Genomic DNA, 1,153,433 nt, shown 5'->3' with positions numbered 1-1,153,433 from the left:
CAGCCACTTCTACAGTCTTGAAGTATTTTTTTTTCTTTTACGCTGCCAGGAGCATTGGGCACAAATGATCCTGTTTTCTATGTACGCAACGTAATTCAGCTAAGGGTGTAGAAACTGCTACCAGTCACAGTAGAGACTAATTTTATTTAACTCACGGCCGGTTTCGGGCTTCTGTTCATCTTCAGGTGGTTTACATTCACTTTCATGTTTCCATACTCTATGCTGGAGATCACCGTGTACATTAAAAACAAATAAAACTGATGACTAAATAGAAACAAATGGAGCACTAGCAAGTGGCTAAGCGACACGTACTATAAAAGTTTAAACCCATTTCGCTTAGCCACTTCGAATTGCCGCTATTGTGTCTACTATGTGATCATCATTTATTTGTTTTTCATTTAAACAGTTCTGTCCAACACTGAGCATGCAAACGTACATGAATGTAAACCACCTGCAGATGGGCTCAAGCCCGAAATTGGTCGAGTGTAAACCTTCTGTTGTGACTAGAAGCAGTTATTATTCTGCCCATTATAAAAGAATAGCCACGGAGTTCAGCTGCATCCATTATGGAAAAATAAGTTTAATTCAGCTAAGTTGTTCAACTCACACATTTCCAAACTCGTTGAAGTTATTATTGTAAGTCTGTTATCACGCAGAAGAATTGTGGAAACGTTCCTTTTTATGACTATATCAGCTGCACAGATTATAGTAGAAAATTTGCTTTTTCAAAAGGAACAATAGAAATTTCTGCCGATAGCATCATACTTGTATCTACTCCGTCTCCACCTGTAGGTTACTTTCGTCCGAAAGTTTACTAGAGTGTGAAAGGTGGCTACACTGAGCCACAGCGCCAGAGATCGCGCCAGAGAGTATTGTTCTGCCGCCTCCACTGGCAGTGATTATTGAGAAGTAGCGGAGTGCAGTGCTTGCTGAGATGTTGTAGTGAAGAGTGCTTGTCGAGAGGTCGTGGTGGAGTGTGCTTGCTGAGATGTCGTAGTGAAGAGTTCTTGTCGAGAGGTCGTAGTAGGGAGTGCTTGTGGAGATGTTGTAGTAATGAGTGCTTGTTCCATGTTTTATGCAGTTGTTTGATGGGCTACACAGCAGATGTTGTTCCAATGGAGATATTGTAATGATTAGAGTGCTTTTCGTCAATATATATGAAGGTAACAAAACTCGGTTTTTTTCTCATTATTTCAATGTCTTGAATAATGCGTCATTACAGGTTCAGTCAACAAAGCATCTGGCTTGTGTTCTTGTGTTAGAGTTTAATTCTGGTTTTCGTAGTATTTCTATTTTTTTAATTACTTCAATATAAATTGTATTTAAAATTTCTTGTCTTGTTGAAGAAGAACCGTGCCAGATGTGTACGTTGAATCACACTTCCACACACAGAACAGTTACACTTGTGCTTTGGTTTCGTAGGTTTTATAGTTGCTGGGGACTTAATTAATTAATTGTGTTAACGGAAATTTTCTTTCATTCTTGTTGTTATTATATGCAGTCAGATTGCGTACTAAAACTTGTCAGGGCCAACCGTTAACGAGACAGCGTAACCGCACAGACAGTAAAATTATTTTAATAAAAATTTAATTAAGCCCCCATTCACATGGCGACCCTGCCAGAATCGTCCCTTGGAATTTTTCTGATTGTAAAAATAGTAGACAGTAGTATTGTTGTAGTAATTTGTAGTTTAGTAATTGTAGTCTATATTGCATGTGTAGATTTTGTAATTGAACATTTGCAGTTGTCTTGTCATTCTTCTGACGGTATTTTTGCAGAATTTAATTTTTGTTGTCTTGTACACGGGTTTGATAATTTTGTGCAGTTAGGAAGATTTCAATTATTCGTTAATCGTGTTTGAGGGAAGCATTTCGTGTGAATGATATTGTTGATGATAAAGTGTCATTGTGTGTAATTTTCATATAGTGATGAGTTTTGTATATTTTGTAAATGTTTACGCGATCGATGAAAAAGGCAAAAATGATGGATAGTCAGAATGACGAAATTGTTGACATGGCGAACTCGCCAACACAGGACAACAGTATGATGAATAATGAAGTTGAAAACAATTTAATAAGTCGGGAAAATAGTCCGGAACCAATTCAAATTTTTTCACAATCAAAAAATTTTCATAATACGAGATTAACGACAGAAGATTCTGGGATAGTATCGAACACAGATAGCTTTACTGCTATGACGAAGGAAGTTAGTTTTACGGGAAATGTTAGGGGCGAAAAGAATTTCGAACAAGTTAATACGGAGCAGTTGATGAGGACAATATTAAATTTTCGATCTGAATTTAAAACTGAGAAGGGAACAATGTGATCACAATTACGATCTGAATTAAAAACAGATATAGGAACAATTAAAACTGATATGGGAACAATGGAAACACGGTTAGGATCTGAACTAAAAATAGAGATGGGAACCTTGGCAACACGGTTAGACTCGCAAATAGGAACAATTAAAACAGAGATGGAAACAATGGAAACACGGTTAGACTCACGAATAGGGACATGTTTCAAAAATATGAAAGATGAATTAAAGAAAGAAATCAGAGAAGAAGTACAACCGATTTTGAATTCTCACAATAATAGATTAATTGCAGTAGAGATTAGACAAAAGGAACAGGATAGAGAACAGGAAGAAAGAGATCGCGCGATAGTACAAAAATTTTCAGAATTAAATTTACAACGTGCACACGATAAGGAAGAAATACTTGAAAGAATAGAGGAATCCGTACCAAATGACAGAATAAATAACCTAACACAACAGTATGAACAGTTAACTACTAAATGTGTTAATACTGAAACCCGAGTCGCGACACTTACGGAAGACGTAAATAAACAGAAAGTACAAATAGGTGACTCATCGGAAAGAGTTGAGGAGATTTCAGATAAATTGACAAATCTTAGTTTAAATGGGGACAGAGATTCAGATGATACAGCTCCATTGCCATTTTCAGAAACCGAAGAGTACCAGAACATAAATAAACATGTTGAAAATCAGGGAAAATTTGATGAACGCGTGAAAAGGGAATTTGAGGCATTACGAAAGCAAGTGAAACAAATTGAAGGCGAAATCGTAGGAAAAGACAGCAGAAGAAATTTAGAATCACAAATAGCAGAAGGGTTTGAAGAAAGTAATTTATTTCATTTACGAGATGCAACAAGAGAGCGCCAGGCGCGCGAACTTGACAATAATCGACATTTGGACTGGGACAGACGCGGTAGGTCTTTGTCGCCACGAGGCGAAAACTTTGACTATAAACACTTTTTGACTGTTCGGAAATTTAAGATCTTCCGCAATTCTAAGAATGACATACATCCATGTTCATGGTTAGATCAATTTATGTACGCACTTCCACCAAATTGGCCACTAAGTCACAAACTGGAATTTATGTGTGGATATTTAGAAAATGAACCGGCGACGCGGATGCGTGCACCCATTAGAGATTGTAATAATCTAAATGACTTTTATCATGCATTTCTATCGGCATATTGGTCCGAAAACACGCAAGACAGAGTCAAACACAATCTTATTATGCAGCGTAATTTTAAACAGTCTGAGTTCCGAACGCCGGCAGAATACTTTGAAGACATGATTCGAAAGAATCAGTTCCTTTCCAACCCTTACAGCCCGACTGAATTAATTCGCATTTGTTTAACTAAGCTGCCACAATCCATAAGACAAATTGCTTTAGCCGGAAGATGTAAAGACGACATTGAGACTTTTAAGACTTTGTTACAAGAACTTGAGTATGACAACGACGACGGGACTTCTTGTAACTTTTTCAGTAACAGTAATTTCAATAGATCTTCAGAGAAAAGGGATAGTGATCGGAACGGGCGTTACATGGGTAATTTTGAGAATGACAGACGTAACAGACAGGACAGTAGATACCAGCCTTATGACAATAACAGACGTTCTAACAGAAATTACACAGACAATTATAATAACGGTAATTCCTACCGGAATGATCAATCATACGGAAACAGTAATCGGTATCATCAAGATAGAAATTATTCATACAATAATAGAAATTCTTACTACAGAAATAACCAGGGTAGTAGATCTAACAGTAATTTCAGAAGTGACAGTCGAAACTACACAAGAAGTAGTTATGCAGACAGACAGGAAAATAGAAGTTTTAATAACAGACACAACCAACAATTTGCATCCAACAGACAGGAAGGACCTAATTGGCATCCTCCACGTGACAGAACTTCAGAGGGACAAGTGCAAATCGTAGAAATTGACCCGCGAAATGACGGGAATAATCAAAGACGTGAAGCAAACAATCGACAATGACTTGTAGCTTCGGCTTCTGGCAGCAATATAGACGGTTCAGAAAGTAACGACACTACGACTTTACACTACGTACGCCTGAAAGACATGAGAGACATTTTGCTAGACGAAAAGGAAAATAATGTAGACGCATTTTTACATCCTGTTATTGAAGTATGTGTGGGGAAGAATAAGTTCACTGCAGTTTTAGATTCTGGGAGCCCATTGAACGTCATTAGTGAATCAGTTTTTCGTATATGTGAAAGAACTATTGCCTGTCCTGTGTTACCTATTTCTAAAACTACAATTCGAGGAGCGATTTCTGGAAAAAGTGTGGAAGTTAAACAACAGACCAACCTAAATTTCATTTGTCAAGGATACGAATTTTGTGCTAATTTTATTATTGTTCCATTACTCAGTACACAAATTATATTAGGTATGGAGTTTCTTAACGCACATAAAGCAATTTTGAACTTTAAAGAAGGAAGTGTAAATTTGACTGTTGCCGGAAAGCCGAAATGTTTGAAATTTCGAGGAGGAAGCCCTGTCGTCATCCGTATGGAAACCTACTTGCTTTTTCCGTTACGTGGGCGACACGTTCGTCATCTGGCCACATGGTATGGATAAACTCCTTGACTTCCTTACACATCTAAACTCCATACACCCCAACATCAAATTCACTATGGAGACTGAAACGGAGGGTAAATTACCTTTCCTTGACGTCTTGGTCAAGAGAAGGGCTGACGGCACCCTAGGTCATGGGGTGTATCGGAAGGCTACGCACACTGATCTGTATTTGCATGCAGACAGCTGCCACCACCCTTCACAGAGGAATGGGGTACTTAAAACTCTAGTACATAGGGCGCGCACTATCTCTGACGCAGAGAGTCTACCCCAGGAATTGGAACATCTGAGAACTGTATTTCGAAAAAATGGGTACTCAGAGTGGCAGATTCAACGTGCTCTCCGCCCACCCACTGCAGCACAACCTGTTGAGATGGATGAAGTCACGAGGGAGGAGGTAGGCATTGCATTTATTCCATACACAGGCGCACTCTCGGGGAAAATCGCCCGCATTCTGAAGAAACACCGGGTCGGAACTGTGTTTTGTCCTCCAAATAAAACTCGTGCACTGGTGGGGAGCGCCAAAGATGACCTCGGTTTGAGGAAGGCCGGCGTGTACCAGATTCCGTGTCAATGTGGCAAGTCGTATATTGGTCAGACGATGCGTACCGTCGAGGATCGATGCCGTGAACACCAGAGGCACACTCGACTGATGTATCCGAGCAAGTCGGCGGTCGCTGAACATTGTTTGTCGGAAAATCACGCCATGGAGTATGACCGCACGAGGATTCTGGTACAGACGTCGAGATACTGGGACAGCGTTGTTAGAGAGGCCATCGAAATTCGCACCAATGACGACCTCATAAACCGGGACTGTGGCTATAATCTTAGCAAGGCTTGGGAACCAGCGATCGGGTTAATCAAGAGTAAATCGAGCAGACGTATAGTTGTGACGACCACGGCGGACAGAGCCATCACACCGACGTCATCTCAGACGCCGTCGCAATCTGTTCCACCGCGCGACCGTGGCGCTGGGCGCGGACGGCGGAGGGAGCGCGCCGCGGGCGGAGGGTATTTAAATCGGCCGCCGCCGCGACCAAACCCAGTTCCCTCTGAGCAGCCATAGCGTACGGATCTCCGTGCCGGCACGTTCACAGGAGCTCAGTCCGTCAGTTCACCTGATGATGGCGACATGTTTGATCGCCGAAATATTGTGCCCGTTGGACACTATAGACCGGCAGCATACCCGTGGATATTTTGATTAATTAATTTTTCGAGTGTTTAACAAGATCTGAATCAGATACAAAATGTTTAAGGTTTCTTACTTCTGATGTTTTCGTTGAGCATTATGACGACAGTGTGTTTATTCATGACAATGACATTAGATACAGAGACGCGATGGATGATATAATTAATAGCGAGGAATTAATTAATGAAAAGGTTAAGAAAGCTGAAGTGCCAGATGACGTTGCAAGAGAAGAGCTGCACCACATTTTGACGTCACATGCTACAGTATTTAGTCATCACACAGGAACTATACAAGGCTGACAATATTTATTTAAAGTAAAAGAACACACACCATTTCGGGGGAAAACGTACGCTATTCCTTTGGCTTACAGAGACAAGGTTAAGAGTGAACTTCAATACATGTTACATCAGGGCATTATTGAGCCAGCAGTCAGTCCTTATACCAGCCCATTACACGTCGTTCTTAAAAAGGATGGGTCAATTCGTTTGGTTCTGGATTCCAGACAGATAAATAATATCATCATTCCTGAAACTGACCGTCCACAAAATTTAGATGAACTTCTTCAACATTTCCATGGAATTAAAGTTTTATCCACGATTGATATGCGCGCAAGTTTTTGGTAAATAGAACTCCATCCTGATTGTAGAAAATACACTGCCTTTTTAGCCTTTGGTAACTGTTATCAGTTTCGGAAATTACCGTTTGGACTTACTGTATCTTCAGCAGCATTCATTCGTAGTTTAAACGAAATTTTACCTGTTTATCTTCTTGACAATATTACTTCATATGTTGACGATATTCTTATTGCTAAACGTTCTTGGAGTGAGCATAACAAAATTTTGGAATTTGGTCGTTCTCAGGTGAAATTTCTTGGTCATATTATTTCTACAGAAGGTATTCTTCCTGATCCAGAGAAACTAGACGCAATTCGTAATTATGCTGTTCCTACCACAAAACGTGATGTTCGTAGTTTCCTTGGTGTCTGTAATTTTCTTAGACGCTTTGTTAGATTGGACGATTTGGCCACACCTCGTTTATGTGAACTGTCTGGTAAGAATTCTAATTGGTGTTGGGATGAGGAAGCTCAATCAGAATTTGAACAACTTCGTGATGATTTAGTTGCTGCTCCACTTCTTTCACATCCGGATTTATCTAAAGATTTTTGTTTGGCGACGGACTCATCATACAAAGGCCTAGGTGCACACTTATTTCAAGAGATAGAAGAAGACGGCGTTGTAGTACAGAAAATTATTGCATTTGGAAGTCGTGTTCTCTCTAAATCAGAAAGGAATTATTCGATTACGGAACCTGAAACTTTGGCTGTTGTTTGGGCTTTTACAAAATTTCGGACATTTTTGTTTGGCAGACATACTAAGGTTTACACCGATCATCGAGCTCTGGAATTTCTTGTGTCAACAAAATTAACTCATGCAAGATTGTCACGATGGGCGCTGTACCTACAGGAATTTGATTTTAGTATTGTTTACATACAGGGATCTTCAAATAATATTGCTGATGCTTTATCACCTGCACCTATGGGTTTGAAACAAAGTGCCGAAGAGGAGTGCAAAGAAAACAATTATTGTTTCATGTATATTCAAGGTGTTGCGTTCGAAAATTTTATTTCTTCTTCGCTCCAGGACATCGCTAAGGAGCAAAATAAGGATCCAATCTGGAAGGACATTAAGGAGAAGTGGAGGAGAAAGGAAAGCGTAGCGATTAGACAGCATTATTTAGTTCGCAATGATATTCTTTTTAAACGAAAATCGGTCGACAACTCTGTTTGGTTAGTTTGTATTCCTGATGAGTGGGTCAATAAATTGATTTGGTACACACATTTCAGTTATGCACACTTTGGTCCCAGAAAATGCTTTCATAAATTACGAGAAAATTGCTACTTCAGTAATATGGAAAAACGTATTCGATCTGTTCTTGCCAAATGCAAATTATGTCAAAAGGCTAAGCCGCCAACTATTTCTCACAGAGCACCGTTGTTTCCTATCATTCCAGCGAAATTAAAGGACATGACTGCAGTCGATTTGTTCGGTCCAGTGGTTCGTTCTACTAATGGTTTTGCATACATTTTCGTAGCAGTGGAACTGACATCAAAATATGTGTGTTTTACACCTTTACGCAAAGCAACAGCTCGTTCAGTATCTAATGCTTTCATCAAACATTTTCTTAAAGAAGTGGGTCGTGTTGATAAGGTTATATCAGATAATGGATCACAGTTTCGTTCTAAAATTTGGCTTCGTACTCTACGGCGTCGTAAGATTAAACCAATTTTCATTTCACTTTTTCACCCTCAATCTAACGCTTCAGAGAGATGGATGAAGGAAATCAATAAATTGTGTCGTCTTTATTGTCATCAGAATCACAGAACGTGGGATCAGTATCTTCATATTTTTCAAAACATTCTGAATGAACTTCCTAATGACTCAACTTCTTTACCGCCTATACTGATATTAAAAAACAAAGCACCGACAAATCGCATTTCTGAAATCGTTCCTTTTCCGCCTACACGGAAACTGCGGCATTCTGAAATTGTCAACCTGGCTCTACGAAATATTGCATCTGCGGTTGCTAGAAGAGAGAAATCAGCTAAGCGTCCTGGTCGTTTAAAAACCTTGTCAGTTGGTCAAAAGGTGTTAATTAAGTCTCATCGTTTGTCTCACAAAGGAAAAGGCTTGTGTCGCAAATTTTTTCTGCTTTATAACGGTCCATATAGGATTCGCAAAATTATTCATGATAACACTATTGAGGTAGAAACTCTTAAATCTCGGCGCTCTAAGGGAATACATCATATATCTAACGTTAAAATTTTTGTGGAATGACATACTTTTGAGAAACTAACAGTTGTATGTAAACACACGGAGAAAGCAAGGATACCACGCCGTGTTCCGGCGGCGGCAGATACTCAAAGCAACAGTGAAGTCTGCGCGCCGCACAAGGCAGTCGTTGACCGCAAATAATTACTTCCTACGTTACGCGCCTACAGCTGATCGAGCGCTCAGTGCGAATGCACTGACAGCCGTAAACAAATACACAGTCTAATTTCTCCGATTAAAATCAGTATAAAGCTATAGTAACTTGATAAATTATGTTATTAACCTTCAGTATTTTTCAGGATACGGTTGTATAAAATATTTAAGACCTTCAGGTAAATTCTGTGTGTGTCCGACGTTAAGAGGACTTGCTATCGAGAAAATTTTCAGGAAAAATGTCATTTCGAAGAAGAAAGTAATAAACTAAAAAAGTAACTATTAATTGAGTTCAATTTTCAGGTAACATATTTGCACTTAGGTATGTACTTTAGACGTAATTTGCTGCTCGCGATTACGTGATTCATACTTTGTATTAAATTTCATGTTCTATGAATTTACTTGTGAAGCGACGTGCTTGCGTACATTAACTGATTTTGACAATGATTGATTAATGAACAGGGTTGTTACTTGTGTATATTATGCATCGATTGGCTGCACTGCTTTTTCACTGATGTCATATTTTTCTGTTATGTGCCTGCTGTGCTTATTTATTTAAATTATAAATGTCACTTGATTAATTGTGCTGATGTGGTTATGTATGTAGGTTACACTTTGTGATTTATCTGCTTGCGCCTACATGTTTACTTATTAAAATTACATATGAACGTTTATTTGCTTATGCTGATATGATGCTAATGACCTGTTTATTATGTAAGATACATATTTGCTGCTTTGGGTATGGATTGCATATTTATACATTTCTGTTTGTTGTCATAACTACTCTTTAATTTTGTATATAGAAATGCTGATGTACTGTGTACAGACATCGAGTTTAAGTCACACTATGGTATTAATTATACACTCCTGGAAATTGAAATAAGAACACCGTGAATTCATTGTCCCAGGAAGGGGAAACTTTATTGACACATTCCTGGGGTCAGATACATCACATGATCACACTGACAGAACCACAGGCACATAGACACAGGCAACAGAGCATGCACAATGTCGGCACTAGTACAGTGTATATCCAGCTTTCGCAGCAATGCAGGCTGCTATTCTCCCATGGAGACGATCGTAGAGATGCTGGATGTAGTCCTGTGGAACGGCTTGCCATGCCATTTCCACCTGGCGCCTCAGTTGGACCAGCGTTCGTGCTGGACGTGCAGACCGCGTGAGACGACGCTTCATCCAGTCCCAAACATGCTCAATGGGGGACAGATCCGGAGATCTTGCTGGCCATGGTAGTTGACTTACACCTTCTAGAGCACGTTGGGTGGCACGGGATACATGCGGACGTGCATTGTCCTGTTGGAACAGCAAGTTCCCTTGCCGGTCTAGGAATGGTAGAACGATGGGTTCGATGACGGTTTGGATGTACCGTGCACTATTCAGTGTCCCCTCGACGATCACCAGTGGTGTACGGCCAGTGTAGGAGATCGCTCCCCACACCATGATGCCGGGTGTTGGCCCTGTGTGCCTCGGTCGTATGCAGTCCTGATTGTGGTGCTCACCTGCACGGCGCCAAACACGCATACGACCATCATTGGCACCAAGGCAGAAGCGACACTCATCGCTGAAGACGACACGTCTCCATTCGTCCCTCCATTCACGCCTGTCGCGACACCACTGGAGGCGGGCTGCACGATGTTGGGGCATGAGCGGAAGACGGCCTAACGGTGTGCGGGACCGTAGCCCAGCTTCATGGAGACGGTTGCGAATGGTCCTCGCCGATACCCCAGGAGCAACGGTGTCCCTAATTTGCTGGGAAGTGGCGGTGCGGTCCCCTACGGCACTGCGTAGGATCCTACGGTCTTGGCGTGCATCCGTGCGTCGCTGCGGTCCGGTCCCAGGTCGACGGGCACGTGCACCTTCCGCCGACCACTGGCGACAACATCGATGTACTGTGGAGACCTCACGCCCCACGTGTTGAGCAATTCGGCGGTACGTCCACCCGGCCTCCCGCATGCCCACTATACGCCCTCGCTCAAAGTCCGTCAACTGCACATACGGTTCACGTCCACGCTGTCGCGGCATGCTACCAGTGTTAAAGACTGCGATGGAGCTCCGTATGCCACGGCAAACTGGCTGACACTGACGGCGGCGGTGCACAAATGCTGCGCAGCTAGCGCCATTCGACGGCCAACACCGCGGTTCCTGGTGTGTCCGCTGTGCCGTGCGTGTGATCATTGCTTGTACAGTCCTCTCGCAGTGTCCGGAGCACTTATGGTGGGTCTGACACACCGGTGTCAATGTGTTCTTTTTTCCATTTCCATGAGTGTAGATTGTTTGCTTGGCAGAGCCTCGTTGTAGGAATTGTGCTGCATCCACTTGTTGACATTCTGTTCTCCACTGGTATATTTACTCGCTATTGCATGTTTTGCTTACGCTCAGTGCCTTATATTTTTAAGATGAGAAAATGAACTGCTATAATTCGACGAACGACATTAGTACAAGAAACTTCATAGAAGTCACATGAGCTGGAGGTTTAATGGAAGCTGTATAAATTTATGCTAATAGGAAGGAAGCTAACGACATGACATACCAACACTAGGTTTAGACCATCGACAGTTATTACACTGTATTCTTCGTGAGCAATTGAAATAGCAAGTGACACTTGACACAAAAATACTCCACATGTTTGCTTCTGCCATGATTCTTGAAGTGGTGTACACACTGTGAAATATTATGTTCATTTACTCTCCGTACTCGTACTTACTTACTATAAGTTATTCAAACTAAAGGCTGTTAGAGGTCATGTATGCATTTCTTTTATTTAATGATGGACAAGGTAACCAATATGTATTTTATGATTCATAATGAGTAGAAGATTTGGGTCAGATGGATTACACAGAGGTTGTGTGTGGACACTTTATCTTCGGATTGTATGGGATGATGAATTGAAGTTTGCACTAGGATTTTATCTGTACTTGTTCGAGGAGACTGACTAGAAGAAAGAGTTGTTATGGAAGTGAAATGATATTGGTGCTAAGGTTTTTTATGTATCGACGTATTGAAGAGGTATTATTGAGGTATTGACATTATGTGAAGTTGATGATTATTGAAGTTTTCGTGGACAAGAGGTAAGATAAATGATATTGATGATAAGGTTTATATGTATCCACGTATTGAAGAGGTATTATTGATGATATTGATGATAAGATTTATATGTATCGACGTATTGAAGAGGTATTATTGAGGTATTGAGATTGTGTGAAGTTGATGATTATTGGAGCTTTGGTGGATAAGAGGTGAAGTAAGTGAGATCGACGTATTGAAGAGGTATTATTGAGGTATTGAGATTGTGTGAAGTTGATGATTATTGGAGTTTTGGTGGATAAGAGGTAAAATAAGTGAGGAGCATATTTTTTTTGTTGGTCTATATGGAACAAGGAGGATGAAGATGGCAGACTAGAACACTCAAGTAGAAGGAAGGTTGTCTACACACACACTTTGTTAAATCACTAAGCAGTATATACTTTTTTTTGGAGAGAGAAAGCATTTGCATATCTTGGCACACTGACAGTTGTTCAGCAACCGTAAATTTTGATCTGGCTTGGCAAACATTGGTCTTGACATGATGACTATGACGTTGACTAACTATTATTGACTGTTACACATCGCTGCCACTACTACTTGATGTTGTTGTTGTGGTCTTCAGTCCTGAGACTGGTTTGATGCAACTCTCCATGCTATTCTATCCTGTGCAAGCTTCTTCTTCTCCCAGTATCTACTGCAACCTACATCCTTCTGAATCTGCTTAGTGTATTCATCTCTTGGTCTCCCTCTACGATTTTTACCTTCCACACTGCCCTCCAATGCTAAATTTGTGATCCCTTGATGCCTCAAAACATGTCCTACCAACCGATCCCTTCTTCTAGTCAAGTTGTGCCACAAACTTCTCTTCTCCCCAATCCTATTCAATACCTCCTCATTAGTTACGTGATCTACCCACCTGATCTTCAGCATTCTTCTGTAGCACCACATTTCGAAAGCTTCTATTCTCTTCTTGTCCAAACTAGTTACCGTCCATGTTTCACTTCCATACATGGCTACACTCCATACAAATACTTTCAGAAACGACTTCCTGACACTTAAATCTATACTCGATGTTAACAAATTCCTCTTCTTGAGAAACGCTTTCCTTGCCATTGCCAGTCTACATTTTATATCCTCTCTACTTCGACCATCATAGGTTATTTTACTCCCTAAATAGCAAAAATCCTTTACTACTTTAAGTTTCTCATTTCCTAATCTAATTCCCTCAGCATCACCCGACTTAATTTGGCTACATTCCATTATCCTCGTTTTACTTTTGTTGATGTTCATCTTATATCCTCCTTTCAAGACACTGTCCATTCCGTTCAACTGCTCTTCCAAGTCCTTTGCTGTCTCTGACAGAATTACAATGTCATCGGCAAACCTCAAAGTTTTTACTTCTTCTCCATGAATTTTAATACCTACTCCGAATTTTTCTTTTGTTTCCTTTACTGCTTGCTCAATATACAGATTGAATAACATCGGGGAGAGGCTACAACCCCGTCTTACTCCTTTCCCAACCACTGCTTCCCTTTCATGCCCCTCGACTCTTATAACTGCCATCTGGTTTCTGTACAAACTGTAAATAGCCTTTCGCTCCCTGTATTTTACCCCTGCCACCTTCAGAATTTGAAAGAGAGTATTCCAGTTAACATTGGCAAAAGCTTTCTCTAAGTCTACAAATGCTAGAAACGTAGGTTTGCCTTTCCTTAATCTTTCTTCTAAGATAAGTCGTAAGGTCAGTATTGCCTTACGTGTTCCAACATTTCTATGGAATCCAAACTGATCTTCCCCGAGGTTGGCTTCTACCAGTTTTTCCATTCGTCTGTAAAGAATTCGCGTTTGTATTTTGCAGCTGTGACTTATTAAACTGATAGTTCGGTAATTTTCACATCTGTCGACACCTGCTTTCTTTGAGATTGGAATTATTATATTCTTCTTGAAGTCTGAGGGTATTTCGCCTGTCTCATACATCGTGCTCACCATATGGTAGAGTTTTGTCATGACTGGCTCTCCCGAGGCCATCAGTAGTTCAAATGGAATGTTGTCTACTCCCGGGGCCTTGTTTCGACTCAGGTCTTTCAGTGCTCTGTCAAACTCTTCACGCAGTACTTATCTCCCATTTCGTCTTCATCTACATCCTCTTCCATTTCCATAATATTGTCCTCAAGTACATCGCCCTTGTATAAACCCTCTATATAATCCTTCCACCTTTCTGCCTTCCCTTCTTTGCTTAGAACTGGGTTGCCATCTGAGCTCTTGACATTCATACAAGTGGTTCTCTTCTCTCCAAAGGTCTCTTTAATTTTCCTGTAGGCAGTATCTATCTTACCCTAGTGAGACAAGCCTCTACATCCTTACATTTGTCCTCTAGCCATCCCTGCTTAGCCATTTTGCACTTTCTGTCGATATCATTTTTGAGACGTTTGTATTCCTTTTTGCCTGCTTCATTTGCTGCATTTTTATATTTTCTCCTTTCATCAATTAAATTCAATATTTCTTCTGTTACCCAAGGATTTCTACTAGCCCTCGTCTTTTTACCTACTTGATCCTTTGCTGCCTTCACTACTTCATCCCTCAGAGCTACCCATTCTTCTTCTACTGTATTTCTTTCCCCCATTCCTGTCAATTGTTCCCTTATGCTCTCCCTGAAACTCTCTACAACCTCTGGTTCTTTCAGTTTATCCAGGTCCCATCCCCTTAAATTCCCACCTTTTTGCAGTTTCTTCAGTTTCAATCTGCAGTTCATAACCAACAGATTGTGGTCAGAATCCACATCTGCCCCAGGAAATGTCTTACAATTTAAAACCTGGTTCCTAAATCTCTGTCTTACCATTATATAATCTATCTGATACCTTTTAGTATCTCCAGGATGCTTCCAGGTATACAACCTTCTTTTATGATTCTTGAACCAAGTGTTGGCTATGATTAAGTTATGCTCTGTGCAAAATTCTACAAGGCGGCTTCCTCTTTCATTCCTTCCCCCCAATCCATATTCACCTACTATGTTTCCTTCTCTCCCTTTTCCTACTGACGAATTCCAGTCACCCATGACTATTAAATTTTCGTCTCCCTTCACTACCTGAATAATTTCTTTTATCTCGTCATACATTTCATCTATTTCTTCATCATCTGCAGAGCTAGTTGGCATATAAGCTTGTACTACTGTAGTAGGCATGGGCTTTGTGTCTATCTTGGCCACAATAATGCGTTCACTATGCTGTTTGTAGTAGCTAACCCGCACTCCTATTTTTTTATTCATTATTAAACCTACTCCTGCATTACCCCTATTTGATTTTGTATTTATAACCCTGTAATCACCTGACCAAAAGTCTTGTTCCTCCTGCCACCGAACTTCACTAATTCCCACTATATCTAACTTTAACCTATCCATTTCCATTTTTAAATTTTCTAACCTACCTGCCCGATTAAGGGATCTGACATTCCACGCTCCGATCCGTAGAACGCCAGTTTTCTTTCTCCTGATAACGACGTCCTCCTGAGTAGTCCCTGCCCGGAGATCCGAATGGGGGACTATTTTACCTCCGGGATATTTTACCCAAGAGGACGCCATCATCATTTAATCATACGGTAGAGCTGCATGTCCTCGGGAAAAATTACGGCTGTAGTTTCCCCTTGCTTTCAGCCGTTCGCAGTACCAGCACAGCAAGGCCGTTTTGGTTAATGTTACAAGGCCAGATCAGTCAATCATCCAGACTGTTGCCCCTGCAACTACTGAAAAGGCTGCTGCCCCTCTTCAGGAACCACATGTTTGTCTGGCCTCTCAACAGATACCCCTCCGTTGTGGTTGCACCTACGGTACGGCCATCTGTATCGCTGAGGCACGCAAGCCTCCCCACCAACGGCAAGGTCCATGGTTCATGGGGTGGTACTACTTGATACACATGTCGAACATCAAACCTTTGACAGAATTGCATTTACACAGTTAACACTATTCAATTACACAGTAGTACTTAATGTGGATGAAAGATGAATGAGTGTGTTTTGTGTGTTTTCCTTTCCCAATCCCAAATTGGTACCAACCTATCTCCTGAATATTATTTTACTTGTTTGTTGTGGCTTGCACTGACACCCATAAATATTATAGGTTTACTGATATTCGTGCATTTGTAATAGTTAAGATGACAATTATCTGATATCATTTGTGTGTTTCTTATAAGTTATATGTTTAGTATATGAGCCTTGATAATAATTTTGTAAAAGCAATTGTGTGTGCATTCAAACTGTTGTTCAGACCTGCACTTATTCAACATAATGGGTGCCACTTGGAAATGTTTAATTTCTGCTGATGAACTGTCTGATTAGTGATAGTGAATATTATGGACTATTACCTGCACTTATTCAACATGGTGGATGCCACCTGGAAATATTTAAGTACTGCTGATGAACTCTGATTAGTGATGGTGAATATTATGGACTGTTACCTGCACTTGTTCAACATAATGGGTGCCACCTGGAAATGTTTAATTACTGCTGATGAACTGTCTAATTAGTGATAGTGAATATTATGGACTGTTACTTGCACTTTTTCTATGTGATTGGTGCCACTAGGACATGTTTCATTTCTGTTGATAAACTCTGATTGACAGTGTGATTAGTGATAGTGAATATTATGGACTGCTGTCTGGACATGTTCAACATTACTGGGTGCCACTGATGGACTGATTCTACTGAGATGATGTCACTTGTTGCTGTCTGCACCTGCTCAACATTGCTGGGTGCCACTGATGGACTGCTTCTACTGAAATGTTGTCACTTGTTGGTGTCTGCACCTGCTCAACATTGCTGGGTGCCACTAATGGAACTGCTTCGACTGAAAAGATGTTACTTGTTGGTGTCTGCACTTGCTCAACATTGCTGGGTGCCACTGATGGAACTGCTTCTATTGAAAAGATGTCACTTGTTGCTGTAGCACCTGTTCAGCATTGCTGGGTGCAACTGATGGAACTGATTCTACTGAGATGATGTCACTTGTTGCTGTCTGCACCTGCTCAACATTGCTGGGTGCCACTGATGGACTGCATCTATTGAGATGATGCTGCTTGTTGGTGTCTGCACCTATTCAACAATGCTGGGTGCCACTGATGGACTGCTTCTACTGAAATAATGTCACTTGTTGGTCTCTGCACCTGTCAACATTACTGGGTGCCACTGATGGACTGCTTCTACTGAAATGATGTCACTTGTTGCTGTCTGCACCTGTTCAACATTACTGGGTGCCACTGATGGAACTGCTTCTACTGACATAATGTCACTTGTTGGTGTCTGCACCAGATCAACATTGCTGGGTGCCACTGATGGAACTTCTACTACTGATGATGTTACTTGTTGCTGTCTGCACCTGTTCAACATTGCTGGGTGCCACTGATGGACTGCTTCTACTGAAATGATGTCACTTGTTGGTATTTGCACCTGTTGACCATTGCTGGGTGCTACTGCTGGAACTGTCAACTACTTGTTTCTTGAACTATGGAAATCATTTATGTGAATATTTGTATAAACTGATTTTCTGTGTATTACTGTTTGTGAAATGTTATGAGACTCTTACCTGCACATATTCGTTATTGCTGACGCTATTGATTGAATTGTTTAACCACATAATACTTGTGTAAACTATTATGTAAAGTCACATGTATGAAAGAATTTGTATTGCTTACTGTATTTTATATATTAGGTTATTGAAAGGTCAGTGCAAAGCCAAAATTTTATCTAGTTATGTGATATTTACGTATTAATATTATCTTTTATTTTTGTTTGTATTTTTTTGGACGAATTTGGTGGTATTTTCACCACCAATGCTGGCAAAAATACCATCAAATTCTAGCCCGTGGAGGAAGGGCATATGAATGGTGGCTACACTGAGCCACAGAGCCAGAGATCGCGCCAGAGAGTATTGTTCCGCCGCCTCCACTGGCAGTGATTATTGAGAAGTAGCGGAGTGCAGTGCTTGCTGAGATGTCGTAGTGAAGAGTGCTTGTCGAGAGGTCGTGGTGGAGTGTGCTTGCTGAGAGGTCGTAGTGAAGAGTTCTTGTCGAGAGGTCGTAGTAGGAAGTGCATGTGGAGATGTTGTAGTAATGAGTGCTTGTTCCATGTTTTATGCAGTTGTTTGATGGGCTACACAGCAGATGTTGTTCCAATGGAGATATTGTAATGATTAGAGTGCTTTTCGTCAATATATATGAAGGTAACAAAACTCGGTTTTTTTCTCATTATTTCAATGTCTTGAATAATACGTCATTACAGGTTCAGTCAACAAAGCATCTGGCTTGTGTTCTTGTGTTAGAGTTTAAGTCTGGTTTTCGTGCGTAATTATAGTATTTCTATTTTTTTAATTACTTCAATATAAATTGTATTTAAAATTTCTTGTCTTGTTGAAGAAGAACCGTGCCAGATGTGTACGTTGAATCACACTTCCACACACAGAACAGTTACACTTGTGCTTTGGTTTCGTAGGTTTTATAGTTGCTGGGGACTTAATTAATTAATTGTGTTAACGGAAATTTTCTTTCATTCTTGTTGTTATTATATGCAGTCAGATTGCGTACTAAAACTTGTCAGGGCCAACCGTTAACGAGACAGCGTAACTGCACACACAGTAAAATTATTTTAATAAAAATTTAATTAAGCCCCCATTCAAGTGTAGTGTATAAAGTTGACGAAAACTGGTCGATAAAATTTTCTAGATTTTTGATAACATTTCCTCTTTATACAGGGTGATTTTTCCACCGTGTACAAACTCTATGGATTGGTCGATGAGAGGATACGGAATAAAAACTGTCTAATGAACATATGTCTGGAAATGCATGTTTTCAGTGCTAGATGCCATTTATTCAATCATACATTCTTACAGAGACTGCGGTCTAATATGCGCACTGTACCACGCAGCCACAGTAACAGTATCTGCTGAAAATGGTTTCCATGTGCCTCAGCGTATGTTGTACGCTCCGTAGGATGCTCTGTCTCACCGTTCGCATCGGCCACGCTGCATCGGAACAGTGACAAAAATGGCTCAAATTGCTCTAAGCACTATGGGGCTTAACATCTGAGGTCATCAGTCCCATAGACTTAGAACTACTTAAACGTAACTAACCTAAGGACATCACACACATCCGAGCTCGATACAGGATTCGAACCTGCGACCGTAGCAGCAGCGCGGTTCCGGACTGAAGCGCCTAGAACATAGTGTAAAGCAGCATGAATACGCTTCTCTAGTTTCTCCACATCTATCATGGGATCTGCATACACGATACTTTTGAGATGGTCCCATAACCAGAAACCGCATGTGTTGAGATCTGGTAAACAAACAGACCATGCAACTGGAACCCGTCGTCCGATCCATCGACCAGTGAAGACACGATTGAGATGCGTCCCGATGTTAACGGTGAGGCGGGCTGGAGCACCATCATGCAGCAGCCACATAACCCTTCGAATCATCAGTGACACTTCTTCCAGCAGAGGAGGCAAAGTCACCCGCAAGAAGCGCCGATAGCTCCGGCCGGTTAGGTAATGTGGAAGTAAGACCGGTCCCTAAATAAGATCGCCAATCATCCCGACCCACACATTCCGGCTGCACCGATGCTGATGATTCGCTGTCGCCATACCATGGCGGTTCTGCATACTATCCTACTGACGACTGTTATGAAAGTTGAAGATAACACTCTGCGTAAAGGTTGCCTCATTTGTGAATAGGATGGATGACACAAATCCCGGAATTATGGTTGCCTGATGAAGGAAACAGACAAAACTGCTCCCGATGGGGAAATTCTGTCGCTAGTAAGCCTTCACACCCTGTTAGTGATTAGGACAGTAACAATTGTCATGGAGAATGTTCCACGCGGTCGTCTTACTTACCCTGTACTGGCGCGCCAACTGCCTAGTACTGACTCGGCCCTCGCTTTCATCAGTTTTAATCACGTTTCCCTCCAGTCTGGTATCCGAACATTTCGGGTATGTCCTTCATGATTTCCTGCTTCCTGAAACGACCATGTCTCAGACAGACATAGAATGCTGTGATTGTTTTCGGTGTGGATAAGTGTCCTGATACAACTTTCCTACCCGCCGCCCGTTGCCATTTGCCTTTCCGTAAAAAAACACCATGTTGGCAAGCTCTCGATTCGAATACTGAACCATCGTGTACAACGCTGTATAGAGTCAGCAAGAGAAGTGAACTGGACACAACATTACCAATTACTATGGCAGGAAAGGGCGCTAGGACATGACGAATGAGGAACAGTACCACCCTCTAGGAGGAAACCATGCATACTGTAACAGTGGCTGCATAGTATAGCGCGTATCAGACCGCAGTCTCTGTAACAAAGTATGATTGAATAAACAGTGTCTAGACTTTTTTTGTTCCGTACTCTCCATCAATTTCTAGAGTTTGTAAACGGTGGAAAAAAATCACCCTGTATATTCTATATACGTATTTGTGTGTTACACATATTTATATATTGTATGTAATAATATGAAACGTCCCCTTTGAAAAATTATACGTGACTGTGCTTAAACTGACACACAATATTTTTAGCGCAACCCAACCTGACTTTCAAAAATCCCTACAAAAGAATGGCCCTGACTAACATTAACCTGTACCTTTCACAAATCACTTACCTCACAAAAATCTTCGTTACTCGAACTACTGCAATACAGCGATCGCCACTACTGCCAGCTAAATAAAAGATTCAAACTACTGAAGGCACTAACTACTGATAGGCATAGTTATCAAATGAAAGATTTTAATAGGGAACAAACAATGTATTTACCTTAATAGTGTTGAAAAATCATAATATAAATAGCAGTTCATGACATCCAGTCTTACAAATTTCAAAACCCCGCCATTTCTCTCCCCACATCCACCACTGCTGGCGGCTCACCTCCAACTGCGCAACGCTACGCACTGTTCACATCCAGCTGCCCAACACTACAATGGCAGACAACAATGCAAACTAGCCACAGACTGCACACAGCACAGCCAGTAATTTTCATACAGAGCGCTACGTGGCGTTACCAATATAAAAACCTGAACAGCTTACTTACATAGCCCCCACGCTCCCCACAAAAAATTTTACGAATTGTTTTGGGCAGTGGCCAATAATGATGTGATAAAATTTTTCATAATTACAATAACAAAGATATCAATGCACACACTTATTGATACAATGTTGGTCAAAAGCTAAATTTCACAGTCCATAAAGACAGTCCTGATCATTCATCTCAGTAAAATTGCAGTGTTTTTCTCAAAGTCTGAACAGTAGAAGAAAATGCACACGGAAGTAGTGGATTTCCATGCAGTCTTGAACAAGTAGTGTTGTTCTTCCAACGGAAAGACAGTGCTGACTCTTGACATGCTGACAGGTAATGGGCCACAACAGAGCAAACCCACAGCAGAGTCATTCGACGTTTTGAAGAATATTGGTAGGTAGGTCATCACAGAGTAGACCCACTGTAGTCCTGGTAGAGATTACGGTATTGGTGGGCCACCAGAGGTGCAGACCCACTGCAATCCTTGTAGAAATAATGGTACTGTTGAGTCAGCAAAGGTGTAGACCCACTGTAGTCCTTGTAGAAATAATGGTATTGGTGAGTCATCAAAGGTGTAGACCCACTGTAGTCCTTGTAGAGATGGCCAGCAGCCATCTGTTGTGACTGTGCAGGTGCACAATCACCATTGAAGAGTCTTGCGGATAATATAGCAAGTCCATAACCACCACTTGTGCACTCACAAAGTTTTTGGAATTGTCCTTAGAACCAGCAATGCTGTTATCCAGTCCCTCGCTGAATTATTAACACACGTGCAAACACTAACAGTCCCTACTTCCCACATATTGTCCATACACTATGACCAACAGAAATGTGTGCAGTGAAATGTAACTTACAAGTTAATAATATGATGAACTGGTGTCAATTACCATTTTATAACATAAGAATACATTTGCAAAGGTACAAAATACATGATTAAAGAACATAACAATACAGATAACATTTGTAGTACAGGCTTTACAACAGAATAGAAATAAACATATACATCAATGTTACAGGAATTATGAGATAAGTAGATACATAAAAGATCAGAATAAATTTTGAAACATCAATTTCACACATGAGCATTAAAACAAAACAGAATAAATAATGTCTAAGCATATTTACAAGGTAAATAACATATTATCAGAAAAATTCTACAACATAACTCTTATTAGCTAAACACATTAAGACAGGAAAAACACATATTCACATAGTGTAATAACACAAAAATACAGGACAGGGTTTGTTTTCAGTGTGACATTTGGTACTGCAGTCCACCCCAAACTTCATTCCATATGTCTTTCCTCTTATTTCAACATTTGTTTCCACCAAAAGAATTCTATCCAAGCATGCTTTCTGTATTTATATGTTCACACATCTATTACCTCATTATTTATTTACCATTATCTTACCTCATCATTTATTTCCAAGAAAATCCTACCTAAACCTGTTGGCCCTAAACCCTACTTTTTTGGTTCATATCCTCTTTCAATTCGTTTATTTTTTTTTAGAGAACAAACAATGTATTTACCTTAATAGTGTTGAAAAATCATAATATACATAGCAGTTCATGACATCCAGTCTTACAAATTTCAAAACTCCGCCATTTCTCTCCTCACATCCACCATTGCTGGCGGCTCACCTCCAACTGCGCAACGCTACGTGCTGTTCACATCCAGCTGCCCAACACTACAATGGCAGACAACAATGCAAACTAGCCACAGACTGCACACAGCACAGCCAGTAATTTTCATACAGAGCGCTACGTGGCGTTACCAATATAAAAACCTGAACAGCCTACTTACAAATAATACACAGTCTCTGATCATCCAAGTATTTATTAGAAAGCAATGTAAAAATCTGAAGTAAATCTGTCACGAACTTTTCGAGATTTTTGGTAAGAAACGTAGTAGCACAATTTAAGGAAACACCTTTGTTTACTCCAGCGAATCTGGAGACGGCACAGCTAGACAAAATTTCTGTCAGAACAGTCTGCGATGCCCTTCTCTCGACCATAATCCGGGATTCCACTCTGGTCCAGAGAGAATAATAATTCAGAGCATGTGCAAAAAATTTTTATTGGGAGGGTGCTGGAACACTATGCAGGCTGTAAGGAATGAGACTAAAACGGACGGGCGATCAAAAGTAGATCTTGTGGCAGCTGTTCACCCTAATCCACATGCCAGCTGCAGAGAAACTGTGTGTCTCTCTCCACAAGTCCTTATAGCAGCGACTAAAAACTTGTATTGAAGCAGGCATTTAGAATATCTTACAAAATAAATCGAATTTTAAGGACGGAAACATGCCCACGTTATAAAGTGGTTTCGTTTTTGTTGCTGTTTCTGAAGTAATTTTCCATTGTTAAGTGCTTGTCTTGACGTTAAGGTCATGACTTGGAGTTATTATTTAATAATCTTTTCATCTCATTACCCAATTCTACAAAGCTATTCCATTTTTACGTGCACATTTCCTTCAAGGATCTGATGGAAGCATGACCAGAACTGTTTCTGTAGCATCCTTCGATGATACATACCTTGCCTTCCAGTTCGTATGGCAGATCAGTCACATGTAGCCAAGTGTGATTAGCATCAGTTTTAAATTAAATTTTTCTCCGTTATTCCGCTTTTTTAGGTAGACGCTCTTAGGCGTGTCAACCTAGAGCACCTTATCATCCTGATACGACAGATTCCTATTATAACACAAACTGATGCATAGCACAGAATTCGGTTTCATGTTCAAAACAGATAAACAGTAAGTATTAAATAGTAAAATTTCTCCGAAAATATTAATTGGATTCTGAAGAGTGAAACTCTGTTAAAGTCTTCTCTGTTCGTACTACGATACTAATAACCGAAGTTCCTATCCTTCCATTTGAAAGAGCGATATTGATTCCGATATTTCTGTAATTAATATAGCTAGTGAGGACTGCTTTACAATATTTTTTGAAGAACTCATTATTATCTAATCTCTGTAACTAAACGAAGTGGTCTCTGTGTCTTAATGATCTGCATAACAATGCTATTCATGAGCTGGTCCCTGTGCATTGACAATTTTCGTAGCAAACTGATCCTGGGATGAAAATATCTTACCTCATAATGTAATTGCTTGGAAACTCGCTGCTTCCCGCTCTCTGTGCGCCAACTGCAAATTTCTAATTGCAGCTGCTGAGAGCTTAGCGCAATGCTCCAGACAACAAATAATGTATTTTATACATTCCTCTTCATACTCTTTTCTAATCTCATTCCATCTCATTTCATTCTAAATCTCTAATCGAATCTCTCTCCTCTGTTTCTCAATATTCAAACAAAAGCCATTTTACTTAAACATAGATGCCCCTAACTTCACGTCCCCATTATCACGAGTCCTCTGTTCGGCGTCTGCCTCACTACTCCTCTAATGATAGAACACGCACATCTTCCAGCGACGCTCCTCTCCACAGCTCGTGGTCTAGTGGCGCCGGCACGGTAACTCAGCGTGTTTGGTCAGACGGTTAGCTCCCCTCTGTAATAAAAAAAAAACTGAGTTAATCGATCAACGACGAACCGAAACGGGTTCAAAAAATGGTTCAAATGGCTCTGAGCACTATGCGACTTAACTTCTGAGGTCATCAGTCGGCTAGAACTTAGAACTAATTAAACCTAACTAACCTAAGGACATCACACACATCCATACCCGAGGCAGGATTCGAACCCGCGACCGTAGCGGTCGCTCGGTTCCAGACTGTAGCGCCTAGAACCTCACAGCCACTCCGGCTGGCCCGAAACGGGTGTCTTGCGACGTCCGCCCCGACCAGATACAACGAACAAAAACGAACAAAATGAAATTAATTAAAAAAGAGTGGCTAGCATTGCTGTTTCTGGATCACGGAGTCCCGGGTTCGATCCCCGGCTGGGTTGGGGATTTATCTCTGCCGGGGACTCATCATTTCATCATCATCATTCGTGAAGGTGGCTACATTCGACTGTCTAAAAAATTGGACTGTGAAAAAATTGGGACTTTGTACGGGCGCTGATGACCGTGCAGTTGAGCGCCCCACAAACCAAACATCATCAGCGACACATTTATTCTGATCAAAGACTGTGCACGAACAATAAGGGATTCAAAGCTGTCGCTTAGCGTCTGAGACATCCAAAGCATGTACAAATTCCAGAAATACAAATAACAACCTCTAAATATGCCTGCTTCAGTCTGTGCAGAAACATTTGAAGTACTGAGGAAAAGCTTAACGATGTAGAACGCGAATACATGTATGGATTAAAAAGAGACCCTAAATTGTGCGTCACAAATACAGAGCGAATCGATCGAAAGTTTCGCCAGCCGAAGTGGCCGTGCGGTTAAAGGCGCTGCAGTCTGGAACCGCAAGACCGCTACGGTCGCAGGTTCGAATCCTGCCTCGGGCATGGATGTTTGTGATGTCCTTAGGTTAGTTAGGTTTACCTAGTTCTAAGTTCTAGGGGACTAATGACCTCAGCAGTTGAGTCCCATAGTGCTCAGAGCCCTTTGAACCCTTTGATCGAAAGTTTCGTGCACGGGATAAGGAAATTCGATGTCAGTACCCATGACTTAACGGAAAGTAATGACACAAGTAGTATCCTTCTGCAACAAGCAGTGCAAATGGCGTTAAGACGCGTTTTGTAGGGTTACGACCCAACGTATCGAGAAAAGAATGTAGTGAATTTGTTATGGACTTTGCTGGAGCATGAATGTCAAAAGCCTTAGAAGAGATAGATGCACTAATCCGATTCTTTGCTACAAGAGGTATTTTTACCGCTGACATCAAATGTCACTGTTGTGGACATTCTGATCACATACATCGAGACTGCAGTCAGCGACAGAGCAGGAAATGTGGAAAAGCAGGTCACTGATAATGGGATTCTACTCCGAATAGAGGGTGTGATAAGAAATTACACGGAAATCGCTTGAAGTGAGTGTGGGAGCAAATGGGAATAACCAAGCATTAAACGACAGTGAAAGTCCAGGTCCTGCCGAACGGTACTCCCAATGAATTTTGGCACAACAGCAGCGTGTGCGGAGGCGAAATTTTGCTTAAATGGCATGGTGGGTGGAAGGGAATATGAGTTTTTGTTGGACACAGATGTGCACCAGTCTGCATTAAGTTGATACCTCAATGGAAAGACGTGGTTTAAGGTTCAAATGGTTCAAATGGCTCTAAGCACTATGGGACTTAACATCTGAGGTCATCAGTCCCCAAACCCTCTAAAGCATAAGTTATATGTTGTAGGGGGTAATCGCGTGCATTCGCTCGATTCCGTGATATGTTTTTTGGAGCAAGACATTTCTGGGAATGTATGGAAGCTTTGCCTCATACAGGCAATGGTTACTGCGATATGTTAGGGTCAGATTTCCTAAACAAGCATCTCGCCAAGATTAAACACGGGCAGCTTATTTGAGAACTCGATGGGATATTGTTTCATCTGGGGAAAGTCGTTGTCAGTATCACACTACTGCAAGGATCATTTTTCGCTAAAGGTTAACTAGCTGAACTATGTACAAGGATGCAAACGATCAATCTGCGAGTTAAGGTATTGCAAGGTACGTGGAAACCACTTGAGGTGAGTGTGGGAACAAATCTGCTGGTAGATGTCTTACGTAAGGTTGAACCACTGGGAGAGAATGAGGAATTACGTGATGCATGGTGTTTTGTGTGTAGGAGTATTGTATATGTACGTGAGATAGACGGTGAGCAGGTAATGGCCGTCAGCACAGATAATTTTCAGACTTAAGACACATATCTGTCTGAAGGTTGCCAATTTTGATGTGTTAGATGAAGCTGATTTGGATAGGACGAACCTGCCACCTAACTACAGTGTAAAAGAAAGCGAAACAGAGATATTAGTAGTGGAGAACTTCTTGTTAGAATTTGAGGATCTGTTTAATAGTCGTGGGTAGTTCCCAACTGGAAATAATCAGCCAGGTACCATCAACGAAATTGTCTACCCCATCATCAACAGCCAGTGATGGACGAGTTCCTTAACTAACTGTTACTGTGTGTATCTCAGTACCAATGTGGTTATGGATGCATTTCGAATCCAAAATACAACAGAAAGCTTGGACAGTTTGGTTGAGTGTGTTGTATCCTGTAGTGATGGATGGATTCTAAGGCAGAAAGCAGAAAATGGAAGACACAACAACAGTTAGGTAAATATCTTTTAGAACAGTGTTTTACAGTGGAACACAAACGCAAGTAAAACCGATTTACAGTCTAGAATAATCCAAATCCGTTGCCAGGTCTCTGTTAACACCGTAGTGTCACTAGAAAGGTTGAGTATCCGCAGTAGTAGAACTCACAACTGAAAGGGAGCTGACAGCCAGCGGCAACCTATTGTACTTTCATGTATTTCTGCCTGCGTCAGACAGGGAGGTGTGTCAGTGGAGAGGCCGTTGGTTGGCAGCCGGGTGACTCTGGTGATGTCTGTCAGAATGTCTGGTGCCAGCTTGTCAGCTAGGAATTGACATGACCAGCGCTGTGTCTGTTGCTAGCGATACTACATACTCCCCCCTCTCTCAAGCATTCCATTGTCGTTGTATACTGGTATACTGGTTTCGCTGGTAATGAAGGTATGGGGAGGGATGTCTCGACCTCAATGTCATTGAGGAGGCAGGAGTTTGTACTGTGGCCGTTGGTAAGCTCATGCCCACGGCCTGACATTTGCCTAGAAATACTGGTCGAGGAACTGCTCTTTGGGGTGCAAACCTACACCCATGAATGGGGTATTATCCTAAATACGCGCGACTGCATAGTGCTCAGAGCCATTTGAACCTTTTGATAAGGTTAGGAATCGGAGAGGAAAGGAATATGTGGAAAACATTGACAAGGAGAAGAGACAGTATTATAGAACGTTTGTTATTACATCAGGGAATGATTCCTCAGTACTAAAGGGAGCTATAGAGGGCAAAAATTGTGGAGGAAGACAGAGATTGCAATACATCCAAGGAAATTATTGAGGAGGTAGGTTGCAAGTGGTGCTCTGAGATCAAGAGGTTGGCACAGGAGAGAAATTCGTCGCGGGCCGCATGAAACCAGTCAGAAGACAGAGGATTAAAAATAAATAAATAAATAAAAAAAAACCATCAGCATGTCGTTATGCCACAAATGGAGGATTGCGCAGTGCTGTTGAGGTTGCGTTTAGCACTATAACACCAGACATGCTAAAATGAATCTAAACGTCTAGGCGTATGGAAACGTGTTTAGAGCATGATGAGGAACTTACTAATATAATGGGCACATAATATGTGAGTTAGTACGTGTGGTAAAAGAAATCAAATCAATTAGTATTCGATTCTTCGGAGTAGTGGAACGTCTCGCCCATCCTGTTCAAATCACCTGTCATAATGGAAGACAGGACGTTTGTAATTATAATGAAGATAAATAGTCTGGTCACTTCGTGATTTTACTCAGGTAGCCGGTTCTGAGCTTCCCCACAGGTAGTCCTGGCACAAAATGTACAGTAATTCCTATGAAGCACCAACTGAAGCAAATCCACCTGATGATGGTGGTAATCCCACAAAATGCGAAATGAGATGGTCAGTAAAGACGAATGGTAAAAGTAAATTTTATTTTATTTTCAAATGATATCTGTAGCTGTCACGCCCAAGCCCAGCTTAAAATATTCAAATTTAAAATTGATAAGATCATAGTTCCTCTTTCCCCCGCTATTCTTACATCACCAAGGAGCCACTTCCGACCGCCCGAGAAGCGGCCTACGAACAACGACCGTGGTGATGTATGCTGCGCCGTATATTGCGTGGGAGCGGAGCCAACGTAGCGAATATCGGGTATCGAGCGCTGCTCCACTGCAGGGAAGCAGAGCCTCACAAGCATCTGGCAGGCGCAGCCTCCTCCCCCCACCACCACCACCCACCACCCATCCCCAACGTACAGTGCAGACCTGAATAATGGACGCCGCCGATGCCTGTGGACGCCCGACGCGCGCGTGAATTATTGCGCAGAGCGCGCGATGACGCCGGCTCCTGGCCACTGGCTCGTCGGAAATCACCAGCTGCCTATGATCCGCTCGTGGCTTACCTGCGAGATTGCGGGCTGGCTTGTCCCTGAAGGTTTAAGGCAGACAGGCGTTAGCATCCCCATCTCACGCTCATTATTGTTGCACAGCACCAGCCAGAATCGAGGCGAGGCTGCTCGGTCGCACCAAACGGCTACTCATTCCCGAAAGACAAGTAGATTGTACGACGGAGGCGCTTGTTCCGTAACTTGAACTGCATGTCGTGAACCTGTTGGAGTGAAGGCTTTTGAGAATCGGGAGCCTCCATGAGAATCCAGGCGCGTGGAAGATGTTAGAACGATCATATGACCAAACACGTACAGTTTTACTGGAATTGTAAGTAATAATTAAGTAATAACGTCGTTTTCAGCAGTAGATTACAAGGGAAAATTCACATGTACTGCTCTTGAACAAAAGTTCGCTCTGTCTGATCTGCTAGTGACTAGCGCTAAGGTTGTTGTGCCTCGCAATATGAGCAGAGTGGTCTGGGGCGGAGGCGACTCGCCGCTGTGCTGGCCATGCGGTGGTGATTAATTGGAGTCGGCGTACTTGTTCTGCCTGCCTGTCTGACGGGGAGGTCCGGTGGGGTCCTGTGATACTCTGGCAGGGTTCCAACTAGTTGCTGAATTTTGCAGTCGTCTGCCAGGTTAGGGCGTGGGCTCGGTTGGCTCTTCAGATTTCCCCCTGGAAGCTCCAGCAGCGGTTTCTGAAGTTTCCTGATGTGGGACGGTGTTGTTGGAACTTTTTGCTGTGTGTGTGGCTCGTTACGATATTTGTTGGTACTAATTTATTTGCTCAACTGGAGTCCTGCCCGGAGTTGCGTTCGTGTATGGTACATTTGGCAGTCGATGTATTGGGTAAAGTCTGCCTAAGAAGGGCGGTTTTGTACAGTATATACGTAATGAATTACTGCTCCTTGGTATATGTCTTCTGGGACCTGAACAACACGATCTCGTCAATTTGGTTGTGTAACAGCATTGAGTGGTATGTTCTGTATTTTTTTTACTGTGTTACTATTAACTTAGTGGAATAGTCGCGTTTGGTTTCGTTAAGGAACTTTTAAGACTGTGTTTTGACTATTTATGTGCGCTTGGCTTTTATTGTTTCGTTTTAAGAAGCGAGAATTGTTTGAGATTTGTGTGTCTTTGCTTCCGGCACTTATTAAGAGCGCCCGAGTTAACGGCGCCATTGTTATCATGTGCTGGCGGGGTGTTATACTGTATTTTTTAATTTTATCTTGTGTTGATATTATCTGTCGTGTGTTACAGAACATAACCAAGGTGCGTGAGTGATGGGCAGCTGTGGGAGGCATGTCGGGGAGCTCTCAGTGGTTTATTTCTGGTGGGAAGGCTCCGACGTTTTGAGAGCTCGCTCGTCTGTGATTGCGTTGGGACTTGCCCTCGCCCTTTGCTTGTATCACAGTATTATTTTGTTATTATATTTATTGGCTGTGTGTTGCGGTTCTTCCATTTTATGGTGCCAAGCGCCATTATCTTTCTCAAAGTTTTTTTATATAAATCGTTTTACATTGTAATGCCAAATTAACTTATTATTGGATTTTGTCTTTTGGGTAAACTCTAAAAGCACTATTGTAAAAGGTTCTTTATTTTATGGTGGCAAGCCGCCGTTATTGTTTTTAAAGCTCATTCTTTAACCATTTGTTAAGTTTTGTAACTTATATTAATTTGTTGTTATTTAAAAGAGTTTAGTATTGGCAGTTTAATAAATTGTCTACAGAGTGTTGTTCGGATATTATTGGGTGGAACTCCTTGGATAGTTGTCCTATAAGAATACACATTTCAGACCAGTCTTGTGCCTTCCTTTGAATAAAACAAGTCAGTTACCTTTTCATTAAATTTCGGTGTACTTTGAACAATGACCTTCTCTATTGACACCATTTTAAGAGATTCCACTTCGTCTCGTTCAGGGTATGTTGTAAAATGTTTTGATTCTAGTCCGTGTTGACACGTACCTCCTAGCCTCAGCAGTACTCGCAGGTACGGTACATACAATTATCACAAGTTTACACGTTTCTGAAAACATTGTCTTCTTGACGTTTTCAATTCTGCGTTGTGAAATGAACTTCAAGACATGAGAAACACAAACTAAATTTAAATATGACAGTAAGCGAACACTGCATGTGTTCCTGTTTTTATGCGTTTGGGCGCTGATGACCACGCTGTTTAGCACCCGTAAACCTCAACCACACACACACACACACACACACACAGTAAGCGAACATGTTACTCGCTTATAGTCCAGGAAATATGAAAGTACCGGAGACATGAACACTTAAAACAATGGCTGTTCCTTTCGCACAAAACTTCGAAACCACAGCTCAGGTGTGTGACTGGGACTTGCAAAGTTGAGCTTTGTCAATTTCTTTTCCGGATGTACACAGCCCACTTGAGCTCATAAACTCCCCCGATCCAAACTTATCTTCCCGGAGGTCGACTTTTCCCAGTTTTTTCATTCCTCTGTAAATAATTCGTGTCAGTATTTAGCAACCTCGCCCTATTAACATGATAGTTCGCTAATATTCCTACATACCTTTTTTTTCGAGTTGGAATTCTTCTTCTTCTTGAAGTCTACGGTATTTCGGTTGTCTTACATTCCTTTTCGAATAGTTTTGTGATGCTTGGCTCTCCCATAGATCTTAATAATTCTGACGTAATGTCGTTTAGCCCACGAGATCAACTTTGACTTACGTCTTTTAGTCTCCGTATTATATCTCTCATCTTATCTTTCTTTAATTTTTCTTCCCTTTACGTAATTGCACCTTCAGAATCATTCCCGTTTGATAGTTCTATAACATGTTCATTCCAACTTTAAGCTTTCACTTCTTTGCTTGGTATTTAGATATGATGAAATATATTTGTAACCAATCTCTAATTTCTTATTCTTCTTCTTCTTCTTCACTTCATTGATTAGGCTTACATACTTTTTCGTTATCACTGAAGCCATTTGTTCTTCTGTCGTCCTACATCCATCTTTCCTATGGTTTATCAAATTGATTACTTGATTGTTTGATTAATCTGTCTTCCACCATTCTTGTCAAATGACAACAAAATCTTATGCGTCATATTCTTTAATCTAAAAATAATCTGTATGCATATATTTAAGAGAAAGAACAAAAATCCACTGAGGACGCCACAATTGTGGTGAAACATGTTTGAGTAATAAAAAAAAAAATAATCTGTGTACTAGGAAAAAGGCGGACACACCCGTAAGTCATCATTATTTTTGTGCAAGCACGGGAACTGAGTTGGACACTCTGATGTGACAGCTAATAATATAGCTTTGCCTTTCTTCAACTTACGGTCTACGACGAGTCGTAAGATCAGTATTATCTCGTCTGTTCCTACATTTCTCCGGTACTCAAAGTGCCCTAGCCCAAGGTCGGGCTCTATTAGTTATCTCATCCTTCTGTAAATAATTCGTGGCCCTTGTAAACCCTCATCGCCAGTTTTGTAATATCCTCGTCGCTACTGCTGTGGAGGCCGTTTTGCCACTGTTGTTACGGTAGGCCGAGTTTCTGAGTTCGTGAAACGGATTCTGGTGCATTACATTCTCCCTGCCACTATTACACAGCTATGCTCCAGGATCACGTAACAGGATACGATAACGAAGGTTCTACAACAGTCCAACAAATTAATAACCCTGTTTAATTTTTTTTAATGGCGGTGTTGGTAGCTTCGCTACCTTCACCGTACCTTATAAACAAAGTTTTGTATTTACTTTAGTAACCTGTTTACTAATGTTCTTCAATTTTGTTTAAATTGTTGTATTGCTATAAATTACTTTGATTGCCATTAGCGGCGTGTTTTAAAAGGTTGTTTATTGCCGTACTGCTAGCTTCTGTGTTTTTTTTTAATTTTTTAAATTGTTGTATTGCTATAAATTACTTGATTGCCGTTAGCGGCGTATTTAAAAGGCTTTTATTGCCGTACTGCTAGTTTCTGTACGATACGAATAAAACATTTGTGAAAATCTCAACTCGACAGTAAACAACTAGAAATTTGGCCCCGTTTCCCATCTTCTGGTGTGGCTTGTAGTAACCGTAACCACTGCGTGTGTCAATCAAACATCCTCTTTGTGAGTCTGTTGTTGTTGTTCATTCTATGTATGTTATGTATGTTTCCATAGAATGAGCCGTGTAGTGCTCCAAAACCTTTTCTGAGAATTTGAAATTCTATTTTTATGTCTCTATGACTCCTGATGCTCCGATTGTTGTCGTTTCTAATACGTAGAGTGCTTCTGGTAGTACAAATGTACTGTAGTGCCTGAATGTAGGTTGTCTCGAAATATTTATTTTATTGTACTTCGTGCGTGTTAGTTTGTATGTTGGATACCTTGTTTGATCCTCCTATTCGTAGATATTCCTCAAGGTATTTGAATGTTTCCATTCCGTTAACCTTTCTGTATTTTGTGTACATGGCTTGATTGATTGTTCTTTCTTTCCATGTATTGCGTCTTCTCATCCGACATCTGTAGACCTGATTTCGCAGAGACTTCATGTAAGTATTCCATTGCTTCTTGTATTTCTTGTCTGTTGTTGCTGAGTTTCGCAAGGTCATCTCCAAATCCTAGGCATTTAATGATCGTCTTATTTGCATTTTTTATCCTAACTGAATTCCCTTTACTTTTTCTTTCCATTGTTTCATAATATTGCCCAAGACAATGTTGGATAATAGCGGTGAGACCATCTCCCTGTCCGAACCCTTTATGTGTCTCGAATGGGCTTGAGATTTCTTCCATTAATTTTATTTTGGATGTGGTGTCTGTAAGTGTCTCTTGTATGAGTCTCCTAGTTTTTTCTGTCTGTTTCATATTCTTCTAATGCATCAAAGAGAATCTGCCTGTCTATGGAGCCGTAGACTTTCTTAAAGTCCACGAATGTGACTGCAATGATTTTCGTCTGTCTCACCTTCACGAGCGTTTGCAGATTCCAAATCTCTTCAATACAGGACCTTCCTTTTCTGAAGACTGCTTGGTATTCCTCTATCTTTGTATCAGCTTATGGTTCTAATCTCTTTAGTAATGGACAGTATTTTGTAGGTGACCGGTAATAATGAGATACCTCTGTAGCTGTTAGTCAGCCTTGTCGCCATTTTTGTGGAGTGGATGAATCAACGCACATTTCTATTCCTGAAATTTTCTTTGAATTTCATATTTCTGTAAGAATTTATTGGATTTTTTAATGATGGCTTGGTCTTTGAGTCTTCAGAACTCTGTAATAATGCCGTCTTCACCTGGGGCTCTGTTTTTTAGTCGTTTTATAATCACATCTGTTACTGAAGGAGGCTTTGAATCTGTGTTTGACAGCGTTTTCGTGAAAAGTAATTTTCTTTAGGCTTCTCGCAACTAAGGAGTTTATCAAAATAATTCTGAAGAATTTTTCAATTTTCTTTAGTGTTTGTTTACAGACGTCCATCTGTCCTTTGGAGCAAATATTTGGAGGCTGATAACCCTTTATATGTTCTCTGTAAATTCTGTGGGCATTTCTCGTGTTATTTCTCTTGAAGTCTTCCTCGATTTCATTTAGTCTATTTTTTTCGTATGTCCTTTTCACTCTTCTAATATCCTTCGAGAAGTGTTTCTTGACTTTACTGAAATATGTTCACAAGCTGCGTTCTACCATATACGTTTCCGTTTCCTGGGAGCTTGTACTAACGCATTGCATTCTGAATTATCTTCGTACCGAGCGAGGTGGCGCAGTGGTTAGACACTGGACTCGCATTCGGGAGGACGACGGTTCAATCCCGCGTCCAGCCATCCTGATTTAGGTTTTCCGTGATTTCCCTAAATCGCTCCAGCCAAATGCCGGGATGGTTCCTTTCAAAGGGCACGGCCGACTTCCTTCCCCGTCCTTCCCTAATCCGATGGGACCGATGACCTCGCTGTCTGGTCTCCTTCCCCGAAACAACCAACCAACCAATTATCTTCGTGAGGTCTGTCAAATTTTTTGTTGAACTTTGATGAATTTCTTCTCTAATTTTGCATTTGTTTATCTACAAGTATTATAGATACGGTCTTATAATTGTTTGCTGTGTTGTCTTTCTGTGTCTTGAGACTGGCCTAATTTTCACTTGTAGCAAGTGATGGTCGGATTCCAAGAATCCTTTGTGTATTTTCACAGTCAAAGTTTCGCTTTTATTTATTTATTTTGATGGGTAGTTGATTTACTTGAAATTCTCCCCGTACCCTTTTGGACGTTTTCCACGTTTTAAGTTTTCGTTTTAGCTTTTTAAAATGCGTTGACATAATTTTTAAGCTACAATTTTGACAGTAAAGTATGAGATGTTCCCGATTCTTTTTGGTGCGTTTTTGTGCTGTGTATGGGCCTGTGATTTGCTTGTACTTTTCCTTGTCCAGTTATGCATTGATGTCTCCCAATACAATTGTAACATGTCTTTGTGGTATTTTATTTGTTATTTCTTCCATGTCTTGCCAAACGTCTTCGTATCTCCAGGTCCTAGTGCATTCCAATTTTTGAAATGTTTAAATGTATCCAGTACCGTTGCTGTTGTTATCTCCTGTATTTCTGTGTCATGTTCGCTGCCTGCAAAGGAGCATACATCCTGAAACTCGGATCGATCTCCTTTAAACATTGTTCATAGTATACCTTCCAGATCAGTGGTTCTCAACTTGTCTTAAACCATTGGCCGTGAGTGCAATCAGACGTCAGCTAGTACCTTTCTCTCTCCCCCCCCCCCCTTGTCATTTATTGCCCTCTCCCTGTCTCCCAAATTATCACTAACTGTAGCACCTAACTAAACTATACAATGAAAGACTTTCCTGTGAACACTTTTAAAATGATGAAAGATGAGTGATAATTAGGGTGAGCGTGTGTATTGTGTTTGTGTGTGTTAGAATCAATGATGAAGGAATTCGTACTGCATCCCAAGTGATACCCACAACTCCTTCTCACATAAGAAACCTAATTATCCACAGTGAGGGTAGACACTTGTTACAAAACGTACTTTCCCTGCATTACTCCTCTCCACTGCGGCACTTGCTTGACCTGCACACCACAACCGCATTTAAAATCAAACAAATTCAGATGTGTGCACTACACTTACTGTTCGTAAATCACTTCGCTGCTGCACTCCTTACGTCTGAACTGGCAGGAATTGGACGACTTCAGGCCGCTAATGCTTTGTGTCTAGCCACTTTAATAATAATAATAATAATAATAATAATAATAATAATAATAATGTATACAGCATTATCAGTCCTTACGTAATTACTACTGCGTCGTGCTTTCAATTAATTCATTTGTTTTCAAGCGAGTAATGAAGCAATTTCTGGACTATTGCAGGTACTACCTACAACTTCGCATTTTATGGAGATATTTTGCATTCGTTAGGTATCTGTCTCACTTTTATCATCAGCGATCTACGGGACAAAGTGTTTGAAGTGGGTGGACTACGTGAGGAATCTGTAAACTCCACCGCATTAATGCTACTAATTGAGAAAAAGTAGTTATTGATAACTTATATAATCTATGACAGAGTCTAACAAAACTGTGATGATGTAATGATCTTCTGAAAATAATTTAGTTTCCTGACTGAAACAGAATCGAATTCCTTAGTTTTTACCCCTCAGAAAATTTCATTTCACCCCTCACGGGGTAATTATGACCAGATTGGGAACCATCGGTCTACATATGTCACCTGTAAATAAATTTTTTCTATGTTTTTGACCGCATTATCAATATGTAAAACTGCCGACGTCTAAGTGACCTATAAGAATTAAATAAGAGCCTCGTCTCAAGTATATAAGGAACAAAGTTTTCTCACTCAGCATTAAAAAAAAAAAAAAAAAAAAAAAAAAGCTCTGAAGAAGGTCACTTGCAACAGTGACCGAAATGTCGGCAGTTTTACATATTGACTATATGATCACAAACACAGAAAATTTTTTATTGACTGTGACAATGGCCGCGCAAGCCTTCGATTATATATCACCTGTAAGTTTATACTACTTCGTCATTTGTTCTTAGTTGTTCTACCACCTTACATGCTTCTTTGGATTTTGAACTCACTATGCAGTTAATAACTATTTAACATTTGAAGTCATACATACCATTATTTTGGTAATTGATGCTTTTCATGCGTTTCCCCTCAGTCTTACAAATCTACTCTCATCATCAGTCTTGTCGCTCATATACTTTGTTACAGACCTTTTTCTCCTTCACGTTTTCGGTAATATCGTCATCCCATCAATCACTTTTAAACTTGCCAAATGCGTTCTCAACTATTCCGAGACTTTCAAAGACAGTTTCATTAATAGCTCTCACATTTGTCTTATAGGCTTGCGACCGAACCGCTGAATCTTTCCATCAGTAAATGGGGTATGTTCTCCACTAACTCGGTTGTTTTAACCCCCTCCACTGACGGAATGACCCACTTCCCAATTCCGTATGTATAAAACCAATATGAACTTGTAGCTGTCACGCCTTTGCGCTTACTGCTACGTATTTTAGCTGTAAATAGCTCAGTCCCAATGGTAAGAGGCAGTAGTGAATTCACGTAGTTAATATTTGAATCCAGCACAGCTGCCACAAGCTCAGCTCACTTTTACTCCACTCCTACCCTCGCCATTGCACCACATTAACTAGGTGCTACGTGGACCTTGCTAAATTCACTTGCGTATACATTTTTGACCGTTACTCGCCAGTATTTACCTAATGAATAGTACACTCCTAACCGGACTATTTCCCTAAGAGCTGTGATGATTGAACGGGTTCGATCCACGGCCTACAGTGCCCTACAGTTCACACGGTAACACTGCCCACCTGACCCACTTAACTTGGTAGTGAGCTTATGTATCCAATCACCACTGCTAGCAGCAGTGGATAATCCTATCAGCACGACGAGAGCAGCAGACTTACCGTCGAATCCTCCTGAAAATACTTATAACTACAGTCGCCAGCTCTGAAGGAGCAAAAGAATAAATCAATTTTTGGGCTCGTTTCAAAGTGAAATGGCTTGAGTTGACTTTAAACTTAATTCTGAATATTACTATTTCTGATCATTCTAGATGATTCTACAAAGCAAATACTCTCTCAATTTCTGTGAGTTGGCTTGGTAATTACTACCAAGACAGGTTATGCAACTTCGGTTAACAAAATTCTATCCTTCAACTTATTTAATGATTTTGGATATTACTCTTTGGACCATTGATACAGAATTAGTTAAGTGACTTTACTTGAAAGGTTGCTCAGAAAAATTTAAGTAACTGTAAATAGGCGACTCATTCTGGTGTGACCATTGCTCTTTTCAACATTCTTATACGCTAAAGTATTCTACAACCAAAAGAATTGTAAATGAAAGAGGCGATGGTGGCCTCAGTCTGATTTCACTATACTATGTTTGAGGTTGCTACACTTTACAATGAACAACATGTGTCGTAATTTTACTCATTACTATATTCTGTCCTCTGCACTTGCATAAAAGAAAACTGGTATTCTCCTTTTACATGTATACAAAGTTCGACTTAACAAGTGCAAGCAGTCTTGCCTTGGCTAGACGTGTCGGTGCTGGTGGTGAGATGCCGGTGGCTAACGCAGCTCTTCACGCCTCATGCCCTTAATGGCGGCTGGAACTACGAGCTGTAGCACTCGTATAAGCTACTGCACGTCCGCCATAAAATCTGGGCGCAGGAACTCTTACAATCAGCCCCAGTGGCATAGAGGCGGCTTCAACAACCATTCGTCGCGTTTTACTCCAAAAACGGCGACGATATTCGCCTCTTCTCTGTTGCACAATCACTTTTGCGTGAGCACAGTTACGCACGTCCGATCACGTCAACACTCCCCAGGACATTCCATTGTTCAGTCCCTGTGTCTCCAGCTACCCCTAGCTACGCTCGTATCACCAAGAGTGGGGGCGTTCCCCTACCACCTTTTTACCGAAATCATTTAGTATTTAAGAATATTTATATTTACTACCCTGGAGTCCATACCAGTCATAATAATTTACTACTAGCGCTTTACAATATTAAATTATACAGTAATAACTTACAATTACCAAGAAAAAGAATACATTTGACTCTGAGAGCTTAGTGCATTGTCTGACAGGCCGCGCTAATTCCCAGTTTCGCCAATAGATGGCATCAGGGTGCACTCCCTGGCAGTCTCACACAAGCGCGCCCATTTCCGATGCGCGGGCTCCAAATTACTGTCAGCCCACCATCATTTCAGTTCCGTTACACATGCCCCACTTCTTATTGAAGTATCTTACAGTGATAATTCAATAAGAAGTCTCTCCTATAATGAATCTGAAATGTTCGATAAGCTTTTTACCAAGGGTTTTCCCTTTCTTACTGATACACCTCGATACTTATATTACATATTTAAAATGAAACACCAATTCTTTCTCTCTTTCCTGCTAAACATTACATAAATGATTTACATATATTCTTTCCAATTTTCTTACTTCTAAACACAGTACACTTTAAACATTTTTTTTTTTTTTTTTACAAAGTTTTAAATACACTTCTTTTATCTCAGGCAAGTAAAACACACGTTATGCGCCTATTAGTTTGTAGCCCGTCCTTTTCACTTTACCTCCTCACTTTTCTACCTCTTCCACAACACTTATTTACACATCTATTAAGGCTTTCTTAGAAGCTCAGTCTTTCCCAGTCCGTTTAGTCTCTACTTAAACTAGAAGTTTCATTAGAATACTGCAATATATTTTAGTGAGCATTTACCTTTCACATAGAACAAAAGAAACACAACTATTTACATATTGGTTTATTTTCAATCTGGTAGAATTCGTGGTTCATACCTTTTGAGATGCACTATGTTTCTTACTCCCAGGCGTTTGCCTGTTAATGGGTACTCTAAATAATAACCATTCACATTGGGTATGGACACTATTTTAAATGGTCCATTATATATATATTTAAATTTGCTGATCTCGTTATTAATTTCACTTCACTTTTCATGTGTTTTTACAAGAACAAAATCACCTATTTTGAATTTGGGATTCCTTACTTTTTCGTCGTGACGACGAATTCTCGCATCTGCTTGTTTTCTCATCTTGTCTTTTACTAAGTTCTTTTTACTATCATAATCTAATTCAACTCTATCTGGAAATTCTAGTAGGTCTTCTACTAGACTTTTACTTCTTGTCTTTTTCAGGATTTCTTCTGGAGTAAATCCAGTGCTCTCGTTTGTTAATGAATTCATGATTTCTTCGAATTCACTCACATACATGCCCCACTTCTTGTGGTTACTATGGCAGTACGTCCTAAATAACCGACCTATCTCACGCATATATCTTTCTGCTGGATTGCTTGATGGGTGATAAGCTGAGATATGTACCACTTCTACCTGTTTCTCAGTTATCCCATCCTTCCACATTTTTGAGCAAAACTGAACACCATTATCTGATAGTATTCTCTTTGGCTTCCCTACTTTCACAAAATAATCACACACCATTTTATCATACACAGCTCTGGCAGTAGCTTTTCTCAAGGGATAAAGCTTTATATACTTTGAGAAAAGTTCAACTGCTACAAATATGTACACAAAACCCCCCATGGTTTTCGGTAATGGTCCAAAGATATCTACTGCTACTATTTCTAATACTTCATCAGGTTTTATTGATTGCATGGGCCCTTGATTAGTTGCATTTGTTACTTTCGCCTTTTGGCATAGATCACAAGATCTTATCCTCTGTGCTACCCTTCGTGCCATGTTGTTAAAGGTAATGCATTCATCTAACTTATCGGTACACTTCCGTGCACCACAATGGCCATATGCCAAGTGAACATAATCTATCAGCACTTCAGTGTGTTGTTCCGGCCAACATACTCTCCACTTCCCTGGATTATTTAATCTTTGAAGATACAGTACACCTTTATGTATTTTATATGAAGCCCTTATGTTAGTTGCGTCCGGATTGTCAAACTTGACCTTTACCGACTTGAGTGCATCATCATCACTTTGATATCTTCGCATATTCCGACATATTTCCCTAATTTTTTCTCTTCCTTCCGCTTTTTTGAAGTAATTCACCTCAAAAACATCTTCCCTATTCTTTACACTTTCTAGTGTCTCACATCCTTCCGGTAATCTCGACAAAGCATCCGGTACTGCATGTTCTTTCCCTTTAACATACTTGATCTCTATGTCAAATTGTTGTAAAAACAGCGCCCATCTGGTCAACCTGTTATGTAACAATCTGCAGTCCTTCAAAAATATTAAAGCTTTGTGGTCTGTATGGACCACAGTCTTATGTCCCCATAAGAAAAGTTGAAATTTCCTAAAACCCCATACTATAGCTAAAGCCTCCTTCTCTGAAACTGTATAGTTTCTTTCGTACTTAGACATGGTTCTACTGGCAAATGCTATTTATCTATGAGTTTTTTCCCCATCTATCATTACCTCCTGAAATATGGATACTCCCAATCCATAATCTGAACTATCTGTTGCCATGTGGAATGGTTCACACAGGTCAGGGTGCCATAACTTTATGTTTTTAGCCATATTGTCTTTTAGCCGGTTGAATGCTGTTTCACATTCCTCAGTCCATATATACACACTGTTCTTCTTAAGTAGGTTGTTCAGATGTGGGCTATTGAACACCTGATCATCCACATACTTACGATAAAAGGAACAAAGTCCTATAAACGACTTTAGTTGTTTTTTATTCTTGGGAGCCGGACAATTTCTTATTGCGTTGACTTTGTTGGGATCCTTTTCAATTCCCTCTGGTGTTACTATGTGACCTAAAAACTTTATTTCTTTCTTCACAAACTCGCATTTTTTCAGGTTCAGGGTCATTCCTCCTTTAATTAAAGCTTTGAACACCCTGTCACATAACTCCATGTGCTCTTCCCATGTCCTTGTAGCAATTAACAGATCATCTACATAAACCGTGATTAGCGAACTTAGTTCACTCCCTAAAATTTTGTCTAAAGCCCGAATGAACACTGAAACGGAAGTATTTAGGCCAAATGGTACCACTGTTCTTACCTACTATCACCAATGGGTTATTATATGGGCTAGAACTCCGTTCAATGACCCCACATGAAACCATTTTATCTATTTCTTTTTGAACTGCTTCTTTCTTAGACAAGGGTACATTATATGGTGGTTTAAAGAAAGGTTCATGCTCCTCTACCTCCATGCAGTACTCATAATTTATCACTCGTCCCGGTTTGTCCGAAAATACCTCCTGATTTTCTTTCAGAATTTGCCATAGATCCTCCCTTTGGGCATCAGATAGTCCTTCCGTTTTATCCACTACATTTCGAAGGAGTGTCTCCTTATTTCCATCTTCAACTATCTGCCTCACCAGAAACCAATCGAATTTTTGACCTATTCCTGAATCATGATCATCTCTAAATTCTACCCATCTCAGCTGGTTCTCTTCCATTACTCTAGATGATTCAAATGGTATTTCTAATACCACACTATCAACTTTACAAACTATTATCCCTTTGTCACAATCTATAATTACTTTTTGTTTTATTAACCAGTCAATGCCTAAAATGATCTCGGCACTGAGCTCTGGAACTACTAAAAATGCATTAGAAAATAGCTTGTTTTTTATCTTAAATTCCATCATCACTTGATGTTTAACAGGTTTACTACATTTCCCTGTCGCCCCTATCACTTTAACACCTGTTACTGGCATCATGACTACTCCTCGTTGCTCTTTGATCATCTCAAAAAATGCGTGCGAAATAGCACTTATTTGAGCACCCGTATCCAACAATACATATAAATCGTACCCACATACATTAATAGGTAGGATTGTTTGCATCCTATTGTCCTCTTTCATACTTTCTTTATCTTCCCATAATAAATCCTTTTCCACCGCCAAGTCTTGCCATATTATTTTTCCGGTTTTTATACTGACCATTCCATCCGGAGGTTTCTTTCTCCTTTTCATCCTAAATTCTTTCACCACTTTTTCCAATAGTCCTTCGTCTAGGCTCTTTAATGCCATCGCGTTCTCATTCGAATCTGTCATGCCTGAACTCTCGGTTGCGGAATCGGAAACTTCCTCTATTTCTTTTTCTCCCTGGATGCTTTCTGATGATTCTGACGATAATTCCCCCTCCTTAGAAATATGACCTTCTTCGGGTTCAAATAATTCTCGCAAATTATAATCCATTTCAATACTTTCCTTTTGTTGGATAGTACATTCGCCACTCTTACTTTCATTATTTTCCCCTACTAATGGAATTCCAGTCTCACTCAACTCATTTGCTTCAGTACTACAGGGATCACAACACTCTTTCTCTTGGTTAGATACACTTTCCCTAATTTCTTTAAAAGAATCTTCATCACAGTCATGTACTCTTGCTGTCACTAGGTACACATCATAATCGGTATGGCTCTCTAACACTGTCATATTCGGGTCCAAATTAATCACTTGAGTGGAAGATGTTTCTAATTGTGCTGGCTGGCTTTTGAGCTGATGTATATATTCTGCATACGAGGTAATTTCTGAATCGGCATGCGTCTCTGCACTATGCCCCTTTTTCTTATCCACCCTTTCCTCTTTAATTACTTCTCGATGCGATTCGTCGACTACTCGTACGAACCTTTTACCATAAGTCACATCACTCCTCCCTTGCCCCTGCCTCTCTGCACAGTTGCCATCCCTACCGACAAACAACGCCTTCTCTGACTCTTCCTCCATCAATTCGTCACTCTGACCTCGAATTGTACTTATTTCATTCACGTGAGCCTTCACATCCGACCGATATTCTTTTCCTACTTCATTTCCTTTAATAATTCCTCCCTGCTCTCTCTCCTCTGTTTGTATCCCTGCATTATACTTCGCAAAGTTTCGTTTATGTAACTGCTCTTCAGGCGAACGACGCACTATCCTACTATAGTACTGCCTACTCCGATCTTCCCTATATTTGGGCCATTTCTTTCTTTCCGCGCGCGTTAGGCCCTTGACCTGTGCGGTATTTAGTTTTCCTGATTTTGATAATGCATCCTGTTTCCCTGATAGTGTCCTCTCCCTCGCTGAGAGTTACCTTCTTGACCTCTTCCTCTCATCATGTTAATTTGCGGTTCATTCCTACCGCCTTTTACTATTCCATTCTGATTTCTGAAACCTCGAAACTCTCTAGTTTCACGCCACCTATCTTCATTCTCGATTTTTTCTAAAAATTCATCGAATGTTCGATGAGTGCCTCCTACATAACGCTTTGAATCGTCAGGTAGCTTTTTCCACAACTCCCACACTATCTCCGATTCTGATCTACGATCTTTAAGATACTCCAAACGCTTGCACCATCCTTCACAGTATTCTTTCATGAGCCCACGCCCATGTTCTGGCATTCTGGCGACAACGAATTCTCTCCACAACCTATCTCTCTGTTGTGTGCTCCAGAATTCCTCAAGGAACTTTTCTTTGAAGTCTGTAAACTTCAAATTGTCGATATCCAAATTCAATCCCCAACGTTTAGCATGACCTGCTAAAGCGTCTATTACTAAATTAATTTTTTCTTTATCCGACATGTCTGTTGGTAAGACACGTTCACAATTTTTTATAAAATCCGTTGGATGCCATCCACCTTGTTTCTTTTGAGGATCGTATTTTTCCTCCCTACTCAGTATTTCCGATTTTTGCATTACCAATGGGATACCACTACAGTTAAGAAACGTCTGATTCTGAACTTGCTGACTTAATAATTTTATCTCATTACGCAGTGTATTTTCCTGCTCCTGCACACATGCATCAAAACTCAACATGGTATTGCGCAGTGTTTCGATATCAGCTGCCGTTTCTTTAACAATCTCTTTCTTTAGAACTGGTACTATCACCTGTAATTTACTTTCAATTATCGGTTCTAATTTTTCACTAACCAAAGGTTCCACTGATTTCTCTATTCTCTGAATTTCGGTATCAAATCTTTTCTCTATTTCTGTGACTTTTCTCTGAACATTTGTTATTTCAGCCCTAATGCTATTTACTGATTTGTTTACCTCTGTGATACGTTGGCTTTGCGTATTCAAAATATCTAAATTGGCTTTTATTTTACCAGATAGGTTTTCATCCAATTGGGATATATGACTAGCCATTTCTGCTCTCAAACTAGCATTCCCTTCTCGAATTTGCGCCATCATCCTATTTAACAAACTTGTTAATTCCATATCCTCTCCCTTGTGACTTGCATCCACAGATACATTGGTTTCACTTTTCACTACCTTTGGTTTCACTTCCCGTTCCTCCTGTCTTATGGGTGTGGATTCATCTATAAGATTTTCCAACCCTACAACAGTATCTATGGTCCCTAATTCTGGGCCTGACCTTGTAATGTTTTCGTCTTGCTTGTTACTATTCGACTCCATCTTATGCTGCTGTATTTCGTGCCTAATAGAAATGTTTATTAAACCAAGTATTACTTGTTTAACTCCTACTATTGGACTTTCTTTTGCTGCTTTGCAGGTTGTCGTCTTGAACTTACCAATTGTGGTATATTTGTCTACAACAGAATTTTAAATTTAAAATTTTCTTGAAACTACAAGTTTATATAAAACACTTTTATTGCAGCCATTATTCTACAAACTTGGTTAGTCCTGTCGTGGTCGCCACATGCGACCGAACCGCTGAATCTTTCCATCAGTAAATGGGGTATGTTCTCCACTAACTCGGTTGTTTTAACCCCCTCCACTGACGGAATGACCCACTTCCCAATTCCGTATGTATAAAACCAATACGGACTTGTAGCTGTCACGCCTTTGCGCTTACTGCTACGTATTTTAGCTGTAAATAGCTCAGTCCCAATGGTAAGAGGCAGTAGTGAATTCACGTAGTTAATATTTGAATCCAGCACAGCTGCCACAAGCTCAGCTCACTTTTACTCCACTCCTACCCTCGCCATTGCACCACATTAACTAGGTGCTACGTGGACCTTGCTAAATTCACTTGCGTATACATTTTTGACCGTTACTCGCCAGTATTTACCTAATGAATAGTACACTCCTAACCGGACTATTTCCCTAAGAGCTGTGATGATTGAACGGGTTCGATCCACGGCCTACAGTGCCCTACAGTTCACACGGTAACACTGCCCACCTGACCCACTTAACTTGGTAGTGAGCTTATGTATCCAATCACCACTGCTAGCAGCAGTGGATAATCCTATCAGCACGACGAGAGCAGCAGACTTACCGTCGAATCCTCCTGAAAATACTTATAACTACGGTCGCCAGCTCTGAAGGAGCAAAAGAATAAATCAATTTTTGGGCTCGTTTCAAAGTGAAATGGCTTGAGTTGACTTTAAACTTAATTCTGAATATTACTATTTCTGATCATTCTAGATGATTCTACAAAGCAAATACTCTCTCAATTTCTGTGAGTTGGCTTGGTAATTACTACCAAGACAGGTTATGCAACTTCGGTTAACAAAATTCTATCCTTCAACTTATTTAATGATTTTGGATATTACTCTTTGGACCATTGATACAGAATTAGTTAAGTGACTTTACTTGAAAGGTTGCTCAGAAAAATTTCAGTAACTGTAAATAGGCGACTCATTCTGGTGTGACCATTGCTCTTTTCAACATTCTTATACGCTAAAGTATTCTACAACCAAAAGAATTGTAAATGAAAGAGGCGATGGTGGCCTCAGTCTGATTTCACTATACTATGTTTGAGGTTGCTACACTTTACAATGAACAACATGTGTCGTAATTTTACTCATTACTATATTCTGTCCTCTGCACTTGCATAAAAGAAAACTGGTATTCTCCTTTTACATGTATACAAAGTTCGACTTAACAAGTGCAAGCAGTCTTGCCTTGGCTAGACGTGTCGGTGCTGGTGGTGAGATGCCGGTGGCTAACGCAGCTCTTCACGCCTCATGCCCTTAATGGCGGCTGGAACTACGAGCTGTAGCACTCGTATAAGCTACTGCACGTCCGCCATAAAATCTGGGCGCAGGAACTCTTACAATCAGCCCCAGTGGCATAGAGGCGGCTTCAACAACCATTCGTCGCGTTTTACTCCAAAAACGGCGACGATATTCGCCTCTTCTCTGTTGCACAATCACTTTTGCGTGAGCACAGTTACGCACGTCCGATCACGTCAACACTCCCCAGGACATTCCATTGTTCAGTCCCTGTGTCTCCAGCTACCCCTAGCTACGCTCGTATCACCAAGAGTGGGGGCGTTCCCCTACCACCTTTTTACCGAAATCATTTAGTATTTAAGAATATTTATATTTACTACCCTGGAGTCCATACCAGTCATAATAATTTACTACTAGCGCTTTACAATATTAAATTATACAGTAATAACTTACAATTACCAAGAAAAAGAATACATTTGACTCTGAGAGCTTAGTGCATTGTCTGACAGGCCGCGCTAATTCCCAGTTTCGCCAATAGATGGCATCAGGGTGCACTCCCTGGCAGTCTCACACAAGCGCGCCCGTTTCCGACGCGCGGGCTCCAAATTACTGTCAGCCCACCATCATTTCAGTTCCGTTACACGCTACTTTCACTATACTATCATCAGTGTAGTGTGGCTTCCCGCTCAGTCTAAGATTGTATTCTGCAGTAAACTTAACTTATACCGTGGCTGGTCTAATTTCTCCCTATTTTGATTACAACTGCTTTGGCATCTACTAGTTGTCTACTCACACTATTATTCTTCTGTGGAAATAGTTGCTTTAGTTCAATTCTGATTTCAGATACATCATACACTACATTTGCAATGCATGTTTATAAAACATCTGTTGAACGTAGTCCTCAAACACAATGTTCAACGAAGAAAAATAATTCACTCTTGTTGCTCACACCACTTTCGTGAACATAACAGTAAGGAAAGGACAGCCGCGCGTGGTAGCCGAGCTGTCTCGGGCGCCTTGTCACATTTCGCGCGGCTTCCCCCGTCGGAGGTTCGAGTCCTCCCTCGAGCATGGGTGCGTCTGTGTCCTCCTGAGCGTAAGTTAAAGTTAGATTAAGTAGTTTGTAAGCTTAGGGACCGATGACCTCTGCAGTTTGGTCCCATAAGACCTTTCTTATTTTTTTTTGTTTTAAAGGAAAGGACACGCCAACTGCAAATGTTCTTCTGTCTTTATGGTTCCCTCTTACACCCTTAGAACTGCAGAATTTCCACTTGCGTACGTATAACTGATATACAGGATGTACCACAATTATTACCGAAAACCGACTCTAGTGTAAATGTCGTGTGACTAGGGCCTCCCGTCGGGTAGACCGTTCACCAGGTAAGGGTCTTTCGATTTGACCCCACTTCGGTGACTTGCGCGTCGATGGGGATGAACTGATAATGATTAGAACAACACAACACTGGATCCCTGAGAGGAGAAAATCACCAACCCAGCCGGGAATCGATCCAGGGCCCTTAGGATTGACATTCTGTCGCGCTGACCACTCAGCTACCAAGGGCGGACACCGACTCTAGTGAAAGTATACGATAGCAAAAGCAAAATCGTTCCAGTAAACACGAGTCCGCGGACAGTCCATTTGCGATAATTGCAAAAGTGTGTTTATGAGGTGCCACTGACTTCAATAAGAAATATTTCCTTTGTTAACCTCTGTTGTTTGTGGTATAGTGTCAGTAAACGGCCCATGGCAATTCGAGATGTCAGCCCAGCACTCACTATTCCGTTCCCTACATTTACTGGTGACACTCTACCGCAAACATCTGCCCTCATTTCAACTGTCGTCATCTGTGCACTTGTCAGAGCTAGTCGAACAATCCTGCTACGATTTCCTCTCGTTGTCCTCCTGCTAGAACCAGTATCCGATATTCTTGCCACATTATAGTCCTGAGTCGATTTCGTCACAACTTGTTCAGTAGCGATGTCACTGCAGCCAACTGTCTGCACAATATGTTCGTAAGATGCCCCCATGTCAGTTAAGCACTGTCCACCTGAAGATTTTCAATAACATTAGACATGCCTAACATCCATTATACGTAGGTAACTAAAGTCATGGGATACTTCCTAATTTCGTGTCAGACCTCCTACCTCTTGGCTTACTGCAACAGCTCAACATTGCATGGAATGTACAGGACGTTTGAAGTCCCCAGCAGAAATTTTGAGTCATGCTGCCTCTATAGCCGTCCATAATTGCGAAAGTGTCACCGGTGCACGATTTTGTACACGAATTGGATCTTCGAGAATATCCCCTAAAATATTGATGGAACACATGTTGAGGATTCTGGGTGGCCAAGTCGATTCGCTTGATTTCCCAGAATTTACTTGAAACCAATAGCGAATATTTGTGGCCCAGTGACATGGCGCACGCTCACCCATAAAAATTTCGTCGTTGTTTGGGAACATGAAGTCCATGAATGGCTGCAGATGGACTCCAAGCAGCCGAAGACAACCATTTCCAGTCAATTACCGGTTCAGTTGGAGCAGAGGACCCAGTCCATTCCATGTTAATACAGCCCACATCAGTATGGAGCCACCACCAGCTTGTAAGGTGCCCTGTTGACAGCCTGGGTCCGTGACCTTGTAGAGTCTGCACCGCACTCCAAACCTATCATCAGCTCTCTTCAATTGAAATCGGCACTCATCTGGCCAGGTTACTGTTGTCCAGTCCACTAGGGTCCGACCTATATGGACACTAGCCCAGGAAAGGCGCTGAAGGCTATATCACGCTATTAAGCAAAGGCACTGGCATTGGTCGCCTGCTGCCATACCCGTCAATACCGAATTTCGCCGCACTGTCCTAACGGATACGTCCATCGTAGGTTCCAAATTGATGTATGAGGTTATTTGACGCAGTGTTGCTTGTGTGCTAGCACTGACAACTCTACGTAAATGCTGGCGCTCTCGGCCGTCAAGTGAAGACCGTCCGCCACCGAGTTGTCTATGGTGAGAGGTAATGCCTGAAATTTGGTATTGTCGGCGCACTCTTGACGCAATGGAATACTGAATTACCTAACGGTTTTCGAAATGGAATGTCCTACGCGTCTAGTTACAAGTACCATCCGCGTTCAAAGTGTCTTAATTCCCTTCGTGCGGACAAAATCGTGTTGGAAACTGTTGTGACTTGGCAAGACAGCCAAGTCACTATGCGAGGATGCCGAAAGGCACGCGTTAAACTCACGCAGGCTGGCGTGAGGTCTGGAACAGGACAATGTATTTTAATGTAGCAAATAAAGCACGTTGCTGCTGGAATACTTAACTTTAATCCATAATTGGTGTACATCGCTCTTGATATCACATAAGTGCAATCTCAATATACACTGGTAATGGCACCTTGCTAGGTCGTAGCAAATGACGTAGCTGAAGGCTATGCTAACTATCGTCTCGGCAAATGAGAGCGTATTTGTCAGTGTACCTTCGCTAGCAAAGTCGGCTGTACAACTGGGGCGAGTGCTAGGACGTCTCTCTAGACCTGCCGTGTGGCGGCGCTCGGTCTGCAATCACTGACAGTGGCGACACGCGGGTCCGTCGTATACTAGCGGACCGCGGCCGATTTAAAAGCTACCACCTAGCAAGTGTGGTGTCTGGCGGTGACACCACAGAAACTTCTCACATGAACCATCAGATGACAGCTCAGCCAATGCAATGCCCTTTTATACCTTGTGTACCCGACACTACTGCCATCTGTGTATGTTCAAATCGCTGTGCCATGACTTTTGTCACCTCAGTGTTTACATTCGCACTAGTCTTCCTCTTTAGCTTTCTTATGTACTTTGAAACCTTCCCGTCGAATACATAAAAGAAATAATGATTGAACTTAATGCGTTTAGACGATAGCCTTACCGTCTAGAATAAAATAATTTAACTTACTATCCGTCTAATGAAAGAGAGAGAGAGAGAATTGAACTTTTTGTGCCTTGCAGCTTTCCTGTCTGGACTTGCTTTTGACAACGTGTGTGATCTGTGATCTTTAGCGTACACAATTTGTGCCTTTATTGGTAACAATATTTGATGTGACTGATTGAAAGAAGATCATTTCGACGTGAACACGTAATCTTACGCGAGGCCATTAGTACTGGTTGTCTATGCAGTGAAACTGAAAACATACACATATATTTTCCTTAACTTTTATTTTACTGGGTCGCCTCTGGATAACGTCATCTGACTGCATGTCTGAATATACTCACTCTGATCTATTGTTGATAATTATTTGCGTTGGCATTCATTTACCAGGATTGCAAATACGTGAGCTAAAATTGTACTTATTACTCATTTGCTTTTTTGGTTGAAGTTACTGGTGCAAAATTCAATGTCATTATTAAACAAAAAATTGGGAAAACACAACAAAAGTTAAATCTTATGGTTACTGGGTTCAATGAAAAATAATACGATATTAAGTGAGATAAACTGATCTATTCTGAAACTGATTGAATATAAATTTTTAACTCTTTATAATGATTCAATTTATAAGACTTCAGTTTGGGGATCGTTTACATAAAACAGATCAAAAATGAACAACGAACTTGCAATATGCAGTTAGCGCTTAAATACCTTTGATGTCTTCATGACGTCGATTTTTAATGATTCATGGTTCAAATGGCTCTGAGCACTATGGGACTTAACTTCTGAGGTCATCAGTCCCCTAGAACTTAGAACTACTTAAACCTAACTAACCTAAGGACATCACACACATCCATGCCCGAGGCAGGATTCGAACCTGCGACCGTAGCGGTCGCGCGGTTCCAGACTGAAGCGCCTAGAACCGCTCGGCCACCACGGCCGGCAATGATTCATGAATAATTACCAATTATATAATTATAGTATTTTTCAAGTAATATATAGCTGGTGGCGAACGGGCACACCGCTCTGTCTCTATACACAACTTCACTGCACAGAGGTTGACTCAAGAGTGTTCTGTCGGCAATGCTGCGCGCTTCTCGCTGCGCTGCCTGTGTATCAATGCGCGGGCTCTCCCGCCAACAAAGAGGTTGTTGGTGCGGATACTTTACTGTCACCATCGATATGCAAAGAACTTAAGTAACTTTTACAAAAAATTTTTCTTACATACTATAATTGTTATTTACATATTTATTAGCTTACAAATAATTTTCATCAGTTTATTACTTTGATTTATTTATGTTTTGGACTGGTTGATTATCTATTGACATATTTCAACTGAAAATACAGAAGAGTAGCTAAGGTAAGGATGAAATATTAATTAATACATCTGCCAGTTACAGGAAAATTGTAGTATAAGTTTGGTAGCGTTCAATCAAGAAGTTCGTGGTATAAGACTTTCTATTTCCGTCAACGTGTCTCCTCCTTAGCGTCTTGCTTTGCAAGTGAAACACGTAATGCAATGCTGAACCTATCGCTTATCTGATAAGACCGACTGAAGAAAGGCACCTACGTCTCTTGGAATTGTAGATTTAGAGAAAGCTTTTGACATTGCTGACTGGACTGTCCATCTTGAAATTTTAAAGTTAGGACGGATAAAATAAACGAGCGATAAGTGTTTCACAATTTGTACAGAAAACACGTTAAAGTTAAGGACTTCAAAAGGAAGCAGTAGTGTGGAGAAGGAAGTCAGACAGAGTTGTAACCTGTTCCCGAAGTTACGCTATCTCTAAGTTGAGAAAGTAAAAAAAGAAAACACACAGAAATTTAGAATGAGACCTGAAATTCAGGGACAAAAAATATAATATTTGAGGTGCGCACAAGACATAGTACTTCTATGAGAGAGTTCGAAGGACTTTGAAGAACAATTGAACGGAGAGGACTGTGTCTTGAAAACATCAGCATGAACATAAAAAAAAGTAAAACGAGGGTCCTGGACTGATGAATTACATCAGGTGATGTTGGGAGAATTAAATTAAAAATGAGAAACTCAAAGCAATTGAAGAGTTTTTATATTTAGGCATCAAAAGAACTGATGGTGATCGAAGTAGGGATAATGATAAAATCTAGATTGACAACAGCAAAAAAACATTTTCTGGAACAACTTCGTGGAAAATGCTTTCAGAAGGTGTTTCTCTGGAGTGTACCTGTGTACGGGAGTGAACCGTGGACAATAAGCAGTTCAGACAAGAGGAGAGTAGAAGCTTGTGAAATGTGATGATATAGAAGAACGCGTAAGTTAGATGAATAGATCAGTAGAACTGCTGAAGAAAATAAATGAAGAAGAATTACTGGATACAGTAGGGAAAAAAGAAATTTATGGCACAGCATGACTAAAAGAAGGGATCAGTTGATATGACACTTGCTGAGGCACCACAGAAATGTCAGTTTCGTAGCGGAACAGAGATTTTGTAGGGAGACCACGACGGCAGTACAGCAAGCAGGTTCAAATGGATAGAGGATGCAGTAGTTACGTAGGGGTTAAAACGGTTACATAAGGCTGTCGTGAAGAACTGCCTCAAACCTGTCTTCATGTTGAAGACTGAAGAAAAATACCACTGAGGAAGTTTTGTTACCATTGTATTATAAAGTATAATCTGCTGGGTAATTAAGCAGCTGCATTTTCCTCTTTTTACTTATTACGAAGTAGACTTTTCTACACATTTGTTGAGATGTACTTTACGTACTCATGCACTATGCACTCATAATTGTATATTACTGTTGCCACTGCAAAATTATATTGAAGATGATTCACGAGAAGGAAACAAATGCAAAAATATGGAATATTAAATTCGAGAGCAGGGATCAGAGTTGATTACCATTCAGTGACATAAAACAATTGTCGCTCTATTTACCTGCAACTGTTTATGACAAAATAATGCACTAGCGCGAACAGGTGAAAGCGCAGACTTCCGTTGATTGTTTCAGAGAAATTCTAGTTGGGGATATTTAAGCAGTGGTTTTGAAACGTGTTACCACAATTCTCTACGCTGATGGACACAATTAATTTGGTGCACACTTGCTTGTTACGCCACAATTTGCTGCTATTGCTATTTTAAGTAAGAAATGAAAGCGATCTTCCCATAAAGCTGAGCTTTTGTATGTTGTGAACCTTTGAAGCGTAATTTACGAGTGAGGACATAATTAAATTCAAATGCGTGATTAGTCGCTAATTTATTATTACAAAGGGCGTTCAACGAGTAATTTAACACATTTCTTTTCTCGGCTGATTTCGGCTGAAAAAAATGCGAAATTTGCTGTGGGACATCGTGGAATATTCCCCCTTCAGCCACTATAGTGTGTAACATTCCCGTATAAAATAATAAAAATGATAATTTTTTTTAATATCTTAACTCATGAAAACTGATAAATTTTGACGTAAGCAGCGCTACGCCATGGCCCTGTGAAATCAATCTGAAAAATTCTTACCTCATGACGGTGTCGTCGGATAACGCTGTCTATATATCTGCTCGTGAATGCCACAGCTTAGTGCAATACTGGCCTATCTACTAATACAGCACAACATTTGTCTGAGATCTGAATCATTAGAAAAACTTACTTTGCTTATTGACACAGCTGCACAGCTGGTCGTCTGTTTACTAAAGAACACATGACTATTATGTAAGAAAATTTCTGAAATATTTTATTTTAAGTAAATGATGGATCGGGACTGGTAATAACTTAAGGCAAAATTATTCCTTCCTCTTTTTATTGACTGGTAAAAACTATATTCTGAAAATCTTTTGCATTATTGATAAAGATCTGTAATCCATTATATGAAAAATTAATATTACAAATCTGGGTCAACTGGTGCTGACAAATAACAAAAAGATTAAACAAATTCATATTAACATCTCAGACATGCCAGTAAAAATATTAAAATTTAACTTACAAATACATGGCTATGAACTGCGCTGTACCAGCGACAGACTACAACTGCTCTGTAGCAGCGAGCGACTGCAACAACTGCAGAGACTGCTCTGACCTGCGATTCTATTGCAGCAAAGATATTTTCTGTCGCAGCCAGCGCGGCGGAATACATCGAAATTACAAGTCCTCCAGCAAGGTGGTGAACCCTTTACAAGTGTCACGAAGGTCCAGTATGTGGCGGCGGTATACGCAGGCTTCAAAATGCGTCTGTAACGAAGGTGCGTTCCAAGCAGAGGACTGTCGTCGAGGTTATTTTGGCGGAGCGTCGCAGGCGTTGCTTGCAGAATGTCTACTGAGTCATAACAATGAACAAAAGCACAGTGAGTTGTCGGGCAGGGCGTTTGTCATAATCGAAATAAGATCGCACAAATTCGTCTGATCTGCCGCGTGCTGGCCGGCCGCACACACCTGTGACTTCTACAATGTTGGAACGTGCGGACACTCTCATTCGAGGTGATCGGCGGATCACAATCAAACACTTCGCTGTTCACCTGGGCGTCTCTGTCGAGAGTGCTGTCACCATTTGTCCACTAACTGGGGCCTTCATAGGCGTGTGCCCGCTGGGTCCTTCGTCGCCTAACAGAGGACCATAAAGAGAAATCCTTGCGCGTTACGAGGCTGGTCATGACTATTTTTGACGAACATCATCACAGGCAATGAAACATGGGTTCAGCACATCGAACTGGAAACAAAACGACAATCCATGGAGTGGAGCCATACCACCTCTCCTCCGTAGAAAAAATTTAAAGCCGTTCGCACCCTCAGCGGGCAGTCAAGGCGGCGGTTTTCTGAGACTTTGAAGGGGTTATTATGTTTGATGTCCTTCCTCATGGTGCAACGATCAACTATGAAATGTACTGCACTACGCTTAGGAAACTGAAGACGGACTTCGTCGCCATTAAAATGCAAACGATCCTCTCCTTCCCCATGAGAACGCAAGGCTTCACCTTAGTCCGCGCACCCGAGAGCAACTTAAAAAACTCCACTGGGCTGTTCTTCCTCATCCACCCTACCACCCTCATCTCGCGCCTTCCGATTTCCATCTGTTTGGGTCAATGAAGAATGCACTCCGTGGGAAGCAGGACGTGTATGATGGGGAGGTTATTGCTGCAGCACGATTTTGGCTCTGACGTCGACCAGTGGGGTGGTGCCATGGAGGGATACAGACCCTCCCAATAACGTGGCGTAAGGCTGTCACATTGAACGGAGGTAGTATTGAGATGTAGTGTTATGTAGCCAAAGGAGTGGAGGATAACATGTTGTATTGGAATCCTGAATAAATCCACCTGCTTTCAGAAAAAAAAGTGTTGCATTACTTGTTGAACGCCCCTCCTAAATTACCCGAAGTAGCTTCCGATCTTCGTGGTTCAACATGCAAAATAATAGAGGCGTTTATACTCAGTTTAGCGGCATTAATACCTAATAATCCTAGCTAAATAGGCAGGTAACTCTGTGATGGACACATTCCGTGGCCTCGCAAGACATGGAATCATCCGCACATACGAGCTCAACTATACACGGATATACGTGTTAGCCAGTGGTTGCACGACACGTCACTAGGTCCGACGGAACGAAGTACGTATTTTGTTTCCTTCTCTTGGAACTGGGCTTTGAACTGGTACTGGTACTGGCTAAGTTAGAAATCTCTATCTCTGTTGATTGCTATATTTTAGTTTATAGACTATAGCATGCTGTTAGTTTTACATGAAATACGGCATTAATCTTCCGCAACATAGGCGAGTATATGCTACAACAGCTTCATTGTGAAACTGAACATCCACCTGCACTCAACAATAAAATACATTTCTCCATGTCAACGAAAGTGAGGTTGACTCACTACTTTTTGGGAGTATACTGGTATTTCGTTTTATGTTGTATGTATGCAATTACTGTACTGTACTGTACGATGTTCAGGACGTAGATAATCATATACAAAATTATGCGGTGTTTAGAGGAGATAAAAAGAAACACTTTTTTGTGTGACAAAAACGTTGTAGTTCCACCGTTTTCCCGCTAAAAGTCCATGAAGGATTTGACGCAACTGATATTCAAAGACCATGTTGAAACTACCGTGCGACGAGATGTTGCGGAAGATTTCGTAGATTTATTGTACACCATTATTGGCATCTCAGGGTTTCACTTATAATACCTCCAGCTCACTGCCTGCCTAGCTGTGTGGTAATGTTCTTGCGTCCCATGCAGAGGGCCCGGATTCGATCCCCGGCCGGGATGGAGATTTTCTCCGTTAGTGGACTGGCTGTTGTGTTATCATCATTTAATCCCCATCACCGGCACGTAAGTCGCCCAGTGTGGGGTCGACGGAATAAGGATTGCACTCGGCGGCCAAACTTCCCCGCATAGGGCCTCCCAGCCAGTGATGCATAACGATCATTTCTTTTTTACCTCCAGTTTCAGCCAAACGGACAACCCGTGCTTTTGAAGCATCTAGCGGGGTTTCGTACACCAATCACATCAGCTACCTCTACAAGCAGAAATTATATATGACTGGGGTTTCGACCTGTACATCTGTATGTGGTGTGGATCTCTAACTTTCGTCTAGCGGCAGATTATCTTCCCTGGTTTGTCGCTTTAAATTTAAGAAGTAATGTAATAAAATACTTACTGACGAATTATTGAGAACACAGGTGCTCCATCTAAACAGCATACCCCAACTACAGTTATCTGAGTTGCAATAAAATATTCACTGACCGTTAAATTCGCACTATATCTTCGCCTGATGATCAACACAAAATTAATTATGTCGATTGATAATAACGGCTCGAGCCCACAATATAGAGGATAGCATTACTCTGTATAAAATAAATAAATAAAATCGGCTGGAAAATGTAAGGCAGTGTTCACAGTTGCAAATTACTGAAGTCTAACTGCAAATTATCTCTACTACATGTCTGACCATTCGAAGCACTAAGTCACTGTCTTTGTTGCCCGTCAGTGTCGAAAGTAAAGTCCTCACAGACTAATCTAAGTCCAGCACAGTGCCAAATATATCAGAGTCTCAAATAGCCGTTCAGGAAAAATCACAAGCCCTTCTGAACACTGATAGAAAAACATTCAAATTTCCAGTTGCTGCCCTGAATCCCACTGAAATCACGCCAAAATATTTGTCACCTAAACTTTTGCGCCCAAGTCGACACCCATACATTTTCAACTACCTCCAGTGCCAACCAGCTAGAACCACGTTCCAAAACAGCGTAATGCAGTCAGACCTCGAGCAACATGGCCGCCGTTCTTATAAAGGCTCGATCCTACCACTGCATGCTTCCAGCTCCCTACTCCCCGCAAACTGTTGTTACTGATGTTGGACAATGACCTAATACGATCACCAGTCTTTAACACAAGTTTTTATCCATTAATTTTTGAAAGTTCTACTCAAGAGTCATATTTTACATGGTATTCCCGCAAATTAACTTTAAACATTTACTACTTTGAACATGCAATGATGAAAATAGTTTATATCCCAGTACCTATAACAGTTAGCGTAAAAACATGAACAATTCTTCATTTTTATCGTCAGTTGGCTCTTCTTTCTACTGCCGTTTCCAGATTTCACGGTGTTGTTGTCGTCTGTTGCGGTATTCAGTACCAAGACTGGTTTGTTGTAGCTCTCCATGCTACTCTATCCTATGCGATCATCTTCACTGCCGAATGACTACTGCAACCTACATCTTTCTAAATATCCTTACTGTATTCATCTCTTTGTCTCCTTCTACGACTTCTACCCCCCACAGCCGGCCGTGTGACCGAGCGGTTCTAGGCGCTACATTCTGGAACCGCGCGCCCACTACGGTCGCAGGTTCGAATGCTGCCTAGGGTATGGATGTGTGTTATTTCCTTAGCTTAGTTAGGTTTAAGTAGTTCTAAGTTCTAGGGGACTGATGATCTCAGCAGTTAAGTCCCATAGTGCTCAGAGCCATTTGAATCATTTGAACCCCCCACATTTCCCTCCAATACAAAAATAGTGATCCCTTCACATCTACCAACCGATTCCTTCTTTAGGTCAAGTTGTACCACAAATTTCTTGTCTCCCCAGTTCTGTTCAACACATCCTCATTAGTTACGTGGTCTACCCACCTAATCTTATCATTCTTCTGTAACACCACATTTCGAGACTTGTATTCTCTTTTCGTCTAAGCTGTTTATTCTCCATATTTCACTTCCATACATGGCTACACTGCAAACAAATAATTTGAGAAAAAACTTCATAAAGTGTACGCACTTACGTTCGATATTAACAAATTTCCCTTGTTCAGTAATGCTTTTCTTGCCATTGCCAATTTACATTTTATACCCTCTCTACTTCGGTCATCATCAGTTATTTTGCTCCCTAAACAGCGAAACTGATGTAATTTAATAGTCTCGTTTATAATCTAATTCCCTTAGCATCACCTCATTTAATCTGACTACATTCAGTTATCCTTGTTTCGCTTTTATTGATGCTCATCTTATATCCTCATTTCAAGACAATAGCCACCTTGTTCAACTGCCCTTCCAAGTCCTTCGCTGTCTCTGACATCATTACAATGACATCGGCAAGCCTCAAAGTTTATGTTTCTTTTCTATGAACTTTAATTGCTACTGTAAATTTTTCTTTGGTTTCCTTTACTGATTGTTCAGTGTACAGATTGAATCACATCACGGATAGGCTACAACCCTGTCTCACTCCCTTCTCAACCACTGCTTCCATTTCATGTCTCTGGACCCTTATTGCTGCCGTCTGGTTTCTGTACAAGCTGTAAATAGCCTTTCGCCCCCTGTATTTTACCCCTGCTACCCTTAGAACTTCAAAGAGCGTATTCCAGTTGAAACACGTATGTTCTGTAGCAGCGATGGCGAGCCATGACAATCTCTGACCAGAGAGCTGTAGCGCGAGAGTTCAGTTGCATGTAGGGAGTCAGTAGTATGTAGTTCTGTTGCGAGGCAGTCAGTGCTAGTAGCGCGCGAGAGACAGTCGCAGTTGTGTGTGAGGAGTCGGCGGGCGTCGACATGGCTCTATGGTCGGGATTCAGGACGAGGTATATTGTTAAATAAGGTAATGAAGCAGCATTGCGCTCATCTGATAATGTAATGGATCTTAAGTGTAATTAATTTGTTCAAGAATCGCCCCAATAATAATTTTGTTTTCAAACCAAGCATTTTAACAAAACAAACATTTTATTGAAAGAAAATTTCGTTTGCTTTTCCTCCAAGAATCAATTTATCACGCTGGTTATTGCACAGGGCCTAAGGTTAGCGCAGCTGGCCTTATAAATTTTATCAGGTTTAGCATAACGTTAATTTTGTGGGGACTTAACATTTTTGCACATTTTTATTATCATAGACTTTTCTTTCCTTCATTTTTGTGGGGAGGTTACACAGTCAACATTTGCAAAAACTTTCTCTACAACTGCTATAATCATTTCCTTAACTTGTCTTCTAAAATAAGTTGTAGGGTCGGTAAATCATCGTGTGTTCCTAAATTTCTCCGCATTCCAAACTGTTTTCCCCCGAGGTCGCCTTCTACCAGTTTTTCCATTCTTCTGTAAGGAATTCGTGTTGTTACTTTGCAACCATGACTTATTAACTGACAGTTCGGTAATTTTCACACCTCTCAGCAACTGCTTTCTTTGGTGTATGTCTAACAAAATTCAGCTTACAGCTAATATTTACAAATTTACTTTTTATATTAAAAATTGACAGAAATAATAATAAATCGTAAAAACTAAATAGTTTGGGTGATGTATACTGACGCCTGCCAACATATAGTCCTGCTAATGTCTCAGCCTTCGATCAAAAGATGTGGTGATTCAATTAAATGTTCGTTAAAATGTGTTCAACAGAATAAATAGTAATGACATAAAATACGTAGATATTCCGTCTACGCGCATTGACGAGAGCTACAATTTGTGACCTAGATTGCTTTGTTGCGATAGATAATTTGGAAGAAATAAAGCATTTATTGAATTACATTGAAACTGATCTACTCGGCACTGTATCTCTCAACAGACTTAATTCCCCGGACACATTCGCATATTACCGGAATAGTATCGAAACCCTCTCTCCAACGACAACTCGTGCTCAGTTGTACATAATATTTTTTGACCTGCATGTGAGGAAACGCAGACGATACTTTAGCACTTCGCAGTCGTCGAAGGCATGCTGATGTCACTAGCGGGTCCGGAGCACTTTTTAGAAGACCAGACGGACAGACCTTACGGCGACCATGCGGCAGCGGCCACCACCGTTACCGGCCTAGCAGAGGACGCGCTCGGCTAGCGGCCAGAGGGGGTGTGCTTACTTGTTGCCCTCTCTCTCATATTCTGCTCACGCGCGCAACTCTGATCAGGTCGAACTGTTCGTACCACGTGCTCTACTAACTCCTGTAATATCAGGTGAACTGCTTATTTAAACTGCAGCTACTGTTTTGCTAAAGCACTGTTCAAATTACGATAGGAAAGTATCAGTCGAGGTAGGTTGTTTGTTCAAATTTACGTCCAAAGATATAAATACACGTAGTGTAAACTAACGCGATAATAATTAGTACCTTTCGCTGCCCACTACGTAACGCCAAAAGCAGGTAAAGTTCGGTCTCGTTATTGAATCGACAGCGGAAAAACCAGAAATGATACAATAGGAGGTTTTCAAACGTGGTGATACAGAAATAGCCCCTTTAGTGAAAATTAAGTGAACTCTTAATAAACGAGGAGTTTCCTCAGCAGAACTGATAAGGGAAAACATGGACTAGAATAAGCGACAAGATACCAGGACACGTCTTAAAAGCGTGAGCATATAACTTCGATGTTATTAGAGGGAACCGCATAGGTAAAAACTTTTGTATCCCGCCTGGAAGGAGGCGCATGTATCTGCTCCTGAAAACTGAAGGGTAGGCCGAATGTTGGAAGCTAGGAGGAGCAGGTGAGGTAGAACACTTGATACTGCAGTTAAAAGTGGTTTTACTATATCACCACACAATAACTTGAATACATTAATTCTACTTAACTTTGACTGTGATGAGCACGTAGGTGCGAAGCTGTACATCAAGTTACACAGGCAAAATCTGTAGTGGCTCACCCACTATTAAATAGAAACAATGTTGCTTGGTCATCTACTCGGAATCAAATGGGCTGAATTCGGAGCGGCGCTCGTAGAGCCGCACAGCGCCGGCTAGAGGGCGCTATTAATCTGTGTCCTCGGTGGCTCAGATGGATAGAACGTCTACCATGAAAGCAGGAGATTCCAGATTCGAGTCCTGATCGTGGCACACATTTTCAGCTGTCTCCATCGAGGTATATCAACAACACCTGGCAGCAGCTGAGGGTTTCAATTAATTATAATTTATTCTAGAGAAGCTGCACGGTAGTCAATGGTATCTGTTCTTTCGAGAACAGTTACTATCTTCATATATAGAATTAATGCAGTGTGAGAGAACCGCGCCGATGCCGTGAGAAGATGCATCTACAGAAAAAAAAACTGGTTTGGAGGGGTTGAAAGGAGTCAAACAGCGATCACTCAACGAACCAGATTTGAGCTTGTGGAAAGCAGCGTCACATTCCGAAGACTAAACAAAATGAACGTTCTTACGCCGAAGGCGATGCAAAGGTGCTGCAATCTGCGCTGAATTTGGTATAAACCGAACATAATATATAATGTTGCCCAACACAAACTGAAGTTCTTTTAAGTTCCTGGGTGCTGTCAAGTCTCTAATCGCAAAAAATGATTCAAATGGCTCTGAGCACTATGGGACTTAACTGCTGTGGTCAACAGTCCCCTAGAACTTAGAACTACTTAAACCTAACTAACCTAAGGACATCACACACATCCATGCCCGAGGCAGGATTCGAACCTGCGACCGTAGCGGTCACGCGGTTCCAGACTGTAGCGCCTAGAAACGCACGGCCACTCCGGCCGGCCTCTAATCGCTCTGTGATGTTACGGCGAGGGGTGGATACCCTGTCCGTTAACCATATGTCCTAAATACTGAATCTCAGTTTTTAAAAAATTTGCACTTGTCTCTGTTACACTTGAGTCCTGCCTGCAAAAGTACAGTAAATAAGGCACGCAAATTTTGCAAATGTTCGTCAGGGGTGCGACCTGATACAACTATATCGTACAAGTAATTTGAGCAGCCAGGGACAGTGGCACACAATTGTTGCAAGTAAGACTGAAAAATAGCAGGAGCCGAAGCACAACCGAACGGAAGGCGGTGAAACTTGAACAATCCAAGGTGGGTGTTGATCACAAAATAGCGCTGCGACTGTTCGTCGAGCGGAACCTGTAAGTGTGCGTCCCGCAAGACAATCGTGGGAAAGAATTTTCCCGCACCAAGCTTATCAAAAATGTCTTCAGGATGGGGTAAGGGAAATGTAGATGCCACTGTTTGGGGATTTACTGTAGACTTAAAGTCAGCACAAATACAGAGACGACCGTTTGGTTTTCTCACACACACGATAGGCGAAGCCGATGGCGAAGCAGAAACAGGTTCAATGACACCACTGTCTTGCAAATGCTTAGGTTCAGCAGCTACGGTGTCGCGCAGTGCGTGCGGTACAGGGCGTGCGCGCCGGAAAATAGGCTTGCATGCGCTGCAAACTCTGTGGCACAACCAAGGCCATCAGAAAAGAGTCCAGCAAAATCATCGCACAGTGCGGCAACACTGTCTGCATGGTCACTAGCGTTGATGCAAAGTACATTGTCCTGAATTAGGCCAAAAAGTTCAAATGCGTCCATGCCAAAAATGTTCGTAGCATCACTAGAGCGGAGCACATGGAAAGACACTGTACAGGTCGTCGCGCCATAGGTGGCTAGCAAACTACACATGCCGAGCATTGAGATTTCCTGTCCAGTAAATGCAGTCAGCGTCGAATGCGAACGACGAAGCGGGGAGGAAGCAAGCAAATCATACGTTGATTTGTTAAGTAAAGAACCTGACGCACCAGTGTCCGCCTGCATGCGAACAGAACGTTCACACATACTCAAAGTCAGAAAAAAATTCCTCGCACCGCGCTGAATGCGAGAGGAAGTTTCTGGCAAAACTTGATTCACACGACGAGCTGTAGAAGCGCGTGAAGCAGAAGGCTTCGAATAAATGGCATTAACGTCCATAGGCTCATGTGAATCATGATCACGGCTGTTTCCGTTGCGGTGACGCCAACGCGAGTCACGCGAACGGGAGACAAGTTGTGAATTAGAGTTTCTCTTACTGCACGCAAAAAAATTGTTCAAATGGCTCTGAGCACTATGGGACTTCACATCTGAGGTCATCAGTCCCCTAGAACTTAGAACTACTTGAACCTAACTAACCTAAGGACATCACACACATCCATGCCCGAGGCAGGATTCGAACCTGCGACCGTTGCGCTCGCGCGGTTCCAGACTGAAGCGCCTAGAACCGTTCGGCCACACAGGCCGGCTTACTGCACGCAGCTTGCACATATCCTTTCTTATTACACAATTAACACTGTGCTTGATGGGATGGGCAACTGTCCCGTGGATGGGCACGAAAGCAGTTCGGACAAGATTTCAGCTTCTTAGTAGGTGCCAGGCCTGAAGCTTGTTTACTTGCATGCGAGCGGCGCTGCGTGTCGTGCTGTGCTGGTTCAAATGGTTAAAATGGCTCTGAGCGCTATGGGACTTAACATCTTAGGTCATCAGTCCCCTAGAACTACTTAAACCTAACTAACCCAAGCACATCACACACATCCATGCCCGAGGCAGGATTCGAACCTGCGACCGTACCAGTCACGCGGTTCCGGACTGAAGCGCCTAGAACCGCACGGCCACCGCGGCCGGCTGCTGTGCTGGGTCGGGGTGGGAGTGCACGTGTTGTGCCGCGCTAACACTACGCACACCCGGGGTCACGTCGAACGCGGAAGTAGCCATGTCTAATGTATTTTGTCTGAAGTCCACTACTCCTTGCAAAGAAGGGTTTTTAAATTTGAGGATTTGCTCGTGGATGCGGTGATCGGCCACATTCTGGACAATAGCGTCTCTAATCATTATATCCGCATATGGGCGTACACATGAACAATGAAAGTCACAATCAGAAGTTAGTCCCTGAAGGTCCGCTAACCAAGATTTATTGGACTGAGTAGGGCCACGCCCGAGGCGAAAGAATTTGTAGCGTCCAGCTACCACATTTATACTGTCACGGAAGTGGGACTTCAAAGCATCAATCACTTCGTCGTAAGTTTTAGTTTCTGGGCGGGTGGTGGGAAACAGTTTTACGTGCACACAGTATAACACAACACCCACGTTGGCAATGAAAAAGGCAAGCCACTCTGTACCTGGTATGTTGTAAGCTGCGAAGTGTGCCTCGAGCTCGGCGATGTATTCTGGCCAGCGTTCAACGTCAGGATTGAAGGCACGAAATGGCGGTGCCGTCGGCGACGGCGTCGGCAAAGGCGGTGGCGTCGGAGGCGCCGTAGTAGTTGCAGTTTCTAGTGTGACCAGTCCATTTATGCACAGCAAGCAGCTGCGTCATTTTCTGAGCCTGAAAAGTACAAGATCGGACAGCGAAACCTGTGGTTTACACAAAAGAAAGTCTTATTGCGAAGGATGGGAACGCACATTCAGTCACACTGGGGAAGGACGAAAAGAAAGCAGTACCGAGCAAGAAAGACTAGTCGCCAGTTTTTGTATCCTGCCTGGAAGGCGGGGCGTGGGTCTGATCCTGAAAACTGAAGGGTAGGCTGAATGTAGGAAGCTACACTACTGGCCATTAAAGTAGCTACACAGAGAAGAAATGCAGATAATAAACGGGTATTCATTGGACAAATATATTATAATGCAACTTACATGTAATTACGTTTTCACGCAATTTGGGTGCATACATACTGAGGAATCAGTACCCAGAACAACCACCTCTGGCCGTAATAACGGCCTTGATACGCCTGGGAATTGAGTCAAACACAGCTTGGATGGCGTGTCCAGGTACAGCTTCCCATGCAGCTTCAACGCGATACCACAGTTCATCAAGAGTAGTGACTGGCGTATTGTGACGAGGCAGTTGCTCGGCCAACATTGACCAGACGTTTTCAACTGGTAAGAGATCTGGAGAATGTGCTGGCCAGGGCAGCAGTCGAACATTTTCTGTATCCAGAAAGGCCCGTACAGGACCTGCAACATGCGGTCGTGCATTATCCTGCTGAAATGAAGAGTTTCACAGGGATCGAATGAAGGTTAGACGTACGGGTCTTAACACATCTGAAATGTAACGTCCACTGTTCAAAGTACCATCAATGCGAACAATAGGTGACCGATACGTGTAACCAATGGGACCCCATACCATCACGCAAGGTGATGCACCAGTATGGCGATGACGAATACACGCTTTCAATGTGCGTTCACCGCGATGTCGCCAAACACGGATGCGACCATCATGATGCTGTAAACAGAACCTGGATTCATCCGAAAAAATGACGTTTTGCCATTCGTGCACCCAGGTTCGTCGTTGAGTATACCATCGCAGGCGCTCCTGTCTGTGATGCAGCCATAGTCTCCGAGCTGATAGTCCATGCTGGTGCAAACGTCGTCGAACTGTTCGTGCAGATGGTTGTTGTCTAACAAACGTCCCCATCTGTTGACTCAGGGATCGAGACGTGGCTGCATGATCTGTTACAGGCATGCGGATAAGATGCCTGTCATCTCGACTGTTAGTGATACGAGGCCGTTGGGATCCAGCACGGCGTTCCGTATTACCCTCCTGAACCCACCGATTCCATATTCTGCTAACAGTCATTGGATGTCGACCAACGCGAACAGCATTGTTGCGATACGATAAACCGCAATCGCAATGGGCTACAATCCGACCTTTATCAAAGCCGCAAACGTGATGGCACGCATTTCTGCTCCTTACACGAGGCATCACAACCACGTTTCACCAGGCAACACCGTCAACTGCTGTTTGTGTACGAGAAATCGGTTGAAAACTTTCCTCATGTCAGCACGTTGTAGGTGTTGCCACCGGCGCCAACCTTGTGTGAATGCTCTGAAAAGCTAATCATTTGCATATTACAGCATCTTCTTCCTGTCGGTTAAATTTCGCGTAGTGTAGGAAGGGCAGGTGAGGTAGAACACTTGGTACCGAAATTAAAAGAATGGTTCAAATGGCTCTGAGGTCATCAGTCACCTAGAACTTAGAACTAATTAAACCTAACTAACCTAAGGACATCACACACATCCATGCCCGAGGCAGAATTCAAACCTCCGACCGTAGCGGTCACGCGGTTCCAGAGTGAAGCGCCTCTAACCGCACGGCCACACCGCCCGGCAATGGCTTCCGTGATACTCCCCCGGGAACGTCTCATAAAAGACAAGGTGTAACTCCAGATGTTTGCGTGGTAGAGTGATTGTGGTGTATGTGTACGTGGAGACAGAGTTTCCGCAGCAAACGCCAACACAGTGTAATTGAGGCGGAATAAGGGTAACAGCCCGCATTCGCCGAGGCAGATGGAAAACCGCCTTAAAAACAATCCACAGGCTGGCCGGCACACCGGACCTCTACTCTAATCCGTCAGGAGGATTTGTACCGGGCACCGGTTCGCCTTCCCGCTCGGGAAACAGATCGGTAGACCGCGCGGCTAGCCGGGAGGGATATTTTCAGGGTTACACATATATAAAGATTAGTCAAAACAGTTAGATGAGTTTTACAAAGTATCAATTGAGAAATTCGTGTTTGTAAGAAATTCGTCTCTACGCGCTACCGTAAACATCACGTTACACTAATTGTACAGTTACCACAGTCAACCTCAGTTTATTTGTGTACTTCTGGGATATCATATGATATTGCTTGACTGAGTGTCTGTGCACGTTCCCTAATGTACACAACAGTATCCATGATGCGGTCAAGCAGTTCATCTCGCATATTCACTTTTCGTTTGTACACCTCAGATTTCATCCAGTTCCAGAAATAGAAATCTAACGGCGTAAGGTATGGCAATCTTGTTGGCCAGTTAACTGTACAACTGCGACCAATCCAGCGATTAGGTTAAGTGCTGCTAAGATCTTACCTTAAATGTGTGTTAAAAAGTGAAGGGGCTTCGTCATGTGGAAGTGCTGCAGTCCGCGTGACCAAAGGAACATCCTCAAGATATTCAACAAACAAATCTTTCTAAAAATGCAAGTAATTCTGTCCCGTAATTCGCTTTACAAAGTGACTGGGTTTACCAACATATTACTGATCATGTCACACCAAACACTGATCGAAAAACGAACATGGAAATTGGCTGCGTTATAGTGTGTGTGATTTTTGCGGCCCTAGATAATTATTACGTGTGTTGTTGATTCCAACCGTGTAAGCGTGGCTTTTTTAGTGCATAGTATTAATGGAAGCAAACAAGATTGCTATTTTACCAGTCACAAAATTCAAGTCGTGTGGCACTGTCGCCAATGTGAAGACTGTGGACACGGCATATGTGAAATGGGTACAAGTTCTTGCATGTAGTGTTCGCCACAGACGTGTTCCTGGGCCACAGATGGTGCAGGAAGTCGCCGTGTGCTGTTAGTATTACTACGTTGCATCATTTTATCAATGTGCTGCTATTCCTGCACAGCTTGTTGACCTACACGTTCAGAAGAAAAATGGGAACTTGGAAGAAACCTGTCTCACGCAATGTGTCGAACTCTGTTAAACACTCTAACACCAGGAATTCGACGTGTCGGAAAGCGTCGACAGTATTCTTCGACAGCTGCAACGACAGCGCTACCATTTCAGAAACCGGAAACATACACAATGTCTGTATATTCTTCATTAGTGTAGATGTGTAGCATATTATCCAGTGTGTGAAGAAACACAGTTAAGCGATGCTTCTCTCGGATGCACTCTCAGCCCCCGGCACTACTTCATTCACAACCCACTATGGTCAACTGCACGTTCAACGGATTACTCTGATGGCAGAAAGACATCCTGAGCAAAGAGGCCCAAAGTAAAGAGATAGGTTAGGCTAGAATAAAAGTCAAAGATGTTGGTCGGCTAAGACATATATGTACGCACCGCTAAACCAAAAACAAATGTACATTAAAAATGTTCTACCTCGGAAACCACTCGGTATAGGGAGTATGTCCGTATGAAATTTTTTGCCTCAAATGGGCGTTCCTGTCATATCCCTGAATACTGACCATTCCCCATGGGACATTGTGTTCAATTACTCGGCACAAACACCGATATCGTCATTTGGGTTTGGTCACATTCTCGTCAACGTGTTAACTCTTTCAGACACGAAATACTAAAAACATGTTTTTTTTACATTTTCTCGTTTTTATCAGATTATTAGATATACATTAACACATAACACCGTTAAAAACAAGTGTTAATTACATTAATTTAACAAACATGAGGTACTTCCAAATGGAGCAGCTGTGCATGAAGAGGAGTATGAATGGCCTATCCCGCTAATGTTAAATTTGCTAATTCCATCAGCCATTTTCTCAAGAACTACTTCATGAAACATTATGAAACTTTTGTTGGTTAGTTATACGTGCTTTGAGTACTTACTCCTCTAGTTTGATTAAAGTATATATTACATAAGTTAAGACAAATTTTTATCTGCTGTACATTTGTTATTACAATTTTCTATACATTTTTGTGCATTTTGCCGGAAATGTGCTAGTTATCTCTAACATTCTAGAGGTATACTATAATAAGGGTATTACAAATTAACTATAAAAATATGAAGAGTCTATCTTTTTCAGTTACTGAGAAAACGGGTCATTTGTCTTAGAAAAATTTATTTTTCAGGAATTGCAATTGAAAATTATTTTTAAAAAAATCTCACTTTTAAACAGAATCAATAGCTAAAATGCACCAGCACTATAGTCTTTATCTTCATCTACATTGGCAGAATGCATCCTCTTCCTCCTGTTCAAAGATCTTGCCACCTTGAACACTTTTTGGACTAGTAGCTCAGTATTCTTGACTCGCTGCTTCTCCAGTTCCTCTAGTATATCTTGCGTATGCCAACCAGTCTTTACTCTAAGACTTTTATTCTACCAGCATTACCATCATTAAATGTGATGACAGCATCAAACACACCAAGCTTCAATGTATGGTACCCCACAAATACACTTTTACGTACTCTTGTCCACACTAAATTGTTGAATGACTGATTCACATTTTGTGTTTTCCTTGTCAGACATTTCTTCAATAGATCTGGATTTGCCAAATCTCTATAAACTGGCTTTATAGTCAACAGCCTTAGGTAAAGAGTTCTTGTGGGTAAACGTTTCTAAAGTTCCAGCTGCTTCAGCTTTCTTATATTTACACCACTCGCCTGAGCAAAGGTTGTGGATCGGATTGTCATCCATTGATATTTTATGGAAAGTTGTTTTATGCTGCCCACACAGCCTTCTTCATACCATCTAGGTTATTTTGGTTGCTTATTATGGTTTGACCATAGTACTCCGATAGCTGATTGATGGTTTGGTCTAGTAGACAACCCCGAATAGTCTTGCCATCAGACAGCGACGTCTTCAGCAACTCCTGTTTCTTCCGTCGAAGTCGTGTGCCCATTCTTTCCTGTACGTATTTGACGCACTACAACTTTTCTGGCATCTTGTTGTCGTAAGGTCTGCTATCAACAACACATTTGACTGAGCTACAGTCACCATCTTCAATGAACCGCACATAACGAACCCCTCGATTTTGTACAGAGCGATGAAAAATGTTAACAGCTGAGATACTCTCCATTCCTCCACTAGAGCCTGTATAATTCGTGATGCACTTTAGTTCGTGCTGCCTCTTTTTGTCTACATTTGACTTAGCAATATGGCATCCATGGCAATGTTTGCTTAAAATTTCTACATGTAGGACCTTACCTGTGTCAGTACTTGTGACAGCTGCACAGGAATTTAGAGACTGTTGACCCCTCTTCTGCCAAGTACCATCAAATGCAGCTGTTATGTCTGTAGGTGTCTCACTGTCTCTATTTTCCTCAACTGCCTCTTATGCTGCGGTTTTCATTGATTCCCCTGCTACGTCTTCCACTTTCTCTAGTAAAATGTCTCTGTGTTTTGATATGCTTTTGTATTGGGGCGTGGCAGATTCATTATAGCGCATAATACTTTCCCAGCAGTAGACCCTTTTCCAATGCACCTCAGTCCATAAAAATACCGTATGTTCGTCTCAAATAATTCGTTATATTTTCACTTTTCTGAAGTAAAAAATTGCTTCTGAAGTTTATAATTTTCACATGAAACTGTCAAGCTACAAACTAACCCACATCGCTTTGAGGCGTCTTCCGTGACGTTTATTTTTCCTCCACATAAACTACAACTTGTAAATTCACGCAATACGGAACTGAGAATACTGACATCTATAATGATGCTGATTTCTTTATCATTCACATTTCTCTTATTTGAAAACATTTCACCACATTTCGCTAGTTTCTTATTGGAAAAGGAACTTGAGGGGGTAGCAGTGGGTGGAGCTGTACCTATATTGACTGAACTGTCCTTCATAACCTTACTTGTAACCTCTGGTACAAGAGAATATGTTCTGTAGTACCGACTTCCTCGGTTTTTTACTTTCTTGAATACTCCTTTTGCTCTTGTCCTTGTCAGATGTAATAATTAGCTCACAGCATCAAGGGTACACAAGCACAACAGCAAAAAGAATGAAGTACTCACAAACGTTATACCAACAATATCGCATGCACAATGCAAACACGACTCGCAGCTGTCATGCAAGTCCTACCAACTTATGCAGCAAAGTTTTCACTGCAAATTAAATCAAACCACAGCTTTCTAGATCTTATGGTTCTTAAGATATAAAGTTTTAGCTGACCAATGGTTTACGAAATCCTAAAACGTCCTTTGCAACTAATTAGATTAAATTCTATTAGAAATACTTTCAGTCAAACAAATTTAATAAATCGCACACCAAATTAATCAGCAAATTCCAAATAATATTTCTGCATAAAAAACGAAACATCGAAAGTTTTCTACGAAATGAACGTATATACTCCCCTGAAACGTCGTTAGTTTAGGTGAAAATGTAAAATGCAGTTCCTTTCTGCAATTAGGCATAGGGCTACTTGACAGAGAGCACACTTCTTTGCTCTGACTCACTGATAATTGAAGACAACAGCGGATTTTTCTTTCGAAAATCGATATAACTGTCTTCAGTGACCACATCATCTCCATTTTCACTGCTGTTGTCAGGTTGAGTCGGCATCAGAAGAAGTCCCTTCCAAAAGGTGAGCTAGAATTTGCTTTTCCTGTATTCTATGAGAGTATATCACGTGAAACTGGTTATACAACAACCTGTCACAGCTACTCATGTTTCCATTAGAGCTTCAAAGGTTTCAAAAAGAACCATTACAATATTTATGAAAACAAATAGATAAATTTAATTATGCTCGCAATACAAAGAGTATACATTTGAACAGAACAGTTTTCTACCTTATAGAAACAAATTCAGTCAGAATTTGAAAACAAAGAAAAACGTGCACTGCATACGAAAATGGCTCCTACGTTTGCTCGTCTAAATGCTAAAATTCGAAACAAGCAGTATCTACAGGACACATAAGTGTGGATGCAGATGTAGCTACTGTACATATGCCATGAAATGAAAAAATCCTAGGTGGCTTCGAACGGAATCACAGCGTCTGAAAGGGTTAAGGCGAGTGGAACTTGGACCGAATGAGCTATGAAGATTGTCTGCGGCTTCTCTGAAAAAAAAAGAAAAGAAAAAAAAACAGTTGCCTTATTCTCGAAAATATCTTCGGTACTTCGCCTAGTCGACACCCTTCTAAATTCATCCATGGCCCCGTTCTGTGCGAAGTTGGACATATATTCAATTTTATTGAAGTCTAGGACGTGTCTGGATTCAAGAACCATGCTGAAAATCCAGTAAAACGATCACCAAGCAAAATTATAACGAGAAAAAAAGCCGAGCGGCTCATATCTTGGAATATCGCTGAGCGGAGCGATGAACCGTTTTCCTGCGACCGTAAATATGGGACACAAGCGCCGTGTCCGCCATAAAAGCTTTTATCGGTACTAACTTCTCCTCTCTCAATGCAGGCGACTTTTCCTTACACGTGACTACAGCCGAAGAAAGGAACATCGGCTACAGAAACATTTAGCACGCTGCCGAATGGAGATCGCTGTCAGATTACAGGCGTCCTCTGAAAGAATGTAAGTTTCAGTTTATCCCGATACTCTAATGGCACGTCTGTCGCAGTGTTCCCCCACCAGTTGCAATAAACGTCCTTTTTGGAAAAGAAACAATTGAAAAACGGAGAATAAAATAAGAGCTTTCGTTTCTATTGCTTTAATGGACCATAACTGTTGGCAGCGGGGTTCTGCTGGTGTCATTCACTACTCAGATAAATATCTCTGACTCAGCTGAAACGACGTTCAAGACTTTGGCAAACTCCAGACGTACATCGAATAAGAAAGGATGAGAAGAGTGAGGATGATTACACGAATCAAGATACAGCTTTGCGTGACACAGCCTCATGACGACAAGGAACGAGAATTTGCGAAAATTAATTGAAGAGTGAAAATGTCAAATATTCTAAGTATCATTTTTTCACGAAATGCTTTGTCAGGGCTGTTGTGCTCTCGGTACTCTGCCGCATGTCCCTATTCCTGTTCCAAGTTGTAAGTAGGCTGTTTAGGTTTTTGTGTTGGTAACGCCACATAGCGCTCTGCATGAAAATCACTGACTGTGCTGTGTGCAGTCTGTGGCTCGTTATCATTGTTGGAATTTTTGCTATTGTAGTATTGGGCAGTTGGATGTGAACAGCGCGTCGTGTTGCGCAGTTGGAGGTGAGCCGCCAGCAGTGGTGGATGTGGGGAGAGAGGTGGCAGCGTTAGAGGAAACACTGCTGTTCCTGACATCAGGATCAACCAAGCTGTCATAGGGGACAGCAGTGGGCTGCGTCCGGACCTCGTTGTAACTGACGAGGCCGCGAAGACTGTAACCATCGTCGATGTGACAATCCCCTTCGAGAATAGGCGGATTGCGCTCGACAACGCTCGGCAACTGAAGAGGATAAAGTACGCCGACGTTGCGCGCGGATTAGCTGCTCGCGGCTACTCCGTCACTGTCGACGCCCTGGTTGTTGGCAGTCTGGGGGCGTGGGACCGCCAGAACGATGCAGTGCTTCGGCACCTAGGCATCGCTAGCCGCTACTGCCAACTGATGCGGCGGCTGATGGTGTCTGACACCATCAAGTGGTCTCGCGACATTTACGTGGAACACATCACTGGCTACCGCCAGTATGTGTCCCCCTAGACTGTGGCATGCTCTGACGTCAGGCTGCGAGACCTTCGAGACTGCAGTCGTCGGAGAACTTCGAGGTCGGTGCCTTCGTGACGTCGGTGTCGAGATTCTCTTCAACGACGCGGGAACGGCGGCGCTACACCATCTTCGCGCCGCACTGCAGCAGTGCCGAGTCAGTAGCGGTGCGTGCGGTGCTGCCTGGTGCCCCTCCCTCCGTGGTGTCCGCCGAATATGGCCCCCACCTCGGTTGGCGCGGTGCTAGGCGGCGCCAAACGTGTGCCTACTGCCCGGCAGTCTCCAGCCAGCGTGGGAAGCAACGCCCTCCTGCCACGACACCCCAGTGACGTCCGCCGCAAGGCAGACAGAGGGGAGAAGTCCGGCTGTGTGTGACCCGCCTGCGTGTGTGGCACACCAGCCGCTGGCAGCTGTGCATGTGCAGTGTGCTGTCAGGGCATGGAGATGAATAAAATAAAATAGCTCCTAAATTAGGTCCAACTTACCCCTGGTCTGACATAAGAAAGGCCGCGCCTACCGCGGGAATAGTCTTAACGATGACATACTTAAGTAACCGCGCCTAACGCGGCCTCTCAATATTTAAGTAGTGGGCTTAACCCACGAACTAGAATAAGCTTCAGTTACTTAAGTGCGGTTAGAACCGCTTACTATATATTTGAATTTAAACTTTCTTTAAATTTGTAATACTCGCATTATATAGAGTCTTGAATATATTTTTCCTAAATTTATACTTCATAGTAATGTATATTAAGAATTATCTGTTGAAAATAAAAATCTGTATTGGGCAGTTGGATGTGAACAGCGCGTCGTGTTGCGCAGTTGGAGGTGAGCCGCCAGCAGTGGTGGATGTGGGGAGAGAGGTGGCAGCGTTAGTTAGTGCTTTCAGTAGTTAGAATCCTTTACTTAGCTGGCAGTATTGGCGCTCGCTGTATTGCAGTAGTTCGAGTAACGAGATCTTTGTGAGGTAAGTGATTCATGAAACATATAGGTTATTGTTAGTCACGGCCATTCTTTTGTAGGGATTATTGAAAGTCATATTGCGTTGCGCTGAAAATATTGTGTGTCAGTTTATTGATGATCAAAATAAGTAAAGAGACAAATGTCTGAATACGTTCAGTTTTGCTCAACTGTTTGAAAATCAAATAACGTAAGGGGTTTACCAGCACAGGAATTTATAATTTTCCATAGGGGACGTTACAAGGTGCCAAATCACGTACAAAATATTTAGAACATTCGTTACTACACTGATTAGCCACAGCATTATGACCACATACCTAATAGCCGGTTGGTCCACCTTTGTCACAGATAACGGCGGCGACACGTCGTGGCATGGAAGCAATGCACATAGAAGTCACTTAATTCCCGTGAATTCTGGGGGGGGGGGGGGGGGAGGGGGGGTGATGAGCTCTGGCGCCACGTTCAATCACATCCCAGATGTCTTCAGTCCGTGAGTTGGGAGACCAGCACATCAACTGGGACTCGCTACTGCGTTCCTCGAACGACTCCATCACATCTCTGTGACATGGCACAGTATATTGTTGAAGAACGCCACTGTCGTCGGGAAACATGATCGTGGTGAAAGGGTGTATCTGGTCTGCAAACAGCTACAATACTCCTTGCACAACCTCCATTCGACCAATCGATACCCACGTGAATGTTCCCAGAAGATAAAGGAGGCACCGCCATCTCTACATCTACATCTACATCCATACTCCGCAAGCCACCTGACGGTGTGTGGCGGAGGGTACCTTGAGTACGTCTATCGGTTCTCCCTTCTATTCCAGTCTCGTATTGTTCGTGGAAAGAAGGATTGTCGGTATGCCTCTGTGTGGGCTCTAATCTCTCTGATTTTATCCTCATGGTCTCTTCGCGAGATATACGCAGGAGGGAGCAATATACTGCTTGACTCTTCGGTGAAGGTATGTTCTCGAAACTTTGACAAAAGCCCGTACCGAGTTACTGAGCGTCTGTCCTGCAGAGTCTTCCACTGGAGTTTATCTATCATCTCCGTAACGCTTTCGCGATTACTAAATGATCCTGTAACGAAGCGCGCTGCTCTCCGTTGGATCTTCTCTATATCTTGTATCAACCCTATCTGGTACGGATCCCACACTGCTGAGCAGTATTCAAGCAGTGGGCGAACAAGCGTACTTTAACCTACTTCCTTTGTTTTCGGATTGCATTTCCTTAGGATTCTTCCAATGAATCTCAGTCTGGCATCTGCTTTACCGACGATCAACATTATATGATCATTCCATTTTAAATCACTCCTAATGCGTACTCCCAGATAATTTATGGTATTAACTGCTTCCAGTTGCTGACCTGCTATTTTGTAGCTAAATGACAAAGGATCTATGTTTCTGTGTATTCGCAGCACATTACAATTGTCTACATTGAGATTCAATTGCCATTCCCTACACCATGCGTCAATTCGCTGCAGATCCTCCGGCATTTCAGTACAATTTTCCATTGTTACAACCTCTCGATACACCACAGCATCATCTGCAAAAAGCCTCAGTGAACTTCCGATGTCATCCACCAGGTCATTTATGTCCCACAGCACAGGTGTCAAGGAGCTGTTTCCACGGGAGGCGACGAATTCGCGACTTTCCATCGGCATGACGAAGAAGGTATCGGGATTCATGAGACTTCGCAAGGCACAGCCACTGCGCCAGCGTCCAGTGCCGATGGCCACGTGCCCATTATAGTGATAACTGCCGATGTTGTGGTTTTAACATTGACACATGCATGGGGTCGTCGGCAAAGGACACCCATCGTTAGGAGTGTTCGGCGCACTGTGTGTTCAGATACGCTTTTACTCTGCCCACGAGTGTTTTACCAGTGCCAAACCGACGACGTCCGACATCCGTAATGAGGGGTGGGCCGCCCACCCCCACGAAGTCTGGACGGGGCTTCACCTTGGTTTCGCAACGTGTTGATAAAACTCACCGAGGCACTCCTCGAACACCCGACAAGTAACGTAGTTTTAGAAATGGTCGCGCCGAGCCTCTGGGTCATGACAGCCTGCCCGCAGTGAAACTCTGATAGATCGCGTGTCGTCCCCATTCCACACAGGAACAGCACGATCGTTAATACTACATGCATCGTGCGTGTGTGGGACCATCAGGCATTCCTCTCAAGGTGACGCTGCTATCGCGTGGATGGGCTAATATCGATAGCAGTTCACCGATCATAATGCTGTGGGTGATCAGTGTGTAAGTTGCGCGCTCGCTGTGGCCGAGCGGTTCTTGGCGCTTCAGTCCGGAACCACGCTGCTGCTACGGTCGCAGGTTCGAATCCTGCCTCGGGCATGGATGTATGTCCTTGGGATGGTTAGGTTTAAGTAGTTTTAAGTCTAGGGGACTGATGACATCATTATGTTAAGTCTCATAGTGCCTGAAGCCATTTTTTGTTGCGCGCTGTTGATACCAAGTAGTGGTTTCTTCTGGAGTACCAGGTACCACGCCTCAAAGTCTTCGTTCCACAAGTTTTGCCAAGATTATTGATTTAGTTGACCTAAGAAGTGAAGAACAACCTTACACATCATGAAACATTTTGCCAATTCGCTCCTCTCTTATTGAGAACAGCATTTATTAAATTGTATACAGGGTATTACAAAAAGATACGGCCAAACTTTCAGGAAACATTCCTCATACACAAATAAAGAAAAGATGTTATGTGGACATGTGTCCGGACACGCTTAATTTCAATGTTAGAGCTCATTTTAGTTTCGTCACCTACGCTTCCACCTACGCTCAATGGAGCACGTTATCATGATTTCATACGGGATACTCTACCTGTGCTGCTAGAACATGTGCCTTTACAAGTACGACACAACATGTTGTTCATGCACGATGCAGCTCCTGCGCATTTCAGTCGAAGTGTTCGTACGCTTCTCAACAACAGATTCGGTGACCGATGGATTGGTAGAGGCGGACCAATGCCATGGCCTCCACGCTCTCCTAACCTCAACCCTCTTGACTTTCATTTATGGGGGCATTTGAAAGCTCTTGTCTACACAACCCCGGTACGAAATGTAAAGACTTATCGTGCTCATATTGTGGACAGATGTGATACAATACGCCATTCTCCAGGGCTGCATCAGCGCATCAGGGATTCCATGCGACGGAGGGTGGATGTATCCTCGCTAACGGAGGACATTTTGAACATTTCCTGTAACAAAGTGTTTGAAGTCACGCTGGTACGTTCTGTTGCTGTGTGTTTCCATTCCACGATTAATGTGATTTGAAGAGAAGTAGTAAAATGAGCTCTAACATGGAAAGTAAGCGTTTCCGGACACATGTCCACATAACATATTTTCTTTCTTTGTGTGCGAGGAATGTTTCCTGAAAGTTTGGCCGTACCTTTCTGTAACACCCTGTATAAGACGTTGAGAACTTAAATGTAGCACTTCCAGCACATTTCCCACAGTGCGTAACACAAAATGAGGTGGGGGGGAGTTACTCTGTGCCAACCAGAAAATAAAAACTATAAAAAACAAATTTCGTTAAATATGCTTAACTTTTATTAACAACAAACTTTGTACTGATGTATAAGTAGGGAAAGGACATGAAAATGTCTTTTAGCACAATCCTAACAACGCCAACACATTTTCCATTGTCTTTACACCGAGTGGAGAGGTAATTCATCACTATCACAAAAAATTTAAAAAGTTCATGTTTCGTTAAGTGTAGTTAAATTTCATTCTCAACATAATGCTTAAAGTTATACAGATGTCTAAGAAGGGTCCTGAACCTGAAAATATGTATATTAAGTTTGTTGGGAACATACACTGCTAAGACTTAAATTTTTGGGTTAAGTTGTACTGGAAAATTTAAAACAGTTGCACTATCTGACAGAAAAAAATCATTAAATATAATACATATGTTTTCCGAAATTTTAAAATATGAAGTACCCTTTTAGATTCCAATATTTTCATATGGTAGGCACAAAGTCCCTATGGTATAGCGAGGGGTTGAAAGGTCACTCAAATACTTAGATAAATTCACATACGTGTCGAAATAAAGTCTGAGACACTGTATTTGGGACTATATCTTCTGAGACCCAAATTTTTTTAACTTAATTTTACTCTGGAGCGATCCTGAATAGAATCGATTTTTAAAAGCTAATTGAAATACATGAAATGTCTTACAATTATCACATGACAAACTGTTAGCGGCATCGACTCGTAAATAACCATCAACAAACACTACTTTTCTCCTGACAGACCATCTGTTAGGCTTTTCGCCACTGAGACGATTGTATAAATGTAATTGGATGTCAACCACCAGCCGGATCATATAGAGTGAAATTTTATCTCCTTGGCTTCTGCCATAGCTCCGGTTTGGAACATACCCATATCTATAGTAGATACATTTCTGTCCACTACATTTACTCTCTCATTCAGCAGAGATTTCATCTACTCTTAACTTTTATTTATTGTTAATGGTCTCCTTCGAAACCCTCTCCTCCACAATCCATACACTGTTCCCAACACCGTTTCCACTTCCGGAAGCAGTCTTGGTACCCCTCCTGCTGAATCGCGCGAAGCGCCATTTGCGAATTTTCTTTTGTCTCGTCTATTGTTGCAAAAAATATTCGTCGTTTCAACGGGGTTTTCAACATTGGAAATAAAAGAGATTCCGCAGGTGCCAGGTCTGGAAAGTACAGATGAGGCAGCAAAGTGATTTCGTTTTTTGTGCACTAGCCACGTACCGAAACGGATGAATGTGCGGGTGCGTTATCGTGATGGAAGAGCGATGAAATGTCTCGCCACGTTTCGGGCCGTTTCCTTCTCACATTTTCCCGCAGGGGTAGCAACACGTCCCGACAGTACCATCGATTAACAGTTTGTCCCTGTGGCACGAATTAATGATGAACTAATCCTTCAAAGTCATGGCTTTGATATTTCACGTGACCTGACGAGCTTTTTTTGGTCTTGGAGAACCTTTCCCGACCCATTGTGAAGATTGAACCTTGGTCTCAACATCGTAACCGTAGACCCACGTCTCATCATCAGTTATGGTTCTCTCAAGGAACATCTCGTTCTCATTTGCGTGATCCAAATACTCTTCACAGATTGCGAAGCGAAGGTGTTTCTGATGTTGACTCCTGAACCGTGGAACAAACTTGACGGCAGCGATGCATTCGAGCATGCTGTGTCAGGATTTCATGACATGATCCAACGGAAATGTTTCAACTTCCTGCCATTTTTAACACCGGGTACGGCTTAAGCACTAATGATCGTAGGTTTCGTACATCATTTTGTCTGTGTTTGTAAAGGTGTGTTTGAGTTTCATGCAAAATTTAATGCAGATGCGTTGTTCCTCTAATGCTGCTATCTCGATATTCGCAAACTGTGCGACACAACTGAGCCGTGTGCGGTTCGCGTTGGTTCCGTTGGTGGGTTGTCATCGTGTAATAGGGATAGTGGCGTCTAATTTTCTTCTTCTGTATACTGGCACCACTACGTTTGCTAGCGTTGTCCATCCGCGTGTGGCAGCAGCAGCGTCTGTCGATAGCTAGTACCCGTGCTATCTTTTGAAGGACGTGAAGTGTTTTCCGGGTCAGGGTGTCAGTAGTTCGGGTGGGACGGCGCAGCCTGGAGGTCTGGCAATGCGCGGAAGTGCCGGGACCGCTGACGGCACGCAGGCACTGCCGGATGAAGAGGCTGTAGTTGTGAGAGCCACAACCTCATTGTCCACCGGACCCAGGACGTTTGAGTTGAGTGAACATTAATCCAGTAGTGAAACCTCCACTATTTGGAGATCACGCTGTTTGTTCGTCCGCTGCTGCTCGCAGGGTCGCCGTAAAACGAACAGCAGCAAGTGGAGAGTGTCAAGTTGGCGGAATCTATTAGCTGTATTCTACCGCCTCTTATTAGTTTTATAATTTTGTGTTATTATTTTACTGCCTAGTGGCCTCTAACACCCCAGTTACCTGCCCTGGAGGTTAGCGTATTTTTGCGGCAGTTTACTTTTCCTCGTCTTGCCGATGCTGCCGGCATGACCTGTAGTTTGACAGCCTCCTTGATTGGGGTGTGGCTTGTGGTTTCTTTTGTCTACCTTGGTTGTAATGGTTCCTTCTGTCTTTCGATGTTTTAAACACCGGATTCTCAAGATGCAGTGCTGTCTGTCACTTCATCCTCACCTGAATTATTTTGCTGATGCACTGGATATCACACGTTTGGTGGATTTGATAAGAGCATTGATCGACATTTAAACTGTCGCTAGTTTGAGTTGCCGTCCTGTAAGGTGAGCATAACTCTTGACTGCCTGTCTCTTCGCATACGCAACTGTAAGGACTTTTCTCAGGTTGATCCTTGGAGCACTGTCTGTCGATCATTCCCTTCTTTATTTGGTCTGATTGTGTCAATTGTTTAAATATAATATTTTGTTTAAATTATTCCTATTGCTTGTGGCCTTCAGCCGACAAATAATTTGAATTCTTCTTAATAAGGCCTTCAGCTGTCAGTGTGGCATGTGTTACAGTCAATTTTTTTAAAATGATTGTTTAAAAAATTATTTTGGTATTTTTAATGTGTAATTGTTTTCCTCATTTGTAATTCAGGCATTCAGCCGTTAATTGTTCTGAAGTATTGCTTGTGGCCTTCAGCCTACAAATAATTTTGAATTCTTTCTTAATAAGGCCTTCAGCCGTCAGTGTAGCTTGTGTTCCAGTCAATTTTTTTAAAAAATGATTGTTTTTAAAAAATTATTTCCTTAAATAACGTGTATGTGTTTACCATACAACCAACGGTAACTGATCAGGCCCCATTCACACCTTTTCCTGGTTTCCCTAAGTCCCACAATTCAACAACGTTCTGCTCAATACAGCACTGAACAATAACTAACAGACTTATAACAATGAAACTTGCGTCAGTTACACATTAAAAAGAGGTGTGTGCAGTGATGTCAACCGCATTTCGCTCAAACACACCATTGGCGCGAAATTACAAATGTTCCGGAATTTTTTGAACAGAGATCGTAATTAAATTATATGTAAGTATCAAGTAGGTGTAGTCTAAGTTAATTATCAAAAGGAATAAAATTATAAGGATCAATGAAGTAATACTACTGCGTGCAATAACTTACTTTTACGACAGACTAATGTGCCGAGACTTTTTTTAAAGCGTTCCTGTTGATTACATCATCAACGTAAGTTTCTGTGGGTTCCTCCACTATCTCTTTTGACAACTTCACACAAGCTTGAAAAATATCCTGACTCATCCTACTTCCTAATGTTGTCTTCACCCTATTCGTTGTGCCTTTCTACAATGGAAGTGGAAACGGGGATACGGAGCACACATTCGCTGCGTGTGCTTCTGCTTCATAGTCGATGTCGGCCCTTACGACAAAAGAACCAACATCAGAAGAATCTTCTGATTTATTACGAGCATCATACTTAAAAGAACCCAAGCCTGTAATAACAGCGTCAGTACAATTAAGACCCAACATCACGCACAGTTACTTATAATCTTTACCACTAAATTCTTGAAATGTTTTAAAACTTTCAAAGTACGCACTTCGTTCTATCACTTTCACAGCCTTGTCATTGAAACATTACTCAGTTTCATTAATTATATTTCTCACAAATTTCGTTACGTTTTTCATAGTTTGTTTCATGTCCTCCGTGAAAGGCAAACTTTTAACGTCTGTTACACCCACTAGTACTTACTTAATGTTACTTAGTGTTTCATTTTCCGCAGTACACGCAATCGATGTGTCTTAAAAGCTCCAGAGCTGTAGGAACAAGCACAGCGAGTTGTGAAATTCTGAGTGATCGCTTTGTGCAAAACATTACATAAGTCTGAGACGGTATTTACTGTATCGTACAAAATCAGTAAACCTACAATGAAATTGTAACTCATCATTTCCAACAAGATCCCTCCTGCCACAGTCGGAAAATTCGCACCGTCTTTGTGTATATATTCACGTGCCTTCATAAAAGGCATAGCAATGTAGCATGATAGGTAGTCAACCAGCGTCTCTCAGTAGCTTCGGGTATTTTTAAAACAGATTGTTCTAAAGCACAATGAATTTCGTGCAAACATTTCCTCGTTTAAGAGAAGCATCAAAAGTTTATAAATGTCTCCAACAATATGCACTCTGCCTTTTATTATAGGGTGTTTATTCCTGCAGTTGGTGGCAGCAATTGACAAAACATGTGCTCTGCAGTGAATATATGGCAACTCGTGCCCCCTTTCCTGTCATAATCAATGGATATCCCAGAGATAGAAGCTCCAAATTAGCAGCACTGTCGAAGGAACATTGTTACTAATTTTCCCTAAGAAAATTTTCGTTTCTTTAGATGACTATCAGCTTCTATAAATATAGATTCAGCTGTAGCCCAGTTCAACCAGACTGAAAACCTTTCATTCACTTTAAAGGACGGAGATGGCACAACATAGCCGCATTAACAAAGACAGTTCACATTGGTTAGAGACTCTTGGAGATTCGTCTGGCGTTAAAGAAAAGTATTTATCATGGAGAATTGTTTCATCTTGATTGTATAAAAACTGAATAATGCAATTTAATAAGTCTGAAGTAGTATATTTGCTGACATGAGTGGACATTTCTCTCTAGAATTTCACCAACTTTTCAGGATTTCTGTCTCTTTTTAGAACTGTATTACGAATTAGAGGTTGATATTTTGTTGTATTGGGGATTTGTTCCTTACTAAGGCAATATACATTTCGAACTGAAGAAGACACTGTCTGGCGAAGTAACATTTTTCCAGTTTCATTTTAATTATCTAGGCATTTTCATTTTTCAAGTGCAGTGGCTTTTGCATGTTTCTTTTCTAACTTTATGTGCATTTCTAGTTTTCCTATTCTCTCAGTAACTTTTCTAAATTTAGTGAAAGGCACATTCATGAATACTTCTTCTGCTTCTTATACGGCTTTCATATCTAATTTGGAATGCATTTCACGCAATTTGTAAAAAGCCCGACCCATATCGCATTCAGAGTTCAACCAACTGTATCTATACTCCCATTTTTGCTGGTACCTAATCGCGCGTAGAACACTTTGTTTAGGATGACGTCTTAAGGATGGTTCAGAAGTAGTACATTTTCCGTTCGAAGACTGTGGAAGAATAACTGAGGATACAGAAAGCACTTGACCATCTGATTCACCAGCATTCTCTTCAACAGACTCACACTCATCTGTCTTCCTCAATAGACTGTCTTTTATTAGAAAAGGAAGGAAAGTATTTCAGCACTAACACTTTTTTCTATAAAACGAATTGACGAAGAATGCATGCAAATTGCATAATCACCGAAGACAGAAGCAACGTTAACAGTGGGCCATCCACAAGATGTTCAACGGGCCTACACAAGACTGAAGACCTGCATTATGAACGAAGCTCTGAGCACGACGCATCAGGCAGAACTGCAATATGTTGTTGAATGACTAACTGCTAAAAGCGTTGCAAATAAAAACTTGGAATTTATAATAACAGAGGAGGGTTATTGTTGTCGTAGTGTGTAGGAGGTGGCAGCCTTTCTATTTACACTGAAGGGCCAAAGAAACAGGTACACCTACCTAATATCGTCTAGGGTCCCCGCGTGCACGCAGATGTGCCACAACAAGACGTCGCAGGGACTCGAGTAATGTCTGAAGAAAAGAACGTTGCAAGGCATCCCACATATGCTCAATAATGTTCATGTCTGGAGAGTTTTATGGCCAACGAAAGTGTTTAAACGCAGAAGAGTGTTCCTGGAACCACTCTGTGGCTATTCTAGACATGTGAGGTGTCGCGTTGTCTTGCTGGAATTGCCCAAGCCCGTCGGAATGCACAATGGACATGAATGGATGCAGGTGATCAGACAGGATACTTACGTACCTGTCACCTGTCAGAGTCGTACCTGGACGTATGAAGGGTCCCGTGTCACTCCAATTGCACACGCCCCACACTATTACAGAGCCTCCATCAGCTTGAGTAGTCCCCTGCTGACATGCAGGGTCCATGGATTTATGGAGTTGTCTCTACACCCGGACACGTCCATCCGCTCGATACAATATTAAACAAGATTCGTCCAACCAGTCAACATGTTTCCAGTCATCAACAGTTCTTGTCGATGTTGACGGGTCCAGGCGAGACGAAAAGCTTTCTGTCGTGCAGTCACCAAGGGTACACGACGGGTTCTTCGGCACCGAAAGTCCATGTTGATGTTTCGTTGAATGGTTCGCACGCTGACACTTATTGATGGACCAGCATTGAAATCTGCAGCAATTTGCCGAAGGGATGCACTTCTGTCGCCTTGAACGGTTCTCTTCAGTCGTCGTTGATCCTGTTCTTGCAGGATCTTTTCCCGGCCACAGCGATGTTTCATCAGATTCCTGATTTTGACGGTACACTCGTGAAATGGTCGTACGGGAAAATCCCCACTTCATCGCTACCTCAGAGATGCTATGTCCCATCGCTCACGGGCAGACTTACTTAAATTTTGATAACTGCCATTTTAGCAGCAGTAACTGATCTAACAACTGCGGCAGACACTTGTTGTCTTATACAGGCGTTGGCGGCCGCAGCGCCGTATTCTGCCTGTTTACATACCTCAGTATTTAAATACGCATGCCTGTAGCAGTTTCTTTGGCGCTTCACTGTATGTTAACCAGTATGAGAATCACAGCTGGGATTCTTATATGGGTGTATTAAATGTGTTCTGCCACTGCGACACGACTAACACAACAAGTGAATGAGAAATAGCAATGCCTAGGAGTAAAGGACTAAGATCTCCACGCTAGGACCGGCACAAGGCACGGGAGAAACGAGCGGCCACACGGGGCGGCACGTCTGCGGGGCGTCAACGCAGTGGCAGGTTTGTCGGCCGTTGGACAAGGCGAGGTAGAGGAGGAGACGCGAACTTTGTGACACCTCTCTTACTCCTTGCTTTGTTGCCAAAGTAGCCACTGTTACGTTTATATGGCTTCTGAATATGAAAGCTGTTTTTGTCTATTGTATTTATCTTTAGAAGAAACATTGCAGCGTCTGTTGCGTTCTTTACCACATAAAAATACAGTATTCGTGTCGGCAGTTGCCAGAGGGAGCCAAGACTCATAAGACTCACTTTTATTACTTTCTCTAACCGCGGAATAAAGCGCGTGACAAACTTTTTGTAACATGGGAGTATGTAACTTACATTTAATGTACAGCACATCAACAAAAGCAAAACGAGGATAATGGAATGTAGTCGAATTAAATCGGGTGATGCTGAGGGAATTAGATTAGGAAATGAGACACTTAAGTTAGTAAAAGAGTTTTGCTATTTGGGGAGCAAATTAACTGATGATAGTCGAAGTAGAGAGGATATAAAATGTAGACTGGCAATGACAAGGAAAGCGGTTCTGAAGAAGAGAAATTTGTTAACATCGAGTACAGATTTAAGTGTCAGGAAGTCGTTTCTGAAAGTATTTGTATGGAGTGTAGCCTTGTATGGAAGTGAAACATGGACGATAAATAGTTTGGACAGGAAGAGAATAGCAGCTTTCGAAATGTGGTGCTACAGAAGAATGCTGAAGATTAGATGGGTAGATCACATAACTAATGTGGAGGTATTGAATAGAACTGGGGGAAGAGGAGTTCGTGGTACAACTTCAGAAGAAGAAATGACCGGTTGGTTGGACATGTTCTGAGGCCTCAAGCGATCACAAATTTAACATTGGAGGGCAGCGTGGAGGGTAAAAATTGGTGTGTTGGCTGAAGAGCCAACACCGTGTTGCTAGAGGAGGACAAAATGCACGCGTTTAAGCTCACGCAGACTGGCGTTAGGTCTGGAACAGTTAAAGGAATTGAGTCTAATAAATAAAGTACGAAGCTCTTGGAATACTTAACTTTAATCCACAATTGGAGAACATCGGTCTGACGGTACAGGCATCCATAGATAAATATTAAATGATACTGGCGCCTTGCTAGGTCGTAGCAATTGACGTAGCTGAAGGCTATGCTAACTATCGTCTCGGCAAATGAGAGCGCTTTTGTCAGTGTAGCTTCGCTAGCAAAGTCGGCTGTACAACTGGGACGAGTGCTAGGAAGTGTCTCTAGACCTGCCGTGTGGCGGCGCTCGGTCTGCAATCACTGACAGTGGCGACACTCGGGTCCGACGTATACTAGCGGACCGCGGCCGATTTAAAGGCTACCACCTAGCAAGTGTGGTGTCTGGCGGTGACACCATAAAAATAGTAGAGGGAGACCAAGAGATGAATACACTAAGCAGATTCAGAAGAATGTAGGTTGCAGTAAGTTCTGGGAGATGAAGAAGCTTGCACAGGATAGAGTAGCATGGAGAGCTGCATCAAACCAGTCTCAGGACTGAAGACCACAACAACAACAACAGTTAGTCTTGTCCATGCACTTTGCCCGTTAAGTTATATTTTTTCTCCTTCAAGGTTGCAGAAAGGAGAATTTGTTTTCTTATGATATATTACTTGAAAAATTGCCAGGACACCAAATAAACACGCGTCGTCCGAATAGCTAGAATGAAAATAAAGGGGGGGAAAATAAAGTGGTACGGCGATGAAGGCTATTTTGTTACCCTTTATTGAATACCAGACACGCAAGAGCTAATACATTATAAGGAAGACATACGACCAGTGGTGCTCCTTTCTAATGAGCGACCGCGGTGAAGTGCGTTAATATTTTTCTATTTACCTTCTATTTTTTAATTATGAAGCACAAAATTATGGAAAATGAAAAGAATGCCATCGCATTTGCTTGCCGTCACGAGAAATTCTCTCATCTCTGTACATGGTATTAGGAGTCGCGTAGTCCGTGCTACACGCTACATCTGAAACAGTGAGTTTTGGAGAAAGTGATGAGAACTTACAAAATTGAGCCTAATTGACTCAAGAAGCCATACCCTCTCAGTGGGCTGCAATTTTCTGTAACGCTTGCTTCGCTGTTTTATAGGAAGTTAGAGGGGAAAAAAAGCTGTTGGAACGGCTGGGACAAGACTATATTTTACAGTTGGACATAAGCGCAAATGGAGAGTTGATTTTAACATACTAATACTACATATTTTGGTTTACAGAAATCATATTTTATTTCATATACACTCCTGGAAATTGAAATAAGAACACCGTGAATTCATTGTCCCAGGAAGGGGAAACTTTATTGACACATTCCTGGGGTCAGATACATCACATGATCACAGTGAAAGAACCACAGGCACATAGACACAGGCAACAGAGCATGCACAATGTCGGCACTAGTACAGTGTATATCCACCTTTCGCAGCAATGCAGGCTGCTATTCTCCCATGGAGACGATCGTAGAGATGCTGGATGTAGTCCTGTGGAACGGCTTGCCATGCCATTTCCACCTGGCGCCTCAGTTGGACCAGCGTTCGTGCTGGACGTGCAGACCGCGTGAGACGACGCTTCATCCAGTCCCAAACATGCTCAATGGGGGACAGATCCGGAGATCTTGCTGGCCAGGGTAGTTGACTTACACCTTCTAGAGAACGTTGGGTGGCACGGGATACATGCGGACGTGCATTGTCCTGTTGGAACAGCAAGTTCCCTTGCCGGTCTAGGAATGGTAGAACGATGGGTTCGATGACGGTTTGGATGTACCGTGCACTATTCAGTGTCCCCTCGACGATCACCAGTGGTGTACGGCCAGTGTAGGAGATCGCTCGCCACACCATGATGCCGGGTGTTGGCCCTGTGTGCCTCGGTCGTATGCAGTCCTGATTGTGGCGCTCACCTGCACGGCGCCAAACACGCATACGACCATCATTGGCACCAAGGCAGAAGCGACTCTCATCGCTGAAGACGACACGTCTCCATTCGTCCCTCCATTCACGCCTGTCGCGACACCACTGGAGGCGGGCTGCACGATGTTGGGGCGTGAGCGGAAGACGGCCTAACGGTGTGCGGGACCGTAGCCCAGCTTCATGGAGACGGTTGCGAATGGTCCTCGCCGATACCCCAGGAACAACAGTGTCCCTAATTTGCTGGGAAGTGGCGGTGTGGTCCCCTACGGCACTGCGTAGGATCCTACGGTCTTGGCGTGCATCCGTGCGTCGCTGCGGTCCGGTCCCAGGTCGACGGGCACGTGCACCTTCCGCCGACCACTGGCGACAACATCGATGTACTGTGGAGACCTCACGCCCCACGTGTTGAGCAATTCGGCGGTACGTCCACCCGGCCTCCCGCATGCCCACTATACGCCCTCGCTCAAAGTCCGTCAACTGCACATACGGTTCACGTCCACGCTGTCGCGGCATGCTACCAGTGTTAAAAACTGCGATGGAGCTCCGTATGCCACGGCAAACTGGCTGACACTGACGGCGGCGGTGCACAAATGCTGCGCAGCTAGCGCCATTCGACGGCCAACACCGCGGTTCCTGGTGTGTCCGCTGTGCCGTGCGTGTGATCATTGCTTGTACAGCCCTCTCGCAGTGTCCGGAGCAAGTATGGTGGGTCTGACACACCGGTGTCAATGTGTTCTTTTTTCCATTTCCAGGAGTGTAGAATCAATGAAGAATTAGCTTTTTGTGTTGACAACTTCAAGCACTTATTCCCCCTAAAGCATCTGATCGAGAAACACGTAATCTTGTATATTTATAGAAATTCTAGTGAACCAGCTGTTGCTTCACAGTAGCTAAATAGGTGTGGGAATTACATATACATCCTAAAATCCTTGCCCACCTCTCTCTGCATATCTCCTCAGTAGCTCTGTACATCCCCTTCTCCCCTGTCTCCATGTTTCCGAGATTTCGGTAACAACGATTAATGTAAAACTGATTTTTACGCAATGAAAACAAGTGAGAGCAAAACTGTCAAACTGAACGCAATTTTTTTATTTCATTTTTCATAATAAAAATACTATTACCATCCACAATTATGAACAGAATAAAAATCAAACAAATCAGTCAAGCAATTTTCAAGTGATGATCTTCCACGATTGATTTTAATTTTCGACTATTCCGGTGGATCTTCCAAAAAATTTCTTTCATACAAATCTTTGTCCTGACAATACTGAACACATACAGGGTGTTACAAAAAGGTACGGCCAAACTTTCAGGAAACATTCCTCACACACAAAGAAAGAAAATATGTTATGCGGACATGTGTCCGGAGACGCTTACTTTCCATGTTAGAGTTCATTTTATTACTTCTCTTCAAATCACGTTAATCATGGAATGGAAACACACAGCAACAGAACGTACCAGCGTGACTTCAAACACTTTGTTACAGGAAATGTTCAAAATGTCCTGCGTTAGCGAGGATATACGCATCCACCCTCCGTCGCATGGAATCCTTGATGCGCTGATGCAGCCCTAGAGAATGGCGTATTGTATCACATCCGTCCACAATACGAGGATGAAAAGTCTTTACATTTGGTACCGGGGTTGCATAGACAAGAGCTATCAAATGCCCCCATAAATGAAAGTGAAGAGGGCTGAGGTCAGGGGAGCGTGGAGGCCGTGGAATTGGTCCGCTTCTACCAATCCATCAGTCACTGAATCTGTTGTTGAGAAGCGTACGAACACTTCGACTGAAATGTGCAGGAGCTTGGTGCTAGTACTGTAGAGCAATGAGTCGCATGTCAACACAAGCACCGAAGTCAACATTACCTTCCTTCAATTGGGCCAACTGGCGGTGAATCGAGGAAGTACAGTACATACTGACGAAACTAAAATGAGCTCTAACATGGAAATTAAGCGTTTCCGGACACATGTCCACATAACATCTTTTCTTTGTGTGTGAGGAATGTTTCCTGAAAGTTTGGCCGTACCTTTTTGTAACACCCTGTATAAAAAAATCGTATTGGTCAGGCCGTTCTCGGTGATGATCTTTCGTACATATGGCAACTTATTTTTCTCCATGTAGTGTCACAGCACCGCCGTTCAGGATAGGGAAAATTAGTTTTGTGCAATATTCTGAGCACACGTTACAGCCAGGTGCGGCCCAGATTGCAGTGAGTTACGCATACAAACAGTTGTGAAGTAGAACAGAAGCCACAGGGCCTCCAGATTGCTGAAAGAGTATACATAGCAGTTTTGCATGTCTCAAATCATAGGTAAAAGAGGCCCACTGGCCAACCTAGCATGTTTTGAGTAAGTGACACGAAGTGGCGTGTGTAGCAAAACAGAGGTGCACAGCCCCATATAAATAGGTGTGGGTTTCTAACAAGATTCATGAAAGTGTGGCAGCTGTCCTGGATGGCAGGACGTGTCACACCGCCAGTGACACACAGCAGCAAATGGGGCGCCAGCGTTCCCGTCCATGGCAGGTAGCTGGTTCGACCGTCTGAGGCTGTCATAGGGTCCATAGCCAGCCAGTGATGGGCCACTCCACGGCTCGCTACCACAGGCAGTCGTCCTGGCTTCCAACACACACAGGAGGCATCCCGAGGTGAGGGCCACAGATTCGGACGCCGGATCGCGGGCGCTTGTTGTCGCCGCGATCTCTGCCATGCCGCCGAGAAGCATGCAGCTGGCCGCCTGTGGCTCACACCAAGTGGCTCTGAGTCGCAGGGACGCAGACCGCTGAGTCCACTGCCGACATCCTGACAATGCCGCAACTTCGCTGGCGTACAAGGCCGACCCACAGTGCGCGTACAGTTCGCTGAGGCAGCCATTCTGCGCCAAGCCATTTTGCAGACAGCGAAGTGGTGTCCTCAGCATTGCAGGACCCAGTGATGCAGACCGAGTGGAACACGGCACTGTAGTTGGAAACAATAAGTCACTTGCAAAGCTCGGACGAGTCTTAATACGGTGCCTACTACCTCTTCCCACTACATTTAGTTACCCTGATACATTCGGTGACAGAAGTTGGCACTACATTTTGTGTCAGAATAGTGGACATCGTCTGTCCAGTGCGATATTCAAGCCCACCGCATTACATTCACAAGATGTGGTGAGTTTTGACTAGTTTTCTTTTGAGTATTGGACATGTTTTGCCTTTTTGTGTTTTTGAGTATGGCTCATGGCAGACCATTGTAGTTGTTTTGGATGGGCATAGTATCTTTGCTGTCAGAGTAAGTGTAAGTGTATTTGGGGCAGTAAGATTTTAATTACGGCATTACTTTTGCATTGGTTTCAGTATGGTGTTACCGAGTATGATGATACTGAGGTGTAGGGAGTCGGGTTATTGTTGTACTTAAATGTTTTGTTTCGGGACTAACTGGGAATGAAAGCAACAGAATGGCAGAGTAATGAACGTGAGGTGTGTCAGAAGCAGAATCGGTTCGGATTTTGTTGGAAAAAGTAGCACAATTGACAGCAGACAATACACAGTTGAGAAATGAATTAACATCTGGAAGTGAGCGGGAAACAGCATTTGATCAATCGTTGCCTAGGGTGCAGGAGATTGACCCAGCTGCCGCGAGTTTGATTATTCCATTTTCTGGCAAGCCATCTGAGGATGTGCATTCGTTTGTGGAGGACTTGGAGACTTCAGCGGTGATGAATGGTTGGATTGATGAGCAGTTGTTACATATAGCCAATAAGACATTAAGGGGTAAAGCGAAAACATATGTAAGGTGTTCTGAGCCCTTAGGGAAGGCAGGACAGTTTAAGGAGTTAAAGGAAGGGCTTTTACAAAGGTACAAAAAACAGAATACCGCTCGGTAGTTTAGAGAGAGGTTAAGTGCAATGTCAGACAGGGGGAGACGATGGAAAAATTTGCGGACAGGATAAGTAAAATTAATTAGTATACTTACGAGTTGGGTCAGAGTGTTCTGACCCAACTCGTGTTCTGTTGCAGGAGGCCAAGTAAAGGGCACTTGATCTATTTTTGAGGGGGTTACCTGCGCATGCGTGACGGAAAGTGTGTGAAGGGACTCCGAAAGATTTGTATCTGGCCATTCAGCTGGCGATTCAATGTGAGGAAATAGACGTGGCAAAAGGGTACGCGAGAGGCAAACAGTGTTTACAGTGGATGTGAAATGTTTTAAGTGTGGTTGTATGGGACATGCGCAGAGGCAATGTACCCAGTCACAGAGGAATAAAGGAAGGGTTGGAAATCGGCAGTGGGGAGGATAGAGGAGATAGGAGAGGTGGACAAGCGTTAAGTGGCAGAGGGGGCCCGAGACCCACCTAAGGGAGCTCCGGTTTAATTTAATTGCTACGAATACGTATGCAGAGGTGGAATGTTCAGTGGTAGGATCCATAGTAACTAAAAAGTTTAAGATTTTGTTGGACACAGGGGCGCAAGTGTCAGTGGCTACTAGGAATATAATAGGGCGAAGGAAGCTAGACCAACCACGTTATAGGTTGCGTGGAGTGGGGGATGTCACGCCTTTGGGGTCGGTGACAGTTGACTTTTGAATAGAGAAAGTCCGATTTAATGCATGCATAGAGTACCATGGGTAAGCGAGGGCTACGACATGATCCTAGGAGTAGATTTCTTGGATCTATATCATGTGAAAATTGACCTTGGACAACGAACTGTGGAACTTGGTGGAATATTATTTAAGCTAGGGGAAACTGTTGTCAATGCAGAGCTGTCGTGAGTGGCGTTCAACGCAATGAACAAACCAGTTGAACTGCGTACATTATCGTTAAGGCTTAATTCGCATGAGTGTTTGTCTAGTGGCACCGGGAAGTCGCTTTGGATAAGTGTGGAGTCGAATCTACCTGTGGGTACAGTATACGTTATTGAACCTTTGGAGGATAATGAAGTTTTAGGTCCAATGGTTTGTTTTGTGAAACGTAGTGTTGTATGCGTACAGGAGGGGAACGACAGGCGAGTAGTTCCCGTGAACGTGAATCATTTCAGCGCTGTAGATGTGAATTTGAGGAAAGGAGTTTTAGTAGCAAATTTGGATGTGCCAGATGACGAACACCGGTGTTTGAGAGGTAGTCGAAGCGATCAGCCACTAACTGCCGAGAGAACTGCATTGCGTGACAAAATTAAGCATTTGGAAGGATGAGAAAGAGAGCATATGGAAGAATTGTTGTGGGAATTTAAAGATTTGTTTTCTCCACGAGGGCCGTTACAAGCAACTCCATTAGTTCAACATAGGATACCAACTAGGGAATGAAGCACATGTTTACCGTAAACCATACAGAATACCGAGGTATTTGCAGCCGATTGTGGGGGATTTCATTGATCAACAGCTTGCGGACGGTATTATAGAGCATAGCAATAGTTGCTGGAGAGTGGGCATTGTCGTTGTGCCTAAAAAATCTATAGATGAAACTAAGAAATACAGGTTCTGTTGTGACTACCTATACATCAATAATAAGAGAGTAACGGACGTATACCCCATTCCAAACATATCGGATACTTTGGATCACTTACGACAGTGCCAGTACTTTTCTACGATGGATTTGACAAGTGGTTATCATCAGTTAGAGGTGGCTGCAGAGGATCGTCCAAAACTGCTTTCTCTTCTCCTGGAGACCATTACCAGTACATCAGAATGCTATTCGGTTTGAAAAATGCTCAGAGGTTGCTAGACTGTCTTGAGGGGTCTGAAACCAAGACAGTGTCTGGTCTATTTGGATGAGATTATACTGTTTTCAGGCAGTATGGAGCAACATAGACAGCGGTTAAGGGAAGTCTTTATGAGGTTAAGAGCATCTCGTTTGACGTTGATCCTGGAGAAGTATCATTTTGCATTAGAAGAAGTAAAATATTTGGGTTATATTATCAGTAAGGGCGGAGTGCGAACAGATCCGAGCCTGGTACAGGCTGTAAGGTATTTTCGGGAGCCGCAAACAGTTAAGGAAGTGCAGTCATTCATCGGAATTTGCAATTTCTATCGAAAGTTCGAGAAGGGTTTTTCAGACTTAGAGCAGCCATTGACGCGATTGTTATGGAAGGGTGTGAAATTTGAGTGGACAGTGTCAGAAAGCGTTTGACAAACTGAAAGAAGTGTTAACATCAAGTCTGGTTCTTGTGTTTCCAGATTTTGAAAAGGAGTTTATACCAGCATGCGATGCATCGAATCAAGCATTAGGGTGTGTTCTTAGTCAGTAAATTGATGGGAAAGAACATCCTGTTGCCTAGGCGTCTAGGCAGTTGAATGCAGCATAAAGGAATTACTCAAGAACTAAGGGGAGATGCTTAGTGTAATCTATGGAATCACATATTTTTAATGTTAATTATATGGGAGAAGATTTTGGGTAGTGACAGATCAAGCTGCATTGAAGTGGTTGTTGGGGTTGAAGGATCCGTCCACTAGACTCGCTAGATAGGCTGTGAGGCTGAGTGAATTCGACTACGAGGTGGTGCACAAGCCTGGGAAGAAGCACAGTAATGTGGATGCACTAAGTAGGAAGGTGGCAGAAGTAGAAGTCATAGGTTATGACCTAGCAGTATGGCAAAAATTACAGGACGCAGACAACGATTGTAAATTTATCGGACACAGCCACAATTTAATATGTACGACGGTCTTCTATGCAGGGAAACGAAGTTAGGGTCAAGAGTAGTAGTGCAAGCAAAGTTGAGGGATAAGGTTTTAAAGGAAGCTCATGATCATGTGTTATCTGGTCATGTAGAATGTAGAGCGACGAATAGGAGAGTGGCAGAGAGGTATTGGTGGAGAGGTAGGAAAGTAGATGTGGATCAGTATGTCAAGAATTGTATACCATGTGCGCAGAGAGCAGAATTGAGCCGAAAACAGATACAGCTACAATGATTACCGGAAGCGACATGTCCATTGCCTTTGTTGGGGATTGATGTCTTAGGAACTTTCAGGTGAACACCATCGGAGAACAGATTCGTTCTGATAATAATAGACAATTTTTCGAGGTATGTGGAGATGGTGGCTATGACAAATCAACAGGCAGTAGTGGTCACGCAATCATTAGTAAACAACTGGCTTTTGAAGTTTGGTGTTCCAGAGACAATGATTACTGACCAAGGGACCAACTTCATGTCAGGTTTAATGAAGGAACGGTGTGAATTGATAAAATTAAATAAGTTGAGGATGAGTGCATCGCATCCAGAGGCCAACAGAAAGACAGAACGGGTACACAGAACAATCAGGAAGATTCTGAGTTTTTTTGTGGATTCTCATCACCATCAGTGGGACGAGTACTTGAAGCGTATTGTATGCGCATACAATGCAAATGTCTATACAAATACCGGCTTGTCTCCATATGAGATAGTGTATGGGCGAAAAATTCCATCACCATTTGATCTGGTGAGGCTACAGTAAGGAAGGGCCGATGAATATGTACGTCAATTCACAAGGACAATTCGGGATGTATGTAAACGGGTACAAAAGGCGAATACAAAGGCTTTGAAAAGGCAGGAAGACGCGGTAAAGCGGAAAGGAAGTTTACCACAGTATAGAATGGGGCAATGGGTAATGCTGTCCAGCCCCTATACGCAAAAAGCGAGAACGAAGAAGTTCCTCACGAGGTATCAAGAGTCAAATCAAGTTGTTGAAACAACATCCCTTATTAATGTTAAGCTTCAACTGCCAAATAGAATAACAGACACACACATTGGGCGGTTATGGCTATTTAAGGGTTATCCAGATGTGATTCCAGGCGTGTTACAGGAAGGAAAGAGAAAGACAGACAGAGTGAAGAGAGGTGCTAAGCACAGAGAAAACCAGGAAGATGGAGTGCAGCATTAAGTGCTGTATACTTTGCAATCTAGAAAGTAGTAGAGTATTTGTAGTTTCTGTTGTTTTTCTGGTTATGTATCATTGGGTTTGCATAGATTAATTAGGCATTGTATTTTATATGTGCTTCGAGTATTGTAAGCCTGCTAGGGGAAGCAGTCTTTTTGAACAGGGAGGAAGGGTGATATTGATCCCTGCCCTCAGGTCACTGAAAAGGGAAGTGTAGCATCTGATACCAAATATTATGTTCCTGTCGTTCAGGTCAGCCTACATGTTGGCTGCTGAAGAAACGCTTTTTGCCACTGATGTGTAGGTTTCCCTGCAAAGCATATCGATGAGGCACAACGATAACACTCTCACACAGCAAACATGTCATATATGACTTTTTGCATACATATCAGTGCTAACTGCCATTTAGCAAGCAATGTTTTTACCATATTTGATGCAAATCGATCTGGTATTTTAGGAGGAGATACTGGACATATATACACAAACATGCTGATTTGTGTGTATATATTTTCTGTGTGGCGTCACCTTCTTACGGATTAGACATGTATATTGCATGTAATTCCTCCTCCTCACACTCTATGCCAATCCTTTCCTCTCCCCATCTCCCTGTCCAAAACATCCTATCACCTCTATATGTCCTTCTCTGCCTCACTGCTATCAATGTCTCTTCATGTCCTCCCACAACTTCACTTTGCCCATCTCCTCTGCTCCAGCCTCTCTGGTCACCTTCCTCCCATCCTCTGCATCTATCCTCCTCCCCCTCTCTCTGTATATCTCCTCCTCTTCCTCTTTCTTTCAGAACTGTCCTTCATTTCTCTAAACCTTTCAGCTGCTTCTTGCTTTTCTCTTCCACCAAGTCACCACCCTCTGTTTCTCTCCTCCTCACCGTCCTCTTTGCTTATCTCTTCTTTCCCCTCTCACTATCCATTTCCTCCTCTCTCTTCTCTGTCCATGTACTTCCCCCCTCTCTGCCCATTACCTCTTCTTCCCTCTACATTCATCTCTTGCTACCTCCTCTCTTTCTGTTCATCTCCATATTCCCATCTTATTTGCCCAGTCTTTTCTGCATCTCCATCTGCATCTCATATGTCGACTTGTCTCCCTATCCACTTCCTCTTGCTCCCTCTTCCTATTCATCGCTCCTCCTCTTCTTATCCATCCCTTCATACATCCTCCCTCTGTCCATTCCATCCTATATTCAATTCAATCTTCCCCCTATTGCGCTCAAACGAATGGCTTCTGTATAAGAGGTTCATAAAGCATGCCCATAATGCTCTCATAGTATGACTGTTGTACAGGCTAGTCTACTTGTCCGTAGTTGAAAAACCGTTTATTGTCGATTCTCTGCTCCTATGACAGAAAGCAGGTGACAAACCACACAGTACTGATACTCATGAAGTTTGTTGTTTGTGTACCATATTTGGTTGAAACCCACCTATTCTGTGTAAACGCTACTTTTAAAAATTGCTTAGTACAGCATCACGTATTGATATTTGTCATATAAAACGAGATATTTTGTGTTTCACTTAATGTCCAATTTTCAGTTTTGTTGTGTATTTGAGCATAGGTATATAACGATATGTTTACGTAATGTGTACACCTAAACATACAGTTATAAATGTCCCCGTTCGTAGTCGCTAATTATAACAATATGTTTACTTTTGTGCTGTAACATATAGCTATAATCAGCGGTGGAAATATATTTGCGAACGCCGACCGTGTGCGGCTGTTTCTTGTTGGATCGTCTGATCAGTCGAAAGTTGCATTGCAGAGGAGAGTAAATACCTATTCAAAATATAATTATTTTTGGATACCTCAACATGAGTTTCCTAGGGGACCGTAGTTTATCATGCATTTACCAGTAGAACATGGCGCGGAGAAAATATTTCGCCGCATGCAACTTCCGTCCGATCTCGACGAAAGAATTCGTGACTGTGACTGTGAATTTGGCAGAAACATAAAGAAATTAAATAACTCCATGAAGGAGTGAGACATAGATTCTATACTAAATAGCCCATACACCAGTTCCATTTAACTCTGAATTTATGGCAATTAATAGATGAACTTACACTGCAATGAAGGATTTAACATGGATGCCGTTTTGACTGGCACTTCTCTTCTCGTAATGCAAATAATTCCTTTGACGTTTTCACATACACGTCGCACAATAAATCTACTGCTATGCAGTGTTGCACTTTTAGTATTGCACTTTTACTTTACACTAAAATAATATTATTTTTAACAATAATAATACGGCGGCAAGACATGCGCGTCCGACACAAGTTACAAGAGACAAGAGAAAATGAGTAACTGAGTAACTGTTCATCGAGAATATCTAGTACATCAAAAGAATGTGTAAAAGTGTTCTTCTTCTGTCCGTTTTTCGGGCCGCGGTTTTCAAAGTCAGTAACTCAGTGCATCTCTGACGGCGCTTCGACAATGAACACGTTACGTCACAGGTCGTTCACCTTTTACATTCTCACAACATTATCTGCTAACTGTAGCTGTTGCCGAGCGACTGCTCGATTAGTGAATGATTTAAAATGATAAGGCAATCACATAATGTTACAAGTAACAAAAATGTAAATCAAATTTTCAAATTCTTGTTTTTTGTAGATTTTTAGCTTCAAATCAGACGTTAAAACGAACGCATTATCAAAGCAAGAAAGGAAGGACATCGTAAATGAGTAAAGCAAACAAAGATAATTGATTGCCTTAAGTATACTATAGTCTTCATTACTATATTGCATTTCAAAGTTAAAACAAATGGTTGCGAAATAAAGTGTCTTTGCTGTAACTGTAGAAAACTGGAAAATTAAGTTCCGATGTGTTATTTTTTCAAAGCACAGAAGTGTAACTACAGCATGTTCGTTACTGATGTTCTGTGGTTACATGTGTTAGATTTTTTCAACGTGTTAGCTAATGTACATCACATTTGTACAACATTTTAAAGGGGAACATAGGAGAAAGTGTAAGCCTTTCATATACACAGATTACTGTATTTTCATTTGTCACTCTTGATTAAATTCTGTAGTACAGTAATTGGAACTAAGTTGTATCACTCATTATTATGAATATTATACCATACAACACTTACAATTAGTTTTAGGCATGTTCAGTATTTTATTATCCAAGACTGTACTTGACGTTATGAGTAATTTATATTGTTGCTAATTCTTCGTTCACTCATTAAATGTTTCTACGTTTTGCTAGCCATCTATTGCTTTATGTACTGCATAAACATAAGAAAAATTCGTTTCCAAAAATACTGTACTGTAAATATTGAAGGTGTACTCTATGTCTGATACTTTCTGAAGTGTTGACTCTGTGGCAGCCTAAAAGTTACAAATACGAAACTTTTATAAAAGAAGCAAAGCAAAAATCCTATTTCTGCGATTATCAGCTATAATGACCGTAAACTGCCAGTAAACTGCCAGTCCCTTGAATATAGTTATAACCAGTTTCGACTGTGCATACATGCTACTTTATAGAATAATACACTTTTCCCCACAGCTTTGTCCCAAGTTTGCATTCCACAGATACACTGCACACTCATCCTCCTGCCCCATCTGCACCTAATTCTCCCTCCATCTCTCTCTCCACCTCACCCTTCCACCTCTATCTATTCCTCCCCACTCTATGTTCCTTCCTCTCCTCCTCCCCCTCTTTTGTTCAAATGTTCAAATGTGTGTGAAATCTTATGGGACTTAACTGCTAAGGTCATCAGTCCCTAAGCTTACACACTACTTAACCTAAATTATCCTAAGGACAAACACACACACCCATGCCCGAGGGAGGACTCGAAACTCCACTGGGACCAGCCTCACAGTTCATGTCTGCAGCGCCTAAGACCGCTCGGCTAATCCCGCGAGGCTCCTCCTCTTTTCGTTCATCTCCTCCACCCCCCTCTCTGACCATATATTCCTCCCTCTCCCTCTGTACATTTGCTCCTCCTCCTCTCTGTTCATCTCCTCCTGCCCTCTCTTCCTTTTGCAGCTGTCCACTACCCCTCTACATTCCACCTGCATCTCCCCCTCCTGCTCCTCACTCTGCCTATCTCCTCTGCACATCTCCTCCAATCCTGTCTGTCCACTCCCCCGCCCATCACTCTTCCATCATTTCCGCTGCTCTCTCTCTCTGTCCATATCATACTGCTTTATACTCTTTCTGTTCATCTCCTGCCCACTCTGTCCACCTCATCATTAGCCTATCTCTCTGTCCATCCCCTTTTCTTCCCTCACTGTCAGTCACCTCTTCCTGCCACTCTGTCTGTACATCTCCTCGTTACCCCTTTCTCTGTTTGCTTGCATAATGAATTACTGGTGGCATCTGTACAACGAAGGGAAGGCGCGGGGAATAAGGCGCAGTCAGATCATTTACCACTGGACCAGAGAGAGAACAACTGAATTAATTGTGTGATTAATTCACGGATGTGTTGATGGACAGATAGATACTACCTAATCCTATGAAATACAGAATTGAGGTAACAGTCACTGTGCCTGTAAGATGGCCTTTTTATCGTTTGCATCCGCTTTGGATGAAGGAAATAAAGGACCTCATAGAGGAACTGATGGTGTCACCCTGCCATCAAAATCTTACTCCACAACCACATTTTTAGTACCTAAACCATTGGGAAAATCGGATCCAGTAACAGCTTATAGGGATCAGAATAAGAAGGTGGTCTTTCGCTCCATATCGTTACCCCATTACCACGTTTTCTCTGGCTGGCTCTCTAGTACACAAGTATTTACCACCTTGGACTTTAATCACACATACTATCAAATTTCGTTGTAGAGAAGACTAAACGCATGATGGCATTCGCCACGAACTGGAACTTTTTGAGTTTCAGTGTGTGCCATTATGATTGGTATTCTTGTTGCCGTCCTGTTCCAGTTGTGTATCTTTAATCTGAAGACTCAGTAATTTCTAGTATAAGTAAGGAAGAATATGTTCAGCATTTGCAGGAAGTGTTTCCTTGGCTTAGGTGGAATAACTGTTAAACAGGACTAGCTCAAAACTGCTTTTCAAGAAATGTCTCTCTTGGGGCATACTGTGACCTGAAGGTAGGTTCGAGTGGATCCTGCTCGCAGTCGGACAATAAGAGAGTTTCTGTCTCCCAAGAATTCTAAAGGAGGAGCCAGATTTAACAGTATTCTTTTTTTCAAACATTAATCCCTAATTTCCCATATCTTCGAATTTGTGAAAAATGGGACACAAGTTGGAGCGAGAGAGTCACAACAAGCGGCTTCTGAAAGGCTTAAGATGTGCAGTACTTATACAGCAGTACCTAATTTTGAGAAGTCTTTCATTGTTTAGATTGATGCCTCCCTGTCTGGGATGGCAGCCGTGACCTTCTGAGAAGATTCGCAGGGTATATACCTGGTATTGTGACCGTCCAGGAGACAATCCCTTCTAGAGAAATAGTACTGCGTTTGAGAGCTGGAAACCCTGGCTGTAATTTTGGACAAATTTCGCTTCTATCTATAGACCGTTCTTACTAAGTCGATATTAAGGACTGAAGATGGCTATTGGAGAGGCCTAGACGAGAGTGGAGAATGGCTAAGTGGGCTACCCGCATATGGCGTTTCAGTTTGAGGTGAGGCATTTAAGGGGAACCGAAACGTGATTGCCGATTGATTAAATAGAATATTCTGTTGCGATCTCGAGAACTGTGGATCCGAGAGGGAGAGAGGCTGCTGTATCAGGGGATTTTCCTGCGGCGTTTAAGGAAATCGCTAAACACCAGGAAGAGAATGATTCATTACGTCAAATAAAGGATAAAATAACGAAGGAGGAGGACGTCAGGGCAAGGCGTTGCCACCGCTACAGACTAGTGGGTCCTGCTGAATTGGTTCCTATGTTATTCGCATATTACAATCAGTCACCAGTGGGTGATTATCTGGGAGTATACAAGGCGCACACGAAGATAGGAGAAGATTTCATTTGGAAAGGTATGGTCTATCATATTAGGACCGTGGTGCAGGCATGTAGAACTTCTTCCGTCAATAACCCGCCTCACGATACAAATTAGGGGATGGAGACTTCCCAGCCTGTTAAGTATCAACTTGAAAGAATACACACGTATTCCGTGGGTCCCTATACTCACTTGCGATCAGGAAATAAGTACACTCCGGTGTGCGTGCACGCATTCTCGTGGGATTCTTGGATGTTCCTTACACGTACTGGAACGGCGCAAGAGATTGTATACCGGTTGAAGCGGGTGTGTGGCACTTTTTCTCCATGCCAGACGTTAGCATCTGATAATGTGACAGCGTTTACATGAGGAGCCTTTAAAGTATCCTGCTTTGGTCTAGGAGTGACACTGTTTACGACCCCAACCTACTGCCCCAACCCCTTGTTTGCAGAGACGATCAACTATAATCTGCGAGCTTCTCTACCTATTATCATCACTAGGGTCATTTTTGCTGAGATGATGCTGGAATGATTGATATACGCTTAACACAGCTAAGCACGAGACTCATACAGTTACTCCGACAGGATTTATGTTTACATTCCGTGTAAACTGCCCACTGTCTAATCCGCGGTCGATTGATGATCTGATGTCTACTACGACAACCCCCAGGAAAATAAGAGAGATGTGTCATAAGACTTAAGGCTTACAGGAACATCTTGTTGGCCCATGGCTGGGAGACCCCTTTTTCCAGACGAGGCAGGCACCGTAATAATTGCTAGGTGGGGGTAAAGTATATTTAAAATTTTTGGGAAGATGAGAAAGGTGGACGTGAAGTTGATGGGTAAACTTCTGTCACGCTTTCGAACCTTTTAACAAATTGTGACTTCTGTGAATCCAGTCACCAAGATTACTCTGACGAGCCAAAACTTTATGAGCACCTGTTTAATAGCTTGACTGTTCATCTTTGGAACGAAATACGTCACTGATTCTGTGTACCAGTAATCCGACAGTTTGTTGATAGGTTCGCGGAGGTATTTGTCATTAGATATCTACGCACAGGTTTCGTAATTCGCTTAAATAACGGGCAGATGATTTGTGTACGCGCTGATGGCGCCCGATAGTGACCCGATGGGTTCCGTAGGATTTACGTGAGGCGAATCTGATCGCCGAGACATCAACGTGAGTTCACTACAGTGCTCCTCAGACCACTGTAGCATGGTTGGCTCTAAGCACTATGGGACTTAACATCTGAGGTTCAAAATGGTTCAAATGGTTCTGAGCACTATGGGACTTAACATCTGAGGTCATCAGTCCCCTAGAACTTAGAACTACTTAAACCTAACTAACCTAAGGACATCACACATATCCATGCCCGAGGCAGGATTCGAACCTGCGACCGTAGCGGTTGCGCGGTTCCGGACTGAAGCACCTAGAACCACTCGGCCACTCCGGCTGGCTAACATCTGAGGTCATCAGTTCCCTAGAACTTAGAACTACTTAAACCTAACTAACATAAGGACATCACACACATCCATGCCCGAGGCAGGATTGGAACCTGCGACGTAGCGGTCGCACGGTTCCAGACTGAAGCGCCTAGATCCGCTCGGCCACACCGGCCGGCAGTATCATGGTTCTGGCTCCAGACAGTCACAACTATACTGCTGAAAGATGACATCACCGTCGGGGAAGACATCGAGAATGAATGGAAGGAGGTGGTTCGCAACTGTCAGCGCGTATTCAATTACTAACACAGGACCCATACAAGCGCAGGAGAATATCTCACATAGCAGATCACTACTTCCACCGCGTTTCGAGCCGCCGTTCACCTCGATTACGATGTTTTTGGGGACAACCATCGACATAGTATTACAAAAATGTGATTCTCCGGTAGAGATGACACGTTTGGATTGATATATAGTCGAATCTGGATGGTCATTGGCCAGTGCAGTCGTAATTGGCGATGTGGCTGGGTCAACGTGTGGTGAACACGTAGGGATGGTCGATTGTCGAGCTTCATGTTCAACAATGTACAATGAACAGTGTGCTCAGAAACACATGTACGTGCACCAGCATCGTGCTCTTTCAGCAGAGATGCCACTGATCACCATCTGTCCCACTTTACAGAGCAGAGCAGACAAACGTCTGTGAAGAGTCGTGTATGTCCAACAATTTAGCACCTAGCGGTAATTTGACCGGCCTACCCCTTACCGTAGACGCTCACCCCATTTGCGGCCCACGTCTTCCCTAGGGCGATCCCCCCCTTCCCTCTCTTCAGTGTCTGCTCTGCTTATACAATTTTGTCTCCGCATCACATGGCTGCAACGCCGCCAGGCGGCATCCAACTTCGCAGTGGGGGTGTGGTCATAATGTTTTGGCTGTTCAGTTGATAAGTACACAGCTATAGCAAAAGAGAGCGGGGTCCATACGTCTCAACCGCAGCTGGTGTATAACCTTACTGATGTACAATGTCAGCTTGCTGGCCATAATTGTTGACAGTAATAACTCATTATGTTAAGATTTATTCTTATGAAAGCTGTTCTTACTGTGTATTGCACCCTATAGAATGGTTAGTGGGAAGATTCTGCGGACAATGAATTTTGCAATGTTTGAATTTCCGCCCGCCCGCACATGGGGCTTGTCCAGCATGGTACGTCAGCAGGGTGAGCACAGGTCGACCACAGCGCTGAATCCGACTGCGAGCGCCACCACCGGAGAGCTACGAATAGTCCACCGGATTGGAGGCAGTTGGTAGACGTCCAGCTGGAAAGCAACTTAGCTGAAAGCTTCCGAGGAGAGCAGCTGGCTGGACATAGCGCCGCAGGAAGTCGCGGAGCAAAGCTGCCTGGTGTACTCCTTAAGGAAGGGTGGTCGCTTGCTGTCAACACAGGCATCGTTACGGTCTGGGTAACGGACTTGTCTCCATGGACCACAGAACACACTGCTGCTCGAAGTCTAATATTGATAGCTGTGGTGTGTTTTGAGCTACTTCGGTTACATAAAATTGTGCCAGTTTTGATCAGTGGAGTCTTGCCATGCCGAAATTTGTGTCTGGCTTGGAAAAGTAAGTCATCAAGGGATCATGACCAGGCCACTGCAGGATTAAACCGGGAAAATTTATTTGAATTTTGTTGTGTGTTCAGTGAAATAATAATCTCTCGTTGTTGGAATTCACCGTTTAGTTATTCTGATGGAGTAACTATGGTTTACTTGTCCCATTGCTGACTTTCGCTCCCTTGTTAATTGCTTGGTTACTGTTAGTTACGGAGTCGACTATGTCGGTTGGTCGGCTTAGGGGAGGAGTCTAAACAGCGAAGTCATTGGTCTTATCGACATCGGGAGGCTGGGGAAGGAAGCCAGCCATGCCTTTTCAAAGTAATCGCCCTAGCATTTGCCTCCATATCATCCTAGTTGTTTCAGTCAATTACTATGGGAAAGACGCTTTTGATATGCGGCGATGTATGGTAATACACACCGTAGTTGATAGCGCCATAAACTTTAGCGATTTTACCAGTTGTTCCGTAATTTCAACGCCAGCCAATGACACAGCAGATTGCTTCCCAGTTTCTGTATCATCGTTAATCACTCCTCAACTACGTTGGAGATACCATATATTAGATTGCAAATGCAGATAGGTGACTGTGCTGTACATCTACAGTATTTGGTCACATACATCAACGTATACCAGTTGTTCGATAAGTTCCAAACTAGCCATTGACACTGCAGAATCTTCCCAATATCTGCGTCATCACTACATCACGCTTCCAGTACTCCAGTTCCATATACTGGATTTTGAATGCAAATAGACGACTGTGCAGTATGTCCATTTGGCCATATACACCACACCATTAGACCAACCGAATTATAGCTTCTTGTTGTCGAACGTAAATTGACTGTGTTTTTTTCCCGACATGTGAGCTACTAGGGTGAAAGAATGTATTCTATAATGTTATTTCAGGTGTCTGAAATGTTTTTAATACACTTGTGCATGAGAGATTACTTACAGACACTGATTTGAACGCGAGATACATGCTCAGTTCGTGTAATTTGTTCATCAAGCTGAAAGAAATAGCTTAACATAGTTTTTTCTTTGGAGTTTAAATTCTCGCTTTTTCTTTGCTCTGTTGATGGTTTAGAAATAACGAGGACATTCTGCTGTGATTGGTAGTTATCACAGCAACCTAGCGGAAGTTTTTCTCCCCAGTTTCACGCAGAGTGGACATGTATAGGGAGTGTACAGCCTAACCTCTGAATGTTGGTGATATGCAATCAGCGACAGTGCGCTTCTTTGGATGTCAGAAAATAATGAAATGAGACTTGTGTGCTGCAATCGAACGTAAAAATTATACCGAATTTGCTCATAAAACTAAAGGTAAATGGCGTGCTCCTATTTTCGTGGAAAGAGCACATATATTATCATCGCAATTGTGTTCTCCTTTTCATTCAATGCTCAGTTATAAGAGATGCGTTGATATTAAATAGAATTGTTGCAGTGAACTGTTTTCACAGCGGGCACTTGTGTACTGTGGGAGATCGCCCAGTGTGTGCGTGGGTGCGTGGTCACTCTATGCAGCTGCACCCGACCAGTGGGGTGGCGTGCAGGGTGAGGTGGTGCTGCTGAATTTCCCTTTTGTGTTAGTGAAGAACTGCTGAAATGAGCATCCACCACGTGCCCCACCATGGACTGTGCTCCGGCTACAGCAGGGAAGACTCCGCACTCAGATACAACAGGGGCTCTAGCCGGAAGAGGCGGCAGACGTAGTCTGTAGTTTCTCCGAATAGCGGATGTTTGGAAAAGCAATCTGCAGAGTTCTCCAGATTTTCGTTGTTGTTCCGGAGGGGTCGAGTCTTTCTGATAAATATGTTTTTTTTTTTTTTTTTTTTTTGGGTCATCAGTCTACTGACTGGTTTGATGCCCCACGAATTCCTTTCCTGTGCTAACCTCTTCATCTCATAGTAGCACTTGCAACCTACGTCCTCAATTATTTGCTTGACGTATTCCAATCTCTGTCTTCCTCTACAGTTTTTGCCCTCTACAGCTCCCTCTAGAACCATGGAAGTCATTCCCTCATGTCTTAGCAGATGTCCTATCATCCTGTCCCTTCTCCTTATCAGTGTTTTCCACATATTCCTTTCCTCTCCGATTCTGCGTAGAACCTCCTCATTCCTTACCTTATCAGTCCACCTAATTTTCAACATTCGTCTATAGCACCACATCTCAAATGCTTCGATTCTCTTCTGTTCCGGTTTTCCCACAGTCCATGTTTCACTACCATACAATGCTGTGCTCCAGACGTACATCCTCAGAAATTTCTTCCTCAAATTAAGGCCGGTATTTGATATTAGTAGACTTCTCTTGGCCAGAAATGCCATTTTTGCCATAGCGAGTCTGCTTTTGATGTCCTCCTTGCTCCGTCCGTCATTGGTTATTTTACTGCCTAGGTAGCAGAATTGTTTAACTTCATTGACTTCGGACCATCAATCCTGATGTTAAGTTTCTCGCTGTTAACATTTCTACTACTTATCATTACGCTCGTCTTTCTCCGATTTACTCACAAACCATACTGTGTACTTATTAGACTGTTCATTCTGTTGAGCAGATCATTTAATTCTTCTTCACTTTCACTCAGGATAGCAATGTCATCAGAGAATCGTATCATTGATATCCTTTCACATTGTATTTTAATTCCACTCCTGAACCTTTCTTTTATTTCCATCATTGCTTCCTCGATGTACAGATTGAAGAGTATGGGCGAAAGGCTACAGCCTTGTCTTACACCCTTCTTAATACGAGCACTTCGTTCTTGATCGTCCACTCTTATTATTCCCTCTTGGTTGTTGAACATATTGTATATGACCCGTCTCTCCCTATAGCTTACCCCTACTTTTTCAGAATCTCGAACAGCTTGCACCACTTTGTATTGTCGAACGCTTTTTCCAGATCGACAAATCCTATGAAAGTGTCTTGATTTTTCTTTAGCCTTGCTTCCATAATTAGCCGTAACGTCAGAATTGCCTCTCTCGTCCCTTTACTTTTCCTAAAGCCAAACTGATCGTCACCTAGAGCATTCTCAATTTTCTTTTCCATTCTTCTGTATATTATTCTTGTAAGCAGCTTCGATGCATGAGCTGTTAAGCTGATTGTGCGATAATTTTCGCACTTGTCAGCTCTTGCCGTCTTCGGAATTATGTGGATGATGCTTTTCCGAAACTCAGATGGTATATCACCAGACTCATATATTCTACACACCAACGTGAATAGTCGTTTTGTTGCCACTTCCCCCAATGATTTTAGAAATTCTAATGGAATGTTATCTATTCCTTCTGCCTTATTTCACCGTAAGTCCTCCAAAGCTCTTCTAAATTCCGATTCTAATACTGGATCCCCTATCTCTTCTAAATCGACTCCTGTTTCTTCTTCTATCACATCAGACAAATCGTCACCCTCATAGAGGCTTTCAATGTATTCTTTCCACCTATCTGCTCTCTCCTCTGCATTTAACAGTGGAATTACCGTTGCACTCTTAACGTTACCACCGTTGCTTTTAATGTCACCAAAGTTTGTTTTGACTTTCCTGTATGCTGAGTCTGTCCTTCCGACAATCATTTCTTTTTCGATGTCTTCACACTTTTCCTGCAGCCATTTCGTCTTAGCTTCCCTGTACTTCCTATTTATTTCATTCCTCAGCGACTTGTATATCTGTATTCCTGATTTTGCCGGAACATGTTTGTACTTCCTCCTTTCATCAATCAACTGAAGTATTTCTTCTGTTACCCATGGTTTCTTCGCAGCTACCCTCTTTGTACCTATGTTTTCCTTCCCAACTTCTGTGATGGTCCTTTTTAGAGATGTCAATTCCTCTTCAACTGTGCTGCCTACTGCGCTGTTTCTTATTGCTGTATCTATAGCGTTAGAGAACTTCAAACGTATCTCGTCATTCCTTAGTACTTCCGTATCCCACTTCTTTGCCTATTGATTCTTCCTGACTAATGTCTTGAACTTCAGTCTACTCTTCATCACTACTATATTGTGATCTGAGTCTATATCTGCTCCTGGGTACGCCTTACAATCCAGTATCTGATTTCGGAATCTCTGTCTGACCATGATGTAATGTAATTGAAATCTTCCCATAACTCCCGGCCTTTTCCAAGTATACCTCCTCTTCGTGTGATTCTTGAACAGGGTATTCGCTATTACTAGCTGAAACTTATTACAGAACTCAATTAGTCTTTCTCCTCTTTCATTCCTTGTCCCAAGCCCATATTCTCCTGTAACCTTTTCTTCTACTCCTTCCCCTACAACTGCATTCCAGTCGTCCATGACTATTAGAGTTTCGTCCCCCTTTACATACTGCATTACCCTGTCAATATCCTCAAACACTTTCCCTATCTGTCCATCTTCAGCTTGCGACGTCGGCATGTATACCTGAACTCTCGTTGTCGGTGTTGGTCTGCTGTCGATTCTGATTAGAACAACCCGGTCACTGAACTGTTCGCAGTAACACACCCCCTGCCCTACCTTCCTATTCATAACGAATCCTACACCTGTTATACCATTTTCTGCTGCTGTTGATATTACCCGATACTGATCTGACCAGAAATCCTTATCTTCCTTCCACTTCACTTCACGACCCCTACTATATCTAGATTGAGCCTTTGCATTTTCCTTTTCAGATTTTCTAGTTTCCCTACCACGTTCAAGCTTCTGACATTCCACGCCCCGACTCGTAGAACGTTATCCTTTCGTTGATTATTCAATCTTTTTCTCATGGTAACCTCCCCCTTGGCAGTCCCCTCCAGGAGATCCGAATGGGGGACTATTCCGGAATCTTTTGCCAATGGAGAGATCATCATGACACTTCTTCAAATACACGTTACGTGTCTTTAATGCAGTGGTTTCCGTTGCCTTCTGCACCCTCAAGTCGTTGATCATTGCTGATTCTTCCGCCTTTAGGGGCAATTTCCCACCCCTAGGACAAGAGAGTGCCCTGAACCTCTATCCGCTCCTCCGCCCTCTTTGACAAGACCGTTGGCAGAATGAGGCTGACTTCTTATGCCGGAAGTCTTCAGACGCCAATGCTGATTATTTATCAATAATTTAGGCAGTGGCGGGGATCGAACCCGGGACCGAAGACGTTTTGATTATGAATCAAAGACGCTACCCCTAGACCATGAGTATATGAACATGTTTAACAGATTGCAACAAGTGACCTCTCTTGTCTTTTGTCCATCTATGACTGATTTCTGCTGACTGGAGACAGTATACGAATGCCACCAGAAGGATCTCTTTGTGGACCACCAGTGTCACAGGCTTCTATCCCTACCTACGGTTAGGAGAGGGAGGGAGGGAGAGAATGGGAGAAGGATGGCAAGGGGGGAGGGGCAAGTCCGCCTCCAAGTAGGTTAGTTCGTGAGTGCCCATCAAGGAGAAGGCACGTTCAACTACCGCCCCTTTGCAGTCTTTTGAGACAACAATTTCCCTAATACGTGTGTTGTATTATGACCCATTTATTACGAGTGTTGGCTTTTTTCATGACAAATTTGATGTCTAATTAGAATAATGGTGCACTCTCCCATCAGTTGGGATAGCGGAAATCGGCTTTGATCATCTCAGCTGCAAGGTGATTGTCAAACAGGCGTCTGTAGCGAACACTGGCATCAAACAGCAATAGATACAGCCATCAGCTGTATGCCTACATGTAATATTAAATTGCTATCTGTCCACTTTCAGCATCTTGTCAGTGGAATATATTTCCTGCCAAAGAAATAAAGATAGTATCTTAAACCCCAGCCTTTTTCCTGCCAGCTTGTAGGCGGAGGGTAGAGTTTGAGTGTGTGTGCCACAAGTTGTGAGTTGTATTGTCTGATTTTTTCCCATCAGGATAACACCAGTTATATGGAATTGTCAATTTTTGAGCTGTATTGCGATTTTATACAGTTCTTGTGTGCATATAGTTCCGTAATTAGGACCGATCTGTATGATTAATTACGTAATTAGGACCAATCTTTACTTCAGTTTCCCAACCAAACTAAATACAGGCCACTGACCATACCTTCCTCTTCCGCATCTGGGTAATTTCCATGTGTTTGGCAGTGCACTTGGGCTTTGTGTCCAGAAGGACCAGGGTTTCAGTCCCAGAAAGGGCTCCACCAATTTCTGGAGGGAGGGGGGGGGGTAGAATTCGAAATTTCCTCCAGTAGGGTGGTGGGGAGAGGGGGAGGACAACACATGATGTCATCTGGGAGCGAGTGGCGGTGGGGGGGGGGGGAGAGTTGGGTGTGGTTGGGCCAGGGCATTGCAATGCCTCTGCTAATTGTCCTCTCCTCACCGAACACCTCATGCACTCGTGACAAGACAGCAGAGGCTGTGTTTCCTGTTGCTTCGTCTTGCTGAATGTATCGGCACAGTCGTTTATCTTCTGTGAGGTGATCCACATAATGGAGTAAACAGTTTCTAAACGTACTGGTTAGCAGTAACAGTTTGGTGAATCGTGTTACAGTGCAAACACCAGACACTGCGCACCAAACGCCAATGTTGAGGTAATGCAATGGCTCTTAAAAGTACTGAGGCATAATGGCGCTTCTTCTCTCAGTTCACGTACCCTGACAGGCTGAAGCAGGCTACATCTCAAGAAATGTAAAACTAAGAGTTCAAAACCTGATACTACTTCACTAAAACCACCTGGATACCTCAATACGCGAAAGTTTATCTGGATGCTCTACCTCGACACAATAGTAAATTTGTAAAAATAGAAATGAAAGTCCCCTTACCCACCAGGTTTGCCGAGTGCGCTAATGCGCTGCTTCTTGGACTCGGGTAGACCCGCTAGCCTTGGATCGAATCTGCCCGGTGAATTAACGATGGGGGCCAGTGTGCTGGCCAACTTGGATGTTGTTTTTAGGCGGTTTTCCACAGTCCACTAGGTGAATACCGGGCTGGTCCCCACGTCCTGCCTCAGTTACACGCCTTGCAGACATCTGAAACACATTCGTACTATTTCATGATTTACAATAGTCGCAGACAGCTGGAGTACACTGTTTCCATACCAGGGGATACAGGGTGGCGGCAGGATGGGCATCCTTCCACCATTTCAATTAACCATGCCACATCCGATCGAAACCGTGTTGACCCTGAGAAAACTGTGGGATAAAGGCACCAGTAAAATAAGAAGAACAAATGAAGGTCCCTTTCGTTAATGTTTTCACAAGACGGAATTTTCCAGGCCAGTTTCATTTTGCCCGTGATTTTGCTCCACGATGGCTTTGTAGAGATTATTTTTGTTTTATTTTGTTTGCTTCCATTTGTCCATCTAGTTAAAAGAACATGCGGCCTATATCAGGATGTGTATTGAACTTAGACCACCATATCTATATTTTATTGATTATAATTATTACGAATGAGCCTGTGACACTCTTACAGCTCCGTGCAACATTTTCTTCCAACGTTCTGCTACCAAGTGTATCGCAAGATTTACTTACAGAGAATAAATGTGTGGCACAGGATTAGTAATATGGTTACCCCAGAGGTAACAGACTTCACTATCCACTCTTTACCGATTTGGACCTTGGCTCAACGTCTCAGATCGTCCACGTGTGTTAAGGTTGAAACCATACCAGTAAGATCATAGTGTAGAGCAAGAAACTGCACGATCCTGTAATACCATTACATGGAGTGTATAAAATAAATGCAGATAGAGATAGAGTCGAATGACTTACTTTCACGCTTATGAGAGCATGAAACGAATATATGGTTTCTCAAGACAAGTTAGTCTACGCTACAAGATACCGTACTTTTTCCCTGATAACGTGCAGGCGATGAGATAACAAGCAAGGAATATCACCGTCGTTGAAGAGGAGCGAATGTCACCTTTTCTTTTACGAATTTCTCTCTTGTGCCATCCTCTTCGCCTTGAGTAGCACTTGTTCTCAACGTCCTCATTTATTTCTTAGATGTATTCCAATCTCTGCCTTCCTCTATAGTTTTACCACCGACAGGTCTTTCTAGTATCGTCGCGGTTATTCCCTGACGTGTTAACACGTGTCCTGTCATCCTGTCCCTTCTCCTTGTCTGCGGCTTATGTTCCTTTCTTCGTCGATTCTGCGGTGAACATCCTCATACTGTCGAGTGGGACACTGAAAACCACCATGTGAGCTCACAGTCCACTAATTTGCGGAGCCAACTGTTTGTTAATGAAAGCTTATGGATAAAACAGATCATAGATGGCGAAATCACCTCGACAGTTCTGGAGCTTTAAGTTGAAAGAAACCGAATGCCACTTGACGTCCACATATCACGACGTGACGGAACATTGCTATTTATTTCCTTTTTCTATCTTTTTATTTTTTTAGACAGCTGAACACATCGCTCAATATATTAACTGGAACCTATATGAAGGTATAAAGTTTCGTCTTCAGGCACAAAATGCTGAAAACTGAAATAGAAACCAACAAATACGGCTATTTGGACATAAAAATAATGTTGATAATGGTCTTAAGACGCAAAACTGTTCGGACATTAGTGGATTCTCAGAAAATATAAGAGAGGAGTGTGATTAAAACCCATTAAAACTATGAAAATCTCTATAACCAACCACTAAGAATACACGAATGCACCAAAAAGGATTTGGAGTAAAATATTGACCTAAAGAAGGTCATCAATAAAATTAAAATAAAGCACAGATTAAAACGACCAAGAATAATTGTTACATATTACAGTTTTGAACTTGCTGTTACTCAGCGTAAGTACACTAGTTTCAACATTGGATTATACAGCCAACCGCCTGCACGTAACTGGTGGGTACATTGACCTAGCTTTCGACACCTACAAGGGGTATCTTAATTGGAATGAAATTTTCTACATCGTAAGATTACATTGCTAAAAAGCAATGGTCAGAATTTAGAGCAGCTATGCTCAAGTCAAAAGTGAACTAAAACGTTCTAGACTTTGCCACGTGTGTCCATCTGGGAACAACATTGCAAAACTGCAGTGAGGCGCCCGCTAAACCCGCTGGGCAGGACAGGTAATAGGACTGTGGAAAGGGCCGAGGGCTGAAGTCAGTGTCTGCTTCTAATTGTCATTTATTGTAATTTAGCAACTCTTTCACGGCTGAAGGCCTCCAACAGGAAATCTTAACAAGATAAAAATCCACTTAAGATAGCAATAAAATAATTCTAAAAACAACATACGTGAAGTACAATACAAATGGCTGAGGGCCACAATTAAATTTCAGAACTTCAGAATATATTACCATAGACCTTTAAATGCAGAAGGCCAGCATGTTTAAGAACAAGAAATCTTAAAAATCAACAAGATAAAAATCCAATTAAGATAGCAATAAAATAATTTAAAGAAACAACATATGCAAGGTGCAATACCAATGGCTGAGGGCCACAGTCAAACTGCAAAATTTCAAAATATGTTACCATAATCTTTAAAGGCAAAAGGCCGCAGTGTTTAAGCTTGAAAGCTAAATTTAAAATTAATTTTGCAAAATTTTAGGAAACAAGCAATAACCATAAGCCTAAAACTTAAAGTAGCTGACAACAGATAATTAAACACCGGTGGCACTCAGAAGTCCTCCAGAGAGGTCGGTCTGCCCTCGTTCACTTAGGTGAGACAGGTGGCGAGCCCGACTATAATTGATCCGTCGGAACCCAATCAAGGGACTGCCACGGACCGACTGACAAACGACTGGCTTGCCGCCAGTCAGTACATGAGAATTCAAACAAAAAATCTCGCCAGCAGCGAACCACCGAAACGAACCACACAACATGAATGGACGTTGCTTGGATGCGTGAAACCACTACTCAACTCAAGCTCGTAGCGATCGGACAGATCCACACACGCTCCGACACTGCGCAGGGACCGACATCGGACCCAGCCCCGGTCCGCACCAACCGACCGACTGCCTACTGCTCCGTCGCGGCTGCACTACTGGCGAATCTCCCACTCACTTCCAGACACACGAATTACGGGCTTGGACATGTCCGAAAGAACGGATACCATCTTAGTATATATACAGAAAGCAGTAGTTAGAATAGTGGCATCTGCCTTTGCTTCCGGAAGGCATTGGATTCAGTTCCGCAAGGCCGCCTCATGAACAAAATATAGGTGTACGGAATACCAGACAACTGTGTGATCAGACTGAAGAGTTTCTAGCAAAGAGACCCCAGCATGTCGTATTGAATTGAGAAATGTCTTCAGCCGTAAAAGTAGCTTAGTGCGTGCCCCAGGGGAGCGTGTAGGACCACTGCTTTTTACAGTGTATGAAAATAACCTAATACACAAAGTCAGGTCCAATGAGAGTTTTCGCGGATGATACTGTTGGATGCAGAGAGGTAGATATGCTAAAAAATCGTACTGATATGCAGGGGGATCTGCAGAGGATCGGCGCAGAAAGTGGCTACTGACGCTGAAGGTAGTATGTGATCCGTGCCAGAGAAGATCCAAAGAAGAGCTGCACGTTTCATTACAGGTTCATTTAGTAAGCACGAAAGCTTCACAGAGATGATCAACCAACTCCAGTCACAGACGCTGGAAGAGAGGCGTTGTATATCACGTGTGGTTTAGTGTTACAGTTCCGAGATTGTAAGTTCCTAGACGAGCCAACAAAAATATTGCTTCCTCCTACGTATATCTCGCGACGTAACCATGATGATAAAAGTACAGAGATTCGTGACAACACGAAGGCTTACCAGCAATCGCTCTTCCCGCGAACTACTCATGAGTGGAATAGGAAAGAGAGGATGTGACAGAGGTACACGAAGTAGTATCCGCCACACACTGTAAGCTGGCAAGCGGAGTAAATGTAGAAGTATATGTAAATTCCATACTGAGTTCGAGCAATTATCAACTGTAGGACTGTAACAATGAAAATGTACAGGTTCTAAGCGTCCTGTTTTACAAGCTGAATTGCAGGCAAATACTCTGATTGAAACAACCAAATACTGAGAAGGAGATGTGGGACATAAATGGCAGTTGGTAGGCGTGGTTCTACATCTGAAACATGATGTCCATTTAAATTTCGCGCCGCTACGAGGATGCAAATCAGGTTTGCTTTAAATACGCACTTAAACGTCGTGAGCATTAGTTACCTATGAGATTGGACATGGTAAGTTGATGCTATTCAAGAATGCCTTTAAGGCAACATAGACGCAATTATTAACACCTCACTGAGTTTGGACGAGGTCGCGTAACAGGGGTGCAAGAACTCTCCTTCTGCGACGTTGGAGAAGGTCTTGGCAAGAATATAGCCACTGCATATGATTAATGGCAGCGATGGTCACGTGAATGTACGGTCACAAGAACAGCGGGCTCTGGACGGACACATGTCACTCCCGTGAGGGCAGACCAACGTGTTCGCCGCATCGTATTCCACGTGCAGCAGCAATCTGAGCGGCACCACAGTGACACAACGAACTGTTACAAATCTGTTATCTCAAGGAGACCTTCATTTGCGACTTCCGTGGAGTCAAGCGAGAGCTCATTGTAAGGCATGGAATGGGTCTGTTGTGTTTTCTGATGAAAGCCGGCTCTGCCTCTGTTCCAATGACGACCGTTTGTTGGTTGGAAGGATGCCAGTTGACGACCCGCAACCAACCTGTTTCCGTGCTAAACACACTGGAACTACACCTAGAGGTATGGTCTGGGGTGGTATTTCGTATGACAACTGGAGCGCTCTCGCTGTTCTCCCACTCACCACGACTACAGATTTGTACTTCAGTTAGAACTGTTGTCCTGTCGATTCAACCTTTTTTGCTGCCATTCAAAAACAGCATTCCATGGGGTGTTTTCCAAAATGATAACGCTCGCCCACATACTGCTGTTTCAACCTAACCAGCCCTACAGATTACCAACATGTAGCGTGGCTTCCTCCCTTTCCTATCACCAGATCTGTCTCCAATCGAATAGGGACACCATCGGACGAAAATTCTGTCGTCATCCGCAAACAAAGTCTATCGTCTCTGTGTGGTGTCACCACAAGGCATCACACTTGCTAGGTTGTAGGCTTCAAATCGGCCGCGGTCCGTCAGTACACATCGGACCCACGAGGCGCCACTGTCGACGCTAGCAGACCGAGTCTGGTACCGCGCGCCGCGGAATTTGAATCCCCGCCAGACGTCATGGACGTCGAAGACACCTAGAGGTCTCTGCACCATCGTGCCGTAAGCAGTGGCGGCGTGCGCCGCCTGGCCCGCATTTAGAGTGAAGGCGCCACAGTGGAACACGTGGTTGCAGCGGCCAATAGCGGAATCCTTTAAGCGCCTGCCTGTCGCTCAGCATGCTAGTCTAACCTTGTCCTGAGTCCAGACTAAGCGCCTGAAACTCTCGCTTCCCGCGAAGCACACCGGTACAGCGGGCCCCGGACCGAGTAGGGGTCAGCCTGGCCGGTCGTCTCGGGAACATTGACGCTTTCCAGAAATCACCAGGAGGCGTCCACGGCGCCGCAAGAGGTCGCTACAGCCGCGGACCTCTTTCCTTCCGCTCGACACGTGACTGCAAATAGAGCCAGCCATATCCATGCGCCAAGCAGTATTTAGGCTGGCGCAGGAGCCTGGAGAGGCACCCTCACCTACCTTGGCCTCACCATTGACCGTCACCTCACCTGGATCCCTCATCTCCGCTCCATCCAATCCAAAGCCCACAACCGCCTCCGACTCCTCAAACTCCTCTATGGCCGGACATGGGGGTTGCACCCCTCTACCATCGTCCACACCTACAAATCCTTAATTCGTCCCATCCTCTGTTATGCCAGTCCTGCCTGGCTATCTGCCCCCTCCCCCCCCCCACAAATTCTATAAGTCCCTCCAGATCCTTGAGCGTCATGCACTCCGCCTCGCCTTCCGTATACGCCTCCCGTCCCCCACGCGGATCCTCTATGATCTCATTCCTTTCCCCCATCTGCTCCTATTCCTCGAATATATCCGCATCCTCTACACCTCCCGCCATCTTGAACCCCCTCACCCCCTGGTTGCTCCTCTCCTCTCCCATCCCCACCCCCTGCCACGTCTTCACCGTTGTGTCCCCCCTACCCTCCATCTCTACACCCTACATCTCCTCCCCCAAGGTGGCTTCCATCAACTCCCCCTCCCGGATGATGCCCTGTCTCCCTCCATTTATCCCTCCTATCAACTCTGATCCTCACTCCCCCTCCTTTCCTCTGTCCGTTCCCTGGGCTTCCCCTTCCCCCCTTCCGTCCTGTTTTCTCCCAACTAAACCTCTCCCTACCTCCCTTCTCCCCCCCCCCCGAGTCCTTTTGTATTCCCCTCCTCTGCCTACCCCACTCCCTGTCGCGCCTGCCCAGCGCCCCCCACCCCTCTTATGGGTCCTCATCCTCCATCAGCTCCTTTCCCGGCTCCCCCCCCCCTTCTTTTATTTTCCCATCATCTGTCCAGTTTCCCCCCACCTGCTCTCGGCTGTGGAATGTCACATTTGCCAACATTTTAGTGCAGTGTTCCAGTGACTGTTCAGTGTTGTTCGTCTTTCTCGTGTTGCGAACAGAAACCATGCTGTCGCTGGGTGTGAATTTTATGTCTTTTGCGAACAGAAACCAGACTGTCACCGTGTTTTTTTAATTGTCTGTCTATTGTTTTACCTGTCTGCTTTGTGTGTATTTTATTAGCGTCATCATCCCTCTGTTCTTTGTTTTAAGTTCCACGATTTCTTTACTCTTTAAGTCTCCGATTTTATCACTTGTTTTTATTATTCATTCTCTTCATCTTTCTAACAAAGTCTGTAGGCTGAAGAGCGGCATACTAAGCTGCTGCCAGCCCGCCCCCTTCGGGGGGAATTGAAATTCAATAAAGGAAAAAAAAAAAAACCCGGAGAGGCAATTCACGCCGAGCGAGCCCACTGGTGTCATCGTAGTCGCCGCGGCATCGTCCACCGCCGCCAGCGTACCGGAGCCATCCTCGCAGCGCCTCTACTCGTCCTCAGACTCAGGTGACGGCAACGTGGACTCCACGCCGCTCTTCACTAGACGCCCGGAGCTTGGTTTGGTCAAGTTGTATGGTTACTACAGACAGTTTATGTTTGGAAGAATCTCTGATTTAGTTATTGGTAGGCTTGGAGGATCAGTCCTACCTCACGAATATGGATTTGTAAATTTTGAAGAAAGACTTTAGTTTAAATAAAACCGCTAAAACTCACACTCTGAGATTTTCCTATCCGCGGACGGCGATTATATTACCTTGCGTACGTCTCAGGACATATCGCCTCGCCTTAGACAGCGTATTTACTTTCGTGTTTTGTTTACGGGTGGACGTGGTTGTATAGTTAGGTTTTCTTGACACTGTTGTTTCCTTCTTGTTGTTATAAAGTCCTCTGTTAGTCGTGTCCGTCTTCTCCCGTTGTATTATTGTTCGCGGGCCGCTCCGCGGGTCCCGCCGCGTTTTCCGTCACTTCAACCCCGCCACTGTTCCCGTCGCCGCTAGAACACCGAGCGCCGCCACTCGGCTGGTCTTACGAGACAAGCTAGCGCACTGGCCAGTTCTGCAGCCGACATTAATAGGAATGGTTCACTTGTTATAACTTCAGAGATCTCGTGTGCAGAGACGCTAGTTAGCATAGCCTTCAGCTAAGTTACTAGCTACGACCCAGCCAGGCGCCACATACAGTTCATGCATTGGCAATTGATCTATATGTGGAGAGCAATCAGAATTGTAAAGCAGTATTCGCAGTTCAGTCTATAACTGCTCTTTGTAAATATTATTGTACAAAGTCAAGATCGACGTTCATCGCAAATGCTGAGTTAAAGCTAAGTATTTAATTGTATTTGTGTCTACTAACTTCTAATCACCTAAGATGTTTCAGATATATACCGTCAAGTATAGTTCAGCCTGCGTGATCAACGCTTGCAATAATTGCCACCTCTTGTGATCAGACTAAGAGTCAAATTGCGTGACCCAGCCGGGTCACTTTTTTTCTATGAGGCCCATAGTTCCGCCTCATACATGACACTCTTTACTGACCGATCAAATTAAACAGGCATGGAACTCAATCCCACAAACTGGCATCCGGCACCTGTAAAACACAATGTATTTATGTTTGCATCCTTGCAGTCAACGATCTGGCGGTTACACCGGTTATTAAAATATCAGCATTTCACATTTGCAAGGGCTTATCTCGCGCTTACATTAATCTGGGATCTTACGATGTTATTCGCTTGGATATGTTATCTATACAAATGTATTCCCAAAATTTCGTTGCTCTACATTAATTATTTTTTGGTGCTGCCATATTTTCCTTAGGTATAGTTTTAAGGAAGTATTTCGTCATAAAATTGTTTCATATTGTGAAAGGTTTTAGTGAAGAATGCCATGTGAGAATGCTTAGAACAATAAAACAAATCAGAATTCCTCCTGTCTGTGTAGTTATTCATTAAGAAATTACCTGCTGTAGTGATAACGTCCTCAAGAAAGTGGGAGAAAACTTAAACTCTACAGTCATTATCGAAATATTTATGTTCGGAGAGTAAAATACAATTAATGCAAAAGAAAAGTGGAAGTTGCAAAGCAGTAGCCTTCGACGGAAGGGCGATTAATTATCCGGCAGTAACGGGTGCTAGCAAACTTTCCTCTCACCTCTTCCACCTACGCGGTAATCCGTAATAAGTACCCTCGCTTCCGCTGGCTGTGGGTGGGTTGCCTCACTGCGGTACAGCGGGATCTGCGGCGCGCTTCTGCGAGACGTCGTGAGCAAAGACATGACCGTAAGGCGTGGGCCACCATTAGCCAATCGAAGACAATGGCTAGCAACAGACAAAAGGCTTCAGCGCGCTCCAGGAAGCCGCCAAAGGATTACCTCCTCTCTCATCTTCTTGCCTCCTTACAATGGAGTGAGTAATGAGTCAGAAAGCGAGATCTCATTTGAAGTACAATAAAACCAGCAGCACGACACGACGCGAAAACAACGGTTTAATCCTTCTATTGGAGCCACTAAACTGTGCAAGTTAATTCAATACAGAATTTACAGAACAGAGCGGTAAGTATGAATAACTACTTGCACTTTCTCAGAAATCTTTCATTCCATTTCATCCAATTCAGATAACCTTTTCTTTTTCTATTTCATCACATTCTTCATGCAGCCATTGCGTATCAGCTTCCCTGCAGTTCATTTCATTCGTAAGAAACTCTTATTTTTGTATTCCTGAACGTTTTTGTACTTTCCTCTTTCGTCGACCTAATGAAGTATTTATTCTGTTACCCATAGTTTCTTCGCAGTCATCTTCCTTGTACCTTCCTTTCTTCCAACCTTCCGTGATTGCCATCTTTAGGGAAGCCCATTCCTCTTCAACTGAACTGCCTAATGGGCTATTCATTATCGCAGTATCTGGAGAACAGCATTGTGTGGTGGTGAAACATGGACTGTAGGAAGCCCAGAACAGAAGAGATTTTGTGCTACAGACGAATGTTGGATATTAGGAGGACTGAAAAGATACGGAATGAGGAGGTTCTGCGCAGAATCTAAGGGGAAAGGAAAACGTGGAAAACGCTGACAAAGAGAAGGAACAGGATGATAGCACATATGTTAAGACATCAGGGAATAACTTCCATGGTACTATAGGGGGCTACAGGGGCTAAAACCTGTAGAGGCAGACAGAGATTGGAATACATCCAGCAAATAATTGAGAACATAGGTGACAAGCTCTACTCAGAGTTGGGAGGAGAGGAACGAGGCAGGCCGTATCAAACAATTCGGAAACGACTTAAAAAAAGAAACATGATCCCATAACATCATCTGTTTCGTGATCAATTCTGATGTTAAATTTCTCGCTGGTCTCATTTCTGCAACTTCTCATTACTTTCGCCATTCTTCGATTTATTCTCAATCCATTTTCTGTATTCATTATAATGTTCATTCCTTTCAGCAGAAAATGTAATTCTTCACTTTACTGAGGATAGCAATGTTATCAAGAAATATTATTATTGATATTCTTTCACGTTGAATTTTAATTCCATTCTTGAACTACTAATTTATTTTCCTTCTTGTTTCTTTGATGTATAGCCTGAACAGATGGGGCGAATAACTACGTTCCTGCCCAACATCATTTTTAATCCAAGCATTTCATTCTTGATCTTCCCCTATTATTGTCTCCTCTTTGCATCCAGAGAAGCAGTTCTGACTTTGCAGGTAATAATAGAAGCAAGACTGAAGAAAAATCGAAATACGATCATGGGATTTGTTGACCGGGAGAATGCGATCGACGATGTAAAACGGTGCAAGAAGTTCGAAATTCTAAGAAAAATATGGTAAGCAATAGGGAAAGATGGCTAATACACAATATTTACAAGAACACAGATTGAACAATAAGACTGAAAGACCAAGAACGAAGTTCTCGGATTAAAGAGGGTTTGATGTAAGAATGTATTCTTACGTCCCTGTTGTTCAGTCTGTACGTCGAACAAGCAATGAGGGAAATAAAAGGAAGAGTGGCATTAAAATTTTGCGTGAAATGATATCAATAAGATTCGCTAATGACATTACTATCCTGAGCAAAAGTGAAGAATAATTGCAGGATGTGTTGAATTGGATGAACAGACTAATGAGTACAGAATATGGATTGAGAGTAAATCGAAGCCGGCCGGAGTGGCCATGATGTTCTAGGCGCTACAGTCTGGAGCCGGGCGACCGCTACGGTCGCAGGTTCGAACCCTGCCTCGGGCATGGATGTGTGTGATGTCCTTAGGTTACTTAGGTTTAATTAGTTCTAAGCTCTAGGGGACTGATGACCTCAGATATTAAGTCCCATAGTGCTAAGAGCCATTTGAACCATTTGAAGTTGAGAAAGAATTTTCTGAGACTCTACGTTTGGAGTAGAGCAGTCGAACATGGACTGTACGAAAATCACCTCGTCCTACATGCAAATAAATAAAATAAAAAATATAGAAGCTCCATTTGCATGTAAGGTTCGAATAATTCAACCATTATTTACGTATCGGCAGATGTGCACTACACTACTAAATGCTATTTCAATATTTGATGTATAATGTATAGCTAAAAATAGTCCAGTTACAATTTGAATTACCAAGCATAAATCACAAGAGAAGAGAATCGAAGCGTTTGAGATGTGATGTTATAGACGAATGTTGAAAATTAAGTGGACTGATAAGGTAATGAATGAGGTGGTTCCGCGCAGAATTGGCGAGCAAAGGAATATATGGAAAACACTGACAAAAAGAAAGGACAGGATGGTAGCAGATCAGTTAAGGTATCAGAGAACGACTTCCTTGGTACGAGAGGGAAATAGAGAGGGTAAAAACTGTAGAGGAAGACAGAGATTGAAATACTTTTAGAAGATAACTAAAGATATAGGTTACAACTGCCACATTGAGATGAAGAGATTGGTACAGGAGAGGAATTCGTGGCGGGCCGCATAAAACCAGTCGGGAGGCTGATGACTCGAAAGAAATCTTTACCTTTACTACAGATAAGATTCAATAACTAGTGTTAGAACGTAATAGAGGACGTTGAAAAGTAGACTTGTAAAATAATGACAATAATACTGAAAATATAAAAAAATAGTTGAAGTTTAGAAACTGTCAATGAATTCATAGAACCAGGAGTTAGGTTATTCTACACTCCTGGAAATTGAAATAAGAACACCGTGAATTCATTGTCCCAGGAAGGGGAAACTTTATTGACACATTTCTGGGGTCCGATACATCACATGATCACACTGGCAGAACCACAGGCACATAGACACAGGCAACAGAGCATGCACAATGTCGGCACTAGTACAGTGTATATCCACCTTTCGCAGCAATGCAGGCTGCTATTCTCCCATGGTGACGATCGTAGAGATGCTGGATGTAGTCCATTGAACGGCTTGCCATGCCATTTCCACCTGGCGCCTCAGTTGGACCAGCGTTCGTGCTGGACGTGCAGACCGCGTGAGACGACGCTTCATCCAGTCCCAAACATGCTCAATGGGGGACAGATCCGGAGATCTTGCTGGCCAGGGTAGTTGAGTTACACCTTCTAGAGCACGTTGGGTGGCACGGGATACATGCAGACGTGCATTGTCCTGTTGGAACAGCAAGTTCCCTTGCCGGTCTAGGAATGGTAGAACGATGGGTTCGATGACGGTTTGGATGTACCGTGCACTATTCAGTGTCCCCTCGACGATCACCAGTGGTGTACGGCCAGTGTAGGAGATCGCTCCCCACACCATGATGCCGGGTGTTGGCCCTGTGTGCCTCGGTCGTATGCAGTCCTGATTGTGGCGCTCACCTGAACGGCGCCAAACACGCATACGACCATCATTGGCACCAAGGCAGAAGCGACTCTCATCGCTGAAGACGACACGTCTCCATTCGTCCCTCCATTCACGCCTGTCGCGACACCACTGGAGGCGGGCTGCGCGATGTTGGGGCGTGAGCGGAAGACGGCCTAACGGTGTGCGGGACCGTAGCCCAGCTTCATGGAGACGGTTGCGAATGGTCCTCGCCGATACCCCAGGAGCAACAGTGTCCCTAATTTGCTGGGAAGTGGCGGTGCGGTCCCCTACGGCACTGCGTAGGATCCTACGGTCTTGGCGTGCATCCGTGCGTCGCTGCGGTCCGGTCCCAGGTCGACGGGCACGTGCACCTTCCGCCGACCACTGGCGACAACATCGATATAGTGTGGGGACCTCACGCCCCACGTGTTGAGAAATTCGGCGGTACGTCCACCCGGCCTCCCGCATGCCCACTATACGCCCTCGCTCAAAGTCACGGCATGCTACCAGTGTTAAAGACTGCGATGGAGCTCCGTATGCCACGGCAAACTGGCTGACACTGACGGCGGTGGTGCACAAATGCTGCGCAGCTAGCGCCATTCGACGGCCAACACCGCGGTTCCTGGTGTGTCCGCTGTGCCGTGCGTGTGATCATTGCTTGTACTGCCCTCTCGCAGTGTCCGGAGCAAGTATGGTGGGTCTGACACACCGGTGTCAATGTGTTCTTTTTTCCATTTCCAGGAGTGTATATGGGGAACGTTAAGGACCTGACTGGATGGATAGCAAAAGAAATGAGCAGACGAGTAAAAATTGCCTACACAGCATTTGATAAACGAAGTAGAGTTTTCAGTTCTATTAAACTGATCTGTCTGAAAGGGTAAGTCACAATTACTGTGTGATGCAGTGTTGACTTGCGTCAGCGAGATATTAACTTTTAGTACTACTGGTATTCAAAGAAAGGAAGTTTGATTTTGGGAAACACAGATGCATATTGCGATGAACGAGAAGAAGCAAAGAAAAAGAAATGGAATGTAGTTGATGAAGTAACTTTGTCAACGATTTTTCTTCTTTAGGGCCAGCAGCGTGACTATTAGAAAGATGCACCAAAATAGCTGCTTATAGTAGCTGATCTTTATTCACGACACTGTTTCGGCATTTGTCGCCACTGTCAAGTACAATTACAGAAAAGTTATCCAACGACGTAATACGGACGTCACGTCAGTCTAGACGTACTTGGCAATGGCGATAAATGCCGAAACAGTGTCGTGAATAAAGATCAGTTATTATAAGCAGTTATATTGGTGCATCTTTCTAATAATCGTGTAATTATTAGAGCTAGCTTTGACTGAGGTAACACTGAAACAGTGCTGGCAGGATATGTATCAAGATGAATGAATGGCACTTAGAACAAGGAAGTCTTTTGTCATATTCCAAGACATACGAAGGGAACATGATGTTAATTTAATAGAAGGTGGGTAGTTGAAATCTCGAATCCAAGCGGAACGACGTTCTACTTTTAGTTGAAGGCTATAAGGGATGGAGGAACAGACAGCAGACCTTTTTCTTAGAGTGTTTGCTGAATGAATAGTAAGGATGATCTTCAGCAACTAATTTACGCCCGGAAATATACTACCTGAGAGTATGTGATGTTTTCTCATGAAAACGAGTCAAATTTAGAAAAACTTGGCAGTATCATCCCACTTATCAGTATACCCCTTCTCGTCTGGCTGCAAGCTCTGATTCGATTGGAAAGGGTATCATGAAACCGTTATATCCTCTCCTGAGGTGGACTGGTCCGCAGTAATTGTATCTTATCCTTAATGCCTTGGGTACTGGCACCACCACGGGGTTGACGTCCGAGCATGACCCTCGCATGGACTATTGGGGACAGATATGCGGATCTTGCTAGCCAGCGAAGTACCTCAAAATCGCTCAGATAGTTCATAAACACACGTAGCATGTTTGGACGAGCATTGCTGTGTTGGAAGATGACAGCGTGGTACTGTCGCCTGAGAGGTGAGACGCGAGGAAACAGGATGTCGGAGACGTATCGTTGTGTCTTCAGAGTTCCCTTCAAGCGGTCGCCTGAAGTCATACGCGATGTCTGTCTACAGCATGACACCAGGCGCAAACCGCGGTTCCTTAAGAGAACACCAAAAAGCGGTTTTACCATTTTCTCGTACCAAGACAGAACCGCGGATTCCAAGGTGCCAATGCACAGGAAATGGCTTCAATTTTTCCGGTATATTCTTAAGATCTCCCTGAAAATCTTCCTAATATCTTCATCCATTCCTATCATACGAGATCAAAGGTTCAAAGCTATTCTACTTGAACATATAAAATATACACGTAATATCCGGTGTGATGGGAAAACGTGGTTTATAACGTGACGTATCACGGAGAAATATGCTATAAAGCGTCTCCGTTATCATCAGAATACTTATGGGAACCCCCATGTTATAGTACTGAAGCACATTAAAAATTTCTGTGCACGTAAAATCTGGTCTGAGGCGTAAAATTAATTTTGTTTTATTTCAGTTTCACATTTTCTGCACCATAAAGTTCTTTTCATACAACTGACATACACTACCGTGGCAGGGAAAAGAAGGGAACCAGAGGAAAAATGCTCGTATCGGAGCATAAAAAAGGAGAATATGCTGTTATGTGAAAGACTGATAGAAAAGTAATATACCAGTTGTCTTATTCTACGTTTCTCAGCCCTTTAAAAGTTTTCCCCAAAATTTTGATATGCAAACATAATCACGCTGTTTTATTCTGAGAGAGAAGGAGACAGGGGCAGTGGAAAAGAGACGGCAAAGCAGTAAATAGGTACTGCAAAATAGGTACACCAAAATAGGCAGCGGTTGTGGTGCAGAAAGATCAAAGAAGACAATGGATAATGGCACTGTGACAGAAAGAGACGGACACAGTGGTAGTGGATCATACTTTACCGTGACGAAACAGTGCTAGGAAAAGAGTGAAGGAGACAATGATAGTGGGAGAGGAACAAAGAGAAGGAGAAAGCCGGTGTGGTTGACTGCCAGTGATAGTACATGACAATGACAACGAGGGAGAGGTGGGGTAATGACATTGAGAAGAGACAGCTGTACTGGTGATGAATGAATGAGACAGTACAGTAAGAGAGAGCAAGAGGAAGGCACTAACAATAAAGGTAGACACTATTAGTTAGGCAGAACGAAGGGGGTTGTGGTTGTGAGACAGGAGACAGCGGCAGTTAGAGAGACACAAAGAGACAATGATAATGAGATGGGCCGAATGAGTGAATGAGAATGGCAAGGTGGGAGTGGATGCGACTTACATCGCTGAACTAGTGGGTGTGAGCGAGTTATAGTGAGGGGAGCTTGTGGGATTGAGAGATGAGTTGCCTCTTAAAAGGAGTGCGAGTATACTCACGTGCCAAAATCTTTGCGAAAATTATAGAGATGCTCAAGAACATAGAATGAGACAACTGGTACCCCACTTTTCAGTCACAGCCTTTTGATAATGTTACTTAAAATCCGTCTTGATTGCAAATTCAAAAGACGGATTTTAAGTAACATTATAAAAACACTGATTGTTGTTATCCCATAAGACATTATGTCTGTTTTTGCACAGCCTTTTGAACAGGAGCATATTCGCCTTTTTATGCTGCAATAGGAGCATTTTTTCGCTGGTTCTTTACTACTCCAAACGACCTAACGGCATTGCTCGAAAAAATTCATTACAGCATCTGATTATTACCAGGAATATCTTTTATTAATTTATTCTCTTGCCAGTATTACAGTCTTTGACCAAGACCATAGATTATGTTTGTATGAATGCTTTGTACGGTACTGATCCGTCTTAACAGATTAAAATGCGTGCAGGACCGGGACACGAAAGGGGCTGCAATCCCGTTACGTAAAAGGTTTAATGTGACACGAAGTTTGAAAATAACGTACACTCTGCTGGAAGGGAATAGGTTTTGTGACAAAGACAACGACGTTACATACCCAAATAATCTCACAAGCTGCGACGTGGTCGCGAACTGAACAGTGACCAAAATATAGAGTACATTTGCTTTACTTTAGGTCTATTTGACGATGCCGCTACGGCTCCAGTATACACTCCTGGAAATTGAAATAAGAACACCGTGAATTCATTGTCCCAGGAAGGGGAAACTTTATTGACACATTCCTGGGGTCAGATACATCACATGATCACACTGACAGAACCACAGGCACATAGACACAGGCAACAGAGCATGCACAATGTCGGCACTAGTACAGTGTATATCCACCTTTCGCAGCAATGCAGGCTGCTATTCTCCCATGGAGACGATCGTAGAGATGCTGGATGTAGTCCTGTGGAACGGCTTGCCATGCCATTTCCACCTGGCGCCTCAGTTGGACCAGCGTTCGTGCTGGACGTGCAGACCGCATGAGACGACGCTTCATCCAGTCCCAAACATGCTCAATGGGGGACAGATCCGGAGATCTTGCTGGCCAGGGTAGTTGAGTTACACCTTCTAGAGCACGTTGGGTGGCACGGGATACATGCGGACGTGCATTGTCCTGTTGGAACAGCAAGTTCCCTTGCCGGTCTAGGAATGGTAGAACGATGGGTTCGATGACGGTTTGGATGTACCGTGCACTATTCAGTGTCCCCTCGACGATCACCAGTGGTGTACGGCCAGTGTAGGAGATCGCTCCCCACACCATGATGCCGGGTGTTGGCCCTGTGTGCCTCGGTCGTATGCAGTCCAGATTGTCGCGCTCACCTGCACGGCGCCAAACACGCATACGACCATCATTGGCACCAAGGCAGAAGCGACTCTCATCGCTGAAGACGACACGTCTCCATTCGTCCCTCCATTCACGCCTGTCGCGACACCACTGGAGGCGGGCTGCACGATGTTGGGGCGTGAGCGGAAGACGGCCTAACGGTGTGCGGGACCGTAGCCCAGCTTCATGGAGACGGTTGCGAATGGGCCTCGCCGATACCCCAGGAGCAACAGTGTCCCTAATTTGCTGGGAAGTGGCGGTGCGGTCCCCTACGGCACTGCGTAGGATCCTACGGTCTTGGCGTGCATCCGTGCGTCGCTGCGGTCCGGTCCCAGGTCGACGGGCACGTGCACCTTCCGCCGACCACTGGCGACAACATCGATGTACTGTGGAGACCTCACGCCCCACGTGTTGAGCAATTCGGCGGTACGTCCACCCGGCCTCCCGCATGCCCACTATACGCCCTCGCTCAAAGTCCGTCAACTGCAAATACGGTTCACGTCCACGCTGTCGCGGCATGCTACCAGTGTTAAAGACTGCGATGGAGCTCCGTACGCCACGGCAAACTGGCTGACACTGACGGCGGCGGTGCACAAATGCTGCGCAGCTAGCGCCATTCGACGGCCAACACCGCGGTTCCTGGTGTGTCCGCTGTGCCGTGCGTGTGATCATTGCTTGTACAGCCCTCTCGCAGTGTCCGGAGCAAGTATGGTGGGTCTGACACACCGGTGTCAATGTGTTCTTTTTTCCATTTCCAGGAGTGTATTAGGACATGCTTTTATAAAACAGATCTGAAGATGGTTATTATAGGCCGAAACCGGTAGTCCCATAACACAAAATTTCTGACCATAGACGTGAAGTAAAGGAAATTTACCTAAGTATCATATAATGTCTTATAAGCACACTGATGAAATCTTGCTGACTCCCGCGGCACCACATTAATGTAATGTAACACCGCATCTACCCTTGATAGTGACCTTAGATCGTAGAGTGAGAGAGTCGACAAGTTCCTACAGGTATTGCAATCCCACTGCAGTTTCGCAGAGACGATTACTTCCCGTAGATCCTCCAAATTGCGGGGTGGTTCACTCCCACATTACAACTGCGCTTTCAAGCAGGCACCGACATGTTATATGTGACTAAAGTTCGTGATCTAGCTGCCCATTGAAGCTTGATAGGGTGACGAAGGATTTGCCACATGACAAACGTGTGCACACGGCTATTGTCGTCTCAGAAAACACCAAAAAGCATGCTCATCAGTAAACCTTAGCTTTCCATGTCGCTTTTTGTCACACACTGTCCCAGGTGCGGTTTCAGAGACCGCTATATTTAAATAGTCATAAAAATTCAGTAACTTCAGTGAAACAGCTCAGTTTTTTATTTGAAAGATTACATTAATACCACACAAAAAATATATTCAACTAGATCTTAAAATATTTTTACGAAAAAAATTCATTTAAACAGAAAACTGCACGAAATGAACGTAATATTACACGATAATGTTAATTCTATGAAAACTCGAGTACCCTGCATCCTAAATTTCACTTAAGCTATATTTTTATTGTTTATTATACATGTAACAACCAAAACATAAAAATACCCCATAAAACATTCAAAGAAAACGATATTACACTAGTATTTTCAGGTTTTTAGTTTCCTCTTCAGAGGTTTTCTTTGCACTCGTTGGAAATTTTTGTGAAGAAATCAAGTTAGATTGGCATCTTGCAACAATGGCAATCATAAGGCGTCTCTCTTCTCTTTTGGGTCATAAGTAGAGCATGTCTTGTGTTTTTCCAAGCTTTCTACAATGACTTTTACTCTTGGTTCTGCTACACCCAAAACACAGTGAGTAGTTGCACGATGATCACTGGGTATGTGATTTTTGTTAACTCGCTCTTTATCTGTAGCGTCGCCGACGGGTTTCCAAGCTTGTTCAAAAAATTGAAGCAGCTCACCAGGCATCGTCATTGTATGAGCTGTGAAGTACGAAAGCACTCAACCCACTATCGTCCAACATGAGGAAAAACAATGCTATTGACCATCGTTGGACGAGGCCTCGACGACCAGCCATGTGTGTAGCAAAACCTTTAGCCAAAAATTCAGTATCTAAAATTCTGTTTTCATCACTTTGATCATCTATTTCTTTCGAGGGATTCACAAGTGGCAAAACAAATTCGACTTCACTTTCACTGTTCCTGTTCTGAATTATGTTTATTTTCAATGTCGTTGTCACCTTTTAGTCCGATATCACTTCCTAAACTGTCCTAAAATCATTTTAAAACAGCAAAGTCAGCAAACAATGGCCTGGCTTCTGAGTCCATAACGCGAAGCACGAAAAAAGTAGTAGCAGTATGGGTCCATGTTACATTCAAGTGACTTCTGAAAAAGGAAACTACGGTAGGTGTCATGGAACAACAACTATACAAGGCTGTAATCCCCTCCCCCCCCCCCCCAAAAAAAATGCATTAGCAACAGAGCAGAGTAACAATAAAGGCCAGCAGTCTATGAGACCGCACCAAAGACGTTACGGAAATTTGGAAATTTGTGGTATGTCTTATGGGACCAAACTGCTGAGGTCATGGGTCTCTAAGCTTACAGGCTACTTAATCTAACTTAAACTGACTTACGCTAAGGACAACACACACACAAGACCGAAGGAGGACTCGAACCTCCGACGGAGGAAGCCACGTGAGCCGTAACAAGGCTCCCGAGATCGCTCGGCTACCCAACGCTGCAGGACGTTAAGGGTTACTGTGTAGAAGAAAGGGCAGCACTTGGTCACCGAGAACTGTGAAACAAAAACCCCTTTTACATTCGCGTTAACCTCAAGGAATAGGTGCAAGCTATGGTACGAAGAGCACCTTCAAAACGAGAACCACCTTCTACCTGGACCTCACTCTTCATACACTTCTTTGTTAAACGCCTCACTGGACCGTAGGTGCATTCGACTCCTGGCGCAAAATCGTGACTCTACAGACTACACTATACGCCTCTAATCAGCTACTGTCCAGTTTCTGTGTTATTTTGCCCTTTGAAGTCCTGTCGCTCTATATGCCGCTCTGAGCAACGGCCTTTTGCGAGTTATCAGTCTCTTTTACCAAAGCATTTAGTCCCGTTCGCAATTATCGCCGGGAAACTAGTTAAGGCTGACGTGGGTGCATTGTCAATAACCGCTTCTGTCGGATTTGAAACTTATTATCACTGAGAAGACGTGACAATCGTTCTTTGTGACTGTCGATTAAGATCTCATCATCACAATTATTATGGAACTGCTCTTCCAGCGCATTACTAGACTGCTAATGATACATCATTCCTTGCGGATATGATAGACAGACAACGTTAATACACCAACTAGACGGGTAGCTACATACACGATGTTTTCTTGAGGACGTCCGAACACGATAGCTCTTTCTACTACGTCTCCACATGGACACTAGTAGTTGCACCGATTACATACAAGCGACTGCCATATGCACTTCACTAACTTCCATGAGTTATGTCAGTGATTGTGGCTCAAATGAGTGCCTGCTACCATATCTATACCAGCTGGAGCGCTCCTGTATGCGGGTGATTAATTTATTGTCTGGTGATCTTATTTGCTACGTATTGTACCATACCGTGTTACCTGTACATCTACATCTCCACACGTACTCGGCAAGCCACCGTACGGTGCCTGGAGGAGAGGACCCCGTGCAACTTCCAGTCACCTCCTTTCCTGTAGCACTCGCAGGCAGTGTGTGAAAAAAACGACTGTCTATATGCCTCCATATGAGATCTAATTTCTCGTATCTTATCTGCGTTGTCCTCAGGCGTAAAGTATTTTGCCGGTTGTGCCTCGTTCTGCAGTAATCTTCAAATGCCGGTTTTCTAAATTTTTTCGATATTGTTCCTTGGAAAATAGCGTCGTCTTCCCTCAAGGAGTTCCTATTGGAGTTCCCGAAGCATAACTGTAAGACTCGTGTTGATGGAAGCTACCGGTAACAACTGCTTTGACGTATTCTTTCATTCGACCTAGTGCGAATTCCACATACTATAACAGTACTCAAGAATAGGTCGCACTAACGTCCTGTATGCGATCTACATTGCCATTGAAACACGTTTTCCTAAAATTTTCCCAATAATTGGAAGTCGACCATTTGCCTTCCCTACCACAATCCTCACATGCTCGTTCCATTTCATATTGCTTTGCAACGCTACGCCCAGATATTTAAAGGACGTGTCTGTGTCAAGTAGGACACTACTAATGCTGTATCCTATCATTATGGGTTTCTTTACCCTACCCATCCTCATTAAGTTACATTTTTCTACATTTAGAGACAGCTGCCATTCATTAGACCAAATACAAACGTTCTCTGAGTCTTCTTGTATCATGCTTCAGTCGCTCACCTTCAGCACCTTCCTGCACACCACAGCAACATCAGCAAATAACAGCAGACCCTGTTATCCAGATCGTTTTTTTTTTGTATGGAGAACAATAGCAGCCCTAGCACACTTCATTGGGGCACTCCTGACGAGACCCTTGTCTCTGAAACCCATTACAGACGGAGACATTTCTTGCTCCATAACTGGCGCAGCTTAGTGTGAACGGTTACCTTGCGCGCCATCTAGTGGCTTGCCACCGCATTGCTAGTAAATGGCACCCAACCAAACGAAGCTACATTCCGCGTCATATGGCTGCAATTTGAGTGCATACGTCTGTTTGTTTTTGCTGTTGGTAGTGCACTTTGTGATAGTGGTGTGGTCTAAGGAAGCTATCAAAATTCTTATTGAGATATACAGACACAAAACATGTCTTTATGACGCAAAATCACCAACATATCATAACAAACACACTAGGAAATACTCACTCGACAAAACAGTTAATTCATTAAAGGAGATTTGGTTTTCATCTTATGCTGAAATCATAGCGAAAACGAAAAGTTTACGCATGACATTTGTGCCAGAACTTCATACAAATAAAAGTTTCTACGAAGTGTGGTATGTGATCTGCTGACGTGTTAAGAACCCGCGCTGTGGTATTTTAAGAAACTTACGTTTTTGTGAGACCACGCTCAGGCGAGGAAAGGAACATACAACGCAGAATTCGCACAAGAAAGTGTGGACTTTCAGTTTTCTCTGCAGTTAGTACTGTAAATGAAAAACACTAACCTGATAACTAGTTAACCATTGCGAACTTCTCAAGATACATCATACTCACAAATATGCAAGGTGTATCAATAGTTCAGTTGTCCGATGCGTTTAGTTTACAATTCAAAGACTAAGGGTTTGAACCCCACTTGAGTCCATATTTTGTTTTTCATTTGTAACTTAAAATTAAATACGTTGTGAAGCTGAGTTCGTAATCCATGATCTTGCACAGTGTCTCTTACCGGCCATAAATATCCAATTACAAAAAGTATAAAGCACACACTGCAAGCTGTGTACAATTGTTATCATTATTTTTCAGGATGACTGTCCTGTCAGTGAGATACCAGAGTCTCCCATTGATGTTAATCATAGAGGAATGTGAAGTTGCACATGATGGCCAGCCATTTCAACCGTCATCATCATCATCATCATCATCATCATCATCATCATCGTCATACAGCAGCCCACTCGGACAAAAAGGTAGAGTGCTTGCAATGAAGAACAGAATGCAAGTTTGAAAAGAGTGGACAAAATACTGACCAGCATAAATAAACCAAAAACTGCTCCAAACGGATGTTGAAGTCTTTGGTTCATATGTAACTGCTTCTCTGCAGCATACAAAAAGCAAAGCTCTGGTGATGAAAGCTATATTTAACATGCTTTGTACTGTCCAAGAGGAAGAGTATTTATTTCTTTATTTTGAGTAACAAGATTGTTTATTTGTTTATTTTCATTAAAATGTCATTGCGTAGTATCTATAAAATACAAACTGAATGCAATGCTTTGCCTTGAATGTCGATTGTAATTATAGCAAATTCAAATTACAAAATTTATTGCTAATACCGACTAAGTTACTTTATGAATATGATCTCCTGCATACCATATTGACTTTTTAGTCATAATTTACATTACTTATTTTCAAGATTTGGCACTGTATCAGTACTGAAAATTTTTTACAGATTCCCACTGCCACTGTACATACCCATTATTGTTGACACATTCCTGTAGAGTGTCCCACGCTTTCCTAGATTCTTTAACTGACTTGTGTTGACCTAATCTCCCTCTGCCCCCGAGATTATTTTGCTGCCATTCTCCTGGAGTGATAACGTAATGATTTGTGTCTTCCTTCTTTTCCAGTTGTCGAACATGACTCTTTCCACATGTGTCCAGTAAAAACTCATGTAGCACACAAGTAAACATTGTGATCTTCTCCACAATTTCAGTAGGTAGCTCCATTTTCTTAAGGAGAATTCCGAAGCTGTTGCTCAGTATTCCAAAAGCATTTTCAGAAGTTCTTCTTGCCCTGCTCAAACGGTAATTAAATATTTTCTGTTCCTGCATGAGATTTCCCTTATGTGGCTTCATTATATGCTCTGATAAGGGAAAAGCATCATCAGCTACGACTATAAAAGGCCTGCAGTTTGATTTCCTGATAATATCTCTGGCGTAGGAATCTTCATTTAAATTTTCAGCACCAGTAATAAATTCACAGAATGGACTGCTCTCGAACACTCCTCCATCACTGATCCTCCCATTGAAGCCTACATCCACACAGGTAAATATATACTGAGCATCAACAAGTGCGAGTAACACAATGCTGTTACCTACTTTGTAATTGTGGTGTTATGACCTCTTGGTGGTCGGAATTCCACATGCATGCCGTCTAAAGCACAAAGACAATTTGCAATGTTCCACATATCTTGGAATTGTTTTGATACACGTTTCCATTCATTTTCTGTCGATGGCATCTGAAAGACAGGAAATGTGATGTGAATATGTCAATGTGACTTTCATATCCATGAACTGAAAAATAACTAAGATTTTACAGTATCAGACACATTTTCCCCTAATAACTGAAAATGATGAATTATGAAGTACACTGATTTTGTTTGAAAATTCCGCATGTAGAGAAGAAAGAGTTTTGGCCTATAAATTGTTAAGTTCAGTTCTTAAAATAAAATTTTACAATGTTGGGATACATTTTGAATATAATGGCCACGCTAAAAAAATATGTAATAATACCTGGACACAGCTGGACATAGCTGAAGGTTGGATCAGAGATACATCCTTCCCCCAAAATATTTTCTGGAAATTGTTAAGAATGCCTCTCTAAAGAATTCGTTGCTATTTCTAATGAATTTAGCAAAATTTAGAAGGGGATTATAGGGGCTTGCCAGCTAACTAAACGTAACAAATAAAATTGCATCAAAAAGTTGTGGCAGAGGCACACAAAATACAATCCAACCCCGAATTAGGTTTCCTGCTGAGAGGAACACATATGAACAAAAATGGTCCCTTTACTTTAGTTTTGAGCATATTGAAATGTGTTATTACATTAGGTTATTTTGGCCATGTTCTCACGAAATTTAATGAAATCAACGTATCTTCACGTATGAATCCTTCAAGCACTGGTAAATTGCATCACAAGTTTCAGGAGTAATTGAGGATACCTTGCTTACAGGCATTTTGAATGAAAACATTAGGCTTCTGTAGCTTTCTCGAGTAGCTATAAATCGCAGTGTTAGAACTAACCCAAAGGAAATTATGGAATTTGTTACAGCTTACAGGTATGCATTGTACGTACAGCAGCCTAGTAATACTAATTATATATAATGGTACCTACTCACCTTCTTGAAGCTGAGATAAATTCTCTCATAACTTTGTTTTGCTTTGTTAGTCGTGAACCTACTAAAGGAAGCAATGTCAAGAATTCCGTCTCTCCCATTCTCAGAAATTGTTTTATCATTACCTGTCCTCCAATATCACTTCATCGTGTAATAGACCGTGCAATTCCCGACCGCCATCGTCACGTCTTAAAATCCAAGGTCTACTCCACCGTCTTCTATTATCCCAAAGTAAATTTTTTGGTCGACGTCGCCGAGATATTACTGCACTAGTGACTGCATAAGCACCAGCTTCCACTCTCAGTTCGTCATCATCCATTTTCTAAAATAATGTTGCGCCATCTGCAGTCATTGTGTGTACAAACGCAGCTACCAGATGGCATACCAGCTCTTGGAACAGGAAATTGTACAGTCTTATTGCACCATTAGTGGAGCAAGATGTGTCCTCGTGTGTACAGGGCTTGATGAACACTCGCTGTCGAGGAAAATACACTGAGTTGTATCACTTAAGAAACCTTGAGCCACTCACACATCTGGGAAGATATTCCGTATGGCAGTAGCTTCCTTAACAGTCGGCGGTGGCGTATCGTACCAAACGCTTTTCGGAAATCTAAGAAAATGGAATCACCCTGTTGCCCTTCATCCAGTTTGCAGTATACTGTAAAAGAAAAGGGTAAGCTGAGTTTCATAAAAGCGAAGATGTCTAAAACCGTGCTGACTCGTGGGCATAACCTTTCCGATATCAAGAATATTTGTTATATTCTAAGTGAGAATATGCTCTAGAATTCTGTAACAAACTGATGTTAACGGTATTTGTAATTTTGTGGGTCCGCTCGTTTACCCTTCTAATATGCAGAAGTCACGTGAGCTTTTTTCCAGCCACTTGGGACTTCGTGCTGGGTGAGAGATTCATGATAAATGCAGGCTAGGTAAGGTGTCAATGCCGTACAGTACTCTTTGTAACACCGAATTGAGATTCCATCCGGACCTGGTGATTTATTTGGTTTCAAATCTTTCAGCTGTTTCTCTACGCCGGGGGTGTTTATTACTTGTCGTCCATACGAGAGTCTGTCCGATGCTCAAATGACGGTATGTTTGCACGATTCTACTGTGTGAACGATTTCTTGAGCGAGAAATTTGAAAATTCGGTTTTCGTTTTGCTGTCTTCAACTGCCACACCAGGTTGGTGAACAGCGGACTGGATAGAAGACAAACACGCTTAACGATTTTACATAGGACCAGAAGATTGTCGGGTTCTCTGCCAGATCTTCTGCTAAGGCACGAAGTTGATAGTTGTTGTATGCTACGCTCTATATCTTTTCACAAATGCAGGAATCTCTAACCTTTGCTAGTCGTCATTTGTGCGTTCTCTTTTGAATCCCAGTCTACAACTCGTGGTCTAGTGGCTAGCGTTGCTGCCTTTCAATCATGGGGTCCCGGGGAGAGTTGGAATTTTATCTGCCCGTGGACTGGGTGTTTTTGTTGTCCACATCAGTCCATCATTATTGAATAAAGCGGCTGGACTGGACTGTGTACAGGTTGGGGATTTGTACGGGCGCTGATTACGGCGCAGTTGAGCGCACCACAAACCAAACATCATCATCTTTTGAATCCCGAGTGCAACAGCCTCTGCTTCTTCATCCTTCTCCAAATTTCGTTATAAAACCATGGTGCGTCGTTTCCATCCTTAATCCACTTAGTAAGCATGTAGCTCTTCAGACCACGGTTTGCGATCTGCTTAAACTTTCCACATAATTCCTCTACTTTCATCTTACTGTAACTAAGTGACGTCAGTTCACCGTCTAAGGTGCTGACAACCGATTATTTGCTGCTTCTAGCAGAAACATTCCTAGCTTTCGTGAAAGATGACTACTCCTTGTCTCTATATTGACATCATCGACTGAAATCCGCTCTATACAGGGTGTTACAAAAAGGTACGGCCAAACTTTCAGGAAACATTCCTCACACACAAATAAAGAAAATATGTTATGTGGACATGTGTCCGGAAACTCTTAATTTCCATGTTAGAGCTCATTTTAGTTTCGGCAGTATGCACTGTATTTCCTCGATTCACTGCCAGTAGGCCCAATTGAAGGAAGGTAATGTTGACTTCGGTGCTTGTGTCGACATGCGACTCATTGCTCTACAGTACTAGCATCAACCACATCAGTACGCAGCATCAACAGGTTAGTGTTCATCACGAACGTGGTTTTGCAGTCAGTGCAATGTTTACAAATGCGGAGTTGGCAGATGCCCATTTGATGTATGGATTAGCACGGGGCAATAGCCGTGGCGCGGTATGTTTGTATCGAGACAGATTTCCAGAACGAAGGTGTCCCGACAGGAAGACGTTCGAAGCAATTGATCGGCGTCTTAGGGAGCACGAAAAATTCCAGCGTATGACTCGCGACTGGGGAAGACCTAGAACGACGAGGACACCTGCAATGGACGAGGCAATTCTTCGTGCAGTTGACGATAACCCTAATGTCAGCGTCAGAGAAGTTGCTGCTGTACAAGGTAACGTTGACCACGTCACTGTATGGAGAGTGCTACGGGAGAAGCAGTTATTTCCGTACCATGTACAGCGTGTGCAGGCACTATCAGCAGCTGATTGGCCTCGACGGGTACACTTCTGCGAATGGTTCATCCAACAATGTGTCAATCCTCATTTCAGTTCAAATGTACTCTTTACGGATGAGGCTTCATTCCAACGTGATCAAATTGTAAATTTTCACAATCAACATGTGTGGGCTGACGAGAATCCGCACACAGTTGTGCAATCACGTCATCAACACAGATTTTCTGTGAACGTTTGGGCAGGCATTGTTGGTGATGTCTTGATTGGGCCCCATGTTCTTCCACCTACGCTCAATGGAGCACGTGATCATGATATCACACGGGATACTCTACCTGTGCTGCTAGAACATGTGCCTTTACAAGTACGACACAACATGTGGTTCATGCACGATGGAGCTCCTGCACATTTCAGTCGAAGTGTTCGTACGCTTCTCAACAACAGATTCGGTGACTGATGGATTGGTAGAGGCAGACCAATTCCATGGTCTCCACGCTCTCCTGACCTCAACCCTCTTGACTTTCATTTATGAGGGCATTTGAAAGCTCTTGTCTATGCAACCCCGGTACCAAATGTAGAGAATCTTCGTGCTCGTATTGTGGACGGCTGTGATACAATACGCCATTCTCCAGGGCTGCATCAGCGCATCAGGGATTCCATGCGACGGAGGGTGGATGCGTGTATCCTCGCTAACGCAGGACATTTTGAACATTTCCTGTAACAAAGTGTTTGAAGTCTCGCTGGTACGTCCTGTTGCTGTGTGTTGCCATTCCATGATTAATGTGATTTGAAGAGAAGTAATAAAATGAGCTCTAACATGGAAATTAAGCGTTTCCGGACATATGTCCACATAACATATTTTCTTTCTTTGTGTGTGAGGAATGTTTCCTGAAAGTTTGGCCGTACCTATTTGTAACACCCTGTATTGTGTAATTTAATTCACTGTCTTCATTAATGTTGCATCTGTAACCATAGACTATGTGATCATGCCAATTTATAAATTCAATGAAGGAGTCTGGTATATTCTGACAGTTTTCTGGGGTTACACGACTTGTGCAGAGCAAACAGCGCTGGAAGAGGATTAGTGGGACCCGCACCTCTAGCAACAGAGCCGGCGCATGCCGAGTTTAACCTCGCACGCGTGTGCGACCCGCGGCGCGCTCCGTGTAGCTGGCCGGATCTTGGGGTCGGCCCTGCAGGGCTAAGCCCTTATCTGTTGCGCGGCAGCTGTTTGCTCTGCGGAACGAGGCGCAGAGGTGTCGGTGCGGTGTGCGTGACGCCCAGCTGTTGCTCTGAGCTCTGCTTAGGGACAGCTCTGAGTTATTTAAAATTATTCCAGTCCATAGTGACACGGTGCAAGGTGCTACAACAACCAGTTTCGAATTATTTCAGAATAAAAACAGTCTTGGGCGCGAAATTATTTAATATCCATGGCGCGTTTAGCGTTTTGGGGCATCATCAGATTGTCTATAAAAACAAGAAACTGGTAACAAATAGAGGAAGAGGCATGGTCTATCTTGCACAACTACGCAGGTAAAATGAACTGAAAGTAATAGATACTTACGTAAAATTAGCTGGATATGCCTACGGAATATCAGACCAGCTGTGTGGCTGAATTGAAGAATTTTTGGCAAACGGAACACAGCATGTTGTCCTCCATGGAGAGACGTCTACAGACCTTAAAGTAACCTCTGACGTGCCACAGGGGAGTGTTATGGGACCATTGCTTTTCACAATATTTATAAATGACCTAGTAGATAGTGTCGAAAGTTCCATGCGGCTTTTCGCGGATGATGCTGTAGTATACAGAGAAGTTGCAGCATTAGAAAATTGCAGCGAAATGCAGGAAGATCTGCAGCGGATAGGCACTCGGTGCAGGGAGTGGCAACTGATCCTTAACATAGACAAATTTAATGTATTGAGAATACATAGAAAGAAGGATCCGTTATTGTATGATTATATGATAGCGGAACAAACACTGGTAGCAGTTACTTCTGTAAAATGTCTGGGAGTATGCGTGCGGAATGATTTGAAGTGGAATGATCATATAATAAAATTAATTGTTGGTGAGGCGGGTACCAGGTTGAGATTCATTGGGAGAGTCCTTAGAAAATGTAGTCCATCAACAAAGCAGGTGGCTTACAAAACACTCGTTCGACCTATACTTGAGTATTGCTCATCAGTGTGGGATCCGAACCAGGTCGGGTTGACAGAGGAGATAGAGAAGATCCAAAGAAGAGCGGCGCGTTTCGTCACAGGGTTATTTGGTAACCGTGATAGCGTTACGGAGATGTTTAGCAATCTCAAGTGACAGACTCTGCAAGAGAGGCGCTCCGCATCGCGATGTAGCTTGCTGTCCAGGTTTCGAGAGGGTGCGGCTCTGGATGTATCGAATATATTGCTTCCCCCTACTTATACCTCCCGAGAAGATCACGAATGTAAAATTAGAGAGATTCGAACGCGCACGGAGGCTTTCCGGCAGTGGTTCTTCCCGCGAACCATACGCGACTGGAACAAGAAAGGGAGGTAATGACTGTGGCACAAAAGTGCCTTCCTCCACACACCGTTGGGTGGCTTGCGGAGTGTAAATGTAGATATAGATGTAGATTTAGGATTGTAATCCATTCGTAAGAAAAGCATAAAATGCAAAGTGGGTCTCGTTAAAAGAAAACCGCCAGTGAATCATCAAGAAGGTACAGAATGTTTGTGGAAAAATTTCAACGACTTTCGCATATTACCTTGAGCACATCAGCTGACTTCGCCATAGCAGTACAAAATAGGTCCAGGCTTACTAAATAAACGCAGTAAGAGCTGCATGTTGTACAGTGTCCATTTTGCGTGTACACAGATATGGTTTGTTGTTTTTATAGACAATCTGATGATGTCCCAAAAGGGTGAACCACAATTTCGCAAACAAGACTGCTTTTATTCTGACACGAAATTATGTTTAAATCTGAATTTTAGGTGCGCATTCGATGGAGCGCTTCCAAGTTAGTGTCACCTGATATTTGTTTTATCGATAAGTATTGGTTCAAATGGCTCTGAGCACTATGGGACTTAACTGCTGTGGTCATCAGTCCCCTAGAACTTAGAACTACTTAAACCTAACTAACCTAAGGACATCACACACAACCATGCCCGACGCAGGATTCGAGCCTGCGATCGTAGCAGTCGCGCGGTTCCGGACTGAGCGCCTAGAACCGCTAGACCACCGCGGCCGGCCGATAAGTATTAACAGGGGACAGTGAAAAACGGAGACTAAACAGCAACCCAGCAGTGATTCAGTAGCGCTACATGCTTGGCGACAGCAGTCAGCGTGGGCCAGGGCGATAATGGCTATTCTTCGAGTTTTTCTCCCCCTGTTAATACATATCGATAAAATAAATATCGAAGTAGATGAAACTGAGACCGATCTATCGAATGGGCGTGTATAAATATGCTTTGAAAATGGGTCTGTTGTAATGGGATACTGACAGACACTTTCTTTCGACAGTGGGCGTCGCATGAATGAAGTAATCAGCACTATTTGTTTGGGCTGACTCTAGCTACACAATGCAAAAACTGAACTGCAGGTATCTGCGAAACACCAGAGAAAATGTGCCTGATGACGCCTAGCTGACAAACCCTGCACATATAATTAAGGAGATTTACAGCAGGATGTAAGTCACCGACTGGAATACTGGGAATTACTATACAACAACAACAACAACAACAACACAAATATCAACTGTCCAAAGAAGCAGTTACCTTGGAGGCAATCATTCAATTACTACTTGGATCACAGCGGGGCCAACGAGATATACAGACCCTTCAACTAACCTGTGACATCACACTAGTCAGCTTGTCCGCCACACTTCGCGAACGCTTGGCGCCCTGCAGGGCCCATGGGAAATCGAACCGCATTGTATGTTGTGTATCAGGTGACGAAGAACTTCAGTATTACTATTACGTGTACAATGAAGGTCCTTCAGCTTATCTCTCCTTTTAATAGAAGAGTGCTCTCCAAACTTAGTGCTACGATACTGCATTCAGCATAAGGATAAACCTGATGTAAACAAACACAAACGTGATGACTGGTCAGCAGCCGTAGCACACTGGTGTAGTTATGCTCTAGGAAGTAGGTCCTAATTGTGTACTAAATGCCTTGTCACCATATGTACGTGAAACTTTAAGATATTACAATGTATTAACATTAATCAACGTTTTCTCGTACTTTAGTTATATAGCTTTTATGTTAGAAAGTCGTGTACAGTTGCAGTCTCTGTAAACACTAGTTCTGCTATGATTATCGCGCTATTAATACTCACTATGAAAATGGCCTACACTGTTTCCTGCTCCGTAGCAACACACGCAAGTGGAAAACCGTTAAAAATGGCAACAAACAAGTTGTTATAATGTTCTTCACAAGTTTACAGAAAAAAATGACTTAGAAGTTTTCCAAGGAACTTTATTGAGTAAACTGACGGCATTTTTTGTAAACCGGGTGCGTAGTTTAATTGGTATCGTTGGAGTATGGTGGTAGAAACCTGGTAGTCAAGGGAAGGTAGGATTCGGTTACAATTGTGGACAGGGCCGTAATCAGTTACTATTGGTTGCCTTTTACAGTTACACACTACTTTAAACCAATAATTCCAGGCTCGACAATAAATAAAAATACCACGCGTTAGTAATGAAGGAATAAACAATTGTGTAAATAAAAGTGATTTCAGTGAGTTACACTTTAGCAAATCAGCATTAAATACAGATACTCCAGATAATTTTTTGAAAGCAAGCCACAGCGATTTGGGCAGAAGGCCTTACCCGCCAAAAATGGCAATAAATCACGAAATGTTTAAAACTCGCTGTAACTTACAAATTACAGGTATTACAATATTAAAGGCAAGTCGCCACAAGCACATCAGAAGGCATCAAACGCCAGGAATTGCAGTAAATAATGTTTTAAGGCTTACTGCTAAAATACAAATACTAAATTAGAATTTTAAGGCAAATGACCACAATCACGGCTGAAGGCCTTACACGCCAGGAACAGCAATAAAATAAAATAAAAATTAGAAACCTGCTGTCAAGCAGCAAATAAAATAGCAAAGGTTAATTTAAAAAAAAAGCAACTGATCACCAAACGGGTGAAACAAGATGATGGTAAACTTTGTAACACAACCCTTAACGTCCACTGAACAGTACACTGCTAGATTTATTCCAGAAGGCGACCAGAACTATTAACTAGGCATATATAACCATTAATGTAGGCATTACATTGTGTACATTAGTTCCTTATACCCGCAGAAGGCGTGGCTGAAGGAGCGCTACCTTTTAGAACGCACATGTCTTACAAGAACGAAGGGGCCACAGACGGTGCTCCAGGAATCGACCTCTCAGAAGGTCCGGCAACAAACACTTTCGCGAGCGATGAGATAGGAAGCCAAGAGTTGCATTCACTCCACATGGTAGTAACTCAGACTAGTGGCAATCTAATGAATGACTAATGATAATCTTGCTGAAGCTACCTGACGTCCGATAAACCAAATGCAACGATGGAACAATACGCCAAATCCGGAACCGGCGGTCTGCTCTACATCCCCAGAATACTGTGTTTAGAGCGCCCAGAACGAGAAAGGAACCACTACCGCCAGGTTAGAAGAATCACCAACGGACCTACAATCAAGAAAACTGTCAAAATTACACGCCTTACCAGACAGCTTCGACAAGCCAGGGAAACGTACACTGCCGTTACATACGCTAGCCCCCCAGGGCAGGTAACTGGGAAGTTAGCGGCCACCAGGCAAGAAAAACTACCGGTGGTTGAACTTAACAGATTGTAACAAGTTGCCCGCAGTAAATAGTAATAAGAAGTCGAGGAAAGCTAATCAGATCCGCCTTCCCCAAGCACTCCACTCGCTGCTCTTCACCTCGGCGCCGCTACGAGCAGCAACACGAATCCAGGTCACTGGAGGATCGCGAGATATCACAATGGTGGAGGTGTCTCTACTTGGATTGAAATGCACTCGTCTTAAAGCTTGCTGGATTCGGTGTACGACGAGGTCATGCACACTCGTGACCACAGCCCTTCCATCTGGCAATCCATGTGTGCCGCCAGTGGTCCCAGCGTGTTCTGGCACTACGCGAAACTGGTTCCTCCTGAGGTCCCAACCGAACTGGCCCACTCACACGTCCTAGAAAAAAAAACAATGTCGCCCCAAAGATAGGGCAACAGTTACTACATATCGATAACCGCTGCTGCTGCCACTAGCGGACAGGCAAAGCTTGTGAAACCAAGTGGTGCCAGTCGACACGAGAAGAAGACAATCAACCGCAACCATGCCAACTAAACGATACCGTCTGACCTCCAACAGAGGGCGGAAACCTACAAACAGCTCCAACGCGAGCCGAAGCACAGCTAAGTTGTTAAATACTCTATGGATCGCTTCTGTCATTTTTCGATTTTTTCATTCAATTCGTATAACTACATTACATAAAATTCATCTAAATTTTGTCGGAAACGTCCCTTTTCCCATTTAGTTCGTCATGTGTGACAAGATGAAGTGAGATTTGGAGGAGGGGCGGGATCATGCGGTGTTTCTTCCAACAATTTCGTCGCGATTTAGAAGCCAGCTGTGCTGTGTGTCCTTGCGGAGATTTTAAACATACCGGTAACGTGTAGTGTGTCACGGACACGTATTTTGTACCCCGGGCGGAGAAGTCGATGGCAAAATTGACAGGTTGCCAGCATTTTTCACGCATCGACTTGCACGACGCATACCTGCAATTGCCGCTGGACGCCGCTTCCCGGAGTTTCTTAGTGTTCTACGCTCCCTTTGGCCTTCATTAGTTTTATCACTTCCTTCTAGAATTCCATCTGCACCTGGAATTTATCACGATATTTGAAACAGTTGATTCAGGACATCCCTTGTTCTATAAGCTACCTCAATGACATTTGGAACTCGGGATCCGTGAGAATAGATCACCATTCCCAGTGCGTCCTGCAGAATGGCCGGTGCCCAAGAATTTAAAGGAGCTCCAGTCGTTTTGGGCAAGTTTATGCCTAAGGCCACATACACATCTGCTACCCTCTTAATCGTATTCGCGAAACGGCACCAGATTTGGCTGGTCTGTAGGTTCTCAAAGGGCTTTCCGTTCTCACAAGCAGATTTTGAGCGCTGCTCCCTGTTTGGCTTATTTTATGCCAGGTAAACCTTTAATCCTGTTCTATGATGGATCCCAGTATGGCGTTAGTGCAGTCCCGGATGGCAGTGAACATTCAATAAAAGACGCTTGCCGTGGTGCAACATTGTTATTTACAGTAGGAAAAGGAAGAACTGGCTATTTTTTTTTGGTATTAAAAAGTTGCACCTTTCCTTGTATGGGACGAAGTTCCTGCTCAGCACTGACCACAGCCAATGGTTTCCTTTTTCATTCTTCATTGAAAGTTCTCGAGTGGTCATTCATTTAGCTTGTGTCCTTGCATACTGCAACTGCTGCATACATCACAGTGAGATGCGACTAATACGAAAGCTGTCACACGTGGTCACGTTTAATGGTCTGCAATCGACTGACCTACTGAACTCTTGTACGGGTTTGCATAGCCTGTGCGCAAAATCAAGTTGCACAGCCACATAAGATTTCCCCTCTAACAGTCATGGAGCACACATGGTACAGGGTGGATGTTGACTTTGTAACATTTTTTATTTTTATTTATTTATTTATTTATTTTTTGCAAGTATGTTTTCGTAGGTGGTCAATGAATTGTCACATTTCCCGTACATCGCCAAGCTGTGATCCACGACATTGATGGCAACTACTGGAATGATGCTGTCATTTTTGCTATTGAGTGCTACCAGTGGATCATTGTATCTGATAACAGTCGGCAATTTGCGTCGTTAGGGTTTCACGACTTTTGCATTCGCAAAGGCACCCAGCATCTGACTACCACCGTGCTCCACACAATGTCTATCTCAAACCTGGATCACTTCGTGCATACGTTGAAGAGCCAAACGATGAAGTCCGTGCTGCTTTATCCTGAGACAATGTACTGTCTTGTTTTCTGGCAATGTGCCATGGGTGCCGCCTGTGGGTTCTCTTGGATTTGCTGCACCTGGAGTTGCCTGATGCACACTTCCCTAGCCCGCTATGTTCTACTCAAACCGCTGCTGTTTGTGGCTGGTCTTTCAGCCAGCACCAGTTGTGGCTGTCGAGTGTAGTAGTGATCCACAAAAGTCGGAGTTGTTTGTGATGGGTGCTGGTAAGGAGCAGTTTATCCGAATGCAGCCAAGGCCATGGCCTTTCGGACCTTTTATGCTGCAGTCTCCAAGTCAGCTGGGTTATGGGGTCAGTCATGCCACCGTTCCGGTGAGAGGTTCCCAACTGCAGCAGTACGGTCATTATTGGTGCCCACACCACACCTTCGACCATTCTACCTACGACCACAGTTTGGGCGACAGTGGGGCTAGCTCCTACGCCAACCATTGGCGAGCCCATGGAATTTGAACTACTGCCTTTTCTTCCCTGCTCGCCTGTAACAGAGTCCCCACCATTGTCAGTGGATCAGTTCTTCAACCCTTCCAGCGGAATAAGCTGGGATAGTGTTGTCCCCTTCGGTTGTCGATCCTCTGCTGGGAAATCTCGTACCCTCTCCAGCTTTGCGATGGAGGTCCATTACAAATAGGGTCATTTCTGACCCTATGTAACCTTTTCATGGAGAAAGGATGTAGTATTCCAGCCAGTGGACATCGAGATGGATGCGTAGGAGCTGGCGTGGTTATCGCAGTGCAATAGTACAGAACAGTGTCATGGAGAGAGCCTGTGAGGCACGCTATGGGCATAGCCACTGACTCAGATGTTCACCTGTTGGCGGCAAAGGGTCTTGTCTGGCAGTTCTAACGCTGATTTCAACGCTCTTCGCCTCATGCACTGCTCTGTCTCCATGTTCTCAGCTGTCAGTCATTCATGCTGTGTTTTCCTCCGTGCTCGATCTCTGCGAAGTGTTCGGACGCTCTGCTCCCCATTAAACTGACTCGCACGTCGAGTTTCATTCCCTGTTTTGCGATTCAGCTCCCAGCTCGTAAAGTGACACTTGGTTCATATACTTTACATTTGTACCGACAGTGATGGTTTGCAGTGTTATCACGCCTTGTACGGATACGAAAGATAATTTTATACTCGTTAATTTTAATTATAGGCTACACTTTGTCCATACATTTTCTTTTTACTTGAGTCAGAAGTACTGATTTGTAGTTAAACTGTCGTCCTGCCACGAGCGGATATCCAGACTGAATGCAGAGGTAATCCGAGCTAGAGAAATAATTGTTCATCTGAGAAATATGGATTGGAGAGCTCACAGCATTATTGCTGTAGTCCTTAGTCTTAAGACTGGTTGCATGTAGCTATCAGGATTCCCCTCCATCGCCATATCAACTAATATGCGATACCTAGGGATATGTTACATCAACATTTGTTTAGCCATCGTTACCGCAAATTTCTTTTCTCGCCAGCTTAAATCAGTATCTCTTCATCAGTAAGCCGATCTCATTTAATCTTCGCCATTACTCTTTGATGCCATTTTTCAAAAGTTTCTACTTCCTTCTTGACTGTGATGTTTATGGTACATATTTTGTTTCCATATAAGACACCACTCCAGACAATTGCTTTCAGAAAACTTTTTGTAACACTAAAATTTGCAGTCGACAATAAAATCAACTTTAAAAAATGTTTTGCTACTATTGTCCTTCTCATTTTGTGTTCTCTTTACTTCTAACACCATCAGTTATTTTTTGCCCTAACAGCAAAATTCGTTTACTGTTTATAATATCTCATTCCCTAGTCGGTTCACTCAAGTCAGACTAGCTTAATGGATCCGATATTATTATCTAGGAAGTGTGTTCTCGAGAAATAGAGGTTTGACATTTAAAAGTTAAACCCAAACTTAGAAGGCATTAAATACGTAAACTGTCACTTTCAAGTTCAGAAATTCACAGATAAGAGGCATTAATTCACATCTCATTTTGAAGATACGAATCTGACCAACTAGTGAGTCTCAGTTTTTGTTCAGGGGACACTCATTTAGTCGACATAGTGTCTCAGTTGGGAATGAGCCAAAGGAATACGAAGTGTGAATCTCCGTCTTGGATGGTGGCTCCTCGCAGAGTTCTGGAGATGTCTTCATGACTCCTCATCTGCAACTCTGTTTAGGCTGATATACTGTGTACTAACCTTAGCCATCGAAATAAATAATTGTAATAGCCTATGTAAAGCTTTGCAGCGATCTTAAAGCAAAGGCGGGGGGAGGCTTCAGCAACTGCTATCACATGGAATCTCTCGCTGCAGGAAATGAGCTGTATGTGGAAACAACTCACATGGCGTTCTCGCTTTGTTGGGAGACTCATACCCATGTCGTAGTCGCGTATAGCGTGATACGCTACGGAGCCTGCGAGACACCAAAATATTGTGCTTTTCAGACATCAACGCTTTGTTTCATAGCGGTCGTGCAGTTTTCGCTTGGGGGCGAGGACTTTTTATTTATTTGAAAGGATTTGAATTCATATACCAGGCCTTTTTCGATATTTTCCGAACGAATCGTCAAAATAAATAAAACGTAGAGAATACATTAAGGAAGATAGTACAAATACAAAAAAAAGATGCTATTGGGTAAACGTTTTAAGGTGTTTCCTGTGTTTCGCTAAACACGTGCTTCAAGTGAAAATTGTTGTTTTAATAATAACGAATTTGTGGGACGTTCCTCAAAAGTGCTGAACAACACATGATCTAAACCAGATATCAATATTTTAATTACCTGCACTGAAGCAATAATCATATAGAAACGAAATAACCCTCGTAAATTCTTTCTCCAAGCAGAGAGGAGCGTAGACACAAGGGTGAAAGAAAAAAAGAAAAGAAAGTGAAGAGCAAGCAGCAAAATTAGAAGCCGTTTGCCTGATCAGTACACAATCTTCTGCACGTATCCATATTTCAGTTACCCACACTTGCGCGACATTCTAATACACACAAGAGAAATAACTTCCGTAAATTCTTTCTCCAGACACAAAGGAGTCTAGACGCAAGAAACAGAGGGGCAAAAAACAGAAGAGTAAGCAGTTTCCATCTTCTGCTTAATTAGAAGTTGTTTACTTTACTGGCTTCTTTCGCAAAACAACGACCTCTTTTCCCCGCTGCTCTGATTGCTTTGCTGTGTGTAATGCGAAGGAACTTCAGCGATCCCTCCCTTTCCTCCGAACAACAGCTATCTCTTCGTTCATCTCCCCCCTACTTTCCTCGCACCCTGGGCGGTCAGTCTAAGCTCTTATCTTTTCCCCGGGCTTCATGCATTACAATACTGGACATGAATAGCGGCACATGTTGTGTGGAAAACTATTAGGCTCCTGCGGGAACGCAATATTATTGATCTGTAAAACGTGGTAGATTGTGTGGCGAGTTTTACGTGGTATAACAAGAACATTTTCTCATTTTCTGTCCTATTGTGTGATGCTACGCAGAATGAATGTTCGTCTCTACCGCTCAGTAAAAGCTCTGATTTCTCTAATGTAGCGAACGACCTCGTCGTGGTTGGGTTCTTAACTACTAACGTTCCTTCAGTTTAATTTACTATGGTGCTTATTAGGCGAGATGAATGTTGGAAAACATGACGTTTCGTTATGACGCTCCGTCTTAGTTACCAGCTCATATTCCTAATTCCTACGGCCTGACTCATTCACGATATTGCATTCAAGATTAAATTATTATTTTGCAACATTCTGTCCTTGTAAAGTGAAAAGTTTAAAAGTGTATCGCATATTTAATCTTCTTTTCATTTAACCACTGCTAATCGTTTCTTGTCGCTATGGAACATAATTACATAATTATTTGATTTCTTCCGTATTGTAACTGCAAGGGTGTAAACCTACGTTCACACTGCACTGAAGCCGCGAATTTTACATTCATGTTGGCATATTACAATGTGTAATTCATGCATGACGCTCATTGCATTGCTTAATCTCACTAACGAGGTTCAGAACAGTGTGTATGAATGAAATGTGAAATTACTGACCCGAAAGGAAGACGGTGAATGAGTTGACTGTTTTCAGGTGTTGTATTTAGTTTAATTGGAAGAGAAATTTTATTATGAGTGCGTAGTATTCTTTCCAAGTTCTTTGGGTAATTTCAGAAATAAATTTATGGGGATTTGGTTGACTTTATTTGTGCTGTCCTATACATACTGGCTTCACCAGAATGGGAATTCGACAACGTACTTACAAACTTGACATGTGTAGGCCGACTATTTGTCGTAAAATAGCTAAGCCTAACTATATGTCCAGTTGCATTGTCATAATTAGTACTGGCAGTGCGTTGCGAAACAGGTGACCACATAATCGTATAATCTCGGCTTCGGCATCACAGACTTACCGACTCAGAACGCCAGTTGTGGGTGTCACTTTTATCATCGCCCGCTGCCCAGTGATATTTTCTGTTTGACTTACGTGGTGCACTTCAGCAGTGCCAGTTTGGGGAGGACAAAACAGCCATTTATTGTTCCCGTTGATCAGGTCCCTAATCGGTAGCTGACTTTACATTAAGGTACCGCTCAATCCTGCAATCCTGCCAAATTTAAAAGAACGCAAAATCCTCAAGATGTCGAAGTTTTGCAGAGGCTCGGCGAAAGATCTGTTCTTAAAGACTGGAAAGTTCCACAAGTCACACCAGTACCCAAGAAATGAAACAGGTGAAATCCGCTGAAATACGGACCCATATCACTGACGTCGATCTGCAGTAGGGTTTTGGAACATACGTTGTGTTCTAACAATACGAATTACCTTGAAGAAAACGATCTATTGACACATAGTCGGCACTTATTCAAAAAAATGTTGATCCTGTGAAAACTAAATTGGCTCTTTGCTCTCATGGAGTTGTGACTGCTATAAACAGGGGACCTCAGATATGTTCCATATTTCTGTATTTCCAGAACCCTTTTGATACCGTTCTTCACAAGCGGCTTCTAAACAAATTGTGTGCCTGTTATCACATCAATTGTGCTACTGGATTTGTAATTTCCTCTCCGCAAGATCACAGTTCGCAATAACTGACGGACAGTCATCGAGTTAAACAGAAGAGGTTTCTGGCGTTCCCCACACAAGCGTTATAGGCCTTCTATATACATATGGGGTGAAAACTACAAAGAACGAAATTTGTCTAGCTTGACAGGAGAAACCAGATGGTGCTATGGTTGGCCCGCTAGATGGCGCTGCCATAGGTCAAACGGATATCAACTGCGGTTTTTTAAATACGAAACCCATTTTTCTGACATATTCGTGTAGTAGGTAAAGAAATATGAATGTTTTAGTTGGACCACTTTTTTCGCTTTTTGATAGATGGCGCTGTAACAGTTACAAACATATGGCTCAGAATTTTAGACGAACAGTTGGTAACATGTAGGTTTTTTAAATTAAAATACAGAACGTATGTACGTTTGAAAATTTTATTTCGGTTGTTCCAATGTGATACATGTACCTTTGTGAACTTACGCACAAAATGATGTCCATCAACCTCAATGCATTTGGCAACACGTGTAACGACATTCCTCTCAACAGCGAGTAGTTCGCCTTCCGTAATGTTCGCACATGCATTGACGATGCGCTGACGCATGTTGTCAGTCGTTGTCGGTGGATCACGATAGCAAATATCCTTCAGCTTTCCCCACAGAAAGAAATCCTGGGACGTCAGATCCGGTGAACGTGCGGGCCCTGGTACGGTGCTTCGACGACCAATCCACCTGTCATGAAATATGCTATTCAATACAGCTTCAACCGCCCGCGAGCTATGTGCCGGACATCCATCACATTGGAAGTACATCGCCATTCTGTTATGCAATGAAACATCTTGTAGTAACATCGGTAGAACGTGACGTAGGAAATCAGCATACATTGCACCATTTAGATTGCCATCGATAAAATGGGGGCCAATTATCCTTCCTCCCATAACGCCGCACCATACGTTAACCTGCCAAGGTCGCTGATTTTCCGCTTGTCGCCGCCATCGTGGATTATCCGTTGCCCAATACTGCGTATTATGCCGGTTTACGTTACCGCTGTTTGTGGATGACGCTTCATCGCTAAACAGAACGCGTGCAAAAAATCTGTTATCGTCTCGTAATTTCTCTTGCGCCCAGTGTCAGAATTATACACGACGTTCAAAGTCGTCGCCATGCAATTCCTGGTGCATAGAAATATGGTACGGGTGCAATCGATGTTGATGTAGCATTCTCAACACCGACGTTTTTGAGATTCCCGATTCTCGGCCAATTTTTCTACTACTGATATGCGGATTAGCCGCGACAGCAGCTAAAACACCTACTTGGGCACCATCATTTGTGGCAGGTCGTGGTTGACGTTTCACATGTGGCTAAACACTTCCTGTTTCCTCAAATAACGTAAGTATCCGGCGAACGGTCCTGACACTTGGATGATGTCGTCCAGGATACCGAGCAGCATACATAGCACACGCCCGTTGGGCATTTTGATCAGAATAGCCATATATCAACACGATATCGACCTTTCCTGCAATTGGTTTAAATGAGTCAAATGGCTTTGGTCACTATGCGACTTAATTTCTGAGGTCATCAGTCGCCTAGAACTTAGAACTAATTAAACCTAACTAACTTAAGGACATCACACACATCCATGCCCGATGCCCGAGGCAGGATTCGAACCTGCGACCGTAGCGGTCGCTCGGTTCCAGACTGTAGCACCTAGAACCGCACGGCCACTCCGGCCGGCCCGCAATTGGTGAACGGTCCATTTTAACACGGGTAATGTATCACGAAGCAAATACCGTCCGCATTGGCGGAATGTTACGTAATACCACGTACTTATACGTTTGTGACTATTACAGCGCCATCTACCCCAATGCGAAAAAAATGGTCCAACTAAAACATTCGTATTTCTTTACGTGCTACACGAATATGTAATAAAAATGGGGGTTCCTATTTTAAAAAAAACGCGGTCGATATCCGTTTGACCTATGGCAGCGCCATTTAGCGGGCCAACCATAGCGACATCTGGTTTCCCCCTTCAAGATAGAAGAGCTTCGTTCTTTGTAGTTTTTTCGTTTGATGCTTATTTCGTGAGATATTTGGCCCGGTCACTATCAATGGACCACCCTATATAAATCCGTTAAGGTAGTACGATAAATTATACAGATCTAAAGGCTGTCCATTGAACTAAATATGTACGGATTACAATTATGAGTAACTTAGGCAGGAAAGGTCTCATAGTGCGGAGAAGGCGAAACAAAGACTGTGCTATTCTGGCAGAACAACTGCCTAAATTATGCTTGTCCGTTTTCTCTTCGAGCATTGCAGTGCGATGTGAGATCTTTACCATAAAGGATTGACGCAGGATTTCGAGCATGTTCAAATAAGAGCAGCTAATTTTGCACTACCGCGAAATAGTGGACAGAGTGTCATCTATGTACTATACACATATGTGGCGTGTCCGACAGAAGACACGACACATGTATTTTATACCTGTAGGTATGACTGCCTTGATAACTTCAGTGCGGATGCAAAACAGTGTCCGTTCCTCTACCGGGAAGACAGACTCACTGCCAGCAAGTAGAGATGAATGAAGAGCGGACGCTCCAAGAGTGCGAGAGGTAGCTAATCTGGGGCGGATGGGGAGCGTGTCCGGATGGCCGAGGAGATAAAGGCAACCACCCGCGTTAAGCGGGAGACCCGGGTTACAGTAACGGACTGGCACAAATTTCCAACCTTCACAATCTAATTACTTCGTTGCCCGATTGCGGATGGAATAGATTTCTACTTAGAAATTAGTCACGGATATGATATGCGAGTTGGGATGGCAGTCATTCAAACAAAGGCATTTTTCGTTGCGGCAAGATCTTTCCACGAAATTTCCATCACCTACTTTCTCGTCCGCCTCCCTACCTACGCGGTTAGAGGGCCGGTTCGTTAAGCGAAGGCACCCGGGTTCGATTTCCGGCCGACTCGGAGCTTTTCTCCACTCGGGGACTGGCTGTTTTGTTGAACTTATTTTCGTATCGTCATAAATGACATTACTATTGAGATGCCAAAAAGGGCAAAATCCCAAAAAAAAGAAAAAAAGAACAAAAAGAGTTTGTGCTCTGGTACCGCGTGCCGCGGAATTTGAATCCGCGCCAGACGTCATGGACGTCGAAGACCCCTAGAGGTCTCTGCACCATCGCGCCGTAAGCTGTGGCGGCGCGCGCCTCCTGGCCTGCTTTTAGTGTGAGGGCGCCACAGTGGAACACGTGGTTCCAGCTGCCAATAGCGGCGCCCACGATAGCGTACATAGCGCTTGCCTCTCGCTCAGCCAGCCCCTCTGATACCTCTTCCTATCGTCCCATCTGCCTCACTTCCGTGTTCAGTTAGGTCTTCGAGGCCATCCTCTCTCATCGTATTCACCGCCGCCTTAACCGGCACCACCTCCTTCCCCCTACCCAATGTGGCTTTCGGCCTTCCTTCTCCACTGCTCCTTAATCTTACCAGTCTTCTTTCCCTCCAACGTAACTCCTGTTGCTCTGCTATTTTTGTTTCCCTTGATCTTCAGAACGCCTATGACTGTGTCTGGCATCCTGGGCTCCTCTTCAAACTCCAGACCTATGCTCTCCCCATCAACTTCGTACGTTGCTTCCTTCCTCTCCCATCGTCCCTCCTATGTGACTATCCACAATTCCAGCTCCCATACTTTCTATCCCTCTGCCAGCGTGCCCCAAGGCTCCATCCTTTCCCCTCTCCTCTATCTCCTGTACACTGCTGATATGCCCAAACCTCCCCCACCTGTTCATCTTCTCAAGTTTACTGATGACACCACCTTCCTAGCCCTTTACCCTACCGTTCAGCGGTCCCAACGTACTCTCCAAACCCACCTTGACCAATTCACCGCTTGGTGCCACCAGTGGTTCCTCCATATCAACCCCTCCAAGGCCCACGTGATCATCACAGGCCGCACCACCTGCTCCTTCTGTCTCCATGATTTCTACCTCACCATTTATGACCGTCCTATCCACCTCAAATACCTTGGCCTCACCCTCGACCGCCACCTCACTTGGACTCCCCATCTCCTTACCATCCAAAACAAAGCTCACAACAGACTCTGCCTCCTGAAACTCATGTCCAGCTGGATGTGGGGTCTGCATCATTCCACCGTCCTTCACACCTACAAATCCTTGATCAGCTCCATCCTCTGTTATGCCAGCATAGCTTGGATTTCTGACCCTACCCGGTTCTATAAAGCCCTCCAAATCCTCGAACGCCATGTGCTCCACCTAGCCTTCTGCATCCATCTTCCATCACCAACGCACATCCTCTACGGCCTCATCCCCTTCCCTCACCTTCTCCTTTACCTTGAACACATCTGCACACTATATATTGTCCGGCCCCTTGATCCCCCTCACCCCATGGTGTCTCCCTTCCTCTCCAATCCCAACACATTGCCTCGCCTTTACCGCTATGTCCCACCCTCTCTCCATCTCCACACCCTCCACCTTCTTTCCCAACGCACCTTCCGCCATCTACCCCTCCCAGATAATGAACTTCGCCCTGACATCTACCCTTTCTACCAAATCTAGCCCCACTTTTCTCCTGCCTCCTCCTCAGGGCTCCCTCTCCTCCCCCTCCCTTCTCCTGAGCGGCTTTCCCCTCCTACTCCCCCTCCCTCTCTTGTGCTCCCCTTCAGCGTCCTTGCACTCCCTCCTGTCTTGTCTTCCCTGTTCATCTCCTGCCCCACCAGTCTCCTGCCTCTTAGCGTACCTGCTGGCGCCCCTACTCTCTTCATCCCGCCACCTCCCCTGCTGCCCCTTGCTTCCCCTCCTTTTCCATCCTCTCTTACCTCTCCCTCGGCAGGTCCCACCTGGCAGTTTTATACTTCACCGTGTGTGCTCCCAGTGGTCTTTAAGTGTGTTGTTATGGACTATTTTTAATTCTGTGGCCGACTTTTAACCTGTGCATGTGCATTCAGTGTCTTCTTTGTGTTTTAAGACTCGCCAACTCTGTTTTTCAACTTTATGGTGACTTTTTTAATCGTCCCCCTATGAACCACTCCCTGTCAGTGTATTTTTACCTCCATTATCTCCCCTTACTTCGTTTTGTGTTCCCCATTTTTATCGCCTTATATATGTAGCATTTTATTCTTGTTTTAGTTTTCATGTCTCTCGGCTGAAGAGCGGCGGATTGTGCTGCTGACAGCCCTCCCCTGCCCATATGGGGCAGGGGAATGAAATCACAATAAAGAAAAGAAAAAGCTCAGCCAGCCAGTCTAATCACCTCGCCTCATGTTAGACATTTTTACTTCCTTGTTCTGTGTATGAGTGGACGTGTTTGTTTCCTTGTGACTCTGTTGTTCGATCTTGTTGTATTCATTCTGTCCTTCGTTGGTCGTCTCCGTCCTCTCCCATTGTGTTGTTGATCGCGGGCCTCTCTGCAGGTCCTGCCGCGCTTTCCCTCATTGCTACCCCGTGACCGTCCCGGTCGCAGTTACAACACTCCTTCGAACAGAAAATGTTTTGTTAACTCTCACCTACATAGGGGAAAGTTATCTTCGTAATAAACCAAAATAAATTAGAACTCGCACGGAAAAATTTAAGTGTTGGTTTTTCCCACACGCTGTTCGAGACTGGAACGGTAGATAAGTAGAGTGAAAGTGATTCGATGTTCGCTCTGACAACATATTTTTGGTTAATTCATTTTAAAAGGACAGTATTTTCAGAACACAGAAGCTTGCTATATAAATTATACCTGGAGAGATGTGGTTATAGTTAAACTTCCGCAACGTGAGTCAGTGTCGGTGGAAAACTATTCAACTTACGGATGCCATGGTTGAGAATGCTGGACACAAATTCAATCTTCGAGCAGTGCACGAGCTGTGTCACGTGAGCTGAACATTCCATGGTCCGCCGTTGTTTACAACAGCAGTACAGCTATCTTCAGTGCGATTCCAGCCTGTCGTGGATGTAGATGATCGTCGCCTTGAGCAACTTCTTAACCTGAAAACTAGACATGGTAAGCAGTTAACAAATGTTCCCCTCTCAGGGAATATTAAAATGGGTTTCTGTCAATGGCTTATTGGTCATTTCAGTTCTGTATGTAGTTACAAATGTTTTCACAATGTTTCACTGTACTATGATGACTCGTTTGTCATGGGAGCCTTCTCAAGTAGCGAAAGTTTAATTATACACTGAAGAGCCAAAGGAACTGGTATATCTGCTTAATATCGTGTAGGGCCGCCGCGAACACGCAGAAGCGCCGCAACACGACGTAGCATTGACTCAACTAATGTCTGAAGTAGTGTTGGAGGGAACTGATACCATGAATCCTGCAGGGCTGTCCATAAATCCGTAAGAGTACGAGGGGGTGGAGATCACTTCTGAACAGCATGTTGCAAGGCTTCCCAGATATGCTCATGTCTGGGGAGTTTGGTCGCCAGCGGACGTGTTTACCCTCAGAAAAGTGTTCTTGGAGCGTGTGTCGTGTCGCATTGTACTGATGAAATTGCCCAAGTCCATCGGAATGCACAATAGACATGAATGGATGCAGGTGATCAGACAGGTTGCTTACGTACGTGTCACCTGTCAGAATCGTATCTAGACGTATCAGGGGTCCCATATCACTCCAACTGCACACGCCCCACATCGTTACAGAGCCTACGCCAGCTTCAACACTCCCCTGCTGATATGCAAGCTCCATGGATTCATGAGGTTGTCTCCTTACCCATACACTTCCATCCGCTCGATACAATTTGAAACGAGACTCGTCCGACCAGGCAACATGTTTCCAGTCATCAACAGTCCAATGTTGGTGTTGACGGACCCAGGCGACGCGTAAAGGTTTGTGTCCTGCAGTCATGAAGGATACACGAGAGGGCCTTTGGCTCCAAAAGCCCATATCGACCATTTTTCGTTGAATGTTTCGCATTCTGACACTTGGTAATAGCCCAGTATTGAGATCGCAGCAAGTTGGGAAAGGAGTGCACTTCTGTCACGTTGAACGATTCTCTTCAGTCGTAGTTGGTCCCGTTCTCGCAGGATCTTGTTCCAGCCGCAGCAGTGTCGGAGATTTGATGTTTTACTGGACTGCTGATATTCACAGTACAATCTTCAAATCTCACGAATAAAAAAAATAAAAAATCCTCACTTCATCGCTACCTTGGAGATGCTGTGTCCCATCGCTCGTGCACCAACTATAACATCACGTTCAAATTCATTTAAATCTTGATATCCTGCCATTGTAGCAGCAGTACTCGATCTAACAGCTGGGTCAGACACTTGATGTCTTATATAGGCGTTACCAACCACACCACCGTATTCTACCTGTTTACATATCTCTGTATTTGAATACACATGTCCATACCAATTTCTTTGGCGCTTCAGTGTATAGTTTTTTTTGGCCAGGAAAATGATTTGTGGGCCTCAAGATAGGTAACACGACTTACATTACCCACTCCGGATGCGGGTAAATGGGTTGTCTGTCTTCAGGTAGATGAAATAATTCACTCGCCAGTTTTATTTTCCCCTATATTCCTGTAAACATTGGTCGTAAACCACATATTTTCGGAGTTATGGTGTAGCACCACTAGTGTCAATGATGACTATGTCTCTGCGCTACTCTTCACAACATGTGTTCGATGTGAAGGCAATGCAGCCTTCCACGTTGTGTCTCATCGAATCGCGAATTCTTTGAAACAACCCTGGTTGTTGCTGGATTGTGTCGCCGGCGTCAAACACGTGTTATTGTAATGTAATAACATCATTTATGGTGACATTATACACCAACGTCTTTACATGTCCCCAAACCCAAAATTGCATAGGGTTAAGATCGTGAGAAAGGGCGGACCTAGCTTCTGGCCCTTCCTGACAAATCCTTCGCTTGTGAAAGACTCGTGTTATGTATCATTTCACCCAAATTTGAAACTAGACGCATCATGCATGTACAACATTTCCAGTCATTCTCTTAATCTCATATTCTCCAGCAGGTTGCGAAAGAAGTGACCATGCCTAGCATCATTCATTATGATCCGTAGGACGTAGGTACCTAGCAATTTGTCACTTTCGACGCCTACCCAGACGTTGATAATAAATATGTGCTGGTGTCGTCTCTTTTCAAGTGCATGCGGGTTGGCAGCGGCGCATACAACGCTGGTTATGGTAATTTACGATACTGTCTCTCGTGACGCCCGCCTGATCAGCTGATCAGTACACGACAGCTGATCAGTACACGACACCTTCGCGCTGAACTGCAGATCATGAACACACGTCTGGAGAAGCCACTGACAGAATTGCAATCCGGCAACCCGATCGTGTGGCAGCAGAGCCTGGACTTGTTGCACATGCAGGAACAGAGCAACTGTTCGTGGGGCACTGTCCAGACAACAGGCTTATCAGCAGGTTCCGCTGCAGCTATTCTTCGGGAAATCGCTCCAGGGTTGTCCTCCACATGTTCTAGTAACTTTTGCTGTACATCAGATGTGAGAGTAGTTAGAGATCTGCCTCTATCCCGTGTTCTTGATGCAAAGGATCCCGTTTCCGAAAGTCCCTGGAAAGGGGTACTCAACATCTTTACAGATGGTGTATGGTGTCATGGATATTTGGTGAGATATTGGTTACAGGTGTGTAGGCTGCTTCCATCTTCTTCGCGTAGAAGTATACCATACCTGTGTTCAATAACAGGCCTCCATTGGGAGCTGTATGTCCAGTGACGGACACGGAAACTAGTTACAGTAATGTACTGCTGTGTCATAACAAACAACGCGCCATGTTAACATTACGGGTACACCAGATGAAAATAACATACCTGATGGATACATTACGTACGCTGCGGAATACTTTACGCGTTCTTTTGTTGGGTGCGTGCTCGATACCAGTGCAAACACGGTGTGCTCCATAAATGTCTAGTAAGTACGCTGTTTCCTCATTTGTCTCGTGCCAAAGTGCTGTGTGAGCAAGATATGTTCCTTGTACAAACGAAGGCCATAACTCCGAAGATGTAAGGTTTATGACCAATGTTTATATGAGTTTTTTTCTTCCGTTGACATTCTCTGTAAATAATGACACCTTTTTCCGGACACGCTGTGTGAGTTAATGACCCACAGTGTTTATATTTCAATTCAGTTTGCTCATCAAAAGCTAGTAGTGTGTGACAGGTGACAAAGTATTCTAATACCTAAGTAACTACGGAACAGCGTCTGTGTGCAGAATTTCTTCAACCCTTCGGTGAGTGCGGCTTTAGGATGGGCGCGAGTAGGTACCATAAGGCATCAGCCGTCATAAAGGTGAAGGATGGAAGCGCCCCACATTAATGTACACTAATAGGTCTCAGCACACTTTTAGTCATATAGCGTACGCGCACACAGCCCAGGTACAGGGGATAGGCAAAATAATGTGAACACCTGCACTTACTTGGAAATGGTTTATTAATAAGGGGCTGGATACCCATATGCCTGTAATACAGCTGCGAATCTTCTTGGAATACTGGCATATGATGATTGTATAATCTCCAGTGGAATGTTATGCCACTCTTGTAGTGACGAGGGAGGCGGAAATCGGCTGTAGAGTCTGAGCTCCAATATCGCCCCCCCCCAAGGGTTCGACGATGTTCAATTATATCGCCTCCCCCCCCCTCCAAAGGGTTCGATAATGTTCAAGTCCGGGGACTGTGCTGGTCAGGGAGGATGCCGCAGTTCAGTCGCAAGCTGCTCACACCACGATTGTACTGTGCTGTCTGTGTGAAAGGCTGTATTATCGTGCTGAAATATGACATCTTTGTTGGACAACAAAGTTTGAATCGTGAGGTGCACCTGATCACCTAAAATGTTCACATAATCGTTAGCAGTCAGTAACACGGCCTTTAAGAGTAATGATGGGACCAGCAGAATACCATGATATGGCTGCTCACCCCATCACACTTCCATCTCCATGCTTAACCTTTGGAAACAATCAATCAGGATTGTAGGCTTATTTTAGCTTTCTCCAGACATAAACCTGGCCCGATATTGGAAATAACGAAATCGTTGACTCGTCGGACCATGTGACGTGTTTCCACTGATCAGCCGTCCAGGATTTATGCTCCTGACAAAATGTTTTACGCTTCTTTGAGTTCGTTGTCGTCACTAATGTTTTCGGTATAGCAGCTCGTCCATGAATATTCGCTTTATGGAGTTCTCGGAGGACAGCGTCGATACATACGGGGTCTCGAAGATGCCTATTGAGTTCTGCAGTTGCTTCATCCAGCGTAATTTTGTGTTGTTTTGACACAATTCGTGTCATTTAGTTTTGATTTGCGCCTACTATTACGTTTACACGATGGTGTCTTTCCATGTTTTGTGTAGGCTGTCATGACTGTTGAAACAGTTGCTCTTGGAAGATTCAATAAGTTGGCTGTCTTGGTTACTGATGCTCCAGCTAATCGAGCCCCCACAATCTGCCCTCTTTGGAACTCTGTTAGGTTTTTCATTGCACATCGACCTAGGCCTCTGAATGTGCACTGCTCGTGAACAACCTGCACTGATGCCTAGTCCGTACTGCACACGCACAGTACAGCGCCACACGTGCTTTACCTGCATTGTTGACCGTCAAACACAACCATCCCATTACTACCACTATTTACATTATTTTGCCTGTCCCCTGTATATTGCACTACGAAACACAGAGAGAGTCTTCTAAAAAAAGTTCTTGAATTGTGTATTTCAACGTCGGGTCACCCAAATGACATCATAAATGGTATCGACTTACGACCACGTCGTCATCACATGATCTGTGCTAACCGCGGGAGGGTCCTAAATTCCTAGGAAACGAAATGATGAAATCAAGCTAACTTTTGTACGTAACTATACGCATCTGAAATCGCTACATAGTAACTCGTCAGAATACAACTGAACAGACGAGCAGAGGCGCTCACTATGTGATCATGTACGCGCTCTCAGTGTGGAAAGGAAACGATGTACCATATAGATGGTGACTTGGAAGTCACAAATGTAAGAAAAAATATTGACATTTTAAAGGCGTGAAGTACGACTTTCTCAAAATGAAAAACTACAAAAAAATTGGTACATGTTAGGGAAACGGACGCTTGAGACAAATTTCTTAAGCTGCTATTAGACAAGTGGGAGCCTGCTGGAAATGAAACCCCAAGAAACGAAAAAGAGATACCAAAACTCATCGAAAATACTTGGAAGAAGGCTTCGTTACGGAAACTGCTTTAATCCTTCAACAACTGGTGTATGTAATATTTTTAAATTACTCAACATTTCAGGATTTTCAAGTGCATCCAGATGGCATAATTTACGAACATAATGACACACGTACAAATGACAAACTGTCAGTAGGCTTCTCTCTCGGGTACTTCGACCTACGTTTATTTGATAATTTTTCTGACGTTCCTGCAGCACGGGCGGCTGGCAGTGTCAAAGCTTCACTCTCAATTGTTGGTGGCTGACTGGTTCACCATCAGCAATGGAGGGTGAAGCTTGGACAATGACAGCCACTCGTGCTGGCGAAATGTCACAAACATTATCAAACAAACGTCGGCCGAAGAACCCGAGACAGCAGTCAACATGCGATTTCTCAACAAGTGTCCAAGAAAGTCTTCACAGTTTTGTACACGTATAAATTTTACACAATGAGATCTACTTCATAATAACATTTTAAAACCTCGTCTGTAAACAGTGGCAAGGGGCAGTCGATCAAAACAGGGTTATTGCATGGAAAACATGGTAAGTAATGTTCATTATTCGTAGTAGTTCATAGTCCCACGATACCCTTGGAAATGAAAGGTCCATCTGTTGTTGTTGTGGTCTTCAGTCCTGAGACTGGTTTGATGCAGCTCTCCATGCTACTCTATCCTGTGCAAGCTTCTTCATCTCCCAGTACCTACTGCAACCTACATCCTTCTGAATCTGCTTTGTGTATTCATCTCTTGGTCTCCCCCTACGATTTTTACCCTCCACGCTGCCCTCCAATACTAAATTGGTGATCCCTTGATACCTCAGAACATGTCCTACCAACCGATCCCTTCTTCTGGTCAAATTGTGCCACAAACTTCTCCCCAATCCTATTCAATACTTCCTCATTAGTTATGTGATCTACCCATCTAATCTTCAGCATTCTTCTGTAGCACCACATTTCGAAAGCTTCTATTCTCTTCTTGTCCAAACTATTTACCGTCCATGTTTCACTTCCATACATGGCTGCACTCCATACAAATACTTTCAGAAATGATTTCCTGACACTTAAATCTATACTCGATGTTAACAGATCTCTCTTCTTCAGAAACGCTTTCCTTGCCATTGCCAGTCTACATTTTATATCCTCTCTACTTCGACCATCATCAGTTATTTTGCTCCCCAAATAGCAAAAATCCTTTGCTACTTTAAGTGTCTCATTTCCTAATCTAATACCCTCAACATCACCCGACTTAATTCGACTACATTCCATTATCCTCGTTTTGCTTTTGTTGATGTTCATCTTATATCCTCCCTTCAAGACACCATCCATTCCGTTCAACTGCTCTTCCAAGTCCTTTGCTGTCTCTGACAGAATTACAATGTCATCGGCGAACCTCAAAGTTTTTATTTCTTCTCCATGGATTTTAAGACCTACTCCGAATTTTTCTTTTGTTTCCTTTACTGCTTGCTCAATATACAGATTGAATAACATCGGGGAGAGGCTACAACCCTGTCTTACTCCCTTCCCAACCACTGCTTCCCTTTCATGTCCCTCGACTCTTATAACTGCCATCTGGTTTCTGTACAAATTGTAAATAGCCTTTCGCTCCCTGTATTTTACCCCTGCCACCTTTAGAATTTGAAAGAGAGTATTCCAGTGAACATTGTCAAAAGCTTTCTCTAAGTCTACAAATGCTAGAAACGTAGGTTTGCCTTTCCTTAATCTTTCTTCTAAGATAAGTCATAAGGTCAGTATTGCCTCACGTGTTCCAGTATTTCTACGGAATCCAAACTCATCTTCCCCGAGGTCAGCTTCTACTAGTTTTTCCATTCGTCTGCAAAGAATTCGTGTTAGTATTTTGTAGCTGTGTCTTATTAAACTGATTGTTCGGTAATTTTCACATTTGTCAACACCTGCTTTCTTTGGGATTGGAATTATTATATTCTTCTTGAAGTCTGATGGTATTTCGCCTGTCTCATACATCTTGCTCACCAGATGGTAGAGTTTTGTCAGGACTGGCTCTCCCAAGGCCGTCAGTAGTTCCAATGGAATGTTGTCTACTCCGGGGGCCTTGTTTCGACTCAGGTCTTTCAGTGCTCTGTCAAACTCTTCACGCAGTATCGTATCTCCCATTTCATCTTCATCTACATCCTCTTCCATTTCCATAATATTGTCCTCAAGTGCATCACCCTTGTATAGACGCTCTATATACTCCTTCCACCTTTCTGCTTTGCCTTCTTTGCTTAGAACTGGGTTTCCATCTGAGCTCTTGATGTTCATACAAGTGGTTCTCTTATGTCCAAAGGTCTCTTTAATTTTCCTGTAGGCTGTATCTATCTTACCCCTCGTGAGATATGTCTATACATCCTTAAATTTGTCCTCTAGCCATCCTTGCTTAGCCATTTTGCACTTCCTGTCGATCTCATTTTTGAGACGTTTGTATTCCTTTTTGCCTGCTTGATTTACTGCATTTTTATATTTTCTCCTTTCATCAATTAAATCAATATTTCTTCTGTTACCCAAGGGTTTCTAGTAGCCCTCGTCTTTTTACCTATTTGATCCTCTGCTGCCTTCACTATTTCGTCCCACAAAGCCACCCATTCTTCTTTTACTGTATTTCTTTCCTCCATTCCTGTCAATTGTTCCCTTATGCTCTCCCTGAAACTCTGTACAACCTCTGGTTCTTTCAGTTTATCCAGGTCCCATCTCCTTAAATTCCCACCTTTTTGCAGTTTCTTCAGTTTTAATCTACAGGTCATAACCAATAGATTGTGGTCAGAGTCCACATCTGCCCCTGGAAATGTCTTACAATTTAAAACCTGGTTCCTAAATCTCTGTCTTACCATTATTTAATCTATCTGATACCTTTTAGTATCTCCAGGGTTCTTCCATGTATACAACCTTCTATCATGATTCTTAAACCAAGTGTTAGCTATGATTAAGTTGTGCTCTGTGCAAAATTCTACCAGGCGACTTCCTCTTTCATTTCTTAGCCCCAATTCATATTCACCTACTACGTTTCCTTCTCTCCCTTTTCCTACACTCGAATTCCTGTCACCCATGACTATTAAATTTTCGTCTCCCTTCACTATCTGAACAATTTCTTTTATTTCATCATACATTTCTTCAATTTCTTCGTCATCTGCAGAGCTAGTTGGCATATAAACTTGTACTACTGTAGTAGGTGTGGGCTTCGTATCTATCTTGGCCACAATAATGCGTTCACTATGCTCTTTGTAGTAGCTTACCCGCATTCCTATTTTCCTATTCATTATTAAACCTACTTCCGCATTACCCCTATTTGACTTTGTGTTTATAACCCTGTAGTCACCTGACCAGAAGTCTTGTTCCTCCTGCCACCGAACTTCACTAACTTCCACTATATCTAACTTTAACCTATCCATTTCCCTTTTTAAATTTTCTAACCTACCTGCCCGATTAAGGGATCTGACATTCCACGCTCCGATCCGTAGAATGCCAGTTTTCTTTCTCCTGATAACGACATCCTCTTGAGTAGTCCCCGCCCGGAGATCCGAATGGGGGACTATTTTACCTCCGGAATATTTTACCCAAGAGGACGTCATCATCATTTAATCATACAGTAAAGCTGCATGCCCCGGGGAAAAGTTACGGCCGTAGTTTCCCCTTGCTTTTAGCCGTTCGCAGTGCCAGCACAGCAAGGCCGTTTTGGTTATTGTTACAAGGCCATATCAGTCAATCATCCAGACTGTTGCCCTTGCAACTACTGAAAAGGCTGCTGCCCCTCTTCAGGAACCACACGTTTGTCTGGCCTCTCAACAGATACCCCTCCGTTGTGGTTGTACCTACGGTACGGCTATCTGTATCGCTGAGGCACGCAAGCCTCCCCACCAACGGCAAGGTCCATGGTTCATGGGGGGGGGGGGAAGCTCCATCTATAATCTCAAATTCTCACTAATGGCAACTTCTATAAGATCTGTGCATGTAAACAGAGCCATGTGCACTAAAACATTGATGCCAGTAGTAGCAACGCGTATGATGTTCGTGAGAGGCAAACGCTTTTCAGGGACTATTTGTACAATTTTCAGGATGATGTGGATAACCACCGGTCAGGTAAAGATCCTGAATATGTTCCTGAAGACAAAGGCGCTTCAAAAGTTGTTGCTCAACACAATGTGAATCATTATGCAAGCAAGAAAACAATGTTTTTCCCTTACCATAGTTTACGTGAATTTCCGTGACAGTGTGATGTCATAAATGATAAGGCCCATCCTTAACATTGTTTACATGCTGTAGTAAGGCCACAATAAAATTAATTTTGTATTGAACACGATTACAGATTAACTTTTGAGGTTGTTATACTTTACTGTGTTGGGCTGGGCTAGCACTTGGATGGGCGACGATTCGGTCTGCAGAGCGCCAAACGGCGTGCACTCAGCCCTTTTGAGGCAAACTGAGGAGCTACTTGATTGAGAAGTAGCGGCTCCGGTCTCCTAGACTGACATAGGCTGGGAGAGCTGACCACATGCCCCTTCACATCCGCTTCTGGTGACGTCTGTGGGCTGAGGATGACACGGCGGCCGGTCGGTACCGCTGGGCCTGTTAGAGCGGAGTTCAGTTTTTGTTATACTTTATTATCGCAAAAGTTCGAACCTTAATATCAAACTGAAACAATCTCGAGTTTTAAATTTATACTTTTGACAGAATCTTTCGCTAACTCGCCCAGCAAGTAAAGAGTGGTAAGTCAATGCTAAACCATGTGAGGTGCACTCAGTTCGCAAGTAAAGAACGTTGAGTATCCATTGATGTACTTTTAACAATAAAATTTTCGATAGAGTTCACGATTTTAAAAATATATCGTAAATATCTTATTTCTCATATTTTTATGCGACTACTGCTCAATTTCTCAGAACAACCAACTTGTCCCTTACCATTGTTTACAGCCGAGGTCTTCATAGCTTCAAAGAGGAATCCTTAACTGTTTTATGACCAACTGGTGCTAGGTTTTTTTTTAATTTAGAAATCCGGGCAACCCACTATCTTTTATCTATGTGTTACTAGGCGAACACTTCGGTTGTAACCCAAGAATGTGTACTACTGGTCAAAGTTTCCTATCACCCATGCTAAAAACAAACACATTGTACAAACTAAATAGACCAACAAAATAAACATTTTCTCTTTCTCTTGTTAAGAACAGTACAGTACTGTTTAGGTCTTAGCCTCTTCAGAGCATCCACCCTTTACTCTCATAAGAGCTACACAAAAGCTTAGCGTTCTGGAAGTAACATTTTGTAGTGTTTTTGCAGATATTGCAGTCCAACACGTGAGTAGGTTATTAAATATGTCTTGAAAATTAGATGACTTCACTTTTCTGATCTCCCTGTCAAGTTCATCTCATACGAGGTTAGTAGGATTTAAATCAGGGGACTGACTTGGCCAAATCATATTCTTCAGTTTCCCAAGTTTCTCTTTTCTATTATACATCTTCCGCACAATTTAGAAGTATGTTTGAGCTTATTGTCCTGTTGCAGAACAGACCTGCGGCCAATAAGCCTCTTGCCAGATGGAAATGCATTGTTCACCACTATCCAGTGATATCCTTCCTTCTTTAATGTTCCATTAAGAGTCACTAGATCAATAACTTTACCACCTACAAGACATCCACACACCATATCCAACCCTCCACCACGCTTCGCCGATGGCGTCGCTCAGTTACTCTTCATACCTCTTCCACAAAGTCGACGAAAACGCTTCAATGATGGCTTCCAAATACTTCAAACTAAGATTCGTCCTTGAATAACACCTCGAACTATCGCTGCACGCTCCAGTTTTTGTATTACTGTACCCACTGCAATCTTTTCACGTGATTTTATTTGCGTAATAGAGGTTTCTTGGAAGCTACACACCCTTTTAAACATTGTTCATGAAGATGGCGTTTCACTGTTGGCACAGAGACTGGAGCTATTCGCACACTGTTTACTTACTCGGCAATCTCAGATGCAGTACGACTACTGTGTGCATATGAACTGATCTTCCTGTATGATATTACCCAGGGTCTTACAGATTGCGATGGCAGTGTATACACAACTGTAGATTGGACTACGCCGCATTTGGTTGCTGTTGCCATATTAGAATAGTCTTCCTAACGCAGAGCTACAATTACAGCCCTTTCTTTTTTTCTTTTTTTTTTTTAAATTCCGGTCTCTTGCTTCCGTCCCATTAGTAGGTAATATGGTATGAACCTGATCAGATACACAAACAAAATGCAGACAGTGTACTGTAAACTAATGCGAAATGATTGCTACGCAGACAGGTGAAGGAATGAGTTCTATTCGAATGAAATCGTGTTAGATAAAGGCACGTCAGTGTTGTTTCGGATACTCAACAGCGCCCCTCTATGTGAACAACCAGTGAAATACACAACAGGATTTCTTAGCCTTTGCATTAACAGAACGGGGGGATAAGACAATATTCTAAACGAAATCCCTATTTTGACGACGAATCCATAGTTGTGACAGGTGATTGAAAAATTTCAACCGGTGACGTACACTTGACATGTTACACAGTACTCATATGAAAATTCCTCGAAGCCGAAAGAACGCTGTAATGAAGGTCATGAAATAAACATATACTTTATTGTAACGAATTACAACCGCTGCGAAGGTTCAAATGCTATTTATCTGGATTTCTCTGAACCGTATCAGGTAAATTCCTGAATGATTTTTTTTTTAATTCTTCAGTTTTCATTCTCTCACCTATGTGAGCAACATCATGGAAAGCAAATACTGCGGCTAAGAGTCGCATGTGCTTCTGCAGAAGGGTTATCATGAAATTAGGCTTGATAATTGCTTAGGTAGTATACGTGGTTATATTACGATATTGAAGATTTATGTAGTGTCCTAACTGAAGAAATTGGGTTAAATCATTGTTGATATGTTAACAAGGATTTGCAGGATTATGATTCTTGCTCACCTGAAAAAATAAAGCAGTCATTTTTTGTAAAGTTTTACTCGTGCCAAGACCAGCTCCGGATTTTCACCCATCTTCATCTGGCGAATACAGTTATATCTTTATCAGTACAACGTTCTTCACGACTGCATCTTGAGCACTGCCTTTTATTCTGTAACCTGCAACTACTTTCTTCGCAGTTACATGCGTAGCATACATGACGATTCCTGCACTGCGTCAGTGTATACGTGAAGCTAGAAGTGCGTATTTTCTACGCATATAAATTCGTAAAAAGGAACGTACAAGTTACAGAATAAAAGGTAGCTGCAGCATTCAAAATTCAGTGGACAAAAATATAGTACTGATGAAAACGTCACCTGAAAATGGGTGAAAATCCGAAACTCTTCTTGGCATGATTGTAGCTGTATAAGAAATGGCTGATTGCTGCAATTCTTCAAGTGATTTTACGCAGTCACTCAGCTCAGCCACCATTGTCACTGACAAATTAATGTTATAGTCCATGGTTTCCTTTACGGAAAGGTCGCTTTGTGATTATTTGCAGTGTTTTAAGTTCTTCCGCCCGCCATATTACGTCGTACGTCCGTGATAACGTAATTTTCTGGCCCCATAACGACCCCACCTTATGCCCTACTCTTGTCCGTGGCGCGGAGTCAGGAAATACGACTGGAGTTGCGTGCTACACGCACCCACTTCTCCACACGCACGTTTGGGTACGGTCGTTAAGCTGGAACCGTCGCTAAAAGCATAACCACTCTCACTAGCTTACGTTCAGTGAGGATACATGCATAGTCCTCCATGTGGAAGGGCACCTTTAACAAAGTCGGAACTCATACCCGTGCCGTTAGATTTTGGATGTAAGCGATATAAGCCAACCTTTCCCTCACTGTAGTTATGTAGCGTGAACCAGAGTCCGCCGACAAAATTTCAGAAGTTGTTCAGGGATACCTTCTGAGTATTCTGGCACAAGCGCCCGCTATCTCCGGTGACCCATTTCAGAGTATTGATGTAATTGGATTAATTTAGTTTGTCACCCCAATTACCTGTAATCACAACAGTGAAAAAATAGGTAATATGACAACGCAAAACACAGAATAAAACAATCCACAAACACGATTAGCCTCGATGGGAAAACTTTTCAACAAAGCCTCGTTATTGCGCTCTTGTATTCCATTCAATGAAACTACACACGAGGTGCATTCTGGCAAAATTGACCATTAGTAAACCCATCCGAACTGCTGTTTATCACTGTTAAGGAACAATTAAAGCAGACGAAACAGGAAAAAAAGACGCAGAACCTAGCAGAACTGAATGGAATATTGAGGTCGAAGAGTAAAGTAAACTTTACTGATGTCAAATGATTCAAATGGCTCTGAGCACTATGGGACTTAACATCTGAGGTCATCAGTACCCTGGAACTTAGAACTACTTAAACCTAACTAACCTAAGGACATCACACACATCCATGCCCGAGGCAGGATTCGAAACTGCGACCGTAGCGGTCGCGCGGTTCCAGACTGAAGTGCCTAGAACCGCTCGGCCACTACGGCCAGCACTAATGTCAACAACAAAAATCATGAGTGAATGTAACACGTGTTTCCAAACATGACACAGAGTGCATAACGTCGACATTTGCGATGCCATGCAGATATTTTCAGTGCAAAGTAAATAAAAAGGTAAAAGAGGGCAAGACATGAAACGAAATGTAATCCTCGGTATCGAATCACCTAAGACCACACGTCCCTTACAAGAAAAAACTCAAAAAATATTCGTGAACAACCTCCGAAATTTGATTGGTGGAGTTCCGGTTTATCCTGGACACCCTTTGCTAAAAATTAAGGGAGTAGAAGACAACGGGTGAAAAACAATCGAACCTGACGCGAGAGTTGGGTTAACTCTACTACAGCAGCGCTGCAGAAAACTGCCATATACAAATCAGTGGCACTGGCAGTGGCCACTAGTAAACGTTTGTAGAAGGCAATTATCACAATATATAAGGGTGATGAAACACTGGTAGGATAGCTAACTTGGCTGAATTGGGGTCGAGATACAGGACTACTGAAGAAAAGTACTGGGAGGTAGGAGGCAGGCCAAACTCATCCTGAGATGGCCTGTTTTTAAATCTTAGATTTCTGTTGCTCATGGACTTAGTCTACATGTAAGAACCGATTCAGCACTAAGAAGATTCGTGGCTACCAAAAAATACGGTTCTCCCCGACTGTCAATAATCGGTGCTATACACACAAAGGAGCGTATCGTTGCGTCGACGACAAGATTCTTCGAGGTGGAGCACGTTTCGAATTTGGCGAGAAATTGTCCAGGGTATAAGTTACCCGCTTGCAGTTTTGAACTGAAAATATTAAAATTTTTTACTGTTATTTGTGCGTAATTGTGTAGTGGCTACGAAGCACAGGAAATAATAGCTGACTGACATGGCACTGTGTATATTTTCGAATCTCTCATGAATAAGTGTGAGCTGATAGATAAACTCCAGTGAAGGCTCTACAGGAGAGACGCTCAGTAGCTCGGTACGGGCTTTTGTCAAAGTTTCGAGAACATACCTTCACCGAAGAGTCAAGCAGTATATTGCTCCCTCCTACGTATATCTCGCGAAGAGACCATGAGGATAAAATCAGAGAGATTAGAGCCCACACAGAGGCATACCGACAATCCTTCTTTCCACGAGCAATACGAGACTGGAACAGAAGGGAGAACCGATAGAGGTACTCAAGGTACCCTCCGCCACACACCGTCAGGTGGCTTGCGGAGTATGGATGTAGATGTAGATGTAGATTTTATTACACCACGTTTTACGTGTCTTCATGTCGTCCATGTTGGACTATCTTCTGGAAACGGCGACTGCATAATACATAAAAGATGAAGTAAAACTATTACCTATGTCAGTCACTTATATTTTCTTCCACGACGGGTTTCGACGGTTTACACCCTTATCTTCAGATGGGTCATAAGACTCTATTAGAATTCGGTTACGTGGATTTAGCCAGTTGGCTGTTTTGCAATTAATTTTACTACGTTTAAAACATACTTTTTCATTTGCTAGTGTAATAGGACACTGAAATTATAAACTTTAATAATAAAATTACTTACAAGTTCTTCCAGCAGAAATATTTCTGAGGCTCGTTACAAATATGCATTTTCATCAATAAATGGCACACAAGCATGAAATAACACTAACAGTCCAGGGATTGTACAGCTATAGAAATACAGTGCCTTATAAGTCGAAGAAAGAGAATAGTAGATTTTAGTACGAAAAAAGATACAAATAACGTTGAAAGGAGTCTACTGGGGTACACTTGTATGTGGCACTCGAATACGATAATAATTTTAATGTAAACTAAAATGAAACTAGTAGATGATTTTATAAACAATGCATGTCTCTGATAGGCTTTATAATGCTGATCGCTGACTGTGCAGGACCGCAGAGTCAAAGATACTGCTTCTGGTCTGAGATAGTAGCGTTGGAGTGTGAGAGAGCTGCGCGCGCCGTTGTACGCTGCCTTCTGTGAGTGAAAGAGGAAGGTGTAGGCAGTTTTGGTGCTGTGCTCTGTGAAGCCACCAAGAGTTAGATTGATGTAGGAACTACGAGAACATAGAAGCAGAAGTCTTCGTGCAAGCAAGGTAAAGATGTTAAGTAATTATGATTTTCGTTTTGACAGTGCGTTAGTATAGATAAGTTGTACGTAAACTGCTTTATAAAAAGGATAGTTAGATATTTCATTTTTGTAATACTTCTAAGATTTGTTAACAGAGCTATATGTCATTTGATGATTTGCATTTCTACTGGATTAGTGACGTTAGATAATACTTGCTGTAAAAATCTCATTCTTTGTGGGTAAGTTAGTAAATATGGTATATCCTTATTTTGAACAATGTAACATCAGTTGTCAAATGTTTTTGCAGAGTCAAACTAAGCTCACAATATATTTTTTTTAATCTGTGTTAGCGAATTACCACAATCAGTACTGCTTCCCTCTCCAGGTCATATGCTCTTCAAACATGTTGAATTTTTCTTAAATGTTATCATTTATCAGCCAAAAGAATTTCGTGTACATTCCAAAGTATTACGGTCAACATTACACACCACTGAGCGTGTAGCTAGAATATTTAATTTTTATGAGAGACCAGAATATATCACGTTCCACCGTTGATGCTTTAAAGGTAACATAACTTCATTTGTTTTTTATGTGCACAGGGACCAAAGATATCAGTTTTGAACAGGGCCAGAGGATTCAGTGCCTAAGGGGCTCAATGTATAAAGTGTGTATAAACGTTTAAATCCGTACAATTTCTCGCTTAAGGGAATTATTATTACGTAAAAACGTATAAACATATATTTCAGCATGTTTATTTATAATCAGTTGTATTAGGTGACTTGGGAGTTTAGGTTATGTTTCTGTTATTAGCTCACTAGAGAACAGAAGCTAATGAAAGGTACTGTGTATCATCTTGGTGTGCTTGAGATACTTCTAAAGGAGTTCATTGCCACTGCCTCAACTTTGTCATTGGGTATGTTCTCCCTGAATTTTCTGTAGTGAATAAAAATTTACAGTACTTCAAAGAGGTTCATTTTGTACACTCCGTTTAATTTATGAAGTGTTATTAGATGACGATTTGTGCTGTTAAAATCATATCTCGCCAGTAGCTATGATGGATTTATCGGAAGCTTCATAGCAAATGGATTTATGGAAGCCTTAAATTCATATCGGAAGTTTTCTCTGGTCTGACCCCCATACTTTACTGAACACTCGTTCCAATTTATTTGGTAGACGTACGAGTTGCAAAATTTGTCTTTCTTATGTTGTATGATAGCCTGGTACATCATTTATTCCTGGTGGAAAAAGGAATTCTTACATTGTAAGGTCACAATACACTGGCAGTTTTCTGTGATATGGCAACAAAATAAGGAATTAATACTGTCCTGGTTTCTATTTGACTCTTGTCCCTTTTTGTTTCTATTAGTTCCTACATCAACTTTCTTACACTTATTGAATGTAAGCTGAAATCGATTTTTAGTTGCTATTTGTTTCACTCTTCCAGTTTCGATTTGAAGCACTTCATTACCCCATGGTATTTTGTGTGCTGTATGTAACATGGATCTGTATGCAACATACTTTTGTTTTTGGGGGGGGGACATGAAGAAAAATGAATAATTACGTCTGTTTTCTGTAGATACTAAGAACATTGTTCACTGTTTTTTCTGGATATGTTGACCTCAAGAAAACCTATTGAATTCCGCCATTCATAGTAACATGTAGACTGAAAGTGGATGAACATGTGGTTAGCGCATCCATTTCTTGATTGTCTTCTCCCTCTGTTATTAATAATGTATCGTCTACATATCTCTCGTAGAAGTTAATGTCTTATAAACACGGCTCGCTACTGTTAAATAATTTTTGTTCAAGGTGGTTTAGAAAGTTGTCAGTTGCATAATCTGTAGATTATCTCTGTTATAGTTTCGCACTTTTGTGCTATTTAATGATGAAAATGTATTTTTACAATGAGCCTCAGAGTTCCTTTTGTTGAAACATCTTACAATTAACATTATCGTCATTTAAAAATTATGATATAAGTGCCTACAACTATAACAAGTGAGACATTTCGACTTATTTGTAATGAAATGGAGTTCAGAACTTACAACTAGCTGTAACCAGCAAGTGAAATTGTTATCCTATACAGTGATCCATCTGAAGAGGAGAAGTCCTCGAAAGACGTCGTTGTGGAATACAAAACTAACTGGCACATCTAACGGTTTCAGATTTTCTCATGGATTTGACGTAATGCAAAATGGCACCAAAGCTCCATTCACATGTTTTGTGCTTTCATGGTCCACTGTGCGTTATTAGGACTCGGCGCCAGTGTACTGTATTGTAGACAAAGATTATTTCCTTTCTATTGTTAGCAAATTTTACGAAAAATAGTCTGCTGATTTAGCTTAAGACTAACAAAGTAGTCAACTCAGCGAAAACAGTTGGTCAACCAGAATACAGTCCAATTGTGGTGTGCGTACTGTAAGACCTTCAGTACACACCCCATCAGATTATTTGACGTGTCGCTCTAACAAAGTAGCGATTGTCAGCAATATGTCTCATGGTCTTATCGTGGCGTGCTTATCTTCTGTCGTTAGGTCAGACGATAGAAATGCCACTTGCACGCTTAGAGTAGCAGATTGACAGTGACCAACTTTAAACAGAACTTGATTAATTTTCACACACATTTATTAAAATAACAACAAGCATAAAAATTACTTAACTTGGTTCTGGATGCTATTTACAATTGAGAATCTGAAGTTCCTTTGGTATTGGTACGTTAATCTTATTCTCACATATATCTCTGATACTTGACAAAAGTGTCTATACATTTATCTTCATGGCTATGTGCAGGAATATGGTAATCTTATTAGGCGCAGACTGAAACTTGACTATAGACTGGTACAGACATATGTAGAACACGTACAGACTGGTACAGACTAATGCAGACGGGTACAGACTGGTGCAGACAAATGCAGACTGACTAATCGGAGGTCTGTACACTTGTTATAATACCTCACGCGTTCGTGTATCACTGCGCGAGTGTGATCCACGAGGAGAAAAGGTTCTATGTTAGTAGCAATCTCATTCGCTGCGTTACATATTAATATGCGGATCGGCGGAAGCAGAATTTGGTCCGTCTCTATGGCAGCGCCATCTCGTAGTGTGGAGACGGACGAGCGCTGCGCCTGCGCTGTTGTGCTTAGTGGGGCACTCTCTAGTGGGAAAGTTGTGTATGCGCTGACTATGTAGAACTATGTACACAACACCAATGTTAGTTATTTCCAATTAAGATTTGCAACCATGTAACTCACTTCCAAGGGGAATCACACCGCAAACGGATTTATTATTATTATTGTATTTATGTTAGGTGAAGTTCGAAATTCAAATATCAATCACATAAAGCCGTCCCATGCAACTCTATAAAGAACTGGGATGACCAACTTCGAAGTTTTCTGAGCTTCGCTTCAGAGGAATACAATTTTTTGATGGGTCATGTGGTTCTGCTGTAGACTGCTTGCCCACCAAGTGGTCGGCCGGGGTACAGTTCCCTGCCAATGGAAGTTTTTAAACAAAGGTGCATCTTGTACGAGTGTTTGTATGAAGTGTAAACTACAGTGGGTGGACAAAAATATGAAACCACCACAAACAAAACATACTATAACGCCTAATACGGTATAGGAAACGCGTTGTCACTCAAACAGCTTCTATTCGCCTCGGAATGGGTACATATGGGTTCTATATGGTTTGAAAGGGAACCTTATACCATTCCTTCCAGCAAAATAGTGGCAAGTTCAGGTAATGAAGATGGAGCTGGATAGCGATCTCGTAGCCTTCTTCCCAAACTACACCATAAACTCGCAATAATATTGACATCTGGTGACTGGCTGCCAAAGGAGATAAGAATATTCATCCTAGTGTGCACAAAACCAGTCCTGGACCATGCGGTCTGTGTGAACATCGACCTATCGCCATGAAACACGGCATCACAACTGGGGATGGATCTGATCAGCCACAATAGTCACGTCATCCTTGGGAATAATGCAACATTGCAGGGTAACCATGGGGCCCATGGAATACTACGATATGGCTGCCCTGAACTACCCCTGTCACGTTTCACTCTTGTGTCTTAAACCCCACCAGAGTCCACCTTCGTAGCTGAGTGGCTGTCTGTCCTCGGCGGTGCTGTGCATGGACGTGTGTTTACGTCCTTGCGCTCGTGGTTGCTTACCTATCTGGCGTTCTTGCAAGTTTTGAGGCAACCGATACAGAATGACACATGCATACCGAAAGTCGACTCTCAAGATCTACTTTTCGAACGAGTATGCGCGATGTAAGGCCTGTGAAATTGAGCGGTTCCTGCCGGCCGCGACGGTAGTGCGGTTCTAGGCGCTGCAGTCCGGAACCGTGGGACTGCTACGGTCGCAGGTTCGAATCCTGCCTCGGGCATGGATGTGTGTGATGTCCTTAGGTTAGTTAGGTTTAAGTAGTTCTAAGTTCTAGGGGACTGATGACCTAAGATGTTAAGTCCCATAGTGCTCAGAGCCATTTGAACCATTTTGAGCGGTTCCTATGAGACGAACTTGATTACAACGTACTTATTCGAATACACCTTTCCATAGTGAGCAGTGTCGTCTACGTAAAACTAATTGATAATGCAGCATGTGACAAAATCATTCAAGATACTAAACGTGGTTTCAGATTTTGTCACTCCGACAGATATGTCGGCGAGGTAACTACTGGTCATGCAGGACTGGTATTACGAAACATACACATATTCGAACTTCCTTCGAGGTTCCGTCTGAATTAGTGATAGATGCACTATACCAGTGTGGAAGAGTGCTTAGACACCTGGAGGAAAAATGGTAGAACTTCACGATCTACCCAGTTCAGAATAGAACTGACGCAGCATGTCCTCTCCTACTTGTTCATCGGCGGATACAGAGATATAGTCATCTACGATGGAAAACACAAAACATGCTCGGATACGGGAACGAAGAGCACGTCCGGCTGGCGAAGAAACAGGTGACATCAAAACGAATGTCCAGATCCACCTCCTGACGGTTTGCGGCAGTAACTCACAGAAGAGACCATCATCCTAGACCAAACAACGTACACTCGGCAACTCTGGCGCCAGCGACGCCTTTGAACTACGGGGAAGAATTGATAGGAGGGATGTAAATTGATCCCATGGTGATGCCGACGGCTGCTTTCATCTAGATATACATCTACATCCATCCTCCGCAAAGCCACCGGAGGGTGGCGGAGGGTACCTTGAGTACTTCTATCGGTTCTCCCTTCTATTCCAGTCTCGTACAGTTCGTGAAAAGAAGTATTGTCGGTATGCCTCTGTGTCGGCTCTAATCTCTCTGATTTTATCCTCATGGTCTCTTCGCGAGATATACGTAGGAGGGAGAAATATACTGCTTGACTCCTCGGTGAAGGTATGTTCTCGAAACTTCAACAAAAGCCCGTACCGAGCTACTGAGTGTCTCTCTCGCATCCTTGAACGCCGGGAGTCACTTCCGCTCTCGGACACGAAGGCGCACACGCGCAAACAACGATCGACGAAGCGTCGCAAGCAACGACCGCTAGCGCCATCGGACACCTGCTTATTGAACTCCATGGCAGACGGAGTTGGACATGCACTACTGGCATTAAAATTGCTACACCACGAAGATGACATGCTACAGACGCGAAATTTAACCGATAGGAAGAAGATGCTGTGATATGCAAAGGATTAGATATTCAGAGCATTCACACAAGGTTGGTGCCGGTGGCGACACCTACAACTTGCGGAAATGTGGAAAGTTTCCAACCGATTTCTCATACACAGCAGTTGACCGGAGTTGCCTGGTGAAACATTGTTGTGATGCCTTGTGTAAGGAAGAGAAATGCGTACCATCACGTTTCCCACTTTGATGAAGGTCAGATTGTAACCTATGGCGATTGCTGTTTATTATGTCGCGACGGTGCTGATCGCGTTGGTCGAGATCCAATGACTGTTAGCAGAATACGGAATCGGTGCGTTCAGGAGGGTTATACTGAGCGCCGTGCTGGATCCGAACGACTTCGTATCCCTAGCAGTCGAGATGACAAGCATGTTATCCGCATGGCTGCAACGGATCGTACAGCCAAGTCTCGATCCCTGAGTCAACAGATGAGGACGTTTGCAAGACAACAACCATCTGCACGAACAGTTCGACGACGTCTGCAGCAGCATGGACTATCAGTTTTTTGAGACCATGGCTGCGGTTACCCTTGTCGCTGCATCACAGACAGGAGCGCCTGCGATGGTGTACTCAACGGCAAAACTGGGTGCACGAATGGCAAAACGTCATGTTTTCGGATGAATCGAGGTGTTGTTTACAGCATCATGATGGTCGCATCCGTGTTTGGCGACATCGCGGTGAACGCACATTGGAAGCGTGTATTCGTCATCGCCATACTGGCGTATCACCCGGCGTGATGGTATGGGGTGCCATTGCTTACACGTCTCGGTCACATCTTGTTCGCACTGACGGCACTTTGAACAGTGGACGCTACATTTCAGATGTGTTACGACCTGTGTCTCTACCCTTCATTCGATCCCTGCGAAACCCTACATTTCAGCAGGATACTGCACGACCGCATGTTGCAGGTCCTGTACGGGCCTTCCTGGATACAGAAAATGTTCGACTGCTGCCCTGGCCAGCACATTCTCCAGATGTCTCACCAATTGAAAACGTCTGGTTATTGGTGGCCAAACAACTGGCTCGTCACAATACGCCAGTCACTACTCTTGTTGGACTGTGGTATCGTGTTGAAGCTGCATGGGCATCTGCACCTGTACACGCCATCCAAGATCTGTTTGACTCAATGCCCAGGTGTATCAAGGCCGTTATTACGGGCAGAGATTGTTGTTCTGGGAATTGATTTCTCAGGGTCTATGCACCCAAATTTCGCAGAAATGTAATAACATGTCAGTTCTAGTATAATATATTTGTCCAATGAATAATCGTTTATCATCTGCATTTCTTTTTGGTGTGGCAGTTTTAATGGCCAGTAGCGTAACTACACGGTGAATCCGGATGCGGAAAGTGAGGTTCTTCCTCCCTTACAGCAGTTTGAATCTGATCACATGAGGCAAGGGCTGACTGCAGAACCACCAAATGGAGATCCATCGGTCGTCGATCCTCCATCCATCGCAGCAACACCTTTGCGTTCGATCTGCCCGGAGGAAGAGACACGCCGAGAGATGGACCCTAAGTAAGGCAACTGGGCCGATGAACGTGATTCTGATCGACAGACCGATGACGCAGCCACAACGGCGGGTGTGGCGTGCACCAGATGATAGGCGTGCAGAAGGATCACCCTGTCGAGCAGACACTACGCCGCCGGCCAGTAGCACACATACGGAATGATAGACAGCGGCAGGCATATCGAACAGCCTCTATTGATAAAATTAGGACGCCATTCAAGTTGCAATTACTACGGGACATGGTGCGTGCGAGAGTTTTTCCGATATCTGTGGGAACGATACATAAACATTACACCCTCCGCAGGTCACGGCAGCGGAATAGCGATACTTCTGCTGGAAGACAGCGAGGTCATCGGTCTCATCGGATTAGGGAAGGACGGGGAAGGAAGTCGGCAGTGCCCTTTGAAAGGAACCATCCCGGCATTTGCCTGGAGCGATTTAGGGAAATCACGGACGCGGGATTGGACCGTCGTCCTCCCGAATGCGGGTCCATTGTCTAACCACTGCGCCACCTCGCTCGGTTGCTCGAAGGCATAGTACCAGAGGATGTGGTGTGCCTGCCGTTAGCGTGAGGACTGGCGCTAACAGAGCTAGGAGTACGGATCACTAATATCTGTGCCCGTCGAGGTCCGACAGAAGGCACGATCGTTTCCGATGTCAGGCAGAGGAGATTTCTCCACTATTCTTTGGCCCCTAAGAACATATTCGGAGGAGACGTAAGCTGCGTGCTCGTACAAAACGATCAGTACCCAAGTTGTAATTCATGCCTAGAGCTGCGGCAGCTGGTGTAGGACATGAATCTAATCGATGCATGGGAGTCGGTACACGGTGACAGACGTCGTTATACATACGTTTCAAGTCATTCTGCAAGTCACCTCGCTCGAATTTATGTCACACGTTATCTCGAATCTGTCATCCTCGATTCGGAATTATGACCCTTCGCCTTCACAGATCTCATGACATACATATGAACGGTCTTCTTACGACGTCAGCGGGTTTGGAGGGCTCGCGGTGTTTGAAAATTGAATACTGCCCACCTCAGGGAACCTATGTGGAAAAGTATAATCAAGGACACTTAGCACATGTGTAAACGATGTCTCCCGATATATCCGTCGACGGCAGTGGCTGGAATGCGTTAATCCCGCATTGCGCCGAGCTTTGGCTGGATGCGGAAGAGAGCAGACGACGTCGAGGAGCTACGCGATGAAATTTTATTTCACGATGCTCTCTGTACGAGTGCCCTCACAATATCGGAATGCTGTCATAAAACGAGAATAATTTCCATAACGCAAAGCTATCTGGAAGAGATCAATGTCCGCCCAAGGGCCTTTCAACGAGTCCGTCGAGAATCGCCTTCGATGTATCACTTTATCAGAGAAAAACAACGTAGCTGCAGAGCCTTAATACAGGCGTTCGTACTTCTAAATGGTCGTCGTATGATATCGCAAAAAGAAATAGCCATCGCCTTTGTGGAACTATACGGTCACTTCTGTGACGAAGCGGAACATGACGAGTCAGCCTTACCTGATGTCCAACGAATGTTATTCGCATGCCTCGACGTAACGACCGAGCGAGTGTAAACGGGGAAGTCACAGATGACGACGTAGTGGAAGCACACCGTAAGGAGGTATCGAACAAGTCGCCGGGGCCCGACGGGTTTCTGCCAGAGTTCTATCAGATATTTAAAGATCTCGTGACTCTTCCATGGACTGCCATGTACCGCAAACTGATGTCCCAAAAGACGCCACTTCCACCCGCCTTTGTGGAAGAAATGATCTTCCCTGTCCAAAAATCACTCAGCAGCACAAGGATCCAGACCTACCGGCCACTAACCCTTCTTAATTGCGACTACTGAATCCACGCCAGGACATTTGCAACACGTTTCAGAACCGTGCTGCAACCCGTGGGCTAGATGTAATGGCTTTGATTAGTCATCAAAACGTCCTCAGTCCCGGATTCAAAAGCAGCCACTGCTTAAATTTTGTTTAATAATCAGCATTGGCGGCCAAGACTTCCTCCATAAGAAGTAACCCTCATTCTGTCAACGGCCTTGTCATAGAGGGCGGAGGAGCGGACAGAGGTTCAAGGCACTCTCTTGGCCTTGGGGTGGGAAACTGCCAGAAAGACGGAAGGATCAACAATTATCAACGGCATGAGAATTCAGAAAGCGATGGAAACCACTGCATTAAAGACACATAACGTGTATACACAGGATACGTGGCCTGTAACTGAAAAACTGTCGTGATGATATCTTCATTGTCAAAAGATTCTGGCTTATCCCCCATTCGTATGTCCTGGAGGGGATTGCCAAGGGAGAGGTGACCATGAGAAAAAGGTTGAATAACCAACGAAAGGATAACAATTTACGAGTCGAGGCGTGGAATATCTGAAGCTTGAACGTGGTAGGGGAGCCAGAAAATCTGAAAAGGGAAATGAAAAGGCTCAATCACGATATAGTGAAATGGAAAGAAGGCAAGGATTTCTGGTCAGATGAGTATAGGGTAATGGCAGCAGTAAATGGTATAACGGGATTCGTTATGAATAGGAAGGCAGGGCAGGGAGTGTGTTACTGTAAACAGTTCAGTGGTAGGGTTGTTCTTATCAGAAACGAATTTTCTCATCAGAAACGACAACGTTACTTCAGGTACACATTTTGACGTCTCAGACTGAAGACGAAGAGATAGAGAAATCGTATGAGGTTATTAAAGGGTAATACAGTTCGTAAAGGGAGATGAAAATCTAATTCTCATGGGGGACTGGAATGCTGTTTTAGGGGAAGGAGTAGAAGAAAACGTTACAGTATAATACTCGCTTGGTACAAGGAATGAGAGTGGAGAAAGACTAATTGAATTCTACAATAAATATCAGCTAGTAATAGTGAATAATCCGTTCAAGAATCATAAGAGGAGGAGGTATACTTGGTAAAGGCCAGGTGATACAGGAATATTTAGTTATATTACATCATGGTCAAGTAGAGATTCCGAAATCAGATACTGGATTGTAAGACGAAGCCAGGAGCAGATATAGCCTCTGATCACAATTCAGTAGTGATGAAGACTAGGCTGAAGTTTTAGAGATTAGTCAGGAAGAATCAATACGCAAGTTGAAGAGGAATGGACATCTCTAAAAAGAGCAATCACTGAAGTTGGAAAAAAAGACATAGGCACAAAGAAGGTAACAGTGAATAAGCCATGGGTAACAGGAGAAATATTTCAGTTGATCGAAGAAAGAAGAAAATACAAAAATGTTCGTGAAAATTCAGGAATACGGAAATATAAGTCGCCTAGGAACGAAATAAATAGGAAGTGTATGGAAGCTAAGACGAAATAGCCGCAGGAAAAATGTGGAGACACCGAAAGGACAGACTCATAATAAAGGAAAGACAAAAGAACATTCGTTGAAATCAAAAGCAAGGGTGGTAGCATTAAGAGTGCAACAGGGATTCCACTGTTAAATGCGGACGAGAGAGCGGATGAATGGAAAACGTTTATTGAAGATCTCTATGAGCACGAAGATTTGTCTGATGTGATAGAAGAAGAAATAGGAGTCGATTTAGAAGAGATATGGGATCCATGATAAGAATCAGAATTTACAAGAGCTTTTGTAGACTTAAGATGAATAAGGTTGAAGGGGTAGACAACATTCCATCAGGATTCCTAATATCACTGGGGGAAGTGGCAACAAGATGACTATTCACGTTGGTGTGTAGAAAGATGAGTCTGGCGACATACCATCTGACTTTAGGAAAAATATCATCCATACAGTTCCAAAGTCTGCAACAGATCATAAGTGCTAGAAATATCGTACAATCAGTTTAACAGTTCGTTTATCCAAGTTCCTGACAACAATAATATGCAGAATTTTGGAAAGAAAAGTGAGGATATGTTAGATGATGATCAGTTTGGCTATAGGAAAGATAAAGGCACCTGAGAGACAACTCTGAATTTGCGGTTGATAGTGGAGGCAAGACTAAAGAAATATTAAGACACGTTCATAGGATTTGTCGACCTAGAAAAAATGCTCGACAATGTAAAATTGTGCAAGATGTTTGAAATTCTGCGAAAAATGTAAGCTACAGGGAGACACGGGTAATGATCAATATGTACAAGAGGAAATAATAGGAGTGGGCGACCAATAAAGAAGTGCTCACATTAAAAAGGGTGTAATACAGGGATGTAGTCTTTCGCCTCTACTGCTCAATCCGTACACTGAAAAAGAAATGGCAGAAATAAAAGAAAGGTTCAGGAGTGTGAATAAAATCCAAGGTAAAAAGATATAAATGATACGATTCGGTGATGACATTTCTGTCTTGAGTGAAAGTGAAGAAGAATTACATGATCTTCTGAACGGAATGAACAGTCTAATGAGTACAGGAAATGGGTTGAGAGTAAATCGAAGAAAGACGAAAGTAATGAGAAGTAGCAGAAATAAGACCTACGAGAAACTTAACATCAGTATTGATGGTCACAAAGTAAGGAATTGTGCTACCTACGCAACAAAATAACCAATGACGGACCTAGGAAGGAGGACATCAAAAGCAGACAAGTACTGGCAAAAAGGACATTCATTGTGAAGAGGAGTCTCTTAGTATCAAACATAGGCCTTAATTTGAGAAGAAATTTCTGAGAATTTACCCTTGGAGCATAGCATTGTATGGTTGGGAAACATGGAACAGAAGAAATTGAAGCATTTTAGATGCGGTGCTGTTGAAAATTAGGTGGACTGATAAGGTAAGGAATGAGGAGGTTCCGCGCAGAATTGGAGAGGTAAGGAATACGTGGAAAACACTGAAGAGGAGAAGTGACAGGATGATAGGACATCTGTTGAGGGACTTGTAGAGGGTATAAACTATAGAGAAAGATGGAGATTGTTTTCTTTAAATACATCCAGCAAATAATTGAGGGCTTAGGTTGGATGTGGCAACGGCCTTGCTGCAGTGAATACACCGGTTCGCGTCAGATCACCGAAGTTAAGCGCTGTTGGGCGTGGCCGGTACTTTGATGAGTGACCTTCACGGCCACCATGCGCTGTTGCCATTTTTCTGGGTGCACTCAGCCTCGTGATGCCAATTGAGGAGCTACTCGACCGAATAGTAGCGGCTCCGGTCACAGAAAACCATCATAACGACTGGGAGAGCAGTATGCTGACCACACGCCCCTCCTATCTGCACCCTCAACTGAGGATGACACGGCGGTCGGATGGTCCCGATGGGCCACTTGTGGCCTGCAGACGGAGTGCTTAGGTTGGATGTGCTACTCTGAGCTACAGAGGTCGGCACAGGACAATAATTTGTGGTGGGCCGCATCAAACAAGTCAGAAGAATGTTTACGGAATAAAAAAGAAAAAACTGTGGTAAACGCCAAGTGATAGCACTCGACCAGCCCCAGCTGGAAAGGGATAGCAGTATACAACCGACGCTCAGCTATTACCGCGATGTGATCGTGCTGGCAGCATGTCGTCTCCAGCGTGTACTGGTATCGACAGTTTTTGACCGTACCTTTGACGGGTGTGCCACACCTATCTTGTGGAAGTGATGATGTATATGAAGTTTCCACAGTGTTTTGTCATTGCTGTGATGCGACTAATCCACGGCACCTCCTCCAGAGTGTTCATCAGTGGACGCATGGTAGGCCCCATTACCATGCCGCGATCGTTAAGACTAGGTTGTCCGCTGTCGACAAAACTTTATGCCGTCTGTCCTGAGTCGCTGTCCTGCGCGCTCCGAAACTGACTCCGAGGAATGACGATAAGGCAGCATAGGCTTACGAGTATATGCAGAACATACACTGATGACCCTGTGTTTTTGGCACAGTCGGTGAGGAGGGAAGAGCGGCTTTGCATTGGATTAATTTGTACGGCTACGACCATACACCAGATAAAATGCTTTCAAATCATTTTCATTAACTACGTTCAATGCGCAGACGTCTTTTACAAACGATTCATACGAGTGTTCGAAGTCAGAGGTTAAAGGCTCTAACCATGATCCAACGGGTCATCTTTGCCAACACTCATTCAGCTTCTCACAGCCCCCAACTGGCGCACGTCCTTCCAGTGCCTGTGATGTCGGCTTGCCGAATTCTGGCGGCATTAGAATACTCTGTGAGCACAAGACTGCTTCATAAGGTCGGCTGTGAAAAACTCACCCTCCCTAATAGACTTGGAGGTCTTGCGTTAGTCTACGTCCGCGAACGAGCAGTGGCGATAGATGTAAGCACGATGATCAAGACTCATTGAAACCTTGATAGAGGAACCGGCGCCATCCTCTTGTCTGGCGACGATAGCAGTGGCTCACATCTCACCATCGCTTGCCCACATACGATTTTTTTTAATGAAATGCAGTTATGTACATACGGAACTATCGACTACCAGGACGGCAACGGCACGTGATATATATCGTATCGTGACTCGAGGACGTCCGAGTAACGCCTTAGAGAGGCGGAACCAACAGTGATATGTTCAGTGCATGGCGTACAGTGCACCACGTACACCTTAATACGGAGACGCGAGCTCTGTTGTATGAGGTTGTAACTGATACATATTTGACACGTTCCAGGTTACATACAATTCACTTGGCGGTTACACCACCATGCCGACAGTGGGTTGTTATAGACACAGAACATCGCCTGACATGCCAAAGCTTCGGCGGCAGTGTGGTGTTTGGTTCAAAACATGATCTTCATCCTTCGGGTAGTGGCGAAAGCAACAGAACCATGGATACTACTTCTCCAGGATATGACATACCTCCCCGAACGAAGACCTACTCAGTGACTTAGATTCAGGGTCTGACTGTAATTTCCTTTTCCGAGAGGGTGATAAGAATGTTCAAAATGGTTCAAATGGCTCTGAGCACTATGGGACTTAACATCTATGGTCATCAGTCCCATAGAACTTAGAACTACTTAAACCGAACTAACCTAAGGACATCACACAACACCCAGTCATCACGAGGCAGAGAAAATCCCTGACCCCGCCGGGAATCGAACCCGGGAACCCGGGCGTGGGAACCAAGAACGCTACCGCACGACCACGAGCTGTGGACTATAAGAATGTGCTACAAGAACGTACCTCATTGACTTTGCAAAATTATAGATCTCGAACATCCTGGCAATTCTGAATAAGAAAGGACTAGGACAGTGGACAGGATCCTCCATCACACACGAAGACGTGCCAGACTCAATAAGAGCTACAACGGGATCGTCGAGAAAAGCGCCCAGGAAAAAGAACTTGGTCAATTACTGTTTTCAACTGAGGGAAGCAATTTATGTCTGTTATTTGTTACACCATCTGTGTCAAAACAGTGATGTCGAAACAGTATATTTGTTTATTTTTCAAGAAATATTTTATTTTATAAGATAAGTGATCAGCGCAGCTGACTCCCATGCAGCGGGCCCAGGGTCGTTTTCCAGCTGGGTCGGAAATTTTATCCTCTCGGGGAATGCGTTTTGTGTTGTCATCATTAATCATTATCATCTCATCATCATCGACAAGTCGGCGCAATGCCTTCATATATAACGACTTGGACTAGGGTGGCCGAACGGTCCCAGATGCGGCTTGGGCCAATAATGCGAATTCGGCCAGAAGGTGGAAACAGTGTGAAACAAGACTTTCCGACCCAACGACATATTGCATTGCCCCGTTGTCCAAGTTTTGTAGATTAAACACCAAGTTTTCCTGTTAGGGCATTTGCATCACTGACAAATGATTCTGGAGTCCCATCCAGCTCAGAAATTCAGTGCTTCTGGAACTCCCTTTGTGTCGTTTTGGAGTTGGCAGGGTTCGTCAGAGGTATATCCATTTCTACATTGAATATTATTTTTCGTCACAGTCCTCTTCAATGACCATCCGTCATGATCATTGAACATGTGCTTTCGTCTGCGTTGTGACTTATCGGATGAAATTTTTCCGCTTGCACTCTAGGCAGCATGAATTTTCGATTTGCTGCCGCTTTAAACATTGAACACCTCGGCTGCATTTATTTCAGAAACGCCCACCAAACGAGTGCTAGCAATTTTCCCAATTTCGAATTCACTTTGCTCCGACATACTAGGTGCATTCAAGTTCTAAGGCCTCCAATTCTTTTTCTCTGGACTGGAAAGAGATAGAAACATGCGCATTGTTTTAAAATGAGGCCGCGTTCATTGTCAATACGTCCCAGAGATGGCAGCACCGTATGGCAGATAGAATTTTACCGCCAGCGGTGAGAATGAGAACTGTTTTAAATACTTAAAATGGCGACGTTTTCCTTTCTTGAACAGCGTGCAATCATTCGTTTTCTGAATTTGCGTGGTGTGAAACCAATTGAAATTGATCGACAGTTGAAGGAGACATGTGGTGATGGAGTTATGGATGTGTCGAAAGTGCATTTGTGGGTGCGACAGTTTAATGAAGGCAGAAAATCGTGTGACAACAAACCGAAACAACCTCGGGCTCGCACAAGCCGGTCTGACGACATGATCGAGAAAGTGGAGAGAACTGTTTTGGGGGATCGCCGAATGACTGTTGAACTGTGGGTTCTGTGGACACAATCCTGCATGACGCCTGAAAATGCGAAAAGTGTCATCCAGGTGGGTGCCACGAATGCTGACGGACGACCACATGGCTACCCGTGTGGCATGTTGCCAAGCAATGTTGACGCGCAACGACAGCATGAATGGGACTTTCTTTTTGTCGGTTGTGACAATGGATGAGACGTGGATGCCATTTTTCAATCCAGAAACAAAGCGCCAGTCAGTTCAATGGAAGGACACAGATTCACCATCACCAAAAAAATTTCGGGTAACCGCCAGTGCTGAAAAATGATGGTGTCCATGTTCTGGGACAGCGAGGGCGTAATCCTTACCCATTGCGTTCCAAAGGGCACTACGGTAACAGGTGCATCCTACGAAAATGTTTTGAAGAACAAATTCCTTCCTGCACTGCAACAAAAACGTCTGGGAAGGGCTGCGCGTGTGCTGTTTCACCAAGATAACGCACCCGCACATCGAGCTAACGTTACGCAACAGTTTCTTCGTGATAACAACTGTGAAGTGATTCCTCATGCTCCCTACTCACCTGAACTGGCTCCTAGTGACTTTTGGCTTTTTCCAACAATGAAAGACACTCTTCGTGGCAGCACATTCACCAGCCGTGCTGCTATTGCCTCAGCGATTTTCCAGTGGTCAAAACAGACTCGTAAAGAAGCCTTCGCCGCTGCCATGGAATCATGGCGTCAGCGTTGTGAAAAATGTGTACGTCTGCAGGGCGATTACGTCGAGAAGTAACGCCAGTTTCATCGATTTCGGGTGAGTAGTTAATTAGAAAAAAAATCGGAGGCCTTAGAACTTGAATGCACCTCGTAATACACGCACAACTACACATACCACTGTTCTGATCGCCACTGCCGCTTGCAACGCATTGAGGACACTGAACAGGTCCCATTCGGTAGTCAAACAGAACACAACCTGCAATCTTGGATATCATCTTCATTTATTTTCTAGCATGAATTTCTCTCGGTGTTTCCATGTTATTGTCCAACGATTGTACACATCGTTGAAAAGCAAACAAAGAACGCTGGTTCGAGACACATTGTAGTTATTTTTGTTTTTATTTTTCCATTAACTTAGAATATCTATGTAACTTATGTTCGAGATTCGTAATAGAAAGTTTAAGTTTAAAAAAATTGCGTATTAAGTTTTCGGGGAAAAATAAAAAAATCAAATGCTCTTAACTGAACTGAATTCTTTCTTTTATGCGAGAAGTGTGGTCTCACATGAGCCAGAGTTGTAAGCGTTGTAAAAAACGCAGAGAACAATAACTGTCATGGCGTCCAAAATTCTGTACAAGCTCCTCCTCCAGGCCGTGAAGGCACAGGGGACTTCTGCCAGCCGCCGTGTCACCCTCTGCCTTGCAACTTCATGCGGTGAGGAGGGGAGTACACTCAGCACATCGCTCTCAGGGCCGGTTCTCAGACTTTCCAGACCGTGCAGCCGCCACTTCTCCGTCAAGTAGCATTTCAGTTGGCATCACGAAACTGAGTGCACCCCGTACCCCTCCTCCCACCAAGGAAAAATCGTTGGCAGCACCAGTAATCGACCCTGGGTCCGCTGCATCGCAGCCGTCGACACTGACCGCACAGCTGTGGAGGTGGACATTCTATACAAATGGTCCGCTGCTATCGGAGTTTCCCCTGAACTTCCATGCAATTTCAATTTGCATAATTTTTTATTAGCATATAATTGATGATTTTTGTATTGAAATGATGGAGATATTCGAACACAAGGAAATAAATGAAAAACATGGTCACCAATACGAGACTCGAACCGCTGATTACGAGTCCTGAGCGCTACCGATTTTTTTATTATTTTTCAACTTTATGTATTTTATGCTTCAATAATATTCTCATAGACCGAACATTATTGGTTAAAAATTTGGAACAGTCGGGAATTCAGCCCCAGTCACCTCCTTGATAGGCAAGTATTCTATCACAGAACTGTTATGTACGACTTCAAACACAACTGTGAGGAGAGGTGTTCTACAAACTGATTCAACAAGTGTCATCGTAGGGAGGCGGGACAGGAGCAGAAATGATTAGCGAACAAGTTAACACAGTAAACACAAAATTTACTTAAATTGTAGTTCTCCAAGTGTACGAAGACCTATCATAAATAATGCAGAAAGAAATGGATTCCATCTCTCTGTGTCAACAAGGAAGAGTCTCTCTGAACTAAAGCACGAACGATGGAATCGGAGCCGCAACTACGCGGCGTCTGCGCAGCTTCATGTAGAGAAGTGGCTCCGAGCGCGAGTGGGTCGTCGGGCTGCCGCCGGCCACCCTCTCTCGTGGCCCCAGAGGACTCTCGTAACCCAGAGCTGCTGGAGGCGTGGCTCACTGGGCATGCACCATTGGGTCCACCAGATCCTGCACGACCGCTATCGGTTTCTGATGGAAACTTGCATTTCCGCTGCCAATCACGAGACGCCCGTGGGGTAGTATCGATATGTGGTACCACAAGTGCCAGCGAAAAATTATCCTCCATTTTCGTGAATTAGAGTCCCTCAGAAAAATTGAAACTCTATTCCCTCGATAAGTTTGAGAGCTATGTCGAACTGCTTTGGGAAACTGACATTTGAGCTCTGCACGTCACATACCATAAATACAGTAAATTTCAAAAATTGATTGCTGTGTGGTCTCCTTGCTAATACTTTTTTTGCCAATCGATTGTCTTTGGAATTCATCAGGCCAATACTGATAAGGAAAGTTAAATTAGCAGGCAAGAGAGAGAGAGAAACAATCGAGTCATGATCAATGAATGCATGTTAAGATGCATCTTCGGATGACCGAGGCGGTTAAGGTAACCGTTCTAGAGAAGTAGAACCACCGATTCGAGTCCTGGTGCGACACAAATTTTCAATCCTTACGACTGATTTATTTCAGTGCCCGTAGGTGACTGAAGTCCTATTTCTCGTAATACCACCTCTTGCCATATGGGAATACGTCCAGAAGCAATACTCAGAATGAATATCCTCTCATCAAAGAAGAACACATGAACCGCCCCTGCCCCTGCCCCCTCCACGCCCTGTCCTTTTTGGTCCAGTTCCTGTGCTCTTGATACCATCGCAGACGGAGCCACCGATGATCGAGTGTCAACAGAACACAGTGAGCTGGTCTTGAGGTAAAGAGACCAGCACCTTGTAGTCGCCGTCCCAGTGTGGAGCATGAGCTTCCGTGCCCTGCATTCCTGTTAAAGGTGGTACAGCATCACCCGCTGTTTAATGTTGATCGCTTCTTGCCTGTTGGAAAATATAGCGGTCATCTGATGCTGTAGTTCACAGTGGTCCACCACGGGCTCTTCTTTGGGCAGCAGTGTCGGTGCCTCGAAACATTCCCCATTCGGGTGAAACAACCTGTGAGAAATACCAACCTCCTGAGCTATACTCGTCTCACTTCCCCCTTCTTCCAACTTTCCCGTACGAAGACATCTAAATGTTGTTTCGGGTTATGTCTTAACAGCTCGTGGATGATCAGCCATGGCAGAACGCCTTTCAGAAAATGGAATTGCATTCGACGACATCTGTGTTATTACACAGACTCAGCAGTTCCTGACGAAGAGTAACAAAAAAAGCGACTAAAATTAATACCTCACAAAACTCATCTGTGAGGACTGCCACATTACCGTTGAGAGTAACATTGTGCACCCTTCTATGACCCAGAGAGCTCTGCTGCACGGAGGTTAAACGCCTGTCATGACCACCCTTGCCAGGCGGGTCTCTTGGGCAGGAATCAGGCGAACAGGAGCAGTTGAGAATGTTTGGTAGCATTAGGTGTGCGGGGGGGGGGGGGGGGGGGGGAGCGGGGGGCTGCTCTTAGTAGGGAAGACGACCCTGTTACAGTGTTACAGGAAACAACCTTGATGAAGAACAGAGGAGGACACACTACAAAACCTGGAGAGATGGATCCGTAGTTGTAGTGAAAGCTGCCATCTAAGGAAGGCAAACTCGTAAGAAAAACGGGTGTGCTGGGCTACCTAAAGGAGGCAGCCCCACCACTTAGCCACCGTGGTTACAGATTGATATCCTGTAACTGGGGAATCATAACACTACTCACAAAAATAAAACAGAAAATCGGACTGAGCTGTTGATACGGCCAAAGCGAAGAGAAGGTTTAACAAATAAAAGGGCTTGGAAATTCTGAAAAACTCTCATGGAATATTAAGGGAACAAGCGCTAAAGATAAGCAACTAACGTAGAAACTAAACACTGAAGAATTATAGGTAGCTTTAATATCAGAAACAAAGAGTGAAGCAAGTAGAACTGAACGGGCAAGAGCGGGTGTTGCACTTATGATTAAAAGTACGCACAGAAAATGTCTCCATTCATACATATTCATAAATGAAAAATTGATACATGTACAGGTAAAGATGTTGAGAAAGCTGGTGAATATATTTGGTATATATGCTCCGGACCACGCGTTAAGAGAAGGAACGCACCCTGAAATGCATGCAGGCGACGATTAATGGAATACCTAATGCAGAATATTTATTAATTGCTGCGGATTTCAGTTCAGGGATAGGTAAATCTACCATTAAAGGAACAGTGGGCCACATACTAAAAACTACAACAGAGATTAATCAAAAGATGTTTTATCTCCAATAACGTCAGAATGACAACTAGTTTTTCCCCATAAAAATATTCATAAATCTACATGCCAATGGGAAAGCCACACAAATGTTAGAAGCCACCAGAATCTGCAGAGGATACGACGTTAGTAATTACCATTTTCTGTTAATATCAAAACTGACAATCCCTTTGTACAGCACTAAAAGTTCTAATACAAAACAAATACAGGAAGAAGTTTATAGAACACGTTTGCTACAAGATCCAAGTCTTAGATGGTTTCACAGAAAACCTTTACATGCAGTACAAATAGTCGTGCAAGAGGAAAGGAACATTAATGAAGGCTGGAAAGAAGTAAGAATAATAAAAGTAGCTGCTGATGAAGTTTTAGGATAAAGCATGAATATAAAATCAAAACGATACTACTAAACTGGAAACAAAGAACTAGCGGACACGATAAAATGTAAGAAACAGGCTTACCCGAAATATCTGCAATCGAGGAAACAGTGAGACTACATCGAATATAAACGGCACTCAGCAATGATCAGAAGAGAGGCCAGGGAAATAAAACAGCAAAGCTGAGTGAAATGTCGTAGGATATAAAGTGGCATCAATCTAAAGCCTATTAAATGTTGAAACAACTTATTAAAAATAAAAAGGGATGTGATACAAATAAGTTCTTTTTCAGAAAATGTGTGGCTGGATTACTTCGAAAGTACACTGACAAAAAAAGAAATCACAACACCAAACAAGAGTTGTGCGAGATAAACTGAAGTTGGTAAGCTTGTTCCATCTGAAAGATGATGTCGCCAAAAGCATAAGAGTGGCGCTAGTAACACCACTATAAGGATTCAAATCAGGTCTGCTTTAAATACACACTGTAACGATCGTGAGCGTAAGTTGGCTTTGAGGTTGCACATAGTGAGTTGATGATAGCGAAGAAAGCCTTTAAGATGACAAAGACGCCGTTATCAACAGCACACTGAGTTTGTATGAGGGCTTGTAACAGAACTCCAAGAAGCTGGGTATTCTTTCCGCGATATTACAGAAAGTCACTGCACATGATTTCTGGCAGCAGTGGTCCCGGAAAGGTAAAACCATTTGTGACTTCAGTGGTGGCTATCGAGAGTTCACTGGAGTGCAGGATGGAGGTCTGTTGTGTTTTCTGATGAAAGCTGTTTCTGCCTCGGTGCCGTGACGGCTGCGTGTTGGTGAGAAGGAGGCCAGGTGTGCGCCTGCAACCAACCTGTCTGCGGTTTACACACACTGAGCCTACACCTGGAGTTATGCGTTTTTGTGCGTCAATCAGGTGATTCATAAACAGCATTCCAGGTGCTGTTTTCCAACAGGATAACGCTCAGCCACATATCACTGTCGTAGCCCAACATGCTCTACAGAGTGTCGACAGGTTGTCTTGGCCTGCTCGATCACCAGATCTGTCTCCATACGAGAACATATGGTAAATCATCCGACGAAACTGCAGCATCATCCACAACCAGTATTAACCGTCCCTGTATTGACCAAGGACACCTAGCATGGAACTCTATCCCACACCTGTACATCCAACACCTGTACACCACAACGCATTTACATTGGCATGCTTGAATTCAATATTCTGGCAATTACACCGGTTATTAATGAACAACATTTCGCTTCTGCGGTGGCGATTCTCTCGCTTATGTTAACCTGTGATCTTGCAACATTAATCGCTTAAATATGTTACCTAGACAAATGTATTCCCAAAATATAACTACTGTTCATCAATTATTTCTTGTCAACGGAAATTTTTTCCTTCAGTGCATACGGACAGATGATGATGTTGTGGCTTGCGCGCATGACTAGTTTCGGTAGTGTCTGCTCCCAGATATCCCTCTGGGCCGTTGTTGGGAGACCAATGGACATTCACTGCAGGGATATACCCTTTGAGCCCCTACTTGGCTTGCAACATGGAGGGAATAGCTCTCACCAATGGTTGTTGGAGGTGCTCGTTGATTGAGGACGAATGAGTGCTTCAAGTTGGCCGAATATTGCTGGGCGGTTTCGGCGTCCTCTCGTGACCGTTATCGGTACCACCACTCCGTTGGGAGCTTGACTGTCGAAGGAAGCGAAGCTGCTTGGAAACCCGTTGCTTATCCATATTGTGAACTAACATGAGATTTTGTTTGAGAGATCAGCCTTATGACTGGTTTGATGAGGGCCCGCCACGAATTCCTCTCCTGTGCCAAACTCTTCATCTCAGAGAAGCACTTGCAACCTATGTCCTCAATTACTGCTGGATATATTCCAATCTCTTGTCTCCCTCTACAGTTTTTATCCTCTACAGCTCCCTTTAGGACCATGGAAATTATTCCCTAATGTCTTAACAGATATCCTGTCATCCTGATCCTTCTTCTTGACAATGTTTTCCATATAGTTCTTTCCGATTCTGCGCAATACCTCCTCATTCCTTACCTTACCAGTCCACTTAATTTCCAACATTCGCCTCTACCACCACACCTCAAATGCTTCTATTCTCTTCTGTTCCGGTTTTTCGCGAGTCCATGTTTCACTACCAAACAGTTCTATGCTCCAAACGTACATTCTCAGAAATTTCTTCCTCAAATTAAGGCCTCTGTTTGATAACAGTAGACTTCTCTTATCCAGGAATCCCCTTTTTTCCAGTACTTGTCTGTTTTTGATGTCCTCCTTGTCCCGTCCGTCATTGGTTATTTTGCTACCTCGGTAACAGAATTCCTACTACTTCGTGACGATCAATCTTGATGTTAAGTTTCCCCCTCTTCTCATTTCTACTACTTCTCATTACTTTTGTCTTTCTATTTCTACTACTTCTCATTACTTTTGTCTTTCTTCGATTTACTCTCAATCCATATTCTGTACTCGTTAGATTTTTATTCCGTTCAGCAGATTCTGTAATTCTTCTCCACTTTCACTGAGGGTAGGAATATCATCAGCGAATCTTATCATTGATATCCTTTTACTTTGAATTTTACTTCCACTCTCCGACCTTTCTTTTATTTCCATCATTCCTTCTTCAATGTATAGATATTACCAGTCTTTCTCTTTAGCTTACCCCTATTTTCCTCAGTATTTCGAACATCCTGCACCATTTTACATTGTCGAATGCTTTTTCCAGATCGACAAATCCTGTGAACGTGTCTTGAGTTTAGTCTTGCTTCCATTATCAATTCCAACGTTAGAAATGCCTCGCTGGGGCCTTATCTTCCCTAAAGCCAAACTCATGCTCTTCTAACACATTTTCAGTTTTCTTTTCCATTATTCTGTATGTTATTCTTGACAACAACTTGGATGCATGATATGTTAAGCTGATAGTGCAATGATACTTGCACTTGTCGCTCTTGCAGTATTCGGAATTTTGTGGATGATATTTATCCGAATCACCAGACTCATACCTTCTACGCACCAACGTAAACAGTCGTTTTGTTGCAACTTCCCACAATAATTTGAGAAATTCTGATAGAATGTTGTCTATCCATTCTGCCTTATTTGATCTAAAACCTTCGAAAGCTCTTTTAAATTTTAATACTAGTATTGGATCACCTATCTGTACTAAATCGACTCATGTGTCTTCTTCTATCAAGCCATCAGACAGGTCTTCAACCTGATAGAGGGCTTCAGTGTACTCTTTTCACATATACAGCCCTCCTCTGCATTTCCCTGCACGTAAGAGAGGAATTCCGATTGCACTCTTAATGTTACAACCATTGCTTTTAATTTCACCAAAGGTTGTTTTGACTTTTTCGAGTACTTCACATTTTTCATGCAGGCAATTCGCCGTAGCTTCTCTGCACTTCCTCCTTATTTTATTCCTGAACTTCCCTTAACGTTCTTGTATTTTCTTTTTTTATCGATCAAATGAAGTATTTCTTCTCCTATCAATGGATACTTCACAATTACCTTCTTTATACCTATGTTTCTCTTTCCAGCTTATGTGATTACCTTTAAATGCGAACATTTTTAGGTTAGGCTTTACCGTGACTGTTACTGAGATTAAATGAAACAGCAAGTTCACTGTTACCAGTCACCGTTTTATTTTTATTTATTTCCACGACGCGTTTGGGTGGATTTACATTAGTTAGTATTACATTTGTGTGTGTGTTGTGTTACGATTTTTGGAGGAACTTGTGGCACTGCCTAGTGGAGAAACAAGACACTATTTCAGAATATGGTTTAGGATTACTTTTGACAAAAAATTAACATATCTAATGGTAAACATTAAATAAGTAAACTAGAGTACCTCCAGTGGTCACAGGTTCCTTTTGCTGTCGTAACACATCACATGTATACTGCCACATTTGTAAACAAATATGGCGTCTGGAATCAGCTGGGTGCAAGGTTCGTATAACAGAAGAGAAGACATAATCGCAAAGTGCAAAGAATATACATCGTAACAACATTATTACAGAATAATTGTTTAAAGCATTTGGAGGTGTTTGTTTTGAGGTGTCGAATACATGTGTGTGTACTTCAGGTGGAATATAAATCCAATTTTGACAAGTTAAAACAGCTAAACATTCGTACTCGTTTATACAATCAGGTGAAATGTTAAAATGGCTTAAACTTCATACTTGTTAATAATAATTAGGTGAAATGTTACAGACTTGAATTACAATGATCATATTGGCTAAGGCAGTAAAATCATACATAGATGACACTCTTTAATTGGGATTAATAAACAGATGTGAGGTGCTGATGGCAGAAGGAGAGGAAGAGAGAGAGAGAAAGTGTGTGTGTGTGAGAGGGAGAGAGAGAGAGAGAGAGAGAGAGAGAGAGAGAGAGAGAGAGGAAAGAGTGATTATATGAGAGCAAACATTTACATGGCAAGGAGTCTTAAGATTACATGTTGCATACATTGGCTGCCTAAAGGTTGGGGAAATACATTGGTTAATGCTATAAAATATGCAGATAGATATACATTTGTGCCAGTAGTTGATGTACATACAGTCTTAAGCTGACAAGGGGTACAAGCTGTTGGTATGATGAATTATTTGTGAATGAGGTCAATCTCTTGTACTCTTGGCGGCTGTCAATATTTATGGTAAGTATTAGGATGTGTGCACATGTATGTGTGTGTGTGTGTGTGTGTGTCGTGTGTGTGTGTGTTTGTGTGTGTGTGTGTGTGTGTGTGTGTGTGTGTGTGCATTTTTAAAAGTGTAGGCAGTTGCTGAAAACAGAGATGATACTGTTGTAAATATTGTCAGTTTTGTCATTTAAGATGGATTTGGGTTGTTTCATTTGGTGTTTGTATATTTGGAGTGTTTCAAGGATGTCTAGTTTTCTGCCTTTTGGTTGGATGTGTAGGATGCCAATACTTGTGTTGTTAACATGCTGTTTTGTTTCATGCAGGTGGGTAGCTATTGCTGATGTGTGGTATTTTTTGTTCCTTAGTGCTGCCATGTGTTCCTTGAACTTAATCTCAAATGATCTGCCTGTCTGGCCTATGTAGAAGCAGTCACAGTCCAAACATTCAGTTTTGTACACACCTGTGTGATGAAGTGGGTCTCGTGTTCCGATGTTATGGGGTAACTTCTGTCCAATCTTGTTGTCTGTTGTAAGGGATATGCTTATGCCTTTTCGTTTGAAGACATTGGCTATCTTGTATGAAATGTTACCCAGAAAGGGGATTGTATGGTATATGTTATTTTCTTTTTGTTTTTTGTGTTGTGATTGCTTTGCCATTATTGAGTGTTTCAGGGTGTCTACTATGGAGCTGTTATAACCATTTTCAATAGCTGTTTGTTTTATTATTTCAATTTCTTGATCACATTTATCTTCTGAGAGTGGTAGTTGGATAGCTCTATTAATCATGTACCGGATTTTGTACACACCTGTGTGATGAAGTGGGTGTCGTGTTCCGATGTTATGGGGTAACTTCTGTCCAATCTTGTTGTCTGTTGTAAGGGATATGCTTATGCCTTTTCGTTTGAAGACATTGGCTATCTTGTATGAAATGTCACCCAGAAAGGGGATTGTATGGTATATGTTATTTTCTTTTTGTTTTTTGTGTTGTGATTGCTTTGCCATTATTGAGTGTTTCAGGGTGTCTACTATGGAGCTGTTATAACCATTTTCAATAGCTGTTTGTTTTATTATTTCAATTTCTTGATCACATTTATCTTCTGAGAGTGGTAGTTGGATAGCTCTATTAATCATGTACCGGAATGCTGCCATTTTGTGTGTTGCAGGGTGGCAAGAGGAGTTGTGGATTGTGGTATGTGTTGTGGTAGGCTTCTAATAAATTTCAAACTGATGTCTGTTAGTCTTTATTCTAATGATAAGGTCTAGGAAATTTATACTGTCATCTTTTTGGTGTTCAACTGTGAATTTTATGTTTCATGGGAGTTGTTGAATAACTGATTCAACTCACTCATGTCATCTTTAGCGCCTTTGATTAAGATGATGGTATCATCTACATATCTGTAGTAGTAAATGATATTTTTGAGGAGGTGGTGATTGGAATTCAGGATTTTGTCTTCTAGGTTACTTATAAATATGTCTGCTAGCAATCCGGAAAGATTTGAGCTCATTGCCAGACCATCTGTTTGTTTGTAGATTTTGTTGTTAAATTTAAAATAGTTGTGTGAAAGTGTGAATTCAAGCAGGTCCATTTGTTCATTAATGTGAGTTGAAGGTATTTTTTTGTGTTTATGTAGCTTGGCATTGATTATCTATAGTGTGGGATCTATTGGCACAGAGGAATAAAGGTTTTGTATGTCAAATGAGGCAAGTGTGGCTCCATCAGGTACTTGTATGTTTTTGACATATTGTGTGATCCTGTCGTGTTTTTAAGTGTTCTCTCATTATTGAATGTGTATGCTTGTTTGAGAATTCTGAAGAGTATTTTATTGAGCTTGAATGTTCGGCTGTTCCTGCAGTTCACTATGGGCCTAATGGGGGTCCAGTTTTTGTGGAACTTTGGTTATGATCTAAGTCAAGGTGCTTGTGGGCTCATTGATACAATGTTTCTTGCTTCTTGGATGGTGAGTAGAAAGTTAATGTTGTTTGAAATGTGTTTAATCTCCTTTTGTATTCTGGCTGTTGGATCTTTAGGTATTTCAGTTATGCTGCTGGTTTGGAAGAAGTCTAAAGTTTTTTCTATGTTTGTTGTTCTGTCCATTACAACAGTTGTTTTGCCCTTGTCAGCTTTTACAATTATTGCATTACTCATGTTTAATTTAGTCTTAATGGTACGTGTGAGGGCTTCTTCTCTTTTCTTGTATGCTGGGAATGGTTTTGCAATTTCCTTTTCAATGATTTCGTTAATTTTGTGGCAGGCTGATATTCTGTCAGTTTGCTTCTTAAAGTCGATGGTCGAGATCTGTGTGACACAAGTGATGTTAAAGTTTTAAGCTTAAAGCTTAAAGATTTGTTTCACGACACCGTTCACATGCGCAACACAGGGCCTACCAAGAGTCAGCAATGCTCGGCAGTTGAACACGAAATGTAAAGTACAAGTTATAAAAAGAGAAAGCTTTGGAAAATAAAATATTCAGTATTCACACATATAGAAATATTTTTTACGGAAAGCTTACAGTTTATCGTGGACAGCTGTAGGCGATAATCCGGTCGCACAGGCGCTAACGCCACTGGACGCTACGGCTTTCCCCTGAGGGTGCTTGTGCATGAAATTGCCTTTTCTCTATGCACATCAGAGAGGAGGCTGCCCCTCGGTGTTTTTCTGGCGTGAGAAAGTTTGTTGCTTCCGTCGAAACATAACGAACTGTCCAATCCAAAGTGACGACGCTCCAGTCTCCAGCCAGGGTGCAGTCGGTGCTTAGCAATGGAGAGAGACTGTTCTAAACCAGTTCCAAGCTTATGGATCACAATAATGCTTTTTGCAAAGTTGAATGGGAAGTTTCTGTTGCATTTCCCTGCTTTTACGTAGAAAAGCGAACATATTCTTTCGTCAGATTGGCATCAGCTTTCAACATCCCCTCCAAATGGGTCCTGAAAATGATGATATTTCTGGGAGAGCTTTCACGAAGACAGACGATTCCTTTCCCGGCTGTCTTCTGCTGCTGACGGCCGTCCTCTCGTACGATACTTGAAATAAGTAAGTTATGCTGAGGTTTTTCATCTTTTATGCTCATTTATCTATGTTTAATATTTGTCTTATTTATGATTCTTTTACCCAGATGTGAAGTCTGATACACTGATGAGCCAAAACATAATGACTACCTGTTTGTCTGTCTTTGGAACGAAATACAGCCCGTCTCTGTGGCCGAGCGGTTCTAGGCGCTTCAATCCGGAACCACGCTGCTGCTACGGCCGCAGGCTCGAATCCTGCCTCGGGCATGGATGTGTGTGTTGTCCTTAGGTTAGTTAGGCTTAAGTAGTTCTACGTCTAGGGAACTGATGACCTCAGATGTTAAGTCCAATAGTGCTTAGAGCCATTAGAACCATTTTGAATGAAATACAAAATTTATTCTGCGTATCAGAGATCCGTCAGTTGGTTGGTAGGTTTGTGGACGAATGCGACATTAGATGTCTATCCACAGGTCATGTAATTCTCGTAAATAACGGACCGCTGATTTGCGCACGCGGCGATGACGCCCATTAGCGACCCAGACGGGTTCCACAAAATTTACGTCAGGCGAATTTGGTCACCGAGACATCAACCTGAGTTCACTATAATGCTCCTTAAACCAATGTAGCACGGTTCTGGCTCCGAGACAGAGACAATTATGCTGCTGAAAAATGATATCGCCGTCGGGGAGCACGTGAAGCATGAAGGGATGCAGGTGGTTCGCAGCTTACAGCTTCGATTACTACCACAGGTCCTGTGCAAACGAAGGAGAATGTCTCCCATCGCATAATACTGCTCCCAACAGCCGGTGTTAGTGACGCGCTGAATGTTTCGAACCGCCGTCGATCTCGATGACGGCGTTTGTGGAGATGACCATCGACCTGATTCAGCAAAAGTTTGATTCTCCCGGAGAGCAGATACGTTTCCATTGATCGACGATCGAATCCCGATGGTCCCGTGCCAGCTGCAATCTAATTGACGATGTCGTTGGGTCAAAATGTGCAGAAGTAGGGGTGATCTGCTGCGGAGCTCCATGTTCAACAATATGCAATGGACAGTGTGCTCCGGAACACTTTTGCGTGCACCAGCATTGCGCTTCTTCGGCATAGACGCCACAGATCACGATATATCCTGCTTTACACAGCAGACAACCCTCTGAACCCCACATTCTGTGAAGAGCGTGGACGTCCAACCATTAAACGCCTAGTGGTAGTTTCACTGTCCTTCTATCCGTGGATGTTCACGTTGGTAGCACGTGAACATAAGATCGGCTTCTCCGGTTCCGAGATACTCGTTCAAAGCCTCTGCGTAATTGTAATCTGCCGTTTGTCAAATTCGCGTATCACGATGGATTTCCCCATTTGCAGCCCATATGTTCGCCAGGTTGATCCTCCGACCATCTCTGCTGCGCTCACATAGTTTTGTTACCGTGCCACGTGACCGCAACGCCACCAGGCGGCATCCAACGTCGCGGTGGGCAGTGGTTATAACGCTATGGCTGATCAGCGTTGCGACAGGGCGGTAAATAAAAGGAGAAGTGCGGTTGCAGCGTTCACACGAATGTGCATATACAAATTGTGGTTAAAAAAATGTTATTGCAAATTTTGGCTCTCACGTAAGTCTCAGGGGATGATTTCCACACTTGGAGCATCAGTACACTTCCACACCCGCGGATATGTTATAGTTTTGAATAACTTATTCACTCAGACATAAGTACAGTTTATGCTAGGGAACAAAAATTAGGCGACTATTATAGCAAAATCAGTTTTTCACGACACAGTTCAATCACTATTTATTGGCGTTGTCCTTTTCTTTCACACAATGAAAATAGCACTGGTGAGACGGTTCACAGTTTTGCTTTAATAATAATTTGACTCCGAGCCCCCCAATAGCAGTAATGTAGGCTGCTATAAACGAAAATTATTCAAATAATTCGAACAGAACCACAGGTCCCACTGTCCTCTTTGTTTTGGCGCGAAATCACAGTTCGCCACATGTTCACTTACGACGATATATACCTCGTAAATCGTACTCGCGCAAATAATTGTAGCACTTCCAGTTCACCAAATACATGCTTGCACACTTGCACTATTAAACAATACTTTTTGTCGAAATAAATAGACGTGAAAAAGAATTCTCAAAAGACCACATGGGCCACCCTCGAGTGGGGCTCGCTCGCCACCCACCCTCGAAAGCGACTGACCAACGACTGACCTGACCTGGCCAAGATTGCCGCTCGCTTATATAGGCTCGGATATCCAACCCCCCCCCCCCCCCGGTTACTTAAGTACTAATCTCACCAGTTAAGGTTACAAATTTTGATACACACATCTCTCTACAGAAATAAGTATACCATCGGAACCGCGCTGAAAATTACATCTTATTTACTGTTTTACATTAATTTCTAGGATTATTCTATGCCCTATAAATCAAGTTTTAGTGTTTGCACAATTTCGCCACTTAGCCCAAATTTGTTTGTTGACATCTGTGCTGCAAACGTTTAACATAGAACAGCATGTAGCACCGTTTTTAGACGTAATCTATAGCGATCTACACATTGCGCTGCTCAAAATCTTCATATCTATAATGATTAATTAATTATGGGCGACAAATGTTAATAATAATTTGCAAACAATGAAAACTATTGCAAGTTAGATGTATAGTATAACTTAACTGGTTTAAAATACGTGTGATGCCATCCAAAATATTATATAGTGCCGTTCTTTACGTCATGAATTTTCTATTGAATTTTATAAACAATTTTCCCTCAGACTTTGTTTATTGCTCTTTACGGGCTTAATTATATATGAATCTTAACATATGACTACGGCACTCGATCCGGTATGACGAAACGTTTTTAATGATTGCTCGCTCATCCCTGTAAGTTATTATTTATTATTTTTATTCACCTTTCAGTATTCGTGATATTAACTGATTCTGAGTTTACTATTAACTTTTGCGTCTCGTGACTTGAAATAAAGATCGATATTTCAGAAGGTGCATATTGCTGACCACAATCCACTGCCGCATCGCTCTTCACCGTAACTTACATAGTTTTCACGTAATGCGTGAAAAACCGAACAATGCCTCAAGCTGCGGGCCACGTCGCCGCCCAGCGGCATAGACCATCCCACCGAAAGTTGCAAATCTCGCGCGGGCGCGCCACGCGCTTCCGCGAATCGCGCACCGTGTAGCGCGCTCGCTCTCTACAAAGCAATCCTTGCATACTATACCTATTCATCTAGTAACAGGGTGTGTACCGTCACAACGTACATCTCACTTCTTGCAGTCTTCTAAATGAATGTGGCTCCCACAGAGTTTCGAGCCATTTTGTTTTAATTTCCAACAATATTCGGGTCACTGCACTGTACTATTCATTGTCAGTTGTTCATTTGATTAAATTTTCTGCAACTTTCCTATGGCTAGGTGACCCTTATATAATGAACAGAATTAGCTGGATTTCTAGGATGATTGCTGCATTGTGACCAGGTTCCGTTGTGTGCCGTGGCCACGCACTATTTTTAAGGATATGAGAAATACAGCGATGGTAACGACTGTCAACGCTGATACAGCTGTATAGCAGGGGCAGTTGTTGCACAAGCTTTTGAGTCTTATTTCGATCTTCTGAGGTCTGTTAATTGTGTTACTATTCATATCAATTGTGTCATGCATTCTGTTGTGGGTTGGCAGGAGAGCCAACACCGTATTATTAGAGGAAGCCGAAAGGCACGCGTTTTAGCTCACGCAGGCTGGCGTGAGGTCTGGAACAGGACAAGGAAATTAGACTTTAGAAAAACGGACGTAGCTGGTGGAATACTTAACTTTAATCCATTAATGATGAGCGTCGCTCTTGACTGTACATGACTCAGTATCAATATTAACTGGTAATGGCGCTTTGCTAGGTCGTAGCAAATGACGTAGCTGAAGGCTATGCTAACCATCGTCTCGGCTAATGAGAGCGTATTTTGTCAGTGAACCATCGCTAGCAAAGTCGGTTGTACAACTGGGGCGAGCGCTAGGAAGTCTCTCTAGACCTGCCGTGTGGCGGCGCTCGGTCTGCAATCACTGATGGTGGCGACACGCGGGTCCGACGTATACTAACGGACCGCGGCCGATTTGAAGGCTACCACCTAGCAAGTGTGGTGTCTGGCGGTGACACCACACATTCCACGTATGAACATTTCGCATGGTTTGCATTTAATTTACGCAGGCACTGAATCAGCTAAATAGACGTCAGTTAAGTTATATTCTAGGTGTTATGGTGTGGGGAGCTACACTGTTACACGGGCGTACTGACCGGCAAATCACTGAAAACGATACATTCAACGCTCAACACTACTACGATGCTTTACTCCTTCCCTACGTCTTTTCAGGGGATGCATTGGGCCATGACTTCATTTTTCACCGCATCGAGCAGCACAGCTAGAGGAGCTCTCAGAACGAGAAGATATTCGGCGAGTGGACTGGCCTGCTCGTTACACCGACTTAGATCCCATCGAACACGGGTGGATTTTTTTGGGGATACCAACTGCATCATGCCCGCGTGTACGAATGACCATCCAGTAGATTTAAATAGCGCTGGTGGAGAATCGAACGACCTATTACAAGAACTTTGTGGCCAACATGGGAGCATGTCACAGCGTGCAAAGTCGTTCGGGGTGATCACACTCCCTGTAGTGAGCCATGTCAGCCGTCTATAGTGCCCAGAGAATCATTATAAATTGCTGTGACTTCAGTGTGATTACTGTCTTTGAGTAAATGTGTCATTTCTCTTCGTGTCATTGTCTATTTCTTTCAGTTATATTCTGTGCCACAGTAGCAGTTCTTTATACTGTAGTGTTCTTACTCGAGAAGGAGGTAGGTGGAAGGCAGAGGAGAAGGTTTGTAGATAGTTTACCTGTTCCTGCGAGACTGCCGACTACCATTACTGTAGTTGAATCTGTCGGTCCTGTGAAGAGGAAGGAAGAACGTATCAGGTGAGTAGACGATAATTTTAGTTGGAAGATTAATTTAGTTTTAGCTGGTGACTAAATATATGTTCCTGAGAATTTACGTGTGCTACAGGGTTGTCGTCATTCGAGGTGATGTGTCAGATACCGTCATAATTCGACCCTATTAGAAAGGGGGCAGAAATGGAGAGTTGGTCTGAGAATGTGCGAGAACGATGAGGGAAGTGTGGAGAAACGTCGAGCGCTCAAATACGAAGGCGTTGGAGAAGCTGGAAGAGGTATTAAAGCGAGTGGGAACGTTACCTCAGCATAATATAGCCCAATGTGTGATGTTGTCAAGTCAATATACGCCGCAGGGAAAAACAAAAACGTTTGTAACAGGTACCAAGGCCCGTACCAAGTAACTGAAACTGTATCATCAGTAAATGTAAAGCTTCAGCTGCGACCAAAGTCAACAACGGAGGATATTAGTCGTCTGTGATCATTCAAGGGTGCGCCAGAAGCAAGAAGCAGTTCGATGGGGGGTGGGGTTGAGAATGAAAGTGAGGGAAGAGGTAAAGAAGAAGAGGCAAAAGGGCTAGGAAGTGGAGGTTCAGGTACCTCATACTTGGTACACATCGAGGCCAAGGAAATAGTTGATAAACATATTTGTTTTGTGATTTTTTATTATTTTTCCGTTTGTGTATAGTATAGGGCATTAACCTTGTTGCAAACAAGGTTGTGTGTTTGTGTTAGGGTAGGATTTATGACAATACATTAATACGTGCTCTTCTGAGACAGCAGGCTTCTGGTACGGGACAAGGGCCAGAAAAGAAGCTGGCAGTGCTGTACCTGGGAGCGGGGCAAGATCATTGCCTGGACGAACGGGTTATGTTTTCCAGGCAACCAGACGTAGTAGTCACAGGTGGCCACTGAGTTCCGTGTTTAATGTGTGGGAATGGCAGAACGAGATAAGGAGGCTGGAGGAGGTGTATTCCGCTGTATAACTTTTAGTAAATAGTAGAAATACGGTGACAGCTCTCAATGTACACTCGAAGTTACTCAGAGCATATGCACCATTAATAGACCAGTTGCAGGATGCTACAGCAGTGATCCAAGAGGGTGAAAGGGAGACAGACAGATACTGAGGGATAGAATACTAAAGACGATACTGGCGCCAGCAGACACAAGCGACGTTAGCGAACTGAATAAAATAATTGGAGCCGCAAGGAGGCTAGCGGAGGCAAATAAAGCAGCCACGGAGTGACATTCCACGCAGATCGTTCGCTAGGACAGTGTATGTAGAACAAGACAAGCATGCTTCGACAGCTTGCTACGGCAGTCATGAACTATGCCAGAGCCTCAGCTAGGATCAGCATGTGATGATGATCGAGAGTGAGCATCAGCGATGCCGGAGCGGGGTAGCCACTGTATGCCCCAATCGTGAGATCGCAACTGGTGGAAGAGTAACAACTGGTGAAAGCGCACGCATCATGCAGTTGTTAAGAGGAAATGCAGAGGGACGTCCATGCCAAACAGAGGTGATCGAATCAGAACGATGTCTTCAGAGAGCGGGTTTACATTGCATATATTCATTATACAACGTAGTAATGGTAGCTAGTTAGTATGAGCGAGGAAATCTTACGGAGGGGAAGACTTTTAGAGCTGTCAGGTAGTGGACTGTTAATCAGTGGGACTGACAATGTGTGATGTGAATGGTGCCACGTTTCATTTACCAGCCGCTATGGCAGAAGATAAGACGAATCCCTAGAGATGTTGTCCAAACAAAATTTTACCTTCCTCAACGACACCTGGGAACCAAGCCTGGACCGTTCAATAAGTCGGATAATAGCAGCACAAGAGAGGCGGATCACTATAAAGCACTTTTTACACCGTGTATATGGATGGTAAGCGTCGGACACCTCCAACTCCTAGCGCCATAGTAATTCTGATTTTGTTCTGCCTAGCTCTTGTCTTTCATATGACGATATGTGTGAAAATACAATCCCGAGGTAATTCGAGTTCCTGTGAACTGGGTTTTCTGAGGGAGGGATGAAACATAAATATACTAAGTTAAAGGTTACTATGATACTTACATAGCAGTCAAGAATAGTCATATTAACAGTACGTATCTGTTTTATAGATTAAAGGTAGAGAACTGGACTGAAGCGAGATCTGAGGGAGTTGGTCTTCATGAGGGGGGGAGGGGGGGGGGCAGTATAGTGTCGTTACCCAGTCTTTTAACAAAAGTAATAAGAAGTAGTGAGAGGCTGCGAGCCGCAGTGCGGCGACACGCTGATCAGAACAACATACATGTAAGGGAGTTGCGAGGCAAGGCCAGTCGCACTCAGCAGAAAACTGCACGACATAGTGCCTCTGGGATGTTTAGGAACGCGAAATTCGTGCCAGGCCTCACCGACCGACATCGGTACCTCTCCTCAGTGCAGCACTCCGTGAAGAATGGCCTGCCATTCCCCAAGAAACCTTCCAACACCTGACTGAACGTATGCCTGCGAGAGTGGAAGCTGTCATCAAGGCTAAGGATGGGCCAACACCATACTGAATTTCAGCATTAGCGATGGAGGGCGCCGCGAACTTTTAAGTTATTTTCAGCCAGGTATCCGTATACTTTTGATGAATAGTGTATTTTTTTCCTTTATAAATGTTATTTCGTGTGTTTCTATGGGCCGGCCGGTGTGGCCGTGCGGTTTTAGGCCCTTCAGTCAGGAACCGCGTGACCGCTACGGTCGCAGGTTCGAATCCTGCCTCGGGCATGGATGTTTGTGATGTCCTTAGCTTAGTTAGGTTTTATGTAGTTCTAAGATATAGGGGACTGATGACCACAGTGTTAAGTCCCATAGTGCTCAGAGCCATTAGAACCATTTGTGTTTGTACTTATATACTTTCGGTAGCAAATATATGTCCATTTTCTGAAATGCTTTTTTTTCCCTTCATTTCTCAGCAATTTATCATAGAAAATTGATCAACAACATGCGTTATGAAGTATGCTTTGGTCATTAATAAACTTTACCATTAATAGTTCCTTATACCGGCACTATAGTCCGATATTTTCTATCACGAAAAAAAATCCCGTATCCTCACCGTGACTGTTCGGTCCAGTCCAGGATGAAGCGAATTAACCCCTTGTTGGCGCTCTGTCCACTGTTAACACTTGGCCGGCCGGTGTGGCCGTGCGGTTAAAGGCGCTTCAGTCTGGAACCGCGTGACCGCTACGGTCGCAGGTTCGAATCCTGCCTCGGGCATGGATGTATGTGATGTCCTTAGGTTAGTTAGGTTTAAGTTGTTCTAAGTTCTAGGGGACTTATGACTACAGATGTTGAGTCCCATAGTGCTCAGAGCCATGTTAACACTTCGCTATTTGACGGTTACGTGGCCTGTCGGTCTGTTCCGTCCGGTTGACGTCTCGTGTGACTCGGCCTTTATTCGGCAATGAACACGCGCTAGTGACGTCACAACCTGCAGTGCAACATTATGAGGATTGGGACATGAACGACAGGGCAAGCAGTTGCCACCCGACAGTGACCTAGAAGAACTCGCCAGAAGTTAAACAACTCCGGCTGGAAGCTGAAGAAAATTTTATGATTTCTCTCTTTATCTCTGGAATCACTAAGGTCGAAGCAGAACACCGACAAAATTTCGAATGTTGGTCAGTTCTATTTTCTGTATATAAGGCACACATAGTCTCCGCGGGATTTTGCAGAATAATTTCATTTCGTTTGATGTCTTGCCCCGTTTATATTTGTATTTGTTCTGCACTAAAAATATCTGCCCAACAGTGGAAATATTGACGCTGTGCTCTGTTTGTCTTGTTCGGAAACCTGTTCCAGTCACTCACGCTACTTGCTACTGATAACGCTATTGCCCAGTGTACTCTCGGCTCTCAAATTTGTTTATCAGTTATGTGCTGAGTTTGTTTTCCGGCAGTACTAGTTGCACATAAACAGAGATTTTTTTTTTTTATTTGGTCATCAGTCTACTGACTGGTTTGATGCGGCCCGCCACGAATTCCTTTCCTGTGCTAACCTCTTCATCTCAGAGTAGCACTTGCATCCTACGTCCTCAATTATTTGCTTGACGTATTCCAATCTCTGCCTTCCTCTACAGTTTTTGCCCTCTACCGCTCCCTCTAGCACCATGGAAGTCATTCCCTCATGTCTTAGCAGATGTCCTATCATCCTGTCCCGTCTCCTTATCAGTGTTTTTCACATATTCCTTTCCTCTCCGATTCTGCGTAGAACCTCCTCATTCCTTACCTTATCAGTCCACCTAATTTTCAACATTCGTCTGTAGCACCAGATCTCAAATGCTTCGATTCTCTTCTGTTCCGGTTTTCCCACAGTCCATGTTTCACTACCATACAATGCTGTACTCCAGACGTACATCCTCAGAAATTTCTTCCTCAAATTAAGGCCGGTATTTGATATTAGTAGATCTCTCTTGGCCAGAAATGCCTTTTTTGCCATAGCGAGTCTGCTTTTGATGTCCTCCTTACTCCGTCCGTCATTGGTTATTTTACTGCCTAGGTAGCAGAATTCCTTAACTTCATTGACTTCGTGACCATCAATCCTGATGTTAAGTTTCTCGCTGTTCTCATTTCTATTACTTCTCATTACCTTCGTCTTTCTCCGATTTACTCTCAAACCATACTGTGTACTCATTAGATTGTTCATTCCGTTCAGCACATCATTTAATTCTTCTTCACTTTCACTCAGGATAGCAATGTCATCAGCGAATCGTATCAATGATATCCTGTCACCTTGTATTTTAATTCCTCTCCTGAACCTTTCTTTTATTTCCATCATTGCTTCCTCGATGTACAGATTGAAGAGTAGGGGCGAAAAGCTACAGCCTTGTCTTACACCCTTCTTAATGCGAGCACTTCGTTCTTGATCGTCCACTCTTATTATTCCCTCTTGGTTGTTGTACATATTGTATATGACCCGTCTTTCCCTATAGCTTACCCCTACTTTTTTCAGAATCTCGAACAGCTTGCACCATTTTATATTGTCGAACGCTTTTTCCAGGCCGACAAATCCTATGAAAGTGTCTCGATTTTTCTTTAGCCTTGCTACCATTATTAGCCGTAACGTCAGAATTGCCTCTCTCGTCCCTTTACTTTTCCTAAAGCCAAACTGATCGTCACCTAGCGCATTCTCAATTTTCTTTTCCATTCTTCTGTATATTATTCTTGTAATTAGCTTCGATGCATGAGCTGTTAAGCTGATTGTGCGATAATTCTCGCACTTGTCAGCTCTTACCGTCTTCGGAATTGTGTGGATGATGCTTTTCCGAAAGTCAGATGGTATATCGCCAGACTCATATATTCTACACACCAACGTGAATAGTCGTTTTGTTGCCACTTCCCCCAATGATTTTAGAAATTCTGATGGAATGTTATCTATTCCTTCTGCCTTATTTGACCGTAAGTCCTCCAAAGCTCTTTTAAATTCCGATTCTAATACTGGATCCCCTATCTCTTCTAAATCGACTCCTGCTTCTTCTTCTATTACATCAGACAAATCTTCACCCTCATAGAGGCTTTCAATGTATTCTTTCCACCTATCTGCTCTCTCCACTGCATTTAACAGTGGAATTCACGTTGCACTCTGATTGTTACCACCGTTGCTTTTAACAGAGATACAAAGCAGTTTTGGGTACGTTGAACTCAGGTGCGCTGGCCGATATGCATCTCTTATATGCTTTCAATGCATATAATGGAAAGTGGCAGAACGGTTCTGTACTCAGCTGTTAACACATCGGTGGCAACCAGATCATATTACTTTTACGTCTGAGGCTTGCTTCACTAGTCTGTCTTTTGTTTTCTACGTTGTGAAAATCGAATGTTATAGGTTTTTCACTGCATGAAGATACTTCCACAGGAAAAAGGTAGCTGGAATCACAAACCGAAAAAGTCATAGTTGCAATACTACTCCATAATGAGCCACTGGAAATCATGTGTCCCTCACATGAACATTCTCGTAAGTATACCTGAACAACCTCCAAAACTAGTCCGGTGTTTTCGGGTTTACCCTGCAGATTGTGTGGATTATATTCAGGAACAGGTAGAATTGTACGTCTACAGACAATAGCTTTGTTATCCTGACACCCCTCACTCTATTACAGCCCCTCACGCACAGGAACCGCTGTGAAATTGTGACCTCGCTAGGGCGAGGAAAGTATTGCTCTACAAACGTGTCAAAGTTTTAAGCTTGCCAAGCGGCAGTCATTGCGTTTGTGGTTTGCCCACCTCACACGGGAGAGATCCTGTGTATGACAGAAGCCGCTAACATCGCAGACTCCCCCGTCGACACCGCCCGTAATTAAAACTTGCCGCCGCTCCCAGCGACAGGGGCTGCACGCCATGGAAATAGCGTAATAGCCGCACGTCGCTAGCACACAAGCGCAAACCGTTGACGCTCTATGAACTTTCGAATATCAGTAATGGGTTCTCTGAAACTTTTCTGTCCATTTCGGTTAACTGTGAACAAGGAATGGTTCAATAATTTTTTTTAAAATGAGATAGAGGTTGTCAATGTTGATATCTTATTGCCGATGGTGATACTAGAGATGGAGCATTCGCCTCAAGTTATTTTAGGCAAACCTCGAAATACTGGCTTCTTCGCATTGCGGATACAGTATCACAACTGCTATGTATCCCATTAGATACATATCTATGGAAAGCATTTTGTTCTACGTGTGGTACTACATTTTTTCGATTTTTATCTTCGACTGTTTTATTACAGTCGCACATCTTTTATGAAAACGGATGGAATTCCTGATGATCTGCTTTTAGCCGATCGGTCATTTCGGCCCATACGTTCCGTTATACTGCGGGCCATCTACAGTTTGGGGCAAATAAGAATGGCCCGGATGAGGGGATAGGACTGGATTTGATTGAAAATAGGAAATTTGTGGTAACTTGTAAATTATAGATTACAGCGATCAGTCGTCCTTTTTAAATTTTATTGTGCAGATCTACATTTCGGCTAGAAGCTAGCCATTCTCACTGAACTGTGAATGAAGCCCCACCAACAGGGAATTACATGCATTGAGTGAAAATAATAGTGCATTGAGAATGGCTAGCTTCTGCACAATAAAGTCAATATAACAGTCGCTGAGAGCAACAGCTTTCTGAATGGAAGTTAACATGATGAATTTGTGGTAAGGTCTTATGGGACCACGCTGTAGAGGTCATCGGTCCCTGAGCCTACACACTACTTAATCTAACTTAAACTAACTTACGCTACGGACAACACACACACACCCATGCCCGAGGGAGGCCTCAAAATTCCAACGTGGGGAGCCGCACGGACCGTGAAAATGCACTTAGACCGCGCGGCTACCCCGCTCGGCTGGACGTAATTGAATGGATATAATCAAAGTCCGTATCGCTCTCATCACGTGTACGCTAGCCACGTGATCCACAACGGTTCAGAAGGTAGTCCGGGCTGTGTCAGAGTGAGTCGAGAAGTTAAAAGGGGACGATGGTAGTCACTGTGGAGAAGCAGGTATTCTTTGTGGAAAGTTACGCGACAACATAGTCGTGGACACCGTTGGTCAGTTGTTTGTACAGAAGTTTAACTGTATCAAAGTGCCAGCAGAGAGGGCCATGCAACGCTTAGTCCGATAATGGTGTCAGACAGGATCTGCTTTGAACAAGTCAAAAAACATTCCGAAACGTGCCGGCACATCAGAAAATGTGGCTGCAGTTCGCCAAATCAACCTGATGCATGTCGCAAGAAATCGGCATATCACGTGAATTATGTGGACAAGTACTCCACCTGGACTTGCAGTCTGATCGCGGCCATAGCTGGCCACGCAGGTCACCTGTTCTGTCAGTGGGCGATAACTTTGTGTGGGGAGCCGTCAAGTCTAAGGTGCATCGTAAAACCCCCACAGTCTTCAGGAACTGCAGCAGAACATTGCGGACGACATCGTAGCAGTTTCAACAGCTTAGATTCGACCCGCCTTCAGCAGCTTGCTGACCACGGACCAAAATTGCCAAGAGATGAATGGTGGTCATTTTCAACATCTTCTATATTTAGGAAAGCACTGTATATTCTTACGTCTGCTGTGATTTTTTGTACCGTGGTACTATGTTCTTCGGTCCAATTTTATTTTCCTCGTCTTGTACGATAAAAACTGCCGTGTATCTAGCCAAACGCCGACCACTTCTGCCCCCAACACAACACCCACGATCAGCGGGTAGTCTTGCTTCAGTCGCTTCTCCAACATGTGTAAACACATGCTTATAAATTAAGGATAATTGCAGAATGTGGTGCCACACAACGTGGCACTACACAAAAATGGCGTTAATAGCGTAGGCACATAGGGAACACACAGGACACAGATCTCTAAGTCCACGATATTGGTGATAAGTTGAGAAAACCGTCCCGAAACATATGTGTTACAAAACTCCACTGTTTCCTGTGCATGTACCCCGACATCAATGCGGGATATGCTCGCCGTGCACATGTACACAGGGCGCACAACTGGTTGACATACTTTGGATCAGGTGGACGACTGTCTGCTGTGGTATAGCCTCCCATTCTAGCACCAGTGCCTGTCGGAGTTCCTGAAGTATCGTAGGGGTTTGAAGACGTGCAGCGATACGTCGAACGAGAGCATCCCAGACGTGCTCGATGGGGTTTAGGTCTGGAGAACAGGCAGGCCGCTCCATTCGCCTATCTTCTGTTTCAGGGTACTCCTCCTCACTGGGGCCACGCGTTATCATCCATCAGGAGGAGGGTGGGACTCACTGCACCCCTGAAAAGGCTGTCATACTGGTGCAAAATGACGCCCCGGTACATCTGACCTGTAAAGTTCCTCTGTCAAAGACATGCAGGGGTGTACGTGCACCAATCATAATCCCACCCCACACGATCAAACCACGACCTCCATACAGATCCCTTTCAAGGATATTAAGGGCTTGGTATCTGGTTCCTGGTTCACGCCAGATGAAAACCCGGTGAGAATCACTGTTCAGACTATACCTGGACTCGTCCGTCAACATAACCTAGGACCACTGTTCCAATGACCATGTACTGTGTTCTTGAACCAGGCTTTACGGCTCTCCTGTGACTAGGGGTCAGTGGAATGCACGTTGCAGGTCTCCGGGTGAATAAACCATATCTGTTTCGTCGTCTATAGACTGTTCCAGTGGCTGGGGTAAGGTCCCGAGCAAGGTTACCTGTAGAACTCCGTGGCCGTCTGCGGGCACTGATGGTGAGATATCGGTCTTCTTGTGGAGTTGTACACTGTGGACGTCCCATACTATAGCACCTGGACACGTTTCCTGTCTGCTGGAATCGCTGCCATAATCCTGAGATCACACTTTGTGGCACACGGAGGACCCGTGCTACAATCTGCTGTGTTTCACCAGCCTCCAGTCGCCCTAGTATTCTACCCCTCATAACGTCATCAATATGTGTTCTTTGAGCCATTTTCAACACACAGTAACCATTAGCACGTCTGAAAACGTCTGCACACTTACTCGCTGCACCGTACTCTGACGTGCACCAACACACCTTTGTATGTGGGCTTTTGCCAGCGCCACCGTGCGACGACCGCAGGTCAAATGCACCACATGGTCATACGACAAGGTGATTTAAACCCGCAAACCGACCAACAGAGCTTTGTTTCACCATCTGTCAGCATTATCCGTTATTTATGAGCATGAGTTTAGTACCGACGCCGAGCACTACAAGCGCACCGTGTGTTTGGCAACAGTACAACCGTCAAATACAAGCACGTCTGTTGACAAGCCAACCTCCAACAGGTGCTAATAGAAGCACCAACCTTGCTCAGAATCAGCGCGCGCACTAACGACGACGGCGCTGCATTAGCAGCATTACGATGCACCCGTGGATCGGGTGCCGACGAAACGCCGCGCAGAAATCCTCCCACTTACCTCCTGTTTAAGACACTGCTCGACCCCAAGCATGCCGTACAAGCTCGTGCTACGAAATTTAAGCTAGCTGCGCCCAGCGGCGCATCTATGTGAGCTACGACAAAGAGATCTTACAGCCGTCACCCTCGGAGCGTTTGCCTCCTCCGATGCAGCAATTCACTCGACTCTGTGTCACCGAAACTGGCATTCTTCTATGCGAACCTGTACCTACCAGTTACCGTCATGACCTCCATCAAGACGCTGTCGCGACGGTCTGTTACCATGACATACGTCACGACGTCTTCACGACAGACTCCGGTTTCGCCACTTTCCATACCAGATCGGGAGAATGCTTTCAGTTATGACAATGAGAATCCACATGGTACTGAAATTTTTTCTGTATGTGCTGTGGTGTAACTTACATGCTACCTAGAAAATCACCATTTACTGTCCGCAATTTCCACTCATGACACTAACGAAATACTTCATCCTTTGTTACCGTCTTCTGTCCACTTGTTTTCTGCAAGTTACTCAACAGCATAACAAATTTTTACCTGGTAAGTTGAAACCTTCCCGTCTCCTCTATATCTCTTTTGTTACGCAACCTTCCCTTCTACAATAACCTATGAAACCATCCCTTAGGATTTCTATCTCTTGCTTAATAATAACAAATGAAATCTTCCCTTTGAAATTAATTCTCTTTCTGAATAATAATAAGTGCAATCTTCGCATACAAATTTAAATGCTGCTTATTAAAAGTGATTTGCTGATTACTTCGACGAAACATAGAATGTGTCGTCGTCGTGGACCTCAGTCGTTACCTGCAAGAACCCAAAACTTTTCCTTACCGTTTTTACTGTTACTGGATCGCCATCTGACTGATACATCCAACTGCGACATGAATATACTTACTCTATTTGACTATACTCTATTAGCTGCTGGTGGGCTGTCATAATAAGTGGCTGTATTTATTATACAAACTGGCGTTATTCTTTAATTAATTTGACTGAAGTTACGTAATTCATAGTTAAACTTTTTCTTGACAACAATAAAATTTTGCAAAGTTTTACGTTGATGGTTTTTGGGATGGATTATAATCAGTAATGCAATATTGCTGGCAAAAATTAATTATATTCGGAGTGAAATGATTTTACAAACGTTCAAATGGGACTTACTTTTTACAATAATCTTACAGCTAGCATTGCGAAAACATACCTTCAGTAATATTGAGTTTCTCAAAAAAATAACTCAATAATATTAGTTCCTCTTACGATAATAGTTAGCTGATGTCTCTGTACATCCGTTTATAATCTCTTGTAAATCATAGCTGGTGGCTGGCAGGCACACCGCTCCTCTCAACATCTCGCTTCAGACCTGCTACTGACTCGCTTCACATCTCGCTTACTACTGACTTCCTACGAACGCTAAAGTGCGATCTCTCCTGCCAACAATGCTTTCTGATGCAGACAATCCCTGCTACCATTGCAAAATGTATCAATGCGCGGTCTTTCCCGCTCTCTTCTTAAAATGTATAAATGTATCCATTAGCGGTCTCTCCCGTCCTTTTTAAAATTATATCAATGTGCGGTCTCTCCTGCCAACAATACTTTGGTGCAGACATTCCTTGCTACCACAATTATTTCCGACATAACAAATATTAATTATTCCTACTTAATCCTATTAATAACATATGAACATCTTTCATAAATTGATTTTTGACAATAGACAATAGAAATATACATGTCTTACAAAGTGTAACATCAAGGATCTTGTATCGCAATGTAATAAAAACAATCAGTCCAGATCGCAAATGGTATTCATGTTTATATTATGGTAACCGGTTTCAGTCGTACATAGATCATCAACAGAACAGTAATGAATCTGAACGAACTAATCTGTCTATGTATAACTGATACCGCTTACCACAACCTAAACATTTCAGAGAAATTACTGGTCTGATGATGGTATATGTGTGACTGAAACCGGCTACCACAGCACAAAAATAAAAACCAACTGGACTGACTGTTTTTGTCACATAATTTAAGACCTTTCAAGCGCACGAATATCACCAAGGAGTGCAACTGTTTTAGGAAATACAGTAAAATCCTGAATAACCAATTTTTGCTGCGCAGACATGCAATGATATTCTGCAAGGTACCGATAGGGATGTAGAACTGTGCCGACTCCATTGCCGTGGCCACGAGCGCTAGGTTTCTCGGGTGAGGATCCTCGCCGCTAACAGCACTATCGAGGTGGTCCCACAGTTTCTCGATTGAGTTTAAACCTGGGGAGTTTGTTGGCCAGGGTAGTAAGATAAACTCATCTTGGTGCTCTTCAAACAACGCACCTACACGGCGAGCTGTGTTACAAGCTGCATTGTCGTTCCGAAGAAAAATCAGCATTAGGGGTGGACGTGGTCCCCAAAGTTACATGTATTTGTTACACTGTGCCCTCCAGAATGACGAGATCTCCCCAGAGAATGCCACAAAACATTCCCCAGACAATGATGCTCCCTCCTCCGGCACGCACCCTTCCGACGATTGTTGCAGGATCATACACGCCTACGGCCATCTGTCAGATGGAGCGCAAAACGAGATCCATCTGAAAAGGCCGACTGTCACCTCTCAGTGGACATCCAGACAAGGTAGCCAGCTGCAAATCACAGCCTTCGTCGCCGATAAGCAGCAGGCAGCATTGCTGCATGAACCAACCGACTCCTGCAGAGGCCGTAAGCAGCTACGTTTGCTCAACGGTTTTTGAGGCAGCAACGTTGGTAGAACCTTGGTTCATCTGGGCCATCAGCTGCTCAACAGTTGCACGTCTGTTCGCCCGTACACATCTCCACAGCCGTCAAACCCGTCGTCTACTACATGTGGTGCACCACATTTCCCTCGGCGCTGGTTTTGGATAGCGCCATTTTGCCGTGCACGATATACTTTAACCATTGATCCGTTGGCCAATGATGATGCCCTTTTGGATGTCAGTGTCCGCATTTCGATCAAGACTGCAGTGTTTCCCGCTGCCTGCAGTCATGTTTCACATACCCTCCACTGCCGTCTAAGAGTGCTTATAGCATGTTGATGTCTAACACAGGCGGTGATAACGTTACTATTACTGGACCGTGTAAACCGACATGGCGTTTCTACTAATATGTATTCCTTTAAAAGGTGAATTGAGGGATACCATATTCAGTTGTATACAGAAGACATTAGTATCCTGAATATTTTTGTTATTACACCCGTAATACTAGTAATAGCAATGGTAATCACAATTCTAACAATTTCTGCTCCCACATACCTTCCTGTCGTTGCAGTAGTCAGTGAAAGGAAACTGACTGCAAATCGTGTCAACTCTTCTCTGCGTACTGTCGTATTTCAGCTGTATGTGTATCCTGTTTTCTAAGACTAAGATTTGGGACCAGCTCAGCACTTGTCTAAACAAGGGTGGAAAACAGCCTGAACTGCTAGCCAGTCCACCACTTTAACAGACGATAACCAGCACGCGGAATCGATTGGCATCTCGCCCACGTCCCTAACTCGCCGTCAATACACACTGTCTCGTGAGAATTCCGAGGTACCTCGATACTATGAAGTAGTCCATCATACGACTGTATGTTGCAATTTAGACGGAAAATAACCTTAATTTGTTTCGGGAACGATTCGTTTCTTTGGAAAGGGATCCTCTGATTGAGTTAATAGATACCCTAAATCAAAGCGCCACAAGAAGTGCTAACACAGTCAAGTTTTTCCTCTTTCGTGGTACCTTGACGATGAATTTGTCATGAGTATCAATGCCTTCAAAAATGACAAATACTATGTGTGCTTGGCATTAAAAACATTATACCGCAAACAAATATCCGTAGCTGTCTATATTCCACCCATAATCCGCAAGCCACCTAACGGTATGTGGTGGAGAGTACTTCTAGTACCAGTAACTGATTCCCGATTCCCTGTTCCACTCGTGAATGACGCCTCGGAATAACAATTGTCGGTAAGCCTATGTTTTAGCTCTAATCTCTCGAATTTTCTCGTCGTGGTGTTTTCGTGAAATGTATCTGGGAGGAGGTAATATGTTGTCCGTCTCTTCCCGGAAAGTACTCTCTCGAAATGCCAATAGTAAATCTCTCAGTGATTCACAACGCGTCTCTTGTACGGAGAGCCACTGGAGTTTCTTGAACATCTCTGTAACGCACTCGCGCCAACAAAACGATCCCATGACGAAACACGCCGCTCTTCGTTGGACCTTCTCTATATTGTCTATCAGGCCTACTTGATAGGATCCCAGAATGATGAAAAACCACAAGAATAGCTAGCCGGAGTTGCCGCATTCTTTAAGTAGCTAGCTCTAGCCTAATATTACAATAGATTATTTGTGTAGATGCAGAGCGCTGATGACATTTTATGTCAGTAGCAATATCGCACACAGCAATTGTCAAAATTTTGGTGGTGGTTATCCGATAGGTTAGTAAAACATACTTCGTTGGATATCATTTTGGTCTCTAATAGCACATTCTTTGTTTTCAATGTTTCCCTACGTAAAGTAAGTCATACTACTAAAATGTAGACTTTCACGGCCGGAAATATCATGTCCATTATAATTATCCGGGCTGTTATGCCGTGGTCGGTTGATGAATTCTGTGTCGATTCCCAACGTAGCGAGCCAGTGGGTGTGTTGGACCTTCCATTGAGCTACGGACCCCCTTGAAGATGTCTCCCGCAGTCGGAGACGAAACGTTGGGAATCGACACAGAATTCATCAACCGACCACGGCATAACAGCCCGGATAATTATAATGGACGTAAGTCATACTGTAATTAGGAATACGAGCATGCTGTTGTTAATTATTCTGTATGGTACATACGGTCGGCATTGTTTATTTGCTAAAAAGACCGATCACACGGGAAGACAAAAATGTAAAACGCGAGTTCCTATGATTGTACCTCAACTGAAAAAAAATTAGACCTCTTTTGGAGTACTGTTGTGCGGTCGGGGACCGTTACCAAATGGGGTTAACGGAGCACATCGAGAAAGTTCGAAGAAGAGCAGCACGTCTTGTATCATCGCGAAATAGAGGACAGAGTGTCACGGACATCATGCCGGATATGACATGGACACCATTAAAACAAAAGCATATTTAGTTGCAGCGGAATCTTCTCACGAAATTTCAATCAGAAGCTTTCTCCCTCGAATGCGAAATTATTTTGTTGACGCCGACGCACATACGGAGAAACGATCATCATATTAAAAAAAGAGAAATCAGAGTTCGTATGAAAGATATAGGTGTTCGTTTTTTCCGCTCGCTGTGAGAGAGTGGAACAATACAGAATTATTGTGAAGGTGGTTCGATGAACTCTTCGCCAGGCACTTAAGTATGATTTGCAGAGTAGCCATGCAGATGAATAAAAACTGGCTGAACATCAGCACTAGTAGCCACTCAAGCTCGTCAACCTGCGCAAACTATTGTCTGACGGACGAGTGAATATACTGTAGATGTCTTCTATAATCTAGTCAAGTTAGGATCAGTTGTTACCAAGATATGTGGTACTCATAGAACCAGTATGACAAATAATTTGTCCAATGCCCTTACGGTGACGGAAATAGATGGCTACTCTCTATAACACATTCCAAAGGAAACTTGCACGAGCAGTGACATGCATGCATGGCACGAGTTAAGTATTTTCAGTGTTAAGGTAACGGCTGGCATTGGACACGGAACACAGCGACTGTGGTGAGTAAAGGTTCTCGGAAACTAACGCAACCAGTCGCTTTTCTTGATGGATCAATTTTTGTTTACCATGACCGGTTTCGAATCGTCTGGCTCTCATTATCAGATCTACACACTGTTACTATTTGTTTGTAGTGTTGCGGGAGGGAGGTGGTGAGAGGGTGTGGCACCATAGAAAGCTAAACAAGTAAGCAGTGAACGTGCGCAAGTATCAGAAATTACTTGCACTATAATTTCAACTTTAAATTAGTGGTCACTGTGTAGGAACTCGCTACAACGTCTGCTCAAAGTCCTTCGGATACAGCTGTATGTTTCACCACAGTCAGTATGCGGTCTTTACATTCGCGCCTTCTTATTCTGGTAGAAACCAGTTCATTTTGTATCATAAAAGAAACGCTGCAGAGTCTGCTGACGTCAGAACTCGCCTCGGGTATTTCAAGCACACGAAGTATAAAATAGGCGATCAACTCCTTCTTTATCGTCGGTCTGCACGCAGTGTTCACTCCAGGCCTCGTGCGACGCTGGCGCTGCAGATAGATCGAAAAATATTTCGGCTCGGAAGAAATTCTAAACTGCAGATATCGGAAACAACGTGAAGCAGTGACAGAACCGCGAACTGTACTTGTTTCTGAAACTCTGCTTTTTATTGAACAACCCGAACAAATTCAAGTGTTCGTTCAGTCTCAGGTATTCGCACTTTCGAAAAAAACGTTCGAATGTGTGTGAATTCCTGAGGGACCAGACTGCTGAGGTCATCGGTTCCTAGACTAACACACAACACACTAGTTAAACTAACTTATACTATGAACAACACACACACACACACACACACACACACACACACACACACACACACACACATGCCCGAAGGAGGACTAGAACCTCCGGAGGAAAGGGGTGCGCAATCCATGACATGGTGCCTCTAACCACGCGGCCTCTCCGCTCCGTACTTTGGAGACTAACTCTAAAGAATAGATGTTAGCGATTCATACTTAGGCAACTGATTTCACTTTTACAGCAGATCTACCTGACGTAAAGGAAGCACGTTCTTTGTAATGATATCATTATCATCATCATCATCCTTTAAGACTGATTATGCCTTTCAGCGTTCAGTCTGGAGCATAGTCCCCCTTATAAAATTCCTCCATGGTCCCCTATTCAGTGCTAACTTTGGTGCCTCTTCTGATGTCAAGCCTATTACTTCAAAATCATTCTTAACCGAATCCAGATACCTTCTCCTTGGTCTACCCCTACTCCTCCTACCCTCTACTGCTGAATCCATGAGTCTATTGGGTAACCTTGCTTCTCCCATGCGTGTAACATGACCCCACCATCTAAGCCTGTTCACCCTGACTGCTACATCTATAGAGTTCATTCCCAGTTTTTCTTTGATTTCCACATTGTGGACACCCTGCTGCCATTGTTCCCATCTACTAGTACCTATGATCATCGTAGCTACTTTCATATCCGTAACCTCAACCTTATTGATAAGGTAACCTGAATCCACCCAGCTTTCGCTCCCATACAACAAAGTTGGTCGAAAGATTGAACGGTGCAGATAACTTAGTCTTGGTACTGACTTCCTTCTTACAGAAGAGAGTAGATCGTAGCTGAGCGCTCACTGTATTAGCTTTGCTACACCTCGCTTCCAGTTCTTTAGCTATGTTGCCATCCTGTGACAATAAGCTTCCTAAGTACTTGAAACCGTCCATCTGTTCTACCTTTGTTCCTCCTATTTGGCACTCAATCCGTTTATATTTCTTTCCCACTGACATTACTTTCGTTTTGGAGATGCTAATCTTCATACCATAGTCCTTACATTTCTGACCTAGCTCTGAAATATTACTTTGCAAACTTTCAATCGGATCTGCCATCACAACTAAGTCATCCGCGTATGCGAGACTGCTTATTTTGTGTTCACATATCTTAATACCACCCAGCCTGTCTATTGTTTTCAACATATGATGCCATTGTAATGATACCATTCATTATTTTACCAAATGTAAAAACACAAACAAATCAAGTTGTGAAAGTCCACTACATAACTGTATGCAGTAAAACAACATGATGACCTATTTTTCACTGAGAAAGACTGGCATAATTGAAAAATTGATGATATCCACATCAAAGAAGGGATCGCAATTATGACTTGCGGAACACATTAATAACTAAACAAAAGTAAACTTTTTATGTTTGAAAGAACTTTCATTGCACCGTTGTATCCATTGTGACGTTGTAAAAATTCTGTGAAAGGTAATACTAAATTGTTTTGTATCCAGAAAATTATCTGTAAAAGAAACGACAAAATAGTAAATTATAAATTTTGTAGGTGTCATACTAAAATTTAAAATGTAACAATGATATAAGTGATTCCAGTAACAAAGTTAGCCAAATTATGAATGTTAAAATACAGTTAAGAAAATGTAATGAAAAACCAAGAAAAGTAATCGATCCAAAAATAAATTTGTTGGAAAAGAACAACAGAAATATGTTGAGAATATATACATTTTGTTTATCAGGCACTCACACACCGAAGTAAGTGTCAATACAGATTAGAGTTCACGTGGAGATAATGAGGACTGCTGTGACGGGAGGTGTATGTGAGAATGTCAGAGTTTATGAAGTATAGCTCTAACAATGATTTGTGCAAAGCAGTAACGTGAAACTCTAAATTCGTCTTGAGCAAGAACATTACTGATTCAACGTTCGTCTGAAACATGGATGAAAATGGAATATTTAAGAGACCAATAAATCGATAATTTGATTTATGAGACATGTAACTGTATCACAAATATCAAAATTGTATGTATCCGCTCTGCACCCAGGTTCTTGATATAGTATTATATTTATATATAATATAATAATTTTAATGTGAGCTATAAGAATGTACCACTCAAGACAATATAAGTGTTCACTTCCGTAACGTTTATACTGTATTGCCTTCCCAAAATAAGCGATAAAAATTGTAATTACGTGTACTTCAGCATAAATGAATTTGCTGAAGGGAAGCGATGCTCACTTAAAGGGAGATCTAAGGTCCTCTCCGTTATACTAAAAATAAGAAGTAAATTTTGTATCCAGCCTTATGTGATCATCGTTGGAACACTAGGCAAATATGAGAATTCATTTTGAATTACCTTCAATCTTCTCAGCCGTGAGCTCATATCCTGTGAGTTAAAAGTTTAAATTGATCAGTGCGTTGTTCCGGGACAAAGTAAGGCTAAAATAGTAAATTTAAAAATTGTAATGGTTCACCAGAACATAAGGACACGTAGCAAATATAAGAAATCAACCTTTAATATATTTTTATCCCAGTAATAAGATGCTTTCAGGGAGTTATTTGGTGAATTTTATTTATAAATTGACCACTGAAAGAAACGGATATATTTGTGAAAGTACCACAAAATGTTATTTTCTTACTATATCTGAAAGTACGATCAGAAAATTTTTCACAGCTCTGCTATTTTGATGGAACTGAAAGAAACAGTTCATTTTTTATATGAAACAGCGATCTATTTTGCATTTAGCGCGCTACACTACGTCAGAGCCTTACATCAATGCAAACCTCATCTGAAATGACTTCTCGGGGTTTCATTTATCATCTGAGGTAGATGCATGAAAATCTTTGCTTTGGGTCGTGGCAAAGATTTTGATGTTCTTGTATGTTTCCTCATTGGAACTACGTCACCTTTGTCATCATTCATTGTTTTTTTCTTCTCTGTCTTCTTTCTCTTGCAGTCGCTTGCGTGAATGAAAAGTACAGGCCGTTACCTAATGTAGACCCAGAGGAGATAAACAATCACTTTGTCGTTAGCGCGAGGTATATTAGCAAATTTACAGCATACTATAAACCCACATGAACCGTGGACTTTGCCGTTGGTGGGGAGGCTTGGGTGCCTCAGCGATACAGATGGCCGTACCGTAGGTGCAACCACAACGGAGGGGCATCTGTTGAGAGGCCAGACAAACGTGTGATTCCTGAAGAGGGGCAGCAGCCTTTTCAGTAGTTACAGGGGCAACAGTCTGGATGACTGACTGATCTGGCCTCGCTGTGCTGGTACTGCGAAAGGCTGAAAGGGGAAGCTACAGCCGTAATTTTTCCCGAGGGCATGCAGCTGTACTGTATGGTTAAATGATGATGGCGTCCTCATGGGTAAAATATTCCGGAGGTAAAATAGTCTCCCACTCGGATCTCCGGGAGGGGACTACTCAGGAGGACATTGTTATCAGGAGAAAGAAAACTGGTGTTCTACGGATCGGAGCGTGGAATGTCAGAGCCCTTAATCGGGCAGGTAGGTGAGAAAAGTTAAAAAGGGATGTGGATAGGTTGAAGTTAGATATGGTGGGAATTACTGAAGTTCGGTGGCAGGAGGACCAAGACTTTTGGTCAGGTGAACACATGGTTATAAATACAAAATCAAATAGGGGTAATGCAGGAGTAGGTTTAATAATGAATAAAAAAATAGGAGTGCGGGTAAACTACTACAAACAGCATAGTGAACGGATTATTGTGGCCAAGATAGACACGCAGCCCATGCCTGCTACAGTAGTACAAGTCTATAAGCCAACTAGCTCTGCAGAAGAGGAGGAAATTGATGAAATGTATGATGAGATAAAAGAAATTATTCAGGTAATGAAGGGAGACGAAAATTTAATAGTCATGGGTGACTGGAATTCTAGAGTAGGAAAACGGAGAGAAGAAAACATAGTAGGTGAATATGGATTGGGCGTAAGAAATGAAAGAGGAAGCCGTCTGGTAGAATTTTGCACAGAGCATAACTTAATCATAGCTAACACTTGGTTCAAGAATCATAAAAAAGGTTGTGTGCATGGAAGGATCCTGGAAATACTAGAAGGTATCAGTTAGATTATATAATGGTAAGACAGAGATTTAGGGACCAGGTTTTAAACTGCGAGAGATTTCCAGGGGCAAATGTGGACTCTGACCACACTCTATTTGTTATGAACTGTAGATTAAAACTGAAGAAACTGCAAAAAGGTGGGAATTTAAGGAGATGGGACCTGGATAAACTGAAAGAACCAGAGGTTGTACAGAGTTTCAGGGAGAGCATAAGGGAACAATTGACAGGAATGGTGGAAAGAAATACAGTAGAAGAAGAATGGGTAGCTTTGAGGGATGAAGTAGTGAAGGCAGCAGAGGATCAAGTAGGTAAAAAGACGAGGGCTAGTAGAAATCCTTGGATAACAGAAGAAATATTGAATTTAATTGATGAAAGGAGAAAATATAAAAATGCAATAAATGAAGCAGGCAAAAAGGAATACAAGCGTCCCAAAAATGAGATCGACGGGAAGTGCAAAATGGCTAAGCAGGGATGGCTAGAGGACAAATGTAAGGATGTAGAGGCTTATCTCACGAGGGGCAAGATAGATACTGCCTACAGGAAAATTAAAGAGACCTTTGGAGAAAAGAGAGCCACTTGCATGAATATCAAGAGCTCAGATGGAAACCCACTTCTAAGCAAAGAAGTGAAAGCAGAAAGGTGGAAGGAGTATATAGAGGGTTCTGTACAAGGGCGATGTACTTGAGGACAATGTTATGGCAATGGAAGAGGATGTAGATGAAGATGAAATGGGAGATACGATACTGCGTGAAGAGTTTGACAGAGCACTGAAAGACCTAAGTCGAAACAAGGCCCCGGAAGTAGACAACATTTCATTATAACTACTGACGGCCTTGGGAGAGCCAGCCCTGACGAAACTCTACCATCTGGTGAGCAAGATGTATGAGACAGGCGAAATACCCTCAGACTTCAAGAAGAATATAATAATACTAATCCCAAAGAAAGCAGGTGATGACAGATGTGAAAATTAGCGAACTATCAGTTTAATAAGTCAACAGCTGCAAAATACTGACGTGAATTCTTTACAGACGAATGGAAAAACTGGTAGAAGCCGACCTCGGGGAAGATCAGTTTAGATTCCGTAGAAATGTTGGAACACGTGAGGCAATACTGACCTTACGACTTACTTAAGGAAAGGCAAACCTACGTTTCTAGCATTTGTAGTGTTAGAGAAAGCTTTTGACAATGTTGACTGGAATACTCTCTTACAAATTCTAAAGGTGGCAAGGGTAAAATACAGGAAGCGAAAGGCTATTTACAATTTGTACAGAAACCAGAAGGCAGTTATAAGAGTCAAGGGGCACGAAAGGAAAGCAGTCGTTGGGAAGGGAGTGAGACAGAGTTGTAGCCTCTCACCGATGTTATTCAATCTGGATATTGAGCAAGCAGTAAAGGAAACAAAAGAAAAATTCGGAGTAGGTATTAAAATCCATGACATTGTAATTCTGTCAGAGACAGCAAAGGACTTGGAAGAGCAGTTGAACGGAATGGACAGTGTCTTGAAAGGAGGATAAAAGATGAACATCAACAAAAGCAAAACGAGGATAATGGAATGTAGTCGAATCAAGTCGGGTGATGCTGAGGGAATTAGATTAGAAAATGAGACACTTAAAGTAGTAAAGGAGGTTTGGTATTTGGGGAGCAAAATAACTCATGACGGTCGAAGTAGAGAGGGTATAAAATGTAGACTGGCAATGGCAAGGAAAAAGTTTTTGAAGAAGAGAACTTTGTTAACATCGAGTATAGATTTAAGTGTCAGGAAGTCGTTTCTGAAAGCATTTGTATGGAGCGTAGCCATGTATGGAAGGGAAACATGGACGATAAACAGTTTGGACAAGAAGAGAATAGAAGCTTTCGAAATGTGGTGCTACAGAAGAATGCTGAAGATTAGATGGGTAGACCACGTAACTAATGAGGAGGTATTGAATAGAATTGGGGGGAAGAGGAGTCTGTGGCACAACTTGACAAGAAGAACGGACAGCTTGGTAGGACATATTCTGAGGCATCAGAGGATCACAAATTTAGCATTGGAGGGCCGCGTGGAGGGTAAAAATCGTAGAGGTAGACCAAGAGATGAATACACTAAGCAGATTCAGAAGGATGTAGGTTGCAGTAAGTACTGGGAGATGAAGAAGCTTGCACAGTATAGAGTAGCATGGAGAGTTGCATCTAACCAGTCTCAGGACTGAAGACCAAAACAACAACAACATAAACAAATTCGGTTTCAAATTTAGTGAAAACATAAATAAATTACCTTTATTTCTCGAAGACATGCTGCAACTGCGACAAACAGCCTTTACCAACGTCATGCCGAAACCTGCTGGGGTCTTACAGATGCGAAACAAAGTGATCCACAGAAAGCACATTGTCTGATATATATGCTACAGTCAGGCATAGTAAGTTTTGTTAACTGCCTGAGCTAGAATAGAATATATGGTGTGAGTAGGAGTTTAAATGAAAGCATGTTAACAATCTGTCTTATGAAGACATTCATCTGCAACAGCGTCATGGAACCTGGTCCGTATGCGTTTTGAATATTGTTGTAGGAACTGAGTTCCACAGACAGAACTTTGTTAATAAGGCCAGACGAATGGACAGCGTAGCGTCTCTGGCCAACAGATGCCGCACCAATGTCCAATATTAACAACGACTGTTCCCCAGACCCTTAGGGAAAGGAAGAGTGACATAATCTGTTCAGGAATATTCCATAAGATTTTGTCATTACGACTGGTGCGCTCCTTGTGGCATTGTTCAACAGAATTAGGCCGGCCGGGGTGGCCGAGCGGTTCTAGGCGCTTCAGTCTGGAGCCGCGCGACCGCTACAGTCGCTGGTTCGAATCCTGCCTCGGGCATGGATGTGTGTGATGTCCTTAGGTTGGTAAGTTTAAGATCGTTCTAAGTTCTAGGGGACTGATGACCTCATATGTTAAGTCCCATAGTGCTCAGAGCCATTTGAACCATGAACAGCATTGAGACGTACGGTAGGTGCACATGTGCCCATCATCTGTACGTGCTTTTTGATTTATTTCTTTTTGTTGTATCCAATGATGTAAATTTCCTGTCGAACAATCAACGAAACTGTTTATCTCTCTCTCTCACTGTCTCTCTCTCTCTCTCTCTCTCTCTCTCTCTCTCTCTCTCTGTGTGTGTGTGTGTGTGTGTGTGTGTTTTAATGTAATTCTTCATTGAGTTATTTTCGAAATTAATTTTTGGTGCCGGGTATCGTTTAGTGGAATTTTGTTTAAGCTGCTGTGAGTGGCTATACATACTGGCTATCATTTTGATAACAAGTGAGCATATATTCGAACATAAATTTTTGACGGCTTTGTTAAGGGAACCGCACATAAGTTTTATTTATTAGCAGTAATTTCTTAACCTAAAACGAGACGCATTCATGTACAATTTTCTTTACGTTCGAACAACATTGTGCCTTGTCTTAACTACAAGTCTACAATGTTTCAAAATACTTACAGGACAGAAGGTTCTGGTTCATACCTCGAACATCATAGAGATTGTCAAGCTACATAACTGAGATCTAGGTATTGCTTTATAAAACTTCAGCTATATTCCTTCTTAATTATGTATTTATTTTTTACTTTATAATTATGATGATTTTAAATGTAGTGTGGTAGTGTCCTGTTCTGAATATAAAGAATAATTTGGTAAATGCATGGCGACTTGCAAAGTGATTTTACAGTTCTCTGCTGGATGGCTAGTGTCAGAGCCAATGACAATTTCTTTTGCATCTAAGTTCTCTCCCCAACAGTAGTTATCGCATATTTTACAGGTCTACACCATTTTCCTAAAACAAACATTCCTTATTTCTATGGCAGGTTTCTCGTTGTGTCTTTAAATGTAGCGAGATTTTGTCGCCAGATGAAAGAACATCATCATAGTGATAAAAAATAAGAGTTAGAGATAAAAGATAAGCTGTTTTTTCGTATAATTGTATCCAGTTTGGATTAGATTTCTGTAAATGTTATACTGTACTACGCTTAACGTATCGAATATCACCAAGGCTTTACCGTGTGATGTCTCAGAGTCATTTACATGGGTTAAGACAAAGATTAATGGATGTGTCAAGACGATAAGTCAGCACACCGAGAGATGACAGAAATGATAATCTGAAGCACAAAAGTTTATTTAGACAAGTACCGTGCATTTTGAGGGATGCCTTAGATAATGGTTGAAAATATTTATCAATTATAAATGATTTTGTTTTTTGTTTGTTGTTATTATCCGTTATTATCATTTATGAGCCAGGTTACCGTTCTTCAGACGTTTTCAACAGTTCACAGTAAATTTTGCAATAGTTAACAATACAATTCTGATAGTGGAAAATAAATTCGCCACAGTTGCTAAAAAAATGCAAAAAGTTCACATCGAATTTTTGAACAGTTCCGCTTCACCTTAAATAGTATTTCTACCATGAGAAGATCATGTCCTATTGCATGTCTCCGCGCATCTCCAGATATGAGTAGAGCAACGATCATGATGCGACGTAGGAGGTTCCTCGTGCCTGCACGTATGCAGGATACATTTTCCATCCAGCCAAAGAAGAAAAATCTATCGGCCTTGGGTCTTTCTATACTGAAGGTCTGATAATGGAAATACCATTACTAATGCACCGATTAAGCAAAGTGCTCATTATATCTTATCTCATATTTGTGGAATAATGGCGAGGATTTTACTACTAATGCACCGATTAAGCAAAGTGCTCATTACGTCTTATCTCATATTTGTGGAATAATGGCGAGGATTTTATTAATATTTATACTGCATTGAGCTCCTTGGTGAAAACAGAGAGTTCTCCAATTGCTTGATTAACGTATAAAATATTTTGGTGTTTGTGTGGTGTTATTCGTTCCTCCAAAACACAGGGAGCACAAGCAAAATGTCCGGAGATGGAATTTGTTCTACTGCGGAAATCATTTGTAACAGAGAATATGTTATTGCTTTGAACTGTCGTTTCTCCACTCCAGTCTCTTCTCCAAAGATACCTGGATAGGAAAATCAGTTAGTTATTAGCGTCAGTGCTAAGCGTATTTTTACAGGATATGTTGCATTCACTCCTGTTCGATAACAGTTATATGTAAGCATACTGTAACCTTACTACGACAGTTAAGTTGTGCTACTCTCGTATTACGTCTGCTTCGTTGATTTTTAGCTGATAATTCATTCGAATCGCATTTTTTTCCTCTATCTTCAGGCATAGATGAAATGAACAGTGTAATGATATAGTGAATTATCCCTTCACGCCATTGCTTTGAAGAAATAATTAATCACAAATAAATAAGTAAGGCCAATTTAATCGTTGAAAGAATTTTAGCTATATATCTGTTATTTAAATATGTATTCTGTCGTTCAGACCAAGAAATTGCATGCAGTCCTGGGAAATAAATAGTAACAATACTTTTACACCTTAGTATAAAATTCAGATTCAGTAAAGGGCTCTCCGCAGCGGCGTGTTTCGCCTCCCGCCAGCCCTGATAGGGTGAGCGGTAACTGAGTCAAGCTGCCCACCACAGAGGCCTTTTGATATGGTGGCCAGTGACGTATAAAGTGGCCAGCGACGTCACATGCCTGGAAACGCGGCCCACGACAACGACAGGCCGTGGCGTGGAAGTCACAGCACGAGACGCTGCACGTCTTAACGAGTGCCAGCAGTGATCTGCCGTGGGGAGCGAGTGACTATTTCAGAAGAGTTTATCAGTTCTTGCCTGCTCGTTTAAATGCATGCAAGCTCTCGATAACGCACGACAAAGGTAAGACTTTTAGTGGGTGCCTTTTAGTTTTCATATTGATTTCCCATGAGCCCTGCACGGTGCCCAGCGTTCGCCAAGTCCGGCGGGCAATCCGACGACTGTGACGTCACAAGTTCTTTGTGGGACCTATATTTCTCACGGCCCCGCCTGTAGCGCTACGACTGCCTTACTTCCTTTTCCTGGTGTTTACGCAAATATATTTCTCTATGCTCACTATTCAACTCTGTCAGACAAGTAATTCTGTGGATAATGACTTACGTGTAATGAAATGACAACTGATGCCACAGAGATACTCAAAAATAACCTTAACTTAGCTACGAATTATGAAAAAATTCATGTATGCAATTGAACTAGGCGTATACGGGAAAGATTCAAGTGGTCTGTCATTGTAGATCACCGCTAGGAGTGCAGACGTTGTCTGTTGTAGGACGAGATCATTCACTTTGTAAAGCTGTACGCAGGTGGATAAACAGGCTGTGATCAGATTTTAGATATCTGAGAGAGTTCAAAATGGTTCAAATGGCTCTGAGCACTATGGGACTTAACATCTGTGGTCATCAGTCCCCTAGAACTTAGAACCACTTAAACCTAACTAACATAAGGACATCACACACATCCATGCCCGAGGCAGGATTCGAATCTGCGACCGTAGCGGTCACGCGGTTCCAGACTGAAGCGCCTAGAACCGCACGGCCACACCGGCCGACATCTGAGAGAGAATAAGCAACAGGCATTCATTCAAATTTTGAAGAATACAATGAAGATTGGCGTGTACCACTTGCGCCGACCTATTTGTGGAGCAGGAACTTTACAAGTGGAACGACAGAACTGACATACAGCGCGGTATAACACTTAGTATTTCGAGAATTGCTCACGACAAGCGCCGTCGGGGTAGCCGCGCGGTCTTAAGCGCCTGGTCACGGTCCGCTTGGCTCCCCCTAGCCGGAGGTTCGAATCCACCCTCGGGCATGCATGTGTGTGTTGTGCATAGCACAAGTTAGTTTAAATTAGATTAAGTAGTGAGTAAGCTTACGGACCGATGACCTCCGCAGTTTGATCCCATAAGACCTTACCACAAATTTTCGTTTCATGCCAAACAGTGGCTTTTATCACCGTCCGCCGCTCTTGGGCTGTGTTTGGGCATTTTCACTAAATAGGTTTATAATGCACCCGGACTCTAACAACTTGCGTAGCACCGCACATTTATCAAGATGTTTCATTATGATTTGTTATCAGCTGCTATGGCCCACGTACACACTTACATACATTTGTTTTAATCGTTTGTTGTACCAAATACATAATGTATGTTCATTAAATACCATTAACATAATGGAAATAAATATTAAAGCTCTGTCGTTCCACTAGCCTACAAAGGGTTTTGATAAATTACACTGAACAACCTGGAAAGACTCGCGACTGATAATTAAACGAATATCAAGGTGGCTGTAGAAAATGCAGAATCTGCTCGAAACAGATATTCAGTTGGAAATATACAGGGTTATTACAAATGATTGAAGCGATTTCACAGCTCCACAATAACTTTATTATTTGAGATATTTTCACAATGCTTTGCACACACATACAAAAACTCAAAAAATTTTTTAGGCATTCACAAATGTTCGATACGTGCCCCTTTAGTGATCCGGCAGACATCAAGCAGATAATCAAGTTCCTCCCACATTCGGCGCAGCATGTCCCCATCAATGAGTTCGAAAGCATCGTTGATGCGAGCTCGCAGTTCTGGCACGTTTCTTGGTAGAGGAGGTTTAAACACTGAATCTTTCACATAACCCCACAGAAAGAAATCGCATGGGGTTAAGTCGGGAGAGCGTGGAGGCCATGACATGAACTGCTGATAATGATCTCCACCACAACCGATCCATCGGTTTTCCAATCTCCTGTTTAAGAAATGCCGAACATCATGATGGAAGTGCGGTGGAGCACCATCCTGTTGAAAGATGAAGTCGGCGCTGTCGCTCTCCAGTTCTGGCATGATGGCGTGAAACTTGCCCACACGCGTTCAACCGTTTCTTCGCTCACTGCAGGCCGACCCGTTGATTTCCCCTTACAGAGGCATCCAGAAGCTTTAAACTGCTCATACCATCGCCGAATGGAGTTAGCAGTTGGTGGATCTTTGTTGAACTTCATCCTGAAGTGTCGTTGCACTGTTATGACTGACTGATGTGAGTGCATTTCAAGCGCGACATACGCTTTCTCGGCTCCTGTCGCCATTTTGTCACTGCGCTCTCGAGCGCTCTCACAGCAGAAACCTGAAGTGCGGCTTCAGCCGAACAAAACTTTATGAGTTTTTCTACGTATCTGTAGTGTGTCGTGACCATATGTCAATGAATGGAGCTACAGTGAATTTATGAAATCGCTTCAATCATTTGTAATAGCCATGTATAATCCATTACAGAGTAATGAACTTTAAAGATATAGTTAGTGAGTTTCAAGAGGACGTTTGAATCTCTTGACAAGGAAACTCTAGAAAAAATGTACAAAATTTGGCGTCAAAAAGAATTTCCAAATGAAGTTTGTGAAACACAAACGTAGTCTCAAAAGTGAAATTCATGCACCAAACTTCCTACCCTTGAAAATAAACACAGGTGTAAGACAAGATATTGGATTGTATCCAGTTCCTTCCAGTTGTGTATTACCAAAAATATAACAATGTGGAAAGAAAAGATTAAAAGAATATCAAGTATTACTAATACACTCATATTAAAAAAAAAAAGACAGAATACTTTTAACAACTCGAGATAGGACGTTCATATTTGCAGGACATGATTAGTATGTTCTGGTGAAAAGATTAGTATTCCAGTCTCCTCAGTTCAGCATGTGTTCTGTTGCCTAGTAGGCACAGTGTCCGCGGTGGGCCCTGATAACTTGTTCCATGCGAGATTGCATCGACGCGTCTAAAGCGCGAGTGACGTCCCGTGGCACAGCCACCCATGCTGCATTCACCTGGTCCCAAAATTAATCTTTGGTCGTTGGCGTAGGCTCACAGAACTGCATCCGTCGTTTCACCGTATTCCAAACATTCTCGATTGGCGACAACTCTGGTGATCTGGCGGGCCAGTGCAAGAGGCTGACGTTCTGTGACGTGAAGAAGTCACGTGTTCGTACAGAAACACGAACTGCATTGTCTTGCTGAAAAATGGCGTCTGGGGTGTTGGAAAGTGGTATGGCTACGGGTTGTAGGATGTTATTAATGTAGGCTATACTGGTCACATTGACCTGGATACGCACCAACTGTGATTTGTGGTTGTAGTCAATAACACCCCGCACCATCAGGCCTTGAGCTGGCGCTGTATGTGTTGTGCGAATCCAGTCATTGTGATGCACCTGCCCGTCTGTGGCGAACCAGAACGCGGCCATCATTTTTCAAACAAACAGAACCTGGATTCTTCCGGAAACACTATCTGAAGCCGTTCGTGAAACAGACAGAGCCTCGATTACTACGAAAACACTATCTAATACCATTCCTGTCCCCAGTAACGTCGCTCCACACACCATTGCCGTCAAGCATGTTTCTGCAAATTCGTCAAAGGTAGGTGGAGAAGTGGAAGCACCACGTTCTTTCATACCAATAATGCGCCTTCTTTCAGACTCACTGATCTGACGGTACGTTTCGCGCCAAGTCTACAAGGTATCCTGCACGTCTGTTCAAGTCGAACCGATCCATAACCTTCGATTCATAGCGACGGGAGCCACAGACACACTTTACCAGTATGTGGTGTTGCGCCGCGATATCGATGCTGACCTTGAACCCTCGGACAGGACGGTTCAAATGTTGAATATAGTAATGTACATGTCCTGTGAATATTAACTATCTATCTGTAATCGATCAAGGTGTTCTGTTTTTTCGGAACATATGTATAAAACCCGAAGAAAGAAACAGTGTGTTGACGTAAATTGGCTGGAATTTGCAGACACTTTTGTTCTACTAGTACAACGTCTAGAAGACGCTGAGATACAAGTCAAGCTTAAGACGAAACTTTTATGAGTATGATACCGCATCATATTGTAAAAAAGTATCACTGGTTTCATCAGTAATAGATTTTTACCATATGACGCGGTAACATACCCAGAAAGCTTTCATGTTAACTGACTCTTGTCGCAGTAACCTAAGCAGTTAGAAAGTCAATCTGTTTTAACAGTTAGCCAGTTCAGCAAATTTAAGGAACTCCGCAGAAAAAAATATCACTAACATAAAAAAGTATCTATAAGTGAAAAGCATTTTTATCGGGCATACGCTTCGATGACACATTGTACGCTGTTCTGTAAACAACTTCAGCTTTTTCCTTATACCGATGTCGTATATTCCCTTCAGACAATGATTAGAAGCGAAGCAACGATTTACTCGTTTTCCGTTACCTGCATCCTGACACTGAGATACACATGTATGAGACTGTCATCAAAACGGATAATTTAACCGTTGTGTGGCGTCATGACCGCAATGCAACATTTTGTTTAACCTGAAAGGAATTTATGCTTTTTCTCGCAAAATTATTGATGCTTATACTCCCATTACCGTTCCCTAAGTTCTTGATTCTACACGAAACAAGTTATATGTACTGAAACCGTGAATTTTAAATTCCAGTTAAAATTTTGAGGTTTCACGTTTCTTCTGTAAAATATAGGACGTAGTATCTACACCTTACATTTGTTCTCAGCTAACAGTCTTCACAGTGTCACTTCACGAACTTGTCCAAAGCGTCGACGGTTCCTACCATCCATGTAGATTCGCCCGCGGTCTAGGAGTAAGTTGACGTGATTTCGCTTTGCCAACGCCGGCACGGTAGCTGAGCGTGTTCGGTTAGAGAACGGATGTCATTTGACGTCCGCCCAGAAAAAAAAAGAATGGGGATGGTGGGCGTTAGTGTCTTTTAATAATAATCAAAACATCCACGGTTCCGCGTTCGAGTCCCGGCATTGCTTAAATTTTGATTAATAATTAAATTAGCATTGGTAGCCGAACACTTTCTGCATAAGAAGTTACCCTCATTTCGCCAACGGCCTTGTAAAAGAGGGCGGAGGAGTGGACAGAGGTTCAGGGCACTCTCTTGTCCTAGGGGCGGGACACTGCCTCTAAAGGCGGAAGATTCAGCAATGATCAACGACATGAGGATGCAGAAGGGAACGGAAACTACTGCATTAAAGGCACATAACGTATATCCACAGGACATGTGAGCTGTAATTGAGAAAGCGTCATGATGATCTCTCAATTGACGAAAGATTCAGGAATAGTCCCCTATTCGGATCTCTGGGAGCAGACTGCCAAGGGGGACGTGATCATGAGAAAAGGACTGAATAATCAACGTAACGATATGTTCTACGAGTAGGGGCGTGGACTGTCAGAAGCTTGAACGTGATAAGAAAACTTGAAATTCTCAAAAGCTTCTAATGTTCTTTTATATAAGTTTTAGTGTTTTGGTTTACCAATGAATATGCCATACGTAATGTTTGACTTAAGCAAATTGACTGTGTGATGTGATGTTGAGCAAATGGTGTGCTTAATCAGTTTTACTGTAACCCCAAAAAATAATTGAACAACTTAATCTGGAAAACCAGTACGCAACGTTCGTAATGAAATCAGTCCCTCTGAAATTTACTTCGTATCGAGAGCGCCGAGTTATATGGCCCTGTACAATAAACTGATAAATTTCCGTGTGCAAATAAACAATGAAACAGATTTTCCTTAGTTCTAATGTAGTAACGGGTGTAATCTTGGTATTCTGTTCTCTCGACCATAAAATAATTCATACAAATAATATCACCAGATTGGCTGATAAATGAATAACCTTACTAATGTTCAGTGAAAATACTGGATATTGGCTCAGTGCTGTGCAATGCTGCCCGTGTTGAAGTTATTACAAACATTAATAGTTTCCTTATTCTGGCACGTTAATATTTTTCTGATTCTGATTGAAAAATCATTTCTTTAAAAAATCATTCATTCTATTGAAATAAACACAACATCGAAGAGGATGAGACACTGATAATGAGATATGCTAAGACCGAATGCTTCAGTTTGATAATTGTATTCAAAATAAGGTTTCACCTTCGAAAAATCTGATATGGAACATTTAACATTAACTTCTAAATCAATTAACTTTTCAACTGTTCTCACTTACTGATGTAATTAAGAACACTTGGTTTGTTGCATGAGAAAAAGACTGACGTCGTTTGAGAAAACAGATTCCAGAATTTGACTTCTGTGTATCAGGATTTCAAAATACACAAAATATTACAAATCGGGTATTTGTAATCTGCCTATACATTAAATCAACACCAACACCGACAGCGATACTTCAGGTATATAAGCAGACTCCCCACGAAGATGTAGAGAAGTATATGTGGATACTGAAAGGCTAATACAGTATGTAAAAGGAGATGAATGTCTAACAGTCATGGGGTTTGGAATGCAGTTGAAGAGGAAGGAGTAGAAGAAAAGGTTGTGTATTAATATGGGCTTGGGACATGGAATGAGAGAGGAGAAAGGCTAATTTAACAAATTTCAGCCAGTAGTAGGCTAATTTAACAAATTTCAGCCAGTGGTAGGGACTATTTTGTTCAGGAATCACAAGAGGAGGAAGTATACTTCGAAAAGACCGGTTAATACGGGAAGATTCCAGTTAGATTTCGTCATCGCCAGACAGAGATTCCGAAATCAGATATTGGATTGTAAGGCGTACTCAGGAACAGATATAGACTCAGATCTCAATACAGTAGTGATGAAGGGTAGGATGAAGTTTAAGACATTAGTCACGAAGAGTCAAAACGCACAGAGGTGGGATAGGGAAGTACTAAGAAATGACGAGATACGCTTAAAGTTCTCTAAGGCTATAGATACAGCAATAAGAAACTGCTCAGTAGGCATTACAGTTAAAGAGGAATGGACATCTCTAAAAAGGGCTATTACAGAAGTTGGAAAGAAATACATAGATACTAAAAAGGTAACTGCGTAGAAACCAGGGAATAGATAAAAAACTTCTGTGAAAGGAGGAAGAACAAAACTGTTCCGGGAAACTCAGGAATACAGAAATACAAGTCGCTGAACAATGAAATAAAAAATAGGAGGTGCAGGGAAGCAAGACGAAATAACTGCATGAAAAATGTGAAGAAATCGAGGAAGGAATGATTATCGGAAGTATTTACTCAGCATACGGGAAAGACAAAACAAACTTCGGTGACATTAAAAGCAAAGATGGTAACATTAAGGTTGCAACGAGAGTTCCACTGCTAAATGTGGAGGAGAGAGCCAACAGGTGGAAAGAATACATTGCAGGCCTCTGTGAGGAAGAAGATTTGTCTGATGTGATTCAAGAAGAAACAGGAATCGATTTAGAAGAGACAGGGAACCAGTATTTGAATCAGAATTTAAAAGAGCTTTGGAGGACTTACGATCAAATAAGGCAGAAAGATAGATAACATTCCACCAAAACTTCTAAAATCATTGAGGGAAGTAGCAAGAAAACGACTAGTCACATTGGTGTGTAGAATGTATAAGTTTGGCCGCATACCATCTGACTTTCGGAAAAATACGGCTCAAATGGCTCTGAGCACTATGGGACTTAACATCTGAGGTCATCAGTCCCCTAGAACTTAGAACTACTTAAACCTAACTAACCTAAGGACATCACACATCCAAGCCCGAGGCATGATTCGAACCTGCGACCGTAGCGGTCGCGCGGTTCCAGACTGAAGCGCCTAGAACCGCGCGGTCACACCGGCCGGCTCGGAAAAATATCATGCGCACAATTCCGACGACAGCAAGAGGTGCCAAGTGCGAAAATTATCGCACAATCAGCTTAACAGCTCGTGCATCCAAGTTACTGACAAGAATAATACATAGAACAATGAAAAAAAATTGAGGATGTGCTAGATGACGGTCAGTTTGGCTTTAGAAAAAGTAAAGTACCACAGAGGGAATTCTGACGTTGCGGCTGATACTAGAACCGAGGCTAAAGAAAAAAGGACACGTTCATAGGATTTGTCGACCTGCAGAAAGTGTTCGACCATGTAAAATGGTCCAAGGTGTTCGGAATTCTGAGAAAAATAGTGGTAAGCTATTGTGAGAGACTGGTAATATACAACGTTTATAAGAGACAAAAGGGAATAAGAAGAGTAGACGACCAAGAATGAATTGCTCTGACTAAAAAGGGTGTAAGACGAGTACAGGCTTTCCACCCTACTACTCAATCTGTACATCGAAGAAGCAATCATGGAAATAAAATAGAAGTTTGGGAGTTGGATTAATATTCAGGATGAAAGGATATCAATGATACGATTCGCTGATGACATTTCCATCCTGAGTGAAAGTGAAGAAGAGTTACACGATCTACTGAATGGAACGAACAATCTAATGAGTACAGAATATGGATTGAGAGTAAATCGAAGAAAGGAGAAACTTAACATCAGGATTGATGGTCATGATGTAAATGAAGTAAAGGAATTCTATTACGTAGGCAACAAAATAACCAGTGACAGACGGAGGAAAGAGTACATCAAAAGCGGGCTAGCAATGGCAAAAAGGGCATTCCTGGCCAAGAGAAGTCTACTAGTATCAAACATAGACCTTAAATTGAGGAAGAAATTCCTGAGAATGTACGCCTGGAGTACAGCATCGTGTGGTAGCGAAACATGGACTGTGGCAATAGTGGAACAGAAGAGAATCGAAGCATTTGACACAGACCAATGTTGAAAATTAGGTGGACTGATGAGGTGAGGAACGAGGAGGTTCTGCACAGAATCGGAGACGAAAAGAATACGAGTATGTGTAAAACACTGGTAAGGAGAAGGGGCAGAATGATAGGACATGTTACGACATGAGGAAAGGACTTCATTGATAATAGGAGGATCTGTAGAGGGCAAAGCCCGTAGAAGAAGACAGAGATTGGAATACATTCAGCAAATAAATGAGAACGTAGGTTGCAGGAGAGCGCTACTCCAGGATGAAAAGAATGAAGAGTTTGGCATGGAATTCATGGCGGGCCGCATCAAACCAGTCAGAAAACAGATGGCTCAAAAAAAAAAAAAAAAAGAAGCGATTTCTGGTAACGATATGCACACTTTCAAAATCACGTACTACTGCTGGCAACCCTTCTTGCTGTATAGTGAAAATCCGGTGACGGCTATATTCGAGTAAACCATAGAGGAATATTGACATTTTGCTTGCGGAGGATGCTGACTGCAGTGGAGGAATAGGTGCTGAGTTTAAATTGAGAGATCCCTCATTCTTTTTCCGTTGTGAAGCTACTTAACTTCAATGGCTTCTTTAAATGATGGATGCCGCAGTTATTCCTTACTGCGAGCTCTAAGGTGTCTCTGAATTTTACGGTGATCGGGTTCAGTAAGCCTGTTCGCATACACAAGGGATTTCTCACTGCCTTCCAGTCTTCAGTGCCATCTGTTTCAAGCGATCTTGTCTGTGAAGCATTTTACTGTCATCCCGAGCAGTCTTAAAGAATCGAGCACACACCGATCAGCAAAGCGCCGCGAAACGGCATCAAGAAGGCGCTGACTCGCGCGCCTATGGAAAGAACGGGAAGCGCCACGCATCCAGGAAGACAAGAGTTCAGCTACCCCTGTCAACTCTGATTTAACCAGCGGCCCACAGCTGATCGCCCTCAGTTAGATGGCAAACTTCGAAAGCATCAGTACTGAGTTCAAAAAAAAAAAACTATTAACGGCTCTTGAGACACTTGTCCCACTGTGACACAAGGCGGTGAATGGCTGTTTCATAAAGTTCCCAGGGTTTCGATGTTAACCCGATGTTAACCTGTTCCACACGTACAGCTGGAAGTCGTCGTCAGAAGTGAATCGTTTGCCCCTCAGTGCCTGTTTAAGGGGACCAAAAATGGCGTAATCCCAGGGAGAGAGGCCCGGACTGCATGGAGGATGGACGAAAACCTCCCATTTGAAAAAATGGTTCAAATGGCTCTGAGCACTATGGGACTTATCATCTATGGTCATCAGTCCCCTAGAACTTAGAACTACTTAAACCTAACTAACCTAAGGACAGCACACAACACCCAGCCATCACGAGGCAGAGAAAATCCCTGACCCCGCCGGGAATCGAACCCGGGAACCCGGGCGTGGGAAGCAAGAACGCTACCGCACGACCACGAGATGCGGGCCTCCCGTTTGAATTTCAGCAGGAGTTCCACGACTGTGTTGGCGGTATGATGCTTTGCAGTGTCGTGGAGCAGAATGATCCCATGGGTGAGATTGCCTGGTGGTTTTGATTTGATCACTTGGCAAAGGTGGTCTAGGTTCGCGAGTAACGCTGGACATTCAGTGTTGTCCCGTGCTGCAGGACCATCTTGGTCAAAGAAGAACGTCACCACAATCTTTCCTGCACTCGTGTGGATGGCCTTGGCTTTTTTTTGGTGTTAGTGACCCTGTTTGCTTAGAGACTTTGTCGTTATGATTCTGGTTCGAAGTGATGACACCATGACTCATCTCCGGCCACCACTCGTGCCATGAATGTATTCCCTTCCCGAGCACAGCGCTGCAGTCAAGCAAGAAAGTGGGCCATTCGACATGCTTCCTGGTGTTGCTGAAGATTGTGGGGCACCCATTGGCCACACACTTTGCACATGTGCAGTCGTTCCTCCATGATGGTGTGAACACTTCCGTCGCTCAATCCGGCCACGTCGGCTATGGCTTCCGCTTTCAATCGGCGATCCTGGGTAATGAGTGCATCCACCAGCTGGACGATGCCATCAGTAATGCAGTGATCCAGACCATGCATCATCGTCTAACGACACTCGTCCTTCCCTGCAGCGCATGAGCCACGTCTTGACCCTTGCAAGGGACATGCACTTGTGGCATTCGTCGATAAATGTGCGATCCTCCTACTCCTTCCGCTGTCAAAAAAACGAATAACATCTCTTTGCTCTTCTTTTGACGCCTCCATGTCACTGTCAGCAATGCGACTGTCAGTGTTGGACGATTGATGCATGCTGCTGCTAGCTGTGTATAATCACGTGACATGCACGCGTGCCCTCTTGCGACTGGCTGTGAACTTCCATGCTCTGGTCGATACAGCATCTCGTTACACACGCCACTACGTTACTCTACTGTCACCGGTTTGCGCATTCCATACTCCGGCTCGTTTCTTTTTGAATGCCCCTTACAGATTGGCGGTGTACGAGGGTTGGAACTTTAATAGTGGAAAATATTTATTTACAGCTCGTACAAAATAGATACATGCTTCAAAGTTTTACTGACCTTCAAAATAGTCACCAGCATTGTGTATAACCCGTTGCCAGCGATGTGGAAGTCGTTGGATACTTTTAGCAGCGCCAATTGTTTTCATAGTGCGAGCGGCGCGGTCTATTGCACGACGAATTTGTAGCAGTTCTGAAGCGAATGCCGTGAAGTGTTTCCTTCAGTTTAGAAATCGAGTTGAACTCACAAGGGCTTAAGTCAGGGGAGTGCAGTAGATGGTATAGCACTTACCAGCAACATCAGTCAAACAAATCAGTAACAGCTTGCACTTTACGTGCTTGAGGATTGTCCTGCAAAATGACGGTCAGGTCTGGCAGAAAGTGTCATCACTTCTGCCTCTAAGTTGGTCATAGGTTGTGTTCCAAAAATGAACAGCATAGAGACATACTTACGTATGGACTCTGCCACAAATCGTAATAAGGCACCTGTAACATATTATTTCGACTTTTCTTACATTTCCCTCACCATTCCTTTTTTAGGTGTACAAAACGTACTCTTTTCTTTTCCTTCTTCTCCACTTTCCGTTTCAGGCAATGTACTGCCTGTTACCGTTCACAACTTTAGTTCTGTCTTCCAGAGTGTTGTGTACATAGTTCCGCGTAGTCAGCGCGTACACAACTTTCCCAATAGAGCGCGCCCCGCTAAGCACAACAGCGCAGGCGCAGCGCTCGTCCGTCTCCTCACTACGAGATGGCGCTGTCTTAGAGACGGACCAAATTCTGCTTCCGCCAATCCGCGTATTAATATGTAACGCAGTCAATGAGATTGCTGCTAACGTAGAACCTTTCCTCCTCGCAGAGCACACTCGCGCAGTGATACCCGAACGCGCCAGGTATTATGAGTGTACAGACTTCCGAACAGTCAGTCTGCATTAGTCTGCATTAGTCTACCAGTCTACGGTCAAGTTTCAGTCTGCGTCTAATAAGATTATCATATTCCTGTACATAGCCATGAAGAGAAATGTATGGACACTTCGTCAAATATCAGAGATATGTCAGAATAAAATTAACGTGCCAAGACCAAAGGAACTTCAGATTGTCAATTGTAAACAGCATCCAGAATCAAGTTTGGTAATATCTATGATTTTTATTATTTTAATAAATGTATGTGAAAATTAATCAAGTTCTGTTTGAAGTTGGTTACCGTCAATCTGCTACTGTAAGCGTGCAAGTGGCATTTCTGTCGTCTGACCTAACGGCAGAAGATAAACACGCCACGATAAGACCACGAGACATATTGCTGACAATCACCTACTTCGTTAGAGCAACAAGTCAAATAATCTGATGTTGTGTGTACCGAAGGTCTTACAGTACGCACACCACACAGAGCCCTTCTTTCCGCTTGGTTTATATATCTTTGTTTTCGTTTTTAATCTGTCAGCATACGTTCTTTTTACATATTTTCATTTTCATCTAACTTTTCTTCTACACTGCCCATATTAAGTTAATTTCTGACGTAAAAGTTTTTGATTATTTCAGGCGTAAGAGTTTTAGATTATATCTGTATTTTTAACATTATAAATGAATTAAATACACATAACGCAGAAGAAAAGGTAGAAGGAAATAAAACAAAATCGACTGGACATTCAGGAATTAAACTTCCACAACGCATTCGATTCAGTTCGGCATTGTCGTTTGGCGAACACAAGTGCACGAGTACTGGACCAGATCTGTGTCTGGATTCAGAACATCTTAATAGAAAGAACTAAACACATTCTTCTTAACTGAAAGAAATCGACATCTGTTAAGGCAATTTCGGGAACCACCACGAGAGAGTTATACGGCCTTCATTGTTTACAATATACACTGTCTGACAAAGAAATTGAAGCACCAAGAAGGCACAGGCGCATGTCAATGTAACTTCGTACACGGACGTACCAACGACGGATACGTAAATGATTAGATGGTCAATTATCTATGACAGGTCGAACAGCCACCACAGTGCATGACTGTTGTTCGTGTCTCGTGTTACTACCAGTCGTGGTACGGTACATAAGCTTGGCAAACAGCATCAGATAATCGGTGATCACAATGAAGGAACCAGCGATGCAATACACCGCTGTGAGACAGAGTTATCAGCAACGACAGAGTATGAAAGAGGGCTCATTGTGTGTCTCAATTTCGTTAGGCGGTCCAATCGTGTAGTTTCTCGATTTGTGGTTCATTCGGATGTGACAGTGGCTCGATTTATAGGAACGTGAAAACAGACACACTGCTCGCCAACGTTCTGATCGACCACGTCAGATAACTAAGCGCACCGTAACCCCCTTACATTCGCGTTTGCCATACGAGAACAATTCCTTTGTTCTTACAACATCCTGTCTAATCCCGCATCATTGCTAGGAGGCTAGCAGCAGCCGACAAGGCAGTTACCGACCCCAACTGAGACTGCCATTAACGCCACAACACAGACGGCTACATTCGAAGTGGTGACATGAACGGGAGGCATGGACTCTGTTGCGTGACATCACACTGTTTTCAGCGTTGAATCGCGATTCTGCACAACCCCAGATGAGCGTTGCCGACGAGTATGGCGGCGACCTGGGTAGAGGTCCCATTCTTTTAATGCTTTGGAGAGGCACTTCCGGTCATCATGGCGCAGGAAGTCACTGGGTATGACTTCATGTTGCGACTGGTAGTAATTAATCTGCCGGCACAACGGTACGTCCCGGACACCTTGCGTCCTCATATGTTTCCCGTCACGTTGTGACATACAGAGGGGTCCAGAAAAATGTAGACACTCTTTGATTGTTAATATCTTTGGAACAAAATGACATATCGTTGCAGTTTTTGCGGTAGCGTAGTCCATTCTTTCCTCAACAAATATTGCTTGGCTCGTTTTCCAACAGATGCCAGCGCAGCAGCGACTGAAGTAGGATTGTCCTATGAGCAACGCAAGGCCGTATTCAGGTGGTACTGGAAGTAAGAAAACATGATACAGGTGCAACGGAAATGGCGTAATGTGTACGAAACTCAGCCACCAATACATACGACAATTTATCGTATTCGGAACAAATTTAAAGCCGACAGTACTGTTCAGGACGTGCATAAGGACAGGTCTGGCCGACCAAAACCATGAACAAATTCAGCTTCCAGCGCTGCTGTGTTGCAACTTTTTACTAGATCAACTCAAAAATGTTTGAAGCAGTGCGCACGTAAAAGCGGGGTAAGAAGGTCAAGCGTATGATGAAGTCTTAAGGCTGCAAAGTGAAAACTGTACATACAAAAATCTTTGCACGTTATGAACGAGGACCACTCAGATAGAAGGATGCAGTACTCGTACTATGAGTGGTTTGAAGGCAAGCTTTCCGAGCGTGAACGGTTTGTAGGGATTGTTATCTGGCCTGTCGAGGCATACATCTGTGCTCCTGAAAACCCTCACGTTCACGTGGAAAAATATGTTAATCTACCGGGTGCTAAGGTGTGCCAGCCGGAGTGGCCGAGTGGTTCTAGGCGCTACAATCTGGAACCGTACGACCACTACGGTCGCAGGTTCGAATCCTGTCTCGGGCATTGTGTGTTTGATGTCCGTAGGTTAGTTAGGTTTAAGTAGTTCTACGTTCTAGGGGACTGATGATCTCAGAAGCTACGTCCCATAGTGATCAGAGGCATTTGAACCATTTGTTAGGGTGTAGTGTGGTCTGTCATCGCTTGCGTTTATTGGCCCACTCTTTTTTGAAGGTACAGTGTCTAGTAATGTGTATCTTCTTATGCTGCAAACATTGATTGTACCTGTCATCAGAGAGGTGTTTGGAAATGAAAGTTACCTACAACAAGATGGCGCTCTGCCTCACTACCGAAGAGATGTCAGGACCTACTGGGATGAAAATCTGCCTGGACGATGGATGAGACGAAAAGGAGCTGTTGAGTGCCCACCATGGACGATGCACCTCTTGACTTCTACCTATCGGACACCTTGAAAAATGAAGTTCATCAGCCGAAGCCAGCTATACTGAACGAGCTGCGAGAAACCATCGAGGCATCCTGTGGGGCTATCACGTCGCCTATACTAACAGTCGTAGTTCGGTCAACAGTTCAGCGGCATCAACGTTGTTCAGCTGCTAATGCGGGTCACTTTGAACACATAAAATAACCTTCTCCCCTTGCAAGAATTGTAATGGTATATCATTTTGTTCCATTAATATTGAGTATCAGTGAGTGTTTACATATTTCTGGACCCCTCTGTATTTAAACACGAAAATACTCGTCCACCCACGGCACTTCTCTCTATGAATTGTCTGCATGATGTTGAGGCACTCCAGTGGCGGTTGGCGGGCGGCTGTGGCCGAGCGGTTCTAGGCGCTTCAGTCCGGACCCGCGCTGCTGCTACGGTCGCGGGTTCGAATCCTGCCTCGGGCATGGATGTGTGTGATACGTTAGTTAGGTTTAAGTAGTTCTAAGTTCTAGGGGACTGATGACCTCAGATGTTAAGTCCCATAATGCTCAGATCCGTTTGAACCATTTTGAACCGGTGGAGAGCAAACTCCCCAGGTTTGTCCCCCATAGAAACTGTGTAGGACTAGCTCGTGTGCCGACTGTATCCCATTTCCAGTACACGACCAGTTGCAAGAGTTCTGTCTGCTGCCCCAGGAGAAGGTACACGACGTTTCGACACCCTCCTCAAACTGAATCAATACGCATATCCAGGCGAGAGCGGGTGCAGTGTCATATCATAAGTGTTCTTTGTACATTTACCTTGGTTATGTAGTCACTGAAGTAATAGCACATACTATCTCAACCCTGAAGCTTGATTTTGTCTCCTGCTCCCCGTCTGTGTGCTTAAGCATGGATAAGGGATCTTATTCTGCCGGGTAACGTCGAAAACCTACGAGGCTGTTCGCAAACGAAGGCGGTGCCTGTATAAAGGATGGTTGCAGGTCAAGAATACTGCAACAATAAGCAGCAATACCTGCGAGGGATCGAGGACTGGTGTAAGAACTGGCAATTGACTTGGAACATAAATAAACGTAATATATTGCGCATGAGCGAATGAAGAAACCAATTTCTTTTCGATTACGCTATTGCCGAAAAGCCACTGGAAGCATTAACAGTTGTTAAATACCTAGGAGTAACCATTCACAGTGACCTACAATGAAAGCTACATGAAAACTATTGACGGAAAAGCAGGTGGCAGGGTGAGATTCACTGGGAAAATTGTAAGGAAATGTAATTCACCCCAGTATTATAAAGTAGTTGTAATGTAGATTCTTGGGTAGGGAAAGATGGGGTACAGTGGCCAGCACGGGAGAAGATGCTACTGCATATTTTTTGCCCTTAATAACGCTTCAAGATGTCTAGAAGCGATCGCACTTGCCTCTGCAATGTTGTGACGTCGCGTGCCGGCTGCGGGTCACTTCGCAAGTGCTGAGTGCTGATAATGTAAGACGCAGAAATTTCGGAAGTGGCTGCCGGGCAGGTATGGCTGGAACGCAAGATGCTCTGTCAACAGCTAATTTTAAATGACCAATGGCTGAACTGGGCAGTCAACGCGTTTTATAAGCCAGAATTTGTACTCGTTTCCTTACCTGACCACAACCTCGTGATATGCATGCATCCGACAAAATGGCGGTCCATAACGTGCGGCAGGACTATTAATCACGCTCGCTTTGTTCACAGCGATTAAAGCTGAGCTCTACGACCAAATTCGAGACAGAAAAATTTCAGTTTCAGCACTAAAAGCAAACTGTAATTCTCGCTTTCTTCTTTTACCTGAGACTATCCTCACGCTGATTACAGGAGCAACGCGATACCAACCGATGAGCAGTCCTGGTTGGCACTCGGCTACAGATTATTGGCGACACATGCAGATTCCAAACTGAAAATGAATGATGGGAAGAGAAAATAAGGGCAAATGGAAATGTCAATTCGATGATGAAAAAGATGTGACAAAAGATTAAAAATAAAAAATATACTTTTAAACCAATTCACTGAAAATAATAATAAAGTCATTTTTATTAGGTGTTACAAATTTAAAAAGTTTATGTTGTCTAATGAGATTCGAGTCCACGATCTTCTACGTTTTAGGTATCTACCGCAACCACTGTGCTACCCCCACACTTCGACAACTTTCGTTATACTCAGTTTTCTACACAACCACTTGCAACGATGATACGCTGTGTTTAAAAAGTTGGGCCTCATGCAATGTCGCATGAAGTATGTATATTGTAGGCCGATCTCTGCGGTGGTAATAACTGAATATGGGGCGCCGAATCGCGTCTTGTGTGAAAGGATGCAGTAGCGTTTGGCTAGAGCTGCGTCCGAAAAATGCGTGTTTCGTTACAATCGTTTTATGTGTACTGTTTTTGGAGTAGTTATCATATCAGACGAAATGCAAATGAGAGAGCCAGACCTAGGATTCGGCGTCGAAACACACCAAGCGAAACAGTCAGACAAGGAATTATAGGATAACTTACGATTTTTTGAGGCAGTTTGGCAACGCGCGAACAGTTTGGGCGTCATGTTCCGCGCTCTGATTGGGGTAAGGAAGCTCCAACGTATGAAGTGTGATCTATCAAGTAATTGTAATAAGGCTATATTTCTAGTATACACCATCACTGTTGTCGGTGAATTTGAGAGGGGCAGCTTGTTCCGTTATTCCTAGTAAAAAATGTTCTGATTTTCGGCCGTCTGATGTAATGCAAATCATTTACATTAATTCTTACCTTCACACACTTTTCAACATTTTTTTCTGTTTGATAATTCAATCTGTGAACAACCATAACTGGAGTTCAATCACGGAAAGAGGGCGCACTTCTCGCTGGAAAAAGTGCCGAAGGTGTCCACTTTCCCAAAAGTTCGTTTCTGATCTCTTTACGCAAATAAGTGTTAGTTATTTGCACAAATCACACATAATACTACGGACTGACTTCTAAATCCTTTTATAAACGAAATTATCATGTTTCATTCTAGCCCATTGGTTTTGAATTAATCCATTAATTAATTCATATTTAAAACCATATACTTTCTGTTGCATTTGGCCTCGTACAGAAATCCGATTAAAAACCGTATTCTGCAGGCAGCTGGTATTCTTTAAGATACTACGGCATCAAGATTCCTAGAAAACACGAACAAGAAATCACAGCAAGAAACATGAGAACCAGCTGTAATGCAAAAATGCAATTGTGGCGACAAAGAAAGATACGTTCCACGCAATACATTCAAAAGAATTTCAGAAAAATAGAAATGGAGTAGATAGTAAAAAGATAGGGGAAGCTTATAGAGTGTGTACGATAAACAACAAGAACAAGAAGGCCAAGAAGAGCAAAGGTTTGCAGTTAAAGGAAGACGCCAAGGCGGCGGAGTTACTTCAGGTGAAAGAGGTTTGTTGTGCCTTACGGACTATTTGTGTCCACAATGTCCTCTTTACCTCGCTAGATTTCGAAAAGTGACCTCTATGTAAGGCTTGAGAAAAATGGATATAGGTCCTATTCATTACATATATTTTACTTGCAAATACCCACTGCAATACGTTATAAACTGAGGTGCAAAAGAGATGGCATACCTTCTGATATAGTGTCGGACCTCGTTTTGCCCGGCGTAATGCAAAAATGCAATTGTGGCGACAAAGAAAGATACGTTCCACGCAATACATTCAAAGGAATTTCAGAAAAATAGAAATGGAGTAGATGGTAAAAAGATAGGGGAAGCTTATAGAGTGTGTACGATAAACAACAAGAACAAGAAGGCCAAGAAGAGCAAAGGTTTGCAGTTAAAGGAAGACGCCAAGGCGGCGGAGTTACTTCAGGTGAAAGAGGTTTGTTGTGCCTTACGGACTATTTGTGTCCACAATGTCCTCTTTACCTCGCTAGATTTCGAAAAGTGACCTCTATGTAAGGCTTGAGAAAAATGGATATAGGTCCTATTCATTACATATATTTTACTTGCAAATACCTACTGCAATACGTTATAAACTGAGGTGCAAAAGTGACGGCACACCGCCTATATCGTGTCGGACCTCGTTTTACCCGGCGTAGTGTAGCAGCTCAATATGGCATCAACTCAACAAGTTGTTAGAAGTCCGCTGAAGAAATATTGAGTCACGCTTTCTCTACAGCCGTGTATAACGCGAAAGTGTTGCCGGTGCAGAATTCTGTGCACGAACTAACCTCTCTTTTCCGTCGCCTAAATGTTCGATGGGACTCAGTTTGGCGATATGAGTGGCCAAATCGTCCGCTCCAATTGTCCAGAACGCTGTTCAAACTATTCACTAACAGTTGCGAAAAGGCGGATTATCATCCATCGATGTTTGGGAACATGAGCTCTATGAATGGTTGCAAATTGTCTCCAAGAAGGCTAAAGAAGCCATTTCCAATCACTGATTGCTTCAATTGGACCAGAGGACCAAGTCCATTCCATGTAAACAAAGCCCACAACATTATGCACCATCATCAGCTTGCACAGTGCCTTGTTGACAACTTGGGTCCATGGCTTCGTATGGTCTGCACCACATTCGAACCCTATCACCAGGTCTTATCAACTGAAATCGGGACTCAGCTGACCAGGCCACGGTTGTTTTCCAGTCATCTAGGGTCCAACCGATATGGTCACGAGCTCAGGAGAGGCGCTGAACGCGATGTCGAGCTGTTAGCAAAGGCTCCCGTGTCGAAACCATAGAATTCGCAGTGTTGAATTTTCCAGTGATTCCCGAAATGGGATGTCCCATGCGTCCAGCTCCAGTTACTGTACCGTATTCAAAGTCTGTTAATTCCCATCGTGCGGCCACTAACACGTCGGGAACCTTCCCATATGAATCACCTGAGTGCGAATGACAGCTCCACTAATGCACCGCCATGTTATAGCCAGTGTACGCGATACTACCACCATCTGTATATGTGCACATCGCTATCCCATAATCTGTTACCTCAGTGTAGTGCATAAATGGCAAGCGCTTACAGATAACCATGGCAAGTGTGACGGTACGTCACATAAATATTGACATTTCTATCGGTTGTAAACAGCAGTTAAAGTATTTTATGAATATAATTAGTGTAAAAGATATAGTTAAAGTTCTTGAAACAACTGATCTGCAGCGATAATTTAAGAGTAGCACCTTTATTTAATGTCTATGTAAATAAAAAAGGATCGGAAGAGACGCGATTGCACTGCCGAGGAGGAAGGACGTATTTTATGGGACATACACTGTTTTGTTTCGCTATACGGAAGGCAGTCATTGATCGGCTACACATATTTTATGTAAGTTATTCGTATTTCTGCTAAAATAAAATTGTTATTATTATCACAAAATGAATTTCTTTGTAATAGTTGTCACCTCCAGTGCCCGCAGTGGCTAACTATTTTTAATTAGCATTTTTTCAGTCATTTCCGCTGCGAGAAGCTCATCTACCGATGCAGCCTCTGGTCGGCCATTACATGCCGAAGTATTAATTTATTTTTCAAAGTGTTAACAGTAACTGTAAATGCGAGAGATTTCGTGATAAGAAACTTTTTAAATTGCAACACATAATTAATTTACGTTAAAGTTCTTTTTCTAAATTGTACAGATTCCATGAGTTCAGTAAGTTTTATCTTGGCCGCTCCACGGCAACAATCGAAATTGTCTCCAGCCTTGCTTTGCAACCAATAAATAGAAATTAACAAAATTACATTCAGTTCAGTTATCGGCAACTATATTTTAGTCGCCACGTTAAAAATCTAAAGTTGGTACATGAATAACTGCGGCCCTCCAAGAACCCGTTTCATATTTACTTATGCACGTAAGTAAAAGTGATAAGAAAAGATAATATCCCTGAGAGAAAGAGTGATGCTCAAACAAAAGAAAATTCATGCTGATAAATTAAAAATAAAAATATATAAAATATATATTTAATTTTTTTGTATATAACATAACATTTGCACCGACGTCACACAAGTTAAAATTTCAGTTTGCCTTAGAGTTGCCACTTCACCCCAACTACCCCTATCCTTCATTAGTCTGGGGCCTTTACATTGTCGGATAAATATAAGAAGTAGAAAAGATGTGGCACGTTTCACCAGAGGATTGTTTACTAAACGCCGCAGCTTTACACAGGTGCTCAGCGACATGATATGGTAGACAATGAAAGAAAGCCGTCTGCGGAGGAGACGGGTATTATTAGAATTTCAAGAGCGTACATTCCTAGAATAGTCAGGTACATATTATTTCCCGCCACGTATGTCCTGTGAAATGACCACGACGAAAAATCACACGAATTAGAACACTTTCGGGGACTTACCGACATCGTTCTTCCCACGCACTTTTACGAATGGAACAGGAAAATGGAGAAAACCGTGGTAGTATCAGAAGCACCCTTCGCTTCACGGAGCACAGATGAAGATCCAGACTAAAATACGTGAAAAGTTTTCTTTTCCCATCTTACGTAATTCACTCTTCCCATTTCAGCGGGTGTAGTCAATAGAACAAACAAAGCTTTTAGTAATGTTTGAAGAAGAAAAATTAAATCAGAAATAAAAAGATTCGTTTTTACATCTTATCGAAGTTTCTGATTTGGCAGCACTTCAGTTTCTGTCTACACGTAACGATCCATCGCTGAGCTTGATATGTATGCGGTATCCTTCACGTCTATTGCGTGCTTAGATAAGCATGCTACTGAAAGCGGTCGTATGTACGACAAGCTTGCTCTACAAGTACTAATGGCGTGCGGTGTGTATTCAGGTTACGGTGCCGTGAAAGGCCTAGCGGCTTGTCAGCGGTGGCGGCTGGGTAATAGCCCGCGGCGTTCAGATGTATTCTGACCGGACGTATTAATGTCGGCGCAGCAGCCGTCTCCATGGTGACGTTAATGCAGTGAGCCGTTGCGCATGCGCTGTGCGGCGGCCCATTGTGCTGCTTGCCCCGGACGTGTCGGCCGTGGCCGCAGGTGGGCAGCCGCACACGACGTGCTTTGCGTGGGGTTAATGCCAACAGGTCTGCTTGAAGGCAGAAGAGGTCCGCTGTGTCGATGAAGTGCTGAAGAGGAGACTTCGCTACACAAGAGTGTCTCTAACGTTTTTATGAAACAGTGACCGTTATTGTTGTTGTCGTCTTCCGTTCGAAGACTGGCTGAAAGCAGTTTTTCACACTAGTCTACCCTGTACATTACTGGTTCATTGGATTCACCCGCGATCTAGGGGTAAGTTGACGTGCTTTCGCTTTGCCAACGGCGGCACGGTGGCTGAGCGTGTTCGGTCAGAGAGCAGGCGGCCCTCTGAAAAAATAAGAAAAAAAAAGTCTTTAAACGGATGTGATGTGACGTCCAGCCAGACCAAAAAGTAAAAAAAGAAGGAGGGGTTAGCCTCTCTGAATAGTAATCGAAACGTCCTCGGTCCCGGGTTCGAATCCCGCCACTGCTTAGATTTTGGTTAATAATTAGCATTGGTGGCCGAAGAATTCCTGCATAGGAAGTCAACCTCATTCCGCCAACGTCCTTGTGAAAGAGGGCGGTGGAGCGGACTGAGGTTCAGGGCACTCTCTTGTCCTAGGGGGTGGGAAATTGCCCCTAAAGTCGGAAGACTCAGCATTGATCAACGGCATGAGGACACAGAAGCGAACGGAAACCACTGCACTAAAGACACATAACGTACAACCTGTAACTGAAAAAGTGTCATGATGATCTCTCCATTAGCAAAAGATTCCGGAACAATCATCCATTCTTATCTCCGGGAAGGAACTGCCAAGTGGGTCGTGACTATGAGAAAAAGACTGAATAATCAACAAAACGATAACATTCTACGAGTAGGGACGTGGAATGTCAGCAGCTTGAACGTGATAAGGAAACTTGAGAATCTGAAAAGGGTGTATCATTCTTATATATAAGTTTCCTTGTTTTTGTTTTCCAATGAATATGCAGTGCGTAATGTTAGTCTGTGTGATGTGATGTTGAGCAAATGGCGTACTTAATTAGTTTTACTGTAATCCAAGAAAAAAAAATTGAAGAACTTAATCTGGAGAACCCATAAGCAATGTTCATAATGAAATCAATCCTTCTAAAATTTACTTCGACTCGTGAGTACCGAATTATATGGCCTTGTACAATAAAATGATAAAATTCCCTGTGCAAATAAACAATGAAACAGGTTTTTGTTAGTTCTAGAGTCGCAACGGATGTAGTCTTGGTATTCTGTTCTCTCCACGTTAAGCGTAGAAAATATTCAATCTTGGCACGGCGGAGTGCAATGTCGGCCATAAAATAACTTCGTACAAATAATATCACTAGATTGGCTGATAAATGAATAATCTTGTAAATGGTCAGCGAAAATACTGGATATTGGCTCAGCGCTGTGCAATACTCCCCGTGTTGAAGATGTTACAAACATTAATAGTTTTCTGATTGTGGCACATCAATATTTTTCTGATTATGATTGAAAAATCATTTCTTTAAAAATATTCATTAGATTTAAATAAACACGACATGGAAAAGGATGATGCACTGCAAAGGGGATATGCTAAGACCGAAAGCTTCAGTTGAAAATTGTATACAAAATAAGATTTCACCTTCACAAAATATGATATGGAACATTTAACATTACCTTCAAAATCAGTGAACTTCTCAACTGTTCTACAATTCTCTCTTACTGACGTAATTAAGGACACGCGGAGAGTTGCATGAGAAAAAGTCTGACGTCGTTTGAAAAAATAGATACCGAAATTTGACTTGTCTGTATCAGGATAACAAAACACACAAAATATTACAAATCGAGTATAACTAATTGACCTATACATTAAATCTGATGGAAAATACTTGATTCCCACATTCAAGGGTCAGCACTCTAAAAATTAGGGAAATCCACATTGCGTTGCTGCATACCTAAAACTAAATATACAAAATTTCATTACGTTACAAACTTGTTTCAATTGCTTTACCTTTGAGTTACAGTATAAATTCATCACCGTTCTATAATTGTCCTGGTCAATGCTCAGTATTTGTTAACGATCAGTATCACTTCAATTCCTGAAATCTTGCAGTCTCACAAATTAATAACACCCTTTACACTGGCTCTGTGTCAGTATAAACAACATCATTCGTTCGTAGACCTACAACTACATTCTCCCAGTTAGCCACTAGCTTTAAGTCTTACATGCTATCTGTGACAGAGTGCAATGGCAACTGCTACTGCGCTCCGTGCGCCCCTACTTATAATCGATTCTGCCACTCAGGCCACATCCATAGTTCAGTGGTGTCAAAAATGCAATTTATTCTACATATGACAATCGTTTCACGTCATATTTCATTTACCCGCAGTTGGGTAGCAACACACGACGTGCTTTGCGTGGGATTAATGCTGGTAGGTCTCCCTGATGGCAGGGGCCGGCATTGTCGATGAAGTGCTGAAAACCATTGTTGTTGACTCCTTCCATTCGAAGACTGATTGAATGCAGTTTTTCACGCTACCCTATCCTGTACAAGTCATTTCATCTATGAATAATTATTGCAACTCACATCCATTTGAACTTGTTTACTACATTCTCGCCAAGATCTCCCTCTTCAATTTTCACGCCCAACTTCTCCCTCCATCACTAAGTTAATCATTCATCGACCGAGCTCTTCTTAAGTTTTACCATGAATCTGTTTTCTCCCACATCAGATTTGGCAGCTCCTCATGTTACTCAATCTACCTCTCTAATCTTCAGCACTCTTCTTTAACTCCACATTTCAAATTTTTCTATTCACTTCTTGTGTGACTTACTTGTCGACCATGTTCGTCTTCTGTGCAAGGCTACCTCAACAATAACGCCTTCAGAAAAAAACTTCCGGACAGTTCAGATTTTATCAACTATTGAACAGTTCTTCTACTTCAGAAATGCTTTTCTTGCTATTCCCGGTCTGTAGTTTGCAGAGGTTGGATAAAATGTATTGGCAACAGTATTAGAATTCACACCAGTCCTTATTACGGACGTTCACCATATTATACATGGTGTTACAAAAAGGTACGGCCAAACTTTCAGGAAACATTCCTCACACACAAAGAAAGAAAATATGTTATGTGGACATGTGTCCGGAAACGCTTACTTTCCATGTTAGAGCTCATTTTGTTACTTCTCTTCAAATCATATTAATCATGGAATGGAAACACACAGCAACAGAACGTTCCAGCGTGACTTCAAACACTTTGTTACAGGAAATGTTCAAAATGTCCTCCGTTAGCGAGGATACATGCATCCACCCTCCGTCGCATGGAATCCCGGATGCGCTGATGCAGCCCTGGAGAATGGTGTATTGTATCACAGCCGTCCACAATACGAGCACGAAGAGTCTTTACCTTTGGTAATGGGGTTGCGTAGACAAGAGCTTTCAAATGCCCCCATAAATGAAAGTCAAGAGGGTTGAGGTCAGAAGAGCGTGGAGGCCATGGAATTGGTCCGCCTCTACCAATCCTTCGGTCACCGCATCTGTTGTTGAGAAGCGTACGAACACTTCGACTGAAATGTGCAGTAGCTCCATCCTGCATGAACCACATGTTGTGTCGTACTTGTAAAGGCATATGTTCTAGCAGCACAAGTAGAGTATCCCGTATGAAATCATGGCGGTGAATCGAGGAATTACGGTACATACTGACGAAACTAAAATGAGCTCTAACATGGAAATTAAGTGTTTCCGGACACATGTCCACATAACATCGTTTCTTTATTTGTGTATGAGGAATGTTTCCTGAAAGTTTGGCCGTACCTTTTTGTAACACCCTGTATGCCCTGAATATAATCGCTCTGTTTCTCGATCACCTTCCTCCACACAGGTGGAGGGCATCGTATCCCGTCAGCGCGTCCATCTCTATCGATGTCTCGCAAGGACGGCCTAATGGTTTGTATGATGTCTTCTCTCGGAGTGTAGCGAATGCCACGAGGGGGTTCCTTCATTTTGGAGGAGAGATTCCCAGAAATTACGATAGTAGGCTTCCTAAGCACACTGTTAGGGTGCTTGAACCAATATCCCGCCCTTTCAGGCAGTGCACTCAGCAAAGGATTCAAACACAGCACTCGCCCCTCACTGCCCTCTTGACCTGATCTTCTGCTGTCAGCTACAGACAGTATACATACTGTTTGACGCACGCCTTTCATATTACATAGTGTTGCTACTACTTTATCGAACTCTCGAATATCCTTTCTACTCTGGCTATCATCAGTTATTTTGTTGCCCAAATAGCGAAATTTATCTACTAATTTCAGTGTCTCATTTACTAGTTTAATTCCCGCACCATCAACTGACATAATTAAACAAAATTCCATTATCCTTGTGTTGTTGATCTTCATGTTATAATCTCGTGACAGAATTACGATGTCATTGGCAAACCGCAGATATTTTATTTCTTCTTTCTGAAATTTAATTCACTTTCCAAATTTCTCCCTTGTTTCTTTTACTGATTACTTAATATACATGTTAAATAACATCAGTAGTGGCTACAAACCACATTATTCCCTCCTCAACAAAGGATTTCCTGTCATTTCTTCCGATTTTTTTTACTGCAATGTTCTTTATGCAAAAAGTAGACAGGATTTCTCCTGTACTGCGTAGTACATAATAAGTAAACAACTGGTCTGTATTCCATATCTGGACTCCGTCTGTGAACTGAATCCACGCACAGTCGCTGGCCAGTAGCAGGTGTCAAGCACACACTCAACAGCTGTCTTGAATTTTGTATTTATTTATTTATTTTGAGTCATCGGTCTTCCGACAAATATAATCAACGAAGCACTGTTCAGTAGTCTGCTGGAGGTAATAAGTAACAATATGAGTGAACCATGGTCCTGTTCCACTCGCATATTGAGCGAGGGCAAAAAAATCTCTCTCGTACGCATATGTGCGTACCCTAATGTCTCCCTTCTTCTTTCTGGTCCCATTGCCAGGTAAACGACTGTGGCAGCAAAGTAGTAGCGCAGTCTTCTTAGAACACAGATTGTCTAAACTTATCCTACAGATTTTTGAGAGAACAACATCTTCCTTCCAAAGATAGTGAGAACACCCACATTCTCGGTCACCGTTCGAGCTCCAGTACGTCCGCGGTGCCTTCCTGTGTATCTGGCGGGCTTTCCAGAGTGTCTTTGAGGGATGAATGGGATTCTTCGCGTCTCTGATAATAGTCTCACTTCAATCGACGTCATGATTACAGTGTGCAACGGCTGGGTGTGGGAGGTTGTGCTGAGAAATAATTGTTAAGGAGAGAATTCGATACGTTGCACTGTCTTCGAGTTAAATAACATTGAAGTTAGCCAGTCAGGCCGTTGCACATGCAATGTCAAGCGCCTCGCCAGAGTCGGTGACTCAAAAGGTGTTTTTCGTTTGTTTTCCTTTCTTAAAAATATTTTCTCGGCACAATCTATCCTGAAACACCCTTACAAGTCCTTCAGACTGTTTCTGACCACCCTGTATATTATGTACGATGAGATAATAGTGAGTAAAGCAGTAATTTCGGTCACGTCTTTTAAGTCGCTTCAGTCGCGATTCCTGGCAGTAATACTTTCTTTAAACTCGGTTTCCCAGCACCTTGCTGGCCAGTCGCCTGCATATTATGTATAACGGAGTTGATTTAATGCTTCATGTGCATTATAACATTAGCATATTAATAGTTTTATATCGACCTCACAGTAACTGAAAGGCTTAAGAGAAATACAAAGGCTACTCTAAGGTCGAACATAGTTCCGAAGATCTAAAAACACTAAGTCACCATAATTGTGTCTCATACAATGAAGCGCCAAATAAACTAGCATAGTCATGCGTATTCAAATACAGAGATATGTATGACGCTACGATCTGTAACGCCTATATAAAACAAACAAGTGTCTGGCACAGTTCTTAGATCTGTTACTGCTGCTACAATGGCAGGTTGTCAAGATTTAAGTGAATTTGAACGTGGTGTTGTAATCGGCGGACGAACGATGGGACACAGCATCTTCATGGTAGCGATGAAGTGGGGATTTTCCCGTACTACCATTTCACAAGTGTATCTTGAATATCAGGAATGCGGTACAACATCAAATCTCTCACATCGCTGCAGCCGGAAAATGATCCTGCAGGAATGGTACCAACGACGACTCAAGAGAATCGTTCAATGTGACAGAAGTGCAACCCTTCCGCAAATTGTTGCAGATTACAATGCTGGGCCATCATCAAGGGTCAGCGTGCGAATCATTCAACGAAACATAATCGATATGGGCTTTCGGAGCCGAAGATCCACTAAAATATACACTTGATGACTGCACGACACAAAGCTTTACGCCTCGCCTGGGGCCGTCAACATCGACATTGGACTGATGATGACTGGAAACATGTTGCCTGGTCGGACGAGTCACATTTCAAATTTTAAAACTGTATGAAGCGGATGGATCTGTACGGGTGTGGAGACAACCTCATGAATCCATGGACCCTGCATGTCAGCAGGTGGACTATTCAAGCTGGTGGAGGCTATGTAATGGTGTGGGGCGTGTGCAGCTGAAGTGATACGGGGCCCCTGATACGTCTAGATACGACTCGGACAGATGACGCGTACGAAAGCATCCTGCCTGATCACCTGCAGCCATACATGTCCATTGTGCATTCCGACGGACTTTGGGCAATTCCAGCAGGACAATTCGACACCCCACACGTCCAGAATTGCTATAGAGTGGCTCCAGGAACACTTTTCTAAGTTTAAACACTTCCGCTGGCCACCAAACTCCACAGACATTAAGATTATTCAGCATATCTGAGATGCCATGCAACGTGCTGTTCAGAAGAGGTCTCCACTCCTCGTACTGTTACGGATTTATGGACAGCCCTACTGAATTCATTATGTCAATTCCCTCCAGCACTACTTCAGACATGAGTCGAGTCCATGCCATATCGTGTTTGCGGTACTTCTGCGTGCTCGTGGGAGTCTGACACGGTGTTAGGCAGTGTACCAGTTTCTTTGGCTCTTCAGCGTAGTTGCGCTTTCTCGACCATAAACAAGGGAAAAGTCGTGCAAAAACTGTAGTTATCTCTCCTGTCTGTTTTCGCCATTAATTAACGTTGTATGAGAACGAGAAGAAAAAAAATGCGGTCTTACCGTCTACCTTTCATAACGATCTGTAACGTAAGTTGCCATTTTCACCCATTTCAAAAAATGATTACAGTAAACTAAATCAAATAATGTTTGTCAATGATCTGAAGCTATTATTTCCATAGCACAGCACATTTCACAGACACTGAGAAAGCTGTTCTAGCAAGAGTCGACCGAATTGCCTTTCGTGACACTTGGTAACCGATTAGATATAATCTGCCACCATTTGCATGCCACGATGTCCTATTTTCCGCCCATAAGAACCGAACAGCAACCAACAGCGCGTTAACAGACACTTATTAAACTTCACAGCTGGCTGCCGATGTTACATGAGACGACAAAGTGCAGGCGTGCATGTCTGCAAGTAAGCTTAAGTGCAAGGCAGCCATAATAGTACGTGTCATAGCGGAAGAGATAACCTCATTTCACTTCTTTATTACCCTGGATAAAACTCATTGAGTGGGCTACAACACAATACTAGCCACTCTTGGTTTGTTCGTCAGGTACAACTATATTTTACTCCCTAGTCCAATGTTCCGAGTCTCCTGTTTCTCCTTGTAGCTTAGCAATATTTTTAGAACTCGGCATCCATCCAACCTTGTTGCATGTTGTTTCCCATTTTGTTTATTTTTTCTTCGCTAAAATTAGAAACATTTTTTCTTCTTTTGTCTTCACTTCTCCTCTTATCCAGTAAGGTATGTTCCTCCACGCTAATAAGAAATCTCGTTTCTACTGTTCCCACTCTTCATGTCTCTTGTTTCTTTTGCGTTCACCTCCATAAAGCAACGTAACGTTGTAGAATTTTAGATGTGGCTCCCGTCTGCTTTTCCGAAAGGTCCTTTAGATTGTGGTATATAACCTAAAAGTGAAGCTTCGAAGCGATTTCATGTTTTTATATAGATGGTTTCACAGCCAAGGTGTAAGAGTTTCTTTACTTGTTGCACTGATACGTTGTTAACAACTTCATTGGTCAGACTGGTTCACTGCCTCTGAATACAATCACCGCCATTTCTTGTTGCAGAGACATACAGACTGTGTTCTCCTGAAACTTCCATTACCCGCAGTCCTCGTAGTAGGTCATCATGAGTCTGCTGACATTGGTCATTTCTGAAGAGCAAGAAGTACAGAGTAACACAACTGATCTTAAAAGCGTAGGTATTTTCTTCTGCCATTAATTCATTCTGATACGCATTTTCTCTTACATTCTTTCAGTTATACTTATTAAATACTGCTGAGCCATGGCGAGCTGGCGCCAGTGTTATTTTGTTCATGTATTGTTGAGATCGATTGTGGTTGAGCTAAGCTATCTTTGCTTTTCGCGTGTCTTGTCTTCCGGGTTGGCAGGCGAAGCGAGTCGGTTGTGAGCCTTCGACGGGTAACCCTCGAGATCTCGAGACATTTGCTGGGAGACGAGTGTCAACGGCTGCCGAAGCGTGATGACCGTTATATGTTGTGGTGTGAAGTTGATCGGGGTTTTTGGTGACATGGGCAGCTTGGAGATACAAGTTCTGTGACTTTGCTAGGAACAAAATTTGAATTGAGGAAGTTGTGGAACCTGCTCCTTCGTATTGTGTACGTGATATGAGTAAGTGGTCGTAATTGTGTTTTGTTGATCAACGCACTCAGAGGCATTCAAATTTTATTATTATGGTGAGACTTTCACAGTCGAACAAGAAGATGGTGAGGAAGCGTTCAGTTGGCCTAGTTAAACGGTGACCGTTGTTTGAAAGCTTTCTCAGAAGTTTTACTACTGGTCTGTGTTTCTTGTAATTAAATGAGTTTATGTTGGCGTTTTCAAAGCCTGCACTCTATTAATACAGCTGTCCATGTGTAAAATGCTTAAAGTCAAAGTTGCGAATTCGTCAGTAGTGTAACGTGTTCCTTTACACGCTTACCCATATGTCGATTCAAAGGTTCTGCCGACTGTTTCTGTGCTTCAGAGTTATTGGAATGTTCGTGATTCGCGCAAAAACCTTTCATTGTGCCAGCGCCTTGGCGGGGAGCGAAATGTCATCCGAGGTCTAGGACTGGCAGTGTTCAAGAACCTGGCCACTACCGGGAGCTGTTCACATACCGGCTTCCAAAGTTTAGTATTTATCTTCATTCCGTCAAGGCGGGTTAAGCTGATAGATTTTTTTTTTTTTTTGGGTCATCAGTCTACTGACTGGTTTGATGCGGCCCACCACGAATTCCTTTCCTGTGCTAACCTCTTAATCTCAGAGTAGCACTTGCAACCGACGTCCTCAATTATTTGCTTGACGTATTCCAATCTCTGTCTTCCTTTACAGTTTTTGCCCTCTACAGCTCCCTCTAGTACCATGGAAGTCATTCCCTCATGTCTTAGCAGATGTCCTATCATCCTGTCCCTTCTCCTTATCAGTGTTTTCCACATATTCCTTTCCTCTCCGATTCTGCGTAGAACCTCCTCATTCCTTACCTTATCAGTCCACCTAATTTTCAACATTCGTCTATAGCACCACATCTCAAATGCTTCGATTCTCTTCTGTTCCGGTTTTCCCACAGTCCATGTTTCACTACCATACAATGCTGTACTCCAGACGTACATCCTCAGAAATTTCTTCCTCAAATTAAGGCCAGTATTTGATATTAGTAGACTTCTCTCGGCCAGAAATGCCTTTTTTGCCATAGCGAGTCTGCTTTTGCTGTCCTTCTTGCTCCGTCCGTCATTGGTTATTTTACTACCTAGGTAGCAGAATTCTTTAACTTCATGGACTTCGTGATCATCAATCCTGATGTTAAGTTTCTCGCTGTTCTCATTTCTACTACTTCTCATTACCTTCGTCTTTCTCCGATTTACTCTCAAACCATACTGTGTACTCATTAGACTGTTCATTCCGTTCAGTAGATCATTTAATTCTTCTTCACTTTCACTCAGTGAATCTTTTGCCAATGGAGAGATCATCATGACACTTCTTCAAATACAGGCCACATGTCCTGTGGATACACGTTACGTGTCTTTAATGCAGTGGTTTCCATTGCCTTCTGCATCCTCATGTCGTTGATCATTGCTGATTCTTCCGCCTTTAGGGGCAATTTCCCACCCCTAGGACAAGAGAGTGCCCTGAACCTCTATCCGCTCCTCCGCCCTCTTTGACAAGGCCGTTGGCAGAATGAGGCTGACTTCTCATGCCGGAAGTCTTCGGCCGCCAATGCTGATTATTTATCGAAATTTAGGCAGTGGCGGGGATCGAGCCCGGGACCGAAGACGTTTTGACTATGAATCAAAGACGCTACCCCTAGAACACGGGTACTGGTGCCTGGTAGATATATAAATATATATTGTATGTAACATGTTCTTATACGAACCTTTATCCTTAAATATTAGCGACTGGCAACTGGCTAAACTTTAAACTGCATAGCATCTACTCAGTTCCTTGCGCAGCTCTGTCCAGTACTCTTTTATTCACACGTCTGAGCACGTGAGTATTCATTTTCAATGATTAGTGTTTCTGTTTTAGTTTTTTTTATGTAAGTGGTTCTATATTGTTATGTAATTGGATCTTAGCTTGCCACTAGTGTGGAAGTGCCATTAACTCATCCTCTATTGGTAACTCTTTTCATTATATGTATTTTGAGGGAGATCCTATATGGGAGTTTGAATTTCTGAAGTTTGTAATTCTGTTTTCTTAATAAGGGAAAATAAAGAGAGGGTTACTAGTTCCCGAAAACGTTAAGTTTGTAATTGACCTTTTAACAAGTGCTTCTTTACGGGGAGTAGGATGTCAAACGGGCCGACTTGGAGCAGGAGAGGCATCACAGGCCGTTTTAGTTTCCAGTGCCTATACTTTTACAAATAAATTCATAAAACTTTGTCAGCATCACCAGGAAGGGTTCAGGATTCATATTCATTGCAGTGGAAGTTTGGAAACATAACAAAATAAAATTTTTACGTGTGAAATTTCATCATTTTTTCACTTACTGATCGCTGCATTTGTTGCTATAGGTACACTTTTCTTCATAAGTTAAAGAGCTTCTTCGATAAATTTTGCACAGCATACATACCATACTCACAGGTGTATCAAACTCTACAATTTATTTAAATTATGTAAAAACGAACGAGCTATTATATTTTAAACTTCATGTTTAGAAAAAAGACAACTTTTATAGTTCATTACCTCAATTTTTACCACAGTTTTTAATAGATTTGGAAAATTCTAGAGTTTCATACACCTTCAAGTATGGTTTCTATGCTGTACAAAATTCATCGAAGAATCTTTCTTACTTATGAAGAAAAGTGTACCTATAGCAACAAATGCTGCCATTAGTAAGTGAAAAAAATTATGAAATTTCACATGTAAAAAAATTATTTCGTTATGTTTTCGAACTTCCACTGCTATGAGTGTGAATTCTGAACCCTTCCTGGTCCTGCCGACAAAGTTTTGTGAATTTATTTGTAAAAGTATAGACAGTGAAAATGAAAATGTCCTGTGGTGCCTCTCCTGCTCCAAGTATGCCTGTTTGACGTCCTACCCCCATTAACGGATTGAAATAGTAAGTTATAACGGCATTTTAGTGAAGAATTTTTTAAATTGTGGCCATCTTAATGTAATAACTGGTTTTAAGGAATTTGATAAAGTGGCTAATGATGTAATTGATAATTGCTATGCTTAAGGTTTCTATAAATGCCTGGCACATTAAGTTTTTTATAACTTTCTCTGAAGGGACTGTTTATTTTAGTACTGAGTACGTTAGCTTCCTAATTGTATTGACCAAGCTTTATCTAGTGGCTCGTTTACAATTTGTAATTGTCAAATTCCTTAAAAGGCGTAATGTCAATAAACACCGGCCTCGGTGGCCGAACGGTTCTAGGCGCTATAGTCTAGAACTGCGTGACCGCTACGGTCGCAGGTTCGAATCCTGCCTCGTGCATGGATGTGTGTGATGTCCTTAGGTTCGTTAGGTTTAAGTAGTTCAAAGTTCTTGGCGACTGATGACCCAGATGTTAAGTCCCATACGGCTCAGAGCCATTTTTTGTCAATAAACTGTCTTAATTATAAGTTGTGACTACCAACCATGATTCCATCGCGCTTCCTCTTTTATGGTATCTAAGATATGGTGGGTAAGTGTGGTACGAATAAGGGAAGCTACGTACCAATTACATTGGGCATTGAGATAATCGTCCCACCAACGGATCAGTTCAAATGTAGCCTTCTGATGAAACAACGTGTCCTGCTATGTGAAGAAGTCCGTAACTGCCTGTGGCACATCCTCGCCCGACAGGATTCATCGACTACTCAAGTTCTTTTTTATGAGACCGAATGAGTGATATTTGTATGGGAAGAGATCAAGACTACAGGGTGGTTGCTCGAGCGTCTCCCACCTGAGTTGGCTTAACTTCTGTGTTTTCGCATTTGCGATGTGGAGACGTGAAGTTATCATGTAGCAGCAGCAGCACCACTTAGCGCATCATTCGACAACGGTGGTTTTCGACAGGCATGCTGCTGTATATACATTCTTCGTTCTCTGCTGGATGTCTACCGGTGTTCGTCCTTCGGCAGCCAAGAAAAGAATAACAGCACGTTGGTCCTGTTTGAACGCATTCGGTAATAACGTCGCCATTGTTCACATTTCCGCATTTACTACACGCAGGCCAAAAAGAAACGAACGTCACACTGATCCTTTGCCTACATGTCGGCACTTACATACCCGCATCGGAGTCGCATGTAAGCTGCAGTAACGCCCTCAAACGAAAACTTTTTGACCACCTCTTATAATTGTTGTCCGTAGGTAACAGCATTTTCATTTATTGGATACTTTAACTGTTTTAGGTCTGCTTCTTATTATTTTCTTTTGTTAATTTTTGTAGCTTTTTTCTTCTTGTAATAGAGCTTTAAGAATGAAAAACTATGAAAAATTACAACTATAAAGAAAATTCTGTCTACAATTACGGGCTAGCAATAAACAATAACTACACTAATTACTCAAACTACAAGAAAACATAAGAAGATTCCAGTGAGGTATCCTTGGCTAAGGGTCGGCATATGAAACGTCTCCTTAGAAAAATTATGAACGACTCTGCTGGTAAACTTCTACGTTATTTGATTTTCAAACAGCTGAGCAAAACTGAACGTACAGAGTTCTCTCTTTACTTACTCTGATCATCACTAAATTGACACACAATATTTTTTAGCGCAACTCAGTCTGACTTTCAATAAACCCTACAAACAAATGACCCTAACTAACAATAACCTTTACCTTTCACGAATCACTTACCTCACAAAAATCTTCGTTACTCGAATTACTTCAATACAGCGAGCGCCAATACTGCCAGCTAAATAAAAGATTCTAACTACAGAAGGCACTAACTACTGATAGGCATACTTAGAAAATGAAAGATTGTAATAGAGAACAAACAATTTATTAACCTTAATATATATATATATATATATATATATATATATATATATATAATTTTGTTACATCCAATGAAACAAATTTCCTTTCTTTGACGACGGACACACGTCCATATCGCCCGCTCTAAACTCTGGCATCTCTCTCCCCACATCCACCACTGCTGGCGGCTCACCTCGGACTACCCAACGCTAAACGCTGTTCACATCCAACTACCCAGCACTACACAAGCAAATATTCCAACAATGCGTCCAAACAGCCACAGACTGCACACAGCACACTCAGCAATTTTCATACAGAGCACTACGTGGCGTTACCAACATAAAAACCTAAACAGCCTACTTACATACACAGCACAGTCAGTGATTTTCATACAGAGCGCTACGTGGCGTTACCAACATACAAACGTAAACAGCCTACTGACAATTGTTCATAACGTTTTTCCACTTCTCGTTAAATTTGAAATGTGGTGAGATATTTTCTTAGTTATTTTCAAGCACTAGGTGGGCATATATCTGATACATTTTAGCAATCTTACTTTTAGTGTGTATTTTCCTGCTTCGTTGCTTTCATTAATCTCGGGTGCTGGTATATACGTAATTAATACAAAGTCGCCTTGTGCGCATCGTTTCCTATTTAGGCAGTAGTATAATCTAATAATTTGCTTAATTTGGTAATTGCTGCACTGAAGTTAATTACAGATCAACAATCAAATGGTTCAAATGGCTCTGAGCACTATGGGACTTAACATCTGTGGTCATCAGTCCCCTAGAACTTAGAACTACTTAAACCTAACTAACCTAAGGACATCACACACATCCATGCCCGAGGCAGGATTCGAACCTGCGACCGTAGCGGTCACGCGGTTCCAGACTGCAACGCCTAGAACCGCACGGCCACTCCGGCCGGCGATCAACAATCACGTGACTGTGTTTATATTTATGTACATGTACAATACTGGCCAATAAAATTGCTACACCACGATGATGACATGGTACAGACGCGAAATTTAACCGACAGGAAGATGATGATGTGATATGCAAATGATTAGCTTTTCAGAGCATTCACACAAGGTTGGCGCCGGTGGCGACACCTACAACGTGCTGACACGAGGAGAGTTTCCAACCGATTTCTCATACACAAACAGCAGTTGACCGGCGTTGCCTGATGAAACGTTGTTATGATACCTCGTATATGGAGGAGAAATGCGTACCATCACCTTTCCGACTTTGATAAGCCTATCGCGATTGCTGTTTATCGTATCGCGACACTGCTCCTCGCGTTGGTCGAGATACAATGACTGTTAGCAGAATATGGAATCGGTGGGTTCAGGTGTGTAATACGGAACGCCGTGCTGGATCTCAACGGTCTAATATCACCTGCAGTCGAGATGACAGGCATCTTATCGACATGGCTGTAACGGATCGTGCAGCCACGTCTCGATCCCTGAGTCAACAGATGGGAACGTTTGCAATACAAGAACCATCTGCACGAACAGTTCGACGACGTTTGCAGCAGCATGGACTATCAGGTTTTTGAGACCATGGCTGCGGTTACTCTTGACGCTGCATCATAAACAGGAGCGGCTGCGATGGTGTACTCAACGACGAACATTGGTGCACGAATGGCAAAACGTCATTTTTTCGTTTTATTCCAGGTTCTGTTTACAACATAATGATGGTTGCATCCGTGTTTGGCGACATCGCGGTGAATGCACATTGGAAGCGTGTATTCGTCATCGCCATACTGGCGTATCACCCGGCGTGATGGTATGAGGTGCCATTGGTTACACGTCTCGGTCACCTCTTGTTTGCATTGACGGCACTTTGAACAGTGGACGTTACATTCCAGATGTGTTACGACCCGTGGCTCTACCCTTCAGTCAATCCCTGCGAAACCCCACATTTCAGCAGGATAATGCATGACCGCATGTTGCAGGTCCTGTACGGGCCTTTCTGGATACAGAAAATGTTCGATTACTGTCCTGGCCAGCCTATTCTCCAGATCTCTCACCAATTGAAATCGTCTGGTCATTGGTGGCCGAGCAACTGTCTCGTCACAATACGCCAGTCACTACTCTTGCTCTGTTTGACTCAATGCCCAGGCGTACCAAGGCCGTTATTCCGGCCAGAGGTGGTTGTTCTGGTACTGATTTCTCAGGATCTATGCACCCAAATTGCGTGAAAATGTAATTACATGTCAGTTCTAGTATAATATATTTGTCCAATGAATACCTGTTAATCATCTGCATTTTTTCTTGGTGTCGCAATTTTAATGGCCAGTAATGTATATGTCTAACGTAATTACTGGTAATTTTTATTTCACTGAACTTGCAAAACTGTAAAAATCAGTGACATCCTTTTCAATTCGGAACGCTCTCGTCATTAGATGCCATTACAATGTCCCGAAATCTACTTCCTGTTTGGGAATATACAGCACCGCTTAGAAAAAGAAAGATTTCTTTCAATGTCATACAGCTAATAAAGTTCTTGTCTACCTACAGTCGCGTCATTCTTTTGGGTTGTACATGCTTATACCTTCCAATTTTAGTATTCTTTTTTTCAAACGTACATTGACCGATTCATAGATACTTATCTAGTCGTTTTTCTTCACCACTGCACGTGATACAGATGTTTACTTTATTCTATAGAACGACAGACGCGTGAACACAGATGTATTTTCGGTAAATTGTCATCTACTTTCCCGTTTGCAAAGACATGATATATAACCAGGCAGTCAGCAAAGGGAAGTGTATTAGAAGTGTGAGCTTTATCTTGAGGGGTACGTATCTTGATGAATGCTAAATTTCCTTACCCAGAAATGAATAATTGTGTTAGCTTAGTTCAGTGTCCTCATACTCGACACTGTTCTTCCAATTCGTGAATCGGCAGCTAATCTAAATAAAATCGGTATTTGCAAAAAAAAAAAAATCGATATTCTGGAGTTACGGTTACTAAAATCTTAGTTGCCCATGGCCATGCTGCACCTAAATTTTTCCGGGTCGCCACAAGTCAAATCAATGGTCAGATAAACACAGTTCAAATGCACTACTGAGGTGGTTACCTTACTTTTAAAACATAATAATAAATTGAAGCACGTATTTTAAATTCACAATGAATTTATTGAACATATTTACCATTAATATAATTAACTGGATGTGTAAGCTTGTTTTTCACTACATTACTTGGCAAATCTCTCACTCAAACTGAACATAGACACCATGTTAATTTTGTCAAAAATGGTTCAAATGGCTCTGAGCACTATGGGACTCAACATCTGTGGTCATCAGTCCCCTAGAACTTAGAACTACTTAAACCTAACCAAGCTAAGGACATCACACACATCCATACCCGAGGCAGGATTCGAACCTGCGACCGTAGCGGTCACGCGGTTCCAGACTGACGCGCCTAGAACAGCACGACCACACCGGCCGGCGTTAATTTTCTCACAAAATTTGTTCATTATTACAGAATTCGCCTAAACACCAGCTTTGCACAAATAGAAATTTGCAAATGTAAGTAATGTTCGTTGAAATTTACCACTGAGCAGTAAATATTCATATTTTACTAAGATCAAAAAAAAAAAATGTAGTCGAAAGAAATAAATTGTAATGGAATTTCCTCTTTAAATGTGTTAATTTGTACCGGACGGAGTGGCCGAGCGGTTCTACACGCTATAGTCTGGAACCGAGCGACCGCTACTGTCGCAGGTTCGAATCCTGCCTCGGGCATGGACGTGTGTGATGGCCTTAGGTTAGTTAAGTTTAAGTAGTTCTAAGTTCTAGAGGACTGATGACCTCAGCAGTTAAGTCCCATAGTGCTCAGAGCCATTTCAACCATTTGGTAATTTGTTGCGTGCATTTGAAGAAGAACAATGCTCCATATTCACGCCGATTTGGTGAAAGTGTACTGCAACAACGCGCCATCATGTGACACAGTGATTGGATGGCGCAGCCGTTTTCAGTGAGTGCAAACAAGTCTGAGTGACGAAGAACGAAATAGGGGCCGTCTCTTCGTGAAAAACGTTTATCTGAAGGCGGATCCTCACAGCATTGCACTGCACTGCACTGCACTGTAACCAACAAAACAAACGTTCATTTACTTGGAAGTGCTTCGCGATTTAATCACATTTGCTGGTCCCGGTACAACTTTGAAGACGCAAACAGTTTGTTTCTGTTACGGTTTCGGCTCGTGTGAATGTATCTGAGTTTCATTTCCTGTTATGATGTTGTACACACATTCTGCATTTTCTTGTTCGAATTTTTGTCTATTTTTCTTACACCAGATGACATGAACCTATTTGTGAATCCTGTCATGCTGTGCGGAATGATTCGGAGACACATCGTTTTCGTAAGTTAATGTTCATGTAAAATCGAATGTCTTGGAATCTTCGAAATGCTCGATGATAATTCTTTCTCACTGATCTGAGGCGTCATTCCCCCTAAGCTATAGCTGAGCTGCCGTTATTTCAACAACAACAAACGACAAATTACGAAACAAATAGCAAAGGCACATCTCAATTTGCAAAACTGTGTAAGGGTGAGCTTCGTATCAGGGTTGTGACGAATTTCGAAAAATTACTCGTTTCACACGACGCTTCGAGACTCAGAGAAGCATTTTGATCTTTCCAATTTTTTAGCACGAGACATGTAATTCGCTAGCTAACCGTGCTAATCCCACCGAGAGGACAGAAATTTCAGCTGGGATCAAAAGAGAATGTCAAGGATAGCATTCTTCAAATATTTAACCTACTCCTCATGCAGAGCTGGAACTGGTCCATTCGAGTAGAGTGAATTTTTAACGCACGTACTTCCGTCTAGAAGCCTGGTGCAATGTGTTTCTGTCTTTTACAGCTTGTAATAAACGATAGAAATCTGTTATTTCTTTTTGAATCACGCGGTATATGGAAGGCGTTCCAGACGACAATAACTAACACTTAAAAACCATTAGTAGTTGCCTTAATTTGATCATTAAATTTTCATCGTCTGCATCAGATTCTCATTTTCACTTGAAATAATTTAATGTATTACTGGTGTACAACATTATTCACATGACTGATATTAATTTAAGGTTTTAGAATACATTAAAGAAGCTAATATCATCATTTTCGTTTTCATAAAGTGCTATCAAAGCCCTGTCGAAAGCAGTACAGCTCGTGCACACAATTCTCTTCAAATAATTAATACTGGTGTATACACGGAATTTAACTTCAGGTAATATTTTAGGATGAGCAAAGTAGAATAATTATTATTGCGCTGCTGTATTACAGACAGTATTTCCTTAAAATGTTGTTTCATCTTGATGGTAAATCTTTTTGGCGTGGCGTTGTTAATCTGTTGCACCTTTTCGTCTCCTACAACTGGTGAACGTAAGTTGGAGACGTGTTAACATGTTAGGTGGTGATCTGGTAAATGTAAAATCTGTAGAGCTTTCATCAAATTAACGTGACAGAATTCGGAGACTGATGTGGTTCATTGCCCTGTTACGCGCACAAGTCTGCAGCATTGTGATATGAATGATCAAACAGGTGTACATGGGCTGCATTCAGACTTCTGTATGATCCACACTGGAATGACGCTGGCAGGTATCTACATCTACATCTACATCCATACTCCGCAAGCCACCTGACGGTGTGTGGCGGAGGGTACCTTGAGTACCTCTATCGGTTCTCCCTTCTATTCCAGTCTCGTATTGTTCGTGAAAAGAAGGATTGTCGGTATGCCTCTGTGTGGGCTCTAATGTCACTGATATTATCCTCATGGTCTCTTCGCGAGATATACGTAGGAGGGAGCAATATACTGCTTGACCTCTCGGTGAAGGTATGTCCTCGAAACTTCAACAAAAGCCCGTACCGAGCTACTGAGCGTCTCTCCTGCAGAGTCTTCCACTTGAGTTTACCTATCATCTCCGTAACGCTTTCGCGATTACTAAATGATCCTGTAACGAAGCGCGCTGCTCTCCGTTGGATCTTCTCTATCTCTTCTATCAACCCTATCTGCTACGGATCCCACACTGGTGAGCAGTATTCAAGCAGTGGGCGAACAAGTGTTCTGTAACCTGCTTCCTTTGTTTTCGGATTGCATTTCCTTAGGATACTTCCAATGAATCTGTCTGGGACCTGCTTAATCGACGATCCATTTTAAATCACTCCTAATGCGTACTCCCAGATAATTTATGGAATTAACTGCTTCCAGTTGCTGACCTGCTATATTGTAGCTAAATGATAAGGGATCTTTCTTTCTATGTATTCGCAGCACATTACACTTGTCTACATTGAGATTCAATTGCCATTCCCTGCACCATGCGCCAATTCGCTGCAGATCCTCCTGCATTTCGGTACAATTTTCCATTGTTACAACCTCTCGATATACCACAGCATTATCCGCAAAACGCCTCAGTGAACTACCGATGTTATCCACAAGGTCATTTATGTATATTGTGAATAGCAATGGTCCTACGACACTCCCCTGCGACACACCTGAAATCAGTCTTACTTCGGAAGACTTCTCTCCATAGAGAATGACATTCTGCGTTCTGTTATCTAGGAACTCTTCAATCCAATCACACAATTGGTTTGATAGTCCATATGCTCTTACTTTGTTCATAAAACGACTGTGGGGAACTGTATCGAACGCCTTACGGAAGTCAAGAAATATGGCATCTACCTGGGAACCCGTGTCTGTGGCCCTCTGAGTCTCGTGGACGAATATCGCGAGCTGGGTTTCACACGATCGTCTTTTTCGAAACACATGCTGATTCCTAAAGAGTAGTCATTATACTCGAACATAATACGTGTTCCAAAATTCTACAACTGATCGACGTTAGAGATACAGGTCTTAGTTCTGCACATCTGTGCGACATCCCTTCTTGAAAACGGGGATGACCTGTGCCCTTTTGCAATTCTGTGGAACGCTACGCTCCTCTAGAGACCTACGGTACACCGCTGCAAGAAGGGGGGCAAGTTTCTTCGCGTACTCTGTGTAAAATCGAACTGGTATCCCATCAGGACCAGCGGCCTTTCCTCTTTTGAGCGATTTTAATTGTTTCTCTATCCCTTTGTCGTCTTTTTCAATATCTACCATTTACTCATCTGTGCGACAATTTAGAGAAGGAAGTGCAGTGCAGTCTTCCTCTGTGAAACACAGAGGGGATTCTAACTAAAAAGTCCCCATTTTGAGATCTTGTCAACATTCCCCATATGAAGGTTCAGTGTGTCGCAAGAGGTACCCTATCCTGATAACCTGAAATGCAGCCTAATTAACTCACATACTTTTCCATATTTCTGTTCCTTGCTATTACCGTGTTTGATTCTAAACGGTGAAATTGTAGTGCTGTGGGTTACGCTTCATGCTTCGAGAGTGGAGTCATGTACCGCTGATAGGGCTACAGACGTCGGAAGGTAATTTGTAGCGCAAGAAATGGATAATAGGCAGTACGGCTGGGCACAGCCTAACAGTTATGTTAAAATGGCTATTGAATATTTGTAACAGGCTGCAGTGTCACAGCATCTATAGTCTGGACGTAAGGGCACATTGTGGTTCCATCATGAATTTTTGCTGACATGGCATGGCATCACCTGCCAGGAAACAACGTTCTCATAAGCGATTGGCTAATCGAGGCTCCACTGTTTCATATATAATAGGAAAAAATTTCCTTTGCTATGATTGGCCAAACCCCTCGAGCCAGAAGCTCCCTTGTGTCAACAGAAACTTTGTTTTCTTTGGTACAACCACTCTGCTAGCGGGGGCCATAGTGGACATTCGTATTGGTGGTTTTTCATGTCAACTGTTGTAAAATAATTTTAATTGTTTAATAAAGATAATATCGGGGGGACTGCCAAAATAAACATTTGGGATGTACAGCTACACACATACTTAGTAAACTATCGTACTGCGCATAGCGGAGAGTACCTTGTACCACTACTGGTCATTTCCTTTCTTGTTCCCCTCAAAAATAGAGTGAGAGAATAACGACTTCCTAAAAGTTTCCGTACGAGTCCTAATTTCTCGCATCTTGTCTTCGTGGCCCTTATGCGAAAAGTACGATGGCGGCAGTAGAATCTTTCTGCGGTCGGCCTCGAATGCCGGTTCTCTATATTTCCTCAAGTGTGCCTAGCAAAACGAGTTTCGTCTTTCCTCCAGGGATTCCCATTTGAGTTCACTAAGCATCTACGCAATACATGCTTGCTGATCGGAACTAACGGTAACAAATATAGCAGCACGCCTCTGAATTGCTTCCATGGTGACCTGATGGGGGTCCCAAACACTCGACCAATACTCAAGAACGGTTCACACTATCGTTCTATTCGCCGTCTCCCTTATGGACGAGCTACACTTCCCCAAAATTCACCCAATAAAACATAGTCGAGCCAACCTGACGTACTGTGTTGGTAGCGACCAATTGTTACTGAAAGTCACATTATTAAATGTGTCAAAAATCGGACGCAAATGCGGCCGCCGAAATCTTCGCCACGTGTAATAAGTTTAAGTATCGCCAAGGGCGATTACGAAGGGCGATCGAAAAGTTTCTGATCTAAGGCCACATAGACCGGAATCGGTATTTCAAACAGGAAGATCGCCCTGAGTATTGAGGCAATCATCGTTCAGACGCACGAGTTTGGCGATACCCATTTGGTAAAACACAGTGTACCGCCGCGAGAAGTCCACAACTGGCTGCTGTACATTCTTTTCCGGCAAGAATCGTCGACCCTTCAAGGTCTTTTCTATGGGACTGAAGGCGTAATAATCGCATGGGAAGAGATCAAGACTATAGGACCGGTGCTCGAGTGTCTCCCGCATGAATTATCATAACTTCTGCTTTACGACATTTGTGATATAGGGACGTGTGTTATCATGAAGTAGACGCAGCATTCCACAACAATGGTTTTTGCAAGACATGCTGCCCCAGACACATTCTTCGTTCCCCGATAGATGCATACTGGTGTTTGTCCTTTGACAACCATGGGAAAACCTGTTTCGTCGTATTTAGTAATAAAGTCGCTGTAGTTCACGTTTACATATTTTACCAAATACACGTCGGGAAGAAACGAATACTACACTCATCACTTGCTGACATGTCGATGGTTATATACCCGTATCGGAGTTACGCTACGCTGGGTGTACGCTACAGCGACGCCTTCAAACAGAAGCTTTCTAACCATCCCTAATACTGTATAGTGTGGTTAGGCATAATCATAGTAATTTACCAGAAAGTCATACGTGTGACGGGAACCAAAGAGTGCAGATATAATTTTGTTTGAAATGGCATTGTCACAACACTTACAGACCGTAGTGAAACGTGGCACCCCTTAGAAAACTTGCTGTGCTCATTACTGCAGATTACCTCCTCACTTTCCTCCAATTTTCACTTAACGACGCGACAACATCTCAACAAGGCCACGTCCTAGTTATTATACTAGTAATTTTCGCCTCACAAACATTAATATACGCTCAATAGTAGACGCCTGATGGCCTAAAGTTATCGAACAATTGTAAAGTAAAAGAAATGAACCATCGCATAGCAGCGACAGAATCTATTATTATTTATCTTTGCCGTTCTTGCGCCGTGCCTGTAAATCTCTATGCACATGTATCGATTAATGATATAAAAAAGAAGTCTGTTGTTTCAAGACAAATGAGGCATTGGGCGCCTCACCTTTTACTGTTTGTATTTTACGTGAAAATATTCAGTAAATATACTAATAGTTAGTTTTCCAATCATAAAACATATAGTTTCATGTAATTGATTACAAACAGACAGCATCAAGAGGACATTTTGACTGTTTTGTATAAAGTACCAGCTGACCCGGGAAACTCTGTTCCGCCTGAAAACCAATAAATAATCAGATTTTGGATGTTAAGTTCAATTTTTTATTAGGAAATACAAATAAAAAATCAATTATTTTAATGATTCTTCATTCTTTGTTTTTTGGTGCATAGCTTCCACTCTTCAATCAAGTACCTTGTGATACACGACATTTTTTGTTTTATTACCAGGCGCAAGAACAAGCAACGCAGATAGTTTTCCGACCCGTGAACATGCCACATATAATTGACCATGTGCAAAACATGGATATTCCAGATTTAAACCACAAACTTTCAAGGATTGGCGTTGTGATTTGTTAATGGTCATGGCGAATGCAAGACGGATCGGAAACTGAAGTGTTTTAAACTCAGACGGCATATCGGTTGGGATCATCGGGACCCTCGGAATGAGAACTTCCTCACCCTCCAATTTTCCTTTGAGTGTCGAGATATTCGTTGCAGTTTCCCAGTATCGCGACGTGTAAGCGCAATATCGCGTGTTTCCAAGTGTTCATCAATAATCAGGATGGCAACTTCATCTATTGTTGGAGGGTTAAATGTGCGTTCGTGAGTTCCAGATGGTTGTTTATCTGCTCTGATCACAACTTTGTAGTCATCATTTCGCATGTGCTGTAAAGCACTCTTCAACAGCCTGACCAACACATGATGTTCATGATGTAGTTGCTGCAAATCTTGAAGAGTTGCTCTTTTCATTGGTGCATCGATCTCTTGAAGTCGATCAAGTTGTTCTTCCATGTTTCCCATGAAGTATATTTGTAAAAAATTATGCTGTGCATCTTCGAGAGGTATCAATGATACAATTCGATGGTGAATCTGTCCTTGTAGCTACAAAATAAAGTATTAATGATTTATAAACACTTTTTCTTAGAATTATCAAACGTAATACGTACGAATAAGTGTAGTAAGTTATTCTTCTACTATATTGTATATAAGTACAAAAGTAAATAAATAAATACCTTGAATATCGGATTAAATCCTCGTTCTTCGATACTGTCTGCCCCAAATGAGGTCATTTGGAAACAACTGTTGTATTTTTGGGTGTTTGCAAGAAAATGACGTGATTCGGGTGTTTCGCAACAAAGCAATGAATGCAATGGCTCAGGTGGAGGAGTCAATAATGGCAATTTCACTTTGCCACTAAGGCAGCACAATCAGTGCGTTTCTCCGGAAAACTTCAATGTGCCACAATGCTCGCAAACAACATCCATCGGCCCAATGCAACCACAAGGATGCAAGCAGTAATTAGTGCTGCTATCGTATCTAAACGCAGCTCGATTCAAATCATCACGTGATAAATCTCTTCTTGTGCGTCGAAAATTATCTACATGTTGACCTCTGTTGTTCGCTCGACGATTTCGTATTGCCAACCGAGCCGTTTCACGGGCCGCCTCACTTTGCTCTTGTGATTGAGAAGCACGAAGTCGAGCCATACTAACGCGGCGCTCTTCACGGGCAATTTGTTGTTCTTCTTCAGTCCTTTCATTCGCAATGTTTTAAATCCCTCGTGCATTACCGCTTTGTCGGGAAATATTCGATCGTCTTGGTCCCGGCATTGTTAATGATGATTCAAAGAAAATACAAATTACTTCCTTAAATTTTTAATTAATGACATATACTGATACTTAACCACAGACGTTTAAATGTCATTTGCGTTTTGTTATTTCATGTCAGATGCGTTTTTGTTATACCACGTTTTATAGCGGTCGAACGGGACAACAAATATCCTATATCCGTCTCCTGGTTCCAAGCTACCATTCCACCAATTTTCAGCCAAATCGGTCCAGCCATTCTTGAGTTATAGATAGTGTAACTAACACGACTTTCTTTTATATATATATATATAGAAAGATTTAACCACAATGGGCATCTATCGTAATTTAATATGAAAAGGTACGTAGCATTAAAAAATGTGTGTTAGAGGTAAGTGTGCTTATTTTAGTAAATTAACCTTGATGATTTCCATATCCTCATTTACTTGAATGTTAATTATTTTGTGTTAGTTCATCACCAGAAATTACGATCACACTGATGGGCCGAACGCAGCATGAGGTAGAAGGAACATTATCGTTTTCCTATTATTTCTCAATCAGCTCTTTTTTTTAATTGTGCAGTGTTGCATTTCTCTTAAAGTCTATAAATCTTCTGGTGCCTTAGTGTTGTTCCGGGTATGACTACGTCGCGACTATAAAAATGCACAGAAATGATAATGTTTCTTCCGAACGATCTCAAATAAATCAATCTGCTGCTCTTGTTCAAAATAATCCAACCAGGTATATCATGTTCAACGTATGTTATTATAATAGTGTAATGAACCCCTGATTCTGTTGCCAAATGTCCCACCAAAATATTCACTTTTTCGACATTTTTCAAAAAATATAAAATAACAATTCTTTTTCTTTTCGGCCCCCAAGAGCAACGCTACGTAGTGTTATGATTTGCTGCGAAAGGGACCCCTTTTGGAGATACTAGGTAGGAGTCCGCAGACAACTTTAGCAATGTATGACAGACTTACACAACTCCAACCACATCCCTCGTGTGTACGATTTGTCTATTACAACCACACCCGAGGCACATACTTGTTAAAACAAAGGGTGTGTAGTAAAACACTGAACAGAGTGTGGTCACCTCAACCTCGAGCAGACATTTGACACGAGAGACGTGAAAGTTTGTCACATACAAACCACCGGAGACTGAACTGCATCGCATCTGGCCCAGATTATCTCTTTACCATTAAATTTACTGTAATGTTTCATCAGTATTTATAGGTTCCACTTATTCATCGACGAAAGAATGTGCAACTCAGCACCAAGCTGTTCTCTATGATTATTATTTATGAGTAAAACACTTCAAGCAATAATGGTCGAAGCAGACGAAATAAATTAAAATATGTGATGCACCCAGGACTCGAACCTATGTCTTCTTGCTTGTTAGGCAGAAATGCTAACCATTACACCACCACAATACGATGGTCGACATTGCTGCACGAACTATCTAAGCTGAGTGCCCTCCCCAACACAAACTTTAATTCATTTTTCCCTTACATATTGTCACTACTGCCAGGGATCTCCGATATTGGCGAGCACCCCAGCACTGGACGTAATGGGACGTCCTTGTATCATCTGTGTGATGTCCTTAGATTAGTTAGGTTTAAGTAGTTTTACGTTCTATGGGACTGATGACCTCAGAAGTTAAGTCCCATAGTGCTCAGAGCCATTTGAACCTCCTCTATTAATGCGTTTAAGACACACAAATGAGCAAATCTCACATATGTCACTGTATGAAGGGTTGAAACAACGATGAAATATTTAGATATATATCAATACGGCATCTAATAAAATAGGTCACGTTTTAGTGAAACACAACACAGTTCATGTCTCTCAAATGATTGTCAGGAAATTTGACACTCCTGCGGGCAGTTCAAAGATTTGACAACCAATAGCTCCTTTCTCGTGTACACTGGGCACACCAAACGAATGATGGAAGAGAAGGTGGAAGAACATAAGCAACATATTTGATTTTACAGCTGATTTGTTCAGCATGTAAATACGCTGTAAATTACGAAGATGCACAAAACGTAAAAATTGTTACAAATTTTCCGTCATGCGACAACGGAAATATGGCACTTTTTAGAAGGTAACCAAGGCTACGCGACTTTACTGTGTCCGACAATTCCTAGACATCGCTGGGACACGGACCTTCTGCGAGGAAAGACTTTTGTTTGTGTTGACGTGAAGCAAGAGCAAAGATAGAAAAATGGAAAGTGAAGTAAGATATTCATCAATCCGTGCAGACACATCGTTAATACCATGTAACACAGCCGTGAGCCTTCATAATGGTTACATTTCGGCGTGGAAGTTAGTCCACACGTTTGTTCAGGTAAGGCATAACCAAATCAAGACGATCGCTTATGACCAGATTCCATCACCCTACCAAATTGAGGGAATATTGTCTGCTACACGTCATCTGCTGTTCCAGTCGGTCCGAGACGTTTTCTATGGCAGTGGTCAGCAAACCTCGACTCACGAGTCACTTACGGCACTTTACTTCCTTGCATGAAGCTCTTCCGCAAAATTCCTCGTGCGGGTGCGCACAGAGGTACGGTTGAAGCTTAGTGGCCAGTGCGTGAAATTTCCGATTTGTATTTAAAATCGCTTCGCAGATCTTCTGCTGCCTAAGTGGGAACATTTTTTATCTAGAGGACACGTTTTGAGATGTTTCCCTTTCTTGCTGAGGGAAATTAAAACATTTCTCCATGAGATGGATGTTCACTATATAATGAACTTACGCTCAGGTATTGAAATGTCCGATACCATCTAATATTTCCCCAGATTTGTGTTGATTTTCTTAAATAAATTATAACTTACTTATCTATGAAAGCTTATAAAGTTTTCTGTCAAATGCAGTCTTTCTGTGTTATATATGTTTGACATTGTGTCAACTGTTGGGACAAATTGTTATATTATTTTCAAAAATTTGGTTCGTCAAATTAGTTTTGTAAATCTTTTTATTGATTACCAGATTCGACAGATCTGTGCTGTCATAATCGGATCAGAAAGATTAATAACGGAACAGTCCAAGTCAAGGTGGCTAATATGTATAGACTTCAAGTAAACATTGTTGCTGAAGGTCGAAACATACCAGATAACATATTAACAGAGGTTCATGATCTTTAGAAACTTGCAAGCTACATAGTGATGTTGTGTTATTTTACAATAAAAAGCAGGAAGGAACATCAGCTTGTCATACATAAAATACCACAAATATAAAACACAAATCACGTTGTGCTGATGTCCTAGCCAACTCGTTCATTAATATCATAAAAGCGACTTAGCTAGTAGTATAAGTGCGTTAGTACCAATATAATCAACTGTATACAGACTCATGTGAGCAAATCTATTATTCCAGTAACGTGTAGGGTATTCGCATGAAATCTTATGTGTATTAGCTACCTTCACTTGGAATGCTTGTTTATTAAAATTTCAGATCCGATGAGACAGCTGAGATCTATAGAAACCGATGGTCAGTAAAAAAATTTGGATGCGATCTTCGCGAACCTGGAGTATAACAAGATATAATTTTTCTATGAATGTATTTTCCTATTTGTTTCAATTTATTATTAGGTATCGATCTTGCACCATAAAAATTAGCAGTAATTTCACTAATTTTAGTATCGATATTGAAATCAACATTACAAAATAACAAGAAGCTTCTGTTTTTAATATTTCCAAAATCTGAAACCTTTGTTGTTACCTATTACGGCTGAAAATCATCACGCAAGTAATTATTTTCAGAAAAAATACGTAAATCCAGACTGGCAAACATCTGCAATAACGAAACCTACCGTAATGTGAAACTGACTTGTTTCCGGTTGTAGGAAGTTCTGGAACCTGAGTCTGCAATATATATATATATATATATATATATATATATATATATATATATATATATATATATATATATATAATTGACGCCGAGGGCGTCAGAGTGGGGATTGCATTTTTAGAGTTGATCAAGTTGCTCTGAGCTTATGACTGGATAGTTTTTCTATGAGCGTCTTTGGATTGTATGAACAAGGAAAATTTTCTACATGTTGTTTTTGAACAAGCTGATGCAGTATTTGTGCAAATATGGCTGCGCAAACGATTAGACAAAAATAAATAGCTGCGGTAAACTGAAAAGGTTAATTCTTCAGATACAGTTAATACACAACACCTAGGATCTCATTTTATCGAATATTACTCAGCGGGAGATGTCACCCAGACAATGAAGCCATCATGAAAAGTTAAGTACCAATTACTATAACGGTGCACTGAATCCTATCCTTAACCTAGGAAATAATTACTACAACATGAAATAACATAACGTAACAACATTATTATGAACAATAGTTGTGGATTTAAAGATGGGTTAGTTACAACTATCCAGAACTAACGAAAGATCAGTGGATCCGAAAACTGCGGACATTATATCTCATCTAAATCGTAAACTAAGGGGGAAAGGGAACACCATTTTTCAGTAGGAGAACAAATTATATATATATATATAATTTTTTTTTTTTTTTTTTTTTTTTTTTTTTTTTTTTTTTTTTTTTTTTTTTTTTAGATCTTGAAAGAGAAAACTCGAGTCGCCTTCAAAGTTCCAAGGAAGGAAGGAAGATTAGAGTTTATGGCCCCGTCGACAGCGCAGTCATAGTGGCAACAACTCTGCGTTCTACCAAATTTATTCCTTGCAGTTTTACTTTTCGATGTATTTTTCTGTGAATCAAAGTGTGTTAATACGTGTACTAATGTTTGTATGATGAAATAAAATATTTCCTCATTGTAAAATTAAATAAACGTTAGTTGTAAGCTAGGGAACTAGACACGCTGGCTTAGTCAGGACAACACCATATTGTAAGAGAGTATAGCTAACCTGCAGTTGCATTATCGCTGGGCGCGCAAGCTCGCCAGCAGTTGTTCAGTGCAGAGGAGAAACTACGATAGTGTTGAGAGAGACATCTAAGGGGAGTAGCACTACGACTTTTTTGTTGATAAATGGTCGTAAAGCAGTGGAGCTAAAGTGTGAAATGCCTCGGCGTACATTCGGTGTGGACGGGTGAAATGTATGACATTAAATGGGAGCTGTATAACTACCGCTGGGGGATGCAAATTAACATGAAGGTACTGTAGGCGCAGTTTCATTTGTTACGGAGCTACAAGAAGAGGAGCCTATACCACACATTGTCAACGAACGATGCCTTACACTGCACCGACGACATTTCAACCTGATGTAAGATCCAGATAAGTCCTTGGTCATATTTGTGTACGGTAGTCAGTGCCGTAGTTAATTTTATGTTTAAATAATACCGAGTTATATCAAAGTGTTGACCTTTAGTTTTCCGTAAGAGAGAATACCTGAGCAGGATCCACCCTATCAATTACTGATGATTGTGAAACAACTACAGTGTTTTATTAAAGAAATAATAGTAATTAAAATTTCAATAATTTGCAAAACAATAATTAACGCAGTTGCTTCAGTCTAGTAAACAGCAATTTGAAAGACAGTTCTTAACAAAGCAAAATTCAGTAAAAATATTTTTGTTGTACTTTTCATGATTTCTGAGTAAAGTTTCTATATTTACAGAACTGCAGTCACTCAGAAATGATGTGTGTTAACGTCTTGACCCAATGATAGTAGTATTTACACAAAGTGATTAGCAGTAATTGCTACTGAATAGTAATAAAAGAAACCAATGAGTGCGTAAAATCACATCACGAACTTTGACATTCTTTTAACATCCGAAATTTTGTCTTTGCAAATTACGTAACTATAATTTGCAGGTCAGTGATGGTTAATGTTGATATATCATTAAGGTAAATTTTAAGTAAGATAAATGTTAACTGGATAACAACTTTCAGTAATGAATAAACATAAATAACTTTTTGAATAAAATTTAAGACAGTAAGCATTACAGTGAGTGATGCCACGAATTTTTGTGTTTACGTAATCATTTATTACTGATGAGATTTTTTTGTTCTTTGACTATTATTAATTGATTTCCAAGAGCTGCTACTTATTTGAAAAGTATTTGGTCAGCGTGATATATCCATGGGAAACCACACCAGAGCAGTATTTACCAATTTTCTACTGTTTTCGCCTTGCGACAAAACCAAGCATTTTACGTAAGTTTTTCGCAATTAATAGGCAGTGATTACAGTGACAGTAATTTTGCCCACATAGTGAGCTCGCGGCCGTAATTATCTTTAATTCATTAACTAAACTCATAACAATTCAAAAATGTAACTAATTACTGTAATTCCTTCCAGCGAACCTTAATCGATTTTTTGCTTCTTGTCATCATTGCTGCATGTCAAAGCACTGATGATTTGGTTATAACTTTTCCTACAGTTAACGGATTTCCTTTATTCTTCGGGAACTTTAGGTACACGGTCCATTTAAATCCTAACTAGCCCAAAATGTAGTGGGTGGTTACAAGAAGGAAGCTCGGATTAAGAAGGGATAGGAAAGGAAATCGGCCGCACCCTTTTCTAAGGAGACATCCCGGCATCTGCCTGGAGTGATTTAAGGAAATCACGCAAAATATAAATCTAGATGGCCGGACGCGGAATTGAACCGTCGTCTTCCCGAATGCGAGGCTACTGTGCTGAACACCGCGCCACCGCGCTGGGTTAGTTTTACAGGCCTGATGAAACATCACCAGAAGAAATAATGGTGATATTCATATCCGCTATTTCAGAACAACAGTTTTAAATGTGAGGGAAGCTTTCCTCAACACGTTTCATAAATTAAGAACGAGCAAAGCAATAGATTTAGTTGACAAAATTTTTTAATGCTACCGTAAGAGAAGTAAATTTTTTCGCCCATTAATTTTATTGCCAACTTTGAAGTACAATTGTCGTGTGATATGAAAAACAAAGAATTGTAAAGCTCGAAATTTTTGATGTCTGTTTTGAAATAGAAAATTTTGGAGAAAAACAAATGTGAACTTAGTTCACAGAACAAGTAGTTTGCTTTGAAGGACTAGGAGGAGGTGGTATGTTGATTTTTAACACCCGAGTTTCATGGCTCATATAATCAGATGAAAAAACTATCGTCTGCTGTTCTTTCCTTATTCCGGTCTACATGCTCATGCAAAGAATGATTTTCAACTATGAGCGCTATGACTAAATTAAGAAGTGGTGTTATTGACGAGAATCTGTAATCAGGAGAAAATTAAAAAAATCGTATAAACTTAACTTACACAAAGTTTCCAAGGGGATACATGGCCATTGTTCACATTAGAGTCTTTCAGTCATTGTCACGATTTAATTAAATGGATACTGTACAATTTAAATTTTATTAGTTTTCTAGTTTGAGCCGTTACGACTTAAAATTTTACTTAAAGTGTTAAGTTCATTTTACAGAGGGTTGTAGAGTACTGAAAAAGGTATGTTGAGATGGTTACGACACATAGATAAGATGAACCAAAGGAGATAGACGAAACAAGTGCGCAAGACGAGTGTGGTTGGGAGAGCTGGGAGCAGTCGACCTTAGCGAATGTTCGTCAGTCAAATGGAGGACGTTTCTAGAAAAGACCAGTTTAGGAGTTCCCTAATTAATCTAATATCCATGTTTAGCTGTACAGTACAGGCTGGTAAAATGAGCTCTCCTAAGACATTTTAGAGAAGCAGCCTAGGTTTAACAGGATGCCTGAGTTTTCATCACACCAGAGATGTATTGAAGTAAACATCCTAAACAACAATCACGGTAAACTGAATGGGTCCAAGTCATGACACGAACACTACCAAAACACCACAGATGAAATTGTAGCCAGAATTACACCTTCAACACACTGTGGCTTGGCCACCGCGTGACCGCTACAGTCGCAGGTTCGAATCCTCCCTCGGGCATGGATGTGTGTGATGTCCTTAGGTTAGTTAGGTTTAAGTAGTTCTAAGTTCTACGGGACTGATGACCACAGATGTTAAGTCCCATAGCGCTCAGAGCCATTTGAACCACACGGTGGCTTAAATGCCTCATTGGATTGCTGACGTTATTCTGTCTCCCCTAATAATGATAGTTCTGGTTACCATATTGTCTGTTTCTATGATTGTCTCTGTCATATTCATTACTATGGAAATGCGATCTTTCTCTGTAACTGTTACTCTGCCAGTGGTTGTCATATGGTTGGTGTCTGTTTTGTTCACGATTTACGTTGTAAGAATAGCCTTGAAGTGTCCAGTTATTATTTCTGTCCTTGCGGAATTGTGACGGAAGTGACCTGTAATTTTTGTGCTTCTGTTTTTGCGTTCCGCGATTTTCAGTGTCAATTTCCAATTCTTGTAAGAGTCCCTGAAAAGCTTCAATGTCGTCTTTGCAACGTCCTGCTAAAATAATATGTCGTAAATGTTCAGGCAGTTTGATTAAGCAAATGCGGATGAGTTCTGAGGGGCTGTATGGGTTTGAAAGATACTGATTCTTATGCAACATGTCTTCAAAATATTTCATAGGACTGGAAAATTCAGATTGTTCGAAACGTTTCATCATTATGATGCTATGTTTTACTCGGTCTTGTGTAGCTTGAGACCAATACGCTGAGAGGAAGGCATAATAAAATTCTCCTTCACTGTGACAATCGTGAATGACCGATCGCATTCTTACAGCTGGTTCATTCTCCAAGTAGCCACACATAAATTCTAACCTGTGCTCCAATGACCAGTTGGAAGGAAAACAATGTCAAAATTGATGAAGCCATGCTTGTGGATGAATGTCGTTGTCAGAATTCTTAAATGTTTTGAATTTACGTGTAGTAATAAACAGCTTATAGTCGAAATCATCGTGTCGGCGAGTCGCACATCGCTCATTGTTACTTCGTTTCGGCGATTCCATCTCAAAATCCAATGCGCCTTGCCAATTTCTTTCATAATTTACGAAGTGTCCTGTGTTATTATTTTGTGGTTGTTCCGTATTTCTATGTCCCTCTTCCCGTACTGGAGCGCGAGTGTCCTCTGAAATATGTAATTCTTGTATTACCTGCGTCAAATGATCTTGTACTTCCCGGATTTCTCTTTTGTGCTGTGTATTGATTTGATTTTGATTTTGTTTGAATTTTCTAATTTGGTCATACTCTTCTGTGTCAGTGAAGGCTACAGGTCTTGTGTCATTCAGATCATCATCTACCTTTGTAGATAAGTTAGTGACCTGATCCGAAAGTTCGGCTACTTTCTCCGATAGTGAACACATTTCCTCAGTGTGTTTTTCTGAACCAAGTTTCAGAGTGTCCATTTGTGTTGAAATCGAATCTACTGTGTCCTTTAAGTTTTCCTGAGTTTTTGCAAGTTGCGTAACCGAATCGGTAGATGCAACTGAGTCAATTTTAGCCCACAAGGTGTCATGATTTTCATGAACAATGGTTTGCAGTTCTTTTATGGCTGCTTCGTGATTCTGTAATGCATTTTCATGCCGCGAAAAAATAGGTTGAAAATGCTAACAAATTGGTGTTTTTACGTCATTACAGACTTTTTGACATTTCGATTCAATGTTATGTAACTCAGTAGTTAAATCTTCACGTGTTTGTTCAAGTGTGGTGTCTCACTTCCGAAGATTTTGTTCCATTGTGTCTAACTGTTGCTGTGTTTGTCTCTGGTGTTGTTCCATTGTGTCTAACTTTTGAAGCTTTTGCTGTGTTTGTCTCTGATTTTGTTCCATTGTGTCTATCTTTTGAAGATTTTGTTCCATTGTGTCTAACAGTTGCTGTGTTTGTTTCTGGTGTTGTTCCTTTGTGTCTAACTTTTGAAGCCTTTGTCCCATTTGTCTCTGATTTTGTTCCATTTGTTGCATTAATTGCAATAATAATGTATTAGTGTCTGGAATCTGTTTCTCTATGCTTTTTGGCAGTGCATTTTCACCGGCAACATTCACATTTTGACAAGCAGAAAATGTGTCTTGACTCATTTGAGAAAACGGTGAGGACCCAAAACCTAAGTCTACAGTATTTGCAATATTGTGTTCTGTCATTTCGGATTCCTGAGGCGAGCTGTTGCCGACCGATCGATCGATAATGCTTCCTTGTTCACTACCTGTTTCACTGTCTACACCATTATTTGCCGCCCGCTCCATTTCCCTATGCACAATTACCAAATCACTACTTCGAATGTCTGTTACTTCACTACACAGTGGTGCTGATAAGCTACGCTCGTCGTCACTATTATTTCTCAGTTTACTTTGAAGCCTAGTGTTACGTTTTTACACGCCATTATTGTCACAATATTTCACACGATAACACAGAAAAGCACAATTTGAAGAGCAAAAATAAGAGAACACATTAACATAACACTGAAAATAATATCTAATTAATTGCAAGCGCAGCTGCGAAATACTTGGTGCAAATTTACATACGTGCCACACCTGTTTTACTGTACAACAATGAAAGACTGCAACTACAAAGGATATTCTCTCTACAATTACGCGCTAGCAATAAACAATAGCTACACTAATTACACAAACTACAAGAAAAAATCAGAAGATTCCAGTGAGGTATCCTCGGCTAAGGGTCGACATATGAAACGTCCCCTTTGAACAATTTATACATGACTGTGCTTAAAGTGACACACAATATTTTTTTAGCGCAACGCAATCTGACTTTCAGAAATCCCTACAAAGGAATGGCCCTGACTAACATTAACCTGTACCTTTCACAAATCACTTACCTCACAAAAATCTTCGTTACTCAAGCTACTGCAATACAGCGAGCGCCACTACTGCCAGCTAAATAAAAGATTCAAACTACAGAAGGCACTTACTACTGATAGGCATAGTTAGCAATTGAAAGATGTTAATAGAGAACAAACAATGTATTTACCTTAACAGTCATAATATATATATAGTAGTTCATGACATCCAGTGTTACAAATTTCAAAACTCCGCCATCTCTCTCCCCACATCCACCACTGCTGGCGGCTCACCTCCAACTGCGCAAAGCTACGCGCTGTTCACCTCCAGCTACCGCTGCCCAACACTACAATGGCAGACAACAATGCAAACTAGCCTCAGACTGCACACAGCACAGCCAGTGATTTTCATACAGAGCGCTACGCAACGTTGCCAATAAGAAAATATAAACAGCCTACTTACATACCCAACGCCGATCACCGTATGAGAAGAGACAAGGCTGCTATTCGCTGTAGTACAATTCACACTTCCAGTCAGCAACTGGAGACTCCCTCAAAGAAAGCTGTATATCATTCTTTGATATTTTTTTAGGAAATAAAAGTCATTGTTCTTTTCCTTGCTACTATCTAGTTATATGTCTTATTGTATACGATAAAGTTATACAGAATGTATTGTTGGACAGCAACATGTATTTAGCATATCTTACAATGTTTAGTAGTTTATCTTAATTTTTATGTGGATTTCAGTGTAGGATCGTTGCATATTCTGAAGAAATACTTGTTGAGTTAAGTTGTATACAAAAAAAAATGATTTTCTCTTACAGTGGCATAACTAATGGAAAGTATTAACAGAATATATTATCTGACATACTGACATAATACAATGTATTTACCGAACCTAAAAAAAACTACTTCTATACGGGACAAGAAACAGTAACAAAGAAGAAGTTAAACGGAAGAAAAATAAATTGGAATGATTACTCGGAAGGTAAGCTTACACAAAATTCCCTGCCTTGTACTTCCAGGTATTTAGGCATTTCCAGTAAGTCTCTAATTTTCTCTGCTGGTAGAGGTAACAGCTCTTTATACAACAAAGAACTTTGTGATTGACGGAGGACATCGAAAAAGTTCTTAGAAGGGCAGCTCGTTTTGCATTATCGCAAAGTAGGGAAGAGAGTCACGGATATCATACGCGTTTTAAGGTGGCCGTCATTACAGCAAAGGCGTTTTTCATTTTGGTGGGATATTTTCACGAAATTTCAATCTCTAGCGGTCTCCTCTCATTGCGAAAACATTTTGCTGGCACTCATCTTCGAGGAATGATCATTATAACAAAATAAGAGAAATCAGAGCTGACACAGATGGATTTAATTGTTAATTTTTCTTGTGCGCTGTTACGCGGCAGAACGTTGGAGAAGTGGTGTGAAAGTGGTATGCTGAAACCTCTGTAGGCACTTAAGTGTGAATTCCAGAGACGTTATGTGGATGTAGACGCAAGAAACCTCATAACTTATAAGGATGTTAGACGTGACATTCTGTTTTGTTTTTAGCAGAGAATGACGTATCCAGGAGTGAATGACCTTATGACGAAGACAGAACAACACTGAATTTGGATCATCTGTACCGATATTGGACCTCGTAACTGGCAGTTTTCTAATTTGGGTCACACTTCCTAATTCATTCAAAAACTCTGACAGCACTCGAGTCATTCTGGCTGATTTCCTTAATAACGAAAGAATCACTTCAACGAGCTTAATATATTACACACTTCCATTCATGGGTAGTCACGCCAGCCGTTACTCTCCTTTTTTCCGAGTAATGCAAAAGTACGGTAGCAGGGTAGAAAGCCATGTCGCGAAACATGTCCTCTGCTATACATCCCATCGAGACAAAGTAATTATACACAGTGTCATTACTCTGTGATGATACAGAACTTTGTTGCATGTAGGTTTGGCTCGGAATGGCAATATTTTTCTTAATTACATGATAATCCTGATCTGTTCTGGAGTAGCTGATGATGCCTATTTCCATCACTGTTTCTAATCTGTACGAATTACAGTATAATTCCACTACAACCCCTCATTAATGTAAAAGGTATGCGCAGACTCCAGGACGCAGATGTCATTTCTAAAATTAGTACTCCTTTGGCATCATATGTATTATGGTAACAACTTGTAGCACCAGATTAACGTTGTAGGGCTTAGAGCTGCCCACGAACAAAGCCGATTATAAGTATAGCGCTAGTCCAGAGCATTGAGAGATAATATTTCAGACGTGAACCACTGCAACACACTAGCGAGATGGGAATTCTAACGATTAACTTTCAAAGATTAGTTAGAGGCACTGTTTAACGGCTCTGTTTCAGAATACGCACTGTCACCAATGGCTCGAAGTCTAATAAGACATGTAATGCCTCTGCTAGTGGGAAAGGAGGTACTCAGAGTTGATAATATTTAAATAAACATTCATTACATTCTAGACAGACAGCAGAAACATACAAAACAAATAACATTATTAACACAAACACCCTGAACGAAAATAAATAAAAACTTTTACACTTTCTTTCTGGTTGAGAGGTTACAGTTTCGCCCCTCACATACATATTTGTAGCGTTGTCCTTGTCGGAATATGATTTGGCATAGTTATTTAACACTTGGTTACCGATGCCGGAAGTAGAAAAGGGTGATGTGAATGTGCACTGCCTATCCCAATTGATCCTTGTCTCCTCATTTGTACTGTTTTCCAATTTATTTACGTTGAGATGATGATGATGATGAGGATGATGTGTGTGTGTGTGTGTGTGTGTGTGTGTGTGTGTGTGTGTCAACTGCATGGAGACGGGTGCAGGGGGCCACAGACAGCGTATCTGTAATCACTGATAATCTTTGAGCAGTCCCTTGCTCGCCTAAAGTAAACCAAAGAAAGCAGCTATTCCAAAGTAGTGAAGAGTGTGGTGTGTTGTTGGCCAATGTATGTAGGGAACGCTACCACCGCTGACTAGGTGGTGTCTTTTGGGGTGCCATATTGTGGCACTCTGGCGCTGGTTCCTGATATGAACGGTTGACTTTGTAGTGTGCTTGGAATATTCTTCTGCAGACTGGTATGCAGTCGTAGCACTTAAGTCTCTATTAATCAGTAATGTTCTTATTTTCAGGACGCCAACGATGGCAAACAGATGGGGGGAGATTTTTCTAAATCTTGATGCAGTTTTAGACAAGTAAGTCTGATAACGTAAGGATTATTCCTTACAGACCAACGGCCTGTCTCTGTTGGACGTGATTAGAAAATAATGTAACTTCGTTTGTTAGATGTAAATTAAATATTATACTTTATTAGATTCTTAGCTGAGATTATTTAAGAAAGCCGTGTGAAGATTTTTGATTAGATCAAGCACTTTCTCAAGAGTGAGTAAATTTACATACAGCCTTCGTTGCAGTGAGCTGTACAGATAAAATAGACCAGAAGTGCTTTAATTTCCAGATTGCGTGTGTGTTATATGTATATTTGCGTGTGATACTCATATGAGATTAAAGGTAGGCTTTGTCTTCAGCATATACGTCGTGGATTCAACATGTACAGTTACCACTCCTCCTTGTTTGAGGAGGAAATCCATATGCTAAAGCTAATTAAGATGAGTGATATCGTGTGAAGCTTTTGCTTCTATGCTCCGTGGGAAAGATAAGGGTCAGTGCATTAGCATTTGTGCAGCGGTTCCACGAGGACTGCTTTGGACTAGATTATGCGCATGATTGCTCCGGAGATTAAATCTAACTTTACCAGGAAAAATATCGTGTGTGGAATACTGAGCGTGTGGAGTAAGTCTTATCATGGGAGATTATCATTAGCACAAAGAAATGTAGAGCACCAGTGGATACGGTACACAAATAAGTTGCCATGATCGACACAGATTTAGGCACGTAACTTGTGTACTGGGATTACAGATAATTATGGGGGAACAGTACAGGTAGATAATTCAATATTTTTGGAGATTGTTTGAAGCAAAATAAATACTTCCGGATTGATTTCCGTTGATACAATATGTCGTCAGACGAGCTTTTCGTGTAAGATACCGAGATACAGATTTCGTGGTAGGCAGTTAATTAGAAAGTGATTATTTCGGTGCATGAGTATGAACGCTGAGTCAGTGTGTGTTTGAATAACCAGATTAATAAAACACGTACGGTATGGGCATTCTAAATCAATTCGGATATGTGCACTGCAGGCTATGATATTATGAGTCCATAGTATATTAGGATATTGGAAGTGGAACTGTAGCGTTAACGAACAGTTATGCCAGCTCGGTACTAGTAAATAATGTACGAAATAGATTGTTTTAGGAATGTGCGAACTGTGGGAATAACAAATGAATATCAGTGATCTAAGAAGGTGGTCTTTGTGAATTCTAGTCAGTAGCCATTTTCTTTCCGCCAAGCGATTACGTGTTCCTTGTGAACCCATAAGTTAATGATATGCAAGAATGACAAAATTTTATCACAGCACCTAAAACTGGCCCTTAACGTAACTGACACACCTCTTCCGTCAAGTTTGAATAAAGCTCCTCCAGGATTCCCAAATATATTTCACTGTTGACTGTCGTCTCAAAGAATATGGGCGCCATGGCGAGTGTCTATGTAACAGCACACCAAACACCAACCTTCTCGTCATGCAAGGATCGCGTGTGGATTTTCCGTTGACCACTACCGGTTGTTTTGGGAACTTATGTACCGGGACAGATGGAACCATGTCTCGTCACACATTATGAGTCTTAATGTGTCCGAGACACCACTGGCAACGTTTCTCAACAGCCATGAATAAAAAATGCACTCTCTTTTGCATGTAGGCCCCTTCAGTTCTCGCGCAGTATTTATCCGGTATGATTTTAACTTCAGTCCATTTAAAAACGTCTTCATCTCCTCTCACTCGCATGAACCTGTTGACTCAATCTCCTGGTTGACTCACGCGGACTTCTTGTCATTATCTCCTGCTCCTGCCTCTTTAATTCTGCTGTGCAGACAGGTGGTGCCCTCTTCCTGGGCCCATTTTGAGACGGTCCTGTACGCCATCATTTTTCAATCAATTCCTGTATGGTGCTTTTTGCTGGCACAGAACGTCCTGCAAATTTCACCTGAAACAAGTTCTTTGTTTTCACTTAAGATACAGTCCACCCCTGGCAGCTGGGAGGTCAGCGTGACAGAATGTCAATCCTAAGAGCCCAGGTTTGATTCCCGGCTGGGAATCCCGCTCAGGGACTGGGTGTTGTGTTGTCCTAATCATCATCATTTCACCCCCATCGACGCACAAGTCACCGAAGTGGTGACAGATCTAAATACTTGCACCTGGCGAACGGTCTACCCGACGGGAGGCCCTAGTCACACGACATTTACATATTTACTTAAGATCCAGTGCGAATGTACGCTTCAACAACGGTAACACGCTCAGGTAACAAATACGGCATTATCAAACATTCACATTAACCCGGCTTCACACAACGCCTTTTTGTCACTTGGTTTTGACAAGTTTCACTGGCTGTGGCTGCAGCTGCCTTACACAACAAGAAAGTTCAGCGCAGTGTCGGTGCATCAGAGAAATGCTTAGTTCGTGCGCGACTGTTTGGATGGCGTTTCTCGCTTTCCATTATTAATGACGCACTGTAGCATTATCGTTGCGTACGACGGGCCGGGTTTACGTGCCGCGCCTTAACAACGAAACAGAGGAGTCAATATCTTGCTGTGTGATTCGATAACAGCTGTGATATTGTGAGAGTCTGCGTCTCGCGTACAGCTGGTCACAGTATTGATTCCATTGCGCAAATTAAAGGTACAATCATAGGTCATTCTTTCAATGCATTAGTAACAGAAAATCTGTTGCTCTAAATGACGCTATGTCCAAGACATCGGTTTGATGCGTGACCACTGCCACTACTAGCATAAACATTAGCCTCTCGTCAAGCCAGATATCTAGTGGTTGTCCGCTAAGTACCCAAGAGAGTCAAGGGGGTAAACTCTCAATGTATGCTCACTGTTTTGTCTCTAATAATTGTATGATATAGGCGTCAAAGACCATTGGAAACTTAGCAATCCAGTGGTATGGCAAGCCTTTACAGCGGCGGGGACAGTTCCAGTAATCAGGGTCGTATAAGTGTCGACTGCAGTCTTTTAAACTGCGTTCTTCAAAGAAGTACTTCCGCGCAGCATAGAGACATGTCGAATACTGGTATGACAGAAAGTATGTTTTCTTCTTGGTGTTAGTCCTACTGCCCGCGAAATTTCATTTGTGAGTACTGGTCTTCTGTTCACTAATTTCCCTTAAAGTATGCAGATGTGAGCCTATGTTTACTGAACATCTTTTCTTGTTTTAGCCCATAAAACCGCCTCTCAAAATATTGACAACAAAGAGCTTGCAGTAGAAGAGATTTCTTTCACAGTATCGAAGATGAAGTGCTCATAGCTCTTAAAATACGAATTTTCGCGCCCTTGTTTACTAGACCTTTTAGGGTTCTAATGATCGCTATGTCACATCCCCGAGCATTGACCATTCGTCCTGAGACAACCTGTATGTTAAAGTCAAATTTGCCCATATACAGGGTGAGTCACCTAACATTACCGCTGGATATATTTCGTAAACCACATCAGATACTGACGAATCGATTCCACAGACCGAACGTGAGGAGAGGGGCTAGTGTAATTGGTTAATACAAACCATAAAAAAAATGCACGGAAGTATGTTTTTTAACACAAACCTACGTTTTTTTTAAATGGAACCCCGTTAGTTTTGTTAGCACATCTGAACATATAAACAAAAACGTAATCAGTGCCGTTTGTTGCATTGTAAAATGTTAATTACATCCGGAGATACTGTAACCTAAAGTTGACGCAGTTCGATCGTGTGTATCGGAGAGCACCGAATTACGTAGGGATCCAAAGGAAACGGTGATGGATCTTAGGTACAGAAGGGACTGGAACAGCACATTACGTCCACATGCTAACACCTTTTTATTGGTCTTTTTCACTGACGCACATGTACATTACCATGAGGGGTGAGGTACACGTACACACGTGGTTTCCGTTTTCAATTACGGAGTGGAATAGAGTGTGTCCCGACATGTCAGGCCAATAGATGTTCAATGTGGTGGCCATAATTTGCTGCACACAATTGCAATCTCTGGCGTTATGAATGTCGTACACGCCGCAGTACATCTGGTGTAATGTCGCCGCAGGATACGTTGTTTCATATCCTCTGGGGTTGTAGGCACATCACGGTACACATTCTCCTTTAACGTATCCAACAGAAAGAAGTCCAGAGGTGTAAGATCAGGAGAACGGGCTGGCCAATTTATGCGACCTCCACGTTCTATGAAACGCCCGTCGAACATCCTGTCAAGGGTCAGCCTAGTGTCAATTGCGGAATGTGCAGGTGCACCATCATGCTGATACCACATACGTCAACGCGTTTCCAGTGGAACATTTTCGAGCAACGTTGGCAAATCATTCTGTAGAAACGCGATGTATATTGCAGCTGTTTGGGCGCCTGCAATGAAGTGAGGACCAATGAGGTGGTCGCTAATGATTCCGCACCATACATTTACAGGCCACGGTCGCTGTCGCTCTACCTGTCTGAGCCAGCGAGGATTGTCCACGGACCAGTAATGCATGTTCCGTAGATTTACTGCCCCGTGGTTTGTGAAACCCGCTTCATCGGTAAACAGGTAGAACTGCAACGTATTCCCTGTTAATGCCCATTGACAGAATTGCACTCGATGATTAAAGTCATCGCCATGTAATTGCTGATGTAGCAACACATGAAACGGGTGAAAGCGGTGACGATGCAGTATGCGCATGACACTACTTTGACTCAGTCCACCGGCTCTCGCAACAGAAAGTCGGAGGTTTCAAGCGTCAACTTTAGGTTGCAATATCTCCGGATGTAATTAACATTTTACAATGCAACAAACGCCACTGATTACGTATTTGTTTATATGTTCAGATGTGCTAACAAAACTAACGTGGTTCCATTTAAAAAAACGTAGGTTTGTATTAAAAAACATACTTCCGTGCATTTTTGTATGGTTTGTATTAAACAATTACACTAGCCCCTCTCCTCACGTTCGGTCTGTGGAATCTGTTCGTCAGTATTTGATGTGGTTTACGAAATATATCCAGCGGTAACGGTAGGTGACTCACCCTGTATTGTCAACCATACGTCTACGATTGTCATTGTCGTCATTCCATTCTACAGCTGATGGTAGTCATCATTCCCAATTGCGAATTCATCTCATATGTTTCGTAACAGTTGCAGTCGCCGCAGTGCATCGTCATCAGAATAACACAGGCACTGCAATATCATATTTATCCTGTCGGAGGTAAGAGTCCTCCCTCGGGCATGGGTGTATGTGTTGTCCTTAGTGAAAGTTAGTTTAGGTTAGATTAAGTAGTGCGTAAGCCTAGGGACCGATGATCTCAGCAGTTTGGTCCCATAGACCTTACCACAAATTTCCAATTTCCATATTTATCTGCCGATACCGGGAATGCGACTTTCAAGCACAACGTCTGATCTGTACAGGAATACACATAATGGATGTGCGAGTACAGATAGTAGGCGTATGGTTGACGACATACGGAAGTTCGGCTCTAGCCGTGAGCCGTGCACGGATAGCCAAATGGTAAGGCGACCGCCATAAGCAGGAAATCTGGGTTCATCTGTTAGCTGCTCATAGACTTCCCATAACATCAGCGATCGATATAGGAAATCATGGTACAATCCCCTACAAACTCATCAGCTTGGTCACAATATATGTGGAGAAGGCAGTAAGTAGAGTGACATATTGTGGCTCGGTATCGCACTGTTTTTTTAACGAAACAGGGCTGAAGCAAGGTGATGCTCTATCTACATCTACATCTACATTCATACTCCGCAAGCCACCTGACGGTGTGTGGCTGAGGGTACCTTGAGTACCTCTATCGGTTCTCCCTTCTATTCCAGTCTCGTAATGTTCGTGGAAAGAAGGATTGTCGGTATTCTTCTGTGTGGACTCTAATCTCTCTGATTTTATCCTCATGGTCTCTTTGCGAGATTTACGTAGGAGGAAGAAATATACTGCTTGACTCTTCGGTGAAGGTATGCTCTCGAATTTTAACAAAAGCCCGTACCGAGCTACTGAGCGTCTCTCCTGCAGCGTCTTCCACTGGAGTTTATCTATCATCTCCGTAACGCTTTCGCGATTACTAAATGATCCTGTAACGAAGCGCGCTGCTCTCCGTTGGATCTTCTCTATCTTTTCTATCAACCCTATCTGGTACGGATCCCACACTACTGAACAGTATTCAAGCAGTGGGCGAACAAGCGTACTGTAACCTACTTCCTTTGTTTTCGGATTGCATTTCCATAGGATTCTTCCAACGAATGTCAGTCTGGCATCTGCTTTACCGACGATCAACTTTATATGATCATTCCATTTTAAATCACTCCTAATGCGTACTCCCAGATAATTTATGGAATTAACTGCTTCCAGTTGCTGTCCTGCTATATTGTAGCTAAATGATAAGGGATCTTTCTTTCTATGTATTCGCAGTACGTTACAATTGTCTACAACTAGATTCAATTGCCATTCCCTGCACCATGCGTCAATTCGCTGCATATCCTCCTGCATTTCAGTACAATTTTCCATTGTTACAACCTCTCGATACACCACAGCATCATCTGCAAAAAGCCTCAGAGAACTTCCGATGTCATCCACAAGGTCATTTATGTATATCTTCAACCTTGTCATGAAAAGAGTATTAAAAGACACCAAACGAGCAACAGATGAAAACATCACAGATAAACAAATATGCTGGCCTATACAGATGACGTAGCTTAATAGGAAGTAACATTGGTGAAACTGAAACGCTGTTCAATAAGCTAAATGAATCCGCCATGAAAATATGTTTAAAAATTAATGAAGAAAAAACAGAATACATGATCACCGCAGTGAAAATATGATACAGGATAACGTGATAATCTTCACACAGAAAGCAACACTTTCAAGAGCATTCCCAACTTCAAATATCTTTGTGTAAATACAAGCTATTGCAGCAGATGACGAGTGGAATACCGAACTAGACTGCGGAAGAAAAACAAAGTTTTATTTTTCCTCCAAAGACTTCTATCCTCCAAAGAACTGATCAGGAAAACCCAGTTGAAACTCTACAACACAATCATCAGGCCAGTATTGCTATACGGAGCATGACCAAAGAAGAAGAGAACCAGCTCTCTGTCTTCTAAAATAAAGTGTACAGAGAAATCGTTGGACCAAAATTTGACCAAGCAACGCAAAGATGGATACGGAGATCCAGCGAAGAACTGGTTAAGCTAGCCGACCAACCCTCGGTACTGAACATAGTTAAAGCGAGACGTTTGCAATGGCCATGCAATGTCCTCAGAATGGACCATGTCAGAATAGTCCGTCAGATATATGACGAGAAGACTCAAGACCCCCTGGAAGACGACGAAGCAGATGGCAAGACGAGGTGGCCTCCGACTGCAAAGTGCTGGGTGTTACTGAATGTGAGGGAACGGCACAAGACAGGAAGAACTGGGGGCAGACAGTGAAAGAGGCGCGGAATCGTCAGGTCCCAAACAAGCCAAAGGAGTGAGTGAGTGAGTGATAAAGTAGATAACATTTTGAAAAGAACTGCAGAAAAACAGATCATCAAACATTCTAAACAAAGAAAGAACCTATAACAAATGTAAAAGACGTTCCAAATTTCACAAACTCTGGTGATTGGAAAAGTGAGACAGTCAATAAATTTAAATATGTTGGACACAGAAAGGAGAAGAACGACTGTGAAGCTGAGGCTAATAAACTCAAGGCAAGAAAGATGGAACTGCCCTTCAGTTGACTGAATTTTTGTGAAATAAGAGACCTAGCACCTCAAGAAAAGTTACAGCACTATGTTGCGGTAATAAAACCAGAATGGTTATACGCAGCCATATACCCGTAGCTGAATAAGACAGAAGAAAAAGAAAATATCGCAAAGAAGGAGAGCAGAATTGTGTTAAAGATATTGATGCCAATGAGTCGCAGTGGTGCATGCACGAACGTGAGTAATGAAGATCTGTACAAGAAAATCTAACAACCCAGTATAACTATGACAAAACTTATAATGATACTTCGTGATAGTCTGGTTCGGATGAATGAGAACAAGATATGCAAGAAAATTCTTGAACGTGTCAAATGGAAAAAATCTCCGGCTCCAAAAAATCGGAACTGATGTGAAAGACATGAAGTCTGAAGAACATGAAACTGAACAGGCTTTTGTTTCGAACGAAAGTTTTCTCTCCAGAAAAAAAGAAAACTCGACGAAAGTAGTCAGAAGATCAGAAACAGCTTCAATCTGATCGAATAAAAGATAATCGAAAAAATCGGAAGTGGGTTAACCGAACACCTGTTAATACAATAAATGAATACTTAGAACAAAAGCAGCGTACCACTTTTCATTTATTGAAATCAAAAGTAGTTTCCTACGCGGTCCCTAGGAGTCCTACTTCTAAATCTACATCTACATCCATCCTCCGCAAGCCACCTGACGGTGTGTGGCGGAAGGTACTTTGAGTACCTCTATCGGTTCTCCCTTCCATTCCAGTCTCGTATTGTTCGTGGAAAGAAAGATTGTCGGTATGCCTCTGTGTGGGAACTAATCTCTCTGATTTTATCCTCGTGGTCTCTTCGCGAGATATACGTAGGAGGGAGCAATATACTGCTTGGCTCGTCGGTGAAGGTATGTTCTCGAAACTTCAACAAAAGCCCGTACCGAGCTACTGACCGTCTCTCCCGCAGAGTCTTCCACTGGAGTTTATCTATCATCTCCGTAACGCTTTCGCGATTACTAAATGATCATGTAACGAAGCGCGCTGCTCTCCGTTGGATCTTCTCTATCAGAATCTAAATCTAAATCTAAATCGATTAAAAAAACGGAGAAACTGCTAAAACAATGTGCAGGAGTCTTAAAGAATTCCACAACAGCTGGAAACTACTGAAATTGCAGCCAACGCTTTTTTAACTTTAGACATTTTACAAAGAAATAAAAATAGAAAACGATGGAAATACTTAGTTCACGTAATTCAGCTGCACCCATCAGAAACTGCAGATGCCATCCATGCAAAAATTGCATACAGATAATAGTTCAGACAGTAGTGCCAACCCCGTAACGGAAATTTAAAAAAATTATCAGACCGGTAAAACAGGTAAATTGAGCATGGTTAAACGACGCCCGAACAGAGACATTTAAATCACAAATGATCAAAAATTAAACATTTTCCTGTGCGAGATGAAATTAACTATTCGTCAGAACAAGAAAAATAAAGTAATACATTTTTAATCTAGATACGCTGTTCGTTATCCTAAAGTATGATGTCTCCTTCTAACTGTTTAATAAATGGCTCCTACTAATCTCGTACAGAATGTAATGCTTTTTTTTTTTTCAAACTTTGCTACCGCTAGCTAGCCAGTCTGCTGATGCATCTCGTGGACTTCCTGTCGCTTCAAATTCCACATGAGGCGGCACGTTTTACTACTACACGGAATACTGGCAGCGATGAACATTTTTTTACTAACTTAAACTAGGTGCCGTACTGAGGTTTGGATTCAGAACACTGGATTTTACCGCCAGTGCTTTGTCAGTTACTACACATCAAAAGAAGTTTTGCATTACCGAGAGTTCCGAAACCTGTACAGAAAATTGGAATAGAGATCAACATAAACATAATTTCTGCCTTTTTTACTGGTGATCAAAACCACACATGTTGTACTGCTATACAGCGAGACCTTCAGAGGTGGTTGTTCAGATTGCTGTACGCACCGGTACCTCTAATACGCAGTAGCACATCGTCTTGCATTGATACATCCCTGTATTCGTCGTGGCATACTATCCACAAGTTCATCAAGGCACTGTTGGTTCAGATTGTCCCACTCCTCAACGGCGATTCGGCGTAGATCCCTCAAAGTGGTTGGTGGGTCACGTCGTCCATAAACAGCCCTTTTCAATCCATCCCAGGCATGATGGGGGCTCGAATTGTCGTCCATGAAGACGAACACCTCAGCAATATGCTACCGATATGGTTGCACTGTCGGTTGGAGTATGGCACTCACGTATCGTACAGCCGTTACGGCGCCTTCCATGACCACCAGCGGCGTACATAATGCCACCCCAGAACAGCATGGAACCTCCACCTTGCTGCACCCCAAACACGACTCCGACGATTTTCTGGTTGAAGGCATATGCGACACTCTTCGGTGAAGAGAACGTGATACCAATCCTGAGCAGTCCATTCAGCATGTTGTTGCGCTCACCTGTACCAAGCTGTCGTGGTTGCAAAGATGGACCTCGCCACGAACGTCAGGAGCGAAGTTGCGCATCATGCAGCCTATTGCGCACAGTTTGAGTCGTAACACGACGTCCTGTGGCTTCACAAAAAGCATTATTCAACATGGTGGCGTTGCTGTCAGGGATCCTCCGAACCATAATCTGTCGCTAGCGGTCATCCACTGCAGTAGTAGCCCTTGGGCGGCCTGATCGAGAAATATCATCGACAATACCTGTCTCTCTGTATCTCCTCCGTGTCCGAACAACATCGCTTTGGTTCACTCCGAGACGCCTGGACACTTCCCTTGTTGAGAGCCCTTCCTGGCACAAAGTAACAATGCGGACGCGATCGAACCGCGGTTTCTATTATCTAGGCATGTTTGAACTACAGAAAGCACGAGCCGTGTACCTCCTTCCTGGAGGAATGAGTGGAACTGATCGGGTGCCAGACCCCCTCTGTCCAATAGGCGGTGTTCATGCAGCGTTGTTTACATCTTTGGGCGGGTTTAGTGACATCTCTGAATAGTCAAAGGGACTGTGTCTGTGATACAATATCCAAAGGCAGCAATTTCCAAGTTACCATGGATAGTGTACCGTCAACAAAAGGCACGGATCTCGATGCCAATCCCGTTCTGGCACATAGGTATAGCTTGTCACAAATGTTCATTAAGTGCACATGATTACAAATATAAGGAATAATAGTACGTAATTCGTTTACCCTAAGCTGCACCTTTTAACACAAAGAAACAGCAAAATGGAGAACGACTCCACTGTCTGTTGCACGCCTAAGGCTTTTTATTCTTTCATTACGGCCTCTTCCACAAAAGAGTGATTAATTTTATATGTTTGGTAATCAACCAAGAATTTTGTGAAAGATGTCGTTATTTTCCTCGAAAGGTTTATCTTGGCAAATTTGGTCTTTTTTTATTGGCTAACCGATTATAGTATACGCCAGTTGTTAATATGGATGCAGTCATACATATGGGGCAAGATAGTTTGTCACATAAATGACATGTAGTACGTTGTAGACAGAAAACGATTTAAAACCGCAATCACACGTTTTCCTGAAGCATAAGTTGTATCTTTCAAATCGTATATCAGAATATTATTGTAATAGATTGTGGATCTTATAAAACCGATTTTTTGTTAGAAGATTCTCAAAAATTAATCTATTCATTCCATCTTTTTCTTAGTCCGTGTATGAAGAAATCGATACAAACGCTTAGCTGCGACGAAATACATTTGTCTCAGTATATAATAATCACATTCTTTTAAGGTTCAAGTATCTTTTTCTCTATGACTTTTGTCGAAGGGCTTACTCTTGGAACCAAGCAGTGGTCAGCTAGACGTTTATTGTTATGTCGTCATAGTAGCACAGTACGAGGGCGTTCAATAAGTTCAGATGTTCAAATGTGTTTGAATTCCTAAGGGACCAAAGTGCTGAGGTAATCGTTCCCTAGACTTACACACTACTTAACCTAACTTATACCAATTTATGCTAAGAACAATACACAGACACCCATGCCCAAGGGAGGACTCGAACCTCCGTCCGGATGGCCCGTGCAATCCGTCACATGGCGTCTCAGACCACGTGCCCACTCCGCGCTGCGCCCAATAAGCAATGAAACACATTTTTTTCTCGGTTATTTTACGTTGAAAAAATGCGGAATTTATTGTGGGGCATTGTGAAATATTCCTGCTTCAGCCCCTATTGTTTCACGGAGTTCCGAGATGTGGCAGCGCTCTAACGGCGGTGCGTTTCAAGCAGAGAACTGTGTTTTTGTTTCTTTTGCCGAAAGACCAGAGGTTCACAGATATCCATAGGCGCTAGCAGAATGTCTACAAAGACCTGGCAGTGAACAGTGAGTATTTTGGCGAGGCATCACCGCAACAAGGTCGCGCAAATCCGTCCCATCTCCCCCCTGCCGGCCGGCTGCACACATCTGCAATCCTGCAATGTCAGTTGGAGACTATGAGCCGGCAGTACACCCGTGGACTGTTCGACCAACAAATACGCCGGAGAAACTGAACAGTCACAAACACCTCGATGCTCATCTAGACGTCTCTGTTGGTAGTGCTGACACGCTCGGCCTTCAGTAGGGGGGTATTGAAAAGTTGGGTGCCTACTCGGTTTTAGTTCGCAGCTCGTGGTGGTGCGGTAGCGTTCTCGCTTCCCGCGCCGGGTTCCCGGGTTCGATTCCCGGCGGGATCAGGGATTTTCTCTGCCTCGTGATGACTGGGTGTTGTGTGATGTCCTTAGGTTAGTTAGGTTTAAGTAGTTCTAAGTTCTAGGGGACTGATGACCATAGATGTTAAGTCCCATAGTGCTCAGAGCTATATGAACCATTTTTGAACCTACTCGGTTTCTCGCCGCCTATTCTATTTTATGTCCTGCCTCATGGTACAACGATCATCTCGGAAGCATATTGTGCTATTTTCAGGAAATTTAAGAAACGACTTCTGTGGTGTCACCGCCAGACACCACACTTGCTAGGTGGTAGCCTTTAAATCGGCCGCGGTCCGTTAGTATATGCTGGATCCGCGTGTCGCCACTATCAGTGATTGCAGACCGAGCGCCGCCACACGGCAGGTCTAGAGAGACTTCCTAGCACTCGCCCCAGTTGTACAACCGACTTTGCTAGCGATGGTTCACTGACAAAATACGCTCTCATTTGCCGAGACGATAGTTAGCATAGCCTTCAGCTACGTCATTTGCCACGACCTAGCAAGGCGCCATTACCAGTTACTATTGATACTGTGAATCCTGTACCGTCAAGAGCGACGTTCACCATTAATGGGTTAAAGTTAAGTATTCCACTAGCTACGTCCGTTTTTCTAAATTCTAATTTCCTTGTCCTGTTCCAGACCTCACGCCAGCCTGCGTGAGCTAAAATGCGTGCCTTTCGGCTTCCTCTAGTAACACGGTGTTGGCTCTCCTGCCAACCACAACAACTTCAGCGTGTAGGTCGCCACAAAAACGTAAATGAACTTTTCCTACCCCATGACAACGCAAGGCCTCAACATTTCTGCACACCCAAGTGGAGCTCACAGAGCTTTCTGATCCACCCTACAACACTACACGGCAAGCAGTTTCTCGATGATGGGGACGTTGTTGACGCAGCAAGTCGTTGGCTCCGACGTCGACCACTACAGACCGTCCCAGTAAGGTGGCGTAAAACCGTCACACCGAACGGAGATTATGTTGTAAAATAAAATAGATATTTTTAGCTAAAAGAGCAGAGTATTATATAGCGCATAGGAATCCTGAATAAAATCAACCTGCTTGCAGAAAAAATCTTTTGCATGGAACGCTCCTCGTAACACAAGGTGTCCATTATGTAACGTCAGTTCAGGGTGTCCGTCAAATAATGTCCCATTTATTGATTTTAATAGTAATAACTGTAGGCGTTGTAGCATGTTGGTTCAAGATTATAGTGACGAGGTCCCATACTCCAAGGAGCGTAGGGGACGATGTGGGAGACCCGCATCGCCGTACTAGGCAAAGTCCTAACGAAGGTGGTTTGCCATTGCCTTCCTTCGACTGTAATGTGGATGAATGATGACGACGAAGACGACGACGACGACACAACAAAAACACCCAGTCATCTCAAGTCAGGAAAAATCCCTGACCCCGCCGGGAATCGAACCCAGGTCCCCGTGCGCGAGAAACAAGAACGCTACCGCAATACCACATGCATGCTGAAACGTTCATGGGACAAAAGTTGTATAGGACAACGAGGGCCATGGTATTTTTTTTTTTTTTGCTAGGTGGGGTCGCTTTAGAGATATGAAGGCCAACTTTGTTTCTTTTTTTTTTAATGGGTTGCTATAGATTGGTACTTATTTTCTGATAGCGGCTATCGAGACGAGTCCAATGAAGTGTAACAGTAAGGTCCTTGAAGTTCAACGAAGGTCACAAAGGTGAACGTACATTTACAGAAGGTGTTTGAAGTGATAACCATTGGTATCAATGCAGTGCTGCAATCTTCTTATCATCGACTAAGTGGTCTTTCTTATCACTTCGGCACTTACCGAAGCACATGCTCTGACAAGTTTCTCTCGCCGGCCGAAGTGGCCGAGCTGTTCTGGAACCGCGTGACTGCTACGGTCGCAGGTTCGAATCCTGCCTCGGGCATGGAAGTGTGTGATGTCCTTAGGTTAGACAGTTTTAAGTTGTTCTACGTTCTAGGGGACTGATGACCTTAGACGTTAAGTCCCATAGTGCTGAGAGCCATTTGAACCATTTTTGAAGTGTCTCTCGTATATCTTTAGATGTAGTTGGAACGTCTTTACAAACAATGTCTTTTACGAATCCCCACAAGAAAAAATCCAGAGACGTCAAGTCTGGCGAACGAGTCGGCCACGACGCATCTCCTCTGCCTCCAATCCAACGATTTGGCAATTGTCTCTGGAATTGATTTCTAGCCCTCAGCGAAAAATGTACCGTACACCCATCGTGTTGATACCACATTATGTTCCTTGTTCCTAAAACTATTTATTCCAATAACAGACCTAATGTTTCTTGCAGGAATGTGATGTACTTCCTACCATTAAGATTTCCTTCGATGAAATAGGGGCCTATAATTTTCTCCTCCTGAATCCCACATCATACATTCACCGACCACAGTTTTTGGTGTGCAACTTGCCGCAGCCATCATGTATTTTCAGTTGCCCAGTAATGCATGTTATGCAAATTAACATTTCCATGGTTCGTGAATGTGGCCTCGTCAGTAAATAAATTCAAATTAACATATGTGTCATCGCTCTGAATCTGAAGTTGGGCCCATCGATAGAATTCAATGTGACGCATACAATCCGTACCAGTTAATTCTTGGTGGAGACTGATATGATAGAGATGATATTTATAGCTATGCAGAACACGAACAACACTTCTCTGGCTCATTTCAGATTCCCCTGCGATTTGACGCGAACTAACACAAGGATCTCGGAGACAAGAGTACCAATTTCCGTTTCCTCGTTAGTAACATTCCTTTGCCGGATATGTTACCGATGCGTTAAAGACCCAGTTGTTCTCAATTTATCATACACATATTTAAATGTACGACATGTAGGGTGAGTACGTCGATGATATCTTTCAGCGTGTAAGTCTCTAGCTCTCACTGAATTTCGTTGGCATTCTCCGTAAATGGGAAGCATATCGACTTGTTCTTCGAAGGAATACATCATTCACATTCGCTTAGTTCGACGATATTGGTCTTACTGCTCCTGTTAGTGTTGTATTGTGAAAACGTCGAATGGTGTTTACATGCCAATGGCACGTTAGATGGATACGCCGTATTCGGCGAATATTTACTATTTGCACGATATACGAGAGAGAACTGTCAGAGCTTGTGGTTCGGTAAGGGCCGAAGTGATAAGTATTACAATTCACGATAAGAAGATTGCAGAACTACATTGATACCAATGGTCATCACTTCGAACACCTTCTGTAAATGGACTTTCATCCAACCTTTTTGACCTTTGTTGAGGTTCAAAGACTTACTGTTACACATCCTTGGATTCGCCTCGATAGCCGCTATCAGAAAATAGGTATCAAACTATAGTATCCCATTTAAAAAAATAAAGTTGACCTTCATATCTCCGATCGACCCCACCTAGCAACAGAAAACCAACGTCATATTACGGCCCCCGTTGCCCTGTGCAACATTTGTCCCACAAACGTTTCAGCTCCTATCATACTTTCGTAGTTATTCTAGGTGGCAATACTTAGTGACTCACCCTATATAATAATCACTCGGAATTTTTAAACAATAATATGTAGGTTCTCTACTCTGCGAGAAAGAAAGTGTTATGCTTTGCTGTGAAAATGTAGTGTCATTTTCTTTCTCGTAGTTGGCCTCAACTACGATTGCAAAACATTTAAAGCATGAGATATTCTTTTTTCTTTTCTATAGTTTTACACAATAATTATATCACAACACAGTGTTGTTTTGTTTTTTCGTTGAAGCTTGTTTTAACAGAAAACAGGAAAATTGCAATTACGGCTATCTTTTTAATCGCACCGCTTCAAAGGATAGAACTGTGGGCAATATTGTCACTGACGTTACTATCCTTACAGATCCAACAGCTTCAGATACCTTCCTCATATCTCGTATACCAATGATTCCAGCCAATTTACCCACACATTTTGAGCTACTTGAGTTCCCAATAAAGGAATTGTTTTCAATAACAATAAAGTAGGCTCAAAGAGAGTAGGGGGCAGATGATGGAAAGAGATAAGAGGGGAGGAGGAGGACATGGAGGAAGAGAGGGCTTAGGAGAAGATGGGTGAAGTGATGGATGAGAAGGCGATTAGGACCTAAATCCACTTCCTATATCTATTTGCAGAGTTCGCTAGTTCAGTAATAAAGTGAAATAACTATGTTTTTGATAATTATTAATAAGCACACCACTCCTGTAGGCGACTGTTATGACGCTCAGTTTGGCCGGTGGCTGTTTGTGCTTCGAAACGGCCCCACCTCTGAAGCTACATAAGCGATGGGCGTTAGCTGGCTGCGACCGTGGGTAGCCACCTCCATAAAACATGGACCTGTTGCTCCGCTGCGTCTGGCACGCAAGGCGGAATAACCTGTTTCACGGCTTCTGCCACACAACGCCGATCGGCTTCTGTCAATTTCAGCATGAATGGTGTGTTACCGTCCTACAGATAGCAGTGGTGTTTTCTAAACAAGTACGTACCAGATGAGTGATTCAGTCCTACGGCTTTATGAAACAAAAGCCTCAAAGAAACAAAGAAACATCAGCTTTTTCATTAATCACATAGCACTCTTAAAATCGCTTTGCGATAGTTAAACAACTAATCGATAAGAACAAAAATACTAGGAGCGTTCAGTAAATAATCCAAAATATTTTTTCTTGACCAATTTCGACTGAAAAAATGCGAATGTTTTTGTGTGACTTCGTGGAATATTCCCACTTCAGCTCATATAGTATCGACTGTGCCCAGTCTCCTGTACAGTAGATGATCTTCAACAAGCAACAGAAAATGCACTGGAAGTGGCAAAGTTTTGGCCAAAGGTGATTTAATCACAACTGTGTGAAATGTATGTACATGTACCTGCGTTTTTCTGACACAACAATTGTACACGACTGGCCTTTAAAGTTGCTACACCAAAAAGAAATGCAGATGATTACATTTTGACGCAATTTGGGTGCATAGATCCTGAGAAATCAGTACCCAGATCAACCACCTCTGCTCGTAATTACAGCCTTGATACGCCTGGGCATTGAGTCAAACAGAGCTTGGATGGCGTGTACAGGTACAGCTGCCCATGCTGCTTCAACACGATACCACAGTTCATCAACAGTAGTGATGGGTGTATTGTGACAAGCCAGTTGCTCGGCCACTATTGCCCAGATGTGGTGAGAGATCTGGAGAATGCGCTGGCCACGACAGCAGTCGAAGACTTTCTGTATCCAGAAAGGCTCGCACAGGCTCTGCAGGTCATGCATTATCCTGCTGAAATGTAGGGTTTCGCAGGGCTCGAATGAAGGGTAGAGCCACGGGTCGTAACACATCTGAAATGTAACGTCCACTGTTCAGAGTGCCGTCAGTGCGAACAAGAGGTGACGGAGAAGTGTAACCAATGGCACCCCATACCATCACGCGATACTGGCGATGACGAATACATGCTTCCAATGTGCGTTCACCGCGATGTCGCCAAACGGATGCGACCATCATGATGCTGTAAACAGAACCTGGATTCATCCGGAAAAATGACATTTTAGCATTCGTGCACCCAGGTTCGTCGTTGAGTACATCATCGCAGGAGCTCCTGTCTATGATGCAGCGTCAAGGGTAACCGCAGCCATGGTCTCCGATCTGATAGTCCATGCTGCTGCAAACGTCGTTGAACTCTTCGTGCAGATGGTTGTTGACTTGCAAACGTCGCCATCTGTTGATTCAGGGATCGAGACGTGGCTGCACGATCCCTTACAGCCATGCAGATATCATGCCTGTCATATCGACTGCTAACCTTGTGTGAATGCTCTGAAAAGCTAATCATTTGCATATCACAGCATCTTCCCCCTGTCGGTTAAATTTCGCGTCTGTAGCACGTCATCTTCGTGGTGTAGCAATTGTAATGGCCAGTAGTGTAGAAAGCCCATATAGTTTCAGGCAGTTCCGATAGGTGGCGGTGCTACACATAGCCTTCCAGATTTCTTCTGTAGGCAAGGTGCCTTCCAAGCAGAGAGCTGTCGTTGAGTTCCTTTTGGTGGAAAAACAGAGCATTTCAGGTATTCACAGGTGCTTGTCGAATGTCTACGGAGACCTAAAGTTGAACAAAAGCTCGGTGAGTCATTGAGCGAGGCGTCTGTCATCATCGCAACAATGTCGTGCAAACCTGTCCGATCTCCCGCGTGCTGGGCGGCCGTACACAGGTGTGACTCCTGCAATGTTGGGACGAGTAGACACTCTCATTCGAGGTGACCGAAGGATCACAACCAAACACCTCGCTGCACAACTGGACGTCTTTGTTGGTAGCGCTGGCATTCTCATCCACCAGTTGGGGTACTCAAAGGTGTGTGCCTGCTGGCTTCCTCGCTACCTGACAGAAGACTGCAATAAAACCAATAAAAAATTACACATCTAATGAGCTACTAAATTTTGTCTGAATAATTTACCAGATGACTTTAATAAAAGTCAACTGCTAATTTAAGCAATTAACTTTAAAAAAAAAACTCAGAATACGATAAACGTATCATAGACTGTTATATCTCACTGGTCACAGAAACCACAGGAAATTTTAATTTGCACTGTCTATACTTTTACAAATAAATTCATATAACTTGGTCAGCATTACCAGAAAGGATTCAGGATTCACACTCATAGCAGTGGAAGTACAAAAAGACGAAAAAATAATATTTTTTAAATGCGAAATTTCATGATTTTTCCTTCATAAGTAAGAGAGATTCTTCGATGAATTTTGCACAGCTTACAAACTATACTTACAGGTGTATGAAACTCTAGAATTTATTTAATCTATGAAAAAGTGAATGGGCTGGTACGTTTCAAACTTCGTGTTTACAGAAAATTCGAATTTTATAATCTCAATTTTTACCACAGTTTTTAACAAATTTGGGAAATTCTAGAGTTTCATACACCTGCAAGTATGGTTTGTATTCTGTGCACAATTCATCGAAGAATCTCTCTTACTTATGAAGAAAAGTGTACCTACAGCAACAAATGAAGCTAATACCAAGTGAAAAAATGATGAAATTTCACATGTAAAAAAAATGTTTTGTTATGTTTTTGAACTTCCTCTGCTATGAATGTGAATTCTGAATCCTTCCTGGTCATGCTAACCAAGTTTTATGAATTTATTTGTAAAAGTATAGACAGTGGAAATTAAAATGTCCTGTGGTGCCTCTCCTGCTCCAAATCGGCCCGTTTCACGTTCTACCGCCCTTAACTTTGTAATGACATTGTTCTGTGTGTATTGTTTAACTGTATGATTATGGATCTGAATATTCTACTACTTACCTCGGTACAGTAAAAGTTCTCTCGAAAGTAGAGCACAGCAAGCAGCGCCACAGCAAAACTAAATTAAATTGGTAAACTAAAAATGATATTCAAAAATCTTTGCATTACCACTTGCAACGTGGACACAAGCAACAAAGAACTGTTGGCATGGGAATAATTTTGGGTGCTCATGTTCTACAAATAATTTTTCTAAAACAATTTTATAGTAGTGAGGTAATTCATAACTTCACTTTAAAGATCGTGAACAATAGCGAGTTTCTGCAAAAATGGCTGCTTTTAGAAAATTCTTCAACCAAATCTCGGTACGACAATTAATTTTACAACAGAGTGCTAACTATGAGCTAGTATGCAAAGCTGCGAATTTACCTTTAATCACAATTCCTTCAAAACTCTTTCCAAAATCCATAAATACTCTCATCATCATTTATATAATAATTTCCAGCAAATTTATGTTCAATATTTAGCAGTTCAGTTCCGAATAAAAACTTCCCGGCCATTCAGTTCCACGTCTGCTTCACAACACACCTCGACTAATAATAATGCTGTCTCCGTGCGCGCTTTCAGGCAGTGACGGTGTAACAACACAACCAAATATCGGGGATCGACATGGTCTGTTCTCAGATATGTGGTTATCGATGTATAAAAGCAATAAGTTAACAGTTCTGTAATAGCGAAGATAACATGCACACTTCATAAGGTATCTAGTCTTTTACCTCCTCGTTCAATTTATACATCAAGGAAACGGTGATCGAAATAAATGAAATATTCGGGAGACAGAATTCGCTAATGACGTTGCTGTCCTCAGTGATCGTAAGAAAGTTCTGAAGGAAATAGTTAATGGAACGAAAAGTCTAAGGAACGTACACCGTGGATTGAGGGTAAACCGAAGAATGACGAAAACAATGACGAATAACAGACATGGGAATAGGGATACAATTAATATCAAAAATGGGGACCATGCGGTAGACGAAGAGAAGGAATTCTGCTGCCATGGACATAGGAAGGAAGACACAAAAAGTTGACTAGTCTAGGCAAGGATTGCAGTCCTGTCATATACAAGCATAAGTCTTTCAGAATTATATGACTAAATGTCGCCAGTGACATAGGACTATAGTTGTCAGCATGTCTCCTACCATCTTTCTTGAAAACGAAAGTGTCCTTCGGATATTTAGGATCACTTGCAACACTTTATTCCTATAACGATCTACGATACACTGCTGCTGAAAGAGGATAAAGGTCTTTCGCAGGTTCACGTTGCGGTTCTGTCTTTTCTTCCATAATGAACCGAATGAAGCGTTATTCGCTGTTTCGGGAAGTGCGCCCAAAATACGCTGCTTTCATGCGTTTGTTGTGATTTTTGTCAGCAGTTCAGTGCCAATTCTAGTTCATATCTCCTGATCATGACTCCAGTTTTTTGTTAATACTATTCTGTGAATTTGATTTTGCTTTCTCTTTGAAGTAAATGGGTTGGGCAAAATATGGGAACACTGCAAGACACGAATGCTTGGATGTAAAGCAGATGCTAGACAAGGCTGCAGGTTGAGCTGTTGTATTTTTCCACAAATGGAACTTGCACAATGTCCTCAATACATGGCAAGTGTAAGTCGTGGTGAGAACAGTGATCTGTGTAGCTGTGAGTGCGTTAGGTCGGAGTTAAGTGAATTCGAAAGTGAGCAAATTGTTTGTGTTTCAGTGGTGGTTGCTTCCGTATCCAAGGGAGTCTAAGTGCCTGCTGTTTCAAAAGGCCCTGCATCGCCGTATTAATACAGCATACAAAGAAATTGGCAAGACATCATTCACTTAGTCATTGTGTACATGGAAATGTGCGTCGATTGATCGTGACAGACTATCATTGAAGAGGTTTGTTAAGACAGGACAAGTTACTCTCTCACCTGTTTTTCGCATACGGAAAATTATTAAAGAATTTAATAAAAACTTGATACACCTTGAGAGAGACTCTAGAAAGTTAACAGCCTGAGCAGACATTGATGTAGCCTGGTAGGGCACTAAAAGTATGATGTATAATTATGATTCTTAGCTCGCAGAAACGGCTTGTTGGGACTTAAAAGCAATTGGCGGCGAGCCAGACAGGCCCACAGTCGTACAGGGCAGACAGGACAGCCCCTTATCGAGACAGCACTTCAGCAGAACAATGCCTTGCTACCTGCTGTGGCGCCAGCTGAAGCTTGGGCAGAGGGGACAATCTGAAGGAATGCATCTACACAGTGGACATGTAAACTGGGCATTGTATGCAGAGCCACACATAATAGAAATTCACCCGTTTTAGTGTCCGCCGATAGTGCAAGTAGGGCAGTGAACCACTTTCCTGGCCACCTCTGTTGTATAAGAACACTCTGTCATCTGAGAAACGTTTAGAGATAAAATCTTTGTTACACTGAATAGCTAGGACTAAGAAGCTCAAAGGCATAGGGGATTTAGATAAATATCTTTGAGACTGTATCTGTTCACTTGTTGCCATGGGAAGGGATGCGACTTCAGAAAAAATCATCTCCTCCTCTGCGAAAACTTAAAAAAGCCAGTAACTGGTGGGATCTTTTTTTCCAGAGACGTAGGTTTCTTAACTCATGTCCTAGTTCGAAACGAGTTTGTGCTGTCATGTGGGAGGGGAGATTTAGCGCCTCTACAGCCCTGTGATTGGCTCAAGACGAGGTGAAGGCGGAAACGTTTGTGCACTTTGTGGGAAAACAGATCATTTTTGTGGAGAGGTGTGAGGCATTTGGGTGCGGGACTTTGGTCTAGTAAGCACTTCTGGTTGAAGCTCTGGCGTGTGTGGTTGGTACTTGGGACCTGTCCTGAGACTGACTTCACTTGCAAGTAGTTTGGACTGGGGAGCCCGTGGTGAAGCTGTTACTGTATTGACAGTGTGACTTCAAACGTCTCAGACTACTCGTTTGCTGAGGACCCACTTATTCGTTTTTGGTTTACCAGTCTTGACGTTTGGTATCCTTGTGGGCTCTGTCGTATAAGTAAGCCAAATTGGACCCTTGTATGACCAGCGAATGGGTGTCTCACACACTGAAATCCACCGTGATTTCACGGCTTTAAGAGTAAATTGCGATCCATCTGCCTGATCGCTAGCCGTGAGATCTTCACATTTCTTTCATGTCAGCGATCGATTTACAGGTGCCGCCTCCACGTCTCACCTCTGCCGCACACATCTCGTTACTCGCTAGCTGAAAGTTACATCGCCGTACAAAGCAAACAGGGTAATGTATTGCCGCTCCAGCATTTTCAGGGCGTACAGATCTCAATCGACACTTGCTCTCAGCTGCACCTATGTAGAGAAACTTCAGTAGATTTGATCAGTCAAAGTCTGCTCAGCGTCAGATCAATTCAGATTGCGTTATCCACATTTTTCGGGTCAGGGTACTTGACTCAGTTCACTAGTTAAACTCTCTCTGCTACCAAGTATCCTTGTCCAGTGTACTCTTAAATCACCTGTTAGTTGTTTATGGTATTCAATCAATAACTTGTTTAGCGTAATTTATGTCTATTTTTAGAAACTAATGTTATTAGTTTACTACCCTTTGCCTACAGTCTCAATCACTTAAACAATCCCACCAGAGTTACCATTCATTGTGACGAAAAGTAAAAGGGAGACAGATGCGAAAGTCACTGCAGAACCAAATGTCGCACTCACGAACCATATCAGCACCAAAACAACACGAATGAAGCTCCATGATCTGCGAATTTCATAGAGAGCTGGAATTCCAAAACCACTCCTAAGTGATGCAAATACCTGCAACAGGAAAGGATAGTGCCCGAGGTCCAAAACATGGACTATGGAGCAATGGAAGAAAGTCATACAGTCGGGTGAGTTTTGTTTCACATAATTCCAACTTCTGGCCGAAAAATGGTTCAAATGGCTCTGAGCACTATGGGACTTAACTGCTGAGGTCATAAGTCCCCTAGAACTTAGAACTACTTAAACCTAACTAACCTAAGGACATCACACATATCCATGCCCGAGGCAGGATTCGAACCTGCGACCGTAGCGGTCGCGCGGTTCGAGACTGTAACGCCTAGAACCGCTCAGCCACCCCGGCCGCTCATTTGACCGAGTTCAGTTTCCAAGAATGAAACACGGGGGGGGGGGGGGGGGGGGGGTTCGGTGACGATTTGCGCAGCCATATCGATGTATTCCAAGGGCCCCATGGCTACTCTTCGAGGTCGAGTTACTGCCAAAAATTATTTGACCATTTTGGCTGATCAGGTGCATCCCATGGTACAATGTTTGTTCTCCAATAATGATGCTGTGTTTCAAGACGAAAGGACTCCTGTTCACACAGCTCACATCGTCCAGCACTGCGATGAATTGTCACATCTCCCCTGGCCATCCAAGTGACCAGATCACATTGTTATTGGGCCTTTGTAGTCTAGTTTAGGGGGAAGGGTGCGTGATTGCTATCCACCGCCATTGGTTTGCGGGAAGAATGGAACAAGATTTCCTTGGAAGCCATACAGAGCCCCTGTATTTATCCATTTAGAGACAACTGGAAGCAGTTTTAAAAGTCGATGGGTTTCGTATCATGGTATCAGGCATGGTTAAATGTTGTGTCTTCTCGTGCCCCCATACTGTTTCCCATCCTCAGTATCTTTCCATATAAACTGTCTGCTATCCTCCAGAACGAAATTTTCACTCTGCAGCGGAGTGTGCGCTGATATGAAACTTCCTGGCAGATTAGAACTGTGTGCCGGACCGAGGCTCGAACTCGAGACCTTTGCCTTTCGCGGGCAAGTGATCTACCAACTGAGCTACCCAAGCACGACTCACGCCCCGTCCTCACAGCTTTACTTCTGCCAGTACCTCGTCTCCTACCTTCCAAACTTAACAGAAGCTCTCCTGCGAACCATGCGGAACTAGCAGTCCTGAAAGAAAGGATAGAGCACTTGCCCACGAAAGGCAAATGTCCCGAGTTCGAGTCTCGGTCCGGCACACTGTTTTAATCTGCCAGGAAGTTTCATATCAGCGCGCACTCCGCTGCAGAGTGAAAATCTCATACTGGAAACATCCCCCAGGCTGTGGCTAAGCCATGTCTCCACAATATCCTTTCTTTCAGGAGTGCTAGTTCTGCATGGTTCTCAGGAGAGCTTCTGTTAAGTTTGTAAGGAGACGAGGTACTGGCAGAAGTAAAGCTGTGAGGACGGGTGTCTGCTATCCTGTTACTGGTGACCAAAATTCTAGTTTTCTTGATATTAAATCGAGAACTATTATTAGTGATGAAACGCTGATTGAAAGAAGGTGAAGGTCTCGTGAGTTATCAGTTACTACCTCAGTGAGATAGTTACCTGTTGCATTTCTCAACTTCCAGTTTGTCATGCTTTCCGTGTGGCGAGCAATTTTGCTATGGAAGTCTATGCCTGCTAGTCGATATCTGTGGTATATTTATTTGTTGCTCAGTTTTACTGATTTGTCTGAACGACAGAATTTGTCAGCGGTAAGGATTGGCCAATATGAACTCAACTTTGCTGTTGTGGAAGCAGTATGGTCTGTGTTTGATTGGGGAACTAAGATTCTGATCAGCTCTACGCTATTCTGTGATGTGTTCGACGCAAGGTGGAAGTGTATCTAAGGTGTATCGAGAGAGAAAGAAATTGGTTAGTGGTTACAACCTGAGTTTGTGTTCAAAAACTTACAATGAGAACTGCGATCTGCATTCTCTTGTCACGAGCAACGAGTAGTAAGAAATACATCCTGCAGTGCGCTGCCTTGCGTATTAGATTGGTTCAAAGTATTCACGTCTGTATTGAGCCATTAAGAGTGATACTGTGGGACATCTAACTCCCATTAATGTTGCCAGAATTCGTTTTCTTTTTGCTATGCATCTGATTTACAGGCGAGCTAAATAAATCCGATCTTCACTCATCCAACGATTCCCAGTGTTTTCGACGCTTTTGTGAGTACTTTGTGCACGAAGCCTTTGTGTTATAGTGCTCTAGATGTTACGGGATTGCTCTAACCGTAACTATGTTCTTCATCTAAAATGACTGTCGTTATGTAATTACTCACTCACCTCTCAATCATCAAATTGAGAGTATTTACATAACTTTTGGTTTGAAGAAGCCTTGTGATCATGTGATCAGTTGCCTTCAGCAAGGGCATTTACTCATTACATGCGCTCCACGCATTTATTCAGCCCAAGATAAGAAATGGTTCAAATGGCTCTAATCACTACGGGACTTAACATCTGTGGTCACCAGTCCCCTAGACATAGAACTACTTAAACCTAACTAACCTAAGGACATCAAACACAGCCATGCCCGAGTTAGAATTCGAACTTGCGACGGTAGCAGCGGCGCGACTCCAGTCTCAAGCGTCTAGAACCGCTCGGCTACAACGGCCGGCCAGCCCAAGATAGCTAGCAGTATTTTTCGTATGATTATTCCATGTTTCAGAAGGTGAGTTTTCGTCCAGATCTTCGGAGCAGTAAATGATACATTAAGTTCAATACAGTGTTTGTTATCTAGTATTTTCATTTTCCTTTGAAGAGAAGTGCTTAAATTACAATTACTGTTGTATTCTCCAACAGTTTATTGAACGTAACGTCTTCTACAATACAATAGCTGGCTGTACAATAGATGTAGACGTCCGTCCATATAGCCGGAGATGTGGTTCCTCTCGGTCGGCTGGTACTTCGATCGGCGGTGCAGTACAGCGGCTTCAGTGAAACCTTCTCGGAGACTTTGCTATAACGGTTGCCATTAGCAGCGGACGAAGACTGGTCTGCCTTCGACCGGCCGGGCCTATATAGTGAGCTGGAGCCAATAGAAACCCGGCGTAGGAATCCGTGGCCGGATATGTCGTGACGACCTCTGCAAGGAAAGGTTCCTATTAATCGACTGGAATCTTCGGCGTGTTTACCTGATGTCTTCGCCTGTTTGGTTGTTGGTTTGTTTCCCTCATAGCGTGGCTGTTATGCTGTGATGCTTGCCACGTAGGGGAACCCGATGGCAGGCTCTTCAATTACGAGCCAAACATACTCACTGTACATGTTTTGCTCATAAGTTGGAGCGTATGAATCATTCCGAAAGTCAAATGTTTCTGTTACTGTTACTAGGAAACTTTACTAGGAAACTCGATCATTACCGAGCGAGGTGGCGCAGTGGATAGCACAATGGACTCGCATTCGGGAGGACGACGGTTCAATCCCGCGTCCGGCCATCATGATTCAGGTTTGCCGTGATTTCCCTAAATCGCTCCAGGCAAATGCCGGGAAGACCGACTTCCTAGCCCGTCCTTCCCTAATCCGATGAGACCGATGACCTCGCTGTCTGGTCTTCTCCTCCAAACAACCCAATCCAACCCTTTAATTTGAATTTAACCATTTCTTAATCCGTAATTAATCACTGAGCAAAATAAGTGGTACTCGTGTTAACTTGTTCTTGAAACGAATTCAGATCATAGTAGATAGTTCTTTAATAGGTCAGTACTCACAGAAACAAAAGGTGAATTTTAATCAGGGAAATTTTCCTAAGTCTTTCTGTATGTACTCAGAGTTTTAACCAAGCACAGGCCGCGTACAAGTGTTATCCGCGAAACGGAACCTGTTTGAACTTGTGCCATTGATTTTGATTCCTTTGACTGTTCAGCTTCATACATGGTGCTATATCAACAAACAATATACTTCCTTGCATGACACCTTTTAATGGATGTCAACGAAAACGATATCTCCAACGTTGATGTGAGCCTTTCAATCCAGTAAAATTTTTCCATATGTTGATGCTTTTACTGTTTATCTCTAAGAGTTTATATTGATTAATAAAGATGAAATTTTTAACATTGTCAAATGACTTTACATAATTTATGGAGTAGAGTAACCTAAATAGAAAACAAGGCTATCTTTCTACAGAAACGTCTCATAAAATCAAATTATGTTGCGCTGATGTTTGCATCCATTTTCCTCCATAACCAGTATTCTCAAGAACATTTTCAGACTATAAACGTTAGAGTGGCTAACCTGTAGTCACTGTAGTGTTCAACATTTGACTTCTTGCACAAGTTTACAGAAGTAGAATTCAGCATTTCTTTTCGTGTTTTCTTAGTGTTGTAAATACGATTGGGCAACATTCAGGACGATGGGAGTGATGTCTAAGGCGATACGTTTGAGAATGTTTGTGTCCACTACTTCCGGTCCAAATGCTGTTACAGATCTTGTCTGATTTAAGGCTTTCAGTACTTCTTCCTTCAGAACTGAAGGTCACTTTAGAGCATCTGTAGCATCACTGCTGTTGATTATTAGCAAGGAGGACAGTAGTGCAATTACTGAAGGACTTTTTTCCCTTCAGGGTCTTCAGTTGGTTAATTTGATACACCATGCCTCGACTTTCTTCCCTGTACCAATCTGTCTGTATCAGAATATATTTCCAGCTTAATTCCACAATTATGTGTTGGATATATTCTAATCTCTGTTCCTTGCTGTTCCTCTAATACCATGGAAGTGATCCTTGACATTCTGACACATGTCCAGTCATCAAGTCCTTTATTTTATTCGATGTTTTCCAAAGTTTCTTTCCTTGATGACTCTGTGGAAAGCTCCTCATTTCTTATCTCATCAGTCGACTAAACTCTTCATATCTCAAACACTTCGTTTCTTTTGTTTTACGGTTTTTCTTCGGTACATGATTTATTTCCATAAAATGTTACGGTCTTCTTACGGAAACTGGAACTGTCAAGCTTAATTTAAGTTCCGTATATGTTTTATGCTTTTCATCTGCTGTTGCTGTCATAAGCTCCTTTAATAATTTTATGTCTTCGTTCTTCTGTCAAATCTAGGATGCAACTACACCTGTCCCTTTCTCTTCTCATAAATTTGGAAACGTAACTATTGTTACTACGCTCGTGTTCCAAAATTGAGAAACTTCAGCATATAATTTGCAAATAGATGGCTTTTGGTGAAGGCCCTCCCTACTTTTCTTGATTGCAGTAATTCCTCAATTTTGAATCATTTTATGTCTTACGTATCGTGTAAGGATATACGTAATGATGTGACATTAAACAATGCTTTTCCTTCGAGGCATATTGACTCAGAATGCGGGTCCATAATTGATAATATTTAAGAAAACTTGACATATTTCAAAGTGAAAGGCAAATGGTGTTATATTATTTGCCTGCATATGCTGCGTGTGTGCGTACTCGCTTGCTACGTTAACTCAAACGTGTAGGACCACTTAATCTGCGTCGTGATGACACATGTAGTTTGTAACAGCTCCTTGTCGAATATAAGCCCTATGAAATGATTTACTAATGTCAATTTTCTCTAATACTTTTACCTAAGACTTCACACGTGTAAGATCAACGTACAAGTAAGGGTTTGGCTTTGAATGCGGTTTTCGCGCGAAGGATAATGATTGCGTCGGATCATTATTAGTATGGTGCTGGGTATCGCTTATTACTTGCATCACTGGAATTTTGTTATCAAAGGTTGTATTATATTGTATGTTAACCGGGGACCTAGAAACGACGGAGAGGCTCCGTCCCAGCCGCAGCCGCAGTGGTCCACAACCCGACGACGACTACCGCAGTCCACTTCACCCCTCCACCGCCCCACACCGAACCCAGGGTAATTGTGCGGTTCGGCCCCAGTGGACCCCCCAGGGAACGTCTCACACCAGACGAGTGTAATCCCTATGTTTGCGCGGTAGAGTAATGGTGGTGTACACGTACGTGGAGAACTTGTTTGCGCAGCAATCGCCGACATAGTGTAACTGAGGCGGAATAAGGGGAACCAGACCGCATTCGCCTAGGCAGATGGAAAACCGCCTAAAAATCGTCCACGGACTGGCCGCTTCACCGGACCTCGACACAAAGCCGCCGGGAGGATTCGTGACGGGGATCAGGCGCTCCTTCCCGGCCGGAAAGCCGTGCGTTAGGCCCCACGGCCAACCGGGCGGGCTATCAAAGATTTTATCTTATTTCTACGGACAGGTTGTGAGTAATGTATAGTAAAAAAGGAAATTTTATGTTTTAGCATCGATTTCGTGGATGGAATGTAACAGCTTTGGTATTATATTTTTGTTTAAAGAGACACGTCGATAATTTTTACCGTGTAATGACAATACAGGGTTGTATATGGGGAAGGGTGGCCCTACTCGTCGTCTCCTGGCTTTGAATAATTTAGATGCTAGGTTATTTTTTATGGAATTGTTAACATCTGATGTAGTGTAAAGCTGGTATTCCCTGCGTTATAAAAATGGTATTAATAAATGACCATGGGTGTGGTAGCACCATAGTAAACTAATAGGCTGCCTTAAGCGCATGCGCATACGTATGAGGGCTTCATCGGAAAAGAAGGCCTGTTGATTACTAAATTTTATATTTGTCAGTTTGATTATTTACTTCAGGTGGAACATATCCTGTCGTATCAATGAGCGTATTTGTTGCTCGCAGTTTGGCTTTCCCGTATGAGGAAATTCGTGCGTTTGGCACCATATTGTGTAACTACATACGGTTAATAACAATGTGTCTATAATCATACAAGTGCTCGTAATATTGACATGCATACTCTATGTAAATATTTTCTGTAAGATGTACGCTTCGAAGTTTTAGGTGTGTGGTTTGAGAATGAACGATTCAGCCCGAAACCGGTAACCACTGCAGAAATAAGTCATATATTGGTGCAGCTGAGACGGACAAAATAAAAATTTTTCAAATTTTCCTGAGCCAATGTGTTGGAGCCCCAGTTAGTCACGTGATGTGTGTCTGTGTTTAGCGGGCAGCTCGCAGAGCCACGTAATGCCGCGATGCGACCGGCTCTGCGCGGAGTTGGCAGAGTAACAAAGGTCTGACATCACGGTTAGCGCCCTCTGTTTGCCACACACGCATTAACGACGGACAGCTGCGAGTAAACTCCCGGTACTCCTCAAACCCGCCGGCGCTCCCTTCCAATAACACGAGACAGCCCACGATGCTAAACGGCGCTACAGACTCCTCTGACTCACCCATCGACTTCAGTCTCACTTCGCTACTCCTGCACACTTGACGTCACAGGCTGCGTCTGGTTGTAAGGGAAGCTACGAACTGGCATTAGTCTCAAATACATTGTAGTGAACTTAAATTGCTATTCTTAAGGACAAGGTTTGAATTCAGTCAAACGTGGATTATGACTGTTAACTTTCCATCACAGTTTAGATATTAACATAGTGAGGCTCCTTTTTCAATGTGACTTTTGTTTATTTTTATGATTAGTCTGAGTCGAAAAATCTCTGAGGATGCGTCAATGGCATTCATTATAGCCATGCAGCGATCATTCAGTCAGGCTGATGCAGCTAATACATATGTGGTGTGTCCCAAATAACAGACACCATTCTTGATCCTGCAGCCATATACGATTATGATCCTAAGTAGTAATTGGCAAATTCGTTCCTCCTTGGGAACTAGTTCACTGATGATCGCTTTTTTTTTGGGAACAGTTCATTTTTACTCGTTCACCGTTCATTTGTGCTTGGTATATGGTTCTTATGAAAAATTGAAAATTAGTAGCATAGGTGACTGAAGATGGAAGGCGCCAACAGGGGCACTTGCCACCCCCCTGGAGTACGAAGTTTTTATTCATAGCAGAATTCTCACACACTTGTAATTTTACTGATTCTCATTTAGCCAACTGTTGCGTTATGTGGCTGATCGCAGTGAAATAATATGAGGTGGCGCACGAAAAACGGACCCCCCAAGTACAGACTGCTCGCCAATTACGCAAGGTTTGTTGACCGCTATGAGCAGAATAGGTAAACATGTAATAACTAGGCAGTGAAGAAATAACAAATAAGCTAATGCAAACAGTAAATTCGAAACGATAGATGACGATTGGTGGGCGACAATGAGCGGCGAATACTCGGGCCGATTTTTCGTGTGCCAACCTGTACCACTGAAATAATATTGTAGAAGTTATCACATTCTCTTTACAAAATGTGACACCAGATACTCAATTGTGGAGCGCGGGCCTCATTCAGTTGTAAGTCGGTTTGCCTTCCATAACAATGAACATGCTCTTTTACTTTGGACCAAAAAGAAATGGAAGCCGGCCGCGGTGGTCTAGCGGTTCTTGCGCTGCAGTTTGGAACCGCGGGACTGCTACGGTCGCAGGTTCGAATCCTGCCTCGGCATGGGTGTGTGTGATGTCCTTAGGTTAGATAGGTTTAAGTAGTTCTAAGTTCTAGGGGACTTATGACCTAAGATGTTGAGTCCCATAGTGCTCAGAGCCCTTTGAACCATTTTTAGAAATGGAAAATGGCCACTCGTGTGTGCCATGCTGACTTCCTTTGCTTGTGTAATAACAAAAACAAATCTTGCCTTTTTACAAGTATTTCTTCTGCTGTTTATTGAAATAGTGAAGTAAGCATATATGCTGTTTTGTTACCTGAAAAGTTGTTTCTATTACTTACCACATAATTTTTATGTAATTTATGTAATTATAAAATACATTTTAATTATCGGTCGTGGACACTGAATAGAAGACGAAAAGAACCAGAAGTTCCAAGTCCAAAAAAAGGTTTGAAACATATCTAGAATGGGTGTGCTCAGGGGACAAAACTAACAACAACTGCATGCTGAACTAATTATAAACAGTCGCCCGAGACAGACAGGAACGGGATCGAGGCTGGAACGAGACCCGCCGACATGCTGTTGCGGGAATGAGACCGACTATTTCCCATTCCTGGAAACTATAAGTTACAAACCGCGCCCGAGACCGAGACAGATGGGAATGGGGCCGAGGCTGGTGCCTTATTCTGTACCTTTCCGCTATTTGGCCGATCGGTTCGGTACGCGAGTGCGCCGAACGGTCTTGTTTTCGAAACAGAACCCCAACATTATTCAGTAAGCATTTCGAAAGCGATACCGAACGGTCCTACCGAACCGACACGCTGTTGTCAGTTCTCCTCGCGTCAACCAATAAAAAGCAATCTGCCACAGATCCGCGCACGCACACTGCAGCGCCACAGCAGCACGAACTAGAAGCGGCTAGCAGTGGACACAGGTATGCCATTCTTCACAGTGTCAAGAAGTGTGGTTAGAGTACATAATACTGTCCAAATTTCGCTGACCACGGGCTTCCACGAATGCTTGATAACAATAGAATGTTGACTGCATTCTGGAAGCTGACGCAAATGTCACATTACGTCATTTTATTGTCTTTCGGCAAAAACGAGGTATAGTGTTTGAACGTGCCCGTGATCACAACGCAAATAAATGGACATGAACTGTGCATCAACGCGGCTGTCAAAGGTGCCTGTAGGGGATGTTGTACCACTGGCAGCCTTGTAACTCAGCGTAAGAGCAGGGGTCGTAAGAAGATACTTAAGAAGGGAGACTATAACGTCCCGTATTGGAAATGACAGTCGGTTTCAAATGCAACAGGAATTTGCTACTGTCGGTGAATGCAGATACTTCTTAAATTACGAGGGGAACTGCCATGAAATGGACATTTGTAGTCGTGTACCTCTCAAAAGGCTATTGCTCAGTGCGGCTAATACAGCTGTACACCTTGAATGGGTCAAGTAGCAATGAAACTGGGCAATAACTGATCGGATTGGTGTTGTTTTTGGGGTTTACTCGCGCTCAACGTTGAGTTTATCAGCACCCCACTGATCGGAGCCGGGCCGTGTGCTCCGAAGAGTCTGAGTTTGCTCCTTTCCAGATGATGAGAAATTTAACCCGCAGTGTGCGAGGGTGGTGTAGTTCAGCCCGGAGATGATTTTGCCATTTTTTCGAGATATTTATCAACAGTGACTTAGTTTTATCGAAACCTGGTCAAGAATTTCACATTAAACTTAGGCAACCGGTTGGCTGTCTACCTCGTATTGAAAATCTTCGGGATCACTAATCACTGGCTTCAGCTGGATATTGCATAGGTTAAGAAATTTGTGGACTCTCCTCCTCAACAATGTGCGACCGTTACGAAGGCTGCAGGAGGTGTCATACAATAATAGCGTGATGTCTCCTGTATGTAATTAATTTCTTGGCTGGTGTACTTAATATTCAGTAGTGGAACGTAGTCTTCAGAAGAAAAGGACTCTGATTATGCACAGCGGACATAATAAAAATTGCCTGAAAATTATTTCAACCACTTTAAGATACGCAACCCTCTTACACCATCCTCGTCGTACCAGACGATGTTAAGTGGGGTTACCCATCTTAAGGGACATGACATACTTTATGAGCAACTCCTATTTTGCCCTCCTAGTGTGGTAATTAAGTTAAAATGAAAAGATTATCTCATGATGAGAACAGGTGAAGAACGTATGAAAGAAGTCAAAAGAAATCTGACTTTAAAATGGGAGATAGGGTGATGCTGGGCCTGCGGCTATAACTATAGACTTCTCGTAAATTGTTGTCCTAAGGATTACTTATTTCTGGGTGACACAGTTTTCACAAACTTAAATTTCAAATTTTGCTGTCTTCTAGTGATGAACTCTGTGGCATTTAATAATCATCTGTCTATGATGAAGTCTACTCAGGTTAACAGCGAAATTGCGATATTTTGCCTCAACGTTTCGACGAGATTCGCACTCATGATCTTCGGGCGAGTTCATCTCCAGATTCTTCCTTTCTAGTTGCTCGACCCCAGACTTCTCTGCCGGGAGCCCAGTGATTGGGTCAGTCGCATAGCCCCGGAAGATGTCCGAAGCGTTTGGCTCTCGCCTGTGGTGTGTGTGGTACTGCGGCTATAAAGGAAGGAACAAATTATGAACCCAACATTTCGCCTGAAGATGACGAATAAAAAACCAAGTCGAAACATAGCGAAAACTCGACAGCCTGAGTCGGCTGATAACCCGAGAAGATTTCGACGTGAAATTCGCCAAGAAAGCATGCATTCGCGTATCGCTGTAATTATTGTGAATCAACCTAATATAAGGCACTAATACAAACGAAACAGAAAGGACGAGCCAAGCGGCCGCGTATAAATCCTCCAGCATCTGACCAGTCTGTCCCACATTCAGGCCATCCACGCGCCGGTAGGTTCCCGCGATAAAAGACGGCGCCAGCAAAAACAAAAGCGGAGAGCGAAAGAAACGGGCCGTGGTGCGCGAGGCGCTCGACGCCTCTTGGGCAGAGCCCTCCCTAGCCAGCCCGCCCTCGTCAAATGAAGCCTATCGACCTGGAGGCGGCGTGCGCAGGCGCGCGCTCCGTGCTGTGCCGTGGCCGTGGCGGCAGCCTCGCCGCGCCTCACGTGCTCGCAGTCGGCCGTGCGTCGCGACTCGCAGTCCGCGGCCCTCGACAGCGCCTGCCACCGGCAACCCGCCACGCACCAACCGCCACTCGCCACCTGCCGCCGTCGAATAGGCCGCCCCCAGCACTCGCAGACCACTCACGCAAACCGGCAGGTACGTCGCACACATCCGTCATTGTCTTCCCTTCCATTCACCCGAGTACTCCGTCTTCTGCAAACCACTGTTCGGTGAATGGCAGAGAATAGTTCCTACGTTTTTTCGTGTCAGAGCAACAAAATTTACCAAAACACAGTATTCCACTATCGACAAAACATACGTATCGGAGCCTTTTTTCCCTAGTTTACGCACGATGTATGTTAATAATATGCATCAGAGGCTCGCTGGAGACTTGTCCATAATCTAACAAACTTTTTCTGAATCTACTTTCCAGTTTTAGTTTTGACAACGAAAGGTGGGGTCGTATGTCAAAGTGCAGTAAATATGGCACGAACGTTAACATTAGACTACGGCACAGGTCAATCTGTTACCACAACCATTATGTGGCATTCACATTCGTCGGATTCCCCAAATCATCTACAAATTATCATTTTCCAGACTGACCTAGACCTTGGGCTACAATTCAGATCAACCTGTCAACACAACCAAGATTTCAGTGGTGGCCCAATACTACACTGTAACCCCATTATCCCCCTTGGTCCAGTTATGTATACAGTCATTACTTATCTTCAGCTAATTTCAGCGATGTTTCAAAGTACCTTTCTTCTGATATACTTAAATGGTATAAACTCACTTCTTTTAGCGAATACATCGTGCGCCACATTCATACTTAATAACTGGCGTAGTAAACTCGAACGACAATACGATTTGACTCTCGTTAACCTGTTGAATAACACTACCACCACACTGTCATACATAGCTAAACGTAAAACCTACGATATATTGCTCAAGTTTTCTTTGTGTATTTACTAACGTATGCGTTATGGTAGTAGTGTTATTCGATTGGTACAAGAATGCGAACGTTGTTCTCGTTCTTGTTTACTACGCGAGCAATTGCAAATGAACACGGCAGGCATAATGGTGTATACACTATCACGTTGGCCAACATTGTAAAATACGGGGATTTGGTAACGCACAATGCAAATAACATGAGGAGGCACATACAAGTGGTATATGGCTGCTGCCAGTTGACAATGTAAAAACAAGTGACTCTTATCACAACGAAGTCAATGTGAAGGACGGAATTGTCTTATTTACCTACACATTTTTCCACCATCAACCACAACTCCTGTTGGGTGTCTTCTTTGTATCTTGACAGATGAAACTAAAGAAAAATATTTCGGTATTATCCAGGAAAACGAACTGAAATTCTAGTCAATGTGACCACACTGTCGTGTTTACAAATTAGCAAAGAGATAGAGAATTACCGTCAGCGTACACACTAGTCGACCATAATATTATTGCACCTGGTGGTGAATGCACTTCGGTCGGCTTGCCGTGAGTTTTGCGGTGATGTTTCATGAGAACGCGGTGAACCACTTGACAGTATATGAACAGTCCTCGTCAAATCATTTACAACGCGATGCGTTTTCGTCTGTCAGCACTGGACTTGTTTACTGTGACGTCACTGAATCTTTCCGATAACAGACACGGGAGGCCAAATGCAGTAATGTCGTGGTCTGCTGCAACTCTTATAGTTGTGGAGATGTCACCCGATACACGTCTGTATGCCTGTTCCCTGCATACCAGAACAAATGAATAAATGAAGGTTGACTGACGCTCTCTTTTGACAATAGTCCTTAAGTACTACCACTTCGACAATATTTATTCACAGCATTGTTGTTCTTGCTGTCGTGGTCTTTAGCTCTCAACCTTAGCCTACTCCATGCAAGCCTCTTCATCTTTGCGTAATTATTGCAACCTACCTCCACTTGAACCCATCGACGATGTTCAAGCTCTGGTCTCCCTCTATAGCTTTTATCCTCGAAAATTCCCTCTATCACCGCACTGATAGTTCCTAGTAGGCTAAGGATGTGTCTTAACCCCAGATTACTATCCCTCGCAAAATTTAGGACTGGAGCAGAGCGTCAAATAGGACATTTTCTACTTAATTTGGTATATAATATGCCATTGGAGATCTAATAATTGTAATTAACTAATGTGTAATCTAGAAATTACGACTTCCTTTGAATAACTATCGAGTAGTACCATTTCTGTGGTTTTGTAGGAATGAAACATTTTCACTCCTTTAGTGTTTTATGGTTAATCACCTAGTGTCAACCAGCTCTTCTCCAGGAAATCGACTAACTACCTCTTCCTTAGTTATTCGACCTACCCTTATAATCTTCAGCATTGATATGTAGAATCACATTTTAAATCTTAGAGTCTCTTTATGTACGAGCATTTTATTGGCCACATTTAACATCCATATCAGGATAGATTTCACCCAATACCTTCACAAAAGACTTCCTAACACATTTTAAGTTCAACATTAACAAATTCCAGAAACGTTTCTCATGCTGTTGCCAGTGTGCATTTTATATTCTCTCAAGTTAGCACATCATCACTTATTTTGCTGCCCAAATAGGGAAACTCATCTACTGCTCTTAGTGTCTCATTATCTAATCTAATGCCCTCAACATCGCCCGATTTAATTCGTATTAAGCGTATCATTTCACGTTCCGTCTGAAGGAAACAGTGGCCACTTTCATCTTGCCTTCTTTTTCCGACCGACTCCAGTGTAGTATACCTTTCCTAAAACTATGACGTCTCGCTCGCAGATGAGAACCCATTTACTCTGGCATCTTCTAGAATCGAATCCAATGGACGAAACAATTTTCCTCAGATTTTCCTTGCTAGCCTTATATAATTTGACTCTGCAACAAAAACTGTGAAATCTTCACAAAATTTTCATTTCCTTGTGCTGTTCATAAAATTGCAGAAATTGTTGCACAACAGCACATGTATTGATATCGTATTTTGGATATTTACAGTGTGATTGTTCGTTCAGCATCGTGTTCCTATTTCTGTAACTTGCAACCCATAGACCTACTCAAGTGTAACATTTTGTCTGCACAATCAGTCACTTTCTCCATCGCACGCACTGTAATTTTTTTCTTTTTCTTATAGTCAGCAAATCGAATAACGTTAACAGCAAGCCATCGCCTCCGCCAGTGACGCCATTTTCAGTGATCGTTTCCCACTCTCCCATTGCGATGTAACAATGCGCAATACTTTGAACTCGATTATCGTTGTACGTAATTACGTGACCAAGCTACCATCCCCTACGGCCATATCCACGGTCCGCTTTATCGGGTAATACATAATAATATACGAAGGTTTTGTTGACATTTACCATTTTCCACCATACCACCACAAAAAGAAAAAAAACAGCTCCACTTGCACAAGTGGTTTATTATCACTACCTACTGTTTTCTATTAATTTGTAATCAATTCAGATATTCACTATGGGATATTGTCCCAAACCAGGATCCGCATGCGATACATGCGGAAAACGACTACAGTTTGAAGGCTGTACTAGGATATTTTCTGAGAATTTTGAGGTAATGTGAACCGTGATCTCCCGTATGTCGTTACAGAGTAACTCAATTTCGTTCCATTTCATAACCTCATTTATATCTGTGTCTGCAATTGTACTGAAAATTTCTGCACAGCACTGCAAATGTAGGTTTTAGCGCTATATGTCTCTTTTGGAAACAAAATTGTACAATCACTCATGGTACTTACTGTCGACAACAATAATGCGCTCTTCCCTATACCCCTGAACTTTCTATTCAGTATCGCTCGCTTCTGTCTCGGTTTTTTTTTTTGTTCTGGATGTGTTAAAGGTGATACACGGTGGTATGGACAGGTTTGCTAACGAAGAGTCGGTCAATATGCACCTCGTGTACGGACTCAGTAAATGTTAAGCTCCTCCAGCAACGACGTCAACCATATCACAATTCTTTCGCCTCTGGGGATTGCTTCATTACTCTTTGTTTTGTGTTGTACGTTTTGGCGATTGCATGTTACAAAATTCCCCTATGCGTATGTATTTTCACAAAAACAATGATAATTGGGATAATAAACTGAATAAACCATAATTACGCATTAATTTATGACAAGCCACATGTAACGAGAACACGCATCCCTTCTACAAAAATACGCAGAAAATATCTCTGAAAACTCCGAAATTTTTGCGGTGGGGTTTGTGTTCAGGTTCTTCATTTATGTTCAATAAACGCTATGATGAACAGAGAAACTGCTGTTTGAATAAAAAATATTATGACTACTTTTTCCAATCACGCAGAAAATCATCCACTCCCCGTAAGCCTTGGCTGTTATCATGTCCCGATGGTGCACACTGTGCTCTAAATTGGTACAACGTTTTTATTGAACTATCAGCTTTATTACACTATCAGATTCTCATGGTGATCATGAAGTCCCTTAACTATATAGAAGCTGTGGGGCACCGCCTACAGAAAATCGGTATGTGTGTTTGATATGCTATAATATAGTGACACATGCCGCACATCAACCTGTACTTTCTTACGACATCTGACAGTGAACGAATAAAAATGATTGTACCTTAATCGAAACTAGCTGAGATATGAAACCACTGTTATCTTCATAATTAAAACTCTTTCTCTATTATTGTCCCTTTTATCTGATTACACGTACATATTTTTCAGTTTTTTCATTGAATAGAGTCTCTTGGAATCACAACTTTAACTTTTTCTTTCATGCATACAATGCTCTGGCGTCTTTCGTTATGTTTTTCTAGCTTGTGAAAATTATTTGAACTCACAAACTCTGGGAGGGTGCACAGGATATAAACAAAAATGTTTTTCCCAGCGTCATGTTTTCGTGTAAGCATTTTTAAACCGGTGGAGGAAGTTTTCTCTCGAAAAAAACTGAATTACCTTGCATAGGATATTGGAAAAATTTTTGTAAGATGTTTTTCTGTGAGGCGCCGTTCTAAGAGGATATCATATCTTACTTACAACAGACAAAAACACAATTGTTGTATGTTAATTACCAATAGACAACAACATTAAAAACTACACAATTACTTCAATTTCAGCAGAGATTGAAAAATTCGGCCATTGACTTGTGAACAAAGGTTACACTGGCGGGTCATATTCCAACTATCACTGTCAAAGTCTTCAGCAGTGTCCTTAATTTCTCCTGATGCTGCTAATATCCGGGCAACCAGATCCTCTTCTGACTCAACATGGATTTTGTAAAGAAGGTTGAGCATCTCTCGTCATATAGAGTAGACCTCAGGAGCCCAGAGGGGATAAATCAGGGGATCGAGTAGGCCATGTTAAAGGGCCACCTCTGCCAATCAAGTTTTATTGAATCTGTCGGTTCAAGAATCGAGGCACTGGGGAACCTCTGAGATGTGCCGGCGCCTCGTCATGCTAGAGCCTCACGCGCTATCTTGTAGCAAGTGGCACGTCATCCCACAATTCTCCCAAAACTCTGGCGTGGATGCCGTAATAATGCGTGCCATTTAATGGCCTTGGTAGGAGATGTAGCCAACAACTGCTTCTCATACAGTCTCAGGTAGAATCGCACCTAATGAGCGCGAGTAAATATGACATGTGGATCACACTCACACCAGTCATGTGAATTATAAATGTTGAAGATCTCATCACGCCCTAACGTTGCTTCTTCTATCAACAGCATAGAGGATGGAATGAAAGGATGCATCTGACACTGTTCACGGTACCACTACGTAAACTGTGCTCTGATTGGGTAATCTTTAAGGTTCCAGATCGTGCACAAGCTGTACGTGAAATAAGTGTAATAATTGTTCATGAAGGACGTTTCTTACGCTCGTCTAATTGGTTCCCATGTTACAAGCAGTTGGCGCGAGTGCCGACAGAAGGATCTTGCTCCGTATGCTGCAGTCAGCTTCCTCAAATTGCAAAAGTACATACTGTGAGCGTTCGTCCCTGACCACGTAATCTACTAAATGGCCCGGTCTCTCGCAAACACTGACGGGTAGCAGTAAACGTGGAATGATGGTACGACGATTGGGATATTGTTGTTGATAAACCCGAGTCGCTGCTTGTCTGTTCTGTTTCGCTGTGTAAGAAGCACCAACCATATCAGTGTACTCACGCCGTGTTTATCTCTCCATTAGTAAACAAGTACTATGCTGGGTCAAGACGTACAACTAAATGTGAATGAGAAACTGCTATTGCAACTGAAGAGCGAAGCCGGCCAGTGTGGTCGAGCGGTTCTAGGCGCTTCAGTCTGGAACCGCGCGACCGATACGGTCGCAGGTTCGAATCCTGCCTCGGGCATGGATGTTTGTGATGTCCTTAGGTTAGTTAGGTTTAAGCAGTTCTAAGTTCTAGGGGACTGATGACCTCAGATGTTAAGTCCCATAGTGCTCAGAGCCATTTGAACCGTTTTTGAAGAGCTAAGTCTGCCTTCTACAGGTACAGCGGAACAGTTACGGCGACAAACGAGTCAGTACATTCCTCCATCGGATTAAAAAATACTCACAGGAAATTATAACATCAGAGAAAATTATTTGTTTTGATGTCCCGTGCAACCTCCTAGAGGATGTCGGTTTAAATTAGTTTCATCCTGTATAATGTCTTTCTCATAAAAGAGACTACCCTCAATATTTGTGTTCTTGCTTCTTGTAACAAACAACGCCACTATTGTTAACTGATATTTATAGTAAACATGATCTTTATTCATTAAGTATAGAAATCAAATAGCCGTTAACAAATGTAATTAATTATATTTCTTCTCAATTTGGGATGAAATTTACTAAAGGATCCCCAGCGAAGTGAATGTTAAGCAACAAAATTTTTCAGTTTGTTATGTTAATTTGAACTGTATATTGTACATATTTGTAACAAGTAATATTTCTGTCTCCTACTTATCCAGTTCTATTGTCTAGTTTTATGTAGTGCGCTCTAAAAATAACTTTCTTGGCGAAACATATTATCTTCTTACTCCTTTGTCCTATGACTACTTCCTTTTTATTATTTTATGTATGAATATGTTTCATAAAGAGCTTATAATACAGATCTTGAATACTTGACCTCTCAAAAATTTGTCTCATCGCAAAAATCTACTTACTTGCCGTTTATGTCACAAATAGCACGAATACTGTTCGTCACTGGATAACTAAGCGTCATTTTGGTTGTTAATCTGGATCTTTAACAGTCGCAAGCAGTCCGATTTTACCATGTCTGTCTCTTATACCTCACGGTACGTGGCTAATTTTTTGCAGTACCTTTAATCATCTCAATTTAAACAAGTAATGAACTTTAGCAAGTATAGGCGTTTATACTGTACACTACACTTGCTGCAACGCTTAATATTTTTTCTGCCGTTTTTCGGTTTTGTTCCACATTTTATCTTAAGCTACTTGCTATACGTGTGTTTTGAACTAGGCAGTTTACCTTTACATTACACACTCTAGCACCAGTTTTTATAACTAAAAAATCGAGTCTTTTTTGCTCTCTACTATACTGATCCTTTGAGTAGCTGTATTGTCTCTCGTATTATAAATACAAGATAAATTATTAATGCATCCCCTTTTATGTTACAACAAGTATGAAGAACTACTGTGTATGTGTTGTTTATTGTTAGTGATAGAGTATGAGCAGCAAATAGCAGTGAAGTATCCACCTTTCATCAAATTTCTCTGCTGTCGTATGTAGGATAAATGTCACATTGACTACACTCATCAAGTTTTAAATGAAGAATACGAAATATTGTGTTTTAGAAGTAGCTGGCTTGCTTAATTATTTTGAGACCGCGAATTTTGAATATTTTTTGTGCGCCAGTCTTATTCACACTGTCGCATCGCACTTCGTTATTTAAAAATAACCAAAAGCGGATTCTATATAGTTACTGCAATTATTACTCATCTCAATAAGAGAGCCGCTATGGCAGGTAAACAAATTAAGTCCAGGCCGGTTAATTCTTGTCATGAGAGAAATTCATGAGAGAAAATGAGAGAAATGCTTCTAAAGCATCAACTGTTAAAATACCCAACACTAGGAAGTAAATAACCACAATACGATATGTCTAACTGATCGTTTTTATAATTATTCTCCAAAACAATAATTTACATAATTACACACATCCATACAGCCGTACGGATAAAGGGTAGGGGGAGAGAAAATAACTCACGGAGTGACAAGAGAATGTAGTAAGACAAAAAAATTGAAGATATTTCCAGAGTTATCAACATTCTGAACTTATATATTTGCAAGTCTCCTTTTATCATAAACTAAAGTTAAGTCACAAAAGAAAATTGTGTCTCTAGATGTACTAGTTCCAGTTCATCAGCATCTTCAAATAATTGACATGTAAGAAATTAATGAACTTAAACAACTGTTGGCTTTAACGTAGATTGCACAAATACCTTAACAGTAACTATTATCATGTATTCTGCAGCTTTCTCAGTTTCTTTCTTACTTTTGTTGGAATATTCTCCGAAATTGTTTAATGCAGGTTAGGCGTTACCTCGTGTACTCCTCTTTTTAACCGGAGATTTTCGTGCGGAGCTCCATGCATTTCCGTACAAAATCTCAGACAGGCCCAATCAGTATTTGTATAGTCTCGCTATGAAAAAACACTGTTCGCAGCTTTATATTTCTTCTCGTGTGAGCAACAACCGACATGTGCCCTATCTGAATCGGTATTTAACCTCTACGCAATTAGTTAGCGTCATTTATATTACTGGAAAAACGTATCTTAATGATTCAGCGCTGGAGTCATATCGTCGTTATTGACACAAATTTTATTATTCTATACATGTTTCGGCTTTAATCGTTGAAAGAGTATTCTGCAGAATCATTTAATAGCCAGCCCACAATAACATGTCACATCTAAGCCTATCGACAACTTTATTTCCATACATTTTGCTGCGTACGAAGTCGTGGCTGTTAGCAGTTTCGAAAGTTGTTTCAGTCAGCTTCAAACACAATGTTAACTAATGCTGTCCACATCAAGAAACGTTTGAATTTTGGAAGATCATCCTCCAGTCATCGGCTAAAATCACACAAGTATTCGCGTACATTACAAGAGATCACTTAAAACCAATCCATTAGTTTTTTAAAACTCTCAATAACCAACAATAAGTAAGGCGAAGACTGTCTAATATTTTATAGAATATGTGGGTTGGCTTTTATTCACACAGTTCAATGTTATAGAATTGGTGTCAACGCTTTGCATGAGAGTGGTGTACGATCTTCCGAAATTCGTCGCGCTTTCTGTTGCGTGAATGTATATAGCGATCTAAAGCACTGAACAATAAATTAACTATTGTTTAAATAGCATAAGCGTAAATTGTGGATAAAGCTACTTGAAACCACATTCTGGGTCTCGATGATTACAGCTCTTGAATCGGAAGCATATTTTTTTCCTCCTACTTTTTCATTTAAATGGAATAGGAAGTGTGTTAGGGTTATCTCACATTTTTAAATAGTATTGTCTTCAATATAGTTTGTCTTTTATTGTTAGAGTCGTAAGACTATTCTAGATGCTTCATAGGCCATTAAACTGTATTCTGTTACTTAAAACAAATGCAGATGGCGTCTATTGCGGTGCCTTTTTTAATCGTAATGTTCCGTTTTCCTTGTCGGTCAAGACAAACTGGCAGAGTATTTCAGGAGAAAATAGGCCTCGTATTGTATTAGTTCTTTATGACATTTCAATTGGCAGGCCTCTTAACTTGCACGAGAAATAAATCGCCCTTTGTTTACCTTTAATACGCTTGAGAGACATTAAATTGTCTTTCTTATGTGTGCTTGACGTCAGTACTCTGTGCTGTGAAAATAGTCTATAACTGCTTTCACAAAGTCTTTTGTTTGTTGCTAATAATTTTTCAACCTGAAATATTGCATCAATCTGAATCAAAAACGTTAAAGAGCAATACTGCTTTGGTAAGAAGATGATCCAATGTGATTTTCTAGATTATTTTTAATTCGGTGTTACTGACTTGTTATTTTAAGGTAATGTACGTATTGAATATACTGAACTGCGGGACTTTTTGCAATAAACCTAAGTGTGAATCGAAAGTAATCAAGTTTTCGGGAAGGTGATGTTTTCAGGTGGTGATACTTAAATTGTCTGATTGTTCACTTACAGTTTCTTTTATTTATTTATTTTTTTGCGCAAAGTTAATTGGTAGTACCAGCATGCCGCGTTGTGTAACTATTACAATCGATGCTCATCAGGTTGATGGCTTCCGGCGTCAGCTATACCGCAGCCACCCACTACGTGCGTTTGGCGACTCCTCTCTGATTATGCTTATCTTTAAAAAGTGCGTCATCATCAATTGAGGAGTATGTGTGTATTTCGTACTTTATGAGGACCTGGCCCAGTACATTGAGCAAGCTGTGTTCCGTACAGGGTTTAGTACAGTTGATCCTCATTCTACTTGAAATAATTAGAACAACATCTATTACCAACTACATCTTTTCGCTGCCTTCGTAGATTTTGGAAAAGGCATTCTATTGGATCAGTCACCGAGCTGTTTTCGTGGCTCTCACAGAACAAGTAAAAGAACAGGCCTATACTGAAGTCTTATACAACATATACAAAATCTCCACAGCGGTTGTGAATGTAGTTGGCTCTGAGCACTATGGGACTTAACATCTCAGGTCATCAGTCCCCTAGAACTTAGAACTACTAAAACCTAACTAACCTAAGGACATCACACACACCCATGCCCGAGGCAGGATTCGAACCTGCGACCGTAGCGGTCGCGCCATTCCAGACTGAAGCGCCTAGAACCGCTAGGCCACCAGTGGCGGCGTGAATGTAGTTGAAGAAACCAATGAATTTACCCTCGAATAGGGTATGAAACAAGGTTGCTCTATATCTGTGAAAGTATTTTCAACAGTCCTCGGCAAATGAATGTCTAAATTGGATTGGAAACAAACTGAATCCAAATTCTAGAAAATAGATTATGGGGTGGACATAACGGTAAATGTAAACATTTATTTTAAAAAATCATTACAGCCATATTTATCAATGTACAAATCTAAAATTTTGCATGTGTAAAGCAAAAGAGCTGTGTTTTAATGGAAAAATATAATAAAACATGCAGGATTAATATTTTACCAGAAACTTGAATTTTTTATTTTTTTATTGTATTTTTTGTAAAAAGCCATAACTCAAATTCTAATCATGCAATTAATCTGAAAATTTTGTTGTAGTGTCCTGAGAAGGTTATAAGACCACTAAACTACAGTCATTAACTGATGGCACAAATTGTATCATTAACAGAGTTTTTAATTCTGCACATCCTAGCCGGCCGCGGTGGTCTAGCGGTTCAGGCGCTCAGTCCGGAACCGCGCGACTGCTACGGTCGCAGGTTCGAATCCTGCCTCGGGCATGGATGTGTGTGATGTCCTTAGGTTAGTTAAGTTTAAGTAGTTCTAAGTTCTAGGGGACTGATGACCACAGAAGTTAAGTCCCATAGTGCTCAGAGTCATTTGAACCATTTTTCTGCACATCCAAAATTAACTTTTTTTTCTGCATACAGTTATCTAAAAATCAGAATGTGACTGCAGCATCTCGTATTTTTTATTCCAGGGAGACAGCAACACGTTGCGAACATTTCATGAAAATTTCATTGCATTAGCGAATATAATTTTTGATAATAAAGTAAAAAATGTAAAACAGAGATAATGAGGTTCAGAGATTTTCTTCTCATACTTTTACATGTAATAAGCTTAGCTCAATTTTAAAATCCTCCATACTGATACTCCTCGTCCTGCAGGTTTCTCTTCTTTCCTCCTCGAATCTGTCTGACCTGTATTTGCAGGTAAGACACCGATCTGTTGGCTTTCTTGGCCCTGCTCTCGTCGATGCTGTAAAATGCTTTTCTTGTAAACACATTAGGATCTCAACCGCCGCGCATGGTAACCGCGCGGTCTCGGGCACGTTGTCACGGTCCGCGCGGCTCCCACCGTCCGAGGTTCGAGCCCTCCCTCGGGCATGGGTGTATGTTTGTTGTACTTAGCGTATGTTAGTTTATGTTAGATTAAGTAGTGTATAAGCTTAGTGACTTTGGTCCCAAAAGATCTTACCATAAATTTCCAATTTCCCATCTATACCAACTCCCTCCAGCACTTCAAATCTGCCATTATTTCCGTTATTGTAATATAAAACTGCATCATAGACACCTATTTCGAGTACTTCAAGTCCATAGAATATCCTTTTTGAGTATATAATCGAAATTAAATTATTGAGACTTTCATTTGCATTTCGTGTCTTTGCGTCAAGACACTTCCTCAATAAATCATGGTTTGCAAGAAAGCTGAATGTGGACTTAATTGGATTCATAACAGGTTATGATAATGAAAGTTTATGTGACTTCGTCTCATTTCTGTTGTTTAACTTACACCAATCGTCTTTCGGACACAGATTGTGCACTGGTGTTTGGTCAGTGGATAGTTTGTGGAAAAAAATTGCCCACACAGCACGCCTCATTGCCTCTAAATTATGTGTGGTTTTCCTGACAGCTCTCCCATAAAATAACTGAAGAAAATGAAGTTCTTTCAGAGAAAGCCTGCCTTTTTCACCTTCCTACTACTATGTGTCAGTATTGTCAAAACGTAAATAAACCATATGCAAGAAAAATGTCAGACAAAAATATAGATGTCAACCAGAGATATAGATGTCAGCCAAATATGTCGAAAGATAATAGCCTTCACACTGAGAAAAATTCCGCTGAAGCAAGAAGTTTCCCAAAATTAAGAAAAGGTGGGTGCGGCCGCCAGTGAAGAGTTAATCAATTTACCAATTTAGAGGTATTTCTAAAGCTGCTATCACGATAAAATTCAAGCGCAACATAGATTAAACTGTGTAGATCAAGAAAATAATATTTTTGAAAAAATCGATTTTTCACACCAAAATCCATTACATTCCCCCTTAAATAACCCGAGGTTCGCTGATGATACTGTTCTACTTGCAAATAGTATAGAAGAACTTCAGATACTGGTTAGTGATCTTGCGTTAATCTTTTCTGAAGTTGGTATAAAACTGAACGGTAAAAAAACCAATCCCATGGTGTGAAATACACCTTCTGGAAGTACGCTACTACAAACGGTCACAGAATCGTCTGTCTACCTCGGTCAACTGCTAAACATGAAGGGAGATCTGTAACCAAAAATATTTCTACGTATTAAATTATCCTGGCAAGCGTATGGAAGTTACTCCTCAGCTTTGAAGTCTAAGATGTCAGAGGAGCTGTATAAAATAGTTTTCGACCACTGTATGCTGCCAGTAATAACTTATGGCTGCGAGACATGGACATTTATCAACTCACTGTCAGAAAACTAATAGTAGTCCAGAGGGAAATGGAAAGACCGATGTTGAGCTACAAAAGGAAAAACAAAAAGAAAGTAGTTCCCATCAGACAAATAACAAATGTCAGTGACGTAATGAAAAGAATGGATACCTTGAAATGGTAGTAGGCTGACCAAAAAACACAAAGGATAAGACAGCCTGACAGATGGCGCAGAGACTTACGAAAGACAGCCGGTATGAATTAGGAACGGCAAGCTCAAGACCGACGGAAATGGAAGAAACATTTTCTCATAATGAGACAAATCAATAGAAATGGAAGAACACGCAGGAATGCTGTGTTGCACTCCTACTCAAAGAGACGACATCGCCAAGTGACCCAGCTGGCTGATGATGATGATGATGATGATGTATGTAACGAGGGTAACTGAGTGTCGTCGAATTAAATTAGATGATGCTGGGTAATTAAAGTACAGAACGAGGCGCTGAAAGTAGTATAAGTATTTTGCTGTATGGCAGCTAAATACTTGATGGTAGCAGAAGGGAAAGAAAGGCAAGAGGAAAAGATTTTAGCATCGTGGTAACGGGCAGATATTCGATAAGGAAAAGGATACAGCATCCAATTCAGTTGCGCTCTATCAAAGGAATCATCCCGGTAATTGTCTTAAGCGATTTAGGGAAATTACAGAAAATCTATATCTGGATGGATGGACGGGGATTTAAACTTTCGCCTCACCGAATACAAATCAAGTGAGTTATCATAGCTGCTGTGTCGTCCGAACAAGGCACAGCAAGAGAAAAAGCACCACAGGCGCAAAGTAGAGTGCTGGTGCCAGTGCCATAACCGAGTACAATCTATCAATGACCGGGTGACAACAGACAGAAGTGTACTCAGAATATAGAAGACCAGATCTCGCCCACTTGGATATAGATCATCGTCCAGGACTGACTTAGACAGGGAACATCGTTTAGTGAACTCTTCGAAGTGAACAGACAGTAGTTCTAAATTGCTTTTGCTATGTTTTGTGAAGTTTACCTACAATTATTTGCACTTAGCTATTGAGGGCCTTTTTGTGTTATATTACTATTAGTGTTGCAGCTTCATTATTCAACTAATCACAAAGATAAGTAAACCTTTTAACTCATTTGTGTGACTTCGTTACTAATGTGTTGGAATGTTGTAGGTAGTGGAACCTTCGTTCTCCTATCCTGTTACCTGACCCTGGGGCATAGCTGTGTAATTGTGGCATGGAGGAATTGTCTTAATGGTGTACTGCGCCAGAAGCCGTTTCACGAACTCACAAACTCGGCCTACCGTAACAACAGTGGCAACTCGCGCCTCCACAGCGGTAGCGACGAGGTCTTTACAAAACTGACGACGAGAGTTTACAGAAATGGCAACCCTTCGTTTAATAGAAGATAAGAGAATATAGAATACAGACTATATCGTAACATGAAATAAAATTGATCACCACAAATATTATGACCATTCCCAAACGCAAGACTGAATGTTTCATTGCGGCGTAGTGGCCGCGTAGTGCTACAGAGAAGTATACAACCGGAGAAAGCAGGGTCGAAAATGTAATTACTGTGGCCCAAAATTGAGAAACACAGTTACATAAGCGACTTTCGCAAATGGCTGATTGTTACGGCCCGACACCTGGGAACGAGCGACGGTTTCCAAATTAGTGATATGACTATCGATGGAAGATGCTTGAAGGACAGTGGTAAAACACAATGTGTTGCCCCATCACAGAACGTGGTGGTCGAACACTTCCGCACTGTGTAACGTAGGATAGGCAATGACCAGTGGCAGTCCTGACGACGATGTACGACGGGCGTTCAGTAAATAATGCAACACATTTTCTTCTGAAAGCAGGTTGGTTTCATTCAGGATTCCAACACACCATATTATTCACCACTCTGTTGGCCACAAAACACTATTTTTCAATATAATCTCTTTGAATTTGCCGGCCTTGCGCCACGTTACTGTGAGGGCCAGTACGCCTGCATGGTATCACTCGATTGTACGACGTCGGAGTTAACGTTTTGCTGCATCAGTAACATCTCCGTCAGCCGTATTGCTTCCCACAGAATACACCCTTCATTGGTCCAAACAGATAAAAGTCGGAAGGTGCGAGATTCGAGCTGTAGTGTAGACAAGGAAGAACAGTCCAATGAAGTTTTGAGAACTCCTCTCAGATGCGCAGACTTGTGTGAGGCCTTGTGTTGTCATGAAGAAGGAGAAATACCTTTGCATTTTTGTGACGACGAACACGTTGAAGCCATTTCTTCAATTTTCTGAAAGCAGCACAATACAATTCAGAGTTAACCGTTGCGCTAAGAGGGAGGGCGTCAAGCATAACAACTCCTTTAGAGTCCCGAAAGACCGTCGCCATGACTTTACCAGCTGAGGGTGTGGCTTTGAACTTCTTCTTCAGAGGAAGGGTATGTGGCGCCACTCAACGGATTGCCGCTTTGTTTCCGGTTCGAAGTGATGAACCTGTATTTCATCACCTGTGGAGATGTTCGACAAAAAAATATCACTATCAAACTTGCAATGTGCAAGCAATTCCACATAGATCGTCCTTAGTTGCTCTGTATGGTCTTTTGCTAGGTGGCGACGAACCCAGCTGGAACACACCCTTGAGTGCCCCAACTGGTGGACGAGTGTGTCGGCACCATCTACTGCTGCGTGTAGTCGGTGGTGTGACACGCCCCGCAGCGAGGTGTTTGGTTGTGATCCGTCGGTCATTTCGAGTGGGAGTGTCTGCATCTTCCATCGCTGCTATCGTGACAAGTGTGTGTGGCAGGCCGGCACGCAGGAGATCGCGCAGGTTTGCTCGACTTTGTTGAACTGATGACAGACACCTTGCTCAATGACTCACTGTGCTTTTGTTCAGAGCCAGGTCTGCGTAGCCATTCTGCAAGCGACTATGAACATATGCGATGCTCTGGTCTCCAATAAAAATAAACTCAATGACAGATTTCAAAATCTTAAAGATGGCTGGAATCAGCAACTGCATAAACTTGCAGATGTTGAAAAAATCAGCCAACCAGTTCCAAATAAAGATTTATTAGCCCTTGACCTAGGTTTAGATATTACTAAACATATCTTCTTCAGAATGAGTAGAGCGTTGTTACATCACATGGACCAATGTTCTCTACATCTACATACATATTCCGAAATCCACCATACGGTGCGTGGCGGAGGGTACCTCGTACCACAACTAGCATCTTCTCTCCCTGTTCCACTCCCAAACAGAACGACGGAAAAATGACTGCCTATATGCCTCTGTACGAGCCCTAATCTCTCTTATCTTATCTTTGTGGTCTTTCCGCGAAATATAAGTTGGCGGCAGTAAAATTGTACTGCAGTCAGCTTCAAATGCTGGTTCTCTAAATTTCCTCAGTAGCGATTCACGAAAAGAACGTCTCCTTTCGTCTAGAGACTCCCACCCGAGTTCCTGAAGCATTTCCGTAACACTCGCGTGATGATCCCACCTACCAGTAACAAATCTAGCAGCCCGCCTCTGAATTGCTTTTATGCCCTCCCTCATTCCGACCTGATAGGGATCCCAAACGCTCGAGCAGTACTCAAGAATAGGTCGTATTAGTGTTTTATAAGCGGTCTCCTTTACAGATGAACCACATCTTCCCAAAATTCTACCAATGAAACGAAGACGACTATCCGCCTTCCCAACAACTGCCATTACATGCTCGTCCCACTTCATATCGCTCTGCAATGTTACGCCCAAATATTTAATCGACGTGACTGTGTCAAGCGCTACACTACCAATGGAGTATTCAAACATTACGGGATTCTTTTTCCTATTCATCTGCATTAATTTACATTTATCTATATTTAGAGTTAGCTGCCATTCCTTACACCAATCGCAAATCCTGTCCAAGTCATCTTGTATCCTCCTACAGTCACTCAACGACGATGCCTTCCCGTACATCACATCATCATCAGCAAACAGTCGCACATTGCTATCCACCCTATCCAAAACATCATTTATGTAGAAAGAAAACAACAGCGGACCTACCACACTTCCTGGGGCACTTCAGATGATACTCTCACCTCCGATGAACACTCACCATCGAGGACAACGTACTGGGTTCTATTACTTAAGAAGTCTATTACTTAAGAAGTCTTGGGTGATATTTTAATGGTTTTAGATACAAGATTTTTATACGTATAAGTACCAGTTTTCAAAACAAATTTTGTACACTTCTTCTTGCTGTGGACTAAAATAATTAATTTTTAAACATTCACTGTTGTAATAAATAAGCTAAACATTCAATAATTATCATGAAAATAACAATAATAATAGCCAGTTATACAATGGAATACAACTAACCAATCACTTCTGTTTATTCTAGAGGCTGAAAACTACTGTGTACTGCTACATTCTCTTGTTGATACTTTTATAGTTATGCTCAACAGATAGCAACACATGTGCATGCTGAAAAGATTGAATATTCACAAATGCGTACATGAAATTTCCCTATAAGAAGAATATTTCTGTTGCAGGTAATACACAGCAAACATTAGTGTACACAATTGTAGCCAGAGGGACTTCAGGGTTAACATGAGTTACCATTGGCTTACGGTTGTTTACTTGCTGGACGTGTTAACGATCATTACTATGAAACCTCTCAAAAATGCTAGCTGTCTCAGTTTATGATATTTGGATTTGCATCAGTAAGTTCTGAAATGAAGTACACTGAAGCGTCAAAGAAAGTACAGAGATATGTAAACAGGCAGAACTCGGCCCCGAGGTCGGCAACGCCTACAGAAGTCAACAAGTGTCCGGCGTAGTTGTTAGATCGGTTACTGATGCTACAGCGGCAGGTTATCAAGACTTGAGAGAGTTTGAACGTGGTGTTATACTCGGCGCAGGAGCGTTGGGACACAGCATCTTCGAGGTACCGACGTAGTGGGGATTTTCCAGTACGACTGTTTCGCGAGTGTACCGTGAATATCAGGAGTCCGGTAAATAATACAATCTGCAACGTCGCTGCGACCGGAAAACGACCCTGCAAAAACGGGAGCAACGACGATGAAGAGAATCGTTCGACGTGACAGAAGTGCAACCCTTCCGCATATTGCCGCAGATTCCAATGCTGCACCATTAACAAGTATCAGCGTGAGAACCATTCAACGAAACATCATCGATATGGGCCTTCGGAGCCGAAGGCCCAATCGTGTACTCTCGATGCCTCCACGACACATGTCTTTACGCCTGCCTGGGCCCGTAAACACCAACAATCGACTGTTGATGACTGGAAAGATGTTGACTGGTCGGATGAGTCGAGTTTCAAATTATATCGAGCGGATGGTCGTGTACGGATATGGAGACAACCTCATGAATCCATGGACTCTGCATGTAGATAGGGGACTGTTCAAACTGGTGGTGGCTCTGTACTGCTGTGGAGCGGTGCAGTTGGAGAGATATGGGAGCATCCTGTCTGATCACCTGCATCCATTCATGTCCATTGTTCATTCCGACGGACTTTGGCACTTCCGGGAGGACAATGGGACATCCCAAACGTCCAGAATTGCTACAAAGTGCCTTCAGGAACGCTCTGCTGAGTTTAAACACTTCCACTGGCCACCAAATTTCGCAGAATTGAACATTATTGAGCATATCTGGGATGTCTTGCAAAGTGCTCTTCAGAAGAGATCTTCACCCTTTTCGCACTCTTACGGGTTTACGGACAGTCCTGCAGGATTAATAGTGTCAATTCCCTCCAGTACTACTTCAGACATCAGTCGAGTCTATGCCACGTCGTTTTGCGGCCCTTCTATATGCTCGCAGGGGCCCAACAAAATACTGAGCAGGTGTACTAGTTTCTTTGGCTCTTCAGTGTCGTATAAAAACCTCAAAACTGGCCTATAATATTGAGGATGGCATATAACATTTCTGCCATCACACTGTCACGTAAATTCACGTAAGAGACACAGCTTAACATTGAAATTCTTCAGTTTCTCCTGGCGTATTTATGGACTGAACAGTCCACATGTGTACTGCCAGATTGTGTTTAACGGGCACAACATTTCTGCGACGAGACATGTCGCCATTGTCAAGTGCGTCGACGAGCAGAGATCTTAAGACTCGTGGCCGACTTGTATTCCCTCCCACCGCCCCCGCTCCCCCCCCCCCCCCATCCCACCCTCTCCCAGGGTTCGCGTCGGCAGTAGCGGAGACGCTCGGGTCGGCGCCTGTGTTAGTTTCTCTGTCCGCCTGGTCCCCAGATAGCTATGCTTGCTGAACATTTTCTTAATTAGACTCAGTGCTGGTTCCCGAGCCTTGCTGATATTATACCCACATGCCCGATTGAAAAAATTATCCCTAGTGCGAATTTCGATGGCATCTCTAGCAACACTGTCCCGGAACTGGGAAATCTGAGTTAAGATCCTGGTATGGTCAGGGTTCCATTGCGTGATTTTTGACAATCATTTCTCTGCGACCACCGATTTGTTGGGGTGCACCAGTCGAGGGTGCCGCTGGAGTTCTCGCCATCGATCTTAGATGGTACGCACTATTTGTCCAATATATGTCATACCACACAGTCACGGAATTTAATATGCCCTGGCCTTCTACAAATGAATGTCTGATAAGTCAGATTCGGTGTCAGTGTGGCAAGAAGGGCTGCGAAGGGAACAGCTTACAGTGGGAGGGGATACAATTCGGCTGCGCTCCCTTTTGAATTCTGCTCTTCAAAACACATGACGATGGTGAACTCTTTGGTGGCCGAAATATTGTGCCAGTTGGACAATATGGACCCACCATATACCCGTGGACTGTTTGATCGACAGAATTATTCACATTTGCGCTATTAGCAAAACCTTTAGAAGAGTGTACCCATTCGGGAACATGTTCAAGATCTTTTTCTGAGTTATAGTTGTCCTCGGATTTGTACAAATCGTCCCTGAAATGCATTGTCCTAACGCGTACACCATATGCATTACTGCTACTAGGAGCCATGTTTAAGGCACTTACCACTTTTACATGCATACATCTTGAGCAACCTGCCATTGCTGAGAATCTGAATTACAGATTGAGCCGCCATTTATGGATTTATTGTGAAACAAATAACTAATATGAATAAAGCACATCACTTACCGTCGGTTAGATGCAATAATCCTGTTTCTCATCGATTGTCTCTAGCCACTGTCTACAGACAAGGTCTGCGTATAGTATTTCCAAGTTAAACACATAAAAGTTAGTTCGAGAACCACAAATGAAGAAATAAAGTAGAATTGGCGGATCTAGATTTGTGGTACACAGTTTCAATACGCTGATCAACCTACCCAATAGCTGGTATGTCCAACTTTGGCGCGAGTAACAGCGGCGACGCGTCGTGGCATGGAAGCAATGAGGCCTTGGTGCGACACTGGAGGAGTTGTCGCCACGTCTGCACTCACAGGTCGCCTCATTACCGTTAATTCCGGAAAGAGGGGCGATGAGCTCTGATGCCACGTCCCAGAAAAGCATTTTCCTAGCACGTACACCATCAGATATGGGGAGTTGTGAGGCCAGCACACCAAATGGAACTCGCTACGGTGTTTCTCTAATCCCTCCATCACGATCCTGGCCTTGTGACGTGGGGCATTATCTTGCTGAGACGTGCCACTGCCGTCGGGGAATATGATCGCTATGAAGGGTTGCCTGTGGTCTGCAACCAGTGTGCGGTACTCCTCGGCCGTCACGGTGCCGTCATTGGACCCATGAATCTCCACGTGAATGTTCCAATTGTCTACGTCCTGCAGTACAGATATCAGGTAGCTGTTTCCCCTGGAATATGACGCATTCGCGCCCTCCCATTGGCGTGATGAAGGAGGTATTGGCATTCATCAGACCATGCAACGCTCTGCCACTGCGCCAACGTCCAGTGCCGATGTCCATGTGCCCATTTCAGCTGTACTCGTAGTTGCCTATGTCGTGGTGTTAACATTGGCACATGCATGGTTTGTCGGCTGCCGAGGTCAGTCGTCAAGAGTTTTTGGTGCACTGTGTGTTCAAACATACATGTACTCTGCCCATAATTATAGTCGACATTAGTTGCCCCACAGTTCACCGCATGTACTGATACCATTCTACCCATGCTATGACGTTCGATATCTGTAATGAGGGATGGCCGCCAAACCACACGACATCTGGATGTGGTTTCACCTTGGTTCCGCCACGTGTTGAAGAGACTCATCACAGCACTCCTCTAATACTCGATAAGTCGTGCAATTTTCGAAATGCTCGTGCCGAGCTTTCGGGCCATGACAATCTGCCCTCGGTCAGACTCAGACAGATAGGGCGCCTTCCCTATTCTACAAACGGACAGCACGCTCACTGATACTACATGCACCGTCGGTTATGTCTGACTAGCAGTCATTCGTCGACAAGTGACGCTGCTATCGCCTGGACGGGTTTATATCGATAGCAGGTCGAAGGTCCTAATATCCCGGCTGATCAGTGTGTAGCCTCCCCCTCACTTATCGACCTTAATGACAGTTAAAAATTAAACCGCGTGTACCTAATGGAAATTTGGGAAAAGTAATCGTTACCGAAGTTAATTTGTCGGTAAAGAGGGAGGAAAGGGTTACATCTAAATGAAAGGAAAAATGCAAATGAAACTGCTGGAAATTAATTTTGAAAAGGGGTAAAATGAATAAATAAAGTAAATGTGCGGCCGTTACGTTAACAATTAACTAGCGGTAATTAGATATTTGAGATTTGGGGAAAATTACGGTCGCCAGTCCTAAGGACAATTACTATAGTAACTGAAAAAGAAAGGTTATTACACATATAATTAGCACTAGAAGCGTGGCAACTGAAGGTTGACACGTGTAGTGTGAAAACTGAAAGCTTGTCAGAAGTAATAAATTTCGCTACACTCTGACTTAATTTAGCAAAAGAATTAATAAAACCGGATAATCGAAAGTTAATTTAGTGACTGAAGTTAATAGTGAGCTTTCTTTCTGAAGCACATCGAAATTCAGTAAAATACGGTTACTCTTGGACTACCTCAACAATCATTTCAAAAGCTACTTGAATCTACGCAATTTAGAAATAAGAGATTTAACTTTGAACTTGAATTAAATGATTCTGAACAATTAACAATAGTAAAATTTAGTACGTACCAAGCTGAGTTGCAGTCACAGGTAAGCTAAAATACGGTAACAAAACTCGCACTCTTAATTTGTGCTTGTGTAATCTAAATATTGTAGCCAGCCATGAATATCTTAACTGAACTTCGAAATTAAAGCAGTGAAATAGATTGACGCTGGCGTTTGAATTTCAACGACACTCTGGTTCATTCCGGAAAAGGAAGGGACCCTGCTTGGTAATGCAAGTATCGGGACAATGAGCAACAAACGTTCATGCTAAGTTGCTGTAATTCTGTGATGCAACAATTTTAAAAGTTTGAAAAGCTGAAGTGTGCCATAGAGTTCTAAAACTTTACGTGCTTCCAGTCTTCCCTGTTGGTTGATTGAAGGCTTGAAGCCGTCGATCGAGGAGGTGGCGACAGTCACTCATTGACGGCCGTCGCTGTTGCACAAGTTGGATGTTGGCGCGCCTTCTTCTCGACACGGTCGCCAGACGAAACGGGTTCTTGATGTGCACCAGCTAATACTTCCCGTCCGCGACACCATGTCAGAAACTATCATCGCAAGTCGAGCGCAATTACATGCTGCCAAACCCCGAAAGCGCGGCAACTCGCGGGAGCTTCACACAACACACCTGCTCCACTCGCTACTCCAGCCAGACTCCCTCTGCCCTGCCCGCGCTCCACGCGGCAGTTAACACTCCCAAAGATCGTAAACACTTTGGTTCTCCACACGACCTATCGATGTATTCGTTCGATAGCATAGTTTTCCCTAGGCAAGACCCAGCGTATAAATACAAATAATATTCACAAAACAAACCAATTATACATCGACATAAATGCATATATATATATATATATACAAACAGTAAAACAATTACAATATATAAAGAGACAGAAATGTCATATCTTGAGGTAACAAAACAAGGAAAAAAATTATAGTACAATAGATGGAAATAGGAGGATATGCATTTCTGGCGTTACAAGTGTACATTTTTGTACGTGGCTACCTCAGAATTTCGAATATTCAGGTGTACACACACTTTACCTTGCACTACTAAATCTTAATGACTCACTACACTCTTGAGTATTCTTCGTTGTAAAAGACGGGCAATTAGGTCGTCACATATAGGCGAATACTCGCGCGACATCACGTGGCCGTGTTAACAAACCACTCACTTCCACATTGCTTGCAGTAGGCAAACAACTACACAGCCTAGTCCAAGGGTAGCCTGGCAGCGGCACTCGTTGAAGGGTGCGCAAATTGCTGGTATCACATGCAGTGCTGTAGTACGTTTCCTGTGAGCCACCACTCTCTCAGGCTCTGACGTGATAATGATATGGTATCGCTTGCTGGTGCTCCGGAAAGCAGAGAATGAACATATGCCAGCATCAATCAGAAACGGAACTCGCGGCACTACATCATAAAACACGTGAGTAAAAATCACAAGCAAATTCGTTTGAGACACTACAAAGATGTGATTTTATGTAGACCATCACTCTATCTGCTACATATTTGTCATTCCTAAGAGAATCTCTGTGTACACAAAAATATTTACACACTAGTTCACGGACAATAATGTACAGTTCATTAACCTAACCTCAAGTAGCATATTCAACCAGTTTCTGATACTGCATCACCAGGAGAGACACTCAACCATCCGTCATATCCTAATCAACGTACAATATGAAAATGTCATTCCTACAACACTACCCACTCAGTTCTTATTCTCTTTCATTCAGTGGTACATTTAAGTGTTCTCCACATGATGAAATACAAAATACTTTTTTGCTATTAAGCCTCTTGAACTGGAAAGAATTTGGATGTGCTATCTTTCGAGCAGCGCGGAGTAGCTCCGCGGTCTTGGGCGCCTTGCCACGGTTCGGGCGGCTTCCCCGGTCGGAGGTTCGAGTCCTCAATAAGGTATGGGTGTGTGTGTAGTCCTTAGCGTAAGTTCATTTAAGTTAGATGAAGTAGTGTGTAAGCATAGGGACCGATTACCTGAGCAGCTTGGTCGCGTAGGAACTTAGCACCACCTATATTTCGAATTCTAAATGGACCCAAATAACAATGCAGAAATTTCTTGTTGCTCCGAGAAAATGTTGTGGAAATCGCACAACGTAATCAGGCGGAAAACCAGTGAAGACTATTTACAACATATCCACCGTGAAAGCTTGAGCCGCGCGTAGTGGCCGCAAGGTTTGATGCACCATGACACGGATTGCGCGGCCCCTCCCGCCGGAGGTTCGAATCCTCCCTCGGGCATGGGTGTGTCGTCCTTAGCATAACATAGTTTAAGTAGTCTGTTGACCTCAGCAGCTTGGTCCCATAGCAATTCACACACAGCCGGCCGGAGTGGCCGAGCGGTTCTAGGCGCTACAGTCTGTAACCGCGAGATCGCTACGGTCGCAGGTTCGAATCCTGCCTCGGGCATGGATGAGTGTGATATCCTTACATTAGTTAAGTTTAAGTAGTTCTAAGTTCTAGGGCACTGGTGACCTCAGAAGTTAAGTCTCAAAGTGCTCAGAGCCATTTGAACCATTTGAGTTCACCACATATGAACATTTTTGAAAGCTTGAAGAGCCAAAACAGTACTTTCTTGTTTTCATTCCTTGCCTTTGTGGGTTTCAAATATGATCGTATCAGTATATAATCTCTTATTTGCATATAATGGGTTTGACTAAACTGTCGCCTTTTAATTTCCAAACCAGTGTCATCTTCTCCATCTGCTGTATTGCTGCTTGCTGTCTTTCTCCAGTGTTCAACACCATTCGTGACGCAAAATCAGTAGTCTAATCGAATATGTTGTCAGACTTTTAGCCTGGCAAACCAGTATGATCACGGGCTAAACTGTTCATCACGTCTTCAAAATCAGTCAACTTATTAATACAAATCTTATGTCTCTTTCCACAGTATGTTTCGAACAGTCTCCCTAGTTCTTTCGTTACACAGTCGGCTGGATCAGGTGTTTGTAAATAATAGACATAGCATTGCGACGAATTTTCCCCTCTTCAACGGTTTAGTTCAACGTTCTAGAATAAAATTGCGATCCATTATGCAACACGTTGCCTTGAGCCGAACGGAAATCAGAAAATAATCTGCCATTAATTTCTAATTATAACTTTCCTGCTAGCTTTTCTCGTCAGAAAGAAGTCAAGTTTTGAGAATAGTTCCACCACTACTAAGATCTGTGAGAAACTTCCACGAGATTTCGGAAGTGGTCTCAGAGGTCCAAAACGATGACTTTGCCTGCTATGTATGGGATAATAATGTGCATTCTTTCCTTATTTGCATTGCATAGACATTGGTATGCTGATGTAAGAGCCAGTCGCTGTGGTCGAGTGGTTCTAGGCGCTTCAGTCCGGAACCACGCGGCTGCTACGGTCGCAGGCTCGAATCCTGGCTCGGACACGGATGTGTGTGATGTCCTTAGGTTAGTTAGGTTTACGTAATTTTAAGTCTAGGGGACTGGTGACCTCAAATGTTAAGTCCCATAGTGCGTAGAGCCATTTGAACCATTTTCTGACGTAAGACGCTTGCTTTTATAGTTCTTCGTGCTCACTGAGCACTGAGACTTGTTATGAAAGAACACTTCCTTCTAAAATGTTTGTTAACACATCTTTGGATCAAAATTTGTGAAACTGGTAACGATGTATTTAAGCAGATCATGAATACTGTGTTTCGGTAGACAAAGACTCCATGTTACTGAGTTCAAGTCCGTACTGCAGTATAAGACATTTTGAATTAAATGATACTACCGAAATTTAGTCTTCTTCAACTTGATACATTGTTGTCATCATTTTTGATATATCATCCACATTGTGCTCTGCTTGGATATTACGTAGAAATATGTGAATTTAGGACTCTCTATCCACGTCTCTTATAAAATTCATCTTGACCTGTCTTCTATGTGGGGTCTTCGTGCAGGCATTTTTTAAATGTTGTGGAAACTAGGACAAAGTGTCAGGTACCATATTTGTTTCGCCAGGAATATATTGGATCTCAAAATTTAAATCCTGGAAGGTGAGATCTCATCTAGCAAGTCGATTATGTTTTAATCTACGCTGAAGGAGAAATAATAATGCCCTATGTTGTGTTCGTACTGTGGTGTGCCTTTTGGGCAGAAAATAGCAGTACCAGTCAGAGCCCCAAACACCTGCAAGTGCTTTGCACTCAGGTACACTATATGTCCAATTTCACATTGTTAAAACTCTACTTCCGAACACGATTATGCAATGTTCTTTCTAACCAGTTTCACTTAAAATCTGTTATAAACAGCTCCAAGCCCAATGTAATTAGTGTCAGTCCCAAGATAATTAATAAGATCCAGCGGCTGCAGTGGTACAGCTTCTAAGAGCTGCTTCTTGAACGCATCAAACGCTTTCTGTTGATCAATTCCTCATATCCAAACTTACTACTTCTTGATTAATTGCAGTAACGCAATGTCTATAAGAAAACTTTGGTAGCATCCACAGAAGCCAAGATGTGATTGAAGTTGTTTTTTAAAGTCTGGTACTAAAAAGTTTTGAATTGCTTCTAATTCATTTGAATCTGTCTAAATTCCATCTGATGAGATCAAATGCCCTAAAAATTGTATCTTCTTCCTAACGAATTCCGATTTCTGCAGGCTGACAGTAGCCCCAATACATTTAAAAGTTACAGTGAAATGATTACCCCTAGCTGCATACAGGCGTTGATATACGTCAACGGGGACAGTAGAAAATGTGTGCCCCGACTGGGACTCGAACCCGGGATCTCCTGCTTACATGGCAAACGCTCTGTCCTTCTGAGCCATCGAGGGCACAGATGATAGTGCAACTGCAGGGACTTATCTGTGACACGCCTCCCGTGAAACCCACATTACCAACTTAATGTCCCGCACTTTATTCATAGTGCCCCTGCCCATTATACTCATTACTCGTGGTTTTTTGCCGATTCCCGTAAGAGTTCGGGCACTGTTTGTGCATCCGCACAGAAGAAAAAGATGGTCCAATGGCCGGTGAGCCTTAACTATATTTATATATGAAGATGGCATCTCTTCTTTCGGACATGTTCGAAAGAACAGGTACCATCTTCATATATAAACATTTAACAGTAGGCAAAACTTTATCCAGCATCTCTATGCACTCTTACTACGACAAAGAAACAATAAAAATATCATGCACGCATACCATTACTTTCTGCAGAAGTTTCTCCTATTGAACCTCATCCAATGCTCGAAAATAAATGCCGCTGAGAAAATGTTTTAACCGGACGGAATCCGGTGGTAAGAACATCTATTGTACAACAATGTGGTGAAATTTTGTCTTCCTTCCTCCAGCTTCAACTGCCAATAACCACTTGCCATAACCACACTGTTAGGATAACAAGCACTACTGAATTTCTGCAAATTCTCTTCTGTATTTCTGGGCTGATCTCTCTGACACATAATGTTGCAATTGACAACTCTGGTGTACAAAACCGGTCTGACTGAGCCATCCTTTATATTACTGTATGTACCAGATTGCAACATTCACTGACTGATCTCTGAATTACGCCATTGTCTATCATGTTTTCCATCTCCTTTTGTACAGTTTCTCTTTAAGCTAGTGGCACATTATACTACTTCATTTTGAATTATCTGAGTTGTCGCACCTTAATTTGGCATTGATATCCTTTCATTAATCCAGGTTTACTTAAAATACATCTGCGTACATACATAAAACTTCTCACAATTCTGCCCTAAATATTACATGACATCCCGAATTTCTCCCATTCTTACACGGGCTATTTATCTTTCATGTACACTGTCCCTTTAGCGCTAACATCTACGTCTTTCTTAATAACACTTGCCAACAATGAAAATGTTTCGGACTCAAAAACAGTTAATTGTGATGTACTTCCATATGCTGAATTAAAAAAATCATCATAAAAATTACAGATTAGCTCTTGCTTTGGAGATTTTGGAGATAAATTGGTATATCGTTTTTATAGCCAACATTTTCAGTTTGGGGGAACTTTTGTTTTCGGGGTTAGCACATGTGTCCAATAACAAAACACAAATGCTCTTAAGCTGTTGCTGAGACTGTGAGTTTCATATAGTTTCTCCTGTAATTAAAGCAGAATTTCTGGTTTGAGGGTGCTTTTCAGGTGTAACATTCGTAAAAATGACACGAAAACGTGTAAGTAAGGTGAATAATTTTTGTTACCTTCGTGGTGAAATAACATTTTCCTCACAGAAACGCAACCTGACGTCTCTTGTGAAGAATGCCTATCAGCATTATTTCGGTATGAAAGTAGGGGACCAGGATGAGTCTTGTGCTCCACATATATGTTGCAGCGCATGTTCAGTTACACTGCGAGACCGGTTGAAAAATAAGAAACGATCTATGGCTTTTGGTGTGCCTATGGCTTGGCGGGAGCCTACAAACCGCACAGATGACTGCTATTTCTACATGACTCCACCCATAAAGGCAGGATTTTCTATGAAGAAAAGAAGAACAGTTCCGTACCCGAATCTTTGGTCTGCTTCCCAGGCTAGTGTAATCGTTCATTCTAAACCTGTAGAAGCTTCTTCTTCTGCAACTAGTCCGACGAAACGAAACTCCAGTTCTTCATTATCACAAATGCTTAAATATCCTCTCCCAAAATCAAATCTACATTTTCTTTTGGTCAACCAAGCATTTAATGCACAATTAAAGAATTAATAATTATTACAGACAATTCAAAATTATATTTCTAAAATCTTATACCTAATGAGCACTTGCGCAGTAACTGCGCCAATTTTACAACCAGTTGCTGTAACTTTAGGTACACTATTTACACGAAGTTTAAGTAGCTCTTCTGTATCAAGAAGCTGTTCATTCAAATTTTTGGATATAGCAGTGGTATCTCTTTCAGACTCCAGGATGGCTGCAATTTTACAACCTTTTACATTAAGTTCAATCATTGGAATTAATGAATAAAATTTTGTTTTTCCTTCATCTCATAGCAGTTCAGTCTTAATCTCCTTTTTCTCGCATTTAATCACATGTAGTGTTTGAGATGAGCCATTAAATTGTTCGTATGTTCCGGAGTGGTCCTTGTCTCAAACTAAATTTAATTTACCTGCGTTCGCCTGTTTTGTCGATGTCTGTCATTTCTATCTTGGAGAGGCAAACGATTCCGAAATTTGCTGACTTGTGTTGCATATTGGTTCCATCTTGGAAAATCATTTTATCTTCTCTCGTCATTTCTAAAGCAATTATCATTGTGCGCATAATTCCGCGATTGGTTATCTCTTCGTGCATGGTTGTATTGTGGTCGATTAACCTTTTGTTGATTGCATGATTATCTTGAAACGGTGCTTCTCGTTGTTCAAAATGTTGATAGTGAAGTCTTGTGCCTTGTTCTGATTCAACTGGTGTTCCTTCATTGTCAGAATCTTCTAAACGATCAACAACTCGTTATAACTCGTTGAAACCATAGAATGTTTGCAAAGCTAACTCTCCACTCACTCTTCACAATAAATCTTTTACCAATGTGATAATGAGATCATTATTGCTAACGGGGTCATCCCCTTATAGTGCTTTTGAAGGAAGTTACACATTTATCGTCGTTTCGATAGTAATTGTGCATCGAAAACAGTTTCCCTTTAATGTTTCACTGTTTCTCTCACCACCAATACTTGTGGAGAACCACATTTTTTTAAAGTCTGATCAGATACATGGTTGAACATGTTCTAGCATCTGCACTAACGTGACGTACATATATCGTTTTTTCTGATTCATTCCGAATTTGCGCTAAAACAACTTCAAACTGTTTCTTGGAGTCAACTGGATCAGTATTGTCCTTGCCTGAGTATGTTTCCAACATTAATATTTGTACAAAAACCTGCACTAAGATTTCCTTGCCTAGCGTTTCTATTTCTTGTAAGATTAAGTTCATATGATGAATCGTGGTGCTGATTTTTACATTCTTCTTTGTCTCTTCCAGTTCTGTACTTTCGATTCTAAATTGGAGTGTTGTTGTTGTACATAAAACAGTATTTTAATGACCAAATTTTTATTTTCTTGGCATGATTGTTTTGCACGAACTACCTCATTATTTGTTACTGCACTGTCCAGTAAATCTTGTTTGACAAAGTCTGTCGTGAGTTTACTTGGACCTGTATTTTCGTTACATCTGGTTCTGTCTGCTGGCAGTATTTATTGACCTCGAATACGAACTTAGACAGTTGCACTTCGAGTGACTCACTACGTTCCTTTCTAAATTTAACTAACTAATCTTGTATCTCATTATAAATACACTCCTGGAAATTGAAATAAGAACACCGTGAATTCATTGTCCCAGGAAGGGGAAACTTTATTGACACATTCCTGGGGTCAGATACATCACATGATCACACTGACAGAACCACAGGCACATAGACACAGGCAACAGAGCATGCACAATGTCGGCACTAGTACAGTGTATATCCACCTTTCGCAGCAATGCAGGCTGCTATTCTCCCATGGAGACGATCGTAGAGATGCTGGATGTAGTCCTGTGGAACGGCTTGCCATGCCATTTCCACCTGGCGCCTCAGTTGGACCAGCGTTCGTGCTGGACGTGCAGACCGCGTGAGACGACGCTTCATCCAGTCCCAAACATGCTCAATGGGGGACAGATCCGGAGATCTTGCTGGCCAGGGTAGTTGACTTACACCTTCTAGAGCACGTTGGGTGGCACGGGATACATGCGGACGTGCATTGTCCTGTTGGAACAGCAAGTTCCCTTGCCGGTCTAGGAATGGTAAAACGATGGGTTCGATGACGGTTTGGATGTACCGTGCACTATTCAGTGTCCCCTCGACGATCATCAGTGGTCTACGGCCAGTGTAGGAGATCGCTCCCCACACCATGATGCCGGGTGTTGGCCCTGTGTGCCTCGGTGGTATGCAGTCCTGATTGTGGCGCTCACCTGCACGGCGCCAAACACGCATACGACCATCATTGGCACCAAGGCAGAAGCGACTCTCATCGCTGAAGACGACACGTCTCCATTCGTCCCTCCATTCACGCCTGTCGCGACACCACTGGAGGCGGGCTGCACGATGTTGGGGCGTGAGCGGAAGACGGCCTAACGGTGTGCGGGACCGTAGCCCAGCTTCATGGAGACGGTTGCGAATGGTCCTCGCCGATACCCCAGGGGCAACAGTGTCCCTAATTTGCTGGGAAGTGGCGGTGCGGTCCCCTACGGCACTGCGTAGGATCCTACAGTCTTGGCGTGCATCCGTGCGTCGCTGCGGTCCGGTCCCAGGTCGACGGGCACGTGCACCTTCCGCCGACCACTGGCGACAACATCGATGTACTGTGGAGACCTCACGCCCCACGTGTTGAGCAATTCGGCGGTACGTCCACCCGGCCTCCCGCATGCCCACTATACGCCCTCGCTCAAAGTCCGTCAACTGCACATACGGTTCACGTCCACGCTGTCGCGGCATGCTACCAGTGTTAAAGACTGCGATGGAGCTCCGTATGCCACGGCAAACTGGCTGACACTGACGGGGCGGTGCACAAATGCTGCGCAGCTAGCGCCGTTCGACGGGCAACACCGCGGTTCCTGGTGTGTCCGCTGTGCCGTGCGTGTGATCATTGCTTGTACAGCCCTCTCGCAGTGTCCGGAGCAAGTATGGTGGGTCTGACACACCGGTGTCAATGTGTTCTTTTTTCCATTTCCAGGAGTGTATCAACTATCTTTTTCTTCATTATTTTGTTCCAGTATGTTTTCAGTTATTGACTATGCGTATCTCTATTTTTGTTCCAATATGCACTCAGTTTTTTGCTATGCTCATAGTATTTTTTCTTAAAATTTTGATTTTTATCGTCGAGTTTTTTATTGGAATATGAGCTCAGTTTTTTACTATTATCATCTAACTGTTTGGAACAAATCTGCTTTCATGTTTTGTAAAAACTGCATAACATATCCTCCCTTCCTACATTATCAACACAGCTATTGTCTAGCACTGCATGTCTCCGCTGAGTATCTACATTCACTCTTGCAGTTAAATTTTCAGTTGACCCTACACTTTGAATTGTGTTAAGTAGTCCCAGTTCGTTAACAATTTCTGTAACAACACTATCCCGATTAACACTGCCATCTCCACTAATTACATAACCTTATTCCTGTTCAACGCTTCAACGCTACTTGAAAATTCTTGGCACCACTGAAAGTTTCAGTTTTACTTACGACTTTTTATTTTTTTTTATTTTTGCAAAGTCCTGTAATAACTGTCGTTATACATAAGGCGGTATCTTGGTGGTGCCTTATATTAAACAATGCCTCCTTACATCTCTGTACTCCAAAGAGCTAATAATTTATTTCCCTTTTCTGGTAAATTTAGGATGTTGGCAATGAGGAGTTCAATTGAAATCATGACTTATTTCAAACAAATTAGTTACACTCATCAACGTGCTGTATGACACTGTACAACGTTAATTGCTTCATCCTGAAACTTTAGACCGTCAGAACGCGGAGCGGCTAATTATCCCGAAAATGCATTAGCGAGCGCGGACGATCAACGAGAGACTCCAGCCAACTACTTACTGCCACTACTGTGCCATACAGAGTGCGTGTACGAAGCAAAAACAAAGCCACAGCAAAGATAAATCTAAAATGCTGGACTTCACGAAACCAACGGTAGCGACAGTAACGTAATACGTAATCTGTTATAAAGTTAATCAATGAACTTACAACAAATGTCACAAATAAAAGGACACAGCATTCTCACAATACCTCTAGAAAGCTACCACGGACTTGATGAATCCATGTAAAGCATAGACGTTGCTTTATTGAGTTCGAAATGTGGACCAACAGGCTGTTAGTCACGTTGCGATTCATCAATGTACGTACAACTGGGATAATAGCTAATCTTTTCTGATAATATGTGTCTGGAGTGTAGTGTAATATGGAAATGAAACATAGACGACAAGCAATATAGACACGAAAAGATTCAATGAGTTTTGAAAAGTGGTGTTACAAAATAATATTTGGATAAAGTGAAACTACACATCCTGTAACATGAAGGAATATAATTGATAATTGCAGTAACCGAGAGGATGGGGAGGGATAAAAGCAGTAGTAGGAGGCAAAGTCTAAAATGCAGTAAGCAGATATAGGTTGCGACAACACCGCAGAGATGAAAACTTGCATTGGATAGGCTAGCGTGAAGTACTGCATGCAGTCAGGCTTCAGCTGAAGTCTGCCATAAGAACATAACGACCTGAAGAATTTTTATCTAAAAGTGCATGGTCAATAGCAGTCTCATTGTGATTACATTAGCATGAAAACGAGGAACTTGTAATAAAAGTTGTGATAAGCGGGTTACCGTGCCGTAAATTTGACGATGCCCTACACGTTGGACTGCTAACTGTTAAAACAGAAACACAAGATTCTTTACTAGAATATAATGCAGATTTTCCCAGTCTGTAAAATTGCACGATCTTCAAGCAATGAATCGCACGATAACTGTGAGACTTTCCATTTCGTCATAAAATAAAGTGCACTTTCTTAAATCTCAATGCTAATACCAGTATGCGAAAATGAAAAAATCCTGTAATTATCGAGGACATCCACTGAGGACGCCTTGTCAGGTCTACAGATGAAATGCTTCTGGATGTATAAATAAAAATTCATGTGCAGCATGCAAAAAGATGTTTTGGTACTAACTATTACAGTTTATACATAGCCGCTGCAGCCGCGCGGGGTGGCCGTGCGGTTTGAGGCGCTATGTCACGGATTGTGCGGCCCCTGCCGCGCGGAGTGGCTGCGCGGTTTGAGGCGCTATGTCACGGATTGTGCGGCCCCTCCAGCCGTTTGCGAACATAAGGTCCATGAATGGCTGAAAATGATCCATGTGAACACAGCCCACACCATTATGGAGCCATCAGCAGTGCCTTCTTGAGAACGTGGGTCCATGGCTTCCTGTGCCGTCGGCCACACTCGAACCCTACCATCACCTCTCACCAGCTGAAATCGATACCCATAGGACCAGGTCACGCTTTTTCAGGTTCCACCCCATATGGTCCAGAGCCCAGGAGAGGCGCTGGAGGGTACGTCGTGATGTTAACAACGGCATTCGCGTCGATCGGCTGCTGCTAAAGCCCATTAACGCCAAACTTCGCCGCGCTGTCCTAATGGATACGTTATTCGCACGTCGCACATTGATTTCTGCCATTAGTTCACGCAATGTTGCCTGGCCGTTAGCGCTGACAACCGTACGCAAACGCTGCTGCTCTCGTTAGTTAAGTGCGTTGTCCGTGGTCAGAAGCAATGTCTGAAATTTGGTATTCTCGGCACATGCTTGACACTGTGAAACTCGGAAAACTCGGAATACTGAATTCCCTTCCAATTTCCGAAATGGAATGCCCTGTGCGTCTAGCTCCAACTACCATTCCACGTAGAAAGTCTGTCAGCTCCCGTCGTGCGTTCACACCCACGTCGGAAAACTTTTCACATGAATCACATTATTTCAAATGACAGCCCCACAATTGGCCGGACCTTTTGTACCTTGTGCATGTGATACTACCACCGTCTGTATATGTGCATATCGCTATCCCACGGCTCTTGTCACCTCTGTGTAGAATAGGCACCACCAACAAAAATAATGATTAATGACACAAAAATACACAAAGAACTAGATCAAGTGATAAACCTATACATTTTCGTTTCAAAGCTATTTTAAAATCTTAGGAAACTTCTCAGAAGTCTGAACCAGGCTTCGCTCATCCACTTGTGACGAGATCAAGATGTCAAAACACAATGCAGTAATGACCTTCGCAGCTATATTTAAGTCTGTGAAGGTTATCTAGTCGTCGTTTATATTCCATGCAAAGCCCGAAATCATAACCCTTCAATATTTGATAGAGTATTTAAGTAATTGTTTTGATGAGTAAGAACAATTAGATACATCATTTTAACAAGTAAGAAATATGTCTCTCTTCCAAAGCAAGGAAATCATTTTTCGAGATATTAATATAGATTTACCTATGACTGTCTCATTTTATACCACTGTCTACATTTTTTCATAAAACAATTTATGGTGTTTGATTGAAACCGGTATCCTTGGCCGAGAAAACACACATTTGTGCGTCGGCGCTTGACTCGAATGTAGTTCGGTCGAGCCCGGGTACTAAAAATATTTACATCGTTGGGTGTGAGGTCCACCAGTTATGCAAAACACCGTTTTTTCTTAGTACCCAAACATCCTTCGGCACCACTGTGCCATCATCAGTGGGTTTTCGTTTTTATTAGTTCTGCAATGTGAGCATTTTTGTTAAATGATTATAAAATTACGTGATCTTTAGTTCAAACAACAGATCGTTTCTCTTTGTAGATACCTTTACATTTGGTGTGAATGAATTTTCTGGATCACTTGTGTGTTAATTACTACAGGTAGCTTGTCATCTGCAACCAAACGATATTTACATGACCATAATTTGAATATAGTGGAGCAGTGACGATGACGTACAGCTTGTTTAATAGCAGACTCCATGTCAAAGTGGTGGGTTAAAATCCAAACGTCTACTGGGGGTTTTCAACTTCCAGTTGGGAACATTCAGATCAGCGGCTTTGTGCTATTGTAGAAGAGAAGGCTACTTGCCAGTAAAGGACTTCTCTCTTGCATCGTTGTCGTAGATAGAAGCATAACACTAAAGGTTACAAGAATCGTCATCGTAGCCATACTGGACAAATTCAGATGACCCTCACTCGTCGAGAAGGAAAGGTGCAATTGTCCACAAAAAAGTATACTTTACTAATAACTCAGCTGCGTATACCCACTGGGGTTTCACAGTAATGAAACTGAACACTACTGAAGTGAGGAGTTGTATCCCAAATGTGATATACATCTGTGATAACAATATATTTTCAGAAAAAGTACACGGAAATGAAACTGTCCCAAAACAGCATCCGTATTCAAGCCTGTGCCTTCCCAAAATAACGCTATTGCTCTATGTACAGCGGAATTGTCAGCGGATTAGTTTCGCAATCTACCCATCAAAACTTCGGCACCCTTCTGTAGCATCACATTTGAGAAGCTTCTCTTCTCTTCTCTCCTCTTCTAATTGTCAGCGGATTAGTTTCGCAATCTACCCATCAAAACTTCGGCACCCTTCTGTAGCATCACATTTGAGAAGCTTCTCTTCTCTTCTCTTCTCTTCTCTTCTCTTCTCTTCTCTTCTCTTCTCTTCTCTTCTCTTCTCTTCTCTTCTCTTCTCTTCTCTTCTCTTCTCTTCTCTTCTCTTCTCTTCTTGTTTCAGCTGCTTATCGTACACGTCTCATATCCATACGAGTCTAAATTCCAGACAAATACCTTCTGTAAACTGTTCCTAATACTTTAAATTTTATTACATGTTAAAAAACCTCTCTTTCTGAGAAATGCTTTCCTTCCTATTGTTCGTTTTCGTTTTATTTCCTATCTACTTCGATCATCGACAGTTATTTTTCTGCCAAAATAGCAAAACTCCTCTGCTGTTTATACTGTCTCATTTCCAGTCTAATTCACGCAGCATCGCCTGATTTAATTAGTCTACACTCCAATGTCCTTGTTTCACTTTTGTTGATATTCATCATATAATTTCTTTCTAACACACTGTGTGTTAGAAAAAATGTCATCGGCTATACTCAAAAGCTTTTTGTCTTCTCTGTGAACTTTAACTCTCTTTCAACATTTCTACTTGGCTGCTTTTACTTACTTATTCAGTATACTGATTGAATAACGTTGGAGGTAAGCTACAACAATATCTAATTCACTGTATGACCACTACTTCTTTTTCATGTGCTTCGGTTCAAACAAGTTATAAATAACCTTCTGTTACCTGTACTTTATCCCTACTAGATTCAAAATTATGAAGCGTAAATTACAGTAAATACGGTACTGTCAAAATCTTAATGTTATACACGTAGGCTGCCCTTTCTTCAATCTGTATTCTAGAGTACAACGAAGAAACAGCCAAAGTTACAAATTTCATTTTTATTTACTTAATGAGCACTTTTGAGCCGGGGCCTGTTTTACAATCATCCAGATAGTCAAACGTGTTATTCTGAAAGTATAAGAACCATGTCAAAATAACAAACATACACGTATGTATAGCAAGAGCAAACGCCCATACAAATAACTGTAGTACTCTAGAAGTTCGTGTATTCTAGGAATCATAGAATCAGTATTGTATTGTGTATGCCTATATATCTACTGTACCAAAACTGATCTTCCACGAGATTATCTTCTATCAGTTTTTCTGTAAATAATTCGTGTCATTATTTTGCTACGATCACGTGTTTAACTGGTGGTTCAGTAGATACACATTTGTAGTGATTTCCTTTTTTCTGAATCTGGATCATTATATCTTCTTTTAGTCTGAGGGTACTTCGCCTGCCTCATATATTTTGCGCGTCAGCTTCAATAATTACGTCCCATTATTTTTGCGAATAATGATAAAACCGCTACAGGGAAAAATAGTCACTCAAAATCTATCGCATGAGAGCTCCATTAATAAATTATTCTTTAAATCTGCATCTGTTGTCTAATTTCTATAAAAAACTAAAGCGTTGAGTGTCTTGTTGACTAGCGCCAAATGATAGAAAATATGGAGAAATATTTGGGCAGAAATTTTATACTGCGCTCGTCTATTGTCATGCGATACGGTACACAAGACGGAACGTAATTATGTTGAAACGTATGTCCAGCAAGAATATTTCAAAGAGATTTTGAAAAAGTTTATCGTATCTTACAGGACACCTGGAGGGCCAAATTATACATACGAAGACTGGGGACCCTATGCAGTGACGCCACCGAATATGCCCGCATCTCGTGGTCGTGCGGTAGCATTCTCGCTTCCCACGCCCGGGTTCCCGGGTTCGATTCCCGGCGGGGTCAGGGATTTTCTCTGCCTCGTGATGGCTGGGTGTTGTGTGCTGTCCTTAGGTTAATTAGGTTTAAGTAGTTCTAAGTTCTAGGGGACTTATGACCACAGCAGTTGAGTCCCATAGTACTCAGAGCCATTTGAGCCACCGAGTATGGAAATATGGGCATCAGTGCATGCGGGGATAGATCGACAAGGGAGCGAGTTGACGCTGGCTTCTCCTTAGGTGGAGCACTATTGGCATACGTCAGACTAATTTTGATGCTGTCTCAGTGGGGATTTCACGTCACTTTTCCTCTTTTCGCTCAGTTCGTTCAGTCTCCGTCGACACCGTCTCGCAACATGTCTTGTAATACTTACTTTCCAAAACTCTGCTAATCTTACTAGTTTTACTAACGTGAGTTTCATTTGTCTTCGTAGCATTGTTTATGCAGCTGAAACTGAGTCAACATACTTCAGATTTGAAACTATACGGCAAACAATCAAGAAAAAAGTACATGTCTTTGGATATCCAATCAATGTAATGTTTGGGGCAACACCTCCATTTACTGCTGCGTTTCTAAGAAACGACGTGAGCCAGAAATTCCAAGTAACTAGTCAAATAAAATCACAAATAGTATTTTGAGAGTTACCGCTTTACTTGCAAGAACTATAGGAATACAATAAATATTCTGTAATATTTACCTTATTCTATAATTACGAATCCCAAGAAATCAAGTGGCCTGGACGACCTGTTTAGCCATTTTCTACTTATTACACATTATCATCGTTACGCCAGTATCAATAGTCGGTCGTCTGGCTTATTTCTTACGCCTAGGCTGTTATTAATAGTATTTACCGCGCAGTAAGATATTCATTAACGTACGAAGATGGGCATTGTCAGCGGATTAGTTTCGAAATCTACCCATCAGAACTTCAGCATCCTTCTGTAGCATCACATTTGAGAAGCTTCTCTTCTCTTCTCTTCTCTTCTCTTCTCTTCTCTTCTCTTCTCTTCTCTTCTCTTCTCTTCTCTTCTCTTCTCTTCTCTTCTCTTCTCTTCTCTTCTCTTCTCTTCTTGTTTCAGCTGCTTATCGTACACGTCTCATATCCTTACGAGTCTAAATTCCAGACAAATACCTTCTGTAAACTGTTCCTAATAATTTAAATTTTATTACATGTTAAAAAACCTCTCTTTCTGAGAAATGCTTTCCTTCCTATTGTTCGTTTTCATTTTATATCCTATCTACTTCGTTCCCAAGTCCTTAGACCAAAGCAGTTCACAGTTACTTTTGGTTCCTCTCAATTTATTTATTTGCTTTTTGCAAGTAAATTAAACGGCCCGTCACTTGTATTTTGATCTGGGAAATACATTGCCCAAATTACATGAATGACCAAGAAGTTCGATGCACCACCAAATGCCATGTCGTTAATGCTACTCTTCAAGAATTAATCCTGTCAGCAGAGGGGATTATTAGAATTATTACGCTCGTATTTTTTCAGCCCTTTGTATGCCTTGATGTCAACTCGGCTGTATGCTCTGTTTCTTATTTCGTCGCATTTCACTGACGCAAGAGAAACTAATTTATATGCTTCTTGATGAATGCTCACTGCGAGATATTACTTGGAACACAGTTGGGCTCCTATACTACTTTTAAACGGCTGTGACCGATCTTCCGTAAAAGCTAGGACTATGGTCTAACTTTTATAAGCCGGCCGGTGTGGGCAAGCGGTTCTAGGCGCTTCAGTCCGGAACCGCACTGCTGCTATGGTCGCAGGTTCGAATCCTGCCTCGGACATGGATGTGTGTGATGTCTTTAGGTTAGTTAGTTTCAAGTAGTTCTAAGCTCTAGGGACCTGATGACCTCTGATGTTAAGTCCCATAGTGCTTAGAGCCATTTGAACCATTTTCTAACTTTTATAAACGATATGTTGGACGTCTCCCAGCGCACAGAAAAATATCGTACAAGAGTAAAACGTATCTTATAAAAGATGTTTGACAAATTCTATTTAGAATGTAATACAGGCCTTAGTGTAGTTGTTACATACTGCAAGTGTGTTAGTCAGCGGGTGTTAGAATTTTCTGTGGTCTTGGCTGACTGATAAGACCTGCTGACTTTTGCATCAGTGTCTGCTGTATGTAGGTTATTGCGCCGATCCTGGAGCTAAATTTTTCTGAGATGGTATGTCAACGCAACTACGTCCGAACACTTGCCCAAACTGCCTAGGGCGACTTTACCGCCCACAGGAGGTATCAATTCCCCAGCGACTAGAAACATGCGGTACAAGTTTCTTCGGTTACCACCTTAAACTGCCATAGACGTGTAAGTGGCAGTCAGTCTGTGAGATAAGCACTTAGATAAAATAAGCACCGAATGAAATACTTTAGAAACACGTCTCTAAGTAGCAGTATGTATCTACTATTCCAACTGGCCATAGCGTCCCCAAAAAATATCATTTTTTAACAGTGATGTAGCAACATTATTCTGTAGCTTGCATTATTAACTGGTTTCACCAACACACGTGTATGAAACGAAAATTAATGTTTTCTATTGATTACTTTAAGTCACTGATTTTTAGTGAAGAGGTGTGTAGAAGTACGGCAGTAAACGTGGAACAATTCAGTGTGACGTTCAAACAGATGGCAGCGACATTGTACGTAGATTCTTTAATGAATTACCGAAATCACTTCGTTCATCTGCTTGAGAAGGCAATAGTGAAGTACTTTCGAAGGATTCGTAGTAATCTAGGTACAATTTTGCAAAGTGCACATAGCAGTATATTGTTTGCTGAATCGAACTGCAGTAATAAATTTGAAAAATCAAGCTTGTAAGGCATTAGAAAAATGACAAAATGAAATTGAAAGAGTGTTATATCCTATCTCAGACTTTTTGTCTCCTTGCCAAAAAGAAACGTTGCTATGTCATTATAAAACCTAGTTATTGGTTTCAATCATTTCCATGATCTTCTTAGTTACTAAAAGGGTAAATGTTAACGACCAAGAAAGAAAATGGATGGATGCGGCCTTTCTCCGCTTTCGTTCAGTCATGACATGGAAGAAGCAATGAATGAAATAAAAGAAAGATACAAGAGTGGGATTAAGTTCAGGGTAGATCTGTAGATTACATTGTTATCGTCGATGAAATTAAGGATTACAAAACGTGTTAAATGGAATGGACACACTAGTGCCCACAAAATATGGATTGAGAGTAAATCAAAGAAAGACAAAAGTAACGAGGAGTAGCGGAAACGAAATTAGCGATAAACTTGACATCAAAACTGAGGAGCCATAGTAGAAGAAGTGAAGGAACTCTGCTACCTTGGAGGTAAAGTAAGTCATGACGGGAGAATTAAAACAGATACAAGAAGCAGACTCGTGCAGGCAAAGACAGCATTCCCCGCTACAAGAAGTTTACCACTACAAGGCACACGTCTTAACTTCTAAGACTGAACATATCGAACACAGCACTGTACGGATGTGAATTAAGGGCTGTGAGAAAACGAGGGACGAAGTTAACTGAAGAGTTTGAGATGTGATGTTGCTGGAGGATGCAGGAATTGAAGTAGACTGACACGACGAGAAATGATGAGGAGTTTCTCCATAGAATCGTCAAGGAAAGAAATGCACAGAAAACACTCGCTAGAAGAAGGGAATTTGTATTTAACTCCGTCCGAACAAGTCTCGGAAGGCCCTATGGAGTAGACCGACTGCTGGGTGATCTTCAGCCGAAAGGCGTCACCGGATGTGGATACAGAAGGTCATGTGGTCAGCACACCGCCTCCCCGGCCGTTGTCAGTTTTCGTGAACGGATGGGCTTTCGGGCGTGTGTTAATGCATTATGGAATAACTTCCTTGGTTGTAAACGAAGTCGTACAGGGCAAAAAGTGTAGTGGAAGCCAGAGTCTGTAATATATACAACAGATAACTGAGAGCGATAGGTGTAAGAGATGACGAGGTTGGCACGGGAGAGGAAGTCGTAACGAGCCGTATGAAATCACTCAGAAGTTTGATGAAACAAAAAGAGGAAATAACACCAAAAGCACTGTGTTTGCAACATACCCCTTTCTGTGTTAAGTGACGGTTTGTTGGAATGGAAAATTTGTGGTAAGGACTATGGGACCAAACTGCTTAGGTCATCGGTCCCTAAGTGTACGCACTACTTAATCTAACTTAAACTAACTTGTCCTAAGGACAACACACACACCCTTGCCCGAGCGAGGACTCGAACCTCTGACGGGGGGAGCCGCGCGAACCGTGGCAAGACGCCTCAGACCGCGTTTGTTGGAATGTTGCGATACATCTAAACGAAAACTATCTACTTCATTTGGATACTAATTTCAGGTAATTTTCACAAGCTAGTCCCCTAAAGAAAGCAATGTTATGTATTTTCACTTAAATAATGTTTATAGAATCGCGTTTAGAAAACACCCTTTCTCGATGGAAAAGTACGAAGCTCAAGAGAATTATGGGAACATGATTTGGGCATCTGGCATTCTCCATCGAGCAATAGCTGAATGGGAATATTGAGAAACGCCACATATCCACAAAACTAAACTTTTTAGGAAATACAAAAAACTTTCCAGACTTTAAAATTATTCTAAAATTTCGTTTTTCTTCTAATTTTTCGTTAAAATTAAGGCAGAATTCCCATGCAGTGTAAACAATCCTGATACGGTTTCTTGACGTTAAGTGAAAATTTATGCAGCATACATGAGAGCTTTCTCAATATTTTGTAATAAATAAGCATAATTCACTACTTTTCTCACACTTTATTGCTAATATGGACAAAAATCAAACAGAGTATGTCTATTTTCCATTCTCTTTGGCATTATACTCCACGCATGGTTCATTCTTTGACACACGTTTGCCGCTTGCATATGTCAGAATAAAAGTCCTGTATGATTTCTTCCTTATGTAGGAATGGTAAATGATCTTTATAAGCCTTATTTACAGGGTGCTCTGGAATTACAAATGGAAGAGCCACCTGGAATGTGTGCTCTTATGCTCCATCAGTGAACGGCCCAACCTTAACAATATCAAGGCTTTCACTTGAATAGCAGAACTGCATGAATGACAGTCCTGTTTGCTATTTCTTTGTATAGCCCTTCCCTGAGTTTCAACGGAAATAGCGTTCTTCCGGTAGAACTTTGGCCGTCATTCCTTAAAATAGGACATCTTGTGCTTTTGGTATTTTTACTTCAAATTTCATATTTGCGTGGATTCTTATTATTAACATTCTTTCAGAAAATATATCCTATCCATCTTCCTAATGTTCTTTTTTAAGATGTTGAAATCTCTATCATACGGAAGGTAAGACTACCCACTTACTGGAAAATAATGGGTGACGAACTGAAATCTTCCCTGTGAATCAAGCATTAAACAGAATCTCACAGCCGAATGGTTTTTATACTGGCCTCCCGAAGAGTCGAACAACAAGCTAAGATGTTTAGGGTATTGTCGAACATTTTCATTTATATAACTAAAAGAAAATGAACAGACTTCATTGGGCTCCTTCGTGCTGTTCCTTCGTGATAGTGATAAAACCTGTCGTTTCTACTCACAAGAGAACCTCCCCATCGCGCCCTCCTCAGATTTTGTTATAAGTTGGTACAGTGGATAGGCCTTGAAAAACTGAACACAGATCAATCGAGAAAACAGGAAGAAGTTGTGTGAAACTATGAAAAAAATAAGCAAAATATACAAACTGAGTAGTCCATTTGCAAGGACAGCATAAGCTCAGGAGCGCCGTGGTCCTGTGGTTAGCGTCAGCAGCTGCGGAACGAGAGGTTCTTGGTTCAAGTCTTCCATCAAGTGAAAATTTTATTTTCGCTAAGTTATGATCTGTCCGTTCGTTCATTGACGTCTCTGTTCACTGTAATAAGTTTAGTGTCTGTGTTTGGCGACCGCACCGCAAAACCGTGCGATTAGTAGACGAAATGACGTGCCTCTCCAATGAGAACCGGAAACATTTGATCGCAAGGTCATAGGTGAACCGATTCCTCGACATGAAACCACGTCTGATGTATTCTATACGACACTGGTGACGGCATGTGCGTCACATGACAGGAATATATTGTCGACCCACCTAACTTGTGCACTTGGCGAATGGGTAAAAAGATTCTTCTACCTTGCCCGCTTTAGGTTTTCTTGTGGATGTGATAACCACTCCAAAAAAAGTGATGAAAACAGAGTTTGTGACATAAACTGCAACAAATGAATGCAACAGTTTCACAGTCGCTCAGTTTTCCCTGTGCTCTGTCAAAACATATGTTTTTAACGTTTTCAAATGTTTCCGTGTGTAGACCGTCAAATCCTGCTTATGTCCAAGCAAATCTTAACATATCCTGGAATTTTGGAGAGCGAAGTTGATTATGTGTGAGTGTCTGAACTTTGAAAATTGTCTGAAATAAAAAAAAATTAAACTTTTCACTAGAGGGAAGACTTGAACCCAGAACCTCTCGCTCCAGAGCTGCTCACGCTGACCAAGGGACCTCGGCGTTGATTAGTTCATTCTCTCCTTGATGTTGCTTATCTTGCCCATGGACTACTCAGTTTGTATATTTTGCTTATTTTTTTCATAGTTCCACACAACTTCTTCCTGTTTTCTCGATTGATCTGTGACCTGTTTTTCAAGGCCTATCCACTGTGCCAACGTATAACTAAATCTGAGGAGGGTGCGATGGGGAGGTTCCGTTGTCAGTAAGTAATGCACGTTGATGTCATTTACTGAACGCTGACGCAACTAAAACGTGTCTTTTATTGGTATCTAATGCAACTGCACATTCTGCGTAAAATCAAACGAGGGGTCTGCAATGGTAGAATCAGTTTCAGTATTCGCTTTAACTGCATGTAATTTCTTGAACAATTTTTCAGCACCCTTCTTGTGCACTACTACCTCAGCTACTGCTGTCCTTGTAGCAGTGATAATTAAACATTAATTTTGAAGCAATACTAAATTTCAGTCATAATCATGTTGTTTTGATTGCACTCTATCTCTTTTCCGAATTATATGTGCTTCATTTTTTATTTTCGCTCGGTTAATGGCTACATATTTCGGGAACTCCACTGCATTCTTCCTTTTCTTAATTATTTCCTGACATTTGTCACTAGCTCACCAACGTCTGACATTTTACCAACAAAAACGACAGAAGTCGTTTAAACCAAAGAGTAGAACCCTTGTAGGTTATTCCCTCTGTTTGAAACAGTGGAGACAAATCAAAATTTCGAGAAAGGCCACATCTTTTGTAGATGTGGGCTTTCTCTTCAATTTAGGTGTTACAATGGCTACATAACAACACAGAAAATGCCGAAACATATGGGGTAAAGATGTTGTGATCGGCTTATATGTTCAATATATGAAATCATGGGTAGCTCAATTTCAGATAAAATGAATATGTGGGGTTACTCAATATTCCCGTTCAACTCGTGACTGGGTATATTTACTAAATTATACCTTTACCTTTCACAAACTAGGTATACAATAATACATCATTACATCCTCGGTCATTTACATAACAACAACTGAAATGTCTGACAGGTGTCGAAAATAAACTAGAAACAATCATTCATCCGTCGTCCTAGGTGCTTTTCATTGAGAGGTTCAGTAAGGTGTATGTCCTCCGTGACCTTTTATTACTGCCTGAGACCTACGTGCCAAGCTCCGTGTACGGAAGTCACCCTGTTGTATCTGTTCCCATTCTTCAGTGAGAAAGCTCTTACAGAGCCTGTGGTGAAGCAGGACAACCAAGAACACAACTGCCAAACATGTCCCACATATGCAGTGTGGGGTTTACGTAGGGTCTCACCGGTGGCCATTTCATTACTTCATCGTCCAGGCTTCGCAAGACAGACCTGGCGACGTCCGCCACATAGGCTCTGGTATTAGAAGGAATTCAGGGACAGCACTGTATGCAGCAGCTACCACATGCTCCAACAACATGTATTCATTGCTCTGCTTGGCATTGGGCGACCATGGGCAACAGCAAAATCCGTGTGGCTGTGAACACCGAAGCATCCCACGACATCAAAGATCCGTGGAAACCAGTCGGTTTTCTGGAGACTATTTTGCAGGTACCGATCATCGCGGGCCTCTGTGGACAAACATGGCATCACCTTGCGTCAGAGGATGTCTGGACTCGTTTGTTAATAACGCGTCTCACCTTTGACGAAGTTGTGAGTTGATCGGCGATCTGCAGGATGCTGTCGTGTCAAACGGGGTACTCGAAAAGTACGACTGGGTCGTAAGGTCCTATCTTGTAACCTGTTCATTACAGTCTGATCAGACACAGCGGCTCCAGTGGTCCTTATGAGATCATCTTGCAGTGTTCTCGCGGTATCCGTACCACGGAGCAATGCAGAGATGGCCAGATATCGGTCTTCACGTGTGCTGTAATGAGTCGGCGAGCTTGTGTAACTCGTCTTGTCTAGCGACCAACCTCTCTGAAGCGTGTTCTCAGTATATGGATGAAACATGGAGAGGAATTGGCACGTGCGGCAATGCGATCGAAAGTCAATCGTCATTGGATAAAAAAGATCGCCTTTCCAAAATGCGCACTGCATGTGCTTGGCTAAATATAATGTCCACAATAGCAACTGACACATGTGTACCTTAGTAGAGAACACTGGGACACATGTACTCACTTTCTACTGAGGAATCAGCTGACACATGGCGAATGATTTTAATTATTACCAGCATTGAAAGCGAAGATTTCAAGCCATACGATAAGAGCATAGGTACTGACTGTGTCGAGATAGATTTAACATGCCAAATGTTGAAACCCGTGTTGTTCTAGTTCTTTTGAACGTGAATCTGGAAGTAGCAAAAAAGTCACTTCTGTTAATATAATATCAGACCTCATGCTATGACATGAGGGACCATAGCAGCATCTAAGGACACTTTACTAAGAGTCTGCGTCCCATTGCTACTGATCGTGAAGCGACTTTTGGAGAGAGTACCCTCCATGTGTTCAGTCGGTGACATTTTTGTGAGCCGTGTTCTCAACAGGGAGCCTTCTGCCCGTACATAATATAGCTGCTCTACCCTGTTTTCCGTTGTAGCAGGAATTTGGCTTTATGGTTTGATGAGATCGCAATTACTGCTGAATGGAGGCGTAATTCGGAGCAAACACAGTTAATTAGCGACGATGCGCCCTGGTGGACCGGCCACCTGTTTAGCGTTACGCGCCAAAATATCTGCTAGGCTGGTCCTTATTTAGTCTGTGTGCGTGCTTCTACGTCTATATAGAGACCTTCCAAAGCCACGTGCGATAAGTGGCGGAGCGTGCACAGTCCTCCCCCTACGCCACCTCACCGCCTTAACTATCCCATTCGAAGATGATACATCGGGAAAAGGATTATCGGTACATCAGGTATCAGAAAGAACCTATGTCATTTTAGCGTGAAGAAGTATCGACCTACCCACACACCGGCTGCGTAGATTGATTTCGAGCTTCCAACAAAAGGTTGAATGCTTTCCTCAACATCTTGTCTCATTACTGTGTGATTCCCGTTCCAGACAATTGTTATCGTTTAACATGAACTGTCTGATACTACATCCCACCGAATGGGAAGTAAGCGGTGTTATATAATAGTCGAAGGCATAGAAGTTGAAATCTAAAGAATTTTACTGTCAGGTATAGGAGCTGTCTGATGATATAATAATAAAGGAATATGTGTGATAAGGTAGTGTGTAATGAACAATGGACGAACTGTTGTACATGGCGAAAAACTCCCCAAAACAGCTGTTAATACTTTATAAAATGCATGAGACGTAGTTGTCTATACTTCTTCACCATTAACGGTGAAATCCTGCCAAAAATTAATTAACATAGAGTAACGAAATTTCTGAAATACATTTGTCTAGGTACCATCTATAAGTCATTAAGATTGCAAGATCACAGGAGAATGGAAGTGCTAGGTAAGCCATTGCAGATGTGAAATGCTGGTACATTAATAGCCGGTGTAACCATCAGAATGTTGAATGCAAGCACTCAAACGTTCATGCATTATGTTGTAGAGGTGCCGGATATCCGTTTGTGGGATGAAGTTACATGCCTGTTGCAATTGGTCGGTCAATACAGTGTCCCATATGTGCTCGCTTAGTGACAGATCTGGTGATGGAGCAGGCCAAGGCAACATGTCGACACTTTCTAGAGCATATTGGGTTACAACAGCGATTTGAGGGCGAGCGTTATCCAGTTGGAAAACGACCATGGAATGCGTTTTTGCCGGCCGGTGTGGCCGAGCGGTTCTAGGCGCTTCAGTCCGGAACCGCGGTGCTGCTACGGCCGCAGGTTCGAACCCTGCCTCGGGCATGGCTGTGTGTGATGTCCTTAGGTTTATTAGGTTTAAGTATTTCTAAGTCTAGGGGACTGATGACCTCATATGTTAAGTCCCATAGTGCTTGGAGCCATTTGAACCAAATAGTATTTTTGAATGGTAGCACAACAGGTCGAGTCACTAGATTAACGTACAAATTTGCAGTCAGTGTGCGTGGGATAACCACGAGATGCTCTTACTGTCATACGACATCACACATCAGACCATGACTCCATATGTAGATCCAGTGTTTCTAGGCCGCAGATAGGCTGGATGAAAGCTCTCAGCTTACCTCCTTCTAACCAACGCACGACCATCACTGCCACCGAGGCAGAACCAGATTTCATCAGGAAACATAACAGACCTCCACTCTGCCCTCAAATGAGCTCTCGCAAGACACCATCGGAGTAGCAAATATCTGTGGTTTGGGGTTAATGGAATGTACGCTACACGGTGACTGGCTCGAACTCATCCGTGAAGTAACCGATCTGTAACAGTTCGTTGTGTCACTGTGATGTCAACTGCTGCTCAAATTGATGCTGCAGATGCAGAATGATGCGCTAGAACCATACGAGGGTCTTTCCTCTCGGTAGTGTCACATGGCCGTCAGGAGCCCAAACGTCTTGCGACTGCACATTCTCGGGACGGCCACTGACACGAATCATATACAATAGCTACAATCCTCCCAAGTGTTCCTGCATTAGCGCAGACAGGACATCCAAGTCCTCGTAGGCCTGTTACACGACCTAGTTAAAACTGAGTGAGGTGTTGATAATGACGTCTCTGTCGCATTACAGGGATTTTTGACTAACATCAGCTCATCACGTCCACTCTCTAAGGTAATTGACACTGGTGACCGTTACGGTGGGTATTTAAAACAAACTTGATTTGCATCCACATAGTGGCGCTCCTAGCGTCACACTTGTTCGACTGGCGCGAGATCTGGGTAGACATTATGTTTCAGATGTACAGACACTGCTACCAATGTTCGTTTACGTTGCACAATGCCTTCTTGATGCCGCGATTTTTCTTTGTCGCTGTATACACGCAGACTCTGAACATGATCCACTAATACATCAGTCTGACTGCAAAGCGGATGCTTCGTGAGTGGCAAAGATTTCATAAATCGCAGCGAAATGAGGAAGTTGCTAAGAAGTAATAGAGATTGAATTCAAGTCATAACATTGACCGCAAACATCGTACTATGTTGTTCGGAGTGCAATAGGTTGTGGCTTACGGCCTGAACTTGTATAGTTCATATACACTACTGGCCATTAAAATTGCTACAACACGAAGATGACGTGCGACAGGAAGAAGATGCTGTGATATGCAAATAATTAGCTTTTCAGAGCATTCACACAAGGTTGGCGCCGGTGGCACACCTACAACGCGCTGACGTGAGGAAAGTTTCCAACCGATTTCTCATACACAAACAGCAGTTCACCGGCGTTGCCTGGTGAGACGTTGTTGTGATGCCTCGTCTAAGGAGGAGAAATGCGTACCATCACGTTTCCGACTTTGATAAAGGTCGGATTGCTGCTCGTGTCCGTCGAGATCCAATGACTGTTAGCAGAATATGGAATCGGTGGGTTCAGGAGGGTAATACGGAACGCCGTGCTGGATCCCAACGGCCTCGTATCACTAGCAGTCGAGATGACAGGCATCTTATCCGCATGGCTGTAACGGATCGTGCAGCCACGTCTCGATTCCTGAGTCAACAGATGCGAACGTTTGCAAGACAACAACCATCTGCACGAACAGTTCGACGACGTTTGCAGCAGCATGGACTATCAGCTCGGAGACCACGGCCGCGGTTACTCTTGACGCTGCATCACAAACAGGAGCACATGCGATGGTGTACTCAACGACGAACCTGGGAGCACGTATGGCAAAATGTCATTTTTTCGGATGAATCCAGGTTCTGTTTACAGCATCATGATGGTCGCATCCGTGCTTGGCGACATCGCGGTGAACGCACATTCGAAGCGTGGTTCAAAATGGCTCTGAGCACTATGGGACTCAACATCTGAGGTCATCAGTCCCCTAGAAGTTAGAACTACTTAAACATAGCTAACCTAAGGACATCACACACATCCATGCCCGAGGCAGCATTCGAACCTGCGACCGAAGCGGTCGCGCAGTTCCAGACTGTAGCGCCTAGAACCACTCGGCTTCGAAGCGTGTATTCGTCATCGCCATACTGGCGTATCACCCGGCGTGATGGTATGGGGTGCCATTGGGTACTCGTCTCGGTCACCTCTTGTTCGCATTGACGGCACATTGAACAGTGGACGTTACATTTCAGATGTGTTACGACCCGTGGCTCTACCCTTCATTCGAACCCTGCGAAACCCTACATTTCAGCAGGATGACGCACGACCGCATATTGCAGCTCCTGTACGGGCCTTTGCCGGCCGGAGTAACCGAACGGTTCTAGGCGCTACAGTTTGGAACCGCGCGACCGCTACGGTCGCAGGTTCGAATTCTGCTTCGGGCATGGATGTCTATGATGTCCTTAGGTTACTTAGGTTTAAGTAGTTCTTAGTTCTAGGGGACTGATGACCTGAGAAATTGTCTCATAGTGCTCAGAGCCATTTGAACTTGTACGGGCCTTTCTGGATATAGAAAATGTTCGACTGCTGCCCTGGCGAGCACATTCTCCATATTTCTCACCAACTGAAAACGTCTGCTCAATGGTGGCCGAGGAACTGGTTCGTCACAATACGCCAGTCATTACTCTTGATGAACTGTGGTATCGTGTTGAAGTGCATGGGCAGCTGTACCTGTACACGCCATCCAAGCTCTGACTCAATGCCCAGGCGTATCAAGGCCGTTATTACGGCCAGAGGTGGTTCTTCTGGCTACTGATTTCTCAGGATCTATGGACTAAAACTGCGTGAAAATGTAATCACATGTCAGTTCTAGTATATTTTTCCAATGAATACGCGTTTGTCATCTGCATTTCTTCTTGGTGTAGCAATTTCAATAGCCAGTAGTGATTGTTTATCATCTGTGACCTAATCTGCTCAATAACTTGTATATCTATGTGATGACACCGTCTCTGCCGTCGCGTTTGTCGAAGCAACTGCATTGTGTAACGTTACCTGAAGTGCTGTAATTTTCTTACGGAAGATAACTACAAGCGCCGCGTGTTTATGTACCGTTACGCATGAACTAAATGCTTAGAAAGTGAATGGAACACGTTTTTGGTAAACAGTTGTATTCTCATGTAGAGATGCGGGAAACGTGGTGAAACTCGTTACAAAGGAACCTGTGTCAGATAATTAATTGGCCATTGCCGAACACATGAAAAATGTAATCTAATTTTTACAACAAGAAGTACACACAAAGTTATCCTTCATAGACAAATACAACGTATTATATTAAACGGCGTAATATCTGCATTGGACCACGTATTACAAGAAAATTCAAAATAATAATACAATCTTACGAAACAATCTTACCAGTGGGAGAAAGTGTAAGTCACTTGAATCCATGTACATTAAATTCGAAACGGATGCTGATCATGATATGTACTGATGTAATCGAAAGAGATAACAAAGGCAGAACGTCCCCCATTGCAAATTCCAACACAAAATGCAACGCAGAAAGGAACACAGTTCCGCATAACCTAAGAAGCACGCGTATATTGCAATAAAGTAAATACATTGCCAATGCACGTAGCTTGCTGTGATTTCTAACAGTTGTCAGTTGAAGGCGCCCATCTTGAAATTACAAGACAAACGTCTGAACTACTTCCATCCTGCAAGAGCAGAATCAGTATCTCAGCAAGTCAACTTTATCTGGCTGCAAGCGGGGTCCAGACTAAAATTTGCGCTGACTGGCCGACACCAGTCAAAGCTTGTGGGTGCCGCTAAGGTACTGTACTCCTCGAGGTTCCTTCGCGAAGATGCACTGCTGTAGAAGACTGGACACTGCGAATGACTGAGATCTTTGAGACTTACATAAATGATTTGGTGGACAGGGTGGGCAGCAATCTGCCGTTGTTTGCTGATGATGCTGCGGTGAACGATAAGTTGTCGAAGTGGAGTGACTGTAGAAAGATACAAGACGATTCAGACAAAATTTCTAGTTGGTATCATGAACGGCAGTTAGCTCCAAATGTGTAAAAAAGTAGGAATAACGAACCAGTAACATTTAGGTACAGTTTTACTAGTGTCCTGCTTGACACAGTCAAGTTGTCTAAATATCTGAGCCTAACGTTGGGCGACGATATGAAATGGAACGAGCATGTGAGAACTGCAGTACAGAAGTCGAGTGGTCGACTTTGGTTTATTGGGAGAATTTTAGGAAAGAGTGGTTTACCTGTAAAGGAGATCGCATACAGGATGCTAGTGCGACATATTCTTGAGTACTGCTCGAGTGTTTGTGACCCGTACCAGGTTGGATTGAAGGAAGACATTAAAGCAGTTCAGAAAAGGGGTGCCTGATTTGTTGCCGGTAGGTTCGAACTATACGTAAGGGTTACAGAGATGCTTCTGAAACTCAAATTGGAATGGCTGGAGGAAAGGCGACGTTCTTATCGAGAAACACTATTGAGAAAATTTAGAATCCGGCAATTGAAGCTAACTGCCGAACGATTCTACTGCTACAAATATACATTGCGCGTAAGGACCACGAAGATAAGATACGAAAAATTACGGCTCATGGAGGCATTTAGATAGTCTTTTTTCCGTCGCTCTATTTGTGAGTAGAACAGGAAAGGAAATGACAAGTAGTGGTACAGAGTACCCTCCGCCATGCATCGTACTGTGGCTTGCAGAGTATCTGTGTAGAATTAGATGTAGATGTAGGAAAATGACTTACACATGGGGCATGCGTACGCGTAACGAAAGACGCTGGCGTGGAAGTGTACGTGTTTCAACAGTTTTGAGTAATAATTTATATACAACAAAAGAGGCATGAAACAAGCGGAAGTGTTTAAAGTACAATCAGTCATATAGAAGGTGGTATAATCAAATACAAAAGTTCGTATATTATGTATAAACTAGGTCACATCAATATGGAGATATTGTTAACACACTCCCTTTAGACAAGTTGAACATCATAAAAAAATTAATCTATACTCAAGAGGAAATGTGTCAGATAAAATGGCGCGTTTATAACTGATCATCGGCTAGTAGTAAAAAAAATCTAAGAATAACGGAACCAAAGATATAACAAATGCCATACACACATCAAAAAAATTTATGCATCACTCCACTTCCCAGAACTCCTGAAGATAGACACTGACTTTTGATATTGTACCACAGACACAGCCTCTTTGACTGTTCAGAGATGTCACTAAACCAACCCGAAGATGTAAACAACTATGCATCAGCAGCGCCTATTAGACGGAGGGGTCCAACAGCCCATCAGTTCCAATCATTCCTCCAGACGGAGGTACACGGCTCTTCTCGTCTGTAGTTCAACCATGCCTAGACGGTGAATACCATGGTTTGTTCGCGTCCGCATTGTTACGTTGTGCCAGGAAGGGCTCTCAACAAGGGAAGTGTCCAGGCGTCTTAGAGTGAACCAAAGCGATGTTATTCGGACATGGAGGAGATACAGAGAGACAGGAACTGTCGATGACATGCCGCGCTCAGGCAGTCCAAGGGCTACTACTGCAGTGGATGACCGCTGCCTACGGATTGTGGCTCGGCGGAATCCTGACAGCAACACCACCATGTTGAATAATGCTTCGTCCAGCCATAGGACGTCGTGGTAAGACTTAATCCGTGCGCAATAGGCTGCACGATGCGCAGCCTCACTCCTGACGTCCATGGCGAGGTCGATCTTTGCAACCAATACACCGTGCAGCGCAGTACAATGGGCCAAACAGCATGCCGAATGGACCGCTCAGGATTGGCATCACGTTCTTTTCACTGATGAGTGTTGCATATGCCTTCAACCAGACAATCGTCGGAAACATGTTTGGAGGCAACCCGGTCAGGCTGAACGCCGTAGACACACTGTCCAGCGAGTGCAGCAAGGTGGAGGTTCCTTGATGTTTTGAGGTGGCATCATGTGGGGCCAACGTACGCCGCTGGTGGTCATGGAAGGCGTCGTAACGGCTGTACGATACGTGAATGCCGTCCTCCGACCGACGGTCTGTCTCTGACAGAATTACAATTTCATCAGCCAACCTCAAAGTTTTTATTTCTTCTCCATGGATTTTAATGCCTACTCCGAACTTTTCTTTTGTATCCTTTATTGCTTACTCAATATACAGATTGAATAGCATCGGGGAGAGGCTACAACCCTGTCTCATTCCCTTTCCAACCACTGCTTCCCTTTCATATCCCTCGACTCTTATAACTGCCATCTGGTTTCTGTACAAATTGTAAATAGCCTTTCGCTCCCTGTATTTTACCACTGCCACTTTCAGAATTTGAAAGGGAGTATTCCAGTCAACATTGTTAAAAGCTTTCTCTAAGTCTACAAATGCTAGAAACGTAGGTTTGCCTTTCCTTAATATTTCTTCTAAGGTAAGTCGTAAGGTCAGAATAGCCTCACGTGTTCCAATATTTCTACGGAATCCAAACTGATCTTCCCCGAGGTCGGCTTCTACCAGTTTTTCAACTCGCCTGTAAATAATTCGTGTTATTATTTTGCAGCTGTGACTTATTAAACTCATAGTTCGGTAACTTTCACATCTGTCAACACCTTCTTTCTTTGGGATTGGAATTATTATATTCTTCTTGAAGTCTGAGGGAATTTCGCCTGACTCATACATCTTGCTCACCAGATGGTAGAGTTTTGTCAGGACTGGCTCTCCCAAGGCCGTCAGTAGTTCTAATGGAATGTCGTCTACTCCCTGGGCCTTGTTTCGACTCAGGTCTTTCAATTCTCTGTCAAACTCTTCACGCAGTATCATATCTCCCATTTCATCTTCATCTACATCCTCTTCCATTTCCATTATATTGTCCTCAAGAACATCGCCCCTTATAGACCCTCTATATAATCCTTCCACCTTTCTGCTTTCCCTTCTTCGCTTACAACTGAGTTTCCGTCTGAGCTCTTGATATTCATGCAAGTGGTTCTCTTTTCTCCAAAGGTCTCTTTAATTTTTCTGTAGGCAGTATTTATCTTACCCCTCGTGAGATAAGCCTCTACATCCTTACATTTGTCCTCTAGTCATCCCTTCTTACCAATTTTGCACTTCCTGTCGATCTCATCTCTGAGGCGTTTGTATTCCTTTTTGCCTGCTTCATTTACTGAATTTTCGTATTTTCTCCTTTCATCAATTAAATTCAGTATCTCTCCTGTTACCCAAGTATTTCTACTAACCCTCGTCTTTTTACCTACATGATCCTCTGCTGCCTTCACTATTTCATCCCTCAAAGCTACCCATTCTTCGTCTACTGTATTTCTTTCCCCCATTCATGTCAATTTTTCCCTTATACTCTCCCTGAAACTCTGTACAACCTCCGGTTCTTTCACTTTATCCAGGTACCATCTCCTTAAATTCCCACCTTTTTGCAGTTTCTTCAGTTTTAATCTACCGTTCATAACGAGTAGATTGTGGTCAGAGTCCACATCTGCCCCTGGAAACGTCTTACAATTTAAAACCTAGTTCCTAAATCTCTGTCTTACCATTATATAATCTATCTGAAACCTTCTAGTATCTCCAGGGTTCTTCCATGTATACAACCTTCTTTCATGATTCTTGAACCAAGTGTTAGCTATGATTAAGTTATGCTCTGTGCAAAATTCTACCAGGTGGCTTCCTCTTTCATTTCTTGGCCCTAATCCATATTCTCCTACTACAGTTACTTCTCTTTCTTTTCCTACTGTTGAGTTCCAGTCACCCATGACTATTAAATTTTCGTCTCCCTTCAATACCTGAATAATTATCTCATGATACATTTCATCACTTTCTTCATCATCTGCAGAGCTAGTTGGCATATAAACTTGTACTACTATAGTAGGCGAGGGCTTCGTGTCTATCGTGGCCACAATAATGCGTTCACTATGCTGTTTGTAGTAGCTTACCCGCACTCCTATTTTTTTTATTCATTATTAAACCTACTCCTGCATTACCCCTATTCGATTTTGTATTTATAACTCTCTATTCACCTGACCAAAATTCTTGTTCATCCTGCCACCGAACTTCACTAATTACCACTATATCTAACTCTAACCTGTCCATTTCCCTTTTTAAATTTTCTAACCTACCTCCACGGTTAAGGGATCTGACATTCCACGCTCCGATCAGTAGAACGCCAGTTTTCTTTCTCCTGATAACGACGTCCTCTTGAGTAGTCCCCCCCCCCTCCCGGAGATCCGAATGGGGGACTATTTTACCATCATTTAATCATACAGTAAAGCTGCATGCCCTCGGGAAAAATGACGGCTGTAGTTTCACCTTGCTTTCAGCCGTTCGCAGTACCAGCACAGCAAGGCCGTTTTGGTTAGTGTTACAAGGCCAGATCAGTCAATCATCCAGACTGTTGCCCCTGCAACTATTGAAAAGGCTGCTGCCCCTCTTCAGGAACCACACGTTTGTCTGGCCTCTCAACAGATACCCCTCCATTGTGGTTGCACCTACGGTACGGCTATCTGTATCTTTGAGGCACGTAAGTCTCCCCGCCAACGGCAAGGTCCATGGTTCATGGTGGGGCTTCCTAGTAGGTGGAAACTAATTCTCTCATTGTGGCAGAAATTTCGGCATAGTGAAATCGGCTATAAAGAAGAAAACCATTATAGCTAGAGCTGAGCCACACCTTGAAGCCATGTTTTATGCCGATGTCCATGATTCATTGTAGGAGGGGCGTTCAAAAAGTAATGCAACACTTTTTTTTTTTAATCAGGTTGGTTTTATTCAGGGTTCCAGTACACCCAATTGTTCCCCAATATTTTGGCTACAGTACCCTATTTCTCAACATAATCTCCGTTCAGTGCGACGGCCTTAGGTCATCATACTAGGAGGGCCTATATGCCCCCATGGTACCACCCCAATCATTCATGTACTGCTACCCATGGAGTGCATCCTTCATTGGGAGGGACAGATGGAAATCAGAAGGTACAAGACCCTGGCTGTAGGATGGACAAGGAAGAACAGTCCAATGAAGTTTCTCTTGGGTGCGCATACTTGTGTGAGGCTGTGCTTTGTCATGGAGAGGGACAAATTCGTTTGCATTTTTCTGTGGACGAACACACTGAAGTCCTTTTTTCAGTTTCCTGAGAGTAGCACAATACACATCAGAGTTGATCATTGCAACATAGAAAGGTCCCAGAACTGCTCTCATTAATAAACGATCACAACGCCCATATAGTACTAGGGACAGAAAATTGGCTGAAACCAGACGTAAACAGTAACGAAATCCTAAACTCAGATTGGAATGTATACCGTAGAGACAGGCTGAACAGTGAAGGGGGAGGCGTGTTTATAGCGATAAGAAGTGCAATAGTATCGAAGGAAATTGACGGAGATCCGAAATGTGAAATGATTTGGGTGAAGGTCACGGTTAAAGCAGGCTCAGACATGGTAATTGGATGTCTCTATAGGCCCCCTGGCTCAACAGTTGTTGTGGCTGAGCACCTGAAGGATAATTTGGAAAATATTTCGAGTAGATTTCCCCACCATGTTATAATTCTGGGTGGAAATTTTAATTTGCCAGATATAGACTGTGAGACTCAAACGTTCATAACGGGTGGCAGGGACAAAGAATCCTGTGAAATTTTTTTAAGTGCTTTATCTGAAAACTACCTTGAGCAGTTAAACAGAGAACCGACTCGTGGCGATAACATATTAGACCTTCTGGTGACAAACAGACCCGAACTATTTGAAAAAGTTAACGCAGAACAGGGAATCAGCGATCATAAAGCGGTTACGGCATCGATGATTTCAGCCGTAAATAGGAATATTAAAAAGGGTAGGAAGATTTTTCTGTTTAGAAAAAGTGACAAAAAGCAGATTTCAGAGTATCTGTTGGCTCAACACAAAAGTTTTGTCTCAAGTACTGATAGTGTTGAGGATCAGTGGACAAAGTTCAAAACCATCGTACAATATGCGTTAGATGAGTATGTGCCAAGCAAGATCGTAAGAGATGGAAAAGAGCCACCGTGGTACAACAACCGAGTTAGAAAACTGCTGCGGAAGCAAAGGGAACTTGACAGCAAACATAAACATAGCCAAAGCCTTGCAGACAAACAAAAATTACGCGAAGCGAAATGTAGTGTGAAGAGAGCTATGCGAGAGGCGTTCAATGAATTCGAAAGTAAAGTTCTATGTACTGACTTGGCAGAAAATCCTAAGAAATTTTGGTCTTATGTCAAAGCGGTAGGTGGATCAAAACAAAATGTCCAGACACTCTGTGACCAAAATGGTACTGAAACAGAGGATGACAGACTAAAGGCCGAAATACTAAATGTCTTTTTCCAAAGTTGTTTCACAGAGGAAGATTGCACTGTAGTTCCTTCTCTAGATTGGCGCACAGATGACAAAATGGTAGATATCGAAATAGACGACAGAGGGATAGAGAAACAATTAAAATCGCTCAAAAGAGGAAAGGCCTCTGGACCTGATGGGATACCAGTTCAATTTTACACAGAGTACGCGAAGGAACTTGCCCCCCTTCTTGCAGCGGTGTACCGTAGGTCTCTAGAAGAGCGTAGCGTTCCAAAGGATTGGAAAAGGGCACAGGTCATCCCCGTCTTCAAGAAGGGACGTCGAACAGATGTGCAGAACTATAGACCTATATCTCTAACGTCGATCAGTTGTAGAATTTTGGAACACGTATTGTGTTCGAGTATAATGACTTTTCTGGAGACTAGAAATCTACTCTGTAGGAATCAGCATGGGTTTCGAAAAAGACGGTCATGTGAAACCCAGCTCGCGCGCTATTCGTCCACGAGACTCAGAGGGCCATAGACACGGGTTCACAGGTAGATGCCGTGTTTCTTGACTTCCGCAAGGCGTTCGATACAGTTCCCCACAGTCGTTTAATGAACAAAGTAAGAGCATATGGACTATCAGACCAATTGTGTGATTGGATTGAGGAGTTCCTGGATAACAGGACGCAGCATGTTATTCTCAATGGAGAGAAGTCTTCCGAAGTAAGAGTAATTTCAGGTGTGCCGCAGGGGAGTGTCATAGGACCGTTGCTATTCACAATATACATAAATGACCTGGTGGATGACATCGGAAGTTCACTGAGGCTTTTTGCAGATGATGCTGTGGTGTATCGAGAGGTTGTAACAATGGAAAATTGTACTGAAATGCAGGAGGATCTGCAGCGAATTGACGCATGGTGCAGGGAATGGCAACTGAATCTCAATGTAGACAAGTGTAATGTGCTGCGAATACACAGAAAGATAGATCCTTTATCATTTAGCTACAAAATAGCGGGTCAGCAACTGGAAGCAGTTAATACCATAAATTATCTGGGAGTACGCATTAGGAGTGATTTAAAATGGAATGATCATATAATGTTGATTGTCGGTAAAGCAGATGCCAGACTGAGATTCATTGGAAGAATCCAAAGGAAATGCAATCCGAAAACAAAGGAAGTAGGTTACAGTACGCTTGTTCGCCCACTGCTTGAATACTGCTCAGCAGTGTGGGATCCGTACCAGATAGGGTTGATAGAAGATATAGAGAAGATCCAACGGAGAGCAGCGCGCTTCGTTACAGGATCATTTAGTAATCGCGAAAGCGTTACGGAGATGATAGATAAACTCCAGTGGAAGACTCTGCAGGAGAGACGCTCAGTAGCTCGGTACGGGCTTTTGTCAAAGTTTCGAGAACATACCTTCACCGAAGAGTCAAGCAGTATATTGCTCCCTCCTACGAATATCTCGCGAAGAGACCATGAGGATAAAATCAGAGAGATTAGAGCCCACACAGAGCCATACCGACAATCCTTCTTTCCACGAACAATACGAGACTGGAATAGAAGGGAGAACCGATAGAGGTACTGAAGGTACCCTCCGCCACACACCGTCAGGTGGCTTGCGGAGTATGGATGTAGATGTAGATGTAGATGCGTGAGGACGTCAAACAGAATAACCCCTTGGGAGTCCCAGAAGACCGTCGACATGACATTACCAGCTGAGTGTGAGGCTTTGGACTTCTTCTTCAGGGAAGAAGTGGTGTGGTGCCATTCCATGGATTGCCCCTTTGCTTCCGGTTCGTAGTGATGAACCAATGTTCGACAAAGAATACTCACGATCAGCCTCGTAACTCGCAAGTAGTTCCACACAGACGGTCCTTCGTTGGTCTTTAGGGTCTTGTGTTAGGCGGCGAGTAGGTCAGCGGGCACACCAACTGGTGGACACTACCAACAGAGATGTCCAGTTGAGCAGCGAGGTGATTGATTGTGATCCGTCGATCACCTCGGATGAGAATGTCCGCACGTTTCAACATACGAGAAGTCACAGGTGTGTGCGACAGACCGGCATGCGGGATATCGAACAGGTTCGTGCGACCTTGTTAAGATGATGGAGGACGCCTCACCCAACGAGGCACCGTACTTGGTTTACTGCCAGGTATCTGTAGACATTTTGCAAGCGCCTATGAATGTCTGCGATGCGCTGTTTTCCCGGCATAAGAAACTCAGTAACAGTCCTCTGTTTGGAACGCATCTCTGTTACGGACGCCTTTTTGAAGGCTAACTAAAGTGCCGCCACCCATCGGTACTTCATGAAATTACAGGAACTGAAACGGGAATATTTCACTATTACTATAACAAATACCGTATTTTTTCAACCGAAATTGGCCCAGAAAACATGTGTTGCATTATTTATTGAACGCCCCTCATATTAGTGACGACCAGCAGGCTCCCTGCTACAACTGTGTAACCTCACATCTAGCCTTGATAACAGCCTCAGTTCGGCGAGGACGAGCGTCCTCAAGTTTCTTCAGTTATTCCGCAACAGTCTGAAGTTGCGTAAAGATAATTAGATCCCGTATGGCTAGGAGCTGGCGCTGATTTTGTTTGCCACGTTCATTCGCTGCTTCAAGAAACTCTCAGACGTTTTCTGTATGGTTCAGACTGTGTGATTCAACGGGCCAGTCAAGGTGCGACAGAGTACCTGAGTGCTCATCAAACATGAGGCGGATATGTGCAGCCCTGTCAGCAGGACTCATGTCATCTTGGAAACGTGAGTGTCCACAGGATATTCATCATGAAGATATAGAAGAAAGTGAAATGCTCCTATTCCTGTCATGTGAGCTCGACCGTCCGGTGTAAATTAATCTTATTGCTCCTTGATCGTTATTCAGATCCTCTATTCTCTGTTTCAGTAGCTAGTTCTCGATTACGTATCACTACCGTAGTATGAAAATCAATGGAATTTACGTGCCGTAAACCGAGACTACTTTGGCCCTTTTTCCCTGTCTTTTTATGTGTGTCAAGAAAACATAGGTTAGTGACAGAGCGAAAATTTGACATACTTTTCCTAGCATTATCAAAGACTTGTAGCATCAGTTAAAAAAGATTTTAAACAAGGCGTGTCATGTCTGTTGCTGTCGTAACACTAGAAAGAAGTGGGTCAATGTCACTCATGGCTACTTTAACCGCCGGCCGAAGTGGCCGTGCGGTTAAAGGCGCTGCAGTCTGGAACCGCAAGACCGCTACGGTCGCAGGTTCGAATCCTGCCTCGGGCATGGATGTTTGTGATGTCCTTAGGTTAGTTAGGTTTAACTAGTTCTAAGTTCTAGGGGACTAATGACCTCAGCAGTTGAGTCCCATAGTGCTCAGAGCCATTTGAACCATTTGGCTACTTTAACCCAATCAGTCATTTGTTCTAAAAAAGCAGTAACATAAGGTTGGGTCACAGTAAACTCCAAGATTACCTCTAGAGCAGGCATTCGGGACCATTAGTAACAAAACACTAAATTTTGAACGCAAAAGCACGGAATTAATTCAGAAGGTTATTCAGTAAATATACAAATGTAGCATACTTCACCAATTGACTAATTCACTGTCATAAATATTTGCAAAGAGAATATATTATGTGTTCGGGATGCTGTATGGTATGGAATGAGCCTTGTTACACAAATTACTAAAACTCTGGTACTCGATAATAGCCACGTTTTGTTAGTCTTGTTGAACTGCTAATTGTTATCAGATTCTCTCTAGGATAAAGTAACTGATCTTCTTTTCTTGCTCACACATTTGACTTTGGCACCATCATCAAAACAATTCCATAAAATGCTTCTCTGTCGTATAAAATTGTGGCATATTGTCCTACTCCTAATTTATCTTTCAACTTTTCTTCGTGCTGAGCATCATCTTTCACATCATAGAAACTGATGTGTTGGCAAATGTGCCAACACCTTGTAGATAGAGGAGGCCGAAATGCACGCTATTTAACGCAGACGGGCGTGAAGTCTGGAACCGGATACGTTATGAATGCACTATAGAAAAGTACGTAGCTTCTTTAATACTTAACTTTAATTCATCCTTGTGGTACATCGCTCTTGATAATACAAGTGAAATTCTCAGATATGGTTAATGGCGCCTTGCTAGGTCGTAGTCATGGACTTAGCTCAAGGCTATTCTAACTGTCTCTCGGCAAATGAGAGAAAGGCTTCGTCAGTGTAGTCGCTAGCAAAGTCGTCGTACAACTGGGGACGAGTGCTAGTACGTCTCTCAAGACCTGCCGTGTGGTGGCGCTCGGTCTGCGATTACTGACAGTGGCGACACGCGGGTCCGACATGTACTAATGGATCGCGGCCGATTTAAAGCTACCACCTAGCAAGTGTGGTGTCTGGCGGTGACACCACAGAAACTTTCAGAATCACCAACATATTCTAGCACCACTTCCTCTTCATTTTGGGTTTACTTTGGCCCGAACTAAAGCAGCGTCATATTTTTGAAAAATATGTGCCATTTCACAGAAGTGGTTAATACGCTATTTACATTGTATTTCACACAAATGACGTTTCTCACGTTTTTACCTAATAAAGACAGAAAGCAAAATTACGCTCACCATAATGACAGCTTAAATGGTGTGAACTCTCCAGGTAGGAGTTATTCGGGTGCAATAGCTGTTAAAACGTTTATGGTCAACACTTAGTCCAGTGCTCCCAGCACAATATGTCTTCATGGAAATCTCGCCCTTCTAGCTCGTTCTTCGCACATTGTGAATCCATACTGCCTTGTCTACGATACGCTAATGATGCAGTTTTAGCGGGATAAAATTTTTGTCTTTTGCCGACCAGTGGGCCGATGCTACCAGCAAAGGGCCAAAGTAACCACAGCTTACGGTAATGGAAACGGTGTAAATGGAGCAAATGAATCAATAAGTAAAATGGATTTAATTCTGCAGTGCAACGGATAACTACATTGGGAGTCAATTAAACATATGATGGGAATAGAGACATAAGAGGGAGGTAACGTAATGAGCAGAGCAACTGGTGCATTAGTAAATGAGAAGGCTAATCTTTCTTTACTTTTTACAACGCTCGTGTTCACGTTGTTCTCTTTTCGGGGTCCCACAAAAATGACTGGAAGAGAAGTCGTAAAGTGATCCATCAATTGAAACAGACCAAGGCAAAACAATGAAACTGGGAGAAATGAGACATAATAAGGTGCAGCCAGTTTTATAAGAATGTGTGCGAAAAAATGGGCATCACAGTCAGTCAAACGCGCGAAACATACATATAGGAAACATGCATCTAATGTGATCTTACTGGCTAGGCTCTCAGCAGAACCTGGGGAACAGTCAGGTTTTTGTGGGACGTGCGCTTAGGGGGGCCACGCGAATTGCTGAGGCACGAAAATGTAAAATTCATTGAATGCCAGAAACTTTCAATTAATGTAGGTGATCATCTTACTTACCTGAACGAGCTCAATACGCTCACCCTACTTACAGCTTAACTGACGTAAACTCTCCAGGCAGGAGTTACTAGGATCTAACAGCTGTTACGATGTTTGTAGTAAACACTGAGCCCAGTGCTCCCAGCACAACACCACACAGAGCTAATGACAACAAAATCAGTCACTTATGTGTGATACAATAACCGCGAAGTAACTTAGACAGAGTTGATGTGTAGTTATTCATTTAGCTCAGGGGGAAAACCTCTGTCAATGGAGCATAGTTACAGGGAAGTAAATCGCAATTGGAGGACCCTTGCTGGTTGACGGCTGCTAAATCAGACAGATAATACAAAGGTAACACTTCCAAAAGTTGGACAATACGAATAGATACATTGCAGTTCGCCGGTAGAAACAACATGGACACTCTATGCAAGTAATATCCAATATATTTTTACTGCAAATACTGTTACAAGACCAGAAGTTTAACCATTGTTTCTAGGAACAAAGAAAGTCCTATCAAATTCCGTTAAACACATGAATTTACTCCAGAAAACATAAGATAATCTCTCGAAGACTAACTCAGATCGTAACGAAAAAATTTTCCAAGTTGATTACAAACCCAAACCGACACAGTTTACCAGAATGCTTTGTCCACAATCTTTGGGCATAGCGAGCCAAAAGCGTGCGCCACTTAACAGACCCCAGCGTACAGTGTCTAAGGTTTTGCTCCCGGGGCGCACCACTGACCACTACAACTGGTGCGGCAGAAACAGGACCTGTTGCCTATCCCTGCACCTGGGATCCCGAAGCGGAGTGACCGCTTCCTGTTACTGAGCTATGTCTCTGATCCTACCCCAACTGGTTGAAATGTGAAGTTGGCACTAGAAGCCTACAACTATACGATACCCGCTCAGTACGAGGAAGTGTGCTTCGAATCTCTCGCATTCACCAATTTATACAAATTCTCTCTCTCTCTCTCTCTCTCTCTCTCTCTCTCTCTCTCTCTCACACACACACACACACACACACACACACACACACACACACACACAAAACGGAAAAAATGGGAGGAAAAGAGGGCTACATAAAACAAAACAATCCACACATATTACAAAAATGTATGTATGTGTGTTTGAATATATATTCCAAATCTCCTTCTAAATCACAGAAGCGATTTCTACCAACGTTGCTACATATAATTCTCACTCTTAGGCAACAATCGCTCTGACGTAAGAACCACCTATCTACCACAGCTGAGGAGATATGACGGCATAAACAGTGAGACGCGGCAAAAACTGCCGCATCATGCAAGACGTTTAAATTTATTATTTCCCTGCTGCCAATTCTATTAACAAAACATTTCGCAGACAGTATTCACATATGGCGCTGAATATACCTACAGAAATACATCATTGCACTGCTCATAGTTCAGGAGGTATGACGTCATGCGAGAAGTTCTAACAGATTTATTCCTTATTACTAAGACTCTCCTGCAGTCTGCCGGCCGGAGTGGCCGAGCGGTTGTAAGCGCTACAGTCTGGAACCGCGCGACCGCTACGGTCGCAGTTTCGAATCCTTTCTCCGCATGGATGTGTGTGATGTCCTTAGGTTAGTTGAGTTTAAGTAGTTCTAAGTCTAGGGGACTGATGACCCCAGGTGTTAAGTTCCATAGTGCTTAGAGCCATTTTCCACTAAGACAGAAATTTTTTGTTGCCTTTGAAACTGATTGTTACTGAGAAGCCGAGACATTCGTCTGCAGTTCTTGTCGCTTAGAGTGTTTTTACGGCGCTCTTCTCGACATTTCCTAACATACACGATGGGTAGGCCGCGTTCACGGTAGTATACACTTCACCTAAAGATAAGACTCTTTATTGGTTTGTAGAAAACGAAGTTAAATAACCGCTATCACATACTCCGGCTGGGTGTAATTAATGTGCAGTTACTCACGAAGGACCAATGTGAGTTGCAACCGTCGTATAGCAGCGAAACTTGGCAGGTATTCTAACAAGTTAATGTGAAAGTATTTACTCTTGAAAAACAGTTAGCCGGCGGTGGTGACGGAGCGGTTCTAGGCGCTTCAGTCCGGAACCGCGCGACTACTACGGTCGCAGTTCGAATCCAGCCTCGGGCATGTATGTGTGTGATGTCCTTAGGTTAGTTAGGTTTAAGTAGTTCTAAGTTCTAGGGGACTGATAATATCCGCTGTTTAGTCCCATAGTGCTCAGAGCCATTTTTCAAAAACAGTTAATCCCAATGCTGGCAAACAGGTGCAAATCTAGTGCAGTGAATGCAAGGAAGACGTATAGAAATGTTTCCAAATATAACGGATTAGGAACAGAATGTGGGGAGAAAAGGTCAAACAAATGAGAAAGGCAAAATGTTGACTTTATTGGTTCAAAAAATGCCTCTGAGCACTATGGGACTTAACATCTGAGGTCATCAGTCCCCTAGAACTTACAACTTCTTAAATCTAACTAACCTAAGGACATCACACACATCCATGCGCGAGGCAGGATTCGAACCTGCGAGCGTAGCGGGCGCGCGGTTCCAGACTGAAGCGCCTAGAACAGCTTGGCCACAGCAGCTGGCTTGATTTTATTATTAACCGTCGTTTACACAACTTGTCCAATATGAGCACTGGAGACGCCGACGAGATGCTGCATCCGCGAAACGACGCGATCACCAATTGCTCGTGGCGGTTCCAGTGGAATCTGGGCAATGTATTCCTGTATACAGGGCTTCATATCAGGTAGGACACCGAACGTGTCCCTGGTTGGCGCGTTCTTTTAGATATCCCCAAGAGCGAAAATTCACATGGAATCAGATCAGGTGACGTTGCAGCCCATGCATATGGAAAGCCTCTAGAATAACATGTTCTTGGAAGGTAGCGCTTAGCAGGTCTTTCTCTGGGTGAGCGACATGAGGAGTTGCCGCATATTGAGAAAAAACCGTGGTGTCCACACACCTGCGCTCTTCCAAAGCAGGAATCACATGCTGTACTAGGTCTCGATAACGTACAGACGTCACGGTATTCTTGACAGCACTCTGGGTGTATTCTCTTCAATCAATATCATCCTTACACCCAGCATTGTCACATACAACGAGTGCAATGACCCTTCGTGCAGAACACGCGGTTTTTAACAGTACCCCAAACTCTGCAATTGTGTGTATTCACTGCACCCTGTAGTGTGAAATGTGCCTCGTCACTGCAATGAATATACCCCGGTGACGTCATCAGCTTCGACCCGTGCCAGAAAGCGAAGAGAAAATTCAGTACGTTGGCACGGATCATGAGATTTCAGTTGCTGCACCGGATATCTGTGTAAAATAGTCCCAAGACTTTTCGTATTATTAAACAAGGGATCGACAAAACTCGTCACACTGTGCGGGTACTAGCATTTCCTTCGGTACGTGCTGCGTAATCAGTTACATCAACAGCAAAATCGTCAATATCTTCTCCTGGGATAAGAAGCCTTCCTGTTCCAGGATCCATACCAAGCTCACCCGTGTTTCAGAATTTTATGATCATCTTCTTTAATCCGTATAATGATATCGGGTCTCTCCTCAGACCTTTCTGTCGGCGATACCCTCTCTGGGCAGAACTGTAATTGCTGGCGTTTACAAAAATACACTCCTGGAAATGGAAAAAAGAACACATTGACACCGGTGTGTCAGACCCACCATACTTGCTCCGGACACTGCGAGAGGGCTGTACAAGCAATGATCACACGCACGGCACAGCGGACACACCAGGAACCGCGGTGTTGGCCGTCGAATGGCGCTAGCTGCGCAGCATTTGTGCACCGCCGCCGTCAGTGTCAGCCAGTTTGCCGTGGCATACGGAGCTCCATCGCAGTCTTTAACACTGGTAGCATGCCGCGACAGCGTGGACGTGAACCGTATGTGCAGTTGACGGACTTTGAGCGAGGGCGTATAGTGGGCATGCGGGAGGCCGGGTGGACGTACCGCCGAATTGCTCAACACGTGGGGCGTGAGGTCTCCACAGTACATCGATGTTGTCGCCAGTGGTCGGCGGAAGGTGCACGTGCCCGTCGACCTGGGACCGGACCGCAGCGACGCACGGATGCACGCCAAGACCGTAGGATCCTACGCAGTGCCGTAGGGGACCGCACCGCCACTTCCCAGCAAATTAGGGACACTGTTGCTCCTGGGGTATCGGTGAGGACCATTCGCAACCGTCTCCATGAAGCTGGGCTACGGTCCCGCACACCGTTAGGCCGTCTTCCGCTCACGCCCCAACATCGTGCAGCCCGCCTCCAGTGGCGTCGCGACAGGCGTGAATGGAGGGAGGAATGGAGACGTGTCGTCTTCAGCGATGAGAGTCGCTTCTGCCTTGGTGCCAATGATGGTCGTATGCGTGTTTGGCGCCGTGCAGGTGAACGCCACAATCAGGACTGCATACGACCGAGGCACACAGGGCCAACATCCGGCATCATGGTGTGGGGAGCGATCTCCTACACTGGCCGTACACCACTGGTGATCGTCGAGGGGACACTGAATAGTGCACGGTACATCCAAACCGTCATCGAACCCATCGTTCTATCATTCCTAGACCGGCAAGGGAACTTGCTGTTCCAACAGGACAATGCACGTCCGCATGTATCCCGTGCCACCCAACGTGCTCTAGAAGGTGTAAGTCAACTACCCTGGCCAGCAAGATCTCCGGATCTGTCCCCCATTGAGCATGTTTGGGACTGGATGAAGCGTCGTCTCACGCGGTCTGCACGCCCAGCACGAACGCTGGTCCAACTGAGGTGCCAGGTGGAAATGGCATGGCAAGCCGTTCCACAGGACTACATCCAGCATCTCTACGATCGTCTCCATGGGAGAATAGCAGCCTGCATTGCTGCGAAAGGTGGATATACACTGTACTAGTGCCGACATTGTGCATGCTCTGTTGCCTGTGTCTATGTGCCTGTGGTTCTGTCAGTGTGATCATGTGATGTATCTGACCCCAGGAATGTGTCAATAAAGTTTCCCCTTCCTGGGACAATGAATTCACGGTGTTCTTATTTCAATTTCCAGGAGTGTAGTTTCACTAATAGCGCACAGTCTCACTTATCGATACGCATTCTGTTTACTCACGTTATGGCTTGTAAAATGACAGCGTGGGTGTCACACAGTCACACAAACGGTTTAAAGAGCCAGATTTGCACCTGGTGACCAAAACTGGAACTAATTGTTCTTCCAGCGTAAATCGGTTCCGCACTAACGCGTTAGCAACCTACCAAGTTTGGCTGCCGTATGATAACTGAAGCCCACACTGAAACTCCATGAGGAGCTGCACTTAATTTATAACCATGGTATATGTGATACCACACTCCGATTCTCGCTTCGCGGCAGGCAGCTGTCTATTGACTGCGGCTTTGGTCTTTCGCTACATTGACTACGGATAGGTGTGAAAAGACGTGCGAGGTGGAGTCGCAATGTACGTCAACACATTGCGTAAATTCAACCACGGTACGATTATGGGCATTCTAAACACGACAATTGTCACGTCAAACCATTTTACTGCACTGATTATATGCAGTTACTCACAGCACTTTACTGCCGTGACATAAATCGGAGGTGGAAATTCAGAAGATCACTTGGTGGGATTTCTACACGTCTGCAGGTATCCAAAGCGACCAGAGTCTCCTTTAAGGGATAACTATGATATCTTCCGGTGAGTTTAGGTTTTACATTTTGACCTCCGTAATTTCCCTTACTGATGTGATAACTATGGGCAAGCTGTTGATGACAGCTTTGACAAGTTGATGTGTAAGATGAAGGAAGTATGACAGTGCGATTGAATGATAGGATGTTTTTGTTGTTTAAAAAAGTGCCTACGAGCAGTATCATATTCTAAAATGGATAATTATTAAAATGGTATACAGCCTAAACTGATGAGGAATACTTAATAATTAATATGGTCTAAACTGCTGAGGAATTCTTAATAGGTAATCCAATGTGGATTTTTGGCTCCTGTTAAACCCAGAAGAACGTTGTTAAAACATATGAAACTTTTAAACAAATACTTCATTAGTTAGAGTCACACTCACTCTCTGCCATTTCCGAGCATATTCGCCTGCACAAACGAAATGTAAAATCTGTTACCCTGTTAACTCTTCTAAAGCTACCTTAAATTGAGGATGCAATAGCAAAGGAAGTCTAAAGTAACAATTGCATAGCCCAGTCAGACGGATAACACAATCTGAAATAATTTAGGAAACTGATTTAGTGACTTCAAAAAGTAAGTTGTACCACGTTCATGTCATCTCCTGGTAAAGTAGTGGGAGTGTCCTCTGGAAACATAGGCTCTGACGCCTCATCTAACCATAAAATGCCATCATCTAAAATGTGACGCAATCAGACGTGTGCACCACGTCCGTTGTGCATTTATTAGAAGGTACGCTCGCTGTGAAAGGAACCTATGAATCTTAGGACAGTGTCTTTGCTCAAAGGAAGGGCCATTCATCTATGAAGCGTTGTAAGAAGGCGAGCCACAGTCACGTACTTTGGTTGGAACTCACTGTCTGTATAGTTGACCCAGGCTAGTTCCTACCATCGTGTGACTCAACACAGACGATGTATCATGTAGGGATGTATTGAATGGCAGTGTTAACAATGTTTTCTTGCTTGGCTGCAGTATCTGCTAATTGGTTTCCATGAGTTTCTGAGTGACCTCGTGTCCAGCAGAATGACAACTACTTGTCTAGCTTTGTGATACGAATATAGCCCTCTAGGTGTTTTCTACTAGCTTCAATGCTGTGTGTAAGGGCGCTATTGATGAAGGGCACTGCAAGTATTTGAGGGCGAAAGCTGTAGTGAAAACCATTCATCGAAAGATTTATAATTTATAGGGTACACTCTGAGACCACGAACCGCCTTATACCAGGCTGTCCTATCTTTGGGAAGAAAGAATAACTGAGGAGAGACAATAAGGTGTTCCTACACCTTATCTGGTGAATATTCAGAGTTCTGGAAGTAATAGATCGCTTCAACAAATGTCACGACGACATATTTGAAGCGGCCACAACAGCTGGATGTAGAACTATCCTGTTCGATCAGCTAGTACATACCGATCGAACGACTGCCGCTGAAAATCCTTTTATAGTTGTATGTGAGTCACATGAAAGATCAGACCTCTTCAATGATGTTTCGGTCCCACGTGATGCAATCATTAATGAAGATGGTTCATAAGAAATTGAATTCTAAGGATCGGAGTATCGAGTTCAGTCGAATGTTGAACGTTAAAGCTCATTTCATCATTAGGACCCCGGTATCAGTAGCAAATGAACTGAAGAATAGTCTGTCTAGGAGCCCAGGATGCAGGAAAAGCAGCTAAATACCATATACAGGGTGGTCCATTGATAGTGACCGGGCCAAATATCTCACGAAATAAGCATCAAACGAAAAAACTACAAAGAACGAAACTCGTCTAGCTTGAAGGGGGTAACCAGATGGCGCTAGGGTTGGCCCGCTAGATGGCGCTGCCATAGGTTCAAATGTTCAAATGTATGTGAAATCATATGGAACTAAAACTGCTAAGGTCATCAGTCCCTAAGCTTACACACTACTTAACCTAAATTATCCTAATAACAAACACACACACCCATGCATGAGGGCGGCCTCGAACCTCCGCCGGGACCAGCCACATAATCCATGACTCCAGCGCCTTAGACCGCTCGGCGCTGCCATAGATCATACGGATATCAACTGCATTTTTTAAATAGGAACCTCGATTTTTATTAAATATTCGTGTAGTACATAAAGAAATATGAATGTGTAAGTTGGACCACTTTTTTCGCTTTGTGATAGATGGCGCAGTAATAGTCACAAACGTGTAAGTACGTGGTATCACGTAACATTCCGCTAGTGCGGACGGTATTTCCTTCGTGATACATTACCCGTGTTAAAATGGACCGTTTACCAATTGCGGAAAAGGTCGATATCGTGTTGATGTATGGCTATTGTGATCAAAATGTCGAACGGGCGTGTGCTATGTATGCTGCTCGGTATTCTGGACGACATCGTCCAAGTGTCCGGACCGTTCACCGGATACTTACGTTATTTAAGGAAACAGGCCACATGTGAAACGTCAACCAGGACCTGCAACAAATGATGATGCCAAAGTACGTGTTTTAGCTGCTGTCGCGGCTAATCCACACATCAGAAGCAGACAAATTGTGCGAGAATCGGGAATCTCAAAAACTTCGGTGTTGATAATGCTACATCCACATTGATTGTACCCGTACCATATTTCTGTGCACCAGGAATTGCATGGCGACGACTTTGAACTCCGTGTACAGTTCTGCCACTGGGTACAAGATAAATTACGGGACGATGACATATTTTTTGCACACGTTCTATTTAGCGACGAAGCGTCAATCACCAACAGCGGTAAAGCAAACTGGCATAATATGCACTACTGGGCAACGGAAAATCCGCGATGGCTGCGACAAGTGGAACATCTGCGACCTAGGATCGTTCATGTATGATGCGACATTGTGGGAGGAAGGATAATGGACCCCCATTTTATCTATGGCAATCTAAATGGTGCAATGTATGCTGGTTTCCCACGTAGTGTTCTACCGTTGTTACTACAAGATGTTTCACTGCATGACATAATGGCGATGTATTTCCAACATGATGGATGTCCGGCACATACCTCGCGTGCGGTTGAAGCGGTATTGAATAACATATTTCGTGATAGGTGGATTGGTCGTCGAAGCACCATACCATGGCCCGCGCGTTCACCGGATATGACGTGCCCGGATTTATTTCTGTGGGGAAAGTTGAAGGATATTTGCCATCGTGATCCACCGACATCGCCTGACAACACGCGTCAGCGCATTGTCAGTGTATGTGCGAACATTACGGATGGCGAACTACTCGCTGTTGAGAGGAATGTCGTTACACGTATTGCTAGATGCATTGAGGTTGATGGACATCATTTTAAACATTTATTGCATTAATGTGGTATTTACAGGTAACCACAGTGTAACAGCATGCGTTCTCAGAAATGATAAGTTCAGAAAGGTACATTGGAACAACCGAAATAAAATGTTCGAACGTACCTACGTTCTGTATTTTAACTTAAAAAAAACCTAACTGTTACCAACTGTTCGTCTAAAATTGTGAGCAATATGTTTGTGAGTATTACAGCGCCATCTATAACAAAGCGAAAAAAGTGGTCCAACTAAAACATTTATATTTCTCTACGTACTACACGAACATGTAATTAAAAATGGGGGCTCCTATTTAAAAATAATAGACAAGTTTCGTTCTTTGTAGGTTTTATGTTTGACGCTTATTTCGTGAGATATTTGGCCCGGTTACGATCAATGGACCATCCTGTATAGTTATAAAAATGGCTCTGAACACAATGGGACTTAACATCTGAGGTCATCAGTCCCCTAGAACTTAGAACTACTTAAACCGAACTAACCTAAGAACATGACACACATCCATGCCCAAGGCAGGATTCGAACCTGCGACCGTAGCAGTCCTGTGGTTCCGGAATGAAGCGCTTAGAACCGCTCGGCCACTACATCCGGCCTGTATAGTTCTGTTTAGAAGCGCCCGTATTTTGTGAAATCACTTGTCACCAGGCCAATTCCTGAGGAAAGGATTAGTAACCTAGAGTAAAGTTGACAATAATCTTATCTCCGTTGTAAGAAATAAAGGTGGTAATAATAATAATAATTATTATTATTATTATTATTACAATTAATATGGTAATGAGTATTTGGTATTTCAGAAATATCAGTCTAATCAATACTAAGTTAAGTAATTTCCTCGAAAAGTTTCTGTCGAATGGGAGTAATAATGCTAAAGAGAAATGTATGGCATCAGTAGACAAGGAAACAAATCTGGAAACTATTCCGGAGAAGAGAGAGAAAAACTGGTAAGTGACCTGGAGGAAAGAAACCAAAATAGGTAAAGACGGGGAAAACAAGAATAGTTCTGACACTGAGACAGAAATTCTGAATTAATACGCCATTAGACGGAAGGAAGACAGCAGGGATACGACGAGTGGGAGTCTGCCGACGGCAGTAGGTAAAGCCTGAGTATACTCTTAATGTAGACTGGTTCTGTATGAAATGAGGGATGCTTGGTCAATTTTCTCAAGAGTCTAAAACCTGAAATAGAGAAAACCATTCAGAAAAATTTAGGCATCAGACCGTGACGATCGCTGTTGAATTAAGGATCGCCCTAATTGACGTCAGCAAGCTTGTGCATCATTTGGCGCGAGGATCAGAAGTCTCTCCTCCCTTCACGGCAGGAGAACAAGTGTCCAAAATTATTCTCCTCTAACCCTAACTCCGCACTTTACAGAAAACTCCACTTGGAAGAGATAACTCAGTTTAATAGCCAACGTGACCACCGAGATGTTGCTTTATTTACGTGGATATAGGAGGCCCCGCAGATATTTCCCATTTTTGGCTGCGATTTTCTCACGGTGGCCGAGGAGAGACGTGGCGGCCCGTTCTCAGATCTGCATACAGGTTGGTCAATTCGTAACGCTCAAAGATACACTCGGGACCTGCAGTGGCTTAGCGGCAGATGGCCCTCAAAGGAGAAAACCGTATTTGCCTACAAAGCGTGGAAGAGGGGGATATTGGAACCGACTTCCGCAAATTGCAATGCCTTGGGGATCCACTCCCTTGTCTAGCGACTCTCTGACATACATCCTGCGATCAAGCCATATCATGGGATTATCACAATGACCGTCTCGTTTCTAACAAGAGAATGTGAAATCTCCTTCCTGAGTTAGCATGCTATGCACTCTCTTCAAAATTAGCCGAGAAATGTGCAGAAAACAATGAAATACCGGACAGCGATATGCGACACAAAACGTTCTAACACTCAACTGGATGAAACAGGTTGGTGTGGTATCTAGCAAAGGGAGGGCCACAACATGACAACAGTGTAGGGAAAGGAGTGAAAAAGTTGTACTACAATGCCTCCAAATACTGATGTAAGAACTAATATACGGAACATTTTCTTAGACTAATACATATGGATATGGTTTATACGAATAATACAAATCCAGATTCCTCATTTGTGTCACTTGCATAGGCTTAGAAAATTAAGTGTAGTATGTTTATTGTTCTCGGAATTTTCATTCTTTAATCAGAGATTGAAAACAACAGACTTCCGTTGAAAATGGCATTGTTTAAATTATTTAGTAGCTTTCTGTTTCGGCGTGATAAATAAAACATCGAAAGTGCTACAACTTAGACGTCTGTCCAATACTATCCTCTACGTCACCTCCACAGACCAATCTCTTACCTAAAAGGAACAGCAGACAGAGCCTCCATTACAGTCAATGATAAAAATGTACAATATCAGTATCACGCCGCGTATACCATCACTGCTTTATTGGCTTGCATATGATATTGCTTCTTATTTGCAAATCAGAGGCTGAAGAACAGTCTACAGTCCAACCAATGGGCGAACATAAATAACAAATGAATAAAAGTTAAATGGAAAACGACCCATTACCTACGTAAATAAAAATAAAAATACGCATTTGCTGAAAATCATACATTTCCGAGGGATGTTCCTGATTGCTTTGAAACATTGACACAGCGTTGCATTCGAATAGGTCCGTATTTTTATATACCTACTAGAGCGCCACATACAATATATAAACATACGTTGAAGCGCCAAAGAAACTGGTACAGGCACGCGAATTCAAATACAGAGATTTGTAAATAGGCAGCACGCGGCACTGCGATTGCCAACGCCTATATAAGACAACAAGTGTCTGGTGCTGCTGATAGATCGGTTACTGCTGCTACAATGGCAGGTTCTCAACATTTAAGTTAGTTTGAACGTGGTGTTATGTCCGGCGCACGAGCGATGAGACGCAGCATCTCCGAGGTAGCGATGAAGTAGGGATTTTCCCGTACGACCATTTGGCGAGAACATCAGGAATCCGGTAAAACATCAAATCTCCGACATCGCTGCAGCTGGAAGAAGATCCTGTAAGAACGGGACCAATGACGACTGAAGATAATCGTTCACCATGACAGAAGAGCACCCCTTTCGCAAACTGCTGCAGATTTGAATGCTGGGCCTTCAGCAAGTGTCAGCGTGCGAAGCGTTAACGCAACATCAACCATATGGGCTTTTGGAGCCGAAGGCCCACTCGTGTACCCTTGATGACTGCACGACACAAACCTTTACGCCTCACCTGGGCCTGTCGACATCGCATTGGACTCATGATGAGGTGGAAACGTGTTGCCTGATTGGACGAGTTTCGTTTCAAATTGTATCGAGCGGATGGATGTGTACGGGTACGGAAACAACCTCATAAATCCATGGACCGTGTATGTCAGCAGGGAACTGTTCAAGCTGGTGGAAGCTCAGTAGTGGTGTGGGGCGTGTGCAGCTGGAGTGATATGGGACCCCTGATACGTCTAGATACGACTCTGGCAGGTGACAAGTACATAAGCAGCCTGTCTGATCACCTGCATCCATTCGTGTCCATTGTGCTTTCCAGCGGACTTGGGCAATTCCAGCAGGACAATCCTACACTCCAAACGTCCAGAATTGCTACAGAGTGTAAACACTTCCGCTGGCCACCAAACTCACCAAAAACATTACTGAGCATATCTGGAATGCCTTGCAACGTGCTTTTCAGAAGAGGTCTCCATCCCCTCGTCCTCTTACGGATTTATGGACAGCCCTGCAGGATTCATGGTGTCAGTTCCCTCCAGCACTACTTCAGACATTGAGTCCATGCCACGTCGCATTGTGGCACTTCTGTGTGATCGCGGGACCCTACACGATATTAGGCAGGTGTACCATTTTCTTTGGCTCTTCAGTGTAAATGTAATAATTATAAGGGAAAACAATAATAATGTAAATGTTCATTTGTACAAAATTTTAAATCTCCGAAAGTTAGTCATTATTTGCTTTGAAATTTTGACTCATGTTTGCATTCGAATATGGCCTTGTTTTCATATACCCATTTTAATATACGTAATATAAGAGAGAGAGAGAGTGAGAGAGAGAGAGAGCGAGAGAGAGAGAGACAGACGGAGAGAGAGAGAGACAGACAGACAGAAAAATGTTGTCAGCAAACAGATAAGTTGTGTTTATGATTCATTGGCTTATGATTCCTATAATTAGAATACCAAATCAAAATCTGAATATGCAATAGCAATAAACAACACTCACAGTGAGAGGGGGAGGGACAGGAAAGAGACAGAACGATGGAAGGAAATGGAGACAGAAGGGAGGGGAAAGAAGGAGATGGACGAAGGTAGGGGGCAAGAGAAGACGGACAGAAACAGGGAGGCAAGAGAAGACGGACAGAAACAGGGAGGCAAGAGGTTATGAACATAGAGAAAAGGAGGAGGAGGAGATGGACAAAGAGAGGGGGAGGAAGAGATGAACAGAGACAGGGGAATGAAGGAGATTAGGACTTATATCCAATTCTCATATATAATAGGGTCGTGTGCTTCGTCTTTTCTTTCTTTTTCATTTAACCAGACTGAGTCTTAGCAACGCCTAGACAGGACCAGCTAGTAGCGTCAAAAAATTGTTCAATGAATTGTACTGCTCCTGATTTTGTAAAACAATGTTGATATAACGGTATGATATGAAGCAGCTGTTACAACTGACCAGACATCCATCCCAGTCTGCCCACAACATAGGTCCGGACACGGGAACAAATGTAACAGCCTTTATATTTTTCTCACGCGTCAGCCTCCTGCCGGCATTACGGTGTCGCTGTATGAGCTGTCCGAGCAGCGATATAGGCTTGGTGGAAGGCGGTCCAGCGGAGAGAAGTTAAGCCGCCGGCCAAGCGACTACAAAGCCGCACGGATTCATTTACGTCCCAGACCACAACGGCGCGTGACATCAGAAGAGAATAAGCTGCGACAGGTTGTCATCAAAGGAAACTAGACGCCGCGTCTCGAATTAAATTTTCGTCATTTCTCTTTTCTTTAGTTGTTCATTAGCCAGGAACTTGTATCAGACAATCGGCTTCGGGATATCGGCACGTAATTTCTCTACAAAGAAGCATAAACTGTTCCATTAATGCTCATACGCTACCACTTAGTTAGATGCTGTTGCGAATCTTGTTTGTTGTGGTCAACCCGAATGTCAAGGGAATATAAATTGGTTTCCTAGTCAGGCAAAATTTTGTAAAAGACGTCATGGTCGCATCTGACTGTAAAATTGTATTTGAAAAACACACTGTTGCAATTACGGTCGTACGGCCACTATCAAATGGAAGTAATGGTGCTTTGGTACATCTCAAAACATAAAAATCTGAATTATATGTATGTGATCGTCACATTAATGTGTTGTGTCTTTAACTGTAAGACTGTATCTAGACTAGACGAAAGCTAGGTGCATCTTGAAAATGGCGTAAATCATACACAGATCACTGATGGTCCCATTGGTTTGCTCACTGTACCCTTTCATTAAGATCGGTGAACAGTTCACAAACATAAAGAGTGCTGCTCGTAAGCTGTTATGCATGCAGTGGGCACGAGTTGTGACTTGATGTTATTCATGCGAAAGATGTTAACAACAATAACTATATGGCTTTTACATGTGCTAAAACACAATTCTTTCCCCTTGATACAGGCCATATGGCCGAAATTGCATTTTCGGGTAACTCAGATAAATAATTTTACAATCAAAGGCTACCAAGATGTCTTTTACAGAATTTAACTGTGAAATGTTAGCAAGTACGACAGTGTTCCCTGAGCGTGTACGGTAGAACATAGAATGCTGACATTCCACTCAAAGGATAATAACAGAAATTAAATTATTTGTAAAGGATGAGCAAAACTTTCCGTATAAAATTATTCGTACAATAGAAGACCTTGAACTGTATATTTTGGGATTAAGAACTGTTGATGGAAAGCTAACATTACAGGAATTATGAGGCGTGCAATGAACAATGGAGTTATGCACGAGTTTATGGACTGCTTTTGTTTCATAAGAAACAGCGATCTGCTACATTGACAGTGATAGTGCTTCCTTGAAAAGTAATGAACAGTTTTATGTTGTGTGTCTACTTTTGTATTCCATACTGGTTATTTAAGATTGAGCGTTATTCGTTAAACGAACTAGCAGACCTGTATTAATATGTGGAGCAACATTTGTAGTTCCCGGAAACTGGACGACTGTAGGCAGACAGATTTCGCAATGAGCGTCACCGTGAGAAGTAGATATTTATTACCAGGAACAGAAGATTCCGAGAAACTGGGTCTTCGAAGACACAGGGAGTTGCCCGTCCAAGCTTCTCGACAGAGAGCAGCTCGCATAGTAGAATCTGAGAAGGTTATGGGTCGTATGGGACACGTTACGTCAATAAGCACCCTTTAGATTCACCCGACTGGAGGACGTGACTTTGAAGAGTTGCTATATAGAGTTTCAAGTTGTAAGATGTTCTCAACAGCAAAAAACTAAATATTCGCTTCTAACAATTAGATCCTTATATCAAAGATCCTACGTCATCTATAAAACTTTAACTCTGTTTTGTAAGAAGTTGTTCTAGAGAAGAGTGAACTTTGTACATATCACTTTGTAAATGTTTTGCTGTAGTTTGTTATTTGTCCTTCTCGCACTTTAGAGTTCAGTAGAAGGTGGAGTTCTCCCATTTCTACGATGGCACAACACAGTAGTTCCATTGACTTACTCACGAAACTCTTTCAAGGCAGATAAGTGCTGTAACTATCGTACAATCAGCTTAACAGCTCATACATTCAAGCTGCTGAACAGAACAACATAAAGAAGAATAGAAAAGAAAACTGAGGATCTGTGACGATCAGTTTGGCTTTAGCAATGGTAAAGACACCGTAGAGGCAGTTCTGACGTTTCGCTTGACAATCGAAGCAAGAGTGAAGAATCAAGACGCCTTCATAGGATCTGTCGAGCTATATAAAGCGTTCGACAATGTGAAACGCGGCAAGATGTTCGAAATTCTGAGAAAAATAGTAGTGAGCTATCGTGAAAGACGGGTAATACGGAATATTATGGATCAATAAGAATGGAAGACCAAGAACGAAGTTTAGTATTTCGCCGCAATTGTTTAATCTATACATCGTAGAATCAATGACTGAGATAATAGAAACGTTCGAGAATGGAATTTAAATTCCAGGTGAAACAATATTAATGATAAGATCCGCTGATGAAATTGCTATCCTCAGTGAAAGTAAAGAAGAATTAGAGGATGTATTTAATGGAACAAACAGTCTAATGAGTACAGAATATGAATTGAGCGTAAATCGAAGAAAGACGAAAGTAATGAGAAGTATCACAAATGAGAATACTGAGAAACCTAATGTTGAAATTTGTGATCACGAAGTAGATGAAGTTAAGGAATTCTGCTATCTAAGCAACAAAAAACCCATGACGAACGCAGCAATGAGAATATAAAAAGCAGACTACTGTTGGTAAAAATGGCGTTCCTGGGTAATGCTAGAATCAAACATAGGACTTACTTTGAGGAAAGAATTTCTGAGAATGTACGTTTGAAAACAGCATTATGTGTTATTAAACCATGGACATTGGGAGAACAGGAACATAAGAGAATCGAAGCGTCTGAGATATGGTGCTAGAGAAGAACGTGGAAAATTACGTTTACTGATAAGAAAAGCAATGATGATGAAGAATCAGCGAGAAAGGACACATGGAAAACACTGGCAAGAAGAAGGGACAGGATGACAGGAAATCTATTGAGACATCAAGCAATTAGGGGAAGATGCAGATGGTAAAAACTGCAGAGGAAGAGAAGAGCTGGATTACATCCAGCAAATAACTGAAGACGAAAGGTGTTTGTGGTACTCTGGGATGAAAGGGGAAGTATTGGCGGGCCGCATTATCTGTCTGCCACACCAGTGCTCAAGACGCGATTCAGGTCAGGATCTACGTCTGTAGATGTTACATTTGGGAAGTACTGCGATGAATTCTCGCTACTTAGAAACCTCGACGTCATGATCTCACATACCCTGAAGACGTAATCATTCACGACATCAGTCGCGAACAGCGGCGTGTGTAGTAGTGACTGACCAGTCGTTAAACAACTTGCACAAAGAACGTTGCATGCCATCCGTTCAAATGGTTGAAATGGCTCTGAGCACTATGGCACTTAACGTCTGAGGTCATCAGTCCACTAGAACTTAGAACTACTTAAACCTAACTAACCGAAGGACATCACACACATCCATGTCCAGGGCAGGATTTGAAACTGCGACCGTAGCGGTCGAGCGGTTCCAGACTGTAACGCCTAAAACCGCTCGGTCATCCCGGCCGGCTGCCATCCGTGATGCACATTAGGTTATTCAGAAAACAGCGATTATTTTAACTTTATGAGCTTGGTAAATCATGCGCCGAAGTTAGCCGTTGTGCCATTTGAGCACATTATCGAGTATTTGCCAAGATAAGTTCCCATAAAGTACAAATATTTTATTACCTTGAAGGATTTTGACTTATGGAACCCGGCCCTTTAGATTTAATAGCGAATGCTGAAACAGAAGCGCGAATGATATTGTTTCCTACGGATACATGGTATGAGCGATTAGGTTGTTAATGTAGATAATTAGAATCAGCAGCATCGACTTATGGTGATATGATACTGCTTTCTTCTGCATAAATGAGAAAATGTTGAATAATATGGATGGTGCACTGAATGGTAGTTATATTTGAGCCATTAATGCAGCCCAACACTCACCATAATTAGTTAACTAATAGGACTCACATGTTTATAACAGTTTAAAATTATATCTGAAGTTTGTTGAAACTTTTTCGGTACTTTCATTATCAAATTACAAATTTGTGGTAAGGGCTTATGGGACCAAACTGCTGAGATCATCGGTCCCTAAGCTTACACACTACTTAATCTAACTTAAACTATCTTACGCTAAGGGCAACACACATCCATGCCCGAGGGAGGACTCGAACTTCCGACGGGGGGGGAGCCGCCCGGGACCGTGACAAGACGCCCGGGATCGCGCGGCTACCCCGCGTGACCTCTCATTATCAAACATTAGATGAATCTAGTATGGGTAATTTACGTTCAGTTTGACGAAAAGCTACCTTTACATGCTTCTCAAAGTTTGTGATGTATCGACTGAGCTATAAGTTGCAAAATGTATAATTTTGCTAGCGAATTCAGTGGTATATGTGTATACTGTCTGTAAACTGAATTAATGGTGGAGAAGTAATAAATTAAAATGTAATGACTGATGCTAAAATTCCTAACCAGTGAAAATCTGGTAAACGACAAAATTCCTCCTTTTCATTATTTTGTGGGGGGAGGGGAGTTGTCGGAAGTTGTCGGAGAGAAAAAGGTTCGAAGCGCTTTGAAATGAAATGTAAAGTTTGTTGGAAATCGCTAAGTCTTCTCATTCTGAAATACTGGATGAATACAGTGTTAGAAATTTGATCGCTGATACTTCTGCTGCTTCTAGACACTTATACAGTTTAATACATGGCTTACCATTTTAAACCTTTATTGTAAGATTATACCTGGGAATGAGTAGGTTATGACAGAATTTTAACATTTCAAATTGATCCAAAAGTTATAAGAAAAATACTGAAAATCAAATCTTCTTGCATCTGGAAGCAATCAGACAGGCGACCTTGACTAGGACCAGGTCACCGTTTAGTATTATAGCCCGTCACTCCAAAAACTTTCAAGACGGGATTAATATACAGCAGAGATGTGCTAAGATTGTAGTGTCGTTGTTCCAGGTGTTTTACGTGGTTTTCCTCCACATGAGTACTGTTGTGAATTGGCAGGAGCCAATTCACGGAGTTTGGAGGAAGCCGAAAGGCTCGCGATTAAGCTCACGCAGGCTGGCGTGAGGTCTGGAACAGGTCAGAGAAATAAGACTAGCAAAACAAGAGTAACTGGTAGAATACTTAACTTTAATCCACAATTGTAGAACATCGCTCTTGTTACTGTACAGGCTTCACACTATTAATTATCAAATGCTATGGCGCCTTGCTAGGTCGTAGCAAATGACGTAGCTGAAGGCTATGCTAACTATCGTCTCGGCAAATGAGAGCGTAGTTGTCGGTGATCCATCTCTGGCTAAGTCGGCTGTACAACTGGGGCGAGTGCTAGTACGTCTCTCTAGACCTGCCGTGTGGCGGCGCTCGGTTTGCCATCACTGACAGTGGCGACACGCGGGTCCGTCGTATACTAGCGGACCGCGGCCGATTTAAAAGCTACCACCTAGCAAGTGTGGTGTCTGGCTGTGATACCACAAGTACAACGCACAAAACACCCATATGACCATACGAACTATCAGATAAGACCTTTTTAGGGATGTTGTTCAACTCGCACGTCATATGGACTTCAATGTCGGGTTACGTCATCAAAGCGTTGATCCTTCATGTGTATTTCTGCATTTTATCTTTTTGTGGGAGGTTGGTATTTGTAACACAAGGTCTCGTCAGCCGTGATGATTTTTCCAGACAGGAATTGTCCGCGTTTTGCATCTCAATGAAGCTGCCGCACGGATTCATGTGTCGTAGTTTTTGTTCGGGAATCAGGGTGCACGAGTCAACTTTTGCATACACTTCTCTCTCTCTCAAAATATTCCGGAGAATGTCCTAAACACTTGATTTGCAGACATTACTCTATTGCGATATGTGACACAACAAAGTTGCGACGCTACAGTTACACGTCCACTGCTTAACATTGCCTGCCCACAATTTGCTGCTCGAACAGACATCTGTTGTTTGCAGTTGTCAATCCAACTACTACCGTGGTTGTAGCACTGACATCGCTTGTACGGCAGCAGTAAAACCGGTCTTGAACTTCTTGGGCGGGCGGTGTAGACGTGAACAAATCCAAATAACATAGAGAAAGGATGTGACGATAAGCGATTAAGGGATTACTAAAACATTTCTAGAGACTTTTTTTGTATAAATGCGAGGGAGCAATACCGTGAAGCAATATGGAATGGGGAACGCATGCATCAGTAGTATGGAAAGTGAACGGTAGAGTTATGGTTGGGAGGTTTCTGAGAAAGATCAGTGCATCTGTAACTGAAAGCAATGATGTTGTTTCTTCTACACTGTTGCTGTAGCACGTAGAGTCCTACTTAACGTCGAAGAAATACAGAGGCGCATTTCTATGACCTGAAACTTCGGTATAACCCACACGGAGGTGTAACAGAGCTGCAGGGAATGCACGGTGCAAAGGCTACATTGTTCTCCAGAAAACATGTCAGGTTATAACATACCAGCCCCCCCCCCCCCCAGCTTTACTATAATAGTCGATACCCGAAATGTATAGCCTGGTATCGATCATTCCAGTTATTAAATATATTAAATTTAAGGCACTGTGGAAGAGTGATTTATGATGTAATGATATTATTTTGAGCAAAGACTGATATTTAAATATAACGACTAACAATTATATTATATGTAAATGTGTAACATAATAATAACTATGAACCATCAATTTTTAATCAAGAATATAATAGTCAGTACGTAATTCATTGAACAATAAGCAAACATAAATATTAGTATTGTTATTCCTTTCGTTAATGAACTGTAAATTGATCCAGTAATTTCTATTTGGAAGAGTTATTGTAACTTAATAAAAAAAGGTAGAACCAAAGCTAAAATTACGTAATTTCTAGCAATATGTAACTTCAAACCCAAATTTGTAAACCAGAGATAGTATTATTACCAAAATAGTTAACTGATCATTGTCAGCACTCGTAATTAACTACATTACTTACGTTTGGACGCATATTTCGAAATTTTACTGTTGTAGAAAAATCAAACAGCTTGTTCATATCTAATGCAAATGTTAGGAACATTTTCTGTGCGGTAATTAATTTGTATGTTTTAAATTAACAAAATGCATTATTGTAAATAACTCATATTTACTTTTAAAGATCAAATTGTACGATTTCTAACCTGAAATTTTACGTAGCCAAATGATATTTTATTTTGTACATACTCTCATTGTTAACCTTTTGCATATTTGTAAATTTTAATTGTAACTATTAATTTCACGATACTGTAATAATGAATATCAGAAACACTCATTGTTTTTGAAGTATAAATAGGGAACGCTGCCATGCGGCGCCAGTTCAGTTCAGTTCAGTTCAGTTCTAGTTCAGTTCAGTGCTGTGTCTGTCTGTTTTAGTCTGTCAGTTGGTATTTGTGTGATCGCTTTTGTTCGGGAAAGTTCTCTCTGTCAGCTGTTGTATTATCAAAGAGAATATGTATCAAACTGGATATATCAAGGACTTTGGAATGACAAATAAACGTGAATTGAGACCTGGAATGTTATTAGATGAAAACCCCGGACGCCAGAACCATGCAAGATACGTAAAATTACAAAATACTATTTATAGCCACTACTTATCGCTACCCCAGGTGTAATAGATGTTGTTTTTTTTAAACATATATACACCGTCATATAATTAATAAAGTAGTGGATATGCGATACGGTGAATGTAGAGACACCCTCTCCCCCATCGAGAAGAACGTGTCTCGCCGAAACCAAAACAAATGTGAAAGTGTTAAGCAAAGGAATCAATATCTGCTTTTAGCACCCCACTGCGACAAAGGCATTAGAGAAGGGGAAATTCGTCCGAAGTAACAAAAGAGGGAACGAAACCATGCCTTCGTTTTCGAAGGCACCGACTTGAGACGTACTTTAATTAGTTTATGAACAGCTTGAGATATTAAAAGGTTGTGTATCTTAACAAGAGCGCCACCTCTCTCTGGGGAGAAAGTACTCTACTCAAAAGTAAAACGAAGCTTCGTTCAGCTACAGACTGGGTGAAATAAAACTCGTCCAGAAAAATACTTCATGCGCCTTAAGACTGGCATTCCAACCTACATCATCGGCACCTCGGACCTATGATGAAAGTTGCTTTGCCTGTTTTAAGGGGCGTTAAATACACTACACAACAGAATTAAAGGCTCACTTTTTAGAAAGCCTGCTATTATCTCCTGTTGCGACGCCTAAGTTTGAAATTTGCCTCCAAAGCACCTAAACGGTTGCTATCTAATGGTACAAAAGCGTGGCGCCCTGAGTCGCCACCCCCGACTCGACAGCGATTCAAACGGCAAGGTGTCGATACATACGAATAAAAGGACAGGGCTCGGAAGTTCTTGTGTAGCGTAAAGTGGGTTAATGATGTCACACTGGCACCGCCGTGAACGTTTCACACGATGCGAAGGTCGTCACAGCCCCTCTTACTCACATTTCACCCCTTCTTTCGAGTCCGCAGCTCGTGGTCTCGTGGTTGCGTTTTCGCTTCCCGGGTTCGATTCCCGGCGGGGTCAGTGATTTTCACCTGCCTCGATATGACTGGGTGTTTGTGTTGTCCTCATCATTTCATCATCATCCAGAAAAGTGACGAAATTGTACGGGCGCTGTTAATCGCGCAGTTGAGCGGCCCACAATCCAAACGTCATCATCATCCTTCTTTGCCGGCCGATGTGGCCGTGCGGTTCTAGGCGCTTCAGTCTTGAACCGCGTGACCGCTACGGTCGCAGGTTCGAATCCTACCTCGGGTATGGATGTGTGTGATGTCCTTAGGTTAGTTAGGTTTAAGTAGTTCTAAGTTCTAGGGGATTGATGACCACAGACGTCAGAACCATTTCAACCATTTTGAACCATCCTTCTTTCGACGTCTCTGCGATGAACGTCAGAACCGCGACGCCCAGCGTTGAGATAAATTAGTTTCTTTTGAGTGGCCGAAGAAACCATTTTAGACATACTGCGCTCAGAATCGACAAGAAAAGGCCTCAGTGTGTGGCGCAAAGGTCGTAAATAAAACACGCCTTTCCTTGCGATGTGGATTCTCAAACATTTTGTAGTCGAAAAAGACAGCTCGCAGTGTGACAGGCAACAGGAAGACGTTCTTGATAATCTTTGATACTGCTGACATTATAGCAAACGTACTGACGTACTGAACGTGATCTCACATCTCTGGAGAGCACTACGATCGTAATTTTTGCTTTGGTGTACAGGTAGAACAAATAGTAACCTTTCAAAACCATTCGACGAAATCTGAACGTGGTTCGAAGCAGCAAAGTATTGTTACGTTTTTTCAATGTCCCTGTTTCACGCCCTCCTGTGGCGTGATACCAGAGGCTGACAGTGACACATGCATACAAAAACGGCAAAGGCTTCCTGTGGGATCCCTCTATACGGCAGTAATCTCAGCGGCATCCTAGCATACCTTATTTATAGAGAAAGTCTTCGAAGCAGTACTAGGCGTCTGCAGAAGGGCAGCTGCATTGGCGGTGTATCAAGTGGTTGCCTACCTGCAGTTATGTAGCACAACTTCGAAGAATTTTTCTGCAAACAAATATTTTTAAAATTCTTAATGAATGGGGGTGGGTGCCACCTAAGTTATTGACGAGCTGGCAGGTCTTAGAGGAAGCCTCTGCCGTTTCATTCATGCATATGTCAATGTCCCACCCCTCTGTGATCACGCCACAGGAGGCGCGAAACAAGAGGACTGAAAAGCATAAGGTGCTACAGTCTGGAACAGCGAGACCGCTATGGTCGCAGTTTCGAATCCTGCCTCGGGCATGGATGTGTGTGATGTCCTTAGGTTAGTTAGGTTTAAGTAGTTCTAAGTTCTAGGGGACTGATGACCTCAGAAGTTGAGTCCCGTAGTGCTCAGAGCCATTTGAACCATTTGAAAAGCACAAGACCGCTTCGCTGCTTCAAATTTCGTCCAGTGGTTTTGAACGTTCTCTAGTAGCTCCACCCTGTACACCAGAGCAAAAACTGCATACGTACTTCACTCGAAAAGAATGAGATCACGTTCGATAGGTTCGCTAGACGGCGATGGCCATAGAAAAGGGATGAAGCGTCAGGGAGATATCAACAAGATGGTCAAAAACATCTTCCCGTTGCTCATCGCACTGCATGCTTTCGTATTCGACCGCGATCTGTGTGGGAATCAACACCCCAAAACAAAGTGTAGTTTCACTGGAGTCTTTTATGCCACCCCCTAATGTCTTTTCTTGTAGATTCTGAGCGGCGGTGAGTCTGAAATATTTTTCACGGTCATTCATCAAAAATCTGCGGGATTTTAACATGCATCTCAGAGCCATCAAACGAAGGGGTGGAATGTGGGTAAAGAAGGGCTGTGAATGTCTATGGGGGCAATGGGCAGAATTGCGACGAAATTCAGTGTCGGTGTGACATTATTAACACACTTTACACGTCACATGAACTTTTTAGCTGTGGCTTTTTTCCATATGCGCTGACACCACACTGTTTGACGTTGTGCCGGAGAGTAATGATGATGTTTGGTTTGTTGGGTGTTCAACTGCGTGGTCATCAGCGCCCGTACAAAGGCCCATTTTTTCAGTCCAATTTTTTACGCAGTCCAGTCTAGCCACTGTCACGAATGATGATGGTGATGAAATGATGAGAACAACACAAGCATCCAGTCTCCGGGCAAAGAAAATCCCCAACCCTGCCGGGAATGGAACCCGGGACCCCGTGATCCAGAGGTAGCAACGCTAGCCACTAGCCCACAAGCTGTGGACGAGTGGGAAAGTGACGTCGCAGGTAACCACGGTTTTGCACCATTACAGAGTAAAGTTGTACGTACCTTTCAGCCAAATTTCAGGCTTATGTGTCGCAGTGGTAGACAATTACGGGCTTTCGAAAAAGTGATGCTTTAATTTTGGTGTCCAGTGAAGTTCAGTATACACTTGAGTTTTGTAAAGTGCACAATTTTACAATTTTTGTATAAGTTGTCAACCCTACCAGCACTTTGAAAATCGTGTCAAGATGACACTGCGTATTTGTTCAGCATTTTTCAGACAGTACTTCGTTATAGATAAACGCATCATGTGCAAAAATCTGTGAGTATTATTTAAATTGCATGCAAGGTAACATGAACAGCGACGGTTCCAACACGCTTCCCTGGGGCGCACCCGATGGTCGTTCTACATCTGTGGATGACCCCGGATCCAAGCGTACATACTGCGTCCTTCTTATCTAAAAAGTCCACAAATTTCAGTTGATATATCATACATCATACTTCTGATAATAAGCGTAGATGTGGTACTGAGTCACATGGTTTTCAGAAATCGTATAATACTACTTCCACCGGACTGCTTTGGTTTCAGGATGGTTGGCATGGTGGAGGTTGTTCTATTCAAGGTACCTCTTTACGTTTGCTCTCAAAATATGTTCTAAGATTCTAAAACAAATGAATGTCAAGGATAATGGACGGTAGTTCTGTGAAAAACCTCTGCAGCGCTGCTTTTAGACGGGTGTTACCTGTGTTTTCTTCCAGTTACCGGACAAGGGGTTTCGTTAGGGGGCATTTACGGCAGACTACAGATGAAGGAGAGGCAAACTCAACCGGAAGTTTTGTGTAGAACCTGATATCGATTCCACGAGACCCTAGAGCTTTTTTTAAGTGCACTTAGTGGATGTGTAGTTTAATGTAACAGAGACACAAAGTAGTCCAAAATGTTGTGTCCGCTATTGTCATATGACACCACAGCCGAGTTGACTGGCGGATAGACATTCGACTCGCGACCCCATCGCGAGCGCTACGAGTTAGCGCTGGGTCCCGAACGTCGCCTGAAGTGCCGGCACGCAGCCCCTGTGCAAAGGCTCGACGGCGGAGGAGACAACGTCCCATCTCGTCCCAAATACGATCGATAGCCGTCAAACAGAGTGAACGCTCACGTCTCCGAATGGTGCCGGAGACATCTTGTCAAGGGTGCCGGATTGTGCAGCACAGTCACTATCTCGGAAGAGCGTGGCGTTTGTACGGCGAGGGAAAGCAGCAGAAAGGGAGACGATAGCGCTGTTAAGTCCAAACACGGGAATCGAAGAAAGTTGTCACCTAGATCTTGAAAATTCTTAGACTACACTTACCGCATTCTTGTTATAGAAACTTTAAGCGTTATTTTTCAAACGTTTATTTCCGTAACGGACCTTATACCTGTTCACATGGTGTAATCTGACTGGAATGAAATGTAAGTGAGAAAATTTTCGACAATACAGAATTTAATCTTGATCATCGAAGTTCCCAAATCCTTATACTGAAACAATGTACTAATGTACCTCCTGCTTTGAACAAGAATTCTGCTACACGTGCGTATAACACACTCTGTATTACCTCCACTTGAGGGAGCCGATATTTTCGTCACAATAAGTCACAGATATATGACTAAAAGAAATGATAAGACTTACATCTACTCCTTTTGAGTTTTCCTTATTATTTCCACTGTGTTTTACTGCCCCAGCTGTTGCCTCACAATATTACCATCGATCCCACCACATTCCTGTGTTCAATACTTTATTAAATATCAAAATTGTTTGTCAGTTTTCGAGTTCAGTAATCACACCAAGCTTATGCCTCAGCATTACTTCCAAAATTTTTAGTTACCTCAATACTTCTGCAAAACTTTCAAATCATTCGTCATCATTCAGTCCTCTGTCCACTAATTACAATCTACGATGCGGCTCTGTTGCATTGTGATGCTATCTGGGCGTTCCCTCCTGCATCGCACGATTTATTTCTCACCGGCTGCATCAAATGACTTCGATGAATACAGCATTCTTTCAAAGACTTACATGTCTTACTGGTGGCTTTTCTCATCCAACTGCCACACAAAATTAAGGCTGCGTGAAGGCTGAATTCGTTTATCTGTACAACAGTTTTAATTATTTGCCAGATAACCGAAATTCGAGGTGACATCATAGATTAACAAAGATATGGTTTTAGGTAAGAACTAGAATCACGTGATATATCCATGTATTTAAAACGTAACTTTTGCCGGATCGCAGGTAGAGAACAAAATAAGTGATTTTAGGCACATGTATTACTTCTTAATAGTTTCAGTTTATGCTGCCTAAAGAAATACACCATACCTGCGGCTGTTGAGGAAAGAATACTCACCGAGTTTTCTTCGACGAATATAAAGTTACTCTGGTGCAGGTGTAGAGGACGTTTTTTCAGGGAGTGAGTGAAAATACTGTTTCTCAGATACAAACAATACTTCCTTCTCGATGTAATCGTCTTTTAGGTAAACACTCATTGTTCACCGTTTTATCGGTGACTAAATTCTATTTTTTTTCCAATAGCGAATTCCAGCGATTATGCTGAGAAATCGACAGATATAGCATTAGAAAACGGAAGAGTCGCAATTGCGGGAAAAGGAAGGATGAAGAAAATTACAGTATCGGCTGAATCGGAGGAAGAACTAAGTTTCTGATGGAGAGGGTCGTAGAAGTAGGAAAAAATTACAGAATGAGGATGAAAGGGAAGGTGGAAGTGACGAGAATTAATAAATACGAATGTTCCTTCAAAATATTACTGGAAGGGAAGACCTTGAAATAAGTAAAATACGGGGGCCGTTCAATAAGTGATACAACATATTTTTCTGATTATATTCAGGATTCCAGTACACCATATTATTCGCAGATCTTTTGGCTACGGCCGGCCGTTGTGGCCGAGCGGTTCTAGGCACTCCAGTCTGGAACCACGTGACCGCTACGGTCGCAGGTTCGAATCCTGCCTCGGGCAGGGATGTTTGTGATGCCCTTAGGTTAGTTAGGTTCAAGTAGTTCTAAGTTCTAGGGGACCTCAGATGTTAAGTCCCATAGTGCTCAGAACCATTTGAACCTTATTTTTTATTTTTTTTTTTTTGGTACGAAACACTGTTTTTCAACATAATCTCCATTCAGTACGATGGCTTTACGTTTCGTCACTGGGACAGCCCGTATGCCAGCATGGTACCACTCTACTGGTCGACGTCGGAGCCAACATTTGCTCCATCAACAGCCTCCCCATCATCCACGTTATGCTTCCCGTGGAGCGCATCCTTAATTGGGCCAAACTAATGGTAGTCAGAAAAGTGCAAGATCCGGGATGTGGGCTGGATGAGGAAGAACAGTCCAATGATGTTTTGTGAGCTCCTCTCGGGTGCGCAAACATGTGTGAGGTCTTGCGTTATAAGGGAGAAAGAGAAGTTCGACTACATTTTTATGGCGACAAACACGCTGACGTCCTGTGGGTAGCACAGTGTCTGCAGCCGGCTGGTATGAGGGAGATCGGAAAAGTTCGCACGAACTTACTGCGATGATGATAGACTCCTCTCCCAACGACTTAGCGTGCTTTTGTTCACTGCCAGGTCTCTATAGACATTCTGCAAGCGCATATGTATAGCTGCGATACTCTATTGTTCCGCGAAAAAGAAACTCAATGATATTTCTCTGCTGGGAACACACCTCCGCTACAGACACAATTTTGACGGCTACGTACGTATAGCGTCGCCACCTAACGGAACTTCATGAAACTATAGTGGCTGAAGCTGGAATATTCCACAGTGTCCCAAAACAAATTCCGCACGTTTTCACCCGAAACTGGCCGAGAAAGAAAAATGTATTGCATTACGTAACGAACAGACCCCTTAGTTTCGGTTCAAATGGTTCAAATGACTCTAAGCACTATGGGACTTAACATCTGAGGTCATCAGTCACCTACTTAAACCTAACTAACCTAAGACATCACACACATCCATGCCCGTGGCAGGATTCGAACCTGCGACCGTAGCAGCCGCGTGGTTCCAGACTAATGCGCCTAGAACCGCTCGACGACAGCGGCCGGCTGTACTTTAGGTACCGAAGAAATTTTGTGTTCGTAAATTCAAGACTTTTGGAGAAAAGGAATAACTGCGTACTTTAGTATGTTCAGTCAGTTGGTGTTTCCATTTTCATGCATGATATTTCGACGACTGATCTTGTCGTCTTCTTCAGGTGCTTCGTGCTGTACTCTTACTTGTACTCCCTTCCGCGCGCCAACCAGATAGTAGAAGACTATCTATGCTAAAACAGGTTTTAAAAGAGTGAAAATTTTGTTAATAGCAAAGAAAACGAATTCCCTTAGAACGTAGGAAGTGTTCGCCCGAGATTTGTCTGGAGGGTACTACCAAGTGACAGCGAATCGAACCGGCCGCTTTGGCCGAGCGGTTCTAGGCGCTTAAGTATGGAACCGCGCGACTGCTACGGTCATAATTTCGACTCCTGCCTCTGGCATGGATGTGTGTAATGTCCTTAGGTTAGTTAGGTTGAAGTAGTTCTAAGTTGTAGGGGACTGATGACCTCAGACGTTAAGTCCCATAGTACTCAGAGCCATTTGAACAACTTTTTTGACAGCGAATCGAATAAACACAAATAGTAAGGAGTAGAAATACTGAGATAATGTTTGAAACGTGGTATCGTGAAGAAATGTTTGTCGAGTGAAAAGTACTCACTGACATATTGAGGAAGGAGGAAGAACTTCTATGAACAGGAGACAAGACAGGAACGAAATGGTTGTATGACATTATTGACCGAGAGATCCTGTCCGGCATTGTTCGGCCACCTGATACAAGTCTTTCTATTTGACGCCATTTTGCCACATTGCGTCGATGAAATGATTAGCACAACACAAACACCCAGTCTCTGAGCCGGACGGGAATCGAAACTGGAACCCTGCGATATAGAAGCTGGCAGACTAACCACTAAATCACTAAACTATAGGAGAGAAAATTACTGTAAACGACAGGAATTTGGAAAAACTTCTTTGCTGGGTACCAAGAAACTTCGTGCAAGATAGGGTGTTCGGAGAAAAATTTCTGGAAGAGGGAGAAGAAAGGATGTTTGAAACACTAGTTAACACCGAAATTCCAGTATGTACGTGTCGGAAACAGACGTGCTGAAGAAGAAGAGATTCCATTAATGTTATGCGATTCGGAAAGGTCTTCAAATTAGCCATCGACTTATACCAGTTTCTCTTCATTTTGTAAGCTTTTAGGCTCAGAGGATGTCAGAAAAGGGTCAATTTGTGAACTGCAGAGGATTATGCAGCAGTTTGTACTGTAGACTGTAACGTCACATATTAGAAGGAAAGAGCAATACGACATTGCAACTTCCACAATCCAGTCACATGCGACTTCAGATCACACGAAAAGCCTTCGGCAGTCGACAGCGCAACATTACTGTCGCACAGCGCCTCACGTTGGATAGTGGCGCAAGAGACACTTGCTGTGTATCTACGAGGGCTGTTCAGAAAGTAAGATCTGATCCATCGCGAAATGGAAAACCACTGTGAAAATTACTACGTTTTATTGGGAACAGATAGCTAACCCTTCCAGCTATTGCCCTAGACAGTCGCCGCTCCGACTTACGTCATTTTGTCGTAGCGATGTATCAACTTTGCCGTGCCTTCGTCATAGAATTCATCCGCCTGTGCTTTCCGCGACTTCTCTGAGCTGGTCTGCAGCTCGTTTTCCGTAGCAAAATGTTGTCTTCATAGTCAAGGGCTGATGTGGGCAAAGATGAAACTCAAGATAACCCAATTAAGGGCTGTATTGTGGGTGATAAAACACTACTCATCGAAAACGCTGCAGGAGCATCTTCATTACCCCTCCAGAGTGCGACCGAGAATTCCAATGAAGAAGGAAACCCATTATTCGGGCCGCATGACACCAGGTGAAATCCCTCATACCAGGGAGGATGCACCATTTTCTAGGCATCTTCACTTGCTCACTGTGCGCTCAGAACAGAAAAGAACGACGTGACGCGATAGACGAACGTACAAGAGACACTGCCCAACATATCTGTGCAAAGCTTCATTGGATTTTCACTGTGGTTTCCATGCCGTGTCTGATCGAACCTTTCTTTTCGAATGCCCTCGTACATTACTAAACGACTGACCTGGTGCAAGGTCAGCCGATCACAGTTGCACTTTGCCTATCTAACGGCTTCCGGGGCAACAAAAATTTGATTTTCAGTTTTACGTACAATTATTGACCGAACCGAAAAATCTGTAACGCTGTCATAACCAAATCAATAAGCGGTATACTCTTCTGTTAAAGGTTTAACACATAAGAAAGTTGGAATCTGTGTCTGTTTTGAGGAACCGCTACTCAAGGCACACGAATATCCAGACGATATTTGTAAAATATTTGAAAATGAGAGCATTAAGTGACTTAAGTGCTCGTAGTTTCAAACATTCACAAAACATTTTATCACTGATTGCGCCTCCCTCCCCCCACCCCACCAAAGGAAAAAAAGTTTCATGCTTACTGGATTTTTGCTGTTCATGAAGTAAAACTCCAGCATTAGACATGACCAGTTAGCTTTTACTACTAACTCTACTCACAACCCCTTTTGCAGACAGTATCCACATATACCTCTGAATGCACCAGTGAATTATCACTGTACGGCGAATAGTTGAGGAAATATGACGTCATAAACATCAAGATGCGTGACATACAAGCTTTTGTTTAGAGCGGAGCGCATATTACGCGATGTTTGATAACCTTTCAACAAACTTTAAAAATAATTCCAAACCTTTTCCAGTTTTTTCTCGCTTACATGCTCAACGTCAAATATTTAACACATCAAATCGTTTGCAAAATAATCAGAAGTTTTCAAGCTGATTTATACATAGGAGTTAATTCTGCCCTCGAACTGTCGATATGGTGCAGAATGTTTTCTGCTATATTGGTACGATTCGGTTCACTTTTTTGCGTCTTTACAACATTGCCACACTAGTAACTATTCGCTCTGATAATAAATAACATTTAAAATTGAGAAACCTCGACCATACTAGACATGAATGGTAAATGAACGCAGCACATACAGGGTGTCTCAGGAGGAATGTTTAATATTGGGGAATATGAATTAGTCGAAGCAAAAGTCATCGTATGGATCTGTGCCCTAATCAGAATGATTTCGGAGCTGGAACACATTTAATATAAATTGTTATCGATTTCCTGTATTATTCAATACATTGCCACGTTTAAACATGTACTCAAGTACAACAGTTAGTAATTATTACCATATGCGTTTCACAAATTATCAATTAAAATGCACCGAAAACTTTGGTAAACATTCTACGATTAGAAATTCAATACGTCAGTAAGCGCAGACTCTATCTGTTGACAGCAACAGGAGCACCACCCACGCAGAAGTCGTAAACATAGACCATATCTGCATTAATGAGGGAGAGTGGCATTTTAGCCAGCGCGTGTACAGACACAATTAACCGATGATTATCTCTGACACACAGCCAGTCCCTCGCTCTACTTCACTCACAACACACCATGGACAACAAGGTGCTCAACGGGACGGTTTATTTGCAGAAAGACATCCCGAGCAAACTGGTTGAAGGCAAAGAGGCAGTTTGCGCTAGAATAAAACGTCGAAGAGGTTGGGCGGGTAAGACAGATACTTGCGCGCAACTAGCCCAGAATCAAATGTACATTAAATGTGTTTGATCTCTGAAATTATTCGGAGTAGGGCATATATATGCAAGAACTTTTCTGCTTCAAATGAGCTTTCTTAATACAGCCCGCACTGTTTAACATATATTTAAATGCTGCAATACGAGAATGCAAGTATTTCGACAGTTAGGCAATTCACCGTCAGTGCAAGAAGTCCAGGACTCGTTTAATAATAAATCTACATACTCTTCCCCAACTAGTGCACAGTACACAGAACGCTCATACAACCATATGAAATTGTCCGAAAAGTCCTTCTTTAGGTTGTTGATCAACTCGTGCGTCACATTCGCAGATTTTTCAGTCATATAATAACGTCAGCCATCAAAGATTCTTTCTTCACGTTGTCGTTTTGTGGTAGTTTCGTTCTGACATCACGAAGTTTCGCCGCCCGTCTTAATATATCCCGGAAATGAATTGTCAGCGTTTTTATTTCAAACAAGTCACGTCAGGTTTCCATGCATCGTTGTTTTTCGTTGGAGAGACGAATTAAATCAGTCTCGGAACTATTTGGTCGGACGACGTATTTTATTCTGTTTATTCTATTCAGGCAATGCTATACTTTTGTCCAAGAACGAAAGGACGTGAAAATTGTATATTTTTTGGCTAAAATGCGTAAGGAATCCATACACGTTACAAAAATGGATGTACGAAAGTATGTGTTAGTGTATGTTCCACCTCTCCTCGTAAACCACTGTACCGATTTCTACCTATATACACACCTTAATGTCAGGCAGCAATCGCTGTGGGATTAAGAACCATCTAGCAATAAAAAAGTGTTGGGGGGGGGGGGGGGCGGCGGGGAGGGAGGGTCAAAGGAAAGAGTAGCCCCCGACTCGTGAGTTCCGAAAATGTTTATTCATTACTTGAGAATGAGACCACTTAGCGGGATGCAACAAACTTTACACATAATTTCAAACCTTTACGAGATTTTTTCCTCTCTGACAACCTCAAGAAAATGGTGAAAGAAAGAACGTTTGTCGCTTATACTTTTCCGCTGTTCATGCATTGAAAGTACCGCATGAGGCATGACATTATAATTTAATACTTCCTTACTACTAACTGTATTCGCGACACATTGAACAAATAGTATGTATGTCTGCCACTGAATGAAAGTGCAAAATTATGCTATTATGAGACACATAGTTCAGGAAATATGACGTCATTAACACTGAGACTCGTGAAAAACTGCAACATCATGCATGACGTTTAAATTTATTACTCCTTTGCTACCAAATCTATTCACAATAAATTTTGTACACAGTATCTTCGTATGCTTCTCAATGTACCTACAAAATTATATCACAGTACGACAGAGTTCAGGAGATATGACGTCATAGACATTAAGCACAATGCTAGATGCCGTGTGGGTGCACAGCTATACATAAATATACCTGGGCTTCGCCGGGTTTCTCCATTAGCGTAATCGAAAGATATCAGCAAAAAATTTAAACCCTGGCTTTTATGAGAAATACTCCAAAAGATAAAGTTTTTTGTTCATAATGAAATATTAGAACAGTATAAATATTTTGACTATCTTTGATGTGATATACCATATTTATTTATTTATTTATTTATTTATCGTATGATGATACAGAGCTGGCATCCAATACATAATTTTAAGAGTATACAGTGTAAGAAATGACAAGCAAAATACAGGCACAGAATCAAATGTCCAAAGTATTATGCTAAATTATGTACACATTACACAGGTTCTTAGACTTCTAAGTCCAATCTGTTCATCTAGTTGAGCCCTTCAGATTGATCCCTCGAAGGCTCGTTTCGGGCATTCACCAACAATGTGATTTATTGTTTGCAGGGCAGCTCCACAGTCACAATCTGGAAATGTTGCCCAGTCCCATTTGTGCTTTAGATACCCGCAGCTCCCTTGTCCTGTTCGGATGCGGTTGATGGTTCTCCACTGGCGTCTGGTGAGTGTGAAACGTGGAACTCGCATGGAAGGCTGTTCAACCAGATGACCGTTGAACACTGACGATTCTTCGCTCTGACTTCTCCATACTTCGTTGATGGTAAAGTCGGAGGCTTCAAGATGTTGTGCAGTTCGCCAAGGTGGTTTTCATGACTTCAGACGCTGATGTTCAGCTATTAATATATCGCTGTGTAGGGTAGCCGGGGGTTCTTCTGGATGTTTCTCCAGATCTTCAGGACAGCATCTGATCTTCGTAGAGCTGGAGGTTGGATGTTACTTAAAACTGGTACGCACGCAGTTTGAGTGCTACATATGCAGTCTGTGATAAGTCGCATTGTCTGGTTGAGTTGCACGTCTATCTTGCTACAGTGAGCACTGTTCATCCAAGTTGGACAATAGCATTCAGAGACAGAGTATGATAGTGCCAAAGCAGTTGATCTTAGGGTTTGAACGCTGCAACCCCAGGAGGTACCATAAAGCTTCTGAAAGATATTATTACGGGTCTTCACTTTTGCGGCCACGTTGGAGAGATGTCGGAAAGTTAGGGACCTATCGAGTGTAATTCCGAGGCACTTCGGTGTGCTGCAGTACTTCAAGGTTTGTCCTCGGAGTTTAACTTCTGGTTTATAGTCTGTGTGAGGTTACTCGCGTCTGTGACATACCCTAAGTCGCACGTGCCTCCTGGGTGGTGCGAAATGAGTAACAACAACAGGATGAGACCGAACTACCAGAAAAAGCCTCCCGGTCATAGAATGCAGAGCAAACAATATACCACATGTAACTGATGGACATACAGAGAAGAAACTAGCAAGATCCTTAGGTATATATGATACATTTATTCGGTATTTGCATAACAAAACACGGAAACAGGAATGACTGAAATTTCATAAAAACATGAGTGTTTCTGCTTTGCTGTATAGAAGTGAATCACACATATGAGTAGAATACATACAGCGTAAATGATATTTATCAAATCAGTAAAAGGCTGTAATATATTAGAAAAATATATTAGACAAAAATAAAAACGATGGCATTAAAATGAATTGAACATCTATAAATTGGAAAATAAAATTAATAAAATCTGAAATAAGTAGAATGGATACATTAACAGTGTAAGTGGCCCAAAATCACCTCTCAGTACCATAAGTTAAAAACCTAAAGGGGGAAGAAATCAAGGAAGAATAAAGGAAACAGGAAGGAAAATTGGTTTCAACGTCCCGTCGACACCGAGGTCATTAGAGACGGAGCACAAGTTCGGATTGTGTCAAGGATGGGGAAGGAAATCGGCTGTGCCTTTTCAAAGGAACTATTCTGGCATTTACCTGAAGCGATTTAGGGGAAATCGCGGAAAGCCTAAATTTGGATGGACGCAGATATGAACCGTTGTCCTCTCGAATGCGAGTCCACCTCGATCGGCAAGGAAGACCGAGGAGATGATGTTCACGGCAGAGGAAAACGCCTAAACCTCAACTCTACAAGAAGAAGAACAAGATGAATGTTTAACTGCGTCTTAATATTTGGCAAGTAGTTTCTTCTCTTTCGTACAGCCCCACTGACTTATATCAGCTGCTCTAACTACTGTTTCACTTCCAGCGAGTAGTACTGGAAAGGTAGATTAATGAAACTGAAGAGGAGTTCCGCCTTATTCAAGACACTTTTGTAGTTTTGTTTTCACCCAGACATGTTTCAGCACTTTTTGTGCTCTCTTCAGCCACTTATATGTTTATGTTTCTTGTGAAACGTTGTTGTTGCATGTTAACCTCTAAAGAAACTTTCGGTAAAACTGTTTACATTTATAAAATGAGCAATTACGGTCAAATATTTTACACTCGTTTGTATGTAGTGCAGAGTTCAGATGTGTACCAACGACTTGGAGCTTTCTATGTTGTTCATTTACAATATATGTGTAAAGATTCTAGTGTTGTAGTAAATTTGAAAATAAAGTGAACGTATGCATTTGTTTACATGTTTCACATGGAGTTACTGAATTTTTATATTAGTAACTCTAGGTCTACTACAAAATGTACAGCTTGTCATCTGCAAACAGCAAAACGTTATTATATTTCTCCGTTTATTATGCACTTACGACTGAGAATCAGTATGTATCGAGTTAATTTGCTTGTTACTTACCCTTATTGATGTAGTGTTTTTCCTTCTTGTGTGCAGAGGTAACATGATTATTTCTTGTGCATTTGTCGATACACATGTATTTTCTACGATTTATTCGCCAAGCACAGCGTTGTCGCCTTCATTACGCGTTATTTTGGTTGTGTAGTGTTCATTTGTTTCGTGGTATGTTTGTTTGGTATGTGGCACGCGGATCTGAATTTGATTTGTGTGTGTGTGTGTGTGTGTGTGTGTGTGTGTGTGTGTGTGTGCCTGTGTGTGTGTAATCAAGACAAGGAGGGAGGGAGACAGGGAAAGATAGAGAGAGAGAGATAGGGCGTCGGGAGTGAGAAGGTTGTGGACAGGCGTGTAGAGCGAATTGTGTGCAGCACTGGGTGAAGAGAATTTAATTTTAGAGTGTTATCATATGCCGTTCTGGGGTAGGTGTTATTTATATAGTTCTTCTATTGTGGATGACAGTATTTATTGCACAAGGTTATGTATTAGTTTAATATTTTGTTTCCTTCTACTGTTTTTCGGAAGTGATAAGATTCTTCTATTGTTAATTTCTGTTACTAGTTTTAAGGACTTTTAAGTCGGTTTCTATATTCTGTGGGTGATGATTCTGTGCTATTAGGTGATCTACAAATTTTGAGTGTATTTCCTTCCATTGCTCTCAGATGTTCTGTATACCTAGTTCTAAAATACCTGCATGTTTGAACCACATACAAAGATAGACAGCAGTTGCATGTTAGTTTATATATACCAGACTGGCTGTAATTGTTAGTGTTGGTTGTATTTCTTCCAAGTGTGTTCTGTATTGTGTTGCTGGGTCTGTGTGCTATGTTGAGTCCTTCTCTGTTTAGTGTATTGCCTACCCTGTGTGACTTTGTTGTTGTTAGTCATTAAGTGTAATTTGATCGTTACTGTCTGCTCATTTGTTTTGAGTTGTGTCTGGGTGTGTGACTGTTTTGTGATTATGTGTACCTGTTTTTGTAGTTTGTAGATTATTTAATCTTCATTCTTTGTATCACACCCATTATCCTGTGCAGTTAGTTATATTTTTTTCATTCCTTCTTTGTTATCAAGTTTGTTCATGCGTGTTTCGTTCAGTCGGAGTAGTACATACCTGGAGCTGGCTTCTTTACAAGTTATTGGGTGATTGGATTGGTTATGGTGATTGTATGTTTCCTACAAATTGTTTCTGTTGTATACAGAACTAGGTTTTTCATCTGTATATGCTTCAGTGGTGAAATGTATTTGTGGGTGGGTGGTGTTTATGTCCTCATGAAGTTCTTTAGTACGAGATTGTGATTCATCTATTAGGCAAATTATATCGTCTACACATCTCTTCCAGTATTTTATTTGCTACTGCTGTGTTTTTACTGTTTTGTCAAACATTTGATTTGCTATCAGACTGATGAAAATGTCAGCTAGGAGACCACTGATTGGGGATCCCATAGGTAGTCCTTCCTGTTGAGGGTAAAATTTGCTGTTCAATGTGAAGTAGTTTTACGCTATGATAAGCTTGGGTACAGCTGATATTTCTTGTATGTTCGTTGTGGGTTTATTTTCTTGTAGCTGGAGGTTCCTTCTATGATCTTGATGTGTTCTTCCGTTGAAATATGTATGCACACGTAAATCATGTCAAATAAAATTAGTATTGCTGCATTTGGTATGTTTTTTCTACTAAATCATTTGATTTCTTTAGACTTCTATATTCAGAGTGTTTTTATATCGTCTGTAGTAGTGTGACTGTCTGTTTGGTAAGGTAGTTTGTTGGTGTTTTGGTAAACTTAATCAGATGGCTTACAGGGATACTTGGTTTGTGAATTTTAGTCAATGAATTTAGAGTGGTGGCTTTCGAATTTTATCATTGTTTTACTCTATGTGTCTGTGAAAATAGTTTCTGTGTTTTTGAGAGTTTTAGAAGTTTTCTTTTGTACCAATTTGTAGGGACATTTGTTAATTCTGTGATATTCTTGCTATGGATGAAGTATAGTGTTTTTTCAATGTATTCATTTTCTTTTATGAGTAAAATTCAGTTTCCCATGACAGGTTTTGTTCTAATGTCATTTTCTTGTGTTCATTTTTTCTGTAGCTTTCTGACATTTTGTCTTCACTTGTCACTGAGTCTTCCAACATAGTAGTTTTATTTTCTTTGACTATCTGTTCTATTTCCTCAGCGACTAGTTCTCTTGGTAGGTCTGCATTGAATTCAGGTATTTTCACCCTCTCTTGATGTTCTTAGTTTCTGTTATGATATTCTCTATTATCCTGTGTGACAGCATTATTGTTATGTTTGGGACTCTTTTCAGGTAAGCTGGTTTGTGGGTCAGTAAATAACACACTAAATGACACGATGTAAAGTGTTCCTGGTCGTAAATGCATAATAAACAGAAAAATAAAATGATGTTTTACTGTTTGCATATGTCAAGCTGTAGACAATAGTAGACCTAGTGCTTTAGCATAAGCATCAAGTAGCTTCATATGAGGTATATAAACAAACACATACATTCACTTTATTTCCAAATTTACAATAGAACTAGAACCTTGAGAAATGACGCAAATAAACCGTACAGAATGCTGCGACTCAATGATAGAAGTCTCACCTGTGTACTGTTTGCAAACCAATATAAAAAATTTGACAGTAATCGAAAATTTTACAAGTGTAAATATTTTTACGAAAAATTTCTTGAAGGGTAACATGTAACAGCAGTTTAGTAGCACAAATAAACAAATAAAACCACTGAAGGCTGCTGAAACATGTCTGGGTGAAAAGAAAACTACAAAGGTGTCTTGCATAATGTGAAATTCCTCTCCATGTTTCTTAGCAAGCACAGAAAAAGAAGGACTGCAACATTCGTAAGATGAATATAGTATTAATTGTTTCAGAACACGTACCAACAGAAAACAAAAAAAAAGGCAAAGTATGTTTGTCGTCTGCAGATTTGCACGAATCTGTGATTTCATCTATTGGCTCTTGGGTTCTGTCGAAAAAAGTGGTAAAGAGCCAGAAAAACTGAATAGTTGACTACTAGAACAGACATACAGAAATGTTCATTTAACTGAACAAAAATGAATGGATTTTTCCTTATTAATGCTAAATTGTCATGGTAAGAAATGTAAGAACTACTAAAATGTAATATCTTTTTTCCTACTGACGTATCTCTGTTATGATTGCAAATGTAAGAACCCATTTAAAAATACTATAATTTTTCCTATTGGTGTTTCTCTGGATGTAAACAAATTCACACACACTCAAACGTGCGAGGCCCCACATGCACACGCAACAATGTACACGCAAACCCTCGTACCCACGTACATACACACACAAACTCGTGCGCGCGCGAGAACAAGGGGAATTTACATACACAAAAATAAAATGGAAAAATAAACAGTGGAAGAGATTTGGAACAAGAACTACATTCTTGTGGTGACGTCTTGTGATACTAATTCGAATTTCCCCTTCCATGCGAACGTCAGGCCAGTTGTAACTTTTAGTATTATTTACGTCTTCAGCGATGTTTCTGTACAGGAGATTCCTGAATTGTGTCATAGTTCGGACTGCAGGTTTCCTTTTAACAACTTTCACCACTACGAGGACAATGTTCAAATAACTTACTTTTGATGACACTTTTGGTCCTAAACAAACTATCAACTGAATGCGGGAAACGAAAAATAAATGTACAAAAAATAAACACATCATGAAAAAAAGTATACTTTGTATGTAACACATATTTACCGTTACGTCGATTAGCTTGGAAAAAAACTTTATTATGAGAGAGTTTTCTACAGCTAAGAAATGCAGTAAGTACTTCATTTATACTCTTTTTTTATCCTCTTATTTTAAGAACTGGCAAACATTAATATGCATAAAACATAGCTTTCTTTTCGTTAGTGCAAAAATCGGCTTCTGTTTGGCGTCGAAAAATTCATGGGTAAGCGGATTTGCCTCGCTTTTGCGCTGAGTGCTCGGCAAAAAATTGCGCGAGAGTTTTCGGTTTGAGGTCTGCTGAGAGCACAGAGTTCACAGAGGAGCTTATTTTGCTGTCATAAACCCTTGCGAGAAGCACTCTCGGCCTTTACTGCACGCTGCACACATTAACTGTGCGACTGTTAGTGAATAGGGGAGGACCTCATGTTATTTTGACAAGCGAAAGTCACATTTATTGGCACAATTTTGTCCTGACGTTTTCATGACTACCAATTTTAGGTCTTCAAATTAATATTATAGAGTATCACTATGGTGATACTGGGTCATTCCATCCGTGTTTCACTGTTTATTTTTTCACTTTACTTTTGTCTATGTAAATTCGTCTTGTGTGTGTTTGTGTGTGTGTAGACACACGCATAATATTTTATTCCAGTGGGCTCTTAAATTGGTTATCACGACAATTCAGCTACGGTAAGCTAAAATCTGTCAATTTCTGTTCATTGAAATTATCATGCGTGTATGCTCTTTCTAGTAGCATACTGTTTAGTCTTCTCTGGCTGGAAAATTGACCCTTTAGCATTGTTTTCGACAATATATTATCCTCAAGAATATCATGTCTGCTGTCATGTTTCTCTTTATTCATACAACTCTCACTTCCATACAATAGAAACGATCTTGCTATTGTTTTACAAAATTTAATTTTCTGATCTTTTCAGGTTTTGCAGTTAAATGTTCCGTTTATTGTTCCAGATATTGATGAAGATTATCATATACGTCAGTTTCATAATTAACTTTTGCGCAGCTCGGGTACTAAAAATGTGATAGCTCTTGAGTTATTTCCCTGTTAATTAGTATTCACCACCGTATTAGGTATTTACCTTTAGAGGCCACAACTCTCGTTTTATGTTATGGTATTTTAAAATTGCATTCTGTACATATTCGGTATAAGTGATGTACTAATCAAGAGTTCAGCTTCAGCTTCTTATATTATTACCTGATCGTATGTAAATGGCAGCTGCCGTAGATTAGTGATTCCTTGACAATCATACAATTTCTAATTTCTTGAAGATTAATGATGAGTTACAATTGTAATGCGACCAGTGCTTAGTTAGCCAGTTGCTCTCGACATGTAACTTCCGTGACGACAGTGTATGTAGATTAACGGGTGTATATGCTTTTAATTTCTTGATAATTTTATAATTTCCAATTTCATTAGGATTAGTGACGAGCTACAATTGAGGAACGCACATTCATTAACCAATAACACTCGATACTGGAAGACGTCAGGCTCTCATTGTGGCGATCTGTGGAGTTTTGAAATTCAACTGGCAGAGATCTCGTTTCGATTAGGATCATGCACAAAGCTTTAAATTTATGCAAATATTCCCTGTACTTGGTTCTGTGAGTCATAAATGCTCCCGTTGAACCGTTTGTATACTAAGATGTTACGCATGAACATGACTACTTACTCAAATTCAACGTTTACCAATATATCATACTACTCACTACTTTCCTTCAATCAATTTATACATGACCTGGATGTCCATAGAGTTACAACAGTATAGTTTGAAAAGTACTTGATACAATCAGTTTTGACATCTTGATCGGAAAAATGCAACAACAAAAATTCATAGACTGTGCTGGGCAGTGTTTTCAAAACTGCTTGAGAAACGGGTAGCAGTGTCTTGCCTGCTGAAATTGAAATTTTCTTGGAAGCATGTCACCGGCCAGAGTGGCCGAGCGGTTAAAGGCGCTACAGTCTGGAACCGCACGACCGCTACGGTCGCAGGTTCGAATCCTGCCTGGGGCATGGATGTGTGTGATGTCCTTAGGTTAGTTAGGTTTAACTAGTTCTAAGTTCTAGGGGACTTTGACCACAGCAGTTGAGTGCCATAGTGCTCAGAGCCATTTGAACCATTTGGAAGCTTGTCCTTTGAGAGTGTCACAGGGATCAGTCCTTGGCGTGCTGTAGTTGTTCTTGTACGTCAATGAGATACTGAGGGCTTGATTCTTCTGTAAGTATCTTTTCTATGCCCATGGCCTCCGGATATACTTACAAGGTCCTCCTCTCACTATGTTGTAGTGGTACCCTGTCTGGTCTGTTGGATCATTGTCATTTGCCGCATTATAAGATATCCTTTAACAAATGTCCGAATTTATAATTGATTCTGATTGTAGCTGCGGCTTTGTGCTACTGACCGTTACCTACAGTTACCAGCCAGTGTTGTCTTTATTGTCTTTCTCAGATTTACTTCTTACCTCCGGGATACTTAAACAGAAAATGATCCACAAAAGGTACTAATTCATAACTTCGAAAAGCAAGTGAGGTAGAAAGAGTGATGGTTTATACTTTCATGATAAAGTATGCTCATCACACACAGCATTCTACTATGAGTCACGATTATGCCTCGAACTTTCAGACTGAAACTTTATTTTTGACTGCGGCATTTCCTTAGTTCTGCCAACGTCGTTAAACTTTCACCCATTTCTGTCTACAATACGAGACTCTGTATAGCATTAACTAACACTGTCGACTACTACCGTAAATCAAACGTCCACACTCAACGAAGGGTTTCCATCGCTCCTCCAACGACGGCCTTCGCAATCGCGTTCAAAACTATTCGCAACTTAAATGCTGCAACAACGTATCTATTTTAGTGCGCAAACGATGTTTGCGTATATGCAGCCGTGTTGGGGCTAGTGTCACAAAAATATCGGTCAGATGATGTGCGTTCCAATTACACCGCACTAAATGCAGGTTCTATCTTCATGGAGTGGTTGCTGACACACAACGTTAGGGTTCTCCGTCGCCCAATAACCCGTGTTTTGTGAATGCATGTGGCCTGAAAGACGAAATCATGCTTTATCATTCATGATGTAATGGAAGTGGTCTACAAAATTATCGTCGATATTATTCAAAAGCCTCATTCAGTAATCTACACGTTTCTCATTGTCATCCTCTCAACCGCTGAACAACCGTCACACGATGTGGCTTAAAATTAAGACCTTCCAATAGCCGCTGGCAGCTCTTCCTACTTACTTGCTCCTTTTGGGCTAACTTACGCGTAGACGTGTTGGGCTCTGAATAATTCTTCGACGAATGTCTGATGTGCGAACTGAAGGAATTTTCCGTCGTTTTACATTTTGCACAGGTCCGTAGGTGCGCCAATTTTTATACAGACTCTGTATTGCTCTCTTTGTGGTGGTCCTCTATCCGGATACTTCACCACGAAAACTTATCGAATTTCCTTAATCGAACGTTTTTTTCGTATATGTTTCCTCATTTTCAAATCTTCCTGCTACCTAGATTCATTTTGCAGACCGCTAACGGAGAGGTCTAACTTCACTTATGAAATAAACCAAAATGATGACAGAAGAATGCATACAATCCATTATCGCATTAAACTGTCCATTATTGTTGCTGTTGTCCGCCCCGATAGTTGAGTGGTCAGCGTGACGGATTGCCGTCCTACGGGCTCGGGTTCGATTCGGGGCTGGGTCGGGGATTTTCTCCGCTCAGGGACTGGATGTTGTGTTGTCTTCACCGCCATTTCACCCCCATCCGGCGCGCAGGTCGCCCAATGTGGCGTCGAATGTAATAAGACCTGCACCAAGGCGGCCAGACCTGCCCTGTAAAGAGCTTCCCGGCCAATGACGCCAAACGCCCATTTTTATTTCCAATGTAGCTGTTTATTTCAGAAGTAGGAATATTGCATTCGCGTTCAAACAGGAGGCGGACTGCTTTTAACAGAAGCACCATGTACGTTAGTGGTTTTAGATTAGACTGATTAGATGGAAATGAGATGTACTCCTCGTAACAGTTTTCCTACCAGTGGATAAAAACACCCTCAGCGGCCAATCTTCTGTACCCTGGACCGTGGAGACATCAGCCTCCTTCTCCTAAAGCAGGAGTGTTCCTGTTGCTTGAATTTATAACTTGACTGATGAACAGGACAATAGGAACCTACAAACCAGTAAAGAAAGTGAGCTGTAAATAAATCAGGTATATAAAAACATGATAAATGAGATGTAGTCTTGACGTTTCAACTGTACTTTATCGAACCCACAATTCTGCGTTATACGCCAAGCTGCAGTCTTACTGTAGATCATGGAAAGACAATGAGGAACACGCTAGACATAACGGTAACTTCTCCAGTCCCGAGGAGAGTGATAATAGGTAAACTGGGATGAATTATGGGAAATGAAATTCACGAAACCAAGTTGTTAGCCATGATGAGTCACTTCATTAACATGACACTGTAACGCCAGCTGATTACTTTGGAAAAGTGTAATTGCATGACAACTGTGGTTGAAATTAACACGAGCGTTCTCTTTACAGCTGACTAAGTCTTCACATGGCTGCGTCCAAAGTGATGGAAGCCACCACTTGTACAGTAAAGTAGCTATAACATCCGCACTGCTAGTAATAACGAAACGAAAACGACAGAAAACTGCAACAACCGAGTGGAGCCTTGAGATAGTCTGTCCGTGCTTTTGTAAACTCAGACTCAGCACGGAAGGGAACGTCCTCCGATAGAATAGTGTTCCTGTAGCCTACCTGACTGTAGTTGATAGTGAAAACAGTTCCTGCCGCTTTTGGCGTGAGGGGCAGCTCAGCCTCCTGTCGATCAGGCTGGAGAACCAGTTATAGTTTCGCATTTCTTTGAATGTGGGTGAATAGTGTCCTAAGCATCGGGGTGACTGCAGCTTTAATCTGAATCTAATGACCGATAACGCCTACATATTGTAGCCAGTTGTGAGTTTTTTGAATTAATTAATTGGTGATCATGAAAACTGATTCACCGACACCATTCGTCTGCCGGGGCGAGCCGTTGGTGGTTTCAGTTGGCCAGAAAAATTTGCTTTTAATGCATAAATTAACTCATCAATTTAATAAAAAATTTTAATTATTTGATTCACTGGCATGTGCCTACTTTCGTTGAACTCTTGAGTACTTAAGCACGCCAATTCCAGGATTGTACAAGTGATTTTAATTTGATTAAACTCTTTTTCTGTATAAAGGGACCGGATGGAGAAGCCTCTGAGACCTCTACACTTGTTTTAGAAGTCTCAGAAATGTTTTCGAATTACAACATAATTAACTGCCATACCTGAAGCCTGAAGATATAAATTCTCCCATCGTCCACATGAATGATGATTTATCTTCAGTATTCAGACGGACCCAAAACATTACGCTCAAGCTAATGCGAAGATATCTCGGGTAGTTTTAGAAATACATCAGACATTAAATAGTTCGGAATCCCGTGAACGATTTCCTTCTGTTTGCACTACAGCCCACTCGCCCAGTAGTTAAGCACTTGTGTCATGACTTCTATGACAGACAATGAGCGCGACACTTCGAATGAACAACGAGGAGAGACAACAGAGGTTCGTTGTCGCAACAACCAGAGCGACACTCCGCAGAGTGTGGGAGAGTGTTCTACCCTGGAACTCATTATAGGCTTTGGTCTCTAGCTAGCCATGTAATACAAGTCAATATTTTCTCTTATGCCTTTTTCTAAAATTACAAAAATTACTCCCGAAAACTAAGGTTTCCCAAATGTAAAACTCTGTACATGATCGTGTACCTAAGAACAAACATAGTAATCAAATTTAAAAGTTAGCAATATTGTATTTAATACTCTATGTGTTACCTCAAATTAATCTACTACACACCAACAATGAGTAACTGAAATCAAATTAAGCAGAAGTATAGTCAAAAAACTTGTTACAAGTTAAAAACATTTTGGAATAGGCGGTACTGGCTACTAACACAAGATAGGAAAGTTGTTAAAACATTACAGAAAACCTGTTCGCTTGCAAATATCACGTGCTCTTTGGAAGAATACCTTCTTCCGTTCCAAGGTACAAAATGAAGCACGAGAGAGGAAGTATATCTTAACCATCCACATGTTATGTAACTTATTTTAAAACTATACGGAACTTTGACCACCACAAAACTCTGTATCTGAAAAACTGACAGTAAATACGTTGTACAGTACTTAAATATCTAGAACTCTTAAAATTTACAAACGCTGCATCGAATACACCCTCATGTCCCACTAAAAAAAAAAAAAAAAAAAAAAAACAGGAAACTGCTTATAGCAATTTCTAGTGCACATCCCATCATGTGATTCTAAAATTACGTCACTTAGATTCAAACACAGACCATGGAGCATCAGTTACTCCTAGGTTCACTATCCTCCAGGTCCATCACTATCCCCTATAGTAAAACTGTTATTCACACCTGTGTGATTTCTGCTGTAGTAAGTCCGTTGTATAGCGCAGCCCAGGGGGAAAGTGGTGGCCAAATTTACTGCCGACTTTGAGGTAGCCTACAAGTTGCATAATGAATTAATAAGCCACACCAACTTAAATACAGCACTCAGTCCAGTGAAGGTGAGCTTTTGATTCCAATAAAGTTCCCGCCCTTATATTATATTTCCAGCCAAATGTAGCGTTTCTATCTCAGGCAACATTCCCATATGCCACAGCACCTCTACTGCTTCGTTGTTCCTGAGTCACCATTGACGATTTCGTAGAAAAACGTACACTGGAACTCTTTAGTGTGTCTTTTCAATTCCGTAGGTGCGGCGTGAGACAAATGTAGTCATGTCTCCTTGGTTTCGGAGCGAACCGCCCTTTTCTCTTCCTCTTCAGTGACAAGACAGGTGCGAAACACGGGTCGCCGTTCCGTGAGCCATCAGTCTCGTGTTGACAGCAGACGGCGGCTCAAGTGGAGGCATCGATTGCTCTCCCTTTCCGCCCCAGCGCTTCCATAAGAACTGCGCCAGCAGAAAAATCCCCGCTATCTCCGGCAGCGTGTCACACAGTGAGGTGACCGAATGAAATACGATCTAACACTCTACCGGGACCAACCGTCACTGCATGTGTGTATTTGTCTGTGCTTTTGTGTGTGTATGCGGATGGAGGGGGGCCTCGTAAGACAGACTGAGAGAACTGTGTAACATACAATAAAAACATATTTATTTGTTAGAAAAACTCTATTTTCCCTCAGATAACAGTTAAATGGTCTCCATTTTGCAATACCATGATCAATTTCGAAGCTTCTTCCTTCATCAGCAGATGCGGTTGTTCCCAGTAAGACCTTCAAGAAAGCAAATCTATACATAGCCCGCTGCATTATGAATTAACCAATTTGTAGACCTCTTCCACTCTTGAGAATGACTAACGTATGTCACGTTAAGATCAAGAGCGTATATAAAATACAAATGTCAATAATAACTGACAACTGAATGCCAAAGGTGGACCAATGCGCCATTAAGCAGGTAGATGTAATGTTCGTGCTTATCAGTGTATATACGTGTGTCTACTGTTATTACGTTAGAATCATGGGTCAATTTTTCTCTTTTCTTTATTTCTCTTGATGTGCATTGCATGTAACATATTACATTATATTAATCGTACTCCATGGATTCCCTGGAGAAGGATCTCTGGAGGTGCAAAGACGCCAAGGATGGACATTTTATTCAAATACAACACAATGAAACGACTGAATACTTTGAAACATTATTGTATTAAGGCACTGATATTAATTTTAAAGACTACTAAAATATTAATTTTAATAGTTACTGTCTAGATGTTCATTAGTGACGTGATAGCACGCGTCCAAAAGAGAGTTCTTTAAATCAATCTTAAGCTCCACCTGTTATTAATGAAACATATCTTACGACATACACTCCTGGAAATTGAAATAAGAACACCGTGAATTCATTGTCCCAGGAAGGGGAAACTTTATTGACACATTCCTGGGGTCAGATACATCACATGATCACACTGACAGAACCACAGGCACATAGACACAGGCAACAGAGCATGCACAATGTCGGCACTAGTACAGTGTATATCCACCTTTCGCAGCAATGCAGGCTGCTATTCTCCCATGGAGACGATCGTAGAGATGCTGGATGTAGTCCTGTGGAACGGCTTGCCATGCCATTTCCACCTGGCGCCTCAGTTGGACCAGCGTTCGTGCTGGACGTGCAGACCGCGTGAGACGACGCTTCATCCAGTCCCAAACATGCTCAATGGGGGACAGATCCGGAGATCTTGCTGGCCAGGGTAGTTGACTTACACCTTCTAGGGCACGTTGGGTGGCACGGGATACATGCGGACGTGCATTGTCCTGTTGGAACAGCAAGTTCCCTTGCCGCTCTAGGAATGGTAGAACGATGGGTTCGATGACGGTTTGGATGTACCGTGCACTATTCAGTGTCCCCTCGACGATCACCAGTGGTGTACGGCCAGTGTAGGAGATCGCTCCCCACACCATGATGCCGGGTGTTGGCCCTGTGTGCCTCGGTCGTATGCAGTCCTGATTGTGGCGCTCACCTGCACGGCGCCAAACACGCATACGACCATCATTGGCACCAAGGCAGAAGCGACTCTCATCGCTGAAGACGACACGTCTCCATTCGTCCCTCCATTCACGCCTGTCGCGACACCACTGGAGGCGGGCTGCACGATGTTGGGGCGTGAGCGGAAGACGGCCTAACGGTGTGCGGGACCGTAGCCCAGCTTCATGCAGACGGTTGCGAATGGTCCTCGCCGATACCCCAGGAGCAACAGTGTCCCTAATTTGCTGGGAAGTGGCGGTGCGGTCCCCTACGGCACTGCGTAGGATCCTACGGTCTTGGCGTGCATCCGTGCGTCGCTGCGGTCCGGTCCCAGGTCGACGGGCACGTGCACCTTCCGCCGACCACTGGCGACAACATCGATGTACTGTGGAGACCTCACGCCCCACGTGTTGAGCAATTCGGCGGTACGTCCACCCGGCCTCCCGCATGCCCACTATACGCCCTCGCTCAAAGTCCGTCAACTGCACATACGGTTCACGTCCACGCTGTCGCGGCATGCTACCAGTGTTAAAGACTGCGATGGAGCTCCGTATGCCACGGCAAACTGGCTGACACTGACGGCGGCGGTGCACAAATGCTGCGCAGCTAGCGCCATTCGACGGCCAACACCGCGGTTCCTGGTGTGTCCGCTGTGCCGTGCGTGTGATCATTGCTTGTACAGCCCTCTCGCAGTGTCCGGAGCAAGTATGGTGGGTCTGACACTCCGGTGTCAATGTGTTCTTTTTTCCATTTCCAGGAGTGTATTATTCAATATATGTATACCCATTAATCTGACAGCCTTCTGTGCTAGTGTTTAGCACATTCCTCGCCAAAGAAAATGAAAAAAAATATATATACATATTCCGAAAGCTGGCTGAAATTTCATTTTCTTATAACAGGTCTCTGCGGAATGTTCTAAAATAATGCCACGGTGTCTTCAGTAGCTCCAAATGCAACAGCAACCGATTGTAGGAAGTCATAGTTAACACATACAGGGATGTGGAGATTGCACATCGGTGCATTAGTAAGTGTGAGCTTTAGTTGTTGAAATTTATTTACATCAGAGACATCAGCAAAGCGAATGTGATTCACGTATGTTCCATCAACATGTGTTACTTTATCCCATGCAGTTCCTCACGAACTGATATGCGTTCAAAAAATAAATAAATGAGTAAAAAATAAAATAAAGAACGAACCACGAAAGTTCCGGGAATCGGTAGATGTGATGTACAAGCACAGACAAATAAATGATTATAGTTTCAGAAATATTGGATGATTTGTTCAAGAAAATATCTTCCCAAACTGAGCAAGTCAATAACGCTTTGGTCCACCTCTCTCCCATATGCGAGCTTGGCGTTTATTAATAACGTAGTTGGATGGCCCCCTGACGGATACTGTGCAAAGTTCAGTCCAACTGGCGCATTAGATCGTTAAAACCCCGAGCTCGTTGCAGAATCCTGGCAATAAAGCTCCAAACGTCCTCAGCTGGGGAGAGATCCGGCGACCTTGTTGCCCAAGGTAGGTTTAGGCAAGCAGTAGAAACTATCGCCGTGCGCAGGCGGGCATTATCTTGCTGAAATGCATGTCCAAGATGGCTGTCCATGAAGGGCAACAAAACGCGGCGTAGAGTGTCGTCAACGTACCGCTGTGCTGTAAGGGTGCCGCTGATGACAACCAAAGGGGTCCTCTAAAGAAAAGAAATGCCACCCCAGACCACCACTCCTGGTTGTTGAGCAGTAAGGTTGGCACCCTACCGCAGTCCGATTCGTCTCCAGACACGCCTTCGACCTGGAATCTCATTGACTGGAGTAGATTTTCCTTCAGTGATGAGTTCCGCTTCGGATTGAGCCTCAATGACCTGCGAAGACATGTCTGTAGATGCCCCGAACAGCAGGGGATACCAAACTGACTATCGCCCACCATATCGCCCAATAGTCAGAAATGATGGTCTGTGATGGCATCATTTCTTTCCATAGCAGCGTCCCTTTGGTTGTCGTCCACGGCACCCTCACATCACAGCGACTCGTCGACATTGTACTCCCCGTTTTTCTGCCCTTTATGGCAAGCCATTCTGGGCTTACATTTCAGCAACATGGCGAGAGTATATACTGCTTATCTTCGTGCTTGGCTAAGCTTTCCTTGGGCAGTAAGGTCACCTGATCTCTCCCCAGTTGAGAATGTTTGGAGCATTATTAGCAGGGCCCTCCAATCAAATCGGCATTTTGACGATATAACGCGCCAACTGGAGTAAACGTGACACGATATCTCTCAGGAGGACACTCAAAAACTCTGTCAATCAACGCCAAGACGAATAACCGCTTGTAAAAGGGCCAGGGGTGGATCAACCCATTAATGACTTGCTTAGTTAGTGAAGATCTTTCTCTTGGATAATTCATCCACTTAATCTGAGACTGTAATAATTTATCTTTACAGATATATCTCATCTGCTGACTTCCGTCCCATTTGGATAATTAATTCGTTGTGCGGTTTTTTTTTTGTATTAGATTTCAGTTTCGTTACGCACCGCCGTGTTACACGCTACAATTCGGCGACTTCTACTGGCAGCAGGTTGCAACTTGCGTCAGCGAAGAGGGGAAGTCGACTTTGTAATCTACATTTCATGTAATACGTCAACCAATATTGAAAACAGAATAAAAAATTCGGAGACATTACTTTACAGCATGCTTTCATAAATTCAATAACGATGCGGTAGTGAGAACTCCACACACGATCGTTCCTCGCTGTCCCACCACAACTCCATGACGACCCATGTTACTGTGCTGATTCCATACAACCGACTGGTAGGTACACACAACTTCACTCTCCTGACTGAAGTGAGCAGTGAAGGGTCACATGATCATCTGGTACAGATTCTACACCATCTACAGCATTGCTAAGTGACCAGTGTGCTCTTTAAGTGGGTAATTTTTTTTCGATGAACATCTACCAATTGATAGTTGAGATGGACCACTGTCATTAACAGATTTGCTGTCCACGACAGTGGAGTCCGTTGGTGGCGGCATTCTCAAGGTAAAGCCTAGGGCAACGCTGGAAGCCATGGCCAAAGAAACATTTGCAGCACATGTCATTTTCTACGATGAGACAGTATTCCATACACTTCGCAAGATTAACTGGTGCAACGTTCGGTTGTACCTGTAGGATACAGGAAAGCCTTTTTTGCAATGGAACATCAGCGTAATTTGCCTAATGTTATTGTGGTGTGGGTCATGTGGACAGTGAAACTATATGATTAGTTTTCCTTCTCTGAGATAGGCATGTCAACAACCATTTACCAGGAGATGGTTGAGCCATGACTGGTGTCATACTGTAGTATTCTATGGAAGACTTGAGTTAAGTGTGTTTTGGCTCCCGCTCTACACTAAGATGCATTAAGTTCACGAGAATTAATGCGTATGTATTTCATAACTAGAGTGTAACACACTTCGCACCGAGTTGTTTTATGAACCTGAATAATAACCCTGCATGGATTCGTAATATCTTAATGTTAAGCTCGCATGTGTTCAATGAACAATCTTTATACTGCTTTTAGTTCATACATGATTACTCCGACTCCCTCTTATCCTACTTTGCTGCTGAAAATTGCTATTTCCTAGAATTAATGTTATGTGACCGTGGAATTAGGAAAAGCCCTTTCATTACTCTTAAGACGGTAAGCAATATATGATGTGCGGATACATTTTTCAGCAGAGGGTGGACGATACCTTCAGATATTAGTTGTACTGTAGTAGAAAGAATAATCCAGATGAAAGAACTATATTGACAAACATAATTAAGAAAAGGCTTTCAGATTCTGTCCATCATCCACTATCCCATGACACAATGATGTGTTCTGCTGTTGTTCGCCATGGCCTCTGGACGCGACACTCATGGATTTCTTTTTAAGGAGTTATATCAAAGATTCTGTGTATGTGGCTCATTTATCAAAAACAATTCGCTAACTCGAATGTGTTGAACCGCACAGTTCTTGTACTGTCATTGCAGAAAACACTTCAACTTTCGGCGAGTCACGTTGATTTGAAATGGAATATATCATGGAAGTGGTCAGTGTGACCAACATATCTAATATGGAACATCATTGAAGTATCTAAAACATAATTTGAACATTATTTTACTGTCTCTGGCCAGCCGGAGTGGCCGAGCCTTTCTAGGCGCTACAGCCTGGAACCGCGCGACCGCTACGGTAGCAGGTTCGAATCCTACCTTGGGCATGAATGTGTGTGATGTCCTTTGGTTAGTTAGGTTTAAGTAGTTCTAAGTTCTAGGGGACTGATGACCTAAGACGTTAAGTCCCATAGTGCTCAGAGCCATTTGAACCATTTTATTTTATTTTATTTTTACTGTCTGTGTAATGTGTATCGATGTATGACTATGTATGTGGTGGCTTGGTTCAAATGGCTCTGAGCAGTATAGGACCTAACATCTGAGGTCATCAGTCCTCTAGAACTTAGAACTACTTAAACCTAACTAACCTAAGGACATCACACACATTCATGCCCGAGGCAGGATTCGAAACTGCGACCGTAGCAGCAGCGTGGTTCCTGACTGAAGCGCCTAGAACCGCTTCCACTACGGCCGGCTGTACAGGGTGGTTACAACCAAAGTTTAGCTACTTACGGAGCTCCAGTGTGGGCCGTAATTATCGTGCGGGAACGAAACTTGGTAGATACTCGTAGTTTAATGCGGAACAGATTTTCACTGGAAAAAAAATTAGTTGAGATTGTGGCCACCAGGTGCAAATCTGGGGCAGCACACTGTTCGTATTACATTACGACATCCACGCAGTCATTTGACAAGCAATAACGTGAGTGCGCAGCATGGCTATCGAGAAGAAATGTCATGGCTGTTAGTGAAATTGTTTTACATGTATGGTAGCAACTACAGTGCTGCTTCGAGAGGCGGTCGCTGACTGATAGGACCGAGGAGAGACTCGATACCAGTAAATGGTTTCAAGAAGATGATAACGAAATTCGAAAATAGGAGTGAGCTTGTTGTGAACCTGGAAGAGGAAGGCTTCCCATTCCGGAGGAAGTTATTGACAGGTTGCTGTCACTGTAACCGACCATGCAACACGTGCCCCAGGTGGTGCTGCTAGTGTTCGTGCAGCGTCAGGACAATTCTTCATCCCGTGGTCAAAAGTACTGGAAGTTTTTTTCTTTTTCTGAAAGAATAGATCGCCATTTCACTGTATATTACTGTATTTTTTCCTGTGCTGAGTAGATTTCAGCTTTTACGGCATTATGGGTACAAAGCTAAAAGTACTGCACTCAATGATGGCGTAAAAGCCGAAATCAGATAGTACAGAAGAAAAATACAGTTCTGTTCAGTCAAATCTGCATGACTGTGGCCCATCGAAAATTTTTTAGTACGGGAAGTCTTTAGGTATGTTCTACACTAGTACCCACACAAGATCCAGACGGTGCAGCAACTGCAACTTCATGATGCACAGCAACGTACTGAATTTGCTCCTTGGTTTCTGGCACGGATTTTAGTTCATGACATGTGCGGCCAGCCAATATTCTACGGAGCGACGAAGCACTCTTTACACCACAGGTTGCAGTATATACACAGAACTGCCGAATCTGGAGTTCATCCACGTGTTGCGCACTAAGAGACATATCACTCACCTTATGTGTCTATTTGTGGGTTCACAAGTACATTCACCCTCGGTCCGTTGTTCTTTGGAGAGAATACACCTAAAGGGCCTGTCTGGTCTACCGCGGTGTCTGTGCGTTATCGAGACCACCTTGTCCAGCACGTGATTGCTGCTTTGGAAGAGCGAAGCTGTGTGGGAACCACTGTTTTCATGTAAGGTCGCTGGACCAGTGAAAGATCTGCTTAATGCAACCTTGCACGAACGTATTATCTCAAGAGGTTTGAAATAAACTTGGTTTGAAAGATAACCTGACCTGAATCCACGTGATTTTGACTCTTGGGATATCTAAGAAAACGCGTATCCCAGCTCAGATTACACCGGAACTGCTGCGAGCAGCTGTTATCACGTCGTTTTACGGACGCAGCATCTCGTCGACGACCCCAGTGCTCATACTGAACAAATTGTGTAAGTGATGGTTAACAATAAAGTCAACACATTTCCGTTCTCACTTGTTTGACCGTTTCCGCCCAAGTCCCGTTCCTAACCCATTACACATGGAAACCTGTCCGCACGTCGTTCTTGGAATTACAGCGCCAGATTGCACTTGGTGGCCAAAATTGGAACTAATTTTTTCGGGCGTAAATCGGTTCCACATTATCGTACCTGCCAAACATCGCTGTCATACGATAAGCACAGCCCACACTGGATCTTCGTGAGTAGCTACACTTAAATTATAGCCGCCTGTCCGAACTGGCTCGGGACGGCCCAACGGTACAGAACGACTGCCGTGCCATCCACAGTTGTAAAGTATCACGATCGAACGTCGGTACTGATCGTCTACAGATGGTTGAACTACAGACAACACGAGCCATGTACCTCCTTCCTGGTGGAATGACTGGAACTGATCGGCTGTCGGACTCCCTCAGTCTAATATGCGCTGCTCATGCATGGTTGTTTACATCTTTTGGCAGGTTTCATGATGTCTCTGAACAGTCAAAGGGACTGTGTCTGTGACACAATATCCACATTCAACGTCTATTTTCAGGAGTTCTGGGAACCGGGGTGATGGAAAACTTTTTTGACATTTATATCAATAGTTATTTCACCCCTTTCAGTGTTCTTCTTATAATTCCCCGGCATTTCTGAAATAAAAAATACCAAGTAAGAAAATACTTGTGGGTTAAGTTGATACACCATATCAACTCGACCCAAAAGGAGCGTATCAACTTGACCCAAACGATGTCATTATACTAAACTAAAATCTACGAGGAGCAGGTAGCAGTTAATATTACTCTTTAAAGTTAATATTCTTCCTTCAAACCATGAAACAATGTGATATGTTTGGTTGTTCAACTAGCTCACGAATAACGCTAAAATAAAAGATGAAAATGAAATGTCGTGTGGCTAGGGCCTCCCGTCGGGTAGACCGTTCGCCTGGTGCAGGTCTTTCGATTTGACGCCACTTCGGCGACCTGCGCGTCGATGGGGATGAAATGATGATGATTAGGACGACACAAAACCCAGCGACCGAGCGGAGAAAATCTCCAACCCAGCCGGGAATCGAACCCTAACCCATAGGATTGACAGGCCACTCAGCTACCGGGGGCGGACCTTATTCTAAGTGAAAAAGTCAACTGATCATGACTTCGTAGCAGCTGAGGAGAGCTCCGCCTACCATCCTAAGGGAGCCATAGGTCTGATGATGGTTATGTAAAAATAACCGAAACCGGTTACCTATGTGATTGAAACATAAATGGTGTGATCAAGACTGAACTTTAGTCAAAATATAATGATCTATTGATAACTGTATTCCAAAAATGTTTACCAAAATTGAAATGATGATGATTAGGACAACACAACATCCAGTCCCTGAGCGGAGAAAATCTCCGACCCAACCGGGAATCGAACCCGGGCCCTTAGGATTGACAGTCTGTCACGCTGACCACTTTTTTTTTAATAATTTGTAGTGAACAAAGTATAAGTACATATATATTCACTATGCAAGAGTTCTTCAAGGTACCATTTAAACATATACAAATGACTGTTAGTTAAACAAAACAAAACAAAAAAAATATTAAAAAGAAAAACATTAAATACAACAAAATATAACATATTCTGTCTGCTTCCCTTTTTTTTATTTGGTCGATGCATGAGAACGTGGATAAGGGTGTTGCATCATGTGACAGGTAGGCATGGTACACCCCAACTCTGAGGGGGGTCAAGGAAGACGCTGCGGAGATAACCGGCAATAGTTTGTCGGTAAGATGGTTTTCGGGTGAGGGTGCTATGTGCGGTCACAACTTTGTACCAGAAGTCAAGGACTGTATGCGGACCACTCTGAAAGAGGTATTCTAAAGCCTGCCCTCGAAACCAGATGAGGGCATGGTGCTTAGCAAGAGGGTAGTGAAATGTCTGGGGCAACAACAGGAAATCCGGGGTTACCGTCGTTGGCGGGGCACGGAGGTAAAAGCCCACGATTCGTTGGATGATGAGCCATGCGTTTTGTTTCAGGGGGCACGTAAGACGGTGCTCGTCGGTGTCTTAGAGCTGACAATCAGGGCAGAGTGGGGAGGTGGCCAGTCCTATGCGATAAAGTCGACTATTAATCGGGAATTTTCCATAGACTAAAATATACCAGAGTGCAGACACAGACGACGGTAAAAAGGGTGCATGCACACACCGCCAAACCGTGCGCCAGTGAATGTCAGGATGCTGTAGCACCATAGGGTCGCAAGGGTTGGACAGCATAAACAAACGATAATAATCTTTTGTACGGGGAGGACGGGTGACTGGAAGATCGGCCCGAACGTAGCTGAGTTCTATGAAACAGTTGGCGACGTGGTACAATAATGGAGAAATAGGTGACACATTGATCGATGGATCGAGAGAAGCTGGTCGGAGGATATCTAAGAGACTGCGTGTGAAGGACGAGATCGGCCCCTGCCAGTGTCGCAACAGAGTGTGGACAAAGAGTGCGGAAGATCGTGCCCGCACGTTGACGAGTCCGAGGCCACCTTTTGCAGGAGGCAGTGTTAGAGTGTTGTAGCGGACTTTGAAAAGTGCCCCTGCTGACACGAAATATCCAAAGGCTGATTGGATGCGGCGGCCAAGGAGTAACGGCATTGGGAGGACCTGGGCGACGTGTACCAGTTTAGGGTTGACATACATGTTGACATAGGACACACGTTAGAGTTGGTTTAAGTTACGGTGCATTTGACCGCGGACATGGTGCCGAATCGACTGCAAAAGCCGCCGGTAAGCCAGGGCCACTGTGGTGTGTGTGGAGCTCGTAAATTCGATACCCAAGTAACGAAGGGTGGCACTGACTGGGAGTGGGGTCGGCACCATAGCCGGGAGGCCGCGCCCAATGTGCATCATAGTCGATTTACGGACATTAAGAATGCTACCAGAAAGACGTCCATACTGGTGGATCCATTGGATGGCGTCATTGAGTTCCATGGAGGAGCAGGTGAGAAAGAGGAGATCGTCCGCATAAGCCCTACAGTGAAAGGTGTAGTCACGCAAAGTGAGGCCCTGCAGTCTAGAGGTAAGTCTAGTGATGAGGGGCTCAAGTGCAATGGCATATAGTAAAGTAGACATAGGGCATCCTTGACGCACAGAGCGGCGTATAGGAATCGGTCCTACAAGCTTCCCATTGACTTGTACCATCGAGACCGTGGGAAGTAGTAGCCGGCGAATGGCATCGACAAAAAGTAATGGGAACCCCATACGTGTCGCCACCATGAGGAGGAATGGGTGTCGAACGCGATCAAAGGCGCTCGTGAAATCGATGGATACCAGTGCTGCACGAAGGCGACAAACCGACGCCAGTGCAATGAGGTCACGGCATTCTCCTAGGGCTGTTTGTAAGGTTGCCCCAGAACCACGTGCAGTCTGCTCAGGTGAAAGGACCGTAGGCAAGACTGTGCGTATGCGTGCTGCTAAGAGGCGTGCATAGATTTTATAGTCTGCATTCAGTAGTGTAAGGGGGCGATATGCAGTGACATGAGACCCTCCCTTCGGTTTAGGCACAGGTAGAAGAATGCCAGTGACGAATTCAGGTGGAATTGGGAAGGACGGAGTAAAGAGTTCCTGAATCATTTCCGTCCAGCGAGAAAGCATTAACGTGGTGAACGCCCGGTAAAACTCCACCGGTAGACCATCTGGTCCGGGTGATTTGTTCTTGGCCCCTTTGTTGATCGCATCTACCACCTCTTCTGCGGTGATTGCAGACATCATGGACGTTGACTCCGCTACGATGAGGGTCCGATCAGGGGAAGGACGGAGATCATCAGGAATGGGCGTCGCCATCGGTTCATCATCATAAAATTGGCGATAATGTTCAGCAAAGGCAGACACCACTGCCGCCTGTGTTGTGTGGTGAACACCGTCGGAGATCGTGATGTTGGGGACGAATAGTCGACGTCGACGACTATGGTCGGATGCGGCATGGATTGTGGATGGGGTTTCGTCGTGGAGGAGGTCTTGTCGTCGGGAACGCACCACGACACCATGCAGTCGTGTACGCTGAAGAGAGAGGAGACGAGCTTTAGTACGTTGTTGTTCCCTATGGGTGTCAGGTGATGGAGGGAGTGCATCGAGCTCACGGAGGACGGCATAGTGAAAATTTGTGGTGTCTCGATGCCATGCTGCTGCTTCCTTGCCACATTGTATGAAGGCATTTCTGGTTGCAGGTTTGGCACATTTGAGCCACCAATGGAACGTGGATGTGTACTGCGGGAGGCGTCTTTCGCAAGACGCCCATGTAGTGGCAATACATTTTCGGCAGTGTGGATCATTAAGGAGGGAGGTATTAAGCTTCCAGTAACCTCTGCTGCGCCACACTGACTGAGGTGGCAGAGCTAGGGAGCAAATGACGGCGCAGTGGTCCGAAAATGCAAGCGGCCATCGTTCAGCTTGGGCGACTTCATAGCCAAGGTGGGCAGAGACATAAAACCGGTCCAGTCAGCTCGCAGAATGTGCTGTATGATGGGTAAAACCGGGGGTATTGCCATGAATTTTCTCCCAAACGTCCACTAGATGAAAATCTTCGATTAAGGTGAGCAGCGCCGGGCATGGCGAATAACCAGGCATTTGGTCCTGCGGATGGAGGACACAGTTGAAATCGCCTCCCATGATGAGGCGATCATAGCGTCTAGAAAACAGGGGCGCCACTTCATGTCCGAAGAAAGTGGACCGCTGCCGACGGTTCGTGGAGCCATACGGAGCGTAGATATTGATGACGCGCGTGTCGAAGATGGTAACAGCCATGCCTCTTCCACAGGGAAGGATTGTCGTGTCCTTGAGTGGGATTCCTTCGCGTATGTAGAAAGCCACTCCACGCCCTGATTGATCACATGTGGACGTGAATGAGTCGTAGCCGTAGACTGGTGGTAGTGTGGCAACGCGTACTTCCTGAAGAAGGGCGACGTCGACGTCAGAGGCCCGAAGCATGTCACATAGGAGTTGCAGCTTGGGTGCAGTGCCGATCATGTTGATGTTCAGTGTGGCAAACCGGTACGTTTGTTTCAGTGGTGGTGGACGCATATCTACCATCACCAGGGGAAGGAAGAGGAGGGCACCGACAGGAAGTCCCGTCCCATCAGCTGCAGTGCCTCGCTTTTGATGTTAGCAGGCAGCCTTGTCCGGCGGAGGCAACTCATCCGGAGGAGGGGGCGTATCTTCGTCAATGTCGTCGGCCCATGCTCCTGTGCCGTGGGTCTGTCCAATGGCCATGGGAATTGCGTCGTGGTGAGAGAGATCTGGTGTTGTCGGCGGGGAGACAGGCGTCTCACCCGGCGCACCGATCGTTACATTGTGCGTGGCGACCTCCATAGTGGTCCCGTCCTGCGAAACGTCTTGTTCATCGTGAAAGTTGTCCGCCGACCTCTGTGTGGAAATGTCGGCTGGTTGGGTGTCGTCTTCGTCGTCGCGGGTGGCGACGCTTTGAGAGCCCGTGGGTGAACGGCGACGGCGTTTGCGCCTACGTGGCGAGCGTTGTTTGCGCACGTGTTCCTCAGTGTCGGACGACGGCAAGGAGGAGCGTCGTCCTGGTTCGAAGGCGTCGGTGGGTACAGTGAAATTGTCAAACAGGTGTTGTTGAAACGTCCCCTTTGAACAATTTATACAAGACTGTGCTTAAACTGACACACAATGTTTTTAGCGCAACGCAATCTGACTATCAAAGATACCTGGCTAACACTACAATGGCAGACAACAATGCAAACTAGCCACAGGCTGCACACAGCACAGCCAGTGATTTTCATACAGATCGCTACGTAACGTTGCCAATAAGAAAATATAAACAGCCTACTTACATAGCCCCCATGCTCCCCAAAAAAAATTTTACAAAATATTTTTGGGCAGTGGCCAATAATGATTTGAAAAAATTTTCATAATTACAATAACAAAGATATCAAATGCACACACTTATTTATACAATGCTGGTCAAAAGCTAAAATTTTCTCACAGTCCATAAAGACAGTCCAGATTGTTCATCACAGTAAAATTTCAGCGTTTTTTTTTTCTAAGTCTGAGCAGTAAAAGACAATGCACATGGAAGTAGTGGATTTCCATGCAGTCGTGAATAAGTAGTGTTGTCCTTCCAACGGAAAGACTGTGCTGACTCTTGACATGCAGACAGGTAATGGGCCACAACAGAGCAAACCCACAGCAGAGTCATTCGACGTTTTGAAGAAGATTGGTAGGTAGGTCATCACTGAGCAGACCCACTGTAGTCCTGGTAGAGAGTATTGGTATTGGTGGGCCACCAGAGGTGCAGACCCACTGCAGTCCTTGTAGAAAGTGTGGACAGGCCCACTGTACTCCTGGTAGAGATTGTGGTATTGGTTGGTCATCAGAGATGCAGACCCACTGTAGTCCTTGTAGAAATAATGGTATTGGTGGGTCATCAGAGATGCAGACCCACTGTAGTCCATGTAGAGACGGCCAGCAGCCATCTGTTGCGACTGTGCAGGTGCACAATCACCATTGAAGAGTCTTGCGGAAAATATAGCAAGTCCATAACCACCACTTGTGCACTCACAAAGTTTTTGGGAATTGTCCTTAGAACCAGCAATACTGTTATCCAGTCCCTTGCTGAATTATTAACACATGTGCAAACACTAACAGTCCCTACTTCTCACATATTGTCCATATACTATGACCAACAGAAATGTGTGCAGTGAAATAAACATATACATCAGTGTTACAGGAATTATGACATAAGTAAATACATAAAAGATCAGAATAACTTTTGACACATCAACTTTACACATGAGCATTAAAACAAAACAGAATAAATAATGTCTAAGCATCTTTACAAGGTAAATAACATATTATTAATGCCAATTATATTTGAGGATAACAGTATTCCTCATCATAGTGAATGTAGCTTAATATTAGAAGAAGAAAAAATTCTATGAAACTACACAGAGACAGGAAGAAAACAAATACACAAGGGTACACAAACATATAGTGGGATGACACTAAAGGAAAGGACAGGGTTTGTTTTACTGCAGTATTTTGCATGGAGATCTCCCTTCGTTCATCATTATTCCCTAAAGTCCTATCTAAGCCTGCTTTCTGTATTCTGTTCACATCCTCTGTCAAAAATAGTTTTTCTCCACTGTACAGTATCCTTTCCTTTTGCCCAAACCATTTTCATATAGCTTCTCAATACATTTCTTCCAAGTCATCATAGTTAATTTCTTATATAGTCTACCCCTCTTAAGCTAACTTAAATCTACTGAGCTCAGATATATATACCAAGGGACGAGGCAATGCAGCATCACATAAAACAATATAAACAGCAATGAAAAAAAACGCAGATTTGCGAAGCAAGCAGCATTAAGAAATTAGCAAAGCAATTGCAATACTACAACTAATATAAGGCACTGTGCAGCAAACAAGGAAAACTAGCTTAGAAGAGTAACACAAAGTCAAATTCAGTAACACTATGTCTAGCAAACAGCAGTAACTTATACCTCAACATGACATAGCTCAAGCAGAAAAAATATTACAGTAAAAACAACAATGCAGAAAAGGGAAATGTCTATTCACATCTTAATGTCTATGTAATTAAAGTGGTGCACCATAAAAACTAATTCTACAAAAAATTACCAAGTACTTGAAAAGAAAATTATATATGCAGTTATTGTTATTAGTCCCTTCTTATTGTTCTCTCCATTCCAAGAGCTCCTTTTTCGAAGAATGTGGATCAGAAAATAATTATTTAATAGATGTGTTGACAGAAAGTGTTCATATTAGCAAATGCATTTTATTTTATTTTATAAAACCAATGCTGCAACATAGCAGGAAACTAGATATCAAATGAAATAAGCAACTATGTACAAAGTAAAGCATAAGAACATCATTCAGTAGTCATGAGGCATTTCATAAGTTAGTAGAAAAATCTCTCAACTAGAGAGACAGTAGTCATAATCAGGTGTATAGACATAAAAATATTTCTCGTCATTTCATTAGGCATTTCAGTAAATATCATAAATTACGAGCTCCACTGTATGCTTTCAACAAGGAAATGTCAATAGCGAGGACAATGGCCTCCCCTTTCTTTTTTTCTACCTGTGCTTCTGACGAGGCACTCACTAATGACTTGTTCTCCCGGCATCTGACACAGCTGCGTGCCCACAACGCATTACGTGCAGGTGGTCACTTAACTTTCTTACGGAAATATTTATGACAGCAGTTTCCGCTACAGTGACAGTCTCATATACAAAATTTCACGGGTCGAGAATTTCCGTTACAAATCTGTAGAAACAAAATCTTATGAATATTACAGTGTCCAAAAAATTTTCGCCGGCATTGTGATACATTCACGCATTTACACACACATTTCATAACACTTAGAGTACGATTCTTGGTTTCCAACAACCTTTTTCACAAACCAGAGTCCCTGAACACTACTCATTATTCCTTACCTTATTCGTCTACACTTCTTCAATATTTCATCATAACAGCTATGTGGCTTAATCAAATAACTCATATAGCATCAGCCTATTAATCATAAACATACCTCAGCAGCATAATACACATCGTCGTCATAATAATAACATCATAACACCTCAGTCAAATCTCAAAAAAGTCGTAGCTTTCTGCAATAATTTCAAACCATAAAAAATATTCTCTGCTCATTTCAATAGTGCCATCTGCCTCAAATACCAAATACATCATTCAAAGCTCTCATAGTATCACAATGGTTCTGAAAAAAAATATGAACAGTTCACAAAGTACAGACAAAACACAATTTCTTAAGTGTGAAGTTATCCAACGGTGTAATCATGTAAACATCTGTCACTGACATAAAAAAGTTTGTCTCTCTCAGTTAAATGATCAGATAGCTGTGTAATTTGTGTTTTAGAGAAATATGGTACCGATGTGTAAAGTTGTGTAAGCAAATACCATATTAGCTAGGGCTCCTTGTGCTTGCCAAACACATGGTACACAAAGTAAGCGTGTACCCCCCTGAGGATTATTGTAATTATACCCTCAGGTGTTACTGATTACAAGAATGGAATGAAATGTATTACGGAAAACCTTTGTATCATTGTACTTCAAATATCTTTAAAAATAAATGATTTAAGTACAAAATTAATCACTCAAATACGTGTCCTGTAGCGCTAAATGTGCGTCTTGCTGTAAGATAATCTCTGTGTAAGTGTCGTAGTTATTGTCCTCCAAAAGCTAAGTTCTGCAGAAGTCAATGTACTTACCTCATGATAAACAAAAGTGAAATGCTTTGCGTATAAATATCTTAGTTATTACGCTTATTATTGTGTGATAATAATAGTTCTGGTTGCCAAATTGTCTGTTTCTATGATTGTCTCTGTCGTATTCATTACTACAGAAATGCGATCTTTCTCTGTAACTATTACTACTCTGCCAGTGGTTGTCATATGGGTGGTGTCTGTTTTGATCACGATTTGCGTTGTAAGAATAGCCTTGTCGTGTCCAGTTATTGTTTCTGTCGTCACGGAATTGTGACGTATGCGACCTGTAGTGATTGTTTTCCTGTTTTCGCATCCGGCGACTGACTGTGTCAATTTCTAATTCTTGTAGGAGTCCCTGAAAAGCTTCAATGTCGTCTTTGCAACGCCCTGCCAAAATAATATGTCGTAAATGTTCAGGCAGTTTGATTAAGCAAATGCGGATGAGTTCTGAGGGGCTGTATGGGTTTGACAGTTACTGATTCTTGTGCAACATGTCTTCAAAATATTTCACAAGACTGGAAAATTCAGATTGTTCGAAGTGTTTCATCATTATGATGCTATGTTTTACTCGGTCTTGTGTGGCTTGAGACCAATATGCTGAGAGGAAGGCATGGTAAAATTCTCCTTCACTGTGGCAATCGTGAATGACCGATCGCATTCTTACAGCTGGTTCATTCTCCAAGTAGCCACACATAAATTCTAACCTGTGCTCCAATGACCAGTTGGGAGGAAAACAATGAGAGAATTGATGGAGCCATGCTTGTGGATGAATGTCGTTGGCAGAGTTCTTAAACGTTTTGAATTTACGTGTAGTAATGAACAGCTTATAGTCAAAATCATCGTGTCGGCGAGTAGCATGTCGGTGATTGTTACGTCGTGTCGGCGGTTCGACTCAAAATTCGGTGCACATTGCCAATTTCTTTCATAACTTCCGAAATGCCCAGTGTTATTATTTTGTGGCTGTTCCGTATTTCTATGTCCCTCTTCCCGTATTGGAGCGCGAGTGTCCTCTGAAATACGTAATTCTTGTATTACCTGTGTCAGCTGATCTTGTACTTCCCGGATTTCTCTTTTGTACTGTGTGTTGATTTGATTTTGATTTTGTTTGAATTTTCTAATTTGTTCATACTCTTCTGTGTCAGTGAAGGCTAGAGGTCTTGTGTCATTCAGATCATCATCTACCTTTGTAGATAAGTTAGTGACCTGATCCGAAAGTTCAGCTACTTTCTCTGATAGTGAACACATTTCCTCAGTGTGTTTTTCTGAACCAAGTTTCAGAGTGTCCATTTGTGTTGAAATCGAATCTACTGTGTTCTTTAAGTTTTCCTGAGTTTTTGCCAGTTGCGTAACCGAATCGGTAGATGCAACTGAGTCAATTTTAGCCCACAAGGTCTCATGATTTTCATGAACAATGGTTTGCAGCTCTTTTATGGCTGCTTCGTGATTCTGTAATGCATTTTCATGCCGCGAAAAAATAGGCTGAAAATGCTTACAAATTTGTGTTTTTACGTCATTACAGACTTTTTGACATTTCGATTCAATGTTATGTAACTCAGTAGTTAAATCTTCACGTGTTTGTTCAAGTGTGGTGTCTAACTTCCGAAGATTTTGTTCCGTTGTGTCTAACTGTTGCAGCTTTTGCTGTGTTTGTCTCTGATTTTGTTCCATTGTGTCTAACTTTTGAAGATTCTGTTCCATTGTGTCTAACTTCTGAAGATTTTGTCCCATTTGTTGCATTAATTGTAATAACAATGCATTAGTGTCTGGAATCTGTTCCTCTACGCTTTTCGGCAGTGCATTTGCACCAGCAACATTCACATTTTGACAAGCAGAAAATGTGTCTTGACTTATTTGAGAAAACGGTGAGGACGCAAAACCTGAAACTACAGTATTTGCAAAATTGTGTCCTATCATTTCGGATTCCTGAGGCGAGCTGTTGCCGAGCGATCGATCGATAATGCTTCCCTGTTCACTAATTGTTTCACTGCCTACGCCATTGTTTGCCGCCCGCTCCATTTCCCTATGCACAAATACCAAATTACTACTTGGAATGTCTGTTAATTCACTACACAGTGGTGCTGATAAGCTACGCTCGTCGTCACTATTATTTCTCAGTTTACTTTGGAGCCTAGTGTTACGTTTTTCACACGCCATATTGTCACAATATTTCACACGACAACACAAAAAAACACATTTTGAAGAGCAAAAATAAGAGAACACATTAATATAGCACTGAAAATAATATCTAGTTAATTGCAGCTGCGAAATACTTGGTGCAAATCTACATGCATGCCACAACTGTTTTACTGTGCAACAACTACCAAGGAAATTCTCTCTATAATTACGCGCTAGCAATAAACAAAAGCTACACTAAATACACAAACTACAAGAAAAAATCAGAAGATTCCAGTGAGATATCCTTGGCTAAGGGTCGACATATGATACGTCCCCTTTGAACAATTTATACAAGACTGTGCTTAAACTGACACACAATGTTTTTATCACAACGCAATCTGACTATCAAAGATCCCTGCAAAAGAATGGCCCTGAGTAACATTAAACTATACCTTTCACAAATAACTTACCTCACAAAAATCTTCATTACTCGAACTACTGCAATACAGCGAGCGCCACTACAGCCAGCTAAATAAAAGATTCAAACTACAGAAGGCACCAACTACTGATAGGGATAGTTAGCAAATGAAAGATTTTGATAGAGAACAAACAATGTATTTACCTTAATAGTCATAATATATATATAGCAGTTCATGACAAATTACAAAACTCCGCCATCTCTCTCCGCACATCCACCACTGCTGGCGGCTCACCTCCAACTGTGCAACGCTACGCGCTGTTCACATCCAGCTGCCGCTGCCTAACACTACAACGGCAGACAACAATGCAAACTAGCCACAGACTGCACACAGCACAGCCAGTGATTTTCATACAGAGCGCTACGTAACGTTGCCAATAAGAAAATATAAACAGCCTACATACATTGTGAAGAAGTACTGTTCTCCTCAGCGTCTGGTGACCTTCTTTTCCGCAACCGGAACAGGTCCGAGGTTGGCCGTCGTACGTTATAATGGCACGGCAGCCTCCGATACGTAAATAGGAAGGCACGTGTTTCTGCAACTCGATGCGGACCTGTCGCACACCGTTTAAAACGGGATAGGTTTGAAATTGTACCCATCGTTCGGCAACATGTTCCAGAACGTTGCCATAGGGACGGAGCGCCTCGATGACGACGTCTGCAGGTAGTTCGAACGGCAGTTCGAAGATCCTTATCGTCCGTGTGCCGAGACCTGCGTGATCGACGGTAACGGGTCCGACGTTGCCGTCGGAATGACAGTCCACGTGTTGCCTCTTGAAGCACCTTGTCGCACGCCGCATCGTTGATCATTTTGACGTAGACGGTACTGCTAACTATGGACAAGTGGATACCAATTAGATCCGTTGGCGGTATTTTAACTTCATCGCGAATAAATCGTTCTACCTCCAGGGCCTTGGGTCGGGCGAAGTCGGAACAAAAGTTGAACCGTAATGTCTTCTTCCGATAGTTGTGCGCCATGGTGGTCTAGAAGGGAAAACGGCACTTACAGCGGCCGAAGTAAACACAAACACACCGTGCGCGCCTCGCCCGCAGCGCTCTGGCGCGTGACCGCCTCGCAGCACTGCCGGCGGCAGACTACCACTCAGCTGCCGGGGGCGGACAATAAAAGATGAAAGTGTCTAGTAAAACTTTACTTTCAGCTGGAAAAAAACTGTTTTTATTCACAAAACACAGCGACAAGCAACCTTCTCTTCTGACACATGCGTGGTTACTGACTGTCGATCAGTTCCCCCTCCACTCCCGTTCCCGTTTGCAAGCGTCTTCACTTTTGGAAGTTATTGCGCCTGCATCAACTTGACCCTGTATCAACTAGACCTGCTCTCCCGTACTGTTGGTAAGGATCGAGTCACGCCGAGATAGTCAGAGCGTTGGCTCACACGCGCCCCGAACACGCGGCCCGCATAATGTTTGGCAAGCCGTGACCAGTCCTGTTTAAACAGTATATCGAGTCAGTAAAGGCAGTCCTTGATTAAAAACTGCATCATCGTTACTGTCAACTGGAAGTGGTTGACTGAACAACGAAAGTGCATTTTCCTTGTTTTTTTCATTTAGTTACTTTCAACTCTGGCAAGCAGATGAGTTATGTTGCTCCGGGTACTTAAACTGTGTATTAGGTCCACAACTTTGCTTCCGCCGTTTTGCAGTAGACGGCATTAGTGGAAAGTAGTGGCGCAAGTCGTAGGTCGTGAGTGTCATACAGTAAGCTTAGGCATTTTAGAACATACGAGGTGTGGCTAGAAAAAAACCGGACTAGTACTGGTGAAACAATAAAACGAATGCAATAAGGCTGAAAGTCACGTGGCCTGTCACGTGACTCTCGCTCCGCCTACTGCTCGAGTTTCATCTGCCTCCTGCACTCAGTCTGCCTGTGGCGTCTGTTTTAAGTAGTTGACGTTTTGTCTGTGCGTCGGAAAATGTTGAGTGTACAGAAAGAACAGCGTGTTAACATCAAATTTTGTTTCAAACTAGGAAAATCTGCAAGTGAAACGTTTGTAATCTTACAACAAGTGTACGGCGATGATTGTTTATCGCGAACACAAGTGTTTGTGTGGTTTAAACGATTTAAAGATGGCCGCGAAGACACCAGTGATGACACTCGCACTGGCAGACCATTGTCAGCAAAAACTGATGCAAACATTGAAAAAAATCGGTAAACTTGTTGGACAAGATCGCCGTTTAACAATCAGAGCAGTGTCTGAGTTAACAGGAGTTGACAAGGAAAGTGTTAGGCAGATTCTTCATGAAAGTTTCAACATGAACAAAGTGTGCGAGTGTCATCACTGGTGTCTTCGCGGCCATCTTTAAATCGTTTAAACCACTCAAACACTTGTGTTCGCGATAAACAATCATCGCCATACACTTGTTGTAAGATTACAAACGTTTCACTTGCAGATTTTCCTAGTTTGAAACAAAATTTGATGTTAACACGCTGTTCTTTCTGTACACTCAACATTTTCCGACGCACAGACAAAACGTCTAAAAAAGACGCCACGGGCAGACTGAGTGCAGGAGGCAGATGAAACTCGAACAGTAGGCGGAGCGAGAGTCACGTGACAGGCCACGCGACTTTCAGCCTTATTGCATTCGTTTTATTGTTTCACCAGTACTAGTCCGGTTTTTTTCTAGCCACACCTCGTAATGCCATCAACATATTAGTCGATTTTTGATTGCATCTTAAAAGTTATTCTCGGCTGAAAATGTCAGCTTACGAGCCAGCTCTCGCCATATGCGGGAGGCTTTAATTTTCTGCTTTGATATGAAGAAATCTGCGGCTGAGGCTCATAAAAAGCTGGGTAAGACCTATGATGAGTCGCCTGCTAATGACAGAACTTTGGCGAAAATGGTTTCCATGCTTAAAGAACGGTGATTTTCACTTTGCAGACCGCCATGGTTGTGAAAGTGGGAAAGCTTTCGATGCTACTGCAACCGACGGGAACAATCACAGGATGTCGTTATCGAAAGTAATTGATGTGTTTGAGCCGAACACTGAAAGACAGACGGCCACAGCTAAACGATAGACATGAAAAGGTGATTTTGCAGCATGACAGTGTCAGAAGTGGAGGGGATGTGGCCAGCACACCACAATCCTGGACATTGCTAGTTTTCGTGACCGGAGCCGTTACTTCTCAGTCAAGTGGCTCCTCAACTGGCCTTAGAAGGTCTGGGAGCACCCCGCTTGCCAAGAGCGCTCAGCTGACCTGGACGGTCACCCATCAAGTGCTAGCCCAGCCAGACAGTGCTGAACTTCAGTGATCTGACGTGAACCAGTGTTACCACTGCGGAAAGGCCTTTGGCTTTAATGATAACCAAGCAGCATTGAATGGTTGTAGCCCTTTTGTAATCTCTAGGCCTATACCGATTTTGAATTGCCCTGTATAGTCGATTATTTCTCTTTCTAAATCGCGTTCTGAAATAAATGATAACGTGCCACACATGTTTAAGTGTAGATGAAACAAAGTCAGTTAAAATAAGAGAGTAAGATATTAAACGCTAAAAATTCTGTGCTGTAAAAACGCCGTATCGATTCAAAGGGGCTTTTTAATTTAGGTGGAACATAATTTAAAAAGAAATAAATCCGTGAAATGGATGCCTTTCCTCTAGCTTCCTGAACTTCCGTTGTGAGAGCGCAACCCAATATCTGGCTGATAATATGAGACAGGAGGGAGGGGGAGGGGCGGAGGGAGGAGGGGGGGCTTCACGAGAGAAGCGGAGGCACCTGAGGCCTGCTCTGCAGAACACGAGAGGCAGGAATATGCAGGCGCCAGCCACGCCGTGTTTTCCAATAACCGGCGTTTCCCATTCAGTGGGCGCCGCTTACGCTCAGACGCCAAGTATTCCCCATCGTGATTCATACCAGAGATATTACGGAGATCTGCTACTTCTTCGCTCGATTTTCGTAGGACATCAAACGACACAAGTTTTGAAAAATATCTTCGCGACTTGTTGAGGAATGAAAGGTAGTGCAGTTCCAGCTTTCGGGTGGGAAAAGGAAAAATTAAATTATTTGAAAACCGAAATACATTCTTTTCCGAAGCAGAGAGTTGTCTCATTGTAGGTCGGAAACGCTTGTACTACTCTAGGTCACAACCGAGATGAGCATGGTGAAATTATGTTTGCTGATAGTCTGTGAGGTCACGAAACGACATTGAAGTTTTGAAGTGTGTGGCAATGGCGACTTTCAGTCTAGCAAGTTTAGTAGAATGCAGAAACTGGCAGCGAAAACAAATCAGTATAAGACGACGTCAAATCAATTCAAAAACTCTTACCTGAGCGATACGAATAGGAATGAAGATCTATTAGAAAATGTCAGATTTTGTTAATATAAACCTAGCTGACGAACAGAACCTGAACGAAGGGAAAATGAGCGTAAGAACAGCAATTACAGAAGCGTTCAATGATTTTGAAAGTAAAATTTTCTCACCCGATCTGAGTGAGGACGCTAAAATGTTTTTATCTTACGTAAAATCAGTAAGCGTATGGAAATCATCCATTCATTCACTCAGAAACCGTACTGGCACTGAAACGGGAGAGCAGGCCGAAATACTGAATTCCGTCATCTGAAATTATTTCACCGCGGAAGATCGTAACAAAGTTCCTCCTTTCAATACTAGTACGTACGTCGAATCGGCAGATATTGAGATAACCGATCGCGGAATACAAAAGCAAATACAATCGCTTAGTAATGGAAAACCATCACGACTAGATGAGATTCCTATAAGTTTCTACAAAGATTACCCGACAGAACTTTCTCGCCTTCTACCAGCAGTTTATCGTAGAGCACTGAGGCAAACAAGGGTACATAACGATTGGAAAAACCATAAGTCATTCCAGTTTTCAAGAAGGGCACACAGTTGTAGACCTATACCGTTGACCTCAATTTGTTGTAGAGTTTTGGAACGTGTTTACCGCTCAAGAAATATGACGTTTTTGGAGAACGAAAATATCCTCCATAAAAATCAACATGCATTTCGCAAACAGAGATCTTGCGAAACTCAGCTCTCAGTCTTCCTCCATGAGATCCACAGCGCATAAGACGATGACTCTCAGGTTGATGCTGTTTTCCTTGACTTCAGGAAGGCGTTTGACACGGTCCTGCACAACCGTCTAGTGAAAAAAAGAGCTTATCAGGTACCGGACCACATTTGCGTCTGGATTCAACACTTCCTTATAGATAGAACTCAACACGTCGCTCTTAACGGAACAAAATAGACGGAGTACCCCAAGGAACTGTCATACGACCTTTTTACTGTTTACAATGTATAGTATAAATATCTAACAGAAATCGTCGGAAGATGTTTAAGACTGTTCGCTGTTAACCTGGTTCTCTACAAGTAAATATCAATGCCAGAATACACTATCGATTCACATAATGACCTGCAGAGGATTGATTGGTTCAGTCTCTGGTATTTAACGTTGGACGTATATGAATGTAACATATTGCGGATACGCAGGGAAAGAAAGCCACTACTGTACAACTACACCATTGACGAGAAACTGCTGGAAACAGTATCTACGGTACAACATCTAGGAGAACTGTCCAGAGCGGCCTTAAGTAGAATGATCACGTAAAATAGATGTCAGGAAAACCAGATGCCATATTGAGATTCGTAGGAAGAATCTTAAGGAAATGTAACTCATCCACGAAGGAAATGCCGTATAAGGCGCTTGTTCGAGCGATTCTTGAGTATTGTTGATCAGCGTGAGACCCTTACCAGAAGAAGTGTCAGAAGAGGCAGAGAAGATCCAACGAAGAGCGGCGCATTTCGTCAAGAGGTCGTTTAGTAGGTGCGAGAGCGTTACAGAGATTATCAGCAATCTCCACTGGCAGACATTACAGGAGAGGGGTTGTGAATCATGGATAGGTTTGCTACTCAAATTTCGAGAGAGCACGTTCCAGGAAGAGTCGGACAACATCTTACTTTCTTCCACATACATCTCAAGTAATGGCCACAACGAGAAAATTCGAGAAATTACAGCCAATACAAAGAGTTACCGTCAGTCGTTCTTCCGACGCGCCACTCGCGACTGGAACAGGATAACGGTCATCAGTTACTGGGACCAGAAGTACCCTCTGTCACATACCGTCAGGTGAATTGAGGAATATGACGTAGATGTACACTATGTGATGAAAAGTATCAGGAAACCTGGCTGAAAATGACTTACAAGTTCGTGGCGCCCTCCATCGGTAATGCTGGAATTCAATGTGGTGTTGGCCCACCCTTAGCCTTGATGACAGCTTACACTCTCGCACGCAAACGTTCAATCAGGTGCTGGAACGTTTCTTGGGAAATGGCAGCCCATTCTTCACTGAGTGCTGCACTGAGCAGAGGTATCGATGTCGGTCGTTCAAAAACATCCCAAAGGTGTTCTGTAGGATTCAGGTCAAGACTCCGTGCAGGCCAGTCCATTACAGGGATGTTATTGTCGTGTAACCACTCCGCTACAGGCCGTGCATTATGAACAAATGCTAGATCGTGTTGAAAGATGCAATCTCCATCCGCGAATTGATCTTCAACAGTGGAAGGCAAGAAGGTGCTTAAAACATCAATGTATGCCTGTGCTGTGATAGTACCACTCAAAACAACAAGGGATGCAAGCCCATTGTGTACCGTGATTCGTCATTCCACTCAACGTTTTTCCACTGTTTAATCGTCCATTGTTTACGCTCCTTACACCAAGCGATGCGTCGTTTGGCGTTTACCGGCGTGATGTGTGGCTTATGAGCAGCCGCTCGACCATGAAATCCAAGTTTTCTCACTTCCCGCCTAACTGTCATAGTACTTGCAGTGGATCCTGATGCAGTTTGGAATTATCCTCTTCAACTGTTGGCGGTCTCTGTCAGTCAACAGACGAGGTCGGCCTGTACGCTTTTGTGCTGTACGCGTGCCTTCACGTTTCCACATCACTATCACATCGGAAACAGTGGACCTAGGGATGTTTAGGAGTGTGGAAATCTCGGGTACACACATATGACGCAAGTGACGCCCGATCATCTGAGCACGTTCGAAGTCAGTGAGTTCCACGGAGCGCCACATTCTGCTCTCTCTCGCTGTCTAATGACTACTGAGATCTCTGATATGGAGTACCTGGCAGTAGGCGGCAGCACAATGCACCTAATATGACAAACGTATGTTTATGGGGGTGTCCGGATACTTTCGATCACATAGTGTAGATGTTCTCAGTAATGAAAATTAGGAATTGAAGAAGCGCTAGTGCTAGTACCCTAGTTTCTGTACTAGAATTTCATAATCAGATGGATGAGCTGTGATTTTCTTTCGACTATATCAGTAAGCATTTTTCATATCATATTTCTTGAAGTTCTTGTAGCTCCAACTGTGATGCAGTTAATTATCGGAGCTGAGACTGAAATACCTTTTTGGGCAGCGATAAATGTCATACATGGCGACGTTGAATGTCATATTCTACACGACGCGATTTTCACTGCATCGCATCTACGTAGGTGCATACGAGAGACGTAGTCTGCGTCCGGTGTTCGGAATGCAATATACAGAGAAGTGCACCATAGTTATCCTTGAACAGACAGTTCTGTGTACTGTGCAGACCGTGCGAATACCGGAGAGAGACAACTCGCCCTGATTGGCAATTATTGTCCGTGTTTGTTCATCTCGCCGCCTCTGAATTTGCTCGCTGATAGGATAGGCTTCAAGCTTCGCGCTACGTTTGCTTCTGAATCAATACCAGCTAATGAAGTGCGAACTTCGAACAACCTGTGGCGTTGAGTTAATAATATACCAAAATTTATTTCTCTTTGTGTGGGCTATGAATCTAATAAAGGTATAACTAATTAACCTTGTTACTGAATGGTAGGGGGGAGTTCATCAAGTGTTTGATTTCAGTGTTTGACAGCGATACGAATTTTCGAATGCAAGTAACTACACTAGAAGGGAAAAGATGTTTCAAATATTCGCTCATAGCTGAAAGCAAGCAAGATATGGTGTCCATGGGCTCTCTAAGTACATCAGCGTACTTCAATAAAGATCCTAAAATACAGATTAGTTAATGCAAATTTTAGTGCGAAAAGCTTTTATCGAAATTGATGACAAAAAGCTGTAATTTGCTGTGCTTTGTAAACTGGTGTCCAACTGCGTATTTTGAGAATTTTAATTCTAACATAATCTTGTTACCAGCAACTGCTGAAGACTGACTGTTGCTTATTTGTTGATGTAACGCACGGCACAATTTACCTGAGTATATTACCGAAGAGGTGACACAGTTTCCAAGCGGACGTCATAGTCGAAATTTTCATACGTATGTTAATAGCACTTGCCTTTGTAACTACACTGTCGTTACAGATCATCTGACGATTCATTTACCTCGCTTTACATGTAAAACATAGAAGCACCAGAAGCAGAGAGGTAAATGTTCTTACATCTTCCGGCGCTGGAGATGATGGTGATCGACCGTGGCACATGCTCCGTGAAGCATCGGAACGTTGCTCTCCAGAAAGATCGACGCCTTCCGACAAACAACCAGCAGAGTGTCCTTGGAATAACTATATAAGTCTTGCTGCTTATGACTGTCATTAGCTCATTCTCTGTGCCAATCAAGAACATTAATGTCCACATTTTCACAAAGATTAGAAAAAATCACTTCGATGTAATTCTGGACCATCTACGTGATGAACTTCCTGGACTTCAGAGGTTTGCTCTAGGTGACATAATGAGGTGCTCACAAAGTCTGACCATGATTGTTTCACGTGGAGTCAGACCAAAGCATACATATCAGTGAACCCATACTCTTTACTGTAGGAATCAGCAGCGTAAATTTTGGACAGCTTCATTAAGCCCTAATTGAAGTTGAGCAACATACAGAGTCACTCTTCTGTTCGAGTAACGTTTCCCAACGCTTCGACTATGGAATGATAGTCGAGTGCCTATGCTAAGTCGTGTGACTAGGGCCTCCCGTGGGGTAGACCGTTCGCCGGGTGCAAGTATTTCGATTTGACGCCACTTCGGCGACTTGCGCATCGATGGAGATGAAATGATGATGATTAGGACGACGCAAAACCCAGCCACTGAGCGGAGAAAATCTCCAACCCAGCCGGGAATCGAACCCTAACCCATAGGATTGACAGGCCACTCAGCTACCGGGGCCAGACCCCATTCTAAGTGAAAAAGTGATATGCCATTCACCCTGAAAATTAGAAAACTCACACTTCATTACAGTGTCTTGAGAGTAACTTACAAGTACTTATTCAGCCTATGCAGACAAATTAAAGATTTTGTTGAAGACTTGTTTGTTTCCCAACAGTGAATATTGATGACGCAATATGCTACAACCATTGGTAGAGCACTTGCCCGCGAAAGGCAAAAGTCGCGAGTTCAAGTCTCGGTCCGGCACACAGTTTTAATCTGCCAGGAAGTTTCATGCTACACCCATGATCGACTAACGGCTTCTCTTATTCACAGCTGCAGTAATTTCCTCTTATATCTCAGTTGTCAACATAATGGTTCAAATGGCTCTGAGCACTATGGGACTTAACATCTGTGGTCATCAGTCCCCTAGAACTTAGAACTACTTAAACTTAACTAACCTAAGGACATCACACACATCCATGCCCGAGGCAGGATTCGAACCTGCGACCGTAGCAGCCGCGCGGTTCCGGACTGCGCGCCTAGAACCGCTAGACCACCGCGGCCGGCGTTGTCAACATAGGAGAAGTTCCTATTAAAATATGATACTTCTTTCTTTACTGATTTTTATTTACATTATCCGTTTTGTTAGGTTTACGTCAGTGACTCAAACTCAAAATCCGCTGAAAGCAAACAAAACAGAATAATACAACATGGAATTATGAGCTGACGGAATAAATATACCAATACTAGTAATAAGAATACAGTACAGCACAACCATTGTTATGGCTGGCACACTTTTGGCGCCAGTTATTATAGGTAGTAGCCATTAATGCCATAAAACGTCAGGAGGACTGCTCAAGAAAGTGAGCAGGGAGATGGGCAATAATTATCAGCTCGCTGGTGGCCATTGAATCAGAAATGCGGCAATATAAACATCATATTTCACTTAGCAAAAAACCCGTCAGGGTAGCCGAGAGCGTTAACGTGCTGCTTCCTGGACTCGGGTAGGCGCGTCGGCCCCAGATCGAACCCGTCCAGCGGATTAACGACGGCAGCCAGTGTGCCGGCCAGCCTGGATGTGGTTTTTAGGTGGTTTTCTACATCCTACTAGCTTAATACCGGGTTGGTCCCCACGTCCCGCCTCAATTACACGCCCCTGAGATATCTGAAACGCATTCACACTATTTCACGATTTACACTAGGCGCAGACAGCTGGGGTACACTACTTCCGTCCTGGGAGGTATGGGGTGGTGGCAGGAAGGGCATCCGGCCACCCTTCAAAATTAACCATGCCAATTCCGTACTTAACCCTAGCGACCCTGCGCATAATGCGGGATAAAGGCAGTAGCAAAAGAAGAAGAATTTTACTTAGCAAGAACTCGTAAAGTAGCAGCACGCGGTGTCTCTATTGTGTGCACCGACCCCAGTAGGCAGAGCCCCTGTCAGCGTAACACAAGGTGGTGAGTTGACACAGCGCGTACGCCAGAAGGCAGCAAGGCGACCTCGTTAGAGTCGCTGCGTCAGAAGCCTTGCTAGCGCGTCACTGTGTCAGGCATTCTGCTGACAGCAAGATAACGAAGTGCCTGATAGATAGAGGCCCTGTTAGCATAACACAAGTCGGTGCGCTGGCAGGCTAAGGACTACAGCAGGCAGCAAGGCGGCCTTGCTAGAATCGCTTCTTGCAGCGTCTCAGCAGCCTTGCGAGACGGTCACAATCTGTGGCATTCTGCTGACAGCAAGGTAACTAAGTGCCTGACAGGCAGCAGTCGGCAGTAGTAGGTCAGGTGTGTGATGCGCCTAGTGCAGTCAGCAAACCGGGGTTCTGTTCTGAGACGTTCACATGTCATTGATGACATCTGGAAGGAGTCTACAACCAGCTGACGTCCTTCAAAGCACCGAAGCGTCATGTATAGGCGTGGTCCGTAGACCAACAGCAGACGGAAGCGGTGGCTCGTTGTAGTCGAGATTAGGTGATCGACATCAGGACGATGGCTGAAGTGGAGCAATTCTCGGCAATGGCAGCAGTCGATGACAGTTGCTGCTAGGCCAGCGCAGCTTGTATTTATAGTCAGTCGCCCTTGTTTTATTACGACAAGGAGCTATTCTGAGCATGTAGAGGGGCCGAGACAGTGCACCATGAGGTAATTTCGCTCTTTACTGCCCCAGCCGGGTGTCTTGGACCACGTCGCCTCAGAAGTACTCCTGTCCTGGCAGTGGAATTTCCGTGGCAACATGATGGCTCGCCTGGCCACGGACTGTGAAATCTGCTTGGTACTGAACCTACTACATTTTCCTAATCGAAATAACAGGCAAGAAAAACGCAAGGTGTAACAATGGCATATTAGTAGGAACAATCTCAACATTGTATTACACTGATGTGGTATGTGTGGACGATAAAAAATCAATCTCTGTTTTCTTTACCTGAACACATGTTGTATTCTGTAAAGCACTTTTGGTGACCTTCAATTGCTATAACAAATTACGAAAAATAGCGATCTCATACATTTCTGAATTAGTTTCAGAGAATTGCGTTATCGGCAGCCCCGGATCCAGGGAAGGGGGGGGGGGGGGACAAACCGGGGTATCTGCTCCGGGCGGCATTTTCGGGGACCACCAGATTCATATTCTTGAAGAAAAAAACTTTCTTTCACAAAGCGCCTATCGTCTAATGCATCGATTATTCATATGAGTTCTATCGATTGTTCATATAATTTGACACGCATCGCTGTTGATTGTTGAACTTTTTTTAACACATTCTAAGTTGATTTCTGAACGAATCATAAGGTGATTGTTGGATGCGTACATAGTATACGTTATGTTTCTGTCACGAGAATCCCCGTCACATCTAGAAATAAAAAACCTTCCCACAGACAAAAGGTGACAGGGCTATACGAGCTGAGCCGAATAAATCCGAGCAGGTGAATGCCAATTGCTGTTTGTTTATGTGGTTGATTGGATGAGCGAATGATCAGCGTTATTATAATTATTAGCGGAAACCATAGACTCAGATAACCAGAGTGGAAATAAACGACTAACAGGAATAAGACGTAAGAAAGATTACACATTACCTTCTTGGTGTATCCACTAAAATGAAATTCTGACAGAAAATTTTTGCCACATCGCTACACTACCAGTTGTATAGTCCCCTTTTAGCAGCTCCTTTAAGTTCTATTCTAGGAACAGGGCGAAAAAGCGTCGTGCGAACATGTAATAACGCCTAACCGGATTTTGGCAGGATTAGTGAACTTAACCGGACAATAAATTTTGACACTGGCAGGAATAGTCACTGAATTAGTAATGACAAGTTTGTTTGTTAGAACAAGGAAAGAGCAGAAATGGGGACATCACACAAATTATATGTTAGATTATGATGATTCCAAATTTATATAAAAATTTCGTACTACTACATTTCGATCTCATGCTGGAGAATCTGGAGGGTATGAATGAAATGTGAAACTATTTCCTAACATAAAACATTTTACTTGTAGTGGGCATAATAGGCGTTCGATATTGGTATTTCGTGAATTATGTTCCGTGGTGTTATTTATGTAAATGAGGTATATAAAAATGACAATTTGTGTCAGAACAGTCTCTCTTATTTGGCGTGTGCTACAATTGCTCTAATATTAGAAAGGCCTTTTTCGTTTCGTTTGGCAGACAGTGACAAAACAGACGTAGTGAAATCGGGAAACCATACCGCTCTTGGGTACTATTCGTATTAACAAGTTTTTCAGTTCGAGACAACGACATTTTGCTTTTTCATGTAGCAAAATGTTTGACGAACTTTGAGGTAATAGATTGTTTCGCAGGAAGGAAGGTACACAGTGTAAAGCTGTAGCAATATTAGAGAAAAAAATGCTGGGGCCTAAGGAATGAAGAAATGTGTACTGTCGCCCTTGTCTCTTATCTTTACTGGTTTTATATTCCCTATATTTAATTTTACGTCACACAGACGAGAATGTTTGTAGCGAACAGGCATGTAAATTTTCTGAAGAGTTATTATTCTCTCGGTCACAAATAATTCCACCAAGCATTAACTGCGAGTCCTATTTTTAAGCGGGTAGGATGTCAAACCGGCAGACTGGAACCAGGAGAGGCACCACAGGACATTTTAATTTCCACTGTCCTGAATATAAGCTTGATGACTTCCATTTACAAAATATATACGTTCGACGATAGGAGAATGCTGTGTGAACAGGCGTAGCACTGCACTTTGACACACTTAAGACCGAATAACATATCTTACATTTTCTCGAACATATATGTTTTATGCATGAAACTCTTCAGAAATATATGCGCTACAAAATGAACATATTTTTGAAAAATCTTTTTTTTTTAATTTTTTGCCTCCTATCTCAAACGCTCAAGGGGTTGGCGCCACTATCACGTTTCTGCCCCGGTTCGGAAATATCGTAGATCCGGGGCTGATTACCACAACACGATGAAGTCTACCTAATGTATTCGCTGGTAATAGATAGAGTGGCCAGGACAAAATCCTTCAATATAGGATCGAGAATGTGTTGTTGCTAGCAGTCTTCATCACTTGTAGTAATCTGCTCAAAACATAGGATGAGAAGAGAAATGCAAAATTTATTGACTTGTAATTAAGGATATGCTCGTACAAAAACATCGTTCCTATCGGTTGTTACTGCTCCTTTGAAAACTGTTGTCAATCACGTATGTCAGAAGTAGGTATGCACACTGCTATGTAAGTATACATTTCTGAATTCGTTAAAAATCATTCGTAAAATAATACGAACATATTATCGGCTTAGTTCTTTAAAAAAAGACTACGAAAAAAGTGTTTCTTAAGACAAATTAGCCTCAATTGGCTCTTATTATTTATAGCCAAAGTCCTACGTATAATTCACATACCGCTTGTTCTACAAATTAAAGCACAGTACATCAAAGATTTTTGTTATTATATGCATGAACACATTTCAATGAAGCTCTTGAACACAGTTTGAATAAGCAAAAAGAACAAAAAATTAGTCATTCCAAGGAGATGTCATGCCACAATCCTCTCCCTCGTGATGACTGGGTGTTGTGTGATGTCCTTAGGTTAGTTAGGTTTAAGTAGTTCTAAGTTCTAGGGGACTGATGACCATAGATGTTAAGTCCCCTAGTGCTCAGAGCCATTTGAACCATGCCACAATCATGTAACACCATGTGTGTTCTCGATAATGGCCTCAATTCGACGATGAGGTCCCACAAGGTTCTTGGGGAATACAATATCCAAGTCACTCAGTGATGACTATATTCCTTAGACCTGTTAAATTTAGCCGGCCGCGGTGGTCTAGCGGTTCTGGCGCTGCAGTCCGGAACCGCGGGACTGCCACGGTCGCAGGTTCGAATCCTGCCTCGGGCATGGGTGTGTGTGATGTCCTTAGGTTAGTTAGGTTTAAGTAGTTCTAAGTTCTAGGGGACTTATGACCTAAGATGTTGAGTCCCATAGTGCTCAGAGCCATTTGAACCATTTGAACCTGTTAAATTTCGGGGATTTTGATTGCTTCGCCTGAGATTCTATTTCTAACAGTGCCTATCATTTTCTGTGGAGCTAAGAACGGGTGAATCAATGGCCAGTCTACATCTACATATATACTTCGCTAGCCACTAAGCGGTGTGTTGCGGAGGGCACAATTCACGCCAAAGTCATATCCCCTCCCCCCTCCTCCCTCTGTTCCACTGGCAGATCACGCGAGGGAAAAACGACTCCCTCAACGCCTTAGAACGAGCTGTAATTTCCCTTATCTTCGATGGTGATCATTGCGCGATTTGAAAGTTGGTAGTAATAATATAGGCTCAACATCTTCGGCGATGATCGGATTTCGGAATTTGGTGAACAGCCCCTTCCGTTTAGAGCGTCGTCTATCAGCAAGTGCGTCCCACTTCAAACTTTCTTTGTGATTTTTAACGCTCTCGCGATGGCTATTTGTACCAGTCACGAGTCTTGACGCTCTTCTTTGGACCTTCTCAATCTTTTGAATCAGACCCAACTGGTAAGGGTCCCATACAGACGAACAGTACTCTAAGACTGGACGAAATAACGTATTGTATGCAATTTCCTTTGTTGAAGGACTGCACCGCTTCACAATTCTACCAATAAACCGCAATCTAGAGTTCGCCTTGCCCGTTACTTGTGTAATCTGATCATTCCATTTGAGATCATTTCGAATAGCCACGCCCAGATACTTGACGGATGTTTCCACTTCCAAAACTGGGCATTTATTTTGCACTCGTACATTAATGGGGATTTTCGCCTTGTTATACGCAGTAGGCTATACATACAGATATTGAGAGATAGCTGCCAGTCGTTACACCACGCATTTATTTTCTGCAAACCCTCATTGATTTGTTCACAACTTTCGTGTGATACTACTTTCCTGTAGACTACAGCATTATCGGCAAACAGTCTAACGCCGCGAGGCGCGATAGAGTGCTTCGTCAAAAAAGGAACGTCTAAGCGTTGCCCTGTGAATACAGCCGTTGCCGTCTTGGGAGATGTGAGTGTCCATGGTATACTCATTATTAAGATATAGCAAAAACGGCTGACACTTCGTCAGCTCGGATGTTGCAGTAAATATTGTGTTTCACGTCTGCGGTAACCCGAATAAGTTGGCTCATATCATAGGACGTAAAACACCCCCAGACCTCGGTGAATCACCTCCGGCCTGAACTGCATCCTCGACACACTGCGGGATAAACGCCTCATAGGGCTATCAGCGCACTCAACGTTCCGCAACATTTGGAAACATGAAAACTTCGGTCAACACTAAACGTCTCCTGCTGTCCAGTTTACGGGTTATTTGATCCACTGCGGTAATGCAGCTGAAGTGGCAGCTGTGAGTAACGGCCTATCTCGGTCTACCCGGTTCCAAATGTCTGTTCGATGCATCTCCTTTCGGAATATTTCCTCGTCGGCTGGTTTAGGTGTGCCTCCTTTCACTGACAGCTGCAAATCCAATCGGGCGTGAACCCAGCTGACACTGGCACTGCATGTCATCCGTCTCTGGCGCCTGTCCGCTAAGATCCTGTTACGAGCAATGTTTCCTACTCTGTGTTCCTTGTAGGTAAATTAGACAGCTGCATTGATAAAACCAACGATTCAGACAACTTCATTCACGGTGTTGTTATGAGTAAGTCCGAACACGATAGTTCAGTTCTGCCATCCCTTCCATTCTCCATGTACTTTGCTTATTCCATGCAACTGCACATACACCATTTCACTGCCATAACTTAGGCCAGTAGTGGAGGCTCACATAACTTACAAATACCAGTTATGTTTTGCATGGCGAACATAAAAGCAAATATTTCAATTAAGCTGCCGATTTTTGCATGCACACAAGGTAGTTACGGACGACGCTACTGGCTGTGTGGCGTGGCGTGTTGTATCGCGCCTCTGCAAGTCAAACGGTACAGAGAGCAGACAGATACAGATAATGAGTCATGGGTCTCGCATAACAGATGCGCTCTGGTGCTCGAGGTAGCTGCAAGTAGTTACGGCTGTGGTCAAAAGGTGTCAGCATCTTACGGACTGTAAAATCATATGTAGCTAAAATTGTATATTTTGGAAACAGAACTGTTATCACCTGTGAATATTACTTCTATTAATTATTGTTCATTTAATAAGTTTAATCATTAGTGTCAATTCTGGACTGAATAGAAAGTGATATAATAAATGAATATTGTTATGTCTAGTAACTGACTGAGATCTGTGTCCGTACAGAGAGTGAATCATACACAGGGGAAATTAGTAAAGCGCAACTAACCAGTTAATGGTGGTGAGCAAGAAGAAACATTTTATTATAATTCTGTTATTTAAAGATAGTGTTATTTTGGTAACTGTGGATTTTCTCAATTTGTTCGTTGAATAAATTGTTCATAAAAGTTATTAGGTCGTGATTGGTCAAATGAAAACGGTGCGGGATTGTACGGTTTAATACTGATATCAGATTGGCAATGATGTAAATCAGCCAAACAGAGTACTTTACGTTCGCAAGTACACTACTGGCCATTAAAATTGCTACACCACGAAGATGACGTGCTACAGACACGAAATTTAACCGACAGGAAGAAGATGCTGTGATATGCAAATGATTAGCTTTTCACAGCATTCCCACAAGGTTGGCGCCGGTGGCGACACCTACAACGTGCTGACATGAGGAAAGTTTTCAACCGATTTCTCATACATAAACAGCAGTTGACCGGCTTTGCCTGTTGTGATGCCTCGTGTAAGGAAAAGAAATGCGTACCATCACGTTTCCGACTTTGATAAAGGTCTGATTGTAGCCTATCGCGATTGCGGTTTATCGTATTGCGACATTGCTGCTCGCGTTGGTCGAGATCCAATGACTGTTAGCAGAATGTGGAATCGGTGGGTTCAGGATGGTAATACGGAACCTCCGTGCCGGATCCCAATGGCCTCGTATCACTAGCAGTCGAGATGACAGGCGTCTTATCCGCATGGCTGTAACGGATCGTGCAGCCACGTCTCGATCCCTGAGTCAATAGATGGAGATGTTTGCAAGACAACCACCATCTGTACGAACAGTTCGACAACGTTTGCAGCAGCATGGACTATCAGCTCGGAGACCATGGCTGCGGTTACCCTTGACGCTGCATCACAGACAGGAGCGCCTGTGATGGTGTACTCAACGACGAACCTGGGAGCACGAATGGCAAAACGTCATTTTTTCGGATGATGGTATGGGGTGGCATTGGTTACACGTCTCGGTCACCTCTTAATCGCATTGACGACACTTTGAACAGGGGACGTTACATTACATATGTGTTACGACCCGTGGCTCTACCCTTCATTCGATCCCTGCGAAACCCTACATTTTAGCAGGATAATGCAAGACCGCATTTTGCAGGTCCTGTACGGGCCTTTCTGGATACAGAAAATGTTCGACTGCTGCCCTGACCAGCACATTCTCCACATCTCTCACCAACTGAAAACGTCTGGTCAATGGTGGCTGAGCAACTGGCTTGTCACAATACGCCAGTCACTACTCTTGATGAACTGTGGTATCACGTTGAAGCTTCATGGGCAGCTGTACCTGTACACGTCATCCAAGCTGTGACTCAATGCCGAGGCGTATCAAGGCCGTTATTACGGCCAGAGGTGGTTGATCTGGGTACTGGTTTCTCATTGTCTATGCACCCCAATTGCGTGAAAATGTAATCACATTTCAGTTCTAGTACGATAAATTTGTCCAATGAATACCAGTTTATCATCTGCATTTCTTCTTGGTGTAGCAATTTTAATGGACAGTAGTATATATATATATATATATATATATATATATATATATATATATATATATATATATATATATATATAAAGAAAAAAATCGATGTAGCTACTTATCGATATTTTATATACAGCCCTAGTTCCTTCCGCTGATTTCATGTTATTCTTTTACAACTACCCTCCGCAATGCTCGACGGTCCTTGCCCATCAGTACATGAGGTCTGTGTGGTGTTAGAGTAGCTGTAGTTGTTCCTTCGTTTTTCCACTTGACAGTCACATGGCAAACAATGGACCTCGGCAACTCTTTAAAGTGTTGAAATTTGGGTGACTGATTTATTACGTAGGTGACATCGAATGGTTAGTTCAGTTTCGAAGTCAATGAGCTCTCCTGACCACGCCATTCTGCTGTTACTGCTTCTCTACTGATAACACAATACATCCCGCCTCCTTTTATGCAGGCTGGTCCGCCTATCGTGACATCAAATGGTCGTTTCCGAATTACATACGGCTGTCCGAATTGTTTTGATCAAATAGTGTACATAGACAAATTTCAGCAAAGGTGAGCAAATTAATTTCTTCCTGCATCGTACGTGCGTGGTGCAATTTTTGAAACCAGTAAAGCATAATTGATCAATGATCTCTGGTGGCTGGATTACGTCCAGAGTGCGTCGTCACACGTCCTCCTCGGTGAGGGCCAGGTAGCCGCTAGCCAGGGCGGCCTGGATTTGGCAGCGTCCGTCCTCTGGGGCCGCCGCGACTCCTCCGCCACGAGAGTGAATAATGAAAACCCTCGCGGCTGCCGTTCGCCTGAATTATTGCCGAGGCCGCAGATAACGATCACACCACGGCTGCAGATCTACCACGGCCGCCGCTTCCTCCAGGGAGGGAGGGAGGTGGAGGCGAGGAAATGAGACCCACAGTGCTACACATGCACACCATTGTAAAACTTCCGCCATTCCACACGAGTAGCGTTGTGTGTTGACTACCGGGCCGAGCTGAGGCATGACAGGGCCAGAGAACGAATCCGCCTCTAAATTGAGATTTCTGGGCAAAACGTTTCCCTCCCAGATGTTCCGCTGCTCGAACGATTGAAAAATGAGAAATTTTCGCACGACTTCTTCGCATTTTTATTTGCTTTCTCTCTGGACTTGAAATAACACTTTTTATATTCAGGTCCTCTCTGCATTGAAGTGCCTTCATGGCACTTCGTCGGCATGGTGCGGTAACATGCAGTAGCATAGACTCAACAAGTCGTAGGAAGTCCCTTGCAACAATTTTGAGCCATGCTGCCTCTACAACCATTCATAATTGCGAAATAGTTACCGGTGCATGACTTTGTGCACGATGAGACATCTCCATTATGTCCCATAAATGTTCGATGGGACTCATATCGTGCGACCTAGGTTGTCAAATCATTCGCTAGAACTGCCCAGAGTGTTCTTCATAGCAACTGCGAACAATTGTGATCCGGTGACGTGTCTCGCTATCATCCATAAAAATTTCATCGTTGTTTGGGAACATGAAGTCCAAGAATGGCAGCAAATTGTCTCCAAGTAGCCGGACGTAACCGTTTTCAGTCAACGATCTGTTGAATTGCACCAGACGACCCAGTCAATTCCATGTGAAAACAGCCCTCGCCATTATGGATCCGCCACCATCTTGCACATCGCTTTGTTGACAACTTGGGTCCTTGGATTCGTGGGATCTGCGCCGCAGTCGAACCCTACCATCAATTCAAAATTGTTAAAGCTTTCGTGGCCACTTGTTGACAAACTTCCTATTGGTTTCTGTCTCGGGTTATTCGGCCGACGTTCATCTAATGATTTTTCTGACGTTTCGCCAGCACGAGTGGCTGGCATTGTCAAAGCTTCACCCTCCACTGCCGGTGGTGAACTGGAGCCGAGCTCAGGGCCGCAGACTATATGTACCTGGCGCGCCAACGTCCGAGGGCTTCTCCGCGGTCATTTCCGGTGCGGTTCTCCTCTTGCTACCTGCGACGGTCGTTCGCTGCAGTACGGGAAGCCAGGATCCGTTTACCTTAAGGCTTTCCTACCATCAATTCTTACCAACTCCGACCAGGTCTCATCTGACACGTCCATGGTGTTCCAGTCTTCTAGGATCCGACCAACACAGTCAGTAGAAAGGAGCTGGCCGCGGTGGCCGAGCAGTTCTAGGCGTTTCAGTCAGGAACCGCGTCACTGCTACGGTCGCACGTTCGAATCCTGCCTCGGGCATGGCTGTGTGTGATGTCCTTAGGTTAGTTAGGTTTAAATAGTTGTTAGTCTAGGGGACTGATGACCTCAGATGTTAAGTCCCATAGTGCTCAGAGCCATTTGAAACATTTGAGTACAAAGAAGATGTGCTGTTAGCAAAGGCACTTGCGTCGGTCAATTGCTACTGTAGCCCATTAAGACCAAATTTCGCAGCACTGTCCTAACGGATTCGTTCGTCGTACATCCCACGTTGATTTCTAGAGTTACGTTACACAATGTTGCTTGTCTGTTAGCACCGACAACTCTACGCAAATGCCGCTGCTCTCGGTCATAAAATAAAGGCCTTTGCTCACTGAGTTCTCAATGATGAGAGGCAATGCCTGAAATTTTGTATTCTCAGCACGCTCTTGGCACTGTGGATATCGGTATATTGAATTAACTAACGATTTCCGAAATAGAACGTCCCATGCGTCTGACTCCAGCTATAATTCCGCATTTAAAGTCTGTTAATGCCCGTCTTGCGGCCACAATCACGATGGAAACCATTTCACATGAATCACTTGACTACAAATAATAGCTTCGCGAATGCAATGCCCTTTAATACCTTGTGTGCGCGATACTCCTGCCACCTGTATATGTGCTTATCGTTATCCCTTGGCTTCTGTTACCTTATTGTGGGATGTTGTATTCTCTTCACTCAGATGTCTGGTCGATGTAGATTTTCATGCGAATCTATCCTATGCAAATTGCTTCATCTCTCCATAACCTCTGCGACCCACATCCTACTGGACTTGCCCCTCATGCTTCCCTCTACTTTCAAACTGACCATTTCTGTGTGCCTCAAGACGTATCCTACGCAATCCATCTCTTCTTTCACAAGAACTGTGCCACAAATTTATTTTTCCCTAATTCGATTGAATATTTCTACCTACGAGGTTTATCCATCTAATCTTCAGAATTCCTTTGTAGCAACACGTTTCACAAGTTTCAGTTGTTTTCTTGTATGAACTGTTTACCCTCCACGTATTACTTCTGCACAAGGCTACACTCCAGACGAATGCCTTCAGGAAAAGATTCTCTTACATTTAAATATGTGTTCGACGTTGTCGAATTTCTCGTTTACCGTGAAGCTCTTCGTGTTACTGCATCTCCTTTTTACATCATCTTTATTTCTGCCAGTGTCACGTATTTTGCCGCGCAAATAGCAAAATGCATATACGTTCTAGTTTTAGTGTGTCGTTTCCTAATCTAATTGCCACAACTTTGTGTGATTTAATTCGACTACTTTCTGTTCCTCTTTCTTTACTTTTGTTGTTAGTTGTCTTTTAATTACCTACCAAGCAACTCTCGATTCTGTTCAACAGACCTTTGAATTCCTTTGCTCTTCCTGTAAACAACGTTATTGTCAAATCTCTAAGTTTTTGTATCTTCTCCCTAAACTTTAAACTTCTTTCCATATTTATTAACGATTTTCTTCACTGTTTGCTTAATGCACATGTTGAACCAAATCGCGGATGGGCTACAACCTTCTCCCACGCCCTTTTCAGTCACTACTCCCACTCTTATTCTTGGACTCTTCGATTTTGCAACCTCCTTGCTCTATAAATTGCAGATAATGCTTTTATCACGGTGTTTTATCCAAGTTTCATCAGAAATGTAATAAGTGTATTATTTTGTATTCTGTTCCCGATCTTTAATTTTGTGTTTAATTTTATTTCTGTTTTCTTCCCAAGAGTCTTGTTTGCGCTCAGCCTTTTTCTTCCCTCACTCTGTTTTAATGCTAGAAATAAAATGCAACAAGACGATCGAATGTCTGTCGAGAAAACGTTGATTCGACGAAGGTAAGAGTTAAATACAGATAATATTTAATACTAATTAAAGTTATGTGTGTGATAGGGTAGTTTTTCCTACCGAATAGCAACGTTTGTTTCGTTGCGGTTATAAACCCACATGCACAGTATGTTTTTGCAGCGAATCCTTACACCATCCTAGCTGTATCCTCTATTTGTCAACAAAAAGACTAGTTCCCGTTGAATCATTTTCTGCACTGAATAGTAGCTACCCACATTATTTTCATTCGAGCTCCTTGAAATCTAGGCTTTTTCATTTATACAACAATTCATATTTCAAGACGATTCTGGTGAACAACGGTGTGAGCCTTGTTTTATTGTGTTATTTATTTGTTTGACATCGCCAGATTAAAACCTTGAAGCTCTTCACTCAAAAACTGTAAGGATTATTGCGTAAACCTAAATATTATTATTCGAGACATTTTATCAGAGGAAGTATTAAAGTTTCATCTGATAGTAACCATCTTACTTACATAATTATAACTGTCACACAGTATGAAATAGAGTACAGAAGAAAAGGAGATGAGAGCAAAAAAAAAAGATTGTGCCACTCTGAAACGCGAAATGATGTAGGTGAACGTAAGCGATTTCGTCAATTCAATTGAATGATAGGTTGTAGTGATTCTCTGTGGATACAGCCATTCACCGCCCCAAACTACACGTACCGTGTTACACCGTAAACAATCAATGTAGATGCTCTCTAACGGCGGAAATCGGTTATGACCACATACATCTTCTCACAGCTTTGAATGAAGCAAATAAAGCTTTAACTCATATACAGCTTCTGTATTTCTCGAACATAAGCCTACTCCTTTAACAAGAGAAACTGAAAGAATGGAACGAGGCAGGGAATTAAAACGTGCATTCAATCTAGAATGTCAGTGTTAAGACTAGTTATTGTGGTGTATAGGTATTCAGTGAGAAGTAAATGTAGAACTACCATTATTCGAAGGCATTTGTTTCCCAATTCAATTGAGGATGGGGGCAGAACTTGTGAATTTTATCAAATCGTCAGTGTAATAAAACGTGAGTGCAAAAGGAATACGAAGTATTTACAGAAAAATAGAAAGACTGGTAGAAGCCAACGTTGCGGAAAATTAGTTTGTTTTCCGGAGAAATGGAAACGGGGGAAGCAATACTGCTACCGTCGCTTATCTTATAAAATATATATAATGGAGATAAACCCATATTCATAATTTTTACAGATGTAGACAAAGATTTTAACAATGTTCACTGACATACATTCTTTGATATTGTAAGCTAACAGGGACCAAATACAGGGAGAGCGAAGTTATCTACAATGTGGACAGAAACCAGATTGTAGTTGTAAGGGCCGAAGGACATGAAAAGTAAGCCTTAGTTGAGAAGGAAGTAAGAAAGAGTTCTACACTTTTCCACATGTTATTCAATCTTTACAGTGAGCAAACAGTAAAGGAAAATTTAGGAAGAAATTAAAGTTCATGCAGCAAAAATAAAAACATTTTGTGTTTATATACCATTTTAAGTGTGTTACATTCGGCGAAGGAATTGGAAGATCAGGTGGAAGTAATGCATTATATCTCGAAAAGATGTTGTAAAATGAACATAAATACCTAAAAGGAAAGCATAGGTAATGGAATGTAACTGAGTTGTTGTAATCTCCCCACGGAAATTTGTTTCCTCAAGTCCTTTCGCAAACAAATTCTCTTCCTGTTTGCCACATAGACTCTGGAATGCTGCTTTAACATTTTGCTCAACGTTTTCACACATTAGCCTTTTGTTTTCTAATGTGATTTTGGATAATTTACCCGTTAATACATTAATTTGGTGGTCTATAACATCTTGCTCTGTCAGATGTTCAACACTTTCCTTTAGGTTAGTCTGCGTACGTGCCAATTCAGGAAGTTGCGCAGTTGCACATGACATGGCATCTTGCTTTTGTACTAATTGCGGAACCATTTCCACCTGTTCCCGTACGGTATCTATCTTAATAGCCACATACTCCTTCATTTCTACACGTACGCGGTGAGTAGATTCCTCACATTGAGCTTTCACCAATTCTATTTGTGCAGTTAATTTTCGTTCCGTCTCTTCGGCCCGATCTTTAAGTTCCTTTGTCTTCGTCTCTATCCGCTGCTCTAATTCGGAAAAACTATCTTGTAACTGCTGCTTAATCTCAGCTTTCAAATTTTCCTGCCCTTCCGTAACTGAGACTAACTTCGTATTGATGTCGATTTTCAAATTTTCCTGCCCTTCAGTAACTGAGGCTAATTTCGTATTCAAATCATTTTGCCCTTCAGTGACTGAGGCTAATTTCTTATTCAAATCATTTTGCCCTTCAGTAACTGAGGCTAATTTCGCGTTAATGTCGATTTTCAAATTATTCATGCTCTCGGTTATCATCTGCATCTGTCTCATGATAATTACCAATGGATCTAATCCATGTTGCGTACTTGCTGTTACATCTCCAGCCGTGTCTACCGGGCGTTCTATTGCGCAATCTGTAGCGATCGGTTCTACAACACTTCTTACTACATCATTATTATCAGTGCTAACAGCTGAAGGCTGTTGCGTGCTGCTCTGCTCTGCTGGACTCATCTTAAACATTGCCCTAGTTAAAACCATATAAATATCCTACTGTCACTATATAAATATATCTATCTCCCTTCACACAAGAGTACTTCTGTGGCTACTTTCTTACTGTACTTATACAGATAAAAGTAACTGGGGCAGGTCTAACTACATGTAGCATGAACACAATTGCTCAACGTTCTAATATTCAACAGTACTAAACAGAAAAGCGTATACTTCATCTATTCTAGTAAGTTTCAATAATAAAATTATAGATTTGGCCTTTTCACTGCGCCCATTTTTTTTTTTTTTTTTTTTTAATGGACTTGTAGTCCGGGGTGATATGTTACAATACAGCATCACCGGTCTATTGCGGTCTAACTGTGTTGGTGAGGCAGTAAATTTCCACACAGCGTGTTGTTTATGTTCTTATTTGTAGATCCCCTAAATGTGACTGCGAGTATTTCTTCTCTTTTCCAAGCGTCAGTTAAGTTGGCTCGTCGTAGTTCACATGAAACAGAGAACAAAATTATTTTAACAACGTCCAAAAACGTGTCCTGTCACGGATTGGCCATTATAATGAATTCTACTGTAATTGATGAAAGTATGTGAATGCAGCTTGCCGCTAACTTGGTGTAATGTTTTGTCTGTACAGAGGTGTATCTGTCGCCTTTATTACCCCTTCACTCTCACACACAAATCGATACAATACAGTTAGGGCCTCCTGTTTTATCTTGAGGCTGATCCGTGATAAGACAGGCAAACAATTATGCTAATGGAGGATTCTGAGTATTTTCTCGAATTTCATTCGCTCTCTCTCTCTCTCTCTCTCTCTCTCTCTCTCTCTCTCTCTGTCCTTTATCTGTGTACAGTTTTAAATATATTATTTCATTTACGTGGAATCAGCCCAATAGAATCTCTGGTGGAGCCCTTCGTCTTAATATTCAGCGGCTGGTTTGCTGGAAAAGATCTTTACATTTATTATTATTGTTAAGCGCTGCATTCAGTTGGGAAAAATCGATCATTTGAACCATTCGTTCATTTTTACGACCGATTTAGAATTTCAGATGTGGACGAAGCCTTTTTGGACGATTTTATCAAAACTCGGTGACTGCAGGCTCTCTTCGTCACAGCTGAAACTTCCCCACTAATTACAGGGCCAAGGCAATCATCAATGATTCAGACAGAGAACTCATTCGTCATTCACTCTAGAATAAAAGGGTCACAAACCTTATTTCTGAGGAAAATAGTATATTCAATCCATCTCCATTACATGTTCCGTTTTCTGTTGATTCCAAGTCTTACTTAATTTTCCTTAACCGTTTTTCTCTATCCACCAATAACCCGCTAGTGGCAAAAACTTTAATAGCTCGCTTTAGCGAGAAGAAGAGCAAATATGTCTCTTTTAGCAACCCGACAATCTTCCAACAGATACTTCCGAAGCTGTACTCCCTCTCCCTCTATAATAACCATGGAGAATACATCTATGTATCTCTGTTATTCCAAAGAATAATCTTACTAGAAAAATACCTTGGCGTCGACGAGCTGTCGGCGCATATATTACTAGAAATCCGATCAGATACTTTCAAAAAGTGAATAAATGTGGATGATTTGGTTGACCATTATTAATTATTGCGTGGTAGAAGGTAAATTTCCGTGGGGAGATTACATTGTAAATGATGCAGGGAGAATCTGATTAAAAATGAAACGCCAAAATTTTGCCATTTGGGCAGGGAAGAAACTTACAGCGAAGAATCAGAGGATGCCAAATATAGCACGCCAATGGCAAGAAAAGTTTTTTCTGAAAACAAAAAAAAAAAAATCTTAACACAGAATATAAATTTCGGTGTTAGTAAATATTTTCTGAAATAATTAGCCTAGAGTGTAGTATTATACGAAAGTGAAACTGGGACTATTAACAATGCAGACAAAAACAGACTTATCAAATGAGGAATTACAGAAGATTGCTAAATATTGTCTGAGTGGATCAGGCATGTAATGAAGAGGTACTAAATCAAATCGGAGAGACATTAGTTTTATGCCACACCAGGCAAACAGAAGTGATAGGTGCACATGACAAATAGATGTGGGTTCGAGAGATAGCTATATAAAGTCTTCTAACTGAAAAATAAAACAATAGCATAAAACCTAATATTAGTCATTTGAAAAAAGGCGTAAACCAGAATAGTCAAGTACTACTGATCAAAGAAAAATTTTACTAACTACCGGTTTCTTCGTAGCTACGTCGATAATGTGGCCATACCACCTGCCGCAGATAAAGTGATGATACCTGAGGGCAGCCAAAAATCAATAAAGATTAGAAATTCAAATATCCACGAGCTATGAGGCATCACCTGCACAAAAAACGTTGTCACTCACTTGTATTCTTCTTTGTATAACTGTACCCGGCGTGAATCAGGGGTTAGGTTCTGCGAATGGGGGAGGGGGAGGTTCAGAGTATGTTAGTGACTCCCCAAGGCCCTTTCCTCCCTCCCCCCCCCCCCCCCCCCGCCTAATGATCCCTGGCACATCTCCACACCAACTCACAAATGTAAGCCGCCGTAATCTTCACTTTTAACCTGACAAATGATGTCAAAAAACTACAAATAAAAATTTAAAGTGTTTTGAGGAGATGAGAATAAATACTTTTTTTCAAGTGACAATAATGTCGCTGGTAGTTCCCCACTAGGGATCCATGAAGATTCTGACGCTAGTAATGGAAGTGCAAACTTCTTATGGCATTTTTAGCTGGGATATCCTTCGGGGTAGGTACAGCCGCCTAGCGGAAACGATGTTCTTCCTTAGTGCATATTGGTTCATATCCTTCGACGTATGTGAGAGTTGTGTCGCATGTCTTCACTGCGGAGAGGTACGGAATTTCATCCATGACGTTTGCGCAAAGACTGATGAGCAGCAACATTACGCTTCCACCTCCCCTCGCCTCGCCGGCTAAATAATGGCAGTAAAAATTTCATCCATCACCACCACCTTGATTCAGACCAACTTACTTCCGAGTCGAGCGCGACCACCAAGTCGTGCGTCAGTGAGCTTGGCTATGAAGGCAAGTTTTGACACTAATGATATACAAAGATGGTGTTCAAAAGCCGTGCGACGAAAATTGTTGTAGAGGTGCCGTTCAGAGTTTTGTACTTTTACATCAATTATAACTGACATTGGCGTCCTAATGCTTGTCTAACAAGCTCAAAGCAAGCTGCTCCGTCGTGACGCATATACCAAACACTCCATCTCCCCCCCCCCATCCGCACCCTTCCCCCTCCATAAAAGAAAAAAGTAGAGGTCAGTAACATTCCTAAAAATATATTTATGACACAGTAGTTTGAACACCGTCTCTGAATATAAATAACGTCAAAACCTTCATGGACCCCTAGTGGCGAAACGGTTTCACCTACGATATTTTCGTCATATGAGTAAAGTTTCTTTTTACCCCCTCTAAAAATTCTAAAATTTTGTACACGTAGTTTTTGACACTGTATATATTAAATGTGTTAATATATTAACAATAATTTGTTTACATCAGTACATGGTACATCCTTTTAACGTAACATACAAGAAATTTTATTTCAAAGAGCTACATAATTTGAAAACCATTCGTCCGCATGTGTCATGCAGTTGATTTATGAACTGTTATAGCTACAGACTCTCAGAACATACACGACGTTATAATTTACACGATTTAGAATCGAGTTGATGGACGAAAATTTTATTGTCAATGTCAGTGTTGCAATTGCCACTATTTCTGTAAAGTCAGGCCTGAGGACTGTGATTATAGGCTAGGTGTGTGTGAATGGAGGGAATACTGTTTGCTTCAGTCATTTCAGTCTGAGATGAGGAAAATGAGTCTCCCTTTTGGTTCAAATGGCTCTGAGCACTATGGGACTCAACGTCTTAGGTCATAAGTCCCCTAGAACTTAGAACTACTTAAACCTAACTAACCTAAGGACATCACACACACCCATGCCCGAGGCAGGATTCGAACCTGCGACCGTAGCAGTCCCGCGGTTCCGGACTGCAGCGCCAGAACCGCTAGACCACCGCGGCCGGCTAGTCTCCCTTTTATTTGTACATTTTGTTCCTACTGTGTGGAAAGCCTTGGCCCTTCTCTCTTACCTCAATCAACTTACTGTGATTAGTCGGTTGTACCTGCAGACTCGCGAAGCGTGTTGCATTACCTGGTGGCTCCAGGAATGGTCAGCCTGTGGATGGGATCTTTCATCAGTCGTGGTTGGTCGGGTCGAAAGCCCGTCTACTACAGATATTTACTGAAAGGTCTCCTGTGTTCGTAGTTTGATACTGTAGAAACTCGAAGCGTTCAAACTGTAAGGGGCAGTCAACAGCCCGAGGACAAACGGCAAAGGCAGCAATGGAGACATCCCACGTCTCCCCCGCCAAAGAAACCCAAAGCTGTTCCCAGAAGTTCAGATAAGGTCACGATGACCTTCTTCTTCGACAGCAGGGGCCCTCTGCTCGTCGCGTTCGTCTAGCGTGGAACCACAATCAATGCGCAGCGCTATAAAGACACTTTGCAGGAACTACGGTGCGTCATAAAGTCAAACCGCCGAGGAATGCTGTCGGACGGAAACATCCTGGTGTACGTAAACGCACGCCCCGGCACTGCCAGTGGATAAAGGCTACGCTTCAGTTATTTAGTGGGAAAACACTTCAGCTACCTCTGTACAGCTCGGATTCTTTACCGTGTCATTTTCACATGTTTGGTGAGCATGCGCGGACGTCGGTTTCAGTCGGACAAGGATGTACAAGATTGAATGCGCTTCTGGCTGCGTCAGCAGCCGACCACATTCTACGAAGTAGGATCTTTTCGTCTCGTCTCCCAGTGGGATAAATGTCTTAACGCGTGTGGTGATTACTTTTGAATGGAACCATTCCAAGGCTCTGTTGTACTGAGTATTTGGTTTTCATCTGACTACCACTCACACTTTATTCCGCATTTACTTCTAAATGATTACTCTGCAGTAAACACCTGACCATTTGGAGTATGGTTCATACAGTCACTTTCAGATTATTTTCCTACCATCGCCCCCTCTTTAACAGCACGTTTTTTTTTTACTTCACCGTGAATATCATTCTTCCCTTAGTAGGTGGCAGTTAAAAAACAAATCCACATTCGGAGGCGAAGATGGTGACTGTAATTTCGTGAAGAGATATCACGGCTAAGGAAAACGCCTTTGTTTTAATGCTTGTCACCCCATACCGTCACACACTCTCCCATCTTTCACGATAGTAAATACGAGTGCCTTTCTTTGAATTCTTTCCTTGTATTTCGTCAATCCAGTCGTGTACGGAACCCATACAGCGCAGCAATATTGTCACTTTAGTAGATTTGTTAGGCATTATATTTGTTCGGCAAATAAAACACAGATAGCTGAGTAATATGGGAATGTGTGTATTGAAGAAAATAACCGATTTAGTCAACCGCAGTTGGGTGGAAAAGCGGGAGGGACGGGCATGACTCATAGTCCCCCCCCCCCCCCCTATCGTCTCAATTTCCACCTGTAATCTGTTTCTTCTAAAGTTTGTGTAAGGGTACATGCGTTATGTAATTAAAGTATCTGGACACCCATTAGTGCACATTTACGAGGGCTGTCCCGAAAGTAAGTTCCGATCAGTCGCGAAATGGACACCACAGTGAAAATCCGATGAAGCTTTGCACAGATGTGTTGGGTAGTGTCTCCAGTATGACCGTCGATCACATCAAGACGTTCTTTTCAGTTGTGAGCGCACTGTGAGAGAGTAAAGGTGGCTGGAACAACTATGTTTCCCACCAAGTATGAGGGCTCGCTGAGTGGCTTCGCCTTAATGAATGCAGCCCACCTAACACAACTGCCACACACGTCCTTCTTCAATGCAATTCTCGGACGCAATCTGCAGGGGCAGTGAAGATGCTCCTGCAGCCTTTTCGCTGGGAAGTGTTCGATCACCCACAACACAGCCCTAATTAGCTCGTCCTGCGTGTCATCTCTGTTCACATGAAACGCCGGGTACGAAGACAACACTTGGGCGTAGGCTACGCGCTATAGACCAGAGTAGAGAATTACCAGAAACCACAGGCGGCTGCCTTCTATGACGATGGTGTTGGAAATTTGGTATAACGCTCCGACAAATGTCTAAGTCGGAGCGGCGACTGTGTAGAGAAGTGTCAGGAAAGTGTAGCTAACTCCCGTAAATAAAATGTTTCTGACTTTCACTTGTGTTTCCATTTACCGACGGATCGGAACTTACTTTCTGGACAACACTCGTATATGGGGTGTGTCTATCTTCCGCCCTTATGACGGCTAGAACTCTGCTGGGAACACATTTCAATAAGGTGTCTGAATTTCTGTGATGGCCACTCACCCGATTCTTCCTCGGAAGCCGAAAATACACGTGACTGCAAGTAAGGTTCTCCAGGTATTCGCCAGGCCCAAACCCATCAATCGGATTGCCACAGAGCATATCGCGATTAATCACTCCAAATCACTCATTTATAGTCATCCACTGCCCAGTGGCGCCGTTCTTTGCATCACCTAAAGCGGCGCTTAGCACTCACTAAGGAAATGTGTGGCTTATGACGACGTTAGGTTCTGGAGCGAAGTTGACTTTGTAACTCTTACCAAAGGCACTCCATTCCGTTGAAGTCGGGACTCTGGGCAGACCTCTCCATTTCAGGAATATTATTGGTTGGTTGGGGGAAGGGGACCGAACAGCGAGGTCATCGGTCCTATCGGATAAGGGAAGGATGAGGAAGGAAGCCGGCCATGCCCCTTCGAAGGAACCATCCCAGCATTTGCCTGAAGCACTTTAGGGAAATCACAGAAAATCTGAATCAGGATGGCAGGAAGCGGGTTTGAACCGTCGTCCTCCCGAATGCGAGTCGAGTGTGCTAACCACTGCGCCACCTCGCTCGGTGCATATTGTTGCCCACAAATCATTGCCTCATAGATGCTATTTTATGCTGTCATGCTAATCCCCAAATTGTTTCTGTACGATATGCAGTACGCAGTGCTGTAAATTTTGTACGTATCCTTCCCCATTCAGCATTTTCCAAATCACAATAAGGGGACCAAACCCTAAACTGGAAAAATATCCCCATACCGAAACACCGTCTACTCTGTACCTGTTCTATCACTGCACATGATGGCAGGTAATGCAGTGCAACTAATCACTCCCAAATCAGCCGTTTATAGTCATCAATTGATAATGTTATCACTCTTTACATCACCCAAAGCGTCTCTTATTATTGACTACAGAAATGTGTGGCTTATGTGGAAATGCTCGACCACTGTACTCCATTCTCTGTAACTGCCTACGCACAGTAACTGTGTTAACTGCACTACAGGTAGCCTTTTGGAACTCACGAGTCATCTCTTCCGGGAATTTCATGCAATCAACGAGCAATGGTCGACGCTTCTCTGCCATCAGTACGTGACGTCTGCGCGGTCTTGGTTCATCTGCGGTTACTCCTTCGCGTTTCCACTTCACATCCACATCACCAACAGCCGGCGTGTGCACGTTTAGAAGTGATGAAATGTCCCGGACGCATCTATTACTTAGGTGACATGGAATCACTAGTCTATGTTCGAAGTCACTCAACTCTTATAACCGGCCCATTCTGCTCTTAAGCAGGCCACTGTGACAGAGCGGTTCTGGGCGCTTCAGCCCGGAACCGCGCTGCTGCGACGGTCGCAGATTCGAATCTTGCCTCGGGCATGGATGTGTGTGATGTCCTTAAGGAGGGTAGGACGTCAAACGGGCCGTCTTGCAGCAGGAGAGACACCACAGGACATTTTATTTTCCACTGTCTATACTTTTAAGAATAAATTCATAAAACTTTGTCAGCATGACCAGGAAGGATTCAGGATTCACAATCATAGCAGTAGAAGTTCAAACAAATATAAAAATATTTTTTTTTACATGTGAAAGTTCATCGTTTTTTCACTTCTATTGGCTGCGTTTGTTGCTATAGGTACACGTTTCTTCATAAGTAAGAGAGATTCTTCGGTGAATTATGCACAGCATACAAACCGTACTTACAGGTGTATGAAACTCTTGAAATTATTTAAATTATGGAAAAATGATTGTGCTATTACATTTTAAACTTCATGTTTAGAAAAATCGCTAATTTTATAGTTAATTATCGCAATTTTTACCACAGTTTTCAATAGATTTGGATAATTCTAGAGTTTCATACACCTGTAAGTATGGTATGTATGCTGTGCAAAATTAATCGAAAAATCTCCCTTACTTATGAAGAAAAGTGTACTTATAGCAACAAATGCAGCCAATGGTAAGTGAACAAAAGGTGAAATACAAATTTAAAAAAATAAATTATTTTCTTATAGTTTGGAACTTCCACCACTATAAGTGTAAATCCTGAATCCTTTCTGGACATTCTGATAAAGTTTTATGAATTTATTTTTCAAAGTATGGAAGTGGAAATTAAAAATTCCTGTGGTGTCTCTGCTGCTCCGAGTCGTCCCCTTTGACGTCCTACGCACCTTAAGTTAGTTAGGGGACTCTGAGCACTATGGGACTCAACTGCTGTGGTCATAAGTCCCTTAGAACTTAGAACTACTTAAACCTAACTAACCTAAGGACATCACACACATCCATGCCCGAGGCAGGATTCGAACCTGCGACCGTAGCGGTCGTGCGGTTCCAGACTGTAGCGCCTTTAACCGCTCGGCCACTCTGGCCGGCTTTAAGTTAGTTAGGTTTAAGTAGTTGTTAGTCAAGGGGACTGATGACCTCAGATAACTACCATAGTGCTTAGAGCCATTTTTTGATTCTGCTCTTACTGCTCGTCTACTGACAACACAAAACTTCCCACTTCCCTCTACACTTTCCCGTCCGCCTATTACCTAGTCATCCATTTCGTATTACGTAGGGCTGTCCCGGTACTTTTGAGTCCATGGCGAAAATCTCGCAATCCCTCCAAGAGCTGCGGTGTGCTTTCAACAGTGTAGTTGTTGAAAGGGAAGAGGTCGTGAGTTTTTCACCGCAGCGCAGTAAGGCGACACGCCACTCGCGTGCGCGAGCCGCGGGCGGCCGCCGTATGCAACGCGCGGCCCACCGCCGGGCTCGTTCGACCGCCGACGCCCCCACACTCCCTCGGGACTCAACACGCAGCGCCGTAGCCGTGCCACCGGCTGCGCCGTGTCAATATTAACGTCGCTACGGAAACACGCACGCCAGCGCGCTATGCATAGCGCGTGACGTGACGCGCGCAACCCCCAAGTGTTAACTACGTCTACAGCAAACCCGCAAACAAGCGACCCTGTGGAGGAGTAGCGGCAGTGGTCCTGCGTGTGCCATGCCCCATTTTGCAGTAAAATACCAACGAGCTGCCCACCGCCTTTCGAGTGACAGTCATTGATATGGTGTGCCCGATGCACAAAACACAACTCGTTTGTCCTAGGAAGCAATACAGGAACACTACTGGCCATTAAAATTGCTACACCACGAAGATGACGTGCTACAGACGCGAAATTTAACCGACGGGAAGAAGATGCTGTGATATTCAAATGATTAGCTTTTCAGAGCATTCACTCAAGGTTGGCGCCGGTGGCGACATCTACAACGTGCTGACATGAGGAAAGTTTCCAACCGTTTTCTCATACACAAACAACAGTTAACCGGCGTTGCCTGGTGAAACGTTGGTGTGATGCCTCGTGTAAGAAGGAGAAATGCGTACCATCACGTTTCCGACTTTGCTAAAGGTCGGATTGTAGTCTATCGCGATTGCGGTTTATGGTATCGCGACACTGCTGCTCGAGTTGGTCGAGATCCAGTGACTGTTAGCAGAATACGGAATCGGTGGGTTCAGGAGGGTAATACGGAACCGCCGTGCTGGATCCCAACGGCCTCGTATCACTAGCTGTCGAGATGACAGGTATCTTATCCGCATGGCTGTAACGGATCGTGCAGCCACGTCTCGATCCCTGAGTCAACAGATGGGGACGTTTGCAAGACAACAACCATCTGCACTACCAGATCGACGACGTTTCCAGCCGCATGGACTATCGGCTAGGAGACCATGGCTGCGGTTACCCTTGACGCTGCATCACAGACAGGAGCGCCTGCGATGGTGTACTCAACGACGAACGTGGGTGCACGAATGGCAAAAAGTCATTTTTTCGGATGAATCCAGGTTCTGTTTACAGCATCATGATCGTCGCATCCATGTTTGGCGACATCGCGGTGAACGCACATTGGAAGTGTATATTCGTCATCGCCATACTGGCGTATCACCCGGCGTGATGGTATGGGGTGCCATTGGTTACACGTCTCAGTCACCTCTCGTTCGCATTGACGGCGATTTGAACAGTGGACGTTACATTTCAGATGTGTTACGACCCGTGGCTCTACCCTTCATTCGATCCCTGCGAAACCCTACATTTCATCAGGATAATGCACGACCCCATGTTCCAGGTCCTGTACGGGCCTTTCTGGATACAGAAAATGTTCGACTGCTGCCCTGGGCAGCACATTCTCCACATCTCTCACCAATTGAGAACGTATGGCCAATGGTGGCCGAGCAACTGGCTCGTTACAATACGCCAGTCACTACTCTTGATGAACTGTGGTATCGTGTTGAAGCTGCATGGGCAGTTGTACCTGCACGTGCCATCCAAGCCTTGTTTGACTCAATGCCCAGGCGTATCAAGCCCGTTATTACGACCAGAGCAGGTTGTTCTGGGTACTGATTTCTCAGGATCTTTGCACCCAAATTGTGTGGAAATGTAATCACATGTCAGTTCTAGTATAGATTTGTCCAATGATTACCCGTTCATCATCTAGTAATTTTAATGGCCAGTAGTGTATTTAAACACTGCAAGATGAAAGTTTAATGTACACGCGAGATACGCGATTACAAATGTGAAATTCTAATACATAACTAACCGATGTAATTGGCAGAATATTGAATGCGAGCACGCAAACGTGCTTGGCTTGTGTTGTACAGGTTCCGGATGTAAGTTCGTAGGATGCAGTTCCTGGAGATGAGTCGTTCGCAAACTAACGGGTCCAAAGGAACAGTTCACCAAGATGAACGGAACGAGCGAGGAACGAATTCTAAGAAACGTTCTTTCATAGTTCAGTTCGGTTGCGGCTTTCTACTTACAGTTCCCGGGAACGGAACACGGTCGGTCTCGTTCCCAAACGGCACATCGGCCGGTCTCGTTCCAGCCTCGGTCCCGTTCCCGTCTGTCTCGGTCTCGGTCTCGTTCGGCCGGACTCGTCCTTCTTCGCGTGGCCACTGGTCGCAGTTCCACTGCCGACTGCTCATAGTTAGTTCATTATCGAGTTCTTGTCGTTCGTTTCGTTTCGTTCGCTTTTCACGCCCATCCTAGATCTGTTTCAAACCTTTTTTGAACTCTGAACTTCTGATTCTTTTCGTATTCTATTCAGCGTTCACGACAGGTAATTAAAATGTATTTTATAATTACGTAAATTACATAAAAATTACGTGGTAAGTACTAGATACATCTTATCTTTTCAGGTAACAAAATGGCGTATCAGCTTACTTCACTATTTGGATAAACAGCAGTAGAAATACCTGTAAAAATGCAATATTTTTTATTATTACTCATGCAAAGGACGTCGGCATGGAATACATGTGTAGCCATTTTCCGTCTTCTTTTGATCCAAGGTAAAAGAGCAAGTTCATCTCTATGGAAGACACATCGACTTACAACCGAATGAAGCCCTCGCTTCGTAATCGATTGTATGCTGTCACATTTTGTAAAGAGAATATGATAATTCCTACAAAATTATTTCAGTGGTACAGGGTGGCGCACAAAAAATCGGCCCCGAGTACTAGACTGCTCATTATCGCCCACCAATCGTCATCTATTGTTTCCAAGTTGTTTGCATTATCATAATTTATTATTTCTCCACTGCCTAATTATTACGTTTTTATCTAATCTACTCGTAGCGGTCAACAAATCGTGCGTATTTGTCGATTAGTCTGTACTCGGGGCCGGTTTTTCGTGCGCCACCTTATATTATTTCACTGCGATCAGTCACATTACGCTACAGTTAGCGAAACGAGATGTTTGGCCGAATCACGAAATTTACAAGTGTGTGAGAATTCTGTTATGAATAAAAACTCAGTAATCCAGGGGGGAGGCAAGTGTCCCCTCTTGGCACCTTCCATCTTCAGTCACCTATGCTACTAATTTTCAATTTTTCATAAGAAACATATACCAAGCACAATGAACTATGAACGAGTAAAAATGAACTGTTCCCAGAAAAGAGTGATCACCAGTGAACTAGTTCCCAAGGATGAACGACTTATTCCATCTCTAGTAGTTGCATGCCTGGAGCACTTGGTCAGTCAAACAGGGTCGCTTAATGCTGTTTGTGGATGAAGTTGGAATTTTCGTCCGATGATGTTCTGTATGTGCTCGATTGGAGACACATTCGGTGATCGAACAGTCCAAGACAACATGTCGAAACTGTTGAGCATGTTCGGTTTCAACAGCGGTATGTGGGCGTGCGTTATCCTGTTGTAAAACACCCCCTGGCACGCTCTTCATGAATAGCATCTCAAAGCAGAAATTTTCAATCAGAGTGCGCGGGTTAAGCACGAAAGGGCTCCTGCTGTCAAACGAAACCGCACCCCAAACCATACATTCATGCTTAGATCAAGGCACAAAGTTAAGTTGGTTGCAGGTCCTGAACTGGTCTTCTTCTACCAACAAACGGCCATCACTGGCACCGATGCGGAACCAGCTCTCATGAGAAAACACGACAAACCACCCTGGCCTCCAGTGAGCTCTCGCTTGACAGCACTGAAGTTCCAATTGGCGGTGGTTTGGGGTCAGTGGAATGCACGTCCAGGGCGTCTGGCTCGGAGCTGTCCATGACGTAACCGATTTGTAACAGTTGTGTCACTGCGGTGCCAACTGCTGCTCAAACTGCTGCTGCAGATGCAGTGCGATATGCCAGATTCATGTGCTGATCACGATGATCTTCCCTTTCGGTAGTTCCACGTGGCTGTCCGGAACACGCTCTTCTTACGACCTTACACTCTCGTGACCACCGCTGCCGACAATGATGCACAGTGGCTCCATTCCTGTCAAGTCTTTTTGCAGTATCGCAGAAGGAACATCCGGCTTCTCGTATACCATTTACACGACCACATTCAAACGCAGTGAGGTGCTGATAACTGCAGTTTTATCGCCTTGAAACCGACATCAACTCACCAAGTCCAGTCTCGAAGCTAACTAACGCTGACGCCCGTTACAGCGTGTATTTAAGTCAAACTTCATTTGCACCCTCTCAGTAGCGCTACTATGGTCACTCTTACGCGACTGATGCTAAATTTCAATAGACATTATCTTTCAGTTGTAAAAACACGTCTACCGACTTTCGTTTATGTCACAGTACTTGTTCTTGGTGTAGCGAATTCTTTTTCTGTGGGTGTGCTATAAATTCGAAACTCTGTGTGTGAGTAGCTTTTTACTCCTTCACACTCACAAGGGAACCTCCCCATCGCACCCCCATCAGATTTAGTTATAAGTTGGCACAGTGGATAGGTCTTGAAAAACTGAACACAGATCAATCGAGAAAACAGGAAGAAGTTGTGTGGAACTATGAAAAAATTTAGTAAAATATACAAACTCAGTAGTCCATCCCAAGGTAGGCAACATCAAGGACACTGGGAGTCAAGGAGCGCCGTGGTCCCGTGGTTAGCGAGAGCAGCTACGGAACGAGAGGTCCTAGGTTCAAGTCTTCCCTCGAGTGAAAAGTTTAATTTTTTATTTTCAGTTTATGTGACAAACTCTTATGTTTTCATCACTTTTTTGGGAGTGATTATCACATCCCCAAGAAAACCTAAATCGGGCAAGGTAGAAGAATCTTTTTACGCATTCGCTACGTGTACAAGTTAGGTGAGCCGACAACATATTCCTGTCATGTGAAGCACATGCCGTCACCAGTGTCGTATAGAATATATCAGACGTGCTTTCCTGTGGAGGAATCGGTTGACCTATGACCTTGGGATCAAATGTTTTCGGTTCCCATTGGAGAGGCACGTCATTTCGTCTACTAATCGCACGATTTTGCGGTGCGGTCGTAAAACACAGACACTAAACTTATTACAATGAACAGAGACGTCAATGAACGAATGGACAGATCATAACTTTGCGAAAATAAAGAAAGTAAAAGTTTCAGTCGAGGGAGGCCTTGAACTAAGGACTTTTCGTTCCGCAGCTGCTCACGCTAACTACGGGACCACGACGCTCCTGAGCTCGCATTCTCCTTGATGTTGTCTATGTTCGCATGGACTACTCAGTTTGTATATTTTATTAATTTTTTCATAGTTCCACACAACTTCTTCCTGTTTTCTCGATTGATCTGTGTTCAGTTTTTCAAGGCCTATCCACTGTGCCAACTTATAACTAAATCTGAGGGGTGTGCGATGGGGAGGTTCCCTTGTCAGAAGACTGGACAGATTTGGAAGAAATTTGACATGGAATTAGATTATGCCCTGGATTAACACGTAGGCTTCGTTCAGAAGTGTGTAGTACAAGATATTTATTGATTTGAAGAATATAACGAGAAATGTGGAAAAATAATTACTCTTAGAAAAAGCAATTTACTCTTTGACTTTTGAGCTGTATCGTATTTGTGAAAATGTTTTTACTGTTTAGTATGCCCTACACAATACGATTCAAGGTAATGAATACAATGCTCATACGGTCCTCGAATTGTTTGATCTCTACTTCCACACAACCCCGTTGCATTTTATCCGATAAGAGTATCTTACTGCTTCTGAGACGCTTGAAGACTCACAACAATGGTGTCATTTAAGTACTATATGGCAGAGAGACATCATGCTTTTACATGCAGAATGTGTTGGGTTTTTAGTGAGGCTGGATTTGACTATGGTATGCGAGTGTTTCCGCTGCTAACAGACACCCACTTGAGGGCAGATGAAGTTGTTGCACGTATAAATAATATATAAACTGCGCTGTACCCAACTATAGACTGCTTATTTACTTTCTTCGTCTAGTTAGTATGTTAGTTGCTCCTTCACTCTGAGGCGGCTGGACGGACTTGGACAATCTTTGGGATGGAGATAGCTTATACCCTCAGTTAAGGCATAGGCTACATTTTCTTCCGAAAAAATCAGGGTTCCAAGTGTTATGATCAACGTGATTCTTGTTCCCGCAGGATGGATAATGTGATCAAAATATCATCCGTGAAAATTAACTATTAAATTAATGCATTATGTTCATCCTACAGATTATTTTCAACTGTTTTAACAGATGAAATAAGAACGTACCTAAATCTAGGACAGCATAAATATTCCTGCAGGATGAAATCATCACAAAACTCCGTAAAAATATAATGTATGCGCATCAAAATATTTCGCAGCATGCAGAACGTTTTGCAAGTATTTGCACTATGATATTATCGGGATTCTTAAAAACTGACTTGGGTTTTCTGTTTGGATTTGAATGATTTGAATTTTTTTTGGAAATTTCGTTTTCTTCTGGATCTCAGTGATTTAGGAGACATAATGTTGATAATTTGGATTGTGTAATTTAAGTTGTCAGCGATTTGAATTCCGTCAGCTTCATTATATCAAAATTTGATATCCAAGATATATCTTTTGCAATGGCGCATACCAGTGGATAGTGAGTTTCAGCATTAACATTTCTTTAAAATAAACTGTTTAACTGTGGGTAACACCTCAGATGCAGCTGCTCGATTTTTAATTGTATTTCTTTTTCCTTAGTTATAAATCCATTACCTCAGCCTAGTGAGTGGGGGCAGGTTGTCATTGGTACATTTACAATAAAACACTTACAAGAGTTCTTTGAAACTATATAAAAAATAGCAGCCCATTTCGGCTTCGCACAGGCAGCACTATGTATCTATGGCTAGGCGGTAGGCGGTAATGAACTATATACACAAATTTTCCTCGTGAAGCCATCTACGTATCAGTGAAAATAGAATCAAAACCTCTACAGTAGTTCTGGAGATTAACCTTTACATACAGACAGGGAAATGCGTTGGGGGACTATAATTTATAATTTTTCTGGATGACAGTTGTACACTGATGTAAAATGGATGTTGAATTTTAAAAACAAAATTGTTCATAAAGTTCTTTATAATACCAGCCACTGTGGCCGAACAGTTCTGGTGCTTCAGTCCGGAACCGCGCTGCTGCTACGGTCGCGGGTTCGAGTCCTGCCTCGGGCATGGATGTGTGTGATGTCCTTAGGTTAGTTATGTTTAAGGAGTTCTAAATCTAGGGGACTGATGACGTCAGATGTTAAGTCCCATAGCGCTTAGACCCATTTGAACCACAGCTGAGCTGAACTAACAAGTTGGGAGTTGGAGAGTCATTGCGATGTTTTGAAGAGTGTGGTGGCAATTGAAATACTGTGTTGGAATGTGCGGATTTTAGTGTAAGAGGGTAGGTCGCAAAAAATGTACGATTCTGCAAGGTGCTGACTAGGATTGAGGTTAGACGAGATGTATGCATAGGCGAGAAAAAATATGCACTTAGAAAAGAGGAGAGAATCTTGAAGTGACATACAGTCGTGAGGATAAGATCAGATGTAATAGGAGGGGCAGATGCAAGGGCAAAGTTCATTGCCTGGGGAAAGGAGGCTGTGGAATTTGCCCAGAAAGAGATTGTTGGGCTGAAAAACAGATCTCACGAATCTTGAAAATGTTACAAATTCGCAATTTCTCCGATTTCAGTCACACAGTCAGCTTCTGTCAAATCTAGGCTGTTACAGTTTGTCGCATTTGTTCATACATGTTGTTGTTTATATGAACATCGACCCGAGCATACTGCAGTCCGGAACCGCGGGACTGCTACGGTCGCAGGTTCGAATCCTGCCTCGGGCATGGGTGTGTGTGATGTCCTTAGGTTAGTTAGGTTTAAGTAGTTCTAAGTTCTAGGGGACTTATGACCTAAGACGTTGAGTCCCATAGTGCTCAGAGCCATTTTTTGACCCGAGCATAGCCTATGAAAAACAGTTGTTTTTGACACTTTACACATGTGAGTGCGGTACACGTTGTTAGACATGTCTATCGCTGCAGTAAAGATTTTGTTGATCTCTCAACATGTCCTAGAGGCTGGGGTGGCAAGCCTCGATGTTGGGTGGTTGAAGTAGGCTGTCAGCTGTCAGGATACCAGTAGTTCACCAGCCTGGGTGGGGTACTAATGGAGTGGTGGGTGAGTGGATACCTCGTTCAAGATGTCGACTTGAAAATACCATCGTTAAAACATGCAAATGCATCCTACAACAGTCGTGACATCTTCAGACAAGTCAGCGTCCTCTGGGATGTAAGTGGTAGGTGGCCTGGTGAGGAGGTGCAGCAGTCATCAGGCAGCCCTGCGGCTTGCAACGTCATGCAGCTGATAGAGTGATGATGGCAGTGACCTAGCGAGAACGCTGAACGCGGCTGTGTGCAGCGGGACCTCTATGCAAGCTAGAGACTGCATGGCTGTGTACGACGGACACGCCAAGGCGTACAGAGTCACTGAGGATGAGTTGGCTCACAGCAGCGACAGTGTTTTCTCAGACAAGATGGGTCTGGAATCAAGAAGTTTTCCCACCTGGGCTCAAAATGTAGGCCACCAGATAGCCCAAATAGTGGAAGATGCAGATTCCAGAGTCCTGGACACAGAGTGAACAGCAGGTCCGCAGTCAGCAGCAACAGAGTCCAGAGGTGTTGACTTGTTGATCCATCCAGACTCATGGAACCACAGTCCCTCGTAGGTCTCCCCACAGTACTGGTGGCTGCCAGACTGCCACACCTGTGTCCAGAAATATGGAGTATTTAATTGGGCTTGGGACACTCTTGTTTTGCTAAAGCATTAGTTTCTGTCACGTAAGTCATAACAGATCTGTGGCTCAAATTTGAAGCAATCAGGTCACCTGCACCACTGCTGCATCAACGGTATTATGCTCCTGGTCCCTCAGCTTGGCTGTGGTGTGTGGTAACAGTCCATGATGTAACATCGCCTGGCTTGCCTAAACTGACGTATGTCTCTCAATTTTACTTAGCCATGCTAAGTAAATTAATCATGATAAAAACAATATGTTCCTAATCTTATATATGTCCCCTGTATACGGTACAGTGGGTATAAGAACAGATGTTTTTATGTGCTGTAGCTTAATATATACAATACATACATCAGTGAGTTGGTTGTTTTTCTCTGTGTCGAACAGTGAACAGTCTTCCCAATAACATGACACTTAATTTACTATTTGTCATTTTCCGTACAGTTGTGACTGCACCACTAAGTGGACAGCACCTGTCAGTATAGACACACCGCTTTGTTTCCAAGTGTCCACACTTCAATGCCTGACCTGCTGTCCAGGGGGAAAGAAGCATTAAAAGCATGCTCTTGACAAATGTACTTGGAGGTATTACCCAACGTAAAAACATACTACTTGTAAAATCTATAATTATTAGTCTGTAAATGACGTAAATACTGATGTAATGTTGTAACGCTGAACATAACAAATATGTGGTTAAACAAATAAGAAACAGACAGTTGAAACTAATGACCTGTCATAGGACAGAGTAACTACAAAGTAAATAGCAATTTAGAGATGCTAAAGATGATAGCATAGTATAATAACATAACATCTACTTGTCCTTTATGCTATATCTAAGATGAGTGCTCAGATGTCGCACATTAGCAACTAGTGACAATAATAATGTTCACAAGACCTTCACAACAGCATACGTTGTCCTCGGAACAACAGATGCTCAAAGCGACATACCTGCACGTCCAAACATTGCGCAACCCGCCGGATCATACAGCTCTGGACCCTTCGCAGCAAAGCTGCGTCCACGGTAACAGGAGCAGCATGAACACGCGCTACCAATTCTTCCACATTCATCGGCGGAGTAGAGTACACATACTCCTTCAGGGGTCCCCACAAGAATAAATCCAGCGGATTTAGGTCAGGTGAATGTGGTGGCCACACAACTGGACCTCCATGTCCGAACAATTTCCCTGGAAATACGCTGTCCAAATCCTGTCGCACATTAATTTCAGAGTGTGGAGGTGCATCATGTTGGAACCATATCCTTTGCTGAACATGTAGTGGAACATCTTATAGCGCATCATGCAGATAGTTTCAGAGGAATGCGTGATACCTTCAAGCAGTCAACCTGTCAGGCAACGTGTAGCGGCCCGTACACCTGTCGCCCAATATTCCGGCCCAGACAGACCAAGGTGAACATGACATCCACGTTCGCAGGTGCGGGTTAACCTCACACCGATGGTGGGCATTGTGCATATTGAAGACATCCTCACGAGTTAATGCTGCTTCATCCGACTATATTACACTGTTCACGAAGTCATCGTTGGCTTCCTGTTGTTGTTGCAACCATTCGCAGAATTGCATCCGCCAATGGCGATCTGCAGAATACATGTTTTCGGTGAAATCATAATGATAGAGGAGAAGCCCATCCTCGTGCAGCACGTTAACGAGCGTGCGTTGCGATACACGCAGCTGCCTTGCTACACAACGTGTAACTCGCTGAGGTTCTTGGTGTATTACCTCTAGAATAGCTTCCTCAGTAGATGGAGTAGGGCGAGTCCGTGGACGACCTCTGTCACGCTATGGTGGAAGGAGAAAACCTGACTCCCGAAGGCGCAGCTTCAGATGACGAAACACATTTTTATCTAAATGGCGTCGACGAGGATATTAAGCAGCATATTCGTGAACGGCAACACCCGCCTGGTTATCAGATGCACCAAAGACCAGAAGTATATCCACATATTCATCGTTTGTGTACACTATATGTCTGCCACACTGGTTTAGAAGTTTACAATGAGAAAATTCGATATGTGTAGGCATGTTCATTGGAGTCTGTCATGGGTGCATTACTCCGCTCGCAACTAGTCTTTTGGTACTAATAATACATATAATTAGAATCGCGATGAGAAACTCTGTTATTCTGATAGGATTATTTTGCAGGTTGAACTTACTGTTTTCGGCAAAGTGAGCAAAATGGCGCAGGAAAGGAACAATCTGGTGTCTTACTTTGTACCTAAACTTGAAATGAGTGGAGGCAAAATCGCTCAGCTGGTCTAAGTCTTCCATTCAGTCCACAGCTGACAGTTGAAGGTAGCAAAACGAAAACCGGAGTTTTAAATTTCACGTTCAAGAAATCGTTCACTCAGGAGAATTGTATAAACATACTGTCATTAGACCATCGGACAGATTTCCGTATGGACGACACAGTAATAACCATCACCGGCGTAGAGAAACTACTGAAAGACTTGAAAACAAATAAATCACCAGGTCCGGATGGAATCCCACTTCGGTTTTACAAAGGCTACTCTACGGCATTAGTTCCTCACCTAGGCTGCATTTATCATGAATCTGTTGCCCAGCACAAGGACCCAAGCAACTGTGTAAAAAAAAAAAAAAAAAAAAATAAAAACAAAAACAGGTGATTCCGGTATATAAGAAGGGTAAAAGAATTGACCCGCAGAATTGCAGGCCAATGTCCCTGACATACTCTCAGTCCGAATATAACGAGCTTTCTTGAGCTTATGTTCACGAATGAGCACGGTTTTAGAAAGCATCACTCGGGGTGAAGTACGGATGAAGGGCAACAGGCAGATACTATGTTTCTATGTTTTCGCAAGACCTTTGACACGGTGCCCCATTGCAGGCTGTTAACAAAGGTACGAGCATGTGGAATAAGTTCACAGACATGCGAGTGGCTCGAAGATTTCTTAAGCAGTAGAACCCAGTTTGTATGTTGTCCTCGACGGCGACTGTTCACCAGAGACATGGATACCCTCAGGAGCGACCCAGGGAAGTGTGACAGGTCCGCTGTTGTTCTCTGTATACATAGACGATTTGGTGGACAGTGTGGGCAGCGATCTGCGGTCGTTGGCCGATGACGCCGTGGTATACGTTAAGGTGTCGAAGTTGTGTGGCTGTAGGAAGATACAACCCGATTTAGACAAAATTTCCAGTTGGTGTGATAAATTATAGCTAGCCTTAAATGTGGAAAAATGTAAGTTGATGAGGATGTGTAGGAAGAACAAATTGGTAATGTTCGAATTTATTATTACTACTAGTATCCTGCTTGACTCAGTCAAGTCGTTTAAATATCTGGGCCTAACGTTGCTAAGCGATATGAAATGGAACGAGAATGTGAGAACTGTGGTAGGGAAGGCGAATGGTTGATTTCGGTTTATTGGCAGACATTTAGGAAAGAGTAGTTTACCTGTAAAGTAAACCGCATATAGGACACTATCTTGAGTACTGTTCGAGTGTTTGGGATCCAAACCAGGTTGGATTGTAGGGATGCTTCGCGAACTAAAATTGAAATCCCTGAAGGGAAGGCGAATTTATTTTCGTGAAACATTATTGAAGCTGACTGCCGAATGATTCTACTGGCACCAACATACAATGCACGTAAGAATCGCGGAGACAAGATAGGAAAAATTGGGGCTGATACAGAAGCATACAGACAGTCGTTTTTCCCTCGCTGTATTTGGGAGTGGAACAGAAAAGGAAGCGACTAGTAGTGGTACAGGGTCCCTCCGCCACGCACGCACCGTATGGTGGCTCACGCAGCATCTACGTAGATGTAAAGCTAGATGTTGATGTAATGCACGTAACATTGAACTGAAGATCCATAGTACTCCAGAATGAGATTTTCACTCTGCAGCGGAGTGTACGCTGATATGAAACTTCCTGGCAGATTAAAACTGTATGCGTGACCGAGACTCGAACTCGGGACCTTTGCCTTTCGCGGGCAAGTGCTCTACCACTGAGCTACCGAAGCACGACTCACGCCCGGTCTCACAGCTTAACTTCTGCCAGTATCTCGTCTCCTACCTTCCAAACTTTACAGAAGCTCTCCTGCGAACCATGCAGAACTAGCACTCCTGAAAGAAGGGATACTGCGGAAACATGGCTTAGCTATAGCCTGGGGGATGTTTCCAGAATGAGATTTTCACTCTGCAGCGGAGTGTACGCTGATATGAAACTTCCTGCTTTACTTCTGCCAGTATCTCGTCTCCTACCTTCCAAACTTTACAGAAGCTCTCCTGCGAACCAACCGAAGCTGTGAGACCGGGCGTGAGTCGTGCTTCGGTAGCTCAGTGGTGCCGGCACGGTAGCTCAGCGTGTTCGGTCAGAGGGTTAGCAGCCCTCTGTAACAAAAAAACTGAGTTAATCGATCAACAACGAACTTAAACGGATGTCTTACGACGTCCGCCCCGAGCAGATTCAACGAACAAAAGCGAACAAAATGAGATTACAAAAAAAAAAAAAAGTGGTAGAGCACTTGCCCGCGAAAGGCAAAGATCCCGAGTTCGAGCCTCGGTCGGGCACACAGTTTTAATCTGCCAGGAAGTTTCATCCATAGGACTCTTTGCACATAAGTCGTTTGGCACTTTTCGCTGGTTGCTCATTACAATTCAGGAGTGCATTAAAAGCAAAAATACTAATTATAGACGACCAACATAACCTGAAGAAAGGTTAGCATTAACAATCCGGTTTTTATAAAAGAGAAATATTTACATATGTTTCGAACCCCGGCATTTGCTATACAGGCGCCGGCCGGTGTGGCCGAGCGGTTCTAGGCGATTCCGTTTCGAACCGTGCGACCGCTACGGTCGCAGGTTCGAATCCTGCCCCCGGCATGGATGTGTGTGATGTCCTTAGATTAGTTAGGTTTAAGTAGTTCTAAGTTCTAGGGGACTGATGACCTCAGATGTTAAGTCCCATAGTGCTCAGAGCCATTTGCTATACAGGGTACTTCCATGATGATATTTCAAAATTTCGTGGATGATGGAGAAGGGTAAATATATCGATCTGAGATAAAGGAGCCTTGTCGGGAAACGACTAATTCAAAACTTATAAGTGAAAATCGTTCTGATACCTCTGACAGTGGAATACATGAACCGGTACTGTTGTTGTTAAGATGTAGGGCAGGCAACTTTCAAAGGTGGTAGTATGTAACAAAACAAGAGTAAAACTGTCTACTAAAAGTGAGGTTTAAAATGCATAGCTTAAAACCTATGAGCACTTGTTTATATTCGATATTATGAAACACATCTCTTCTATTGCAAGCTCTCTGATTTCTATGTTTTTGGAGGAGGTAGTACGGATCAAAACAAGAAAAAAAGTCTAGTAAATATGGAGTGTAAAATCATACCTCAAGACGTATGGACACTTGTTCAGTACGAGGTACAGTTCCACAGTAGCGAAGACGAACACGCACTCAGAACTCTCAAGATCTCAAGATAAGCATTTTAGAGCCAATATTTACAAGACATATTTTACTTGTTTCGTTCCATACTACCACTTCTGAAAGTTGCCTATCCTATAATGTTAGCTACAACAGTATCGTAACATAATACTCCGGTCGCAGAGATGTCAACAATTTTTTTGCTTGTAACTTTCCACTCTGTCGTTTCCGGACCGATGTCCCTTACCTCAGTTTTATGCATTTACGCGTCTGTATCATCCCTGAAATACTGTAACATCATTACAGAAACATTATGTGTATCAGATAGTTCCTGACGTCTACAGTGACATATCCGAAACACTTCAAAGATTTTATTGAAGTACGTATAAGTAAGATAATGCCAATAAATTGTGCATAATTGAGTGTGATGTATACAAACGACTTGTCACGTAGGCTACTTGATAAAATTTGCAATATACCAGTAGCTGGTTAGAGGGCAGATAGCCTGACCCGGGCAAATCATTTTTATTTATCCTAAGAAATCTCTAAATATAACAGTGACACATCAGCCATGTAATTACAAATACCATGCAGTTAAGCAATGAAAATAATCGAAACTTTCGTGTATTTTTAATTTTAAACAGCATAACAGATTTACATGCACTCGTTTTTACTTCAAAGGAAGTTTTTATTCTGCTTTTCTTTCTTGATAAAAGGAGTTATAGAGCTGCTTCTGATTCACGCCGTTCCTGCCTGATACAAATATCTAATGAATTTATTGTCTTTCTCATGTCCCAAAAGGACCTTTTGAGTGCTTCAACAATCTCCTGCTAGTCATTTTTTTTTCCTTTGGCATTTCTGCTGTGGATCTTTTAGCTCCCAGAAGCACGTATGATATCCATGTTCTTCTATGAGCTGCGTTACATTCTCTTCGAACCACTCCATCGCTCACGTAACTAAAGTCAGCAACAACAGAAGTGGAAACAATAGCAGAAGAAACATTGCTGTGCTGCCAGCGGAGAGGACTCGAATTTCTTTTGATGGTTCTATAAAAGATAGACGACCAGTGAAACACGAGCGACCACAATTTAAATCGAACCGAATGCGACCGAATGTCGTTTGCTCACGCGCGCGTATCATTTACACCAGAGAAAATCCTTGTTCGCTGTAGCACGTTCGCTTGCTTTCGCTTCTGTGTCGAGTGGGCTTTAGTGGAGAGGTACCGTGTAAGCGCTCCGCTTCGCTGAGTTCGACAACGAAAGGATATTCACGGTCGACTGCCGCAGCTCTGGATGCCGGCTATCTTCTGCGACATCCCACGTCTGTGGTCTTCTTCTCTGTTGTCAGTAGCAGTCCAACCTAATACAGCAGAAGGAAAATGCGTGGGTATCTGGAGATTTGTACTTAAAACAGAAAAAAGAGAACGTAGTAGAAACTTTCAGTGTCCTCATGTATTCAACTTGGCAAAAAGACTGATGAACGTAAGTAATTTTCTACACTGGCGCATGAGAATGACTCTAGGGAAATGACTAAAAGAGGTCGCTCACTATATAGGAAAATGGATTCATATTCTTGAGGAGGGCAGTTCAAGTCTGGACATTTGGATTTAGGTTTTCAGTGATTTCCCTAAATCAGATTGATGTGTATACCAGAGCTTGTTTTTTTTTTCTCTTCTGTTTTTATTCTTTTTTAAAGGGTATGACGATTTCCTTCGCCCGTCTGAAACCGAGCTGTGTCCCTAATGTCCTAGTTGCCGATGGGGCAGTAACCCTTAATCTTCTCTTCCTCTCCCGTTTAATCATCCGAACCTGTTACCTCAAAGCTTACTAAGAGAAGTGTGACATACACACTGAAGATCCAAAGAAACTCGTAAACCTGCCTAATATTGTGTAGGCCCCCGCGAGCACGCAGAAATGCCGCAACACGACCTCTAAGGACTCGCCAATTGTCTGAAATAGTGCTGGAGGGAATTGGCACCGTAAATCCTTCAGAACCTCTCATAAATCCGTAAGAGTACGAGGGGGTGGAGACCTCATCTGAACAGCACGCTGCAAGGCACCCCAGACATGCTCGATATTGTTCATGTCTGAGGAGTTTGGTGGCCAGCGGACTTGTTTAAACTCAGAAGAGTGTTCCTGGATCCACTCTGTAGCAATTCTGGACGTGTAGGGCGTCGCATTGTCCTGCCGGAATTGCCCAAGTCAATCGGAATGCACAATGGGCATGAATGAATGCAGGTGATCAGACAGGATGCTTACGTACGTGTCACCTTTCAGAGTCGTATCGAGATGTATTATATCAGTCAAACTACACACGCTCCACCTCTTTAAAGAGCCTCCAACAGCTGGAATAGCATGATTGATGGGTTCATGACGTTGTCTCCACACCCGTACACATTCATCTACTTGATACAATTTGAAAAGAGACTCGTCAGACCAGGCTATATGTTTCCAGTTATCAACAGTCTAATGTCCGTGTTGGCGGGCCCAGGCGAGAAGTAAAGTTTTGTGTCGTGCATTCATCAAGGGTACACGAGTAGGCCTTCGGCTCCGAAAGCCCATATCGATGATGTTTCGTTGTATGGGTCGCAAGCGGACACTTGTTGATGGCCCAGTACTGTCGTCGTTGGCCCCGTTCTTGCAGAATCTTTCTCCGGCCGCAGCGATATCGGAGATTTGATGTTTTACCGGATTACTGATATTGACGGTACACGTGTGAAACGGCCGCACGGGAAAATCCCCAGTTCATCGCTACCTCGGAGATACTGTGTCCCATCGCTCGTGCGCCGACTATAGCACTACGTTCAAACTTACTTAAAACTTGGTAACCTGCCGTTGTAGCAGCAGTAACCGATCTAACAACTGCGCCAGACACTTCATTTCATATATACGAGTTTGCCGACTGCAGCGCCGTATTCTACCTGTTTACAGATCTCTGTATTTGAATACGCATGTCTATACCAGTTTCATTGGCGCTTCAATGTAGTTATTCAAGCAAAGCATGTTCCTGAAATACATTTTACCATTCCCGACAGCGATGCAGGATGGTTTTTGCTGTATCTGAAGCCACAATAAGAATGATATTACATAGGCTACTGCAAATAATTTTGTGCAACCTGATGGTTATGACCATAAGATCTAAACCATCGGTTAAAAATATTTATTACATCAGCATCTCTTGATGCCTCTGAATTTGAATTTTTTTCAGTTACCCACAATCCGTGGTGAACCATTTGCACGAACTGTTTAAATCTTCGTCGTCCTCTACAAATTGTGCTCTCTCCACACCCATTCAGTAACGCGTAAGTTATTCTCTTATGTGTTAATGCACGTCCAAATGATCCTCTCCGTACGTGATGTTTCTCACATATTTCTGGACTCGCCGTATTTGCGGACGAGCTATTTGTTTTTAACATTATTTGTGTCCTATATTACTACCATTAATTTTGAGGTTCCTAACGTAACACTACATCTCAAACACTTAGACTCTTTTTTCCGGTCTTCTTCCCATCCATTACTTACTTCCATATAATGCAGTAGAGTCGAAGGCTATGAAAGGGAAGCAGTGGTTGAGGAGGGAGTGAGACAGAGTTGTAGCCTGCCCTTGATGTTATTCAGTCTGTACATTGAAGAAGCAATAAAAGAAACCTAACAAAATTTTGGAGTAGGAATTGAACCCTAGGTTCGCTGATGACACTGTAATTCTGTCAGAGACAGCAAAGGACATGGAAGAGCAGTTGAATGACGTAGACAATGTCTTGAAATTGAAATATAAGATGAATATCAACAAAAGCAAAAGAAGGATAATGGAATGTGTTCGAACTAAATCAGATGATGCTGAGGGAATTAGATTACGAACCGAGACGCTTAAATTAGAAGATGAGTTTTACTATTTGGGCAGTAAAATAACTGATGTTGACGGAAGTAGAGAGGATGTAAAATGTAGATAGGCAATAACAAGAGAAGAATTTCTGAAGAAGAGAAAATTTTGAACATCGAATATAGATTTAAGTGGTATGAAGTCTTTTATGAAGGCATTTGTATGAAATGTTGCCATGTATGGAAGTGAAACATGGACTATAAACAGCTTAGACAAAAAAGAAGGGAAGTTTTCGAAATGTGGTGCTACAGAACTATACTGTAGTTTACGTGGATACCTTCTCGTAACTATTGAGGAGGTACTGAATAGAACTGGGAAGACAAGAAATTTGTAGCACAAGTTGACCAAAAGAAGGGATCGATTCATTGACACGTTTTGAGACATCAAGTGATCACCAATGTAATATTGGAGGGAGGTGTGGGATGCAATAAACGAAATGGGTGACCAAGAGATTCAGAAGGGTGTAGGTTGCAATAATCATTCAGAGATGAAGAGGGTCACACAGGATAGAGTAGCATGGAGAGTTGCATCAAACGAGTCTTCGGACTGAAGACTACAAAAACAACAACAGTGCAGTGCTCTGCGTGTACATTCACAGTATTTTTATCCATATTATGTCATATGTTTGATGCTACAAGTCTTCCATGAATGAAAGATGGCCCCTTTGTCTGGACTAGTAATTTTGTTATGTCCTACTTGCTCTGTAAGTCATTCATTATCTTGCTTCCAGATTAACAGTGTTCTTTCATGTCGTGTACCAGGTTTAAAGGCACACAAGAAATACCACTAGAGGCCGTGAGCAGTAGCCTCCACTTCTGAGCAGCAACCTCCAGATGGTCTCACAAATTCGGCCCACTTTCTGCTTCCGCAACACGTCCATCTTCACGTAGTACTCGTCCGCGATTGTGTTGCCAGCTGCCAAAGAGAGCGCTTTTAACTGTGGACTGCTCTGCTTGTGCCTTGTTTTAATACTGGCGGTCATGGAAGTCCTTCTGCTGACAGTCCCGATACAGCAGTTAAACGATTTCGTTGAGCGCCTGCAACTAGCGCAGTATATTTCCTTGCAATTACTCTACAGAGCATGGATCTACAAGTTTCGATGAAAAGGCAATACTCTTACATAGCGATCGCTGTTTATGGAGTAATGGGAAAAGCATGGAGGGTCTGCAATAATTGCATTCAGTTAGAGTAATATCATAGATTGTCAGTAGACAACAAAGTTATTTAGATTTCATTGGATTTGGTCTGGAACATAAAGTACAACGCATCAAACTGTATAAAAGTTAAGTGTATTTAGTGACACAATCTTAATGAAAATTATTGATTGTATTTTATTGCGTCAGAACTGGACGTATTTGTTTTAATGGAATTAATCGAATGAGGCACTGAGAGTTCATTTTCATAACCTGTAATGTCAGTGAACTTCTTGTAGCCTTCAGTAACAATATTCCACAATACTTCACCAGATACTGCGTTGTCACAAATTTTTATGTTAATCGCTTTGATAATTTCCTTTCTCTTTTAAATACTTCCGTATTTCTTTGCTTTACTCTTACTCCATATTCTATACTCAGCAGCCTGTTCATCAATTCAGTAAGTCTCATAAATCTTCCTCACTTTACAGAAGATACCAATGTCATGAGAGAATCATATCATCATTTGTTGCCTCTCAGACAGACGAGTTGAACAATAGAGGAAGAAGACTGCGTGCGAGGCAAACGAGCCTTTCATCTGTCCACTTCTCTTGATTTGCTGCTCTTATTATTCCGTCCAGATTCTCGTACATGTTACATACAACCCCTCTTTTTCTATAGTGTTCATGTATCTTTTTGAGTATTTCGATCATCTTAAATATAAAGAAGTAATATGACATTGATATTAAAGAGGAAACGCTATCTTGATGTTCTGCTAATAGATGATACTAATCGGTGAGAACAACCAGTATCAATGTTGTGCGAAGTACTTTCATCTTGAGCTGTTAAATGTCGTGTATTATGCACTCATTCTGGCGTGCTCCCTCCTTGATTTTCCGCCTCCACAAGATTGAGGTTAATGAACTCAATCTATCGCCAGGACCCGAGCTAATAGTCTATACTCTGATAATCATAAGAATAAAGCTGATGTAAACAAACAAAAACGCTATGACTGATCGGAAGCCATAGCACACGTACACTGGTGTTATTACGCTCTTGGCTGTGGTTCAAATGGCTCTAAGCACTGTGGGACTTAACATCTTAGGTCATCAGTTCCCTAGAACTTAGAACGACCTAAACCTAACTAACCTAAGGGCATCACACACATCCATGCCCCAGGCAGGATTCGAACCTGCGACCGTAGCAGCAGCGAGGTTCCAGACAGACGTCTTGGCTGTGGGCCCTACTTATACTAGATATCTTATTAGATGTCGTATTACTACGTTAAGTTAAATGAAACTTCAAATATTATAATGTACACTCCTGGAAATGGGAAAAAGAACACATTGACACCGGTGTGTCAGACCCACCATACTTGCTCCGGACACTGCGAGAGGGCTGTACAAGCAATGATCACACGCACGGCACAGCGGACACACCAGGAACCGCGGTGTTGGCTGTCGAATGGCGCTAGCTGCGCAGCATTTGTGCACCGCCGCCGTCAGTGTCAGCCAGTTTGCCGTGGCATACGGAGCTCCATCGCAGTCTTTAACACTGGTAGCATGCCGCGACAGCGTGGACGTGAACCGTATGTGCAGTTGACGGACTCTGAGCGAGGGCGTATAGTGGGCATGCGGGAGGCCGGGTGGACGTACCGCCGCATTGCTCAACACGTGGGGCTTGAGGTCTCCACAGTACATCGATGCTGTCGCCAGTGGTCGGCGGAAGGTGCACGTGCCCGTCGACCTGGGACCGGACCGCAGCGACGCACGGATGCACGCCAAGACCGTAGGATCCTACGCAGTGCCGTAGGGGACCGCACCGCCACTTCCCAGCAAATTAGGGACACTGTTGCTCCTGGGGTATCGGCGAGGACCATTCGCAACCGTCTCCATGAAGCTGGGCTACGGTCCCGCACACCGTTAGGCCGTCTTCCGCTCACGCCCCAACATCGTGCAGCCCGCCTCCAGTGGTGTCGCGACAGGCGTGAATGGAGGGACGAATGGAGACGTGTCGTCTTCAGCGATGAGAGTCGCTTCTGCCTTGGTGCCAATGATGGTCGTATGCGTGTTTGGCGCCGTGCAGGTGAGCGCCACAATCAGGACTGCATACGACCGAGGCACACAGGGCCAACACCCGGCATCATGGTGTTGGGAGCGATCTCCTACACTGGCCGTACACCACTGGTGATCGTCGAGGGGACACTGAATAGTGCACGGTACATCCAAACCGTCATCGAACCCATCGTTCTACCATTCCTAGACCGGCAAGGGAACTTGCTGTTCCAACAGGACAATGCACGTCCGCATGTATCCCGTGCCACCCAACGTGCTCTAGAAGGTGTAAGTCAACTACCCTGGCCAGCAAGATCTCCGGATCTGTCCCCCATTGAGCATGTTTGGGACTGGATGAAGCGTCGTCTCACGCGGTCTGCACGTCCAGCACGAACGCTGGTCCAACTGAGGCGCCAGGTGGAAATGGCATGGCAAGCCGTTCCACAGGACTACATCCAGCATCTGTACGATCGTCTCCATGGGAGACTAGCAGCCTGCATTGCTGCGAAAGGTGGATATACACTGTACTAGTGCCGACATTGTGCATGCTCTGTTGCCTGTGTCTATGTGCCTGTGCTTCTGTCAGTGTGATCATGTGATGTATCTGACCCCAGGAATGTGTCAATAAAGTTTCCCCTTCCTGGGACAATGAATTCACGGTGTTCTTATTTCAATTTCCAGGAGTGTATTATCAGCTATCAAAGTTCTTCTTAATCACGCTTTAGCTATGTAGTTTTCATTTCAAAAATTGTGTTTGCTCACAGTCTCTGTACTGTTGTGCTCTGATTGTCGCGCTGTTAATACGCAGTATGAAAATGTCTGATGGTGCTTCCTGCTCCGTAGTGGAACAAGCGTGTGGAACGCGTTAAAAATGCCGAAAAATATATTGTTCTTAAAGTTTTTCATAAATTTAGAGAAAATTTCGGCTTTGAAGTTTCCCCAGGGGCTGTGTTTGCTACAGTTTAGATACACATACATACCGCACGTATAGCTGATCCTCTTTTTTTCGTTCAATTTGAAATACCTGCATCTCGCAATTGTAAAGTTTGTCATCATTTTTTAAGAATAATGCACGTCTTCTTGTTCCTAATTATACCAGGTGATCAAAAAGTCAGTATAAATTTGAAAACTTAATAAACCACGGAATAATGTAGATAGAGAAGTAAAAATTGACACACATGCATGGAATGACATGGGGTTTTATTAGAACAAAAAAAAAACAAAGTTCGCACAATGTCCGCGTGAAAGATCTCTTGCGCGCGTCGTTTGGTGATGATCGCGTGCACAGCCGCCACTTTCGTCATGATTGGCCTGCCAGGTCCCCAGACAGTCCGTGCGATTATTGGCTTTCGGGTTACCTGAAGTCGCAAGTGTATCGTGATCGACCGACATCTCTAGGGATGCTGAAAGACAACATACGACGTCAATGCCTCACCATAACTCCTGACATGCTTTACAGTGCTGTTCACAACATTATTCCTCGACTACAGCTATTGTTGAGGAATGATGGTGGACATATTGAGCATTTCCTGTAAAGAACATCATCTTTGCTTTGTCTTTGTTATGCTAATTATTGCTATTCTTATTAGATGAAGCGTCATCTGTCGGACATTTTTTGAACTTTTGTATTTTTTTTATTCTAATAAAACCCCATGTCATTCCAAGCATGTGTGTCAATTTGTACCTCTCTATCTACATTATTCCGTGATTGATTCAAATTTATACTGACTTTTTGATCACCCGGTATATTGCACGCGAAATTCCTGTTTTCATTTCCAATATAAATTCTTAACTATCGATATTTTATGAAACATTGTTGATAAAGGTTGCTTAAATTAAGTAAACACAACAATTTAATTTTTAGGTCAAAAATAAAAAACCAAATACTATTTATTTGTACTATATCCATTGTTTTACACGACAGATGTAGTATAACACGAAGCGAGAGTGATAAGTGTCGTAGAAACATGAAAAACAATCTTCTTCACGGCATCGAGCACACCATACAATTGCTGCGCCTTTGCCTTTTCCACTGTATCATGACAATATCAGGCCAACAGAAATGATCTGGAGCCAAGTCAAGGGATTTGTCGCGAGAAATAAGGAGACTGTTAAACTGCCAGACGTACTGGAACTAACGTACGCCGCTTTTTCACATGTCACTGCCGAACGCTGGCGGGGTATGGCTCTAAATAAATGACTCTGAGCACTATGCGACTTAAATTCTGAGGTCATCAGTCGCCTAGAACTTAGAACTAGTTAAACCTAACTAACCGAAGGACATCACACATATCCATGCCCGAGGCAGGATTCGAACCTGCGACCGTAGCGGTCGCTCGGCTCCAGACTGTAGCGCCCAGAACCGCACGGCCACTCCGGCCGGCTGGCGGGGTATAGAACGGCACTTTATAAGAGGAGAAAATGTGGCGCCCGGGTGGCTTCAGGACTCTGTTGTTGATCGACTCGTTACCAACGTGGCACATGACAGGTCCAGAACTGAAATATATTTCTCGGATCGGATAAGGAAGGCGCTAACAGATTACCGGGCGACTGTTAATCATTAATACCTTCAGTGGCTTAAGTATTCAACAATACTGTGAAATCCCTGCAGTATGCTTTTTCATCACACATAGCTCGCTCAGAAAATTTACCCTATGCTTAAGTTAGGAATTTTCATCATTTTTGTTTGGAATTAGAATACTATGATGAGAACGAGAGAATTTTATGCTTTCTTTCTCGTCACTTAAGAACAGTGCTGTTGTGCTGGAGTTTTGCCGAGTATTATTTCACACTCTTGAAAAATTTAATGACATTCGAGCTGTATTTTTTCTCTGCTCGTCCCCCTTTACGTCTTAAATGCAACTGCTCACTTCATTGCTGGTTAACTGGAGCAGCTGCTGGCCAGTACTGCGCCAGTTAATTGCACCGATAAAGCTGTATCCCGCATTTTCACTCAGTCTGTGTGCGCGTAACACAGCATAAGACGTATCCTTATGATCGTACTTGACTGTAATGGACACAGCTTGCCTTCCGCTCCAAGTGAAACGAAATCCAATGAGATTCAAGAAAACGTGAAAGAATACGTGGTGTAATTTTTACACCAGGTGTTTTCTTATAATGACCACGGTATAGAATCTGAGATGCCAGGTGACCTGTTTTAGTGACAAAGTGACGTCACCCTTGCTCGCATTGCGCTGCTTTGTGCAGTCTCAGCTATGAATATTACGACCCGCACGGCGTCTACAGATGTTTTCGAACGCTAGGAAAGACTTCAAGAAAGATGGAAAAAATCCAATGACTATAACCAAGGAATAAGTCAGGCTTACATATGGCAGACTACGGAAGAAACTTTCACGATGAACTAACGTACTGACTCCAGATGAACTAGGAGCAGGCCCTAGGTTTGAGGGTAGCTGCTTCACTATTTTCTTGTTCTTGCCCTACTAATGTAATTGTGGATAAAGACTGTTCGGAATTTTACGTGACCAATTACTTTGTATGGTGATCGCTTACTAGCCTGCAGTTTTCCACGACTATAATATCCACGTTTACACGTCTATGTCTATTCATAAATTGTCACACAAGTAAGCAGATGAACTGAAGCACCTTTTCTAGCACACTCAATAACCCGTCAGTCTCAAAAATTATCGAGAGCAAATATCTTATTTTAAACGGGAGATACTGATGTATATTTCTTACATTATTGTCGGAGAACGATCCACAGAAGTGCACAAGTGTATTACGGATGACACTATTTTTTTTCTGCAAACGATATGCTAGTTGGATGCCTCAGTTGTGCCTCCATCAGGAGCTTAGTGTGAAAGTAGTTCAATGCCATATTTCGTTACCTTGGTAGTAACGCGTATGTGTACTGAATCACATTATGACATACGTACATGTTTCTTTGCTTGCAAACTTACTTACTTAGATTGTATCTTTCATTAGTTCTCTGTATAATATTTTTTATGTACAGCTTTTGTGCGATGAGCGTATATAAAAATGTCTTATTACGTAAGTGACTAAAACCGACATTCCCACTTACAGAAGGAGTGAGGAAATTTAAGTGTTAGTGGTAATTTCTAGAACGTCTGTATCGTACTTCGGTTGAATACTTGAGACTAGCAAGACAATATACTTACCAGGTATACCTAAATACACTCCTGGAAATTGAAATAAGAACACCGTGAATTCATTGTCCCAGGAAGGGGAAACTTTATTGACACATTCCTGGGGTCAGATACATCACATGATCACACTGACAGAACCACAGGTGCATAGACACAGGCAACAGAGCATGCACAATGTCGGCACTAGTACAGTGTATATCCACCTTTCGCAGCAATGCAGGCTGCTATTCTCCCATGGAGATGATCGTAGAGATGCTGGATGTAGTCCTGTGGAACGGCTTGCCATGCCATTTCCACCTGGCGCCTCAGTTGGACCAGCGTTCGTGCTGGACGTGCAGACCGCGTGAGACGACGCTTCATCCAGTCCCAAACATGCTCAATGGGGGACAGATCCGGAGATCTTGCTGGCCAGGGTAGTTGACTTACACCTTCTAGAGCACGTTGGGTGGCACGGGATACATGCGGACGTGCATTGTCCTGTTGGAACAGCAAGTCCCTTGCCGGTCTAGGAATGGTAGAACGATGGGTTCGATGACGGTTTGGATGTACCGTGCACTATTCAGTGTCCCCTCGACGATCACCAGTGGTGTACGGCCAGTGTAGGAGATCGCTCCCCACACCATGATGCCGGGTGTTGGCCCTGTGTGCCTCGGTCGTATGCAGTCCTGATTGTGGCGCTCACCTGCACGGCGCCAAACACGCATACAACCATCATTGGCACCAAGGCAGAAGCGACTCTCATCGCTGAAGACGACACGTCTCCAATCGTCCCTCCATTGACGCCTGTCGCGACACCTCTGGAGGCGGGCTGCACGATGTTGGGGCGTGAGCGGAAGACGGCCTAACGGTGTGCGGGACCGTAGCCCAGCTTCATGGAGGCGGTTGCGAATGGTCCTCGCTGATACCCCAGGAGCAACAGTGTCCCTAATTTGCTGGGAAGTGGCGGTGCGGTCCCCTACGGCACTGCGTAGGATCCTACGGTCTTGGCATGCATCCGTGCGTCGCTGCGGTCCGGTCCCAGGTCGACGGGCACGTGCACCTTCCGCCGACCACTGGCGACAACATCGATGTACTGTGGAGACCTCACGCCCCACGTGTTGAGCAATTCGGCGGTACGTCCACCCGGCCTCCCGCATGCCCACTATACGCCCTCGCTCAAAGTCCGTCAACTGCACATACGGTTCACGTCCACGCTGTCGCGGCATGCTACCAGTGTTAAAGACTGCGATGGAGCTCCGTATGCCACGGCAAACTGGCTGACACTGACGGCGGCGGTGCACAAATGCTGCGCAGCTAACGCCATTCGACGGCCAACACCGCAGTTCCTGGTGTGTCCGCTGTGCCGTGCGTGTGATCATTGCTTGTACAGCCCTCTCGCAGTGTCCGGAGCAAGTATGGTGGGTCTGACACACCGGTGTCAATGTGTTCTTTTTTCCATTTCCAGGAGAGTATTTCAGCTAACGAGTGGCATCTAAACAGCAATGGACATGGTTCGTGGAACACACATGCAACGTGTGGTCTCCAATACCTATTAATGAACAAGCAGAAGAAGAAGTAGAGGAATCTGCATATAAGTGCATGCCAATATGCATAAAACCAAACATCCAAAACTTAAATAAATTTCTTCGGTGGAGCCAGCCTTACGTACTGAATGGGTAACAATTGTCTTGCTGCGGTGCCGAAACATCAGTTTGCTTTATCAGTTGCGAGAACCAGTCAATTTGGTTTTTGGAAAAATGTATTGAACAGAAGTACTTAGGATACATATTCTCACAGGATGGCAACATAGTGAAACTGGAAGCGAGGTGTAGCAAAGCTAATGCAGTGAGAGCTCAGCTATGATCTACTCTCTTCTGCAAGAAGGAAGTCAGTACCAAGACCAAGTTATCTGTACACCGTTCAATCTTTCGACCAACCTTGTATGGTAGCGAAAGCAGGGTGGATTCGGGTTACCTTATCAACAAGGTTGAGGTTACGGATATGAAAGTAGCTAGGATGATTGCAGGTACTAGTAGATGGGAACAATGGCAGGAGGGTGTCCACAATGAGGAAATCAAAGAAAAACTGGGAATGACCTCTATAGATGTAGCAGTCAGGGCGAACAGGCTTAGATGGTGGGGTCATGTTATACGCATGGGAGAAGCAAGGTTACCCAAGTGACTCATGGGTTCAGCAGTAGAGGGTAGGAGGAGTCGGGGCAGACCAAGGAGAAGGTACCTGTATTCGGTTAAGAATGATTTTGAAGTAATAGGCTTAACATCAGAAGAGGCACCGATGTTAGCACTGAATAGGGGATCATGGAGGAATTTTATAAGGGGGACTATGCTCCAGACTGAACACTGAAAGGCATAATCAGTCTTAAATGATGATGATGATGACGATGACAGAAGCCGTGAGGAGAAAACATCTTTACAAACCGATTTCTGGATGTAGAGGTAATTCTCAAAAGAGAATCTCCGAGTCTGCTACCGACAGATTTGCTGATTATTAACGTTATTACAAATAAGTCGGGTATTGCTGAAAGAAATGGGACACTGACAACAGTAGAAGGGGTTTGAATGGTTCAAATGGCTCTGGGGACTATGGAACTTAACATCTGAGGTCATCAGTCCCCTAGAACTTAGAACTACTTGAACCTAACTAACCTAAGGACATCACTCACATCCATGCCCGAGCCAGGATTCGAAACTGCGACCATAGCGGTTGCGCGGTTCCAGACTGAAGCGCCTAGAACCGCTCGGCCACACCGGCCGGCAGAAGAGTTTTGACTGAAGTAAACTGGATGTAAGATGTAGACTGGCAATAGCAATAAAAGCTTTCTTGAAAGGGAACATTTGTTTACATGGAATACAAAATTATTAGGAAGTCTTGTCTCAAACTACAAAGAAAATGTACATCAACAGACAATCTCCACAAGCGACAATATAATGCAAGGCAAAGGAAACCTTGCACCAACGCTAGTCATTCGCTTTCGTGTTCCACTAGCAATTGGAGCAAAGGGGAAACGACTGTCATTATACTGCCGTACGAGACCTGTTTCACCTGCCTTGTCTTCACGGACTTTATGCGAGGTATCTGTGGCAGTAGTATTGCTCTGCAGTCTGTCGCAGATGCCAGTTTTCTAAACTTCCTCAACATTGTTTCACGAAAAAACGACTATTTCACTGCGGGGACTCCCACTTGAGTTCGCAGAGCATTTCCGTGATACTTGCGTTATGGTCGGACCCACAGGTAGCAAATCTAGCAGCATGCCACTGAACTGCAGCATGCCACTGAACTGCTTTAATGTCTTCCTTTAATCCGAAATAGTGACAATCCCAAACATTCGAAGCACTACTCAAAAATGAGTCGCACATGTTTTCTGACGCGGTCTCCTTTACAGATGAAGTAAAGTTTCCAAGAAACCTCCCACTAACGTGAATTTGACAACTGACCACCTATACAACCATCCTAAGTGTTCGTTCCATTTCACACCGCTTAGAAACAATACGCAGATATTTAGCCAACGTGATTGGTTTTAATATTCATCTGCATTAGCTCACATATACTGAGGTGATGTAAGTCATGGGACAGCGATTTCAACGCATATACAGGGTGTAAATTTTAAGATGACATACGAGAATAACTCGAAAAATAAGCTTCGCACGAAAAAATGCGTAGAATCCAAAGTTGATTATTTTCGAAGGGGACATCTGCTGGTGCTAAAATTAGCCCGCCACCCGAGCCTCCTGGGGGTGGGCCGGGATGCAGCTTTAAAATTTCAAACGGGGACGCCCACTTTTTATTGCAGTATCAGATTCTACATAAAAAAAACGCGTACATTTTGTCTGATTTGTCTGTTTTGATTCTTGGTAGTTGGCGCTGTAATTCAAGAAAATCCATGTTCTCATTTTTGCGTGGAAAATGGTTACGGATAAATAAAAAATAATTATTTAGTTCGTTAATTTTGATTCGCTGAATCTAAAACACTCCCTCTCTCCCTATAGGGTGGGGTGAGAGAGAAGAATTAGAGTTTTGCAAATGTCCCCCTCGAAAATAGTCAGCTTTGGATTCTACACATTTTTTCGTGTGAAGCTTATTTTTCGAGTTATTCTGGTTTGTCAACTTAAAATTTGCACCCTGTGAATGGCATTTGTATTGCTTGTACAAGACATAAAAGGCTAATTCATTGGTAGAGCTGTCAATTGTACTCAGGTGATTCACATGAAAAGATTTCCGACGAGGTTATGGCTGTATGACGGGAATTAACAGACTTTGAACGCCAAATCGTAGTTGGAGCTGGACGCATGAGAGATCGCACTTTTAGAAACTGTTTGGGAATTCAAAGATCCGAGATGCACAGCGTTAAGAGTGTGCCGAGAATACCACTTTTCAGGCATTGCCTCTCGCCATGGACAACGGAGTGTCCGACGGCCTTCACTTAACGACCGAGAGCAGCGGCATCTGCGTAGAGTTGTCAGCGCTAGCAGAAAAGTAACACTGCGCGAAATAACCGCAGAAGTCAATGTGGGTCGTGCGACCAAAGTAGCCGTCAGGGCAGTGCGGCGAAATTCCGCGTTAACGGGATATGACAGCAGACAACCAACGCGAGTGCCTTTGTTAACAGAACGACATCGCCTTCAATACCTCTCGTGGGCTCGCGGCCATATCGGTTGGACCCTAGGCGACTGGGAAACTGAGGACCGGTCAGATGAGTCCCTATTTCAGTCAGTGAGACCTGATGGTAGAGTTCGAGTGTGGCGCAAAACCGTGTGTGAATATCTAAGGGACCAAACTGCTGAGGTCATCGGTCCCTAGTCTTACACGCTACTGAAACTAACATAAACTAACTTATGCTAAGAATAACACACACATCCATGCCCGTTGGGAAACACGAACCTCCGGTGGGAGGGGGTGCGCAGTCGGTGATATGGGGCCTCAAACCGCACGGTCATTCCGCGCTGCTGAGTGTGGCGCAGATCCCATCAAAGTATGGACCTAAGCTGTCAACGAGGCACTTTGCAAGCTGCTGGTGGCTCCATGTGTTTATGTGGAATGGATTGGGTCCTCTGGTCCAGTTGAATCGATCGTTGACTATGGTTACTTTCTGCCACTTGGAGACCATTTTGAACCTTTCATGGACTTCATGTTGCCAAACAACAGTGGAATTTTTCTGGATGACAATGCGAAATGTCACGGGGCCACAACTATTCGCGACTGGTTTGAAGAACATTGCGAAAAGTTCAGGCGAATGATTTGTCGACCAGATAGCCTAACATGAATTCCATCAAGCATATATGGGTCATAATCGACACGTCAGTACGCCTTCACAATTATGGTCCGCTATAGAGGCAGCGTGGTTCAATGTTACGTCAAGGGACATTCAACGACTTATTCAGTCCATGCCAAGTCGAGCTGCTGCTGTAGGTCGGGCTAAAGAAGGTCTGACATGATGTTATGAGGTATCAGATGACTTTTGCCACATCAGTAAATTTCCACATATAGATCATGCTGCCATTCGTTAGACGAAATAGAAATTCCACCCAGGTCGTCGTGTATCCTCCTATAGTCGCCCAACGACGACACTTTCCGTACTTTATAGCTTAAACAACAAACTGTTGTATATAGATTCTGACCTATCCGTCAAATCACTTGTCTATAGGGTTATTCATAACCACGCACTTGCTTTCAGAAGACGACTGCATTAAAAACAACTATCTCCTCACATGTTTTGCAATCAGAGTTATAGATTCATCAGTCTTTTACCACATCAGTAACCAATTACAAGGCAGAATGATATTTTTTATAACAAATTAGGTTTTTAAAGATTATTGTAATTGTTAAGGACGATAAATAGTTTGGACAAGAAGAGAATAGAAGCTTTCGAAATGTGGTGCTACAGAAGAATGCTGAAGATTAGATGGGTAGATCACATAACTAATGAAGAAGTATTGAATAGGATTGGGGAGAAGAGAAGTTTGTGGCACAACTTGACCAGAAGAAGGGATCGGTTGGTAGGACATGTTCTGAGGCATCAAGGGATCACCAATTTAGTATTGGAGGGCAGCGTGGAGGGTAAAAATCGTAGAGGGAGACCAAGAGATGAATACACTAAGCAGATTCAGAAGGATGTAGGTTGCAGTAGGTACTGGGAGATGAAGAAGCTTGCACAGGATAGAGTAGCATGGAGAGTTGCATCAAACCAGTCTCAGGACTGAAGATCACCACAACAACAACAAGGAATCACAGTTTCACAACACAGTGTTTAAACGCTGGTTTCTTCTACATTATTCACTAAGTTTAATTACTTCCACCGTCTCCTCACGAAAATTTGTTTTGTAATAATGTTTCGCCAACTTACACTTAGCGGAACACATTCGTACCAAGTAAAAAATGATGTCCTTAACACAGATGCATTTCCTTGCATTGTTCTTGGGCAATTTTTATTTTCTTTAGCTGATTTGCTGCTGTACTGCTTGTTAACAATCACCACTTTCGAGCGATACCGAGATTCCATTGCCACAAGATATTTCATGAAAATTTTGTTAGATCCTGTTTAACATCAGTCAGGACATAGAAAAATCATTCATAGCTATGCGCTGCATAACAAAATTATTATCAGGTTCAGGTTAGCTAATTTTCAGCTCACATTCATTTCTTTGTCAGACATTCTTGTTGTTACGGTTCAGTGCTACGTGTTTACGTGTGTGCCATTTAGAGTTCGGAGTGTTGTTCAGTCAATTTTGCTACGTAAATTCGCAGGTATTTTATTAAATTGATTTCGGACATTATTCTTTCAAAATTCGATTTGTAATTTTACGTATAATTTTTATTCTGTTGGTTTAGGGTGTTAGAGATCACGCGTTGCAGCACTGATCACTGTACAGGACAATTCAGAATTTCACAGGACGGCTTATTTAGTATACACTTTTACGTTTTCTAATTATTCTTTGATAAAAATTAATTGCAATAAAATTACACGGCTTCAGATGGATATGGTAACTTATTTCATCAGATGGCGTCTATCTGAGCACACCACTGGCAATGTTCAGCTTCACGAAAGTGAAAGAATAGGAAACTAGTTTACATATACAACAACAAACAATAATAAAACAACACGGTTAAAATTTCGTAAATATTTTGGTGTAAAGGGTACGTGGTCGCTACAGAGTAATGACCTAATTGTGATTTATTCAGTTTGTCACCCCAGTTACCTTTATTCATGGAAAAACACACTGTCGCAACACTGAAAAACTCTGTAATGCAACACAAAACAAGGAGTAATATATCAAAATCTCAGACAGATGCATGGGTAGTGTAATGTGGTTGCCGCTCTTCTCTTGCAGTCAGTGAATGCAGACAGAGGTCATGAGTAAGCCTGTCAGGACTGCTGTATATCACTGTTAACAAACAACTAACTCAGTCCGACAAAAAAAAGAACGAGACAAGATCGAGCAGTACTGTATGGAATTTCGAGGTCGAAGAATAAAGTGGATTTTACTGTTGTCAACAACAAATACCATGGGTGAATGGAGCAAATGTTCCCATACAAGAGACACAGTGCATACCATCAACGTTATCAGTGTTACGTAGATATTTTCAGTGCAGTACAGACATAAAGATAAATGAGGGCAAGAAATCAAACGAAGTGCAATTATTCTGTATCGAGCCACCAGATACAACGGGTCCCTTATACCGAAATACTCAGAAGATACCCATGAACAACCTTCGAAATATTGTCGGTGGAGCTCTGGTTCACCCTTTACAAAGAGCGAGAATGATCGCATCTCACTTTAATGGCGTACTCAAGACGATATTGTAGAATGGTAGAGATTCTACGGGTAGATCGAACAATTAATGAAGAGACACTCAATCTAACTGAGGAGAAAAGAGCTTCATCTCAAAATTTGACTAAAAGAAGAGGTAGATTACACTGTGATAGCCTGAGGCACCAATCAAGTTTGTTTGGTAATAGAGCTGCAGGGAGGTGTTGGGGGGATATTTTAGAGGGAGATTAATTCTTGAAAGCAGCAAGCGTGTTCCAGTGCATGTGTAGGTTTCAGTAATTATGCAGAGATAGAGCGGTTTGTGCAGGATAGACCAGACTGAAGAGATGCATCAAATTACTCTTTGATGATAACGACAAAAACAACTACCACAACATCAACAGCGTTACCAGATGCTTTCGTGCCAGATTGTGTGCTGCTAAAATACGCTGATGCGCGGAAGGTCATGGAGTTGGCAACATTCTAAATTTCATTGACATGAGTTACCTTACTCCGACTGCTAACAGCTCCCACGTGGAGTTCAAAACTTCTCGCGTCACATTTCCTCCGACATACAAAGACATGTGACAGCAATACTCCAATAGATTCCCACGTCAGTTTCGATAGCAGCTTCGAAAGCAGCCTTACGTCGGATGAAGGTTAATATTGTTACGTACTTTGTAATCTTTCATTTCTGTTATGATGCCATTTACAAAATATTTTCCAGACACCACCTAACATTATTGGAAAGAAATTTTAAGGGACAAGGTGAACCATACAGTAGCTGGTAAGCACAAATTTATTGTAATTACATATTCGATTGTTTTACCGTCTGACGAGATAAAAAACAAAAAATACCTCAGTTGCCAAGGTTTTTGAAGCATTTTACATGCCGCACACTGTCAGTTAGCACCTGTTATTCTTTGATATCGGAGAACGAGCTGATGAGAAAGTAGGAGGGGAGAAAAGCAGGCTGAAAACTGAGACGAATCGATGGAAACTCTCCCGGGAAGCATAAACATCCGGCCGGAGCTGTTGTTTGGACAACGAAGTTCATTTACTCGCTTCTTTAATGGGCATACTGACGTAAGTGTTACCTTGGAAACCAGCAAGCTCAAAAATGGGCCTACAAATAGTGACGGAGTGACATGGTGAAAGATTCATGAGGTAGGTATGCAACACGGTAAAAGCTTTTTCTGCGGCCGGCGAATAAATAACAAATTGAACGCCTACAAAATGAAATGTAAACACAATTTAGGCAATGAGTAAGCAAACTATACTATTTCGCAGATGAAAATACTCCTTTCTCGAAATAATCAAGGCGCAGGACTTCGTCTTTGTGATAACATTTTTAAATATGTATATGACTTGCACTACAATATACCAGATTCCTACTGAAACTATAAAGTACCAAAAATTAAATATCTAATAGATACAAAATACTCATGGTATTAGCTTCTAATGTTTCGTATCACCACTCAGAACTGCCAGAAGTCTAAGCGTTTACTTTTTATGTGTGTATCGTAAGTAAACTGAATGATACAGGTTTTCAGACGATGAAAAGAAATCTTGTATGAGATAAAAACCACGATTCTGTGAGTCAAAGGAGAAAAAAACGAATTGTTGTGGGAGACTGAAATTCGATAATGGGTAAAGGAAGAGAAGGGGCTATAGTTGGAGAACATGGACAGGACTGACGGAAACGCTTCAGGTGGAATTTTGCCCAAAACACAATTTAATTCATTCAAACACTTGGCTTAAAGATGCTGGAATAACGTCGCGTAATTAGAATTAACCAGGAGACACTGGAAGATGTTGTAGGGGCTACATAATAAAGTAGATATTAGGAAACCAGGTTTTAAACACAAATGTTCCCAGGAAGAAATATGGACTATAACCACACTTCGTTAATTATGATATGGAGACGATAGGTGGGACTTCCCTAAGAAGCAAGAATACCGTTCTTTATAACATTCGTAAATATAGAAAAAGCTGTTCCCAACATTGATAGGAATACAATCACTGGAAGTTTGAAGATATCATGGTTAATATACCGAGAGCTTCTGATTTTCCACAGTTTATATAGAAAACATATTTGAACAAAGGACGTGGAAGAGAGGCATTAACTGAGAACAGAATGAGGAATAACTACACATTCTGTTCCACAATATTCAATCTTACATGAAGTAAGCAACAAACGAAACACAGTAGAAATTAGGAAAATTAATTACATTTCGGGGAGAGAAAAGAAACATTTTACATTTTGATGACCAGTTGATTCTGTAAGGGACACCAAAGGGCTGGTAAAGTCAGTTAGTGAAACAAATACTGTCTTTCAAAAGAGGTTATAAGGTAATAATTAATAAGAGTAAAATGGAGACAACGAAGTATAATCGAATTGAGAACAATTATAGATAGTTGTTTAGACCATAAAATGATACGCTAAAAGTAGTTGGCGAGTTTTACTGTTTGGGCGGCAAAAAACTGAGGAAATCGTATGAAAAGCAACAACGTGTTAACACATGTTTTATGGAAGTATGTGTTTGTAGCGTTATGTGGAAGTGAAGCTGATGGTAAGTAGTAAAGGCTAGAGAGAGTCTGAGAGATTAGGTAGGTATATTCAATGACTATAAAAGAAGTACTAAATCGAATCGGGTATAAGAGACCTTTACAGTACAACTTTACTTCACACATCCTGAGACATAACTTTATTAATTTAGTAATAGCAGAAAGTGTTGGGGGAAAATTTTTTAGTGGGATTCTAAAGTATTAATAGAACAAACAGATTCAAATGGATGTATGTAGCGGCAGGTTTGCAAATGTGAAGAGACTTTCTGAAGATACAGCAGCTTGATCAATTTCTGGTGTAAAGACAAAAAATTGAAAGTTAAAGTCACACATTGTTCAGTAGTAACAGTGTGCTGAAATTCAATCTAACACAAATGCAACATTCTTAGTTGAGTAAACAGTTCTCATGGTGTTATTGTAGTTTTGAATTCACTCTGTGGCAGTTGCTCTGGGGCAAGCTCAGGAACAAAATTTCCACTGTTTCTCAGAAACAACCGCAGAGATATTCATGGACGCTTATTATCTGATTCTTCACATACATGATTATGCTGCCATTTACACAATTCAGAAATCTGACAAGGGTCCGTAGTACCCAGGTCAAAATCGATGTCGCACATGGGATTTTGCATTTTCCAAACATACAATGTCTGTCACGAGACCAAGTTCCCAATGGTATGTGTGCAACCATCTCCCTGATAAAGTTATCAGAGTGATTACTAAAGCAGGTTTATCATCACCTGCCTGAGTAATACATCTTAACATAGTTGATTACTCTGATCTGAACGAAACTGCATCGGAAATCGAGAAATACCACGAAAACTGTATATTTTGATGGAAATTATGCTCTACGACCTGTTGAAAGCTAAATTAGTTTGTTATTTTTATGTTCCATGGATAATTTTGCTGGAAAATTCACAGTGAAATGGAAAGAGTCATTTTACATTCACATCGCAAATAAATTTGTAAATATGGCTAAATGTTGAATATACACAAGTGAATGAGTAACTCCTACAAGTGTCATTGTGGAACAGAAGAAGTTGTGGAAGAGAAACTTTTTCAATATGTTTTGAAATTTTACTTTGCTGTTTGTCAGATATTTTATATCAGTGGGTAAGTGATCTAAACTTTTTGTTGCAGCATTGTGCACTCCTTTTTGTGCTAAAGACAACCTTAATGGGGAGTCATGGACGTAAATTTTCCTTCTGGTATCATGTATGTACATCATTGTTCCTTTTGAAATATAGTGACCTATTTACCAACAGAAAAAAGCTTCATGTGGGAATAGATATACTGTGAACAGCAGTCATAGTACCCAACATCCTAAAAAAGATGTCTGCAAGGTGATTGTGGGTGTGTGCAACGTATTATTCTTAAACTACATTTCAGAGCAATAAAGAATTTATTTCTTATGGACGCGTTACCCAAGCACATTATTCCATGTAGATGACTTACCCCAGAACATTATTCCATCAAGTACGCAGTATGTAACGACGAAGGGATAGAGTTCACGCCACTGTAATATAACGTGCACTCGATAAGACTTAATGTGGTAATAAATACAGAAGAGGTAATGGTAGACGTGATAAAAACCAGTAAGCAAAGAAAACGCTCTCTTTTCTATCATTTATAATAGATATCTCTTTAGAAAGTGGAAATCTGAGGATTATACACGAATAAATTCAGATAAACCCTCAAATCCGAGTGCAGAATTTCTTACAGATGACAAAGTAACGATACAAAAAAGTGAAGATGGGCAGGAGATGGAAAACATCGGCTAAACCAAATTTGGGCAGTATGTACTCTCACTATTTGGTCCAAATGGCTCTGAGCACTATGGCACTTAACTTCTGAAGTCATCAGTCCCCTAGAACTTAGAACTACTTAAACCTAACTAACCTAAGGACATCACACACACCCATGCCCGAGGCAGGATTCGAACCTGCAACCGTAGCGGTCGCGCGGTTCCAGACTGTAGCGCCTAGAACCGCTCGGCCACACCGGCCGGCTCTCACTATTTCCGTACGTAAGACAATAGTTACTCCTTTTAGCGGAAATAAACTAAGTATAGTTAAAGACCGCAATCAATCAGAAGAGAATACAAACATGTGTCACGTTTTTAATACCGAGCGAGGTGTTACGTGGTTGGCACACTATACTGGCATTCGGGAGGACGACGGTTAAATGCCTATCCAGATTTAGGTTTCCCGTGATATCCGTCAATCGCTTAGGGTAAATGCTGGGGTGGTTCATCTGAAAAGGGAACAGCCGATATCCTTCCTCATCCTTCCTTAATCCGAGCTTGTGCTCCGTCTCTAATGACCTCGCTGTCGACGGGACGTTAACCTCTAATCCCGTTTTTTACGGTTTAAGTATCAGGACTGCGACACGAGTTATGGCTATGGTAATGACGTAGACGGAAAGCTGCAAATATTTTAATGAACATTTCGCACAATGGACAGAAAACAACAAGACTGCAAACCAAACGAAAAATCAAATAACACGTCTTCGTTGCTGTCGTATGAGAGCAACAGTTCGTTAAGAAAGGAAAGAAGGCAGAAGAATACGATCAGCAGAAATGAGATTCATTAGAGATTGCTCTGGAAGGAATCTAATTACAAGCTAGTGAATGTGTATTGTTAAAGAGAATAAAACCAAAAAGAGAGATGGCAGGTGGGGAGAGGGGGGCACTGTATGAACAGAATGAGAGCTGAAAGTTTACTCAGGAAAATCCTCGGTTGTAACACTGAAGGTAAGAGAGATTTGCGTTGAAGGAAAGAGAGATTTGCGTAGACTACGAAACAGATGGTCATAAACTCCGTGACGACACAGTAGGTAGACTTCGAAATGCAAGATGACGAAGCAGAAGAAATCTATGAGAATAACACAATATCAATTAGCAGAGAAATTGTGTGGGTGTCATTAGTCACGGGAATAAGCGTACATTTTTAAAATGTACTTCCTCATTTATAAGCTTCAAAAGAGACTTAGCATTACGCGAAGGGATATTGCGCAATGTTTATTTGACTGCGGTACTCACATGTGATGTGTCGGACTGTTCCTGCGAATTCCAGTGAACCAGTAAATATATCGAAGTACCTTTTTTTCGCTAAGCTGTAGCCGAGAATGTGGCTATATTTCTGACAAATGGAAGTAATGTTTCAATGTTTATAGCTGCTAATGACAGCGACTAATTTTAATGCAAGTACACAATAAGAGCACTTGCCTGCGAAAATCAAAGGTCCCGAGTTCGAGTCTGGGTCCGGCACACAGTTTAAATCTTCCAGAAAATTTGAAATATACATTTTTTGTGACACTGGGTAGGGCCTTCAAAGAGGACTCTAACGACACAGGAATTTATATTTACATCTACCGCACATGTGCGGGACTTGATCAAGTAAAGAAATGACGGAGCCATAAAATACTGTCACGCAGTCAGGAGCGGGCGTCTGACAAATATGTGCCCTACTGTACCAAATTCGAAAAAACACATAATTTGGGTACGATATGTGCCTTTATTGTTATGACTGTCGCATCAAGTGTTCAAAATGTTGACTTTCGGCACTGATACATGGTATAATGTGATTTGGGACAGATCAATCTGCACGCTGAATTTCATCTGGACTTATCACGTCACAGAACTTGGCATTTCATGGCTTCGGTAGTCGTCGATATCTCATTGCACGTCTTTCATTTGTTTTAATTTTCACAAAGATAAAAATCCAGAGGCGTTAAGTCTGGTGAGCGTTCGTGTCATTTTGTGTTTCCCGAAGAACCGATCCAATCACAAGCAAATGCTCAGGATAGAAGGTCTGCAACTGTCGGTCCGGAGTGTGTGGAACATCCAGCAGATTGGTACCAGATGGATTGTCTCATGTCCAGTGGGATGTCTTCCTATAATTGCAACAGCATGCCTGTTCAGAACTGTAGAGACGTGTAGCTATTTCAGTCTAGTCAGTAAAACAGGGCCCGAGGATGAGATTCGTAAAAATCCCGCAGCACACCTTGAAAGACCAGGAATATTGTTTCCCACTGCCTTCAGCCTATCAGAATTTTTAACTGACCAGTAGCGCATATTCTGAGGATTGATTTTCCCATGGGTTCTGAACAATGCTTCATTTGTAAACAAAATCTTTTACTAGACGGACGCATAAGTTCGTAGCGTTTTTACTGGATGTTCGTACTACTGTTGCTATGGGTTTATTTGTCGATTGTTATTTTTTATTTGTAGTTCACTGTTGCTATATGAGTCTACATGTTGCCATTTTCTCATTTGGAGATAGTGAGTGGAGCTGTGGACGCTAGAAAATGGAGTGACAAGAGGAGAAATCGTAACATTTCAGACATATTTTTCAGTCTGGATTCGTTTCTTATTTGAAATAGGTTCGTTTTGGTGTTAGTCACTCTTCACGTACAGGAAGTGTGAAGGAAAGCTATGAAGATTTAGAACTACTTAAACGTAACTAATCCAAGGACATCACATATATCCATGCCGGAGGCAGGATTCGAACCTGCGACCGTAGCGGTCGTGCGGTTCCAGACTGAAGCGCCTAGAACCGCTTGGTCACCACGGCCGGCTGGATTGTGGTTTATGAGTTCGAAGTGTTTTTCCATAATTTTAATAAACACAATAGATAGACATAACGAAGACTTAACTCATCAGTAATATATTATCCTTCACTATTTACAACAGTCTATTAACGCTGGGGTAACGAATGTAGAAATGACGTGATCTTGAAGCGAGAAATTCGACGAGCCCTGTTCTGTCATCCGGAAAGGAAGTTCCTTGAAGGTTGTTCGATAGAGAGCAGAATAGGCGAAAATCTGAGGGTGTAAGATCAAGTGAATAAGGTGTATGCGGAGTGATTTCCCAACCCAACTCTTGTATTCTGTTTTTGTCAGTCTGGCAAGATGCAGGCGGGCATTATCATGGATCAATATCACTTCACGCAGTCATTGTTCTCGGACTGACAAGCAATAAACACAATTTCTCGTTACCAGCAACGATGCACGATATGAATGGTCGGTGTTGTTCAAGATCCAACTGACGACGAGCAAGGAGGGATGCACAGATTTTTGTGATTTTGGCTTAGAGCATGCGTAAACCTATACATCTGAGTTTTGAATCTTCCCTGCTGGATGCAAAAGTCGCAAGATGATGAAATGATCATAGTTCATCACATTTGCCAGTTCTCCAGTAGAATAACACAATATCAATTAGCAGAGAAATTGTGTGGGTGTCATTACTCGCAGGAGTAAGCGTGCATTTTTAAAATGTACTTCCTCATAACTATTTAAAATAAGAAATGACCTCACATGTCCCATAGTGCGGCTGGTCCCGGCGGAGGTTCGAGTCCTCCCTCGGGCATGGGTCTGTGTGTGTTTGTCCTTAGGATAATTTAGGTTAAGTAGTGTGTAAGCTTAGGGACTGATGACCTCAGCAGTTAAGTCCCATAAGATTTCACACACATTGAACATTTATTTTCTTCCATAGTGCTCAGAGCCATTTGAACCATACACCAACCATACACCAGTTTTCGTTGGCACCATTCAGAAACCATTGCCATGAAGCATTTAACACAGAGAAATGTGTAAAGGACGAAATGCGATGGAATGTAGTAATCCCAGAATTACGTTTTGGGTGATCACACTGGTACATTTAAACTGCGTCATAGTGACGTATCGATTGTTTGATGTTTCTGCTTAACTATTAGTTATATTTCTCTCATCAGCTACTGTTCTCTTTAGTGCGCGTATTTTATTTACCACAATACTAGAAGTTGACAGCTTATACAAATTTTTGCAAACACAGATAGCGCGGGTGACCGTGATCAGAATACCTTTCAACACACCGCGTCAGTCCAAAAAGTTTCGAGAGTGGATTAATAAGAAGTACACTCATACTCATAAATTAAGAATAACTACAGAATGTGGTGCCACCCAACGTGGCATTAGACAAAACTGGCGCTCACAGTATAGGCACATAGGGAACACACACCACACAGATCAGTAAGCCACGGTATTGATGATAAGTTGAGAAAACTGTTCCGAAACATATGTGCTACAAAACGCCATTGTTTCCTGTGCATGTACCCCGACATCAGTATGGGATATGATCACCATGCACGCGAATACCGGCCGCAGAACGGGTTGGCATACTCTGGATTAGGTGGTCGAGCAGCTGCTGGCGTATAGCCTTCCATTCTTGCACCAGTGCCTGTCGAGCTCCTGAAGTGTCGTAGGGGTTTGATGACGCGCAGCGATACGTCGACCGAGAGCATCCTAGACGTGATCGGTGGGATTCAGATCTGGAGAACAGGCAGGCCACTAAATTCGCCTGATATCTTCTGTTTCAAGGTACTCCTCCACGATGGCAGCTCGGTAGGGCCGTGAGTTATCACCCATCAGGAGGAAGGTGGGATCCACTGCACCCCTGAAAAGGCGAACATACTGGTGCAAAATGACGTCCCGATACACCTGACCTGTTACAGTTCCTCTGTCAAAAACATGCAGGGGTGTACGTGCACCAGACAATCCCACCTCACACCATCAAATCACGAGCTCCATACAGGTCCCTTTCAAGGACATTAAGGGGCTGGTATCTGGTTCCTGGTTCGCGCCAGATGAAAACCCGGCGAGAATAACTGTTCAGACTATATCTGGACTCGTCAGTGAACATAAACTGCAACCACTGTTCCAATGACCATGTATTGTGTTCTTGACACCAGGCTTTACGGGCTCTTCTGTGACCAAGGGTCAGTCGAATGCACCTTGCAGGTCTCCAGGCGAATAAACCATGTCCGTTCAGTCGTCTGTAGACTGTGTGTCTGGAGACTGTTCCAGTGGCTGCAGTAAGGTCCCGACCAAGGCCACCTGCAGTACTCCTTGGCCGTCTACAGTCACTGATGATGAGATATCGGTCTTGGTTCAAATGGCTCTGAGCACTATGGGACTTAACATCTGTGGTCATCAGTCCCCTAGAACTTAGAACTACTTAAACCTAACTAACCTAAGGACATCACACACAGCCATGCCCGAGGCAGGATTCGATCCTGCGACCGGAGCGGTCACGCGCCTTTAACCGCACGGCCACACCGGCCGGCCAGATATCGGTCTTCTTGTGGTGTTGTACACTATGGACATCCCGTACTATAGCACCTGGACACGTTTCCTGTCTGTGGAATCGTTGCCATAATCTTGAGATCACACTTCGTGGAACACGGACGGCCGTGGTACGACCTGTTGTGTTTGATCGGGCTCCACTCGCCCTAGTATTCTACCCCCTCATGACGACATCAATATGTGTTCTTTGAGCCATTTTCAAAACACAGCCACCATTAGCACGTCTGAAAACGTCTGCACACTTACTCGATGCACCGTACTCTGACATGCACCAGCCGGCCAGTGTGGCCGAGCAGTTCTAGGCGCTTCAGTCTGGATGCGCGCGACCGCTACGGTCGCAGATTCTAATCCTGCCTCGGGCATGGATGTTTGTGATGTCCTTAGGTTAGTTAGGTTTCAGTAGTTCTGAGTTCTAGGGGACTGATGACCTCAGCTGTTAAGTCCCATAGTGCTCAGAGCCATTTTTTTGGTAGAAAAGTCCTTCTTTAGGGTGTTGTTCAACTCGCGCTTTACATTGGTTTGAATGTAGGTTACGTCGTCAAAGCGCTGACACTTCATGCGAATTTCTGCGCTTTGTCGCATGGTGGCATGTTTTTATTGATAGCACCAAGTCTCGTCAACCGTGGCGATATTTTCCAGAAAAGAATTGTTCGCGTTTTCATTTCATTAAAGTTGCAGCAAACATCCACTCACTGCTGATGATTTTCACGGGTTTGTAGCCGGGTTCCATCGTCCTGACGACAACACGATATTTCGGCGGACCATCTGGCCGCCATCTTCAGGTGGGATTGAGTGCACAATCACGCCGGAACTGAAGAGACCTCATTTTTTTTCCTTTATTGATTTTCAATTCCCCCCGAAGCAGGCGGGCTGGCAGCAGCTTTGTACGCTGCTCTACAGCCTACAGACTTTTATTTTAAAAAAGGAAGAAGAAAAGAAACAAGAAAAACAGGCGATAAAACGGTGACGTCAAGTGTAAAATGGCGGAAAAATGCGGAAAGTTAAAACAGAAAGCAAAAGGGGTTGGCAACGTTAATAAAAGACACAGGAATCAGACAAGTAACATAGTACACACACAATTAAAAAACGCGGCGACAGTCTGGTTTCTGTTCGCAAGAGATAAAAGGCACACTCAGCGACAGTATGATGGCCATTCGCAACACGGAACACTCACTGTAAAACACTCACTGTAGAACACTCAATGTAGAACACTGCACGAAAGTGGCGGCACAAAGATGACACTCCCGCGCCAAAGGCAAATGGGGGGGGGGGACTTGGAGGAGGGGAAAGAACAAGGAGGGAGGAAGAAAAAAAAAGAAAAAGGGGAGGGACCAAGGAGGGACAGGACTAATAAAGGGGGAGAAGGGCAGATGCGAGGGAGAATGAGATGAGGCAGAGGAGAGAAATGTTAAAGGACTCAGGTGAGAGAAGGGGGCAAAGAGAGGGGAGGTGGGGAAGAAAGAGGATGGAAGGGGGGGAGAGGGAACCCGGGAAAAGGACAGAGGAAAGGAGGGGGAGTGAGGATCAGAGTTGATAGGAGGGATAAATGGAGGGAGAGAGGGCATCATCCAGGAGGGGGAGTTGATGGAAGCCACCTTGGGAAAGGATATGTAGGGTGTAGAGATGGAGGGTAGGGGGGACACAACAGTGAAGACGTGGCAGGGGGCGGGGATGGGAGAGAAGCGGAGCAACCAGGGGGTGAGGGGGTTCAAGGCGGCGGGAGGTGTAGAGGATGCGGATATGTTCGAGGAATAGGAGCAGATGGGAGAAAGGAATGATATCATAGAGGATCCGCGTGGGGGACGGGAGGCGTATATGGAAGGCGAGGCGGAGTGCATGACACTCAAGGATCTGGAGGGACTTATAGAAGAGAGACCTCATTTTTTTTCTTTATTGTTATTTGAAAACCTGTACAACAGGCAGGCTGTCAGCAGCACTCTACGCTGCTCTTCAGCCATAGAATACACAAGGAGAAAAAACAGTGAGAAGACACATAAGTTACAGAACGGTGGGCAATAAAACAGTAGACACACGAAGACAAACACGGAGCCGTTCACACTCGACGATAATCCACACTGCAAACTGTTGATACGACGCACAAACACTGCAGATGGCGATGGCACACATGAACGATGGAGAGCGACGGTGAACACTAAACACTAAACACGACGACACACACGAGACACTGATGGCGATGATCTGCGGCGCGCGAAAGTCCACGGAGCGTGTGCGAGTCCGGGGACCTGCCAAGAGAGGAGGAGGGGTGGAGGAAGAGGGAGAGGGGAGAACAGAGATGCCATGGGCAGAGGAGATAGGGGGAAGGGAGGAAGGGGGAGGGGAAGCCCAGGGGAAGAGGGATGGAGGAAGGGGGAAGGGGCGGAAAAGGAGAGAGAAGGGAGGGAGGGTGCCTAAAGGAAAGGACACAGGAAGTGGGGGGCGGAGAATCAAAGTTGATAGGAGGGGTAGATGGAGGGGAGGAGGACATCATCAAGGGGGAGGGAGCTGGCGGAAGCCACTTTGGGAGAGGGTAAGGAGGGTGGAGAGATGGAGACCGGGTGGGACGTGGGAATACAGGCGCGGCAGCGGGCAGGGGTGGGAGAGGATTTATGAGACAAGCGGATGAGGAGGATCGAGTTTGCGGGAGGTGTACAGGATCCGTATCCTTTCCAGGAAAAGGAGGAGGTGGGGGAAGGGGATGAGATCATACAGGATCCGCGTGGGGGAGGGGAGACGGATGCGATAGGCGAGGCGGAGAGCATAGCGTTCAAGGATTTGTAAGGATTTATAAAAGGTAGGGGAGGGGGGCGGAGATCCAGGCCGGATGGGCGTAACAAAGGATAGGGCGAATGAGGGATGTATAGGTGTGGAGGATGGTGGAGGGGTCCAGACCCCACGTACTGCCGGAAAGGAGCTTGAGGAAACGGAGTCGGGAGCGTGCCTTGGCTTGGAATGTCCGGAGATAGGGAGTCCAGGAGAGGCGACGAAGAGACCTCAGATTCGGCGGCTCCTTTATACAGCGGGTACTGGCCGTTGCGCGTGCGCGAGCAACGGAAGAGCTGCCCTCTGCGAGGCGAAGAATTGCAGCTGCGCCAGCGGTGAAAACTGTCAAAAGCGAGGAATCGCAAAATTAAAATGCAGCCGGTCGGAAACCAGACTGTTGTTTTATCTGTGATAAAATAGGATTCCATGTCTTGCTTAAAGGAAAACCTTTGTCTCTGTTTGTTGTTCGGAAGTTAAGCTGTTCGGGACAAACTTAACACACAAATTTTTTTCATCAGAACATTCCGAAAAATATCTTTAACACTAAATTTAGAGAGACTGCTTCACAATGCTCAACATCGTTGACACATTACTTATCTTTGCGTTCTCACAACTCACTGTGTAACACTATCCTGAGGGTTTAATGCCTTCCATTTAAATTGACCGTTTTTTATACACTCCTGGAAATGGAAAAAAGAACACATTGACACCGGTGTGTCAGACCCAACATACTTGCTCCGGACACTGCGACAGGGCTGTACAAGCAATGATCACACGCACGGCACAGCGGACACACCAGGAACCGCGGTGTCGGCCGTCGAATGGCGCTAGCTGCGCAGCATTTGTGCACCGCCGCCGTCAGTGTCAGCCAGTTTGCCGTGGCATACGGAGCTCCATCGCAGTCTTTAACACTGGTAGCATGCCGCGACAGCGTGGACGTGAACCGTATGTGCAGTTGACGGACTTTGAGCGAGGGCGTATAGTGGGCATGCGGGAGGCCGGGTGGACGTACCGCCGAATTGCTCAACACGTGGGGCGTGAGGTCTCCACAGTACATCGATGTTGTCGCCAGTGGTCGGTGGAAGGTGCACGTGCCAGTCGACCTGGGACCGGACCGCAGCGACGCACGGATGCACGCCAAGACCGTAGGATCCTACGCAGTGCCTGTTGCTCCAGGGGTATCGGCGAGGACCATTCGCAACCGTCTCCATGAAGCTGGGCTACGGTCCCGCACACCGTTAGGCCGTCTTCCAGTGGTGTCGCGACAGGCGTGAATGGAGGGACGAATGGAGACGTGTCGTCTACAGCGATGAGAGTCGCTTCTGCCTTGGTGCCAATGATGGTCGTATGCGTGTTTGGCGCCGTGCAGGTGAGAGCCACGATCAGGACTGCATACGACCGAAGCACACAGGGCCAACACCCAGCATCATGGTGTGGGGAGCGATCTCCTACACTGGCCGTACACCACTGGTGATCGTCGAGGGGACACTGAATAGTGCACGGTACATCCAAACCGTCATCGAACCCATCGTTCTACCATTCCTAGACCGGCAAGGGAACTTGCTGTTCCAACAGGACAATGCACGTCCGCATGTATCCCGTGCCACCCAACGTGCTCTAGAAGGTGTAAGTCAACTACCCTGGCCAGCAAGATCTCCGGATCTGTCCCCCATTGAGCATGTTTGGGACTGGATGAAGCGTCGTCTCACGCGGTCTGCACGTCCAGCACGAACGCTGGTCCAACTGAGGCGCCAGGTGGAAATGGCATGGCAAGCCGTTCCACAGGACTACATCCAGCATCTCTACGATCGTCTCCATGGGAGAATAGCAGCCTGCATTGCTGCGAAAGGTGGATATACACTGTACTAGTGCCGACATTGTGCATGCTCTGTTGCCTGTGTCTATGTGCCTGTGGTTCTGTCAGTGTGATCATGTGATGTATCTGACCCCAGGAATGTGTCAATAAAGTTTCCCCTTCCTGGGACAATGAATTCACGGTGTTCTTATTTCAATTTCCAGGAGTGTAGATACTTTTCCCCACACAAGGAATGCCAGGAGTAACACCATAACAACAGACAGGAGAATGAATGTTCAAAATATCGTCTGCCACAATACGTATACGGGCACGCACGATGATACTACGTATGGTTTACATATGTAACTCCAATATGTCAGCAGCCCATTTCTCACAACTGAGTTGTAGCCAGTTTGCTTACCTCACATTTTGTAGACGCTGCTCCGATTCGTTTCTTCTCCTCAGTCGCAAACTCTAATGCGTGTGCAACAAACAGAACATAATAATGTCGCAAATGGGTAGGTTTAAATGGTTAAACATAATGAGAATTGTAAAATGTTAGGATCCCAACTAATTTTGTTTTATTTATCCAATTGCAAAATTAGTAAAACAGATTCTAGAGCCACTGTATCGTTCATATTCATAAGAATATTCCCTGTCATTAGTCATTAGTTCCCGAGCACCGCCAAAGTCACAAAATCCACTGTATAGTTCATATTCATAAGAAGATTCCCTGTCATTAGTCATTAGTTCCCGAGCACCGCCAAAGTCACAAAATGCTTCACACGATCGTAGAATCCACACAATATCGCACAAATACCTTTTCCGAGGCAACTTTAACAATTAATTCTGCCTTGTCGCGGAGTCGCTCTTCACACACTAGTTCGGGTGTTGCCACCTCCAAAAACGATTGGAGACTAATTTGGGAATAACACAACATCGCAGAAGTAGGTCAGCCGAGGCAATTTTTCTTCAGCAAACTGTTACGTCCTCACATGAGATACGATTTTGTACACAGGCATATGTATTACCTTCTCGGAAACCGATCGTTGACTAGTATCGAGCTATCTTGCAAGCTGAGGCCGCGACGTTGGGATCAAGGATTTAATTCAAACTATGTACACCTTTAGTAAACCATTAAAACGACGTAATGTGTACGTAGTAAGGTGCACTACTCTGGCAGTTGCGAGAAAATTGCAAGAGTAGTTTCACGCGTATATTATGTAACTGAAGTATCTGTGCGACGGTATAAGCTGTAAGAAGTCAGTGGGGTCAAGCGGTTTCTTTTTGCAACCGATATTAAATGATGATTTGACTATGGTTGTTTGATTTTCATGAAAATACCAAGGCTATCTGATAAAACAAGTGGTTAACGTTCGCGCTTTGCAGAAGGTTCAAATGGCTCTGAGCACTATGGGACTTAACTTCTGGGGTCATCAGTCCCCTAGAACTTAGAACTACTTAAACCTAACTAACCTAAGGACATCACACACAGCCATGCCCGAGGCAGGATTCGAACCTGCGACCGTAGCGGTCGTACGGTTCCAGACTGTAGCGCCTAGAACCGCTCGGCCACCCCGGCCGGCTTTGCAGAAGGGTCGTGGACGAGGCGACGGCTCGAATCGTCATGACATTCATTACCTGTAGTAGTCGAAGAACAAGGAGTCACTGTCATTTTGTAGTATATGTGTAAATTCTGTGATATTAAAAAAATTTGCACCACATTCCTCGTTCTTACTACATTAGCAACTCCTCACCGCTACGCAGGTTAACAGCCAAATGGGGCCTGCCTCTGTGTCTCCAGCTCGAATCGTCGAGGTACAAAGTACTTCCGGATACCTTTGCAAATACAAGGGATTTCGCAAATCACGACAGGCACACATTTTCAGGAAAACTCTATGCGTTTCTTCGTTCACTTGAGGATAGTTATAAATATGTTTGTTTTAACAATTAAATTTAATTACAAATAGTAAGTACTCAAATAACATGAAATTCACTAAAATGTCATGCAAATACACGAGGTTTTTTAATTATGTTACCTCTAAAATGACATATAAATTAAATAATATGACCAGTGATGAAAAAATATAGATTACAAATTATGTTTGAGCAGGAGTCGAACCGTTGCCTCATAAACGTTCGTCTTACGAGACTCGAACGATCACCTCTTGATCCCATGAACTCTAACGTTAAGCACCTACGCACAGATACATAAGGCATGTAGTGGTTTTAGTCTGTTTCGGGTTTTGTGTTGGATCGTAAGGAGATGTGCGTTCCATGTTGGTTTTCTTTCGAGAGTTACTCGTAAGAACTTTACTTTGTTAGAGGGATGGGTTGGTTGTACATGGAGAGATGTTAAGTGTGGACGACGGAAACGCTGAGTGGTCTCCAGCAATCGCTCCCCCCTTTTAAATTCGCAGACCGCTCCACGTTAACCTTTGCCAAAAATACAAAGGTGCTAGAGATATTGACTAGCGGCAAAATAGTACAATGTACATAACTATATCTGTGGCTTCGCAGTCGATCCACGCGGGGACTTCGATGTATCATTCTGTGCTGGAGTGTCGCGACGTCAGTTTAAGTTTATTACAGAAAGCGCCGGGTTCCTTGACTTATCCAAGCTGAAGACGCTGTCTCTGTTAATCAAATTCGTCGCCAAGCGAATTCCAGTTGCCTCATTCACCACCGCGTCCCAGAAAGATGATTTACACGCTAAAATCTCGACTTTTTGTGCAACATGGAGTAGCTAGTATCAATATAGTGTTCTGGCAGAGGCTATTTATTTGGTTGTAAGAGGTGGATGTACCTGCGGTTAATTCACAAAGGTTCCGCTTTCAGAATCCTTATCATTTATTGGTAGAAGTTTTGATTAAGAAATTTCAGCATTGTTCAGATATGTACTATTTATACAGTGTCGCCATGGCTAGGCCCTTGTTGTCCTTGGTGGCCAATTTATTTATGGAGGACTTTGAGGAAAAGGCGCTGGGATATGCTGTCTTAAACCCCACAGTGCTTTCGAGGTCTATTGATGACATACTTGCGTGAAGATAAATTACAAGAACTTTTAAACCATTTAAATTCCATCCATGCACAAATCCATTTTACGATGGAAATTGAAAAGAAGAGATGCATTCCATTTTTAGATGGCTTGGTTCGGCCCAAAGATGATGGCACTGTGGGATACACAGTACATCGGAAACCGAGGCATACAGTTTTATATTTACGTGCAAATAGCTGCCACCATTCTTCACATACGATGAGTGTTTTCAGAACTTCAGTCAGAGTGCATACATTATTGCTGACAAGAGCGGTCTGCAGAACGAGCTCCTCCACTTAAACAGAGTTTTTGAAGCCAACGGGTATTGCCTGCAGCACATTCACAAGGCGCTACGAATGAAACCAAGGATAGTCATAAGCAGTGCAGAAGAAGACATAGAGAGTTTTAAATCTTTGGATTTCCTGGCATACATGGGAAGCCTATCGTCAAAAATAGGACGGATCCTCAGCAAGCACAAAGCAAAAGTGTTTATCATCCTCCACCGAAGACAGCTGCACTGTTGGGTTTCGTTGATGCTGCGGAAGGCAAGTGTTTACAAGATCACTTGCGAGTGTGCCCTCTCATACACCGGACAGATGACATGTACAGTTCATGTGAAAGGTGGACATGATGGATATATACTGGTGGCATGGACATTTGCAGATAGTTTCAGAATGAGCGGAAATTTCAAATTACGAGAACGACAGTTGTGTGTGCGATTTCAGTGGAATAGTTGATTTACGACTGTGACATTAGTATCTCAGAACTTGTGTACCTTTGGCTCAGTTCTAGGATGAAGAAGAGTCGGATATTGGAGATGGAGTAAGCAGGCAGAAATTTTAGCGTAGCGCATACTGGAGGAGGATTTTGGTGAAGAGAATTGTTAGGAATTACTAATCTGATGTAAGGATAGACAGACTCAGCACTTATGGAACAAAGAGAATGGATTTGCACTACAGATATGTTTTTAAGATAATAATTTTTGCTGGCGCGTACTGATAATGGTGGTGATTCTTGTAACAGGTCTGCCTCTCTACCTCAGTTAGGTAATTACAGTTTAATTCATTTGAGTTTGCAGTCGTAAAAGCATTACTTTGTAAGACTTTTATGAAGAAAGTTAAGTTCTTGGTTTTCTGTGAGTTTTATGTTCTTGTGAAATAAGAGTTTAAAATACCGAGTTGTGATTATAATGATTGAATTAGTATTTTCATTTAAAGTGACAAGTTTTTTTTAGTACGAGAAAATCACCTCAGTCTTTCTCCCAGTAGTTTAGTTCTACTTTAGCATATTTCAGCTGGCGCGATTTCTTCATGCTGAGCTATTCCTGCTGATTATGCTGTAATTTTTCAGGTAAAATCCTTCTCCTATTTTATTGCTTCTTTCATTTCTCATCTCACGTTTCCAGTGCGCAATTTCTAAGCATCTTCTTTGTAATCGATACTTTTCATTGGCTAGTGAACAATGTGTGTTGCATAGTGTTGCTACGTAATTTCGGTGTTTAACTTTCTTTTTTTTTCTTTTTTTTTTTTTTTTTTTTTTTTTGCAGTGTACTCTTTCATTTTGGTAGTGGTTTTTGAGCAACAGTTTTGGTTTAATTTTCTGCACGGTGAACGCCAATTACTTCTGTCTTTGTGTAAATGTGTGCACTGAGACCGGCTGTTCGCCGGCCGGAGTGACCGTGCGGTTCTAGGCGCTACAGTCTGGAGCCGAGCGACCGCTACGGTCGCAGGTTCGAATCCTGCTTCGGTCATGGATGTGTGTGATGTCCTTAGGTTAGTTGGGTTTAATTAGTTCTAAGTTCTAGGCGACTGATGACCTCCGAAGTTAAGTCACATAGTGATCAGAGCCATTAGAACCATTTGAACAGGCTGTTCGCAGTCGGAATTCCAGTTCAACCTTATTATAAAAGAGGACAGTGCACTCAGTTTTGAGTAAGAAGCAGGCAAACATTTTAATGTCCATGTAGGAACGAACTATAGAGCAAATAATATTCACACGACAGATGTGTGGAACGCATCAGGTACACTGCCTCTTACAGCTAAATAAATCGGTGGTGCCAGAACACAGTATTGATACTGGTCACTCTATGTAGTCCGAAAGCATTGAGTTTTAGCGTCTGCATCATATTTTTGGGCCTGGGTGGTGAAAGAGCCAATTGAAATTCGCAAGGTGACGTATTTGATTAATAGAGGTAGCGGATTCAACTTAGATAAGTCTTGGAATCCGGCGGATTCTGTAATAAACTTAAAATGATGTCGTGACAGTGCTGATCAGAATGATACATTGAGAGCCCAGTGTCTATCGACTGCGCAGTCACGGATATAATTCATGTACATTGTACTACTTTGCCGCCGATCGACGTCTCTAGCACCTGTGTGTCTGTGGCCGCATGCACGCATGGTCCGCGAGTTTAAAAGGACGAAGCGAGTGCTGGAGCGTCATTCTTTTGGGCTCACTATGAAGATGACTGAACGATATGCAGCCGAAGAAATAAAAGGAAGGAAGATTGGATTGAACATCTCTTCGACATCAAGGTCATTGGAGCAGAAGCTCGGATTATATCGTGCCCTTTCGAAAGAAATATTCCGGGATGTGCCTGGAGCAATTTAAGGAAATCTGGGTGGCTGGACGCGCGTGTGAACCGTCGCCCTCCTGAATGTGAGTCCAGTGTGGTAATCACTGCGACACCTCGTTCGGTACAGCCAAAATATTTGAGGAAGAAGCGGAATATATGCGGCTGAACACTTCAAATGTAATGAATAAGTATTTAGTTTCGTTAAAAAAAGTCAATGTCATGACTCGTGGGCTATAAACAAAAAAATTATTATCCGATTACGTCAAAACATCGTCGATTACGTGCTAGGGAAACCGCAGCTTGACATATTCATACTATCAGGTCATATTTTTGGTGGTCTGTATTAGCTGCCTTGCCGTGGAAAAGACAGTGCCTATAAAGCTGGAATTGAGGCCCCGCGTTGATAAACCGTAATGTCTCTACGAAGTGCACACTACCTTCTTTGATTCTTTGCCGGTGTTGGCTAAATTCCAATAGTAAGAAAAATCTTTCCGGCAAAGGGTTGCGAATCGGCGAACCACAGAAAATTGGTTTATCGGCAGGTAATAGCTGATTTCCGCAGGAGACGATACTGTATGGGTTGTTTGAGATATACCGTCTTCGTGAATTATTTATTAGGAAAACATCGTCCATCCGGCGGGAATCTAGATTAGGAATACCGGCAGTTACTGTGCAAATAAGCCGTGCAAAAGAAAGTCAAGATGTTATGAACGGTAACGGCATTTACAGAACTGACGTGCTAAACTCAACATTCGTTCAAGACGATTTTTTTTTTAGCGTCGAACGAAGACGTTAACATGTTGGTACAACTCTACCGTAGTTTTGGCACGTCTTAGTAGGTGAATTCCTGAGTCCTATGGTCGAAATCTTTGCACCTTTTTCCGCAAACAGTTACGGCGTTGTTCTGGCTTAGTTTCGAACGAAAAACGTTCTCTTGAGAAGGAGAGTTTGTCATTGGAGAGTTTCATTTTCTACGTTCTATTCGGTAGAACAAAGCACTTAACCCACGACGCAAGGTGCTGTATCAACCGTTGTAAGTGCTAGCTCTCCCTATCCACCCTCATATCTCTTCCTCCTTGGGCATCAATCACAATTCATCTGCTGCGGATGAAGTTGTGCGAGCGTCTTAACTGATTTCTTTGTCAAGCCTAGAACTGTACGTTTCTCGCAGTTGCAGTTCCTCAACGATTTCTGATACAGCCGGCCGCGATGGCCGTGCGGTTCTGGCGCTGCAGTTCGGTACCGCGGGACTGCTACGGTCGCAGGTTCGAATCCTGCCTCGGGCATGGATGTGTGTGATGTCCTTAGGTTAGTTAGGTTTAAGTAGTTCTAAGTTCTAAGGGACTGATGACCTCAGATGTTAAGTCCCATAGTGCTCAGAGCCATCTGAACCATTTATTTTATATGTCCACCTATTTTATGCTGTACTAGATGTTACGTTGTATAACTTAATAATGAAATATCTAATAGCATTAAGTTACAAACTATGATACCTTTAAGATGCCTAAATTGCTTTCATCAAAATTCAGACATTGTATTCCCCGAAATTACGTAACTAGCACTCTGGACAACACCATGAGGATTATTTCATACGTTTCAAAACATAAATGGAAACATCAGTGACATCATCTAAATCCAATCTGATTTCAACGTTAACACGGTGGTGTGGATGTCTTAAATGTAGACAAAAATTTCTTTAAAACAGCTTTGTTAATTTTATATTTTGACAGTTTTTGCATTGCCACATAGTCAGAAATTCTCAACATAGTGCGTTTCTGTTAAATATTGTTTTTCCTGGATCCGAGGGCTCATTTGGACTTCACAATTCCTTTCTGAGACCACTTTTCTTCTCTTTGTTCAGCATTGTTTTCATTTAGTGTTTGGCATCATCTCCGTCTGGTGTACCGCCTCTCATTCGTTTTCCGACTGTCCCACCCCGTCTGCAATCTTGTTTGATTTTCTTCTTGTTAGTGTTTGATAATGCGTCTTCATTGATTCTCCCTTTTATTTTATGTACCACCCGTTGTCAGCACGTCAACCAGTTGCGATTTCTTAAATGCTCTCTCACCACTGTTCCTATAACTCCTTCTCTACATCCGTACCTTCGTCTACTTCTAAACATGGTGACCCAGGAGGGATGGTCAATATTCAGTGAAATGACAGCAATAATTATTCGAAGTGAAATACGCGCTGTAAAGTGCATATCTTAAGAGCTATGAGCACTTCTTCATCTTCGATGCTATGAAACGAAGTTATAATCTAAAAACGTTCTGATGCCTCCGACAGTGGACCTCTTCCACTGCAAGAATTTTGTTTTCCATATTTTGAGAAGTTCTAGTATGGAACACAACAAGAACAAAATTACCAGTTACCATGAGCTCGAGGTCGCTGAAAGTGTTACCTGGCTGAATTCCCGGAACTTATTTGAAAGTTGTATATTACAGGAGAAACTCAGGTCGCCGGCCGCGGTGGTCTAGCGGTTCTAGGCGCTCAGTCCGGAACCGCGCGACTGCTACGGTCGCAGGTTCGAATCCTGCCTCGGGCATGGATGTGTGTGATGTCCTTAGGTTAGTTAGGTTTAAGTAGTTCTAAGTTCTAGGGGACTGATGACCACAGATGTTAAGTCCCATAGTGCTCAGAGCCATTTGAACCAAACCAAACTCAGGTCTCACATGTGCTCGAGGGTTCATACCTAAAGAGCCATGTGTTCTTGTTCATCTTCGCTATCGTGAAGCAGTTCTCTTCTATTGAACAAGTGCTCACACGTCTTAAGGTACGCATTTTGGAATCATTTTCATGGACTTTTTCTGTTTTGGTCCATACTAAATTCTCGAAAAATGTGGAAAAGAAAGAACTCACAGCAAAACAGATTTATTTCACAGTATCGAAAATGAAGAAGTGGTCACAGTTCTCAGAGTATGCACTTTAGAGCGAATATTTATTAGTCATTTTTTCTTCGGATGGTCGTTGCTGTCATATCCCTGATAATTAAACCTTCATTTTGGGACACCCGGTAGACTAGCGCTTTCAGAAATATTACCTTTTGACGAATCAATAACTACCTTCATACCATCCCTGAAAATTAAACCTTCATTCTGGGACACCCGATAGACTAGCGCTTTCAGAAATATTACCTTTTGACGAATCAATAACTACCTTCATACCATGAATATCTGCGTTATTTTCCCCTTTGCTGTTAAGCTCGTTGTCTATTGTATCAGCCTCCTGTTCCACACATACATCTGCAAGATTGTGTCACAGGCTCTGTGACGTCGGTTGCGGTACTGGCTTAATTCGGCCACGACTAGTAAGCTGGTCTGCAGTCAGTTAGGAACTTCCAGTGGCAGGCACTGCAATACTGCTACCTCAGCATCCTGCACCCTGCAAGCTGTCCTACAGCGGGCTATGTTGCATCACGCCGAAGCCTGGGTCAGAGTTTCGCGGGTGTATGTGAAAACAAGGAGGGCTTTTAGTCACCACAACGTCACCTGGATGAATATATGTGGGCCCTCAGCACAGCCAAAGATCACTGGAGGCTTGTCTCTCGCCACGTAACAATAGATTTGCCCTGTGCTTATGACAGACTGGGGTTCTGACGTGGCCACCGCCGGAGCGGTACTGCGTTTTTACTTCGGTTCTGACTTCAACTTTTTCCTCAGCACTGGTGCAGTTTCATGACTGGGTGTTTGTGTTGTCCTCATCATTTCATCATCATCCAGGAAAGTGGCGAAATTGGACTGAGCAAAGATTGGGTAATTGTACGGGCGCTGATAACCACGCAGTTGAGCGCCCCACAAACCAAACATCATCATCATCATCATCTGGTGCAGTTTCAGCGCCAGCCAGTTGCTTCCTGAGTCCACCCTGGCTGCTATACTCTGTTCGTTATAAGAATAAACCTGATGTAAACACCAGATGTAAGCAAACACAAACGCGATGACTCGTCGGAAGCCGTGACACACGTACATTGGTGTTGTTGCACTCTTGAAAGTAGGTCGTACTTATGTATTAGATATCTTATTACCAAGTTATATTAGATGAAACTTTAAGATGTTGTAATGTATTAACAGCCATTAACGTTTTTCTCATTTATGCTTTAGCTATAGAGTATTTATTTCAAAAATAGTGTACAGACACAGTATTTGCACTGTACTGCTCTGATTGTCACGCTGTTAATACGCAGTATGAAAATGGCTGAGGCTGCTTTCCGCTCCGCACTGAAACACGCCTGTGGAGCACGGTTAAAAAGTGGCAAAAAATAGGATAAATTTAAAGAAAAAAATCGGTTTTAAAGTATTCCGAGGGATGGTATTTGATACAAGCGAGACACAAATACACAGTGGATTTGCTAGCGTAGTATACTAATAATTTCTTGCGGTTCTTGGATCGTTGGTTCGAGTCTCTCCTTGTTCATCCTTTTTTTCGTTAATTTTAAAATACCTACATCTCGTAATTGACAACTTGATCATCGTTTTTTATGAATAATGCATATCTTCTTGTTTCTAATTACATATTGCACGCGAAATTCCTGTTTCTACTTCAAATATAACTCTCTGTTATCGATATTTTATGAAAGATTGTTAATAAAGATTGCTTAAATTAAGAAAATATAACAGTTTAATTTTTACGGCGAAAATGAGAAACCGGATACTATGTCCCTTGTTTTATGCGATAGTTGTAGACCCACACGAACAAGTATGGTAAGTGTCGTAGAAATACGAAAAACAATCATTTTCACAGCATCGAGTACACTATACGAACGCTGCATTTTTACATTTGCAGAACTGATCTGGAGCCAAGTCAACGGAATTGTCGCGAGAAATTGCGAGACTGTTAAGGCACTGACGTACTAGAACTAACGCTTCCAGCTATTTCAAATGTCACTGCCGAACGCCGGCCGGATATAGAGCGGCACGTCACAAAAGAACAGCAGAAAATGCGGCGCCTGTCGTTGATCGACTCGTTATCAACGCGGCAGATGACAGTTCCAGAAATGAAATGTATTTCTCGGCTTCGGATAAGGGAGGAGCTAAGTGATTACTAGAGGGCTGACTGTAATTAATATTTTCAGTGGCTTTAACAATTAGTTGAAATCCCAGCAGTATACTTTTGCATCAGACATAGCTCGCTCAAAAAACTTACCCTGTATCTAAGATAGAAATTTTATCACTCTTGTTTGTAATCAGAACACAATGGTAGGTGACAAGCTGACACCTAAGAAGCGTGCGGTAGTGCTGGAGTTTCGTCGAATATTATTTCATTCTCTTTAAGAATTAAGTGACATCCGAAGTTGTATTCTTTCTCTGCTCGTCTATTTTACGTCTAAACTGCAACGTATCACATCATTGCAGCTTAGTTGGACTAGCTGACTAGCCAGTTCTGTCCAAATCAAATGCGCCGGTAACGCTATTGTCCCTCATTATCGCTCAGTGTATGTGGGTGTAACACAGCATAAAAATGGTTCAAATGGCTCTAAGCACTATGGGACTTAACATCTGGGGTAATCAGTCTGCTAGACTTAGACTACGTAAACCTAACTAACCTAAGGACATCACACACATCCATGCCCGAGGCAAGATTCGAACCAGCAACCGTAGCAGCAGCGCGGTTCCGGAATGGAGAGCCTAGAACCACACGGCCACAGCGGCCGGCGAACACCGCATATGGCTCTGAGCACTATGGGACTCATCATCTGAGGTCATCAGTCCCCTAGAACTTAGAACTACTTAAACCTAACTAACCTAAGGACAACACACACATCCATGCCCGAGGCAGGATTCAAACCTGCGACCGTAGCGGTCGCGTGCTTCCAGACTGAAGCGCCTAGAACCGCTTGGCCACACCGGCCGGCAACACAGCATAAAACGTATCATTATGACTATACTTGACTCTACTGAACACACCATGGCCTCCGCTCCATGTGAAATGAAATCCAATGAGACTCAAGTAAACGCGGAAGAATACGTGATGTAATGTTTACATCCGGTTATTCCTATTATAAACACCGTATAGACGCATTCATGCGTCTGTTATGCCTGAAGCTCGCGGGCGTCAAAGAGGGTCATCGCTGGGGGGGCCATTCAGCCCATGGCTTAGCACTGCTCCGGAGACCATGGGTTTGATCCGTGCTGCACTGACAAGGGGAAGGCCTCAGACACGGCCAACCTATTCAGATCAAATTTGGCAGGTCGCTTATGTACAACCTAAAACGAAGGAATCTAAGATATTTTGGGTCAACACCCCCGAAATTTTGAGAAAATCGCCCCTAAACGTTATGAGAAGGAATCGACTCAAAATTTGCGGGATCGATAGATAATTGTAAACAGAGCATAGGTATCGGGTCCGAAAATCCATACTTTTCCAGAAATCGAAGTAAGAAACATTTACAACTGCCGCTTCTGTACACACAAGGTAAACGCTTTTCGCCGACAGCACCAATAGCGCAACGGCCAAGATAACTGGCTGGGACTCGGATAACCCGGGTTCGAATCTCGAAGAAACCTAGCGGACGTTGTTCTTTTCGTTTGTATTTTTCCGTATCTCAATTAATAGGGATAGGAGGGTTAATAAGGTAAGTATTATTATCATTCCTTATTGATTTACTTACCTTATTCACCTTCCTATCCCTATCAACTGAGATATGGAAAAATACAAACGAAGTTTCTTCGAGATTCGAACCCGAGTTTTCCGATTCCCAGCCAATTACCTTGGCCACTGCGCTATCGGCGCTGAGGGTGAAAGGCGTTTACCGTGTGGGTACATAAGAGGCAGTTGTAAAAATTTCTTTCCTCGACTTCTGGAAAATTTTGCGTTTGCGGACCCCATACCTGCTGACGAAAAATTCCCTATTTACAATTATCTATCGATCCCTCCGATTTTGAGTCGATTGCTCGTCATTAGCTTTAGGGGTGATTTTCTCAAAATTACGGAGGTGTTGACGCAAAATATTGTTTTAGGTTGTACACAAGCGACCTGCCAAATTTGAGCCGAATCTGTTGGCCGTGTCTGAGGCCTTCCCCTTGTGAGTCCGACTTGGTGCTTGCGGGAATGGCGGCGGCATTCGAAGCTGGCTGCTTCTCCGCCGCGCGACTGAGCTGATACCACTTACTTCGTCAAGGCTGCCCCAGTCGGCTGCTGATAGCATTGCTGTCGTCGCATTCCGCCACCCCAGTGGTTCCCAGGGACGCATGTTTGCAGATTTTGCTGTATAGAATGTGCTGTCAATAAAAGCTGTTTATCTTCTGAGAGCACTCTGGTTTCACCGTCACCACGGACGTGAAATTACCAACTCCCTATGGTCACCCATACCATACATCCTGAGTCAGGATTCCTACAGCCAGGTGGCCACCCTGCTGCCCTTGTGTTCTTACGTAACAGCGAGCAACCCGGATCACTATACGACCATCGCCGCTATTACCAGAGCAATTTCAATTTCAGTTTCACCTAATTCTTCCACAACATTACGTTCATTAGAAAATAGTTATTGCTTTTGAAATTATTATTTCCTTTTTACGTGGACTTCTCATATCTGTTTCCCTGTGCTACAGCTACTAATTATTTTAAAAAAATGATTCAAATGGCTCTGAGCACTATGGGACTTAACATCGGAGGTCATCAGTCCCCTAGAACTTAGAACTACTTAAACCTAACTAACCTAAGGACATCACACACATCCATGCCCGAGGCAGGATTCGAACCTGCGACCGTAGCAGTCGCGCGGTTCCGGATTGAAGCGTCTAGAATCGTTCGGCCACCGCGGCCGGCAATTATTTAAAACCGCCTCCATAGTAATTATACTTACAATGGGACCCTCCAGACTGTAAATTATGGATTTTGTTGCGCTTTAAATATTACGTGGCAGAAGCACTTACCCTGAGTAACTAGATATCCGGTTTTTTAGCGACGGGCCTTGGTTTTTGAGAAAATCTGTTTTGAACTTCATTGCGTGCTTTGCATACCCGTAACATTACATATATTCCGAGCAAGTCAGCGTAGCGCAGCGGTAAAGGTTCACGGCTAAGGCTCTTTAGGTACCGTGTTCGTATCATGCTCCCATATGATTTTTTTATGTGTGCAAGAACGGCCGCAAAATTTGGTCTTAACTTTAAAAAACGAGTAGACGAATTAATTGAGGAATACCACAATGTATTCGTGTCCTGTAGGAAATTCGGGAAGTTCACGAAACTGGTGTACGAAGAATTTTTGCGCTCTATAATTCTCCTTACGTGGGAGATTCGTGGGGAGGGCAAACTGATAAAACTTTATACGATCATCTATTCACTGATGAAAGGAAAGCGAGCACCTCCACCCTAATAGTGGTCCCACCAAAGAGCATTCCTTATTGCCAGCCCTGCGAAGTTTGTTTTTACCGACAGGTGAAAATCTTCACGAAAATTATTCAGATTGCTCCCGACTTGATGAAAGACAATAGAGAGGTCGCTTCTAGGGAAGAATCGATAAAATCACATTCGCTAATCCTACATCAATTCAGCGCAAATAATTTTTAAAGCATGGTTCGCATCGAAATTAGCGGATGAAAGAGAATTCTTTCTGAATGCAAAAGAATTGTGTTTCCCGTTATCGCTCATGAACAAACCGTGCGCCTGCAAGACGATTGCTTGCATAAAATGCACGTGGTGCTGCGGAAATTTGTGCTTCGGTTGTTTCTATGATAAGTATCACCCACAATATTGTTCTGGCACATCAGCAATTTGGACGATGAAAAATAGTATTTTGTAATATTGTATGACAGAAAAAAATTAATAAATGAATATATCTTTATAATGTCGCACATCTTGCACTGTTTGTTGATATTCTTTGAAATAAAATTGAAAAATTCGAACGATTTTGAAAAAAAAGGACAGATGTACACGAGCAGGATTCGAACACGGTAGCTCCATCGCGGTAGCCGCAAACCTCTACTGCTGCGTTGCACTGACCCACGCGGAATATACGTAATGTTACGGGTATACGTATCACGCAATGAAATTCAAAATCTATTTTCTCAGAAATCAGTGCCCGTCGCTAAAAAATCGGATAGCCAGGTACTCAGGTAGGTGCCTCTAAAACATATTTAAAGCGCATCAAAATCCATAATTTACAGTCTGTCGTCCTTACTTTTCTATTATACAGGGCGGTGCACAAAATGTGACACCATTTTGTTTCTGAATGAACCCTTCACTGTCAAGAGAAACTCAAACACATACTATCCCGGAAAACATTCTGCGGAGAATTGTTTTAGCACAGCACATGCTTAGTGTCTCCACCACACGAACACTCATGCATCGATAACCCTACGGCACATGTCTTCCGTGATTACAGTGCAAGCTTTGAAGAATAAGGCGTCTGAGCTCCATTAAATCGTGTGGACGTTTCGGGAACAATGTTTCCTTTACGTACCCCTAAAGAAAGAAGTCACATGCGTGAGGTCTGGACTATCGGGGAGCCAAATTGTCCGGCATTGGAACTACTTGGAAATCTCAGTATGACCCGCATGTCTAAACGCTCGTGTAAGAACACCATCACAGTGTTTTCAGTATGTGGTCTTGCTCCCTCTTTCATGAACCACTGCGTGTTGAAGGGCAACGTATAGCAAAGAGCTGTGGAACGAAGCATGGTCAAACAGTGCGCACTGTTCATTGTTTCTTCAAAGACAAATGTCCACTTAGTCAGTGAGTGAAAATTGCGAACCACACAGTAGTCCTTGGAGCATGATGTTGCCGTTCATGAGTCACTCGTCAGTTTTGTTTGTTAACCACATCGACTAAATGAAAATGCACCCCGTCTGAAAGCCAAACGTTGCTGAGAGCTTGTTCCCCTTCCTCCGCCCAGCGAGAAAACCGTAGGCTCTGACGCTTGTGTTCTTCAGTGAGCTGCTCAGCAGAGGTCGTTTTGTACGGGTGCATCTGGTGCTCGCTTTTAAGAATCTGTTCAACGGAGCTTCCGGATACGCCCAGATGCACTGCAAGCTTTCTGCTCGACTTGCTGGAGTTTCTCTGTTGGGTAACGCGTACCGCTTCAATATCCTCCGGTGAACAAACAGACACCGACCGACAACGCTTCGCTTCCAGTGTTGATCCTACCCATACAAACTGATCCTACAGCTTCTGAATGCTTTATTTTCGAGAGGCCAACTGTGTGTTAAATTGCTGTCAAAACCGCCTCTGAGTCGCAACACGATTTTTAGTTTCGTGACAAAAATAAGACAACTACCGATCGCTGCTACGTTGTTAGTCGTCCACTGCGACCATGCTCTAAGCTCTTAGTCTCCTAGTGACGGTATCAACTTACTCGTTTCTCCCAGCCCTGCTGCTACTGCATTTGAGATGCTCAAAGAGACATCTCGTGCGACTCATAAATGATTTACAAAACAAAAGGTGACACATGTCGTGCGCCACACTGTAATTAATTTACGTACAGCTTCAGCTCCTTTACTACGATAAATTCCGAACTTCTAAGCAAACTCAATTCGATGTTCGACTAGTTTCTCCTGCGCATAGACTATGGGACATGTCAGAATGTCACTGCTTCAGATAGTCTTCCGCCGTCATTCCAAATCTGCCCTACTGCTGTTATTTATATTATTTAATTTTCCTCCTCGAAGTGCATTTTCCCTCGAACTGCATCCATTAACGCGGAAACTATCTTATCTCCCATTTCTGTTTTGATTATATCGTTAATTAGTATCTCTCGGTTGCAGCAAAGTGTCATGTCCATTTTGTCGACGAAATCATTCTTTCTGGAGAAACATTTTGACTATGTAAGAATTGAAACTATATATTCTCGGCTGGGTGCTTTTTTAGAGTTGAGATCGTGATTAGCACACGGAACGGTAAGTTATGCAGTTCGTTTTGGTAAAAATTATTCATGTTGTCACTCCTTCGTTATGACGCAAGTCCATTCAAAAAATTTTTCTGTGTTCTATTTGCTTCCAGTATTTTCCCATTAACTTTGATTTAAAAACGGCAAAGCCTTTAAGAGAAATTGAATTTTTGTAGACCTAAGACTGAGCAGAGCCACCCAAATTACTTTTTACTGAAATGGTTTTAGCAATAACACTCACACTTTCAGTAAAAATGTGTTTCGACGTAGTCAAAAAGTCGTCTACATGATACCTGTTGCCCCGTAAAAACGGTCTTGTATTCAGTACTTAGTCATATAAAAACTTAACATTACATCCAGCTGCCCAACTGTCATCTTATTTATCATGTCTTTACGCTCTGTGATTTGATTTTGCCACTATTTCTTCTGCCCTTTTATATGCCTTTCAATTTAAATTATCGGTGCAATCTGTCATTCCCTCAACTGGCACATTGTGAACCGTTATAAAATCCCTTCTCGTTCCAAGCATGTCGTCCTTCGTCCATCTATTAGTTCCCTCAAGCCCTTTTTCCCCAGGTTAATCTTCTTTGCTAATTTAGCATATACTTCAGAAAACAGAATTTAATTCCCTCTAACATATTTATACGTTCTGTGAATTTCACATGCAGATCAAGTACTTAATTTTCAAGCTCCTTTAACTCACTCTTAAGTCCACCAAATTAATTATTCATGACTGTTCTTATTCCTCCCAAGTTCATGAGAGTCTTAATTATCTCAAACTTTTATTCATGGAGGCTTTAACTCCAACAAGTTGTCTAGATAAAGTAGCAAATAAGTTAATAACTGCATATGGATTTCCACGTTGCATTTTCTCTATTGAATTTCGACTATCTTTCACATTTATCAGCCACAATGAACCACAACCACTCCCATACTGCTTATGGCATTCGAATCAGGCATACAACATATCAATTGCGTCTCAGTGTTGATTGTACTTATCTTTTAACGCTGCGATCCGCGAGTCCACAGCTACCCGCTGTTACCGAAGATGGGGTCTGAACTCTGCACGGTAAAAAGTCACCCCTGACCGTTACCGTGGGATGGTCACGGCTGCTTCGCACGTGCTCCACAGCCGATCACATAACGCGATTTTGTACACGTCGCTACGGTAACGTCTCAGTGTTGCGTCAGCTCAACAGACTTCAATTGTTTTCGGTCACGTAGCGTCCTTACCGCCAACAGCCTCTTGCGCTATATAGCGCTGCCAACTGTAAACGTCGTTCTTTCGCCATAATCCTGGTTCACGTGAGAGCGAAACGAAGCAAACACAAAAGTACCAGCAATCGCAGAGGATTAGCCGGTGTTCACTACCGCTCACGTGTAGTTGTGAGCAAGCGCTTACACTGGACGGAATGGAATAGAACACCATCTACATATACATGGATACTCTGCAAATCACATTTAAGTGCCTGGGAGAGGGTTCATCGAACCACCTTCACAATTCTCTATTATTCCAATCTCGTATAGCGCGCGGAAAGAACGAACACCTTTATCTTTCCGTATGGGCTCTGATTTCCATTATTTTATAGTGGTGATCGTTTCTCCCTATGTAGCTGGATGTCAACAAAATATTTTCGCATTCGGAGGAGAAAGTTGGTGATTGGAATTTCGTGAGAAGATTCCGTCGCAACGAAAAACGCCTTTCTTTTAATGACATCCAGCCCAAATTCTGTATCATTTCTGTGACACTCTCTACCATATTTCGCGTTAATACAAAACGTGCTGCCCTTCTTTGAACTTTTTCGATGTACTCCGTCAGTCGTATCTGATGAGGGTCCCACACCGCCCAGCAGGATTCTAAAAGAGGACGGACAAGCGTAGTGTAGGCACTCTCCTTAGTAGATCTGTTACATTTTCTAAGTGTCTTGCCAATAAAACGCAGTCTTACGTTACCCTTCCCCACAACATATTCTATGCGTTCCTTCCAATTTAAGTTGTTCGTAATTATAATACCAAGGTATTTAGTTGAATTTACGGCTTTTAGTTTGGACTGATTTATCGTGTAACCGAAGTTTAACGAATTACTTTTAGCATTTATGTGGATGACCTCTCTGACAGGAAATCACAAATCCAGTCACATAAGTGATATTCCATAAGCACGCAATTTCACTACAAGCCGCTTGTGTGGTACAGTGTCAAAACCCTTCTGGAAGTCCAGAAATAGGGAATCGATCTGGAACTTCTTGTCAATAGCTTTCAACACTTCATGTGAATAGAGAGCTAGTTGTGTTTCACAGGAACGATGTTTCTTAAACCCATGTTGACTGTGTGTCAATAGACAGTTTTCGTCGAGGAAATTCATAACGTTTGAACACAATATATGTTCCAAAATCCTGCTGCATATCGACGTTAACAATATGGGCCTGTAATTTAGTGGATTACTCGTACTACCTTTCTTGAATATTGGTGTGACCTGTGCCACTTTCCAGTCTTTGGGTACGGATCTTTCGTCGAGCGAACGGTTGTATATGATTGTTAAGTATGGAGCTAATGCATCAGCATACTCCGAAAGGAACCTAATTGGTGTACAGTCTTGACAAGAAGACTTGCTTTTATTAAGTGATTTAAGTTGCTTCACTACTCCGAGGACATTTGCTTCTACGTTACTCATGTTGGCGGCTGTTCCCGATTCCAATTCTGCACTATCTACTTCGTCTTCTTTCGTGAAGGCATATCGGAAGGCTGTGTTTAGTAATTCTGCTTTGGCAGGACTGTCTTCGATAGTATCTTCATTGCTGTCGTGCAGAGAAGGCATTGATTGTTATTGTCGCTAACATACTTTACATACGACCAGAATCTCTTTGGATTTTCTACCAGGTTTCGAAACGAAGTTTCGTTGTGGAAACTGTTGTAAGCATCTCGCGTTGAAGTCCGCGCTAAACTTCGATCTTCTGTAAAAGATCGTCAATTTTGGGGATTTTGCGTCTGTTTAAATTTGGCATGTTTGTTTCGATGTTTGCAGCGAAGGAGGACAGCGCGACAACCCTACGAATGCTGCGTTATTGTTTTTTTGGCGCTAGTAATAGATATACAGGTTTCACTCGACAGATTACTAGTTGTAGCCGCGATACGTAACTAGGATATTTTGGATAGGGAGCGTGCGTTTTTTGACGAAGCAAGCAAAACGGAGGAAAAAAGGAAGATTGTAGCTATCTTAATTTGTACACAAGGCTGAAACGCGTGGAGGTACCGCACTTAAAACTGAAATGTAGCTACAGCGCTCCTTAGCATTATTCCCAGACTTCGTACGTATTATTGCTGACGTCTTTCATAGGATTCTCACTACAACTGAGGAGGAAACTCAAAAGCAGAACACTAATTACTGATCAGCAAACTAACCCAAAGGAACCCTAACATGTACAGAGTGGTTATTAATATCTGGGGACATATTTTACGTTAGCGTCCTATCGCAGCAACTAACAGTCTATCCTCTAAACATTTCCTCTATGACACCTTATATCTAAAGGAAATGGAAGGAGCATGCTTGGCTCTTCTAGTAATCCAGAACACTTTTCCATAGACAAGCTGAGAACGCTAGGTATTTCCGAAACGTTGCTTCGAACACGACACTACTACTGCTGGTCGGGAATTCTCGACCTAAACTGACCTTCTACAACCTGAAATAAATCTACTACGATACTGCAAGAAATCCTTTACTCTTGATAAGTTTTTATGTTGAGAAATTAATTATTATGAAAATTACATTACATTTACTAAGCTACTTAAGTGCAGCTGGCATCATGTACTTCAAAGATAAACTTTATGGAAAAATTGTGTTTTTTAGTTAATTTTATGAGGAAATGACGTAAATTAATACAAAAAGGTTCGCGATATCTAATGGTTTAAAACCCATTAAGATACAAACACTTTTACGAGCAGCATCATAGTTAATATCACAAAAATCGCAACGCTTCCACATTATAAAACCTCTGTCTACAAAGTGTTAGTGAAACTAACAAAATGGACGAAACCTTAGGTAATTGAAAAACCTGTTTGCTCAAAACCATTACGAATCAAATACTCCGTATAAAGAGAGCAGTAAACTGCCCCATATTAATCGTAACCCATAGTCCCCCTTCGCTATCCATGCTACTACCGTAGAAACGGAATCTTCTCATCCAGAATTACTCGCCAAGCACCCATTTATAGAAAAATGTTACTTCGCCTTTCAGAGCAGACACATAGAAAATTTTACATGCAGTTCCTTGGAGAATCTTACATATAGAAACCAAGGCTAATTTCATGCATCACTCGCATTCCTTCTCGTAAGGAAACACAACGAAAGAAGTATGCTGTTAAAATTTTAGCTGCTAAGGCCCACTGTAAGTATTTTTTTTTAATTATTAGGTTACTCGTTTTTGTTGCACGAACCATCATTTATGACATCGCCTAGCGCGCGATCGGCTGTGACAAGAGAGCAGAGGGACGCCTAGAGCTAATATCCGGAGTGACACAAGCGAATTTGAACCATCTAATAAACTATACAAAAGCTGTCACGTATCATTAATGTTATGAATAAAGGGCGGTTCATATCGACAGCTAAACTGCTGCGTACGTAATTGTTACAAAGGTGACGCGCAGGGGAAAATAGATCAAGGTAGTGTTTGATGTTACACTACAGACGATTTCCATCAATCGTGACTTTCATTTACTGAAATGAAGTATTTCTTACACATACGCCAATTTATAACTGATCCTGTAGCGCAGTTTTTAAGACAATTTTTAAATAACGTATATTTTCGTAACAATGAAACTTCGTTCCGCAATTGCAAAAGGCCATTTGAATAACGAAAACAGACGTTTTCTTACCAGAGACACACCTGACGAAAGAAGAATTAATATTTTTAGGCACGTCACAGTGATTTATTTCGAAAAAATCGTAGGGGAGTAAGAAATTGTCCAGATCACCATTTTGTTTACTGCACTACATACCGAGTCATACTTAAAGCAATTCGTAAAATGTGCCAACGCAGACTGATAATTCACAAATGACTGAAACTTAAGAATACTGTTCTCCTGCTAAATCTAAAACGACGTGGAGCTGTCAGAAATTATATTGTTCGACGTTTCCTTAAAAGTATTTTCCGAAGACAAAAAAATTCTTTATCGAGAGTTACATTGGTTGTCCCAGATGGAATCTGAATTATATTAACAGTCTTTTCGTCGTCCTCGAAAGACAGAGTTATCGTTATATCGAGGCCAAGAGTCCAACAGACACAATGAATTAATTTCTGAAACTGGTTAGAAACAGTTTCAGACGTCGTGTGACTAGGGCCTCCCGTCGGGTAGACCGTTCGCCTGGTGCAAGTCTTTCGATTTGACGCCACTTCGGCGACTTGCATGTCGATGGGGATGAAATGATGATGATTAGGTCAACACTACACCCCAGTCCCTGAGCGGAGAAAATCTCCGACCCAGCCGGGAATCGAACTCAGGCCCTTAGGATTGGCATTCTGTCGCCCTGACACTCAGCTACCGGGGGCGGACAGTTTTCAATGAAATGTTAAAAATTATTCTTTCCTATTTTTCCAGAATTCGATAGGTCGATTATGAGATTTTTTCCACTAAACAGGCCGTTCTTGTTGTTGATTCTAATATGCCTTGAGGTCCCTGAAGCTGCGGAAATAGCAATCCACTCATACTTACCACTGTCATTGTTCCATATGAATGTGTCATTGCATTAATAGTTTGCTCAACAGACTCTCTCGCTTTTGGCCTCAAAATGGTAAGTGTGATTTGGTCGCAGTTTTTTCACGAAACCTGAGCGCTAGGCATAGCAGATGTGTGGGTAAGAGTGTGCTTCATTTTCACGTCAGCTACGAATTAACGGCATCTCCTCTACACTTTTGCTCGAAGTAAACTTCGTTGTTTTGCGACTTCCCATAATGTATGATTTCCTGAATCTGCTTAACCAGGTCGAAGAGGACTTGATCTTAGCAATGTTCATCTGAGCTGCGATTCATAGGGCCTTGTCTCATTGATCTCCATCAGTGACAGTGCACTGCCAGTTGCAAGCAGCTCTACATGGTCCACATCGCGATAAAACTTTCTAAAGAACTGTCGTTCATTTATTTATTCAAATTTAGGGTTTATGTTGGTTATTACTGGGAGGGGGGGGGGGGGGACAGAACTTTGTGCCCACCATGTACAGAAAAACCTTTCAGATGGCTTTTCTACCACAGTTTACGTGTTTAATTTTGGCGTGTATGTATTACATTGTGCAAGTTTTTCTTATATTTACACTGTTCACAATCAGATTTTACGAAGCAGAACTGGATTTCCACACTGCTTAACGTTAAGCATTAAACACAAAAATATTAATTACATTTTGTCTCCATTCTTAACACTTACACTATCGCAAAAGCAACTGGTAATTATTTTGGATATAAAATGAGATGCAAATTTGAGTGAACTGTAGACAATTGTTTCAGAGAAATTATCAACAAAAACTAAAATTCGCTCTCGCCGAATCGTGTTATCTGTTTAACAGATGCGCCGTGAACCAAGTATTTTAGCCTGCCACGTTGCGCATGCGCAGTCTGCTACAGCTCCGGTAGGGGTGTACATACCTCCAGCCGTGCTGCGGATTTGGCAGTTTTCAATATTTTTTAAATACCTGCAGTGCCTCTTAGGAGCCAAAATTTTTAAAGGCTCTTTCTTTCGATGTATTCTGTTACGGCATGTTTCGACATGTCGCAGCGCAGTATTCATTTGTCAGTATAATTCATAACCACATCGCATCACACCCAAGCAAATGCACACTACCAACGCCAAAACAGAATCGAAAAGAATAGCACGAAAAAAAACAATTGTTTTACTTACATGCATGTGTGAAACAATAGACACCGTTGATGAACCCCAGCTGAACGAAGTAATTCGAAATTAATTCGCTGACTGTGAATTCAAAAAATGGTTCAAATGGCTCTGAGCACTGTGGGACTTAACAGCTGTGGTCATCAGTCCCCTAGAACTTAGAACTACTTAAACCTAACTAACCTAAGGACATCACACACATCCATGCCCGAGGCAGGATTCGAACCTGCGACCGTAGCAGTCGCGCGGTTCCGGACTGCGCGCCTAGAACCGCGAGATCACCGCGGCCGGCGACTGTGAATTCATTGACGTCAGGTGTGTTAGGTATATTAAACGCGCAAACAAAGTTAACACTCGACGCTTTGAAATAACTTCACTCTCTTGCAGTGACATATAAAAATTTGTGCCAAGCTTGAGTTTCGGTACAGCACAGATTCTCATATGTCACTATTGGATAGTAGATGTGTAACTAGTACAACGCATGTCAATGATTTCGCATTCAGCAAATTAATTCCAAAAGAAAGCATTGTATCCTTCGACCACATTGTCAGTATCACCACCTCCCATTCTCATTGGCCGAGAGAGTTGTCGCCTCAAAGATCTTAGGTAAGACAAACCTGTGCAGTAGTAGCAGAAACGACTACACGGATAATCGACGAGTAGCCGCAGATATACAGAAAAGTTTGCTTGCGAGTGACAGATGCGTAAAATATGTTTCTCGGAAGTTGGGGCAAATGAGAGCAACACTTTCAAGCAGAAGGGGACATCCCTATCACATAAAGTGCTACAAACCAGGTAATGTGTAAAGAAGGAAGAGCACCATGCCCAAGTTTCTTGCAAGACAGACACCCCACTGATAGCCCGTCACATGTAATGGTAAAATAGCCTTAAGGGTAGCCAGTCAAAAACTGAACACACATGAAGTATGTAAACAGCAAGGAGGTATACTGAACTGTAAAAGAGAAGCAAAATCGAAACAGTCAACAGTCCAAACTCAAAACGTGCAACACGAAACGAATTGCAAAGATCAGGCCGTCGTGGTTGTGGGGTGACGGTGTTGGACTGCAAAGTGGCGGATCTTTGTTGAACTCTCCCTCGTGCACCGTTTTCTTTTTTTCCAAACAAAAATATGGGCTTTCCGTCCGTTATTTGACGTGTCTGTTCTCCTTCTGTTTTTTCGTCAGTTGTCGTACTATACAATGTTTACAGAATATGAGTCATGTTGTACAGTCGCTAGTAATTGTGATGAATAGTGAGAGCAGTGGAGATGCCGCATAGGCCTGTCACAGGAATAGAGACAACAAATAAATATGTGTGAACTGTGTTACAATAAAGGAATTCAAAAGTCAAAACTTCTAAAACGGAACTCAAGAGTCATAACATGTGGTATTTGGTTAGAACAAACAGGAGGTACGTATGTCTGGAGGTCCTTCCGGACACCGCGGAGTAGCAAAGTGACATTACAACCCAACACGGAGACAAATCTGAATACAGCGAACAGACATTTCATAATTTTGTGTGTCCCCGTCGGAGGTCCTTGTGTGCCCCCGTCGGAGGTCCTCGGGACCGATGATGTCCTCGGCAGTTTGCTCGCATAGGAACTTACCAGAAATTCCCATGATTTTGTGGCACGAGACGGATTTGATTACGAATCTCTCCCTTCGCAGTCCAGCACCGTGACCACAGAACCACGACGTCGTGATGTTTGCAATTCATTCGATGTTGCACGTCTTGAGCTTGGGTCGTTCACTGTTTCGATTTTGCTTCGTTTTTCACAGTTCAGTACACCTTCTTCCTGTTTTCATATATGATGTGTGTTAAGTTTTTTAGGAACTATCCACTGCACCATTTTGCCTCTAAATATGAGGGGGTGTGCAATGGGGAGTTTCCCTTGTTAATCGCAGATTGATTTTTAAGAGATGATAAGTCATCATCATCATCGTCATCTTGGACAGTTTCCAGCCACTGGCTGGGTCTGTCGGGAACACATACCTCCCCATCGTGTTCTGTCTTTCCACCATTCCCCCTCCTCCACCTTCGTCCAGTTCTCTCCTCTTCTCATCACACATTCCTTCACTCCCTTCACCCATCTATCCCTTGGTCTTCCTCTGGGCCTCTTCCCCTCCAGTTGCAGATGAAACATCCTCTTTGGAATTCTTCCCTCATCCATTCTCTTCATGTGTCCATACCACTGCAGTCTTGATTTTGCTATCCTGTCCTGTACTGGTTCCTCCTCTAGTCTTTCCCTCACATACACATTTCGCAATCTGTCTCGTCTTGTTACACCCAACCTGCTCCTCTCGGACTCCTTCCAAATCTTTTTGAGCTCATGCATTTCCTCCACAACTCTTCCATTATTATCCATGATCCTCAGGCACTCGCTTCTGTCGTTCCTCTTATTTCTTACCATGGTGTAAAGTACATTTTTGTTCCCTTCACTGTCCTCTTCTAACATCCCCGTCCATTTTTCCAACCACTTCTTCTTCTCCGCCCTTACTATGGTCTGTGCCGCTTGCTTGCTTTCCTTATATTTTACCCTAGCTTCCTCTGTTCGGGTCTGGAACCATTCTCTGAAGGCTTTGTTCTTTCGAAGTACTGCCTCTTTACATATGTTGTTCCACCATGGGGTTTCCCTACTTCTCCTCTTTGTGCTAGTTCTTCCGCACACAGTCTCAGCTGCCTCAACTAAAGCCCTCTTAAAATCTCCCCATTCTTCTTCCACTGTTCTCTGATCTTCCTTTGGCAGCTTCTCCCTGATCAGTGTCTGGTACTGGGTCCTCCGTTCATCCTCTTTCAGCATCCATGTCTTCAACCTTTTCTCCTGTATTTCTGTTGCCCTCCTATCTTTTTTCTCTCTCAGGGTGGCTACCAACAGCGTCTCCTCTGGAGAGGGTCTGCAGGAGGAGGTGGAGGGTATCAATGATCGAATGATAAAAGCCAGAGTACGGGTGAAAGGAAAAAGCATTGAAATCATCCAAGCATATGCCCCACAGGTGGGGTGTACAAAAAAGGAGAAGGAGGAATTTGAAGATGACATGCAAAAGCAGCTAAATGGAGGAAATCAGATTATAATAGGGGACCTCAATGCACATGTTGGTACAGATGATAAGTGAAACTTTATAAATCTGTCGTGATTGACACCTGTAGCATTTTATTTCTGTTTCGTTACAGTTGCCGTTTGTGAGCACCAAGTGGCAGGCTCGTGAACATTATTTGCGCCACCGAGTGCACGTACTGGATTCACGTGTTCAGCCGGGCGAGACAAATGCCGTAATTAGCGACCTCCTCTGTACAGTCAACAGCTGAATAGTTGCCTCGGCACTGTGTGTGCCGGAACAAATCGACAAGGCCCCCCGCTGCGAAGTGTTTACCCTCCTGTGTGTGGACGCGTGTGCGGTGAGAGAGTGCGTGTTTGCCTGAGACCCCCTCTGCCGCTGCTGCCGCTGCTTTGCCGCGTTTGTTACAGCCTTGTGTCAACCTCATACGCCTCTGGTGTAGAGGGAACAGTTTAGCGCGCTGAATAACGCAATAGTAAAGCTTCTAGCAACTCAACCCAGGGCTCGGTTCCACTGCCGGAGTACAGACCCACAGCCAACGGGACGAGCAGGAATTTTCATTCCTTTACGTGTCATAGGCATAGAAAGCTCTCCCAACACTTTTTGTATGGTTGATGTAAACACAGTATGGAAAATTTCGCCTCAGCTGTTAGTCTCATATTGCAGCATTACTTGTTTCAGGTTGGTTTCAGGTGTTGTGTAACGCATAAGCAGTAACTACGGTAGGTTCACTGACGTGGCTTGGAAAACCAAAATTATTGCGAACAGTACTATTTCCATGTGAAAAAACATCGAGCCATATGTCCTGGTGATATGCCCTAGGTACGACATTATACTAATGGAGGACACGGTTCTTCCTAACATACGCTAAGAATGTTACTGTGATGTAGCTCCGTACCGTACGTCTTCAGGACATTACGACCTTTCATACCGGTGATAAACGAAAGACTTCAACAACACGCAGTTGCGACGGGGTGGTAAATAAGGTGAAGTGCGGTTGCAGGGTTCACACGAATGTGCATATACAAATCTTGGTTAAAAATGTTATTGCAAATTTTGGCTCTCACGTAAGTCTCAGGGGATGATTTCCACACTTGGTTCATTAATACACTTCCACATCCGCGCATTTGTTATTGTTTTTGAATTAATTATTCACTCAGACATGAGTACAGTTTATCCTAGGGAACAAAAAATTAGGTGACTACGATAGCAAAATCAGTTTTCCCCGACACAGTTCAATCACTATTGATTGGCGTTGTCCTTTTCTTTCACACAATGAAATTAGCACTGGTGAGACGGTTTACAGTTTCACTTTAATAATAATTTGACTCCGAGCCCCCAACAGCAGTAATGTAGGCTGCTATAAATGAAAGTTACTCAATCAGTTCTAACAGAACCACAAGTTCCACTATCTTTGTTCTAACATTTTCGGGGCGAAATCACAGTTCGTCACTTGTTCACTTACGACGATGTATATACCTCGTAAATCGTACTCACACAAATAATCGTATCACTTCCAGTTCTCGAAATAGATGCTTGCATACTTGCACTATTAAACAATACTCTTTGTCGAAATAAATCGGCGCGAAAAAGAATTCTCAAACGACCACATGGGCCACCCAAAACTGGGGCTTGCTCGCCTCCCGCCCTCCAAAACGACTGACCAACGACTGACCCCTGGCCAAGATGGCCACTCGCTTATATAGGCTCGGACGTCTATCCCTCTGGTTATGCAAGTACCAGTCTCACCCGTTAAGGTTACAAATTTTGATACATACATCCCTCGACAAAAATAAGTTCACCATCGGAACCGCGCTAAAAAGTACATCTCATTTACTATTTTACATTGATTTCTAGGATTATTCTATCGCCCGTAAATCAAGTTTTAGTTTTTGCAAAATTTCGCCACTTAGCGCAAATTTGTTTGTTGACATCTGTGCTGCAAAGTTTTAACATAGAACTGCATATAGCCTCGGTTTTAGACGTAATCTATAGCGATCTGCACATTGCGCTGCTCAAAATCATCATATCTATAATAATTTATTAATTATGGGGGATAAATGTTAATAATAATTTGCAAACAATGAAAAACTATTGCAAGTTAAGTGTATAGTATAACTACGGCACTCGACCCGCTATGACGAAACCTTTTTAATGAGTGCTCGCTCATCCCTGTAAGTTGTTATTTACTATTTTTATTAATCTTTCAGTATTCGTGACATTAACCGATTTTGAGGTTACTATAACTTTTGCGTCTCGTGAACTGAAACAAAGACCGATCTTTCAGAAGGTGCATATTGCTGCCCACAATCTACTGCCGCATCGCTCTTCACCGTAAGTTACATAATTTTCGCGTAATGCGCGAAAAACCAGACAATGCCCCAGGCTGCAGGCCACGTGGCCGCCCGGCGACCGTTACAAAATCTCGCGCTGGTGCGCAACGCGCTTCCGCGAATCGCGCACCATGTAGCGCGCTCGCTCTCCACAAAGCAGTCCTTGCATACTACAAATATTCATCTAGTAACGGGGGTTTGTACCGTCACACAGTCCAGTACCACACGGTGTGCTGCACCGAGCGAGGTGGCGCAGTGGTTAGCACACTGGACTCGCATTCGGGAGGACGACGGTTCAATCCCGCGTCCGGCCATCCTGATTTAGGTTTTCCGTGATTTCCCTAAATCGCTCCAGGCAAATGCCGGGATGGTTCCTTTGAAAGGGCACGGCCGACTTCCTTCCCCGTCCTTCCCTAATCCGATGCGACCGATGACCTCGCAGTTTGGTCTCTTCCCCCAAAACAACCAACAACAACGGTGTGCTGCATCGTAAAATCTCTGTGCCGCCCACTCCAGCGTTGCTGAACAGACAGAATTAATATGGATGTCTCAAAATTTTAAACATGGCTGAAGCAGCAACTGTTGAAGATCTTCACGGTAACTGATATCAGCCTAACAGTTGAAGGACAAAGATATACTGAACTTCTTGACAACACTTTCGGTATATCTAAATATACCTTCATATCAGAAGCAAAAATACACTAAAATCACATCCTGCAATGGAGGTGTTTAAAACAGTCCTGCCAAAGGCGTCGTCAGTAGTTAAAATTAAAATATCACCTCCGTCTGTACAACATTATTATGAAGAGATGGTCGATGCGAACACGGCATACTATCAGTACTTAGTCTGTGAACTAGCGTGAAGAGGGTGTAATTTTAGTGTATTTTTGCTTCTGATGAAGGTATATTTAGGTATACCGAAACCGTAGTCAAAAATTCCAATAAATCTTTATACTGCAACTATTTGGCTGTTATCATTTACCGTGAATAATATAGATGTGCCTCTGGAATGAAGATTGCGATGCTGTAGTTCGCAATGTAGGGAAAAACAAGGAAGAACCAAACGAACAGCTATGTTCGGGACCAACTGACCATTTTGCCTTAACTTGTACTATTTACTTACTTGTTATGGAACATACGTGGAGGGCCAGGATCTGATATGAAGATTTACCAAAAGGAATACAAGGCGAAAGACGTCTATGAAAAACTCTTAACGCAAAAGAGGGCGAATTAATCTATGGTTTGGTGTGCAGATATGATTAACTTGGCGATGGAACGAACCGAAAGGGTAGGGAAGGGAGCGGGTATTCCAGATGGATACTGGAATACACAGGGTGACAATTATTGAAATGTATGAAGAAAAAAGTAAGTAGTTACAAACTACGGCGTGCACACGCTTTATTCAACATGTACAATACAGATATTCGGATTTAGGTTATGACATGTTCGCCATTATTGGCGATGATATGGCGCAGACGAATAGCGAAATTCTGCATGACCCGCTGAAGTGTCGGAACATCGATGTGTCGATGACCTCCTGACTGGATGTTTCCAGTACAGCAATTGTTTTGGGACTATTGCTGTTAACCTAGTCTTCAACATAGCCCCACAAATAGGAGTCGCATGTGTTCTAATCCGGAGAATATGGCACCCAATCGAGGCCCTTGCCAGTGGCCTCTGGGTACCCCTGAGCCAGTATCCGGTTCTCAGAGTGCTCCTCAAGGACATCAAACACTCTCCTACTTCGACGGCGTCAGCTCCGTCTTGTATGAACCACATCTTGTCTAAATCAGGGTCACTTTGAATAATGGGGATGAAATCATCTACCAAAACTTTTACGTGCCGTTCGGTAGTCACCGTGTCATCAAGAAATGTCGTACCGAACATTCTGTGACTGGACACTGCACATCACACACTCACCCGTAGATGGTAAAGAGACTTCTCGATCGCGAAATGCGGGTTCCCAGTCCCCCAAATGGTCCAGTTTTGCTTGTTGACGAATCTATCCAGATGAAAATGGTCTTCGTCGCTAAATAAAACCAGATAGCACATACTAATTCCCATCGTGCCCCCTGGCCAACCGTTCAGTTTGAACGTCCTAACGCAGACCGTTCAGAAGTTACGACGATTTTATTTCATACAGTTCAATAATTGTAACCCTGTACGAAGGAGATTATCATTGAATGTTATCCAGTTACAATACAGTTGAACATAAAAGTGACAAATTTAGGGACGCGTTCCTGATTGGAAATGAAGTAATAAAAGGTTGAATGACATGTGTCCCGAAACGCATCGTTGCCACGGTAGACGGCGTGGACGAATGACAGTACCTCTGACCACGTGCCTTGTGCTCCTTCTGTGTTGCAAGATGTGTGATCGACGCAGCGTATTGTAAGCAGCAGAATGGTCCAATATTCATGTCGGGAACAAGCCGACTTTGCGTACGACCAAGCATATGGAAGCGGTCGAGAGGCAGCACGCCTAAACCCAAATAAGTACCCTCACAGACACCAACCACATCGCACAAGATTTGTAGGCCTTTTCAGTTGTTGTGATCATGGGTCCGTTCAGACAGACGAACGTGCAGGGTGGCGGCGTACTGTGCCTACACCCTATTTGGATGATCGGACTCTGTTGAGACGAACCCTACAACAAGCTGCGGGCAACTGGTCCGCCAACATGGTGTAAAGCAAAATACGATTATTCGCATCCTGCATGACAGCCGCTACTGTCCCTGTCACCAGCAATCTCGTGGATGCCACTTTGAACATACGAGGTGCATTCAAGTTCTAAGGCCTCCGATTTTTTTTCTAATTAACTCTCACCCGAAATCGATGAAACTGGCGTTACTTCTCGACGTAATCGCCCTGCAGACGTACACATTTTTCACAACGCTGACGCCATGATTCCATGGCAGCGGCGAAGGCTTCTTTAGGAGTCTGTTTTGACCACTGGAAAATCGCTGAGGCAATAGCAGCACGGCTGGTGAATGTGCGGCCACGGAGAGTGTCTTTCATTGTCGGAAAAAGCCAAAAGTCACTAGGAGCCAGGTCAGGTGAGTAGGGAGCATGAGGCATCACTTCAAAGTTGTTATCACGAAGAAACTATTGCGTAACGTTAGCTCGGTGTGCAGGTGCGTTGTCTTGGTGAAACAGCACACGCGGAGCCCTTCCCGGACGTTTTTGTTGCAGTGCAGGAACGAATTTGTTCTTCAAAACATTTTCGTAGGATGCACCTGTTACCGTAGTGCCCTTTGGAACGCAGTGAGTAAGGATTACGCCCTCGCTGTCCCAGAACATGGACACCATCATTTCTTCAGCACTGGTGGTTACGCGAAATTTTTTTGGTGGCGGTGAATCTGTGTGCTTCCATTGAGCTGACTGGCGCTTTGTTTCTAGATTGAAAAATGGCATCCACGTCTCATCCATTGTCACAACCGACGAAAAGAAAGTCTCATTCATGCTGTCGTTGTGCGTCAACATTGCTTGGCAACATGCCACACGGGCAGCCATGTGGTCGTCCGTCAGCATTCGTGGCACCCACCTGGATGACACTTTACGCATTTTCAGCTCGTCATGCAGGATTGTGTGCACAGAACCCACAGAAATGCCAACTCTGGAGGTGATCTGTTCAACAATCATTCGGCGATCCCCCAAAACAATTCTCTCCACTTTCTCGATCATGTCATCAGACCGGCTTGTGCGAACCCGAGGTTGTTTCGGTTTGTTGTCACACAATGTTCTGCCTTCATTAAACTGTCGCACCCACGAACGCACTTTCGACACATCCATAACTCCATCACCACATGTCTCCTTCAACTGTCGATGAATTTCAATTGGTTTCACAGCACGCAAATTCAGAAAAAGAATGATTGCACGCTTTTCAAGTAAGGAAAACGTCGCCATTTTAAGTATTTAAAACAGTTCTCATTCTCGCCGCTGGCGGTAAAATTCCATCTGCCGTACGGTGCTGCCATCTCTGGGACGTATTGACAATGAACGCGGCCTCATTTTAAGACAATGCGCATGTTTCTATCTCTTTCCAATCCGGAAAAAAAAATCGGACGCCTTAGAACTTCAATGCACCTCATATGTTGTGACGTGGATGCGATGCAGCTCTGTACTGTGTTCCTGGACGATTTTTTGTTACACGCACACACTGTCACATATTCATAGGATCTTTTTTCCACCATCTCCATTCCTGTATCCGTCCTGCAGTTTGTCTCTTTTAGTAATGTTCACCCTGTATTTTGAATTTAAAACCACGGCTGATTTTTGCCTCGTGAAAGGCAATTTTCAGTTGTCAGCAAGAACATGACGACGCTGAATACGTTACGTACTTCATTTTACTTTAAAATGGAGTTATCTTCATTTCAGTGTAGTTGTAACAGGAGTTGCTGTTATTACCACCTACTATCTGCAGTAGTAGAGCTCGCTGCAACGTGCATAGAGAATTTAAACTACGTTTTTCTTAGACTTTCTGCCATGGGAGAAGTTATTAACGAAAGGGGAGAGGTTATTAACGAAAGTTAACATTCATTTATACGTTACGACTGACTACTTTCCATCTTGGAGACCATCTTTTGTCTATGACGTTAATGTGGTGGATTTGTAAATGGTCCAGAGTAGGGTCTTAATTTACACAGTGCTCGTTCAGCTGGGAATCCGCCATACAGAATATTTTGTAACGACGTCACTTTTGTGTTGAAAATGTGCAGCTCGGTATCTCAGTGTCCAGTTGGCCGAGTATGAATCAAAAGTGTACGATCTGTTGATGTACATGACGCCAAACTCCATCGTCACTGAGAGCAAACGTTAACCGTCGATCGCCCATGTAGAGTGCAAGAGTAAAGGAAGTCAAAGGCCAGAGGCAGGCAAGAGCATACCATCTCCTACGGCACGGTGGGTTGTGAGACACTATGGCGTTCAATATTCACATCGATAACATGTGATGTATTGCTCTTGACAGCCTGTATAAATTTTTTTTTCATTTTTTTGGTTTACTCACAACGTTTAGTAAGAAATGTCATACATTTGAGTGTTAAAAGAACATAAATGTTTCTATTTAAAATTTCTTCCAATCCATAGTTGCAGCTGATACAATATCCAGTGTAAGATGTGACATAAAAATACAATCCTGGTTGCGCAGGTTTTTATTTTCAAATTTCAGTAACGCGTTTCGCCTGTGATAGGCATCTTCAGATTATGTAAGATGCGAGAAATTACAAAAATAGGTATAAGGAAACGTCAAGATCTCATCTTGCGCAAGAGTGTAATCTACGGGAAAAGTTTTTATGCAAACTTACGGAAACTGGTGAAGGCTTGCGCCGTCCATAAAAATGATTACACGATGCGAATACACCGAGATAATATGACTCCGGTATCAAAAAGTTGAAAGTACCAACTTTTTTATGTCCTAATTATATTTTATCTCAAATTTTTCTGTGTATCTTATAGCGAAAATGTATACAGATACATCGTAACATTTATGTTATTCTGATATTTCAATCTATTGACACCCAATGTCGAGACAACAATCGAGAGCTTTGACGATGACGAGGAAAACGCAGACTGTTGTGGCGCGGCTGGAACCCCATTTTTCGCGCATATAGACGCGGATAGAAGATTCAAATTACCAAGAGCACTGTATCGTGAGAACTGCAGGAAGACGGAGACTGGAACTCAGTAAAGAGTGAACTGTGCACTCTGCAGTATGCATGGGCGAACTAAGACAGTTTTGTCGTGTGCAGCGGACGCAAATCGGCGGGTCACTGGTAAGCCATTACATGTGCACGTTATCAGGGCTGCACATTGCGAGGACTGTGCTCCGGTGTGAAGAAATCTTGAAGTGTGTCGTATCACTCGAAATGGAACTGTTTCCGGGTGTCACAGAGGTTGTTTCTTTCCAGTCTTCTGGCTGTTTTGATGCGGGCACCCGCAAATTCCTCTCCTCTGCCAACGTCCTCATCTCAGAGCACCAACTGCACACTACACTGTATTTTCCTACCGTTTCTACCCTCTGCAGTTCCCTCTAGAGCTACGGAAGTTCTCCGTTATGCGTTAACATGTATCGTATCATCCTGTCCCGTCTTCTTGTCGGTGTTCTCCATACGTTACTTTCTTCGCTGATTCCGCGGAGAACATCCTCATTCCTTATCTTACCAGATCACCTAATTTTCAACATCCTTCTGTAGTACCACATTTCAAACATTTCGAATCTCATCTGGTCCGATTTTCCCACAGTCAATGATTCAGTACCATATACTACTGTGCTCGAACATAAGTTCTCAGAAATATCAGATTCAAGCCTATGTTTGATACCAGTAGACTTGTTTTGGCAATGAATGCTCTCTTTGTCTCGACTAGTTTGGTTTTTTTATGTGCTACTTACTTCGTTCGTCAAGGATTATTTTGCTTCCAAGATAGCAGAACTCCTTAACTTCGTCTGCATCATGACCACCTATTTTGATGTTATGTTTCTGGCTATTCTCATTCTTGCTACTTCTCATTACCTTTGTCTTTCCCCGTGTCACTCTCAATTCATGTCCTATACTCATTACAGTGTTCATTCCATTCAACAGATCCTGTAATTCTTCTTCGCTTGCCCGCAGCTCGTGGTCGTGCGGTAGCGTTCTCGCTTCCCGCGCCCGGGTTCCCGAGTTCGATTCCCGGCGGGGTCAGGGATTTTCTCTGCCTCGTGATGACTGGGTGTTGTGTGATGTCCTTAGGTTAGTTAGGTTTAAGTAGTTCTAAGTTCTAGGGGACTGATGACCATAGATGTTAAGTCCCATAGTGCTCAGAGCCATTTGAACCATTTTTTTGTGATGGCTGGGTGTTGTGTGATGTCCTTAGGTTAGTTAGGTTTAAGTAGTTCTAAGTTCTAGGGGACTGATGACCATAGATGTTAAGTCCCATAGTGCTCAGAGCCATTTGAACCATTTTTTTCTTCTTGACTTTACGGAGTAGGACATTGTATAGGCGAATACAGTAATATAGTAAATACGTCAGCCCATACTCTTCATCTGCAGTCCCACAAGGTTAAGCTCACAAAGACGACTGCGAGAGTACAGGAGGCTTGTCAGTAACCTCAATAGATGGTAATCGGATCTGGAGTCATTTCCAGCGAGAAGCGTTAGATGCCAGAAATGCGCATCATCATCATCACACTATCTTGGAAACCTGCAACGAGATTAGGTGCCGATACAGCGGGTATTTTTGAAAAATACTTTAATATGATCACGGTCTCAGTTGCAAAAATAATGTACACGTTTTCTTTTTAAAGCAAAATGTAGTTTCTGTGGTAAGATTGTAATTAGTCAATCTACAACAACACTGTCATTGTAACAGCAGTAACGATACATAACTGTAATTTTTGCTCCACCTTCCTCCCACAATTTTTCTTCTATTTACAAAACGTAGTCACACCTGCTCCCATTCATTCAATGTATATGCCAAGTTTTGCAGATTCTGATTACTCAAGTAATAAATAAATAACTGTGCCAAAAAAGAACAGATTTAAAACCGGCCATTATATGCCCTCCCAATGAATCCATCATCATTGGTGTGCTTTTCTTCTGATTGGTCAAGAACCAGAGACTGCATGATATTCGTGTGTGACAGGTGCTGCATACGTTTCTGGGGCTGGTTTGTTTATAGCATTACAAACTTTCCGTGGCTTGGGAACGTGAGTGTATTTCGAATAACTGAGTGCACGTCTGCATGCATGTATACTTCTTACCAGAATGAAAAGGCTCCTCATAGTAGCACAAAAAAGGCGAATGTATACTGGCGGAATTAGAGATATAAAAGAAGAGAACTAGCTTTTCGCGTTATCTCGATGTTTTAATTTAACTGTCTTTGAAGCTACCAGATAAGTCGAAAAGATAGGCGCCATGTCACGGATTGTGCGGCCCCTCCCACCGGAGGTTGGAGTTCTCCCTCTGGCATGGGTGTGTGTGTTGTTCTTAGCATTTAGTTTAAGTAGTGCGTAAGTCTAGGGACCGATGACCGCAGGAGTTTGGTCCCTTAGGAATTCACACAAGTTACATAAGTTAAGTCGAAAAGGTAGTTACCTTCTTTTTCATCCCTAATTTAATTCTGCCCAGGACACATCACCCATTATTTGGCTACGATAGGAGCATTTTTCATTTGGTTTCCAACGTTTACTCTACCATAATTGTAACAGTAGTCCGCCATAGCTTGAAAAATAGAACAACTTTTGTTGAACAGGGCAAAGACTGATCCTGTATGGTTTTTTATTGTCTTCGGAACGTTTTGCATCTATCGCAGCAACGGATAAAGCTTGAACAAAGTAAAAGCATGACCATGAATTACATGTCATTGTCTACTCTGAGCCAAAATTTTAACCGATTCGTACAAGTCTAAACATAGAAGCGACGTGCATACGAAAAACTCACAGAAACGTGTTTCTTGCTCGTAAAATCCTAATGAAGTTAGATTTTTGAAAGCGCATTTTCAATTTCATCGTAAGAATTCATTTTTTTTATTTATATGATTCAATGTAAGTCATTTCTGAGCATTCAGTTTTCGTAATAAATAATTTTATATACTACATTCAGCTTGATTTAACGTCGTCATATTTCGACAACGGTTGAAGATTACCGGACAAAAAAAATTTGTTTTGGTTTTATCCATTTTCTACCTTTGTGCAAAGTTTGAACTGATTAGTACAAGTTTAAGGTACACAAGTGGCACGCTTCAAAAATCTCCGAAACAAACTTGTTTCTTCACGTAAAACCTAAACGAAGCAAGATTTTTTAAACGGTTAAAATTTATCTTAGACTAAGTTCCAATACACTGGTGGACCAAATTTGTACCATCAGTCTCGTCCGAGTTCAGAATTATTTAATGGTGACTGTTTTTGCACGTAACATCCCGACAGTGTAGGCACAAAAGGTGCCATTATCTGATCATTAATTTCAGCACAATTAAAATCTTTTGCAAAAAGAATTAATCGATTCGCACAATTTGCCAGGGCGTCAGCTCCGGTTGGTCATTCAAAGTTAACCTAATGTACTGTAACGTAGTTACAGTAAGACAGATATTCGAATTGCCATACAACTGGCCGCTGGTCCGAGCTAAAGGAAAAACCGGTTATCCCATATTGCTGGTTAAATAAGAGCCGAGCACCAAGACTCCCCCAAACCGTGGTCCAGCGGGCAGAGTTTTCGGACGTATTTGTTACATCGCATTCGAGGTGTAACGGTTGAACAACATTGTTGTTCTGCATTTGTGGAAAACATATTTAATGCCAGAAAATTATGTTCATTCAATTTTTTTGATCCTGGTTTTTGCATGTTTGAGTAAAGGTACAGGACAAATACATGATTCCAGTTTTATTGCTTTTGAGTTGAACAATAAATTTAATTTCAAGATTTTGCCTCAGAATTCCATGCTTGGAATTAATCAGTGTTAAACCAACACACTCAAGTTCATAACGAGATTAGATCACCACTTAACTGCGCGGTCATTTGCCCTATTGAAATTTAGGCCATCCGTTCCAATTGTGTTACAGACTGCTCTACTTAAGGCTACACCAGCGGTGATGTAAATCTTCAAGACCTGGACATTGAAATATTCCTATACTACATCGCTCTCCATATGAACGCTTGGGCACACTTGAACATACTCGTTATTCAAGCCGATAGCCTGATACGGAAGTAAAGTATAAATGCACAACTGTATGTCAGAAGGCTGGGACGTGTTCTGGCCTAATGCTTTGAGCCTAAGCTCAGGTAGACGTCTGACATTAATATTCCGCCCACCGCGGAACTCCATTAGCGTTTCGCTTCCGTCACCGGCGTAATGCGGTCCCGTGAGGTCGTCTGAAGCTCGCCGTCAGACTAGAGCTGAAAATGAACGCGATACGCGACCGCCGCTAGACAGGTTATGCTTCGACGCTGGGACACACATGCAACCAGTCAAACACAGCACCGTAAAAAGGGGGAAAAATGAAAAAAATCGCTGCACGTCGTCGTCCCCATGATTAACGGTGCTGCAACCGCGAAACGTTATTAATGTGCGCCTCTCAATTATGCGGGAATTTCCTGGCTACAGCGGGCCTCGAATTTACGAAGCGGTCTGACCGTTTCCCTGATGGCACCACGCCAATAATTTTTAATTTGATTTATAGCCTTCACGTAATCTCATAACTGTTATTCAAAGCGGTCGTTTTATGCAATTAACAACGAAAACGATGGTGAAATATTAGTTTCAAGAAGTGACGGGGCGCCTCCGGCACAGTTACGTCACTGAACTACCTGGAAAAATTTCGCAGATTTCAGTCTGTATGTTTGTTAGCGAAACAAGCTGTTTCACTTGGCAAATGCTAATCGTACTCTCCTACGCAGTAACAAAAATAGACAGGTATTTGAGAATGTGCAATACGAAACTTACTTTCATAAATGTAAAATTTTTCAGAGGTTTTCTTTTTGTCTTCAGTCCAAAGTTTGGTGTGATGCATCTCTCCACGCTATTCTGTCATGTGTAAGTTTCTTCCTGTCAGCATAACCACTGCAATCCGCAACCACGCCAACTTGGCAACGGTTTCCAAGCACTGGTCTGTCTCTACAATTTCGTCCCCCACACTTTTCCTTGTCTGCGCTTTTTATAGTTCACTTTTCACTTCTCTATGAGTCTCCCCCCCTCACAAATATTTTTAGAAAAGACTTACACTTAAATACAGGTTGTAACGATACATTATGGCCAGACTTTCAGGAAGCATTCCTCACCCGTAGAGAAAGAACATATTTTATATAATCATGGATCCGTGAACGCTTTGTTTCCGTCTTGAAGCTCATTTTCTACTTCTGTTCATAATCACATTAATCGTGGGAGACACTAAAACAGAACGAGCCAGCATTACGTGAAACGTTTCCCCGCATGAAACGTCCAAAATAACCACTTGGGTACGTGGTACACGGTACGGCTGTAGCAGGTTCTCATGTAGCACTCTCCAGACAGTCATACAGTCAAAACTACTTGTTGCACTTAATTGTCTTACGCTGACACTAGGGTTGGGGTTAACTGAACGAAGATGTTCCTACTCCAGTTGTGGTGTCCTCGGCTTTCTAGGCCTCCCACAGTCTGGAGCAGTAGGCTTAAACGTCCCATGTTCCATAGGGCGACGATCAATCACTTCAATCACTTGAGCGCCATGGTCAGTACCATCTGCTAATCCAAACAAAAAATGGTCATCTACAGCTCCACAATCGGATACGCTTCCATTGAACTGCACTAGTTAACCAATCCCGTGATGAATTCCAAACATTTGATGCTACGTGCTTGCACATTCCGTGATGAACACTAAATAGTTCACGCTACGTGATGATGCTAGTAGGACAACATTACCTTCATTCAACTGGAACAACAAACACTGGCGGTGAACTTAAAAATTACAGCTTACCGTACAGGGTGATCAAAAAGTCAGTATAAATTTGAAAACTTAATAAACCACGGAATAATGTAGATAGAGAGGTAAAAATTGACACACATGCTTGGAATGGCATGGGGTTTTATTAGAACAAAAAAAAATAAAACAAAGCTCACAAAATGTCCGACAGATGGCACTGGACAGCAAAACGTCCGTAACCGCTACCGTGACGGGTGAGATGTACGCCGATATGTTACAGAATCGCATCATCTCCAGCCTGGCTCATAAACACCTGCTGGAACATACAATGTTTATGCCGGATGGCGCTCAACCCCATATTTCTAGACGCATGAAAGATCTCTTGCGCGCGTCGTTTGGTGATGATCGTGTGCTTAGCCGCCACTTTCGTCATGCTTGGCCTCCCAGGTCCCCAGACCTAAGTCAGTGCGATTATTGGCTTTGGGGTTACCTGAAGTCACAAGTGTATCGTGATCGACCGACATCTCTAGGAATGCTGAAAGACAACATCCGATGCCAGTGCCTCACCATAACTCCGGACATGCTTTACAGTGCTGTTCACAACATTATTCCCCGACTACAGCTATTGTTGAGGAATGATGGTGGACATATTGAACATTTCCTGTAAAGAACATCATCTTTGCTTTGCCTTACTTTGTTATGCTAATTATTGCTGTTCTGATCAGATGAAGCGCCATCTGTCGGACATTTTTGAACTTTTGTATTTTTTTGGTTCTAATAAAACTCCATGTCATTACAAGCATGTGTGTCAATTTATACCTCTCTATCTACATTATTCCGTGATTTATTCATTTTTCAAATTTATACTGAATTTTTGATCACCTGGTACATTCTAACCAAACGTAACGAAGAGGGTATTTTGGACAATTGATGTAAGAAAACATTTCATGTAATGTTAGTACGTCCTGTTTCTGTTTCCTAGCATTAATGTGGTTATGTAGGGCTCAGACACACAAATGAAAGATTTACGGATGCCTGTCCATATAACGTATTTTATTTATATATTTTCGAGGAACGTTTCATGAAAGTATGTCCATACCGTTTTATTACACCCAGTTACCGAATTTCCTCGCTATTACCAGTCTTTATTTTATGTCCTCTTCACTTCGGCCGACGTCCTTACATTTCTCCACAAATAGCGACACTCATCTGCTAATTTTAGTGTGTCATATCCTAATCTAATTGCTTCAGCATGACTTGATTTAATTCGACTGCACGCCACCACCCCGGTCTTACTACTTCCTTTGTTAATATTCACCGTAAAATCTCTTTTCAAGACACTATCTTCTTACGTTCAGTTAATCATCCTTTGCCGTCTGTGACGGTATTGCAATGCCCTCTCCCTGAAATTTAATTATTTTCATACGTTTCGTTTACTGCTGGCTCTACATACGCATTTATTAACATGAGGTATAGGCCGCACCCCTCTCTCAATCCCTTCGCGCAGTTTCTCTTTCTTATAACTGCAATCGAGTTTTATGCAAGCTGTAGATAACCTCCGCTCTCTGTATTTAATCGATGATACAATTCAAAATTTCAGGGAATTTCAGTCAATGTTATTAAAAGATTTTTTTTAACCTACAGGTATGAATGTTGTGTTTTCTTTCTTCTAACGTTGTAGTGTCAGAATTACCTAGTGACTTTCTACATTATTCCGAAACCCAAACGGACAGGCCACCATGTATTGAGGTTGCTCATGCGTGCTGTCAAAGAAAACCCACAGGAGACAGACGATATTTTGTTACATTTTCTTTAAGCCTGGGCACAGTACTAATGAATACACTGCTGTGAGAAAAGTCATGGAATATCTCCCAATATAGTGTCGACCTGCTTTTGTCCGGCGTAGTACAACAATTAGACATGGCATGCACTTAACAGTCGTTGGAAGTCCCCTGCAATAATACGTAGCCATGTTGCTTGTATAGCCGTCCACAATCGCGAAAGTGCTGGTGTGGGATTTTGTGCATGAACTGGCCTTTCAATTTTGTACCATAAATGTTAGGAAATGAGACACTTAAAGTAAAGGAGATTTGCTATTTGGGAAGCAAAACAACTGATGATTGTGGAAGTAGAGAGGATATAAAATGTAGACTGCCAATGGCGAGGAAAGCGTGTCTGAAGAAGAGAAATTTGTTAACATCAAGTATAGATTTAAGTGTCACTTCTGAAAGTATTTGTATGGAGTGTAGCCATGTATGGAAGTGAAACATGGACGATAAATAGTTTGGACAAGAAGAGAATAGAAGCTTTCGAAATGTGGTGCTACAGAAGAATGCTGAAGATTAGATGGGTAGCTCACATAACTAATGAAGAGGTATTGAATAGGATTGGGGAGAAGAGGAGTCTGTGGCACAACTTGACAAGAAGAAGGGACCGGTTCGTAGGATATGTTCTCAGGCATCAAGGAATCACAAATTTAGCATTGGAGGGCAGATTGGAGGGTAAAAATCGTAGAGGGAGACCAAGAGATGAATACACTAAGCAGATTCAGAAGGATGTAGGTTGCAGTACGTACTGGGAGATGAAGAAGCTTGCACAGGATAGAGTAGCATGAGGAGCTGCATCAAACCAGTCTCAGGACTGAAGACCACAACAACTACATCATAAATGTTCGATGTGATTTATGTAAGGGGAAGTAAGTGACCAGGTCATTCGCTCTAACTCTTCACAATGTTCTTCAAACCACATCCGAACAATTGTGGCCCGGTGGCATGGCGGATTTTCATTCATCGTTGTATGGGAACATGAAATCCGTGAATCTCTGCAATGGTCTCTAAGTAGCCGAACATAACCGTTTCCAATAAATAATAGGTTCAGTTGGACCAGAGGACCCAGTCCATTCCGTGTAAGCCAGCCGCCGTGGCCAAGCGGCTCTAGGCGCTTCAGTCCGGAACCGCGCGACTGCCACGGTCGCAGGTTCGAATCCTCCCTCAGGTATGGATGTTTGTGATGTCCTTAGGTTTAATTAGGTTTAATTAGTTCTAAGTTGTAGGGGACTGATGACCTCTGATGTTAAGTCCCATAGTGCTCAGAGCCATTTGAACCATTTGAACCATTCCATGTAAACACAGCCCACGCCATTATGGAACCATCCCCAACTTGTACAACGCCTTGATGATAACCTGGGTCCGTGGCTTCAGGGGATCTGTGCTACACTCGAAACCTAACATTATCTCTTACCAACTGACACCTGGACTCATCTGACCAGCCAACGGTTTTCCAGTCGTCTAGGATCCAGCATACGTGGTCACTAGCCCACAAAAAGCACTGCAGGCGATGTCGTGCTGTCAGCGAAGGAGCTGGCGTCGGTAGTCCGCTGCCATAGCCGAATAACTCCAAATATCGCCGCTCTGCCATAAACGATACGTTCGTTGAACGTCCCACATCGATTTCTGCGGTTTCTTTCACGAAGTTGTTACGTCTGCCACAGACGGGCCCTGCCGGGCAGACTACACTCAAGACACCCGTGTGTACCATATGTCTTACACAAATAGTTGCAGGCGCAACCAAGAGGAAAACAATTCTTCAAAACAAACAGAACTTGGCAGACACTAAGGCGAACGTTTTTCTGCAGAGGTTGGCTCACAGATACATGGAAAGTTGGAGTACTCCGCCGGCCTCCGCCGGCCTTATAAGACCAGCGCAGCAGCAATACAGCCAGTTCCTCGCCAAGCTAGGACCAGCTCCGACGGACCTCACCGACGCTCTTGATGAATGGTCGTCCACAAGTTATTTGTTTTTGTGTGTATATTGTGATAGTTCGAGAAGTGTAGTTCAGTTTCAATAAATAACATTATACTGAGTCTTCTGCTACACTGAGTATTGGCTAGAAGTGTTGCTTGTCTGTTAGCACTGACACTCAACGCCAACGCCACTGCTCTCGGTCGTTAAGTAAAGCCCGTCGACCACAGCGTTGTCCGTGGTGAGAGGCAATGCTTAAAATCTGGTATTCTCGGCACGCCCTTGACACTGTGGGTTTCAGAATATTGAATACCCTAAAGATTTCCCAAAATTTCGCGCCGCATAGTGTAGGCAGACTCTTTAGTATGACCACGAGACAAATGATCAAATCCAGGAGTGGGAAATTCTGAGAGCTAACCATCATTGAGCTTTTTCAAATACCTTTTGCATATAGTACACGTGACTTAAAAGGTGGAATCTCTATTTCGAGATTTCTATTTCTAAATGACATTCCACACTATCAACTCATAGCAAAAATGCGGCATATTCCTAAGTATTTTGGGCTGACAGAACCTACACGAATGTTCAACATAAACGAAACCTACATCACATATCCCGAGAAGTCATAGTAGCGGTGCGTATTTATTTATTTATCGGAACAGAAACAAAAAACTACAGAATGGGATTTTCACTCTGAAGCGGAGTGTGCGCTGACATGAAACTTCCTGGCAGGTTAAAGCTGTATGCCAGACTCTTCGCAGAAGAGCTTCTGTGAAGTTGGGAAGGTAGGAGACGAGGCACTGGCAGAATTGAAGCTGTGAGGACGGATCGTGAACAATGCTTGGGTAGCTCAAATGGTAGAGCACTTTCCCGCTAAGGGCAAAGGTCCCGTGTTCAAGTCTCGGTCCCGCATGCAGTTTTAGTGTGCCAGGAAGTTTCTAAAAAAACTACACATAACCCATGGATACACAACTTTATGAAGAACATAATATGAACAATTGCAGATCAGAACTTACCAAAAGTTACGGCCTGCCGACTTGACGTTGCCAAGCTCTCAGTGATGTTCGAGAAAGAACATGGGTGATAGTTCAATAAATTAAATAATTTGTGTTTCTGTATTGCAACTGTCTATATTGCATCTATAGAGATTATTGCAACGCTTTCACCATAATGCTGACATCGTTCTATTAGCTCCCACATTCAAAACGATGCTTTTTGTTTATATAGTATTCAATGGAAAAATTCTAACAACCTTTGATATGCTACCTATATGTTTACGGATAGTAAAATTATCGTAACCTATCTGGAAATCTGTAATTTATACGCTGTAGCAGAGTCGAAATTTCAGAACGTGAGTGCCAATGTTTCTGTTCATGGTGTTTAATGCAGCAAATAATTACGAGGGTTGGACAAAAATATGGGAACACCACAAGAAATGCATGACTGAACATAAATGGAGATGCTAGACAACGCTTCAGGTTACGCTGTTGCATTTGCCCACAAACGACATCTGTGAAATATCCTCAGTTCGTTGCAAGCGTCAATTGTGGTCAGAAAAGTGTAGTTTTGAGTGAATTATCTCGGAGCTAAGCGAATTTAAAAGTGGACAAACTGTTGGTGCTGATCTGGTGGGTGTTTCCATGGGTAGCCGAAGTGTTGGTGTTTCACGGGTCACCGTATCAAAGATTTATGCCGTACAGACTATAGGGCGAAAAGGGGAACGAAACATCATCTGCTAAGTCACAACTCCGACGGAAGTGTGCGTTGAGTGATCGTGACAGACGGTCATTAAAGAGGATTATGAGGAATACGAAGGATAGGACAGCTGCAAAAAGTCTCAGCAGAAGTGAATGTCGCACTCGATAACTCTATGAGCAAGAGAAATCACACTAGGAGGGCTACATAATCATGGAACTTGAGAGTAAGCTCGAATTCCAAACCCATTCCGTATAGTGGTACTGTTTGGGCCCCATGATTATAATGCAAGGTGGCATTACTGCCAAGGTTTATGTGACCATTTTGGATGTTCAGGTCTATCCCACGGTGCAATATTTGTTTCTCAATGGTGGATGCTGGGTTCCAAGAAGACAGTATCCCAGTTCAGACAGCTCATATGATCCAGGACTTGTTATGTGAGCACGAAGATGATTTGTCGCATCTTCTCTGGCTAGCACACTCACCAGATCTCAGTTTTATTGAGCCTTTGTGCTGAGTGATCGCTATCCATCTCCTTAACCTGAGCTTCCCAATATTTTTCTGGAGGAATGGTATAAGATTACCCTGAAAACCATACAGGACCTATATTGCTCCATTACGTGACGACTGGAAGCAGTTTTGATGACAAAGAGTATCCTCTACAATATCAGACACTATTTTGCCATACCCCGTAGTATCTTGTCCAATAAATATCTGCCCAATGTAGTTTTAGGGAAGGCATCTAATACCTTTCATGTGCATAGGCAACATTCGTCTATAGATTATAGCTACCATTCTAATCGGGTACTTTGTATTGAGTACAGGTCAGCAATATTACTTTACGCAAATGCAAAACCAACACGTTGTGACTTCTCTATTTGGGTTCCATTTGTGACAGTCCTAGCAACACGGCATGTTCTTTTGTTCATTTCCATAATGGTATTATGTAAAGCGGATAAGCTTTTTGGTGGGCTATCACGCAGAGCACGGAGGATCTTGAGGCTCCCCCCGGGACAAGCAATTTGTCACCTGAGACATGAGAGTGACTCACTCAGGCAGTGAAACGAACCGCTTCTTCCAAGCTTGCCCCCTCATCTTAAGAATATACGTTCTCTGCAAACCGAAATTCCATCCTATCCAAAGGCACAGACTAACATTTCAATTCATTATCAGTCAGAAAAGTGCCAGAACATGTATTCACAGTCATTTGTCACCAAAACTCAAAAATATTTCGTCATTAGGCTCCATGTAACTGAATATGCAAGACGGTTAGAATTTGAAAAAATTTCAAGCAACGTTTTACACTCAATTCGCTGTGTTTTGCCTCGTTGTATACGTGCTACAAGCCCATCTTGAAAACCTGAAATGTGAATACAGAAAGTGTTCGGTTACGTATGTCCCTGGCCTTTACCACACAAAAATATCTATCTGCAAATGTCTATAAATATCACAAAAACCATACTCTTCCAGCTAAATAATGTGTGGGTAGTTGACGCCTATTAGGAGGGGCGTGCAATAAGTAACGTAGCACTATTCCTTTTTCGGCCAGTTTCGGTTGAAAAATGCTGAATTTACTGTGGGACATCGTGGATTATTCTGGTTTCAGGCCCCAAAGTTTTATATTCATACGCGTCTACAGAATGTCTACAGAGGCATGTCAGTGAACATAAACACGGAGAGCCGTTGGGCCATGCGTCTGTCATTATGGAAGCTGGCCGCACAAGCTGTGGCTCCTGCAATGTCGGAATATGCGGACATTCTGATTCGAGTGTTCGATGAGCCACAAGCAGACACCCAGGTGCTCAGCCGGACGTCTCCGTTGGTAGTGCTGAAACACTCGTCCACCAGGTGGGGTAGTCAAAGGAGTGGGCGCGTTGCGCACCTCGCCGCCTAGCAGAAGACGATAAGGAGCAACGAAGGACTATCTGTGCGGAATTATTTGATCGTTACGAGGCTGATCGTGACAATTTTTTGTCGAACATCGTCACAGGTGATAAAACATGGGTTCATCACCTCGAATCAGAAACAAAACGGTAATCCATATAGTGGCACCATAGCACCTCTCCTCCGAAGTGAAAGTTCGAAGGCGCACACTCAGCCGGTAAAGTCATGGCGACGGAGCGTTATTCTGTTTGATGTCTAATTTCATGCTGCAACAATCACCTGTGCACCGTACTGTGCTACCTTCAGGAAAGTGGAGCAGCGACATCAGCCTCTTCATCGCCCCAAAAATCGAACCGTGCTTCGTCTTCTCCATGACAACGCAAGGCCTCACACAAGTCTGCACACCAGAAACGAGATCACAAAACTGCATTGCCCTGTTATTTCTCATTCGTACAGCAGGCCCGACTCCCACCTTGCGGTTTCCATCTGTTTGGCCCAGTGAAGGATGCAATCTGCGGAAAGCAGTACGTGGATGTTGGGGAGGTTACTGATGCAGCAATACGTTGGATCTGGCCCAATGACAGATATACTCCACGGGAAGCAGTACGCGCATAATGAGGATGTTATTGATGCAGTAAGATGATGAAATGTATGATAAGATAAAAGAAATTATTCAGGTAGTGAAGGGAGACGAAAATTTAATAGTTATGGGTGACTGGAATTCGAGAGTAGGAAAAGGAAGAGAAGGAAACATAGTAGGTGAATATGGATTGGGGGTAAGAAATGAAAGAGGAAGCCGTCTTGTAGAATTTTGCACAGAGCATAACTTAATCATAGCTAACACTTGGTCCAAGAATCATAAGAGAAGGTTGTATACATGGATGAATCCTGGAGATACTAGAAGGTATCAGATAGATTATATAATGGTAAGACAGAGATTTAGGAACCAGGTTTTAAATTGTAAGACATTTCCAGAGGCAGATGTGGACTCTGACCACCATCTATTGGTTATGAACTGTTGATTAAAACTAAAGAAACTGAAAAAAGGTGGGAATTTAAGGAGATGGGACCTGGATAAACTGACTAAACCAGAGGTTGTACAGAGTTTCAGGGAGAGCATAAGGGAACAATTGACAGGAATGGGGGAAAGAAATACAGTAGAAGAAGAATGGGTAGCTCTGAGGGATGAAGTAGTGAAGGCAGCAGAGGATCAAGTAGGTAAAAAGAGGGGCTAGTAGAAATCCTTGGGTGACAGAAGAGATATTGAATTTAATTGATGAAAGGAGAAAATATAAAAATGCAGTAAATGAAGCAGGCAAAATGGAATACAAACGTCTCAAAACTGAGATCGATAGGAAGTGCAAAATGGCTAGTCAGGGATGGCTAGAGGACAAATGTAAGGATGTAGAGGCTTATCTCACTAGGGGTAAGATAGATACTGCCTACAGGAAAATATAAGAGACCTTTGGAGAAAAGAGAGCCACTTACATGAATATCAAAAGCTCAGATGGAAACCCACTTCTAAGCAAAGAAGTGAAAGCAGAAAGGTGGAAGGAGTATATAGAGGGTTCTATACAAGGGCGATGTACTTGAGGTCAATGTTATGGAAATGGAAGAGGATGTAGATGAAGATGAAATGGGAGATACGATACTGCGTGAAGAGTTTGACAGAGCACTGAAAGACCTGAGTCGAAACAAGGCACCGGGAATAGACAATATTCCATTAGAACTACTGACAGCCTTGGGAGAGCCAGTCCTGACAAAACTCTACCATCTGGTGAGCAAGATGTATGAGACAGGCTAAATACCCTCAGACTTCAAGAAGAATATAATAATTCCAATCCCAAACAAAGCAGGCGTTGACAGATGTGAAAATTACCGAACTATCAGTTTAATAAATCACAGCAGCAAAATACTAACACGATTTCTTTACAGACGAATGGAAAAACTGGTAGGAGCAGATCTCTGAGAAGATCAGTTTGGATTCCGTAGAAAAGTTCGAACACGCGAGACAATACTGACCTTACGACTTATCTTAGAAGAAAGATTAAGGAAAGGCAAACCTATGTTTCTAGCATTTGTAGACTTAGAGAAAGCTTTTGACAATGTTGACTGGAATACTCTCTTTCAAATTCTAAAGGTGGCAGGGGTAAAATACAGGGGGCGAAATGCTATTTAAAATTTGTACAGAAACCAGATGGCAGTTATAAGAGTCGAGGGACATGAAACGGAAGCAGTGGTTGGGAAGGGAGTGATACAGGGTTGTAGCCTCTCCCCGATGTTATTGAATCTGTATGTTGAGCAAGCAGTAATGGAAACAAAAGAAAAATTCGGAGTAGATATTAAAATCCATGGAGAAGAAATAAAAACGTTGAGGTTCGCCGATGACATTGTAATTCTGTCAGAGACAGCAAAGGACTTGGAAGAGCAATTGAACGGAATGGACAGTGTCTTGAAAGGAGGATATAAGATGAACATCAACAAAAGCAAAACGAGGAGAATGGAATGTAGTCGAAATAAGTCGAGTGATGCTGAGGGATTTAGATTAGGAAATGAGACACTTAAAGCAGTAAAGTCGTTTTGCTATCTGGGGAGCAAAATAACTGATGATCGTCGAAGTAGAGAGGACAAAAAATGTAGACTGGCAATGCCAAGAAAAGCGTTTCTGAAGAAGAGAAATTTGCTAACATCGAGTATAGACTTAAGTATCAGGAAGTCGTTTTGGAAAGTATTTGTATGGAGTGAAGCCATGTATGGAAGTGAAACATGGACGATAAACAGTTTGGACAAGACGAGTATAGAAGCTTTTGAAATGTGGTGCTACAGAAGAATGCTGAAGATTAGATGGGTAAATCACATAACTAATGAGGATGTATTGAATAGAATTGGGGAGGAGTTTGTGGCACAACTTGACAACAAGAAGGGACCGGTTCGTAGGACATGTTCTGAGGTATCAAGGGATCACAAATTTAGCATTGGAGGGCAGCGTGGATGGTAAAAATCGTAGAGGGAGACCAAGAGATGAAAACACTAAGCAGATTCATAAGGATGTAGGTTGCAGTAAGTACTAGGAGATGAAGAAGCTTGTACAGGATAGAGTAGCATGGAGAGATTCATCAAACCAGTCTCAGGACAGAAGACAACAACAACAACAACAACAAGATGTTGGTTCCGATATCGACCAGCAGGGTGGTACCATACGAACGTACAGATTATCCTAGTAAGGTGGCGTCATGGTGTTGCATTGAACGAAGATTATGTTGAAAAGTAGTGTTTCATAGCTAAAAGAGTGGGGAATAATATGGTGTGTACGAATCCTAAATAAAACCAACCTGATTTCAGAAAAGAAAGTGTTGCATTACTTATTGAACGCTCTTGTATAAAGTAACTACGTTTGATGGCTATTAAAGAATTTTCCAGTACTTTAAAGTGTTAAAACGTCACACACATTTTTGAAGGATTTTGGTTCAAGTCCCTGTCTGGTCATCCGGTTTCACCTTTTCGCAGTTTTTCTAGACTGCTCTAGGGAAATGCCGGAATAGTTCCTTTGTAAGGGCACCATACCCCAATCCGAGCTTGTGATCCATCTCTAATGACCTCTTTATCGACGGAACATTATACCCTCGTCATACTTCTTTGTTTTTCGAGTATGCCAGTCGACTCAGCGTGAAAGCCCAGTACTTTCAGCATTGTTAACTATAAATTTGGCATACCCTGTAATCATGAATCGTAGTTTACAACACTTTAATCTATAACGTCTGCCAGATAACTACGAAAACTCAAATCTACTTGGAGACAAGTAAAGTATCACTTAGTATCAATAGTACATAACCTAGACAGGAGTTATATAGAGTCGAAGAGCATGAAAGGGAAGATGAAGTTGTGAAGGAGTGAGACAGAATAGTAACCTCTCCCTGATGTTATTCGAAATTAAGTGGGTTATTCGGAAAGTAAGGAACGATCGGTCGCCATTCTCTGTGGCCGAGCGGTTCTTGGCGCTTCAGTCCGGAACCGCTCTGCTGTTAAGGTCGCAGGTTCGAATCCTGGCTCGGGCATGGATGTGTGTGATTTCCTTAGGTTAGTTAGTTTTAAGTAGTTCAGAGGACTGATGACCTCAGATGTTAAGTCCCATAGTGCTTACAAGGAACCTCCCCATCGCACCCCCTCATATTTAGTTATAAGTTGGCACAGTGGATAGGCCTTGAAAAACTGAACACAGATCAATCTAGAAAACAGGAAGAAGTTGTGTGGAACTGAGAAAAAAATAAGCAAAATATACAAACTGAGTAGTCCATCTTCCCTCGAGTGAAAACTTTACTTTCTTTATTTTCGCAAAGTTATGATCTGTCCGTTCGTTCATTGACGTCTCTGTTCACTGTAATAAGCTTAGTGTCTGTGTTTTGCGACCGCACCGCAAAACCGGGCGATTAGTAGACGAAAGGATGTGCCTCTCCAATGGGAACCGAAAACATTTGATCGCAAGGGCATAGGTCAACCGATTGCTCCACAGGAAAACACGTCTCATATATTCTATACGACACTGGTGATGGGATGTGCGTCACATGACAGGTATATGTTGCCGACTCACCTAACTTGTACACGTGGCGAATGGGTAAAAAGATTCTTCTACCTTGCCCTAATTAGGTTTTCTTGTGGATGTGATAATCACTCCCAAAAAAGTGATGAAAACGTAAGAGTTTGTCACATAAACTGCAACAAATGAATGCAACAGTTTCACAGTCGCACAGCTTTCCCTGTGCTCTGTCAAAACCTATGTTTTTAACGTTTTCAAATTTTTCCTTCTGTAGACCGTCTAACCCTGCATATGTCCAAGCAAATCTGAACATGTCCTGGAATTTCGGAGAGCGAAGTTGATTATGTGTGAGTGCCTGAACTTTTATAATTGTCTGAAAATAAAAAAAATATGCTTTTCAGTCGAGGAAATATTTGAAACAAAGACCCCTCGTTCTTCAGCTGCTCACACTAAGCACGAGACCACGGCGCTCCTGAGCTCGCGTTACCCATGGTGTTACATATCTTGCGTACGGACTACTCAGTTTGTATATTTTGCTTATTTTTTTCATAGTTCCACACCACTTCTTCCTGTTTTCCCGATTGATCTGTGTTCAGTTTTTCAAGGCCTATCCACTGTGCCAATTTATAACTTAATCTGAGGGGGGTGCGATGGGGAGGTTCCCTTGTTAGAGCTATTTGAACCATTTGAATGATCGGTCGCGAAATGCAAATCAGAGTGAAAATCCAATGAAGGTTTGCACAGTTGTGTTGAGCAGTGTCTCTAGTATGACCGTCGATCGCGTCATGTCGTTCTTTTTAGTTCTGAGCACACAGGGAGCACAAAAAGACACCTAGAACAATAGAGTCTCCCGTCAAGTTCGAGGGCCTGGTGAGAAATTTCGCTTGAAGCTATGCAGCCAACATTACATAACTGTCGTGCGTTTTCTTCTTCAAGAGAATTCTCAACCGCATTCTGCAGGAGCAATGAAGGCGATCCTGCATCTTTTTCAATTGGAAACGTTTTATTACGCACAATACAGACCGTAATTGTCTCCCTCTGAGTTTCATCTCTGCTCACATGAACTGCTGGCTACGAAGACAACATTCTGGCACAGACAACGAGCTGTAGGCCAGCGTAGATAGTTGGTGGAAAGCACTGGCGGTTCTCTTCTATAACGAGGGCATTGGAAAGTTGGTACAACGCAACGATAAACGTCTAAGTCCGATCGGCGACTATGGAGATAAGTAGCTGGAAGTTGTAGCTACCTGTTGAAAATAAAACAGTTTTAACTTTCATTGTGGTTTCCATTTCGCGACCTATCCTTCCTTACTTTCCGAATAGCCCTCGGATAATGTGCAAGCAGTAAAGGAAGCCAAGTAGAAAGTTAGAAAGGGAATTAAAGTTCATAGAAAAAAATAAAAACTCTCAGGTTGGTAGCTAAAGCTGTGAATCTGTCGAGGCGGTAAAGGACCAGGACGATCAGTAGAGCGGAATGGACAGTTTCTTGAGAAGAGGTTACAAGATGAATCACCTTGTTCGTCTTCTTCACTTCATATATTAGGCAAATTGCCTGTTAACGTAATCCATCTCTTGAAAGGCCTTAGCATATTTCTTCTTCCACTACATTTATAACTGAGAGCCTTTACTGGAGGTCCTTTACCACCTATGTGGTCTACATATTTCTTCCATTTTCTTTTTCTTTTCTTTAGGTCAGATATTCTTACTTTTTCATTTCTTTTATGATGTTCTGTTATACATCATTCCTCTCTTCTTACAAATATCATGCTTCTGCTATACTTCTTAGTGCCTTGTTGTCATCCACAGTTACTTTCTATAAATAAGGCGTGATACTGCTATTGTTTTATAAAACGTCAGCTGGTTTTCTTTACTGACAAAGTTTTTACAGTCCTTCTACATGTGGAAGTAAATTTAATTTTTGGTCCACTTCATGATTGTATTCATATATGAAGCCGCATCCTAGACACTTAAAATATTCAACCTGCTCCAAGATTTTATTAATCAAGTCTGTTTCTGATGTGAATGATTGATGCCTAGACTTTCATTTTATCTACAGAAAATTTTAAATTAATTTCTGTTGTTTTCTGCTGCAACTTAGAGACTCCCATCTGAAAGTCATCTCCATTCTCTGTTAAATGAATTTCCGAAAAAGTAAAATAGGAATGATGGATTGAAATCGAATTGTTTCAATTAGGCAATTAGACAAGGAAACGGGACACTAATGATAGCATAAGAGTCTGACTATTTCAGCAGGAAAATAAAAGTCGGCGGCGGAAGTAAAGAGTATGCTACTGCTGACGGGCGCTGGCCAGAAAAACGTTCTGAGGAAGAGAAAGTTGTTAACGTCGAATACAAATTTAGCTGTTAGTAAGTCATGTCGGAAGATATTGGTCTGAAACGTAGCTTTTTATGAAAGAGAACACGGGGCTGTTTGTAGAAGAAGAGGAAAGGAGCTCTAGAAATGTGGTGACGTGGGGGAATACTGAGATCAGATGAATAGGTTGGATAACTAATCAGGGAGCACTAAATGGAAAGGGAACACGAGACATTTAGGCCAGCACTTGAACAGCAGGAGGGTTCGATTGATAGGACGCAACGTAAGGCATCAAAGAATTGTCAGTTTGGTAATGGAAGGGTGTGAAGAAGTAAAAATTTTAAAGCGTGTCTCCAGCAGATATGTTCGAGTGAATGCAGATTAAAACAATTATGTTGTAAACTCCCAACAGAAAAGTTCCGTAACCTACCAATAATACAATGTGACTAACCTCTCAATTAAATTGCGACTCACTTATAACCTTTCAATAATTGACTGTGAATTTAAACTGGTAAATTTTGGACGTCAGCAGCGCTGCGTCATGGCCCTGAAAGATCATTCTGAATAAAAAATGAAAATTCTTACCTCAGTTAAGTCGCCGGATAACGTATATATATCTGCTCCTATAAGAAACTTTTCTGGCACAGCACAGTGCAATGCTGGCCGATAGATTTGTTATGTATAAAAAGAACAACTGATTTTTCTTTGCAATAATCGGGATGACCAAGGATTGGAGAAATTAGTAAATTCTTTAAATTGAAATGAATGATTGTCAAAAGTTACTTTTTATGAGAAAGATTATTACTAAGAGATTTTTTTAAAACATTTACATGGGACTTGACATAACAATAGCACACATGCGCGAGGCTGCTTTTACCTTATATTATATCGCTCAGGCTCCGTCATCGCTCCACCACGACCGACCCAGCCAACTCGATACACACGACTGCTCGCTAGCAACTACTTACTCCTACTGACACACAGTTCCTACTGCAGTCAACACTGCTCTTTGGTCTCAGATTCTCTTATAGCTTACATATCGCAGGTAGCGCGTGAGCAATCCATCGAAATTACATGTGCTCGAGTGCGCTAGCAACAAATTCCTTAATCATGGACCTCTTACAATGTTGAGATAAAGTGGATTTCATGGGATGGACAGGCGTGGAGTGCTGCGTGAAACCAGTCTTGTAAAGACCACAACCACAAAACTTGAGGTATAAAGTGGCGTCTTCCATACAAGGAATATTAAAACTTACCATTGTATCCAGTTCGTTTAACCGGCACACATTAGCTTTAAACTCACGATCGTAATAAAAAGAACAAACCATGAGGCAGGTTTCGAATCACAGAGTAGGTTACTCGCAATATTGTGGAGCGAGGGTGCGTTATTTTGGTTGCCACGGCGTCCTCCTTTCTGACCCCTGGGAATCCTGTGACGGCAGCTCCCCCCCCCCCCCGTTCCCCCTCCCCTTTCCTTCTCTCACTCTGCGGCACGTCCCACGCAACCATGGCCAACGCACTTCAATCTCGGGTCGCAGCGGCGGCCACAGCGGTATTGTTCCCGCCGCTGCCTCTCCCGTTATCACCGGAAACATTTTTTACGCTGTATCATGCGATTCCCACTACCGCGGCGCTCTGAACCACGTGTTTTCGTTCGTCTTTTCATATTTTACTGTTACTGCTCGAGATATCATTAAGAGCGACAAATTAGTTGCGTCCATCATCTCTTAACTCTTCCTCCGTTTACGATTCACAGGGTTACCTCGCACGTAGAATTTCGGATACAGATTTATCTGCAGACTATACAATGCAGTTCATTTGACCCCTGATGGAACACAGTTTGTTAGTAGATACTCCAGGAATCGCCATGAACACAAATTGTAACTCAACACCCACCTCTTTTCACTTTTATAAAATGCTTTAGCTCCTTGTAAGTCATCATTCAATACATTATTCAAATGGAAATCCATTTACAAACCGTTTCTTTTGTGCTCTATACTACGTAGAAAGACATTTGCTAGAGGGTGTAAATTACTGAACATATGAAGGAAAACGTAAATTAGTTACAAACTACGGCGAGCACACACATTACTCTACATGTAAACGTCACTACAGATATTCGGATTTAGGTTATGACATGTTCGATATGGCTACCATCATTGGCGATGATTTGACGCAGACGAATAACGAAATTCTGCATGACCCGCTGAAGTTTTGGAACATCGATGCTGTCGATGACCTACTGAGTGGCTGTTCTCAGATCAGCAATGGTTTTAGGGTTATTGCTGTACACTTTGTCTTTAATACAGCCCCACAAAAGGAGTCGAATTTAATCCGGAGAATATGGCGGCCAACCGAGACCCATGCCAGTGGCCTCTTGGTGTCCCGGTGCCAGAATAAGGTCCTCAAAGTGCTCCTCCAGGATATCCAACACTCTCCTGCTTCTATGGGGTCGAGCTCCGTCTTGCATGAACCACGTAATGTCGAAATCAGGGACACATTGGGTAATGGGGATGAAATCATCTTCCAAAACCTTCACATTCCGTTCGGCAGCCACCGTGCATTCAAGGATATCGCACCGGTTATTCCGTGACTGGGCATTGCCGTTGAGGGAGAAGAGACTTCGCTGTCGCGAAATGCGGTTTCTCAGTCCCCCAAATGCTCCAATTTCGCTTATGAAAGTGGGCATCGTCACTAAACCAAAGCTGGCCGTTGTGGCCGGGCGGTTCTAGGCGCTTCAGTCCGGAACCGCGCTGCTGTTATGGTGGCAGGTTCAAAATCCTGCCTCGGGCAAGGATGTGTGTGATGTCCTTACGTTAGTTAGGTTTAAGTAGTTCTAAGTCTGGGGGACTGATGACCTCAGATGTTAAGTCCCATAGTGCTCAGAGCCATTTGAACCATTTGAACTAAATCAAACCATAGTAATTCTCGTCATGCTCCTCGCCCAACAGTGCAGTTTAAACGTACTAAGGCAAACCGTTCAGATATTATGACGATTTTATTTCATAAAGTTCAATAACTGTCACTCTGAATTTGTCAGTGTTGTGGAATTATTACCTGACGCATTGTCCAAATTATGATTTCTCGATGCAATCATTTCCGTAGCCAGTTGTTTACACAAGCTCCAAAAACAGCGTTCAACGCGCAGGTACCGGGCTCGAGTACGAGTGATGGAAGACATTCCAATCGCTAGGACCTGGCTGCTGAAGGGAAGAAAAGTGATGGCGTACAAATCTGTCCGTTTGAGTTTGCTTTAATGTCATGGGCTAACCCAAACTACGTCCAAGTTTCTCATGGCGTGAGAGCATGTGTTACTCTGATGATGGTGATCTGTCCGACAGTTGGGGATGTTTAAGCTCGACGACCCCACTACGCACTTCAGCTGTATGTATTATCTACACTACTGGCCATTAAAATTACTACACCACGAAGATGAGTTGCTACAGACACGAAATTTAACCTTCAGCAAGAAGATGCTGTGATACGCAAATGATTAGCTTCTCAGAGCATTCACACAAGATTGGCGCCTGTGGCGACACCTACAACGTGCTGACATGAGGAAAGTTCCCAACCGATTTCTCATACACAAACAGCAGCTGACCGGCGTTGCCTGGTGAAACGTTGTTGTGGTGCCTCGTGTAAGGAGGAGAAATGCGTACCATCACGTTTCCGACTTCGATAAAGGTCGGATTGTAGCCTATCGCGATTGCGGTTTATCGTATCGCGACATTGCTGCTCGCGTTGGTCGAGATCCAATGACTGTTAGCAGAATATGGAATCGGTGGGTTCAGGAGGGTAATACGGAACGCCGGGCTGGATCCCAACGGCCTCGTATCACTAGCAGTCGAGATGACAGGCATCTAATCCGCATGGCTGTAACGGATCGTGCAGCCACGTCTCGATCCCTGAGTCAACAGAAGGAGACGTTTGCAAGACAACAACCATCTGCACGAACAGTTCGACGACGTTTGCAGCATGGACTATCGGTTCGGATACCATGGCTGCGGTTACCCTTGACGCTGCAACACAGACAGGAGCGCCTGCAATGGTGTACTCAACGACGAACCTGGGTGCACGAATGGCAAAACGTCATCGCCATACTGGCGTATCACCCGGCTTGATGGTATAGGTTGCCATTGGTTACACGACTCGGTCACCTCTTGTTCGCATTGACGGCACTTTGAACAGTGGACGTTAAATTTCAGATGTGTTACGACCCGTCACTCTACCCTTCATTCGATCTCTGGAAAACCCTACATTTCAGCAGGATGATGCACGACGGCATGTTGCAGGTCCTGTACGGGCCTTTCTGGATACAGAAAATGATCGACTGCTGCCCTGGCCAGCACATTCTCCAGATATCTCACGAGTTGAAAACGTCGGGTCAATAGTGGCCGAGCAACTGGTGCGTCACAATACGCCAGTCACTGCTCTTGATGAACTGTGGTATCGTGTTGAAGCTGCATGGACAGCTGTACCTGTACACGCCATCCAAGCTCTGTTTGACTCAATGCCCAGGCGTATCAAGTCCGTTATTACGGCCAGAAGTGGTTGCTCTGGGTACTTATTTCTCAGGATCAATGCACCCATATTGTGTAAAATGTAAACACATGTCAGTTCTAGTATAATATACACTCCTGGAAATGGAAAAAAGAACACATTGACACCGGTGTGTCAGACCCACCATACTTGCTCCGGACACTGCGAGAGGGCTGTACAAGCAATGATCACACGCACGGCACAGCGGACACACCAGGAACCGCGGTGTTGGCCGTCGAATGGCGCTAGCTGCGCAGCATTTGTGCACCGCCGCCGTCAGTGTCAGCCAGTTTGCCGTGGCATACGGAGCTCCATCGCAGTCTTTAACACTGGTAGCATGCCGCGACAGCCTGGACGTGAACCGTATGTGCAGTTGACGGACTTTGAGCGAGGGCGTATAGTGGGCATGCGGGAGGCCGGGTGGACGTACCGCCGAATTGCTCAACACGTGGGGCGTGAGGTCTCCACAGTACATCGATGTTGTCGCCAGTTGTCGGCGGAAGGTGCACGTGCCCGTCGACCTGGGACCGGACCGCAGCGACGCATGGATGCACGCCAAGACCGTAGGATCCTACGCAGTGCCGTAGGGGACCGCACCGCTACTTCCCAGCAAATTAGGGACACTGTTGCTCCTGGGGTATCGGCGAGGACCATTCGCAACCGTCTCTATGAAGCTGGGCTACGGTCCCGCACACCGTTAGGCCGTCTTCCGCTCACGCCCCAACATCGTGCAGCCCGCCTCCAGTGGTGTCGCGACAGGCGTGAATGGAGGGACGAATGGAGACGTGTCGTCTTCAGCGATGAGAGTCGCTTCTGCCTTGGTGCCAATGATGGTCGTATGCGTGTTTGGCGCGGTGCAGGTGAGCGCCACAATCAGGACTGCATACGACCGAGGCACACAGGGCCAACACCCGGCATCATGGTGTGGGGAGCGATCTCCTACACTGGCCGTACACCACTGGTGATCGTCGAGGGGACACTGAATAGTGCACGGTACATCCAAACCGTCATCGAACCCATCGTTCTACCATTCCTAGACCGGCAAGGGAACTTGCTGTTCCAACAGGACAATGCACGTCCGCATGTATCCCGTGCCACCCAACGTGCTCTAGAAGGTGTAAGTCAACTACCCTGGCCAGCAAGATCTCCGGATCTGTCCCCCATTGAGCATGTTTGGGACTGGATGAAGCGTCGTCTCACGCGGTCTGCACGTCCAGCACGAACGCTGGTCCAACTGAGGCGCCAGGTGGAAATGGCATGGCAAGCCGTTCCACAGGACTACATCCAGCATCTCTACGATCGTCTCCATGGGAGAATAGCAGCCTGCATTGCTGCGAAAGGTGGATATACACTGTACTAGTGCCGACATTGTGCATGCTCTGTTGCCTGTGTCTATGTGCCTGTGGTTCTGTCAGTGTGATCATGTGATGTATCTGACCCCAGGAATGTGTCAATAAAGTTTCCCCTTCCTGGGACAATGAATTCACGGTGTTCTTATTTCAATTTCCAGGAGTGTATTTGTCCACTGAATACCCGTTTATCATCTGCATTTCTTCTTGGTGTAGCAACTTTAATGGCCAGTAGTGTATAAGTAGCTAAGTGGGCTGAGGCGGGAGTGGGAATCTGTATTGAAAGAGAGGCGTGAAAGGGTAGACCATGCTGTTGTGGAAAGGCGCTCTGCCAGGGTAGCATAATGGTTAGCGCAACTCCCTAGTAAGCACAAGATGCGGGTGGGAACCCCGGGACTTGGTACAAATTTTCATTCGTCGCTTCAGTCTGCATATACACTTTTACTATTAGGGAATGTCCTGGCACCGACTTTCACCGTCATTTACTGTCTGCCTTCCATTCGTCCTCTGCAACACGAACAGAACACCCACAGGGCAAACACTTATCACTGTCATCCAAACAACAGAAACCGAAGAACGGCCTTGTCTTCGATACTATATTTACAATCAGGCAAAAAATCTCTTTCACCAGTTTAACCTCGTCAATGCAGTTTTTAATGCATTGCCGAAACTAATGAGAATCAGTATCTGTGAGTCCGGAAGATTTAGCAGCACACGAGCAACGATAATTCAAAGTAAATTTGAAGTGTATACTCTCCTTTTTACATTTTGAGTCTAGTTTCCAAATTGTGTCTGAAGTTATATTAGGGAATTTTAATTACGTTATTTTCCAGTTGTTTGCTGAATTACCCATATATCTGACTGAGACTTGACAGTTTTCTTACTGTGTATAATTTATTTGTTTATTTAAGAATTAAAACCCGCCGATTTCCAGTTGGAACTGTAATCAGGTAATGGAGTTAAATATATTTTTATTTACACAACAAGCATTTCAAGACGTTTCATTACTTGTCATTCCTATTTATTTATTCTTTAGATCACCTCTACTTTTAAGTTCCTCTTATGTTGGCTTATACAACCGGGTGACCGCTACAGTCGCAGGTTGGAATCCTGCCTCGGGCATGGATGTGTGTGATGTCCTTCGGTTAGTTAGGTTTAACTAGTTCTAAGTCCTAGGGGACTGATGACCTCCGCTGTTAAGTCCCATAGAGCTCAGGGCCATTTGAACAATTTTTGGTAAGTCAACGATGTTTCTCTTCCTCTATTAGATTAATCTTGTCATTTTTATGTGTCTGCTACAATCAGTATCCTCCATAACATGTTTCACGTATTATAATTATTGTTTACCACTAAAAGTTAGCAATCCGTCTCTCCCTTCGATTTCCGTAGCAACAACAGATGTCATATCAAACCGACCCTTCTTCTGAAAAATCTCTTCAGTGGTCTTCTAACTCCCCACCCCCCACCTCACCACATCTGTTATTCCATACATCTCCATATTCTGTATATTCTACATCTACATCTACTTAGATCCTCGGCAAGCCACCATACGGCGTGTTGGCGAAGGGTAACCTGTACCACTGCTAATCATTTCCTTTCCTGTTCCATCCGCAAATAGAGCGAGGGAAAAACGACTGTATATACGCCTCCGTATGGGTTATAATCTCTCGTATGTTATCTTCGTGATCCTCACGAGCAATGTATATTGGCGGCAGTAGAATCGTTCTGCAGTCAGCTTCAAATGCCGATTGTCCAAATTTTCTCCATTGTATTCCTAGAGAAGAACGTCACCTTTCCACCAAGGATTCTCGTTTGAGTTGCCGAAACATCTCGGTAACACGTGTTGCTGGTGCTAACTTGTAATAAAATTAGCAACCCACCCCTGAATTGTTTCAATGTCTTCCTTTAATCCGAACTGGTACGGATTCCAAACACTCGAGCATTACTCAAGAACAGGTTGCACCAGCGTCCTATGTCCTGTCTCCTTTACAAATGAACCAAACTTTCTTAAAATTCTGTCAATAACAGCGAAGTCGAATTTCGCCTTTCCTACCACAGTTCTCACATGCTCATTCCATTTCACGTCGCTTTGCCACGGTACTCCCAGATATTTAAACGAGGAAGATGTTTCAGAAGAAGGGTCGATGCAATATGACATGTGTTGTTACCATGGCAGTCGGCAAGGAAGACGGATTTCAAACGCCAGTTAATTTTTGACATTAATTTGTAACACCAAATTCTACCAGTTCCTTCTTTTTCGGTGTCAGCACACACAACGTTTCACTGTCATTATGCTGTGTTCCAGACGGCTTGAATCAGAATTACCTGTTTTAAGAATTCGTCGGTAGGTTTTAAAGAAGATCGACAATACTTTTATTCCTTTCTCAAATTTGGGGATATACTTATATAATCTGAAACAGCCACGTGGAGGTTAACGTAAGTGATCGGCCCCAAACAATCACCTATCCGTAATATAACAAGTGTTCACGAACTACCGGTAATACAGTGATGCAACAAAACATCATGGTTACCGTTATGTAAAAGAAGAAAACAGGAATGTTTCATGGCAAGGAACACTGAGCTCTACCTGAATATCATGATGAATGAACGCGCTGTTTAAAACTTGCTGTCCTACGGGAGATAGAGCAAAGGAAATACGTTGCCACGGGTCATCTGTCACAGCTATCTGCGAGTGACAGCACTGGCGGAAGCGGTGGCTAGAAAGCGAAAAGCCGTCTGCAAAAACCGGGGCCAGGCGTAATAGCCCACCAGTCGCAGAGAGGCGGGAGGGGCGCTAGCTGGCCACATGCCAAGGAAAAGCTGACGATGTTTCCAGCCGCTCCTCCCACTTCAGGTATTCTTCTCGTTCACGTATGTGAAACAAAATAGTTCACCAAAGTCTGTATGTATAGAAATGATACCTTCAGCTGTATGTATTACCTACACTACTGGCCATTAAAATTGCTACACCACGAAGATGACGTGCTACAGATCCGACATTTAACCGACAGCAGGAAGATGCTGTGATATGCAAAAGATTAGCTTTCCAGAGCATTCACACAAGGTTGGCGCAGGTGGCGACACCTACAACGTGCTGACATGAGGAAAGTTTCCAATCGATTTCTCATACACAAACAGCAGCTGACCGGCGTTGCCTGGTGAAACGTTGTTGTGATGCCTCGTGTAAGCAGGAGAAATGCGTACCATCAGGTTTCCGACTTTGATAAAGGTCAGATTGTTGCCTATCGCGATTACGGTTTATCGTATCGCGACATTGCTGCTCGCGTTGGTCGAGATCCAAGGACTGTTAGCAGAATATGGAATCGGTGGGTTCAGGAGGGTAGTACGGAACGCCGTGCTGGATCTCAACGGCCTCGTATCACTAGCAGTCGTGATGACAGGCATCTTATCCGCATGGCTGTAACGAATAGTGCAGCTACGTCTCGATCCCTGAGTCAACAGATGGGACGTTTGCAAGACAACAACCATCTGCACGAACAGTTCGACGAAGTTTGCAGCATCATGGACTATCAGCTCGGAGACCATGGCAGCGGTTACCCTTGACGCTGCATCACAGACAGGAGAGCCTGCGATGGTGTACTCAGCGACAAACCTGGGTGCACGAATGGCAAAATGTCATTTTTTCGGATGAATCCAGGTTCTGTTTACAACATCATGATGGTCGCATCCGTGTTTGGCGACATCGCGGTGAACGCACATTGGAAGCGTGTATTCGTCATCGCCATACTGGGGTATCACCCGGCGTGATGGTATGGGGTGTCATTGGTTACACGTCTCGGTCACCTCTTGTTCCCATTGACGGCGCTTTGAACAGTGGACGTTAAATTTCAGATGTGTTACGTCCCGTGGCTCTACTCTTCATTTGATCCCTGCGCAACCCTACATTTCAGCAGGATAATGCACGACCGCATGTTGCAGGTCCTGTACGGGCGTTTCTGGATACAGAAAATTGTTCGACTGCTGCCCTGGCCAGCACATTCTCCAGATCTCTCACCAACGTAAAACATTTGGTCAATGGTGACCGAGCAACTTGCTCGTCACAATACGCCAGTCACTACTATTGATGAACTGTGGTATCGTGTTGAAGCTTCATGGGCAGCTATACATGTACACGCCATCTAAGCTCTGTTTGACTCAATGCAGAGGCGCATCAAGGCCGTTATTACGGCCAGAGGTGGTTGTTCTGGGTACTGGTTTCTCAGGAACTATGCACCCAAATTGTGTGAAAATGTAATCACTTGTCAGTTCTAGTATAATATATTTGTCCAATGAATACCAGTTTATCACTTGCATTTCTTCTTGGTGTATCAGTTTTAATGGCCAGTAGTGTATTAACGTCTGCGTGCATTACAGACTCTATAGGCTTCTTGTCCCGGTTGTTTGACTACACCATCGTGGATTTATATAAACATGTCCTGGCGTCATCGTATTTTTTACATGGTGGAGAGAATGTTATAGGGGATCTATTCCGAAAGCACGTGGGCAGTTAACCACCTGACGCGGTTTCATACACGAAAATATTTTGTTAATGGATGTCGCCGCGAAAGCATGCATTCGTGCGGTGATGTGTTTGTCGTCGCTACGGGAACAGCTCAACGTAGCGTCGTTGTGCCGCTCTACGTTGCATTCAGTGCAGCCAACTCAACGCGTGTAAAACTATCCACAGTACTCTGTATCACCGTTAACGTGCAACTAACACTGCCAGAAAAACAAACCAAAACAGAACTGAGCGCTGATGAGTGCAGTCTTTGAGAGCGACGAGTGAAGTAACCATTACTGGTGTCAATATTAAGTACCGCGAGTGATTGAAATCAGTTTATTTCCAAACATGACACACAGCGTACGCCCTCGGTATTTTCACTTTTACCCAGAAATTTTCAGTGTAACACAAATGCGAAGATAGAAGGGGTGATAAATCTAACGAAATGCAATTGCGCTGTAACCAGTTAGCGAGACCGTGGGCCCTTACGCAAAAATATACCTAAACAATCTCCGAAATTTTGGCGGTTGAATACTTAGTCACGCTGTGTGATATTCCACAAGCCCCATAAAATGCAGAACATGCTTACAGTGTTCAAATTTTTATTTCCTTCTAACATCCGTCACAGTTGCGATAATAGTCATCGGCCAGAAAGAAATGACTATTGTCGCAACTGTGATGAACATCGGAAGAAAATAAAAAATGATTGGCATCTATATGATCTCGTTACACGCAGCGATCGTCGAATATCTATAACGGAGAATCGTTCTGAAAGCTCCCATTCTTGTACCTGCAAGGCGGATACCATGGAGGTATTGTACGGTGAAAGAAATTATTCTGTGCTCATTCGAAAGTGCTGCTTTACGTAATTTTAGGATAAATCCTTTAGAACATAGCGCAAATAATTCGTAGCGATCGGATGCTTTTGATCGTCACATCATGTACATTAAAATACTGCCATTTATACCCTTTATGTAAATTTTTGGTTGACTGAGGTGCAAAACAAAACTCGCGAGCTTTGAGATCTTCTGAACACCCTGCAAAGTATTCTGAAATATTGCAATTTACATCTTATACGTAATTTTCCAGATATTTTTTTCATATGGCGCAAAAAAATAATTCATAGCTGTGGTATACACCACTTCCAACAAACACCGAACAACGCGCTCCAGTACGCGGCCGCCAAATACATCGCTGGCCGCACTTCTCTGGGCGGCCCGCTGCTTCCATCGCTGGCCGTCTTCACACGCACGCTCCCTTACGTGGCCGAGAAATACATCGCTGGCCGCACTTCTCCGGGTGGCTCGCGGCTACCATCGCTGGCCGCCTTCGCGCGCGCGCGTTTGTCAGCACACAGCAATTGGCTACGCCAGGAAACATTGCGATTAGTTTTCCCTGGAAAACAGCGACCCCAGCCGACGGCTCCATTAACTAGCAAGCCTTATATAAACCCGGCCGCCGCCGCAAACGATGGTTCTCATCGGGAAGTGCAGTACGCCGTGTTCCAGCTGCTTGTGGATGACTCGCCGCACCACTCGAGGTTACCTGGCTGCTCGGAGGAAATCTTGCGACTTCACTTGGAGAGACTGAACTTCACTGGACTTGGGAATAATTACGGGACTTGCACCCCCACCATGCACATTTGGACATTGGTACAACCAAACTTTAATTATGCATTACTACTGAGTGTGAACCTGGGTAGACGCTTGGCTAACATAATTGTTAAAAAGTGATTTGTGATTTAATAAACCAGACTGAAGAGGTTATTGTGTTATTCCTGGTTATAACAATAGCCTTGGGATACTTTTGAGCACTCTGTGAGGTACATCAAGATACTGCAAATAACGCTATTTAAATAATTTTTGTATAAATGTGAATGTGGCATCAGTTGACCTGAAGCAGCTTGTGTGTTTGTGTGTGTGAGTGTGTGTGTGTGTGAGAGAGAGAGAGAGAGAGAGAGAGAGAGTGCTTATGTAAATTTAGTAAATGACCGAATAATTGTCAGCATTACACTCAATTTAGGTAAAGATACTTGTGGAAATACTGTAGTTATTGGACATGACGCAAGAAAATCAGTGTCTATGTATTCTTAAAATATTTTTTAGAAGTAGCACTGTGGAAAATTGAAGTGGATAAATTCAATCATAGTGAGCATTGGCAAAAAACTGTTGTACTTATTTCACTGTGGTTTTTCCCGCCAGTGGTACCGTGCACGGTTCATAACAATTTTCAAATATTCCCGCTATCCGCCGTCTTTAATTTTTAAGACAAGCACGATAACTCCAGGACCTGTAGCAGATTTATGATCGCGGAACTCATTACCAGATTTGGATGGACCGTCCCAACGCATCCACTGTGCAGTCTTGTTTTATGATCTTGAGACTTTTATCTTTGAGACTTTCATCTCACCGGGCGTCTGGAAACATGGCCAACATTTTGGGGACTCAGATGCTGTCGTCAAACCTATAGGACAATAGTTACAGTTCACAGTTTTCTGGAACACTGCATGTAGGCTCTTTTTCATTTTTTGAAAAAGCTCATAACGACTGGTGGTCACTGATTGGGAAACTGGCAGTACGTAAATGAAATCTTGGTTAATGTGGTTTTACTGGGTTAATGTGCTTACTGTATCTGTTGTAAACACACCGGGCAAAGCAATTAGTCATCCCAAGAGGCAAGACACTAATCATGTACATAGATATCAGTAGCGTTGAAAATGATCTCAGTTTGACGAGGAGGACAGTGGGCAAACACAAATATACACCGAGGTGGCAAAAGTCATGGGATACCTCATAATATTGCGTCGGACCTCCTTTTCTCGGGAATAGTGCAGCAAGTAGACTTGGCACGGACTCAGGAACCGCGGAATGTTCCCTGCATAAATATTGAGCTATGCTGCCTCTACAACGGTCCATAATTGCGGAAGTGTTGCCGGTGAAGGATTTTGTGCACGAATCGACCTCTCGATTATGTCCCATAAATGTCTTATGGAATTCATAATGGACGATCTGGGTGGCTAAATTATTCGCTCGAACTGTGCAGAATGTTCTTCAAACCAGCCTCGAACAACTGTGGTCGTATGACATGGCGCATTGTCATCCATAAAAATGCCATCGTTGTTTTGGAACATGAAGTCCATGAACGGCTCCAGATGGTCTCCAAGTTACCGATCATATTCACTTCCAGTGAATGATCGATTGAGTTGGAGCAGAAGACATAGTCCATTGCATGTAAACAGAGCACACACCATTATGGAACCACCACCATCTTGCACAGTGGGCCGGTCGCTGTGGCCGAGCGGTTCTAGACGCTTCAGACCGGAGCTGCGCTGCTGCTACGGTCGCAGGTTTGAATCCTGCCTCGGTCATGGATGTGTGTGATGTCCTTAGGTTAGTAGGTTTAAGTAGTTCTAAGTCTAGGGGACTGATGACCTCAGATGTTAAGTCCCATAGTGCTTAGAGCTATTTGAACCATTTGTACTTTGCAGTGCCTTGTTTCCAACTTGGGTGAGTGACTTCGGGGGATCTGCACCTCATTCGAACCTCACCATCACAGCTCAGATCGGCGCTCATCTGACCAGGCCACGATTCTCCAGTCATGTAGGATCCAACAGATATGGTTACGAGCCCAGGTGAGGCGCTGCAGGTGATGTCGTGCTGTAAGCAAATCTACTCACTTCAGTCGTCTGCTGCCACAGCCCAATAACGCCAAATTTCGCCACTCTGTCCTAACGGATATGTTCGTCCTAGGACCCATTTGATTTCTGCACTTATGTCCCGCAGTGTTGATTGTCTGTTAGCGCTGGTGCTTTCGGTCGCTCAGTGAAGGCCGTCAGATTCATCGCTACTATTGCCGTTGTGGGTCTCGGGGTACTGAATTTCTCATCGACTTCCAAAACGGAATGCCCATGCCTCTAGCTACAACTACCATTCCACGTCCAAAGTCTGTTAGTTCCCGTCCTGGAGCTATAATCACGTCGGATACCTTTTGACATGAATCACCTGAGCACAAATTACACCTCCTCCAACGCACTGCCCTTTTATATTTCGCGTGCGCGATATTACCACTATCTGTATAAGTGCATACCGCTACCTCATGACTTTTCTCACCTCAAAGTATTCCGGAGTGCCATTGCAGAAGACAGTGGTGATTACTTGCCGTAACGCTGTAACTATGCGGAGATGGCGACTGCTACGTTTCACCCGCTTCTTCAGATAACTGTTGGCTATTTTACAGATTAAGATCTGGTGATTTGGTGGGCCAGTCAAGGTGCGGTAGGGTGCCTGTGTGATTGTCAAACCAGAAACGTATGCGTGCAGCACTCTGAACACAGTTGTCATCTTGGAACATATGGAAGAAAGAAAAAAACTTCGTCAAAGAGAAAGCTGAAAGAAATTTCCTAGTTCATGTTCAGCGTAATGATGCGAAAGACATCCTTTTTTAAGGCTGTTCTGTTTTAAGTGAATGACTAATCTCCGTCCTGAACTTCGACTTCCACTAATTGTATGTTAAAGGCCTCATTACGCCATGCCCTTGACGTTTTCATAATTTGAAAAGAGGCAAAACAGCGACTGGTTGGGCCACATTATACGCCTACAGAGAGGTAATTCAGAGTTTCTTAGTTATTTGCCATACTGAGGTGAATTTCGTGTTCTGTTGGAAGCAATGTCCTTGTAGGAGGTACCGGACTCTAAATCCCACTATGGGCATACGGAGCGTTTCCAGTGAAACTTGGGAGTTCTCGTGGGCAAGTAGACTGTGACTTAGTGACCAGGTAGTTTCCAGGAATACTTAGCAACTTTCACAGATTTCAGTGTTGGCGTAAAATTTCAGCTGTATCACTGTGTTGATCACAAACAGCCGACTGTCGCATTTAAACGACTGCAGTGCCATGACTTACGGCAGATATGGAGACTGATATGATGCCTAGTACAAGCTCCACATCATCTACAGCGCTCCAAAGCGACCACCGTTCTCTTTTAAGTAAATGACTATTTTAACCTATGAGCTTATATGACTTGAAAATAATTGTCAGGAATTAGTTTCGGAATGACCCTAGTAGTAAAGAGTGCTCGATCTATTGCCAGAAAATTTTAGGCAACTTTCACATGATGATGAGAAACGCCTTACATCATGTATGTACCCTTTTTAAGGTTCAGTACCTCAAAAGATAAAAACTGAACCCTTAATTATAGAACTACCATCTTGTTCGTCTGTCTGTCCATCCAAATGTTAATATCACATTTTCTCACGAACGTATAGAGATATCAAGTTGAAATTCATGTTACAAGCTAATATCTACTGTCCCTTCTCGGTGTGAAAAAGGGTCTAAGTCAATGCAGCCAAAAGATAATTAATAAATTTGTGGTAGCTGGGAGTCACAGTCATAAGAATGTTTTTGAAGGATATCTGGTGTAAAGATTATGTTCTTCAAAAGATAATTACTTTTACGTCACATATTTTGATACTTGCAAATTCTATCACCAAGACCTGTAGATCAACTACGCTCTAAGCCAAAAAAATAAGGCACCACGAAGTGATTATCCCACTGGGACGATAATCGGTAGATGTAATGTGCATGTACAGACAAAAAGTGATTACAATTTGAGGATAATTGAATGATTTATTCAAGAGAAAGAGGTTCAGAAACTGAGCAAGTCAATGACGCGTTACTCTTCAAAAATGTTCAAATGTGTATGAAATCTTATGGGACTTAAGTAATAGGGTCATCAATCCCTAAGCTTACACACTACTTAACCTAAATTATCCTAAGGACAAACACACACACCCATGCCCGAGGGAGGACTCGAACCTCCGCCGGGACCAGACGCACAGTTCATGACAGCGCCTCAGACCGCTCGGCTAATCCGGCGCGCCGCTTTAGTCTTCCTCTGGCTCTTACGCAAACAGTTACTCGGCTTAGCGTTGACTGGTAGAGCTCATGAATGTCCTCCTGCGGGATAATGTGCCATATTCGGTCCAGTTGGAGTATTAGATCGTGAAACTCAAGATATGGTTGGAGGGTCCTGCAATCAATACTGCACACTTTATCAACTGGGGAGACATCCGTCGACCTTGCTGGCCAAAGTAGGATTTGGCAAGAACGAAGAAAAGCAGTGGAAACTCTCCCCGCGTGGAAGCGAGCATTATCTTGTTGAAATGTATGATCAGGATGTATTGTCATTAAGGACAACAAAACAGGGCGTAGAATAACGTTGACGTGCCTCTAAGCTGTAAGAGCGCCACAGATGACAACCAAAGGTATCGAGCTATGAAAAAATGAAATGGCACCCCTAGATAGTTACTCCTGGCTATCGGGCCATATGGTGGGCGACAGACTCCAGACACGTCTTCGGCCTGGAATCTTATTGGAGGAGAACTGTGCCACTTAGAACTGAGCCCTTCTGACCACCAAAGTGTACGGAGTCGTCCTGGACAGAAATGGGATACCAACGTGGCTGTCACCCGCTATACGACTCAGCAACCGGGAGTGATTGTCTAGGGGTGCCATTTCTTTTCATAGCATCCGCATGCGCGGCAACCTCACAGTCCAGCGATAGTCGACGATATTCTGCTCCCCGTTTTGTTGCCTTCCTCGGCAAGCCACACTAGTCTTACTTTTGAGCAAGGTAACGCCCACCCGCAAACAGCGAGAGTTTATATTGCTTGTCTCAGCGCTTGGCAGACCCCGCCTGGGCCAACAAGATCGTCGGATCTCCCCCCAGTTGAGAACGTTTGCAGCATTTATTACAGAGATCTGAATTTTGACGATCTAATACGCCAACTGGACACAATTTGGCAAGATATCCCACAGTAGGACATCCAGCAGTTCTATCAATCAACTGCTTGCATAAGGGCTGTAGGTGGACTTTCTCGATACTGACTTGCTCAATTTGTCAAACTCTTTCTCTTAATGAATCATTTGATTTCTCTGACATCTTAGTCATTTATTTGGTTAATTCCTTCGTGGTGAGTCGTTTTTTCAGTCTTCAAATGCCGACGATATGAGGAGTCGCCAGAAGCAACGCGTCGTCTGGATTTCACGTCGAATTGTTGATTCTTGTTTCCGCCTCGATAACTGGGGTTGGGGCCGAGCAGTTCTAGGCGCTACAGTTTGGAACCGTGCGACCGCTACGGTCGCAGGTTCGAATCCTACCTCGGGCATGGATGTGTGTGATGTCCTCAGGTTAGTTAAGTCTAAGTAGTTCTAACTTCTAGGGGACTGATGACCTCAGACGTTAAGTCCCATAGTGCTCAGAGCCATGTGAACCAACTGGGGTAGGTTAGGGACAAATACGTCGAGGAACGCGCTGCCGGTAAAGAGACAAGCACCAGACCGTTTCAGCCACACGAAATTTCTACATCTACATCTACATCTACATGATTACTCTGCAATTCACTAAGTGCTTGGCAGAGGGTCCATCGAACCACCATCATACTATCTACCATTCCACACCCGAACAGGGCGCGGGAAAAACGAACACCTAAACCCTTCCTACCTATGAAGGTTGGGATCAACAAAATATTTTCGCATTCGGAAGAGAAAGTTGGTAACTGAAATTTCGTAAATAGATCTCGCCGCGACGAAAAACGTCTTTGCTTTAATGATTTCCATCCCAACTCGCGTATCATATCTGCCACACTCTCTCCCCTATTATGTGGTAATACAAAACGAGCTGACCTTTTTTGCAGCCTTTCGATGTCCTCCGTCAATCCCACCTGGTAAGGATCCCACACCACGCAGCAATATTCTATCAGAGGACGAACGAGTGTAGTGTAAGCTGTCTGTTTAGTGGACTTGTTGCATCTTCTAAGTGTTCTGCAAATGAAAGGCAACCTTTGGCTCGCCTTCCCAACAATATTATCTATGTGGTCTTTCCAACTGAAGCTGTTCGTAATTTTAACACCCAGGTACTTAGTTGAATTGAGAGCCTTGAGAATTGTACTATTTATCGAGTAATCGAATTCCAACAGATTTCTTTTGGAACTCATGTGGATCACCTCACACTTTTCGTTATTTAACGTCAACTGCCACCTGCCACACCATACAGCAATCTTTTCTAAATCGCTTTGCAACTGATACTGGTCTTCGGATGACCTTACTAGACGGTAAATTACAGCATCATTTGCGAGCAACCTAAGAGAACTGCTCAGATTGTCACCCAGGTCATTTATATAAATCAGGAACAGCAGAGATCCCGGGACGCTTCCCTGGGGAACACCTGATATCACTTCAGTTTTACTCGATGATTTACCGTCTATTACTACGAACTGCGACCTTCCTGACAGGAAATCATGAATCCAGTCGCACTACATAATGAAGTTTTGCGGAACCTTCAGAGCGCGAGCTCTACTCGTGCTTGTACATTTTTTTCTTGCACGATAGAACAGAGAGAAAAGACGTCGTTTGTAGGTGTTCGGACACGCGAGGACACAGGAGACGGCGTGGCTTTGTGCCGTCAGCAGCCACTTCGAAGGCTGGCCATGCCGCTGCGACGTCGCCTGGCGGGCGTCTAATTTTAGGGCAGCGGACGGACTGCTCTGTCGCAGGCAGCGCGATTAGCGGGCTATCAGCCGCCTCCAGCCTCCAGCCTCCAGCCTCCAGATCCCACCCCAGCCCTCCCCCCACCACAGCACCCACGCACGCACACCAGTCACACCGCGGCGGTCGTGGCGGTCGTGTCGCGACACGGCTGCGCCGCCATCATTGTCTCGTTAACTGGCGGGCCCGTTCGCGCGTTGATAGCCCCGCGGGGCTACAGTGTTGTGCCGACGACCCGTAGCGCTCTTCGGCAGGAGGGCGTGAAATGCTTTCACGCTAGTGGCTCGCAGAACATGTTGTTACCCACTGGACGCCTAAGTGGACAGTCTCTTCATAGGGTCAGTGCTTTTTTGTTATCTATGTTACTATATAAAGACAAGTCGCTGGTTAACCTTAGTACCAAAAATCTTGAAAAGTTCCTGACCGTTTTACTGCAGATTTTTACATCTAACTAATACACTTTGGAATGGACGTAGGTTACATATTTTTAATGTACATGGCATAGAAACACGTATTTAAAATCTATAATGCTGTGTAAAGCTAGATCGATATTTAACTTTGTTCTCAGTAACCTCGGAAAGTTATTGACCGTTATATAATACTGAATTGTTGTTACCAAAAACCTCGAAAAGTTCTCAACCGATTTACTTCAGATTTGTATACAGTATTCTAATAAATTTCCAGACGGGCATATTATATGCTATTTCTTGAAAGAACGGTGTAAAAGTTTTCTTCTAAAACAAACTGCGAGAAAGAATATGTTGTGCTATACTGTGTTGTGAAAATGTGCGGTTTCGTTTTCTTTCTCGTAGACAGTTTTAACTGTGAAAGCAGGGCAGTTAAACTGTTAGACAAATTGTTTCTCTTTATGCATAATTCTAAACAAAAATTGTACATACAGCTATCTGCTGTTTTATTTTCTTTCTCGCAGTCAGTTTTAACATAAAGCGGGAAAGTTGTATTTATGGCTTATAGGCTTATGATCAGAGTAGTATTACGGAATCTGAATCGTCCGAAACTTCGTAATCCTACCAATTCAAGGATTGAAACTGTGAAATACTGTTACTGAAGCTAATAACTTGACAGATCCAGCAGCAGGAAGGGAGTCTCAGACACTACATACCAACAATCCCAACAGATTTTTCCATTTTAAGCGACCTCAATTGCCTATCAAGGATTCGTTGGCAATAACGAAAACAAGACTCAAAGTCAGAAAAAGGGGGGCAGAGGAAATCGATATGTAAAGGGGGGAGGGGGAAATGTACGTAGCGAGGAGGAAGGAAGACGTGCAGAAAAATAGGATGTAGCGAGAAACGGACAAAGATTGAGGAAGGAGGTGACGGAGAGAGAGTTGAAGGACAAACAGAGGGGATATGAGGGGATGGACAGAAAGAGGGGGGGGGGAAGGAGATAAGAACTTATATCCAATTTCTATACATGTTTAGCAGTCGTGAAGCATTACTGGGTTCGCCAGTATATGTACAAATTGGCGTGAAATATGTTTAATATTTGTGAAATACCTCATGTGTGTACATGGGCAAAGCCAACGGTAAAAATGTGTCTTAAGCTCCTGGAACGATTTCAGTCGTATTTGGTAGACTTATTAGTTACAGTATGGAAAAAAAAACTGTAGGGATAAGAACCACCAGCCTCCGACAGAGGTGCGAGTGATGACGTCGAGAGAGAAGGAAGGAAGAGGAGGTGGACAGTCAGGGAGACGGAAGGAGGAGGCAGGAAAAGATAGGAAGAGGAGGAGGAGATGAATAGAGATAGGGAAGGGGGAGATCGACAGACTGAGGGGAGAGAATGGACAGAGAGAGGGGAGAGGAGGAGATGGTCAGGGAAAGGTGAGACGAGGCAATGGACAGAGACAGCGGCAAAAAGAGATGGGAGGAGAGAAGGGGGAGGAAATGAGGAGACAGAGGGGAGGAGGAAATGGACTAAAAAGGAAAGAGGAGGAGATGGGCAAAGAGAGGGGAGAGGAAGAGGCAGGCACGGAATGGAAGGCGGTGGAGATGAACAGGGAGAAGGGGAGGAGTAAATGGACAGGAAAGAGGCGAAGGAGGAGATGGATAGAGACAGTGGAAGGAGGAGAGGCCCAGAAAGAGAGTGGAAGCAGGGGATGGACTAATTGAAGATTAGAATAAATACCCACTTGCGTAACACAGGATACTCATTAGTCCTTTTAATATTTACGATCTTGAAAATTTCGTGTGAGTTCTTTCGAATGTTCCTGACATCGCAGAGAACGTAGCGACGGCACTCAACAATCCTTAATGATGTTTCACGCTGATACAGTGACTAAATGCCATACTAAGGACCTAAATGGTCTGTTGTAGGAGTTTTATCTGTCTCTTTTCAGTTCTTTCGCTTCTGACATTGTTTGTAAATGTGAAAAATGCCAAATTGTACCATGGTTCGGTATCGATGTTAAACTGTAGGTCCCCTATAATTGGCTGGATAAGTCAGTTTAAAGGTCAGAGAAAGGCAAAGTATTTCATCTCGAATGGGATTATCCCTAGTAGAACAGCACCGTGGCATTCAAAGCAACTTTCAAATCGATGACATCTTTACCTGCATTACTGTACAGTAATGCGGTATTACTGTAATCGTCATCATTGGTCAGTCTCGGAGGGTCTGTTTCGACCCTTCAGTTTACCTTTTTCTTGGTCTTCCCAAACATCTTTTCCCTATCGGTAGCTATTCAGTACCTTCTTTTGGTATTCCCTCGCTTCCCTTTCAAAGTATATGTTTGATGTATTTTCGCCTATATTTTTTGACTTATTCTAATTGTAAGAACATCTTCAATTCTTTTCTGATGTCTTCATTCCGAATGTGATAAAATCTGCTACAGGTCTTGATTCTTCTCAGAAACTTCAATTACTACGGTTAGAATTCGGTTACTATCGTTGGCTGTTAGTTGGTTCACGAATTGTTATCAACCCCAGACAACTTCAGGAAAGAGTTTTCATTCGACGCAAATTAACCCAGACTTCCACGTAGTAGGCAGCTGCAGGATCTTCCAAATGTATGCTGTAATCGCTCTATGCATCGAACGATGTACTAGTTAATTCGTTCCAGACATTAAGACCCACCAGATAAGTAAGCTGTTATGGAAATTTTTTCTCGTTAATTTTTTAAGGAATTATTCTTTTACATAGGAGTCAATCCCCATTGACTGTTGGATTACCTCATAGTAAGTTAAGTAACTTCTGTAGAATGCTTGGACTTTAAACATTCCCCTAAAAATTATGTTGTAAATGTTGTGTAAATTATTTCCAACCCTGTGTCCACTTTTGCAACGTTTTTCTTGCCTTTGGAGCACATATACACCATTTTCTTATTTATTTATCTGAGTCGTAGTCTCATGGAAACTTCTGTAGTAGATGCCATTTCAGCGTGACCGTGTAGTGATTGTGAGTGTCATGAATGTTAACGATGACTTTCTTGAAGACAATCAGAATGAAAATGATGACGATGAGATGGAAGGCCCTGGGTGACACCTCGCGCTGGCACATACTCTACAGCTTCCAGGTGACCACACAACTTATCGTCCATATCCTATGGCAGAATCGCCTTCAGTAGTGTCAAATGAAGAGTGGAAATGGAAAATATTCTTCGGTCAATTTTTTCCATAAACACGTTTTCAGTTCTGTTGTGCTCTCGCTACTCTATTGCATGCCCCTAGACTTATTATAAGTGTCAAATGACAGAGATAATATTTCAAATACCCATTACCAGAAGGTCCATGGTATCTGTGCCAAGTGTTGCTTCCCTCATGAGATCCAAGTGCCACGCCTCAGAGTCTTTGTTTCGAAAGATTTACACACTATTTCTGAATGAGCTAAAGCTACACTATGAGTATCGGTATGTGATCAAAAGTACATACGTTTTTCATATTAGGTGCATTGTGCTGCCACCTTCTGCCAGGTACTCCATATCAATGACCTCAGTAGTCATTAAAAAACGCGAGAAAACAGAATGGGGTGCTCCGCGGAACTCACGGACTTCGCACATGGTCAGGTGATAGGGAGCGTGTCACTTGTGTCATACGTCTGTACGCGAGATTTCCACTTTCCTAAACATCCCTACGTCCACCGTTTCCGATGTGATTGTAAAGCGCAAACGTGAAGGGACACGTACAGCACAAAATCGTACAGGCCGACCTAGTCTGTTAACTGACAGAGACCACCGACAGCTGGAAAGGGTCGTAATGTGTGATAGGCAGACACCTATCCAGACCATCACAGAAGAATTCCAAACTGCATCAGGACCCACTGCAAATACTATGACAGTTAGGCGGAAGGGCAGAAAACTTGGATTTCATGGTCGAGCAGCTACTGACAAGCCACACATCACGCTGGTAAATGCCAAACGACGCCTCACTTGGTGGAAGGAGCAACTGAACAGTGTAAAAACGTTGTGTGGAAGAACGAATCACGGAACACAGTGTGGCAATCCGATCGCAGGGTGTAGCTATGACGAGTGACCAGTGAAAGTCATCTGCCAGCGTGTGTAGTGCCAGCAGTAAAATTCGGGGGCGGTAGTGTTATTGTGGGGTCGTGTTTTTCATGGAGGGGTTTGCACCCTTCTTGTTTTGCATGGCACAGGCCTACATGGATGTTTTAAGCACCTTCTTGCTTGACACTGTTGAAGAGTAATTCGGGAATGGCGACTGGATCTTTCAACGCGATCGAGCACCTGTTCATAATGTACGGCCTGTGGCGGAGTGGTTACACGACCTAACATACCTGTAATGGACTGGCCTGCACAAAGTCCTGACCTGAATCCTATAAACACCTTGGGATGTTTCGGAACGCCTTCTTCTTGCCAAACCTCACCGACCGACATCGCTACATCTCCTCACTACAGCACTCCTTGAAGAATGGGCTACCATTCCCCAAGAAACCTTCCAGCACCTGACTGAACGTATGCCTGCGAGAGTGGAAGCTGTCCTCACGCAGAACGCTTTGCACTTCAAATGCTCTTACTCCATGAACTCTGTGAAGAGGTTTGGAATATTTCTCGAACTTTGAGACAGAGCCTGGTGATAAAAATCTTTAGCTGACCAGGTTTCTACTTGACGGCAAAATAGCGACGAATATTCTGACCAGTCACATTATATCTCAGTACCCCCGTATAAGTAGGCGTCAACAACCTCGAACGCAGAGACTGAAAACAAGATGGGAGCTTCAGGCTATCTATAAAGGATGTCTTTCAAGGACATAATATATTTATATAACCAGTTACGTTGCTATGAATATTATTTTTGTTTTAACTATAGGTTTATTTCAGCAATATAGCCATTATCAGTTTATCAGTTACCGAATATCTTACAAATTTGGTACAATTGTTGTACTACATGTGCGTAACTTATGAATAGTATGGTTTTACATACTTCCATGTAACATTATTGTTTCCGTTGCTGTTTGTTTGATACTCATTATATTTTACATCAATGTAGCAATAATAATCAGTTCTGTAGTATATCCTTTTATTAGTGGTCAGCAATAAATCTTAATCCGTAATTGACATTTAGTGACCGCAGTTGCGACATATGATAAGCGATTTTATTAGTTTCTGATGCTGTTTATTTGTTTACTTAGCATATTCTTTCGTTGGTATTGTCATTGTTACCAATTGTGTGTTACTTTCACACTGCATTAGGTATGGTCTGAAATAAACTTAACTTCCAGATGAAATTCATGACGTCAGCTATGTCAGACGATCAGCAATATTGTATAGTTACATCTGCTTGCTGACAATTCAACCAGCGATGTTGTTGGTTTATACTAAATGGATATCTCTGGTGTTGTTTCATTCAAGCCAAATTTTGCCTCTGGTTGTATTGTGTTTCATCTGGGTTCTTCATGGATTGTGTCAATAAAGTTTCCGATGAAGTGTTCGTATTTTAGGTCAATTTGTTCGTTGAGGATTAAATGTCGATAATTTCTTGTGCGTAAATATGTCCCTGTTTCCTCCAAGACACTAATTACTGATCTTTTTGATGTTAGTGTGTGTGTAAAATATCGATAGCATTTTTCAATGGGTATGTTGTGGGGCTTTAATTTTTAATATAGTAGAAAAAGATGAATGGTTTGTTGTCACTTAATCCGACACGTTCTCGATGTCTAGTGGCGAAGTTGCTGCCTCTCTGTTCTATGTAAAATTTTTCACAGTCTTTGCAGTGAATTTTATATATACCCAGATTTGAGTGTATTGGCAGTTTCCAGTTGCATGACTATATTTTTATTTTTATGTTATGTCCTGTTTTGTAAGCAAAACGTGTGTTGGTATTTTTCAGTAGTGCGTTAATTTTGTTTGATATGCTTCCCAGGTATGTGATGGTTATATATGTAATGTTCTTTTTTGTCTGTGTTTTTCTGATAAATGCCTTTGGCAAGGCCCCGAGTTTGTGTCTCGGTCCGGCACACAGTTTTAATCTGCCATGAAGTTTCAACTCTGTAGTTATCCGTGGATTCTAAGCATTCTCTTATGTCTTGTATTGCTGGATTCTAATTTCTTTTTGTACAACGTCCTGTTCTAGAGGCAGGTTCTATTGATCGTGGTGTGAAAGTATGCATATTTGTGTGATTTTGGCAGGCAGGAATTTGCACCGATAATATTATCAGTTCTTGCTGGCTTTCGGTATACATCGAATTTATGAGTACTGCTAATATCACTTAAGATCAAGTCGAGATGTAGATTTCTTTTGTATATGTTCTATGTCTTCACTGTTTCCATCTATAAGCAATATTGTGTCGTCGACATATCTGTCGTAATATATTATTTCATTAATGTAAGTGTTTGTGATTCTAAATGATATCGTATTGTTCGTAAGTAACTTTTATGTAATACTATAAATTTATGAGACGTTCTATTAGAGATAAACTGATGAAGGCTCTGTAGCTAAAATAGTCCTGTATTTAAAATAAAAATAATATTCATAGCAGTGTAACAGGTTATATAAATATATTATGTCTTTGAAAGATATTTGTTATGTAGCAAGCCCAAAAGGTTAAAACTGTAAAGGACGTGTTTCGATTTCGAGTGGGAGGGGTGAATACTTCGTAATGAATGTTTGACGATTTGGCATGCAAATGAGTTACAAGAATGCTCAGAAAGTAATAATGTGGACAAAAACATAATTACTACTCCAGGATGGCCCAAAAACAATTACTAAAGAGAGATATTAAAAACTCTTTCCTTCATACAGTTCCCATCAGCATAAATTGATTCTTTACACAATAAAAACAGGAACTTCGATTATTCCGATCGTTACGTAATCATCTGTAGGTGCTCACAACGAACACTAACACACTGATGTTCTGCATCTTTCCTATACGTTGCATATGCGAATCCTGTTACTTGAAATCAAGCTTAAAATACAGTTTCTCATTTTGCGCTCTTTACGTTTATTATGCACTCGTAAAAATACGATAAGGTGATTTTTATGCCAAGTTTTCTTAGTATAGTTTGCCAGGATGTTTGCAGTTACATTCGTTGGTAGTGTACTGTAATTATTTTATTAATTTCCTAGATATTACAGAGAAATAAATGCGAATGATTTATAGCAACTGTACAAGAGTGTTATTAAATTCACAAATGTCTACTGAAGATGAAAGTGGTATTCAGCACAGAATATGAATTACTTACTAATACGGCTGGTGCAGTTCGAAGTAAAGCTGTAACTGTGTTCCGTTCCCTAGTATAGTCCTCTGTTTTATGGACACAATCAACATATTACACTGACTGGGAAACAATTTCGAAAATCGTAGTAACGTGAACCATACTGCTTAATGAGCAGAGGTGCAGTACACTTGGATGTTCGTATGCGAGTCCTGCATTATTGATCATACCAGAGCGCGATTATCATTCGTTAGCGGGGCGTGTGATGCTGATTGCAGGATTATGCGCCCGTGCTGATACACGCTCCTGTAATGAGCTACCTCGGTCCACGGAATAATCATCCGCGCGGCACCTACTGTAATGAGTTCCACGGTTGTACGTGGACCGACGACCACCAATAAGGCGAGTACACATCGTCTGCATTTGCCTGAATTATTGCGCTCCCGAAAGATGGACGATTGCGGACCAGCCTGTGCAGCATAAGATGTGTCAAGATATCGTCCGAGCCCTTTTTAAAGAAACCGTCCCGCCATTCTTTGGCCATCTTGCATAATTCCATCTCCGATCAGAAATCTTTTACTTTTCCGATTTTATATTCCCATGAATTTAATTTAAATAATCTCCTTACTCTCTCCGTCATCATTTTTTCTTAGATTTGTTATTCCTAAACCAAATTCTGTACTAAACATGCTGTTTATTCAACCCCACATGACTTTTTACTTTAACGCTACTTCCTCCACGCGACAAAACAGAGTATACACATTCCTAAAAGTGGTTCAAATGGCTCAAATGGCTCAACTGCTGTGGTCATCAGTCCCCTAGAACTTAGTACTTAAACCTAACTAACCTAAGGACATCACATACACCCATGCCCTAGGCAGGATTCGAACCTGCGACCGTAGCAACAGCGCGGCTCCGGACTGGAGCGCCTAGAACCGCACGGCCAGCGCGGCCGGCTACAGAATCCTAAGTTGGCTGCAATCCATGAGCCAAAATTTAGAGCACATGCACAAAGTCTGCCATATTGAAACCAAATAAACATCTGTGCTTGAAGCTGAAGGTGAATGGACATGTTTCGTTTATTTTATTAACTGTGCACTTCAGCTACTGTGCTTAACTGTAAAAAATACTGTATATCCATGAAGTAAAGCTACATTAACCCCTTTAGTTAGTTTTATGGTAGAGGTCCTCCTTTATCTTAAAAAAATTAAGAACGGCTTGTTTCGCATTTGTGAGTGTTATTCATTCCTGTATACGAGTGTAACACCTCTCATTCGAGTCTCAGGGAACTAATCGGCAAACAAAACTGATTTCTTTCTTATCTTATAGTTTCATGTCACAGGTTGATGATGAAGTGTCTGTTTCTTTTTGTGATATTGGTCATTGTTTCTGTGATATTTAATTTCCAAGTACTCTTCAGCATAAAACTGGAAAGATTTGTAGTGAAAAATGTCGTCGCTAGTCACTTTACGTCTGGTTCATTATAGGTGATACATTGCTGTGTACTGAATGTAGCTAACAAATCTAAAATGTTCTAAAGTTGGAAGAAAAGCCACATCTCACTTAGGTATGGAGAAAATAGAAGTAGAAGTATTTTATTTGAGCGTGGTTGCACCGAGTGCATTACCTGACGGCGCCACGTGCAACTAGCCTGCAGCTCACAAGGGAACATTCCCAATTGTAAATAAATGAGCTTGATGAAACTTAGAAGGTTTAGAGAGCGCAAAATAAAGTAATATTTATTTACTTTTTTTTGTTAGCGCTCGATTTCACTTTCAAGGGATATAACACAGCCCAAAAGTAAATACACTCCTGGAAATGGAAAAAAGAACACATTGACACCGGTGTGTCAGACCCACCATACTTGCTCCGGACACTGCGAGAGGGCTGTACAAGCAATGATCACACGCACGGCACAGCGGACACACCAGGAACCGCGGTGTTGGCCGTCGAATGGCGCTAGCTGCGCAGCATTTGTGCACCGCCGCCGTCAGTGTCAGCCAGTTTGCCGTGGCATACGGAGCTCCATCGCAGTCTTTAACACTGGTAGCATGCCGCGACAGCGTGGACGTGAACCATATGTGCAGTTGACGGACTTTGAGCGAGGGCGTATCGTGGGCATGCGGGAGGCCGGGTGGACGTACCGCCGAATTGCTCAACACGTGAGGCGTGAGGTCTCCACAGTACATCGATGTTGTCGCCAGTGGTCGGCGGAAGGTGCACGTGCCCGTCGACCTGGAACCGGACCGCAGCGACGCACGGATGCACGCCAAGACCGTAGGATCCTACGCAGTGCCGTAGGGGACCGCACCGCTACTTCCCAGCAAATTAGGGACACTGTTGCTCCTGGGGTATGGGCGAGGACCATTCGCAACCATCTCTATGAAGCTGGGCTACGGTCCCGCACACCGTTAGGCCGTCTTCCGCTCACGCCCCAACATCGTGCAGCCCGCCTCCAGTGGTGTCGCGACAGGCGTGAATGGAGGGACGAATGGAGACGTGTCGTCTTCAGCGATGAGAGTCGCTTCTGCCTTGGTGCCAATGATGGTCGTATGCGTGTTTGGCGCCGTGCAGGTGAGCGCCACAATCAGGACTGCATACGACCGAGGCACACAGGGCCAACACCCGGCATCATGGTGTGGGGAGCGATCTCCTACACTGGCCGTACACCACTGGTGATCGTCGAGGGGACACTGAATAGTGCACGGTACATCCAAACCGTCATCGAACCCATCGTTCTACCATTCCTAGACCGGCAAGGGAACTTGCTGTTCCAACAGGACAATGCACGTCCGCATGTATCCCGTGCCACGCAACGTGCTCTAGAAGGTTTAAGTCAACTACCCTGGCGAGCAAGATCTCCGGATCTGTCCCCCATTGAGCATGTTTGGGACTGGATGAAGCGTCGTCTCACGCGGTCTGCACGTCCAGCACGAACGCTGGTCCAACTGAGGCGCCAGGTGGAAATGGCATGGCAAGCCGTTCCACAGGACTACATCCAGCATCTCTACGATCGTCTCCATGGGAGAATAGCAGCCTGCATTGCTGCGAAAGGTGGATATACACTGTACTAGTGCCGACATTGTGCATGCTCTGTTGCCTGTGTCTAGGTGCCTGAGGTTCTGTCAGTGTGATCATGTGATGTATCTGACCCCAGGAATGTGTCAATAAAGTTTCCCCTTCCTGGGACAATGAATTCACGGTGTTCTTATTTCAATTTCCAGGAGTGTATATGTCATTAAAGTTCTTGACAGCTGTATAATCAACTTTTGTAATAATCTGAAATTTTGAAAAATACCCCTGCACCATTAATTTATTCTGAAAAATTGAAACATTTGTTACAATATAAATTAAAGAAGCCTTCAAGCCACATACATCCCTGTGTAATAAAGTTGGTTTTTGAAATACTATTTTTTGGAAAATAAGCTGCAGTATTTTCAACATACCTAATAAAAATATAAAGTATTCATTACTATTCTAATTATTTATTCGACTTATATTTGTTTTCTATTTTAAATAGTTACTTTACACTTTCCATCTTCTTTTTTGTTTTTAGTTTACCATTTCACCCAGATATATTTTGATAACTGAGAACAATAAGTAACTCATTATTGTGATACCAAATCATTCAGTAATGACCATCTGTAAATAAATGCTAAAAACAGCGTTTTTTACACCATACAAACTAATGAAGGAAATGTCATCAAGTAATATGCACGATGGAGAACAAAATATAAAACAAAATTCAGCAGGATTTCAAATTGTCACGGGTGATTCTGCAAATATCCTGATTTGTATTCCAGTATATTGGTAAGCCTTGGTGAAGGGGCTTGATTATGTGTTTGTGACAGCAGTGTAATCATTCAACAGGACTTGAATAAAAATTTTTCTCACGAAGTTCTTCCAACATTGAAAGCCATACATATCGTCGAAGAATTTAATCACCTTGCTACACGGGCGCCGATAAAGCCTCCCGTAGTTGCAAACGAAACATCAGGACATCAAGTATAAAGATTAGGTTTAACATCACGGTCTAAATCCTAAAAGTGATAACGTGACGAAGAAGTATTTCTTCGACGTACATACGTATTAAGTAACTTACGCTGTAAGTTTGGCTTATTCCGTTATAGCGACGACTTTGTGTTTCGAAAAATAATGATGTGGCAAAACAGTTGCTTGTGGCATCTTTATTAAAACTAGCAGTTTCGATCAAACAACAGTCCTTACTCAGACATGACGAACGACCTTAACTACAGTTGATGCGTCCAAAACAGCGTCTTTGCAGGGGAAGGCCGGTCACTACGACCAAATTAAGGTTTGGCAATGTTTACAGGTAAGTTTTAGTCGATGTAGAAACTGAAAACGCTGGAAAATCTAAAAGTATCCTCTTACCTGCTTGATTTATTTTTCAATTCTCGTTGGACAAAAGTAACGCATATAAGTAAAGGGCAATCCGAAAAACACCCAAGTAGCCTTTGTCCCCGACTGTGTAGCATGTAATGGACACAAAGCTGAGAACAGCTAAGTAAACTGCTAAAAGCAGTTTTAATGTTGCCTAATTTTACTGAGAGAAAATATAACTTAGTAGCAAACAATCAATGCTTCGCACTTGCTAGATATTTATTGGAATTGTATATCCATCCTAATCTCCACCTCTCCTTCTCTCTGTCCATCTTCTCCATCTCTCCTTCTCTCTGTCCATCTTCCTCACCTCCTCTATTCGTCCATCTCCTCCTTTTCCCTCCTTCCCACATCTCTCTACACCACCACCTTATCCCAATCTCTGTTCATCTACTCCTTCCCCCTCTCTCTATCCATTTCCCATCTCCACCCCCACATTCTCTCTGTGGCCTTGAGCCTTTTGTATTGTTACTGCAAACGAAACCTCGATTGGAAAATGAAGTCACTTAAAATGAATAGGTAAAATGGTCGTGATAATTAATATTAGGCGTACAGGAGAGATTGCTCATAGTTTTAATTTGTGAATCGGTATAATTGCAGAGTTATGGATGAATCATACTAGTATTGTAATCATGTGCTGGTAATCCATAAAATAATGCAACATACCACTTTCCCATTAAACCTGACTGCAACGAAGAAACCAAAACAGCACAAATTTGTATACAATTCTTGTTTAAAATTATATACAAGGGAAAAGAATACATGTGGAACATAGTATTTGTCTAATGGTTTAAGTGCATTGATATCTAAGTTTAAACTGACTGCGAGAAAGAAAATGAAATAGCACATTTTCACATCACAGCATTTACTTCTCGCAATCGGATTTAACATAAAATCTGTGCGATATTGTTTAAAAATATATTTAGCTTTTGTTGTCTGAATGACAGTAGGGTATCGTGAAACAATTTGAAGTTTTACTTCAAATCGTTTCACAATACTCTTCTAACGTTCAAATATGTAGCCCATGTCTGTCCGAATTAGAGTAGCGTGCAAAAATCTGCAGTAAATCGATCGCGAAATTTTCGAGATTTTTGCTAACCAACGCTTTCTATTTATATATGTAGGCTATGTCCGTCGCAGCGCTTATAGCATTGTGTAAAAATTTGAAGCAGATCAGTCACTAGCTTTACGAGATTTTTGGTGCCAACATTAAACGTGTGTCGTAAATATTTAAAACAAATATGTAGTCAAAAATATGTCTGTCCGATCGGTCAAGAACCTCCCGAGATTTTATGAAATGTAAAGCCTGTGGCCGTTCGAAAGTTTATTAAAGCATCGTGTAAAAATCTGAAGAACTTCCCGAGATTTTTGGTAACTATGTTAATCTACAACTTGTCTTCATACAGTAGTATGGATTTACAGTGGAAATTGCATGTTGAGAGCAAAAAATTATTTGAATGAAATAACTTCAAGACAAAATCAGTTTAAATACTGAGAAAAAGTAAGGTAAAGTAAGTTAAATATTTTAGGCACAGTTTGGCACAAACTGTCACTTTCGTCCTAACCAGAAACCGCCCTGTGTTCGTGGGCCCAAAAGGGTTAAATTGGGCTCTTGAACACAACCTTAATGTTGGAAGTATTTTCTTGAAACCAGTAATTCACACCTGTACGGCCGTTTTCGTTTCCTTATTAAAATTATGATGATGATTAGTTCCTCTCGGCCAGTTTAAAGGTTGCGCAACGAAAATCTTTGAACTCTGATGCCGAAAAATCTTGCGTCCAACAAGAGGAGACAGTCATATATAATGTGTGAAAGTTGTAAACAGCCTTTAGTTCCCATATGTCACCCCTGTTACCTTCACAGTTTCAAAGAGAGTACTCCGGTTAATATTGTCAAAGGCTTTCTCTAAGTCTGCAAATGCTATAAACGTATGCCTGCCTTTAATTAACCTGCAAAGGACGTCGTAGGTTCGGTATTGCCTCGCGACTTCTTACCTTTCTCCGGAATCCAAATCGATCATCCCCGATTTGTCGCCTTCTACGTTTTTCCATTCTTCTTTAAAGAATCGTGATAATATTTTCCAACTATGACTTATTAGACAGATATTTCGGTAAAAGTCACGCTTGTCAGCACCTGATTCCCTTGTAATTGTGATTATTATATTTTTCTTTAAACCTGTGGGCATGTCGGTAGGCGGGTATGTTGGCCACTGACGAGCCAATGTGCTCGCCAAGATGCTATTCCACAGAAGTTGATGTTAGTTGGCGACGGCCTCCGATGAAGCTTTCGTCGACGTGGGAATTTGTCACATACTAACAACACTTTCAACACAGTTAAGTTATAGAAACTTAGCTTAATATCTACACTGGTAATAATTATATGTGATGGGAACTTTCCTTAGATCTGGAGGTATCAAGACCATACGAAACCTGACTGGAAGGCGGCGCAATGTCCCAACTCCTCCAACAGACGATTCTGAGGGGGTTTTGAGTGACACCTTCATACATTTTCTCGTACGACTGCAGCACTGTATAGGCTCACAAATTCAAATGATCGGTAAACCCGTACGTACCATTATGCCTGCCCTTTTCCCTTACGCTTACCTCTAACAACTTCGTGCCGCTCTTCTTTATATTGGTTCAAGATCTCCTGTTAGTTCTGTTTGGTATGGGTCCCACGCAGTGGAGCAATATTTTAAGATCTATCGCACAACTGACTTGTAAGCAGTCTACTTTGTAGACTGCGCTCAGCTTATTTTAATAGGCGTAAGCGTAGCGTCCTCCGTGGAGGCGTAATGCGAGAGCTGTACAATTCTTATTATACAGCACCCAAACTGCTCTGAATAACAAAAAGTGTCTTGGATATGTGCTCTTAAAGCGATGCCCTACTGCACGTTACTGAAGCTCAGTCTGAATTGTGGTAGATCCCCTTTGCGAAACTTGTAGTATCATGGTCCACAACAGAAACACTATTTCATTATTTAACGTCTCCCACATGGCTTTACATAAAAAGTAGTACAGTAATTATAATATGGAAAACAATAATACAATGGTAGTGAACGAATTAAAAATTATTTGAGTGTATTTAATGCGACTGTGAATAACAATACTGACAGTATAATTACTACTAACACGACTACTATTATTACTACTTGTACAACAGTAAGTATGCTGTTGCTAATAATGATAATAATAATGCTAGTGGCAGACACAAAATGTGTTTATGGTTGTACATAAGTTATATTCTCTGACAGAGAATTCTGAGGAAGAGCTCTTTAGATGGAAGGGCTTTGGGAAATGAGGAACAGGTCGTGGAAAAGAAGGATATTTATTTGTAACGGGATAACTGTTGCGTACAGGACGAATACAGACATTATTGCTGTTCTAATAAACTTGTAATTTACTGTTGTTTGAAGTTACAGCGAAGGTTGTTGTTCCTGATTCAGGTACTTGCTACTGGAAAGTATCCAGAGAAGATGACTGAGCGATGAAATGGGACGGAAAGGATTTTGCTTGGGACACAAAGAATTCTTCTCCGGCGGGATGAGCGTTATTCGCACAATATTGTTAAGATAGAGGGAAGACACGAGGAATTCTATTTGTTGACAAAACGGTGGAGGGGGAGAGTCTCTGCGGTTGTCTCCACGTAGCCAAGATAGTTGGACCTGGTGCAGTGGTAGAATATGACCAAAAAGGCGATCTTCGCAGATGTGACCTACGTAGATGTTCATCACTGGTGATGAGAAAGAACTTGCAGAAAAACACCACTGTGCTCAACAACTGAAAGTACAAGCGTTTGTTCAGATTTCTGTTTCAGGTCAAAAGGGAAGAGTTTTTTAAACTAGGCTGCCATTCATAGTACCACAAATAAATTCTGTCCCGTTCATCCTGAATTCCTATACAGTCACTCAATGCGGACACTTTCCCGTAAAGAGCAAAATCAGCAAAAAATAGTATAAGTCGCTGTCCACCGTATATGATACGTCGTTTGAGTCAAGAAGTGGAGAAGTTGGGATCTCGTGTAAAAGTTTGTTCTCCCAGATACATAAAGCAGCGAGAGGTATTTCTAATTCCCTGCCAAGACTCATTTTATCCATTCATATTACAAAAATATATGTATTTATTTATGTAAGTATCTGTATTTGTGTGCGTTCCACATCTCCTAAATCACTGGACCCATATCAACCAAATTAATGTATTTTACTGTCAGGTGACAGTCACTGTGCGGGTAAGAGCCACCTACTCATTAAAGGAGTGGGGGTGGGGATAAAAGAAAAGCGTAGTCCGTGAGGCCTGAATTCCCAGATTTTATTCATCCATTATTTGAGAATGAGAGCTCTTAGCGACATGCAAAAACCTTTACATATAATTTCAAGTTTTACGAAATTTTTCTCGCTGACAACCGCTAAAGACTAATGAAAGGAAAAATGTTTATCGCTTACTATTTTTCCGCTGTTCTAGTAGTAAAAGTAACCGTAAGGATCATGATGTTACCATCCACTATTTATTTACTACTAAATATATTCGCGACAAATTTTACAGATTGTATGTAGGTAATTGTCATTGTACGGCAGATAGTTCAGAAGATACGACGTCATGAACATTAAGCGCAAAGTTAGACGCTGCGTGGTACCGGCACAACTGTAAGTAAATACCTGGGTAGCCCCCCGCTAGTTGATAATAAAATTCCCAGCCTAAAATCGGAACTCATGGGAATGTCTGTATACAGGGTGTTACAAAAAGGTAGGGCCAAACTTTCAGGAAACATTCCTCACATACAAAGAAAGAAAATATGTTATGTGGACATGTGTCCGGAAACCCTTACTTACCATGTTAGAGCTCATTTTATTACTTCTCTTCAAATCACATTAATCATGGAATGGAAACACACAGCAACAGAACATACCAGCGTGACTTCAAAGACTTTGTTACAGAAAATGTTCAAAACGTCCTCCGTTAGCGAGGATACATACATGCATCCATCCTCCGTCGCATGGAATCCATGATGCGCTGATGCAGCCCTGGAGAATGGCGTATTGTATCACAGCCGTCCACAATACGAGCACGAAGAGTCTCTACATTTGGTACAGGGGTTGCGTAGACAAGAGCTTTCAAATGCCCCCATAAATGAAAGTAAAGAGGGTTGAGGTCAGGAGAGCGTGGAGGCCATGAAATTGGTCCGCCTCTACCAATCCATCGGTCACGAATCTGTTGTTGAGAAGCGTACGAACACTTCGACTGAAATGTGCAGGAGCTCCATAGTGCATGAACCACATATTGTGTCGTACTTGTAAAGGCACATGTTCTAGCAGCACAGGTAGAGTATCCCGTATGAAAGCATGATAACGTGCTCCATTGAGCGTAGGTGGTAGAAACTAAAATGAGCTCTAACATGGAAAGTAAGCGTTTCCGGACACATGTCCACATAACACCTTTTCTTTATTTGTGTGTGAGGAATGTTTCCTGAAAGTTTGGCCGTACCTTTTTGTAACACCCTGTATATCTCCACTGTGAAAAACTCCTTAGATATTGAAATCGGATTTGTGAAATAACTGAAGAATAAGGATGCCTCTGAGAACGGTCTAGTCTGGCCGAAGACTTATAGTAAACTGATCATTCATTTTGCCTGCTGAAGTTAGTTAGAGGGACTATATATATGAGGGCACTTCTTCCTGAAAGTCTGGCCAATGTAATCTGCTTGAGTTTCTCTTCCTTTATTTTTTTTCCTTTTATATTCATTTGTAGGTGGAGTGGGATGTTCCAGTTCCGACCGAATGAAGTGACAGAGTCTGTTCATTCAAATACCAAGCGAGTTGGTAGTGGGGAAGTGAGAGGCCTGTTTGGGATTATTTGGAATATATTTTTAATTTAATTCTTGGACAGATATTTATGAAAGACTAGTATACGCCTAAGTGTATTTGTTGACGATTATACAGAGTGAATACAGTGAGGTGCTGTACATGTGCTGTGTAGCTACTGTCGCTACCGATCTTAGGCGATCCGAAAGATGACGAGGTGTGCCTCAGCTTCGTTCTGTGGGCACGTACCTCGTCGTCCCGTGGTTTGCTCCATGGGCGGTTGGTGTGGATGGCGGGAACGATGCAAACATATTGCTACCCGGGGCGGAGTTGCGAAACATTATTATTATCGACATCCGTAGCTGGCAGGGACATACGAGTAAAACATACATTGTGTCTTTCATTCATGAAATTCGCCTGGTACGCTTTTCTAAGAAATTAAATTCACCTAAATGCACCATTTCTCACTAACCACCCATCTTACACAAGAATCAACAACTGTTAATCCCGTATTTTCCAGCCAACTGTTAGCGTAGCATAAGGATACATCTGATAAATACACATCCGACATCCCAACCATCCCCGCCTGTGTAGCTATTGCAATACGCTGACGGCTTCGCCTTCCTTGCCGCCCATCTACCTTCGATTTATCTCAATTACCTGTCCAGCTGCAATTACTGGTTCAATAAGTGATAACTTCTCATCGATCCTGCTAAAACCCAGGCAATAATTACAGTAAAAACCATCCAAGTATTCAATCCCAGAACTTTCCCCAAAATCCGCGACTGTTCCATACGCTTAGCTAAATCGCTAAAATAAATTGGATTATCTTTGGAACAAAATTAACCTGAAACTGATACATGCTAACCTTCCGCAAGAAATCCCACAATAGTCCAGATCATTTAACTTGTCAAACATGAGGCTTAAATCCCCTAAGCGCCATTCACACACACATATATATATATATATATATATATATATATATATATATATATATATATATATATATATATATATAACCTTATCTATCTCATCCTTACACGTGCCCGTGTTGCGTGAAATTATGCTCCTCCCAATTTAATCACTCTCACCAAATCCTAAAACGACATGAAGTCCGAATCATTTTTAGACTGGTTGTGACCATGAGTGATTAGTCTGGTGGTTTCGCTGATGGCAGCAATAATTACGTATGGCCACCTCACACTTCAATGCTGTGTGTGAAATGGATCCTCCAGTACCGCGGCAAACGCAGTGTTAGGAATGCAGGAGCACTTTGTTTTCGATTTGTTGACCGATGAGTGCATACATCGACACAGTAGCGGCTGAGTGAACGCGCTCGGGCTCTCTGAATTGAATTCGGGACGCTCGGAGCGCTACAGGAGTGTCAGGCGATGGTGGTCACTGAGTGTTTAGTACTGAGTGACCTTGGCAGAGACTGTTCAAAATCTGGAACAATGAGCACTGGCTCCCATTGTAAAGACCAGAGGTTGTTGAGGGCTAGTGTGGACCAGCCGTGGATTCGACTGATGACTGACCAGAAGACAATGCAACAGAAGGATGCCGAATAATTATGCCAACTTATAACCGAACTCTCTTCTACATGTAACTATTAATCTGACATTTACTGTAACAACAAATCACGAGTAACCGAACCTGCTGTAACCGTGACTTAATATTACTATGCTATGACAAGTGTGACCTTGTCTACATTTTGTTTAGTTTGTTAATATCGTATGTAAATGCCACGTGTAATCAAAAATTTTATAATAAGCTACGTGTGCCAAAGTTCTGCCTTTTAAACTCTTACTCTCGAAAGCGTGTCTTCGTGCATCTGTGATGTTAACTGCGAAACGTGTCATAAGCTTCTGCTCTTGTAACAAACCGTTAGTTGCAACGGAATTCCAACAATCATTTAAATATATGGACTGTTATTACACTGGACAAGAGCGTCACTGATACTAGTTAACATTCAATTTTGGTAGATATAGCCTGTAAGCATTTTGTTACTTGTACGATTGTGAGATATTGTCGTATAAGTGCACTTTATTAAATCGTTGTTTTAACAAAAATCATTATTTAAAATCTGACAAAGGAAATACTATCATTAAATATATTTAGGCAGAAATTAAATTTAGTACTACTGAGAGTGTAAATAAATTGTATTGTTCAGAGAAAGCAGTGTGAAACACATCCATTGAGGTGGCTGTAATTCTGTGTGCATGGTTAATTACAACATACAATAAACTTCTTGCTTTGTAGTTGATGTTCTGTCGTAATTTGTGGTGGCAACCAATCCCGCACAGTTGCTCCAAGTGTCTGACATTGTTCATTAATATGGCTCCCCACGATGGCTTCCAGAGCCATCGTTACAAATGGAGCAGTGGCCCAGGTGCTTTGGTTCTTTGTTTGTCCGGAAATTCCTGCATCCACGTCAAATGAATTTCAAAGATGTTTTATAAATGTGAATCTTATAGCACATCATTTTATCAACGTTTCGACCTACCCTTAAGCACATTTTTAAATTCACATCTCCAGACATTCTACACTCTCACCGGTCTCCCTGCCTAAAGCCTACTGCACACGCCGCTAGGCACGTCAAGATCATCCAAAATGGCGCCGAAGGGAAACAGGATTTATTTACATGGCTTAAGTGGATGAATGTTTGAATGTGCTACTAAAATATTCGCTGCAGGTGGTCAAGGAAGGAAGGCCCAGCTATGTAAAGAATCTAGACACAATTAACAGGCCGCAGTTCGTGGTCGTGCGGTAGCGGTCTCGCTTCACACGCCCGGGTTCCCGGGTTCGATTCCCGGCGGGGTCAGGGATTTTCTCTGCCTCGTGATGACTGGGTGTTGTGTGATGTCCTTAGGTTAGTTAGGTTTAAGTAGTTCTAAGTTCTAGGGGACTGATGACCATAGATGTTAAGTCCCATAGTGCCCAGAGCCATTTGAACCACAATTAACACAATAATCTCCTGTTGGGTCAGTTCGTAACCAGTAATCCAGCAAAACAAAAGCTTCTGAAGGTAACTTTAAACAGTTACTGCGCAGGAGTAAATAAACAAAGATCTTAACTATAGACTTCGACACAAGGTGTCAGAATTGAAGACCAGACGGAACTAGCAAAGTCTCAGTCCAAAACTAACTTCAATGCAGCCATGCACAAGAAAGGATTAACATATAGTCATTAGGCAGAAGAAAACAACCACGTTGTTAAAATATTACTAACTAGTAAGTTCACAAAGCACTACGCTAGAAGAGGCTGAAGGCCCAAAAGGACAGTCACAAGTATAATTGTTGAGAACTATGACCCAAATCAAGTTAAAGTCCCTGAAGGACAACCCAGTACTGAAGTTTTAGTACGAAGAAATATTCAAGTCCTGTGTACCGCTAATGAAAACATATTTCTTACAGGTCCACTTGCAGAAGCACTAACCTGAAACTCGGCGTCGTTGTTTTGGCAGCTCCAAAGCGACAATCTGATTGATGGAATGTGATTGCATTCGGTGCCTGACCAGGAAGCCCAATCAGAGTGGACCACCGCTCACGGACCGTTCGCAGTACTACGTACAGCCCCAACGTCAGGATACAGCTGGTCTTCAAAATGGTTCTAATGGCTCTGAGCACTATGGGACTTAACATCTATGGTCATCAGTCCCCTAGAACTTAGAACTACTTAAACCTAACCAACCCAAGGACTTCACACAACACCCAGTCATCACGATGCAGAGAAAATCCCTGACCCCGCCGGGAATCGAACCCGGGAACCCGGGTGCGGGAACAGCTGGTCTTGTTTCGAGTCATTTGGACCATCTAAGGAAAAGGTCCACGGCGCCAGTGACATCTGATGGCCGTCTGGTGGCCAACAAAACGGGGTAATCTTCGTGTCTGTGGCGGCAGCGGTGGTCTAGCGGCTCTGGCTCTGCAGTCCGGAACCGCGGGACTGCTACGGTCGCAGGTTCGAATCCTGCCTCGGGAATGGGTGTGTGTGATGTCCTTAGATTAATTAGATTTAAGTAGTTCTAAGTTCTAAGTTCTAGGGGACTTATGACCTAAGATGTTGAGTCCCATAGTGCTCAGAGTCATTTGAACCATTTTTCGTGTCTGTGGCTGCGTGCTTATCTCCACTGTAATGTGGGTTGCTGGCAATGTAGGGGAAGGCCTCCGATACAGCAGTTCAAATACACTCCTGGAAATGGAAAAAAGAACACATTGACACCGGTGTGTCAGACCCACCATACTTGCTCCGGACACTGCGAGAGGGCTGTACAAGCAATGATCACACGCACGGCACAGCGGACACACCAGGAACCGCGGTGTTGGCCGTCGAATGGCGCTAGCTGCGCAGCATTTGTGCACCGCCGCCGTCAGTGTCAGCCAGTTTGCCGTGGCATACGGAGCTCCATCGCAGTCTTTAACACTGGTAGCATGCCGCGACAGCGTGGACGTGAACCGTATGTGCAGTTGACGGACTTTGAGCGAGGGCGTATAGTGGGCATGCGGGAGGCCGGGTGGACGTACCGCCGAATTGCTCAACACGTGGGGCGTGAGGTCTCCACAGTACATCGATGTTGTCGCCAGTGGTCGGCGGAAGGTGCACGTGCCCGTCGACCTGGGACCGGACCGCAGCGACGCACGGATGCACGCCAAGACCGTAGGATCCTACGCAGTGCCGTAGGGGACCGCACCGCCACTTCCCAGCAAATTAGGGACACTGTTGCTCCTGGGGTATCGGCGAGGACCATTCGCAACCGTCTCCATGAAGCTGGGCTACGGTCCCGCACACCGTTAGGCCGTCTTCCGCTCACGCCCCAACATCGTGCAGCCCGCCTCCAGTGGTGTCGCGACAGGCGTGAGTGGAGGGACGAATGGAGACGTGTTGTCTTCAGCGATGAGAGTGGCTTCTGCCTTGGTGCCAATGATGGTCGTATGCGTGTTTGGCGCCGTGCAGGTGAGAGCCACAATCAGGACTGCATACGACCGAGGCACACAGGGCCAACACCCGGCATCATGGTGTGGGGAGCGATCTCCTACACTGGCCGTACACCACTGGTGATCGTCGAGGGGACACTGAATAGTGCACGGTACATCCAAACCGTCATCGAACCCATCGTTCTACCATTCCTAGACCGGCAAGGGAACTTGCTGTTCCAACAGGACAATGCACGTCCGCATGTATCCCGTGCCACCCAACGTGCTCTAGAAGGTGTAAGTCAACTACCCTGGCCAGCAAGATTTCCGGATCTGTCCCCCATTGAGCATGTTTGGGACTGGATGAAGCGTCGTCTCACGCGGTCTGCACGTCCAGCACGAACGCTGGTCCAACTGAGGCGCCAGGTGGAAATGGCATGGCAAGCCGTTCCACAGGACTACATCCAGCATCTCTACGATCGTCTCCATGGGAGAATAGCAGCCTGCATTGCTGCGAAAGGTGGATATACACTGTACTAGTGCCGACATTGTGCATGCTCTGTTGCCTGTGTCTATGTGCCTGTGGTTCTGTCAGTGTGATCATGTGATGTATCTGACCCCAGGAATGTGTCAATAAAGTTTCCCCTTCCTGGGACAATGAATTCACGGTGTTCTTATTTCAATTTCCAGGAGTGTATGTGTGAATTCCTAAGGGACCAAACTGCTGAGGTCATCAGTCCCTAGATTTACACAATACTTAAACTAACTTAAGCTAAGAACAACACACACACTCATACCCGAGGGAGGAATCAAACCTCCGGCAGCAGGGGCCGTGCGGTTCGTGACGTGGTGCCTCTAACCGCACGGCCACTCCACGTGGCGATACAGCAGTTACTGCCATTCATATTTTTATAAACATTATTTGTATCATATTTCAATTACTATTCGACATGTATTAATTAACTCTCAGTTTTGTAGTTTCAAATACAGTAACATTTTCCATCAAGGCTATATCGAACAAATACGAAAAAAACTCACTTCAACTGTGGAATGATTATTTCTAACACAAAAAATTTATAAGCCACAACCTGCCAGTAAAATTCTCCTTGAAAAGTAAAGGAAGTGATCGTAAAAAATATTGACATTTATTCCATCTCTCTCATGTGTAATGACAACCATGAACTTACAATTAACCTTTCAGACCCTCTGGCTACAATTGTGTACATTAACTTTTACAGTCTGTTAGCTGCAACGAAAGTATTTCTTCCCTAGGCGAACCTGTGCTACACACTTGTAAATGTTCAACCTTTTCAGCTTGCGCAAGTGCTGCTAACCGTTGGGCATCACTATAAAAATATCAGCAAGTCAATGTAGCTGTGCGCAGCAACTCGTGACCACCAGAATACCTGGTTCGCTCTATTCCAGTGTATAATTAAATACTGTTGTTGTTGTCTTACATGGAAATAAGTCAATGATCATTTTACTATTTATTACAATAGAGAATATTTTATAATTAGTTATTTTAGTCCTTAAAGTGAAGCCAAGTGAACGAAGTACGTTTTGGAAACGGGTACATATTTTTGTATAAATCTTCCTCCTAAAATCATTAAAAAATCACCTAAGACCACTAACACAAAAAGAAACATTTTTCTTCCTCCAGAAAAATTTCGGGTCTGAAAGGGTTAAAACTATCCATTTTTTCACCCATAACCTATTTTACCTATACCTTCCCAAAATTAAGGTTCCAACCTACCATTTCCTTGCTCTGCTGCCATCACGCTCGTCTCCTAACACATCCTACACATCCTATCTCTTCGTCTGTTCAATCTGTTAATTCACACACACACACACACACACGCACACACACACACACACACACACAAAATATCTGATCTGATATGTATTTTTTCCATTACATATTTTTTTAATCACAAACACAGGTCATTGTGGGCCAGCCATCCCAACGCTTTGATGGTGAGGCTGTGAATGTCTTGTAACACACACCTGACAGATGTATCCAGAGGAACCAGGGCCAAATGACCAACCGCTTACTCTGCAGCTCCACATCAGTAATATAAGGGGCATTCTGAAGCTCCCCACTAAGTCGGGCTCTTGTTTCACATACCATCTTTTGTATAAATCCTGTTGATGTTGCACCACTGTCTTCTGGGAAGAAAAGATCTAGGTACTTTGTAAGTTGGAAATGTCACGAAATGGGATTTCATGACATCCTAGCGAAGTGATGTCCAATGATCACTGATGCTGAAGTTGCTGACTTTGTTGGCAACTGCTCCAGATGGATATCTTGACTTCAGTCTCAGTTGCTGTCACTAAAGAAAAAGTGCATCAGAATGATTGGGAAGGAATGCGTTGGCATTTCCATGTAGACATCCTACCTCTTTTACCTTATAATATCCTCTCCACTACTTCCTAATCTCAATCCATATCCACAGCTATTATGCGGCTCTAGTGTATCAATCCTTTAATAATAACTGGTGTAGGCATTTGTATTCGAATACAGAGATATACAAACAGGGAGAATGCTGCTCTGCGGTCACCAACGCCTGTATAAGACAACAAGTCTGGCGCAGTTGTTAGGTCGGTTACTGCTGCTACATTGGCAGGTTATCAAGATTTAATATAGTCTGAACGTGGTGTCATAGTCTGCGCACGAGCGGTGGGGCACAGCATCTCCGAGGTAGCGATGAAGTGGGAATTTTCCTGTACGACCATTTCACGAGTGTACCGTGAGGATCAGTAATCCAGTAAAACATCAAATCTCCGACATCGCTGCAGACGGAAAAAGATCCTGCAAGTACGGGACCAACGATGAATGAAGAAAATCGTTCAGTGTAACAAAAGTACAACCCTTCCACAAACTGCTGCAGATTTCAATGTTAGGCCATTAGCAAGTGTCAGTGTGAGAACCATTCAACGAAACATCATCGATATAGGCTTCGAAAGCCGAAGGCCCACTCGTATAGCCTCGATGCCTGGGCGACGCAGAGCTTTACGCCTCGCCTGGGCTCGTCATTACCGACATTGGACTGTTGATGACTGGAAACATGTTGCCTGGTCGGAAGAGTCTAGTTTCAAATTGTATCGAGCGGATGGACATGTACAGGTATGGAGGCAACCTTATGAACCCATGGACCTTGCGGGTCAGCATGGGACTTCTGAAGCTGGTGGAGGCGTGTGCACTTGGAGTGAAATGGGATTCTAGTATGTATAGATAACACTCTGACAGGTGACATGTACGTAATCATCCTGTCTGATCACCTGCACCCATTCATGTCCATTGCACATTCCGACCGACTTGGGCAATTCCAGCAGGATGATGCGACACCCCATACGTCCAGAATTGCACAGTGGCTCTAGGAAGACTCTTCTGAGTTTAAACACGTCTGCTGGCCACCAAACTTCCCACCCCCTCGTATTCTTACGGGTTTATGGATAACTCTGCAGAATTCATGGTGTCAGTTCCCTGCAGCACTATTTCAGACATTAGTCAAGTCCACGCCACATCGTTCTGCGGCACTTCTACGTGCAAACGAGGGTCCTACACGATATTAGGCAGCAGGATGATGCTTTGGCTCTTCAACGTAATCTCTTAAACTAGTTTGTATGAATTAAAAAATTATATACAATTTCAGAAAAAACAGCATGTTTGCACAGATTGAGAGAGTGCCAGCTGAAGTGCTCTTGTTCTTGCAGTGACTGCTGTGGGGACAGGCTGAGAGGATGGCCTCGGCGCCGCCCGCCGCCTGCAGCCGCGCGCTGCGGTGCCCTCTGCCACTGACGTCACGCAACCCCGCCCCCGCCTCCGCCAGCCACTGGTCGCCGCGGCCAGCCCCGGCGCTCCCCTGAGATGGCCGGCGCTCCCCTGACCGCCGTCACAGTAGCCGCCGCCGTCTGTTACCCGCGACCACGCCACCATGGCGGACGCAGAGGAGGCGCTGTCGCACGTCAGCGCCAGAGGTCAGTACACACGCGTCTACATCTAAACGTGCATAGGAACGCATGCACCAGCATATTCTACCAGTATTAATTGCTTGCAAAAGTTTTTAAAGATCTTTACATAGATACTCAGGCAGCAGTTAGAGTTGACGGTAAATTGAGTTCACGGTTCAGAGTAGTTTCAGGGGTAAGAAAAGGCTGCAACCTGTCTCCACTGTTGTTCATATTATTTATGGATCATATGTTGAAAACAATAGACTGGCTGGATGAGATTAAGATATGTGAACACAAAATAAGCAGTCTCGCATATGCGGATGACTTGGTTGTGATGGCAGATTCGATTGAAAGTTTGCAAAGCAATATTTCAAAGCTAGATCAGAAATGTAATGACTATGGTATGAAGATTAGCATTTCCAAAACGAAAGTAATGTCAGTGGGAATGAGATATAAACGGATTGAGTGCCAAATAGGAGGAACAAAGTTATAAATAGGAAGGATTTTAAAGAAGCATTGTGTTAAAGTGATCTTCCGACCACCTACGAAAATATCGGCTTTGCTCGGCTCTGTGAAGGACGATCTGGGTCTGAGGAAGGCGGGTATTTATAAGATCCCTTGTCAATGTGGCAAATCCTACGTTGGCCAAACTACTCGCACAGTACGGGAAAGATGCGTGGAGCATGAGCGCCACACACGACTACTACAGCCCAACAAATCAGCCATAGCAGAACACTGTATTTCGACGGGACACTCCATGGATTATTGTGGAACAAAAATTTTAGCGACAACTAGATCTTTTTGGGAATCCATTATCAAGGAGTCTGTGGAGATACGATTGGCAGAAGATCTTATTAATCGAGACGGCGGCTTTCAGATGGATAAAGCATGGGATCCTGTAATTTCTTTAATCGCTTCACAGAGACATTGGTCTGCATATAGTGCGACGGCTGACGATTTTATACTTTCGACTACCGCGCCTCAGCTGCGCGAAGGCGCTTTACGACAGATAGCGCAAATGTAGGTACACCACTACGCATGCGCGGCCCGCTTCTGCTGCAGAGCGCGCCAAATTAGATAGGGGGCGCGGTATTAGCCTTCTCCACTGCGCAGGCGCCGCCGCGCCAATTTTCGGTATATATAGAACGACGCGCACCAGTAATCTTCAGTCTCGTACTCACCTGAAGATGGCTGCATCTTTGTTAGCCGAAATATCGTGCCAAGATGTCAACGTGATCCGGCTGCAAGCCCGAAATATGATGGACCAATCAATACGCCGGGAAAACTTCAAGGTACACAAAGTTAGAACAGGTGGACGGTTTCAAGTACTTAGGATGCATATTCTCACAGGATGGCAACATAGTGAAAGAACTGGAAGCGAGGTCCAGCAGAGCTAATGCAGTCAGCGCTCAGCTACGATCTACTCTCTTCTGCAAGAAGCAAGTCAGTACCAAAACTAAGTTATCTGTGCTTCGTTCAATATTTCGACTAACATTGTTGTATGGGAGCGTAAGCTGGGTGGATTCAGGTTACCTTATCAACAAGGTTGAGGTTACGGATATGAAAGTAGCTAGGGTGATTGCAGGTACTAGTAGATGGGAACAATGGTAGGAGAGTGTCCACAATGAGGAAATCAAAGAAAAACTGGGAATGAAGTCTATAGATGTAGCAGTCAGGGCGAGCAGGCCTAGATGGTGGGGTCATGTTACACGCATGGGAGAAGCAAGGTTACCCAAGAGACTCATGGGTTCACCAGTAGAGGGTAGGAGGAGTCAGGGTAGGCCAAGGAGGAGGTACCTGGATTCGGTTAAGAATGATTTTGAAGTAATAGGTTTAACATCAGAAGAGGCACCAATGTTAGCACTGAATAGATCGTGGAGGAATTTTATAAGGGGGACTGCTCCAGACTGAACGCTGAAAGGCATAATCAGTCTTAAATGATGATGATGATGATGATGATGATGATAATGATGACGAAGTGCATAAAAACGAGAATTTTCCTGTCTGTTGGACACAGAAAATGCTTTGGATAGCCTTTGGTCTGGGGACCATTTGTATACGCAAAGAAGAATCGTATTAGTGTAACTATCCAACAGCACAGGGTCAAAATGTGAACGTTACACTCTTTCTCTAGCTTAGGCAAACGGAGTAAACTGAGGCATTCTTTTTCCATTAGACATGATCAACTGTTGCTGTTTTGGAAATATTAGACTTAGGTCATGTGCTGTTGCCGAGAAAACACGAAAAAAGAATTTTTCAGCATTTTGTCTTCGTCAACAATGAACATCTAAACAATTAAACGCACCAAGCTGCTCAAATGTTATCGGTTAATCTCGAATTATCTATCTAGAACTGCCATCCTCTCGGTTTTAAATATATACGAGGGTGACTTAAAAAGTTACCGGAACGGAATAGAAAATAATTACTTACATCACTGAAACTTTTTTTGTTTTTCAATGTAGTCTCCTTGTAGAATAATTCACTTGGCCCAACGATGTTCCAGTGTCTTGATCCCATCTCGAAAATAATTTTCCTCCAGGCCTGCAACATTGTTGTCTACTCCGGCTATCAATTCTTCGTCTGAAGCACATCAACGGCCACCAAGAAAAATTTTCACTTTTAGACAGAAGTCTGACAGAGTCATATCATGTGAAAGAGGCGGGCGTGTCCACAATTCATACATTAGTTTGTATAATATTGCCATGGCGACGACACATGTGTGTGGGCGCGTGGCAAAAGTCGTGGTAATCGCTACTGAAATCTCGATTTTTTTTTTCTGTTTTTGCAAATCACTACGCGGGAACAACAACAGAGCCACGTCACCGACACAGCTCTCTTCCAAGAGTACTGACATGGCACGTTTTTACAGGCAACAGTCCAGTGAATATCACTTGAACAACTCGTTGCGCCAGCGCTGACCTCTCGTGGTGATTCCGAGAACTGTTGAAACCGCCCTCGTATATCCGTTGTCGAAAAAAACCATAGAGATGTTACTTGGGTACCAAAACATAGCCGTTGATTTCAAAACGGCTATGCACAGCAAATGGCTTTAGTTTTTACGATATATTCCTAATATGCTAATGTCTAACGACCATGATAATTTTCTTCGTGTCTTTGTCTTTTTCCGAGATACTTAGTTTCAAATTTACCCTCGTACTACACGTAGAATGTGATGTGAGGCGAAAACGTAGTTTATAAAGTGATGCAACAAGGAGAAATAGACCGTCACCTCACCTGGATCCCTCATCTCCGCTCCATCCAAGCCAAAGCCCACAACCGCCTCCAACTCCTCAAACTCCTCTCTGGCCAGACATGGGGGTTGCACCCTGTACCATCCTCCACACCTACAAATCCTTAATCCGTCCCGTCCTCTGTTATGCCAGTCCCACAAGGTATCTGCCCCCCCCCCCCCCCACACACACACTTTCTGTAAGTCCATCCAGATCCTTGAGCATCATGCACTCCGCCTCGCCTTCTGTATCTCCTCTGTGATCTCATTCCTTTCCCCCATCTGCTCCTGTTCCTCGAACATAGCCGCATACTCTACACCTCCCGCCGCCTTGATCCCCCTCACCCCCTGGTTGCTCCTCTCCTCTCCCATCCCCGCTCCGTGCCACGCCTTCACTGTTGTGTCCCCCTTACCCTCCATCTCTACACCCTTCATCTCCTTTCCCAAGGTGGCTTCCATCAACTCCCCCTCCTGGATGATACACTCTCTCCCTCCATTTATGTCTCCTATCAACTCTGATCCTCACTCCCCCTCCTTTCCTCTGTCCTTTTCCTGGGCTCCCTCTCCCCCCCTTCCATCCTCCTTTTTTCCCCACCTATCATCTCTCTGCTCCCCCCTTCTCTCCCCCGTCCTTTTGCATTTTCCTCCTCTGCTTTTTCCCACTGCCTCTGGCGTCTGAACTGCCCCTCCCCCCCTTATGAGTCCTCTCCCTCCTTTGGTTCCCCCCCCCTTTGGTTTTTCCTCTCCTCCCTCCTTGTTCCCCCCCCCCATCTGCCCAGGACCCCCCCCCCCCCCCCATCTGCCCTCGGCTGTGGTGTGTTATCTTTGTGCCGACATTTTAGTACAGTGTTTACAGTGAGTGTTCAGTGTTATGTGTCTTCTCCGAAGTGTTGCGAACGGACATCATACTGTCGCTGGGTGTGATTTTTATATCTCTTGCGAACAGAAACCAGACTGTCGCCCTGTGTCTTAGTTGTCTGTCTACTATGTTCCCTTTCTGCTTCCTGTGTATTTTATTAGCTTTGTCAACCTTTTGCTTTATGTTTTAACTTTCCACAATTTTCCGCCGTTTTACAATTTCCGTCACCGTTTTATCGCCTGCTTTTATTGTTTCGTATCTTCTTTCTTACGTTTTAAAAAGTCCGTAGGCGGCAGAGCAGCGTAATAAGCTGCTGCCAGCCCGCCCCCTTTGGGGGAATCGAAATACAATAAGGGGAAAAAAGGAGAAATAAACCGTTAAGTCTGTGAGATTTGTCTCCCTCATCACCAGAAGGGGCCTGGGAACATAAGGAAAATTCTTGTGCACAGAAAATCAGGTGAGAGATGTGAAATTAATTTTGCGTTATTTTAATTTCACATAAGTAAACTATCTAAATTTTACTGGCTTATAAAGTTCTTTTTTTAGCAGGGGAAGGAAAGGAACCAATGGTACAATGCTCCTACTGGAGCACAAAATACACGAATAGTCTCCTTTTTAAAGGAATTATTAAAATGTGGAGCACCAGCTGCCTCATTCTATCTTCCTTAGCACCTTTAAATATTTTCCCAATAATTTTGGCATATTCCAGCTTTTTATTTTGAGTGGGAAAAAAATTGAATAGTAATAAAATACTGAGCAATAACAGACAGTGGTTGTAGTGTAGAAAGAGTGAAGTAGGCAATGGCAGTGTGACAGAAAGAGAAGGACACAGTGACAGTGGAACATAGTTGACAGTTAGAGGACAGTGCCAGAAAAATAGTGAAGGTGACAGTGCCACTGAGAGAGGAATAAAGAGAAGGAGAAAGCGGAATTCGGTGACAGCCAGCGATAATGTGAGACAGAGTCTAAGACAATGACAACAATGAAAAAGACATTGGCAGTGGGAAGAAATGAATTATATAGTAGTAGTGTGAGAGAGCAAGAGGCAGGCAGTGGCACTGAGAGGAGACAGTAGTAATAGGAGAGAACGAAGGTAATTGTGGCTGTGACATAGGAGGCAGTGACAGAGAGGTACAAAGAGATAATGGTAATGAGTTGGGCTGAGTGATCGAGTGAGAATGGACAAGTGGGAGCGGATGGGTATGGTCGACTTACAGCGATGGGCTACTGGGTGTAAGCGGGTGGGAGTGAGAAGTGAGTTGCACGTTAAAAAAAGCGCCAATATGGTCGCATGTCAAGATTTGTCGAAACTTTTTTAAAGGTCTGAGAAAGATAGCATGGGCGGCTGGTACACCGCTTTCCAGTCAGAGTCTTTCACTTTAAAGAGGAGCATAATCGCCTTTTTCTGTGCTCCGATAAGAGTATTTTTCCTCTGACAGACGTATTACTCGGCAAAGCGAACCATGTAACTGGCAGTAGCGGGAACTAACTCGCCCGCTTGGCTAGGTACACCAACGCTCCAGTAATCCGGATAGTAAGAACTTGCACTTAACAAAATTAATTTATGAAAAGGAGCAAACAGCGGAAGGTCATACGGAAAACGTGACGAAACGTGCAAACAAAATGTTAAAGCTTCTGGCCCCTCCCCGTTCCAGAAAATAAAAAGAAGGTCGAATTTAATTAAAAGTATCTTACGTTTTACCTCCGAATCTGAGCGCTACAGTTCATGTAATTTTGCTAATGTGAACTACCGCTATAAGAGGTCAAAAATTAAAATGCAACGGAAAATATAAGTTACCGCATAAACGCCATGTAGGGCCCTAAATGTCGCTTAAGAGTGCCTAAAACAATATTCCACTGTTAAGAGCGTCAGTAACAAAACCAAAGAATCCTGAATGATATGTCGAAGCGCAAATAACTGTCTAAGCTCGATACAGCATTTTTTTAAAATAGGCCATTAAACTGGATTGGTTGAAAATAAATTACAACAATTAAACGTCAAAAAGGAAACGACTGACAGCTGAGAGCAAAACACTATACATATTCTTTTAATAGTATGATAGCAACGCACCTTGTAGTAGTAACTTCCTTATAGCCTTTAAAAAAACCTTAAGTTTTTCCGGTCCTTGTTTTATGTAAGCAGAACACGTGGTTGTACGAATTTGTTCATTGCAGCACAGGTTTAAAATTCAGTTATCTGTTTCTCTTTTAAATGGATGTAAGTGAGTATGTGAGAACTTTTCTCACGTGTGTGTGTGTGTGTGTTTTATTTCTTCTACTTTTGATTTCGTTTCAATTTTAAGATTGTGTAACTTTGTTCATACGATGTAGTGGAAATTTCACCGTGTGCAGTTTCAGTACCACCTAGAATAAATTTTATTCTTAAGTGTGCGTTATATTTTATTGATATTTGTGTCTATAGGGTTTACATTTGTATTCTTGAGTGTTCCATAGTGTTCTTATTCACAGTAATTCAAACATAGTAATAGGGATGAACCTCTGAGCCTTTGACTTATTGTGATGGGCAAAATTCTTTTCATCTCTATTCTTGTGTGTGTAAATCATGTATGTTTGAGTGAACTCTTCCCATGCACGCCTAAGAATTGCTTTTCATTTATCACCTCAATGTACCTCAGCACTCAGTATAATAATAATAATAAGTGAGTTAATTAATTAAATAACAGACAATGACTGATTATATTTTAGAATTACTTTGCAAATTTTTGATATGAAGTTTTATTTTAATAAACTATGCTACACTGTGACGACTGTTTGTCAAACAAACCCCTACCCATTTGTACGATTATTTTAATACATCCAATCACGCACTTCCTGGAGCGCAAAAGGCAGCCCTTATATATGTAGACTTTTGTCAGATTGTCTTATTCTTTTTGTTGATGCTTAAACTCCTGCTTGCCCTGAATTTCTTGATTTAACGTTTGTACATAAATTGTTTCCATTAACCCATTCCACATATTGACTTGGATCTTTTTATAATATTTACATGCTAGTTATGCTTGCCATTTTAGTGATTAATTCAGTTCTTATATTAATTTTCACCAGTTTTAATACAACTATGTTGTGGCCCAGCAAAATTTTGTGGCACACGAAGCTTACAATAGACTGCAGAGTTCCACATTGATTAGCTTCCCCAGTTTCTGTTTGCAAAATCACTTTCTAGATACCATTCACCAATTAATCACTTAACGTCTATTAGGCTTACTGAAAAATAAGGTATTAAAGAACTGCTTCTTTTTCTATGCATCTCTGACAAATAGCTTTGTTTGATTTACTTCATAAATTGCAACACCTTCTAAAATTTTCACAATAATTAAGGCCTTAGAAGAATAGTCATTTCCGAACGTACAGAGGATAGGCAAAATAATGTGAACACATGTTATTATTTGGAAATGGTTTATTAATAAGGGATGGGACCCCCATTTGCCCGTAATACAGCAGCGATTTTTGTTGGAACACTGGCATGTAATGACTGTATAATCTCCAGTGGAATTTTATGCCATTCCTCGATCAGAACCTCTTCTAACTCCTACTGTGACGAGGGAGGCGGAAATCTGATTAGTACCGCCCACAAGGGTACGCTAATGTTCAAGTCTGGCGACTGTGCTAGCCAGGGAAGGCAGTACAGTTTAGTTGCATGCTCCTCATACCACGATTGTACTGTCCTAGCTGTGTGAATGGGGGGATTATCGTCCTGAAATATGGCATCATTATTCGGGAACAACATTTGAATCATGGGGTGCACCTATCGCCTGAAATATTCACTCAATCGTTGGCTGTAAAATGGCCTTTGGGAGTAATGATGGAACCAGCAGGAGACCATGATATGGCTGCCCACACTATCGCTCTTCCACCTCCACGCTCAACCGTTGGAATCAAGCAATCAGAATTGTTGGCTTCTTTTGGCATTCTCCAGACTTAAACCCGGCCCGATGTTGGAAATAACGAAAACGTGTTTCAACTAATCAGCCGTCCAGGATTTACGCTCCTGACACTACGTTTTGCGCTTCTTTGCGTTGGTCGTCGTCACTAACGATTTCGGTATAGCAGCTCGTCTATGGGTATTTGCTTTATGGTTTTCTCGGCGGACAGTGTCGATAGATATGGGGCTATTGAGCTCCGCAGTCACTTTAGCCGCCGTAGTTTTGTGTTGTTATGACACTATTCTTGGCCGGCCGGTGTGGCCAAGCGGTTAAAGGCGCTACAGTCTGGAACCGCATAGCCGCTACGGTCGCAGTTTCGAACCCTGCCTCGGGCATGGATGTGTGTGATGTACTTAGGTTAGTTAGGTTTAAGTAGTTCTAAGTTCTAGGGGACTGATGACCTTAGAAGCTAAGTCCCATAGTGCTCAGAGCCATTTGAACCATTTGAACTATTCTTGTTAGTGTACGACGTTCTCTCTCATTTAGTTTTGATTTGCGCCCGCTATTAGGTTTACACGATGATGTCTTTCCATGTTTTGTGTAAGCTGTCGTGATTGTTGAAACAGTTGCTCTTGAAACATTCAGTAAGTTGGCTTTCTTGGCTACTGATGCTGCAGCTAATCAGGTCCCCACAAACTGCCCTCTTTGGAACTCTGTTAGGTCTTTCATTGCTCGTCGACCACGATCTCTGAATGCAAATACGAAGTGTGCACTGCTCGTAAACAACTCGCACTGATGCCTAGTCCGTACTGAACACACGCAGTCCAACGAGACACGTGCCTTACCTGCGTTGGTGCCCGTCAGACACAGCCATCACATTACTACCACTGTTCACATTGTTTTGACTATCCCCTGCACTTCTGACGAAAAAGCGATTCTCGTAGGTAAAGTCGGAGATTTTTCTTAATTCTGTTTTTGAGTTCTTGTTGTGATATTCCAATTGAAACGTTCATCCCGTAACACATACTTCTTTATTTATAAGCGGGAAGTTATATATCAGTTTTCATAGACTTAGCTTTAAAAATGTTTTAATACGATGAAATATTTTGATACAAATTTTCATCCCTTATTTACCTCCTTAGGGGCTGAATTCTCAAAATCACTGAAACACGGTTTTGAAAAAAAAAATCGGCAGAGAAGCCAAATAGAAATTTTCAGAGATTAAGCCTAAAAAAATGCCTTCGTAATGAAAATTTCCATAAAGCTTGCATCTTCTGTATCACCCCCTCTGGGGATGAATTTTTTGATTTGAGACCGAGAAACGAAACACAAATGTTCACAGATTTAGCTTTAAAATGGTTTCAGAATGAACTATTTTCATACATATTTTCAATTCCTATTTTGCCCTCTTAATGGACAGAATGTTCTAAAATGTAGAAAAACTTTTTTTAATTTCTGAACAAGAAACCAAATGCCAGTTTTCATAGGTCTAGTTTCAAAATAGCCTTAACAACGATATTTTTGAAAAAACCTTTCGTCCCTTATTTCACTCCCTTAGGATGCGAATTTTGAAAAACCCCTCTTAAACGATGCCTAAAATATAAAATCAACACCCTCTCCAAATTTCAAGTTTCTATCCTTAGTGTTTTGGTGAGTCAGTTGGTCAGACTGGACATTTCCTTTTGTTTATAGATAACCATATATATAAACACGCTGATTTAGAACGAACACAGTGCAAAGACAAACTGATACAATTTTAAAATGGTCTCCCTTTCTTTCGGGACAAAGGCGCTTTCAGGATGCCGCGCCTTTTAGACCACTGTTTCGCGTCTCCACCACGTTCTAATTAGTCTCCCGGGTACTGCATTCTCCGTAACGCGAAGCTGGGGTGATTAGGGCGTTCTTCGCCGATTACTTTAAACAGATTGTTTTCTAAAGTTATTAATAAAACGATTTTTCTCACTTGTTGGCGTTCTCCCATTCCACGATAACAGCTTAAAAGTAATATTTCCCTAGCTTTGAACTTGAAATTAATTTTTAGCATAGGGATGAAACAAATTAATGTAATTGGAACGTTGGAAGCTGAGAAAATTGAAACTATGCAAACTGCTGTAGGAGAGACACGATGTTGAAGTGGTTGAAAACAGAACTACTTATCCGAAAGAAAAGGAAAAGCAGGAAAGTGAATCAACAAATATGACATTGACAGTATCGATAAATGCATTATATTAGGCAGAAATTCATGCAGTGATATGAACAACACAAAGAATTGTCAACCATGGCTAGCACAAAAACTTTGTTCAACGGAGGATGTGTGGTCGGGGGTTGTGATCGGAGAACGAAGCGATTGGTGATGTGATTTACGGTGCCAGTTTTTTCAACTTAAAATCGGTCATCCTGGTAAATATTCATTCAAGAAAGACCGGAAGATATGATACTAGATCCTATCTCCTGAAATTATCGCAGTTTGCGAAACTGCGCCATAGCGTAATGTGTAACGTGACAAGGTCGTGTGATATTTTTTTCTGAGTCATCAGCTTTCTGACTCGTTTGATACGGCCCGCTAGGGATTCCCATGATGCCAACAACTTGTATCTTAGTTCTCAACTATTTGTTTTGTGTACTCCAATCGCTGCCTTCTTCTACAGTATTTACTCTTTATATCTCCCTTTAATTCAATGGAAGCAATTCCCTGTTGTCTTAACACACGTTCCATCATATTGTCTCTTCTTCATGGCAGCATTCTTCACGTGTTCCTTTCTTCTCCGTTTCTGCGGATAACTCCGAGAACTTGTTCATTCCTTACCTTATGATTTCACCTAATTTACAACGTCCTTCTGTAGCACCACATCAAAAATGCTTCGATGTTCTTCTGTGTCGGTTTCGCAGAGTCCACATTTCGCCGTCATACAACGCTTGGTCCGAACGTACGTTCTCACAAGATTTCTTCCTGATATGGAGGTCTATATTTGATTCCAGTAGACTTGTCTTGGCCAGGAGCACCCTCTTTCCAAGTGCTAGTCTGCTCACTGCGTCCTTGTTCGTCCAACATGACTTGTTTTGCTCCCAAGGTAACTTCGTCTACTTTGATTGCGATGTTAAGTTTCTTGGTATTCTCATTTATGCCACTCCTCATTACTTTCGTCTTTTGCCAGTTTACTTTCAATCCAAATTCTGTGTCCATTAAATAGTTCATTCCATTGAACAGCTCCTGCAATTATTCTTCAGTTTCACTCAGTATAGCAGCGTCATCAGCGATGTTTATCATTGCCATCCTTGCATCCTTAATTTAATCGTACTCGTGAACGTGTCATCTATATTCGTCATTTCTTCTTCGATGTATAGTTTCAACAGTAGTGGCGAAATACTGCATCCCTTTCTTACAGCTGTTTTGATAGGTCCACATTGTTCTAGGTCTTTCAGTCTAGTTGTTTCCTCTCGGTTGTCAAACAAAAGTAAGACTTTTTCATTTCAAGTTTCTGCTACCAGTCACTTTTTATTTTAGGCTTAATCTCACAAACTGCAACGCGTTTCAAACATGTTCTGTTCATCGTCAGGCATTTATACATACATACATACATAGAGAAATGTTACTGAAAAATAAACGGTCTTAAACTAGATTAATCTAGAACACTTTGTACATTGGTTTTTTACTGTAGCTGCTGGTTTGGCATGGGGGGGGGGGGGGGGGAGGGGGGCAGTGTATGGCTAGAAATCGAAATCAGTGATGTCTTCTGCTTGTTTTCTTCTTTGTGGTTGACTATGTACTTCACAGCCTGTATAGGATGCAGATAGATTTGCATCAGTTATGTGTTATGAAAATACTGTGAAAGGCTTTTATATGACAGTTGATCACTTACAGTTTCATCATCTTGCTGCTTCACTTTCATGACTGGTGTAATGGCGGAACCGTTGATTGACGTTACACGGTTTCACATTATATTTATAAGTGACAAAATGTAATGTCCAGTTACCTCAAATGAGGTATGTTGGCACATATTGCTTCTGGTAAACGTTCACCTGTCCCATTAATAAAACTATCAATTTGGCACAAAGGGTTCAAAGCCTGCATTATTGTTTAAAATTAGAGCCACATTTTATGCCTAAATTTCTCAAGACTTCCAACCTTCCGGTCACATTGAATATGTCACTGCATCTTATACACCAACTTTTAATGTATTTAGTCCTACAAAAACATTCCTGGGTAATCTTTCCCGTACGCAATGGTTGAAACTTTCATTTGTATTCTGAGTGCCCCATGAAGACATTTACTAAACAAAACAGGGTCTCTCAGGTCTCTAAAAATTGTTTTTATTTCATTCATAACAGGCTCAGGAAGAGAATACTTATGATGGTATATTTGACCACTTTCTTTTGCTTTTTGGTAACCACACCAAGAATCTGCTCCTTTAGGGCAAAGTCTGTGAACAGGGTTGTGACCTGTGGACGACTTATGAAAGTAGGTGGCCCATACAACAAACATGCCTTCCAGATTTACAGAAAACCCGACAAATAGTGACCTTGTCATTAACAACTCCTCATGCCATCCAGTACAACACAAAATGGCATCCTTCAGATCCACACTTAACCGTAAATCCCACTCAGCCCCCAAGATGAACAATAAGAAATTAACATTATCAAAGAAACTGTACATAGAAATGGATACAATCCAGATGTAATTTATAAACTTAACAGTAAAATCAAAAAGAAACAATGCACACCTACTAAATCAGATTCACAAGAAGGAAAAAACACATTCGCCCGCATACCCTTTATACAAAACAATTCATACGAAATTGCCAACCTCTTTTCGAAAACTAGTATCCAATTTTATTTCAGTACTAACAACAAACTACAACAGCACATCATCGACAATAGTAAGACAAATAACCAATGTCACCACAAATTAGGTATTTACAAACTTTAATGTGACAATTGCCCACAGTTCTACATAGGTCAAATGGGAAGGAGTTTCACTATAAGATACTGTGAGCATTGGATACCTTCCGGCTAAATAACTTTGATAAATCCACCTTTGCAATGCCTCTAAAAAACCATGGTCAGTCAGCCACAGCCATTACAGATAACCTACAAATACTACACACTATGAACAAAGGAAAAAAAATGCATCTGCTCAAAGAGCTAGAAATTTATTCTATGGAAATTCGACGTAGCAGTCATACAACAGTTCAAGTGTCGTTATCGTCATTTTTATTTGTCATGTTGCAAACACAAGCTGTAACTGTCATTGTATAATTTGTAATAGCTTTCAAAATTTCATATGTGTAACAACATTGTACTTTCTAGATCTAAGTTCTCTGACAAAATTGTGGATCAAAAGATTTCATAATGTGTATCAAAAAACTTCGCAGTCTGTTATAGCTTTTTAAGTTTCTATATGTGCAACTCCCTTGCACTCATTGTGGCTAAGTTCTTTGACCATAACCTAAAGTTTCTGTATGAGCAACATCTTTACACCTGCTATGTCTAAGTTCTTTGGCCATAGCCCACATGTTTGTATGTAAACACAGTGTATTCCATGAGCGCACATCGTAATAATGAAATATGCAGCTAAACTTTATAAAACTGAAATATGGGTGTGAAAATGATCATAAGTGTGCAACTAAGTGGAAAAAGTGTCACCACAGCGTAACTATAATAATGATGCTTTATCTTTATGTAAGTACAGATATATATTCGACAAATGCTGCCTTGCCGCTTACAATTGTCCCACTTGTAAGTGTTTAGTCACCAGTAAATAATTTTTTTGTATTTGTACAGTGATCTCCAGCAATATAAACATGTACATGAATGTATAAACACCTGGGGATTGGTACAAGCCCGAATCCAGTCGTGTGACAAATAAATAACCTTTTATTGGGACTGGTAGCGGAAATCTTTCTAAGCCCTATAAAGGAACAGTCACAGTTCAACAGCATCCACGATGGTTCAAACTCATTTAATGATACATAGGTTACTTTCAACAGTGTGGCTTGCTTTGTTTGTGAACTGGTTACCACGAGATTTCCTCTTATTAAATTTCTTGATCCGTGGCATAGTTCGTACTTATTGCACACAAAAGTATATGTACTTCCAGAAATATATGTAGCACTTGGGCAAGAAACATTCTGTAACACGTGAACAAACTGCTTTAGCGAAACAAAAGTAAATACTAGCAAAGACAATCATTTAAAGATACTAGAAACCTGCACTGTTACCAACATATACAATCTATAATATACATAAGCGCTGGAAACAGAAAGTTCACAGTTCCTTTCGAAACAATACTGGTTTCTGTAAAAGAAATAAAGGGGGTGTGGTAGCATACATGAACGTAACTTTAAAATTTGGTATATTTGACTTAAGAAGTCGGGATGAGGGGTACACTTAGCAAGGAATGTCAAGGCCCAGAAATTCGTCACTCCTTAACACAACAACTAACAAATCAATAATTAACAATTTATTCAAAACAGTCCTTTATAAAACAGATAAGAGGCAATCAACACGTGGTCGTGTTTAAGACAATATGAAATATACCATCACAACAAGTGATTTAAAAGATGAGCCGTGAGGAGTTTAATACTTAAGAAACATAAATTACAATCTGAAGGTGATTTTAAAAGGTGGCACAGATAGTTTTTTTTTTGCAGTAATCAGGTATATGAAAGTGATTTACAAGGCACACCAGTTCGTTACGAACTGAAATAACACAAGGAGCACAACAAGTTAATACAATTGATTGACAAGCAAATTAAAACTCCCATTTCTTTAAATGTCTGCCAAACGGGCAGTGACGCCAGGCTGCCCTGAGCAAAAGGTGACTTAACTTAAAATGTATGAAACGTCCCCTTAGAAAAATTATACATGACTGTGCTTAAACTGACACACAATATTTTTAGCGCAACGCAATCTGACTTTCAGAAATCCCTACAAAAGAATGGCCCTGACTAACATTAACCTATACCTTTCACAAATCACTTACCTCACAAAAATCTTCGTTACTCAAGCTACAGCAATACAGCGAGCGCCACTACTGCCAGCTAAATAAAAGATTCAAACTACGGAAGGCACTAACTACTAGTAGGCATAGTTAGCAAATGAAAGATTTTAATAGAGAACAAACAATGTATTTACCTTAATAATCATAATATATATGCCATCCAGTCTTACAAATTTCAAATCTCCGCCATTTCTCTCCCCACATCCACCACTGCTGGCGGCTCACCTCCAACTGCGCAACGCTACGCGCTGTTCACGTCCAGCTGCCCAACACTACAATGGCAGACAACAATGCAAACTAGCCACAGACTGCACACAGCACAGCCAGTGATTTTCATACAGATAGCGCTACGTGGCGGCGGCGTTACCAATATAAGAACCTAAACAGCCTACTTACAAATCACCTAATCTCCGGGGTCCAACCGGGAGTCACTTCCCATTAGACGGCACCTCGCAGCTTCTGTGCACCGAAGCGGTACGTGGCGCCGCACCCACACACCCCAACTCACAGAAATTGGAACACAAACTGACAACAGAAAGCACGGCAAACACCAACCAAACATCCATTAATATAAGTTAAGAAATTAATAAATAACAATATAAATGAAGAACCAATATATGCTTTTAATAGAAGTAACTGAAGTTTTACATCAATATCAATGCTGTAAAACATTTTTAACTAGGAATTGTACACAAATCCAATGCTGAAATATAGTAACAGACTTTTAGACTCTCATAGTCTGCCCAACAATATTTCCACATATGATTGAGGCCGACAATGTGTACAAAGATGAAATGGAAAAAATTTTCAAGATAATATCACGTTATTCAGATGCACAACTTCACAACGATGCTAGGTTTCGTGCACTTCAATTTCGTTGCATAGGTCTGCAATGTAGCTGCCAATTGTGTAAGGTTGGTATGCAGAAAATTACAACTAGATTTTGACCTAATATCTTCAATACCTTACAGTTACTACATCATTTGGGAACACTGATTTTTTAAAGTAAGTTATGACTGCTAGTCTCCATGCGGTCACACACCTTGCCGGATCCTCTTACTTCAGCACACGTACTTTGAGGTTCGCCGATGACATTGTAATTCTGTCAGAGACAGCAAAGGACTTGGAAGAGCAGTTGAACGGAATGGATAGCGTCTTGAAAGGGGGATATAAGATGAACATCAACAAAAGCAAAACGAGGATAATGGAATGTAATCGAAATATGTCGGGTGATGCTGAGGGAATTAGATTAGGAAATGAGACACATAAAGTAATAAAGGAGTTTTGCTATTTGGGGAGCAAAATAACTGATGATGGTCGAAGTAGAGAGGATATAAAATGTAGACTGGCAATGACAAGGAAAGCGTTTCAGAAGAAGAGAAATTTGTTAACATCAAGTATAGATTTAAGTGTCAGGAAGTCATTTCTGAAAGTATTTGTATGGAGTGTAGCCATGTATGGAAGTGAAACATGGACGATAAATAGTTTGGACAAGAAGAGAATAGAAGCCTTCGAAATGTGGTGCTACAGAAGATTGCTGAAGATTAGATGGGTAGATCACATAACTACTGTGGAAGTATTGAATAGGATTGGGGAGAAGAGAAGTTTGTGGCACAACTTGACCAGAAGAAGGGATCGGTTGGTAGGACATGTTCTGAGGCATCAAGGGATCACCAATTTAGTATTGGAGGGCAGTGTGGAGGGAAAAAATCGTAGAGGGAGACCAAGAGATGAATACACTAAGCAGATTCTGAAGGATGTAGGTAGCAGTAGGTACTGGGAGATGAAGAAGCTTGCACAGGATAGAGTAGCATGGAGAGCTGCATCAAACCAGTCTCAGGACTGAAGACCACAACAACAACAACATTAAGGCAACAGACCAGCAAGTACGCTCGCTGCAACGCAAATCGTTCAACGAAACGAAGGTACCAAAATCACTTACACCTTCGATGGATGGTGTTGTTCGAGATGGTATCGAGGGATGGTTCTCTCCGAGAAAACAGGCACCAAAGCAATACGGCGAACACCTCCCGGAGTTGACTTCAGGCAGGTCCACAGCAAACTCGCGACCGTGTTGTAACGTAGACCGGCCGCGCCGCTGCTGGGCTTCGTCTACATCTACATCTACATCCATACTCCGCAAGTCACCTGACGGTGTGTGGCGGAGGGTACCCTGAGTACCTCTATCGGTTCTCCCTTCTATTCCAGTCTCGTATTGTTCGTGGAAAGAAGGATTGTCGGTATGCTTCTGTGTGGGCTCCAATCTCTCTGATTTTATCCTCATGGTCTTTCGCGAGATATACATAGAAGGGAGCAATATACTGCTTGAGTCTTCTGTGAAGGTATGTTCTCGAAACTTTAACAAAAGCCCGTGCCGAGCTACTGAGCGTCTCTCCTGCAGAGTCTTCCACTGGAGTTTATCTATCATCTCCGTAACGCTTTCGCGATTACTAAATGATTCTGTAACGAAGCGCGCTGCTCTCCGTTGGATCTTCTCTCTCTCTTCTATCAACCCTATCTGGTACGGATCCCACACTGCTAAGCAGTATTCAAGCAGTTGGCGAACAAGCGTACTGTAACCTACTTCCTTTGCTTTCGGATTGGATTTCCTTAGGATTCTTCCAATGAATCTCAGTCTGGCATATGCTTTACCGACGATCAACTTTATATGATCATTCCATTTTAAATCACTCCCAATGCGTACTCCTAGATAATTTAAGCACGTCCTTCCGCCTCTTAGTGAGTGCGACCCCAAACTGCCGTGACCGAAAAACAGCTCCCAGATTACAACAGGGGCAAGGATCGAAGTACAGCGGGGTAATCGATAGTTCCGTGCCAAAGAGGTGGTGTTCCAGAAAAGGCGCACCGAGGCTCAGTACGTATAGGTCATTTTTCATTTGAAACTCTATAATGTATATATTTAACAAGGAAATACTACAGAATTTAATAAAGTCATTAAAAATTTCGATTTTTCCACCATTTATAAGTACCCCGTATCACTTGCAGGTATATGAGACAAATGAGTGCCAATGACAGCAATGTCTTTTTTATATCGGAATCATTAAAAGCTGCCTTGCACTGTCAAACTGCAAGAGCCTCTGCACTATCGAAAGCGTTTACTACACGTCTAATTGCCTCGAAATGTTCGTTGGAAAAAAAAAAAAACAGCGTTGACCCACGAACCCCAACGAGTTACCACTGTTTCGGGAGGTTAAGGCAGATTTGTTAGTTTTTATTTGTGGACCTTGATGCGAGCAGGAGCCTTTCGAAACACTTTCTTTGCGGATGAAATCAGTTTCTTTACATCCACAAACGTGGAACGTACTTCTTCAGCAAGGCGATGTACTCCATCAGCAAAGAACGTCACATGAATAAAATTGCTATAAAATGCTCAATGCTCTTTTCCCTGATCATACAGGGAACAGCATCTTATGTAAACACAAACACCGTTTCATCTGCAGAAGATTCTGGAAATATTTTTGTAATACCCTCATTCTCAAATAGGGCGATCGTAGAATGATATTCTTATCCAACTTCTTTGCAGGCCGCTAAACAGGAAGAAGAAGGCTCTTCTTTTAAAACACCACCAATTAAATTTGCAAGTGTGTGTAGTTTCGTCAACTGAAATCCAGATAATGCTGTCCTTGAAAAAAAAAATGGCTCTGAGCACTATGGGACTTAACATCTGAGGTCATGAGTCCCCTAGAACTTAGAACAACTTAAACCTAACTAACCTAAGGACATCACACACATCTATGCCCGAGACAGAATTCGAAACTGCGACCGTAGCGAACGCGCGGTTGCAGACTGAAGCGCCCAGAACCGCGCTCGGCGATATCATTGAGTATTTCTTCCAGAACATTTACATAAATTGTCGGTATGTGATTTTTATACAATGTTGATTCATCTGGTATATTTTGATTTACGGAATATTTGCGCAGGAAGCCTTTGGGGATGAGGTTAGTAAGTTCAAAAATGTTCAAATGCGTGAGAAATCTTATGGGACTTAACTACTACGGTCATCAGTCCCTAAGCTTACACACTACTTAACCTAAATTATCCCTATGACAAACACACACGCCCATGCCCAGGGGAGGACTTGAAGCTCTGCCGGGACCAGCCGCACAGTCCATGACAGCAGCTCCTCAGACCGCTCGGCTAATTCCGCGCTGCTTAGTAAGTTTGTGAAGAGGTATAGTGCTTGCAATGAATGCTACACGTTGTTCCATGTTAAACCAATTTTTTTGATTACTTTTGGACAAATCCCTGCAACTCCAACTTGCTAGTGTCAGAACTTTTTGTCGTGGCTCTTTCTTCTGCATTCCTGCGACATGAAGACCTGTCTTGACCTTGAAACTTCTTTTTTGCACGAAACGTATTTCTCGCAAACTCTACAATATAAAACAATTCCGTCATATGTAAATGTTCCAGAATGGTCAGCTATCCACGAAAAGATGTTTGTTTTTTCGGCGGCATGGCGCACAACACGTTACACACTACACGTCATAATACGTTCAGCTGTGTACAAGGTTCAAATGGCTCTGAGCACTATGGGACTTAACATCTATGGTTATCAGTCGCATAGAACTTAGAACTACTTAAACCTAACTAATCTAAGGACATCACACAACACCCAGTCATCAGGAGGCAGAGAAAATCCCTGTGTACAAGTAAATAAGCTAAACTGAAACAAGGGACGTGCGACTAAAAGCTTGCGTAGTTTAATTCTTACCGACGCGTACGGTATGACAAGGGAGGGGATTAACCGGGGGCGAAGGGCGCAGGAGCATTGACTCCGTCTGCCTTTTCCTGTTCATCTTCTGTAATGATTTCGCTAGGCAGTGGCCTCTCGGTTAGCGATTGCACGCAGTTCTAGGTCGCGCTCAATCTGCGAGACAGCAGAACGAGATCTAGCTAGAGACCGCCAGTCTAAATTTTTAAAATATTGTAAACATACAGCGAAAATATGCATTGTCACTAGTTTTTAGTTAAAATACGCAATAATCGGTGAAAAGGAGCCAAATACGCTAATGCATATTGTAATGGTTGCATAGTCATAGATATAATCGCACTATTTCACTCCCATTTACGGAGCTTGTTGGCGCCATTAAAATGCATTGTGGTAGTCGCTGCTGCTTGCTGCATCGCTGCTGTAACTCGATGCTGATGCTGGCTCTAAATCTGGTTGTCTAGGGGTAAAAACATGAGGTCCCGTGTTTTTTATGTGCTTTTGATGATAAATAACGAGCGAAACCAACAAATATTTAAACTCCAAATATTTATTACTCTGGTGGCCATCTTAATTCCACTGTCCACCAAAGACAATGACACAACACAAAGTAGTACTTCTTTTACATGTTCCTTGCAATGTTTATCCACCTCCAACAATAACACACAAACACACTTTACAAAAGTGACATTCCGACTGCGCCCCCAACCCTTCTTGCTGCTTGTATTTATAACCTTGTCAAAGAACTACTAAAAAGAGATATAGTTTATAAGTCACATGTTCATCTGTTATCGTAATTTGTGCAGAAAAGTTATTAATTTATAACAAGTGACATAATTTAACAGATTATTAAAATGACAGAAAGATTTTTTGACTTGACAGAATAATTCTTTGTTAAAAAAAGGTAGTTATTTAGAAGTTTGTCAATTGACTTCTCTAATTTGCATAAATAAGTAAATAACATGAATTATTAAGAATTACAGGGCTATTACAAATGATTGAAGCGATTTCATAAATTCACTGTAGCTCCATTCATTGACATATGGTCACGACACACTACAGATACGTAGAAAAACTCATAAAGTTTTGTTCGGCTGAAGCCGCACTTCAGGTTTCTGCCGTCAGAGCGCTCCAGAGCGCAGTGAGACAAAATGGCGACAGGAGCCGACAAAGCGTATGTCGTGCTACAAATGCACTTACATCAGTCAGTCATAGCAGTGCAACGACACTTCAGGACGAAGTTCAACAAAGATCCACCAACTGCTAACTCCATTCGGCGACGGTATGCGCAGTTTAAAGCTTCTGGATGCTTCTGTAAGGGGAAATCAACGGGTCGGCCTGCAGTGAGCGAAGAAACGGTTGAACGCGTGCGGGCAAGTTTCACGCGTAGCCCGCGGAAAATTGGCTCATGCCACAACTGGAGACCGAGAGCGACTTCATCTTTCAACAGGATGGTGCCCCACCGCACTTCCATCATGATGTTCGGCATTTCTTAAACAGGAGATTGGAAAACCGATGGATCGGTCGTGGTGGAGATCATGATCAGCAATTAATGTCTGGTCTCAAGGCTCTCCCGACTTAACCCCATATGATTTCTTTCTGCGGGGTTATGTGAAAGATTCAGTGTTTAAACCTCCTCTACCAAGAAACGTGCCAGAACTGCGAGCTCGCATCAACGATGCTTTCGAACTCATTGATAGGGACATGCTGCGCCGAGTGTGGGAGGAACTTGATTATCGGCTTGATGTCTGCCGAATCACTAAAGGGGCACATATTGAACATTTGTGAATGCCTAAAAAAACTTTTTGAGTTTTGTATGTGTGTGCAAAGCATTGTGAAAATATCTCAAATAATGAAGTTATTGTAGAGCTGTGAAATCGCTTCAATCATTTGTAATAACCCTGTACATTGGTTTTCATCTAAAATAGGAGTGTTTACGTGAATACTGAGTGAAAACGGTCCTAGTGAACAAATAGGTTTCACTGGGTGATTTTTATTTAAGGAGACCCAAAATACTTGAGTTGGCCACTATTTTTCGTACTTCATATTAATTATTTAAGATGAACTTAGTGTTTTTACATGATGACATTTGCTGTATCAGTGATCAAGTGATATTAACTTTTGTGTGGGTCAGTTATTCAGTATAATTTAATGAGCTGACTGTTTATGGAGATATGTTATGCAATCATTGTTAACATACACAATAACTCTTCTATAATCGTAAATACTCGTTAAAATGGTTGCATTTGGAGGGTATCACATACTTTGGTAAAGTACAGCCTTTAATAGGTTCCGTTACAATATGCAATATGCAAATGCAAAGAATCCGGTGTCTACTGATGTTCCTTATGAGGAGACGGCATTATTAAACAAATTTACATGATCAAATATATACTTCCAAAATGTTTTACATAATTATCCACTATACAAAAATGGCAACAAATATCTAATATGAAAAATGTTGATTCTACAAATTAGTACAAATTAATTTAATTTCTTTTACAGATTTTGCCAAAGCATTCACTGAGAGTCTTTTCTACGATAAATACAGGATGTATCAAAAGGTGTCTTACATGGCGAGGTGGTTGGTGTAGGGGTACCATGAGAGTATATTTTGCTGCTGAACTTATGTTCGAAAACGCTTTGTTTGCATGCCTGTGTCTTTTACGTAGGGGGACTACACTATATGGGCCATACAAGCTAGGCAAGGAGAAAGCGTGACAATGTACTTTACTGTCAGGAAACACGAGTATAATTGATTGGCAACTCCATGGAGTGCTGTGTGCACAACGACCATATATGTTAAATTAAAAGGAAGGTCAGCGTTGGCCGTAAAATTGATGTTTTATTGATAGCAGAATAGATTTTCGATCACATAGTGATAGTGCTGTACAAATTAAACTTAGACACTGGTATCAAGTTATCAACAACCAAAACTGAGACGCGATCACAGTTATTGATCTCAGTTTTGGTTATTGATAACTTGATACCAGTGTCTAAGTTTAATTTGTACAGCACTATCACTATGTGATCGAAAATCTATTCTGCTATCAATAAAACATGAATATTACGGCCAACGCTGACCTTCCTTTTAATTTAACGAGTATAATTCACTTACAGAAAGTGCTCAGTGTAACCGTCACCAACTTCAATACATTTTCTGTATCTCCTGATGATGTCTTGCGGAACTTTTGGAAAGATTCCTGGCATATCACGGATGATTCGGTTGCTACTTGTATTTGTGCCACAATAGCCTATTGTTGCTCCACGGGTGCTTCTTACACAAGGGTTTCATGTATCCCAGAAATGAAAATCCAGTGATATCAGGTGCACTGAGCGAGGAGGCCAAACTATTGGGTCTCCACGTCAAATCAATCTATTGCCGAATGGTGGTCATATGGAGCACTTTCTGTAGATTAACTGAACTGGTGTTTAGTGACACTAACGTATATTGTCTCCTTTACTCCTTACCTAGTTTGTGTGATCCAAACTGCTTATGACGTATACCACATTTCAGAGACGCTAGCAGGCAAACGAAGCATTTTCGAGCGTAAGTTAACTAACAAAATACACTCACATGGTACTCATCTTCCGACCACCATGCTCATAACGCACCTTTTGTATGCTCCGTATTAAGTTGCAGGACGCAAGTGTCTCTGAATTTGATAAAAAATGAATTATCTATTGATCTCAAATACAGACAAATAGGTGTTGTGGAGCTGTTTAGAAGCGACAGTTATTGGTTGTATACTGCTAAAAGCAACAGGCAATATCTGTTTAAATAAAATAATATTTTAGTTTGATACAATGTACTTTTTCCTACTTTTAATAAACAACGTACTTTATTTGCTCAAAGAAATGTCGGAACCCTAGTTATACCAGACACTTGAAAATGACTTCACAGCCGAAACTGCACGGAGAAAAGAGGACAAGACACAGGGGTGTTCTGATGCAAATAACGACAGGGAGTGCAGCAGGCCGTCATTCAGAAAATAAGGCATATACAGATAATGATGCTTACGGGTAGTTCAACTACAGTATACCTTTAGTTCAACTACAGTATACCTTCTTTCTTCCGTTAGGAAATTGCTTTTCAATGATTATTCCGCAAGCAGCAACCTATGTTGTTCATACAGGCTTTAGTGTCTGCCTCAGCAATGCACACAAGTCGTTTACGTTTCTCACGACAGCGGAACTCTGACGACCTTCCACGATTCACTTCTCTTCGCGGATGTGCACAACTTGCCTGATGGAATTTTAAAGTGCCCGTAAAGTGAGGAATTATAAGTTTTCTAGTTGGGCCGTAACCCTCGCGAAACTCGGCGGCGCTACATAATTCAATCCGGTGTTTGCCGTGTAACAAATTAAATGAGTGTTAACAGCGACAGCGGCTGGTAACAATGCAGCCACGGCGCAGCAGCTATTCAGGCGTCCCCGCCTCTTGGCTGCCGAAGGCCACAGCCCTGTTGCTGCACTCCGCTGCACCGCCGCCGGTGTACAAACAAGTCTGGGACGCGGCCGACAATGAGAGCGGCCGAAACAATGGCCCCTCGGCGCTGGCGGGCCTCTTGTGGCGCTCGCCCGAGGCCTCGCCGCCTTTTACTGCGCTCAGGTGGGCAGAATCAAACTCTGCCGCTCTCGCTTTCATCCTGAGGGCGCAAAAAGGGAAGTTAATAACAGCCCGGCGAGGGAGTGCCGATAAAGTGCCAAAATTATTCGTGCTCTACTGTGCATTTAACCGGGAGTAATGAAAGCTCAAGGGATATTACATTCGACAGCGAATATAAAATAAATACGAAAGACAGTAAAACAACGCATCACAAAGAAATTATCCAAACAGATGTGATGTATGTGTTGTAATGTCCCCCTTCCTTCCTTCTTCCAGCTATTGTCCACATAAAAACAATGCCCAGTCCAAGCAGTTAATAAGCGAGGTCTTTATGGAAATTTCGAGAGGAGCGAAGATTAGAATAAACTTTCAAGTTTACTTAGCTTGTCATGCTGAGATGGCTCCAGTCCTTCTTGTCTAGGGGTCTGATTCTTGAAGCTGAAAATCTTACATCATGTCCTCACAGTTGGTTTGAACTAAATAAATTTGAAGATTGTTGTTACAGAATTTTTTTTACCTAAATATATTTCCTCACGTTGTAGTATATCATACGGTCTTTTGACTTTTCACATTAACAAAGGCGAAATTACATTGTTCGCAACTATTTTACAAAAATACGTGTGATCACAACAGAGGCAAGCTTACGACTCTCTCACTCTGCGGAAAAAACAATATTCCAAAAGAGTTTACAATTTTTCTTAACAAATGCATTCCTACTAGCTCTCGTTAGATTATTAATTTCGATTATTATTTCATAAATGAATCCAGAAATAAATATAGTAAACAGTACAGGATTCCGCAATAAATGATAGAAATTTTAAGTGGCCAAATATTTCGTAAATTCAAATGCTTCTAAGAAAAATAATCTTAACTGTACATTCAGAACTAGTACTTATCGATTATAACATCGCCGGCCGGAGTGGCCAAGCGGTTAAAGGCGCTACAGTCTGGAACCGCGCGACTGCTACGGTCGCAGGTTCGAATCCTGCCTCGGGCATGGATGTGTGTGATGTCCTTAGGTTAGTTAGGTTTAAGTAGTTCTAAGTTCTAGGGGACTGATGACCTTAGAAGTTAAGTCCCATAGTGCTCAGAGCCATTTGGACCATTTTTTTGATTATAACATCAAAACTAAAATATTTTATAAAGTAATTCCTTTTCATAAATTTTAGCTTGAAATGTAGCATACTGTATATAAAGTTATATGAAAGTTTTCAGATGAGCAACTGAGATAATATTGACCTGTCCAAAATTCGAAAAATAATACTGGTAATGACAGTTACCCTTGGAAAGTAATGCTAGACGAGGATGTCCCGTTACAACGTACAGACAACAAATGATTACATTTGTTCAAGAGAAAGTGCTCCACAAATTGAACAAGTCAATACCGAGATGGCCCACCTCTGGCCCTTATGCAAGCAGTATTCGGTTTGGCATTTATTGATAGGGTGTTTGGATGTCCTCTGTTACGCCAGAGCCAACAAGGTAGCCCCCTGAGGGCCGGCAACTCATATTACATCACAGAGGACGGCGTTGTTTATGTCCAAGGCGTACCTAAAGCACCATGGTAAACACCGGCTATGTACATACAAGATAATGGAAACAGACATTCCGAGCACTACTTCCTGCAGGGGGAGCTCGAGCCACGGCCTGCAGGAAGTATCACTACGCCAAAACCTGATTGGCTGGAGACAGCTATGTAGGGGCTAGAACCAGCGCTGAATTTCAGTTCACTCTGGATGGCGACCTCGTGGACTTCGAACGCTGAAGATAACGTCTTCGTCTCTGAAATGAACTTTTACTAGTGTGTGTGTTACAACGAACGTTTGTGGAAAATGAGAAGTGAACTTTTGGTTGCCTCAATTAGCAGGCTTTTACTGCCATCGTTATTGTTACCTTTCTTTTGTTGTTCAGCCATCCTCCTTGTAAACTTACACAAATAAAAGTTATATTTGGGAAAAATTGCGAATTGTCAGACACAACATCCTCCTGAGGGACATCGCGCCACATTCTATCCAATTGGCGGGTTAGATCCTGAAAATCCCGAGCTAGTTGGAGGGCCCTGACTATAATGCTCCAGACGTTCTCATTTGGGGATCCGAGACCTTGCTGACCAAGGTAGGGTTGGGCAAGCACAAAGAAAGTACTAGAAACTCCTGCTGTGTAAGTGCGGACATTATGTTGCTGAAATGTAAACCCATGGTATTTTGCTATGAAGGGGAAAAAAACTGGGCGTAAACTATTATTGACGTACCGTTGTGCTCTAAAGAGTGCCACGGTTGACAACCAAAGGCGTTGTACTATTAAAAAAATGGCACTGCAGAACATCACTCCTAGCTGTTGTGCTGTATAAATGGCGAAAGTCAGGGTGGTATCCCACTGCTGTCCGATGCGTCCCCAGTGACGTCGTTGGCTTGGACTCATTCACTGGAGTAGAATTGTCTTCAGTGAGACTCCCGCTTCGAACTGAGCCCGGATGACTAGCGAAGACGTGTCTGGAGACGCCTGGGACAGGTGTGGGATACCGTCCTGACAGTTTCCCGCCATACGGCTCGACAACCACAAGTGGTAGTCTAGGGTGCCATTTCCTTTCATAGCTGGGCCCCTTTGGGTTTCACCCCCAATAGCCTTGCAGTAAAACGGTCTGTCGACGGCATTCTACGCCCCGTTTTGTTGCCTTTCATAGTCAGCCCTCCTTGGCCTACATTTCGTCAAAATAATTCCCGTCTGGACGCGGCGATAGTTTCTTCGTGCCCTCCAAACTTTATCTTGGCCAGAAAAGTTGCAGGATCTCTCCTCAGTTGAGAACGTTTACAGCATTATGGGCAGAGCCTTCCTACCAGCTCGGGAGTTTGCCGATCGAACTCGCTAACTGGACACGATTTGGCACCATATCAGGAGGTATTAAACCTAAATCTCTTACCCAGGTACAAGAGACTTCCAGCCCAAAATCTTTATGCATCATTCGTTGATTTTAAAACAGCCTATAGAGATGCACTATTCAGTGTCCTAGAAGATGTTATGCCGGAGCCAAGGTAACCCCTGAGGGCCGGCATCCCATATTACACCACAGAGGACGTCGTTGTCTATGTCCAAGGCATACCAAAAGCACCATGGTAAACACTGGCTATTTACATACAAGATAATGGAAACAGACATTCCGAGCACTACATCCTGCAGGGAGAGTTCGAGCCACGGCATGCAGGAACTATCGCTACGCCTAAACCTGATTGGCTGGAGACAGCTATTTAGGGGCCAGAACCAGCCCCAAAGTTCAGTTGACTATGGATGCCGACCTCGTGTACTTCGACAGCTGAAGTTACGTCTTCGTCTCTCAATTGGACTCTTGAAAGTGTGTGTGTGGGTTACCACGAACTTTTTGTAGGAAATTAGAAGTGAACTTTTGTTTGCCTCAATTAGGAGACTTTTACTGGAATCGTTATTGTTACCTTTTTGTTTGTTGTTCAGTCATCAGTCATCAATTGGGAATTGTCAGTCACAACAGAAGAATTTAGAGCTGAATATAAAACAATGGCAATCGCTAACCTTTGATTAATACATCTTCCTAAGTTACATTTTTAGGTGAATTATCAGAAACTTCCAAAATTAAAACAGGCGAGAGTTAGGGGGATAGAACGTCGCAGTTATTTTTCAAATGCATCTTGAAGATAGTAGTACGAGAATGGAGAAAAAGAACGGAAGAAGAGGGAACAAATAACGTGGATCTTGGACGAAAACCAGAGAACCTTGAAACTGTCTGTTTAGCTTTTGTTGTAGGAGTGAACCTACTAGATACGACGAATCATATAAGCAATGTCCAAGGGGTAACAGAAAAAACTGGATTAAAAATTTTGTTCTAAAATATTGTGTACACGATCAACGTTAAGGGTGTGCGAAAATATATGGTATCAAAATATGGAAAGAGGCCGAGTGGATGGACGTCGGAAGGGAGGTGGTCGAATAAAGTAAACTGTGACTACATTCTCGGTACTCTAAATGCAGATGGACTCACCCGCGGTGGGAGTAAAGAATGACTATCGGGAGAGGTGGTCGTGAAATAAAGGAAGGATTGACCGAGAGAAGGCGGTTCACGACAATTTCTGCTGGTCGCCGGTCACCGGTCACGGGGGCTGACGGCAGGGACAGGTCGAAACTTTTCATTTTTAATCTTCTGAACTGTAGCTAGAGTAAAGTGAATTGCTGTTCTTTGTTAACTCGTTTGTCTGTGTTGTTGTCTTGAACAATGCAAGTGGTTTTATTACGAAAACACTACATAATAAAATGAGTCGGCCAAATTTAACCTGTGTTTTTGTCTTACCTTGTCAACGTGATTAAATAAGCCGTTCTGCGAAAATCTATGATCAGTACAGTGAAGTGATACAACGCGTGACGTCACAATACGTGGATTGTAAATCCAACACACAAAGCTAACAGGATAAGAAATGCTCTGTAAAATTACTAATCACACTCTCAAGGAATATATCACCAAATGCTTCTACAAAAATTCCCTGTAAATTTACGTACGCTATCTGACTAAACAAATTCCGAACACTGAATACTGCAAACGCGAAAGTAACACTGGACTGTGAAATAAAACAGTCTGCATGTGAAATGAAATTTGAACTGAACTTTGCCTAAACTGACCTGATATTGAATTTTGAAAAGCAAAGCTAGCTGAATGATGCAACTGTAGCCAGTAACGCAAAACTGGCGCTAACAAAATACACAGCGCAGCAGGAAGAGGGCTAAACAGGAGAGAGAAAGTCATGTGCAATGCAACACAAGGACATGCAGTTATTCGAAGCAGCTCATGCTTCACCCACTTTGTTCCGCAAAGTGCAATGTGGCGAATTTGAATTTGCTAAATGAGGGTGAAAGTAATTCAATTTAAAAAAAAAAAACAGTTTTGCGAAAACTGAAATTCATTGTTTATTACTGTCAAAACTACAAAAATTTATCTTTTATAAAAAAGTGAACTCTGCGAGTAAATAATTTCTGAAAATGGTAAAAAATCTATAATCTCTGGGTACAAGTCATGTAAACTGAAAACTTACCTCGTCTAAACAACGGACTCCCTAACCACAACCAACAAAGAGAAATTCCATTAAAACCGTCAGTTGTTCGAACACGTCATAATTGCATGTAGACAAGCATTGCAGCAACAACTGTACCTGTACATCCTCACTTTCGAAATTACCCTTAACCAAATCATATTGCACAGTTCATCATCCTCTGTAATTTTTCCTTTGTGCTCTCCAAGCTATTTCAAAACCGCTTAGTAGCGTAGCCAACACCCCTCTCCCACTACCTGTTCTTACGCCCATGTTCAGAAAAAAAACAGAACACATTCAACGGCTAGAGACAGGACATTCACATTCACAGAACGTACACATTAGTGTGTTCTGCAGATGTGATTAGCGTTTCAGTCACTTCGGTCCAGCATACGTCCTGTTGCCTAGTAGGCACAGGGTCCGCAGGATGTCGTTCACGTAGGTCGCAATGGTCATAGTGCTCTGGACACGCACCAGCTGTGACTTGTAGTTCTACCCAATACCACTCCACACCATAAGGCACTGAGTTGGCGCTGTATGTCTTGAGCGAATGCAATCACTGTGAGGCCGCCCCCCCTGCCTGGGGCGATCCAAAATGCGGACATCATTTTCAAACAAAAAGGGCCTCGATTCATCCGAAAACGCTATCTGATGCCATTCCTGTCCCGAGTGACGCCGTTCTACACACCATTGCCTTCTAGCATTTTTCTGCACATTCGTCGAAGGTAGGTGGAGAAGTGGACCCGCAAGTAACCCATATCATAACAAACGGCGGCGGCCTGTCACCCCTGATCATGTACGATGTGTTACAATGTTCCACCGTTGCGCTAGAGCCGAGGAGGATGCAGATCTGTCCTGCAGTGCCATTCTGGTGAGATGTCGATCTTCTCGGAGGGAGGTCTGGGTGGTGCAGCCTGACCCATCTTGTCGTGTTCTACGAAGTTCCGTGCACCATTATGCACACAGCCGCAGCACTGTCGAAACACTTCAGCCTACACGAGCAGCAGTTTCCGGGATGGATACATCACATTCTCTCATGCCAATACTGCGCTCTCTTTCGTACTCGCTAATTTAACGGCACGGTTCGCGCATACGTCTGCGAGGCATCCTGCTCGTCTGCTCAAGTCACACTGATCCATTACCTTCGATTTTTAGCGACGAGAGCCGCAGGCTCATTTCAAAGGTGGGTGGTATTGCGCCGTGATATCAATGTTGATCTTGAACCCGCAGGCCGACATGGTTCAAATGCTAATCATTTCTGCAGAACATACCAATGTACATGTCCAGTGACTATAAACGTCGTTCAAAGTGTTACGTTTCTTCTGAACGTGAGTCTCATAGAATGGCCACTACAACTACAATGCCATTGACAACCAAATATCACAGTGCTTGTACTCGGAGCCTCTGCGGCCTAACATATCATTGAAAACCACTGTTTGTTGGGTTGGGTTGGGGCCTCCCATCTCCCCCCCCCCCCGACTCCTTTTGTATACCCCTCATCTGCCTTTACCCACTCCCTGTCGCGTCTGCGCAGCACCCGCCCCCCTCTTGTGGCTCCTCGTCCTCCATCGGCTCCTTCCCCCCCTTCCGCACCCCACTTCGTTGTTTCCTCTCCTTCACCCCTCTTTCATTTCCCGTCATCTATCCGGGTTTCCCCCATCTGCCCTCGGCTGTGGTGTATCATATTTGTGCCAATTTTTTAGTGCAGTGTTCAAGTGAATGTTCAGTGTTGTTCGTCTTTCCAACGTGTCGCGAACAGAAATTATGCTGTCGCTGGGTGTGAATTTTATATCTCTTGCGAACAGAAACCAGACTGTCGCCGTGTTTTTTAATTGTCTGTTTATTATTTTACCTGTCTGCTTCATATGCATTTTATTAACATCATCAACTCTTTGTTCTATGTTTTAAGTTCCACAATTTTCCGCCATGTTATTATCATTTTAGTCTCTGATGTTATCGCCTGTTTTTATTAGTTATTATCTTCGTCTCTCTAAAACAAATTCTGTAGGCTGAAGAGCGGCATACTAAGCTGCTGCCAGCCCGCCAGGGAAGAGATCAAACGCCGATGTCATCGGTCTCATCGTATTGGGGAAGGATGAGGAAGGAAGTCGGCCGTGCCCTTTCAAAGGAACCATCCTGGAATTTGCCTGGAGTGATTTAGGGAAATCACGAAAAACCTAAATCAGGATGGTCGGACGCGGGATTGAACCGTCGTCCTCCCGAATGTGAGTCCAGTGTTCTAACCACTGTGCCACCTCGCTCGGTGTACTGTTTGTAAAATATCCAGTATACACATGTGAAATATGACACATAAAATGAAAATTGTGCTTACATCACTTTTCTTGAATATCAAAATAAGCTGGACACCTTAGAACGTCCGCCTTGTTGGAAAATTAGATGACCAGAGAGAGCGAACTCGTGACCCTTTCTCACGCCTTGTATTGGTTAAATGTGGTGGCGTGCGAAGCGTACTCTGTCAGTATTCATTACCGGAATGAACTGCTTGTGTCGTGAAAAGCAGGCTGGTTTGCCACGTAGACCTCTGTGAAGTTACAGTGGGCGAGTGCTGAAAAGACTCACTAGGAAAAAATTGAAATACAAATAATGTTTTTTAAAATCGTAACTATCTCAGACTGGCTGGCCCTCCTGTACCACAGTTTCAGAATTCAAATACTTGGGGGAAATAATCCAGCCAAACGCTCTGGGTAAAGCAGCTAACATACAGAGATACTGAAAATGCAAAGGGAGTTCCACTTAACAAAGAACATGTGCAATAAAAAATCCATATACCCAAAACGTTATAAAAATATGTGTAGTTACCTACGTATGCATGTATGTGCGTGTATATGTTCCACGTCTCCTCCTAAACCGCTTGACCGAGTTAAGCCAAACTCGGTACACAAATCCCTTACCGTCTGGCTGAATAACCATCTACCTATCCTAGTTCACGAGATACGACGTCATAAAAAGTGAGACGCGCGAAAATCTACAACGTTATGCGTGACGTTTAAAAGTATTACTTCCGTGTTACTAAATGTTTTCACAATAAATTTCACAGGCAATGTCCAGATATGCTGCTAGATGCAAAAAGAATATCATGGTACAGCATACAGTTCAGGAGACATGACATAGACACTGAGGACGCTTGAAAAACTGCTGCATTTCCCATGACGTTTAAATTTACGACGTTTTTGCTACTAACTGTGTACGCAACTTTTTCACCGGCAGTATCAACATATGCCGTATAGTCTACCTCCATAAATATATCGTTGTACAACAAATATTACAACATATATGACGTCATGAACACTGGGATACGTGAAAAAATATCGTTGTGATACTTTTATACGTTTATTATCTACTATTAAGACACTCCTACACTCAAATCAAATTACGTAAATTCCTTACACCTGACAGCACTTTTGACAACTTTTAACTCGAAGCGCAAACAGCTATAGGTGAAAACAATAACCAACTATAGAGCAATGACAAGGCGTTGCCACAAAGTCGTGTACAAAATAGCGTTGTAGACACAGCTACATCAAGCGTGTGCAAACTATCCGGAATAATCTCTCTCTATTTTTGATCTGTACTTATTCATTGATATGAGCGTTGGAACTTAAATACTGGCAACTATTTATTCACAACCGATACAAATGAGTTAGATGTTTGCACCTGTTACTGTCCTTCAAAGTAGTCACCAGCGTTGTGTAGAACCCGTTACCAGCGATGTGGAAGGCGTAGTATACCGTTAGCAGAGCCTGTTCTTTCATGGTGCTAATCGAGCGGTCTACTGCCTGTCGAATCAATGGAACAGTTCTGAAGCGAATGCCACGAAGTGGTTCCTTCTGAATCAAATCACAGTCACAAGGACTTAAGTCCGGGAAGTATGGTGGATGGTACAGTACTTCCCAGTCCCATCAACCGAACAGAGCAGCCACAGCTTCCCTCCATGTGCGCCCGAGCATTGTCGTGCCAAATTATGGGTGGGTTGCGCAGAAAGTGTCGCTGCTTCTTTCGCAAAGCTGGTCGCAGGTGACTTAAGACCTTGTGACTTTCATTTGATTTTTAAGGTGAAGGAACCACTTCGTGCCTGCTGGCATCGCGACTATAGATGATCGCATGCTTCTTCGCATCCTGCGACCAGACTTCCCTAGGTGGCGACAATATCCATACGCCCTTTGCTGTTACCGAGACATGATAGCATCTGCTCGTCACAAACGTGTCCCTGGTGCTTTGGCATCGCTGGACTTCAGCCATGCCTTCGAACATGTTGACCACTCCTATCTGCGGACAGTGCTTCAGCATATGGGTTTCCCCAGCGATATTGGCATGATAGTTTTGCACCTTTTGAGCGGCGCGACCTCCAGAATCATGTACAACAGCCGCCTCACGCCTCCTCTTGTCATAGCTCGATCTGTCCGGTAAGGCTGCCCCCATTCCACGATTTTGTATGCCTTCGCTTTGGAACCCCTGCTCCAGGACTGCCCTAACATTTGGAAGGTATGGCGTAGCATTGTCACCGTTTCTGTTGCATAGCCTCTGCAGACGACCTGGTCCTTTATCTGCGCCGGCCGGAGTGGCCGAACGGCTCTAGGCGCTTGAGTTTGGAACCGAGCGACCGTTACGGTCACAGGTTCGAATCCTGCTTCGGGCATGGATGTGTGTGATGTCCGTAGGTTAGCTAGGTTTAAGTAGTTCTAAGTTCTAGGAGACTGATGACCTCAGATGTTAAGTCCCATAGTGCTCAGGGCCATTTTTTTAACCTTTATCTGCACAGTAAGGATGACGTTCTAACAGCCCCGATATGGGTGATGACTTATGACGAAGCGTTGGGCAGCTCCCTCAACATGGCCAAATCCAAGGTCTTGCTCATTGGTGAGGGCCTCCCGGAGAGAAGCGTCGCCCCACTTAGCGTAGACGCCATCGTTCGATGCCTCGTCAGTGAATTCACAGCCAATCTCCGTCGCTCAGTGGTTATTAACGCATGGCGTTTGCTATAGACCGTCAGAGCAAGCCTTACAGATCACTGGCTACGAACCCTCGACATTATCCAACTCGCGGAATAAGTGGACACCTATCATGCCTCCCGTGTACCACACATGGCTCAGGTACTACCGGTCCCAACTCTCCTGGGATGTTATTCAAAGTACATTATGACTCCCTTGCAGTCCCACGGCACCTCCCAACTCAAACTCTGGCATCGTTGCCCACAGAGCCCCACTGGACACCTATTCCAAGACTTTGCGCCGTTCTCTTTTGCTGCCCCAATTTTGGCATTAACCATTCCACCGCCCTTTTGTCATATCCGACTATTTTTCCCGGGGTTCAATTATGTCTACCGGTATTTACCACTTACAAGTTTGTATCAGATGAAAACGGTTTACAAGGGGTTACGACAGCACAGCCCGCCCAACCCCATCGAAATTAAGCATCCACAATATGTGCGCGGGACATGTAGAAGGCTTTTTCGAATCCGACGTCCAATCAGCGTCATATATCACGGCGAATGGCAAACAAATTAACCGAAATCGACTGCATCGCATTCATCTAGCTGACTCGGCCCTCTGCACCCACTGTGGAGTGGGTGACACAGATGACCACAGATTTCCAATGTCTGGACCCTCGTGCGGCGTGTTTTGGCGTTTCTTACACGCCAAACACCCACTCAGATCGACAACCGCACACTTTTATTCCCGAAGTGGACTTTTTTTCCCACCACCTAAACTCACTCTGTGAACTACATCTGTGGCCACACGATCCGTTATCTTTTTAATTCTGGCCGAAAGTCAGTGTTAGGATATTTGAATTATCTCAACGAACGACACAGAGTCGTAACACGCAACCCACGCTATCGGCAAATCTTTTAAAACCTTTAATGATCCGCCTCGTAGCTGAAACATCCAAGCCGTGGGAAGCTGAAACCTAATCTGAACCTGTCCGGGTTTAATTTTATGGCTCCCCAGCGGTTTCCTCCCCTTTACCCTTTCTCGCCCCCTGATAGCTCTAGGTAAGTCGTACTGGGAGTAGAATTAGATATGGGCCACGACCTGAAGTGACGGTTTGTTTTCTTTTACGGACGGCAAAAGCGGCGGTGGCAATTTCTCTTCCCTTATTTGAATCCCTTTTCTACTCACCAGGAGAAAGATACAAAATTGTGCTACCCTGCACGGTTATTCCAAGATGCAACGAATACATATTCCCAAAAAAAGAATAATAATAAAAACAATGAAAAAGAAAAACAAACTAAGCAGGAGATTCGGTTACGATTCCTGGCTTATGTAAACTTCCCATCGACGCTTCAGTCTATAAACATAAAACAAGTTCTTTATGAGACCAGTAAAATTTCCGAAATTGTGTCATTTCATTCGAATGTTCACATAGAAATTCGTTTCGTACCGTTCCTCTCGCAGGGGTTTAGCTCCGTCAACAGGGATAAGAAACCCCAACCGAGGTGCATGGTAGTATTTACATGAGAAACGATGCATTGGTAATAATGTTTTCCTAAGAAGAGTGTACAGTTAAGTTAACAGTGAGATTGATACAAACCTTGAATACACCCTTAACCGATGTAGATAACGCTGGGACAAGGAATTCAATATTACACTCATGGGGCTGCAAATGTCGGGCAAATATCCTGAGAATAGCTGGCAGGCACGTGTGGAACATGACGTCACCAGATGAAGTACTTAGCTGCACGTGCAGGAGTTGAGGGCTTGTCGATCCCACCTTCACCAATAGGAGGCAGTGCTAAACGTCGCTCCGCTAGGGTAGTCGTTTTCGTTCCTGCATTATACGATGTGACACGGTAGCGCTTGCGGTAGTGGTAATACAAGATTACGATAAAACGGTTTACATTTACGAAAACAGAACAGCTTACGGGACCGATGTCTAGCCTGCCCCTACTAGCGAGAGCAGCATGGGCAACCCAAATCGCTACACGTGCAGTAAAGTACGTCACCCGTTGACATGAAATGCTGAGCAATTGTCATCTGCGTTTGGGATACTTCCGGACGTTTGCGACCCCATGTGGTCTTCACTAAATTACTTGTCTCGGCGTCATTTACGCTGTATTTAGGTTTTTTTAAACTTTCTACATCTACATCTACATCTACATCCATACTCCGCAATCCACCTGACGGTGTGTGGCGGAGGGTACCTTCAGTACCTCTATCGGTTCTCCCTTCTATTCCAGTCTCGTATTGTTCGTGGAAAGAAGGATTGTCGGTATGCCTCTGTGTGGGCTCTAATCTCTCTGATTTTATCCTCATGGTCTCTTCGCGAGATATACGTAGGAGGGAGCAATATACTGCTTGACTCTTCGGTGAAGGTATGTTCTCGAAACTTTGACAAAAGCCCGTACCGAGCTACTGAGCGTCTCTCCTGCAGAGTCTTCCACTGGAGTTTATCTATCATCTCCGTAACGCTTTCGCGATTACTAAATGATCCTGTAACGAAGCGCGCTGCTCTCCGTTGGATCTTCTCTATGTCTTGTATCAACCCTATCTGGTACGGATCCCACACTGCTGAGCAGTATTCAAGCAGTGGGCGAACAAGCGTACTGTAACCTACTTCCTTTGTTTTCGGATTGCATTTCCTTAGGATTCTTCCAATGAATCTCAGTCTGGCATCTGCTTTACCGACAATCAACATTATATGATCATTCCATTTTAAATCACTCCTAATGCGTACTCCCAGATAATTTATGGTATTAACTGCTTCCAGTTGCTGACCTGCTATTTTGTAGCTAAATGATAAAGGATCTATCTTTCTGTGTATTCGCAGCACATTACACTTGTCTACATTGAGATTCAGTTGCCATTCCCTGCACCATGCGTCAATTCGCTGCAGATCCTCCTGCATTTCAGTACAATTTTCCATTGTTACAACCTCTCGATACACCACAGCATCATCCGCAAAAAGCCTCAGTGAACTTCCGATGTCATCCACCAGGTCATTTATGTATATTGTGAATAGCAACGGTCCTATGACACTCCCCTGCGGCACACCTGAAATTACTCTTACTTCGGAAGACTTCTCTCCATTGAGAATAACATGCTGCGTCCTGTTATCTAGGAATTCCTCAATCCAATCACACAATTGTAATTTAATAATAATGACCCTGTATGTAATAACACATGCACTGTATCTATCAAAATACTTTTTGCTTATAGTGAAAAGTGAATGCAAGTAAAATTTGCCTCAGAGTCGCCTAACTGATGAAGTACCTTGTGTTTTCCCATTTGTCTTACATCACTGGAAATCACGAAGGACAAAAATGATACTACAGATTTTTTTTTTCTTCTTTGTTTCCCTTTCCTTTTTAGGTTGACAAATGTACATAAACGATGTTCTGTCTTGTAACGGAGATCGATTTGTTGCAGTCAATTTAACTTTTTCTTCTTCCGGCTGGCTAGATGTTGTTTTCCATGACTACTTATTTTCTGCTATTTCTTTAACGTCTACATACGTAATAACACGCGAATCTCCTTACCATTCTATTTCTCATTTGTTCCTACGATTTTTCCTGATACTAGTTGTTTCTAATGCCAAGATAACTAGCTATTCCGTTAGCCTTTTACTGATTCTGGCAGTTGTTTTCCGTAGTTACTTGTTTACCTGTTACATTGGGACCAGCCGTCATTCCTTGATAAATACGAGATGCTGAACAAATCGTATGCTAATACAAATCAGCGCTGGTCCTTTCACTGCATCCAGATTCGTATATGCTGAATAAACATTTATTTTTATTGTGATATTTTCCTCTTTTTTATTAAAACTGGAAGAATTGTAATTTTAAGCGCTCTGTTGCCAATCTTTGCAACATAGGTTATACATTTTCAAAAGCGTTCATCGTAGTCTTAAGTCATGAATATATGTCATCATTCAATTTTCTACAGCGAATTTTAGAAATCATGAATTATTCGCCTCATGTTTTTGTTTTAAGTAGTGCGACTCATTTCCGAAGACACATTTCGTTAGCTGACTGCACTGCAGCGTCATTTCGATTAAAAGATCTGAGATAGGAATACCGCTAGTGTCACTAACTCTACCTTACTAACGACGCTTGCTGTCTGCGCGCACTGGTATATTTCAATGTTAATTGTTATTACACTCAACCAGAGTGAATAAAATCATGTTTGCTCCTAGAGTACTTTCCCGGTAAAGACAATTTCCTCAGTTTTGTCAGGTTGTCCATATTACCACAACAATGGGCAACACTCTTTATAACAGTGTATACTGAACATTGTCATTTGTTTCATTGAGAATACTGGATGTCACCTTCCGTTCTGTAATGGATCCATTGCTGAAAAATTAAAAATGGGTTATTGGAAATCGCTTTATATTTAGCACGACTTTCAGTAGTAAAGTTCGGATGATAACACAGTTAACATATAAGTATGGCAATGAAATCATCAATGTAGATCAAATATTTGTTTATTTTTTTTTTTTTTTTTTGTTACTGTCGTGGTCTGCAGTCCGAAGATTGGTTTGATGCAGCACTCCATGATGCGCGAGCTCCTTCATCTCCGAATAACCACTGCAACCTACATCGTTCTGAATCTGCTAGCTGCTTTCGCCTCCTCGACTCCCTATACAGTTTCTACCAGCCAGACTTCTTTCCAATATTAATGTGTCCTGTCAATCGATCCCTTCTTTTGGTAAAGTTGTGCCACATTTTTTTCTGTCTCCCCAATTCTGTTTAGTACTTTCTCATTAATTACGTGATCGACACATCTAACCTTCAGCATTCTTCCGTAGCAGCACATTTCGAAAGCGTCTATTCTCTTTTTATCTAAACTGTTTATTGTCCATGTTGCACTTCTATACATGGCTATTCTCCGTGCAAATACATTCAGAAAACACTTCCTAATACTAAATCTACACTCGATGTTATCAAATTTCTCTTCTTCAGAAACGCTTTTCTTGCCAGTGTCAGTCTACACTTTGTATCCTCTCTACTTTGGCCATCATCAGTTATTTTGCTGCCAAATAGTAAAGCTCATCTACTACTTTAAGTGTCTCATTTTCTAATCTAATTCCCTCAGCATCACCTGATTTAATCCGCCTACATTCCATTATCCTCGTTTTGCTTTTGTTGATGTTCTTTTTACATCCTCTTTTCAAGACACTGTCTATTCCGTTCAACTGCTCTTTCAAGTCCTTTACTGTCTCTGACAGAATTACAATGTCATCAGCAAGTCTCAAGGTTTCGATCCCTGCATTTTATCCCTGCCATCTCCAGAATTTCAAAGAGAGTATTCCAGTCAACATTGTCAAAAGCTTTCTCTAAGACTACAAGTGATATAAATGTAAGGTGGCTTTTCCTTAACCTCTCTTCTAAGAAAGTCGTAGGATGAGTGTTGCCCCGAGTGTTCCTACATTTAACCGGAATCTAAACTGATATTCCTCAATTTACCAGTTTTTCCATTCTTCTGTAGAGAATTCGTGTTAGTATTTTGCAACCATGACTTATGAAACTGATAGCTCGGTAATTTTCACACCTGCCACCAACTCCTTCCTTTTTAATTGGAATTACTATATTCGTCTTGAAGTCTGACGGTATTTTACCTGCCTCATACATCTTGCACACCAGGTGGAAGAGTTTTGTCATGTCCGGCTCTCCCGAGGCTGTCAGTAGTTCTGACGGAATATTGTCTACCACCAGGGCCTTGTTTGGACTTGGATCTTTCAGTGCTTTGTCAAGTTCTTCTCGCAGTGTCATATCTCCCATCTCATCTTCATTTACGTCCACTTCCCTTTTCATAAAATTGCTTTCAAGCTCATCTTCCTTGAACAGATTCGCTATACACTCCTTCCACTTTTCAACTTTCCCTTCTTTGCCAAGGACTGGATGACCGTCTGATCTTATGATATTCATACAGCTGCTTCTGTTTTCTTCACGGGCCTCTCTAATTTTTCTATAAGAGGTATGTATCTTTCTCCTACTGAAATATACTTCTGAATTCTTACATTTGTTCTCTAGCCATTCCTCCTTAGTCATTTTGCACTTCCTGTCAATCTCATTTTTTAAAGCTTTGCATTCCCTTTCGCCTGCTTCATTTACTTCATTTTTATATCTTCTCCTTTCATCTGTTACATCCTATGTCTCTTGTGTTATCCAACGATTTCTATTAGGCATTGTCGTTCAAAAATAGTTCAAATGGCTCTGAGCACTATGGGACTTAACTGCGTAGGTCATCAGTGCCCTAGAACTTAGAACTACTTAATCCTAACTAATCCAAGGACATCACACACATCTATGTCCGAGGCAGGATTCGAACCTGTGACCTTAGCGGTCGCGCGGTTCCAGACTATAGCGCCTAGAAGTGCTCGGCTTTGGCATTGTGTTTTTAGCTATTTGATCCTCTGCAGTCTTCACTATTTCATCTCTTAAAGCTACCCATTCGTCTTCTACTTTATTCCTTTCCCCTGCTCTAGTCAACTATTGCCTTATGCTCCCTCAGAATCTCAACAACTTCTGGTTCTTTCAACTTATCCAGGTCCCATCTCCTTAATTTCCTACCTTTTTTCATTTTCTTAAGTTTTAATATGCAGTTCATAACCTATAAATTGTGGTCGGAGTCCACATCTGCATCTGGAAATATCTTACAATTTAACATTTGGTTTCTAAATCTCTGTCTAACCATTATATAATTAATCTGAAAACTTCTCTTCCATATGTACGACCTTCTTTTACGATTACTAAACCAAGTGTTAGCGATGATTAATTTATGCTGTGTGCAAAATTCTACCAGGCAGCTCCCTCTTTCATTCCTTTCCCCCCAGTCCATATTCACTTTCTATTTTTCCTTCTCTCCTCTGCCCCAACACAATTAAATTTTCGTCTCCTTTAATCATCTGAATTATTTCTTTTATCTCATCATACAATTATTCAATCTCTTCATCACCTTAGGAGCTAGTTGACATGTGTACTTCTAGTACTGTTGTAGGCTTTCGCTTCCTGTCTATCCTCGGTAGGATAATGCGTTCACTAAGCTGTTCATAATAACTTACCCGCATTCCTATTTTCATATTCACCACTAAACCCGCTCCTGCAGTTTCTATGAATGACTAGTTTTGCCACTTCTAATTAGGCCTGACCATCTATTTAAAATTGCGTTTACAGCATTTATCTTCATTTTATTTCTTAGTTCATACCTGTAGTAGATCAATGACAGAATAATGGGCCTATTTCTCTTATCTCAAGGCAAGGTAAGACCCCCCTACGCACTCCTGGGCTTGGGTGAGGTCCCGAAGCAACAATGAGATTTCGAGGACAAAGGGTCCGTTGTTCTAGTATGCCATTGTGACACAGGTACGTGGCGATCCACTTAGAAAGGAAATTCCACCCTTCCTTCATCCATATTAATATAAATACAGTTGTCATTTGTGTATGCCGTAGCGATAGGAGTATGTTTCTTTGGGGTCACAAAGTAGGTAATCCTTATAAATAATAATACCAATTTAGTTAAATATATATTATTAACAATAATATTTCTCATTCCTCCCTCCCTCATCTTGGTTTTATCACTAGAGCTTCGCCATTTGCTATAGTGAGATGAAATTGCAGCAGAAGAGCAATCCTAAATATTAGCTCAACTACAAAGGTAAGATGGTTTGGTGCGATATAATGCTGTATCGTTCTCTGAGGATCAACATCTCTTGACTTGGCCGACCATGGCGGCCGAGCGGTTCTAGGCGCTACAGTCTGGAACCGCGCGACCGCTACGATCGCAGGTTCGAATCCTGCCTCGGGCACGGATGTGTGTAATGTCCTTAGGTTAGTTAGGTTCAAGTAGTTCTACGTTCTAGGGGACTGATGACCTCAAAAGTTAAATCACATAGTACTCAGAGCCATTTGAAGCATTTTTTATTTTCTCGACTGGCGGATGTCTGCAGGCCGTTATAAGAGTAATATATATTTGGCAATGGTATCTTCTTCATCCTTTAAAAACTGGTATGTCTTCCAGAAAATGGAATGTTGTGAACATACTGTGACTGCCTGTAAGGTCCTCTCACATAGGAAAGTGCTTGAAAATCGTAATCATTTCCCAAAACGTAAATAATCATGAGACGCACAGGATGGTGCGTTAACAAAACCGAGCTAAATAGCTTCCTCAATGTACCAAATATGCAGTTGCTACGTTCCGTTATTAGTTACAGAAACTTTATCCATCGCGAGAGCGACACTTAGCACTGAACAACGAGCGATGCTGCCAGACCGCGAAGGGAACAATAACGACGTAAATAGTATAAAAACATTCACAGCGGCCAGCACACAACGCACCATGTCGCGCCGGGCGAGGCTGCCTCTCTCCGGCCATTAGCAGCGAGTGGGCCGCGGACATGCACCACGATGTCCAACACTGACGCAACCCACCACAAGGAAGAAAAGGTTGCTGTCTGCCGCTTCGTGTGTCCACAGCAAAGCATCCAGCACTGTGCGTGTCTCATGTGGGCCCATGGCCAACTGGTATCACAACCGGCATACAGGAAAGCATCTCCCGTCCATTCATACAGCCACCCTGCAGGTTCCGACCGTGATACGAGGCGAGACGTGGCGAGGTCACATATCTCCGGGAGTGAGCTAATAAACGGGGAAACACCACACTGACGCCCTGGGTCACTAAGAATCAGGCTCTCTACTTCACCCCCCCCCCCCCCCTTCCGCACACACACAGTCTTCATATTAAGAGGAAACAGCAGAGGTATCCAACTTATAAAAGATAACAGACAACCACTAACACTCTAGCCGGATCAGCAACTGTAAGATACATGCGAGTAAGCGTCTAGAGCGAGTCTAATGTATTTTTCGCATTTGGATTCATTTGCAGTAACATATTTCGTTTTCCACGCAAGAACTGAGCTGCAAAGCTTCTACCAAACTGATCTTTTGTTTTATTAGAGTACATCTTAAATATACCATGAGCTGAGATAGAAATGTTTATTTGCCAATATCGGTGTTTGGGTTTATAACCTACCATTATGGCATCTGTTGCAGAGGAATAAACAACTGGATGTATACCGATTTCTACAGAACGACAACTGCGTATGTAGTAGCAGTAATACGTCTGTAGCAGTGACAAACACGCCATTTAATATGGTAGGATCTGAAATCTTTCCTATCACATAGTATCCAGATTGTCATGTATGGTGCTGCTATCGAATATTAGGCGGTAACAATTCTTGATGAAGTTTGACATAACTGTCATATAGTGTAAACATGGAACTGACAGTTCAAAGAGTCTACTTTACCTGTCTTTTGTTATATCTAAGATCGTGTTTAAATAGATCTGTGACATGCATTCATATACGTCAATTACAATTTTCGATAATTGGTGTATGTAAACTAAACATAAAAAAGATTTAAAATTGCAAAATAATCCAACAAACCACATTAAATTATACCCGCATGTCACTGCTGTGTTCGTAATGTAAGTAGACTTATATTATTGCTATTATATATGCAGCTTTCGTTTTGTAGGAATTGATGTACATATTGTTGTTTCTTCCTCTGTATCACACGTCTCTGTTGATGGGTTATAAATCAGAAAAACTACTTTGGCAAAGGAACACTTCTAGTGCAGCTCATGGCGTATGGAAGATGGCCTTTAATAAATATCTGGAAGCTGTCGGTGTATGTTAACAGGTACATTAAAATACACGAAGGATGTTCAGTACCGCCAGTATATAAGAAACGTAACATATACACTGAGGTGAAAAAAGCCATGGGATACCTTCTAATATGGTATCGGACCTCCTTTTGCCTGGCATAGGGCAACACCTCGACTTCGCATGGACTTAACAATCGTCCCCCTGCAGTGATATTGGGTGATGCTGCCTCTAAAGCCGTTCTAAACTGCGAATGTGTTGCCGGTGCAGGACTTTGTGCACGAGCTGACCACTCGATTATGCCCCATATATGTTCAACGGGTTTCCTGTCGGGCGATCTGGGTGGCCAAATCGTCATTGTTCAGAATCTTCATCAAACAACTGTGACCCATCGACATGGTGCATGCCATTCATAGAAATTTCGTCGTTGTTTGGGTACTTGAAGTCAGTGAAAGGCTGCAAACGGTCTCCGTAGCCAAACAGAACCATCTGCTATCAATGATCGGTTCACCTGGACCAGACAGCCCACTCCATTCCATGTAAAAACAATGCACATCATTATGGATCCACCACCAGCTTGGACAACGGCTTGTTGACACCTTTGGTGTATGGCTTCATGGGGTCTGTACCACACTCGAACGCTACCATCAGCTCTTACCAATTCAAATTGGGACTTATCTGACTAAGCCACAGTTTTCCAGCCGTGAAGGATGCAATCGCTGTTGTGACGAGTCCAGGAGAAGCGCTGCATGCGACCTCGTGCACTTAGCAAAGGTACTCGCGTCGGCCGTCTGCCGCCAAAGTCCTTTAACGCCCAATTTCGCCGCACTGTCCTAACGGATACGTTCGTCGAGTGTCCCACACTGATTTCTGCGATTATCTCACGCAGTGTTCCTTGTCTGTTAGCACTGATAACTCTACGTAAACTCCACTATTCTCGGTCGTTAAGTGCAGGCAGTCGGTAACTTCGTTATGCGTGGCGAGAGGTAATGCTTGAAATGTGACATTCTCAGTACAATCTCTGAATATTCACTTCTCTAAAGATTTCCGAAATATAATGATGCGTCTAGCTCCAAGTACCATTCCACGTTGAAAGTCTGTTAATTCCCATAGTGCAACTGTAATCACGTCGGAAAACTTTTCACATGAATCACCTGATGACAGCTCCGCCAGTGCGCTTCCGTTTTATACATCGTGTACACCGTTTCATACATCTGTATATTCTACAATATGTCTACGAGGGCATGGTCTAGAAATAAAACTAAAACAACCTGAATAGGCGTAGTCACATTTTAAAAATGCAGGTTTTTTTTTTGGTCATTAGTCTACTGACTCGTTTGATGCGGCCCGCCACGCATTCTGAAGGGATGTGGTACCTAAAGGAGAAAGCGTTGAATGATTTGTGGGAAATGCCATCAGCTACATCGCAAGCTGACATTTCCAGGATCATAGATCCATAGAGTCTTTACGGATACATCTGTACTGACCCTTGCCTAATCTGATATCAATTCAGAGTAATTCCCCAAGTCTGCGGATACGTGTTGAGATTGACTCACAAAATTTGGACTATCGAACCGTGGATCCGATTCCCCAACTATCAAAACTCTCAACACGTATCCGCAGACTGTCCTCCAACAGGTATCGTATTCTCTCTCCAGATCAAAAAATATTGCTACTGTTTGGCGTTTCCGGAGAAAATTGTTCATGATATAAGTGGAGAGAGCAACAAGATGGTCAACTGCGGAACGATGCTTTCGGAATCCGCATTGGGCAGGTGTTAAAATACTGCGGGATTCCAGCCACCAAGCTAAACGGTAATTCACCATACGCTCCAAAACCTTACAGACACTACTCGTGAGAGAAATGGGGCGATAGCTAGAGGGGAGATGTTTGTCCTTTCCAGGTTTAGGAACAGGAACGACAATAGCTTCCCGCAATCGTCTGGGAAAAGTACTGTAGGTCCAAATTCGATTATAAAGGCGAAGAAGGTAACGCAGACTATGGGTTGATAAATGCAGCAACATTTGGTCGTGGATACCATCCGGTCCTGGGGCGGAGGAGCGAGAAGAAGAGAGTGCATGTTGGAGTTCCCGCATGGAGAAAACGGTATTGTAGCTTTCGCGATTTTGAGAGGAGAAAGCAAGATGTCGCACTTCCGCTGCACGTTTCTTCGGGAGAAACGCTGGCGGGTAATTTGAAGAGCTCGAAATCTCAGCAAAGTGCTGACCCAATGAGTTAGAAATTGCGACGGGGTCCACTAATGTATCATGCGCGACAGTGAGCCCAGAGACCGGGGAGAAACTAGGCGCGCCTGAGAACCGTCGAAGCAGACTCCACACTTCCGAGGAGGGAGTGAAGGCGTTAAATGAGCTAATAAAGAATTTCCAGCTTGCCTTCTTGCTATCGCGGATGACACGACGGCATCGCGCACGGAACTGATTATAGCGGATACAGTTGGCCAAAGTAGGATGGTGGCGGAAAACGCGAAGAGCACGTCGCCGCTCACGTATTGCGTCACGGCATGCCTCGTTCCACCAAGGAACTGGGGGGAGCCGGGGCAATTCGGAGGTGCGTGGTATTGAACGTTCCGCAGCTGTAAGAATAACGTCGGTAATATGTGTGACCTCATCGTCGACGCTGGGAAAGTGACGGTCATCGAATGTTGCTAGAGACGAAAAAAGTATCCAATCGGCTTGGGCAAACTTCCAGCGTCGCGGGCGCATATATGGCTGTTGAGGCTGCAGTCTAAGGACACATGGAAAGTGGTCACTCGAGTGTGTATCATCAAGGGCGAACCATTCGAAGCGCCGAGCTAGCGGAACAGTACCGACCGCAAGGTCCAAATGAGATGTCGTGGAGGCAGACAAAAATGTAGGGACCCTAGTGTTGAGGCAAACTAGATCCGCTTGGTGGAAGACGTCTAGCAATAGAGAGCCACGTGGACAAGGACGTGGAGATCCCCAAAGCGGGTGGTGGGCATTGAAGTCCCCAACCAGCAAATAGGGGGGGGTGGGAGCTGACCAAGAAGATGAAGTAGATCAGCTCGTGCCATTGGTGTGGACGATGGAATGTATACAGTACAAAGAGAGAACGTGTATCCAGAAAGGGAAAGACGGACGGCGACAGCTTGGAAGGAAGTGTTTAAGTGGATTGGGTTATAATGGAGAGTATCATGGAGAAGAATCATGAGTCCTCCATGGGCTGGAGTGCCTTCAGCAGAGGGGAGATCATATCGGATGGACTGGAAATGAGGGAGAACAAAGCGGTCATGGGGACGCAGCTTTGTTTCCTGAAGACAGAAGATGACCGGCGAGTAGGATCGTAAGAGGGTCGACAATTCATCCTGATTGGCTCAAATGCCGCGGATATTCCAGTGGATAATGGACATAGGGTGAACAGAAAATGGAGGAATGTGACCAAGGTTGCCGTCAACTCAACAACTGCTCAGAGCTTGCGACCGACAGCGTGGAATGGCATTCAGCCGAAGGCAGAAGATCCTGATCCATAGGTTGTTCAGGAGCAGCTCCTGCCACCAGCGATCGGTCGGTTGATCGGCCGCCAGCATTGCGCCTCGGCGACACAGAAGACGGCCGAGGGCGATTTCCGCCAGGTGGTGCTGTAAATGGGACACGCCTTGGCGGAGAAGGAGATGAACTGGGTTTCTTTGTAGCCTTCTTGGAAATATGATGTTTAGATGAAGGAGGAACCGATGGTTGTAAAGTTGGGGTACGTAAAAAATCTTCACGAGTATGCTCTTTTTTCGAAGTGTCTGACTTTTGGGCTCGAGATTTAGCAGAACCCGATGAAGGGTGAGCCATAGAGTGGGCAGGCGAAAGTGGTGAGGTTGAACGGGCGATCTTTGTGCTGGCCGATCGGACGATCGTGGCAATAAACGTGAGGTCGCAAATCTGCGTGGCCGCCTCCTTTGTTGGCCGAGGAGAAGCAAGGACAGTGCTGTATTTTCCTGTCTGCGGCACGGTGGGCTGTCGACTGGCGAATAATTTTCGAGCAGCAAAGGTCGACACCTTTTCCTTCACTCTCATTTCCTGGATGAGCTTTTCGTCCTTAAAAATGGGGCAATCTCGAGAGGAAGCAGCGTGGTCACCCATACAGTTGATGCAGCGAGGGGATGGAGGTGGACAAGCACCCTCATAGGCATCCTTGCCACACGTAACACATTTGGCCGGATTGGAACAGGACTGGCTGCTGTGATTGAACCGCTAATACCGATAGCAAAGCATAGGGTTTGGGACGTAAGGGCGAACGGAAATTATCTCATAGCCCGCTTTGATTTTCGATGGGAGTTGAACTTTGTCAAACGTCAAGAAGACAGTGCAGGTTGGAATGATGTTCGTGTCAACCCTTTTCATAACTCTATGAACAGCCGTTACGCCCTGGTCAGACAGGTAGTGATGAATTTCTTCGTCAGACAATCCATCGAGGGAGCGTGTATAAACGACTCCACGCGAGGAATTTAAAGTGCGGTGCGCTCCAACCCGGACAGGGAAGGTGTGGAGCAGTGAAGTATGCAGCAATTTTTGTGCCTGGAGGGCACTGACTGTTTCTAACAACAAGGTGCCATTCCGTAATCTGGAACAAGACTTTACAGGACCTGCAATTGCGTCGACACCTTTCTGAATAATGAAAGGGTTGACCGTGGAGAAGTCGTGACCTTCGTCAGACCGAGAAACAACAAGGAACTGTGGCAACGATGGAAGAACTGTCTGTGGCTGAGACTCAGTGAACTTACGCTTGTGAGCAGACATAGTGGAAGGTGAGGAAACCATTGTGGAAGAATCCCCCATGATTACCGGCTTCTCCGATGGCGCGCTCCTCCCTTGTGGGGGCCCTCTCTGAGGGCACTCCCGCCTTATGTGATTGTTCACACCTCAGGTCACACCTCCCGACAAACGGACGGAGGGACCAATCGGCACTTTCGGAAGGTATCAGCTCGGGTAATCACTCCTCCTTGGGCCTGGCCGTTACCAGGGGGTACGTACATGTCCTACCTGTCTACCCGGGGCGGGGAATTACGCGTTACCCCGTCACCGGCTACGCACAAAAATGCGTGGGTCGGCCTTCAGACACGCACAGGGAGGAAGAAAGAGAAAGGGAAAAACAAAGAAAGGGAAAGGAAAGCGGAGAGGTCGCAAACGCCGCAGCGGAGAAAAGGATAAAGAGAAGAGGTAAAAAAAAGAGAAGGACAAAGGAAGGATGAAGACATACAAGCAGAGAAGGCGAAGAATGCGTTACATTTACGAGCGTCCGTCTCCAGACGTAGGCACAAACCATACTTCCAGAGGGGGAGAAAGGTAAGGAAAGAGCCAGAGGTAAGGGGAGGAGGGGCCAAGATGGGGGAGTGGGAAGGATGCGGAAAAGGAAGGTATGCAGCCCGGAAAGGAAGGAGGCCACATTAGTTCGGGGTCCCGTGCTTGCTACGCACGTATCCACAAAAGAGTTGTGGACCCCCTGGGGAGGGGTTAGGTAACTGTCTACTGTACAAAGATGAAGTTAGCGGGCAAGGTGGAGGCGCGAAACTTTGCGTGTACCATGGCCTAAAACCATTGCCTGAGTTCCCCCAGAACACTAGTCCAAACATTCTTTCACTCGGTAGTCAATACTGGCGTTGCAGGAGCTCCATATTGTGAAAAGGGAATGCAACAACACAGTGCGTGGTAAGCTATAGCCAGCCATCTGTCCCCAGTTCCCATAAGGACGATCCCTCCGCTTGATGCACGACGATTTCGCAACGGTAGTTTACCACTGGACGGTGGAAAAAGAAAACACAAGCTGTCTTGCTGATCCTACATTCAGATAGTATAAGCTGAAGAATACAGCCAAGCTGTATTGTAGGCGTCTATATCTGTACTGAATTTCAAGTACATCAGTCGATAACAGAAAAAAAAATCATTTACTTTGCTAGAAAAGAGGGAAAGAAGTGCAAAATTTCAACATAGATAAAATGTGCTCTCCAGGATTGAGACTCTCCCAAAATCTATGGATGCAACACAGTGACATATGCAGTCTCAAAACTACGAATTGTGTATTCCAGTTGTCATGCTGCACAGCAATTTGATAAACTGAAGAGACAAGGGTTACGTTGGTGCTGTCTTAGGCTGCAAGTAGGTGATTCTACAGGACGTTTTTAGAATGGATTTAGAGATTCATCTAGTCGTATATTGTCCCTGGGAAAAACTGTACCTAACCAACAGAAAGATGTGTCACAATCCAAATACGTTATGTTGAATTTCGGCTCTGCAAGTCTACATTGTAAGTATAAATCATGGTACTACAATGTACAAAGTGCAAAACATCTTTAATGTGAAGTTTTATACACAAACAATTTGTTGTAGATAGCATCTAAGTTGAATAACCCTACTGATAAGATTTTTCCTTGCTAGGCAACTTAAAGAGGTATTAATTTGGCATTTTTGTTGAAGTCCAGCAGGATTTTCACAATAATTTTGACTCTCTTCTTCCCATTTCTGATTTTCAGTTGTGAGTTTCAGCCTAACATTATTGAAGTGTGAATAAATTATTTCTGAAAATAGTTGCTAACTTTATTTTATAACTTAATAGATACCCCGCATTTAATTAACTTCTCTTAGTGTTCAGTCCTGAGTTTGACATGCAGCAGTACGCCAAGGCCCTCTGCCGTCCGCCTTCCTCTTCATTTCCTCAGATGTAATTTGCTGCATGTACGATACCCCTGGTCGTTCGCGGCGATTCCTTCCCTCAAACAGAGCTATTGTTCCAGTGATGTTGTTGAATCTTAAAATGAGTCCTATGAGTCTGTCTCTTCCCGCTTGGATGTGATTCCACAGAAATCTGTTTTCTTCTACTCTGCTCAGAACGTCTTTATTGGTAACTCTGTCTCTCCTGCTGATGTTCATCATCCTCCGTAGCACCAAATCTCCAACGCTTATCCGTCTTGTCTCATGTTTTGATATTATCCAAGTTTCACACCCCAAACAAATGCTTTCATGATACACTTCCTTATTCCGAGACTGCTGTTCTGGTTGGTGAATAAATTAAATGCGATTTTGGCCTGCTGTAATCTATCCACAACTTCTTTCTGACTTATAGCATTCCTCTGTTACTTCTAATTCTTCTCCTCCAATTCTTCTTCTTGGAGGTATATATTTTTAGTCTTTCACCTATCTATTCACTGAAAACAATGATTACAGAAAATACTTTCCATTGTGCTGAGGATCTTCTCTAGATCTTGTTTTGTCTCCGTGACCACAGCAATATCATCTGCGTAATGGAACATGTCTGTCTTTTACCCATTAGATTTGATCCCCGCGTCAACACTTTCGCGAACTTGGTCTACAGTTTGCTGAATGTAAGCATTGAATAAAAGAGGACAGAGCACATCCCTGTCTCACGCCGTTTGTAATTTTTGCTTCTTGTCCCTCATAAAAATTCGTAATAACAGCCACTTTTTTCTTGCAGAAGCTGAGCATTACATGATTGCCTTTGTGTTTTAGACCTTTTTTCTACAGTATTCTGTACATCTCTTGCCAGATAACATCAAATGCTTTTCCCAAGTCTGCAAAGACAATATAATTTGGTTTAGTTTTTTAAATTGTATAATGTGTACATGTAATTTCAGACTGCAGAACCAAAAAGGTGACATTCATATTAATAATATAAAAATACGTACTCTGGATATACTATTGAAATACGCTTACCGGTTAGATACCTATCAGAGTAATATAACTTGAAAATAGTGAGTAGAAGTATTAACCTTTGGGATGCAGTGCGTGTTCTGTATTTCTTGTCAGATTTCGTTCTTGGGGCACGACACGTTTTCAAACTTACCTAATTAGTTAAAACAAAAATGGTAAGTTTTGAATGTCAGAAAAATTTCTGCGGGATCCCAAGACCTGTGGTATTAGTTAGCAGGTAACGCTGGCAATGGGCGAAAACTTTCAATTATGGCCCGAAGTCATCTGATTTCCACCGATTCCTTCACTACGAGAAAAGGGTCGAGTCATAATGTACGTATAGTATTTTTGCTACACCTCTGATAAATCTGCTGTATACTGTTTGAAGATATTTAACCGCTCATCTACCTCCAGTAACTTACATTCGGTGCCTACAGTTATGCAAATTAAAATTCGCAAATAAATAAAAATTACAAGCATTTGGATTTCTGTGGTCCAGCTAACTGTCTACTGTACAAAGATGAAGTTAGAGAAGCAAGGTGCAGGCACAAAAGTTTGGGTGTCCCGTGACCAAAACCCATTGCTTGAGTTCCTCCAGTACACTGGTCTAAACATTCTTTCACTCGGTAGTCAATACCGAAGTTTTAGGAACTCCATATTGTCAAAAGGGAATTCAATAACACCATGCGTGGTAAGCTATAGTAACCAGCCAGGACCCTGTTTATTTGTCGAGACACATGAACACAGCTAATCATGGCTCAGCAGTGCTCGCATCAGTCTTCGCCCATGTTTGAGTAATTCCAGTTCCCAACGATACCAGTTCGTATGTCGATTAGGTCCTATCACAGCTACTGGAACATATCCTAATCAGTTACCTCCTTGTATCGGAAACGTGGTCAAGGTGTTCCCCCTCTTTCTCCATTATTACTTTGTTACCTAGGATTCGCCTAATAACATAGTGGTCTGCCCGTTTCCAACTTTCTGCAATTTCTGAGGCCATAGAGCTGTTTAGGGAAGGACAGTTACTCTTCACATATCTTCGATTCTCTAAATCAACACTGGACTCTAACCGCACGATTCATTTGTTAAGGATCCACATGTTTACAGGAATAAATTCGTAAATATTCTGCCGCATACCTTGCTGGATTAGCTCCCGTGGAAGAAAGCATTCATCTTATGATTAGATGATTTAGGAATGTCTATCAGTTAATGAAACACAAAAACTTTTTGACGAACTCTAGACTTTCGTGAATCATTTCTCTGACAGCACGATGGTTGGCAATCCCTCCTTTACTGGTGCCACTTGACAATTTTTGAAACTGGGCTCCACCTATACTTCCACTTATGTGAACCATATGACTGAAACGAGAGAATGAATCAAAAACTGCCTTTTCCCAGTATCCTACCAATGTGATACGCTTTATCTGCGACTGAGTGTGAGTGATCATTCCATTTCCCATTCCCACAGTTGTATGTGCTAACTGAATCCAGTTGCGAATCACTGAAATGTTGCTATAAGATACTACGTTTTAGTTGATTCTGAAATTCAGTGTCCCAGAGAGTAAGTCTGGTCCAGAAGGCTTTTATCAGTTGCACATATTGTCTTTACCTAGTGAGATGGTACCTTTCATCTGAATGCAGTATTTGAACACGTACGACTGACTTAATGGACGGTACCTCGAGATAAGACATGCTCCAACACTGGTCGCCTTTTTGATTACAGTGCTGAAGAACGAGCTGATGCTGCACGAGGCGGTGATCAAGAACGACGCTGAAGGAGTCCGCAAAGTACTCAAGGAACCACTCGACGTCAACTCGAGGAACAACGTGAGTTTTCCGACTCACATCTCATTACTTCCAAATCAACCTATATTGTGCACCGCTTTTGTTCAAAATAGTGAGCAACGATAGTTACAAGAAAGAGCAAGATGTAATTGAAATGTTTTGATTACCTCTAAATTTAAAACCGTTTATTATAGTAGAGTAATTTTATTTCACATTTCATTATTTTTCCATGTAAATCTCCTGTAAAGGTCATTGAACAGCCAAGTAAATTGATCAGAAAGTAAGATAATAGTATGAATATTGAACCTCAGATTTAATCTGGAATCGTAAATTGCTCCAATTTTTTAACGGTCACTACACGCAGTGCTGGTATTAAGAAGTAATATGTTCCTTCAGTTGTCGGAGGGTTAGCATTAAAATAGAACCAAACATCTTCAATAAAATTCTTCAGGGTATCAGACCGCATCGTCATAATTTAAAATGCGCCAACGTTTCGACCAGCGTTGCAGCTAGCCATCATCAGGGCCTTACGTTAACGTTAACGTAAGGCCCTGATGAAGGCTAGCTGCAACGCTGGCCGAAACGTTGGCGCATTTTAAATTATGACGATGCGGTCTGATACCCTGAAGAATTTTATTGAAGAAGACAACGGCCGCGGAAGCCTACGCTTACATAGAACCAAACATGATGTACAGTGCTTTTTACTAGAGCGTATTTCCTCTGGGTATGTTTAATCTTTCTGAGAGGGTCCTGCGTTACTTTAATAATATTATGAAGAACCAACTAGCTCTTGATATACAATATCTGCTTTTTTTGTGGTAATGAGTAACCTTTTAAATATCACGCATGCAGCAGCGCAAATGGCAATTTTTCCAGAGGTACTTCTGCCGCATATCTTTCGGCCACCCTTGTAATGTGCTTCCAGACATTCTCCAGATTTAATACGAGGATGGGCGGATGATACACGACCCAGATATCAGTGAAAGAATATTTACTTTTAACGGCTGCATGCCCCGATTTAAGTAATTAACCATAGCTCACGATTGAACTTTCTGTAAGATGTTCAGGAACAGTCTGTATAGCTTCTCAGAGTGTTGCAAGGTAAGTTGTGCTGAGAAATAACTGTTAAGAAAAACCTTCGATACTGTACCTCCGTTTCAGAGTTAATTAGCATTGATGGCAGCCAATCAGAACGTTGTGAGCTTAGATTCAAGTGGCTCGCCAGACACAATTAGTGCCAGTTGTTCCCATAGTGTGGCTGATAGCTCTGGATACTGCTCAACCTTTGCCTCTGGTTCTACCGTCCCATGTCCAGTTTTTTTTTATCACTGTCATGTTAGGTTTTAGAAACCACACGAAGCACACGTCTGGCGACACCCTCTCTGGCGGACCTCTTCAGTTAGCGCGCGCAACGGCCTGACTGGCTAATTTCAATGCTGATTAACTAGGAATTTCTTTCTTAACATGTTTCCCAGCACAACCTAGTATCTTGGAAGTTATTCCCTGATGTCGTAACAAATGTCCTATTATCACGTCCCTTCTTCTTGTCAGTGTTTTCCATATGTTCCTTTCTTCGTCGATTCTGCAGAGAACCTCCTCATTCCTTACCTTATCAGTCTACCTAATTTTCAACATTCTTCTGTATTACCACATCCTAAAGGCTTCGATTCTCTTCTGTTCTGATTTTTCACGCAGGCCATGTCAGATTATTATTATTATTATTATTTACATTTTATGGCCTTCATGGACCACTCTAGCCAACTTTAGACAGAGCATTCTTCAGTTTTCTGTCGCCCCAGTAGTTCTTCATTCTCTTGGATTTCATCCTTGTTTCTTCACCGGAAATCACAGTTCCTATTGTCTGTTTGTTGATTTTTGTTTGCTGTCTCGTTTGTTTGTTTTCTGTGAGTTTCCTGATTTTGTCAGTTTTGTTTCAAATGTCTTCCAATGTGAACTGTAGCTCATCCATATATTACTTGATTTCTGTAATCCACTTAATGTTGCACTTACTATTCCACAATTTTTCTATTATTCTCCTGATGATCCTGTTCTCTGGTGTTCTGATTACATGTCCGAAAAATGAAATGCGTTTCTTCTTGATTGTACTCATAACCGCTTCTATTTCCTTGTAAACTGTTTCATTTGCAGCTACTCTCCCGTGACCATTTTTCTGGTACGATTTGTTGATGCACGTTCTGATGATTCTTCTCTCTATTTTGAGTATTTTGTCTATTTGTGCAGTCTTAGTTGTTTTGAAGATGGTTTCACTTGCGTATGTTATTTCTGGTTGAGTGGCTGTTTTGTAGTATTTTAATTTTGTTGCCATTGACAGGCTCTTTTTGTTGCAGGTTTTCTTGGTGATATGTTGTTCTCTAGTCAATTTGTTTATTCAGTTACGCCATGTTGGCTTTTCATTGAGGTTATATGTTATGATTTTTCGCAGATATTTACATTTATCTACAATTTAGATTTCTTGGTTTCCTATAGCAATTTTGTTTATGAGTGGTGGGTCAGCTAACATGATGACTGTTTTTTCAAAGGATATTCCAGGACCAATTTACTGTGCTATCTCCTGTAGTGAGATTACCTCTAGTCAGATTACCGTACAATACTGTGCTTCAAACGTACATTCTCACAAATTAATTCCTCACGTTAACACCTGTGACACTAGCAGGCTTCTCTTGGGCAGGAATGTCTTTTTCGTCAGTGCTAGTCGACTTTTCATGTCCTCCTTGCTCCGTCCGTCATAGGTAACTTTGCTCACTACTTAGCAGAATTCCTTAACTTCATCTGATTCGTGATCCCAAATTGTGATGTTAAGTTTCTCGCTGTTCTTATTTCTGCTCCTTCTCATTGCTTTAGTCTTTCTTCGATTTACGTTCAATCCATATTCTGCACTCAATACACGGTTCATTCCATTCAGCACATCCTGGAATTCTTCTTCACTTTCACTGAGGATTGCAGTGTCATCAGCGAATCTTATCATCGATATCCTTTCACCCTGAATTTAGTCTCACTCTTGAACCGTTCTTTTATTTCCCTCATTGCTTCTTCGAGGATAGACTGAAAAGTAGGGACGAAAGAGTGCATCCTCATCTTGCACCGTTTTCAATCCGAGCACTTCGTACTGAGTCTGCCAGTCTTACTGTTCCGTCTTGGTTCTTGTACATACTGCATATTACCCGCCTTTCGCTATAGCTTACATCTATTTTTCTCATAATTTCGAACATCTTGCACTATCTCACATCGTTGCACAATTTTTCCACCACAATGTTACAACTGCTTCTCTGGTGCCTTTACCTTCCCTAAACCCAACCTGATCGTCATTTAACAGATCCGCAATTTTCTTTTCTATTCTTCTGTACATTACTGTGGTCAGCAACTTCGATACATGGGCTGTTAAGCTGATTGTGCGATAGTTCTTTCACTTGTCGGGTCTTTCTATTTTCGGAATTGTGTGGATGATGTTTTTCCGAAAGTCGGATAGTACAGCGCCACAGTCATTCATTCTACGCACCAACGTGAATAATCGTTTTATTGTCATCTCCCTCAATGATTTTAGACATTCAGATGGACTGTTACCTATTCCTTCTGCCTTATTTAATCTCAAGTCTTTCAAGGCTGTTTTAAATTCCGATTTTAACACGGGATCCTCAATCTCTCCCTTGCCGACTTAACGTTTCATTGTCGACCACGTCGTCAGGCAAGTCTTCACTCTCGCAGAGGCCTTTGGCGTTCGCTTCCCACCTACCCGCTCTCTCCTCTTTATTTAACAGTGGAATTCACATTGCACTCTTAATGTTACCGCTCTTAATTTAAATTTCACCGAAGGTTGTCTTGATTTTTCTGTACTTCCTGTCGGCAATCATTTCTTTTTTGATTTCGACACATTTTTGATACAGCCATTTTGCCTTCATTGCCTGCGCTTTCTATTTATTACGTTCGTAAATGACTTGTATTTCTGTATACCTGAATTTCCTTGATCTTTTTTGTACGTCCTTCTATCGTCAACTAGCTGAAGTATTTCATCTGTTATCCATGATTTCGTCGTAGCTGCCTTCTTTGAATCTACGGTTTTCTTTCCAACTTCTGTGATTGCCTTTCTTACAGCTGTCCATTCCTCTTCAATTGAAATGCCTACTGAGCTGTCCATTAACGTAGTGTCTATGGCCTTGGAGAACTTCAAACGTCTCTCTTCATTCCTTAGTACTTCTCTATCCCACTTCTTTGCGCATTTGTTTTTCCTCACTAGTGTCTTAAACTTTAGCCAACTTATCGTCACTACTGAACTGACATCTGAGATTATATCTGATCTTCTGAATCACATGTCGTTGATCATTGCTGATTCGTCCGCCCTTAGGGACAATTTCGCATCCCAAGGGCAAGACAGTGCCCAGAATGTCTATCCGCTCCTCCGCCCCCTTTGGCAAGGCTGCTGGCTGATTGAAAGTGACTTCTTAAGCGGGAAGTCTTCGGCCACCACATTTTATGATTTTTATTCAAAATTTAATTAGTGGCGAGGTTCGAACCTAGGACCGAAGACTTTTTGATTACGGAAAAGACGCTACCCCAACAACTCCTGTAGGGCATGCTTAATGTATTGACTGAATAACATGGGGGATAAGCTACCATTCTCCCCATTTCTTTGTTTCTAAATTTCTGTCGACTCGTATATCTGCATTCAACTTCATAGAAAATTCTACCTTGATAATCTCTTCCATAGTCGTCGATGAATCAGGCATTTACTTCGTCTTCTAGTGCTCCTTTGGCTTTCTTTCCGCCTGTAGCAGGATGCACTAAGTATGGCCACCCACGGTTTGCGGTTGCTTTTATGTTTACGTGATAGACGAATGGCGTCTCCTTTTCCACAAACATAAAATATCGTATGTAGATCGGGTAATCTTTTATCTGTACATTATTATGGTAAATGTTTTCATTAGTTATTTAAAGAAGGTGTAGAATCAGCTGTTGTTAATCTTTACGTGCGACAAAGCCCTTAAGCAGGTTCGTTTACCAGTTATTGTGGTGAGTTATTCTGCTCTGTTCTGGAATAACTCCCTGTCCCTGGAACCAGTACGTTGCGTATTCTGATAAAGATTTAGAGCAGATATCGGCGTCCACCGATAGCCATATGTCGACGAGGGTGGCACTGCAGTTACGCCTGTATCTCGCGTATGCTAGATACTGCGTTCACAGACAGTTTCATTCACTCACAGCCGACTTCTCAAGCGTGAATGCTGCCTCGGCCACAACGTTACAGTTTGTCTAACAACAGATTCTGATCATGCTGGGAAGACCTGTGCAGTTTTCATTGCGTGTAACTGCTGACGCAACAAAATATGGAGATTACATAGTGTGTTTTAAATGCGTCCGAGCAACAACAAAAAAATGTGTTTTTTTTTGTCACCAAACGCGTTTCGATTAATTGATATAAAACATCTGTAATGAAACATATTTACATTTTGTCTTCCTTTCTAGATATTATTTACTATTTTGATTGCTTTCTAGATCCAAGAATAGTTCGTTACCAAAGTCACTGAAGCGTGAGTTCAGTTACTGTATTTTTAGTTCGATTGTCGCAAAAAGAAAGCGCCGTCCGCTTACACATATTCCCTCATTTGACACTACTGTGTTTTGCCTAATTCCACACTGCTTTGTAGCACCATGCATTTCTTGATCAGGAACATGACATAATGTAGCACCTCTGCCGTTGTTTGGATAATTCAGGCTAAACATGTCTTTGCGTGTATTGTTTTGCCAGCTCAACCGCTAGTTTTGGTTTTTATTTTATCTAAAAATGTTCCTTTCCAGTGTGGTGTGTTAGTTATACTCGTATTACGTCGTTTCATTATCAAATGGTTTGAATGGCTCTGAGCACTATGGGACTTAACTTCTGAGGTGATCAGTCCCCTAGAACTTAGAACTACTTAAACCTAACCAACCTAAGGACATCACACACATCCAAGCCCGAGGCAGGATACGAAACTGCGACCGTAGCGGTCGCGCGGTTCCAGACTGTAGCGTCTAGAACCGCTCGGTCAGCCCGGCTAGCGTTTCATTATCTTCTATGCGTTTATTAAATGAAATGAATGAGTTGCAGAAGGTCTTGTGGAGGAAGGGACAGTGAGCTGGTGTGAGATGGAGAAAAAAAAGGGGAGTGGGAGAGTGAGAGAGAGAGACAGAGAGAGAGAGAGAGAGAGAGGGAGTGAGGAAGACAGAGAGAGAGAGGAAGATAGACACAGAGAGAAGAGAGATGTGGAAAAGAAAAAGCTTTATTTTTATGTGGTTTGTTGAATGATTTGTGTAGTGACTGATTTCCAATATCTATCGCTAGGCTTGCATTCGCGAGTACGACGGTTCATATAGTCATTCGACTCTCCAGGTTTAGGTTTTCCGCTATTTTCCTAAACGGTTCCAGGCAAATTCCGGCATGGTTCCTTGAAAAGAGCACGTCAGATTTCCTTGTCTATTCTTTCGTAATCCGAGCTTGTGCTCCGTCTCTAATGACCGCGTTGTCGACGGGAGGTTAAACTCTATTATTACTCCCTTCCTTTTCTTGCAATACTTACCTCGTCATTAAGAAGGTGTTTATTGTATGTCAGTGTTTTCTATATTAGATTAGTTTCACTGAAAAGTCGTCAGACGTCTGATTTTATGAATTTTTATGATGCCCATGTCTTTTCTTATTGTGCATGGGCTGTGATATTCCTGTTTAAGGTGGACTGCAAATATCGGGTAGGAGTTGTATGTACTGTATTTCCATGATGTTACATGCTTTTTAAATCTTTTATCAAATGACCTACCAGTCACCCAGATGTAGGTTTAGTCGCAGTCCCTGCAACTCAGCTGGTTGAAACCAGGCTGCTGGTATCCTTTGGATTCGGTTATTCGGATGTTATTCTGCATTGAATTATTCGTTTTCGAAACAATGTTTATGACATGCTTTTTAAATAGGTTGGCTGTTATGTTTTATGAATTTATTGTGGTAGGTCACTGTACACCACAGATGGGTTGAAACTATCTTGAATCATATACGTCGTCAGAGTATTTACACGTGGCATCACTGTTTGCTGAACAACCACACATAAATATAGCTTACAGATTTATCGGCAATTTTCTATTTATTTCTTTACCAGCATTAGCAGCAATTCGTGTATAAGGGTAGGGATGCAGAGAGCTTGTAACATGTAATTCCCGGAGGTGCTCACCTACGAGGCGGAATCCAAAATTTTCGGGACTGGTGCTGCCATCTCGAAAGTAGGAGTAGTAGATGTTTCAACCGCTAGGTGGCGAGAGCTGCATATCTGATGAGTCAGTGTGCGGAGTGACATTCAGGTCAGAGGATGTGGTGTGTCCACTGTGATTTCTGTAATACACTGTGTTTGGTGTATGGCGAATTTACGATGGATCAGCAAACAGAACAACACATGTGTATCAAATTCAGTGCGAATATTGGAAAAAAGTGCTACAGAGACTCTTGCAATGATTCAACAAGTGTTTGGGGAACAGAGCATGAGCCGCACGTGTGTGTTTGGGTGGCATGCTCGGTTCAGGGCCGGCCGTACAGACGTCGAAGATGATGCTCACAATGGAAGGTCCGTTAGTCGCACAACGCCAGACATTGTTGCCAAACTTCAACAATTGGTTCGTGCGGATCGACGTCGAACCTTTCAAGACCTAGCAGATGAAGTGGGTATTGGTTATGGGACACGTCAACGATTGTCGATTGATGGATTGGGCATGCGTCGTGTCTCCGCAAAATTTGTGCTAAGGATCTTGACTGCCGACCAGAAGGCACAGCGTGTTGAAGTGTGCACGGACCTTTGTCACACTGCATCTGATGATCCAACCTTCTTGTCATGTCGTCGCTGCACGTTTTCATGGAGCCGGCGCAGTAGTACGCGGAATTCACTGTTTGGTTGGGTGGGACGAATACTTTGTGGACAATTTCCTTGGTATCAAAGAAAACGATGTCCATGCTATTCACTTTGCTCTTCACCTGTCTCGCTTTTTTGGGTCTTGGAGATCCCAAGCTCTTCCACTGGGACGACTGTTGCTTTGTCTCTGGGTCATAACCATAGATCCAGCTCTCGTCGCCAGTGATAACCTGTGACTCCCAGCATCGAAATCACGTGGTTTTCTTATGAGTGGCCGAGGAAAACAGACGCTCGTGGTTGCACCTTGTACACCAGAGCAAAGATTGAGGTCACATTCCACTCCAAAGAAGTGAGATCACGTTTAATTGGGTTACTAGCCGACGATGTCCTTCGAGAGGGATTTAAGATTGACGAAGGTATCACCAGTATCAATTGTCAAGAACGTCTCCCTGTTGTTACTGTCTTTTCGACGGCGAAATGTGTGGAAATCATCCTACCACCAAGGGAAGGGGTAGTTTCACTGAATTCCTTTATGCCACCCCCTGAACCATTCTCGTGCCGATTCTGAACGGCGGATTATTTGAAATGTTTCCGTCGTCCACCCTTAAGAAAAGCGCGTGATGTTAGGCTAGGCGTCGCAGCTCTGATCTCGATCGCAGAGGCGTCAAGAGAAGAGCGAAATATGAGTAAGAAGGGCTACGACGACCGTCCCATCGTTTGAGACGTTGATGGTGACGATGGATAGAACTGTGGTGAAATTTGGTGCCAATGTGGCGTCATTAACCCACTTTACACGTCATATAGAATGGTGAGGTCTGGCCTTTTTATGGGTGTGTCGACACCTTGTTGTTTGAAGCGTCGTCGAGCCCCAGGATGACGTCATAGTACGACACGCTTATGTACCACTACAGAGGGAGATTGTAGGTACCTTTGAGCCAAATTTCACACTTATTCGTTGCAGTAGGAGACAACAACAGCCATTCGAAAAAGTGGGTCTTTAATTCTGTTGCAGCCATTCTTGCTCACTTACAATTTCTATTATGTTTATCATGCAGATGAAAGCAGATGTTACCAGCGTTTTGAAACTGAATATGCAAAAAAAAAAAAAAAAAAAAGCTATAGAACAGTATTTTCACTAATTCACAACTTGACAAAAAATTGAAAATCTTCCTGAAATTTATTTAAAAATTGGAAAAACAATGAGAAACACACACACACACACACACACACAGAGAAAGAGAGAGAGAGAGAGAGAGAGAGAGAGAGAGAGAGAGCTCCCATTTCGCAACCGAACGCCCCCACTCCACTCTCACCTTCTACAATTCACATGACCCTCTAGGGAATATCCTACAGTAACCGAACAAGTAAATGTGCACTGCGCAGCAAGAAAGGTTACCTATAGAGAAGTGCAAAACTGTGTAAGGTGGCTATAATTTCGCACCTTACAAGCACTCATCTACATACTTTGCCGTGATTCACAACCGGAATTAGGTATCATTTGGTAGGTTGTACATCGTATACATGAATATTTAAAGAAGACATTGTCACGTACAACTTGTAAATAATTGTTAACGCTTATTGCACGAATGGTGACGGAGTGTGTTTATTATTAAATTGGTGTAATGAATGATTTCCTACACTAGTAGAGGTTGGAACGCCAGTGGAAATGAAATGGCAGACGTAATTCAAGCCCTGGGTGGAAAAGCCGACACAGGTGTGTTGGTCCTGCTTCACACAGTAAGTGCCAAGATGGACGGTCTGGGCATCTGAGCGCTGAGGCACAATACAGCGGTGGCCAGACGGTGTTGTAGCGCGGCCGCAAGGATAAACGGATAATACTTCAGAAACTCTGAAAATATTGGATGTAGCAGAGAGGAACGAGGAAGCGTTAACTCGGAAATCGCAGGCTGGGTTATTTCCGAGGATTCTTACTCTGAGAAGCGTACCATTGTATTATTATAGGTATTTCCTCGCAAACTTTCCGCGCTGTACTACGGAACACTGAAAGATGCTCAGCGTTCGGAAGAATCTGTAGAGAGATAGAATATTCCATGGTTTCGAGATTCGTCTTCAGTGTTACGAGGGAGGGTAGCCGAGCTATGCTGGGAAGCCAGCGGTGGAGAGAAGAGGTCCTTCCGTTTTGAGCGTCCGAGTTTGATGGTCGCTCAGACTCAGCTTTTGTTGGTACAGACGGACTTGCTGTCTTTGCTCTCAGGAGATTTTATAGTTAGAACGGTTAGGCACTGTACAATTGCAAACTTATACGATTCTGGAGTTAGGAGTCGTCGTTGAGATGTTACCAGCGTTTTAAAATTGAATGTCCAAAAAAAAACTATAGAACAGTATTTTCACTAATTCACAACTTGACAAAAAATTGAAACTCTTCCTGAAATTTATTTAAAAATTGGAAAAACAGTGAGGAACACACACACACACACACACACACACACACACACAGAGAGAGAGAGAGAGAGAGTGCTCCCATTTCGCAACCGAACGCCCCCACTCCACTCTCACCTTCTACAATTCACATGACCCTCTAGGCAATATCCTACAGTAACCAAACAAGTTAATGTGCACTGCGCAGCAAGAAAGGTTACCTATAGAGAATTGCAAAACTGTGTAAGGTGGCTATAATTTCGCACCTTACAAGCACTCATCTACATACTTTGCCGTGATTCACAACCGGAATTAGGTATCATTTGGTAGGTTGTACATCGTATACATGAATATTTAAAGAAGACTGATATTGTCACGTACAACTTGTAAATAATTGTTAACGCTTATTGCACGAATGGTGACGAGGTGTCTTTATTATCAAAATGACGTAATTAATGATTTCCTACACTAGTAGAGGTTGGAACGCCAGTGGAAATGAAATGGCAGACGTAATTCAAGCCCTGGGTGGAAAAGCCCACACAGATGTGTTGGTCCTGCTTCACACAGTAAGTGCCAAGATGGACGGTCTGGGCATCTGAGCACTGAGGCACAATACAGCGGTGGCCAGACGGTGTTGTAGCGGGGCCGCAAGGATAACCGGATAATACTTCAGAAACTCTGAAAATATTGGATGCAGCAGAGAGGAACGAGGAAGCGTTAACTCGGAAATCGCAGGCTGGGTTATTTCCGAGGATTTTTACTCTGAGAAGCGTACCATTGTATGAGTATAGGTATTTCCTCGCAAACTTTCTGCGCTGGACTACAAAAGACCGAAAGATGGTCAGCGTTCGGAAGAATCTGTAGAGAGAATATTCCATGGTTTCGAGATTCGTCTTCAGTGTTACGAGGGAGGGTAGCCGAGCTATGCTGGGAAGACAGCGGTGGAGAGAAGAGGTCCTTTCGATTTGAGCGTCCGAGTTTGATGGTCGCTCAGAATCAGCTTTTGTTGGTACAGACGGACTTGCCGTCTTTGCTCTCAGGAGATTTTATAGTTAGAACGGTTAGGCACTGTACAACTGCAAACTTATATGATTCTGGATTTCGCCTTCGGGTTAGGAGTCGTCGTTGAGTACGCAGCGTTCAGTGGTTGAGAGCACTTCTTCTGCCTTTACTCAGGATGAGACATCATCTGAACTCCGTCCTTGTGGCTGGGAGTTCGCGTTTCTCGTCTGTAGAACACAGAGACGAGAAGACAGTATTATATTATACTAGTCAGCGGACCGTCTTATGCCGTGCTAGTGTTTGAATGAGATTTTTTTTTATATTTTGTGGCTGGAGTTCTTCCGTCGTCGCAGACGTGTACGAGAACCATCACTCAGATGCACTGGACGTAGTAGATACGTTGGTATTGCTAATTTCTTCGTTTTATTAGGGCTATAAAGCTAAACAGCTGTGATCGCGTAAATTTTATTTCCACTGAGGTTGTACCCCACTGTAGGTCATTTTTGAATGTAAGGTCTTCTAGTGTTTGGTAAATATGTCAGTCGTCTCGGGTTATTTATATTAGACTGCGTAGCCATAAAAGGGGGCAGATTTGGGCAATTGATCAATCGTGTTAGTTAGGAAATTCATTTGTATCTCTTTATGTCCATTGGACATTGATATATAAACATTTGTAATTTAAAGGGGTTTTAATCTACAATAAATGTATAACCAGAAACAGCATTTATTATTTGGTAGTTACTAGTTCCCTTAATCATTCATTAATGTTTATGTTGTAAAAAAATAGTGGCCGCGGGCTGTTTTTCTTTCGATTGTAATTCATATGTTAAAGACCAAGAAGGAGGTAATCAGCATTAAGAGATCCAAAGATCTGCTACAGGGGGTAGTCAAACAGGGCCAAATCTTCATTTTCGCGTTCAGTATTTCCGTTGCTCACATTCATTTTACACCCGCCTGTAGTAGCATCTTGGAACTGTGGCATACTACGAACTGACAACATGCACTGTGTGCATCAAATGTCAACAGAGGAACCAATACACATACGAATCGAACAGAAGAAACGAAAGTACTTTATAAATCATAACGTTATAATTGTAAACAGTTAATTTAAATATGGTGCCAGGAAACGCTTTATACTTCACAACGAAATACGTATAAATAATAAATTTTCTTCATTTTATAAGCCTCTGATAATACCCACTATAAGTATTTGCCATGAAAACAAAATAAACACTCAGATGCAAATGATGGATAATATAATGTTTTATTTAAGTGATACAATAGATAAAAGTGTGAGGAAGTCTTTTCTGAAAGTATTTACCTACAGTGTAGACATATATACCCGAAAAGCCAAAGAAACTGGTACACCTGCCTAATATCGTGTGGGGTCCCGCGAACACGCAGGAGTGTCGCAACACGACGTGGCATGGACTCGACTAATGTCTGAAGTAGTGCTGGAGGCAACTGACACCATGAATCCTGCATGACTGTCCATAAATCCGTAAGAATACGAAGGTGTGGAGATCTCTTCTGAAAAGCACGTTGCAAGGCATCCCAGTTATGATTAATAATGTTCATGTCCGGAGAGTCAGGTGCCCAGCGGAAGTGTTTAAACTCAGAAGAGTGTTCCTGTAGAAATTCTGTACGTGTGGGGTATCGCATTGTCCTGCCAGAATTGCCGAAGACCGTCAGAACGCACAATGGACATGAATGGATGCAGGTGATCAGACAGGATGTTTACGTACATGTCACAATCATGGGTCCCATATCACTCCAAACACACACGCCCCACACCATTACAGAGCCTCCACCAGCATGAACAGCCCCTTGCTGACCTACAGGGCCCATTGATTCATAAGGTTGTTTCCATACCGGCCGGCCGGAGTGGCCGAGCGGTTAAAGGCGCTACAGTCCGGAACCGCACGACCGCTACGGTCGCAGGTTCGAATCCTGCCTCGGGCGTGGATGTGTGTGATGTCTTTAGGTTAGTTAGGTTTAAGTAGTTCTAAGTTCTAGGGGACTTATGACCACAGCAGTTGAGTCCCATAGTGCTCAGAGCCATTTTTTTGTTTCCATACCCGTACACGTCCATAAGCTCTATACAATTTGAAACGAGACTCGTCCGACCAGGCAACATGCTTCCAGTCATCAACAGTCCAATGTCAGTGTTGACGGACCCAGGCGAGGAGTAAACCTTTGTGTCGTGCAGTCATCAAAGGTACACGAGTGGCCCTTCTGCTCCGAAAGCCCATATCAATGATGTTTCGTTGAATGGTTCCCACGCTGACACTTGTTTGATGGCCCAGTATCGAAATCTGCAGCAATCTGCGGAAGCGTTGCACTTCTACCACGCTGAACGATTCTCTTCAGTCGTCATTGGTCCCATTCTTGAAGGACCTCCTCCGGCCGCAGCGATGTCTCAGATTTGATGTTTTACCGGATTTCACATATTCACGGTACACTAGTGAAATGGTCGTACTTTTTTGCTGCCTCTGAGATACAGTGTCCCATCGGTAGCGCGCCGACCATAGCACAACGTTCAAATTCACCTAAATCTTAATAACCTGCCATTGTAGCAGCAGTAACCGCTCTAACAACTGCGACAGATACTTGTTGTCTTGGTTCAAATGGCTCTGAGCACTATGGGACTTAACTTCTGAGGTCATCAGTCCCCTAGAACTTAGAACTACTTAAACCTAACTAACCTAAGGACATCACTCACATCCATACCCGAGGCAGGATTCGAACCTGCGACAGTTGCGGTCGCGCGGTTCTTGACTGTAGCGCCTAGAACCGCTCGGCCACCCCGGCCGGCACTTGTTGTCTTATACACTCGTTGCCGGCAGCAGCGTCCTATTCTGCCTCTTTACTTATCTATATATTTGAATACGCATTCCTGTACCAGTTTCTTTGATGCTTCACTGTAAGTGAATCGCAGTCGACAACAGTAATAACAAGCAGAGAATCGAATGTGATGCCACAGACGAATGCTAAAGATCAGAATGCTAGGGTGATTAAAATCAAGAAGTACTGAATCGAGTTCCGAACAAAATATCATTATCGTTCAAGTTCACTGAACGAAGGAAACTGTGGAGAGGTTATATACTAAGGGATCAAGGCAAAGCTAACTTCTTAAGTGGGTAAGTATGTTGAGGATACCCGAGGCTAGATTTAAATGGATGTAGGTTGCTGTAGCTAAGCAGAGATGAAGTGACTTGTGCAAGCGCGGAGAGCCGTGGCTAAGCAGGCTTCAGCTTGGAGGCTGCAACAACTACGACGAATGCAAGCACAACCCCTGTAATGAGAGGTCACTGCATTCGCCGGGGTGACACAAATGCGCCACCTAACGAACGCCTGGTGACGCAGCTGCACGAGAGCTTTCGCCTGCCTCATTAAACACTTGTCTAGCCCCCTTACCTGCTGTTAACTGGGCCGCCGCACTCTGCTCCTCTTATGGAGTGCGGCAACCCACTTCAATATATGGCGACCCTTTCACGTGATCATCTCTCTAAGGTATCTCACCAAATCATACAGAGTGTTTATAAAAAAATATCGGGGTTTTAAGGCTTTATAATATTTATATACTAAACTTACAGTTATCAATGATATGTCAAATGAAAGACCAACTCAAACAGTTTTACCAAGAACCTTATAAATGTTCAATGTGAGCACCATTTGTCACACGGCACACATCCAGTCTATAGCCGAGTTCTTCCGAGACGTTGATAAGTGTATCTTCAGTGATTTTAGCAGCAGCTGGCATGCTATTTTTTCCTTTGGGGCTTCATCAAGGATCGTGTGTACGTGCCTCCGCTACCAGCAGACCTCCCAGAATTAAGAAACTAAATTGAAGCAGCTGTTGGTACAGTCACTGAAGACACGCTTATCAATGTTTGGGAAGAACTCGGCTATAGGATTTATTTGTGCCGTGTGACAAACGGTGCTCACATTGATCATTTATAAGGTTCTTGGTAAAACTGTTTGAGTTGCTCTTTCATTTGACTTATCATTTATAACTGTAAGTTTAATGCAATAAATATTATAAAGCGTTAAACCCCAGATATTCATTTATAAATGCCCTGTAAATTAAATAGAAAGTACGTAATTGTACAACGAAATGACGATCGCCGTACTCTGTCGCTACGCAGTATTAATTTAAAAAAAGTCAAGGTATACAGTGAAGAGCGCAAGCTGTAATTGCCATGCGCAACCTGAACACGCTTACATATCCTGCCCCATACCTGCCCTGCAGTAATTATAACATCTCAACGACCTCTGCGGCTCAGTTCTATTAAAACGTCGAGGGCGATTGGACGGGAATAGAAAACAAATTGCCAATTGCGTCACTGCTCAACTCGAGTGTACCAGAGTAATTACATCAACTATTACGGAAAGTTTTGAACTAATAAGAGAGGCGTTCAATAAGAAATGCAGCATATTTTTTTGCCTGAAAGCGGGTTGGTCTCATTCACGATTCCACTATACCGTATTATTCCTCACTGTTTTGGCTAAAAAGCCCTATTTCTCAACATAAGCTCCGTCCAAGGTGACGGCCTTACGGCACCACGTACTGGGAAGGCCTGTATGCCCGCATGGTACCGGTCAAAGTCGGAGCCAGCGTCTTGTTGCATCAATAATCTTCCCATTATCCGCATCCTGCTTCCCACGGAGTGTGTCCTTCAGTGGGCTTATCAGATGGAAATCAAAAGGTGTGAGATGCGGGCTGTGCGATGTATGAATAAAAAGGGTCTACTGAAGTTTTGTTAGCTCCTCTTGGGTGCGCAGAGTTGCATGAGGGTAGCATAATAAACTTCACAGTATGAGAGAGGATATCAAACAGCACAACCCCTTCATAGTCCTAGAAGACGATCGCTATGACTTTATCAGCGCTCCTTGGAGGGAGAGGTGGTGTGGCACAATTCCATCGATTGCCGTTCAAAGTGATGAACCGATGTTTCATAGCTTTTGACAGTGTTTGACAAGAAATTTTTACACACAAACAGTTCCGCAAATATGATCCTACATTGCAGTGAGGAACCCAACGGGCACAACCCTTTGGATACCCCAAATGGTGGACGAGTGTCTCAGCACTGTCAAGAGAAACATCCTGTTGTGTAGCGAGGTTTTTAATTGAGATCCGTCGCTGCCCTGGATTGAGAGTGTTCCCACGTTCCAACACTGCAGGAGTTACAGCTGTGTACGGCCGGCCGGCACATGGGAGATTCAGGTTTTCGCGACCTTGTTGCGATGATGACAGACGCCTCGCCCAAGGACTCACCATGCTTTTGTTCACTGTCAAGTCTCCGTAGGGCGTAGACATTCTGCAATTGCCTATTAATATCCGAGATGCTCTGATTTTTCGTCAAGAGAAACTCAATGACAGCTCTCTGCTTGGGACACATCTCCAATATCCGAGATGCTCTGATTTTCCGTCAAGAAAAACTCAATGACAGCTCTCTGCTTGGGCCACAACTCCTTTACAGATGCCAGTTTGAGGCCTATGTTAAGCGCCGACACCTATCGGAAATCCATGAAACTATATGGGTGGCAGCGGAATCCCGCAACAAATTCGGCATTTTTGAACCGAAACTGGCCTACAAAAGAACGTTCTGTATTACTACTAACGCCCCTTGTGTAAGGAAACGGATACTAAACGAGGGAGTTTCATAAATTCATAGAAGTGTGCTCCGAATTTAACCTTGTTGTAGATATTTATTTTTTTATTTTTGAGTTACTGCTGAGCTCGTCCCCAGAGTACTCCCCAGCAAACACGATACGGTGAACAAAGAATTAAAACACGATAACAGACAGAAACAAAATTTACACGTTTCATAGAGATGGCGCACACGACTTCCCTCCCTAGGTTACCTTTACGACTGTGGCGTCGAGAAGGACACCGGGCTACAAACTTAAATAACAACAAAACAAGTCCACAAAAAGCGGACCCCAACGTGAATGGGTTAAAACACTACGGAAAAGAAGAAAAAATAATTAATCTAAAATTATTTTTGTAAATGATACAAGTAGATTAAGTAAAGTGTCATTATATTGTCGCCTCCGAAGCCGAATGGTTAGCATCGCTGTCTTCAGTGCGTAAAAACTCAAGTTAGATTCCCCGCGTCTCCTCAGATTTTCTCCTAAGCATGGACGTGTGGAATCGCCACTTAGCCTCGTAAGGCCAAATTAGGAGCTGCTTGAATAAAGGGCCAGCGTCGTCATCAGGATTCGTCTACTGGCCATAGCAACTGGAGAAATTGGCGACATGATGATCACATGACAAACGACAGTAGACCATTGCTTGTATTGCCTTGTTGGCGCAGTCGGCCAGTCCTTGGTTAGGAAGTATGCAAATAGTAAGAACATAACGGCGTAAATGGGAAAATGTCGCGAGGGGGCGACAGTACTCGTACAAAGGTGGTCTAGTGGCTAGCGTTGCTGCCTTTGGATCACTGGGTCCCAGGTTGGATTCCCGGCTGGGTTGGGGATTTTCTCCACCCAGGGACTGGGTGTTTGTGTTGTCTTGATCGTTTCACCATCGTTCGAGAAAAGTGGTGAAGAGTAAATTGTGAAAAGATTGGGACTTTGTACGGGCGCTGATAACCGCGCAGTTGAGCTTCCACACATATATCATCATTATCATCATCGTAGTACAAAGGATAAAAGTCCGTGATATCGTCGAATATCACACTAAGTTCCCTTGTGGAATACTCTGAGTTGTAATTCACGCTACACCATAACAGCCGGCCGGTGTGGCCACGCGGTTCTAGACGATTCAGTCTGGAGCCGCGTGACCGCTTCGGTCGCAGGTTCGAATCCTGCCTCGGGCATAGCTGTGTGAGATGTCCTTAGGTTCGTTAGGTTTAAGTAGTTCTACGTTCTACGGTACTGATGACCTCAGATATTAAGTCCCAAACTGCTCAGAGCCATTTGAACCATTTTTGAAGCCGGTCGGTGTGGCCGTGCGTTTCTAGGCGCTTCAGTCTGGAACCGCGTGACCGCTACGGTCGCAGGTTCGAATCCTGCCTCGGGCATGGATGTGTGTGACGTCCTTAGGTTAGTTAGGTTTAAGTAGTTCTAAGTTCTAGGGGACTGATGACCTCCGAAGTTAAGTCCCATAGTGCTCAGAGCCATTTGAACCATTTTTGAACCATTTTTGAACCATAACAATCACCACTGTAGATCGATTACAATAACGGAATGAGCATCCAATTGGACAGATACAACAAGATTATTATCTAATGATGAGAGAAATAATAACTGGCTGTTAGCAATTATTATTTATCTCACAATTAGATAATAAGCTTGCTGTAACTGTTTCAGACCCACATTCCATAGACTTCTTTCTCCACCTACCTTTATTCAGTCTGTCACATTCCTCAATTTGCCCATATCGCACGGTAGCCTGTGCCATTAATCACCTGTAGAACATTTTTGGTTTATACATTCACATAATTTTAATATTTGAACGTACTATAATATAAGATTTATTTCTTCTGTTTTGTGTCGATATAGTCATAAAGTGTCACATATTTTGTACAGCAATCTTTGTACAGCTATGGATTCTCGCTGATGTTATGTGGGCTATTTGTTTAGAAATTAAGTTATCTGACGATGGCGCAAGAAGGCGAAAGCCGGTACGTAACGAGCTATTAAGTAAATATTATTGTAAACCATTAATACTTTGTGTTCAAGTTGCTAACACCCATATTAGTACGTGGTGTAGTCTCCAACAGTACAAGCGCAGACTGTGGCATCCAGTTGATCGTACAAATGGCGAATATTGTCCTGGGATACGTTATTCCACACCTACCTGTTCACGTAGTTGCAGCGCGGGAAGTTGCAGTACAAGTTGCAAAGCATGTTAGGTTTCATGGGCCGTGTGTGTAGACGAGCATTATCCCGTTGGAGCAACAAGTCAACTTCTCGTTGCAAGAATAGTAAAAGAACGGGTCTAACAACATGCTACACGTAGCGAGCGCTGGTTAGCTTCCCCTCCATAACACCAAATGTGAACGAGGCTTATAGCTCACTGCACGCCAGACCATAAGGTCTAAGATGGGACCAGTGTGTCCTGGACGAATGCACTCTACGAGATAGAGCTCACCAGATCTACGTCGTATGCACAAACGACCATCACTTGCGTGCAAGCAGAATCTGCTTTAACACTGAAGACCACGGCGCGCTATTCCACCTTCCAAGTGATCCACCGACGGCACCAGCCGAGCGGTGCACGTCGATGCCGTGGCGCGAGTGGTTGGTTGGTTGGGTTGTTTTGGGGGAGGAGACCAGACTGCGAGGTCATCGGTCTCATCGGATTAGGGAAGGATGGGGAAGGAAGTCGGCCGTGCCCTTTCAAAGGAACCATCCCGGCATTGGCCTGGAGTGACTTAGGGAAATCACAGTAAACCTAAATCAGCGTGGCCGGACGCGGAATTGAACCGTCGTCTTCCCGAATGCGAGTCCAGTGCGCTAGCCACTGCGACACCTCGCTCGGTGGCGTGAGTGGAAGACGGGCTAGAGGTGTGCATACCCGTAGTTCCGCTGCTAATAATCCGTTCGGAGCAGTTCGTGTTGACGCGTCTAGGCTCACAAACACTTATATCCACGCCGTGGTAGCTGTACGACCCGCTGCTGCTGCCCTCGCAATACTACGATCCCGGCGGGCGTCTGGGCTGAGTGGACGTGAGTGAGAATGTTCACGTGACTCCTGATACCAACATCGTTGCACAGCTGACACAGTACTTCCAACCTGTGTGAAAGTTCTTCGAAAGGACCCATCGCGCTACTCGGAACGCCACAATTTGATCCCTTAAAAACTCGCGCAGTTGGCTGTAGCAAGCACGAGTGCATCACCGTGGCATGGTTGACTGCTTGCATCACACCTTTCCACTACACTGAGCCTTCTCTTTTAAAGAATAGGAGACAGATGGCGTTCTGGCAGCTATGCCTCTACGCTATCCGTGGGTGGACGCCTTTGACACCATCTACTATCTCCCAGGTGGCATATGCCATCATCGGATCAAATTCGAAGTAATCTTTCCAAGTGTACTCATTTTTTTCCCCGGTGGTGTAACTCTGATCGGCGCACATAACTGTATTATGGAACTGGTTTTCACAGGGATATCCTCGCTCGCTTCGTGCTGAAATTGGTAGCAGTCCAGTGAAGGTGTTATTACACTACCGGTCATTAAAATTGGTACACCACAAAGATGAGGTGCTACAGACGCGAAATTTAACCGACAGGAAGAAGATGCTGTGATATGCAAATGATCAGCTTTTCAGAGCATTCACACAAGTTTGGCGCCGGTGGCGACACCTACAACGTGCTCACATGAGGAAAGTTTCCAACCGATTTCTCATACACAAACAGCAGTTGACCGGCGTTGCCTGGTGAAATGTTGTTGTGATGCCTCGTGTAAGGAGGAGAAATGCTTACCATCACGTTTCCGACTTTGATAAAGGTAGGATTGTAACCTATCGCGATTGCGGTTTATCGTATCACGACACTGCTGCTCTCGTGGTCGAGATCCAATGACTGTTAGCAGAATGTGGAATCGGAGGGTTCAGGAGGGTAATACGGAACGCCGTGCTGAATCCCAACGGCCTCGTTTCACTAGCAGTCGAGATGACAGGCATCAGGCATCTTATCACCATGGCTGTAACGGATCGTCCAACCACGTCTCAAGCCCTGAGTCAACAGATGGGGACGTTTCCAAGACAACAACCATCTGCACGAACAGTTCGACGACGTCTGCAGCAGCATGGACTATCAGCTCGGAGACCATGGCTGCGGTTACCCTTGACGCTGCATCACAGACAGGAGCCCCTGCGATGGTGTACTCAACGACGAACCTGGGTGCACGAATGGCAAAACATCATTTTTTCGGATGGATCCAGGTTCTGTTTACAGCATCATGATGGTCGCATCCATGTTTGGCGACATCGCGGTGAACGCACATTGGAACGGTGTATTCGTCATCGCCATACCGGTGTATAACTCGGCGAGATGGTATGGGGTGCCATTGGTTACGCGTCTCGGTCACTTCTTGTTCGCATTCACGGTACTTTGAACAGTGGACGTTACATTTCAGATGTGTTACGACCCGTGGCTGTACCCTTCATTCGATCCCTGCGAAACCCTACATTTCAGCAGGATAATGCACGACCGCATGTTGCAGGTCCTGTACGGGCCTTTCTGGATACAGGAAACGTTCGAGTGCTGCCCTGGCGAGCACATTCTCCAGATCTCTCACCAATTGAAAACGTCTGGTCAATGGTGGCCGAGCAACTGACGTCACAATACGCCAGTCACTACTCTTGATGAACTGTAGCATCGTGTTGAAGCTGCATGGGCAGCTGTAACTGTGCACGTCATCCAAGCTCTGTTTGACTCAATGCTCAGGCGTATCAAGGCCGTTACTACGTCCAGAGGTGGTTGTTGTGGGTACTGATTTCTCAGCATCTATGCACGTAAATTGCGTGAAAATGTAATCACATGTGAGTTCTAGTATAATATATTTCTCCAATGAATACCCGTTTATCATCTGCATTTCTTCTTGGTGTAGCAGTTTTAATGGCCAGTAGTGTAAAAACCCGTACAGTGAAAGGAGCTAATTTTCGAGGTTACTTTCCCCAAGGACAGAGTACAATAAAGTAATGATTATTTTACAAGATAGATTTTTTAATTTGAAATTAATCTAAGAGTATCCTAGTAGCTTTTTAATTTGTGAGGTTACTTTATTATGTCTCAGATGGTACACTGAAGAATATTATTTTCACCGTCTTCTGTAGAAAGTAAGAAGTAACATGAGAACCTTTGGAGCGTATTACCACCTGAGAATATTTCTTGCAGTGTAAGATAAATAAAATAATAAAACAGGATATAACACTCCAGTTCACCGCTTGAGCGCCCGTAAAAAAGGTACAGCGAATATCGACTTTAATAGGTCAGTAAATGAGGCTTATAAGGCCTGGAGTGTCGTAATTAACTTGGAGTATTCCTCCTAGCCAACGCAATTAATGCAGCTGGAGATATAAACTGTCTTTCTCGGGGCACTAACTAGCCTTATGAGAACCGTAAATTACGAAAGAACGGAATTAGCATTTTTTTCTCATTTCAGACCAAATTTCTTTTGTATTAACAATCGATCTTAAAACGTTGTAGGATGGTCCGATTGCGTCTGCGCTATGTGTCATCAAATACGTAATTGCAGTTCGTGCAAGTGCATATCATACGTAAAGAATTTTTTCTTATTGCGGAGAAACGAAGATTTCTGTTTTGGATTCCTCACTCTAGTTTGCTATGCTGGACACTAAAAATTTGTGCGTTCACTGATATCCGCAACTCTGAACGCTTCACAGTTAAAATTTAAATATTTTTGTGGTGAGGGATCATTGTGAAAAGGGCAGTGTTGCAAACGTTACCAAGTCAAAAAATATTTCATGAAAGTGTACGTGCTAACGATAGGAGACAGTTAACCAGCATTACATCTACATCAACGTACAACAAGGATAAATTTTTAATAACTGTATATAAGGTCTAAACCTTTTTATGATCTTCATTTCTTCAGGTTTATGTCGCTCCTTTGTTGCTTCTACTGGTATATTCTTGAATTGTCATTGATCTAATTCAACTAAATGAAGGGGTGTTTTAATTGTGCCACACGCGTTTCGCTTCGCTTTATTTGTGAAGCTTCTGTATTACAGTTTGCTTTTGTATGAAATAATTGCGTTATAGTAAAAAAAATGGTTCAAATGGCTCTGAGCACTATGGGACTTAACATCTTAGGTCATCAGTCCCCTAGAACTTAGAACTACTTAAACCTAACTAACCTAAGGACATCACACACATCCATGGCCCCGGCAGGATTCGAACCTGCGACCGTAGCAGTCCCGCGGTTCCGGACTGTAGCGCCTAGAACCGCAAGACCACCGCGGCCGGCGCGTTATAGTAGCTTGGTGCATAAATTAGTAGCAGTTTTGTTTTACATTGGCATTCCGGTTGTTATGGATTGTTCAAATGTGTGTGAAACCTTATCGGACTTAAATGCTAAGGTCATCTGTCCCTAAGCTTACATACTATGTAACCTAAATTATCCTAAGGTTAAACACACAGACCCATGTCCGAGGGAGGACTCGAACCTCCGCCGGGACCAGCCGCACAGTCCATGACAGTAGCGCCTGAGACCGCTGGGCTAATTCCGCGTGGCTGTTATGGATTAATTTTTTTTTATTTGTAGCTCACTATTGTTATTTAAGTTTTATTATTGTCATTTTGTCATTTGGAGGTAGTGTGTGCAGCTGTAGACGTCATAAAATGGAGTGTTTAATAGAGAAATCGGAGTATTTCCGACATATTCTGTATGAGTTTGAGGGAAGACAGCAACGGAGGCAGCGAGAAATATTTGCACCGTACGTGAGAATAATGCCTTTGGACAGAGTAGGCAAGAAAATGGTTTTCTCGTTTTGAGGAGGTTTGTTTTAACACTGTTGACTCACCACGTTCAGGGAGGCATTCGAGATTTGAAGCAGATCGTTTAAACGCATTAACCAACAATGGTAAACATCAGTGTACTCGAGAACTGGCAAATGTTATGGACTGTGATAACCTCACCTTCGTGCGACATTTCCGTGCAGTGGGGAAGGTTCAAAAATCGGATGTATGGTTATCCTACACTGTAACCCAAAATCATAAAAATTAATTGATGGCCACATGTGCGGATCTGCTTGCTCGCCATGTTTTCGCTCGTGAACAACACCGACCATTCCTATCCTGTATCGTTACTGGTGACGAGAAATGTTCACTTTATGCTAACACAAGCAAAAGAAAAGTATGGTTGAGTCCAAACATAGCACTAACATTCCGTAGTAACGCCTGCGCATATACGCAAAAGGTAATGTTATGCATCGGGTGGAACAGCGGCTATGTGTTGCAGTACGAAATGCTTCCCGACGTTTAACCATCCCTGCTGACATTTATTGTCAACAACTGAGGCGTCTTGCAGACGCAGTCCAAGAACGACGACCAGGACGACTGCGTGAACTGATTCTACTCCACAATAACCTCCGCCGCCATCCTGACATGCCCACAACAAACACTATACATTAGTTGGATTGGGAAGTCATTTCGCACTTACCTTATTCACCGGATTTCGCGCTTTCATATTTTCACCCTCTCCGCTCACTAGCGAACAACCTTCCAGGCACTTCCTTTCTGGATGGAAATGCACTCCAAACATGACTCGACCAGTTCTTCGTCTCAAAACCACATGATATCTTCAGTTGCGGAATCGAAAAGTTACTCCAGCGATGGCAGACTGTTGTAAACAGTGAAGGAGACTATGCAGGGTGTGCATAAAGTCCGGGAACACTTTCAGTTGTTTATTGCACAAGAACTAAACATTGTACAGATTTCATACATGTTGCATTTTGAACAGGAACTCTGAAAGTTTCTTTTACAAACATTCGATATGCGAACCATGAGTGACCCGGCAGACGTTAACACGGTAATCGAATTCTTGCCATACCGGTCCCAGCATGGCATCATCGACTGTGGCAGTCGCTTCCCGTATTATCTCCCGGAGGTCTGTTACATCACGTGGTAGAGGCGATACATACACAAGATCATTAATATATACCCACAGAACAAAGTCACACGGAGTGTGATATAGTGATAAGGGAGGCCAATTCATGAAATTCAGCTCCAGGTACCCACTAACTACGCTGTTGCGGTATACATGAAGAAAAAATTTCAGAGTTTCTCTTCAATATGACATACGTATGATATCTGTACAATGTTTAGTTATTGGGAAATACATAATTGAAAGTGTACCCAGATTTTATGTACACCCTCTATTCTTGATGAGTAAAGTCTCTATTATATACAGGGTTATTACAAATGATTGAAGCGATTTCACAGCTCTACAATAACTTTATTATTTGAGATATTTTCACAATGCTTTGCACACACATACAAAAACTCAAAAAGTTTTTTTAGGCATTCAGAAATGTTCGATATGTGCCCCTTTAGTGATTCGGCAGACATCAAGCCGATAATCAAGTTCCTCCCACACTCGACGCAGCATGTCCCCATCAATGAGTTCGAAACGGTAAGGCTTCTGCTTTAGCCTTTTCCGTAAGATTTTCCAAACCGTCGGCTGTGGTACGTTTAGCTCCCTGCTTGCTTTATTCGTCGACTTCCGCGGGCTACGCGTGAAACTTGCCCGCACGCGTTCAACCGTTTCTTCGCTCACTGCAGGCCGACCCGTTGTTTCCCCTTACAGAGGCATCCAGAAGCTTTCAACTGCGCATACCATCGCCGAATGGAGTTAGCAGTTGGTGGATCTTTGTTGAACTTCGTCCTGAAGTGTCGTTGCGCTGTTATGAATGACTGATGTGAGTGCATTACAAGCACGACATACGCTTTCTCGGCTCCTGTCGCGATTTTGTCTCACTGCGCTCTAGAGCGCTCTGGCGGCAGAAACCTGAAGTGCGGCTTCAGCCGAACAAAACTTTATGAGTTTTTCTACGTATCTGTAGTGTGTCGTGCCCATAAGTTAATGAATGGAGCTACAGTGAATATATGAAATCGCTTCAATCATTTGTAATAGCCCTGTATATCTGTTGTGTTTATTAAAATTATGGAAAAACACTACGAGCTTGAACATCAACCCAATTTAAATTACAGACGTGTTACTAGATAAAAGTTTTTTGTTATTAGGTTAGAAACAACTTTTGTAGTACAAGTTTCATGATGCTAAGTTACTATAAATTTCTGCTTATGATTTGTGATCTTATTAGTGCATATTTGCCGCCCTGGAGTGTAGTTAGATAATCCGCGTACCCATGTACGAATTTTCTGCCTTTTATGAACACATTTCGACTTAACACCTTACTTCCACTGATCACTGTTTTTTAATTTATTTGTTTATTTTTTGCTCGCCCTCTCTCTCTCTCTCTCTCTCTCCGTGTGTGTGTAGTATTTTCTTTAGTTAGTGTTTAGTTTGTTATTGATTTTGTGGCTAACAGGATCAGTGAGTTCTTACTTACCCTGATTTCGTTATTCATTACTTTCTTGTGATACACTGTCAAAAAAAAAAATCAACGACTGACTCATGGAGTGTTACAGAGAAGACTTCGATGCATGGTTTAGCAGAGCAAGTTCCGAATGCTATTATAGCCACACCTCGTGGCTAACTTCAGATTCACTTTCATCGGTAACTTTATTTTAAAACATCTAGGGTCAACATTCATGTTAGCACAATAGTTTTTCAAGGTAGCTTTTCACTCGTGGAGAACAACTCCGCTATTCAAATGATCGTTGATATCAAAATTGTTCATGGTTACGTTACCAATTTTCATTGTGAAATCAAAGTTCTTGTGTTCAGTGACAAAACACGTTCACATATTGGTATACTGAAAAGTAAATGGCATTCATGGTTCAAATGGCTCTGAGCACTACGGGACTTAACATCTGTGGTCATCAGTCCCCTAGAACTTAGAACTACTTAAACCTAACTAACCTAAGGACATCACACACATCCATGCCCGAGGCAGGATTCGAACCTGCGACCGTAGCTAGCATTCATGAAAGGGAAGCATGTTGGATATGTAAAATTTAAGCTAACGTGTCAAAAGTCGTGGGGTAACTCCTAATGCCGTGTGGGCCTCGTTTTTCCAGTCGTAGTGCAGCAACTCGACAAGACATGGACTCAACAAGTCGTTGGAAGTCTCCAGTAGAAACACTGAGGCATGCTCCAGCTGTAACCGTACATAATAGCGAAAGAGTTGCCGGTACAGGATTTTGTGTAGGAACTGGCCTCGAACGTACGTCCCAAAAATATTCGATGGAATTCATTTCGGGTGATCTGCGTGGCCGAATCGTTCGTTGCAATTATCCAGAAGGTTCTTAAAAACCAATCACGAGCATGTGTGGCCTAGTCACATGGCGCATTGTCATTCACAAAAGTACCTTCGTTGCTTAGCAACATGAAGTACTTTAACGGCTGATTATGGTCTCCACGTAGACGAACACAGTCGTTTCTTGTCACTGACAGGTCCACTTTGACCAGACGATCCAGTGCATTCCACGCAAACGCAGCCGACACCATTATGGATCCGCCATCAGCTTGCACGGTGTTTTGTTGAGAACCTGGCTCCGTGGCTTCGTGTGGTCCAGGCTACACTCAAACCGTACCATCAGCTCTCACAAACTGAAGTCGCGACTCATCTGAACAGGCCATGGTTTTACAGTCGTCTAGAGTCTAACCGATATGGTCACCAGCCCAGGAAAGGCGCTGCAGGCGAAATCGTTCTACAAGCAAAGGCACTCGCGTCTGCCATCTGCTGCCATAGCCCGTTAACTGCTAATTCCGCGGCACTGTCCTAACGGTCTCACATTCATTTCAAGCAGTGTTGCTTGCCTCTTAGCACAGACAAGTTCACACAGACGCCGCTGCTCTCGGTTGTTAAGTGAAGGCGTTGCCCATAGTGAGAGATACTGCTTGGGATTTGGTGTTCTCTGTACACTAGTGACATCTACATCTACATCTACATTTATACTCCGCAAGCCACCCAACGGTGTGTGGCGGAGGGCACTTTACGTGCCACTGTCATTATCTCCCTTTCCTGTTCCAGTCGCGTATGGTTCGCGGGAAGAATGACTGTCTGAAAGCCTCTGTGCGCGCTCTAATCTCTCTAATTTTACATTCGTGATCTCCTCGGGAGGTATAAGTAGGGGGAAGCAATATATTCGATACCTCATCCAGAAACGCACCCTCTCGAAACCTGGCGAGCAAGCTACACCGCGATGCAGAGCGCCTCTCTTGCAGAGTCTGCCACTTGAGTTTGTTAAACATCTCCGTAACGCTATCACGGTTACCAAATAACCCTGTGACGAAACGCGCCGCTCTTCTTTGGATCTTCTCTATCTCCTCCGTCAACCCGATCTGGTACGGATCCCACACTGATGAGCAATACTCAAGTATAGGTCGAACGAGTGTTTTGTAAGCCACCTCCTTTGTTGATGGACTACATTTTCTAAGGACTCTCCCAATGAATCTCAACCTGGTACCCGCCTTACCAACAATTAATTTTATATGATCATTCCACTTCAAATCGTTCCGCACGCATACTCCCAGATATTTTACAGAAGTAACTGCTACCAGTGTTTGTTCCGCTATCATATAATCATACAATAAAGGATCCTTCTTTCTATGTATTCGCAATACATTGCATTTGTCTATGTTAAGGGTCAGTTGCCACTCCCTGCACCAAGTGCCTATCCGCTGCAGATCTTCCTGCATTTCGCTACAATTTTCTAATGCTGCAACTTCTCTGTATACTACAGCATCATCCGCGAAAAGCCGCATGGAACTTCCGACACTATCTACTAGGTCATTTATGTATATTGTGAAAAGCAATGGTCCCATAACACTCCCCTGTGGCACGCCAGAGGTTACTTTAACGTCTGTAGATGTCTCTCCATTGAGAACAACATGCTGTGTTCTGTTTGCTAAAAACTCTTCAATCCAGCCACACAGCTGGTCTGATATTCCGTAGGCTCTTACTTTGTTTATCAGGCGACAGTGCGGAACTGTATCGAACGCCTTCCGGAAGTCAAGGAAAATGGCATCTACCTGGGAGCCTGTATCTAATATTTTCTGGGTTTCATGAACAAATAAAGCGAGTTGGGTTTCACACGATCGCTGTTTCCGGAATCCATGTTGATTCCTACATAGTAGATTCTGAGTTTCCAAAAACGACATGATACTCGAGCAAAAGACATGTTCTAAAATTCTACAACAGATCGACGTCAGAGAGATAGGTCTATAGTTTTGCGCATCTGCTCGACGACCCTTCTTGAAGACTGGGACTACCTGTGCTCTTTTCCAATCATTTGGAACCTTCTGTTCCTCTAGAGACTTGCGGTACACGGCTGTTAGAAGGGGGGCAAGTTCTTTCGCGTACTCTGTGTAGAATCGAATTGGTATCCCGTCAGGTCCAGTGGACTTTCCTCTGTTGAGTGATTCCAGTTGCTTTTCTATTCCTTGGACACTTATTTCAATGTCAGCCATTTTTTCGTTGGTGCGAGGATTTAGAGAAGGAACTGCAGTGCGGTCTTCCTCTGTGAAACAGCTTTGGAAAAAGGTGTTTAGTATTTCAGCTTTACGCTTGTCATCCTCTGTTTCAATGCCATCATCATCCCGGAGTGTCTGGACATGATGTTTCGAGCCACTTACTGATTTAACGTAAGACCAGAACTTCCTAGGATTTTCTGTCAAGTCGGTACCTAGTATTTTACTTTCGAATTCACTGAACGCTTCACGCATAGCCCTCCTTACGCTAACTTTGACATCGTTTAGCTTCTGTTTGTCTGAGAGGTTTTGGCTGCGTTTAAACTTGGAGTGAAGCTCTCTTTGCTTTCGCAGTAGTTTCCTAACTTTGTTGTTGTACCACGGTGGGTTTTTCCCGTCCCTCACAGTTTTGCTCGGCACGTACCTGTCTAAAACGCATTTTACGATTGCCTTGAACTTTTTCCATAAACACTCAACATTGTCAGTGTCGGAACAGAAATTTTCGTTTTGATCTGTTAGGTAGTCTGAAATCTGCCTTCTATTACTCTTGCTAAACAGATAAACCTTCCTCCCTTTTTTTATATTCCTATTAACTTCCATATTCAGGGATGCTGCAACGGCCTTATGATCACTGATTCCCTGTTCTGCACTTACAGAGTCGAAAAGTTCGGGTCTGTTTGTTATCAGTAGGTCCAAGATGTTATCTCCACGAGTCGGTTCTCTGTTTAATTGCTCGAGGTAATTTTCGGATAGTGCACTCAGTATAATGTCACTCGATGCTCTGTCCCTACCACCCGTCCTAAACATCTGAGTGTCCCAGTCTATATCTGGTAAATTGAAATCTCCACCTAAGACCATAACATGCTGAGAAAATTTATGTGAAATGTATTCCAAATTTTCTCTCAGTTGTTCTGCCACTAATGCTGCTGAGTCGGGGGGTCGGTAAAAGGAGCCAATTATTAACCTAGCTCGGTTGTTGAGTGTAACCTCCACCCATAATAATTCACAGGAACTATCCACTTCTACTTCACTACAGGATAAACTACTACTAACAGCGACGAACACTCCGCCACCGGTTGCATGCAATCTATCCTTTCTAAACACCGTCTGTGCCTTTGTAAAAATTTCGGCAGAATTTATCTCTGGCTTCAGCCAGCTTTCTGTACCTATAACGATTTCAGTTCAGCTTCGGTGCTTTCTATCAGCGCTTGAAGTTCCGGTACTTTACCAACGCAGCTTCGACAGTTTACAATTACAATACCGATTGCTGCTTGGTCCCCGCATGTCCTGACTTTGCCCCGCACCCGTTGAGGCTGTTGCCCTTTCTGCACTTGCCCGAGGCCATCTAACCTAAAAAACCGCCCAGCCCACGCCACACAACCCCTGCTACCCGTGTAGCCGCTTGTTGCGTGTAGTGGACTCCTGACCTATCCAGCGGAACCCGAAACCCCACCACCCTATGGCGCAAGTCGAGGAATCTGCAGCCCACATGGTCGCAGAACCGTCTCAACCTCTGATTCAGACCCTCCACTCGGCTCTGTACCAAAGGTCCGCAGTCAGTCCTGTCGACGATGCTGCAGATGGTGAGCTCTGCTTTCATCCCGCTAGCGAGACTGGCAGTCTTCACCAAATCAGATAGCCGCCGGAAGCCAGAGAGGATTTCCTCCGATCCATAGCGACACACATCATTGGTGCCGACATGAGCGACCACCTGCAGATGGGTGCACCCTGTACCCTTCATGGCATCCGGAAGGACCCTTTCCACATCTGGAATGACTCCCCCCGGTATGCACACGGAGTGCACTTTGGTTTTCTTCCCCTCCCTTGCTGCCATATCCCTAAGGGGCCCCATTACGCGCCTGACGTTGGAGCTCCCAACTACCAGTAAGCCCACCCTCTGCGACTGCCTGGATCTTGCAGACTGAGGGGCAACCTCTGGAACAGGACAAGCAGCCATGTCAGGCTGAAGATCAGTATCAGCCTGAGACAGAGCCTGAAACCGGTTCGTCAGACAAACTGGAGAGGCCTTCCGTTCAGCCCTCTGGAATGTCTTTCGCCCCCTGCCACACCTTGAGACGACCTCCCACTCTACCACAGGTGAGGGATCAGCCTCAATGCGGGCAGTATCCCGGGCAACCACAGTCGTAGTCCGATCGGGGGATGCGTGGGACGAGCTGGCCGTCCCCGACAAACCCCCATCCGGACCCCCACAGTGATGCCCATTGGCAACAGCCTCAAGCTGTGTGACCGAAGCCAACACTGCCTGAAGCTGGGAGCGAAGGGATGCCAACTCAGCCTGCATCCGAACACAGCAGTTGCAGTCCCTATCCATGCTAAAAACTTGTGCAAAGAACGTCTGAACTAATCTACAGAGAGCGCAAACAAAACGACACAAAATTGAAGCGGTTATTAAAATACAAGATTGCCTAGTAAATGCAGTAATGCTGCCACTTGTGCGCTGCTGACACACTGCTCGGCGGCGGAAGGAGACTACGCGATTTAACACTATTCGAGTACTAAAACGTGATGCTACAACTCTCAAATACTATAATACGCCCGAAATTATTAAAATACAAGATTGCCTAGTAAATGCAGTAATGCTGCCACTTGTGCACTGCTGACACACTGCTCGGCGGCGGAAGGAGACTACGCGATTTAACACTATTCGAGTACTAAAACGTGATGCTACAACTCTCAAATACTATAATACGCCCGAAATTTATGAATTAAACAATGCAAGTACCAAAAACACGCAAAGAAATTAAGAATTAAACTATGTAACAAATGAGTGAGCTAGGAGTATACGACTTGCTGCTGCAGCTGCTTATCCAACGGCGGCAGGGAGCACACTGACTGTGACCAACCGACACTGGCCGTTCAAAACAAAAACAGATGACAGACGACTACGCGAATTTACACTATTCAGGTACTAAAACGCGATGCTACAACTCTCAAATACTATAATACGCCCGAAATTTATGAATTAAACAATGCAAGTACCAAAAACACGCAAAGAAATTAAGAATTAAACTATGTAACAAATGAGTGAGCTAGGAGTATACGACTTGCTGCTGCAGCTGCTTATCCAACGGCGGCAGGGAGCACACTTTTGATCTCGGAATATAGAATTCCCTAACGATATTCGAATGAAATGTCTCACGTGTTTCTCTCTATTTACCATTCCGCGTTCAAAGTCAGTTAATTGCCATCGTGCAACCATAATCCTTTTCAGATGAATCGCCTGAGTGCAAATGACAGCGCCGCACTGCCTTTTATATCTCGTGTAAGCGGTACTAGCGCCGTCTAACGTCGCCATCCCACGTCTTTTGTTACCTCAGTGTACTCGTACATTAATTCACGAGGTCCGCTGAGTTTAAAGTATGTTGGTAGGCTTCGAATTTCGTCCTACACTGCGGGAGGAGCCTAAGCTCCAGTCAGTGTTAGTGCACAGGAATGGTTTGCTGTTGCGAGTGTTTTCTCCTTTTTAAAAAAAAAAATTTCCCCGGCCGGCAGATAAGCAACGCAACGTATAGGCACGCCAGAGTTGTTTCACTGTGGAGGCAGGAAGCGCCTCTGTTTCCGTTATGCCATTCATGCACGTATCCTTCCCGAGATGGCAGGAAATACCGGGGAAAGTCGTTCACAATGCAAGGGTTTTGTAAAATTTAGATTTACAACGAGCGAGTGGAATATATTTTTCAGCTGTGTATGACGGACTGAATCACAATGCCATTGCTTACTTCCGAATCCCACGAATTTTTTGTAATTAGCGACAGCTAATTCGGATTTGCTGCGAAGTACACTACACAATGCGGAAGTAAACTTCAGTGAACAGCCTCCATATTCATGCTGCTTTGTTACAGCCTAACTTGACTTCCTAATTCTGTTTCAAAACGAAAGACTAACTTTCAGCTTTGAGGCTTACATGCGGATCAAACATATCTGCACCATTTTCTCTGATATAGTCGAGCATGCAGTTATAAAGGGTGGGCCTAGAGACTGCAAGGTCACGGAATCTGATCCCAGTCAGACACGATAATTTTACAGTCCTTACACCAGCCTCTGTAAACCGATAATTTTACAGTCCTTACACCAGCCTCTACTCAACTATCAGTTTAATAAGTCACGGCTGCAAAATACTAACACGACTTCTTTACACACGAATGGAAAAACTGGTAGAAACCGACCTCGGGGAAGATCAGTTTCGATTCCGTAGAAATGTTGGAACACATGAGGCAATACTGGCCCTACGACTTATCTTAGAAAATAGAGTAAGGAAAGGCAAATCCACGTTTGTAGCATTTGTAGACTTAGAGAAAGCTTTTCACAATGTTGACTGGAATACTTTCTTTCAAATTATGAAGATGGCAGAGGTAAAATACAGGGAGCGAAAGGCTGTTTACAATTTGTACAGAAACCAGATGGCAGTTATAAGAGTCGAGAAGCATGAAAGGGAAGCAGTGGTTGGGAAGAGAGTGAGACATGGTTGTAGCCTATCCCCGATGTTATTCAATTTGTATATTGAACAAGCAGTAAAGGAAACAAGAGACAGATTTGGAGTAGGAATTAAAATCCATGGCAAAGAAATTAAAACTTTGAGGTTCGCAAAAAAATGATTCAAATGGCTCTGAGCACTATGGGACTTAACGTCTGTGGTCATCAGTCCCCTAGAACTTAGAACTACTTAAACCTAACTAACCTAAGGACATCACACACATCCATGCCCGAGGCAGGATTCGAACCTGCGACCGTAGCAGCCGCGCGGTTCCGGACTGCGCGCCTAGATGAGGTTCGCATATTGACATTCTACTTCTGTCAGAGACAGCAAAGGACCTGGAAGAACAGCTGAACGGAATGGACAGTTCTTCAAAGGAGGATATAAGATGAACATCAACAATAGCTAAACGAGGATAATGGAATGTAGGCTAATTAAGTCTGGTGATGCTGAGGGTATTAGTTTAGGAAATGAGACGCTTAAAGTAGTAAATGAGTTTTGCTATTTGGGGAGCAAGATAACTGATGATGGTCCAAGTAGAGAGGGTATAAAATGTAGACTGACAATGGCAAGGAAGGCGTTTCTGAAGAAGAGAAATTTGTAAACATAGAGTATAGATTTAGGTGTCAGGAAGTTTTTTCTGAAGGTATTTGTATGGAGTATGGAGTATGGAGTATGGAAGTGATACGTGGACACTAGTTTACACAAAAATAGAATAGAAGCTTTCGCAATGTGGTGCTACAGAAGGATGCTGAAGATTAGATGGGCAGATCACTTTACTAGAGAGGAGGTATTGAATAGAACTGGGGAGAAGAGAAATTTGTGGCACAACTTGACTAGAAGAAGGGATCGGTTGGTAGGACATTTTCTGAGGCATCAAGGGATCACCAATATAGTATTTGAGGGCAGCGTGGAGGGTAAAAATCGTATGGGGAGACCAAGACATGAATACACTAAGCAGATTCAGAAAGATGTAGGTTGCAGTAGGTACTGGGAGATGAAGAAGCTTGCACAGGATAGAGTAGCATGGAGAGCTGCATCAAACCAGTCTCTGGACTGAAGACCATAACAACACACCTGCCTCCACATCTCCATGATGTGAAGATATCCCAGAAACGACACGGGATTCGTATTGCAGTTTAAACTGTTGTTCCCGTTCCCCCAGTTGGATTACTGTGATAAGTTAAAGCATATATTCCCAGAACTTTTCTTTTGACATGGAGTTTTATGATTTTCACATATGTTATTCATTAGTGCCCATAGACAACAGCTGTAACAGTAATTTTTAAGTTGTCGATCCTCCTAATTCTGTTTCAAAACGAAAGACTAACTTTCAGCGTTTGAGGCTTACATGCGGATCAAACAAATCTATCACCATTTCTCTGATATAGTCGAGCATGCAGTTATAAAGGGTGGGCCTAGAGACTGCAAGGTCACGGAATCTGATCCCAGTCAGACACGAGAATTTTACAGTCCTTACACCAGCCTCTGTAAAGCCCCCCCCCCCCCCCCCCCCATGAACCATGGACCTTGCCGTTGGTGGGGAGGCTTGTGTGCCTCAGCGATACAGATAGCCGTACCGTAGGTACAACCACAACGGAAGGGTATCTGTTGGGAGACCAGACAAACGTGTGGTTCCTGAAGAGGGGCAGTAGTTGCAAGGGCAACAGTCTGGATGATTGACTGATCTGGCCTTGTAACAATAACCAAAACGGCCTTGCTGTGCTGGTACTGCGAACGGCTGAAAGCAAGGGGAAACTACAGCCGTAATTTTTCCCGAGGGCATGCAGCTTTACTGTATGATTAAATGATGATGGCGTCCTCTTGGGTAAAATATTCCGGAGGTAAAATAGTTCCCCATTCGGATCTCCGGGCGGGGACTACTCAAGAGGATGTCGTTATCAGAAGAAAGAAAACTGGCGTTCTACGGATCGGAGCGTGGAATGTCAGATCCCTTAATCGGGCAGGTAGGTTAGAAAATTTAAAAAGGGAAATGGATAGGTTAAAGTTAGATATAGTGGGAATTAGTGAAGTTCAGAGGCAGGAGGAACAAGACTTCTTGTCAGGTGACTACAGGGTTATAAACACAAAGTCAAGTAGGGGTAATGCAGGAGTAGGTTTAATAATGAATAGGAAAATAGGAATGCGGGTAAGCTACTACAAACAGCATAGTGAACGCATTATTGTGGCCAAGATAGATACGAAGCCCACACCTACTACAGTAGTACAAGTTTATATACCAAGTAGCTCTGCAGATGACGAAGAAATTGAAGAAATGTATGATGAAATAAAAGAAATTATTCAGATAGTGAAGGGAGACGAAAATTTAATAGTCATGGGTGACTGCAATTCGAGTGTAGGAACAGGAAGAGAAGGAAACGTAGTAGGTGAATATGGATTGGGGCTAAGAAATGAAAGAGGAAGCCGCCTGGTAGAATTTTACACAGAGCACAACTTCATCATAGCTAACACTTGGTTTAAGAATCATGATAGAAGGTTGTATACATGGAAGAACCCTGGAGATACTAAAAGGTATCAGATAGATTATATAATGGTAAGACAGAGATTTAGGAACCAGGTTTTAAATTGTAAGACATTTCCAGGGGCAGATGTGGACTCTGACCACAATTTATTGGTTATGACCTGTAGATTAAAACTGAAAAAACTGCAAAAAGGTGGGAATTTAAGGAGATGGGACCTGGATAAACTGAAGGAACCAGAGGTTGTACAGAGTTTCAGGGAGAGCATAAGGGAACAATTGACAGGAATGGGGGAAAGAAATACAGTAGAAGAAGAATGGGTAGCTTTGAGGGATGAAGTAGTGAAGGCAGCAGAGGATCAAGTAGGTAAAAAGAAGAGGGCTAGTAGAAATCCTTGGGTAGCAGAAGAAATATTGAATTTAATTGATGAAAGGAGAAAATATAAAAATGCAGTAAGTGAAGCAGGCAAAAAGGAATACAAACGTCTCAAAAATGAGATAAGAGAACCACTTGTATGAACATCAAGAGCTCAGATGGAAACCCAGTTCTAAGCAAAGAAGGGAAAGCAGAAAGGTGGAAGGAGTATATAGAGGGTCTATACAAGGGCGATGCACTTGAGGACAATATTATGGAAATGGAAGAGGATGTAGATGAAGATGAAATGGGAGATACGATACTGCGTGAAGAGTTTGACAGAGCACTGAAAGACCTGAGTCGAAACAAGGCCCCCGGAGTAGACAACATTCCATTGGAACTACTGACGGCCTTGGGAGAGCCAGTCCTGACAAAACTCTACCATCTGGTGAGCAAGATGTATGAAACAGGCGAAATACCCTCAGACTTCAAGAAGAATATAATAATTCCAATCCCAAAGAAAGCAGGTGTGGACAGATGTGAAAATTACCGAACAATCAGTTTAATAAGCCACAGCTGCAAAATACTAACACGAATTCTTTACAGACGAATGGAAAAACTAGTAGAAGCCGACCTCGGGGAAGATCAGTTTGGATTCCGTAGAAATACTGGAACACGTGAGGCAATACTGACCTTACGACTTATCTTAGAAGAAAGATTAAGGAAAGGCAAACCTACGTTTCTAGCATTTGTAGACTTAGAGAAAGCTTTTGACAATGTTGACTGGAATACTTTCTTTCAAATTATGAAGATGGCAGAGGTAAAATACAGGGAGCGAAAGGCTGTTTACAATTTGTACAGAAACCAGATGGCAGTTATAAGAGTCGAGGGACATGAAAGAGAAGCAGTGGTTGGGAAGGGAGTAAGACAGGGTTGTAGCCTCTCCCCGATGCTATTCAATCTGTATATTGAGCAAGCAGTAAAGGAAACAAAAGAAAAATTCGGAGTAGGTATTAAAATCCATGGAGAAGAAATAAAAACGTTGAGGTTCGCCGATGACATTGTAATTCTGTCAGAGACAGCAAAGGACTTGGAAGAGCAGTTGAACGGAATGGATAGTGTCTTGAAGGGAGGATATAAGATGAACATCAGCAAAAGCAAAACGAGGATAATGGAATGTAGTCGAATTAAGTCGGGTGATGTTGAGGGTATTAGATTAGGAAATGACACACTTAAAGTAGTAAAGGAGTTTTGCTATTTGGGGAGCAAAATAACTGCTGATGGTCGAAGTAGAGAGGATATAAAATGTAGACTGGCAATGGCAAGGAAAGCGTTTCTGAAGAAGAGAAATTTGTTAACATCGAGTATAGATTTAAGTGTCAGGAAGTCATTTATGAAAGTATTTGCATGGAGTGTAGCCATGTATGGAAGCGAAACATGGACGGTAAATAGTTTGGATAAGAAGAGAATAGAAGCTTTCGAAATGTGGTGCTACAGAAGAATGCTGAAGATTAGGTGGGTAGATCACATAACTAATGAGGAAGTATTGAATAGGATTCGGGAGAAGAGAAGTTTGTGGCACAACTTGACCAGAAGAAGGGATCGGTTGGTAGGACATGTTCTGAGGCATCAAGGGATCACCAATTTAGTATTGGAGGGCAGCGTGGAGGGTAAAAATCGTATGGGGAGACCAAGAGATGAATACACTAAGCAGATTCAGAAAGATGTAGGTTGCAGTAGGTACTGGGAGATGAAGAAGCTTGCACAGGATAGAGTAGCATGGAGAGCTGCATCAAACCAGTCTCAGGACTGAAGACCACAACAACAACAACAACAACAACATCCTGAAAGGAGGTTTTTGCAATGGATCGACAGTGACCCCGGATGGACACAAAAGATCGTACATTGCTGTGGAACAGGAAGACTCAAAGTAACACATATTTTACTCTAATCAGTGTTCGTTATTAGAACTCTGATATTATTACAAGCCATGAACTATTAAGTAATCATACGTGTACTAGGAAGGTAAGGAACAAAGAACAGGAAAATCGAAGAATCATTTGTGATGCTAATTTACTTTAGATTTGCGGAACATATTGACAGTCTTGTTTTTGAAAAACGCAGGTCTTCTTCTGACCTGACCAGTGAGAATTATATGTTGAACTTTTTCGTGTCGCAGCAGGGCTGTTATCGACCTTGTGTACATACATGGGTTAAGAGGAAGCAATCGTCGAAGTGGCGTCTTGTTGAAAGAACTGGTAATCAGTTCCGTCTTGATCATACTTTTTCACCTCACTATTACCGGTTTCGGCTACTGCCATCTTCAGATCATAGAATATTCTGATATAGTATCAACGTCAAACTAAACATGGAGGTACATAGTAAGAGCTGGTGATGATGAGAATGTGTCTGGTATTTATACAAGTAAACAGAAACTGAGACCAGCAGAGGGCACCATATCTAGGGAACATCAGAATATTTAATGACCTGAATATGGCAGTAGCCGAAACCGATAACAGTGAACTGTAAAAGATTGTGTGATCAAGGCGGACCTGTAAAATAGAAGTGCCAAAATATGATCACGGACTCATTTTCAGTTAGTAAGGCGGCTAACGGGTAGGGTCTATTAGGCACCGGGATTTTGATCAAGCGTTTCAAGGCTCTATATTGAAAATAAAGTGATACGTGTTTCGATTGAAACACTCCTTAATTTAAAAAAAAAATCTAGGTCAAAGTTGATGGCGGCAAATCGTATTTTCAGTGCTGTACATCGAAAGATCGTCTAAATGAATCACAGCAGAGAAGAGAATTACGAAATCGGGCAGATGCTATCAAAATTCAGGCATTTTTCTGTAATCATTTGTCCGCGCCTGTCTATATGCTTTTATACGCGTGGTACGCATCCAAATTCCCACGAACAATATACTTGGAAATATGTCAATGGAGCGATCTTTAGTTCGTGTATTGCGCATGGTGTGTGGAATATTTATGTTTTGCCTGCTTTTATGATAAGTTTCACCACACTGCTTGCGAGAGCACTCAAGAATAGACGATCAGTTAGGATTACGCAACATGTTTTAGGTTTATTTTTGTACTATGTATCACAATCAAAATAACTGTTAGAATATTATACCTACTTATTTGATTATTATTAGTCACACCTCTCCATACTTTAACCAAACAAAAAGGCAAAGAAACATATTTCGATTATCAGACACACCGAAAAAATATTGAATTAATAAAAAGGGACTAAGAATCGAACGTGGACGAAGAGCTCGGTAGTCGACTGCCTTGGGCGCTTTTTATTTATTTATTTTTTATATTTTCCTACTTATCTAACTAAATTCAATCTTCAAATAAAATGCCCTACTTGGCGCAGACTACCATAGAAAAATGAACAATCACTCTTCAGGTGTTCCCCTAACTCTTCCAAAAATCTCTCATAGCGATAAGACCCCTGGTGCTACAATTTATATTATACTTGTTCATTTTTTTAAAAATTACTTGACTATAATTCATAACAACCCGATCACCGTCCTTGCTCTACCAGATGCGTAGAATAATGGGTACCCTGGCTACAGCATGAGAACACAAGAACGTTAATAATTAGAATACTATTAACTTTGAACCCAATATTACACCAATAAAAAGTATTTGTTTCTAGACGTTCTTTTGAAGTGCAGCATTGAAAATATGATTTTTCGTCATCGACTTCGATTTTTTCAAAAACTGTGTGGTGTCTAGCAAAAAGCCGAAATCGTGTCTCTTTACAATATAATTCGTCCTTTCAAAGCATGATCAAAATCGGTGACGTCTATGTCAGACTCTCCCCTTGTAGGCATTCCTCTTGAGTGACTCACAGACAATACGCTATACGAATTTGTTCATTTTTGCATTTGGTCTCTACCTCTAGTTCATTCCACAAAATGCGGGTCCCACAAATTGGAGAAAAAAATCTAAATCATAGAAGCTTTTCGTATGAAACTTGTGTGCGAAACATTGTATTTTCTAATGTACTGTCATTCAACACAAGCCAGCTTTTGATGTATCTACAAATGAGCTTATACGATCGTAGCACTTCAGATGTCAAGGATTTTCTGCCTCAAGTTGTTTATATGGAACACTTCCTCCATTTATGATAGTTTTTTCATGCGACAAGTTGTAACTGTATCTTGCAGTGCTGTATCATTTGTTCTGCTTGGGCCCTCACTGAGGATCGACTAAAAGCCTCAACTTACCATAAACTTTTGTCTGAGTTCGCACTCACTTTCCACTTCTCATCACAAGAGCACTTGTTCCGCATACTACAAGAATAGCTGAACCTCACTGAGCCGCTAGGAGAGTAATCATAAAGCACTGAGCTTCTAGGAGGGTAATCATAAGGTTTTAAATAATGACTCGAAAAAATAAAATTACGTAATTCATTTTTGATTGTTTTCAGGTACATGATTTGTCTCTTAGTATATAGTGAAATCCCCAAGCCACATTAACGTAGCACGCAGATAGAATAACAAACCGTAGCCCATTGATAAAAAGAAGTTACTCGCTTTCTGTGTTTGTAGGGTAACAACGTTGTAACAATACATACTGCGTACTGTGTTTTCTGGTGTCATTGTTGGCAGAGGTACGGAACTGCACGCCGCGGGAATGGTTTCAAATCCCTTATAAGACACAGAGACGAGATCTCGCGGTCTTCCATTCGTCTCATTATAATTGTGTTGGTCGATGTCTTTCTACGAGGCGAGGAATTCCTCCTACAGAACACGGCTGTGGCTCAACTGAAAGCGGCGTTGCAGCGAGGCAAGCATCATGTACAGCTGTTCTGGACGGGGTACGGCTCTTCTTGAGCAGCAATACCTACAGTCCTGTGTCGCCAATTGGCCACGGGCCACGGAGGCATTATGCTGTAGCCGCAACCGCACGCCTCCATAATTTCGCGCCTACGCTCAAATAGCCTCACAGAGAAATTAATTTGATTCAGGTGTATTAAATGAGTAATCAGCGATGTAGTTTGCAAAAATTCACCTATCTTCCCACGGTCACACTGAAGGTCATAATATCACAGGCAATTATTGTGTGATGGTATAAACGCCGGCCGGAGTGGCCGAGCGGTTCCAGGCGCTACAGTCTGGAACCGTGCGACCGCTACGGGCGCAGGTTCGAATCCTGCCTCGGGGATGGATGTGTGTGATGCCCTTAGGATAGTTAGGTTTAAGTAGTTCTAAGTTCTAGGGGACTGATGACCTCAGAAGTTAAGTCCCATAGTGCTCAGAGCCAGTTGAACCATTTGATGGTATAAACTGAGGTGACAAAGTTCTGGGGTCAGCACATCGAGCAACTCCTGGCATTGTGACATGGCGGATTATCTTGCTGAAAAATGCCACTGCTGTCGCGAATCATGATCGTCATGAAGGGGTTTCCGTGGTGTACAACCAGCGTACAATTCTCCTTGGCCGTGGCGGTTCCTTGAATGATCTCCATTGGCCGTTCTGCTGGCCACGTGAATGTTTCACATCTACATCTACATCTACATCTACATGATTACTCTGCAATTCACATTTAAGTGCTTGGTAGAGGGTTCATCGAACCACAATCATACTCTCTCTCTACCATTCCACTCCCGAACAGCGCGCGGGAAAAACGAACACCTAAACCTTTCTGATCGAGCTCTGGTTTCTCTTGTTTTATTTTGATGATCATGGGCTCAACAAAATATTTTCATATTCGGAAGAGAAAGTTGGTGACTGAAATTTCGTAAATAGATCTCGCCGCGACGAAAAACGTCTTTGCTTTAATGACTTCCATCCCAACTCGCGTATCATATCTGCCACACTCTCTCCCCTATTACGTGATAATACAAAACGAGCTGCCCTTTTTTGCACCCTTTCGATTTCCTCCGTCAATCCCACCTGGTAAGGATCCCACACCGCGCAGCAAGGAGGAGGAGGAGGAGGAGTATATTAGTGTTTAACGTCCCGTCGACAACGAGGTCATTAGAGACGGAGCGTAAGCTCGGGTGAGGGAAGGATGGGGAAGGAAATCGGCCGTGCCCTTTCAAAGGAACCATCCCGGCATTTGCCTGAGGCGATTTAGGGAAATCACGGAAAACTTAAATCAGGATGGCCGGAGACGGGATTGAAACGTCGTCCTCCCGAATGCGAGTCCAGTGTGCTAACCACTGCGCCACCTCGCTCGGTTTCTAACAGAGGACGAACGAGTGTAGTGTAAGCTGTCCCTTTAGTAGACTTGTTGCATCTTCTAAGTGTCCTGCCAATGAAACGCAACCTTTGGCTCGCCTTCCCCACAATATTATCTATGTGGTCTTTCCAACTGAAGTTGTTCGTAATTTTAACACCCAGGTACTTAGTTGAATTGACAGCCTTGAGAATTGTACTATTTATCGAGTAATCGAATTCCAACGAATTTCGTTTGGAACTCATGTGGATCACCTCACACTTTTCGTTATTTAGCTTCAACTGCCACCTGCCACACCATACAACAATCTTTTCTAAATCGCTTTGCAACTGATACTGGTTTTCGGATGACCTTACTAGACGGTAAATTACAGCATCATCTGCGAACAACCTACGAGAACTGCTCAGATTGTCACCCAGGTCATTTATATTGATCAGGAACAGCAGAAGTCCCAGGACGCTTCCCTGGGGAACACCTGATGTCACTTCAGTTTTACTCGATGATTTGCCGTCTACTACTACGAACTGCGACCTTCCTGACAGGAAATCACGAATCCAGTCGCACAACTGAGACGATACCCCGTAGGCCCGCAGCTTGATTAGAAGTCGGTTGTGAGGAACGGTGTCAAAAGCTCTCCGGAAATCTAGAAGTACGGAATCATCTTGAGATCCCCTGTCGATAGGGGCATAATGGAGCGGCCACCAGCTTGTGTCCGTCCCGCAGGGCACGTATCAATGAGCTGTTCGCCTGGAAGACGACGGATTGGCGCCCTCCCATCGGCATGATGAAGAAGGTATCGCGATTCATCAGATGATGCAACGCTCTGCCACTGCGCCAACGTACAGGGCCGATGGTCACGTGCCCATTTCAGTCGTGGTGTTAATGTCCACAGGATATTTTAAGAAACATTTCTTGCCGCGCACTTTACGTGAAAGAAACGGGAAGAAACCTTGAGAAAAAAATTCTGACATGTGATACAAATTGATGTCCTATGCACTGTGCACTTCGCAATGGATGTAGTGAGCGAGAGTGAATGGGGTAGAATGATCTTTCTGTGGGTACGGACTCGTCACTCTCACAAAAAAAAGGATTAGAATTTTAACGTCCCGTCGAGACGAGATCACTAAAGAGAGCCGCTGCTACAACATTATGCGTGTATGGAGCGGCTAACATGTACAAGATCGTGCTATTGACCGTCGTGTGGATCGCTGCTTTCTTGTCTACACGGCCACAATGGTGCGTGCAACTTCGTCGTCTACCTGGGCTCCAGGCTGGAGCTGCTGCAGCTCGCGGGTACTTCTACGATGTGTTCCCCTATAGCGTTGGCTTTCAGCACCACAGTTGGTCTTGCTGTCCACTTTGTTTTGACATGACAACTTTTCACTCCACGGCACGCTTGTCCGACAAGCTCGCTGCAGGAAACTAACCTTGACATTCCTGTGTTCATTAGGTTAATATTAATACTTACGATACTCACACTATTTCACAGCACTACACACTTTGCAAAATACCGTTACCACTAGGCGCGAATTTAATTTGTGCCATCTGAATACGATACATGGAAATTCAAAATCAATGTAGCAATTAAAAATTTAATTAGTGAGAATTACAGGGAACATGAAAGATGGTTCACAAGTTTACTTAGTTTGTAGTTGTTTTATATGGCCCTTCCTTGGTCACGCTGACAACATCTAAGCGATAATTTATTTCACGATCTTTTTGGAACCACCGACGTGAGCGCGTGTTTCGACAAAGTCTGTGATATAACCCTACAAAAATAAATCCTTGGACGTCAGGATCGGGTGTGAGGGCCTTAGATCTAAGTGACCAGTAGCAGAACACTGTGTAGTCACATCCAGTACAACACATCCAATAGCTTGGGAGACGTTGTTTTAAAAGTGTGCGAACCTTGTTTCGAAGATATGGGGGGGGGGGGGGGGGGGGATACATTTTGTTAAAAATGTAATCTGCGGAATCCTGATGAAGCTGTTACATGATTCGTTGGTTAAACATGTACAGGTAAGAGTTTGTTGATGACAGTGGTTAAATTCTAAGACAAAGAATGTCTACTGTATATGCCATTTGCGTTTACGACACAGAACTATTCACTTATGTGTTCGTCGGCTTCCTGTTCACTGCGCTTTCGACATGATCAAAGTTCTGAACACTATTTTACATTACCGCCAATTGTCTCGATGTATCACAATCCAATTAATAGTTCAAGCCGTTTGTAATCGATATATTCATTTTGAAATGCCCTCATTATGTAGTAAATTATACGAGTAATTGTGAAAGTATTCCGGCAAATGTTATACGCAGGCTGATGAATATCACACTCAATAACAGAACCATACGTATTCACATTTTTTTGATATGTCTCTGACAGATGCCGCTATTACTAGAAATTAATTGAACTTTAAACTGATCATAACATCACTGTACAATCTCTGTAGGGAAAATGCCGAACGTTTTGTATAATGTTACTTTTTAAATTTACAGAGGTTTAGTGTGTATCTCGTGAAGTCTTCCTCTCCTCTGAGCCAAGTGGTTCTGGGAGGTTTCTGTGAATATGTCCTTCAGCGTCCGTGATAAATTCTTAAAATGATGAATGATGTCTAAACGGAGTGCTGTCAGCATATATTTTTATTTTGTATTAAAAAAATACACTGACAGAAAAAAGTCCGAGCGGTCTAAGGCGCTGCAGTGATCGACTGTGCGGCTGGTCCCGGCGAAGTTTCGAGTCCTCCCTCGGGCATGGGTGTGTGTGTTTGTCCTTAGGATGGTTTAGGTTAAGTAGTGTGTAAGCTTAGGGACTGATGACCTCAGCAGTTAAGTCCCATTACGATTTCACAAACATCTCAATTTTTTTTTTTTTTTGAAAAAAGTCGCAGCACCAGGAAGGAGTTATGCGACATAACCGAAAGTTGGTAGGCGTATATCTATACCTGAAAGATGATGTCTAGTTCAGTTTCGCTCCAGTCGCACAAGAGTGGCGCTAGTAGCACCAATAGGAGGATGCAAATTACATTTAATTTAAATTCAAGCTATAAATATTATGAGAGTGAGCTACCTTTGAGATTGGACTTGATGAACTGATGTTAGTCAATAATATCTTTAAGTCGACAAAAACGCCATTAAGAATTACCTCACTGAATTTGAAGAGGTCGTGTAACAGGGCTTCAAGAAACTGGATGTGCCTTCCATTATATTGCAGAAAGACCTCGCAGGAATGTAGCCACCTTAGACTATTAATGGCGTTGGTGGTCTCGATAAAGTACGATCGCAAGAAGACCGGGCTCCAGACAGCCACGTGGCACTACTGAAAGAGAAGACTATCGCTTTCGGCCGATGGTTCTGGCGCAGCGTACTGCACCTGCACCAGCAATCTGAGCACCAGTTGGTACCACAGTGAATTGTTACAAATCAGTTACTTCAATGACAGCTCTGACGCAGTAGCCCTGTAGCGTGACCTCAAACCACCGCCATTTGTGACTTAAGTGATATCAAACGAGAGCTCATTGGCCGGCATGGTGGAGGTCTTTTGCATTTTCTGATGAAACCTTGTTCCGTCTCTGTGCCAGTCACACCCTGGCTTCAAATTTGTGCGTCAGTCTGGTGATTCGACCTGATGTGCTGCCATTCATGAGTAACATTTCAGGGTTTTTTTACCAACTTGATAACGCTCACTCACACACCGCTGTTGTAACCAAACGTGCTCTACGGAGTGTCGACATGTCACCTTAGCCTTCTCCATCACCAGATCTGCCTCTATTCGAGAACATGTGGGGCATAATCGTACGACAACTCTAGCCTTATCCACAAACAGCATCAACCATTCGTGTACTGACCGACCAGGAGTGACAGGCACGGTGCTACATTACACAAATTGACATCTGGCACCTGTATAACACGATGAATATTCATTTGCATGCTTGGATCGAACACTCTGGTGGTTAAACCGATTAGTAATGTATCAGGATTTCACATTTTCAGTAGCTTGTCCCGCGCTGACATTAATCTGTGATCTTGCAATGTTAATCACTTCAGTATCTCACATGGACAAAAGTATCTACATTTATATTTTTTTAGGGTTGCGTTTTTTTCCTTCACTGTATTTCTTGATGATCCTCCTCAAAAATGTTTCGTCATTGTCAAGTTTTTCTGGCAGTTCTTTACTAACGCTAAATCTATCTTGTTCCTACTTCTCGCTCGTAAAAGGACGACGTCATCTGCAAGTTCTATCACAGACGACATTAGTGTGTGCCATATGCTTGATTTTTTAAATGTGAACGACACCAGTTGAAATCTAAGGACTTTCTGGTTTATTCTCAAGCGATCTATTCCCATTATTTATTCGGGAGAAATAATCATTGTACGACCTCGAACTTCATCTGCGTAAGCGTGCTTGGAAAGTTCCGACGGTACTATATACTTTTTCCCACTTATAAACTAAAATCGCAAGTTCCACTGTTACTACTGTAAAATATCTGTACAATAACAAATAGTAATTTTATTATGTCTTACACTCAAATATCAGTACATCGGAAACGAAACATTACCCATGTGAAACTAGTAGGACTTTGCTGTGCCACTTTATTAAAAGAAGTAGATAAACAGCACGTTCATTTACATTTTGAACAAATCGCGCATGTGCACCTTCGTATACTACCATTAAAGATCAATATGTCGTTCCAACAACCTCTGTTACCTCGTATTCACAACAACGAACGTAAACCATGGCTCATTACCGTACGGACTGATATTCAGTTCTAATTTTAACTTAGACAATATCAGTGGATTCTTAAAAGAGCATCACTTGTTGATTGAATAGCTGACACGTGTGCTCGTATCGACATCACATTTTCCTTGTACATCACGACAGTGACTCGTGGGTGCATGTAATATTTATTATGTCCCTAACTGAGTAATTACAATAAAACAAATTAATTAAGACTGCTTTTTAATTATTCAATTAAACTATAAATTAAATTTTTTCATCGAAAACTGTCGTAGTTATCCCAAACGTACCTTTTAGAGAATATAGTCTCTTTTTTTTCACCGTTACAGTAATGTCAGTGGTCACATACGGCTCATATTTATATATGTAATGACGATTTTTACATAAACCCCTTGCTGTCAGCACTTTACCTTTTGATGAATTAGGCATGTCTTATCCCTATAGTATTTCCTCTCTTAGTATGTTCATACGAACAAGATCCATCTGAAAGTAATATAGCTGTTACAGAGTTTTTTTCTGATATATCTTGCATTCGAAGTGATGGCAGGGGTGTTTGAACTTCTATTTGAACAAATCTACACAATCGACCAGGCATCCATACATACACACATACACACACACACACACACACTTTCTTTCTCTCTCTCTCTTTCTCTCTCTCTCTCTCTCTCTCCCTCTGTGTGTGTGTGTGTGTGTGTGTGTCGTTTGATACTCATGAATCGCTACGTGACGAAGAGTTATAAAACCGCGCTTATCCGTCAGAGAACACGGACCCCGGATCAGCTTGCTATCCCTCGTCAAAGCGAGAGCCCCGCTGTGACCATCCAGGGGACCAAAGCAGAGCACCGAAAGCAACGCACACAAGCGACGAGATCCCTGAAAATCCTCGGATGCCCCACGGGTCCACCAGGATGGGAAGTTACGCCAGGACCGGGATTTCAGAGACTCTGAAAGAAATTCAATACCTACACAGAACGAGAAAATACGGTACCAGTTTTCAGCAAAGGGTTAGAAAGTACGCGTCCTTTCACAAATTACGAGCAGAATTTAGCAAGAAATTTTTTATTCGGAATTTGTCTGTCAGTAGGGATCATAGTTACATATTCATTACCACCCTCCTGGAAAACTGTGAACTGCTACGCTTCTTAAATAGCTGCTCATTTTAGTTTCCTGTAGCGATGATAAAAGTTGCTTTTGTGTTGAAGACGATAAGTGTGAACATTAAAACGCAGCTCTGGCGAACAGTCGCGTGTCCACTAGCTTTTCTGTCGCCTCCGCCATTTGTTTAAGTTTACACTCGCTGGAGCCGACACACTCGCCCAGGAAGGAAATGCAAATTCTTACCGCCGCAGAGGGTTAGCTGCGCTCAGGCTATTTTGAGGTCCGCCCGCCGTAATGAATATTTACGCACGGACGCCTGCGTTCGCCGCGAACGCCTGCGGAGCGGACCGTCTTTGCTTCACACAAATTTAATAACTATTTCGTAAGGCAGATTTCCGGCTGTGCGAGCATTATTGCTTTAGGCAGTGTTGTCTGTGTGTATATTGCAAAATAAAAATTTTCGCTCGTACTGAGTAAAGACAGCTGCTGTTATCAGTGTATAAAGTAACTTTGCAACTCTGATCGACCAGACGCTAGACTGTTTCTATAGTTTTTGGAACTGTGGAGTGAATTTTGTTTAAAATTTTCGTCCTCAGTCGTGGAAACTGCTCCCGAACGAGGCTTATTCCATGTAGAGCGCTATTAAGGGAACATGAAGGAATTTTATAAATTGCTAATCAGTATTACTTATCTTAGACGATTGAGAAAACGTTTCAGAGAAGATTAAAACTCTTCTCATCGTTTCACTGTTTCTCAGTTGTCTTCCAGTAGCCGGTTATCGTAAATGGTGTTGTGTTTAAGTGTACTATCTCAAACATCTTTTCGTACGTTAATCGTATCACTGACCTTTTTAACGATAGCGAATATACGCAGTGGGCTCGTAAACAGTGATAAATATATTTCCATAACCTGTGTTATTACTACGTTGCCACTATTACTCAACGTGGAAACGATTTTATCATTACTGTGGAAATAGATATTTTAGGGAAAAAGAGAGAACTTGGATATGACGTACAATATTTAGCTGTGAATGAAAGTATCACTATCAGAAATGGTAACTATAATTAAATTATTATCTAACGAAAATGTGAAGAATAATAAATAAATAGAGTACAAAAAATGTCACATGTATTAAATAATATAAATGTAAGAAAAAGCGGTATTAGCACAGCAACACCATGCCTACGGACATGTTATTTGAAAAGATAAGTGATTAGTGCTCATTCTAAAGGAACGTGTCTGCTATACGGAACAGTTTACTGTAAATGTGTTTCTGAGGAGAGACTAGAGATAAATAAATGCAGGATGACAGATACGTAAATAGTATGTCTATGGGGTCTCTGGGACACAGTTCAAGATTCCACCACATGTTGGTGCTGCAGTCACATAATATCATCAAACGACACCCCGCCCCATTCCATCGTTTCCTCCCTACTCCTCCCCCTCATCTCCCTCCTATCCCAATCCTCCCGCTCATCTCCCTCCTTCCCCTACCCTTCTGCTGCCAATTATAGCTTAGTATTAAAATGAAACCATCAATCAAAATAGAAGATGATGACACTAACCCAGCAGGGCTAGAAATAAAAACAAAAACACAAGCCACACCGCCCCTTACCACCACCCCCACCTTCTTTGCAGCTAATCACAGCACAGTATTAAAATGATGTGTAAAAAAAAAGATACATTCGAAGATATTATTGAACCTTCACAGGCACCAAGATCAAAGATGTTCATGTAAAATATTTGCCTCTGAATTACACACACACATACACACACACACACACACACACACACAAACACACACACACAACACTGAAAATATTGCCAAATCTGTTTTCATTAATGACTACAAAAACTCAATTAAGAACTAGCTTGCCAGTTGCATCTGTGTATTTCATTGGGAGATCTATATCATTTGCTATGGAATGCTAGAATAAGACATTCTCTCCATAAATAGTTAAAAGCCAATATTTACTTATACAATGTAATTCACAAATTAGTAACATGTATTTTTCAAACATGATATGTCTAACTTGAAATAAAATCAACTGCTGATTTGTACTCCCTGTTGCATGTCTTCGCCAATAGATGGCTGCACTAGTAATCATTCAGATTTCGACTGTTGTGCCATAGTGGAAGACACAGCAGGAGCTCCAGTTAATTATGTACCACACTGTGGTGCCTGTTGAGAGTTACCATCTAACTTACAAGTTTGAAGTGACCGCAAAAGTACGTCAGTAACGCACAAATGTGCTTTGTTTGGACAGAGTATAACAATGTTTACATTAATTATAACTTTGCTACTTTCAACAAATATTCGTCAAATTGATGTCTGAAACATAAATGTGAACTCTAAAATTTGTTGCATCCATGCTCAAACATTTGAAGGATATGGGAAAAGACTATGGAAACACTCAAATTTGAATTTTTCAAACCAAGTACAGAAAGACTATGGTAACCCTGATCAACACTAGGTGGTGTAACGAGGTCATTTTATTGACGACAGATGGCAGGACGATGTTCATTTGTTTCTGTGGGAATCCACATACGCTGGTGAGAGACAATGGTAACACACAAATTCAAAATGGAGGCAGCAGCAGATTGCTGTTAGGGAAGTTCTGATATTTTTGTAAATTTAAGTGAATTGTATGGTGATTCCAGTGATTCTGACTATTCTGATGATGACATTAATGATCCAGATTTCAGTTTAAACAAGTAGATGGAAGATTCGATTTATATTAATTCTCCTGCAAGTCAAGTAAGTTTTGTTTCCCACATCATGTTGTTATTTGCTGATAAACATTATCTTTGTGCTAGGTAGGCAGGCTACGTGTTTTATTTCCATATACAACTTTTTTTACAAGATATTGATACGAAGATAGTCAACACGTCTTTTAATGCAACTGCATTGTCCTCTGTAAATCATGGGATGTTTATAAAAAGAAATAATCCCGTATTTGTGGATTACCCTTTTATTCATCTTATCGTTGATTACGGTACCATTTTATTGTTTAACAGCACTTTTTTAATATTACACTATCCATACAAAAAAAATTTTTTTAATAAATTGAAGAGGACTGCAACAAAACTGACCCTGGGAATGAAGATGTCACAATGAAAACATCGAGAAAAAGAAAAAAAAACTACAGAACAAACAACAACACAAGAAACTTGCAAGGAATAGTGGACTTGAATATACCACAAAAGAAGGTACAGTGATCCAGCCCAGAAGTTTAGTTGTAGCTTCCCGCAAATGTTCTAAAAAGTTTTATGAAGGGATTGGGGAGAAGCTTATACAGAGTCATTCTGGAACACTGGGGACCTCAGCAGACAAAATGCTTATTTGTTAGGTTCCATGCGGCTAGAACCCATAAAAAGAAGATATACTGGCAATGAAATTAACAGGCGTAATAACACTGTACGATACAATGTTATAAAAGATGGCAGAAACACTGATGTCTGTAAAGCTGCATTTTTAAGCAATCATGGTTTGTAGCACAACAGAGGTAGAGTAGAAAACATACAATCCAAAATGCGAACAGGGGCTACTACTCCACCAGAAGATAGAAGAGGCATACACAAAATAGACTACATGCCTACTTAGAGGAAAACGCGGAATTAGTCAAAAAACATATAGAAGGTATTCCAAAATACAAAAGTCACTACAGTAGGAAAGATAATGGTGAAAATTCTATGTGTCGATGGAATATTCAATACAAAGTTGCTACATGCGTTATGAAGATTAATACTGTCCTAATATTAAAGCGAAGCCTGTGTCTTTTGACAAGTATCATCGCATTTTCATTCAAGATTTCAGTATTTCATTCAAACTGCCAAAATCGGATACTTGCCCAACATACGACACAAATGAAATTCAACTGACAGAATTAAAACATGATACGGAATAATTAAGAGAAATAAATATACACTAGGAGTTACATCTCAGAAAAGCCCAGGCAGGTCAAAATAATATGAAATTGCAAACACAGAAGGCAGCTTTTGATAAAGACATTCATGTAATAACTTTCGATGTACAACAGACATTGCCGACTTAAGTTCTATAAGAGGAAACTGTGGACATATAACTTCAGCATTCTCCCCTGTGATTCGTCACCAGGTCATTTCTTTGTTTGGGATGAAACGGTAGCGCAAGGAGTTCATAGGAAATAGTCGGCTGCTTACTGTAGTATTTTGAAGATCACAATATACAAGGAAATAAGTTGACTGCATTTTCAGACAACTGCTCTGGGAAAAGCAAAAACTGGAACATTGTGTTTGTTTGGATGCTGCTTATTGCAAATAGAAGATTTTCCACCATTGAGCACCATTTTCCACTTCCTGGACATTCCATGTTACCAAGCGATCGAGGTTTTGCGAGATGCTGTGCGACTCCTCCTCGATCCAGGAATCGTGTTCGTATGAAATACATTTCATGGGGAAGACTGGCATAAAGTCATTTTACACAAATGAGGTCGCCCTACAACTTTACAAGTCAGTTCCAACTGACTCGAATAAGAGGAATGACATATCTGCACTGAGCTGGACACCACCTACTTATCACAAATTCTAAAAGCAATAAAAAGTAATGAGATATCTACAAATGAGGATGAGTATGTAGACGAAATGTGAGAATTTTCAGTTGTCCTGTGTTTGTAGCAGGAAAACAATGGTATGCCACATAATACGTTCCCCACAGCTAGGAGAAGATACAGTTCTGGACATTATTAACTCAAAGTTTTTTTTTTCATTGATTTGTGTGCTTAAGATGTTGTACAGTGACTACCAGTTGCATAAATAATAAAATGAATGAAATGTTTTCTAAGCTTTTTCCTTGGAATATCTCCATTTATAGCGCAAGTGGCTTACCATTATATTTCCCAACACCCTTCATTTGACACTTAAAGATAGGCCTAAAAGACCAATACAAACGTATCTAAGGTAAATAAACTAGGCAAACACACCAAAAGCCGGCATTCAGAAGGTAATTAAGATATTTCCCTAACAATTTAGGTGGGGATGAAGATAAAGTATCACCAGAAAACACTATAATTAATGATAATGAGTGGCAGTTATTATAAATGATTGGAGATAGTCGAACGTAAATGTGAAACAAACTGCTGCAACCGGAACTATTGCTGTCTAAAATGTTTACCAGTCGGAATTAAGATTCTATAAACCGTTTACAGACACATTTTCTGTAATCAACCACTAAACAACAGAAGAATGTAGTAACATTATGCGAGGTAAAATATCGCACTCACACACATAATATAGACAGACATGAATTTTAGGATGAATGAAGATGTTTCTACCACTTTCACAGCAAAACTATTTTAAGCAGAAACAACTCGCTTAAAGTGTAGATTTACTGCTTTGTTTACGTGTATACACAGACATATAAGAATACGACGAATGACGTTGATTGAGGTCAAACACGTAACATCTACAAAGATAAAGACCGGAAGGATATCTTGAAAATAAATTCTGTGCTAAAATTGTTTATCATTTATTGACCACAAAAAGATACATACACATGCAGGTTTCTTAGCATAGTGTGTAAGTAGATTACAGACATCTACGAAAATCTGAGGAAAATAAGGTTCTATTATTTCCTGTAATACATAATATTTCGCACACTTTGGAGTATAATAGTCCTTCATAAGTATATCTGCATCCAAATTGTGTGTAATACTGATTAAATAAATTTGGCTTACATGCTTATTATGCTATGCAAGAATAATTAAAGATTTCTATGAAAACATGAAAAAAGTAAATATTTTTAAAATATGTGCGATTTTGCACACTTTTCAAGCACAATCAACCTTCCAGTTAAAGATTTCCCAATCTAAATTGTCTGTATTACTTAGTAACTTTCAAACAGATTGCTTGTTGGCACTACTGAGAAAAGCCTTTACGCTAAGAATCACTCATTAACAATGAAAGTCTGATTGCTGTACTACACTTCAGAATCTCTATGGATCCTCAAATTAAATATTTTCACTTCTAAATCGTCAGCATTATTAAAATACAAGCATGTCACCTACTGGCATTAATGGAAGTAATTATTCTTCAGTCGAGCACTGTAGTTCAATCTTTACACCATCCTTTAAATTAATCTAAGTACATTAAAATAAGTAGCAAAAACATACACATGAGCACTACTGCTGCTCTATTTTACAGGCTAAAATGCACCAAAAATTACCAGTGTTACTCTCACATCCAACACTCTACAACCAAAAGTTCAATAGTTCTATGACATCTCACAGGTAAGCTGGACCTTCAAATTAAACACTGGTGCAGACAAATTGTGTGTACAACTTATTAAAATACACACAGCTAACGCATTGACAACATTATATTCATCTACAGCAGCACTGCAAATCTGTCTCACAGCCTAAAGTATGCTGAGAAATAGCAAAGTAAACAGTGACATCACAAAACCATCTAGAACTGCATTTGTCATATCAATATGATCAGATTGCCTACCATCAGTACAGTAAAAATATGTTGTCTTTTTCTGCTGTTGCACAGTGGAAACTTGAGGGAGAATGAATTCCCTCTGTAATATATATTATAATGTTGTTGACTCGTTAAAATGAGCATTACGAGGAGAGAGATATGATTTTCTGTCGTGTATAAATCAGAGAGATTATGATGAGGCAGATGTAGAAACAATGTGTGCATTTTTTTATGTTGTGTGTACTTGTAATCTGTGCCAACTTACGTAGTCCCCAAAAATCTGTCAACTTGATCTGAATGTGTATCAACTTGTCTCCCTAAAATATATCAACTGTTCAAACAACAATTTATCAACTTGCCTCTAAACGTTATCTATCTGACCTGATACTATATCATCTAATCTCCAAAAATGTGTCAACTTGCCCCACAACTGAATCAAGTTACAAGAAAAATGTATCGACTTACACCCCAAAAATGTATCATGTGGCCCCATAAATGTATCAACTTACCACAGAAATGAAAAACGTATCAGCTGTCCCAAAAGTGTATCAACCTGTCCCAAAACTGCGTGCCTACGGAGTATTGCCTCAGTTGTGTGACTGGACTCGTGATTTCCTGTCAGAAAGGGTACAGTTCGTAGTAATAGACGGAAAGCCATCAGGTAAAACAAAAGTAATATACGGCGTTCCCCAATGAACTGTTATAGGCCCTCAATTGTTCCTGATCTATATTAACGACATAGGAGACAATCTGAGTAGCCATCTTAGATTGTTTGTGGATGTTGCTGTCATTTACCGTTTTGTAAAGTCATCAGATGATCAAAACGACTTGTAAATGATTTGGATAAGATATCTGTATGGTGGGAAAAGTGGCAATTGACCCTGAATAAAGAAAAGTGTGAAATTATTCCCATGAGTACTAAACGAAATCAGCTAAATTTCGATTACGCGATAAGTGATAAAAATCTGAAGGCTGTAAATTCAACTAAATACTTTGGGATTACAATTACAAATAACCTAAATTGGAACGATCACATAGATAATATTGTGGTTAGAGCAAACCAAAGACTGCGATTCATTGGCAGAATACTTAGAAGACTAAAGAGACTCCTTACACCACGCTTGTCCGCCCTATTCTGGAGTATTGCCGTGCGGTGTGAGATCCGCATCAGGTGGGACTGACGGATGACATCGAAAAAGTACAAAGAAGGGCAGCTCGTTTTGTATTATCACGAAATAGGGGAAATAGTGTCACAAACATGATACGTGAATTGGTGTGGCTATCATTAAAACAAAGGAGTTTTTCGTTGCGACGGCATCTTCTCATGAAATTTCAATCACCAGTTTTCTCCTCCGATTGCGAAAACATTCTTTCCACACCCACCTACATAGGGAGAAATGATCATCACGATAAAATAAGAGAAGTCAGGGCTCGCGCAGAAAAATGTAAGTGCTCGCTTTTCCCGCCAGCCGTTCGGGAGTGGAACGGTAGAGAGACAGCTGGAAGGTTGTTCATTGGATCCTCTGCCAAGCACTTCTTTGTGAATAGCAGAGTAATTACGTAGATGTAGATGTTGAAAAGTGAATCAACTTGTCCCAAAATTGTATCATCTTACCCCGAGAATATATCAACTTTCCCCGAAAATGAGAAAAACCGAAACATTACGAATTTTGTTATACACTTATGGAGACATAGAATAAGTTTCCATTGATCATCATTCTCCACTGGCAGTTATTTACTCCACTGATTATAACTGCTACCCTAGAATTCTCAATTGATCATCATTACATATTGACCTTTATTCACTACTGGCCATAATTCTCCAGGATCATTATCCATTGAACACAGTTATCCACTGACCATAATTCTCCACCAACCATAATTTTACTTTGACCATCATTATCCATTGTCCTTAATTCTCCACTGACCATTACTATTCACTGATCGTAAGTCCTTATTGACTGTAATTGAAGACATTGGTGGAATAGACAGGTACATCCAACTTTTTGCAGAAAATAAGATTTTATTACCATTGCATAGTCTTAAAATTGTACAATTGTTTGACTCAGGAATGAGAAATGTCAATAGAACCATTTTAAAATATCACACGGAATGGTCTTGTCAAGAGTCTCGTGTTTGAGCAACCAGACGTTTCCAGACCTATCCTTGTCGTTGTGCAAAATAGTACACAGACTCTGGCTTGTGAAACACATCCAAGAAGTTCGCAGTGTCTGACGTTATAGAAGGTCTGTTTTTAGATTTCTCATCCCACCTCTAAAAGAAGTATGTGCATGTCCAAAGAAACATTGTATTAAGTAACTTTTTATGCCTGGTATTCACAGTCATGTAGAACTTTATAAAAGACATATTTAAAACCAGTGACTGTAATACAGTTTAGTGCATATATGACTAGTGATGGCCCAACGAACATTAGTGTCTACACACTAGTTGTTGTATGACATATGGATATGTGTGCTCGCACTATGTAACAGCGTCACCAATGTATTTAATAGTAATGACAACGACATATAAATGTGTCAGCTCATTTTAGGTTGGAGTTGCCTAATAGCCATAACATCTTCACTCGATAATGGCCTAAGGCCGAAATTGCAATCGTGAAATAAAGAAAGTGTTACAGTCGCTGGCGTAAATATAAAGAACGTTGCATTGTTTTTCTTAACAACACAGGCACTGCAATATATTATTTATCTATCACTGATACCATCTATCACTGATACTCCCTTTGTATGGGATTTACGTAATGTGTGTATGAGTAAAGGTTGTGACATAGATTGACGACATGTGGGAAATGGGTCTGGCCAAGTCGTACACAGATACCCGAAGCAGTTGAGGCGACTGCTCGTGTAAAGCGGGTTCGAGTCCCGGTTCTGCACAAATTTTCATTGCGTCATTGCCTTATGCAACTGAAGGTTGCTGGTATTCGCAAGTGCGGATAATAAACGGGTATTCATTGGACAAATATATTATACTAGAACTGACATGTGATTACATTTTCATGCAATCTGGGAGCAATAGGTCCTGAGAAATCAGTACCCAGAACAACCACCTCTGGCGTAATAACGGCCTTGATACGCCTGGGCATTGACTCAAAGAGATCTTGGATGGCGTGTACAGGTACAGCTGCCCATGCAACTTCAACACGGTGCCACAGTTCATAACGAGTAGTGACTGGCGTATTGTGATGAGCCAGTTGCTCGGCCGCCATTGACCAGACGTTTTCAATTGGTAAGAGATCTGGAGAAGGTGCTGACCAGGGCAGCAGTCGAACATTTTCTGTATCCAGAAAGGCCCGTACAGGACCTGCAACATGCGGTCGTGCATTATCCTGCTGAAATGTAGGGTTTCGCATGGATCGAATGGAGGGTAGAGCCACGGGTCGTAACACATCTGAAATGTAACGTCCACTGTTCAAAGTACCGTCAATGCGAACAAGAGGTGATCGAGACTTGTAACGAATGGCACCCCATACCGTCACGCTGGGCGAAACACCAGTATGGCGATGACGAACACTCGCTTCCAATGTGCGTTCACCGCGATGTCGCCAAACATGGATGCGACCATCATGATGCTGTAAACAGAACCTGGGTTCATCCGAAAAAATGACGTTTTCCCATTCGTGCACCCAGGTTCGTCATTGAGTACACCATCGGCAGCCATGGTCTCCGAGCTGATAGTCCATGCTGCTGTAAACGTCATCGAACTATTCGTGCAGATGGCTGTAGCAATATTATGCAGGATATAGGTTTGTTGATCAGTAACTCTATGCCACAATTTTCGTTGGATGTGATTCAGTTTAGAGTTGATTTACTCATGTACTGAGTTTATATTTGATTTACTCATATACTCAAGGATTTAATATGCCACCTACAATTACCACATGTCAAAGTTGTACTCGTCTGGACTTGCAACAAGCTTTTCATATAATTCCAAACGTTTACGAAATGGTTCCTTGTTGACAATACCTACAAAATGACAAAAGGAGAAATTTTAATCATTTACTACTTTTACGCTGTTCATGCAGTAAAAGTACGTCATGAGGTGTGATGCTTAAGTTTATTACTTAGTTGCTACTAACTCCATTCGCAACACATTTTGCAGATAGTATTTACATATGCCGCTAAATGTTCCTACAAAATTATATCATTGTAGGATACGTTGTACAGGAGATATGACGTCATAAAAGTTAAGCACAAGACCAGACTCTACGTGGTACGGTGGTGGACCCACAGCTATAAATAAATACCTGGACCACGCCGAGTTTCTCCGTTAGTGTATTTGTAAATGTTTCTTCTCTGCGACATTGGCCTGTAAAAGATCACTCAAGCTTTTCAAGTGCCGTGAATAGTAAGTTCTGGTGTGGTTCGAATGGGTGACGTAAACTAGACCGTCTGCAGTTATAAATTTTGGGTGAGGCCATTGGTAAACCGAAAAGAAACGTCAATCGTGTCATACATGCAAATCAGGTGTGTAGGCCAAAATGGAAAGAACACCTCGAAGACAAGGATGACTTGATTAAGGTGAATAATCACCTCATGACGTAAATAGAATTACAAACGTTTCGGATACTATTACTGGCAGCCTTCTTCAGGTTAAGTACTTACGTGAAGTCGCTGAAGCTATAAAGTTTATGGTACTGGGTACCTATGCCACCAGTTGTGAAATGACAGAAGCAGCTTGGCATCTCGTGTATTAACTACGTAGCAGGATCAACTAGGAGGGAGATTAGATGCTTACTGTCGGAAGTGTTCGTTTGTCAACATCGACGAACCGTATGGAAGGTTTTGCTATGCTATAGAGTTGTTTAGACAGTCCTCGTTTTGTGTTTCGTGCTTCTCTTAAAGTTGTGTTTACAGCAGGTTGTGTTTACAGCAGCAAGAAATGTGCAGCTATTCAAGCAAATTTGGGCGGCAAACAGTGATAACCTGGAAGGCGAGAGAGTACGTTCATTGACAAAATTATTTCGCTTCGATAGCTGACGTTGCTAACGCATGATTGTGCAGGGACTTTCGACCTGTAGGCCAGTTCGAATGAAGTGGTGGAAGAATTTTTCATTAATAGTATTTGGCCAGGAAAAGGAGAGGAGCGGAGATCACCAGCCTCATGCCAATGTCTTGCGTTAAATTCGAAATTTCCTTGCGGTGCGTCATTATGAGGTTGCACCTAAAACTGTTAATGGTGATCTGTCTGTCAGATGTGGATGTTGAACTGAGCGGTCCCCTTCATCATATTGGGGAGATGTAAGCTACGTTCCGCCACCTGGTTTCATCCTATTCTTTCTCCGATAATCATACAGTTCCAACAAAAAAGAAAATGGTTCAGTTGGATCGGAGCACTATGCGACTTAACTTCTGAGGTCATCAGTCGCCTAGAACTTAGAACTAGTTAAACCTAACTAACCTAAGGACATCACAAACATCCATGCCCGAGGCGGGATTCGAACCTGCGCCCGTTGCGGTGGCTCGGTTCCAGACTGTTGCGCCTAGAACCGCACGGCCACTCCGGCCGGCGGTTCCAACATGTCACCATTTTTTACACTCATTAAATCACATAGCAGGTACAGTTGCGTAGATTCCAGGGGTGAATAAAAATCGCATCTACTCAGCAGGTACAGTTGTGTAGATGCCATGGGTGAATAACGGGTATGGCAGCCGGTGAAGCTGCGCTGCTAGTTGATAGTAGAACCTTCAGCTTTCCACCAGTGGTGTAGTTAGGGCGGTGTGATAGGAAGGTATCAGAAGATCGGCCGATTCCCAGTCATAGAAAAATTACGTTCAACTGTGCATTTGTTCTGATCCAAAAAACCTAAGTTGGCATGGATAAGGCGGTGGCCAGTACCCCCAAAGGACAGGCTGGTTTCGGGAAGGGAAGGATGCTTGTGTCAGCCGGTGGTGTCCTATCAGGCTCGGGTGCGACATCGTTCCAATCCAGCAGGCGCCGGAGGAAGCTGTGTGGTCAGCACTCCAGCAGTGTAGACCAGCATCAACACGCAGGCAGTCACTCGGCATTCCGTTACGACAGGCTCTGCGAACTCGGTCGCTTTGGCTGGGCACATGTGCGACTCATTTTAGGTCGCACCAAAGTGTGCAGAATCGAACCGTGGATCTCGGCCCGGATGGCAGCGCAGTGCTGGCAGCCAAGGAGTTTTCCCTCACAAGGCGACGGACAGCTGCAGACCCAGCCTGAAAAGGGTGACAAACAGCGACAGAGTTTGCTCACAGAGGGTGAGTGGCACAGGCACAAACTTCACACCTCCAGTTTAGGCAGCCTTCAGTATATGGAAGTTAGCCAGCAAGTGGCCTGTCAGCTGAAAGGCACCAAGTCAATAGCGTCCAGACTCAGACTCGTAGTCATCGAAGACCCATTTCGGGCTGTTGACTTTCCATCGTAGCTACCTTCTGATTGTTGATACTTCTCTAAAATGGAGAGAATTTATGTGAGCTCGGTTCAGCACTATTTCTCAAATGGTAATGCGTTTCGTCCAGCAAAATCGAGGCTTGAGGCATGGTTATTGGGCAGTCATCATTGGTGGCCCAATTCTTCTGCTCTGTCAGCGATGCTGCAGTCCTAATGTGCTATGTCAGTGTAGCAACTTCGCCTTTCAGAGTACGTTAAGACAACTTCCGCAATGTCTTCATAGTCTGAATACGGCTTCTTGTGTAAGAACTCCTACTAACAAGGCTTCTCGTGCCGCTGTGCCATGACGTCTGTCTGCTGAGACACGGGTCCCTTCCACTATGCTCTGCAGAGGTGTGGGACAGCACTTAAGACACCACCGCCATATACTGTAAGGAATGTAGCCATTTTGCATTGAAGATGGAAACCCTTTCCGATTAGGAGGAGAAGGCCTCGGCGTCCCCCTGTCAATAATGCCATACAAAGCTCGATTTACCTCGAAAGAGAGGAAAAAAAGTGAGATGAAATTATACACTTCGAGAGATTCTTCTTTTTTCTTTTATGCCTTTGTCCCACATAGGCGCAGGGTCGCTATGGTTATTTACAGACTTCGCATGATTAGTTTAAGGAGTGGCCAGATGTCCTCCTGTAGCCTACCCCTTAGCCCACGGTACGAACCGTGTTCGTCTAGTTTTATTCATGTGAAAATGAGCGGAAGTTTTATAAATGTCTGCAGCTCGTGTAACTGAGGAAGGATTTGGCTATTATCCCGGTTTTCACCTAGTGGGATGTGGGAAACCGCCTAAACATCACATCCAGGCTGTTCAGACAGCAACCCTCGTCGTCAATCCGCCAGGTAGATTCGTTTCGGGGATGGCGCACCTTCTCATCCCGGAAGCGGCGCTTTAACACACTCGGCTGTCCGAACACGTTCGGAGGTTAAATATTATAATTTCAATTATAAAAAAATTGAATTTCATGAATAGCGAAATGGGCAGCAAGAGCACGCTCCTGGTCCATTATCCGTAAGATGTTGCACTCTGTGAAACATGAATTCGTGTACTACTTTTTGGGTGGGAAAATATACAATTCTGCCTAGCGGTGCTTTGGACCAAAACTGTTCGAACTAGCCCACGATATCCCAGATAATGACAGAGGGACGGAGCTGACGCTCGAGCTTGTACACCAGGTCCATTGAGGACAGGTCTGGGGATCTTGCTGCCAAGCAAGTACTTCGTCATTACGGAGGAATTTAATAGAGATGCATGCTATTCGAGGACAAGTGTTGCTCCTTAGAGAAACTATACCAGTATAGTATGATGTGATAGTTAACACGTGACGACGTTGGATGGATGTACGCACAGCTGTGCTGTCACAGTTTCCTGATGCAGTATCCGTCGTCAGTTTTACAATCAAACTTTCACAATCCGCCATTTCTTCACAAAAATGTTATGTAATTTGAATATTGTGGCCATATTTACTGTTTCTGATCACAAAAATGATACCGTAAGGTAAGACAAAGAGTGCGTACCAACAGTATGCTATGCAGCATTTGTGATTACGCACTGATGACAGGGCATAAACCGCGACTATAGGTGACTTATAAAACGAGAACGCTTATCGTGCTTAGCGGACAAAAGATCGATACAGGAGTGCCAACGGAAACTGGAGGTTAACGGGTCAGTCCTGGAGAGCGTGACGTCAGCAGGAGCAGCCGAAGTCCAGATGGGAGCCGCCAGTGGTAGGCTGTGGCAGCCGGGCGAACGCCCACTGGCCGCTGAGTCACGCAGTCCTCAGCAGGCGAGGTGCTGCTCTATCTGCAATCGCTGCTTCAGCTGTCGAGTCGTCGAGCGCATGGGCGGCTTCGCATAGGAATTCGAAACTCTTTCTGGGAGGAATCTGTGCCATCTGAGAGCGGTAATCTGTGGAAGTCTCATATAACTGAAAAATACGTAAGAAATCTGTATGACTAGCGTCGAATAACTCCCGTCCACACAACGAAAATTGTGCCTCTCATCAGAATCACTTCGGCCGCTCAAGATTCTTTCCGTTTACGTTAAGTTTATTGCGGTTGTTTTCCTCTTCAAAATGCATTGGGAACAGCGTGTCTAGACTGTGTAGCCAAAAGTACCATGCAATGTGTAAATAACATAAAAACACTTTGTGTCAGAATCAATCAGCTGGGAGAGCGTTATTCGCGCGAACGGGGATGTTTGGAACTCCGACTTCGTGCCAGGCCTCACCGACAGACATCGATGCCTCTCCTCAGTGCAGCACTCCGTGGAGAATGGGCTGCCATTCCCCAAGAAAGCACCTGATGGAACGTATACCCGCGAGAATGGAAGCTGCCATCAAGGATATGGGTGGGCCAACATATTGAAACCCAGCATTACCGATGTAGGGCGCCACGAACTTGTATGTCATTTTCAGCCAGGTGTCCGGATACTTTTGATCACATAGTGTACGTGTAATGGAACTTAGTCGAATTAAATTGTGGGATGTCGAAGGAGTTAGATTAGTAAATGCGACAATGAATTTAGTAGATGAGTTCCCATCTTTGGGCAGCAAATAAACAAAGATTGCCGAAGTACACGGTGTATGAAACGCAGACTGATAATGTAATGAAGAGCATTTCTTCCGAAGAGAAATATATTAACATGGAAAATAAATTTAAATGTTATTATTTCTGCCCTGAAGATGTTTGCCTGGAGTTTTGTTGTGCACGTTGGTTAAACGTGGATGATAAACAGTTCAAACAACAAGAGAATAGCTTTTGAAAGAGATGCTGCAGAATATTGCTGAGGATTAGATGAGTATATTGAATGGTTAATGAAGAGGTAATTAATCGGAATGGCAAAAAAAGATATTTATGCCACAATTTGTCAAAAAATAGAGATTGGTTGATGGACAGATTCTGAGTCATCAAGGAATAGTTAATCTGGTAATGAAGAGAAGCGTGTTGGTGTGTGTGTGTGTGTGTGTGTGTGTGTGTGTGTGTGTGTGTGTGTGTGTGTGTTTCGGAGGGATTTAAAATTGTAGAAGGAGACCAAGACATCTCTCTACAGCAAGCAGTCAAATCCGTGTGGGTTGCGATAGTCATGCAGAGATAAAGAGGCGTGCACGGTACAGACTGGCGTTGACAGCTGTGTCTAACCGGTCTTCCAACTCAACACCGCAACAGTAACATGTTAGTTCAGCTCAATATTGTATTTGCTTAGGGGTAATTTATTGAAACACGTAATGTTGTTACTTTTCAACCATATTACTTTATGAATAAAGTCACAACGTACAGCTGGATTTTAGTGCCACTTAATGGAAGTGTCTACGGATTGGGAGTACCATTTAGCTGCCAACAACGAGAGATGGAGTTCGTAGAAGTACGTATAATGCACAGAAATCCCAACTGTCAGCCATCTCGGTCTTTATGCCTATTTACAAATTAAGCGTGTCCTACAGCATGAAATGTACGTAAATTGTAACCTTCATAATGAACTTAATGGAGTTATTTACGTTCAGATAGCTTAAAATCTGAGAGTATCCGAACATAAAACCTCCGTACAGTAGATTCGTCGCAGCTCAGAAGGTATTAGCTGCACTTGAGGCTTTTTACGAAGTTATAGTGTCACGATCACAGGCTGAAATGCCACTTACAATACCAAATCTTCACTTTGCAGATTCTGAGAATTTAACAGATTGGTACCTCAGATCTCTATTGTGCAAATGAATAGTCAGACAGAATGTCCAACACAGCTTTATTTCCTCTTTCAACATGGCTTTGGACTATCTTTTTTTTTCTTTTCCTCTTTCAAACACATCATAATTTCCTACTCATTCAACCTATTTAATTTTCTGCATTTATCGCCAACGCCAGATGTAAAAGTTTAAAAATATTTCCTCTGTTTCTTCCTATTTGTCCAAAGTTATGAGTCACATATAACCACACTGCAGATACAGTATTTGGCAACCCGCTACGTATTTTTTATGTTACCATTTAGGGCGCCCTACCTGGGTAGCCTAGTCGGCAAGATCGTTGCCTGCGTACTGCAAGCTTCCGTGACCGCTTCCCGTTACGGCACACCGTGTCACGAAGTTACATCCCTGTTATCCACTCCCCCCATTTAAACCCTCTCCACCCCCCCCCCTCTACCTGATCTCCTCCCACGCCGTCCCCCAATGACCTGTTACTCGCACGAATGGTACCCTGCAGTAACGACTAACGGCAGGCCTCCGTATATTGCTTTTTTTTCCCTTCACCTTTATTTCTGCATATTTGCACAAAGCAAAATAAACTGCTGCGCTGTGACACACCACGTTGGGTGGGAAATTTGCGTTGGAGTACACAGTTCTCAGCTGTATTTTAAGCTCCCGTAAAATTTGAAATTAGAGCTAAGGGGTATAAGAAAAAATTTTTAATTTTGGAGGTAAGTGTAGCTTTCCATAGTTAAAACAGACCCAAGACTAGGTGGCCAATGGATACAAGTAAGAAGCATCCTGGCGCCGACATCTAGTGGTTGAAAATAAAACTGCTTAGACAGTTCATATTTTCTTTTGAATTCAAAGTGTAGAAGTGCACTTTTATCTCTTGGCTACCAAGAGACTGCTACCAGTTTTTGGTTTTCCTGGCTGAATCTTTAAGAAAAGTTGTTTAATTTAAATTTTTATATTGGTTTTTTGTGATTTATCGTTATTATTTTGTTCCTTACGCAATTCGTTAATGTTATAAATGGTTTTAAACTATAAAAACATGTTCTCATCTGTGGACTATGACTAAACTTATAAAGAGTTTTGTGCAGATAATAATTTACCACCTGTTAAAAAGGGTTACTGTACATTTGTGTTCAGTACGGGCTTCAGTCTGGGTTTCTATACACATTGTGCTGATACTTGTGACGTGTGACAGGTTGTAGAATTTGATAGTTCATGGAGACCAAAAATGTTCAGACTCTGACCCTTGAAATAGAATTATATTTGCGTAAGGCACAGGTAGCTAGAGAAGAAAAAAAGTAGGGCAAAAGAATGTTCAAAATATGACAGGAAGATAGCAAAATCTTTTGACCTACAGAAAACACTCCCTACACCTGCGCTTTCTTGCAGCAGACCTTATTATGCAAGACAGCTGTGGACCTACAACTTTTGTACACACAATTTAGCCTCTAGAGTTCCTACAATGTAAATATGACATGAGAGTCAACTCACTAGTGGATGGCAAGAAATTGCTTCCTGTCTTTTACAATATGTGTGTAGATTGCCCACATCAGTTAAACGCATCACAGCTTTTAGTGACGATGCTGGGTGTCAACGTAAAAGTAAATACATTGTACAGTTCTGGCATTACGTTACCGAGATCACACACACTGAAACTGTAGACCACAAATTCATAATTTCTGGGCATTTCTATATGGAATGCGACCAAGGTTTTGGAATTATCATAAAAGTTGCCAGGAAAACATCTTTGATTTTCTTACCTGATGAGCGGGCATTACTCATTTCCAAGGTCAGCAGGAAATTTAAGGCGGTCCAGATGATTGGCGATGATTTTATCACACTAAATGGACTCAAGGATTATTTCAAACAATTAGTGAAATGTTTTTGAAAGATGCAGTAAATGCATTTTCAAAAGAAGTCACACTTCATCTGGTTTTACAAATTGTCTCTCGACGAGGAATTTGAAGATTTTAAAAAGCTTAATCATAAGAAAGTGCATCGTTGTGGCGGAAATATAAGTGTCTTCCCTGCTCTAGAACTAAATAACGAAAAATGGGAGTTAAATTATCTGAAGTACAGAGATATACATACTCTACTTCCCTTTGTGGCACCAGCACATGATTAATTTTACCATAAACGTCCACACCATGAGGCTACAAGAACACTGCAGCCAGTTAATCAGAATCATGAAGAAGTTAATCGTTACTCAGAAAATGAACATGGGAGGATGTTAGCAACAGACACTGAGCACACTCAGTCGTGTTCAGCTCAAGTAAGAAGTTACTGCCTGCTATTGAAGTGCTCCTATTAATGTCGCTATGATCAATGATTTTTAATTATTAATGAAAGATTACTAACCGAAAAAATTCAGCATTGATTGTTCTAGATAAGTTAGGCAATAAAGTCTCAAAAGTGAGCAAATAATAATTTTTTCCTTAACTTGTTCATGGAATTGTCTGGAGTGTCTCAACTTTGAACATCATTTACTCAAAACTAACGTTTTCTCCTTGGGTTCTAAGAGTCTCAAATGAAGGTCGCTAATCTGCGAGCGCGGTTTGGTGGTCGTAAAGAGTGAACTTTCAACTCCTGGGAATAGTTATGAGAAGCAGAGAATTATATCAGTGTTCTGCGGTTGCGAAAATGGAGCACCTTATCCACAGAGTAATGAATTGGCGTGGAGAAAGATAAGGAACCATAAATTTATTTTAACTATGCGTTAATCTTACTGAAGTTTCTCCTAGCGAAATTCACTGTAATCATCTTCCACAACGGGTGTTATATGATATCTGCGGCAGATTATAGCTGCGCTCTACTAACAATGTGTTTCGGTAGTTCTGGTACACTACGTAAGTAACATAGTAAATGGTAGGATTACCGGTAGTGTTAGTAGCATTGGTAGGGAAAGAAACATAAATGAATGTGTCAGAGATAAACTGAGAGCCGAAGACATCTTTTCTTTTTTGTTTGTCTGGTTGTTTGTCTTGCACGCATCTTTCATGTTAGTCCATTGTGTGTCTTATAGCATTACAGAACACAAATAGCATTTTATGATCAACTTCGACGTTTTTGTGTAACCAAATCAATTACTTTTTGTGCAAGTGTAGTTCACATGCTCAAACATCATATACACTCCTGGAAATTGAAATAAGAACACCGTGAATTCATTGTCCCAGGAAGGGGAAACTTTATTGACACATTCCTGGGGTCAGATACATCACATGATCACACTGACAGAACCACAGGCACATAGACACAGGCAACAGAGCATGCACAATGTCGGCACTAGTACAGTGTATATCCACCTTTCGCAGCAATGCAGGCTGCTATTCTCCCATGGAGACGATCGTAGAGATGCTGGATGTAGTCCTGTGGAACGGCTTGCCATGCCATTTCCACCTGGCGCCTCAGTTGGACCAGCGTTCGTGCTGGACGTGCAGACCGCGTGAGACGACGCTTCATCCAGTCCCAAACATGCTCAATGGGGGACAGATCCGGAGATCTTGCTGGCCAGGGTAGTTGACTTACACCTTCTAGAGCACGTTGGGTGGCACGGGATACATGCGGACGTGCATTGTCCTGTTGGAACAGCAAGTTCCGTTGCCGGTCTAGGAATGGTAGAACGATGGGTTCGATGACGGTTTGGATGTACTGTGCACTATTCAGTGTCCCCTCGACGATCACCAGTGGTGTACGGCCAGTGTAGGAGATCGCTCCCCACACCATGATGCCGGGTGTTGGCCCTGTGTGCCTCGGTCGTATGCAGTCCTGATAGTGGCGCTCACCTGCACGGCACCAAACACGCATACGACCATCATTGGCACCAAGGCAGAAGCGACTCTCATCGCTGAAGACGACACGTCTCCATTCGTCCCTCCATTCACGCCTGTCGCGACACCACTGGAGGCGGGCTGCACGATGTTGGGGCGTGAGCGGAAGACGGCCTAACGGTGTGCGGGACCGTAGCCCAGCTTCATGGAGACGGTTGCGAATGGTCCTCGCCGATACCCCAGGAGCAACAGTGTCCCTAATTTGCTGGGAAGTGGCGGTGCGGTCCCCTACGGCACTGCGTAGGATCCTACGGTGTTGGCGTGCATCCGTGCGTCGCTGCGGTCCGGTCCCAGGTCGACGGGCACGTGCACCTTCCGCCGACCACTGGCGACAACATCGATGTACTGTGGAGACCTCACGCCCCACGTGTTGAGCAATTCGGCGGTACGTCCACCCGGCCTCCCGCATGCCCACTATACGCCCTCGCTCAAAGTCCGTCAACTGCACATACGGTTCACGTCCACGCTGTCGCGGCATGCTACCAGTGTTAAAGACTGCGATGGAGCTCCGTATGCCACGGCAAACTGGCTGACACTGACGGCGGCGGTGCACAAATGCTGCGCAGCTAGCGCCATTCGACGGCCAACACCGCGGTTCCTGGTGTGTCCGCTGTGCCGTGCGTGTGATCATTGCTTGTACAGCCCTCTCGCAGTGTCCGGAGCAAGTATGGTGGGTCTGACACACCGGTGTCAATGTGTTCTTTTTTCCATTTCCAGGAGTGTATATCGTTATTTTGCACTCAACAGAACGTTCTTTATCATGATCGCAGGCAAGAGTTTCCTGTTATTACTGATAAATGAAAAAGTTGTTTAGGAATAACAGAAAGATGTTTCACGTAAGTTTGACGAAATATTAAAGCGATGTTTCATGAATTTCTGCTTTGCGATTTTCTTTTTATTTTGCCTTCTTATTGAGGAAATTCCGTTTTCTAGCGCTACATGAAGAATCTGTATTGTTTTCTTTAATTTTACTATAACATCGCTCTGTTTCGAACCTAAATTAGACACTGTCAGTTTCAATTTTGCTATAAAAACAGTTTACTTTTAAGTAATTATATTCTCACTCGTTTTCTAAACAGTTTACTGCTTCCCATTTCTTCTAGACACAGATCGCATACGCAAACAAAGCAATTGTTATGACGTAACGCCCAAGTGGTATGTAACACACCTAATGTTCAGGTAACACAGGTACGACCTTAACTTAACAAAGCTGCTAGGAAAATTACGGTAGTCTACGCTTGCTTGCGATAATCTATGATAGCCTACGATAGCTTTACAACTCTATTTATCACTGTATTGAAGTAAACAAAGCAGCAGCGTATCCTGTAGATGAAGATTAATAATGATTATCGTCTTTTCACTTAGCAGTACAGTTGTGACTGTGAATATTAAAATGAGTACCACTACCACAAGAGTAAATTGGGGGCAAACATTCAGAAACATTTGTTCATAATTCGAGTGGCGCCCGGGGAAAAAGTTAGCTTGACTTGTGAATTTCTGAATGAAGTACAGTGTAGATTATGTGATTTACCGATATGACTGGTCCAGGCTGGAATAGACAATCCTCAGATATTAAAATATGCAGAGTAGAATACATTGGTGAGAGAAAAAATTATGCCTACCTGCTTTGTAGCGTGTTTTTCCAACTCTAGAATGCAACACATTAGCTATTCTGCGTGGTATGGATTTGGCGAGTCTTCGACAAGTCTTCTGGAGGTACGCAGCACCATATATCTGCGTCAGGGTAACGCAGATCTCATAAATTAAGTGCCAGTGGTAAGTGGGGGCTCATACGAGGCACAATGGCGTACACGTATGTTCAATTGGTTTCAGATCATGTGAATTTAGTTACAAATCAGGTGAATTTAGTGGCTAATATATCACTGTGAATTCACTGTTATACTCCTGAAACCAGTGCAGAATGAGTCTGGCTTTGTGAATCGGACAGTTACCAGCTAGAAGATGCTAGCACCGAATGGGAAGACATCAGTCATGAAGCAGGCAAGTGACTCTCAGTGATTTTGATGTAGTCCGCAGTTTTCATGATGCGTTCGATTACTACCTAGATGAATGTCCCTGTTGTCCGTGGCGCGGCGCATGTTTCGAGCAACCATTCGCTTAGATGACAGCCTATGTGGACGTGACCATCGACCTGAAGTTACAGGAAAACGTGATTCATCCATTCATCCCCAGTCCAGTCTCGGTAATCCCGTGTCCACTGCAACTGTAGACGACGATGTCTTTGTACCAATCGGGGAACACGCAGGTATCGTCGGATGTGAAGGCACACGTTCAAGAGTTTGCGCTGATCAGTGCGCTGCGAAGCATTTGTGCCTGCACAAGCAAAGTCCTTCGTCGTCAGATCTACCGCAGATCAACGCCTATCCTGCTTTACAGTCAGTCTCTGACCTCCACGTTCTGTGATCAGTCATGAATATTCAAGTGCTTGTCGAGTTCTGATGGTTCCCCATCACCCTTCAACGGCTTTCCATCGATGTTCACGACCGTAGCATTCGAACAGTCGACAAGCTTCGCCATTTCCAATATGCTTGTTCCCAAGTGCTGGGCCATAAAAATATGCCGGTTGTCAGAGTCGCTTCTGTCAGTGCAATCTCCATTTGTGACCCGTATCAATGATCCCCCCATGCGTTTCTACTGCTATTATATGTAATTCTTACCACGTCACTTGTTGAAAACGCCACCATGTGACATTCATTCTCATGGTGGGAATTGGTTTAATGTTTGGCCCACATTGTAACTCTCAGAGCAGGACAACTTGATGTCATGTCAGCTGATGTCGGTGAAATCAATCGTAATAGGAATATTTTTCATCTGAAGATGGTCTAGATGGGCCGAAACCGATATTATCAATGAAATACAGGATGGTTCGAAAAGATTCATCCAATTTCACGGGACTATATCTACTATGTGAAGACAGAAAGTTGGGATGAATTTTAATGAAGGCATCGAAACAAAAAGGCAACTTTTTCCCCATTTCTAAGTTGCCGATTTTTGCAGTTACCGTACAAGTAGGGGTTCTTCTGGTGCAGCAAGTTCACCTGGTTATAAGAACTACTTTCCTGGATGTTTTTTGGATCTGACTTCTTCCGCCATTGCGAGGACATGCTGAAAATTCAATTTTTCAGTAGGATGAAGCACTACAAATTTGACACCTGCACGTAAGCACATTTGTTCTAAAAATGAGCTGCCTCGGCGTTGAATAAGGGGCGTGCGTATGTGAGATAAGTAATCGTTTTTGTGGGGGCTTGGGAAGGATCCCGTCTATGTCCCTTCTCTTCCAAAAGTTTTGGGTGAACTGTGATATAGCAATTGCAGTGAATGCATTAGCTCCAGACATGTTGTCAAAAGTACGGAACGAGTTAGTCTATAGCCTGAAAGTTTATCTTGAGACTATTGGAGGTCACACTGTAGACTTGTGAAAAACAGTAAGCCCGCTTAGCTGAAAAAATAACGCAGTGATTTGGTTAATGGGCAAATATACAAATTATGTTTTTAACAATATTGAGAGCGATGAACATATTGAATACAAGGTGTATACGGAAAATGAATTCGAGAAAATACTCAAATATCAGAATCACAATAAGAAATATGGTAACATGCTCCGAATTCATTTCAGTAAACACTTCCGGGCTAAGTTGCCGTGGTCGATCTGTAGAACTTCTTCTCCCTGACGTTTCGTTCTCAACTACGGAGAACATCTGCTAGGAGCTGGGGCCGTGAAAGCCTACATGGAATGATGTTCCGAATTGTCTTCAACCGAATGGGTGTAGGTTAGGAACTGGATTCCTAGTAGAGAGGGAATGGATTGGGGCACGTTCCCGACCCTAACCTCACCTGCAAGTCACACATGAAAAATAAATCAGTAGTACAGCAGATACAAGAAAATGGCGAGAAACATCTGGTGTCTGATATAAAGGAAGATCTTGAACTCCCTATAGATGCGTTTAGAAGGCTGGAACTGACAAAAATAACAGTGCAGTGAAATACTTTGCGATGTCGCTGTTCGAGGCTTCTGTCCATGTACTTTACCCTGGAAGGAACACACATCAAGAATTTACTGAATGATTAATTTGGGTCTGGGAAATGATGAGGAACCAGCTGCTGAAGAAGAAAATGTGCATGCTGATCTGCCACCAGTTGAAGGTGACAGTGGAGGTGCTAAATTGTGCTACTGCTAAAGACTCATTTTTTGAATGCTGTAATTTATGACTGCAATCATCTGTAACCTTATTTATGTCATTTCATTGTAGCAATTTTTGTTACTGTTTTTGGTGAATAAAAAAAAAGTGATAACGTGCTTGCCTCCCATGCAGGGGCCCCGGGTTCGATTCCCGGCCACGTTGGAGATTTTCTCCGCTCGTGGACTGGGTGTTATTTTGTCATCATCATCGGCACGCAAGTCGCCCAATGTTGCGTCGACTGAAATAAGACGTGCACTCGGCGGCCGAACTTGGCCGGATCGGTCCTCCCGGCCAACAACAAAAAACGTCGATCCTGAATCTGATGACAGCACACACGATGCAGTAGATGGCGAACTGGGAGAGCTCCGTTGTTCGGCGATGCAGAGGCCGTGTCGCCCATCAGAGGACGAAGTACCAAATTTAAAAATATGCAGATAAATTTTCTACTCACCCACGCCATGCAAGGAGATGCTGGAACTGTCTGCCATTGTTTTCCACGCATTTCTGACATTTTCACAAGGAATTACGCATCACACAATGTACAGGGCTATTACAAATGATTGAAGCGATTTCATAAATTCACTGTAGCTCCATTCATTAACATATGGTCACGACACACTACAGATACGTAGAAAAACTCATAAGTTTTGTTCGGCTGAAGCCGCACTTCAGGTTTCTGCCGCCAGAGCGCTCGAGAGCGCAGTGAGACAAAATGGCGACAGGAGCCAAGAAAGCGTAAGTCGTGCTTGAAATGCACTCACACCAGTCAGTCATAACAGTGCAACGACACTTCAGGACGAAGTTCAACAAAGATCCACCAACTGCTAACTCCATTCGGCGATGGTATGTGCAGTTTAAAGCTTCTGGATGCCTCTGTAAGGGGAAATCAACGGGTCGGCCCGCAGTGAGCGAAGAAACGGTTGACCCCTTTTTCTTATGCGAAAAAAACGTTACAGGACACGTGTATCTGGACATGCTGGAAAATTGGCTCATGCCACAACTGGAGACCGACAGCGCCGACTTCATCTTTCAACAGGACGGTGCTCCACCGCACTTTCATCATGATGTTCGACATTTCTTAAACAGGAGATTGGAAAACCGATGGATCGGTCGTGGTGGAGATCATGATCAGCAATTCATGTCATGGCCTCCACGCTCTCCCAACTTAACCCCATGCGATTTCTTTCTGTGGGGTTATGTGCAAGATTCAGTGTTTAAACCTCCTCTACCAAGAAACGTGCCAGAACTGCGAGCTCGCATCAACGATGCTTTCGAACTCTTGATCCCGGGGACATGCTGCGCCGAGTGTGGGAGGAACTTGATTATCGGCTTGATGTCTGCCGAATCACTAAAGGGGCACATATCGAACATTTGTGAATGCCTAAAAAAACTTTTTGAGTTTTTTTATGTGTGTGCAAAGCATTGTGAAAATATCTCAAATAATGAAGTTATTGCAGAGCTGTGAAATCGCTTCAGTCATTTGTAATAGCCCTGTAATTCTCTTTGAGAACCTGAATAAATTTACTCGCAGATATTGTCCTTGAGCTCATCTAAAGTGCGCGAATTTGTTGCGTACACTTCATCTTTTAGTTCTCCCCACAAACATGAATCGCATAGGGTTGAACTGGCATTCTAGCACGTCATATATTGCTGCTAATGGTTCTGTCATGGAATACATCGTGAATTATGTGCAAACAAAGCATTGACCGTATGAGCCCTTGCCGAATCCTGTTGAAAATAACGTGAAGCTTCATTCTCTTTCACTCGGTTCATTTATAAACAAATGCAAAATGTTTTGCACATACCTTTCGGTGTTAACTGTGTCATTAAAAAAATTGGACCTGTTGTTCTGTCACCGCTAACTACCCACCACACTCCTATTTTCTGATCGTGAGTGGGTTCCTCATGAAGCAAAACGTATGTATAGATACTCCACCGTCGAAAGTTTTGGGAATTAACACACCCGTGTAAATGGAACCGAGACACATCTGAAGACAGAATGAGGTAAGGATCTATTTCACTGCCATGCACTTTTTTCAAAATCTATTCGGAAAATCTATTTTTGTGCGCGGGATCAACATGTTTAAGCTCTGGCACTACTGTTACTGGCTGGCTCTGAGCACTATGGGGCTTAACATCTGCGGTCATCATTCCCCTAGAACTTAGAACTACTTAAACCTAACTAACCTAAGGACATCACACACATCCATGCCTGAGTCAGGATTCGAACCTGCGACCGTAGCGGTCGCGTGGTTCCAGACTGTAGCTCCTAGAACAGCTCGGCCACCCCGGCCGGCTACTGTTACTTTGAAGGGTCTTAGCCCACATAAATTAACAAGTTTTTGTGTATAGTTGCAAAGGAGTTCGTATCGTAAACAAACACTCGTTGTGGAATGGAATGATTCGGTATTGGCACTGTTGCGTTCAAAGACTTCACTCATACACACGTGATGTTTATTTCACAGTTCGAATGACGCTGGTGGAAAAGGTGGGTAGTTTGGCATTAAAAGGGAGACGCGTGGCCGGCCGGAGTGGCCGAGCGGTTAAAGGCGCTACAGTCTGGAACCGCACGAATGCTACGGTCGCAGGTTCGAATTCTGCCTCGGGCATGGATGTGTGTGATGTCCTTAGGTTAGTTAGGTTTAAGTAGTTCTAAGTTCTAGGGGACTGATGACCACAGCAGTTGAGTCCCATAGTGCTCAGAGCCATTTGAACCATTTTGGAGAAGCGTGACCCGTTCGAGCAGCTTGCGCTGTTCTGATGCCTGGCAAACACAACCCGGTGACGCGTGCGGTCAGCAGATAAATGGAACCCCCTGTAAAGAAAAGATATATCATTGTAAATCGGATTGTTCTCTTGGGGTTTTATACTCCTGTGCGTAAGTTTAAATTTACCTTGAAGTTCCATCCTCTTGTATGTAGAAGGTATAGTTTCATGAATGCGGATGAATCTTTTTGAGAAACACTGTACTTGGCATAGAATGTATTTCATTTAAAAAAAGAAAAAAAGAACAAGAAAAGAAAGAAAATTGCGTGATTTTATCTCTTAAGGCGACTGTGCCTTGTCTGTTGCAGTATGGTCGGGCTCCCATCCACTGGGCGGCCTCCCGAGGCAACACGGAGATCATGGAGATGCTCATCGCCGCCAAGTGTGACATAGAGGCCCGAGACAAGGTATTGTAACAGTTCTGATACTAAATGTAGCACTTCTGCTACTAAATGTAACTGTGTTTTCTTTTTTGATGCTGTCAATTGCCAGGATGAGCATTCTAAAGCATTCTGTCAGGGTGAAAATATTAAATTAACCAATTTTTCTCTCTTAACAACATGTGGACAGGGTGGGTTCTTCCTTGGCTCGGGTATGAGGTAGAGTGAAACAGCATTATTACATAAGATAACTTTTATTGAAAGTTTAGTACAACTGTATCTTACTGGATGTTCTGGTTCGGAGAGCGGCAGCTGTGTCGTTTGCGTAGCCTTCTGCTGCGGCAGCGGCGGCGGCGGCGTCTGATTACGCGTAGCGGTGTGTATCTCGTGTCGCCGTCTCGCCCAGCTGACTGGAGACGCGCAGCGCGAGGTGGCCCGTTTAATTATTGCGAGCGAAGTCGTGCGTCGGATGGTGATACCTTACATGTGGCGTCCCAGTGTTTCTCTTCTCTAAGCGGCCGCGTGTGTTGTGCGTCGGCCCGTCCCGGACTCTAACAACGGACTCCCGCTTGGCAGTCTTCGGCTGTAAGATCTTCATTCCAGCTCACAGGTGACTGCTGATGTGAGGCCGTCTCCTTCCCGTCCTCACGAGTCACCCGGGTGCGTAAAATCAGACTTCAAATACCTTTTAACTTCTGTCTTCTGGCGCCGAGGCTGCTGCTTGCTATTCCATTACAGCGGCGGACTTGGTGCGTCTGTGCATGATGTAGTCTCTTCTTGCATGACGGTATTCAGCACCGAAACTGACTGAAAACTACTGCTACGCTTCTTCACTTCTTCGTCTTCTTCGTCTCTCGTCACCCTCTCTCGTCTCTCGTCTCCGTCCGTCGGGCCCACCGCGTCTCGCGTATTTATTCACTTCAGTTCACTGGAGGTGAACGACTTCACGGCCATTGCCTCTTCTGTCACGTTGAAAAGCTTCTCGAAGAATCTTCTTAACGTCGGTCATTGGCTCTTGCGATGTAGGCGACAACTGAGAAACACGTGAGCCGGTCGGGCGATGCCCTGACGGCTGAATCGACAGCGCCCGCTTATGTGGAACTTGCTGACTTCATGGTCATTGTCTCTTCTGTTCTGCTGTTCTGCCCGCTGAATGCCAGTATGTAACTCTCTAAACTAAACCAAGTTTTTCATTTATGTTCTAATTTATACTTCACCTTGATTTCACTAATTTATTTACTTAAGTACCACTCAACAGTATGTCTCTTTTGTACACATGTACATCATCTGCCAAGCCCTTTTAGATATTAAACTCACTGAGGTCGACCAATCAGTGCCTTGCTAGCTGGTGCCTTGTATATTTACCGCTAACTCCCCAGTGTATATTTGTCACTCACTTGTTTTACAACCACTGTCTCGTAGGTGCCCGAAACGTGGAAAGTCAAATTTACACACATCGTACATTTTCTTAAACGTAATACGAGGGATGTTCAGTAAGTAATGTGATGCACTTTTTTTTATGAAAGCTGGTTGGTTTTATTCAGCATTCCAATACACCATATTATTCGCCACACTTCTGGCTATAAAACGCTGTTTTTCAACATAATTTCCTTTCAATGAGACACCCTTACGCCACATCATTGGCAGGTCTCGTATGGGCGCATGATACCACTCTGCTGATCGACGTCGGAGACAACGTCCTGCTGTATCAGTAACCTCGCCATCATCTACGTACTAGTCCGCCCCATTATCTGAGTGATCTGTGTTACGGATTGCCATCCTACATGCCCGGGTTCGATTCCCTGCTGGGTCGCTCTCCGCTCAGGGACTGGGTGTTGTCGTCATCATCATTTCATTCCCATCCGGCGCGCAAGTCGCCCAATGTGGCGTCGAATGTAATAAGACCTGCACCAAGGTGGCTGGACCTGCCCCGCAAGGGGCCTCCCGGCCAATGACGCCAAACGCTAGTTTGCATTTCCATCTACGTACTGCACCCTGCGGAGTGCGTCTTTCAATGGGCGATACAGACTGAAGTTGAGAGATGTGGTGCTGTTGGATGGTTAAGGAAGAAGAGTCCAGTGAAGTTTTGAGAGCTCCTCTCCACTGCGCAGACTTGCGAGTGGCCTTGCGTTGTCACGGAGAAGTAGAAAATTTTTTGCATTTTTCTGGCAACAAACACGCCGAAATCGTTTATTCAGTCTCCTGAGGGTAGCACAATAGACTTCCGAGTTGATAGTTGCACCATGATGGAGCACATCAGAATACCCTTTCAGAGTCCCAGAAGACTCTGCCATGACTTTACCGCCTGATGGTGCGGTTTCAAAATTTTTCATCAGAGGGGGGGGGGGGGGGTGATGTGACGCAGCTGCGTGGACTGCGGTTTTATTTCCTGTCCGAAGTCACGAACCCATGCTTCATCGCCTGTGACGCTATTAGACGAAAAATTGTCATGGTCAGCCTCGTAACGCGCAAGCAATGGGAGGTCCTTCGTTGCTCTTTATGGTCTTCTTTTAAGCGGCGAGAAATCTGGTGGGCACACACACTTGAGTACCCCAATAGGTGGACAAGTGTGCCAGCACTAACAGCAGAGACATCCTGTTGCATAGTAAGGTGTCTGATTCTGATCCGTCAATGACCTCGAACGAGAGTGTCCGCACGTTCCAACATTTCAGGAGTCGCAGCTTTTTGCGGCCGACCGGCGTGCGGGAGATTGGACAGATTCGCGCGACCTTGTTGAGATGATGAGTGATGCCTCGCCATCGACTTACTGCCAGGTCTCCATAGACATACTGTAAGCACCTATGAATATCTGTGATGCTCTGATTTTACACCAAAACAAAAACGATGACAGCTCTCTACTTGGAAGCCACCTCTGTTACGGATGCCAATCTGAGGCTACGTATAGCTCCTCCAACTATTGAAACTTCGTGAAGCGGGAATATTCCACGATGTGTAGAACCAGTTCCGCGCTTGTTCAACCGAAATTTGCAATGGAGAAATACGTTGCACTACTTATTGAAAGCCCCTTCTACTTTATAATAAGGAACCACTCGTGAGTAGTGAGTAATTAATATACAGTTAGTAGATAACCAGTGAGCTGTTGTATTGATTATACTTAATTCGAATGATTGATTCCGGAGTTCTGCGATTTCAGCTTCTGACGTACTTGTGGCAGCCCGATTCAACCGAAACACTGAGTTACATAAAGTAAACCAAATTATAACTAAATGGAAAATCAATGGTACTATTGTCGTGTCGTCACTTACTTTTTCTTTCAGCTATCATAAAACTTCACTAGCACTATTTTTCGTCTTTGTATTGTGTGCAAACAAGGACAGGCATATTTCATACTGACTGTACCACTACTAATCTTCGATGTGGCTACATTTTGGATCACTAGACTCCTATGTACTTCAGTGTTCCGCTTGAGTTGGACTGTCACAGGTAAATCTCAAAATGGAGTAATACAATTTCGACATCGATCACGTGAGTTAAATAAAGGAAAAGTATGAAAATAACGCCTTCACTCAAAAATTTATTTTTACAGTTGCATTCTTAGTCGGTAAAAACGGAACCATTATATGATCACTTTTTGTCCGTATCTCTGTTAAGAACCCCTTTTCTCAGAAACGGGCAGTCGTAGCGTGTTAAGATTTACGCCACATACTAAGATCTACTGTCCCTTGGAGGTGTAAAAAACGTTAGCTTCGAAGTTAATTCACTCAAAAGATACGGCCATTTACGTTACATACTTTGACACTCATAAACTCACTCATCAAACCCTAAATGGCACTTCCCGTTGATCTAGAACCATGAAATTAGGCAAGAAGCCAGGTTTCACAGTAAAAAAAAAAGAAAAAAAACGTTGATTTGTAATTATAACATACGAAAAAAATTTTTTTGTCATTTGTTATCACTCTGCCTCTCCGTCCGTCTGTTAGACCACTTGAAATTTTAAACTTAAAATCAAAAAATTCTGGAAAGTCTTGCAATTCCTGGGACCAATATTTTGTCGGTATCGATATCGATACCGCAAAAATCGTCGAGATTCTTGATTCCCGCCACGCGTGAACTACCTATACAGGGTGATCAGAAACAGTCTGAAGAGCTTGTAAGGGTGTTGCAGCGTACGTTGTGCTGAGGAATAACTGCTAAGAAAAAAATTCGATACGGTCGGCCGATTCCGAGTTAATTAAAACTGAATTCAGGCAATCAGGCCCTTGCGGGCGCAAATGCCAGATACGATTGGTGTCAGATGTTCTCATAGCGTAGATGATAGCGCACGAGACTGCTCAACCTTTGGCCCATGTTCGATCCACCGTACCGTCCCATGGCCAATTTTTCTATCGCCCTCATGTTTCGTTTTAAAAAACAAAACAAAGCATACCTTCGGCGAAACTGACTCTGGCGTGCTGCTGTAATTTGAATACACAACGACCAGATTGGCTAACGTCAGTGCCAATTAATTCAGTATCGGCGCAATATATTCAACTGCATATACGAAGACAGTAACTTGTTCGCGAAAGAACAGTTACTATTGATGACCGTGCAGCTTTTCCCTGGAATAAATGATAACTAACTGACAACCTCAGCTGCCGACAGGTGTTGTTGATATACCTCGATGTGGACAGCTGAAAATGTGTGCCCCGACAGGATCCTGCTTGCATGGCAGACGCTCTATCCATCTGAACCACCGAGGACACAGATGAATAGCGCGACTGCAGGGACTTATCCCTTGCACTCTTCCCGTGAGACCCGGGTTCGAGTCCCGGTCGGGGCACACATTTTCAGCTGACCACATCGAGGTATATCAACAACACCTATCGGCAGCTGACGTTGTCAATTAGTTATCATTTATTCCAGGGAAAAGCTGCACGGTCATCAACAGTAACTGTTCTTTCGAGAACAAGTTCTGGGTGGAGATTTTAATTTGCCGGATATAGACTGGGAGACTCAGACGTTCATAACGGGTGGCAGGGACAAATAATCCAGTGAAATTTTTTTAAGTGCTTTATCTGAAAACTACCTTGAGAAGTTAAACAGAGAACCGACCCGTGGCGATAACATATTAGACCTTCTGGTGACAAACAGACCCGAACTATTTGAAAAAGTTAATGCAGAACAGGGAATAAGCGATCATAAAGCGGTTACGGCATCGATGATTTCAGCCGTAAATAGGAATATTAAAAAGGGTAGGAAGATTATTCTGTTTAGAAAAAGTGACAAAAAGCAGATTTCAGAGTCCCTGACGGCTCAACACAAAAGTTTTGTCTCAAGTACAGATAATGTTGAGGATCAGTGGACAAAGTTGAAAACCGTCGTACATAATGCATTATATGAGTATGTGCCAAGCAAGATCGTAAGAGATGGAAAAGAGCCACCGTGGTGCAACAACCGAGTTAGAAAACTGCTGCGGAAGCAAAGGGAACTACACAGCAATCATAAACGTAGCCAAAGCCTTGCAGACAAACAAAAATTACGTGAAGCGAAATGTAGTGTGAGGAGGGCTATGCGAGAGGCGTTCAATGAATTCGAAAGTTAAGTTCTATGTAGTGACTTGGCAGAAAATCCTAAGAAATTTTGGTCTTATGTCAAAGCGGTAGGTGGATCAAAACAAAATGTCCAGACACTCTGTGACCGAGATGGTACTGAAACAGAGGATGACGGACTAAAGGCCGAAATACTAAATGTCTTTTTCCAAAGTTGTTTCACAGAGGAAGATTGCACTGTAGTTCCTTCTCTAGATTGTCGCACAGATGACAAAATGGTAGATATCGAAATAGACGACAGAGGGATAGAGAAACAATTAAAATCGCTCAAAAGAGGAAAGGCCTCTGGACCTGATGGGATACCAGTTCAATTTTACACAGAGTACGCGAAGGAACTTGCCCCCCTTCTTGCAGCGGTGTACCGTAGGTCTCTAGAAGAGCGTAGCGTTCCAAAGGATTGGAAAAGGGCACAGGTCATCCCCGTTTTCAAGAAGGGAGGTCGAACAGATGTACAGAACTATAGACCTATACCTCTAACGTCGATCAGTTGTAGAATTTTGGAACACGTATTGTGTTCGAGTATAATGACTTTTCTGGAGACTAGAAATCTACTCTGTAGGAATCAGCATGGGTTTCGAAAAAGACGGTCATGTGAAACCCAGCTCGCGCTATTCGTCCACGAGACTCAGAGGGCCATAGACACGGGTTCACAGGTAGATGCCGTGTTTCTTGACTTCCGCAAGGCGTTCGACACAGTTCCCCACAGTCGTTTAATGAACAAAGTAAGAGCATATGGACTATCAGACCAATTGTGTGATTGGATTGAGGAGTTCCTAGATAACAGGACGCAGCATGTCATTCTCAATGGAGAGAAGTCCTCCGAAGTAAGAGTGATTTCAGGTGTGCCGCAGGGGAGTGTCATAGGACCGTTGCTATTCACAATATACATAAATGACCTGGTGGATGACATCGGAAGTTCACTGAGGCTTTTTGCAGATGATGCTGTGGTGTATCGAGAGGTTGTAACAATGGAAAATTGTACTGAAATGCAGGAGGATCTGCAGCGAATTGACGCATGGTGTAGGGAATGACAATTGAATCTCAATGTAGAAAAGTGTAATGTGCTGCGAATACACAGAAAGATAGATCCTTTATCATTTAGCTACAAAATAGCAGGTCAGCAACTGGAAGCAGTTAATACCATAAATTATCTGGGAGTACGCATTAGGAGTGATTTAAAATGGAATGATCATATAATGTTGAGCGTCGGTAAAGCAGATGCCAGACTGAGATTCATTGGAAGAATCCTAAGGAAATGCAATCCGAAAACAAAGGAAGTAGGTTACAGTACGCTTGTTCGCCCACTGCTTGAATACTGCTCAGCAGTGTGGGATCCGTACCAGATAGGGTTGATAGAAGATATAGAGAAGATCCAACGGAGAGCAGCGCGCTTCGTTACAGGATCATTCAGTAATCGCGAAAGCGTTACGGAGATGATAGATAAACTCCAGTGGAAGACTCTGCAGGAGAGACGCTCAGTAGGTCGGTACGGGCTTTTGTCAAAGTTTCGAGAACATACCTTCACCGAAGAGTCAAGCAGTATATTGCTCCCTCCTACGTATATCTCGCGAAGAGACCATGAGGATAAAATCAGAGAGATTAGAGCCCACACAGAGGCATACCGACAATCCTTCTTTCCACGAACAATACGAGACTGGAATAGAAGGGAGAACCGATAGAGGTACTCAAGGTACCCTCCGCCACACACCGTCAGGTGGCTTGCGGAGTATGGATGTAGATGTAGAAGTTAGCCGGCCGGAGTGGCCGAGCGGTTAAAGGCGCTACAGTCTGGAACCGCACGACCGCTACGGTCACAGGTTCGAATCCTGCTTCGGGCATGGATGTGTGTGATGTCCTTAGGTTAGTTAGGTTTAAGTAGTTCTAAGTTCTAGGGGACTGATGACCACAGATGTTAAGTCCCGTACTGCTCAGAGCCATTTGAACCATTTAGTGGACACTGATGGACATCGTTTAGCATGTAGTGGGACGGCTCCAGTGTGGCACTTAGCACAACAGATATTGGCGTTCCTGTTACGCTCCTCCCCTCACACAATTTCGTCAGACACACTTTTTTCCCCCCAAGAATCTTATTTTCCGGTCCAAAAAACCAATGCAGTGACGTGGGTACGGGGAATGGTGGTGGGCTACGTGTATAACGAATCGGAAAAGGATAAAATTGATTTTTGGCATTTTCTCCTGGATGGACACACGAAGTTGCAACAGCATAAGAGATATGGGCAAGACTTCGCTAATTACTTGCAACTTACATTTACTGACCCACCGGCCAGATGGGGTGTGACGGGTGAGAGATGAGATAGACGTAGAAGCCGAGATAGACATCGATCACACTTACGGACCCTTAGTTAATTTCGAGAAGACGACCCAGTCTTACACCAACGTCTGGGGAACGAGTCGATAGATGGCTCTCTTGCTCTATCGAACGTCGGGTCGTGAGCAGTTGTCGCCCCCCGACACGAATTTCATTTCATTGCTATAGGAGCATGTTTCTTTTGTATCTGTACTATCCGCAATGGCTTCCTGTCTTTCATTTGGGCATTTTCAGTTTTCTTCATTTCCTTAATTAATTAATTTTCTAATAAGCCACTATTTGTCAACATATGGACATTGTAGACACAGTTTATGCGGTAGTACAACAAAATGTATGTCAGCAAAGGTGGTAAGCCTGACATTGAAAAAAAAGAGAGAGAAAAAGTAGAAAAAAAATTTAAAAAAAGTAAAAAACAACAAAAAAGTCGCTAACATCGTACCTTCTTAACTTTGATTCCCGTGTTCGAGACCATATTCGGCTTTTTTATTATTATTTTTTCCTGCCTCTCTATCAAAAAAAAAAAAAAGATGGATAGAGCGTCTGCCATGTAAGCAGGAGATCCCAGGTTCGAGTCCCGGTCGGGGCACACATTTTCAGCTGTCCACATCGAAGTATATCAACAACACCTGTCAGCAGCTGAGGTTGTCAGTTAGTTATCATATACAACTGTATTCTGAACGATTTTACCTCACCACAGTCTACCCTGCCACACCCTTACTAGTTTTCCAGACTGAATCTGACAACTATGCATATATAATTAGACTAGCTGTGGTACCTGGCTTCTCTCGGGAGTTGATATGAGATTATTTGGTAGTTGGAGTAAAAAAGTTTGAAGTACGTATACGAAGGAATAAAAATTATTGAAAACATATTACAACTATTTAAAATATCTTTTTATGAACAACATATTTCATTTTGTTATCCAGGGTATACGTGTGCAAATTTTTCAAATCTCCTACTCGAGAGCAAGCTACGTGTAGTTCACGGTGAAAAAAGCGGGAGTGTTTGAGGCTGATGCAGCAACATTTTAAAGTTCGTGCTTACACATTGTTAATTGTAAAACTATAGGCTAATTTGATTGGAAATTGCTGTCTTTTAAACTGGAATGGCAGTTCAGCTGAGATCAGTGATCTTTTGGGAATAAATAGCGTATGTCCTTTATACTTTCAAGTTACAATTTCGTCTTCGATGATGTTATTCGACAGTTGTTTGAGGATCATCCTTGTTTTATTACGTAGTTTTGGTGAGATGAGATTTCTGAGTAGTATGATCAGAGATTCAGTTTTAAGTCGAATGCAATGTAGTGACATTCCTGGCTTTTGCAAAGAGTTTAGAAATTCTGTAGAAAAATTTCACACATTTCCAACGTTTACGTTCGTGTCGATCGATCTGTATATTTTATTTTCATCGGGGATTTTCTTTTGAATATATAAGTCGATATCGTCTACGGTATTATTTTTATTTGCCAAAATTGCCCTTTCAAACAACCAGTCCGGATTGGTATAATTGTGAACAATGCTTCGATAAATTTGATCGGTGAGTTCGTTTTCAGCATGGCTATGTTGCAGACATCACTGTTGAGGCCGAGCGGTTCTAGGCGCTACAGTCTGGAAGCGCGCGACCGCTACGGTCGCAGGCTAGAATCCTGCCTCGGGCATGGATGTGTGTGATGTCCTTAGGTTAGTTAGGTTTTTCACGGTAAATGATGACAGCCAAAACAGTTGCAGGATAAAGATTTATTAAAATTCTTGACCAAGGTTTCGATATATAAAAATATACCTTCATCAGAAGTAAAAAATTTAAAATTACATCCTGCAATGGAGGTTAATAAAACAATTTTGCCAAAAGGCGTCGTCAGTAGTTAAGACATCATCTCCATTTGTACAACATGATTATGGACACAGGGTCAATGCGAACACAGTTTAGCATCAGTACTTCGCCTATGAACTATCGTGACGAGAGTGTGAAAGCACTAGGGCAGATGGTTTCGCCGAGAGAGGGCACTTGTGGTACGTTTAAAATCTTGAAAATTAGTTAGTTCTACATTGTAGGGGACTGATGACCTCAGAAGTTAAATCCCATAGTGCTCAGAGCCATCACCGTAGCGTTTAATGAGGCCAGTCGCCCGGTCAGTTGAATATGCGCCTTCGGCTATTTGTCAAAGTTTTTGGGCAAAATGTGCTGTTGTTTCGTCTTTCGATAGTTCAACACTGATAGTTTTTGTTAGTCGCAGTATTTGTATATGTGGCCAAAGATGTGATTTCTTTTAAGCATGCATTGATCGTGCCTGCTGGTGTTGGCTTAGGGATCACTGGAAATATTTGTCGAAATTCTCCTGAGAGTATGAATAGAGCTCCTCTCATTACTTCAGAATTTACTAGCAAGTCTCGTAGTGTTCTGTCCATGGCTTTGGGAGATTTTTTATGCACCATTATGCATTCGTCCCACAAGATAATTTTAGTTTGCTTTAAAAGTTCACCCCGTCCAGATGCCCCTAGGATTTTACATAACTGGGATTGTTCTTCATCTGATCCCAGCGGAGGTTCGAGTCCTCCCTCTGGCATGGGTGCGTGTGTTTGTCCTTAGGATAATTTAGGTTAAGTAGTGTGTAAGCTTAGGGACTGGTGACCTTAGTAGTTAAGTCCCATAAGATTTCACACACATTTGCACATTTTTTGTTTGATCGTTCAAAATGGTTCAAATGGCTCTAAGCACTTTGGGACTTAACATCTGAGGTCATCAGTCCCCTAGACTTAAACCTAACTAATCTAAGGACATCACACACATCCATGCCCGAGGTAGGATTCGAACCTGCGACCGTAGCAGCAGCCCGGTTCCGGACTGAAGTGCATAGAACCGCTCGGCCACAGCGGCCGGCCGTTTGATTGTTCCTCGCGTATATTCAACGGAAGTTGTTGGGTGGAATGGGCAGTTCGTCCTCCTTCCGTAAGTGTGGCTGCAATGCCGGATGATGCCAGGGCAAGTGAGATGGGATGTTTAGCACGTATTTCCGCCTGCAGTAGATTTATTAGAAACGTTTTCCCGGTGCCTCCTGATGCGTCCAAGTAAATAATTCCGCCAGTGTTGTTGTCAATCCTGTCCCCATGATAACGCTGTAAATTTCCTTTTGGTTGTCATTGAGAAGTGGTTTGTTGTGAGCAATGTACTGAAGTAGTTCGTCGATGTAGCTTTTCACCTTTGTAATTTCGAAATTTAGCACACTGGTAGCATCTTTTCGTGGTACATGCATCCCAAGTTGTACTAAGTTCTAGCTGATTATTGCTAAACATTTATCTTCTAGGCTAATGAGTGTTTCATTGAAGATGTCGTCGTTGGATTCGGTGTTGTACAGTTTTGTCACTGCTCGTGTTTTCACTGTCCACAATTACAACGGCGACTTCATCTGTCTGAGGGGCATTAAATCGACATTCGTGTTCTCGAGCTGGTCTTTTATTGCCTCGAATTATAGCTTTATAGCGATTAGAAATCATTCGGTCTAGAGCAGTTTTGAATATGTGAATCAGTTGATTGTATCAATAGTGTAAGGTCCTCTGTATATCTCAGGTTACTTCTCGACTCAGTCCATTGATATTTGCGCACCGTTGATCGATTCCTGTTCCTTTATTTCCGATGAAATATATCTGCTGAAATTTATGGTCTTCGTTAGGAAGTGGTAGTAATGATCCCATGTTGTGACAGATTTGTCCTTGGATGGAAAAAAACATAATCGATTTCATCTCTGTTTGTATAGGTCGAAGCGTTAGTCTAGGAAATAATTGGGAAGCAGAATTTTAAAGAAACTGTTTTGATTCTGGAGTTTCACAGGTCATATAATGTAAAAATTCCTGCGGACGTTCTTCCGGTGGTGGTAATGGAATTTTTCCATTTTTGCAACAGAATCCTAGTGTTTCTCGACTGAACTTTTTGGCTTTGCAGAACTGCCTGACGTTATCCATTTTTCCAGTTACGACGTGTTTGTGTTTGTTACATTCTTTCGTCATTTGTTAGGGTGTACTGTTTACGTGGTAATAGTGTGATATTTTCATGGTTGGCTTGAGTTCGCAGTTTTGTATTATCAGATTATGTCGCAATTCATGATTCTTCAGTCCGTTCACTTCGTCATTCTTCGATTTCTCTGCTTGTCACTGTGCCCATTCTCGTTCGTCGGGAACTTAAAAGTGCTTCACGCTCTTCTCCTGTTTCGTTTTCCGTTGTTCTCTTTGCTTCCAAAAAAGCAAGATCTCCTCCTCTCTTATGGGTGGGCAATGTCTAAAACATAATCAAATCATCTCCTTACTATCAAATACACTAAGTAATCTTTACACCCATTGGTACTTTATTTTCGTTTTATATTCAGTCACTGAATCACTTTGACTACTCACACCGAGCGATGTGGCGCAGTGGTTAGACACTGGACTCGCATTCGGGAGGACGACGGTTCAATCCCGCGTCCGGCCATCCTGATTTCGGTTTTCCGTGATTTCCCTAAATCACTCCAGGCAAATGCCGGGATGGTTCCTCTGAAAAGGCATGGCCGACTTCCTTCCCCATCCTTCCTTAATCCTATGAGACCGATGACCACGCTGTCTGGTCTCCTTCCCCAAACAACCAACTTGACTACTCACACTTCACTGTTTGTTTTTATTCACTCACTGCACTTCTCTTTTGGTTCCTTCATTCGTCACTTAAAAGAAATAGACGTTCGAAGCCGCGACGGGTGTTGCTTTATATACCTCTACCATTGGGTAGCCCCACAACTGGCCAATTCCAGAACATACCAAAAAGGCTACGAATGATGCACAATGTTCCAGAACATTCCACAACATTCTACAGCATTCTGGAATGTTCCACAATGATCTGGGATGTTTTCAAATACTCTGGAATCTCCCTGAAACACCAGACTATTCCCGAATATTCCAGAACATCTTAAATCATTGTGAAACATTCCGGAACATTCTGAAAGGTTGTGGAATGCTCCACAATTCTCTCCAATGTTCTGGAATGTTCTCGAATACTGAAGAACGTTCTGGATTGTTCCATAAATTTTCAGCGGACGAAACTTCCCAGTCGTTATATCTTCATAAGAATGCCCTTCAGGTAAAAACGGGACCTTCTTCAAGGATGGGGATAGAGGGCTACCGCATCATGTAACTCCCTTGATCGTAGCGGGACTCGTTTTTGATTTTTAGTGGCACGCACATTGTACACTTACCTTAACAATACGTACTTATTTGTATGGAACCAGAGGTGAGCGAGTTCTACTCGAACTTGACCAACCTCTGAGTACATTCCTCAGAAAAAGTGCCAATTCTAAGACATAATTTAGAGTTCAAGAGTTAAGCTGTTTTTACCCTAAAGCTGAAACAAATTCGTACCCTTCTGAAATATTTATTTCCTATCATTGGTTCTATATATCTAAATCTGTACATAGTGGTCCATTGATAGTGACCGGGCCAAATATCTCACGAAATAAGCGTCAAACGAAAAAACAACAAAGAACGAAACTCGTCTACCTTGAAAGGGGAAACCAGATGGCGCTATGGTCGGCCCGCTAGATAGCGCTACCATAGGTCAAACGGATATCAACTGCGTTTTTTATTAGATATTCGTGTAGTACGTAAAGAAATATGAATGTTTTAGTTGGGCCACTTTCTTCGCTTTGTGGCAGATGGCGCTGTAATAGTCACAAACGTTTAAGTACGTGGTATCACGAAACATTCCGCCAGTGCGGACGGTATTTGCTTCGAGATACATTACCCGTGTTAAAATGGACCTTTTACCAATTGCGGAAAAGGTCGATATTGTGTTGATGTATGGCTATTGTGATCAAAATGCCCAACGGGCGTGTGCTATGTATGCTGCTCGGTATCCTGGACGATATCATTCAAGTGTCCGGACCGTTCGCCGGATAGTTACGTTATTTAAGGAAACAGAAAGTGTTCAGCCACATGTAAAACGTCAGCCACGACCTGCAACAAATGATGATGCCCAAGTAGGTGTTTTAGCTGCTGTCGCGCCTAATCCACACATCAGTAGCAGACAAACGCCGCGAGAATCGGGAATCTCAAAAACGTCGATGTTGAGAATGGTACTTCAACATCGATTGCATCGGTACCATATTTCGATGCACCAGGACTTGCATGGCGAGACTTTGAACGTCGTGTACAGTTCTGCCACTGGGAACAAGAGAAATTACAGGACGATGACAGATTTTTTGCACGCTTACTATTTAGCGACGAAGCGTCATTGCCCAACATCGGTAACCTAAACCGGCATAATATGCACTATTGGGCAGCGGAAAATCCACGATGGCTGCGACAAGTGGAACATTAGCGACCTTGGCGGGTTAATGTGTGGTGTAGCATTACGGGAGGAAGGATGGCTCAAATGGCTCTATGCACTATGTGGACTTAACTGCTAAGGTCATCAGTCCCTAAGCTTACACACTACTTAACCTAAATTATTCTAAGGACAAACATCACACACCCATGCCCGATGCAGGACTCGAACCTCCGACGGGACCAGCCGCAGAGTCCATGACTGCAGCGCCACAGACCACTCGGCTAACCCCGCGCGGCTGGCTGGTGAGGAAGGATGATTGGCCCCAATTTTTACGATGGCAATCTAAACGGCGCAATGTACACTGATTTCCTGCGTAATGTTCTACCGATGTTACTACAAGATGTTTCACTGCATGACAGAATGGCGATGTACTTCCAACATGATGGATGTCCGGCACATACGCTCCTGGAAATTGAAATAAGAACACCGTGAATTCATTGTCCCAGGAAGGGAAAACTTTATTGACACATTCCTGGGGTCAGATACATCACATGATCACACTGACAGAACCACAGGCACATAGACACAGGCAACAGAGCATGCACAATGTCGGCACTAGTACAGTGTATATCCACCTTTCGCAGCAATGCAGGCTGCTATTCTCCCATGGAGACGATCGTAGAAATGCTGGATGTAGTCCTGTGGAACGGCTTGCCATGCCATTTCCACCTGGCGCCTCAGTTGGACCAGCGTTCGTGCTGGACGTGCAGACCGCGTGAGACGACGCTTCATCCAGTCCCAAACATGCTCAATGGGGGACAGATCCGGAGATCTTGCTGGCCAGGGTAGTTGACTTACACCTTCTAGAGCACGTTGGGTGGCACGGGATACATGCGGACGTGCATTGTCCTGTTGGAACAGCAAGTTCCCTTGCCGGTCTAGGAATGGTAGAACGATGGGTTCGATGACGGTTTGGATGTACCGTGCACTATTCAGTGTCCCCTCAACGATCACCGGTGGTGTACGGCCAGTGTAGGAGATCGCTCCCCACACCATGATGCCGGGTGTTGGCCCTGTGTGCCTCGGTCGTATGCAGTCCTGATTGTGGCGCTCACCTACACGGCGCCAAACACGCATACGACCATCATTGGCACCAAGGCAGAAGCGACTCTCATCGCTGAAGACGACACGTCTCCATTCGTCCCTCCATTCACGCCTGTCGCGACACCACTGGAGGCGGGCTGTACGATGATGGGGCGTGAGCGGAAGACGGCCTAACGGTGTGCGGGACCGTAGCCCAGCTTCATGGAGACGGTTGCGAATGGTCCTCGCCGATACCCCAGGAGCAACAGTGTCCTTAATTTGCTGGGAAGTGGCGGTGCGGTCCCCTACGGCACTGCGTAGGATCCTACGGTCTTGGCGTGCATCCGTGCGTCGCTGCGGTCCGGTCCCAGGTCGACGGGCACGTGCACCTTCCGCCGACCACTGGCGACAACATCGATGTACTGTGGAGACCTCACGCCCCACGTGTTGAGCAATTCGGCGGTACGTCCACCCGGCCTCCCGCATGCCCACTATACGCCCTCGCTCAAAGTCCGTCAACTGCACATACGGTTCACGTCCACGCTGTCGCGGCATGCTACCAGTGTTAAAGACTGCGATGGAGCTCCGTATGCCACGGCAAACTGGCTGACACTGACGGCGGCGGTGCACAAATGCTGCGCAGCTAGCGCCATTCGACGGCCAACACCGCGGTTCCTGGTGTGTCCGCTGTGCCGTGCGTGTGATCATTGCTTGTACAGCCCTCTCGCAGTGTCCGGAGCAAGTATGGTGGGTCTGACACACCGGTGTCAATGTGTTCTTTTTTCCATTTCCAGGAGTGTAGATCGCGTGCGGTTGAAACGGAATTGAATAGCATGTTTCATGACAGGTGGATCGGTCGTCGAAGCACCATACCATGGCCCGCACGTTCACCGGATCTGACGTCCCCGGATTTATTTCTGTGGGGAAAGTTGAAGGATATTTGCCATCGTGATCCACCGACAACGGCTGACAACATGCGTCAGCGTATTGTCAATGCATGTGCGAACATTACGGAAAGCGAAATACTCGCTGCTGAGAGGAATGTCATTACACGTATTGCCAAATGCATTGAGGTTGACGGACATCATTTTGAGCATTTATTGCATTAGTGTGGTATTTACAGGTAACCACGGTGTCACAATATGTGTTCTCAGAAATGATAAGTTCACAAAGGTACATGTATCGCATTGGAACAACTGAAATAAAATGTTCAAACGTACCTACGTCCTGTATATCAATTTGAAAAACCTACCTGTTACCAATTGTTCGTCTAAAATTGTAAACCATATGTTTGTGAGTATTACAGCTCCATCTATTACAAAGCGCAAATGTGGTCCAACTAAAACATTCATATTTCTTTACGCACTACACGAATATGTAACAAAAAATGGGGGTTCCCATTTAAATAAAAAAACGCAGTTGATATCCGTGTGACCCTTTGGCAGCACCATCTAGCGGGCCAACCATAGCGCTATCTGGTTTCCCTCTTCAAGCTAGTCAAGTTTCATTCTTTGTAGTTCTTTTCGTTTGACGCTTATTTCATGAGATATTTGGCCCGGTCACGATCAATGGACCACCCTGTATAATTTCACCCCAAAGCTGTCGGACGTTGTGCACATACATTCTAAGACAAAAAGACCTAAACGAAACGACGCTCCACGAAGGGATTATCTGAATGGGGCGGAAATCAGCAGATGTCACGTACATACAAATCATTACAATTTCAGAAAAACTGGATAATCTATTCGAGGGCAAGAGCTTCACAATTTGAGGAAGTCAACAATGCGTTGTTCCACCTCTGGTCCTTATCAAACAATTATTTATCTTAGCACTCATTAATAGAGTTGTTGGTTATTGTGCCCAATTGTGGCCGACTGGCACGTTTTGCCGGCCGGTGTGGCCGTGCGGTTCTAGTCGCTTCAGTTTGGAACCGCGTGACCGCTACGGTTGCAGGTTCGAATCCTGCCTCGGGCATGGATGTATGTGATGTCCTTAGGTTAGTTAGATTTAAGTAGTTCTAAGTTGTAGGGGACTGATTACCTGAGAAGTTAAGTCCCGTGGTGCTCAGAGCCACTGGCACGTTTTATCGTCAAAATTCCGAGACGGTTGGAGGACCCTGCCCACAGTGCTCCAGAGGTTTTCAACTGGGGAAGGATCCGGCCAGATGGTTTTGCAAGCACGAAGAGAAGCAGAAGAAACTCTCGCCCTGCGCGGACGGGAATTATCTTGCTTAAATGTTCGCCCACGATTGCTTGCCATGAAGCGCAACAAAATGGGGTGGAGAATAACGTCCACGTACCACTGTGCTGTACCTTAGTCACGAATGACGACTAAAGGGGTCCTGCTACGAAAAGCAGTGCCACCCCAGACCATCACTCCTGGATGTCGAGCCATATGCCTGGCAGCAGTCGCGTCGGTATCCCACCACTGTCAGGAGCAACTCCACGAACCTTTGGTGACCATGGGGGCTCGTTTCGAAGCGAGTCTCATCCCTGAGGACAGTTCTACTCCACTCAATGAGAGCGGAGTAATACCAACAAGACCGTCGCCCGCCATACGATCCGATAACGAGGAGTGGTGGTCAGGGGTGCCATTTCATTTCATAGCACGACACCTTTCATTGTAATCCGTGGCACCCTTACAGCACCCTAGGTACGTCACGATATTCTACGCTCCTTTTGGTTGCCCTTCATGTAAAGCCACCCTGGAACTAAATTTCAGTAATATAATGCCCGCCAGCACACGGCGAGAGCTTACATTGCGTGTCTTCGTGCTTGCAAAATCCTGCCTTGGCCAGCAAGTTCGCCAGATCTCTCCCCAGTTGAGCATGTTTGGAGTTTATTGGTAGGGCGCTTGGTTCAAATAGTTCAAATGGCTCTGAGCACTATGGGACTTAACTGCTGTGGTCATCAGTCCCCTAGAACTTCGAACTACTTAAACTTAACTAACCCAAGGACAGCACACACATCCATGCCCGAGGCAGGATTCGAACCTGCGACCGTAGCGGTCGCGCGGTTCCAGATTGTAGCCCCTAGAACCGCTCCGCCACTCTGGCCGGCAGGGCGCTTGGATCAACACGTTATTGATCAAATTATGAAGCTCTTTGTTTTGAATAAATCACTCAGTTTTTCCGAAAATGTAATCATTTATTTGTCTGTACATGTCCATCACATCTATCGATTTACGTACTTCGTAGGCAACATTTTTTTTTCTTTTTTTTTTCTTAGAGTGCGTACATTTCCGATCATTGGCTCTTTACATCAAAATAATTTAATAATTTCATCGCCAAAACTGTAGGGCGTGCTGCACGTATGGCAGCATTCGCGCATTCGCTTGGTTACATACTGTACTATGTTTTTAAATTTCCACGATAAACTTTAAGACGCGAGACATCTCTATTTTAACAATGATTAGCACGCAACTCCTGTCTTCAGTCGTATCGTGTTTGAAGTACAGCATCTAAAGTGTTACAGCCTGCCGCGTCTACTAATTCACAGAGCGGTGTAATTTACTATGCAGTGGCAATTCTTCCGTCGTTTTCACGAGTACGGCGTTTATGAAAGTGACCTTTACTGAGACATGATGGACATCGTTACACGCGGTTTTGCGTGTTTACGAGTACTGATAGAGAACGAAAGCAGCAGGAAATTGTGTGATATATAATTCTGGCGGTTATCGACTCATCTGTACCGGCCCCTTTCTGTTTTAGATCTGAATGGGATAAAACGTAATGTTAGGCGGCCTAGCTCGTTTAGAAATTTATGGCCATATGGCACACGCGATTGTAATCTATGTTTCAGAAATAAATAATATTTTCTTTAGAGTTACTGCAGTTAGGTCTAGATGTGATAACGGCGCCTAATTATGTTCTGTTCCGCATTAATTGTTGACGTATAGCGTTACACTTTTATGATGTTGTTTACTGGCGTATCAATTTCTAAGTTTTAGGACATTGGTTCACATCTAAGAACCACTCATACTTGTTGATTTCCTGCTCAGTAGGCTGTCACACCACTGAATATGTAGTACGTAAAAGTTATCTTTGCAGATGTCTGTTCTTTTTGTGTCATGAGTTTCGTACATTTCATCCCATCTAATAACATAAGGAACATAACATGTTCTTTTCGTCAGATCTCTATTACGGAACGCGCGAAGCAGTACTTACCAGCTGATACAGTAGTATTTGAGACTATCAGATCTCAGACGTTTCGAGCTTTTAATCGCTTGGTACCTTTTATAAACATTACAGTGATCTAGATTTTAATATTAATAAAAGATCAGCCCACATCTTGAACAGCGTGTGAACAAAATGCAGTGCTTTGTGTCTCTAATTAACAAATTACATAGTTGTTCGAATTTGTGAGGGATTCCTCTCGTCGCTGCATATCGGTACGTACATTTACGAGTCAGCGAAGACAAGGCATTCGCAATGTACACTGAGGCGCCAAAGAAACTGATATAGGCATGCGTATTCAAATACAGAGATATGTAAACAGGCGGAATACGGTCGATAACCCCTATATAAGACAAGTATCTGACGCAATTCTTAGGTTACTGCTGATACAATGCCAGGTTATCAAGTCTGAACGTGGTGTTACGGTCGGCGCACGAGCTATGGGACCCAGCGTCTTCGAGGTAGCGAACAAGTGGGGATTTTCCCGTACGACCATTTTACGAATGTACCGTGAATATCAGGAATCAGGTAAAACATCATATCGCCGACATCGCTGCGGCCGGAAAAAGATCCTGTAAGAACGCGACCAATGACAACTGAAGAGAATCGTTCAACGTGGCAGAAGTGCAGCCCTTTGGCAAATAACGGCAGATTTCAGTGCGCGAAACATTCAACGAAACATCATCGATCTTTCGGACTCAAAGGCCCAATCGTGTATCCTTGATGACTGCACAACACAAAGCTTTAAGCCTCGCCTTGACCCATCATCACCGACATTGGATTGTTGATGACTGGAAACATGTTACCTTGTTTGGGCGAGTCTCGTTTCAGATTGTACCGACACAATGGACGTGTATGGGTATGGAAAGAACCTCATGAATTCAATGACCCTGCATGTCAGCAGGGTACTTTTCAAGTTTGTTCAGGCTGTGTAATAGTGTGGGGTGTGTGCAGTTGGAATGATATGGGAGTATTGGCACAAGACCAGTTCTACCCCAAAGTACTGTTATCCAAGATGGCGGCGATGACGCCATCCAAGATGGCGGCCATGACATCACCTGATGACATCTACCACAATGGCGGATTTTGGCAGGAACTTTGAATTTTGGCAGGAAGATAGGTCAATTGGGCTACCCCACTAACCTAACCCACCTCACCTCGCATTCCTCAGAAAATGGCGGGAAATTCAAGTTCCATTGGGATAATGCATCACACCATAATAATTACTCCTAACCTAAGAAATGGTGCGAAAGAAAGGGCGCTTCGACTACCTCCACTAACTTAAGTCAACTGACCACCACCTCATCCTAGGAAATGGTGAGGGGGGACTCGACCTGTGCTGGACATAAGTCTTTATTATTTTGCATGCACCAGTCTCTGTTTAATTAATTAGAGGCAGTACCACCATCCAGGAAGTTTGCCACAATGTCCGGACTCCAACTGACCTGGTACTGCTACCAGAGGGTGCTCTCATCCATTATGTAATCCAAGATGGCCACTGTGATGTCAGCTGCTGATGACAGTACCATTATCCGAGATGGCAGGAAACAGTGTCTTCACCATGAGGTGTAGACCCAAGCACACAGTACCACCTCCAGAGGGTGCTCTCATCTCTGACATAATCCAGGATGGCTACCATGACATCAGCTGATGACACAAGTACAGTTATCCAAGATGGTGGGAAACAGTGTGTTCACCATGAAGCCCGGGTCTAGTATACAGCACCACCACCAGAGTGTGCAGTCATCCATTCTGTGATGTAATCCAAGATGACGTTCTGGGTGGGGGAAATGGGGGGAAAAGGAATCTGCCTGTGCTGGATGTAAGTGTTTATTTTGCAGGCAGTATCTCCACCATAAGAGCTAGAGTCCAAATGACCTAGTACATGGTACTACCACAAGAGGGCGCTGTCATCCCTCCTGTGATGTAATCTATGATGGTAGTCCAGAGGGGGAAAATGGTGCGAAAATTACTCAGCCTGTGCTGGGCTGCTGGAGAGAGTAAGGAAGGAGTGTACTTCATTTCTTTTGGAACAATTTATCTGGGGATGCATTTTGAAAGATAGTAGTATATTTATCACACTGAAACCAAACACACACTCTGACATGTTTGGTGTCATGACACACAGTCCACAGACCTGTACACTACTTCTCAATAACGCTCTGCAAACACTCAAACAACACCAAGAACGCTTCCCAGGACCCAGTTCCTTCCAGTGGTGGACCAAACTTTGAACACAGAATACGTGCTTGGGCGTAATGCGTGGTTGGTGCACCTGTGAACCCTATCACAGATGTGACGTGTGGTGGATCTACCTCCGAACATCAGTCCGGATATATAGTCCATGGCAGATCCACATTTTAACTCTGACTTGAATGTGGTATATTGTGGATCTGCGTCCCAACACCACTTCGTACATTATGCATGGCGAATCCACCTTAAACCCTGTCCTGTGTGTGGCATATTGTGGATCTGCATCCCAACATCTCTCAGGATATAAAGTGTGGCTGATCCACCTTTGATCGCTAACTTGCATATATACAGACATACAGAAAAAAGAGCAAACCCTCTCCAAATGTGGAGGTAACTGGATACAATCGAATACAGTGCTTCATTATGCCTCCAAATGAGCACATTTGGCTTAGGTATTGGCAGCTGTGCTACATTTACAAGCAGTTTTAGAACATGGAACCAGAGGTTGGGTCATGATCGCATGGATAGAACTGACATAAAAAAATCGATAGACTGTGAAAAATGCCGGGTATATACACAGAATCCAGGGAAATTGAGGAAGTACTTGTGTATCTGCTGGTTCACGCAGAACAATTTATACGTGGGGACAACTACGTGGCAGCAATAGCAATCCGAGAAAATGTCGACATTGAAGTGAAGGAAATCAGAGAAGCTGTCAATTTTTTCTCCATCGAGCTAGCATTATACTGTATGTCTATTGCGGTACCAGTGGTACACATGAGTTGACTTCTGTATTTGACACGTTTCTAGAAGCAGAGAACCATCTGCCTTTAAACTTACTTGCATCTGTGTTAAAGGATAACAGTGATTGGATGGGGTAGACTGATCATGCATTCTGGAGAGGGAAAAGTTGCTACAGGTCAATTTTTCCACTGTTTTGTCAGTTTGCATCAGTCACATGACGTAACCAGCATTCGACTGGTATACAACCATATCTTCTGTATATGATTTAAATCACTGTCTACTTGCACTCGTTAATGGCAAACTTGTTGGTCATCAGAGGACTTCCATCTCATGGGTGATGAAATATGGCACTTTCCTTTAAACGAACTTTGATTTATGCATTGAACTCCATCCCCCTGTCACATCTTGGGTGTAAAATCGAGTCTTCAGATTCATAACTAAGTTAGCGATAGGTGCCTGTGAGTCACTATAATCCTCATGTATACATTTGCCTGACAGATGTGCTGTTTACAGAGATAGTGGCGGAATGACTTGTAATTATCACGTGTCGGATGCTGCTGCTACGCGCTTATCTGTTTCTTTGTAAGAGGTATTCGCTGTTACTAACGATCATTTTATATAGGGCTGATGCAGGCATAGTATAATTTCCGAGCTGTGATCGGATGTGAACAGTGGGCGCTATGCATCTCCAGAAAGCTATATTGTACTCATATGTTTTAGGGAAGTAGTTTTTTCGTTTCACCATTCGATAATATACTTTGTCGTAGAGAAACTGGGAAGAAGCATCTATGTCACCCGCTTGAAATATATTTCTTACTTTGGAATATTGACAGCGCATTTCGAGTAATCTTGTGCACTTGGATGGGTGAGGACTAGGAAAGCTCCATTCAGTCACGAGACGTGATGTGTAGCGGCCTACTTCTGGTTGGTTTCAGATTGAATCGGTAATGGTGCTGCATGGTGGATTGGTCAATGACAGTTTGAGGAGGGTCTCTCGCTCTCTAATTCTATCCCAAGACAGTGAGAATTCTCTGTGACTCCCATACACACAGAGACAGATCGTAAATTAAGCACTATGCTCGAGGTGTTAGAAATATGTGGAGCACTGTCTGATATACTTTGATGGTGTATGTCTTCGAGAATTAACAATGAATGGACATACTACAGAGTCATCTTTCCACATTCACAATGATACTAGCAAAGTGGAGAAGGGGTGGTTTAGCTATGATACTGAAACTGGGAAACATGCTGTCACATCATTGGTCAGTGTTGAAATTACTCTAAAATTGCTAAAATTGTTCGCACTCTCAACTGTGGTGCCTATTGTTAGAGTACATCGTTGGTGTCTTTTCCAACCAATCTGTCCACTGCATGCTGTTGGTTACCACGTAATGATTCACTGACATCACTTGTTAGAGCTGGAGAAAGAGTTTTGGTGGATGGACAACAGCTTCTGGGTTGGACAGCACCGAAACAGTGACCGCGTACCTGACTACAATATGTTGAATCAGTCGAAATGGAACGTAGAGTCATCAGCTATTCCATGACTATGACAGATAAATTTAAATGTAAAGCTCGTGAATCACTCTCGGATTCTAGTTTGGAAACCATCCACAACGCTGCAAAATTCCCCCAATTTGCTTATGTTGTAATTCTCTTTTATTTAAAATCATCCAGTGTTTGTGGCATGTTACGGTAGCCACAGTAACAATATGATTTACATTGTACAATGTCTAGTTTTCTGAGGCAGGCTGTGGGTCTTAGCGTCTTATAGGTCAATTTAGGACCAGATGAAGACCTCAAAGTTGTGGCAAAAAAAAACAAAATGTGTGGCAATGTTCAAAGAGTGTTAGAAAACAATATTTCAAACAATGGCTCAGTGTCACAGGGAGCGTCTCCTGTGACTCAAAGTATAGTCTGTAGGATACGGCCAGCCTCCTACAGTACGGGTGATGAAACCTTAAACTGACTTCTGCAACGGATCAAAAGCTGTATATTAAAAAGGATCGTCCCGCATCGGCACCATCAGCAGTTTAACAGGTGAATTCGATGATGGACGGGGTGTTCCGTTAGGAATGCCATTCTGGGAAGTATTGCAACAATTCTCTCTCTGTGCCGGACCCACATCACAGCTATGCATCATCGCACCAGCAACAGCGCCTAGGTGAGTTCTGTATCAGAAGTAGTTAGTGGAGCTTTTATAGCTCGTGATTTTTTTCTGTTGTATGGTACAGAATAACGATGATAGCATGTTGGGGAGATAGATGTGAAGGATGCAGATCAGCTTCGGTTTGTAGTATATGTATCTAGTTTGGAGATGCACCACATGAGCGCATAAGCAATTGTAAAATACACGGGCTGCCCAGAGTTGTCTCCCGTATGGGACTGGTGTGAGTGCACGTTGGAGTTGCGTGACATCTGTATAACACTCAGAGAACTTTAACTGAGTACCCGAAAATAGAAGCAACTTTCACTTTCCCACTGCAGGTAGCAGCAGCGTGAGAGTCGTGGCTCACACTGACTTGTGTCTTGTGGTGGCTCATGGTGGGGTAGATGTGTATGCACTCTTGGAGCGTCTATGCTCTGCAAATAGGTCTTCGCTACCATCCAGTTATTTCAGCAACGGGGTCTACCTGATCACATATTTTGAGAGGAATTTCTCAGGTGTCAAGTATGAAACGGATGTCGAGACCTCATGCATGCGGGCACCTGTGCATGGTTTGAGAACGCCTGTGGATCTCGACTTCTGGAAATATGTGTGGTAGCCTTCTTTGCGACCCAGCAAACGGGGCTGGCAGGTGGTGCCTGCATGTGTCTGTTGCATTATTTTGCGAGCAGGTCTGTAGGCTGCACTATGTGTTATTTGGACAGTTTATGAGTACTGAGTGTGCCTACACATTAGTGTACTGCATTATTTAGGAGTTTTCATGTCTGTACTGAAAGTACTTCGGTACTTTAGGAGTTGTTTGCGTGTCTGCAGGGCGTTATTTAGAAGTAGTTTACAGGTCTGTGGGCTGTGTGGCATGACACCAAATATGTCAGAGCATGTGTTTTGTAACAGTGTGATAAATTTCGCCTATGTATGCCTCTCCACATTGACATTCCACCTTGTAAACGCCTGCAGTGTGTAATGGATCCACCTTGTCCTTAGTGGAGTCTAGCACGTCCTGATTCCTACGACCACTATAGAAGACAGGCTGCACCCCAACGCGACGAAGTTGTTGGCCTATTCGTTCAGTAACGTTCTTCACATAAGGTAATCGCACTGTTGGCTGCAGTTTGTCTATTTCTTGCTTATCTTTCTTATTTGTGTTCGTCGAAAAGACTGTGTTTATTGACTTATGGCTGTAGCCATTGGCTAGAAACATTGTGTGTAACATTTCAAGCTCAGGTGTGATGTTTTGAGCATCACTTAGGCGCTGCATATGGATTTCAAAGAACAGATGACAGAGTTCTTCTGCGCTGGGTGGTGGTAGGATTGGGCGTGCAGATGCCTGTCTGTACATGTAGCCTAGCTATATACTCTTCAACCCAGTGTGCCCTCCATTCTCCTGTACACTTCGAAGTCTAGAAATGGGATAGCACAATTCTTTTCTACTTCCAGCGTGAACTGTATCTTCCCGTGCATATTGTTCAAATATTCATGAAACTTGTGTAACTCCATTTCACCATGAGGCCATATAGCGAACGTGTCGTCCATGTACCTGAACCAGGAACGTGGGCGTAAGGGCGCTTAACCAAGGGCCATTGCTTCAAAGGCTTCCATGAATATGTCGGCTGCCAGTGGAGATAGGGGACACCCCATTGCTACGCCATCTGTCTGCTCGTAGTATTTTCCTTGCCATTTGAAGTACGTTTAAGTCAGGCACAACTCAACCAGCTCGCATATGTCTGGCGGGACATGCTCCTGAAGGATGAGGGTGGTTTCATGTATTGGCACGTTCGTAAATAGTGATATCACGTCAAAGCTGATCATGATGCACAGTGAACACTAACAACAAAACATAAAGGACACTGCACAGCTGGAACGCACCATTAGACCCAGAAGAAGGCCACTGCAATCATGGCCGATCGTTGGTTTTTCTCCAGCAGCAGTAGTTTTTACATTATGATGCAGTACCATACCCATAAAAATTTTATGTCGAAATATACTACTATCTTTCAAAATCCAAACCTAAATTAATTGATCCAAAATAAATAAAGCACACTCCTTCCCTACTCTCTCCAGCATCACAGCGCAGGCTGAGTCATTTTCGCACCATTTTCCCCCTCCGGACCACCATCATAGATTACATCACACGAGGGATGACAGCACCCTCTGGTGGTAGTAGTGTGTACTAGGTCAATTGGGCTCTTAGACCTCATGGTGAAGAAAATGGATGGCTGGGCTGCATCAAATTGTTTAAATAAAGGGTGGTGCATGCAAAAAGACAAAAGATTTATGCTAGCAAAGGTCAAGCTCTCCCAAGCCATTTCCTAGGAAGAGGTGGTGCTCGGGTGACTTACGTTAGTAGAGGTAGCCCAAGTGCCCTTTCTTTTCCGCCATTTTTCTTACATTACTAGAGGCTGCCTTGTCCTGATGGAATTTGAACTTCCTGCCATTTTCTGGGGAAGGGGGTCAGGTTAGTGTGGGTAGCCTACTGATCTATTTTCCTGTCATTTTCCCCACCCTAGACCTTCATGTTGAATTACATCATGGAACGGATGACAGAGGTCTCTGGTGGTGGTACTGTGTACTAGGCTACTTGGACCTCATGGTGAACACACTGCTTCCCACCATCTTGGGTTCAAATGGTTCAAATGGCTCTGAGCACTATGAGACTTAACTTCTGAGGTCATCAGTCCCGTATAACTTAGAACTACTTAATCCAAGAAACTAACCTAAGGACATCACACACATCCACACCCGAGACAAGATTCGAACCTGCGACTGTAGCAGTCATGCAGTTCCGGACTGTAGACCCTAGAACTGCTCAGCCACTCCAGCCAGCCCATCTTGGATAATGGTACATGTGTCATCAGCTTATGTCATGGCAGCCATCTTGGTTTATGTCATGGATGAGTGCACCCTCTGGCAGTGGTACTGTGTACTAGGTCGACATCTTGTGGTGAAGACACTGTTTCCCAGCATCTTGGATACTGGTACTAGCGTCATAAGCTGATGTCGCAGTGGCCAGTGGTCGTTTCGAGATATGTGAGTGCCAAAAAAAAACGATTTACTAGTGACTGCAATCATTAGGGGACTTCTCCATAGGATCCAACACACGTATGTGGCTGAATCGAGAGACTTTATTCCAAATGATAGACATCATTTCTAGCAGCTAGTGTAACATTAGAGATCTGAAAAGCTAGTGTACATTTCTAGCGACCTCAATCAGCACACCATTTACTACTATTTGTGATCCTTCTCAACCAGTCATCGCATATAACTCAGTGGATATAGCGCAGAACCTCTAACATGGTATCGAGATGGAATACATTACACATACAGTCCTGGAAATGCTCTGCAAATAGGTCTTCGCTACCATCCAGTTATTTCAGCAACGGGGTCTACCTGATCACATATTTTGAGAGGAATTTCTCAGGTGTCAAGTATGAAACGGATGTCGAGACCTCATGCATGCGGGCACCTGTGCATGGTTTGAGAACGCCTGTGGATCTCGACTTCTGGAAATATGTGTGGTAGCCTTCTTTGCGACCCAGCAAACGGGGCTGGCAGGTGGTGCCTGCATGTGTCTGTTGCATTATTTTGCGAGCAGTTCTGTAGGCTGCACTATGTGTTATTTGGACAGTTTATGAGTACTGAGTGTGCCTACACATTAGTGTACTGCATTATTTAGGAGTTTTCATGTCTGTACTGAAAGTACTTCGGTACTTTAGGAGTTGTTTGCGTGTCTGCAGGGCGTTATTTAGAAGTAGTTTACAGGTCTGTGGGCTGTGTGGCATGACACCAAATATGTCAGAGCATGTGTTTTGTAACAGTGTGATAAATTTCGCCTATGTATGCCTCTCCACATTGACATTCCACCTTGTAAACGCCTGCAGTGTGTAATGGATCCACCTTGTCCTTAGTGGAGTCTAGCACGTCCTGAATCCTACGACCACTATAGAAGACAGGCTGCACCCCAACGCGGCGAAGTTGTTGGCCTATTCGTTCAGTAACGTTCTTCACATAAGGTAATCGCACTGTTGGCTGCAGTTTGTCTATTTCTTGCTTATCTTTCTTATTTGTGTTCGTCGAAAAGACTGTGTTTATTGACTTATGGCTGTAGCCATTGGCTAGAAACATTGTGTGTAACATTTCAAGCTCAGGTGTGATGTTTTGAGCATCACTTAGGCGCTGCATATGGATTTCAAAGAACAGATGACAGAGTTCTTCTGCGCTGGGTGGTGGTAGGATTGGGCGTGCAGATGCCTGTCTGTACATGTAGCCTAGCTATATACTCTTCAACCCAGTGTGCCCTCCATTCTCCTGTACACTTCGATGTCTAGAAATGGGATAGCACAATTCTTTTCTACTTCCAGCGTGAACTGTATCTTCCCATGCATATTGTTCAAATATTCATGAAACTTGTGTAACTCCATTTCACCATGAGGCCATATAGCGAACGTGTCGTCCATGTACCTGAACCAGGAACGTGGGCGTAAGGGCGCTTAACCAAGGGCCATTGCTTCAAAGGCTTCCATGAATATGTCGGCTGCCAGTGGAGATAGGGGACACCCCATTGCTACGCCATCTGTCTGCTCGTAGTATTTTCCTTGCCATTTGAAGTACGTTTAAGTCAGGCACAACTCAACCAGCTCGCATATGTCTGGCGGGACATGCTCCTGAAGGATGAGGGTGGTTTCATGTATTGGCACGTTCGTAAATAGTGATATCACGTCAAAGCTGATCATGATGCACAGTGAACACTAACAACAAAACATAAAGGACACTGCACAGCTGGAACGCACCATTAGACCCAGAAGAAGGCCACTGCAATCATGGCCGATCGTTGGTTTTTCTCCAGCAGCAGTAGTTTTTACATTATGATGCAGTACCATACCCATAAAAATTTTATGTCGAAATATACTACTATCTTTCAAAATCCAAACCTAAATTAATTGATCCAAAATAAATAAAGCACACTCCTTCCCTACTCTCTCCAGCATCACAGCGCAGGCTGAGTCATTTTCGCACCATTTTCCCCCTCCGGACCACCATCATAGATTACATCACACGAGGGATGACAGCACCCTCTGGTGGTAGTAGTGTGTACTAGGTCAATTGGGCTCTTAGACCTCATGGTGAAGAAAATGGATGGCTGGGCTGCATCAAATTGTTTAAATAAAGGGTGGTGCATGCAAAAAGACAAAAGATTTATGCTAGCAAAGGTCAAGCTCTCCCAAGCCATTTCCTAGGAAGAGGTGGTGCTCGGGTGACTTACGTTAGTAGAGGTAGTCCAAGTGCCCTTTCTTTTCCGCTATTTTTCTTACATTACTAGAGGCTGCCTTGTCCTGATGGAATTTGAACTTCCTGCCATTTTCTGGGGGAGGGGGTCAGGTTAGTGTGGGTAGCCTACTGATCTATTTTCCTGTCATTTTCCCCACCCTAGACCTTCATGTTGAATTACATCATGGAACGGATGACAGAGGTCTCTGGTGGTGGTACTGTGTACTAGGCTACTTGGACCTCATGGTGAACACACTGCTTCCCACCATCTTGGGTTCAAATGGTTCAAATGGCTCTGAGCACTATGAGACTTAACTTCTGAGGTCATCAGTCCCGTATAACTTAGAACTACTTAATCCAAGAAACTAACCTAAGGACATCACACACATCCACACCCGAGACAAGATTCGAACCTGCGACTGTAGCAGTCATGCAGTTCCGGACTGTAGACCCTAGAACTGCTCAGCCACTCCAGCCAGCCCATCTTGGATAATGGTACTTGTGTCATCAGCTTATGTCATGGCAGCCATCTTGGTTTATGTCATGGATGAGTGCACCCTCTGGCAGTTGTACTGTGTACTAGGTCGACATCTTGTGGTGAAGACACTGTTTCCCAGCATCTTGGATACTGGTACTAGCGTCATAAGCTGATGTCACAGTGGCCAGTGGTCGTTTCGAGATATGTGAGTGCCAAAAAAACGATTTACTAGTGACTGCAATCATTAGAGGACTTCTCCATAGGATCCAACACACGTATGTGGCTGAATCGAGAGACTTTATTCCAAATAATAGACATCATTTCTAGCAGCTAGTGTAACATTAGAGATCTGAAAAGCTAGTGTACATTACTTGCGACCTCAATCAGCACACCATTTACTACTATTTGTGATCCTTCTCAACCAGTCATCGCATATAACTCAGTGGATATAGCGCAGAACCTCTAACATAGTATCGAGATGGAATACATTACACATACACTCCTGGAAATGGAAAAAAGAACACATTGACACCGGTGTGTCAGACCCACCAGACTTGCTCCGGACACTGCGAGAGGGCTGTACAAGCAATGATCACACGCACGGCACAGCGGACACACCAGGAACCGCGGTGTTGGCCGTCGAATGGCGCTAGCTGCGCAGCATTTGTGCACCGCCGCCGTCAGTGTCAGCCAGTTTGCCGTGGCATACGGAGCTCCATCGCAGTCTTTAACACTGGTAGCATGCCGCGACAGCGTGGACGTGAACCATATGTGCAGTTGACGGACTTTGAGCGAGGGCGTATAGTGGGCATGCGGGAGGCCGGGTGGACGTACCGCCGAATTGCTCAACACGTGGGGCGTGAGGTCTCCACAGTACATCGATGTTGTCGCCAGTGGCCGGCGGTAGGTGCACGTGCCCGTCGACCTGGGACCGGACCGCAGCGACGCACGGATGCACGCCAAGACCGTAGGATCCTACGCAGTGCCGTAGGGGACCGCACCGCCACTTCCCAGCAAATTAGGGACACTGTTGCTCCTGGGGTATCGGCGAGGACCATTCGCAACCGTCTCCATGAAGCTGGGCTACGGTCCCGCACACCGTTAGGCCGTCTTCCGCTCACGCCCCAACATCGTGCAGCCCGCCTCCAGTGGTGTCGCGACAGGCGTGAATGGAGGGACAAATGGAGACGTGTCGTCTTCAGCGATGAGAGTCGCTTCTGCCTAGGTGCCAATGATGGTCGTATGCGTGTTTGGCGCCGTGCAGGTGAGCGCCACAATCAGGACTGCATACGACCGAGGCACACAGGGCCAACACCTGGCATCATGGTGTGGGGAGCGATCTCCTACACTGGCCGTACACCACTGGTGATCGTCGAGGGGACACTGAATAGTGCACGGTACATCCAAACCGTCATCGAACCCATCGTTCTACCATTCCTAGACCGGCAAGGGAACTTGCTGTTCCAACAGGACAATGCACGTCCGCATATATCCCGTGCCACCCAACGTGCTCTAGAAGGTGTAAGTCAACTACCCTGGCCAGCAAGATCTCCGGATCTGTCCCCCATTGAGCATGTTTGGGACTGGATGAAGCGTCGTCTCACGCGGTCTGCTCGTCCAGCACGAACGCTGGTCCAACTGAGGCGCCAGGTGGAAATGGCATGGCAAGCCGTTCCACAGGACTACATCCAGCATCACTACGATCGTCTCCATGGGAGAATAGCAGCCTGCATTGCTGCGAAAGGTGGATATACACTGTACTAGTGCCGACATTGTGCATGCTCTGTTGCCTGTGTCTATGTGCCTGTGGTTCTGTCAGTGTGATCATGTGATGTATCTGACCCCAGGAATGTGTCAATAAAGTTTCCCCTTCCTGGGACAATGAATTCACGGTGTTCTTATTTCAATTTCCAGGAGTGTATATGAGAACTACCTAGTGGCATGAGGGAGTTGCAGCTATCTGTTTCATACCACGTCCTTTAGCCGAAAAACCTTAACAAATAAGCGTTTTTATGACGATGTTGCATCGTTGGTTACATGTAACCTGACTGCTGGTCTAATAATTTACATTCCTATGATCACCGTATTGGTATTTGTCTGGAAAAACCACGTGATTCGTTGGTAATGGCATTTGTCGATTTATAAAGCAAGTATAGCTTCTAACATGGATTTTTGTGTGCACCTGTAGAACCAAGACCACTTGTGACAGCAACATACTGTAGTTGTTGCGATCGAGTTTTTTAAAATCTGGCCGATTACGCCTCTTTTTCTAAAACACAGTGGTAACACTCGCAAGAAAAACTTATGAGAATGTACACCCATGGCTGATTTTCTCTCATTATTATGTTGTATCGTGTGGAATCATTGATTGGTCAAGTATTATACTTAAGGGGCTCCGGAACGCCCTATACTTGCAATGTTAAAATAACGCTTATAAATTACATCTTTCCTCAAAAAGTATTTGAGGTAGGAAGTTGAACTTTTTTACAGATTATTTATTGGAATATGGGCTACAACTTAACACAGGGATTTTACAAAATATTAGTTCAGTTATTAAAGAGGTTTTTTTTCAATTGTATTGAAAATTCACAACATTTTTTGCAATTTTTTATTTATATATTCAAAAATATACAGTTTTTTGGAAAAAAATTATGCAGAAGGTACTGTGTAACATTTACTGAAAGTCTGAAACAAATATGTTTGGAAGATCCTTAGATAAATTGTAATTAGTATGAGAAAGTAAATGTTTTGGGAATCGAGCGACAAAGATTGGATTAACTTTTTAGTGCATTCCAGGTCCATAGGATGGATTATCTTCATCCTCTGCAAACTCCTCCTCCAGCTTCCTCTTGTTCCTCCTCCTGTTTACTCTTGCTTGTATTTCTAGACTCTTTACAGCCCTGTCTGCAGCCCGAAGGCGTTCCTTGTCTAAAGCAAGCATCGCTCGTACCATGTTAGAACCTATCTTCATTCCCATATTTCTAAATACCTTGCACCTTACAATGTTGCCATCATTGAAAGTCGCCACAGCATCATACACACCAAAGTGAAGTGTTTCTATTCCAACAAATACAGTCTTAGGGATTCTCGACCATATAACACTATTTACACTTTCATTGGGGTTTTGAGTTTTTCCGTGAATACACTTTTTCAACAGTTCAGGTGCTGCTAAGTCTCTGAAAATAGATTTTATCACCTCCATTATTGCATGAGGCAGACTATGCTTATGAGTGTACACTTCACCAGTTAGCAATCCTTTGTTATATTTACACCAACTGTCTTCTTCTTTGGGACACAAGCTATGTTGGGGATTTTCATCGGTTGAAGAAGTATGAAAAAAAAAGAGCCCAAACAGCCTTCTTCATTTCGTCGACACTTTGTGTATTTTGCCTAATAGCCATTCCATAATAGTTCTGTATTTTGTCAATTACACTGTCAGTTAACCTTCCCTTCCCATCCAACCCTTTACCGTCACTGAGTTTTTGTTTTTTGTATGAAGCTTTCGGTCGCCAAAGTCTTGTTCCCATTCGCTTCTGTACGTGTCCAATACACTCAAATTTCTGCACTACAACATCATCACCATAGGGCTTCAGTCCTTGAACATGTTTGAAACTTTTAGAATTACCGTCACCAAGGTAATTAACATATCACACTTTATCACACGCCTCAGAACGCTGGAATATACTGGCAACACCAGCCACTTCCATTCCTCCACTACTGCCACTATAGTTAGCTTTGCAATTATTTTCATGTGTACCTTTATATTTTTGTGGACATCTACAATACTTTCATATTACTGCTACATCTAAAACTTTCCCTGTATACGTACTGGTGGCAGATACTACACCATGAAGAGATGTGTGTCCCCGTTTATGCCAGGTACCATCGAACGCTGCAGTCAAATCTCTGTTACCATTATTTTCCATTACTGCCTCTTCCACAGCGTACTTCATAGATTATATACAGACATCTTCTACTTTAGACCCTATTAATTTATTATAGGTCGTAAACTTGGTTGGGGGATTTGGAAGATTCATGATGCCACAGAAAATTGCACCTGCAGTAGCACCCTTACCAACTGAACGCAAGGAATAAACAAATCTAATGTTGTGTTCGTAGATTTTGCTACCATTTTCTTCAGTTGCAGTTACTGCAACACTGTTCCAAAAGGTGGTCATGTATGAACACTTATCACATTTCAGTTGTATTTCACTAGCAAGTCCTACGTGCTTTATTATGGAGAGTTCCAGACCAACTTCACTACAATGAATACATCTTACACAGTTTGAAAAAATTCCTTTGAGAACCGACATATCAAATATTTCATTCACATCCGATTCGCCCATAAAACGTTCATAGTTTTCACTCATTGAACCAAGCTTCTTCTGTGAAGTATTTTCTTTCCCACTTTGACTGTTATGGGCAGGTGTACTTGAGAGGTTAGGTTCACTCACTTGGTTATCGTCTTTATTGTTTACAGTAATAACACATACCTTTGGCTTTCCAACATTTCTCCTTTTCTTAAAAGCCTTCAGAGGATTTCTAATAACTTTACTTTTACTCATTATTATACTTCAACAAAACAGAGACTCAAGAAACAGAATTAATTACGAATATTTTCGAGATAACGACAGAGTAAATAAACATGAAACAATCGACAATCACACCAGCGATATATATTGAACCATCACAGGTTAGCCACAACACATACTTTATCTCACATCACTAAAATGTACCTGATGAACACGGACGTTAATAATAACACCATTTGACAGCAGTTTAACAGCGCCACAGTGGGTCGCACCCATGTAGAACACATTTCAAAGGAAATTTAAAAATAGTTGTAGTCTTCGGAATTGAATAAATTATATATCTATTAAAAGGTAACAGTCTGCAGATTCAGAAAACGCAAAAAAGTAAAAATTGAACTCTTCATGATTTTGAGCCTTTCCGGAGCCCCTTAATAGTAGTAGGGGATGCGTGATGGGTTCATCTCAAGCATCAGGCTTATAAAGTATGTGTTTGTGTTTCGACATGTGCAAAGGAGATGACTGTGGAATACTATGATAGCACTGTTATCACAGTATTCCACATTCAAATCATGAGAATGGTACAGATATTTCTATTTCCATAGATACAGCCGTCAGCAAGGTTTATTTCTGATACTTCGCTCATTGTCGAATTTCATTCAGTTGTGACTGTGATCGTAACATTTTATTGTATGTACAATGATAAAACATATACACTCCTGGAAATGGAAAAAGAACACATTGACACCGGTGTGTCAGACCCACCATACTTGCTCCGGACACTGCAAGAGGGCTGTACAAGCAATGATCACACGCACGGCACAGCGGACACACCAGGAACCGCGGTGTTGGCCGTCGAATGGCGCTAGCTGCGCAGCATTTGTGCACCGCCGCCGTCAGTGTCAGCCAGTTTGCCGTGGTATACGGAGCTACATCGCAGTCTTTAACACTGGTAGCATGCTGCGACAGCGTGGACGTGAACTGTATGTGCAGTTGACGGACTTTGAGCGAGGGCGTATAGTGGGCTTGCGGGAGGCCGGGTGGACGTACCGCCGAATTGCTCAACACGTGGGGCGTGAGGTCTCCACAGTACATCGATGTTGTCGCCAGTGGTCGGCGGAAGGTGCACGTGCCCGTCGACCTGGGACCGGACCGCAGCGATGCACGGATGCACACCAAGACCGTAGGATCCTACGCAGTACCATAGGGGACCGCACCGCCACTTCCCAGCAAATTAGGGACACTGTTGCTCCTGGGGTATCGGCGAGGACCATTCGCAACCGTCTCCATGAAGCTGGGCTACGGTCCTGCACACCGTTAGGCCGTCTTCCGCTCACGCCCCAACATCGTGCAGCCCGCCTCCAGTGGTGTCGCGACAGGCGTGAATGGAGGGACGAATGGAGACGTGTCGTCTTCAGCGATGAGAGTCGCTTCTGCCTAGGTGCCAATGATGGTCGTATGCGTGTTTGGCGCCGTGCAGGTGAGCGCCACAATCAGGACTGCATACGACCGAGGCACACAGGGCCAACACCCGGCATCATGGTGTGGGGAGCGATCTTCTACACTGGCCGTACACCACTGGTGATCGTCGAGGGGACACTGAATAGTGCACGGTACATCCAAACAGTCATCGAACCCATCGTTCTACCATTCCTAGACCGGCAAGGGAACGTGCTGTTCCAACAGGACAATGCACGTCCGCATGTATCCCGTGCCACCCAATGTGCTCTAGAAGGTGTAAGTCAACTACCCTGGCCAGCAACATCTCCGGATCTGTCCCCCATTGAGCATGTTTGGGACTGGATGAAGCGTCGTCTCACACGGTCTGCACGTCCAGCACGAACGCTGGTCCAACTGAGGCGCCAGGTGGAAATGGCATGGCAAGCCATTCCACAGGACTACATCCAGCATCTCTACGATCGTCTCCATGGGAGAATAGCAGCCTGCATTGCTGCGAAAGGTGGATATACACTGTACTAGTGCCGACATTGTGCATGCTCTGTTGCCTGTGTCTATGTGCCTGTGGTTCTGTCAGTGTGATCATGTGATGTATCTGGCCCCAGGAATGTGTCAATAAAGTTTCCCCTTCCTGGGACAATGAATTCACGGTGTTCTTATTTCAATTTCCAGGAGTGTATGTGACCAGTTTTCTAGGATGATTCTGCCTATGCGTGGTATGTCGTAGGCCTTACTCACATTTCTCATTATCAGTGGGATCTGTCTGAATGTCGAGGCCTTTTGGATCATAGGAATGTATCTGAGTTAACTTTGTCGTCTTCTAGATGGCAGAATAGCGACCTTATACTTAGAACGTTTTGGATAGCCTTCCGAATCCATGGAAATTTGAGAAGAATCAATATGGACGTGTGTTTGTGCTGGGTCGTTATTCCCGCCCATGTGAATTTTCTGTTCATTGCTTCTGCAGATTTCGCGCCTTTATTTAGTTGAGGGAACATGGATTGTGGTGTGTACAACTAGCAGGTGAAAGACACATTTGCTGGTTCTCTAGACATGAGAAACACGTTTTGACTTTGTAAATTATAGGGATGATTTGGAATCAGTTACATCACCAACATCAGTATTAGTGAGTGGAAATATCAGTTGCCTCTATTTTTATTTTTTTGTCAATTTTTTCACATAAAGGTCCTCTCACATGGGATAAGTTTCTAGTTAATCAGTGGTACAGAGCACATTCAACCTTGCTGATGTTTTGGGTTCATAGAGAAATAATTTTCAGTCTATATCTTGGGAATTGTGTTCCGTCAGCGATCGGTAGGATGCTGCCGTGTGCTTAATATCGAGAAGTATCTCGAAAATGGTATATTATTATCGCAAACCATGCGAAAATACATCGGTTCTTGTAGTCCCAGAGTCCAGAGATGGGTGTAGAAATACAAGCTAGCAATCAGATCCAGCCCAGAAACAGCAACACGTTATTGCTGAGGGGAAGCAAGCCTGAATTTGTAGAAGAGTTCTGAGAGTGACTTAGGTCCACTGAGGGTGTTCTGGTCACCTGTCCGGCTTGGATGACTGCCGACCTGGCAGGGAAATATCTAGTGCTGTAAGGGGTATATACAGTGCTGTCTGTCTCGGTGGTATATGTACTAGTGATGTAAAAGGGATGATTTTGTATGGCATACGAATTGTATGTGTACTACATCAAAACAGTAGGCAGTGATATACTGCAGGTTTGGAGATCGGTTTCATGCTCTAATATTCAAGCTCCTATCCTCAGTGGGAGAACAGTGTAATTGAGTCTTTCCATATTTGAGGATATGTAGTGCACTTTCCAGTGTTTAATTGTTGATGCAATATGGCGATCTGTGTAAAACAGTTTTTTGCCTCGGAAAGATCCATCTGCAGAAAGAAAGAAGAGACTGGTGCTGCTTCCACACTGGCTGCATCAGTAGGTTTCATAATAGCCAATCATAATGCTCGATTCATTCACAAGACAGCCTTTGTGCTGGGATATAGGAGTCTCTACATAGCCATGAGAATGTTTACATATGTTGAAAGCAAGAAGGGTAACACATGATGGAGGGGGTGTCACGTTAGGGCCGCAAGTAAGAATGCATTCGACATATTATGCGTTCTCTTTGTAAACAGGTTCTGTTAGGACAAGAACTTTCATGCAGACAAGTTGAGACATCAAGAAAGCGGACATTAATTAGTTCTGGGGCACTACACAATTTCCGAGAGTTCCACTTGGTTCTTATTTTAGATGGCCATGTGTCATCAGTATAAGATTGAGAACCTTGTTATATGCACTTGTAATTGCTTTTAGCTATGCACTTGCAATTTTTTGTAGCTATGCATTCGCACTTTCTGACGTTGCATCAGTCAAACTGTGCAGTTAAGCATGGATAGACACGTCTCGCATGTCGTGCTAGGAACAATGCACCCTGTGCTATTCGGTGATGTCAGTATCCCCAGGTATTGCATCAGAAATCGTAAAACACACTTGCTGACCCAGAGGTGTCTCCCATATGGGACTGGTGTGAGTGCACGTTGGAGTTGGGTCATCTATGTAACACTCAGAGAATTTTAACTGTATACCCAAGAATAGAAGCAGCAGCGTGAGAGTCGTCGCTCGCACTGTCTTGTGTCTGGTGGTGGCTCATGGTGGGGTGGATGTGTATGCACTCTTGGAGCGTCTATGCTCTGCAAATAGGTCTTCGGTCACATCCAGTTACTTCAGCAACGGTGTCTGGCTGATCACATATTTCGAGAGGTATTTCTCAGGTGTCAAGTATTAAAGGGACGTCTCCAAATCATGCTTGCGGGCACCTGTGTGTGGTTTGAGAATGCCAGTGGATCTCGACTTCTGGGAATATGTGTGGTAGCCTTCTTTGCGACGCAGCAAACGGGGCTGGAGGGTGGTGTCTGCATGTGTCTGTTGGATTATATTGCGAGCAGGTCTGTAGGCAGCACTATACGTTATTTGGACAGTTTATGAGTACTGAGCGTGTCTACACATCAGTGTACCGCATTATTCAGGAGGAGTTTTCACATCTGTACTGAAATTACTTCGGTATTTTAGGAGTTGTTTACGTGTCTGCAGAGCGTTATTTAGAAGTAGTTTAAAGGTCTGTGTGCTGTGTGGCATGACACCAAACATGTCAGAGCGTGAGTTTTGTAACAGTGTGATAAATTTACTACTACAACTGCGTAGGCTTCCGCTGCCAAAGTCAGTCGACATAAAAGTTTTCTGGGTATGGTACTGCGTCATAATGTAAAAACTACTGCTGCTGGAGAAAAACCAACGTTTCGGCCACAATTGCAGCGGCCTTCTTTTGGGTCTAATGGTGCGTTCTACCTGTGAAGTGTCCTTTATATTTTGTTGTTAGTGTTCACTACGCATGCCATTACATCATAATTTTAAAAAGGTAGTTTCATTGGTCACTTAAGGAAGAAGGAGAGGGAACTTTATTTTAATAGGTTATTGCGGTGGATGGACAACGTGACCTCTGTTGTCTATTGGCTCTTGAGTTAAGTACCATGACTGGTGGTCACCGTCGAATCAAAAGCTTGCTGCTGTCTACCAACTGCTGGACGTCGGCCGCGCGGCGGCAGTTACTCGCCGGTAGTGCTCGCACCTCCTGTTGACAGTGCGGTCTCTTGAGCTCTGATTGCTGACAGCCAAGGTGGGGCAAGCCTGAGTCCATCCTCCCTGTTCATGTTGTTAGCGTGTTTAAGTATTTCGATGGCCTCTCTGATTTTGCGTTTCGTCATAATTGGCAGCTTGGCCAACACACAGACTTCGCTGAATTTTATGTCTTTTCCGCAGTCTCGCTGGTGTTCTGTCGCTTCGGATTTGTTGTGTTGTCCTAGACGAATATAACGCTCGTGTTCCCGAATGCGCGTTGCTATTGGCCTACCAGTTTCGCTGACGTATGCCTCTCCACATTCGCAGTCCACCTTGTAAACGCCTGCAGATTGTAATGCAACCACCTTGTCCTTAGTGGAACCTAGCACGTCCTGGATACTACGACTACTATAGAAGATAGGCCGCTCCCCAACGCGGCGAATTTTTTTGCCTATTCGGTCAGTAACGTTCTTCACATAAGGTAAGCGCACTGTTGGCTGCAGTTTGTCTATTTCTTGCTTATCTTTCTTATTTGTGTTCGTCGACAAGGCTGCGTTTATCGCCGGCCAGACTGGCCGTGCGGTTCTGTGCCCTACAGTCTGGAACCGAGCGACCGCTGCGGACGTAGGTTCGAATCCTGTGATGTCCTTAGGTTAGTTAGGTTTAATTAATTCTAAGTTCTAGGCGACTGGTGAACTCAGAAGTTAATGTCGCATAGTGCTGAGAGCCATTTGAGCTGTGTTGATCCACTTATGGCTGTAGCCATTGGCTAGAAACGTTGTGCGTAACCTTTGAAGCTCAGGTGTGATGTTTTGAGCATCACTTAGGTGCTGCGCATGGATTTCCAAAGAACGGATGACAGAGTTCTTCTGCACTGGGTGCTGGTAGGATTGAGCGTGCAGATACCTGTCTGTATGTGTAGGCTTGCGATATACTCTGTGACCCAGTGTGCCCTCCGTTCTCCTGTACACTTGACGTCTAGAAATGGGATAGCACCATTCTTTTCTACTTCCAGCGTGAACTGTATCTTCCTGTGCATATTGTTCAAATATTCGTGAAACTGGTGTAACTCCGTTTCACCACGAGGCCATATAGCGAACGTGTCGTCCACGTATCTGAACCAGCAACGTGGGCGTAAGGGAGCTGAACCAAGGGCCGTTGTTTCAAAGGCTTTTATGAAAATGTCGGCTGCCAGCGGAGATAGGGGACACCCCAATGCTACGCCGTCTGTCTGTTCGTAGTATTTTCCTTGCCATTTGAAGTACGTTGAAGTCAGGCACAACTCAACTAGCTCGCATATGTCTGGCGGGACATGCTCCTGAAGGATGCGGATAATTTCATCCATTGGCACGTTCGTAAATAGTGATTTCACGTCAAAGCTAACAACAAAACATAAAGGACACTGCACTGCTGGAACGCACCCAGGGGAGGGGGGATAGGTTAGTGGAGGTAGCCCAATTGACCTATCTTCCCGCCAAAATTCAAACGTCTCGTCAAAATCCTCCATCGTGGATGACGTTATCAGATGATGTAATGGCCGCCATTTAGGATGATGTCATCGCCGCCATCTTGGGTAACGGTACTTGATACACCTATAGACGACTCTGACAGGTGACACGTATGTAAGCATCCTGTCCGATCACCTGCATCCATTTTTGTCTATTGTGCATTCCGACAGACTTGGGCAATTCCAGCAGGACACCCCACACCTTCAGAAACGGTACAAAGTGGCTGCAGAAACACTCTTCTGAGTTTAAACGCTTCTACTGTCCTCCAAACTCCCCAGACCTGAACATTATTGATCATATCTGGGATGCCTTGCAACGTGCTGTTCAGAAGAGATCTCCCCCCCTCGTACTCCTACGGTTTTATGGACAGTCCTGCAGGATTCATGGTGTCAATTCCCTCTAGCACTACTTCAGACATTAACCAACACCATGCCAAATCGTGATGCTTCACTTCTGCGTGCTCGCGAGGATCTTACATGTTATTAGACAGATGTAATAGTTTTTTAGGCTCTTCGGTGTATAAGAAGTAAATAAACTGAGTTGCAGTTTTTGCTGTGTCATAAGTGACAATGTGGCTAAGTATCGAACACATGCAAGCAGTTTTTAATGTTTTCAAGTGGCGAATTATTACACTTACCTTACAGGGCTTCGAAGAGAACTTCACCGACCTCGTACGTGTGGAAATACACCAAATAGTAACTAGTTAACAGCGCTGCAGACCACTGCCACGACGTCGGAAGAGGAGGTCCCACAGACTTTTGCACCAAATTTAAGCAAACACGTAACACTGGTTCGGCTCCTGACTTTAACTCTGAGCTTGAAGCAATTCAGACCCTGCTCTGCTGTTGTAGCGATCAGACAACTTACTAATGAAGCTGTTCAGACTTTCACAGTGTACTAGGCAGCCGTAAAAGTGGATGTGGGTCTCGTTTATGAGCAATGTCGTCAGAATATTAGTGCAACATTTCGATTGTATCTGAAAAATATCCTGATCGTGCCACGGCCTCGTGATCCGCCTTTACAGAGATGTTATAAAGCATTTCAACTAACTTTAAGGGTGAATAAAAAAATACCCTGATGAAAAATATCAGCAACTGATGAGAGTGATGAAATTAAGATTTTAGCTGAGGTAACAAAGAACACACGCGTTAGTAGGAGGCAGCTTGAATAGCAGTCATCTGTAACGCATTTCACCCATTCCACTTTACTCTATGTCAATAGCTTCATGACAATGACCTGCAAAATCGGTTACATTTTCCTGAACGATCTCTATGAAAACTTCAAAGTGATGTGACTTTTCTGGGCAATATTTTGCTTATTATAGGAGCATCGTTTAGAAATCATGTGCAAATTTCATGATGGTTGCATCGTTCGTTCAGGAAACTCAAAATAGCCTGTAAGGTCACAAGGCTTAACACCCCTGGACTCCCGTTGGAAAAATAAGAAGAAAGAAAGCTCCAACGATTCCAGAAGACAAGAGAAATACCGACAGGTACAGATTAACACGTTGAATTTACGTGTTGTTTATTCCGTCGGGAATCGGTGTATAGCATGAGCTAATGCACAAAGACAATATTTTGAGCTCTTGAAATGACAGTCATAATGATAAACCCTCGAAGCGAACCAAAGTTTCGTGTCTGCTTACATTTGGTCCAGTACGGCAGACGCTGGTGAGTCCTCTTCTCCTCGCGAAAGGGCAGTCGCTTGCAGCACTTTTATTTTGTTACTATTTCATCGGATTGTACACTTGTTAAGCCACTGAAGTCTAACTCGAAGGCCTGTATGGGAGAGAAAAAAAAACATATGGTTACTCCAGAGAAAAACTATGTACGTGGCATAACGTGAAACACTACTTGCGAATGCCAGAAGATTCACCACATTATATTTTTGAAAACTACAGATCGATATATTTACTGTTTCCGGTGTGGCCTGGCTTAGATACCTTACCCTGTACGGTAACTGTTTTCCGTTTGTCTAATAAATACCATTTTTTCGACTGATATTTCGGCCAAATATCGTCCAGCCATCGCCTTTTTACCCCGTCAGTGCTGCACAGAAAGTCCACACGCCAACGAGCACATCACAAATAGTTTTGTATCTTCTGTGCGTAGGACACAGCACTGCGCTGACGCACCCGCGTACAGTTTAGTGTCTCCGGCCATAGCAATACTCCAACTGCTGGAGAAATGGGACCAATTCTAGACTAGAAACTTACTCACCAGCGAAACAGCCAAACGATCGAAGAGAGCCTTTAGGCGCAAATACTGTTCGGGTGTTTAAAGATTTCGTCGTGAAGACTATGAGAGTACAAAAGGATTCCCTCTGGTATGGAATGCTACTTCATAATTGCGACAGTTCGTAGGTGGACTGCAAATATGTGGCAGAATCACCTGCCAGTTTTTCTGTCAGAGTTGTCTCCCTCCGCCAAAATGGTTCATTTTAAGCGACTGGAGGCTCGCATATTATCTCACCTCTGATACATCAAATCTGATTGGAATGCCAGGGTTTACAGCGTGGACGTGGAATAGCTTTTGCTGAAAGAACTAGTAAGTACTCGAAGCAAACAGTCAAATGGTTCAAATGGCTCTGAGCACTATGGGACTTAACATCTGAGGCCATCAGTCCCCTAGAACTTAGAACTACTTAAAACTAACTAACCTAAGGACAACACACACATCCATGCCCGAGGCAGGATTCGAACCTGCGACCGTAGCGGTCTCGCGGTTCCGGACTGAAGCGCCTAGAACCGCTCGGTCACCGCTGCCGGCTATCAAATAGTCAATTGGCTAAACGAAACGAACGGGTACAATCATAATATATCCTTGCACAATACCAAACTTTCCATGGTAATGGAAGGAGTCGTATGGCATTGTTGCATGGGAGACGCCGAGAGGTTGGTTCAGCCACTTGATGGGAATGAGTTTTCTTCCTCCCCGAGTAATAATTGCCCCACCCCGCGGGACCACACAGATTTGTGTTAAATGTGTCTGTGAAGTACAGGAAACTGCGTTACGAGTCATATACAATGACGGAAAAAGTTTCAACACAAAAAAATTATTAATGTAGAGTAATGAAATTTCGACAATACATTTGTTTAGGTAACATATTTTTGAATGCTTAATATTGAAACATCATAGATTAATGTAAGTAGCCACATTGAAAATGTGGAATGCTGATACATTAATAACCGGTTAAACCGCCAAAACGTTGAATGCAAGCATTCAAAAAGTGCATGCACTGTGTTGTACAGGTACCGGATGTCACTTTGTGGGATGCAGTTCCATGCCTGTTAATTCTGATCGATATGTACTAACGCTGTTTGGGGACGACACTGGAGTTGTCATCTAATGGTGTCCCATATGTGCTCGATTGGGGACAGAACTGGTGGTCGAGCAGGCCAACGCAACATCTCGGCACTCTGTAGACCATGTTGAGTTACAACAGCGATATTTGGGCGAGCGCTATTCTCTTGGGAAACATCCCCTGGAATGCTGCCATCCATGAACAGTCTAATCACCAGACTGACGTACACCTTTTTAGCCACGGTGCGTGGGATAACCACGAGAGTGTTCCTGCAGTCCTACGAAATCGCACCCGAGGCTACAGCTTGGTTGCAGAGCCTCAACTGTCCTCCATCTGACCAACACACGGCCATCATCGGCACAGCATTAGACCCAGCTCTCATCAGGAAACAAAACAGACTTCAACATTGCCTTCCAATGATCTTCCGCTTGACACCATTGAAATCGCAAATGGCGGTGGTTTGTGATCAGTGGAATGATTGCTTCAGATCATGTGGCTCGGAGCTGTCCTTGAAGTAACAGTATTTGTAACAGTTATTTGTCTCGCTGTATTGCCAACTTCTGCTCAGATTACTGCTGCACAAGCAGTACGATGCGCCAGAGCCATACGACGAAATCGATGGTCTTGCCTCTCGATAATGCCAGGTGACTGCCTGGAGCCCGGTCTTCTTGGCAGTACCAACTCGAGAGCTCCGCTGCAAGCAGTCATGAACAGTGGCTACGTTCCTGCCAAGTCTTTTTGCAGTATCGCAAAAGGAACATCAGGCTTCTCGTAGTCCTATTACAAGACCTCGTTGAAACTCGATGAGGTGTTGTTGATGGCATCTTTGGCGCCTTAACACTACAACCGCTGATATTTGGACATACCTAGAACCGCGGCTCAGTCACTAATGACCCGCGATCTTTTCCTTTATTTCCCCTATATCATGGGGTACTGTTACTGGCAATGGATCTATTGTTGGAAGCACTAGGAAATTTAGAATGAAATTAACAAAAATAAACAAGATTTACACAAATTATAATTTTATATTTTAAAACTTACATGTATTTGCTGGGTGTTTTTACTGGCTACCGTTACATAATGAACACAAATAATAGTCTTTTTATGTACATTTGTTGCACACAGTTTTCTTGCAGATGTTGCACTTTACAAATGATTTGTTTCCTTCACAGTTAGGCTTTACATGGCAACGTGTTCGCTTTTTTTGTCTGTCAGGAGTATCTTCAGGTCCGACAGGGACGCTAGTCTTTCTAGTCTCTGCGTACTTCTCAGCAAGCTCCTCCCCCAGCTGCAGGATGAAATCCCTGCGTTTCAATTTTTTATCATTTAGAGAATTGAACAATACCCATGCATTTATCCCAGCCAAATCCAGCAAGTTGTAAAATGTGTGAACAGGCCAAAGTCTCGGTGGTGCTTTGACAGAGTATTTGCGAGCCATTTGGTCGACCACGTCCACTCCATATTTAGAGCAGCTATAAAACGTAACTGTATCTGGCTTCTTTTTTATACCATCCTCAATCGTCACATAAGGATGCGTAGTGCTCAGAATCAGGACACTCTTATTGCTCTTACCCTGATAAACAGTCAGTGTGGTATCATCTTTTTTCAACAATACTGTGCTGTATAACTGTTATCTTGCCTTCTTGATACAGACTGGTATTTCCCTGCGAGATCGATTTATTGTGCCAACAAGACTCGTAGAATTAGCTTTCAGTGTCTCAGACAGCGCTAAGGAGGTGAAACAATTGTCACATGTGACATTTATTCCTTTGTTGAGGTAAGGTTGCATAAATGTTTTTACAATAAAGTCACCAAGACACTCATCACTCTGTCTAGTGTCATCCTTTCCTAGATAAGAGATAGCATTCACAATATATTTTAAGTCTTCATCTACCGCCATCCAATACTTTTACCCGTATTTGTCCGGTTTTGAGGCCATAAACTGCGTGAATCTGCAACGGCACTTTGAAGGAAAAAGCTGTTCGTCGATTGTTATATATGGACCCGGTATGAAGCTAGACTGTGCATTCGCAATGAACTCACTCCAGATTTCTGATACCAAAGCAAACTTTTCTTCTCTTAGTCGTTCTAATCTTGTGGATCTAATGTAAAATCTGAGATAACGCATTATCTCTCTGTATCTGTCACGAGCCATTGTTGATTTCACAAAATTATTTCCCCACTTCACTGACCACAATGTGTCTCGTTCTAAGCTCTTAGCTCCAATAACACCACGGACGTACAACATAGCTATAAAAGCTTCCAGTTCTTCTATTTTTATAGTCCACTCATCTGAACTGAGTACACGACGTGCTTCAGTTTCTGTAGATTTTACAATATGTTTCAAAATTTTGTCCGTTATCATTAGATGCCATGCACTGTAGCAGGTCTCATTCACATTTCGTTTTGCATGCGGAGATGGTCCTGTCCTATCTTTGAAAACATTCTGTTGTCCATATCTTCCAGCCGAACAGTCAACTATTACTCCAACTTTCCAGGTTGTTCCATGGGGTGTTACAATATCGCTACCTGAAGGAAAATGAAGTAGTCCAGAACCATGGGCATTTTGTTCTCCACGCCGACCTTGAGAACGTCCACTTCCTCGAGTTGACTTAGTCTATGTGGCAGCTGTTCCTGTAATAGTAGTTATGCGTATTAGAACGCGATTTAATATTGAATGTATTGTGTAATATTAGAACAAAAAAAAAACACTTTCATAAATGTAATATGTAACTTGTAAAAATTCAACACGAAACAAAGTATAAACGTAAGCGTTGCAATTGAAATTAGTGTCTACGCAGCCGGCTGGAGTGGCCGAGCGGTTCTAGGCGCTTCAGTCTGGAACCGCGAGACCGCTACGGTGACAGGTTCGAATCCTGCCTCGGGAATGGATGTGTGTGATGTCCTTAGGTTAGTTAGGTTTAAGTAGTTCTAAGTTCTAGGGGACTGATGACCTCAGATGTTAAGTCCCATAGTGCTCAGAGCCATTTGAACCATTTTTTGTCTACGTAACCTACACATAAACAAAAATTATTATAAAACAAAACACATAAACAAGCATACCTTTTCTCTTTAGCATTCAGTAGAACCTTTTCAGGTGTAACATCGTCTTCTGATGAAGAATCCGGAACTATTGCCGATGGAATTCTTCCGCAGATAAAGACTCCAGTGGTTCGCCCTCAGATTCATTACCTAAAATCTAATTTAGACCATTTATAATGTCCTCTTCTGTGCGTAGAAATTTGGCCATAATATATTCGTAAGTTACGAGCACTATCTACACGGACAGAATGTACTACTAAACCCGTTTTCGTGGTACAAAACTCTGGGTGCGCAATATCTGCATACAGGGTCAGACTTGTTTGAACCTCTCTCCCTCTCGTCCCCTGCTGAAAACTGGGACGACAGCCGGAAGTGAAGTAAAAACGAGTTTTGCGATTGTTGACCAAACACACACGAACAATAGGCATGAAGCTACATGAAAAATGCGATTGTTACAGCGACTGCGCCGGGCGATTCAGAACTGACCCTTCCGCAGTTCTAGGTGAATCTTCATGTTTCTCTTTTATGTTTTCGCCATAAAATGTGAAATAAATTATAATCACTAATTACGTTATTTCATAAAAAGTCACAGAAATGTAACACTGTAGGCAATAATACAAAAGAGTGACAAATAAAAGAATATCAAGTGGGTGACGAGTGACCCAGCCACGGTTCTTAAGTGCACGTCATTAATGACGGCGGCCGAGTTTAGGTTCGTTCTGCGCATCTGACGTCAGCAAACACAGCCAATGAACAGAAAACGACGTTGCCATAGCTCGACTGCAGTGCAGAGCACGGACGAGTGTCCTCAGTTTTAAAAACGTTCAGTCATAAATAAAGTAATTGAACAAAAACAGTGTCTTGATAGCTGACTTTCTTTTATAGAAAGTTTGGAAAAAGCTTTCTTTATACCAATTGCTTCATATTCTATTAATTAATTAAACCAAACAAGTAATAAGCCTCCTAATTCAGGCGATAGCAAGGAAAGGTGTTTGTATCATTCTCACTAACTGCTTTTTCGCAATAAAGAACAGCGGTAATTGTTTGTTTCTATTGCACTTCGACGAAACGTGAGTAATTCATAGTCATACCAACAATGTTTGTCAGTATTTTGCATGACATTTTAAAGTCTTCCTGGAGGCAGGTTAAATGACGAGCTGCGTTAGTGTAATGGTTAACGTGTATGGCTACTAAGCGAAAGGTTCTGAGTTCAAACCTTGTTCGGTGCTTAATAATTTCTTTATTTAAGAGCAATATCGAAGTGTCTTACTTCATGAATTTTATTTGTTTCTATGTAATTTTCATGAAATTTCTAGTGGCAACTAAAATCGACCATACAGAAAGTATGGACTTTTACCTCTACAAAATCTTCAAAATTTCGTGCAGTGGTTTACTACATCTAATGCTTCACAATAACTGCGTTGAACTTCGAAACAATATTAAGTCATTTATGGGGGGAAGGTATCAGTCAAGAAGATATGTAAAAATCGAATTTTTGGGCCAAATAGTTTTTGTGAAATCGAATGATAAAGTGTGTCAAAACAGTCGAAACACCATGTGTCTGCACAGGCGAACAGTGCAGTGATGACAAAATCGCGCACATCGCGGAATGTGGGGAGCTCATCTCTGTAGCAGCGAAAGGGTTAATGCGGCCGTGGTGGCTTTACTTCATAAACTGCGCGCTCCCCCCTAAACGTAAGTTTGCGAGCTATACTATGGCGCTGCGTCTGGGCGGGCATGCGCGAACCGCCAAGATAAAAGAATTGAACTCTAGTGTTAAAGAAATTCTTTACTGACATCAACTGACCACGTCCAATCTGAAAGGTAACTACTGCTGGAGGCCGTTACAACGAGTATCTAAAGCAAATCTGATTTCATACTGATAGTGGCGCTATTGGCGCCACATCTTATGTGGCTGGCGCGAAATCTGAATAGACCTCATCTTTTAGCTGTAGAAACACGTCTACCAACTCTCGTTTATGTCGCACAAGTCCTTCTTGGTGCTGCGATTCTTTTCTGTCAGTGTTCATGTACCCTTACGTTGTAAATTCCTAGAGAATTCGTAAATCACTGAGCCAAAAACAAAATAAAATAAGAGCTGACGTGTAGGGCAGAACGACATGTGACGAGGTGCTTTTGTGTCCGCAGTACGGCATGCGGCCCATCCTGATGGCGGCGTGGCACGGCCACAGGGACGCCGTCCAGATGCTCATCAACTGCGGCGCCAGCCTCGTCGCCGTCAACAAGGTGAGTCACGGCCCCAAAATAGCCGAGCAGTCGCTCTAATGTTTTGTGCTTTACAAGGAGCACTAGACGCTTCAGGTGCGTCTGATAGATTTCGGCGTAGTTATACTGTCTCCTCTACGTAAAAGCATTGTGTGGAATGACTCAAATGTTCGCCGATCATGTCCATTACATGATATGTGAATTTTCCCGGTGTAAAGTGTATTGGATGAAGTTTCGGGGTTGCAGCCGGATGACCTCGACTCATTGCCACGATATTTCGGCCGACAACCATTGAGCTATCTTCAAGTGAGTGTTTCACACTGGAGAATGCTAATTCACCTCACTAATTTTATACCGAAAAGAATAATCTCGAAATGTCCTGTAGACATACAACGCTCGGTTTACGGCTAATTTGCGCGGCTGTGAAAGGAAGATATGGCGATCATGTTCAAAGCGCCTTTCACGCACTGTGCGCTGTGTCTGACAAACGTAAACTTTATCACACTGGCAAAGATTTCTGTAAATTCTAGCTCTCGGCAATCCCGAATAATCCTTTGCCGAACCGAGAAGAGCACTAGTCTTTGCAGGTGGGCGGAAGATTACTTTGGCATGATGTTTCCTCAAGATTCTATATAATTTAGTCGAAATATTGCCGGTGTAAGGGAGGAAAACCCTGGACTTGAAACGCTCCTTCTCCTCTTCATTTTGTGGGTGGTTTCTTCCTTCTTAAAACTGTACTGATCTGATGAGGAGATTATTCAGAGTGATTATCCACGGAGACGGCCTTTGCGAAGCTGTCACCGTCAGACAGTCCGACCCTGGTAGCTGAGTGGTCAGCGCAATGGAATGTCATACCTAACGGTCCGGGTTCGATTCACGGCTGGATCGCAGATTTTCTCCGCACAGGGACTGGGTGTTGTGTTGTCCTTATCATCATTTCATCCCAATCGACACTCAAGTCGCCGCGGCGGCGTCAACTCGAAAGAATTGCACCAGGCGTACGGACTATCCGACGGGAGGCCCTAGCCACACGGCATCTCCATACCATCAGACACAATGGACCCAACATGTACGCGGTGCTCCAATGTCCGAAGAACGCCCATAGTTTGTGATGGGTGGTGGCTAGACGCCTGCAGATTTTTTTTTTTTGGTCATCAGTCTACTGACTGCTTTGATGCGGCCCGCCACGAATTCCTTTCCTGTGCTAACCTCTTCTTCTCAGAGTAGCACTTGCAACCTACGTCCTCAATTATTTGCTTGACGTATTCCGATCTCTGTCTTCCTCTACAGTTTTTGCCCTCTACAGCTCCCTCTAGTACCATGGAAGTCACTCCCTCATGTCTTAGCAGATGTCCTATCATCCTGTCCCTTCTCCTTATCAGTGTTTTACACATATTCCTTTCCTCTCCGATTCTGCGTAGAACCTCCTCATTCCTTACCTTATCAGTCCACCTAATTTTCAACATTCGTCTATAGCACCACATCTCAAATGCTTCGATTCTCTTCTGTTCCGGTTTTCCCACAGTCCATGTTTCACTACCATACAATGCTGTACTCCAGACGTACATCCTCAGAAATTTCATCCTCAAATTAAGGCCAATATTTGATATTAGTAGACTTCTCTTGGTCAGAAATGCCTTTTTTGCCATAGCGAGTCTGGTTTTGATGTCCTCCTTGCTCCGTCCGTCATTGGTTATTTTACTGCCTAGGTAGCAGAATTCCTTAACTTCATTCATTCGTGACCATCAATCCTGATGTTAAGTTTCTCGCTGTTCTCATTTCTACTACTTCTCATTACCTTCGTCTTTCTCGTGTTTACTCTCAAACCATACTGTGTACTCATTAGACTGTTCATTCCGTTCAGCAGATCATTTAATTCTTCTTCACTTTCACTCAGGATAGCAATGTCATCAGCGAATCGTATCATTGATCTCCTTTCACCTTGTATTTTAATTCCACTCCTGAACCTTTCTTTTATTTCCATCATTGCTTCCCCGAGGTACAGATTGAAGAGTAGAGGCGAAAGGCTACAGCCATGTCTTACACCCTTCTTAATACGAGCACTTCGTTCTTGATCGTCCACTCTTATTATTCCCTCTTGGTTGTTGTACATATTGCGTATGACCTGTCTCTCCCTATAGCTTACCCCTACTTTTTTCAGAATCTCGAACAGCTTGCACCATTTTATATTGTCGAACGCTTTTTCCAGGTCGACAAATCCTATGAAAGTGTCTTGATTTTTCTTTAGCTTTGCTTCCATTATTAGCCGTAACGTCAGAACTGCCTCTCTCGTCCCTTTACTTTTCCTAAAGCCAAACTGATCGTCACCTAGCGCATTCTCAATTTTCTTTTCCATTCTTCTGTTTATTATTCTTAGCTTCGATGCATGAGCTGTTAAGCTGATTGTGCGATAATTCTCGCACTTGACAGCTCTTTCCGACTTCGGAATTGTGTGGATGATGCTTTTCAGAAAGTCAGATGGTATATCGCCAGACTCATATATTCAACACACCAACGTGAATAGTCGTTTTGTTGCCACTTCCCCCAATGATTTTAGAAATTCTGATGGAATGTTATCTATCCCTTCTGCCTTATTTGACCGTAAGTCCTCCAAAGCTCTTTTAAATTCCGATTCTAATACTGGATCCCCTATCTCTTCTAAATCGACTCCTGTTTCTTCTTCTATAACATCAGACAAATCTTCACCCTCATAGAGGCATGTATTCTTTCCACCTATCTGCTCTCTCCTGTGCATTTAACGGTGGAATTCCCGTTGCGCTCTTAATGTTACCACCGTTGCTTTTAATGTCACCAAAGGTTGTTTTGATTTTCCTGTATGCTGAGTCTGTCCTTCCGACAATCATATCTTTTTCGATGTCTTCACATTTTTCCTGCAGCCATTTCGTCTTAGCGTTCCTGCACTTCCTATTTATTTCATTCCTCAGCGACTTGTATTTCTGTGTTCCTGATTTTCCCGGAACATGTTTGTAATTCCTCCTTTCATCAATCAACTGAAGTATTTCTTCTGTTATCCATGGTTTCTTCACAGCTACCTTCTTTGTACCTATGTTTTCCTTCCCAACTTCTGTGATGGCCCTTTTTAGAGATGTCCATTCCTCTCTTCAACTGTACTGCCTACTGCGCTATTCCTTATTGCTGTATCTATAGCGTTAGAGAACTTCAAACGTATCTCGTCATTCCTTAGTACTTCCGTATCCCACTTCTTTGCGTATTGATTCTTCCTGACTAATGTCTCTAACTTCAGCCTACTCTTCATCACTACTATATTGTGATCTGAGTCTATATCTGCTCCTGGGTACGCCTTACAATCCAGTATCTGATTTCGGAATCTCTGTCTGTCCATGATGTAATCTAATTGAAATCTTCCCGTATCTCCCGGCCTTTTCCAAGTATACCATCCTCCTCTTGTGATTCTTGAACAAGGTATTCGCTATTACTAGCTGAAACTTGTTACAGAACTCAATTAGTCTTTCTCCTCTTTCATTCCTTGTCCCAAGCCCATATTCTCCTGTAACCTTTTCTTCTACTCCTTCCCCTACAACTGCATTCCAGTCGTCCATGACTATTAGATTTTCGTCCCTCTTTACATACTGCATTACCCTTTCAATATCCTCATACACTTTCTCTATCTGTTCATCTTCAGCTTGCGACGTCGGCGTGTATACCTGAACTATCGTTGTCGGTGTCGGTCTGCTGTCGATTCTGATTAGAACAACCCGGTCACTGAACTGTTCACAGTAACACACCCTCTGCCCTACCTTCGTATTCATAACGAATCCTACACCTGCTATACCATTTTCTGCTGCTGCTGATATTACCCGATACTCATCTGACCAGAAATCGTTGTCTTCCTTCCAGTTCACTTCATTGACCCCTACTATATCTAGATTGAGCCTTTGCATTTCCCTTTTCAGATTTTCTAGTTTCCCTACCACGTTCAAGCTTCTGACATTCCACGCCCCGACTAGTAGAACGTTATCCTTTCGTTGATTATTCAATCTTTTTCTCATAGTAACCTCCCCCTTGGCAGTCCCCTCCCGGAGATCCGACTGGGGGACTATTCCGGAATCTTTTGCCAATGGAGAGATCATCATGACACTTCTTCGACTACCGGCCACATGTCCTGTGGATACACGTTACGTGTCTGCAGATACGGGTCTGTATATGTGGGCTTACCATAAACGGAATTCCCGACTGATCCATCGATATTATGACAGATCAACACATCAAAAAGCGGCAGGCAGCCGCCCTTCTCCACTTCCATCGTAAATTTAACGCTTCGTGACTAAATTCAGCTGCTACAGAAAGCGTGATGGCTCTTCTTCATCATGGTATCACACTGCAAAAGTATCATCTACATACCGTAAAAAGAGGTTTGGTTTAAGTTCTGCCGAATCAGATGCTCTCTCCTCAAAGTCTTTCATGGTTATTCTCCCACGAAAATCTTCGCCTCGACCAGATCCTTCCGCGATTCAGTAATTAAGGAGTCAGTAGATGTACGTTTGGCGGAACATCTGATTAACCCTGTTAGCGGTGTTCAATTGTATAAGGTGTGGGTCTCAGTGATTTGTGTAATATCCAGAGAAAGGAAACATTCTATGTCTAATGAGATTAATAACGATAGTCAATTTTATTAGTTTGACATCTGAATCTTAGCTCTGTGAGCCCGCATTCAGACAGAGATCGCGTATGTAGTATCACCATTACGCACGCACTATTGTGGCTTTTGTGGGGCAATAGACGAAGAAGGGACGAAACTCGACAAACGTCGCTGGAGCAGCTGCTGCCTCTGCGCATCCGTCTCCAGGCAAATTTTCAGTATAGCGACGTGAACTAGCAATCTACAGAGCTAAACACTCACCTATAGATGACTGCATGGTTGTCAGCTGAAATATCGAGGGATGAAATCGATGTCATTCGGCTGCAATCTCGAAACGTTGTCCATTACGTGTGGCATGTTTAATACGTTCCTTATACCTACACAAATTGATGAAATTAGACGCCGCTTTGAGTCACATGTGAAACGTATGAAGGGAAAGTTATTGTTTTTCGTAAGTTGTGTATGTCGCTAGATGCGTGACGCAGGAGACAATCCTACATCGTCAAGATTAAAATCCACGTTTGCGATCTCAGTCCCGTTTACTAACACAACACAACAGTAATAGGAATCGTAATAAAATATACAGCCAAACACGGCTGTTTGACTCGATGAATCGTTACTTGGAAAATTAAATGTGAAACGGAATGTAAAAGCGAGAAGTCGTGTCTCACTATTCCTACTCGTGAGTAAGGCAGACTTGCTAAAGCCTCTGTTACATTAGCTATTTGATGTTTTCATGTATTCTTCCCACAATCGATGTGCGACGTTGCTGGGAGACTTCGCTTGTATAGAATTCCCACATGAGGAGCCAGAGAAAGTAAACGAGAAATAGCACATATTGTCGCAATATATTTCACTGCTGTGGGGTAGGAGCAAATTGGAACCTTATCAGTTATCCTGTATCGAGATGGCATTATCCGTTTCAAGGCCTGTGGTGTAGAGACTTATGCTTCCTTTCGTAAGTGCACCTTTACCATAGAAAAGAAAGACGAATATTCTGAGAAGATACAGGCAAAAGTTTACAATCAGTTTTACTTGCCGGCTACGGTCACCCGACCCACAAGCTGGTTCCTATCTGACTGCTTCCAGGGGCAACAAAAATTTGATATTTTGTATCTCATATGATAACTGACCAAATTTAAAATTTAAAAATGCTGTCATAATCATCTCATTAAGAGGTACAATCTTACATTAAAGTTGGAAACTGTTTATATGTCTGGAGGCAGAGTAACTTACGGCTCGCAAATTACGTAGACTATATTCATTCAGTATTTAAGGATGAGAGCACATAGCACCTTCCAACAAATTTTGCACATGTAGTCAGATCTTTTCGATACTTCTTCTCACTGGCTCCCACCATAAAATAACTAAAAAACGTGTATCGATGCTACATTTTGGCTGTTAACGCAGTAAAACTTCGGCATCAGCTAGTACATTTTAATTTATTATTTATTTGCTATGAACTTTATTACCACTTATGTTTGCAGACAAACCCCACCTATATCACGGAAGCAAATCGCAAAATTATACCCGTATTACTGTATGACACACACGGTACTTCGGGAAATAAGAGGGCACTGAGACTGAGATACGTGAAAAACTACCTTTTCTTAAAACGGAACGCAAACCATACAAAGTATACGCTTTCACTGTTTGATCCACATCTTTACTCCACACGCCACTTATTGGTATGTGGCGGATGGAGTTTCTGCTATCAATATCACCTCCCTCTAAATCCTGTTCCGTTCAGGAATGGTGTGTGGGAAGAACGCATTAACTCTAATTTCACTGATTGTCTCATTGTGGTCATTTCACGAGACGTATGCGGAAGGAAGTGGTATACAGCCCATCCTCAAACTTCTCCATGATGCACAACTCTTCTTTTGCAGGGTCTGTTGTTGGAGTCTGATGAGCATTTCTGTAGCGGTCTTACTAAACGAAGTTGTAACGAGAGATATAGCTCTTTTTAGGATCTTCTCTATCTCCTCCATTAAGCCTACTTTGTAAGGGTCTGAGGCTAAGAAGCATTTATCGATAAACGGCCAAAAGAGCCACTTTTTTCGTGGATGAATTAAATTTTCCTTAGATTTTGCCAGTTAGTCTTAGCCTGTATTCTGCATTTCCTACAACCGCGAAAGCCATTTCAAAAATTCTGCACTCTGTAAGATGGAACTGAAGAAAATATTTTACAAAATATTCAATATAGCCTCCAGTCTTACTTTTGGCAGCTACCCAACGTTTTGGTAACTTCTACATTCCGGGCAGGGCACCTTCATTGTCGAGCTGTCTGGTTACTCGGGTCACCTCAATGGAAGCTTCATCAGTGTTATCGAAACGTTTCCCACAGAGTTGCTCCTTCAATTTGGGAAACAAATCGAAGTCTGGTGGACTTATGTCAGGACTGCATGGAGGATGGGGAAGTATTTTCCCATCCGCATTTGTCGAGCGTTTCTCTCACTTGTAGGGCAATCTAGGGTCTTGCATTATTGTGCAACGTGAGTACACCAGTTACAAGCACGCCAGGCCTTTTTTGACAAATTTTCGGGCGCAGAACATTTTGCAGAAATAGCTCGTAGTTCGCGCCTGTTACAGACGTCACTGGGGCACTATATTTGTAGCTATGACTTCATTTATGCCATACGATAAGATCGTCATCAGTTGCACCTTTGATTGTTAGCGGCGGAATTTTTGGGGTGTGAAGAGTCAGAACTTTTCTATTGTGATGATTGAGACTTCAGTTCTGGCTAAACGTCTCATGGCCGGGCCCCATCAAGGGCAACAATCTTTTTCAGTAACTGTTCTCCTTCTGCTCGATAACGTCGAAGGAATGCTATTGCGACCGGCTTTCTGCTCTTCATCCATATTACATGGAAACCATCTGGTAGCAACTGTGTCATCTTTAAATTTTCTGTTATGTTTCTGTAAACCGAAGTGACAGACATTCTGGCCTCCTATGCAATTTCCTCACATGTTTTTCGTCGATCCGCTCCCAAAATGTCATTAACAACAATCTGAGAGGTATAGTCTGTTGCAGTTGATGGCCTTCCACTTCTTGGGTTATTCTCAGTGCTTATCGGACCTTTACGGAAACGACCAGACCACCGAGATATTCTGTTACGATCCCTACACTACTCCCACACACCCCTCTCTAAAAATTGCAAATTTCCGTTGGGTTCTTTCCATGTAGGGATTTGAATTGACATGACTCTGTTTCAGCTTTCATTTTAAAACTGAATGACTCACGAGATAGCCACGCGAACCAGCAAACACATATACAAATGTCACGCCTCAAGTCTCGCACACAAGTGGCACGAATTTCAGCTTGATAACGCCACAGTAGCCGTCGCGCATGCGCAGTACCCAAGATTTTTCAAACTGTTATTTCTCTTGTCAATGATTTATCGGCACTAATGTAATAGACCTTTAATTGACCTCTTCGGCTATTTATGCACTCTACGTTATACTTATTTACGTTCTGGATCACATACCTGTTTCTGAACCGATTGTTTCTTCGCCAATCCCATACAGCGTTAGATCATTGACAACAAGTCATGTGCTTCTTACGTGAGAAATGCTACGTTGTATGACGTATTTACAAGAAAAATAGATACATACATATATACAAGAATAACGTACATAAAGGTTCACAACAAATCCTAATTCATTCAAAGCAAAGAAACTAAATGATATATTTTGATCCTTTTTGTGTGTAGACTGTCCTGTATGGAGGTTTGTATGAACTCGTTAAAAGTAGTCACAGCGGAGATGGCTGTATTAGGTTACCATTGCAGTGGCTTGCCGTCGTCAACAGTGGCATTCCAGCGAGGCTCACCTCAGACACCATGGCAGGGGACGGAACCCTGAGGAGGTAGCCGCATTCCGATGGCTTGGAAGTGGATCGTCATGTTTCAGCTTTGATAGACTATAGTTGCGAAGACAGGAAGTGCAAAATGGCTAAGCAGGGATGGCTAGAGGACAAATGTAAGGATGTAGAGGCTTGTCTCATCTACATCTACATCTACATCCATACTCCGCAAGTCACCTGACGATGTGTGGCGGAGGGTACCTTCAGTACCTCTATCGGTTCTCCCTTCTATTCCAGTCTCGTATTGTTCGTGGAAAGAAGGATTGTCGGTATGCCTCTGTGTGGGCTCTAATCTCTCTGATTTTATCCTCATGGTCTCTTCGCGAGATATACGTAGGAGGGAGCAATATACTGCTTGACTCTTCGGTGAAGGTATGTTCTCGAAACTTTGACAAAAGCCCGTACCGAGCTACTGAGCGTCTCTCCTGCAGAGTCTTCCACTGGAGTTTATCTATCATCTCCGTAACGCTTTCGCGATTACTAAATGATCCTGTAACGAAGCGCGCTGCTCTCCGTTGGATCTTCTCTATGTCTTGTATCAACCCTATCTGGTACGGATCCCACACTGCTGAGCAGTATTCAAGCAGTGGGCGAACAAGCGTACTGTAACCTACTTCCTTTGTTTTCGGATTGCATTTCCTTAGGATTCTTCCAATGAATCTCAGTCTGGCATCTGCTTTACCGACAATCAACATTATATGATCATTCCATTTTAAATCACTCCTAATGCGTACTCCCAGATAATTTATGGTATTAACTGCTTCCAGTTGCTGACCTGCTATTTTGTAGCTAAATGATAAAGGATCTATCTTTCTGTGTATTCGCAGCACATTACACTTGTCTACATTGAGATTCAGTTGCCATTCCCTGCACCATGCGTCAATTCGCTGCAGATCCTCCTGCATTTCAGTACAATTTTCCATTGTTACAACCTCTCGATACACCACAGCATCATCTGCAAAAAGCCTCAGTGAACTTCCGATGTCATCCACCAGGTCATTTATGTATATTGTGAATAGCAACGGTCCTATGACACTCCCCTGCGGCACACCTGAAATTACTCTTACTTCGGAAGACTTCTCTCCATTGAGAATAACATGCTGCGTCCTGTTATCTAGGAACTCCTCAATCCAATCACACAATTGGTCTGATAGTCCATATGCTCTTACTTTGTTCAATAAACGACTGTGGGGAACTGTATCGAACGCCTTGCGGAAGTCAAGAAACACGGCATCTACCTGTGAACCCGTGCCTATGGCCATCTGAGTCTCGTGGACGAATAGCGCGAGCTGGGTTTCACATGACCGTCTTTTTCGAAACCCATGCTGATTCCTACAGAGTAGATTTCTAGTCTCCAGAAAAGTCATTATACACGAACACAATACGTGTTCCAAAATTCTACAACTGATCGACGTTAGAGATATAGGTCTATAGTTCTGCACATCTGTTCGACGTCCCTTCTTGAAAACGGGGATGCCCTGTGCCCTTTTCCAATCCTTTGGAACTCTACGCTCTTCTAGAGACATACGGTACACCGCTGCAAGAAGGGGGGCAAGTTCCTTCGCGTATTCTGTGTAAAATTGAACTGGTATCCCATCAGGTCCAGAGGCCTTTCCTCTTTTGAGCGATTTTAATTGTTTCTCTATCCCTCTGTCATCTATTTCGATATCTACCATTTTGTCATCTGTGCGACAATCAAGAGAAGGAACTACAGTGCAATCTTCCTCTGTGAAACAACTTTGGAAAAAGACATTTAGTATCTCGGCCTTTAGTCTGTCATCCTCTGTTTCAGTACCATTTTGGTCACAGAGTGTTTGGACATTTTGTTTTGATCCACCTACCGCTTTGACATAAGACCAAAATTTCTTAGGATTTTCTGCCAAGTCAGTACATAGAACTTTACTTTCGAATTCATTGAACGCCTCTCGCATAGCTCTCTTCACACTACAATTCGCTTCGCGTAATTTTTGTTTGTCTGCAAGGCTTTGGCTATGTTTATATTTGCTGTGAAGTTCCATTTGCTTCCGCAGCAGTTTTCTAACTCGGTTGTTGAACCACGGTGGCTCTTTTCCATCTCTTACGATCTTGCTTGGCACATACTCATCTAACGCATATTGTACGATGGTTTTGAACTTTGTCCACTGATCCTCAACACTATCAGTACTTGAGACAAAACTTTTGTGTTGAGCCAACAGGTACTCTGAAATCTGCTTTTTGTCACTTTTTCTAAACAGAAAAATCTTCCTACCCTTTTTAATATTCCTATTTACGGCTGAAATCATCGATGCCGTAACCGCTTTATGATCACTGATTCCCTGTTCTGCGTTAACTTTTTCAAATAGTTCGGGTCTGTTTGTCACCAGAAGGTCTAATATGTTATCGCCACGAGTCGGTTCTCTGTTTAACTGCTCAAGGTAGTTTTCAGATAAAGCACTTAAAAAAATTTTACTGGATTCTTTGTCCCTGCCACCCGTTATGAACGTCTGAGTCTCCCAGTCTATATCCGGCAAATTAAAATCTCCACCCAGAACTATAACATGGTGGGGAAATCTACTCGAAATATTTTCCAAGTTATCCTTCAGGTGCTCAGCCACAATAGCTGCTGAGCCAGGGGGCCTATAGAGACATCCAATTACCATGTCTGAGCCTGCTTTAACCGCGACCTTCACCCAAATCATTTCACATTTCGGATCTCCGTCAATTTCCTTCGATACTATTGCACTTCTTACCGCTATAAACACGCCTCCCCCTTCACTGTTCAGCCTGTCTCTGCGGTATACATTCCAATCTGAGTTTAGGATTTCGTTACTGTTTACGTCTGGTTTCAGCCAACTTTCTGTCCCTAGTACTATATGGGCGTTGTGATCGTTTATTAATGAGAGCAGTTCTGGGACCTTTCTATACACGCTCCTGCAGTTTACTATTAGCACATTAATATTGTTATTCCCTGTTGCATTTTGCCTACTCCTATCTTGCCGCGTCTCAGGAGGCGTCTTATCGGGCCTAGGGAGGGGATTCTCTAACCTAAAAAACCCCCATGTGCACTCCACACGTACTCCGCTACCCTTGTAGCCGCTTCCGGCGTGTAGTGCACGCCTGACCTATTCAGGGGGACCTTACATTTCTCCACCCGATAGCGGAGGTCGAGAAATTTGCACCCCAGATCTCCGCAGAATCGTCTGAGCCTCTGGTTTAAGCCTTCCACTCGGCTCGAAACCAGAGGACCGCGATCGGTTCTGGGAACGATACTACAAATAGTTAGCTCTGATTCCACCCCGCGAGCGAGGCTTTCCGCCTTCACCAATTCCGCCAACCGCCTGTACGAACTGAGGATGACCTCTGAACCCAGACGGCAGGAGTCATTGGTGCCGACATGAGCAACAATTTGCAGTCGGGAGCACCCAGTGCTCTCTATCGCCGCCGGTAGGGCCTCCTCCACATCTCGGATGAGACCCCCCGGCAAGCAGACACAGTGAACACTGGCCTTCTTCCCCGACCTTCTCGCTATTTCCCTAAGGGGCTTCATCACCCGCCTAAAGTTGGAGCTCCCAATAACTAATAAACCCCTCCCCCCGTGTGCCTGCTCGGACCTTGCTGAAGGAGCAGCCACATGTCCCCTCACAGGCAGAGCGGGCGATGCCACACGGCCAGCCTCCACATTGACCTTCCGTCTCGTGCGCCGCGAACGCCGCTGAACCCGCCACTCCCCTTGGGGAGAGGGTAGCCCAACCGCGCCCGGTACCCGCGAAGATGTCTCGACAGCAGGGACAGTGGGTGAAGCATGTAACACCTTGGGTGTACCTTGCGACGCACCAGACTCCCCACTGCCGCTACACTCCGAGGCAGCAGCCTGAAGACGGCTGACCGCGGCCATCAACACGCTCAGCTGTTCGCGAACAGCGGCCAGCTCCTCCTGCGTCCGTACACAGCAGTCACACATCCTATCCATCCTAAGGAAACAATTTACTGAAGGGAGTTAATCAACCTTTAACTAGACTGCTAATTCACTAAAGGCGGCTGCTTATTCACTAAACTGTGGTTGCTAGCCACTTCTTGTAGAAAACAATGAAAATAGCACTACCTGTCTCTGGACTGTATTGAAAACAAACTCTAGCACTACTGGCACTATGGTTGACTACAGGGACTCTCTCTTACTGTATTCAAAACAAACACGAAATCTATAGAACACTATTAAGAGCACTCGAAAAATAAAGCTTCCTAAAAGCAAATACACACGGAAGAAGAAGTGACAAGTAAGAAAAATACAGTTAATACTTAAATTAAAGTAGCTCGCTGCACAGCAGACGTGAAGCAGGCGGCAGTTACGACGACACTCCACCAGGGGTAAGACAGATATTGCCTACAGGAAAATTAAAGAGACCTTTGGCGAAAAGAGAACCACTTGTATGAATATCAAGGGCTCAGATGGAAACCCAGTTCTAAGCAAAGAAGGGAAAGCAGAAAGGTGGAAGGAGTATATAGAGGGTCTATACAAGGGCGATATACTTGAGGACAATATTATGGAAATGGAAGAGGGTGTAGATGAAGATGAAATGGGAGATACGATACTGCGTGAAGAGTTTGACAGAGCACTGGAAGACCTGTCGAAACAAGGCCCCGGGAGTAGACAACATTCCATTTGAACTACTGACGGCCTCGGGAGAGCCAGTCATGACAAAACTCTACCATCTGGTGAGCACGATGTATGAGACAGGCGAAATACCCTCAGACTTCAAGAAGAATATAATAATTCCAATCCCAAAGAAAGTAGGTGTTGACAGATGTGAAAATTACCGAACTATCAGTTTAATAAGTCACGGCTGCAAAATACTGACGTGAATTCTTTACAGACGAATGGAAAAACTAGTAGAAGCCGACCTCGGGGAAGATCAGTTTGGATTCCGTAGAAATATCGGAACACGTGAGGCAGTACTGACCGTACGACTTATCTTAGATTATCTTAGAAGCTAGATTAAGGAAAGGCAAACCTACGTTTCTAGCATTTGTGGACTTAGAGAAATCTTTTGACAATGTTGACTGGAATACTCTCTTTCAAATTCTGAAGGTGGCAGGGGTAAAATACAGGGAGCGAATGGCTATTTACAATTTGTACAGAAACCAGATGGCAGTTATAAGAGTCGAGGGACACGAAAGGGAAGCAGTGGTTAGGAAGAGAGTGAGACAGGGTTGTAGCCTCTCCCAGATGTTATTCAATCTGTATATTGAGTAATCAGTAAAGGAAACAAAAGAAAAATTCGGAGTAGGTATTAAAATCCATGGAGAAGAAATAAAAACTTTGAGGTTCGCCGATGGCATTGTAATTCTGTCAGAGACAGCAAAGGACTTGGAAGAGCAGTTGGACGGAATGGATAGTGTCTTGAAAGGAGGATGTAAGATGAACATGAACAAAAGCAAAACGAGGATAATGGAATGTAGTCGAATTAAGTCGGGTGATGCTGAGGGAATTAAATTAGGAAATGAGACACTTAAAGTAGTAAAGGAGTTTTGCTATTTGGGGAGAAAAATAACTGGTGATCGTCGAAGTAGAGAGGATATAAAATTGAGACTGGCAATGGCAAGGAAAGCGTTTCTGAAGAAGAGAAAATTGTTAACATCGAATATAGAATTAAGTGTCAGGAAGTCGTTTCTGAAAGTATTTGTATGGAGTGTAGCCATGTATGGAAGTGAAACATGGACGATAAATAGTTTGGACAAGAAGAGAATAGAGGCTTTTGAAATGTGGTGCAACAGAAGAATGCTGAAGATTAGATGGGTAGGTCACATAACTAATGAGTAGGTATTGAATAGGATTGGGGAGAAGAGAAATTTGTGGCACAACTTGACTAGAAGAAGGGATCGGTTGGTAGGACATGTTCTGAGGCATCAAGGAATCACCAATTTAGTATTGGAGGGCAGCGTGGAGGGTAAAAATCGTAGAGGGAGACCAAGAGATGAATACACTAAGCAGATTCAGAAGGATCTATGTTGCAGTAGTTACTGGGAGATGAAGAAGCTTGCACAGGATAGAGTAGCATGGAGAGCTGCATCAAACCAGTCTCAGGACTGAAGACCACAACAACAACAGTTGCGAAGAAACCGACTGCCACAGTTCGGCCTCCACTGGTCAGAATAAACCGCTAAAGCGATCACTCTCATCGTTTTTACCCTCATGTCAAGTAACCTGGTTATAAAATTGGACAAATGCTGGCTCGGAAGTCTCTACTTACTATTTAGCATTAACGAAATATTAACTTTAATGTAATAGTACATTGGTCTTTTAAATAAATACTGTGTGAAATAACGTGAAATAAGGTACTCCAAAAAATATAAATTTCGTTACCACGTTAGCTGACGACAGAAAATCGTGAAAATAAAAGAAACACATATGGTATACGTAAAATACGCGTCAGTTACATCATTCAGAGAATGAGTGTATAGAAAACAGTTTCTTGAATCATCTGGTAGGCCTATTTATGTTACAGTTATTAAAATCCTAAAATATTGGATTAAAAGAGAGAGGATTTGAGTCAACATTCATGGGTATAACTATGGTAAGATAATTCGAGTATGTACAGCCACAACACTCTTAACTAGTATAGTTGGTACCAATGGTATGTGATACTCAATGGAGCTCGTGATTTCTTTATTATTAAAGTATAAATAGAGGACTGCAGCAGTCTTATAGTAAATCGTCAAAAATCCAAGGTATTAAGTAGTAATCACTAACTTTCATTATGAAGAATTCTGAAGCTGTTGTCCATGGAACCTTTTGAATGCTTATTCTGCGCCAAATGTTGACCGACCATTGACAAAATGCTTATAAAAATTTTAAATTGCGCGATAAATCTCACAGAGCTTCCGACACTATTAGCTAGGTACTTTATACTGGATGTTTCAAAAAAATGTGTCACATACTCCTACAGAAGGTAATTTTGGTCAAGAATAGAGGAAAAATAGTAACTATATGTCTGGAAATCAATACCTGTTACAACATGGGCCGTTGACGATCCGCAGTTCACAGCCATCATTTTATTTACGGATGATGTAGGACCACGAGAGACGGCACAGTAAATAACGAAAATACTCAAGTGCGGGAAGGTGCATATCCGCGACTAATCGTGATTGAGGAGAGGCTTCTGAATCGATTCAGTGCCAACGTATCAGCAGGTACTGTCAGTGACAGTCTAAGAGCCGTACACTTTAGGAAACAGATTAACAGGTGCTTTGCAATGCCGATTTCTGTTCAATAATTTGCCAGCCGCATTGAAGAACGTTAGCCTCCCATAGAGACAACAAGTGTGGTTCACGCACGTATATCCACCACAGCATTTTCTACGGAGCGTGCGACAGTAACTTTTCGTGGGCGAGGACGTCCAGTAGCATGGTTTCTCCGTTCAGTGGACCTGAATCTGTTATCTTTCTGGATAAGAGGACATTTAAATGCGTTGGTGTGTGAAACCAGCCCATCGACAATGTGCAGACTTTACAGCGGCGTGTGATGAATGCAAGTGATGCAGTCTTCATAGAGCCAGGTGTGTTTGAAAGAGTGCGTGATCCCCTGTGAAGAAGGGCTGAAGGAAGTTTCGGGATGCGTGTTAACCACACGCAGCACAGCCTATAGTGTCTGCTTAGCGTAACAGGGAGAACAGATTGGCCCATATTTCAAATATTGGACATATCATTATAATATAAGAAATTCTAATTTTAACCGCTACTACCCCCTACAGGAATACGTGACACTCTTTCAGCACCGTGTATACAGGGTGTTACAAAAAGGTACGGCCAAACTTTCAGGAAACATTCCTCACACACAAAGAAAGAAAATATGTTATGTGGACATGTGTCCGGAAACGCTTACTTTCCATGTTAGAGCTCATTTTATTACTTCTCTTCAAATCACATTAATCATGAAATGGAAACACACAGCAACAGAACGTACCAGCGTGACTTCAAACACTTTGTTACAGGAAATGTTCAAAATGTCCTCCGTTAGCGAGGATACATGCATCCACCCTTCGTCGCATGGAATCCCTGATGCAGCCCTGGAGAATGGCGTATTGTATCACAGCCGTCCACAATACGAGCACGAAGAGTCTCTACATTTGGTACCGGGGTTGCGTAGACAAGAGCTTTCAAATGCCCCCATAAATGAAAGTCAAGAGGGTTGAGGTCAGGAGAGCGTGGAGGCCATGGAATTGGTCCACCTCTACCAATCCATCGGTAACCGAATCTGTTGTTGAGAAGCGTACGAACACTTCGACTGAAATGTGCAGGAGCTCCATCGTGCATGAACCACATGTTGTATCGTACTTGTAAAGGCACATGTCCTAGCAGCACAGGTAGAGTATCCCGTATGAAATCATGATAACGTGCTCCATTGAGCGTAGGTGGAAGAACATGGGGCCCAATCAAGACATCACCAACAATGCCTGCCCAAACGTTCACAGAAAATCTGTGTTGATGACGTGATTGCACAATTGCGTGCGGATTCTCGTCAGCCCACACATGTTGATTGTGAAAATTTACAATTTCGTCACATACTGACGGAACTAAAATGAGCTCTAACATGGAAATCAAGCGTTTCCGGACACATGTCCACATAACATCATTTCTTTATTTGTGTGTGAGGAATGTTTCCTGAAAGTTTGGCCATACCTTTCTGCAACACCCTGTATATTGTAAACGTTATCACATGCGATACTCCCTACTTTTTTTTACGTGTATTTAAATTTTTTCCCGTTAACAAAAATCTTCAAGGAAATCCTGAACGCAGTTACAAATGTCATCCGATACACTGTGAACTCGCATTTTGTTCACTAAACGACATAATTATGATCTCTCCCCAACGTTTGTTATAAATGTTTAGAAACGTCCTGTAAGATGAGGCTCCACAAAGGAAAATTGTTGGTTCTGCCAAACACTATTACGCGACACTAAAAAGAAGTGCGAACAAAGCACGTCAGTGCTCGCATGCAATAAACTACGGTTTAAGATAAGGCATCTATGGCACAGTAATCTCACTGTTTTGACTTAACATCAGTTGTGTTAATCATTTGCCACTTTACATTATGACCTTTGTATAAATAGCAAATTCACGTTTAGACATGATTAATAACGTCATATCCTCCGATCGCACATACGCTTTGTTCTGCCATATTCACCGTGCGTTTCAGTCTGGCATCCCTTTATCGACCACTAAACGGCAGATAATGATAGCTGCGGGTATCTCGAGCAGACTGCGTGCTGCTTATGAATATTGAGGAACCATCTCTGGCGTGTATCTCGGACACCGTTAGCAGGCATAGCTTATTACCACGTAGAACGAACATTAATATTCATATCCTGCATGCAGATATCAGCCAACAGCAACATGCTTAACCGAATATTAGTCCTCATATCTGACATAGAGAATACGAAGTCCTATGTGTGCAACGCAAGTAAATAAAATTCTCTGATCGGAATTTTCGGATTTTTAAAGATGGTTTTTACTTAACTGACACCAAGTTTCCGCTGCTTAGTAGAAAACCACTGCACTTCCTGTAGTTAAGGAATACGATTAAGTAGGAGCAGATTTTAAGAGTGAACGCTCGACGCCCTGGAACAAAAGGAAGAGGTTTACTTCAGACACAGTTTATGCAACATTAAGCGACTCCAAGTGCTTCAATAAAATGCAGGGTGAGCACAAAGTCTTTCCCTGGTTATAGCAATTTATTACAGAATAACCGTTTGACATAATAATTTACATTTGATGCCGTACATAGGTGTGCGTTACTAGTTTTTTTAAGACGACTTACGTTAGTAAACCTCGACGTGTGCTCCCTTGGTAGCTCGGAGAATGTCGAGGCGGAATTTCAGTTCCCGCCAGGTGTTTCGTAACATGTGTTCTGTCACAGTACCCACAGCAGCTTGTAGCCTAGCCTTCTGTTCGTCGACGTCGACAACTGGTGTGACGAAGACTCTGTCCTTGATATAGTCCCAGAAAAAAAAGTCAAGGGGCGTAATGTCTAGAGAGCGGGATGGCCAGGGTGTTGCACCGTTCCTTCTAGTCCATCAAAAAATGGTTCAAATGGCTCTGAGCACTATGGGACTCAACATCTGTGGTCATAAGTCCCCTAGAACTTAGAACTACTTAAACCTAACTAACTTAAGGACATCACACACATCCATGCCCGAGGCAGGATTCGAACCTGCGACCGTAGCGGTCGCGCGGTTCCGGATTCAGCGCCTAGAACCGCTAGACTACCGCGGCCGGCTTCCAGTCCATCGATTCGGAAATTTTTCATCCAGGAAATCACGCACTATCAAAGCCCAGTGTGTGTGTGTGTGTGTGGGGGGGGGGGGGGATGCTCCATCTTGCTGGAAAATTATCCATGGTTGATATTCCCCTAACTGTGGGGCAATAAACTGTTGCAAAACGTCTAAGTACGTAAATGATAGCGGTAATGGATTTTCCGCGAAGAAAAACGGTTCAAACCTTGTTATGCGTGACGCCGCACCAAACATTCACTTTTTCGCAGTCTCGCTGTAACTGGGTAGCATGCGCAAGCTCTGAACCCAATATATTGGCATTGTTCCTATTTACCATTCGACTGACATGAAAGGTGGATTCATCGGTAAGGCATATGCGATTTCAGTGATCGTTAGCGCCATCAATCCTGTTAAGAATCTCAATTACAAATTCAGCACGTATCAGAAAATCATACGGTTGCAAGGCCTGCACAATTTGCACTTTGTAAGCATGCAACCTAAGCCTTTCATGAAGAATCTTCAAAAAAATGGTTCAAATGGTTCTGAGCACTATGGGACTTAACATCTATGGTCATCAGTCCCCTAGAACTTAGAACTACTTAAACCTAACTAACCTAAGGACAGCACACAACACCCAGCCATCACGAGGCAGAGAAAATCCCTGACCCCGCCGGGAATCGAACCCGGGAACCCGGGCGTGGGAAGCGAGAACGCTACCGCACGACCACGAGATGCGGGCGAAGAATCTTCATCACACTTGCTGGCAGTATTTGTTCACGTGGTGCTTGACGAGTTTATTTAGACGGACTCCATTGAAATGATTGCCGAACACGATCAACAGTTGCATCACTCACACGAGGCCTGCCACTTCGAGGATGATCTTCGACGCTGCCTGTTTCGTTAAACTTTGCATACCATATTGATTTAGTGTCAGGGGAGGCTGCGTCCATTAGAAGCCAGAAATTTTCGCTGAACACTGATGGGCGATTTCATTTCGTGAACCAAAGCACACATTGCGCTTTCTCCTGCTTCGACGCCGTTTCTCCAGCAACTAACGTGAACTAACAGACCGCATCGGTGTTGTGGGGCACTAGCGCCATCTATTGGTCACAACTAGTAAGACTAACCTATGTAACGGCATCAAATGTAACTTATTATGTCAAGCGGTTATTCGGTTATAAATTTTTATGATCAGGGCAAGACTTTGTGCTCATCCTGTATTACTATTTAGTTAAACTTGTATGGTATGTTAGCTGACAGACACAGAGATCTGCGATGCCTTAATTGGAATGGTTTAACATCTTTGCACTTGTTGGTATTTTTCTTTTGCTAAATGTGCCACATCTTAATACACTGCGTAACACAATTAAAGGGTCACTACTTCGAAACCCAGTAACTGACCCCCCTGCGACGCAGAAGTTTGAAATTTGGCTCAGAGATGCCTACGATCTTCCTTTGTGATGGTGCGAAAGCGTGGTATCCTGCGACGGTACCCTCGGGCTCGGTGATGCTTCGGACTACAAGGTGTCGACATATGCGGAAAAAAGGCCAGACCTCAGAAGTTCATGTGACGTATAAGCTTGGTTAGTTTTGCCACATTCGCACCAAATTATCACAAGTCTGCCAATTCCACAGCGTGTCACACGATGGTAAGGCCGCCGGTCCCCTTCTTACCCACATTTCACGCCTTCTTTTGACCCCGCCGCGCGATGGAGCTCAACCGCGACGTCCAGCGTTGAAATCAGCTGATGGATTTACGACTTCTAACAACTAGTGTGGCCCAAGGTATGTTATAGGACGCCTTTGTAATACTGGTAATGTTGTGGGTGAAATACAGTATACTAAGGATTAGATTTTATCATATAGAATTTCATTCGAATTAAAATGCTTCAATGAAACCACGCCTTTCCTTGGGGCTTTGATTCCCCCACATTTCTAAGTCGAAAACGACAGTTCGCAGCATGATGAGCAGCAGGGCGAAGCTCTTAACCCATCGGCTCAGAGACGGCCGCTAGGCAGAGCAGCCATAGCTTCTGCTGAGTGTTTCTTCTTGCCTGGTAACAGATGGCCTAACAAGTTACATACCACTGGAAAGCTGAGAAATCGGTCTGTTTAGTGGTGAATAACACACTCGATTTCGTTAGATTGTTTACGAGTTATAAGCAGTCATTATCAGGTCCCCCCTTCACGACCCCCGCCCCCTCCTCCCAAATCACATCAAGGAAACACGCTCCAGAAATTTACAATGTGCTAACAAAGGAAAGTGAAAACTGATGTACGGCATGAGTGTGATAAACGTTTGTTGGCGTGTACCACCTGTATCTTTTCGGGTATACCACAACAAAAAATTGTTCAAATGGCTCTGAGCACTATGGGACTTAACTACTGACAAGGGAACATCCCCATCGCACCCCCCTCAGATTTAGTTATAAGTTGGCACAGTGGATAGGCCTTGAAAAACTGAACACAGATCGATCGAGAAAACTGGAAGAAGTTGTGTGGAACTATGAAAAAATAAGCAAAATATACAAACTGGGTCGTCCATGCGTAACATAGGCAATATTAAGGGCAATGTGAGGCGAAGAGCTCTGTGGTCCCGTGGTTAGCGTAAACAGCTGCGGAAGGGGAGCTCCTTGGTTCAAACCTTCCTTTGACTGATAATTTTAACTTTTTATTTTCAGTTTATGTGAAAAACTCTCATGTTTTCATCACTTTTTTTGGAGTGATTATCACATCCACAAGAAAACCTAAATGGGGCAAGGTAGAAGAAACTTTTCACCCATTCGACAAGTGTACTAGTTAGGTGGGTCGACAACATATTCCTGTCATGTGACGCACATGCTGTCACCAGTGTCGTATACAAAATATCAGACGTGTTTTCCTGTGGAGGAATCGGTTGACCTATGACCTTGCGATCAAATGTTTTCGGTTCCCATTGGAGAGGCACGTCCTTTCGTCAACTAATCCCACGGTTTTGCGGTGCGGTCGCAAAACACAGACACTAAACTTATTACAGTGAACAGGGACGTCAATGAACGAACGGACAGATCATAACTTTGCGAAAATAAAGAAAGCAAAATTTTCAGTGGAGGGCGGATTTGAACCAAGGACCTCTCGTTCCGCAGCTGTTCACGCTAACCACGGGACCACGGCGCCTCTCGCCTCACATTGCCCTTAATATTGCCTATGTTGCGCATGGACGATCCAGTTTGTATATTTTGCTTATTTTTTCATAGTTCCACACAACTTCTTCCTGTTTTCTCGATTGATCTGTGTTCAGTTTTTCAAGGCCTATCCATTGTGCCAACTTATAACTAAATCTGAGGGGGGTGCGATGGGGATGTTCCCTTGTGAGGTCATCAGTCCCCTAGAACTTAGAACTACTTAAACCTAACTAACCTAAGGACATCACACACATCCATGCCCTAAGCAGGATTCGAACCTGCGCCGTAGCGGTCACGCGGTTCCAAACTGACGCGCTTAGAACCGCACGGCCACACCGGCCAGCATACCACAACAACGGAAACGTCTAAAACAGTGTTATCTTCTCATCACTTCACTGAATACTAAGGGCAGATTTATACGAAAAAGCTATAAAATTGTATAATTTTCAGAAAAGTATGTAAAATCAAATATGCTGACATTTCGAAATTTAAATAGTAAATATAGGGTCGACTATGTGGAAAAATATTAGTAAGTCAATGGGTGGACATCGATCGACACTGCTGACACGCCCCAGACGTTTCAACCCTTCTGTAAGGACATCCGTAGAGCTGCAGCCTCACTGAACATTATCTGGCCCCTTTGGAATGTAACTCGGTGGCAATTTTTACTGTGCGATACAGGGTGGAGCCACTACGGAAGTTTTAGAACCATTTTACGAAAGTTGAACGACGCCTAGTAAGTAACGGGTGTTTATCCCCTTTCAGCTCTACGGTTTCGCACCCTTATGTGCCGTGACTGAATAAAACTACAATTGATCCTTCTGAGCCACCACCGTAATTTTTCCCGAGGGCATGCAGCTTTACTGTATGGTTAAATGATGTTGGCGTCCTCTTGGGTAAAATATTCCGGAGGTAAAATAGTCCCCCATTCGGATCTCCGGGCGGGGACTACTCAAGAGGATGTCGTTATCAGGAAACTGGCATTCTACGTATCGGAGCGTGGAATGTCAGATCCCTTAATCGGGCAGGTAGGTTAGAAAATTTAAAAAGGGAAACGGATAGGTTAAAGTTAGATATAGTGGGAATTAGTGAAGTTCGGTGGCAGGAGGAACAAGACTTCTGGGCAGGTGAATACAGGGTTATAAACACAAAGTCAAATAGGGGTAATCCAAGAGTAGGTTTAATAATGATTAGGAAAATAGGAATGCGGGTAAGCTACTACAAACAGCATAGTGAACGCATTATTGTGGCCAAGATAGATACGAAACCCACACCTACTACAGTAGTACAAGTTTTATGCCAACTAGCTCTGCAGATGACGAAGAAATTGAAGAAATGTATGATGAAATAAAAGAAATTATTGAGATAGTGAAGGGAGAGCACAATCTATTGGTTATGAACTGTAGATTAAAACTGAAGAAACTGCAAAATGGTGGGAATTTAACGAGATGAGACCTGGGTAAACTGAAAGAACCAGAGGTTGTACGGAGTTTCAGGGAGAGCGTAAGGGAACAATTGACAGGAATGGAGGAAAGAAATACAGTAGAAGAAGAATGGGTAGCTTTGAGGGATGAAATAGCGAAAGCAGTAGAGGATCAAGTAGGTAAAAAGACGAGGGCTAGTAGAAATCCTTGGGTAACAGAAGAAATATTGAATTTAATTGATGAAAGGGGAAAATACACTACTGGAAATGGAAAAAAGAACACATTGACACCGGTGTGTCAGACCCACCATACTTGCTCCGGACACTGCGAAAGGGCTGTACAAGCAATGATCACACGCACGGCACAGCGGACACACCAGGAACCGCGGTGTTGGCCGTCGAATGGCGCTAGCTGCGCAGCATTTGTGCACCGCCGCCGTCAGTGTCAGCCAGTTTGCCGTGGCATACGGAGCTCCATCGCAGTCTTTAACACTGGTAGCATGCCGCGACAGCGTGGACGTGAACCGTATGTGCAGTTGACGGACTTTGAGCGAGGGCGTATAGTGGGCATGCGGGAGGCCGGGTGGACGTATCGCCGAATTGCTCAACACGTGGGGCGTGAGGTCTCCACAGTACATCGATGTTGTCGCCAGTGGTCGGCGGAAGGTGCACGTGCCCGTCGACCTGGGACCGGACCGCAGCGACGCACGGATGCACGCCAAGACCGTAGGATCCTACGCAGTGCCGTAGGGGACCGCACCGCCACTTCCCAGCAAATTAGGGACACTGTTGCTCCTGGGGTATCGGCGAGGACCATTCGCAACCGTCTCCATGAAGCTGGGCTACGGTCCCGCACACCGTTAGGCCGTCTTCCGCTCACGCCCCAACATCGTGCAGCCCGCCTCCAGTGGTGTCACGACAGGCGTGAATGGAGGGACGAATGGAGACGTGTCGTCTTCAGCGATGAGAGTCGCTTCTGCCTTGGTGCCAATGATGGTCGTATGCGTGTTTGGCGCCGTGCAGGTGAGCGCCACAATCAGGACTGCATACGACCGAGGCACACAGGGCCAACACCCGGCATCATGGTGTGGGGAGCGATCTCCTACACTGGCCGTACACCACTGGTGATCGTCGAGGGGACACTGAATAGTGCACGGTACATCCAAACCGTCATCGAACCCATCGTTCTACCATTCCTAGACCGGCAAGGGAACGTGCTGTTCCAACAGGACAATGCACGTCCGCATGTATCCCGTGCCACCCAACGTGCTCTAGAAGGTGTAAGTCAACTACCCTGGCCAGCAAGATCTCCGGATCTGTCCCCCATTGAGCATGTTTGGGACTGGATGAAGCGTCGTCTCACGCGGTCTGCACGTCCAGCACGAACGCTGGTCCAACTGAGGCGCCAGGTGGAAATGGCATGGCAAGCCGTTCCACAGGACTACATCCAGCATCTCTACGATCGTCTCCATGGGAGAATAGCAGCCTGCATTGCTGCGAAAAGTGGATATACACTGTACTAGTGCCGACATTGTGCATGCTCTGTTGCCTGTGTCTATGTGCCTGTGGTTCTGTCAGTGTGATCATGTGATGTATCTGACCCCAGGAATGTGTCAATAAAGTTTCCCCTTCCTGGGGCAATGAATTCACGGTGTTCTTATTTCAATTTCCGGGAGTGTATAAAAATGCAGTAAATGGAGCAGGCAAAAAAGAATACAAACGTCTTAAAAATGACATCGACTGGAAGTGCAAAACGGCTAAGCAGGGATGGCTAGAAGACAAATGTAAGGATGTAGAGGCTTATCTCACTAGGGGTCAGATAAATACTGCCTATAGGAAAATTAAAGAGACCTTTGGAGATAATTGAACCACTTGTATGAATATCAAGAGCTCAGATGGAAACCCAGTTCTAAGCAAAGAAGGGAAAGCAGAAAAGTGGAAGGAGTATATAGAGGGTCTATACAAGGGCGATGTACTTGAGGACAATGTTTTGGAAATGGAAGAGGATGGAGATGAAGATGAAATGGGAGATATGATACTGCGTGAAGAGTTCGACAGAGCACTGAAAGACCTGAGTCGAAACAAAGCTCCGGGAGTAGACAACATTCCATTAGAACTACTGACAGCCTTGGGAGAGCCAGTCCTGACAAAACTCTACCAACTGCTGAGCAAGATATATGAGACAGGAGAAATACCCTCAGACTTCAAGAAGAATATAATAATTCCAATCCCAAAGAAAGTAGGTGTTGACAGATGTGAAAATTACCGAACTATCAGTTTAATAAGTCACGGCTGCAATTTACTAACGCGAGTTCTTTACAGACGAATGGAAAAACTAGTAGAAGCCGACCTCGGGGAAGATCAGTTTGGATTCCGTAGAAATATCGGAACACGTGAGGCAATACTGACCCTACGACTTATCTTAGAAGCTAGATTAAGGAAAGGCAAACCTACGTTTCTAGCAATTGTAGACTTAGAGAAATTCTGAAGGCGGCAGGGTAAAATACAGGGAGCGAATGGCTATTTACAATTTGTACAGAAACCAGATGGCAGTTATAAGAGTTGATGGACATGAAAGGGTAGATGTGGTTGGGAAGGGAGTGAGACAGGGTTGTAGTCTCTCTCCGATGTTATTCAATCTGTATATTGAGCAAGCAGTAAAGGAAACAAAAGAAAAATTCGGAGTAGGTATTAAAATCCATGGAGAAGAAATAAAAACTTTGAGGTTCGCCGATGACATTGTAATTATGTCAGAGACAGCAAAGGACTTGGAAGAGCAGTTGGACGGAATGGATAGTGTCTTGAAAGGAGGATGTAAGATGAACACGAACAAAAGCAAAACGAGGAGAATGGAATGTAGTCGAATTAAGTCGGGTGATGCTGAGGGAATTAGATTAGGAAATAAGACACTTAAAGTAGTAAAGGAGTTTTGCTATTTGGGGAGCAAAATAACTGATGATGTTCGAAGTAGAGAGGATATAAAATGTAGACTGGCAATGGCAAGGAAAGAATTTCTGAAGAAGAGAAATTTGTTAACATAGAGTATAGATTAAAGTGTCAGGAAGTCGTTTCTGAATGTATTTGTATGGAGTGTACCCATGTATGGAAGTGAAACATAGACGATAAATGTTTTGGACAAAAAGAGAATAGAATCTTTCGAAATGTGGTGTTACAGAAGAATGCTGAAGATTAGATGGGTAGATCACATAACTAATGAGGAAGTGTTGAATAGGATTGGGGAGAAGAGAAGTTTGTGGCACAACTTGACTAGAAGAAGGGATCGGTTGGTAGGACATGTTCTGAGGCATTAAGGGATCACCAATTTAGTATTGGAGGGCAGTGTGGAGGGTAAAAATCGTAGAGGAAGACAACGAGACGAATACACTAAGCAGATTCAGAAGGATGTATGTTGCAGTAGTTACTGGGATATGAAGAAGCTTGCACAGGATAGAGTAGCGTGGAGAGCTGCATCAAACCAGTCTCAGGACTAAAGACCACAACAACAGCAACAATGTCAGTTGCCTTAATCTGGCAGGTAGTTTAAAAAATTTAAAAAAGGAAATGAATAGGTTAAAGTAAGATATAGTGGGAGTTAGTGAAGTGACCCCTCGTCATTTAAATACAGGGTTATAAATATTATAAAGACAAAATCATCCATCCGTAGTTCAGGAGTAAGTTTAACAATCAATAAAAAATAGGAATCGGATAAGCTACTTAGAACAGTATAGCGATCGCGTTATTGTAGCCTAGATGGACACGAAGCCCACACCCACCACAGCAGTACAAGTTTATATGCCAACTAGTTCCGCAGATGAGGAGGAGATTGAGGAAATGTATGATGAGATAAAGGAAATTATTCAGATAGTTAATGGACACGAAAATTTAATATTCATGGGGGCTGGAATTAGATAGTAGGAAAAGGAAGAGAAGGAAAAGTAGTAGGTAAATATGGATTTTTTTAGACAACATAGTTGAATGGAGATAACAGCGATTATTTTACTTATAATCAATTATTCAAAATGACAGTCACAATCGCAATATTTATTTTTCTGCCAGCCAGTTTCATTCCGCGATGGGGTCATCTTCAAGGCAATTTACACCACTTGGTCGTTCGCTGGAGTCGTCACCCTGCCTGTGCACAGGCATTTTCGAAACGGTATTTTCGAAATGGTATGTCCCATGCGTCTAGCTCCAACTACCATTTCATGTTAAAAGTCAGTTAATTCCCAAGTGCGGCCATAAGCACGTCCGATGCCTTTTCACATGAATCACTTGAGTGGAAATGACAGCTCCGCCAATGGACTGACCTTTTATAACTTATGTTCGCGGTGCAACCGCCACCTGCATACGTGCCTATGGCTATCCCATGACTTCTGTCACCTCAGTCTATGACAGCAACCATTCCCAATGTCTTACCATTCCCAACAGATCAGTAACGATTACATCGACAGTGTGCACCAGGGCCGAAGAACAGCTGTTCGAGTGGCTGTCCAAAAATTCTGGAAGCACTTTGTTCCATTCCCCACTTCTCTTTCAAATGAAGATGGCAGACAGTCAGCACAACTCGTCTCACGAGAATGTTCAACGAGCGTCGGAAATCAGGGCTAGCGAACGAGCAGGTCTCCATTTGTTCGATGTTCTCCGTTTTTAGTTTCTCCGCAAGTCGATCGGTCCTATTCGGAGTGCCATTGTCATTCCTAAGCATAAAGTCAGCACATGCTGTAACGTGGAGATGCAGAACACTTTTACTGAGTCCACAACATTTTACTACTCTGATGCCATCTCTTACTAATGTGTGCTAATCACCTTTTCTCCATATTAGTACTTCGTCTATCACCCTATAAAACTATTTTAGTACAATATTTGCCCGACCAGTACAGTTTTTTTTTCTTCTGCTGTTTTTCCCTATACTAAATAAGATGTCACTGAATTCTTCAGCACATGGCCATTAACCAAGTATTCTCTGAATATTGATTGCCCATATTCTAGCCTCCTCGTATATTTTTCGGAGTACTTCTTCGTTTCATACTGTTTATGCTACATTAATTTTTAACATTATTGTATATCACGACGCTAAGAAAGTTTCCAACTTTATCTCTATGGAATTTTCCGTATCCTCGGAAAATTTCGTACGAATCTGTGTTTCAGGCATCCAGTTTCAGTAAAATCCAGAACAGAGATAGTTTTTGATATGTGAACAACTGTTTTATTGAATCAGCTTTCTTACCTGCATCGCCTTGTATTCTATGTCTTTTCTGTGGCTTTTTATGTAGCAGAATTCCTACTCTTAGCATTTTTCCTTCCTCACCTCTGTAATTTAGTAAGGAGCATTTTGTGATTGTTTTGCATCACCTTTCCCTTTCGTTTATTTGTCCAAAAACCCAGAACATAACACATAGTACCCAACCATCCGCAGTGCAGATCCGTTGCCATTCGATGTAGTAATCTGTCACATGCATCAATGTTCCCTTCATATTTTCATAATTGTCAGTTATATACGAGGGTAAGTGATTGATGGTTTGCAGTATCCAACTAGATAAGTGTGGAGAATCACAATTTTCTATATAGTTGAGCGTAGAGTTATGAACCAACGGAGATTAGCACGCACCTCGACATGAACAGTGTTATAACTCAAAAATATTATGGTTGAGAAAAATCGACGGAAGTAAATCTATGAAACTTGTATTGAAATAATGTAAACTTCCTTTAAATTTGAAGTATTTTTGACAGTAGATTACTTCATACTCTACATAATAGTAATATAGACATGTAGTTCTGTTATCGTCGATTATGAGATGTTATCAGGTTAGATAGTATTTTGAATTCTGTCACTTATCTTGACTCTCTAAAAACTGTTTTCTTTTTGTTAATACACCTCATGATGTATTTCTGTCACTTTTCCACCCCAAATAATATTTTGTTTTTACTTACCGTAATATATAAGGTTCAGTCAAATGAAACCTGGTCTGTGCGTCTACAGTTGCCTTATACGTAAGGTGGGACCACGTAACTCCAGGTATGGTGGCGCCATCTATTGGTAGAGGCACTGTCGCGTGCGCACCGTTTGATGTTGCATAGCGCCAGTGTGCTTTCATGACGAAGAGAAGGTGCTCACACAAGTTATCGTCCACTACCGAACATATAGCCGAGTAAGCAGGAACAATGAGGGGTGATTAAATTTCTGGCGGCGGAGTGAGTTGGAGGCCGTGAAATGTATCGACGGATGAAGGCTGTGTACGGTGAGTACAGTCTGAGTCGCTCAAGTGCTGTGGAATGGCGCAAACGGTTCCTTTAGGGGCGCGAGTAACTGGAAGACGATGCTTGTCCTGGACAGGCTCATCGTGTCATCAGACCGGAAATGGTTGCGGAAGTGAGTGCTTTAGTCTTGGACAACCGCAGAGTCACCGTGGACGGGATCCATCGGTTACTCGGTATTAGCGTTGGCACTGCCCACACCATAATGCATCAACACTTGAACATTCGAAAAAATCTGTACACAGTGGGTTCCCCACCAACTGACCCCCGAACAGCGCAATACTCGAATCTTTCAGTCATCTGCAACGTTATCAACAGAAGAAATACGGCTTTTTGTCGCGTATGGTCACAGGTGACGAAACATAGTGTCACCTTTTTGAACCGGAAAGCAAGCGTCAAAGCAAGCAGTGGAAACATGCGAATTCGCCACCTCCAAAGGAATAATAGGCCGTTCACACAAGTTCTGGTAAGGTCATGACGTCCTTTTTTGAACACAAGGGCCCCCGACCTTTCACCGTGTGACTTTCACGTGTTTGGACCTCTAAAACGAGCTATTCGCGAAAATTGATTGCAACAGACGATGAAGTGTGTGACTGGGCCCAGGCCTGGATCCGACAGCAACCTACTAGCTTCTTCAATGATGAAATCGACCGGCTAGTGTCACTGTGGGATAAATGTGCCAACAGTTTTGGCGACTATTTTTGAGTATGTGTACTGTGTATAACTACATCTTTGAGTTAATAAAATCGTTACCCTTACTTCACACTAGTGACTGGGTTTCATTTGAATACGCCTTGTAATACGGCATTCGAAACTCCACCATTCAATATTTGCAGTAGTTTTATTAGAAAACAGAAAATGAAAAATTATAATTTATGAAAATTAATACAATTTAATAAGGAAAATCAGTCAGATACAATTTATGAAAATAAAGAATTACAAATGGATTTTTATAACGCAGTAATACTTTTCGCCAGGGTAAGGGACAAATATAGCAGAAATTTCCATTTCTTGTACGCTGCAACGCACTATATTTTCTAATATTTACAACAGCTATAATTGTGAAAACAGTGTTTGTACCTTCAGACATACATGCATGTGTAAAGGACATTGTAATGTAACATGCTGTATAAACATATACATTGTAAGAATCAGTGATATTACAAAATTCATCAACTTATACTACACACTTGCCCGCATCTCGTGGTCGTGCGGTAGCGTTCTCGCTTCCCACGCCCGGGTTCCCGGGTTCGATTCCCGACGGGGTGAGGGATTTTCTCTGCCTCGTGATGGCTGGGTGTTGTGTGATGTCCTTAGGTTAGTTAGGTTTAAGTAGTTCTAAGTTCTAGGGCACTGATGACCATAGCTGTTAAGTCCCATAGTGCTCAGAGCCATTTGAACCATTTATACTACACACAAAAAGTGACGCAATTAAGAGTGTGCCGCTCTTCTTGAATGATCCATGCACACCCGCCAGTAGCAACGTTGAAGCGACACTGTTCTTGCCGTGGCGATTCATGAAATAGCCTTCAATAAAACTGATACAACTGCCATGAAGTTAACAAATTGCGAGTTAGAAATGTGATGTTTCTCCGTACGTTGTGGCACTTCAAACGTGTTTTTCAGTGACATAAAATAAAAAATTGCTGTTTTTTCTACTTTTCTTACTTGGGTGGGATATTCTAAGCTTCTCGGAATCATGACATCGAATATAAATACTTGGAAATATTTTTAAATGCGTACATGATATGCTTATTATACGAGACTCTCATTGTCACATACTGACGCTAACGTCAGATTACATCTAGTTGTATGTATGTTCAACGCACTACATCTCATATGTTTACACATCTGACAGGAAGATGATACAATAACATCAACAAATGGTTCAAATGGCTCTGAGCACTATGGGACTTAACTTCTGATGTCATCAGTCCCCTAGAACTTAGAACTACTTAAACCTACCTAACCTAAGGACATCACACACATCCATGCCCGAGGCAGGATTCGAACCTGCGACCGTAGCGGTCGCGCGGTTCCAATCTGTAGCGCCTAGAACCGCTTGGCCACTCCGGCCGGCAATAACATCAACACTTTGTGTGTAGCTAGGGAAGTATCCTCAGCGTTCGTGATACACAAATGTATTTGAAAATTGGATATAATTATTAGATATTCATGGAAATATTCCAGTATTCCATAAACAAGGGTTACTAAGAAATTCGGCGAAAATACATCTATTTCATGAACAGATCTCTAAATGTAATCGCAAGAAGTTGTGGTACAGACCCATCAAGTAATAAGATGCATATCTAGAAGCAGAACGGGTACCAGATATCAGCTCTTTGCTCACTGAATCCTAATGGCACCTAAATTCACAATGAGCACGTGTTGCAGGAGGACGCTAATATCTTCGTATTGAATTTCCATTAGGCTGCAACAACACAGGTTTTATTGATGGCGCTTCCGGATACAGAAACAGAGAACACTGTAGCGATTGCGGAACATCTGCTGCTCCAGAACACTTTCATTCAGCCTTGTTTCCACAAATACTGAAAGTATAATCTTTGTAAGCAAACAAGGTACCTGTCCTTCCATGATAGTGGATGTACTCATTCTGACTGATTTAATGACATTTAGAAAAGACGTCTCACACATTAGAGCAAGTGTGGGATTCAGTGACAGAGGCATGGCTTTGTACTTGAAACCATGACGTCGCGTATTTATGCAAAGCCATGTTTAACGTGTCCCAATCAGGACAATGAACTTCTGAAGATTCTGCTGTCTGATGTGTGATCCTAGCAATAAATCGGTACTGTCACTCCTGAAGGTCGCTTTATTCCCGGCAGCCTTTGACTGTATAAAGTTTGCGCTTATGGTGTCGTCCAGAAATATTTATGCTTCAATCTGACGTTGATGCGTTTCAGTATCAGGATTAAATTTAAACTCGACTGCCTGATAGGTGGTGTCGTCCCAAAGAACAAAAGAAGTAACCTGCGTGTTAAATCCTACACTTCCAGCGCATCGCACGTGGAACCAAGTTGTGCTTTGGATCTTACTCTAGGTCATGATTTAGTCACACCACTTTGTGTTGACAGTAGTTCTGAACGGATCGTTAAAACTTTAACGTGTCGCCGTCACGAAGGCGAATATCTGAATATGTTCGCCTCCTCTGAATGAAACGAGAAATAAATCAAACAAGACGCCAGCTGAGGAGGTTTATATGTACAGTACTTCCGAATGGCCACTTTTTTCCCTGCGGGCTTGACTGCGTTTACTAAGAATACAGAGTGTTCAGAAACGTTTGAGAAGCTTATGACGGTATTTGCAGGATATGTTGTGCTGAGAAGTAATTGTTAATTAGAATACTGAAATTAGCCAATCAGGACGTTGCGCGAGCAAATTCAAGCGGCCCATCACAGATGGTGTCTGTCGCAGCTCGTGGTGTAGTGGATAGCGTTGCTGCCGCTGGATCAAGGGGTCCCGGGTTCGATTCCGGACTGGGTTGCGGATTTTCTCTGCCCGGGGACTGGGTGTTTGTGTTGTCCTCATCATTTCATCATCATCATTCGTGCCAGAGGCTAGATTGGACTATGTAAAAAAATTGAAGTGTGAAAACAATTCGGACTTCATATCGACACTGATGACCGCGCACTTGTGCGCCCCACTCGCCAAACAACATCATCTTCATCACATATAGTGTCTGCCAAATGTATTCTTCGTTTGGATCCTAAAATCGAACAAAAGGGGGATACAAAAATTTGACGTGGGACGGTAGTGAGGAACGAACCGTTGCTAAATGCTGAGCAGTCTCTTGAGCTATCATCTACGCTATGAGAGCAACAGACACTAAATTATCAGATATGCCGCTTGAATTTGGGCGCACAACAGCCTAATCGTTTCACTTCACTGCTAACATATTTAATTGACACCAGAAACGGTCACTAAAACAATGAAATTTTAAAAGGTTACGTAACTAGTTTCGACGCACTGATTGTCCATTTTCAAGTGTAATCACAAACCTGGAAAACTGCATTAGTAATTGCAACCACACTTCTTTCAAATAGTGTATTTTTCACAATATTTGAAAGAAGTGTGGTTGCAATTACTAATGCAATTTTCCAGATTTGTGATTACATTTGAAAATGACGACCCAGTGCATCGAAACTAGTTATGTAACCTTTTAAAAATTTCATTATTTTAGTGACTGTGCCATGACGACAGCTTGTGGTGTCAAAAAAAAACATTTTAAATTTCATTCAGTCGCACTCCTTGTTGGCAGTTACGTCGAAATACAAAATCACTTTAATGCTAATTAACTCGGAAACGGCGTAACGTATCGAAATTTTCCTTAAAAATTATTTCTCAGTCAACCTACGTTTCAACGCCCCTGCAAGCTTCCCAGGCTCTTTCTGACCACCCTGTGTAATACAGCTGGGAATTGTCATTGTACGTTTATATGGGTTAGATCAAAAAACTGATTCTAATATGTTTGGATACTGCTTGTGTGATTTTGTGTACCGTAAGTAACATCGAAATAAAAATGGAGTGCTTGGTTGCATTGTGATTCAAAATGGTAATTATTCTGAGGTGGCTAAATCACAAAGGCTGCAGCGCGAGTGAGAATAATCATGTTTAGTTTGCAGTTAAGATTAGATTCGAGCCGCGCGTAGTGAGCGCGCGGTTTGAAGCCCCATGTCACGGACTGTGCGGCCCCTTCCGCCGGAGGTTCGAGTCCTCCTTCAGGCATGGGTGTGTGTGTTGTCCTTAACGTAAGTAAGTTTAAGTAGTGTGTAAGACTAGGCACCGATGACCTCAGCAGTTTGGTCCCTTTGGAATTTACACACATTGATTCTGCAGGTCGTTACCATTATTTTTCCCGTTATGATGAAACCAGGGGCAGAGATCGGTGTGGGAAAGCGCAGCACAATGCGATGAAATACGTCGCAGTGCACAACAAGAATAATCAGACTAGTTGGACTGCAGCGTCTATGAGAAACGATGGAGATTTGCTTGTGACAACAGGCTGATGGCGCATAGCCGTCTCGCCAGCTAAGTTTCGCTTTTCAGTGGAATTAAACTTGTGAAACATGTAAGAAACTTGTACATAAAATTAAGGTTATTTAAGGTACGTACTCAACAAGTAGTAAGTAATTTTAAGTCAAGAGAAAGATTATTATTCATAATTACCTTAAAGCTGCAAACGCGTCGATCGTAGGTGGATCTAGGGGGAAGAAAGAGAGGGGAGTAAGTAAGACTCTAAGAACGTCCTGTGATAATTTATTACAGTTGCTGTTTTATGATATCCCCAGCAGTTTCCGTCTCTGTTACCTGCTGAAAATTTGAGCAGCACAAATTGGCAAGTGATCTTATACCTATACAAACCTTTGTGAATGATGGTTCTAACACTATTCTTGTTAATCTGCAGTGTGCTTGATACCCATCTCAAAGACAAATGCCGATAACGTGCAGTGTAAAGAGCATGTGAAAGCTATCCCTAGAATGTCGAGTGGCAACACGCCGTGTTTTTAGGTGCGTGTGACTGTAACACGTCTAATTGTGATGGCTGCATTCGTGTTAAACGTTGAGCGCTCACTGGGACGCACCGCAGTCCTTCATGAACTACTCGCATCGTTCTGTCTTATTCTCTGCAATTTATGCAACAGGACCGAACATGTCCGATGTTGTTCATTATTACATATGGAGACGGCTGACCAGTTTCCTTTCTATGCGAAAGTTTTTACGTTGTATTTCGCCCTTTCTCCTCCGTAAATACACAGACATGTCCCATGTCACTCAGATGATGTCGTTTGGAGCTTTATCTTAATAGAAATGTGAACAAAAGTATCAGGGCGCCACTGTGTAATGTGGAATTCACTGCTAGATGGCACGATAGGTACATCTGCCACTGTAAAGGGATGCGCGGAATACTGCTATGTCAGCAAAGAAGAAGTAATAGGAAAATGTGTCGGTCAGGACAGCAACATATCCATCAGTCACTTTCCACCCCATCTAAAGCTGCAAGGTGATTGTGATGTGTAAATGTGAAGGAAAGACTATAGATAAACCAAGACGAGGAAAACCCCAAGTCCCGAAGGGCAGGAACCGTCGAGCATTGCGGAAGTTAGTTGTAAGAGTCGCATGAAATCAGCGACGAAATCACTTGTGAGTCTCTAAGGAGTACCAGCAGCCCAGCAAGGATAACGACTGTGCAGAGGAATAATGTGGTCCGACAGTCGAGCAGTTCTTCATTAGTCAAAAGTTTCTGCAGTCATTGCTAACCGACGCTTCAGGTAGTGAAAGACTGTCCAGAGACGGACAGTGGATAACTGGGAACAAATCAGCTTGACGATGCACCCTGTCATAAAGCAGCATCTGTAAGGCAATAGTTTGTAAACAATGACATAAAATGACTTGCCTAGTGTCCGTATCCCGGGTTCGATTCCCGGCAGGGTCAGGGATTTTCTCTGCCTCGTGATGACTGGGTGTTGTGTGATGTCCTTAGGTTAGTTAGGTTTAAGTAGTTCTAAGTTCTAGGGGACTGATGACCATAGAGGTTAAGTCCCATAGTGCTCAGAGCCATCTATCTATCTAGTGTCCGTAAAGGAACATCTTTGTGTCACACCTTTGGGCTGAATTACAACGGTGATTTCGCTCGAGACTCCAATATCCACCTCACTACTTTCTCTGAAATTCGCCTGTTGGGGAAGAATGGGCTACCATTCCTCCACAGACAATGCGCCGAGCCGAGATCCATCCGTCAATCTGCCGGAAGCTGGACACACCCCACTTTAATCTACACAAACTGGTGTCCGGATACTTTTGATCAGATAGTGTAAGTTCGACTCTACGTGGCGATTCTAGCATCCGTTCGCATTTCAATGACATTTATGTTATGAAAACTTCATTTTTATAGGGACGAAATAAAATGTCTCTGAGCACTATGGGACTTAACATCTGAGGTCATCAGTCCCCTAGAGTTAGAACCACTTAAACCTAATTAACCTAAGGACATCACACACATCCATGCAGCAGCTCGGTTCCGGACTGAAACACCTAGAACTGCTCGGCCACAACAGCCGGTTTCTAGGGACCTTCTGGGTGGTGTATTAAGGGAACAAGAAGGATGCAAGAACTTACGGACTCGAAGGCAGATAGGTCTGAATACTGAGGTGCATTAAATGCCTGAATAATTGGAATCTCCTTGAATTCACTAGTAAATGAACCCACTCACCCAAAATTCTTGGCGTATCAAGGACTTTCGGCAAATGAACACAACTGAACAGCAGAGGACAGAGTGTATGCTTAATTAAAGACTGTTTGGAATCAAATAACAAATGAACATTTGATCGGTTCTCTTCAGCACTTCACACTGATTGAATAGTCACAGCATAATTCATTTTATATGATTTTACAATATTTCAGATGATACTCCTTAACTTTGGTCTTACTCGACCATCAGAAAAGCGCAAACACTCATTTAACTCTCTCCCGCCCTCTCTTTCTTCCATCTGTGTGTAGTCAGAGAAATTAAGGTACTGTCAGGTAAATGACATGAGCGCACACGTAAATGCAAGCATAATCACAGAGTTATTGCAATATTTATGTTCAAATTGTGGTGAAGTATGATCTTTCGTTACCATATCCGAAGAATCTCCATATGAAATTCACTATTTAATGTGGCAATGACAGCATCGGAAAATAACGACTAAAATGCTTCAAAACTTCGATGAATTCTTAAACAGTGTACAAGCAATAACTGAATAAGACTGCAGACCCTGCAGTCAACTGACTGGTTTGATCCTACAGATCAGTGTAAACTCAAGCTCAGCTAGTGAAGAGCAGAAAAACCTAGTGTAACTTACAATTAATGAAAGAAAGTTCCAGTACGTGCCGCTGATGTCAAAGGGTGCAATATGATGTGGAGTTTCAACAGGGCACATTTAGTGGTTTTCGGAAACTGTGCTGACGATGCCTTGACATTACAGCTGGCGCAGTATATAAATATTCTATAGTAATCCGTGTGATAAACTGCATATGCGTTGAAGAACACCGAGCTGCTACTAAACCAATCACTGCGGGCACAGCACGTGCCATATAGTTTCAGTCACAATGGCGACTTGACACTATTGCAGTGCACTGGATGTAGACCTACTTTTCCTGAGCGGTGTTCTGTGATAAATGTTTCTTGATTTTCTTGCCGCGTCAGATTTGTAAGTACGCTCAAGCTTCACCTGTTCATTGATCACATGAGCAGTCTGCACACTAATATGAAGTTCATCTCTGAGATATGGAGAAATGAAAAATAATCATTTTTTAACGTTTGCATACACGAAAATCAAACAGGGAGCTCGGCCAGTCTGTCTACCGTGAGCCAGCAAGCAATGACCTGTACCTCTTCGAGAAAAATTTTGTCATCCAGCCCAAAAGAGAGCACTTTTAAACATACTGATGCACAGAGTTAAAACTGATAATGACAAGATCGACAGGAAATGTAGGCTGTAGTGAAGGAGGAATTTCTTTTGCATTCTCTAATAAACGAAAACATGAAGATACTGTACCATCACAAGGACCACCATATAGCACTCCTTCCTTTCTTCGGAGCTGCAACAAATAAAATACCGTAAAGTTCTGGAAAGAGAAATCATTTTTCAGCCACTTGGGTATATTATCAATCATCGAAATAAAAAACTTTTTAATATGACAAGTTTTTAAAATGCAGTGAAAAGTATAAAATAATTTCTCCTAGCCCCATACAGATTACTAACTCCACACAAATAGTCCTGACATTTTGTGCTCGTGATTTTTTAATAGCAGTGAAAATTCTTCTACAATCTGAAACGAAAAACGGAGGGCGATCGCAATGGGTAATAGTAAGGAGGTGAACTATTCATGCATCAGTTACATATTGCATGTGGCTCCATTTTTCGTTTTAAATTCAAAGAGTATTTCCATAGCGATTAAAAATTCACAAGCTCAAATTTTCAGGCCTACCGTTAGGAATTTCTATTAGCCATGCAGAAATTATTTTATACTTTTTAGTCCGTCTTAAAAAGTATTATACTAAAAGTTTTCTATTTAAAAATTATTTCCTGCTTTTCAGCCTTGTGTCTATCCAAATTTTCAACCGATTTGATGAGATTACTACAGCGAAATGTGGTAAATAGAAGGATTATTTCAGTTCCTCTTCACCTGAGTAAACTAATAGGATTATCTCAAGAAAAGACCTCGAAAATAAAAAAGCAGAAAGACAGCGATTAACCATTAGCCGTTCTTACCACAAAACATTCGCAACTGGAACAGGAAAAGAGATGAATAGCACTGGTGCACAAAGTTCGCTCCGCCACGCAACAGACACGAAAGTGGATTAATATTGCACTGTCATCCATTTCTGAGCTACGTTGAAAGTTTCCAGTCTCAAGCTAATAGGGAAGTAATAGTGGTAGACAATGTTCCTCCACCTCACACCAGACGGTTAACAATGCATTGTCATCCAGTTCTGTCCTATATTTAAGGTTTCAGGTCTCCATATTACTGGGAAGTCAGTATAAAATCAGTTGCAGTGTTTATACTGATCAAACAGACGAGAAATCTATATAATAAAAATGTATTAAAATGTTGCTACGCCCAGTAAAAGACAGTTAATTTAAAATTCTTCATGAATGCGGTAGCAGCTACACATTGTTTATTCTCTGGGGACGATTGAATACCACCCAAACCACATTAAATAATATAATTTTTGCAAAACTGCTGTTTCTGGACACAGCCTCACAAATAACCCTACGGCTATGTTCGATGAAACGAAAATCTTTTCCACGCACCTATCCATAGGGATTATGCCATTAAAAGGGCAGTTGGGATTAGAATATCCAACATTATCATTAGCTGGAACTGTGGCTATATCTGTAGTGGTATATGGGAAGGGGGCACTAGAAGCTAATAGGCTACAAAGAAATGTGATGTGTTATCTGCCGTGTAATGGAGTCAGCATTATTGCTGAGCTTCTTCAATCACAGACATCGACATACCGTGCGGTAGCATACAGAAGTTGCATCACTTCCTGTCGTCTCTAATTCAGCCAATCACTTCCGAAACTACCTCACGGTCGCATAATACGATAACACTTGATGATGACGACAGGGGAAGTCGTTGACAGACTGAGTGCAGAAATTTCGTAATATTGTCATTACATTAGAAAACATAGTGTTACTCGTAAGTATCCCTTGAGTTTCAGAAGACGTCATGTTCTGACACACCCACCCTCTAGTGACGTGCTCTGAAACTATGCCGTGGCGCCTATTACGAAAATAAACTTGAGAAGATGCTCTCTCACACCAATGCTTAGGACAGAAAACAGGAGTAATCCACTGATTTACAGATCCATGTGAATGACGACCACTTGCATGTACTGTGTTGGAGCATTATAAATTACCTGGAAGAGAACGCTTTATTGACAGATAGTATGGATTCAGAAAATGTCCTTCTTGTGAAACGCAACTAGCTCTTCATCCACACGAAGCATAGAGCAGTATCGACAGCGCTCTCATATTGATTCCATAATTCTAGATTTGCGGAAAGCTTTTGGCTCCATTGCTCACAAGCGACATCTTATGAAATTGCGTGCCTATGGAGTATCCTCCCAGTTGTGGGACGGGATTCGTGATATCTTGTCACAAAGACCACTATAAGTAGTTCTCATAATATGCAAAGATCAGCACATTCCTCAAACTGGGGAACTATCAAGAATGGGGTTCCACAAGGGTCAGTCTTGGGTTCTTTGTTGTTCTTAATATATATTAATGACTTGCCATTCTATATTCATGAAGAGGCAAAGTTAGTTCTCTTTGCTGATGATACAAGTATAGTAATCACACCTGACAAACAAGAATTAACTGATGAAATTGTCAATACTGTCTTTCAGAAAATTACTAAGTGGTTCCTTGTAAACGGACTCTCACTGAATTTTGATAAGACACAGTACATACAGTTCCGTACAGTGAATGGTATGACGCCATTAATAAATATAGACCTTAATCAGAAGCATATAGCTAAGGTAGAATATTCCAAATTTTTAGGTGTGTCCATTGATGAGAGATTAAATTGGAAGAAACACATTGATGATCTGCTGAAACGTTTGAGTTCAGCTACTTATGCAATAAGGTTGAAAGGTGGCTACACTGAGCCACAGCGCCAGAAATCGCGCCAGAGAGTATTGTTCCGCCGCCTCCACTGGCAGTGATTATTGAGACGTAGCGGCAGGCAGTTCTTACCGAGAAGTTGTGGTGGACACTGCTTGTCGTGAAGTCAGAGTGAGATGTGGTAGTGGAGAGTGTTGTTCCATGTTTTATGCAGTGGTTTGATGGGAGAGATAGCAGATGTTGTTCTAATGGAGATATTGTAATGGTCAGAGTGCATTTCGTCAATATATATGGAGGTATTTTCTTTTATTCTTTTATTCTTTCAGTGACCTGAATAATGTGTCATTACAGGTTCAGTCAACAAAGCATCTGGCGTGTGTTCTTGTATTAGAGTGTAATTTTGGTTTTCTTCCACAATTATAGTATTTGTAATTTTCTTTTATCACGTCAGTATAATTGGTATTTAAAAATTCTTGTCTTGTTGAAGAAGAACCGTGCCAGATGTGCGTTGAGTCATACTACCACATACAGAACAGCTACACTTGTGCTTTGTTGGTTTCGTAGGTTTTATAGTTGCTGGGGACTTAATTAATTAACTGTGTTAACGAAAATTTTCTTACATTCTTTGTTCTCATTCTAAGCAGTCAGATTGCGTACTAAAGCTAGTCAGGGCCAGCCGTTTACGAGACTTGCGTAATCGGACATACAGCTACTAAAAATATTTGCATTCATATTTATTTTAATTGAGCCCCCATGCAAGGTTCATTGCAAATTTTGGTGATAAACATCTTAGTAAATTAGCTTACTACGCCTATTTTCACTCGTTGCTTTCATATGGCATCATATTTTGGGGTAGTTCATCACTGAGGAATAAAGAATTTATTGCACAAAAGCGTGTAATCAGAATAATAGCTGGAGTCCACCCAAGATCATCCTGCAGACATTTATTTAAGGATCTAGGGATATTCACAGTAGCTTCTCAGTATATATTCTCTCTTATGAAATTTGTTATTAACAACCAAACCCAATTCAAAAGTAATAGCAGTGTGCATAACTACAATACTAGGAGAAAGGATGATCCTCACTATTCAAGATTAAATCTAACTTTGGCACAGAAAGGGGTGAATTATACTGGCACTAAAGTCTTTGGTCACTTACGAAATAGTATCAAAAGTCTGACAGATAACCAACAAGTATTTAAGAAGAAATTAAAAGAATTTCTGAATGACAACTCCTTCTACTCCATAGAGGAATTTTTAGGTATAAATTAAAAAAAAATATTAAAAAAAATAAAAATAAAAAACACAAAAAAATGAAAGAGTTGTTATATTAACTTAAGTATGTTGTTAAATTAACTTAATTATGTCATGTATTGGAAAATTTGACTCGTTCCACATCATTACGAAATATCGTATTCATGATCCATGGAACTAGTATTAATCTAATCTAATCTAATCTAATCTATTCGTAGTAACTGACGGAAAGTGATCGAGTAAAACAAAAGTGACAGCTGGTTCCACAAGGAAACGCTATCGGCCCTCTGCTACTCCTAACCTCTATAAACGATGTACGAGACAAATCTGAGCAGCCTCTAAGACTGTTTGCAGATGATGCTGTCATTCATCATGTAATAAAGACATCACAAGATCAAAATTAACTGCAAAATTAAGTAGGTAAAATGTCTGTAAGGTGCGAAAAGTGACAATTCCCTCTAAATAATGAGAAGTGTGAGGTCATCCACATGAGTACTAAAAGAAGTCTGTTAAATTTCGGTTACACGATAACTCACACAAATCTAAAGTGTGTCATCCGTGTCAAATACCTAGGTAATACAGTTACAGTCAACATAAACTGGAACGATCACATGGATAATTTTGCTGGGATGGCGAAACAAAGACTGCGTTTTACTGGCAAGAAACTTAGAAGATGGAACAAATGCACTAACGAGACTTTCTACACCACGTTTCTTCCCCCCCCCCCCCCTCCCCCCCGGATAATATGGTGTGCGATTTGCTATACAATCGTTACCGGATATGATTGACGGATGGCATCACAGCACTTCAAAGAAGGGCAGATCGTTTGTACTATCGCGAAATAGGGGAGAGTGTCATGGATATGATTCGCGAGTAGAGGTGGCAGTTATTAGAGCATAAGCGTTCTTCGTTTCAGCGAGGTCTTGTTGCGAAATTTCGTTCTTCAGCTTTCTCCTCGGAACGCGAAATACGTTTTGATTCCCACTTAGATACGGAAAAATAATAATCATAATAAAATAAGAGCAATCAGAATTCGCATGGAAAGATCTAAGCGTTCGCTGAATGAGAGAAATTGCTTGAAGCTGGTTCGATACACGCTCTCCCAAGCACTTAAGTCAGTTGTGGCGTGGACACGTAGATGTAGTTGTAGTGTTTGTCTAGTGGTTTTCGCGCAGTAATCTTATGTACTCTCAGAGATACTTTATGCATAACCCTGTATAAAACGCGTGCGCCGGTAAAAACATGGTAATGGAGAACCATTCACAGCTGTTGTTCTTCGAGAATATTAAGAAAGTAAAAATAATATGAGAGATAAAACAGCTAAAATTGGCAGATATGTAGCAGACTTCATCATATGGCACAGTCGACTAAAGCCTTGTGATTGGGAGATCAGATTGGCACAAAAAGAAAGGAGCTTGACGTGGTAACTGCAAGAGATAAGAGAATGGGCATTTTTAGAAAATTCCTACAATCCTCAAGAAAAAAAAGAAAAGTGTTTAGCGGCACCTGTGTCGGAAGGCGCCCGGTACTTATTTACGTTAAAAGTCCTTGTACTGTTCCTTGTTAAATAGACTGATTGATTTAAAGAATAAGTGTACTCCGAAGTAAGTAATATCCTTTCCTGTGGACGAACAGCCTTTCCGAGTAGTGTTGTTTTGCCTAGTTCGATCACAGAAAAGTCAAGAAGAGCAGTAAACCTGTCGTGAATATAACACGAAATTACTAATTCAGTGATGCGATACTGAATATCATGTTAACACGATACTAAATTAATTTTATGTTATCTTACATCAGATCTGGAAATGGAGAATGAAACTCTCCGTTATCGAATCTTTAGTTGTAGGCACTGTGCTTACATCCTTCTTATTTTCCGCTTCATCACGCAGCATGGAAGCAACAATAATTACATCACTGCCACACATTAGTGTAGCAGATGGACCTTCACGTTCTGTTTCAAACCGTATACTGAGGGCGCTCAGCGACCGCTCTTCTGGCTCTCTCGATTCATTTCTGTGAACCGTGAACGCACCGCTTTCACGTTATTGGTTCCGTGCGGGCTCCTCGGAACGGCCTAGTGAACGCTTACTTTCAGTCGCTACCGTGGGAACGAAAGTCTGCCAGCCTGCGGTATTGAACTGCGCACAGGACGCATGACGCACATGAGGCGTACAGCTCAACTGAATGCAATATTTGATCTTGACTCCTATGTCACCCGAAAGGCAGTGCTACAGTGCTCCTACAAGAATCTATCACTGCTCTTTTTCAGGAATCGCTGGCGTCCACATTTCATCCCAGATATACCAGCAAAATCATTGAGAATATATATAGGACTTCTTGGAAGTACAGAAACCAATACGTTCCCAGCGTATACCATAACCATATACCTAAATTTCTTGGTATGCTTCATCAGCAGTTTTTCTATCACGTTCATCCATCAAGCATTATTGCTCCTTTGTGGACTTACTTATCAACTCCTTATAGAAATATTCACTAGGAACTTAAACTGGCCCTCTTTGCGTCCCGACCTGTAGAAATTACCACACAATACACTCATAGTCAGAATTCATGTAAGGGGCTGCCTTCTTCCGCATCTTTATATGATCGTGTACGAAAATATAGGACGAAGATCATTTATGGCTCATCTACCCTCTCCAGGTTGCAAGTGTCAGAATATTTACGAGAAGCCCTAAATTTATTATTATATCATTTTTAATCAATTCACCGAAATCATCATAAGCAAGCACTGGAACAGAAGGAGTATTCCAATATTACAGCAAACTTAGCAAATACGAACCACAAATACAGGTCGGTGTTCACGTTGAAAAATGTGTGTGTGTGCGTTACAAAACCCTATACCACTCCCAAACTAATAATTTACCATGACAGCCGGCCGATGTGGTCGAGCGGTTCTAGGCGCTTCAGTCTGGAACCGCGCGACCGCTACGGTTGCAGGTTCGAATCCTGCCCCGGGCATGGATGTGTTTGATGTCTTCGGTTAGTTAGGTTTAAGTAGTTCTAAGTTCTAGGGGACCGATGACCTCAGATGATAAGTCCCATAGTGCTCAGAGCCATGTGAATCATTTTACCATGGCACTTTCAAGACATACAGAATGTATAAATCTAATGGAAAGTAGTCAAGTAACAAACATACTTTCATAAGTTCAGCACAATGAAACGAAATGGACCTGAGTATCTAATATTTGCATGTTACACTGTAACCTCCCAACAAAATAAATTCCGTAACCTTCCAACAGTAAAAAACAGTATAATTATTTATTTCATTCACATTCAGTGTAACCTCCCTCAGATATATTCTGTAATCTTGGAATAATAAAATGTGACTAATCTCCCAATAAAAAAAAGTGACTAATCTCCTAATAAAAAAAATGTGACTCATAGATAAACTTTCAGTAATTGACTGTGAATTTGAATTGGTAAATTTTGGACGTCAGCAGTGCTGCATCAGGGCCCTGAAAGATCATTCTGAATACATAGAAATTCTTACCTCAATAAGGTCGCCGGATAACGCGTATATATCTGCTCCTATAAGAAATTTTTCTGGCACAGCTCAGTGCAATGCTGGCCGATAGATTTGTTATGTATAAAAAGAAAGAACTGATTTTTCTTTACAATAATCAGGATGACCAAGGATTGGAGAAATTAGTAAAATCTTTAAATTGAGTTGAATGTGTGGTGTCACCGCAGACACCACACTTGCCAGGTGGTAGCCTTTAAATCGGCCGCGGTCCGTTAGTATACGTCGGACCCGCGTGTCGCCACTATCAGTGATTGCAGACCGAGCGCCACCACACGGCAGGTCTAGAGAGACTTCCTAGCACTCGCCCCAGTTGTACAGCCGGCTTTGCTAGCGATGGTTCACTGACAAATTACGCTCTCATTTGCCGAGACCATAGTTAGCATTGCCTTCAGCTACGTCATTTGCTACGGACTAGCAAGGCGCCATTACCAGTTACTATTGATGCTGTAAAACATGTACCGTCAAGAGCGATATTCACCAATTATGGATTAAAGTTAAGTATTCCAGCAGGTACGTACGTTTTTTGCTAGTCTCATTTCCTTGACCTGTTCCACACCTCACGCCAGCCTGCGTGAGCTAAAACGCGTGCCTTTCGGCTTCCTCTCATAGTGGGTTGGCTCTCTTGCCAATCCACAACAGAATGATTGTCGAAAGTTAATTTTTATAAGAAAGATTATTATTAAGAGATTTTTTTGAAACATTTACATGGGGCTTGATATAACAATACTACATATGCGCGAGGCTTTTTACCTTTTACTACAACGCTCAGGCACCGCCATCGCTCCCACGATCGGCCCAGCCAACTCCACACACACGACTGCTAGCAACTACTTACTGCTACTACTACACAGTTCCCACTGCAGTCAACACTGCTCTTTGGTCTGAGATTCTCTTATAGCTTACATATCGCAGTCAGCGCGTGAGCAATCCATCGAAATTACATCTGCTCGAATGCGCTAACAACAAATTCCTTAATCATGGACCTCTTACATAACCTCCACTGGGGGGGGGGGGGGGGGGGGGCAAAAATTTGGCAGCGATGGTGAGTCAATTGGACTTGCCATGAGCAACAAATTTTTCTATAATCTATTTAGTTAACTAAGTCTACAGTCAGAGAGTATATACATAATTGACAAGTGCAGAACATGTTAAAAAAATGCGATAGAGTGCACACGCACTGAGTTCACAACATATTAAGAAATGACAAAATGTATACGCAATAAGTACAAAATATATTAACCAATGACAAAGTGCACACGCACTGTAAAAGTCTTTAGCATTTTACATAACATATCATGGAGTGAAACAAAGTGCACATGCACTGTAAAAGTTCTTTAGCATTTTTACATGAATTAAACATATGAAGGAGTGAAATAAAGTGCACACGCACTGTAAAAGTCTTTAGCATATTTAGGACAACTGATCATATTAACAAATGAAATGAAGTGCACGCGGTTCTAGGCGTTCAGTCCGTAACCGCGCGACTGCTACGGTCGCAGGTTCGAATCCTGCCTCGGGCATGGAAGTGTGTGATGTCCTTAGGTTAGTTAGGTTTAAGTAGTTCTAAGTTCTAGGGGACTGATGACCACAGATGTGGTCAGAGCCATTTGAACCATTTTTTTTAAGTGCACATGCACTGTATAAGTCTTTAACATTTTTTACAAGAACTGAATACATTAACAAATGAAATAAAATGCACACATACTGTAAAAGTCTTTAGCATTTTTACATGAATTGTATACATTAAGAAATGAAATGAAGTGCACATGCACTGTAAAAGTGTTTACCATTTTACAAGAATTTAAACATATTGCGAAATGAAATAATGTGCACATGCACTGCGTAAGTCTTTCCCATTTTACAAGAATTTAGACATATTGCGAAATGAAATAAAGTGCACGCGCACTGTAAAAGTTCTTTAGCATTTTTACATGAATTAAACATATCAAGGAGTGAAATAAAGTGCACACGCACTGTAAAAGTCTTTACCATTTTACAAGAATTTAAACACATGCGAAATGAAATAAAGTGCACATGCACTGCATAAATTTTTACCATTTTACAAGACTTCAAACCTATCGAGAAATGAAAAAAAGTGCACACGCACTCTATATGTCTTTATCATTTTACAAGAATTTAAACGCACTGTATAAGTCTTTACTATTTTACAAGAGCTAGGAAAGGAATGGGAAGGATAGCATTATGGTTGTAGCATAGTGGGTTGCATGTAGCTGCACTGAAAGTCCATATCTTTCTACAGAAGCACAACACCAAGTGACACAATCTGAAGTTCTCTTCCCTGAAGTATTTATCAGTGTAGCCAGGACACTGAAATGTTGCATCAATATTGTATGTTATCATTTTGGTAGTACATTAGGTACACCAAACAGTAGGCCCATAATAACATCTCCATCGTTCAAGGTGGTGGACAGCTTGGTATGTCAACATCACATTCTTGTAGAAACAATACTCTTTCATCAACGTATAATTAGTGCAAAAACCAAATATACTGCTCCATGATCATGAGGGTGGACAGGACATACGGATATTGCAGTAATTGCTGATAATTAGGTCAGAAGGTGAAGGATACATTAAGTTTTATGCTAGTCATCATTCAGAATTACACTAGTGTATCAACCGATCTGAATAATTATTGGCATTCATTGGGTATTTACACAGCATTTAAGTAGTATATATATGGAGTATTACACAACATTATTCATAAGTCATCTCATTACAGTAATCTTTGGCACAGCATTTACACATAAGTCATCCAATTACAGTAATTATTGGCATAGAATTTACAGAGTATAACAAAATATTATTTACAGAAATTATTGACATAGCATTTATGCGTAAGTCATCATATTACAGTAATCATTAGCATCATAAGTCACCGCATTACAGTAATTATTGGCACTCATTGGCCAGTTAAAAAGCATTTGTATGCGTTATTCAGAAGTCATCATTCAAAACAAGAGAATTATTGCATATAATTTATGCATAAGTCATCACATTACAGTAATCATTAGCATTCATAAGACAACTCATTACATTAATTATTGGCATTCATTTATACAGTATAACAAAACATCATTCAGCATTATTCAGAAGTTATCATTCAAAACAAGAGTTATTGCGTTTAGCAACAAGCTGCTAGTGACTATAAATGATATCATGTATGAGACATAAGACATATTTAAAATGTAAGACCTTGGAACTAGTATTCAAGGTGTTTAGTCCAATAATACATAGAAATGATGGAATCAATACATCAGAGAAATTTGCATTATCTTTAGGACTAGAAATATATCTTAAACTGGAGCATTATTTAGTTGTATACCAGTAATAGTTGGGACTGGTAATAATTTTTTTTTGTGCTAGCAAAGCATTGCATTGGGATCAACAGTCAACTGATGGGACATGAAAATATTTGCTTTTGACTTATTGCTGGAAATAAGGATTAATAACGTCATTCGTCACGAGTCAGCTTTAGCAAGGTTATGAAACAAGTACAGTATATGTGATCACATTCATAAATGATATAGACAACTGGGTAAAAAAATGCAAGTACTATAACAGGTTTAATAACTAACTGCCGATAGCATATTAATATCGTGAAAAGCTTCTCCTGGAAAAATTACAAAATGGGTAATTGACCTGAAAGAAAAATGTATATTATGCTGAAAAGTAGAAAACCTCGAATTAACAGGTAATGAAACGTGTACTCAATATGTATGTACTCTAGCTGTCTTTCCCAAAACATTTAGTCATTATACTATGCGACATAAGACATACTGCCAAAAGGAACTGCAACAAATACTTAAATAACTACATAGCATTTCTTAACTAATACAAAATATATAAACCTCATCATTATCATCATCTGCAAAGAAAAAATTCATTATTCGTATTACCATATTCTTCATATAACTATTCATCATCATTTATTATCATCTGCAAAAAGTAGACACTTCATTATGCATATTCATATTACCATTTACTTCATACAGCTATTCATTATCATTTATTACTTCATATAGTATACAGTTTCTTATTTCTAGCAAATTTAATCACTAAAGTTAACATGTGTAGTTCTGACAGCCTGCATCAATCGCCTCGTATTCTGAAAGAAAAATAATTAGTTAAGACTGCTATTATACAGTGTGTATAGTATATTCTTGTTAATGCTTGTTAATTCTGATCCAGTTACTCTTCATGACAAGGTATTGCATTTTCTTTCCTTCATTCCGATGGTAAAATTTACATTTTCTAGTAAACCACTGTGGTTTGTTTAATTCATTTCTTTTACACGTTATTGCTTTCTGAAAATGATGAACAAGGATTAATATCTTGCATTTAAATCACATACCCATTAAATAAAAACTTGTTTCTAGTCATATGACTAAGCATACAGCATAGCATGATAGAAAACGTATTAAGTCAAAAACATAGTCAGTTTCCAAGTGCAAAAATGTACACACAGTATCATAATGTAGAAGCCAAAAATTTAGAATACTCAAGATATTGAGATGTCATAAGTCGAAATGTCAAAGTCAACTGGTGTTAGTTATATCTTAAAGATTACATAGTGGGTACAGACAAAAATGCTACTTTCGATAGGAAGACAATCATACATACACGAAAAAATGTGCACAGTCTGATGTGTAACGACAAGAAAAGCGACCTGCTAACTTTACCTTGCAGGGCACTTGCCAAGAAAAAATATAATCATCATCAGTAAGTGGTCATATCAATAACTGGAAAAGGCATTACAATGTGATAAACCAGAAAATATGTTCATTCAATTAAGGGTTTTAATATTGGAGACATGGTGATTGCCTTTGATTTTTCTGGTTCTCAAAGTTTCAACATGTACTACATTGGGGTGAGGAATGCTGCGAATTCTGTATGGACCTGCGTATAGAAGCTCAAATTTACTGCATCTACTTTTTCCTCTGTTGGATAAATAATGCGTGCGTACTAATATCTTCTGTCCTATGTGAAAGTCACGGCGTGTACAAAACTGTTTTTACTGTCTTCTCCGGCGCTCTGCGGCACGTTTGATGTTGTTGAGTGCAATGTCAATTATTTCATGGCGGCGTAGTCGACGAGATGTAGGAAAGGATACTAATTCTTTAATTTTGTTAGGTGGTTCAACATTTTTCATTATATCAGTCGGAGATAGCATAGTAGATTCATTTGGTATGGAGTTAATTACATCCTGGAATGAGAGTATGTGTGTGTCCCAATCAATATGTTTTTTATGGCAGTATATTCTACATAGTTTACCAATTTCTTTCATTAGTCGTTCACAAGGGTTCGAAGAAGCGTGATACTTGGATATATACACTCCTGGAAATTGAAATAAGAACACCGTGAATTCATTGTCCCAGGAAGGGGAAACTTTATTGACACATTCCTGGGGTCAGATACATCACATGATCACACTGACAGAACCACAGGCACACAGACACAGGCAACAGAGCATGCACAATGTCGGCACTAGTACAGTGTATATCCACCTTTCGCAGCAATGCAGGCTGCTATTCTCCCATGGAGACGATCGTAAAGATGCTGGATGTAGTCCTGTGGAACGGCTTGCCATGCCATTTCCACCTGGCGCCTCAGTTGGACCAGCGTTCGTGCTGGACGTGCAGACCGCGTGAGACGACGCTTCATCCAGTCCCAAACATGCTCAATGGGGGACAGATCCGGAGATCTTGCTGGCCAGGGTAGTTGACTTACACCTTCTAGAGCACGTTGGGTGGCACGGGATACATGCGGACGTGCATTGTCCTGTTGGAACAGCAAGTTCCCTTGCCGGTCTAGGAATGGTAGAACGATGGGTTCGATGACGGTTTCGATGTACCGTGCACTATTCAGTGTCCCCTCGACGATCACCAGTGGTGTACGGCCAGTGTAGGAGATCGCCCCCACACCATGATGCCGGGTGTTGGCCCTGTGTGCCTCGGTCGTATGCAGTCCTGATTGTGGCGCTCACCTGCACGGCGCCAAACACGCATACGACCATCATTGGCACCAAGGCAGAAGCGACTCTCATCGCTGAAGACGACACGTCTCCATTCGTCCCTCCATTCACGCCTGTTGCGACACCACTGGAGGCGGGCTGCACGATGTTGGGGCGTGAGCGGAAGACTGCCTAACGGTGTGCGGGACCGTAGCCCAGCTTCATGGAGACGGTTGCGAATGGTCCTCGCCGATACCACAAGAGCAACAGTGTCCCTAATTTGCTGGGAAGTGGCGGTGCGGTCCCCTACGGCACTGCGTAGGATCCTACGGTCTTGGCGTGCATCCGTGCGTCGCTGCGGTCCGGTCCCAGGTCGACGGGCACGTGCACCTTCCGCCGACCACTGGCGACAACATCGATGTACTGTGGAGACCTCACGCCCCACGTGTTGAGCAATTCGGCGGTACGTCCACCCGGCCTCCCGCATGCCCACTATACGCCCTCGCTCAAAGTCCGTCAACTGCACATACGGTTCACGTCCACGCTGTCGCGGCATGCTACCAGTGTTAAAGACTGCGATGGAGCTCCGTATGCCACGGCAAATTGGCTGACACTGACGGCGGCGGTGCACAAATGCTGCGCAGCTAGCGCCATTCGACGGCCAACACCGCGGTTCCTGGTGTGTCCGCTGTGCCGTGCGTGTGATCATTGCGTGTACAGCCCTCTCGCAGTGTCCGGAGCAAGTATGGTGGGTCTGACACACCGGTGTCAATGTGTTCTTTTTTCCATTTCCAGGAGTGTAGATCGGAGAAATGTTTCTAGCTCGTAACATACATGTCCATATCGCAGATCGAAATTGCGGTCCATTGTCGGAAATTACTTTCAATACATGCACTACATGAAATAAAAAATCTTTTACAAATGCACTCGAAATAGTTTTAGCAGTAGCTTTACGTATCGGAGTGAAGGTAACAAATTTCGAAGTGAGTTCAACAGCGACAAAGATGTGACAAAAACCTCTATTAGATCTGGGAATCGGACCAAAAATGTCTACAGCGGCCATGTGTCTCAATTTAACGGGTACAATGAGATGTAACGGAGGAATATGTGAAGTCGTGTCTGATTTAGCTCTCTGGCAGATTTTACATGACGTTAAAACTCGTCGAATACGTTTCTCCATGTTCGCAAAATAACAGTTCTGTCTCAGTATAAGAAAACATTTTCTGGCTCCATAATGTGCGTAACTTTAATGAATATACCAAATTAATTTCTTAACAAGTTCGTCAGGAATGCATAGTAACCAATTGTTGCTGTCAGGGTGAGAGCGGCGAAACAGAATGTTATTGCGTACAGTGTAATGGTTTCTGATGGTAACATCATTCCTATCTTGCCAAAGGTGTTTAATTTCTTTCCACACGTTGTCTTTGCTCTGCTCTTGTGCTATGTCTCGTAACGATGACGAAATAAAATTTTCGAATGCAACTTGTTGAATATACATGACGCTAAAATTTGCTTGGCAGAAGTTGGGGGCAATGTCTTGCTGATTGTTGCTGAGAGAACGGGATAGTGCGTCTGCTACAACATTTTGTGTACCGGGAATGTGAACAATTGTAAAATTAAATTCCTGTAAATAAAGTTTCCATCTGCTTAAACGGTCATGTGTAAATTTAGCTGAAAGTAAAAACTGTATAGCTCTATGATCTGTGTAAACGGTCGTATGTCTTCCATAAAGAAAATGCCTAAATCTCGTAAATGCCCATACAACACATAATGTTTCAAGTTCTGTGACAGAATAATTGCGTTCAGCAGGTGACAGAATGCGACTTGCAAAGGCGATGTTTTTAATTACTGTATTACCGTCTTCTTCAATTTCCTGAAAAATGTGTACGCCTAAAGCTATGTTAGAACTGTCGGTGGAAATGCAAAAATTTCTGGTAGGATCTGGGTGTGATAAAAAGAGGTGCGTTCGACAAAGCTTGTTTGAGATTGACAAATTCACATTGTGCTTGGCTATCCCAGGACCAAATAGCGTTTTTACCCGTCAATTGGCATAATCTAGTGGTGTCTAAAGCAGAGTAATGAATAAATTTACGGAAAAAGTTAATTAATCCCAAAAAACTGCGTAGTTGTTTCTTCGTCGTTGGAACAGTAATGTCACGTAAAGGTTGAAGTTTTTCCGGGTCAGGCACAATGCCTTCTGCTGAAATTACATGTCCAAGAGATTTTATAGAGGTTTTGCCAAAGTGTGATTTGCTAAGATTAACTGTAAGTCCTTGTGCACGAAAAGTTTGCAACAGTTTTTTCAGAATCAAATTGTGTTCAGACCAGTTAGCTTCTGCGATAAGGATGTCGTCTACATACGTTGTGATTCTGTCTTTTAGTTCTGTCGGAAGTATAATATTCAAACCGCGAATAAACACTGCTGAAGAAATTGTTAAACCGAACGGTAATTTACAAAATTGATAACAGTCACCAAAACAGAGAAACGCTGTGTACTTTCTGCAGTTCGGATGGAGCTGAATTTGCCAAAATCCCGATTTCATATCTAATGTGGAATAAATAGCAGTACCATGAAATTTCTGTAGAAGTTCTTCCAGTGTCTGTGGGTGATCTGTTTCATTAATAATAATGTCGTTGACATGACGCGAATCAAGTACGAGGCGAAGTGATCCATCCTTTTTCTTAACAATATGGAGCGGGTTTATGTACGGACTAACTGCCGGTTCAATAATACCTTGGTCAAGCATAGCTTGCAATTCTTTCTTAACTTGTTCTCTGTGAATATACGGAATTGGGTAATGTTTGGCTTTAAACGTGTCGTGCTGTTTAACTTGAAATTCATACATAAAACCGGACATAGTACCAGGGATGTTGTGAAAACTGGAGCTTGCTGTAAAAGAATTTTGCGTAGCTCTCTACGTTCGTCGTCTGTATTTGCACTGCTTTGCTTTACTTTCTCAGAAATCATTTGCATAATGTCATAGTCGGCTTCGTCTGGTGTATTGTAGTTGTGTATGTACGTATCTGTGAACAATGTGGAATGACAGTCTATATTACGCGATGTCGAAATGACCTCTTTCCGATTAATTGCTTCTTCTTCTGCAGATAAAGCGTGCTGAAATTCTAATGCCAATTGTACATTTTCATCCTTTAACATTATATAGGAATTTTGAAAGTCAATAACTGCGTCGTGTTGTACCAAAAAACTCGTACCTAAAATAACGTCTGTTGTCAATAAGGGAACAATCCAAAAATTTGAGTGGAACGTATGACCTGCAATACAAAATGATAGCTGTGTCTGTAATTTTACATCTACTCCTTTACTAGATACTGCTCCTTTTACTTTAGTTTTGCCTAATGGTAACGTAGGATAAATATTCTCTTTGTTACATTCGTTGAAGGTTTCTTCGTTTATAACTGACATAGGTGATCCAGAATCGATTACTGCTGAAAATGTGTATGATCCAATCTTTACTTCAATGACAGGGTGGGAAACGGTTTTTTGTATAACTGGTTTTTCATGTAAAAGTGTGTCTCGGATGTCGTCAAAAGTAATAACATTTTCATGAACAAGATTCAGTGTGTCAAAAGTATGGCTTACGTTGCTGGAAGATGCAACCTGTACTGTATCTAGTCAAATTCTTTCTGACGTGCTGTTATTTGCGGGAGGATGCTGTGGCATTTCAACTATTTGTACTGTTCTTTTACTTCTTCCTGACGTATTAGGTTCGGGATGATACCGACTGTCTGGTTCATTCATGAAAATCTGTTGTTGCGGATGATTCTGCTGCTGGTAAGACCGACTGTTACGCTGAAAACTGTGCTCATTACTTTTACGTCTGTCATAATAATCATTGCTATACGGCGCGTTGCGATACGAGTTGAAATGATGTGTCTTCTGTACGTAGTGATTTTCTTGCTGCTCTGCGTTACTATTTGGTGTGGCCGACGCTATACGTGCAGGCGACGGAACATTAAAGCTTGGTTGACCTTGGAGACTACATTGTTAGTTAGGTATGCTAACCGGCTGGTTTTGTTACTGTTGTGGGGAGAAGCCTCTATTGTTACCAAAATGCGTATGCTGTTGCTGATAATTTTGACGGTAGTGATAATTAAAATTTTGTCTGTTATTAAAATTCTGGTGGTTGTCATTCCTTGATCGTCTATCACCTTTGCTCTTAAAATAGCATAGCTGGTCGTAATTACTGTATGCTTGTTGGCCTTGGTTATGACGTGAAAAATTTTTGTTTATGAAAGAATAGTCTGATTGCTGAACTTCCAAAAGCTGTAGCAGATCTCTAAATGCCGAAATATTTTCTTTCTGCTGTCCTACTAAAAGTGATACTTTTAACGATCGTGCTAATTTGGAAATACATAATTGGATAAGTGCTGATTCACTGTATGGCTCACTTAAGTATTGGTTTTGTTGGACCATGTGTTCAAAAAATTGCGTGACAGTGGGAAAATTTGAGTTCTCATAATTCGGTAAGCTAATTAATTGATCCCTGATTCCGCGCTGTGTCGTCTTCGACCAATAAGCTGACAGAAAACCATTCTGAAATTCTTCTACCGAATAACATTGTCTCGCGATCGGTCTCATACGAGTTGCCGGTTCGCCTTCCAAAAAACTGCAAATAAATTCAAGTTTGTGTGTTACAGGCCAAGTTGGTGGAAAAGCAAAGCTAAATTGTTGTATCCAATCCAAGGGGTGAATCTGTGTTCTGTCGTTCTTAAATACCTTAAATTTTTTCACGGATAGAAAGTGCTTCTAATCAAAATTATCGTCTCTGTATGTCTGAGCAGGTTCAGGATTGTATGATAATCTGTTTATCTGTGACTGTTCGTAATCTAAATCACGTACACTCTGTAAATTACCTAAATTACACTGGCTGTGTGAATGTGACAAATGTTCACAATGTGGCGTATGCTGTGACGTGTTAGAGGCTGAAACATTTTTCATTTCTGTCACTTCGTGCTATAAAGACGACACTTTTCTACGCAATGTATTATTAGACGAACTTATCTCACTGATTGTCTGCTGTAAAGTTTGGAATTCGGGTGTTTGATTGAAAGAAATTGGTGACGTATCGTCTAATTTGGTATCATTGTTATTTTCGATAACGTCAATACGACTGGCCAATTCATCAAATTTTTCAGTCAATGCTTTAACCTGATCATCATTTTTAGTGTCACAAACATCAATTTGTTTTTGGATTTTACGTGTGGTTTTGTTTAATTTCTTAACGTCTGCTTTGATGGCATTGGGATCCTGTATTAATTCTAATTGTTCAAGTCTGTCGGTCACTGTCTGAAAGTCTACTGTTTGTGTGTCAGTTTTTGTTTTAAGATCAGAAATTTCATCATGCAGTTCGGTGTTCAAGTGTTTGATAGTATTGATTTCGTCTGATACTGCAGCAACGTTGTTGTCTACGTATGATTTTGCTTTCGTAAACAGTTTACGCTTATCTTCCTGTCTCTGTGCAGTAATTGTTTCCATGACTTGTTTCTTTACTTGTTCTGTTCCTGTAGAAATTTACGGTAACGCGTTTCACTATTTTGTAGGTGGTGATTAAAACGTTCGTCAATATGGCTGTTTTGTTGTTCAAATTTCGCATCTAATTTTGCATCCAGTGTGCGTGAAAGTTCTGATGGCATTAATTTAAACTCGTCGCGTAACTGTGTTGCGTTTTCAGAACATTGTTTAGCGACTGCACTAATTTCATCTCTAAGTAATTTCGTTGTGGCTGCATGTGTATTACTTAATTCTTGTGCAACAGATCTAATTTCTTCACTACTGTTCCTAGCACAAGCCTTAATTTCCTCACGTAATTGTTCTTTAGTATCGTGACATTGCACGGCAACGGCTGTAATCTGTTCACTGAGTTGTTTGTTCTGTTCATTTAGGTTGTCGTGTTTTTCATTCAACTGTTTAAGATTTTCATTAAGTTGTTTGAAGTTGTTGTCTTGTTTTTCATTCGACTGTTTGGAATTGTTGTCTAGTTTTTCATTAAGTTGTTTGTAATTGTTGTCTTGTTTTTCATTCGACTGTCTGAGTTTTTCATCAAGTTGTAGCAATACTGCCATAACTTGATCCATGCCAAAAGTAGCGACTCTATTTTCTATGATGTGTGATGGTGTATCTGCATGTGACACGTTTTGAATAACCATTTGGTCATTGCTTGATTCACGAAAAGGTTCGCTAATCGGATGTGCACTGTTGGCCACTACATCGGAATCAAATAAATCTGACTTGTTTTGTGTATATTGGTCACCTTCGTTAGGACAGCGTTCATTGTAACGGAACGTGCCGCGTCATCAATTGTTACATTTACTGTGGACATAATTGAATTTGTTTGTTCATCATTAGGATCAAAATCATTACTAGTGGTCGGCTCGCACTGATTATCAGTAATTAGAGGATTATCGCTATTACACTGAGTGTCGCTAGTATTACCGGTCAAATTATTCGAGTCGGCTTTTTCACTCATTGCACATCGCGATGTACTGTTAGCAGTTTTTCGCGGCATTTTCACAAATCAAAGTTAGGCACAAAATCAAACAAGGACAAAGCAAAAATGGAACAAATACAATAACAATAAAGAGTAATAAAGTGCCTATGATCTGTGAAAGAAAGAGTGACAAGTTAGTAAATGAGTTGCACCAGATGTAAACTACATGTAATATTAGGTAAATAAGAGCAGATATATATCTGACTACTACTCAGAAATTAAAAAGAAAATACTACCCTCGCCGGTTGTCGACAAGTGTAACCTCCCAACAAAATAAATTCCGTAACCTTCCAACAGTAAAGAACAATATAATTATTTATTTCATTCACATTCAGCGTACCCTTCCTCAGATAAATTCTGTAATCTTGGAACAATAAAATGTGACTAATCTCCTAATAAAAAAATGTGACTCATAGATAACATTTCAATAATTGACTGTGAATTTGAACTGGCAAATTTTGGACGTCAGCAGTGCTGCGTCATGGCCCTGAATGATCATTATGAATACATAGAAAATTGTTACCTCTATAAGGTCGCCGGATAACGCGTATATATCTGCTCCTATAAGAAATTTTTCTGGCACAGCTCAGTGCATTGCTGGCCGATAGATTTGTCATGTATAAAAAGAAAGAACTGATTTTCCTTTACAATAATCAGGATGACCAAGGATTGGAGAAATTATTAAAATCTTTAAATTGAGTTGATGATCGTCGAAAGTTAATTTTTATAAGAAATATTATTATTAGGAGATTTTTTTAAAACATTTACATGGGACTTGATATAACAATACTACATATGCGCGAGGCTGCTTTTTACCTTTTACTACAACGCTCAGGCACCGCCATCGCTCCCACGACCGGCCCAGCCATCTCCACACACACGACTGCTAGCAACTACTTACTGCTGCTACTACTACACAGTTCCTACTGCAGTCAACACTGCTCTTTGGCCTAAGATTCTCTTATAGCTTACATATCGCAGGCAGCGCGTGAGCGATCCATCGAAATTACAGCTGCTCGAATGCGCTAACAACAAATTCCTTAATCATCGACCTCTTACAACACATGGACATATTAGTTCGCAAACGCAATGGGTTACATTGAATATGTGTTTGCCTTCTGCTTAGAGCGTCGAACTGTGCAATGGGGCTGTCTCCACGATTGTGTAAGCTTTACTGAAGCACAGAAGGCCGTTTTAAAGCCTGATCACTTTTATACTTAACATCGTAACCGTATTTGAGTTCAGGTACTCCAATACTCAATAAACAGCAGCAATGACCACACGTTCGTGTACCTTTCTCAGCACCGGGAACCTAATAGCATGCAGAGAACGATTGCTTGTTATTAATATTGCCTAGTGACAGCTCATCAGTTGAACCCTATTCATCAGAATGCTGGTAAGTCATGAAACTCGCTCACATAATGTAACAAGATGTCGGCCTAATAACGTGGTCAACCCAAGAGACAAAAATACAAGGGTATGACAAGGTTCGTTTATAAACGAAACCGAGAGAAGAAAATAAAAAAGCAGTACAAATAGATAACCTTACAGCACCGTAGGGATATTTCAATTTACAGTTGCAAGATTTGACTGTACAAGTAGGAGTTCAAATTCTTCGTAACAAACAATTTTAATTTATTGAGAACACTTATCTTTATACTTTAGAAGAGTAATCGTTTTAAATTTATAATGCCACAAAGAAAAATCATGTATGAGAGATGCAATAACCAGCTTCCAAACAATTATACAGTACCAACATAAGAGCCCTTACTTCACTTCGCAGAAGCACGTGAACCGATGCCAGCTCACGGAAAAATCTTCACTAAATACTGTCATAGTAACCTCACTGCAAAGAAGTTGTAATGGTTTTACCCAATGCCTTGTGGTATCTGCTCAACAGTATCAACATCCATCGAACAACGGCAGCTTTCGGCTCCATGTCAGAACACAGCACAACGCCTCTTCGACTTCTCCATCCAGGATGAGAACAAGTTACCAAATGGAACATACAGACCGAATCGAAGTCCTTCAAACAAGGAAGCCCACATGACTAACGGCCTTCGAACGACTTCTACTGGACGAGAGCAAACTGACTCGTCAAAGACTTAAAAATGTCACAGTGATCAAGCGAAGAGTTTGCTGCAGAGTTTACATCGCTTGAACTGAACTTGTTATCGCTTATTCGGGTAGAGTATGGAAAATATAAGTATTGTGGCCTGCAGGAAATAAGTTATAATTTGAGGAAAATGAAAATGCTGAAAAAACAGACAACGTCTCAGCGTCACAGAGGAAACAATGCGATTTTTGCATGACTCCTTTACGTCAGTCATGCGCATGCGTTAACATAGGGAGAAATATGCGCTTGTAAACAGTGATCAAAGCTTCTATCCCGTCACTAAGCACTGGAATGGCTATTAGAGCAACACTTCTTTAGTTATAAGATCGTTAAGAAGTGATAGTTCTAACACTAATGTGTACGTGCTCTCGGTCACAATTCACTATTGATATTATTTTCTTCCACAAATCAAACATTTGATCTACAATTAATTCCCAGTCTTTCCTCAAATTACTCTTTAGATATCGACACTATCGTATGAACAAAATGTGGCATATACACATACAGAGGGGTCCAGAAAAATGTAGACACTCTTTCATAGTTAATATCTTTGGAACAAAATGTATCGTTGCTGTTTTGCGCGGTATCGTAGTGCATCGCTTTCTCAATAGATCTGGTTCGCGTTTTCCAGCAGATCACACTGCAGCAATGAATGAAGTAAGACTGTCGTTTGAGCAACACAAGGCCTTATTGAAGTGCTACTGGAAGAACGAAATCATGATGGAGGTACAACGGTAATGGCGTAATGTGTACGGAGCTCAGCCGCGAACGCGTACAACGGTTTATAGTTCGGGATAAATCTGAAGCCGACGGTACTGTTCAATATTTAACTGTGCCTAAGGAGAAGTTTGGCCGACCGAAACACCAAGTCTACCTTCTAGCGCTGCTGTGTTGCAACATTTTGCTAGTCACCTCAGAAATCTGTGAGGCAGGGTGAGCGTGGAAGCGGAATATGCCGATCAACGGTAAGACGAAATCTGAAGACTACAAAGCAGAAAGTGTACATTCCAAAATGGACACACGCTACGAGCGAGGACTACCCGGATCGAAAGATGGAGTACTGCGAGTGGTTTGAAGGTATGCTTAGCGAGGATGAACGGTTTGGAGGGATTGTTATCGGGTCTGCCGAGGAGCAATTCAAACTGAACGGTATTGTAAACCGTCACAACTGCGTTTATTGGGCTCCTGAATACCCTCACCGTAACTGGTGAGGTGTACATTTGTATGCTGAAAACATCGAATTTAGCTGCTATCCGGGACGTGTTTGGAAATGAAAGATTTTACCTACAACAAGATGGCGCTCCGCCTCGCTACCACAGAGATGCCAGTGCCTACTTGGATGAAAATCTACGTAGACGATAGATAGGTCGAAGAGGACCTGCTGAGTCTCAAGACCTGACACCTCTTGACGTCTGCCTATGGGAGACATTGAATAATGAAGTCGATCAACAGAAGCCATCTACACTGAACGAGCTACGAGATATCATCGAGGCGTCCTATGAGGCTATCATACTGGCAACAATGACAGCCGCAGTTCGGTCAACAGTCTACGGCATCGACGTTGTTTGTCTGCTAAGGGGGGTCACTTCGAGCACACAAAATAACCTTCCCCCAGATGCAAGAATTGTAACGGTATGTCAGTTTGTTCCATTAACATTGACTATTAAAGAATGTCTGCATATTTCTGGACCCCTCTGTATTCACTTACCATTCACATTCTCTTTCTTTCTCAGTCGAGCAAAAACAGGACAAGATCAAGAATGATATAATACATCATAAAATGAAGTGTATTAAACACTGCTTTGGTGCGAGGCAGAGTAATTATACTTCTACATGTAACTGAAGTAGCATTGAAATCGTTAAGAGAATTATACTGTCTTACAAAATTGTACCATCTGTTACCGGGACCGATGATTATAAGGTGCCTGAAGAGAGTATTTAATTATTTAGTGTACATCTAGTTGGCCTGTCAAATCGTACTTTTTTCTTTAGCAATACGTATATTTAACACGGAGATATAAGTTAAGTTTATTCGCGTCCACAGCATATAGTAAGCTGTATGAGTCCCATGGGTGTTTCTAAATGAGTAACAACAATACTTACCAAAGACAATCCTAGAGATCTCCTGGCATATATGACTTCAACACATACAAAGTTGAAGAGATTATATGTCTGTGAGTTATCAGATAATATATTCAAGTGAAGTCTCATCAGAAAATTTTATCAAAGGTATTTAAATAGTAATACAGTGTACGTAGGGACTCCAGAAAGTAAGCTACACATGTCGTCCCAGGTTTCAAGATGCCACATTATCGGAAAAGAGTAAAAGTAGTGTGTTTCCAGTTGACAAAGTTGTGCAGCGCTACGGATAACGTTTGCATCACAGGGTGCGAGTGAAATGGTATAGCAAACGGAAACTCACTCCTAAGTTGAAGCGGGGAAATAGTTTTGTTGAGGGCAAACCGTCTAAATTGCATACAGATTGTGGTGTCACAGCCAGACACCACACTTGCTAGGTGGTAGCCTTTAAATCGGCCGCGGTCCGTTAGTATACGTCGGACCCGCGTGTCGCCACTATCAGTGATTGCAGACCGAGCGCCGCCACACGGCAGGTCTAGAGAGACTTCCTAGCACTCGCCCCAGTTGTACAACCGACTTTGCTAGCGATGGTTCACTGACAAAATACGCTCTCATTTGCCGAGACGATAGTTAGCATAGCCTTCAGCTACGTCATTTGCTACGACCTAGCAAGGCGCCAGTACCAGTTACTATTGATACTGTAATCATGTACCGTCAAGAGCGACGCTCATCATTAATGGATTAAAGTTAAGTATTCCACCAGCTACGTCCGTTTTTCTAAAGTCTAAATTCCTTGTCCTGTTCCAGACCTCACGTCAGCCTGCGTGAGCTAAAACGCGTGCCTTTCGGCTTCCTCTCATACCCGGTGTTGGCTCTCCTGCCAACCCACAACACAGATTCTCTGGGAAATTGTGGCGACGTATGGGCTAGATTCAATGTAGCGTCCAGCCGTAGTTAAACTGTGCCAACAACTTGACCAAGGCCGAACAGACGTGTGTAATGCTGATCGGGAGTCCACATCTTGCACTATGCAGTTCCCATCTTATCGGCAAGCAGTGAAAATTTCTGGGGGAGGGGGGATTTTCCAACGATAATCCACACAGCGGTTCTCGAATGCCTCTGTGCCAAGAAGGAGCTTAACGATTGTTAAAACCACTATTTAAAAAACGGTCATAGGTTGCACAATATTCGTTATTATCTTAAGAACAACACGTTTCGCCCGGGCAGGCCATCGTCGGGTTTCACTTTTAGTACGTTTTATTCGGTACCTTGCCTTCTCGACGGATGCTTTTAGGCAGAAAATTTTTTATTTTTTAACATAAGCTGATGACGCCTTATCATAAAGAATACTGTTTGTAACCTACAACTGTTTTTTAAAGAGCTGCAATAAAAAATTGCGGTAACACGACGGCAAGACGGGATGGAATATTTTCTATGATTGTTAAAACATTCCGACAGTTGTTTATAGAGACATGGTGACTATGCTGAAAAATAGTGTCATACATCTGTGTCACTTTGAACTGTAGTGCAGTATTCAGTAAAAGTTAGTTGGTCTGCCGTAATAATGTGTAATTTAGTTTGTTTTTGAAGCCTCCTCGTATATTCTGCTATTTCATGTTATGACGTGGCGATGTCGAAATAATTTGCTGTATTTAATTTAAAAGAAATCCCTTAGCATACAACCTTCTGTAATTGGCTCCTCCTAATTATCTTTGTTTCTTGCTTGGCTGCAAGCCCGTTTTATGATTTTCACATAGAATTAATATTGAGAGACCTTCGTATAATTCGTTATTTCTTGTGGCGCAATTGGATTGTCCCCATTGCGCTTTCCAGTTATATTGTAGAACTGCAAAGACGTACCTTCATTTTGCGTCTCCGTTGATAGTCAGCTTTCGCATGCTGCAATAATCTCTTTGCGCTGGACCATGGAAGATGGCGGTCGACTACAATGATGAATTTTTTCTTGCTTTCTTGTGATTAATAACATATGAAACACAGGCTCTGGCCTTCTGCGCTGTGATTAAGTTAATTTCGTCCTTCCTGTCACGCCTCAGATTTCTGAATGGACAAGTAGTAGAGACGTGGAAGTCTTATGTGCAAAATGTAAGTGAAATGCTACATACCTGTACATAAGGTGTACAAGCCTGCTGCCGGTTTATATTTACGGAACGTGCACGTTTATTCAGTGTTTTGCCGTAAACAAAAATTGCGACTGCGCCTTTTGTTTGTAATGTTAGTTTACTGCTACTGTGTTGTAATCAACAATTTTTTGGGGCTGCCGTTGCCGTATACACAGTTCTGGATGCAACGGTTTATAATAACACCATTGATGGTCGAACACAGTTCCGAGCATTTATATCAAGTCCACACTTTTCGCCTCGTCGTTCGACTGAGTAGTTTTCTTCCTCCTTCACAGCCCTGATCCACTTCCTAACTTAACAGTGTTGGTCTCCTTCTATAGCGGAACACTCTGACGTTTACTTACAGATGTGTGGGCACTACGATTCACAATTGTATATAGATGCGTAAGTACTGAACATTTTATTACTACGACAGACCCAAGAAGCAAGGACCAAAATCTTAGAAAAAACCAGCGAGATATCTTAAACATAGTTGTTAAATATAACCAAAGATGCTGCTGGATCGTTAATCCTTCGAAGCGTTAATCATAGTAGGCACACGCTTTCGATTACATTTCGACTTGGGTCGCGACGGATGCAACATATTGAACTGTCTTTCCACAGTATACAAACAGAATGATTTCTGCAAAAAACTTCCCAATTCTTCTCCTCTGTGTCTTTAAAATTATTGTTCCTGGCGCAAATTAAGGCCTGACATCAAATTCCCGTTCAGCCGAGTTTGAAGTTTTCGAAACATACGCGCACCGTTTCATTCTCGCGTTCACACGCCAGCACGGCTACCTACAGTCTCTTGTTTTAGCTAAATGACCTTATGGTTCACTCAAAATCCGACAGAAGTATTCATGTGCCTGACTGAGCCACCGCATCCCACCAAACATAGATTAGATCTTTTTGCATCATACAGTCATATCATACATTTATATGAACATATCCAATACAAAAAATAAATTGTACAGTCTAGTGTTATATCACTACGGAAAATATTCCATTCAATAAAATGATGAAACCAAAGGATACGGTACATATCTAGACAACACGTTATTATCCGTTATGATACACTGAATCTAAACAGTAGGAAACAAGGAATAATTGTTATAATCTAATATCTCGCTAGAATCGCAGTCACCAGAGTATATCTGTCCCGTTGCAGTTTTATTCGTCTTCCAAAAGTTTCTTCCTCTTTAATTTTTACTACTTTCACGCATTTCTTAAAACAGCGTCAGAAAGGTGAATCACGTGCATCCAAAAGAGAAGTGCACCCCAGTACCTACAATTATCCTGGATCGCTAATTTTTAATATAGGATCTCTACTACTACGTTTTTTAAATTTTTTGTTATGTTTTTACACTTTTAATTTGTCGTTATAACGTTTTACAAGGAACATACTTCTTACATAAGAAACTCAACAAACAATAAAAATTACAAGTTTTATATTTTTCCGTTAGTTCATCCTTCACAAAGTCCTTGGATTCGGTTGACAGGTGCTTGCAGTCGCACAAAGGCAAGTCCGATGTTTGGCGAGACAGGTGGAGATTTTAATTTGCCGGATATAGACTGGGAGACTCAAACGTTCATAACTGGTGGCAGGGACAAAGAATCCAATGAAATTTTTTAAGTGCTTTATCTGAAAACTACCTGAGCAGTTAAACAGAGAACCGACTCGTGGCGATAACATATTAGACCTTCTGGTGACAAACAGACCCTAAATATTTGAAACAGTTAACGCAGAACAGGGAATCAGCGATCATAAAGCGGTTACTGCATCGATGATTTCAGCCGTAAATAGGAATATTAAAAAAGGTAGGAAGATTTTTCTGTTTAGCAAAAGTGACAAAAAGCAGATTACAGAATACCTGATGGCTTAACACAAAAGTTTTGCTCAAGTACAAATAGTGTTGAGGATCAGTGGACAAAGTTCAAAACCATCGAACAATATGTGTTAGATGAGTATGTGCCAAGAAAGATCGTAAGAGATGGAAAAGAGCCACCGTGGTACAACAACCGAGTTAGAAAATTGCTGCGGAAGCAAAGGGGACTTCACAGCAAACATAAACATAGCCAAAGCCTTGCAGACAAACAAAAATTACGCGAAGCGAAATGTAGTGTGATGAGGGCTATGCGAGAGGCGTTCAATGAATTCGAAAGCAAAGTTCTATGTACTGACTTGGCAGAAAATCCGAAGAAATTACGGTCTTATGTCAAAGCGGTAGGTGGATCAAAACAAAATGTCCAGACACTCTGTGACCAAAATGGTACTGAAACAGAGGATGACAGACAAAAGGCTTATACGCTCTCCGACTTCCATGTACTTAATTTTATTTATTTGACAAACCCAAACCTATCGAAACCTAGGTAAAGATTACTTTATCCTTTGCAACTGATCGGCTGTTTTTAATCTAATTACGTGGAACCGTTGCTGTTACGCAGCTATGTTTAAAATAATGAAATACTAAATGTCTTTTTCCAAAGCTGTTTCACAGAGGAAGCCTGCACTGTAGTTCCTTCTCTAGATTGTCGTACAGATGACAAAATGGTAGATCGAAATAGATGACAGAGGGATACAGAAACAATTAAAATCGCTCAAAAGAGGAAAGGCCGCTAGACCTGATGGGATACCAGTTCGATTTTACACAGAGTACGCGAAGGAACTAGCCCCCCTTCTTGCAGCGGTGTACCGTAAGGTTCATCTCTTGGCCTTCCTCCAAATTCTCAGCAGCCTCCTCCTCTTCTTCCTCTCTTTACAGTAGCACCTTCATACCAGCAGTTTCCCGCTCATACGACCACATCTAAAAGTATAATACAGTAAAAGAATATGAATAGTCCAAATATAAAACAACAGCTGTCATTTACGTCTGAAATGGTAATAACAGTGTAATACTATGTATATTGTGACATAGTAGTACAGGTGTCACTTACGACTGGCGCAGCAGTGGGGAAAACCGAGGAATTACTCTGAGAAATGTGGTGTTTGGTTACCTTTTTCAAATAATAAACATGGAAAGGAGGAGTGCAGCAAACCCCAACCGAGAGGACGGAGATGTTTTTTCCTCAAGCTCTAGCGCGTGAGTGAGGAAAAGGTGCGGAGCGTTATCCGTAATCTAATAACAGTTAGCTCTGTGATGCATGAGCGTATGGTTAGTTGGAGTAAATAAATGGAGTGCATGTGTGATCGTAGAATCATTATATCTTTCTTGGGGTTCATCTTAGAAGCATGGGAACGTTCATTTAAGTTTTAGGTTTCATAGCTGGCTTCTGGTTTCACCAGACCAGAGAGAACGATTTGTTCCAATGTTTTTTAAATTTAATCTTGCGATTGGTCAGTTAGACCAAGGCGCGAACTGTGAAATTTTCCATCGAACTCCTGTTTCAATTTTTGTTCGGTAAACTGGTAGGAGGGTGAGTAACGGGCCCTGGCATTTTTAGGGTCCAGACGATGCTGTGGGTTGAGGAGTCGTTTTTCGTGATGATTGGCTGGCAGATTTCACCGGAGCACAGGGTCTGGTATATTTTAGAAAGTTTTTGTTGACAGTAAGTCGCGGTCTGATATGAGCTACTCTCCAGTGCACTTAGGAAGAAGCATTTTGGTTGTGAATCCATTTAATCGTTTCGTTTCGCAGTGTAGATATTCTATGGAGTATTTAAATTCAGTTATCAAGATTGAGGTAGCAAAATTTCGCTTGTTTATGTTTTACCGGTTTCCAACTTAAGTTTTTGGAAGGGCGACTTATTTTTCAACAGTCAAAAATGGTTCAAATGGCTCTGAGCACTATGGGACTCAACAGCTTAGGTCATAAGTCCCCTAGAACTTAGAACTACTTAAACCTAACTAACCTAAGGACATCACACACACCCATCGCATTCGGGAGGACGACGGTTCAATCCCGTCTCCGCCCATCCTGATTTAGGTTTTCCGTGATTTCCCTCAATCGTTTCAGGCAAATGCCGGGATGGTTCCTTTGAAAGGGCACGGCCGATTTCCTTCCCAATCCTTCCCTAACCCGAGCTTGCGCTCCGTCCCTAATGAACTCGTTGTCGACGGGACGTTAAACACTAACCACCACCACCACACACACCCATGCCCGAGGGAGGATTCGAACCTGCGACCGTAGCAGTCCCGCGGTTCCGGACTGCAGCGCCAGAACCGCTAGACCACCGCGCCCGGCTTTTCAACAGTCACCAGCATCATCTTTTCTCCATTTTGCTCTGCAGATTTTCTTGTGTAGAATGAATAATCACAAGCCGGGTTTGACAGCATCCATACGCAGTTCGTAGGAACTGATGATGACCTTATCTGCTAGTGTTTTCGTTCCACTGCCACAGCGAATGTTTGAGGTTCTCAGTGTGTTCACAAGAGCAGCTGTGCCTGTTCTTTCCGATGGTATAATACTTTGCTAACAGAATAATGTCCATAGAAATTGTTAAGCAAATTACCACCACAAGAAACAATGATAGTAAGATGCTTTTTCATCTGTTAAATAAGTGCTAAAATTCGAGAAGAGCGCACCTCATGTTTCAAAGTTCTTTTCCATGGAATACCATTTTCTAGTTTTTTCGTCTACATGCTGCAGCCCGCTCCTTTCCGCCCCCTGTGGTTAATGAGAATCGCTGTCGCGCTTGTGAAATGCCTTTTTAAATTATTCTTGAATATCACTCCCTCATCAGTCATACTGAATTCATTTAGTCTGATTCCACAACACGTTTTAGATAACACATGGGGGCAAATCTCATCACATGTTCTTACCGACTGCAGCCTACTTTGCATTCAGAGGATGCACCGCTTAATGTTGATACGAAGCACAACAGCTCCATCAAGCCCATTTTATATGGCGAAATTTGTATGAGTATTCCGCATTTGGAAGAGAGCTTAAGTTCAGAATTAAGGTTATAAAGGACAACGCACATCTTTTACGGGTGGTATACACAATTGAAGGTAGAGATTATACATCTTTGACAGTGACTGAAAGCAGACACGAATACACCAGGTATGTGGGAATGTGTTAGCACTACACTCAAGAGTATACATGTTGACCATGATGGTGGCAAGCTCACACTTTGGTACTATGGTGCATCCGCTACATTGCTTTTGCCCACTCTCTCTAGCGTGGACATGTGTCATGTGATGCTGCTCTGAGAGATGATGGCTCGTTACACCAACGAACAGGCTGACTTGGTCCTTGCATGCGGACAGGCAAGAGCCAGTGGGCAACAATGTTTTATCGTTTGTGTGAGACACTTGTTTACGGGACTCGCTAACCATGAAAGATGGTTGCGCCCAGTGTGTACACAGGTCTAGGATGCACATGTGTTGAACACTGTAGAATACAACCCCGATATCAACACACTCCTGTATAGCCCAAACATCACGGATAAGTGATTACAAAAATTATTATCTGAAAAACAGTACGAGAATATAGGAAATCAAATTACAACGGAGTTTATTTTTCATGAAACTCGATCCAAGATGACGAACATGGCCGAAAAGACCCGAAAAGTTCCAAAAATGTTTTGCTTAAATAGGCAAAAAAAGAAAAAACATAGCTCCAATCGAAAAATGTTACATGAGAAATTTCTGTATTCCTGAATCTCCATGAATAATTTTATACTTCCTTCTTTCGTCGATCGGCTGAAATATTTCTTCTGTTACTCATGGTTTCTTCGCAGTTAACTTCTTTGCATCTATGTTTTTTTCCAGTTTTTGTGATTCCCCGTTTTATGAATTTGCATTCCTCTTTAAATGAACTGCCTATTTCGCTACTCATATCGCAGCATCTATAGCCTCTGCGAATTTCTAGCGTATCTCTTTAATCTTTATTACTTCCTTACCCAACTTCTTCTTCCATTAATTCTTCCTGAATGGTCCTTTGAACTTCAGCTTACTGTCCATCATCACTAAATTAAGATCTGAGAATCAACTTCTGGATACGCCTTGGAATCAAATATCTGATTTCGGAATCTCTGCTTGACCATGACGTAATCTAACTGGAATCTTTCCGTATCTCCCAGGCTTTTCCAAGTATAGCTTCTCCTCTTGTTGTTCTTGAACAGAGTATTCGTTGTTACTAGCTAGAATTTATTGCAAAACTCAAACTTACTTCTCTGTCGTTCCGACTACCAAGCCTACATTCTCCAGTAACCGATTCTTCTACTGCATCCCTTACACCCGCATTCCAGTCCCGCACTACTACTAGATTTTCACTATCCTCATATACTTTCTCTACCTCTTCATCTTCTGCTTGCGACGTCGGCATGTATACGGGAACTATTGTTGTCTGTACTGATTTGCTGCCCATTCTCCAACACTTGCTGTTTACTGTACGTTTAGCTCGCAGTAAGTCAAAAAAGTACTTGTGCGGAAATTTTTTAAAAAATATTATTTTTCAAATTTTATCGATTGTATGGAAAAAACGCAACTCTATAACTGGCTAGTCCTTCTCTGCGGATATCCCTGCAGTACCGGTTTTAGGTTTATTTTCTTCGCAGTTGTGCTACAACGCTATTAAATTACTTTTACGTGTTTATGAATTGTCAGGGTCAAAACCTTCACTTTTGTTGGGCGTGTTGTTCTTAATTAACTAACTAAGTTTTTATTTTATTAAAATAACCTGTACTAAAAAGAAACTGCTGAAATATTTTTATTAAACTTTTTAAAAAATTTTAAAAGCTTCTGAAACCGATAAAAGATTTTTTAAATCTAGTTGAGGCAAATAACATTTTTCGTTGATGCTCTTGAGGGAGGCTAATATTGAAAATATTGCATGAAAAACACTACTGCCATAATGCTAATTTTAAAATGACGTTAAACCTAAACAAAATGTAAATTAAATAAGAATTATATATTTCTGGGGCTATTTTGCGTCTCACTACGACATTCATGTTGATTTCGTCAACCTACTACAAAGTAAGTACAAATGCATTTTTGTACGTGATGCAGAAACTGAGATATCAATGATTATGGAAGCGCTGACATTTTACGATCAGTTTTCGGAGCGACCGGACGCCGGTCCACCCCCCCCCCCCCCCCTCCCACCCACTCCTCCGATGGCTCCAGCTGACGCACTGCGCGTTTGCATGCTGCACTTCTCTACTCAACTGCTATTATCAAAAACCAAAAAACGTATCCTTGCATTTCTTCTTGAAAAAAAAATTAAGTTAGTTAAAAACAACGTGCCCGAAAAAGTTGCAAGTTTTTCAAACTAATTTCTTATCCGTACAATTAATAAAATTTTAATAGCGTAATAGGACAATTCTTTGGGATGAAACTAAGTCCAAAACCGTTACTGTAGGGCCATCCGCTGACAATATCTAGCCAATTATCGAGTCTTCTTTTAAAAAATCGCCAACGGCCTTGCCGCAGTGGTAACAATGGTTCCCGTCAGATCACCGAAGTTAAGCACTGTCGGGCTGGATTATCACTTGGATGGGTGACCATCTGATCTGCCGAGCACTGTCGGCAAGCGGGGTGCACTCAGCCCTTGTGAGGCAAACTGAGGAGCTACTTGACTGAGAAGTAGCGGCTCCGGTCTCGGAAACTGACGTACGGCCGGGAGAGCGGTGTGCTGACCACATGTCCCTCCATATCCACATCCAGTGACGCCTGTGGGCTGAGGATGACACGGCAGCCGGTCGGTACCGTTGGGCGTTCGTGGCGTGTTCGGGAGCATTTTTTTTTAAATCGATCTCTCGAAAAGTAATTAGTATTTTTGAATTTTTCAAACAAGTGGAAACGAGTTATAGAGAACTCGATTTTTTAATGGTCGAAACTTTAGAAAGCAACTGATACTTATAAAAAAGCAATCGATAGATTTTTTAATCCCTACAACTTCCTCATTTAACATTTTTCGATCCGATCTATAGATTTTTACTTTTTTTGCCATGGTCGCCATCATGGATTGATTTTCATGAATAAGAAACTCTATTTAAAATTTAATTTCCTATGTATCCATGTTACACCTTTTCAGGTGATAATTTTTACAAATTTATCATTAGGACTAGTTTGTGATGCGCCGGACGAACTTGTGGACGATTCTCCACGACAACCGGCACTTCCCCGTGTCACTTATAACGAGTTCAGGCCTTATTACTCCAGGTCGACAGGTTTGTCGCTGGTTCGTGGCACAGGCCACCATAAATACGGAATTTCTGTCATCCTTTCTGTTTGCTGACGAGGCTACCTTTATGATGGACAGAATCGTCAACATTCATAGCATCCACCTGTTGCTTACGGAGAGCCCCCATGCTGTGGTGGCAGCGAACCGCCAGCACCCGTTCAGCCTCAGTGTGTGAGACGGGATTATTGGCACTGCCTCATGAGACCAGTCATCCGTCCCCAATGCCTCATAGGAGAGGCACATCTGCACCTGTGCGAATGATCTGGCCTCCCCTGTTGGAAGACGTGTCTCTGCTGGGACGATGGGTAGTGAAGCTTCTACTTGATGGTGCTCCAGGTCACTTTCACATTTCCGTGCGGAGGTATCTCAGCGACAGCTTCCCCTATGGAACGAACGAGGTGGTCAAATCGCATGGTCCGCTCGCTCGCTGGACCTCAACCCTCTAGATTTCTACCTATGACAGCCCCTGATAGAAGTGTATGCAGAGGCCATCCCCGACATTCAGACTCTGGAGCAGCGCATTCATGCTGCCTGTGACGCCATTCATTTGCAGGATGGCACATTTGAACGAATGCGTCAGTCAGTGGTATGCCGTGTTCACCCGCGGTTAGAGGCCCGTGGCTGTGTATTCAAACACCCTTTTGATTCGGCCTCTTATCACAGAATGTCGTGAACTGGTACTGCGCAGGAGTCATGAATACTAATAAATACCTTGTAGCACAGATCCACACATTTTCACGCATGTGAGCTTTTTTGCTCGTTATCGACCCATATTCCCTCAGTAGCTTATCCCCATTTAGAAAAATCGCCTTGTATATTTAGTTTTAGGGCAAGGAACTGCCACCCCATCTACCACACGTTTCACCCAGGAAACTAGCTGACATGTTGGGCGATATCAATTCAGTAAGAAATAAAATAAATTCGTGACTCATCTCCAGAAAAAAGTAATCGAAGACCTCACAACTCTGCGTCATGAGGTAATAGCACCAGTTAGCACTGGGGGTGGGGGAGAGCGAGGAGGAAATAAGGTAAGGGCAGAGGACGCAGACTGGCACCGCATAATGGCCGGGTATCGATTTCGTATTAGGCAGCCACGACAGGAGAGCGGACTAATGATGTGTGCCACCAGAGGCTAAGAGGGCGGGCAGTTCATTGATCACCACGCTCTGAGGGCTCTGTTTGCGTAGCGACGTGGTGCACAGGCATTTCTCAACAATCCAGGCCGACAGAGGGACAAAAAAAATACACCGTGGCGTCTAAGAAAGACATGAATGTGTAGCTTGTTATCCTTTTCGCTAACCAAAATTTGTATGCTATAGTAATGGAGAGCACTCTATCTTTCAATAGTGATCTGAATATTTTCTAAACTGATGAAGCTGTCCTTGTCATTTCCGTCCAGATAAGCTACAAAATAGTCCTCGCTGAACAACAGGTACGAGCAATTCCTTGTCATAGCATTGTCAATTACAACGGACTTTTAGGACCTCACTGACAAATTGAAGGACGATAAATCACACGATGAGGACTGTTTTGTACTTGAGGAACATAAGCAGTATAACCTGTTATTCACGGTTCATGCACATGACTGAGGCTCATTGGCTGTGGCACGATACAAAATGTTGCCAACTCTTAGTTAGATGTTGTACTGCTTCTCCTCTTGCAGTATTTCTCAACATTTGTTGTTATGTTGTTTGCATCTGAGGTTCTACACCCAGTATGGACTACGAGTGTCTTATCGCTTATATGATTATACATTACGATGAGCTTAACGAAAGAATCAAATAGATGAAAACGATTTTGAATTGCAAAGGTTCACATATGATATGTATATGCTGATTAAGGCGACAAATAAAAATTTATACTAACGCTGGGATTCGAATCCAGGTCTCCCACTCATGAGGCAAAAACGCTAATTATACCTCCCTGGCACAGCGGTTTTGCATAACTACGTGGAAAACTGTAGTACGCCTCCCTCCTCAATCCAAATTCCCATTCACGTCTCAGCCCACTTGGCGTTCTCCTTAAACTCGAACAGCATTGCAGAGGTTCTCCAACTGTACTGAAACAGCACCTCAGCGTCGAACGGAACGGGAGATCCCAATGTGTTTAACCCCCAGTGTGTGGAGCCCATATCTAAGCGGGTTTTCCGGTTTAATGGTTTCAAAAAAATTGTTTTCCTTTTGCGTATTTTGTCTACTTGTAGTCCTAAAAATATTGGATCAAAATGATTTAGTCTGGAAATTATTCTTTATATCTTAAAATCAAGTTTCAAATGAAGTACATATACACCCATTATAGCTCCTCTCGGCGCTTTGGTGTTTGCGACTCCGCTCGATATTTCGCAGTCTGTGAAATTATTGTAACGTTCTAGGTCGAAGATAATATCCCTATACGCGTTGTATTATATACAATATAGTGTTGTATAGGTACTATACTATAGGTGTTGTATAGACACTAAAAATGTTCAAATGTGTGTGCTCAGGTCATCGGTCCTCGACTTACACACTACTTAAACTAACTTTTGCTAAGAACAACACACACAGCCATGCCCGAGGGAGGACTCGAACCTACGGCGGGAGGGTCCGCGCAATCAGTGACACGGCGCCTCAAACCGTACGGCCACTCCGCGCGGCGTTGTATAGATACTATATGAGTGTTGTACTTACCGAGTAAATGTCTCAAGTATATGCTTTTGACACAAGTGACGTGGAAAAAAGCTGTTATGATGATACTTCATCATAGCAGTTCAACGAATTACAAACCGCAGCACGATTACTCTTCTGAAAGTCCGTGTAAATGGAAGCAAGCCCAGAAGCTATTGCTGATATGTACACACATCTGACCGACAGCAGTCTGATGCAGAGGTACCATGGAAACTATATGCATAACAACAATGAAGCACTGAATTCATTAATTTGGACTTACGCTCCAAAACACATGTCTTAGAGTGTAAGAGTCATCGAAATTGCTAACAACAGGGTGTGCCTCATTTGTAATGTCGGATTTATGGATGTCCTGCATAACATGAAAGTCATGGGAGTCGTAATCGGCACCCCGGCTTGCTTTTCACCACGAAAAGCGGAGCGAAATGCCTCAAGCGTTCGGACCAGCGATCGTTAAAGAGCAGCAGCGAGTCTAGAACTGCGGCTAGAGAGACGTGCGCTCTAGACAATATCTTCGAAGAAGATAGGAATTGCAGATTCATCCAAGTCGAAAAATTTTAAATAAGGATACACAAAAATCCAACTCAGAGCATTAAGAGAGTATTTCTCGAGACAACGTTTATTGAACTGGTTCGCATAATTCAAAAATATTGCTTAGTAAAATAGGGTGCCAGTTTGGATTTAATGCAGTAGCCATTTCTAATTTCGGCGCGAACGTCAAAAAACAATACATTTTTCAACATGTCTGTTAATCTTTTACATTTATAGTCAACAAAATACGACAGTATTCAGTACCCTTGTTTCCAAGTGGCCGCCATTTTGAAATTCACTTTAGGAAATCTGGTTTTGTAGGTTCACGCCATAGAGAGCTTATTTCACATCATGTGTGTTCGATTTTGGCGTATATTTTATTCTTCAATTGAGCGAACCGTTTAGTTACGCCATCCGCGCACAGGTATATTGGCCGCCGTTTTGAGATGCATGGGCTCATCAATTTACAGGCCAAAAATTATTTCCATAATATTGAAAATACGCACTTTGTTTAATGAAGAATTGTATGAAATTTTTTTGCATAAAAAAAGGTCTGAACACGAGTATAAAAAAACTGTCTTCGAGACCGGAGAATTCACTAATCTGTGATGTTTTTGGTATCATGACTAATGCCCCCTCATTCATGTTACCGTGAATATGAACAAAGATGTTTACCTTAACAAAAAATAGATAAATCCCACCACTCTGGATTTATCCGTGGGACGGAAATCGGTAGATGTGATGTACATGTACAGACAAACCAATGATTTCAATTTCGAAAAAAAGGATGATTTATACAAGTGAAAGCACTTCGCAAATCTAGCAAGCCAATAACGCATTGGTCTATCGCTGTCCCTTACGCAAGCAGTTATTCGGTTTGGCATTGATTGGTAGAATTGTTGGATGTCCTCGTGAGGGATATCGTGCCAAATTCGGTCTTTCCTCGTCATTGTGGCTGAGTTGGAAGCGGGGCTCATCACTGAAGGGAACTACAGTCTGGTCATAGAGATATTCTGGTAATAGAGGTATTCTCTTGCCCTTCAAGGCAAGCCATCCTGGGCTTATATTTCAGCAACATAATTCCCGCCTGCACACGGCGAGAGTTTCAAACCGCTTGTCTTCGTGTTCGCGTAACCCTACTTTGGCCAGCAGGGTCGCCGGACCTCTCCCTAACTAAGAACGTTTCGAACAGTATGAGTAGGGCCCTCCAACTAGCTCGGCATTTTGACTGTTACCACTCCAATTTGATAGAAATTGGCACAACATTCCTCAGGAGAGCATCCAACAATTCTATCAATCAATGCCAAATTCGAATAACTGTTTACAGAAGGGCCAGAGGTGAGTTACTGACTTGCTCAGTTTGTGAAGCTCTTTCTCGTGAATAAATCATCGAATTTTCCCGAAATTGTAATCATTTGCTTGTCTGTATATGGCCATCACATCTACCGATATCCTTCACACGCGGATAACTCCTTCTTGATGCGAAAACTTTCCAGCCGCGCGGGATTAGCCGAGCGGTCTCAGGCGCTGCAATCATGGACTGAGCGGCTGGTCCCGGCGGATGTTCGAGTCCTCCCTTGGGCATGGGTGTGTGTGTTTGTCCTTCGGATAATTTAGGTTAAATAGTGTGTAAGCTTAGGGACTGATGACCTTAGCAGTTAAGTCCCATAAGATATCACACACATTTGAACATTTTTTTGAAAACTTTCCTTCCGAGGTCTAATTTCTCTTATTTTATTACGATAATCATCTTTCCCTGTAAGGATGGTATACCGTACAAAAATATTCTAACAGAGGATGGACAAGCATAGTTGTAGGCAGTCTCGTTAATGGATTTGTTGCATCTTCGAAGCATAAACATATAACTCGCCTATAGTCTCCCTTAATCAGTGTTTTAAGGACCCATGTTACCTAATGTTCCTGATTTATTATTTGTTTATTTACATAGTTTACGCCTACATTGGAACATTAAAATCAAGCATTATAAGGCAGAACCAGCAATGAATAAGTGTTGATCTTAGCAGTCAACAGTTCTTTTCCGTTCCCAAATCTTCTTCATTCGGTGTGATGTGGCCTTTCGTTCCTACGCAGATATGAGGTAATTAATTCTTCCGTTGTGATGTTCCTTATCTAAAGGGAAAGGCATCGATTCTGAAAAACAATGCTAACCGGAAGAATGCACTCACGGTTATAAACGAACGTTATATCGCACAGCTGTTTACCGATTACGACAACGGACGAGAAGTAAATATTGTAAGACGTTAAATGATTTACTATAGCTACCTATAATTTTGAATAAGTAACTGAAATTGTATGAAATCTGGATTGACGATTAATAAATTACTGCCTCAGCTCGAAAGCGAGCAAAAGTTAAACATGTTTAATATCTGAACTGACTCTGAAGTCACGTACTAATTACAAGGTTATGGGAATTCAGTATTGGAGCGAAACTGCTCGCTTGGTAGTTTAAGTGAAAAGGCACGTATGATAACATGATTTTAAGTTAATTAACAAAATATTGACATTACTTGTAACTTAAGAAAACAACGACGATTACTTACTAGCAGCACATCGTGTGAGATATATAGAATGACGTCACTGTAGTGCTATCCGCCATCAGGTTTTGTGTAGCAATTATCCAAGAACAGTCACTGTTTCGTAATAAAAGTTATTTCAGAAAAGTTCGTAATAGCTTCCTTGGCGACAACCTTTGCAATGTCATAAACACGAAATATTTGCAAACACACAATAAAAATTATAAAAATAACTTTACTCAAAATCAAATGTTCACTTTACTTTGTAAATTACTTGCCATAACTTTTAATTTGTATTATCTTCACTGAGTGACTAATTAGATTTAGTAGTAACACTGCAATGCACAAAGAACATTAAATATTATTACTTTATTCAAGTTAACTCCAAATGTAATTAGTTTTCTCTCCACTGAAATAACTTTATCTTTTTCAATTCTGATAGAACCCTGCTGACAGCTAATGAATTTGGGTAATCAGTAGTATTCATAATATTTATAGTTCAATTTAAAAAATCATTTCAGTGTTCAAGCCGTGTACATAACTGGAAAGCTAGTTTCATCTTAGTTTGTGATGAGTTACAGATGGTGCAAAGTAATGCATTTTATAACGAGCATTATTGGTAATAGGCTCTTCTTTAAGAACGAGCAACTTATCATAATTTTGGTCACACACTACTTTTCTTCAGTTACAAATTCCTCAATATGCTTTGTACAGTTCACAGATATGTGCTAGCTCATCCGTCCACATGCCTTACCACGCTTAAAACAACATTTCGAAAACATTTATTATGGCCTTGATTACTGCCGCTCTGCATTCATACTTCACCGCAGAAGACTTCCAACTCCGTCTCCACTACAGCCGTGTTTGCGATCCTGCCCCACAATGGTATTGCCAATTTTGAAGCAGATTTTTTGGAAGTTGTACAATACTAACGTTCCTGACTTCAGCAGCGTTTCTACTACTGAGTTTTCACTATATTATTATTCAATAACATTTTCATAATCATATTACAATTTTTAAATAGTGGATACTGACAGAATTAATGAAGTACACACATATGCAATAAATTACTACAAAATTATGTAATTAACTAAAAGAAAAATTACGAGCCGCTGATGTTATAATCACTCTTTGCTGCTTCGGATCACTTTCTAATTGAGTCGAATGGTTCTGAACTGTTCCTTGTGGTCCCACCTAATATACCAAAGCAAACACTGCGGGAGCTCTGCACTCCGAAGGGCTGCGATCACGTTCGGTGTGGCTGCAGGCCCACGATGCCCTTAGAGAACAATCCATTAGGTGTCAGCAGTGGCAAAGTTGATTCTCACACATCCCGCACTGCGCACTGTCGTTTTCGACCGCTAGATTTGTTACGGGAATCAGCAACCCAAGCAAAGACATGCTTTCATTGACGACATTTATGCCCCTCCTCCCCCCCCCCCCTCCCACCCCCCGAAACCTTTCCTTGTCGATACCGAGCGGCGGGGTGTCTGGAAATGTTTTGCTCGGTCATTCATGTTAAATACCGTGTGATTTCAACACTGGGCCTCAGGTTGAGTCTTCACGCCTCTCCGCTCAACAGGATTGTCACTCTGCAAGAGGAGACAAATACAGCCCTTCTCAAGACGACCATTCGGCTTAAGGCTCGCCAACTATACATTTAATTGGATGTCCTCCGTAACACGGTCGCAGGACTCCAAACCATCGGCACCACAGTTCCACGGCGCTGACACCGACACGCCGTTCCTCTCACCATCCTGGAGGACTAGGATTCGAGGTATGGCTGACGATAGGCAAAATACGACCACGTTTTTCTGTTCGTTTCGCACAGTCACTAGCAGTGACCTGTTCGCGTCCAGCCACTTTTTACCTTGACCATAGAGTTGGCGCATTACTGCACCCCTCCTCTGTCCTTCCACCGTCGGAGGGTGCCACTGAACTTAAAAGTTCCACCGCCACACCTTTAACGTGCTATGCTCGGCTGTTATTCAGCTGTTGCTTTGAGTCCCCTCTCACTTGTCCACAGAGACAGTTGGACCGGATCTGAACCGGTGACGCTATGTATTAGTAAACTGCCAAAAAAAACAAAACAAAAAACAAAAAAAATATGGGCGTCGTAGTTCTGACCTCCATCGCAGAGATGTTAAACGAAGGCGTGAAATGTGCGTAAGAGGGTGTGTGACGACGTTCTCACCGTGTGACACGTCCATGGTGGCGTTGGGCAGAACTGTGACGAAATTTGGCGCCAATGTGACGTGATTACCCTATCTTACACATCTTACATCTCATGTGAACTTCTGAGCAGTATCATCTCTCTCGCATGTATCGACACCTTGCTCTTTGAAGCGTCGTTTAGCCAGAGTGTGACGTTGCAGGGACCATGTTTTCGCACCGTTGAAGAGGAGGTTTTTAGGCATGCTTGAGCCAAATTTCAAACTTCTGAACCGGAATGGAACACAATTACAGGGTATCTAGTAAGTGACTCTTAGATACGTTGTCTACATCGCACTGCAATTGGTTTTGACCATCTGATGACTTAACTAGATGGTAGATATCAACATTATCCATGACAATGTAAGAGGGCTGTTCGGATTGTCTCCTAAATCATTAATATAGATTGTGAACAGTGGAGGGCCTGCAACACTTCACAGACGTCTGTGGTGTACGTTTATTTTGGTTATGTGAGATACCATTTCTTACTTCTATCCATCAGCTGATACTCTACTTGACAGAACCACCCTTCAGCTACACCACTGTAAAACTATACACTATGAACGTCTGACTAATTAATATCTTAGTCCTGAAGCCGACACTGGTGGATGAAATGTAACAGATTTTCAACTACTTTAAGTATTTCCCACCTAAATTAATTTCGAAAAGAATATAAGACCTGATTTCAATTGAAATTTATGATATCCAGTGCGACTACACAGATCTATTGTCGAGAACACAAGGGCGAAATTCGATGAGCAAACATAAATAATTCTTAATTAGAATGATTACAAAAAGTGCTGCTTTGCAGTTGGTAAAGTCGGGAATGGGTGGAGTCGCTACACCGCAGTTCCCACTGACGATGTGACGAGGATGATCTTTGGTTTGTGGGGCGCTCAACTGCGCGGTCATCAGCGCCCATACAAAGTATCAATCCTTACACAGTCCAATTTTCTTTTACACTGTCCAATCTAGCCACTGTCACGAAAGTTGATGATTAAATGTTCAGCACAACACAACCACCCAGTCCCCGGGCAGTGAAAATCGCCAACCCGACCCGGAATCGAACCCAGAGGCAGCATCGCTAGACACTTTTTCTTTTAGTCTCATTTTGTTCGTTACTGATCGTTGTATTTGTTCGCGGCGGACGTCCCATGACGCTTGTTCAAGTTCATAGTTGATCCATTCACTCAGGTTTTTAATACAGAGGGTAGCTATCCCTCTGACCGAACACGCTGAGCTACCGTGCCGGCTAGACCACAAGCTGCGGACCACTTACGATGTGAATAATAGTATCTGACTACAATTCACTGGACTGACAGATAGTGAACGGCGAACTACACACTAATGCGCAGTATATATATGGAATTGTGACTGCTGCTGTTTGTAGACGTGAACACTGTACGTTGTGAGCAATTCGCGTCCAGTGTTCCTGTCAAGCACGATGATCGCAATACTTACTACACACTATGGGTAGTCTGCATAGCGGTGAACTGCGCACCACAGTGGGATCTCGGCTGAAGCACTCCGGCCCCCACTGCTTGATAGAGGACCTGGAACTGCGTCTCTAAACCAGATGCAAAACTGCGATGTCACGCGAACGAAGACAATCAGTCAGAAAATTAACTCAGATCTGCCTCGCAACAACAAATCGAAAATCGACCACAGCTGCTCGCACCTAACACCAAATTTATGCGGTTATCTCACAACTCTTACATTTCTATTTGATGAAGAGTCTCACTCCGGCAGCCTGACCACGTTTGTCCTCTGCCTCCGCCTTCCCACTACTCACTGGTTTTCTCATCCTTACTACTCTCTCGAAAACCCCTACGATCCATATGAAGCTCCCTCGGAAAGCTCAATCCACCAATGGCAGTATGTTGAATGGTGTTTCTCACCGACAGCATATTTTTTAATATCCGATGCTACCTGTCTATAACAGATGGGCAGATCCTTTTACACCAATCCTCTTTCTATTAAGGCATCAAACAGGCACCCTCCGGTACACGGCCTGATATCACAGCCAGCTCCCCAATTCAAGAAATTCTAGCAGATTCACCATTCATGTGGGAACACTGGCTTAGAAGTCTAGATGTCAAAAAATGCAGTACTTCTTCGAAAGCCTGTGCGGCCGACGTCAAGCTTCGCTGACCCATTATGGCGTCTGAAGCTAAATGTTTTCTTAGACTGATTGATAAGATTTTTCAGAAACGCCAAAGAGAAACACTCTTATGGCTAACAGCGAAAGTTGAGGCGCACTCACGCCTCTGCAGCAGTCAATTACTAGGGTCCCCCGCCGACCCTATACGGCAAAGGGGCTACAACAACTCAGCCTCCAGCCTCTGAACAGAAACGTCCCATGCCCCGCGAAATACGGGTACCTACGGGATGCAGGCAAGCTCCCTGCTACTATGGCCCGTCCACCACCGTTCCTCCCAGAGGGAGAAGCAGTAACCAAGACTCTTCCTGGTCGCGCGGGGTTGCCGCGTGGTCTAGGCGCCATGCCACGGTTCGCGCGGCTGTCCTCGTTGGAGTTTCGAGTCCTCCCTCGCGCATGGGCGTTTGTGTTCTCCTTAGCGTAAGTTAGTTTGATTAAGTAGTGTGTAAGCCTAGGGACCGATGACCTCAGCAGTTTGGTCTCGCAGAAACTTATCACAAATTAAAAAAAACTCTCCCTCCATTGCCCCAGCACACCTTAGCTCAACTCTTCGCATTGTCTAAATTGTCAGTAATTAAGTGGGTGTCCTCCTACTATAGGCGGTCGCTGCACCCAACAACAGCCATAGCCATATATGAGGAAGACACATTTCCAATAGGAGCAGAATTCCTTCATCTCAAAATACTGCATGCAAAACTTCATGACTGTCAGTCCTCTATACTGGTCGTTGACTTGATCACTGTGCCTCGTTCATGTGACACGAGTGCTCTAATCTGCATGTGGTCCACAGCTGATCAGTTTGGTGACAAAGGCGAGCCCAAACGACCAGCCACTTTTCCAGTATATTGGGAAATGCCAAGTATCACTTCTGTTCTGCTCAATCACTTTCTGTCGATTACTACGAACTGTGACGTTTCTGGAAGGAAGTGACGAATCCAGATGCACAGCTGAGGCGATATTCCATAGGCACACAATCTGAGCGGTAGGAATAAACTTCTGGAAATCTATAAATACGCAATCAGTTTAAGATTTTCTGTTGACAGAGCTTATTATTTAATAAGAATAAAGACTGAGTTGTCTTGTGCAGCAACGATATTTTCTGAGTCAGTGCTGACTGTGTGTCAATACATCGTTTGATTCGAGGTAATTCATAATGTTCGAACACAGCGTATGTTCCAAAATCCTTCTGCGGACCGACATCAGTGATATGGGTCTGTAATTGAGTTGATAACTCCCATTTTCTTCCTTAAGGACCGATGTGATCTGTGCAACTTTCCAGTTTGTGGGTACGGATCTTTCACCGAGTGAGCTGTTGCATGTGCTAAGTTCAAATGGCTGTAAGCACTGTGGGACTTAACATCTGAGGTCATCAGTCCCCTAGACTTAGAACTACTTAAACCTAACTAACCTAAGGGCATCACACATATGCATGCCTGAGGCAGGATTCGAACCTGCGAACGTAGCAGCAGCGCGATTCCGGACTGAAGGGCCTAGAACCGCTCGGCCACAGCAGCCGGCGTGTGCTAAGTATGGAGCTTTTGTCCAGTATACTCTGAAAGGAACTTATCTGGTATATAATCTTGATAGGAATACTTGTTTACTAAGTCATATGAGTTGCTTCGCTACGCTGAGGATATCTACTTCTAATTTACTCATGTCAGCGGCAGTTCTTGTTTCGAATTCTGGAATATTTGTTTTGTCTTTTTTGGTAACGGAATTTCATACATACATTTCTCTTATGGGAGTTGACTACACAGATGCAACAGTGCAGTACACACACTCAAGAGTTTTGTATTCCACCTGGTAGGCGGCGCGTGGGTCTGCTCCTGTAAACTGAAGGGTAGGCCGAATGCAGAAAGCTACGAGGAGCAGGTGAGGTAGAACACTTGTTACTGCAATTCAAAGTGGTTTTACTATATCACCACACAATAACTTGTACTTAACTTTGGCTGAGATGAGCAGGTAGGTGCGAAGCTGTACATCAAGTTACAAAAGCAAAATCTGTAGTGCTCACCCACTATGAAATACAAACAATGTTGCGTGGTCGTCTACTCGGAATCAAATGGGCTGAAACTGGAGCGGCTCTCGTAGAGCTGCACTGCGCCGGCTAGAGGGCGCTGTCGTCTGTGTCGGTGTCGTAGCCTTCGACCATAGATACTGGTAGACTGGCCTTGCTGTGCAGAAGCTATAGGGCTGGTGTGGCTGCAACATAAACGACGTGACTGTTGGCAAAACGTGGCGGGATTTCAAATCAGCGGTCTGCCATCCTAAGTTTGTATCGCATTTTACCCACATTTCTCAATTGACTGCCAAACGCTTCCAACAAAAATTACGTTTTTATTTGAGAAAAATTATGTCAGAACTACATTTGACCTGGATTTGTTTACAGCATCATTTATAAAATCTAACAAATACATCGAATGCCCCTCTGGTGGGCAGCGGGACAAAATTACTATAAACTATCAATTAAAGTAAAATTTCGTTAAAATTATTTTAAACAGTAAGGATGGGCTCGTGTCAAAACTTTAAATATTGGATTCGCCGCGTTTTGAACTCTAGTCACTTATAAAAGAAAATGGGATATGGGAATTATGTCAACTATAGGTGGCAAAATTGTCGACTTTAGGAGCAGGTCCATTTTAGAGTATCAATTTTAGGTGCACTTCAAAGGTTCAGTTCCTACTATTTTTACAAAAGTTTAAACAATCAGTTTAAAAAAATGATATTTTAGATGATAGGTGAGACTTTGAAGTTTCAGAAAATAATTTTGGAGCCTACATTTATTTAATAGTATTAGAAGGTAGAAAGAAATTCTCTTCATGTGTCGACTATAGGTGCTCTTACCTTATTATAATCTCACTTGTATATACAAAAAGGCGCGTATGTGCAGATGGCTTAACATTTCTCCGTTTCAGGGCCTGTATCCAAAGCTGCCTTCGATTTTCATCCTTAGGGAACCTATGATTAGGAACGAGAAACAGTTATACTTACTTCTGTAACCGAATTATCACAGATACTTTCCAAAATGTAATATGAATCTGACTTTACAGGCATCACTTTCAACACTTTAATTTACGTGATACTCTATTTCAAGTGTAAAACATATATAAAAGTCACTTAAGCAGATTTCAATAAACGAATCTGCACTATCATAGAAACACTTACACGTGAAATGCAATGCCATTTCCCCCGACAAAACGCCGAGTACAGCCATAAGCGCAACACGAAACAACCACGTTTTGCCAACATTCACGTGACTTTAGCCCAGAGATGTTGGAGCCACGAAAATGACGTCAGGGCCAGTCTATTATATTTATGGTCGAAGGTCGTAGTGCCAACCTAAGAACTTGCACCTACGCCGTGGCCATCGATACCACAACGATCACCTGAACTAATCTGATACACTTCACGACACTCACACTTCAGGAAGGAAAGCTGTCACTGAGAGAGATGACTATTCAATTAGCTGAATCTACGCCACGGGGTCGCCCAGTCAATCACGTCATAAGATAATCAATGTATTGTGGATAGTAACAACCCACCACTCTACTTAGAGAGGTACATCGGACTCCAACGTTGCTTCTGACACGTTGGAGATGCATTTCGTGTTCGTGATGTTCGTTTAGCATGACATATACTTCAAACAGCGGCATCAGTCTGCTGTCGAGAGCTGTATGTCGGTTGATATGGCGCCTTTCCAGCTGCCAGAAGCCAGAACAGCGTTCGTGATCGGTCGAGAGCCGGTGTAGAGTTTTATTGTGCCGACGGGGAAAATCCGGCGAGTGGAGGCACTCGACACGGGCGTGAATGCGAACGGCCGCGCTCCATCGGCTGAATGTGGGACACCTGGGCGGGCTATTGCCTCTCCCATTGTGTGGCTGCCTGGCGCAGAATGGTGGACGCCTGGCGGATGGGAGCGCGCACCGTATTGACATTCTTGTCCACTCCACTGAGCTGCAGGACCTGCCGCGGACGCCACGCCACTGACTGGGACGCGGCAGCCGCCAGGTCGCGCCCGCTATCAGCCCAGGCGGGGTGTCACGGCGGCAGTGAAGTTTCCTCACTCCGTCACTCCCTACACCCTACCCCCCCCCCCCTGCTTTCGCCCGCCCTTCGCTCTCAAGCTCTTCGCTGTTATTCTACATCTACATCCATACTCCGCAAGCCACCTGACGGTGTGTGGCGGAGGGTACCTTGAGTACCTCTATCGGTTCTTTCTTCTATTCCAGTCTCGTTTTGTTCGTGGAAATAAGGATTGTCGGTATGCCTCTGTGTGGGCTCTAATCTCTCTGATTTTATCCTCATGGGATCTTCGCGAGATATACGTAGGAGGGAGCAATATACTGCTTGACTCCTCGGTGAAGGTATGTTCTCGAAACTTCAACAAAAGCCCGTACCGAGCTACTGAGCGTCTCTCCTGCAGAATCTTCCACTGGAGTTTATCTATGATCTCCGTAACGCTTTCGCGATTACTAAATGATCCTGTAACGAAGCGCGCTGCTCTCAGTTGGATCTTCTCTATCTCTTCTATCAACCCTATCTGGTACGGATCCCACACAGGTGAGCAGTATTCAAGCAGAGGGCGAACAAGCGTGCTGTAACCTACTTCCTTTGTTTTAAAATTGCATTTCCTTAGGATTCTTCCAATGAATCTCAGTCTGGTATCTGCTTTACCGACGCTCAACTTTATACGATCGTTCCATTTTAAATCACTCCTAACGCGTACTCCCAGATAATTTATGGAATTAACTGCTTCCAGTTGCTGACCTGCTATATTGTAGCTAAATGATAATGGATCTTTCTTTCTATGTATTCGTAGCATATTACACTTGTCTACATTGAGATTCAATTGCCATTCCCTGCACCACGCGTCAATTCGCTGCAGATCCTCCTGCATTTCAGTACAATTTTCCATTTTTACAACCTCTCGATATACCACAGCATCATCCGCAAAAAGCCTCAGTGAACTTCCGATGTCATCCACAAGGTCATTTATGTATATTGTGAATAGCAACGGTCCTACGACACTCCCGTGCGGCACACCTGAAATCACTCTTACTTCGGAAGAGTTCTCTCCATTGAGAATGACATGCTGCGTTCTGTTATCTAGGAACTCTTCAATCCAATCACACAATTGGTCTGATAGTCCATATGCTCTTACTTTGTTCATTAAACGACTGTAGGGAACTGTATCGAAAGCCTTGCGGAAGTCAAGAAACGCGGAATCTACCTGGGAACCCGAGTCTGTGGCTCTCTGAGTCTCGTAGACGAATAGCGCGAGCTGGGTTTCACACGATCGTCTTTTTCGAACCCCATGCTGATTCCTACAGACTAGATTTCTAGTCTCCAGAAAAGTCATTATACTCGAACATAATACGTGTTCCAAAATTCTACAACTGATAGACGTTAGCGATGCTGTTGTTGTTGTTGTTGTGGTCTTCAGTCCTGAGACTGGTTTGATGCAGCTCTCCATGCTACTCTATCCTGTGCAAGCTTCTTCATCTCCCAGTATCTACTGCAACCTACATCCTTCTGAATCTGCTTAGTGTAGTCATCTCTTGGTCTCCCTCTACGATTTTTACCCTCCACACTGCCCTCCAATGCTAAATTTGTGATCCCTTGATGCCTCAAAACATGTCCTACCAACCGATCCCTTCTTCTAGTCAAGTTGTGCCACAAACTTCTCTTCTCCCCAATCCTATTCAATACCTCCTCATTAGTTACGTGATCTACCCACCTTATCTTCAGCATTCTTCTGTAGCACCACATTTCGAAAGCTTCTATTCTCTTCTTGTCCAAACTAGTTATCGTCCATGTTTCACTTCCATACATGGCTACACTCCATACAAATACTTTCAGAAACGACTTCCTGACACTTAAATCTATACTCGATGTTAACAAATTCCTCTTCTTGAGAAACGCTTTCCTTGCCATAGTAGGTGAATATGGATTGGGGGGAAGGAATGAAAGAGGAAGCCGCCTTGTAGAATTTTGCACAGAGCATAATCATAGCTAACACTTGGTTCAAGAATCATGAAAGGAGGCTGTATACATGGAAGAAGCCTGGAGATACTGACAGGTTTCAGATAGATTATATAATGGTAAGACAGAGATTTAGGAACCAGGTATTAAATTGTAAGACATTTCCTGGGGCAGATGTAGATTCTGACCACAATCTATTGGTTATGAACTGCAGATTGAAACTGAAGAAACTGCAAAAAGGTGGGAATTTAAGGAGATCGGACCTGGATAAACCGAAAGAACCAGAGGTTGTAGAGAGTTTCAGGGAGAGCATTAGGGAACAATTGACAGGAATGGGGGAAAGAAATACAGTAGAAGAAGAATGGGTAGCTCTGAGGGATGAAGTGGTGAAGGCAGCAGACGATCAAGTAGGTAAAAAGACGCGGGCTAATAGAAATCCTTGGGTAACAGAAGAAATATTGAATTTAATTGATGAAAGGAGAAAATATAAAAATGCAGTAAATGAAGCAGGCAAAAAGGAATACAAACGTCTCAAAAATGATATCGACAGGAAGTGCAAAATGGCTAAGCAGGGATGGCTAGAGGACAAATGTAAGGATGTAGAGGCTTGTCTCACTAGGGGTAAGACAGATACTGCCTACAGGAAAATTAAAGAGACCTTTGGAGAGAATAGAACCACTTGTATGAATATTAAGAGCTCAGATGGAAACCCAGTTCTACGCAAAAAAGGGAAGGCAGAAAGGTGGAAGGAGTATATAGAGGGTACTTGAGGACAATATTATGGAAATGGAAGAGGATGTAGATGAAGATGAAATGGGAGATAAGATACTGCGTGAAGAGTTTGACAGAGCACTGAAAGACCTGAGTCAAAACAAGGCCCCGGGAGTAGACAACATTCTATTAGAACTACTGATGGCCTCAGGAGAGCCAGTCATGACAAAACTCTACCATCTGGTGAGCACGATGTATGAGACAGGCGAAATACCCTCAGACTTTAAGAAGAATATAATAATTCCAATCCCAAAGAAAGCAGGTGTTGACAGATGTGAAAGTTACCGAACTATCAGTTTAATAAGTCACAGCTGCAAAATACTAACGCGAATTCTTTACAGACGAATGGAAAAACTAGTAGAAGCCGACCTCGGGGAAGATCAGTTTGGATTCCGTAGAAATGTTGGAACACGTGAGGCAATACTGACCTTACGACTTATCTTGGAAGAAAGATTAAGAAAAGACAAACCTACGTTTCTAGCATTTGTAGACTTAGAGAAAGCTTTTGACAATGTTGACTGGAATACTCTCTTTCAAATTCTGAAGGTGGCAGGGGTAAAATACAGGGAGCGAAAGGCTATTTACAGTTTGTACAGAAACCAGATGGCAGTTATAAGAGTCGAGGGGAATGAAAGGGAAGCAGTGGTTTGGAAAGGAGTGAGACAGGGTTGTAGCCTCTCCCCGATGTTATTCAATCTGTACATTGAGCAAGCAGTAAAGGAAACAAAAGAAAAATTCGGAGTAGGTATTAAAATTCATGGAGAAGAAGTAAAAACTTTGAGGTTCGCCGATGACATTGTAATTCTGTCAGAGACAGCAAAGGACTTGGAAGAGCAGTTGAACGGAATGGACAGTGTCTTGAAAGGAGGATATAAGATGAACATCAACAAAAGCAAAACGAGGATAATGGAATGTAGTCAAATTAAGTCGGGTGATGCTGAGGGAATTAGATTAGGAAATGAGACACTTAAAGTAGTAAAGGAGTTTTGCTATTTAGGGAGTAAAATAACCGATGATGGTCGAAGTAGAGGGGATATAAAATGTAGACTGGCAATGGCAAGGAAAGCGTTTCTCAAGAAGAGAAATTTGTTAACATCGAGTATAGATTTAGGTGTCAGGAAGTCATTTTCTGAAAGTATACATTCAGAAACGACTTCCTGACACTTAAATCTATACTCGATGTTAACAAATTCCTCTTCTTGAGAAACGCTTTCCTTGCCATTGCCAGTCTACATTTTATATCCTCTCTACTTCGACCATCATCGGTTATTTTACTCCCTAAATAGCAAAACTCCTTTACTATTTTAAGTGTCTCATTTCCTAATCTAATTCCCTCAGCATCACCCGACTTAATTTGACTACATTCCATTATCCTCGTTTTGCTTTTGTTGATGTTCATCTTATATCCTCCTTTCAAGACACTGTCCATTCCGTTCAACTGCTCTTCCAAGTCCTTTGCTGTCTCTGACAGAATTTCAATGTCATCGGCGAACCTCAAAGTTTTTATTTCTTCTCCATGGATTTTAATACCTACTCCGAATTTTTCTTTTGTTTCCTTTACTGCTTGCTCAATATACAGATTGAATAACATCGGGGAGAGGCTACAACCCTGTCTTACTCCTTTCCAAACCACTGCTTCCCTTTCATGCCCCTCGACTCTTATAACTGCCATCTGGTTTCTGTACAAACTGTAAATAGCCTTTCGCTCCCTGTATTTTACCCCTGCCACCTTCAGAATTTGAAAGAGAGTATTCCAGTCAACATTGTCAAAAGCTTTCTCTAAGTCTACAAATGCTAGAAACGTAGGTTTGCTTTTTCTTAATCTTTCTTCTAAGATAAGTCGTAAGGTCAGTATTGCCTCACGTGTTCCAACATTTCTACGGAATCCAAACTGATCTTCCCCGAGGTCGGCTTCTACCAGTTTTTCCGTTCGTCTGTAAAGAATTCGCGTTAGTATTTTGCAGCTGTGACTTATTAAACTGATAGTTCGGTAATTTTCACATCTGTCAACTCCTGCTTTCTTTGGGATTGGAATTATTATATTCTTCTTGAAGTCTGAGGGTATTTCGCCTGTCTCATACATCGTGCTCACCAGATGGTAGAGTTTTGTCATGACTGGCTCTCCCGAGGCCATCAGTAGTTCAAATGGAATGTTGTCTACTCCCGGGGCCTTGTTTCGACTCAGGTCTTTCAGTGCTCTGTCAAACTCTTCACGCAGTATCTTATCTCCCATTTCGTCTTCATCTACATCCTCTTCCATTTCCATAATATTGTCCTCAAGTACATCGCCCTTGTTTAAACCCTCTATATACTCCTTCCACCTTTCTGCCTTCCCTTTTTTGCTTAGAACTGGGTTTCCATCTGAGCTCTTGATATTCATACAAGTGGTTCTCTTCTCTCCAAAGGTCTCTTTAATTTTCCTGTAGGCAGTATCTATCTTACCCCTAGTGAGACAAGCCTCTACATCCTTACATTTGTCCTCTAGCCATCCCTGCTTAGCCATTTTGCACATCCTGTCGATATCATTTTTGAGACGTTTGTATTCCTTTTTGCCTGCTTCATTTACTGTAGTTTTATATTTTCTCCTTTCATCCATTAAATTCAATATTTCTTCTGTTACCCAAGGATTTCTATTAGCCCTCGTCTTTTTACCTACTTGATCCTCTGCTGCCTTCACTACTTCATCCCTCAGAGCTACCCATTCTTCTTCTACTGTATTTCTTTCCCCCATTCCTGTCAATTGTTCCCTTATGCTCTCCCTGAAACTCTCTACAACCTCTGGTTCTTTCAGTTTATCCAGGTCCGATCTCCTTAAATTCCCACCTTTTTGCAGTTTCTTCAGTTTCAATCTGCAGTTCATAACCAATAGATTGTGGTCAGAATCCACATCTGCCCCAGGAAATGTCTTAGAATTTAAAACCTGGTTCCTAAATCTCTGTCTTACCATTATATAATCTATCTGATACCTTTTAGTATCTCCAGGATTCTTCCAGGTATACAACCTTCTTTTATGATTCTTGAACCAAGTGTTGGCTATGATTAAGTTATGCTCTGTGCAAAATTCTACAAGGCGGCTTTCTCTTTCATTCCTTCCCCCCAATCCATATTCACCTACTATGTTTCCTTCTCTCCCTTTTCCTACTAACGAATTCCAGTCACCCATGACTATTAAATTTTCGTCTCCCTTCACTACCTGAATAATTTCTTTTATCTCGTCATACATTTCATCTATTTCTTCATCATCTGCAGAGGTAGTTGGCATATTAACTTGTACTACTGTAGTAGGCATGGGCTTTGTGTTTATCTTGGCCACAATAATGCGTTCACTATGCTGTTTGTAGTAGCTAACCCGCACTCCTATTTTTTTATTCATTATTAAACCTACTCCTGCATTACCCCTATTTGATTTTGTATTTATAACCCTGTAATCACCTGACCAAAAGTCTTGTTCCTCCTACCACCGAACTTCACTAATTCCCACTATATCTAACTTTAACCTATCCATTTCCCTTTTTAAATTTTCTAACCTACCTGCCCGATTAAGGGATCTGACATTCCACGCTCCGATCCGTAGAACGCCAGTTTTCTTTCTCCTGATAATGACGTCCTCCTGAGTAGTCCCCGCCCGGAGATCCGAATGGGGGACTATTTTACCTCCGGAATATTTTACCCAAGAGGACGCCATCATCATTTAATCATACAGTAGAGGTGCATGTCCTCGGGAAAAATTACGGCTGCAGTTTCCCCTTGATTTCAGCCGTCCGCAGTACCAGCACAGCAAGGCCGTTTTGGATAGTGTTACAAGGCCAGATCAGTCAATCATCCAGACTGTTGCCCCTGCAACTACTGAGAAGGCTGCTGTCCCTCTTCAGGAACCACATGTTTGTCTGGCCTCTCAACAGATACCCCTCCGTTGTGGTTGCACCTACGGTACGGCCATCTGTATCGCTGAGGCACGCAAGCCTCCCCACCATCGGCAAGGTCCATGGTTCATGGGGGGGACGTTAGAGATATAGGTCTATAATTCTGCACATCTGTTCGACGTTCCTTCTTGAAAACGGGGATGACCTGTGCCCTTTTCCAATCCTTTGGAAAGCTACGCTCTTCTAGAGACCTACGGTACACCGCTGCAAGAAGGGGGGCAAGTTCCTTCGCGTACTCTGTGTAAAATCGAACTCGTATCCCATCAGGTCCAGCGGCCTTTCCTCTTTTGAGCGATTTTAATTGTTTCTCTATCCCTCTCTCGTCTATTTCGATATCTACCATTTTGTCATCTGTGCGACAGTCTGTACGACAATCTAGAGAAGGAACTACAGTGCAGTCTTCCTCTGTGAAACAGCTTTGGAAAAAGATATTATTGGACGATGTTTCACGATTCGCGTAGAAGAGAGCAGCGTATCAACTGCAAAATATCTGTGCTTCGTACTGTAATACAGAGTGTGCACAAAGTCTGTTTATGATTACAAAAATGTATGTCTAAGGAACTACGAGGCATGTTCAAGAAGTAAACGTACTGTGGCCAAAAAGTGGTGTGTTTTCTTTGTGTTTTGGTTTTTGAGTTTTGGCAACACTGAGTGTTAGATTTTTTTTTGGGTGGTGGGGGGAGAGCGGGGTATCCCCTGACCAGAGAGGATCGGTAATACGTAAACTCACATTGGAGTGTCCAGTTGCGTCAAAAATATCGGTAAGAAATCGCGCAAATAGCGAGCCATGTGCTGTGAACCGCATCCTACTCGCGCAAGGAATAATACTTATTGAAATTCTTTCGCGAATGAAAACGGTTCACGGCGAAAGTCTTATGAACACAACGAATGTGTTTAAATTCTGTAGGGAGTTTAGAGGGGCTAAGCAAATGTTGAAGACGAACAGAGGAGTTGAAGACCTTACATTTTTACTAATTAGTTGCTGTAAAAAATCGAGTTAACTTTTCGTGAAGACCGCCGATTGACGGTTGATGGAAGATCTGGAATTTTCCCACAGGCCTCCAGAACTGTCTTGTTCGAAACACTCACAGAAACACAGGGGTGCCGGAAACTGTGCGCAACATACACTCCTGGAAATTGAAATAAGAACACCGTGAATTCATTGTCCCAGGAAGGGGAAACTTTATTGACACATTCCTGGGGTCAGATACATCACATGATCACACTGACAGAACCACAGGCACATAGACACAGGCAACAGAGCATGCACAATGTCGGCACTAGTACAGTGTATATCCACCTTTCGCAGCAATGCAGGCTGCTATTCTCCCATGGAGACGATCGTAGAGATGCTGGATGTAGTCCTGTGGAACGGCTTGCCATGCCATTTCCACCTGGCGCCTCAGTTGGACCAGCGTTCGTGCTGGACGTGCAGACCGCGTGAGACGACGCTTCATCCAGTCCCAAACATGCTCAATGGGGGACAGATCCGGAGATCTTGCTGGCCAGGGTAGTTGACTTACACCTTCTAGAGCACGTTGGGTGGCACGGGATACATGCGGACGTGCATTGTCCTGTTGGAACAGCAAGTTCCCTTGCCGGTCTAGGAATGGTAGAACGATGGGTCCGATGACGGTTTGGATGTACCGTGCACTATTCAGTGTCCCCTCGACGATCACCAGTGGTGTACGGCCAGTGTAGGAGATCGCTCCCCACACCATGATGCCGGGTGTTGGCCCTGTGTGCCTCGGTCGTATGCAGTCCTGATTGTGGCACTCACCTGCACGGCGCCAAACACGCATACGACCATCATTGGCACCAAGGCAGAAGCGACTCTCATCGCTGAAGACGACACGTCTCCATTCGTCCCTCCATTCACGCCTGTCGCGACACCACTGGAGGCGGGCTGCACGATGTTGGGGCGTGAGCGGAAGACGGCCTAACGGTGTGCGGGACCGTAGTCCAGCTTCATGGAGACGGTTGCGAATGGTCCTCGCCGATACCCCAGGAGCAACAGTGTCCCTAATTTGCTGGGAAGTGGCGGTGCGGTCCCCTACGGCACTGCGTAGGATCCTACGGTCTTGGCGTGCATCCGTGCGTCGCTGCGGTCCGGTCCCAGGTCGACGGGCACGTGCACCTTCCGCCGACCACTGGCGACAACATCGATGTACTGTGGAGACCTCACGCCCCACGTGTTGAGCAATTCGGCGGTACGTCCACCCGGCATCCCGCATGCCCACTATATGCCCTCGCTCAAAGTCCGTCAACTGCACATACGGTTCACGTCCACGCTGTCGCGGCATGCTACCAGTGTTAAAGACTGCGAAGGAGCTCCGTATGCCACGGCAAACTGGCTGACACTGACGGCGGCGGTGCACAAATGCTGCGCAGCTAGCGCCATTCGACGGCCAACACCGCGGTTCCTGGTGTGTCCGCTGTGCCGTGCGTGTGATCATTGCTTGTACAGCCCTCTCGCAGTGTCCGGAGCAAGTATGGTGGGTCTGACACACCGGTGTCAATGTGTTCTTTTTTCCATTTCCAGGAGTGTATGTCCAAAAACAGCTGATAACATATGTCCAAAAACAGCTGATTGAGTAGTACAAGAAAAATCGTGCCAGTGGCGCCCACAAGTTTCTTGAGCGACTTCAGTAGGTGAGCGAAGATTTACTGAGCTCTGTTGTGAATGAAGAAGAAAGGTGGGTGCCCTATTACACGCAAGAGACAATAAGACAGTCGTCACAGTGGCCTCACACTAATTCTCCACCTGTCAAAAAATTCAAAGCCCAACTTCTGGCAAAAAATCATAGCACAATATTTTTGTCCTCAACAGGCATCTATTTGGTCGAATATCTGCCTCAGGGGAAGACCATCAACGCACAGCGATATTGAGAGACCCTAAGAAAACTCAAAATGAGCATTAAAAACAGAAACAGGGGAACGCTGACGAGGAGTATGCTTGTTGCACGACAACGCCCGTCCACACGCAGCCTTAGTCATCAAGGTACCACTGGCGTCATTTTGTTCGGACTTTCTGAGTCACCTCTGCGTCCACAGACTATCATCTTCTTATCCCCCTGAACGCACATTGAGAGGAATGAAATTTTCAAATGGGGAGCAGATGCAGGAAGATGTTTTGAAGTGGGGGAAGACGCCTAGGCCGGCCGCGGTGGTCTAGCGGTTCTGGCGCTGCAGTCCGGAACCGCGGGACTGCTACGGTCGCAGGTTCGAATCCTGCCTCGGGCATGGGTGTGTGTGTGTGATGTCCTTAGGTTAGCTAGGTTTAAGTAGTTCTAAGATCTAGGGGACTTATGACCTAAGATGTTGAGTCCCATAGTGCTCAGAGCCATCTGAACCATTTTGAAGACGCCTAAGGGAGAAATTTTCGAGGAGGGCGATGCTGATTATGTGGAAAAATAGTACCCTAATTTTTTTAAATACACTTTTGCTAAAATGAGTAAAAATCTAGCACATTTACTTTCTAAACATACCTCGTATACTGGGTACAGCTGAGCTGGTATTCCAAATGGTTGCTTAACTTACGCAGTTTTCTATGGACACACTTCCACGTGTACTCCTTTCGTTGCCCTTAGAAAATCTGTGTGACACTCAATTTCTTTCCATGTATTTGTCAAACTCTTTACCACCACCATCTCTACAGCAGAGTTAGCACATCAGGAAAGGGAAAAGGAACACTTTCTCCTTAACGTAGCTTCACAAAATGAAGTCAAGAGAGATTAAGTCGGGTGAACGTGGTGTCCATGATGCTGGACCGCCTCTATCGATCCATCTGGCTGTAAAGGTTTTATTCAAGAACTGGCAAACAAATAACCACCGAGAGGGTGGTGCATCATCTTGTTGAAACACTGCCCTTGGTTGAAATTTCAATAACTGAGGTGCAGCACCAAGTACCTATATGATCAGGCAAACTGCTGCTGTAATGGTAGAATCAATGAAAAGGAACGGTTGAACAATTATGTTGTGCAATAAGTTGCACTACACATTCTCATTTCGCCAGCATATTCCTAGCAAACTCAGCACTTCTGAGTCTATCGAATGGCTGCATAGCCTTCTAGAGTTGCATTTTGTCGGGTTGGAAATGCAGCCGTTTGTGTAAAATCTTCACCAGGAAAATCTTCACCACAGTTCTCTGACTTATGCCTGTTTCTCTGGGAACATGACGTGTCAGTTTCTGCGGATTGCAATGAAATGCCGTAAGCACGGTATTAACAGCGTCTTCTCACTCACTCCAGGTCTACCAATTCTTGCAGTGTCACCAACACTGCGAGTCCCTTTAAACTCTCCACACCATCGTCTAACGCTCAACTCTGGTGGATTTCGACCATGGGCCCTTCGGAACTGTCGCTGAACGGAAATTGGCGACGGTGTTTCATGAAATGACAAAACGCACGCATTGCGCTTTCTATTTCATAGACGACATTGTGACAGCAGCACCACCAAATTACGTTAGCTGTGACAAAAGAGAAAGAGAACAAATCGGTTGCTGTAAGAGAACATGTAGAAGATTACGAAATTTATTCGCCAGTTGCGGATTCTTGTGACATTAGCTGTATTAGTTATGGAAATAATGCAGGCGGAAAATCCGGATTCGAGTCCCGTTCCGGCAAAAATTCTCATGTTTCACAAATAGGTAACATTTCCAAACCTAATACGGCTGATGTCAAAAGGATTTGCAATTAGTGAATAAATTTCCTGAATTTTACACAGTTGCAGATGTTCGCCAATGCTTGGAGGAAAGGACATTGTAAAATAAGTAAACATGTAGCAGTGCACTCTCAAAAGCTTTATGAATTAAATTGCCCTACACAAAAACTGTTATAAACACGTGGAAAGGTATCCATGAAAAATTGTAGTTGAGATAGAATTTTCCACAAACCTTCTATTCTACACTGTTCGAATCTTGAAATGATGACTTTCCCGGGACTGCTACGGTCGCAGGTTCGAATCCTGCCTCGGGCATGGGTGTGTGTGATGTCCTTAGGTTAGTTAGGTTTAAGTAGTTCTACGTTCTAGGGGACTTATGACCTAAGATGTTGAGTCCCATAGTGCTCAGACCCATTTTTGATGACTTTCCAAATATCCAGTTATGTTCTGTAGTCCGTATTTTTCTGATTCAAAAGATGTATGAATACGTAGAATGACAAGTTATTTTGTGCGATGTTAGAGAATTGTACACTGAAGCGCTAAAGAAACTGGTATAGGCATGCGTATTCAAATACAGAGATCTGTGAACAAGTAGAATACGGCGCTGCGGTCGGCAACGCCTATATAAGACCACAGGTGTCTGGCGCAGTTCTTAGATCGGTTACTGTTGCTGCAATGACAAGTTATCAAGATTTAACTGAGTTTGAGCGTGCTGTTATAGTCGGCGCACGAGCCATGGGACACAGCGTTTCCGAGGTAGCGATGAAGTGAGAATTTTCCAGTACGACCATTTCATGAGTGTCCCGTGATTATCAGGAATCCAGTAAAACTTCACATCTCCGATATCGGTGCCGCCAGTAAAAGATCATGCAAGAACGGGACCAACGACGACTGAATAGAATCGTTCAACGCGACAGAAGTGCAATTCTTCCGCAAATTGCAGCAGATTTCAGTGCTGGGGCATCAACAAGTATCAGCGTGCTTACCATTCAACGAAACTTTATCGACATGGGCGTTCGGAACCGAGGGCCCATTTGTATATCCTTGATTACTGCATGACAGAAAGCTTTACGCTTCGTCGGGGCACGTCAACACTGATATTGGACTGTTGATGACTGGAAACGTGTTGCCTGGTCGGACGAGTCTCGTTTCGAATTGTATAGAGCGGATGGATGTGTACGGGTATGGAGACAGCCTCATAAGTCCATGGACCCTGCAGGTCACCAGGGAACTGTTCAAGTTGGTGGAGTGTCTGTAATGGTGTGGAACTTGTGCAACTTGAGTGATATGGGACCCTTTATACGTCTAGATACGACCCTGATAGGTGACACGTAAATCACCTGCACCCATTCACGTCCATCATGGATTCCGACGGACTAGGGCAATTCTAGCAGCAGAATGCGACACTCCCACACATCCAGATTGTCACAGAGTGACTCCAGGAACACTCTTCTGAGTTCACACACTTCCGCTGGTCATTAAACTCTACAGACATGAACATTATTTAGCTAACTCGGATGCCGTGCAACGTGCTGTTCACAAGAAATCGCCACCCCGTCGTACGACTTGATGGACAGCCCTGCAAGATCCATGGTGTCAGTTCCTTCCAGCATTACTTCAGACATTAGTCGAGTCTATGCTACGTCGTGTTGCGACACTTCTGCGAGCTCGCGGGGGCCCTACACGGTATTGGGCAGGTGTACAGTTTCTTTGCCTTGCGAGCTAACATCCCAAAGCTGTTCGGGCTCAAACTCGTCTAGAGTTTGAACCGCACGTGTCGTATTATTCGCCCTAAATTAGACACTATTTACCCTTTGGTTAAATTTTCTGGCTGATGGCAAGTTTGCGAAATACTTAACATAACATATAATAACAGTAGTAATAATATCGGGAACTAAATTAACGACCCATAAATGATGCAGGCCACACAGTTGCGATTTGGTTAGAATAATGTTTAGTCGTAAAGCAAACGAATAGCGAAAGTGGTCGTATTTAGAATTACTATTACACTCGAGCGCATATCCATTTGACACAAGTCGATCATACACAATTGTAAGTAGGCTGTTTATGTTTTCTTATTGGCAACGTTAGGTAGCGCTCTGTACGAAAATCACTGGCTGTGCTGTGTGCAGTCTGTAGCTAGTTTGCATTGTTGTCTGCCATTGTAGTGTTGGGCAGCTGGATGTGAACAGCGCGTAGCGTTGCGCAGTTGGAGGTGAGCCACCAGCAGTGGTGGATGTGTGGAAGGAAATGGCGGAGTTTTGAAATTACATATATTATGAGTTTTGATGATATTAAGGTAAATACATTGTTTGTTCTCTATTAAAATCTTTCATTTGCTAACTATCCCTATTAGTAGTTAGTGCCTTCCGTAGTTTGAATCTTTTATTTAGCTGGCATTAGTAGCGCTCGCTGTATTGCAGTAGTTCGAGTAACGAAGATTTTTGATGAGGTAAGTGATTTGTGAAAGGTACAGGTTAATGTTAGTCAGGGCCATTTTTTGCAGGGATTTTTGAAACTCAGATTGCGTTGCGCTAAAAATATTATGTGTCAGTTTAAGCACAGTCGTGTATAATTTTTCTAAGGAGACGTCTGATACAATGTCATTGCGAAATACAAGTCTAATATTCCACCTCGTTATCTTCGCGAAGCCGGCCGGAGTGGCCCTGCGGTTCTAGGCGCTACAGTCTGGAACCGAGCGACCGCTACGGTCGCAGGTTCGAATCCTGCCGCGGGCATGGATGTGTTTGATGTCCTTAGGTTAGTTAGGTTTAAGTAGTTTTATGTTCCAGGGGACAGATGACCTCAGAAGTTGGATCCCATTGTGCTCAGAACCATCTTCGCGAAATGTTGGAGTTTACACCAGGCGTGCGGCTGCTCACCGCTCAGAGACTAAGTCCCGCGATACCACACAACGCGAAAATTTCTTAGTCGTTTCACTTCCTAGCTACGTAAAGATCGACCGTCTGCTGTCGCGTCTCCACCAGCACTGTCCCCTTTGGTATCTACACCGTAACTGCCCCTCCCTGCCCGTATCCGGCCATGTTTTCCCGCGCGCTGAATATCGTCACTCAACTTACTAGGGTAGATCCCTTTCCTGCAGCCGTCCGTCTGTTTAGCTACAGTTTATTCCATAGTATTTTACTTTTTAACATATTATATAATCAACACTGGACCACTTTCCCGTTCTAAATAAAGTAACATTAATATCCTTTACATAATAAACGTTAAATTCTTTTACGTAAAACCAATACAATTTCCTTCTTAGCTTTGAATGTCACGGCAAGTAGCCTTGCACTAATGTGCTTTCTGATAAATGGATAAAGAACGAAAGTAACTATTATGCAGTAAACTTTACAACAAATATTATATTAACGAATGATTCAATAAGGTGTCATGTTGTCATCGTTCTATGTGTTTTGTGTGGAGGAAATGATGATCTGATGCTTATCTGAAAATACTGATAATTTAAATTTACTATATCTTTTAAACAAATAAAGTTACAGAGTTGATAATTACAACGTTTGTCATTTTAATGATGCGCTTCTATATGAAATGTCGATAGTTAAAATCGACCAAAGCGTTCAGATTTTAGTATTCAGGTCTTTGTTACAAAACTTGTTAATTTCACTTTAACAATAAATCCTAAACTGTTATAGATATGATCGATATTCAAGTTTTATCGGGATCACCATGAAAATTTATGGATGATGGTAGATTAAAATTACTATGGCTTGATTCCCTGAATTACTACACAATTAAATAGTTTTCATAAATGTTTCCCTTCATGACCTATCTCAGGCCCGCCATATTTAACACTGCTACGGATCCCTGGCCACAAAAGCCGTCTCCTGGGTTTCCCTATGACGTAGGTTCTTGTACACAACAGAGCTTAGGCCTCAATAGACAGTAGACGCCTGTGAGTTTCCTCATCTCATGGTGAATCTGCCCCCTGTGTGGCAAGCGGCCCTGCACGACTGGGTTCGTTTCACAATTCCTGTGGGCTGACTCTTTCAGCCATATACTTAAATGAGAGTGAAATGCTCGTTAACTCACAGTCTCGCCAGTGTAGTTACGCTGGTACGAAACAAAGTGATAAGGGAAAAAGGAAGAGTCAAGTTTTCCCTGTACGATATGCCGAAAGTGACGACTTTAGTCTTTTTCCAAATCAACATCCAGTCTCCACATTAATTCTTCCATCGCCTACAATCCTCTGTGTTTACATGAATTACACGTAAATGTGTCCATTTGTACTGAAAAGCAGGACACGAGAGTGGCCTAGTTGTGTTTTGCATTTTCAAGGTGGAAGGCAGAAGTTCTGTTACAGTTCACTAACGTTACGTCTTGTATAGATGACTTGTTCCGGCACAGAGGTAGCACTCAGATCGCGATGTCTTTCTTCTTGGAGAGAGGTTGTAAAATAAACTGTGAGGTGACTAAGGCTCTTTGCTCTACTAAATAATCTTATTAGTTAGAAATTAGGGAAGCCAGTAGCTTTCCTGCTTTATTTGCAACACACGAATCAGAAAAAGCTAAAAACTGATAACGAGAAGTTTTGCATACTTTCGATTTCGAAGTCATGGTTTCACACTACTTGTTGGAATCTGTCACACTCCTGTTTCATGAAGTGACGTAAAAAAGGTGTTAACAAAAATTATACTCTGTTGATGCAGTATTCTCTTGCTTGCAAGCAGAGATGCGTTCTTTCGATACCATATTATACGGAGTAGGTCGGAGAGCTTAGATGTGCGGCTAGTAGCGCAAACCTTACCGTTCAACTCCTCGTTCCAGACTGAACTAGACAGCACGAATCACTTCGCTTCGGAGCGCACTTTTGGCGGGAGCCGAATGTACACGAAGTGCTTCATCTGAATGTCGTTATTCTAATTTTAATCACAGCTGTAATCAAATAAGGTTTGAAATAAGTGGATTAAAGCTTGCTATTGAAAGTTTATTCGGCATGACAGACAACAAAATCGGTGTTATATTTTATGAAATATTAATTAATAAATCTAACAAATTTGGGACGCTAGCTTTTGTACAGACAGTCAGTCAGATTATCCTCCTACTAAACTGGCGAAATTTCCCGCGGAACTGGTACGCACTGTGCCGCCTGCTGCCTTCCTCTTATCCCATCTCTTACGCCATGCCTCATCTACCGCAATCTCAGCCAAACTGTGGGGTGACTCTTTTGGAGGGGTCTTATGGCTCCAAGTCCAGAAATATCCCAGACGATCATTGGAAATCCCCTTCCCCATTAAAAGTTGCTCTTCATAAAGTATCACTCACCATTTTTGCCATTGGTTGATTACGCAGCATACAGTTAAACCAAATTACTTCATGGTCTACTGCGTGTATGTACCCTGTCAGTCCAAAAAGTTTCGAAACTGGATAATAAAAACTAGAGAAAATTTAAAATACTGCTGTTAATGCTACAGGTATTGTAACAGTCTCCACCCACTTCAGCACAATGCACAGAATTTTTGCCCAGCAATGTGCAACTGTCAGAAAAGTATTTCCTTGCATCGTTGTGTTCAACTCGCACGTCGCGTTATCTTGAACGTCATTTATGTTGTCGAAGTGTTGACCCTTCACGTGAATTTCAGCACTTTGCCGTTTTGTGGTAGGTTCACATCAACAGCATGAAGTCTCATCGCCGTTGATGATTTTTATCATAAAAGAATTGTCCGAGTTCTGAATTTCAATGAAGTCGCGGCAGGCGTACTTGCGTCCTTGTTTTTGTCCGGGAGTCGAGGTGGATGGAACAAACTTTGCAAACACATTTCTCTCCTTAAAAACATTCTGAAGAATGTTTAGAACATTTGATTGAAAGATATTCAGTTCGTTGGTAAACTGCGATTCGGGACGTAACAACGATGACACACTACGGTGGCACGTCCATTAATTAACACTGCCTACTCACGATTGATTGGTCGAATGCACATCTGTTTATTGGAGTTTTTAGTTGAAGCTGCCGCCGTAATAACTGCAGTGACGACTTTTATGTTACAGATATAAAATCAGTCTCGGAACAGTTTCGAAAAACTATGTGTTACCTCCTCCCCCCATACACCATGGACCTTGCCACTGGTGGGGAGGCTTGCGTGGCTCAGCGATACAGATGGCCGTACCGTAGGTGCAACCACAACGGAGGGGGATCTGTTGAGAGGCCAGACAAACGTGTGGTTCCTGAAGTGGGGCAGCAGCCTTTTCAGTAGTTGTATGGGCAACAGTCTGGATGATTGACTGATCTGGCCTTGTAACACTATCCAAAACGGCCTTGCTGTGCTGGTACTGCGGACGGCTGAAAGCAAGGGGAAACTACAGCCGTAATTTTTCCCGAGAGCATGCAGCTTTACTGTATGGTTAAATGATGAAGGCGTCCTCTTGGGTAAAATATTCCAGAGGTAAAATAGTCCCACATTCGGATCTCCGGGCGGGGACTACTCAACAGGACGTCGTTATCAGGAGAAAGAAAACCGGCGTTCTAGGGATCGGAGCGGGGAATGTCAGATGCCTTAATCGGCAGGTACGTTAGAAAATTTAAAAAGGGAAATGCATAGGTTAAAGTTAGATATAGTAGGACTTAGTGAAGTTCGGTGGCAGGAGAAACGAGACTTCTGGTCAGGTGAATACAGGGTTATAAATACAAAATCAAATAGGTGTAATGAAGGAGTAGGTTTAATAATGAATAGGAAAATAGGAATGCGGGTAAGCTACTACAAACAGCATAGTGAACGCATTATTGTGGCCAAGATAGATACGAAGCCTATGCCTAATACAGTAGTACAAGTTTATATGCCAACTAGCTTCGCAGATAACAAAGAGATTGATGAAATGTATGATGAGATAAAAGAAATTATTCAGATAGTGAAGGGAGGCGAAAATTTAATAGTCATGGGTGACTGGAATTCGAGAATAGGAAAAGGTAGAGAAGGAAACATTGTAGTTGAATATGGATTGGGGGTAAGAAATGAAAGAGGAACCCGCCTCGTAGAATTTTGCACAGAGCATAACTTAATCATAGCTAACACTTGGTTCAAGAGTCATAAAAGAAGGTTGTATATATGGAAGAAGCCAGGAGATACTGACAGGTTTCAGATAGATTATATAATGGTAAGACAGTGATTCAGGAACCAGGTTTTAAATTGTAAGGCTTTTCCAGGGGCAGATGTGGACTGTGACAACAATCTATTGGTTATGAACTGTAGATTAAAACTGAAGAAACTGCAAAAAGGTGGGAATTTAAGGAGATGGGACCTGGATAAACTGAAAGAACCAGAGGTTGCAGAGAGCTTCATGGACAGCTTTAGGGAACGATTGACAAGAATGGGGGAAAGAAATACAGTAGAAGAAGAATGGGTAGCTTTGAGAGACGAAATAGTGAAGGCAGCGGAGGATCAAGCAGGTAAAAACACGAGGGCTAATAGAAATCCTTGGGTAACAGACGAGATATTGAATTTAATTGATGAAAGGAGAAAATATAAAAATGCAGTAAATGAAGTAGGCAAAGAGGAATACAAACGTCTCAAAAATGAGATCGACAGGAAGTGCAAAATAGCTAAGTAGGGATGGCTAGAGGACAAATATAAGGGTGTAGAGGCTTATCTCACTAGGGGTAAGACAAATACTGCCTACAGGAAAATTAAAGAGACCTTTGGAGAAAAGAGAACCACTAGCATGAATATCAAGAGCTCAGATGGAAACCCAGTTCTAAGCAAGGAAGGGAAAGCAGAAAGGTGGAAGGAGTGTATGGCGGGTCTATACAAGGACGATGTTCTTAAGGACAATATTATAGAAACGGAAGAGAATGTGGATGAAGATGAAATGGGAGATATGATACTGCGTGAAGAGTTTGACAGAGCACTGAAAGACCTAAGTCGAAAGAAGACCCCGGGGGTAGACAATATTCCATTACAACTACTGACAGCCTTGGGAGAGCCAGTCCTGACAGAACTCTACTATCTGGTAAGCAAGATGTACGAGACAGGCGAAATTCTCTCAGACTTCAAGAAGAATATAATAATTCCAATCCCAAAGAAAGCAGGAATTGACAGATGTGAAAATTACCAAACTATCAGTGTAATAAGCCACTGCTGCAAATACTAACACGAATTCTTTACAGACCAATGGAAAAACTGGTAGAAGCCGACCTCGGGGAAGAATAGTTTGGATTCCGTAGAAACGTTGGAACACGTGAGGCAATGCTAACCCTACGACTTATCTTAGAAATTAGATTAAAGAATGGCAAACCTACGTTTCTAGCATTTGTAGACTTAGAGAAAGCTTTTGACAATGTTATCTGGAATACTCTCTTTCAAATTATGAAGGTGGCAGGGGTAAAGCACAGGGAGCGAAAGGCTATTTACAATTTGTACAGAAACCAGATGGCAGTTATAAGAGTCGAGGGACATGAAAGGGAAGCAGCGGTGGGGAAGGGAGTAAGACAGGTTTGTAGCCTCTCCCCGATGTTATTCAATCTGTATATTGAGCAAGCAGTAAAGGAAACAAAAGAAAAATTAGGAGTAGGTATTAAAATCCATGGAGAAGAAATAAAAACTTTGATGTTCGCCGATGACATTGTAATTCTGTCAGAGACAGCAAAGGACCTGGAAGAGCAGTTGAACGGAATGGACAGTGTCTTGAAAGGAGGATATAAGATGAACATCAACAAAAGCAAAACGAGGATAATGGAATGTAGTCGAATTAAGTCGGGTGATGCTGAGTGAATTAGATTAGGAAATGAGCCACTTAAAATAGTAAAGGAGTTTTGCTATTTGGGGAGCAAAATAACTGATGGTGGTCGGAGAGTATATAAAATGTACACTGGCAATGGCAAGGAAAGCATTTCTGAAGAAGAGAAATTTGTTAACATCGAGAATAGATTTAAGTGTCAGGAAGTTGTTTCTGAAAGTATTTGTATGGAGCGTAGCCATGTATGGAAGTGAAACATGGACGATAAATAGTTTAGACAAGAAGAGAATAGAAGCTTTTGAAATGTGGTGTTACAGAAGAATGCTGAATATTAGATGGGTAGATCGCAGAACTAATGAGGAGGTACGGAATAGAATTGGAGAGAAGAGAAATTTGTGGCACAACTTGACTAGAAGGAGGGATCGGATGTTAGGGCATATTCTGAGGCATCAAGGTATCACCAATTTAGTATTGGAGGGCAGCGTGGAGGGTAAAAATCGTAGAGGGAGACCAAGAGATGAATACACTAAGCAGATTCAGAAGGATGTAGGTTGCAGTAGGTATTGGGAGATGAAGAAGCTTGCACAGGATAGAGTAGCATGGAGAGCTGCAGCAAATCAGTCTCTGGACTGAAGACCGCGACAACAACATTTGTTACCTATTTTCTCTTGTCTTTCATACTATTATTGAAGATGTAATAGCTTGACATTTGAACGTTTCTTAACCTCTGTACTGTGCACAACTATAACAGGCGTTGCACAATATGCCTCAGTAGTCTTTACCCATGGTTGATATATGGGGGTGGCTGAAACGCTTCTAAGGGTATTCCAGGAAAGTTGATTTGGGAAATAACTGTTAACAACAAAATTCCGTGCGCTGCGCAGTTACCGAGTTAATTAGCATTGAAGCTAATTGATCAGGCGGTTTTGTGCCATATTCATGCGGCCCGCCAGGTACAATTAATCTGTTGTTCTCATAAAGTAGATGATGGCCCACGGAACTGCCTAGCCTATGGCTCAGTTTCGATCCTTACTACAGTCCTGTGTCCAATTTTTGTATCCCTCTCTCGTTCGGTATCAGGAAACCAAACTCAGTACACATCTGGCTACACCATCCCTTTTGTGCGCACAGCAGTCTCATTGGGTATCAACAACGCTAATTAACTCGGAAACGGTGCAACGTAAATAACTATTCCTTAACAATTGTTTTCAGCACAACCTCCTCTGCAACACCTTTAAAACATTTCCAGACTGTTTCCAACCACCCTGTATATATACTGGGTGTCCCACCTAACTTTACCACATCATACATTCCCAAAAGAAACAAAATGTGAAAAATGTAATTGGCCAGGGATGTACTTACGATAGGGGCTCACACAAAGGGCAGGAATGTACAGTCCCTACAACAAAATGAGCATCACTTTCAACTCAAGATTACGTTTTTTCAATGATACATGTATTTTTATCTACCGAAATGAAAACTAGAGGTACAATTAGTGGTGGCAGACTTGACTTCAGTGCTCTATTCCTTGTACTTTCTGGAATACTTAAAATGATGGAAACGGAACCACAGTTTCTGCCACAATGCTCTAATACCATATTGCGACTTGCCTACACTGTCCTGAAGCCTGCGCCGGCCGGAGTGGCCAAGCGGTTCTAGGCGATACAGTCTGGAACCGCGCGACCGCTACGGTCGCAGGTTCGAATCCTGCCTCGGGCATGGGTGTGTGTGATGTCCTTAGGTTAGTTAGGTTTAAGTAGTTCTAAGTTCTAGGGGACTTATGACCTAAGATGTTGAGTCCCATAGTGCTCAGAGCCATTTGAACCATTTGAACCTGAAGCCTGGTGTTTTGCTCTGCCCGTTGGCTCTGAGCACTATGGGACTTAACTGCTTTGGTCATCAGTCCCCTATAACTTAGAACTACTTAAACCTAACTAACCTAAGGACATCACACACACGCCCATGCCCGAGGCAGGATTCGAACCTGCGACCGTAGCGGACGCGCGGTTCCAAACTGTAGCGCCTAGAACCGCTCGGCCACTCTGGCCGGCGCTCTGCCCGTTACGGCAGAAACTGTGCCGCCCATCCATAAATGTAAATAAACATCACCTTCAGCACGAAGTTACGTTTCTTTAAATGACACATTCTGCGGAAATGGAGGAGGAGGAGGAGATTAGTGTTTAACGTCCCGTCGACAACGAGGTCATTAGAGACGGAGCGCAAGCTCGGGTGAGGGAAGGATGTGGAAGGAAATCGGCCGTGCCATTTCAAAGGAACCATCCTGGCATTGGCCTGAAGCGATTTAGGGAAATCACGGAAAACCTAAATCAGGATGGCCGGAGACGGGATTGAACCGTCGTCCTCCCGAACGCGAGTCCAGTGTGCTAACCACTGCGCCACCTCGCTCGGTCTGCGGAAATGAAAAATAAAGGTACAGTTAGTGACGGACTACCTTTTTCCACTGGTGTAGACCTCATAGCTTCAGAAATACAAAGACTTAAGGATGGCAAGTGCACCCACCCGCCCACCGCACACACAGAAGCACCAAAGAAAGTGGTTTAGGCATGCGTATTCAAATACAGAGATATGTAAACAGGCAGAATATGGCGTTGCTGTCGGCAACGCCTGTACAAGACAGCAAGTGTGTGGCGCAGTTGTTAGATCGGTTACTGCTGCTACAATGGTAGGTTATCAAGATTTAAGTGAGTTTGAACGTGGTGTTATAGTCGGCGCGCGAGGTAGCGATGAATTGGGGGTTTTCCTGTACGACCATTTCATAAATGTACCGTGAATACCAAGAGTCCGTTAAAACAACAGATCTACGACATCACTGCGGCCGGAAAAAGATCCTGCAAGAACGGAACCAACGACGGCTGAAGAGAATCGTTCAACGTGACAAACAATCCTTCGGAAAATTGCTGCAGATTTCAATGCTGGGTCATCAATAAGTGTCAGCGTGTGAACCATTCAACGAAACGTCATCGTTATGGGCTTTCGGAGTCGAAGACCCACTGGTGTAGCCATCATGACTGCACGACACAAAACTTTACGTCTCGCCAGGGCCCGTCAACACCGACGTTGGACTGTTGATGACGGGAAACATATTGCCTGGTTGGACGAATTTCGTTTCAAATTGTATAGAGCGGATGGACGTGTACGGGTAGGGAGACAACCTGATGAGTCCATGGACCCTGCGTGTCAGAAGGGGGCTGTTCAAGCTGGTAGAGGCTCTGCTATGGTGTGGTGCGTGTGCAGTTTGAGTGATATGGAACCTCTGATACGTCTAGATACGACTCTGACATCTGACATGTACGTAGACATCCTGTCTAATCACTTGCACCCATTCGTGTCCATTGTGCATTCTGACGGACTTGAGCAATTCCAGCATGACAATGCGACACTCGAAACGTTCAGAGGGGCTCCAGAACACTCTTCTGAGCTTAAAAATTTCCGCTGGGCTCCAGACTCCCCATACATGAACATTTTAAGCGTATCTGGGATGTCTTGCAATGTCCTGTTCAGAAGAGACGTTCACCCCTCCCCCCCCCCCCCCCCGTACTCTTACGGATTTATGGACAGCTCTGGAGGATTCATGGTGTCAGTTCCCTCCAGCACTACTACAGACATTAGTCGAGTCCATGCCACGTGGTGTTGTGGCACTTCTTTGTGTTCGCGAGGACTCTACACGATATTGCGCTGGTGTAGTGTGTGTGTGTGTGTGTGTGTGTGTGTGTGTCGGAAAAATCTCGTCATATTTTTCTGTAGAGTATCTGGTGCTAAATGAAGTTCTGGTTGTAAATGAGAAGATCTCATAGAGCTATCTGCTGCTGAGGCCAAACAGCGAAATACATTTGATGTTAGCATAAAGTAAGAAGAACAATCGGGCCTATCGAGGAGGTATATGTTGTCTGATTATTCGTCAAACCAGAAACACATGCAGCACAGTTATGCCCGTGTACATGGCCTTTGTCATCTTGAAAGATGGGGGGTGTCCACAGCACATTCATTATGAAGTAGAATGTACGGCAATACATGGTCTCCAAAAATACTGAAATTAGGTTCATGGTTGATGTTCATGGCTACCTGTATGAATGAAATGAGGACATTCACGTCTCTCTGCACCACACCACACCACACCACGCTGGGCTACTACGAAGTTTGCGTGTTGTTTGGTCTGATGAATATGTGCAGCCTTATGTCTCACTGTGTGCAATGGCCTTTTAAGAGGTACCTAACACCATATAACCATTGCATTCGGATCCCTTCGGAGTGTTCGCTCGGAAACAATTTTAGATGAACCTACGTCACAGACAGTGCCAATTGCTGTCGATTTTCTATCTGACTATCGTAGATATGGCGTATCTCAAGTCTGAGAAACCTGTGGGCAAAGATCTTTTAACTAATAATGTTCTTACACTGTGTTACGTAGCTCAGTAAGATACACCGTTTTGCAGACACGTTGACCAACCAGCGTTGATCAAAAAAATTGGGCAACTTCGTTCACGGTGTGGTTATGGACTACGGCCAAACACGATCGTTCTTCCTTCCGAGTCTCTACATCTTAATGCGCGGACTGCTTACTGCTATCGACTGCTGCAGACACACCACAACACCGCCACCACTTACGTCAGCTGAGTGGAGTCACATGAGCAACTGATACCAGGTGTACACGATCTACAGGGCTCCCAAGCAACCAGACTGCTAACTCAATGGTGTGACCAGAATTACCTCCAGTGATCTTAAAATATTTAAGCCCCACAGAATTGTGATGACTCAAAAGACGTACGACACCCATAACCGAAGGAAGGTTGGAATTTAACATCCCGTCGACAGCAGGATCGTTCGAGACGGAGCAGCTCGGCTTGTGAAAGGATGGGAAGGAAATCGGCCCTACCTTTTTCAAATGAACCATCCCGGCATTTGCCTGGAGCGATTTAGCGGAATCACGAGAAACCTCAATCTGGATAGCCGGACTGGAGTTCAAACGCTCGTCCTACCGAATGTGACCCATAACGGAAAAACTATTATACGCTAGAATAATACAAGTAGCGCTAGTTAATGCTAATGTATGAAAAGAACGGATAACCAAAACAGCAGAAATTACAAACACATAAATAACAATTCTATAGAGACACAACCCGAGACACAATCCATAGCAACATAATTATAGTAGAGTAAAGAGCTAGCTGTCAAACTTGTCTTTCTGCAACTGTCAGATAGTAAAACACGTATTCTAATACACGTGCAACAGCAGAGTATCACACAACTTTAAAGCGTAGCTGAAGAAAATAATACAACCAACGACTACAGGCAGTAATAATGCTTTACTCAAACTTGACATATGTCCAGCTACAACGTCAGGACGTGAGTACAACATCAAAAGTAAACAAAAGCTTTATAAATCGCATATTATGTAAATTATAAAAAATACGGTTGTTTGCAGATGTACTGGTGAAGGAAATAAAGCTGAAATAAGCATATATACTAAAATAAAATATCATACTGCATACTGTTTTCCAGTTCTCTGCACAATGTGCTACCGTGACGTGATATATGCTGCACGTCACACAATGAAGAAGAGATATACATAATTTTCATAATATTTTCAGGAATATCTCTAGACATATCGAGGAAACTATTTTTCAACTGTCTCTCTCTTTCTTTACTAATATATCACTTTAATTTTAACTTGTTCGTAATTAACTAGGATTTCTTTTCTTGTATACGTGTTGGTAAGTCATGCCGAAAAACCTTACAATTTTGGAATTTAGAATATAAATCCGCATTAGTAAACGGTACTCTCAGTTGAGGGTTGCCTACTTAACAGCTTCTAGGGACAACAAAGATCTGATATTCAGCATTTTACATATACATCGATCGAATTTAAATGTTTAAATTCCTATCATAATCTACTCATTAAGCGGCATAATGTTACATTAAAGATTTAACGCAATTAGATAAATATTCTGACATTCCACGCCCCGACTCGTAGAACGTTATCCTTTCGTTGATTATTCAATCTGTTTTTCACGGTAACCTCCCCCTTGGCAGTCCCCTCCCGGAGATCCGAATGGGGGACTATTCCGGAATCTTTTGCCAATGGAGAGATCATCATGACACTTCCTCAAATACAGGCCACATGTCCTGTGGATACACGTTACGTGGTAGGGAAACTAGAAAATCTGAAAAGGGAAATGCAGAGGCTCAGTCTAGATATAATAGGGGTCAGGGAAGTGAAGTGGAAGGAAGACAAGGATTTCTGGTCAGATGATATCAACAGCAGCAGAAAATGGTACAACAGGTGTAGGATTCGCTATGAATAGGAAGGTAGGGCAGAGGGTGTGTTACTGTGAACAGTTCAGTGACCGGGTTGTTCTAATCAGAAACGACAGCAGACCAACACCGACAACGATAGTTCAGGTATACATGCCGACGTCGCAAGCTGAAGATGAACAGATAGAGAAAGTGTATGAGGATATTGAAAGGGTAATGCAGTATGAAAAGGGGGACGAAAATCTAATAGTCATGGGCGACTGGAATGCAGCTGTAGGGGAAGGAGTGGAAGAAAAGGTTACAGGAGAATATGGGCTTGGGACAAGGAATGAAAGAGGAGAAAGACTAATTGAGTTCTGTAACAAGTTTCAGCTAGTAATAGCGAATACCCTGTTCAAGATTCACAAGAGGAGGAGGTATACATGGAAAAGGCCGGGAGATACGGGAAGATTTCAATTAGATTACATCATGGTCAGACAGAGATTCCGAAATCAGATACTGGATTGTAAGGTGTACCCAGGAGCAGACATAGACTCAGATCACAATATAGTAGTGATGAAGAGTAGGCTGAAGTTCAAGACATTAGTCAGGAAGAATCAATACGCAAAGAAGTGGGATACGGAAGTACTAAGGAATGACGAGATACGTTTGAAGTTCTCTAACGCTATAGATACAGCAATAAGAAATAGCGCAGTAGACGGTAGAGTTGAAGAGGAATGGAAATCTCTAAAAAGGGCCATCACAGACGTTGGGAAGGAAAACATAGGTACAAAGAAGGTAGCTGCAAAGAAACCATGGGTAACAGAAGAAATACTTCAGTTGATTGATGAAAGGAGGAAGTACAAACATGTTTCGGGAAAATCAGGAATACAGAAATACAAGTCGCTGAGGAATGAAATAAATAGGAAGTGCAGGGAAGCTAAGACGAAATGGCTGCAGGAAAAATGTGAAGACATCGAAAAAGAGACGATTGTAGGAAGGACAGACTCAGCATACATGAAAGTCAAAACAACCTTTGGTGACATTAAAAGCAACGGTGCTAACATTAAGAGTGCAACGGGAATTCCACTGTCAAATGCAGAGGAGAGAGCAGATAGGTGGAAAGAATACATTGGAAGCCTCTATGAGCGTGAAGATTTGTCTGATGTGATAGAAGAAGAAACAGGAGTCGATTTAGAAGAGATAGGGGATCCAGTATTAGAATCGGAATTTAAAAGAGCTTTGGAGGACTTACGGTCAAATAAGGCAGAAGGGATAGATAACATTCCATCAGAATTTCTAAAATCATTGGGGGAATTGGCAACAAAACGACTATTCACGTTGGTGGGTAGAATATATGAGTCTGGCGATATACCATCTGACTTTCGGAAAAGCATCATCCACACAATTCCGAAGACGGCAAGAGCTGACAAGTGCGAGAATTATCGCACAATCAGCTTAACAGCTCATGCATCGAAGCTGCTAACAAGAATAATATACAGAAGAATGGAAAAGAAAATTGAGAATGCGCTAGGTGACGATCAGTTTGGCTTTAGGAAAAGTAAAGGGACGAGAGAGGCAATTCTGACGTTACGGCTAATAATGGAAGCAAGGCTAAAGATAAATCAAGACACTGTCATAGGATTTGTCGACCTGGAAAAAGCGTTCGACAATATAAGATGGTGCAAGCTGTTCGAGATTCTGAAAAAGTAGGGGCAAGCTATAGGAAGAGACGGGTCATATACAATATGTACAACAACCAAGAGGGAATAATAAGAGTGGACGATCAAGAACGAAGTGCTCGTATTAAGAAGGGTGTAAGACAAGGCTGTAGCCTTTCGCCCCTGCTCTTCAATCTGTACATCGAGGAAGCAATGATGGAAATAAAAGAAAGGTTCAGGAGTGGAATTAAAATACAAGGTGAAAGGATATCAATGATACGATTCGCTGATGACATTGCTATCCTGAGTGAAAGTGAAGAAGAATTAAATGATCTGCTGAACGGAATGAACAGTCTAATGAGTACACAGTATGGTTTGAGAGTAAATCGGAGAAAGACGAAGGTAATGAGAAGTAGTAGAAATGAGAACAGCGAGAAACTTAATATCAGGATTGATGGTCACGAAGTCAAGGAAGTTAAGGAATTCTGCTACCTAGGCAGTAAAATAACCAATGACGGACGGAGCAAGGAGGACATCAAAAGCAGACTCTCTATGGCAAAAAAGGCATTTCTGGCCAAGAGAAGTCTACTAATATCAAATACCGGCTTTAATTTGAGGAAGAAATTTCTGAGGATGTTCGTCTGGAGTACAGCATTGTATGGTAGTGAAACATGGACTGTGGGAAAACCGGAACAGAAGAGAATCGAAGCATTTAAGATGTGGTGCTATAGACGAATGTTGAAAATTAGGTGGACTGATCAGGTAAGGAATGAGGAGGTTCTACGCAGAATCGGAGAGGAAAGGAATATGTGGAAAACACTGATAAGGAGAAGGGACCGGATGATAGGACATCTGCTAAGACATGAGGGAATGATTTCCATGGTACTAGAGGGAGCTGTAGAGGCCAAAAACTGTAGAGGAAGACAGAGATAGGAATACGTCAAGCAAATAATTGAGGACGTAGGTTGCAAGTGCTACTCTGAGATGAAGAGGTTAGCACGGGAAAGGAATTCGTGGCGGGCCGCATCAAACCAGTCAGTAGACTGATGACCAAAAAAAAGATAAATATTAAAATTAAAAACGGTATAATTGTCTTGATGCAGCGTACCTCATGACCTCCAAATTACCCACACTACACTCAAGTATTTTAGAGTGAGAGCAGCTTTTCCTCTCCGAGACCCCCACAAAATAATGAAAGGAGAGAAGTTTGCCGTCAGTACATTTTAGCTGTTCATTCAATAAACCTTCAGTATCAGGGAAATTTTTTTAAATTTATTACTTCTCTATTACTAACAACATTGGTAATACATTTTGCAGACAGTATGCACGTGTAAGACTGGATGAACCTGGAAAACTATATCATCGTACAACAGTTAGTTCAGAAAGTATGACGTCATACACACGGAGCTGAGTGAAACGGGTGTTTTAGGCATAGGAGTCCGAAACCTTAAACAATCTAGGGTGTGGGGATTATTGCTAAATACTACTATGTATAGGAAGTTCAGTGTAATGAATTAATTAAACTTTCGAGTGACAGTTTCCTGCATCATGAAGTATAAAATCAAACGGGAATCATTTATGAGTCTATTTACAGCTAGTTTCCTTCCGCGCCGTACATGTGATGAAATAGATTGTTGTTAATTCTGTTCTAGGTTACATTTAATTTTATTGGTTAGTTGCTAAGAAATGCTTCTTCTAATGAAAAATGAACATTGCAGATAATATTGTTTCAGAAATTACCTAGAAATGTTAGCCTCTGAGATATTAATACTATTTCTGCTGAAAATGCACTTGTAGGATGGTTACTGAAAGTTAACAAGATCACGAAAACAGTTTATACAGACACTTCAGTGTTACAGGCATATTATTTATTCATTTTTTGTTGGTTTTCATAGTTAACGGAATCATACCAACATTGGAAAATATTTCTTTCACTTCTATGAGAATGACTATGTGAGGCGGCATAGTTCCAAAGCAGATGAAGGTCTGCCTGACCGTGTAATGAACTGCTGGGGAGAGTTCACAGCGAAGTACGCAAAAGATTCAGAATTTGAAGGGTACTCTGATACAGATAATGTAGCTCTGTTTCTACAGTACTGATCACTATTACAGCGACGTAGTCTGGGAAACACAGCACCAAGTGGGTGAAACATTTAGTACAGGTGCAGCATGTAGCGTAAATTATTGTCTTATGGGTGGAAGTCGTGAAACTGACTCACATACTGAAATGGGTGCATGTGTGTATTTATGTGCGTGATCAGAAATTGGTTGTGAACTGAACGCCATTGCTTTGGGAAATGTCTTTCTTTTGAGGACTTACGTTAACTCACGAAGGCTGAGAGTGATAATTTTCTGCAATTTCTTTTCAAATATTTTCACTACAGCTTCTGGACACTACATTCTTTGGCGTGAATCGCTCTGTTACACATGGTGGACTTAAAAATACACAAGACGTTGAGCAGGTTTATCATTGCTGCTCCCAAAGAGTACATACCGGCATGTAATAGGTCAATGCTTAAGTCTGTAAAGTTTTTCCGTAAGTTTAATAAGGACAGCATATATACGCGACAGAGACTTATACAACGTGGTCCATTGATAGTGACCGAACCAAATATCTCACGAAATAAGCATCAAACGAAAAAACTACAAAGAACGAAACTCGTCTAGCGTGAAGGGGGCAACCAGATGTCGGTATGGTTGCCCGCTAGATGGCACTGCCATAGGTCAAACTGATATCAACTGCATTTTTTATAAATACGAACCCCCATTTTTATTAAATATTCGTTTAGTACGTAAAGAAATATGAATGTCTTAGTTAGACCACTTTTTTCGCTTTGTGATAGATGGCGCTGTAATAGTCACAAACGTATAAGTACGTGGTATCACGTAACATTCCGCCAGTTCGGACGGTATTTGCTTCGTTATACATTACCCGTGTTAAAATGGGCCGTTTACCAATTGCGGAAAAGGTCGATATCATGTCGATGTATGGCTATTGTGATCAAAATGGTCAACGGGCGTGTGCTATGTATGCTGCTCGGTATCCTGGACGACATCATCCAAGTGTCCGGACCGTTCGCCGGATAGTTACGATATTTAAAGAAACAGGAAGTGTTCAGCCACATGTGAAACGTCAACCACCACCTGCAACAAATGATGATGCCCAAGTAGGTGTTTTAGCTGCTGTCGCGGCTAATCCGAACATCAGTAGCAGACAAACTGCGCGAGAATCAGGAATCTCAAAAACATCGGTGTTGAGAATTCTACATCAACATCGATCGCACCCGTACCATATTTCTGTGCACCAGGAATTGCACGGCGACGACTTTGAACGTCACGTACAGTTCTGCCACTGGGCACGAAAGAAACTACGGGACGATGACAGATTTTTTGCACGTGTTCTGTTTAGCAACGAAGCGTAATTCACCAACAGCGGTAACCTAAACCGGCATAATATGCAATATTGGTCAACGGAAAATTCACGATGGGTGCGACAAGTGGAACATCAGCGACCTTGGCGGGTTAATGTATGGTGCGGCATTGTGGGAGGAAAGATAATTGGCCCCAATTTTATCGATAGCAATCCAAACGGTGCAATGTATGCTGATTGCAATGTATGCTGATTCCCGATGTTACTGCACGATGTTTCACTGCGTGACAGAAGGGCGATGTACTGCCAACATGACGGATGTATGGCACATAGCCCGCGTGCGGTTGAAGTGGTATTGAATAGCATATTTCATGACAAGTGGATTGGTCGTCGAAGCACCATACAATGGCCCGCACGTTCACCGGATCTGACGTCACCGGATTTCTATCTGTAGGGAAAGTTGAAGGATATTTGCTATCGTGATCCACCGACAACAACTGACAACATGCATCAGCGCATTGCCAATGCATGTGCGAACATTGCGGAAGGCGAACTACTCGCTGTTGAGAGGAATGTGGTTACACATTTTGCCAAATGCATTGAGGTTGGCGGACATATTTTTGAGCATTTATTGCATTCATGTGGTATTTACACGTAATCACGCTGTAACAGCATGCGTTCTCAGAAATGATAAGTTCACAAAGGTACATGTATCACATTGGAACAACCGAAATAATATGTTCAAACGTACCTACGTTCTGAATTTTAGTTTAAAAAAACCTACCTGTTACCAACTGTTCGTCGAAAATCGGGAGCCATATGTTTGTGACTATTACAGCGCCATCTATCACAAAGCGAAAAAAGTGGTCCAACTAAAACATTCATATTTATTTACCTACTACACGAATATGTAATAAAAAAGGGGGGTTCCTATATAAAAAAACGCAGTTGATATACGTTTGACCTATGGCAACGCCATCTAGCGGGCCAACCATAGCGCCACATGGTTTCTCCCTTCAAGCTAGACAAGTTTCTTTCTTTGTAGTTTTTTTCGTTTGATGCTTATTTCGTGAGATATTTGGCCCGGTCTCGATTAATGGACCACCCTCCTTCACTATTTGCTACAGTCTGACAACGCTGGGGTAACATTTCGATTTCGGGACTATAGGAATGACGTGATGTTGAGGCGAAGAACTCGTCGAGCCATGTTCGCAAGAAAATGATTCAAATGGCTGTGAGCACTATGCGACTTAACTTCTGAGGTCTTCAGTCGCCTAGAACTTAGAACTAATTGAACCTAACTTACCGAAGGACATCACACACAACCATGCCGTGGCAGGATTCGAACCTGCGACCCTAGCGGTCCCTCAGTTCCAGACTGTAGCGCCTAGAACCGCACGGCCCATGTTCGCAGTGCACCTTCATCCGGAAAGCAAGTTCCTTGAAGATTGCTTGATAGAGAGCGGAGAAGGTGAGAATCTGGGCGAGCAAGAGCAGGTGAATAAGGTGGGTGCGGACTGAATTCCCTACACAACTCTGCAGAGTGTTTTTTGTCAGTAACAGAATTCGGGCTGGCGTTATATAGGAGTAGCATCGCTTTACGCGGTCTTCCCGGCTATTGTTCTTGGACTGCGTCTTCAAGATGTCTAAGTTGTGATGGATACACCTCGGAGAAGCAATTCGTAGTACACCACATCGTCGCTTTTCCAGCAGATGTGTAACATTATCTTTTGTGGAAGTGCGTAGGTCTTTGTACGTGGAGTTGCTGCTTTGTTTTGGCTTAGTCATTTCTTCCTCTGCTTCATTTTAGCATAGAGACACTATTTCTCGTCACCAGGAATGATGCGAGATAGGAGCCGTCGGTCTCATTCCCAAGTCAATTCATGACGAGCAAGCAAAGATGCACATATGGCCACCCGCTGATTTTTGTGACTTTGGCTTAGAGCGAGCGGTATAAATAAATCCAATTTTTTAACCTTCTCCACTGCATGGCCGCGCGGAATTAGCCGAGCGGTCTATGGCGCTGCAGTCATGGGCTGTGCGGCTGGTCCCGGCGGAGGTTCGAGTCCTCCCTCGGGCATGGGCGTGTGTGTTTGTCCTTAGGATAATTTAGGTTAAGTAGTGTGTAAGCTTAGGGACTGATGACCTTTGCAGTTGAGTCCCATAAGATTTCACTCACATTTGAACTTTTCCATTGCATGCAGATGTCGCATAATGGGGGAATGATCACAGTTCATCACGTTTGTCAGTTCGCGAGTACACTGATGCATTAATGCGTTTATACTAACTTCAATAAAACTCTTCGAATGTCTACCTGTACGTGGAGAGTCATTAATGTCAAAACGACATTCCGCAAAACGCGAAAACCATTTTCTCCACGTGCTCTGTCCAGTTTCATTATCCTCTTACACGACACAAATGGTTCTGGCTGCCTTTGGTGCTGTCACTCCTCTATTCAGCTCAACAGAAGAATAGGTCGAAAACGTTCCGATTTCTCCACTTGACGCTCCATCTTCTGTGGTCTACAGCTCCAATCAATCTCCAAATGACAAAATAACAATTTGTGAACTCAAACAGCAACAGTCAATTACAAATAAGAAATGGCTGTCAATAAATAAGCCCACAGCAGCCGAAATACCAACATTTGAAAAAAAAAACGCTAGAAACTTATGTGCCAAACTAATATTTAAATGATATGCTAGGTGCATTTTGTCACTAAATGCGTTAAAGTGCGTGTTTTTAGGTAGCACGTTAATGGGCAAGTATTTCCGTATGACACGTCTAGCGTGAGGTGTTATCAATGTGCGGATCTAAAAGCCTTCTTGCTGCTAATAGAATGTCACAGCGCCTCGCAATTCTCTCGCCACCTAATTATTCTGTGCACGCAAGCAACTGCCAGCGGACCGTTCAATACCGGCCGTGTTCCGGACCATTTCTGTGCGGCATCGAGGGATGGCGGAAGCGCTCATTACGGCCGCCCAGGTCCGCACCAAACTCATCCGCGCGGCGCGGCGCGGCGCGGGCCCCGCACAGCATACGGATGAGGTATGAGGTATGAGGCGACGCGAAATGAGGAACGACGGGGCGGCAGGCGCGTGTGCCCGTGCCTCCAACTCCCAACGCGCTCTAACTGCATTTGCTCTCAGCGTCACGAGAGTCGATACCGAGTGCCTCTTTCTGGTGGATACATACGCTATCTTCCACATTTACCTCTGAACAGTGTGACGGTACTGCTCAAATGCAGTGTCAAAAAATGATTAGTGAACGAATGTCTTAAATTTATCAGGGTGAGTCAAATGAAAACCTTAAATATTTTTTTAAATATTATTTATTGTGCAGAGGTGGTACAAAGCTGTATCACTTTTTTCAACATAATCTCCCCCACGCTCAATGCAATCCTCCAGCCCTTACAATGTGCATAAATTCCTTTAGAAAAGAATTCTTTTTGTAGCCCGCGCACCGCGTGGCGTACCTATTCATCCGAACGGAATTTATTTCCTCGCATTGCGTCTTTGAGTGGTTCAGACATATGGAAATCATTTGGGGCAAGGTCTGGTGAGTGTGGTGGATGAGGAAGACACTCAAAATGCAGGTCTGTGATTGTTGCAACTGTTGTACGGGCAGTGTGGGGCCTTGCATTGTCATGTTGCAAAAGGATACCTGCTGAATGCAGTCTACATCGCTTTGATTTGATTGCAGGCCGCAGATGATTTTTTAGGAGATCTGTGTATCTGCTGACAGTGGTCCCTCTAGGCATGTAATGCTCCAAAAGGACTCCTTTTCCGTCCCAAAAGAGAGTCAGCATAACCTTTCCTGCTGATGGTTCGGTTAGGAACTTCTTTGCATTTGGTGATGAGGAATGGCGCCATACTTTGCTCGCTCTCTTTGTTTCCGGTTGGTGGAAGTGAACCCAGGTTTCGTCCCCAGTAACGACTCTTGCAAGGAAGCCATCACCTTCTCGTTCAAAGCGCCGAAGAAGTTCTTCACAAGCATCAACTCGTCGTTCTCTCATTCCAGGAGTCAGCTGCCGTGGCACCCATCTTGCAGACACTTTGTGTAACTGGAGCACATCATGCACAATATGGTGTGCTGACCCATGACTAATCTGTAAACATGCTGCAGTGTCATTCAGTGTCACTCGGTGGTTTTCCTTCACTATGGCTTCAACTACTGCAATGTTCTGTGGAGTCACGACTCGTTGTGCCTGACCTGGACGAGGAGCATGTTCCACTGAAGTCATACCATTTGCGAACGTCCTACTCCATTCGTAGACTCGCTGTTGTGACAAATATGGATCGCCATATTGAACCTTCATTCGTCGATGAATTTCTTTAGGTTTCACACCCTCACTACGTAAAAACCGAATAACAGAACGCTGTTCTTCCCTGGTGGAAGTCGCAAGCGGGGCGGCCATCTTTATACTGAGACTGCGACGGTATGTGTGCATCTGCACTATGCTGCCACCTACAGGCCCTTCTGCACGCTGTTTGTAGCACGCTTATCAACTTACAGGATAACAGCGCGAAATTTCGATTTATTACAAATTTAAGGTTTTAATTTGACTCACCCTCGTAAAATAGATAGTGTAGTATTGATGAGTAAACTAAATAAAAACACTATGGAGGAGAGGCGATCTCATCCATCGCTGTCAGTTGGCGGTAGCATGCGGTCTCAACATGAATAGCTATAAGAGCACAGTACAACTTTAGGCGGGTAATGAGCAAACTACTACAGATTACTTTAGTAGAGACGAAATTGCTCGTGTTAACACTAATGAATCTTATTTACAGTATCATCTTCATACATTATATATTCACGGAGCACACAGTGGCCACTATTACGAGGAGCGTTCTATAAGTAATGCAAAACTTTTTTTTAGCAGACTGGTTGTATGTAGGATTCCAGTACACCATATTAATCCCTACTCGCCGGCCGCTGTGGCCGAGCGGTTCTAGGCGTTTCAGTGCGGAACCGCGTTACTGCTAAAGTCGCAGGTTCGAATCCTGCTTCGGGTATGGATGTGTGTGATGTCTTTAGGTTAGTTAGGTTTAAGTAGTTCTCAGTTCTAGGGGACTGACGACCTGAGATGATGAGTCCCATAGTGCTCAGAGCCATTTGAACCAATCCCCACTCTTTGGGCTACAAAACAGAATTTTTTCAACATAATCTTCGTTGAATGTGATGACCTTACGCCACCTTACTGAGAGGGCCTGTTCGCTCGCGTTGTGTCACTTTACTGGTCAACGTCGGAGCCAACATCCTGCTGCATCAATAACCTCCTCATCATCGACGTATTGCTTCCCGCGGAGAGCATTCTTCACTGGCCCAAACAGATGGAGATTCGAAAGTGTGATATGCGGGATGTAGGGTGGACGAGGAACAACAGTCTCTTGAAGTTTTGTGAGCTTCTCCTTGGTGCTTAGTTTTGTGCGACACTTTGCTGCGTCATAGAAAAGGAGAAGTGAGATTGAAGTTTTATGCGAACAGGCTAAAGTCTTTTCTTCAGTTTCCTGAGAGTAGCACAATACTTATCAGTTACACTATAATGGAGGAGATCAAACACAATAACACCCTCGGAGTCCTAGAAGAACGTGCCCTGTCGTTACCGGTTGCTAATGCAGCTCTCAACATTTTCTTCGGAGGAGAGGTGGTGTGGCGCCACCCTATGGATTGCCGTTTTCTTTCATCGTCTGTTGCGCTGTTCGCCAAAAGTCGATTCGATCAGCCTCATAACGCGCAAGCAAATGGTCCTTCGTTGCTGTTTATGGTCTTCCAGGGCGCACTCACCTCTGAGTACCCCAAATGGTGGACGAGCGTGTCAGCACTACCAACAGAGACGTCCAGTTGTGCAGCGAGGTGTTTGATTATGATCTGTCGACCACCCCGCCGTCCATTTCCTCGCCTAACGACTCACCGTGCTTTTGTCCACTGCCAAGTCTCTGTAGGCATTCTGCAAGCGCCTATGAATAACTACGGTGCTCTGCTTTCCTCCCAAAGAAACTCAATTAGAGCTCTCTGCTTGGAACCAATCACCGTTACAGACGGCATTTTGAAGGCTACATATAGCACACCTGTCCGCATTTCATGAAACAACAGGGTCTAAAGCGGGAATATTTCACAATGTCCCACAACAAACTCCACATTTTTTGAAGAGAAATTCGCTTAGGAAAGAAATGTGTTGCTTTGCTAATTGAATGCCTCTCTTTTTTAAGTTCAGCACCCAGTGTGCTTAGTGTAAGTTAAACTCCACACATTCGCTCGAAAAAAATCTGACCAAGTTCGACAACCAAGGAAATATTTTCTGAGTCTGAACTGCGACCCAACCGATAAGAATGCAACTGCTGAGAATGCACACACATAAAACTATGTTGAAGCAGGATTGCGCGGTCGAATCGCCACACGAATCAACTTAGCTGCTGCCTCATTCGTGTTCTGAAACTTGTATGCCGCAGTCTAACCTCTGGTTAGCGTTACAGCTGTGAACTAGACTTACCTTTATGACCCGTCGTTCGGTTACAACTACACAACGGTAGAATTTTACGAGCACTATATGAGAGAACAAAAAATTTAAATATGGTGCTGCGTGCTTTTCAGCTGATTAAAATGGATTGGTGCTGGAGGATGTACAATGCATATCTGAGTCACATTTAGCGAAAAGGTAATTAGTAATCTACTGAGAGAGAGTAATAGAAGTGGATGTGGAAACTTTGTCTAAATTGGTCTATCGAACATTGTGTACAAGATTAATTCACAAATCTTCGACAGCAGAATAACGTTTCTATTTGTGTCGGTTCTCCAGAAACGTCAGACAGGAGAAAAAACGGACGATCATGTAGTGACAGTCATTTTACAACGAAATCACTCTTACAATGAAAAGGCTCATAGGAAAGCCCTAACAATTTCCATCTTTAAACCCATATCGCTTTTGTAGGTTTTGAAACAAGCTTTTCATCGAGCTGGTCGAAACAAATTTTGGGCGACAAGGGATGACCCTTTATAACCTATTAGGACAATGACAAGCTTATATCACGTTATCACGTAACAAAAATACTGATTGCGCATAATTAACTTGGCTCGAACCTGCAGAAATGGCGTAATAGGAGACCAGAGATATGTTATCTAGAGGCTCCATTGTGATTGGCGTCGCAGGCGTGGTGTACTTCAACATACGAGGCCTATGTACAAATGCATGTCTGATGTAATTTATAAGCTGCAGCTACGACTATGCAAACAATGGTATTAACAGGTTCAGTACAACCAATAATTCGACAAAACTAGGCATTCAGTAGTTTCTCACTAGACTACCGGAAAAGAAATTACTGTACAAACTAAGGATTATCCAAAGCAGAAAACTCCAGTCAGTTGCCGCCAGAAAAAAAATTCATAAAACAAAACAGGCGTAAAAAATACTATGGGACAAGATAGTGGAACGTATGTGAAAATATTTGGGAGTAACTCGGATGTCACCAGAGAGAGCTGTGAAATTAAAAAAGATTGGAACACATGCGACAAACAATTGAGGGCGTTGGGTGTCAGTGCCACTCTACAATGAAGTTTGACGCAGGAAAGGAAGTCATGGCAGATCACATGCCATCACTCAAGAGGATGATGACACCAAAAACGCCATATGAGGCGTGTGTGTGTGTGTGTGTGTGTGTGTGTGTGTGTGTGTGTGTGTGTGTGTATGTGTGTGTGTGTGTGTGTGTATGTGTGTGTGTGTGTCCGATAGAGGGAGAGAGAGAGAGAGAGAGAGAGAGAGAGGGAGGTACGGAGTAGGTACTTGGTGCAGGGAGTGGCAACTGACCCTTAACATAGACAAATGTAATCTATTGCGAATACGTAGAAAGAAGGATCCTTTAATGTACGATAATATGATAGCAGACCAAACGCTGGTAGCAGTTGGGCTGGCTCTGAGCACTATGGGACTTAACATCTGAGGTTATCAGTCCCCTAGAACTTAGAACTACTTAAATCTAACTAACCAAAGGACATCAGACACATCCATGCCCGAGGCAGGATTCGAACCTGCGACCGTAGCGGTCGCGCGATTCCAGACTGAAGCGCCTAGAACCGCTGGTAGCAGTTACTTGTGTAAAATATCTGGGAGTATGCGTACGGAACGATTTGAAGTGGAATGGTCATATAAAATTAATTGTTGGTAAGGCGGGAGCCAGGTTGAGATTAATTGGGAGAGTCTTTAGAAAATGCAGTCCATCAACAAATGAGGTGGCTTACAAGACACTCGTTCGACTTCTACTTGGGTATTGCTCATCAGTGTGGGATCCGTACCAGGTCGGGTTGACAGAGGAGATAGAGAAGATCCAAAGAAGAGCTGCGCGTTTCGTCACAGGGTTATTTTGTAAGCGTGATAGCGTCACGGAGATGTTTAGCAAACTCAAGTGGCAGACTCTGCAAGAGAGGCGCTCTGCATCGCGGTGTAGCATGCTGTCCAGGTTTCGAGAGGGTGCGTTTCTGGATGAGGTATCGAATATATTGCTTCCCCCTACTTATACCTCCCGAGGAGATCACGAATGTAAAATTAGAGAGATTCGAGCTCGCACGGAGGATTTCCGGCAGTCGTTCTTCCCGCGAACCATACGTGACTGGAGCAGGAAAGGGAGGTAATGACAATGGCACGTAAAGTGCCCTCCGCCACACACTGTTGGGTGGCTTGCGGAGTATACATGTAGATGTAGATGTAGATGTAAATTTTCACCATTCAATAGAATAGCGTGTATACAAAAAAAATTTTCCAGCTAATGTCAGAGTTTTTTTGAGTATTACATATCCGAATGTCATAACGGCATAAAATAAGTGACTGTTGTTGTGACGTTAACGCGATGTCACGTTACAGAAGCAGTACACGCTGCTGATGTGCGCGGCGCGCAACAACCGCGTGGACGTGCTGGAGCTGCTGCTGGAGACGCTGGAAGACGTGCGGCTGGACGCGACGGACGCCGAGCAGCAGACGGCGCTGTTCCACGCGGCGCAGGGCGGCCACGCCGCCGTCGTCCAGAGGCTGGCGGCCGCGGGCGCGCGCGCCGACGTCCGAGACAAGGTGGGTCCGCTTTCCTAGTCTCTCACTTTCGTAACCTAATTCTCCTAACACGCTCCTCTAACATCATACCCCCCAACACACTCCCCTAACCCGTCGCTCCTTATCTCACTCCCCTAACTCCACTCCGCAGCTTCACTCATCTCGATTCATTTCCTTATCCTCCATCCCCTATCTCATTCCTTTAGTCTTTCCCCTCTAAACTCCCTCCACTCCTTTAATCCTGCTGCTCTAACCTCACTGTCAAAAACTCCTTATTCTAACCTCTTACTCAGAGCGCCTGTAACTCTTCTAAGCCCACTCCTCTAATCTCAGTCCTATCATGCCAGATCGCCAACCTCATTCCAATCAAGTATGCATCTATATCTGACAACACGCGATGTCAGCAGAATATGTGGACACAGACGGCTCCACTACACTGCACAACAGATGTAAAGGATCACGTTTTCAAAACCCTTAATTGTCTCCCATTGCGACGCATAAGCTTGATTTTTGGCTCCACGGCACCTACGACCTTCTTCTGTAATGGTACAAAGGTGTGGCACCCTGCAACGTCACCTTCCGGCTCCTCGGTGCTTCAAACAGCTTGTTGTCGACACGTGCGGAAAAAGGCCGAAGTTCATGTGACGCGTAAAGTGGGTTAATGTTGTCGCTTTGGCACCAAATTTCACCACGATTCTGCCCAACGCCGCCGTTTGAAGAGTCACACGATGGGAAGGTCGTCAAACCTGTCTTACCGACATATCACCCCTTCCTTTGACGCCCCTGCGATGGGGGTCAGAAACACGACATCTAGCGTCGAAATCACGCGTTTTTCTTATGAGTCACCGAGGACAACATTTCATACACACCGACGCTCAGAAAAGACACGAAAAGGACTCAGGGAGTGGCTTAAAGGGCACAAATGAAACCACTTCTTTTCTTTGGACGTTGATTCCCACACAGTTCGTGGTCGAAGACGACAGTTTGCAGTGCGAAGGACTACAGGAAGACGTTCTTGACCAAATTTGATACTGGTGACGTACCCTTGATGCTTCAGCGCTTCCCTAAGGACATGGTGGGTTAGAAACCCCACTGAACGTGTTCTCATCCCTTTGGAGTGCAGTGCGGCCGAAATTTTTGCTCAGGAATACAGGGTGGAAACATTACATGCCGTTCAGAACCTCCAAAGTAGTGCTAGACGTCCGGGGAAAGGCAACTGCAGGCGCCTAGGAATATTTGAACGGTTTTCTCTGTAAAGGCACATTTTTTTAAATTCTCAGTAAATGGGGATGGGTGGCACTGAGGTTATTGCAGAACAAGTGGGGAGGTGGGGAGTGGTGTTTATGAAACTCTTTGCTGTTTTATTCACACATGTGTCAATGTTGCACCCCACCGTTATTGCGCCACAGGAGGGAGAGAAACAGGATCACTGGAAAAAAAAAAAAAAAAAAAAACATAACAACTTTGTACTGAGTCAGATCAGATTTCGTCGAATGGTTTTTCAATGGCCCCTCTTCTTTCCACCCTGTGTGGTTGCATTGCACTCCAAAGGAGTGAGATCACATCCAGTGGGGTTGCTAGCCCATATTGTCCTTAGAAAAGTTTTGAAGCAACAGGGAGACATCAGCAGTATTGAAGATTATCAAGAAAGTCTTCCTGTTCATCACACTGCAGACTGCCGTTCTCCAATACCAAATATGTAGTCATCAATGTCCCAAGGAAAAGGATGGTTTCACTGACGCCCATTATGCCACCTCTGAGGCCCTTTCGTATCGATAGTGAACGGCGGTGTGCCTAAAATGCTTTCCCCGGCAGCCCATAGAAAACCGCTTTCTTTTTTTTACCACTAGCAGAGGCGGTTCTGACCTCCGTCACAAAGCCGTCAAAAGAAGGGGTGATATGTTGGTAAGAGAGGCTGTGACGCCTTTCCCATCGTGTGAAACTTCCATGACGGCGCTGGGCAGAATTATGGTGAAATTTGATGCCAATGTGATATCGTTAGTCCACTTTACATGTCACATGAACTTTTGAGCTCTGACCTTTTTTATTCCTTGATATTTGAAGCGTCGTCGAGCCCAAAGGTGACAGACATTTTGCAACCTTTTGCGACGAAAATGGGGACAATTACTACAGGGTTTCGAAAAAAAAGCGAATCTTTAATTCCGTTGCACAGTGTATGTAAATGTGTTTTTGGGTAAAAATATACCAAAAGTTACTCAAGCTATAAGTCTGAACTCCAAACTGTTGTTAATTATCATTATTACAAAATGCAATGCGAAGTTTCACGTTAATTAGATTATTAGAACCTACTTTCGTGATTCGTAGATTTGTATGTAATATTCGATTGCTGTTCAGGGCATGCATACGGTTTCAAAGAGGTGAATGATGCACATGTGAATGTATGTTACTCTGAGCACGTAGAAGTGTTCTCTTGGGTCATGATTGACTACATGTGCAAAGAAAGCTTGCGTGAGGTTCCCTACAGGCGATGTATCTTGCTATACTGCACCTGTGAATTGATCTCGTAAAGTGTATGGCACATTGAGTCTCACATCCACAACTCCTGTCTACAGACATATTAAATGAAACGTGATGTCTTCCTCCCATGATACCTATAACATCTGTATCTGTCCAAAAGTGATTATTTACGTAAATTGTTAACTCATTCTCTGTGAATCTCACATCATCTATAAATCGTAGGTAAATTGTGAACTGCAGATACTTGGTACCCCATCTTAAAGACTATTGGTCGCGTTGTGGCCTGAAAGCTTGCTCAGGCTGTAAGTAATATGAATATAGTAAATACAAGTGCAGAACTGACTATTCAAGATTATGATTTATGCGTTCATCAGCTCCATTTATTCCCGTAGTTGTTTCTGGATAATGTTCTGCCTATCACAGCAATCGCTTCTCAATACCCTGTGAGCGAGAATGCCTATTATGAATGACTCAGAATCTGCAGGTCGCTGAAACTGATGAAATTCTGTTTTTCAGATCTGAACCGTGACGAAATGTCACGGTTGCTTCTCTGCGTTTCCTCCTTGTGTGTAGCGCGTTCCTTTTGAAATTCCCGCTTCGCGCTCTGCTGTTACCTTACTCTAGCCAGAGGGCACTTTTATATTTGCACCTGGTGGTCAAAATTGGAACAAATTTTTTTCGAGCGTAAATTGGTTCCGCAGTAGAATATCTACCAAGTTCAGATGCCATTCTGTAATTACAGACCAAACAGGACCCCTGTGAGAAACTGACCTTTAATTATATCCACCCGGTAATTTTTATCTGAGAATAAACAAAAAAACTATGGAAGTGAGCCGTGACAGTATCCTCTGTCAGGTAGTTAGCAAAGTACGGATGCAGATGCAGATGTAGTTGTAAATGTTGGTATAGTGTATGTTACCGGCCCTTTGAGACGTACGGTGGTGTGATGCCGCGTGTGCCGGCAGCAAGGCAAGACGCCGCTGCACATGGCGTGCGAGCGCGGCCACCTGGACGTGGTGGAGCTGCTGGTGCGGCTGGGAGTGGACACGAACGCGCAGGACGAGGACGGCAACACGCCGCTGCACGTCGCCTGCGACGGCCAGCAGACCCGGGCCGCCCAGGCGCTGCTCGACGCCGGCTGCCTCACCGACCCCGAGAACAAGGTCAGCCCGCAGCCCGCCACCACCCACACTACTTCATTGCGTTTGCTCTCTTCTCTACTCTCTTTGTAAGATCAAAGGCCTGTTACCTATCAGTTACTCGAATCATTACAACACTATTATTTTAAAAATATTTCGAACTACACTACTCGCCATTAAAATTGCTACACCAAGAAGAAATGCAGATGACAAACGGGTATTCATTGGGCAAATATATTATACTAGAATTGACATGTAATTACTATTTCATGCAATTTGGGTACATAGATCCTGAGAAATCACTACCCAGAACAACCACCTCTGGCCGTAATAACGGCATTGATACGCCTCGGCATTGAGTCAGAGCTTGGATGGAGTATACAGGTACAGCTGCCCATGCAGCTTCAACACGAAACCACAGTTCATGAAGTGTAATGACTGGCGTATTGTGACGAACCAGTTGCTCGGCCACCATTGACCAGACATTTTCAGTTGGTGAGAGATCTGGAGAATGTGCTCGCCAGCGCAGCAGTCGGACATTTTCTGTATCCATAAAGGCCCTTGCAGGACCTGCAACATACGGTCGTGCATTATCCTGCTGAAATGTAGGGTTTGGCAGGGATCGAATGAAGGGTAGAGCCACGGGTCGTAACACATCTGAAATGTAACGTCCACTGTTCAGAGTGCCGTCAATGCCAACAAGAGGTGACCGAGATGTGTAACCAATGGCACCCCATACCATCACGCCGGGTGATACGCCAGTATGGCGATGACGAATACACGCTTCCAATGTGCGTTCACCGCGATGTCGCCAAACACGCATGCGACCATCATGATGCTGTAAACAGAACCTGGATTCATCCGAAAAAATGACTTTTTGCCATTCGTGCACCCAGGTTCGTCGTTGAGTACACCATAGCAGGCGCTCCTGTCTGTGACGCAGCGTCAAGCGTAACCGCAGCCATGGTCTCCGAGCTGATAGTCCATGCTGCTGCAAACGTCGTCGAACTGTTCGTGCAGATGGTTGTTGTCTTGAAAACGTCCCCATCTGTTGACTCAGGGATCGAGACGTGGCTACACGATCCGTTACAGCCATGCGGATAAGATGCCTGTCATCTCGACTGCTAGTGATACGGGGCCGATGGGATCCAGCACGGCTTTCCGTATTACCCCCCTGAACCCACTGATTCCATATTCTGCTAAATGACATTGGATCCCCACCGACGCGAGCAGCAATGTCGCGATACGATAAACCGCAATCGCGATAGGCTAGAATCCGACCCTTATCAAAGTCGGAAACTTGATGGTACGCATTTCTCCTCCTTACACGAGGCACCACAACAACGTTTCACCTGGCAACGCCGATCAACTGCTGTTTGTGTATGAGAAATGGGTTGGAAACGTTCCTCGTGTCAGCACGTTGTACGTGTTGCTACCGGCGCCAACGTTGTGTAAATGCTCTGAAAAGCTAATCATTTGCATATCACAACATCTACTCCCTGTCGGTTAAATTTCGCGTCTGTAGCACGTCATCTTCGTGGTGTAGCAATTTTAATGGCCAGTAGTGTAGGTTTAAGATATAAGTTCGTAGTCTTCCACGACGAGTGCCCAGTTTGAATAAAATCGTTTTAGTTTTTAGGCCGCAACATTTCAATCTATAAAAATACGTTTGACGTTTCGACTGTCCTTCAGGGGATTAAATTCCTGGGCTCTGGGGATCGCCATCGCTACATACACTCTAAGGAGTTTGGTCTCAAAATGATTATCATACCAGTATGAACAGAAAATTCGGAGCTGTAAACTTTGGTGGCCGCTGGATGAATGTGTCACGCTGCAGCACAAATTTACTTCTCAGATGGCTAGGATAGTATGCAGGGCACAGGCCGATACCAGGGCATAAAGTCACTATATATTTGATTCCGTGTACTGAGAAGGAGAGTAACAATGCCTCGCACACACGCGCGTGAATAAAGTACACCTGAAGAGCCAAAGAAACTGGTATAGACATGCGTATTCAAATACAGAGATACGTAAAGAAGCAGTACACGGTGCTGCGGTGAGCAACGCCTATATAACACCACAAGTGTCAGGCGCAGTTGTTAGATCGGTTAGTGTTGCTGCAATGGCAGGTTATCAAGATTTAAATGTTTAAACGTGCTGTTATAGTTGGCGCACGACCGATGGGATACAGCGTCTCCGAGATAGCGATGAAGTGTGGATTTTCCCGTACGACCATTTCACGAGTGTGCCGTGAATACCAAGAGTCCGCTAAAACAACAGATCTACGACGTCACTGCGGCCGGAAAAAGATCCTGCAAGAACGGAACCAACGACGACTGAAGAGAATCGTTCAACGTGACGGAAGTGTAACGCTTAGGCAAATTGCTGCAGATTTCAAAACTGTGTCAGCATGCGAACAGGAAAACGAAAGGTTATCAATAAAATGACAAAAGTACGACCACAAGGCTCAATATTTGGGCCATACAACTACTCCTAAACAGACTCGACAATGATGATAAGATTAAGGGTATAGTAACATATGCTGAGGACCTGCTAGTAATGACAACTACAAACTCAAGAGTCCAACTCGAAAGCAATGCTACGCAACTCCTTGTAAAAATAAGAAACTGGTGCAGCCATAACAAGTTCACAATTGTGGCGAACAAGACGGTAATTTTACCCATTAGAGGGACACTGCAGAGAAACCCCACCAGTAGACTGAAAAACACTAGCATACTGCGGAAAATAATAAAAAGACGCATAGGTTTATACTTAGACGAACGATTAACATTCAACGAACATATAAGACTTACAACTGAAAAAGCGACAAGACTAATGCACAAATTTGCCACGCTAAACTCAGTTCACTACATTCTACCATTACAGGCATTACGAATGTAGCACACAGCCCTCTTTGGATCTATTATGTGCTTCGCAGCAAGTGCCTGGACACATCGACCCTGGACACATCGACCCTCAAAACCGCTGTGAGGCGTGGACAAGTAGGTGTATTGTTCAGGAAGTCAGAGGCTTTTGGTAGCACGTCCACGGAAACCCTATGCGTTGTACTTGAAACATACCCTATTGAGATAAACACTGGAGAAACAGCAGCAGTATACTGGCTCAAAAGAGGAAGACAGGACATGGTACATGAGATAACAGAGGAATGTATTTCGGAAAAAAAAACAGTTACATCTTTGGAAGGCTGAGACATGGCTCAAAGGATGGGACACATCTGACAAGTGTGAAATTACAATAAAATCCAGGCCTTTACCTGCTAACAGGCGTTGATAAATATCAACGGTGACAGTTGAAAATGTGTGCCCCGACCGGGACTCGAACCGGGGATATCCTGCTTACATGGCAGACGCTCTATCCGATTGAGCCATCGAGGACACAGTAGGTAGTGCGACTGCAGGGACTTATCTCTGACATGCTCCCCGTGAGACCCACACTTCCAAGTTACTGTCCTCGCACTACATTTGTAGTGCCCTTGCCCACTATGCTCATTACTCGTGGCAGTCAATCTACCGATTCCCGCAAGTTTTCCGGCAATGTGAGTGCATCCGCACAGAAGAAGATCATTGGCCGGTAAGCATTATCTATATGAAGATAGAATCTCTTCTTTCGGAGATGTCCGGAAGAACAGATATCATCTGCATACATCCGACAAGAGTTGTAGGGTCTTTTCCTTCTTCCCGGACATGACAGAACGTTTGAGGGTGAGACATGTTGGCCCAAATCGCGGTATGCTACACTTCATGAAGGGCCCTGGTTGTTACCCTACACCCCTGCGCCGCTTTAGCCTTAGCCAGACTGATATATGTGAATGTGGAGAACATGGATCCCGGAACACATAACATGAAATGCGGCACACTAACACACATAAGACCGATGCCAAAAGTCGAAGACATATGGCAAGCTTTAAGAGGCCCAAATAAATGGAGCATGCTTAAACGGATCACTGATGAAATATCAAGAGCGCTGCAGCAACGACCCCATACAAATCACGACCAGACACAGACCCTACGCCACAATATGACACATGGGACAACGGAGATTGAAACACTGATTTGAAAACAGATGATGACATGACCACACGAGTATCATCAGATACATATACGGCGTAGTATCAGATCACACGACTGCAACAATACTACAAACAATATATTCATGAAATTTAGAAATAAGTTAATGAAAAAAAGAAGACAACGAATTTTCCTGTTTGTACAAAGTAAAACAAGTAATTTTTTAGTTTTTTGGACTACTGTTTTCAAACATGTAATTTTGTAGTATGTAAACCGTATAAGATGCAAACTGCACATCATGTGAATTTTATAATGTTGTACATAAACATACATACGCTATAAGCGTAGGCTTCCGCGGCCATTGTTAAATTCAATAAAATATTTCTGGGTTTGTGACCGCATTGTCAATATATATAAAACTGCCGACGTTTCAATCCCTGTTGCTAGCGACCTTCTTCTGGGTGTTTTTCAACACCTGAAGAGGTCGCTTGCAACAGGGACCGAAACGTCGGTACTTTTATATATATTGACAATGCGGTCACAAACCCAGAAAAACTTTACTGAATACATGAGCTGTATCATATGACTTAACTGCACAGATGCAAACGCACAGCATTCTCTAAGAAAGTGTTAAAGGCCTCTGCTGTTCCTATACTATATAAACGACTTAGGTGTCAATCTGAGCAGCCACGTTAGATTGTTTGCAGACAATGCTGTCATTTACCATCTAGCAAAGTCATTAGAAAATCAGACTCAACTGAAAAATGATTTAGACAAATATTTGTATCGTGCGACAACTGCCATGACTGTAGACAATAAAAACTGTGTTTATCCTCATGAGTACTAAAAGAAATCCGTTAAATTTCGGTTACATGATAAATGACACAAATCTAAAGGCTGTCAGTTCTTCTAAATCCTAGGAATTACATTATAAAAAACTTAAATTGGAAATAATATACAGAAAATGTTATGGCGATGGCGAAGCAAAGACTGCATCTTATTGGCAGAACACTTAGAAGACGCAACAGATCTGCTAAAGGGACTGTCTACACGACGCTTGTTCTTTCTCTGCTAGAGTACTGCTGTGCGGTGTGGGGTCCTCACCACGCTGGATTCACGGAGAACATCGAAAATGTTCAAAGAAGCGAAGCTGGTTTTGTATTATTGTGAAATGGGGACGTGAGTGTCACAGATGAGATAGGCTATTTGGGATCACAATAATTAAAACAAAGGCGTTTTTCGTTACGCCAAGACGTTTTCATGAAATTTCAGTGTCCAATGTTCTCTTTCGAATGCGAAAATATTATGTTTTAGTATCAACAAAATAAGAGAAATTAGAGATTGCACGGAAAGATTTACATGTTCTGTTTTCCCACCACTGTTAGAAGCAGAACGCCACAGTGTGGAAGTCGTTCAATGAACCCTCTGCCAAGCACTTAATGTGAACTTCAGAATTAGTCAACTGCTGTGGATCTAGATGTAGATCCGCCGTGCTATCGCGTCCAGGAAAATCTAGCTGCCTTCAGACAGAATGGCGACAGTTCAGAAAGAATAACTTATCCATCAATGAAAAAGACTTACTGTTTTCGTTCTCATCAGGTACTCCCACACTAGCCACCCTTCACTGTTGCAGTACTGGAGAAAGCGTTCGTATAGCTACTGGTCTTTCTCGTCCCTGCTGTAGTATCTGTTGACTATAGTTACGCTTTATATTTTCCTAGCATCGGCTTGAAGATATGTAATGTTAAATTTTGCCAGACAGCTGCAGTACTGATGTCCTGGCGTAAACAGTAGAAAGGGCAGCTAGGAGCAATACTTGATGAAACGGTCAATTGGTGGTGTAGTTTGGAACTATTACTCACTATCCATCGAGGAATGAAAAAATAGCGTCCTGTGAAGCGATTTTTTCTCCTTGCATTTCTGTTAAATACGAAAGGTTACGAATTTGCGAAAATATCATTTAGATGTAATTCTGCTGACTAATGATTTACGTTACACTCTGCTTACCGGTGTAAGTGCAGACGATAAAACATTTTTCATATAACTTCGAATGTCGTAACACACACACACACAGTTCTATACGTGTGGGAAGTGATAATTTTTTTTTTTTTTTTTGGCGCTATGGGACTTAACATCAGAGGTCATCAGTCCACTAGAATTTAGAACTACTTAAACCTAACTAACCTAAGGACATCACACACATCCACGCCCGAGGCAAGATTCGAACCTGCGACCGTAGCGGTCATGCGGTTCCAGACTGAAGCGCCTGGAACCGCTCGGGATAAAATTTGAAATCCACCATAGGGACCTCATTTTTTATGTGTCTACTGCTATTACAGCAATAATGGTAATGATACATATCGTATAGTAATAAATATAATTGTGACACTCTCTTCACAAAGCGAAACTTTTATTTCTCCTGAAACAATTTTTAGGTAGCCAGCTACCGTGAAAAATGGTTAACAGTGTAGTCACATATAATTTGAGGTACTGACAGCGGAAGGAATAGAAGAAAGATGGAAAAGTGATGTGAAGGTTATGTGCATTAAGAAAATGTTAAAGACCAAGGAGAGAGAAGCGATGACGTTTGCGGTCGATATTGAGGTTGTATGAACCGCAGAATAAGCGCAGTAGGACAAAGAAACGACCACATCTTCTTTGTAAATGTGAACGATGACCACCGGCGGGGATCTGAAACTGGATGCGTTACTTGGTGTGTGCAGGAGTCGTTGTTGAACTCCCGGAAGGAGCCGTCTTGCGCAGTTCCGACGCGATAATTAGTGTGAAGAATTTTTTAGGAAGATAATTAAAAGAGTTTTGTGGCGTCGTCGAAGAAAACTTTTTCAGTTATATCCCGGAAAGGCGAGCGGGATTAATCATCGTTACAGCGCGAAGCAGACAGAATCGCGGACTCGGGGGCATTGATGCTCGGTTCTAATTGAGCCAGGAACAGGGGGTGAAAAGTTTTTGGTTTAACTCGGACCGGCGACCATTTGTATAGCCACTCGAACATCTGTTTTCCTGTAACCATGTTACAGGATATTAAGCAAAATTTGAACAACGAACCGAAGCTGGCGCCGAGGCAAATTGTGTGATTCGATTAATTCTTCTGAAAAGATTTTCAATGGGCTCAAATTAATGCTTAGTTAAAAGTATCTTTAGTATGAGCACCGTTTGGATTTTACGTTCAAAAATAGCCAGTCTTAAATAACTCTTGACTGGGGTGAGACTGATAGTTCAAATTTGGCCCACCGATGTATCGGATCTTCGTCTGAGACAGTGTTTTAACCGTTTGAAAAATCCTGCTTCATTTGGAGCTTACGTTTTTTGTGATATTTATTACGCACGCCACTTCTGAGTTTCAGACTTGTGCGAATCGGTTCACATTTTGTAAGGAGGTAGATAAATACAAGTAATTAATGGTCGTGCTGTTGTTTTGTGAAAGCTTCGTCAGCTGCTATGACGTAAACAACATGGTTCGAAAGAAAATTAAAAAAAAAATAAGGACACTGTACAGGATCGGTTGTCGATTGAGTCAAGAAAAATCCACATCGGTTACCAAGCTATGGCGGTCTAATATCAAAACTCAGGAAGAGTAAACGTTGAGAACAGAAGGGCAAATGCTCCTATCCTAGCTCAATAAGGCGAACATGTTCTGGGCAGCTTCAAAGACATTTGAATCTTTAAATGTTGACATATTCGCGCTTTTTTTTACGAGATATCGTTACTTCCCCAGCGCAGTGAGCTCTCATACACCCACCCTCTTTTGTCTGCAGGTGAGGGGAACGAATAGAAACAAATTTATGTGCTTCTAGAGAGTGGGACGTATGTATAGTAGAAAGTATCCATGAGAAGGTTGCAGCTATAATAGGAAGTATGCCAGAGTGTAGATGCATACACCCTAAACATTAATGATACGTTATATCATAATGCACGATATGACAAATGCCATGTAGGATTGCATATGTCACATCATGTATAATGTTACTTTATTTGAAACGGCACGCTACATTACATGACATGGGCACTAATACTAAGTAGTAAAAAACGCGAATATGTCAAGGTGTTTTGATTTAAACGTGTCTGAAGCTGCCGGATAAGTCGAAAAGATGGTTCCCTCTTTTTACATCCCTGTGTCTACCAGGACATAATCGGCTTTTTGTGCTGCGATAGGAGTCTTTTTCATTCTGTTGAGATTTATGGTTTAAACAGTGTCGTGTTAGTGAATGAATACGTGTCGTGGAAGAACATATTGATAGCACGAAGTGAATGATTACGTGTTTAACCAACGTGAAAACGCAACGAAACAATGGTTATTTCAGTATGAATGCGAGACAAGCATAACTGTTAATATCACGAAACTGGATGAGTTTAAGAGTTGTTAGAAACGTGTGTTACGTGCTGAATGGACAATAAACCAGAGTAATGTGACTTGTAATGTTATTATTTCAAATTGACATTTTCCAGTTTTTAACTGAATAACTGTAACATTTGAAAAGTAAAAAAAAAAAAAAAAGAATTAGGAAGGAAAATTAGGGTTCAATGTCCTGTCGACATTGAAGTCATTATGTGTGAAGCAGTAGTTCAGACTGATCCAAGACCGGGGATAGGAATCAATCTTTTCATGTCAAAGGGAATGTGCCGGCATTTGCCTGAACCGATTTAGGAAAAACGAGGAAAATCTAAATCAGGATGGGCAGGCGCGGATTTGAACCGTCGTCCGCCCGAATGTGATACCAATGTGGTAACCACCTCTCTTGGCTATTTGAACCGTGTAAGAGATGCGAATTCGTATTAGGTACAAGGACAGGTTTATTTCGCAACAAAGCGTGTTCTCAATGTAAAGCACTCATACTCGATTCGGACAGTTCGACAGCCGCAAAAATAATCTAAAATAAACTGGAAAGACATTGACAAGAAGGTTTACGATTTTGAAAAAGAATTAAGAAAGTCGAGAAATATTATAGCACACCTGTCGTAAAAAAAGAGTCAGGAACATTTCAGTAAACACGTAAAAAACACTCAAAGAGGTGACATTAACGAGCAGATAAAGGAGATGGAATTTGAGACACAGAAACTGTTACTTCATCTGACTAAGGCAAATATAAAATTCTTCGCTTTAACTGTCTTAACGGTAAAAGAAACTTTTATTTACGACTTCTCGGCCAAGAGTTAAAATTACGCCGTAAGGTAATTTCTGGAACGGGGGGAAAATACACGCTGTTTGCTTCCGTGCCCAGTATAAACACAGCCTTGGGCGCCCATAGGAGCGTTCTTTGTTCTATGTCCGCATCGCCCACCCATCTCACTGCAGACAGCTCACAACATTTTCTCTTTTCAAATGAAAGTTCATTTCGAAATTTCCACGTAAATGATTCTTGTCGGAGGGAATACAATTAGTTTGCGAAAGAAGACATATTTCAGAATCGCCAAGGGCTGTCGGCAAATAAATATGTACTAACTCCGGTGTCGATCGTCTGATCAGTTTCAGGTGCCACAAACATTTTTATAACAGCGTGTATGGCACCTTTATTACTGTAACGTCAAATAAAGTAAAAACTACCCCACGTCGATGCCGTCAACAGAAAATACGTTATCTGCTCAACAGTAAAGGGCATAGATATAGTTTATTAATCTTTCTGTGTGCAGTACCCACTGAGGACTGACTCCACAGCTCATTTTTCTCTCTGTTTCTGTAGTTAACAAAGATTTATTGTTTATCAGCCCTGGGTGATTCTGAAATATGACTTTCTGCAAATATTTGAGAGCCGTGAGGCACCACCCGCACAATATATCGTAATTATCAGCGTTACGAAGAAATGATATTCTGATAAATTTGGCTATGCTATAATTATGAGGTAGTAGATGCTATAGCAGATACATTAGGGAGCAACAGAGTGAGTCGGTGTGTGTGTGTGTGTGTGTGTGTGTGTGTGTGTGTTTGGATCCGGGAAGATAGGGGATGAACCAAGCAACTTTGAACAATCAAGTAATAATTGTCGATAGGAAACCTTGATGCATTGCCAATGAAACACAAGTTTTTAAGTTCATAGCATAAAACTAAAAATGTAGCTGTATCGTATACGCCAAAGTATGCTTTATATAGAAGGTCTTAGGAAGAGATACCATTGTCTGTAACTGAGATACAATTCTTTTCGCTAAAACAAACAAATAACGTAATACAAGCATCAAGTTTTGACATGTAAGAACATAGTCCTGGTGATAATGTCAAACCTTCAAAAACTTCGAGTGAAAATAAGTGACCAGTGTATGACGGATGCCAGTATGTGATACTTTCGTATTCTAGTGTTTCATAAAATCACGTTGGAACTAAATTAAACGTCTGTGCTTTCGGATTTTTTTTTATTAATTGGTAATAATAGCTCGCCTCATATGAACTTCCATATCTTTACAATGACACGAACGGCTAACAGTGAAACGTCTTTGAGATGTTTTATAGAGCTCAGTGGGATTGCATCTGACCTTAAAGTTCTTTAATGGAACAGATATGAACGTCGGAAGACTTTTGCTACTTGACTTCGCTTACGAAATTACTCATTTAGAAAAATAGTAGAAAAATGTACGCCAGCTGATGGTGAGCCTTAACCTAATGCTGTTTGCGAGGCAGCAACGTCAGTAAACACGTGAGATAGGTTCCAGACTCTGACCGTGCTTGAGTTTTGGAGTTAAGACAGGCTGCGCTGGCTCATGACAACGTGAGGATGGAACGGTACGCCATTATGTTCAAGCGTAAAAAGTGTTTGTGGACAGCTGACGGTCGAAAGCGAAGGCAACATACAGCAGAACCGCAACACAATGGGGCAGTCTTGTCAGCTGCTCAGTGTTACATCCCTACTTCCCTAATCAGCTGTCCACTTGTTAGCCAACCGTCCATTGCTGTAAATACAGTTGTTTGACAAGAAACGTCGACTCAAACTGTGGCGCTCTAAACACAGCTCATTTCTTGTAGACTGGAAGAAGACCACAACTTTCATTTATGTCCACATTTGGGCACATATTTTCGTTGCAAGTGGCCTTGCAACTGATGTAGAATGCATAAACCGGGGTAACAAGCTCTTTCTAGTGCTGCTCGGCAAGTGGTGATAATGAAGCTGAGCATAATATTGCGGTCCTGTGATCGTAGGTATTACCGCATAGGAATCTCTCATATCAGGAGCGATGCATTTCTTTACGTTTATGTTCAATTTTTCTGTGTTTTTTTGTCCGAAACATGTACGGCAGTTTTAAAGTGAGGTTAGCATTAAGTGAGTCATAGAGAAAATTGACTTATTATTTTCGTTCGGGTAGGTAGAACAAAAAGTCTTCAAGTATAATAACGTATTCATGTAGAAATTGTGAATTAAAAAAAGGAAAGAAAAGAGAAAGGGATTATTATAAACCTGAAATAGTTCGATTTATTTTGCATTATGAAAGTTGAGTAATTCTTTAGAGTATAACTTTACGTAAATGAGTAATAAGTATGTTATTATAGTCATATAAACAATCGTTTCTAAATTAGTATAATTTGTAAGATTATTTTCGATGTATTAATATGTGCTGGATGCTTGGAATGATTCTGCGCCTTTAAAGTGCAGTTTGGAGGGGAAGAAAATCCATGGAACAACTACAATTTGCTTTGAATTCATTGAGATACAGGTTTCGGAACCTTTTCAATGCTGTATGATGGTTCTTAAATGTCGTATGAAGCCGTTCTGGTGCACCTTGCAGCATTCGATAACGGAAATGTATGTTTCCGCAAACTGTCTGAGAATAAAAATCAAAGAAAATTGTAGCCGTTCGGTGGATTTTCATATCCTGCATAACGTAAATGTTTTTCATTATTTACTATAGCTATCATCACCATTATTGAGAGCACCAACACTACCATTGTCATAATCTACCTGTTCAATTGAATTAACATATTATTTGTTGTTTTCTTCCACGGTAATTGTACACAGTAGAACGGTGCTACGAATCTTAAAACGTCAGTCTTTCTTCTGAATGCCACTAGGATTCCAGTTGCTATATAAATGAGAATGTGTCATGTTCTTACGATCCTTGGCTTTTAGTTTCAAATTAAGTTAAGTGAATGATGTACTTGTATCAAGAGTACACTTTTTGTAACACGATATATCGTTTAGCAGACTCCTGATGATGGCAGCGATTTTGACAGAACTTTCGGTCGATTATAATCTCTGCTGTTACCACCCGCCAAAAGCTCCAACGGATCTACAGAATTTGTTTCCATTCCTTCTGTACCTGTTTTTATTTTCGGCAGAATTATATTAGTTAAGATATTGTTCATTGCTCGAGAACAGAATTTCTGAATTTCAAAGTCAGGAGGTGCTATTCTTGTTCTAGACATAAAATTTATAACTAGTTTTGTACTGTGTATTGTTCTTTTTGTATAATTATAAACACGATCATAGTGAAATTTTAACCACTTCACCTAATCAGAATACGATTATTATTTAAATCAGAGTGCGCTGATTTCATTACCGAACTGGAGAGACAACAAATGGGATTTGTGGTATGGTCTATGGCCTTTATTATGCATAGCATTATACACTCCTGGAAATGTAAAAAAGAACATATTGACACCGGTGTGTCAGACCCACCATACTTGCTCCGGACACTGCGAGAGGGCTGTACAAGCAATGATCACACGCACGGAACAGCGGACACACCAGGAACCGCGGTGTTGGCCGTCGAATGGCGCTAGCTGCGCAGCATTTGTGCACCGCCGCCGTCAGTGTCAGCCAGTTTGCCGTGGCATACGGAGCTCCATCGCAGTCTTTAACACTGGTAGCATGCCGCGACAGCGTGGACGTGAGCCGTATGTGCAGTTGACGGACTTTGAGCGAGGGCGTATAGTGGGCATGCGGGAGGCCGGGTGGACTTACCGCCGAATTGCTCAACACGTGGGGCGTGAGGTCTCCACAGTACATCGATGTTGTCGCCAGTGGTCGGCGGAAGGTGCACGTGCCCATAGACCTGGGACCGGACCGCAGCGACGCACGGATGCACGCCAAGACCGTTGGATCCTACGCAGTGCCGTAGGGGACCGCACCGCCACTTCCCAGCAAATTAGGGACACTGTTGCTCCTGGGGTATCGGCGAGGACCATTCGCAACCGTCTCCATGAAGCTGGGCTACGGTCCCGCACACCGTTAGGCCGTCTTCCGCTCACGCCTCAACATCGTGCAGCCCGCCTCCAGTGGTGTCGCGACAGGCGTGAATGGAGGGACGAATGGAGACGTGTCGTCTTCAGCGATGAGAGTCGCTTTTGCCTTGGTGCCAATGATGGTCGTATGCGTGTTTGGCGCCGTGCAGGTGAGCGCCACAATCAGGACTGCATACGACCGAGGCACACAGGGCCAACACCCGGCATCATGGTGTGGGGAGCGATCTCCTACACTGGCCGTACACCACTGGTGATCGTCGAGGGGACACTGAATAGTGCACGGTACATCCAAACCGTCATCGAACCCATCGTTCTACCATTCCTAGACCGGCAAGGGAACTTGCTGTTCCAACAGGACAATGCACGTCCGCATGTATCCCGTGCCACCCAACGTGCTCTAGAAGGTGTAAGTCAACTACCCTGGCCAGCAAGATCTTCGGATCTGTCCCCCATTGAGCATGTTTGGGACTGGATGAAGCGTCGTCTCACGCGGTCTGCACGTCCAGCACGAACGCTGGTCCAACTGAGGCGCCAGGTGGAAATGGTATGGCAAGCCGTTCCACAGGACTACATCCAGCATCTCTACGATCGTCTCCATGGGAGAATAGCAGCCTGTATTGCTGCGAAAGGTGGATATACACTGTACTAGTGCCGACATTGTGCATGCTCTGTTGCCTGTGTCTATGTGCCTGTGGTTCTGTCAGTGTGATCATGTGATGTATCTGACCCCAGGAATGTGTCAATAAAGTTTCCCCTTCCTGGGACAATGAATTCACGGTGTTCTTATTTCAATTTCCAGGAGTGTAGTTGTTGCATTAATCTACACTGGATAAATGGTTACTTGTCACACGCACTGTGAGATGTCGACTTGTCAAAGAGTGACAAGGGTGTGCATGAATCTCCTCAAGCGTGCTCACATGCGTGCTGAAGTGGGCAGAGGACACTTTCAACACATACGGTGAAGGTTACTGATCATATTCAGAACATTACATTTCATTTCATGTATTGATTTTACGGGCCGGTTTTACGTGCCGCGTCCTGTAGATAGCGCTCACGATGCAGTGACGATCGCTGCATCGTTCTATGAAAGAAGGTTCTTGGAAATAAGTGGTACCATTTATCTGATTGGTTCAATAGTTCGTGGTTTGATTAAATCCCAGCCAAAACTAAATATCATCCCTCTTTCGTCGTTTTAAAAATGGAATTATTGAAAGAAAATTCTTTTTCATTCTGAACTTTAGTTAAGTGCTAATGTTGATAATGGCGCGCGGGGGGGTGGGGGGTGGGAGGAGGAGTACGAGGGGGCGTAGCTGCCAGGTTATATCTGATTGCACAAGGATGTAGTCGTGTCAGAAACACTGGGAACAACTGATTTACAAGCTGTGTGCAGCAGGCCAGCGCAGCGCAGTCGCCAGTGGAGGCTGCCCTTTGTGACGTCGGCGGCGGTGTGTTACAGAAAGGCTTCACCCCGCTGCACGTGGCGGCCAGCTTGGGCTGTCGCGGCATCATCGAGTCCCTCCTGCAGCACGGCAGCTGCATCAACCACCACGGAAAGGTAAGCACCTGTCCGACGGTTAGCTTAAGTAAGCATTTTAAGCATGGTCTACCTTGCATCATTCGATACGACTGTTACCAGCGGCTGGAAAGTGGCACACTTCACACCCATGTAAAAAAAGGGGAGTAAACGCTATCGAAAAAAATTACTGTCCAATCTCATTTACATTCATGTGTTGTATGAGCTTTCATTGAGTTTCTTTTGTGACAAACCGCAGCGCGGGATTAGCCGAGCGGTCTTGGGCGCTGCAATCATGGACTGTGCGGCTGGTACCGGCGGAGGTTCGAGTCCTCCCTCGGGCATGGGTGTGTGTGTGTGTTTGTCCTTTGGGATAATTTAGGTTAAGTAGTGTGTAAGCTTAGGGACTGATAACCTTAGCAGTTAAGTCCAATAAGATTCCACACAGATCTGATCTGTGATAAACCACAGCATTCAGATATTCATAGGCGCATGCAATATATCTACGGAGACCTTGCAGTGAACTGAAGCACAGTGAGTCGTTGGGTGAGGTGTCTGACACCACTGCAACACTGTCCGATCCCCCGCGTGCCGGCCTACCGCGTCGTTGGAACGTACAGACACTCTCATTTGAGGTGATCGACGGATCAGAAACAAAAACCTCGCTGTTCAACTGAACGTCGTCGTCCCTGTTGGTAGTGCACAGGAGTACGCAAAGGTGCGTGTGCTACCTGGGTTCCTCATCCACTCTACAGCCCGGTGTCGCACCTTCTGACTTACATTTCTTTTACCCAATGAAGGACGTACTCCGAGGCAAGCAGTATCTGGATGATGGGGACATTACTGATGCAGCACGATGTCGGCTGTGACATCGACCAGCAGAGTGGTACCATGTGTGCATGCAGGCCCTCTCAGAAAGGTGCCGTAAGGCCGTCACACAGAACGGAAACTGTGTTGAAAAGTCGAGTTTTGCAGCCATAGTGGGAAATAAGATGGTGTTATAGAAACATCAATAAAAACAACATTCTTTCAGAAAAAATTGTATTCTATTGCTTATTGAACGCCTCTCGTAGAATCTTAGAACATTTTCGGACCTAAAATGCAGTGAGGTATCTCGTACAGAACCAGTCACAATGGATTACGAGAACATCGAGCGAAGAGAATCCATCTTGCGTTTTTCTCATATGATATGTTGCAAGCCATGGATCGAGGCAATCAGGTGGATATAGTATTTCTTGATATCCTCAAAGCATTTGAGTCGGTATTAACAAAAGTGCGATTATATGGGGTTTCTTGAGGGAAATCATTTTCCTGCGTGATTTAGCTATTAGCTGATTTCTCTGGCTTGGTGACTTTGGTTCAAATAGCTGTGAGCACTATGGGGCTCAACATGTGAGGTTATCAGTTCCCTAGACTTAGAACTACTTAAACCTAACTAACCTAAGGACATCACACACATCTATGCCCGAGGCAGGATTCGAACCTGCGACCGTAGCAGCAGCGCGGTTCCGGACTGAAGCGCCTAGAACTGCTCGGCCACAGCGGCCGGGAGGTTATCTCCAAGTTATCTTCAAGTTACCTCTGTTACTTGCATCGCGATAATGAACTGCAAACATATAGCATCATATATTCAATACATTTGTGTTGAACATTATCACGGTTTCTCAAAACCATTGTAGTGAGTGGCTGGTCTCGGTGGAGGTTCGAGTCCTCCCTCGGGCATGGGTGTGTGTGTTTGTCCTTAGGATAATTTAGGTTAGGTGGTGTGTAAGCTTAGGACTGATGACGTTAGCAGTTAAGTCCCATGAGATTTCAGACACACATATATTGTAGTCACGGCTATAACTGTCTCAGATGTGAAGTCCACACGTAAAAAGAAAAAACGCGGCCCTTCGCCGGGTTTTGCCACAGTGCGGCGTACAGCACATTATACAATGGATTATAGGTTACAGGGGATGTGAAGTAAAAATTTTGTGGTTGGATTGGGGCTTCCTTCGGAGAGAGTACGTAGATAGTTACTTTGGATGGAGAGTCATCGATATATGTGAAAATAGCTTTACACGTGACCCAGGGAAGTGTATTGGGACCCTTGATGCTCACGACGTACAGTAATGACCTGGCAGACAATAATACTAGTACTTCAGACGTTTTTTCAGGTGATGCAGTTTCCTGCAGTAATAGACAATCAGAAGTAAGCGGCAAAATATCAAGATAAGGTTTCAGAATAGTACAAATGAACAAAAATGTTAAACTGTTTACGTCATTAAAACTTTCAAAAGTAGTATCCTCTGACTATAATATCAATGAGTCACAAATGGGATTAATGAACTAATGCAATTATCTCTGTGGAACAGCTGGTATGGATATGGAAAGGAATGATCTTATAGGGTGGGTTGTAAACAATAGTTCCTTATTTACTGCATCTAGGTAACCCCCAAAAAAATATTCAAATGTGTGTGAAACCTTATAAGACTTAAGTGATACGGTCATCAGTCCCTAAGCTTACACACTACTTAACCTAAATTATCCTAAGGACAAACGCACACACCCGTGCCCGAGGGAGAACTCGAAACTCCGCCGGGACCAGCCGCACAGTCTATGACTGCAGCGCCTCGGCCAATCACGCGCGGCTACGTAACCCCGCATGCCACCTTAGTGTGTGTGGCGGTGGGTATTTTGCGTAATACTACCACTTCCCCCTCTCTCTATTCCACTAGCGAATCGTTCGCGGTAAGAGTGGTTGCTGGTAAGCCTCTGTGTGGTCTAGTAACTTTCTCATTTTACTCTTCGCGAGATATAAGTGGGAAGATGGAATACATCGGATGACCCTACTAACAAAGAACGGTCTCCTAACATTTATCAGTAAACCATACCGTGATGCAGAACGCCTCTCTCGCAGCATCTGCCACTGGAGTTAGCGGAGCATTTCCGTGCCGCTTTCGTGCGTAGTAAATGAATCTACAACGAAAAGTACATCTCTCCTTTGCATCTTCTCTATTTCTTTATCAGTCCTACTGAAAGTGGAATCAAAGGATAACATATCGCAATGGGTGACAGAGCAGGCGTTATTAACTAGCGGGATGGAACAACTACAAAAAGAAAAAGGAAATTATAGAGAAAACTCACAAAAACCAACGAAAACATATGCAAGTGCGGTGCTAACGCACCACCTGTAGGAGAGATGTAAGCAAAACATTCCCTCCACTTACATTCGCGGCAGCGCAATCATTGCCACAAAATACTTGGTTCATAAAGTCAAGAACAAATGAAGGGACAAATGCAGTGCAACGAAAACGATCGATCTTAATAACTCCACCCCCCCCCCCCCACACCCACCCACCAAAGAGAAAATGTGTATAAAGAATACAAAGCAAATCAATGATGTAATCAAACTGCTACGAAAAGTGACATGGAAGAGATAATGAACAACGAAAAGGTGCAAGAGACAGTCATTTGTGAACAGCTAAGAAAAAGAGACCTTTAATGATACTGTACGACTTTCCAGAGGACACGGGTGTAAAGACAGTGAAAGACACAGTATTTAAGCAGAACCTTCAAGATGAACTGAATAAGGAAAGTTTCGAAAGCGACTTCACAGCAAGATTCAGTTCAGGACCAATGGGAAGAGAAGTGGTCAATCAAATTATTACAGTGAGCCCTGAGGCTCGAACGGCTCTTATGAAGCGACAAAAAGTATATCTCGGGTTTTGATCGGTGTCAATGAAGGACGACCTAGTAGTGAGGCGATGCGTTCAATGCCAAGAGCTTGGCCGTTTGGCAAGACATTGCGTTAAATAAATAGTAATGATTTGATCAATCTGCAGCGTATATGCCATTGCAAATATAGCAGTGTAAAGTGCACAAGGAACAGAGATGAATGTCACGTACCAAACCCTCCTAACAAGCTATACTGTATTTTCAGAACGAACTATGGACAAGAGTCTCATAACACTAGAAAGCAACAAGGACTCTAATAACACCATCAAGTGCGATCTGTGTAAGAAACATAAATCACCGTCGAGGAGGAGGAGGAGAAGGAGGGACGCCGTAAGAGCGAGAAGTTTCTTGCAAACAGTGAGCAGTAATCACCAAAGAGCATACGACACAGACCGAAGCAGAGCGTCAAGCACCAACGAGAACGCACGAAGGAAGATTTTGGCGAAAACTCATAACTATGTGGTAGAGCAGAGAAGTAAGATCAGAGGCGGATGTAGGAGTGACATGTAATACAGGAGATCAGAATTTGGTGACACAAACTGGGCAGTTGTACGTAGAATGCTGCAGCACACATCCTGAGGAATACACTGCGCTGCCTACGAAAGTAAAAGAATATTCGGCAATGCAGGTCGTGAATCTGCAACAAAAGCAGCACGAGACTCGGAGCCAGTTCGTTCAGGAAACTAACACCTACTACAAAGAAGTAAACAATAAATAAAACACAGACCGGAAGCGAACCGCGACAGATTTATGAAAGCATATAGGTACTTACGTAACTCACTAGACAGGAAGAGTCGGTTACGCTTACTACAACTTTAAGACATCTAGTAACGTACAAGCCGCCAAAAGGGGAGTATATTACTTTTCCTGTACCTGATTTCGTAAACAGATTCCATCTCAGAGTGAAAAATCTGCCAACAGATGTGGAAAAACACAATAAATTATGGAAGCAAGTTTCTGACAGATGAAATGACTCATTCTCCTTAGATACGTTGCACAAGGACTTTGAGATGACGCATGGTCGTATATCATAGGATTACAGGCGAGTAATGCAAGATTGTCGAATATATACCCACCATCCCTAATGGAGATAAAGATAGGACAGCTTAATGTCATCGTATTGCATGAGGCTAAAAGGGTGACAGAAGAGCTACAATTAGACATATGTAAGAAAAGTATACGTGGATAGGAAAGATCAACAGTATGCCAATAACTGCGCAGTTAGTCGGACAAGGGCAATGTCATATGGTAGCAATAAATGTTTAACAATGCCATAACAATGAAAATAATATCACAGTACTGTCCAGGACACGTGTTCTGTTTGGAAATGTTAATCGGAAGGTAGATTTGCATCTTGTTTTCCATGTACTATCAGTTTATTGATGATATTGATGAGTATCTGCTGTGACTAAAGGATATTAGTAACCTACGACGAACATAGCCTCTTGTGTACTCCATTGATGCAAATGCGAAGTCATTATTGTGGTAAAGCCTCTTGACTGATAATCGTGAAAGACAACAAGAACAAGTCATAGTGAAACTCAGCCTGGAGGTATTAAATGCACCTCACAGTCGGCCAGCCTACGAAGGGATGGTCGGAGCAACGTTAAATACTGACGTCACGCCCTACGTGAACGGCTGGAAGGTTGAGAGTGGAATGACATCAGGTGACCTCAGTATCATGCACTATATCATCACTGGAAGGGAAATACAAGACGTCACAGAAAAACAGCTCATAAAGCCCAAATACAACAAGGACGCTGACTGGGAAGAACTAAGAAGGATGTTTTGGTGCCCGGGAAGTCCATCGCTGAGTGATAGTGTCGAGGTTAATGCCCAAGAACTGAAGAACTGACAGTGGCTATACATAGAGCAACGGAAGCATCAATACATGTCAGCAGAGTTCATTCTGCAGGAGTACCTTTCATATGGACCGTGACGCTGCACAAATTAAGATGTGAAACGGGAAGAGTCAGCAAGCTGTAACAGAGTAGCGTGACCCAAGAAGAAAGAGTCCGAATGCTGCGTAGATACGGGTACATTAAACAGCGTTTTAAGAAAGTGTTACGGAAAACAAACAAAAAATGGAGCGTTGAAAGTAATTCGTGGAGGGTAATGTAGAAACCGAGGGTAATGTAGAAAGACCAACAGTCTTATCCACACTCAAAAGGAATCGTGGGACGGTAGCAGAAAGTTAGAAACTGTCAGCTGCCTTGCTGATGGAAGCACTACTTCCTTGATATTGGAGAAGAAGGTGATACAAATGATCAACGTAGGTTACGAAAAATATTATGGGAAGACTATAGAAACAATAAAATTGTGTACCCCTTCGCACAAGAAGAAATTAGGCAAATAATTTTAAGACTGGAAAAGAAAAAAATATCCAGGACAAGAAGCGGTCCTTTCCGAAGTAATACAAGCACTATGTGACCAATTAGATAGCTATCTGCGGGAACTGTACAACGTGTGTCTTTTACAAGGAAGGGTCCCTGTACCGTGGAAGAACGCTGAAGTGCTAATAACTAATAAAGGATAGTATAAGGATCCAATGATACCCAAATCCTAAAAATCAATTTGTCTTTCTCGACGAGATATTTGAAGAACTACACTGCTCAACAAAAGTTTAGAATACGATCGTAAAATGTATTCTACGATACTAGAGGTAACGCTGACCTAGACACTTCATCCCTTATCCAGTCAGAACCAATATACTGGACGGTATTTACTAAGGGCATGCTCTGTGGCCATTTCCCAGTGACGTAAATATACCGCTGCAGCACATCACCTCGTGCAGTCCATTATCAACAACAGCTTCATTCGGTTTGTGTTCAGACTGCAGGAAGATGCCACATTTTGTTAGAGTCAGAATAGTGGCTCTAATTTCAGCAAGTCATTCACAGCAAGATGTTGCTGTTCGATTACATACCACTCAAAGTGGTGTGTCCAAGTTGTGGAGAAGGTACAAACAGACGGAAAATGTGAACGATAGACCTCGTATGGCAACACCAACGCAGGATTGTTTCCTCCAAATATCGGCTGGCAGGTACCCAACAGCAACAGCCAGAAATATTGGATATGTCTTCTCCCGTCCAACAGGAATTCGTGTCTCACACCAAACAGTGCGTAGAAGATTGCATCAAGGTGGTTTCAGTCCAGAAGAACAATGAGAAGTTTTGAACTGAACCAACGGAACCGAAGGACTGGGCTCCTGCACAGTAACATTGCTCCGTTGCAGAATGGAGTTACGTCTTGTTTGCTGACGAGACTAGGATTGGTTTGCGACCGGATATTAAAAGTGTTAGGGTTTGGAGAAACGCTAGACGACACCAGGAATCCCGATACGTTCAGGAAAGCCAGTCTTTTGCAGATGGATGTGTAATGTTGCGGCCGGCAATAATAACGGGACGGCGGGTCCCCTCTAATTTCCAGATGATGTGCTATTAGTTGTAAGTGGTAATTCCAGAAGAATTGTAGAAGACAAATGTTATGCAGCGCTCCACGAACTTGAGGCGCGGTCTCGGCGAGGATTGTCACGAAAGATAAGACGACGTCTGCTGCAAAAGCCACTGCAGAATCCCCGTCAGCATCGTAACAACACAAATGGTGTTCCGTAATCTGGGAATTGCAGGACGAGTTGAAATTGCACCATTTGTCAATGATTCAAAAGCTCGTAACAGCAAAACGTGATACCAAAACAATAAAACCCTGGATATGGAGCCGTGGAAGAAAGTCATTTCGTCAGGTGAGTCTTATTACACACTGTTTCCAGCTTGAGTTTACGTCTAGCGTATGCCGCCCCAAGCCTACGATGCAGCCTGCTTGTTACCAAGAGTAAAATACGGCGGGGGTTCGGTGATGAATTGAGCAGCTATATAATGGTACTCCATGGGTCCCATGGATACTCTGTAAGCTACACTACCTCCCGGTAAGGAATATATGACCATTTTGGCTGATGAGCTCAACCCCATGGGACAATATTTGCTCCCCACTGGTAATGCTTTGTCTCAACACAAGAGGGCCCCTGTTCCCACAGGTTGCTTCGACCAGGACAGGTTTATGAGCACATGGAAGAACTCTCGTATCTCTCCAGGTCACCGCAGTCCTCACTATTTCCGAGCGGTGTAAAATGTTCAAATGTTTGTGAAATCTTATGGGACATAACTGCTAAGGTCATCAGTCCTTAAGCTTACAATCTATTTAACCTAAATTATCCTAAGGACAAACACACAGCCGGCCGTTGGTGGCCGAGCGGTTCTAAGCGCTTCACTCTGGAATAGCGCGACCGCTACGGTCGCAGGTTGGAATCCTGCCTCGGGCATGGATGTGTGTGATGTCCTTAGGTTATTTAGGCTTAAGCAGTTCTAAGTTCTAGGGGACTCATGACCTGAGATGTTAAGTCCCATAGTGCTCCGAGCCATTTTGAACGAACACACACACCCATGCCCGAGGGAGGACTCGAACCTCCGGCGTGCCCAGCCGAACTCCCAGCGGTGTATTTTGGAGATAAGGGTGCCCCACTTCTATCATAGTAATTTGAACTTCACACTATTCTGCAAGAAGAAATGATATAAGATTCCCTTGAAAACCACACAGGACCTGTATTTGTCCATACCGAGCTGTTAGCGATTTTCCTGCACAATATTAGGCATAGTAATGTCTTTTTCTTTTGGTATTTCTCTATTTTTCCACCCCCTGTAAGACCAACAATTTTTTAAGATATTCTGTCAAATCGGTAGATAGAATTTTATTTTTGAGTTCGTTGAACGCTTCATACATGGTTCTCTATACGCTAATTGTCGCTTAGTTCAGTTTTTGTTTGTTTATGAGGCTCTGGCTGCATTTAAATTTACAGTTAAGCTCTCCTTTGCAGAATATTTGTAACTCGGATGTCTAAACACGGCTATTTCCAACTTTTTATCGGCACATTTCTGTCTAAAGTGTATTGTACTGAAAGGAGGCTTCGGGTCCGAGGCAGGATACTGGGAAAATGTACTCAAACTTCAACTTACAAGTAACTTGTGCGACTTATTCTAGAATATTACACAAATGTGTGGGACCTATACGAGTCTGGACTAACGTGAGATGTTGTATGTATGCACAGAAGGGCAGCACGAATGGTCACAAATTTGTTCTGACTCACAGGAGAGCTGTAGTGGAAAATGGTTGGGAAGAGATGCCAATCATCCCGATAGCGTCTAAGTACGTAGTTTCAAGATCCACTAACATGTAAAGAACCTAGAAATAGGTTTCAGCCCCTTTCCCCCACCCTCCCTCCTGGCCCCTACAAGGGCTTCGAAGACATGATAGCTACAAAGATATCTGAGCAGTGAATCTTCCCGCACGCAGTTGGAACGGGAAGAAAAACCTACAAGTTCCCTCTCCAAGCACTTAACAGATGTTTGCAGAGTATCTATGTGGATGTAGATGTGGACGTGGGAAAAATATATCAGTGAAAACAAATAACGTAGAGCACATGTTTTATTCATATACTGCGAAAGTCGATGAGCTGCAATTTTCGTACTTGTATACTGGTGACATGGAGGCTCCGCTCATCAAATAACGATGCCTATCTTGAGTATGAAAGGTTAATTGATTCTTCCGATGCTGATTGGTAGATCTTCTTATTTGTAAATGAATTTCACAGGTACATAGTCCTTATTTCATTTTGATTGTCAGTATTCCCCTCTTAGTGATATCCAACTTAATTTAGGTATTTCCCACTGTGTTACAATTGTCAGTGAGATCCTTTTGTCTATTCATCACAATCTATAAGTAATATATAACTAATGTCCTTTGAAGGTTTTTTCTCGGAAACTCTTGTGTTTTATTTATTTTATCGCGAGTGTTATTTTAAATAAAATTATTATGTATTGTGTTATTTTAACCAACCGGGCATCTTCTCTTCTGCTCAGTGTAGGTATTTATACTTACATAACTGCCAGTCACGTTCCACTTATATTAGTTATAAAACTAGATTCTGATGTAGGATATAATGTATATGTGTTTCAATTGATTTGATGCCATCGATTCATCTCTACAGTTTTTATCACTACCCGTTTACTGCATATATATAATCTGGCTTACAAACTCAAGTCTTAGTCTGACCATACAATTTTTCCATTATCTACTTTCACCAAGTAAAAGCAGCAGCAGATATGAAATTCTCTGGTAATGGTTTTCTGAAGACTTCATTCTTTACCTACTTCGTTTATTACCATTTGTACACCATTTTTAATATTCTTTGACAGCTGTACAAATACACCTGGTTTTCTCATCTTCTTATTTAGTGTGGTCACTATCATGATATGGACTGCTCTAGACCTACATTTTTCGAAACTCCTTTTCAGTTCCTTATCGGTATTTGACATCCCAAAGAATCTTCCAGTGAAGAAATATTTTTTTTATCTGTATCTATCTCTCTTATATGCTTCTTAGTTTGACCAGCTGCTGCTGCTATCCTTCTGTACAGGAAAAGAGTTTCATTCTTATGTTACTGCGTTGCTCCCACTTCTGGTGTTACGACAATCTATGCTCCTCTGTTTAATACTCAACATAGCTTTTGTCTAAGCTTTTCTTATTTTCAAGCTTTATTACACTCTAACCATGCTGTTAAACTCACATCGTCCAGCGATCTGTGAAATACCGGTACAATTATTTCTTCTATATTAACTTACTCTCCTATCACACTTCGTCATAATTGTCCTCCATTGTACAGACCTGTCATTTACTGCCTACCACCTGCCTAGCATTTTTTCTGCATTTGAAATAGATTTCAGATCTATATCCGATATGTTAACAATTACGCGTCCTATTTCTCCAAAGATGTATTTAATTTTCCTATGCGCTCTGGTGATTTTTGCTGTGATTTTATTTTTCTTAACATCTTTTTTTGCATGTCTCTTTCATGTACGATTCATTCTGTTTGCAGGATCTGTTAATTTTATTCCTAAGGAAACCCACCCTGTGCAACCAGATTGAAGGCTCACTTTTTCGAAATCCCGTAATTGTCTCTCATTCCATCACATAAGTTTCAAATTTGTCTCAAAGATGTCTGTAATGGCGAAAAGCGTGGCGCCACGCGACGTCCCCCACGTGGGCGACGCTTCTAACGGCAAGGTGCCGCGACACGTGAAAAAAAAAGAAAAAAAAAGAGCTCCGAGGTTCATGTGGGCTGTAAGGTCGGTTATCACATCACATTGGCCCTAACATTCACCACAATTCTGCCCAATGCCACCTTGTCATTGTCACTCCATGCGAAGGTCGCATCTTACCCGCATTTCACACTTGCCTTTGACGCCTCGGTGACGGAGGACAGTATCGCGACAACCAACGTTGAGTTTCTTATGTGTGGCCGAGGAAAACATGTCAGACACACCGTCTCTCAGGATCGATACCAAAACGCCGTAGAGAATGGGATAAGGGAGTCAATGAAATCACACCTTCGCTTTGGGCGTGCATACCCACACACTTTGCAGTCTAAATATCGCAGTTGCATGAGCAACAGGGCGCCGTTCTTGACAACATTCGACACTGCTGCCAACCCGTTTCAACCCTCGTTTGAGGGTATCGTGGGGCGGTGAACGTGATATGACGCGTTTGCAATGTACCGCGACTGCAGGTTTTGCTCTGCTGTACAGCTTAAAGGTCGGGACACACACGTCCGGGCCGTGTCAGGGCCGAGCGTCGGACGAGTGACGGCCGTGCTCCGGTCCGCTCCTGCAGGGGCCACACATGACCGGGGCACGTCCGTGTCTCTGTTGTTCCTTGTAGTGACTCGGACGCGGTGATCTGTGTTTCTGTTTGTGAAAGCTGTAAAACATGTTCACTAATTTTCGTAATAGTGAATTAGGACTTATAGCACTTGCTTTAGACGAAGAGGAAAAAGAACCAAGGCAAAAAAGAAAAAGAAAATTATGGATCCACAGTGCCTGGAAAACAAGACCAGTACCGGGAGAGTTTCGAACATTATTTTCTCATCTCGTAGATGATGAGACTAAGTTTTATGAATATTATAGGATGACGCAGTACAGCTTCTGTGAACTTTTAAAGAAACTAGAACCAAGACTGAGAAAATAGGACACTTTCTGGAGAGTATCAGTTTTACCCAAAGAACGACTGGCTGTTTTTTTAAGGTAGGTTAAAGAAAAGTACACAGAATACAAATAAATATGAAGTTTTAAGGACAGCATTTTTATTTTATTACTTTAGTAATTGAAAGATAAATACATAAGTTAGTAAATAATACAGTTAAATTTCTACTACCCTAAGAAAAACAAATGAGGACTATTCAGTGAATTAGTTTCTGAAGCTGATGAGGATGCAGGGGAACTTGGAAGATGATCGCTTTGGTTATTTATATACGAATTGTGGGAATCCCTTTGCAGATCCAAAAGCTGCTGTGTAGGTTCTATTGACTCGTTTTCCACAGGTGAGGGATATGGTGTTGAAACAGATTTTGCTGAGGAATTGGAGGATGATGGAGTGAACTGATGGACTGATACGTCATTCATGAGTTGCATCACCTCAAAGTCTTGTACAATTGAAAAAATTCTCTTTTAGCTTGATGACAACCTCTGTCTTTGTACTCGATACTCCTGTAGTTTTCACTTCCCTGATCGTAAAGAACAGGAAACGTATGAACTTCTTCTATTAGTCGTTCCACATCCATGTTTTGTACACAGAACAGTCTTGCGCAGTTGCGCAGCTCACAAGACAGTTCTACCGTCAGGCCGTGTCCGTCACGTGAAAATTTAAACACGGCGAATCCCGCCCGGCCCGGCCCCGGCCCGTGGACGTTCCTCGTGCACGGCCCGGTCAAGTGGGGCCCGCTACATTTGTTTTAATGATGCGTTTCGTTGTCCGGGTGACGGCCGATACTCGGACGAGTCTCGGCACGGCCACAGTCCGGGCATGTGTGTCCCGACCTTAAGCCTAGTTTACACGACGACATTGGGTTGCGCCACTCGTTGGGTGGAATGAGTTGCACGCAAGTTGTTTCATATATCAAATGTTTTTTATTCCAGTCTTTGATCACAATATCAATTCTTTAGGCGATGGCCGGTTTCAGTCCGTAATGACCATCCTCAGATCTGCAATATACAAATATATAAACCTAGTGAGCATTGTTTCTTTCAACATAGAATAGCAATACGTATCAAAATATACTATCATACAACCAGGGAAATGTACAGATAAAATACGGTAAAACGTACCTTTTTTTACACCATGTCCTAAAGTGCTAAGGCCATATTGGCATTTTCAAAACATATAAATATAATCAGCACAGCATCGTCATATAGATCTAAAATAAGGTGTAGACTAGGCCACATCGTCCACACACTGATTATTGCAACTGGCTACTGAAGTAACAGAAGATGTTTCATGTATGACTGTAGACACGACGACACCAGTATACACTTCAGTTTCGTAGTTCTGTCGGTCCTTGAGTAGTGTCTGCAATGAAAGTTTTGGCAGCTGCACGTCGCAGGAGTTGTGATGGAGTTAAAGCTTGTTGCGTGGAATCGCTGAATAAGAACAAAACAAAAATAAGAAACGTATTTCGATTCGTGACTAGATGAAGAAAAGACGTCGGTTCGGTTGCTCAGCATCCTTGCTGAAATAATTTATAACGGGAGATCCAAGAAGTTCTTTTAATTATCTTAGAATGTCACCAGAATTGTTCACATCTCTTCTAAATAGGGTTAATTGTGCGATAAGGAATAAAGGTACTGTAATGCATGAAGCACTGTCGCCAGAACTGAAATTACATATCATACTGCGTGCATTACAATCGAGAACACTTTTCCTGCTATAAGATACGGTTTTAGTTGGCGATGACGCCATTTCATTAACACCAATAATTATTAGTATTGACAGTAATAACTATTAACATTAGCAACAATAATTACTCGAAGCAGGCCGTGTTAGGAAGAGAATGGTTTGCAAACTACTCTCTTGAAGATAGATCTTCACAGTGGCAATATTTCAAAATTCTAACATATTTGACTGGGGAGCACTGCAGCGACGTTTTATGTAGATGAATTTGTACAGCCTTCCCTCCTGTCAACAATATTCTTTAACAGGATCTTAGTCTTGTAGACGAGATCATTGCCACAGCGAGAATTACACTTGTTTGTATTTTTCTTAATTCAGTTGTATATGTGCTCCTAACTCTAATTTTACCCCGTAGCTTAGATATTGTCAAAACATCTATGTTATGATCGCACATGACGGTCTCAGCGGCAGCAATATGTTGCTTATTTTTGTAATGAGCATCACTGAAATCCCACAAACACCTATGCAAAGCATAGATATCCAAAAAGCGGACATTATTCTCCGTTTCCCACTTCATATTTCAGTTTGTCTACACTCTACGAACACACATAACCTGAAAACTCGTGCAACTAGTGTAGGCAAAGTTGGAACACACCGAAAGTGTTTAGTTTCACCAACGACTTGCGCAAAGGCGAGGCGCGCATTCGCAGTGGCCGGTAGCGCAGTTGCCTGCAACCTAGTGTCGTCTTGTAAACTAAGCTTTAGAATCACTATGGACTGCTAAAATCCATTCTACGTTGTCTGAAAGTGATCCGAAGCAGTAAAGGGTTCATATGCTTTCTCATCCCTCCATTTCCACGCCCTTCTATGGCCTTACCACGGTGTGATGCGACATTAAGATTTGCGTGAATAAAACTGTAAATAGTCACTCCAAGATCTACCATTTCGGCAACACCCTTGGTACCAACCTTAGTTGAGTACGTTGAAAATGTACCTATAACAAAAATCGACGCTCATTCAGCTTTGCGGCTGCTGTAGTGTACGAAAACACATCTGAGGTTTGTCAAATGGCGCTAGACTGAATATGTGGCGCAGTTTCTGATAGGCAAATTCGCAACACGCTGAACTCGTTTTCGGTTGGCACCCAGGGTTTTGCCGAACTGGTGGGCCTTGGAGGGACCTTACGCTGTTTTAGTCAACCACATAGTAATGTTGCACTAGATTCGAATGGTTGTTAACCGTTCCTAGTGATTCCAAGCTGTACATCAGAGCAAAATTTGCAGCCGCACTTCACTCCAAAGAGGTCAGATCACCATCAATAGAGCCGGCCGAAGTGGCCGTGCGGTTCTAGGCGCTGCAGTCTGGAACCGCGAGACCGCTACGGTCGCAGGTTCGAATCTTGCCTCAGGCATGGATGTGTGTGATGTCCATAGGTTAGTTAGGTTTAACTAGTTCTAAGTTCAACGCGACTAATGATCTCAGAAGTTGAGACCCTTAGTGCTCAGAGCCATTTCAACCATCAATAGGATTGCAGCCTCACGATATCCTTAGAGTAAGGTTGAATGTTGTCAAGAACGTCTCCTGTTTCTTATTGTTCTGCGAACTGTCGTTTTCGACCATGAAATATGTTGCAATCAACGCACCTAAGGAAGGATTGGTTTCATGGACGTGCGTTGCTGAGTGGCGGTGTGTTTGAAATGCAAGTAGTACCTTTATGTGGCTCCCAGTCTTTTGTTGGGGTAACTCTTTCTCTTCTGATCTTGTCTTCCCTACAAATAAATTTCGTACAAGATTTCTGTTACTGTAATATCCTTGAAACTGCCTACCAGAACCTCGAGCCTAACATAAATTATACTCCTCTTGAATTCTTGTGCTCTCTAGAAATATGGAACAGCGCAGACTAGAATAGATCTATTACTCTGCAGCGGAGATTGCGCTTTTCCTTCCATTATTGCGTGCAGCCTGATCTGCGTATCGCAATTTTTCAGCAAGTCAGGAAATACTGGCACAGCAATAATGTCAGATTTCACATTATTCAGCCGCATCTTGTAGAAACCGACATTTCACGGCTTACAGGAGTTACATGCAAAAGCTGATAGTAACGCCAGCATCACCAAAAACGCTCGATGAAACTGATATTGGTGGAGGTGATTGGTGGTAATATTCCATCCTAATACTAAAAAAAGAACTTAATTTTGTCTTGCTGTTACCTGTTTATGGCTGATGTAAACACCGTGCTATTTAACAGCATCGTTACAAAATGACCCTACCTCTGTATAGATTCATAACTACACCTGCTTATATTGAACAATATGTACCACAATATTTCTTGAATAATCACTGATCAGTAAAATTCGATACTAATATTAATAAAATTTAAGGATGCAAAATTAGTTAAGTCATCCCTCCTCTCTTTCGGAAGCCGGCCGGTGTGGCCGTGCGGTTCTAGGCGCTCCAGTCTGGAATCGCGTGACCGCTACGGTCGCAGGTTCGAATCCTGCCTCGGGCATGGATGTGTGTGATGTCCTTAGGTTAGTTAGGTTTAATTAGTTCTAAGTTCTAGGCGACTGATGACCTCAGAAGTTAAGTCGCATAGTGCTCAGAGCCATTTGAACCATTTCTCTTTCGGAAGACCTTAATCGCAGCAGTTCATATAGGGATGTTTGACAATGTTTTTTTTTTAATTTCCTTTCACATATTATTGTGTATCTGAGCTTACATGTTTATTTTAATGGAACTGTGAATTTCAGAATGGCAATACGCCGCTGCACATGGCGTGTCAAGCCAACAAACTGGAAACCGTCGAACTTCTCGTCAGCAAGGGTGCAGATCTTAACGCGCTTAACGTGGTGAGTATGGTGCATTCAAGTCTCACTTTCACCGATGCACTACGTTAACATCAAAACGTAGGAATTAATTACCCGAATCCTAAAATTATTAAGAAATTGTCTCTAGTGGTGCGATTTAATAGTACCTGTTGTATACAGCTAGATGAAAATTTAATGTCCCTATGTAATATTTCTTTCCACTTGACGCTTTCGTTTTTAGCTCCTATGGTAATCAATGCAGTGCAATAATAAAATGATCACCAGTTCCTTGCAGTTAAGTTGTCACATTTTCATCTCACGAATATATTCTGTGAAGTGAAACCGTTATACTGGATGCAGCGGGTTGGGTTCGTCCTTCGTCACCTCTGATTGTTCATTCCATCTACCTCAGTAGGCTTCTTGACGTCTACCCCCTTCACTCTGCGTTGGTAGGTACTAGTTGAACAGAATAAGCAGCGTTGGAGAAAATTCGACTCAATGCCTATCAAGCAAAGGTCACATAACTCAAACTTCGAGGCAGTATCTGTAAAGTTAACAAAATTTCGGGGGTGTGGGATTTTAAACCACTTGCGCGAAAAGATTTGAAGTTCAATTGATTAGGTTTTACTGCCTCCAAAAGAAGTTGTAAACGGCTACGAAGACCATATTTACTGTCAAAACTCGTAATGGTGCAAGTTAATTGCGGTTTCTACTACAGAGTTTTCACACGAAAGCAGCTGGACGTTTACCAGTCCGACCCGAATGATTTTTACGTCCTATATCAGGTCGTCCTATAGTTTTATTAAAAAGAAGTGCTCGCCCAAATGTTCCTGGAGAATTGGAGATAGAAGTTCATAATAAAAATTCTGAGTGTTCGAAAGCAAATTTCGTTTAAATAAAGCAAAATACAAATTATCCCCAGAGATGAAATACCAACTAATTTTAACACTTAGCTTCTCTTCTGGCTGCTTTTATGTAAAAGCATGTACACATGACATACGTTATATGATTCCCGATTGCACACCTTTCCCATGGATATATTTTACATAGTTTCTAACAAAATAAAACATTCACACTTTATGCATGGCCTTCATGCACCCTCTCACTCTCTCCAAAACGCTCACACAACAAAATTAAATAATTTTTGAAAACGTTACTATTACGTCATCAAGCTATCGTAACAAAAGTAAAGAAAAGTCTAGAACCATAATTTCTATGAAATGAATCTTATTAGTTATAGTTTCAGATCATATTACAAAGGAACACATTACAATCCCTAGGTCATTAATGCTACTTCTTTAGATTCATTGGAAGTGTATACAGCGAATCGGTCTGTCGGCAGGAAAGCACAGTGCTCCAGAGGCCACATCGTCAGCTGCGCTGGTGGGGGAAAAAAGTGTCTTCTGTGGTGCTCACCCTGAACGAATGAGACATGCTGCCCATTCCCGCTGGCCGATTCAAAACTTTAAACCGCTAATATCCCTCTACTACTTTCATAAAATGATACTGCGAGAATTAAAGACTAGAATTCTCGTTTCAGTCCAGCATACATATTCAATGATTCTGGAAATTTTGTTATTTAGTGATTCTGGAAATTTTGTAATAGATTTCACTGTAGCCGCCCGATTGATTTCGCGGATGTACGTTTTGTTTGAGTGATAACATCTTGGAGAGTACCGCGCAATTAAAAGCCCTACGTAATTACTAGCATCAGGTGCAGTGTGTTTTTAAATAACAATTACTTCTATGACGTCTTGTACTGGGAACTGAGACGATATGATTTTGAATAGGAAATTACGTCCCCGAAACGTACCGTCTCCACGACAAATGTACAAGCAGATAAGACAATGAATTCCCCTATCCGAAGGTTGACTTTGAGAAGACAGTCTGGAAGCCCCAGAGTCGTGACGCAGCGGTCATCAATAGATAGCGACGGTGATTAATAGAAAGACAAATTACTTGTGTTCCCAGCAAATATGCTATTTGAAAGAGTATCAGGCATGCAATCAGATGGATTGTTCGTTTTTCACGGAGTAACAATGTATCATCATCATCGGGTTATTCTTGCTGACTGACGTCCTGAGCCGAAGCTTTTGACACACACAGACACACACACACACACACACACACACACACACACACTCACACACACACACACACACAGACAAAAAAAAAACAACAACGCACCACCAAAGAATTATCCGCGTGGGACGGAAATCGTAAGAAAACAAACAAATGATTAAAATTTCAAGAAAACTGGGTGATTTATTCAAGAGTCAGAGCTTCACTATTTGTTAAGTCAATAATGGATTGATCCGTCTCTGGCCCTTACGCAAGCAGTTTCGTCGTTCGGTTGCGTCACATCAGATTTATCCGGAACACTTCATGTTGACTTCCCTGCTTTTTTTTTCATTTCTGCCAACGTAAGCGACCTAGCAAAATTGCGTGATGAAGCTAAACATTGCTGTTTCTGATTGTAGCGCTACCGCCAATACCGTCAGCATTTCCCCTTACACTTCTCCGCACGCAGTAAAAACAAATCTTGTCATTTAGATTTTGTTCATTATTTTCAGAAGCTATTTTCGAAGTATAGGATGTGAAAAGATAGCACACTGCTATTGCTTCACACCGGAATTCTTGTTGTTCCATTCACACCACTACCCCCTCCCCCGATCCCCCCCCCCCCCTCCAGTCTCTATGTGCAATCGGACATCATCTTTTGTGCCACTTATATTTGCCTTACACAGTCAAAATGAGAGACTGGACCTGACGAAAGTACAGAAAGTAGTAATACTCATAGACAAAGTCAAAGTAAAACTATGTTCTACTACGAAAATGGTGAAAAAAATATAAAGTAAAATAAAGCTATCGACTTTCGATAATGGTATTCCGATATCGATATATCGTGGCAAATAAATCGCCGATATATATAGCGCTTAGTTGAAAAATTTTCGATATATCGACATTCTGTCAACAGTCCTCTGTTATCCGTATCGTAGCAGAGGTGAGACTGCATGAAACACAGAAAATCTCCTCTCCTCCGAGAGTGCACCACGCTTGATGTGCAATGGTCTTACAGTGGGACGATAAGTGTAATTAACTGCGTGAAGTCTCCTTGTACGCCGCAACGTGAATAAAGAGCACGAAATGAACACGTACTAAGAGCTAGGAATACTTCAGATATTTCTCATTTATTATCCCCGTCACAGTTGCACATTTTAATTAGATTATATTATCATCTTCAGATATAATCAGTAGCGTCAGCAACCCGTCTTGTCTAGTCAGAACCAAATATCTGAGTACTGTGTCTTGCAATTGCAATCAATGTTTTAAAACACTGACCGCGGTGGCAAAACACTGTACTCTGATATGTTGTTCTGCATGGACAAAAATGGTGCTAACGCAATTACTTGGATCTGAAGGTGATCCTGAGTGATCGAAACATACACTCCTGGAAATGGAAAAAAGAACACATTGACACCGGTGTGTCAGACCCACCATACTTGCTCCGGACACTGCGAGAGGGCTGTACAAGCAATGATCACACGCACGGCACAGCGGACACACCAGGAACCGCGGTGTTGGCCGTCGAATGGCGCTAGCTGCGCAGCATTTGTGCACCGCCGCCGTCAGTGTCAGCCAGTTTGCCGTGGCATACGGAGCTCCATCGCAGTCTTTAACACTGGTAGCATGCCGCGACAGCGTGGACGTGAACCGTATGTGCAGTTGACGGACTTTGAGCGAGGGCGTATAGTGGGCATGCGGGAGGCCGGATGGACGTACCGCCGAATTGCTCAACACGTGGGGCGTGAGGTCTCCACAGTACATCGATGTTGTCGCCAGTGGTCGGCGGAAGGTGCACGTGCCCGTCGACCTGGGACCGGACCGCAGCGACGCACGGATGCACGCCAAGACCGTAGGATCCTACGCAGTGCCGTAGGGGACCGCACCGCCACTTCCCAGCAAATTAGGGACACTGTTGCTCCTGGGGTATCGGCGAGGACCATTCGCAACCGTCTCCATGAAGCTGGGCTACGGTCCCGCACACCGTTAGGCCGTCTTCCGCTCACGCCCCAACATCGTGCAGCCCGCCTCCAGTGGTGTAGCGACAGGCGTGAATGGAGGGACGAATGGAGACGTGTCGTCTTCAGCGATGAGAGTCGCTTCTGCCTTGGTGCCAATGATGGTCGTATGCGTGTTTGGCGCCGTGCAGGTGAGCGCCACAATCAGGACTGCATACGACCGAGGCACACAGGGCCTACACCCGGCATCATGGTGTGGGGAGCTATCTCCTACACTGGCCGTACACCACTGGTGATCGTCGAGGGGACACTGAATAGTGCACGGTACATCCAAACCGTCATCGAACCCATCGTTCTACCATTCCTAGACCGGCAAGGGAACGTGCTGTTCCAACAGGACAATACACGTCCGCATGTATCCCGTGCCACCCAACGTGCTCTAGAAGGTGTAAGTCAACTACCCTGGCCAGCAAGATCTCCGGATCTGTCCCCCATTGAGCATGTTTGGGACTGGATGAAGCGTCGTCTCACGCGGTCTGCACGTCCAGCACGAACGCTGGTCCAACTGAGGCGCCAGGTGGAAATGGCATGGCAAGCCGTTCCACAGGACTACATCCAGCATCTCTACGATCGTCTCCATGGGAGAATAGCAGCCTGCATTGCTGCGAAAGGTGGATATACACTGTACTAGTGCCGACATTGTGCATGCTCTGTTGCCTGTGTCTATGTGCCTGTGGTTCTGTCAGTGTGATCATGTGATGTATCTGACCCCAGGAATGTGTCAATAAAGTTTCCCCTTCCTGGGACAATGAATTCACGGTGTTCTTATTTCAATTTCCAGGAGTGTATAATCCAATTAGAAATGTGCAACGCAGACGGAATAGTAAATTATAAATATCTTAAATATTAGTATAGTTGCTGAAACTCTCAAGGTGAATATGTCAGTTATAGTCAATGCTAGGAATATTTTTCGGCAGTCAACAAAACGGACGCGATATGCTTAATGAGAGCTTTGGTTCAAAATGGTTCAAATGGCTCTGAGCACTATGGGACTCAACTGCTGAGGTCATTAGTCCCCTAGAACTTAGAACTAGTTAACACATTCATGCCCGAGGCAGGATTCGAACCTGCGACCGTAGCGGTCACGCAGTTCCAGACTGACGCGCCTAGAACCGCACGGCCACACCGGCCGGCCACTTCTTAACTCAGTTGCCTCTTTGCTAACTGTTCAGCTGTTAGAAATGAAGCAGCAGCTCGTTACTTACAAACTTTCACGAGCCTCGTTTCATTTCTTTGGCAAAAATAGTACAAATCAAAGAATTTTGTGACGGTATGGTATATTACTTGATGAATTTGAACGGGACATACAAACCGCGACTATCCAAACTACCCGGATGAACAATACTTCTTTCATATCGTGCTGATACTTGGCTTACGTCAGTGCTAAAAAGGCACCAGCTTAAAAAAACTGAACCAGTGCTAGGCAGAGACAGTTTACGCTTTTACCGTCTCTGTTATCTCAGCCATTTGCTACTTTCGGACGCTCTCAAAACGAAACTGTAGAGAGATAACTGCAACCACAATTACTTAATAAGGAAACTAAAATGAAATGTGCTCATACAAGTCTCACTTATTCGCAATGAACGAAAGTTTTAAAATTTTTATGCATAGCTGAAGCAGCAACCGTAGGATAAAGTCTTCGTGAAGAAAGAATAAACAGCCAGTGATTTGCAAAATGGAAGTCTTATTGAAACTCCTTGGTCATGGCTCAACGTTTATGAAAATGCCTTCTTCAGACTGAAACTAGTGACGACTGGGTTACAAGTAGCGGAGGTACGTTGAAATATAGTCGAATGGCGTTGATACAATATAAAATATCATCTCCGTTATATTAAAACATGGTAGTCGTCTTTGAACAGTACTTCACCAAAGTACAGCTGATGCACTAGCATTATTTGTCCGTTGGTGAAGTACTGCTCAGAGGCGACCACCGTTTTTTAAAACAACGGAGGTGAAATTTTATATTTTACGACCGCCATTCGGCTGTATTTCGGTGTTCCTCCGCTACTTGTGTTAGCAGATATCTCCTTTCTATGTTAAATAATTTTAATTAGATGAAAACCTAATGTAGGTGTTCGACGAAGGACTTCCTGATGAACAGAAAACGATTTGAAAAAAAAATTGGGAAACCAAAGCTTTCGCCGGCCGAAGTGGCCGTGCGGTTAAAGGCGCTGCAGTCTGGAACCGCAAGACCGCTACGGTCGCATGTTCGAATCCTGCTTCGGGCATGGATGTTTGTGATGTCCTTAGGTTAGTTAGGTTTAAGTAGTTCTAAGTTCAAGGGGACTGATGACCACAGGTGTTGAGTCCCATAGTGCTCAGAGCCATTTGAACCATTTTAGTTAAGAAGTGGGCATATTTCCTTTGAAGTTAAGAGATGTGGAAGACACTCATAAACGACAACTACAGCTGAAAGCACTGACAAAATAGAAGTATGGCAAATATCTGTCGTTAATTAAAGATATATAGAACGCTGGATATCGTAGGCACTTCAGAAACTTAGGTACAATACATTTTAAGTAAGGAATTATCTACGTGAATGTTCGCACTGTTTTAAAGAGAAAATAAATTTCGCAGATTCAAAACTAAGGATAAGAAGTGTGTCCACCACTTCACGTTAGAAACGAAACTACAGTCAAACGGTTGGTAGGAATTCGCTAAGCGTACACCATCACTCTGTTTCATTCGTCGCGCTGGTTAGGGCAAGAATTTACTGAAACTGGAAGCGGTATATTTTAGTGATTACCATACAGGGGTTTAACAGTCGGAGAATATGAATACTAAACATCTGATATGGACCAACTGGAACTTAAGAATAGATAAATACAGGCATGACATACAAAAGCAAAACAAATAAATTCCATTAGGTCAAGGTACTGTGATGTGGTTTCGGCCATGAGGAAACTTAAGGATTTTCGGTACTAATAATAAGAACCGATGTATGTGCGTGAGTAGATATTTACAAACAGAGATCTGTACAGATAAAGCGGGGCCAAAACAAAAGAGGACTCATGTCATACAAACAACATACAGACGATTCACTCGTTTATGGTAAATACAGAATACAGAATAGTAAATTATTGTTATCAAAACTAACGTACTGATCATCCAGTTGCTCAGTAGTTCAAAGGAGGTACTGAAACGGTTCACTGTAACCTTCGATACGCAACTTAGCGTGTCTCGACATCATGTTTCAGTAAACTTTTGCCAATTAATTCGGTGTGATTTCAACCTTTCCACTGCATGCGTGTTGTTACTGTAGATTTTACCCTTTAGATTACTTCAGAAGCAAAAATCACAAGTAGACAGATAGGGCGATCTGAAAGGCGATAAACCTCCTGAAACTGTACGTTCTTCTCCTAAAGCTTCATGGACGTACGACTCTGTAAACCGTGAAGTATGCGCCATAGCGCCATATTGCTGGAAAAATGCATACTCTCATTCTTCGTCCGTTAGCTGCGGCCTGAACGGTTGCAACAGTTCCATTGCATGGATTTCAGAATTTACGGTGTTATTAAAGAAAATGGGCCCCACAATTCGTTGGCCAGAAAATGCAAACCGCAAAGCGTTCCCTGGGATTGTCTGTTGACCAATATTCGCTGAAGTGAAACCAGTAATTATTCGCAATAGTGACGTCGTTGTGCGTAATCTGTAGGTTGTAATGGTTGCATGACTCTTATTTTGTATGCTCGCACATGTCACACTTCAACATGTTCTGGCCTCACTTTCGTTTGATATTTAGCTAGGTGGATGGACTTCTTACCACACTCTTTTGTACACGTTCAATATTTTCGGCGGACAAACTTTCTTTACACAGCTACGTTTGGCATTAGCGACTAAGCATGTTTCTCTAAATTTAGAGAACAATATCTGTACAACACAATAAACACGCTTTGTTCGATTGAAAAACATGTCCTGCAGAATTGTATTTACAAGAAGCTTGAAACTGACCACTGGCAATGCAGCTCTCATCACTACATCGCCACTCGACGTCACCTGACATCACGTGACATCACGTGACACCGTTCGAGCGCCGAGCGCCGCCTTAGCGTTAAGAAATAACAACACACTGACAGCTTCAATCATCACGCTCAGTATATCACTGGATCTCTTTTATCTTGGCCGCCCCGTATTGGTCGACCACAATATTACTGAACCTGGGAATGTGGGTGCTTCGATTGGCTTATTGTGAGTTTTACCATCATACTTTACAGGCACATGCTGAATCTCTTAATACTATTTGCACAATTGTCTTGAAATTATTCACAGTATGATGCGTTACTTATTTACTATAACGTCACTGCAGGTTTCTGACAATGGCCGCGGGAGGGCAACTGCAACAATATCGTGGTAAGGTAGTGCATGCTGAAGGAATTTTGGCAATGTGGCACTGCACCATAGCAGTGACTTGGCAACATGGTCACAGAAATGAGGCTGAGCAGGGAAACCCTCCACTGTAGTGGGGTCGGTTGCTGCTGTTAAGTGGCTGACGAGAAGAACACGGCAAGTGCCATAAACCGATTTCCCAGCAGCTTCGCGCACTGGAAGAGGAGTTAAAATGAGCCAGTAAGTGTCTCGGCTTATCCGTAGATATTCGACCGTTTCTGAGGAAACGACGGTCAAAGTTTTCGAGGTACTTAATGTGCCATTTAACGGATAAATTATACAGCAGAAGTGCTGGCGCTGTAGCTAGCGCCGCGGCTTCATATTTCAGCGCCCCGTGTTCGAAACTTGCTTATTGTTCTTATTTATTTTATTATTCAGGTGTTACAATTATTTTAAAAATCTCACATTTTTATATTTCATTTTTGTATAAATTCTTGTATTTTATTCCTATGCTTATTCTTCAGGAAGATTTGGCGCATTTTCTTGGATGACACCGATTGTAGAAACATTCGAAACAGAATTTCCGAACACCACGAGTATCGCGAGAAGGCGCGTATGCCACAGTGTCATTTATTCGTATGAATTTCACTCGGGAAACTGGAAATTTGGAAATTTATGGTAAGGTTTTTGGGACCAAACTTACACACTACTCAGTCTAACTTATACTAACTCACTCTAAGGGCAACACACACACACCCATGCCAAAGGGAGGACTCGAACCTCCGACGGGGGCAGCTGCGCGAACCGTGGCAAAGCGCCCTAAACCGTTCGGCTACCCCGCGCGGCACACTCGGGAAAGATACAACGTTAACACTGCTGAAGATTTCAGTCGTCGGCAGTAATTTCACGGCAAACAACGCATAACCAACCACTTTAATGCAAACATGCTTACATCTGAGTCTAAATGAAGATACACTAATGGAATTTCACTATAAAGAATTCCAAATTATTGTCTCATTAATTTATTGTTTTTATTTTTTTTAAATTCATTCAGCAGACATACAGTTACGAAACGAATAAGGACAACATTATTTCAATATACATTGGAAAATATCAGTGTAGTAATCTTCTACGAACATGGGTAGATAAATGAAAAACAGAGCACTTGCTCTGAAGAATTTATCCTTTAAATGGCACATAAAGTACCTCGGAAACTTTGATCGTCGTTTTCTCAGAAACAGTCGAAAATCTACGGATAAGCCAAGACACGTCTTAGCTTATTTTGACCCGTCTTCAACTGAGTGAAGTTTCTTGGAAATCGGGTTATGGCACTTGTCCTGTTCTCCATGTGAGTCCCAATCCGATCCACTGATGTAAATGTGTGGCGCACGCTGTGTTACAATAATTAGTGGCTGTTGGTTCACAGCAGTGGCGGCTCGTGAGAATACATTCTAGGTGTTCACAAATTTGTTCACAAATTTTTGTAGATTCAGATAAATTTGAGAGTGTGAAATTAACAGCATCTGATGTATAACAAGCTTATCATCAAGTTTATACGACTAGAGCAAATATCAATAATAATAATAATAATAATAACATAAATAAAAATAATAAAAGCAATAACAAAATAACGTGTAAGTTTTCGCAACTCTCCACTCGCATTTTTGTGTAAGTGGAAGTTTTTGTGCTTTTCCAGTTTTTTCAGACAACTGTACAAAATCCCTAACAGATGCAGCAGTTCACGAATTTATTTCCGGGCTGAAAATAAGATTTTCTTACGCTGCACTCACACAACGGCTTGTGCTAACAGCACACTTCCTCGTTAATTGTTCGGTTGAAGTCATGCTTATTTCATTTCGTCATTCTCTCAATCAAGGATATGTTCTTGGAGGCCCTGCTTCCTTTGCAGCTAACTTTTCTGCTAACCTACTTTACTGTTCCCTGAGTGAGATTTTCTCTCTGCAGTGGTGTGTGCGCTGACATCAAATTTCCTTGCAGGTTGTAGCTGTGTGTCTGACTGAGACTCTAACTGGGAGCCTTCGCCTTTCGTGGACAAGTGCGCTACCCAAGCACCACTCACGGCCCGTCCTCGTAGATTTTCTTTTCCGTTAGCATCTACAATACATTCAACATAGTTCATGTTTACACTGCACACGAAAGGCGATTCTCGCACAGTAAACAACCAACTCAAAAAAAAAAAAAAAAAAATGCCGTTTCTGAAAATGATTAAACTCAAGTAGTAATGTTTACCAAAATGGCCATTTGACTCGAATACAAATGAGACGCCGAGATCCATAAGGGCCTAAAGCACACTGTCATCGATCCCACATTTATGGGAGTATCCGAGAAATCAGTGATACAGCTTATCGTGAATTTTCGTACATACAATGTGGACCTACAGTACGGATGAACCTGACTCACCGTAAGATCAACAGATTTCAGAAGCTGAATAAATGCTACAATCTCACAGTCGACGGTGATGTGCTTCAAGCCCTTATGATTCTAAGCGCCTCAAATGGATTACTGTATGATAAATTTCGTAACTTAATATACTGTAACTCATTCAGAAAACCTAAAAATAGATTTACTGTCAGTAGAACTGTAACATATACTGACGTCCGATCCAATTTTACTACAGTATATAGTGAATGAATTATCATACCTGAGGAGTGTGCTGTCATGTTGCAGGATTTACGCCGAGCGAACGGAGATAAAGTCTGCCACAGTGTGCTAACACTGGGTGACACCGACATGAACTTCTGGTTGAGTAGCAAGAGCTAGCTGTGTACATCGTGAACCATGCACGTTGATCATTATATGCGTATGTATTTGGCCCTTAAGGCAATTACGTCACGCGAGTTGCTCATGCGCAAAAGCTACTTGAAACGTGCGCAACTGAAGGTTCACGGAATCTAGGGGAGCAGTAGTACGCTAGATTTTCATGCCATATGTTTCACATTGCAGCATCTGTGTTACGTATAACGTCATTCAAAGAAAAATAACGAATAAATCCACAAGTTGTCGAAAGTTAGGGTGTTTACATGCTCTTGTGCTCTTCCATAGCAGCCGCCACTGGTTCACAGTGAACGGCATCACATGTACAACGTATTTTACAGACAGTAATTTACGAGCGACGCGACCCATTACTCCATTAACGCTGACGTCGGCGGTGCCACTCATGCCATAGGAGATTCCATCCACTCCTTACCTGTGTCGCTTTCTGAACTGAGCAGTATAGCAGGAACATCTACATTGCCTACTTTATCTAATACCATTCCTTCCTAACGAGAAATTTACGGCAGGTAAATGGTCTGACAGCAATGTAAGGGTTATGAAAATTGTACGTGAGGGTATGGAGTACCTTCCAAAATGGTACTAGAATATTGCAGTCTCCTCACTGAAAACTTCTTGGACAATGAGTATCGATATGAGACAAAACTATATCGAATTTCTAAATGAATTTTAGAGATAAAAAAGTGATTGTTTCTCTGTCATATTGAAAGATATTCACCATGTCTGTGTAAACATAGATCGATTTATGGGCACTTTAAATTGTGGGAAATACGGAAGCGTCCGATCCCGCCCGTCTGCTTTGACCCATGAGGTCACAAATATGGTGGAAACGACCATAAACCACAATTTCAATATGGCGCATATAAAGTCGTTACGTACAGATTATGAAGACGAAAATACATCGAAAAATACACACACACACGTTCCACAAAAAGCCTAATGACACTAACGGGACAAGCGCGGGAAATAGGGTTTTTTTTGGGTGGGGACAAACTAAATATAAACAAATTTAGACACCCACCCCCATACAAAACCACGCAAAACGATGAAAAAAACCGACATCACAAAACTCCCCAATTTCCACTAAACACAATATCATCCGGAATCGGACACTTCGCTTGACCTATATAGCTCAACAGCAGCTCCCGATCCCATAAATTAGGACCTAACACTTCCCTTGACCTCTATAGCTCAAAAACATCTCCCGATACCAATATCAACATTCACAGCCACACATTGGGATCGAACACTTCCCTTGACCTGAAATCCTTACGACACCTCCACATACAGCCGTCCCTGGTCCGAGACACCGGAACTTTAAGCAAGCCTCATTTCTTCACGACATACTGCACACTTCACGACTTCATCCAAAAATCCGAATAGTTGAAGAAACACAACAGCCTTACGTCACGGGTCAAAGCCGACGGGTGGGATCGGACGCATCGGCCGACCCACATTGTGGACTTCAGCTCGAAAGGAGTAGCCACCATAAAACTGGTGCAAATGCTGATATAGTAAAAATATTTTCATTCACTTCTCGCTGTTCTGTTAAGATTTTCTTTCGATACTGTTCTTTGGCTTACCGTAATGTTTTCCTTGCATTATTTGGGTCTTCTGTGTGACAATGTGATACTACTAATGTTGCTTGTTTCCCTGGCAGAGACTGCAGTCGCCAATCCACATCGCGGCCGAGCAGGGCTACACGGAGATCTGCAAGCTGCTGCTGGCCGCGGGCGCCAACATCGACCAGCGAGAGCAGGTATGTGGCGTGGCGCCGCGGTTCTCTCCGACTTTGGCTCTCAGCACACACCACACATTTCCTCGTGTTCATTCCTCATCTCCACCAGAGAGGATCCACGTTGACGACTTGAACAAAATTTGCCATTTGGAATGGACCTCACGAAGTTATTGAATCTTCCTGGCAGATTGACACTGTGTGCCGGACGGAAAGTCTAACTCACCATCTTTGCTTCGGCAGGTCAGATGATAGTGCCCGCGAAAAGCAAAGTCCCTGAGTTCGAGTCTTGATAGGGCACACAATTTTAATCTGCCAGGAAGGTTCACAGACGTTCTCCTGCGAAACTTGCAGGCCAAGCATTCCAGGAAGAAAGCATATTGGGGAGACCTAGCTTAACCAAAGCCCGGGGAATACTTTCAGAATGAAATTTCCACTCTGCAGCGGAATGTGCGCTGATATGAAACTTCCTGACAGTTTAGTTCTTCTTCTCACTTACTGTATGACGCAAAGTATCATTCGCCGGCCGGTGTGGCGCTTCAGTCTGGAACCGCGTGACCGCTACGGTCGCAGGAGCGATCCTGCCTCGGGCATGGATGTAGGTGATGTCCTTAGGTTAGTTAGGTTTAAGTAGTTCTAAGTTCTAGGGGACTGATGACCACAGATGTTAAGTCCTATAGTGCTCAGAGCCATTTGAACCAAAGTATCATTCATTTCTTGATGCACTGAGAACAAGGATCTTGTGTTTCATCATCCACGTGGTCATCAACTTGAGTTTAGCTGGTAAGCTTTTCTTCCTACAGGTCTCCGAGGATATATCTAGTATGTACGTAACTAAGGTGATGAGCGGATCTGGGAAGCGTATATACTTATTCCTAGATCAGGAAGCAAAGGTGAGGATGTCGGCGTTCCTCTCTATCACCTCGTGGCCTTACGAAGAAGTGATCGGCCATCGTAGATTTTTCGAGTTTCGCTGATCGTCTATGATACTATAGTTAAATTCTTTTATCTTGGCGGTTCGCGCATGCCCGCCCAGACGCGGGAGATTGCTGCGTTGCCAGTTGTACGAGCCAAGAGAAGCAGCGCCATAGTATAGTTCGCAGACTTACGTTTAGGGGGGGAGCGCGCAGTTTATGAAGTAAAGCCACCACGGCTGCATTAACCCTTTCGCTGCTACAGAGACGTGCTCTCCGCATTCCGCGATGTGCGCGATTTTGTCATAATTGCACTGCTCGCCTACGCAGACACATGCTGTTTCGACTGTTTTGACACACATTATCATTCGATTTCACAAAAACTATTTGGCCCAAAAATTCGATTTTTACACATCTTCTTGACTGATACCTTCCCCCCCATGAATGACTTAATTTTGTTTCGAAGTTCAACGCAGTTATTGTGCAGCATTAGATGTAGTAAACCATTGCACGAAATTTTGAAGAGTTTACAGAGGTAAAAGTCCATACTTTCCGTATGGTCGATTTTAGTTACCACTAGAAATTTCATGAAAATTACATTCAAACGAATAAAATTCATGAAGTAAGACACTTCGATATTGTTTTTAAATAAAGAAAATATTAAGCACCAAACAAGGTTTGAACTCAGAACCTTCCACTTAGCAGCCATACACGTCAACCATTACACTAACGCAGCTTGTCATTTAATATGCTTCCCAGAAGACTTTAAAATATCATGCAAAATACCGACAAACACTGTTGTTATGATTATGAATTACTCACGTTTCGTCGAAGTACAATAGGAAATAAACAATTACCGCTGTTCTTTATTGCGAAAAAGCGGTTAGTGAGAATGATACAAACACCTTTCCTTGCTATCGCCTGAATTAGGAGGCTCATTGCTTCTTTGGTTTAATTAATTAATAGAATATGAAGCAATTGGTATAAAGAATGCTTTTTTCCAAACTTTCTATAAAAGAAAGTCTGCTATCAAGACACTGCTTTTATTCAATTACTTTATTTATGACTGAACGTTTCTAAACCTGAAGACACTCGTCCGTGCTCTGCACTGCAGTCGAGCTATGGCAACGTCGTTCTCTGTTCATTGGCTGACTGTGTTTTTTGACGTCAGATGCGCAGAACGAACCTAAACTCGACCGCCGTAATAAATGACGCGCACTTTAGTATCCATCAGATGTGTCATTAACGGTATGACAATAAAGAAATTTCCCAACTGGGACGAAGCCAACAAACAGCATGATGTCTGAAACCAGATTGTCGTAAACAGTCCTGCCGAGAACATGAGGAGCGGGGAGAAGTAATCTTGTTTTTGAGGTTTTTAAGGATTCTGATGATCTTTGAGAAAATTTTATTTATCAAAAATCTGTTTCTTCTCGCTGCTCTCACTATTTTACAAATGCAGGTTCAAATGTAGGCCAGTTTTATTGTTTCGACAATCCATTCAGGTGGCTGACAGCCGATCAAGCTGCTCTCGCAGACCTTTCCAGCGTGAACGGAGTCTATATTTAAGTGCGAGCAACTTCAGTACTTTGATGCGCTGTCAGGGATAGAGGCATAAGTACAGCTTGTTACCCGAGGATGTAAAATTGTGAGCGGTTTCCGGTTTTACGCATGACCTACCCCGTTTTCTATCCACAAAGGTCAACTGCCGATGCGTTTACTTTTTCCACTCCGTGCGGTAAAGGAGTCGGAAACTTCTACCGTTATCTTCGCGTAATCTCACCTTGATACTCTGTCTACTTATGTACCAGATGACCTAAATTCTCTTTCATTCCTAGAAGCAATGACAACATCACAGATCTGATGATACACATTTCTAACTGACTCAGTTTTAATAAATATATATCGTTTACCATTAAATTATTCAAAATCTTCAAAACTCCCTCAGAGAATCTCTTAAACAGTTACGAACTACGAAAAAGATATATAAATTATATTACAGTCCATACCTGTTACTGCTTTCGAACGTAATAGTTAATCTGCGTCACAAAGAGCGGGTACACATTGTGGCATGTTCCAGAGCGCAAATATCGAGCAATCCAAAATTTACCTTACTTATCGTCACTGTCTTTCTCTACCTCCACTTAGAAAATATATCACAGCCGTAGGTAGTGGTTAGGGTGTCACAAATTCCTTGTTAAGGACATACTGCCCGCGTGGTATTTCCCAGCGGCTGTTAAAACTATGTTCCATGCGGCGTTGTATTCCAGAGAAATCGAACATCAACCGCCGTCAGCTCTCCTCTGCAACGCACACATTGAAGGGGTTTAGATTTATGACTCATGTTGTAAGGCTAATGAGATTTTTCACGGAATCCCTAAAAGCAACGAATTCAGTACAGTGTTCGGAGCGTGATCTCTAACAACGTTCACATCTGTTGTACGACCGCGCTTAATGAAGTGTCAGCTAATTTCTGATCAAACTGCAGCGTACAATTAGTACATGAAGAAATTCCTGTGAATATCAAAAACGAGAGCAGCACAGTGACCCATACGCGGACATCTCAGAGACGTCTGGTGTTAAGCCATGAGTTGCAACAACGGTCAGATCAATAATTAAGGAAGAGAATATTAGATGTGTATCAACAAAATTCCTTTTTTATTCCAGGTATGTTCAAGACGACAGACTGACTGGACTGTATAGTAGACAATGAAACATGGTACCATTAAATAGATTATCCATCGAATCATTTATTGTAGAATGGAAAGAATGGGTAGAAATGACCTCGAGATGCATCAGTTTCAGTTCTAGAGAAACGGGGTATCACGCGAGGCAATATTACTCATATGACTTATCATAGAAGACAGGTTGAGGGAAGGCAAATCTAAATTTGTAGGAATTGTTGATGTAGAAAACTCTTTTAGCAGTGTACCAGTCGGCAAACATGCTTGCTTCGATATTATTGAAGGAGATGTAAAATATATGGAGCGAAAGGCTATATACAATCTGGTACAGAAACTGTTGTATTTACCAATGAAGTCTGGCGTCCCACATAAAGGTAGCGGGAAGAGAACGTCTTACCATAGACCAGTAACTGCTGTATTTAGATGGCGTGTATACATGCTTGCAACTACATTCATCAAGGCGCAAAATAAACTATCAAGCAAATAAGATTGAAAAAGTCCTCATTAATATATTGTTGTGGTCTTCAGTCCAGATACTGGTTTGATTCAGCTCTCCACGCTACTCCATCCTGTGGAAGCTTCTTCATCTCCCAGTACCTCCTGCAACCTACATCCTTCTGAATCTGCTTGGTGTATTCATCTCTTGGTCTCTCTCTACGATTTTTACCCTCCATGCTTCCCTCCAGTACTAAATTTGTGATCCCTCAATGTCTCAGAACATGTCCTACCAACCGATCCCTTCTTCTAGTCAAGTTGTGCCACAAACTCCTCTTCTCCCCAATTCTATTCAGTACCTCCTCATTAGTTATGTGATTACATGTCTAATCTTCAGCATTCTTCTGTAGCACCACATTTCGAAAGCTTCTATTCTCTTCTTGTCTAAACTATTTATCGTCCATGTTTCGCTTCCATACATGGCTACACTCCATACAAATACTTTCAGAAACGACTTCCTGACAATTAAAGCTATACCTGATGTTAACAAATTTCTCTTCTTTAGGAACGCTTTATTTGCCATTGCCAGTCTACATTTTATATCCTCTCTACTTCAATCATCATCAGTTATTTTGCTCCCCAAGTAGCAAAACTCATCTACTACTTTAAGTTTCTCATTTCCTAAACTAATTCCCTCAGCATTACCCGATTTCATTCGACTACATTCCATTATCCCCGTTTTGCTTTTGTTGATGTTCATCTTATATCCTCCTTTCAAGACACTGTCCATTCCGTTCAACTACTCTTCCATGTCCTTTCCTGTCTCTGACAGAGTTAAAATGTCACCGTCAAACCTCAAAGTTTTTAATTCTTCTCCATAGATTTTAATTCCTACTCCGAATTTGTCTATTGTTTCCTTTACTGCTTGCTCAGTATACGGATTGAATAACATCGAGGGGAGGCTACAACACTGTCTCACTCCCTTCCCAACAACTGCTTCCCTTTCATACCCCTCGACTCTTATAAATGCCATCTGGTTTCTGTACAAAATTGTAAATAGCCTTTCGCTCCCTGTATTTGACTCCTGCCACCTTCAGAATTTGCAGTCAACATTGTCAAAAGCTTTCTCTAAGTCTACAAATGCGAGAAACGTAGGTTTGCTTTTCTTAATCTATTTTCTAAGATAAGTCGTAGGGTCAGTATTGCCTCACGTGTTCCAACATTTCTGCGGAATCCAAACTGATCCACCCCGAGGTTGACTTCTACCACTTTTTCCGTTCGTCTGTAAAGAATTCGTGTTAGTATTTTGCAGTCGTGACTTATTAAACTGATAGTTCGGTAATTTTCACATCTGTCAACACCTGCTTTCTTTGGGATTGGAATTATTATATTCTTGAAGTCTGAGGGTATTTCGCCTGTCTCATACATCTTGCTCACCAGATGGTAGAGTTTTGTCAGGGCTGGCTCTCCCTAGGCTATCAGTAGTTCAAATGGAACGTTGTCTACCCATGGGGCCTTGTTTCGACTTAGGTATTTCAGTGCTCTGTCAAACTCTTCACGCAGTATCATATCTCCCATTTCATCTTCATCTACGTCCTCTTACATTTCCATAATGTTGTCCTCAAGTACATCGCCCTTGTATAGACCCTCTATATATTCCTTCCACATTTCTGCTTTCCCTTCATTGCTTAGAACTGGGTTTCCATCTGAGATCTTGATATTCATGCAAGTGGTTCTCTTTTCGCCAAAGGTGTCTTTAATTTTACTGTAGGGAGCATCTATCTTACCCCTAGTGATCTATGCCTCTACGTCCTAACATTTGCCCTCTGTCCATCCCTGCTTAGCCATTTTGCACTCCCTGTCGATCTAATTTTTGAGACGTTTGTGTTCCTTTTTGCAAAAATGGCTCTGAGCACTATGGGACTTAACTTCTGAGGTCATCAGTCCCCTAGAACTTAGAACTGCTTAAACCTAATTAACCTAAGGACATCACACACATCCACGTCCGAGGCAGGACGTAGCTACGACCGTAGCGGTCGCGCGGTTCCAGACTGTAGCGCCTAGAACCACTCGGCCACCCCGGCCGGCTACCTTTTTGCCTGCTTCATTTACTGCACTTTTATATTTTCTCTTTTCATCAATTAAATTCAGTATTTCTTTTGTTATCCAAGGATTTCTACTAGCCCTCGTCTTCTTTCAGTTTATCCAGGTCCCATCTCCTTAAATTTCCAACCTTTTTGCATTTTCTTCAGTTTTAATCCACAGTTCATAACCAGTAGATTGTGGTCAGAGACCACATCTGCCGCCTTAAATCTCTTACAATTTAATACCTGGTTCCTAAATCTCTATCTTACCTAATCTATCTGAAACTTTCCAGTATCTGCAGGTCTCTTCCATGTGTACAAACTTTTTCCATGGTTCTTGAACTAAGTGTTAGCTATGATTAAGTTATGCTCTGTACAAAATTCTACGAGGCGGCTTCCTCTTTCATTTCTTACCCCCGTTCCATATTCACCTACTACATTTCCTTCTCATCCTTTTGCTATTATCGAATTCCAGTCACCCATGACTATTACATTTTCGTCTCCCTTCACAATCTAAATAATTTCTTTCATCTCATCATACATTTCAGCAATCTCTTCATCATCTGCGGAGCTAGTTGGCATATAAACTTGTACTACTGTGTTGGGCGTGGGCTTCGTGCCTATCTTTGCTATAAGAATGCATTCATTATGCTGTTTGTAGTAGCTTACCCGCGCTCCTATTTTTTATTCACTACTAAACGTACTCCTGAATTAATCCTTTTTGATTTTGTATTTATAACCCTGCAATCATCTGACCTGAATTCTTGTTAATCCTGCCACAGAACTTCACTAATTCCCACTATATGTAGCTTTAACGTACCCTTTTCTCTTTTTAAATTTTCTAACCTACTGGCCCGAATATGACATTCCACGCTCCGATCCGTAGAACGCCAGTTTTCTTTCTCCTGATAACAACGTCCTCCTGAGTAGTCCCCGCCTGGAGATCCGAATGGGGGACTATTTTACTTCCGGAACATTTTACCCAAGAGTACGCCATCATCATTTAACCAGACAGTAAAGCTGCATGCCCTCGGGGTAAATTACGGCTGTAGTTTCCCCTTGCTTTTAGCTGTTCGCACTGCCAGCACAGCAAGCCCGTTTAAGTTAGTGTTACAAGGCCAGATCAGTCAATCATCCAGACTGTTGCCCCTGCAACTACTGAAAAGGCCGCTGCCCCTCTTCAGGAACTACACGTTTGTCTGGCCTCCCAACAGATACCGCTCCGTTGTGGTTGCACCTACGGACGGATATCTGTATTGCTGTGGCACGCAAGTCTCCCAACCAACGGCAAGGTCCATGGTTCATTGGGGAAAGCTCATTAATAATGAAAAGTCGTTTATTAAAATAATTATATTAACACTCATCTTCAGCTTGACGGTAAGAGGTGACATTGAACTAAGAGTACTGCACACTTGTGCAACCGAACTCTGTGACCGTTGGCTACTAATCTGCAATTGTTAAGTCTGGACTACTTTTGGAGACAATTTATAGTTCTGGCTCGAATAATGATTAACACTTCGACACTCGATGTTGACTATGCGATGATCACTCGTTGATAGCAGATGAACTATAAGCTGTGCCACTGATGGATGAGTGTTAGGCCACTAATGATCTGCCACAACTGCGACTAATAGCCGAGTGAATCTGTGGGCCTGCGTTTACTCACGAACAGTGGAAGAATCTCCATTTGCAAACTATTTTGCCGTATGAAGAAAGTAGCCCCTAGTAGTCAGTGCTCTCTGTGGTGGCAGACGTAACTATCGGCGGATAGAGCGGACTGTTTGTAGGTCTCATGGCGCAAGGATAATCAGGTTACTGCTACGTGCGCCAACGTATGTGGCGACTGCTCCTAACTACCAGGTGATACGCTTAGACTGCCTCACCTGTGGCGCCCTCTGTAGGTACAGCTGTGTTCCATAACTGACGGCGGCCACAGCAGCAAGCAGACTGCATTTCGAGGAGTCAAGGAACGTAAAAGGAAAACGTTAGTCGTGGAGGGAGTGAGACAAGGTTGCGACAAATCCCACGTTATGCAATTTGTACACTGTGCAAGCAGTAAAACCAAGGAGAAATTATGAATGCATATTAAAATTTAGGGAGAGCCAGAAAAACTTTAAGGATTGATGATAATATTATTCTGTTAGAAACAGTGAAGGAGTTGGAAGAGCAGTTGAACGGAATGGATAACGTTTTGAAATGAGGTTATAAAGTGGGCATCTATACGATTAAAATAAATATAATGAAAATTACGTGAAATAAATCAGCGATTCTGAAGGAAGTAATAACTAAGCGAGTTTTGCTCGTACTTATGCAACAAAGCAAGTGCTAATAGTAGGAGTAGAAATAAAAAAAAATATCTTTTTGGGAAACGATTTGGTTGCTGCTGCCAGACTTCATTATATAGCACAGCATATAAATTTGTTTGCTGAAGGTTTTCATCTGGAGTTTAGCCTTGTGTGAAACATGGATGAAATACATTTCAGACAAAACTGAAATACCTTTCCTTGATTGTGTTCTACAGCTTTGATAAACGTTAGAAAACAAATTACATAATATTGTAAGATGCCGTTCAATTTATTCTTTAATGTGCGACCGGTTTCGGTCAGAACATTTTCCAGCACAAAATCATATACAATGAAATTTCAGGTGAAAAGCATTTTTGAAAATTCTAGTATAAATGGATTTATTTTTCTCTATCGCTCACATTTGAACAAAAGTTGTCGAGTAATTTGACCAAGACCAATTGCACATCAAAGAATAATTTAAACAGCTTGTGGTGTCGTTTAACCTCGTTTCTAAAACTAGAGTAGAACATTTTGCATTGTGGTGCTACAGAAGAATGTTGAAGATTAGACAAACTCTGAACATTAAGAAGTAGTTACTTATAATTAGGAAGATGATGTTTGCGAAGCTGAAGGAGAAACGGACTTAGTCTATGGAGCGTCGACGTAAGTTTCTGGACGAAGGACGAGTTTCTATTGGTCAGATTTCTTAGATTGTTATTAACATGGTAATCTGTATCTGTACAGGTATCATCATCATCAACTTCATCACCATCGTCAGAGAGCTCCAATTCACTAATATCTCCATCAAATAATTCATTTACAAAATCTTCAAATGCCTTTCAATCTGAAAAAAAAATTCTGTGAATGACAAATACTGTTTAGTGTTAATTTATCAAAAGGAGAAAATAAAGTCTGGATCTCGGCTGCGCTATTCCGTCTCTAGAAAAACGGATAAGTACGATATTTATGTCAGACAGTGAACACGGATGATCCACCGCCTCTTCCAGGCCACAATTTGCGTTGAAACCTGTTGAATAGAGCACCAGGTGCACCAAGTACGCGGTAAATAAAAATAGTTGGTAGCGTCACGAGAGAAATGCGAGGGAAGTTTAATAATCCTATTTAAGAGCGGAAATCCTATTTAAGAGCGGAAAGAAGGGTCTTCAAGCGCAAGTCTTGTATCGCTCTTGGCGTATCTTTTAAACAGATATTACGTACAGTTTTTCGTTGGCTTCTGTCTGAAGTGGTCAGCGTGACGTAGAGGACGAAAAAAATTTGTTTCGTGCTGTTCTTTCACATTTCCGTATTCATGTTTTGCCTGCTGCGTAGGTAACATCGAAATCGGTGAAGCTGATGCAGGCTCATCACCGAAATTTAAGACCTTATTTTCGAATTGCTAAGTCTTAGCTTCGATAGAGAAACACAGGATCGAAGGGCGTTTTAATAACCTACTTGATATCTCAGGAAACCACTGCAGTTCACAGAGCGCTAACGAAACCTTGCAGTCTAAAACTGTGTAGAGAATGATATGTCTCAACCGTACGAGATATTTAAACTGAATGAATTTAGTACAACGTTCACACAAAAGTTTAAAGAGAAGGTCGTGTTATTTCTGCTTGCTGCTGAAGAAATTTTACAGAAAAATATCATGTGATTTATGCTGGCTGCTGTTCTTATGTGTCGATAAAGAGCTGGAGTTAAAAGAAAATTTCAAATCAGATTGTCAGGCAATCAATACACGGTAGTTGGCCCAAGTTATAACAGGCTACCCTACTTGGCACTAACACATGCAAAACTTACTTTCGTCTTTAACTTTTGTACACTTGCGTAACATTAAAAAGACTGAAATTAAGTGTACTTTTTAGAAACAAGGATTGCAGAACACTACCTAGTGGCATGAATGCCCAATTTTGATAAAATAATAATTCCTTTGTAATATAACTGTACCAATAGCTTCCAAGAAATTGCTCTTCTGGGAAATACACTACTTGAAAAACATTAGGCTCCAAACTTAAATACGCATGTAACGCAGTTGATTTAAGACTTCTGTCAGCAGCAAATTCTAAGACGTTTGACAACGTCGTAATTTACACGATGAAAAATTTGAAATATGTACGGACCACAATCGGTAGTTCACTTAGCACTGTGATTGTGGATCCAAGTCTTTTGAGTATACGAAATGAATCTGAAGCTAGGATCATACAGTACCTTTCAGTCGTCGTCGGCTATGTTAGGAACAAAGAGTTTTTTCTTCTTTTTCTTTTTTTTTTTTTTTTTTAGAGTAGTATCTAACGGTACTCTGCTTCCTGCAGTTATTTGATTCTATCTATGAAACTACGAACAGTGATGGATCTGTTGTTAGCATCAGAAAGTGTTAAGTTTTGAATTGGATCCATAGCCGTGCCCCCTGCACCCACGCCTTTGTATCCTCGCTGCCTCCATCACACCATTGCGCGACAATGTGCACAACACTTCCTTGCCCTGATTATATGAAACAATTCTACAACTACTGTTACTACACAAAACATTGGAACATAACAAAAATCATCCTCATTACTTACTTACCAACTTGTATTAAGCTACCGATGGTACGAAGAACAGCTGAAACCTCCAGAATTATTATTGGTACGTTTCAGCTATGAATGCATTCTCGTCGTTGGCAGTTGGTCGGAAGATACCTCCACTCTCCTTGACAACTCTTCTCATGGCTGAATCAGAAGTCTAAATTCCTCCTGTGATAACATTTCGTTCCCTTAAACCATTCTTAGTTAATTACCTTTACAATTTATCTTGATATTATTTTGGTTAGCAGTTTATAAGCATAATATGCAACCCTGAACGTCTGCTATTTCTCTCTTTTATCCGCTAATGTAGTCCTCACTCTTTACTTATGTTTCTGTATGGGGCGATGAAAGAGTTTCCGTCTGAGAGCGTTGCTGCAGCGTACATACATATGCAACGTATCACGACTCCGATGTGGGTACTGTATCCGCAAACAAAGCTAACACTTGGCGCGGTCGCTGGTGGTAGCGACAATAAAGGCTTTTCCCATATACAGTCGCTCCCATCAGGCACCGCGCCAAGTGCCAACGTTTGGGCATATAGTACATACGCACCGAGATGTAGGCAAGGGATGGGTGACAGTCATGTCTCTCCGACGTACATGCGGTAGACGCGGAAACGTGAACTATGCCTACGTTTTTACCAAATGCGTCCAAACAGGACTAAGGTGCTATTATTCGTTTCTTGGCTTCTGAAGAACAAAGACGCCAGATATCTATAGCCGAATGAAGAATGTGTATCTGGCAGCATATCTATTCAAACCCTCCGTTGCGAAATGGTGCACCAAGCTCCTTATTTGTCCGATTCGACACCCCAAGTACGACGATCTGTGAGACCAGCCTCATCCATTACGGACAAGGGCGAGAGAACCCGTCCTATAGTCTCTCCGCAAGCGACTATCGCGCCTTCGGTCCCTTAAAGAAGGGCTTGAAGGGTGGACGATTCCTGTCTGACGAATATGTGCAGCAGGCAGTTATGGCCTTCTTCAAGCAGTAAGACATGGTGTTTTACCAAACGGGTATCTTCAACAGGGCGCGTTATTGGAATGGGTGCCTCAGGGTTCACGGCGATTGGCAAATCGATTCTGGACTGTACGACCTTCGACCGAAAACTTTTTGATTGACCCTTATATCAACTTAATCCTCTGCATTTGCTGATGGTCGACACAATGGCCTTTATCAAAGATCCTGTGTATTTCTTTATAAACCGCACAATTAAAAATTAAAATATGCTCTGTTGTACTGTTTACGACCAAAGTACCACGTAAATGTCCATGAGAGGAATCCTCCGTAACTTATTCGCGGTGCTTCTCGCCAGTAGAAGAATTACTTCGCGACATATTTCTAAATCCAGAACCTATCTCATGGAATTCTTGCACTACCACATTCCTTTCCTTTGTGCTCTGACACATTTGTATCACATTACCTCAGAACGTACATGTTCTCAGAAATTAATAAATTAGCTTCAGTTTACAGGCAAAACTAAAATAGTTAATGGACATGGACTGAATCTCGTACTGCTATTGTTATAGGTAGCCAGAAAGAAGTAAATAAATGAAATACAATCTTACTTCTCTAATATACACTATATCCCCCTCCTTTAAACCATGCACGAATGGTGCATGGGAAGAGCAACTGCCGGTAAGCCCCCATATGGACGTACACATAATTTGTCTGATTTTCTCGCCATCGTCATTTCGCGAGATGTACGTGGAAGAAATTAATACATAATAAATGCTTTAAAGGACAGTCTTGGGATGTGGGTATGCTGAAATATCGTGATACAAGTGAAACTCAGAATCGAAAGCTTTATAAAGTCTAGAAATAGTCTGCTTGATTACGTACGTCAGTATCTCTTCAGGTATCACTTATGAAGAGTGCGTGTTGAGTTTCAGATGACCATTGTTTCCCGATGTCCTGTCATTTTCACTGGCAATGTTCATTCTTTGTACGTTACAATGCTGGATTTCTGTAGTTAACAAGTTGTATACAAACAATATGTTAACTTTGTCTTTTTAAACGTCAGGATTCTAACATTTATTCATAGCGCAAACATAATAAACTAAAAGGAAGAAAATTAACTTTCATATTGGAAGCAGTAAGTGAAATCTGGATTCCCAGGACAGAGCGGATCAGGTTGTGGAAAGGGGCCAAGATCACTTACTGTTAGCTATACAAGAACACACAATATTATTGCTCGAACCAGTGCACAGTTTTCTCTTTAAAACAACAAAGATCAATTCACGGCTGAGAGCCCAATTAACTTTTCCAAACCAAGTTTAAATGATTGCTTCTAAAACACCAGGAATTAGAGAAACGGCTCAAGGCCTTACTTAAGTAAAATTTCAATATCTTGTCAGCTAAAGGCCGAAATAATTTTTGAGATCAGCTAACGAAATTCTTTAAAGGGTAAGCATTTACGAAATTTCGTCTAAAGGCTATATTAAGGAAAATTCAAATTAATTCTTCGGCTGAAAGCCCAATAAAAGCTTTTACGCAGTACAACAGAAAAAATATCTTAAGAAAACTTGTCGGCTGAAGGCCCAAACAATTATTCAAAAATAATGAAAGAAAACCTTAAAATAAACATGCACAGTACACGGCTGAAGGCAGTTTCAAGAATTCAAGATAATTAAAGAGAAACTTTACAGGCAAGGACCTACATATTAAAGCCTCAGATTCTAAAACAAACACGGCTACTGGCCTAAATTCAGAGCAACAAGAATTTTAAATAAAACACGGCTGAAAGCCTAATCTTAAAATACTTGACATGGGGTTTCGGTTGAAGTCCATACACTAAACATAGTACAGACAAATCAATACATGGCTGAAGGCCTGGCACAGTACCTGCGACTAAATAAAATGACAATGACAAACAACAAACAGTGATGCTCAGAAGTGTTCCAAGGGTCGGCCTGGGCGGGGGGGGGGGGGGGGGGGGGGGCGGGGGGAGTCTAAGCACAGTTTAGGTGAGACAGGCAGCCAAGCTAACACGATGCAAACGGATGGAAACACGACCTAGTGACGGCTGAAGAACCAGCAAACAGCCTAATCAATTCCCTTCCGCCCGACACACTCGCTGCTCTATTTCAACCGACCGACTGATAACTCCAGTACGCAGACAGCATTCACCTGCTCAGTGCAAATCACAGAAACTACACACGGTTCCACGTAAACACACTTGCGCAAGAACTCGAACAATCGTAAAATCAATCACTGCGGAACACCACGGACGAATCAATTCGAGCCACAGAGAGTTTCCACAAGCGGCCGGCGACCAAATACACGTCGTACCGAGAGACGACCGACCGAACTTCCAACCCAGGTCGTTCCCACTCAAGTTACGTGTGTCGGCAACGGTGGGGCGAATCTTGGCTGTCCGAAGCTGACTGCAGCTCCAACCCGACTCAACTCGATGTCCGTTCCGAATTCGGAGACACGGCGACACGGCGACCATGGCTCGGACCCATCCACGCAGAGGTAGTTCTTGCCCATTGGCTACGACATCTCTGCACAAGGAAGGAACCGACCCACGTCCAGCAAGATGACCAACTGACGAGGCCCAGAAACGGCCAAATGACCATATACACGTCGCCCGATGAGACGACCAACCGAACGACCAACCAACGTTTTTTTTCTTTTTTATTGGGCCTTCTACCTCCCCTATAGCCCTACCTTTTCCTCTCCAAAAATGCCACCATCCTCTAGTGTCGACGCAGCACGTAAAGCAGGGTGCTGTTAGTAGCAAGACTTATTGCCATAAACCTAAAATAAAAGTGGAGGCATACTCTGCTATGCCTCAGGGGGCGACGACACACTACTCAGAAACACACCTCCCTCTGCAGGTGTGAAGCAAGTGATGATTTTAGAAACTAAAAAGAAAGAAATAAATAAAGACAGAAATGAAGGCAAAACAAAAACAGGGACGGCAGCACACTCAAATGAAAACAAACTGGCGAGATAATCCCATCGCCCATAGAATTAACCAAGTAATAATCATCTAAGATAGATTACGTGTTTTCCAATTTTCCAATAATTTTTCATACAAGGTTCACACAATTTCCAAGTATCGTAGAACAGTCTACTCTAATGATGCCCAGAAGGCCAATGTCAAATCTGGGGTATAGGCAAGTCAAGGGTAGTTTGAAAGTCCGAGTGACAAAGATCCAGGGGTACACTCAGGTAATTCTTGTACGAGGGGCCTTAGTCAGCCCGGAACACCTTTTGATAACCATGAACCATTGCAACTTTAAGAAATCTTGCAAAAGTAATGCTACATTTCCGGTCAGATTTCGCCAGGCGATGCTGGCTCCAAAGGTAGTCCATGAAAGAGACAGCATCGGTGAGGCAAAGGTCATAGATCGTGAAAATGGTGTGGCCCAAGAGCCACACCATTGCGTTACATCGTGTTCGGGGATTGGTCTGAATATCAGGGGTAAGGAACCAGTCGATTGACACATTGTCCGGTGCAGACCCACCGATCAGCGCTAATAGTACACGTGCAAACGTTCGTCCCGCTCCAACCTGCTTCTGTCGGACAGTTCACGTGTGTCGCCAGCGGTCGGCGAGCACTGGCTGTCCGCACCTCACTGGCGCTCTGTCCCCGACTCCACTCCTGGTCCGTCCCCGACTTCACTGCCGCTGTGTCCGGACTGAACTTTCGACAGACCACGACCCGGAAATTCTAGCGGTCGCTCCAGAGATGGTACGACAGTGCACTTATCGATAAGCGCTGCTGCTGCCACTCACGGGCAAGCAAACCAGCAACCTAGTGACTCCAGTAAATCGAATTAAAAGAAAAAACGTGGCGACAGAACCACAAAAACAAGATGACGACCAATAAATGGCATGACCGCGAGCTGCGCACGGCTCAGTAAGAACTCCGGTGCGACGACATCCGAAATGAAGAGCAAACGTATTAATGGAAGACCAGTTTGAGAACCCTAGTACGTAGAGAGTTTCAAACTCTTTGCATCAAATGTCTAGGAGTGAAAAGTCAGAGGGTGATCAGTAACTGTTGTTCCACATAAAATGTTCGCCGACATTAGGTATCCTTATGCATTGTTTTTGCCTCTGAAAGGTGACAGGGCGCCGGCATTCTGCGACGTGTATGTACCTTGTGTGTAGCCTACAACTAAAGCAGCTTCTCTGTATGGCAGGCGAGTAGATAAAGCAAAATTACAGATCCTGAGTCAATTCTAAAATATCTTTCTGCGCAGCGAGACACTCAATGAGGTTTTCGTGTTGAAAATCACTCTATTTATTTACTGGAGTAGGTAGTATGCAGCACAGCTAGTTAGTAGACCCTGCTGCTTCGGTGAAATCTCGTCGTCCTGGGGCCGGCGAATACTGAAGGGTACTTCACATTGAAGGAAAGGTTCAGCGAATAATTTGTCTCTAAAATATGTCTTCCCACATAATGCGATCTGTTACCCTTGGACCCTGTACACTCCCTATTAGTTTGAGAAGAGTCGTAAAAGATATATTTTACCAGAGTTTTCAACGTCGCCTGGTACTACAGCGGTTGCTTTCCTAGCTCTGACGTGACGTCATTTGTCCCGGAGCTCAGTGAAGCCCTGCAACCGCAGCCCGTGGGACACAAACAAGCAGCGAGCGCTTTACACTTTCTCCCTCGAGCGGTGGCGCCCTTTAGCACGGGCGGCGCGTGTGTCAAAACCCTCCCCCACGCGGGCGCTGCGCCCGTTGTGGGCAGATGGAACGACGCACACGTTAAAAATACAACGGCTGGCAGCGCGTGGGCGTGCAGCACTAACGAGGAGGGCAAACACAGGCAAACTCGCTGCCGATACAATAGCCGCGCTGGCGCCGCCGCGACGCCAGCGCTCTCCAGCGGCGCGCGCCCACACTACCGGCGAAGCCGCTGCCGTTCTTCTGATGGTGTGGGATGAATGCGTTTTAAAAATATTCGTGAAACTGAAGACGCTGAGGCTCCACGGATTTTCTCGTCTTTTGTGGTTCGAACTATGCGTTTTCCAATATAAATGCGTAGGTTTCCGCGGCCAGAGTCAGTCGACATAAAATTTTCTGGGTTTAGTACCGCGTCATGATGTAAAAAACTACTGCTGCTGGAGAGAAACCAACTTTTCGGCCACGATTGCAGCGGCCTTCATCTGGGTCTAATGGTGCGTTCTAGCTATGCAGCGCCCTTTGTATTTTGTTGTTAGTGTTCACTGCGCATGCCATTACGTCATAATTTTAAAAAGGTAGTTCATTGGTCACTTAAGGAAGAAGGAGAGGGAACTTTATTTTAATAGGTTATTGCGGTGGGGGAAGAACGTGACCTCTGTAGTCTATTGGCTCTTGTGTACCATGATTGGTGGTTACAGTCGAATGAGAAGTTGGCTGCTGTTTACCAAATGCTGGACGTCGGCCGTCAGCGGCAGTTACTCGCCGGTAGTGCTCGTGCCTCGTGTTGACAGTGCGGTCTGTTGGGCTCTGATTGCTGGCAGCCAAGATGGGGCAAGCCTGAGTCCATCCTCCCTGTTCATGTTGTTAGGGTGTTTAAGTATTTCGATGGCCTCTCTGATTTTGCGTTTCGTCATAATTGGCTGCTTGGCCAACACACAGGCTTCGCTGAATTTTATTTCTTTTCCGCAGTCTTGGTGACGTTGTGCCACTGAGGATTTGTTGTGTTGCCCTAGACGAATATAACGCTCGTGTTCCCGAATGCGCATTGCTATTGGCCTACCAGTCTCGCCGATGTATTCCTCTCCACATTCGCATTCCACCTTGTAAACGCCTGCAGTGTGTAATGCAACCACCTTGTCCTTAGTGGAGCCTAGCACGTCCTGGATCCTACGACCACTATAGAAGACAGGCTGCACCCCAACGCGGCGAAGGTGTTTGCCTATTCGGTCAGTAACGTTCTTCACATAAGGTAAGCGCACTGTTGGCTGCAGTTTGTCTATTTCTTGCTTATCTTTCTTGTTTGTGTTCGTCGACAAGGCTGTGTTTACCGACTCATGGCTGTAGCCATTGGCTAGAAACGTTGTGCGTAACCTTTTAAGCTCAGGTGTGTACAAAGCTTCGTCCAAGATTTAGTGGAAATTATGGTACAGTCGGCACACTTCCTTGTTGGCACACCACTATATCAAGTTGTGTAGATGTGCTCTCTCGACAGTCTCAGACTTGGTTCAAATTATGGGTATAGGTTTGCTAACCATGCAAAGGAAGAGACAAATATTTCTAACGCCTCTTCTAGGCCTACGTCGGTATTTACTAGGTCCTTTCAATAGCTCTTCGATCATCAGGTTGGTTCCCTTCAGTTACGCAAACTTTTCCGTCTGTGGCCCAACTCTTGAGACCCGTATGGGCGATGCTGCTGCTGTTCTTCGTGATCCGATAGACGTATTACAACCTCGATCTACCTCTTGTGTTCTTCCGATCAGTCGTCCATTCAGCCATACAACGACACCATCATGTTTCAGCAGATGGCCGATCTTCGTATTGCTTCAATATTCGATAAGCTCCTGGAGAAGACAGATTCTCTTCCTCCACGGTGTAAGCACATCTTAATTTTTTGGCTTCTCCGATTGTCCATGTTTCACTTCTCTACAGTAACACAGCACAGACATTACAACTTCTTTCCTGAAAAATTTGTTTATTACAATGGATGTAATAAGGTTTATTCTCATGTTACAAGCAGCCTTTGCCTGGTGGATACGGTCTGCAACGTCCGACTTAGATCTTCATCATGATGTAATCTTAATCGCTAGGCGCGCGAAGAATTCGATAGTCTTCAGCCACACTGTTTAGTGAGCACAGAGGAACTTTGGTTTGCTGGTTACCGATAAGAGTTATATTTTAATTTTTTTAAATTATCATTTTATAGGAAGAGCTAGGCTGGTCTCCATCTGGGTCAGCATCCCTTCTAATTTTTGTTCTTGGAAAAAAATCAGCAACCAGTTGCACAAAAGAAATTCGGGCACCTCACATCCTTCTCCCCCCGCCCCCCCCCCCCGTCTTTCTGCTTATTTAAGACCTTTATCTCCTTTCCCCTATCCAGCGGCCCTCCCACCCCCCAACTGACCCCGTTTCCTCACAATTAGTCTACTATGATTACAGTGATTTGTAATCAGTTTCTGTCATATAACTGATTTTCTCAGATACAGATGCGAATCTATCAACTGTCATAGTAAGAACGTTATCATTCAGAGACCTAGTGCTTCAATCATTTGATTACAGTTACAATTAATGGGTTACCTTCAGTAAGTTGCAATTAGTATATTTTCAATAGTTTACACAAGCTTGCTATAATCAGGTAGTAACCAGTTATCTTGATGTCTGAGTCTAATCAGACATAAGATCTAGCTGTTTTAAGCTAGTTTCCTTTAGTTTTTCCTATATATCAGTTTTTTTTTCGTCTTCTCCAGTTCTCGCACTTATTGTTTGGTGTCCTTGTACCATATTGGCATACGTAATGTGATCCGTATGTAAGCGCTCATGAGCGCTTTCTGCATTAACGCAAGTTATTATTGTATTAAATGTTTTTCTTGTATTTTTACTACGCTACATACACCTGCTGATTTTTGATGTTCGCTAATAATGCGATAGTTATTAATATTCCGGAAAATTTTAACGGCGTCGGCCGCATTAGGGCATTGAAATTAATCAGTGATGCGAGTTGAAAAGCCGGCCACTATGGTCGAGCGTTTCAGGGCACTTCAGTCCGGAACCGCGCTGTTGCTACGGCCGCAGGTTCGAATCCTGCCTCGGGCATGGATGTGTGTGATGTCCTTAGGTTAGTTAGGTGTAAGTAGTTCTAAGTCCAGGGGACTGATGACCTCACATGTTGAGCCCCATAGTCCTCAGAGCCATTTAAACCATTTGAACCGAGTTGAAAATTTGAGCCGGACCGGGACTCCAACCCGGAGGCTCCGCGTCTTCTGAACAGTTATTTTCACCACCTCGGCCATCCAGCCACGCTGCCCGGCCGACTCAAATTCCCAACTCGTCGTACGTCAATACGGCGTCTCTGCACATTTACTTCTCTTTCGCCACACAACTTGAATTCCTGCGAGAGGAAACGAAACCTGGAGTGCCTCGGCATTGACGTTATCATCTCTGGCTGTCTAACCCGGGGAAATATTATGTTTATACACTACTGGCCATTAAAATTGCTACACCACGAGGAACACAAGATGACGTGCTACAGACGCGAAATTTAACCGACAGGAAGAAGATGCTGTGATCTGCAAATGAATAGCTTTTAAGAGCATTTACACAAGGTTGGCGCCGATGGTGACACCTACAACGTGCTGACATGAGGAAACTTTCCAAACGATTTCTCATATACAAACAGCAGTTGACCGGCGTTGCCTGGTGAAACGTTGTTGCGATGCCTCGTATAAGGAGGAGAAATGCGTACAGTCACGTTTCCGACTTTGACAAAGGTCGGATTGTAGCCTATCGCGATTGCGGTTTATCGTATCGCGACATTGCTGCTCGCGTTGGTCGAGATCCAATGACTGTTAGCTGAATATGGAATCGGTGGGTTCAGGAGGGTAATACGGAACGCCGTGCTGGATCCCAAGGGCTGCAGTTACCCTAGACGCTGCATCACAGACAGGAGCGCCTGCGGTGATGTACTCAACGATGAACGCGGGAGCACGAAAGGCAAAACGTCATTTTTTCGGATGAATCCAGGTTCTGTTTACAGCATCATGATGGTCGCATCCGTGTTTGGCGACATCGCGGTGAACGCGTATTGAAAGCGTGTATTCGTCATCGCCATACTGGCGTATCACCCGGCGCGATGGTATGGGGTGCCTTTGGTTACGCGTCTCGGTCACCTCTAGTTCGCATTGACGGTACTTTGAACAGTGGACGTCAGATTTCAGATGTGTTACGACCCGTGGCTCTACCCTTGATTCGTTCCCTGCGAAATTCTACATTTCAGCAGGATAATGCACCACCGCATGTTGCAGGTGCTTTACTGGCCTTTCTGGACACAGAAAATGTTCGACTGCTGCCCTGGCCATCACATTCTCCAGATATCTCACCAATTGAAAACGTCTGGTCAATAATAATAATAATAATGGGCGTATGGCATTGGTGGCCGGGAGACCCCTCGCGGTGCGGTTCGGCCGCCGCTCCACAAGTTCTCTAACGCCACTAAGGTGTATTGCGGGTGAATGAGGATGAAATGATGATGAAAGACACAAAACACCCAGTTATCTCGAGATAGAGAAAATCACTGACACCGCCGGGAATCGAACCCGCGACCTCGTGCGCGGGAAGCGAGAACGCTACCGCAAGACCACGAGCCACGGACGTCTGGTCAATGGTGTCCGAGCAACTGGCTTGTCACAATACGCCAGTCACTACTCTTGATGAACTGTGGTATCGTGTTAAACCTGCCTGGGCAGCTGTACCTGTACACGCCATCCAAGCTCTGTTTGACTGAATGCCAAGGCGTATCAAGACCGTTATTACGGCCAGAGGCGGTTGTTTTGGGTACTGATTTCTCAGGATCTATGCACCCAATTTGCGTGAAAATGTTATCACATGTCAGTTCTAGTATAATATATTTGTCCAATGAATACCCGTTTATCATCTGCAGTTCTTCTTGGTGTAGCAATTTTAATAGCCAGTAGTGTATGTATATGGTGTCTGTCATGTCTGACATGTCAGCCAGAAGACACACCACGCACATATATAATATTTAAATTTTTTAAATTTTACTTTGTAAATTTTTCCAATATTCTTACCTAGCTTGTACTTATTTGTGACATGTTTTTCTGTACAGTCTTCTGAAAGAGGGTAAAATTGATTCTGAACAACTGGTTGCCAATTTTTATACAAATATAGTAGCTGAAGATGCATAAAGTACTAACTCGCTTCTAATTGTTTCTTATTTTGATTTAACACTGCGACATCATCATCAAGGACTTTAATTTCTGCTATGACTCCTAGTTTCTCTCTAACCTCATTAATTACCCTCTTAATGTACGAGTACGCATTGTGAAAGGCAAGACCGAGTGACTAGCCCTGACGTACAGCCTGTTTAATCATAACCTCTACTTGATGTTCGGCACATTTTATCAAATGGCTCTGAGCACTATGCGACTTAACTTCTGAGGTCATCAGTCGCCTAGAACTTAGAACTAATTAAACTTAACTAACATAAGGACATCACACACATCCATGCCCGAGGCAGGATTCGAACCTGCGACCGTAGTGGTTGCTCGGTTCCAGACTGTAGCGCCTAGAAGCGCACGGCCACTCCGGCCGGCGCACATTTTATCACCGCCACCTTTTATCAGCACAGTCTGCGCACTACTCTTCTCTCCTTATACTTTATGCCACTCTCGCTCATCATCTCAAAAAGGTTTCGCCCGTCTACCCTTAAAACGGTTTTTCTAAGTCGACAAATGCAATATTTATATTCTGAGTCTTCTTTGGTCCTTTCTCAAGAATTAATCGCAGTCCGAGTGTTAAAGCCAAGTTGGTCATCCTTGATCATTGCATCAGACCTTCCTTCAAACCTCCTTAGAATGGCAGAGGTCAAGATCTCGGAAACGTGAGAACGTGAGTTTCAAAACTGAGAATCCTATGCTGTTCACAGGCGTTTTCAGATGATTTCGTTGGTTTTGGCAGCTTATCAAACGTTTTAAAGTTTGATTCTTGAGTTTTTCCCGGCGTATTTGATAATCAAGATATCCACGGGTGTACTGACGGTCTACAGTGTCCAACGGGCACAATATTTCGGCGATCATACATGTCGCCATCATCAGGTGAACTGACGGACTGAGCTCCTGTGAACGTGCCGGTACGGAGATCCGTACGCTATGGCTGTTCAGGGGGAACTGGCCGATGAAGTCAAATATCACCAGTAAAGAGAGGGCGGCCATTCGTGATCTGAGGGAGCGCTCTGAAATTGTTGTCTTACCGGCTGACAAAGGGAATGCTACAGTTGTTGTCTCCCATAAGGACTACACTCATTAGTTGCAGAGCCTGCTAAATGACGATTCCTACCGGAAGATCAGCGTTGACCCTACAAAGAAGGTGGAGAACAAGACGAGGTCGCTTCTCAAGGACGCTGATTTACCGGAGGGTGACGCTAAGAAATTGTTACCCTAAGGTCCGGTACCGCCTAGACTATATGGACTCCCGAAGGTTCACAAAGAGGGGGTACCATTACGCCCCATTGTCAGCAACATCAGGTCGCCTACATATTTGTTGGCCAAATACCTGACGGGAATATTAAGTCCTTATGTGGGTAAATTCCCTCATCACATCCGTAATTCCGTGGATTTTGTTAAACGCCTTGATAGCTTCAGGTTGGATGAGTCAGATATCATGGTGAGTTTTGACGTCGTTTCCTTGTTTACGAGGGTTCCCCTGCGAGAGTCACTAGAATTGATTAGTCAGAAGTTTGACGAGAAGACCAGTGAACTTTTTAGGCATGTCTTGACTTCCACGTATTTTCTTTTTAATGGAGAATACTGCGAACAAACGGAGGGAGTCGCCATGCGTAGCCCACTCGCACCGGTGGTAGCGAATTTGTACATGGAGAACTTCGAGGAGGAAGCTCTGTCGTCATCCGAATGGAAACCTACTTGCTTTTTCCGTTACGTGGACGACACGTTCGTCATCTGGCCACATGGTATGGATAATCTCCTTGACTTCCTTACACATCTAAACTCCATACACCCTAACATCAAATTCACTATGCAGACTGAAACGAATGGTAAATTACCTTTCCTTGACGTCTTGGTCAAGAGAAGGGCTGGCGGCACCCTAGGTCATGGGATGTATCGGAAGACAACGCACACTGTATTTGCACGCAGACAGCTGCCACCACCCTTCACAGAGGAATGGGGTACTTAAAACTCTAGTACATATGGCGCGCACTATCTCTGACGCAGAGAGTCTACCCCAGGAATTGGAACATCTGAGAACGGTATTTCGAAAAAATGGGTACTCAGAGTGGCAGATTCAACGTGCTATCCGCCCAACCACTACAGCACAACCTGTGGAGATGGATGAAATCACGAGGGAGGAGGTAGGCACTGCGTTTATTCCATATGCAGGCGCACTCTCGGGGAAAATCGCCCGCATTTTGAAGAAACACCGGGCCGGCACTGTGTTTTGTCCTCCGAATAAAACTCGTGCACTGGTGGGGAGCGCCAAAGATGACCTCGATCTGAGGAAGGCCGGCTTGTACCAGATTCCGTGTCAATGTGGCAAGTCGTATATTGGTCAGATGATGCGTACCGTCGAGGATCGATGCCGTGAACACCAGAGGCACACTCGACTGATGTATCCGAGCAAGTCGGCGGTCGCTGAACATTGTTTGTCGGAAAATCACGCTATGGAGTATGAACGCACGAGGATCCTGGTACAGACGTCGAGATACTGGGACAGCGTTGTTAGAGAGACCATCGAAATTCGCACCAATGACGACCTCATAAACTGTGACTGTGGCTATAATCTTAGCAAGGCTTGGGAACCAGCGATTGGGTTAATGAAGAGTAAATCGAGCAAACGTATAGTTGTGACGACCACAGCAGACAGAGCCATCACACCGACGTCATCTCAGACGCCGTCGCAATCTGTTCCACCGCGTGACGGTCGCGCGGGGCACGGTGGCGGAGGGAGTGCGCCGCGGGCGGAGGGTATTTAAATCGGCCGCCGCCGCGACCGAAGCCAGTTCCCCTGAGCAGCCATAGCGTACGGATCTCCGTACAGACACGTTCACAGGAGCTCACTCTGTCAGTTCACCTGATGATGGCGACATGTATGATCGCCGAAATATTGTGCCCGTTGGACACTGTAGACCGGCAGTACACCCGTGGATATTTTGTTTTAAAGTTTGTTGGGAGCCCCTTGGTTTCGTATTTAACTTGTGTCACATAGAAGAATTCATCATGTAGCTGTTTTGCAGAAGTCTTGATGAATTCTTCTGGTATATTGCCATCTTCAGTCCATTTCCCAGGCTTTAGCTACCTGACCGCATGATCAAACTCATTTCTCAAGTTATCATCTTCCTTGACCTCCGGATCGATTTCCTCAAAGTTCTCCAGTTCGGGATAGTCATTAATTTTTCTTACAGCTTTTCAAGGTATAGTTTCCACCTTTCTTCGTCTCTTTGTCGTATAATACCATCCCATCTTCTATTTTGACTCCACTACATTTTATTCCTCGATTCCCAAAGAACTATTTAACTGAGTCACACAAAGGCTTATTCAAGTTTCCCTACCTTGACCATTTCTCTCACCTATTTGCACTGGCACTCCAAAATTGTTGTTTATCCTTTATTGACTATCAGTTGATTTCATTCCTGAATGCTTTACGTTCCTTTTTTCTTCCTTAGTTTCGTCTTTTTTCAGCTTACGTCTGAAATTTATTTTTATTGTTATGAATTCTGTAAACGATTCCTTTTATTCTTTGCTTTCTGTCTGCGAATACTTCATTTGCTACTCCTAGAATAATACTTTTCACGAATTCCCACCCTCCCTCAACATTTTTGGTGTTATTCATAACTGTAGACAGATTTGCTTGTTAGTGGTTTGCTCACCTGACTATATCATTGTTTAACGTGTTGAGTTTCTCATAGATCCTATGCTTACGTTGTTTTTTTTTCATTTCAGACCACTATAACTATGTTACGGTCACTGTTGATGTCGTGGCCTGGGTAGCTTTCGCTGTCTCTTATCTGATTTGGAAACCTTTGCCAAATTAGAATGACGCCGATGTGTTATCTCCATCTATCTTCAAGGCCCTTCCGGTCATACCTTCTCCGTGGATGATGTTCGAACAACGTGATATATATTACTAGCTGATTCTCTGTGGAGAATTGTACTAACCGATCTCCCCGTTCCTTTCTTTCTCCAAGCCGAAAAGTTCCCACTACAGTGCCAGGTTTTCCTTTTCCAATTGATGCATTCCAGTTCCCTAAAATGATAGGCTGCCTTGTCCTTTAACGCTTATTATAGCATCTTTTATCTCACTGCACACACATTTCACTTCTTCATAAAGGTGACAGTATGTAGAGCTGAACTGTCACTGTCTTCAGTTATGTTTTATCATAGAGACTGCGAAACTTACTTTTGCTACTGAATTCGTTGTGCTTGTACCAAGGATTTTTCTCCTATATGTGCTCAGCATTTAGGGGTCGAGGCGAAACATTTATAGTACAAACAAATGAATTTGGTTGCAAAAAACCTAATTGAAGTTAGGAAGTGAGGAAAATGGGTGCAAATATTAACATTATTAGCTCTACATCTACATCTACGTAGATGATCTGCAAGCCACCGATCGGCGCTTGGCGGAGGGATCCCTGTACCACTAGCAGTCATTTCCTCTCCTGTTCCACTCGCAAATAGACCGAGGGAAAAATTACCGTCTATATGCCTTCGTATGAGCCCTAATTTCTTGAATCTTATCTCCACAATCTTACGCACAATGTATGTTGGCAGCAGTAGAATGGCTCGACAATCAGCTTCAAATGCCGATTTTCTAAATTTTCTCGATAGTGTTTCTCGAAAAGAACTTCGCCTTCCCTCCAAAGATTCCCGCTTGAGTTCCCGAAGCATGTCCCTAAAGCTTTTGTGTTGTTAGAATCTACCCGTAACAATTCTAGAAGCCCGACCCTGAATTACTTCGAATGTTCAAATGTGTGCGAAATCTTAAGGGACTTAACTGCTAAGGTCATCAGTCCCTAAGCTTACACACTACTTAACCTAAATTATCCGAAGGACAAACACACACACAGATGCCCGAGGGAGGACTCGAACCTCCACCGGTACCAGCCGCACCAGTCGCTGACTGCAGCGCTGCGGACCGCTCGGCTATTCCCGCGCGGGAATTGCTTCGATGTCTTCCTTCAATCCGACCTGGTTACGGATCCAAAACACTCTAGAGCCACTCAAGAATAGCTTGCACCAGCGTCCTAAATGCGGTCTCCTTTACAGGTGAACCACTCTTTCCTAAAATTCTCCCAATAAACCGAAGTCGACAATTCGCCTTCCCTACCACAGTTCTCAAATTCTCGTTCCATTTCATATCGCTTTACAACGTTATTCCCAGATATTAAAACGACTTGACCGTGTCAAGCAGGATACCAATAATACTGTAACCGAAAATTACAGTTTTGTTCTTCCTACTCATCCGGGTTAACTTACTTTTTCCATATTTAGAGCTAGCAGCCGTTCATCAAACCAACTAACAATTTTGTATAAGTGATCATCACCAGCAGACAACCGCAGATTGCTGTTCACCGCCAGCCGGAGCGGCCGAGCGCTTCTAGGCGTTACAGTCTGGAACCGCACGCCCGCTACGCTCGAAGGTTCGAATCCTGCCTCCGGCATGGATGTGTGTGATGTCCTTAGGTTAGTTTTTAGTTCTAAGATCTAGGGGACTGGTGACCTCAGAAGTTAAGTCTCATAGTGCTCAGAGCCATTTCAACCATTTCTTTTCTTTTTTTTTTATTTTGTCTTGCTCACCCTGTCAGGACATCGTTTATGATTTAGAGAACAACAGCGGTTCTATCACAGAGGCACTCCTGACGGCACCCTCATCTCTATGAACACTCACCGTCGAGGACAGCAGGGTTCCGGGTTCCGTTGCTTAAAATGTCTTCGAGCCGCTCACATATCTATGAATTCGTTAACAGCCTGCAGTGGGGGACCGTGTCATAAGCTTTCCTTAAATCTAGAAATATGAAATCCGCCTGTTGCCCTTCATCCATAGGTGGCAGCATATCATGCGAGAAAAGAGTAAGCTGAGTTACGCACTAGCGATGCTTTCGAAAACCATGCTTATTCGTGGACATAGGCTTCTCAGTCTCAAGAAAGTTTAGTATATTCGGACTGAGAATATGTTCAAGGGTTCTGCACCAAACCGAAGCTAGGAATATTGGACTGTAATGTTGCGGGTCCGAACTTTCATCCTTATGCACTGGAGTCACCTGCGCTTTTTTCCAGTCCCTTGGGACTTCGTACTGGGCGAGAGATTCGTGATAAATGGAAGCCAGGTAAAGGGCCAGTGCCTAAGAGTACTCTTTGTAAATCCGAACTGGGTTTCGGTCCGGACCTGGTGGTTTTTTTGCTTTCTGATCTACTTGTTTCTATACGCCAGGGATGCTTATCACTATGTCGTTCATACAGGAGTCTGACTGACGGTCAAATAACGGTTTGTTTATACGATACTCCTGTGTGAACGATTTCTTGAACTTGAAATTTAGTCGTCGGGTTTGATTTAGCTATCTTCAACTGCCACACCAGATTGGTCAACAAGGGACTCATTGGGAGCCTTAGACCCACTCAGCGATTTGACATGGGACTTCTTGTTCGGTTTTGTGTCTAGCTGTGCAAGTAGTATACTTCATCTTGTTTATTGGTAAACATCTTCCCTACGTCCGAGATCTTTGCAAAGCTCCAGTCTTACCGCTAATTCGTCAGATTCCTCCACTATGCAGCCCTTGTATGTAACTCTATAGCTGCCACTCCGGAAGTCTCCACCATGTACTCATCCATCTCGCTCAGCCGTAGTATGTTAGTTCTTAGTCTTGTCACTTACAGCTTGAGGTTTTCCAGCTTTGCATAAGTGTTCGGACGTTCCACGTTGCATGCAATTCATATTCTCGTACTCTTCATAACCTTGATTTTATTTCACCTCCTGGCGAAGGGCGACAAAATGACTCGACGAAATTTCAAAAATTTTCACCAGTTTAAACTGAATTATTATGATAAAGCTACAGAAAATGATAACCTGGTTAACCGATTTGCGTTCTGCACGTAAAGTAATTTCTATGTCATTTGATACGCTAGTTTTGCACCACCTGTGTTCAAAGTCGTCAATAAAGTTTGCAATAACAATAAAATTTGTAGTAACAGAGTCTAAGTAGCTTTACGTTTTCACATAGTTCATTTAGAAAGCTCTCCTATTGTGACTTTGCTGTCTAGTAGCTTGTTTATGAAACCTAGAAGTTTAACTGCTTCTGGGTCCGCAGTTTTTGATATCAGTGCGTTATCTTTACCGGAAAAATACTGGTCCAAAAATGTTTTGACTTTTAGAAGCCTTCAACTAAAAAGTGACATATGTTGCGTATTTACATTAACAATCTTTTTTCCTGTAAAATATCAAATTTACCTGATTGTTTTTCCCCAAATATCTGCAAGCATCTAAAATTCTTCCGATGCAAATCACTATTTCGAAGGACGTGTTCTAAGATGACACTGTGTGTTGGATACCTGTAGTTAACATATACCATGAACGGAAAATGAGACATTGTGTTTATTGCATAATTTTTCAATTTCTTTAACAATCTTACACAGGAAGAATTCTGTGGCAAGCTAGTATGTGACGTCCTGGATTTTCGCCGTAGAGATGAGAACTGTAGGCTCACTCTAAAAGGATTAGGTATGCACTACTCATCAGAGGCTGCTACGTAGGTAGCGGACTGCAGGTGGAGTGCACACATGGACTTATTTTTTTAGATTAGTCAACTCTCCATCCTGTCCAGATAATGGTAGCTATACTGTGTCCGACGAAATTCTCCCTACAGGCAATAGTATTAAAATGCTAGTGATTAACTGCGGAAAGCCTTCACAACAAAGTACCAGGGTTTTAAGCGCTCCAAAAACTCCATAGCTCTCAGTATACTAGGTACTGAAAGCTGGTTAATCCGAAGACAGATAGCAGTGAGATAACTGGAAAAATTTAATTGTATATCGAAAGATCAGACTAATGGTAAACGGAGGTGGCGCATATGTCCCAGTAGACAGGAAATTCAACTCTGTCGAGACAAAAATTGGAAACTGCATGAGAGATTGGGAGAGACGCAGTATCAACAGTGAGCATAAACTTATAATTACATTATTCTGTCGACCAACAGCTCCACCTCCAGATGTTGCCAAAAACTTTAGAATAGATATAAGCTCACTAGCACGTAAGTCCCCTGATCATATTATCATCACTAGAGGAGACATTAATCAACCGACCATCAGTTTGGAAAATTATGGTTTTGTAAGAGATGGGTGTGACAATACGTCCTGTAAGTAAGTTTGTTAGATGCGTTCTCCGTGAACTACCTACAACAGTTTGTTCAGAAGCCCATTCTCGATGAAAATATTTTGCATCTAATAGCAAAAAATGAATTAGATCTCTTAGAGGATGTCGGCATAGAAACCGGCATTGGGGACCATGAGGCAGCTGTAGCAACAATGATTACCGAAGTACAAATGGCAAGTGAAACAAGTAGAAGGGTTTATTTTCAGCAGACTACATAAAGAGGCAATGGCATCATATCTCAAAAAGAAACTAGAAAAATTTAGCTCTGTACAGGAGGCTGTATAACTATGGCTAAGATTTAGAATAGTAGAAGACCATTAATTTCATAGTTGGTACATGGTATAAAGGAACTGTAAAGAAATTTCGAAATAAACGGAGACTACTCCACAACAGATGTAAAACAAATCACCGGGCTAAGCGAAATGCTGGCTGAAACGCATTTGGCTGTCAGGGAGCAATTCGCGAATCTCTGAGCAACTACTGGAGCAGAATATTACAGAAGGATCTCTCACAAAACACAAGAGGCTGTAAGTGGTTCCAAAGTTAGTGCCTAGACATTCATAGACGATACAGGGACTGACATTAAGGCTAGCAAAGAAAAAGCAGAAACACTGTACTATTTTCTCAAATGTTCCTTTGCAAATAAAAATGCAGGGGTATTGCCCAGTTTAATTCTCCACCCTCCGAAAATGAGTGATACAGATATTAGTGGTGTAGAGCCCTTAAATCGCAAAGTCTGAAGAAAGCTCCAGTCTCCGACCGAATCCCAACTATGCTCTATACCGAATTCATAGCTGAGGCATCCCTTCTTTAACTATAATCTACCTTAGATCACTCGAACAAAAAACCGTTCTCAATAGTTGGAAGAAAGCATAGGTCACACCTGTCTACAAGATGTGATCCACAGAACCTTGATTTTATTTCACCTCCTGGCGAAGGGCGACAAAATGACTCGACAAAATTTCAAAAATTTTCTCCAGTTTGAAGTGAATTATTATGATAAAGCTACAGAAAATGATAACCTGGTTAACTGGTACTCTTGTCCACTGGTTGTAGCACATATTCTGAGTTCAAATATATTGAGCTGTCTCGAATAAAATGACCTCTAATGTTTTAATTTGTGTGTTCTACAGCAATAAAAATATACACATGTGTAATCTAGTGGCAGTACTTTGGTAGTAGGTGACAGCGTGCATACAATGACGAGCGTAGTGTATGTAGCCGCCTGTAAGTATTCCAGTAATAAAATGCGGTACACTGTGACGTGAAGCAGAACACATTATTTTACACGACACCTCGGATGAAGGAATATGGAAGGTAAATAGATGTTTTGGATGTTCTGCATAGTTAACATTGTATTAAAGGTACACATTGAAGATCCTACAGTGGAGTGAGCAAAAAATGCTGCATAAGCCAGTCGTTTGCTAAAACTCGTTTCCTACAATAATGTTATTCCACGGGTCTTAAGAAAAATATTCAGTCTATGAGATGGACTTACGCCAGTGCCTACTAGAGAAATTATTTGTTTGAATGCAGTCTGAATACAGTGAATGTCGAAACCTGCCAATGGGCTTGAGAAAGGTGAAATAACTAAAATTGAGTTGTTTGGTGAAACAATTGACATGAAGAATGAGTATAGACTACTATTGTCGTCTCCTACAAATAATGTTATTCCACAGACATTCAGTTGCTGTGGGATGTGCAGCATAATAAATATCCGATTTGATTACACAATAACTGTGTAAAGGATAACACATGAATAGGTAGCTAGTTACTATGCGAGAGAATATAGCTTAGTTTAATTTGGCCGCTCCTTTTTGGGCAAGTCAACTGAGGATTTTTTGTCATTTATATATGACACATGTAGTGTTTCTGGAAGAATAATATTTTGAAGAATCAGCCTCAGTTGCGCAATTTTTCTAGCTTTTACCAGGTTTCGGCTAAATTAATCTAGCCGAAACCTGGTAAAGACCAGAAAATTTGCGCAACTGAGGCTGATTCTTCAAAATGCTAAAAGTTCTTATGTTTCTGGAAGGATGAGCAACTGCAAATGACCAAGTTGCATTTGACAATAGAGCCCAAGACATTTGGTAGATATCAAGGAAGGATTCAGGAACGCAACTGCATTCCAGCAACTAATGGGAGGTGAGGGCCGGCCGCTGTGGCCGAGCGGTTCTAGGAGCTTCAGTCCGGAACCACGCTGCTGCTACAGTCGTAGGTTCGAATCTTGCCTCGGGCATGGATGTGTGTAATGTCCTTAGGTTAGTTAGTTTTAAGTAGTTCCAAGTCTAGGGGACTGATGACCTCAGATGTTAAGTCACATAGTGCTTAGAGCCATTTGAACTACTTGGGAGGTGAAGGATCTCGTCTAGCGCTGTAAGAAGCAGAATAGATTTTCACTGGAGCTGCTGGGTGGGATATCACAGATGCAGTTTTATCTAGAATAAAAGATTTTCATTAGTCTAAGAGAGATTGATACATATTCATACAAGTTGACACAGAATGACGAGGCAAAGAAAGTCATTCGCCAAGAGGCGGGGCCTAAGGCATTAGATATTTTCCTGAAGCGGCTGCTATGTCAACGTCATTGTACATCTGGGATACGAGTCATAAGAATAAAATAACAGAAATTAGGGTACGTACGGAGGCATATTGACAATCATTTTTCCCCATCAGTACTCGAGAGTGGAATATGAAAGAAAATCGATAATCCATAATACTCTTACGATATACCCTCCACCATCCACCGTGCAGCGGCTTATAGAGTACTATGTGTCTGGATGTTGATCCATCGGTAATGCAGGAATTCAGTATGGTGTTGGACCACCCTTAGCCTTGATGACAGCTTCCACTCACGCAGGCATACTTTCAGTCAGGTGCTAAAAGGTTTCTTGGGGAATGGCAGCCCATTCTTGACTGAGAAGACGTATCGATGTCGGCATTCCAAAACATCCCAAAGGTGTTCTATAGTATTCAGTTCATGACTCTGTGCAGGCCAGTACATTACTGGGACGTTATCGTTGTGTAACCATTCCACCACAGGCCGTGCATTATGAACAGGTCCTCGATCGTGTTGAAAGATGCAGTTTCCATCCCCGAATTGCTCTTCAGCAGTGGGAAGCAAGACGGTGGTTAAGACGTCAGTGTAGGCCTGGGCTGTGATAGTGCCACGCAAAACAACAGGGAATTCAAGCCCCCTCCATGAAAAAACACGACCACTCCATAATACCACCACCTCCGAATTTTATTGTTGGCACTACACACGCTGGAAAATGACGTTCACCGGGCATTCGCCATACCCATACCCTGCCATCAGATCGCCACATTGCGTACCGTGATTCATCACTCCACACAGGTTTTTCCACTGTTCAATTGTCCAATGTTTACGCTCCTTATGCCGAGCGAGGCGTCGCTTGGCAATTACCAGCGTGATGTGTGGCTTATGAGCAGCCGCTCGACCATGAAATCCAAGTGTTCTCACCTCTAGCCTCACTTTCATACAACTTGCAGAGGATCCTGATGCAGTTTGGAATTACTGTGTGATTGTGTAGATAGATGTCTGCCTATTACACATTACGACCCTCATCAACTGTCGGCGGTGTCAGTCAACAGACGAGGTCGGCCTGTACGCTTTTGTGCTGTACGTGTCCCTTCATGTTTCCACTTTACTATCACTTCGGAAACAGTGGACCTAGGGATGTTAAGGAGCGTGGAAATTTCGCGCACGGCCGTATGACATACGTGACATCCAGTCACCTGACCACGTTCGAAGTCCGTCAGTTTCGCGGAGCGCTCCATTCTGCTCTCTCACGACATATAATGACTTCTGAGGTCGCTGATATCGAGTACCTGGCAGCAGATGGCAGCACAATGCAACCAAATGAAAAACGTATGTTTTTGTGGGACACTTTTGATCACTTACTGTAATTTTGTTTGACCAGTGTTTGTACAATGGCGATCACATAACACACTATGAGCAGCTAATAGGGAAGCAAGTTCATGTACGCAAACTGGAGTATACGGCAAAAGAACTGCTATATAGGAAGAATAGAAACTGCTAGTGGAGAAAGAGCGGGCCACAGCAGATTGCAAGCGATGCTTACAAATTACTTCCCACTTGAATGGAGCTGGAACGGAGGTTAAATGGTTGCAGTACGCTCTCCACGCATCACTTGTTGATAAGCAGACGTTACGCACATCACTTGTTGATAAGCAGACGTTACGCACTGTTGTTGATAATTCTTCCGGGTTATATGGCCGTGGTCCATGGAATACTTCCATTCCTAACGTTTCGTCCAATATTACGTTGGATATCCTCAGAGGTATGGCTGGTCCTGTTGAGTCCTGCCGACTGACGACTCGGGCGTCGGAGAGTGGTCTAAATACTGAGGAAAGTGGGCGTGGTCTAACTTGCACATAGTACCAGAGAGGAAACTAGTCAAAGATAAAAGGCCTTGAAATTAAGCGAGATATGGACAGTGGCGTTACAGAATCGATAAGTGATTTTTATCTATGACGGCCTATATTCGATAGTTACATTTTATCTTTGACTAGTTTTCTCTCTGCTACTATGTGCAAGCTAGACCACGCCCACTTTCCTCAGTATGTAGGCCACTCTCCGACGCCCGACTCGTCAGTCGGCAGGATTCAGCAGGACCAGCCATACCTCTGAGGATGTCCAACGTAGTATTGGACGAAACGTTAGGAATAGAAGTATTCCATGGGCCACGGCCATAGAACCCGGAAGAATTATCAACAACAGTACCATCCGGTCGTGAAAGCCTTCGTTGTATGATTAGACGTTACGCATCTGATTTCGTTGGAGTCCTCGTAAAGACAATATCATAATCTGGGAAAAGCTCAAGTTGTAAACAATACAAGAGGCGCACGTATGGATTAGCTAGGTGAAGAGGTGAATCGACTGAGTCCTCCACTAAGGAATTAATGTACTTTTAGATGTTTAATTCTCTCATTGCGATATCAGTCACCATTGCTAACGGTAGGTTGCGGGTGGAGACAGCTTCTGTCTAAGGGAATGGTATTGTTGAATCATGAATCACCGATAATATTGCAAAACATTTAAAATGCGTACAACAGTATTTATAACACAGAGCTGTATATGAATGTAACTCTCATGTCGACCTGTGTGTAACTGGAATACAGTCACAAGCCCTGTGCACATGACACCTAGAGGCTCTAGCCTACAACTCGTTAAATAGCAAGACTTTGCACGTCTTTGGAGTGAGATGTAAGTAATGTACTTGTTTATAAAATAACTTATTTTTATACCCTCATCCAAGGTTTTCTTTTTAAATACGAGCTACATAGGAAAGGGAGATGCATCATATTTCAAATTAAATAGTGCCTGAATCGAATAAATCATGTAGGCACTAGTTGCCAGATAAGATCACGCTACTGTATACAGGGTTTAAATTTTAAGTTGACAGACCAGAATAGCTGGCCGGTGTGGCGGAGCGGTTCTAGGCTCTTCAGTCTGCAGCCACGCTGCTGCTACGGTCGCAGGTTCGAATCCTGCCTCGGGCATGGATGTGTGTTATGTCCTTATGTTAGTTAGGTGACTGGGACTGATGACTTGAGATGTTAAGTCCCATAGCGCTTAGAGCAATTTGAACAAACCAGAATAATCAGAAAAATAAACTTCTCACGAAAAACTGTGTAGATTCCAAAGTTCGTTGTTATCGAGGAGGACATCTGATGGTGCTAAAATTTGCCCGCCACCCCCTGGGGGTGAGGAGGAAGGCAACTTTAAAATTTCAAATGGGAACCCCATTTTTATCGCAGAATCACATTCTACAAAAAAAAACTATTCTACGTAAAGAACTACGTACATTTTGTCATAAACATTTGTTTTGAATCTTGGCAATGGGCGCCGTAATTAAAGAAAATCCATGTTCTCATTTTTACGCGGAAAATGGTTACGGATAAATAAAAAATACTTATTTACTTCGTAAATTTTGATTCGCTAAAACTAAAACTCTCCCTCTCTCAACATAGGGTGGGGTTTGAGAGAGAGGAATTTGAATTTTACAAATATTGACACAAATATTAATTTTTTTTCCGAAGCTCCGTATGTTTGGGTCACAATTTGTAAAACTTCAATTCTTGTCTCTCAAAACTCACGCAATGGGAAGAAAGAGAGAGTTTTAGTTTTAGTGTATCAAAATGTACGAAGCAAATAAGTAGTTTTTATTTATCCGTAACCTTTTCCACGTAAAAATGAGAACATGGCTTTTCTTGAATTACAGCTCCAACTACCAAGAATCAAAACAAATGTTTAAGACAAAATGTACGTAGTTTGGTGTGTAGAATCTGATTCTGCAATATAAAAATGGGGGTCCCTATTTGAAATTTTAAAGTTTCTTCCCACCCCACCCCCAGGGGGCTGGGGTGGCGTGCTAATTTTAGCACCAGCATATGTCCCCTTCCAAAATAATCAACTTGGGATTGTACACATTATTTCGTGTGAAGCTTATTTTTCGATTTATTCTGGTTTGTCTAGTTAAAATTTACACCCTGTATGAGAGGAAGATGACAGATGCGATAGTGAAGTGTGGCCACGGTAGAGTTTATCACTCTTCACTGTGCATGCATGGTGTCAAAATGACTTCGTAGTTAGACAATCCTCTTAAAGTCAAAATATCCACTGGTGTGCTGCCGGTCTATAGTGTCCAACGGGCACAATATTTCGGCGATCATACATGTCGCCATCATCAGGTGAACTGACGGACTGAGCTCCTGTGAACGTGCCGGCACGGAGATCCGTACGCTATGGCTGTTCAGAGGGAACTGGGTTCGGTCGCGGCGGCGGCCGATTTAAATACCCTCCGCCCGCGCCGCGCTTCCTCCGCCGTCCGCGCCCCGCGCCACGGTCGCGCGGTGGAACAGATTGCGACGGCGTCTGAGATGACGTCGGTGTGATGGCTCTGTCCGCCGTGGTCGTCACAACTACACGTTTGCTAGATTTACTCTTGATTAACCCAATCGCTGGTTCCCAAGCCTTCCTAAGATTATAGCCACAGTCACGGTTTATGAGGTCGTCATTGGTGCGAATTTCGATGGCCTCTCTAACAACGCTGTCCCAGTATCTCGACGTCTGTACCAGAATCCTGCGGTCATACTCCAAGGCGTGATTTTCCAACAAACAATGTTCAGCGACCGCCGACTTGCTCGGATACATCAGTCGAGTGTGCCCCTGGTGTTCACGGCATCGATCCTCGACGGTACGCATCGTCTGACCAATATACGACTTGCCACATTGACACGGAATCTGGTACAAGCCGGCCTTCCCCAGACCGAGGTCATCTTTGGCTCTCCCCACCAGTGCACGAGTTTTATTCGGAGGACAAAACACAGTGCCGACCCGGTGTTTCTTCAAAATGCGGGCGATTTTCCCCGAGAGTGCGCCTGTGTATGGAGTAAATGCAGTGCCTACCTCCTCCCTCGTGACTTCATCCATCTCAACAGGTTGTGCTGCAGTGGTTGGGCGGAGAGCACGTTGAATCTGCCACTCTGAGTACCCATTTTTTCGAAATACTGTTCTCAGGTGTTCCAATTCCTGGGGTAGACTCTCTGCGTCAGAAATAGTGCGCGCCCTATGTACTAGAGTTTTAAGTACCCCGTTCCTCTGTGAAGGGTGGTGGCAGCTGTCTGCCTGCAAATACAGATCAGTGTGCGTTGTCTTCCGATACACCCCATGACCTAGGGTGCCGTCAGCCCTTCTCTTGACCAAGACGTCAAGGAAAGGTAATTTACCCTCCGTTTCAGTCTCCATAGTGAATCTGATGTTGGTGTGTATGGAGTTTAGATGTGTAAGGAAGTCAAGGAGATTATCCATACCATGTGGCCAGATGACGAACGTGTCGTCCACGTAACGGAAAAAGCAAGTAGGTTTCCATACTGATGACGACAGGGCTTCCTCCTCGAAGTTCTCCATGTACAAATTCGCTACCACTGGTGTGAGTGGGCTACGCATGGCGACTCCCTCTGTTTGTTCGTAGTATTCTCCATTAAAAAGAAAATACGTGGAAGTCAAGACATGCCTAAAAAGTTCACTGGTCTTCTCGTCAAACTTCTGACTAATCAATTCTAATGACTCTCTAAGGGGTACCCTCGCAAACAAGGGAACGACGTCAAAACACACCATGAAATCTGACTCATCCAACCTGAAGCTATCAAGGCGTTTAACAAAATCCACGGAATTACGGATGTGATGAGGGCATTTACCCACATAAGGACTTAATATTCCCGTCAGGTGTTTGGCCAACAAATATGTAGGTGCCCTGATGTTGTTGACAATGGGGCGTAATGGTACCCCCTCTTTGTGAACCTTCGGGAGTCCATATAGTCTAGGTGCTACCGGACCTTGAGGTAACAATTTCTTAGCGTCACCCTCCGGTAAATCTGCGTCCTTGAGAAGCGCCCTCGTCTTGTTCTCCACCTTCTTTGTAGGGTCAACGCTGATCTTCCGGTAGGAATCGTCATTTAGCAGGCTCTGCATCTTATCAATCTTATCAGTGCAGTACTTACCAGCGATTGTGTTAATCAAGAGTAAATCTAGCAAACGTGTAGTTGTGACGACCACGGCGGACAGAGCCATCACACCGACGTCATCTCAGACGCCGTCGCAATCTGTTCCACCGCGCGACCGTGGCGCAGGGCGCGGACGGCGGAGGGAGCGCGCCGCGGGCGGAGGGTATTTAAATCGGCCGCCGCCGCGACCGAACCCAGTTCCCTCTGAGCAGCCATAGCGTACGGATCTCCGTGCCGGCACGTTCACAGGAGCTCAGTCCGTCAGTTCACCTGATGATGGCGACATGTATGATCGCCGAAATATTGTGCCCGTTGGACACTATAGACCGGCAGCACACCCGTGGATATTTTGATTATCAAATACGCCGGGAGAAACTCAAGAATCACAGTCCGCTTAAAGTAATTTTCTCTATTGTGCTGGCATCTAGCAGGGGGATGTTGAATGAAGCTTGCTCTATACATATCTGGTTGCATGTGAGATGGAAGCTATCCACAGGCGCCAGAGATCAGTGACAAACTACAGCAGCACATACTGGGGGTAGGGAAGCGTGGCGGAGGGCCACCTGAGTCTGCCGTATCTTGCTAACCACTCGGGCGGTGAGAGGTCCGCTATACTTTTAATTTTATTGCCTTGCGAACAATGTGGCTTGTGTTGGGCATCGTTAGTCTGACTCCTCTACGGTTACTTGCCTGCTATGTCTGAACCTCTACTGTATGGCCTACTGTGTCCTCAGAGCACGCAAGCATTACCATTAGCTCAAAGTCACATGCCACCTGGATGCTTTTTGTTTCACTTTTTTATTTTTTCTTATTTTTTATTTTTATTATTTTACGATTTTGCTTTATATTTTCGATTTTTTAAAATTTTGTTTAATTTTTTAGGTTTTTTAATTTTTAGTTTTATAGTTGGATAATTTTCATTCGTGTACGCATAAGCCGTATACATAAAAATACGAAAAATTACACGTACTTAATAAAGTACAAAAAATAACAGCAAACGTAAATATGGTATCGAATGAAATATTGAACACTGTGTGAAGTTTATGGTAACAATCTATGTAAATAGCTTATATTACGTAGATAAACTTAGGATACGACCATGTTACGTAGATAAACATACATTAAAGCTTACTACGTCGCCATCTCAACGATTCCTACAAATAAATAGTAAGCTACTGAAAAGCATACATCTTGCTATTTTCTTTAATCTCCAAATTCTTCTCACTGTTTGTTTAAAGTATGCAATAACAAAAAGTGATAATTAAGAAGCCGACCTAGAAAAACTGAGCTGAATAATTTTGGATCGAAATGTAACAACCAATTCGAGTTAAGTAGGAATATGATTGGCTGAAATATACAGAAGAACTGCGAAACAATGTATGCTTGGCAAAATACTATCAGCTTTCCAACCCCGTACGAAAATTGATTGATTTAAGCTTAATTTGGCTGAAAATAAATTTTCTAAAAGATAGCATAGTAGTTTTTGAAGAAAACGCTGTAAATATTATCTATTGGTTAGGTACACTGTGATCTTCCTTCTGACAAATATTTAACGGCAATTTTCGGGTTCATTTAATTTCTTGCATGCATCCTTTAAACGCTCGATCAAACATTATATAATTTTGTACAGAGCTGGCCGTAATTTTGGTTTGGTACATGCATTGTTTTGCACTTTGAAAGATTGCTAAATGATTTGGAGCCACAGACGTAAAAAAATCTTTATCATACAATCGAAGAAGGGACAATAAAGCTGTAATAATCAGTTTTTTAAATTGTTTGAGAAGAACAGACTTGTTATACTTAATAACCTCTGCAGGGATCCTGAGGCCTTCCGTTAGCAAGAGAATCTATTTCTCTTCTGCATTCTTCCATAGTAGGCATTGCATCTAGTTCTTCCTTAACTGGCATTTGTTTGATGGCGTCACATGCATCCTTGCTAACTTCATTCTCGGCTGCATACAACTCGAGGTAGTGTTCAACCCAGCGTTCCATTTGTTTGCCTTCATCAGTAATGACTTCACCCGTCTTGATCTTCAGAGGAGCTGTTTTTTTGACAGTTGGTCCAATTGCTTTCTTAATACCATCGTACATTGCCTTAGCATCCCCAGAATCGGCCGCTTTCTGTATACCTGCACATCAATTCAGCCAGTAGTTATTTGCGCATCTCCTGGATGTTTGCTGTGCCCTGTTCTTTGCTTTTCGTAGGTCATCTCCAGTTCTTTCATTTGGGTTTCTTTTTTAAGTAAGCGGGGCTTTCCGATTAGCCTCAGTGACTGGCTCTATTTCTTCCAAATTTTGCTCGTACCAGTCCTTATTTCTTTTTCCTTTTATTCCATAAGGCAATACTGCTGAGTTGTAGATTGCACCCGAGAGTTTTGCCCATTTCTTATCAACATTCCTTTCTGCTTGCACGTTTCCTGGAAAAGCACTTTCAAAATTACTGGCAAAACCCTACTGGCAAAATCCTGCTTTCTTTGTGTGTCAAGAACATGATCTGTGTTGATACGGGGATGACCTCTCGGTTTAGCGTGGTGATATTTCTTAGGAGTGAGCCTCAATGTCATGCCACCAGGGCGTGGTCAGTGTTGCAATCATCACTACGATAACTTCGTGTCAGTAGCACATTTTTGAGACCAGTACGCCTAGCTATGGCTAAGTCAAGTTGATGCCAGTGATGAGAGCGTGGGTGTCTCCAAGACACCTTGTGCTGATCCTTAAGCTGGAAATATGTGTTTGTGATACAGAGTCCATAAAAGCAGCAAACTTCAAGCAGTCTCTGGCCATTTTCATTCATTTTTCCCACCCCATGATGTCCCAGGCAATTCGGCCATATGTCGTTCTCTGATCCAATACTAGCATTTAAGTCCCCTAGAATATACAGTGTCTCGCTGCTAGGTGCCTTGGCTATTCTATTACTCAAAGTCATAAAACAGATCCTTCTCTTCCATGCTGGATGATAAGGTGGGAGCGTACACATTTAGGATGTTGACAGTGCCGCTTGAGGAGCATATTTTTAAAGCAATAATTCGCTCTGTTCCACTGGATGGTGGCACAGTACAGTCCAGTAGTGATTTCTTTATTATTTCATTTTAGCTTTTAGTAGGTGTACTATATCAGCCCGCTTGTCGAAAATTACTTCTAAGCTCCACACACCCCGTGAAACAAGCGGATAGTGGCGGGACAGCACCTTATTGGCTGGGGGCTGCCCAGCTTGAGGTGGGCGGTAGCTGTCCAATGAGATGCAATGATCTCTCCCAGCGTCGGAAGTGGCCCCTGGCACTCGAGTCTTATGCCAATCAGACAGAGCTTATAATCGATAACTGCCTCTTCCCGTGTTGTGCGAAAGTCTTTGGACGTCGCTGAAGTGTCCTCTCCAGGATGCTACAAGCCTGAGCGACAAATATGAAGACACGTGAGTTGCGCAATCATCACGGTCTCCCTCTCGACCTAAATGATAATATCCAGAGGAAAGGCAATCCAATACGTCTGGTATCACTTCGGTTGCAAGAGCTGCCGAAAGGGGACATAGTACGCCTTACAACCGTCTTTGGGGCCCCACTCCAGATTTTCTATCAGGGTTTTCTCCGTTAGCCTTCATCCCTCCTGAGACCAACCACAAGGCAGTGGTGTGTTAAGGTAATTAGAGAAAGAAAAGGAATGGTAACTAAGGAGAGGGTAGGGAATAGGATATATAGAATATAAGACGGGTCGTTGTGAGGCACACTTTGTCTTGCTCCTCTGCTGAGACCTACCAGGCTAGGTTGGACCTGCCAGTAGCTAAGCTATCGCCGATATAGCTCCCAGCTTCCTTGGAGCACACAAACTCTCCCTCCCACACGGACAGTGCTACGATAAGGCGGTGCCTCATGGGAGAGCATTTATATTCACTTATCACAACCATCTGGGAAGAAGGTTATGTCCCGATGAGTATGCGGAATATAAACAGAAAGGGAACAGAAGTGACTGTAACAAATACCGAGGCCTTTCACTACTAAGTGTAGCCGGGAAAGCTTATGCAAGAGTCCTCCTAATGCGATTACAAATCTTAGCTTCCAGAATCTACCCAGAATCTCAGTGTGGCTTCAGGCCTGGCCGATCAACCATAGTTATGATCTTCTCCTTAAGACAAAAAAAAATGGTTCAAGGCTCTGAGCACTATGGGACTTAACTTCTGAGGTCATCAGTAACCTATAACTTAGAACTACGTAAACCTAACTAACCTAAGGACATCCCAGACATCCATGCACAAGGCAGGACTCGAACCTGCGACCGCAGTGGTCGCGCGGTTCCAGACTGTAGCGTCTAGAACCGCTCGGCCACTCCGGCCTGCTCTCCTTAAGACATCTACGAAAGAAGTGTCGTGAGCAGCAGAGGCTACTTTATATTGCTTTTATTGACCTTATTAAAGCGTTTGATTTAGTGAGCAGAAATGAGCTTTTCAAACTGTTGCAGAAGATTGGATGCCCACCTAAACTACTACAAATAATTGTCTCTTTCCATGAGAAAACACAAGCAAGAATCTGCTTCAACGGTAAAACATAAGAAGCATTCCCTGTTAGTAGCGGTGTGAAACAGGGCTGTGTGTTAGCTCCTACATTATTTGGGATTTTCTTTTCCCTTCTGCTCAGATTTGCCTTTTAAGACTCTGAGGAGGGAGTGTATCTACATACGAGGTCTGATGGAAATCTTTTCAACATTGCTCGCCTCAAGGCCAAGACCAAATTAAATACAGTTGTTATCCGATAGTTGTTATATGCCGACGATGCAGCTCTAGTATCGAACACAGAACACGAGCTGCAGTATATAATCAACAAATTATCACATGCCTGTGAAAAAATTGGTCTACTCATCAGCCTTCAAAAGACTAAGACCATGGCGCAGAGCACTACCAACCTTCCATCGATCAGCATTGATGGCAATCCTCTGCAGGTAGTTGATGACTTTACCTACCTGGGATCCACAATATGTAGCAACTTGTTCATGGACACTGAAATTACTAACAGAATCGCAAAGGCATCATCTGTCATGGCTAGATTGAAAAACAGAGTATGGAACAACGGACTGCTTACCACAAAAACTAAATTAAAAGCCTACGACGCTTGTGTTATAAGCACCCTTCTCTATAGCTGTGAGACATGGACAACTCCTTCTAAGCACGAATCTCAACTCAACAGCTTCCATCTCCGCTGTCTCCGGAAGATCCTTCAGATCTCTTGGAGAGATAGAGTACCCATCACCGAAGTCTCTCATCGTGCAAGCACAACCAGCATGTTTGCACTCCTGAGTCATCGACGTCTAAGATGGTTGGGACATGTCAGGCGCATGGATCCTGAACGGATACCGAAACAACTGCTGTACGGAGAACTTCAGGAGGGTGTGAGGCCAGTAGGACGCCCGCATTTTCGTTTGAAGGATGTCTGCAAGAGAGACCTGATTAAGACCAGAATCAATCCAAGTCGCTGGGAAAGCAATGTTCGAATCCCTCAAATTTCACATCTCCAAACTGCAATAGGGACTGCCACTCTCGAGTGGGACTTTTTAGCCACAGCAGACGCTGCAGACTCTGAACCAAGCATGCTACGCCATCATCCCTCAAGGATGGACGGATGCCATTATAAATTGTATCCGAATGCAGCGCTTAAAAGTAACACATTTCTGCGAAAAGCAATTTCATGTGCTTGCGCATGATTTTTCGCACGTAAACCCAGAACAAAGAGAGATTTATGCAACCGCTTCTTATAATTATCGTAATAATATAATTTTTATTACCATCTGTATCACGTTAAACCACCTCAACACGTGCGATTTGTTTGAAACCGGTTTTACATGAATATTATGTGCAAATTCAAATTTCTATATCTTGTCAACGTATAAAGCTTCCACAACAATAGGACGGGCATTAATTACATGCATTTATCTACCTTCTTACAAAATTTGAACAGATTCGCTCAGTTCTGAAATACAGTAGTGACGCGCGTAACAAAACTCAGAAAAAACTTGTTTTTCCAGGTAAAATGCGAATGAAGCTGAATTTTTTAAATCGAGCTTAAAATTTTATCGTGAGAATGCATGTTTTAGTCATCTGATTCACACGAAACCGTTTCTGCACGTGCACTTCAAGTAAAAACTAATTTTACATGGTACATGTAGCTCGAAATTAAACAGCCGTACTCGACAACGGATAAAGATTATTGGATTAAAAATTGGGTTTTAACTTTATCTATTCATCTACCTTCGTGCAAAGTTTGAACCGATTCGTACAAGTTTAAAGTACAAAAACCTTCCAGAAAAATATGTTCTTCGCAAGTAAAATCCTATTGAAGCAAGATTTTTTTCAAACAATTGAAACTTATCTTAGAACTACGTCCGATCACTGGTGAAGTAAATCTGAACCATCAGTCTCGTTCCAGTTCGAAGTTATTTAAGGGTAGCCCTTTTTGCACATAAAATCTGAACCAGCACGACTGCTTTTACACGTAGAATCCAAACAGTGCATAATGCTATTATCTGAGCATTAATATCAGCCCAATTAAAATATTTTGCAAAAGCAATCAATTAATTTGTACAATTTGATGAGCAAATCTTTCCTTGTCGTATTTACCACTAATGAACTGAATATCCAGTCTAGCTGAGAGAAATGGATATACAACGACCTTGGTCATGGAGAACTTAGTTTACTGGTGAATCATCGTCTAGAAACCTATGTACAAATCATTCCTCGCAATATACTCTACCGGTCAATTTAAAATCCACGCTAGCTGAGGGAAGTGGCTGGACAACGACCTTGGCCTTGCAAGATTTTGGTTGCAGGTGAATCATTGTTTTAGAGATCCATGGGCAAATCATTCCTCGCAATATGCAATGCTGGTCGATTGAAAATTTATGTTAGGTGAAAGATGTGGGTAAACAACGTCCTTTTCCGCCCAGGGTGTGGCGCGTGCATTTGAAAAATCGCACAATTGATCCTCGTTTATGGAGCTCCAAACAGCCGGGGTGTGTCACGTACCTAACACATGTACTGGCGTGATTATTGGATGGGGGTACTTTATGTGGGGCCAACATGTTGCATGTCCATCACATTCTAATTATAGAAACTCTTAACAAACATTTGAAGTTCGTTGTATCGGTCATTCGGTAAACAGAAAATGACCTCGTTGCTCGCCAGACTTCATATCTAATGGAAATTTAAGCAATAATTTGGAAATACTGACGATTCCCGAAAACATGAAATGCTGAAAACACTTGCTTTGCAGCGACAAATATAGATGATATTCAACGTGCAGAACTACCTGTCCAAAATCACTTTGTGACATGCTCAAGGTCAACATTTTGAGCACATGACGTCGTAATAGTAAGAATGCAACTCGTATCTAAGAGACGTGTTTGCTTGCATTTCCTGCAGCATCACAGGCGCTTGAGCGAAATTCTCTCCTGAGAGGCCGTGACAGTGGTTTGCGGTGCTGTTATCTCGTTGTTATTTGATCTAGTTTCTCATTGAAGTCCTCTTCGAAGGATTTTTCCAGTGTTTCAGCAAAAAGTGTATGAATACATTAGAAACATTTCATAATCCGGCAGCTACGGACGTTAAAATATTTGCCTCTGTCAGAAATCTGCTACATTGTCTGCACTAATTCAGTCATCGACATACACTACTGGCCATTAAAATTGCTACACTCCAAAGATGACGAGCTACAGACGCGAAATTTAACCGACAGGAAGAAGATGCTGTGATATGCAAATGATTAGCTTTTCAGAGCATTCACATAAGTTTTGCACCGATGGTGACACCTACAACGTGCTGACCATAGGAAAGTATCCAACCGATTTCTCATTAACAAACAGCAGTTGATAGGCGTTGCCCGGTGAAACGTTGTTGTGATGCCTCGTGTAAGGAGGAGAAATGCGTACCATCACGTTTCCAACTTTGATAAAGGTCGAATTGTAGCCTATCGCGATTGCGGTTTATCGTATCGCGAGATTGCTGCTCGCGTTGGTCTAGATCCAATGACTGTTAGCAGAATATGGAATCGGTGGGTTCAGGAGGGTAATACGGAACGCCGTGCTGGATGCCAACGGCCTCGTGTCACTAGCAGTCGAGATGACAGGCATCTTATCCGCATGGCTGTAACGGATCGTGCAACCACTTCTCGATCCCTGAGTCAACAGATGGGGACGTTTGCAAGACAATAAACATCTTCACGCACAGTTCGAGGACGTTTGCAGGAGCATGGACTTTCAGCTCGGAGACCACGGCTGCGGTTACTCCTGACGCTGCATCACAGACAGGAGCGCCTGCGATGGTATACTCAACGACGAACCTGGGTGCACGAAAGGCAAAACGTCATTTTTTCGGATGAATCCAGGTTCTGTTTACAGCATCATGATGGTCGCATCCGTGTTTGGCGACGTCGCGGTGAGCGCGTATTGGAAGTGTATATTCGTCATCGCCATACTGGCGTATCAGCCGGCTTGATGGTATGGGGTGCCACTGGTTACACGTCTCGGTCACCTCTTGTTCGCACTGACGGCACTCTGAACAGTGGACGTTACATTTCAGATATGTTACGACCCGTTGTCCTACCCTTCATTCGATCCCCGCGAATCCCTACATTTCAGCAGGATAATGCACGACCGCATCTTGCAGGTCCTGCACGGGCCTTTCTGGATACAGAAAATGTCCGACTGCTGCCCTGGCCAGCACATTCTCCAGATCTCTCACCAACTGAAAACGTCTGGTCAATGGTGGCCGACCAACTGGCTCGTCACAATACGCCAGTCACAACTCTTGATGATCTGTGGTATCCTATTGAGGCTGCATGGGTAGCTGTACCTGTACTCGCCATACCCAGGCGTATCAAGGCCGTTATTACGGCGAGAGGTGGTTGTTCTGGGTACTGATTTCTTAGGATCTATGCACTCAAATTGCGTGAAAATGTAATCACATGTCAGTTCTAGTATAATATATTTGTCGAATGAATACACGTTTATCATCTGCACTTCTTCGTGGTGTAGCAATTTTAATGACCAGTGGTGTATTTCTCGATGCAGATGCATTTTGGTCGTCCTCTCATATCTGTCTCACCGTGCATAAAACTGGCCTGATTCGGAATACACTTACGAGTCTGGAAGGGAATATGATATATTTCTTAAAGCACGGCAGAACTCCTCTTTAGAAATGGTGCTGGAAATGGCCACCGTCAGCGTCAATACATCATCGGACGTGATTCATCAAACCTCCGCTGAACAGCGTGCTACTATCCCTCTTCCGATATGAGAGGATCATCTGAGCTACGTGACTCTTTAGAAATTACAGCGAGGAGGATGAAGCGATCTTAGAGGCGAAGAGATTTCATTTACTTTTTCTGATGGACATTTTTCTCATCTCGTGAGTTAGTGCTAAGGCAACACTAGCTTATAAGATGATGAAAGGTCCGTAAGTGCCAAGACAGTATGTGCGTCCCCATTTTTTCTTCCAACTTGCTGAAAATATCCGTATAGAAGTTCATCTCATATCACATGGACAGTAAATGTTTATAGCTTACATGACGTCATCACGAACGCCGCAAACAGTCTTCGGCACATTTTCCTTTTTATCGCCCTGTAAGAGTCGAAGAAAGAACCAGCAGCATATACCCATTAGTGCTGTCCTCCGAATCATTTAACACATACTTAAACTACCCTTATGTGGCAAATCTCAGCAACAGTCTTGTATTATTGTGGAGAATCGTTTCTAAAACACTTTACCGTTTGAGAAAAAGCCAATTACGTCTAGATGTGTGGTAAATCATGTTTCTAAGTCTAGCGCAGGAGAACACTATTGTCTCTGCTAATGAGATTATCGGCCAATCTTCAAAGTCAGATTTAAAAAAAGGAAGGCTCCCAGAAGAAGGTCCACGTTAACGCAACCTCGTACGAGAGTGAGTCAAATGAAAACCTTAAATTTGTAATAACAAATCGAAATTTCGCACCGTTATCCTGTAAGCTGGTAAGTGTGTTACAAACAGCGTGCAGAGTGGCCTGTAGGTGGCAGCATAGTGTAGATGAACACATACCGTCGCAGTACCAGTATAAATATGGCCGCCTCAATTGCGACTTGCATCAGGGAAGAACAGCGTTCTGTTATTCGGTTTTTCCGTAGTGAAGGTGTGAAACCTATTGAAATTCATCGACGATTGAAGGTTCAGTACTGTGATACATGTTTGTCACAGCAGCAAGTCTACGAATGGAGTAGGAAGTTCAGAGATGGTGTGACTTCAGTGGAAGATGCTCCTCGTCCAGGTCAGGCACAACGAGTTGTGACTCCGCAGAACATTGCAGCAGTTGAAGCCATAGTGAAGGAAAACCGCCGAGTGACACTCAATGACATGGCAGCGTGTTTACAAATTAGTGATGGGTCAGCACACCACATTGTGCATGATGTGCTCCAGTTTCACAAAGTGTCTGCAATATGGATGCCACGGCATCTGACTCCTTAAATGAGCGAACGACGTGTTGATGCTTGTGAAAAACTTCTTCGGCTCTTTGAACGAGAAGGTGATGGCATCGTTGCAAGAATCGTTACTGGGGATGAAACCTGGATTCACTTCCACCAACCGGAAACGAAGAGAGCGAGCAAGGAATGGCGCCATTCCTCATCACCAAAACCAAAGAAGTTTCGAACAGAACTATCAGCAGGGAAGGTTACGCTCACTCACTTTTGGGACGAAAAAGTCGTCATTTTGGAGCATTACATGCCTTGAGGGACCACTGTCACCAGTGCATCATACACAGATCTCCTAAAGAATCATCTGCGGCCTGCAATCAAATCAAAGTGACGTGGATTGCTGTCAGCAGATGTCCTTTTGCAACATGACAGTGCGAGGCCTCACACTGCCCGTACAACAGTTGCAGTAATCACAAACCTGCATTTTGAGTGACTTCCTCATCCACCATAATCACCAGCCATATCTTGCCTAAGTGATTTCCATATATTTGGACCACTCAAACACGCAATGAGAGAAAAGAAGTTCCGTTCTGGTGAAGAGGTACGCCACGTGGTGCACGAGTGGTTGCGCGGACTACCAAAAGAATTTTTTTTCTAACGGAATTTATGCTTTGTACCACTTCTGCACAGTGAAATTTAAAAAAAAAATATTTAAGGTTATACTTATCCATTACGGATATTTTAGAACCGTGACTGTATATTAATGTAAATAAGTTATACACAACTGCAACCAGTCACTTTTTCAATAATAATGCTTTATTGCATTAACCGGTTCTCGAACCCTTTCAGGTTCATCTTCAGATGATTTCGGGAGGATCCGGGAAGCTACATCATTACTGGTAGTAGCATAATGCTGGGTGCTGGTTTGTGACAGTATAGGCGGCTTTTTTCGTATCTGTCTGCCTCCATTTTGGTGTCCTGAACACTTTCACACGAACTATATTAGTTCACACTTTAACAGTTAAGTGTGAACTAATATAGTTCGTGTGAAAGTGTTCACGGCACCAAAATGGAGGCAGACAGATACGAAAAAAGCCGCCTATACTGTCACAAACCAGCACCCAGCATTATGCTACTACCAGTAATGATGTAACTTCCCGGATCCTCCAGAAATCATCTGAAGATGAACCTGAAAGGGTTCGAAAACCGGTTAATGTAATAAAGCATTATTATTGAAAAAGTGACTGGTTGCAGTTGTGTATAACTTATTTACAAAAATATTTAAGGTTTTCATTTGACTCACCCTTGTACGTGCATGCGCCATCGGCGGGTTTTGTATCCGGCCTGGGAGGCGGGGCGTGGGTAGGAACGGAAAAAGGTAACACAAGTCGGTACTGCAAGAACGTGGTTTACTGGTGCAAAAACAAAATGATAAACGATTATATAACTCTGTACGTAGGTGCGATGCTCAAGCGAAATGTCCTGGCTGGCTGCACCTGATCAAATGGGCTGCAGCATTCGCGGAGCTCGTAGACCCCGACAGCACCGGCTAGAGGGCGCTGCCGTCTGTGTCTCTCGTAGTGCCAACTTGAGAAACTATTCGGTGGCATCGTTGCTATCGATACCACAGCGGGTTTGTAAATGATTAGTGTTGCATTTGCCTGTGACATATAGAACGGAAACCACAGTGCGTTAGTGTTGTTCGTGTTTACTGTTGCTACCAGGCCTGATAGCCGGTACACTGAGGTGACAAAAGTCATGAGCTACAGCTTAATAACGCGCTGGACCTCCTTTTGCCTGGCATAGAGCAGCAGCGTGACGTGGTATCAGCTCGACAAGTCGTCGTAAGTCACTTGCAGAAATATTGAGCTAAGGTGCTTCTATAGCTGTACATTAAAGTGTTTCGAATGAGAATATTGTGGGCGAACTGACCTTTCAGTTGTACCCCGGAGATGTTCGATGTGATTCATGTCTGGTGATCTGTGCGGCCAAATCATCCGCTCCATTTGTCCAGAATCTTCTTCAAACCAATTGCCAACAACTACAGTCAGGTGACATGGCGCAATATCATCCATAAAAATGCAAACTTTGTTTGGGGATATTACGTTTCGAATTGCTGCAAATGGTCTGCAAGTATCCGAACATAGCAATTACCAGTCAATGATCGGTACAGTTGGACCAGAGGACCCAGTCCACTCCATGTAAACATAGCCCACAACTATATGGAGCCATCACCAGCTTGCGGAGGGCCTTGGTGACAAATGGCGTCCGTGGCGTCGTGGGATCTGTGCCGCTATGGAACCCTACCTTCAGCTCTTACCAAACGAAATCGGGACTCACCTGACCAGACCACGGCTTCCTAGTCTTCTGGAGTCCAAAGATACGGTCACGAGCCCAGCAGAGACACCTGTTGTTACCAAAGGCACTCGCGTCGGTCGTCTGCTGCCATAAGACATCAACGCCAAATTTCTAGGCACTGTTCTAACGGATACGTTTGTCGTAAGTCCCACAATGCTGCGGATATTACACGCACTGTTCCTTGTCTGTTAGCACTGACAACTCTAAGCAAACTCTGGTGCTTTCGGTTCTTAAGTGAAAGCCGTCTGCCACTGCGTTGCCCGTGGTATGAGGTAATCCCTCAAATATTGGTATTTTGGGCTAACTCTTGATGTTGAATATCTTGGATTGCTAACTATATCCGAAGTGGAATGTCTCATGCGTTCAAAGTCTGTTAATTCCCGTTGTGCAGTCATAATCACATCGTAAACCTTTTCGCATGAATCACTTGCGTGCAAATGGCTGCTCCACCGGTGCATTGCCCTTTTACACTGAAAAGCCAAAGAAACTGGTACAGCTGCCTAATACAGTGTAGGGCCCCGGTGAGAACGCAGAAGTGCCGCAACACGAGGTGGCATGGACTCGACTAATGTCTGAAGTAGTGCTGGAAGGAATTGACACTAAGAATCCTGCAGGGCCGTCCATAAATCCGTAAGAGTACAAGGGCGAGGATATTTCTGACCAGCACGTTGCAAGGCATACCAGACATGATCAATAACGTTCTTCTCTGGGGAGTTTTGTGGCCAGCGGAAGTGTTTAAACTCGGAAGCGCGTTCCTGGAGCTACTCGATAGCAATTCTGAACGTGTAGGGCGTCTCATTGTCCTGCTGGAATTGCCCAAGACCGTCCGAAGGAACAATGAGCATGAATGGATGCAGGTGATCAGACAGAATGCTTACGTATGTGTCACCTGTCAGAGTCGCATCTAGACGTATCACGGGTCCCTGATGGCTGTGTGCGCCGCCATCTTGGCGGGTGACCTTGAACGGGACTTAGCCGCAGCACGAGGCGCCGCGCAGGATCGCTTCCGGTGACGCCATTGCGCTACTGAGCGGGCTAACTTCCTGCCACGCCCAGATAAGCTTATCGCTATGACGTCGGGGGACTGTATATCGCTCGTGAGGCAACAGAATGCTCATTCGACTCGAGGCAGCCGCACGCAGCACACAGCTATGCCGTACAGGAGGCACACGCCCCACACCTTTACCGAGCCTCCTGCAGCGTGAACAGTCCCCTGCTGACTCTATACCCGTTCACGTACATCCGCTCGATACAATTTGAAAAGAGACTCGTCCGACCAGGCAACATGTTTCCAGTCATCAACAATCTAATGTCGCTGATGACGGGGCCAGCCGAGGCGTAAAGCTTTGTATCGTGCAGTCATCAAGGGTGCACGAGTGGGCCATCGGCTCCGAAAGCCCATATCGATGACGTTTCGTTGAATGGCTCGCACGTTGATACTTGTTGATGGCCCATCATTGAAATCTGCAGACATTTGCGAAAGGGTTGCACTTCAGTTGTCGTTGATCCCGTTCTTGCAGAATCTTTTTCCGGACGCAGTGACGACGGAGATTTGATGTTTTACCGGTACACTCGTGAAATGGTCGTACGGGAAAATCCCCACTTCATTGATACCTCGGAGATGCTGTGTCCCATCGCTCGTGCGCCGACTATAACACCACGTTCAAACTCACATAAATCTTGATAAACTGGCATAGTAGCAGAGGTAACCGATGTAACAACTGTGCCAGACATTTGTTGGCCTATACCAGTTTCTTTGGCGCTTCAGTGTTATAGTTTGCTTTTGCTATATTCCCGCCATCTGTACACGTGAATGTCGCTAACCCATGACTTTCGACATATCAGTGTTTAAGAGGCTCGAACAGCGTGAGATGTTCCGTGATCATCGCTGGATGATCGAATTGTGGCTTATCTAGATTTGTGGCGTGTTAATGTGGCTTGATACTGGGCTGCATGGGAATGTGCGAGCAGTCATACTGTTCGTCAAGGTTCCGGTAGACAATGTCTGACCACGACAAGGCACGACCAATGCGTTTTGCACCAAGTACCCTTCACATCTGAACCTTGCATCCGAGAACAAGTACTGGATTTCCCGCAACATTGCGTGTCATCCCGCACCATTGGCTGGAGACCAGCAGCAGCCATACCAGATAGTTATAGTTCCATGCGTGGTCTACCATTAACGCTAAACACAAACGGCTACGTTTGGAATGGTGCCATCACTGGGAAACATAGACTGCTGATGGAAGGCGTCGCATTGTGTTCAGTAATGAGTCGCAGCCATGCACTTCCCCGGATCACCACAGTCGGCGAGTATGGCAATGACTTGGAGAGAGGTCCCATTTTTCAAGTGTTTTGAAGACATATAGCGGTGTTACTGGTGTCGTCAGAGCGTGGGGACCCTCAGGTCACGGTTTGTAATGATAGACGGAACTCTGACGTCACAACGGTAGGTCAGAGACATCCTTTGTCCTCATGTACTGCCTATGAAGCGACAGTATCATGATGCCGTTTTTCTACAGGACAATGCTAGTCTACAGACCGCATGTGTCTCTATGAACCGTCTGCGTGACGCTGAGGTCCTTTCGTGGCCTGCAAAATTCCCGGATCTGTCCTCGACAGAAGACGTGTGGAACCAGATCGGACGCTACCTCCGTCCCAGTAGCGGTATCCAAGGTATCAGGGAACAGTTACAACAGTTGCTGCCTCAGGAAAGTATGACCTTGTGACACCCTTCCCAACAGAATCAGTGCATGTACCCGGGCCAAATGAGGAGGAAAGTCAGACTGATAAGTGGTTTCATATTGTGAAGTTTTTTTATGAGTTTGACTTGATTTTGTAGTTATTGCAATAACATCAACTCGTAAAGCTCCGTTTCGTTTCTTCTGCTTCACTTCTTTTCCAGACAATGAAATTTCAGTAGATTGCGGGAGGAAGATGTCTTAACCACGCTGTCTTTATTGTTCATTTATTTCCTGTCCCTTCATTAAAAAGTGGTCAGTCACTGTGAATTTTTTAGGTTTTAGGTTGTTGTGACATTTACATCAGTACGCGCGGTACTATCGCAGACCGTAGAACCTTCGGTGTTTTCTTTTGTCGACTTGCAAGTAAGAGGTCCCTCTCTCTTACAGGTATAGTTCAGTACGGTAGAACTTATCGTTTCATCTGAGCATGGCAGATCGCTGAAATATAATTTGCAATGACAAGTAGAAATGAGCGGCGCACACCAAAAAACACAACGATCTACCTTATTTTGGAATTCGGTATTGTCAGATATAAGAGGTCGTTGAAACTATCTTACTTACGAACTCTTGGCGGATGCCGGGTACAGTGAATGCGCGCTCTGCTGATTGTACACTTTGCGTTACTGTGGGTCCGCGCCTGTAAGCCGTCGCCGCCCTTGACGGATCGCACAGTGAGCAGTGGACGTCTGTGTTGCAGGGTGGGAAGACGCCGCTGTATATCGCGGCGAGGGGCAGTTTCACCGCGATCGTCGACATGATCATCAAGACCGCCCGGCTCGACTACCCGGCCAACGTACGTATCGCACACCGCTCGCCGGCCGCTCTCTCAGGCCGTAGCGGAAACTTGCACTTCCGTCTCTCTGCTCGTAGGAACCTCTCTCGTCCAGCTGATTTCACACTTGACGTTTAGATCCCTTAGGCGGTTTCTTACTTTTGTGTTTCTCTCTGTATAGAAAAAGAAACGGAACTGATATTTATGTACCGAGTCTCTCTCTAATCCGTTAATCTGATGCATGGATCTTTCTCCTACCTCCTTCTGTAGTTCCCAAGTTCAAACACATAAATTATACTCGTAATCACCAAGTTTAAAAATACACGTTAGGTCGATTGAGCTATACCCAAGGGCACCTGACTACGTTCTATGCGGCGAAAGACATTTTCATCGCTGACTTTTGGCCAACAGTCTATGATCATCAGACAGTCCACCAGTGTCCTGAGTACTACACTCAAATATATTCGCCGGAGGACATGAGGACATATTATGCCGTTGATGGTTATGCGCCCCTGGGATGGATGCTTGAGGTTTGAGGGACAATTTGGAGCTGCTCGAGAGGGATAAGACGTATCCTGACACTGGGCTTTACCCCGGCTCCTTCCATTTACTTAATAAATCGCAATGACTGGAACTCAACACAACACTACTCAAGCACCATCACAACCATTACCAAGACATATTACGGTGGGAAAACAAGACTCCGGCTCTGCACTTTGCCGCGACTTGCGAAAACCCATAATTACATTGCCCAAAAGTAAAAAAATAATTTTAAATTTTACCTCGCTTCATGAGTCAAATCTTATTACTTTTGATTTGGGAAAACCGTGACAATGAAAAATGTTTCTATTACACGCAATTGGTGCAAATATTTTATTTTAATGGGTTGAGAGAAAACGATACATTTTAACTGCATATACCAACAACACTGAGAATCCGTATCACATTTAGGTATAACAGTTATATTCTAAGGTTTCTGAACTGATGGATCAATGTTTAGCAGTTGGTTGGGTTGGAACAGAATTATATGGTGGCTTTATCGGGTCGCTTTCTTTTGGCTTGCTTCTTGCGAGTTGGCTCTGGAGCACCAGTACACTCCGATTAGGCGCTATGACGCAATACAGCTTTCACACTAACCTTTCAGAAGTCTAGTCTTCTGTCATTTGATCATGATTCAGACTCAAACATTTCATCAAGACATTAACGTCACAGCAAACAACAAAATCGTTTTCCTTCTCAAAAGAATCATTACCTACGATGATGTCTCTATTGTGAAACCCTGGCATCACTTTGGAGAAGATTCCGTTACTGACGTTCCCACCCTATTAGTTCTGTCTCCTCCTTCGCCAAATGTAGGTCTCGTATGAGATTAATCAGTTCTGCTTGACTCAGTCTGCGAGGTTTATTTTATTTATTTATTTATTCATTTATTTTATCAAAATCTGATGCGTAGGATGTGAAAGGCTTGTCGGATTCCTCTGCTTCCACACCGCCTTCAGCTTGTGCATGAAGCTTATCATTCTGGGGTCCAGTGGAACTGGTATATCAACTGAACATGGAATGGGTTGACTACCAGATGGAACGTAACAATACCGAACCCCTCCTCTCTTCTTCATTGACAATCCTGCCTTTAAGCGTGGAGTCAAACAGAAGTAGTAATTCCAGAATGAGATTTTCACTCTGCAGCGGAGTGTGCGCTGACATGAAACTTCCTGGCAGATTAAAACTGTGTGCCCGACCGAGACTCGAACTCGGGACCTTTGCCTTTCGCGGGCAAGTGCTCTATCAACTGAGCTACCGAAGCACGACTCACGTCCGGTACTCACAGCTTTACTTCTGCCAGTACCTCGTCTCCTACCTTCCAAACTTTACAGAAGCTCTCCTGCGAACCTTGCAGAACTAGCACTCCTGAAAGAAAGGATATTGCGGAGACATGGCTTAGCCTTTCTTTCAGGAGTGCTAGTTCTGCAAGGTTCGCAGGAGAGCTTCTGTAAAGTTTGGAAGGTAGGAGACGAGGTACTGGCAGAAGTAAAGCTGTGAGTACCGGACGTGAGTCGTGCTTCGGTAGCTCAGTTGGTAGAGCACTTGCCCGCGAAAGGCAAAGGTCCCGAGTTCGAGTCTCGGTCAGGCACACAGTTTTAATCTGCCAGGAAGTTTCATATCAGCGCACACTCCGCTGCAGAGTGAAAATCTCATTCTGGAAACATTCCCCAGGCTGTGGCTAAGCCATGTCTCCGCAATATCCTTTCTTTCAGGAGTGCTAGTTCTGCAAGGTTCGCAGGAGAGCTTCTGTAAAGTTTGGAAGGTAGGAGACGAGGTACTGGCAGAAGTAAAGCTGTGAGTACCGGACGTAAGTCGTGCTTCGGTAGCTCAGTTGGTAGAGCACTTGCCCGCGAAAGGCAAAGGTCCCGAGTTCGAGTCTCGGTCGGGCACACAGTTTTAATCTGCCAGGAAGTTTCATATCAGCGCACACTCCGCTGCAGAGTGAAAATCTCATTCTGGAAACATTCCCCAGGCTGTGGCTAAGCCATGTCTCCGCAATATCCTTTCTTTCAGGAGTGCTAGTTCTGCAAGGTTCGCAGGAGAGCTTCTGTAAAGTTTGGAAGGTAGGAGACGAGGTACTGGCAGAAGTAAAGCTGTGAGTACCGGACGTGAGTCGTGCTTCGGTAGCTCAGTTGGTAGAGCACTTGCCCGTGAAAGGCAAAGGTCCCGAGTTCGAGTCTCGGTCGGGCACACAGTTTTAATCTGCCGGGAAGTTTCACATCAGCGCACACTCCGCTGCAGAGTGAAAATCTCATTCTGGAAACATTCCCCAGGCTGTGGCTAAGCCATGTCTCCGCAATATCCTTTCTTTCAGGAGTGCTAGTTCTGCAAGGGTCGCAGGAGAGCTTCTGTAAAGTTTGGAAGGTAGGAGACGAGGTACTGGCAGAAGTAAAGCTGTGAGTACCGGACGTGAGTCGTGCTTCGGTAGCTCAGTTGGTAGAGCACTTGCCCGCGAAAGGCAAAGGTCCCGAGTTCGAGTCTCGGTCAGGCACACAGTTTTAATCTGCCAGGAAGTTTCATATCAGCGCACACTCCGCTGCAGAGTGAAAATCTCATTCTGGAAACATTCCCCAGGCTGTGGCTAAGCCATGTCTCCGCAATATCCTTTCTTTCAGGAGTGCTAGTTCTGCAAGGTTCGCAGGAGAGCTTCTGTAAAGTTTGGAAGGTAGGAGACGAGGTACTGGCAGAAGTAAAGCTGTGAGTACCGGACGTGAGTCGTGCTTCGGTAGCTCAGTTGGTAGAGCACTTGCCCGCGAAAAGCAAAGGTCCGGAGTTCGAGTCTCGGTCAGGCACACAGTTTTAATCTGCCAGGAAGTTTCATATCAGCGCACACTCCGCTGCAGAGTGAAAATCTCATTCTGGAAACATTCCCCAGGCTGTGGCTAAGCCATGTCTCCGCAATATCCTTTCTTTCAGGAGTGCTAGTTCTGCAAGGTTCGCAGGAGAGCTTCTGTAAAGTTTGGAAGGTAGGAGACGAGGTACTGGCAGAAGTAAAGCTGTGAGTACCGGACGTGAGTCGTGCTTCGGTAGCTCAGTTGGTCGTGCACTTGCCCGCGAAAGGCAAAGGTCCCGAGTTCGAGTCTCGGTCGGGCACACAGTTTTAATCTGCCAGGAAGTTTCAGAAGTAGTAATTATTTGTATCTTTGGAGGCTCCCGCCAAACTATAGGCACAAGGAAAGACAAACATCCTTTTTATTTAATTTCTCAGCCATTCTCATGGTATAGCTGACCAAGAGTTGCTATGAATGTGAGGAGCCTGTTACTTATCATGCTCCTCTATCGTCATACCAAAATAATGCTTGTAGGCCGTCTTTGAATGTGGCGTCAGACTACGTTTCTGAGACGATCATGTTTTTTCGCCACAAATGTAACAAACTTTTGCAGTGAAGTTACTTATTTTCGTGGCGTTTTGATTCAAAACATTTTACATTGCAGAAGCCCTCGAAACCGGTTACTCTACACTAATTACTAGACAAATAATACGAAACTCTCAGTCACTGTAGCATTAATAACATTTTTAACCTGCAAAAAGCTAGAGAACGTTTTATTTTGTCATTTAACAGTTATGATAACTCCAAAACCATAACTAACACAAACTATAATTTTACAGTGAAAAAGAATGACATGTCATTTTAACTTCAAAACAAAGGGTAATCTGTCATGGTGATTTTTGAATTTAACAGATGGAAATACATAAGAGTAGGCTATCTTTGAGCCTGAAAGATTTTCATTATTGAGCAGTGTGGCCATATTGTTTCGGTTCGAACTAATGAGAAGGTCTTATCGATCATCTTCTTCTAAAATGTACATTAAGTGTACAAGTCAGAGAGTGTAAGTCTCAAATTTTGATTGTTACAGTGAAGTAAACCTAGACCATCAGTATAGAATCCACGGTTAGCGGCAGCTAACAAATATGGTTTATTATATAGGTAGTGGATCGTTTCTGGACTAGTAGAAATAATATCATTTAGTTAACGTGTTTTTCACAATGCCCGAGTCATTTAACTGATAAGTTCTTAATTTAATGCTTAATGGTATGTAGCCGACCATCAGTTACACTGATGGCAGCGAAGTGTAAAGCAGGAAAATCGCTGATCATTCTTTCTGGATTGCCGCAAGCAGTTTTCTCTACACCCCACTTTTCAAGTGGTTTTTTTATTGCGCTATATTTCTTTCATCTTGGTCAGTAACGTTTAAAATTAAGTTTCTCTGTTGAATGAGTGAGTATGTATGCACGAGGAGGGAGAGAAAGTCGTCAAATGATGGGCTTCCGTATTTCCACACCTTCCTTCTGCCATTTAGCTGGCTGGTGTTAAGCGTGAAACACACCGGCATGTTTTCGGAAGGTGGATCGCACCTGCATTAAGGAAACGAAGAAAGGCAAGTACAACTGCAGAATGACTTCGGCATCAGTTCAACTAATCATTTGACGGCTTCAGTTGTGTTTTATCTTTATAATCCATCAACAAGAAAACAATACTTTTGTCAATGACTCTTGAGCCAGTGGGAAGTAAGCATCTAATAATTACTACCAATTTTCCGGTAGATACCATCCGACCCGATACATCGATTTCTGTTTTTCTCTCACGTTTTGATGACGGACCATGCCAGAAAAGCGTTAGTGAAACATTTTACAGACAAGTGCGCTTTTGCTATTAGCGACCCAAAGCGGTGACATGGACCTGCCCTATTATTCATCTAACGCTCACAGACCTCTTGCGACGTTTTATGCCGCAAGTTAAGCTAAAATACACATACTGGTATTTTTGTGACTCATTAAATAAGCTCATACCATTATTTTCTAAAGCGTGTATTTAGCTCTTGTTCTCTGTTTTTGCTTTGAAACTTCCTCTCTTGTTTTCTCGTGATAATTTACTGCAGCAGTGTACACAGTTCGCTTGCTAGGCATAATGCCGGAAGATGTTTGTCGTACCTAATACGACGATAACGAAAGCAACTGAAGGAAGAAATATGTGTCCTGAGAGCTGAGTGCTAATGAAAGTAGTACGACGAGAACCGCACGAACAAAACCTTCATGATAAAGCATCTGCAACAAAATATGGTATAAACTTCGTAAATGTGAGCTCGATGTTTTGAGTCCTAACTTTGCTACTTGGTTAGACGAAATTATACATTTTGAGCAGCCATGGAAGGTTGCAGTTCAGACTGTTTCCTTGCAACTGCGCAGCAAAAGTGTCTGCTGTGGACCGAGCACCGTTTTGCATCGTCCACTGGGCCAATGTCTCCGCTGGGCCATGGAGCGTCAATGGTAACACGATACTCGGTGAGGAAGCGATTCCATTGGTACAGAAGACAGCTCGTTTAAAATTAAGGCTGATCATACTAAATGTTGCTTGAAATGGTGCAAAACCCGAAAAACCACTATTTATGTTTATGGTTAGCCTACCATGAGCCACAACAAAATTTTTTCTTATTGTCAGGGAGGGCTTTCCATCGTATTTGGTTGGTTTTATTTTAGTTTACTAATTAGAGGTTATGATAATGACCAACTCCGTCCTCTAGTCGAGTTACGAGCAGTGAATGTAAGTGCAGTGTTTAGCACGTGTTCTGTTGTTTTCTTGGTCTCCAGTTCGAAGACCGGTTTTTAATTCAGCTCTCCATACTGGGTATCCTTTTAAACATGCTTCCTGTACTAAAATCTGGACCTTCCTACCTGTAGTTTTTAACCCCCGCCCTTCCACTTTTTTTCACTACCAAACTGACAGTTCCTTGACACCTCGGAATGTGTTCTATCAACTGATCCCATCTTTTACTCAAGTTGTGCCACACATTTCTTTTCTCCGCAGTTCGATTAGCACCTCTTCAGTAGTTACTGTATCTGCTCATGTAGTCTTCAGCACTTTTCCATAGGACGAGATTACAAAAGCTTATATTCTACACTTGCCTGAACTGTTCACTGTCCACGTCCGCTGTCCTCGTGCCTCCATAAGAGACTTCCTACAACAAATATTCATGTTCCATGTTTATTTCTCAAAAATCTTTATCTTCCTGTAGCTAGTCACGTTTATACACTCCCTAAACCGACAATCTTCATTTAGTTTCCTGCCCAAATACCAAGACCATCTCCTGCTTCTAGTATCTCACCTCTAACTTAATATTCTCAGCATAGTCTCGTTTAATTCGACTACACTCCATTTCTTTTTGTTTTAATTTGTTTGATATTTATGCTAAAGCACCTTTTGAAAACAGTATCCAATCCATTCACTTGACGTTCTAGTGAATTTCAAAGAATAACAGAATAATTGGTAAACCTTAAATTTTTTTTAATTTTTCTTCTTGAACTCTTATCACTTTCCCAATTTCCCCTTCGTTTTCCTTACTGTTTGCCCTGTATATGATGATCCAGGAAGAATGGTCAATATTGAGGGATATGGCAAGAACAATCATTCAAAGCACGAAAGTCTACCAAACATGGACTGCAACACGCGTGCCTTAAGAGCTTTGAGATCTTGTTCAGTAGAAGAGATGTAATCCACACTAGCGAAGATGAACAACTACTCGAAACTCTTAGGACATGCAAATTTTTCTTCTTGAACTCTATCACTCTCCCAATTACTCTTTCGTTTTCTTTACTGTTTGCCCAGTATATGATGATGCAGGAAGAATGGTCAATATTGAGGGATATGGCAAGAATAATCATTCAAAGCACGAAAGTCTACCAAACATGGACTGCAACACGCGTGCCTTAAGAGCTTTGAGATCTTGTTCAGTAGCTTAGGACATGAAAATTTAGATCCCATGTTTACTGGACATTTTTTTCTTATTTTGGTCCATACCACCTACTGATTGCAGTTATCGCTGGAACTACCGACTTTCGATTATATCAGCTTTTTTCCACGGCAGTTTAACCTGGCTGTTAAAACCGCTCAGTTTAAACGCTATTTGAAATAACCGATTGCCGCTTTTTTATTCCTGTTTTTTCCTGTAATAAACCTAGAAATCGAACAAACACTAAAAAGTTTTCACTCTCTCAGTTTCAAGATACGTAGAATCAAAATACTAAAGCAAATAAGCACTTAAAAGATAGCTTACACCATCCAGCGTCCGCTGCTTTCCTCTAAAAGTGATAAGGTGTTGAATAATACCAAAAAGTCACCTACTGATCGTAATTTTTGTTTAAACTCAGCTCGAAACTCATGTTGTTGTCGGGGATCGTACCATTGTTTGGGCATTACGAATAGCCAGTGCTTAAGGGTGAAACCTGACATGACGAACTCTGTTTTTCGTATTAATTTGTCAGTTTTTAAGAGCTGCAGGCAGATAAAGGCATGAAATTACAATGAAATGAACACCCTTAGCTGCTTACAGGCGTTGACATACGTCAACGGGGACAGATGAAAATGTGTGCCCCGACCGGGACTCGAACCCGGGATCTCCTGCTTACATGGCAGACGCTCTATCCATCTGAGCCACCGAGGACACAGAGGATAGCGCGACTGCAGGGATTTTATCTCTGGCACGCCTCCCATGAAACCCACGTTCTCAACGTATTGTCCCGCACTACATTCGTAGTGCCCCCGCCCATTATACTCATTACTCGCGGCGCGTTGCCGATTCCCGTAAGAGTTCGGGCACTGTTTGCGCATTTGCACAGAAGAAGAAGATGGTCAAGTGGCCGGTGAGCCTTAACTATATATATACTAAGATGGTATCTGTTCTTTCGGACATGTCCGCAAGAACAGATACCATCTTAGTATAGATAAAGCAATGTTGTGTAAAGGCATGCAACAGATCAGGTATTTTCTATTTTTGTTGTATAATATGGCTGAATTGTTGCTGGTGTTTAATTTATTACTGTTTCCACAATTCTCTTAGTCTTTTACAATTTCATAGAAATGACAGGAAAATCTTTCAACTTTTAAACCAGATAACGCATTGTACTTCACTGTTATGTCACTACTTAAAAATATTTCCAGACTAGAGTTGGTGCCATTCTGCAACACAACGGATGTCCGGCGGCGACAGCGAGAGACTACCAAATAAAACAGGTGGGGGCACGTCTTGCATAAAGTTGGTACGCCTGTGCCTTGGCCACGACACACGGCAACAGGTGCATTACTGTCTGAGCAGCGCTGTACCAGTTCTTATGGGATGTCTTTGGTGCTCGTTTGCGTCGGCATTGTTATTGAAAATAGCAGTGATTCCTTTTCTCATTTGCTGCTACAACGCAATATTTCAAACCACTGCAAATTTTACAGATAAAAATTACTGCATTTTAAAAAAAGATTTTTTAAAAATGAAAAATGTTTGCACTGCTGCTATGGCTAAGTGATATTTCGGTTTTTCTTCGTTTATCAGCAAAAAATTACAATATACCGTTATAACCGAGACCAAACAAATACCGAAAAATTCAGGTTATCCAGAGCTAAAACAACAGTATCCGTTTTAACAGGTCGGTTTGTCCCACAGCTAATACTACATCTTAGCTCTTAATGTTCCTATTTCAGCCCATGTTTACAATACTTTTTGTTTCGATTGGTCGCTCCTGCCAGATCCCTGAATGCTTAAAATTTCTCAGGGAATACACTGTGTACAGAAATAATGTCATCAGCGATAGCCTATGGCCCTGTCTCACTCCTTTCTCAATTACGGTCCCCTTTTATCATCCTATCTGCACTGTGGTTCAGGCATAAGTTGTAGGTAACGTTTCGTTTCTCGTACTTGTCCATTCAACATTCAGAATTTGAAAGTTATTCCACGTAACATTATCAAATTGTTTACAGATGCAGTAGATCTGAATTTTAAATGCTTCTGTCTATCTTCTTGAATAAGCCCTAGTGTTAGCACAGCCTCCCGTCTTCCAACATTTCTCCAGAACCCAAACCGATCTTCCCTGAAATCAAATGCTGCGTATTTCCATACTTCTGTAGGTAATGTTTCACAACCATGACATATTAAAATTGTTGGACAGAAATAATAGCAGGCAATAGTGAACAACACAGAAATATCGTACATACGTAATAGAGATGAAATACGAGGGCAGTTCAATAAGTAATGCAACACATTTTTTTTCTCGGCCAATTTTGGTTGAAAAAACCGGAAATTTCTTGTGGAATATTTTCAAAAATTCCCGCTTCGTCTCGTATAGTTTCATTGACTTCCGACAGGTGGCAGCGCTGTACGGAGCTGTTAAAGTGGCGTCTGTAACGGATGTGCATTGCAAACAACGGGCAGTGATCTAGTTTCTTTTGGCGGAAAACCAGGGCATCTCAGATATTCATAGGCGCTTGCAGAATGTCTACGGTGATCTGGCAGTGGACAAAAGCACGGTGAGTCGTTGGGCAAACACCATAAAGAGCAAAGGAGAACCATCTGTGCGGAATTGCTTGCTCGTCATGTGGCTGAGTGTGACAATTTCTTGTCAAAGATTGTTACAGGCGATGAAACATGGGTTCATCACTTCGAACCTGAAACAAAACGGCAATCAATGGAGTGGTGCCACACCCACTCCCCTACCAAGAAAAAGTTTAAAGCCATACCCTCAGCCGGTAAAGTCATGGTTACAGTCTTCTGGGACGCTGAAGGGGTTATTCTGTTCGATGTCCTTCCCCATGGTCAAACGATCAACTCTGAAGTGTATTGTGCTACTCTTCAGAAATTGAAGAAACGACTTCAGCGTGTTCGTAGGCACAAAAATCTGAACGAACTTCTCCTTCTTCATGACAACGCAAGACCTCACACAAGTCTTTGCACCCGAGAGGAGCTCACAAAACTTCAGTGGACTGTTCTTCCTCATGCACCCTACAGCCCCGATCTCGCACCGTCGGATTTCCATATGTTTGGCCCAATGAAGGACGCAATCCGTGGGAGGCATTACGCGGATGATGAAGAAGTTATTGATGCAGTACGACGTTGGCTCCGACATCGACCAGTGGAATGGTACCGTGCAGGCATACAGGCCCTCATTTCAAGGTGGCGTAAGGCCGTAGAATTGAATGGAGATTACGTTGAAAAATAGTGTTGTGTAGCTAAAAGATTGGGGAATAACCTGGTGTATTTCAATGCTGAATAAAACAACCCCTGTTTCAGAAAAAAAATGTGTTGCATTACTTATTGAACTGCCCTCGTAGTATATTTATAATGAAAAATGATACAGATTTCAACACGTGGTGGAAAGCAGGACAACGGCCATAAATAACGCTCATGTTTGACACAGGTCAGATTCCCAACATAAAAGACGCTATCGGACTGTTAGTAATGGAGATGCCTTCCTCGAGCTCTAACGCATATTCTGCATCTGTTATACATGCACGCTACCAAACTGTTGAGGAGTCCCTGGGGGATTCTCGCCTACCCCTCTCCCAAAGCGGTTTTCATTTCTTGCACGGTTCAGGGAGGCGGTGTTCCTTGGTAAACAGTTCTGCCAAGACCATCCTAAGAATTCCCTATAGGGTTAACGTCTGAGAAGTACGCAGGCCATTCCAACAGTTCAATATCTTCACTTTCCACTGTGTCTGACACTTCTGCGGTTCTGTCTGCACTGGCGTTGTCGTCCATAAGCAGAAAGTCGGGACCTACTGCACCCACAACATGATCCAGAATAATCTCCCTGCAATACCAGTGCGCTGTACCGGTACCTTGTGAAAAAGATGCAGCCGTATTCGGCCATTGTGCATAATGCCTGCCTACACCCGCCTAGGCAATATCTATGACGATCATAAGTATTCTGTGCTATGTAACGTGTTCATCTGTCTCTCCACAGCCGGCCGGAGTGGCCGAGGGGTTTCAGGCGCTACAGTATGGAACCGAGCGACCGCTACGGTCGCAGGTTCGAATCCTGCCTCGGGCATGGATGCGTCTGATGTCCTTAGGTTAGTTAGGTTTAAGTAGTTCTATGTTCTAGAGGACTGATGACCTCAGATGTTAAGACCCACAGTGCTCAGAGATCTTTGTCTCTCCACACTAACTCGTGGCGAGTATCACATGTCCTAGTGAAACAGGACTCGTCGGAGAACTTCACTCTGGATGGGTCAGCCCCGACAGCTGAGTGCTCAGCGCGACGGATTGCGGTCCTATGGGCCCGGATTCGATCCCCCGGCTGGGTCGGGGATTTTCTCCGCTCAGGGACTGGGTGTTGTGCTGTCTTCATCACAATTCGTCTCCATCCGGCGCGCAGGTCGCCCAATGTGGCGTCGAATGTAATGAGACCTGCACCAAGGCGGACCGACCTGCCCCGCAAGGGGCCTCCCGGCCAATGACGCCAAACGCTCATTTCCATTTACATCAATCTGGATCTCCGTTGTTCACACCAAACAGAACGTTCGCTACACCAGCGAACTGTTACTCGACCATATCGTGGTTGCAGTGCCAAGTATTTAACAAGCATCCGAGAATAGAAACGAACATGATACACTATTGGCCATTAAAATTGCTACACCATGAAGATGACGTGCTACAGACGCGACATTTAACCGACTGGAAGAGGATGCTGTGATATGCAAATGATTAGCTATTCCGAGCATTCACACAAGGTTGGCGCCGGTGGCGGCACCTACAACGTGCTGACATGAGTAAAGGTTCCAGCGGATTTCCCATACACAAACAGCAGTTGACCGGCGTTGCCTGGTGAAACGTTGTTCTGATGCGTCGTGTAAGGAGGAGAAATGCGTACCATCACGTTTCCGACTTTGATAAAGGTCGAACTGTAGCCTATCGCGATTGCGGTTTATCGTATCGCGACTTTGCTGCTCGCGTTGGTCGAGATCCAATGACTGTTAGCAGAATATGGAATCGGTGGTCTCAAGAGGGTAATACGAAACGCCGTGCTGGATCCCAACGGCCTCGTATCACTAGCAGTCGAGATGACAGGCATCTTATCCGCAAGGCTGTAACAGATCGTGCAGCCAAGTCTCGATCCCTAAGTCAGCAGATGGGGCGTTTGCAACACAACAACCAACTGCACCAACAGTTCGACGACGTTTGCAGCAGCATGGACTATCAGCTCGGAGACCGTGGCTGCGGTTACCCTTGACGCTGCATCACAGACAGGAGCGCCTGCAATGGTGTACTCTACGACGAACCTGGGAGCACGAATGGCAAAACGTCGTTTTTCGGATGAATCCAGGTTATGTTTACAGGATCATGATGGTCGCATCCGTGTTTGGTGACATCGCGGTGAACGCACATTGGAAGCGTGTATTCGTCATTGCCATACTGGCGTATCACCCGGCGTGTGGTATCGGGTGCCATTGGTTACACGTCTCGGTCACCTCTTGTTCGCATTGACGGCACTTTGAACATTGGACGTTACATTTCAGATGTGTTACGACCCGAGGATCTACCCTTCGTTCGATCCCTGAGAAACCCTACATTTCAGCAGGATAATGCACGACCGCATGCTCCAGGTCCTGCATGGGCCTTTCTGGATACAGAAAATGTTCGACTGCTGCCCTGGCCAGCAAATTCTCCAGATGTCTCAGCAATTGAAAACGTCTGGTCAATGGTGGCCGAGCAACTGGCTCGTCACAATACGCCAGTCACTACTCTTGATGAACTGTGGTATGGTGTTGAAGCTGCATGGGCAGCTGTACCTGTACACGCCATCCAAGCTCTATTTGACTCAATGCTCAGGTTTATCAAGGCCGTTATTAAGGCCAGAAGTGGTTGTTCTGGGTACTGATTTCTCAGGATCTATGCACCCAAATTGCTTGAAAATGTAATCACATGTCAGTTCTAGTATAATATATTTGTCCAATGAATACCCGTTTATCATCTGCATTTCTTCTTGGTGTAGCTATTTTAATGGCCAGTAGTGTAGTTCTAGCAGAGGTACGTGCATCCGTAGCAGTTGCAGGCCCTGTTTAGGAGTGAGATATCTGTTCCTTTTTGGCACTAAGGCCACGTATGGTTCCTCTTGCAGTGTGGCGGTCCGTTTGCTACCACCGACATCCTTCCACGTAGTATTTACAACTTCAGCGGCCTTTTTTAGTCGCGAGATGCCACTTATGGACACTTCCATTGCGTGGGCACAGTAATGACACTTTGACCGTCTTCTAGCTGACCGACTGCACTTACACGGTCGTGAGCACTCAGATGTCTTGCAGACATGTCGTACCACGCGGAATGTCACACTAGTTGGTTCAATAACAACCTTCGTCAAATGTCATACTGCGTCATCTGTCGAATCCATACAGAGCTTTCGTGCAAAGGCTTCGCTGCATTTAAGTCCCGCCCGTTACACTTCCTCTTACTATCATTGGTCAGGTGTGAACCGTGGATTTACTTTCAGAACCTTTCCTTAAGAATTTACTTTAATTACTGGCGATTCATCAGGAACATTAACACATTTAATCACACTATGTGCGCGTGGAAGTAGTTGCCATTGGGTAACTTAGGAAAACAAATTAAATTTGTTTCAGCAAATAGAAATTTTATTCCTATAAGCCCTTTTTTTTAAAACAGATTTAATATTATAACCAGAAAGCACCCTCTAAATATCAAGTTACAATTTATTCAGAGGCAGAAAGAACCAATTTTGACAGTATGAGCCTTCTGGCTGAGAACCTTGCCGCTACTTTTTGACAAGGCTGTAGTCACGACCGCTCACAACCTCTGAAAGGCTACACTGGTGCAAATCTGCAACACACCAGACTACTTTGAACTAAAAATTTTAACAACTCACACAAGCTCATAAACTATGCACCCCGTATGAGGGTGGTAATGGTACAAAACATTTAAAAAAATTTACTTGCCACCGAAGGTGCAACTTGATTAAAAAAAATCCATGAAATGCAGTCTTACATAAAATATACAAACATGCTCTACATTACACATATACCGCTTCTCAAGATGATAGACAAGATAAAAACGTATTTCAGGAATTCGGCCGTTACACTTCAAGGAATAAATTCGTTAACACCGTTTCCGACAAACATGCAGAGGCAGGTATTAACGTACGGCAGACAGACAGACAGACAGACAGACACTAACTGCCTAACAAGTGCGGACGAGAGACAGACGAGCAAGCTGGGGACGAGAGACTGACCAAGATAACAAGTAGAATTTAACAAGTAAATGAAACGACGTATCACGAATCACTTAACTTGAAAAAAACTGCGATGTCTGGCGAAGACCTGGCGCAGCACCCCCGAAACGCTCTCCCGAACCGTCCGCTGCCAGCCGCTTCAACGGACGCAGGATCTCCCGTCTCACGGCGTCGCAGCTCGCTCCGGCCAGACCGATGTCGTGGGTTGACTCATGTTGCTCTCGTGTCGGCCGCGAAGCCACTACCCCTCGCTATACGGCGCGGCCCACTGAACTGACGTGGCGACTTCACATGCGCCGGCGCTCAAGACGGACGAGTCATCTTGTGTCCCAGTGCGCGACCGACCAACCGATCGATACAACCGCCAATGACCACTGCCTGAACAAACTCGAGTAGCACTCCGGACGACAGACAGACACTGATTGCCCCACACTGACCCGGCTGACCAACTGATCCGCTGGCGAGCTTTTTTTTTTCTTTATTGTTATTTTCACACCTGTACAATAAGGTAGGGTGTCAGCGGCATGCTACGCCGCTCTTCATCCACAGAGTTGACAATGATATAACACAGAATGGAGATCCAGAATAAACATAGTGACGGGCAAAAAATAGTGGTCACAGAAGCGCAAAAAAACACGGAGCCGTTCACACTCGACGTAACGACATGTTGACACGGCGCACATAATACTGAGGAATCCGACGGCACAAGTGAACGTATGAGCGTGACGGTGGACACTAAAAACACAAAACGACGGCACACACACGCGAAACTGACGGCTATGATCTCCGGCGCGCGAATGTCCACAGAGCGTGTACGAGTCCGGGGACCTGCCAAGAGGCGAAGAAGGGGGAGTGGGAGGGAGAGGGGTGAACAAGGATGCCAATGGCGGAGGAGACGGAAGTAGAAGATGGAGGAAGGGCTGGAGGGGAAGCCCGGGGGAGGAGTGGGGAGAAAGGGAGGAGGGTGGGAAGGGGGAGAGAGGGGAGGGAGGGTGCCCAAAGGAACAAACTCACGAAGAGGGAGGGAGGATCAAAGTTGGTAGGAGAGATAGATAGAGGGGAGGAGGGCTTCATCAGGGAGGGGGAGCTGGCGGGAGCCACCTTGGGAGAGGGTAAGGAGGGTGGAGAGGTGGAGAGCAGGTGGGACACGGGAATACAGGAGCGGCCGCTGGCGAGCTCAATGCGCCCCTTAAATACACGTGAATAGGCAACCTTTCCCCTTTCCCAACAGAGGAAGACACCAAAGCTGGATTACCACAGCGGCGGCACCGCCAAAAACGGAGGGCGACTACTTCACACTAAGCGCTGGGGCGCGCTCTTCAAAACAGCAATTTTTACCACGGCTCAAGGTGCTCCATAGTAATTGTCGGTTGTTCCATAGCAAGTGGGTTATTTCTGAGCAAGTGGCAGTTGTGGTCAAGCAGTGTGATACTCTCGCCTGCCAGCCGCCTTACCCGTTGTGATGGGCGAGTGAGAGGAACGAGTGTGGCCGTGTACACAGGACGCGGCCGACGAGGACGGCGATGGCGCGGAGAGAGGGGGGCGCGGCCGGCGGCGCTGGCAGCTGAGCCGCGACGAGGCTGCGACTGGCAGCGAGCGGCTGCGCGCCGTCCTCTGGAAGGTGGCCTACAAGCAGCTGGCGCCCGGCGAGTGGAAGCGCCTCGCGCACCACTGGGCCTTCACCGACGAGCAGATCAAGGCCATCGAGCACCAGTACACCGGTAAGGCCTGCGCCGCTGCACACTGTCTCTACTCCTTGCACTCACGGAATTGGAAGGCGTTATTACCGTATATTGATAATTTTTACTTATGGACCGTCTGACAGCAACTGAATAAAACACAATTTTAGTGCCATACGCGTTTCGCCTTTATTTTCTGCAACGCATCGTCAGTGGCCTGGAATATGTACGTATGTTAGCTACTTAATTTACATGTTTCTCCTGTGCATAGGTTAAAACAGTTCTGGTGGCTGGTATTTCCTATTAAGTAGTAATGTTTTTAACTGTACTTACAGGTTGCGTGGACAATTTCTTACATATTACCCTCCTGTTGCATTTTTGGTGTTGTTCTTCCTCTTATGAATGCCAATTTGCGGTTTTTTTCCCACATTCCACAGCACTATGAACTGAACGCTTGTTTCAATGCAATGTTTTGGTTTCTGTAGGAATTGGAAGGCGTTATTACCGTATATTGATAATTTTTACTTATGGACCGTCTGACAGCAACTGAATAAAACACAATTTTAGTGCCATACGCGTTTCGCCTTTATTTTCTGCAACGCATCGTCAGTGGCCTGGAATATGTACATATGTTAGCTACTTAATTTACATGTTTCTCCTGTGCATGGGTTAAAACAGTTCTGGTGGCTGGTATTTCCTATTAAGTAGTAATGTTTTTAACTGTACTTACAGGTTGCGTGGACAATTTCTTACATATTACCCTCCTGTTGCATTTTTGGTGTTGTTCTTCCTCTTATGAATGCCACTTTGCGGTTTTTTTCCCACATTCCACAGCACTATGAACTGAACGCTTGTTTCAATGCAATGTTTTGGTTTCTGTAGCCGACTGTCAAATGTTTTTGCCAAAGATCGAATGTTATTGCCAAACTTTCGAGTGTAATTATTAATCTGTGATCTGTTCGTGTATGCATATGTGTGTGCGTTTGTGTGTATGTGTGTGTGTGTGTGTGTGTGTGTGTGTGTGTGTGTTTGTGTGTGTGTGTGTTTTGGCGTGATATAATTTTTTTGTGCTGTGTGTGTGTTACGGTGCGGCATTTTTTTGTTGGCTCTGCTTATATGTGTGTGTGTGTGTGTGTGTGTGTGTGTGTGTGTGTGTGTGTGTATTTTGGTGTGGTATAATTTTTTTGTGGGCTGTTTGTGTGTGTGTGTGTGTGTGTGTGTGTCCGGATGTTTGGTTTGTTTCATACTTCCAACATCTGATATGTTCTTTGTATCTTGTTTCAAAATTCCTGCATGTCATGCCTATGTACACTGCAATACATCACACAGCATGAAACAAACCATTCCATATTTGCAGGGCATTTAAAACACCATAGCCATCATCCTACAAACATGGAACAAGAAATGAAAATAATGAGAATAAGCAACCATGACAATCATCTTATACAAATGCAAGAAAACTTCCACATCCAGAAAGCCATAGCAGAAAAAAACATGTGATAAATGAACAATCACACTTTAGCACGGGCTCCCTACTACACTTAATAAAGGAAATGATAATATAAAACAAAAAAAACTCTTCCCCACACCATCTCGACACACCCACACACACACACACACACACACACACACACACACAGCGCAAAAAAATTATATCACGCCAAAACACACACACACACACACATACACAAACGCACACACATGTGCATACACGAACAGATCACAGATACTTCAATAATTACACTCGAAAGTTTGGCAATAACATTCGATCTTTGGCAAAACATTTGGTAGTCGGCAACAGAAACCAAAACATTGCATTGAAACAAGCGTTCAGTTCATAGTTCTGTGGAATGTGGGGAAAAAACCACAAATTGGCATTCATAAGAAGAAGAACAACACCAAAAATGCAACAGGAGCGTAATATGCAAGAAATTGTCCACGCAACCTGTAAGTACAGTTAAAAAAATTACTACTTAATAGGTAATACAAGCCACCAGAACTGTTTATAATCTCTAGGCACAGGACAAAAATGTAAATTAAGTAGCTAACATATGTACATATTCCAGGCCACTGATGATGCCTTGAAGAAAATAAAGGCGAAACGCGTATGGCACTAAATTTGTGTTTTATTCAGTTGCTGTCAGACGGTCCATAAGTAAAAATTATCAATATACCGTAATATTTAACGCAACTGAGGAAGACGGGACTACAAAAGCAGGAAAGTGTTACACCAGTCTGGTCAGATGTTCCTCACTGCATCACTGCATCACTGCATCACTTGCATGAACATCAACAAAAGGAAAACGAGGATAATGGATGTAGTCGAATTAAATCGAGCGATGCTGAGGGAATTAGATTATAAAATGTAGACTGGCAATGGCAAGGAAAGCGTTTCTGAGGAAGAGAAATTTGTTAACATCGAGTATAGATTTAAGTGTCAGGAAGTCGTTTCTGAAAGTATTTTTATGGAGTGTAGCCATGTATGGAAGTGAAAAATGGACGATAAATAGTTTGGACAAGAAGAGAATAGAAGCTTTCGAAATGTGGTGCTACAGAAGAATGCTGAAGATTAGATGGATAGATCACATAACAAATGAGGAGGTACTGTATAGAATTGGGGAGGAGTTTGTGGTACAACTTGACAAGAAAAAGGGACCGGTTGGTAGGACATGTTCTGAGGCATCAAAGGATCACAAATGTAGCATTGGAGGGCAGCGTGGAGGGTAAAAATCATGGAGGGAGAGCAAGAGGTGAATACACTAAGCAGATTCAGAATGATGTAGGTTGCAGTAGGTACTGGGAGATGAAGAAGCTTGCACAGGATAGAGTGGCGTGAAGAGCTGCATCAAACCAGTCTCAGGACTAAAGACCACAACAACAACACACTAGGCAGTTATGTTAGCCACTGCGCCCCTCGGACAGTTTTCATGGACTATCTTGGCACTTTCCCCAGCTGACCAACACTAGAGAGCCTGTATACAGAGAGAATGGCCGTAGGTGAAGTTGCCCGTGATTGGTTGATCAGCTTTGGCGCCATTTTTCTGCCAAACGTCTCTCACGCTTCCTATGTTCGCCGTGGTTTTGAGTTGAATTGAAGTTTAGAGGACTTTTGGAAACGATTAAAAGGTATTTGAATTATTGAGAGACTTGTCATGCGTTGTGCATGCATGTTCGATTTAGTTGTATATCGTTTTTAGTACGTAATTAGCGTTTGCGATCTTAAATACGAGTTGAAATAATGAAGCGTTTTGTGATGAAGTCGGTAGGCCTACATGTTTGAAGTAAACACGTTAGTAATTGTACAGTATTGTTTTTGACATCTGTAATTCGTTCCGCAGACGTTCGTAAACGATGCCAGGTTGTGCTGCATTTGGTTGTTCCTATAGAGGCAAAGGTTGATTTCGCATGTAGCATCACAAGCTTTTCTGAAGCGAATATCTGACAATCCTTGCTGGAAACGGAAAGTTCCTGTAATCGTTGTACCATGCTCATTCAACTTTATAGCGTCAAACTTTATTTCGTTCCGAATCAGAACACTAGGCATTATTTTGGTTTTAGTACTATTGCCTGACTGTTGACGCAGGCAAGTTGTAAGCACGTTTTCCGCAGTTGTCGTGGTTGCTGAAACATTATTCGTAGTAAATAATTGTAGGTACTCTTGAAGACAGTTTTTAATAGGCCTACTTACTGTGGGGTAGAAGGGATACGCTAGTTTTCTTGTTATATTTGGTCGTTATTACAGCAGCCTACATTTAACATTACCTGATTTTTGTAATGTTTTTCGTTTGTTATCTACGAGAGGTATTCATATATATGAAATAATGTCGTAAGCAGTTGTTTACTTGTGACATGCAAAAAGTTTGAAGACGTGACAAGAAGTACTAATACGTCTCACACTTTTTGCGTGTCACAAGTAAACAGCTGCTTACGACTTTCATTCATCTGACGTAATACAGGTACGTCAAATCTTTAGCGTTATGTACTTCCTTTACAAAACAAATGCTATACACTATATTTTTTTTATTTACATTACTTTAATTGGAATATGTCTAGTAAACTAGTAAACGAACTTTAAAGGAGATAAATGCAAGTAACGAATAATTTTTACACCCACTGTATCAAATTTTCCTGTGCTGTACGTAGTAGGCTACTATGAGTATATTATAGCTGTAAAGAAAGGCATTTAACGAATGATTTCGCCATATTGTCTTGTGCTTTTGATTCGGTGAGTGTGTACTCCACTACTGCCCATTCAAAAGTCCCGCCTGCGGTGTGGCAGAAAAATGGCCGCCGTATCGTCCGGCGGGCCACTCTCTTCCTACACAGGTTCTCTAACCAACACTCCCGCCTAGCACCACCTGTCCGCGGTCGACGTCCATGTCATCCATGCTCACAGACTTTAGATTGTCGTTGGAAGTCGAATATAAATATGCATCCGCAGTGAATGTTTCTTGAATGTGTGATGTCTGTTCTTTCGGACATGCTTTCATACAGTTCCCTCGCCTCGACTCACAAGTCCCTAATGGCAATGGTTCAATCTTTCTCAAAGCTCGAAAGATGGAGATAACCTGTACGTGTACAACCACCGGGTATCTGTCATGATCTCCGCGCGACCGCTACGGTCGTAAGGTCGGATCCTGCCTCCGTCGTGGATGTGTGTGATGTCCTTAGGATAGTTAGGTTTAAGTAGTTCTAAATTCTAGTGGACTGATAACCTAAGATGTTAAGTCCCATAGTACTCAGAGCAGTTTGAATCATTTTTTTGTCATGATCTCCATCTGAAATGTTCCAGTAACTTTAGACACGGCAGACAGTCTTCACACCTTTCATCTATAAGTATGGCTTTCATATTCACTGAAAATGTTAAATAAGGCACGAACATGGTTAAATGTTAATCAGCACATTCCACTAGCATGGAAATACTGGAATACAATTTTGCAGCGTTCGCCGAAGGACTTCATGGAGTAACACTGTCCGTTTCCATCAATGTAACTACTTAATCTCTTAGAATTATATAATAAAGATATTTATAGGCATCTTTACAATTGAGGGCTAGCTTTACAATTAATATGAATATGGGAGGTAAAGTATGGCCTCAATACAATTGTCAAATGGTTCAGTTGGCTCTGAGGTCATCAGTCCCCTAGAACTTAGCACTACTTAAACCTAAGTAACCTAAGGGCATCACACACATCCATGCCCGAGGCAGGATTCGAACCTCCGACGGTAGCGGTTGCGCGGTTCCAGACTGTAGCGCCTAGAACCACTCGGCCACTTCGGCAGGCCCAATACAACTGTCGCTCAAACGGAATGCAGTAGGATGTGCCGTACATCAGATCTGGATGAAGGATGGAGCTGAATTTTAGCAGTGAGAGCGTAAACAAAATTCTGGCTAAAGAACATTTATTTGATCGGTAAGTTTAATTACACACATGAATATGTGTAATTAGTAATATGATGGTTGCTGTTGCCTGCAATCTATTACGCCGTATATTAATTACACCTACAACTTTGGAACGTCCCCTTTGAAAAATTATGAAAGTCTGTGCTGATAAACTTCAACGTTATTTGATTTTCAAACAGCTGAGCAAATCTGAACGTACTCAGACATTTCTCTCTTCACTTATTCTGATCATCACTAAACTGACACACAAAATTTTTAGCGCAATGCAGTGTGACTTTCAATAATCCCTACTAAAGAATGGACCTGACTAACAATAACCTATACCTTTCATGAATCAGTTACCTCACAAAAATCCTCGTTACTCGAACTACTGCACTACAGCGAGCGCCAATACTGCCAGCTAAATAAAAGATTCTAACTACTGAAAGCAGTAACTACTGACAGACATAGTTATCAAATGAAAGATATTGATAGAGAACAAGCAATGTCTTTTCCTTAATAGCGTTCAAAAAGCCATTATATATGTATATAATTTTGTGACATCCAATTAAACAAATTTCATTTTTCTGACGGACAGACATCCAGATCGTCCGCTCGAAACTTTAACATCTCTCTCCCCAAATCCACCACTGCTCGTGGCTCACCTCCAATTGCACAACGCTTCGTGCTGTCCACATCCAACAGCCTAACACTACAATAGTGAATATCCCAACAAAGCCAACCAGCCACAGACTGCACACAGCACAGTCAGTGATTTTCATACTGAGCGCTACGTGGTGTTACCAACATAAAAACCTAAACAGCCTACTTACAACTTTACTTTGTAGTCCCCTGCAAGGTCGATAATCTATGGAAGAGGAATGATCAAAGGATGGTTTACTCAAAAACTTACGTTCACATGCACTTGAGAGACTAACTGGGAGGAAAAGAAATAAAAACTTCCAACATAGCACACGTGGGTAGCAAGAGGTGCTGTTCCCTTGATTTTAACATACGGGATGAATGAATAACATTTCTATTAAAGTGTATTGCCATAAAAATGAGGCATAAATAAGAATCACAGTTAATTCCACTATTTTACAGCGGAAGATCACTGTGGCCTTGGCACTGTAGACTTTCTCATTAGTTCACGACTACGTGGTCCTCACAAACAAAAGCGTCAGCAAAGAAAGTTATCAAGTGAGACGAACTGCACAAAATTCAGTGATAAACTCACGTAAATCATACGAAATATACATGCTCTCACGAAGGGGATACTAAACGAAATGAACTGAATCACAATAAACTCAACACGGCCCCACGTGTTTGATTAACAGTTCAACTGAACGATAACCTACACCGTCCCTGGATTTTACGGCATTTAACACTCGTGAATTAGTATGTAAAATTTGTCACACTCGATAATAAACTATGAACGATTTAAGGAATCGTTTACTTTGACTAGCTTTGAAAAACCTACACAAAACACATTAACTTCTCATCGAAAGGCACACTTACCACCAGTAGATCTCACTCGTCTCGCGTCCCACGGAGCACTCCACGAGCATTCTCTCTCCAACCAAAACCGCTCCCCGTACCAACGGAAGTGGCGAGAGGAACCCCTGCTGTGGTGCCAACCTATACAAATGGTTCGTCCAAGGCAAACAGAAACCTCTTTGCTACCTGGTACGTGTTTCCTACAGTGAGCTGTTCTGACACAGTGGTTGGCTACTAAATTCCCAAATCCTTGCACACTCTCATTCATAGATTCAACTGATTGTAAAAGAAGAGGAAGGAATAGATACATTGAAATATGGCACTTAAATGTATCAAGCATGCGTGTGGGGCTCCGACAAGTACCAATAATCTAAGGAAATGTTAAAACGAAATACGGATAGTATACTGTGGCCACGACAAACGCACTCAGCTGATCAGTCTTTTTCTTCTTTATATTTAGGGTAACAGACCACTTCCCCCTTCAGTTGAGGTGCCAGAGGCCAACAAATGAAGCTTTGTGGTATGGTAAAATCACGCAGAGCCTCATGCAGAGACCCTTCAATATACATACAACACAAATACGAGGGTTGGAACTTTAAGAGTGGCAACTTTTTATTTATACCTTTTACAAAATAGGTACGTGTTTAAAATTTTTATTGACCTTCAAAGTAGTCGCCAGCATTGTGCATAACACGTTGCCAGAAATGTGGAAATCGTAGGATACTATTGGCAGTGCCAGTTGTGTTGTTATTTCGAGCGGCCCGACTAATTTGTAGCAGTTCTGAAGCGAATGCCGTGAAGTTGAACTTACGGGGGCTTAAGACAGGGAGTGCAGTAGGTGGTATAGCATTTAGCAGACCCATCACTCAAACAAATCAGTAACAGCTTGCACTGAACATGCTTGAGCAGTCTCCTGATGGTCAGATCCTGCAGAAAGTGTCATCATTTCTGTCTCTATGCTGTCCATTTTTGGAACACAACCTACGACCAGCTTAGAGACAGAAGTGATGACACTTTCTGCAGGACCTGACCATCAGGAGACTGCTCAAGCACGTACAGTGTAAGCTGTTACTGATGTGTTTGACTGATTGGGCTGCTAAGTGCTATACCACCTACTGCACTCCCCTGACTTACACCCTCGTGAGTTCAACTCCATTTCCAAACTGAAGAAAACACTTCACGGCATTCGCTTCAGAACTGCTACAAATTCGTCGGGCAATAGACCGCGCCGCTCTAACTGCCAACTCAACTGTCACTGCTAAGAGTATCCTACACATCGCTGGCAACGGGCTATACACAAAGCTGGTTACTACTTTGAAGGTCAGTACAACTTTGAAACACGTATCTATTTTGTACGAGCTGTAAATAAATAGTTGCCACTATTTAAGTTACAGCCCTCGTAGGTCTTGGGGATCGCAGGTTTGCAAAGCACTTTAGCCCGTTCTCCTTTGTTATTACCAGTTCAGCTTCTATTCACATTCGCACCATTTCTCTGGTATGATCCTGGATATCACGATCCAACATCCTTTGGGGTAAACTAATTTTCCAAATTGAATTTCAGTAGTCTTCAGAATCGCAAGGTCGAGAATGTTGGTCTTGGTAACAGTGCTCCTTGACCCATCCACCGCCCTGAAAAAGTCTGAAAAGCATCCTGAACTCGCCTCACCAGTGCCCTCCTGTAATCCAATGTACGGCTGCCAATGTGCATGTCGTGGAAAGGCATATCTGACGATTCTGTGTTTACTCTGCAATGAAAAGTCTGAGTGATGCTCAGGTGACACATAACTACACACTATACATTGCTATTAGAGCTGTCACGCATCCGTTCTTAACAGTCATGTGGGTTTTGTGAGTCCGATTTTCAACGTTATGCCGAATGACATTTCGCGAAATGTATTACTTTGCCTTTGTCACAGAGCACAACATTTTGAAGAAACTCACAGTATTTATTAGTGCTGTTCAACATTTCAGTCGCAAACATGTGACGCAGTAGTCTGTCTTTAGGTAGCAGCTTGTACAAGGTCTATACGTAGAGCACATGCTGCACCGTTGAAGGTCCCACGCGGCCTATCAAGTAGACTTCCTGTGTGTGCGCATGAAGTTATGGTATGTTTCCTTCAGCTGTTCGTGTTATACAGTTCTCCATCTACGACTACACACGTACATCGTAAGCCAACGTCTGGTGCGTGGCGAAAGGTACCCACTCGCGAATAGAGCGAGGGAAACATGACTGTCTATATGCCTCCGTATGAGCCCTAATTTCTCGTGTCGTGATCCTTACGCGAAATGTACGGCTGCGGCAGCAGAATCGCCCTGTACTCGGTATTGATGCCGGTTCTATAAATTTTCTCAGTAGCATTTTTGAAATAACTTCCCCTTCTCTCCAGGGATTTCCATTACAGTTCTTCATACACCTTGGTAATACCTGCACGTTCGTCGAACCTACCGGTAAAAAATCTAGCAGCCCGCCTCTGAATAGTTTCGATGTCTTCCTTTAATCCGATCTGATGCGGATCCCAAACACATGACCATTTCTCCAGAATAGTTCACACCAACGTCCTATATGTGGTCTCCTTTACAGATGAACCATACTTTCCCAAATAATATAAAAACGGCTAAATAACTTTTTATGGAGATCCTAAAAACCAAAATTCAAACTCACTACAGTACTGAAATATCGAAAAAAGCAAAAACTAGACAAGCTGTTTGTGAAATAACTGTACGCGCTGGAATTTTTTCACTATTTTTCCCGAAATCAGTGTTAGATTCTTTTTCTTATATATCCGTCACATTCGACTTTTTCTGCCTCAGCATTATTTCCACATAGACAACTTTTTAAAACCTATTTGAATTGTCTTGGCACAGCAAAATAACTTTCAAACGTAATGTTATTCGTTAGTACGGCAACAAAATTCACATTAACGTCGTTTGGTTTCAGATGACCGGCAACTAGTTCATGATAATGCCCAAATGGTCCTGCAGAAACGTATAATGTAAAATTAAGGTATCGCAAAACAAACGAAAACTTTTCTGTAGACCTTATTTTCGTGGATTAGTTATCACTCGACATATTTTCATAAATCACAGAGTTTAATAAATAAAAAGCACAGAAGGTGGCACAGAGGTGCTGAAACATGTTAGGCTCATAATGAGAAAACAGTGTTTTGCGTAACAGACTGGCCTTATGTGCAAAAATTTGAGCTGCAGACACAGAGAAAGAAAGAGTAGCAAGTTCAAATGATGAATATGGAAATTTTTTAATTAAAGTCAAATATTTTATATACAGTAAATTATACAACTGAGATGAGTGCTCGTAGGTTTTCTGTACTGTAGCAATTTCCACACCATCACTATTATTAGACTAACTCACTGAGTTCATTATTTAATACAGAAGCGCAGCGGCAGTGCTTTGACGTAGATAACATAACAACCACCTTTTCATTGACCGTATTTGTAAATTTGTTGGAGACGTGATCCCCTTTCTGCCAAGTACTTATTGTTGAGTTCAAACGAAGCTGTTATTTTCTTTGACAGCTTCCTCTACCGATTCTTGCGAAGCTAATGATCTGAATCCTCAGTTTCACAGCGGTAGAGTTTGAAGATTAATTACACCACACAGCACGGTTCCCGCTACTCTTCCTTTAGCAGTGGCTCGCAGACTGTGCACTAACATCAGGTTCACACTGTAAACACCAATGTTATCAAACTTGTAATTGTATTTACATTCACTGCAGATAAACATAAACTGAGCAGCCAGATCGATATGTCGTTCAAACTCTAGAGAAACGTTTCCTTTGGAAAATATTTTGCAGTGCTAGCCTCTGACAGTTTGCTTATGGCGATAATTTCAGAAATGTCCTTAACCTTCTCTCTTTAAGGGGTAACTGCGGAGGGAAGGAACGTAACTTTAGCTTTGGTTCTCTGCATCTCCAGTCTTATCACGTCAGGTTCTTCTGCTGTTTAAGACGCTGGAACGATGTTTCCAGTTGGCTGCAAACAGTTCAGTTTCTTTTGCCAATTCACACGGTTTATAAAATACACTTCAGTTAGCCGCAGGCGTTTTCATGCAAAAAAGCAAGCATAAGCAAGAATACTTCTCTAAATACGAATCGCATGCATTACGTGTAATCAAATACGGAAGACAAGAGAATGTCTGACTGGCACTGAAGTCTTGAAAACAGAAATAAAGATTGTCAGTTTCCAACCCATCCATGAAAAACAGCTACGAGTACGTTACATTTATCAACACGGAAACCTAAGAATTTAATGTTATTGCAATCACAATGCAAAAATGTGCAGTACATCTTTTAAAAATCGAATTCAGAGTATTTGAAACCAATAAAATAAAATTTGATATTGTCATCAAATACTAGACTCCAGTAGTCCTTGATGGCGGATTCCGGAATAAGTCCTCTGAAAATGGTCTGGTCGTTTTCTTTTTCCATCTTTATCCAGTTCGAGATTCTACCTTTAACGACCCCACGTCGCTGAGGCTTTAAATAACAGTCATCCCTTTTTTGTTTGTCAGTTTATCGAGTCTCATGTTATGGAAGAAGTTCTCTTGAAGCTGCCTGTAGAGACTGGCTCAACCACAATTGTATATTCTGTTCCTCAATACACAGGCTGCCACGGGGTGAGGAATGGCACCGAAGGAGTAAAGTATCCCTACCTCATGCAATAACTGCAGGACGTACGAGCGTTTCCTTCTGTTTCTCTGTCATCGGTTTCAATTTTAAATTTAATTTTGCAAAGAGGAGACACAGTTACCGCCAACAAAAAGCAACGGTAATCACTGAACGGGCCATTTTAGAATAAAAAATCAAAAATGATATGAAGAAAAAGAAGGAAACACGATGTTGAGTAGTTAACACTATTTTTACAATACTATTTAATAGTAAACGTTGCAAAAGTTTCAAACGAAACAACAGTGGTTAGATTGCCTTTCGACCCCTTACCTGCCGCGCGGGATAGCCGTGCGGTCTCCGGCGCCTTGCCACGGTTCACGCGGCTCCCCCCGTCGGAGGTTCGAGTCCTCCCACGCCCATGTGTCTGTGTGTTGTCCTTATCGTAAATTAGTTTAAGTTAGATTAAGTAGCGTGTAAGCGAAGGGACCGATGGCCTCAGCAGTTTGGTCCCATAGTAACATAGTAACTTACCTCCTACTCACACATTAAGGAGTCGAGGTCTCAAAGGAAAGTACACACTTAGTATGTTTGCTGTGGGTTCACCTTATTCCTTGACATCAGGCAATACCAGATCCTCTCAACGGATGAAATTCAAGCAGGACTGAATATTTTCTACCGGCACCTGAGAGGATCTCTTGTTCCAGTGCTATGATATTGATCACTAATGAAACAGTGCATTACAAACAAATAAAGAATTCACAACTTCTTAACACCTTCACCTCTAAAAGATGATTTACAAGTCAACAAGAAACATCAGTCAGGATCTGTGTACCTTCTAGTCCTTCTTTAAAAAATGTCTGTGTCATTGAAGTCGCCATGGGACAGTTTTGTGCTCCACACATGTTTCGCTGCCACAGCTGCTGAGTAAGAAGTAAAACTTGTTATACATTACCTAGTAAAAGTTGTTATATATTACGTGCCTTATGATCTTAATTTCTTGTGGACGTTGCTTTTTTGGTATGATTATGTGCCGGAGTAGGTAACATTACTTTTAATGATTTTCTATAACATTATTGGACTATTGGTATTTAACACCTATAAGGTAAGTAAAATTAAAACTGTTTTCTACTGGCGAATGTCTAAACAAAAACGAATGGAACCATTTGCATAGAAACAAACGAAAGCAACAGAATGAATCGCTACATTCTTTCGTTAAACGTCAATACTACAATCGAAAATTGGAATCATTTGCTGATCAATACAAATTATAGATCTCTTTAAATCGATCAAATAAACCACATTAAATCACTCACTTAATAGTTGCGAGGGGCATCCATAGTTACCAAGATTGTTCAATAAACAAGACCCCACAATTTTTTTTAGAAATATTTATTTTTAAGAGTTACCATTTGGTGACAACATCAGTCAACATTTCTATTACGTGTACTATTTTTCTGCATATTCTTCATCTTGTTCTACGACATTACACTAGCAATGAGAAAGAGCATCTGCTGCCTGTTCGTGAAACTACTTGACCCCTGCTCCTAGCCATCTTATCACGGCACGAATCACGCTCTCATCACACTCAAAATACCACCACTGTCCTAAAAAACATTCATCACAACTTTGCCAGAGGAGGGAACTCAGTTCCTTCTTTTTCTGGTGATGGCGGGTGATCTCGGTCCTCTAAGTGTCTCTCTTTGTTTTCGGCTCTAAGGATGCACCTAGGATTCGTCACCGGCAACAGTTCGTTACAGAACATGCTCTCCATTGGCCTTAAACTGCTGTAACAGTTCAAATGAAACGGCTTCCCTTTGAATCTTGGGTGTGATCTATTGTGAGTATTCGTGAAACCCATCTTGAACACATCTTCGAACATCCAACAGTCTCAGACCACACAAGCATTTCCAGTCCTCACCGATAGCTGTGGATCCGGCTATCCTATTGTGATGCGCCAGTGTGCTTGAATAATGGTATTCGCGCAATGCACCATGTCGGGGGTGCTGGTTCAGAACGTGCCGAATGCGGAGTTTAGTTTCAGCTCATCCTGACGTCATAGCTCTCTTTACCCGAAGTATCCCTATCAACTGCATGAGTACTACATGCTATGACAAACGTGTTCGGATGTTCACCATGGTCTCTTTTCTCGAGACCAAGAATTCAGCTACAGCACCCCAAGAATTCGTTACCAGGATTATGAACGGTGTGAGAATAAAGATACAGTAAAAATGCGAGGGGTGGAAACACTGTGTAAATCACTTGCTGAAATAGATTATGAAACTTAGCATCTTTCACAACATAGTTACAACTGAGGCATTTTGGAATAAAATGGAAGTAATGTTTGTAGGTGCCGAATTTACTGTTTAGCAGAAGGAAAACAAAGACTCTTTCCCGAAAAGATCAAAATCGTTTCAGTCAAAATTAGTCCGAAGGTCAAGTCATTTTATTGGCCAAAGCAGCACCTCAGAATAATTATAGTAGTAAAAAATTTTCTTAGTTTCAGTGTTCAAGAGAATTTCAGGACAATATAAAGGAATGTAAGTGAGCCCCGCAATGATTGTTGATAAATAATTCGTTACACAAAGTTGTTGGAACATTTTTTTCGAAATAATTAATAGAAATAGTAGATAATTCAGATCAGCATCATATTAGTAAGATACGGCATATACTGTGAAATCGGCGAGCCTGCTACGTGGTAAACAGGTGCACATAATGCTATTCTGCTTCGCTGCTCCACCCGTGACAATTTACAGCTGCACACATAGAAATTTACAGCTCCACCCGTGGAAATTTACTAAGTGATCTGGCCAGCACTGTAACAAATCACGATGATATGAAACCAGCTTGCTAAAGCCCTCGGTCAAAATTATCCAGAAAAAGTAATATGTTTACCTGCTTAGTAGTTAAGTGAGAACAAACATAGGGAAGTGTAAATGGCAATTGATAATCTTCTCACTTCTCTCGTCAATGAATAAAAAGATTCCAGTGTCATTTCAGAACTGTATCAAGTTTGTTATAGTATCGGTCATTGCTGTATTGGGAAAAAATTTAACGATATTGTGTAAGACTGCAGGAAAGAGGCGGATTAAGACTCCCCCCTTCCCCCGGCCCCCACGAGTTCGGCCGTCTGCTTACATTTACATCTGCTAGAAGCGGCCATTGTTGGCATCTTCACAGGTTCAAAACTTTGCTTGAAATGGTTTGTAATCCCGGTGTACAGACTAGGGCCATCATTGGAAGTGTTGGGTTCCACTTGCTGCGCGTATCACTAATATGCGCCACTACCTTGAGGCCATGTTGATGCCTCTGGGAGAGCGCACGGCTATCACCACTAAAGCTATGTTTGGACTGCCAAACCTAACTCATTCAAATCACGGGCGTTCTCTGGCGGAAAAGATTTTTTATATTATGCTTATTAAGTTCAGGCTGCATCATCCTCGCAGACATCGTCATTTACATGTAACGAATTTAATGTGGACAATGAATTGACTTAGGCAGATACCACAATTGACTATGAAGATTGTGATGATGGGGATGTGTTCTACCCATTAGGAAGATCCGTCACTGGAAGTGTGGCATTCTCCAGTCCTCCTGGTGTTGTTCTATACTTTTCATATGTGTTTGAAATGCATTTATCGTGATGTTGTCACTTAACTGTCATCTTCTTCTATCCCTGGTCTTCTATGCAGTCACCATTTCTTGTACTGCACCTTTTATTTTCCAGTCTCTTCTCATCCAGTACCCTAGTTAATATTTTTCCTCCCCTTAACTATTTCCTGTATTTATTTTTCCTCATTCACCCTTTAACATAAAATTTCAGTGCTTTCCTTTATCTGTTCATTTCACGTCTTTTATTATTCTTCAGATCCACATCTCAAAGTCCTCTCAGAATTTCTCCTCGCTTCTCCGCAGTATCCATGTTTCGACACTATACAAGGAAACATCCCATACAAAATATTTCATTTAACTTGTCGTTAAGTGTTTCTTTAATGCACCACTGCAGATATTGCTCCTTCTGTAAAAGATTTATTTTGCAAAAGCTATCCTTGTTTTCATTGTTCGACTAACTGAAAAAGGCTCGCTTTGATTGATATTTACTTTCAATTTTTTCTGAGAACATTCCAGATCACTCCAAAACATTCATAACATCGTCAAAATACACACATAGAAAATTGTATTCCACATTCAAAAATTGTCTAGAGTGCTCAAAAATTGTCTCGCATCTACTTAAATATTCAATAATACACCAATCTGAAATAAAATATTATTGAAGTCACTTAATCATTTTTTTAAACATTCTATGACAATAAAAAAGATTCAAATATATTTGAGAACGTTAAAGAAAACTTTGAAGCTTTGTAAAACTTTCCAGAACTTTCTAAAACATTCAAGGACATTCGACAACGTTTACGAACACTGTGGGATAATCTGCAAAACCCCGGAGTATTGTGGAACATTCGAGTGTATTTTAAAACATTCCAAAACACTCATTAACGTTAAAGAATATCACAAAACCTCGAGGACACTATATATAAACCAGGAATTTTGCTTTTTGAGGTATAAATTAATGCATAAGAGATGAGAGATATGCTGTGGCCCAAGATGATATGATAGCGACCACTTCACATAGTTATATATCCACAACTACAACAGCTGTTCATCTGCTGCACTCTACAACAGGGGAGCCAATGGTAGCAGCAGACACAAGAACAATCGATTGGCGGTGGGTGGATTAGGATGTAGTGTAAACTTGTCCCATATCGCTTTAATTTTTGTATGAGTGTAGCATGAGTTAACCTCGCTCAGGTCGGACAAAGCTAGCCAGCTCCTGTTGTTGTTGTTGTTGTTGTGGTCTTCAGTCCAGAGATTGGTTTGATGCATGCCACTCTATCCTGTGCAAGCTTCTTCATCTCCCAGTACCTACTGCAACCTACATCCTTCTGAAGCTGCTTAGTGTATTCAGCTCTTGGTCTCCCACTACGACTTTTACCCTCCACATTGCCCTATAATACTAAATTGGTGATCCTTTGATGCCTCATATCATGTCCTGCCAACCTATCCCTTCTTCTAGTCAGGTTGAACCCAGTTCTACACAGTACCTCGTAATTAGTTTTGTGTTCTACCCATCTTATCTTCAGCATTCTTCTGTAGCACCACATTTTGAAAGCTTCTGTTCTCTTCTTCTCCAAACTATTTATGGTCTATGTTTCACTTCCATACACGGATACACTCCATACAAATACTTTCAGAAACGACGTCCTGACACTTAAATCTATAATCAGTGTTAACAAATTTCTCTTCTTTAGAAATGCTTTCCTTGTCATTGCCAGTCTACATTTTATATCCTCTCTACTTCCACCATCATCAGATGTTTTGCTCACCAAATAGTAAAACTCATCTACTACTTTCGGTGTCTCATATCCTAATCTAATTATCTCAGCATCACCTGATTTAATTCGACTATATTCCATTATCCTCGTTTTGCTTTTATTGATGTTCACCTTATATCCTCCTTTCAAGATACTGTCCATTCCGTTCAGCTGCTCTTTCAGGTCCTTTGCTGTCTCTGAGAGAATTACAATGTCATCGGCGAATGTCAACGTTTTTATTTCTTCTCCATGGATTTTACTTTTTAGTCCTATCAAGTGCGAATTTCAAAAATGAACCTTTGAAGAAAGAAGTTAAACTAAATTAGTGAAACAGTGAAAAGAAAATCTGCCATGTTTCACTTTATTTCATACTTACACAACTTAGTTTTTACAGTATTTGCCCTTTTTTTATTTTTGTTAGTAATCGGTCTTCTGACTTGTTGGATGTGACACTTCTCGAATTCCTCACCTGCCCCAACCTTTTCATCTCTGAGCAGCACTTGCAAACCCGCAATTATTTACTTGATGTATTCCAATCTCTGTCTTCCTCTACAGCTAACACGATCTACAGCTCCCTCTAGTATGAAGGAAGCTAGTCTCTGATGTCCTAACACGTCCAATCGTTTTGTTCCTTCTTATTGTAACCGATTCTCATATATTTCTTTCCTCGCTGCTGCTGTGGAGAGCCTCCTCATTCCTTATGTTATCACGCCATCTAGTTTTCAACATTCTTCTGCAGCACAACCTGCCAAATGCCTCGAATCTCTTCCGTTTCGGTGTCCCCACAGTCCATGTATCACTACCATACAATGCTGTTCTCCAACCGTACGTTCTTAGAAATTTCTTCTTAAAATTAAGGCTTGTCTTGACCAGGAATGCCTTTTTTTCCAGTGCTAATCCGCTTTCTATGTCATTCTTGCTCCGCCTTTCATGCGTTATTTTGCTGCCTAACTAGAAGAATTCCTTAACTTCACCTACTTCGTGATCTCCAATTTTGATGTTATGTTTCTCGCTGTTCTCATTTCTGCTGCTTCTCATTTCTTTCGTTTTTCTGTGATGCACTCTCAGTCCATATTCTGTACTCATTAGACTCTCCATTCCATTCAACAAATCCTATGATACTTCTTTGCTTTCACTGAGGCGAGCAATGTCATCAGAGAATCATATCATTGATATTCTTTCACCTTGAATGTTAATCCCACTCTTGAATCTTTTTTTCTATTTCCGTCATTGCTATTCGATATGTAGATTCATCATTAGAGGCGGAAGACTAGATCTCTACCTCTACCCCCTCCACTTCGTTCTTGGTCTTCCAGTCTTGTTAATCCCTCTTGGTTCTTGTACATGTTGTATATTACCTGTCTCTCCCTATAGAGTACCCATACTTTCCTCAGAATTTCGAACATCTTGCTCCATCTGACATTGTCGAACGCTTTTTCCAGATCGACGAATCGCCCCTCTAGTGCCTTTACCTTTTCTAAAGTCAAACTGATCGCCGTCTAACAGGTCCTTAATTTTCTTTCCCATTATTCTGTACATTATTCTTGTCAGCAGCTTGGAAACATGAGAAGCTGATGGTGCGATAATTCTCGCAGTTATTGGTTCTTGCAACCTTGAGAACTGAGTGGATGATATTTTTCCGAAAGTCTGATAGTATATCACCAGTCTCACACATTCTGCACGCGAATGTGAATAATAGTTTTGTTGCCACTTCCCCAAATGATTTAGGGAATTTTGGTCTGATATTATCTGTCCATTCTGCCTTATTTGATTTTCAATCTTCCAATGCTCTTCTGAGTTTTGATTCCTAATACTGGATCCCCTAACTCTTCCTCGTCTACTCGTATCTCTTCTTCTATCACGACATTAGATAAGCCTTCCCCCTCATAGAGGCCTATCCACTGTCTCCCCTGCATTTAACGGTGGAATTCTCATTGCGTTCTCAATATTACCGCCTCCGCTTTTAATACCCCCAAAGGTTGTTTTGACTTTTTTATATGCTGAGTCAGTCCCTCGGACAATCCTTTCTTTTTCGATTTTATCAGATTTTTTATGCAGCTCTTTCTCTTTACCTTCCCCGTACTTCATGTTTGTTTCTTTCATATGAAAGTTGTACTTGTGAATTCTGGAATGTCCGCTGTGATTTTTGTTTGTCCTTCATTCGTTGATCAACTGATGTATTTCCTCTATTACCCATTGTTACTTCACAGTTCGTTCCTTATACCTGTGTTTTTCTCTCCAACTTCTGTGATTGGTTATGAACTTCATTTGCTACATTGCTTGGCGAGTAAACATACAAATTCAGTATTTTTCACATATATATTACCTTGATAAAAGCATGATTCTTTTAGATTAATACCACAGTATCTTAACGTAATGCCGCAGTATTTTTTCGTTTGTTTGTCCTTGTTTCTTATTTATACTGGTGCTAAATGCTGCTCTTACGGGACATCGCAGTCTTTTGAAACGAAATAGTAGTTCGTAGATACTAGTGTAATCCTCTGAATAAATACTGTTTCTCCTGAATCTGTTCCTGACATTAGTTTAGCTCCAATTATATTGTTTAGCAGCTGCTTCAAAGTTATTAACGTCCCATTACAAAAATTTGACTTGATGAATCTAAATTTGGCAACGAAACAATTCGTTATCTGTTTTTAACCTATAATCATTGAAAATCATACCTGGCACATACATGGAAATCAAAATTCTGTGGGGAAAATCAAAACTTTATTTCCATCAACTACTGACTCGGTTGATTTATATATTCTTTCCTCGCCAGGGATGACTCTTTAAACTAATATCGTCGACTGCTTCATTTCTTACTGCTAAAATGGCTCTTTCAGATATCCAATTTGAATTTATGTAATGCTGAATAATTTTCGGATGAACTCTATCTGTTAACCCACCTGGACTTTTTAAAAAGTTTTACAACTCGCTTGTAACTTCAATTTGACCAATTACACTGTGACGCAGTGATTGCTTTCTCCTATAAGTAAGAACTTTTCGAAAAAATGTCTCGTTGGTCGTAATTGGAATGCAGAAATCTCATATTTATTCTTAATCCCACTTTCTTAACTCGATGCTAAGGAAATGATTGCTATACACATGCATTGGTTTCATCGTCTGAAATTGATTTGGGAATAACTGGAAGCGTTTACCGAAAATTTGCGGAAATGATAACAGATGCATCTCCCATTACTTCTAAATTACCCCGAAGATCTTGCAGTGTTCTATCTAATGAATAGAGTGACTTTTATGCGCTATTGTACATTCGTCTCAAATGATTACACTGCTTCCGAAGTTGACGTTGTCGAGATTTTCTTAATACATTACATACCGGAAATCCTTGTTCTGCAATATTTAATGGCAGTTTAAAGTAGAATGTGCAGTTCGACCTTCTTTCATTAACGTTCCGACAGTTACAGATGATTCGAATGCAAGCTCAATGGTTTTATTTTTTTTTTTTAGTTGAAGGCAGTATGAAATGTATAAAATTGTCTTTTTGTTGTCTCCTGGTGCCTCTAAATACATTACTCTACCACTGTCTCTATTCAGATGATCCGTGACGAAATCTTAAGCTCGCTTTTCATTTTCGATTAACAAGATTTATTTAGAGTGATGTATTGCAATAATTCTTCAACATGATAAATTTTCTCTTTAATATCTCAGAATCCTCTGCATCGAATCTGTCTCTTCTTGGCACCTAGAATCCAAGTTCACCTGAAGATTAATTGTGTATTGTCAAGTATTTTATCTTCCAAACGAATAAACTCTTCATTAAATACCTCCTAATTGAAGTTGATAATTAATTCCATGGGAACCTGTCACATCTGATACATCATCGCTTATACTTTTTTTGACTTTCTTCCATAATATATTTGAATTCGAGAAACTACACGTGATCAGTATTGTTTCTTCTGTGATTGCTGCCAATGCAGGTTCTCAAAGTGCACTGCTTTATCGTTTTCCACTAATCCTAAACGCTGATGTGCTTCTCTGTGCATTTTGCATAAATGTCTTCGATTTTTTTCCAAATCTGTGAAAAATGTTTTTCCGCGAATATCAAGCAGTTGCCTTCGGAGATGGACGCACTTTGTGTTTTCGGATGCGTTACGCACACTCGATCATTGCGTCGTTCTTTAAGATTCTTCCGTGACCTTCGACTAGAGTTCCTTGTCTCCTTCCTTGAAAGATGCATCTTGTTGCATTTCATGCGTGATATGATGGTACAGCCCGCATCTCGTGGTCGTGCGGTAGCGTTCTCGCTTCCCACGCCCGGGTTCCCGGCTTCGATTCCCGGCGGGGTCAGGGATTTTCTCTGCCTCGTGATGGCTGGGTGTTGTGTGCTGCCCTTAGGTTATTAGGTTTAAGTAGTTCTAAGTTCTAGGGGACTGATGACCATAGATGTTAAGTCCCATAGTGCTCAGAGCCATTTGAAACATTTTATGATGCTACATTTGCATAGTGCTGTTAATGTTATGTCACAAGTGTTTCACTGCCTACTCTCACTGCAAATGAATAACTGCTGTGTCTCGATCACGCATGAGGAATCCCAATATTCGGAAAGCAGCTTCATTACTTGTTTATATATGTGCTCATGTGATATTAAAGTATTTTATCTTTCAGTAGTTCTTTTCTGTTTTCTGTGGTTATTGCGAAAACAGCAATATCTGTGCCTTTGTTAACATATTTACACATATAGTTAATTGGTTTCTCTGATTTGAGGCACTCCATATTAACGTATCTTGAAACACTTTCGAAAGAGTAGGACTGTATGGCACTACACATTGATTATCTACTTCTATCTCTTGCTTAGTTCCCATTCTTATTTTTGTAGAGAAACCATCATTTTCCATAGACTGTCTGCGGTACGTTGGATAGGTATCTTCTCCTGTTTGTGTCTCATTGAAATATGGCACAGTTCTCCTCTTATTTTCTCTCGCACATAGTGAACTCATGTTTAATATCCCTTATGGACCATGAATCACCACTTTCACTATTATGTGTGAATGAGATATCTTCATTTCCGCCATAGGATTGTGTGCATCTGTTATCTTAGTTTTCGAAAAATATTATTCTTTTTGATGTCGTACGTAAATATCACTTGTGTCTGTCGAAAAACTGTTATGTCATGACGGTATATGAGAACTTGTCCATCAATCATATCTTCTTTGCTCTGTGGCCATGACAAATTTCTAGTGAATGGTATGAAAATAACAGGGCAGCCGTTTCCTTACACGGGTCAGCATGTTGTGAGTACTCGTGCATGTGTTCTGGACTTACTGTGTAAGCTGATGGTAAAATCACGTCTTCCAATGTAGTCAATGTTGCCGTCATTCATGATCACATCTCTCAAATCACTGTAATTTTCTGGACGATATTTCTTTTGGTTCTGTCGTATGACTTAGCATTGGTCCTGCCTCTTCTTTTGTGTATGTATTAACTGTTGAAATAAACGACAGGAACTGGTAACATGATGATAACCCTCGTAGTCTCTGGTAATTACGCGACACGCATAAAATTCCTTTATGTTACTTTTTTCTTTGTTTCTGCTCCTTTATTTGGGTGCACTTGTTTCAAATTGAAATAATAACGCCTTCTCCTCTTATGTAAAGATATTGAAGTTTGCTGTGAGAACGGTCGGGTTCTGTGATACTCTGGAACCCTTTCATTCTTCGTTGAACAATTATACAAGGCTCACTGATAGTTACTCGCTTTCTACACTTACAACGGTAATTTCATTGACTTGATCTGCTTTCAATCGTAGTCCGTGTTCTCCATGTGGCCTTTTGGCGGCTCGAATCACAACTTTATACTTACCGGATACCATTTGACATAGTGCTGTTTGAAGCACGTGAACCAATTGATTACACTAATGAAAAATCCTCTGCAGTTTTTCAGTGTTTCCTGTGTCAATCCACTTATACTTGCCCAAAGTTGATAGACTTACACTTGTCCGTCATCAGTGAAATACACTTGACAAAATTTATAGCTTTCATTTCGCAATGGTAACAATGAAACTACTCTATAACAGACTTTCACTCCTGATGGAAATAGCACTAAATGATGTAATTTGAAAGTGAACCTTATATGCTTCATAGAAAATTTTTTTAATCTTGAGTTTCTCCAGTCACCTAATGAAATAATTCTGGTAGAAGCATATCTAGTGGTATTAATGGAATTTTTCCACTCATTCCTTGTGTTCCACTTTTGAGTTCCTTGGCAGTACAGAAGTGACACATTTGATCTATTTTTGCCAAAGACGTCTTTGTGTCTGCTGTACTTTTTGCAGGATCATAACATAATGCTTTTCCTGCCAGAAAGGAATCTTTTATTTTTCCGTTTTTCACTTCTATTTTTGTTCTATGTCTTGTTCATTCGCTTCCAATAGCTGTCTTCCGAAACCTTTACTAATTTTCAATCTGCTTGGTTAATTTCGTTAACTTCTATCTTCAGCAGTTTCTCTGTACCTTCTTGCTGAGCGTTGGATTCGGTCGTCTTCTGTAATCTCATCTCGTTCTTCATCTAAAACGTTTTCCCTTAATCTTTTGACTTTGTCCTTTATTAAGCTAGATATGCTTCTTCTTCCGCATCTGTTTCATTTCTTCACTGTTCGCTCTGTTTCCTTCTTTAGAATTCACCATCGGAAAAATATAGTCTTTTCGGCATCCTTTAAAGATTAACATTCCACAACACATTAAACATGCGCCCCATTCACTGTTAATTAACTTAAGCAATTCACTGTCACTTAATTTTATTCCTCTGTCTCTCACTTTCACTTTTCCTTGAACACTGTAATCTATTTCTGAAAATGTGCATCACATGCTTATCGCCTTCGCCTAAATACACGCTTATGAACTGGAACGTATCCCCACTACAGCAAGATTGTGGAACATTTCACAAATTTCTCGAACATTCTGAAACATTATACAACACTCTGATAAATTCTAAATCGCCCTAAACATTCAATAACATTCTCAAATCCTTATTTTACTTTCTGTTTTTCTAGATCCGCTATAATCTAACACTGACGTGTGCGTTTCACCATCACCTATACACGCCCTTTTCAGTTGAATCGTATCCCCAAAACAACGGGATTGTGCAACATTCGAGAACATTCAAGAACATCTGAAAAATTCTACAGAATTCTCTAACATTCCAGAACATACTAGGACATTGTGTCTGGAACATTCTAGATGATTCGTGAACATTCTGGCCAGTCTCAGTCACTTCTGCACACGATTCCCAACCACTTCATAGATTTCCTATAAGAAATCCATCGGTGCAATGCCTTCATTTGATACATCTTTGAACCCAATCTCTGCACTTGCGAAGTGAAACCTTGCTCTTGGTAGGGATGAAGGGCTACCATATCACGTAATCCCCGCTGGGCTGGTGGGGGTTTGCGGAGTTATAGTGATACGCACAGGCAAAATATTTATTATTTATATTGATTACGTGTCATGTTACTTTTAATTTTGCATCTTATATAGTTGAAGTTTTCAGGTTGTTTCTCTAACATATCACATTTCTTAACCTCGCTCTTTCTTGATTGCCTTGTACAAATCGTTGCCTTAGTTTCCTTCACATTTTCTTCACTCCATATTCCTCACAATCGGTGTCCAGTTCTTTTAATGCGTCGTCAATTGCTTTTTCATTTTCGCACAGTAATACTATGTCATCACCTAACCTTATACATTTTAATTTTCTTCCTCCTTTTGTCACACCACATTCTTTTTGGTAGCAGTTTTGAACTACATAATTTACATAGATATTAAAAAGCGAAGGTGAAAGACGACAGCTTTGTCTAATCCTAACCACTTTTAATTCCATCTGTCATCTCGTCTCCTATTCTTACTTTTTCTCTTTTTGTGACGTATAGATTGCTTATTAGCCTCCTTTTCTTCAAGTTGCTTCCGATCTCCCTCAGGAAATCTAAACGTTTTAACTCGCTAAACTCTGTCAAGACCGCCCGGCTAGTCGTGGGGTCTAACGCACTGCTTCACGAGGGGGAAGACGTGCAGGTCTGGGGCACGAAACCACCCGGCGGATTAGCGTCGAAGTCCGGTGTGACGACCAGCCTGTGGATGGTTTTTGAGGCAGATTTTCCATCTGCCTCGGCCAATGCGGGCTGGTTCCCTTTATTCTACTTCAGTGACACTACGTCGGCGATTGTCGCGCAAACACTGTCTCCGCGTACGCGCACACCATAATTGCTCTAACACGCAAACATTGGGGTTACACTCGAATGGAATCAGACGTTCCCAGGGGTTCCACTTTGGGCCGAACCGCACAATAACCCTGGGATCAGTATGGGACGGTGGTGGGGTGAGTGGACTACTGTAGCCTGTTGTGGTGTTGTGTACCACTGAGGGCTACGGCGGGGACGAGGACTCTCCGTCGTTTCTAGGTCCCCAGTTCAATACATACATACATACAAACTCTATCATAGACTTCTTCCAAGACTTCCGCACCTTTTTTCTAGGTATCCAGTTCAGTTCCATTGAAACCTTCCCGTCTCTTCTATATCTCTTTTGTGACGCAACCTTCCCTTCTACAATAACCTATGAAACCTCCCCTTAGGATTTCTATCTCTTGCTTAATAATAACAAATGAAATCTTCCATTTGAAATTAATTCTCTTTCTCAATCTTCGCATACAAATTTAAATGCTGCTTATTAAAAGTGATTTTCTGATTATTTCGACGAAACATAGAATGTGTCGTCGTCGTGGCCCTCAGTCGTTACTTGCAACAACTCAGAACTTTTCCTTACCTTTTTTACTGTTACTGGATCGCCCTCTGACTGCTACATCGAATTGCGACATGAATATACTTACTCTGTTTTACTATACTCTATAAGCTGCTGGTGGGCTCTCATAGTAAGTGGCTGTATTTATTACCAAAGCTGACGTTATGCTTTAATAGCAAAGCTGATGTTATTCTATAATTAATTTGACTGAAGTTACGTAATTCATAGCTAAACTTTTTCTTGACAACAATAAAATTTTGCAAAGTTTTACGTTGATGGTTTCTGGGATGGATTGTAATCAGTAATGCAATATTACTGGCAAAAATTTATTATATTCTGAATGAAATGAAATTACAAACATTCAAATGGGACTTAATTTTTACAGTAATCTTACAATTAGCATTGCGCAAACATACCTTCAGTAGTCTTGAGTTTCTCAAAAAGATAATTCAATAATATTACTTCCTCTTATGACAATAGTTAGCTGATATCTCTGTACATCCGTTTATAATCTCTTGTAAATCACAGCTGGTGGGTGGCAGGCATACCGCTCCTCACAGCCACTCGCTTCAGACCTGCTACCGACTCACTTCACATCTGGCTTACTACTGACTTCCTACGAACGCTTAAGTGCGGTCTCCCCCGCCCACAATGCTTTCCGGCGCAGACAATCCCTGCTACCGTTATAAAATGTATCAATGCGCGGTCTTTCCCGCTCTTTTCTTTAAATGTATCCATACGCGGTCTCTCCCGCCCTTTTTAAAATTATATCAATGTGCGGTCTCTCCTGCCAACAATACTTTGGAGCAGACATTCCCTGCTACCACAATTGTTTCCAACATGACAAATATTAATTATTCCTACTTAATCCTATTAATAAAATATAAACATCTTTCATAAATTGTGGTTTGACAGTAGACAATAGAAATATACACGTCTTACACCATGTCTTGTTCCTTCGCTCTTTCTGAAATCACACTGTTTTTCGTGTAATTCTTTCTCAATTTTTGATTTCAGTTGTCTATTCGTTATTCTTAGTAGAATTTTTGATGAGTGGGATGTCAGACTTATTGTCCTACATTATGTAACTTTTGTGCTATTTGTTTTCTTTGGTATTGGCACCATTAGCGTTTGAGTGATGTCATAAGATCACTTCCCTTTCTTATAGATGTGGTTTCACAAATTCAGTTTTTCCACGTTTCTTTGAGTTAAACTTTTGATGAGTACAGTCTGAGTCCCACCTATGCCAGTTGTTCTCAGTGCTTAACTTCTAAAATTTTAGGTGCCGGAACTCACCACTTCAACCGTGCAGCCCTCAGCAGCCCCCCGCCCCCAACCCCCGCCACCCTCTACACCCATCCCCAGCTATAAAAAATTACAAATTTCGATTTAGATAACTTGTGATAAAACCTATAATTTATAATTAGTTTTTTCAAAATACAGTTCTGAAGTTCAGGATTTTAAAGTATATTTTCTTATAATCAAATAATAAAAATACAAAATTTAGTGTAAAAAAGGTACTGCCGTGTGTCACTGTAGTAGTGTGTCCTAGTTCCGCTCGATACATATTGGTTCAATGTGTGCCGCCCACGTCGGTAGCCTTCGTGACTCTGACGTCAACTGCCAGCAGACGCAACGTACGACAAACCACGCTTAGCTGCTGGTAATGTACGACAATATTGCACCACCCACATCACGTGATGGTTAGGTGACTCCAATGCTCCCGGTGTGCTCTGACAAGTCTGGATAACGACGAAAGTGCGTGCAGTTGATGAGCACCTATGGAATAAATTAAAACACGGAAGAAACAAGATTTCGTGGAAGCACAGTGCACACACGCTCATGTTAAAACACTACTTACTCATTTATTTCTATTGACACGCCACGATGCTAGAGCGCTGAGGTTGTCGGCAGTAGTAAACAAAAGACGTCACTACTCGGACACTATATCGAGACAGTTGGCCGCGAGCGTAAACAAACGAGGACTATAGCAGGTAGAGGAGAGAGGAGAGAGGAGAGGTGCAAACGAACAAGCCCCGCCTCCCTCTCGCAGGGCAGCCAGTCTACATCCGTGTTTCGCGCTTCAGAGAAACCAGATCTGAAGCGGGGTGATAGTGAATGCCGAAACAAGAGAGGGCATCCATTGCAACAAAGTGTATAACAGTTACCAGAAATGACATAAAATTACAGATAAACACAATTTACGGTAGAAATCGAATGTAATTACATATCTTTTTAAAATAAATTTTTATAGTAAATACAGCCCACTGGTTGAAATGGATTTTGTAGTCGAATTGACCACGACTTCGATTCCTAAACTAAGGGAGTCTTCATCAGAATTTACATTATCTAAATAAGGGGGATACAAAGTTAGTCATGAATAAGAAAAATACAAGACACTAATAAGTAATATTCGTATATAAAGATGTACTTACACACGTAAGAAGTTGAGCATAACAGCTCTCGTCATACAATTTTAACGCCAAAAAGGTCACGTCACATAATAAAACATCTAACGTAAAAGTTTTACTGTCATTTCTAGTTGTGGTTAGCACACTGGACTCGCATTCGGGAGGACGAAGGTTCAATCCCACGTCTGGCCATCCTGATTTAGGTTTTCCGTGATTTCCCTAAATCGCTCCAGGCAAATGCCGGGATGGTTCCTTTGAAAGGGCACGGCCGACTTCCTTCCCTAATCCAATGAGACCGATGACGTCGCTGTTTGGTCTCTTCCCCCAAACAACCCAACCTAACCCATTTCTAGTTAAAAATTAAAGATTGCCGCTAAGGGCTGCTTGTGTGTACTGAAACAGGTGGCACCAGACTGGGTGGCGCGTGCGCCGGCTATACTACGATGTGGACATGAGGTGTCATGCCATCTAGTGATGAAAATTGGTAACATCTGCTTTACATGTAGAAAGGTTACAGCAGTTTGTATAGCACATGTATCTACAACTTTTAAACATTTTATAGTATGAAGATATATTATAATTTAAAAGCAGTCAGAAAAAAAATTCAGTAATTTGTTACAGTAAAATACAGTAAGTGATTAAACCGTAATGAGAGTATGGGGAGGAAAACAACGTTTCAGAAAAAAACACGAGGGAAAATGACATAGATGAAAAATATCTTTTAAGGATCCTTCAGTAATGCCTTTTTTCATTCCTCCATACTCAGAGCTGAAAAAATTCTTGTTACGTAACTGTGACTGTTCATTAAGAATAAGGTTATCATTGAGATAGAAGAGTTTGAATATTTCCATTTTCTCAAGAATATCAAGTCTACGACCTTTTCTCTCTGTGTACAGAATATTAATTTCATTAATTTCCTTAGGTTTGTGGCCTGTGATCAGCAAATGATCAGCGAAAGAAGAATTATGAATGTTAATGCTTTTTTCCCCAGCAGATGCTCTTTATACCTGACTGAAAATGCTCGCCCTATTTGTCGTATATAATATGAAGTGAAACGTCCCCTTAGAAAAATTAATGAATTACTGTGCTGATAAACCTCATACGTTATTTGATTTTCAAACAACTGAGCAGAACTGAAAGTACTCAGACATTTCTCTCTTTACTTATTCTGATCAACACTAAACTGACACACAAAATTTTTATCGCAACGCAATCTGACTTTCAAAAATCCCTACAAAAGAATGGCCCTGACTAACAATAACCTATACCTTTCATGAATCACTTACCTCACAAAATCTTCGTTACTCGAACTACTGCAATGCAGCGAGCGCCACTACTGCCACCTAAATAAAAGATTCAAACTACTGAAGGTACTAACTACTGATAGGCATAGTTAGGAAATGAAAGATTTTGATACGGAACAAACAATGTATTTACCTTAATAGTGTTCAAAAGTCATAATATATATAGCAGTTCATGGCATCCAGTATTACTCTCTCTGATGGACACACGTCCAGATCATCCGCTCTCAAAACTCCGTCATCTCACTCCCCACATCCACCACTGCTGGCGGCTCACCTCCAACTGCGCAACGCTACGCGCTGTCAACAGCCAACTGCCCAACACTACAATAGCAAATTCCAACAATGCAAACCAGCCACAGACTTCACACAGCACAGTCCGTGATTTTCATACAGAGCGCTACGTGGCGTTACCAATATAAAAACCTATACAGCCTACTTACAGAAGGACATGTGTCGCAAATGATTCTATAGACTCCTGAATGTGACAAAGGGCAACGTACTGATTTTAAATTGTGAAGGAGACTGGTTTTCAGGTTATTATTAGTGGAGAATGTAACATTGCAGTTACATCTGTTTTAAGGAGGCGCTGGATTCTGTAAGAGATAGGCCCTAAAAACGGAATGGAAAAATATTTCTTTTCTTGTTGTTCGCTATTGGAGGAACCGAGAGTAGTATGTTGTTAGTTTTCTGCTTGAAGATATCATCTACTATAGTGGGTTCGTATCCATTATTAACTGCGATAGTTTTAATCAAATTTATCTCAGTATTGAGGTTTTCAACAGGTAAGGGCGTAGAAACAGCTCTGAGTATGGAGGAATGAAAAAAGGCATTTTTGTGAGACCTTGGGTGTGTAGCACGCACAAAGGTCGTAGAAAATCTGATTGTAGAGCTTAAAACTGGTCTTGATTATACTAAAGTCGAGAATAGCCTATGATGTATGTAACATCATTAATAAAAATTTAACCACTGTACAAAATACTGTAAGCAATGAGAGGAAATTAGTTACAGCTCTTTATAAGAAGCTTAAAGAAAATGATGCCTTAGTGACAAAATCCGACAAAGGTAGTTCGCTTATTGTTACCAGCAAAAGTGAATATGTAACTAAAACCTTACAATTTTTTGGGGAAAACAATGTTTCCATACTAAACGAGGATCCGACTCCGTCATTGCAAAAAGAAATTAAGTTTGCCGTTAATAATGCAAAATATCTACTTAAACCCTATCACAAAAAGCAGTTGATTAACATGAATCCCCAACCTCCTAAATCCCTTAGTTTAGGAGTCGAAACCGTGGTCAATTCGACTATAAAATCCATTTCTACCAATGGGCTGTCTTTACTGTAAAACATATTTTCAGGGTTGCTGCACACAGCTATGTTTAAAGTTGTAAGATCATTTTAAAATTTTATCCATATTTCGCAGCTTCAAACGCGACTGTATTAAAAAAAAAGGAAGGCTGAATTAACAAACGCCTTCGGTCACAACTTTTCGTGAACACGTGGTCTAGGGGTAGCGTCTTTGATTCATAATCAAAACGTTTCCGGTCCCGGGTTCGATCCCCGCCACTGCCTAAATTTTGATAAATAATCAGCATTGGAGGCCCAAGACTTCCGGCATAAGAAGTCAGCCTCATTCTGCCAACGGCCTTGTCAAAGAGGGCGGAGGAGCGGATAGAGGTTCAGGGCACTCTCTTGTCCTAGGGGTGGGAAATTGCCCCTAAAGGCGGAAGAATCAGCAATGATCAACGACATGAGGATGCAGAAGGCAATGGAAACCACTGCATTAAAGACACGTAATGTGTATCCACAGGACATGTGGCCTGTAATTGAAGAAGTGTCATGATGATCTCTCCATTGGCAAAAGATTCCGGAATAGTCCCCCATTCGCATCTCCGGGAGGGGACTGCCAAGGGGGAGGTTACCATGAGAAAAAGATTGAATAATCTATGAAAGGATAACATTCTACGAGTCGGGGCGTGGAATGTCAGAAGCTTGTACTTGGTAGGGAAATTAGAAAATCTGGAAAGGTAATTGCAAAGGCTCAATCTAGATATAGTAGGGGTCGGTGAAGTGAAGTGGAAGGAAGACAAGCATTTCTGGTCAGATGAGTATCGGGTAATATCAACAGCAGCAGAAAATAGTATAACAGGTGTAGGATTCGTTATGAATAGGAAGGTAGGGCAGAGGGTGTGATACTGTGAACAGTTCAGTGACAGAGTTGTTCTAATCAGAATAGACAGCAGACCAACACCGACAACGGTAGTTCAGGTATACATGCCGACGTCGCAAGCTGAAGATGAACAGATAGAGAAAGTGTATGAGCATATTGAAAGGGTAATGCGTTATGTAAAGGGGGACGAAAATCCAATAGTCATGGGTGACTGGAATGCAGTTGTTGGGGAAGGAGTAGAAGAAAAGGTTACAGGAGAATATGGGCTTGGGACGAGGAATGAAAGAGGAGAAAGACTAATTGAGTTCTGTAACAAGTTTCAGCTAGTAATAGCGAATACCCTGTTCAAGAATCACAAGAGGAGGAGGTATACTTGGAAAAGGCCGGGAGATACGGGAAGATTTTAATTAGATTACATCATGGTCAGACAGAGATTCCGAAATCAGATACTGGATTGTAAGGCGTACCCAGGAGCAGATATAGACTCAGATCACAATATAGTAGTGATGAAGAGTAGGCTGAAGTTCAAGACATTAGTCAGGAAGAATCAATACACAAAGAAGTGGGATACAGAAGTACTAAGGAATGACGAGATACGTTTGAAGTTCTCTAACGGTATAGATACAGCAATAAGGAATAGCGCAGTAGGCAGTACAGTTGAAGAGGAATGGACATCTCTAAAAAGGGCCATCACAGAAGTTGGGAAGGAAAACATGGGTACAAAGAAGGTAGCTGCGAAGAAACCATGGGTAACAGAAGAAATACTTCAGTTGATTGATGAAAGAAGGAAGTACAAACATGTTCGGGGAAAATCAGGAATACAGAAATACAAGTCGCTGAGGAATGAAATAAATAGAAAGTGCAGGGAAGCTAAGACGAAATGGCTGCAGGAAAAATGTGAAGACATCGAAAAAGATATGATTGTCGGAAGGACAGACTCAGCATACAGTAAAGTCAAAACAACCTTTGGTGACATTAAAAGCAACAGTGGTAACATTAAGATTGCAACGGGAATTCCAATGTCAAATGCAGAGGAGAGAGCAGACAGGTGGAAAGAATACATTGAAAGCCTCTATGAGGGTGAAGGTTTGTCTGATGTGATAGAAGAAGAAACAGGAGTCTATTTAGAAGAGATAGGGGATCCAGTATTAGAACCGGAATTTAAAAGAGCTTTGGAGGACTTACGGTCAAATAAGGCAGAAGGGATAGATAACATTCCATCAGAATTTCTAAAATCATTGGGGGAAGTGGCAACAAAACGACTATTCACGTTGGTGTGTAGAATATATGAGTCTGGCGATATACCATCTGACTTTCGGAAAAGCATCATCAACACAATTCCGAAGACGGCAAGAGCTGACAAGTGCGAGAATTATCGCACAATCAGCTTAACATCTCATGCATCGAAGCTGCTTACAAGAATAATATACAGAAGAATGGAAAAGAAAACTGAGAATGCGCTAGGTGACGATCAGTTTGGCTTTAGGAAAAGTAAAGGGACGAGAGAGGCAATTCTGACGTTACGGCTAATAATGGAAGCAAGGCTAAAGAAAAATCAAGACACTTTCATACGATTTGTCGACCTGGAAAAAGTGCTCGACAATATAAAATGGTGCAAGCTGTTCGAGATTCTGAAAAAAGTAGGATTAAGCTATAGGGAGAGACGGCTCGTATACAATATGTACAACAACCAAGAGGGAATAATAAGAGTGGACGATCAAGAACGAAGTGCTCGTATTAAGAAGGGTGTAAGACAAGGCTGTAGCCTTTCGCCCCTACTCTTCAATCTGCACATCGAGGAAGCAATGATGGAAATAAAAGAAAGGTTCAGGAGTGGAATTAAAATACAAGGTGAAAGGATATCAATGATACGATTCGCTGATGACATTGCTATCCTGAGTGAAAGTGAAGAATTAAATCATCTGCTGAACGGAATGAACAGTCTAATGAGTACACAGTATGGTTTGAGAGTAAATCGGAGAAAGACGAAGGTAATGAGAAGTAGTAGAAATGAGAACAGCGAGAAACTTACATCAAGATTGATGGTCACGAAGTCAATGAAGTTAAGGAATTCTGCTACCTAGGCAGTAAAATAACCAATGACGGACGAAGCAAGGAGGACATCAAAAGCAGACTCGCTATGGCCAAAAAGGCATTTCTGGCCAAGAGAAGTCTACTAATATCAAATACCGGCCTTATTTTGAGGAAGAAATTTCTGAGGATGTACGTCTGGAGTACAACATTGTATGGTAGTGAAACATGGACTGTGGGGAAACCGGAACAGAAGAGAATCGAAGCATTTGAGATGTGGTGCTATAGACGAATGTTGAAAATTAGGTGGACTGATAAGGTAAGGAATGAGGAGGTTCTACGCAGAATCGGAGAGGAAAGGAATATGTGGAAAACACTGGTAAGCAGAAGAGACAGGATGATAGGACATCTGATAAGACATGAGGGAATGACTTCCATGGTACTAGAGGGAGCTGTAGAGAGCAAAAACTGTGGAGGAAGACAGAGATTGGAATACGTCAAGCAAATAATTGAGGACGTAGGTTGCAAGTGCTACTCTGAGATGAAGAGGTTAGCACAGGAAAGGAATTCGTGGCGGGCCGCATTAAACCAGTCAGTAGACTGAAGACAAAAAAAAGAACGCGGCTTTTCGGATCCTGTGGGTCTATCATCAGGTAAAATTTGTCTTAATACGTGCTTTATTCTCATGAAAGAGGTAAAATGCATATTCCTGTCATGAAAAGATTTGGTGTAAGGTTATGAATTTCGTAACTAAAACGCAGAAAATATTTGAGAGATTTTCTTGGATTATGTGGCACAATATGTAATCAAAAGTTTTCGGACACCCTCAAAAACACACGTATTTCATATTAGGTGCATTGTGCTACCACCTACTGCCAGGTATTCCATATCAGCGACCTCAGTAACATCGTGAGACAGCTGAATGGGGCGCTCCGCGGAACTGACGGACTTCCAACGTGGTCACGTGATTGGTTGTCACTTGTGTCATACGTCTGCACGCGAGATTTCCACACTCCTAAACATCCCTAGGTCCACTGTTTGCGATGTGATAGTGGAGTGGAAACGTGAAGGGACTCGTACAGCACAAAAGCGAACAGGCCGACATCGTCTGTTGAGTGACAGACACCACCGACAGTTGAAGAGGTTCGTAACGTGTAATGGGCAGACATCTATGCAGACCATCACATAGCAATTCAAAACTGCATCAGGATTCACTGCTAGTACTATGATAGTTCGGTGGGACGTGATAAAACTTGAATTTCATGGTCGAGTGGCTACTCATAAGCCACACATCACGCCGGGAAATGCCAAACGACGCCTCGCTTTGTGTAAGGAGCGTGAACATTGGACGATTGAACGGTGAAAAAACGTTGTGTGGAGTGATAATCACCTTCTTGCTTCTCATTGTTGAAGAGCAATTCGGGGATGGCGATTGCATCTTTCAACACGATCGAGCACCTTGTCATAATGCACGGTCTGTGGCGGCGTGGCTAAACGACAATAACATATCTGTAATGGATTGGCCTGCACAGAGTCCTGACCTGAATTCTATAGAATACTTTTGGGATGTTTTGGAAAGCCGACTTCGTGCCAGGCCTCACCGACCGACGTTGATACCTCTCGTCAGTGCAACACTCCATGAATAATGGGCTGCCACTCCCCAATAAACCTTCTAACACGTGATTGAACGTATACTTGCGAGACTGGAAGCTGTCATTAAGGCTAAGTGTGGGCCAACACCATACTGATTTCCAGCATTACCGGTGGAGGGAACCACGAACTTATAAGTCATTTTCAGCCAGGTATCCGGATACTTTTGATCAGATAGTGTAAGTTTACTCTGTTCACCTTTTCCACTGTTTCGCATATATTTTCCGCATCTGACTTACAAAATTTGGAACCTAACATCAAACCTTTTCGTGACAGGAATATGCATTTCACCTCATTCAAGAGAAAAAAAGCATATTTTAAGACAAATTACACCTGATGATGGACCCACTGCATCCGAAATACATCGTGTACTTAATAAAACACGAAAAGTTGTGACTGATGGCGTTTGTTAATTCATACTTCCAGTGTAATTAAATACGAATACAATATTTGCATACTGCATGAAACAGTGTGACTATTTATTGCACTCACTTTCACTCACTCTCGGCCGTGACAGTACGTGAAGACTGATTATCAGCTTTGTCAGTCCGCGATGAACTCTCACGTCCCGCTGAGTCTCTGTTGGACGAGTCCTCACTAGGGCCGTTCACACTTGTTATAATGTCGTCAATCCATCCCTTCCCATTCGGTTAGAGTGACAGAACTGAAGCCATCATCAGTCAGTCTCTTGGGATTGGCTGCAGACGTGCTGCCAGAGACGCTGTGCTCCCTCATGTAACGCTTAAATTTCGCCCATGCAAATTCAGTTGCATTAGGGTCGCAATTGTACGGCGGTAGGCGAACTACGGTGTGGCCTGTACTCTTAGCCAGTTTGTCTCCCGCATACATCTTTTCACTCGGTTTATTAGCCTGCACAAGAGCATACAGCTCAGCCCTTGTGATGCTGTCATTGCATTTAACTTTCCTTTTCCGCAGCCATTCTATCATCGCCACCCTTGGATAGTATATTGGTGGTGTATTGTCCCCATACCTACAGTGATACAACGCAATGTCCATAATACTGATAGAATTTGGCAAAAAGGTTGAGAGCATCATCACAGAAAACCACTTCTCGAAATTCTGAGAGTGCATTTGGCCATGATAATCTCCTTGCGTCGTTTTCGCCCAGAAAGAGACCGCCAAAGAACAATGTCATCACGTTGTAGCAAGAGATTTCGTTTGTTTAGTACGGATTTTCATACGAATCCCATCGACTTAAGTTTTTAATGAGATACAGCCCTATCTTTAATTTTATCTACTCACGCACTACCAGAAGAAGTTTTGCCATGTTAGGAAGTGCTTTCTTTGTGTAGAGAACTCCGCGATCGTATTCCTTATAACTAATTTGATAAAGCCGTCGACTTCTTCTTCAATATCACTGCGTTTATTTCTAAGTTAAACAGAATCAAACTAAATTAATTTGAACCTAGCAGCTGTCTAGCTGGAAGCTTTACAGGTATACATTACAAATTATGGATGCGAGCTTACAAACTTTCGTTTCTAGGATTCGTACACTTTTGCCGGTGTAAGTGGCTGCTCTCTTGCCGGGCTGAGTGATAGGGTATATAGATTCCGCGTAGTGATGACCTGCAGTTTCTGCCACTTTTAATACAAATGAAACTAATTTTTCGTCTATAAGAAAGTGACAAGTCAATGTCAGTATGCCTTCATTCACGTTGCCTTTCTACATATCCGTTGTAACACCACAAAAATTACATTCTGTACGGGCTTCCTCTAATTTATGTTTTATCTCTTCCTATAGTTTGCCGTCGCGGTGGTTTAGCGGTTCTAGGCGCTCAGTCCGGAACCGCGCAACTGCTACGGTCGCAGGTTCGAATCCTGCCTTGGGCATGGATGTGTGTGATGTCCTTATGTTAGTTAGGTTTAAGTAGTTCTAAGTTCTAGGGGACTGATGACCACAGATGTTAAGTCCCATAGTGCTCAGAGCCATTTGAACCATCTTCCTATAGTTTTGATATCAGCAAATATTTAAGTATGGTTTTATCTGGAAACTCATACTGCTGTCTAAGGCATAAACAGTTTTGTTTCAAACCCCGATGGTCCGAAGTTCTGTACGGTTGCATATGGATAGCAATCATTTTTGCATAAAGAGAATGAAGTTCTCTTTTTTTTTACTTTTGAACTGGCATCTTACAATCGAATTCTGTTAAAATAATTTTTATAGAGCTTCTAGATTCTTTTGGTTGCACCTCATGCACTTGATCTAGTTCACAAATTGATCCCTCACCTTTCAATTCTATTACTAATTTGTGGTTCCTAGTTTTTACCAGAGCCTTTTTTTTACGGCCTCTTACATTAGTCCTATTCCCTGATCATGTTCATGATCATTAATGTACATGGAACACTTCACAAACTGACTAATACCCCGCACTTCCTTGAAAAAATCCCACACAGACGATTGATTTTTACAGTTGATTTTCAAAACAATAACAAAAAAATTTATTTACGCACCTCTTACATAAACTAAGTAATCTTGGAAGTCCGGAACTTCCTCAGCCAACAGAGACTATCGGCTGCGCGGGAAAAGTATTGACCGTTTCATGTCAGCATCATTTGCAACATTTCTTTGCTCCTGTGCTGTTTGTCTCACAGCTGCCAACGACAGCGATTCGACAGTTGTGGCACTATAGTTGCGTGATGAAGATTAATCCTATTGTTCTGTGGCGTTTAAATAACGAAATGAGTGAGGAAGAAGCCATTTTTGGTACATTGAGGTCACCTCCTACGATACCCCGTAGAGCTAGAAGCTTTAGAGGCAGAATTCCTTCTCGTGACGCTCGCAAAATTATTAATCAGGCTGCAGGATGGTGTAAACTCGAAAAAAAGGAAAAAAAATAATAATGGTGAGCTTATTCACCCGCTTCACAAGTGTCAAACAAGGGGTTTCAGCATTAACGGGCAAGAGCTTAAGAAATATCTACAGGATTTGAAGTTTTGCAAATACATTCCTGGACATTCACAGTAAACTCTTGGCAAGAAGAGATCAGTTTTGCCTCACACCCGCTGAAACATTTACAATTCTCCCGAATTACCTATCTATATGTACTGCAATTCTGTGAAAGCAGATAGCATGAAAATACAACTGTATTCTTTAATGATTATGTCCAGCCACTATACAAATGGAAAAACTTGACACTTGACGGGTTGTGCATTTACTATACTCAGTGTTGCGGGACCTGGTGTACCCCTGAAGGAACAAGCACCGCTAATCGACAACATGGACAGCCAACACAAGAATGATAGTTGTGCTGCTGCAAAAGCAGAAGTGACGCAGGGGCATTAGGACTGCGTCAGTGTTTTGTGTTTGCGAATCACTTTATACATTAACATGTACAACTGAAAACACTTGTAAGAACAATGAAGAAGAAATAGAAGAGGACTGCAGCAGGTGTGTTTAATTAATAACGACAATAACTGCATTTGTTTTAAAATTCGTCATACAGTACATTCACGTAATAAATCTTTAAAATGTCATTCTTTCCTCTAATAACTGCGCTGTATTACAACAGCCTTATTTACATTTGTATTCCTTGCTGCAAGTAAGCAAGCTCACACATTTGAAGATGAAAATCTGTTTAATGCACATTCAGGAATCCGTGTGCACTTTTCATCATAAGCATCTGATCGGTAAGAGGTGCTCACAACCGCGAGTTTTCATCACTGAAAGATAAACAAGAAAATTCCCTCTTTCACGACCCCTCCCCCACAGTGATCAGTATATTAACAACATATCTTATAAATAACTTAGACCGACTAATGGGTTCCCATCTTTGTTGTTGATTCAACACCTCCACATAATCTACTTTCAGTCTGCACTCGAAACGTCATGGAGGTAATAGGAACCGACAATTTTTCAGGCGCAAATTCAAAAAGAATTACATTGTAAACGCTAGGACTATCGACAGTTAAACCAGACTACCGATAGTGACGATAATACAGATATTATAGATTAACCGATAGTTTATCGATGTTTAAGTAACACTACCTCTCAGACCGCACTTGTGGGTGGTCCTTCCTTCCCATCAATAAGCACTGACTAACTGAAACCTGTAAGTAGCATTTCGTGGTGAATTGAGTGATATTGAAATAATGACTAACAAGTTCCCAGTGCAAGTAACGTCAACACCACGGTCGGAGCTCTATATTAATATTCAAACAGTAAATATAAATACTAAAAGATTCGCTTCTTGATGCCCAGCGTTGTATCTGACTCACCACTGTCTCTCACTGTTCCAGTTAGATACGCTTCTTGCTCGCCTGGCCGTTCTCACGCTATTTGACCTTCTGGCGCATCCTCACTATTTGCTAGCCTCCCGTAAAAAATCTTCCTATGCTGTGCCTTAAACCGTAGCAACAAAAGTGTTATAAACACGGGTGGGCATGTAGCGTAAACGCCATAGTAAACAGAAGACTGTCGACACGAAAATTACAGTGGTCTGTATCGATCACAACGTCGGGACGAAGCTCTGCTGATGCTGGCGTTCCCGTAATCACGCGCGCTTGCACACACGGTACCTTGCTCCATGCCACTGCCCATCACACCACGGTGGTCACCCATTGTCATCTTCATTGATGCTGTCGCAGCGGCAAGTTATACTTACATTCGGATTTAATCCACGTGTACTATTTTAAATCTTCGGTGCTGTCTTGTTGTATGAGTTAGAAAAACCCTGGGTGGTACCGGAACGCCCTTCCGGTTCGTTTGCTGGAACGCCCTTAAGCCCTTGGTGTTCTACATTTCATGTCCTTAACTGTCGTCTGAACTTCTTACGTAAGGATCGTAAATCCTATGCTCTCATTGTAAAGTTATTTGTTGCCCTCCATATCCAAAGCACCCAGAAGGCCTCTTGCCTCATACAATTATCGTAAGTACCTCTTCCATTCACTCATTTCTTGATTTTATACAGATCCATTACCGTTCTCATCTTTTGTCATCCACATAGTGTTCTCCCTCCTCATCCTAAAGTTCAGGTTATTTACTTCCTGGCGGGGTCAGGGATTTTCTCTGCCTCGTGATGGCTGGGTGTTGTGTGCTGTCCTTAGGTTAGTTAGGTTTAAGTAGTTGTAAGTTCTAGGGGACTGATGACCGTAGCAGTTAAGTCCCATAGTGCTCAGAGCCATTTGAACCATTTGAAGCCATTTACTTCCTGGTGAAACGGCCTCCTACTTGGCTCAGCGAACGTAATGTTAGTTTTATCAAGCTAACTACACTGGGATGCCAGGGACACAAGTTAGATTGGTTATCATAGCAGGAAGTGGCTTTGTTCGTTAAAGGCCTAATGTTTCCTTCTGTAAGGGGTGTCAGTTTATGACCTGAGTGAGAAAACTATGTCGTTTGCCTTCCTGTTCTTTGCACACATTTACGTATGTCAATAATGTTGGTATTGGTAGAGCATGCGTTGTTTCACTAACTAGTTAGTTAAAGTCACAGTTCTGCAATAAGTCACTTTCTGTTTGAAGTATCGTTTGGGAAAGTACTTACATTTCACACTAAATAACTTATATTGGCTTGTTTCGTAGTAACTTAGAAACGTTTACAGCAGCGGTCAGAGATATTATTCCCTTGCTGCGAGTCAACTCTGAAGAATGCTTGGTACGTCTCAGACGTTTAGTTGCGAATTCTTGTTCAGAAAAAAAAGTTCCTGGTTTGAAACTGTCTTTATCGTCTGCTTTAGTCCTTTAGCTTCAGATTTTATTGAATCAAATCCTTTCTGTACTTGAGCACTCGCTTGAGTAGAGACGCTGTCTTTGAACATCATTTTTCCAATCACTCAGAAGACTAAAACACTTTTCTGCAATATATTTTCACGAAGTTCATTTCACAAGACACAAATCGCTCACACGAGCACGTACGTTTGACAACAAGAAGCGTACTAGTAACCGTACCAGTAACCGTAATAGTAAAAGTAGTCGAAACAGTAATGGTAACAATGGTAATAACGGTAATAACTTAACAATACGCTCATGTAGGCTCATAAAATCCTCCAAAGAGTTTTATATTCCATATTCGGTTGCTTCGAACCTTATCGTTTTTGGTAACTGTTCTATTCTTATTACTAAAGTATTACTACAGTCTTTAAATATAAGGAAAGTGTTCGTAAAAACTACACAGTAATCTCCAACCACATGAAGTGTGGCTACACTGGTACATTTCATCATACCTCCGCAATCTTTCTAGTTCCTACATTTCTACATATTAGTGTTGTAACCATTCTGCTCTAACTCAGTCAGCTTTCTTCCGGAGTTGATAGGAGTCTCACATATTTTGCTACTTTCAATTTGGCAGATATTCTATATTTCGTTCTTTCTTTCATCTTCTTCGAAACTCTTTTTATTACCTATGGTTTCTTGACGCTGTTCTAGGCTTTAAGGGAAATTTTTCTTCTCTCGGTTTCTATGTACATGTTTTCAGACTAAACCAGTGAATCTTCTTGCTATCTGACGAGTTGTGTATATGCAAAACTGACTACGGTATGAAGCAGTTACAGTGTGTTACGAAAGCATAACCCTTCCTATGATCAAAGTACTGAGAAATGAAACTTCTGAAATTGGGATTTTTTCAAAGTATTCTGGTATAAAACCCGAGTGGTCTCTAATGGCACAAGCATCGAGTCAGTTCGTGTCTGATTGCACTGAGTGAACTTTGTGCCAAAAAACTGGCAAAAAATGGTATCAAAAGGGAATCCAAATGTAGAAAAAGTTCCTGAGGCTCCGTATCTGATAAATAATATGCATAAAGTTTCACAGCTGATGAGTGCGGATCTCGATCCTAAAACTCTGGTGCTCAGTTTTCGGCTAATGGAACATGGAGCTAATCCGAGAGCTCTTGCAAAATTAATAAAAGATATCAAAAGACATGTAAGTTCGCTGGTACAGAGAGGCATGCAAGACAAAAAGAAGGAAAACAATGAAGCATTAGCTTGGAAAGTCTTAAAGATTATCCTTAGTTTGCTAATTATGTGCAAGTTGTGAAATAATATGGAGAATAATTGTTGAAAAGTCCAGTATCTCTAATTCGTTTATGGAAAATACTTCAAATTTTGACTTCTGTACCATTTGGTTGAATTCATAAGCCACCGAGTGTTAAAGAAATGCCTTTGTGTGCGACTGCTATCTAACCTGGTTTAAATACAGTGTCATTCAGCTGTCGATTCAGTTTCTTTTTACTCTGTTGTATAGCAGTAAGAGTTTTACTTCCTGTCTCCTTTACGTGCAGGCATTACTTCAAATTTAAACAAAAGACGTCACCTTCATTACCGCAGAAAGTGGAGCATAGGTCATTTACTTGTTACAGGAGGCGGATTAAATATAAGAAAACAATAACAAGTTTGATAAAATGTTTTAAAAAAGCGAGGTGGTGAAGTGGCTACACCACTGGACTCGCATTCTGGAGGACGAAGTACTAATAACAACCTAGGTACCCTGGCTTAGGTTTTCTGAGATTTCCCCAAATCTATACTGGCAAATACTGGGATCGTTCCTTTGCATAGAGAACGCCTTATTTCCTTCCCCATCCCTCCCTAATTCGAGCTTGCGTTTCAACTCAAACGATCCCATTGTCGACGGGACGTCACACTAAAAATCTTCCTTTTTTTCTTCTAATGGTTCGTTGCAGAGTCATAGAATTTAGTTGTAACACCCGTGGCCTAGGAGAAGCGTCTTTGATAAGTAATCAAAACGTCCTCGGTCCCAGGTTCGAACCCCCCTCCTCCTAAATTCTGAATAAAAATCAACAGCGACCGAAGACCTCCGGCGTAAGAAGTCACGCTCGTTCTGCCAACGGTCTTGTCAAACAGGACGGAGGAGCGGACAGATGTTTAGCGTCCTCTCTTGCCCTTCGGGTGGGAAACTGCCCCTAAAAGGCTGAAGCATCAGCAGTGATCAGCGGCATGGCGATACAGATGGTATCTAACAACACTGCATTAAAGACTCATAATCTGTATTCACAGGAGATGTGGCCTGTAACTGAAAAGTCTCATGATTTCTCCAATGGCAAAAGATTCCTGACTAGTCCCACATTAGGATCTCCGGCAGGGGCAGCCAATGGGAAGGTAACCTTAAGAAAATGATTCAATGGTGGACAAAAAGGTAATATTCTACGAGTCGAGGCATGGAATGTCAGGAGTTTGATCGGGGTAACGAAGCTAGAAAACCTGAAAGGAGAAATGCTGGGTCTCAGTGTACATGAAGTGGGCATCAGTGAAGTGACATGGAAAGTGTTCTGGTCAGATGAGGATAGGGTAATATATACGGTAGCAGAAAATGCTGTAACGGGAGTAGGATTCGTTATGAATAGGAAGGTGTGGCACAGAGTGAGCTGCTGCAACAGCTCAGTGATGGGATTGTTCTATTCAGAATAGACGGCAAACCGACACCGACATGCCGACGTCGCCAGCTGAAGATGAAGAGATAGAGAAAATATATGAGGATATTGAACGCGTAATGCAGTTCGTAAGGGAGATAAAAATCTAATGATCATGGGGGACTGGAATGCTGCTATAGGGGAAGGATTAGGAGAAAGGGTTACTTGAGAATGCGGGCTCGGAACTGGGAATGAGAAAGGAGAAAGACCAATTGAGTTCTGTAGTAAATTACAGCTAGTAAAAGCGAATACTCTGTTCAAGAATCACAAGAGGAAGAGATATGCTAGGAAAAGGCCGGGAATTGCAGAAGGTATTTAGTTAGATTACATTATGGTCAGACAGAGATTGCGAAATCAGATACTGGATTGTAAGGCGTATCTAGGAGCAGATATAGACTCAGATCACTGTGTAGTAGTGATGAAGAGTAGGCTGAAGTTAGTACGGAAGAATCAATACGCAAAGAAGTGGGATACTGAAATACTAAGAAATGAAGAGATACGGTTGAAATTCTCTAAGACTGTAGATACTACAACAAGAAATAGCTCGGAAGGCAGTACAGTTGAAGAGGAATGGACATCTCCAAAAAGGATAATCATGGAAGATGGAAAGAAAAACATAGTGCTAAGAAGTTATCTTCAGTTGATCGATGAAAGAATTAAGTAGAAAAATGTTCACGGAAATTGTAGACTTCAGAAATACAAGTCTCTGGGGAATGTCATAAACAGGAAGTACAGGGAAGCTAACAGGGAAGCTAAAACTAAATAACTGGGTGAGAAATATGAAGAAATCGAAAAAGATATGCTTCCTGGGTGTATTGACTCAGCGCAAGAAAAGTCAAAACAAGATTCGGTGAAATTAAAAGCAAAGGTGGTAAAATGCAAAAGAAAGAGAAGATAGGTGGAAAGAGCACGATTGAAGGCCCCTGTGAGGGGAAAGATTTGTCTGATATGAAAGAAGAAGAAACAGGAGCCAATTTAGAAGAGACGAGGGATCCACTATTAGAATTTAAAAGAGCTTTGGAATACTTGAAATAAAATAATGCAGAAGGGATAGCTAAAATTCCAGTGGGGAAAGTCGTATGCAGAATGTATGAGTACGTATGAGTTTGGCGATATACGATCTGACTTCCAAAAAAATACCATCTGCACAATTCCGAAGACTGCAAGAGCTGCCAAAGTGCGAGAATTATCGCACAATCAGCTGAACAGCTCACGCATCCAAGGTGCTGACAAGAACAATATGCAGAAGAAAGGAGAAGAAAATTGAGTGTGTGTTAGATGACGACCAGTTTGGCTTTAGGGAAGGTAAAGGTACCAGAGACAATTCTGACCTTGCGGTTGATAATGGAAGCAAGACTAAAGAAAAACCAAGTATCTGTCGACCTGGAAACAGCGTTCGACAATGTCAAATGATGCAAGAAGTTCGAAATTCTGAAGAAAATTGGCGTAAGCTATAGGAAGAGACGGGTAATGCACAGCATGTACCAGAGTCAAGAGGGAATAGTAAGAGAAGAAGACCAAGAACGAAGTATTCGGATTATAAAGGGTGTAAAGCAGACTGCTCAATCTACATATCGAAGAAGCAGTGATGGAAAGAAAAGGAAAGTTCAGAAGTGGAAGGAAAATCCAAGGTGAATGAATGTCAGTGATATGATTCGCTGCTTTCATTGCTATCTTGAGTGAAAGTGAAGAAGAATTGCCGTATCTTCTGAAAGGAATGAACAGTCTAATGAGTACAGAATATGGACTGAGAATAAATCTAAGAAAGACGAAAGTAATGAGGAGTAGTATAAATGAGAGAACAGCAACAAACTTAACAGCATAATTGGTTACCACAGAGTAGATGAATCTGAGAAATTCTGTTACCTAGGCAGCAAAATAACCCATGACGGACGGAGCAAGGAGGACATAAAAAGTAGACTAGCAATGGCAAAAATGACATTCCTGACCAAGAGGAGTGTACTAGGATTAAACATAGACCTTAATTTCAGGAATAAATTTCTGAGAATATACGTTTTTAGCAGAGCATTGTATGGTAGCGAAACATGGACTGTGGGAAAACCGGAAAAGAAGAGAATCGAAGCATTTGACACGTGGTGCATCAGAAGAATGTTGAAAGTTAGGTGGACTGATAAGGTATGCAATGAGAAGGTTCCCCGAGATTGGGTAAGGAAAGGAATATATGGGAAATGGTTGCAAGAGGAAGGGACACGATGGTAGGACATCTGTTAAGAAATCAGGAAATACTTCCATGGTAGTAGAGGGAGCTGTAGAAGGTAAAAATTGCAGTTGAAGACAGAGATTTGAATGCATCTAGCAAATCACTAAGGACTTAAGTTGCAAGTGATACACTGAGATGAAGATTGTGGAGGAGAGGAATTCATGGCGGACCGCATCAACCCAATCAGAAGACTAATGTCTTAAACAAAATACATATTTTCATTTCTTTGCGCAATTTATCATTGCATCTGTAATGCACTGAAAATTTCACACATTGCAAATGTCGACTGTATGCACTATGTCGTGTTTGGATACATACTTGTTCCGTCCACTCGTAGTACTTGACAACAGTAACGCCCGCTTCTCTCTTAAGCTCAACATGTGGGTCAAAGAGTACGTAGGTGCAATGAGTCTTGTTAGTTACTGATACACACGAATGATAGATAACAAACGTACCAAAACTTACAGAAAACGTCGCTTAAGCTATCTGAACAAAACAATGTGTTCCTAAATATACTACAACCCACATTTGAAAGTCCCCAAGAAGTGGGGTACTTTTCATGAAGTATACAACCAGTGTTATTATGAAAGATAACATGACATTATGAGCAGAGGTAGATCGGTGTATAGATACTTGATATACGAGGGGCGCTCGATAAGTAATGTGACACATTTTGCTTGTCGGACAGTTTCGATTGAAAAAGTGCGGAATTTATTGTAAGACATCGTGGACTACTCCCGCTTCAGTCTCTATAGTTTCATGAAGTTCCAATTGGCAGCGGCGCTCTATATAGCCTTCAATATGGTGTCTGTAACGGAGGTACGTTCCAATCAGAGAGCTGTCATTGAGTTCCTTTTGGCGGAAAAACAGGAATGCACATAGTCGTAAGGGCTTGCAGAACGTCTATGGAGAACTGTTGTGAACAAAAGCACTGTGTGTCGTGGAACGTGCGGACACTCTCATTCGAGGTGATCGACGGATGCAAACGAACTTCTCCAAGCCAACGCAGGGCCCCACAAAAGTCTGCGCACCCGAGAGAAGTTCACAACATTTCATCGGACTCTTCCTCCTCATCCACCGTGAAGCCCGGATCTCGCACCTCCCAAATTCTATCTATTTGACCCAATGAAGGACGCACTCCGTGGGAAGCAGTAAGTGGATGATGGGGAAGTAATTGATGCAGCACGACTTTGGCTCCGACGTCGACCAGTACAGCGGTACCATACAGGCATACAGGCGATCCCAGTAAGGTGGTATAATGCCTTCGCTTTGAACGGCGGGTTGCGTTTGAAAATAGAGTTTCGTAGCTAACAGAGTAGGGAGTAATATGATGCATTGGAATCCTGAATAAAATTAACTTGTTTAAAAAAAATGCATTTCATTACTAATTGAACTCGATAAGAAAAATATTTTAAAAAATCACAAGCTAAAGTAAACTGTACAGCAGATTTAATGTGCTATATGCGCAATGTGCAGAACCTATACTTTGCTGTATAGTTTGCTCAAAACGGGAGAGACAAACGATAATCACATGAGGAAGGCATGAGGAGTCATTCACGGCAGAATTACTGGGTCAATTGAGCTTCCTAACCGACTGAATAAAAGAAAAATATATCGCTATACTGCTTAGAGTATAGTTAAAGAATATGGCATTACTAGATTCAGTGATTTAGTTAGAAGTCGGAGAATGTGTGTCATTCCTTTGTCACGTTAAACCCTTTTACATGATGTGCTTAGTAGTTGACGAAAAGCTACGTAACAGAGTAAATGATGTGTAAAACATTTTTAAAATTATAAACTGCAGTTGTTTAAAAGAAAATGCCTTTTTTGCAAGCTGCACATCGAAATTTTTATTCTTATTTAAGCACCCAGACGCGTTTCCCCTTTTTTTACAAGGCATCTACAATGGGTGTCCTGAAATATTACATGATTTGTCCATTTTTACACATGGGTTATGGTTTCAGATCTAGGTTATAGATTTAAAAACAGTTTCGTAACGTTTGTATGAAATGGAAAGGTACTTACAGGTAACTTCTAATTCACTGCATCTAAGCAAACTGCCTTTTCTCATCTGGCAACCAGGTGGACATCTAACGATTCATTTCAGTTTACTGTTTACGTTACACATTACTGTAACTGCAATCTTTTTAATACAGAGTTTCATTTGTTTTTCTAAGTATTACCAACATTCTCAGTTTTCTGCAATCAACTGTTTTGTGAATGTGTATGTATGTGTGTGTGTATGTGTGTGTGTGTGTGTGTGTGTGTGTGTGTGTTAGAGAGGGAGAGAAATTTCTCATTTTTTTAAATAAAATAAATTATTTATATATTTTTATTACTATTTTTATTCATTTATTCTTAATAATAATAATAATAATAATAATAATAATAATTTAGGCGTATTTACTTGTTCATTTAGTAGTTGTTTCTTTTCAGCCTTTGTTTTGTATATTTGATAATTTTCCTGTAATATTGGGAGATGTCTTTCATTATTTATTCAAATTATTTTCATATGATTTTCTCTTGTGGTAGGTTTGTGGTTATTTTCTCTCAGATGTTCTGCAAAAGTTGAGTGGCTCGTTCCATATTTCCATGCTCTGATATGTTCTTTGTTCTGGGTGTAAAATGTTCTACTGGTTTGTCCTATATACCTTCCATCACATGTGTTACACTGTAGTTGGTATATTTCTGCTTTTTGGTAGATATCTGTGTTTTTTGTTATTTTTGGAATGTGCAGCATGCAAAAAACGTATTTCCTTTGAAACAACTACAACTTATATACAGATGCTGTGAAAATGGCCACTACAAGAAACGTGTTTTTAAAATTCCCTGCTGACAGCATTTGCATAATTCTTTATGCTATGCATAAGTCTAAATAGATTATCATTTAAGGGAACATACATTTAGTAATATATAAGACCATAGTGTTAACGTTGGTACATTATTAGATCATTTTTGTAATTGTTTTAAAATTTCTTATCTTGAACTCTTATCTTTCTTATCTTATTTCTTAAAATTTCTTATCTTATCTTAACGCCACAAACAGCGATAAGTCAAACAAATTGTCAATTTAATATATGTTATGTATTCAGGTCCGTCCAGCTACAAAGAACATGGCTTCCGGATGATGTTAATATGGGCGCATGGCCTTGGCCCTGAAGTGAATCCCATCAAAGAACTCTACGAGAGCTTGACAGCGATTGATAAGAAAAGTGTTGCTGGTAAGTCGCCTAAACTTACTTCACGTGCGCAAATATTTTGTCATGCAATGAGTGACACATTATGTGTAATGTACACGGAAGAGGTGTGGAAGTTCTTTTTGTTGCATTACAATCAGAAAATAGCAGTTGTATCGTGGCAAATTATTGTTGTACCGGGAAATTTTACTGACGGCTTTGTTTTCTGTTTCAGATGCCTTACGGAAAAAACTAGACCAAGAAAACGAAGGAAGATACAGAAAATGTAGAAACTGTAATTCATGCAGCATATCTTAGGCGTAAACGGGAGTGCCGTGGATTTTATATTTCTGTCTTTTTAAATTCGAGCTTCTTCATCGTCATCTTTATTTACTGCTATTTCGGGTTTTCCACCATAGACGGCTTGAAATGCTGCAGCTAACTGAAATATTTTCAGTATCTTTGCTAAGAGCGGAAATAATGTGTCGGCTGTAATAAGTACGTTTCTCTTCGTGTCGCAGCGCAAATCATCCTTTCCGTATCTGGTATATCTGCTGTAAAGATGTTTTTAATGAGAAATAATTTATTACAGTTTTTCAGCACGCAGAGTCTAATTTGTGTAAAGTCCATATTTCATACTGTGAATACACCAAGATTAATATATAGATGTAAATTTCTTATCTCTGATGTGAATTTTATAAATATATTGTAAATAAACTTGTGTGATATAAATCAGCAAGTTCTCTCTCTTTATATTTCATACGAATGACGTTTAGAAAGCATTTTTCAATTCTCATTCTGATACAATGACAAACTGTTCATTTACTATTCAACAACAGTCCTTTTGTTGCTGCAATATGTTTACTATCAGTCACTGCACTACACAATGACGGTAAGAAATCTTAGGTTTCTTGATCCTAATTTCAACACCTGTTCTTTCATGAATTATTATACTTTTTCTGGGTTAACTAGCAACCTGAAATTGAAATCCTAGGTTTACATGAAAAAGGTCTATTTGATATATTTTGTACATCTATGGCACATTACTACAGTTTAATTGTTAATGATATTTTATGAACAATTTTCAGTTACAAAGTAATGGAATAAAACAAGCCAACAGCATCAAATATCCACAGAGAGCAAGGAGCTCTGGGATCCAAATTAAAACTACATAGGCTGCTGTAAAAGATACAGTGTCAGGAAATGTGAGGAAGTTGAAACGCTAATCATACAATTTAAGCTTTCTCGGTATTTTACCTCTGAAGACGTCTCCGCAGTCGGAGAGGAACCGTTAGGAGGAAGTTTTATACATCGACCATGGCCTAATAACCAGGAAGTTTTAAGTGATGAACTACTAATGATCCAGTAGAGTTGCACAAAGATTTAATAAAGTCTTTCTGTCAGTAATTAGCAAACTACATCAGAATTTTACTGAGACAGGTACGCATGTAGAGCTCTGACGAATTGGAATTGGAGTTACAAGATCATTGTGTGTCTGCAGTGGGAGAGTAAGTTGTTACACAGTCTTGTTCGTCTGCATTTCTGTTCGTTAAAATTGAAACAATGAGCCCTCGGTCACAATCTTTTAGTCTTATTAACCAGGTTTCAACACTTCTATGAGTGCCTTCATGAGAATTTAGACATTTAAAGTGGTCTATAACATAATTACAAATTTAAGGGAAGAAAAAAATTTGTATGTAAAAAAAGGTGTAAGTACTGACTAACAATACAAGACAGAGACAGTACTTACATGTCACGTATATAATAAATAACAGGCGAAGGGATTTAGTCACAAAATGTGTGAAAGCGAGCCTCTAAGGACTGCTCATACCTGTACAGCCACAGTCTCGCCTTCACACATTCCTTTTAAATATTTTGTGACTAAAGCCCTTCTGGCCTGTTATTTATTTTGTACGTGACATGTAAGTACTGTCTCTGTCTTGTATTGTTAGTCAGTACTTAGACCTTATTTTATATAAAAAAGTTTTCTTCCCATAAATTTGTAATATGTTATAAAACATTTTAAATGTCTGAATTCTGCTGAAGGCACTCTTAGAAGTGTTGAAACCTGGTTAATAAAACTAAAAAATTGTGACCGAGGGCTCATTTGTTTAAATTTTAACTTATAAACGGTCACTGAAACAAGCAGCCAAGTTCAAAACTTTGCGTTTCTGTTTGTTATTTGAAATTAACCTCCCACCACTAACAGTAAAAAAAATGACGTACCCAATAGCACACTTACGTACACAACGAACAAATAAATATCAAACTACATCAGACACAACGTTAACATAAGACGAACAAAAAACATGAAGCGACAGTTGGTAACACTAGATGCAGTAACCGTGTACGATCAACACAGAGTAAACCTTGAAAGTCTATTGTTCAGTTTCAACGTGTTCGCAAAACGTCAAAAGTCGGACATCCTAGTGTACTAGGGCATTCTAAGTGCATCTCCAGAATGACACATATGGATTAATAAGATCACAGTATCATAAATAGCAACTAAATAGTAACTTAACCTTAAGAAAATTGCGCTCCAAAAAGTTATTTTTCGCCTGACAACAACTGGATGACAAAAAATACAATATAGTATTCATTATACACTGTCCAATCACATCAGTGTCACCACTTGACAGAAGCCTGAATAATCAAATTATGCAGCGCAAACCGCTGCGAGATGAGCAGGAAGAGGGTCAATGAACTTCTGGGAGATTCCGATAGGGATATGCAGTCAAGCCATATCTAGGACCGTGTCCAATGGCGCTACGTCTCACTATTGAGGATCCATGGTGCGAACACACTGATCGAGATGGTCCTACAGAGTCTACATCGCCGATAAATCCGAGGAGTTTGGCAGCCAGGGGAGTACGGTAAACTCACCGTGGTGCTCTTCTAAACAAACACGGGCATTACAAGCTGTGTGACACGTTGTGCTGTCGTGCTCGTAGATGCCATTATGCCGAGAAAAAGAAAAGCTACATGGAGGGGTGAGTATAGTCCCCAAAGATAGATGCATAGTTGTGTTGATTGTGCCAAGGTGTTTGTTTTCATTCGTTTCACGCCGTTCACCCCAACGGGCATCCGTCCTATAAAGCATAAAATGTGATTAATCTTAAAGGTCACCTGTCGCGACTCAAGTGACGTCGATTTGCAGTATTAGCAAATTCCAACCTTCGTCGCCGAAGAACAGCAATCAACATGGTTGAATGGATCAAGTGCATCTTGTGAAAACCTATACGCAGCAACGGTCGCTGAACAGTCGTTGAGGAGACACTGTTGTTAGCCTCTTCGTTCATCTGGGTGGTCACCTGCTCAGTAGTTGCACATCTGATCGCTCGTACACATCTCCGTACCCATCACTCACCCCTGCAGTCTATGGCCCCGAGTTCACCATGGTTTTCTCGGCGCCGGGTTTGGATAGCTCCATTCTGCTGTGTTCAGTATACAGGGTGAGTCACCTAACGTTACCGCTGGTTATATTTCGTAAACCACATCAAATACTGACGAACCGATTCCACAGACCGAACGTCAGGAGAGGCGCTAGTGTAATTGTTTAATACAAATCGTAAAAAAATGCACGTAAGTATGGTTTTTAACACAAACCTACGTTTTTTTAAATGGAACCACGTTAGTTTTGTTAGCACATCTGAACATATAAACAAATACGTAATCAGTGCCGATTGTTGCATTGTAAAATGTTAATTACATCCGGAGATATTGTAACCTAAAGTTGACGCTTGAAACCTCCGACGTTCAGTTGCGTGTTGTAACAAACACGGGCCACGGTCGGCGAGCAGCATCTGCAGGGACATGTTTACGATGACGACCGTTCTCCTGATCTTACACCTCTGGACTTCTTTCTGTGGGGTACGTTAAAGGAGAATGTGTACCGTGATGTGCCTACAACCCCAGAGGATGTGAAAAAACGTATTGTGGCAGCCTGCGTCGACATTACACCAGATGTACTGCGGCGTGTACGACATTCATTACGCCAGAGATTGCAATTGTGTGCAGCAAATGTTGGCCACCAAATTGAACATCTATTGGCCTGACAAGTCGGGACACACTTTATTCCACTCCGTAATTGAAAACGGAAACCACGTGTGTACGTGTACCTCACCCCTCATGGTAATGTACATGTGCGTCAGTGAAAAATACCAATAAAAAGGTGTTAGCATGTGGACGTAATGTGCTGTTCCAGTATCTTCTGTACCTAAGGTCCATCACCGTTCCCTTTGGATCCCTACGTAATTCGGTGCTCTCCGACATACACGATCGAACAGCGGAGGAGTGGTACTCAAGCGTCAACTTTAGGTTACAATATCTCCGGGTGTAATTAACATTTTACAATGCAACAAACGGCACTGATTACGTATTTGTTTATATGTTCAGATGGGCTAACAAAACTAACAGGGTTCCATTTAAAAAACCGTAGGTTTGTGTTAAAAAACATACTTCGCGCGTTCATTTTTTTATGGTTTGTATTAACCATTTAGACTAGCACCTCTCCTCACGTTCGGTCTGTGGAATCGATTCGTCAGTATTTGATGTGGTTTACGAAATATATCCAGCGGTAATGTTAGGTGACTCACCCTGTATATTAACCACGGCGGCACGAGAACAGTTTAAAAATTTAGCGGTTTCGGAAATGCATCCACACTTGACCCGAAAGCTAATGATCTTCTTCTTTCGGACGTGAGATAAATCGCTCTGTTTCCGCATTACGACAAATGCCCTGTTTGCAGCGTCCGGCTGACACACCGTATATACCCTCCACTACTAGTGCTGCCACCTGCCGCCTATGAGTGGTTATTGCACCTAGACGTCGAACATAGGTGGTAGTAACATTAAAGTGACTGGATCGTGTGTATTGCAGTTATTATATACATAAACTGACTATGTATTAGTATTACTAAGCACTGAAGATGCTTCACAAGAGGAAGCGAAACGAGTATGGCTCAAAACAGCAGCCCAGCCTTTATTTACACTACTGGCCATTAAAATTGCTACACCACGAAGATGACGTGCTACAGACGCGAAATTTAACCGACAGGAAAAAGACGCTGTGATATGCAAATGATTAGCTTTTCAGAGCATTCACACAAGGTTGGCGCCGGTGGCGATACATACAACATGCTGAAATGAGGAAAGTTTCCAACCGATTTCTCATACACAAACAGCAGTTGACCAGCGTTGCCTGATGAAACGTTGTTGTGATGCCTCGTGTAAGGAGGAGAAATGCGTACCATCACGTTTCCGACTTTGATAAACGTCGGATTGTAGCCTATCGCGATTGCGGTTTATCGTATCGCGACATTGCTGCTCGCGTTGGTCGGCATCCAATGACTGTTAGCAGAATATGGAAACAGTGGATTCAGGAGGGTAATACGGAACGCCGTGCTGGATCCCAACGGCCTCGTATCACTAGCAGTCGAGATGACAGGCATCTTATCCGCATGGCTGTAACGGATCGTGCAGCCAAGTCTCGATCCCTGAGTGAACAGATGGGGACGTTTGCAAGACAACAACCATCTGCATGAACACTTCGACGACGTTTGCAGCAGCATGGACCATCAGCTCGGAGACCATGGCTGCGGTTACACTTGACGCTGCACCACAGACAGAAGCGCCCGTGATGGTGTAGTCAACGACGAACCTGGGTGTACGAATGGCGAAACTTCATTTTTTCAGATGAACTCAGGTTCTGTTTACAGCAACGTGATGGTCGCACAGTGTTTGGCGACATCGCGGTGAATGCACATTGGAAGCGTGTATTCGTCATCGCCATACTGGTGTATCACCCGGTGTGATGGTATGGGGTGCCATTGGTTACACGTCTCGGTCACCTATTGTTCGCATTGCGGCACTTAGAACAGTGGACGTTACATTTCAGATGTGTTACGACCCGTGGCTCTACCCCTCATTCGATCACTGCGAAACCATGCATTTCAGCAGGATAATGCACGACCGCATGTTACAGGTTCTGTAGGGGCTTTTCTAGATACAGAAAATGTTCGACTGGTGCCCTGGCCAGCACATTCTCCAGACCTCTCACCAATTGAAAACGTCTGGTCAATGGTGGGCTAGCAACTGGCCCGACACAATACTTGATGAACTGTGGTATCGTGTTGAAGCTGCATGGGCAGCTGGACCTGTACACGCCATCCAAGCTCTGTTTGACTCAATGCCCACGTGTATCAAGGCCGTTATTACGGCCAGAGGTGGTTGGTTCAAATGGCTCTGAGCACTATGGGACATAACTTCTGAGGTCATCAGTCCCCTAGAACTTAGAACTACTTAAACCTAACCAACCTAAAGACATCACACACATCCATGCCCGAGGCAGGATTCGAAACTGCCATGGTCTCGGAGATGATAGTCCATGCTGCTGCAAACGTCGTCGAACTGTTCGTGCAGATGGTTGTTGTCTTGCAAACGTCCCCATCTGTTGACTCAAGGGCCGGCCGGAGTGGCCGAGCGGTTAAAGGCGCTACAGTCTGGTACCGCAAGACCGCTACGGTCGCAGGTTCGAATCCTGCCTCGGGCATGGATGTGTGTGATGTCCTTAGGTTAGTTAGGTTTAAGTAGTTCTAAGTTCTAAGGGACTTATGACCACAGCAGTTGAGTCCCATAGTGCTCAGAGCCATTTGAACCATTTTGTTGACTCAAGGATCGAGGCGCGGCTGCACGATCTGTTACAGCCATGCGGATAAGATGCCTGTCATCTCGACTGCTAGTGATACTAGGCCGTTGGGATCCAGCACGGCGTTGCGCATAACCTTCCTGAACCCATCGATTCCATAGTCTGCTAACAGACATCGGATCTCGACCAACGCGAGCAGCAATCTCGCGATACGATAAACCGTAATCGCGATAGCCTACGATCTGACCATTATCAAAGTCAGAAACTTGATGGTACGCCTTTCTCCTCCTTACACGAGGCATCACAACAACGTTTCACCAGGCAACGCCGGTCAACTGCTGTTTGTGTATGATAAATCGGTTGGAAACTTTCCTCATTTCAGCATGTTGTATGTATCGCCACCGGCGCCAACCTTGTGTGAACGCTCTGAAATGCTAATCATTTGCATATCACAGCATCTTCTTTCTGTCGGTTAAATTTCGCATCTGTAGCACGTCACCTTCGTGGTGTAGCGATTTTAATGGCTAGTAGTGTATGAAAGGAAATTATACGCGACTGGGGGTTTCCACAGTTTTGAAGTCAATTTCCTTGATGAAGTGTTTGTTAATGGATTTCGATGTGTATCTCATATAGATACAACAGATCTTAAGATAATGGTCTCATCGTCAGGTAGCTGTTAAGCAGACTTGATGAACTGAATTCCGTAAGAGTGGTAACTGTCGCTCCATCAAAGGTAGACACATTACAGGTGCCTCCCTCCATCGAAGGTCAGTTACGGTACTTATGGCGTGTGATTCATGGACCAAGCGTAACAGGTGCCTGAATATCGGACTATATTGAAATGACTTTAAGGCCATGGAACTGGCATCATAATATTAAATACAGATGTAAGGAAATTAAATTTCATTGGCTGAGTAATAGGTCCTTACTGGCTGCCAGAGACTGAATTCCATGAGCTCCTTTTTTTCCTGATATGTCTCTTCCCATTCTGTTCGAATATGTGCTTTTCTGCAAGAACGTAATGAAAAGAAATTACGGAGGACGCACCAACGCATCATGTGACCTGCTGCGCGCCGCCGTTAAAATGAAGAGAGGTGGAATCGTTGTTTTTTATGTGTCACTCTTTGAAAATGGGTTCTCCGTTTTTCCTACTACTGCCTAAAGCGTTATTTTCTACTCCTACTGCAGACGCAATTCACGTTGGCGTCACGCTTGATCATAGTGATGGAGGCCGAGGATGATTTAATTAAGGACAGGCGGAGACAGCAAAAATCCGCTCGACTACAGACTCAGTTACGCCGATGTTTAGTTTCAGAAAGATTGTCCAATACATATCCATGAAAGCTCGCGTGTAATAAATAAGAAAGCATTAAACTGAGTTGGGGAAGCGCTGTTACTGATGGAACGCAGGCCGCCCTCAGTCAATAAGGGAAAATCGCACCCAAGAAATCATTGAATTTATGCAAATATAAAGACTAAATACGAAAAACTGAAAGTGAGTGAGAGAGGTTCTCTCTAGTGATGAACACGATAGTAATATGTAGGACATTACCTTAATGGAAGCATAGAGGCGTCTGCGGTACAGACACTGTCGTACTTAGGTATTACCATCGTAATTCCGAAATACCTAACTGTCGCGACTAACGAAAAACAAGGCAGTAAATGTTTAGCTAGATAAAAACGGCGGCCTTTTGAGAACTACTGAGGGCTTAGACACTCACGTAAACTACCGCAACGTGACGCCCATGTCCATATAGTCTGGAGGCTGACCTCAGTAACCGCTGACGACCCGTGTTGCCAGCAGAGCATCGCACACCGGCCTCGAGCGAAAACTTGCTTTTGATGCTATTTAAAACCTAGGCGTTCATAGAAAATAGGCAACTATTCAGACAGGTGTCACTTTTTGCAGCCAACGCAACTGAGTTCATTTCCACGGCTTCGGGAAGGCTCCTCAGACCGGTTAGGCTGACAGACTTTGACATCTCGTCATGACAGAAATCGCTACTCCGGCTTATCCCTGCACGAGGCATTGTTCAAGTTCACAGAAAGGACTTACTTTTAATAAAAGGCTGCATATTTATGAAAATTACCAACTTCATTGAAATGGAACAACGATGCGCAGAATTTACGTAAAAATACATCAGTCACACGTACTTTCAGCATCTGTTATCAGTCGTCTATCATCTGTGATGTAGTCAAGCCTAACGCATAGTGGGAACCCTTCGATGCCACTGGACAACGATCTTCCCATTTCCAAAAAATAATACAATAACTTTGTGCAAGTTGATTTCTATTCCATCAATATATTTTGTGCATTTTTGCTTTCATTTGATACAAATCGAAAAATTTGGTACTGAACTGACAGAAATCATAATTATTCTAATTTTGTAAAGTTAGCTACACTAGTGGTTTCACTACATTTGGTAATATTTACGTAAAAGCTTGTGTAACATAAATTTAAATAATTTTGTTGGTAGCTGTATAAAAGCTTAGGCTGTTTACTTACAGTCTTAGTGCTGCACCTCAGAAAATTTCGGCGGGTGAACTGTGATTTTTAACGTTTTATTGCCACCGTGGCCAGGCAGTATAGGCCATCCCAGCTGATTTGATAGTCACCGGACGGCCAGACGTTGGTTTGCGACACCAGTCGACAGTCGAGTGCATGTAACAGCTAACACACTGTGACCGATTGTGAAGTAATACTTTGTAACTCTTGCACGTGTGCTACCGAGAAACTCATACGTTGCAGGTTTAACGATGCCTAGCAACCTGTTTGTGGAGCAGAGCGATCAAGGAAAACCTGACAGGACAAATAATAGGAAGCAAACTTATTATTCGTCCTCCAGAAGGGCCACATCAGAAGCGTAGCTACACACAAAGGTCACAAGAGTCATGGTAATATCGTGTCGGACCTCCTTTTGTCCGGCGTAATACAGCAGAACGACATGGCATGGAAGTCCCCTGCACAAGTACTGAGCCATGCTGCCCCTATAGTCATCCATTGCACGAGGGTTGCCGGTGCAAGATTTTGTGCACGAGCTGACCTCTCGATTATGTCCCATAAGTGATTTATCCCCCCCATGAACCATGGACCTTGCCGTTGGTGGGGAGGCTTGCGTGCCTCAGCGATACAGATAGCCGTACCGTAGGTGCAACCACAACGGAGGGGTATCTGTTGAGAGGCCAGACAAACATGTGGTTCCTGAAGAGGGGCAGCAGCCTTTTCAGTAGTTGCAGGGGCAACAGTCTGGATGATTGACTGATCTGGCCTTGTAACATTAACCAAAACGGCCTTGCTGTGCTGGTACTGCGAACGGCTGAAAGCAAGGGGAAACTACAGCCGTAATTTTTCCCGAGGACATGCAGCTCTACTGTATGATTAAATGATGATGGCGTCCTCTTGGGTAAAATATTCCGGAGGTAAAATAGTCCCACATTCGGATCTCCGGGCGGGGACTACTCAAGAGGACGTCGTTATCAGGAGAAAGAAAACTGGTGTTCTACGGATCGGAGCGTGGAATGTCAGATCACTTAATCGGGCAGGTAGGTTAGAAAATTTAAAAAGGGAGATGGATAGATTAAAGTTAGATATAGTGGGAATTAGTGAAGTTCGGTGGCAGGAGGAACAAGACTTTTGGTCAGGTGATTACAGGGTTATAAATACAAAATCAAATAGGGGTAATGCAGGAGTAGGTTTAATAATGAATAAAAAAATAGGAGTGCGGGTTAGCTACTACAAACAGCATAGTAAACGCATTATTGTGGCCAAGATAGACACAAAGCCCACGCCTACTACAGTAGTACAAGTTTATATGCCAACTAGCTCTGCAGATGATGAAGAAATAGATGAAATGTATGACGAGATAAAAGAAATTATTCAGGTAGTGAAGGGAGACGAAAATTTAATAGTCATGGGTGACTGGAATTCGTCAGTAGGAAAAGGGAGAAAAGGAAACATAGTAGATGAATATGGATTGGGGGGAAGGAATGAAAGAGGAAGCCGCCTTGTAGAATTTTGCACAGAGCATAACTTAATCATAGCTAACACTTGGTTCAAGAATCATGAAAGGAGGCTGTATACATGGAAGAAGCCTGGAGATACTGACAGGTTTCAGATAGATTATATAATGGTAAGACAGAGATTTAGGAACCAGGTTTTAAATTGTAAGACATTTCCTGGGGCAGATGTAGATTCCGACCACAATCTATTGGTTATGAACTGCAGATTGAAACTGAAGAAACTGCAAAAAGATGGGAATTTAAGGAGATAGGACCTGGATAAACTGAAAGAACCAGAGGTTGTAGAGAGTTTCAGGGAGAGCGTTAGGGAACAATTGACTGGAATGGGGGAAAGAAATACAGTAGAAGAAGAATAGGTAGCTCTGAGGGATGAAGTGGTGAAGGCAGCAGAGGATCAAGTAGGTAAAAAGACGCGGGCTAATAGAAATCCTTGGGTAACAGAAGAAATATTGAATTTAATTGATGAAAGGAGAAAATATAAAAATGCAGTAAATGAAGCAGGCAAAAAGGAATACAAGTGTTTATACAAGGGCGATGTACTTGAGGACAATATTATGGAAATGGAAGAGGATGTAGATGAAGATGAAATGGGAGATAAGATACTGCGTGAAGAGTTTGACAGAGCACTGAAAGACCTGAGTCAAAACAAGGCCCCGGGAGTAGACAACATTCCATTAGAACTACTGATGGCCTCGGGAGAGCCAGTCATGACAAAACTCTACCATCTGGTGAGCACGATGTATGAGACAGGCGAAATACCCTCAGACTTTAAGAAGAATATAATAATTCCAATCCCAAAGAAAGCAGGTGTTGACAGATGTGAAAGTTACCGAACTATCAGTTTAATAAGTCACAGCTGCAAAATACTAACACGAATTCTTTACAGACGAATGGAAAAACTGGTAGAAGCCGACCTCGGGGAAGATCAGTTTGGATTCCGTAGAAATGTTGGAACACGTGAGGCAGTACTGACCTTACGACTTATCTTGGAAGAAAGATTAAGAAAAGGCAAACCTACATTTCTAGCATTTGTAGACTTAGAGAAAGCTTTTGACAATGTTGACTGGAATACTCTCTTTCAAATTCTGAAGGTGGCAGGGGTAAAATACAGGGAGCGAAAGGCTATTTACAATTTGTACAGAAACCAGATGGCAGTTATAAGAGTCGAGGGGCATGAAAGGGAAGCAGTGGTTGGGAAAGGAGTGAGACAGGGTTGTAGCCTCTCCCCGATGTTATTCAATCTGTATATTGAGCAAGCAGTAAAGGAAACAAAAGAAAAATTCGGAGTAGGTATTAAAATTCATGGAGAAGAAGTAAAAACTTTGAGGTTTGCCTATGACATTGTAATTCTGTCAGAGACAGCAAAGGACTTGGAAGAGCAGTTGAACGGAATGGACAGTGTCTTGAAAGGAGGATATAAGATGAACATCAACAAAAGCAAAACGAGGATAATGGAATGTAGTCAAATTAAGTCGGGTGATGCTGAGGGAATTAGATTAGGAAATGAGACACTTAAAGTAGTAAAGGAGTTTTGCTATTTAGGGAGTAAAATAACCGATGATGGTCGAAGTAGAGAGGATATAAAATGTAGACTGGCAATGGCAAGGAAAGCGTTTCTCAAGAAGAGAAATTTGTTAACATCGAATATAGATTTTGGTGTCAGGAAGTCGTTTCTGAAAGTATTTGTATGGTGTGTAGCTATGTATGGAAGTGAGACATGGACGATTACTAGTTTGGACAAGAAGAGAATAGAAGCTTTCGAAATGTGGTGCTACAGAAGAATGCTGAAGATAAGGTGGGTAGATCACGTAACTAATGAGGAGGTATTGAATAGAATTGGGGAAAAGAGAAGTTTGTGGCACAACTTGACTAGAAGAAGGGCTCGGTTGGTAGGACATGTTCTGAGGCATCGAGGGATCACAAATTTAGCATTGGAGGGCAGCGTGGAGGGTAAAAATCGTAGAGGGAGACCAAGAGATCAATACACTAAGCAGATTCAAAAGGATGTAAGTTGCAGTAGGTACTGGGAGATGAAGAAGCTTGCACAGGGTAGAGTAGCATGGAGAGCTGCATCAAACCAGTCTCAGGACTGAAGACCACAACAACAACAACAAGTGATTTATGGAATTCATGCTGAGTGATCTCGGTGGCCAAATCATTGGCTCGGATTGTTCAGAACATTCCTCAAGCCAATCGTGAACAACTGCGGCCTGGTGACATGGCGCATTGCCATAAAAATTTTAATAAAGGTTGCATCGTTGAATGGCTGGAAATGGTCACCACGTAGTGGAACATAACGGTTTCCTGTCAATAAACGGATCAGCTGGAGCAGAGGACACAGTCCATTCCACGGAAACACACCCCGCATAATTATGGAGCCACCACCAGCTTGCACAGTGGCTGTTGACATTTTGGGTTGTAACCTCCCCACAAAATTTCTTTCCCAATTCGTAACCTCCCTACAAAATTCTTTTTCACATTAACCTGCACACAAAATTCTTTCACATTTTTTTAACCTCCCTACAAAATTCATTCACATTTAGTGTAACCTCAAAACAGAAAAATTCCTAAACCTCTCAATTAAATTGTCCCTCACTTATAACTTTTCAATAATTGACTGTGAATTTAACCTGGTAAATTTTGGACGTCAGCATGACCCTGAAAGATCATTCTGAATCAAAAAGAGAAAAATTGTTACCTCAATGAAGTCGCCGGATATATCTGCTCTTACAATAAATTTTTCCGGCACAGCTCTGTGCAATGCTGGCCGACCTATTTCTCATTTATGAGAGAAAGCAACTGATATTTCTATTGCAATAATCAGGATGATCATGGATGGGAGAAATTAGTAAATTTTTTAAATTGAAATGAATGGTTGTTAAAAGTTACTTTTTATGAGGAAGATTATTATTTCGAGAGTTATAAAACATTTACATGGGACTTGAGATAACATTACTACATATGCGCGAGGCTGCTATTTTACCTTATACATTAATACTCAGGTTCCGACATCGCTGCACCGCGACCGGGCCAGCCAACACGATACACCATACCAGACCAGACCAGACTCCAGACTAGCAACAACTTACTGCTACAGCTACACAGTTCCTACTGCAGTCAACACTGCTCTCTGGTCAGAGACCTTGCATATCGCAGGCAGCGCATGAGCAATACATCGAAATTACATCTGCTCGGACCTCTTACAGGGTCCATTTTTTCGTGGAGCCTGCGCCGCACTCCAACCTTACGGTCAGCTCTTACCAGCTGAAATCTGGGCTCATCTGACCAGGCAATTGTTTTCGAGTCGTGTAGGGTCCTGCCATCGTGGCCATGAGCCCAGGAGGGGCGAAGCGGGTGACGACATACTTTTAGCAAAGGGACTCGGATCGGTCGTCTGCAGCGACAGCCCACTGACGCAATATTTTTTCTCACTGTCCTAACGGGCGCGTTTGTTCTACGTCCCACATTAGTTCTGCCGTTATTTCCCGCAGGGTTGCTTGTCTGTCAGCACTGACAACTTCGGGCAAACGCCACTGCCCTCAATCGTTAAGTGAAGGCAGTCGGCCACTGTGTTGTCCGTGGTTCAAAAATGGTTCAAATGGCTCTGAGCACTATGGGACTCAACTTCTGAGGTCATTAGTCCCCTAGAACTTAGAACTAGTTAAACCTAACTAACCTAAGGACATCACAAACATCTATGCCCGAGGCAGGATTCGAACCTGCGACCGTAGCGGTCTTGCGGTTCCAGACTGCAGCGCCTTTAACCGCACGGCCACTTCGGCCGGCTGTTGTCCGTGGTGAGGGACAATTTTGAAATTTGGTATTCTCAGCACTCTCTTCACACTGTGGGTCTCGGAATATTGAATTCCACAACAGTTTCCGGAATGGAATGTCCCACGCATGTAGCTCCAACTGCCGGCCGGTATGGGCGAGCGGTTCTAGGCGCTTCAGTCTGGAACCGCGCGACTGCTACGGTCGCGGGTTCGAATCCTGCCTCGGGCATGGATGTGTGTGATGTCCTTAGGTTAGCTAGGTTTAAGTAGTTCTAAGTTCTAGGGGACTGATGACCTCAGATGTTAAGTCCCATAGTGCTCAGACCCATTTGAACCATTTTTTTTGTAGCTCCAACTATTATTCCACGTTCAAAGTCTGTTAATTCTCGTCGTGCCGCCATAATCATGTCCGAAACCATTTCACATGAATCACCTGAGTACAAATGACAGCTCCTCCATTGCACTGCCATTTTACATCTTTTGTACGCGATACTACAGCCATCGGTATATCTGCTCGTCGCTATCCCATGACTCGTGTCACTTCAGCCATCGGTATATCTGCTCGTCGCTATCCCATGACTCGTGTCACTTCAGTGTAAGAGCATGGATAATAGAGGTTTGGGGCTCAAGACATTCAGTCATGCTGCCATTCTGTGCGGAACTTGAACCGTAGAGAATGATGGGCTAAATGTTTCAGAGGTACCACGACCCACCCTTGATGATGATGATCGGCTGGTTACCTGCCACTGATAGACTCATCGAGTTCCGTCAAAGCGCGCTTACCTGTGGAGTAGCGGCCACTGGACTTGGGAAACTTCACCAACGCAGGGAGCTGGTGTGCGGACAGCATTCCCCCTCTGAGATACACGTTTAGGAATAAACAACCAGACCTTTTAGCACAACTTGGGATGCAAGCAGCACAAAAAGAAGCTACCAGTGTGTTAAACTTCGAAATTACAAAGGAAAAAAGCTACAACATCAGCCAACTACTTCAGTACTTGGACCGCAACAAACCACTCTTCAATGACAATCAAAAGGAAGTTTGCAACGTTATCGTGGACCGGCTCGACAACAAAACTGGCGGAATTATTTACTTGGACGCACCAGGCGGCACCGCGAGAGCGTTTCTAATAAATTTGTTGCTGGCGGAAATACTCGTACGTACTAAACAACAAATCGCACTTCCACTGGAATCATCCGACATCGCAGCCAACGTATGGAAGGAAGACGAACTGCCCATTCCGCCCTACAACTACCGTTGAATATAGCCGAACAACAATCCCGGTATGTAAAATGTCAAAAGCATTCGACAGGGTGAACTTCCAAAGCAAACTAAAATTATCTTCTGAATGAATGCACAATGCCACATAAAAATCATTCGAAGTGATGGACAATACGTTATAAGACTTCCGAGGAAACTCCGAAGTGATGGGAGGAGCTCTACTCATACTCTCGTGAGATTTTCGACAAATATTTCCAGTTATCCCAAGACAACACCAGAAGACATACAAATACTGCGACTATCAAAAAATGTGAGTTGTTCGAGAAAGAAAACGCTGTGTTGTGGAAAATGCGCTTTCATTAACTTTTTCACAGTTTTAACTATGATAGAGGGCTTAAAATTATCAGACAAATGTTTGTTCCAAATAAATTCTTCTTCTTTGTATGTAATTTAAACGAAAATTGTATAGACAGAAATGTGCGGTTTTGTTTTCTTCCTCACAGGTGGTTTTAATACAAAATAGGACAGTAGCTTTTGTGGGTTATTCGTTTATGATTAGAATATTACTATGGAACATAAATCAACTGAAACATTTTGATGCTACACGTTCGCAGATTAAAAGTAAACCAAATACTGTATTGAAGCTATGCATGTCCCATGTACAGACAATATTCCTCTACTGCTGATTTGTGAGATTAACCCAGGCGTGTATGACGATGACTTTAAATAAAGCATTCTTCCGCAGTGCGATATGTCCGCTCAATACAAGGCTTCCAACGCTGGCATTGCACCTTACATGTACTGCAGTAACTTCCGTAACTACCTGAAGAGGTCGGGGCCGGCCGCTGTGGCCGAGCGGTTCTAGGCGCTGCTGCTACGGTAGCAGGTTCGAATCCTGTCTCGGGCATGGATGTGTTTGATGTCCTTAAGTTAGTTAGGTTTAAGTAGTTCTAAGTTCTAGGGGACTTATGACCTCAGAAGTTAACCCCCATAGTGCTTAGAGCCATTGAACCATTGTTGAAGAGGTCGGACATTTGCTTGTATTCTGAGACTTAAACAATATTGTCCGGCGGTCACCCCTAGAAATGCATATGCGACATATCAGCCGGGAAAGTCTCGTATTTCAGTGTGTTTACTTGTACATAAAGGTGCTAGTTTTATATGTATACCTTCAAGACAGCTGTTCTACACAGCTGCACAACTGCCCTCTGAGAGAATGCAAATAACTTAAATTAAACGGTTTGCCAATGAACGCGTGTAATAATAATAGTATGGTAATCACATAACTTTTGGCGGGCACTTCCTCCCCGATATTGGAATTCTTACATTCACTGTGTATTTTCAGTATTATAGTACCTGCAGCTAGTAATAAAAACCCACTTTTGATTAAATCTGTTAAGTACATCTACATTCACGCAGGTTCCGTCTGTTTGTCTAAAGTTGTGCATCTGATCTTATATGCAGACGCATGGAGTGCAACTGGAATCGCCACAATTTCTTACTTGACAAACACGTTATTTATCGTCCCTCTACAATTTAGCTTATTACCTACAATGACAAATTGGAACTTTCTATTTGCGGCATGAAATATATCAATCATCATCGCATGTAATCCTTAATTTTTGTGAAAAAAATACTACTTATATGTTGATGATAATGCTGTGAAATAGAATGAATCAATCACTTACAGAGAAATCGAGCCTATACAGTAAAAGTTGTGTAGTAACATACTTTTTTGTGTAACAGGACAGCTTATAATTTTATTGTATTCACTTGTAGCCCTCGCAAGAATAAATTTTGTGTGTGACAGTTACATGGCCGTTAACTGGACGTTTAACAACTATTTTTTTTCTTTTTGGATGCCTCTGTTTCTGCCAGCTTATACCCTGGGTCGTTTCGCATTCATGTTTATTCTTCGTGTTGGGATCTGTGAAAAGTGATTGAGTAAATAAATATTGAACAACGGTGCGGAATACTCAGATGACTATTTCCAGCTGGTGACTTCGAGAGAGATCTTATTCTGTACAAAAGAGTCCACTTCTTGCGCAGTTAGCTTTAATTTTTTCAAAAAATCAGCTGACAAACCCAGCCTTACCAATTATCTGTTAGAAATGGAAACATAAAATAAACTGTGTTTGTAATGTATTCGTGAAAATACCTTTGAAATTAAGAACTACTTTCTGTGCACTAGGTACTGGTACTTCCAGCGTCTACAACGCGATTTTTAAACGTTTCGTTTCATTGCTCTATAGACGGCCATTGAGCCTACAGTCGTTTGCATTTCGCAGCTGAAAGTTTTCAAAAGCTCTTCAAGTTTACTCGAGTGTGGGAGTGTCTTAGTAGTAAATAATAAATGTATTAAGACTTCATGCATAATGGTTCATTTTTCACGTACCTCAGTGTTTATGACTTCATACCTCTAAAACTATGTGTCATACAATGACAGCGGCATCCTAAGATACTGTCTGTGAAATACGTTGCGAATAGAATCAGTGGCAAAGAAGTAATAAATGTAAATGTCATGAACAAGGCGGCAGATTTTTACGCATTTCACTGTTTATGACATTATATCTCCTAAACTATGACAGGTAACTAGTTCTTGCCCCCACGATTGATGCTCGACAATAAGACATATGTGTACCAAATTTGGTTCAAATCGGTCCAGTGGTTTAGGGGAGATGTGGAACATATGTACATAATACACATACATAATTTTTATAATATGTATGGATATGGATTTCGGGATAAATAAGCTTGAATGTGATTCGGTTATTCCATTTGGTATCTAAAATTTATTAAATATGAAACTTCGGTTTCTCAAAAGTGACATCCCATTTCTGTAAACTAGCACTTGGGCAACCATCTAAATATTAGCTTGATATAACGGTTCACATATTTGTAGCGATCATGTAGCTCTAAGAATAATCAATAATATTCATGTGGTCCTGAGATGTGCGCACTTCATCTTCAAAGCAGGTTGTAGCCACAAGCCAGTGCGACTATATATCTAGCAAAAGGAGAAGGAAGGGTAAGAACTAAAAGGGAAGCGTAAATCCGGACCACCTATGGATTATGGATGAATCGACATAAAGTTAGAAATTATAGATGAAAAAGAAAACGTCCTAAATAGTTCATAATACGTTGATAAACGTGTTAGCTGTAACTGACACAGTGTAAATTCGGGCGACCGCTTCACCAATATAATCGAATACAGGTAAGGCTAAATTTTTTATGTTGGTTACTTGTTGTAGCTTTCACCGTGTTTTAATGTTTGGGGTTTGAAAAAATCTAACACAAATTTTGTTTTCACAATTTATACTTGATATAGTAAGAGCTCATGCCTCGAATTTCATCAAGTTACAATAAGGGCTACTCTCAAAATATGACATGAACACAAAAGAACACACGTGAAGAAACAAAACTGTGGACGATCCACTTTAGCTTCGCAAGGGTAGCACTAAGCGTCTGCAGCCAGATAACTTGTGTACTGTAGTTATTTAGTGATAAATACAAACATTTCTTATGAATCAGTCCATCTATAAGGGAAACCGTATCCAAATCCCTAGAGTAGTTCCTGAGATTATAATTCACACACAGACAGAAAAACATTGCGGGAAAATGTAATTTATAGGCCGCCCGCAGTGGCCATGCAGTTCTAGGCGCTACAGCCTGGAACCGCGCGACCGCTACGCTCGCAGGTTCGAATCCTGCCTCGGGCATGGATGTGTGTGATGTCCTTAGGTTAGTTAGGTTTAATTAGTTCTAAGTTCTAGGCGACTGATGACCTTAGAAGTTAAGTCGCATAGTGCTCAGAGCCATTTGAACCATTTTTTGTTGACTTCGGTGCTTGTGTTGACATGCGACACATTGCTCTACAGTACTAGCATCAAGCACATCAGTACGTTGCATCAACATGTTAGTGTTCATCACGAACGTGGTTTTGCAGTCAGTGCAATGTTTACAAATGCGGAGTTGGCAGATGCCCATTTGATGTATGGATTAGCACGGGTCAATAGTCGTGGCGCGGTACGTTTGTATCGAGACAGATTTCCAGAACGAAGATGTCCCGGCAGGAAGACGTTCGAAGCAATTGATCGGCGTCTTAGGGAGCACGAAACATTCCAGCCTCTGACTCGCGACTGGGGAAGACCTAGAACGACGAGGACACCTGCAATGGACGAGGCAATTCTTCGTGCAGTTGACGATAACCCTAATGTCAGCGTCAGAGAAGTTGCTGCTGTACAAGGTAACACTGACCACGTCACTATATGGAGAGTGTTACGGGAGAACCAGTACCATGTGCAGCGTGTGCAGGCACTATCAGCAGCTGATTGGCCTCCACGGGTACACTTCTTCGAATGGTTCATCCAACAATGTACGTTCTGTTGCTGTGTGTTTCCATTCCATGATTAATGTGATTTGAAGATAAGTAATAAAATGAACTTTAACAAGGAAAGTAAGCGTTTCCGGACACATGTCCACATAACATCTTTTCTTTATTTGGGTGTGAGGAATGTTTCCTGAAAGTTTGGCCATACCTTTTTGTAACACACTGTAGACTGATGATCACTATAAACAGTAAATTGTATGCACAACCCATACTCGTGAATCAGTATATCTGTTAGTGAAAACTATATCAAAATCCCTACAGTAGTTTCTCAGGTTACCCATAAAAGAAAAACAGAAAAACGGGATAGGGAACTTTAAAATGAGTTTAGAAGACAATTTTAATAAGAGGAACAGTGCTAAAAAAATATTTGCGCTGTCCTTTTGACTTTGTATTCAGTAGAACGCATTGTCTCTCCAACTGTCAGTGGGCTAACACGGTTTACGTATATTGAGCAGTGAGTCAACATGTTCTAAGGGCTCTGAAAATCTTAAACAATGAATCCCCATTCACTTGTAACTTTTCAGATTTGAACTTTGCTGCCTGTATGGCTCTATAACTTTTCACTCTTTTTTAAACATTCTTAAGAATAGTACTAGTGCAACTCTTGTACTTGAACTTTTCTATCTGTGTGACCATCTAAGTAGTGTGGTGAAATTGTATGTAAGCATAAATTGTACTGCTTATTAAGATTCTGCATTCAAGTACCTACGTGCATGATTATGTACATGATTTTCTATCCTTACAAACACTACCCATCTGACCTACCACGTGTGATAACTATATTACAGTAAAAACTTTATATGTAATCTAAATAATGTCGTTAGACCTCCAGTGCAATACATTTATAGAATCACAGAAGTAAGTGATATCAGAGTGTGAAACCAGCTATTATTTCACTGAATGGAACCTCTTCGTTAAGTGCACAAAACAATGTTTAATGCGGGCCCTAATAATCACTTGTCTTTCCTATTTGGCAACGGATAATTAGGCTATTGCAGTGCAATTGCATTTTTCTGGAACACGCTGAAACGAAACACGCTACTTTTTTTCCTTTACTTACCTACAACTTGCAATGTGCAAGGAATGTATGCTAAGCACCAACAGATCACAAGTTAATAATCGGAGTTGCTATGTGAGTCCGATTTGGTATATTTAAAAACCTTTTAAATGACAACTGAGATGAGGAGGCTTAATACTGAATAATCCGAAAACTAAAAAACTAATTGGACTCTACTCTTGCATTCATTAACCAAATTAGAGAATGTGAATAAGCGTTGTTGTAAGCAACAGTAATAACTTTGAATATAGAACGTAAAATTTATAACGTTAAAATTTTGAATAAAACTTCTCTTACAATGAGTACTTTAAAAGAAATAGGAGCTAAAAGTGATGTCATTCTTTCCTGAGATCCTGCATTTGTGAGGTATTTGAAACAACAGTATCGTAACAGTCAAACAATGCAAGTAACGAAAATTTACAAGCCTGAACTTAAAATGTTCCTTAGACGCGTCGTCCCACTTCCTGCGATGCCAATGCACGAAAGTCCTTAGCTACATGTTACCTTACTTACTATATGCAGCTGCGCGGGGTAGCGGCGTGGTCTAGGGCACCTTGCCACGGTTCGCACGGTTCCCCCCGTCGACGGTTAGAGTTCTCCCTCAATCATGGGTGTGTGTGTTGCCCTTAGTATAAGTAAATTTAAGTTAGATTAAGTAGTGTGTACGCCTTGGAACCGATGACCTCATCAGTTTTATCCCATGGGAACTTGCCACCACCACCACCATCAACAAAAACCAAGCTGCAGCAACAGCATTGCGAAATCTGGCCTCCACACCTGCACACAAACGTTATCAAACCAACGTTCCACACCGAAATTCTTGCCCGCGCGGAGTGACAACTTGATAATAACATGAACTTTGGAATCCAGAGAACCCTTTATACATGTTCTCAGAAAAAGTGTTTACTACGGCAAATATCACAGACTACAACTTCCCTTAATATAACAAACTGTTACGCTTTACGCCAAGAGGGGGTTTTCAGTACGAGGAATCACCCGCCTCATTGCCATACACTAGGGCGACGTCATTCGAAAATTCAGACGCTCTGGTCGACCTCTACCGACAACAGCTGATGACAGCTACCTACAAATTGTGAGTTGTCGATATCCCGAGGAGAATGCGTGTTTCCTTTTTGGACGCACTAAGGAAGGCTGAGTCGTCACAGACAAGGCAACCATCTCCACTTGGTAAATTTACCTAGGCATCTCTGTTCAGCAACGGTACAAACTCCCAGCACCGTGGCGAGCGTAGAAGGTGAGCAATGAAACATCTCGAAGGGACACCATAAAGACACCACTTGATTCCAGGTATCAACAAATAAATATGTGTTTGTCCACTCTTCATCAAAGACCAGGCGTTCATGAGTAATTTTATGTTTTTTTCAGACGGTTCATGGGTCTATTAACGTTGAAAATTTGTATATTTAATGTTGCCCAGACAAAGTGGAAATAAACCAGATGAACGGAAAAGCAATGTGAGTCGTCTTACTCGTACAACCCAAGTTGACACTCGACGTGATAGCGCTCCTAGCCATCGTGCCGTCAACTTTGCACGAATAGTACGTCGCATAGTGCTTTTCGGCGCCCGCAGTGGTTGATGGGAGCGCGAATAGTATCTACACTAAGCACGCGTATTGATGTGGCCGTCCTAGTGGAAATCTTCGGTAGTGCGCACGAAGGAAAGTTTGGTTCAATGTCGACTTTTCTGACTGTCTTGGCGGGCCGCACAAAAACCATTACCGGGCCGCATGTCACCTGCTTGCCTCTATTGCCCACACCTGTGCTACAGTTTACACTTGCTTGCAAACATTTTCGAAATATTCTGGGCAGTATGCCTGCGTATATATTCTCTGGGTGGTAACTCTTGCTACATCGTGCCAGGGCTTTCGTGTGAAGCAATGTTAAGAAGAACAAGTGCCAATATGAATCCGTTGAACACTGTTGACGTGCTTCTGTAATTCGAACACTAGATACGCGGGGTACTTCGTCAGAGAGTGAACGGCTATGCTAAGGTGAAACCGTGAATGAGTGAGGAGAAGTGTAAACCAGCTGACGATTTTAGTTATAACATTTACTAGTGGGGCAAACAACCCCTATGGGCAAGCCATGCAGCAAAGTTACCATTTGGAAGGCTTCAATGGTTGTCCAAACGGGAAATCGCCGTACTGAAGAAAAGATCAGTGATGTAGCTTCAGATGCTGGAGACAGTGTGCGTGACGCACACAGTGACTTGTAATTGTGTCCAGAACACAAAGCCCAGCGAAATGGATCCTTCCTGAAATTGTTGACAACACTAGGGAACAAGCAGAAGTATATTCTACACTACAGAAACCTACAACAGCGTCTCAGTTTGGGGATGGAACTTGTTGGAATATCCCATGACAGGAAACATTCCTGCCGCAGAGCTCTGCAGAGCTGTAATTCACCTCTTAGCCATAGAAACGCGCGGCAGCACAGCCATTGCCCACGCAGGCGCACGGTAGTCCTTTCTTCGTATCCCGTCAGGGGTATCTAGGAGCGCAACTTTCATCCAACTATAAGAGCTTTTCTGCCCGAGACAAAACAGCACGTCGCCGAGTGAATATCACCAGTCGCGTCTTGCAGCAGTAACTTTCGTAAGAACCTGAAGAAATCCAACCACTGCTTTGATGAACTATTGTGGAACCTACACAAATCGAATAACTGTAGTTATAATGACACATACTTTTAACTAATAATGTTACCAAACTGGGGTCCATGGTTAGTCTGTTTTGGTATTAACTTTTTTTAGCTTATTTTATAGCTACACACCACTGAATTTTAATCGAAGCGTTTCATAATGAGCATGGGCATTGACATCAGTAAGACATTTTATTGGCATGATACAGAATATTACCAATTTAAAAACATTTTCATTAGGTTTTAGTAAAATTTCGGCGTAAAGTATTGTTATTATATACTTTAACTTGCTCTAACTTGTCCTTAACAATTTTGTGAAGTAATGTTACTTCCCTACATTATAAATTATCGTTATTGTAAAACAGTTGGGTGAATAGAAGATTTTATAACTGATAGAGATAACACAGTGGGGAGCAGGTGAAAGACGTTTACTGCTCCTGATCTAGACTATGGTACGATTGAGATCGACGTTATGATGGAAGATTAGAACTCACAGTCACCTTCACAACGAGATTATTACATGTGGTGCACGTGTTCTGATTGGGAGACACTGAGGAAGAAATTTGAGAGTGGTATTCTAAAAGTATGCATTTGATTTGGAAATTCTGCTCCTACTGAAATTGTGTCCAGTGGACTTAAACCTTGCATCACTTTGCTTGACGGGAGGGAAGTCCTTTTAACTTACCTTCTTTATCATAAAATGCTATATTTTTTGAGTAGCTCTATAAAAAGATTCGAAAGATATTTAAATGTGGTACGAAAAAGAGTGTTCAGCACAGAACGTTAAAGGAATTCTTAATTACCCCTCCTCCAATTAGTTATTAGTGTGAAGTGTGGCATGTCTCAGTCATATTTTCCTCTGAACTACGAAAATAAATTTCTGATCACGGAAGAGGATTGTTCTTCGTGCCATAAGATGTTAATTATCTATTTATAAATATATGGTCCATACACACAAAAGTTATTGTTAAGATAACAGAAAATGCCGTCATTATGTGAGAGGCGATCAAAATATTTGCATTCAAATGACGTACAGCCCAAGCTTGGTATGCGAATCAGGCAAAATCTTCGTGAGCTTTGAGGCAATCATCCTACAGACGCATCAGATTGAAGATACCTGTTTGGTAAAACACGGTCTCCTGCTGTGTGAAGAAGTCCATAGTTGCCTACTGCCCATCCTCGTCCGCCGGTAATTGTCGGCCCTTCAAGGGATTTTTTTAAAGGCTCGAAAGCATAGCTCACATGGGGAGAGATTCGAAGTAAAGGGCGGGTGCTCAATTGTCTCCGACTCGACTTGGCGCAACTCGACATTTAAAGCGTTTGCAATATGGGGACGTGCGTTATCAAGAACACGCACCCCAGAAGTTTCGCCTTGATTGCACGCAGTAATTTCTTTAGCGTTGCGTGGCAGTGTTCCCCAGTGATGACGGCATTAGGTTCCTTGAAATCAATGAGCAATGGGCTCTGGTAATCAAAGAACAGGTTGAGCATCATCTTTCCAGCAGATGGCTGGCTCCTGAACTTATTGGGATGAGGATGGTTGCCACCACTGCACCGTCGGCGATTTCGACTGTAGTTCCCAGCGGTGCCACCAGCTTTCGTCGTCTGCGGCAGTGTGCTCGAGTAACGTATTGCCTTCAACATTGAAGCGCGACAGTCAAACAAACATCTGGTTTGCCTTTTGTTCTGCATTCGACGTCCAGCGTACCCACTGGCTGCGCATCTTACGGCAGCCCAAGTCCAGCCAGACAATATGTGGAACGCTACTAAAGCTCATGTCGAGATCCTTCGCTAGCACACGAATGGTTATGCTCCGGTCCACTCTTACCGCATTATCAATCGCCCGCTTCTTGTTGTCGTCCATAATGGATCAGGCTTTTCTCCCAGATCAGTCAGCATCTTGCGTCGAATCGCGACCGGCATGGAACTTGTTGCACCATTCCACATTCCACCATCTCGTAGTGCGGAGACGGAGGAGCGCTGCGCCTGCGCTGTTGTGCTTATCGGGGCGCGCTCTATTGGGAAAGTTCGACAGAGAAATTGCCGCTATACACATTCCTGGTTCTCCTATTGATTTCAACCGGTGTTTGCCCTTCAGCAGCCAAGAAAAAAAAAGTCTCCAGTCATATTATAACGATCTTTTATCAAAGGAGAATTTATGAGTAGCATATCTCACATATATCTTTTCTTTAAGCAGACCACCAGATTATCAATGTTATGCTCGAACGCATTGGTCAAATTGAATAGAGGGGGTTTCATGAAAGTGGAAAGATACCGAACCTACACACTTTATGAACTCATAGTCCTAATAAAAAAAGATTATATAAGCTAAAAGATTATATAAGCTAAAAGATTATATTTCGAAGTTTGTGTTAGGATACTGTTCCGTGGAGTATGAGAATGGCACAATAGAAAGATGTTTAATTCAGCTGTAAGCTGCAGCACATTTGCCAAAAACATTTAATACGCACTTGCAGGTTGTTGAATTGATGAATATATGTCTACTCACGTATGTAACTCCTCTCTCTACGAAAGTCAGTTGGTTACGGAGGTAAGTTTGCTTCTGTTACTGTATTAGTGCTTTGCACTATTTTTTAAGATAAGAGAAGTGTTGGTGACAGTGCAGGACATTAATGATTATGTGTGTTGTGGAATAGTGGATAAAATACCATGTTCACAGTCCTTTTTAGATAGTGTCTTTGGCCACTGAGGATGTTTTCTCTAGTTTTCATAAATAATAGCAATACAGCAGTGAGTCAGTTCTTATCAACTATTTCTCTATGTCACTTTTCTGAAGGGGCTCACAATAATATGTTTATGAGATTCTGGGACAAAACACTTATGAAAAGATTCTTTGCAGAAATAACATAATATATTCCAAAGACCGTCTGAATAACTTTCATTGTTTTATTAACTTCATGTCAGTCACCTGCATATTTACTTTTAGATTAGGTAATGGAATGAAATCTCAATTCCTCGTTGTAGGACTTACTTGAATTTTATCAAAACCTGTTTTGCAACACTTTTACAAGGATCTGTAAGGTACCTGCCACAGAAATATTGACCTAAGTAATCTGCAACTAACAGACAAATATTATTAAAAGCATTTGTTATATTAGACCCACCTTTGATTAGTCCGATATTTATATTTAGATGGAATTGCTTCGTTTACCTGACTTGTTCTTGCGTTCCCAAATTTTACAATATTTTAACAGTTCTTATACAGTTTGTTGAAATATTCTTGAAGACAAATGTGCACTGATATTCGGATAACTTTGTGTTACGCTTACATTACAGTTGATGTAATTTAATCCTTTCATCATCTGTATCCCTTAACGCTAAGTAAAGTCTTTTCTTACTTTATCTTAATATTCTCTTTTGATGACAAAACAGGGTTTAGGGGCACTATATCAGTTTCACAGGATAATATTTTAGGACTACAATTTTAAGAGTGTCGTCTGGCACTTCCGTAAAATACATTTCATTAAAATCCGGGCTGTGATGTATATCTTCCAAAACTGAACTTTGCAAATACGTCTTGAATTTCTGTAGTCATTTTCATTTACTATCATTGCAGTTTTCCAGTACCTATTATTTATGTACGCACTCTGATATTAAAGTTCAGCAGTTGAAGATAATGATCCAATGGTCTATACACTACTGGAAAAACATTATGCCAATACATTGTCGATATTTCTATCGATATATCTACAAAAGTTTGGCAGGTTCTTGTACCTCTTGTTGTAAACTGTGTCAGAGAAATTACATTGTAGGAAATGGTAAGTAACACATGTAATTTTCCGTAATGGGCTTTTTTGGCAAACGTTCAAGGGATCCACATTTCGTGCCTTTTATTTGAGTAGAAGAAGTTTATTAATCGAAGCCTGTCGCCGTTTCTAATTTATAAGACAGTATCTTGTTTATAATACGCTCCATTTTAGGTAATCCTCAACTGCATGGTGGTGCCATTTGGTAACAAGCAGTAAATTTACGTATAATGTTAAGGAAACTACTCGTATACGCATGGTGGTGTCAAGTAACACACAGTCTGACTGCATCGAGCCAAAAGAGTTAAAAGTCGATATACTTTGCCTAAGGTCGAGTGTACGTAAAAACACGCGAAACACCATCGGCTCGCACAGTTTAAGATACCCTGCTAACAAACAACCGAGCCTATATCGACTGGGCAAAAACCATACAACAGCCATAATTCAAAGAATCAAAAGGTGGTGCAATAGATCAGCCAAGAAATCGCAATGACCGCAACATACCCATAGGTATCAACAAGAAAGTAACAGTTAAGACTTTAAAATCCAAAACTTAAAGTTCACGAATTGAAAGTTAACGAAGTTCACGGTGTGCTGAGTTCAAGCAACTCAGCACACCGAAACCGGCTTAAACTCTCTCGTCCGTGTGTCACGTTCCACAGCTGGCTGGCCAGGCTATGCACGAAGACGGCACTCGAAGTCAGAATGTTCCGAGAAAGATTTCACGGTATGGCAACAATCCACCGTGTTATGAAGTTGCTACGTGAGAGAGATTAGTCACAGAACTAAGAAAAAACAAAACCTAGCTGACAAAGGAAAGCTGAACGAAGAACAGGAAGGTAATTGTTTAATGAGTCTGAAAGGAAAGTTTTGCCTAGTGACCTGACTAAAGAGTATAAGAAGTTTTGGTTTTGCACAAAATCAGTAAGAGGATCGAAAATAATCTACGCAGTCATTATGTGACGATACTGGCACCGAAACAATAGATGAGAGACCAAAAGCCGAAATACTGAATTCGGTCTTCCAAAGTTATTCCGCTGCGGAAGATCATAACACGGTTTGAATCATCGCACGAACACCGCAATGGCAGCCATTCAGATAAGTGATCACGGAATAGAAAAGCCACTACAATCGCTCAGTAGTGGAAAGGAAACTGGAACGGATCAGGTACCTGTAAGATTATACAGAGATTATGCGAAACAGCATTAGAGGAAGGGAAGGTGCCTAGTGACCTAGAGCAGGCCATTCCCATTTTCAAGGATGGTAGTAAAACAGGTGCACATAATTATAAGCTTATGTCACTGACGCCAGTTGTTGCAGAATTGTGATACATGTTTAGACTCACGTATTATGACGTTTTGGAGAACGAAAATCTCCCATATAAAAATCAACAGGGATTCCGCAAACAGCAGTCCTTCGAAACTCAGCTCGCTCCGTTCCTCTATGAGACCAGTGGCACTACGCTCAGGTTGTTGCTCTACTTCTTGACTTCAGGAAGGCATCGCATTGGCCGTGCACTGTTGTTTAGTGAACTTACCAAGTAGCGGACCAGATTTGCGATTGGATTCAAGACTTCCTTGCACACTGAACTCAACAAGTAGTTTTTACGGAATTGAACAGGCAGATGTAAAGGTAATTTGAGGACTACCACAAGGACTTTTGATAGGACCGGTACTGTTTACAATGTGTATGATTGATCTCCATGAGGCTGTTAGCAGATGATGCGTTACTCTGTAAGAAGGTAGTCACGCCGCAAGTCTCTAGCGAACTGCAGGAAAACCTGAAGAGGATTCGTGCATGGTGCAGTGACCGGCAGTTGAGATTGAATGTAAATAAACTTAACGCATTGCAGACACATAGAAGAAGAAATCCACTACTATACAACTACACTGCTAGTGACAAATGGCTGGAAACAGTAACTACTGTAATACAACTGGGAGCAACCGTCTGGAGCGACATAAAGTACAAAGACCGTATAAAAGTAAATGTAGAAAAAACATATTACAGGATCAGATTCATTGTAAAGGTATTAAGGAAATGTAATTCAGTCATGGAAGAAGTGGCTCACAGGACTGTTGTTCGGCTCATTCCGAAGTACTGCCCATCAGTGTGGGTCCCTTGGCAGACTGGATAACTAGAAAAGGTAGACAATATCCAACGAAGAGTGGCGCGTTTCGTCCTGGGATCAGGATACAGAGATGATCAACAAACTCCAGTGGCAGACGTTGCAAGAGAGATCAGTTGTGCATCGCGGAGAGGTTTGCTATTGAAATTCCGACGGAGTACTTTCCAGAAACGGTGGAACAACACATTATTCCCTCCAACATACATCTCACGAAACGACCATGACGAGGAAATTCGACAAAATTAGGGCTAATATGGAGCCTTACCGAGAGTCATTCTTCCCATGTGTCGTCTGCGAATGGAACAGTTTTACAAGAAGTACGTTACACACACACCGTCTGGAGGATTGCAGAGTATAGAGCTAGATGTAGATGTAAACATGAGTTGCTAGATGTTCAGATATGTAATCACAGATGAGCATGGAATATAAGATTGTGCTGTCAGAATAGCTGAAAACATGAAACATTCCTAAAGTAAAAAAAAAAAGTGCTTGCATAATGGATGTAAGTAATTGGGGTGTGCGTACTGTAAGACCTTCGGTACACACACCATCAGATTATTTGACTTGCCGCTCTAACGAAGTAGGCTAGTGTCAGCAACATGTCTCGTGGTCTTACCGTGGCGTGTTTATCTTCTGCCGTTAGGTCAGGCGATAGAAATGCCACTTGCACGCTTAGAGTAGCAGATTGACGGTGACCAACTTTCAACAGAACTTGATTAATTTTCACACAGATTTATTAAAATAATAACAAGCATGAAAATAACTTGGTTCTGGATGCTATTTACAATTGACAATCTGATGTTCCTTTGGTCTTGGTACGTTAATCTCATTCTCACATATCTCGGATACTTGACAAAAGTGTCTATACATTTATCTTCATGGCTATGTACAGGAATATGGTAATCTTATTAGGCGCAGACTGAAACTTGACTATAGACTGGTACAGACTAATGCAGACCAATGCAGACTGATGCAGACTAATACAGACTGACTAATGTAGACTGACTAATCGGAGGTCTGTACACTCGTTATAATACCTCACGCGTTCAGGTATCACTGCGCGAGTGTGATCCGCGAGGAGAAAAGGTTCTACGTTAGCAGCAATCTCACTGGCTGCGTTACATATTAATACGCGGATCGGCGGAAGCAGAATTTGGTCCGTCTCTTAGGTAGCGCCATCTCGTAGTGCGGAGATGGACGAGCGCTGCACCTGCGTTGTTGTGCTTATCGGGGCGCGCTCTATTGGGAAAGTTGTGTACGCGCTGACTACGCGGAACTATGTACACAACAGTAATAACTTGAAAAAAACTCATCTAGCAACAGTTCTTAACCTCCTATCGCATGACACTTTCTTAGGAAACCAGTTTCAGTGAATTCTGGATCTGGGGGCAGGGTCTCATACACAAAATACTGTATAAGAAGTTGTCTATAAATTTTTATCTAATTTTGATTTATTCAATATTTTATTGATTAATTATTAATCGTTCAGTTACAAAGACATAGAAACACAGTCTGTGCTATCATTAAGCATCATTTTAAACACTTAAAAAATCTGACCAAATTAGATATAAGTTCATTAATTCATCTTTCTGGTCCTTTCGCGAGTAACGTGTCTCTTCTTTGCTGTGGCCGAATCCCCCCGTCGTCAAGCAGTTGCTAGATGGTTGGGTTTTAGCCGACTTCCTGCCAAACGTCTTCGAACACCAGATAAGCACCTTCCTCTTGTAATACGTCCGGGTGCCAGTTTAGAGATACCTTCGGCCAATGCACACGTCATCTCTCTATTAATTATGTTGGCTTAGGAGATGCCTGCGTCTAAAACTTTTCTTTTTCTGTGGCTATGTAATTGAATTTGGCAACCTAATTTTCTTTCGGGCGTTCCGCCGTAGTTGCACAGGCGGTACCTTGGAGTGACACGAGTGTATCGTTTGGCTAATTACAGTTTCTTTCATAATTAACCTTGCTGCGCTAATATATTTTTGCTGGTGTATACCCAACGAAAAGAGCCTTTGAAGGTCGGTCCCCTCGTTGTAACCTTTCCTGGCCATCGTGTCTGGTGTACTCTTGTGCTCATTGCGTATGAGCCTTCATTTTATCTAAAAACACTGCATACGTACAAGGTTATGTGTCGCTGGCTTCACTAACCAGCCCAGTGTCAGTTAGACTGCCAGTGAGAGTGTACCGCGAGCTCCTGCTGCTACTAAGGCAAGTACACCGTTTGTCTCTTACATATTGTTAAGACTGCTAGTGTTGTGTTACATATTGTTAAAATTGCTAGTGTTGCTTGCGAGATTAAATCGGAGATCACCATCTGCAGCATCATCGACAGAACTGTCTGTGGTCCTTTGGTGCACAGTCGAGTGGAGGGTCTGAATCAGAGGCTCAGGCGGTTCTGTGACCGTGTAGGCTGCAGATTCCTTGAAGTGCGCCATCGGGTGGTGGGTTTCTGGGTTCTACTTAATAGGTCAGGAGTCTGCTATACACAGGAAACGGCTAGACGGGTAGAGGAGGCTGTGTGGAAGGGACTGGGTGGTTTTTTTAGGTTAGAGTGTGTTAGGAAACCACAGAAAGGGCGTCCATCTAAAAGGGGATAGGTAAAACAAAGTAAGGTAGTTGTGGAAAAGACTGGTATTGTAGTTGTAAATTGTCGTAGCTGTGTTGGGAAAGAAGCAGAGCTCCAAGCTCTAATAGAACGCACTGAAGCTAAGATAGTTATATGTTCGGAAAGCTGGCTAAATCTGGAAATAAGTTCAGCAGAATTTTTTTCAAACGACCTAACAGTGTTCAGAAACGACAGATTAAGTACAGTTGGTGGTGGAGTATTTATTGCTGTCAGCAGTAGTGTAACTTCTACTCGCTATGCTTATAGTGAAACTGTAGTAGATAGTTGAAAATCGGACTAAACCAATAATTGGATCGTTTTACCGACCCTGACTCAGAAGATATAGTTGCTGAACAGTTCAAAGAAAACTTGAGTCTCATTTCAAATAGGTACCCCACTCATACAAATATGCGGTGATGACTTCAATGTACCCTCAAAATGCTGGACAAATTATATGTTTAAACCCGAGGGCAGGCACAGAACGTCATCCGAAATTGTACTGAATGCTTTCTCAGCAAATTATTTTGAATAATTAGTTCATGAGCCCATTCCAAGCGTAAATGACTACAGAAGCATTCTTGACCTCTTAGCAACAAACAATCCTGGGCAAAGAGCGATTATCATGACGAATACAGGTATTAGCGACCACAAGGCAGTTGCTGCTAGGCTGAATACCGTAACACCTACAACCATCAAAAAGAAACGCAGAGTATGCCAATTTAACAAAGCTGATAAAAACGCTCTTAACGTCTTTTTAAGAAACAGTCTCCACTACCTCCGATCTGATCACGTAAGCGTAGAAAAGACGTGGAATGATTTCAAAGAGAGAATATCGAGATATATACCACATAAATTAATAAGTGATGGTACTGATCCTTCATGGTACACAAAACACATCAGATCGCTGTTGCAGAAGCAACGAAAAAAGTATGCCAAATTTAAAAGGACGCAAAATCCCCAAGTTTGGCAAAGTTTTGCAGAAGTTCGAAATGTAGCACGTACTTCATTGTGAGATACTTTTAATAATTTCCACAACGAAATGTGAGATACGTTTAATAATTTCCACAACGAAACTCTGCCTCGGAATCCAGCAGAACACCCAAAGAGATTCTAGTCATACATAAAGCACTCCAGTGACAAGATGCAATTAATTCCTTCACTGCGCGATAGCAAAGGTGAAGTCACTGATGACAGTGCCACTAAGGCAGAGTCATTAAACACGATTTTCCAAAACTCCTTCACCAAAGAAGACGAAGTAAATATTCCTGAATTCCAATCAAGCACAACTGCCAAGATGAGAAACATAGTAGTAGATACCTTCGGTGTAACAAAGCAGATTAAATCACTTAATAAAGGCAAGGCCTCCAGACTGTATACCAGTCAGGTTCCTTTCAGAGTATGCTGATACAATAGCTCCATATTTACCACTTATATACAACCGATCGCTCACAGAAAGCTGCTTAACTTAAGACTGGAACATTGCTCAAGTCACACCAATACCCAAAAAGGGAAGTCCGAATAATCCACTGAATTACAGGCCCATATCACTAACGTCGATTTGCAGTGGGGTTTTGGTACATATACTGTGTTCTAACATTATGAATTACCACGAAGAAAACGATGTCAAATTGATTCCATATTTTTAGATTTCCAGAAAGCTTTCGAGATCGTTCCTCACGAGCGTCATCTAACCAAACTGGGTGCCTATGGAATATAACCTCAGTTGTGCGACTGTATTCGTTATTTCCTGTCAGAAGCGTCACAGTTAGTAGCAATAGATGGAAAGTCATCGAGTAAAACAGAAGTAATATCCACCGTTCCCCAAGGAAGTGTTATAGGCCGTCTGTTGTTCCTGATTTTTATAAAAATGAAATAAGAGACAGTCTGAGTAACCGTCTTAGATTGTTTGCAGATTATGCTGTCATTTACCGTCTTGTAAAGCCATCAGATGACCAAAAGGAATTGCAATTGATTCTAAATAAAGAAAATTGTGAAGTTATTCAAATGAGTACTAAAAGAAATCCACTAAATTTCGATTACGCGGCAAGTCACACACATCTTAAGGCTGTAAATTCAACTAAATACTTAGGGATTACAGTTGCAAATAACCTAAATTGGAACGATACCATAGGTTATGTTGCAGATAGAGCAAACCAAGGACTGTGATTCATTAGCAGAACACTTAGAAGGTGCAACAGGTCTACTAAAGAGACTGCTTACACCACGCTTGTCTGCTCTATTCTGGAGTTTTGCTGTGCGGTGTGAGATCCGCATCAGTTGGGACTGACGGATGACATCGAAAAAGTTCAGAGAAGGGGGGCTCGTTTTGTACCATCGCGAAACAGGCGAGATAGTGCCACAGACATGATACGTGAACTGGAGTGGCAATCATTAAATCCAAGACGTATTTCGTTATGATGGGATCTTCCCATGAAATTTCTATTACCAGTTTTCTTCTCCAATTGTGAAAATATTCTGTTGGTACCCACGTGCATAGGGAGTAATGATCATCACGATAAAATAAGAGAAATCAGGGCTCGCACAGAAAAATTTAAGGGCTCGTTTTTCCAGCCCGCCGTTCGAGAGTGGAACGAAAGTGAGACAGCATGAAGGTGGTTCATTGAACTCCCCGCCAGGCACTTTATTGTCAATAGCATAGTAATCACGTAGATTTAGATGTAGATGGTGCACCCCTTTTGACGAGGCAGTTCAAACTCTTCGTATTTTCACTTAAATGAAGCTATTATCATTGGTGGCCTGCCAGTTCCCTATTTGGTAATTTGACTTAAGCTGTTATGTAAAAAGGCTTGCCTGCTTTGTATTTGGTAATTTTATTTAACTGAAACTTATCATTGAAGGCCAGCCTGTCGTTGTTTGGTAATTTTGCTTAACTGAAGCTGTTATTGTTGAAGCCCTGTCTGTTTCGCATTTGATAACGCAGGCCAATGATGGAAAAACGTTTTTGCTGAAAATAGCTTATTCTTATGTTTTTTATGGTGGGATATACTAATATCATACTTAAAAAACTGTAACACCCACAATTTCTTAAAGAATTTAACAGATTTTATATAGTGAAAGTAATTTAAAAGGAGGTGTAATGAATGTAAATGACGTTGGTAGCACTGCTGAAAAACATTTGCTGGCAAAAATAGGTCGATTCTATTTTTGTATTAACAGAAGGTGTTTTGTTTACTGTCAACCTAACATCACTTTCCCATTTCCTGTACATGTGCTCAGTACAATGTCTAATCGTTTTTCCAAAAACTATGCTGACAGTGTTTGTTATATTTGTGGTGAATTTGTGATTAAACAGTACCAAAGAAACATTACAGACTTCGTGAAAAATGTTTATCTATCATACTTTGGATGAAAAATGGTGAAGAAGATAAATCTTGGGCGTCGCATAAGGTATGTTATGTGTGTGTTGAAGATCTGAGAAAATAGTCAAAAAAGGAGAAAAAAGCCTTTAGATTTGCTGTTCCTACGATATGGAGGCAGCCAAGAAATCATTCCAAAGATTGCTACTTCCGCAATGTTAATATAACTGGTCATAATTCGAAAAACAAGAAGGTAATAAGCTACCCTAACATTCCATCTGCTATCCGACCAGTAGGGCATGGTGTAGATTTGCCAGTTCCTAAACCACCATATGACTTAAATTCTATTCCAACAGAAGTATTTTCTGATGTACAATCTGCTTTAGATGAACCAAATGATGATGAATTTCATTGTAATACAGAAAGTGTAGAGCCGAAATTGTTTACTCAGACCGAGCTTAACGATTTGGTTAGGGATCTGGGCGTAACAAAAGAAAAAGCTGAATTTCTTGGCTCTAGATTAAAATAAAAGAACTTATTGGCAGTTGGGACCACTATATACATGTAGAGAAAGAGAGAGCAGCCATTTTCCATGTTTTTTCAACAAGAAGGTGATTTGGTGTACTGCTCAGACATTTCCGACCTGATGAATTAGTTTGGTATTCAGTACAAAAAGGAAGACTGGAGACTGTTTATTGATTCATCCAAAACTAGTTTAAAATATGTTTTATTACACAATGGTAACATGCATGCATCTATGTATACCTGTTGGACATTCTGTACATATGAAAGAAAGCTAAGAAAACCTAGAAATAGTGCTAAATAAAATAGGCTATTCTGCTCATGGTTGGATGACATGTGGCGACATAAAAGTAACATTCATGCTCCTTGGCTTTCCAAATTTCCATGTTTCTTGTGTGAATGGGACAGTAGGGCTAGGGATCAACACTAGTGCAGAAAGAACTGGCCTGTGAGGGAGACTTTAAAACCAGGTGAGAAGAACATTCTACACGAAACACTTGTAGATCCAAAAAACGTACTCCTACTACCTCTACACATAAAGTTAGGCCTAATGAAACAGTTTGTAAGGGCTTTGCCTAAAGGTGGACCATGTTTTAAGTATCTCTGCCAAAAGCTTCCACACCTTTCAGAAGCTAAACTAAAAAGAGTATTCTTTGTCGTATGTGGCATTAGAAAATTGATTTTTGATGTTAACCTGGAGTACACGATGACCTTAAATGAGAAAGAAGCATGGGTATCATTCAAGCAAGTCGTTACAAAGTTCTTAGGACATGAAAAATACCCAGAATATGTTTCTATTTTAGCTACATTTTTAAAGAAGTTTAGGATGTTTAATGAGCCTGAAAGTTCAGTTTTTGAACAGTCACCTTGATTACTTCTCACACAATATGGGAGATGTTAGCGAGGAGCAAAGAGAGTGTTTTCACCAGGGCAGGATTGAAAAACGCTACCGAGACCGCTGGGACACCAACATGATGGCGGACTACTGTTGGTCACTTCACCGAGAAGTTCAGCAAGCGACTCATCATAGAAGAAGCTACGCAAGAAGCTTCAAGGAAAAAAGAGAAAGAACATACAAACCAATTCCAGCTGCAACTGAAAACTCTATTGACACACAACATTGTTTTAAGTAGGTTACTGTAAATACAGACC

The 1,153,433-nt window shown here is 42.7% G+C and overlaps 1 protein-coding gene, 2 non-coding genes and 1 pseudogene across 7 annotated transcripts; 3 read left to right on the top strand and 1 right to left on the bottom strand.

Moving 5' to 3' along the window:
- The first annotated feature begins 186,728 nt into the window (after positions 1-186,728).
- Positions 186,729-186,846, top strand: LOC126096131 (5S ribosomal RNA; annotated as a pseudogene).
- Positions 186,847-329,752: 142,906 nt separating this feature from the next.
- On the top strand, positions 329,753-1,116,842 carry LOC126094678 (ankyrin repeat and death domain-containing protein 1A-like). 5 transcript variants are annotated; one of them, XM_049909192.1, is made up of 15 exons: positions 329,753-329,888; positions 641,620-641,883; positions 695,221-695,324; positions 771,659-771,757; positions 821,611-821,709; positions 948,381-948,584; positions 952,007-952,204; positions 966,849-966,947; positions 983,147-983,245; positions 996,065-996,163; positions 1,050,913-1,051,008; positions 1,059,468-1,059,539; positions 1,067,037-1,067,256; positions 1,116,099-1,116,227; positions 1,116,418-1,116,842. In XM_049909192.1, the coding sequence occupies exons 2-15, from the start codon at positions 641,841-641,843 to the stop codon at positions 1,116,498-1,116,500; spliced, it is 1,644 nt and encodes a 547-aa protein (XP_049765149.1). In that variant the 5' UTR covers positions 329,753-329,888; positions 641,620-641,840; the 3' UTR covers positions 1,116,501-1,116,842. The 5 variants fall into 5 exon arrangements, with proteins under 5 accessions (XP_049765149.1, XP_049765148.1, XP_049765151.1 ...); XM_049909191.1 differs by lacking the exon at positions 329,753-329,888 and adding an exon at positions 615,298-615,505; XM_049909194.1 differs by lacking the exons at positions 329,753-329,888; positions 1,050,913-1,051,008 and adding an exon at positions 615,298-615,505.
- On the top strand, positions 1,053,647-1,053,721 carry Trnas-uga (transfer RNA serine (anticodon UGA)). The gene has a single exon. It is a non-coding gene; the product is annotated as a tRNA-Ser (tRNA).
- Trnat-ugu (transfer RNA threonine (anticodon UGU)) lies at positions 1,058,897-1,058,970 on the bottom strand. The gene has a single exon. It is a non-coding gene; the product is annotated as a tRNA-Thr (tRNA).
- Positions 1,116,843-1,153,433: the final 36,591 nt, after the last annotated feature.

The sequence above is a fragment of the Schistocerca cancellata genome, chromosome 8 (genome assembly GCF_023864275.1).
Source record: "Schistocerca cancellata isolate TAMUIC-IGC-003103 chromosome 8, iqSchCanc2.1, whole genome shotgun sequence".
NCBI lineage: Eukaryota > Metazoa > Arthropoda > Insecta > Orthoptera > Acrididae > Schistocerca > Schistocerca cancellata.
The sequence above is the reverse complement of the archived record's forward strand: the minus strand, read 5'-3'. Positions and strand labels throughout refer to the sequence as shown.

Coding starts and splice junctions, on each gene's coding strand:
- LOC126094678 (XM_049909192.1), top strand. CDS start 641,841: ATGGCGGACGCAGAGGAGGCGCTGTCGCACGTCAGCGCCAGAG. Junction 641,884..695,220: donor GTCGCACGTCAGCGCCAGAG/GTCAGTACACAC, acceptor TTTTGATTACAG/TGCTGAAGAACGAGCTGATG. Junction 966,948..983,146: donor GCATCAACCACCACGGAAAG/GTAAGCACCTGT, acceptor TGTGAATTTCAG/AATGGCAATACGCCGCTGCA.